At 39.2% G+C, this 1,055,172-nt stretch overlaps 4 protein-coding genes and 1 non-coding gene across 23 annotated transcripts; 3 read left to right on the top strand and 2 right to left on the bottom strand.

The window, feature by feature from the left end:
* Positions 1–19,593: 19,593 nt before the first annotated feature.
* LOC132401861 (HORMA domain-containing protein 1-like) lies at positions 19,594–64,190 on the bottom strand. Of its 5 annotated transcripts, none has more exons than XM_059984153.1 (15): positions 63,870–64,190; positions 48,117–48,261; positions 45,845–45,908; positions 45,100–45,136; positions 44,848–44,868; positions 40,602–40,628; positions 40,436–40,503; positions 36,469–36,620; positions 35,470–35,508; positions 35,279–35,385; positions 34,952–35,000; positions 34,071–34,132; positions 31,874–31,945; positions 31,112–31,228; positions 19,594–20,029 (listed from the first exon to the last, which is right to left on the bottom strand). In XM_059984153.1, the coding sequence occupies exons 1-15, from the start codon at positions 63,978–63,980 to the stop codon at positions 19,970–19,972; spliced, it is 1,131 nt and encodes a 376-aa protein (XP_059840136.1). In that variant the 5' UTR covers positions 63,981–64,190; the 3' UTR covers positions 19,594–19,969. The 5 variants fall into 5 exon arrangements, with proteins under 5 accessions (XP_059840136.1, XP_059840134.1, XP_059840133.1 ...); XM_059984151.1 differs by adding an exon at positions 54,474–54,564 and having other exon boundaries at positions 35,279–35,508; positions 63,870–63,975; XM_059984150.1 differs by lacking the exon at positions 63,870–64,190 and adding exons at positions 54,474–54,564; positions 63,134–63,265 and having other exon boundaries at positions 35,279–35,508.
* A 145-nt stretch (positions 64,191–64,335) lies between these two features.
* On the top strand, positions 64,336–165,923 carry dmap1 (DNA methyltransferase 1 associated protein 1). 3 transcript variants are annotated; one of them, XM_059984147.1, is made up of 12 exons: positions 64,336–64,435; positions 96,792–96,900; positions 100,952–101,043; positions 112,901–113,096; positions 113,472–113,630; positions 121,008–121,175; positions 126,251–126,436; positions 130,796–130,867; positions 143,059–143,131; positions 145,107–145,399; positions 153,564–153,603; positions 161,840–165,923. In XM_059984147.1, the coding sequence occupies exons 2-11, from the start codon at positions 96,802–96,804 to the stop codon at positions 153,600–153,602; spliced, it is 1,377 nt and encodes a 458-aa protein (XP_059840130.1). In that variant the 5' UTR covers positions 64,336–64,435; positions 96,792–96,801; the 3' UTR covers position 153,603; positions 161,840–165,923. The 3 variants fall into 3 exon arrangements, with proteins under 3 accessions (XP_059840130.1, XP_059840132.1, XP_059840129.1); XM_059984146.1 differs by lacking the exon at positions 153,564–153,603 and having other exon boundaries at positions 64,338–64,435; positions 161,840–165,345; XM_059984149.1 differs by lacking the exons at positions 113,472–113,630; positions 153,564–153,603 and having other exon boundaries at positions 64,337–64,435; positions 161,840–165,352.
* Positions 165,924–180,863: 14,940 nt separating this feature from the next.
* Positions 180,864–479,243, bottom strand: LOC132401858 (ERI1 exoribonuclease 3-like). Of its 5 annotated transcripts, none has more exons than XM_059984141.1 (8): positions 479,166–479,243; positions 448,145–448,424; positions 430,246–430,362; positions 419,803–419,862; positions 416,056–416,147; positions 380,516–380,588; positions 327,318–327,417; positions 180,864–182,046 (listed from the first exon to the last, which is right to left on the bottom strand). In XM_059984141.1, the coding sequence occupies exons 2-8, from the start codon at positions 448,415–448,417 to the stop codon at positions 181,964–181,966; spliced, it is 798 nt and encodes a 265-aa protein (XP_059840124.1). In that variant the 5' UTR covers positions 448,418–448,424; positions 479,166–479,243; the 3' UTR covers positions 180,864–181,963. The 5 variants fall into 5 exon arrangements, with proteins under 5 accessions (XP_059840124.1, XP_059840126.1, XP_059840128.1 ...); XM_059984143.1 differs by having other exon boundaries at positions 479,171–479,204; XM_059984145.1 differs by lacking the exon at positions 479,166–479,243 and adding an exon at positions 478,985–479,130.
* Positions 479,244–481,964: 2,721 nt separating this feature from the next.
* On the top strand, positions 481,965–949,347 carry rnf220a (ring finger protein 220a). 9 transcript variants are annotated; one of them, XM_059984132.1, is made up of 16 exons: positions 481,965–482,158; positions 483,216–483,955; positions 741,399–741,528; positions 776,723–776,768; positions 787,644–787,718; positions 799,414–799,509; positions 808,547–808,589; positions 844,528–844,652; positions 857,219–857,357; positions 870,388–870,484; positions 872,064–872,150; positions 873,547–873,602; positions 874,411–874,492; positions 896,435–896,543; positions 930,368–930,442; positions 931,551–932,467. In XM_059984132.1, the coding sequence occupies exons 2-16, from the start codon at positions 483,328–483,330 to the stop codon at positions 931,557–931,559; spliced, it is 1,797 nt and encodes a 598-aa protein (XP_059840115.1). In that variant the 5' UTR covers positions 481,965–482,158; positions 483,216–483,327; the 3' UTR covers positions 931,560–932,467. The 9 variants fall into 9 exon arrangements, with proteins under 9 accessions (XP_059840115.1, XP_059840118.1, XP_059840119.1 ...); XM_059984135.1 differs by lacking the exon at positions 931,551–932,467 and adding an exon at positions 944,153–949,347 and having other exon boundaries at positions 481,967–482,158; positions 844,528–844,574; XM_059984131.1 differs by lacking the exon at positions 931,551–932,467 and adding an exon at positions 944,153–949,347 and having other exon boundaries at positions 481,973–482,158.
* On the top strand, positions 662,911–663,072 carry LOC132402375 (U1 spliceosomal RNA). The gene has a single exon (XR_009514891.1). It is a non-coding gene; the product is annotated as a U1 spliceosomal RNA (small nuclear RNA).
* Positions 949,348–1,055,172: the final 105,825 nt, after the last annotated feature.

The following is a 1,055,172-nucleotide window of genomic DNA, read 5'->3' as shown; positions in this document are numbered from 1 at the left end:
CCAATTGAGGGCACAGGTATAAGGTGCTTGGTAGTAGGTACAGAGGAGATGTCTGGGATAAGTTTTTTACGCAGAGAGTGATGAGTGCATGGAATGGGCTTCCGGCAACTGTGGTGGAGGCAGATACTATAGGGTCTTTTAACAGACTTTTGGATAGGTACATGGAGCTTAAAAAAGAGGGCTATGGATAACCCTAGTAATTTCTAAGGTAGGGACATGTTCAGCACAACTTGGCAGCCAAAGGGCCTGTAATGTGCTGTAGGTTTTCTATGTTTCTAATATCAACCATGTTGACTGTAGTAGAAAGAGCAGTCATCTAATGAAGACTGACAACAAAGAAGTGAAAATCGTATCCATTTATCACCTGGAATGTACATCACCAGTAACTTGTTCTGGTCTAAACCTGTAAACCACAGCCAAGAAAGCTCACCAACACCTCTATTTCCTCAGGAGGCTGAGGAAATTTGGCCCTCATTGATCCTAACCAATTTTTATCAATGCACCACAGAAGATAGAAGACGTTCTGTTCAGATGCATAATGGCTTGGTATGGTAACTGACCCAAAACAGCATCAGCAGTCCATTTCCCTTGATGGGCACTGCCCGATCTACTGAGTTCCTCCAGCTTTTTGTGCCTTGCTCCAGATCTCTCAGCCTCTTGAGTCTGCTCTGTCATTCAATAACTTGATTGTTACTTCATTATGAATACTTATGGACTCACTATAAATCCCCTCCTTCTCCCTCCCCCCCCCCCCACCCCGCTTATCAAGAATTACCTCAAAGAAAGTTCTGCTGCCACCAGCCTTTGAAAATGAGAGTTTAAAAATGTTACAATCTGCTGAGGGTCACACTAAAACACTAAATCTCAATCTTAAGTGGATGAGCTCTTGTCTTAACTCCCTTATTATTATTATAACTTTATATAGCATCTTTCTTAAAGCACCTTGACACAGACTCAGTGTTTCACATAGATTGTAAAGGTAAATCAATATCATCATAAAAATGAGAAAAATTTAAAAATTGAAGACAAACATTATATAGTATAAAATGTAATCAAATATACCAAATTACAGTGCCTTGTAAAAGTACTCTACAGGGATTAAGTAGTCCTCTAAGGAAGCCAAATTTAAAAAAAAGGTTTTAGAAGTGTTTTGAAATATTCCACGGTACTAGCCTGGTATGTATTTGTGTCACATGGAGTTGCTTCACTTGTTGAGTGTTCTGCATTATACATAGACTAATTTTAGACTTGAGTGTTCAAAATATTATTTGTTACTTGTATTGACATATTTTCAAATATTTCAGTTCATTGATTGAGATTTACCCCTTACCAGAACATGCCAATCCTGAACTCCAACCAACTGGTCTTTAAACAACTCCAAAATGCCACATGTAGATTTGTCTGACATCAGCTGCTCCTAATCAATGCTCCTTAATTCCTGTCTTACCCTGTTGTAATTTGCTCTCCCTCAATTTAGTATTAGATCCAATTTTATCCTTAATCATAACTATCTTGAAAGGTAATGAGTTCTCAAAAAGACCACCCACTATCAGGATCTGTCACCTAGTCTGACTCATTTTCCAAAATTAATTCAAGTGCGTTTTCTCCTCTAGTGGACTCTCCACACACTGTTTCAAGATCCCCTCTTGGATGCACAGAATAAATCCTGCCCCATCTAAACCTCTTGTATTAAGGAAGTTAATACTGGCCAAATTAAAGTCTCACTAATATAGCTCTGTTGTTTTTGCACCTTTCCATATGTAGTCAGGTTATGTTCCTCCACCTCACAATAGCTCTCAGGAGACTTCCGTCAGTGTAATTGCATCTTTCTTATTTAGGAGTTCAGTCTGAATTGCTTCTGTAAATGAGCCCTCCAGTGTGCTTCCTTATCATTCTCCCCTATCAATAATGCAACCCTCCTCTATCACATTATCGTATAATATGGAGTCCATCCTTGATCCTATATTTGGACATCACTTGAGTTGTCATTGACTCACTACAGATATCAAGCTTTTTACATTCATTATTGCTCTATAGATAATTGAGCAGAAAATCAGGCTTGGTAGAAATGTAGATATCAGGCATCATTTGTGCAGACAAATAATGTTTCAGGTCATTTGCTTTGTATTGTATCTGATAAGAGTAATTGAAGGAGCAGGGGAAAGTGGGTACAATGATTAAGGATTGAAAGGGAGGATCGTTCCAGGCAAAATTGTGATAATTGGAAAAATTAAACAAAACATGGGTCTAGAGGAATAGTAAAATAGTTACTCATTGCTTGCCTTCTGTAACTAAATAATAGCAGTACTGATGACTTGAAATGATTCAACTTAGTTTTGAATCTACAAGACGGTAAAGTGCTCAAACTAAAGATGAGGCTTTGTTTCTTGATCTGAAATGGAACCTTTTAATTCGTATTATACCAAGTCATTTATCAAATGTACTTTAATTTGAGGAGTTTAATTTTAATGTGGCTATTCTCCACAATTTACACCAAAAAGGAAAAGATGGGGTATATTGTCATCAGCACTTTATATCTAAACTGCTGGGGTAAACATTTGCTCAGACCATGTACAAACAATAGCTTTTCTGCAATGTAATGAACAGCCCATTGCTAAAAGTTAACATATATGAACATTTCAAAACTTTCAAACCCTAACTTGTTTGCACTCTTGATTTTCAATAAAGTTTGATTTTACAAACATACATGGGAACAGAAAGAATTATAATTTTGCCAGAAGTGCTGGAGAAATAGTTAAGTGGTCCTTGCCCATGCAATCACTGTTAGAGTATCAGCCTGCTGTATCATAGCAGTAAATAGGCTATAGACAAGTGTCATTCAACTACTACTCACTCTTAAGGGCATTGTAAGTTTATCTTTTTTTCTCTCTCAAAAACTGAAAGATTCTGATGTGGCGACCCATTTCCTGGCACATCCGAACCGGCTCACAATTAGATAGCCTACGGGGGTTTGCGAGCACAGAGCTTTGGAGCCTCTGCGCCACGGGGGGCAGGTTGAGTGAGGCTGAGGATTTCGAATAAAGTTTTTTCTTTCGACTGCAGTTACCGACTCCGTGTCGTAATTTTAGCGCTGCATGTAGCACACCGCTACAATTGGTGACCCCGACGGTCCAAACGATTTTTGGACCAGAAATGACCGACACCGCCTCTGTTCATGCGGTTTCGTTGAAACTGCCGGGTTTCTGGACACAGCGACCGAACCTATGGTTCCAGCTAGCAGAAGCCCAATTCCACGTTCGCCAGATCACCTCAGAAGACACCCGCTACTACTACGTGGTGAGCTCCCTCGACCAGGACACAGCGGCCCAGGTTGCGGAGTTCGTACAGTCGCCCCCGGCAGACGGCAAGTACATGGAATTCAAAGCCCTGCTCCTCAGGACTTACGGACTCTCACGGCGCAAGCGGGCTGCCCGTTTACTGCACCTGGATGGCTTGGGCGACAGACCTCCTTCGGCTTTAATGAATGAGATGTTGTCTCTGGCCGACGGACACACACCCTGCCTCATGTTTGAGCAGGCATTCCTGGAGCAGCTGCCCGAGGACATACGCTTGCTGCTGTCCGACGCGGATTTCAGTGACCTCCGGGAGGTGGCAGCCCGGGCGGACTTGCTGTGGAACATCAAAAAGGTGAGCGGGGCGTCCATCGCACAGATCTCCCAGCAGCAAACCAGTCCAGCCCCGGCCGCAGAGCCCGCCAACCCCCGGCCCAATGAACACTGGTGCTTCTACCACCAGCGGTGGGGTGCAGAAGCCCGCCGTTGTCGCCCGCCCTGCAAGTTCCCGGGAAATGCCAGGGCCAGCCGCCGCTGATGGCTACGGCGGCTGGCCATCGGGATAGCCTCCTGTATGTGTGGGACAGGTCGGGACACCGGTTTTTGGTCGACACTGGTGCCGAGATCAGCGTTTTACCTCCGACGAGTTACGACACCCGCAGCAGGGCAACGGGGCCCCCCCTGAGGGCCGTGAACGGCAGCACAGTAAGGACCTATGGCACCCGTCAGGTGCAGCTACAGTTCGGCTCCAGCCAGTTCACGTGGGACTTTACACTGGCCGCCGTAGCCCAACCGCTTCTGGGTGCGGATTTTTTGTGGGCTCACAGCCTACTGGTCGACCTGTCCAGGAAGAGACTGGTACACGCCGAGACCTTTCAGACGTTCTCCCTGGGTGCAGCCCAGTTGCCAGCCCCTCACCTCGGCTCCATCACGCTGTCCGACAACGACTTCACCAGGGTCCTGGCAGATTTCCCATCGGTTCTGGCACCGCAGTTCACAGCGGCCATGCCCCGACACAGCGTACAGCACCACATCCCGACCCAGGGACCACCCCTCCACGCCCGCGCTCGGCGGCTTCCCCCGGACAAGCTCCGACTGGCGAAGGAGGAGTTCCAGAGGATGGAGGAATTGGGGATCATCCAGCGGTCCGACAGCCCATGGGCCTCCCCCCTGCACATGGTGCCCAAAGCGACGGGAGGCTGGAGACCGTGCGGCGACTACCGCAGGCTGAACGAGGCTACCACACCAGACCGCTACCCTGTGCCGCACATTCAGGACTTTGCAGCAAACCTGCATGGCACACGGATCTTCTCCAAGGTAGACCTCGTCCGAGGGTACCATCAAATCCCGATGCATCCTGACGATGTCCCCAAAACGGCTCTCATCACCCCGTTTGGCCTTTTTGAGTTCCTCCGCATGCCGTTCGGTCTGAAGAATGCCGCACAGACGTTCCAGCGGTTAATGGACGCGGTGGGACGGGACCTGGACTTCGCGTTCATCTATTTGGATGACATCCTCATAGCCAGCAGCAGTTGTCAGAAGCATCTGTCCCACCTCCGTCAACTCTGCGCCCGACTGAGTGAGTACGGTCTTACAATCAACCCCGCCAAATGCCAGTTCGGACTCGATACCATTGACTTCCTGGGCCACAGGATTACTAAAGACGGGGCAACCCCTCTGCCCGCTAAGGTAGATGCGGTCCGCCACTTCCCCCGACCCACCACGATCAAAGGCCTTCAGGAATTCGTAGGTATGGTCAATTTCTACCACCGCTTCCTCCCTTCAGCTGCCTGGATCATGCGCCCCCTGTTCGCCCTGATGTCGGGTCCGAGCAAGGACATTACCTGGGACGAGGAGTCTGCCACCGCTTTCGTTCAAACGAAGGAAGCTTTGGCGAACACCGCAATGCTAGTACATCCCAGAATAGACGCCCCTACCGCCCTCACAGTGGACACATCTAACACGGCAGTCGGTGGGGTGCTGGAGCAACTCATCGCAGGTCGCTGGTAACCCCTGGCGTTTTTCAGCAAACACCTGCGGCCACCCGAGCTCAAGTACCATGCTTTCGACCGGGAACTGTCGGCGCTCTACCTGGCAATCCGGCATTTCAGGTACTTCCTAGAAGGTCAGCCCTTCACCGCGTTCACAGACCACAAACCGCTTACCTTTGCGTTTACGAAAGCATCCGACCCCTGGTCGTCCCATCAGCAACGCCACCTGTCCTACATCTCTGGATGCACGACGGATGTCCGGCATGTCTCGGGTAAGGACAATGTCGTGGCGGATGCGCTCTCTCGCCCTACCGTTCATGCCCTTTCCCAAGGGGTAGACTTTGAGGCACTGGCAGAGGCACAGCAGGCAGATGAGGAGATACCGAGTTACAGAACCGCAGTCTTCGGTTTGCAGCTCCAGGACCTCCCCGTAGGCCCGGGTGAGAGGACCCTACTCTGCGACGTCGCCACCGGCCAGCCCCGTCCCGTCGTCCTGACAGCCTGGCGGCGCCGTGTTTTCGACTCCATTCATAACTTGGCGCATCCCTCCATCCGGACGACTGTCCGGATGGTTTCCAGCAGGTTCGTTTGGCACGGACTCCGCAAACAGGTCAGTGAATGGGCCAAAACGTGCATGCACTGCCAGACGGCCAAGGTGCAGCGGCACACCAAAGCCCCACCGCAGCAATTCCATCCCGCCCACCGGCGTTTCGACCACATTCATGTGGATATCGTGGGCCCCCTGCCAGTGTCGCGCAGAGCGCGGCACCTCCTGACTATTGTGGACAGGTTCACAAGATGGCCAGAGGCGGTCCCGCTCACCGACACCACCTCCGAATCTTGCGCCTGAGCCCTGATCACCACCTGGATATCTCGCTTTGGTGTACCGGTCCACATTACCTCCAACAGAGGCGCCCAGTTCACCTCCAGCCTGTGGTCAGCTATGACCAGCCTTTTGGGGACTCAGCTGCACCACACAACTGCCTACCACCCACAGTCGAACGGGCTAGTGGAGCGTTTCCACCGTCACCTGAAGTCGGCCCTCATGGCCCGCCTGCGAGGAGCCAACTGGGTGGACGAGCTTCCCTGGGTCCTACTCGGCATCCGCACAGCGCCCAAGGACGACCTGCACGCCTCGTCGGCCGAGTTGGTATACGGCGCGCCCCTGGTCGTCCCCGGGGAGTTCCTACCAGCCCCACGGGGGCAAGAGGAAGATCCAGCAGCAGTCCTGGGCAGACTACCCGAGAAGCTCGGTAACCTGGCCCCCATACCCACTTCACAGCACGGGCGGAACCCGACCTGCGTAACCAAAGTTTGTGTTTGTACGAAGGGGCAGGCATCGGTCACCGCTGCAGCGGCCATACGAGGGGCCGTTTATGGTGCTCCGGAACAACGGGTCCACGTTCGTGCTGGACGTTGGGGGGAAAGAGGAGGTTTTCACGGTGGACCGCCTCAAACCGGCACATGTGGACCTGGCGCAACCAGCCGAGTTTCCTGCACCTCGTCGCAGAGGCCGACCTCCCAAGCAGGTTCCGGCCCAGACTGTGGACATTGGGGGGTGTATCGCCGGTTCTTGGGGGGGGGGGGGGTTATGTGGCGACCCATTTCCTGGCACATCCGAACCGGCTCACAATTAGATAGCCTATGGGGGTTTGCGAGCACAGAGCTTTGGAGCCTCTGCGCCACGGGGGGCAGGTTGAGGGAGGCTTAAAACTGAGGCTTTCGAATAAAGTTTTTTCCTTCGACTGCAGTTACCGACTCCGTGTCGTAATTTTAGCGCTGCATGTAGCACACCGCTACACTGATGTCATTTCAGTTCTCCAAAAATAAAAGCACACAACAATGTTAGAATCTTAGTATTAGTTTGATGCTGCAACTTACAAATTTTATTACATTACTCTTCTAATTGAAATGTATGATAAGTACAACAGCAAAAGGGGTGCAGTTCAAAACCAAAGTGGGTTTTCATGGGGGGAGGGGTGAAACAATTTTTTTTGTATATTTGTATGTATATGTGTGTGTATGTGTGTTTATATTTATTTATTATTTACTACAATTGATTGTAGTTAAAAATACACCTGTGCCTGGAAGGTCCAACTGCTTGTGAATCAGTACCCTGGTAAAAACTACACAACGAAGACAAAAGAACACTCCAAGCAACTCTGAAAAGGTTATTGAAAGGCACAAGTTAGGATACAAGAAGATTTACCAGGTCAATGAATATCCCTTGGAGTACGGTTAAGTCAATCATCAAGAAATGGAAAGAATATGGCACATCTATAGAGCCGAGAGCAGGCGGTCTTCAGAAACTGAGTGACTGTGCATGAGGGGGACTAGTGAGAGAGGCCACCAATAGATTTATGACAATTCTGGAGGAGTTGCAAGCTTCAATGGCTGAGATGGGAGAGAGTGCACATCCAACTGTTGCTTGGGTGCTTCACCAGATGCCACTTTATGAGAGCGTGGCAAAGAGAAAGCCACTGTTCACGGGAGTGGTGGGGAACTTGCATGAAATTTCAGCTAGTGTTTGCCAGAGGGCATGTGAAAGACTCTGAAGTCAGCTGGAAGAAGGCTGTATCGTCTGATGAAACCAAAAATTGAGCTTTTTGGCCATAAGACTAAACGCTATGTTTGGCCAAACATCGCACATCATCGAAAACACACTGTCCCTACCATGAAGCAAGGTGGTGACTGCATCATACAATGGGGATGTTTTACTGCAGCAGGCCATGGAAGGTTTGTGAAGGTAGAGGGTAAAGTGAGAACTTGGGAGAATATTTGTTTCCCAGCAAGACAATGGCCCCAGCATTAAGCCAAAACTACACAGGAATGGCTTAAAAACAATAATGTTAATGTTCTGGAGTGGCCAACTCAATCCAATCGAGAATTTGTGGCTGGGCTAGAAAAGGGCTGTTCACTCACAATCCCCATGCAATCTGACAGAGCTTGAAGAGTTTTGTAAAGAAGCATGGGGAAAAATTGCAGTGTCTAGATGTGCAAAGCTGATAAGAGACCTATCCACAAAGACTCTAGGGTGTAATTGCTGCCAAAGTTGCATCTACTAAATACTGACCTAATGGGGGTCAGTCATTATGCTATAATTATTTTGTGTTTAATAAATGTAAATTTTGACCAATTCATAGAAATTTGTTTTCACTTTGACATGAGTGTTTACTGTTGATCATTATCAAAAATAGCCAATTTAAATCCACTATAATTAAATATTGTAAAACAGGAAAACTTCGGGGGGGGGGGGGTTATAATGTTAAATCAGGTTTATGGGTCCAGCGAGTAAGACAGGAAATGCACTGACTTTGTAAATAAATGATTACTATACCTATTCAAACAGTAAAAATTAGACAAAACATTGATATTTCCCAAGTTACAGACACTACAAAGCTGAATATTCTACAAACATATGTACAACGTACTTAGTTAAAAGTGCATGCAGCATGTACCTACCCAATTGTGACATGCATCCTTGCCTTAAACAAAGGAAGAGGAGATCAAGCCCCTTCCATATGCTATTTTATATACCCAGGATATTTGAAACTGGACTCCAGACAGCTATCCAATGGGAAAACCAGCTACAGTCTCTAAACTAACCAATCACAATGGAAGTGAATTTTGACAATCAGAATAAGGCATACCTCCAGAGGACAGGGGTGAATATATGTAATGTACACTCCTACACGCTTAAATCATATATATGCTAGATCAACAGACCCAAAATGCTTTGGAATTCAGTCCTAATGAAGGGTCTTGGCCTGAAATGTTGACTGTTCATTCCCTTCATGGATGTGCCAGAACTGCTGAGCTCTTCCAGAATTTTGTGCATGTTACGTTTGAGTACTTAGAAAAGTTTCTCACTCTGTGAAACTGTATGCCACAGCTTTCCTCCTCAGCCCATCGTTTAACACAAAAATGGAAAAGGCATGCAAATTTTAAATAAGTGTGTGCAATAAAAACATATTAGTCAAGGTGGGAGCAATGGCTACTCAACACATAAATATTAGACAGTTTCCATTGTTGACATTTATAGCCCCATCTATATTTTTGGTCAGACTAATTATATGCTACAGCAAAACTTTTCCAACATTTAGGTTACTATCCAGTTTTCATGTATATTAAGTATTAACATTGAATTTATGAAAGGAGTTGAACCAAAAATTGCAATGTGCTAGAGATTCACTTGTGAAACCAATCACAATTTCATTATTCTCAAATCCTTGTTCAAGTTAACATCAAGTAAAAAAGGAATTGAATGGTCAGTGATAGTAATAAATTAATAGAATAATGATTGTCATATCAGATATCTGTTCCAGTTAATTTCATTATATCTGTCAACCAACCATTTTCTTTGCAGGTATGCCTGTTAACCTTTGGCATTGTGCATATTTTCTTTTTCTAGGTTACTGTAGGAATTTGGATGGAATTCAATGCCAATAGCTGTCTTTTTTTAGAATTTTCAAGATGTTAGAGCAGTTCCATCAAACTGTTTCAATACGCTGCACATCTATTAAAGCCGAGTAACGAGTAAATGTGACATCATATGCAGGGATAAAATCTGAAACTGAACAAAAATAATGTCATTACAACCACATGCGTGGCCGAAAATTGGTCTCTATTAGCACAATTCGATTCTGTCTATTCTCATAGACTACATGTAATATTTGAAATAAATTTGATTTCAGGCTCTTCAATTTCATCCATTGCAATCTGTCATGATTGATCTGGAACAATTTAAATTGCAATAAGAAATGTAGGCTTGATAAAATGCCTTTTTATAGATTTTGCATTGCAAGAAGCTATACCCATTTTTTAAATCCTAACACATCTCATGTATCACAATAAAACACAGAAACTGTTGCTATAGTTCCTTTTTTTTTATTAACAACACAAGTAAATTTCCATGGTTTTATTCATGGCAACCTCAAGATTTTGCTCTTTCAGAGAGGCTGATAGAAACCAGGGTGGGATGGCACTGTCGCCTGAGCAGATTTGGACAGAGTGAGCAATATGCCAGCAAAGTAAATAATTTTAATGATTTCCTGGAAAATTAATGGTTCTTTTCCTTACACAGAGAGCAAAGTAAAGTGAGAAATTTACACACACCAATGTCAAATAAATTATAAATATATTTTGAAACATCCTGTTACAAAAACACAAATCAGATTTGAGTGGGACACTTTATGAAATATTTTATTATGAGAAGTATAGAATTTTTAAGTACTTTTATATAATCTTTTAAAAGATGGAGAGATGTGAAATAATGAGGATTTTATGATAATTCAGTTTAGTTTAAATACATCAATTTTTATATAGCCAAGAAGTTGCTCTGGATAAATTCCAAACCACCCATTTCAAATTTGGAAGACATCCATGGACTAAGACTTCACATGCATTTTAATCTAAATTTAGATTGAAATAAGAGTACACTGAACTATCTCGACTTTGAAATCAGAATTTATAGCTTTTAAAATGAAATAGGATTCTATAAGGAACTACTTCTGCACTTTCTTTCAGTCATAATTTTCTGTCACCTTACATGGAAATAAAGTTACCTCCTCCTTGTGTATGTCAGTCTTGGTTTTCTATAGAACGAGCACACAATGAGTTAGAACACCTTGTGAATAATTATAACCATATAACAATTACAGCACAGAAACAGGCCATCTCAGCCCTTCTAATCCGTGCCGAACGCTTACTCTCATCTAGTCCCACCAACCTGCACTCAGCCCATAACCCTCCATTCCTTTCCTGTCCATATACCTATCCAATTTTACTTTAAATGACAATACCGAACCTGCCTCTACCACTTCGACTAGAAGCTCATTCCTCACAGCTACCACTCTGAGTAAAAAAATTTCCCCTCAAGTTACCCTTAAACTTTTGCCCCCTAACTCTCAACTCATGTCCTCTTGTTTGAATCTCCCCTACTCTCAATGGAAAAAGCCTATCCATGTCAACTCTATCTATCCCCCTCATAATTCTAAATACCTCTATCAAGTTGTCTATGGTGACATACTTCTACATACCTCAACCTTCTACGCTCCAAAGAATAAAGACCTAACTTGTTCAGCCTTTCCCTGTAACTTAGGTGCTGAAACCCAGGTAACATTCTAGTAAATCTTCTCTGTACTATCTCTATTTTGTCGACATCCTTCCTATAATTCAGTGACCAGAGCTGTACACAATACTCCAAATTCGGCCTTACCAATGCCTTGTACAATTTTAACTTTACATCCCAACTCCTATACTCAATGCTCTGATTTATAAAGGCCAGCATACCAAAAGCTTTCTTCACCACCCTAGTCACATGAGATTCCACCTTCAGGGAACTATGCACCATTATTCCTAGATCACTCTGTTCTACTGCATTCTTCAATGCCCTACCATTTACCATGTATGTCCTATTTGGATTATTCCTACCAAAATGTAGCACCTCACACTTATCAGCATTAAACTCCATCTGCTATCACTCAGCCCAGTCTTCTAATTGGCCTAAATCTCTCTGCAAACTTTGAAAATCTACTTTATTATCCACAATGCCACCTACCTTAGTATCATCTGCATACTTACTAATCCAATTTACCACCCCATCATCCAGATCATTAATGTATATGACAAACAACATTGGACCCAGTACAGATCCCTGAGGCACACCACTAGTCACTGGTCTCCAACCTGACAAATAGTTATCCACCACTACTCTCTGGCATCTCCCATCTAGCCGCTGTTGAATCCATTTTACTACTTCAATATTAATACCTAACGATTGAACCTTCCTAACTAACCTTCTGTGCGGAACCCTGTCAAAGGCCTTACTGAAGTTCATACAGACATCCACTGCTTTATCCTTGTCAACTTTCTTCGTAACTTCTTCAAAAAATTCAATAAGGTTTGTCAAACATGACCTACCACTCACAAATCCATGTTGACTGTTCCTAATCAGACCCTGTCTATCCAGATAATTATGCATACCATCTCTAAGAATACTTTCCATTAATTTACCCACCACTGATGTCACCACTGATGCCTATAATTGCTTGGTTTACTCTTAGAACCCTTTTTAAACAATGGAACCACATAAGCAATATGCCAATCCTCCGGCACCATCCCTGTTTCTAATGACATTTGAAATATTTCTGTCAGAGCCCCTGACTAACCTAACCTCCCTCAAGGTCCTAGGGAATATCCTGTCAGGACCTGGAGATTTATCCACTTTTATATTCCTTAAAAGCGCCAGTACTTCCTCCTCTTTAATTGTCATAGTTTCCATAACTTCCCTACTTGTTTCCCTTACCTTACACAATTCAATATCCTTCTCATTAGCGAATACTGAAGAAAAGAAATTGTTCAAAATCTTCCCCATCTCTTTCGGCTCCACACATAGCTGCCCACTCTGATTCTCTAAGGGACCAATTTTATCCCCCACTATCCTTTTTCTGATAATATAACTGTAGAAACCCTTCGGATTTATTTTCACCTTACTTGCCAAAGCAACCTTGTATCTTCTTTTAGCTTTCCTAATTTCTTTCTTAAGATTCTTCTTACATTCTTTATATTCCTCGAGCCACCTCATTTACTCCATGCTGCCTATATTTATTGTAGATATCTCTCTTTTTCCTAACCAAGTTTCCAATATCCCTTGAAAACCATGGCTCTCTCAATCTTTTAACCTTTCCTTTCAACCTAACAGGAACGTAAAGATTCTGTACCCTCAAAATTTCACCTTTAAATGACTGCCATTTTTCTATTACATCCTTCCCATAAAACAAGTTGTCCCAATCCACTCCTTCTAAATCCTTTCTCATCTCCTCAAAGTTAGCCCTTCTCCAATCAAAAATTAAAACCCTGGGTCCAGACCTATCCTTCTCCATAATTATATTGAAACTAATGGCATTGTGATCACTGGACATGAAGTGTTCCCCAACACATACCCCCGTCACCTTACCTATTTCATTCCCTAACAGAAGATCCAACACTGCCCCTTCTCTAGTTGGTACCTCTATGTATTGCTGCAAATAACTATCCTGCACACATTTTACAAACTCTAAACCATCCACCCCTTTTACAGTATGGGCTTCCCAGTCTATGTGTGAAAAATTAAAATCTCCCACAATCACAACTCAGTGCTTACTACAAATATCTGCTATTTCCTTGCAAATTTGCTCCTCCAATTCTCACTCCCCATTAAGTGGTCTATAATACACCCCTATAAGTGTTACTACACCTTTCCCATTCCTCAATTCCACCCAAATAGTCTCCCTAGACAAGCCCTCTAATCTATCCTGCCAGAGCACCACTGTAATATTTTCTCTGACAAGCAACGCAACACCTCCCCCTCTTGTCCCTCCCGTTCTATCACACCTGAAGCAACAAAATCCAGGAATATTTAGTTGCCAATCACACCCCTCCTGCAACCATGTTTCACTAATAGCTACAACATCATATTTCCAGGTATCAATCCATGCTCTTAAGCTCATCCACCTTTCTTACAATGCTCCTAGCATTGAAATAAATGCACTTAATTGTGAGCTGTGTCTTAGGTTCGGGTGTGGGAGAAGGTACCAACTGGGTAAAACAAATGTACGTTTGTATTTTCATGTAAGAAGAGACAAAACAAATGAAGGAAGAGTTCAGCAGACAATATAACCAAAACGGTAAAATAATTTAATTGGATTCATGTGTAGTATTCTGGTGAAACATCAAATGTCTTTTGTGACTTATGAATGCTAATCAAATTCTATGATTCAATCCTGTTTGGCAGTACAGAAAGCAGTAACTATGGAGTGCAATGTCTCCAGTAACCTGATTCCATGTTGTTAAACAATGTTTATTGTTCGATGTTTAAGGTAAAAATGCAGGCTGTATCACAAGTTACATTACCATGGTCGCTAGCACATGGTACACCTCTTCCAATTGTACATTCTTCATGTGTATGCCTGAATTAATCAGTGTGTTTCAGCTATAAGGGCACTTATTCTTTAAAATGAGAGGTGTACTGTATTTTCTGTCAGGAAAAACCCAGAAGATACTTTTCTCCCTTAGCCTGCCTTTGCTGAGATCCATTAACTAGGGCAGATTAGTCATACCAGAAATAAATGCAAAGGTTTGATCTTTGTTGGGTAAACATCGTAGACTCCAAAGGCATGAGGGGCAATTGAATCTTTTGGTAGTGCACTGTTACATATTTGATGCCTTTAAAAACTGAAGTAGTCTGAGATATTTAAAATTGTTAAAGTTGTGGTAACTAAAATAAACAATCTTGTAGAGTCAGAGTCATACAGCATGGAGTCAGACTTGTCAGCCCAACTTGTCCATGGTAACCATGTTGCCCAGGGAACTAGTCCCATCAGCCTTTGTGTAGCCCATAGCCATCTAAACCTCTCCTATTCAATTTCAAATTAAGAAAAGCTCATACAATATAACTAAAAACTTTAAACAAGCCAAAATAGCTTGAAAAACTTAACATCCATCTTGCTGCCATTGGGCTTCTACCATAGAGAAATCACTGACTTTTTGTACAGCCAAGCAAATTGGTGAAAAAAAAACAGCTTCCATGACTTCCAAAAGAGATTAGGATCCAGGCAGTACATGAAGTAGGTGTTGCCAGTTTTGTACAATGGTCTACACCGGGGGTCGGCAACCCGCGGCTCTGGAGCCACATGTGGCTCTTTTACGTCTGTGCTGCGGCTCCCTGTTGCTTTGGGAAATAATTGGTTGTGGCGACCCTTTTCCTGGCACATCCGAACCGACTCACAATAAGATAGCCTACGGGGGTTTGCGAGCACAGAGCTTTGGAGCCTCTGCGCCATGGGGGGGGGGGGCAGGTTGAGGGAGGCTTAAAAGTGAGGCTGAAGATTTCGAATAAAGTTTTTTTCCTTCGACTGCAGTTACCGACTCCGTGTCGTAATTTTAGCGCTGCGTGTAGCACACCGCTACATGGTCAGTATTTAATTAATATGTATTTTATGTTAGTTTGTTAGTTTTTGAAATGTAAATCTAAATTTGAAGATTATGGTGATCTTGTACAATCTAAATAAGACGTTGTGGCGACCCATTTCCTGACACATCCGAACCGGCTCACAATTAGCCAGCGTTCAGGCTAAGGGAGATAGCCTACGGGGGTTTGTGAGTACGTGTCTTTTGCAGCATCCGCGCCCATGGGGGGCGGGTTGAGGGAGGCTTAAAAGCAAGGCTGTTTAGTTCGAATAAAGCTATCTTTGACTGCAGTTTACTGACTGCGTGTAGCAACCGCTACAACGTGTTTTTATCGCTGGCTGTCCAGAGGGGAGGTGCTGAAACGCTTTGTCGCGCGTCTGGAAGAAGTGAAAACTTTCCTGGGCAGCAAAGGGCTCAACTTTCCTGAACAGCCAGAGTGGCTGGAAAAGCTACACTTCATGGTAGACATGACAGCGCACCTGAACACGCTGAACACAGCTCTTCAACGGGGTAAGGACGTACAGCCCTGCACATGTTGGAGGATGTTTTGCATTCGAGCGCAAGTTGACATTGCTTGCCAGAGATTTACAGAAAGGCACATTGTCTCACTTCCCCAATTTGAGAGAGTTCAAACAATGTCACGACATGATAAATTCGGAGTATTTACATTCTGCAATCATCGCAATGCAAACATCGTTTGGGAAACGCTTCTGTGAGTTCAGAGAGGTAAAAAACACATTATCCTTCCCGGTCACTCCCCTAAGCATCGATCCATCCCTACTGAATACGACTGCATTGTCAGGTGTGAGTCAACCTGAAGAAGTATGATAAATATTTTAATTGCGATTATTTTACGTATATTCATATGTTTTCATTGTTCAGTGAAGTAGTCCTTTTATTTTTCAGGTTGACAGCTGGCTGACGTTATTTTTGGTTTGCTGCTGGTGGCAAATTTAAGTTTGGCGTTTTTCATAAATACAAGAAGGACTCAAATAGACGTTGAGTATTTTACTTAAAAGTAACCTTCAACCCAACGTCTTTTTTTCGGAGTTCAAAATGTTTTTGTTGCATGCAGAAATGTAATTTCGTTTTCTCTGCAGGAGTTCATCAATTTCATAAATGCAACACATTATAGTTTATTTATACATAGCATAAAGGCAAAACAAAACGTTGTATGCAGTGTTATTTCATTTTAAATGTCAAACGGGTTTTGCGGCTCCCAGTGTTTTCTTTTCTGTGGGAAACGGGTCCAAGTGGCTCTTTCAGTGGTAAAGGTTGCTGACCCCTGGTCTACACTTACCATATTGGCAAGCCTGCAGGCTACATCTATGGTTCATCAAGTATCAGACCTCAAAGGCAGCCTGCACTATGGGTGTGTTATATTGTTATTTCAACAGAGGGCAAGGATTCTGGCACCGAGGTTCCCAATGCAACAATCTTGTGAGTAATGCAGCAACAGGATATAATGATTTAGCAGTAACTCCATTTGTACTGTCCTTACTGGGAACATACTTAAAGCATTAAATGAAGTACCATTATGGATAAACGTTTACTGTTGATAAATTAGTAAGGAATATAAGACACAGCTGCCCTATTTGTTCTGAAGGTAGCATGTGGAAACTGCCCTATTTGTTCTGAAGGTAACATGCGGAAATATTTTCATAAATGTGATACATAAACAATGTGTCTCATATTTACTACTGTGTCATAAGTGGTACAAAGTGCTATCAGGCCCTTGCAAGGTTCATTTGACATTCACTTTTTGCATTTCTTTCTAACTTTGTTTTATTTTTCTGTTGTACTTCCCTGAATGAGTATTCATCAGTATTTTGTATCCTGTAATTTTATGTTGACCTCATCAACTGAAGGAGTTCAGACTTGAAATATGAATACTGTTTCTATTCCCACAGGTATTACCTGACCTGTATGCTTCCAGAATTTTCTACCTTTTAGTATTTTGAAGACATTTTGGCACTGTTTATAATTTTCACCAAGACCTTGGTTCCAATCTAGTCTGGGTGTAACTGTTCTGACTCTACTTGGCACATCCAGATCTCTGAATTGCTGATTTAACTTTTAAGCCTTCCAATAATTTCACACTATTTAAGTGCTCAGTTCATTGAAAGTGCCAGCACCCATAGAAGGGGTGATGAAAAAGGTATCTATCATGTTGGCCTTCATCAGTCAGGGCATCAAGTTTAGGACTAGGTACATTATGTTGCAGTTATACAAGTTGCTGGTGAGGCCACACATGGAGTATTGTGTGCAATTTTGGTCACCATATTATAGGAAGTATATTGACAAGCTAGAGTAGATACAGAAGAGATTTATAAGGATGCTATCTGGACTAGAAAGCTTGAGTTATAAGGAAAGATGGGCTACATTGAATCTTTATTTCTTGGAGTGTAGGAGAACAAGGGATAACCTCAAAGACACTTATAAATTCATGAGGGTTATGCGTAAGATGTACAGTCAGAATCTTTTTCCCAGGGTCGGAGTCCAAAACCAGAGGGCACAGATACTGGATAAAAGGGGAAAGTTTTAAGAGATCTGAAATGTAACTCTTCTTTACACAGAGGGTAGTGAGTACCTGCAATGAGCTGACAGAGGAAATAGTCGAGGCAGGTGCAATTACAGCATGTAAGAGCCACACATTTAGCTCCCTGATCAAATTAACCTTGAGCCAATTTGCACATGGCTCAGCTAACAGTCCAGAGATTAACTTTTATGTTCTGCATTTTAATTTAGTCCCTAGTTGTTCAAATTCCTTCAGCAGAGCCTTTTTCCTTGTTCTACTTATGTTACAGGACCCACATGGATCACAACAACTGGATCTTTTTCCTCCCCCTCCAAATTCCTCTGCAGGTTGGATTAGATTCCTGAACCTATGCATGTGACAAGCAACACAGCCTTCTGGACTCTCCATCCTTGCAACAGGCAATGTGTCTATTCCTCAGACTATACTGACCCCGATTACAACTACATTTTTCTCTTTTCTCTCTGGAATGGCTCCCTGAACAACATTGCCACGGTTAGGTTGGTCATCCTTCCTACAGCCACATAGGGAGCAAGAATCTTAAACCAGTTGGACTGAGCCTCACTCAGCAATACCTTTTAGATTCCCCAACCTGCTTCACTCTCAGTCACACCCTCGTCCCTGGCCTTAGAACAAATTTAAAGCAGTTAAACTATAATGGCTACATCTAGGTAACTCTACCTCTCCCTGATGTGTCACAGTGTCTGAAGCTCAGATTCCAGCTTAATCCTGAATTCCTTAAGCAACCAACACTTGCTGTAGATGTAGTCACTGGGAACCACAGTGGGATTTATCAACTTCCACATCATGCAGCCGCAGCACATCACCTGATCTGCATCTCTCCTTTATTTACTTAGCTGTATTGTACCTCACTAAGAGGACACAAAAATTTCTGCCAGGTGCCCCTGCAATTTCTTCCTTTGCTTCCCACAAATTCATTGGATACACTTAGGGATTTATCCACCTTTAATGCCTCAACACCACCAGCACCTCCACTTTCACTAGGTTGATGTGTTTCAGGACATCATTGAGCTCTTCCTTGAACTTTCTCCAATTCAATACCTTCTGGACAGTAAATACAGATGAGAAGTGTTAAATTAAGGCCTCAGCTATGTCCTGTGGCTCATAGATGACCATGCTGATTCTTAAGGGAATCTATTCTCTCTACTCTATTACTTATAATACAGAATCTCTTAAGATACTCTCTTACGTATCTGCCAAGGATCTCTCACATCACCCTTTTGCCCACCTGATTTCTTTGTCAGGTTTACTGCAACATCTCTTATACTACTCAAAGAATTTGCTTGATCGCAAAACGTATAACTCACAAGTCTCCTTTTTGCTGTCTATAACCTCAATATCTTCTTCAGCCGGGGTTCAAGGAACATTTATCATCAAAGTAGGTATACTATGTACTGCTTTGAAATTTGTCTTCTTACAAGCAGCCACTAAAACAAAGAAACCCAATAGAACCCATTAAAAGACTGTCAAGCACCTAATGTGCGAAAAAGGACAAATCATGCAAACCATAAAAAGCAAACAAACAACACTCAGAACTAAAGTTCATGGAAGTGAGTACACAACCACAAAGCCAATTCACTGCCTCAGCCAATCCAGAAGCTTGTTAATTGCAGGCCACAGCATCAGTTCAGTGCAGTCCCGCTTTTCTGATTCAAAACTTGGTGCAGCCATGTTAAAGGGTGTATGGTTTCATACCATATTAAGAAACTGCAGCCCATATTTTAAAAAAAAACCCTCAGAGTGTTTGCTTAAGAAACATATGCAAAAACAAATTGATGCAAATTTTATTTGCAAATTTATATATTTTTTAAAAAAACAAACCTTATACTTACACATCTTGCTGGACTGAAATAAGATGTGAAATAAAGTAGCCGACTGAGTCCATTTTGAAACCTTGCTTAAGCTAGATAAACTTTCATAAATGTGTTTATCACAGAGAAGAAAACTTCTTTAGAAAGCTGGTTTCATGTTATAAGGCACACATGACTAGGAAGTTCTATTTAACTGCAGGTACATCCAAGGTATGTATATTTTATACATTTTCAGACATATATTAATAATATTTACTCATATTGTTTTAAATAATGGTAATGTGTAATCAATTCAAAATACTAATTAAAAATTAATTAGCTTAATAGCCATAAGACTATTTATCAAATATTATCAAATTTATCCATTTCTCAATTTTTTCTCCTTCTCTTTGTATTCTTCTCTTGAAGCACTGCAGATTTATTTGCTTCCTGTTGAGAAACAGAGAGGAGTCAAAGAATCAATCGGCTCACAAATGAGCCCCCTGTCCCAAGTAGTCCACCAAAACAAGATGTACATCAAAGCCATCAAATTTGCTTGTTTTTGGCCCATGTTTCTAAATTTGTCCTACCCATGTACCCGTCCAACTGCCTTTCAAAAGTTATTATAACCATATAACAATTACAGCACAGAAACAGGCCATCTCGGCCCTTCCAGTCCGTGCCGAACGCTTACTCTCACCTAGTCCCACCGACCTGCACTCAGCCCATAACCCTTCATTCCTTTCCTGTCCATATACCTAACCAATTTTTTTTTAAATGACAATATCAAAACTGCCTCTACCACTTCTACTGGAAACTTGTTCCACAGCTACCACTCTCTGAGTAAAGAAGTTCCCCCTCGTGTTACCGCTAAACTTTTGCCCCTTATCTCTCATGTCCTCTTGTTTGAATCTCCCCTACTCACAATGGAAAAAGCCTATCCACGTCAACTGTATCTATCCCCCTCATAATTTTTTAAATACTTCTATCAAGTCCCCCCTCAACCTTCAACACTCTAAAGAATAAAGACCTAACTTGTTCAACCTTTCTCTGTAACTTGGGTGCTGAAACACAGGTAACATTCGAGTAAATCTTCTCTGTACTCTCCTTATTTTGTTGACATCTTTCCTATAATTCGGTGACCAGAACTGTATACAATAATCCAAATTTGGCCTCACCAATGCCTTGTACAATTTTAACATTACATCCCAACTCCTATACTCCTATACTCAACACTCTGATTTATAAAGGCCAGCATACTAAAAGCTTTCTTCACCACTCTATCCACATGAGATTCCACCTTCAGGGAATATGCACCATTGTTCCCAGATCACTCTGTTCTCCATTCCTCAATGCCTTACCATTTACCATGTTATAATACCTGTCTCAACCACTTCCTTGAGTAGATCACACTCTGTTTAAAAATAGCTGCCCCACAAGTTCCTATTAAGGTTTTCCCTTTTCATCTTAAACCCATGCCCACTCTAATTCTTGATTTCCAACCATGGGAAAATGACAGTTCATTGACCCTATGCTTTATGCCCCTTAGGCTTTTCTACACCTCTATAAGATTGCCTCCCAGTCTCCTACACTCAAAAGAAAAAAATCCTAGTCTGTTTAACCTCTCCCTATAACTCGGTCCTTCCAGTCATGGAAACATACTTGTAAATCTTTTCTACACTCATTTAATAATATATTTCCTAAAGCAGGGTGACCAAAAACTGAACACAAAACTTCAAATATTGGAGTATTAAGCTACCACCCCACCAGCATCTTGTATAACTGCACAACAGGCAGTGAAGAGCTCAAGGCCTGGTGCCAGGCAAAAAAAAGTCAACAAGATAAAGAAAATTGTTATCAACTACAGGAGAACTCTCACCGCTCATGCACCTCTTTTAATTGTGGAAACTGCGAATGGTTTCAAACTCCTGGCAGTGCACAAACAACCTCTAGTGGTTGCATAACACATTTTACATAAACAGAAAAGCTCACCAATGCCTGTACTTTTTGAAGAGGATGAAGGGAGCTAGACTATGCATATCTCTACTCATATCTTTCTACAGATGTGCAGCAGAGGACATCTCAACATGCTGCATCACTGTGTGTTACAGACACTGCACTGCAATGGACATGAAGGTTCTATGACAAGCAGCCAAAACTGCCAATGCATCACTGACACCAGCCTACCTGCTATAAAAGGCATCCATATAGTATATCAAGTCAAGTCACTTTTTATTGTCATTTTGACCATAACTGCTGGTACAGTACATAGTAAAAATGAGACAACATTTTTCAGGACCATGGTGTTACATGACACAGTACAAAAACTAGACTGAACTACATTAAAAAAAAACACAGAAAAAAACTACACTAGACTACAGACCTACCCAGGACTGCATAAAGTGCACAAAACAGTGCAGGTATTACAATAAATAATAAACAGTACAATAGGGCAGTAAGGTATCAATCCAGGCTCTGGGTATTGAGGAGTCTGATAGTTTGGGGAAAGAAACTTTTACATAGTCTGGTCATGAGAGCTCGAATGCTTCGGTGCCTTTTCCCAGACGGCAGGAGAGAAAAGAGTTTGTATGAGAGGTGCGTGGGGTCCTTCATAACACTATTTGCTTTGCGGATGCAGTATGTAGTGTAAATGTCTGTAATGGCGGGAAGAGAGACCCCGATGATCTTCTCAGCTAACCTCACTATCTGCTGTAGGGTCTTACAATCTGAGATGGTGCAATTTCTGAACCAGGCATTGATGCTCTCAATACAACCCCTGTAAAATGTGATGAGGATGGGGGGTGGGAGATGGACTTTCCTCAGCCTTCGCAGTAAGTAGAGACGCTGCTGGGCTTTCTTTGCTATGGAGATGGTGTTGAGGGACCAGGTGAGATTCTCTGCCAGGTGAACACCAAGAAATTTGGTGCTCTTAACGATCTCTACCGAGAAGCCATCGATGTTCAATGGGGAGTGGTCGCTCCATGCCCTCCTGAAGTCAACAACCATCTCTTTTGTTTTGTTCACATTCAGAGACAGGTTGTTGGCTCTGCACCAGTCCGTTAGTCGCTGCACCTCCTCTCTATAAGCTGACTCGTCGTTCTTGCTGATGAGTCCTACCATGATCCTGTCATCAGCGAACTTGATGGTGTGATTCGAGCTGTGTGTTGCAGCACAGTCATGGGTCAGCAGAGTGAACAACAGTGGACTGAGCACACAGCCCTGGGGGGCCCCCGTGCTCAGTGTGATGGTGTTGGAAATGCTGCCTCCGATCTGGACTGACTGAGGTCTCCCAGTCAGGAAGTCTAGTACCCAGCTGCAGAGGGAGGTGTTCAGGCCCAGTAGGCTCAGCTTTCCAATCAGTTTCTGAGGGATGATTGTGTTGAATCCTGAACTGAAGTCTATGAACAGCATTCAAATGTATGTGTCTTTTTTGTCCAGGTGGGTTAGGACCAGGTGGAGGGTGATGGCAATGGCATCATCTGTTGAGCGGTTGGGACGGTACACAAACTGCAGGGGGTCCAGTGAGGGGGGGCAGCAGGGTCTTGATGTGCCTCATGACAAACCTCTCAAAATACTTCATGATGATGGATGTAAGTGCGATGGGACAGTAGTCATTGGGGCAGGACACTGAAGACTTCTTTGGCACAGGGATGATGGTGGTGACCTTGAAGCACGTTGGAACGGTGGCGCTGCTCAGGGAGATGTTGAAGATGTCAGTGAGAACATCTGCTTGCTGGTCTGCACATCCTCTGAGCACTCTACCAGGAATGTTGTCTGGTCCAGCAGCCTTCCGTGGGTTAACCCTGCACAGCGTTCTTCTCACATCGGCCACGGTGAGACACAGCACCTAGTCATTTGTAGGAGGGGTGGACTTCCTCACCACCACGTCATTTTCCACCTCAAAATGAGTATAGAAGTTATTCAGCGCATCTGGAAGGGAAGCACCACCCGCACAATCAGGTGATGTTGTCCTGTAATTGGTGACGTCCTGGATGCCCTTCCACATGCACCGCATGTCACCACTGACCTGGAAGTGGCTGTGGATTCGCTGGGCATGTGCACGCTTTGCCTCTCTGATGGCCCGGGATAGTTTGGCCCTTGCTGTTGTTAGGGCTGCCTTGTCACCTGCTCTGAAGGCGGAGTCACGGGTCCTCAGCAGCGCACACACCTCCACGGTCATCCATGGCTTCTGGTTAGCGTGTGTAGTGATGGTCTTGGACAGAGTAACATCAGCAATGCACTTGCTGATGTAGCTAGTCACTGATGCTGTGTAAGTTGGTAGAGTCACCATCGGTTGCAGCCTCCCTGAACATGTGCCAGTCAGTGTGCTCAAAGCAGTCTTGAAGAGCAGAGATGGCTCCTGCTGGCCAGGTTTTCACCTGCTTCTGGACTGGTCTGGAGCGCCTGACGAGCAGTCTGTATGCTGGGAATAGCATAACAGAGTCTGAGTAACCGAGGTGGGGGTGGGGCTCCGCCCGGTACACATCGGGAGTGTTTGTGTAAACCAGGTCCAACACGTTCTCCCCCCTCGTTGAAAAGTCCACATACTGTTGGAATTTGGGGAGCACTGACTTAAGGTTCGCGTAGTTAAAATCTCCGGTGACAATAAACAGTCCATCAGAGTGAGCGTTCTGCAGTTCGCTAATAGCCCCATACAGTTCACAGAGTGCCTCTTTAGCATTAGCACTGTGTGGAATATAGACACCGATTATGAGGACAGTAGTGAATTCCCGTGGTAAATAAAATAGTCAGCATCTAACAGCCACAAACTCCACTAGCGATGAGCAGTGTCTGGAAACCAGCACAGAGTTCTTGCACCATTCCGTATTGATGTAAACACACAAGCCACTACCGCAAGTCTTACTGGAGAGAGCTCTGGAAAGAAAGGTGCAGAAAGATACAGAAAGATGCCAAAAAAATGGCCTGTAACACCATGAAGGATCCCACCCACCCTGCTCATGGACCTTTTGTCCCACTTCCATCAGGAAGAAGGATACGTAGCATCCTTACCAGGATCACTAGACTCAAAAACAGTTACTTTCCAAGCAGTATGGTTGATCAATACCTCCACCCACTAACTCACTTCTCCATACCTCACTGCTTTATCATTTCCTTTCAGATTCACCTTAAATGTTCCTGTGCCTCATGTCATTCTATAGATATACAATCAATCTTCGTATATAAACTATCATAAGTATTTATATTTATTAGGTTTTAAAAAAAAAATTGGTGTTGTAGCGCCTCATTTCCTAGCGTATCCGAACCGACTCACAATTAGATAGCCTACGGGGGTTTGCGAGCACAGAGCTTTGGAGCCTCTTCGCCATGGGGGGCCGGTTGACAGAGGCTTAAAAGTGAGGCTGAAGTTTTCGAATAAAGTTTTTCCTTCGACTGCAGTTACCGACTCCGTGTCGTAATTTTAGCGCTGCTTGTAGCACACCGCTACAATTGGTGACCCCGACGGTCCAAACGATTTTTGGACCAGAAATGACCGACGCCGCCTCTGTTCATGCGGTTTCGTTGAAACTGCCGGGTTTCTGGACACAGCGCCCGGACCTATGGTTCCAGCAAGCCGAAGCCCAATTCCACGTTCGCCGGATCACCTCAGAAGACACCCGCTACTACTACGTGGTGGGCTCCCTCGACCAGGACACAGCTGCCCAGGTCGCGGAGTTCGTACAGTCGCCCCCGGCAGACGGCAAGTACACGGAATTCAAAGCCCTACTCCTCAGGACTTTCGGACTCTCACGGCGCGAGCGGGCTGCCCGTTTACTGCACCTGGATGGCTTGGGCGACAGACCTCCATCGGCTTTAATGAATGAGATGTTGTCTCTGGCCGAGGGACACACAGGCCTCATGTTTGAGCAGGCATTCCTGGAGCAGCTGCCCGAGGACATACGCCTGCTGCTGTCCGACGCGGATTTCAGTGACCCCCGGAAGGTGGCAGCCCGGGCGGACTTGCTGTGGAACGCCAAAAAGGTGAGCGGGGCGTCCATCGCACAGATCTCCCAGCCACGCTCCCGGCAGCAAACCAGTCCAGGCCCGGCCGCAGAGCCCGCTAACCCCCGGCCCAATGACCACTGGTGCTTCTACCACCAGCGGTGGGGCGCAGAAGCCCGCCGTTGCCGCCCGCCCTGCAAGTTCCCGGGAAACGCCAGGGCCAGCCGCCGCTGATGGCTACGGCGGCTGGCCATCGGGATAGCCTCCTGTATGTGTGGGATAGCAGGTCGGGACGCCGGTTTTTGGTCGATACTGGGGCTGAGGTCAGCGTTTTACCTCCGACGAGTTACGACACCCGCAGCAGGGCACCGGGTCCCCCCCTGAGGGCCGTGAATGGCAGCACAGTAAGGACCTATGGCACCCGTCAGGTGCAGCTACAGTTCGGCCCCAGCCAGTTCACGTGGGACTTCACACTGGCCGCCGTAGCCCAACCGCTTCTGGGTGCGGATTTTTTGCGAGCTCACAGCCTGCTGGTTGACCTGCCCAGGAAGAGACTGGTACACGCCGAGACCTTTCAGACGTTCTCCCTGGGCGCGGCCCAGTTGCCAGCCCCTCACCTCGGCTCCATCACGCTGTCCGACAACGATTTCACCAGGGTCCTGGCGGAGTTCCCATCGGTTCTGGCACCGCAGTTCACAGCAGCCATGCCCAGGCACGGCGTACAGCACCACATCCCGACACAGGGACCACCCCTCCATGCCCGTGCTCGGCGGCTTCCCCCGGACAAGCTCCGACTGGCGAAGGAGGAGTTCCAGAGAATGGAGGAATTGGGGATCATCCGGCGGTCCGACAGCCCCCGGGCTTCCCCCCTGCACATGGTGCCCAAAGCGACGGGGGGCTGGAGACCGTGCGGCGACTACCGCAGGCTGAACGAGGCTACCACACCGGACCGCTACCCTGTGCCGCACATTCAGGACTTTGCGGCAAACCTGCACGGCGCCCGGATCTTCTCCAAGGTCGACCTTGTCCGAGGGTACCATCAAATCCCGATGCATCCTGACGACGTCCCCAAAACGGCTCTCATCACCCCATTTGGCCTCTTCGAGTTCCTCCGCATGCCGTTCGGCCTGAAGAATGCCGCACAGATGTTCCAGCGGTTAATGGACACGGTGGGACGGGACCTGGACTTCGCGTTCATCTATTTGGATGACATCCTCATAGCCAGCGGCAGTCGTCAGGAGCATCTGTCCCACCTCCGTCAACTCTGCGCCCGACTGAGTGAGTACGGTCTTACAATCAACCCTGCCAAATGCCAGTTCGGACTTGATACCATTGACTTCCTGGGCCACAGGATTACTAAAGACGGGGCAACCCCTCTGCCCGCTAAGGTAGATGCGGTCCGCCACTTCCCCCGACCCACCACGATCAAAGGCCTTCAGGAATTCGTAGGTATGGTCAATTTCTACCGCCGCTTCCTCCCTTCAGCTGCCCGGATCATGCGCCCCCTGTTCGCCCTGATGTCGGGTCCGAGCAAGAACATTACCTGGGACGAGGAGTCCGCCGCCGCTTTCGTTCAAACGAAGGAAGCTTTGGCTGACGCCGCAATGCTAGTACATCCCAGAATGGACACCCCTACCGCCCTCACAGTGGACGCATCAAACACGGCAGTCGTTGGGGTGCTGGAGCAGCTCATCGCAGGTCGCTGGCAACCCCTGGCGTTTTTCAGCAAACACCTGCGGCCACCCGAGCTCAAGTACAGTGCTTTTGACCGGGAACTGTTGGCGCTCTACCTGGCAATCCGGCATTTCAGGTACTTCCTAGAAGGCCGGCCCTTCACCGCGTTCACGGACCACAAACCGCTTACCTTTGCGTTTACGAAAGCATCCGACCCCTGGTCATCCCGCCAGCAACGCCACCTGTCCTACATCTCTGAATACACAACAGATGTCCGGCACGTCTCGGGTAAGGACAATGTCGTGGCGGATGCGCTCTCTCGCCCTACCGTTCATGCCCTTTCCCAAGGGGTAGACTTTGAGGCACTGGCAGAGGCACAGCAGGTAGATGAGGAGATTCCGAGTTACAGGACTGCAGTCTCTGGTTTGCAGCTCCAGGACTTCCCCGTGGGCCCAGGTGAGAGGACCCTACTCTGTGACGTCGCCACCGGCCGGCCCCGTCCGGTCGTCCCCGCAGCCTGGCGGCGACGTGTTTTCGACTCCATTCATAACTTGGCGCATCCCTCCATCCGGACAACTGTCCGGCTGGTTTCCAGCAGGTTCGTTTGGCACGGTCTCCGCAAACAGGTCAGTGAATGGGCCAGAACGTGCATGCACTGCCAGACGGCCAAGGTTCAGCGGCACACCAAAGCCCCACCGCAGCAGTTCCATCCCGCCCACCGGCGTTTCGACCACATTCATGTGGATATCGTGGGCCCCCTGCCAGTGTCGCGCGGAGCGCGTTACCTCCTGACTATCGTGGACCGGTTCACAAGATGGCCAGAGGCGGTCCCGCTCACCGACACCACCTCCGAATCTTGCGCCCGAGCCCTGCTCGCCACCTGGATATCCCGCTTTGGTGTACCAGCCCACATTACCTCCGACAGAGGCGCCCAGTTCACCTCCAGCCTGTGGTCAGCTATGGTCAGCCTTTTGGGGACTCAGCTGCACCACACCACTGCCTACCACCCACAGTCGAATGGGCTAGTGGAGCGTTTCCACCGTCACCTGAAGTCGGCCCTCATGGCCCGCCTGCGAGGAGCCAACTGGGCGGACGAGCTTCCCTGGGTCCTTCTCGGCATCCGCACAGCGCCCAAGGACGACCTGCACGCCTCGTCGGCCGAGTTGGTATACGGCGCGCCCCTGGCCGTCCCCGGGGAGTTCCTACCAGCCCCGAGGGGGCAAGAGGAAGAACCCGCTGCAGTCCTGGGCAGACTTCGCGAGAAGCTCGGTAACCTGGCCCCCATACCCACGTCACAGCATGGGCGGCACCCGACCTGCGTACCCAAAGACCTACGGAACTGTAAGTTTGTGTTTGTACGAAGGGGCGGGCATCGGCCGCCGCTGCAGCGGCCATACGAGGGGCCGTTTACGGTGCTCCGGAACAACGGGTCCACGTTCGTGCTGGACGTTGGGGGGAAGGAGGAGGTTTTCACGGTGGACCGCCTCAAGCCGGCCCATGTGGACCTGGCGCAACCGGCCGAGTTTCCGGCGCCTCGGCGCAGAGGCCGACCTCCCAAGCAGGTTCTGGCCCAGGCTGTGGACATTGGGGGGTGTATCGCCGGTTCTGGGGGGGGGTTATGTAGCGCCTCATTTCCTAGCGTATCCGAACCGACTCACAATTAGATAGCCTACGGGGGTTTGCGAGCACAGAGCTTTGGAGCCTCTTCGCCATGGGGGGCCGGTTGACAGAGGCTTAAAAGTGAGGCTGAAGTTTTCGAATAAAGTTTTTCCTTCGACTGCAGTTACCGACTCCGTGTCGTAATTTTAGCGCTGCTTGTAGCACACCGCTACAGTGTGTCCTTTATCTTATTGAATTTTTATTTGTGCTGCAACTGATCTGGAGTAACTATTGCATTCTCGTTCATATTTGTGTACTGAAAATGACATTAAATAATCTTGAATAACCACCCAACTTCTATACTCAGTAGGCCAGTGTGCAAGAACCATTCTTCATCACCAAGACCACCTGCGATTTCACATTCAGGACACCATGTACCTGATCTTCAAGATCCCCCTCTTCTACAACTCTCCCCCAGGCCCTACCATTTACTGTGAAATCTGACTTTGATATGACTTCCCTAAATCCAACACCACGCTTATTGGAATTAAACTCCATTTGGCATACCTTGGTTCACTAGCAAGATCCTCCTGTAGTTTTTGATAACTTTCACTGCCAGCGATACTGCCTACAGCATTTAGTGTCATCTACAAACTTACTTAACCATGCCTTGTTCATTTTCAAGTTTCTACCATCATTCTGTGCTTCTCATCATCAAACCAAGTGTGTATCTAATCAGGCAGCTCCTTCTGGATTCCATGCAATCTAACTTTACAAGGCAGAGCACAATACTGATTTTGTTACATAGAAATTTACAGTACATTAAAGACCCTTCGGCCCACCACTCTCTGCGTGGAAAAACTTACAATGGGTGATTGATGTTAATAACTCACCTGGGTGATTGATAAGTTCGTGGCCTAATGTAGAATGAGATGACTTATTAACTTCAAACTTTCTGCATAGCCACTCAAAGAGTTGACGTGTATGTGCATGTAACAAGAGCTGTATAACTCATTTCCTTCTATCTTAGGCCACAAACTTATCAATCACCCATCTGTGGACACTTTCTGGAGGTCCAAGATCCGTATGCTCCTCAGCCGCAGGACTAAGTGTGTAGATGTAGGAGGGGACTACGTTGAAAAATAAATGTGCCAGGTTTTCTAAAATTGACGCCTTCTACCTTAGGCCACAATCTTATCAATCACTCCTCGTACCTCTGACATCACCCTTCTACCTACTTCCAAGCATCTTAAAACTATGCCACCTCGTGTTAGCCATTTCAGCCCTGGGAAAAAGCCTCAGGCTATCCACACAATCATGCCTCTCATCATCTTAAACACCTCTGTCAGGTCACCTCTCATCCTCTGTCACTCCAAGGAGAAAAAGCTAAGTTCACTCAACCTATTCTCATAAGGCATGCTCTTCAATCCAGGCAACATCCTTGCAAATCTCCTCTTTCTATAATATCCATATCCTTCCTGTAATGAGGTGACCAGAACTGAACACAGTACTCCAAGTGGGATCTAACTAAGGTCTTATGTAGCTGTAACATTATCTTAGCGCTCTTGAACTCAATCCTACTGTTGATGAAGGCCAACATACCATACACCTTCTTAACAACACTGTCAACCTGCACAGCAGCTTTGAATGTCCTATGGACACAGACCCAAAGATCTCACTGATCCTCCACACTGCCAAGAGTCTTACCACTAATATTATATTCTGTCTTCAAATTTGACCTACTGAAGTGAACCACTTCACACTTGTGAAGTTTTAGATTTTCAGCAAAGTCTTCCCTCCCCTGCCAAATAAGTATAATTCACACTTTTTCTTGTTACAATACAAAAAAATAGCTGCATAAAAGATGGTGGTGGCAAATTTGGCTGCAGTATAACAAAGTAGGTTTGAAGTGATGGACAATTAATGTGTGCCCATTCAATGGAAAAACACAGCAAATCAAACTGGTGTTGCATTCAGTCATCACATTTTATTATGGTGATTGTGTGCCGTTATGTGGAATTGGCAAGAAACTGAATCTCATGCACAATTTCAGTCAGAATTTCCTCTGAACGTCATGTGAAAAGGCAATAAAACAATCGCTGCCTCTGAAATGGCAGAAAGAAAAGTTGACAGTTAATCTCACCAGGCCTCTTCAGAGTCAACTGGCCAAAGACCATGAAAATTTGTTATGCTCTTGATATTCAGAAGTATTCAAAAACGATCAAAATACATTTGAAAAATATTAACAATATTCTGACAGCTGAACTGAGGGTGTATATTCTGACCTATTTCATTCAATCAGAAAAATAATTCACTTACACGGTTAACTTCAGAGATAGTCTTTTTTGCTCGAACAGCTTTTATTGACTGTGTAGTACTCAACTTCTGTGGTTCCAGGTGCATTTCTCCATTTTGCCGTAAACCATTCCCTTGTACCTGATAGCAAATGCCAAATAATTTACACTGTAAATATTGCTATTATATACAGAAATTAAAATATTGTAGGGTTAAATTTTCTGAAGAATGTCCCCTTTCAAGTACAAGTTCAAGGAACCAGTTTAGACCAATGTTCTAAAAATAATCAGCAAGTTTTACTTCCAATTCTGGAAGTTAAAATTGGCCTTTATATCACCAAGATATATTTGAGATCAAGTATTTATTTCCCTGAATTTGAGTAACTTTCATTGCATTTCTCCAAGATAATATGAACAGATATAACTACTCTCAAAAAAAACTGTTAAAATGTAACAGATGTGAACATGATTTCACATCTTTATTGTGAAGGAGAAGCACTGTTAACTGTTAAAGTCCTGTCTTGTCAGGCATATAAATCCTCTCAATTTCTATTTGGAGAATAGAAGAGATGCCATCCAATGGATTCAAGTGTAAAAGACAAGACAAACATTGTGTAACAATAAAAGTTTTCCATTTGATGAACCAACAGAACATTTCCTTATGAATGAATTCATGATGCTATAATTTTAAGGCTTTAAACTGGACCACGATACCTAGAAGTAACATAAAACTTAAAATGGAAGAGGGGAAATAGATTAAAAAAAATTAAAAATATAACACACTGACCAGCTCTTTCCCAACTTTTGTCCTTTTGTCTGAAACATCCAGCTCTGCTGCCTTTGCTACCAACTGCTTTATCTAAAAGATAAAGAGATCTTTAAGGCAAATGCAAAATTGATATTATTGAATTGAATTGAATTAATTACTTACATTCTTCATATACATGAGCAGTAAAAATCTTTATGTTATGTCTCCATTTAAATGTGCAATTTATAGTAACTTATAATAAATATGTACAACGGGATAGTCAATATAACATAGAAATACAGTTGTGTCAGCATGAATTAAGCAGTTTGATGGCCTGGTGGAAGAAGCTGTCCCAGAGCCTGTTGGTCCTAGCTTTTACACTGTGGTACTGTTTCCCAGATGATAGCAGCTGGAACAGTTTCTGGCTGGGGTGACTCGCGTTCCCAATGATCCTTCGGGCCCTTTTTCCACACTGTCTTTGTAAGTGTCCTGAAGAGTGGGAAGTTCACATCTACAGATGCACTGGGTTGTCTGCACCACTCTCTGCAGAGTCCTGTGATTGAGCAAAGTACAGTTCCCATATCAGGCAGTGATGCAGCCAGTCAGGATGCTCTGAATAGTGCCCCTATTGAAAGTTCTTAGGATTTGGGGACCCATACCAAACTTCTTCAACCATCTGAGGTGAAAGAGGTACGTAATGGTCTGGTTTTGTTGTAAGCCATGAAGGAACGGATTTCACTGAACATTTAGAATTACCCTAACTTTTCAGGAGTGATCTGTAAGTAAAGACAACACTGTGGTTCTTCAGCCAATCAAACAAATATGGTGATAGGAACATAACTGATAAAACGGACTTTTAAAAAAAATAATATTAGACATATTTAAGCCATTCTATAGGAAACTGAATAAAGATCAGAATAAATATGGAAATAAAGAAGAGTTAAAGAACTAAGGACAGTATAGTAATGCAGCTGGCAGAGCTACTGTGGTGAACTACATATACCTGTCTGGACATGCCCCTCTGCTGACTGCTCCTGTGGCTCCTCCCACAGACCCCTGTATAAAGGCGGTTGGAGGCACTGCTCCTCCCTCAGTCTCCAGGATGTTGTGTGGTGGTCTCTTGCTACTAATTGTGGTCTCTTGTAGCTAATAAAAGCCTATCGTTTGCCTCCCATCTCCGAGATTTATTGAAGGTGCATCAGCTACTGCCTCCCTCACAGCTTCAGTGACCAAGGTTCAGTTCTGCTCTACTTGTGACTGCATAGTTTTCCCCTTAATGCTCCAGTTTCCTTCCACATTCCAGAAGAGCATGGCTTGATGAATTAACTGACCGTAGTTAATTGTTCCTAATGTGTAAATGAGTGGTAGAATCTATGATGTAGTTGATGGCAATGTAGGGTAATTAGTTTAAAAATGTGTCTTTGATTGAGCAGATTCATTGAGCTGAAGGGTCTGTTTCTGTGCAATTTTCTATGATTCTAGGATATTTTGACAATACACAGTATTGATTTTCTTCAGAGCAAATGTACAATTATATTTTCAGGACTAGTGAGGTTGTTCAGGGAATAATTATTTATTAATACTCATCTGCTTCGGAGTGAATTACCTTTGACTTTTTTCAGCTGGCTACTTGCGGAAGTACTGCACAAGTACTGCACGTTTGTGTTATTACAGTGATACCATTGCATAACATATTGCTTGTCATATTTACCCTACAATTATCACAGCAAAATCTGGAACACTAACAAAGACTTAACTATTTACTAATCAAATGAAATGTAACAATGTGACAAGAATGAAATTTCACTCCAAATAAAGTTACATTTTCAGTCCCATTACAAATTTGCAGTTTTTATTTTGGAGCACCACCAGGTCACAGATAATGACTGTAATACTGTAACTGCCAATTTAAGTTCAAAATTATTTAGAGGCTCTCAAAGCATACTCCAGTAAATTATATTAAAATGTGTTTGTTGTTTTTCAAATTAATACAGTAAGTTATCCTATGATTGTATTGCTTTACAAAGGAAGATTAACCATGAGCCTGAAATATCTCTTCCTTACGTTGGTGTAACTAATCCAGACCCAAGTGATAAAAGATTTGAAGGCATTCTGATACCTAGTACAGATACCCCTTTAATGGCCACAAAATGTGGTCACTGTGCACATTATATATTTTACAAATAAGCATAAATATGAAGCATTCTCTTTGTTGATTTGTCAAAAGAATTAATACCTCTTTCTCTGAAGCACCAAATGATTGCTCTCTAGGCATGTATTTCTGGAGTATCGGCTGAACTGTCAGTAATGAGAAACAGCAAACAGGTTGCTTATTTTCCAACTAAATATGTGTCAATATATAAATATTTCATGTAACCTTTTAATGTTTGTGACACTTAACTCAAAATTAGAAATGAAAGCTTTTTGATCCATATTCCAATTCCCAGTTTTATCACAAAATCTAGATTGTCCTTTTGCTCTGGCAAATTAAGCTTTATAATCTTTTTTTTTTGCTGACAAATAGATAAATCCACTAATTTGATTTTGCCATAAGTCCCTCCATATATCTGCAACATTTCAACATACAGAACACAAAAATCAAAATTTCTCTGTAGGTAAAATTAGAATTATTTTTTTAAAAGATACATTTCTTGCATAGGATGAATATTTTTAATAAAGATCCTGAAGTTCACCATTGATCAAAAAAATAAGTGGACCAGTCACATATATTAAGTCAAAGTCTGAGCATTCGCTGTGAAGTAATTTATCTCCCAATTCTGGAAAGTTTTTCAACCATCTGCAAAGCACAATAAAGATGGGAAAAGTCCATTTGCCTGCATGAATGAAGTTTCAAAATGTCCAATAACGGAAGCCCTATTGTGGACAAAGCAATAGGCTTAAACGGCATCCCATCAACCACCCAAAATAATTATTTACTTGCATGTGCGGCTATAGTGTACAATACATGCAATCAAATGCATTACAGGTATTTTGGATTATGGAAATTCACCCTTACGCAATTAAAAAAAAATCACTACAATAATCTAAGATATGGAATAAATATTCTTTCCTATAGACTTTATATGAAAATTTGAAACTTATCAGAAATGTTCATACCAGTAGTATTTTGGTGGTTTGGAATGCCAGCCATTACAGAGTTTCTGCCCTGTACCAAGTGAAATTACAGATGATTAACACACTAATTGCAAAAAGAAAATGACACCATGTACACATTATTGTGAAATCTTAAACATCATCCCTGTAAGCCACTAGAAAGTTGCTTCCAGTCGGTCATAAGTATTCTTAACCAGCTCAAAATCAACAGCATCTAATGACATTTCTATTCTCATTATATTTGTTTCTCATAGAGCTTCCTGTTTTACAGATATCAAACAATCCAAAATAAATTACAAGTAGTTAGTAAGCAAACAAACTTACACTTACCATGGATTTGACTTCTTCAAATTCCTGTTGTGAAGTTTCATTTTCCTCGTCTAGCACGTTCTCTTTCTTCAGCTGTTCCATTGTCTCTTTCTCTGTGGTGACCCGCACTTTCATCATATGGAATGGAGTGAGCACATCACCAACTTTAAAATGGACTGGGGTTCCCTCAAACCACAGAGCATCACACTCACCTTTTTTAAACCCCGGAGGCTGATAGTCAGGAGGAGTCACTGTTATTTAAAAATACATGAATCAGGAAAACTAATCTGAAATGAAATTTATTATTAAACTGCTTGGATGATATTTGGTGAGAATGTAAAGAGAATTAGGGTTAATGAGTAAGAATGAGGAAATCTGCAGATGCTGGAAATTCAAGCGACACACACAAAATGCTGGTGGAACACAGCAGGCCAGGCAGCATCGATAGGGAGAAGCACTGTCGAGGTTTCGGGCCGAGACCCTTCATCAGGACTAACCAACCTGATCTACCGGCTGGGTAGCCTCCAACCTGATGGCATGAACATTGACTTCTCTAACTTCAGTTAATGCCCCTCCTCCCCTTCTTACCTCATCCCTGATATATTTAGTTTTTTCCCCCTCCTTTTTTTCTCTCTTTCTGCCCATCACTGTCTGTTCTCCATCTCCCTCTGGTGCTACTCTCCCCCTTTCTTTCTCCCTAGGCCTCCCATCCCATGATCTTTTCCCTTCCCCAGCTCTGTATCCCTTTTGTCAATCATCTTTCTGGCTCTCATTCACCCCACCCCCCTCCGGTCTTCTCCTATCATTTTGCATTTTCCCCTCCCATTCCTACTTTCAAATCTCTTACTATCTTTCATTTCAGTTAGTCCTGACGAAGGGTTTCGACCCGAAACATCGACAGTGCTTCTTCCTATAGATGCTGCCTTGCCTGCTGTGTTCCACCAGCATTTTGTGCGTGTTGCTAGGGTTAACGTGTGTTCCCTGTTAATCTTTATAAACGAGCTGACAACTAGAGGAAAACAGGTATTATTAATAAAGAAATCTGACATAAAGTAAACTGCTGAAAATGCACAAGATAAACAATAAAAAGACACAAAATATTGTAAATCTCCTTACAGAAACTCAGTTACATACTGTATGAATATGAAGCTGTCAATATATAGGAAATAAATAGGAATAAAACAACTCTGAAACCAGTAAATTGAACTTACCTTCATCATAATAGAAGAGTTTCATTGTCAAAGACACATCATTAGGAAGAACCTCCAGGCTCTGCATCAAGACAAATAGCTTACGGATGAGCAGTATGGAGGCTTTCTTTGTATCTTGAAAGCTTACTTCAGTTCCAATATGTTTGTTTTTGCTGTACAAATTCAAGAAAATGTGAAGAATTTTCTTGCTACCTATTGCGTATTTCTTGTAATAATCCCAGCAATTAACATTTTGTGGCAGAAAAAAAACATTCAGAAACCATTACTTATTATTTCTTGCTATTAATGAAACTATTAAAGATCACTTACCAAAAAATTACATTACACTTTTGGACTTTAATGAAAAATCATGAATCACATCACTTAACCATACAGATCAAGAGTTTAGATCATATTTTTACATAAACACAGCAAGGTCAGACAACCTTGGATGTCAGAATCAGGTTTATTATCACCGGCATGTGATGTGAAATTTGTTAACTTAGCAGCAGCAGTTCAATGCAATACATAATCCAGCAGAGAGAGAAAAAAATAATAATAAATGAAAGAAAACATAATAAATAAACAAGTAAATCAATTACTTATATTGAATAAAAAAACATTTAAAAACAGAAATACTGTATATTCAAAAAAGTGAGGTGGTGTCCAAAGCTTCATTGTCCATTTAGAAATTGGATGGCAGAGGGGAAGAAGCTGTTCCTGAATCACTGAGTGTGTGCCTACCTGATGGTAACACTGAGAAAAGAGCATGCCCTGGGTGCTGAAAGTCCTTAATAATGGACACTGCCTTTCTGAGACACAGCTCCCTAAAGATGTCCTGGGTACTTTGTAGGCTAGTGCCCAAGATGGAGCTGACTAGATTTACAACCTTCTGTAACTTCTTTCGGTCCTTTGCTGTAGCCCCTCCATACCAGACAGTGACACAGCCTGTCCGAATGCTCTCCAAGGTACAACTATAGAAGTTTTTGAGTGTATTTGTTGACATGCCAAATCTTTTCATACTTCTAATAAAGTATAGCCACTGTCTTGCCTTCTTTATGACTACATCAATATGTTGGAACCAGGTTAGATCCTCAAAGATCTTGACACCCAGGAACTTGAAGCTGCTCACTCTCTCCACTTCTGATCTCTCTATGAGGATTGGTATGTGTTCCTTCATCTTACCCTTCCTGAAGTCAACAATCAGCTCTTTCATCTTACTGACGTTGAGTTCTAGGTTGTTGCTGTGGCCTCATTCCACAAGTTGGCATATCTCACTCCAGTACGCCCTCTCATCACCACCTGAGATTCTACCAACAATGGTTGTATCGTCAGCAAATTTATAAATGGTATTTGAGCTATGCCAAGCCACACAGTCATGTGTATACAGACAGTAGAGCAGTGGGCTAAGTACACACCCTTGAGAAGCGCTAGTGTTGATTGTCAGTGAGAAGGATATGTTATCACCAATCTGCACAGACTATGGTCTTCTGATTAGGAAGCTGAGGATCCAGTTGCAGAGGGAGGTTCAGAGGCCCAGGTTCTGCAACTTCTCAATTAGGATTGTAGGATTGATGTCAAAAGAGTTGGTGAATTTAGTCAAAAAGATAAAGGAAATGTATGTAAGATTTAGGAAGTTAAGATTAGAATTCTTGAGCATTATAAATAAGCCAGAAAAGAACTCATGAAGGGAATTAGGAAAGCTAGGGGGTGGGTGTGTGGCATTTAAAAGCCCTTAGCATGCAGGATTAAAGAGAACCCCAAAGCAATCTACATATATATCAACAACAAGAACTAGGGAAAAAGTAGGACCATTCAAGGATAAAAGGTAGGAATGTGTGCTTCAAGGTGGAGCATATGGTTGAGGTCTTGAATGAGTATTTTGTATTCGTATTTCCCATGGAAAAAGACATGGGAGGATAGGGAGATCAGTGTAGAGCATACTAATTTTCTTGAAAATTTTAAAATAAATGAAATAGTGTGAGGTATCCTAAAGAACAAGATCTGATGGAATATTTACCCCAGGTTATCAAGAGAGGCAAGAGATGAGATTGCTGGGGACTTGTCCTCTCTTCCCATAGGAGAGGTCCCGGAAGAATAGCAAGTAGATAATGTTGTTCCATTCTTCAAGAAGGGAAACAGGAATAGTCCTGGAAACTATAGACCAGTAAGTTTCACCTCAGTGGTAGGGTAGTTATAAGGGAGGATTCCTAGGAGTAGGGCATCAGAAATTGCAAAAAAAAGCCTAATTAGAGCCAGATAGCATTCTGCACAGAGCAAGCCATGTCTTACTAACTTGATTAAATTTTTTGAGGAGTTGACAGAAGTGGATGTTGTCTACATGAATTTTAGTAAGGCGTTTGATAAGATCCCTCATGGGAAGTTCAACAGAAGATTAAAATGCATGGGATACACAGTGAACTGGCCATTTCAATTTAGAATTGGTTTGCATGTAGAAGACAGACAATAGTGGTCAATGGGATTTATTCTGACAGTATGTTTGTAACTGGTGGTGTTCCACAGGAACTGTACTCAAAACTCTGCTGCTTTTGATATACTGTATATAAGTGACCTGGATGAAAATGTGGATGGATGTATGAGTAAGTTTGTAGATGAATGTTGGTGGAGTTGTAGATAGCATAGAAGACTAGCAAAGGATTAAGCAGGATAAAGATTAGTTGGAAATATAGGCAGTAAATTGGCAGATGAAGTTTAACCTCGCTAAATGTGAAAGGTTGCATCTTGGGAGGTCAAATGTAGAGACAGTACACTATAAGCAAGACCCTTAACAGAGTGATGAGCAGAGGGATATTGGGGTCCAAGTTCATAGCTTCCTGAAAGGGGCTACATGAGTTGATAAGGTGGTAAACAAGTCATACTACATGCATGCCTTTTTTAGCAGATGAAATGAGCTCAAGAGTCTGGAAATTGCACGTTTATGAAACTATAGGTAGACAGCGTCTGAAATATTTCATTCAGTTCTGGCAGCCTCATTATAGGAAAGATATCAAGGTTTTGGAAAGAGGGTAGAAGTAATTTACCTGCTTGCTATCTGGGTTAGAGAACATGTGCTATAAGGAGAGGTCGGACAAACTTGGGTTATTTTCTCTGGAGCAGTGGAGGATGAAAGGAGATCTGATGGAAGTTTATAAGATAGACAGCCAGGATTGAAATACCTATTCCAAGAGGACTTGCATTTAAGGTGGGGGGAGGGTTAAGTTCAAAAGGAGAAGTGTGGGTAGTTTTTTTTTAAACGTAGTTTTTTAAAAACGTGCTTGGAATGAACTGCCTTGAGAGGTGGTAAGGGCAAATACAATAGGGCTTTTAGATAGGTACACGAATGTACAGAGAATAAAAGGATATGGGCATTGTGCAGGCAAAAGGAATTAGTTTTGTTGGACCTGTGATTACTAATTTAATTAGTTTAGTATAGTATTGTGGCTGAAGAGCCTATTCCTATGTTGTACTATTCTTGCTCTTTATCAGAATCAGAATCAGACTTTAATTGCCAAGTACCTGTGCACATACAAGGAATTTAATTCCGGCAGATGTTGTCTCTCTGCTCATAAAAATAATAATGATAAATATAAATGAAAATATAGATTATACATACAGGTAGTGCAATCCAGTATTCTATATTTAAATCTATGCTACAAAATTGGCTCTATTTCAGATCCTCATATGTTAATGCTGAATTGGATGGTCGCAATTCTGGTGAGAGAAAAACAAAAGGTGTGATTGCCACTATTCAGTTGGGTAGAAAGTTGTGTTTACCTTGGGCAAAGCATTTTGAAGAATATATATTTGCTATGAAGTGGGTGTGGTGCATATTCGCCAGAATATCGGAGCTAAGATTGTAACTTACACAGAAGAGGCTCATGCTCCATCAAGTATTGATGAAGGATTGATCTCATAAAAAGATCATAACAATTAAACAATAAGCAGGTTACAGGTATACTATCTCCTCTGATAATGCACAGTTTATTACCTTAAAATATCCAGCTTTGGTCCATCTGCAGTGTACTTGATTTTAAACTGGTAAGACTCTATTATACTCTGTAAGTACAATATATGATTAAGTTGAGGTACAGGCAACTTTCATTCATTTTATAAAATGGTATTACATAAATATTTTACCAGGTATAAATCCTTACATTTGGATCCTCTGGATCTCTATGAACCTATAAAAATATCAAATTTGCAATATTTATAACATACTCATTTTCATTCCGTATGCAAGCATTTTTCCCTTCTGAACTAGCATAGACTCTCGGTTTTAAAATTCACCTCCCTCTCTCCAGAACATAGTGACATAAGCCAAGGTGTAAATCTTTTTATTCCTTATGCAAATGATTATTCTCCCTGAAAGAGCTCAAATGCTGGTCAAATATTATTGGTAACTCAGGATAATCGCACTTACCCACGTGAAAGCAAGCAAGGATGGAAGTTCTAAGTTTGTTGACTGATTCCAGTTACATTATTTCCAATGTTCATAGTTTTGTCTTTGCAATGATATTGATCAGCCAATCAATTGGGAAGACTATGGCAAATATAATTTGACTCCAATGAGAATGAAGTGATACATTTTGTGGAATCAAGTATGGTAGATTATATGCTATGAAACCATGATATGGCACCAGGATATACTTAGGAACAAAGCAACCTTGGTGTACAAGTCCAAAGGATTCTTGAAAGTGAAAGCAGAGCTAGATAGAATGATGGATAGGATACTTGCCTTCATTAGCTTGGGCTTAGAGAATAAAACAGGAATGTCTTGATACAACTTCACAACACAATGGTTAGGCCACAGGTGGAATATTGTGTGTAACTTAAGTTGCCGCACTACGTGATGCACTGGAGAGCATGCTGAAAAGATTTGCCAGGAAGTTGTTTGGGATGGTTCAGTTATAAAGAAAAAGTGGTTGGGTTTATTATCTTTGAAGCAAAGGCAGTTTGTGGAGAACCTGATAGAGATGTACAGAATTATGACAGGCATGGATCGGGTAGGTACTAAGAAACTTTTTTTTTCCCTTATTCCATAACACTTAAAAAAAACCCGAACGAGTATTTGAATTGTGAATGCATAGTACGATGTGGACCAAATACTGCCAAGTGAGAGTGCTATAAATTTGCACTAGATATTCAACATATGCATGAGCTACAGGACCTGTTTGTGTTCTGTATGATTCATAACTATTGGAAACTTAATGTGGTGAAATTTCTCATGCTATGGAATCTGCTCATAATTCTTGTGTGCAACTAAGACAAACATTATGTTGATCTTTATTGCAAGATGATTTGAGTACGGGGTAGAGACATCTCGCTCCTGAAATTCTGGTGAAATAGCAACAAGAATATTTTGTACAGGCCTAGTCCCCCTGTCCAAGGAAAAATATACTTGCAATAGAGAAAACACAAGGATTCACCAGATTGATTTCTGGGGAAGGGATATATCACACGAGGACAGGTTAGATGGACTGGGCCTGTACTGTATTGTCACAAATTAAGGAGAACATGCGATATTCTTGGAGAACCTGAAGTATGGCTACAAAATTGATATTGCATCAGGATGGAGTGTCAAGAGCCAGGAAGTAATGTTTCAAGACAGAGTTGAGTAGAAGTTTCTTTTCCTAGAGTGTAATGAACCTTTGGACATCACTGAGTATTTTCAGTACTGAAATTAATTCTAGATATAAAGGAATCAAGAGATATGGAGTTGGTGCAAGAAAGGGCATTGAAGTAAAAGTCACGATTTTATTGAATGGTGGAGCAAGGATGAGGGAATTAAATGTTTACTCCTGCTTCCATTTCTTCCATTCTTAAGGTTATATCTGGTGCATGATCAATGAGACCATTCACTTCATAGTATATTTTACAAATGTTTCTAGGAAATATTAAAAAGTCATCTGAGTTAAATTTAATATTTTTGTAATTTTATTTTAATTAAGTATTTTTTGGTATTTAATGTTTTCTTCTTTAAAGGAACTAACTATTTGATTTTGAAAAGTTTCTGGATGTCTCTGAAGTTCAGGGAAATACAGAAATATTTCATATTTATCACTTTTATAGATAACAAAGCTGGAAGCATGTTTGGTTTTTGCAAAAGGCTTTTTTCAGTGGATTCACATTAAAGCCTTTACTCAATTGCTCAAATGATTTAGTCATAATATCCGTGGTCCTGGTTCCATGCAGGATCTTGCCGATTTGGTCCAGAATATTCTCAACCAGCCAAGTCTGTTTTCTAGATCCATACTAGGTAGATTCCAAACTGTGGAGATTCTGAAAAGAATGTGGGTAATGGAGCCTACTCAATAAAACCAAATCTGCTAACTCTGACAATACACTCAAAAGAAAGGTGATTTTGGATTTTTCCTGTTGGTGATTTTAATATATTTTCTGCATACTTTTAGTTTTGCCCCACCTAGTACACAGGAGAAGATTTTGTAAAAGCATATACATGGTTGGGATGTGCATAGTGGGAACAGGATGCAACATGGATGGGAGCACAAGGTAATTGTTATGAGGTACTGTATGGGTTAGAATGTTCAAAAAGAGTGAGAATTTTGGTCAAGGTATGTGGGTGTTGGAAAAGTTTGGGAATAGGAGAGCAATTGGTGATGACAAGAGTTTGGAGGCAGCAAGATGAACTGAGGAGATTTACAGGATAGCTTGCTGGGCTGAAGAAACATATTTGTTTTTGTGGTCTATAAATAGTATAAGTTTTTGCTCAAAATGTCCAGAGAAGCCCAACTCTGCAGGTTAAGATTCAAGGAAAGCCTGTTTAAAGTGAGGCATGCAGCCACTTGACAAGTTTTCAATTATTATACTATCTCCTCACAACAAAATGAATGGTTGTGAATTTGAAGTATGTTAAGTTTAGTTTTGAAATGCTAACATCCCACATAACCGAAACCCTTTTTTTTCTCTGGTGGTGGTGGTGGGGTGGTAGTTGAATGAGGAGGTTAAAATTACACCCAGTACTTCATGGATAATCTCTAGACCAGCTTTGTTTTTGAACAAACAGCTTTCTTATGCAGACCACCATTGTCACAGCCCCATTTGGAAGTTAAAGATCTCATTTGGTGTGATGTATGATCTTTATGTTGTTCTTGTGTATGCTGCTTAAATGATGCTACATGCCCATGATGCTGCTGCAAGTAGGTTTTTCATTCCACCCATGTATACAAGAACTTGTACATATGACAATAAACTTGACTTTGAATTGGTACTGAGAAAGGCCTCGATGGTCTTCGTTTACATGGTGTGGGAGATAGGTGTGGTGGGATATTACCCATGGCTGCCAGTAGGGATTAGTCTCCACTAGAAGTGTTTTCAGTAGAAGTGAGAGCCTACTAGCATGCTTAATTTTGTTTCACACATTAAGAATGACTACTTGTAGATAACAAAACAAGAAATCAATATCTTCAAGGGGAGGGTGGATATAGAGGAAGTAAAAAAAGACTTTATACAAAACCTGGAAAACTTCTCTAAATTGCAATGGATCACCCTTTCTCAAAAGATGGGAATATGAATATGAAGTTATAATCAGATTGGCCTAATCATATTAAAAGGTTAAACGGGCCAAGTGGCCTACTCCTAATCCATGAATTAGTGCGTTTATGCAGTGGAGTTTTGAGAGGAAAACATTGGTCATATACAACGCCACAATGGAATAAATATTCTGAAACTGGACTATTTGTTCTTACAAATGGACTATTTGTCTGAGGCAAGCATTTTTTTTGTTTAAAAACCTTCACTCCATTTAAAATCTTGCACTATTGTGAGTGAAAACATAACATTTCTCGTTAAAAACTGATAGCTTATCACATTGATAAAATAAAAGCTTGCATGCATATAAACTTTCTCATTGGTCTCAAAGCACATGAGAGCTAATGTTTTATTTTTAATTAGCATATTTTTCTTTAGTAGGGAAATGAAGAGGCAAGTTTGAGCATGGGATGATCAGGAACAATCTTACATAAACATATGAGAGAACCAGAATATACTCAACACCCAATGATTTATCTAAGCAGTAGGTGTTGGCTAAAATAACAGAACTGCACTTTTGAAACAATATCATTGGAATTTTAAGTCCATTTGAGACGAGAGATGAGGGCTTTGGTCACCAACATGAAAGTTTAAGCTATCTTTAGTCTTTACAATAATTAGCAATCCTCCCATATATATCCAACCATTTCTATTCTTACTTCATTTACAAAATGTTCATTTTCATGTTTGCAATTATTTAGAAAAGCCTTTTGAAGAATTACAAGAGTATAATATCATTATTGTAAACTTAATATTATGTCATGAAATCACACATCTATGAAATCATAAACTCCTGGCTTCAAAAATCTTGCATCCAAAAATAAATATGTATATTTTTTAAAATGTACTTACTCCAAGAATAATTGTTCGTAGCTATTGATATAAAAAGGACACAGTTTATAAATAATACAAGACAGCATACTTATTGTGCAAGGAAAAATTATCTTTTACGATCTGGTGAAGTACATAAAAAATGTATATATATATATTTTTAAATCATAGCTTTATTCTCCAAAACCAAAATATTAATTGGAATACACAACCTTGTAAAGTATAATTAAGAACATTAGAAGATAATCTTTTATTTGACACAAATGGACTTACAAATTTTTTCTCCAAAGCATCAAAACAGCCCAGCATCCTGGAAAATAGAACATTTAAAGATCTGTATACAGCATAGTGGGTGAGGAAATTAATAAGATGTGAATATATCAGGTCAATGTTCCACAAATACAGAAAGTTTGCTTGCTCGTTATTTCAATAAATAGATTTAAATCTTTTTTTAATTAAGATTACTGGATCTGTTTATGTGTCCTAAAGTATTCAAAATTAATTAAAAACATAAAGTAAAATAATCAAACCACTTACTTGCAGTTAACTTTTCAATTGAAAGTTCACTGAACATCTAGCACAAAACAAATTGCTAAATCCAAAGCACATCCACACCTTCAGATCAGGATGTTTACGTTACACTCCTGAACAATGCTGAGACTAATAGTAAAATGGGAAGTTAGGTACTTCCCCTTATTAGGTAGGTAGGTACCCAGGCTTATTTCCAACTTCCATATTACAATATGCAGATATGAAAGTAAAAGATGAGCCAAACAACAAGGAGGATATCATCAGTGTAGCCACTTTGCACTTGAACCAACACAAAATAACTACATTTACACTCAGGAACATCATATTCATAAGATACTCCACTCAATGCATTTTCTGTAGATACTATGCTGGTTTAATTTGAAAAACTTACAGTGGAAGGTTCTGTACCCTTAACATTTTACAAAGACTTTGTTTTATGAACAACATCACTGTTTGTGGTACAATTGCAGAAAAAAGTCATACTTACCATTTTACTACTTTGCTTGCTCCAGGAAACTGACTGTCATCACGCAATATTTTTACACACATGCCTGGGAAATTATGGTTACATTTATCATAACTTTAAAATTTAAGAAAGTGCTAACAACATTATGAAACAGAAAAAGTATGACTATATTTTAACATGCTGGTATTGAAATAATTTCAGAAATAAATCTCTGTAATTCACATTCACAATAGCCAATTGTTCACAATGACAAAATAAATTATTTGCAAATCCTAGAAATGTTAAAGCTACTAATTCAAAGTATATTTATTATCAAAGGATGTATGAAGTATACAATCCTGAGACTAATCTTCCCCACCAACATTAAAACTGCATGCTGGTCACGTAAGGATCAAACACTTGAGCTGCGAGGTTCACAGAACAGCTTGTTAGTTTCAATAGTTTGGCTTTTGTTTCATGCTCTAAGTGACCCATGTTTAGCTCAGCAGCTATAATCCTAACTCGAAGGTTTTAAAAGGCACACAATGTAAGCAGACCTTTCCCAGTCCACAAATATTGCTACTTAGTGAATGGATATTACAATGAAGGGTGAAGAGGGAGGAAAGTGTTTGGTGGCCTGACGAAGGGTGTCGGCCCAAAAGGTTGACTGTTCGTTTCCACTGATGCTGCCCGACCTGCTAAGTTCCTCCAGCATGTTGTACATGTTGCTTTGACCCCAGCATCTGCAGTGTACTGAGTGTTTGGTGGACCTGGAGAAATTGGTGATCAACAGTCCCTGCAGAGGATTTGTCCTTGTGTACAGAAACCAAGGACTGCAATCCAATATTTTTGGAAAGAAGCTTGTAATGACAGCATCTGTGAAGAATAATACTGTATTTGTTCAGTCAATATCTGCCTGTATTTTGGGGTTTCAGCAATGTAGATGAATTCTGTGCCTGCTTTGGCTAGACTGGGAACTTGAGACTAGATGAAGTATCCTTTGTTGAGTATTAGTTTGAGTGATCTCTCAATGCATGAATGAGCAGAAGACTGAGAGATGTGATACAGGTCAGCTACAACATCCTGGAATTGAGAGTCACTCAAAGCCATTCAAGGTTGTATTTTCATTTAAGAAACTGGTAAAACAAAGTTGTTAAACAAATAAAACAAACTTTTTTTTAAAAAAAGTTATCTTTCACATGACTAATATGGAAAATCATGCCTGGACAAATTTTGAATATTGCAGGTGTATTGACAACATTTGGAGACTTAATCAGATACAAAAATGAAAGGGCCAACAAAAATATCTTCAGAAAGTTAGGGGAAATTTTCCCAATAGGTACTAACACATCCAGAAGTAGCTAGTGTATAGTTGTACTCTAGATTAAGCAGCTAATGAACATCATAGCATTGTTATTTTTTGAAGGAATTTTTAGGCTAGATGCTTACATACAAAAATAATTTGCATCTTCAAAATACTTTAGTTCTAATGGCCTTAAGGCATTTCAGATGCATAACATGGCAACAATGAATGCCAAGATAAAGAAGGAAGTTTGCCATTGTTTGGATCTATGAATTCAAACACAACCTAGAATGGCTTTACAACATTTTTACATGCAGACACAAGAAAAAAAGAGGCAGATCCTTTTCATTGAAAAAAAACAAATGGTTTTCATTGCAATGCACTTATCTAAATACCATATGGGAACAGGGTAGAGAAATATTGGCGGCAAATTTATTGAAATTGTCTATGGATAAGTATCATAAAACTGCTGCAAATAAAGCAGGATCCTCATCCAATAACAAACAAGAGAAAATCTGCAGATGCTGGAAATCTGAGCAACACACACAAATTGCGAGAGGAACTCAGCAGGCCAGGCAGCATCTATGGGAAAAAGTACAATCGACGATTAGGTCCGAAACACTGACTGTACTTTTTTCCCTCCATAAATGCTGCCTAGCCTGCTGAGTTCATCCAGCATTTTCTGGGTGTTGCTCCTTATCCACTAAGAAGAGAAGGGTCTATGGGCAATTTGTGGAATTTGAACAATAAACTTATTAAAAAAAAACAGCTGCTTTTAAGTTAAACTAATTTACAGTGCTATAGAATTGGTTAGAAAATAGACCTCTGGCTTGCCAGCAAGAAACTATCTAATTTCTTTTTAATGTATAGGTCAGCATGTTCAATATATGTAAATATACTGTAAATTTAGCTATTTAAAGTAAAATAAAGCAGTGACTGTATAATCATGTCTAGGTTTTGGTGTGACCTCTCCAAGAAAGCTGAGCTACATGTCAAAACAGATTGCTTTACCTTCCAAATATCGAGTTCTATAGGCATCTTCAGGAAATATCCCACGCAGATATGTGATACATGATACTCCCAAAGCCATCATTCTTTTTGTGAATACAAGGGATTGGTGTTCTGTTGCTACATCATTGGGAAATATTGCAGTCCACTAGCAGTGCAGGAAGGACATTGAGAAAGTAAAGTGAACATTTTAGAATCAAACATACAAGATCCTAAGGATGAGAAAGTCCTCATAAACATAAGCTCCACAAATGAAATAAATCAGGCATTATTTTCAGCTTTATTTTTATGGTAATCCAGAATACATTCTCCTCATGGATAAGAGAGTGGAACACTCCAAAATTAAAAGAAAACAGATTAATATAATTTTTGCTTCAAAGTAACACTTCTAAAATTCCAAAGGAATGGTTGGGGGAAATGGAATACTTCATAATTCCAGACTGTTTATCAATATTTTGAAGATTACCACAAAAATCCTACTAAGTACATTAGCGTAAGAGACTGTAACACTCTCCACTTGCAGAAAACAAGTGTTTATGCTTTACTGAGCTCAAACACGCTTGGTTGTCATTTGATATTGAATCAATTGTGAAATAATTTTAACAGACCAAAACATATTCTGCAGCTTTCCTAGCTTACCATTGGGGTGTTCCAACTATTGTTGTAGTAGACAATTATGTTAAGTTGTTAGTTGTAAGGAATTTGCACTTAACTACACAGGGTCATTCTAAAATATCTGCCAACACAAAAGCTATGCTCCTCTGCTGTTCACCTACATAATAACTATAAAAGGAAAATGAATGGCAGATCTGACTGAGTTGAGATATTCATTGAAAATTACTGAGCTTTTTTTTTGCTTTTACCTCCACTGTTGGTTCTGTGAGAATGTTACAGGAGAGAATCTGAGAACATGTGAGTAAACTCAAGTCACTATGTCTGTGCATGAAAAACTGAACAAGCTTTAAGCTGCAGTAACAGAAAAGATATTAGGAATATGGCATGAGTCTAATCTTAATAATGATTTACTGGTAAATGAACAGAGGGACAGCAGTAGACCATCAGCCTCTCAATTCCATTAATTCATTCAATGAGCTCCTTTCTTGGTTCCATATCTTTTCATTCTTTGCCTTGCCAAAATTTACTGTTCTCCTCTTTAAAATTATTCATCAGTATTCACTTTTTTTTTAGTACACCTTCCACATGTCTACTGTATTTTATATGAAGGTGTATTTCATAACTTGTCCAATGAAAGGCTATACAAGTAAGCTTGAGGTCTTCTTACAGCTAAAGCACTTACAAGGCATTGGCCAGAAAGTGCCTCATGTAGGTATATTCTGGAGGTTATTGCAATTTCTTTTCAATCGAATTGTGTATTTCCTCATCAAGAACACTATATAGTAACATACCCAATATCTTTGCAATAATGATCAAGAAAAAGGTAACCAAGTAGCAAGAATATACAAGTAATTACAAGTCAGAACAAAAACATAGTTTACACGTGACAAGGATAGCCAAATTGATAGGCAGTTGCTGTGAGTTTAATCATTTAGTGCATGTAAGTACCATCCAAATTAACTTTGTGTTGATATTTTAATCATAAGGATTTTTTTGCAGCACTATTTAAGTTTAGACGTCAAAATCAGTTGAATTTATTGTCATCAACACAAGCACAGATGCAATCAAAAATTTACACGCAGCAGCATCAACGGCACACATCCACACAAAAAAAAACACAAATTAAATATAAGGGTGGGTAGTTTGATCTTGAATCAGTGTGTTTCACTATTCACACTGGGTTTCTGTGCACTTCTGCTGCATGTAAATCAAGTTTTTAATATCACCCAAATGCTTCTCTATTTTGAGCAGTCATGGTTTAGGAATTTTTAGAATTATGGCAGTATGTTGCATTTTTGCAATGCTGATTTGACCATATCCTTGAATCATTTCCATGTTCCTTAGTATACCCTTCCTATGACAGTTGGGAAAATAGTGTCTGCTTCTGGAATCTAGTGTTGAGTATGCAACTAACAATGGAACAAATTAAATGTTGCTTTAATGCTGGAGATGAACCTTCTCTTGGCAGAGAACATTGACTGGCTTACACTGCCAGTGGTTTTATGGAGATGACAGTGGTGCTTTAAGGTGCTTGCTGTCATCAGATGTTAGAAGCACATTGGATGGCAGGGATTACTGCTACCTGTCATGGCATTCTTAAATGGGATAGGAGGCTTGAAGAGCCAAATGGTTAATTCCTGATCTTATTTCTTGTGTTCTTAGGTAATTCAGTCACAAAGGTAAAAATACATCATGGAAATTCTGGGCTGAGTTCTTCCAACATTTGAGCTTATGTGTGTGTAAACACTGGATTTACCATAAGAAACACAACACTTCTAGAAGGCGACTCTCTATCTTCTCCAAAGCAATCAAGTTGGGCATTATATGCAGGCCTAATCATCAATGTTTATATCTTGTAAATGAATAAAAGATTGACAGGGAAGTTGGAGAGGAGAACCAGGATGTGGCAGCAATACTTATAAGTTTGAACATGTATCACTGGAATCACAACAGATTTTGCAGGTACTGGACAAAATGCTGGATGACCTCAAGAAGACAGGCAGCACCTATTGAGGGAAATAAACAGTTGATGTTTTGGGCTGTGATTCTTCCACAAGACTGGAAAGGAGAGGAGCAGAAGCCAGAATGAGAAGGTGGGGGAGGAATACTAGTTGGCATGTGACAGAGAAAGTCCAGATGAGGGTGAAGATGGGTAGATAAGTGGGAGGATGAATAGGAATTATGCAAGAAGCTAGGAGGTGATAGATAGAAGAGGTAAAAGGATGAAGAAGGAATCTGATAGGAGAGGAATATGGAATAAAGGGAAGGAGCTGATGGGGAGGTCATGAGGGCAGGTGAAGAAGGGGTGAGAGGGCCACTAGAATGGGGAAAAAGGTAATGGTGGTGTGGGAAACAAAAGGGAGCTGTTACCAGAAATTAGAGAAATCAATATTCATGTGTGGGTTGGATGAGTGGCCAGAGCTAGAGTTGAGATTTGGAAAATCCCTTACAAGCTTATTTAAACATACAAGATCCTAAGGATACTTGATGCAGGTAGATGCTGAACTGTTTCCTGTAAGGGGGTGGGGGAGGAGTCACAGACAATGGGATATAGGGGCTAATTATTTAAATTGAGGTGCAAATTTTTATCTACTTCATTGACAATGGCATTGGTGCCGCTTCCTACTCCCATGTAGAGTTCATCAATGTCATCAACTTTGCCATCAGCTTCCACCCAATGCTTAAATTCACTTGGTTCATTACCAACACCTCACTCCCTTTTTTTCATCCCTTTGTCTCCATCTCTGGAATCAGATCATCTGTCGACAAACATTTTAGTTCCACTTCCAAATCCAACACTGTCTGTTCATGGCTTCCTCTACTGCCTCTACAGAGTGGAGGAACAATAACTCATATACTGCCTTAGTATCATCTGTTACAAACCCAATGACTCCCACAGTTAAATTGACCACACCCTTCCCACCCTGTTATTGTAAGGATATGCTAAACCCTATTCGCAGTTCTTCTGTCTCCACCACATCTGTTCTATTGTCCACATCTGCTCTACTGTCCTGTTTATTATTTATTGTAATGCCTGCAATGTTTTGTGCACTTTATGCAGCCCTGGGTAGGTCTGTAGTCTAATGTAGTTGTTTTTTTTCCTCTCTGTGTTGTTTTTTTACTTAGTTGAGTCTAGTTTTTGTATTGTGTCATGTAACACCATTGTCCTGAAAAACATTGTCTCACTTTTTACTATGTACTGTACATAGCAGTTATGGTCGAAATAACAATAAAAGTGACTTGAGTTCTCATGATGAAGCTTTCCAGATGTCCTCTTTTATTCAAAAAATGTATTTTCACCTCCATTGCTATCAATGCACCCCCACTAGCATGATTCCCCTCATACTATTCTCCCTCTGATACAAGGTTCTATTTGAATCCACCCCATGATCCATTGCAACCAATAAGATCTCCAATAGGATCAATAGAACCATTGCATCTCCAATAGGATCTCACCACTAGGCACATATTCCCCTTCCCTCTCTATCCACTTTCCAGGTATCACTTTCTCTATGATTCCTTTGTTTGATCATTCTCCCAACCAATACCCCTCAAGTCAGTTAATCATGCCAAGTGTTACACCTGCCCTACATCTCCTTCCTCACCACCATTCAAACCTAAATAGTCTTTCCAAATGAGATAACACTTTACTTGTGAATTCATTGGTGCCATTTATTGCTAACAGAGTGGCCTCCTCTACATTGGAGACACAACACAGATTGGAGGAATCACTTTGTCAAACGTGTTTGCTTTATGCACTGTAACAGCCAAGATATCTCATGGTCACCTATTTTAGTTCCACTTCCAAATCCAACACTGTCTGTTCATGGCTTCCTCTACTGCCTCTACAGAGTGGAAGAACAATAACTCATATACTGCCTTAGTATCAACATCTACATTATTTCTCTAACTTCCAGTAACCACTCCCATGTGTCTCATATCCCCCCCCCCTTTGTTCCTCTGGCCCCTTTACCTCTTCTCTTTACCCTCAGTCCCCCCCCATAACCTGTCTATCACTTACATTTTCCTCCCTTGTTCCCTGCTTCCTTTCCTTTATTCCATGAATAATATCCCCCCCCCTATCAGATTCCACCTTGTTCAACCCTTTGCCCCTTCCACTTATCAACTCCCAGCTTCTCATATAATTCTCCACCTATCTGTTCCCACCCCTCGCCTGGATTCACCCATCATACACTAGTTTGTGTTCTCCCACCACCGCCCCTTTATTCTGGCTTCTGACCTTTCTTTTTTCTAGCCCTCATGAAAGTTTTCAGCCCAAAATTTTGACTGTTCTTTTCCCTCCATAGATGCTGCCTGACCTGCTGAGTTCCACCAGCATTTTGAAAGTGTTGCTTCATATTTCCAGCATCTCATGAGTCTCTTATGTGCATTGAAATTTCTTTTCTCAGAGGGTAGTGAATCTCTGGAAGTCTTTAACCCTGCATGTAGTGAAAAATTGAGGAACTGAGAGTTATGGGGAACTGGAACAGAAGAGGGGCAAAGGCTATAGATTAGCCATAATCATACTGAATGGCAAGGTAGATTTGAGGGGACAAGTGGCCTACCTCCGCTCCTATTTTCTTGTGTTATTGAAACTCATTGGGTTTTGAATCCCACAATCCCTTTACATTCACTGCTACTTGGTTTCCTGTTTCCTTCAAACTTATTGGAAAAGTTATTGTAATACTACATAACATATAAAAGAAAGCAAAATAATTGCATGTTGGAGTAGTATTCATTACTCTGGAAAATCTGCTCATTCTCAATAGTAACTGTGTGCAGTTTCTTAGTTTTATAGGGAACATTACCTTTAATATTCACAGCTGTTTGGTAGCAATGTTAAATGAACTTGTATTGATATTTAAGAAATTATAGAAGTATTCAGGAAAAGATACCTTATTGGATTCAACTCAGGAAAAACACAAAAGAAAAATCAATTTCTTCCATATGGTCTGGGCTCCAAATGCATATGGATATAACTTCTTTACTATTTTAAGATAACCATATAATTATTATATTATCTTAAATATAACTATTTTATATATTATAGTGTAATATATACTGTATAAACCCAAATAAGATTCAATGTCTTCAGAATATACGACTGTTTTTCCCATGTGTAAAACATGAGGTCAAATAGGATCAGATAGTAATGGGGAGTCACATACCAGAGACAAACAAACAGTTACGCTTAACAGAGCTACCAAAAAAATGTACCACTAATCCTCAAAATAAAAACATGAAAGCTCATTGGCAGGCCCCAGAACAATCAAAATTATTTATGACTAGTTCTGAAGGACATTGTGACAAATCACAGATGGAATGGACAAGCGAACTTTTTTCCTTTTGTTTCTTTTTATTTTGTTTTTGTTTCGCCACCAATTTTAGAGGGTCATGATTACAAGTGAGTTATGTAATACAAGGTGTATATTTCTTTAAGAATTGTAGCTTATGACCGATTATTCTGTTTCTATTATATTCTCCATGCTTCTATAAAAGTTAGGATTAGCTAGAAAGTTTTGCATCCGCGAAACTAAAAAATGCTGCTTGTTTCTCTCAAGTTATTTTGTTTAATGAATTTACACTTCATTATCTTAAAAATATATGGAGACCAAAACAAAATGTCAACTACTGTAACAGCGTTAATACATACTCATGTGATTTACTTTCAATGTCTAATACCCTGCAATTGATGTAGAAAAACTTCATTGCAAAGTCTATTCATGCAGTGAAAGAAAATATTACCCCAGATATTTGTTTTTCAGACACTCGCATTTGTTGTGCTGTTGCCATGGAAATTGGACGGTTTTGATGGTGTTTCTAATGAATTGTAACCCTATAGCAGATAGATATACAAGATTCAAAGTCAGAATTCAAAATAAGCAAAATTTTCCTTATGGCTGAAAAGAAAACCTAGCATGAACAAATAAGTACAGTATGTCTGCATTAATTATGCTCTTATACTTGCATGTTTTATTAGCTGCATTCAAAAATGGCAAAAAATAAAATTACTACATAGAAATAAGGATCTGGGTGAATTAATGCTTATTGTTCAGATTAGTTGGCAACTGCTGAAGAAACCAAAAATGTTCTCCAATGCTTCATTCCACACATGGAGATGTTTAATTTCAGATCTGTTTCCACATGTGTAATATTTTTACATGCCTTTTTCATCATTTAATTTTTAAAAAATCATTCTTAAGTGCTGGTATAGTCTCTAATTCAGCAACTCACTAGGCAAATGCAAGGCACATCTTCATAACATTGTAATGAAAGATTTATTGCTATCTTAAATAATCTGAATTAAATTTTATCTAATATTTGTATGAAATATTGCTGACTTTCAAAATTCTATATTTGTACTCTGTATGCAGATATAAAATAGCTGAAATTAATGAGAAATGTTTGATAGTGCAATATTTTAAATTCTATAGGTTAACTTAATTGGTATTTCTTTCTTTTTACTTGCTGACCTTTTCCCTTCTTCTCATTTTCTTAAGCTATCCTATTTACATCTATTTTGGTATTGGTTTATTATTGATATATGTACCAAGATACAGTATAAAACATCTTGCATAATATTTATACAAATCAAATCATTACACTATGCATTGAATTAGGACAAGGTAAAATAATAACAATATAGAATAAAGTGTAAAAGCTTCCAAAAGGATGCAGTGCAAGTGAATGATAAAGTGCAAGATCATAACAAGGTAAATTGTGAGGCCAAGAGTCTATTTTATCATATGAGGTCCATTCAAGAATCTGAAAAAAAAGGGAGAGAGGCTTCCTTGAGCCTGATGGTACATGCTTTCATTTCTGCCTGATGTGAGAGGGGAGAACAAAGAATGTCTGGGGTAGGTGGGGACTTTGATTATGCTGGCTGCTTCACTGAGGAAGCGAGATGAATAGACAGAATTCACAGAAGGGAGACTGGTTACTGTGATGTATTGAGCTGTGTCCAGAACTCTGTAGTTTCTTGCGGTCACATGAAGAGCAATTTCAAGCCGAATGCATCCAGCCATGATACTTTATATGGTGCATCAATAAAATTTGTTAAGTCAACAAGAACATACTAAATTTCTTTAGCCTCGAAGATGTTAGGTTTTCCCCATCTATTGCAATGTTCCCACAGCCAATGATCTCACTTCATGGACTCTATCTCATGATCTCGTAATTTATTGCCATTTATTTATATTTGTATTTGCATAGATTGTTGTCTTCTGCGCTCTGGTTGATATTTTATTGATCCTGTTATAATTACTAGTCTATAGAATTGCTGAGTATGCCCACAGGAAAATGAATCTCAAGGTTAGAGTCATGGAAAGGTACAGCACAGAAACAGGCCCTTTGGCCCATCCAGTCTGTGCCAAGCCATTTAAACTACCTACACCATTGAATTGGTGGGCTATGGTGCTCCATATCCCTACCATCCTTGTACCTATCCATACTTCTCTTAAACGTTGAAATTGAGCTTGCATGCACGACTTACACTGGCAGCTCATTCCACACTCCCACGACCCTCTGAGTGAAGAAGTTTCCCTAATGTATATGGTGACATATATGTACTTGATAATAAATGTACTTTAAACTTAAAACTGAATAAGATTTCACACAGCTCACATACTCAATGAGAAGAAAAAATTGCCACAATCATAGTTTCAGCAAGAAATACCAAGTGGATGATACATGTTAGCCATCACAGAATTCAATCTTCAGTCAATTTGATTCATCTACTTAATGTGATGAATTGATGGAACACACTATACAGCAAAAGCTTAATTAATGGGCTTGAGTGCTCAAATGTACTCCAGCATGAATTGAAATAGCACCTACTAAGGAACTTACCTGTCAAATTCCAAAATTCACGGGAGATATTCAGTCCACAAGTGACAAATCCTATTTGACTAACTAGTGCAATCTTATTTATCAGCAAGGTGACGGAATTAATTAATTTTATTATATTTAGCAATCCTTCTGGTCCTTTGAGCCACGTCGCCCCAACAACCCTATAACCCCAGTTAACCCTAACCTAATCATGAGACAATTTACAATGACCAATTAACCTACTCAATATGATTTTGGACTGTGGGAGGAAATTGGAGCACTCAGGAGAACCTGTGCATTTCACAGGGACAAAATACACACCCCTTACAGACCAAAATGAGTTTTGTGTTTAATAACAAGTGGCAGCATTTGATACAGCATGGCATCAAAGAACTCTAGTAAAACTGACCAGTGCAGAAGTCTTTCCCAACTTCCATCAACATCAGTCATACATTGCAGAATTCCTCTTAACAGTGTCCTGTGTTGAATAATTTTCAACAACTTCACCAAAGGCAACCTTTCCATCATTGTTTTTCTTGCATGCATACTATTAACTCATTCACAGCAATATTATCTGGCTCTCACATTACATTAATTGTCCACTGACTCAAACGATTCTCATACAATGATACTCATATAAAGCCAGGTGTTTTGTTTTGAAGGAATGATGACAATACTATAAACATTCACCACATTACTCTGTAAAGGTAACAGCAATATTGGGTTTCAGCGTATCTACTTGTGAACATGAAAATGTTGATGTTGCTTTCATCAAATTGTGGTGCACTCCAATACTGGAGCTCATGGAGCTCAAAAGGGGATTGAAACTAGGGCTAAATACCTACCAATTACACTATGAATATATCAGATACACTGTAATCTACAGGTTGTGGAAGGATAATTGATGGAAGGACGTGGCTGTAAAAAGCTCATCTGTTTGTTAATTGTACAAACCCCATTTCCAGAAAAGTTAGGATATTTTCCAAAATGCAATAAAAACAAAAATCTGTGATATGTTAATTCACGTGAACCTTTATTTAACTGACAAAAGTACAAAGAAAAGATTTTCAATAGTTTTACTGACCAACTTAATTGTATTTTGTAAATATACACAAATTTAGAATTTGATGGCTACAACACACTCAACAAAAGTTGGGACAGAGGCATGTTTACCATTGTGTTACATCACCTTTCCTTTTAATAACACTTTTTAATTGTTTTGGAACTGAGGATACTAATTGTAGTAGATTTGCAATTGGAAATTTTGTCCATTCTTGCTTGATATAAGACTTCAGCTGCTCAACAGTCCGGGGTCTCTGTTGTCTGATTCTCCTCTTCATGATGCGCCATACATTTTCAATAGGAGATAGATCTGGACTGGCAGCAGGCCAGTCAAGCACACACACTCTATGTCTACAAAGCCACGCTGTTGTAGCCCGTGCAGAATGTGGTCTGGCATTGTCCTGCTGAAATAAACATGGACGTCCCGGGAAGAGATGTGGCCTTGATGGCAACATGTGTCTCTCTAAAATCCTAATATACACCTCAGAGTCAATAGTACCTTCACATACATGCAACTCACCCATGCCGTGGGCACTGATGCACCCCCATACCATCACAGATGCTGGCTTTTGCACCTTTTGCTGATAACAATCAGGATGGTCGTTTTCATCTTTGGCACAGAGAACTCGATGCCCGTTTTTTCCGAAAACTAGCTGAAATGTGGACTCATCTGACCACAGCACATGGTTCCACAGTCTTTCGGTCCATCTGAGATGAACTCGGGCCCAGAGAACTTGCCGGCGTTTCTGCATAGAGTTGATGTATGGCTTCCTCCTTGCGTAATACAGTTTCAAGTTACACTTCTGGATGCAGCAACGGACTGTGTTAAGTGACAATGGTTTTCTGAAGTACTCCTGAGCCCAGGTGGCTATAATTGTCACAGTAGCATGATGGTTTATTAGGCAGTTCCGCCTGAGGGCTCGAAGATCACGCACATTCAACAGTGGTTTCCTACCTTGCCCTTTACACACTGAGATGTCTCTGAATCTTTTCACAATATTATGTACTGTAGATGTTGAAAGACCTAAATTCTCTGCAATCTTGCATTGGGAAATGTTCCTTTTGAACTGACTAACAATTCTCTCACGAATTTTGGCAGAAAGGGGTGAGCCACGACCCATCCTTGCTTGCAAAGACTGAGCCTTTGATGGATGCTGCTTTTATACCCAGTCATGATACCTCAACCTGCTACCAATTAGCCTGCTTAATGTGGAGTCTTCCAAACCGGTGTTACTTGAATATTCTGTGCTCTTTTCACTCTTATTTTAACTGTGTCCCAACTTTTGTTGAGTGTGTTGCAGCCATCAAATTCTAAATTTGTGTATATTTACAAAATACAATTAAGTTGGTCCATAAAACTATTGAAAATCTTTTCTTGGTACTTTTGTCAGTTAAGTAAAAGTTCACGTGAATTAACATATCACAGATTTTTGTTCTTATTGCATTTTGGAAAATATCCCAACTTTTCTGGAAATGGGGTTTGTATAATATTTTAGGTATCTATTAAATTAAAATACTCTTACTCAATTGTATTTTCAATTTTCTAATGGCTTGTTAATTCAGATTTTTTTGAAGTTTTATGGATGTAAGAGAGTTTGAGGATTATTAAGTTTTAATTGTTTTATTTTTTCAAAGAAGTTTTTGAAACTTCTTAATGTCTTAAACAATCAGACAGTTTTAAAATATTGGTGCATTTGGGGATGTGAGTCAGGTGGAGCTGTATCTTTCTGTAGGATTTGTTTTGGCTGCCCGATCTGATGACCCTTTTATTGCCTTGGGTTCATGATCAGCAAGAGCTTGCCATAATGAATCCTTATAGCACTTTGTAAAAAATTGAATTGGGTGGATGATAATATATAATTTTGTTTTGAACCAAGCCACTATTTCAATATAGGTCACAGAAGTGAATGCTAGGTGCAGCTCTTGGTGTAGCTAGAAATAAAGTGCTACGCCAGTGAAGTGGCAACTGAAGAATATACTGTATGTTCAGATTCAGATGTGTTTAAAAGGCAAAAATATCATGCAAGAGACCAAACTAAACAATACCATAATCAACCGATCAGATTAGAGCTCTGCCATCCAGAGTGAAAAATTATGGTAAAGATTTCAATAGCTAAACAGATGATGAGACTCCAAGAACTCCTGAATTCTCGGGGATAGCATGTGAGTACTAAAGGAAAGTTTGACACATTCACAACCATGTTCAGCCAGAAGTGCAGAGTGGATTATTCTTCTGTGACTTCCTGAGATTCCCTTTACAAGAATATAAGAAATAGAAACAGGAGTAAACTGGAGTAAAGAGCCCCTCATGCCTACTCCACTCAATATGATCAACACTAATCTATTAATCTCTACCTGGCATCACAGCCACCTTGGGCAGAGAATTCCAAAGACAGACAAACCTCTAAGTAAAAAAAAAAAATTCTCATCTGTCCTGAACATCCTTTTCCTTGTTTAGAGACTATAATTACTAGTTCCAGATACCCCAGCTAAGATATACAATAACTTTGCAACTATCCTGTCAAGCCACATTAGGATCCTGTATGTTTCAATGACAGCAGAAACACAGATGACATGTGAAGATAACTTACTTCAACACTCATTTTGTTGGTTCTACAGTGTCCAAGAGGACCAAAATAGGTCCCCTTCCACTGATGTGATATGAGGCGCTTCGGTAATTTGTGAAGGTGTACTCCTCCTGAAGGATTAACACAGGATTTCAATATGTATTTGGTGCATGAATTTGAGGTCCTTAAAACCATCTTGAATTTTTATTTTCTACTGGGAGGCCAGCTCAGGGAATCTCAAATCACTGACAGTTTTCAATATTGATGTTTACTTTTGCTAAAAGATGGCCCTTAAGTAGTTCTCGTTTTCTGGAATCTTGCAGGGCCTTATTATCAGAGACTGGTGTAGAGGAACACAATGCTTGCACAGATGAGTGCAACTACAATAAGATTCACATCATCTAGGACAAAGCAACCCTCTTGATTAGCACCTCATCCACCATTTGCACTCAAAAGGTTTCCTTTGGAATTTTGGCATGTGGCCAACTTCTGTTTGGATTGCAATAAGGTTCCAAAGAGGAAATCAGTAAGATTACCTGAATATAGGATTAATTTGAGCTCTGTATGTTTCTCTTAGGTTTGTCTGCAGAATAAGCAAATGGACTTCATTGCAAGTTATGAATGTATCCTACAAAATCTGTAATAATTTTACAGAAGAATTGTGTATAGATTAACAAGATGAACAATTAGACTTGTAATGATTTAACAAAAATTTAAGTAAAAATTTGAAAATGCATACTTTATAGTAGCCCAGGAACACATTACGAAATTGAAGTCTTGGAGATAAATAGTAGGTGACAATTTCAGCAATAGACAAATTTAGAAGGGGCTAGAGACAAACAATATAACATAAATGGAAAAAAGACCGTTTTAGTGATGAGAATGAACTCAGGTGAAACTTCTGACAGCTTCAAACAGATGGTGATGAGGAGGCATATGGGGAAGGGGGGGGGTGAGGTTGATTGAGTGCTTGAGTGGTATCGCTCCAACAACCTCCACTCAACATAAGCAAGACCAAAGATTTGATTGTGGACTTCAGAAATGGGTGGTCAGGAGAACATGCAGCAGTCCTCATTGAGAGGTCAGTGGTTCCGAGATGCCAACATCTCCAAGGATATATCCTAAGCCTGAGACGTGGATGCAAACTTGAAGGGATGCCAGCACATTGTTAGAACTTACGCATTTATTAAGATATACTGTGGTGAGCATTCCGACTGGTTGCATCACAGCCTGGTATGGAGTCTCCAATATCCAGGATTGCAAGAGGTTGCAATCCTGTCAGCCCAAAAGTCTGTAGACTCAGGCAGCTCCTCACAAGCACAATCCTCCCTACCATCGAGGACATTTTCCAAAGGCAGTGCCTCGAGAAGGCAGCATCCATTATTAAAGTCCTTTACATCTGGGACATTCCTTGAAGGCGGAGGCATAGGAGCCTGAAGATCCACACTAAATGATTCAGAAACTGCTTCTTCTCTTCCACCATCAGATTTCTGAATGATACATGAATATTACCTTGTTATTTCCTTTTTGCACAATTTATTTCTATTGTAACTTATAGTAATTTTATGTCTTTGCACTGTACAGCTGCCACAAAATAAATTTCATATAGAACAGTGATAATAAACCTGATGCTGAAGTCCTTGATCGTGGTGGCAGATTCGCTATAGCTGTAAAATTTCTGCTTTAAAATGTTGGATTACCTATCACATATACAGAATTCTCACAGCACTGCTTTTTCTCTGAATGATTAGCTGCCTTATTTTATGTTTATTACTTTGTTTTAAATCACCTGTCTTGGGAACCTGGTCATCTAACCTCATTCCAACCCGTCTCATGGACCCAGTTACCTTTTTCCACATTACAACCCATTCCCCAATACTATTATTTCCTTCACACCGATCTGTTCACCGACACCATTGCTATTTCTTACATCACCAGCTCCCTTCAGTCCAACTACGGCACCCAGTCTGGTCGGTTCAGTCTGTCCTTTGCTTGTAAAACTGCTCACTCCTTGTGCATTAGCACTTATTCACTCATTTCACTAGACAACAAAGATTTTGCTTTCTGAATACTTCTGGGTGCATCTTATGGATTTTGGGTTGCTGCTGATGAAAATCACCATAAAATTTCCCTATTACACACCATTTTTTAAAAAAAATTACCTGTATTTGTTACTTCAATTCAAAATTCAAGTCAGAAAAACTGATGTGAAGATTAAGGAAGACATTTTTGTTAGTCCAGAGATTAAACAGGTCATCAATGACAGGCAATTCGAAGAACTTCTAGTGGAACTGGAAGAAATCCGATAGAAAGCGTTCAAGGATGTTGTTGAAAATTTTCTTGGTAACTACAGAGCGCCAAACTATGTGAAGCTGGTTGACAACTTGCTCCAAGCATACAAAATCATGAAGTGATTGAAGATTTATTTTCTGCTTTCCCAGTTAGATTTATTCCCTGCAAATATTAGTGATGTTAGTGACAAGCATGGTGAAATGTTTCACCAGGTCATTGCAGTCATGGAGAAACGGTATCAGGACAACTAGAATCCATTAACGCTGGTTGATATTGTCGGACGCTGAAGCGAAAAGCCTCATATAAGGAGTACAAATGAAAATCATTAACGAAACAATTTTAGTTTAGTTAAACTATTACAAAGTGTCAGCAATTTAACGCATTATCTTCAACAAAAAGTTCACTTCTCGTTTCTCCAAATTCTTACGTGATACAAGTAGCCTGAAATTATGTGTTCAGCTTCAAGCGGTCTGTTATAAACAAACAAACAAAAAATCTGAGGAAACAACGCTTTCTTAAAAAAAATTATCCTATATAATTTGCTCAGGGCTCTCTCGCATGATTGCCTTTATCGCCTACTCCGCGTTCTCTTCCATGGTAATTCCACAGGAGAGACTCCCTCTCACACGGTTTTCCCCATTACAAGTCCTCCGTTACCTGGGCTCTATTATTCATTCACTCCACGTTACAGACTTTTCCTCCCGATACCGGTCTTTCCCTCACGCCCTGACTTTCCCGCGCTCCGTCGCCAGCTCCTGCCTTCACCTGCCCGCGCGCCCTTTAAACGGACCATCCCTCTCGCGCACGTTCGTTCGCCGAGGCTCGCGCCCCTTCACGTCCTCGCTCAGAAGCCCGGCAGGTGCCGGAGTCTGGACCCTAAGGGCATTGCAGCGCAGAAACAGGCCTTTTGGCCCTTCTTGGCTCTGCCCTGCACCCGGCCCATATCCCTCCACACACCTCTCATCCATGCACCTGTCCAAGTTTTTCTTAAGTGATAAAAGTGAGCCCGCATTTACCACTTCACCTGGCAGCTAATTCCACACTCCCACCACTCTCTTCTGTGAAGAAGCCCCCCCCTCATGTTCCCTTTAAACTTTCCCCCCTTCACCCATGTCCTCTGTTTTTTTTAATCCTCTCGCCACAGTGGAAAGAGCCTGCTTGCATTCACTGTATCTATACCCATCATGATTTTATATACCTCTATCAAATCTCCCCACATTCTTCTACACTCCAGGGAACAAAGTCCTAACCTATTCAACCTTTCTTTGTAACTCAGTTTCTCAAGTCCCGTCAACATCCTTGTAAAGCTTCTCTGCACTCTTCCAACCTTATTAATATCCTTCCTGTAATTTGGTGACCAAAACCGCACACAATACTCCAAATTCGGCCTCACCAAATTCGACCAGATGGAGGGTCTCAAACCAAAACGTCGACTGTCCGTTTCCCTCCATAGATGTTGCCTGACCCGCTGAGTTCCTCCAGTGTTTGGTGTGATGCTGTTCATAGAAATGTCTCGGTCGCTGCTTTCAAAGGCAGTTTACACAGACACCATGTGGCATTTTCAGCATTTAATGACAAATAATCACTCTATTAGCACCTTCCTGCCTTAAAGCTGAAAATTAATCTTAAAAATATTGCAGATACTGGAAACTTGAAATAAAAACAAAACGCTGTAAACACACAAATGAACAGGCGGCATCCAGTGTAAAAGAAACAGAGTGAAAGGTTTTAGGATCATTTAAAATATTGACTCTTTTCTGTTTCCACTGACAGGGCCCGACCTGTTAGTTTCCGAGAAAAAGTAATTCACGCATTCAAACTACAAGTTCCGGAGGGCAGTGCAATTAGTACATGCGCAGAACGACCTGGATCTCCCACAATGCAGTTCGGCCGATTCCCGTGTTAATGCGGAAAGCGCTGACGGAAGATTAAAAGAGAAAAACTGAGCTAGTTTTGGGGGTGAGTAGTAGAATCGTGTGTTTTTGTACTTATAATCGGAGAGCATCGTCTTTGTAATTATGCATTGATCATGTTTATTACCATTGCAGATGTTAGAATGAAGTGATTGGGCCTAGGAGTGAAGCCTTGTGTAGTGACAGATTCGCGCTAGCTGCCCTGCCTCTGGTATTGATATGTCCAGCAGGTGGAACCAGATTTCAATTCCAAACTATTGACTTATGTTGAGAAATTTATCTTTTTTTCGTTGTAATAATTTTATGTGTGCGTAGTAAGAAAAACTGCCAATCAGTGAAAATGTATAGGCTGAAGTGCATGACATTTGGAAACACGTGTAATTGATAAATTATAGTTGCAAGTGGTTGCTGTTTTGACTCTATCGCTTTTTGAAACTTTCCCTTATTACAGCCGAATAATTAGAACGTGTGAGTTGGAAATGGGCCAACTACGTTCCTCACATCTTATTTCACCATTTAATACTGTATGTCGTACTTAATAGAATAAACAATAGATGTTCTTTATCCCCTGTGGAAAGATGGTTGCAAATATCTGTTTAATTCAAATTTTATTCCTAGCTTTCCAATACTGAATATTCAAACTCAATTTGTATAGCACTAACACTCCGTTAACTTTTTAAAGCATGTCTTGTAACTGTTTTGTGCCAAATCCCTATTTTAAAAAGCCAAAACTTGATAGTGAAGTACTAGCTAATGACAGCCTATATAAGCCTATATCAAATCTCTCCCTTCTTGGGCAAGATTCTTGAGAAAGTCATTTTCAACCAACTCAACTTTCTGAATGAAAACAAAATTCTAGAAAAGTTTCTGTCAGGTTTTAGAGTAAACTTCGGTATGGAGATGGTCCTTAACAAAATTGTCAGTGATTTTAGGCTTAGCACTGACGCCAACAGGGTCTCCGTTCTAATTTTCCTAGATCTAAGTGCTGCCTTTGACACAATTGACTACAACTGACTAGAACATTCTCTTTGATTGCCTTGAGAACTGGGTTGGCCTTTCTGTGGTTTCTGTGGTATGAGTTGGTTTCACTCATACCTCAGAGATAATTTTTGTCTGTTATGGAGACCATTTTTCTAAGAGATATAATGTTACTTTTGGTGTTGTTCAGGGAAGCTGCCTTGATTCCCTACACTTCATTTGGAGACATCATTAAAGAGCATAAACTTGATATCCACAGATATGTAGAGAGCACACAATTGAATATCTCAGCTGAGCCTGATGATGATAACACCCTATTTACTCTGACTTTTGATAGAGCTGTAAGAAACAATTAGGTGAGCAATAATTTCCTCAAACTAAATTAAGATGAAACTGAAATGCTTTAGTTTGGTCCCAAAGAGGAAAAAAAAGAGATAAGCTATTTGATAAACTTGGAAACGGCTTCCCTTGTAAAACCAGAAGTAACAAGCCTGGGTGTTATCCTTGATTCAGAAATGAGTTTTAAATACTACTTAAGGAAGATAACCAGAGAAGCATTTCTGCTTTTAAGAAATAATGCAAAAGTGTATCCTCCATTACTGTCACGTGAGATGCTGAAAAACTAATTCACGCCTTGAAGTCAGATAGACTAGATTATTGCAGTGCACTCTTTACTGTCCTTCCTAAGTAATCTATTCACAAATTTCAACTCAGTCAGATTGCCACTTTAAGCTTTTAACTAAAACCAAGGTGCTCTCAATGCTTAAAGCTCTCAGTGGTCTGGAACCGGACTACATCACAGAATCACTTTTGTTTTATAATCCTGCTCGAGCTCTCGGGTTTTCTTCTGCTTAAATTTCAGTTATCTCCCTCAATAGAAAATTGGCAGTTCAACTTTTTGGAAATGTGCTCCTAAACTGTGGAACTCAGTACCTAAAACTATAAGCGTGCAGAGTTAGTTGACAGGTTTAACTGCCCCCCTCAAAACCTATTTATTTAACCTTGCTAATATAATTTTGTCTTCTATTTTTTATATTTGTACTTTTGTACTTTATCCCATTATAAAGCAAATTGAACTATATCACTTGAATAAAAAGTGCTCTATAAATAACATTATTACTAGTATCCATTTTTGTTTGTTGGATCTCTCTATCTCTCTATCTCCCTGTCTCCATCTCTGGAGACAGACTGTCTGCTGATGGCTTTTATAAGCCTACTGACTTTTCACAGCTATCCTGACTCTACCTCTTCCCACCCTGTCACTTGTAAAAATATTATTCTCTTCTTTTGGTTCCTCCATTTCAAGTTCAAGATCATTGTATGTATATAGCCAAATGTGACTACGTTCCACCAGACCAAGGTGCACAACACAGTACATACAACTCACACACATAACAGAAAGTAATATTACCACAAATAAATTAAAACATAATGAGGTGCATATATGATATAAATTAAAACATGATTGTTATAATGTTACTGATGCTTCATACTGGGTGGTGACAGGGTGTTCAGTAATCTGAATCTGTCCACAACTTTTCTCAGGATGAGGCTTTCCATTCTAGAACAGCTGAGATGTCCTCCTTCCAAGAATGGGGTTTTCCTTCCTCTGCCATCCATGCTGCCCTCACTTGCGTCACTTCCATTTCCTTAACATCTTTCTTCATCCAATCACCCTGCTGCCATAACAGGATTAGAATTCCCCTTGTCCTTCCCACGTCCCTTCATATCTGGCATAACACTCTCTGTATCTTCCACCATCTTCAATGGGATCTTACCACTAAATGTATCTGTCCTTCCTTCTCCCACTCTGGTCTCTGCAGAGATCATGCTCGATACAACTCCCTTGTCCACTTATCCCCCTCCATTTATTACCCTCCTGGCATTTATCCTTTGCAAGTAGGACAACTGCTACACCTGTCTCTACTCCTTCTCCCTCACCACCACTCAGGGCTCCAAGCAGTCCTTCCAGCTGAAGCAACACTTCACCTACGAGTCTGTGAGGATCGTCTGCTGTATCCAGTGCTCCCAGTGTGGCCTCCATCTTTGAGACCTGATATTGATTAGGGGACTGCTTCATTGAACCCCTTTGCTCCACCTTCCACAAAAGGACTTGTCCAGTGGCTTACCTTTGTAATTTTACTTCACATTCTGACATGACAATCCATTGCCACCTCTCAAGTCAAGTCAAGTTCATTATTGTTTAACTATAAATATGTGTACCATCAAACGATATGTTCCTTTGGATCAGGATGTAACACCCAGTAGTACACAAAACACTTATAACACACAATAACTTAGGAAAGTAAGTATAAAATCTAGGCATAAAGAAAGTGCACAAGTTAAATATTGTAAGGTACAGAAGAGTTTACAATGCAATCTTTGAATGGAATCCAGCAATATGTTCAGAAGTCTAATAGCCTGAGGGAAGAAACTGTTTCCCATCCTGACCATTTGTGTTTTTATGCATTGGAATCTCTTGTCTGTTGGTAGAAAGTCAAAGAAGATGCTGGATGGATGGGTGGCATCCTTGATGATACTAAGGGTCCTGTGATAAATTTCGCTGAAAGATGGGAGAGAGACCCCTATGATCTTCTCAGCCAGTCTCATAGTCCTTTGTAGGGACTTCCAGTCTGATGCTTGGCTGCTCCCTAACCAGATGGAGATGCAGCTTGGCAGCTACTGAAGTGGTAAGGCCACTCTCAGGTTGGAGGAGCGATACCTCATATTCCATTTCCGGCAACACTTTTGGCAAGATGGCGGCTTTTATGGGGTCAACAAAAGGTGCTGCTGTTGTATCTTCTCAAGATCCTGCTATACATTAAGAACTTAAAGGTTGCTAGCTGGCTGAGATAATGAAGGAGCTGCACAATGTGTTGCTGCTTGAGTGGATGGAAACTTACAGTCAAATAGCAAGTGGCCATCATAATTGTTTTTCTTGCAATTGCAAGTCCTCTTTGGACATTGTTAATCTGGTGTGCTGCAAGTTCGATTTGCTTATTTATTGGATGAGAGTAGGAGGGGATGGAGGGGGAGCTCCTCAGTCATAGCAAGGACAAGGCCTGAAGCCTTGGTGCCAGCTGTTTGCAGCAGCCTGGAGTGAGGGGACAAAACCCTTGACACTTCACTGGGGGTGATGTTGTGTGGCATCGCTGCCCTTCCAAGATTTTGCTGGGCAGAAGACAAGCTCCGTTGTGGCCAACTGCAGATTTTTTTTATTTGGATGCACTCAATGAACTTGGGACCTCAAGCTGCGGAGGGCGGCATAGCACAGTTGTGGCAACTGAAGATTTCAAATGGACTAAGGAGTCTGTACTATTTACATATATATTTGTGTGGTTTCTCTTTTTGCTAATATTCTATTATAAGACCATAAGAGCAGAATTAGGCCATTTGGCCCATTGAGTCTGCTCTGCCATTTAATCATGGCTGATTTAATTATCCTTTTCTCGCCCTCCTCAGACCCACTCCCTAGCCTTCTCACTCTAACTTTTGATGCCGTGTCCAGTCAAGAACCTGTCAAGCTCTGCCTTAAATACCCTTGATGACCTGGTCTCCACAGCTGCTTGTGGTAATGAATTCCACAAATTCACCACTCTCTGGCTAAAGAAGTTTCTCCACATCTCTGCTTTAAATGTCGCCCCTCTATCCTGAAATTGTACCCTCTTGTCCTTGACTCCCCCACCATAGGAAACATTCCTTCCATATCTACTCTTCCTAGGCCTTTCAACATTGAGAAAGTTTCTGTGAGATGCCTCTTCATTCTTCTAAATTCCAGCAAGTACAGATCCAGAGCTATCAAATGCTCCCCGTATGATAGCCCTTTCATTCTTGAAATCATCCTTGTGAACATCCTCTTGACCCTCTCCAATGCTAGCACATCTTTTCTAAGATGAGGGGCCCAAAACTGTTCACAATACTAAAGGTGAAGCCTCCCTAGTACCTAGTACCTCAGCATCACCTCCTTGCTGGTATTCTAGACCTCTTGAAATGAATGCTAACATGGCATTTGCCTTCCTCACCATCTACTCAACCTGCAAGTTAACCTTCAGTGCAGACTGATGCATTTGGTTCATCTGCATCTTCTTGTCCCCTGTTATTATTTCTTCGACCTCATTTTCTAGTGGTCCTATATCCACTATAATCTCTTTTATTTTTTAAATACTTGAAAAAGCATTTACCATCCACTTTGATGTTGTTTGCTAGCTTGCTTTCATATTTCATCTTTTCCCTCCAATGATTTTTCTAGTTGCTCTATTGGGTTTTAAAAGCTTCCCAATCCTCTGCCTTCCCACTCATTTTTGCTTTGTTGTATGCCCTCCCTTTTGCTTTTACATTAGCTTTGACATCCCTTGTCAGTCATGGTTGAACTATTTTGCCATTTTAGGTATTCCTTTGTTTTTGAAATGCATCTTTCCTGTACCTTCTGCATTTTCCCCAGAATCTCATGCCTTTGCTGCTCTGCTGATATCCCTACCAGCATCTCCTTCCAATGTACTTTGGCCAACTCCTGTCTCATACCACTGTAATTTCTTTTACACCACTGAAATAATGCTACGTCAGACTTCCGCCCTATCAGATTTCAAGTTGAACTGAATCATATTGTGATCACTGCCTCCTAAGGGTTCTTTTACTTTCAGCTCCCTAATCACCTCTGGTTCGTTAAATAACACCCAATCCAGTATAGCTGATCCCCTAGTAGGCTCAATGACAAACTGCTCTAAAAAACCATCTCAGAGACATTCAGCAAACTCACTTGCTTGGGATCCATTTCCAACCTGATTTTGCCAATTGACCAGCATTTGAAGTCTCCCATGACTATCATAACATCGCCCTTTTAACATGTCTTTTCTATTTCCTGTTGCAAACAGTGGTCCACGTTCCAGCTACTGTTTGGAGGACTGTATATAACTGCCATCTGGATCCTTTTACCCTTGCAGTTTCTTAACTCAACCCACAATAATTCAACGCCTTCCAATCCTGTGTCACTTCTTTCTACTGATTTGATGCCATTCTTACAGCAGAAGCATGCTACTCCTTCTGCTGACCTTCTTAGCCTGTGGCACAACATGTAACCTTGGACATTCACCTCCCAACTACAACCATTCTTCAGCCATGTTTCAGTGATGGCCAATACATCATACCCGATAATCTGTAAAAGTGCAACAAGATCATCCACCTTATTTCTTGTACACCATGCATTGAGATATAACACTGTGGCATTTGCTACCTTGTTTTGATTCTGCATCCCTAATGCACTGATACTCACCCTGCTGGCTGCAAATATGTCCTATCATCTGACAGTCTGACTGCACGCTAGCTTTGCTTTTTTACCATGCAAATTATATCTGTATTCTTTCACTCTGGTTCTCACACCCCTGCCAAATTAACTTAAACCCTCCCCAACAGCTCTAACAAACCTGCCTGCGAGAATATTGGTTCCTCTCAGGTTCAGGTGCAACCTGTCACTTTTGAACAGGTCATACCTTCCCCCTGAAGAGATCCTGATGATCTAAGAGCCTGAAGACCTGCCCCCTACAGCAGCTTCTTGGCCATGCATTAGTTTGCCAAATCAACCTGTTGCTAACTTCACCAGCGCATGCCACAGGCAGCAATACAGAAATTACTACGTAGGAGGTCCTGCTTCTCAGCTTTATATCTAGCTCTCTAAATTCTCTTTTCAGGACCTCTTTGCTTTTCTTTCCTCTGTCATTCGTACCAATGTGTACCATGGCTGCTCTCCTTCCCTCTCCAAAATGTTGTACTGTAGATGCGATCTGAGGCATCCCTGACCCTGGCACCTGGGAGGTAACATGCCATCTGGGTGTCCAATTCACATCCACAGAATCTCCTGTCTGTTCTGACTATTTGAGTCCTCTAAAACTACAGCTCCCTTCTCCCTCTTTCCCTTCTGCACCACGGACCTATGCTCAGTGCCAGTAATCCAGTCTCCATGGAGTTCCCATCAAAGGTTATCCTCCACAACAGTATCCAAAGTGGTATACTTATTTTTGAGGGGAATGACCGAGGGGGTGCTCTGTGCTAACTGCCTGTTCACATTTTCATTTCTCCTGACAGTTACCTACCTGTTCGCCTCTTCCACCTTCACGGTGACTACTTCCCTGTAACTGATTGATTATCTCTTCACTCTCCTGTATAAGCTGAAGGTCATCCAGCTGCTGTTCCAGATCCCTAACACGATCTTCAAGGAGGTGCAGTGAGGTTTAGGTCTCAAAACCATGACACCTAGCAGGAGTCAAGTGTCAGGACAAGGACTGGGCCTCAGAGCCATGGTGTCACCTGGCGAGCATTGGGGCCAGTCAACAGATGATGTTGGTGGGCTGGGAAGTCTGAATTATATACATGCATATTGTGCATCATTGTATTTTACTGATATTCTACTCACAAACAAGATAAAATCTGTAGATGCTTGAAAGCCCATCAATGCACACAAAATGCTAGAGGAATCAGCAGGCCAGGTGGCAGCTATGGAAAAGAGTACAGTTGACATTTCAGGCCAAGGTGCTTCAGCAGACACTTCCTGAGTTCTTCCAGCATCTTGTAGGTGCACTGCTGGTATGACTTGTATGTGTGAGGACTGGGCATCAAGCCCCAGTGTCGCGGGAGCAGGGGAACTCTTATTATGTGATTGTAATACTCTCATTAGGTGATTCTCAATATAGCAATGGTTCAAGAGAGTAATGGTTGAGGGGTAATAACTGTTCTTGTGAGTTCAGAGGCTCCTATACCACCTTCCTGATGGCAGCAGCGAGAAGAGAGCATGAACTGGATGGCGGGGGTCGCTGGTGATGGATGCTGGTTTCCTGTGACAGAGCTTTGTGTAGATGTGCTTATGGTGGGGAGGGCTTTACCCATGATGGACCAGGTCATATCCACTACTTTTTGTAGGATTTTCCATTCAAGGGCATTGTTGTTTCCATACCAGGCAGTGATACAGTCAGTCAATTTATTGTCCACTACACATCTATGGAAGTTTGCCAAAGTTTTAGATGCATTGCCAAATCTTTGCAAACTCCTAAGGAAGTAGAGACACTGCCATGCTTTCTTAATCATTGCATTTGCATGCTGGACCCAGGACAGGTCCTCCAAATGATAAAAGTGAGGAATTTAAAGTTGTTCAGAACCTCCTCTGGACCATCTCTAATGCGAGTACATCTTTTAGATAAGGGGCTCAGTACCACTCACAATATTCCAAGTGTGGTCAAACCAATGTCTTATAAAGCCTTAGCATTACTTGTTTTATATTTATAGTCCTCTTGAAATAAATGCTAACATTGCACTTGCCTTTCTCACCACAACTCAACCTGAAAGTTAACTGTTAGGATATCCTGCACACCTCAGATTTTTGAATTTTCTCCCTATTTAGAAAATAATTCATGCCTTTATTCTTCCTACCGAAGTACAAGACCATGCACTTCCCTAAACTATATTCCATCTGCCACTTTACTCATTCTCCCAACCTACCCTTCTGCAGATCCCCTGCTTCTTCAACTCTACCTCCCCCTCCACCTGTCTTTGTATTGTCTGTAAACTTGACCACAAAGCCACAAATTCCTTTATCCAAATCATTGACATATAACATAAAAAGAAGCCGTTCCAACCAACAAAGGCTCCCTTCATTCCGATTCTTTGCTTTCTGCCAGTTAAATAATTTTCTACCCATGCTAGTATCTTTCCTGTAATACCATGGGCCCAGGTCCTTGCTGAGATGAGCATTAATTCTAGTCACAACCAATGTCTCAAAGCACTTCATCGCCATAGACATGAGTGCTACTGGACTGGTAGCAGTATCTTGGGCACTGGTATAACTGTTCTTCTGCCATTTCTTTGTCCCCCATTACTACTTCTCCAGTGTCATTTTCCAGTGGTCTGATATTCACTCATCTCTCTTTTATATATATAAAAAACTTAATATATATCCTCTTTTATATTCTTGGTTAACTTGCCTTCATGTTTCTTCTTTACTCTCTTTATGGGTTTTATAGTTACCTTCTGTTGGTTTTCAAAAGCTTCCCAATCCTCTACAGTACATTCCCACTAATTTTTGCTATATTATATGCTCTCCCTTTTCACCTGATTGCTGCTTTTGACTTCCCTTGTCAGCCTCAGTTGCTTCATCCTCCCTTTAGAATACTAACTTCATCTTTGGGATGTATCTTTCCTGCTTCTACCGAATTGCTCCCAGAAACTCCAGCCATTGCTGCTCTGCTCCATGCTGTTCTCCTCTTCTAATGAATCTTGGTCAGCTTCTCTTTCATACCTCTGTAATTCCTTTTACTCCATTGTAATACTGATACATTTGATTTCAGCTTTTCCTTCTCAAAATGCAGGGTGAATTTGATAATATTATGATCATTGTCTCTTAAGGGTACCTTTACGTTAAGCTTTCTAATCAATTCTGGGTCTTTACATAACATCTAAACCAGAATTGCTGGTTCTCATCTACAAGCTGCTATAAAAAGTAATTTCATATGCATTCTACAAATTTTCTCTCTTGGGATCCAGCACCAACCTGATTTTCCCAATCCATCTACATATTGAAATCCCCCATGATTATTGCAACATTGCCCTTTTTGACATGCCTTTTATATTTCCTATCATAATTTGTAGCCCACAACCTGGTTACTGTTCTGACGCCTGTATATAACTCCCTTCAGGGTCTTTTTACACTTGCATTTTCTTAACTCTATTGCAGGGATTTTACCTCTTATGACCCTATGTCATCTCTTTCTAAGGATTTGTTTTTTTACCAACAGAGCTATCCCATCCTCTCTGCCTACCTGTCTATCCTTTTAATACAATGTGTATTCTTGAATATTAATCGCCCAGCTATGATCTTCTTTCAGCCATGACATAGCGATGCCCACAACATCATACCTGCTAATCTTTAACTATGCTATAAGATAATTTACTTTATTCCGTATACTGTGTGCATTCAAATATAACACCTTCAGTCCTGTATTCAACACCCTTTTTGATTTTGGCCCCGTTATGCTTAACTTCTTCCACTGACAGCAATTTTGCCCTATCACCTGCCTGTCCTTCCTCATAATGTTACTACACAATGCATCTAGTTTTATACCAAATGGCCCATCCTCAGCTGTATCAGTCTTGTTCCCATCCCCCTGACAATTTAGTTTTAACCCTCCCTAACACCTCTAGCAAACCTACCAACATGGATCTTGGACCCTCTTGGGATCAGGTGTAATCTGTTGTTTTTGTACAGGGCATACCTTCCCCAGAAGAGATCCCAATCATGCAGAAATCTGAAATCTGCCCTCTGCACCAATTCTTCAGCCACAGATTCATCTGCCAAATACCAACTGATCTGGCCCGTGCTTGCAATTAATTTTTCCTTCAAGGCTGATGCTATTCATAAATTTATTTATCCAGCTAGTGGATTCTGTACTTGGAGTTTTTACTCTTGTTGGAATGTAGTTATTTTGTGTTTTTTGACATAAATGTTGATATATTGTTGTCATATTTACTGATGTACAGTGAAAAGTTTGTCTTGCATACTATTCAAAAAGAACAAATCATTACACAGTGCATTGAGGTAATACATGGTGAACAAAAATCACCAGATCATTGGGTATATTTACAGAAGCGGTTTATGTTCTTGATTAGTAAGGGTATCAAAAGTTATGGGGAGAAGACTGGGGTTGAGGGTGGTTACAAATCAGCCAGGTGGATTAGACTTGATGGGCTGAATCCCCTAATCCTGCTCCCATGTCTTATGCTCTAAAATGTTTGCCAATGTATCTTAATTGGCCAGTTCCTTAACCTAACTTGCCAGCTTACTTGGCTTTCAAGTCCTCAAAATTGTTATGATTGAAACTTAAAGACCTAGTTTTAAACCCATTCTTCTCTCCCTCAAACTTAATGCATCCTAAGGGTGTCTAGGAGTTTGTTAATCCAACTTTATTATATAATACCAGATGTAGTGTGGCATGCAGCCAGATTGGGTCCAGAATTTGTTAATCTAAGAAACTATCCTGAAAACGCTAGAAATCCTTGTATAGACTTAGAGTCATAGAGCACAGAAACAAATCCTTTGGTCCATCAAGTTTGTGCCAAACTGTTATTCTACCTAGTGCCAAAGACATGGAATTGGACAAAAGCTCTCTGTACCTCTCCCATCTATGTACTTATCCAAACTTCTCTTAAATGTTGAAATCGAGCTCGCATCCACTACTTCCTCTGGCAGCTCATTCTATACTTAAACCACCCTCTAAGTGAAGAAGTTCCACTTTAAGTTTTCCTTAAATGTTTCACCTTTCATCCTTAAGCTATGACTTCTAGTTCTCATCTCACCCAACCTCTGTGAAAAAAAACCTGCTTGCATTTATGCTATCTATACCCCTCATAATTGTGTATACCTCTATCAAAACTCCCCTTATATTTGTACACTTCGGGGAATAAAGCTCCAACCTATTCAACCTTTCTCTGTAACTCAGGTCCTCAAGTCCTGGCACCATCCCTGTAAATTTTCCTTCTAGTCTTTCAATCTTACTGGTCTTGCAGGTAGGTGACCAGAACTCAGATTCAGATTCAGTTTATTGTCATTTAGAAACCACAGATGCAATGTAGTTAAAAAATGAGACAACATTCCTCCAGAATGATATCACAAAAGCACATGACAAGACAGACTACACAAGAAAATCCACATAACACTTGGCAATCCCCAATCCAGAGTCCGGAGAGGCTGCTGCGTATTAATATTGTGCTACCATTTTAGCGTGTTCCCTGGAAAGGAGCTCCAATCCAACCAGACAAAACAAGACCAAAAACTAAAGCTACAAGACCTGCACAAAACCACACAGTTACAACAGTGCAGACAATAGCATAATTGATATAAAAAAAAGACCATGGCACAGTAAAAATTATTCAAAGATGTTAAAAGACCATAAGTTCAAAAGAAACCACCACACAGTTTCCACAAGTCCTCAGGGTCCCGATTGACTCGTCATCCCATGCCAGCAGCAGAAGGGAATACCCCCGCTGTGGACTTCCATGGTGCCGCCCGACTCAACCTCGCAGACGCAGCACACAATGAAAGCGACCTGACTGCAGCGGACTCCGAGTCCGTTGAACCTCCGAGCCTCTGACCATCTGCCCCGGCACAGCTTACCCGAGCACCATCCTCTGCCAAGCATATTAAGACACCCCCGCCAGCAGCCATTGGCAACGCGACCCCAAGGACTGGGGGCCTGTTCTTCCCAGCAGAGACCCTGACCTCACAGCAAGCAGCAGCAACGAAGAAGGCCTTCCTGGAGATTTCCAGATGTTCCTCCATGCTCCCAAGTCCGTATTTCATCCGATTATGATTGCGCACGGCACCCCGCTTCACAAGTAACAGATAATCAGCTCCGGAGTGGCCGCTGCAAGCTGCGTTGCGCCGCCATCTTGGAAAGTTTACACATTACTCCAAATTTGACATTACTTTTACTTTATAAAACTTCAACATAACATCCCAACTCTTGTATTCAATTATGAAGCTCTTTTTAATAACCTTGCCTCTCTGTTACACCACTTTCATGGGATTATGGATTTGTATCCCTAGATCCCTGTCCTACCACTCTCTATAGAACTGTCTATGCCTATGTGATTTTTCCAGTCTCTAAATAGATAAAATTGTCCATGATAATCACAGTGCTCTTTTAACAATCTTCAATTGTTTACTCTTTTATACTCTGTTCAAATGTATGGTCACAGATAAGAGGCCTGTATGCTGTTTCCACAAGTGACTTCTTACCTTTATTTTGTCTTATCTCCATCTGAATTGCTTCTGCATCCTAATTTCCAAACTTAGAACATCCCATGTTAGTTACCATTAACTATGATGCTTTCAGTAGCATTCAATATTTGGATTCCATTCTATGACATTTTGCAGCCATATTTTTATAATGATTTCAAGTCATAATTAGTTATTAAATCATACAAAGTTATTCACAATTAATCCACTTTATTTCAGATTCTATGTCCATTCATTTCAGTGCAGAGCTTTTAATCTTATTCTTTTTTTCTGTATCCTTTAGCCTTATCTTCTGCTGCGACATTAGATTTGTATTCCACAACCCTTTCACAGTCTGTCATTATCAAAACTTATCTCCATATCTTCCACTCATCTCTTTGACTTGGCCATTTCCTTCATCATCTTCCCATATACTTTAAATCATCTCTAGATTACTGATAATACCTAATACAATGTAAATGCTATGTAAATAGTTGTTAAACTGTATTGTTTAGGGAATAGTGACGAAGAAAAAAGTATGTACATAAGACGTGAGGCGAACAATGCTCAAACAACGAGTGCTGGAGAGAGAACTTCCAGATTTTCCCGATCTGTGGTTGGTTGAATCCGCACATGCGGAATCCGCGGATAAGGAAGCCCCACTGTATTAGTGATTTGAGGTCCAATTTACTATATTTATCAAATTTAGTTCCACTTGGAAAATGGGTACTCAACTTGTTTTTGGATATGTGAATGATTTATTGTATAACTTGAAACTATAAATTGAGGTACTTTAAAATGGGAAAATTATGTACCTTCCTAAGGCTTCATAAAAAGCAAAAATCGCATAGATCACTATATTCCAAGAGGACAATGTGTATAAGGGCACTTTATCTAAATGCCCGTAGTATTAGAAACAAGGTTAGTGAACTTGTGACACAGATCAGTACCAAGGCATATGATTTAGTGGCCATTACAGAAACCTGATTGCAAGGTGGAGATGACTGGGAATTAAGTATCCAAGGGTATCAGGTAATACGGAAAGGTAGGCAGGGAGGCAGAGGTGGTGGGGTGGCGCTTTTGATTAGGGATGAAATCGGGGCGATTGTGAGTGATAATATAAGATCTGTGGAGCAGGATGTTGAGAGCATCTGGATGGAGATTAAGAATAGTAAAGGGAAAAAAATCACTGGTGACTTGTCTACAGGCCACTTAATAAAAATATTGCAGTGGCAGAGGAGATTAACCAAGAAATAACTGAGGCTTGTAAGAACAGAACGAAAGTTGTCATGGGGGATTTTAACTTGCACATAGATTGAGTAAATCAGGTTGGTCAAAGAAGTCTTGAGGAGGACTTCATAGAATGCATCCGTGATGACTTTCTTGAGCAGCATGTTAGTGAACCTACAAGGGAAAATACTATCTTAGATCTAGTCCTGTACAATGAGACAGGTAAGATTAACGATCTTGTAGTTAAGGATCCTCTTGGAAAGTGTGATTGAATTTCGCATACAGATGGAGGATGAAATAGTTAGATATGAAACTAGTGTATTATGCTTGAAGAAGGGAGACTATAATGGGATGAGGGAGGAGTTGGCTAATGTGGATTGGGAGCACAGCCTATTTGGTAGGACAGTTGAGGAACAGTGGAATACTTTCAAAGAGATTTTTCACAGTGCTCAACAAAAGTATATTCCAGTCAAAAGTAAGGGCAGCCAGCTTTGGATAACTAGGGAAATAAAAGATAGTATCAAATTAAAAACTCGTGTACAAAGTTGCAAAGAGTAGTGGGAGACCGGAAGATTGGGAAAACCTTAAAAAGCAACAGAGAACAACTAAACAAGAAATAACGAACAGGAAGATAGAGTATGAAGGTAAATTAGCTCAAAATATAAAAACAGATAGCAAAAGTTTATATATATATAAAGCAGAAGAGGGTGGCTAAAGTCAATGTAGGTCCCTTGGAAGACGAGAAGGGGAAATTGATATTGGGTGATAAGGAAATGGCTGAGGCATTGAACGACTATTTTGTGTCGGTCTTCATGGTGGAGGACGTGTCTAATATACCAAAGAAGGATGTTATGGATGAAATGGGAGGTGAGGACCTCGATAAAATCACTGTCACTAAAGAGATAGTGATGAGCAAACTAGAGGGCCTGAAGGTAGATAAATCCCCTGGTCCTGATGGGATGCTTTGGTGGAGGTTATAGTAGACGCGTTGGTAATCATTTATCAAAACTCTCTAGACTCTGGGCAGGTCCCAGCAGATTGGAAGACAACAAATGTCACATCACTTTTTAAAAAAGGATGGAAGCTAAAGACGGGCAACTATAGGCCAGTTAGCTAAACATCTGTAGTTGGGAAAATGCTTGAAGCTGTCATTAAGAAAGTAGCGAAACATTTATAAAGGAGTGGTTCCATTAGACAGATGCATTATGGATTCAGAAAGGGGCAGGTACTGTTTGACAAACTCACTGGAGTTCTGTGAGGACATAATGAATGCAGTAGATAGAGGGGAACAGGTGGATGTCGTGTACTTGGATTTCCAGAAGGCGTTCAATAAGGTGCCGCACAAGAGACTTATAAATGAGATACAGATGCATGGAGTCGGAGGAAGTATATTGGCATGGATAGTGGATTGGTTAATCAATAGAAGGCAGAGAGTTGGTATAAATAGATACTTCTCCCATTTGCAGTCAGTGGTGAATGGGGTACCGCAGGGATCACTGCTGGGCCTGCAGCTGTTCACCATTTACATTGATGATTTGGAAGAGGGGACTGAATGTAGCATAGCAAAATTTGCTGATGACACTAAACTGAGTGGAAAAGCAAATTGTACAGAGGAGGTGGAGAGTCTTCAGAGGGATATAGATAGGTTAAGTGAGTGGGCCAAGGTCTGGCAGATGGAATACAAAGTTGGGAAATGCAAGATTATCCACTTTGGAAGGAATAATAGAAGAGCAGATTATTATTTAAATGTTGAAAGATTGCAGCATGCTGTTGTGCAGATGGACTTGGCAGTGTTTGTTCATGTATTGCAAAAAGTTGGCTTGCAGGTACAACAGGCTATTAAGAAGGCAAACGGGATGTTGGCCTTCATTGCGAAAGGGATTGAATTCAAGAGCAGGGAGATCATGCTGCAATTATACAGGGTACTGTTGAAGCTGCACCTGGAGTACTGTATGCAGTTCTGATCTCCATACTTGAGGAAGGATATACTGGCTTTGGAGGCAGTGCAGAGGAGGTTCACCAGGTTGATTCCAAGTATGAAGGGGTTAACCTTTGAGGAGAGATTGAGTTGCCTGGGACTATACTCTCTGGAGTTCAGAAGAATGAGAGAGGATCTTAAAGGAACATACAAAATTTTGAAAGGGATAGATAAGATAGAAGTAGGAAAGTTGTTTCCATTAGTAGGTGAGACTAGAACTAGGGGGTATTGCCTCAAGGTTCAGGGGAGTACATTTAGGACAGAGATGAGGAGAAACTGTTTTTCCCAGCGAGTGTTGAATCTGTGGAATTCTTTGCCCAGAGAAGCAGTTGAGGCCTCTTCACCAAATTTATTTAAGATACAGTTAGACAAGTTTTTACATAGTAGGGGAATTAAGGGTTATGGGGAAAAGGCAGGTAGATGGAGCTGAGTTTGCGGAGAGATCAGCCATGATCTTACTGAATGGTGGGACAGGCTTGATGGGCCAGATGGCTTACTCCTGCTCCTATTTCTTATGTTCTTATGTTCATAAGTAAAGTTTCATCAAATGGTGGTATGCACTTTCCAAAGTTTTGTATAATGTTCCACCAAAACTGAATTATTTCTGAACATCTATATAATATTAATAAGAACTGCACAATGCATTTGAAAGGGAGAGATCTTTTTTAACAATAAAAGCACCTTGACTTCTTTTAAAGACAATATAGATTAAAAACTAGCACTTGAAAGCTTAGTTCCACATGAAAGACTTCTAATTACACTAAGCTTTACACAAATCTGGTTTTGAAAAGAGGAAATGGAATACCTTTGTAGTTTACTAATAATAACCTCCTCTAATGGTTCTGCAATCCCAAAACCCACGAACTGTGAAAACTAAGTCCAAGTACTTAGAAACATGTCAATTCTTCAATATACTTTGTAAGCATGTCTCCTTAATCTCTTGGCTGTCCCAGCCTCTTATTACAAATGTATTTATAATATCTTGAATGTTTGTACCAAATAATATTGAAAGAAAATTAAATATCAGAAGGATTGCAACAGTTCAAGGAGATGGCCCAACACCATATCCTCAGGGAAAATGGGTCTTAAATAAAGAGATAAAACATACATTTAAGAATTTCCTCAGTTTTGCTAATTGTATCACATACTACTTAATATTTTAAATCTTTTTTTGAACCTTTTTTTAACCTAAAGTGATTATTTTTAATGGCAGAAGATTGCAGTAGGTTTGAAATAAGTAGTCACGAGGCAGAGAAAATATACTGCTTTGAAATGTGACATAAAGCGCATGGGAAAGTGAATGAGGAAAGACAAACTAAATAAAGAGGCAAAACAATAAAGGGGTGCAGGAACAAGATCCCCAAGCTGTTTGTACATAAGTGATTGAAAATGAGAGTTCAGTTGATAAAACTATTAAAAGATCAGACAAAATTATAAGCTTCATACATAAGGATAGATTATGAAAACAAGAAAATAATACAAAACCTTCATTTAACGAAAGTTGTTTGGATCTTAGTTAATGAACTGTCTTCATTTATGAGCAAGAGACTTTACTACTACTGAAAGCATCAAAAAGCTATTCTGGAATTAAGTCAGAGATCTATGACTTCAACTTGGAAGGAGATGGTTAGATGTGAGCCATATCCTCATTACATAAATCTACAGTGCCTGTAAAAAGTATTCACCTCAGCCCCCCCCCCTGAAGTTTTCATATTTTATTATTTTGCAACATTGAATCACAGTGTATTTAATTTGGCTTTTTTTAACACTGATCAGTAGAAAAAGACTCTTGTGTCAAACTGAAAACAGATCTCTATAAAGTGACCCAAATAATTACTAATATAAATCATGAAATAATTGATTGCATAAGGATTCATCTTTGTATTTGGAGTCTGACTCCTGATCTTTTTTTCTCCAGTCCTGCTGAAGGGACTCGGTCCAAAATGGCGACTGTACTCTTATCCATGGATGCTGCCTGGCCTACTGTGTTCCTCCAGCATTTTGTGTGTGTTGCTCTTCTCCCAAGTCGCAGTTATCTTGCAGACTGCATCAGGATTTCCCTGCATTTTGCTGCATTCATTTTACCCTCTATCTCAGCCTTTCTCAAACTTCGGGAACTCTTGAAATAATTTTCAGGTCTCAGGGAACCCCTGTGTAAAATTTATTATATTTACAGCTCACAGTACATTAGCATATCAGTAAGTTGTAGATATAATAATCCAAAAATAATTGTTGATGCTGTTTTGAGTAGAGAATAAATTTTTAGCCAACCTTTCTTGAAAGCTCATTAGGCAAATATAACAAATTTCTGTTAAATAACTGGCTTAAGCCAAAATGGGATTTAAGTTTTTAAAGGTAGGCTTGGTAGATTTAATTTGAATAAAGGTTGTTAATTGATTTTAATTAATACTATTTACAACATGAAAATTTATTAGCAATGTTGAATCAGTGTGTTGTGACTTCAGATTTTCTTTTTTTTTACAAGTGAAACGAAACCTCTCATGGAGCCAGTCATTGATGGCGCACCATCAGTACAGATGTCGAAACGGTTCCTCTAAGACAGACCTTTTGTTTCCAGATATGAAGTTCAAACATTAAAAATATCTTAGCCTTTGCTTGTTTTGGGCAGCTCTTTGCAACAGAAAACATTTTCTTGAATTTCACCATCATTTACAAATCGTGCAAGTGCTACAACATAACAACATTTTCTGGTGAAATCTGTTGACTCATCAACCTGGATAGAGAAGCTGTTGTTTTTCAGTTTATTACATAAAACCTCTTCAACATCATGTGACATGTCATTAATAATGTCAACTGATTGTACTGTTTGAGCGTGAAACGTTTTCAATTTCTCATACCACATCTCCATAAGACATGAGCAGAATTTAACCATTCAGCCTATCGAGTCTGCTCCACCATTCCATCATGATCCCAGATCCCACTCAACCCCATACACCTGCCTTCTCGCCATATCTTTTGATGTCTTGACTGATCAGGAAACTATCAACTTCCGTCTTAAATATCCACATGGACTTGCCCTCCTCCACATTCAGTGGCAGAGCATTCCGCAGATTCCCTACTCTCTGGCTAAAAAAAATAATTACTTCTTACCCTGACGAAGGGTCTCGGCCCGAAATGTCAACAGTGCTTCTCCCTATAGATGCTGCCTGGCCTGCTGTGTTCCACCAGCATTTTGTGTGTGTTGTTACTCCTTACCTCTATTCTGAAAGGTCGCCCCTCAAATTTGAGGCTGTGCTTGCTAGTTCTGGAAGTATCTTCTCCACATCCACCCTATCTGGGTAGATTTCAATGAGATCCCCATGCATTCTTCCAACAAATTATTGTCCTTCCCCAGAATTATCACAAAGGCAGGGTCCAAAAAGGTGTACTAGTTTGCAATAAGAACATTAGATTTGAGAAACTCCAGAGAACTAGAACTTGTGTTGTAGTGTAACTATTCAGGTGGAATCTGATTTGTCAGAGGTACCCCTGTGTTCCGCCGAGAGTTCAGAGCACAGGAATCCTCAGCGGGACCGACCAAGAACGGTGCTAGTCTTGAAGCAGCAAGTTCTTCCACAGATTTCATCAACGAGATTTACAGGAAGATGTTTCCTGCTTAGCATTGCTGCTTGCTGCACCTCCAACAATACCTTTGGGTCAGCTGCAGGGTATTCAGCCAGGGACCACAACTCATTGAAGCTCATCAAGCTCCCTTAGCCCTGGTACACCTCTAGGTGGCATGGCAGGGCTACTCCCTGCCACCCCCTGCAGCTTCCGTTGGGGTTAGTTGGTCCCCCAGTTTCTTCCTTAACCACAGCTATGAGAGCATAGAACATAAGAGCACAATTAGACCATTCAGCCCATCGTGTCTGCTCCACCATTCCATCATGACTGATCTCAGCTCCCACTCAAACCCATACACCTACCTTCTCACCATATCCTTTGATGTCCTGACTGATCAGGAAATGATCAACTTCCATCTCAAATATGCCCATGGATTTGGCCTCCACCGCAGTCTGTGGCAGAGCATTCCACAGATTCACTACTCTCTGGCTAAAAAAATTACTCCTTACCTCTGTTCTAAAGGGTCGCCTCTCAATTTTGAGGCTAGTTCTAGATACTCCCACCATAGGAAGCATCCTCTCCACATCTACCCTATTTAGTCCTTTCACCATTTGGTAGGTTTAAATGAGATCCCCTGCATTCTTCTAAATTCCAGTGAGTACAGGCCCAAAGCTGCCAAACACTGTTCATATGATAACCGCTTCATTCCGGGAATCTTACCCATGAACATCCTCTGGACTCTCTCCATTGACAACAGATCTTTTCTGAGATATGGGGCCCAAAAATCAGAATCAGATTTATTATCACCAGCATGTGTCGTGAAATCTGTTAACTTAGCAGCAGCAGTTGAATGCAATATATAATATAGAAGAAGAAGGAAAATAAAGTAAAATATAATAACAATAATAAGTAAATTATAGTATACATATATTGCATAGATTAAAAATTGTGCAAAAATATTAAAAAGTGAGCTAGTGTTCAGGGGTTCAGTGTCCATTTAGGAATCAGATGGCAGAGGGGAAGAAGCTGCTCTTGAATCGCTAAGTGTGTGCCTTCAGGCTTCTGTACCTCCTACCTAATGGTAATAGTGAGAAAAGGGCATGCCCTGGGTGTTGGAGGTCCCTAATAATGGACACTGCCTTTCTGAGACACTGCTCCTTGATGTCCTGGGTACTTTATAGGCGAGTACCCAAGATGGAGCCGACTAAATTTACAACCCTTTGCAGCAGTTTTCAGTCCTGTGCAGTAGTGCCCCCCACCCCCGCCATGCCAGACAGTGACACAGCCTGCCAGAATGCTCTCCACAGTACAGCTATAGAAGTTTTTGAGTGTATTTGTTGACATACCAAATCTCTTCAAACTCCTAATGAAGTATTGATATGTTGGGACCAGGTTAGGTCCTGTTGACAATACTCCAAGTGCTGCCTGACAAATGTCTTATAAAGGCTCCGCATTATCTTTTTGCTTTTGCATTCTATTCCCCTTGAAATAAATGCCAGCATTGCATTTTCCGCCTTTGCCACAGATTCAACCTATAAATTAACCTTTTGGGAGTGTTGCACAAGGACTCCTAAATCCCTCTGCCCCTCTGATGTTTGAACTGTTTGTCCATGTGGATAATAGTCCGCACTACTGTTCCTTTTACCAAAATACATTATTATACGTTTCCCAGCACTGCATTCCATCTGCCATTTTTTTGCCCATTCTTCCAATTTGTCTAAGGCCTGCTGCAATCACATTGCTTCCTCAGTACTACCTACCCTTCCACTTATCTTTGTAACATCTGCAAACTTTGCCACAAAGCCATCAATTCCATTATCTAAATCACTGACAAACAATGTGAAATAGTAGTTGTCCTAATACTGTCCCTTGAAGAACACCACTAGTCACCTGCAGTCAACTAGAAAAGGCCCCTTTTATTCTCACCCTTTGCCTCCTGCTTGTCAGCCTTTCCGCTATCCATGCCAGTATCTTTCCTGTAATGCCATATGATTTTATCTTGTTAAGCAGCCTCATGTGTGACACCGTATTAAACGCCTTCTGAAAATCCAAGTAAATGACATCCACTGTCTCTCATTTGTCCACCCTGCTTGTTACTTCCTCGAAGAACTGGAACAGATTTGTCAGGCAAGATTTCCCTTTAAGAAACTTCGCTGACATTGAGTTATTTTATCATCAGTCTCCAAGTACCTTGACACCTCATCCTTAATAATAGACTCCAATACTTTCCCAACCACTGAGATTAGGCTGACTGGCCTATAATTTCTTTTGCCTTCCTCCCTTCTCAAAGAGTGGAGTGACATTTGTAATCTTCCAGTCCTCCAGGACCATGCCAAAATCAAGTGATTATTGAAAAATCATGAGCAATTCATCTGTTGTCTCTTCAGCAACCTCTCCAGGACTCTGGGATGTAATCCATCTGGTCCAGGTGACTTATCCATTTTAATACCTTTGAGTTTGCATCAATCTTCATTGTGGAAGACCCTAGCAATGTGCCAGAGGTCCATGTCAGGGAACAGGAATGAGTGCCATTGTGATTCTGTAGGAAAAAGTGCTAGGAAAAAGTACCCATTAAGTTAATCTGCTATTTCTTTGTCCCTCATTACCACCACATCGGCATAATTTTCTAGTGTTCCAGTATAAACTATCACCTCCAGTTACTCTTTATATAACTGAAAAAACTTTTAGTATCCTGCTTTATATTATTAGCTACTCTGCCCTCACATTTCATCTTTGTAGTTTTTTTAGTTGCATTTTGTTGGATGTCAAAAGCTTCCCAATCATTCAAATTCCCACTCACTTCTGCTACCTTGTATGCCCTTCCCTTGGCTTTCATCCAGTCCTTAACTTCCTTTGTCGGCCACAGTTGCCTATCCCTGCCATTTGAGAACTTCTTCCTCTGTGGGACATATCTCTGCTGCACCATGTGAACTATTCCCAGAAACTTCAACCATCTCTGCTCTGTTGTCATCCCCGCTAGTATCGTCCTCTGATCCACCTGGGCAATCTCCTCTCTTGCGAATCTGTAATTCGCTTTATTCCATTGTGATAGAGATACATGTGAGTTATGCTTCTCCCTCAAATTGAGGTATGAACTCTATCATTTAATAATCACTCTCTCCTAAGAGTTCCTTTACTTTTAAGCTCTCTAATAAGATCTGGGTTGTTACACAACACCCAGTCTAAGATAGCCTTTCCCTAACTATGCTTAACACAAGCTGCTCTAAAAAGCCATCTCGTAGGCATTCAACCAGTTCTCTCTCGTGATCGGACACCAACCGGATGTGAGGTGTTTCTTCTTTATGTTACTGCGTATGTTAATCAAAATGGCTTCTTTGTTAAAAGTAAGAATGCTTCTTTGTTATGTTAACTGGTGAGAGAGTGCTTTCTCTCACAGCTTGTTTGGGTTATAATTACTGATAACGAGAACTGTATTCATTTGTTAACCAATTGGGATAGATGTTATTCTTTCTTGTGGGTCTGTAAGTTAGTGTTGTGCGGACTTTTGGGGAGTTGGAGGGGAGATCGCGAGGAAAGAGGACGTGCTGGATGCGCTGTGGTCGACTACCGAGGTTGGTCTCAGGTGGCGGTCGAGGAGGTCGGAGAAGATCGAATAGTGGACCAAAGACTTCGATAGTTGAGCTCCAACAGTTGTGCATGAATTGATTGAACTCTTGATAAGTTTTGGCACCTTTTCTTTCTTTACTTTCATATATATTGTATCACTATTAATTACCTAGTTCTAGTAAGATTTTCAAAGTGTAATTTGTAAAATGTACAAATTATTCGCGGGGTATTGGTTCCGAGACCCCCTGCGGATACCAAAAATCGCGTATGCTCAAGTCCTTTATTTACCTGAATCAGTGCGGTGGTCTTTAGGACCCGGTGTAGCTTTGAATCCACGGTGTTTCTGTTCACGAAAATAATCATGGTCGCGATTGAAAATAAGGTGGAAGTAATAAAGTGATTGGAAAGAGGTGAAACGCCATCAGTCATCGGAAAAGCATTAGGCTACAGTCAGTCAACGATCGGAACAATTTTAATGGAGCCTGCCCCGATGAAAGCTATGATTATTACTAAGCATTGCAGTGGTTTAATTATCAGGTTTTGGGTTTTTGATCCTCCACATCAACCCGGCACGGTGGAGAGCACACTCGATAGCAATCTGTCACTAGATCGAACTTGGGAACTTCCCAAACCCGACGCTGAAACATATGTTCTTAAGTGTTTTATCTGCATAGAAAGGTAAAATATATACTATATACAAGTGCAAATGTTTGACTGACTGACGCTAAATAATACCAGATGTACCTGTTCCGACTTACTTAGTAAGAGAACTTCAGATTTTTTTTGGATCCCGATCCATGATAACCCACGCACATCCTCCTGTATACTTTAAATCATCTCTAGATTACTTGCAATACCTAATACAATGTAAATGCTATGTAAAATGGTTGTTATACTGCATTGTTTAGGGAATAATGACAAGTAAAAAAAGTCTGTACATGCTCGGACAACAAGTGCTGAAAGTACACTTCTGGGTTTTCGCGATTCGCGGTTGGTTGAATTCGCAGATAAGGAGGGCCAACTGTACATTGTGTGCTGGCTGATGATTGATGTTTGAGGCCGTATCAGGTGGCATTGCACAGCAACTGATGCAACCATGAGACAAGGTTGGGTGGGGGATGGGGTCTCCCCGAAATGCATACAGGCCAATATAGCTGAGTGTTACACTGATTTTCCCAATCCTCTTGCATTTTGAAGTCCCCCATCACAATTATGTCATTACCCTTATTTCATGCCTTTTCAACTCCCTTTGCAATCTCAACTCTATATCTTGGCTACTATTTGGAGGCCTATATATGATTCCCGCAATGGCTTTTTTACCCTTGCAGTTTCTTAGCTCCACCCACAAAGATCAACATTCTCTGACCCTATGTCACCTCTTTCTAAAGGTGTAATTCCATCTGCTACCAATAGAGCCACACCACCGTCTATACCAGGGGTCGGCAGCCTTTACCACTGAAAGAGCCATTTGGACCCGTCTCCCACAGAAAAGAAAACACTGGGAACCACAAAACCCGTTTGACATTTAAAATGAAATAACACTGCAAACAACGTTTTTTTTCCCTTTATGCTATGTATAAACAAACTACAATGTGTTGCATTTATGAAATCGATGAACTCCTGCAGAGAAAACGAAATTACATTTCTGCATGCAACAAAAACATTTTGAACTCCGAAAAAAAAGACGTTGGGTTGAAGGTTACTTTTAAGTAAAATAATCAATGTCTATTTGAGTCCTTCTTGTATTTATGAAAAAAGCCGAACTTAAATTGTCCACCAGCAGCAAACCAAAAATAACATCAGCCAGCTGTCAACCTGAAAAATTAAAGGACTATTTCATTGAACGATGAAAAAATATGCATATACGTAAAATAATAGGCAATTAAAATATTTATCATACTTGGTTAATGGGATTTCTGCTCCTGGACCTCAGCGCACAGCGTCTGCACATCAGGGCTGTATGACGTCACCTTCATCTTTACACAGGATCGCAAACTGTCATCTGTGAGGCGTGCGCGATGTTTGTTTTTAATAAAGTTCATGTTGGAGAACACCTGCTCACATACATATGTGAATCCAAAGATCGACAGGACTCCAAGTGCATATTTTTTTAATGTTTATGTAAATGTCGGGGATAGCATTCCATGTTTCGAACACAAGTTTGTCTGGTTTGGGGAGGTTTTCAATATCACTCCATTTGTGATTCTGAGCAAGAACGGCCTTCTGACGGGCAACATCTTCAAGGTCTGCTGTCAAGCTTCTAAACTTGGACACCCATATGTTTTTGTCGGCTATGTCGGCCAGTTCCATCTCAAGATCAGGTTGACTCACACCTGCCAATGCAGTTGTATTCAGTAGGGATAGATCGATGCTTAGGGGATAATGTGTTTTTTACTTCTCTGAACTCACAGAAGCGTTTCCCAAACGATGTTTGCATTGCGATGATTGCAGAATGTAAATACTCCGAATTTATCATGTTGTGAGCTTGCGTGAGCTCTCTCAAACTGGGGAAGTGAGACAACGTGCCTTTTTGTAAATCTCTGGCAAGCACTGTCAACTTGCGCTCGAATGCCAAAACATCCTCCAACATGTGCAGAGCTGTGCGTCCTTTCCCCTGAAGAGCTGTGTTCAGTGTGTTCAGGTGCGCTGTCATGTCTACCATGAAGTGTAGCTTTTACAAGCATTCTGGCTGTTCTAGCTCAGGAAAGGTGAGACCTTTGCTCCCCAGGAAAGTTTTCACTTCTTCCAGACACGCGACAAAGCGTTTCAGCACCTCCCCTCTGGACAACCACCGAACTTTGTTGTGCAGCAGGAGATCAGAATATGCGCTTTCCAGCTCGTCCAGTAACAAACGGAATTGACGGTGATTTAAACTTTTTGCCATTATTTTATTGACAATCTGAATGACAACATCCATTACTTCTGTGCATTCCGGAGGAAATGTTTGAGCGCACAGTGCCTCTTGGTGCAAGATGCAGTGAAAAGTCAGCAGCCTTCAGTCCAGCGAGTTCTGCAGTAAAGCCACAAATCCCTTGTGCGCTCCTATCATACTTGGTGCCCCATCAGCAGCTACTGACACCAGCTGGTCTTTATTACTTTGGCTCATAAACAATTCAAGACAGCCTCACAGATGTCCTCCCCCCGTGTTTGTCCTTTTAGAGGTATCAACTCAATCATTTCTTCCTGTGGCCCGGCAGAGTTTACATATCGGCAGAACAGCGCTATTTGTTCAATATCACCTTTGTCTTTAGACTTGTTACAGGCAATCGAGTAGGCCACAGCTGAATTGATGTCTTTAATTTACGGTCTTCTGATGTCTTCTGCCATTTTTATGGTTCTGTCTTTGACATTCTTTGCAGAGAGGGGTATATCACTGATTTTCTGCTCAATTTCACTCTTGCTTTTAAAGTCCGTGAATAGATGTTCTGAAATCTTAATGAAAGATTCTTTTATATATTCACCATCTGTAAACTGCTTCCCGTGCCTGACTATTTCCTGAGCGGCAACAAAACTAGCATATGTCATTGATTTTCCAGTCATCATTCACTTTTTGAGATGATTTTTGCTCAGATCAACCTTCCGCATCAGTTCCGAAACGGCTTTTTTTTTTCTCTCATCTCCATCCGGATATTTTTGAGCAAAGGCTGCGTGTTTATTCTGGAAATGTCTTGCGACTTTTGACTTTTTGTTGTTTGCTAGTTTCTCATTGCATATTAAGCATACCGGTAAACCAGTCTCGTCAGCAGTGAAAGCAAATGAATCTGCCCACGTATCATTAAACGTTCTGTTTTCTTCAGTCACTTTTCTTTTTTTAGAATTCTCCATAGTTAGTCTACCTTGGATTGAAAAATTAAAGAAATCGCGCATTGGCGGGTGTCAGGCATTGGCCGTGGTGACGTATATTAATAGCGACAAAAAAACACGTTTAATTTAGATTGTACAAGATCACCATAATCTTCAAATTTAGAATTACATTTCAAAAACTAACAAACTAACATAAAATACATTTTAATTAAATACTCGTCATTTATTTTCCAAAGCCATAGGGAGCCGCAGTACAGAGATGAAAGAGCCGCATGTGGCTCCGGAGCCGCGGGTTGCCGACCCCGGTCTATACCTTCCTGCCTGTCCTTTGGATACAAAGTATATCCTTTGACTTTAAGCTCCCAGCTGTGGTATTCTTTCAGCCACAACTCAGTGATGCCCACAACATCATACCGACCAATATAATTGCACCACAAGCTCGTCCACCTTATACCAAGTGCTATGCACATTTAAATACATCACCTTCAGTCAGTCCTGCATTCTTTGCCCTTTCGAATTTTGCTTGTGTGGTACAATTTTAATTCTTTGGCCTGATTGCATTTGTACTCTATCCTTGTCCTTCCTTACATTCATGTTACTTGTAAACTTGCTGGTTCATCCTCAGCTCTATCATACTGTTTCCCATCCCCCTGCCATATTAGTTTAAGTACTTCCAACGGGTCTAGTAAATCTGTCCACAAGAATATTGGTCCCCTTCAGATTCAAGTACAACCCGTCCCTTTTGTACAGGTCCCATCTGCTCCAGAAAACGTCCCAATTATCCAGAAATCTGAATCCCTCCATCCGCTCCAATTCTTCAGCTACATGTTTATCTGGCACCTTATTCTATTCCTATCCTCACTGTCACATGGCACAGGCAACAATCCTGAGGTTACTACTCTTGAGGTCCTGCTTCTCAGCTTTCTTCCTAACTACTTGTATTCTTTTTTCAGAACCTCCTCCCTTTTTCTTCCTATGTCATTGGTACCAATATGTACCACGACTTCTGACTGCTCGCCATCCCTTTTCAGGATTTTGTGGTTGCCTGACACCTATGAGATAAACGTCTTGGACCCTGGCACCGAGGAGGTGAACTACCATCTGTGTTTCCTTTTCGTGTGCACAGACTCGCCTATCTGACCTCCTGATTATAGAGTCCCCTATTGCTGTTGCCATCCAGTTCAGTTCCTTCCCCTTCTGAGGGGCTAGAGGCACAGCCGCTGTTGCTTCCTCCAGGTAGGTTTCCACACCCCCCACCCTCCCCAAAAATGGAGTACTTATTGTTGAGGGGGATGGCCACAGAGGTGCTCTCCACTATCTGATGTTCTCCCTTGCCTTTTCTGTCCCTTGTAGCCTTGGGGTTACTGCCTCCCTTTAGCTCCTGGCTATCACTGCTTCACTTTCCCTAACAGGCCAAAAGTCATCAAACTTCAGCTCCCTGTATCTCAGTGCACCTGGTGCAGATGTGGCCATCGGGGTGACTGGGAGTCTCCTGGAAGTCCCAAATCTCACACAGACCAGAGTGAGACCATTCTCTCCAGAGCTGAACAAGAAATAAGGAATGAACTTGCCTACCCTCTGCCTATTCTCATTGAAGCCTTGTTGAGCCAAAGTCTTACTATTCTGAATCAAGACAGCTCTTTGTTGGACCTGTGTGGGAATGCTCCTGTTACGTCTGCACAGTACTTCAGTCAATGACTACCATTGAAATACTTGCTGCTAGCACTTTACCTGCTATAATTTTACATGTTGCCATTTTTAGGTTCTCACCAACTGTGTGACTTTTCCTTTTTTGGGTAATAAGTTCTACCAAATAACTTGCTTTCTTTTATCTTTTTACTGTCTTTATTAACAATAGCTTTACTCTGTTTTGAGATTCCAGTAGCTGTTTAAAATAATCATCACTTTTGCATGTCACATGGCTGTGATTTATAGTTAAGTGTCTTTTCAATTCTATAAGAGCCATTGCTGCATTTATAAGTTGTTTGCCACAGACTAGGCACAATGGAATAGGACAACTTGGATCACCAGTCCATGTAAGCTAAACGAGAAAACCACAAAAAACACGAAAACTTCACAATGCAATTCACTTCTAACCTACACAGTCTGCCTTTTGTTATACAACAACAGCAAAGTGGCAGGCCAGCAACTTACGTCACGGCGCATAAAAATTCCTTTAGAATGAAAATTTATGTCCAATTTTCTGCTACACCAGTAAAGTTTGTTTGCTCTTGTAAATCAGTCAGCGGTGCGTCAGGGGAAGTTTCGAAAGGTAATTCGGGAGGGAGAGGCTGACGTCACAGTTGGGCGAGTCCATTCAATGATCAGAAAATGTACCATGCTTGTCATAGCCTACCGTACTCCCCTCCATGCAATACAGCACTTCTCATCAGCCTACTGGCCTCCCCTCTGCAATCCAGTGCTCACCGATTATCAGCTGCCAGCCCTATCTCGCATCAAAAACTGAGAATGGACTCAAGCAAATAAACACTGTCCTAGTGAGAGGGACTAGTGAGAAAGGCCACCAAGAGGCTTGTGACAACTCTGGAGGAGTTGCAAACTTCGGTGACTGAGATGGGAGAGATTGCTCATATAGCATCTGTAGCCTGAGTGCTTCACTAGTGACTGCTTTATGGGAGAATGGCAAAGAGAAAGTCACTGTTTAAAAAAAATGAGTGAAATCTTGGCTAGAGGCATGTGGGAGACTGAAGTCAATTGGAAGAAGGTTCTATGTCTGATAAAACCAAAATTGAGCTTTTTGGCCAATGAACATTATGTTTGGTGTGAGCCAAGCAGTGCACGTCATCAACATTGATAGGATGCAAAACTGGGCTGAGAAGTGGCAGATGGAGTACAACCCAGGTAAGTGTTAAGTGGTTCAAATATGATGGCAGAATATAGTATTAATGGTAAGACTCTTGGCAGTGTGGAGGATCAGAGGGATCTTGGGGTCCAAGTCCATAGGATGCTCAAAGCAGCTGCGCAGGTTAACTCTGTGGTTAAGAAGGTGTATGTTGTATTGTCCTTCATCAATCATGGAATTGAATTTAGGAGCCGAGAGGTAATGTTGCAGCTATATAGGACCCTGTTCAGACCCCACTTGGAGTACTGTGCTCAGTTGTGGTCGCCTCACTACAGGAAGGGTGTGGAAGCCATAGAAAGGGTGCAGAGGAGATGTTGCATGGATTGGGGAGCATGCCTTATGAGAATTGGTTGAGTGAACTCGGCTTTTTCTCCTTGGAGTGACAGAAGATGAGAGGTGACCTGACAGAGGTGTATAAGATGATGAGAGGCATTGATCATGTGGGTAGTCAGAGGCTTTTTCCCAGGGCTGAAATGCTTGCCACAAGAGGACACGGATTTAAGGTGCTGGGGAGTAGACACAGAGGAGATGTCAGCGGTAAGTTTTTTACTCCGAGAGTGGTGAGTGCATGGAATGGGCTGCCGGCAACGGTGGTGGAGGCGGATAAGATAAGGTCTTTTAAGAGACTTTTGGATAGGTAGATGGAGCTTAGAAAAATAGAGGGCTATGGGTAAGCCTAGTAATTTCTAAGGTAGGGACATGTTTGGCACAACTTTGTGGGCCGAAGGGCCTGTATTGTGCTGTAGGTTTTCTGTGTTTCTATCTCTATGTTACTATGTTTCTATTTTAGATAAAAACCTAAGTTAATGATGGGAATGTTAGTTAGGATTCTCCCTAGTGCATCCCCAGATTTTAGTACAGACTATTTGAATATACTTGATTTTACATTCTATCTTAAAACTATTCCCCATTTTGAGTGTTTAGTGAACCTTGGACTAAAAGTGAGCTTTTAGGCTGGAGTGCAAACTTGGAAGGACATTATTTGATGGTTAGGAAGGGCATCAGAGAAGGTAGATTAATATTAACATGGGGTAACAATAATTCTGTTTCTGTTCCCATGGATGTGGCCTGATCAGCTGAGTATTTCCAGCATTTTCTGTTTTTAAATTACTTTGGCATTACTTAGGTGTTAGCGAGGTGCTAGAGCTAGGAACTTGGATGAGTAATTTAGTTACAGAAGAGTTCTCCTAAATTGAAGGTAATAAGACTACTTTATCCAAGAAATGCCCAAAAATTAGTATTCTGAGACCAGCAAGGTTGTATGAGGGATACGATCTCTCGTGTAGCTTTAACTTCCACTAAAATTGATCTGAAGTTGAAAGGAATAAATGCTGATAAATGAAGAAAGACAGGAGGTGTGGGTGGATCCTGTATTGATTGCAGGTGAAAAGGGTCTGGATTTGGAAAGGAAATTCCTGTAGCATTGAGTGGGTGATGCACAGACCAGAGTCATGGAACAAATAGTTGTGGGAAGATTTAGTTGAAAGAGATTATAATCAGATGGAGTGACAGCAGAAGGAATTCAAATATTAGAGTGAGAACTTTAAACTTGAGGCAATGGATGATTGGCTGTCAGTGTGGATGAGCAAAGAAAGATGTATTAAGTAATTAAACTAATTTTGTGCTCGGCTGTAGAACACTGAAATAGCTGATTATAAAATATGGAGCATGAGAGAGATTTGTGAGAATTAAATTTTCAGTGTAAATGGATTAACATTGAAGGAGGCAGAGATATTAGAAATGTCATCTGGATTTATTTTGAATGCTAAGACTATATCTTAGAACAGATAGTTCAACCTTGCAAAAGAATAAAATTTGTGACAAGTATATGCTCTCCCAGTGTCCATTGAAATAGGGTTAGGTTTAAAATAGTGAAATTCAAATATTTGTTAGTATTTGAATTTAGATCTAGTGTCCTGGTGACAAAATTGTAATTTTTAATGGTTGTTGATTAGTTTTTTTATTTTTCAAATGTAAGGGGGAAGTATACAGCTAATGCAGGACCTTTGACAGCTTTGCTATACAGAAAGACCTTGGAGTCTTAAGTCCCTAGCTCCTTGGAAGTGGCCACACAAGTAGATAGGATGGTAAACAAGGCATATGGCAGGCTTTCCTTCATTGGGTGGGGCACCAAGTATAAGAAGAAGGAAGTCATGGTTGCTTATTTATTGTTGAGATACAGCACAGAATGGGCTCTTCCAGCCCTTCGAGCTGTGTCACCCAGCAGGTCTCAATTTAACCCTAATTTAATCACTGAGCAGTTACAGCTACATAAAACTTTGTTTAGGCTGCACTTAGAGCAATGTGTGCAATTCTGCTTGCCCCATTACAGGGAGGATGTGGAAGATTTACCAGGATACTTCCTGGATTAGCTGGCACACAGTAACATTAATTACTCGAGGGCATGTATTTAAAGTGACATGAGGAAGGTTAAGAGAGATGCATAAGACAGGTTTTTATACTGAGAGTGGTGGGTGCTTGGAATGAGCTGCCAAGGGTAGTGACTATGCAGTGAATAGTGAATATGAATCATTTACAAGCAGAATAGATATGGTTTAAATTGACATCATGTTCAGTGCAGACATTGTGTTCTGAAAGGCCCGTTCCTGTTCTGTACTTTTTTTTGTTCTATGTTCTCAAATTTCTTCTCGCTCTTTCTACAGGTACACAAAAATGGCTACAGGAGCAGATGTTCGTGATATCCTGGAGCTGGGTGGCGGTGATTCTGAAAACACACCTATCAGTAAAAAAGATATTATCAACTCAGATAAGGTACAGCTGGCTTTGTTTAACATTTAATACTTGTGCTATTGCTGTTAATTATCTATGTTATCAATTGCTGATTGTCCAATGACAGACATTCATTTTGAATACATCTTCAAAAGTGTAGATAGCAAGGAGCCAAAATACAAAATGTAAAATTGAGAGGAAGCTGCCAAGAAAATTTGCACTTTCATCTCCTTTTTTCCCATCACCAATTGAAACAAGGTTCTGTAATGTAATCTCTGTAGATTAAAGAGTTTCTCAATATTTTTTGAGATCACTGCACTCCCAAGGGAAGCTTGTTGAAAGACAAAGGCACAATATTGCAGTGAGGAGCTTCAAGAAAAGTTGAGAGGCAAAGCTGCAGCATTATTGATACTGGTCTTTTCTGAGATTGGCTGTGTTGAAGATCCTTTGATTAGGATCATGGTATACGTTCCATTGAAATGCAAATATAAACTGTCACTTTGGAGGAGATTATATTACAGTCACGAGTAGATGGAGTCAAATGCTCCAAAGAAAAAGTGAACTGGCTGGTCCTGCTCTTTGAATCTTTATTTGGAATTATAGTGTTGAAGCTCATGTACACTATTTAAGAAGGATAGAATCCACTCTATCCTTCTCAACCACTGCAATGAGACAGCTGGGAGATAAAGATTTTCCATGTGTCAGAGAATTCTTTTGTTGCTACAGCTATCTTGCCTGCATTCTTGAGGTTGACTGCGATTATGCCGTTTTTCAGGTGTGCGTGATGAGACAGGATTTGTGACTGAAGTTCTTTGCCTTCAATCTTTAGAACTTTGTGATGTTACAGACTGCCTCATGGTCTTTGAGGAATCCTTGATTGTTTTTGAATCAGTAAATTTCATCACCACTATTTACTTTTGCCAAGACTCTTAAGATAGGGTTTGGGCAAACTTGAATTGTTGTGGAGGTTGAGGGAAGATCTGAGAGGTTTACAAGATTGAGAGGCGTAGATAGAATAGACAGCCAGAATCTTTTATTCCAAGTTTGAAATGTCAGATACCAGAGGGCATGCGTTTAAGGACACTGTATCGCAGACATGTCAAACAGCTTGAACAATTCCACAATCGCGCTCTGCGATCAATCGTGCAAATCCGCTGGTAAGACCATATCTCCAACCTGACAGTCCTGGACTGAGCCAATTCCACAAGCATTGAAGCCAAGGTTTTGAAGGCTCAGCTCCGATGGACTGGCCGTGTGATCCGCATGGATGAGTCCAGAATGCCGCGTCAGTTGTTCTATGGAGAACCGGAGCAGGGCAACTGTGTCCGAGGTCGCCTAAGGAAGAGGTACAAGGACAACCTCAAGACAAACCTTAAGTGGGCCAAACTCCAGCCCTGCGATCTCGAACACACTGCTGCTGATCGGTCCAAGTGGTGCAGTCTATGCTCCAAGGCAGCAAACAACTTCCAAGCCAATTGGCACATGCAGCGCCTCAAGGCGAGTCAAGAAAGGCACAGGAAGGTGTCTGCTCCTGCCCCAACAGCCGGTGCTCCTTGCCCCATCTGTGACCGTATCTGCACTTCGGACCTCAGCCTCAGAAGTCTTATGCGTGCCCACAGACGTTGACTGCGCAACACATTCGTCTTCCTCGGACTTCGAGAGACTACTACTGACTGTGCTTAAGATAAGAGATATGCGGAGCAAGTTTTTAATACAGAGTGGTGGGCTCCTGAAATGAGCTGCCTGAGGTGGTACATCAATATGGTGGTACATCAATATGTAGAAAATAGAAGGGTGTGGGCATTATGTGGCAGAAAGGATTAGTTGGACATTTTCTTAATTAAATTAGGTTTCTTTGAAGGACTTCTGTTCATATAGAACATAGAACAATTCTATCTGCCCATATAGAGCTGATCTGCATTCTTTATGAAAAATGGTCCTTGTTTTCCATGATCTTGCCTGTTTGGCCAGAGATGGTTTTGATAGCACGGAAGAACCAGTGCATGTCATGGCTGTCAGTGAGTCATTGAGCCTCCTGTGTTTTCTCCATCTATGTTAAGAATTTTAACTCCTGTGTTTTCAGCTGGACCTCTGCATTCAGGTGCTAAAGTTCTTTTATTTTCCCTTGAAGACAAGTGAAGCTTTCCTTATGTTTGTGGTTAATTAGCTCTTTGATTTATTATTTACTTCAAAGCTTAGTATGTTGACCAAGTATGTTGACTTCAAGGAAGCATATAATCAGTGGGCATTCTGGTGTCCGGGCTGGGGCTGAAAAACAATTACCATTGTAGTTTTTACAGCTTTGACATAGATCTTCTGGAATAATACTTGTAATTGAAGCTGCTATTTTGGGCCCTATTGATAGTTATAGTAGGGCAGATGAGACAACATTCAGTTCAGCAGTCATCAGTATTTGTTAAGACCAGGATAATGCAAATAGTTTTATGATCCTTCACTTGAACAATGACAAAGTTTAGCAGCTGCCAGTGCTTGAACTGGAGTTGTTAGCCTGAGGTCTTGTGCTGGCCCATTTGCTAAATCAGGGTCTGCCATGATTAATTTATCATAAGGATTCCACTGGAGAAAGCCTTCCCTATTTCTTTTTGCCAGAGGGTTGCCATTGAGGCATTACAGCCTCTCAGGAGGATCACTTTGTATGCCTTTAGGAGGAGGGTTTAGATTTTTTCCCCCCAAGTTCAAAGTCCTCTTTAGACTTATCCGAGCTTCCTGAATTGGCTCATATGAACTGGTCATTGGGAGGAGGGGTGGTCTTCTTCGCCACCACGTCATTTTCTGCCTCAAAACGAGTGTGGAAGTTGTTAGCGCATCTTGGAGGAAGGCATTACCAGCACAGGCAGGTGATGTTGTCCTGTAGTTGGTGATGTCCTGAATGCCCTTCCACATGTGCCGCTTGCCACCGCTGTCCTGGAAACAGCTGTGGATTTGCTGGGCGTCTGCACGCTTCGCCTCTCTGATGCATAGTAGCTGTCACTAGGACTTGATAGAGTCAAGATGTTGGTCCTGTGGCAAAGGAGACCAAGACAGTTACAGGTCAGACAGCGTTGCATGGGTATTGACACTTGGACATTGCATCTATTTGCTCAATAATGCAGGGCTTCCCAACCTTGGGTCCATGGTTCTGTTAGTTAATGGTTGGGGTCCATGGCATAAAAAAGGTTGGGAACCCCTGCTCTAATGGGATATCAAAGTCATGTAAAATCTTGTTTTTGTAAAACTCTTGTGCATGTTTGGGTAACATCACTGAATAATTATACACTCCCAGTTCTTAGATTATTAGTGCCATTTATCATTCTCTTATAATTAGTCTGACTTGGGTCAGTTCATTTGACATGGATTTACAATTAAAAGTATCTTGTAGCTAACCAATGTTAAATCCACAGAGCCATCAAAAAAGTAATGAAGTATTTCTTTAATTGAAACTAAGTAACTCTCGATGTAATTGGAAGAATATTTAAAAATATTTCAGGGTGAAAAAATAAAATCAAAAGTACCTTTTTTTTATTTGAGATGAAGAAGGAAGAGATAAGCCTTTCCATGCATAAATGTGTTCAAAATGAAAACCAACGAACTGCAGATGCTGGAACTGCAGAGACACAAGTGACTGCAAATGTTGGAAACTGGAATAAAAAAAAAGCAAAATGCTGCAGGAGATAAAACAACTTGTAGAAATGCAGATACTCAGCAGGTGAGGCAACATCTGTGGAATAGAAATAAGTGTTTGCATTTCAGGTGTTCCTGCTGAGTATTATCAGCATTTATTGTTTTTTTTGTGTTGAAAAGTCAGGAAAAGAGTAGGTTAGTAGAATGGATCTTTGCCTTTGCATAAAATTGTTGAAAATGATAATTTTAAAGTCCACTATAGATACTAACATACTGAATAAAATGGGCAGCTGGAACTTTACTCTGCTTGCACATGAGATAATGTGAATAATTGGTGGTTATAATTAATATTTATTTCCTACTTTGTGATTAACTTGTTTTCTGTACAGTTTTATTTCCTTTAGCAATCCCCCAGCTGTCACTGCATCCTGTAGTGCTGAAGGTAATTTAGAACAATTTTTTTTCTGTTTAGAAAAAGTCAAAGAAATCAACAGAAACGCTCACTTTCAAGAGACCGGAGGGAATGCACAGAGAAGTTTATGCTCTCCTATATTCTGACAAAAAGTAAGTAAAAGCAAATGATCTGTAATGGTTTTATCATTGCTCACTTTTTATAGTTAGTTAAAGAATGTTGAACTTTAGATTTACAGCAGCCTCCTGTGGCTGAAAAGCAATATTACAATGCAATCTTGTTCCACTGTGCTGAATTCTACTCACAGTTTACGGATCTTTTTGGTTTAGAATCAATCCTTGAAAATTTTTATCAACGCAAATTAGCAGATCATCATCTCATCTTAATGTAGTGGAGTAAATTTTAGATTAGAAATAATGCATAACTGCAATTTGACAGAGACAGAAAATGAAAGGTAAAAAATCCCAATTACAGGATTGTATATGTGTTGTAGACCCTTCTTAAGCATGCTTAAGAAGATCTATTTAATCAGTCCCATTTGCTTTCAACAAAGCTTTATATTTATTTTTTCAAAAATCCTGAAATTATTTGATCCTTTAAAAGCACCAATATGTTGCACCACAGCATGTATGTTTGGAGTCTGCTTTGGTGAGTAAGAGAGTTGATAATGCTTCAATTATTTATTCGTTTAATTTAGTTTTATATATAAATATTCTTAACCATGCAGTTTGCATTTGCAACTGTAAGTAAGTAATAAGAAGTGGTGTATATATATAGCCTGTTGGTTTTTAGGTGATTAAATAGTGGCAGCTGATTAACTGCAGTTATTGCGAGCTTACTTAGAACTTGGAACTGGATATACAAATTAATGGGCTTTGCTAAAACACAGAGGGCAATGTCTAAAGAGTGTGGACTTTGGTGAATAAAGGACTATAGTAAAGTAAGTGGCACAGCAATGTAGTAGGGTGGTGCAGTAGTGTAGTGGTTGGTTAGTGCATCACTTTACAGCACCAGTGATTACTTTATCGTTACCTTTAAAAGGTTTATACATTCTCCCTGAGATGCGTAGGTTTCCTCCAGGCGCTCTGATTTCCTCCCACATTCCAAAGATGTACTTGTAGAGTTAGTGAGTTGTTGGCATTCTGTGTTCGAGTCGAAAGTGTGCAACTCTTGCCTAGCACAATCTTTGCTGAGGTCAAATCAAATCGAATAAAATTTAATTATCTTTCAACCATATGTATAGCATACAGCTGAATGTAATAGCATTCCAAGATCCTGAGTGATTTGTCCCACAATTAATGGTACAGTCTCGCAACATTGTACAGACACATGCAGTCCAGCCTGTCATCCACCAATTGAACACAAAAGGGCAGCATCAACGGGAGAGATCAGCTCCAAGCCAAGTATGGCTGCCACACTGCACTGTCTCCAGCGTCTCCTCTCCTGGTAAGCAGCATGCAAGCTCACGACTTGAGGCCTTGTCCTCACTACATCCAGGCTGCATGGCTTCCATGTCATCAGTCACACCACCAGACAAGAGTAACAGACCTGTGGCAACTTATATTGTCATTGTCCAAAGAGTCTTGCAATTGCAAGTGAAGTGTCGGAGACAATCACCCACTGTTATACTGCATGCTGCTTTCGCAGACCAACTCTATTGCCTTCGAGTAGCAAGAAGCACCAGTGTCTGCAGCCAGGTCAACTCCTTCCTCGACATCCTGGTCAGCTCCTTCGACAACAGTGCAGCTACTCTGATCAATGAGCAGCTCACTAGTGGCGTAGCCCTGCATTACCCAAAGTTCTTGGAGTAGAATTGTCTTGTGATCATAAAAAAAAGCAGCTTTGGTTGGTCCCCAAGAGGCTGCTGCATGCAAGCGCCTCCATCTTAACAAAAAAGACCTGATTTGATTTGACACAAAACGATACACTGCATTAGATGTTGCAGTGTACATGTGACAAAGTTCATCTTTTTAAAAAAATCACTGCAGTTTTATAACTAAAAGATGAAATTAATTATTCTGAGTTCTGCTTAGCGAGCTACCTTAAACAGGAACAGAAATGGTTAGTTATCTCAGACTTGTAGAGTGCACAACCTGTGCAAGACAGAAACTCCAGGCAGTTTCCCATGTCTTAGATAATCTTATTTGCTGGGCATGTTGTCAATTGGAAAAGCTCAGGTATGGGTTTTGTTCTTTGAGGAAAAGATGGCCCATCCATGTGCTTTGTAAATAGCAAAATTCAAGAGGTGGGCACCTCACAGCTCAAGAACGTTGTTAAATGAGTGAATTACAGTCAGCCCTCCTTATCCGCGAGTTCCGCATGCGCGAATTCAACCAACCGCGAATTGAGAAAACACGGAAGTCATCCAGCTTTTTTGTACATCTTGATTTGACCACAGCATCTGCAGTGTTTACTCTTCCAGCACTTGTTGTTTGAGCATGTACAGACTTCTTGTCATTATTCCCTAAACAATGCAGTATAACAACTATTTTACATAGCATTTACATTGTATTAGGTACTATAAGTAATCTAGAGATCATTTAAAGTAGTGGTCGCCAACCTGTCGATTGAGATCGACTGGTCGATCTTTGAGACTTTCCAAGTAGATCCTGATAAAGAAGAAAAATAAATACACAAATACTGTCGAGAGATTGTTTCCGGGTTGCAGGGTTTTAGTTCCGTTCTTTCTGCCCAGTGTAGCTCCCTCGCACTGCACAGTGTAATTCAGTGGTCCCCAACTACTGGGCCGCGAGGAAACAATACGAGTCAGTTGCACCTTTCCTCATTCCCTGTCACATCCAATGTTGAACTTGAACCCACGCGAGGTCAGCATTCGCCGAAACGCCGTGATACCCTTGTGCCAGGGATCACTGGTTGGACTCACGCGGCAGGTGAGAAGCGCCGTTGCTTCTGGCCTAGAGCGCGGACAGTTGGGCGCCGCCTCTAAACCTGTTCACCACACCGAATGTTCATGGAGAACCCGGTGCTACAATATTCGCAGATGACCTAATTCGGGCTCAACGTTTCGAAAGTAGCGGATTGAACACAATCCACTGCGATCTACTGGAACAAACTTTTAGTAAACACAAAGTACACTGCAGATGCTGTGGTCAAATTAACACGTAGAAACAAGCTGGATGAACTCAGCAGCGGATTCAACAGATTTTATTCAATGGATGCTGCCTGACCGGCTGAAACAAACTTTTGTCAGCCGATAGATCCTACGGGGGGGGGGGGGGGGCAGGCATGCGCCCTGTCGCACTCCTCACTTTCTCGGTCTGTCGCTCTTTCTGGACTGCGATCGCTGCGGCCCCAGCACGGGGACCTCCGGCCCTGACCTTGTCCTCTCACCCCACCCACGACCAGCCGCACCTGGCCAAGGCATCTGGCGGCGGGCGGGCGGAGGCTGCAGTTCGGGTCGGGAGGCTGTCAAATGAGTCAATGAAGCCCTCAAAACTGCTTCGGCTCCCTGCATTTAAAGACAAACCCATTGAGTTTTGTGAGCAGAAAAAACGTGTAGCAAGCGGGACAGAAGCTAAGTGCCGAAGGCCACGAAAACTAAATTGCGGAATAGACTGGACGTAAGGAACCTGCTTCAAGTATCACTGTATTCCGGTTGTGATTAACACCGCCCCCCCCTACCCCCCGTCATCCGGTCCACAAGAATATTGTCAGTGTTAAACCGGTTCGCGGTGCAAAAAAGAGTGGGTACCCCTGGTGTTTATACACTATTTTTACTTCCGGTTTGTGGGATTTTACTTACGGTCTTTTCTGTCTCAGTGCACATGCGTGTAACTAATCGATCTGGGGTCAACCTCGCCTTTCATTAAGGCCGAGGTAGGGGATCTTGGGCTTAAAAAGGTTGGTGACCACTAATTTAAAGTATACGGGAGGATGTGCATAGGTTATTGTAGATTGGGTTCGAAAAAAATCGGTTCTCTTACTAAGTAAGTAGGAACAGGTACATCCGGTATTATTTAGCATCAGTTAGTCAAACGTTTGTCTAAATATATAGTATATATTTTACCTTTCTATACATATAAAACACTTAAGAACATATGTTTCAGCGCCAGGCTTGGGAAGGGAAGTTCCTGAGTTCGATCTAGTGACAGATCACCCCCGAGTGCACTCTCCATCCGTGTCTGGTTGATGTGGAGGATCAAAAACCCAAAATCCCAAAACCCAATAATTAAACCACTGCATTGCTTAGTAATAATTGTAGCTTTCATCGGGCCAGGGCCTTTCTCACTTTATCCTTTAAAATTGTTACGATCGTTGACCGACTGTAGCCTAACGCTTTTCCAATGACCAAAGGCATTTCACCTCTTTCTGATCGCTTTATTATTTCCACTTTATTTTCAATCGTGATCAGAAACACGGCGGATTCAGAGCTCCGCCGCTGGGTTCTAATGTCCACCGCACTGAGATAGGTTGAATAAGGGACTTGAGCATCCGCGTTTTTTGATATCTGCGAGAGGTCCCGGAACCAATCCCTCGCGGATAAGGAGGGCGGACTGTGTGTATGTGTATATATATATATATATATATATATATATATATATATATAAAATGTTTTCTCATTTATCTCCTAGTATCAGATAATAGATTGACATTGAAGAAGAGTTGTGGCAGGATGTACTACCATGCTATGCATTGGCAAGGGGCAATAAATATTCTGCCCTGAAGAAGGGTCTCGGCTCAAAACTTCGACTGTTTGTTCATTTTCATAGATGCTGTCTGGTCTGCTGAGTTCCTTCAGCATTTTGTGTGTGTTGCAATAAATATTTGCTCTTTAGTATCAGCTATCTGTGGAGGATTATACCATAGCTATTGTGTTCAGAAAAATAAGAAAAACAGATGAATCATCAATCAAGGCATTGAATTTGGAAATGGCAGAGTAATTTGTAGGCCAGATGACCTTGTGACGTTTATATCTCAACCATCTGGGGATTGGTATCTAAATTGGCAGAGCTGTCCCATAGATGAATTAAGCAAAAGCCTGTCATTGACTGTAAGGTACAATAATGCAATACAACTAGGTGTCAGACTCCTCCATTACAATCCCTCAAAACTGCATTACAGGACCACATTAAGAACACAACAAAGAGGAGGAGAAGTAGCCAATCAACTCTTTGTGCCTGCTCAGCCATTCAGGATTGTGGCTGAGGCAAACTGATCTCAATACCATTCTCTTTCCTCCTAACACTTGACTCCTTTATTGATCAAGTGTCTGCCACTCACAACCTTGAATGGAAAGTCAAAGTTTATTGCCAAATGCACAGGTATGGTGCAGTGAAAATCTTACTTGCAGCTTTCATCGACATATGCATCATCATACAGCCAGCATTCACAAGTAAAACATAAATTATACACATTTTTTACAAGATAGAACATAGAATAAAAAGAAGTCAACTTTAGTGCAAAGTAATCCAAGTAATTATAGTTTTGTTAAACTGTACTCATTAGATTTGTGCTGATTGCTTCAAGAACTGAACAGTTTAAGGATAGTAGCTGTTCTTGAACCAATCAGCACAAACCTGATCACTACAGTTTAACAACCAGTAGTGAGGGACTTCATGCTTCCTACTCAATGGTAGCTGTGAGAAGATAGCATGACTTGGATGATGGAGTTCTTTGAATGGTGCTTTCTTGAGTATGGTGATTGTACTAACATCCCTCTTTGGGGTAAGGAATTCAAGAAGAATCAAAAGCCTCTCAGAGAAGGAATTCTTCCATGTCTTGGGGCAACTTATGCCCGCCAGTACTACGTATCGCCAGAAGTAAAATATTCCAATGTGCCAATCTCCCCTCAGGATTATGTTTCCACAATTACCTGTCATTTTTCTAAACATGGCTCAACCTGCTGAATTTCTCTTGATACTATAACCATTTCATCCTAGAGATCCAGAGAAGCCCCCTCTGCACTTATACCAATAGAGTACTGTATTGTCCTGAAATTTGGAAACAAAACTGTAATCAGTACTCCAGGGCTTTCATTAGCTCCCTTTTTTAAAAAAAAAACCCTACTTTTTTATTCCATTATATTTGCAAAAAATAGGAAATATTTCTTTAGCTTTCTTGATTACTTGCTGTAGCTGTATGCTAGCACAATGCATTATGATCCCCTGATACCTTATACAGCAGGATTTTGTTATCTTACTTCACTTAAATGTTTTCTGTTCCTTCTAAAGTGGATCACCTCGTCCTTTCCCACATTATATTTTGCCTGTCAATCTTTTGTTACGCTATCTCTATAACTGTTGCAGCTCCTTGTTTTATCAACAATTTGGTAACTCATCTAATAGTGCAACTTCAGCAAATTTTGCTACAGTACACGTAGTTCCTTCATTCAAGTTAATAAGATGACAAATTGTTGAGATCTGGCACTGATACCTGCACCCTACTATTTATCTGAAAATTACCCATTCATCCTGACTTCCTTTTGCTGTTAGGCTTCTCCCCCTCTGACCTTGTGATTGAAACAATGTCATTATGATTCAGGGGTGCAAAGGGACTTGAGAACACTTGTTCAGGGTCCTAAAATTAAATGTGCAGTTTGAGTTGGTGGTAAAGAAGGCAAATTGAATGTTAACATTAATTTCAAGAGGACTAGAATTTGAAATCAACGATGTAATGCTGATGCTTTATAAGGCATTTTTCAGATCTCACTTGGAGTAGTTTTGGGTCCCTATCTGTGGGGGGAAAAATATATTGGCAATGGAGAAGGTCCAGAGGAGGTTCACAAGAATTATTCTGGAAATGGCAGAGTTAAGGTATGAGGAATATTTGATGGCTCTGGGCCTGTACTTGCTAGAGTTTAGTAGAATGGTGGGGGGGGGGGGCAGTGGAGGGGATCTCATAGAGTGGTTGTGGAGAGGATGTTTCCTATAGTTGGATTATCTAGGACCAGAGGGCACAGCCTCAGAATAAAGGGATGGCAGCTCACGTTTGTTAGCAAAGTGATGGAAGGTTCTGCTGCTAAGAGACCTGTGCTTCAGACTTCTTACCACCTTGCTCTGAACCTGGAACAAAAGAACTGAACTCTGGGGTGAATAAGAATAGCTACACTTGACATCAAGTTGGTAGTTAACTGATTGTGGGTAGCATTCAGGTTCACTTACTTATCACATGTACAGCAAACCATACAGTGAAATACGTAGTTTGTGTTAACAACCAACATATCTTAAAGGTTTTGCTGGGGGCAGCTTGCAAGTGTCACCACACATTCTGGCACCAACATAGCATGCCTATAATGTTCACACAACAACAGCAAGACAAGCCCCCTTTCTCCCTCCCACCCACTTGCCCATCCATTCACACACACAGACAGGTCTCCAACCCCAGGACAGGATGCCATTGGATCTCCAACCTCAAGTCCCTGGCCCAGGCTCTCAGACTCGCAGTCATTGGGCCTCTGACTTCCAAACCCACTGATGCAGGGGCTTTGACTATTGTGCCTCAACTTCTGGATTTGCTGAATTCGGTCTTCAACCTTCGGGTTTCAGCCTTCGATAATGATCCCAGGATTTGCAGACCACAGAATTTTTAACTCCTGGCCTTAAACTCTGGACTTCCACCAGCTTCTGACTTTGGAATTTGCTGATCTGGGGGTCATCCCTGGCTCAAACTCATAGACTTGCGGATATCAAGCCTGTAACTTCCGGACAAGCCAACATTGGGCCTCAACTTCTGTCCTTGACCTTCAGGCTTCAACCCTCTGTTAACTCCAGGACTTGATGATCACGGGACTCCAAACTCCGGACTCACGTAGACCTCCAACCCAGGAATGTGCCTACCAGGTGTGTGCCTCTAATGATTAGAATCACTCCACTTAGGTAGATGATTGTTGTTGCTAGACATCAATCGTCCTTGTCCCACGGCACTACTGCAGGAGTTCCTGAAGTCTTAAGACCTAACCTCCTCCCCCACCCCACCAGCTCATTTATCAATAACCGTTCTTCCATAAGTCCAGAAGTAAGGTTGCTTAGTTGGGAATGTTTACTGATATATGTACATTATTTATTTTCTTGCAGCACTTCAGCAAATGAACCAGTTCATTCCTGAATGCAGCAAGGCTTAGTCATCATATGGATATGGGCTGATAGGTGTTGTAACATTTGCACCATATTTGATATTATTATCATTGTGAAGCTCCCCCCCCCCCCACCCACCCACCATGATCACATCACAGGCAACTAGAAATTCAAATGGATCAACATCGTAAATATAAGAGAAAGTCAGAAGCCAGATAATTTTGCAGTGAGAGACTCTCAATGAAGCATTTCTGCTATCTTTAAGTCACAAATCAGAACAGAGATGACTCTTGCCTGGATGAATTAGATTTCAAGAAGTTTAACATCATTCAAGACAAGGTAATCTGGTGTCATTATCCTAAACATTTATTCCCTCAATCACTATCAGAAAATGTCTGCTGTATATCACCTACAAAATGTTACATGGCCTGACAATGCCATACAAACCTATGACCTCTACCAAGAAGGATCAGTGTGGAAGGTACAATATACAGGCTTCTTTCTAAGTTGAATGGTTTGGAAATGCATCTTAATTTCTTCATTATTACATTTTGAAACTCTCACCTTAGCAGTACCATAGCGATACTTTCACCAGAAAGACTGTAGCAGTTCAAGAAGGTGGCTCATGGACAGGTTGGCATGAGCATTAAATGCTAGCTTTGCTATTGATGTCTGGATTGTGAAAAATGAATGAAATAAAAATTAAGTTGCAAATGTAACTTGTATAGTGGCCACAAGATGGTGATACATATTCAGCTGTTCCCCTCATGAAGCATTTGAAAAAATTTCATCCACTTGGCTTGGTTTGTTGTGCGTTTATGGTTTTCAGTCTGGCAGTTTTTGTAATCATTTATTACATACTCTCTGTGGTGAGATTATGAGATGTTGGTTCAGAACTTGTGGCAAGTGGTAAATCATTTGTGCTCATTGCTGACCACCAGGCAGAATTAAAATTTGTTATATGTAATTTTTCCAGTAGAAATTTCAGTTTACAAATTCTTTAAATTTCCATTCTCTTGTGGAAATCAGTGATGCCACTTTTGAAAAAACAAATTACATGGCTGCAACAAAACCTGCCAAAGTTGAGGCTGGCAGCTTTAACCATTTAGTCAGGACTGTTGTCAGTCCTAGAATTTCATTCCTGAGTAGCAGTACTAGCATGGTATATTGTATCGGCGGCTCATTGCACCCCCATTGTTTTTCCAGAACTCCATTTCATTGATATCCATTCCTCTCTAAGGAGTATTCTCTATAGCAGGATGCTAGTGAAAATTCATGGAAATACAGAGTTAAAGCTTGGTTGGAAACATCAAATTACTTGCAGAAACTGCAAATATTTGGGTTCTTGTGGTAACCTCCATGTTACTCACAAGTTCCTACAAAATTTAGGACACTTTTTCAGATGCTCGTACTTTTTTTTGCACTTTACAATAAAACTATTAAATTGGTTAGACACAAGTTTAACTTAATAAATCTGTTTGTCTTAATCCAATTTCCTTCTGTTGACTGCTGCTGCTGTCACTCGCATATCAGTCTTTCTAAAGCTTCCATGCCACTGAGGTTAATCCAACTGACCTGTAGCAGCTAGGTTTATTCTTCCTTCCTTTTTGGAACAAGGGAATAATATTTACTACTTTCCAGTCCTTCAACACCTTGGTCACTATCCTTTGCATTCATAAAGCATTATGGTTTGTACCCCTGTAAATCCTACCATTCTTAGCTCAAAATCCTAGGATCTTACTTGAACTTCAACTTACTTTGCTAATACTTCCATGCTATAAATTTTATTGTATCCAATCTGTCAGTTATCACCTCCTTGGAAAGGTACCTATTCAGTACCTTAACAATAATTGCAGCAATAATCCCATTTTTTTCTTCTTAACCGGCATCACTCCTCCAAGTGCCATCATTTACTTTGTACATGCTAATTGAACACCACCTGATACCTAATCTCCTCTCATTCACTCTCTTTGTTTCCCTAATTTTAATTTTGTCTTCTTGTCATTTGTAATCAGCAAGTATTTACAACCCAGCATTTACCAGATGTGGCCTTTTGTTTTGCTTTACCATTCTCTATATCTTCAGTCATCCAGGGAGCTCTGGGTTTGTTTGTTCTCCACTTGCAAACAATGCTTTGATCTGTCTTTCTGTCTCTCTGTACCCCCTCCCCATATTGTAAAATTCTTTGAACAATGATTCTACTACCCCTTTATATATCTCTTTCAACACATTGGATCCATGCGTACTTTATAATCAGCCTTGTCCTATTTGAAACAAGTTTCAGTTATTGCAACTTTCTCTATATGGCTATCTGTTTGCAGAATTCATTAGTCTTATTCACTACACTGCTCACATTCACATACATGTAGAGTAAGAGTAGTTCAGGCTACGTCCACACTAGACCATATAATTTTGAAAACGTCGGTTTTGCGTAAGAATGATAGGCGTCCGCAGCAAGCGTTCTTGAAAGTACCTCCATCCACATTAAAACAGGTATTTGGGTGAATCTCCTCCTACTAGGCATGCGCAGGACACATCTACAGAAAACAAGCGACATGTTTGATGTTGAATCTCGCTGTGAAAGTGTGTGTTCGTGCAGTTACAGACTAGAAAAACTTAAAAGGAAATTGCCGAATGACGAACAGTTATTGGCTCTCGCACAGGAGGACTTAAAACTAAAAGAAAAACAAATACTGGAGCATATGGAGGCAACCGACAGGGAGTTCACGGACAGTATGACCCAGCTGATGATGAACATTGAAAAACTGACTAACTCTGTTGCATTAATAAAGCACCTTGTTAAACGTATAAAACATGTCTGCATCAGTGTTATTTTGTATTTCCATACAATGTTACATTAGGCTGTTACACATCTATTGTTAGAGAAGTACTTGCATAAATGAGTAAACTAGCTTCATACAAGCAAGGACAGAAAACAGCAAAGTGAATATACTTATTTATTCAGTAAGTTATGGGTCAAAGTATTCCATGAGTACATTTCTAACTCTTCTGGCTTCAGTCTCGTTGGCATCTGTTCTGAAATTGTTAGGTTGTGTGGGGGATTGCATTCAAGAAAACAATGAAATGCCAGGCTGCCGCCACCATCTGTTCCGGCACATCATGACAGCATTTTTAGAATCTCCGGTTACCCTGTCCACACTACTCTGCCCAATCGGTGTTTTCAAATTTACACACTCTGGAGGGCGTTTTAGAAAAGCTCAGTTTTTGGGGGAGGAAAATGCCATTTCAGTGTTGATGGAGGGTCAAAACGAAGAGAAAAAACTTTGGCTATGGATTTATCTGGTCTAGTGTGGACGTAGCCTCAGTTGTTACCTCATTTCTATTTTCACTGACCTTGGTAAGAATCCTTGGGTAGACCTAATGTAGTGTGAACTGTTTTCTGACCACCAGACAATCCGCAGGTTAATAAATAGTTGACCTTTCAGGCCAAGACCCTTTATCAGGATGAAATGTCTTGATCCAAAACATTGACTGCTTATATTCCATAGATACTGCATGACCTGCTGAGTTTCTCCAGCATTTTGTGTGCGTGAACTGTCTTCTGCTTTACTCTGACTTTACATGCCAGTGAACCAATGGCATGTATGTATTTCCCCTTACCAATGCATCCTAGTTATCATTACCTTTATTGATGTTTTATACGGTTGCTTGTTATTTTCCTTCTTTTTGTAAGTACTCCTCGTATAAACCCCTACATTCCATATATGTTGATGATGCTGTAGCCAGCCTTGACAGCTCAAAATTCTGTGTTATCATGTTTGATTAAGTTGGTTTGTTCATGAATAAACTGTTGATAAAAACAGATGTGTCAAAATTAAAATTAAAATTTTGATGTATTGTTTTGTAGTTGGAAAGTTGATACAAAGGCCTTATTTGTATTGCAAAAAGTAGAAATGATTTTTGTTAACAAGGTGTTGGCATCTTACATGTATCTTTCTGCATTTGTTGTGTACAGGGATGCCCCTCCATTGCTTCCGAGTGACACAACTCAAGGTTACAGAACCGTTAAAGCAAAGCTTGGCTGTAAGAAGGTACGACCATGGAAGTGGATGCCTTTTACCAACCCTGCCAGGAAAGATGGTGCAATATTTTATCATTGGAGACGCCTGGCAGATGAAGGCAAAGATTACCCTTTTGCTCGGTTTAATAAGGTAAAGTACAGTAATATCATTAAAAAGACCAAAAGAACTTGTTGGATTAACTATATTTGATGAATGTTAGGATTTTCTGCCTGTTGTGTTCTAGCTTTAGTGTGTGCTTGGTCAGATTGTAGTTTTAAACTAAGTGAAAATATTTACAAACTAATTCATGCAAGCACATTTTGTTGTCACATTTTTTTATATTTTCTTTGACTGTAAGTGATTACAGTGAAGATCCTCCAATGTTTTTGCTGACAATTGTAAGTGGCATGTAAATGAGGCTTCTTCTTATCACGCTATTGGAATGACAATTTAATATGAATTCTACCAATTTATGTCCATCTTTTGTTGAAGAAAGTTCAAAGTAAATTTCTTTGCAAACTATAGACTGTTCAGGTGCCTGTATACTCAGAGCAAGAGTATCAGATGTATCTACATGATGATGGATGGACAAAAGCAGAAACAGACCATCTATTTGACCTCTGCAAACGTTTTGATCTCCGTTTCATTGTCATCCACGACCGCTATGACCACCAGCAGTTCAGGGTGAGTAAAGCCAAAATGAATGGAAAGAACCAATGTGAACACTGGAAAATCTAAACAGCTCTGAGCAATGGAATACATAGATTTTTTTTGTGTGGAAGCATTGCTCTTATTTTACAGACCTTTTATGTTACCATATAATGTCCGAAGGTAAGTGGTGTCTATTGACCTAAACACGGTGGTGTGGTGGTTAATGCTTTACAGTGGTAGCTGTAAAATTGATTCTCACCTCTGTCTTTAAGGAGTTTGCACGTTCTTCCTGTGACTGCGTGGATTTTCTCCCAGTGTTGTAGTTTCTTCACACATTTCAAAAAGGTACAATTAGGTTTATCAGTTGTGGGTGTGCTACATGGTACCAGAGTGTAGATACACTTGTGGGCTGCCCAGTACAATCTTCGCTGATTCGATTTGATGCCAATGATGCATTTTACTGTGTTTTGATGTACATGTGACAAATACAGCTAATCTTTATAAAAATCCCATAAACTGACCAACGGTTACCTAGACAATAGTCATGGAATAAACATACTATTTCCACACAGACAGTACATGAGATCTAATTGAATCAGGGTCCCTGGAGCTGTGCTAACTGCTGCACTACCTTCACTTGACCACTTATCTCGTTGTGCACCAATTCCAACAATGGCAAAATACTTCTACATTTCCTTACATTACAACAGTTTTTAAAAAGTATTTTGTTGTTGGACATAACCAAAGTTCATGAAAGGCATTATAGAAATGTAAGTTCTCTCTCTATAACTTCAAGCACTTATTTTTAGATGATACTTCAAGTTGTGATTTACTGTGTTTACTATCCTGAATTGACGTTAGAGAAACCAGCAGAATATGCAAATTTTTAAAATCTAGCCACAACACTTTTTCTAAGCTACAAGTTCAATTCTTTTTTACAATTCTTCCAGTGAAACAAATGACAGGATAATATTCAAAGCCAACAGAGCATTTCCCCCAAAAACACATTGTTGTAGGTGGAGTAAACATACAAAATGCTTGAAGAATTCAGCAGGTCAGGCAGCAGCTATGAAAAGGAATAAACAGTTAACGTTTCAGGCCGAGACACTTCCAGGACCAGAAGGGAAGGGTGAGGAAGCCAAAGAAAGAAGGTGGGTGAGGGGAAGGGAAAGTGTTATGTGGAAAAGGTAGCTGATGAAGAAGGAATCAGATTCCAACATGTCCCTTGATGGCCTCCTCTACTGCCATGATGAGGCCATGATCAAGTTGGAGGAGCAACACCTGATATTCCGTCTGGGTAGCCTCCAAGCTGATGGCATGAACATCAATTTCTTGAATTTATGGTAATTTTCCCCCTCCCCCTTTTTTCATTCCTCACTTTGGTTACTTTCTTAACTCTTCTCTTCTGCTGGTTATCACCTCCTAATGCTGCCCCTCCTCCTCACACTTTTCCTATGGACCACTCTCCTCTCCTATCAGATTCCTTATTCTTTAGCTCTTTACCTTTTCCATTTATCATTTTCCCTTCCCTTTCCCTTCATTCCTTTCCGTAGATGCTGCCTAACTTTCAATGTTACTCTTGATTTCGGCATCTGCAGAATCTCTTCTGTTTGTTGTTGTAGGTGGACCTAGGAATGAACCTGTTTTATGAACTTACTTAGTGTTGTAAGCAATTTATATGGATTAAACTGTTCTGATTTCGAGTATAATGATTGGGGACTGCAGCATGGCAAAAGAATTTCATGCTGGATCACTTGAGTAGCAGGATTTATTGGAGAAGAAATTGCTTACATTTATCATAAATTTCATGTTGGTCCAGTTCGTTGGAGCTTGCTTGTAGTAAAGTGGAAACTTAAGATTGAATGCTTGATATATCTGAAGTATAATGTACCTACAACTGATAATGTGTGCCTTAAAATGCATCCTGGGCATCAACATTTAGTTTTTTTGACAATTAATGTTGGAAAAATAATATTAATGTACAAGACTATTGTCAAATTAAAGGAAGCTGCCATATTGGATATTCTTTTAACTTTGTTTTACTTAGTAGTTATTAGCTACACAGTATGACTCAATAACAGTCTTGTTTAGGATCTTTGCATAATATCAACCATAGTAAGGCAGATTGTTTGCTATATCTAGTAACGAGAGCAACTAAACAACATATATCAAATATCTACTTTGTTAACCTAGCAACCTAACATGCAGTGATCCAGGTTATTGACATAGAGATATGAGAAGCTTGCAAGAAAGCCCAATTTTTTTTCTTTTCTTCTTGCACAATAAGTGAAACTGTTATGCATTTCTTAGCAAAAGAGTCTCAAGTAATGGCAATATCAGGTCCTACATATTATTCCAATTGGCCTTTTTCAATACATCGTAAAGACTCTTTAACAAATTTCAGGTTAGTGATAAATATTCTGAATGAATAGGTCATCTCAACTGTCATCATCATTTGTCGAACAGCTTCCTGCAGACTTGTGTTTCTAATAATCAAATAACTCTCAATCAGTAGCTGAACATGTAGTAATCAGGAAACGAGCAGCTACAGTAATAAGACTGCACCGTCACTGGCCTCTGATGCACACCTTGTTATACAAAGTGTATGTTGTGATTTTTGTCCATTCCTCCACAAACACTACTTCATTGAATTGGTTAACACCAAAATGAACTGAGACTGTATATATTTATTAAGTGTTTATAGGATAAATGAACATATTTCAACTTAACATTGGTTTCAGTGCAAATATTATTTGCTTCAACTTAACATAATGTTCTCTTGAAAATGTAGAAAATAACACCATTGTTGTTGATTTAGCATGCTAAATATGCATATTCATTGGTCAAAGTATGAAATCAAAACATTATTTGAGGCATGTTTAGTTATTTTTTAAGAAAATCTGCTATTGCCTTACTTGTTTATTTCTTGAATGGACTTTGCTAACTGAATTTATATATAAGAGTCCAAACCTTGCTGGCAATGCAAACCACTGGCAATTACTCATTTAAGTGGAATTAAGGAAAAAGCATGGGAGACCCAAATTCAACTGAAAGATTTAGACGAGTGCCAACACATTCATTTATCCTCATTGTTAATCTTCCCTGGCATCCAGCTCCTTAAAAGCTCTCTCTTGCTGAGATTTCCACCCTTAATACTGCATCAGATTTGATACAAAATCCCACTTTGCATTGGTGATTGTCTGAATGTATATTATCTATTTCAGTCTAATGGTCTTAATTATTTTGTGACTTTTATAATTTTTTAGGTTAACTTTTATATTTTAACTATCACATTAAAAGCATTTAAGTCCTTCATAGCTTTAACTACTGTCTAAGTTGGGGATGGTGTTTTGCCATCTCTCAAAGCTTTTGTGGATATTTTTGTGGACAGTGTTTCCTGTGCTCCACTGCTTTTGGACTAAATGAATGCAGGGACATCAAGAATCTTCACTTCCCTGTACTTTGGGAGTTAGTACTAAGAAGATCTGAGCCTTTGCTTCCTGGTGGGTGAGAGGGGAGAATGAAGATTCCAATCTTCCCTGCCTTGGGGATTGAGAACTGTCAATCATGGTAGTTATCAGTCTCCAAGAATAAATTTTTCTGTTGATACAAATGAGTTAACATTCCATGATGGGTAATGTTATCAAAAATATTTCCCCTCCCCTCCCCAAGAAGGCCCTTTGAACCATGTGGCCCCAGCAACTCCCCAACAAACACAATTAACCCTAACCTAATCAAGGGTCAATTTGCAACGACCTGTTAACCTGCCCGGTACATCATTTGGACTATGGGAGGAAACCGGACAAAACGTATGCATACCACGGGAAGGACATATATAGACTCCTTACAGAATGGCACCAGAATTGAACTTTGAGTACCTTGAGATATTGCACTAACCACTACTCTACAGTTTCTCTTGTATTTCTAAGTAAATTATTATTCTTTACAAGTTAACTATGGTAACCTAATAATATTTTAAATTTTTTTACTCCTGTTTCGTAGCCACTGGATGATTCGTCATTAATCGTGCTTATAGTTTATTTATCCCAAAAAGGTGAACTCTTCCTCCTCTACCCTTCTTCGATCTCCACAAACGACTTCCTTTCCCACAACAGCTTGCCATTCAGCCATGGAGATGAAACGCATGCTTTTTTACCTTGTTCCTTTGATCCATAATTTTAAGTGGTTCCTTTTGATAAAGTAAAATTTGCTTGTGCTGCTTCCTGTCTAGTGCATTACATTTGGTTTTTACTATGTGTTCACTTTTACATGGAATAAATCAAATGCTAGTTAGGTGACCACTTTACAGAACACTTTTGATCTGTCTGTAAGCATGAACTTTAAGCTTCCCATCACATGCCAGTTTAACTGTCCATCAACTCTCACTGTGACCTCTCTATGTTTGGTTGCTTATACTGCTTGAGGAATTGCACTTTATCTTGCTTGTTGCAGCCCTTAGGACTTGCTGTTTAACTAAACTCTGAGAAAGCAGTTCTTTTTCTTCCTTTCCATACCACAGATGTAATTGTATATTATAGTTTCAATTTATTCCTTTAATTCTTTAATGTAAAGTCAGTCATAGAGCATTACAGCAGGGATACGGGCCCTTTGGCCGAACAAAGGGACTGCAAATACTTGTATATAAAGTAACAACTATCTTGATAACTTTGATCTGTACCTTTTCTCAAACATTCCTTGTACTTTGATATCAGTTTACCTTTCTGCAGCATAACTATCCTTGTTTTTTCACATTTCCAGTTCTGATACATGTTCTTTGATCTGAAATATTAACTTTATTTTTAAAGATAATAGCTGTTAAACTGTTGAGTACTTCTGGCTTTTTGTACTTTTGTTCGACTTATCTTACTGTCTCTCACCACAGCATTCAAAATATCTGATTCATGAGAAGGAAACCCATAGGAAATCTGCAAGTATATAATTCTTGCTTTTGCAATGTGAATATTTCCTGGGAAAGTTTCTCCTTCCTTAACTGGAAGTAAGAATGTTGCTACTTCAGAGAAGGACCTTCTCACTCTCAAAGCCCTCACTCTGTTAGCAAGAAGTCCTGAATAGAAGCTCCCTTTCCACATGCTTCCTGGTATGTTTTCTACCTAAAGTAGTGGCCACCAAACTCCAAATCTAACAGCTCCAGGTTTTGTCTAAAACTTAGCTTGTAATGTTACCATTGACATAACCGCAAATTCATATATTATCCTCACTCCATTCAGCAGCACATATGGTGTACCTAATTTTCCTTCTAGACCATCATTCAGTAATTGGTCTTCTCATTAAATTGTGTATTTCAGATGCCAGATAACCTCCCCTCATCCAGCCAATTTGGCAGCATTGGTTTCAAATGAATGTCACATGAATGCAATAATTTGAATGAAAAAGATTGCTGTAAGATCTTAGTAAGTCAAGAAGGCAAAGGTTGTAGGTCAGAGTTTCATAGCAAGACCTTGATTAGTCCTGAATCATCAACTTGCACCTTTTGCATCCATGCGTTTTGCTTGACCCACTGAGTTCTTCCTGCATTATTTCTGTTTTGTAGATTCCAGCATCTCCATCTCTTTTGGCTTCAACAAAACTTGGATGACTGTTCTGGAAGTGCATTGTATGGTCCTCTTTTTCTAAATACAGTGGATAACATGCCCAAATATATATATATATATATATATATATATATATAGTACATGAAACTCTCTAACAAATTGGCACCTTTAATACTCAACCAACAGTTACTGCACACACACAAAATGCTGATGGAACACAGCAGGCCAGGCAGCATCTATAAGGAGAAGCACTGTCGATGTTTCGGACTGAGACCCTTCGTGACCCTTCGAAGGGTCTCAGCCCAAAACATCGACAGTGCTTCTCCCTATAGATGCTGCCTGACCTGCTGCATTCCACCAGCATTTTGTGTGTGTTGTTTGAATTTCCAGCATCTGCAGATTTCCTCATGTCAACAGTTACTGCAATGTTTTTTTTTGGCCATTCAATCCTGTGGCATGGAAGGAGACTATTTGGCCCAGTGTTTCTGTGTCTAATTTTTGGAAATGTTATTCAATTTGTTCCACTCTCCAACTCTTTCCCCACAATCTTGCAAATTTATTGTTTTCAAGTAATTTTTTTTACTTTTTTTTTGGGAATTAAAAAAAAAATTCTGTTCATCCAAATTTTGGGCAACGTATACTGATGGGTTCTTTTGCAAATACTTATTTGTGTCCATTGGCTATTGATCCTACTTGTGGATACTTCCCCTGGAGGCATTCCATGATAACCATTCAGAAGTTTAGAACAACTCCACTAAATCTTTCCATAACTTTTGCTTTAATAGGACTAAAGCTAGCATTTTTTTTGACCATCAGCATTATTGATATTACTCACCCTGGTGTACTTCAGTAAATTTGATCTGCTTCATCATATCTTTGCTCCAATGTTGTGCCTGGTATTAGGTACAAGGTAGGGGCTTAACCAGTGACATAAAGATGTAGCTTAACTTATTTGCTTTTGCACTCATTGCTAAGATGAAATCAGAATCAGGTTAATATTGCTGGCATAAATTGTGAAATTTCTTGTTACGTGGCAGTAGTACATTGCAATGCATAAAAACTGTAAATTACAGTTATAGTGGAAAAACAGAATAAAATAATGAGGTAGTGTTCATGGGTTCAATGTCTGTTCAGAAATATGACTGCAGAAGGGTAGAAGCTATTCTTAAATCATTGAGTGTGTGCTTTCAGGCTCGTGTACCTTCTCCCTAATGGTAGCAATGAGAAAAGGGCATGTCCTGGATGCTGGGGATGCTTGTGCCCGTGATGGGGCTGACTGAATTCACAACTTTCTGTAGCCTTTTTTGATCCCATGCAGACATATTTCTTAGAGACCCTGTTATGATTATGTGGTTAATAAACATTAATAACTATTGGTTAGATGGACAGACAACAGATTAAATTTTAGAGCCACATTGTCCTCTACAGTACTTGATATAGAGCCAAACTTATGACCACTTTTAACTGTGTATTGTAGAAAATTATTTCACCTAGTGGGTCATATTGGCAATGGCTCAGATCCCTATTAATCTAGGGTGGAATCACCAGATCAGAAAACATGTTAAGATCACCGAGAATTGCCATTTATACTCTATAAAAACACCACACAGATCTGAGAGGTTATGTTTAAATATATATTCAATCCTAAAGAAAACAGTCAGTCCCATATTTTAATAGCCAGGGTTCCAGGTCCATGTATAATCCATGAAATAGATTCATCTTGTTTGCTGCTCTGTCAATTGCTGGTAACATTAATTCCTGGGCTACTGAGGCACAGCCTGTAAAAAGTATTTCATATATTTTGGCACACGCTTGATTGTCAGGTTATTTATTAAATCTCTAATCTCTTTTTTTACAGAAACGTTCAGTGGAAGATCTGAAAGAGCGATATTATAGCATTTGTGCAAAGTTAACAAAGATCCGAGCCCCACCTGGTTCTGATCCTAAGCTTTCTGTTTTTGATGCTGGACATGAGAGACGGAGAAAAGAGCAGCTCGAGAGATTGTACAACAGAACACCAGAGCAGGTAAAGGTTTCTGCTCTGTATATAGAATTAAAGGCGAAACTTTGTTTCGCAGTTGAGGTGAAAAAGAAATAAAATACTTAAAATGCGTGGAGAGACGAGAGACTGAAGATGTTGGACAAATAGACAGTGACATTTTGGGTCAAGATCTTTCATCTAAACTGTGAATCTGATTCCTACAGCAATTCTTTTTTTAACTTTAACTATGTATCGGGTCTCCTACCATGTGAAAGAAAAGATCAGTTGATTTTTCTGACATTGAATGTAAGGACAAAGAAAATTCTTTATTTCCTTTATGAGAATCAAATAAACCTGCTGTCATGTGTACTTAATGATTTCTATAAAAAGATCAGTGTCATACCAATGGTATGCTGTTTCTTATCGGAGTAACAATTGAGAGGTTACAGTGATTTTAGCATATTTCCTAGAACAAGGGATTGTGGATCCAACCAGGGAAATGCATATTTTAAATCTATGTGTGAGGATAAGGGATTAATTAGTAATCTCAAAGTTTAGGGTACTGCAGAAGAAAGAGATCATGGTGTAAGATTTTCACATTCAGTATGAAAAGGAGAAATTTGTGTCTGAAACTAGATTTAAAAGTCACTTATCTTGAAATAAGGTGTGAGTTGGCTAATATAGTTCAGGAAATTAGATTAAAAGGTTCTGTGGTAGAAAAGTGAGACATTTGCAAAATGTGATTTTCTTTTCAGATTCATGTATGTTCAATTCTGTTACTAATTTTTAAGTATTTTGTTACCACTTAATATTGGATTCAAATATTTTCTCTGCCTACTGCTTGAGAGGTCTTTGTTTTATTTTCTGCTTTCCTAAATAGTGGTGGAATTATATTTATGATCTTTATAAATTCCAAGTACTCTAGAATCTGGAATTCTGCAACATGACCCCCAGTTTATCCAATACCTGTATCCCCATCTCTTCAAAAACGTTGGGAATGCATGATTTATGAGTCCTATTAGTTTTTCCATTGTTTTATTTTCAGCAAATGTTTATTTCTTTAAGAACCATAGTTCTTTATTTTCCAGAGGTTTTCTGTCTTCTGTTAAACTGGCACAGTGTAGATGTAGATTAAAGTCCACCAGGATTTTTGTCATAGTCCTGTTACATACACTTGTATATTTTTTAAATTCACTCTTGGGACTTGCTTGAATTCAACTGCTGGATCAGAGGGTACCAAATATTTTCTGGCCCTTGTTGATTCAACTACTTGGTTTTCTGAGATAGGATTCTTCTCTGCTGCTTTTCATCCATCCTATAATATCAGAATAACCCTGCCTGCTTTTATTTCCATTTTGCTTATTTCTTGTAAAAGAGAAGTATCTTAGAATATTTAATTTACAGCTTTGGAGGTCACTTTTTAAGCAGGTGTGTCTATGTTTGCGGATAATAAAGAGATAGGTGAGAAAATAAAGTCAAACACAAAATGGGGTAGGTAGTTTAAGTGTGTGGACAAAAAGTTAATTGATGGAGTACAGAAAGGAAATTTAAAGTAATTCATTTTGAATTGGTTATAAACAAATATGGAGAAACAACCAAAATGCAGTGAAGGTTGGATCAGTTATATTATTGAATGATGTCAGTTGTTATTGCTGTAATTGCATGGGGCTTGCAGTTGAAGCATATGGAAGTCTTGCTATCGCTATTTCTTGCAAAACAGAAGTATCTTGAAAAAATTAATTTCCAGCTTTGGAGGCCTCTTTTTAAGCAAGTGTATCTTAAGTTTGCAGATAATAAAAAGATTGGTGAGAAAATAAAGTCTGCTTGCATGAACCACAGGAGGTGCATTCACCACACCAGTATTACCAAGGAAACATTGCCAGAGGCAAGGAAGAACAGCCAGCATCTTGGTTAGGTTAAATCGGCTGCCGCTCCCTCACATATTCCTGGCCAACGTACAGTCTCTGGACCACAAGCTGTGTGAGCTGAGAGCCAGAATCCCCTACCAATGGGAAACAGAGCACTGTAATATCTTGTGCTTTACCAAAACCTGGTTGTCAGAGGAGATACCAGACCAAGCCATCGAACCCATCAGGTTCTCTTTGTTCCGAACGGATAGGTCTAAAGACCTCTCTGGGAAAAGTAACAGTGGAGGAGTACGTTTCATGGCGAACAAAGGTTGGTGTGACCCAGGTAGTGTGCACACCCTCAAATCCTTTTGCTCCCCAGATCTGGAGTACCTTACGTTGATCTTTCTGGCTGCCGAGTGAATCCACGTCTGTTATTATTACAGCTGTGTACCTCCCACTACAGGCTGATATTAACCTGGCTGTCAAAGAACTATTCAAAACCATTAACATCCATGAAACCACACATCCAGAGGCTGCTTTCATCATCGCTGACTTTAACCTAGTGTCACTGGCCAGAGCTTACCAGAAGTTTTGCCAATACGTCAAAGTGAGCACATGGGGAGGAAGCAATGCTAGTCTTCCTTCCACGGTGCCTACAATGCACTTTTCCACTCTCCATTTGGAAATTCTGATCATTCCTTCATCTTGCTTCTGCCCGCCTACAGGCAGAAACTGAAACAGGAAGCGGCCATAGTGAAAACCATCCACTGCTAATCCAACCAATCAGGTCCAATGTTACAAGCCTTCTTTAAAAACGTCACCTGGGAGGTATTTCGAGCCGAGATCATCTCCGAATACATGGAGGTGGTCACAAGCTTCATTCAGAAGTGCATTGAAGACATTGTTCCCCAAAAATTGGTCCGGGTCTACCTAAACCAGATGATTTGGATAAATGTCCTGACGAAGGGTCTCGGCCCGAAACGTCGACAGTGCTTCTCCTTATAGATGCTGCCTGGCATGTTATGTTCCATCAGCATTTTGTGGGTGCCTTGGATAAATAGTTCAGTGTGTGTTTTGCCTCCGGAGATCCAACAGGAGCTCAAGAGATGCCACTATGATTTACATAGAGCCAACCTGATGGGGACAAAATCCTGTTACAACTTTACAACAATGACACACGCAGCATATGGCAAGGACTGCACACCGTCTTGGACTTCAAGAGGAACAACAGCACTACAACCAATATTGCCACCACGCTCCAGATGAGCCAACTTCTTTTATGCTCAATTTCAGGTTGATAAGACTGAACCCCTGAGGAGAGCCACTGACGAAACCTGCTCCTTCATCATCTTCAAGGCTGAGGTACATAGAACATTCCAACGTGTCAATAGCTGCAAGGCAGCGGGGCTGGATGGCACCTCAAAACAGGTCCTTAAGCTGTATGCGAAACAGCTGGCTGGTGTGCTTATCTCTCCCTTTCCAAGTGGGTAGTGCCCTCTTGTTTCAAATCGTCCATCATTGTCCCTGTACTTCAGGTAGTATGGCTGAATGATTAGCGCTCTGTTGAACTCACCTCAATATTGAGCAAACACAAGGAAATCTGCAGATGATGGAAATTCAAACAATGTGTTGTTTCAATATTAAGCAAATGTTTTGAGAGGCTGGTTAAAGTCTACATCTGCAGCATGCTACCTCCCATACTGGACCTCTACAATTTGACTACTGAAGGAGCTAGTCTACCAATGGCTGTAGCCACAGCACTACACACTGTTCTCACTCACCTGGAGAAAGGGGATGCATACATTGGAATGATGTTCCTGGACTGTAGTTCAGTATGAATACCATAATTCCCTCCAGACTTGACATTCATGTGCCTTATTTCTAGCAGTAACGAGACAGCCTACAGAGGAGATGTTAACACCCTCTCCCTCAAAGTCCAAAAAATAAAAGAGCTGATCATGGATTACAGAAGGAACAGAGACAGGCCTGTCTCAATCAACATCAATGGGACTGCAGTTGATGGTGAGTAGTTTCAAGTTCGTTGGTATACATATCCATATCACTGAAGATCTCACTTGGACTGCTGGACTGTACACACTGTGGCAAAAAAAGCACAACAGTGTCTCTTCCATCTCGGGCGACTGAAGAAATTCAGCATGAGCCCCCAGATCCTTAAGACCTTCTACAGGATCACCATTGAGAGCATTCTGACCAGCTGTATCACTTATTGGTACGGGAACTGCACCAACCTTGATCCTTGATCGCTGGACACTGCAGAGTGTGATATGGACAGCCCAGTGCATCTGTGGATGTGAACTTCCCTCCATTCAGGACACTTACAGCAACAGTGTAAAGAAGGCCTGGAAGATCATCAGGGATACCAGTCTTCCCAACCATAAAGTGCTTCAGCTGCTACCATCTGGCAAACGCTACCGTAGCATTAAAGCCAGGACCAACAGGCTACGGGACAGCTTCTTTCTGCAAGCCATTAGACTTGTAAATTCACAAGTCTGTACATTGCGATGGTGACATAACGCAAAGATTTTTACTCCGTCTCATTGTGGGACGGATGTAAAATTTAAATAAATTCAATTTCAATTCATTGCTAGGACCATTGGTGAGGTCATATTTGTAGTACTGCATACAATAGTAACCTCCTTATTTAAATAAGGATATACTTGTGTTAAATAGAGTGCAACAAAAGTTCATGTTGTTTAGTGGTCTGAAGTACAGTTAAAAGGTTATTAAGTTTATTCAAGGCTCAGATCATCTTTTGTACTACACAGGAATGAAAGGTTATGGGGATCAGGCAAGAATAAAACAGATTTAGGTAAAAGATGAGGTTAATAATGATGTTGAAAGGAGGGCTTGAGGAGCTAGATGGTCGACAATTTTTTTTTACATTTTATGTTATATGGAGACATAGTTAAAGGTGAACAAGGAAATTAAATTCATTTCATTAGATCAATCAGGAATAAAATCCTCATATCAATAATGGTGTTTGTAAAAATAGCAGATTGTTATTAAACGTGTGGTTCCTCAGTTTTTAGGGACAGAATTTGGGATTTTGTCTGAGCGTGACTCCTGATCCACAACAATGTAGTTATTCACATTTAAATGGGAAATTTGAAGAGAGACTCAAATTCCCTGTTTGTCCATCTCCAAAGACTCTGCATTAGCTAAGTAATTGACTTTAGTAAAATTGTTCATCTATTCCACTAGACGTCAGAAATATTTTTAATGATGTTTAATTATTTTCTTTAATTGTAGGTGGCTGAAGAAGAGTACTTAATACAGGAATTAAGGAAAATTGAAATGAGGAAAAAAGAACGAGAGAAGAAAACACAGGATTTGCAGAAACTCATCACAGCTGCAGACAATACCACAGAAATGCGCAGGGCAGAGCGAAAGGCAGCGAAAAAGAAACTTCCACAGAAAAAGGAAACAGAAAAACCGGTGAGAGTCCATAAATGCTCCATAAATTCTTTTTTTTTAAGAAAAAGAATAGAATTTTTAAGATAGCCATTATTTTTCTCCTTGTTACCCAAAACAGATGTTGAGCTATTTCTTTCCAGTATCTACCTCTCATAAAAGTATTCCACTGGCTTTGGTTATAGGTAATTTATTGAATGACTGGATGAAATAGATACACATGCATTTGAGGTTCATGGCTTTAAAATGACAGGTTAACTTTTGATATTATTATTTCATTTTGAAGCAACAGGTTACAAATCCACATCCTGGGATTTTAGGAATGAGAAACAGATTAGGCCCCTCAGCCGAGAGTTTTGCTGAATGACCATCCTAACAGGAACAGGCATAAACATTTAACCTCATGACTCTATCACAAATAAGATAAAATCTGCAAATGCTGGAAATCCAAGCAACACACATTAGATGCTGGAGGAACTCTATAGGCCAGGCAGCATCTATGGAAAAGAGTACAGTCGACATTTCGGGCAAAAATGTTGACTGTACTCCTTACCATAGATGCTGCCTGGTCTGCTGAATTCCTCCAGCATTTTGTGTGTTAACCTCTTGATTCTGCTTTGTCATTCAATAAAATCAAGCTGACCTACGAGAGCAGAAATGCCCCTTGTATTGAATTATATTTAAGTAAAATATGGTTTTACTCTGCTTTAAAGTTAACAATTTACTTAATTTCAATTGAAGTTTGCAGAAGAGTTCCAAGTTTTTACCATTCTTGAAGAGCAATATATTTTCTAAGTTTACTCTTGAAAGGGCTAGATCGCAGGTAAAAAACAGTAGTTGATTATCCTGGATAATAAAAAAATAATTTCTATCTGGAGTTTTGCTTCCCTTTACCTTGAAGTTGCATTGAAATTTCCTGCAATGTTCTTAATTCCAAGAATAAAAATCTTGCGTACATCAAGAGTCCAGATATCATTATAACTCTATGCCACATTTTTGTTTAATCCAGTGTAACCTTCTTAAGCAATGGTGCCCAGAACTGCTCAGATTATTTCAAACTGTGTACTGTAATAACATAATTTTAATTCTCTTGATAGACCATTATTATACTTTAAGCATGCATATGTGGCAAGTAAAGGCTGATTTATACTTGTGCGTCGCATCTATGCCGTAGGTGTCGAGTGCCCTGCACTGTACCCTATGCAGTAGGATGACGTGCACCTCTTCAGAAAAGTTACTCATGCATCATGGTGACGCAGCCAGAAACAACTGTGATTGGTCCGCTTGGTAGCATCGCATTTCCTCCTACGCGTTTCCAGTTGCTTCTTCTCCGCTATGTTTGTAGGCTGTGCATACACTGATGCGAAATAGATGAACCAAATTGTCAAGTCTACCTGCCGACAAGCGAAAATGTTTGAAATGCATTTCCTCGTCCATGTCTCTCAGAAAGAAACTCAACTCAGTGGCATAGAAGCCTCACTGCCAACTAGTGTTTTGGCGCACACCAACGCATGCTCGCTACAGTGTAGAGCAATGCAGAAGTGAAAATCAGGGCTATGGCATGGGCTGCAGTGTAGCCTGTATGCACAAGTATAAATCAGCCTTAACATTCACACCACAGAAGTGCTAGGCAATGAAATTTCTAGCAATACCATGTTTAACTGTCTGTCTTTGAATCCTAATGCTTTTGGCGTTGATACTACTCCCAGCATAAGTGTCCTGGCAATCACTATTGACCTGCCCCATAAATATTGTGACTGGAAGAGTGAATTAGAGGTTTGATTTCCTAACTAAGTGACTTGCCTCCTGACAAGGCACAAGTGATGGAACACACCTCACCAGCCTGAATAAGTGTGGATAAGAAGCTCAGCACCAGAACAAAACAGACTGCACTTGGAGTATTGTCAACAGTTTTATAACCATATAACAATTACAGCACGTTCTCGGCCCTTCTAGTCTGTGCCGAATGCTTACTCTCACCTAGTGTCACCTACCTGCACTCAGTACATAACCCTCCATTCCTTTCCTGTCCATATACCTATATAACCATATAACAATTACAGCACGGAAACAGGCCATCTCGGCCCTTCTAGTCTGTGCCGAACGCTTACTCTCACTTAATCCCACTGACCCGCACTCAGCCTATAACGCTTCATTCCTTTCCTGGCCATATAGCTATCCAATTTTGCTTTAAGTGACAATACCGAACCTGCCTCTACCACTTCTACTGGAAGCTCATTCCACACAGATACCACTCTCTGAGTAAAGAAATTCCCCCTCATGTTACCTTTAAACTTTTGCACCCTAAGTCTCAACTCATGTCCTCTTGTTTGACTCTCCCCTACTCTCAATGGAAAAGGCCTATCCACGTCAACTCTATCTACCCCCTCATAATTTTAAATACCTCTATCAAGTCCCCCCTCAACTTTCTACGCTGCAAAGAATAAAAACCTAACTTGTTCAATTTTTCCTTGTAACTTAGGTGCTGAAACCCAGGTAACGTTCTAGTAAATCTTCTCTGTACTCTCTCTATTTTGTTGACATCTTTGCTATAATTTGGTGACCAGAACTGTACACAATACTCCAAATTCATCCTTACCAATGCCTTGTACAATTTTAACATTACATCCCAACTCCTATACTCAATGCTCTGATTTATAAAGGCCAACATACCAAAAGCTTTCTTCACCACCCTATCCACATGAGGTTCCACCTTCAGGGAACTATGCACCATTATTCCTAAATCATTCTATTCTACTGCATTCTCCAATGCCCTACCATTTACCATGTATGTCCTATTTGGATTATTCCTACCAAACTGTAGCACCTCACACTTATCAGCATTAAACTCCATCTGCTATCACTCAGCCCAGTCTTCTAATTGGCCTAAATCTCTCTGCAAACTTTGAAAACCTACTTTATTATCCACAATGCCGCCTATCTTTGCAGCGTAGTATCATCTGCATACTTACTAATCCAATTTACCACCCCATCATCCAGATCATTAATGTATATGACAAACAACATTGGACCCAGTACAGATCCCTGAGGCACACCACTAGTCACTGGTCTCCAACCTGACAAATAGTTATCCACCACTACTCTCTGGCATCTCCCATCTAGCCGCTGTTGAATCCATTTTACTACTTCAATATTAATACCTAACAATTGAACCTTCCTAACTAACCTTCTGTGCGGAATCTTGTCAAAGGCCTTACTGAAGTCCATATAGACAACATCCACTGCTTTACCCTCGTCAATTTTCCTCGTAACCTCTTCAAAAAATTCAATAAGATTTGTCAAATATGACCTACCACTCACAAATCCATGTTGACTGTTCCTAATCAGACCCTGTCTATCCAGATAATTATGTATACCATCTCTAAGAATACTTTCCATTAATTTACCCACCACTGACGTCAAACTGATAGGCCTATAATTGCTTGGTTTACTCTTAGAACCCTTTTTAAACAATGGAACCACATAAGCAATATGCCAATCCTCCGGCACCATCCCTGTTTCTAATGACATTTGAAATATTTCTGTCAGAGCCTCTGCTATTTCTACACTAACCTCCCTCAAGGTCCTAGGGAATATCCTGTCAGGACCTGGAGATTTATCCACTTTTATATTCCTTAAAAGCGCCAGTACTTCCTCCTCTTTAACATTGGATAGCAAGAGAGGGAATTTGTTGAATGCTTAAAAGATGGCTTTTAGAGCAGCTTGTGCTTGAGCCTAATTAGGGAAAGGCTATCCTAGATTGGGTGTTGTGTAACAACACAGATCTCATTAAGGAGCTTAATGTAAAGAAACCTTCGGAAGCAGTGTTCATAATATGATTGAATTCATACTGCAATTCAAGGTGCAGGATAGATATGTCCCACAGAAGAAGTTGTTCTCAAATGGCAGGGTGAGGCAACCGTGGCTGACAAGTGAAGTTAAGAACTGCATAAAAGCCAAAAAAAGTGCATATAAGGTAGCAAAAGTGAGTGGGAAGTTGAATGATGGGAAACTTTTAAAATCCAACAAAAGCAACGGAAAAAAGCTATAAGAAGTGTAAAGATGAAATATGAGGTCATAGCCAATAACATAAAGTAGGATACTAAATGTTTTTTCAGTTTAAACAATTTTGAGTTGGTCTTAATCAAATGTCTGTTAGCATCATTTGCAATAAAAGTGCAACAAGTTACTTAAGATTGATTTGTGAACCTTTTAACATTGATTGGATTTTGGTTGTTCCTTTTTAAGTTCTTTTTCCCCGTGTAGAACTACTATGGAATTCCTCAGCCAAGATCATCAAAAATTACAAATGGTGTGGCATTCAGGTTTCCAAGAATGTTTGTAATTCTGTTCCAACATATTCTGTTTACTCTTGTTTTATAGACTGTACCAGAGACTGCTGGCATCAAATTTCCAGATTTCAAGTCTGCAGGAGTCACATTACGAAGTCAACGGGTAAGGATTTAAAAACTTTCAATAAGGTTTAAATTGGGCAGACATTGTATAAATGTGATATTAATGGAGTGTCGTTTATCAATTTTTATATGTGTCATTTGATTTGAATCGTAGTGCAAAAATTTCTTGTGAGAGGTTCAAATTCACAATCAGAAACTACCAAACATATAGAAACTGTACATTCTTGCTATAATCAGCTGGCCCTGTTCTGACATTGGCCTCTTGGAATCCATCAGCAGAGCACCAACCTCTTGTAGTTTTTCAGCAGTATGCTGGAAAATCTGTACACTGAAGAGATATTAGTATCACTGTTAGCTGTGAAGAGAGGCCAGTCAATCTAATGTTAGTGGTGTGAGGGGATTCTGAGAGACGGGATCTACCTGCATTTGGATAGGTAGGCATTGATTGGGGATAGTCAGCATGGTTTTGTGCAATGTAAGCTATGTCTCATTAATTTAAATTGAAAGTGTTTGCCAAGGGGCCATGGATGTTGACTGTGTGGATTTTAGCAAGGCCTTTGAGAAGTCCTTGCATAATAGGTTGGAACTGAAAGTTAGATCACATGTGATTGATGGTGGGTTAGCCAGTTGGATACAAAATTGGCATTGTGGTAAGAGTCAGAGGGTGCCATGGAAGATATTTTTGTTCAGGTTGGAGGCCTGTGGCCGGAGGTGTGCTGGGTCTGCTGGTGTTGGCCATCTATAATAACAACTTGAATGAGAACATAGGTTGCACGGTTCGCAAAATTGCAGATGGTGCAATTTTTGGTGGTATCATAAACAATAAAGAAGGTTACTTAAGATTACACAAGGATTTAGAGCAATTAGGAAAGTGAGTCAGGGAATGGCAGATGGAATTAAATTTGGGCAAGGGCATGATGTGGCATTTTGGAATTTTAAGCCATGACAGGTTTTAGACAGTTACAGCATGGCCCTGGAGAGTGCCATGAGTACCAATAGAGAGACCAATGAGTACAGAAACATAGTCCCCTGAAAATGGTGACACAGGTAGATGGGGTGGTGAAGAAGGTATTTGGGATGCTTGTCATCATCAGTTAGGGTATTGAGTATAAGAGTTGGGATGTCAATTTACAAATTAAACAGGACATTGTTGAAATCACACTTGGAATATTGTGTACAGTTCTAGTAATCTAGCTATGGGAAAGATGTCATTAAGCTGGAAGGTTGCAGAAGAGATTCACAAGGTTTCCTACTCCTGAAGACATCAATCAGCTCTTTGTCTTTGCTGACATTGAATGAGAGATTGTAGTTGTAGCACCATTCAGCCAATTTTTAACTCTCCCTCCTGTATGCTGATTCGTCATCACCTTTGATTCGGCCAACAACAGTGGTGTTGTCAGCACTCTTAGCCTCACAGTTATAAGTAGAAAGTGAGTCGAACAGGCGGCTAAACACACAGCCGTGTGTGATTCTAACTTAATAAAGATTTTGTATTCTGAGAAGATATTTGAAACTACAAGTTTGTTTAGGTCAATGGTTTCCAACCTTTTCTATGCCCCACACCCCTAGGAAATGTTTGATTAATGTTTGCACCCCCTACAAAAGTAGTGTCACATTTGAAGATCTAACTTTTGAACCACATACAATACTGCGGGTGAACAAACTGAACTTTAAAAAAATAAGCTCTTAACTCAGTGCATAAAATGCAAATATAAATTGAGCAATTAGATTCTAATTTATTCAGAAAAAATTGTAAACAGTAAAATCAATCCCAATTGTGAAGATAAAATTCAATGACTTCTTTGCTCCTGCTTCTCATTCATGATTTGGTCAAAACGGGGAGCTTTCTTGCTGACTGCGATCCGCAGGTCTGCCTGTGGATTCTGGCGATTCCTAGATTTTGTCTTGATTGACAAAAGAGAACTGAATCCAGATTCACACAAGTATGTTGTTGCAAATGGAATGAGGACACAGAGTGCTTTTCCACCAAGTCTTGGGAACATAGCCAGTGCTGCACACCAAAACTCCTCCAAAGTCTTCCTTTCAAATTGCATTTCAAGAGCTCAATTTGTCCGCAAATCAATAAGATCTTCCTTCAGCTCTTCATCATCTGACATTTTCTCAAAATTGTAGGAATATGGATTCATGATCCATTCTTCTGAAATCTTCAGGTCTCCAGCAGCAAAATATCCTTCAAACGATTCTGACAGCATTTCCAAATGAGCCAAAATTTCTTCACGCACAGTAAGAGTTATGGATCCAGCATCATTAACCATTTCTTATAGTGAAGGAAAATTTGAGAGACTGCCTCTTTCCATCCTTCAACGCCAAAGATGTAACTTTTCTTTGAAGGCATTCAACTTTTCACAAGCCTTCAATATGTTTATCCCTTTTCCTTGAAGAAGAACACTCAGGTCATTCATATGAGTGAAAATGTCAGCTAAGTAAGCCAGCATTTCGGCAAATTCCTGTGATTCCATTGCCCCAACCAGATAACATTCATGCTCCTCTAGAAAAACTTTGATTTCTTCCCGCAGTTCAAAGAAGCAGGTTAAAGCTTGTCCTCGTGACAACCAACGGACTTCTGTATGGAAAAGCAAAACTGAATGCTCACTTCCCAGATCCCCACAAAATGATTTGAAGATGCAATGGTTCAAAGCACGCCCCCTGATCCAGTTGATGATCTTCACACAAGTATCAAGGACTATCTTCAGATTTGGAGGCAATGTTTTTGATGGCAAAGCATGCCGATGAAGAAAACAATGGGTAACTTGCAAGTCTGGAATCTCCTTTTTCGTCAATGCAGAAAAGCCAGATTTATTTCCAAGCATTGCAGGTGCCCCATCAGTGTACACAGAACCAATGACTTTGATATCTAAATTATGTTTGGCAAATAAGTCTTTCACCAGCTGGATCACATCCTTTGCAGTTGTGTTTGTTTTCAGATCTTTACAAAACAGGAAATCTTCCTTCACAGCACCATCATTGACATACCTCTCTACTGTGATGAGTTGACTACAGTGGAGACATCAGTTGACTCATCCAACTGAATAGAGATTTTAAGAAGACTAGCTCTGACATCTGAGATGACTTGGTCCAAACTATCTTCACTGAAATCATTGATACGGTTGTGAATGGCATTATTTGATTGGGGCACCTGTTCAAATTTTTTTCTTGCTTCTTTGCCCAGGATAATTGTTGCCATTTCCAGTGCATATGGCTTGATGTGATCTTCCGCAATTTTATGAGACTTCTTGGATTTGGCCATTTTATATGCCACTTGGTATGAAGCAAGAAGTAGTGGTTTTTCAACAGAAATGAAACCTAATTTTGGAAGAGTTCCTTGTGAACTAAAATGAGCTCTTTTGATTTTCAATGACCCACCATCATGTCCTTCAACATCAGCTCCACCATGCTTGTTCTTGAAGTGCTCTTGAAGCATGGATGGCTTCAGATCTGAGTTGGAAAACACAACGCTACAAAGAATGCACTGGGTTTTTGCAAGCCATCATTTCCTGTTGTGCAAGTGAAACCAAAGCACACATTGTCATCATTCCATTTCCTTCTTTTTTGACATGATGAAGGGTTAAGGGTAAAGAGAAAAGTATGAGCTAGTATGAGAAAAACTATCTAAGTCTGGGATGACCGCTTCACTCAACCAGACATGCCTATAACAAAGTATCGCAAGAAATAAGTTTTCAAATATTATATTACGATATCTGTGGTTACACCAAGTTAAACCGTCAGGTGGAAATGCTACGGGGACGGGACACAACTTATTAGGCTACTCTTTACTGAATTTACACACCTATTTCCGATTATTACCAGAGATATGAATTCCCATCACATGATTCCAGGTCCTCGGTGCTAACCATGATACCTCCTCAACTAACACAATTCAAAATTATCAACGATTCAAGAAAAAAAAACCTTTTAACCTTCAAAATTCAAAAACTTCTTTAATGCATTGAGACAAATACAAATGAATGACTTCAGCTGCTTTTTATCAAAATGCGGCTTTTAAAAATTTTATAATTGAATAATTTGCCTACTGTCTGTTGGTTTGGTTTTAACGTGAAGTCGTTACTCAATGGTTGATTCAGGATGTACAAAGAGTTTGGCATTATGAGATGATTTTCAACTCTTAAGATGTAACCTTCTAGCTAACATTGATGAGACTCCTCAACTCTGAGGTGTAACTTCCCAGCTAACACTGATGAGAATCCTCAACGCTGACTCGGGCAGCGGGAGACTGGGGTGTGCTTGAGACAAACATTACTACCACTTCTCGAGGCACACTGGCAGCTGGCTGAGTGATGACTCGTGACTCAAGCCACTCTTTGTCGCACCCCCTGAAATTCCATTTCGCACCCCCTGGGGGTGCGGGAACCCTTTGTTTAGGTTATGACCTGAGCTGTTTGAGGGAGCTCACTGAGGACTAGGCTTAATTTTTATGAGTGACCAAAGAGCATACGATGACTGTCCTATTCTTCCCTTTCTCCTTAAAAGAAAATGTTAACATTAGCATCTTTAAAGTGCATTACCTAACTTGAAACATAATAGCAGGCTTTTGGCCCAAAATGTTGATTGTATTTTTTCCCATAGGTGCTGCTTGGCCTGCTGAGTTCCTCCTGTATTTTGTGTGTGTTGCTTTTGTTTGTAAGAGTTGGGTAGTTGTTAGCAAGATAAACTGGGATTATCAAAGGCTTAGCCTAGTAGTCAGCATTGGGAATCAGATCCAACCTTCTGGATCTGATTCAATCACTGTTGATATAATATGAAAAGGTAGAACTACAGATTATTCATGCAGGTAAAATTACTGAATTATTACTCCAGAAAGCGTGATGTTAGAATTTTTGTAGATTTCTACAGTGCAGAATGCATGAAAATTCACTGATTTTGAAAGATCGTCTTGATAATCCTATGAAAAAAAATCTTAAGCCGCATAAGATAAACTTGTTCCATGCTTCAGTAATATGGAGGGCTAATTTATTAAAAGGGTACACAGTGTCAACAGCTAAAGTGTATTTTAATTTACTATCATTACCAACATTTCATGATTTATATCACCAATGTAAAACTCATATCTGAAAACTTAACCATGTCAGTTTATTTGTCTTAAAGACTGATGAGTACAGACGAATCAGTATGCAAAATTTATTTAATCAAAGCAAGGAGTTTATTACCCAAATACATTTAATAATGCATTAGCTCCTGTGGATTAACATATTGCAATTTGTTTATTGGAATGACTGTAAAGAAGTGATCATCCAGTTCAAACATCAAATGTTCCTAGGGACCATTTTCAAAAAGTCTCATTTTTTTCCTGTAGTTTTCAAATTTCCCTACATTTCCATTAAATTTTTAATCTTTTCAGTTGTGACTTTTATTTTGAGTTTCTGAGCAATAACCTCATTTTTCTTGACTATCAATGATCAAGCCAGCTAATTGCAAGCAATGGAAATGTTGATTTACATGAGCCTCAAAGGTCAAGATTCGTTTGCTAATAAGTGGCACAACAAAATTACCTTTTGTTAATGACTAATGTGTAATTACATTCAAAGAATAACTGTAGATGAGTTTTATAATCTTGCCCCTGGTGCTCACATAATATTTACTGGTCTTGAATATGTTCTAACATCCAAAGGTGCTCAGAAATATTTGAAAATCACAGCCGTTCAATTTTAACTGTCGGGGTAATATCATGACACAATTGTTAACTTCTCCTGGTATTCCCTCCCCTCCCAGCCAGGATTACTAGCATCACTACACTTTCCACTAAACCTTAATTCAACAACTCTGAATGTAGTTGGAGAAATAAAGAATGATTATCCTAGGTAATATAGATGCCAGCTGTGGCATCTCAGTAAAAATGGAAAAATATCATAATTGTCCCATGTTGAATAATGCTCTGAATTAGCATTTCATTGTGAATAAAGGAAGATGAAAACTTTTTTCTTCAATGCAGAGATGCACAATCGTGCAGTTAGTGAAAGTCATAGTAATGCATTAGTAGAATTACTTCCTCACAGTTCCAACATTCTGGATTTAGTATGGGTAGAAGTTTGAGCACTTTTTTTCCCATGATTATGTTCGTTTCTTTGGGTGTTCTGATTTCTTACGACTTTTCAAATACATGTACTTTGGTAAGTTAATTGGTTAACCTACATTGCCCCCATTGACTAGGTAAATGGTAGAATCTGGGGAGCAATTGAGTGAAATCTAATGGAGAACAAATTGGGGGCATAGTTTTAAGGTGACAGGTATGAGCTTCAAAGGGGATTTGAGAGGTAATTTTTTTACTTGGAGAATAATATCTGGAACACACTGCCAGAGGTGGTGATGGAATTAGATATAATTACGATGTTTAAACAAAATTGGGATCAACACCTAAGTAGTAATAGAAATAGCATTGTGGGCATGCTATGTTGGCACTGGAATATACTCCTAATGTAGGTAAAGGCAGAAGGATTGTCATAAATTTTCTAGGTGACCTGTGCTGCACAACTCAGTGGTGTTAATGTAGAATTAGTGTTCATGTATGCTAAATGGTCAACATGGACTTGGTGGGCCAAAAGGTCTGGTTCTGTGCTGTATGTCTTTGTGACAAAATGAATCTGTAGTGAAATGCCACATAGTGTTGAAAATGAAATCAGGTCAAATGCAGTTTTACAAATCTTAGGCACATATGTCTTGGACTTTGGTTTACATTTTAAACTATATCTGATTTAGAAACATAGAAAACCTACAACACAATACAGGCCCTTCAGCCCACAAAGTTGTGCCAAACATGTCCTTACCTTAGAACTACCTAGGCTTACCCATTGCCCTCTATTTTTCTAAGCACCATGTACCTATCCAGGAGTCTCTTAAAAGACCCTATCATTTCCGTTGGCAGCCCATTCCACACACTGACCACCCTCTCTGCATAAAAAAAAACTTACCCCTGACATCTACTCTGTACCTACTGCCAAGTACCTTAAAACTATGCCCTCTTGTGCTAGCCATTTCAGCCCTGGAAAAAAGCCTTTCACTGTACACACGATCAATGCCTCTCATTATCTTGTATATTTCCATCAGGTCACCTCTCATCCTCCGTTGCTACAAGGAGAAAAGGCCAAGTTCATTAAACCTGTTCTCATAAGACATGCTCCCCAATCCAGACAACATCTTGTAAATCTCCTCTGCACCCTTTCTATGGTTTCTACGTCCTTCCTGTAACGAAGCGACCAGAAATGAGCATAGTACTCCCAAGTGAGGTCTGACCAGGGTCCTGTATAGCTGCAACATTACCTCTCGGCTCTTAAACTCAATCCCACGATTGATGAAGGCCAATACACCATAAGCCTTCTTAACTATAGAGTCAACCTGCGTAGCAGCTTTGAGTGTCCTATGGACTTGGACTCCAAGATCCCTCTGATCCTCCACACTGTCAAGAGTCTTGCCATTAATGCTATATTCTGCTGTCATATTTGACCTACCAAAATGAACCATCTCACACTTCACTGGGTTGAATTCCATCTGCCACTTCTCAGCCCAGTTTTGTATCCTATTACTGTCCCGCTGTAACCTTTGACAGCCCTCCACACTATCCACAACACCTCCAACCTTTGTGGCATCAGCAAATTTACTAACCCATCCCTCCACTTCCTCTTCCAGGTCATTTATAAAATGATTTGTGTTTCAAACCTACAATTTGGTACATTTCAAATCTGTAGTATGACAAATTTATTTTTTGTCTGCACAAATCAAATATTTATTTACATGAAGGAGGCAACATCAAAAATGAAGGTTATTTAAGTGCCTTGTCTTTGTGAAATTTAATGTACGTAAAATGAAATAAAGTTCACAGCACCTGCCTGTGATAATAAACCTGATTATGATTTTTTGTTCTTTGGTTGATTTCAGTTATATTTTTACTGCCACTTTTAAATGCCAAATTAAAAAGCAGGATTAATATTTCTGACCTATTATAGTGATGAAAGACGCTTCCCTTCATTGTATTTATTTATATAAAATATAGCCATGCATCAATTCATAGAACCTGCAATATTTTACATATTTTGTATACCTAACATTATAATGCATCTTTACTTCATGTTCCATTGACTGGTTGTGTAATATAATTCCAATTCTATAGATCCTAATGTGAATTTTAAAAGTCTGAAATGCCCTGGGCATTGAAATTATTGTTGTTGATAAATCAGGTTTAAATTAAAATAGGGAAAACATAAACACTACCATTTGCAAGAGTGTGTATATGTGTATATATTATTAATATATAAACAAAATTTTTTTTGTGTAGCATAAAGTAGCTTTGGGGGCTAATGGTGACGGATCATATTACCCTTTTGTTACTGGACTTGATAAAAATGATAATTGTCATCTACACCTGAAATTAATTGAAGAAAATGCAGGTCTTAGGAGGCACAGGCTGAAGTAAAGTAAAACTTTTCATGATCATTCATACATTTGCATTATTAATAATTTAGAGAAACCACAAAATAGTTGAATACACAAATATGTATTATACTGCTTGCCCAACCCTTTTTTTGAAGTCTGGGAATCCTGACACTTGGAATTCCAATTAAAAGGTTTCCTGCTTATTTTTGGGACCAAGAAGCCCAAGACAAGATGTCCAAAAGAAAGGTCTTGCATGCTCCTCTGGCCCTACTATTGCAAGACTGTAGAGGGCCTAACATCATACTTGGTTTAGTACCATTCCTGAAAGCACCCTAGAGCCCAGTATTGTGCTTGCTTGGCAACATGGTCTTAGACAGAGACCATGTCTCTGTGAGATTAGTGAGAAGGTCTTGCTCCTGAAGTGCCCTGATAAACTTTTCCAGCAGCAAAGCCAGGGTGGATCTTTGCTGGCAGAAACAGTTGCATTTGATTTTAATGGTTAATAAATGTGAGAAATTTTGAAATCTCTTATAAATAAAGTTCACAATTAAAACAGAACTAAAGTAAAATTATTAAAAACAAAAACTTAATTAAAGCAGAATGATTAAAAAAGACCATCATGTTTCACGTTTCTATGTGATAGCATAATGATACAACAATCAACTTGTATCAATAATATAAAAGTGAATCAGAAATCTTTGCATCCTGTTTGTCAGTTTAGATTATATTTTTGAAAAATACTGTACTCTTTTGAGTGGAAATTAGATAAATAAATATGCATTTACAAGAACACTGGGCCTTCCATGTTAGTCCGGATTAATGGGTATATGCAAAGCAGGATACCAAAAGAAATCACAAAGGGAGATTTTGACTTCAATTGCTGAAGTTTAGGATTTACTGCATATACAGTAGCATTCAGAACTGCTGGCAGTAGACAGCACAATATGGCCATCTTTGTTCCATCTTCCAACAGATTTTGTTCTATCTGTTCATGAAAAAGCACCTGTTTGCACGTTTTGTATTAACATTGTAAGTTTCACTTGATTTGAGAATGTGGTAGCCATTAGATTAGAAAAGGTACTATCACAGATTATTTCAGAAGATCAAACTGGTTTCATTAGGAATCGGTATTCCTTTTTTAATGTTAGAAAATTGATTAATATAATTTATACTTCACCACCCACAATCTCAGAATGTGTTATCTCATTAGATGCTGAAAAAGCTTTTGATAGAGTTGAATGGACATACTTATTTAATACATTGAGAAATTTTAATTTTAGTCCCAACTTCATATCATGGATTAAATTAATATATTATAAACCTGTTGCTTCTGTTCTTACAAATAATTATAGATCCTCTTTTTTTCAATTATCTCGTGATACGAGACAAGGCTGTCCCTTAAGTCCTTTATTATTTAATATCGCATTAGAACCTTTAGCCATTGCTATTCATGAATCTTCTAATATTTTTGGTATTACCCGTAATGAGAAGTTATACAAATTATCACTTTATGCTGATGACTTGCTGTTATATATTTCTGACCATGACAGGTCTATTCCCGCTATTTTATCCTTGTTGGCTCAATTTGGTAGCATTTCTGGTTATAAACTAAACTTGGATAAGAGTGAATTATTTCCCTTAAACGCACAAACTTTATTGAATGACAGGATACCATTTAAAGTTGTTACTGATAACTTTACCTATTTAGGTATAAAAATTACCAAGAAATATAAAGATTTATTTAGACTGAATTTTTTACCTATGCTTCATCAAATTCAACAACAAGATGGTCTCCCTTATTCTTATCATTAATTGGTCGGATTAATGCTATTAAAATGATGATTTTACCGAAATTTTTATACTTATTTCAAGCCTTACCAATTTTTATTCCTAAATCTTTTTTCGATAACATTGATTCAAAAATTTCCTCATTTGTGTGGCAAAATAAAAATCCCAGGTTAAGTAAAAAGCAATTACAAAAATCTAAAAAAGATGGTGGTTTAGCTTTACCTAACTTTAGATTTTATTATTGGGCAAATAATATTCGTAACTTAATGTATTGGAAATTAGATTTGGATTCACCACTGTGCCCACAGTGAGTAAATTTGGAATGTAATGAGGTAAAGGGATATTCTCTATTCTCTGTTCTTGGTTCTTTTCTTCCTGCTGATTTAGTTAAATTTAATAAACAGATATCTAATCCTGTTATCAAACATACATTACGAATTTGGTTTCAATTTCGTAAGTTTTTTACTCTGAAAAACTTTGTTCTTGATAGCCCTATCTTACTTAATTTTTTTTTCAAACCCTCCTGGACAGATCAAGCTTTTAACATATGGAAAAGGAAAGGTATAAAATGTTTTCGTGATCTTTTTTTTGAAGATACTTTGATGTCCTTTGACCAACTTTCCAACAAATTTAAATTACCTAAATCTAACTTTTTCAGATATCTACAAATCAGAAATTTTTTACATAAAGTTCTACCATCTTTTCCCAATTCAACTTCAGTGGATTTCTCAGATTTGATTTTTACCTTAAACCCTTGTCAGAAGGGATTAGTAGCTTTTATTTATAATATGATTATGAAGATACAACCAGAAATATCAGATAGAATTAAACAAGAATGGGAAAAAGAACTTCGATATAATATTTCAACAGATAAATGGGAAAAAATGTTACAAATGGTTAATTCCTCTTTTATATGTGCTAAACATGCTTTAATACAATTTAAAATTGTACATAGAGCTTATATGTCTAAAGATAAGCTTGCTCGATTTTACTCTTATATTAACCCTCAATGTGACAGGTGTCATCTAGAAGTGGCTTCATTGACCCACATGTTTTGGTCATGTCCCACTTTACATAACTATTGGAAGGACATATTTGTTACCATTTCTTCAATTTGGCATATCGATTTACAACCTCATTTTATTACTGCAATTTTTGGTTTACCAAATGAGGATGGTATTCAGTTTTCCCCTTCAATCAGACGAATGATTGCTTTTGTAACATTAATGGCCAGAAGGTCTATATTACAAAACTGGAAAGAAGTAAATCCTCCTACCACGTCTCAGTGGCTTTCTCAAACTATTTCATATCTAAGTTTGGAAAAAATTAGAAGCACTATTTTTGACTCATCAGTCAAATTTGAGGCATTTTCATATGAATTAATCTGACCTTTTCTAGACCTTCTTTCTGCTTATTCTTGTTCCCCCGGAGTTTTTTTCTGACACTATCACATACTTATAAACTGTTACTATTGCCCATGTTAGTTTAGTTTAGTGTTTTTTTTTTATCAACATACATTTTCTTTCACTTATTTTCAATTCTTTTTTCTTTTTTGACGATTATTTTTGTTTTCTTTTCATATATAGTTATATAGACTTGATTAATATACTTGTTTCTGTTGATGTTTTAATAGGATATTATTATTTTATTACCAATGTAATTTCAGGTATTCATAACCTATTCATTATTATGTTATGTTTTTTTTATATATATGAAACTTAATAAAAAGATTGAAAAAGAAAGAAAGAGAATGTGGTAAACAACAAAACAGTAATCCATATAGATAACAAATTTTTCACCAATCAGTAATTATTTGCATGTAATTTTGTTTGAGCTCTCTGGGATCTTTCTAAAACACATCCAATACATACAATATATTTCTTCCTTTGTATGCTGAATGTTGTGACTGAAAAAAATAATTTCAAAGGAACTGACAAATATTTGTTAATGAAATGCTAACTACTTTAGTTTCAATATTTTTGTAACAGTCATAATGAACTTGTCATCTGATTATTATTTTCTCCTGCTTTCTGGATTTAGATGAAACTGCCTAGCTCAGTTGGCCAGAAAAAAATCAAAGCCATTGAACAGATGCTGACAGAATTGGGAGTTGGTAAGCAAAGAATGGATATCCTGATTATGTTATTGATTACTGTATTAAAAATGTGTACATTGATTATGCTATTAATTTTGAAGAATATATTACCAGTGAAATTGCCAGACCAGTTAGTGTATGGAAAAAGGACAGTCTGAAACATATTAAAGTGCAATGTCATACTTTTAAAACTGTTGCAGCTTCAATCTATTTAACATCAAAAGATTGATTGAGTTAAAGTGATTAATATTTCCCTTTTGGTTCCGGAATCTGGATTAAAACCAATCCAAGTGGATGGACTGAAACTGCTGTTCCTTTTGTTCAATGTTTAACCATTTGCAGAACAGCATGTATTCAGTTTCTTACAACACAAATAAAGCAACAGCAAAATACTGTCCAGATGAATGGTTTAAATACCAACTCTCAACTGGCCATTTCCCTTCACAGTTTATGTCTGACCAGTTCCTTTAGCATCGTGTTTGTTCAGCGCAATACTGTCAGTGACTTTCCAGTAAATAATAAATGCAGGTAATTTAAAAAATTCTAATTGGTTAAAAAAAAATCTCAGTAGGATTAGGTCATGATGTTAGAGGACCAAAAAAAGGCAACCAGTATTTAATGCCATTTTTCACATTATCAGGACCTGGGCCAAATGTTACTTTTGAAGCTCAGATGTTCATATATTGGAAAATGCTGTTGTTGCTGCGCAAGTATTTATGCATAAAATCTCTCATCAGTGTTGCTGCTTGAAGAATGGAAAACGATTCATGTTCAGTTGTATAGAATAAAAAGATGTCTTAGTTCTATTCAACAATACAATCTTAATTCCAGTGCCTAATTCTCAGCACTATGCATTAGGTCATTCTGGATTATCTGATGTGAAGCTATTTGTCAATTATGCATTGTTTATTGCAGAATTACAGTGGACAACATCATGGCTGATATGTCTTTAAGATCAAATATTAGCCATATTTATTGTATCCATGATATATTCTACAGATAGATTTTCAATTCCTAGATAAGTTAAAAATGCAACACTATCTTGTAAAATCAAGAAAATCTTCACAAACAAATGTGTTGTATGCTTTAATTAAATTGCTTCAACCTATGACCTCACATTTATCAGCAAAGCAATACTGCTTTCTTCAAAGTCACATAATTGTTTATATTTTTAATTTTAGAAATTGACATGAGACAAATATATGATGGAGTTAAAATATCATTAAAAATAACTTTCTTTAAAAGTAAATTTACTGGCTATTCAAACACATTTTTATTAGTAAAGTTGTAGGAAATGCAGATATGCAAGCAATCCATACTCTAGATGTGCTCTGTCATCTTGAGTTGCTACTTCAGAATAATAGAAAGTTGCTAACAAGTCTTTTGAATAATCAATTGGATTGGACAAGTATTCCAGACATTTATTGTACTTGTCTAGTTGCACCTCCTTAGACTTTATTAATAACCAAAGGTATTTTGTGTAGTGCTTTTGCATAATGTGACCATTTCAGTCAGAGTAATGCCATACTTTCAGTGGAAGTTGTAATATGACTGTAAGTTTCTCCTCCCAAAACAAATCTGGCAAGACCAATAAATCACTTGGTATTATAAAAAGACCTATAATACTTCTCTTCAGGTCACTTTGGTGATGTGTCCAGGCTTTGCTTGGTGCCAGTAGTCCTAATGTCGCAGTGATTTAAAGGGATTCTCCAATGGTGATATTCATTTTGGAGGTAAACTGATGTATCAACTGCACACAATTGTAAGCAAAATAAGCCAACTTTGGAGGAATGGTTTATATGCTCCCATAGTGCTGAAGTTTGATTTTATCAAATTTTATCGACCCTGAAGTTATATTACATATTTGGACACATTTTGATTGTTCGATCAACCTTCCATTCTTTCTAATATTAGACAACTTGTATAGATTAGAAAGTTGTAGTTTACATATCCTAGAATTTAGGAATGTGTTTACTTTGATCTTGATTTGCAGATCTAAACCCAATGCCCACAGAAGAGATAGTGCACATGTTCAACGAACTTCGCAGCGATCTGGTGCTGTTGTATGAACTCAAGCAGGCATATGCCAATTGTGAATATGAGCTTCAGATGCTACGACATCGATATGAGGCCCTGGCAAAAACAGGGCCAACTAACCTGTCGTCAGAAGGTTTTGGCATAGATGGGCAGATAGGAACTGTGGGACCCAGTTCTGAAGAAATGAAAGGGGAGGGAAAAGATCAGTTCATTGATGTTGTTGGAGCTGCACCTCTTACACCGAACTCGGTAAGCATAAATAACGTGAAAAAATCCAACAACTTTGAACATTTTGCCTATATAATCAGCTAATTTGTAGTGGCTAATTAAATAATCAGCCTCCCAAGAAATTGAAAATTTTAATTCATGAATTATATCTTTTTGTACTGAATTATATAGTTTTTTATTCTTAAACACAAAAGATTCTACAAATGCTGGAAATCCAGTGTAACACACCCAGATTGCTGGAGGATAGTTATGTCCTCTGAAGTGTTAACATTCTGGACCAAGACTCTTCATCAGGTCCTGATGAAGGATCTCAACCCAAAATATTGACTGTTTATTCCTTTCCATAGATGATGCCTGACCTACCAAGTTCCTCCATCATTTTATGTGTGTTATCCTAGCTTTCTATTTTGTTAATTTATACATATATATTTAAATGTTGATGTCCATTCCATTTATATAATGACTTTTCTTAATATTATAAATATTTGTACAAACCTTTTAATATGTTAATAGATATGACTGGTGTGAATCTGCCTTTTTAGCCAAACTGGCATCTTTACATTGTAGTGTGTAAACATTTAGCAGTGTATTCAATTACCAGTGCCTGATCAGATTTGGGCAATTGATGGGTAATAAATGTCGACATTGCCAGTAACATCTTCATCTGTTATTCCTAAGTTTGTTAAGTGTATGTGTAAATATATTATTGACAAAATATCAGGGTATATGGAACAAAGAATGGCAAATGAAGCTCATTTTCTGTAGTCAAAAATGAGAGAAAATCTGCAGATGTTGGAAATGCATGCAACACACATAAAATGGAAAACAGTATAGTCTATGTTTCAGACCAAGATCCTTCAGCAGGACTGGAGAAAATAAGGTGAGTCTGATAGTCCTCTCCTATCAGATTTCCTCTTCTCTTGCCCAGTATCTCTTTCACCAATCAAGATCTCAGCTCTTTACTTCACCCCCTTTCTCCTCCCTCCTCACTTCCAGGTTTCACCTATCACTTTGTGTTTCTTACTCCCCTTCCCCCACCTTCTAACTCTGACTCCTCATCTTTTATTTTCCGCAGTCCTGCTGAAGGATCTTGGCCAAAACATCAACTATACTCTTTTCCATAGGTGCTGCCTGAGCTGCTGAGTTCCTCCAGCATTTTGTGTGTATTCCTCAGATATGTAGTAATGGTTATTGTATAGGGAACCTGGCTCTGCTCTGGATGTCCAACTCCATTTCTCATCTTTCTCTGCCATAAGAATAGATTTAAAAAGACAGTGTGGCAACCCACTTTCTGCACAGGTGAACCGGCTCACAAATAGCCAGCGCACGGGGGGAGACTTTGGTAATGCACCTCTGATGTCATTTCCGCCCAGAGAGGGCGGACGCTAGGGATTAAATGCTAGTGCCGCGAAGTTTGAATAAACTAGTCTCAAAACGACTTACCGACTGTGTGTCGTCTCTAGCTCTGTATGTAGTGCATCGCTACATTGGTGACCCCGACAGTCCAAACGGGATTTGGACCAAAGATGACCGACTCGTCATCTGTTCACGCAATTTTGCTAAAACTGCCGAATTTCTGGACGCTGCGACCAAACGTGTGGTTTAGCCAAGCAGAAGCCCAGTTCCAGATTCAGCAGATATCTTCTGATTCCACGCGTTACTACCACGTGGTGAGCGCCCTTGACCAGGAGACGGCCGCCCAGGTTGCGGATTTCATACAGTCGCCCCCGGAAGAAGGCAAATATGAAGCTCTCAAATCGCTGCTCATTGGGACCTTTGGCCTCTCACGGCATGAGCGGGGTGCCCGCCTGCTTCACCTGGACGGTTTGGGAGACAGACTGCCGTCAGCATTGATGAACGAGATGCTGGCCCTGGCTGATGGACACAAGCCCTGCTTCATGTTCGAGCAAGCGTTCCTAGAGCAACTGCCCGAGAACATACATCTGCTGCTGGCTGACGCAGATTTCAGCAACCCTCGGAAGGTGGCGGCCCGGGCAGACGTGCTGTGGAAAGTGAAGAGGGAGAGCGTGGCATACGTCGGACAGATTACCAGGCCACGTGCCCAACAGCAGACCAGACCAGGCCCGGCGGGGGGGCGCACACAGCACAGAGGCAGGAGTGAGGAGGCCAGTGAACAGTGGTGTTTCTACCACCAGTGGTGGGGCACAAAAGCCTGCCGTTGTCCCCCGCCATGCAAGGGCCAGGGCCAGCTGCCGCTAATGACAATGGCAGCTGGCCACCAGGACAGCCTCTTGTACGTCTGGGATAAACAGTCGGGACACCGCTTGTTGGTCGACACCGGTGCGGAAATCAGCGTTTTGCCCCCAACAGGGTACGATACCCGCAACAGGAAGCCAGGACCCACCCTGAGGGCCGCAAACAGCAGCACGATACGGACCTACAGCACCCGCACAGTGCAGCTGCATTTCGGCGCCAGCCAGTTCACGTGGGACTTCACACTGGCCGCCGTGGCTCAACCACTCCTGGGGGCAGACTTCTTGCGAGCTCACAGCCTGCTGGTCGACTTGCAAGGGAAAAGACTGGTACATGCCGAGATTTTCCAGACTTTTTCCCTGGGTGAAGCCAAGTTGCCGGCTCCACACCTGGACTCCATCACGCTGTCGGACAACAAATTCACCAGAATCCTGGCGGACTTTCCATCGATTCTGGCACTGAAGTTCACGGCAGCCATGCCCAGACACGGGGTTCAGCACCACATCCCGACCAAGGGACCACCCCTCCACACCTGTGCACGAAGGCTCCCCCCGGAAAAGCTCCGCCTGGTGAAGGAGGAGTTGAAGAGGATGGAGGAATTGGGGATTGTACAATTGGGGAATTGGAGGTCCGACAGCCCATGGGCCTCCCCCCTGCATATGGTGTCCAAAGCAGCCAGGGGTTGGAGACCATGCGGCAACTACCGCGGACTGAACGAGGCTACCATTCCAGACTGCTACCCCATGCCGTGCACATACAGGACTTTGCAGCAAACCTGCACGGGGCAAGAATATTTTCCAAAGTAGACCTCATCCGGGGCTACCATCAAATCCCGGTGCACCCTGAAGACATCCCCAAAACAGCACTCATCACCCCGTTCGGCCTGTTCGAGTTCCTCTGAATGCCGTTCAGCCTGAAGAATGCCGCACAGACGTTCCAGCGGCTAATGGATGCAGTGGGACGCGACCTAGACTTTGCGTTCATCTATTTGGACGACATCCTTATAGCCAGCAGTAGTCGCCAGGAGCATCTGTCCCACCTCCACCAGCTCTACTCCCGCCTGAGTGATTTCGACCTCACGATCAACCCGGCCAAATGCCAGTTCGGTCTCGATACCATCGACTTCCTGGGCCACAGGATTACCAAAGACGGGGCAATACCTCTGTCGGCCAAGGTAGACGCGATCCGCCACTTTGCCCAGCCCAACACGGTCAAAGGCCTACAAAAGTTCGTTAGTATGGTGAACTTCTACCACCGTTTCCTCCCCTCAGCAGCCCATATCATGCTCCCTTTGTACACCCTGCTGTCAGGTAAAGGCAAGGACATTACTTGGGACGAGGAGGCCGTGGCCACTTTTGTTAAAGCCAAGGAAGCCTTGGCAGATGCCGCGATGCTGGTGCACCCCAGAACGGACGTTCTGACCGCACTCACGGTGGACGCATCTGACACAGCAGTCGGTGGGGTGCTGGAGCAACTCATCGAGGGGCACTGGCAACCCCTGGCATTCTTCAGCAAGCACCTACGACCACCCGAACTCAAGTACAGTGCTTTCGACTGGGAGCTGTTGGCACTGTATCTAGCAATCCGGCATTTCAGGTACTTCTTAGAAGGCAGGTCGTTCACCGCGTTCACGGACCGCAAACCATTGACCTTCACGTTCACGAGGGTGTCCGATCTCTGGTCAGCTCGCCAGCAGCAACATCTGTCCTACATCTCCGAGTACACGATGGACATCCAGCATGTCTAGGGAAAGGACAACGTCATGGCGGACGCACTCTCCAGACCAGCTGTCCAGGCCCTGTCCCTGGGGGCGGACTATGCAGCACTGGCGGAGACGCAGCAGGCAGACGACAAGATGCCCAGCTACAGGACCGCAGTTTCGGGTTTGCAGCTGCAGGACTTTCTCGTAGGCCCAGGTGAGAGGACCCTCCTGTGCGACGTGGCTACCGGCCAACCTCGCCCCATCATCCTGGCAGCCTAGAGGTGGCGAGTTTTTGACTCCATACACAGTTTGGTGCACCCATCTATCAGGACAACTGTCCGGCTAGTCTCCAGCAAGTTCGTGTGGCACGGAGTTTGCAAGCAGGTCAGTGAATGGGCCAGAACGTGCACGCAGTGCCAAACAGCCAAGGTGCAGCAGCACACTAAAGCCCCGCCGCAGCAGTTCGAACCCACCCACCGGAGGTTCGACCACATTCATGTGGATATCATGGGCGCCCTACCACTGTCCCAAGGAGCACGGTACCTCCTAACTATGGTAGACCGGTTCACGAGGTGGCCAGAGGCAGTCCCGCTCACCAACAAATCTGCTGATTCCTGCGCCCGAGCACTGATTGCAACCTGGGTAGCACGTTTCGGGGTACCGCCCCACATTACCTCCGACAGAGGCGTCCAGTTCACCTCCAGCCTGTGGTCGGCTGTGGTCAGCCTGTTGGGAATGCAGCTATACCACACTACTGCCTACCACCCACAGTCGAACAGAACGCTTCCACCGTCACTTGAAGTCGGCTCTCATGGCCTGCCTGAGAGGACCTAACTGGGTGGACGAGCTTACCTGGGTCCTGCTTGGAATTCACACGGCGTCCAAAGAGGATCTGCACGCCTCGTCGGCTGAGTTGGTGTACGGCGCACCCCTGGCCGTCCCGGGAGAGTTCATACCAGCCCCAAGGGGGCAAGAGGAAGAACCCACAGCAGTCCTGGACAGACTATGTGAAAGGCTCGGCAACCTGACCCCCGTACCGATTTCACAACACAGATGGACCCCGACCCATGTACCCAAAGAGCTGCAGAACTGTAAGTTTGTGTTTGTACGAAGGGATGGACACTGGGCACCGCTACAGCGGCTGTACAAGGGGCCGTTCAAGGTGATCAACAACAACAGGTCCACGTACGTTCTGGACATTGGGAGGAAAGAAGAGGTTTTCACGGTGGACAGACTCAAACCAGCCCATGTGGACGGCACAGCCGGTCGAGGTTCAGGCACCACGGCGCAGAGGCAGACCTCCCAAACAGAGGCTGATCCAGACCGTGGTCATTGGGGAGTGTATCGCTGGTTCTCGGTGGGGGGGGGGGGGGGGGGGGTTAAGTGGCAACCCACTTTCTGTGCAGGCGAACCGGCTCACAAATAGCCAGCGCTTAGGGGGGAGACTTTGATAATGCACCTCTGACGTCATTTCCGCCGGGAGAGGACGGGCGCTAGGGATTAAATGCCAGCGCCACGCAGTTTGAAACGACTTACCGACTGCATGTCGTCTCTAGCTGTGTATGTAGTACATCGCAACAACAGTTTCTAAAGTCCAAATAACTTTTCTTTGTAAGATTCAATGATAGTTATTTAGTGCAGGAACAGAAGTTGAGAAGTAATTGCTGGCAATATTTAAAAAACATGTCTGTCGTATAATTCACACAAAATGCCGGTGGGACACAGCTGCCTGGTCTGCTGCATTCCACCAGCATTTTGTGTGTGTTCTTGAATTTCCAGCATCTGCAGATTTCCTCGTGTTTATTGTAATATAATTGTTATTTTTCCATGAGGAAATCCAAAATAATGATGATTTCAGAGAGAGTGTTGTATTTAGATAAATTTTAATATATTTATTTAAATACTGCTGAGATATAATAAATGGTTTATCCCTATAAAAATCTTAAAACTGTTTCTTAAGATCTGAATGGCTTAATGTGGTTATGACATGCTTGTAAGAGAACCAGAAATCAATTGTTAATTGCTAAGTAGTCACCACAGAGACTTTAGTGTAGAAATTTGATCTTGTTGCAGGTTTTTTAAGCAGTACAAGTCTGAAATGCTGCATAAATCAATTCCAAATTGCATTTGGTCGATTGCAGCAAGCCATGCGCATATTGAAAGATTCCATCAAGTTTTCTATACACGCGACCCATATCCACATGAAACCATGTTGAGTGACATCACTGTCCTGCAAAGCACATTCAGTGCCTGCCCCAAATGGTTTCTTTGGGAAGTTAGCTGGAGTAACATGGGATTAACTATTATTATAATGTGGAGCTACAATATTTCCAGAGGTATTCTCTCAATATTAAGGTGTATCCATTCTTCAAATTTTGTTGCTCCAGCATGAAGGTGAGCAGAACGTGATTAGCTGGAAATAAAAACTCTGGAGCTTCTATGTTTTCCTAAAAACAAATTCCATTCACCCTCCACTCACTTAAGGAACAGTATTTCCAAAAGCTAAAATTTTCTAAGGCAATTGTGACTGAGATCTTTCACAGTGATGTTGCAGCTGGGCCTATGTTCCTGTAGAAGTAAAGTTAAATGTTGTCCAGGACTAATTGGTTTTCAAATCATTCCACTCAATGGTGGCTGATGTCTGTTGTGCACATTGCTGTATTCAGTTATGGAGGTCTTAGAGTTAATTGTATCAGATGCAATAGGTACAGTGGTTGCATCTGAAGTTCAGAGGGAATAAAATTATGTGCACACATTATATTAAGGGCTATATATGGAAACAAAGGAAAAGCAATTAATCATGTAGGCATGTTTAAGATCACAACAATATTCACCCATGGTCAATGCTGTGCACCTGGGATTTTTGAATGCTTCTTCTGGCCAGAAGTTGCTTTTTCTGCAAGGCACATTTCTACCCTATGCTGGACATCTAGCTTTTGGAAAACTCAGATTTTCTCCATTCTTGAAACCTCACTCCAGTCTGGATTTCCTGCATGGAATGGCATAAAGCTAGTAGAGCTGCTGCTTCACGGCTTTGGTAACCTGCGTTTACTTCCACCACCAGATTTCCAATGCTCACATTTTCCATGTATTCCTGTGAGTTTCTTGTAGACAGTCAATGTATTCCACATTCCAAAGGTTAATTAGACCCCATAAATTGCCCCTAATGGGTGTATGAAGTGTAGAATTGGGAAAGGGAAGAAAATTGATAGGTATATGGGGAGCGTAAATGTGATTAGTGTAAATAGTTTCTTGGTGATCGCATTGGAGTCCAACATGTTTCTGTGCTGTAAGACTTTATGAGATCTATGGCATCTGTGAAAATTATATGTTAAAATATAATATATGCAGGCCCACAAATGCCTGTCTGCAGCATAAAGAAAAATTTGCATCAAAGGAACTGACCCGTAACATTCAATCATTTCTGTATCTCTAAGGAGATTCCACTACATGGATTTCTGCAATTTTAGAGCTTGTTTTATGTATTTCCAGTTTGCCTGAATGATCGAACTCAGCTGCACATTAGATAACAATGCACAGAATGTGACATGGTCACACAGGTCAACTCTGGTTGCCAAATGACAACTTTTCATTAGAAGGTGGCACAAAGGGAACTGAAGGCTAACAGTTTGTATTGAAGCATTACAGACTTTAAAAATTCAAAATGTTTACATTCACTGCAAATTAAATATATTACCTCATTTAATTTAACCCCAATCCATCCTTTTTTTAAAATTTCAAAGTAGATAAAAATTGTCTGTACTTTACCGATTACAACAAAAGAGATTGAATATAACTGCATATCTCTGAGTTTCATAGTTTAAATCTATCATTAAGGTTTGTTTATTTTGGAGTATTTGGGGGAAAAATGAAAGCATTTCCTTTTTTGTCCGTCAATTTTTAGGTTGACCATGTTGCTGTAGAAAAGGCTATATATTTATTAATTCATTAGCTAAAATTACCGACCAGCCAGTGACTTTTTGGAAACAGAAACAGTTAATGTTATAAGTTGATAATCTATCACCCGTACTGGGAAAAGTTATAAATGAATCAAATTTTGGGTTGCAATTGTGGTGTCTTCTGAAAGAGATTGGTAATATTTATTAGTTCTAGTTCCTCTGTTTGGAGGAGGTGAAACTGTGGAAGGAAATGAATGAAAATAGAGAAAAAAAGAGGATGAAAATGAACAATTCTGGATTGATGAGGTACAAAATATTGCAGGTGCTAGAAATCTGAATGCCGAAATCTATTGTCTTTCTCTTTCCATAGGTGCTGCGTGACCTGCAGACTGTTTCCGGCATGTTCTGATGTATGTGATGTTTCAGGTTGATATTCCTTCAGTACGAACCAGTTGTAACTCAAAGTAGAAAGGCTGGTTATCTAAATTGTTGAATTCAGTGTTGAGTCCTACGAGCTGTACCAAACCTTGTTGAAAGATGAGCTGTTACTTCTTGAGCTTCATTTGAATTTTGTTGAACAGTGTAAGAGTCCAGGGGAAGAATTCAGAATTGAAGTTACAGGCAGCTGGAAGCTAAGATTCACGCCTATGGACTGAACTAAGTTGTTCTGCAAAGTGTCATTGTGTCTGTTTGAATTCTCCTGTGTGGAGCATGCCATATGATGAGTATGAAATGCTGTGCTCTAACTTGGAAGAGTTTCTGCTTAATTAAGAGGTTAATTCAATATGATATTTATGTGAGAAGTTTGTTCTAACAGGTGTCTGATTTACATATTTGCATTCCTGATTTGTTTTGTAGTAAAGTTTATGATTTTGGGAAGGATCGTGAGTGAAAGCCAAAAGTGAGGTCTGGGTGGCACATTAACAATAGTGTATAGAGAGTATGCAGGAAGACTGACTGTACTTTGCACACAGGAATGGAAAATACAAGTTTCAAAATCTCAAGACTAGATTTTTCCAAATAGCTTAAGTGCGTGAAATCAACTGAAAGATCTCTGTCATTGCCAGATGTTTATTCATACAAAATTGGACTAGCCTCTATTTCACATGATTGTTTTGCAAGTTATCTTCAAAATGCTTGATTAACTTAATTCCATCTTTGCTCCTAATGTCCATCCAAGATTATTGGAATGTAGAGCGTATAGAGATGCTCAGTATTAGCAGTAAGTTTAATGGTTTATTTCTTGTTTGGCGGGCTTTGCCAAGTACACTAGATAACATTTCCATCAATTAGTTTGCAATCAGTGGAAATCCAACATTCATATCTTCTCAAAATTGTCTTTTTCCTTTAATGATTAGAACACATCTTCCTTCAGTAAGGCAATATCTATCATGAGAGCAAATAGAGAAATCTTGAATTTGAATCAGATACATAGTTGTGGCTTTGGTGTAGTTAATCAATATTAATGGATCCCTCTGATGTTCTTTATATAAATCAGTATAAAATTGAACAGAATGTCAGTTTTGAAAAGTTGGGAATGAAGATTTGCTGCAGGGCATTTTCAGTGGTGTACAAAATAGTTAAAATGTTAAATACAGCTTTGACCTTTACTGGCTGATTAAACAATGAAGATGGCATTAGATTAGAATAAGACTGAAGGTCAAACCAATTCACTGTACAACCATTTTAGAGTACTTCAGATATTGTTTTTACCTCCGACCTACCCCATGACACCTGTCTCCCCCCCTCCCCCACCAAAATTGCCTGTACTTGGAAAACATGAAAAAATAATCTGAGTTTGGTAATTTGGGATTCTTCAATTGTTTGAGAATTGAAAATGCTTTTGCAAATTTTTAAATGTTCTATGCAATTGTAATATTTCTTGATGTGACCCTCTGTTAAGTTTGGATAGTTCTTGGGTGACTGAATTGCAACCATCTGTCAGAGGAGCCTAGTTTGGATCAACGTCTTGATCACAGTTACACTACTTTGATGGAAGAGATAAAGGTGGTAGTAGCTGATACTAAGATACCTAATATGTTTTGAAGGTGCTGCTAGCAGGAATCAAGTTATTCAAACCTAACTGTAGTACTAAGATATTGAATACAGTTATAAATTTCTGCAAAGTTAAACTTGCTATTATCTCCTAGGGAATTAAAATTCTCCAGTATTAGAGGATATCTGTTAGGATAATTTGCAAGTTCCAGAAAGAACCATTTTTGTAAGCCTACAGAAAGTAGTGGATACACCCCAGTCCATGATGGTAAACAGGAGAGCTGTCACAGGAAAGAAACATCCATCATCAAGGACTCACACTATCCAGGCTGTGCTCTCTTCTCCCTGCTTTCATCAGACAGGAATCACAGGATCTTGAGTACCACACCACCAGATTCAGGAACGGTTACTTCCCATCAACAATCGGCTCTTGAACAAGAGGGGTTAACTTCACTCACCCCAAAACTGAATTAATTCTACAACCTATGGACTCACTTTCAAGGACTCTTAACACATGTTCTCAATACTTGATGCTTATTTATTATTATTTTCTTTTATTCTCTTTTGTATTTGCACTGTTATCTTTTGCACATTGGTTGTTTGTCCGTCTTCATTGTGCGTGGCTTTTCATGGATTCTAATGTACATCTTCATAACCACTATGAAGGTCTGCAAGAAAATGTGTCTCAGTGTAGTATATGATGACATATATGTACTTTGATAATAAATTTACTTAGAACTTTGCAAAGACAAAAGCATGGTTCATTCTTCCAATTTTTATTTCTCTTCCTAATAACTACCTTCAATTCATTTACATCTTTCCCCCAAATCAATGTCTCAGTTACTCGTCATTCGTGTTCCCTCCACAGCTCTGAACAACCTTTAACAAAGTCACACATCGTATCTTGCTTGACTGTGATCGTAGTTAACTGTCTCTCAACATTCTTCACAGTAGTCTGAAGAGAATTGCCTGCCATGTCTTTACTTCTCTTCCTTTGCTACAATCAATTTTTTTCAAACTCTAGCAGTATTATCTGAAAACATTCTGAGTATGAATATATATGCAGCTGGTATCCAATTGTCTTTTCACAATTGGTCCCTCTATTTCACATGAGTCACTATTTGATGGACACCTACTTCTTGATAAGCAGAAAACTCCTCCAATTAGGTATTGGGAAGAACATAACTATTATCTTCATTTCTGCTATATTTTCCATTTTCTAATCATTAATTCCTTTACTTTCTGGGTCCTTTCTGATACTGAACCATTTTGATTGTCACAACAATATCTCATTTAACCTGGGTGAGCTCTTGACATGTATCCTGCCCATTATTGATGCTCCATCTGTCATTGATAGTTTTCAAGGCTGTCCAGTCTAACCTTTCACAATCTGTAAACTTAAGCTCATCCATAACCCTGTTTAATATAAACTGCAGTGACACTGAAATTTCTAATTGGGCATGACAGAGGAAAGTGAACACAGATTTTGTTCGATATAGAGGGAAGTAATAAGGTGGGTTGGGGATATTTTCTATAGATATGCTTTTTAGGACTTCCCTTGCTCTCCTCACCAGTGACAATGTCTTTCCAGAAGTAACAAAGGAATAGGTAACCAAAATTAACATAATCAAAAATTTTAATGCTGAAAATCTTTTAAAGAGTTTGATTAAAATATACTTTGGAAATTCAATATGGTGACCTAAGGAACTAGTTAAGGAATATTTATAGCCTTACCATGACTACATGTAAGACAATGATTACATCTGTGCAATAGTTAGATTAAATTATTTTTTTCCTTTTTCCTAAAGCTTGGAAAACGGTTCCTGGCTGAAAAGTCCAAATTTTTTCCTTGGAATTAAACATTAATGAATTGTGCTAAACTCAGTCCTATTAACAGATTAGATAGTTTTTTGTAAGGTGTTGGAATCTGAATTAGTATGATAGAGGAATGAATGAAATTTGTATACTAATGTTTCCTAATCTTTCCTAAATGGTAGATTTATATAAGCTTTGCTGATTCACACTAGTTAAATGATCCCAGATTTGCAATTACAAAACACATTTATAATAGCAGCTATCTAGTAATTTCTGTTTATCAATTTTATTAAGCAAAATATTTCAGATTGGATAATTGCAAGGTATTGCATTTTGGGAAGGCAAATGAAGGTAGGACTTTTGCACTGATGGTAGAGCCTTTGTGAAAGTACAAATACATATTTCTATGAAAGTATTGTCACAGGTAGACAAGGTAGTTGAGAAGGGTTTTGGCATGCTGGCTTTATCAGTCAGAACATTAAGTATGAAAGTTAGGATGTTATGTTGCAATTCTACAAGATGTTGGTGAGGCCGCATTGAGTAAATTGGTTTAATATTGTCACATGTACTGAAGTACAGAGAAAAGCTTGTCTTGCATACCACCCATGCAGATCAATTTATTACAACAATGCATTGAGATAGTACAAGGAAAAACAATAGTAGTAGAAAGCAGAATAAAGTGTATAGTTCTGAGAAAATGGAGTGCAAGTATGTCCTAAGGTGTAAGATCACAACAAGGTAGAACTGGGAGGTCAAGAGTCCATCTTATCTGACTAGAATAACATTCAGTAGTGTTATAACAGCAGGGTAGAAGCTGTCCTTAAGCCTGCTTGCATTTTCAAGGTTTTGTATCCTCTGCCTGATGGGAGAACTGGATGGGAAGAAAATGCCCAGAGTGGGCAAGATCTTTGATTCTGCTGACTGCTTTACTGAGGCAATGAGAAGTGGAGATAAAGGCTAATGAGGGGAGGCTGGTTTCTGTGATGTGTTGAGCTGTGTCCATAACTGTAATTTTTGTGGTGTTGGGCAGAGGAGTTGCATTACTGAACTCTCCATGCTTTCTAGGGTGCATGGATAATAATTAGTAAGGATCAAAGGGAACTTGCCAACATTTTTTTGTAACTTCGTAAGGAAGTAGAAGTGTCAATGAGCTTTTTTGACAGTGATGTCAATGTGGCTGGATCAGGACAGCCTATTGGTGATGTTCAATCCTAGGAACTTGAAACTCTCTCAACACAGAAACTTAAAATTGGTCACTCTCCCACTTCTGATCCCTCTATGAGGATTGGTTTGTGTTCCCTTGTCTCACCCTTCCTGAAGTCCACAATCATCTTTTTCATCTTGCTGACGTTGAGTGTAAGGTTGTTCTGTGGCACCACACAACTGACTGGTATATCTTGCTCCTCTATGCCCCCTCATCTCCATCTGAGATTCTACCAACAATGATTGAGTCATCAGCGAATTTATAGATGGCATTTGAGCTATACCTAACCACACAGTCATTAGCATTGCAGGGAGTAGAGCAGTGGGCTGAGCACACACCCCTGAGGTGCTCCAGTGTTGATCGTCAATGAGGAGAAGGTAGAGTAGGAGGCTGAGGACACAGCCTTGTGGGACTCTAGTGTTGAGAATAATCGTAGTGGAGATGTTGCTGCCTGTCCTTGTGGTCTGTTGGTCAGGAAGTTAAGAATCCACTTGCAGAGAGAGTTTGTGAGTCCAATGTATAGCAGTTTGGAGATAAGTTTGTTTAGAATTATAGTATTGAAGGTGGAGTCTAAACAATATTCTAACAAAAGTATTTTTACTGTCTCCTGATTCTGCATTGTTGGAGTTCTGTTCTTTGGATTATCATTTTAATCAGGGTTGTAATCTGCCATTTCATTTGGATGCAGAAGATCCTATTTGACTATTTTGAAGAAGAATGTGTGAGTTGTGCCTGTTGTCTTGGCCAATATTTATCACTTAAGCAGCATTACTAATAAATAATATTTGATCATTACTATTGCTTTTATTGAGATCTTATGAATTTCACTGCTCCATTTCCTACATAACATGAGTACTTGCTCTTCAAAGGTACCTTGGTGGTTGTAAACATTTCTTGGGATGTTCTGGAAAGGATAGAAAATAGTTTTTTATCTCTCTGTTCCTTTTTTCTTATGTCCTTTATTAGTTCCATGACGTTGTTGTTGTGATGTTATTGCCATCACAGAGATTTGCTTGAGAGAGGGGATAGGAATGGGTGCTTAATGTCCAGGGTTTCAATGTTCTAGAAAAGATAGAAAGAGTGGTAAAAAGTGGTGGGAAGTGAGGTAATTACAATACTGATCAGCTAGAATCAAAAAGAGTTCTTGAGGATTATAAGGAAGCCAGAAAAGACTTCAAGAAGGGAATTAGGAAAACCAGGAGGGTCCAGGAAAATTCCTTGACAAGTAGGATTAAAGAGAATCCTAAGGCATTCTATACACACATTAAGAACAAGAGGATAGCCAGGAAGAAGGCAGGATAAAAGGGACAACATTTGCTTGGATGTAGAGGATATGGGTGAGCTCCTTAATGGGTATTGTGCATCACTATTTACCAAGGAGTAGGATGTAGAAGATAGAGAGATCAGTGCCGAGCATTTTAATATTCTAGGGCATTTTGAAGTAAAAGGAGGAGGATTTGATGGGTCTTTCAAAGAGTTTCAAGGTGGATGTCTGGAGTATTGCATACAGTTTTGGTCACCCCATTATGGGAAGGATGTTGAGGCATTGGGGGGTGGGTGGATGCTGAAGAGATTTTCTAGGATGGTGCTTGAATGAAATGGCATGTGCTATAATGAGAGGTTGGACAAACTTGGGTTGTTTTCTCTGGAGTGGCAGAGGCATAAATAGAGTAGACAGACAGTATCTTTTTCCCAGGATTGAAATATCTAATACCAAAGGGCATGCATCTAAGGTGAGAGGTAATTTCAAAGGAGATGTGATGGGGAAGTGCTGCCTGGGGTGGTGATAGAGGCAGACACATTAGGGATTTTTAAGAGGTGTGTGGATAGGCACAGGAATCTGAGGAAAATGGAAGGATATGGACATTGTGACGGCAGAGGTATTAGATTAGTTGTCAATTTGATTACTAATTTAATTGATTCAGCACAACATTGTAGGTAGGGCTTCTTTCTTTGTGATATGTTCATCTCCTCCTTCATTCCTTACATCCTTAAATTTTGTCAGCTTTGCTTCCCATTTGCCATTGTCATTTTACCCCCTCCACTTTCTTGATTTCTTTATCTCTGTTTCTGGTTGTGATCTTTCACTTAATATCCTCTGCAAGTGCACATTAGATATTAAATGCAGGTAACTCTGTACAGCACATAACACTACATCTCCCCTCTCCCACCTTCTGGCTTTTGGCCCCTTCCTTTCCAGTCCTGATGAAGGGACTCAGCCTGAGTCGTTGATTGTCCATTCTTCACCATAAATGTTGCTTGACTTGCTGAGTTTCTCCAATATTTCGTATATGTTACTTAGATTTCCAGCATCTACAGAATCTCGTGTTATAACTTTGTAAAACTTTTCGGTTCTGTCCACAGGCCTTACCCTGACATTCAATTTGCCTATTGCTTTAATTTTCAACCCATATCCCACTTTGATTTCTCTGCCCTTATCCTTCCTTTAAAAATGTTCCGTTGAATCTTGGTGTAAACTTGTGAACTGCATCTTTTAGTGATACAGATTTGACGTGGTGTCCGTTCAATACTTTCCGTCCACAGGCCATTTTTAGCTGCTTCTCTGTTCCTCCTTGCATTATTATCCTTTTCTCCATTGAATTTTCTGCAGTCTTACACCATCAGGAAGCTTTCTTTCTTTCTTTCGCACCCTCACTCTTCCTCTGCTTCATTTTGCTTGGATCTTGTAAGTTGAATCTCTTTATAGTCTGGTGGTAGGGTAGTGACTTGAAATCTTGATTCTGTTTTCCCTTCTCAAATGTTGCCTGACACACTAAGTATTTCCAGCATTTACTGATTTTATATATAGCTTATTGTTTATGTGAGACAGCACTATGGAAGATAATTTTGTTCTGGTAGCATTTGATTGTTATTGTTCATTGATTTTGCAGTTATGGGAACCATCTATATTTGAATGATGTTATTATTTTACAAGCTACATTTATCAATAGGGTCATCTATTCCCAACACATTTCTATCTCCCATTACATTTGTTTTCCTTTAAGTAGCACCCCATTGCTCCAGTTTGAATAGATTCTCTACCTCCTATCTTCACTGGGCACTTTGGCTAGTAGGGTTGTTAACACCTTAGGTTTGTATTAGTTTTGTTCCACTGTCTGTGAAAGTCACTTTGAAAGCCTCAGAGATGAGACGCTCTATTGGTACCCTGTCGCTTCCAAAATAATCATGCAGTATGTGCTCTAGTTAGTTACTGGTATTTCTGAGTAGGTAAAGGTCATGAAATCAAAACTTCCTAGAGAAAAAAATATTAATTGATACAGACTTCTGTGATCTTTGTGACTGTTTAAGGTGTCAGTGAATGTAATGCTTTAGATGAAACTCAAACAAGCTCATGTTAACTATCAGGCATCCCAGATGAATTGACAGGTGCATTGAGATTTCCTTCAATTATCAATTGAGACAAGTCATTTTTCACCTTTATTGTTTGATTCACACTGGCAATCCAGTTAGTGCATAATCTTTTTCAGCTTTGGAAGAAGACCTTTATATTTTTTGGGAATCATTAATTTAATTGTTATTTTACTCACTACTCAAGCTTTCAGTTATTTCATAATGTTGATATCCCTAATCATGCAAAAATGTTTCATGCATCCTCATTCTTGTTTTCACAGAGGAAGCGAAGAGAATCTGCTTCAAGCTGTTCTTCTGTAAAGAAATTGAAGAAGCCCTGAACTAATCTTATAGTCTAGAAAAAGGGTGAAATGTGGTTAAGTGAACCATTTACTGCATAACAGTTATGCAGAAAGGCCATCAAAACCCCAGGAAAATTGGGAGCTGTGAACTCCAGTGATAAAATTATCAAACAGTGTTGGAAACCAATGAATACTGAGATCACAACAACAGGAAAAATACCTTCCAACCTGTGTTTGGTAGAAGTTCCATCAAATACCCCAGCTGACCTAGAACTTAATTGACAGCACACTTTTATTTTTTCTCTGAACTGGATTGCGGTCCTTTGGATATTTATTATAAATGTTTCCTCTCTAGAAGGTTTTGTTCTTTTTGTATTGAGCAATGAAAATATCTTTGAGTGAAGAATACTCACATAACCAGAGCTTTGTTATGAATTATCCTCAAAGAAAGAAACTGCTACAAGTATATACAGAATCGAGTTCCTAGGAATTGTTCAAATTACTTTGTAAACAGCTGTTGTAGTGCAGAGATATCAATGTAGAATAAAGGATTTTTAAAAAATATATTTGTGGATCATATGATGATTTGAAGTTGGTGGTAGAAATTCCTGTCAGGCTTGTGAATAGGGATAATAACATTACAGATGAATGTACATCTTGTGCACCTAATTTGAAACTTCTGTGAAGATGAGAGACTTTGATCACAATACTGCAATGTCATTGTTTTTCTATTGATTTCATCTTTCAGTTTTGTTTTCAGACAGCAATGCAGTAACCTGTTTCAGAACTCTAAACCTATTTAAGTAAGTTAAAACATTTTTGTTTTTTCTCTATTAATGGGGCTTGTGAGTTATTCTATCACTTAGACTTTATCCCACACTTTTAGTGTCTGTAACAATAGCAGTCCCTTTATTTTCAGTTACATTGGTTTCTGGGTCTCTCTCTCAGGCCCTAGCCTGTTGTGCCTAGATTTTCTTTTCCCTTTGTCAAGTGCCTCCTCTACTGAATTCTTGGGAAATTAACACCATATAGCACTGTATATTTTTGCCTCTTTCAAGAAAAAGAATAGTGAGATTCAAAGTACATTTATTATCAAAGTATGTATGCACTATACACCTGGAGATTCATCTTCCTGCACACAGCCACGGAACAAAGAAACACCATGGAACCTGTATAAAGAAAACAGCAAACACCCAACACGTAAAAAAAGTCTCACAAATGGCAAAAAATGAGCAAGTAATACACAGAATACTAAACATCAAACTACAGAGTTCTTGAAACCATTTAGGAATGTTCAATTTAGTGCTGTGTTATTCGTTGACTGCAGGCTGCAGAGCTAGTCCACCCTGATCAAAATTGTGCAAAATAGCAATAAGGAAAAGAGCAACTAGAGACCAGAAACATATATAACATAGTCCTCTAAAAATGAGTCCAATCCATAAACTGCCGATCAAACCTGTCCACGACTCAAGACTCCAAAACCTTCCTCTGGCAGCAGTGAGGGAGAGGGAGACTAGTCAAATACAGGCAGACGACGCTGAACACGCTCGCCTTCCACTCTTCTCATTAATTTCAATCTTCTTCGATGCTTTAATCGGAGAGTTGGTTGAGAATTGGAGCCAATCATGGGTTCATGCTCCAACATTAGGCTGTGTGCTCCATTACCAACCTTAATCTCAACCATGCTGAATTCTCTTGGAGACTGCAAAAGTACCAGACCATTCAGTTGGCCCAGAAACACATTATCAAAATGTAAATTACAGCCTCCAATCACACACAGATTAGTAATAGAGATACATTTAAAAGAGGTAGTTTCAAGAACTGTCTGCAGGATGTCGCCGTTGGTTGTTGACACCATCTTACCGTATGGGTGAATATTCAAGATTCACGATTCAAAGTACATTTATTATCAGAGAATGTATAAATTATACAACATTGAGATTTGTTTGCTTACAGATAGCCACAAAGTGTAAAACCCAAAAGAACCCAATTAAATAAAATAAGAAATATAAATATGAAGCAGTTGTTGGGATGTAGAGGATATTTTTTTAAATGCATTGACAAATACAATGTAAATAGAATGAAGGAGATAAGGCATTAAGTGGAAACTGGATAGATATTTATTATTCTACTATAGTGTACTGTATCCCCACAGAGTACATGGAAATGTTCTGTTTTTCTCACTGTGTTTTGGTGTGCTGTACTCTTGGTCTGGCATCAAAGTCAGCCATAAAAGAGAGCTGGATATTCCCAAACTCTTTTGACCCATCCCATCCCATCTCCCATTGTGTATTGCTTATCATACCATGTAGAGGTTCATCCTAACCCCATCCACGTATATCCACATTTCACAATCGTTAAATGCAGATGACGGATCATTTCCTCTGTTTTACATCTCTCTCTTGACCAGTCTAAAACAGACCTCCAAAATAATATATTTTCTATTACACTATTTGTGGTCTTTGCTTTACCAAGTAATACATTCTATGTAATAGGAATACTATTGTGACATTGAGGTCTAAATATATTATTCCTATTCTTTAAAATAACAATGCCATTTCAAATGTTCAATCAAGATAAATTTGTAGACATTAATTTTTTGTATGTAATGTGAGATAAAACGGTGTCCTTTGTTTTAGTGGGAACAATCCTCAGGCAATTTGTTTTAAATAATAGCATAATTACAAACCATTGCATTAGGACTGTTCTTTAGAAGCTGACTGGGATAGTTCTGAGGAATATGAAAGAAATACTGTACTGAGTTATGACCCAAAATTCTAATTCAGCAAATATTGGTTAACTGTGTATTCTTTAAAATTCATATATATTGTGAAAATGGTTCCAGGCATAACAGCAGAGTCTGGGCAGGAGTTGCACAGGTAGAAAAAAATGTGTTAACCTTTGCTTCTGGCAATCTTTGTAAACAGTGTTAAGATCCAGATGCTGCAGCTGCTCACGTTCATGTGCAAAGCTGGAGGCCTTGATTAAAAGTTAGCAACTGTGGAGCTGCTTCAATCATTATCTGCGAATAGCATTTCTGTTTTTATGAAATTTGTATGTTGTTTTACTTGCCAATAATTGTTCTGTTATATTGCCTTGGAATCTAATTAGGAATTACGCACACTTTAAGTACATAACACAGAAGAAATTGAACTGTTAAATAATGGATCTGATGCAGCAAAGGGGCAGGAAAAGAAATAGTGAAGGTTTGATGATACGGGGACAACAACAGTTGTGTTAAAAGTGTGGTTTGCATCTTACTGATGATCTTATCTCTGTAACTAAAATACAATGCATGTTATTTTCGCCAAATAAATAAACCAGTAGTATTGAAGAAAATTTATCTACTTTATTTCTGTTTCTGCATCAATAATGTGTTTCTGCTCTTTTTTATTATTTTAATTTAAACCTATTTAGCTACTATCTGTGTTCAAACTTTTCTTGTGTCATCATCACATTAATGACAACCATCTTTGGCACTTCCATTTTTATCAAATTAGTTGGATCAAACCTTGGGGAACACTTGTGGAGGTTGGGAAGGTAGGGGTGAATTCATTGGTGCAGAGTGTCACTGGAACCATTGTTGGAATGACGCTGACACTGATTTCTATAAGCTGAGTAAACAGAATACTGTGCTGCTACTTGGAGTTTTTTAAAAGTGTATTGTAATGATTTGCTTGACAGATTTGTTTTTGCCTTTAAAAATAAATTGACATTTATTTTTCCTAATTTGTAACTACCTGGTGCAGAGGTTCCAATGCAGAAGATTGAAAAAACACCATCAGGGTTGTAGACTCGACCAGTATAAGCCTCTCCGCCATCAAGGACATCATCAAAAGGTGGTGCTTCAAGAAGGTGGCATCTATCATTCGTGACCCTCACCATTCAGGACTTGCCCTTTTCTTATTACCACTATCACTGAGGAGGTACAGGAGCATGAATAAGTACACTCAATGTTTTATGAACAGCTTCTTCCCCTCCATCATCAGATTCTGAAAGGCCTGTGAATCCATGAACCCTACCTGATTATTTTGCTCTCTTTTTTAATACATTTCCAATTATAACTTGTAGTTCTTTTGTCTTGTACTACTATACTACAGAAAAAAACAGGACATATGTCAGATAATAAAATTAATTCTGAGTACTTATGTTCAGAATTCCTTTATCTTAACAAATCATTTATGTGTTGACAGAAGAAACCTTCCAAGTCTTACCACTAGAAGGCATTATAGCACAAGGGTTTGGATTTTATAGTCAGATCTGCAATTGTGAACCAGTAGTTTGATTATAGTGTTTTAATTTTATAATGATGCCTAAAGTTTTTAAAGTCTTTTGATATGTTTAAAATGTTCTTGCTGAGAATATCTTCTTCTACAAGTGTCTATGAACTGATAGTTCTGTTGTATTTTCTTTATATTACAGTCCTAATTTCTGGTCAGTGCAAACAAAAGGAGGAGCAGCACTTGGGCTGAAAACCACTGGGAATTGATTTGCAGTATTGAAATGTATCAATAGTGGCTTGTAATAAAATGTGGATTAGATTTTAGCCATATGTTTTCTTGAGCAGAATATTGATTTGAATTACCCCAGTTATCAAAACAAGAACTTCTATACATGTATAGGCCTATATATGTGTGTATCTATAAGTTATGTTAAACTTTGAATACTTGCCAGGTTCTGATGAAAAGTCATCAAATTGAATCTCTAATGCTATTTCTTTCACCACTGATGCTCCTGACATGTTAAGAATTTCCAGCATTTTCTGCTTTCTGATTTCCAGCAACTGCATATTTCTTTGTATTTTTCAATTAGTTAGTTTCTGCTTTTAGAAAGGTGATCTTAAATATTTTATGATCTCAATCTTTTATGAAAAATCTTACATTTGCGTCATAATCCAGTTCATCCCACCTGGTGAGATCGAAAAGTACCTCGGGGCGAAGATCGATCCATGGTGCAGAGTCAGAGACGGTGGTTGGAAGGAAAAACTGGATTCGTGGTTCCAGGGGCTGAAAGCAGCAAAGCTAAAGCTGCTACAAAAGATGGAGCTCATGAGAACATTTATGATTCCAAGAATCTACTACCATCTGACCCTGAAAGGACCATCCCAGAACTCCCTGAGAGAGCTGGACCGGCTGATCCGGACAAGAGTGAAAGAGATACTCCATCTGCCGAACAACACAACTGACGGAATATGGAGGTTTGTGTCTACCAAAGTTGGAGGTCCAAATTCCGGTGGCCATGATATGGAAGAGGCTGGCACTGGAGCTCTCAGAGGACAGAGTAATTAAGGCATCCTTTAGTATGGTGGATGAGGACAACCAGACAGGCCTTTCTGTCATGGACTAGATTTTTAAATAGACGTGTAATGTTTCTCTTACAGTAGTATCTCAGGTGAAATCACTTACTTTTGTATGTTTTCTGTTGAGTAGCCTTTTCAGGATGAATTTGAATATTCCAACCAGACACAAGTCCTTCCTTTGCCATAATTATGGTTCTCTGTAGTGAATTACTTGTCATGTTCTCTCTGCAAGTCAGTTTGTTTCTAACTTCTGCTGATGCATTTGACTTCCTGTTCTGCCAATGGAATCAGCGACGGTCCTAAGCTGAGGTCCCAGGTGTGAAGTGCAAGTGAGGCTAAGGGATCAAATAGGGAAGGTTTTACGGGAGAAAATATTTGCAAATCTGATACAGGAAGTGGTACTTTTTGTGACAGCAAGCCACCCTACAGTAGGAGCGGAAGTGAAAACTCCATGAACAAAATTATAAAACTTGGATACTTCCAGCATTCTGGTAGATTGCAGCACATTCAGAGGTATTCCCATTCTTTAGAATATCAGTGATGCAAAACACAATTATATCAGACATATCTAAGAATTACTAAAACTAAAAAAAAAGTAGTAAAAATAGATTTGGGCAACACACTCAAAATGCTGTCTGGCCTGCTGAGTTCCTCCAGCATTTTGTGTGTTGCTTGGATTTCCAGCATTTGCAGATTTTCCCATTTTTAAAAATAGATTTGTCAATAGATTCCATTCAATTAACATGAATTGGCATTACATACAAGAGAAGACTCATCTGGGTGTTCTAGCAACTTCCACTACTGAATATCTTGAGTTCACTTCCGTGAACAGGATGCTCAGACCACTAGAAATGAATATACATACTTTGGTGGTGGGGGGGTGGGGGTCACAGCATTGAACTAACCAAATATTAGGAAATATCTATTGACTTAATTACATCTTTTGTCATTTGGACAAATTCAAGCATAATAGACTGATGTGGCTTAGAACTAGTTGATGGAAAATGCATAATAATAATTTAATATTGCACTTTTCTTGCTACAGTTAATTATTCAAAAACCAGAGTATTTTAAATCAGTGATCTGGACATGTCGTCAATGTGGGGCAATTGGATTTGGCAGCATGTGAGTCATTGCACGTGCATAGGCAAGAAATTCTGCATTAATGAACTTTCCTTTAGAAGGTCATACTCTGCAAAGCTGTGAACAAAGGTAAAGTGGACCTTTTACCTTTCCACAGTATACATTTTCACCACTGCTGAACACTATGAAATGCAGGGAACTAAAAGTAATTACCCATTTTCACGTATGTTATGACTGATTATCCTGAATCATTAGGTCCAATGTACAGAGACTTAACATGTGAGGAATTGGTCTCATAATTTTTTTTCACAGGAACCCCACTGTAGAGAAAAATAGTTTTATCCAGGAGTTAACTTCGTACATTCTATTACAGCTCAGGGCATTGGGAGTTTGGAGTTCAGTTCCAGTGTCTTCTGTAAGAAAATTTGTACACATCTCCCATAATCCAAAGACATACCACTTAGTAGGTTAATTGCCCTGTGATCAGGCTAGGTGTTAAATCGGTGGCTTGGTGGGCCAGAAGGTCCTGCTCCATGCTGTATCTCTAAATAATAAAATAAAAAATGTTATAAATATGCTACATTGGAACATGCAACAAACTAGGTTCATAGAAGTGTATTCCAAATAGTTTTGTATAGAAATTGCGCAACAACTTATCAATGTGTATGAATACTGTTGCCCCATATAGTGACTCATTTGTTTATTTTCACATACATTTTATGTATTTGAGCAATTTTTTGAGTGGCAACTATACTAGATTCTCAATATTTACTTAAAATCTCTTTGTTCCTTTGTAGAAGGTATTAGTTCCATATATGAAATCAGGTTTCCTGGAGCAATTCTGATCGTTAGTGAAACCAAGTACCTTACAAAAACGATGTGATGTAGACAAGTTAGAATTGCAGTTGCATACTTTTTTCAATTACAGGTAGTTGCAAGCTGTTACTCCATTACAATTAAGAAGTAGCTTAAATTAGTAAGCATGATAAAACAAATCACAATGCTATTTATTATAACATTTGATTAACATTAATTAAATTCTTACCTTAAATCTTATAGAACTTATTGGACATGGTAGAGATCATGAAATAAAACCAGTAGCTGAAATAATTATGCAATGAACTTAGCCTAGGAAATAGAGCAAGTGAAAATGATTCATCCATGAATTCAACTTGATTGAAGGGGGAATGATTAAGATAAATTAGTTTGTTTACTATTCTCACATATACCAAGGTGCAGTGTTTTGTACGACATCCATACAGATCATTTCATTAGAACAGTGCATTGAGATATTGAGGAATTGATAACAATGATAACAAGAGAAAATGATAACAATGCAGAATAAAATGTTATAGAACAAGTGCAGTGCTGGCAGATAATAAGGCATGTGTCCTGTGTTACATGCTTTCATGCTTTTGTATGTTCAACCTGATTGGAAAGAGGAGAAGAGAAGGTCCAGGGTGGGTGTAAGTAACATTTTAAAAAATGGTCACATGGTTGATGTTTTATTTCAAAGTAGTTGCCTGTGCAGGAAAATGTGTTCACAAGTGACAGTTACACAAGTGGCAAATGGAATTAAATCCAGGGTAATGTGATGCATTTAGGGAAGACAATCACATAAAACAAATGTATAATACATGGTAGGACAACTGAAAAATGCAATGGACAAGAGGAAACATGAAACATTTCTCATGAAGAAATTCAATTACGCCATTTATCCATGAGAAATACTTGGAAAGAGAGCTATGTGAAAATTGGGGAAGATATACACACACTTACCTGTTATCAGTTACAGAAATTACATCAGATTTTTAAAGGACTAAGTTGATCACATATTATTTCAACTTTGCCCAGTATGCTCTCTGCTAATTGGAAAAAGGCAACAGCAGATCAATGAATGGGCATTCATAGAAATATGTATACATATATACATTCCAAGAAAGCCCACCATGCAGCAAATTGCAAAGGTTACCTTCCATACTTATTTAATCTGAAGCTACTCCCCACTATTCATTCCTTTTATAAAGAATATATGATGTCTGTCCATTGGATGAGAATTACAACTGGCACAATTTACAGAATTGATCAAACAGACTGCACCAGTTTTCCAACTGGACTGTAAGTTAAGAACTTTTACATTTAGAATAATTGTTCTCTGGCATGGCTTTCAAAGATCCCAAATTCCATACAGAGTTATTTTTATTTTTGCAGAATTTGGCTATATCTATTACATTTATAGGGTTAAATTGTCAATGAATTCATTTGATTTATTTTTCATTTAACACTAGCATTTTATCAAATTTATCATTTTTATCAGAACATTGTAAAATGTTTTTATCACCTTACATTAGTTTTTAAATCTAGTTTAATATGATATTTTATGATGGAGGTAGTTTGAAAGGTGTGAAACTGGGGACATAAAAGGACATGACTATCAGGAGAACTCTTTCCCATTTGAGGAGCATTGCATTAACTTGTTGCTGAGCAGAGGTTTACCCCTGTACTTGCAGCAATTTGAAATGTAGGGAAAGCAGTGTCAGGTTGGCAGTTTCAACTGTCTTAGCAGCAGTAATGCCTGAGGTTCATTCCCTTGCTAGCATGGAAATACCAACAAATGTGCAGTATTCCCTGGCTATCAATCAACAGGGAAAGGATGCATCAATCAACATAGCCGTAAATGTAATGTTTTTGCCTGCTGAAAAGTGCTTTATTTGTTTATAAAGCAGGTTTGCATTATTACCCAGATACCAACATTCTAGGAATTACTATGACTCGTGTTCCTAACGGTGGCTGCAAAGGTAGATAGCTGGTGAAGGAGGCAAGTGGGATGCTGTTTGACGTAGCTTGGCCACAATATAAGAGTATAGAAGTCTAGGTACATTGAAATAAAACCTTGGTTAGGCCACAGTTGAAGTATTGTATACAATTCTGTTTCTCATCCTATGGAAAGAACGAGACTGCACTGAAGTGGGTGCAGAAGAGATTAACTAGGATATTTTCTTGGATGGAATATTTCAGTTCTGAGGAGGATCTGGGTTTTTTCCTTTGTGTGAGGGATACTGACAGGGTGGATAGTGACAATGGAAAATCTAAAACTAAAGGACATGGGTACAAGATGAGAAGTAAGACAATTAGAGGGGACGTGAGGGAATGTTTTCACTCATATTTTGGCTGGAATCCAGAATACATTGGCTAAGATAGAACATAGTGGAGGAACTTAGTTTAGCATTTAAAAGTATCTGGATTAACACTTGAATTACCAAGGAGTAGAAAGCTCTGGTGAATTCCTAATAACTGGGATTTTAAGGATGGATAATTGATGGTTGGCATATGTATACATGGTGGGCCAAAAAGCCTGTCTCTGTGCTGCTGGACTCTAAGACTCTACTTCCACTTTTGAAGTCATTGTTACACTCAGTGGGCTACATTAGGTAAGATCAAGCCATTCATGTGCTGCACATCAGCCTCCTAGAGCAGACACTGTATTCTAAATTCTATTGTGGTATGTGATTACCAGATCAACAGGAAATTTTCAAGGGTATATTCAAAGCTTCCTTGAAGAAATGGAACATCCCGACTTTTTCCTGGGAGTCTCTGGTCCATGATTGCTCAGAGTTGGAAAGGAGAACTTTGATGCTGTGAATTGAGAATATACAAAGGCACTGTGACACAAGGAGCAGGCTATTTCATAATCTTCCTATTTGCTTGCCTAGTAATTTCTACCAGAAGAGTGCTCTTCCTAGATTGGCCTCACCAGTCAACTCAGAATCCAGAAAGCTGGAGCGGAAGTAAGTCATTAATCCCCGAGGTATTCATGAGAAGGACAAGAACAGTACAAAAACTGATTTAGTCCACATACCCACAACTTTTGATCTCAGAGATGAAAGAGCGATTAGCTTTATTTATTGCATATGTATTGAAACATAGTGCGGCAGTCTGTAAGTCTTGCCACACTTCTGGCACCAACTCTAATGACACAATTCACTAACCCTAACTGGACATCTTTGGGATGTGAGAGTATATTGGAGCACCCAGTGGAAATCCACACGGCACAGGGAGAATGTACAAAATTCTTAAAGACAGCAGTGATCACTGGCCATGAAAAGTGTTGCGTTAATCGCCATGTTCCTGATCTGCCCTTACTGATTCAAGCACAACAGGGACACCGAATCATGGGAACACCGTCACCTTCATGTTCCTCTCAAATCTCAAGTCATTCACTGTCCTGACTGGGAACTATCTCAACTGCATTTTGTCATTGGGTCCAGATCTTGACAAATCCCACTCAATAGCTTTGGGGGCATTCCTTTACCAGAAAGAATGCAGTGGTTCAAGAAAGTGGCTCACCATCGATTCAAGGGTTCTAAACTATAGATTGGTACTAAATGCAGGCCTTGCTATAGTCATTTTTGTCATAAAAATAAATGAATAAAAATGCCTAGGTGCATTAATTGACCAGGTTTCTAATGCTAGATTAATACACATATTTCATAATGTCATCCAACCACAACTTGATATTAGTGTATGATAACATTGTGTGTTTTTTTTTAAAAGGGATAGTAATTGAGGCACCTAAGCTAATGATCTGGAAACATGAGTTTATATCCACCCAGATGGCTGCTGATTTTTAAACACGGATACTTCGGTATGTTCTATTTTGCTGCTTTCTGTGTTGTTCTGCTGAATATTATGGGCATGCTATTTTAGTGCCAGAATGTGTGACAATGCGAGCTGCCCTGGCACATTCTTGAGTGTGTTGGTTGTTGGCACAAACAACACATTTCACTGTGTGTTTCAATGTACACGTGAGAAATACATCTGCACCTGAAATCAGGAATACAGTATCAATATTGATATCTGGAAAGGAGTTGGGCTGCCATGAAAATTCATTAGGTTCACTATTGTTCTTGAGAGCACAAGAGACTGCAGATGCTGTAATTTGTTGCAATAAACAGTCAATTGGAGGGTCTCAGCAAGTCGAGCAGCACTTGGCAGTTGAATGGAACTGTCGAAGTTTCAAGTGGAAGCCCTGATGTAGGGTTTTAAGTTGTAACATTAACAGGTTTTTTTACCCCCTACAAGTGCTGCTTGATCCATTGAGTTTCTCCAGCAGACATATTGCTCATTAATGTTTTTAGCTGGTCTGGCCAATATTTGACTCCAAAATTCACAGCAGTGTGTTTGGTTTTTGATTGGTTTCGGGTAACTGGGGATGAATGATAAGAGCTAGTCTTGACTGCAAAGCTTAGACTTATGAAAGAATTGAAAAGGCATTACCTATTCAGTAAAATCAAACATGAAGAATAATATATTTTAACCAAAACCAAATTACTCTGGATTTAAGTCTTTCCCAAAATGTAATTTTTCTACATAATTAAGTTTAATATTATACAAATTCCTCAAATAGTTGATACCACCATTGCTGTCAACTCTCTGGAGTGCAATTGGTATTAGCCAAATTGGTAAAAGCTAACATTGGGTATTTCAATTAGTTTGCTATCAAAAAGCCCACTGGAGGAAGAAGAATAGTATATCACAATGATGTCCGCAAAGAACACATTTCTAACAGTGAAAGCTGACTTGGTGTTTCAACATTTCACTCTGAGGGTAATTTTAAGATGATCTTGAGAGATTAGCTTTAGTTATCGCATATATATCGAAACATAGTGCGAAATGTGTTGTCTGTGTTGATGACCAACACAATTCATGGACTGTGCTGGGTGTTGCCTTCAAGTCTCGCCACATTTCTGAAAATGGGAAAATAAGAAGTACAAGACTGGATTCTAGTGGACAACACAGTTGGTTCTACTGAAAAGGCCCAAGACCCAAGCTTTTCTTCAATGCTATTCTGTTAAGCCCCTAGAGGAGAAAATAACAGTATCTGAGCAGAGTAATTTGGACCAGTCAGCTACAAGTGAGCGGAGTGACAAACTGTCCTCTTAATATGCAAGTTGTGAAGATGCATTTCTGCTGGAGCTGTAAACTTAAATTCATGATAATGCAACTTTAAGAAGAAATGAATAAGGTTTTAACTAAAAAGCAATGATTACTAATTAACAACTGCTTCAGCAGGCTGAATATCAGAAAAGCTATATATTGTGCCTATTATCCCATGGGTATCCCTATTATTAACCATTACAGATGATGCAGTGCTATTTTTACACTGAAAAAATAATGTTCATGCATTTTATTACCATCCTACCTGTCATCTTACCTTACCCAAGTGTGTCATAAATGATACTAAGTAAACTTTGCAGTATATTCACAAAGCTCATTAGCTTCTTAATGTTTGTAAATTTGTTCAGAGTCGAACTTTCATGGAGTCAACATCTTGTATTTGAACAAAAACTGCTTTTGGCCAGGTCAGCAGTTACTACTGTGATTTTAAAAAAATGTTATTACCATCAGCTTTTAATTCAGTTAATCATCTGAACCACTTTAAATGATACAGTCTTGAACATGTAGATAGGATTGATGGCAATCAAATAATGTTGCAAATAATCATAAATAGTAAATCATAGTGAATAGCCAGAGACTCTTTCCTATGATGGAAATGGCTAATATGAGGGTAATTTTAAGGTGATTGGAGGAAAGTATAGGGGGGATGTTAGAGGTAAGTTTTTTTTTTACTCAGAGCATGGTGACTGCATGGTATGCCCTGCCATGGGTGATGGTAGAATCAGATACATTAGGGGCATTTAGGAAGCTCTTAGATATCTACACGGATGGTAGAGAAATGGAGGGCTATGTAGGAGGGAAGAGTTAGGTAGCTGGGCTGAAGGCTTGTACTGTCCTGTAATGTTCTATGTGTTATAAGCATTCTGCAATTTGCTTGCCAGTTCAATTTCTTTCAGTACTGGAAGTAGATTAGGAATACTGTTCCCCTTTTAACTCACTGGTGTTAAGATTTCCTTTCTATTTCAAGAAGCATTTCTAGTAATAAATATTTTCATGTGTCTAGTTTGCCCAAACACACCGAGAAAGTGTGGCTCTGAATAAACAATTTACAAGCAATTAGAAAGCTAATGAGCTTTGTGAATATACTGCAAAGTTTACTTAGTATCATTTATTGCACAGTGGGTAAGGTATGATTACAGTAATAAAACGCATAAACATTCTTGCCAATTAGGGATGAGCAATGATGGAAGCACAAAAACACTGATTGTATCCGACAACAGATAAGATAAAGTATATGCTGAATGGCATAATCAGTAGTTTTATGATTGTCACACACATAGCAGTAAATAAATTATTATCTGGTCACTTGCACCAGTAAGAAGGCAGCTGAATGAATACAAATATAGTATAATGGCCTTAATTGGAGTTTCACTATACACAAGTGGAAAGTTTTATGTTGCACCCCTGATTTCAGTTGATGGAAAAGCTGTGGTGTAACAGGAAGTGGGCAACTCTTTGTAGAAATAGTCAAATTCTAACCACTTTTATAAGCACAATATTAATGTAGCTGGTTGAGTTGAGTTTCTGATCAGTGACGGTAGACTTGATGATAGTATTGCCATGGAATGGCAAGGGTTGGTGGTTTGCTTCTCCCTTGTTGGACATGATCATTGTCTGGCACTTTTGTAATTTAATTTGTATATTGCCTCTTACTACCTCTTGTTAGTCAGTCTTCGTTTATGTACAGTTTTTTCATACATTCTATTATATTTCTTCATTTTCCTATAAATGCCTGCGTAGAAAATAAACCTCAAGATAATATATGGTGACATGTATGTACTTTGATAATAAATTTACTTTTGACTTTGATGTCTAATAAGAGCATTGAGCACAAGAGTCGGAACATCATGTTACAGCTGCACAAGATGTTGGTGAGACTGTACCTAGGATACTGTATGCAGTTCTGTTCATGATGTGTTTAAGCTAAAGAATGTCACTAAGACTGGAGGACTTGAGTTATAAGGAGAGTCTAGATAGGTTAGGGTTGGGACTGGAGCGAAGGAGGTGAGGGGTCATGAGAGGCTTGGATAAGATAGATTGTCATAGTCCTTTTTTTTGCTAGGGTAGGGTGGCCTAAAACTAGAGTGTGTAGTTTTAAGGTGGGATAGGAATTATTTAAAGGGGATCTGAGAGGCAAACATTACACACAGTTGTTTCCACAAGAGCTGCCAGAGAAAGTTATTGAGGCGGCTACAATTATGACATTTAAAAGGCATTTGGATAGGTACTTGGGTAGGAAAAGTCTGGAGGGACATAGGGCAAATTGAACCAGCTTTGGAAGTCAATTTTGTCAGATTGGACAGGTTGGTCCAAAGGGCCCGTTTCCAAAATGTAAAACACTACAACTCTAACTCCAGGACTAATAATGGTTATTTAGTTTGAAACAGCATTTATTTGAGGTTCTGAATTCTTTAATTTGTAGCAGTGTGGAGAGAACTCATGTTGTACAGATATTGTCTAGTCAGTCCCATTTTACACCTTTTGTCTTTCTCATATTTGTCATCCTTGCCTCTTGTTGCTGCCCTTGGATTATTTTTCCCCCAATTTATTACTACTTTCCTACTCTACTATACCTTACACCTTTGAATTCCTCTTGAGTAAGTCCAGTTGTTTGTGTCTCGCTTGATATTTATCAAAGATCCTAGTCAGGCACCTGTGTTCTTATTGCAACTATTCCAAGAACGACTTGAGCTCCCTGTTGCCTGCCACTTTAATTCTCTGTCTTATTCACATTTTGATGTTTTCATCTCACCCTATTAGAGAGATTCCATTTTCTCCATTTTAGTACTGAAAACTAACTTGTTTTCTTTGTTAGTCCTGATGAAGAGTCTCGGCCCAAAATGTCGACATTGCTTCTCCCTATAGATGCTGCCTGGCCTGCTGCGTTCCACCAGCATTTTGTGTGTGTTGCTTGTTTTCTTTGTTTCCTTGTTTTGAATAAGGTTCTCGGTCCTGTAACATGAACTGTTTTACTTTTGTGATGCTGCTTACGGTGAAAGAAATAAACAGGTGCTTCCAAGAGTCCAAATATAATTCTCTTTGAGTATTTTCTGTGGGTACTTACCTAAAAATGATATGCGCACTTTGAGTAGAAAAGTTACTCTTAAATGTTTTAGCAATTAAGTTTAGAAGCTTATGGAGTGATTCAACAGTGAGATTCAACTGTGAAGGGATACAAAATTCTAAATAATGACCACATAAAGCAAGAGACTTTTAACTGTTCTTTTTTGTGGAGTTGCTTGCATCTGGAATTGTGTCATTTTTTTTTAAAGTAAAATCTTTTTTCGAAAGAAAATGAAACAAAATACTGAATGTGTGAGATTGAAGATGCATGTGGTATTTGCTTTGGTTGGCTTGTGAGATTGCTGTCTGCCTTACTGAGTATTTAAAGTAACTTTGGTTTTTAATTGTGGTTTAACATTTGTAACAGATGTGATATCTCCAGATATTAACATTCATATAGAGAATGCAAGTACTGAGGAAGTTGAAGATCACTGAGTGACAGGTATGTTGTGCACAAAAATGTCCTCTGAGCTCTGGGCTTGAAGTTGAGTGGAAGTGGTGTGGGGAATATTGGGAAGTTCGGGCAAACATGTGGTTAGGTTCTGCCAAGGGAACCCTGACCTAAAATGTTAAAACTTTTTCTCTTTCCACAGATGCTACCAAGCCTGCTGTATGTTTCTAGTATGGTGCTTTTATTTCAGATTTTCAGCGTCTGCAGTGAAATCCCTTTTTACAGAGTGCCTCTGGAGATGCGGCTTGTTAGCCCCTCGCTAACAATCACTGGATTCAGCGGTGAGAAAACCACCTTTCTCAAACTCCATATATTTAAAGTCAGTATGACTTGTGTCCCAACAAAACTGGAAAGTTGCGGTGTCTCGACCACCTGAACGCCGATCTGTGAGAATACTGGGTAAATACTTTCCCCCTGTGATTAGCCATCAGTAAGAAATAACAGATTGTATACTGCATACAATTATAAAGAAAGTATATTTACAAATGTCAGCTTTATCAAACAGTTAGTAGGAAAAAGGAAAAAAAAATAAAAGGGCCCTTTATGGTTAACCCAGTCCAAAAGCACACACGATCTTCCGAATGTTATTCAAATCCACCTCGAGCAAACAGGCCTCCTCATAGGAATATTGGTTCTTCCACCTTGAAGCCATGCACCTTGTGCAACAGGTACAGCATCCACAGCCACCTTCCCTCTTGTGTTCTCCCAGCTCCGGTCAGTTTCCATCACAAAAACCTCTCCACCCAGCACAGAACCTACTCCCGCTTTCACCATACTGATTGGCTGACACATACCTGTTGAACAACAGAGCCCCTTATCTTTAGCTCAAACCCAGACATGCTAAAAGCAGAACAGACCGCTCTTACAGAACTGTTAAATGAAATACCTACAGCATAGCAGTAAAAATCTTAACCAGGGCGTTGCGGCAGTTTTTGTGATTTTTATATTGAGTGGTTTGGTCCTTCAGCTGAGAGGGGTTTATCCTGACCAGTTAATGGATTGGGGAGGTCATTTGTCATTACTAAGGTGGATGTGGGAGTGGCAATGGCAGTTATATTGGCTGCACTGGCATTAAGATGAGAAAGATCAAAGGCAAAGAGGTGGCGTAATAGTAGAATTGCATGGAGTACAGGGATGGTGGATGATGATTAGTTTCTGCGAGCAGAGCTATCTATATACTTTTGTCATTTTTTTGGTTTTCTTGAGTGTGATTTAAATGAAATCATCTCATGCTTGCTTTTTGTCATTTTGGGTAGGAAGAACAATTCACAACTAAAAGTGCTGATTCAATTTAGTGACTGATTTGATATGACTCCAGAATGAAAAGCAATTGAATCCAATTTGGCATAACTCAATTTTATATCAATTGATGGTCAGCATGGAGTCAGTAGGTTGGACTTGTTTCTGTACAGTATCCCTCTATGAGTTGAGGACTTTGCCACTGAAGGAAGTCATAGCATTGCATTCCAGAACTTTTGTTACACTGAAAATCACGTGGCTTTTCAAATTGATGAGTATTTTAATTTAAAATTGAGTAGCTGCTAATTTTCATCAACCTTTAGTAATGTAATGGATTTTAGGGTCTTGCAATATGTAAAACAGCAACCTCATTCTCTCTAGTAAGTCTTCTCTCTTTATTGTATGGCTGCGTTGCTATCCAAAGTTGATTGATGGCTGCATCAATATGCAGGAGGCCTCACCATAACTTTAAGCAGTTTATTTGTACCTCAGTATTTAATGCTATTTTGATAAATCACTGAAATGCTACATTTTAGACGATAGACTAGAAGATTTTTTATTCTAGACAAAATATTCTGTTTTTATAACCAAGTTGGGTAGAGATTTGGGATGAATGGCAACAGTGGTGATCTTCCAGCTTTAAATGAATCCATCATTTTAAAAGTGGCAGAAGCATTGACATCAATTGTGTAAATACATCAATGAAGTAATTCATAAGTTGATTAAAGGATGAAGTAAATGCAATTTTTAGTGAATTGGTTAAAATTTTTAACTTGACAAGGGATTATTAAATATTTTATGAAGTTCCCTTATGATCTATGAATGTTTTGGTTACTTGTTTTAGAAGGTCCAGAAAGACAGAAATGTTGAAAAGATTTGTTGAGTATCTGTATCTACTGTTTGTCGACTTCATTGCCTAAACTTAAACTTAATTTGTATATGTTACTTACTGAACTTTATAAAATCACGCATTTTCTCACTTGTATAAGAAGAGTGAGCAGCTATTTAAGAGCAGCCACTTGGGCAAATTCGTGGGCTAAATTATTGTGTCATACTACTAGGTAGGTTTGCAATCCAGCCATAAGATGTAACCAAAATACTCTAAACAAATTCCTTTTATGTGATATTTTCAGGGAAACACAGATTTTACAGTTGTTGTTTCACTAGGGTTAGTCTTATCCTTTGGGTGTCAGACTCTTACAAGGATCTTCACCAATCAAAATTCCTAACAATCTGGAAATAATAGTGTGGTCAGTAATTTCATTAGACCAAGGTTGCAACTGTGGACACTTTGTTGAGCACCTCTGCTCCAGTCACCAAAAGTGGAACTTCCTGGTAGCCAAATTCTAATTCCCATTCCCGTTCCAATGTTTAGGTCCATGCATTAGCATGTGCCACAATGAGGCAACCCTCAGGGTGGAGCAGCAACAACTTGTATTCTGTCTGGGTAGCTTCTAACCTAATGGCACAAATATTGATTTCTCCTTCCAGCTGGACAACAATCCCGCAATTACAGTTCCAGAGAAATGGTATTGGACCCTGATGTGTGGAAATGTTTAATTTTTTTTTCTGTGTTTGCAACCTGAGAAGTACAATCCGTTTTGCTTTACAGTCACATCTTAAAGTTTAATAATAGTTAAGGTTAATAATGTGTGAATATACTTGGAATGAGTGTTATATATTTTTTCTAGATTGCTGAATGTTCTCACACAGGAGATAATAAAATATATTATTCAGTTTGTTTGGCAGGTAAGAGTTCAATTTCTTTGATCAGATGTTGTACACATCTTGCCTATACTATAAATTTCATTGCTTCTGTTACAGAACAAACTTGATAGCAAATCATGAAAATAAGATAGTACCCTGACACACTATTAAACAACAGTATGTAAAGTATACTATGAAATAACTGTACTTAAGACCAGCTTTTATTACAAAAGAATTTTACATGATAAGATTTGGTCAACATGTAGTTTCATGATGCCTGTTGTAGCAAAGGAATAATTAAATGAGTTAATTAGATTCAGTAATTTGACTGAAGATTAAGTTTGAACTAAGAATGTTATTTCTTTATTGATAACCAACAATCAAGAGAGAGAAAAACATCAACTGTTCAAATGCTTCAACTGTTTGCTGACATGTTATTCGATCCTTTTCTTTGCCCCATAAATTCCAAAAAGTTCACTTGAAATGAATTTTCCTCATCAATTTTCAAACATTTCTGTTATTTTAATGTAATAAATGCACTGTCATTGCAAGTCTCTCAACTTTCACCTCCACAAAAGAATAAGAACTTCTATTTTCCCTCTCTTACTACTTAAAAACAATTTATGTAACAAAGCAAAATAGAAATTCTGAAAAAATATGAGCAATAAAAGGCATTTTGAAACATTTTACTTTAAAGTGAATTCCTCTTAGATTTCTTAGATGATATATAAAGAAAAATGCAAGTATATAATGGAGAATATGGAGAATTTTCCATTCGTATAGTGAACACAATTATGAATGTTGCCACAAAAGATAAAAGAAAGGGCAAAGCATCATTCTCTCTATAGGTGAGTTTCTAACAGGACTGCAGAGACAGGGGTCATCTGCCACTTCCAGGGTGGATCCAGGAAATCTGCAGAAGATGGGGTAAAACCCTTCAGAAGTTTATTGCCTGGACACCTGTAAACCACAATTCTAAAGAAAAACTGGTTGAGATGTGATTAAAACTAATAATTTTCCTTTTGATATTTTAGGGTTATTGACAATTTAGAAAAATAAGCTTGTTTGTTAGGTGAAGGATAAGACTAAGCTTTCAAATAAAAATGGTATGTAATGCTATTCAGTGGCACAGTTGTACGCTTTATGAGGCAATGAATATCTTAGTGTGATACTAATGTAATGGATCATTCCTGTATAATGAAACTAGTCCTTGCTTCTGACAACAGGTTACATGCTATATATGATTAAATAACTTTTCCCACTATCTTCATGAGATTTCCAAAGCAGCAAGCCAAGTTTTTTTTTAGAGGTTAGATCCGGTTTGCTTGAATGTGAACCCCCTTCGTGCTAGTTCCTTCATTATGTTGGCAATATTCTTGCAGTCATCTGTTTGAGGAATAAAAAGTATAGATAGTTTCAGTTTTTGCAGTGTAAAGATAAAACAAGCACAGACTAGAACATTACAGAACAAATGAACCATGAAATCCTGAGTGAATTATTTGATCAGAATTAATTACATAATTGCCAACACTGCCTCCAGCTTGCAAGATGGCAGCAGAGGCACTTGCTGCTTCCTGAGCCAGTAACCATCTGTTGAGTGACAAACGGCTTTGGGCCGTGGGAAGGAGCAGAGTCTCATTCAGAGCAGGACTGGTGAAGAGCCTTGGTCCAATATGTCAGTTGTTAATTCCCTTCCCTTCAGACTGCCCGACCTGCTGAGTTCCTCCAGCATTTTGTGTATTGCTCAAGATTTCCAGCAGCTGGAGAATCTCTTGTGTCCTTGATGCTAATGTTTTGGGATGACGGTGGAGGATGTGGTGGGAAGAGAATTTAGTTTAATTTCTTTAATTTTACCCAAAGAACTATGTGTCACCAGGGGTGGGAAAGAAGTAAGGAGTTTATATTGATCAATCAACACTCGGCAGGTAATAAAATGAACCGTGCCTTCCTCTACCCTTTAATTAGATTCTTCTACTTGGTTTATCTTGAGATGGACACTGCCCAAAGCCAGAATCACATTTGGAGGGGAAAGACTGAAATGTTAATAAAGATTATGTTACCTTTCTTTTCCAACTAGATCCTTCCTAATTCACAAGTGTTACTTTCTTGAATTATTGTTCAACAGACAGTTTACTCTTTGCCTCAAGCTCCCTGCCTGACAATAATTTCTGTTGTTTTGTATTGATCTCCTCTAAAGTCGTAAATCCATTCATGGGCTGGCACCTTTGATGTACTAACTGGTGACATTTACCTGTTTTCAGTCTGGAAAGCAGCCAGATGGGTGCAACTACTCATTCAGCTGGAGACCTTCATTATGCTATCTGCTGGTTCCACTTTCTGTCACGGACAGTGAGAAATTTTACTGCCTTGCATCAACAGGTGACCTCCAGTGCAGTGATCCAAGTAGTATAATGGGAGGCTTGCAGCTGAATAAACCCCAGGTAAGGAGTGGGGTCCTCAGTTCAGTGTAGGAAATGGAAGGGTGAGAGGAGAAGAGAATGCACTGAAAGAGCTGTAGCCTGTGAAACCTGTTATTGACAAGGTAGCAATGCATGCAGCAGTTTTTGTTTAAATCATGAAGTCTTCAAAAAAGAGGGCACTACACTTACAGATTGGGGATAGATTACTTGATCACCCAATGTCTCTGAATAAAGTGAGTACCAATATTCTACCTCCCATCCCTACAGTAATGTAATACACACACATGTAGTACATTAAGGTCCACTTCTGCCTAATTCTTACATTAAAGATATCAAATACTTTTATTGTTCTCTACCCTATGCCACCACCAAATTGACCTGCCTTTTGTTTGTGGGATTAATTGTTCAGTAATAGCTTTTCAGGACTTTGCCTTTAGATCTATAGATTTAACATGCATACAAATATATATTTTGCATGAGCTAGACAGAAAAAAAGAGCACTGTCAACTTCCATAAAAGGGTGGACAGATTAATGATATTAACAAAATAGGAGCTGCCATTGAAAATTTGCTTAAACAAAACTCTATTCAAACCTCATTAAAAAAGGATTTGATTACACAGAGCTTCAGGATACGATCAAAATAAGTTATTGGGTTTAATACTGTAGAATAGCATTACGTGTATTAAGATTCATAACACAGGTTATAAAACATTTTGCTGTGTTCATAAACTGTGCAATGCTAGAATGCAGTGAGGAAATTTTTATCGCTATGTTCCTTAACACTGAGGGAAATTCATGGGGACCGCTTTGTCCAACACCTTCTGCGTAAAAAGGTGGGATATCCTGGCAGCGACCCCTTTTCAATTCCACTTCCCAATTCCATTCCAACATGGTCTTCAGCTTCCCTACTTCCAAAATGAGGCCGCGCTCGGATTGGAGGAGCAACACCTCATATTTCATCTGGAACTCCAGTATTCTTCTCCCACCACCACCCCCTCCCTGCTTTCTATTCCTCATTCTGCTCCCCCCAGCCTTTCTCCTCTCCTGCATATCATCTTAATCCAGTGCCCCTCCTATCCTTTTGTCCAAGGTCCTCTCCTATCAGATACCATTGTCTTTAGCTTTTACACCTTCCACCTATCATCTCCTAACTTATTTCATTCCCTCCTGCACACATGTACCTTCCCCTTAACCTGATTTCACCTACCACCTGCCAGCTTGTATTCCTCCTCTACCCTCCACCACCTTATTTGGGTTTCTTCCATCTCTTTTCTAGTCCTGATGAAGGGTCTTGGCCCATTCTTCATAGATGATGCCTGACTTGGCAATGTTCCTCCAGCATTTTGTGTGTGTTGCCCAAGTATAGGTTGTTGCCTCTTAAGATGAAAAGCAAGTTTTGGGGTGCAGTGTCTTTAATGATGGCATCATCAGCAAATGTATGACTGGCTCAGTGGAGGAAGAGACTAAATCTCTATTAATTAATGAGACTTTGTCACTGCACATTTTGTGATCAGCCATTACTGCTTGGTGGGAAGCTTGCTAAACCTTTTTTCATATACGTTCAGTGGCTACTTTATTAGGTATGGGGAGTACCTAATAAAGTGGCCACTAAGTTGTATCTCTGTATGTTTGTGGTCTTCTGCTGCTGTACCGCATCCACTTCAAGGTTCAACTTGAGCATTCAGAGATGCTCTTCTGCACACCCTTGTTGTAACACGAGGTTATTTGAGTTACTGTCACCTTCCTGTTAGCTTGAACCAATCTGGCCATCCTCCTTTGACCTCTCTCTCATTAACAAGACATTTTTGCTCATAGAACTGCTGTTCACTGTATTTTTATTTGTTTTTCATGCCATTCTCTGTACGCTCTGGAGCCTATTGTGCATGAAAATCTCAGGAGATCAGCAGTTTCTGAGATACTTGAAGTACCCCGTCTGGCACCAACAATCATTCCGCAGTCAAAGCCACTTAGATCGCATTTCTTCCCCAGACTGATGTTTCATCTGGACAACAACTCAACCTCTTTTTTCATGTCTGCATGCTTGTGTGTATTGAAATACAGCCACATGATTAGCTGATTAGATACTTGCATTAACAAGCAGGTGTACCTAAATAAAGTGGCCTTTAAGTGTATATTTAAACATTTCAACTGATTTGTGCTAGAGTGTGGGGAAAGGCCAACTGAATTAAGATTAATTAGTACTTTGTTTTTTTAATTTTATGGTTAAATACATGGACGGCTGGAACACAATGTTTAGCAGGTATGGAGGACAAGTTAATTCACCTTTCAAATCTGAAATGAATCTGCTGCACAAATGTCCAATGAAAAGATTTCTATTAACTGATGTCCAAGGATGTTAGCTTACAGACTAATTTCAATGTTAATGAGGCATTTAAAAAAAGATGCTTCTGGTGATTTACAATTGCATCGAGCCCTATTTTCAGTGCAAAGCTTCATCCAGCAATTGAAAAATACATAACAAAGCCTGTCCTCATCAACTCTGGTGCAGCGGTTAACGTCCAGCCTCAAAGCTTCGATGACCTGATCTCAGATGCTGTCTGTGCAGCACTTGTAGTACTCTCTCTGTGATCACATTAATTACTCCCTGATGCTCCATGATTCAAAAATGTGTTGGTAGGTTACTTGGCTGCTGTAAATGGCACCCACCCACCCCCCCTTAGTACAGGTGAATGGCAAAAAAATCAAAATGAGTTGATGAGCATGTGAGAGAGAATGGAGATAAAAGAAAATAAGATTAATGGAATTGGACCCCTAGATCTGGCACAGACTTAATGGGCTGAATGGTCTCCTTTAGCATTGTCACAATCATACAGCAATGATAATTTCCAAAACACCTCTGAACATGATAATTGAAAAATCTCTCTACAACCAGAAGCTCCACTCATGAACCCTGATGTGTTCCCTCATTTAACCATGTCAAAATAACCTTTTCATAGACAATAGATGCAGGAGTAGGCCATTTGGCCCTTCGAGCCAGCACCGCCATTCAATGTGATCATGGCTGATCATCCACAATCAGAACCCCGTTCCTGCCTGCTCATGTCCCTTGACTCCGCTATCTTTCCCCCCCTTATTTGCTTACCTTACCTCTACTTTAAGATCACTGATACAAATTTCCTCAAGTATAGCACAGGAACTCAGCAGGTCAGGCAGCATCTATGAAAATGAATAAACTTTTGATGTTTTGGGTTGAGACCCTTCATCGGGACTGGAAAGGAAAGGTGAAGACACCAGAGTAAATGGGAGGAGGAGAAGGAGGACCACTAGAAGCGATAGGTGAAGCCAGGTGGATGGGAAAGGTAAAGGGCTGGAGAAAGGGAAGGAGAGGCACCAAGGAGAGGTAATAGGCTGGTGAGGAAAGGAGGTAAGAGGCCGGAGTTGGGAAAAGAAGAAGAGAGAAGGAGGAGGGGAAAAGAAGACTTAATTTACTAATCAATTATGTGGTACCTTCTGGTAATCTGGAAAAATTACATCTGCCAGAACATCTATTTTTTTTGTTACTGCTGCAAAAAAAAAAAATTGGTCAAGCAAGGCTTGCTTCTGAAATTTATGTGAACTAAATGCAAAAGTACTGAATGCATGGGATCAATGGTGAATTGGTTGTTTGGATTCAGAACTGGCTTGTCCATAAAAGTCAGAGGGTAGTGGTTGAAGGGACTTATTCTATCTGGAGGTCTGTCGTTAGTGTTGTTCTATAGGTATCTAGTTCCTCTGCTATTTGTGATGCACATACGTGATCTGGATGAAAACATAGATAGGTGGGTTAGTAAGTTTGCAACTGATATGAAGATTGGTGGTGTTGTAGAAGACTGGCAAAGAATAGAGCGGGGTATAGATCATTTGCAGATATGGGCAGAATAATTGCAGATGGAATTAACATGACCAAAAGTGAAGTGTTGCACCTTGGTTGGTCAAGTGTAAAGAGACAGTACATTGTTAATGGCAAGACTCTTAACAATGCTGAGGAGAAGAGAGATCTTGGGGTCCAAGTTCATAGCTCCCTGAAAGTGGTTACATAGGTTTATTGAAGCTGAAGAAGGCATATGACATTCTTGCCTTTATTTGTCGAGAGACTGTTCAAATGACAGGGCTGTATGAAACTCTGGTTAGGGCTCATTTGCAGTACTGCATGCAGTTCTGGTTGCCTCATTATAGGACGAACGTCAAGGCTTTGGAGAGCGTCCATAAGTGGATTACCAGGACACTTCCTGAATTAGAGGGCATTTGCTATAGTGAGAGGTTGGACAAACTTGGGTTGTTTTCTCTGGAGCAGCTGAGGGGAGATCTGATATAATATTAGGAAAGGTATAAATAGAGTACACAGACAGTATCTTTTACTCAGGGGTCAGATGTCTAAAACAAGAGGTCATGCATTTAAGGTGAGAGAGGGTAATTTCAAAGGAGGTGTGAGGGGCATGCACAGAGTGATAACTGGGTTGGTGGTATCGGTAGATAACAATGGAAACTTTTAAGAGTTGTTTGATAGGCATATGAATATGAGGCAAATGGAGGGATATGGACATTGTGTAGACATAAGGGATTAGTGTAGTTGGCAATTTCATTCCTAATTTATTTGTTTCGGCCCAACATTGTGAGCTGAGGGGCCTGTTCCTGCGCTGTATTGTTCTACATTCTATGTTCTAGTCATATGGTGCTGTGCTGAATTCTGTGCTGCATCTGAAATTTGAGATTGGAACTGAATGACTTACAGATGTATATAATATCTTGTGTTTCAAAACAGCAAAATATATACAAAGGGAACATTCCAGGTTTTCCATTTTCAAACTTCAGTGTTCAAAATTAGATACAGTAGCTAAGAAGAGGAAAATACCGCCATGTAGATTCCTCCATTAAATGGCAATGCATGGCTAAAAAATGTAAATAAACACTACTTGCCATTGAACTTCTAGCTTGTTAAGGCAGCTTTGGCAGAACTGAAGAAAAACATAGAAACATAGAAAATAGGTACAGGAGTAGGTCATTTGGCCCTTCGAGCCTGCCCCGCCATTCAGTATGATCATGGCTGATCATCCAACTCGGAACCCTGTACCTGCTTTCTCTCCATACCCCCTGATCCCTTTAGCCACAAGGGCCATATCTAACTTCCTCTTAAATATAGCCAATGAACCGCCTCAACTGTTTCCTTTGGCAGAGAATTCCACAGATTCACCACTCTCTGTGTGAAGCAGTTTTTCCTCATCTCGGTTCTAAAAGGCTTCCCCTTTTTCCTTAAACTGTGACCCCTAGTTCTGGACTTCCCCGCACACCTTACAAGCTTATATTTATTTTAATTTTACTGTGCTTACCCAGTCCATTATTGCCATTGCTTCATTTCATCTAATAAACTTTTGAATCAATGAATCTTTTAGGAGCTACCCTTCCTGACTGGTTCATTGCCTATACCAAATTTGTAATTTATTCCATTTTAAAGAATGGATTTCTTCTGGTGAAAGATAATACTTCGGAGAGAAATGGAAAGCTAACAGTGGACATCAAAAAATTGTCTTGTTCTCAACTCAGCAAGCATTACTATTTAAATGCTTTCTACATTACAGTGAGGCAAATCTTTACTTTCAGGATTGGGTTTAATATCACCAGTATATGCCATGAAATTTGTTAACAGCAGCAGCACTACAATGCAATAAATGATGATACAGAATAAAATAAATAAGTAAATCAATTACAGTAATTATATATGTATATTAAATAGTTAAATTAAAAATAGTGCAAAATAATAAACAAGTGCGGTAGTGTTCAAGAGCTCGATGTCCATTTAGGAATCGAATGGCAGATGGGAAGAAGCTGTTCCTGAATCATTGAGTATGTGCCTTCAGGCTTCTATACTTCATTCATGACAGTAACAATGCAAAGAGGACACATTTTGGGTGATTGCCAACTCAACTAACCCCTTTATGCCTACACAATGTCCATATTCCTCCATCTTACTCACATTCTCGTGCCTATCAAAACAACTCTTAAGTCTCTGAGGTACCATTCCTTAGAGATGACTTGGATACTTCAGAGGCTAGTACCCATGAAGAGCTGACTAATTTTACAACTTTCTATAGCTTCTTTTGATCCTGTGCAGTGCCCACCCCCCCATACCAGACAGTGATACAGCCTGTCAGAATCCTCCCCACGGTACGTCAGTAGAAGTTTGAGTGTTTCAGGTGACAAACCAAATCTGCTCAAACTCCTAATGAAATACAGTCGCTGTCTTACCGCCTTTAGTGTTCTATCGATATGTTGAATCCTCAGAGATCTTGACACCCAGGAACTTGGAATTACTCAGTCTGTCCACTTCTGATTCCTCGATGAGGATTTTTTAAATGTCTTAACATCTATGGAGATTTTCTGTCTCTACTTCTTTAAGCCTTCAAAATTTGCTTAATTCAGTGTTTTTTTTTAAACCTCTACCTCTAAGCATAAAACAAAATCACTTTTACAGAGTGGACTCCTTTTGCTGAAATGGGAATATAAGTGTTCCTTTATCTATAGATACATTTGTTACATTATGTTCAATAACCCTTCCTTTACACAGCTGAAGAAATGACAACTACTGAAATTCTACCCTCAAAATGTTTTTTTTTGCAATTGATATCTTCATGTAAACAAAGTACTGTACTTAATTTAAACATCTATTAATTCTCCCTTAGACTGTTAAGAACTTCTCTATCACCTCTTGATTCCCGGTTAATGTCATAAAATACAACTGAATAACTAATTTTGGAAAATGCTGAGCAACTCTGAGATGTTATTAAAATGGATACTTGTGTTTCAATAAAGACATGGAAAAAATTAGTTTCATTGTTTAAACTGTTCAGTGAGGTAATCAGCACTGGCATAAAGTTTGAAGGCCAATTCCAAGATTGGCTCGCAGAGTAGTTGGAAAAGAAATATATTTGCAGATTGCTTAACAATTACAGCTTTGAATGTCATCCTTGGATAACATTTGCTTCATGTTCCTTATGTGGCAAATTATTAGAAGCAGCTGAGGTATCCAGTGTAGTATCAAAGGAAAAGGCATGGGGCTAAAAATTACATGTAGTGCTGTTAATTCCAGGACCATGCAATTGCCAGCACAACTTACGATAACAACTATTTACTGGCTGTGTCATGTCATTCCAAAAATTCAATCAGGCACCTTTTGGTGTAAATCATGTGTGTCCATGCATAAATGTTGTCATTGCCCATTCAACTCTGCTTCTGGAATGATGCCAGGCAAATTAATCAATGTAACCATAATAATTTCACAACAAAGTGCCAAACTAAATCACTCATGGTACTTAATGATCTTCCAGCTCACCCATCTATCTCCCCCTTCAAACCCAGACACCCATCCAGGCAATAAAACTGCAAGGTCCCTGACAGAGTTTTAGCTCAGCCACAGTGACCATATCAGAACATCATCCCTCAATCCCAATCAGTTCTATAACCTCCACCTTCTCTCTCCTCATATGCCCTTTTTCCACGACTTGCTGAGCTGACCCACACACTTTGATTTGAGAAATTGTGCCATATCAGATTAATAGTAGCTGAGTCCTTGTGAGTTCTGGAAGGGGTGGGCTTGTGACTGAAATGGCTGTGTGAAAACTGCATATTGAAAATGCATCAATACTGAAGGACTATCATTTCTAGAAGATCAAGGGAAGAAGGGTTTCCATCTCTAGTTTTAGTCATGAACTACTGGTCAAATGTTTGATAGTTGACATGGATGTGGTGAGTTAAAGGGTCTATTTCTGTCCTGCATGACTGAAGGCGCAGCAGCAGATGTTAAATCATCCACTTGTGTGTTGAATAGATTTCAGGTAGTGCCATCTGAGAAAGCTACAAAATGTACATGATGATATATTTTGATGTTATTTTTTTAAATCTAGGAAAACAAATACAGCAAAAATACTCTTTACGACCTAATTCTGGGTGGCTGCTTTGTACCCATTTGGAATTGCATTTTAAGACACCCTTTTACTCAAAACTGTTTAAGTTAATTAATAAATACTCTAATAGATCAAAGGATGTCAAGTGCTAGGTTAAAGCAAAGTTGTCCAGTTTAGAAGGAAGGAAACAATATTTAAAAACACTTAGAGATGTTTTTAGCAAAGCAACGTGAATTGGGGAATGAAAATAACCTCCTTTACATGAAAAGCAATTTATAAAACTGTAAAATCCCTGAACAATCCAATTGGAGAAAACCACAGAAATGTAAAAGGTACAAAATGAACATCATATCCAGAGAAAGAATAGCTTGATTACTATTTTCATTGGTTTCAGTCATTTATAAGATAAACAACTCATCAGAGATTGAAATAAAGTTTGGGTATCAAAGAGAACTATGTCAATATTCAGGTTCAGATTTATTATCATCTGACTGTACATATGCAACCAAACAAAACAATGTTCTTCCAGATGACAGTACACACACAAAACACATAAATACAGCAGAAACCAAAATATTACCATAAATAAGTTAATAAAATATAATTCAAAATGTATGCAGCACAGTATGCAGTAAACAGCATGCTGACCTAATGACGAGACCTCAGTGCATGAGGGAAGAAGCTGTTCCACAGTCTGGCAGTCCTAGTCCTGCACCTCCTGCCTGATGTTAGTGGCTCAAAGAGATTGTGGTATGGGTGGTGGGGATCCTCAAAAATACTTTGGGCCCTTCGATGACAACACTCCTAGTAAATGTTACAAATAGGGGGAGGGTGAACCCGCTGACAGGACACTCTCAATAGTGTTCCTGTAGAGGGTTGTTAGAATGGGGATTGGGAGCTGTGGGTCCAGGTTAGATTGTCTATTATGTGCACACCAAAGAACTCAGTGCTCTTCACTCTCTCCACAGCAGAGCTATTGATGTACAACGGAGAGTGGTCAACCTTCACCTTCCTGAGGTCTACAGTGAATCTCTTTCCTCTTGTCCACATTGAGACACAGGTTGTTGTTCTTGTAACATTTGACAATCCTCTCAACCTCATCTCTGTATGCCGATTCATTATTTTGCTGATGTAGAAAATCAGTGTAGAAAACCACTGTAGAATCATCGGCAAATCTGATGATGCAATTTGAGCTGAACCTGGCAGTGCAGTCGTGATTCAGCAGCATGAACAGCAATGGGCTGAGTACACAACCCTTGTGGGGGGGGGAGGGCTCAGAGTGATGGAGCTTGAGACTTTGCTGCCAACTTGGACTTACTGGGGTCTTTCTGTTAAGAATTTCAAGATTAAGTTCCAGAGAGAGGTGTTGAGTCCCAATGAGGATAATTTAACCACCAGCCTCAGAGGGGTGATCCTGTTAATCACTGAGCTGAAGTCAACGAATGGCATCCTGGTGTAGAGGCATCATTTTCTAGTTGGGACTGAGGCTATGGCATCATCAGTGCACCTGTTTGAGTGGCAAACTAGAAGGCGTCTAATGGCATTTTATATGATCGTTGAAGTCAGTGCCACTGCATGGTTAATGTTTAAGCTAGTTAGTGTTGCTCTCTTGGGCACTGGAATGATGGTGGTGGCCTTGAAGCCTGCAGGTACAGTGGACTGTTTCAAAGAGATGTTAAAGATGTCTGTTAAGACCTCTGCAACTTACCTTAGGAAATATTTTGCGCAGTTAACTAAACTGTGAATTTATTTGTTTTACTTATTGGTAACTAGTGTTGATTTCTTTTGTTACCTCCCATATTCTGTGTTCAATAATACAAATGTATACTGGGAGATCATGACAAACTGCAATCTAACTGAAATATCTTCAAAAATCATTGAGAAGCATGTTTATAACTTGGTATTCATACACCATGTTAATATAAAATTGCTACATTGGATATGGTCTGAAACAAATTTTAGAAATTGATATGCAGGCAATTTAATATGAGAATGTTAGTTTTTACATTTCAACGAACAAAAAAAACCACAATAAGAAGATGAAGATCAAAGGAAAATTAAAACCTAACATCAAAATTGAGAAGCTTTGCATGCTCACTAAAAATACGATCTGTATTTATAAATGGAAGTAACTCGGCTAAATGCTAAAATCAATTCTAATAATTTTGAATTAGTAAGAAAACTCATGCTTTAAAAGGCATTTTAATGTCTGGTGTAACAATAATCAGAACGGTACAAAGCAGCTTTAAGGAGCTGCAAATGCAGTGTGTAATTCTTTTCTTGATGAAGCAGAAAGAGAAGTGATTCTTCTCTTCCATTCAGGACAGTACAATTTTGCTGGGTTATGTTTTAGCGTGGAGGCCTGATGTCTCCATTTCATTATGGTGCAGTAATTTATCATGCTGTTACTGTAAGGGTGACTTTGCCCAGCTGTGTGTGGCAGACTATAGCAGTGCCACGCTGAAAAAATCAAAATGAATGGTATGGGGGAAGAGCTTTGCATCACTACTGATCTGAAGATGATAAAGACGCCCCGACATCCATCTCTTCACTGTAAATTCAGAGAGTATTTTATAATCAAGCCCCGGCAATAATAATGTGAAATTAGGTCTCTCTATCAAAGGGGAGGCCTTTTAATCATAGCTTAAAGGGTGCTGCACTGTTTATCATAATTGAACTGTATCTGAGCTAATTGTAGCCATATTTCAATGTCCTGATGCACAAGTGATGCTGTATGTTAGGCTTGTGTTTGATTGAACCAAGCCAAAGTTGAGACAACGAATGCCTTAGGTATAAAGTGGAAGTAGACATGTACTAAGTGATATAGGGGCTTTCGATCTTTCCATTAGTGGCAAGGATTTCTTTCAGAATAATCTCGCTTCTTTTTAACCCTTGAGCAGAGAGTACTTTTCTTTAAATCTGTCTTACAGATAGCTCCCATTCAATGAGAAAGTTCTTGCAGCCAGTGCAGTTCAGGTGCATGGAACATATTACCATGATAGTGTTGAGTAATATTAATTCTTGAATTATGACATTTGGTACAGAAAGTGGATACAATTACTAGAAATTTTTCTATATGGAGCGTGAATTGTGAAAAAACAGATGTCAAACCCATCTGATTTTAAAGCTAAATTTTAACTCGAACCAAAAATCTCAGGAGGTGGTGCAGTGGAGCTCAGTGGCAGTTGGAGACTGTAATCATGTAAGAAAATGTAGAAGTAAAAAGGTAAACCAATAAACATTAACAATATGCCTCCAAATTGGTTCCTATGTGGAAATAGCTGGATGATAACAGTCAATTTTCAAGACTGGAAAATCTAAATGGGTGCTGTGGTCAGATTCAGACAGAAGCCCATGGACATAGTCCCTGGTAAGTTAACTATTCAATAGTGCAATAGTTAGTCATTCAGTATCTGATCCAGTTTCCTTCTACCCACCTTGACTCTATAATTTTAATACCCTTGGCAACTAAAAACTATTAATCAAAGTTTGAAATTTTCAATTCATTTTGGGATCTCATGGGACGATAATGTTTAAGGTATGGGATTAAGGATTAGATTAAAATTAATTGAGGTTGCTGGGACGATGTGGCTGGAAGGGCCTACTCAGCGCTGTATTGCTAAAAAAAATAAAAATAAATAAAATATATCCACACTGACTTGAATCAGTAACCCTCCTTAAAAGTTATAAAAAAAAATCTGACTTGACCTCTTGGACTTTGCTTTCAATGATATGTCAGAAACTATTCAGTAAGTGCACCTCAATGTTATTATCATGTACAGAAGAACTGATATTTCTGTATTTTAATTTTGAGCTTCATAGTATGCGTAATGCTCCTGTGCTATGGAAGGGGTTATATAATTATTATCTTGCGCTGTTGTGAGTTAAAATTCAACATAGTGCCATATCGCGTGAAACCAGTGCTGAAACTTGCCCATTTTTCGCTATCTATAACAAAAAAAGGACAATAAACACAATAACGTTGAACGTCTATAACGTGTTAAATGTGCCACATTAAATGGTGTTAACTACAATTTAAGCAACATATTGGAATTAAATTATCATACAGAATCATTAATGACAAAGTACTAGCAGCAATGCCAAATTTGGAAGGTGTACTAGCAAAATTGTAGGTGGTTTACATCATAAACAGGAACAACCATTACTGGCCTAAAAGAATCTCTGCAAAAAAGCTAGTAGGAAGTTTGGTTATCAAAATCTCAACTAAAGGATTGCATCAAGAAACATATAACATCTCCAAGGCTGGACAGAAGGAGCTGGGGAAAATTACAACACTCAATCTAGAAAGTGCCTCAAGGAATTCATTGTACCACAATGATCATCAGGAGATATGCAACTTAACTCAACATTTTTTCTGAACAGCACATGTGGAAAATTAGTTCCAGTATCAACAGTTGTCAGAATCAAATATAAGTTATAGACTTTAATTCATTTTGTGATCCATCTGAGCTAAGTGAACACATTGGAAGGGGTGAGGCCTATAAAAAGCAGCTAAGAAAAGGACTTGTACTCTTAAATGTGAAGGAAAACATTCTGCCATATGGAACAAGATGCAGTTGAAGGAGATTTACAGTCTAACAATTACAGAGAAACAATTGCCCTCTAGTTGATCTCAAAATCTATTAGCTCTTAATTCATCTAAGCATGTACCCATGTTCAACATTTAGACCTTGTGGTAGCCAATGATTCAATAAAGTTCATTGTTAACCAGGAAAGTACTGTCATTCCTATCCTAAATTAAGTGCAACTTGTAACCTTCCATGGCTGCAGCAGACTAATACTTATTAGATGGGATGGTAGAATATTTCTATTCTGAAATAACATCACATCCTTGACCAATGGCATGCAAAGTGAGTGAATGATGTTAAAAAATTTACATGTTCCACTTAAAAATAGTATTAGATTTTTATCCAATATCTAATGCCTGGTGAATGACAAGGAGTTAGATGAGGTTCACTCCAGCAGTTGCTAACCTGCTGAACCACAGTGGAATACGGAAACTTATTCCTAAAGAAAGATACAATTTTTCCTTTACCCATGTGCTTGTAAAAGTACCCATGTACTTTTAATTAGTAATGCACCTACGATAATTCCTACAGGTAAATTATTTACCAAAGCAATTTAAAATCAATCCTACATTAATCGTCACAGATTTTACAGAATGAAAAAAAAATTGTGTATTTGTAGAAGGTCTGGCAGTGACCATAAGTTTGTTGGCTAGAATCTGGTGCCTCAAAACATTGTTAAATGTAAAACCTGCAACAAACCAGATTCTACCAGTGTGTGAAATTGGCTGCATATGAGTATGCATGGGAGCAGTCCCAACTTACTGCAGCTGCAACCACTATACTGCCTAACAATCTGAGTTTGCCTTAAAGGCAGATTCCCCAAGACAGCTAGTTGGCAACACATATTTAGGCTACGTCCACACTAGAACAGATAATTTTGAAAACGCCGGTTTCGCGTAAAAACGATAGGCATCCACATTATGTGTTTTTAAAAATATCTCTGTCCACATTAAAACGGATATTTTGGTGAATCTCCTCCTACTGCACATGCGCAGGACACATCTACCGCAAACAAGCAACATGTTTGGTGTCGAATTTCGCCATGAAAGTGCATGTTTGTGCAGTTACAGACTAGAAAAACTTAAAAGACAGTCAACTGTTGGCTCTCATGCAGGAGGACTTAAAACTAAAATAAAATACTGGAGCAGATGGAGGCAACCGACAGGGAGTTCATGGACAGTATGACCCAGCTGACGACGAACATTGAAAAACTGACTAACTCTGTTGCATTAATAAAGCACTTTGTTAAATGTATAAAACATGTCTGCAAGCAGTATTATCTTGTATTTCCATACAATGTTACATTAGGCTGTTACATATCTATTGTCAGAGAAGTAATTGCATAAATAGGTAAACCACCTTCATACGAGCAAGGACAGAAAACCGGGCAAAGTGAATATACTTATTTATTCAGTAAGTTATGGGCCAAAGTATTTGTTGAGTACATTTCTAACTCTTCTGGCTTCAGTCTCGTTGCCATCTGTTCTGAAATTGTTAGGTTGCATTCAAGAAAACAATGAAATGGCGTGCTGCCATCACCATCTGTTCCAGCACGTCATGACAACGTTTTTAGATTTCTCCGGTTACCCCATCCACACTGCTCCAGCCAAGCAGCGTTTTCAAAATTACACACCCTGGAGAGCGTTTCTGAAAATCTCCGGTTTCGGTGGACGAAAACGCTGTTTTAGTGTGGACGAAGGGTAAAAATGAAGAGAAAAAGCTTTGGTTACGGATTTATCCGGTGTAGTGTGGACATGGCCTTAGACTTTCATGGAGGAAAGTGGAGACATGCAAATAGCATCAAGGATCTCAAAGCGAGACATTAATTAGATAGACCCTATCTACAGTAGAGAAGTGCCCGAAAAAAGTCATGCTAACACTGCTTACCATCAAGCTGACTTTCACAGTAGTATAGATACTACTTTTTGTAGTTCACATTCAGAGAGAGATATACGGTTTATGTACCTCCCATTCCCTGGCCCACTCCTTTCTCATGTATCACCTTACATATATACAGCTGTCAATCACAACTCTTTCTCCTCAATATCACACATAGATCAAACCATAATTGTCTAGTTCAGAAATCATATATTGAGGCAGAAACTGATGGGCATAGAAGGAAGGTTATCTGAACAGACGTGTGAATACCCAGCTACTGTGTCTCCGAAAGACAGTTCATAGCAGGTGTCTACCGGGATACCCATTAATGAGTTTCTCAATAGTTAATTTCTGCAAGAAACTTTCTTTGCCAATTTGAATGCAGTCTGAATACTTTAGGAGGCGTGTGAGCAGTCTCCAGTGTTGTTTTGGATTTTGACCTGCAGACTCAATTTACAATTCGTTCTCAGTATTATTTCTTTTACTTGCATAGTTTGTCTTCCTTTGCACATTGGTTGTTGTCAGTCTTTGTTTATGTATACTTTTTTTTCATAAATCCTATTGCATTCTTTATTTTCCTGTAAATGCCTGTAAGAAAATGTATCTCAAGGTAATATTATCATATACATTGATAATAAATTTACTTTGAACTTTGGATTGTTTGATGCCCTGCCAACCTATGCTGATTAATAGCATCTAAAGGTAGTATTGAATGGGCCACGTTCCTTGTTGTTCTGTGACAGCCAAACAACAATCACTATTTGGATTTGGGAGCTTCAATTCATGTACGAAGCCTTCAAACAAGTGTCAAATGATGACTTACATCATTAGGTGCACGTCTAGGAAAATATCATATTTGGTAGTGTGGATCTCAACCAGAAATGTCTGGTCCAATTGCATGATTGGCATATTCCACCCACAAATATTCAGTGATGTGACATACTCCAGGCTACAATGATTTTGGATCATGTAGCTCTGAAAAAGTCAGCACTATGCAATCTAATTTATATACAATAATCTGTCAATCTGTGAAACGTAACATATCTAAGAAGCTTATGTTTAAACCACTTGTCATCTGTGCAATTAGCAGAATAATGAACATGTGTTATTGCAAAAGCTGATACATGATCATTATGAATCATATTACTATGTCATGAGTTTTAAACTGTAAAACTTATAAACTAAAAATACATTTCAACAGTTAGCATTTCTATTCAGCTTCTTTGATGTAATTTTCTCCCAAACAGCAGAATTTGGACTAAAGAATGGCACATTTTAATAGAAATTATGTTCACCACCACCTGAACACTAGCTCACCAGAGATTGACCTTAGTCTAAAACTAGTTGAGTCCCCACAATGACTTCTTCACCTGTAAGAATTCCAGAGCTCAATTCTAGCTATTGTGGAGGCTCTGAAAAGTCTGATTCCTTTTGGATAAGTAAAATGCAAAAAAAAACTTTTGCATAATATGTCTTTTGATCCCTAATATAACTTTAAAATAGTTACATGCAGTTTTTCAGAATCTTAAAAATTATTATTCATCATGATTCAAGATTATTCAATGTCATTTCCAGTACACAAATGTAGAGAAAAATTAAATAATTGTTGCTTTGGATCTGATGCAGCACACAAAAGGTCACAATAAAGAATATAATAATAAAATAGAAACACAATAAATATAAACACATAAGACAGCATATATAAATAGATTAATTGTATTCCATAAAATGATGCTGGTCTGTATATAAGATGACTCTGACAGGGAATGATAAAGTAGTGGTGGTGGGATGGGCTAGTGGGTGGAGGTGTTGATCAGCCTTAGGGAAAGTAACTGTTTTTGAGTCTGCTTGTCCTAGCGAGGGTACTATGAGCAGGTTGGGGGTGGCCTTTTTCTGGCGCCTTTGCATATATATGTCCTTAATGGTGGGTGGGCTGGTGCTGATGACCACCTTTTGGAGATCCTTCTTGTTCGCATGCAGTGAAGCAGTATGTTAGGATACTCTCTACTGCACATCTGTAAAAGGTTTAGAGTACTGATATGTATACTGCAGCTCCCTTCAGCTTTCTCAAACAGTAGAGGCATTGGTGAGCTTTCCTGATTGGGTAGAACGTGTTCTGGGACCATGAGAGGTTGTGCAACATGTGTACTCCTAGGAGTCTGAAACCATTTCCACTACCATGTCGCCAATATAAAGAAGGGTGTGAGTGTGAGTGGGGTGGTGGATTAGCTTTGATTAAAAATGCTTTTTTAAGAACACAGAATACAACGGGGCAGTATAGGCCCTTCGGGCCATGATGTAATCTAGTCCCTCCTTTCTACATACCACTCCAGTTTTACATCATCGAACTTACAGTGCTCTGGGCGGATGCAGTAGAGGTCTACGAGCTCAAGAAGCTGAGGTATGCTGAGCTTGCAGCCGATGTGCAGCAACATGGCTGGAAAGCAAGGGTGCGACTGGTCGAAGCAGGCTGCAGAGGATTTGTAGCCACATCAACATTAAGGCTACTCTGGGAGTTGGGAGTGCGAGGGAAGACAGACCGACAAGCAATCAAAGACCTCTCCAGAGCTGCTGAAAAGGGTCGTCAGTGGCTCTGGATGAAGAGAAAGGATTCCATCGGACCCCCAACTGAGTGAATGGCATCTAGGGGGTGAGCCCGGGACGCTGGGATTCACTGCTGAACCCTCTGGAGGTGTCGTGGGCCTATCAGTGAAACACTGAAGAAGGAAGGCACCCACTTGATAACCCAGAAGATGCCACCACTCACTTGGCTACCCCGCAGAGTCTAGGCAGCATGTCTCAAAAGTGCAAATAAGGGTTATTAACATATAGTCCTACATAACATATCTCATCCATGTGCTTATTTAAGGATTTCTTAAATGTCCCTAGTGTAGCTCTCTTTATCACCACTCCTGGAAGAGAGTTCCACACACCCACCACTCTATGTTAAAAAAAACTTACTTCTGACATATATTTTCCCCCAATCATTTAAAAATTATGCCCCCTTGTATTAGCCATTTCCATCCTGTAAAAAAGTCTCTGGTTGTCCAGTTGAGCTATGTCTCCTGTTATCTTGTACATATCTATCTATTGGCAGATAGAGTTCAAGCCAGACAAGTGTGAGGTGGTACATTTTGGTAGGCAAATATGATGACAGAATATAGTAATAATAGTAAGACTCTTGGCAGTGTGGAGGATCAGAGAGATCTTGGGGTTTAGAACACTCAAAGCTGCTGTGCAGGTTAACTCTGTGGTTAAGAAGACTGACAGTGATTTGGTCTTCATCAACCATGGGATTGAGTTTAGGAGCCAAGAGGTAATGTTACAGCTCTATAGGACCCTGGTCAGACCCCACTTGGACTACTGTGCTCACTTCTGGTCAACCCACTACAGGAAGGATGAGGAAACTATAGAAAGGGTGCAGAGGAGATTTACAAGGATGTTGTCTGAACTGGGCAGCATGTCTTACATTGATCATGTGGAAGTCAGAGGCTTTTTCCCAGGGCTAAAATGGCTAACACGAGAGGGCATAGTTTAAGGTGCTTAGAAGTTAGATACAGAGGAGAGGTCAGGGGTAAGTTTTTTACGCAGAGAGTGGTGAGTGCGTGGAATGGGCTGCTGGTGATGGTTGTGGAGACAGATACGATAGGGTCTTTTAAAAGACTTCTTATGGGTACATGGAGCTTAGAAAAATAGAGGGCAATGGGTAACCCTAGGTAATTTATAAATTAAGTACATGTTTGGCACAGCGTTGTGGGCTGAAGGGCCTGTATTGTCCTGTAGATTTTCTATGTTTCTATGTTTGTATCAACTCACCTCTCATCCTCCTTCATTACAAAGTTACAAACCTTACTTCACTCAACCTCATGTCTCATTAGACAAGCTCTCTAATCCAGGCAGCAACCAGGTAAATCTTCTGCACCTTCTCTAAAGCTTCCATATCCTTCCTATAATAAGGCAATCAGAACAGGACACAGCATTTCAAGTGTGGTCTAAGTAGGGTGTCATAGGTTTGCAACATTACCTTGTGGCTCTTGAATTCAATCCCCCAACTAATCAAAACCAACTCATCATACACCACCTTAAAAACCCTGAGGAATCTATAGGCATGGACCCCAAGATCCCTTGAATCTTCCACTCTGCTAAGAATCCTGCTCTTAACCTTGTATTTTGCATTCAAATTGGACCTTCCAAAGTGAATTCTGGGTTGAACTCCATCTGCCACTTCTCAGCCCAGCTCTATATCCCATCACTGTCTCATTGAACCTACACTTCTACACTATCAACAATAACCACGAGCCATGATTCAAACCAAACTTTCTACTGTTCTTAATGTGTAAATTACTATCCCGAAATACAGAAATTCTTTACAAAAATGCTTGTTTCTAAAAAAAAAGTGGATCTTCAAGCACTATTTGAATGTCTTGATTCAAGAAAGATTTTGCATCCTGCTATAAGGCAACAAATTTAATGCAAATTCACTTTGCATTATTTAGGTGAAAGGGCAGTTAGTGTTGAGGAAGCAGGGAGTCTGCAGAAGGAGTTAGACAGATTATGAGAATGGGCAAAGAAGTGGCAATGGAATATAGTGTAAGGAAGTATGTGGACATGCACTTTGGTAGAAGAAATAAAGGCATAAACTATTTTCTAAACAGGGAGAAAATTCAGAAGCTAGAGGTGCAAAGGAGCTCAATTTTGCAGGGTTCCCTAGAGGTTAATTTACAGTCTGAGTCTGTGGTGAGGAAGGCAAATGCAACATTAACTTTCATTTCAAAAGGACTAGAATAAAAAAGCAAGGATGTAATGCTGACATTTTACAAGGCATTGGTCAAACTGCACTTATATTGTGAGCAGTTTTGTTTCCTTTATCTATGAAAAGAAGAGCTGGCATTGGAGAGAGGCCAGAGGAAGTCCACAAGAATGATTCTGGGAATGAAAGGGTTAACTTATGAAGAGCGTCTGGTGGCTCTGGGCCTATACATGTTGGAGTTTAGCAAAATGAGGGAAGATCTCATTGAAATCTATTGAATATTGAAAGGTGTAGATAGAGAGGATGTGGACAGGATGCTTCCTTGTGGGTGAGTCTAGGACCAGAGGGCACAGCCTCATAATTGAGGGCCGTCTGTTTAGAGTGGAGATGAGGAGTAATTTCTTCAGCCAGCAGGTGGTGAATCTGTGGAATTCATTGCTATAGATAGCTGTGAAGTCCAAATCATTGGGATATTGAAAGCAAAGGCTGATAGGTTCTTGAATAGTAAGGTTATGGTGAGAAGGTAGGAGAATGGGATTAAGAAGGATCTGATGGAATGGCAGAGGAGAGTTGATAGGCCAAATGGCTTAGTTTGGCTTCTATATCTTTTGGTCTCATACCCTCAAATCTAGGTAGCACCATGGTAAACCTCTTCCGCATTCTCTTCACATCCTTCCTAAAACAGGGTGACCAGAACTACATATAATACTTTAAGTCTGGTCAGATTTAAAGTTTTATATAGCTGAAATATGACTTCCTTTCTCTCAAACTCAATACTACTACCAATGATGGTAAGTCCCACCCCCCCACCAAGTGCAATACCTCACACTTGTCCAGATTAAACTTCACCTGCCACTTCTCTGTTCATATCTGCAAATGTTCTATCTGTCGCTGTATCACTTGATAGTCCTTTACACTGTCCAAACTTGGAATCATCTGCAAACTTGATCATTTTCATCTAAATAATTGATACACATCACAAGGCAACACTTGCGGAAGACTACTGGTCACGTACCTTCTGCCAGAATAACAGTCTTCTTTGTTTTAATAGGACAAGCTAGTCCAGAATTGATGGCTTTGTTGCAATAGAAACAGAACAAACTAAAGTACAGGAGAAACTTAACAACCCTTGTAGCATCTGATGGGAGATCTAATGGTTGACCTTTCATCAGAAGTGTAACAGAAACATGGTTGTTTGTGTGGGGTGCTCTTGGAGTAAACCTGCTCTGAGTTCTTGCCAGTGAAACACTGGAACTAGTCACAGGGATGCAATGTCACACCATACCCAAGTTGACTGCTTTTTGTAATTTCTCCTTTCAATGTCCCAGTAAAATCAACAACCAAGGCAGCTTTCAAGATAAATGCTGTGCCAGTAAAATTACAGAACAGTATTACCAAATAAATCGGTACATTGGTGCACTGTCTGTCCAAATGGTACCATCGTGAGAAGAAAAATATAAAGGACTACATCTCACATGGTTCCAGGTTGTTCTTAATTCAGCATTTGGTATAACATCTTGGAGAAAGATACAGCAACGTGAAGGTCAAATGATCTGAAAATGGGTGTGTGTGTGTGTGTGTCTGTGGGGGAACTGATGGGAAATGATGTGGCACCATGCCTTGGGAAGAAAAAGAATTTTCTCATGTCAGTCAGGTGTACAATTATTCACAGCTCCCTGTCAGTAATCAAAACCTCCATTAAACTGCAGCAGCAGTCATTGTTTAAAAAGAACTGATTTAATGACATTATTATAAAATGGATTGCTCTGAATGATTCTCTAATGGAAACACCATATCACATTGGAAGGAAAACCTGTTATTGTAACTTGCTGTTTATTATCACCTTGGGAAGTATCATCAAGAGTAAAGGAGTTCAATACTGCTGCGTTCTGTTGAAAAATTCCTTGAAGACTGCATGAGAAGTATTCTGTACTCATTATACTTGCACATTAAATCTGTATAAGCAACATTAATTTTTCAAAGACTGCTATTAGTGTAACTGAAGATATTTTATTATGAATTAACACATAGAAGCATCTCTTTATGACAGTTTTAGAGTCAGCGCTTCAAGTGTAAAAGTCTACTACAGCTCTCCATCAAAAGGTCAGTTTCCTAACCATATCAATGGGCTCTGTGCACTATGGGAAAATCTTGTTCTGGCTACTCAAAAGCTGCTCTTCACATTACACTAAAGAACGAGGGAGGGAATAGATTATCAGGCACTTATCAATTGAGTGTTTCTAGTGTCACTAAAGAAAAATGATCGTGCATTTCTATAGCACCTTTCTGAACCCTAAGATATGCCAAAGCTCTTAGAGTCAATGAAGTTTAATCACTGCTCTAATTCAGGAAATTTGACAGCCAATTAGTGCACAACAAGCACCTGGTAAGAGTAATGTGACTGTGTCCAGATAATCTGCTGATGCTGGTTGAAAGGTAAATGTTCACAAGGGCACAGGGAGAAACTTCCTAATCTTCTTCAAAATGGCTGTTTTAATTCATCTTTCAGCATATGAGCACTGTTGGCAAGGCCAGCATTTATTACCCTTGAGAAGAGGATGATCAGCTGCTTTCCAGACCTGCTATAGTCCTTCTGTGAAGGTGTAGTGCTGTTGGGTGGAGCTCCAGCAGTTAGATTCAATTACAATGAGGTGACATTAGATATATCACATTCCAGTAATTTTCAGTTTAATATATCATTGAAAAGCAATACCTCTGGAGAAAAAGAGGGGCTGCAAGAAATTAGCATTAATAAAAGAAAATGAATGGGATTGAAAGCCAATAAGTCTCCAGGACCTGAACATTTGTATCTGAAGACTTTGACAGCAGTGACAATGGGAAAGAGTGGGCACACTAGTTAAGATCTTACAAAATTCTGTAAGAACACAGAACAGAACAGCACCATGAACAGGCTCTCCAGCCCCCAGTGTTGTTCCAAAGTAATTATATCAGTAATCAAATGAAAATAAATAATGATAAATAATCTCTTCTGCCATTGCTGCATCTTTGAGAAGAGGATTATTGGCTGTCTTCCTGACATGCTGTATCCTTTTATGTAGGTACAGTGCTGCTGGATGAAGCTCGAGCATTTAGATTCAATAACAATGATGAGTCATCAGATAAATCACATTCCAGTAGGTTTCCTGCACATTCATGTGCCTACCTAACAGCCTCATGAGTGCTTCTGTCATACTTGCCTCCACCCCAGGCAGCATAGTCTAGGCATCCACCAGTCTCTGTGTAGAAATAAACTACATCTCTTTTGAATGTAAGGGGTTCTGGTTATGTTCCCTAACTATTCTCCCACTGAGAGATCAGTCAGTTGGCCAGACATCACCCAGCATCAGGTCTATTATGGCCCCTACACCCACACCACCAGGTTCAGAAACAGTTATTACCCCTCAACCATCAGGCTCTTGAACAAGTGGGGATAACTTCATGCAACTTCACTCTCCCCATCACTAAACTGTTCCCATAACCTATGGATTCACTTTCAAGCATTGTTCATTTCATGTTCTCAATATTTATTGTTTATTTATTTACTATTCTTTCTTTTGTATTTGCAATTTGTTGTCTTTTGATAGTCTGTCTTGTTGGGTGTAGTCTTTCATTGATTCTATTATGTTTCTTGGATTTCTGAGTATGTCTACAATAAAGTAAATCTCAGGGTTATATATGGTGTTGTCTGTACTTTGATAATAAATTTACTTTGAACTTTGAATGTATTGATTTAAGCCCCTCACTATCTGGGATATGTCCTCTTCTCATTACTACCATTGGGGAGGAGGTACAGGAGCTTGCACTCAAACAGCTTCTTCCCATTGCCATCAGATTTCTGAACTATTCTTCTTTTGCTTGATTTATTTTTTGTTATATCTTATAGTAATTTTTATGTTTTGTATTGTGTTGCTGCCAAAAAACAACAAATTTCATGATTTATGTATGTCAGCAATAATAACGTTGTTTTTGATTCTGATTCTGAAACCTTTCTGGATATATCTAACAAATGCTGACCTGAATAAACCTCTTGTACTAAGGAGATCCCACTCTATATTAGGGAAATTGAAGTTAACCACTACAATGACTGTTTGTTTACACACCTTCACTAATCTGCCTGTGTGTACATTCCTTAGTGGCTATTGGGGGAGTCTGTAGTATAATCCCATCAAACTGATTGCACTTTTCTTATGTTCTACCCATATAGGGTCAGTGGATGAATTCTCCATTATATTCCCTCTGAGTGCAGCTGTAATACCCAAACCCATGCCCCTTTTACCTCATTTTCTATCTTTTGAAGACCCTGGAACATTAAGCACGTATTCCTGTCCTGCTCAGCCAAGTTTCTCAATAACATTTACCTTTCTCTCAATTCCTACACTTTCCGAGTTGGTTCTCTAGTTCCAATTCCCCTTCCAAACTAGTTCCAGAAATTTTCCCACAAATTTAGAGGTAAGAAATATTATGCTAATATTTAAGAAAGGAGGGAGACAGAAAAGGCAAAAACTCCAGACTAGCTAGTTCACATCAGCAGCAGGGAAAATGTTTGAACCTATGAAGGAATTGGGTACAGCACATTTAGAAAGTAATAACTGCATTTTCTGTCCATTGAGAAAATAGTCAACACTTTCATTTTTTTCTACCAAAGCGCATGAGCATACACTTCCCAACACTGCACTCCATCTGCCATTTCTTTGCTCATTCTCCTAATCTGTATAAATCTTTCTGTAAACTTTCTACTTCCTCAAAACTACCTGTCCCTCCACCTATCTTCGTATTGTCTGCAAACTTTGTAACAAAGCCATCAATTCCGTTACCCAAAACATTGACCTATAACGTAAAAAGAATTGGTCCCAACACAGACCCCTGTAGAGCACCACTAGTCACCGGCAACCAGCCAGAAAAGGCTCCTTTTATTTCCACTCTTTGCCTCCTGCCAATCAGCCATTGTTTTATCCATACTAGAATCTTTCCTGTAATAGCATAGGCTTTTAGCCTGTTAAGCAGCCTCATGTGTGGCACCTTGTCAAAGGGCTTCTGAAAATCCAAATATGCAACATCAAGCCATTCTTCTTTGTCTATCCTGTTTGTTATTTCTTCAAAGAATTCCAACAAATTTGTCAGGCATTGTTTTTCCTTAAGGAAACCATGCTGACTATGGCCTATGTTATCATGTCCTCCAAGTACCTTGAGACCTCATTCTTAATAATTAACTCCAACACTTTCCTAATCACTGAAGTCAGATTAACTGGCCTATAGTTTCCTTTCTTCTGTCTCTCTCCCTTCTTGAAGAGTGAAGTGACATTTGCAATTTTCCAGTCTTCTGGAACCATTCCAGAATCAAGTGATTCTTGAAAGATCAATACTAATGTCTCTATAATCCCTTCAGCCACCTCTTTCAGAACTCTGGGGTGTACACCATCTGGTTCAGGTGACATATCTATCTTCAGACCTTTCATTTTCCAAGAAACATATTAGTTATGGTAATTTTACACACTTCATGCCCTGACACCTGGAACTTCCACCATATGGCTTGTGTCTTCCACGGTGAAGATTGATGCAAAATACATATTCAGTTCATCCAGCATTTCATTGTCCCCCATTACTACTTCTCCAACATCATTTTCCAGCAGTCTGATATCCACGCTTGCCTCTCTTTTACACTTTATGTATCTGAAGAAACTTTTGGTATCCTCTTGAATATTATTGGCTAGCTTACTTTTGTATTCCATCTTTACCTTCTTAAGGACTTTTTAAATTGTCTTCTGTTGGTTTTTAAAAGCTTCCCAATTCTCTAACTTCCCACTGATTTTGGCTCTATTATTTGCCCTCTCTTTGGCTTTTATGTTGACTTTGACTTCTCTTGTTAACCATAGTTGTGTCATCATTCCTTTAGAATACCTCTTCCTCTTTGGAATGCATCCTATCTTATGTCATATGTAATCTCTGGCTTGTGCTACGCGTCAGTGAGGGTAAAAATAGTGTGATTTGGCAGACCTGGCTGAGGAACTGGTGCAGAGGCCAGGGGTTCAGAATTCTGGTTCATTGGGATCTCACTGGGGAAGGTATGACCTGTACAAATGGGATGGATTACAGCTTTACCCAAGGAGGACCAATATTATGAGCAGGTTTGCTAGCAAAGTTATTTGGCAGGGGGATGGTAACTAGAGTGAGGTAACTGAGGATGGGGCAGTTACTATACAACTAGATGCAGTGTGCAGTGAAACTGTCAGGAAGGATAAGCAGATGAAAGCGAAAAATCATAGTCAGTGTAACATGGGGTAAAAGTAGAAAATGGTGACGATTACAGGCCTCGGGGTGTTATATTGATTATCTTGTAGTGCAGTTAGAGATTGCTGGGTGTGGCATTGTGGGCACCACTGAGTCATGGCTGGAAGATTAGTTTGGAGCTTAACATTCAAGGATACACACTACATCAAAAGGACAGGCAAGGTAGGCAGAGGGGGTGTCGGTAAAAAGTAGAATTCAAATCCTTAGAAAGAGGTGACACAGCAGTGAAAGATGCAGAAACCTTGGGAGTAGAATTAAGAAACTGCAAGGCTAAAAAGACCCTGATGGAAGTTAAATACAGACCTCCAAACAGTTACCAGGATGTGGGCTACAAATTACAATAAGAGATAGAATACACATGTCAAAAGGTCAAAGTTACGATAGTCATGGGGATTTCTAGAATGCCTAGGAGATGCTTTTTAGAACAGTTTATGGCTGAACCCACTAGGGGAACTGCTATTCTGGATTGGGTGTGAAATCACTGGGTGATTTGATTAGGGAGTTTAAGGTAAAGGAACCCTTAGGAGACACTGATCATAATATGAGAGAATTCATCCTGCAGTTTCAGAGGGATAAGATAATGTTAGATGTATCAGTATTACAATGGAGTAAAGGAGATTATAGAGGCACGAGAGAGGAGCTGGCTGAAGTTGTTTGAAAGGGGACACTAACAGAGATGACAGCAGAACAGCAAAGGCTGGGGTGTCTGGGACAAATTCAGAAGGTGCATGATAGATACATCCAAAGAATAAGTATTCTAAAGGCAGGATGACACAACTGTGGCTGACAAGGGAAGTCAAAGCCAGTATAAAAACAAAAGAGAAAGCATATAATTGAGCAAAAACTAGTGGCAAGTTAGAGGATTGGGAAGATTTTTAAAACCAACAGAAGATCTCAAAAGCCATGAGGAGGGTAAAGATGAAATATGAAGGTAAGCTAGCAAATTATATAGAGGAGCATACAAAAAGTTTTTTCAGATATATAAAGAATAAGAGAGGCAAGAGTAGATATTGGACACCTGGAAAATGACACTGGAGAGGTAGTAATGGGAGAACAAGAAAATGGCCAACTAACTAAATAAGCATTTTGCATCGGTCTTCACTGTGTAAGACACCAGCAGTATTTTGGAAGTTTGAGAGTATCTGGGAGAAGGTGCTTGGAAAGCTGAAAAGTCTGAAGGTAGGTAAGACACCTGGACCAGATGGTGCACACCCCAGGGTTCTGACAGAGGTGGCTGAAGAGATTATGGAGGCATTAGAAATGATCTTTCAAAAATCACTAGATTCTGGCATGGTTCTAGAGGACTGGAGAATTGTAAATGTCACTGCACCTTTAAGAAGGGAGGGAGGCAAAAGAAAAGAAATTATAGGCCAGTTAGGCCGACTTCAGTGGTTGGGAAGAAGTTGGAGTCGATTGTTAAGGATGAGGCCTCAGGGTACTTGGAGATGCATGATGAAATAAGCTAAAACCAGCATGATTCCCTTAAGGGGAAAATCTTGCCTAATCTGTTGGAATTCTTTGAGGAAATAACAAGCAGGATAGACAAAGGAGAATTAATGGATGCTGTGTACTTGGATTTTCAGAAGACATTTGACAAGGTGCCACACATGAGACTGCTTAACAAGATAAGAATCCATGATATTGCAGTAAAGATACGAGCATGGATAAGAGCATTGGCTGATTGGCTGGAGGCAAAAAGCAAGAATAAAAGTTTATTCTGGTTTGCTGCCAATGACTAATAATAGTCCATAGAGGTCAGTGTTGGGACTGTTTCTTTATACACATATGTCAATAATTTAGGTAACAGAATTGATGGGTTTGTGGCCAAGATAGCGTATGATACGAAGATAGGTGGAGGGTTAAGGTGTTGAGGAAGCAGGAAGGCTGCAGAAGGACTAAGGCAGATTCAAAGAATGGGTAAATAAGTGGCAGATAGGATACAATGTCGGGAAATGCATGGTCATGCACTTTGGTAGATTATTTTCTAAATGGGCAGAAAATTGAAAAATCCAAGGTGAAAAGGGGCTTGGGAATCCTCATGCAGAATTCCTTAAAGGTTAACTTACAGGTTAAGTCAGCAGTGAGGAAGGCAAATGCAATGTTAGAATTCACTTCATGAGGGTTACAATATGAAAGTAAAGATGTAATGATAAGGCACTGGTGAGGCCTCACTTGGAGTATAGTGAGCAGTTTGGGGCCTCTTATCCAAGAAAGGATATACTGACATTGGAGAGGGTTCAGAGGAGGTTCACAAGAATGATTCCGGGAATGATAGGATTTTCAAATGTGGAGCGTTTGATGGCTCCTGGCCTGTACTTGCTGGAATTTAGAAGAGATGAAGAGAAATTTCTTCAGCCAGAAGATGGTGAATCTGTGGAATTTGTTGCCACGGGTGGCAGTGGAGGCAGGTCATTGGGTGTATTTAAAGCGGAGGTTGATAAGTTCTTGATTAGTTGGGAAGTGAAAGGTTATGGCGAGAAGGCAGAATGGGGTTGAGAGGGAAAATGGATCAGCCATGATAGCCAAAATAGGTGGAGTTCCTATTTCTTATAGTCTTATAGTGTACATACTTCGATAATAAATTTGATCTTTGAACATCGAATGGTTTGGATGAGGAGACCAAGTGCAATATATTTAAGTTTGTTGATCATATTAAATTGGAGGCAATTTTGTGAGGAAGATGTGGGGAAGCTTCAAGGGGATGTGCTCAGGCTAACTCAAATGGACATGACAAAGTGGAATGTAATGCAACCAAATGTGAGATTACCCACTTTGGTAAGATAGATATCCAAAGGACAAAGTACTCCTAGAATAGCCATATGAAAAGTGTTGCTGTTTAGAGGGGTCTGGAAGTTAATATGCAAGTAAATTGAATAATTAGGAAAAAAAGGCAGTTGGCTTTTCATGCAGAAGAGAACAAGAGTGAACTGTTTATCACTCTGGAGGGACTGTACATGGAATATAATACATAGGTCTGGTCACTCTATGAAAGGAAGGATATACTTAAAATTGAGGAACTGTGACAAAGATTCATTAGGTTGATTCCTAGGATGGGGGCAGGGCTGTGGTTTGCCCTGTGAGCAGAGATTAAGCAGACTGGCCTGTATTCTCTCTAGAGTTGAGAAGATTGAGAGGAGATTTCATTGAAGCATACAAAATTCTTCACAGGGCCTGACAAGGTAGATGCAGGGGCAATATTTCCCCTGACTGATAGATTTTTCAATGCTAAGAGATATGGGATTGTGCAATGAAAGTGGGATTGAGGTAAAAGATTTCTGGCTTGACTGGATGGCAGAGCAAGTGTGAAGGATGAAATAACTTACTACTGCTTCCATTTCTACTGTTTTTATGTGATACTATTAAAATATCAGAAAGCCACTTGTGCTCAAATCTCTGGATGGAGAATGGAATCCAAAAAATCTGACTCCTAAATATGAATTTTAAAAAAACAAAAAAAAACCTTGAATTTACAACTTTTACAACTTCAGGATGTCCCAAAGAACCTTACAATCGATAAAATACATCTGACATATAGTAGTGTTAGAATGCACTGCTATTAACTAAGCCATGAATGACATTTGGGAGGGAGAAACAACTTCATTCATAACTTTGGAATCAAGAAGTCAAAAGAGTTCGTTTCGCCTATTCTGACTATGCAGTTCTATTTCTTCTACTGGAAAAATTTATTTGGGTACTTACCCTGTACTGCAGATGTAAATATGTATGGACATGGGCAGAACTAGTGGAGGACAGTCTTTAGTCTCTTCCAACACCTTTTCACAGATGAGGTGCACTGAAGAAAGATGATTGGCTGACTATTTGCAAAGGTTCCAACTGGCTAAAATGCTGTGGTTATGGTGACAACAGCAGCCTCACTAAAAAATTGTTTTTATGTATCTTCTATACAACGGTATTAGCTGCGTTTTGGGGATAGATAGCCGCTTTGCATTTTAAGCTGTAACAGTTCTATGTAGGGTGAATAACAGAGGGAGGGGGAAATATGCATTAAATTCTAATGTGATTTTAGATAATTGTAGACTAATTCTGCTGTTAAGCTCTCCAGTCATGCATACCTTTGCACTGTCACCTGTTTAGAATTATGATGTAATAAAACACGCCTTTGCAGCTCATCTTAAAACATATTAAACCCTGCGCAACAGTGACAGCTTAGTAATGATAATATTGTAAAGGTTTATCATAGGTACTATGTCTGGTACTAAGCATCACCGGCTCATGGATGGGTCTGGTTTAATGTAGTGTGTCACAAGGTGTCCTTCAAGTGCAGTCTAACTCATATCACCAAATGAGTGTCTCCTGTGGCACCAGGTGATAAAAAATTTCATTCTCACATGTTTAATTTGGGCTTCATGGGACTGCTATTACACTCAAATTACAGTTGCAAACTCATGTCAACAAATTAATTTCCCTTGTGACCATTAATAGTTTTTAATATGAGCTAACCTTTAAAAACTGTCTCTGGCTGGACACTAATAGTATATTTATATTGGATCAAGGAGTTTTATGCCTGTATGATTTTGAGGGTGTTGCAAGCTGGGAGCTCCAAGTTCTACTACGTCTATAAAGCTCTCAAAAGGAGATAAAACACAGGGCTGTAAATACCTTCCCAAATGTGTGCATATTGCTGTTCTTGCCATTGCTTGAATGTTAGAGTACATGTTTAATATTAGATAGATTAGTTGGTCATCCATAAGATATTTTTGAAAAACCTATTTTCACTAGGAGTATAAGGAAATCACAATTTCACATAGAAATTATCGAGGACCCTGGATGGTGAGGAGGGAGAAAGGGACTGTTGATCTCTGGATTGCCCTGGTTCACTCTTTCATTGCCACTCCTGTCCTTCCACCTCTTCCCTACCAGTCAACAAGAGAATCAAACATAAGTCTCCAAGTAAAGCAGGAATTCACATGTTCTTCTTTCAATGCAATAGGTTTGCCATTCATAATGTGGTCTTCTTAACATTGGGGAAATGAAAAAAATAATTACTACGATTCAGAATAAGTGTTCAATCCAAAAGCATGACTGTGAATTTAAGAGTAATCTGTTAGTTTAATTCTGCCTTTTAGTTTGGAATCTGCATAATGAGAAACAGTAGAGGGAAGGGAAAGCTCTGCTGTAAAGAATGTTGCAACAATCTATTTATTTATTTCAAGATCTAGCACGGAACAGGGTCTTTTGGCCCTTCAAATGGTGCTGCTCAGCAAATCACCAAGTTAACTCTAGCCTAATCATGGGCAATTTACAATGACCAGTTTACCTACTAACCAGCACCTGGAAAGGAATGTACAAGCTTGCTTATTGAACTCTGGACTCCAACGCCCTGAGCTGTAATAACATTGTGCTAACTGCTGTGCTACTGTGGCACCCCCTGTACCTTTAGAATAACACTGCTGTTGATCACTCAAGTCTTGCATATAGAAGCAACGACCACTGGAACATTTTGCCTTGCTGTAAAATGTACTCTGTAGGTTATCTTGAAACAGATTTACAACGTGTAATTTTGCAATTGTATCTTATACGGCATTCTTATGTTTCATGTGCCATCAAAATAACACTCTAAGTGATGAGGGAGATTGAAACATCGAGGTAAATGCAGAAAGTGAGTGCTGGGTGCATTTTGATCGTTCTGCTGTCAGAGAGGGGAGACTGCCTTTTGATCACTGGGGGATCACTGCTATCGGAAAGGACAGACAGTGTTTTGATTGCTGGTGGGATCACTCTGCTACAGAGACGGGAGACTGCCTTTAGATTGTTTTGATCACTGGGGGATCGGTCTGCTATCAGAGAGGGGAGAGGATGCCGCTGTGCCTGGAGAATGTCACCCAGGTTTACTGCGTTTTGGACTATCGACTTTCTTTTCAGTCTTACAGTTATTTTAGATTCTGGGTTTTTTTCACTCAATCTTTCTCCTATTTTGTGTGCGGGGGAGGGGGATTTGGGGATCAACAAGCCTGTTCAGTTTTTTTTGTATGGGGAGGAGGAATGTGCGGTTTTGATGGTCATGCTGCTTTTCTTTCTAGTTTTGTGGCTACCTGGAGAAAAAGAATTTCAGAGTTGTATACTTTGATAATAAATGAACCTTTGAACCTTTGAAAATAATACAATGGCAAATGTAACCTACATGTATTATTTCTGTACGCCAAATAGTGCATCCTTTCCCACGATCCCAGACCCAGACTCAATTTCATGTGATAGAAACGTATCATCACATCCTACAGCATGTCCTGTATGATGGCCTTAAGGGGAGATTTGGGTTAGTGGAGAAGAAAGGTCAACATGGTTGCACAGGATGAAGTATGAATAGAGGTTACTATACATGTATTCGTTTTAATTAAAAAAATCTTTCCCATGTGGGCTTTGGATGCATCTAACTTTATTTTTAAAAAGACAATTCCAAAGCTGGTACAGTCAGGAGACGGTACACCACCTCCAGCCTACTTGCCAAGTGGCTTTACTATGACTGAGAGGCAGAGGTCCATTCCATCTACACCCATGCCATTAGGAGTCTTATTAATTTAATTGTACACTTTAGAAATAATTGAAATATTGTGCGACCAGTTTTGAGACTAATAACATTTCAGGGTATCCAATGCAACAACTCATTAAAGTGTTCTAGCATTTAGTTGTTTCATTAGATCATAGACTAATCACATGTAAATTGAACTCAAAAATCTGATATGAACAAGCTATATGTATGGATGGAGTCTCTGCGGGTTAAACCATTCTGACTATTGCCCTCCGAAGGTACTTAAATACCCTAAAATTATGGAAAGAATTAACCTCCTTTTTTATCTTGGCAAAGTTTAAATGGTTAAATGATTGGAGCACAGACAGTAGGTTTAAAAGAAGTAAAACCATTCACCTAACTGTTGGATATGCACTGCAGTGATATGTCATTGGTATAACAGCTTAATGTTGAGCTTAACATATATTTCTGATCAAAGTTTACATTTCTGTTCTGACCAAAGTATTTCATCAAATTAGTTATCAATTGTTCCTTGGATCTCAGATAGGTTTTATTAATATACAATTTGTTATTTGTGAAATTATATATTTATTTATTCATTAACAACAGTAAATTTGTTTTGCGATGCCACAAATATTTACACCCACAAAATGCATTTTATTACTAAACGTCAAAACATCACTGGTTACTACAAATACTGAGAGTTTTAAAGTGCATTTTATAATCTTAAAGTTGCTTTGCAGCATGCAAATGTTGTAACTATCTGAATCTTCCTGGAAACTCAACAGAAAAGAATTGACTTGAAGCTTCTGAAATTTCTGCAATGTGCTCTGTTATTTACATTGCTGAATACAAATTATTAAATAATTTAACCTTCTAGTGCAAACACTGATATTGAAATATCAGGAGTCAGCTGTATTTCTGTAGATGCTTCAGATTCTATCATTAACACTCATTGTCATACAAAGTATACGTGAAACTGATTGGTTCATTTGAGATGCTACATTATGTACAACGTGCAAATTTCAGAATGAAAAACTGTTTACAAATGATGTTCAGCATTTGAAGGATCAACTGAAGAGTTAAGCAATAAGATGATACAAGGGAAGAAAGTGAGTAAAGCCTGTATTGCCTTTTCCATTGAGATTTGCAAAAAACAAATACAATTTCAGTTTGAATTATTGTTGCATATTGAAGACTAGTATGTCTACAATCACTACAAACATGTGGGTGCCATACAAACAAAATGGACAATTTTTGATAGCTATTGTAACCTGAAATAAATTAAAATTAAAATCCAAATAAAAAATGTAAAGGATTGAAATACCATTTACTACTACACCAAATGAACCCTCTGTGGTATTTGAATTATTACCTAGATAGCCTGAGAAATAAAAATACAATTTTGAGATTTTACTTCATTTAAAAACTGCATAAATTTCCGATAACTGTAAAAAAACTTTAAGAAAGGTGAAATGCCTTAAAAGCAGTCCCAAAGTGAAATGAAGTTAGTTAAATTTTGAATGTGATAGTATTATACTAGAGTGACTAAAGCCAACTGGGAGAATAAGTAATTTCAGTAAGTTATAGCTCCTGGACAAGGTGACGTCCTCAGCAGCTCAGCATGATTTTGAGCAGTCATCCCAAATGCTTGGTCCAGTCAAATGATGGGTTCATATCCACCATTACCTCCCAGAATACTCCATCAGCAGAATGCCCTGCAGCCGTCAGGGGTCAGGGGAGAGATCATCCGTTACTAAAACTGGCAAGTCCAATCCCCTAGACCCGACAGGACACACATCTACTGACAGAAGATTTGATTTGTATTACTTCATTCCTGTAACGTGCTTCTATCTTCATTCTAGCTAATTCTGTTATAGACTATATAGATAAATACAAGTCTATATAACAACGTCTAGATAAATTATTGGCAGTCAGGGGAGCCAGATAACAGGCTGTGTAACATAATGGAGCTAAGACTGCGTGATGGGCTAATAAATTCTGCTAAAGATTGGTCTACAATAGTAGTTTATCTAGCGCCACAGACAGGTTAACCCTCCGAGGCCTATTGAAGATACAACGCCCAATCAACATGCCAAAATTCTGCAATTAGAAGCAGCATTTCCTGTAACTATACACATAAGTAGGAGTTTTTCAGATTATTACATAAAAGAAGGCTGGATTTTGCAAGAATTATAACATCTAATAAGAATTTAATCATTGTATGTTTAGAGAAATAATGTTAGGTGCCTACATATTTCAACAACTAATTCAACCTATGAGAATATTAGTATGTGAATATTTAAGCAAATTACATGACACAAACTTAAAACTACTGGAATTTGAATTTCTTGTATAGTTTTGGCATAACTGTATCAATCATATTTCCTGCATCTAAGGTGTGTATGTAAAAGCTTGTACTTCCTATTTACATATTTTGCCTAATTGCAGTTGCTTACATTTGATATTCACTTCTCATTTTTAGGGTTATGCCTGCCAGGGAACTCTGCTATCAACCTTGCCAAAAATTACATGGGTAAAGAAGTTAGCTCCACACAAGCAAGCCATTTGCAGTAAGAGTACACTTGTAGCTATAAGCTTCACAATCTTCATCCTAACATCCCATGCAGTGAAGGCAATATGGCTTGCCTGGATAAGGAGACAGAGGACCTAGAGGTGTGCAACCTATTCATAGTTACAGAACCATATAACATGGAAACAGGCCATTCAGCCCATCATGTATACACCAACCATCATGTATCTATTTATGTAGATCCATTTTCCAGCACAACAGTGTCTTGTTGATTCAAGTACTCATCCAGATGATCTTAAAACGTTCCAATACTTAGCTGCCTCCAGCACCTTCTCAGACAAAATGTTCGAGATTGTAATCGCCACTCTGGGTGAAAGAAATTCTTCATCATGTTCTCCATGAACATGGGCCCTATGCCCTTGGCCACCTTTGCAATGGGGAGAAGTTTCTTACTATCTGCCTTTTCCAGTGCAGAGGAGATTCAAAGGTGCACGTTCTAGAATAATACAATACGGAAACAGACCCTTTGCCGCAATTCTTCCATGATGCCCATGTAGGCTTATTTTATTTAGCTGGCATGTCTAAAACAAAACTCTGCACTAGTATTCTGGTACCCAGGCAATGACCAAAATGGTGGTTAAGGGGCTGCCACGGGAACAGGAATTTTGAGAGGTTAAACAGGCTGCTGCTAGTGGAATGGGTTAAAAGTAATCATCAAGCAGAATCTGTCCAAAAATTAATAATAAATATTCTCCAGCTTGATTTTTTCCAAAATTGATTTCTCTTACTGTACAAATATACAACTTCGATTTTATTTAAACCATTCATAACATTTAGTTATAAATTCATAAATTACCATATTCACACCACATACTTTATAATGTTAAACAATCCAAAGTATATCTAATTATTCTAGTTATTTTATAAAATTCAAGTTAACACCAGCAGCTGGCTTTCCCTCTCCCCTTCAACACCATAGTCATTATACAACAATTTGGTTTGAGTCACATCAACTTCATGAGCCAGTGCTAAATAAAATTTTCCGATTAAAACATGCCCCTTGCCCTTCATTGTGCCAAAAATGGAAAGTGGTTTTTGTGCGGGGCAGGTGGGTTAGGAAGGTAAAAGGATGACATTTCAAAGTGCATCAATTGCTGGTAAAACCCCAACATAATATTTCATTGAAAATTCCAGTACAAGATTATTCCTGCTAATTACTTTGTTGAAAAAAATCTTTACAATTTCATTAGTATTTCCAGTCCTTAATGCGTACACATTTATTCCAATAAGAAACTAACTAAAAACTAGTTTAGTTGACTTCTTGATGTTGAAAATATTTCTTGTCTGTAACTAAATCACACTCGTGTGAAGCAGAGGCGCATTTTCAGTTAAATATATATGCAATGTTAGAGCTGTAAAACTGAACAAATTCCCTTTTTAGTCACCGACCATCATCATGAAACACACCCAGATTAGGTTTTCATGGCTAAATGTAGAATACAGATGCTGCTCTGCCCCACAGTGAGTTTAGCAGCAATCTCAAAAGAGCATTTCTACTGAAAAGCGACATTTTCCAGTACCAATCTATCTACATGATGGTTTCTGAGAGGAATTTTCAATTCAGTAACATTTAATATTAAATTGGGAGTAATCTTTGCTTTGCAACAACTGGTAAGATGCTATTTAATCATTACAAGGCTGGATTTTAACCAAAGGTAAAAAATCCTACCCTTTACCCACAGTATCACCCAAATCACTACTTAGAATGCCTGCAGACAGTAAGGCTATATTGCAAGACTCAAGAATACTTAGATGCTCTATTTCAATTCTAGCATTGACATTATTGGAAATAAAATATATAAGAAGGAGCAAAAATGCATGTTGAAGTTGTATGTTCAGGTTAGTTATCCAGACCAACCAAGTATATTGAATTGGCTGCCCGATGATATGCAAGAATTGGCAACACGGCTCAGGAACAGCATTTCCCACATACTCAGTTCAGCAAGTCCACAATGCTGCACATGTTCAATAAATTGCCATGTCTTAAATACCTTTTATGAATGTAGTTCAACATAGTTCATTGTTTGGTGGAATGAAAAAAGCTAATTTATTGACACGTGTCAAAGAACAAAGGACATCTCCTAGAAGTTACACAAAACACTGGTGCAGTTCTTGCACCACACTACAAAGACTGGAATAGGAGAGATAATCATGGGTATGTCAGATAACAAAGGATCATTAAGAAGCAGAATGGTTAATAAATGGAACTTTTTATAATGTAGGACTAAAGTTATGGGAAATAGTTATATTTGAAAAATTGCCAATTTGATGTAATTGCCAATTCTATCAAAATAACACCTATTGACATAAATATACAAAATACTGAACGTCTGAGTTCTTCACACAAGGGTGTCAAGTACCAGATAAAAACTCACCTTTGAAAGAAATGGGATATCTTTTGGCTGGCATGGTTAATGGTTTACATCAGAGATTAAAGGGTGTAGGTTAGTGAGTTTAAAGACTGGATCAATAAGGAGATAATCTTTTCTGGTCCTGTACAATCCTTTTTCTTTAAGGATATAAGAGGAAGTAGCCCAAGATGGGAGGGCATTAGAGTGGTACTTTAGGAAATAGCCTGTGGAGCAGAAAAAAGACCAATGATCTATAGTGAAAATTTAAAACAAAAACTGCCACTACTGGAAATCCAAAACAGAAACAGAAAATGGAAATAATAATGTGATCACCTATTTTTCATCAGTAGGAAGACAGAGTTGTCACTTCAGGCTGAAGACCGAAACGCCCAATGGTAATGAACTACGTCTTCCACCTGAAATGTTAATTATGTTTCTCTTACATTATGTTTAGGCTAACTCATTGGAAATTTCCAGTACTTTCTAGTTTTGTATTAGATTTTAAGTATTCAGCCAGCTTTTTGCTATTTGCAAAAATCTGCACAAAGTTTACAAATATTAGTCCATGTGAACTACATTCTCCCAATTTAGAGCGATTAGCCAGAGGAAACAAAATTCTGCAGATGTTTACACAAAATTCTATAGATGCTGAACATCTGAAACAAAACCAGAAAATGTAGGACTCAGTAGATAAGATAGGAATCTCTGGAAGCTCACTAACTTTTCATCCCTTGTTCTTGTCTTCCTGCCATTTTACAAACAGCAGCTGTCTCCTAACAAGGTAAATTATGGCCTTCAAGGCTCAATAATGAATGCAACATTATGAGGATATCCAGTTCCATAACCGTTTCTTCTGGTAATTCCAGGTAATTATTCTGTATTCACACTTCCTCTCAGCTTATACAGTGGACTAATACCATTTAGGTATTTCGTCCTGCTTATCCTTCAATCTAAGAAAAGTTACTTTTTCCACTCTACTCCCCCTTTTCTCTGGATGCCACAGCCAAGAATGCTCACCAGCACCTGAGCTTCCTCAGAAAGTTTGCACGTCCACTTCGGCCCTCACCAATTTTTATCCATGTCTCCCAGCTTAGTATAGCAGCTGCTCTGCATGTGACTGCAAGAAATTGCAGAGAAGAGGATGTAGCTCAGTACATCATAAAAACCAACCTCCCCTCCATGTCCACTTCTCGCTGCCTTGGTAAAGCAGCCAGCATAATCAGACCCCACTCATCCAAGATATTCTCTCTTCTCTCCTCTCCCATTCGGCTGAAGATGCAATTCAAAGCATGTTGCTCAAGGACAGCTTCCACCCTGCGTAAAGCTACTAGGTTTCCTAGTCTGATTAGATGGGCTCTTGATCTCACAATCTACCTCATTACAACCTTGCGCCTTACTGTTATCTGCACAGCACTTTATTATGCACGGTATTATTATTTTCACTAGTACTACTTCAATGCACCATTGTTATGAATTAATATGCAAGATTAGTTTACACTGTTCTTAAATGTTTACATGACAGCAGAGCTTTTCTAAATAAACAGTTTAACTTTACTTTAAATCCCATCTCCTTTTACGCAGTGCAACAGAGAGGAGAGCTTACTCAATTTTACAAGTCAGAAATTTCTAGACAGATTACCATTCACTAGCCCATACTGAGCAAGAGAATAGGTGAATGAAGCTGATTTCTGATTTTTCCCCCTTCTACTATGTCAAAGATTGGCTTGTGGGATAGTCAATTACACAGTTATCATTTTTAGGCTAACAATGAAATCCTAAAAATCATCCAAATGCTAAATACATCATATGACACAGATGAGCACATTTAAAGATGGTATGGATGCAATTGCTTGAGTGAAGCCCTCACTTTGCCTCTAGAAATGACCATGGATCTGTAAGAGATTTTTATCTTCAACATCCCCTTCTGGTAAAACAAAAATTTGCTCTTTCATTGAAATTTTGAACCTTTTAAAATGAATAGCTTCTCCAAACCTGCAAAGAATCCAAAAATATTCAATCTCAACACAAGTTAATGCATCGTATATTTGCCTCAGGTTATGATAAACTTCTTTTAGATTTAGAAGAACATTCGGTGGGCTATCAAATGATCCAAATGGCAATTATACCAGATTAAACTATTATTTAAGAATACAATCATCTTGAAAATGGAAAGTAGTTCATCCTCATTTAATCTTACAGTGCTTTTTCAAGATTACTGCAAGGTTAAGACAGGGTGCAAGGACCAGGAATATTCATTTTTGAACTGTCATGTGAAAATTCATAACTCCATTATAATATCCTGAATGCTATTTATGGAAACTGGGAATCACTGCAAGTTTTTTGCAGAAACTAATAATGCAGCATGATATTTTTATTGATGGGTACATAATTTTCCCGAAGTTTACAAGATCCTCTATAACTGCAGACTTTAATTTCTGCAGTTTATATGTATAACCATTCAGATTTACATTGAACTCAGTCAAAAGAATTCCAAAAATTAATTAACTGAAAACTAATTGCAGATTATGTGAATTAATAAAATTTGATGGGCAACAATTTGAATCATACAATTCCTCTATGATTATAATGTAACTGGTAGATAATTGCTGTACATCAGGTTTAGCAACAGAAAAACTCTAAAAATTCACAGCGGAAGACCACACTTAGCCCATTGGTGGTAACAAGTGCAAGTTTACATTGGATGAGGAAAATACTGGTGACTTTGATTCTATAGTTGTCCTCATTCGTGGTCTGCATCTTCTTTGAACCACTGCAATCCAAATGCTTCTCAGATGGTGTTGGGCAGGGAATCATTCGATGAAGAAGATGAAACAGAAATACATGCCCATGTTAGGATAATAAAGTATAGTTTTCCCATGATCTCATTGTTTCTACCCTTTCAGATGTTAAAGCTGTGGAGTTGAGAGATGCAATCAGACTAAGGTATTTGTTATGGAAAGTTGATTCAGAAGATAAAGATGCAAGGGATCTAGTGTGAGTTGCAAGTTTAGATTCGGAACTGGCCCATAGACGATAGAGAATTGAGGTGGAAGGCTGTTATTCTGGCTAGTTTTTGGCTTCAGAACCTCCTTATGCAACTGGATCCTTAAGTTCCTCACATTCAGACCCCAGTCAATTCAGATTAGCAACAACATAGAACTTAGAAATTTACAGCACATTACAGGCTCTTCAGTTCACAATGTTGTGCCGACCATGTAACCTACTCTAAAGACTGCCTAGGATTTCCCTAGCTCATAGACCTCTATCTTTTTAAGCTCCATGTACCTAAGAGGCTCTTAAAAGACCCTATCGTATCCACTCCTACCACCACCACCACTGGCAGTGCATTCCATGCACCCACCACTCTCTGTATCCCCTCGGTATCCATTTCAAGCACCTTATAACTATGCCCCCTCGTGTTAGCCACTTAAGCCCTGGGAAAAAGCCTTTGGCTATCCACATGATCAATGCCTCTCATCATCTTATACACCTCTATCATGTCACCTCTCATCCTCCATTGCTCCAAGGAGAAAAGGCCAAGTAAGCTCAACCTATTCTTATAAGGTACACCGCCCAATCTAGGCAACATCCTTGTAAATATCCTCCGCACACTCTATACAGTATCCACAAACATCTCCCAATCTCCATCAGCACAGGTGCACCACAAGGCTGTATGCTTAGCCGTCAACTCTACTCGATTTATTTATTTATTGAGATACAGCCTGGAGTAGGACCTTCTGGCCCTTTAAGCCGAGCTGTCCGATTTAATCCTAGCCTAACCATGCGGCAATGTACAATGACTAACTAACCTCCCAACCCATACACCTGTAGTCTGTGGGAGGAAACTGGAAGATCCAGAGGAAATCCATCTGGTCACCGGGAGAACATACAGACAGCGACGGGACTTTAGGTTAAGATAAAGACTTATACTTTCTACTTATATGACTGTGAGGCTAAGCACAACTTCAATTCCAAAATTAAATTTACTTATGACACCACTTTCTTTGGACAAATCAGCATATAGGAGGGAGAATGAAAATCTGGCTAAATGATGCCACAACACCAACCTCTCATTCAATGTCAGCAAGACCAAGGAGCTGATTATTGTCTTCGAAAGGAGGAAAGTGGTGGTCCATGGGTGAGTTCCCATCGGGTGATCAAAAGTAGAGAGGGTCAGCAACTTTAATTTTCTCAGTGTTATCATATCAGAGGATCTGTCCTTGATCTAGCACATGTGCCATTGCGAATAAATGATGGCAGTGCCTCTACTTTCTTAAAAGTTTGTGAAGATTCAGCATGTCATCTAAAACTTTGACAAATTTCTATAAACATGGTAGAGAATATATTGACTAGTTGCATCATGGCCTGGTATGGAAACACCAATGTCCTTGAATGGAAAAGCCTACACGTCTGCAAGTAGTAGATACAACCCAGTCTATCAGGAGTAAACCTCTCCCCATCATTGAGCACATCTACACAAAGCGCCTACACATTCAATCATCAGGGACCCCCACCAACCAGGACATACTCTCTTCTTGCTGTTGTTACCAGGAAGAAGGTATCAGAACCTCAGACTCAAACCACCAGGTTCAGGGACAGTTACCACCCCTCAACCATCAGATTCTTGAACCAAATAGGATAACTTCACTCAAACAACACACATAAAATGCTGTAGATTTCCTCGTGTTTGCTCTGTAACTTCACTCAACTTCACTTGCTCCATTATTGAAATATTCCCACAACTTTCAAACACTCTTCAAACACTTTCAAACACTCTTCATCCCATGCGTTCAATATTTATTGCTTATTTATTTATATTATTGTTTCTTCTTTTTGCATTTTCACAGTTTGTTGTCTTCTGCACTCTGGCTGAATAGCCTAGTTGGGCAGTCTTTCATTGATTCTAATAAGGTTATTATTCTACAGATTTGTTGAGTATGCCCATAAGAAAATGAATCTCAGTGTTGTATATAGTGACATATATGTAATTTGATAATAAATTTTACCTCTAATTTTGAACTTTGCTATCACTTACAGATATGGGCAGAGAAGTGGCAGATGAAGTTTAATTTGGGCACCTATGAGGTACTGCACTTTGGGCAGTCAAATGAAATGAGAGTTTATATAGTTAATGGTAACTCCTTACAGCATTAAGGTACAGAGGGAACTTGGGGTCCATGTCCATAGTTCACTGAATGTGGCTACACAAGTGTGTAGGGTGCTTAGGTGTATGGCATGGTTGGTAGCGTAATTATGTAAAGAAGTCATGCTGCAGTTATATCAAACTTGCGTCAAACTGTTCTTGCGTATTGTACACAGTTCTGGTTGCCCCATTATTGGAAGGATGTAGAGACTGTCAAGAGGAAGGAGAAGAGGTTCATGAGGACATTACCAAAATTATAATGTGTGAGCTATAAGAATTTGGATTGTTAAGCCTACATATTGAGCAGTGTTCCAAAGAAGGTGAGGAGATCTCACAGCGATTAAAAAATTCTAATAGGATGGGACAGACTAGATATTCCAGATGGCTGGAGAGCCCATAACCAGAGGTCACAGCTGGCCTTGTAATGGAGAAGTCATTATTGTTGCAGAAACTGCAGATGCTGTTTTGCAGACAATAATTATGGAAACTGAATTTGGGAGCTGTTGAGTAAAATTGTAATGAAATACTCCAATGATCAGTATATTGAAGCCTACCTAATTTAATGAAAGAAATACAAATTTGCAACTTATAATTACCCTTATGTAAAATAATATTAACAAGGGCACTGATAACCTTGCATTGATTTTTCAATGTAATCTGTTCTCATTGATCAGATGCTCCAATTGTAGCTGGCTGGCTATAGCCTGAGGATTTCTTAAAGTTATCATGAAAAGAAACCTCTAAATGTCCTCAGCAAAAAACTGAAGATTATTTTATATTTTTTCATCCATTTCGAACTATAAAATGTGTTTAATATGATGTGAAGGCAATGGCCTAGTTAGTACAAAGAAGATGAGAAATGCAACCTAAAGTAGGTAATTGCACTAACCCTCTAGGAATGACCTATGGAATTCTGTGTAATAGGCTGCCTGACAGGTGTCTTGCAGGCATATCCTAGAAAAACATGCTGAAAGGTTGCCAATGAACACTTAAGTGATAACCTGTGTTTGTCAGGAAAGTTCTGCAATAAAATGGGCTGATTAAATTGCAACATTGAGGAATTTAATCAAAAACTCAGGTGCTATTTACTGTCCTAGGTATTCCAGACAAATTGGAGGTCACAGCTATTTGAGAAATCAAGACTTAATTTTTATGATATTTAAAAGGATGCTTAAAAGTTGTCAATTATCAATGATAATAATTATTCTATCACTCATAATTTCACAATGATCAGGTAATGGTTAACTTATCATGAATTTAAAAGATAAATCACAGTTCTGTTCAAGGTAGGTATAATATTTCATGGTGCAGTACAGTGGAACTACAAATTCTTCTGCTTTGGAACATTAAGTTCGATCTATACTTTCTATTCAAAAGCAACCTTGCTTTTGTGGGAGATGCTTGTCAAAGTGGGAATATCCTCAAGCAAATGTGTACAAAAAAATCAAGGAATTGCCCAAAGTCTTTTTTCTGCTGACACACGGGTCATTGCAGTATGACACATACTTCTGAAATATATGCACTGGCACAGTGGTACTGCAACAGTTTTATTAATCCAGCAATCCAGTTCAATTCTGACTTCTGGTGCCAGTGTGTGTGAAGACTGCACATCCTCCCTGTGACCTTACGTGTTTCCCCCAGCTATTCTGATTTTGTCCCACAATGGGCTGATTGTTCATTTAATTGGCAAACATAAAACACCCTTTTCACACGCAGCTAGTGAGAAAATCAAGAGGTGTTCATAGGCACCTGGGAGAGAACAGGACAGGGAAGTAAGTGGGGAACTTGGATTGGTGGGATTGCTCTGACAACTAGCAAAAACTGGGTGGATGGGCTGACCTATCTTCCACGTCATATGAAAATACAAAAATGAAAAACAAAATCATTCTCTCAGTTTGGCAATCACTTTGGAAGTTTTAATGAGAAAAAGAGAAGGAAAAGGTTATAAGATAGATTACTATAAACAGAGACTTGCATAAAAATTTTAACTTGAAATGATCCCCCTTTTTCTTGCAGCATTATTTATAATTCCTGTAGGTAATCTCTGATACCTGTACATTCAAATGCAATGTGTTTATGCTTATCAGTTTTTTTAAACAATGAAATGGGATTTGGTTTTCTCCTTATATCAATAGCTGTACTCATCTGCTTGTTTAAACTGCTTGTTACACCAGTATCTTTTTCTAAGTCATCTATATTCCTTCATAATGCTGCCAGAAATTACTATAAATACTTTTACTGTAAAGTTTACTACACTATAAATACATCGAATGCTTGCAGTAGCAAATACAATTATTACTGAATCTTTGTTAGCAGGGAGATTGTTCTCCCCCCAATGGAATTATAACATTGGGTGCAAATTTACAGGAATACTGCATACTTTAATTGCAAACTGAGTAAATGATAAAGAAGGGAAACAAAGTCACACCAAAGAAACTGCAGATCATCACATATAGATGGTGTGATACGATTGGTTTAACAGTCAGTGACATCTTCTGGATTAGCAAACAGATTGTGAAAAGTTGCTCCGACTCATAACCTAATAAGTGAGGCATTTGTAACAGCAGAAAAAAATCTAGTTCTGGATTTCTTCTCAAACATGTAACACTTAATATATGGAAGCTAATGGATTTCCTTTAAGCGAATTACAAGGCGCTAATCTAATCATGTTTTAGATGACGTCATAAATCACAACTGCAAAACTCATGAGGTTTATGCATTTTTAAATAAATCCTGTGTTAGATTTCTCATACTTCCCTAAATTTCACTAATGTGTATTTTTCACTTAGAGAAATATGAGAGATTTCTCTTAACAAAAGATGAGGATAAATAGTTTGTGATCAGATTTGAATTCAACACACAATCAAGAGATATTCATCACTGCATCTAAGTTTTAAGAGTCCAAATCCTAAGAGTATTAACTTAGTTCTTGCACAAGAACAGTGGGACTCAAAAGTGAAGACCCAAGAAACTGCAGATGCTGTAATCTGAAGCAAAAAGCAAACTGCTGGAGGAGTTCAGTATGTCAAGCAGCATCTGTGGACGGAAAGGAATAGCAATGTTCAAGACCCTGTATCAGGACCTAAGACCAACAATTCCTTTCCCTTCACAGACACTACTGGACCTGCTGAGAACTTCCCGCAATTTGTTCAAAAGCAGTAATAACTGGTGCAGTATAAACTAGCAGCCATTTGATGTAAACACCACAACTGGTTAGGATGGCTATCATGCACTTTCAGTTTTCAAAGGACAGAATAACAGAAGTCAAAAAATAGTAAATCCTAATTGTAAAGATTTAAAATAAAAGCAAGAAGTCTGGAAAAACAGTACTCAGCAGATCAGGCAGTAACTATGGAAACAGAAATAGGGCTAATATTTTCAGGTCTGCTTGTGATGCTGAAACTGCTTTCATAAATGTAGATCTGAGTTCAATTCTCACTGCTGTCTGTAAGGAGTTTATACATTCTATTATAAAATCTATTATTTAGATGTAGTACTAAGACCAACTAGATGTAAATTTCTTCCTGGTTGCGAAATAATCATGAATGTATTTACAAAGAATAAAACTAGTTTAAAAAGATACCAATTGGAAAAGAATTGATAAAGAGAAGTAAGTGGCCAAATATGGAATACATCATCAGAGCAGAGAGGTTATAGGACTACAAAATAGAATAGTAAGACACAAAGAAGATGCATTTAGATATTTTCAATACATCCTGTTTAGAAGAGTCTTATGAGGTTTAAAAACTTAAGTTATAATGGAAAGACAGTTGGTGCTAAAAACAAGAAGAGATATTGTGTATTCAGTCAAGCATACATCTCAAGGAATTGCATGTTGTTGTAGTCTGCAGATCCACATTAATATTCAGCAAACAGTTCAAAGAGAGCTGTGTACTGCAAAGCTGAAAAGCATCCATCTTCTCTGCAGAGAAGTCTCCTCCAGACTGAGGAATCAAAGTAGTCAAGAAGGAGAAGTCATGGAAGAAGTTTAAATATGTACACATGTGGCCTCCACAGGGGACATTACCCTCTGATTTACCTTTGCAATCAATGCAGCCATAACCTGCTAAATCCACCACTGGACTGCAAAGTGGGTGATGCATGGAGGCTCACCAGTAAAATCTGGCCGTCATTCACTTCATTAACACAAAGATCAAGAATATAGTGGCAGTTCCTCTTCCAGTAGATGACAAACTATAGCACCTGCCTAAAATAACCTCCACAAGCGTTCTACTTCACTAAGTTGTGAAAACAGTCCTGCTGGGTTAAGTTGGCACTTATCTCTTCTGGTTATGTCAGTCCTTGGATCATCTATCAGAGAACTGCGTTCATGTTCCTGTTCAAACCAAAGATGACAACTATTATGTTATCTCCATCATTCAAGTTTGTCTTACCTCTCAACACTATAGGAGACAGCATTTCTAAATATATCATACTAAAAGATTCATGAAAAAAACAGTACAAGTTAAACTAGTAAGTTATTGGAGATACAAGAGAGATGCAGATAGTGACATCTAAAGCATATAACAAACTGCTGGAGGACTTCAATAGCAAACAAGAGAAGATCTGCAAATGCTGGAAATGCAAGCAACACAAACAGAACGGTTATTGCAACTCCATGCTCATTACCATAATATGGATACAAGGGTGTCCAGTTCAGATTTGTGCAGCCAGTATATGACTTAAAATTGGCACAAACCAGGAAACTGAAACAGATTGCTATGACTTTATTAATGCTACAGAAAGTTAGTTTCTGTTTAGTTGTCAGCCCCTACATCAGGTTGACTTCTTTTTAAAGCAAATACTGCAGAAAGATGGGCAACTATACTATGAGATTTAGAAATATAAAGTTATATTTTCCTGTTGGCTCTGCTTGTTACTGGTGTTCAAGGCAAGAAAGTTGGCCCTAATGCATGCTAAACTCTGAGGCAAGAATTAAACCTAGAGCACTCTATATAATTCTCAGCCAATTTTACTGAATTTGTAAAAATTAATCAAAATTATTGTGTCAATAATTTTAACAGTCTCTGAAAACACTTGCTTTAAGCATTCTTTGGTACATTTGTACACATTTTCAATAGAAATATAAAGCAGTTCATTGATAGTGGGATTCCCAGAATTTGTCACTAGAATAGTAATCAATCTCTTTTCCCAGATTCAATGCTGCAACTTACAAGACTGCATCGAAATATTAGACCAGAGTTAGAAATTTCAACATGTAGATGAAATTATTCCACACCTTAAACTAATAGCAGTCATTTTTGACTAAACAACATATTATATATGTAAACATAAACAAAAGAACTACTTAGTCCCTGTGTGGCATTATTGAATGAATTCTCCTGCATCCCGGTGAAATTACACGGCTAAAATACTTTCAGTAATCACTTTATTAGGTACATCTATACATCTGTTAGTTCATGCAATATCTAATCAGCCAATCATGTTCCAGCAACTCAGTACATAAAAGCATGCAGACATAGTCAGGAGGTTCAATTGTTGTTCAGACTAAACATTAGAATGGGGAGGAAATGTGATCTACATGAATCCGACTGTGGGATGAATGTTGGTGCCAGACAGGAGAGCTTGAGTACCTCAGAAACTGCCGATCTCCTGGGATTTTCACACACGACAGTTTCTAGAGTTGAAAGAGAAAGGTGCGAAAAACAACAAAAAAAAACAACCCAGTGAGTGGCCGTTATAAGGACAAAAATGCCTTGTTCATGAGCGAGGTCAGAGGAGAATGGCCAGACTGGTTCAAGCTGATAGGAAGGCTAGTGTAACTGAAGGGCAACAGTGGTGTGCAGAAGTGAATCTCTGAACATACAAAACGTTGAACCGTGAAGTGGATGGGATACAGCTGCAGAAGACCATGAACATACAGGAAATACCTAATAAAGTGGCCACTAGTGAAGCATCAGGGATGTTCTGAGGCCATGCTTTACCTTGGCACAACACCTATTCTAAAATATTCAGTATAATGAAATCACTGGCAGACTGTTCCAGATCTTTCAATGTATCATTTTCCAATCAACCATTATATATTTCACGCAAACTACTGACGTGAAATATCATTTTTCTACATCAATTTTCCTTTTATAACTATTAGCAGTCTATTATCCATTAAAACTTTTCAGCACATTTAGGCTATCAAACTACAGAGCTGTCTTTCCCAAGTGTGTTGCTTTACATTCAATACAACATAATGATTATAAACTGCCTTACTAAGGAATATAGATTTTTTTTAGAAAAGAATGCAGATGTCCCATTAAAATTTTGCTCGTACATTTTTGTCTGATCAATCTGTTGCTGAAATTGCAACAATAATATTGTAACATCAATTCTGAGGGCATTCAGGGGTCAGTTTGCAGGTTCATGTTATTTTAAACTTTTTGTGGTGGTTGATATTCACATTATGATACATAATTCCATATCAGTAAATACATATATGTTTAAGGGTGAACAAAGAAACCAGTATGTTAACAGTGTTTCAGGTCAATAAACTAATTAAGCATAATTACTGGCATAATGCAGGAAAACACAGGGATAAATATGACTGTACAACTGAGCAATTATTCCATGATAGATGGTGATCAGTAAATTAGATCTTCCTACGCTTTCTTTCCCTGAAACCTGCCTTGAAGTTCTGAATATACTTGAATTTATAAGCTTCTCCCTGGATTATGAAACTAGAATGTTTCAACCAATCATATTTCTTTGTTCCCCAAATGGTCCCCATTTTACTATTAAACCAGAAATAACAATCTAAATACAGTGGATTCTGGTTAATTGGGACACATTAGGACCAGTACATTTGGTCCCATTAAAAGGCAATTAGCCAAAATTTCAGGGAAATAGTTAGTATAAAAAGGCCAGATTACCATTTAACTGCACAACAAATTATGTATTTAAATGAAATATAGTGCAAATTAGAACACTACCAATACACCTACAATACTATGAACCTGCTTATTAGTTCCTAAAAATGGACTGACTTCATACAATGCTTTTGACAAATGCATCCTCCAAATCTTCATTTTCATTGAAGCATTGATTGATGATTGCCAATAGCTTCATATTCTTTAAAGGTCCTAACTTGTTGAAGTAGTGAAATCATTTCATTTTCACTCTTGGCAATTTCTGGCATCGCCAAGCCTGAATGTTTGAAGCTAGTGAGCAAAACAGTTCTAATTGTCTTACTGTTTATTTCTTGTCAACTAACGGTGACAAAATCACTGCTTTTTTAAACAAACACACACAACTGATGTTATTGGAAAAACTGTTTGGTCTAAGCACGGTTGGTGTCTAATGGCCAGACTACTGCACTCGATGACAATGTTATTTTAATTGAAAGGAAACTATATTTATCATGAAAATGGAACTAAGGAGAATCAGTATTTGGAATATCTGGTGTATTTGGAATGCCAATCAGCATCCAACAAGCTGCCATATAAAATGTTACTGCACAAGATGACGATTTATAGGTTAAGAATACCTTATTTTTTGTCTGTCTTATTGGTTTACTTAGTTTTTCATAAATTCTATTGCATTTCCTTTTTTTCCTGTTAATGCCTTCAAGAAAATGAATCTCAAGGTAGTATATAGTAACATATATGTACTTCGATAATAAAATTTACTTTGAACTTTGTTCTTTTGGACAATGGCTATAAGTTAGAAAAGATAGGTATAAACATATAATTTTCCAGTTGGCAAACTGTATTTAATGGGAAACCTTATTGAACAGTTCTGGTTTCTCAGTTAATTGCAATTTGTATTATAACTTAGATAATAGGAGAAATTAATGAATCTAAGTTTGCTGTCAGAACACAATGGAACGTAGAGAGGATAAGCAAGTTGCGAAAAGATGATAAGACACAGAGTATTGACAAAAATGTGCGGAGTGCAGCAATGGTTCACTATTGACTTCTGATAGGCAAGGATTGTTTTATAAAGAAAGAATAAGCAGCACATATCTATCTCATCTGGAGATTATAAGAATGAGAGGTGAACTCACTGAAGTATTTAAGATTCTTATGGAGATTGACAGGGTAATTGTGAGGGTATTTCCTATGTGGAATAGTTGAAAATTAGGGAGGGTGGTCACAGCATCAGGAGAGGGTCAACTATTGAAGATAAGGAAGAATTTTTTCTTTCAGATGATTGTGACTCTTTGGAATTTCCAACCCCAGATGCTGAGCCAATGTGTATTCAAGGTTGAGGTAGATTGCTGGACTACAGGGGATCAAGCAGAAAAATGTTCAGGTCAAAGATTAGACCAGCATCATCTAATTGAGTGGCTCAAGGGACTTCGTGGCCTTTTCTTGTTCATGTGTTCCCAATCATCAACTGAATTAACCATGCTACTGGATCAACAATTAATCAACATGGCGAGTTTCTAACATTTGTGCCCATTTACTAATCTTGAGCGCCCACACACCTAAAAATCAATTTTAGGTTTAAAAGTTCTAATAGGCACATTTTAAATGCTTTCAAATATTTTAATTTATTAAAAATCTAACAGTAATGTACCAAATAAGTGAGTTATTGGCTCTGCAGTTTAAAATAATTTTGAGATACATAAATTAGGCCATGTAAAGTCATACATTACAGAAACACGCCCTGCAGCTCAGCACATCCATGTCCACCATTTTGCCCATCTACACTAATTGAATTTGTCTGCATTAAGGCCACATTCTACTAAATGTCTATTTAAGTGTCTGCTTCCTAAACATAGTAAATATATCAGTGCCATCATATAGGTAATAGTCTTCATTTATTCCATATTAAAATTTCTTTTTGATAGAAACATCTTTGATTCCATGTACTAAGCATGCATATAGCACATTTTAAAATTTGCTTCAGCCAAAGCTAATTTTGGAAACAATATCATACAAAGCTGCTGTTATAAATGCATTCACCATTTAGATGGATTTCTACATCTAATTTTTGTGATATAACTATCTTCAGGCACGACAAGAATCACTCTGGAAGACAGTGCAATTGTGGCTGTAAGCAGAAACTTGACTGATAACTTCAGTTCAGCGGACTACCACATTTTTACTAACAGTTGCGTTGCTGACTGTGGCCATAACACAAACACTATCTGGTCCTTTATAAGCACCTCTTATTGTCACAGTTACTTTATGTCACTATTATTGTACCATTAACATTACACTAGGGGAACGCCTAGAAATAATTTTCAAAATAATTCATTTGGTTCTTTGCTGGTTTAACAGAAGTTCACTTTATAAATGTGTTTCCATAACACTGAAAGGCTACTGTCACAACAAATAGAAACCCGAAAGGAGGTGGTAAAAGTTGTTTTCATTCTAATTAATTTACTTGTGCTATTTGGTATTATTAAAGAAAATCCCAGTTTAATGAAAAATCCTCTCTATTTTTAATTAGTTTCTTGATATTGGTTGCATTGCCTAATACTTATTCAGTGCTACATTGTTTCCAAAAGGGAATACAGTGGATTGTGGTTAATTGGGACATATCGAGACAGTACATTTTGGCTCAATGAAGCAGTTGCCCCAATTAGCCCAAGTTTCAAGGAAATAGTTAAAAAGGTATAAAATAGGCAAACTACCATTTAACTGAGCAGCAAATTATGTAGTTAAATGAAATACAGAATAAATTAGAGTACTACCAAAACTTCTACAGTACTATAAAACTATATTAGTTCCTAATAGTTATCAATAGAGGAATTCATTCAGTGTACGCTGATGTGTTCTTTTGAGTGAATGGAAATGAACGAAATAAGCATAGACACCTAGTGCAGATTGTGGATAGCCTTCAAACTGCTTTCAATGACTGAATCCTCCACTTTAATTGTAACATTCAAGATGATCGTTGATAATTTCAAATTCTTGATAAATGCTAACTTGTTGAAGAAATGAAATCATTCATGACTGTTTCTGGCATCTCCAAGCCTGAATGTTTGAAACTGCAGTGAGCCAAACAGTTCTGAATTGTCTGACTGTTTATTACTCATCAACTATCAGTGACAAAATTCACTGCTTTTTTAATACAAACACAAAAGTAATGCTATTTAAAAACTGTTCGCTCTAAGCATAGTGTAGAATTTAACAGCCACATGATGCACACGTGGCTGATGCTAGTTAGAAAATGTTTGGTAGTAGTCTCCTGCTCCAATTAAGCAGTGTCCCAAAAAACCAAGGAAGTCCCATCTATTTTCTCTATTTTGTTTGTCCCAAATAAGTGAATGCTCCGATTAACCAATGGCCCAATTAACCAGAATCAACTGTGTATTATTTTCCATTTTGAACTGTAGTTGAAGTTATTATAATTGAATAATCATCAAAAAGTTCTACAGTTTAATTTGCTACTTAAAGCAAAATTAGTACGAGTTTTTATTTCACACTTAATTAATAGAAAAGATTGGATTTTAAATTTGGTAAGATAAGTTCAGAAGCTAAAGGACTTACTGAATGAGCAGCCTTTAATTGCTTTAATGTTTCTTTTACTAATGATGGAATGGGTAGGGAGAGAGTCAATAATTTGGAGGAATTAAGAGTCTATTATGTTGCAGAAATATAATGGACTAAGCCTGTAGAAATTTGAAATTATTTGAAACTCATTGCTTTGGAATATCAATGAATCAGTGCTAGTCAGCAAAGTCAGTGTGGTTGGGTACACAGGGTCAATGTAGGTTAAGTTGTTGCTGCTGAATTTTGAAGCTCTGGCCACAACTTTAGGAGGGCTAGGCCAACCTAGTGGAATGCAGGAGGTGAAGGGCAACTAAATTATTCTTTCCTGGTACAAATTTTTAATGTTAAATTGACCAAAAATCATTTTTATTATAATGATTTCAATAATGGGACAGTGCAGGGTCACAACAATGACTGTTGTTGCCTTAGAGTTCCAACAACGTCTGAACCTGACCTTGGTTCTGTCCATCTGGAGTTTGCATATTCACCCTTGAATTCTGGATTTCGCAAGGTGTCCTGGCTTTTTCCATCATCCCAAATGTGCAGGTTGCTAAGTTAATTAGTTCTTGCAAATTTTCCCTAGTATAAGTGGGTAGTAGGACAAACAGAGGTAATCCACCTGTGAGGGAGAAGTTGTTCCAGGGAGTGAGATTGCACTGGGATGCAACAAAGTGTCACATCTTTCTTTTTTCATAAGGAAATATCAGGCCTTCTCGTTATATTACCAGACTCTAGAACTCCTGTGATCATTGCTGCAAATCGATGTACTCTTGAACCAAGATGTTACAGGTGTCCTCATACACATTTTTTTGTAAGGTCTCAAAAATCTGATCATGGCATGTCCCTTAATCACTATTCAACAATATTCAGCAATCGAGTCCCTATACAACCCAAAGCAAGAATTCATCTTGCAGTTATTCAATATCCCATAGATATCATATGATATCTTTTCAATATTCAAATTTTAATGTCCGATATAATTATATTTGTTAACTACAATATCATACGTCAGGACTATTTGCAAGTTGGAAAACTGCAGATTCAGAGCAAGTCATTTTAAATCAGCTACTACAGCAATTACAAGCAGAACTTTATGCATTTCCTTCTCCAAAGCATAAGTCACAAAAATACTGCAGAGGAACTCTATATGAGCACTTTTTAATCAGTATTCACCAAGGAGAAGTACATGGAAGACAGTGAAATTAGTGTGGAACATGCCTATATGCTAGGGCAGAGGTTCCCAACCTGGAGTCCATGAAATCTTATCTAATGGTACTGGTCCATGGAATAAAAAACGTTGGGAACCTCCGTGCTAGGGTATTTTCAGATAAAGGAAGAGGTGGGGTTGGATCTCTTGAAGAACATGAAGGAGGATAGTTGATAAGATAAATTCCAGGTCATTGAGAGAGGCAAGAGATGAGATTGTTGGGGCCTTGATCAAGATCCTTGTGTTCTCTTCAGACACACACTGTTTAAGATCCGAGAGGACTGGCAAGTAGCTAACACTTTTCCTTTGTTCCAGTAGGAATAAACCTGGAAATTATAGACCAGTGAGTCTCACATCAGTGGTACAAAAGATACTGGAGAGGATTCTTAGGGACAGAATTGATGAGCATTTTGAAAAGCATTATCACATTAGGAACCGCCAGCATGAATTTATGCAGAAATTATGTCTTACTAATTTGATTGAGGCAGTTACATGGAAAAACACAGTGACACATCAGCTGCCTCACAATTCCAATTTGACCTTGAATGCTTTCTTGCAGTCTTTACATATTCTCCTGTGACTGTATACCTTTCCTCAGGTATTCTGATTTCCTCCGTTGTCCCAAGGGCATGAGGGTTGGTAAGTTTATAGGCCACTTAAAATGCCCCAAGTCCAGTTAGGTGATTGCAGTACTGGATGGGGGAAAGGAGCCATGCAAAAGGATTGGAGTAGATGGGGCCTTTATGGCTGGAGTAGATATGGTGGGCTGCAGGGTCTATTCCAAGCAGTGACCATTTCCCACCCCACTTCATTATATTCATTTCCAAACTTAGGTTACTATGCAGTAAGATTTGACGAGACGGAGCAGTTCTCTGGGTGATCTGGAGCACAATCCAATTCTGTGGATTGAAAAAAAATTCTCTGTGTGAGAGCTCTGCAGAAACTCCAATTCATTACACGGGGTAGATCTGCAGGGGAGACTATATTAGAAAGATGTATTTGATAAAGAGCTCCAGTGCACTCAGAAACATTTTAGCAATTCAGTACATAAGACAAACCTGATTGAACACCGTGGTGATGAAATATTGCTTAGGAACAGAAAATACATCAGATTCATTTGGTCTGACCTATGGTTTGCTGAGGGTAGGCAGCAAGCAAATATTTTTAGCCCTTAAAGTAACAAAGTGAAAGATTGATCCAACTCATATCAGACTGCCATGAAACACCACTAATACTGTAAATGTGTTCATTCTGAGAGAAATACACTGCCCCTGTGATGCACTGTTCAGAGGTTTGAGAAGACAGATTGCTCAAACTGCTGAGGAGAACAGGTATATATTTAAAATGTCCCTATGCTTTATGGCCTGCACATGAACCAGCATATGGCTGACTGGGGACTATATATCAGCATTAAAATGGCAGATTACTACTAATGAATAATATTTGGCTCCTGTTTCTTACAGTGTGCAATAACTCGAAAACCAATGCCAACAATAATACTACTGCTAGTAAGAATAATAGTGATATCGCTGCAGTCTTTTATTTCCTCACCCATCCTATGGCTTGGAACAATTTTTAAAACTTCTCATTGATTCAACTTTTCTGCATGTTCACTGAATTGTAGAAACTTAAGTCGTCCTGCAAGCCTTGGCTGTTAAGCACCTTATTTTTAAGTAATCACACAACTTCCTTGCAATCTGTGAAGAGAACGCAGTTGTATAGTTATGTTTCTAAAAATTCACAGATGCCAGCAACAATGTGTGGTGACAACTTGATGACGTAGCATATGTATATAGATCATTACTAAAATTAAGCTGTTCAAAAATACCAGTAAACTTTTTCATTAAAAATGTATGCCATCTATAGCAGACCTGAAGTTCAAATACAATCTGTCTACTGTAACTTACAGTCAGTAGCCACTTTATTAGGTACAACACCATATGACGCAGTGTGGTCATCTGGTGTTGTAGTCCATTCACTGCACGATTCGACGCGATGCTCTTCTGTACACCACTGTTGTAACATGTAGTTATTTGAGTTTCTGTCACCTTCAGATTTAAGTTTAATTGTCATTCAACCATACATGAATACCTATAAATACAGCCAAATGAAACAGTGATACTCAGGATCAGGTTTATTATCACCAGTATGTGTCATGAAATTTGTTAACTTAGCAGCAGCAGTTCAATGCAATACATAATATAGGAGGGAAAAAGGTCAAAATAAATAAATAAATAAATAAATCGGTTACAGTATATCTATATATAATAGATCAAAATATTGTAAAACCAGAAATAATATATATTAAACAAGTGAGGTAGTATTCATGGGTTCAATGTCCATTGAGGAATCAGATGGCAGAGGGGAAGAGTTGTTCCCCTGAATCACTGAGTGTGTGCTTTCAGGCTTCTGTACCACCTAACTGATGGTAACAATAAGAAAAGAGCATGCCCTGGGTGTTGAGGGTCCTTAATAATGGACGTTGCCTTTCTGAGACACTGCTCCTTGAAGATGTCCTGGGTACTTTGCAGGCTAGTACCAAAAAAACCTCTGCAGCTTCTTTCGGTCCTCTGTAGTAGGCCCCACCAGCCAGTAATGCAGCCTGACAGAACGCTCCCCACAGTATATCAATAGAAGCTTTTGAGTGTTTTTGTTGACATACTAAATCTCTTCCAGACTCCTAAAGAAGTACAGTTGCTTTCTTGCCTTCTTTATAACTGCAGAAAGTTTGAAGTCAGTAACACATCGCCTTCTACCTTATGCCATGAACTTATCAATCACTCCTATGAGTTATTAACTTCAAACTTTCTGTATAATCACTCGAAGAGTTGACCTTCATGTGCATGTAATGAGAGCTGTATAACTCATCTCCTTCTACCTTAGGCCGAACTTATCAATCACCCATCTGAGAACACTTCCTGGAGGTCCAAGATCCATATACTCCACGAACGCTGGACTAAGTGTGTAAATGTAGGAGGGGACTATGTTGAAAAATAAATGTGCTAAGTTTTCTAAAAATGACTCCTTCTACCTTAGGCCATGAACTTATCAATCACCCCTTGTATAAAGTGTAAAAAAGAGGCAAGGTAGGTATTGGACTGCTGGAAAATAACACTAGAGAGGTAGTAAAAGAACATAAGATATAAGAGCAGAAGTAGGCTATTCGGCCCATCGAGTCTGCTGCACCATTCGATCATGGGCTGATTCAATTTTCCCATCATCCCCACTCCCCTGCTTTTTCCCCATACCCTTTAATGTCCTGACTAATCAAGAACCTGTCTATCTTTGTCTTAAATGCCTTGACCTCCACAGCCATTCATGACAACAAATTCCACAGATTTACCACCCTCTGACTAAACTAATTTCTCTGCATCTCTGTTCTAAATGGACATCCTTCAATCCTGAAGTTGTGCCCTCTTGTCCTGGACTCCCCTACCCTGGGAAATAACTTTGCCTTATCTAATCTGTTCAGAGCTTTTAACATTTGGGGGACAAGGAAATGGTGGATGAATGGAATAAGTACTTTGCATCAGTGTGAAAAACACGAGTAGTAGTCTGATGTTTGAGAGCGTCGGGGGCAGAAGTAAATTTAGTTGCTATAACTAGGGAGATTGTGCTTGGGAAGCTGAAAGATCTGAAGGTAGGCAAGTCACCTGGACCAGATGGATTACACTCCAGGATTCTGAAAGATGTAGCTAAAGAGATTGTGGAGGCATTAGTAATGATCTTTCAAGAATCAATAGATTCTGGCATAGTTTCAGAGGACTGAAAAATTGCAAATGTCACTTCACTCTTCAAGGAGGGAGGGAGGCAGAAAAAAGGAAATTATAAGCCAGTTATCCCATGCTCTGTGATTGGGAAGATGCTGGAGTTGATTGTTAAAAATGAGGTTTCGGGGTACTTGGAGGCACTTGATAAAATAGGCCAAAATCAGCATGGTTCCTTAGGAGAAAATCTTGCCTGACAAATCCATTGGAATTCTTTGAGGAAATTACAAACAGGATAGAAAATTCTGACTGAAGGGTCTCAACCCAAAATATCGATTGTTTACTCTTTTCCACAGATGCTACCTGGCCTGCTGAGTTCCTCCAGCATTTTGTGTGTGTTGATGTAATACTGAGGCTTTATAAGGCACTGGTGAGGCCTCACTTATAGTATCGTGAGCAGTTTTGGACCCCTTATCTAAAAAAGGATGTGCTGACACTGGACAGTGTTCAAAGGAGATCCACTAAAATGATTCCAGGAATGAAAGTGTTACCAAATGAGCAGCATACAATGGCTTTAGGCTTATACTCACTAGAATTTAGTAGAATGAGGGGCTGCTTCTCTTTGAAATGTCGAATGTTGTTAAGGCATAGATAGAGTTGATGTAGAGAGGATATTTTCTATAGTAGGGGAGTCTAGGATCAGAGGGCACAACTTCAGAATGGAGAGACATCCATTTAAAACAGAGATGAGGAGGAAATTTTTTAGCCAGATGGTCATGAATCTGTGGAATTCATTGCCACAGGTGGCTGTAGAGGTCAAGTGACTGGGTGTATTTAAGGTGGAAGTTGATAGGTTCTTGATTGGTCAGGGCATGCAATGTAATGGGGAGAAGGTAGGAGAATAGGGTTGAGAGGGAACTGGATCAAACATGATGAAATGGTGAAGCATACCTGATGGGCTGAATGGCCTAATTCTACTCTTATGTCTTATGGTCTTAAATATAAATCAAATAAGTTGTAAATTGGGTGGCTATCCTATAGTCCATCTGGCAGGAAGATTTAAAACTGGCCTTCTTATTGGAAATGCAAAACACAAGACAAAATATGTTCTCTTTAGTCAACGACTATCCAACAAATTGTATTCATAACCACAGATTACCAAATATGCCATTTTTTAAATTCATGTTTAGTTTTCAGTTTTGCTTTTTTATTCAGTGTTCTTCCTCATGCAATAACCTGGAAATATGTTTTCATGTGCCAAACCTTCATGGCTTAAAGCCTTGCATTTTTTTCTGTTTTTAACTACATAAAATCATTCTTACTAAGCCATCTCAAGCAATATATTTTCATTATGTCATTATTCGATTTCTTATACAGATAAAGCAGGGGACATCTTGTTGGAACAACATTTACTGAATTGACAACAAAGGATCAGAATATTAAGAGTAAGTCATATCATTATCAGGAATTACATTAGCTGCTGCTAGCGTTAATTTCTTTGTGGAAAAGAAAATTGATTTGTATTGACCTCGACTTAGTGGCTTGCCCAACTTTAAAAAGAAATATCTCGTCAGTAAGCGTTGCTGATTGCCAGTGACTTTCTGTCCTCTGAATACAAAATATCTCTTGGTGGTAAAAAGCAGATTTTCTCTCATGTTCAAAACCTCTTGAAAACTGACCAATATCTGATCTTTTCAGAAATAAAATGCCTGAATTGCACCTTCTGAAAAGGCCTTTCACGCTGATAGAATCTGGGGACAGATTGTAATGCAGAACCTCACCATTTTATAAATCCTGAACTGAGCTACTAACCCAGTGACTAGCGCATTGTCTGGTTTTCCTTCTTCCACCTAGAATATTTCCTATTTTTAATCACCTCTGCTAAGGTGACTCAGGCATATAATTTCATTGGCTATTTACTCACCTTAGTTGACAGCCAAAGCCAATATTATTATGCTGGCAACACAATATTAGACTATTAAGTGGAAGTGGAGTCATTATCAAGAATTGCATTACAGAACTGGATAGCAGTATTCTGCTTATTGTAACTGTGTTGGCTTTTTGAAAGAGCTTTCTGATCAATCATATTCTCTTTAATAATCATATTTATGTTTTCCTTTTTTAAATTCGAGCTTAGGTTTTCTTTGAAAAGGCATGCATGAATCTGATTTCATTAACCATTCGAGTATTGTATGCTAGCACTAGGAAATTCACCAGCCCTCACTGAGGGGGTCAGCAATAGAAATGGGACTAGTTTCGAGTTCCTGGCTGTCAACACCTCACAGAATCTATCCTGGGCCCAATATGTTGATTGAATCACAATGAAGGCATGCCAATGACTATACTTCATTAAGAGATTCAGGAGATTTGGTGCAAAGACTCTAACATATTATTCCAGATGTACTGTGGGGAACAATCTGACTGTTTGCATCAGTGTCTAGTATGGAGGCACCAATGCACAGCAGCATAAGAGGCTTCAGAGGATTGTAGACTCAGCCAGCTCCATCACAAGCACAAGCCTCTGTATCACTGAAGACATCTTCAAAAGCTGGAGCCTCAAGAAGATGGTATCCATCATTAAGGTCATTCGCCATTTGGTCAGGCGCTCTTTTCATTACTACCATGAGGTACAGGAGCCTAAAGACCCACACTCAATATTTTAGGAGTAATTTCTTTCACTCTCCCATTAGATTTCTGAATAGTCCATCAACTCATGAACACTATCTCGATATTCCTCTTTTGCACAATGTACTTACTTTTTGTAATTTATATTAACTCATTCTACCTGCACTGTACTGCGGCCACAACAAGTTCACAACTTTTATCAGTGACAATAAACCTGATTTTGATTTAGACTAAGACTTCACTATTCTTTAAGTATTTCTGCTATACTCAAAAGCTGCATCAGGAAGGTGGTTATTGAAAGAACTGGCAATAGCAAACTATATTTTCTTCTAGATTCCTTTGGACTCAGTATTTCTAACAAATGAGGATGCACCAGTTTGAAGAGACTAGTTAACTGCTGACTGATATAATGTAGAAGTGTAACAATCCTGAAAAACATAAATCAAATGTTTTGTGATACATTGCTATTGATAGGCAATATTGTTCTGTTTAATTAAAGATAGAACTGAACTGCTAAGTGTGTATAAAGAGCATTATCAGCCTAATGCAACATATAGAGGACATTTAAGAGAGCACTAAACTCTTTACAACTATTGTGCCAAACGCAGTTTTCTAAAAGGCCTTAGTGTGTTGATAGACATTTTGAGGTCTTTGTGCTGCTCTGTACATTGGTATGGATGGAACCTAAAAATGCACCACAGTTAAAATACTAAAGCTTACACATCTGAATTGTTACTGGGAGACAGAAAACAAGATTACAGAATCTCGTTATCCTTCGTTCTCAACCTCCTAATTTGATGGCACAGAAAAAAATATGCCGACGTAAAAGAATTTTTACAATTAAAAATTTAATTGAAATTAAAAAAATCTAATTTGCTTTTGAATGAATACTGTGATATTACTTGAATATCCTGGAACCGGACATACAATTAGGATACAGTTGTTGTATGTTATGAAGCTATCCATACCCAAATCATATTACATTGGCTCCTTCTTCTTAAACAAAATGTATTGACACCACAATCACATTTTCTCATATGCATGTTGCATGATTTTTCATCCACAGATGGAAGAATGTTTTGTGGCATTCAAAGGACTGGATTTTATCCTATTGGGTGAAGAAATGTGGAAAAGGAATTTCACCAAAGTTACATCCCAGCAATGAAAACTTCAGTTTTTGTTAAGAATGGAAAATGATTAGGTTTGACTTGGAAAGTGGCATACTAAGAGTCCAGGGATGGTTACAAAATGTTCTCTTCCTGGTTATGTTTATAATTGAATACATGCACGTGTGATAGCAATTTGAAAATATCACCTTACAAAGAATATGTGAACTTTATTTTCAAATTGGTATAACAATAGGATATCCCAAAACCACACCGCATTCTTCACCACCATTCCATTTGTGTCCTAGCCACATGGACAAAAAGTCATCTCATTGACTTTAATTAAGGGGGAAGGTGAAAGAACCTGAGGTAGATCTAGAAAAAGAATGGAAGACAGTGGATGCACATTACTTGAAATGAGAAGGTTCACTGTTCATACCATTCCCATGTGGAATATCAGGTACAGTGCTGCTAGTTTGCATTTGGTCTGACCCAATCAGTGGAGAAGGCTGTGGATGGATGGATAGATTAGTGTGGAGTAGGAAAGGGATTTAAAATGGCATGCATCAGGGAGCTCAAGATGGCCATTCTTGATAGAAAATGTATTCAGCAAAACAACTGCCCAGTCTACACTTGGTCTCACTGATGTCGAGGCAGACACAGTGTCCATAACACCATAAGACTATGAGACAAAAAAAAAGAATTAAGCTATTCACTCCACTGAGTCTACATCATAGCTTAAAGTACATTAATTATCAAGGTATGTATACAGAGATTTGTCTCCTTACAGACAGCCACAAAAGGAACAAACCCAATAGAAGCCATTTAAAAAAGACCGTCAAACACCCAATGTCCAGAGTAGAAACAATCATGTAAGCAATAAATGTAAACAAATAACATTCAGAACTGAAGTTCAACAAAGTGAGTCCACAGCCATGAAGTCAATCATTCACTCTCAGATCCAGGCCCTGCCTCTTCAATACCCTCTTGGGTCCAGATTCCGCCACCTTGATTCAACCCATACCTGACCTTTCCAATCTGGCCCAGCATTTAAATTGTCTAAACAGCAGACCATTCCTCACCCTCAGGCCCAGACCCTGCAACTTCGATATACTCTTGGTCCTGGGCCCATACTTAAACTTTCTAATCTGGCTCAGCACTTAAATCTGCCAAACAATGGCTCATTCCCCATTCTCGGTCCCAGACCCCATTGCCTCAATTCATGCCACGCTGCAACAATCCTACATCTTGAAGACTTCAGTTCAGACCACAAAAATGCCAAGTCATACAGGCGATTCAAAAGCACCACTCTGAAAGGGGAGTTACAGGCCACCGATTACAGTAATTCCTTCCGAGAAAAAGCCTGATTAGTAGTTTATAGTTTTGTGTGCTGCCAGCAAGTCATCACTGCCATCTTAAACTGGAAGGTCTTAAATCTCTCACCCTATTCTCCTGCTTTCTCCCTCTAACCTTTGATACCCTTACTAATCAAGAACCTATCAACATCTGCTTTAAATAAATCCAATGACTTGTTCTCCACATTCATCTGTGACAATGAATTCCACAGATTCACTAACCTCTGGCTAAAGAAATTCCTCATCCCTATTCCAAAGGGATGTCTTCTATTCTGACACTTTGCCCTCTGTTGCAGGCCTAGAACCATCAAACATGACTCATATGTTAACCGTTTCATTCCCAGAATTCTCAAGAACCTCTTTTGGACCCTCTCCAATGCAGCACATCCTTTCTTCACTAAGGGGCCCAAGTGTGATCTGACCAATGTCTTACACAGCCTCAGCATTACACCTTTGTTTTTGTATTCCAGTCTGCTCAAAATTAATGCTAACATTGCATTTGCTTTCCCCACCATCAACTCATCCTGCAAGTTAACCTTTAGGGAATCCTGCACCAGGACTCCCAACTACCTCTGATTTCTGAATTTTCTCTTTGTTTAGAAAAACTTGACATGGAATGCCATGGACAAGGTTGGAGGAGGCGTCCATATATCTCTGAGTTAGTAATTTTTTGCAACCATATTCTTTAACAAAATATCTACTTGTTGAAGACTTAATTGATTACTTATATAATCAATATATATTCTAGTGTCACCTATTTAGTGGTATCGTTTATGTACTAAAATTATCTAGTAGGGGAACGGATAGATCCGTGATATTATGTGTAAGAGTGATGGGAGGTAGGTGTAGAAAAGTAGCCACAATTCTAGTTGCAAACATCCTTTTGGGGAGATTCTTAAGCATAATGTTAAAGGGATTTAAATAGTTCCAAAACAACAAATATGTATTGACTGAAAGAATTATAGCTCAAAACAAACCAGAGTTGGAGACAGATATGTAATGGATAAGTATGAAGTGGAAGAACAAATTCCTTCTGTTAGGATGGTGACAAGAGTCACACTCAATTTTAGAGATATGCTGTGTCAATCTGGCATGTAAGAACATAAGAGTTAATATGAACCTTTTGGTAGAGCAAATAATGTATCCCTTCACTTGCAAATGGAACAAATTTGATAAGGATCAAAAGATGATTTAAATCAGTTCAAACTATGTGTTGTATCAACAATGAAGCTAAATCCTTGATGACAGATAAAAAATAGGATTGAATCTACATCAATAGAATGGAAATGATCAAACTGAAGAATGGCCAGGGTGAACAGATTTCCTAAATTTCATTTTCAAAAGATACAAAATTCAAAATGCTAAATATTTTGAGGGTGTAGATATTTAACAACAGACATCTCTAAAGCTCAGGGAATACTTTTCAGTGTTTCAAGAATAATTTAATTTCTACTTTGAAGATTTTGATTTATAGAAAACATAGGAAAGCAAGTTTCACAGATATCCCGATTAAAGGGAAACATTGGTCATTTATTAGGCAAATAATTAGGTTCAGCATTTTTTATTCTGTCGCAGAAAATGGTATTTTGTACAGGATTAGTCATACACCGGAGAGTGCAAGTCTTAAGAATGTTTAAAAAAAGGATAATCAAACTATTGTTGATCTTGTTCTAAAGCATTTTGTATTATCATCTTAAGGAAAGTAAGGATGCTTTAAAAAAATAAATAATCCATTATAAAATGAACAGAGCCTTTATTAAGCAGTACTGAGAAGGGTAATGATGTGTTTGGAAATTAAAGTGATCAAACATTTAATGCAACTCACTCCTGTAGGCAAACAGCAATTTAAATGACTCAATTATGCATCCATTATCGCTCCCTATTAAACAAGTAGCTTTTCCTGTTCAATGCTTCTCCAAGTGTTCTTTAAAAAGAGAAAGAGAGCAAGCTAATAAACCACTAAACTAGTTAACTAAGACTACAAACGAGAGAGAGGAAAAAAAGATCCAGCAATATCTGCATATGCTTGATCCATAAATCACACTAATTAGTTTAACATGAAAATCAACTCTTCAATATTCTGTTAAATTATGCATTTACATATTAAAACTCAAATGAAGTAAAGATTGGTAGTCTGGGTCACTGCAGCAATAATGGCATGGACAAAAAAACTGATAAAACCATTTATTATGGTATGAATAACTAATTTCAAAATTTATGACATTGGATTTTAGTTCCTCTTGCCTTCATATATGCTAAGAAATTAGCACAGCCATAAATGGAAAGGAAATCAGTCTGTGTTATTTGCTGTCTGCCATTTGCAAATCATTATTAATTGCGCCACATCGCTCTTACATGGACAGTCTGCCTCAGCAGACAGGCATATCTCTTCATCAGGGCTGAGGCGTGAGCCCCGAAGAACCAATTACCCCTCTCTGGGCTGTATCAGATATGGAAGGAATTTTTACAAATTACAGAATAAATAGAATTTTCACACGTCGAATGGGAGAACCACAAACTCGTAATGAAAAACAATACATCACAATCAAGAGGACAATTCCATTCATAGACCAATAGATTATGCTTACTACTCATAATCCTGCACCAGGCAATGACAAAATATGTTTACCTTTCTGAAGTATACTTAACTACCATGTATTTTTCTCTAAATAAAAAAATTATAATATACTTTGCCAAGTAATATTTATTAATTTATTTTTCAATTTTGTCACACAATAGTACAGGATATTTTTTGTTACATCAGATGCATCTAATCAAACTTTGCTTGTAGAGCACTCTTCCTTTATAGACTAAACCAGTTTAACCCTTTAATATGTAAATGAAAATTACACAGACCTCAGAAAATAGCATTAAGTCTTGATGATATTTTGTTTCCAAACATTCTTGTTTTATGCTAATATTTAGTTAAATGTTCAGTAAATGTTGTGCAAGTAAAAAATGTTAGTTGATAAGGAAATTATAATCATTGTATGTGAAGTACATATTGAGACATTGCCTTAAATCCTTCAGTACCTAGTACAAATTTAAAATAGGACATGGACTAATTTACAAAAAAAAAGCAAGTAGTGTAAATCTAATACATGTGAATATAAGTGGAATTTAGATTGTGTTGAAATAAATAAAAATAATAATAAACCATAAACTAATTATTCTATTATCTGTAAAAATTACAGTCCTACAGTCCCTAAATAAAGGCTGCAGTTTTACTATTAAAATTGACAACTGATGATACTGTCACCAGTTCTTTCTTTGATTGCTTATTTTCCTTTGCTTTGTAACTTCTGAGCTATTTGATACTGTTGTAAGTTTAATATCTAGAAACTCATCACCTTTCCATACACGAACTTGGGCTTCAAGCAACTAATTTCACTTTGATAAAATATGTATTCCAAAATGGTTTGAGTAGCCAAGTCGAAAGGCAAATAATAAATTAGCTGGTAAATAACATTTGATCCATCAGGTCCTTTCTGAGCTCTTCAGTAGTTGTAGCTACAACATACTGAACAGAATGTTTTTAATAATCTAATGGCTAGTGACGATAAGGTATCAAATGTAAACCCATTAAAATTCATTTGCAGTTCGATTTAATTGGTCTTCTTTGAACTTTTACAGATGCAAGTAAACAAAGTCTGTAGGCAACGTACTAGGTTTTGATATCTGAAGTCTTGCTTCTGAGAACATGATTCCAGAGGTGAACAAAACAGTGATTTTTCAAAAACTAGATGCCTTTAGAGTGGTTGAAATGTATAAACTAGTAACCTGATCGGCAAATTAGAAGATACCAAATAAACAGTGAGAATATTATTCAATGCTACAAAGGTTTCTTTATGCTGCAGATGTATGATTCATTCATAAGAACAGTTGAGAAAGCAGTAAACAGTTCTTCATCCCCACAGAGAAATCAGAACTATTACTATTCGTTCCCTTGATGTTTAAAAAAAGTCAAGAGAGATGCCAAAGGGCTTTTTAAAAAAGAATCAATATGACTCCCAAACTGAATGTTTCAGCAACATAAGTATATAGAAATAATTCACACTGCTGTGCTTTTGGAAACAGGTCTAGAGTTTAATTGGCAATTTGAGCACCATTACTTTGAATCTAAAGCTTAGTTTCTATATACCAGTCTGGAGCTAAAATGTACTACTTTTGAGAGGAGGAAAATAAAACATCTAAAATCTTGATTTTAGAATTCTGGTATAAACATGACAAAATAAAACTTAGGTTGTTGCAAACTGCACCCATGTAACCTAGGCTTATCCTTGCAATTTTCTGTCAACACTCAAGGTTAATATAATTAAAAAATGGATCCCTATTGATATGTTTCCTAAACCTCTTGGAAATTACTTGCTTATGATTCCATATCATTCACTTTCCAGTTTATTTAAATTATAATCTCTAACTGGAATTTATTACATTGGGAATTTTTAAAAATTCTTTATTTCTTCATTAGGAATTCTTCATAAAATAGCAGGGGAAAGTAAGAAATAGGTATAAAGGGATCCCATGAAAATGGAGGTTACATCCTCGGTGTAAATGCAGATACCCCATGAGTTAAAATTAACGCACTTTAACCACCTGTGCTTTGGAAAGAGTTGATGTAATGCCATTTTAACACTGAATTACGACTATGTACTCATTCTTGGCATTTCAATAAAATGATTTCCACAGCACTGATGATCTCCAAAAAGGCAGCCCCAATGGTATTGCTTCATTTTGGGAATTTTGATTTTAAATTGTATTAAAAGTAGGTTTTGAAGTGGGTTTTGTTTAACTGTTGTACAAAATTTGCAGCATAAATACATGTCTTCTACAGAGAGTGTTTCCATTCACACAAACCCAGTGAGAGCGTCTGCTATGAATATAGAGCGCATAGTTGTTTTGGTTGACAGACCGACTGATGAATCCCCTTCAAAATATTTCACGCATGTAGCTATCCAAGTTATTCATCAGCAGAATGTCTTTTTGAGGCACAGAAAAATTGTACATCTCTGACAGCACTTAAAAGGCAGCCAGCAGCTCGTAGAGAAGACGCATTCTAGTGAGAGACAACAAGAGAACTTTTCAGATAGAAGAGGCCCCAAGATTTCTACTGCTGGTAGAGCAACGCCTTGATCCAAGTGGTGGACAAGTTGAGAAGGATGCCATTCTCCCAGTAGGCAAAACTCATGCAACACATGCTGTAAGTAGGAAGAGTAATGTATCAGATATAAAAAGTAGACCATTGTTGCTTGAGCCTGCTCCATCAATCCTAGCTGATCATTCACTTCAGTATCCAATTCTGCTTTCTTCCCATATCCATTGATCACTCTTGCATTAGAACACCTTTACCTTCTTTTTGAATGCATTTAATTAATTGATCACTGCCTTTTGTGCATGAGAATTCCATAGGTCCACAGTCATCTGGAGTACTATTTGACATCTTGGATTTGTGAACCATGGTTTCGGACTGCCTTGATGTTGGAAGCATCCTCCTGGTACTTAGTCTGTTAAAATTTTATTGGTTTCAATGAGATCGCTTCTCGTTTTTATTATACACAAGTGAATATACCCAATTTCTTCTCTTATCATAGTCCTGCCATCCATGATCAGAGCTGTAAACCTTTATTGCCATCCATCTACAGCAAGAATGCACTTTCTCAGAAAAGGAGACTAAAATTATAAAACTCCATATAAAATCCTTACAGAGTAGCAAGGCTAGTTCTTGTACTTGATTTCTCTTTCAAGGAAGCCCAAAATGCTGGAAGCATCCACTACAAAAAGGTTAGTTGGTCTTTAAACTTTTTCAACAACTGGTGAAAACAAATTGGATGTATGGGCAAAAGTATGGCAGCTGGAGTGTAACAGGAATAAATGTGAGGTTATCCATTTGTTTCTAAATACAGATTATCCGAAAGGTGACAAATTGGGAAATGGGAAGGTGCAACATAAAGTATTAGCACATGGTAGCATTGACTAAATAAGTCTCAACCATTTTTAATTCACTGCTGATTATCAAGATTTACAATGATCAGCAAATGCTATATTTTACATTATGGATCCATAGATCAAAAAAGTGGAATAGCGATATTGAGACAAAGCACAGCATTAAAACTACTATAATTGCAAGTGTATTTTAACACATTAACACACGTTAAAATTGTATTCTATAATTGGAAGACACCACAGCTTTAAAGTCTAATGCCTACAGTAGGATTTTATTTCACATCATTAAATATGTATATCCTATTACATGGCTTGTTAGATTATTGAACCCTATTGACTGAGGATAAATTTTCAGTGGTGCTGTATGCAATAAATTCATTCAAAGATAATAAGTCTCAATAATCAAGCCAGCCATGTAATACCATGATATTATAAGAAATAACTATTGGTATTTTATATATATTAAGCATTTGCACAATTCAATTTTGAAAACAATATACTTTTGCAAATAAAGTGTTCTGATTGTTTCTGTTTTTCATGCTTAACACTTTTCAGTTTTGTTTATAACCTACAGTGGATAGTGAGAACTTCTCAATTTCAAGCAGACATTTTATTTTGTGAAAATGGAAGTAAAAGGGCCAGGAGGAATATTATTTAATGTTATCACTCTAATATGTCACAAATAACTCATGAATCAGCTAACTGGTGTATACCTGTAAGCACTTCATAATTTAACTGTAAACTGCACAAATAGTATATTCAAAACATTGTCCTTTCAGCACCTCGTAACTTTTAATGAAAAATGATGCCCCAAAAGATCCTGTCTTTTCTCCTTACCATACCTGCAATGATTTGGAGAGATCTGAGTGAAAAGACACTCTGCAAATATTGTACTCAGCCAACCAGCATATAAGTGTAGACTGCTTTTTAATGGGAGCACCTGTAGCAACACATATGCCCATAGCATGAGAGTTGACAAGACATAAATGGAATAGGGATAAATGGAAATTATTACAGATAAAGATGCTTCTTGTCCTGAGGTGAACTGTACAGGTCCAAGAAAAACACTGTGGTGCAGACGGGGACCGTTGTGGTCACAGCTGACTCAATACAAATTTCACACCATCCTGGGCATTTTCTTCAATTGGACAGGCACTTCAGTCTTGTGCCTAGCCTCAGCCATTCATGCAGAGATGCTTATGATCAAGTTGTAATGAACATGTTGCTTGGAGCAGTACCTGCTGTGAATTGTGTTCAGTTCTCCTGCTATTATGAAGTAGGATATCTACCAAAGGCCATTATATACTTGCTGAGGGTTAGACAATTTTGCATTTTTATGAATCCTGTGGCTACACTTGGGAAATTTTAATCATCATTGGCAATTAGACCCAGTTCTGAAGTGGAACTAAACGGCCCAGCCAGAAGATACCAGAATTACATATTTGTGTTGAAATCTTAGTACTCACCGTCAATTAGTTCTAGAGTATTTTTCATCAGTCTTCAATGTGGAAGACACTAGCAGTATGCCAGAAGTTCAAGAGTGTCAGTGAGCAAAAGTGAGTGTAGTTGCTATTAAAAGGGAGAAGGTGCTTAGGAAGCTGAAAGATCTGAAGGTAGATAAATCACCTGGACCAGATGGTGTACACCCCAGGGTTTAGAAAGAGGTAACTTAAGAGATTGGGGAAGCATTAGTAATGATCTTTAAAGAATCACTAAATTCTAGCATGGTTCTTAAGAAAATTGTAAATGTCTCTCCACTCTTCAAGAAAGAAGGGAGGCAGGGAAAGGAAATTATAAGCCAGTTAGTCTGACCTCAGTGGGTGTGAAGAATGTTGGAGTCGATTGTTAAGGACGAAGTTTTGGGATACTTGGAGGCACATGATAAAATACGCAAAAGTCAGCATGGCTTCCTTAAGGAAAAATCTTGCCTGACAGATCTGTTGAAATTCTTTGAGGAACAGCAAACAGGATAGACAAAGAAGAATTGGTGGATGGTGTATAATTAGATTTTCAGAACGTTGCTTAGCAAGTTAAGAGCCCATGGTATTACAGGAGAAGATACTAGCATGAATAGAGCATTGGATGATTGGCAGGAGGCAATGAGTGTGTATAAAGGAAGCCTTTTCTGATAGGGTCCAGTGACTAGTGGTGTTCTGCAGGGGTCAGTTTTTATGCTTCTTTTTATGCTGTGTGTCAATAATATGGATGACAGAATTGATGGCTTCATGGCCAAGTTTGAAGATGATACAAAGATAGGTGAAAGGACAGACAGTGTTGAGGAAGCAGGGAAGTTACAGAAGGACTTAGACAGATTAGAAAAACAGGAAAGAAGTGGCAGATGGAATACAGTGTACGGTCATGTACTTTGGTAGAAAGAGTAACAGTGTAGACTATTTTCTAAATGGGCAAAAAATTCAAAAATGCTTGGTGCAAAGGGACTTAGGAGTCCTTGCGCAAGATTCCTTAAAGGTTAACTTGCAGATTGAGTCAGTGATGAGGAAGACATATTTCAAGAGGACTAAAATATAAAAGCAAGGATGTAATGCTGGGGATTTTTAAGGCATTAATGAGGTCTCATTTGGAATATTGCAGCCCCTTATCTAAGAAAGGATGTTCTGACATGGGAGATAGTTCAAAGGCTGTACACAAAAGTGATTCCTGGAATGAAAGGCTTATCTCATGAGGAGTGATAGGTCTTGGCCTGTACTTGCTGGAATTTATTAGAATGAGGGAGAATCTCATTGAATCCTTTTGAATGTTGAAAGGCCTAGATAGAGTGGATGTGGAGAGGAAGTTTCCAATAACGGGGGAGAGTAGAATCAGAGGACACAACCACAAAGTAGAGAGATATCCACTTAGAACAGAGATGAGGAGGAATTTCTTTCACCAAAGGATGGTGAATCTTGGAATTCATTGCCACAAGCAATGAGACCAGGTCATTGGGTGTATCTAAGGCGGAGGCTGAAATTTTTTTGATAAGTCAGGGCATGAAAGGTTATGGGGAAAGGCAGGAGAATGGGATTGAGAGGGAAAAGGATCAGCCATGATCAAATGGCAGAACAGACTCGATAGTCTGATATGACCCAAGAATTACACTGCATGTTTAAATTTGAATAATTTTGTGATTAGTTATCATAATATAGTCAATGATTCACCATGGAAGCATGTTGGGCTTGGCCATTGCTTGGAACATGTGTATTACAAATGTTACCTGCCATTTATCAGACCATGAACAATGTCAAGATCTGTTGCATGCTGGCATACACTTGGTGATGAACTGTGAATTAAACTGACCATCGTGCAGTCATTAGTAAACATCACCACTTCTGACTTTATGACAAAAGAAACATCATGATAAACCTACTAAAGAAGGTTCGGTCTAGAAAATGTCCTAAGATGATTATGCAAATATTGCAGCATTTCCCTTAAGTGTACAATCCTGCAGCTTTTTTTTTGTATCCAGTGTTCTCAGTCATTTCTTGATATTATGTGGAGTGTGCTAAATTGGCTGAAGACTGCCTTGTGTGGTGGTCAGGATCTCAAGAGAAGCTGAGGTGGGTATCCTTGACAATTTCATATTATTGCTTTGATCGGAATTATATAAAAAATATTTATAAGGATACATTGCAGAGGTCTGGCATTGTTTCCAATTAATTCAGAAGGTCAAAGAGTGACTCAATGAAAATCCACTTGAAGTGGGGAATTCCAGGCTAAAAGAAATCCTAAAATTTGAATAAACAATTTAAGTGCAAGATCATAAAGACTTCATGCAAAGATTAATTGATACTTAGATAGCTTTGCTCTAAAAACTATAGGTATTGGGCTGAGAAAATTTCAAACTCAACAGAGGAAAGTATACAGTAAATGACAGGAGCATTTAGATTACTGATGTACAGAAAGATTTTGGGCTGCAAGTCCATAGTTCCCTGACAGGGGCAATGCAAATTGATATAATGATAAAGAAGCCATAGAGCATGCTTGCTTTCATTGGAAGAACCACTGAGAAGAGACGTTTGGAAGTTATAATGCAGTTGTATAACACTTTAGTTCGGCAATATTTGGAGTGTTGTGTGTAGTTCTGATCACTGTACTATAGGATGTGGAGGCTTTGAGGAGGGTACAGAAGAGGTTCCTCATGATGTTGCTGAACTGGAGTGTATTAGTTATAAGGAGAGGTTTAACAAAGTTGGATTGTTTTCCCTAGAGCACTGGAGGGTGAGAGGTGGCCTGACAGAAGTATACAAAATCGTGAGAGGCAAAATAGAAGATAACCAGAATCTTGTTTCCATATTGGAAATACTCTATGGCATTGGTTTAAGCTGGGAGAGGTGGAACTTTGAGGGATATTTGTGTGGAAAATTTATTACACACAGAGTTCCTGGACTGCACTACAGGGAAGGTGGTAGAAGCAGAAAAAATAGAAATGTTTAAGAGGCATTTAGTCAATGATGTGAACAAGCAGGAGATGATAAAAGGACAGGCAGATTGGATTAGTATAACTTGGAGTAATGGTCACTATTTTGTCCAGCCGTAAGGTACTGAACCATTAAATTAGTAGGCTTGATAGGTTTTGCATGATGGTTCAATTAATATATATATTTTAGGTCATATCATGACAGGAAGCAGAGAATGAAAAGTTTTCACTGACCTAATGTTGAAATTAGATTAGTCCCTAACAGTGGGGCACTAGCACAGAATTCTCTATTCTTGTAACTACATATAACGGGGCTTCGTTCAAAATATTTTACACTTAGTCTTGTTTCTTTGTTTCCTTGTTCTTGATTCTTCATAATACAATATCATACTAGCTACATACCAAGGAGGAGAAATGGTTGGCTCTGCATTGCCAATAGAGCTTTTCACAGAAATACAGTGGATTAGTTGGGCGATCAGTTAATAGGAACAGCTGCTTATTTGTTTCAACATTTAAAGAACAAAAACTACTTGAGAAAATAGCCAGGATTCCCTTTGTTCATTTGGGACAATTCGCCATTTAATTGGAACAGGAGACTTGCTGAACAATTTCTAGCTAGCATCAGTCACATGCACTAGCATGGTCATTAGACTCTACACCATGCTTAGATCGAATGGTTTTTAAATAGAGTCAGTTGTGTGTGTTTGTGTTCAAAAAGTAGTGAATTTTGTCACTGATAGCTGATGAGAAATAAGCATTAAGACAAAGACAGTAAGTTTTGCTCACTGTGGTTTCAAGCATTCAGGCTCAGAGATGCCAGAAACAGCCGGGAGTGAACAGGAAATAATGTCACTACTTCAACAAGTTAGGAACTACAAAGAATTTGAAGGTGCCAACAATTATCTTGAACGTTATAATGAAAATTAAGATTTAGAAGATGCAATCATTGAAAGCTTTGTACAAAGGTGGTCCATTAATTGGCTGTGCTGATTTTGTTCATTTACAGGCAATCAAAAGAATCTGTCAGCGTTCACTGAATGAATTCCTTCATCGAGAACTATTAGGACCCAATGAAGAGTTTTATAGTACTGCAGTAGTATTGGTAGTGTTGAAATTTGTTCCATATTTCATTTAAATATATAAATTCTGTTGTCAGGACGAAGGGTCTCGGCCCGAAACGTTGACAGTGCTTCTCCCTATAGATGCTGCCTGGCCTGCTGTGTTCCACCAGCATTTTGTATGTGTTGTTTTAATATCCAATAGTCATTGCTCAACATACAGGCAGCAATCTATGTGTGGATTATCACTCAGCAACCCAGCTTTAAAAACAGTGACCAAGGAAATGAATCACTACACAAATTAAAATACTAAACAGATGAGCTACCTATTCTAGCTTGCATTGTTAAATGCTGATATTTATAAGTATTCTTTAACTTGCCTCTGGCTTCCTTAGACATGCACTATCATTGGAAAGCATCCAAAGATGAGGCTATAACATTGCTGATACTCACATTTATGATATAAATAACATTGCACAGACAGAATTATTCTAGGCATTAACTGTTGGGATGAATTAGGGTGAATTAGCATTTCATCCAACATTAATCCTGTAATAAGCACCAGATAGAGTAGTTTTTTTCCCCTCAGAAAAGCAATACAACATGATTTCAGTACACTTTCAAGCACCATAATATTTTACTATTCTCTAATTACATTTTAGCTATTATTGGCATCTAAAGAAATTTTTCCTGCATTATGGAGTCTTATACAGGGGATATTTTTTAAAGGTTGTGCATGATAAGTGGTTTCTCCTCACTTCTTCATAAATTAGATGCTTAATCCATGTAGTTCAGTAGGGCAGGAAGATCCAGCATCCAGACATTTCATGCTAACTCATTGACAGAACTAGCTAAGAAACCTGCTGAAGAAACTGGAAAGTAACATCCCAAAGAAAGGCAAGTTAAGACTGGAAAATTTCCCCTTAGGATAGTGAAGGGAGATTATGTTTTGAACCCTGGTCTCCAATTTAAGAGGATAATGTTTTCAATACTGTACCGGGCTGAGAAAAGTTCATTATCTCAATACTGAAAACATTTTAATTTGTAACACTTCACCTTCTGTAGATTTCATCATATCAAATGCCATCTGTGAACTCAACATGTGACTTGCTTCCAGGCCCTGATGTTGGTTCACAATAAGATACCAGGAGATAAGTGAAAGCGGCTAAAGATTTGCATTTCAAATCTCTCCAGCCTGTGGCAAGGTGTCTTGTCTGCTCACCGATTCTCCTGTGCAGCCGGACAGTTTTAGGGGTAGGTCTGGCTGTGAAGTACTAATTCTTATTTTAGGGTGCCATTAACCTGTGTACAGATGAACATATTTGGCTAGTTTGCATATGAAACCAGCTTTTCATTAAGAAACTTACTGAATCAGTGTAGCACAGCTTTTATCTCTCACCTTGACAAGTAAAATGATACTACTGCCTTGTGGTTCCCTGAATTCACAACTTGCCTTATCGTTACAGTTCAGCAACATATAAAAAACTTTTCAATTCATTTTCCTAGTTTCTGGTCAGTTTCCTGAATATCTAATTCCTTCTACAGGATAGTTTCTTCACTTCAAAATAGAACAAATACTTTGGTTTTGAGCAGACACGAGATCTTGATTATAAATCTACTTATGATAATATGGTCCTTGACTTAAATCCACGGTGAAAAACTAAAGTAATATTATTCCTTCTCATTAACCAAAACAGTAAAGTCAATTAAGGAAAAGGAAAACTATTCCAATAAAATATGGTTAATGCACAATTTGGGTATAAAACAATGACAATGATGAAAAATTCATCGTTGAATCTTGGGCTAAAATAGTTACATGAGGGACTGGCATAGTTTGACCAAGTGCTTTTAGAGAGTGGTTTCAAAAACCACAGTTCATGCAACTACTTCAATGCTTAAAATTGTAATCATTATGCTTTATTACCATGAATGCACATGAGTAATTCCAGTCCTATACACCATCTGAAACTAAGATCTCAAACTAATTCATACCCTGTTTGCACCTGCAGTTGATAACGGAATCCAACCTGGAAGTCATCATGGAACTTGGTGTAAATTAACAGCACTTGTGGCATGACATTAAATGGGGCCTTGCTTCGAATCTGTGGATCGCAAAATCCCTGGTCCTAATCCACTTCACCTGAAGCCTGGGGCCCATTCTCTGCAGAATAAAATAGGAACCTATACTAAAGAATGAGCAATCTTTAATTCATTCAGGGATCAACTTTATTTATCATATACATACGCTTACGTGTATTAGGAACATTAGCAGCCTGTGAAATTATCACATCAACCAGCCTGAACATTAATGCAATGCCTATTGTAATAACTAGATGGAAGTAATTCTGAAAATTTCTTCTTCATTAAAAGGCAAAAACTTCAAACAGCAAAAGGAAGAAAGTCAATGGTAGTGGTCATAGAGCTATTGAGCAATACAGCACGGATACACGACTTTTAACCCATCCAGTTCTTTCTGACCAAAGTGCCCACCCAGCTAGAACAAATTTGGACCATGTTCCACAAAGCCCCATCACTCCGTGCACCTGTCCAAATGCTTCTTAAATGATACTATTATACCTCCCCAACACTTCTTTTGGCAACTCGTTCCATCATCCTCTGGGCAAAAAAATAACAGCATGCCAGCAGTTTTTTTAATTCCTATCTAAATTTTATTCTATTTTATACTATATTAAATTAGTTAAAATTTGCCCTCTCGCACTTTATCCTCCAGAATCTGGAAAAGTCTGCCAGCTGGCTTTCAATCCTCTAAATCCTATCTGCTCTAGGGCTCTCCACTTCGAACAAACTTTCAATCATGTCACCAAATATTTTCAAAAGACTTCATGCAATGCAAGTTAATACAGTAAAACTTAGTTAACCTTCCAAGTTTGGGACTCTGGTGATGCCAGACTAGCAGATTTTATGATTACAGAATGTTATTAGAGGAGTGAGAAATATTTCAGTGAATCTTTTAGTTTAAATGGAGAATTGGAAACCAGTCCTGTTAAGTTTAAATGCTGAGTGACAAACAGAATTAGGTGAGTTTCAAGGGAGATTGTGAAACTGAAACTGGCATACTTCAAGGGAGTGCAGAAAACAGAACTGTTCAAGTTTCAAGGGAACACAGAAGCAGGATCCTGTGGAGGTTAAAACATGGAATTTGGACTCTGGTGGGTTTAAAGGGACTGTGGAAAGCAGGGTTTCCTGGGTTGAAAGGGAGCACATGAACTGGGACCCCAGCAGTTAGAATGGGAGCATGACAAACATTGCCTGGTGAACCAAATGCCAAACCATTCGTATTTTTGAATAGTCAGAAAATATTGCCAGAGTTGTACTGTTCTACTACATTTTATATCAGAATCTAAACCTGTATATCACAAACACGAGGAAATCTGCAGATGCTGGGAATTCAAGCAACATACACAAAATGCTGGTGGAACACAGCAGGCCAGGCAGCATCTATAGGGAGAAGGGCTGTCGACGTTTTGGGCCGAGACCCTCCATCAGGTCTAACTGAAAAGAAAGATAGTAAGAGTTTTGAAAGTAGGAAGGGCCCTCTTCCCACCTTTCCCTTATGGAAAAAACACGCGAAGTCTGGCTGGCAGGCTCGATTGCAGCTAAGAAGATTGTAGTCCAGCGTTGGAAACCTCCTCATGATATTTCAAGTACTCACTGGTTTCAGAGCCTTTTGGACATTTCTTACCTGGAATTATCATCAGCAAGAGTAAATGATGCACGACCAAACACAATCTTAATGTGAACAATTTTGATATATAACTTAAAAGACCTTCTTTTAAAATAGGAATGCTCTGTCTGTGTATGCACTACTATTCAGTTGATTGGTGGAGGGGAGAAGGTGGGTGGAGAGAGAGGGGGATGGGGATGAGGATTGGGGGAGTGGCTGGGTTAAACAGTCAAAATGTAATTGGCAACTGGTTGTATTGAATGTAATTTGTTGGTGTTACAATAAAAATTAGTGATAAAATAAAAAAATAAATTGTCTCAAAAAAATCAACTCTTGTCTTGGTTATATTAAATTTTCATTGAAATTCCATGACCTTATATGTTTGCAAAATAGGCTGTTCTTTGAATGAGAGAAGAGAAAGGTAACTTTTCTTTCAGACCTTTAACAATGTAAGTTACAAGCTGATCTGAAAATTCACAAGAACAGCTTGAGAAAATATGCCTTTTAGCTTTCCATTTGTCCTTGTGGAGAACTACATGGCCTCTGCTCCCTAACCAGCAAAAACAGCAAAGGATTTTTCTCATTAACAAAGCTGATAAAAGCATCGATTGCCAATGATAAAAGGGCACACAAGCATCAAAAACAAACATCAAGAAGATGGAAATTATTGCAAGTATGAGTGTCAAAAGATAATGAAATGTGTTTGCATCAAATTCCTATTTATTATTTTATTGGAGGCATTAACCCATTTAAAATAAACAGGCTAATGTCTCCATTAAACTAGAAGAGAGGAATTTGACATGAGTACATTAAGTATTTGCGCATCTGTATTTCCTAGCAAAATATATACCCTCACATTATTTTAACGGATTACTTTGTGAAAAGTGTTTTGACAAGATACTATTTGTTTGGAAATGAGGAAAAAAGTCTTAAGCAGTGGAAGCTGTTTCCAATGTAAAGATACAACAGGTAAACAAATAAATGATAGATCTTCTTAGAGTTAATAATACTGTTTGCATGTTTGAAAAGAAGAAATGCAAAAGGTTTTTCATGAATTATACACTTTAAGAGCAAAGATTATGGATGCCATTTAGGCAAAGAATTTTTTTGTTGAAGAAAAGTAGTTTTTGTTCTCTAAAAATTAAGTGTAAAACACAACTGAGCTTTATATTACGATTACTAAAAATAATGGAAACTCTTTTGATAATAACTGTAGTATTTTTTACAAGATTCCAGATAGATATCATGCAGCTTTAAGACGATGTGGATGAAGAAATATTTTAGGGTATATCTTCTTTTAAGCTAATCATGAATATTGAAATTTCTCTGGAAAATCTAGTTCTTCAAAAGTTATAAAACACAATTTATCAAATCTGAAAAGGATATGAAGTACTACACAATGGGTTAAACAATTTTTTGTGTCATCAAAAAAATCTACATGATACCATCTTTACTAAAAATAATTTTTTCTGAGCTTATTATGGTGTAATATCAAATAACAAAAAGGCATATTAGTACATGAGCACCATTAATACTGGGAGGAAAGAAGTGACATGTAGCTTATTTTATTGAAGAAAAAAAATCCCTGAAATTTACATATAGAGTATTCCATACTCATTACTTCTCAAAGAAAAAAATCTGTGGAAAATTAATTTTCACAGATTACTGCTGATGTTGCTGAAAATATTTCAATAATAAATTAACATATATTGGACAGTTTCTTCAATTAAATTCTTTATGTATGCAAACCTTGCTTCTGTCATTATAAATCATATATTTTTTGGCTATCTTGTGGTTCTTTGTTACATGCAATTCGAACTAAAAGCTGTATTCATTAGAAAGCTACAAAAGTTACTCTTATTACTGATATCTTTTGTTTTCAGTCAGATCAAATATTTTATAATATAGTTACACAGTAGGTGGTATTACTTAATACTGTAGTTTGTACAGGAATGTTAGAAAATGATACAGATTAAAACCTTTAGGGAAGTCTTTATGATGTGTTAAAAATTTTAGAAAGCAATACATAGACAATTCTAATGCAAAAGCTCAGATCACTTAAAATATTTTTGTTCTCAACTCCCTCCACTGTGAAACAAATGCATTTTAACAGATAATATATAAAATAATAAATTAGGAACATATACTAAATGTATTTCAAAATCACAAAAACACCTTAATGTAAATCGACCTCATGCAAAGAAACATGCAAAGTAAATAAAATCAAGATTTTTAACAGTGGAGAATGGATCAAAATTTGATTTCCTGTACACCATCCCCCACGCCTCAATGCCTTGTCTGTAATATGTCTATCTCTTTCTGTTTACACCAGAAGATCAATGCTATGTATCAAGTTTAAAGTAACTCCAAGGCTGAACACAACAAGGTGACAAACACTGAGGCCATGGATCAATACAGGAACAGAGATCACCTCCAGAAACCAATCGCCTATCAGATTGCAACTGACTGTTCCTCATTTTTCCCCTCCTCAAATCTAACAGCACTTGCCATAATAGGTCAGCCAAGAAATCCAACGGAAAGGGGATGCTGGTCGGGCTAATACTTTTACAGCAGCAGTTTAATCTGTGACAGCAGGAGGATTTGGAGAAGCCCATTAACGTGTTCTATCTGATAAGGTTATGTTTAATCTGTTTGCCTGAGGTATTGAACAAATGCATTAAGGATAGTTTATTCTTTCTTTTCTCCCTTAGGGGAGGAGAGGTACTGTACAGGGGTAAAAAAAACAGCAAAATATACATAATTGGCATCTGACTGCTGTAAAAGCCAGTTTATTGCATACCATTGCAATCACGTCATAAAACAGACTTCAAACTACATGTGGAATAGGATTATGAAAAGAAAGGAAATGGATCATATTTGAAATATATTTTGATGACATTGCAAATTAATTCAAACACCACGTAAATAATGATTTTACATCATAAGATACTATGGTAAATGGGGTAATCATTTTTTTTCTATTTCAAAACAGGGCCTTCTTGTTGTGTAGTTCTCTTCAGAGAAATTTCAAGATAGCAACCACCAATACAAATACAAAAACTAAGAATCTTAAAAGCAAGAGATCATTCATCCCTTAGATAAACTTTCAACAACATGTTTATGAATTTATATGGCACAATTAACAAGGCAAAGTATTACGGGGCGATTCCCGTTCCAAATGTTGGTCACGCAGGGAAAGATCTATGGTGACAGTAATACAGCATTTATTGTCGGAAAGAATTTAAATACTTAAAGTCTGAATAAGTTAGACGGTAAGTGGGACAGATGAGAGAATCAGTAATCAAATTTACCATTGAAAAATATGCAGGCCAAACTTTAGAAGTGATAAGAATGAGATGAGATGGATTGTTAGGATATTTTGAAGTGAAACAGAAATTTAGTGGACTAAACTTCAGATTTAACACTCAGCTCATCGAGCAGGAGAGTGGGATTATTTCTATTTATTATTATTATTATCTCAAATCTCTTACTATCTTTCCTTTCGGTTAGTTCTGACGAAGGGTCTCGGCCCGAAACATCGACAGTGCTTCTCCTATAGATGCTGCCTGGCCTGCTGTGTTCCACCAGCATTTTGTGTGTGTTGTTATTTGAATTTCCAGCATCCGTAGATTTCCTCATGAGTGGGATTATTTTACTGGTTGCCTGAAAGCATGGATTGAATCTTGGGTTTGGATATTTTGCTGGTTGCAGTAAAAGTTGATTTTTATCTTACTAGCATTTAAACATAGAACATAGAAAACCCACAGCACAATACAGGCCCTTCGGCCCACAAAGCTGTGCCGAACGTGTCCTAACCTTAGAAATTACCTAGGGTTACCCATGGCCCTCTATTTTCCTATTTTAACTGTTGCAAATCCAGCTCTTAGTGGAATTGATGTTTGTGCAGATCTATAAATAATATGTAAATCTGGGCATTTGAGGACAGTGACAATGAAGTAAAGCAGAACCCATGTTTACAAAAAAATGTAAGAAAATGTACAGAGCATGCTGGAAATATTCAGAACAAGCAAAATTTGTGAACAGAGAAAATTTTCAAGCTGACAACTTTTCCTCAGAACTCAGTTAGATATGCAATTTAAAGAAAATAGTGGTAGTGGTGGCTGAGACAGAATGCTGAAAATTTGTTAATCACAAATAACCTGTCTGAAGGATGTGTGAATAGAAGGAAATGAATGAAAATAGAGGAGGGAGAAAGAAAATAGTGCTGAAAGACACCACTACTTCTGGATATCTGAAATCAAAGAGAATGCTGTGAATATCCAACTGGCATCTGTTGACATAGAAAAACAGAGATACCACTACAGATTGGTGATCATTCATCAGAAATGACAAGTTAAGATACACATGGGAAAGGTTTGTTATCTGAAATTGTTAAATTCAATGTTGAGTCATAAGAATGTATAGTACTTCTTCAGCTGTCTGGCCATATTATCATGCTAAACAAGACTTCTTTAATTCTGCTCGATTCCTAGAAATCAAGGTATAGCCATGGAAATCCAAACAGGTCCAAGTTATACCTAACTCTGTTTTACACAGAACATTCCTTGTTTCAGTCCTATTCAGACACCCTATCTCACCTATTTTTCCCCAGTACTTGGATGATTCTATTGATATTAATTCTTGCAGGAAAACTTAAAACCATTAATGATTTTGCTGGCAATTTGCCTCTTACTCTCACTTTCAGATGGTCCATCTCCGACTCTTCCCTTTTCTTTCTTGACTTCTCTTCTACACTTCAGGGAATAGGTTAGCAACCAATAACCTACTGCCTGCAGGCTCACAGACTCTCACAGCTACCTCGACCACACTTCCTCCCACCTTGATAAGTACTCCAATCCATTCTTCCAGTTTATCCAGTCTATTGAGATACTTTTTATACCAGAGCTTCAGAGAGGATATTCAGTTTTCCTTAAATGTAGCTTATCCTCCCCCAAAGTCGACAAGATTGTCTCAAACTTCAAAGTAAATTTTTATCATAGTATATATCACTATATACTACCCTGAGATTCATTTTCTTGCAGGCATTCACAGTAGAACAAAGAAATATAATAGAATCAATGAAAAACTACACACAAACAAGGAATCTGTTGCATTTTCGGTATCACCAATTATATACTCACCAACACCAAGTCTCCACTTTCAATGAATCATCCCCTGTAATTTCTATCACATTCCCATTTTTTTCTAATATCATGAAGGGTCTTTTCCTTCCTCAGCTCTCTGGAACACTCTTCCGCCTTCACTAACACCCTCCTTGGTGATTGCAATAGCTTGTCTTCTTACCACTTCCTTTCCCACCAACCAGAAACCCAAAAGTCCTTCTCGGGGAACCATAAGACATAGGAGCAGAATTAGGCCGTTTGGTCCATCAAGCCTGCTCCCCCATTTCATCATGGCTGATCCAGTTTTCTCTCTGATCGAATAAGAACACAAGAACATAAGAAATAGGAGCAGGAGTAGGCCATCCGGCCCATTGAGCCTGCCCCACCATTCAATAAGATCATGACTGATCTGTCTGTAAACTCAGCTCCATCTACCTTCCTTTTCCCCATAACTATTAATTCCCTTACTATGTAAAAACTTACCTGTTTCTTAAATATATTTAGTGAGGATGCCTCAGCTGCTTCCCTGGGCAGAGAATTCCACAGATTCACCACTCTTTGGGAAAAACAGTTTCTCCTCATCTCTGTCATAAATCTTCTCCCCTGAATCTTCAGGCAATGCCCCTAGTTTTAGTCTCACCTACTAATGGAAACTTTCCTACTTCTATCTTATCTATCCCTTTCAAAATTTTGTATGTTTCTATAAGATCCCCTCTCGTTCTTCTGAAATCCAGAGAGTATAGTCCCAGGTGACTCAATCTCTCCTCATAGGTTAACCCCTTCATCCCTGGAATCAACCTGGTGAAACTCCTCTGCACTGCCTTCAATGCCAATATATCTTTCCTCAAGAACGGAGATCAAAACTGCACACAGTACTCCAGGTGCGGCCTCACCAGTACCCCGTATAGTTGCAGTGTGACCTCCCTGCTCTTAAATTCAATCCCTCTAGCAATGAAGGCCAACATTCCGTTTGCCTTCTTAATAACCGGTTGTACCTGCAAGCCAACTTTTTGCGATCTCCTGCCTTTTCCCCTTTACCTGTCATGCCTTGACCAATCAAGATTCTATCAACATCTGTCTTAAATATACATACAGTGTAGACTTGGCCTCCACAACTGACTCTGGCAAAGAATTCCACAGATACACCATTCTCTGGTGAAACAAATTCCTCCTCATCACCATTCTAAAAGGATGCCCCTTTATTCTGAGACTGTGTCCTCTGATCTTAGATTCTCCCACCACAGAAAACATCCTCTCCACATTCACTCTATCAAAGTCTTTAACCATTTGATAGGTTCCAATGAAGTCACCCCTCATTCTTCTGAATTCCAGTGAATACAAGCCCAGAGCCATCAAATGCTCTTCATAAGACAAGTCATTCAATTCTGGAATCATTTTTCTTAACCTCCTTTGAACCATCTCCAGTTTCAGCAAATCCGTCTGCAATTGAGCATAGACCAAATGAGTTAAATACTGCAGTTTGAATGCATCTCAACCAACGTGATATCATATCATCCTAACATATTTTCAACATTTCTGAAGATTCTTGTCTTTGTGTTGTTGAATAAATTCCTGGAAAATTATAAAGGTATATTCAAAGAATTGTTCATGGAAATTTAAGGGCATCAAACTAACATACATCTTTCTATTAAATGCCAAACATCCACCGTTAAAGTAACAAATACACTGAAATCTCAGAGAGAACAAAGAAAATGGATTGGGGATTGGGGAATACTAACACAAACCATTTGGGGCTGAAGTCTGTTATTCTCAATATTTTTATATATTTTCGTATTTTATTGAGATACAGTGCAGAACGGGCCTTTCTGGCTCTTCAAGATCTGCTGCTCAGCTATCCCCAATTTAATCCTAGCCTAATCAACGGACAATTTACAATGACCAACTAGCCTACCAACCAGTATGTCTTTGGACTGTGGGAGGAAACCAGAACATCCGGAGGAAACCCATGTGGTCATAGGGTGACTGCATGGGAGCATTAAGAATGAAGAGATGCACCATTCTCCTGTCTTGATGTAACATAGATTGGAGAATATGTGAAGAAAACAACAGAGAGAAAAACATATGAAAGAAACAAGTGCCGAGGCAAATGTTTGAACACATTTAATTGGATGGACAGATCTGAAGGAAGATATGAAACTATTTCATTGCAGATGCAATGAATTGTTTACCAATCAATGCTGTGTAAAATAAATATGGAAGAAATCACAGAGCAAGATTATGCAATACCTTTATGAAGAACAATGAGTTTAATGTGTAGAATAGGAGAACAGGCTTAATATTTGTCTACTGGTCAAACACCGACAGTTCAAAGTGCAAAGCATGTATACTTTATACAACCTTGAGATTCGTTTTCTTCCTGGCAGCCACAAAACAAAGAAACCCAATAGAACCCATTTTAAAAAAGACCGTCAAACACTGAATGAGCAGAAAAAATTTCAAAAAACCATGCAAACAATAAAAGTAAATAAATAGCATTCAGAACAGAAGTTCACAAAAGGGGTTCTGAAAACATATTTGTATGTCAGAATGCACAACACAGTCTCCTAAAGCATCATTCCAAGTAGCTAAATATAAAATGACACCATTCCATTGGATCCACAGAGAATTACAGAACCTGTATTGATTAGGAATTAATGGATGCACGGTACAGGAAATCTTCGGTCATCCAGAAAAAGTTATACTAAACAAAGGCCCAAAGTTTAGATTGTTTCAGTTTGACCAATTCATAAGAAGTGTTAGAATAAAGTAGAGGTTTACTTCTCCTCACAGACTTGCTTCAAACAGAGAAGGAGAAAAACTATCTCTTCATAGCAAAAGTGGCACTGAGTAAACAGTTCATGGAGGATCAATAGGACATTGCCAAGAAATAGTGACTTGCACCATTTCTTCAAAGGAATAATGCCAAATTTCTCAGCAGGATACACTCCTGTAAAAATACTGAGAAGATTCAGGACTGATAGAAGCTCATTCAGCCCGAGTAATAAAGAAAGGTGGAGGAAAGGCAGATGAAGATAATATTAGCCACAAGGGTGACAGAATTCCTGCGCTAAGGATATTAGGAGATCAGAGATGAAAAGATTAGGTGTTAGAAAATATTAAAGGTAAGGTGTATGACTCTTAAGAATAATCTAGCAAAGAATGGCAATAAATCCCATAATGTTCACTGTTTAATCCTAGTGTACAATACCCAGGAGAACAACAAAGAATATTATACCATTGAAGATGTTTCTGGAGTGCATCTCATAATTGTTCCAGAAGAAACAGTAAATAAAATTTTTAATGTGAGTTGAGGTGAAAAAAGATACATCTCATATTGACAGTACACCAACATTTGATGAATCCAAAAACTCAACATAATTATCATTAGCATCACTACAAAGATAACAGAATACAAAAATCTGTTACCTGTTTGAATATGCAAACTTCAAAATTATGTTCAATCAGTTTAATGGATGTGTAGCATATATATTACTTGCTTGTTATCTAATATGCCATGTGTATTACCTTGGATATGGGCAACCTGTGAAGAACTCTTTAACAAAAATACCACATCTATTTCCTCCACTCTAAGGAGGATCAATATGTACACATGGGAAATGGACTTCATTAAATGTTAAATTGCTGAGCTCATACACCCAGACAGAACTTGAAAGAGACAGTGGCTGTGGATGGATTGTGGTTAAGAAGAAGCCAAAGAGGACAATATTTAACCAAGATTAAACTCAGCATCTGCAGCTTTTGATTTACAGTGACATTAATGATGCCTTTAATGAGGAAAGTATTTTGTGTATACTTTAATTTTTCATCATATCACTTTGCACAATATTGGTCAGTAAGTCAAAAGAAAAACGTTATTTTTCATTGGACCATTCTATTTGTTGCACAATGAACCATTTCATATTTTACCATTAGGAGTTTCTTTCTCATAAGCACATTAGCTATCCAATAATTTGCATGTCATATAATTGGAGCAATCTATTCGATTAATATTGTTTGTTCATTCATTGAGATACAGCACAGAATAGTTTTTTGAGCTGCACTGTCCAGCAATCTCTAATTTAATCCTAGCCTAATCATGGGACAATTTACAATGACCAATTAACCTACCAACCAGTACATCTTTTGTCTGTGGATGGAAACTGGAGCAAAGGACAACCATGCAGTCACAGGGAGAACATACAAACTCCTTACAGAGAGCAGTAGGAAAGGAAGGCATGTGGAGAGTAAGCAACAATTTGAGTTGGTAACTGTTTATAATCCAAATTAGGTAAATCGAATAAGAAAAAATAACGGCAAGGGAAAATATTCCTCCTTACAAACTTTTTGATTATAAATTTGTACTTAGTTGTTAGTTTTGCTTCATGTAGAACAAAATAGGGCAAAACCCAACATTTATTATCTGTCTTTGTATTTTGCAATTTGAATAACAACCAACATAAGAATGTTAGAAAATTTCATTCATTAATTAGCTATCTTTGGCTGAACTTTGAGGTGAGTTGGTGAAAGCAGGAATATAACTGGCTAACATACAAAAACATCATACGCTTATCCATCCATCTGTGAATTTCCATGTTTTGTTTCTGCTTTTTGCAGTTAGAGATCCTATGTGACCTTTTGCAGCTGTTCCTCAGCTAAATTCATAATAAACTCATCATCACCAAAGGGGTATTTTACCTATTTTCAATCAAGTCTCCTCTTTTAAACTAAAGGGAACTGTCTTACACGTACACATTTCAAGTTGAGAATCCCATACAGTATTTACTGGAAGTGAATGTAGCAGGATGTATTAAACATTGGCAGTCAATCAATCCTATATTAAAACTTATTTAAAACGTCGGACTCCTAAATCCACGTACATTTCTAATCATATGACTAAAATTACATTGCCTGCGTAGTTCCAAATGAACAGTGCTTCTGGGTAATATCGTATGTTGAACAGACAATATGAGCAGCTTGACTGAGGTATGCTTGTGACCTCATCAGTGGAATAGCCCACTGAGACCAGGATGATCTAAAAATGTCTATGTTAAGGTTCTAAAGGTACATCAGTCTGCAGTAATAAAGATATAACACCATTAACTTAGTAAAGGAATAATTTATGGTCATTTTCACCATTTAGCAGAAGAAACATTTCAATGCTAGACTTTTAATTAACACTGCAAAACACTTCTCCATTCCTCTATGTCTGGAGTCTGAAACTTATTAATAGATGGCACACCATGTATGTCAGAGTTTAGTTTTAACAAAGTTATTACCAAAAGATTAATCTTGTACGATTAAGCATGCTGAGCCTTGCAAGTTTAAGAGAGGATGTTAGCTGGAGTGTGAACTCTAGAATGACAGCACTGGCTTTAAATCAGTATTACATGCTGAACAAAATCATGATCTATCTGCTCAGCATATTTCCAGTGGACATTTGCTGCACATCAGTGCCCTCAGTAGTATGGTAACTGGGATGATTTGCCCCACATATTTGCCACTAAGAGGATTTTGGATATCTGAGAGCTTTAGCAATGATTTTTTTAAAAATGGCACTAATTCCCATTTCTTGCTGGAGCAGCCTGATGGGTCTAAAATATTGTTTTTAAAATATGTGTATATGTTAAATTTGCAAGACTGCTTCCATTTAATCTTGTTTGGATGACATTCAATGAGAATGTACTCATTTACTCCAGATGTGAAATTGGTTATCCACTGCTTGCCACATAGATTATCAGTGATGTGAGCTTGCTGTCTGTGCTGGTCAGTAATAGCAATCAAATATAAGAGCAAGCACTTAATATTTGAATTAAGAAATATTCTGAATTTGCTTTTCTCACCCTGTTTAAGTAAAACTGTGGAAAACTGCAAATACTTGTGAAATACAGCATTGACATTAAAAGTAACAAAGAATGAAGATTTGCACTTCAGCATGTGTGAGAGAAAAAGAGAGAGGGAGCAGGTCTGGCAAATCTAAGGAACTGTAAAATCCCAACTTTATCCTGATGGAGAGAAAGATACATGAAATATAATGACTGACATGTATTTTAGATATGGATGGATGCAGTCATTGGTTCTGAGGCCTGAGCGGAAAACAGGGAACTAAAACCCATTTTGCAGCGAAGGAGGTGAAGCATGGGTTACAAACTGTAATAGGATGCAATAGATAGAATGATTACATTGGTACTATGATAGATTGTGAGGCAGTAAGATCTGTGATAGATTCAGATGTCTTCATTGTAATCAGAGGACTCCTGTTGCGATTTAGAGCTACAGATAACATTCAGGCCACCCAGAGTATAAGTTTGAATTACACTAAGTCAGAAACACATGGATGCATCATGGGGTAGTGGTAGGTAAAACTACTCACAAGTGATATTATTTTCATTTTTATGGGAAAAACAAGTCAAGTACCTAAGGTGGCTGATCTGTATTGTCATCCATCTGTTTGTGTGATAAACTCCGTTGGATCTGACTAATTCTCTGGCAAAATATATTTTTAATAAAGAAAATAAATCCTTTTGCTAGTGTATTTTTTTCTTATTGGCTTCCAATGAGCTTTTATTGTGGTAATCTGTTTACCTGTTTTTCTCGAATTACATTTATTTATAAGAGATTAACTGAAATGAATGAGCCAGTGGCTGCTGGTTTGGAAGGGAATCACCAACAGGAACAGTATCAGCAACAATACAGGTTAGTAACTCGAGGAATTACAGCAGATCCATCCAAGAGCTGGGTACATGTGGGGTAATGCCCCGTGAGATCCGATGCCAAAGCCTTGGCATCCAGGGGAATCCTACTCAATGACCCTACACTGGCCAGACCTGGCATCTGATCAGAATCACCATTCCAATGAATAAACCTTCCCGAACTGCAGATGAGGAGGAAGATGTCAACATTTTTAAAAGTTATTTTGTATTGATGTTCTTTAATGAATTCATAGTGTTCAATGTGTTATTTATTGCTTTTGTTTTAACTTTTTAATTAATCACAGCAATTTTAAATATTTTGCTTACTTCTGAATATCAGAAGTGTTTAAAACTGCTTTCAAAAATGACTCCCAACTTGAGCAGGATTTGGGGTTGGGGAAGGTGGAGATCCAGCGAATCTATCCCCGCTACCATCATTCCAGGACAAATCCATTCAATTTGGTAAGAACCTCTAAGTTTCTTCCAAAGAACCTACTATCTTCAATAATGTGCATAACCATGACTTCCTTACAGGCGTAACAAAGCACTGAAATGCTCTAGTGATCCAACATACAGTAAGTGAAGCTTCACCACAGTATGGTGAATCCTCCTTTGCTTTCTACCATTGTCCACCATTCTGCACATCTACACAAAGCGCTATCGCAGGAAAGCAGCATCCATCATCAAGGACCCTCACCATCCAGGCTATGCTCTCTTTTTGCTGCTGCCATCAGGAAGAATGTACAAGAACCTCAGGACCTACACTAACAGGTTCTGGAACAGTTATTACCCCACAACCATCAGGCTGTTGAAACAGAGGGGATAACTTCACTCAACTTCACTTAACCCGTCACTGAACTGTTTCCACGACCTATGGAATTGCTTCCAAGGACTCTTCATCTCATGTTGTTGATATTATTTGTCTATTTATTTATTTATTGTTAGTTTTCTTTTTCTTTTTGTGCTTTCACAGTTTGTTGTCTTTTGCACGTTGGATGGGACTGGTCATTCTTTGATTCTATTCTTTCCTGTATTTACTGTAAATGGCTGCTAGAAATTGAATCTCAGGGTTATATATGGTGACGTATATGTACTTCACAAATAAATTTACTTTGCAATTTGAACTATCTTTTCCTATCAGGTTCCTTCTTCTTCAGCCCTTTACCTTTTCCACCCACAATCTTCTAGCTTCTCAGACAGCTTCTCCACCCACAACCTTCCCCCTCACTGACTTCACCTATCACCTTTTAGCTTATACTTTTTCTCCTCCCCCACCTTCTTAATCTGGCTCCTTCCTCCTTCCTTTCCAGTCCCAATAAAGGTCTTGAACAGAAACATCATTCCTTCTCATAGATGCTCCCTGACCTACTGAGTTCCTCCTGCATTTTGTGTGCATTACTCTGGATTTCCAGCATCTGCAGAATCCCTTGTGTGTATCAAGAAAGTGATGCATCATGACATTTAGAGCAATCGGGGTTGAGTAATGAGTACTGGTTTACCCCGCACCACCCATATTCCATAATTGTTTTAAAAAATCTATTTTGATACTAGCCAGAGCTGAATGTCCTCAAGAATCTCAAATACATAATGGAATTTTTATTCATGACAAAATTCAGATTATTTGGAAATTTTCATTTCAGTATCTGAGATCTAAAGTATATTATGTGCCAACATTCTGTCAACAGATTCAAATATGAGATGTCCCCCTCATGTACTAGAATCAGAAAAGATCGAAGTTTGCATGGAATGTTAAAAGCAATCCAAATTTGCGTGAAGGGAATTATTTCCAACAAATACCAATGAAGGAAACATTAGAGGTGATGCTCCTGTGATCAAGCAAAATACCTGATAAGTAGTGCTGTCAGCTAATTGGAGTTTTGGAAGTGTTGATATATTTTTGGACAAATCAATCCATTGCTCTTTAATATCACAGGGTTACAAAACCAAATTATTATTCTTTATTCCTCACCCAGAGAATTGATTTCATTTACAAGTATAGTATTTTTCTCACTTCCAGATAGTTCATGGCTTTCATTATTTTAAAATGAATTAATATACTTACTGCAAAATAACCATTAAAGAAGTAAGTTTTGTAATATTTGAAAGAGTGCAAATAGTTTTAAATTTTATATGTTGCTTTTACCCTCCTTTAAATCTCTTTGTGATATGCAACACGCATTGCATTTCTTTTGCAACATGCAAAGGCATGGAAAGAAACAGATAAAATTGTGATGAATTCTGCTAAGATTCATCTAATTAAATGAAAATCATGACCTTCTTCCAAAGCAAATTAGATAAAATGAGATTTTTTCAGTTCAGTCAAGTCTATGCCTCTAATTGCAATAGGCAAAAAGAATAGTTCTCATTAATGATATACCACTGGACACAATATTTTTGAAAATAATTTGGACATTTTATATATTCTGTGCTAAAGGATTAATTGTAATCCAGAATACCCAGAATAAATCCTTTCTTTGCATTTAGAACCTCATTTTCTTTAACACCAACAAATTTTGGCATTCCTAAATCAGATCAAAGAATTGATTCGTGGCAAAATAATATATAAAACTATAATTTATTCACAAAAATAAGGAAAATAGTAGATAGTAATACAGAGAAAAAAGTGAGAAAGAACAAAAAATGTAAAAAACATGAGCAACATGAAATTATAGAGGTCACGATACACTGTCCTCTACACAGGACCATTTGAATTGAAAGATTTAAAATATTACAGTAAATTAGAAAATGTTTGATTTTGTTGTACAGGCATGAGATTAATTTCAAATCCTTGAAAGCACTGCTAGTTATATAAAATCTTTTTTCAGTTTAACCTCTTTTATATGTAATGATTTTTTGACATTATAGAATTTTACAATTCAGATTAGCTATGATTTGCAGGATCATCATCTAATATCCTGACAACGAAGTGAATCTCTTCACTTTGTACTCATTAGTATGATGACTATTATACTTAGAGTACACATAATCAACTTCTACAACTGACAACAGCACTTCCAAGGAGTTAAGACTGATCCAGAAAGAATTATTAAAATTTAAATTATGAGGACCAGGAAATTCTCTCAAGTAGTGCAGTTATATTATGGACTACATAAAGGAATTTAATCAAATTGTTTTCTGTGTGCATGTACTATATAAGTCACTAAAGTGGTATGGGGCCCTTCAATGTATGACTTGTTAATGCACCGATGTTTCTAGCGCAGCAACATCAAAAGGCTTTCAATGTATGTTTTGGAGTTTAACAACATGGGTAATACAGCAGCAAGCCTTCACAAATTAATTAAAGCCTACTTGAACACAAATTAAAAGGAACCAGCCGTATTGAGTCTGCCTCGTGGATTTTTCCACAGACTGGTCTACTTAAGACTTATACTTGCACCTGCACTAACTTTACATATTTCACACCCTTTCACTGGAAGATTGATTTACCATCGAATCATATGCTAATGATTCCATACACATGCTCACCAACAATGCTCCTGATCCAATCATATCCTTCACCCTCATAGAACACAGAACATAGAATACTACAGCACAGTACAGGCCCTTCGCCCCACAACGTTGTGCCCCCCCACCTTAAATTCCTCCATATACTTGTCAAGTAGTCTCTTAAATTTCTCTAGTGTATCTGCCTCCACCACAGACTCAGGCAGTGCATTCCACACACCAACCACTCTCTGAGTGAAAAACCTTTCTCTAATATCTCCCTTGAACTTCCCACCCCTTACCTTAAAGCCACATCCTCTTGTATTGAGCAGTGGCGCCCTGGCTGTCCATTCTATCTATGCCTCTTAATATTTTGTATACCTCTATCATGTCTCCTCTCATCCTCCTTCTCTCCATAGAGAAAAGCCCTAGCTCCCTTAATCTCTGATCATAATGCATACTCTCTAAACCAGGCAGCATCCTGGTAAATCTTCTCTGTACCCTTTCCAATGTTTCTCATGTTTCAACATAGTCCCAAAGTGATAAATGCAATGACAAAGCAAGGAGAAGATAGATCTTGGACCTCATCCACAATAATACTACAACAGCAAACCATGCAACACACATGTATGACCTATGTCATGCCTTGCATCTGAGCTCTGTAAGAAGTTATAGCCCAAATTGTTTAGCCGAAATTCACTTACTATTACACCTAATTATATTATAGCTTATTACTAATTATTATACTTAATTCAACTGCACAAACTATGTTCTTTTTAACATTACAAAACTATATTGGGATTTAAAAGTTTGGCTTGGATTTATAGTCAATGTCAAAACAAAAGGATTCCTTGTGACTTCAGATTTGCTCATAAAGATCTCTGTAATGTCAGACTCAAATGTGGGATTTCTGATGACAAAGATGTATTAATCATATCAGAGAAATTCTCAGATACCAAAAGTGGGGGAAAAAGTTAGCTGATACTTTAAACATTTTACAGAGCCGCAAACAAGATTGAAACACACACAAGGCAGAAGCTGTAATAGCATAACTTGGTTTTATTTTCAGCAATTTCACTGGCAAATTAGGGACTCTGGAGTCTAATAGTGGAGTAAGAGTCTTCTGGAGTACCACATTTACATTGCTTGAGAAAGATCTGCAAATCCATTTTTTTGGATGTAAGATTTTACCACTGTGAGCAAGAAAAGTAAGAACAAAAGGTCCTTTGCACTTTTACAAAATATTTACAGTATAATATTTATTAATTATTTAATGTGCTTTAAAAGCATTTGAGGAGATATAATTTTAATATATTTTCTTTTATTCTTAAACATATGTTTATTTCATTTATAATTTTTAAGTATTTTTGAATGATGGCATTGACAGGAGACAAAGCTCTGCCATCTATGTCTTCCTGATGACCTTCATGGATAAGAGTTATATCATTGCATCACACAAAGCCAACATACTTCGCAGTCTCATTGCTTTGCTCCAGGACAGCCTTGGCCAGTTCAGATACATTTGCTGATGGACCAAAGACACTGCAATACTACTTCCGCAAAGAATTTATGAAATGTGGTCCAGGATAGGACTATATAGTCGTCAAAGATCTCACCATTAAAGGAGTGGACGTCCTCATCAGATTCCAATGGACAACCGAAAAGACAGAGAGGAAATGTGGCCCACTCAGAATGAACTAGGCCTTGAAAACTTCCATGAGAATTTTGATCCTACTCACAAATGGGAATCTAACTACATTTCCACAAATGCATCAAAAATTTATTTATCAGCAGTGAGATATAACAAGCTTAATACGAGAAAGATTCCTTGAAACCCAAAGACAGTAATTGATATGGTAGCCATATTATCACATTGCAGTGAAAATGTTTTTCTTTAACATTAAATTCTTTATGTCTGAAAGGACATTGTACATTCCCCTGTGACTATGTGCGTTTCCTCCCACAGTCTAAAGATGGATGGGTTAAAGTTAGTAAGCTGTGGGCAGGCTATGTTGGCGCTGGAAATGTACCAACACTTGCGGACTGCCCCATCACAATCTTGACAATTTGATGAAAGCAATGTTTTTCACTGTATATTTCAAAGCACCTGTGCCAAATGAAGCTAATCTTTCTTTCCTTATCAGTCTTGCAAAAGAACGCAGCCATCTACAGTGAATTAGATCCTGTTTGTTGACAAGAGTGGAACTTAGGAACTTTTGTTGGTTAATCCAATTCAGGTCTTGGGTTGAGTTCAAAACAGATTGTGTTAAAAGAACATGTCAGTTACTGAAACCTGGAATTAGAGTATCCAAGATAGATCAATTTGCATTGGCACAAAAAGGTAAGAATTTCACACATCTAAAATGAAGGGGAAACAAAATATTCCAATGTGTCAAGCTATTATTCAAAGAGATCTTGAAGTAATGATGGAACCAAACTCATTTATAAAGGTTATAATAATCTTTCAAGCGTGGGAAACGGCATTTTCTTGAAATGAGAAGAACAAAATAACTAGAGTTATTGTGTGAAACCTATAATGGTTTGTATCTGACCAAGAGGATGTCTTGCATGATGCCAGTTGTTTTAGCCACAGTATTACAGGTATTGTAGGATAACACCAGTTGTCGGCTAATCTGTATACTGAATTTGAAGAACTCTGGAAAAATCTGGATTCTTGAGAATAAAAGCAATTACAATATCAGCTGGATTCTCTACAATGTAATTTCATCAAACTGCAGTTTGATTCACCAGGTGATGCAGAGCAACATAAGGACTCTGAATACTTTATTAATTTTATGAAGACTAATCTCTTGTTTTTTTGATTTAGGAAATAGCTGCCATGCAGCCATTTCATTTCAATATGCTTTCTCCTTACCTTCCATGAGGTTGTAATTGCTTCAGGGTACCAGTTAACCCATTTTGTAAGGTCCTGATGTGAAACGTTAAAAATGTAGCAGCAAATCACGCATCAGAAGGTCTGTGCTAGGCAGTATGTCAAACAGAAGGACATTTTCCTCTTCAGAACCCTTAGGGCATAATCCACCTATGTTCACTTTATATTTCACTACATATATTTCTGTTCAGGCTTGTATTTTTTATTGTCAAATTATGGGACTGATAACATGGAACTGATGTGATGGTAAACGGCGCCATAACCTCCAGGAAGCCTTCGTCTCCTTTCACACAAAACCTACAACATTTTACTCAAATGTCAACAGGGTGTATAGAAGGCCCTAGGTACAATATTCTGCACCCAAGATGTAATACTGAATGACAGCTAGGGTCAGGCAAAATCAGTGAAGTGGTCAGTCATGCTTTTTATTATAAATCTCCTGTTTTCACTGTGTGCACGTGATATATTATAATGACATGCACCAAACCAGAGTAACCCATCAGTATAGGGATCTAATTAAACACTCTTTCATAAAATTGCAAGAAGTGTAAGTATGAGGCAATGTAAAGTATGGCTTTACTACTCTATGTTAGACAACAGGGAGGAAAGATGGAATAATAATTGAAGGTAAAAAAATAAAGACCTGTATTTACATAGTGCCTTCTAAGGGCTCACAGCATTCCCAATGCACTTTGCAACCCATAAAACATTTTCTAGGCAGTCAGTGGAGTAGAAAATTTTAACACAGCAAGTTCCTGCAAGTCGTATAAGCAAATAATCACTTTAGCTTAAAGTGATGTTGATTGAGGGATAAAAATATTGGCAAGTCACCAGGGATAAATCTTCTTTGAAAACAGTGCTGTATAATCTTTCAAGTTAACTTGTGAGGCCAGCATTTAATATCAGGCTAGTCTTTTGAGATATCTTAAGCAGTGTCACTTCTTCAGGCTGTTGTGTAAACTGCAAACTTGTCCTCTAAAGGGCATATTGATTCAAGGTACAGGTAATGGTTTTGGTTTATCAAATGCTCACTGATCTTAACCGGTCTTTATCAATCTACCTGTTGCAAATGTATCTGCCCCTGAGAGAAGGAGTGACCATGAAAAAATCCTGTGGAAACAGAACCTCATCTTCACATCAACTACAATACTCAGTGTATTGTACAGCAAAAATAGGTTCAGATTTGATCTAGGGTCTAAAGGCAGCAAGGGTACCAATATACAGTACTGTTCAAAAGTCTTTGGCACATACATACCACTAGGGTGCCAACAATCTTTGCACAGTACTGTAGTAATTTTATGTATTGCACTGTACTGCTGCTGCTAAAAAAACAAATTTCATGACATACATAAGTGATGATAAACCTGATTCCGATATGGGTTCCTACTGCAGTGGGAAGGGGGCAGGGAGAGGGGAATCATGATTGGGAAAAGGGGAAGAATGAGGGGAAGGAACGGTAAGCACCAGAGAGACAATCTGTAATGATCAATAAACCAGTGTTTGGAATCAAAAGATCTTGTCTTGGCTCTCCTTCTCTGCCACTTGTCTCCCTCCCCTCCTGTAATTTCTCCTGTAATTTACATTTCCTTTTTTCAAGTTTTCAGTATCTACAGTTATTCCTTTGTATTTACACTTAGATTCAAAATGGGCATGTTTCACATGCTGTGAACCATCAGCACAGAAGAAATGCACACTTACACAATCTGACAATTACTAATCTCATGGCCTAGCATATTACTCACTTTACTGTTACAATCAAGAAATGGGGATCAACTCTGGCTCAATATACAGTGCAGAAAGGAATGCTGATTGTAGTACCAAGCTTACTTAAAATGAAAAGTCAGCCAAGTGAAGCTACAAAATATGTGTTCCAAATGCCCTTTACTAATCAAGAACCTATAAACCTGGCCTCCATAGCTGTCTGTGGTAATGAATTTCATAGATTTGCCACCCTCTAGCTGAAGAAATTCCTCCTAATCTCTGTTGTAAAGGGATGTCCTTCTATTCTGGGGCTGGGCCCTCTTGGTCCTAGATTTTCCCACTATAGGAAACATTCTCTCCACATGCACTGTATCTAGGCCTTTCAATATTCAGATCCCCTCCTCATTCTTCCAAATTCTTGTGAGTACAGGGCTAGAGCCATCAAATGCTCCTCATCCATTAATCCTTTCATTCCCAGGACAATTCTCGTAACCTTCCTCTGGACCCTCTCCAATGCCAATGTATCCTTTCTTGGATATGGGGCCTAAAATTGCTCACACTACTCCAAGTGACACCTTATAAAGTCTCAGCACTACATCCTTGCTTTTATATCCTAGTCCTCTCAAAATGATTGCTAATATTGCATTAATTTTCTTTTCTCTCCCTACTGCTTTTTAGTTGTCTTCTGTTGATTTTCAATTGTTTCAATTTATTAAGGATCAGATAACCTTTTATTTTAACACTAATACATCTCCTGAAGTGCCATCCCAGATTGTCTGGGATGCCATGAAAGCATATCTGAGGGGGCAAATAATCTCTTACACAGCAAATCTCAACAGAAGATCCCGTGCAGATCGATTAGACCTCATTAACCAGATTAAAGAATTGGATCAAATATATGCCCAAACTAAGAACCCTGAATTATACAAGAAGCGTGTTGAACTCCAAACTAAATTTAACCTTCTGTCCACTCAACCTATCGAACGCCAACTTCTCAAAAGCAAGAGTCGCTTTTACATTCATGGGGATAAGTCTGGTAAATTCCTAGCCAATCAGCTGAGGCGTTCCAAAGCCAAACAACATATTACAAAGATCCGGAAGGATTTTCAATTGTTTCCTAATCTGTTAGATTCCCACTAAATTTTAGAAGCTCCAACAATTCTCAATAAGGTCAATAATATCTAGTACAAAGCAGTGTGCTTGATTGACTCATATACTATCATCCTAAGCATCCATCTCCACCACTACTACTGCATCGTGCCTGTAGTATGTGCCGACTATAAACACTAAAGATGAATCTAAAATGTGATCTGCATGGGAAACATCTTACATTTATTCAATCTTCCCCATTTTTGCAGAATGTCCCCGGATGTAGAAGAAGTGGTAGATTTTTTTATGTGAATTCCTTTAACCACTTGGGTGGCTTTTGTATACCAGCCATTAAGTTTAAGCAGATTCATTGTCAAGGAGAATCCAAGACCAGCGTCAGCACAAACTTAGCACATGCACCTTGGTAGACAAACTATATTCCAATCACACACAAACATTCAGATAAAAGTTTCCTATTATTTACAAACTAAGGCCCTTCTTATTTTATATTGCTCTTCCAACATCCCACCCCACCCCCCACCCCACTGGCCACACCAAGAAAAACAAACACAGCTCTACTCATAACTGAAATGCTCCATCCTGGGAATTTTTTATGAATGCACATTGGGGAGACGAGATTCCACATAGTACACTGGTTATAAACAAACCAATAATTTTATATAATTGTATTATAACCACCCAGCTCTAATGTTTTATGCACTTGCTATTGAAGTGAAGTATCCAGTGTGCTTTCTTCCCTATCTTATCTATATCCCCTCTTTTACTGACATTTTGAATCTGCCTTGGAATTCTCCAGCAGTACAAGTAATGTTCTATCAATTATATGAAAATATTTCTGTAGCTAATGCTCACTTTAAAGCAAAAAAACTACTTACACTAAATTTTCCTAATAAAATATATGAATTTTCAGACTTGCAGAAAAATTACTTGTGTCCACAGGGCATGGATTGCCTACAATTAAAGTTCTCACTCACTCGTGGGAGAGTGTGAATTCACATAAGAGAACTATAGATGGCACATGCTGGGGGGCAAGACAAGCTACATAAAGGGTGCTGCAAATGGTGGATGAAACTCTTATGGTCCGGTATCCCTTATGATTTGCTGCAATTTCTTGAATTAGTTATAATATAGGTCTGTAAAAGATAGCAGGTACACATTAATGGAGAGAGTTTTTTAAAAAGTGGAAAAGGCAAATGTAAAAAGTTGGAAGATTTCAAACTAAAGTGGATTATGCTAAACTTTCAGCAATTTTCATCTCTGCAGGAAAAATAAAAGGTACACTAGATAAAAAGCAAAACTGCAAAAGATTTATCACATTAGGAGTGATAAATGACTACTTAATTTGCTTGCTTACAAATTTTCTGCAAATCATGAAACATAATTTTTTTCCCTGAACATAGGGATCTGTTCTCAGAATGTGTCATCACAATATACTTTTGCATTATCAGACTAATCACTATTAAATTAAGTAGTGCATAGGAGTGAGATCATGCCATTTATTATTTAATACAGTTCTTTATTCATAGCTTACAGGTAGTAAGCAGTATGCTTTCATTGCTAGGCCAGGGCTGTAAATCAAAGAGGCAGGGTTTATGGGATGTGTCAATTACTCTTCTTTGTTCAATTAGTAATGAGGCTTAATATCTGCTGCTCAGGCAGCTGGATGGAAGGAAAGCCCTTAGGTAAAATTAAAAGTACTAAAAGCTCCAGGGAAAGCCATACTTTAAGAGAATAAGAAGACAATCTCCATATTACATTGAGTTCTGTTTTTCATGAGGTATTGAGTGTCATGTAGCTTTATTTATAACTACAGATACTACGCTCCATGCACAATAGATCTATTCAAAGAACCACTGTTGAAAAGACAGAGAGATAACTATGTCTAACTGGCGTAAGAGAAAAGGCAGTTGTGATTCTCAGGGGATGAAATACATGTAAGAAAATATTCTAACAGTTATTTATGTAAATATTTTTTACTAATGTAAGTCTGCACACTAAATTAATGGGCGTGAGAAGACCAGCTAGCTCAAGAAATGTGGTTTCTCAACCATACCACGATGGTTAAATAATTCATCCCAGGATATCTGTTCATACCCACCCTTGCCGCCTTTCCACACAGAGCTGTCAGTAGTCATCAGTAGCATCACCAATGCCAGGACATTTTACCCCAATTCCACCAACATGTCACCATGGCAACTAGGGAACAAACCATGTTTATACAAACAGACATGGTACTTCCAAAGCCACACCAGGTCCTCAGCCTGGTCTCTCTGATGTTAATCCTAGCACACTGACCGCTGTAAAAAATGGAGATACAAGTCAAGGTGACCATCATTGCACAGACCAACAGGCAGACTTTCAAAAAGGCTGCCTCAAATGGGGGTAGACACAGATCTTGAGGAATATGCCTCATCTACTATTGACTATATCAGTAAGTGTGCAGACAATGTCGATACATCAAGAAAGGTCATCTTACGGCCCAACCAGAAGTGCTGGCTGTATGCTGAGTTGCACTCCCTACTAAAAGTCTGGGACGCTGTCTTCAAGTCTGGTGACAGAACAGCTCCCATAGCAACCAGGAGAAACCTCACCTTAGGCATCAGGAGGCCAAAGACCACCTACACACAATAAATTCAGGAACACCTAACAGATAAGGTTCTCTAGCATGTGTAGCTGGGCATCAAGGGTATACTGACAACACAAAAAAAAAACAACATCAACTGTACCAGTGAAGCCTCCCTCCATGACACTCTAAACAACTCTTACACATGCTTCAAGGCATGTGACCCAACAAACTACTCTCCTTCCAGGTGAGCAGCCACTGTCTGCATCGTGAGCAGCGCTCTGCAGAGTCAATCCTCATAAGGCGGCCGGGCCAGGCAACATTCCAGGCTGAGTACTTAGGGAGTGCACACACCAGCTCACTGATGGCTTCATGGGTTGTTCAACAATTCACTCATCCAGGCTGCTGTCCCCACACGCCTCAAATCAGCCACCACCATCCCTGTACCAAAGTACTCTGCACCATAATAAATAAAGCTCTACCGCCCAGTGGCATCGATGCCAATCATCATGAAGTGCTTTGAACGGCTGATATTGGCACACATCAGAAACTCCACTCCTGCCACGTTAAACACCAATATGCTTGTCGACAGAACCACTCTGCGACAAATGCGATAGCATCTGTCATACACCTGACCCTGACACAACAAGAAAACAAAGACACTTATGTCAGGATGCTGTTTCTGGATTTGAGTTTGGCATTCCCACAGCCCTTAGTGAACGAACTCATACTTCCTGGTCTAAATACACCTGAGTGCATTTAGGTGTTGGACTTCCTAATGAACAGACCTCAGACAGTCAGGATGCACAACTGCTCCTCCCTCCCCATCATCCTCAACACAAGTGCATTCCCCGCATGACTGTGTTCTGCGCCCACTGCTGATGGGTCTGCTCACACACGACTGCATGGTCAAACACCTGGGCAATCACATCGTCAAATGTGCCGACAACATGGCAGTGGTGGGGCTCATCAGCAACAATGATGAGATGCCCTACAGAAGCAGAAGAGCTTGAGGCCTGGTGCCTGGCTGGCAAATAACCTCCTCCTTAATGTCAACAAGACAAAGGAGATGCTTATTGACTTCAGGAGAACTCACACCCCACTTTACATGGGCGGCTCAGCAGTGGAAGCTGCAAGCAGTTTCAAACTCCTGGGACCTCTCATGGTCCCAGAACAAATCCTGCACAATCAGGAAAGCTCACCAACGCTGCTATTTTCTGAGGAGGCTCAAGACAGCTGGACTTTGCCCATCCATACCCACATCATTCTACGGATGTGCAGTAGACAGCATCCTAACAAGCTACATCACTGCAGCAGACAGGAAGGGTAGTCAAAACTTCACAGAGCATCATGGACACCAGCCTACCCGCCATCTTGGACATACAGAACTGTGTAAAAGTCTTAGGCACAAACATATAGCTATGGTACCTAAGACTTTTGCACAGCATTATAGTAAATTTACATATTGCAAAAAAACATGACATTTGCAAGTGATGATAAACTTGATTCTTATATTGGTCTATTGCAGAGTGGGAGTGGGAAGGGGGCAGAGAGAGAGGAATCATGGTTGGGAAAAGGGGAAGAGCAGGAAGCACCAGAGACAAATTCTGTATTTATTTTTATACATATTTATTGTATGCTTTTTAAATAATAATAATAATAATAATTATTATTATTATTATTATTAGGTTCGAACTTGTGAATTGCATCAGATCCGAAGAAAAACTTATTTTGTTTTCCTTACACTTTTCTTAGAAAACTTGTTATGATGTCTCAGCACAAAGTGTCAACTCTTTATTCCTTTCCATAGATGCTGCCTGACCTACTGAGTTCCTCTATCATTTTATGTGTTCCTCCGGATTTCCAGCATCTGCAGAATCTCTTGTGTTTATGATTTGGTGCAATGGGTTGTGCTTATGACCAATAGCTTTAATACTTTTAGAAGTAAATTGGATTTGTACCAGAGAAAAAATCTTGAGAGAAGACCTGTTGAGCTGAGGTGAGAAAGGTGCAATGACAGAAGTAATGCACACTGTATCTATACTGTATAGTCATCGACATCTTGAAAATGCCTATTTCAGATTTCAGGGTAGTTATCTGACAATCAGTGATATAAAGCAGTCCTTAGCCTGATTTGACACAGCAAAATGAAGATGGTTATGTAATAGAAGTCTCTGGAGCTTCCAAACAGAAAAACAAATCAGGCCTGAGAGAGCCTATTATAAAAGTATTATGACTGACAACAGCGCTGCTCCAAAGACCGCTATGAGGTCATTCTTACCCTATTCCATTAGGCCCTAAATTGAGTCAACCTGTAGTGGGGAAGTGATGACCCCCTTCTGTTAGAGTGTTTTAGGTAACTTGCTTTTTATTTATTTCTTACTTCTCTTCTAATATTTGTATACCTACGCACTTGTAATTTGACTGTGACATTGTAATTTCCTTTGGGACCAAAGAACTACCTATCTATCTAACCATTCAAATATGGCGATAAACCATTCGTTAGTTTCAGAAATGCAGAGCCCACAAGAATGGTGAAATCTCTAAGAATGCTTCCAATACTTTCCTGTTTGCAATTAGGGGTAAAGACCCTATCCAAAATTGGCTGGAACTGACTGCCTTACTGTTGGGTATACTCCAGAGTGATATTGCAGCAGGGTTGAACTGAGGTAGCGAATGTCTTTTGGATAAAACATTAAATAGAAGCTCCGCTAACAGTTGCTCCTGGTCATAATAGGAGTGTGGTGGTGTTACCCATTTTGCCCTGGCCAATATCGACTACTCTGTCAATGTCACCATGTAGTTATGATCATCTTGTTATTCTTGGGAAGTTGCTGATCTCAAGTTGGCTGATTTCCTATATTACAACAGTGACTACGCTTTGAAAGTATTCATTAGCTATAAATTGCTTTAGTATGCTCAAAGGTCATGAAAAGTGCAAGTGTTTGAGTATTCTTAAGCAATTAGCAGCTAAAGTAGTAATCCCTTTATTCTGCCTCTGGAACATTTTGCTTTAATTAGTTTACTTAACTTGGCGGAGCTGGGTGAAGAAGAGTTCTCTCATTGCATTCATGGAACACTGCCAAATGACCAGCTTCTTGGCCTTTATGAGCTTATTTGCAATTTTCCAGTCCTCCAGAACCATTCCATAATCTAGTGATTCTTGAAAGATCACTAATAATGCACCACTATCTCCTCAGCTCCCTCTTTCAGTACCCTGGGGGTGTAGTCCATCTGGTCCAGGTGTCTTGTCTACCTTCAGGCCTTTCAGCTTCCCAAGCACCTTCTGTTTTATAACAACAATACTTTCACTTCCTTCTGACTTTTGAATTGCTGGCATATTGCTGGTGTCTTCCACATTGAATACTAACGTAAAATACTTACTAAGTTTGTCCCCCATTGTTACTACTGTATCTCTTCAACATAATTTTTCAGCTGTTCAATATCCACTTTCGCTTCTCTTTTACTCTTTATTTACTCTTAGTGAATTTGTGAAATTTATTACCACAGGCAGTTGGGGAGACCAGGTCATTGGGAGTATTTAAGGCAGATCTTGATCAGCTCTTGACTGGACACAGCATCAAAGGTTACAGGGAGAAGGCTAGGGAGGGGGACTGAGAAGGAGAAAAAGGATCAGCCATGATTGAATGGTGGGGCATACTCAATGGGCCGAATGACCTAATTTCTGCACCTATGTCTTATGGTCTTTATGTATCTGAAAAAAATTTCTATCTTTTATATTATTGGCTAGCTTACCTTCTTATTTCAGCTTTACTCTCCTTATAACTTTTTTAGTTGTCTTCTGTTGGTTTTAAAAGCTTCCCAACCCTCTAACTTCCACTAATTTTTGCCCTCTCCTTTGCTTTTATGGTTTTTTTGACTTCCCTTGTCAAAAGGGATGCCTCATCCTCTCCTTGGAATACTGCTTCCTTTTTGGGATGTGTCTATCCTGCCCCATTTGAATTACTCACAGAAACTCCAGCAACTGCTGTTCTGCCATCATCCCCAATGGTGTTCCCTTCCATTCAAATTTCTCTTCTCTCACCGATTTGTAATTCCCTTTACTCCACGGTAATGCTGACATGTCTGACTTTAGTTTCTCCCTCTCAAACTGCAGAATGAACTCTGATCACATATAATGATCACTGCCCAAAGGGTTCCTTTAGTTTAAGCTCCCTAATCAAATCCAGTTCATTACACTACACCCAATCCAGAGTTACCTTTTCCCTAGTGGGCTCAACCACAAGCAGTTCTAAAAAGCCATCTCCTAGGCATTCTACAAATTCTCCCTCTTGGGAACCAGCACCAACCTAACTTTCCCAATCTCCCTGCATATTGAAATCTTCCCTGACTATTGTAACATTTCCCTTTTTACAATCCTTTTCTATCTCCCATTGTAATTTATACCCCACATCTTGGCTACTGTTCAGGGGCCTGTATATAAATCCAATTAAGGCCTTTTTACCCTTACAGTTTATTAACTCTGCCCACAAGTACTCTACATCTACCAATCCTGTGTCACCTCTTTCTAAGGATTTGAATTCTATTATTTTACCAACAGAGAAACTCAAAACCCTCTGCCTAACTGCCTGTCCTTTTAATACAATGTGTATCCTTGGATGTTAAGCTCCCAACTGAACTTCTTTCAGCCAAAGCATCATAGCTGCTAATTTCTAATCGCACTACAAGCTCATCTACCTTATTCCGTATACTGCGTGCATTCAAATATAACACCTTCAGTCCTGTTTTCATCACCCTTTTCAATCTTGCCCATGTTACACTTCAACTTATCCCACTGACAGCAATTCTGCCCTTTCATCTATCTGCCTGTCCTTCCTCACAGTCTCACTACACACTGCAGTTACATATATAGCAACTGCCCCATCACTGTGGTTCCCAGTCCCCTGCTAAATTAGTTTAAACCCTCCCCAAGAGCTTTAGCAAACCTGCCCACAAGGTTACTGGTGCCCCTTAAAAAGTAAAGAGAACAACAATACACTCAAATTAATACTGTTTTACTAGGTGAGTATGTATTGACTTATCTTAGCTCTTTAATTTTTCGTAATGTTGTACGGATTAGTTCAATCCTATTTCTAAGAAAATTCTAAACTTTTGGACTTCAGTTCCATTCTGGATTTAATTTCAAATGAATATAAAGTTACATGAACTCTTTAAGCAAATGTCATTCCTACTACCTCCAGGAAAACCATAACTAATTGACAAAGTGCACAGGTTGAAACGTCTTGATATTAGATTTTTCCAATTTAGTGACCTGGGACAACTCATATGGGAGAAAAGTAGTAAGAACTAAAAAATGAAATGATTTGAATAAGGTTCAAAATTATGATAAAAAAAAGTCACATAGGTGGTGTGGGAAATACCAGAGAGAGAGAGACAGCATGCACATGCATTCAAATGCAAGTTGGGATCTAAATTTGGAAATGAGGCACATTGTCAGGGAATAGTTTAAATAGCATCTGGCATTCTGTAGCCTCACTTGGAAACACAATTTAACTGGCATCTCAAAAGTAGAAAAAAAATCTTATATTAATGCCATTGATAGTTATTTTAAAAATTAATATGTCATTTGAAACAAAAAATGTAAGTTGTCCCTTGTGGACTCAAGATGTTTAATAATAGCTAGCCTTTCGAAACTGTATATGAAGTTAAGCTTGTAAATCTCTTTTGACCCAGCAGAAGGAAACTATAGATATTCCTCCTGGGTCACACCAATTCTCAAAGTTTACACATTGATACACAACTGGAATAAAATTCATTTGCAAATGATCTTAAGTTTCTTTGCTTTCATTAGGAAGTAGTTTTTTAAATGAATAAATTTTATATGATTCAGGCATGCAATCTCAGTTGGGTAATTTGGGGGAAAGCACTAGGTGAAAAACACTTCACCTCTGTTCAAATGGGAATAAATTGGAATGAGTTTCGTGATTTGTTCTTCTGTCATTTCCTGTGACTTCCTAATGAGTAGAAGGGGTGTGTGATAAAGTGGCACTTAAAATAGAATAAAAACTGAGTTCCTATGTGGCCAAAGAAAAATTAAAGTGTTCTAAATAAATATGACTCTTAATGTAACTTTCTCCTTTCAGTAAATCTAATGTAAATGCACCTCTTCAATAATCCTTAAGTGATGGACTCTTCCAATCAAACTTTTAGGGTTCAAACAGATAAGTATAGAAATATGATAATGAATAATGCTAGGAATACATTTTCAGGACATCATTCTTTGATACTATGAATACTTTAATGGAGGGCTTAATTCCTATATTACATAAAAGAACTCTAGCAAAAATTATGATCAATTCACAATAGTCTAGCCATTATAACTGCGAGAGATACTCATTCATTGTCAGACTATAGAGTGAACTTTCTCGATAGACTACAGTGGTCTTGTCTCACCATCCACAGAATCAAGATCTGTCATTACATCAGTTTTTTGCTTGTCAGGTGTGCTGAGATCAAATTAAACAATAAATTTGACTCTGGTGGTGCCTTACAATTATTTTTCTTCAAGTGTCAGTTTTGCAACCACATTCACCCCTGTAACCCAGAGATTTTTGATTTCTGGTAAAGGCCCTAAAAACCATGGGAATAATAATATCAGATCACCAGCCAAAATTATTTCTGATAGGAATCATGGCCACTCTTTACATATCACTCTAACAGGTTGTCTGTCCTTGTAAAGATCAAGTGAGTTGATAGAAGTAAGAGATTTGTAAATAATTCCTCAGAATATCAAATAAATCTGGTCAAACTAAAATTGATTTTAGTAGCACTGCCAATATGTATCATTCTTTAAAGTATTTGTAAAACTAGGGTTTGAACTGATATATATAGTTTATCAAATTCATGGAAATCTATTTTCAAAATCAATTGTTTACGGAGATTCCTTATGAATTATACTTTTCACTCAAGACATTCAACCTTAGATATTAAATAGTAGGTAACAGTATTATAAAAATTCAGTATGCAAAAGCATTTAAATAGTTCTTACCTACAGTACATTAATCTTGAAGTACTGTTTTAAGACTTATAATAACCAGGCAGGGAGATTTTAGACCAATAAAAGTGGCTGTCAAATGACCTTTTTTCTGCTCTGCAGACCATGGATGAATTGAATGCTTAAATAAATGAATGGACAGATTAAAAGACAAATGAATCAGCCGAGAAACAATAAAAAGGGTCCCTGGTATCTTTTAGACAACTAAAACTAACTGCTCTTTAAGAAAAGCACCATCTCATTGAGCTGGTCTAAGTAGGCTATATATCAACATCTACACAGTACCTCCCTTTAAAAAAGGGACATAACGGGCTTTCTTGTAGCATACATTTAAGCAACTATTGAAATAATTCATATCTATTAAAGCTCATTTTTAAATCAGAATCCAATTCTGGATAATTGCAACCTTGGTGATCATGTCCAGAAAATCATTTGCCATAGTTTCAACAACATTGACAGCCTTACAGATGCTGCCAATTGTATGAGCTCTAATGCCAGGATTCATTAATTTATAACACATATCTATACAAGTTTAATATTTTGTGTATTTATTTAACAACCATGAACTTGAACAGTCAGATTTCCACCAGCTTTCAGTGCCTCAGCATTTGTAAAACAAATTCACATCATTAGATTTAATTTTTATTGGTCTCAAATCCCTGCTTTATTATTATAAAAATCTTAAAAAGCACTTTAGTATTATTGTAGTATAGTTTAGGACCATGCAAAGGCTTTTGTATTTTAAAATATCTTTAAAATATTGTAACTACGATGCAATATCTATGGTTAAATGCTGTAAGTAAAAAGTAAAATAGAACTTTCTAAAGAATAATACCTATTCATTATGCTGATGCAATTGCTAAAGATCGCTTCAGTTTTACAGCATTCCTTAGAAATTTAATAAACATCTATACAAGAATGGAGAACATGTTGGAGAATTACAAAATATGATTATATTTCCAAACAAGAATAGCACTTATTAGTGATTTGATGGTACGAGTCTGTATTTCGCTAAGTACATTTTAGAAAACTGTCTGGTTTCTGTGGGATAGGATGGGGAGGACTGTGATGAGTGTGGATGCACAGCTGAAATTTAAATGGTATAATCCTTCAAATTAGCTATTGGATACACACATACAATCATTCTGTATGATTTCATGCAGGCCAATTTGAACTTAGGCATATGTGCATATACAATACCATGCAAAAGTCTTAGGAGCATATACTGTATATAGCAAGGGTGCCCAAGACAGTACTGTACAGGTATCCCGTGCTTTACGAAAGTTTGCTTTACGCCACTTCGCTTTTACGAAAGACCTACATTAGTACCTGTTTTCGCTAACCTAAAGAAATCTGAAGAGGATTTTCACTTTTATGAAAAAAGGCGAGAAGTGAAAATAGCATTCAGCGTTAGTTTTGCAGCGAGCCATTATAAAGGCAGCATGCACCCCGAGCAGCGCCGCCAATCACTGTGAAGTAAGGTCCAAGAATTGGCGGCAGGGCCCGCTTTAAACTTGTGTTTACCCCGAGAAAGACTACCACGACTGTGAAGTCTTGAGTGGGCAGGTGTGTGTGCATGCGTGTACGTACCGATTTTTTTCCTACAAATTGGTTTTTGGCTAAGTCTTCCCAATTCTGGTAAGTGAAACTACACTGTAATACATTATTTCTACTTTATATAGGCTGTGTATTTATCATATCATTCCTGCTTTTACTATATGTTGGTGTTATTTTAGGTTTTATATGCTATTGGTAGGCTCTTTGGTAGGGTCTGGGAACACTCAAAAAATTTTCCCATATAAATTAATGATAATTGTTTCTTCGCTTTATGCCATTTCGGCTTACGAAAGGTTTCATAGGAATGCTCTACTTTCGGATAGTGGGGGACACCTGTATTTGTCAACATCGAGCAGACATCGAGTTTGTAAATCCAGCGGGAACAAAGGATGTTGGAAATGGCAAGGCTGGAGCACCATGGGAGGGGTGTGAGACAAGTGGCAGAAAGGGCTGCTAAGGGCAGGGGGTGGCGCGGGTGCAGACACACCCAGCCCTGAGTGACCAGGCAAGGTCATTTGATTCGGAACAATTGCTTTATTAATCATTACAGAAGGTCTCCTTGGTGCTTTCCACTCTCACCCCTCTCCCTTCCCCTTTTTCCAACCATGATTCGCTTCTCCCTGTCCCCTTCCCATTCTCAGTCCACAATAGAGACCCATGTCAGAATCAGATTTAGCATCACTCACATATGTCAAGAAATTTGTTTCTTCTGTGACTGCAGTACAGTGCAATACATAAAATGACTACAGTTCTGTTGAAAAGTCTTAGGCAGCCAGTCCATATATACTGTATGTGCCTAAGACTTTTGCACAGTGTTTAAGCAATATTGCTTTCTTAAAATATTCATTTATTACTGCGATTTTGATTTCATAAGCAGGTGTGATTGACTCATTATATAAAAAAGAAACTACTAAAAAATTCTGCTAATAGAACGGAAAATAAGTTAAGTCTGTATCATTAAATTTAATCTGCCAAGTGATGTCTGCTAAAATTGAGATTCAAACCCTAATATCATTTTTTAAAACAAATATACTGTAAAAGAAACCAAATTTCTAAATCTAGACTCTTCAAGGTAAATATAAAAGTTGCCAGTAATGTTAAGACATAAAAATGGTGTACTATGCTTTCCATTTAAAATATTTGCAGCTTGCTGCATATATTATCAAAAAATAAACTGATTTTGTGGTTCCAGTTGTTTAATCAAATGTAGGTAGATCAATAACGACTGCTGAAATTCAGTTTGAAATGCACAGGCATGAATGCCTGCAAGATGACAAAGGAAATTTGCATTGGTTAGTTCCAGAAGACAGCAGATGGACAAATATGAAATAACAACTTTTGCCAATTGGAAGAAAGACAATCCTACTTCATAAAGCTGGAATCCTTTGAATCAAGTATATCACTTATTATAAAAGTTAATTAATTGTAAAACAATTTAACAGTGTGCACAGACATCAAACAAATTGAAGTGGTTCATGAAACTGAGGGCATTAGTTATTTAGATGAACACTGTTTTCAAAACTCAGAAATGACATGATTTAAATAGATCTGAAGTTTGTAACAGTATCAGTTCCATACTTTGAATTCAGCTACACAGAAGGTTCCCATCTATTCCACAACAATAATCCATCATAGGTTGATTACTCTTTAGAAATTCTTTTTAGCTAATTTTCTGGCACTGAGTCTAAATATGATGGTCTCTGGTAAGATATTGTTAAGCTAGGAGAATTCAGTTTTTTTTCCCCAAATGTAAAGATGTCATTAACAATTACAACTATCTAACTCTCACACAGTATGTAGAGAGAAAGTAAGTAAATAAATAAATAAATAGATTCATTCAAAATCATACCCATTTGTCCCTTGGTTTGGCAGAAAATGGTCAGAATGAGTACCTCTGTGGTCTGCATACTACCACCCTGTGTTAATTTTATACATATCCGGCTCCTTCAATAGCTATAATTTATTTATCTTTGGCAATAAAGCGAAGTAGGTCTTTCTCCAGTCTGGCATTATTTCCATGAGTTCTCTGAGTGACATGGTCTACCAGAATGATATTATTCTTAGTGAACCTCAACAGGTTATACATAGAGATATGCCTCCATTTGTAGTGTTCTCAAATTATTCTGCATAATCTTGAATATACTGGTTTACTTACTGGCACCAAGGAGAGGATGGTGCAGCATTTATTTCCTAGATGACCTATTTTCCTTGAAAGGAACATTTTCAATGCCTCCAATCCAGCATTAGTGACAATAGCTATATCTTCTTCTCACTCCTGGGACTCTCCTGAAATTGATAGTAATATTACTATGTTCTCCATAATGCACTGAGAGCATAAAATAATATGCTGAAAATAAAAAGCCAATGATATGCCACTGCACTGTCATCAGAAACTTTTATTTCATGTACAATGGGCTGAATGGTCTTCTGTATCATAAATTTTCCATAGACATTAAAATATTTTAGATATAATTTTTAGATTACACATCCAAAATTAGGCTATTATACATTTGGATTTTTAGTTAAGGACATTTTAATAAATATTTGCAATTTAGTAATTTTAACTAAAATTATTAAGTGGCAAAATGTGATACAATTGAAATCTAACTTACGTTTCTCTTGCATTTGTCACCCTCCTGTGGTAATTTCCTAACCAATTAAATTCTGAAAGGGTTAAAGGTTTTGTAAATCAATATGTCTGTTAAAGTGGGTTTATAGTTCTGTGGGAAATTTGTACATTTGTATTATATAGCCTAGCTTATAAAACATACCCTCCTTTTAGAGAAATCACAATTAATCTATCATAGGCTAGAAGGCTTGCTTCATTAGTCAGCGGAGATAAGAATCATCAGCTAGTCTGTATGATTTGTCTAATTAGCTGCAGTTCATTTGTCATTTTCATTTTCTTTGCGCAATGCATAGCTGAATAATCGTTGCCTTCATCAGTTGCTGAACAATGCGCTCCTTTCAAGCCATCACCATCAGTGTTGTCACTTTATCCATTATAAGATTTGGGTTTCATTTAACCAGTAATTAAACATTACAGCCTGCATACTATTACAACAGAGGATAAGGAAGTTACTAATTACATCAGAAATGAGCCAACATTTATCTCTATTTTTTTACATGATTTTTTCCTCCTCTGGTGTGCAAGCACATAGCTAATTTACCATTTTGAAGTAATGATGACTTTCCTCCCTTGCATCTAGTACCAGTCATTTAAAATGTTTTGCCACAAAGGCAATGCACCTGAGATGATTAGTTCACTTCACCTTGAGTGAAAGGTCAATTAATTAATTCATTAACAAATATAGCTATGTTAAAAAAGATTTGAGTAAACTACTCAAATACTACTACTTAATAAACTACTATTCATTTTTATATTAAAAATAGTACATTTTTAGGTTTCTCATCAAAAATAACAAGTCTCATAATATTTTCCAAATAAACATAAATTAATATAGGTATGTGAAAATATCTATTGCTGGATATTAGTGTCTTGAAGTCAGCTGCCACAAAAGACCAAGTTTATTCTTATTTTCCTCTGCTCCGGCTGCCATGAATGACTGATGGTCATGTGACAATGTGGGGCGGTATGCCCCAGTCAAACATTAGTTATCCATGGTTAATCTTCCTTGCCTACACAGCAAAATTTTGAAACTTTGCATAAAAAAGTACAAGTTAAAAAAAACTCAACAAAGTATTGTTTACTGAGATATTAAGGATCTGTATCTACCAAACTCTTTAACAAGTTTTAAAAATGTCCATACAGTGACTGACTTCAAAGTGTAAGGATTTTGCTTTTTGGCATGCAATCAGATTTTACAATAGTGATGAAAACATTCCAAGATTTTAAAAAATCTTTTACAGATTAATGTGTAGTTGCATATTCCAAGATAATCTGTGATAGATGAGGAAGACCTGTTGGGCATGGCACCAACAAAGCTTCTCAGTTTGAGCATTTTCTCTAACAAGCAGATGACAACTTAGTTTGACAATACATTGAAAGAACAGAAGTAGAATCAGAATCAGAACTCAGTCTCTTTCAATGCAGTAAGGAAGTGGCAAGCACAGGATGAATAGAAAATTAGTCAGCAGTATTAATAGAAAATGAGAAAAAAATCTTTGAAATTATTGCCAAAAAACTTGTATTCTGGCATGCAGTTAGCACCACATGCTAAAAGGTACAACAGACTTAACCCTCTTTTTATAGCCAAACTTTCCAATCTCCAACAACATAAGTAATTATTTCTAAAATGTACTGCTTAAATGGATGGTAGTAACAGATTGTGTATTAGCTTTCAAAAAATAATCAAATCTATCCTTGTAAAAATATTGTTTAGAGGTTAATGAGGAAGAGCAAGTGAGTTGGACCGACTGGATCGCTCTTTCTAAGTTCCAGTACAAGCATGATGAACTGAATGTTCTTCTGTCCTTTTCATGTGCAAAAGAAAGGAATAACAAGATAGTATCCATGGGTTCAAGGACCGCCCATAATCAAATTGTGTGTGGGGTGGGGGGGGGGGGGAAGAAACGGTTCCTAAATCACTGAATATAGGCTTTTAGGTTCCTATACCTCCTCCTTGATGGCAGTAATGAGAAGAGGGCACATCCTGTAGCATCCACAGTCTCGTGTGTCTTCTGATAATGGGTGGAAACAACGAAGGGCTACAGATTATGGAATTTGATAAGGAGAGGTCCTGAACCAGATAAGATTGGGATGAATTTGTATTTGTATTTGTATTTACCAACAAAGTATGAATGTTATTAATGTCTCCTGCCCAAGCACTGAATTAGATTGAGAGTGTTTTAGATAAGGCCAAGCCCCTCTATGTTCAGTGAAGGCAGCATGCTTCCTCACAGAGCCTTAATGGTGGTGGCATTGAACTTCAGTATGCCGCATCCAACTCTTCTGTGCCTTGGAAAGAGCTCCTTTGTGACATCTGGTTGTGAGCATCTCCTTGCACTGGTTGATAAGAGTTTATCTTTAAAGACTAATACCAAATATGATCATTTTAATTCAAATAATTACCAACTGTACTAACTAGTGGTCTGTAACTAAAGGGCCATGGAAGATCTGCTGTTCAGTGAATACAAAATAGAAACTGACAGAATTCGAGATATTAACTCAATCAAGTGATATAGGGACAGGGAAGAAAAAGACTGAGGTACAAGACCGGCATATGTTTTACAATGCCTCATGGACTACATCTGCTCCTAATGCTCATGCTCCTTGATTCTGCTCTAAATCCTAAAATAAAGTTCATGCAAGAAAAACAAAGCCACAAAACCATTCATCTTCAATCCACACTTCACTCTTACCACTATCCCAACCATCATCTGCCCCTACCCAATTCCCACCTGCTAAAATCAGGAGACAAGCAGCATACAAAATGAAAACTGTACACTTCACCAAGAGTTAGCAAAATGAAAACAAGTCTTATAAAGAACATGAAAGTATGTTCATTATAATAATCTAAAATATGAAGACACTGACATGGCTTCCATTTCGATTTGTATTTGTAAATATATTTCTGCTTGGTCCAATTTGTCTTGTACAGTTTTGATTTATAGTGCAGCAAAATAAAACACTTTACAAATATCCAGGCTTCCATTCAAGACAAAGAACAACAAACAAAGGCTGAAGGAGAATGGGAATTGTGATATACAAATAATCTGCATGTGCTGACAGCAAAGGAACCAGTGTCAACCTTGTGTGCTCATTATAATAATATCAGCGTTCAGCCAGCAGTAAATGCACTATTGGTCAGACTCACCAACAAGGGGCCAATGTCATGAGGGCAAGTGCACTTGTGAAGTTTATAGGCAGTGCAACTGACATCTTAGTGAAGGATTTACAAAACAAAATAGATCAATTGCAGTTTTACAGGCTGAGAAGCTCCAGTGAAATCTACTTCTGTTCTCCAACTACAGCAGCACCAGCAGAAACCTACTTTAACAGGATAGAAGGCTGAGTCAGCACTCTGCAGTATGTAAGAAATGCCAGAAACTAGCTGAAAATTTGTGTTTTTGCCTCCAATCACACTTGAAGGGATCGAAAAGATGCTGAATGCAAGCTGTGGACTATGAAAATCAGAACATTGTAGTTACAGTGGGTTTTGATTTGCAACTATGGCTATGTGGAATATTTCTACCTCGAAAGAGCTCATCTTCACATTGATTTTATAGAGGCTCACTGTGTCTGAACCTTGTCCTGAGAAGGTTGTATAAATACAGATCCGTAAGGATCAGAGGAGATTCTTCAGTTGTTATTTGTTGAAACAGTGAGTCACTGCCTCAGCCACAGAGTTACTATAGTCAGGAAAGGCTGCAGTTAAAAGAACCGGTTAGTCACTGGAAAATAGGCTGTAGTCAAGAAAAGGGACTAGCTTTTACTTCAGAACAGAGAAGACCACCTGGACAGAAGATAATAGAGGTGTAGTCAGGGAAGTGAAATGGTCATTCATGGAAAGTAATTTCACATGATCGACAGAAAGGTCTTGATTTTAGCTTACAGCAATCAATGTGAAGATGAGCTCTTTCGAGGTAGAGAGTCTGAAAGGAAATCCTGGTGTCAGCTGTTGCATTAAGATTGGTACAATTGCTCAACCTCAAATAAATGTATTTCTCTATAGAATAAAGAATTTTGGTTTGTTTTCATTTACTAAAAGATCCCAAGCTGGACCTCTTTTTAGCAGGTGTTAATTACCAACCTGTTGTAAATTTCATATAAATTATTTTAACTTAAAAATACAGCACAATAACTGGACCTTCCAGTCCAACAAGCCTCCGGAGCCCAACTACATCAATATGATCAATTAACCTACTAACACACATCTTTGGAATGTGGGAGGAAACTGGAACACATGGAGGAAACCACATGATCATGGGAAGAATGTACAAACTCCTTGCAGACAACGGTGGAATTGAACCCGGGTTGCAGATGCTGTAATAGTATTATGCTAACAGCTATGCTACCATACCGATACAGATCCCACACAACCTTCATATAACAAAATCCCATGCGCCATTTGCCTTCTTAAATTGCTTACTTCAACATCCTATATATACATTGTGTCTCAAGATGCTTTAGTAAACTAACGTTAGCTTGTTTCTCAATTATTTAAAATGTAAACACAGGAGAATCTGCAGATGCTGAAAATCTACAGCAACAAACACAAGACGCTGGAGGAATTCAGCAGGTAAGGCAGCATCCACGGAGAGGAATAAACAGTTGATTTGTTGGGCCAAGACGTTTCATCAGGATATTTAATGCATTTAAAATGAATTTGCCAACAAAAGATTTGACATCTCAAAGTGTGAAGGTTGGATGCTTTTGTAAACCAGAGTTGTTTGTTCAAGGTCTGCCACTGATGCCTGAGAAGACATGAACTTTTGAAAAGATGTTGCAAACGCAAAGTCTTTCCTTTGCAAGATCTTAAGTTGTTGAGGAGGTCAGAGCCAAGGTCAGCTCTGAGGAGAACTGTTGCAGGGAAAATGTAAGGAGAAATTCATGAACAAGAAAATGGTGCATATTCTAAGCAAGGATGACAAATGAGATTAGTCACACCAAAGGGGTCAGGATGGTCAGTTATTAGGGACTTGAGTTTTTGGTTGGGTGAGAGGGGTGGTATGATCTTGCACATTGGGTTAGGTGGGTAGGGGATGGTGGGAGCTAAGTAAAGGAGGCAAAGGAACATTTCTAATTTTAAAAGGGGACCTTGTTGGGTTTCCAGCATTATTAAGGGAACTGTGCAGCAACACTCCCTGTAAGCTATTTAGAAACATGATTCACAGGACTGTAGAAAACTACTGCTGCACAGAAACATGCAGGTTGACTGTGCAAGTGCCATTGTAGGTTTTGGACTTTTGTCCATCTCGGCATATGCTTCATTGCTTTTAAATACTATTGCATGTGTTTAAGAAATCTAGATAGTAATAGATAAAACTTGAACATTTATTGTTAAGGAATTTGTTTGTTCATTAAGTAAATAAAATGTAATGAGGACATGCAGAGTCTGAACAATAATACATTTTCCACTCTTTCCTTGATTTCAATGATACTGGCTGCACTCTTTATCACCATTATATCTTTTCTCACAATCTGCACAACATCTCATTTTCCTCTAAATCAAATACAATAAAGACCTTCACAGCAAATATGAATGAGTCCCTAATGTCTGCAGCAAAACAGATCTGAGAGCAGTAGCCAGCCATCTTTACCCGTGCAAAGTAAATTCACTATGTATGCAGTCCAAATGCAAAGTTATCTCCAAAAGGAATGCAACCTACAAAATTAAACCTCTGGCATTGAATGTGGTAGCAAGAAATTTATTCCGTTATTTAAATACCATCAATGTCTAAATCAATTTTAATTACAAAACAGTTTTTCATTTCTTAAATCATGCTGGCTTGCATCAACAACACTTGCATACATACATGTATAGTGTCTTTTGTATTGTAGTACATCCAGAGACAATTAAGATCTACTTAATTAGTTAGCATGTTGTATGAATGAGCAGAAAGGTCTTCTGAGCTTTTAAGCCACCTAATTGGGTGGTTAGAGGCACATTCACATTGCCAACAGCCTGTCATTAAGACTAATTTTTGTTTTCTCCTTTTCTAAGAAGGAATGATAAAATGCTATTCTACCATGTAGAAGCAAGTCACATCAAACAAAGCACAAACTCTTAAAACGATTGATTATTTACCAGATGCAGTCATTTTGGTTTGATACAACTTTGGAAGAAATGGAAAGTACTTGACTAAGGCAATAAGTCTATTTAATTAATGTAACTAGAAATTTAGTCATTATCCTCAGGTGAATTTACAGTTTTCGCTCTGTTGCATGCATATTTTATAGCTTCCCAACTTACTTCATTTGTCTAAACTTTCTTTTTTCCTCAAAACAATTCCCCGCACAATGCCACCAATATTTGTGACTTATACAATAATAATCACATATCAAGAATATAAATTGTAGTGTACAGGATACTGCTATACTATCATATTTTCAGAGTTTCTGTATTTTAAAAGGTGTCGGGAAACAGAATCCTCTTGTCTTTGGGCTGTGAATTTAAATCCAGTTTGTAATTATGTTATACATGCTGTTTATCATCTGTTGAAGGGTTTAATGAAATGCATTTGGGGAGTTTCTACTGGGTGCAGGTCAGCAGTGCAAACATTCCCATAATTCAAATCCAGCTAGGAAATTCATTGAGAGAGGACTTAAGAAAAATAGAAATTGGCAATAAATAAAATACCTAATACCTCAAAATACACAATAATATGAAGAAAAACAGACAGAGTTTTAGTGGACAAAATAATGAATTCTTCAAACAAAAACAGGTGGATGAGAAATTTACACCTACTTGCTTGGGTGTAAATTTTTTTTCCTTGCAAATTCCAATTTTGTCTTGCATTTTCTTGCAACTGATATTAGAAGCAGGCACCTTTTAGAAGTCAAGGATACCTCAAGGAGATATGCAAGATCCTTCTTCCTTATTTTCAATACAAAATCTGCATGACACAAGCACAACCTAATAAAAGCCAAGTGTCTTAACTACCCATACTTCAATTAGCTAGTCAAAGTTGCTCACTAAGTGAACACTAAGATTATTCATATTACATTTCTGTGAAGCAAGGTGGATTATGGATGCTTCTAGATTCTGAAAATATTGAGATATGTTACTGTCTTCACGCACACAATGGCACAGTAGTGTAGTGGTCAGCTTAATGCTTCACAACACCTGCTGTAAGATTAGGGTTCAATTCCTGCCACAGTCTGTAAGGAATTTTTACGTTCTCCTTGTGACTGCATGGATTTCCTCCTGGTTCTCTGGTTTCCTCACACTTTCCAAAAACATACTAATTTGTGTTAGTAAATTGTGGTCATGCTATATTGATGCTGGAACCATGGGGCGACACTGCAGTATGCCACAGCACATCTCGGACTGCATTGGTTGTTCACACAAATAGTGCATTTCACTCAATGTTGTGATGTACTAGTGACAAATAAGGCTAATCTATCTGCCTGCTCTGATCTCCAAGTCTTCCATTCCTTCTCCTCTTTCTACTCTCTGGTCCCTATACTCCCCCTATTACCTTAACTCTTGCTTCCTTTCCCAAACAGACCTACTCATTTGTTGCAACTCAATGGAGAAGCTGCATCAAAATGCCAGCTTCGAAACTACAGGTCACTTAAATGAGGCAAAAGCCTGTCAAGGTTCAGGCTCTTTGTTAGCACACAGACTCTTATTTCCATTTTGTACTCAGTGGCTAATACAGCTTGAATTTCTGACTTCTATATTCAATATTTTCAATATCTGACCAAATAACCATTGATAAATCCAGTTATAAGTTTTTTTAATCAACTCACTCAGTTTTCTCTCTGAATAAACCTAAAAATACATTCCAGAATTTAAATACTATTTAAATCTCACTTTAGTTATCATAATTTTTAATTGAAGAACAAGCACTGTGATCTGAAATAGCAGATCGAATTCTGAATTTATTCACAGTGCCTAATTGTACTAACCTCTCACCTTCACTTTGATTTAGCTCTAAACATGCATAATAACATTCTCCTTTAAAGGATGAAGACCTCCTTTCCACTAACTAGCAGCCATATTCTACTCATTAAAAACAATGCACTCTATTTTCAAACCCTTCATAAGGTGAGGAATCCAATTTGTACCCAGCATCGCTGCCTTATTATAGAAGCCCTTTTTTAAACCAATGACATTGCTGCTAACCTTGAACTAGAGTTTAGTGATGAGTTGAGAATATTGATAGTTAAGAACAAAAGGGAGAGTTAAATTTAAATGAATAAACCTAAATGAAGTTCAATTATCTCCCATCTCTGGTTTTGTTCATAATCCGTTGCTTGCCTACTCGCAGGCCACAAATGAATCCTACACATCACCTTATCTCTTCTGTCAATCAGGCCTTAGACCATTATGCCTCGAATCGCACCATCAGATGGAAGCAATTTGCATAATATTGCCTGTGAAGACAGAGGGATCAACAGGGGTCAGAGTCGAACATCACCAGTGCAGTCTATCTCCTCAGCTAATTTGGCCCTTACTGATCTCTCTCTGATTTTTTTTTTGTCATTATGTCTGTAATATGTAATGTCCAAAAAGGAGTGAGATTGCAGGGACCGATGTCTTTAACTAAAGACTAATCCAGGTACTCTGTTAAGGGTCCAAGAACCAAGACATCCTAATTATCTCTTTTTGATGAGCTAACAGTAGCAGTAACTTGTAAGAATTTAGTGATGAATAAAAAAAATAAAAAAGGACTTCTAAAGCACATCCTTCTGTTCCTTTTCCCCTTTCTGACATTGTGCCAATTGTTAATTAGACCTGTGACACTAACTAGATGTGGCCTGGCTGCTTTGTGACTAATATTGTCAGAAGTTTGCTCCCGAGCACCAAAGTGGAAGCTGAATCACATTAGATGACTGCAATGTCACTGATGACCCATGCAGATACAAGGTCTGTACAGGCTAAACTTTTTATTTTTAATCAGAGGTTTTGGATAGTGCATTTAAATCAATGTCCAAATATGCCCACTGACATACCTTGTGCTGTACTGTAAATAGCATCAAATGGAGGGAAACGCCACAAAGAACTGCCACAATTTAGAGTAAACTTCACTAGAAATAGGATCAGAAATGATAAGACACAGATTTAAAATAATTGGGTAAAGAAGTGGAAGCACTATAAGGAAAAAAAAATCTGTAGCAAGCTGTTATTATCAGGCATGCACTGCCTGAAACGACAGAAACAGATTCAATAGTGAGTGTTAAATGATAATTGAATTTATAGTTGAAGGGAAAACATTTCAGGAAAGTGGGACTAATTGGACAGCATGTTCAAAAAGATGGCACAGATACAATGTGGCTAAATAGCACCTTCTCCTATAGATAATTTAATGATTCCATTAATTTCCAATTCTGTACAAAAGAATTCATACATCCACATATTGTGGATGTAACATAAGATTACCTTCCAAAATTGGACAATTACTTAATCTTAATATTAAACCAGCATCCCTTTGTGGTTAGCATAACACTTTACAGCACCTGGGTTGATTGTAAATTCTTGGCCTGTACAAGCTAGGTATAGCATAATAATTCAGGTACACACTTCTCTTCAGAAACATTAACTAATCTGATCTCTCATACATGCTGATTGGTCTGCTTAAAAGATATATCAATTTTGTTTCTGCTTCAAATCTTTAGCACTTGCTATGTTTTACACTTTGCTTAATCAATTTAAACAGAATGTGGCCAGATATTTTTTTCTTGATGTAAACTAAAATAACACATGTTGGTAATGGGCCTCTACCAATAAAAGCCTGTTTGACATACAAGGCATCACAGAATTAGTCAGCCAGAATATGCTAGGAAATACCAACAAATATGCAAGTTCTAAACAGTGCCGCTCTTTTCTGGAGTTCTGTTATTGTCTCTACAAAGTTGAATTCCTTATGACAGCCATGACCTTATTGAATCATGGAGAAGACTTGGTCTTCTCCTGTGCCTTTTCCTTATGTTCTCAATCCTTCACTGTCCTACTCTGCTAGTATTCACATCTACTCTTCTCAGGGGCAAGTGGCAAAAGGCAGAGATCCTCATACCATCAATACTTGCTGTTAGATCCCACCAATTGATTTTGTATGCTTTTGAATTCAATTTATTTAAAACAAAGCTAAATTAAAATGAAGACAGAAACATCTTTAATACATTTATTTCCATTTTATAACACTAAATAGACTACAAAAACTATTCCATCAGTAGGGAAAAAATCTGGATGTCCTAAGGTAATGAAAGTCTTCCTTTCTCAATTCTCAGCATTCATTCTCAGTTTTCTCTCAGTGTTGAATTCTGAATCACATGTGTAAACCAGCTGTATTGGCAGGAAACCATGGATGAGAAATAAGATAGCATCAAAATTCAACTGGAGCTTTATTTGAAGCTGATTTAATATGAAAGAAGATATACAATCTCTTCCTTCATTTTCTTACTTTGTCCTTCCTGGTTCATAAGCAGCAACACCTCTGTCTTTCATGTTCTAAAGCTAATAATGACACACAAATAAAGGCACAGTGTAATAAGAAAATGGTCAACTGGTTAGAGGAGTAAAAAGGAGGAAGAAAATAACAGTGGAAAAAAATGCAGCATCTAGATTTGTAGCAATGAAACTTAATGAGATGGAATACTTGCAAAAGGATTAATGTTTGTGGCATAATCATTGTAAATTGATGAAGCAGTAGGTTGCATTCATTATGTAAATCTATAATCCATTGCTGCCAGTGTAGAGATTCCATACTGATATCTACCATAATTATACTGACATTGATCTAATATTTTCACACATCTCTAGTAACCACAATTTTGTTTCAAAAATAACTACACTGCTTCACACTTTCAATGTGGTAATGCAAGTCAAATTAAATTTTCATCTATGCAATACAGTAGGAAGCTAAATCAGAATGTACCCAACAATAGTTGACCATTATGTACAGGTCAGCGACCCATTATTTCACTTGCTGGTAGGAATTTAATTTGATGCCACCAGCTCTGCTTACATGGAAGTCTGAGCAGTCAGCAGTGACTACACTGCTCACTGCCCTATTACTCCAACGGAGAATCAACAATGCAACTGTTAACCAATCTTTAAAGTGAGCCTTTGCAATTTAATGACAACATATTTCTCTTAAAGTGAAGGTGTACTGGCTGTAAATAAAGCTGACCTTGCAGACCTTCAAGAATTATATAAATTGAGATAAAACAGCTCTATGATTTTCCACTACTAAACTAGACATCTTGAGGATGGAGTGTCTCAACTCCACATTCCTTATCTTGTGGTAACCTTTCATCCTTCTTATCATCGGGAATCTTAGAATCTGTATGGTGGAGATTCCAGAACTCAGTAATATAGAATGATCCAGTAAATGCTTTACAAAAGGATGGTGTACAGGTAATTAGGAAAGCTACCTTTGATTTTAAAATATTCAAAATCTCTACACTCTTACTACTATGAAAAAGTGGGTTCCAAGCACTCAGGACACTAAGAAGGGGGGGAAAAACCTATGTGTATCTTATTCTTGATCTTTAATTTGTGACTCCTACTCCAAAACTCCCTACAAAAGGAAGCATCCTCTTTACACTACATTACAATAAAGACCACCTCACGTTTCTAGTCTAGCCTATTCAACCTTTCCTCATAAAATAAGCTGACTATTCCAGGTATGAGAGTAGCAAACTTTCTCTGAACTGTTTCCTATGTATCAATATCCTTCCTTAAATAAGTAAGTCAGTAATGTACACTGTATGGTATGCCCTGGTGTATTTGCAGAACACCCCTGATTATCATGCAGCAGGGCACTCAGATTCTTCTGCATTTCTCACAACTTAGACTACATACACTTAATGGCCACTTTATTAGACACAACTGTACACCTGCTCATTAATGTTAATCAACCAATCATGAGGCAGACATGGACAAGAGGTTCAATTATTGTTCAGAATGTGGAAGAAATGTGATCTAAGTGATTTTGATTCTGGAATAATTGTTGATGCCAGACAGGGTGGTTAGAGTGTCTCAGAAACTTCTGATCTCCTGGGATTTTTACACATAACAGTCTAGTATTTACAGCGAATTCTGCAGGAAACAAAAAGACATCCAAAGAGCAGCAGTCATGTGGGCGAAAATGCTTTATTAATGAGAGGTCAGAGGAGAATGGCTAAACTGGTTCAAGCTTACAGGAAGGTGACCATAACTCAAATAATCACACATTACAACAGTGGTGTGCAGAAGAGCATCTCTGAATGCACAACACATTCAGCTACATGAGCTAAAGACCACAAGCATACTCTCAGTGGCCACTTCATTAGGTACAGGAGGTAGCCAATAAAATGACCACTGAGTGTATACACAGAACGCCCACACAAAATCAGGAATTATGAGAAATTAAAATAAAAGGTATTATATTTACAAGAGAAATCACTTTTTTTGTGTTTCAAATTATTTCATGGTAATTACTAAATTGCAGCTGTTTAGGAACAGCTTCTTCCCCTCCACCATCAGATTTCTAAACTAACAATGAACCCAGGGACACTATCTCACTAAGTTTGCTTTTTTTTGAATTACTTAATTATTTTATATATATACTTTTTATTGTAGTTCATAGTGATATTTTATGTACTGCACTGTACTGCTGTTGCAAAACAACAAATTTTATGACATATGCCAGTGATAATAAACCTTATTCTGATTCTATCAGTGCTCATAGGCATATCGTCCATTTATCTAACAGCAATATATAAAAGACTCCTCCCATATTGTGAATAGCTTGGTTTACTTACATGGCTAAAAAAGTTATTGCAGAAGTCAATGCAAATATATTCCGGTCTTGAAAAAATTTTATTAAACTGTGACCCAGGTCAATTCAACTACTGCAGGTAATCAGCTTATCTGATTTGCAAATATAGAGAACTTATCATGGAGGTCATCTTGAGCAATTGAGTAACAGACTGAAATGAACTGACTTTTTTATTAAGGCAGGATACTGTACATCTGGCATCAAGTCTGCAGAATGACAGAGACTAAAATGAAAGTCCATAAGAATGCTTAGATTTAAATATATGTGAAAGGGGTTTATAAGTTTAAAGGATAAGTTCTTCAGAGGAATAAACAGATACTAGGAAAAAAGACATTCCTTCATTCTTTGGGCGCACATCTATAAATAATATTGCCGGTAATATATGTTAACAAATTTCACGACACATGCCAGTGATAATAAACCTGATTCAGATTCTGATTCTGAATCAATTGCTTCACCTGCTTAACAGGGTACAAGATTTAAAGTGCAGACTGTCTAGTGCTGAATTTTCACTTATTTAAATTCAATATCATTAGGAAGTTGCACAATTCCTTCTGTTCTCACACTTAATTTCCAATAAGGCAATTTCAAAGTTGATGAAATTTAGAAAAATAAATGGAACTTGCTGAAGATCCAATGGATCGGTTCCAGGTGTTAATCTCCCACACAGATTTCTGCCATCTCTAAATTGGATTTGCACAAGCTGTGCAATATGTGAACAAATGAGGTATAAATATAAATGGAAAACATTTCCAATATATGACCATAAGAGATAGGAGCAGAATCAGACCATTCGCCCATTGAGTCTACTCCACCATTGCATCATGGCTGATTTATTTTTTCCCTCTCAACCCCATTCTCCTGCCTTCTCCCCATAACCTTCGACACACTGACCAATCAAGAACATATCAATCTCTGCTTTAAACATACCCAATAACTTTGCCACCACAACCGTCTGTGGCAAAGAATTTCACAGATCCACCAATCTCTGGTTAAAAGAAATTCTTCCTCATCTCTTGCTACAGGGACATCCTTCCATTCTATGGCTGTGCCCGCTAGTCCTAGATCTCCCCACTTCCAATCCAGTCTCCACATCTACCTTATCTAGGTCTCTCATTCTTCTAAACTACAGAGTACAAACCCAGAGCCATCAAACACTCCTCACATGTTAACCCTTTCATTTTGTGATGACCCTTTCATTTTGGAATCTCCAATGCCAAAACACCCTTTCTTAGATAAGAGCCCACAATACTCCAAGTGCAGTCTGACCAATGCCTTATAAAGCCTCAGCAGCACATCCTTGCTTTTATATTCCAGTCCTCTCAAAATGAATGTTAACATCTTATTTGCCTTCCTTACCATCGACTCAACCTGCATATTAATTTTTTGGGAATCCCGCACAAGGACTCCCAAGTCCCTTTGCACCTCTGAATACGACATTTTCTCCTTGTTTGGAAAATAGTCTATGTCTTTTTTCCTTTGACCAAAGTGCATGATCACACACTTCCCTGTGCTGTATTCCATCTGCCGCTTCTTTTGCTCATTCTCCTAATCCTTTTGTCCTTCTGCAGACGACCTGCTACCTCAACACCACCTGCCTCTCCACCTATCTTTATATTGTCTGCAAACTTGGCCACCAAACCATCAAAATTGCCATCAAAATCATTGATAGATAATGTGAAAAGAAGCGGTTCCAACACTGACCCTGCAGATCACCACTAATCACCAGTAGTCAACCAGAAAAAGCCTTCTTTGCCTCTTGTCAGTCAGCTAATCTTCTATTCATGCAAGCATCTTTCCTGTAATACCATGAATTCTCATCTTGTTAAGTAACCTCATGTATGGCACTTAGTCAAAGGCCGTCTTAAAATCCAAGTAAACAACATCCACAGTCTCTCCTTTGTTTTTCCTGCTTGTTATCCCTCAAAGAATTCCAAGAGATTTGCCAGGCAAGATTTCCCCCATGTATGGGAAACCATGCTGATTTTGGCCTATTTTATCATGTGCCAAGCACCCCAACATTTCATCCCAACCATTGAAGACAGGTTAACTGGCATAAAATTTCAAGTGGTTTGCCTCTCTCCCTTCTTAAAGACTGGAGTGACGTTTGCAAACATGCCCATGCAAGCAATGGCAAGCTATAGAAACAACAGCAACCCAACGTCCATTCCCCAAAACATGGAGCGAATATTTTGGCAATGCTTCTCCAGATTCAATTATCCACTTTATACATCTTGGTTACATCAGACAAATACAAAACCTGCATAAACAAATGCTGTGTTCTGAAGATTTCAAAAGAAAAAGGTAGGAAAAAATTAATTCCTTATCTGCATTTTATTATGTACAAATTGAGGGAAATTAAATAAGAAAGGTTTTGTTGATTGATAAAATTGGTATCAAGAAGGATCAGATTCAGTATGTTCATAATAGTAATTAATTTCATACAAAGTTTAAAAATTTTCACACAAATTTAACAGGCATGTTTTACCACAGTTGCTATACATTTAGAAAATATGCTTTAAAAAATTGAAAAGAGAAAATGCAAGTTAACAATACAAGATTAGAATAGACATTTCCAATTTGAATTCTACACTAGCATAGACAACATAGTTGGTGGCTTTCTTATCATTGCTGTCCTCTGTACCATGTTTATATTTTTGGCTTTCAGGTATAAAACAATCTATTTTGTGACAACAGAAATTTACAGAAAAAAAGCCAAAAGGATGAAATAATAATTTAGTACTATATAGCTAAAATTGTCAGTATTTATATGGATGAAAAATGAAAATTTTGAGAAAAGTTATCATTCTTAAACTTTTGTTTCTATCTCCACAGCATGACCTGTTGAATATCTCCAACATTTCTGTTTTTATGTCAGATTTACACTATCTGCAGTTTTTGATTTTAAAACCAGATAATTAGATAAAGGTTTTCAACCTATTAACGTTTCAAGTAAAAGCACATAAACAGCAGATACTGAATTTGTCTCTTGCTAAATTGAACATGATAAGCAGGAGCAAGTACTGACATCTCTTCAACAAAGTTTAATTCTGTAGTTTTAAGTTTGCCAGTTCCAATTGAGTAAACTAGCTTCCCTGTTCTCTTGTGAAATCTCCATTTTCTTCTTCCACTAAAGAAACAGGACTTTCTGATGATATGCTCAATGCAAAGCTAGCAATTTTACTTCAGCAAGCTCCTAAACTATGCAGGGACTGTCCTTGAGTAGACTAAGAAGCATATACGCGTCGCAGGTTCTGTAACTGAACCTCATTTCACAATGTCATTTCTCATCTGGCTGCTTTCCAAGTGCTCAATTTCTCCACTGCCTCTGCAGAAACTCACTCAATTTCCCTTGTGCCCATGCTGACTTCACTATCAACGTCACAAGCTGTGTGCCCATTACCCCTCAGAGGGAAAGCAATTTAGTCAATCATAGATGATAGTCTCTACATATTTTATCAAGGCTTGAAAGACTACGTTATGAAGAGAGGCTATGCAAATTTGGCTTTAAGTTTTCCTATGTTCAGAAATTTGAGTTGATCTAATTTAAGAGTGTAACATAGAAAGAAGTTTAGTAGGTACTGATAAAGCAAGGCCACAACCTTAAAATTAGACAGACCATCCAGGAATGAAAATATTCTCAAACGGTGATGGAAATGTAGAATTAATTCCCCGAGTAGATGTGTTTGCTGGATCATTTAAAGTTTTCATAGTTTCGATCAATAAATTTCTATTAGAGATGATATCAAGAGATATTGATCTGAGGCAGGTAAATGGAGTTACAGCTTGATAAGCTGGTAACTGAATGGTGGAATAGACTTGAGGAGTTGAATGGACTGTTCCAATTCCTAATTTCAGCACTATAACAGTTCAGCTTGCATCACTATTTCAGGTAGACCATTTCTATTTCTCCATTCCTACAATCATATCAGTTCAAATATTCTCTTGCTTCATTGTTCTGTGCTTTGACCAAGTTTTACAACCAATTGGAGTCACATAGTATTTTCAATATTAGAAAAACTGAAGCCACTTTGAAGTGGCAGAAAGAAAAAGAAATTGCCATAGACACAGAAAGATGCTTATTCAGAAGTAATAAAGTTTCAGGTCAAAGAGATGGATTATATGAAGAAACAGAAAGATGGTGTATAAGATGGAGAAGCAGCTGAGTGTGGCCTCCTGAAAATCCATATATCCAAAATACATTACTCCATCAATGAACTTCATTATTTCTTCAAAGAAATCTTGAGATTTAATGGATGCTAGCTTTTTCACAAATCCTCATTGTCTGCCCTTAATTAACTCATGCCTTCCTAAGTATATTTTAACGTTATTAAATATGATGCCCTCTACAGATGTACCAGCTCTGGATAGTAGGTGACTGGCCTATGGTTAGTTGATTTATCCCTATCTCCTTTTGTGAGATTGATTGGTTTACATTAGCAACCTTCTGGTCTTCTGGCAAAACTTGCTTATCATAAGATGTTTAAAATATTGTGGCCAGAGCTGCTCTCTAAATTCTTTCATCATTTCAGGAGACATGTCATCATGAAAGCTGCATTTTTCATTTTAAATTCTCCTAATATTTCAGGGCTTCTTTCTTCATTGTAAGCAATTTTGCCTTGTATAATTAATCTTTTTATGCTCTTCAGTCTCATTGCCATAATATTCTGTGAAAAATACTTATTTCCACTTTTCACTGCAATTTCATGTCATATGTTAGTGATGATAAACACCGATACCGATTCTGAATGAAGTGAATTTTTTTTTTACGCAACCTCTCTGTAAACATTTTACAATTTGTTTTAGTTTCTGATATGTCTGTTATTTTAAATCATATGAAATGGACATTTCTGGCAAGATTAGCATTTACTGTCCATCCTATTTGTGTTTTAGAATTTGGTGGTTAGCTGCTTTGTTGAACATCTGTAGTCTTTGGAGGTGGGATTCTCACAGTGCAAGTAGGCGATGAGTTCCAGGATTTGACCCTGTGGTGATGAAGAAATGGCAACATACACCCTTGCCCGGATATGGTCAAGTGGTGCAAATATTATTTGCCATTCATCGAACGAAACCTGAAAGTTTTCCATTTTACATATTCCGTATTAAAAACCTGGCAGTCTTTGCCCTCCTCACTTAATTTCTAAAATCATTTGTTTCATAATTAGATTAAATAGTAAACCAGAATAGAAAATAAATTACTCTTTTATTACCCAATTCTCATGGGATACCATGAAAAGCAAAGCTGTACAAATAACATGGGAGACTCATATGTTTGGCCAATATCATTACATACTTCAGAATTCCCCACATAATGGTCACATATCCACCCCTGCAAGGGCATTAATAAATTAGTTGTGTTACTAGCATAATCTAGTAGCCATTATGAACTTTTACTATATGCAACTTAGGAATTAGTAGCAGTATTGACTTCAGTATTCCAAAAAGTCATGCTGGGATATGAACTCTCAAGCTCTGGTTTATTGGGTTATCATACCTTCTAATAAATTGTTAGCTTAGATACATTTTTGGCTAGGTAAAACTACTCATCTACTCAAAGTATGTGATGATGAAAAACAAATCAAAACTAACAGGAGTTTATGCAGCTTCATCGGAATATTAAAAGTAATATGCAGAATGTGGATTTAACTTGAAAAAACGATTGAATCTCACTGTTATATATGCAGTGACAGATGTACGGTGGAGAATATCCTGACAGATTGCATCACGGCCTAGTATGGGAACACCAATGCCCCAGAACAGAAAAACCTGCAAAAAGTAGTGGGATAAAGCCTCCCTGTCACTAAGCACGTCTACAAAGGAGCATAGCCAGAAGCAAGAAGCATCTCTCATCAGGGTCCCTTACCATCAAGTCATGCTCTTTTCACGCTGATACCATCGGGCAAGAGGTACAGAAACCATAGGTCCTACAGCACCAGTTTCAGGAACAGTTATAACTATATCCATCCATTTATTTATTTTATGCATTTGAACAGTTTATCATCTTTTGCATATTGGTAGTTTGTCAGTCTGTGTGTAATCTTCAATGGATTCCTTCATATTTCTTTGAATCTCAGGGAAGTATATGGTGACATTTTGTGTATGTACACTGATAATAAATTTACTTTGAACTTTGTTCATATTAGGAATGTCTTCATAGACCAGCTAATATTTCAGAAACAGCTCTTCCAGGTAACACACCAAACTTTCATCCACTTCTGAACTGCTGGTTGTCTGAAAGCAACGAGAGGAATATCTGTCTATCTTTTTGATGGGAATGGTGTAGAGAAAACAGAGAAACTTCAATAGAGATTAAAATAACCTCATAAGTGAGCTTTTTTCCACTAGATCAGTGAACTCATAATTGAATAGTTCATATATAAACTAAGCAGAGTACTTTTCATTCACTTAACTCTCTATTCAGTGACTGAATTTCTGCATCAAATAGCCATCAAAATTGTTTTGATGAAGAAAAATGTGAGGATTAAGAGATAACTGTTTAATGTGACAGGATAATAGTTGGCTAAAGTGATGCAGGGAAATGTACAGTATTTAATAGATGTTAAGTACAATCATCCCAAAGAGAAAGATCAGTTTTAAGTAATCACTTCACAAATGCGTACAAGCAGAGTCATTCCACTTGACTTCATTTTGCTTCTCTTTAGCCTTCTTTCTTCAGAGTAATTTTATAGAAAGTCTGATTTGCAAGGGCTTCATATAATTTTTGCATCATCAATGGTAGGTCTTGAAAGAACTAATAAGTTTAATCCAATACAGTGTGAAAATTGATGTACTTCACTGTTGGGAGCTAACTGTATATGCTATGATTTATATTTGTTTTTGTCTGAAAACTAACCTCTTGAGAGGGAGATTTAAGCTGGAGAAGTAAGTTTTAGGACATATACTGAAGAAAATAATTAATTCAAAATGACTGAAATGATAACAGGGTATTAGAAAGTAAACATGATGTTTGAACAAAAGCCCATTGTTTTACTGTAAACAGTCTGATGGCTTACAAATTTTTCAAAATGTGACTGGTTCTGAAAGTGCATGTGCCATGTGGCTAAGATTGGCTGTTGTCAGTTAAAAATGATGCAGTAGGTTTCCCAGAAAATTGTGTTACCAAAAGGATAATTTGCAAAATATGTTTCCTGTGGCAAGGACTTGTCAGACTGTACATTCCTCTAAGCCAAGTTCCTTGCACGGTCATGACAGACAAGTGTTATTAATTTGGATAGGGAACTGAATTAACCCTTTCTATCTTAGGGGGCAGATTTTTGACACTGTACATAGAAACTGACAGCAAACAAATAAACCACCTTTAAATATGATTGTTGCTGTACTCTATCACAGTGCAAAATATGTACTGTGATCTACTTTATATATTTATAAAAGAATTACTAACTAACATTAAGCTAAAGAATTTCTTCTACGGGCTGGCTCAGCAATCTGAGCACAAATTATACTTTCAATTGTGCTGTAATTCCCACGTTTCTATCATAACTTATAGGCACATATGCATAATCTGAAATGTAAAATCATCCTCGAACCAGAATAGTCAAGCAGCAAAATGGAACAAAATTATTGTCGTTCCCCCTTCATGCATTAACAATCACTAACGATTTTATGTACATGACTGCAGTTTTATCAATATTGTTGAAAATTGGCTGATAACAAAAAGCAACCACTTATGTATCAACGCTTGTGAATAAAATGAGATTAGATCACTAAATATGATCATTTATTTAATAGAATCATGTTTATTATCATTTACGTATGCTGTGAAATTAGTTGTTTTGTGGTATCAGTTCAGTGCAAGACATAAAAATTATTATTATAGAAATACTAATAAAATAACAACAATAATAAATAAATTATATAAAATGAAATAAAATTAAAGTGAAAAATACTACTTTTATTAGGATATGTTGCACTAAAACAGGTTAAGTACCCCTTATCCGAAATTCCCTGAAATCTAATTTTTTTTAGCGCTGACTTAACGTCACAAATGGAAGATTCCACAAGGCATTGGGAAGGTTCCTATGCAATGTGTACGTCTGCACACCACAAACAGTTCTGAGAAGTGACCACACATATGTAATGAACAGAATCAAATGAAAATATAAAAACACTGCACAAAGTGAAAAATGAAGATCTTAAATCATGTATTGAAATACTGGATTCATCAGCATCAGAGTGAACATATGCTGCTTAACTGTATGCTGATCAGGAAACAAGTAAAGATCAATCATGACAAACTGAAAATTGAATAATTGTTTCATGCACAAAGTTATTAAAAATATTGTATAAATCTACCCTTCTCCTGTCATAGTTGCTGTGAAAATTGTGGCCGTTTAAAATTTATTGGGGATATGGAGCCAATAACAGCACTGGTCAGGACAGTCTTATAACTTTGACAGTCAGTGGAGGACCCAGCTCTATCACATCAACTGTGGACTACTCACTCTGTGAGATTCACACCAATTGTACATGAACTGTATATGTAAATGGATTTCATGTTTAGACTTGGGTCCCATCCCCATGGTATCTTATTATATAGATGTAAATATGCCAAAATCTGAAACACTTCTGGCCCCAAGCATTTTGGATAAGGGATGTTCAATCTGTACTAGTCAGTTTCTCAATAAGCCAAATGTAAACTTTAATATTTAATTACTGGTTAGCAATTATTGCTTAACATTTACTATTGTGCATTTACCTAAAAAGAAGAACATATAATTTTAAGTGAATTCTCAGATAGCAGTAAACAATTGCATTTGCCATATTTTATCATTTCAGTTTGGGGTATGTATTTTTTTTGATAGGGCAATCTGCTAATACAATGTATTTTAAAACTAGGATAAAAGGTACTGGATTGAGATCAAACATGCACCAAAAAATCTGCAGCCTTCAAACTTGTTTCGGTCAACTTCAGACATCAATGCAATCAGCAGAAACTACTTGATGCAGGTCAGATTTCAAGCAATGGATGGTATTGCAATGATGAATAATCTTTGTGTAATAAACATTATTCTGAAATGCTGAGGCAAGGTTCCACCTAAACTTTCACATTTACTGGTATATCAATCTTAAACTATTTACCATCTCTCTTAAATTTTGTTTTGTATAATGAACAGAGGAGCAAAAAGGTAAGAAACATATAAGACTGACTGCAAGAGGATAAACACTAGAGAGACTGGAGGTGATAACTAATAATTCGAGTTTACAGCACACCAGTCTACTTAGACTCTGCATTTAGATAATTAGCAACATGTGAGCCTAATAAAATCCTGGGTTTATCTATTCTGATTTTGATTGGAAAAGCAAATCAAGACAAGCAAGTACTAAATTTTTCAGTAGAGTACATCACAAATCAGAACATAAAGCTTAAACTAACTAAGCCATGCACAAAATCTTTCCATTATTTAGTATTAAATTGGCAATCTCACAGTGAGACGTCAGGTAGTATTCTACTCAGAACCAATCACTAATCTGTGCTCTTGGCAAACTATTAACCTGGAAGGACTATTTGGGACCCTGAATGGAGGTGAGGGAGGGGGTGTATGGACAGGTGTAGCATCTAGGCCACTTGCAGGGATGTGCCTGGAGGGAGATTTGGGGGGAGGGATGAATAATCAAGATGACTAAGTCCAGTGCAGAATGATCAGACTGTGTTTGCAGTATGTGCTGAGTTCATTAGTGTACACTCTCCTCACACATGACTGCAAGGCCAATTACCCAAGTAATCATATTGTTGAGTTAGCCAATGACACAACAGTGGTGGGGTTCATCACCAACAACAATGAGATGGCCTACTAAGAGGAGGTGGAAAAGGTCAAGGCCAGGTGCAAGGCAAATGACCTCTTCCTCAACAAGATAAACCCAATCGTTATTGACTTCAGAAGAATTTGCACCACTCACACCCCTCTTTACATCAGCGGCACAGCAATGGAAACTGTGAGTAGCTTCAATCTCCCAGGAGAGAACATCTCGCCCAACTTCTCATGGTCCCAGAACACATTCTACACAATCTGGAAAGCTCACCAATGCCTCTACTTTCTGAGGAGGCTTAAGAAATCTGGACTATGTGCCTCTAATTGCATGTCATTCTACAAATGTACAGTAGGGAGCACCCTAACAAGCTGCATCACTGTGTGGTATGGAATCTGCACTGCAGTGGACAGTTAAACTCTACAACTTTGGGTAGTCAAAACTGCCCAACAGATCATAAGCACCAGTGTAGCTGCCATCAAGGACATATATACAGAAAGGTGTCAGAAAAGGGCCAGTAACATCATTAACTATCCCACCCATCTCTGCTCACAGACTGTTTGTCCCCACTTCCATTCGGGAGGAGGCTAGGTAGCATCCATGACAGGACCACCAAAGTCAAAACAGTTACTTTCCCCAAGCAGGAAGGCTGATCAACACCTCCACCTACTAACCCACCCCTCCAGACCCCCAACCGCAACGACTTTATCATTTTTTGTCAGTCACCTTATGTACAGACACTTCTGTGCCTAGTGTCACTTTATACAAACTATATTACATACTTATATTACAAACAAGAGAAAATCTGCAGATGCTGGAAATCCGAGCAACACCACAAAATGCTGGAGGAACTCAGCAGGCCCGGCAGCATCCATGGAAAAAGTACAGTCGACATTTCGGGCCAGAACGTCGACTGTACTGTTTTCCATAGATGCTGCCTGGCCTGCTGAGTTCCTCCAGCATTCTGTGAGTGTTACATATTTATATTTATTGTGTTCTTTATCTTACTGCTTTTTTGTGCTGCATCTGATCAGATTAACAATTATTTTGTTCTCCTATACACTTGTACACTGGAAACGACATTAAACAATCTTGAATCTTGAATCAAGCAGCATTTACTAATAACTGCTCTCTGGTGCTCAGTTTGGGCTTCCCAAGGACCACTGAACTCCAGACTTTCTTTCACATGTTTCATTGAACAAATAGATGATGACTTGGGGTTTATTCTCTGAACAAGCACATATAGAAAGACATGTTGCTTGCATTCTGCAGCCCAATGATTAAATTTGGGATGACACTGGATCTGGAGTGAAAGTGATACAGATTGAACAGCTTCCGATCTGTTAAATAGAGTAGCTCCATCCCAGCAGGAAGCATGCCGGAGGCAAGGTGCAGTGAGAAAGATTGAGGAAAAACACTGAGGTAATGATGCAGCTTTACTTAACACTATTCTTCACTGAGACTGGGTCTGTTTTGGATCCATATCATTATAAAATAAATGTAAGATAAAAACTAATTTCTGCGGACTAACTCATCTCACAAGCCTTGAGACACCACAATCACGATCACCTTCAAGGAAAGAGACAAATGCAATGACAGTAATGGCACAGTGGTACTCTGCTATGTGCCACAAGGAAATTTGTCACATGGGGGCAGGGGGTCCCCTCAAATGGCTCTTCAGAGTGGAAGAAGCCATTTGTCAATGAAGGTGTGGACTCTGCCCACCTGGAGACACAATAGACATCGTCTTCACTATCTGTCCATGCCAAAATGAATGGTATGGAGCAATATTAACTATCAAACATGGCTGTTTTGCTTATCTACCTGTAAGGTGTAAAAATATACAACACACTTATTAAAGGGATGTAAAGAAATAAATTTTAAACCCAAGTTTTCTACTTCAATTCTTTCAAAGTTATAAATTAGCATAACAGAAGAAATCTGAAAGTCTCATCATTAAGAAACAATTGCATTTTCACAGTGATTTTGTCAGGTTAATACATTTACTGATCTATCCTTGTTACCTCTGGTTATTGGATACTAAAGTATTGAGACTTAATATTATTAACCAAGTAAAAGCAGCCCTTAATTTAAAAAAAGAACTGGCTTAATTGTCATGTATGTATGGATTTTTAAAGCAAAAACGCAGCAAATCCACGGGATTCCTAGAGGAATCAGCTAAGATAACTGGAAAATTTGTTGTTCCATTTCTTTACATTGTAAACATCTCAAAAAACAAAGCCATTTAAAGTCATCATCATAATGCAGAAATAAGAGTCTCAACCTTGATTCAGGTAAATCAAAATTTTAGTCCAATAAATTTTGTCAGTAACAAAATGATGACTAAATACACATACTATTTTGAAGTTTAAATTTGAAACCTGGTTCAAATTTGAAGTTTTACTTCATCATGTATTCATTAAAGAAATTCTGAACATTGGATATTTAGTCCATCCTTTTAGGAAGAAACTACATAAGATTTCTTCCATCTGCATAAAATATCCACAATGGAAATATTCTGTTAAAATATCACAACATAGAGAAAAACTTTGCAGAATAGGAGCTTAAACAATGAGGTAACTATATTGCTGCGCATCAATATTGTAACCAAATCTATTCTTCAGAAATAGCTAACTAATTAAAAGCTGGTGGGTTCTAAATAATTAATCTCCTTAACTTGTATTGATTTGACACTTTTGTGGTGGGGGATTACTGCTACTAAATTAAACAGTTTCCTATAGTCACTGTACTTGAGGCAAATCTGAGACGATTCAGTGAAACAAAATATACTTCAAAACTAAAAATATTGGCACTTTGAACATTTGATTAATTTTATAGTTTTGAAATTCAGAGCTTAAGGTGCCCTTGGAGAGAAGGAAAGGAAACAGCACAAGAGTAGCAATAAGTCTAGAAAAAAACATAGAATGAGTCATGGAAATTTGGACAAATGTATATTGGAGATTGAGATAGCTTTCTTAACAACATATTTATTCTGTTCAACATCCATCATCTTTTCCTATTCCTTTCAAACCCTTGTAAAAATGGATCCAATGTCTATATAGTATGTTCTCAAACAAGATAGCAGGATACAAGAAAGTGAACGAATTGTTTCTCTAGTACTTTAAGTGTGACAATAATCTGTCTTCATCAAACTGCAATATATTTTCTTTCTAAGTACTTTTTATCTGCAGTGTGGCATGGCAGGAATTTGGACGTTGGCTTAAATGGTTTGAAAATCATGGTTAGCGCATCTAAAATTAAGACATCCATATCACTTCTCCTGCTAAAGTAGACACACTTGAAATTTAATGATCTGAATTGTGTATTAGAAGCAATGAAAATCAAGAATTATCCAATGAATTATCCACCTTTAATATGCAATGAAGGACAGACATACATCTACATAAACAAAACTCAGATGAAGCTATAATTTCAAGAAGTGTAGTATTCAGGTGGATATCTGATATGATTTAATGAAACTTATAACTAAAATTAAATAGATATATTAAATTCAAGAACATCTTTATAAATATGCCTCCAAATTTGAAGGATCAATATATTTCTAAAGCCAACATACCTGAATGAAATAAATATGTCCAAGAAGTAAAAATTAAACAACTAAAGGTGGAATGAGCAGAAAAAAAAACAATATGCACAATTCCTGAAGAGGAAGAGCTTACTTAATGAACACAAAGCAATAACAAAAGAATACGAATATACAGCGTACACTGTAGTCCAGATATGGTCTCTCTTTTACGTTTGTATTTGAAGCAAAGCATCCACATTCTTATGCTCAAAACCTTGGAATTAAAACTATTAAATCATTTTCTGATTGTTTTTTCTTCCTTAATTTTAACGTTCCCTGAGTTGTGTAAAGACACAGAGATCTTCTTAATGCAAATGGTTATGGTTTTCAGAACTTTAAGAACATCCTTGCTTCTTCTTGGATTTTACTAAAGAGCATAATTTTATTAATTGCATATTGCATCTGCCACCTTCTGCCCCTATACAAAAGAACTACTGACATGCTAGATACAATGCAGAAAACAGCAATGAGGCTAATTTCAGGTGGCAGTTTGAGTGTTGAGAAAATCCAAGAAAAATGCAAAAAAAAAGAAATAGTTTTTAACATGGTCTTCTAAAGTCATAAAAGATCAGGAGCTATATCAATAATAATTTAAAATGTACGAGTATAACAACAAAAAGTAGGTTCAAATATTTGAAAAGCAATTTAAGGACTAATGCAGAGAAATTCTTCTTGATAAAACCTGTGAAGCAGGCTACAGAATAGAGCTATATGGTAATGTATATTATGTTACAGTAGTATAGATTATGTTATAAAACAAGTCATCCAGAATGATCAGGCAGCAATGCAAGCTTAAATTCCACTAGGGTTATTTGAACTATTTAAAAAAAAATTAATTAAAACTGTCACAGGTGATAACAAAGCTGTCATACTGTGATAAAAGAAATCAACTATTTATTAAGCTTCCTTACCAGAAAACGCTATTGTCCAATCATATATATATATTCCACTCTCATGCATCATCATAGCAGTTAACTCTTAACTGTCCATTAAAGAGCCTGACTAAGGAACCCAGATGGGCAGTATGGATAATAAACAATACTGCCCCCCTCCCCTGAGAATGAATGGAAGTTGTCAAACCATAAATAGTGAAATGGTTTGACAAAACAGCTGGATGCTACAATGGATTGTTTCCAATCATCACTCGGGAAAAGTGAATTGCAAACGAGCATTCCTTTTCATAATAAATTTATGATCTAATGCTGCTCATTAACTCTGAGTGAAAAAACACTGGTAATTTAAAAAGCAATGGTCATGTCAATCAATAGTTAAGCTCTCCCTTGTTGGACTTGGTCATTCAGTGGCACTTTTGTAAAGCTGATTTTACTTCCCACTTTATCAACACATACCTGACTGTTATCTTGTCTAACTGCACACCGAAATGGATTGCTTCATTGGTTGTTGAGTTAAAAAGGAATAGAACACTTTGCGATTACCTGCAAACATCCTTACTCCTTAACTTATGATGAAGCAGGTGAAAACAGGTGGTCCTGGGACACTGCCTTGAGGAACTCTTCCTAAATAATGGAGTTCTGACCAACAATAATCATCTTTCCTTGTGCAGCTATGACTCAAACCATTGGGATTTTTCCCCCTCAAAGATCATTGACGATTATGATCAGAGTTCTCTGATGCCATGCTCAGTTAACTATTGTCATGAGTCATTCTCATCTCATTTCTGGAATTCAGCACTTTGGTCAAGACTGTGACAAGGTCTGAAGAAGAGTGGTCTTTGCAAAAACACAAACTAAGTTGTTGGTGAGCAAGTGCCACTTGAGTGTGTCATTGATGACACCTCCCATCACCTCATTGATGACTGAAATTAGACTGATCAGGTAGTGATTTACTTCATCGAATTTGAAATGCTTTTTGAATGCAGGACGTATCTGGATTATTTCCACATTTGCCTGGTAGATACCAGGGATGTAATTGTACTGGAACAGCTTGACTACAGATGCAGCTGGTTTGGGAGCACAGATTTTCTATATTATAGTTAGTTAGTTCTATATTATAGATAGCTTCCAGTCTGAAACTTCATCTGTTGGCCATACTCGATGTTTATGAGATATTCGTATGGAATGGATCAAATTGACTGAGAATCTCAAAAGGAAGTTGAAGTGAATTATCAGGTCAGCACTTCAGGATGAATACTTCAGCTTTTTATGAAGTATTTCCCTGCTGAACCCTCTGATTTTTGTGGAATGGCCATTCATATAGATTAACAGCAAGAATAGACCCTTTGGTCCCTTGGGTCTGGTCCACAAATGAATAAGATTATGGTTAAAATAATTCAAGCCTCACTTTCTCTTTTCTCTATGGTAACATTTCACCTCCTTTAAAATATCTGTCTAACTGACTTAAAAATATTTCAATATTCTATTTTCAACATCATTCGGGAAAGAGAATTCCAAAGGTCCACGTTAATCCTATGCCATTATTTTTAAGCAATACCCATTTGTTCTAGATTTTCTCAAGAAAAAATTGTTTCGATATTCATTCTCTTAATATCCTAAAAAAATCTTATATGCTTCTTATGTGATCTAAATTGTTTCTCACTCTTTTAAAAAAATCTCCAATAGAAATGATGAGCCTTGTCTGTTCAACGTTTTTTCTCAAAAGGCAACCAGATATCAGACTAAAAAACCTCTAAATTGCTTCTATCATATTGACTTCCTAGCTAAAAAAAAATGAGATAATATTCCTGATGTGGTTCAATATCCCATAAAACTGAAGCCAAATATCTCTTTTTATGTACTTAGTTTCCCACCAATCCACCAATTAACTACATTAGTTTTCCCAAAAACTTGCTGTACCAGCATATTAGTCTTTAGTAAATCATCCACTAGGATGCACCGATAAGATCCCTATGCACCTCAGAGATCTGCAATTCCTTGTTTTTTTTAATAACATATTTTTGCTTGCATTTCTTTTTCGATTTTCCTTGCCAAAACAGACATTTTCCCATATTATATTCTATCTGCCTGACCTTTGCTCACTCATTGAATCCATCTGCATTCCCTTCTAGTCTCCTTATGCCTGATTCACACCTAACAATGTAAAACGATGCACTTCAACAGGAGATTCAAATGATGTATACTTGACATTCAATGACATTAATATTGCTTGGGTCCTGGCTGCTAGGTGTCACCACTGGTCAGAGGCTAAATTGGACCAGCCACATAAAATTGATGAGTTTGAGTAGTCAGAGGCTGATCATCCTGCATTAACTGACACACACTCAGATTTCCCAAAGCCTTTCTACCACCTGCCAGTTGCAAGTCAGGCATGTGTTGGAATATTTTCTGCTTTTCTAGGGGAGTACAATACTGACAATGCTTGAGATGTTCAAAACTCTTCAAGACAAAAGCACCTGCCATCACCCTAAAGGTTCATCCTCTTCACCACTCAAATGCAATGCTGCGATGCACATCACAGAATATACTGCAGAGGCTGAATTGTGGCACACCAGCCACAGTAGGTAATTGTATGAACTGAACTGGATTAAGTGCAAGAACATCAAGATGGTACCAGGACAGATCTAAATTACCTGAGCATAGAGTGAACAGCAGGGGAGCCAAAAACTGAGGTTGAAGTAACAAACCAGACACAAAAATAGAAGCAATATAATTTTGCAAGAATTGATGGGGTTCCCAACAGAGACAAATAGTCTTTTTTTTTGAAAGGAGCATTACTGTTCAACAAATATGAGCAGCAAATATTGTAAAAAGCTGAGAAAGTCATATTCCTAACTTTCAGTCTTAGAACAAGAAGATCGATGTGATAGGAACTCAATGGATTCAAAGCTTTGGAAAGATGTAAGAATTACAGGGATTAAAAAGGAGCAGATAATGATACAACTGTAATAATTTGATTTAATTATAAATTTCAGATCAATATTCCAATAATAAGGCTGCTTTAAGATGACTTCTTACTGGTTTCCACAATGACACATTTGGTTTCTTTTTGTTTAACATGGCAATTATGATTGATGGTGATCACTTTCTGCACAAATGAGTTCTTAATAGAAGTTTGTTTGTTCAAACTCTAATAAACCACCACAAATGCCTGTATATAATGGATGGATTTGAATTAGAAACTGCCAGAGGGTGCCAGGAATTAGCTCCTAATACTTGGTACTGAGTCATGTTTAGCCTGAGGTATGATGAAAAAAATCTTTTTCTCAATCATTGCGAAGACTTTTAAAGCCTTGGCAGTTAAAACCAGGCAAAGAGTTAAAGAAAGAGAAAATTAAACCCTTTCAGGACATATTACATGCTATGTTAACAAGAGTCATGGATATAACACAAACTGTAAATCTTTCTTGATCTTAAAAGTAAAACATCTGTACTTGTGAGCATTAGTGTATATTTTATAAACGCAGCAGAGAATGAACTACACTAATTTAAACTGAACTTCACCTCTAAAATCAATTAAATGAAAGTTGCAAGAATGTAGGAATTTTATTTGAGAACCTTTTAATTTGCACTAGATGTTGGTGATCTGCAATCACCTTGGGTCAGGCACACGTTCAATTACAATAATGAGCCCATAACGTAAGACATGGAATGTGCAGCATCAGTGAAAAATAATCAGACTGAATTTGCAAGAGGAACAGAAGATAGAATTCCGTATTTAATTGGAATTCCAAAATGAAACTGGCAAGAGGCAAAGACTGCATGTTTATTGCCATTTTGTGAAGGGGCAATTACATAAAGTTTGCTCATTCTTAAGAAATAATTTTACTAAAGAGATTGTTAGTTGCAAACCCAAATACTAAAAATGCTGCAGAGCAAGACTGTCAAAAAATAAGCCCTACAGAAACAATACCTCTAATTGATATGTACTCTCCTTAAATATGAATGTAACTCTCTAAGGAGCTGCACTAACAATCTAAGACAATCACACCTTTTAAATGTTGTGAAAGGAAAATTAGGCAAAGTAAGTATCAGGCAGCTGATTCGCTCCAATTGCATCCCTGGACTAGTTGAATTTTAACCCATTGTGTCTTACCAGAAAGCAGGAAAAGAGGAAAAACCAAGACCATGCAGAAGAAACTCCTTTGACTCTACAGTTCTCAAAGTATATTACTTTTTTCTCCACACTACTACAATGATCAATTTTGAATATTATTAATACTAATTTTTAGATCAAACCTTAATTTTGCTAAAGTATAGCAATATATGAACAAAAATAAATAGCTGAACTGTAATTTGTCAATTTGATTCAGACCAACTTCCTATATATCCAAGACTGTGTTTAAAGTACAAATAATATAGCATGCCCTCCACGACCCAGAGAGCTTATGTTGGCTGGAGTCAGGTCTTTATGCTTTGGCTCTTGGTAGGGTTACTCTTGCCAAACAGGTCAAAGGGTAGAGGCCAGACTAAGAGTGGTCCACCGGTGCTCCAGGTTCCAGGGTTCAGCTTAGGGTTAACAACCCCGACTGGTAAAACAAAGTTGTTACTGAAACAGCAATGAAGAATCCCTCATACATCTGAGTGTGATGGTATTCCTGAGTCCCTACCCAGGACATGAAAGATTGACAGTAGTGAAAATCGAGAGGAAACTACTGACATGAGAAGGCCGGGAACTGGGGTTATGAGAAAAAAGTGGATCAGCCATGATTGAATGGCAGAGCAAACTCGATGGGCCAGATGGCCTAATTCTGCTCCTGTGTCTTATGGTCTTTATGATGAAGGAAGCCCTGAACACCAGCAGAGATGGAGGATCTTCATTGCTGCCCTAAACGCCAGCAGCATAATGGGCAGTAACATACATATAGCATGCCCATATGGGGTTTCATCCACTTTATCCCACAATTATGCTGATGATTTTAGTTGAATAATAACACTAATTTACTCACCAATTCCACTATGTAGTTTTCCAATGTGTTGCAAATTCAACCCACTGATCATGAATGGCAGTCCATTCTTTGGATATTTTCCCATAGCAAAGCTATATGCCTATAAGGGACAAAAGAAATGTATAGAATTAAGGGAAAGTTAAAAAAACGCTATTAGTTCAGACATTATCAAGACAGAGAAATACCTATCAAACATCTCAAATCAATACCCTTCCAAGAATCAGGCTTTATCATCATTGTCGTGTAGGACATGAAATTTGAATTTTTTTGCAGCAGTACAGTGCAAAGACACAAAATTACTACAAATTACAAACTAAGTAAATAGTGGATAAAAATGGAATAATGAAGTAGTGCTTCTGGATTCATGGACTGTTTCAGAATCTGATGGCAGAGGGGAAGAAGCCTTTACTGAATCACTGAGTATGCGCCTTCAGGCTCCTGCACCTCCTCCTCGAAAGTTCAAACTAAATTTATTATCAAAATACATATATTTAACATATATCTCCTTGAGATGAATGATCTCGCAGGCATTTACAGGAAAAAAGAAATACAATAGAATTTTATGAAAAACTTTCATGAACAGATGAAGACTGAAAAATTACCAATATGCAATAGAAAGCAAACTGTGTAATAAAAATAATACAGAGATGAGTTAAAGAGGATCCTTGGAAGCGAGTCAGAAAATTGTAGAATCAGTTCAGACTAGTGGTAAATGAAGATATCCACACCAAATCAGGAGCCCAATGGTTGTAGGTAATACTGTTCCTGAACATGATGGTGGGCGACCTAACACTTCTGTGCCTCTTGCGTGATGGTAATAGTGAGAATAAGGCATGGCCTGGATGGTACAGGTCTTTGATGATGGATGCAGTTTTTTTGTGACAGCGCTCCATGTAATCTATCATTGGAAGGGCTCTGCTTGCTATGGACTGGGCCATCACTTTATGTAGCCTTTTCCACTCCTGAATAGACATCATCTGATGGATGTTGTTTTCTTGAGGCACTGCCTCTTGAAGACGTCCTTGACAGGCAATTAATAGATGAAACCAAAGGTTATAGTTCTGGTTATTCAACTTTTCTGGGAATGGGTGGAATGGGGAGAACAAAGATAGGATGTGGGTCCGAGTACAAGATTAATATATGATTAAAGCAATCTTAGATAAAATTTAATATACTTAAGAAAGTTAATATAGTATAAAGGTAATATAAAGTTAAAATTTAATATACTTAGGACTTGAGAAACTGAGTTACAGAGAAAGGTTGAATAGGTTAGGACTTTATTCCCTGGAGCGTAGAAGAATGAGGGGAAACTTGATAGAGGTATATAAAATATGATGGGTATAGATAGAGTGAATGCAAGCAGGCTTTTTCCACTGAGGCTAGGAGAGAAAAAAACCAGAGGACATGGGTTAAGGGTGAAGGGGGAAAAGTTTAAAGGGAACATTGGGGGGGGCTTCTTGACACAGAGAGTGGTGGGAGTGTGGAATGAGCTGCCAGATGAAGTTGTAAATGCGGACTCACTTTTAACATTTAAGAAAAACTTGGACAGGTACATGGATGAGATGTGTATGGAGGGATATGGGCCAGGTGCAGGTCAGTGGGACTCAGCAGAAAAATGGTTCGGCACAGGCAAGAAGGGCCAAAAGGCATGTTTCTGTGCTGTAATGTTCTATGGTTCTATATAACCAAGCAATATTATACAAAAGCTGTCCAAACCATATTTGATTTAAGTCATTTTAGGTGCAGCAATTTACTACAGGGATTAACATGTCATATTCACAACCGTGGGCAACACAAAGCTAGTTTTACAAGGTTCTCCACTGGGTAGTCATTTCTATCTTATTAGTCCTCTTTAGAAATATGGTTTAGCGTTTGCCAATGTAAAATCTTGCTTGGTTTCATTCCTAAAAGTTGTAGTTGTGATTACATTAAAAAAAAACAGGAGTTGGCCAGTCACCCCTTTGTGCCTGCTTCTAGCATAGCTGACTTTTTATCTCAAAATCTGTAACATCCTCATATCCATATATTATTATGTAGGCTTCAATGAGATCACCTTGCATTCCTCCAGAAGAGGAGATGTCCATCTAGTTAATCCCTTCTCAAAGAACAAATTCATTATCCCAGGACTGAATTTCCAATCAATCTTAACAGCACTTGTACCAACACAAGCACTCCAGCGGCTCAACATTTGTATGAATTTAAGGAGATTTGGTATGTCACCAAAGCCTTGCAAATTTCTATAAATGGATAGTAGAGAGCATTGGGACTGGTTGCATCACAGGTTCAAAGACCATAATAAATTTATTATCAAATTTCATACATATTACCATATACCACCTTGAGATTCATTTTCTTACAAGCATTTATAAGAAAAAAATAAATACAATAAAAATTACAAAAATTATACATTAACAAAGACTGACAAACAACCAATGTGCAAAAAAAGACAAACTGTAAAAAATACTGAAACCATGAGTTGTAGAGTCATTGAAAGTGTGTCTGTAGGTCATAGTATCACTTCAGAGTAGCGGTGATCGAAATTATCGATGCCAGTTCAGCAGCCAGATAACAGGTCCTGAAACTGGTGGTGAAGGACCTAAGGATCTGCACCTTCTGCCCAATTATAGTAGTGACAAGAGGGTATGGTCTAGATGGGGGCAAGTTTTGATGATGGATGCTGTTTTTTTAAATGGTGGGGATGCCTGTGATGGACTAGATTGGGTCCACCCTTTTCTTCTGTAGCCTTTTCTGTTCCTGAGCCTTGGTACGGAGCTTGGTATAGACTGGCTTCAATGTTTGGGAATACAAGAGCTATAGATTGTAAAATCTGGCAACTCCATCACAGGTACAATCCTCCCCACCATTGCAGTGCCTCAAGAAGGCAGCATCACATCACTAAGGACCCTCACATTCCAGGCCATGCCCTCTTCTCATTACTACCATCACGGGGGAAGTACAGGAGCTAGAAGACCCACACAAACAATGATTCAAAACCGGCTTCTTCCCCTTTCTGAATGGACAATTTATATGATTACATTGATGTGTTGGGTGCAGGATAGATCTTTTTGAGATGTTGACACCCAGGAACTTGCTGAAGCAGAAAGAATTTTTAAATGGTGACCTTAGCAGGTTATTTTTGTGTACTTGGCAGATTGCAGATATGTTAGTGTTAGAAGAGGTACATATTGAGACCTGTGACAGAAACACTAATCAAGTAAATTCCTTGGAATTCCATGCATTGTACTTAAGAATTAATTGGTCAAAAGAGCTAATTGGTGCCATTAATTATGGTGAGCATTCCTCTGTGGCTCATTCACAAGTAGTTGACACCTGGCTGGAGAAATACTCTGGAAATGGTAAAACTTGAATCCAGGTGTTTCTTGATATAATTTCTTTGTATATACCCTTTCCCATCTCCTTCCTCATTTAGCAGGACATGCTTATCAGAGGATAAAGCATATTATTCAGTAACGGGGGTAAAATAAATGGGATTGAAATGAACTGCAAAGTAATAACAGCAATAGCTCCAAATTATGTCATAACTCTCAGATTTACAAATATTTTCTGAACTTGAAAATATATCAGGCTGTGGTCAGAAAAGCCCACTTTGGAGCTCTTTTCTTACTGAAGGTGATTTTAATTTCATTTTCAGTGTAACGTTATTTATTATTTGTAGGCATAATGAACTGAAATCCTGTTTTAGTGCTTAATACAAATTGCAGTGACGTAAAGTTGTATTTCATTGAATGTTACAAAGGAATCAACTACCTTGCAAATAATATAAACCTTTAAACAGGCCAAATTTCATACGATTCTTCAATTTGATAAGGTTCAACTTTGACAGCAGTTGCACAGATACATCAAGGGTGTAATTTTCATGCTTTTAACTGAAATGAGTGCATTTAATTTTTTTAAGAGGCAAAACTGTTGCAGTCATCTGATCACTTCAGGGCTAAAGTTCTGGCAAAGAATCATGGTCATAAGCAGTCAGATATGCATCTTGTCATTTTGCTCAATGGTCAGAGAACATGTTAGCTCCAGGCAACTCTGAATATGACTACTAGTACTCCAGTATAAATGTCAGCAACATGTCCTACTGCATTCTGAGCAGCAGGTAGCCACAGGGTTTGAGAATATAAATCAAGACGGGTGGGGGGGAGGAGAGAGGTGTTGGAGGTGCATCAACATCTAGTTCTTTATTGTTATAGGATTCAGAGAAAATTATGATGATTTTTAAAACATTCTTAATACTATACCTCAGCTTTTGTTTGATCTTACAGTTGTAGCATTCAGTAATTGATGCCTGTTAATACAGAGGGGACTGTAACTGATGGAGATATTTCTTTATGGGAAAGATTTTCTTAGACACCAATTGATTCCTGAAGTATTTAAATCAGTGCAGATTAGCTTTGTTTAATGGAGATAGCCTGATAAATGAGATGATTCTGTTTCCACCAGTGTATTTTGATTAACCACCTTCAAATGAATCAATCACATCGTGGTCGTATAAAGCACATGTTTCAGAATTGCCATGCACACTTTATTGTGATGTGGGAAAGATAACCTTTGGAAACGTACAAAGAAAACCTGCATTGTTAGGAATTCTTTTCAGTTGCTGCTGCAACTAATGCACTACAGTAAGATAAATAGGCACTTTTGTTATTTACTTATACGTGTCATTAACCAAAATAATGGCTTGGATTTGGCAGCAGTAATGACAGCTGTCGTTACTTCAGGAAACCGCCTGCAACTTCAGAATCCCATGCATGCATTGCTTAACACACAAATCCTGAGGAAGCTGATTGTGATTCAATTCTTCTCCATAGACTAGGCATTTTCAGCTTTCTCGCAAGTAAATAAGTTGAAATAAATTTAAGCTAGTTAGGAACTAGATTTGCTGAAAAGGAACGTTAAATCTTGTGTTTTGATCCATGAAAAGCATTGTCAGGTGAACTAACAGGCTCTAACAGCCTCATCTTGTATACACATTCTAATACCCTCATACAAAAATTTTGTTTTCAAAAAACTCATTTTCTTATATTTTAATGATATTCCAACTCTGCAATCATATATATTTCTATTTTAGCATTCTGCAGAAAGTAAAAAGTTAACTAAAATAACTGAAAACAATAAAATGTTCCATTTGCTTTCTGGGTTGCTACTTATTCATGAATTTGATTATCTACTGAACCAACTCAAAGCCATCACTGCTGCTAGATGCTTTGGACCCTCCTAAATTGATACCTGATAGTAATAAGCATCAGAAAAGGATTGTTATTATCACAGCAATCATAATAAACACATGGATCAATTCCCACTTAAATGCAAATACTGTACAAAAATAGATATTTTTCAAATAAAAGCATCTTATGAGGAGCTCATTTCAGTTTTATTAATGTCCAATAATTGCTCTTCAGCTCTGATAAAAGAAGCCTCAAAGTGTAGTAAAGCAATAATGTAAGTGATTGATAGGGTTGGAATTTCTCAAGTTTACAAATTATGATCTAAAAATCACACCCAAAGACCTATTGGAGAATGTATTCCTTATTTATTTTTAAAATCAATAGAACTATATATTCACTACACACTTTGCCATATCAACAATGCATTTAGCTTTAAGAATTCAGATTTCAAGAGGCAGATATTGTGCATTGATTACAATGTAACCATAATTATTTGTTAATATATAATAGATATAATTGGAGTAATTTGGGTAAAAGAAAACACTATATTAAAAACACTGGTTGCAATAGATGACTTTAAATGTTCAGATATTACTCTCAGCACCAACTTATATGCAGGAAATGAAGACCAGTGTATTTGTTTAACTGAAAAAATACCTCTGAACTGAACAATTAGTTTTGTTTTCTTAAAAATTAATTTATTAATAAAGCCACACCAAAACACACCCGTCAAGCTCTAGTTAAAGGTTCTGTTAATCTCCTGCCAAAAATTTAATGAAATTAATGAAATGAAACAAGAAAAATTATCATGTATTCCATTAATGGACTGAGTAATAGGTATTGTGATTTTTTTTTTGATCCACTGCATAAAAAAAGCTTAAACAATAATCAGTGGCAGGGCTTCACTGCCAGCAAGACCAGAGCACAAAGTTACTAGTACAGAAAGGGCATTCCAAAATTCCGGCAGGAAGTCAGCCAGTCCTAACGGCAAACATTCTGATTCAGTGATTGAAGTAAATGATCCCATAATCTCTTTACAACTGAGTTGATGGAGGAGTAAGGTTGTGGGGTGGAGGGTTTCTGGTGGTCATTGAAAGGGTATGGTGGGGCAGATGACAAAATGGCAGGGCAGGATGAATGTGCTGCTCAATAACATGGAGCTTACTAATAATATATCCTGCATATTTGAAATGTATGCTGCACCAAGTATCAGTGCCTGAGACCTAAACAGCCGACACCCCTTATACTTGTTGCACAAACTGAAGTTATGAGAGCAATGCTGACCATCCACTCAGCTCCTCAGAAGTTGTGGTTTGATATCAAGTTATTAATGAGTAAGACGGTTTTGAAAGATAACTCAATTCTCCTATTGCTCTACTTTCCAGAATCAATGGAGCAGAAGCCATATTCATATTAGCCCACACAATCAATTGTCAAACACAGAACATTGTGCACAGTTATTGATGTTCTTTAATCTCAAACCAATAAAATCACCTGAAAAATCTGTTAAATAAAAAAATGACGTAAGTTCTATAAGGGCAAAAGTATCTATGCTGTGACCATTTATATTTACATGTGTTAATTAAATCCAATTAAAAATCATTAAACCTTCGCAATGTAACAATTAAACCCTTTATGGCTTCATAACGTTAAAGCCTACAGTTTATTGGGTAAAGTCTATTTTCAAATTAAAGTAATTTGCATGCAAATTAATTGCAATATGTTATTATCATGAGAAAACAGAATGCTTTGACTGACAAAGATACAAAACTGGTCTCAATAGTTATTAGCGGGGGGAGGCATATATATTTCTGAAAAGTTTTCTGAGATTACAATATCAAAATTTGAAACAGAATTCAAAGAAGATGCTGGGCAAAAGGATGTGTAGCTTGTGTAATGAAAGACAGACAACATCTTAATTAGGCAGGTGTATTAGCAAGAACACACCAAATCTCCTATGAATGAGATTTTTCATTATCCATCTACATAGTTTGAGAGTTGCACTAGCCATCACAATTCACAATCTGCTATTATGTAGTCAAAATAAATCAATATTTTTGTTTTAAGTTAACAGCTGAGTATAATTCCAACACTGATGCTCAGAGATTTTTCAGTCATCCCAACAACATCCACTTAAGACAAAAACTAAAAATATCCTGCAAATAATCTGTAATAATTCATTTGCTTTTTACAGAACAAAACCATCCGAATATATTGTTCATTTGAAAAGAAAATGCTTCCACAAGTCATAGAGCTAGTAATTATTTTTATCCATCTGGCTAAAGTCACAGAGAGCTGAACCATGTCAAAAGACAAATAGACATACTGTACATTACAAGACTACAGTACTCAAAATCTGTGGAGTAAATTAGACTACAAAAAATTACTTTTGATCAGCTATAATGTAATTTGCATATGCCATTAAGAGCCCAGCACTTTCAAAGTGCTTAACAATTTCTGATAATTCTTACATAATGACTACAATTAAAGTTGGAAAAGTCTCCCCATAAACACATCTACTCATGGTTTTTGATGTGCCTCAAGTGGTCAGAAGAGAACAACGTACAAGATTGTTCAAAACTTATTAAAAAGATCTGACAATAAATAGGTTGGACATGAAGGATAAACGACAGGGTTACAGTTTAATGAAAATAAACTGAGTGATGTCAGATGCTTAATAGGAAAAATGAGCTCTGCTGGAACTGTTTCACAAGCTGATTTTATTTCCAGTTATATTCTCCTTTGCCTCTTTTCACAATTTGTTTTGGTAGTGTTGGTTGGACCTATTCTTCAGAAGCTCAGGATGTGCAATGTGTTTTTACTGTAAAATTTGGTACTTCTATAAACCATTGTCCTCTATGTAGTATTGGAAGCACACAAGTGAATTTGTACACAGAGAGGTACTACAAACTGAACTCATAACGTATTCAATTAATATGTTTTGATGATGTTGGCTAGAACATTGGAAGAAGTTCTATGTGACTTCAGTGACTTCTTGAGGTGATTAAAAAGAAGCACCAGTTTTAAGTGCATCAGATTAAACTCAGGGGGTTTATTTCTGGGGATCAGCAATGACCCAATTGTTCAGTATCTACTGACTCAGATTACACCTGCTGTAGAGCCAGCCAGTGGTTGTGCAAAATTGTTCTGTTTATGTGCCGCCTGATCCAGATAGAGATCTGATCTTTTCATACAGAGCTGGAAGGAATAGCAATATGCCATAAGGGAGCATCATAATGTTCCCAACAAACAGGGGGATGCTGTTCATAAGCAGATAACTCTCCTTTAGAGTGAAGATTTGGTGTAAAAGAACTCACCCCTGTACTGCAGGCACTGTGATATACCAAACACTCCCTAACTACAAACTCATTCAATCTCTATTTAGTCTATCTTCTAAAAAGAATATTACTCAGATCACATAGAAAAATGACTCCAAGAACTCTGAAAACTGTAGTGAATAGATATCTTTAAATCAGAGTGAAAGCTGGCTCCATTCCAGGTCTGGAGGTTGAAATAATATGGCCAGTCTGGGTGCCAACACTGTTGCATTCCTATTCCCGAGATGTCGTCTGGTATGCAGCATCAGGAAACTGATGTCCTCCCTTATGAAGAAACCAAGCCATTTCTTACCATATTCCCTTTAGAGGTGACATGCCCATACATAACCCCCAGATACCCCTTCCAGGTAGCTCCTTTTGCAGACATGAAACTGGTACATGTAGGATGAGAACTTTTCCTAGGTCAAAGGCATAGGGTGCACCTTTCTAGATGCTACAAAAGGAGACACTGTGATAGAACAGGCAATGGAAACAGGCTCGATAAACTATTTAGAAAGGCTAGCTCTGTTATAGGAATTGAACTGAACAGGAGATAGTGAGAACAAAGGACCTTCTGGAAAATCCTGGCAATTCTGGACAATGTTTCTCACCCTCTGCATGCCACCTTGGCTGAACAGAGGAGCACTTCCAGTAAAAGACTAAGACAACTGTGCTGCTCCAAAGAGCACTACATGAGGTCATTCTTATCTTTGGCCATCAGGCTATATAATGAGTCCACCTATAGCCAGGGAAGTGATCTTGTAATCTTTGACTTGAAAATCTTGGCACATCTTATTTTTAAGGTAACTTAATTTTTTCTTACTTCTCTTCTAATATTTGTAAATCTGTGCGCTTGTAATGCTACTGTGACACTATAAGTTCCTCTGGGATCAATAAAGTCACTACCTATCTATAATGATAGGACTGCATGTTCCACCTACAAAGTAATGAAGTAGGAAAGGCTGTTAAATTTCAGACCCAAATGTAATGATTTTCAATTCTGTTATTATTTGATATTTTGTTGTTATAAAAAATCTGAGCACATCATTACTTATGAAATACATCCTCATTTAAGTCAAATCATATGCTTTAATGTGCTGAGGTAGGTGACACAGGTTTAGCTATTGTTTGCCACAAACCCATCCGTGGCTCACCTTGAAAGGTTGCTGAAAAAAGGATGATACTTGAGTATCCATTGAATGAGTCAGCATCAAAGTACTGGAGAAAGCATCTGCTGGTAGTTTTAGCACAAAAGCTGGTCTTGAAAGTTGACCAAGCAACTCAGCAAGTGTTTAAACTGCTTAGTTGTGTCTTCTGATGTCAACAGAGTCCATTAAATTATGATAAAGGCAAGAAAGTAGCATGATGCGCTCCTAAATGAGTTGAGAAAGCTTTAGGTTTAGACTCCAGTTTTCATTGATAAGGAAGAAAATGAACATGGAGTGAACAATGTCAATAAGCATGCAAATATGAATTTTACACACATGGAAGTGCTCTGTCCAATATTGTTATGAGTGCAATTTGATCAGGAAATGACTGCTACCATGATGCACTGGTTTAAACCAATTTTGCATGAAGTGAGCATAAACATGGGTGGCAATTGATCCAAATTTTAGGCAAATATTGCCCATCACAAAGTAGTCTTAAGATTAAGGGTGCAATTCTTGTTATGATTTCTTGGGTCAGAAACTGTTCACTAAAATCAACAGTCTCACAGAACATCTTCTTCAGGTCAATCAATCAACTTTCTCCTAACGTGTCCAGATCTGTTGTGTGGTTCACTTTAACATGCACAGCAAACTGTTACAAAAGCATCTAAGTTACACGTAAACCACAATTATGCAGGAAATATTTCAGGGGATCGTTGGCCTGTTGCAAAAGTCATGGTTTAAATGTTTGATTTTTAAGAATTCTCTGTGAAAATAATTCCAGCATTTGGGCACCAACTATGCATAAGACTGTGCACTTAGTGTTAAAGAATTTAAGCAGAATTTTTAAAGAGCATCCAGCAAAAAAAATCTCCCCCAAATCTCTGGCAATCCACAGTTAACCTCTTATTACTGTACTAACTAATCTTTAAACACTGGTGACCAATAATCACAATGCACTGTGATGAGAAGATAAAGAGAATTAGCTTATATTAAGTAATTCTACAATTATGTGGAAATAAGTATAACATAAGAGGAACAATTCATACTTTTATCCCATCTCAACAAATCATGTTGCTCTCCTATGAAGAGGTTGTCACTTTTTCTCTTTTACAGCAGTGGTTTATAAAGCTAATCTTCAAGGAGCAGAGTGCAAAGGAATTGGTGGTGCTAACAAAGCAGCCGATCAGCCTTGATAATGGTTTGTAATGATAAACTACACAGGTCTAATAATGGGGATTCAAAATGTAAACAGGCAGGGCTTATTCCACAACATATTTGGGAAATGATTTCTTGTTCTCTAAAAATCCATCTGGTGAATGGAAAAGTATGTAGCAAAGATTTACCTGGTCTCAGTTCAGAACTACTTCTGAACTGGCTGATTTCTAATACTGAAGTTAGGAAAAATTATCTAATAGAATAAATATGGGACATTGGTTCTGTTTAGTAGTTGAATATAGATTTAACTAAATAACAGATTGGATGTGCATTTACAAAACCATTACTGCAGGAATAGATGTGAAAATACTATTCCAATATTTAATTTAATACACAAATCAAACACTTTCTCATAATGAAGGATACTAGTTTATGTATAGTTGAGAATAGATCAATTTTGCAAATGTGAAAAATGTGAGAATAAACCCTGTTGAGCAGTAATTCAGAATGCATATTTTACACTCCACTTCCAATCCACATAAGGGAAGATACTTCTGTGAAAAGATATTTCACAGATTTCAGAAATAATAGGAAAACATTGGGAAAATTTGAACATAAGAAATTTATGAAAAATAAATACTGAATTTTAAGTTTCTAAAGTCCAAAGTAATTATTTATTATTCAAGTACATATATGTTTTCTTGTGGGCATACTCAATAAATCAATAGAATAATAACCAGAACAGAGTCAATGAAAAACCGCCCAACTAAGGTATTCAGCCAGAGTGCAGAAGACAACAAATTGTGCAAACACTAAAATGAGAAATAATTATAATAAATAAATAAGCAATAAATATTGAGAACATGAGGTGAAGAGTCCTTGTAAGTGAAACCATTGGCTGTGGGAACATTTCAATGATAGGCCAAGTGAAGTTAAGTGAAGTTATCCCATTTGGTTCAAGAGCCTAACTGCTCCTGAACCTGGTGGGGTGAGTCCTGAGGCTCCCGCACCTTCTTCCTTATGGAAACAACAAGAATGAAACATGGCTGGGTAGCAAAAGCCCCTGATAATAGATGCTGCTTTCCTTCAACAACGCTTCATATAGATGTGCTGTAAGGTTGGGAGGGCTTTACCCGTGATGGACTTGGCAGTATCTGCTACATTTTGTAAGATTTTCAATTCAAGGCCATTGGAGTTTCCATATCAGGCAGTGATGCAGCCAGTCAATATACTCTCCACTATAGAAATTTGTCAAAGTTTTAGATGTCATGCCAAATCTCCACAAATTCCTAAGAAAGTAGAAGTGCTGCCATGTTTTCTTCATAATTGCACTTACATGTCTCACCCAGGACAGGTCCTATAAAATAAAATAACAGCTAGGAATTTAATATTGATAACAATCTCTACCTTGGATCCTCCGATGAAGGCTGACTCATGTACCTCTGGTTTTCCTCCCTGAACTACAATCAGTTCCTTGGTCTTGCTGATATTGAGAAAGGTGTTGTTATTATGACACCATTCAGCCAGGTTTTCAATGTCCCCCCATATGCTGATTCTTCACCACCTTTGATTCGGCCTACGATAGTGGTATCATCTGCAAACTTGAATATGGCATTGGAGCTATGCTTAGCCACGCAGTCATAAATGTAAAGCGAGTAGAGCAGGAGACTAACCACACAGCCCTGTGGTGCACCTGTGCTGATGGAGTTCGGAGATGTTGTTGCCAATTCAAACTGACTGGAGTCTGCAAGTGAGGAAATCCAGGATCCAATTGCGCAAGGAGATATTGAGGTCAAGATCTTGGAGCTTATTGATTAGTTTTGAGGCGACAATGGCATTAAGTGCTATAGTCAATAAAGAGAATCCTGATGTATGCACCTTTGCTGTTCAGATGTTCCAAGGTTGAGTGAGGAGCCAATGAGACGGCATCTGCTGTGGACCTGTTGTTTTGGTTGTTCTGCCTGTGCAGTGGGCAGCAAACTGGAACAGATCTAAGTTGCTTCTCAGGCAGGAGTTGATATGTTTCATCACTAACCTCTCAAAACACTTTATCACTGTGCAAGTATGTGCTACTGGGCAATAGTCATTGAGACAAGTCACCACGGTCTTCTGGGGTACTGGTATAATTGACGCCTGCATGAAGCTGGTGGTTACCTCAGACTGTTGAAGTGAGAGATTAAAGATCTCACTGAATACACCAGTCAGTTGATCAGCACAGGTCTTTAGTACTAGGCCAGGTACCCCATCTGGGCCGGATGCTTTTCATGGATTTACCCTCCTGAAGGCTGTTCGCACATCAGCTTCAGAGACTGAAATCATTGGGAGATGTGGGAGCTTGTGATGGTTCCTCCATGTATTGATGGTCAAGGCCAGCAGAGAAGGCATTTAGCAATTAATTGCAATGGATGAACAGTCATATATATGTCACAAATGTTAACTTAATACATAGATCTGTAGCACGTGGCCAAGTACAGAGACCCACATCCTCTGACCCATGCAAGAAGCTTGAATTCACATGCTGTGCATTGACTGCTTATTCAGCATTTGTACCCACATTGAAATAAAATACAGTATTACTAATGGCACTGAAAAACAAAACAATATTTCACTGAAAATTTTGATGCATGTCAGTTCTGGCATGGAGACAGATGAACAAGAATTGAAAATCACAGCTTAATCTGGCTTTGTATTTACAAAAGCAGTCTTAAAGTTAAAAAGAGGCTGAAACATATTTTAAACATGTGCTAACCACATGGTGACCTGTTCTAAAGCAGAACTAATTTATATTGGATATCTCTAGCATTTTTTTATCAATACTATGAATACAAAATGAAAAAAGTCATACGCAATTGGCCTACAGGGATGCTTCAATCCTTCCTTTTCGCTAAGCAAAGGGAGAACCCTCCCCCATGCACACATGAATAGAGCAACCGTGCCTAGGAAATGTATGAAAATAAGATAAATGGCATCACATTCTTCACCTCGCACAATATACAGCTGTACCGTGTCAAATATGCACTGTCACCCACCATGACATAAAGGCTGTCAGCTTGGCTTAAACACCTAAATTACTGCCTCTTGACTGCAGCTGGCTCTGTCTGTGCAGTGGGCAGTAAGTGGTGGCAAGCAAAGCTGATGAAAAGTCACAGACTGAGATTGACACCGACATTCTATGATCGTTAGCAACCAACATTCAACTGTAGGATATGATAATAAAATCAGAATTGATTCAGGGTTCTCATATGCAAAGTTACCTTGAATGGGAGATATATTTTAGTTGCTTGAGTAGACGTAATCTTTTTTGAATATTACTGAACTGTCGTCAGCAAGAGAGGTAAATGCAGCATAAATACAAGTTAAATCAATAATTGATGATTTAGTACCAGTTATGATTTACTCAAATAGATGTATGCTTATAAAAACAGAACACCAAAGAAAATTAAACTGAGTCTAAAAATGTTAATGCCTGATATAGTCATATATAGAATACATGGAGAGAACCGTCAAGTTATAGCTTACAGATAAGAGCTCACCTGCCGTCAGTGGTGAAGTCACAAACCAGTTAAGATCATGCACCACAAAAAGGAGGGAATGAAAATAAATTGAAATGAGATGCAACATTTTAAACAGGAACTAAACAAAGATATGAATGGAATAAGGATTTCAATTATGTCACAGTAAAATGTTTAGTTCCTTTCAATTCTCCTTAGTGAAAAAAAATTATGACTGAATGGGTATTATATTATCACTTAAGTTATTCAGATATTACAATGGATCACTAGTGTGCATGTATGTATTATTAAACAAATTAGCAATCTTAAAGTAACCACTATGATTTTTGACATTTTTAATATTGATTACTTGGTTGCAGTAAAAATCAAGAGACCGAGGAGGAAAAAGATCAGCTGGTTGGCAAGGACATGCAGGACAAAATGAGGAATAAGATAGCATTCAAATGAAGAATGCATAGAGAGCAAGATTGCTGAACGTAATTAGATATCTTTTTCCTGATAGATCAATAGATTATCTTACATTGATGTATAGTACTGTGACTCTCAATACTGCACCCTCCACATACCCCACTAAACCCCGAGGAGGAGGGGTTAACTTGCATGTAAAATTCTCATTATGCAATGTATATGAAAGCTAACAGTGCCATTAAAGATTAGATTATTGCCTGGCACAAGGGCACATAAATACAAGTAGGACACCACAGCAGGGCGCAGATCAATAGAGGGGTATAATGGGTGGGAAGTGATAAATAGAAACAAATCAGCAGTTGAGGGTGAAGAATAAGCAGCCACTGAGCAAAATTAAAGCTGAAATATTTAAAACATAAGGCAGAATAAAGTTCGCACAGAGCTCTAAGGCAATGCAATTCACAAACAGGATTAAAATTATAGACTTAAGTTTTATTTTCACAGACACTGGGAACAAGGGCTCAGGGGATCCAAAAGCATGCAAGGAAATCAGTGTGCCATAGATGATCTTTTTTTAGTTAGTCACTGCAAAATTAAATGATTTCTTGATTCCTTCTCTCTCCTACATGTAGGAAAACGGGAAGAACCAGAAGGAAGAGGTAAAAGACTGAAGGTAACTCTCCATCTTCTAACAGTTGCAGAGGAGAAGTTGCCGATAGTGTAGTCTTAGTAGCGAGAAAGCCTACTTCTCTGACTTTTGATGAATTTAAGATTTTTTTTTTCATTTTTGCAGAATATGGACGTTGCTTGCAGGGCACTTTTGAGCTGTTCATCCCTTAATGCCTTTGAGAAGGCAGTGATGAAACAACTTTTTGAACCTGCTAAATTTCTGATACAACAAAATTGCTGAGGAAGGATTTACAGGGTTCAACTACAATGATATTTATGATGATATTTTTTCGTGTTAGGGTAATGCTTAATTTGAAATGCAACCTGAATGTGATGGTAATGTAATGCCATTGAATGTCTAGGAATAGGGACAGGATCCCCTCTTGGTAGAGTTGGTCATTATTCAGAACTAGTATTCTCCAGAAGTTACTTGATAATTATTAGCCTGGACCTGAATGTTGTCAGGCTTCAAGCTTGCAGGGAAGGGCTATTTCATTTTCTGAAGCGTTGCAAACAGAATTGGCTTACTAGTAGAATATGATTCTCCTACTAAATTGCATGCAATTGGAACCTGTGATTTCCATTTTGATTATGAGTTTTGGGGTCAGCTGAGCAATCTGATGCTTTGCTGTCTCTGAGGGAGTTTGGTGAGGTTTGGCATGGAGTATATGGCCTCAAGCCTGGAAGCCTGGAGCTAGGAGCGAGCCCATGATGGAATCCATTGATTTTCTCCGATTGGAGCGTCGAGCAAGGTTGAAGATAATAAATATGACAGTGGTGATCGGCACTGTCTGTGTTTAACCATTCTTTTCTTTCCTTCTCACTGGTTGCTATCAGAGGAAAGTACAGGACCTTGGGATCCGTGGTGTCAGGATTGGTTGGCAAGGCTGTGGACTAATTTTGGGGATTTTGAAGTTCATGTTGAACTTGTTCCTGGATTCTGGTTACTATTCGTTTTTGCTGTAATTGAGCAGTTTGATTGAGACCATTGATGTAGACTGGGGCGCTTCAGCAAAGAATGGCCTTACAGCCTGCACTACCTAGCGTAGCAGCACTTAACTAAACTGAATACTACAGGACTCCTAGTTAAATGTTCGATATTCTACATGTTGTTCACTTGCTTTTTGTCATTTGCGCAATTTGTTCCTTTTTATGTGCATTAGGTGTTTGATGTCTTCTTGAATGGGTTCAATGGCATTTCTTTGTTCTGTGGCTGGCTGCAGGAGGACGAATCTCAGAGTTATATTCTGTATTCATACTTTGATAATAAATGGACTTTGATTTGATTTGACTGAAGGAAGTTCACTGAGGAAGCTGCAGAATACATTACTTGGGATTTAAGAATGTGATACAAGGAACGCTTGCTGTCTCAGGATATAAATGATTGCTCTTCAACCATAAGACCATAAGTTATAGAAACAGAATTATGCCATTTGGCCCATTGAGTATTCTCCGCCATTTCATCATGGCTGATCCAATTTTCCTCTCAGCCCCAATCTCCTGCCTTCTCCCTGTATCCCTTCAAGCTCTGACCAATCAAGAATCTATCAACTTCTGCCTTAAATATACTTACAGGCTGGGTCTCCACAGTTACCTGTGGCAATGGATTCCACAGATTCACCACTCTGCTTTAATTTTACTGTCAAAGTTGATCAAAAAATGCTCTGAATTAAAGTGCAATCATTTCACCTTGCCTCCAAAGTTCAGCTGTTATGGTCATTCAGTGGTACAACTTGAAGAGCCTTTGCCACACAGCCCCAGAGACCTGGTTCAATCCTGACTATTCTATTTGTGACCTCTTGGTGCTCCAGATGCCTCCTGTATCTCAAAGACATACAGGTTAGTAAGTTAATTGTTCACTGTAAATTGCTCCTGGTTTATAGGTGAATGATGGAATCAGTGGAGAGATGATGAAAATATCGGGAGAAACAAAAAATAAAACCAATTAACACAGAATTAATGTAAAGTGGGTGGTTAAATTAATGGCATATATCTGTTGGGCCAAAGGAACTGTTGTTCTGCTGTATCTCGTTATGACTACTGAATATATTTGGACTAGCATGAATTGAGGTGTGGAAAAAGTGGCCACAGCAAAATACAAAGTCAGCATCGATGAATAATTGTTAAGTAAGTGTTACTTGACATTGTTGATAATACGATTTTGGTGTCAGTATGTGTGGGCATATTTTTCAGTCTTTTCAAGTTTCCTGACTGCATTGCTTTCCCTGGTTAATTCCAGGAAATTTCAAAAATGCATGGACCATAATTAATTTTAAAAAGCCATATTAATATGCTCAATTAATAAATCCAAATGGACCAAATTAGTATGCAAATGGATTTGCACTTATACTGTTTAATATGCTGGAGTTAACTGTGGAAGTCATCTTCCCCAATTTAAACCCCAACCTGCTTTGAAAAAACTGTAGTCTTCTACATCCAAAACTACCCAATTCAAATAAAAGTTTGCATGAGTAAAACAGTGGAAAAATTAATGTGAGAAATAGATGCAATTGTACACAGTTTGTGTCAACTATCTTATTGAGCATTGAATTAACTTTGTACTTTGCAAATAGTTAATGAAAATGTTTCATCAGACTTCGTATGACATTTTGCTATTAACGTGCATTGGACCTGATCCACACATTGCACCCTAAGTAACATTAAGGTAGATTTATCCACAAAACAAATTGCATTTGTCTGTCTTCATGGAATTGATCAAAACAAACTAAATCGTAAAGCATGTGTGGTCAGAATTGGTTAACTATCAGACATCAATATTATAGAGTTGTTGAATTTAACTCTTGACTTCTCAAAGCTGAGAAGAGACTGACAAATCTAAATAGAATTTTAACTGGCAGTGAGCTTTGGATGTTAGGATGCCTGTCCTCCATCATCAATTCAAACCATCTCGACTAGAATCTAATTGAACACTTAAGGCATGAGAAGCCATTGAAGGATCTTGATTTGACTTTAGATAATGAATACAACAAGATGGAATACAAACTCTCTATCCAATCCTTTACTTATGCAGCCTGAGGAGAAAAAAAACTACGGAAGAAGTCACTGATTTGCATCAAAATACCAGATATATAATCAAACGTAGAGAGCAAGATGACTGAATTCTTCATTTACACAACAGCAATAAAGCTGTATTTTAATGAAATAAAAATACTAAAATTTTTACTATTTTTATCTATCAGAGTAATCAATGTGGCTGCTGACATGCAACTTCCAAGAATTATTATAAAAATAGTCCATAACTTGTATTTTGATAGGGTTTTTAATCTGCAGAGACTGCTTATTCATTCTTCAAAGCTCTTAACAAAAATCACTCAATTCTCAAGGTCAAATACATACTCATGCATATTCAAACATTTTAAGGAATTGATTTTTAAAATAAAATATTTCCCTTAGTTTTGGAGGAAGTGCCAGGAATATTGATCTGTTTGAGGTGAGGCCACTTATATTTAACTGAGAAACTGTGGTGCACTAACGTTGAAGGTTTGCAAATGAATGTGGACATATTGCAGACACACACAAATGCGTTTGACAATCAAATACCTTCAGCACAATTGTCTGGACCCATTAAAAAAGCCATGCAATCACAAAGCTTGAAAGAGACTGGGTGCATTTAATATAGTGTTAACCCTTTCCCACTTCCACTCCAAATGGCTCAAAGCAGTAATCACAAATCTCCACAAGATAATGGCATGTATTTTATAGGAGCCATATAGTTTCAACGTCATTATATTGCTTTCTCTGGCTACTCTGTCTAGAATTATCCAAGAGAGCTCAATTTATTATAATTGCCATTAAATCTTAAGAAAGGGGTTTCATCAAATTTTAAACAAGGGTTAATAATGTAAAATGCTGTGGATACTGGAAACTCAAACATGACAAAAATGATGGACTTAGCAGTTCAATCAAAATCTGTGAGAGGAAACGAGAGTTACATTACTAGGGGATTTTACTATATTTTTACAAAAATCTCAAGTAACCTGTTTGAGATATTTGGTGAAAGCTTACTTAAGTGAGAAATGTATGTCACAGTATTAGGCAACTGATCAACATCGATGCACTAGAAAGTAATGGATGTATATTTAGTGCTCATGCATTTAAACTTTTCATCTTTCCTATTAGGCTTGTATGTCCTTGTAAAATATGGCTTCACAACAAAATAATAAAGGGCCAAATGTCTCTTCTTAGAGAAAAGTGGCTCTGCATCCAGTGCTGCTGGAATGGCAACTCATCAAACTAATGAAGATTACTTAATTTGGTGGGCAGGGAATAAAACATTTTAACTCCATTTCAAGGGCTATTGTACTTGGGAGGGAAGCATCAATTTCTCGAAAACAAGACTGATCTGCAGAAAAAAACTGATCTTTTTGGAAGGCAGCAAAATGATGCAACAGCATAAGAATGAAACATTTAGAAAATAGAAGATTCAAAAGATGGGGCAAGGTAGAAAAAGATGTCTGCAGGAGCAGCAAGATCCTTTTAGCCTACAGAAGAAAGCTTGGTAGTGGTGTTCGAGATGGTGGAGCAAATATTTTTGGCACTGAGTGGCACTCTTACAATAAAGCTAATAACAAAGCATGGTAGCAAAGATCAAAAGCCACTGGAGTTTGCCATGTCCATTGTCTATTGGAGCAAATAAGAGCATTATCTGGACTGAGGAACAGTGTCAGGATAGGTTGAACATTCGAAATATAGTTTTTCTGTGGTGGCATCAGGCTCTAAGTTTATATTATGGTGCATCATCAGCGGTACCAATCATAAATCCCCGACTTATGATTGCATTCCAAACTGCCATGTTTGTAAAACTGCAAATTCAAACTTTGTTTTGGTGCAGCAGTCATATAGCTCCAACACAAAGTGACTAAAAGTCAAATGAAAATTAGCTGTATCAACTTAATCACTTCTGAAATACAGGGTAAAGTCCAAAGTAGTGTAAGTATGCAAATATTGACCAAAAAGGGTTAGGACTGTTATGGTGAAAGTGTGTGGGAAGTATACTATTTATACCAGATTTATAGCTGACCTAAGGGTCCCTCCCATCAGTTTCTCAATCTCTTTGACCCCCTACCATCAGATAGGAGACACCATAGCATTAGGACATAAACTGTTAGGACAGAAAACATCTTTGTCCCCCAGGCTGTGAGACTACTTAACTTCCTGCCAACACCCAGGTCTCATTACTTATGAAGCGTTATACTGTTTATTTTTTAACGTGTTGGAAATGTGCCTTATGCTAAATGTCAATCTTCTGGAATATATTGATAACTTGTTAATCTATCTGTGGTAATATTGCTTTATGTGTTGTGTATGAGATATATGTACTGTATTGTGCACCTTGGTCCAAAGGAATGTTGTTTCATTTGGTGGTATACATGTAAAGGGTTGAATGACAATGAACTTGAACTTAATCTTGTGGAAAATAAGGTTGAGCCACTTACATAAATTGTCAGACTAGGAAAGTTATCCATAAACTTTGTCTGAAACAAAATGAAATAAAATACCATGATAAGAATGAATTCTCCAAGCAAATTTCCTGCAGGTTAAGACATTTTGCTTCCCAGGTTTCTTATATGGGTTGCAGGGAGCATTCCTATCTATGTCCTATATTAATGAAGAGGAGAGCAAAGCTGCGTCAAAAATAAACACACTACTAATGTTCAGAACCTTTCACCAATCTATAAAGAAGGCCACACCAAAAAGGCCTCTTCTTGGGCAGGCCCTTGGAATTGAAGAAGACTTTGCTGCAACTTTGTTTTTATGGGTTCTTAAGTTATTCATGGGACCATTATGGGAAACACAGATTGTATCACAGCATTGGTGGAGATCCAGATTATGTCCCAGCTCTTTTTTATTACTTGGTATAGTGAATAAACAAGAAATTGATAGATATAATAAATCCTCTATCCAAAACGTTATCAGCTCCTGGGTTCCTTGACTCAAGAATGTACTTACTTAACTACGTATGATGCAAATATTCTATTTAAAAATAAAACTTTGAGTGCATAAGCAATCCAAGGTTGCATTTCTATTTGCTTATGTTCCATGTTACCAGATACTATGATTAATAGAGAAATGTGCAAATATGGGTGCTAAAACAAAACTAATTTTCTCTCACTTAATATGCAATTGCTGGAGTTAATATGAAGGATTTCTTTTTATATTAATATATCTATTTAAGTGTGTTTAATTAAATCTCCTTTGAAGCCAGATGTTTAACTAATCTGGAAATTAGATAGGATTAAAAAAAAAGTCTTACCTTATACCAACTGATGTATTAGTTACCTGACGCCTCAAAACATCTTAGCACCTCCTTACCTGCATTAACTGTAATAATTAATTAACTGCATTTGCTGTAATAATTTTTTACCACTGTTTTCAGTCATGGGTGTTCTAAAGTTTCATGTTCAGATTGCTTTAAATTGGATGTATACTAGGACATTCTCCCAGATTTTGATTGAGCAGGGAATTTTCACATTTGCTGCTGATGTTATTAGTTATGAAAGTTGTACCAAGAATCATACTTGATTGTTTAAATCATGAGTGTGATTACTTATCAACCTGCCTGTTGTAGGTGAAAGTATAGTAACTAGTAAATGGGGTCATGGATTGTGTTAATGTGGTAACAGGGAACCACAGACAAAGCCTAAAAGTGGAGACACGGAACAGAACAAGATGATGATGATGATGACGTCCACTTAGGCCAAAGAGGCCAGCGTCGGGCATTTTCATGCCTTACAAGGTGCGGAACGAAAGACTGTGTGGTGTGCCACTCCTCACACCGACATTTCGCAGTATTTTTCTTTTTTATTTTACAAGGTCAAGTTGCGAGCTCAGCACTCAACCTGGCATGAATGGAAAGCGTATTCAGGAATGGTACAAGGATACCAGGAATAAGGGTACAAGGAATAGAATAAGGATGATGTCCAAAGTTCAGGATATAGTGTGCACCCATTGTTGTAATAGAAAGTCACATTTACTCTTAGACCTACGGACACACACATTTGGTGGGACCAGAGATTGTCTTCCCTAGACTTACGCAGCCGAGGAAACCAGAGTGTTTCACTGGTAATCTCAACAACTGAGAATGTAAATGCTCTACCAAATTCATGATCAGGTAAATCAGCTTTGGTGGTCTCTTAGTCACACCAATTTTTAATAAATTGCCTGTTAATTCAAACACCAACTCCATGTGATCTTTCAGTTTGCTCCTGCACTGCCCATGCTTGCTACTGATATCTGGCCAGCATTTTCATGTTTCACAATCTGAACAGCACTTTCATTTTTCACATCCCTGGTGAAAAATTCTGAGATACAACAGCCTCCAACACCAGTGGCAAGGTCTTCTGCACAAATATAAACATGAGGGTCTCGGAACAATACCTATGCACATAATTGCTGGCAAAGACTTCAACAGCTAGCCAAGCTTCATCTTCTATGTTTTTACATATAACAAGTGGTTTTGATCATTGTCCTGCTCCTTGGTGAATGGTTTTGACTATTTAAAAAAAATCTAACAACGATGTGAAAAAATATAATTAAAGCAATTAGGATTATTCAATAGACAGTGTTAAAATATCCAAAACATTTAAATCAATTCTGTGCAGATTTCCTCCAGCATTCAAATCATTGAAGGGTTCCTGATGCAGACACAGGTTCTAAATTTGCCAGAGCTGCTAGACTAAAGATACCAAAATCTAGACTGTCACATTCAGCATTTCATCCAAATCATTGTTGGTCTGTAGCCCTTGCTACATCCAGGGTTCTCAGGATTTTTTTTCATCCTATATGAAGGAACTGAATTTCTCTTCTGCCATCGGGCAGAAGATATAAAAGCCTGAGAACATTTACCAGGCTCAATGACAGCTTGCATCCCGCTGTTACCAGGCTCTCAAGTGAACCTTTTGTAAGATAAGATAGACTCTTGGCCTCACAATCTACCTCATTATTATCCTGCACTTTGATTGCCTGCACTGCACTTACTCTGTACCTTTTACACAAGATTCTGCATCGTTATTGCTTCGCCTTGTTCTGCCTCAAGGCACTGTGTAATGAATTGATCTGTATGAACAGTACGCAAGACAAACTTTTCACCGTATCTTGGCATATGTGACACTAACATACCAATACCAATAATGGTGGAGAACTCATGAGGAAGGGGAGATTCATAATCTGCACAATACTTTTGGCTGAATGTGGTTACTAATGCTAGATTGTTGCCTTTGACACTTCTGATGAAAGCTCCTGGAACCTGTCTCTTTCACCATTCACAGCAGGATGTAAACTGAACTACAGGTAGCTTCACTTAGCTCTTCCCATTGTGTACTGTTTCCACTGCTTAGAATGGATAGAGGCCCACACTGCAAGTTCAGCACAGTTTTAGAAACCCTGCTTGTGCTCACAGCATGCCTTACTACACTTTTTATTGAACCAGGATTAGTTCCAGAACTTGAGTGATGGTAGACTATCAAAGTTCAAAGTAAATTTATTATCAAAATACATATACATCACCATATACTACTCAGAGACTCACAGATTCATTTTCTTGCAGACACTCACAGTAGATACAAAGGAACATAACAGAATCAATGAAGAACTGTGCACAAGAGAGACAATAGACAATAGGTGCAGAAGTAGACCATTCGGCCCCTCGAGTCTGCACCGCCATTCTGAGATCATGGCTGATCATTCTCTATCAATACCCAGTCCCTGCCTTGTCCCCATATCCCTTGATTCCCCTATCCATCAGATATCTATCTAGCTCCTTCTTGAAAGCATCCAGAGAATTGGCCAGACACACACACACACACACACACACACACACACACACACACACACACACACACACACACACACACATACACACACACACACACACACACACACAGTTGTAAACCAACTTGGTACATGCAAGCCCTGAAGTTACAAACCGTGAAGAACCCAATTCTGCTGCTGCTGATAGCCAACACTGCCCAGAAGAACCTAATTTGAACAGCCAGTTCTGCCCAGGTCTACCCCCTTTAGCATGGCAGCAGTCCTGAACAATACTGAAGGAGATCCTCAGTGTGAAATTCAAACTTCTCTGGACAGCACCAAGTGTGATCGTTACCACTACTAATATTGTTATGAGTAGGTATATCAAGAATGGGGAGATTGCCCCATCATCAAATGTTACTAATCAACACTGGCAGTTACATCCTTAAGGATTTACCAATTTAGGCAAAGCTGCCAAGCCACTGATGGAGCAATGAAATCCTTCAGGTAGCGTACGTTGTGCTCTCGCTCATGTCAGTGATCATACAAGATTTGTTCAATACGGAGGTATGCTAAATTACTACTAAAAGGTAGGTGATAACAAGCACAAGGCTTCCTTCACACAACAGATTCTGCAGCTTCTGGAAATTCACAGTAACCAAACAAAATGTTGCAGGAACTTAGCAGGTCAGGAAGAAGCCTTCTTCCCCCTTCCTTTTCAGTCCTGATGAGGAGTCTCAGCCTGAAACATTGGCTGTTTATTCCTTCCCAGTAATGCTGCCTGACCTAATGAGCTCCACCAGTATTGTGTATGTGCCACAAGGTTTCCTTGCCGACATCTGCCCTGATAGCCCTGAGACTTCATGGGGTATGAGGTTAATATTAAGACCTTCAAAATCTACTTCTTCCTGCTTGCTTACCACTCTACTGCTTCCTCTTAAGCATGTGTTCCCCTGACAGGAAAGAACATAGCTAGGGATTGTGATGGAGGAGGCTTGGATGGTGGTTATAAGATGTGCAAGTATGACAATGTCAGGCTGGTGCCTGGTAAATCTGGATGACAAGAATCTGAATTTTGACACTAATCTCCATATGCACATGATAGGGACTTTGCAAGGATTTCCAGTACTTTTTCTGTATCTGTATGTTGTGGTTGATGTCAAATAGTTCACCCAGTTTAATCCTCATTGCACTTAGACAAAGAATTGTTTTAAATATAAATACTTGGCTATTTTAAAGGAAAGTGAAGAGTCAGTCACACTGTTTTGTTCCTGGATTTATGAAAAAGACTAAACTGGGACAGAAAACTGTTATCAACACCTTTGAAGACGAGAGCTCCAAAGACTTACAACATTCTAAGCAAAGAAAAACACCTCAACTTCGTTGTAAATGGATAAGCCTTTGGTTTTAAAAATATAACCTCTACCTTAAGATTCCTTCATAATTTCTACATTGGCTTTGGAAGACCCCTCAAGATATGTTTTTGAATCAGGTCATCATTGACTTTTCTAAACTCCAGCAAATGCAAGGCTAACCTGTCTACCCTATCCTCACAAGGCAACCAATTCATCCCAGTTATCAGTCTGGTACCCTTCTCTGAACTGCTTGCAAAGCATTCACATCCTTCCTTAAATATGAAATCCAATACTATACACAGTATTCCAGATGCTAGATATAACTAAAGCAGAATCTCCACTGTAACAAAGACAGAAAATGCTGCAAATACTCATCTGGTTAAAAGACATCTCCAAAAAGAGAACAGGAGTTAACATTTCTAGTTGAAATTCCAGCACTTCCTTTTTTTTGTTTTGATTTCCAGCATCTGCAATTTTTCTCATTGTTACATAACCTCAGTACTTTTAATTCACTTTGCAACAGACAATATTAGTAACTTTTCCAATTGCTTGTTGTACATGCTTCCAAATCATTTACTAGCACATCCAAATTTCTCTGCATCTTGGACTTCTGCAGTCGTTTCGATAAAATAATTTTTCTCTCCTGCCAAATTTAAAAAATTTTCCCACATTATTCCTAAGGACACACCCTACATTATATAAAAGAACATACTTCCTTATGTCTTCTTCAAGTCAACTCAAGTGAAGTTTATTGTCATTTAACTACATACATGTATGTAATGTATATAGAAATGAGACGTTTGTTTTAACCAGGCTGTAAAGCATGTAACACACATAACACATGATAACTTATGAAGGTAAGAATAAAATCTGCAGATGAATCACACATAAATAACAAACTAAAGTGCATTAATTAACTGCACACTGATGATGGCCTCTCGATTGGAGCCAGAACGTCTGCAAACAGTTTGCCAAACTTGGCAATTAACCGAAGTTCCAAATAGCCAACCTGAGCTACCAATATTCTGTAATATTTCAAACATTAGTTGAAGAAACAGGCTAGCATCATTGTTCCAGGCCAAACAAATGCTGAAAATGTTCACTTACTGCCCATATCCCAAGAATAAGAATTTTTTGGAATTCATTAAGTAGCAAAAACAATTATCTCCAAACAGGAACAAAAGAAAAGGATGGAAAGTTGGTCTGCCTGACTGCAATTTCTTAAAGGTTGTCATTAACAAGACTCCATGATTGTATTGCTATAATGCCATAAAGGATAGGAAATACAAGCAACACACACAAAACGCTGGTGGAATGCATCTGGCCAGGCAGCATCTATAGGAAGACGTAGAGTCGACATTTCGGGTCAAGACCCTTTGTCAGGACTAACAGAAAAAAGAGATAGTAAGAGATTTGAAAGGGGGAGGGGGAGGGGGAGACCCAAAATGATAGGAGAAGACTGGAGAGGGAGGGATGAAACTAAGAGCTGGGAAGTTAATTGGCAAAAGGAATACAAGGCTGGAGGAGGGGGAGTATCATAGGACGGAAGGCCTTGGAAGAAAGAAAGGGGGAGGGGAGCACCCGAGGAAGATGGAGAACAGGCAAGGAGTTATTGTGAGAGGGAAAGAGAGAGAAAAAAATTAGTGATGGGGTAAGAAGTGGAGGAGAAGTTAGAGAAATCAATGTTCATGTCATCAGGTTAGAGGAATTAGCACAGTTTTTGGTAAAATAGGGCATACTCAAAGTCAATCCTCAAAGCCATTATAAAAAAATGCTAAAAGTGGTCATGTTCCATGATTGTACTCTTTCATTCACTCGTCAATTCAGAATAACATGCCAAGAGGGGTCAGCACAGCAGCATAGCGGTTAGCGTAACACTATTATAGCACCAATGACCTGGGTTCAATTCCTACTGCTCTCTGTAAGGAGCTGTAGGTACATTCTCCCCATGACTGTGTGGGCTTCCTCTGGGTGTTCCAGTTTCCTTCCACATTCCAAAGACTTGTGGGTCAGTAGATTAATTGGTCACGTGAGTGAAAATGACGCAGGTTCATTGGGCTGGAAGGTGACCATACCGTATCTCAAAAAAAACTATTGTTTAAAATAATACAATTCATCCACAATAGTAACAGTCTTAACAGTTCAATTGTTTAAAAAAAAAATCCAGAAAATTACTTTCATTTATTTTAGGAGAAACAATGCAAGTAAAATGATTACTGGGCAACTCTCTGAATTTCAACCTTTGCTGTAGCAGACAGTCTTCAATACAGCAGTGGATAAGCTGTGTTTACTCAAGCACAGAAAAAAATATCTAACTCAACTGAAAGCCGATTGCAGTAACTAGTCAAGAATAACATCGCCCACTTTGCTGTCAAATCACAGAATTCATCCTGTAATAGATTCTTACTTAGGAACTCAATTTGATTCAAAAGAGATCCTATTTATCCCAATACATCAAATATTAAACACTTGTATTAGGGAGAATGTCATCAGGGTTCGAAGCTTATATCTCATACAGGCTTCCACCAACAATAACCATCTTAATGTTATCTAAACAAGCCTCATATACCTTTTCCTCTTATCATTTAAAAAAAAATTTGAACTGGTATTACTTTTATTCGAGGTCTTTTTCAATTTTATAAGAAAGGCTTAGTAAAGAAAACGGGAGAAAGGAAATACGCAAGGAAGCTCACATTTACCAATGCCATTCAACAAGAGCAGCCTAGCTTGTCAAAGCAGGCGTTCAAAATGAATAGGCATATCTATCCAGCTCCTGTTGGATTTCATGTGATACAGTTTCATATTCTGAGATAAAGCCTGATAAGCAATTGCTATCCTGACACAAATGGATTGTACTATTGTTCATATTCCACATCTGCAGAAAGATCCCAATAAAAGTATTTAATTTTAAATGCGACTTCCAATGGGTACTGTTCATCTCCCTTTTCATTTTCACCCAGCCTCTTTCGCCATGGTTTTGGATTCTGCTCCATTAGTTTAGTGACTAGCCATCTGAAACATCTTGTGAACCTGGGAGCTTTTCCATTAGTGCCTTTAATATTCTGACACATAACATCATGCGAGTCAGCTACTATTACATTCATACACTGAGCACATTCTGAAATTACACTGCAGCGTGTAAGATGGAAACATATAATCAGCTATCTCCATGCACTGTGAGCTCAATCAAGAGCACAAGTAAAATGGTCTTATGGATCAGGTTTTCTTTAAACTTAAAAAAACCTGTTTTTTTTTTGCATCAGAGCAAATTCTGTGTTAAGTATCAACCGATTTGCAGATTCCTGTGGTATTCATTTTTTCCTCTACATTTATATTTGTCTTGCAATTTTGAACATATCCATCTGAAGAGATAAAGCCATTCATAGGTGCCAATTAAATGCCATTTTTATAAAGTTGCCAGTACGTTAAAAAAATCAACTAGTATTCTATGCTGCTGGTGGCAGTAGGATCAGTGTCATTGATATAGCTTTGCTGTTCAAGGGGACAAAACAGTACAGCTCCAAAGTCAGAAATTCATGAAGAGTACCAAGTCAAACTGAATAGTGTCGTAGCACCAAGCAGTACACATGAAATAGGTTGGTTGTAAAATTTAGGCTGTCCTCTTATAGGCCTCACTTTGTCCAGCACTCTCCTCCAGTACAATCTAACTTCTCAAGTGCAGAGTTGCTAAATTTACCCGATACCGATTACTAAGTTTCCCCATGAAGTACGTCACTTAAGTAATTGCAGTGGGTACAGAAGGGAGAAAAGGATGTCGATTTTAAGCAAGACAGAGAAGGATTTGGTGCAGAAGAGCTCACAGTTTTGGGTCTAACACATAGATTGAGAGTAGTTTGCATTCAGTTCTAGCCGCCACACTACAGGAAAGATGTAAAGTCTATGCAAGTTTTTAGTGAGCTGCCTGGCAGGAGAAGCACTGCAGAATGTTTTAAGATTACTACAAGTGATTCCCTTGGCTGAGCAACTGCAGCAAGGGGAGAAAGATGATTCAGAAATGATGGATGAACTGCTAATAAATAAAATTAAGGTATCAATTGATGTATCCCTACTCAACAGCAGGGCTTGCACATGGAAATCCTATCATGTTGTCAGAGTGTTTGGTGGGTGGTGGGAGTCAACTCAGAAGTGCAATGCTTGCTCACATATCAAAAATGAAAATAGTGGTTAAATTTTGCTCCTAACTTAGTTGGTCTGACAAACTAGCCAACAACTTGGAATGACATTCAGAAATTTTCAACTAACATGAATCAAAGCTTAAAATTAAAAAGGATAAAAACACATCCTTGAAAGCTTAGATTATGTAAATTCCCCCAAAACTTAGCTTTTTTCCTCTCTATTCAAACATAAGCAGGCATTTTGCTTCAACTATGCCTAACCTTTCTCAAGTATGATGAAGGATCTCAGACCTGAACCAAACTGTTAGCTGGTTCCTTTTCCACTGACCCACTGAGCGTTTTCAGCATTTTCTGTTTTTATTTCAGATTTCTAGTGCCTCATTTCAATGGTAAACTGAATTTCATTTACTGATAGATTCAGTGCCACAATTCTTTCAGGAACTTTCGAAGAAGAGGTGCTCCTCTGCTCTCAAGCAGGATCTGTCCCTTTTGCCCTGTTCACTTTTAAGTGTTTCTCTTTCCCTTACTTTTTCCAGTTTCGATGAAGGTTCCCAGAGCTAAATCAGGAAATCCTGTGAACGTTCTCAGCCCAAAATGTCAACTGTATGTTTCTCTCCATAGATGCCGCCTGGCCTGTTGAGTTTCTCCACCATTTTGTGTGTGTGTGCACTGGATTTCCAGCATATGCAGAATCTCTTGTGTGTCTGCATGTTTGTAACTACTATGCTCAATTACGTATTTGCAGGAATAATAAAATAATGTTAAGACATATGAGCAAGATCAAGCTTAGGCCCACCCACATCTACATCTCCATTCAATGGGATCATAACAGATCAGATCTTTGGCTTCAAATCCATTTTCTTTCTCTAACTTGATGACAATTAAATTGGGAATATAAGTAGTCGTACATAGATCTGCCAACATTATGCACAAAATCTGAGCAAGTTGCTTGGAAGGAGAATTCAAAATGCAGTCAAAGTCAACTACCTGTAAAGATTGGAGCTTGGTAGCAAATTCCTCCAAACAACACAATGTCCATATTTTAATAGTTCATATTTTTCAGTAATTCATGAACTCAAATACTTCAAGAACAACATATTCAAGTACAGGTGTCCCCCGCTTTATGAATACTCGCTTTATGCCACTTTGCTTTTACAAAAGACCTACATTAGTAACTCGTTTTCACATTACAAAGAGGATTTTCGTTTTTACGAACATTTTTCCGATACAAATTAATGGTTCTTCGCTTTATGCCATTTCGGCTTAAGAAAGGTTTCATAGGAACGCTCTACCTTTGTAAAGTGGGGGACACCCGTACTAGTTAAAATAGAAGAGAGGAAAGGCTAGTAAATATGCTACCAAACTCGTTAAAACTGAGGTTCTGAACTAATAATTCAGAAATGTGAACTTAAATCCATGTATGACAGACATCAAATGTAAAATGATAGCATCAGTACAAAGTGATCATGAATAACTAGATTGTTACAAAAATCCACCTGCTTTGCTAATAACCTTTAAAGATGAAAATTGAGTGTTATGCCACTGGACTCAGTGCCCCGAAGTCTGAACTTCAAGAAGTCTTGGACTACTGCACTTGACTGCGTATGCACAGTAGTCCAACAATTCCTGAGGTGCATATGCTGGACAATGACCGATTCCTCTGGAATCGGAATCTACCAGCCAGCATGTTTAGGCCCATGACATCAGTAACCACATTGCTAGAAACAGCGATTAGAACAAGGGGATTTGTTTCTATATTTGCTACAGACATATTTGTTCTTACTTACATTTATTTCTTTAAGTAACAAAAGACTTATTCATCCAGGCCTGGAGTTGTTCAGTTAATGGTGGTTCCTAAAATTAGATTTTTTGATAAGATGTACAACTGAAGTGCCACCTTTATGTCTATAAAGTGTAAACTGCTTTTATGCACGTGACAGCGATGGCTGCACTTCACAAAAAAATTACTTGTTGTTGTGCATTAGGATGACCTAAGAACAAAGTAGTAATTACTTCTTTTGATCTAACTAAATATGGTGGTCATTGCAACAGAGCAGGAGTGGCTGAAGTTTCTGGAAATAGTTCACAAGGTGCAGGTTAGATATGATCCAGAGAAGAAGTTGTTTTCAAATGGCATGGTTAGGCAACCGTGATTGACAATGGAAGTTAAGGACTGCATAAAAGCCAAGGAAAGGGCATATAAGATAGCAAAAGTGAGTGGAATGATCAGGAAGCATTTAAAATCCAACAAAAGGCAATTAAAAAAGCTACAAGAAGGGAACAGGTAAAATATGATCGTTGATGGTTTCCTGATTGGTCAGGGCATCAAAGGATATGGTGAGAAGGCGGATGTATGGGGTTGAGTGGGATCCAGAATCAACCATGATGGAACAGCAGTGCAGATTCAATCAGCTGAATTGCCTAATTCTGCTCCTATGTCTTATGGTCTTATGTGTAGTTCTTCCAGAAATAAAATATTTTGAAGGGAGAAACCTTCTACAGCAAGGTAAATGCTGCTGTGGATGTTCCTGCAGCAAACACAATTTCAACATATTCCTTTAACACATCAGTACCAGCACATTTTGACCCAATTAACTGCTTGTCCAAATTAGCCTAAGTTTCATGGGAACAGATAAAAAGATGTAGGAAAGGCAAACTATTGTATAATTGAGTAACGAATTTTGTATTTAAATGAAATACAGAACAAATTAGAACTCTATCAATACTACTAAAGTACTATAATACTGTGCATCAGCTCCTAATAGTTATCAACAGAGGAATTAATCTAGTGTACACCACCATATTCTTTTGATTGACTGTAAATAAACAAAATCAGTGCAGACGCCTAGTGCCTTCGCACAATGCTTTTGATGATTGCATCTTTCAAATCTTTATTTTCATTATAACATTCAAAATGATTGTCGATACCTTCAAATTCTGCAGATTCTACTTGTTGAAATAGAGAAATCTGGCATCTCCAAGCTTAAATGCTTGAAACCACAGTGAGCAAAACACCTCTGAATTATCTTACTGCTTACTTCTCAACAACTACCTGTGACAAAAATCACCGCTATTTGAACACATACACATGCACCTGATGTTATTTTAAAACTGTTCACTTTAGGCATGGTGCAGTGACTAACAGCCATCAAAGTGCACATGACTGATGCTATTTAGAAACTGTTCAGCAACAGTCTTCTGTCCCAGTTAGGTGGCATAGTGTCCCAAATAAACGAGGAAATCCCAGCTATTTTCTCTTGATTAGCTTCTGTTCTTTAAAAGTTGTCTGAAATAATCGGCTGTCCTGATTAACTAATGGCCCAATTAACTAGATTCCACATATCCTTATGATAATCACTTGATTCTTTTTTGGCAATTGGAAATAATTGCTGTGAAGATGGTTCTAATTGATAAATCCAGCTTGTTTGATTTTACGCGTATTACTGGGTTCCAAGATGGAAGTTCAATTTTTTGATGCTACAGCTATACCACCTGGGACTGACATTGTCACATTAACAGATACACCCTAAGTAGTGGTACCAGAATTGTGAGAAAATATAGCAGTATCAGTGGAAAGTAATTTAAATCTTCTCCCTCAAGTAACATTTACACTTGAAAAATCCATGATCAGCTCAATGGAACTAACCTCATAATCCTGTTCTCATTGGAGCTTTTTTCAAACTTTTACCCCAATGATGATTAATAAAGTAAGCTCTGCTAGCAAATAAGAACAACAAATTAAATGCATTTTGCTTCTCTAACAGCAGCTGCTAATGACAGAACACTAGATTACAACAAATGCATTAATATCAAATTTTGAATTCTTTTTGCATTGTCTTAAGACGAAGGAATAAAAAGCAAACCAGATTTAATACTGACAGTTCAATATCATTCACAACCACAGCTCAACATTGCTGCCAGAGTAGAGTTATTTTAACCAGATATACTGTAAAACTCATGTAAATCTGATCTTGAGCAATAAAGCAAAAAAAATCACCAACCCAAATTATATTGATTCTTTATCATTCATTTTACACAGTCACGAAGTTCAAAGCAACCCCATTCTAGTTTAGAGAGAAAAGGAAAAGAGGAAGAGCTCAAAATATGGTCCCATAAAATAATTAAAATCATTAGCTACCCCAGAGAAAAAATAAATAAATCTATTCAACATCACTATTTTTCAGCTTTGCCAGAAATAATGAGGTGGGAGGATGTGCTACAGGCCAGACAGAAATGCTGATGAAACACTGGTGACTCTACAGAACAGATTCCAAAACTGCACAATGTATTCTAATTGGGCACTTCATCTATTTTTCTGTAAAACGATAGGATTACTTCCCTTGATCTAGTCTTCATTCCTCTTCATTAAACTTCACAAATTCTTTTTTGAATAGCTGCCAGATGCAGGATGATGTTGTGCAGGATCTATTCACCCTGACCCTAAGATCCTTGGTCAATACTTTTCTATTAATTTTGTAATCCTCTGTCCATTTCCTATCCCTCAATACGTTACTTTGCATTTATTTACATTATACTATAAGTCATTGGCAGCCATGGCTCAAGTACTAAGCTTCTAATTTTGCTCCCTGAAATATGTTTTTTCACTCTTCTTCTTGCTCCTTCATATTCTATCATTCCCCAATATCTTTTTTTAATAAAATAAATTTCTCATTGGTGTTATCTTTATAAAAGTTACTACATTAAATTTGATCCGAGGATGCTCCTGTAAAGCAATGTGTACTGATTTACCACATTAGAAACGTTATATAAATATAAATACAAATTGATGATCTTGGTGCTAACTATCTAGCCCTACCTGCACAAAAATAGTCTTTCTCTATTCCTCACCATGATAACTGCATCTTCCTATACTACACAATTTTTATTATATTGTCACATGTACTAAGATACAGTGAAAACGTTACCTTGCATACTGTCTATACAGATAAAATCATTACACAGCTGGAGTAAGGAAAAACAATAACAATGCAGAATAAATATAAAAGCTATCAAAAAAGTGCCGTGCAGATACAGTAAATGATGAAGTGCAGTATCATAATGAGGTAGATTGCAAGGCCTAAAGTCAATCATATCATACAAAAGGTCCATACAAGAGTCTGATAACAGTGGGACAGAAGCTCTCCATGAGCTTGTCATACATGTTTTCAGGTTTTTCTGTCTTCGGCCTGATAGGAAAAGGGAGAAGAGAGAATTTTTGGGGTGGGTGGGATCTTTGTTTATGCTGCTTTACTGAGGCAGCAAGATAGTCCTTAGAGGGGAGGCTAGTTCCTGTGATGGCTTGAGCTCTGTCCACAACTTGCAGTCACATGCAAGGTAGTTGCCGTACTAAGACACCAAATCCAGACAGAACATTTCTCATCGTGCATCAATAAAAATTGGTGGAAATCGATGGACACATGCTGAATTTCTTTAGCCTCTTGAGGAAGTAGAGGTATTGGTGAGTTTTCTTAGCTATGACATCAGTGATTAGACAGGACAAGCTATTGTTTGTATTCACAGACCTGTTACTCTTTTCTCACATGAAAATGAAACTAAATAATTACACAAAAAGAAAAATGGTCAGACACGGAACTCAGCCCAGCAATACACTAAAGAACAAATTTCTGCATTGAGAGTACTTTCCATTCATATTCTTCACCCCAACTATCTATTTCATTCTCAGTGTATCTTTGAAGTAGATCATTGTTGTTGGATGCACTTTAAATTGAAAATAATTGGGCAGTCTACTTCTGATCCAAGGAATAGTGAGATAGAAGTTTATGGCTATAATTCTACGCTCACTGATCATTGTGCAGAGGAGACACAATGGTACAATGTCACTTTCCCACAAGGAGAAAGAGAAAATCATGAAAATTATTTCTAATCTGATCTCATGAATTTTCCTGCATGTGATCTGTTATGTCGCTGACCTTAAAACAAGGCAGTTGCCTGCGCTATGATCATAAAGCATTACAGGGAATGAACAGATTACAAAAATTTTAAAAGTTCAAAAGTAAATTTATTATCAAAGTATGTATATGTCACCATATACTACCTGAGATTCAGTTTTTTCAGACATTCGCAATAGATACAGAGAAACACAATACAATCAATGAAAAACTACACACAAGGACAAACAACAAATGTGAATAAGACAAATTGTGCAATTACAAAATGTACAAATAATAATAAACAAGAAATAAATAATCTTGAGAACATGAGTTGTCGAGTCCTTGAAAGTGAGTCCATAGACAGGATGAATGGTGCTAAGGAATTAGCAACTGTTTTACATCACTCTGCTATTGTTATTTTACAGAACTAATCTGATGTAAACCAGCTCAGTTGTCTTTAAGAAATTTTAGGACATAAATTTTAAATGAATAAAATACTTTTTAAAAATCAGTTGGTAAGGAGCTTTTTCAAATAATAAAATGGTACCTTTTAAGCAAATATCAGAGTGCTGTGTGAAACAGAAGAGGTTTTATTTTCCTTGAAATTTCTTTTAAAGATGCTGCTTTTTAGTTAGCTACACTCCCTGGAGGTACTTTCGTTTGAATGAAATCTGGCCTCAGGCTACAATAAGTGTTTTTCAATTAGGACTGTCAAAATATAATGATATGATGATATATCATACAATATTAAGCCTATGATAATCATATCACTCACTTTTTCCATATTGCAGTAATCATGCAATAGTATTATCATAATAGATAAACACGGGGTTTAGAATGCTAAGATTTTTTTCTCCAATAAGCCAAGTTACAATCATATTCCATCTTTTCAATATTAAAGAATAATTGCATGATTATTGAATGGCATATATTTCAACTGATACAAATACATAACTGAAAAAAGGACAAAGGGCTTTCTTCATGAACACAATAGAAGTACAAGTTGGCTTATACTAAACTTCACACAGTCTTTATTACAATAATGTCAAAGTCAAAGTGGCAGATAGATGTCTATGCCACTATAAATAATGAATACATTTTAAAAATTGAAATCAATATTCCTCATTCTATCCTGCATGAACTTGAGATCAGCCAAAACTCTAGCGCATATGCCCCTCACTAATCTCCTCCAGCTTTACAACATTGCCTTACTTGAATCTTACTTCCTTGCTTGCTTACAAATTTAACTGCTTTGCAGCTGGCCAGCATGGCTTGACCTGTCAAGACCTCAAGCTCTGAAATTCCATCCCTTAAACTTCTCCACTTCATTCTTCCATTGATACCAACCATCGACCAAGCATCTGAATATTTGCACTAACATGTTTCTAAGTGTCATTTTTTTATATATTGTTGTTATGAAGTACCTTGAGAACTTAAAACATGAACATTTATAGTTTAACCTTCCTAAATGAAAAACTCCCTCTGAAACTTAATCCAAACGGTTTGTAAATTTCTGCTCATATCGTCAAATGATCAAATGTTGAAATGTAAAATGTCCAACCAGGTACTTCAAAATTTGAAGATTTAGCAAACTGTTGTGCCTGTTAATTTTTCTCAGAAAATCTAATTAATCTGAATTGCAGTCCATTGGACATAGGGCTTTATGAGAATAGACAATAGACAGTAGGTGCAGGAGTAGTTCATTCGGCCCTTCTAGCCAGCACCGCCATTCACTGTGATCATGGCTGATCATACACAATCAGTACCCTGTTCCTGCCCTCTCCCCATATCCCTTGACCCCGCTAACTATAAGAGCTCTATCTAACTCTCTCTTGAATGCATCCAGAGACTTGGCCTCCACTGCCTTCTGGGGCAGAGCATTCCACATATCCACCAATCTCTGGATAAAAAAGTTTTTCCGCATCTCTGTTCTAAATGGCCTACCCCTTATTCTTAAACTGTGGCCTCTAGTTCTGGCCTCACCCATCACAAGTTGGAGTTTTTCATGTGATTCCTATATTAAAAAAATCCTTAGGCAAGGAATCACATAAATTGCTAATGTTATGAAAAATATTTACTGTATCCACTGTGACCTCAGGTTCTATGGTAATTATTGAAAAATATTTTCATTCCTACAAGCTCATTCATTTAATGTCCTCTGTAGGTGTAATCCAAAAATCAAACTTGAAAATATATCCAGTGTTTCACCCAATTTGAAGATGTCAAATTGTGCTCAATTATCTCTAACAGATCAGGGAAAAATACATTTAAAAAAGCCTAAATGAGCATAAATCATCATAATCCTTTGGGGTCCCTGGAAACATCAAAGTCACACTAGTCCATTTCTTCTATCAATCCAGGAATTTAGATTTCAGCTCATTCAATGATCATTTTTGTACTGTAGGCAGTTTATGTTTAAGCATCTGCAATTGGGCAAATTCCTCATTTTGTGATTTAACAAACCTTAGCAATTAAAAGGCAGTGAAGCTACAAAGTAGAATTCATGGGGGTATTTTTGTAAATCAACAAAAAATACAGCTAAAATGGTCAGAAAAACAACCTTGCTGCATTTAATACTGTATTCTTGGTGCATAGAGTGTCAGATTCATTGAATGAAGGGCAACTGGAGGTCTGGCTGAAGTGTTCACCAATATCTTTAACCTCTTGCATTGGTAGTCTTAGGGTACTCATCTCCTTCAAGCATGCTTCATTTATACCAGTGCTTAAGAAGGACGTGGAAACCTACTTCAGTTCAGTTTATTGTCATTTAGAAACCACAAATGCAATGCAGTTAAAAAATAGGACAACGTTCTCCAGAATGATATCACAAAAGCACATGACAAAACAGACACCAGAAAATCCACATAACATTTGGTAATCCCCAAATCCAGAGTTCAGAGAGGCTGCTGCATATTAAAATCACACTACCATCTTAGCGTGTTCCCAGAAAGGAGCTCCAAACCCACCAGACAAAACAAGACTACCCAGACACACCAAATCAGGAGACCAAGTCAGCGACTATCATCCAATAATACTTACATCCACAGTGGCGAAGTGCTTTAAAAGACTGGTGATTAAACACATTAACTCCTGCCTGAGAAGCAACTTGGATTGGTTTCAATTTGCCTACTGGCACAACAGGTCAACAGCAGGTGCCATTTCATTGGCTCTTCAGTCAACCCAGGAACAGTTACACAGCAAAGATGCATACATCATGATGCTCTTCATTGACTTTAGCTTGGCATTCCATACTATCATACACTCAGAACTCAACAATAAGCTTCAACACCTGGGCCTTAATATCTCCTTGTCCAAATGGACCCTCAATTTCCTCATCTGCAGACCCCTGTCAGTTCAGGTTGGCAACAATATCTCCTCCACAATCTCCATCAGCACAGGTGCACAAGACTGTGTGTTTAGCCCCCTGCTCTACTCACTTTATACTTATGACCATGAGGTTAAACACAGCTCCAATGCCATATTTAAGTGTGCTGACAACACCACTCATTTCCTAAATCCAAAGGTGGTGATGAATTAGCATATAGGAGGGAGATTGAAAATCTGCCTGGGTGATTGCACAACAACAACCTCTCAATCAATATCAGCAAGACCAAGGAGCTGATTATTAACTTCAGGATAAAGAAACCGGACGAAAGGTGGAGAGGGTCAGTAACTTTAAATTCCTCAGTGTTATCATTTCCAAGGATCTGTCCTGGTGTCAGCATGTAAGGGCCATTATGAAGAAAGCATGTTAGCACATCTACTTTCTTATAAATTTGCCAAGATTCGGCATGTGATCTAAAACTCTGATAAACTTCTATAGATGTGTGGTGGAGAACATATTGACTGAATGCATCACAGCCTGGTTTGGGAACACCAATGTCGTTGAATGGAAAAACCTATAAAAAAGTAGTAGATATGGCCCAAACCCCAGCACTGAGCATACCTACACAGTGAGCTGTCGCAGGAAAGCAGCATCCATCAAAAAGGACTCACACCATCCAGGCCATGTTCTCTTCTCACTTCTGCCATTGGGAAGAAGCCACCTCAGGACCTGCACCACCAGGTTCAGAAGCAGTTATTACCTCTCATCCATCAGGCTCCTGAACCAGTGGGGATAACTTCAGTTAACTTCACTCGCCCCATCACTGAACTGTTTCCATAACCTATAGATTCACTTTCAAGGACTCTTCATCTCATGTTCTTGGTATTTATTGCTTTTTTTCTTTCTTTTTGCCTTTGCACAATTTGTTGTCTTTTGCACAGTGGTGCTTTGTCTGGTCTTTTGGGTGTGGTCTATTATTGATTCTATTTTGTTTCTTGTATTTACTGTGAATGCTAGCAAGAGTACGAATCTCAAGGTTGTATATGGTGGCATACATGTACTTTTATAATAAATTTACTTTGAAATTTGAATTCATATTTGAGGTTCTATAAAACTACAACCATTTTCATATAAAGAAAATTGTTAGCAATTATAGGTATAGCATGCATACCTTGTTCCCTTCTATAGAAATTAGAAAATTTAAAACAGTTTCAATTATGTCATAAAACGTCTTGTTCAGGTTAAAAACTGCATACTTGCGTTGTTTTACTATAGATTCTGCTTTCCTGTGAGGCATTCAAAAAAGAAAAGGCAAACCAGGAAATTTATTTGAAAATAATTTTTGAAATGTTTCCTCAATTTCACCTTAGGGATGTTTAAAATCACAGTTAAGCACTGAATCTCTAATAAGAAATTGACAAGCCTAATCAATCAATCAAGAATAATGCTATGTTGACCCACAGCCAATCAGACTGATGAGATACAAAATTTATCAGGTGTTTTCCAGATGGCCTCTGCGATTAAAAAGTTAATGCACACTCATGACACATACAGAAACATTTCTAATGCAATTTTCTTTTCCTTTTCACTTCTATAGAGTTACAAGAGCTTGCTTGTTCCACAATATTTCAAATTTAGTTTATACAAAGGTTTTGTTTTAAAAAGTTGAAAGGAGACTGTGCATTAAACGAAACAGGGCAAATTTGTCCCTTATTTACCCTTGACTTCTGCTCTTGTTCAGGGAAGAATGGCGCTGGTCTCCTGTAAGATCTGAAAGCACCATGCCCCAGCAATCAAAGCACAGCTTTCAGGAGAATATGAGAGTCAGTACCGAACGCTACACATTTATCAAACCCACGAACCTTACTGACGGAGCGAATCCTTCCATCATTACAGCCTTTCAGTATAGGATACATATGACTAAGCCAGCCTTCATTTTTACAGATTAATATTCTCTCTTTCAACCTTCACACTGTGATAAATAGGTAAAAGAGACAAAAGAAGAAAACGAAGTGAAAGAAAGAGCAAAGGAATGAAACACAATTCATAATAATTTAAATAAGGAAGAATTAAATTGAATAATTTAAGACTAAAGTAGGAATAAGTTAACATTTGGATGCTTTAAGGTGAAATTATTCTGGGCTTTTTTCGTGTTTGTTTATGTCCTTGACTAAAGTTGTTTAAGTCCTTGAATAAAGCATGAAAGAGATTGGCTTTTTGTAGATTTCAACTTGATATATCTGGTTAAATCAATAAAGAAAATTACAACAAATCATTGTAACATTTGTCTAACATGTCATTATAATTACCTATTAGTAAAATAGTATAAAGCATTATTTGTTTCAAAAATATCCAGAGTTTGTCCAGTAAATCAATGTGTTAGTGGATGATAATCCAAACAGATAACTTGAAACATGGTATAAAAATATTTCGTGTACCACTGATGTCAGAAGCTTTGATGTGATTAGAAACCAATCATTTGCACTACTTTATCCCCAACTGAATTCCCTGGTCATTATAGGTAAAATCTTATCAAGACATGAGTAAGAGCAATAAGGTCCTGTAGGAAGAGCTTAGGATGCTAGAACAGGGCCTCAAAAAAGTAGAAATTTCTGGATTCTTACTAGTACCAACGTGCTACCAGTACAGAATTTTTCTGTGCTATTGAGGAGATTTTAAGATAGTTTGGCACAGGGTGGAAACCCAAGAGGAAAGAAAAGTTAAGCTGAAAATAGTGCAAAGCATTTGATAACCAGAGCAGAACCATAGAACATTACAGCATAGAAACAGGCCTTTTGGCCCTTCTTGGCTGTGTCGAACCATTTTTCTGCCGAGTCCCACTGACCTGCACCCGGGCCATATCCCTCCACACACCTCTCATCCATATACCAAGTTTACCTTAAATGTCAAAAGTGAGCCCGCATTTACCACTTCATCTGGCAGCTCATTCCACTCTCCCACCACTCTCTGTGTGAAGAAGCCCCCCCCCACATGTTCCCTTTAAACTTTTCCCCCTTCACCCCTAACCCATGACCTCTGTTTTTTTCTCCCTTGGCCTCAGTGGAAAAAGCCTGTTTGCATTCACTCTATCTGTACCCATCATAATTTTATATACTTCTATCAAATCACCCCTCATTCTCCTACACTCCAGGGAATAAAGTCCTAACCTATTCAACCATTCTCAAGTTTCTCAAGTCCTGGCAACATCCTTGTAAACCTTCTCTGCACTCTTTTAACTTTATTAATATCCTTCCTGTAATTAGGTGACCAAAACTGCACACAATACTCCAAATTCGGTGTCACCAATGTCTTATACAACCTCGCCATTACATTCCAACTCTTATACTCTGTACTTTGATTTATAAAGGTCAATGTACCAAAAGCTTTCTTTACAACCCGATCTACTTGTGAAGCCACTTTTAGGGAATTATGTATCTGTACTCCCAGATCCCTCTGTTCTACTGCACTCCTCAGTGTCCTACCATTTACCTTGTATGTTTTACCTTGACTTGACCTTCTGAAGTGCAATACCTCACACTTGACCGCATTAAACTCCATTTGCCATTTTTCAGCCCATTGCTCCAACTGGTCCAAATCCCTCTGCAAGCTTTGAAAACCTTCCTCACTGTCCACTACACCTCCAGTCTTTGTATCATCAGCAAATTTGCTGATCCAATTTGCCACATTATCATCCAAATCATTAATATAGATGACAAATAACAATGGACCCAGCACTGATCGCTGTGGCACACCACTAGTCACAGGCCTCCACTCAGAGTAGCAATCCCCCACTACCACTCTCTGGCTTCTTCCATTGAGCCAATGTCTAATCCAATTTACTACCTCTCCATGTATACCTAGCAACTGAATCTTCCCAACTAAACTCCCATGCGGGACCTTGTCAAAGGCCTTACTGAAGTCCATGTATACAACATCCACTGCCTTCCTTCCATCCACTTTCCCGGTAACTTGCTCAAAAAACTCTAATAGTTTGGTTAAACATGACCTACCACGCACAAAGCCATGCTGACTTTTTCTAATAAGTCCCTGTCTATCCAAATACTTGTAGGTCCTATCTCTTAGTATTCCTTCCAATAATTTACCTACTACCAATGTCAAATTTACCAGCCTATAATTTCCCAGCTCACTTTTTGAGCCTTTTTTAAACAACATAACTACATGAGCTATCCTCCAATCCTTCGGCACCTGACCCATGGATATCGACATTTTAAGTATTTCTGCCAGGGCCCCTGCAATTTCAACATTAGTCTCTTTCAAGATCTGAGGGAATACCCTGTCAGGTCCTGGGGATTTATCTACTCTGATTTGCCTCAAGACATCAAGCATCTCCTCCTCTTTAATCTGTATAAGTTCCATGACCTCCCTACTTGTTTGCCTTGTTTCCATAGACTCCATTCCAGTTTCCTTAGTAAATACAGATGCAAAATACCCACTTAATATCTCTCCCGTTTTTGGTTCCATACATAGCCAACCACTCTTATCTTCAAGAGGACCAATTTTATCCCTTACAATCCTTTTGCTCTTAACATACCTGTAGAAGCTCTCAGGATTATCCTTCACCCTGACTGCCAAGGCACCCTCATGTCTTCTTTTAGCCCTCCTGATTTATTTCTTAAGTATTTTCTTACTCTTTTTATACTCCTCAAGCATCTTATTTCCTCCCTGTTCCCTATACATGTTATAGACCTCTATCTTATTCTTTATCAGAGTTCCAATATCCCTCGAGAACCAAGGTTCTTTATTCTTATTCATTTTGCCTTTAACCCTGACTGGAACATACAAACTCTGCACTCTCAAAATTTCTCCTTTGAAGGCCTCCCACTTACCAATCACATCCTCGCCAGAGAACAACCTGTCCCAATCTACGCTTTTTAGATCCTTTCTCAAATTTGGCCTTTTTCCAGTCTAGAACTTCAACCCGAGGACCAGATCTATCTGTATCCATGATCAAGTTGAAACTAATGACATTATGATCACTGGAACCACAGTGTTCCCCTACACACACTTCCGTCACCTGCCCTAACTCATTTACTAATAGGAGATCTAATATTTCATCCTCCCTAGTTGGTACATCTATATATTGATTTAGAAAACTTTCCTGAACACATTTCACAAACTCTAACCCATCTAGACCTTTAACAGTATGGGAGTCCCAATCAATGTATGGAAAATTAAAATCCCCTAAAATCACAACTTTCTGTTTCCTGCAGTTGTCTGTTATCCCTCTGTAGATTTGCTCCTCCAAATCTCACTGACTATTGGGTGGTCTATAATAGAACCCTACTGATGTGGTCATACCTTTCCTGTTTCTCAGCTCCACCCATATGGCCTCAGTAGACAAGCCCTCTAATCTGTCCTGCCGAAGCACTGCTGTAATATTTTCCCTGACTAGCAAAGCCACCCCCCACCCTTCATCCCTCTGCCTCTATCACGTCTGAAACATTGGAACCCTGGAACATTGAGCTGCCAATCTTGCCCCTCCTGTAGCCAAGTTTCAGTAATGGCTATGATGTCATAATTCCACGTGTCAATCCAGGCCCTCAGCTCATCCGCCTTTCCCACAATACTCCTTGCATTGAAATATACACACCTTAGAAGATTATTACCACCACACACAACCTTACTATTTGTGACTTTGCATAAACTACTAACATCATTTACTTTTACCCCGTTCCACTATCTACTCTAGCACTCTGGTTCCCACCCCCTTGCAAATCTAGTTTACACCCTCCCCAATGTACAAAGAAGGGGCAGGAAATGAGAAGTGGCAGAAATATACAGTGAGGAGGAAATATGTAAAGAAATTACTGAGAGGTGGAAACAGTACAAAGTAGTTCTGATGAAAAACTCAGTTATCCCAATGTAATAATGATAGGAGGAAACATTTCTAAATTGTGTCCAGGATAATTATCTGAACAGTATTCAAGGAGGAGGCATTGCTGGCTCTGATTGTGGTCAATGACTTGGGTCAAGTGCACCAAGTTTCAGCACAGCAACATTTTGGAGATGATGATCATCATGAAATTTAGGTTAACTCTAGGAATGAGGGAGGAGGAATCTAACCTAAAATTAATTGCAAAATGCAAACCTGCAGGTGGACGTCCATGCCATTCCTCAAGTACTAAATTAATATTTTGAATCTATTTTCACCAGGCAAAATGATGTTTCCAAAGTAACAGTGTAGGACAGGATAGCTGGAATACGTTAAATTTTGGATAGCACAGACCTATCAGAAAAACTTGGCAAAATATAAATCAGGATGTCACCAGGACAGGATAAAGTTCTGAGGGAATCACAAAAGGAAACTGCAAGACATTTGATGATAATCTTTCAATGATCATTGGACAGGGGTAGAGGGGTGGATGGTGCCAGAGGACTAAAGAATATTGGCTGTTACTCAAAAAAGGGAGTACGGGCAAGTTCAGCAATTGCAGCTGACAGCAACTCCTAAGAAGCTCCGGATCTGACAAAAACCATTTGTCATATTTTGCTAGTCGAAAAATGAACCTTTCTTCATTCTTCTGGTTCCGACCTCACAACCGATTATCAACTTAAAGGATACGGCTATCACCAAAGCACTTATTTTGCTAAATATGTGTGCATGAAAATTCAGCAATTACTTCCTTTAAATTCCTACACCCTGTTACTCTGCGCAACTAACCGCCCAAAATATCAGCTAGATAAATCAAATATGATATAGGCATCAGATATCCATGCTAACTTTCTTTGGTCAAAGTACTGAAGTTATTCTATCCCTAATGATAGATCACGGTGATTTCCAATACAGCTGGCAGGCATAATTGGAGTTTCTTCATTTCGACCGCCTTCATCTCCTCTGTTGAAGAAACATTTGCAATGTACTATTCATTATTTTTGAGGATCTGGATGCTGCTGCATTTCTAGCTCGTAATTTTCCTTGAACAAAGTGGTTTGCTAGGCTATTTCATTCAGGATCATTGGTGGATCTGAAGTAACATACTGGCCAAACCTAACTTTTCCTCCTGCAGGAAACTAATGAGCCAAAAAGACTTTCACCCACAATCTAGTAGTCTTGAGGTAATCATTACTAATGTTAACTTTAACTTTTAACTTTAGAAACTGAATTTGAGAATCTGTAGCTAGGGAAGTTAGGATCAGAATGAAGCAATTTATACATCTATTATCTTCATACTTCCAAGTTACATCAGTTGCACATGATATCCCACTTACCAGAAAACTTCCCGAGCTCACAGCTTACCTATTTTTGTGGTATATTCCTCCTTGTGTGGTCCTTTGAAGAGAAACCAACTCAAATTTAATTGGAAAGGCCATGGTGCAAGCAGGCTCTGGGCAAAAAGTCCAGATCATACAGATTTCACCCAGGTGGGTAAAAATCAGCATATCTGAGCAGGTTGTTAGCTTTTGAATAGTGCCATACAGTCATAGGCCCTTCAGCCCAACTCATCCATGCAGACTAAGATGTTGATCAAAGGTAACCCCATTTGCCTGTGTTTGGCTCATATCCCTCTAAAGCTTTCCAATCCATGTACCAGTTGAAATGTCTTTAAGCATAGTTATTGTACCTGCCTGAACTTATTTCATGTACCTATCACTCTGGCTAAAGAAGATGACCCTTAGGTCCTTTTCAAATCTTTCCCCTCTCATCTTACGCCTATCCATTCATGACTTTATACACCTCGTTAAGATCCTCCTTACATTATAAGATGTTACTGGGACTTGAAGACCTGAGTTGTAGGGAAAGGTTGAATAGGTTATTCCCTGGAGCATTGGGAAATGAAGGAACTAGAAATCATGGGTCAAGGATCAAAGATGAAATGTTTAAGGGGAACATCTTCACTCAGAAGTTGGTGAGAGTGTGGAATGAGCAGCCAGTGGAGCGGTGGCTGTGGTCTGATTTCAAAATTTAACAGAAGTTTCGGTAACCTGGATGGAAGGAGTGTGGAAAGTCTATTCCTGCAGGTCAACGGGACTAGGTAGAATAATAGTTTGGCATATACTAGATAGGCCGAATGGCCTGTTTCTGGGCCGTGGTGCTCTCTGACTCTATGGCTTTAAAACAATAAAACAGATTTACTTTCAAGTATTTACATTTTTTCAAACTATATCTCATTACTATTGCAGTAATTCCACTAACTGCCATAGGTAGACAAGATAGCAAAAAGCCACATTTAAGACAAAAGCAATTGTTTACATTCAGCACAGCGAAGAGCCGTGTGATTTCTACTGATGTCCTGGCAAACCACGAAAGATTCAATAGCTTCCAAAATACAGAATGATCTTTATAATTTGAACAGGTCTTCAAAGCTCTTCATTTAAGAGCTTCAGTTGTAAAATTGTGTACCTTTTATTTTGACTCACCACTTACCCCTGTTATGAACTGTTTAATAACCTTTTATAAAATAAATCTGTTACGGCTATAGGACAAAAAACTAAAGCAGCAGATAATTGTAGAGTCCTTTAAATCAACTTGAAGTCAACCTACTCCAGCATGTCACCTTGTGCATCTTTGCAACAGCTATTTATAGAGAATAGTTTTTAAAATAGCTCAGACTTCAATTATTAGATTATAGAATTTTATCATGGGTACATCCATTTGACTCTTTAGATATCTGGTTGTTATACTCTTTATGTTGTTTACATACTACTATCATATGCAGCACTTTTTGATATATTAGCTATGATATAAAAGTGTTCTAAATCTTAACAATTCCTATCAATCACACTATTAGTGAAGAAGATAAGTAGATTATTTTGACATCAAACCATTAATTTTAATACAAAAAATTAGAAAACTAAGGTTATCCACTGGAATTATAAAGTATGAAATCATAACTCAGCTTCAGATTGCACACCTTTCAATTCTTATACATCATTAAAAAGATGTCATTCAAGTTCAAATTCAAGCTAGTGGTCAGAAGCAAAAACACTCGATTACTGGTGATAACACAGTGTTGGGAAAATCTGATCAACGACATTGTTACATTCAATTACTAAGGGTGATGAGAGAATATCCCCAAAATGATCCTCATTATTCTGAAGGGGTTTAAAAATACGGTATCCAGCCACTTTTAACGACACATATTGAAATACTGGTAATTAAATTAAAATTAAAAGATGCAGGCTACAACATTGTATCATGGGATAGTTATGAAAAATTGTTCTCAGAATATGTATGGTGAAACAACGAATGTCAAATGATCTTTTCATCACTGGTGGGAAAAATGCAACCTCTGTTTGTCTGTGTCTTTGATTGAAATTGGCTTGCACTCTCAGGAGTCAATAACAAGCAACGATAACTTCCAGAAAAAGGAAGACTAAATGATGTGGGAAATACAAATGATATAATGGTGCTTTGACAGTGATTTATTTTAAGATTGGAATTAACACAATTGCAACAATTTACCATCAATGCTACAACCTCCAATCGTCCTGATTCATTTTCCTGATATATCTTCCCTATCTCCCTCCGGTATGATCTTCTTTAAAATCTCCAGAAATACACTTTTTTTCCTCTGTGGTAGTTAATACTTCTCAAAAACAACTTCTCTTCAGTGAATGTTCCATGATGTGTTATAATGCCAAAAATAGTGCATAAAATATAAGGTGCTGCTATCCCATGATGGGAAGATACTCGCTGTCAGTGCTGAATGCTAAATGTGAAAAATATTTTCCCCCATGCTGTGAGTTAGCATAGAACAAAACTCTAGATAATAATTATATTCAAATGGTTAAAAATCTTTGCATTGAGTGAAATAATTAATAATGTAATTTGGGCAAATTTTAGATTTTACATGAAAATGTCCTTTAACACCTGCTGAAAAGGGCATTTAAAGTCAATCAGGACAAGTCAATCCTACAATCTTGTAGGAAGGCCACTAACAAACTGTTCAGTACTTTAACACACTCCACTGAGCATAGGACAAGAACAAATGTCCAAGTTGTTTTTGCACATGTATACTTTCAAACGAGAATAGGATGAGAAGTTGTGTAACAATTCTGGGTAAAAACTCCAGAGTTCAGGTCCACATTTTCATCAGAGGTATAAGATACCAACTCCCTTCTTACTCCTTTTCTTTTATTCATTTAACCAGAGTAACAAACAAATGTATTTTCTTTTCCTTAAAAAAATACATTCTTTGTACTAGTCATATATTTTTATTTAAGTGATTGCATTAATGTACAATAAACCTTGTATTCTAAAACAAATACTGAAGAAAATTCTACTCAGTTCAGTGAATAGGACAAAAGCAGTTTTCAGCCAGTAGTCAGAATATAAGAACACATACAATCATCTCTGATCTACTAAACTCAGTCCAATATTCAGTCTAACAAAAGCAATGACAATGATGATAAGAGACAAACATTTAGTAGATTTGTCATATAATCTCTAATTTGTTACTTGAAAATGACACTATTGTAGCCTACACAGTCACCAATAATATTATGTAAAGATACTGGGTTCACATAACGGCATCTTGTTAGATTTCCAATCTTCTATTATCCTTAAAATTTTATAGTATTTAATATATTACTGATATCTCCATCAGGTACCACTATTCTGTCTCTCCTACCCTTGCCATTTTCAAAATGCCAGGGTTCATTTTTAAAATGCTGGAGGAACTCCGCAGGTCAGGAAGCATCATTGAAAATGAATGGTCAACATTTCAGGCCGGGTTCTGAAGAAGGGTCTTGGGCCGAAATGTTGACTGTTGATTCACTTCTATAGATGCTGCCTGACCTTCTGAGTTCCTCCGGCATTTTGTGTGTGTTGCTCTGGATTTCCAACATCTGCAGAATCTCTTGTGTTTCAAATTTTCGATGTTACAAAATGAAAAACTCTCATTATTCTCCAAACTGGCGGTGTCCTCTGGACCTATGACACCATCCATATCCCCACTTACACAATTCACAAACTTTTCAGCCTTTATTCCTGCCTTATTTATGTTTGGGCTCTGTTGATCCACCATTGTCAATCAAATTCATCTTCAATAATAATCCTTCTCAAGAAAACATTATTGAGTGAGTATTAATGATTTCATCATGTTGGATTAAATCCACATTGACTAGTAGGTAGACGGAGAGGGAGAGCCAGAACGACAAAAGGAAAGCAAGAACAAGTGAGAAAATGAGAGCGGGAGTGTGAGGATAAGATCTCTATATCTGATGTGCTTAGATAATTATATTTATTCACATTGCACGAATAAAAATGCAGTTCTACATGATTGCCATGTAATTTTTAATGTGAAGTCATTTTAAAAATAAACATGAACTACAACACTTTGATCACCATTATACAAGAAAACAAGTTGTAAGTGATTAACTTGGGATTTATATTGTGTTCTAGCTGTGTATGCAAGGAACATCAGGCTATTGACAAATCCTAGCCCTTGCCTAAGCAATTCCTGGATCTCGCTGTTAAAAACGTGTAGTCAAAACAGATGCTTGCCATCTGCAAAGTGACACATAAGCTCTTCCCTCTTATCTCCCTTGGCTGTATGTTAATCAGGACTCTGCTCCGTGGCTTCCTCATCTCAACGTTATTATGCAGCAGCTGACCCTTTCCAACAAAGTCAACCTCCAGTCAATATTCAGGAAAGGTTGATGAGAAAGGACGAACATTGACGGGTTAAGGAGAGGGCACTTACTAATACAAAACACAGACACTTAGTAACAAGATGTATTAAATACAACTAAATACATAACAATATTTTTGTTTAGAAGTACAAGATGGGAGTTATTCTTTACTAATTGTTAAGCATTCCAGTCTATGAAACCTTCAGCACAGAGACAGATGGAGATATTAAAGTGAACAAAAATATCTCTTCCATGATACAATAAGAACTAACCTAGTTAATTTCAATTGCAGTACCAAAGACATGAAATACTAGGTTTAGCAAAGCTGAAATTCACTCTAAATTTGCACCAGGTTACGAACTATTTTCTGCTCAAGGAAAGGCTAAAAGCACTTTTTCTCTCCTTCATGAAACCTAGACTGCCACCTGGAATTTCAGATCAGAAAATATTACTTCTCAATAAGCTTCTGAGTTGCAAACAAATATCTCACAGCATTTTATCAATTTCTTTAGTGCCATTAGTTCTACTACCCTGCCGGTCAATTCCCTTGACCAGATATTTTACAGTGATAGTACCAGGGAAGAAAGAAGTACCAATATTTCTGATTATCTCTCAAAATGACAAACATCTAGATCATCTTGTCAAGTTTCTTCCTAGTTCTGTACATGAATTAAAAGGATACTGGGTCAGTGAGTCTGTGCATAAAAACTAGAGTTTATAGCTGCAATTATCTTATACCTTAAAGGATTTTGCATTAGTTTTAATTTGTTTAAACATTTTAAATAACTTCATTTTTGTGCAAACATTTCAGAAGTAGAACAAATGAATAAAAGAATCAACGAATCATTTTTGAATTAGATTATATTCTTGAGTCAGATGTAGGAACAGAATGAAGCCTTTCAGTCCATTGAGTCCCTCTCAACCCCATTCTTCTGCCTTCTACCCCTAACCTTTGATGCTTTTACTGGTCAAGAACCTGTCAATGTCACTTTAAGTATATCCAATGACTTAGCCCCCAGAGCCATCTGTAGCAATGAGCTCCACAGATTCACCCTCTTGCTGAAGAAATTCCTCCTCATCTCTGTACTAACAAAACACCCTCCTAGTCTGAGACTGTGCCCATGGCTCTTAGACTCCCCGACTATAGGAAACATCTAGGTCTTTCAACATTTACTTATTTGTTTGTTTGTTTGTACTCAGTACCTCTTTGGACAGTGGGAGGAAACCAGAGCATCTGGGAAACACCCTTGCATTCTATGGGGAAGCCATATAGAGGCTCCTTACAGAATGATACTAGAAAATTGAACCCCAAGCTCTGGAACAGCCCAAGCTCTAATAATGTCATGCTAACCACTATGCTACCAAGGTGCCCATTCAGCAAGTCTCAATGAGATCCTCCTTCATTATTCTAAAGTCCAGCAAGTACAGGGCTAGAGCCACCAAATTCCTCTTTTGTGTTAACCCTTTCATTCTTGGGTTCATTCTTGTAAACCTCTTCTGGACTCTCTCCAATGCCAGTACATCCTTTCTTAAATATAGGGCCTAAAACTGTTCATAATATTGCAAATGTGATCTGAGCAATGCCTTTTGTTTTGAAATCTAGTTATGTGATCATCACAATGCTACTGCATGCATCATGGGGCATATGTCTAAAAGACTACTTGTACTACCGAATGAAGTAAAAATAATTAGTTTCTTCAATTGAATACAGGTGATTTGTTTCCTAGGCTCAGCTGTATTTATACAATTCTGAACTGAACCAAAGTAAGTCTATACATCGATAATAACTTAATAAACCTTTATAATGAAGTCTGAAGGAATTACTTAAAAAAGCAAATAACTCATATCAGATTATAATATTGATCATTGTATGTAAGAACTACTAATTTATTATTTTGATAAGACCCCACTGCTTCCCTTTTTAAATATGTAAAATGAAAATGTTGTACATTATAAGCAAAAGCAGCACAGTCAAGTAAAAGGTCAAATGGTTGCAGTCTTTTCATGTCCTTAGAAACAAAACCAAAAATTGGGGATAAAATGATAGATGGAGAAAAAGAAAGTATTCAAGTTCTGGAGGAAAACTTACCAAAATAAAGTGGAAAAGTAGATAACTTAAGGGTTAATGAAAGACCCATGCCTTTGTCCTCTTACTTTCAAGATTTTTTTTATATTCCTCCCTGATTTAAGAGTTCTCCTTTCTACACTGACAGTAAGGTATTTCTCGCCAGCAGATTATAAGTCACTCTGGGCTATTATTCAAGTACAAAGTCCTGGCCTCTCTGCATTTAGACCAAATATAATATCCTTCATGCATACATTATCTGTCTTCCTATTATCTGGTATGATTTCTGAATTAAATTTCAGCGATGTAATATTGGCTTGAAGAGAGAATTTCTTTATAGGCTAGTCAAAGGTTAAAATACCAATCAAAATAACACTGCATATGCACCAAGACATTTTAATATTCCTAAACCCTGTGATTGTAAGGACATAATATTTTTTCCTGATTACCCCAAAGGCAACACATGCTTACAAGACAGCTATGAGAGAAACTTCGGAGTTCAGATTGTACATAATATCCTATTTAGCTGTGACACAAAAAGAAGATCCCAATATCAGAATAAAGCCGGGCTTAGAGCCATCAGCTCCTCATTTCAATGTAAATAGGATTGGCTATTAAGCATCTCTAAAACCTCATCCTTGAAAACGATGTCTGCTACTCAAAGTACCTTTTTGAGATTAATCCACTTCTTGAAGTAATCAGGGACTGGCAGACCCAAGTACTGGCATTGTCCTGGCAGCCTAAGAGAAAAAAGGAAAGAGTTTGATTCTATTACAGTACAGGCCTTTTTATTAAGCTCTTATGACAGTGGTTAGATTATGGAGATAAGTTTAAACCAAGCCACTATCCAAACAGCTAAAGATCCACTGAATGGGAAATTGGTAATACTGCTTCTTGATTTATAATCTTAACAGAAATAAACCTCACACTTCTCTGCAATAAACTATGTTGAGGACTTAAACACCAAGTCCTTCAACAACATTGAATGTTTATGTTATCATATATCTTCACAGGCAGACCTCCTCAAAAATTCCTATGTACTGTAACTATTTTTACAACAATTTAGACCTAGTTATGGGACTCTTACACAATGAGTAAAACGAACCTTAAAATTTAGCATTTCGTAAAGTTTTGTTGCCATCAGCTCAACAATGACTTATTAAAAATCATTAAAACATAGAACAATGGAAGTAATTTTTAGAACTTTAAATATAACATGTTTAAAACAGAGATGCAAGAAAGATTGCAGTTGTTGGAAATCTGGAGCAACCAAAACATGTTGATATAAATTTAAAATAGATATATATATAATATTTTATTTGTTACGGGGTTTTATAAAATGTGCAATAAATATAATTTTACTATGAAACTCAACAAATCTGAATTTCATTCTGTTTGGTAAAAGTTGAAGTAAATTTAGATTATAAACTTGCTGCTGTTGTTAGACAGTATACCAGCAATTGAATTCTGAATCAGTAATATCCGTGTATTCAGCAATTGAACTTTCCCTGTACTACATCAAGGAAATCAATATTTCTTAGAGAAGTTCAAGGCAGTCATCAAATAAGGAGTTCAAATGTTCTAAAATGCAGAACCAACTCATATTCACTGCGTAAACCCAGATATCAAATAACCATCTTAAATACTGTTTTGCTATGATAAATATATGATAGCAAATGAATTTTTGAGTTGTTTTTCTAACTGCATCAGTGCAGTATTTATGTTACCAAGTGATGTAGAACCAAAGGTATTTTAAACACATGGCATGTCTAGATTATTTGGTTTGAAAGACAAGATTGTCGAAACACACAAGCAGCCAACATATATATATATATGGAACAAATTCCCCCATTGTTAAAGTTCTTAGAGAACATTAAAATGAAACAATTTCTTCTACAATGAAAGCTATTAGCTCGTTGTCTCCTTACTTTTAAGATTTGCCAATAAAAATATATTTAGATCCAGATTTCTACAGACCATTTATTAAATGTGATCAATCTGTAATACTTGTAGTACCTCACCTCATTTGGTTATTCATGCTGCAACTGAATCTAAATTAAAACACTTCATTATATGAAATACGATGTTTTACAAGAAGCTGAAACTGAACCAAAGATGACGGACAAAATTCAGTGTGCTGAGAAATGAAAAACATGAATAATTGGCTAGTATTTTATGCTTGGACATCCAAATATTGTCAAGATAATGTGCTGAATGGGAAGTGATCTGGCCCATTTCAATTCTATGCTTGGATTAGGTATGGATTTATCTTGAGAGTGAGCTATGAATAGCGAATTCATTTAGAGGAAAAGATATTTTTTCCCCAGTCTCTATGTTCTATGTTCTATCTTGGTTACATGCACAAAATTGCTCTGTGCAAAGCAACTGATGACATCCAAAGCTGTAAAGAAGACTGCTTACTAATTGCTGATCAAATAAACTAGTACATTTTTTTAAAAAACATAAATTTCTATCAGCAATGCTGCATTTTTTAAAAAAACAGACTAGAGGCAAGAGTTAACCAATCATAAAATGGATGAATTATAAAGTTGATTTAAATTTAGCAAACAAAGATGACTAACCACTTTATACATTTTTTTGTATTGAAAACGATTGGTATTTCTCACTGTGTTATCCTATGCTAATGCTGCAGATGGACACCATGCATGTAAATATGCAAAGTGTAATACACTGTGTTTCCCTCCAAAAAAAAAATATGGACTGAAACTTGCACAGTTAATTAGATGGTTGCACAGTGGCGTCATGGTCAGCATGAAGCTTTACAGTAAGATCAGGGTTCAGTTCCTGCCATTGTCTGTAGGAGTATGTACATTCTCCCCACGACTGTGTGTGTTTCCTCCAGGTGCACCAGTTATCTCCCACATTCCAAAGATGCACAGTTGTAGGCATGCTATGTTCGCACTGAAAGCATGGCATGCTTGTGGACTGCTCCCAGCACATCATCAACACAAAAGACACATTTCATTCTTTCAATGCACATGACAAATAAAGCTAAACTAATCTAATTTGTTTGGAATAGTACAATTTTTGCAAAGTTTGAAGATGAGTATCACCTCCAAAACTACAAACAAAATGAACCAATGAAAGCATGATGGGACAGAGTCAATGTGGCTTTCTTTCCTGAAGTGTTTACATAGGATACTGTACTCAAGGGACGGCATATCAGAGAAAATGATACACGGACTCATTAGCAGCCCTTGAGGTGTTGATCATGAAGTTTCCCACAGGTAAAGAACTGCATTATGTACTTCTTGCAAACTGACGATAACGATGGCATCTGGCTGTCTTGAAGGACAATGGATAGTGGTGCTGGAGTGAACTCTCCAGGGCAGAAGCCTGGGCGGAAGATAGAGATATCCCAGGATGCCTAGTCATCAAGATCCACCTCCCGGTCTCACCAGTGTAGTTCAAAGAAAAGCGAAGCTATACATTTGATACCAGCTTGGTTGCAGGCGTTGTCAGAATGATGTCAATGACATCCAGCCACCTTAGGGGCTCCACTCCAGATTCTCTGTCTGGGTTTACTCCCATAGCCTTTGTCTCCCCCGAGGCAGTGGGGCTATTTACCCATCATCCCACTGCTTCATGAGCACCATACTGACTGAGGTCATAGAAAACCCATGTAAAGTACAAGCAAAGTTGCTGTGGTGCAAAAAGTCCTATAGCATGTAATTTTACTAATACAAAATACTGAGAGTAAATATCAAAGAATCAGATGTTCAAAATAAAGCTTCAGCATAATGTCACAATGATTCCTACTGTGCCATAAAAATCAATTTCAGGGCTTCTTAAATGCCATTTAATTTGATTGTAGTGTAGAGTGACAAGACCGCAAAAAAAACGGCCGCTTTCTGTGTGCTACCTTACCATGTCCTTTGAACACCTTACCTTTTGGTTTGCCTTGCTCTACTCATGTTGCTTTGATAGCCTGGGTTAACTTAGAGGCAAAGGGACAAAAGATACCTCCCCTCCAACGACAAACAATTTGTCACATTACATCATTTCTGTAAGTTGCTTTCCTATAATCGAAGGGGCAAGAAGAATTCCAGGGATGATGATGAGGGGAAAGAGGAGGATAGTGGAAAGGAATTGTAGGAGCAAGGAACAAGGGACAGGACAGAGATAAAGGAAAGAGATAAAGGAAAGAGAGGGAGCTAAGGGATGATAAGGGAAGAAATTCAATGTAAGTGTGAAAGCCACCCACCTGCTCTGAAAGTAGCAAAAACTCATGGGAGATAAGAGAGAGATGGAAAGACACAGAGAAATGGTACACTGCGCTTTCTCTACCTTAAGCCTATTGACTGGGAGCCCAGCGCCATTTTTAACAACCAAGTGAAGAAGAGGAGCACTCATGGCAATCTCAGGAGTTGACTGAAACTCCTGGATAGCAGAGGGAGTTCGGCACTGTCAAAATTGTCACCCAAATAGGGATCTTTCATGCTGATAGTAAAGGTTCTAAGGCACCATTTGAAAAGTAACTCGGAGTTCTTCCTTGGCATCCTGGCTAATATTTATCCAGCAAACAACAACATAATGGTGAATGATCTACTTACTGTGGCATTGCTCCACAACAGTAATACTGCTCCATCACTATCCTCTTTTGAATACCTTTTGGGATTCTGTCACATTTCAAGTTTACTTAAAATTTCCAGTGTCTGGAGTTTTTTATTTTACACCCATTAAGGTTATTCAGTTATTAATTCATTTCTTTTTGTGAGATTTGTTGTTAGAAAAAAAAGCAGGCTCATTTGTTATATCACATATGTAACAAAACAAATACTTGGAGTATGTTGATGCCTTGAAAGGCATTATATTAATTCAATTTTAACTGGGAAAATTCAAGTACCACTGTCACTTCAACTTGCCCCCCCCCCCACTATCCCACCCACCTTCCCTAGCTCCAAGAATGAAATGCAATTTATCCAAAAACCCAACATTCAGATATTACAATACTGAGACAAGATTATTCTGTGATTAATATTCACCAGGGATGCAAATAGTAGCCATAATCCCATGTGCTCTACTTTATCCTATTTTATATTAACCACATATGTAACCTACCACAGAAATCATCTCCAGTTCACTGACCGACTACTGTAGTAGATTCCATTGCCTCATAACCCCCTTGAGTAAAAGATTTCTCATGTTCTTTGTTCCTGATCATTTATTCTCCAACATATCTCCTCCATCTCTCCTCCAACAATATATGCCATCCATTTTAATAAGCACAACATTAATACATATATTTCCAAGTGCTAATTAATAAATAAAACCCTGTACCCTGCTAAAAGTAAATGAAAGACAGTTTGCGAAAGGAAAGAGGTTGATGGTGTGTACCTGTATATTCAAAAAGTGCTTGACAAAGTAAGACCCTAGTGAGGTCTGTTAACATAATCTAAATGCCCAGAATTAAAATAAAAGTAATTATGGTTACATCAATTGCGACAGAACAAAAAGTGGCAAGGATGAGCTATCTACTAAACAGAAGAGGCTTACTTTAGTGCCCCTCACTGGATGACCTAAGCTACACTACTATATATACCACAAAGTGTGGTATTAAACTCAGAAAGATTATTACTTCTGAAGAGAGGCAGATATCAAGAAAAGATGAATAAAAGGACAAAGCAAACTGATAACTGGCAGAGGAAATTGGTGAAATTATTTGATCTAACGTGAATCTTTGAAGTTGCAGGATATTTATACAGTCCATTTTACTCCAGAATATCCCAAAGAATGTAACAATGCATGCATTGAATTACAGCAATTAGTCTGATACAGAAAATCTAGTTATCTATTTTTAAAGTAAGATTCCACAAACAGCAAAGCAATAGTGATCAGATCACTGATTTCAGTCAAAGTAGCTGAGAGATTAAGTTAAACAGAACAGTGCTCTTCTCTAAATTGACCAATGGGATTTTGTTTTGTATCTACCAAAAGAACAGATGGGCCTTGACACAGTATTTAATCTAGAATATTATGACAAAGCCAGAATACCATGGTCAGTTCTAGGCAGGTCACATTTATAAGAATGTCAAAGCCAAGGAGAGACTGTTGATGGGATTTATTACAATATCACAAGGAATGAAAGAACTCAGTTACTTACACAGACAAAAGAAGACAGAGGTGACGTTACTAGGGTTGTTTTTTTGGGTTTGAGATAGAAATGATGGAAGGCAGATTTTATAGTGGTGCTTAAAATCATGCAGACATTTGACAGAATAAAAAAGGACAAAATTGGTCACTACTGATTAAAGTTAATTAACACAACAGCCAACAGTTATGAAGAAAGAAATATGAAGGAATTTTAACAGGGAGTGCACTACCTAAAAATGAAACTGACATTGAATACAATAAAAGGAAATATATACATAGCAACTGGACAAGGTAAAAGATAATTAATTCTTTCACTGGCACAAGAACAATGGGCCGATTGGTCTCTTTCAGTGCTGCGCAGTGCTGTCAAAACACTCTGTAATTTCCTCTGCTCATCACTGTATGTTAATGTAATTCCTCAGACATTAACAGGCAATTATGACAGAATAAGCTTACAACAATTATTTCAACATTGTTAATTGTCCAGTATAATCACAATACATGAATCACAAGAGCATCCTTCCAGTACCATCCAACTACCCCAGAATTACATACTGTACAGCACATTGTAAAAAGTAACCTGAATTTGTATGTTGAAAAAAATTGCTTGGACACAATCTGGTAATTATTCTGAATTATTCTTTATCTGATACAAACATCTGTTAGCCTTCTGTCTTTATTAAAACTCTAGTGATCTTTTGTTATAGTACCAAACATACAGTATATTCTAATATAAATTTACTTTGTATACAGTAATTAATACTCATTATAACTCCTTGACCCATTCATTGCTGAAAATGCATTAGTATCTCCAGCATGTTCCTAAATTTTAGAGATACACTCACTTCCTTCTGGTAAGTACAATCTTTTAAATTCATTGTCTTTAACATCACATAACATGGCCAATATATCCTTTGATTTTGCAAAAGTGTTTTTGTCCTCAGCTATATCTAATCTTCTGTTCAATCCATATACAGTGCTCTTCAAAGTTCCTCTTCATTGTCATGTATCTGGATATGTAACCAAATACTATATATTCCATGATTTTAAAAATTAAAATTGTCCGTTCAAATAATTTGCATTTCTAACTCCTTTAAGAAAGAATTCCTGAATCACCCATATTCAATTTTCTGTTGTTGTGTCGCAGTAACTTTACAAGATAAGCAGCAGAAACATCACTTATGATTACTGCAAAATGTCCAATGGACCTCCAGTGCAAACTCTGAAGTTACATTGAACATAAAATTTAAATTACATGTTGTCTTAAACATAATATTTATTGGTTCACTGACAAGCTAGATGATTGCATTTACAATTTTTAGTTCAGTTAATGAGAAGAGATGTTTGTTTTCCCTCATGGTGGAGGAACAATGTTAACAAATGTTTCAAAGTTTTAAAGTCAACGAAAAAGTAGTGAGAAGGTGAATGAAGTTACCCACGCCGGTTCAGGAACCTGTTGGTTGCAGGGCAACAGCTGTTCCTGGATCTGGTGGTGCACGACCTGAGGCCTCCTGATCAACGGTAATAACAAGAAGAGAGTAGATCCTATCTGGGGACATTTCATGATAGATGCTGCTTTCTTGTGGCAGCATCCATACAAATGTATTCAATAGTGGGGAAGGCTTTGTCTGTAATGGATTAGGCTGTATCTTCTAATTTCTGTAGTCCTTTCCATTTCTGGGCTTTGGTGTTTTCATTCCAGGCTGTGATGCAGCCAGATACGATACTCTCCACTGTGCAGCATAGAAGGCTGTCAAAGTCTTTTTGTGACATCCTGAATTTATGCAAACTTCTAAGAAAGTAGAGGCACTGCCGTGCTTTCTTTGTGATGACACTTATGCAACGGTCCCAGGACAGATTCTCTGATAAAGGGTCTCGGGCTGAAATGTCGACTGTTTATACCCATCCTCAGATGCTGCCTGACTTTGTTGAGCTCCTCCACCACATTGTGTGTACTCCTCTGACATAAAGCTACTGATTCCTCTGGTCCCCTAAGGAGGACTGGCTCACGTACCTCTGCCTTCTTCCTTCTGTAGTTGATAATCAGCTCTTTCATTTAGCTGGCATTGAGTGAAGATGCTGTGGGACGCAACCAGATTTTCAATCTCCTTCCAATACGCTAATTCACTACCTTTGATATGGCCAACAGTGATGTTGTCAGCTAACTTAAATATGGCATTGGATCTGCATTAAACAATGTGATATTTAATTTATGCACTTTACTTTATGTGTAATTAATTTGTAGATTTTATTTTTACTTTCTTAAGTTATTTTGTGTTAACTGTGTATTACTGTGCTTTACATCCTGGTCCAGAGAAACATTGTCTTGTTTGACGGGATACATGTATATAGTTATATGACAACAAACTTAACTTGACTTGACAAACATAGGTATAAAGTGAGTGAAGCAGGAGGCTAAGCACACACCTTTGTGATGCACCTGTACTGACAGTGAGTGTGAAGGAGATATTGTTGCCAATAAACACTAACTGGGATCTGCCAGAGGAAATTGAGGATCCAGTTGCACAGGAGGTATCGAGGCCCAGGTCCTGAAGCTGATTAATGAGTTTTCAGGGGATGGAAGTGTTGGATGCTGATCTGTAGTCAATGAAAAGCATCCTGACGTATGCATCTTCATTGCCCAGCTGTTCCAGAACAGAGTGAAGAGCCAATGAAATAGCAGCAGCTGTTGACCTGTTATGATGGTAAGCAGACTGGAATGGATGCAGGTCACTCCACAGACAGGAGTTGATATGCTTCATGACCAACCTCTTGAAGCATTTAATCATAGTGGATATAAGTGCTATTGGATGATAATCATTGATGCAGGTTACCATGTTCTTCTTGGACATCAGTATGACTGAAGCCTGCTTGAAGTAGGTAGGTACCTTAGATTTCCAAAGCGAGAGATTGAAGATGTCTGTAAACACTTAGCCAATTGATTAGCGCAGGTCTTCATTCCCGGTACGCCATTGTGGATATAACTCAGAACGTCACAGAAAGCCTGCTTTCCACAAATCCTGTCATTACTTCTTGATGCCTCAGTAAAGTAGCTAGCATAATCAAAGGCCCCACCCACCCCGAACATTCTCCCCCTCCTCTCTCCCTTCAAGCAGAAGATACAAAAGCCTAAAAGCACATACCACCAAGCTCATGGACAGTTTTCACTCCATTGTTATAAGAGTATTGAATGGTTCCCTAGTACAATAAGATGGACTCTTGACCTCACAATCTATTGCATTATGATCTTTCACCTTACGATCTACCTGCACTGCAGTTTCTCTGTAACTACTGCACTTTATTTTGCATTCTGTTAATTTTTTACCTTGTATACCTCAATGCACTGTGCAATGAATTGATCTGTATATAGAAATAGTGCAATTACTCAAGTCAAGTGTGATGTTCTCCTAAGAGGTTGACTACTAGTGGATCCTCAGGGTGCTGTAGAGGCCAATTTGGGATCCACATATTTGGTCGCAGTAAGTGTTGGCTGTGGTCAGTGGTTGGGTCGTTTGGTTGCTCATTCTCTCCTTTTGCAGCTGCTGCTTATTCTCTACGGCACAAGGGAGATTGCTCTCATATAGCGCAACTTGCTCTTGGACAAATTTCCAACCCATTTGGTGCAAATGGTTTAGTATGCCCATTTTCAAGGTCGATATCATCAACTTTTATGAAGGGCTGAATAAATGGATGGTTGGGTGGTGGCTGATATATTCAGTAAAATGTTTTCTCAGTTCTTAAATGTAGTGTTGAATTTCTTCAGGCTGATTTGGATGTTATCTTTGAAACATTTCCTTTGCCCACCAGGAGCTCACTGACCTTCCTTCAACTGGGAGTAAAGGATTTGTTGTGCAGACATAAGTTAAGCATCCTGATGACATGACCTATCCATTAGAGTTGGTGTTGCTTTATCATGGTGAAAATACTGTTCATGTTGAACAGTATGCTGTATGCTGATGTTAGTGTGTCTGTCCTTCCAGCTGATCCTCAAAATCTTTCATACAGACCTTTAGCGGTATTGTTCCAGGGCTTTCTGCTGCCTACCATAGGTGGTCCATGATTCAGCTCTTTGGAGTAATAATAGGAAGGACAACTGTTCTATAGACTAAAAGTTTTGTTTACACCTGAAGGTCACAGTCTTCAAAGACTCTTTTCCTTAATCTTGCATAGACTCCACTAACACTATTCAGGCAGTGGCTGATCTCTAAGTTGATGTTGGCTTTTTAGGAGAGAATTCTGCCAAGGTAGGGAAAGTGGTCTACATTTTCAAGGGCAATATTGTCAATTTTTACGGAAGGCTGAATAAGTGGCTGGTTGGGCAGTGGCTGATATAAGACATGTATCTTTTTTTTTATATTCAGAACAAGACCCAGGGCTCTATATGCCTTGACAAAGGCTTTCAGAATACATTGGATGTCTTCTCCTGAGTGTGCTGCAATGGCATTGTCATCTGCATACTGAAGCTCTATGATAGTGGTGCTTCTTGGCCTTGAAACAGTTGGGGTTGAAAGGCCTGCTGTCCATTCCATACATGCTGGGATTCCCTGTATGCAGGTCTTGGCCAATGGGGTGAAGGATGACAGCAATAAAGATGGAAAATAGGTGAGTGCAATGATGCAACTCTTTGTGACTCCTGTCTTCACAGAGAAGCATTCCGATTCTGCGCCACTATTGCTGAATACTGTGGCTGACATGCCATCATGCAGTAGTCTCAGTATCCATACATGCTTGTCAGGATATTCATGCCTTGACCAGAGAGCTGGGTTGTCTACTGTATCAAATCCTTTTGTCAAATTTATGAAAGCCGAGTACAAGGGTTGCTTTCGTTCCTGACAGTTTTTCCTGAAATTGGTGTGCAAGACAACCTTTCCACTATAAGTTGGTGCATGTGACAATAATAAACCAATTGCAGTCCTAATCACCTCCCTCTCTTAGTTGCCTCTCCACTTACATTTCCCCTCAATCACTCACTGTCTCAGCTTGCAATCAGCACCGCTGTTCTTATCTCCTTCAACTTCATTCAGCACTCCCTACTCACCTCCCCTTCAGCCCACAAGATTAGGCAGACCAGAAAAGTGATTGACTGCAATTGTGGCTACAAGAGAGCAGGACATGGATGTCACCTCATATAGCCACTTGCTCACCGAGTTGCCTTTAACCAGGAGGCTATCTACTAAACTATTCCACGAGGTTGCAAAAAATCTCAAACAGTCTAGTTTATTGGTGCAAATTAGTTAGCCAAAGAATAGTTCAATATAATTACTGAGCACATTCAAATCACCAGATAAGATGAGGAGAAAGGGTGAGAAGTGGAGTTCGGACAGATGCTTCTAAAAGTGGGCAAGTTATTGATTTGGCAGCTGGCCAACTAGTCAGAGCATCAACGTGAAACAGATATACAGCTTCCTAACTGCAGATGCTGGAACTCTAAAACAAAAGCAGAAAATGCTAGGCAAATTGATCTGCTAAGAACTTCAACCATTTTAAATTTATGTTCAGCTCCTGAATAGCCTGGGTCTTTATTGCTTATTGTCATACAGTGCAGTGTAGGCCCTTCCAGCCCTTCACACCACGCTGCCCAGCATTCCCCCAATTTAATCCTATTCTAATCACTGGACAACTTAAAATGACCAATTAACCTACTAACCAGTAAGTTGTTGGGCTGTGGGAGGACCCAGAGCATTCAGAGGAAACCCACACAGTTATGGGGAGAACCTACAAACTCCTTACAGGCAGCAGCGGGAATTGAACCTGGGTCACCCGTACTGTAGATGGCTGTGCTAACCACTACGCTACTGTTTTACAGCCTTGGGTTGAATTGGATAAATGGATTTGAGCTTTTGCCACTTAACTCACTATGAACAAAAGAAGCTTCAAAAATACAGTACACGTGAAACGTCAACATGAAGTCAGAAAAGGAATGGCCCATATTTAAACCTAGCAAATCGCTATTGACTCAGGCTCCACCAATTGCAATTAGGGACAGGTCCCTTAGCTAACAAGTTGCATGAAGCAGTCATAATGACCAGCTTTCCAAGTCAATAAAGATTAGATCTAATTGTCAGTGAATGTCAGTCACAAACCCACTTTGTATTGCATTCTGCCGCTGCATCAACATTTAATTCCACAACACAAAAATCAGGCCAATGTCTGTGCCAACTTTTTTGCCCACATACACTAATCTCACTTGTCCACAAGTCAATATCTATCTGAGCATTGCCTATTCAAGTGCCTGTTGAAATACTTGTTAAACCTACTGGTTTGGATAAAATTCCATCATCTCCTCTGGCAGTGAAATCCAGAGAACAACTATTCTTTGTACAAAAAAAAACTATCCCCTCAAATCTCTTTTAAAAATCTCCTTCTTAGTCCTCTTGTTTTAGATATGCTACAATGGGGAAAAATTCAGACTATCTAATCAGACCGTTTTTTTTGTAATGTTATATAGCTCTATCACGTCACCTCACAAAATCGGAATCAGCATATGTCATGAAATTGGTAGTCTTAGTGGCAGCAGTACAATGAAATACATAGTAATAGAGAAAAAAAACATGAATTACCGTAAGTATATATATTAAACAATTAAATTAAATAACTAATGAAAAAATTTAAAAAATTAAAAAGCAGTGAGGCAGTGTTCAGGGGTTCAATGTCCATTCAAAACTCAGATGGCAGATGAGAAGAAGCTGTCCCTGAATCGTTGAGTGTGTGCCTTCAGCCTCCTGTACCTTCTCGCTGATAGTAGAACTGAAAGCAGAATATGTCCTGGGTGATAGGAATCCTTAACGATAGATGCTTCCCTTTTGAGGAATCACTCCTTGAAGATGTTCTAGACTCTAGGGAGGCTAGTGCCTATGATGAAGTGAAGTTTACAACTCTGTCATTTATTTTGATCCTCAGAGATACTGACACCCAGGAACTTGGAATTGCTCACTCTTTCAAATTCTGATCCCTGTGTTAGGACTGGTGTGAGTTCCCTCATCTTATCCTTTTTGAAGTTCATCATCAGTTCTTTGGTCTTACTGACGTTGAGTGCAAGGATGTTGCTGCAGCACCACTCAACTAGCTGATATGTCTCACTCCGGTATGCCCTCTCATCACCATCTGAAATTCTGCCAACAATAATTGTGTTGTCAGCAAATTTATAAATGGCATTTGAGCTGTGCTTAGCCATACAGTCATGGGTATAGGAAGAGTAGAGCAATGGGCTAAGGTCACATCCCTGAGGTGCACCAATGTTGATTGTCGGTGAGGTTGAGATGTTATTTCCGATCCGCGTAGACTGTGGTCTTCTGGTGAGGAAGCCAAGCCTCCATTGCCTCCAATTCCCCAGGCAAAACAAGACCAACCTATCCAATTTTTCCCCATAAATGAAGTCCTGCAATTCTCACAACATCCTGATCCTCTGATTTTTTACAACACAATCACATCCTTCCTATAGTGTAGCGACCAAAAATTCACACGATACTCCAAGTGTGGTCTAATCTGTGTTTTGTTAATTTACGACATAACATTCCAACTTTTATACTCTATTCACCAACCTACCTACCCTTCCAAGGAAATATGAAACACAAAGTCTCCCCGTTCATCACCATTCTCCACCATTTACTGTCTAAACTCTACCCATCTAACTTCCCAAAATGTATTACCTTACATTTGTAAGAAGTAAATTCCATTGCCAATGCTCTACTCCACTCTTCTATATTCCTGCTCTAGTTTTAGATAATCTTCCATGCTGTACACAATGTCCCCAATTTCTGTATCTTCTGCAAACTTACTAACCACACATCCTATATTCATGCCCATGTTGTTAACACACATCATGAACAACAAGGGCCCTAGCGCCAATATCTGCAGTACACTAATAGTCACAGACTTCCAGTAAGGAAAACACCCTTATTTTGTTGGAGGAGGTAGAGATCTAATGATCTAATCAACCATCTCACCTTCCATCCTTCTGGATGAGTTCACAATACATGGACCTTGTCAAATCCTCACTAAACTCCACTTAAGCATTCACTGCCCTACCTTCATCAATCTCCTCAAAACAAAACTTCACCAATTTAGTGAGGTGGGATTTCCCCTACATTGAGCCATGATTATCTCTAATTAGCCTCTGCCTTTCCAAATATACACAAATCCTAACCACCAGAATTTTCTCCACTGAGAGGAGACTCACCAATTTCTTGCTACATTGCTTATTACTTCTACCCTTCCTAAATACAGGAACAACTTTAGTTATCCTCCAGTCTTCTGTGACTAATGAAAATGCAAAAACCCCTATCAAGGCCACAGTTATTGCTTCCCTACATATGTAATTTAATGTCAAAGAATAATGTTTATATCAAATTGCTAATTGTGTGTGTATAAAAGCATATAAAATACAGTGTATTCCAGTTAACTGGGACACATCAGGATCAGTACATTTTGGCCCAGTTAACTACAGTTTAACTGAGTAACAAGTTACGTATTTAAATGAAATACAGACAAAGTAGAACACTACCAAAATTACTACAATACTATACAATTGTATATTGGCTCCTAATAGTAATGGACGGAGGAATTAATTCAATGTACACGGCCGTGTTCTTTTGAATGAGTCTCCTGTTCTAATTAAACAGCATAATGTCCCAAATAAATGAAGGGTATCCTTGCTATTTTCTCAATTTGTTTTTAAGAGTTGTTCCAAATAAGTGGCTGTCCTAATTAACCAAAGGCCCAATAAACCAGAATCCACTGTACAATACATGTGAATAAATAGTTCTGTTTTCATGCTTGATAATTTACTAGGCTTTGAGCTTCTAAAGCTTTGCCTTGACAGAACACACGCACGCAAGGTGTTTCTCTAAAATTACAGTCATAAACCACTGACGTAACTACTTTATAACTGAAACTTAATCATAATGATAGGACAACACGACAATGCTGCAGATTTAAGTAAAATGTTTGATTTATTAAACTGAGTTTTATAACTTCTGGACCATTTCTCCGAGAAGGAACCTTCAAGTAATGCTGTCTTTTTACCAGTAAGGAAAGATCATCTAATTTTCAATCAAAATCTGTTTCATGATCATCCAGCAAAAGCTGTAAACGTGACATCTGAACTAGGACTCAACCAGTAATCCAGATGAAAACATGAAAACTGTTCCTTTGTTGGCAAAATTATTCCAGTCACAGTTTGTCAATGAACTGAAACTTTGTGCTTCTGACCATTTGCTTACCCTAATCCTATATGTCACATCCATTAAGACCCTTTAATTTATTAGAATGTGGCATGCAAAAATAGCCCAAATTAATTTCCATAATCCCTTATAATGGGATAAAATAACTGAGATTCCAGTTGTTGTTGCTTTCATTTTTCCATTCTATCTCTTCTAACTTTTGTCTTTGACCTTGCACAGTTCCAGCTAATCTTAACACATATGCAAGGCACAGCACATCATCTTCCAAGCCAACATATTTCAAGATGAGCAGTATATTCTACAGATAATCAGTCATTTCAGCAGCTAATCAGTATTGCACAATTCTAGCATTCACTGTTCCTCTCACCCCTAACTCCTCTCTCTCTCTTCTGCAGCCATTTTCACGTTATACTTCCAGAAGACACAACTTTTGTTCTTCAATAGCCTTTCCCAATTCCTTTCAATAGAACGTACCATCACATCATCTCCTCCCTCACCACCATTCAGGGCCCCAACCATCCTTAAAGCTGAGGCAAAACTTCACTATGAGTCTATTGGAGTTACCTATTGTATCTGATGCTTCCGGTGCAGCCTCCTCTACATCAGTAAGACCTGATATTATATATATACACACACACACACACACACACAAAGGGTCTCGGCCAAAACGTCGACAGTGCTTCATCCTATAGACGCTGCCTGGCCTGCTGTGTCCACCAGCATTTTGTGTGTGTTGTTGTTTGAATTTCCAGCATCTGCAGATTTCCTCGTGTTTGCTCTTTAAATTCACTACTGCGAAGCCTCTGCCAGTGATGCCTACACTGAAGAAGTGTAAATCTTCTCTTAGATTGGAGGTCAATGAAACCCTCTCTGGATGCTCCCCATTTATAATTCCTTTGGTGGAAGGGTCTCGGCCTGAAATGTCGACAGTGCTTCTTCCTATAGATGCTGCCTGGCCTGCTGTGTTCCACCAGCAATTTGTATGTGTCGTTTGAATATTGTGATCAGTTTTTGAGCTCCTCATCTCAAAAAAGATGTGCTGGCATTGGAGAAGGTCCAGAGGCAGTCACAAGGATAATTCCAGGAATTAAAGGGTTATCATACGAGGAACATTTGATGGCTCTGGGTTTGTACTCACTGGAATTTAGAAGGATGAGGGGGGATCTCATTGAAACCTTTTAAATGTTGAAAGGCCTAGACAGAGTAAATGTAGAAATAATCTTTCCCAAGGTGGAAGCATCTAGGACAAGAGGGCACAGCCTCAGGACAGAGGGGCATACATTTAAAACAGAAATGTGGAGAAATTTCTTTAGCCAGAGGGTGATGAATTTCTGGAATTTGTTACCACAGGCAGCTGTGTAGGCCAGGTTGTTCAGTGTATTTAAGACAGAGGTTGATAGGTTCTTGATTGAACAAGCATCAAAGGTTACAGGGAGAAGGCCGAGGAATGAAGTTGAGGAGGGGGATAAAATGATCAGCCATGAATGGTGGAGCAGATGCTATGTCTTCTGCTCCTATGTCTTATGGTCTCAATTTACCTATCACCACAATAGGTCTACAGTGGACACAATCTCATTAGCTCTTCACGCAGCCTTGGATCACCTGGACAATAGAAATACCTATGTCAGGATGCTGTTTATTGACTATAACTCAGCATTTAACACATTTATTCCTCTAGTTCTGATCAAAAAGCTCCAGACCCTAGGCCTCTGTACCTCCATCTGCAACTGGATCCTTGACTTCCTAACCGGTAGACCAGAATCTGCGAGGATCATAAACAACATCTCCACCTTGTTGACAAACAACTCTGGTACACCTCAGGGATGTGTGCTTAGCCCACTACTCTACTCATTCTACACCCATGACTGTGTGGCGAGGCATAGCTCAAATGCCATCTATAAATTTGCTGACGATGCAACCACTTTTGGCAGAATTCCAGACAGTGACAAGTACAGTAGTGAAATACGCCAGCTAATTGAGTGGTGTCATAGCAACAGCCTTGCATTCAATGTCAGCAAGACCAAAGAACTGATTGTATACTTCAGAAAGGATCAGCTGAGAGAACACATACCAGTCCGCATAAAGGGATCAGAAGTGGAAAGAGTGATTTATTTCAAATCCTCGGTGTCAATATCTCTGACGATCTAACCTGGACCCAATATATTAAGGCAGTTACAAAAAAGACACAACAGCAGCTACATTCCATTAGGAGTTTGAGAAGTATTGGTATGCCTCCAAACACACTCGAAAATTTCTCCAGATGTACTGTGGACATCTGTACTGGCTGTATCACTGTCTGGTATGGGGTTGGGAGAGAGCTACTGCACAGGATTGAAGTACGCTGCAGCAAGTTGTAAATTTAGTCAGCTCCATCTTTGATGGCACTGGCCTCTGTGATATCCAGGACATTTTCAAGAAGTGATGCCTCAGAAAGGCAGTGTCCATCATTAAAGATCCCCCATCACCCAGGTCATACCTTGTTCTCATTGCTACCATCAGAAAGGAAGCATGAAGGCACCCACTCAACGATTCAGGAACAGTTTCTTCCCCTCTGCCATCCAATTTCTGAATGGACATTGAACCCATCAACACTACCTCACTATTGTTTTTATATTTTTATTTTTCCATTACTTATTTAATTCAACTTACTTAAAACGTATATATACTTAATGTAATTCACAGGTTTTTCTCTATTATCAATTGCATTGTGCTGCTGCTGCAAAGTCAACAAATTTCACAACATACTAGTGATATTAAGCTCAATTCTGATTCTGTCCTCTGCTGTTAGTTTTTTTCTACTTTTACTTTTCAGTCCTTTACCTCTCACATCTATTCCCTCTGAGCTTCTTATTTCATTCCCCCTCCCACACCCACCTTCCCGCTCACCTCATCTCACCTAACACCTGCCAGCTTGAACCCCTTCTCTGCCTCCCTCATTATTTTACTGGCTTCTGCCCCTTTGCTTTCCAGTGCTGATGAAGGGTTTTCAGCCCAAGATGTTTAGTGTTTATTCTCCTGCATAGATGCTGCCTGACCTGCTAAGTCCTTCCAGCATTTTGTATGCTTTACTTAAGATTTCCAGCATCTACATAATCTCTTGCATTTAGTATTTGTCATTTGGTCTTGCTGCTCCCCAATCCGTCATAACCCTTCACCTTCATTCTCTCCATTCCTCCCCAGCACATCTTTCATCGTACCTTGTACTTTCCAGGTTTGATCAAGAATCACCGATCTAAAATGTTAAATTGGTTTACCTCCAGGGATACCACCTGATTCACTGAGTATTTACAACATGTTATGAAGAAAAGTATAGCCATGTTACCATTACGGCTTGTTTTGTTGTTTGGCAAATTGCTTCAGAATTCAGCACATTTCAAGTTTGCCATATTCTAAATAGGAGCACCAATGTATAAACTAAGATCTCAAATACATTAAAAAAGATTCCATTTCTTCTCTAGCTACTTTAAACTCACCTAAGTTTCAAAGCAACATTAAATACTTTGAGTTACAGAAAATCACAACTTACAAGGGAAACTATTCCAATAAAAATGCCAACATGATCAATAACGAAAGTAAAAGTGAAATAATCCAAAAATGCAAATATCTCTTGATGATAACTTTGAGGATAAAAAGGAGCAATTAATATCTACAGATGGGTACTGTCTTTTTATGTTGCAGTGTGCTTGTCTGCACAGCACTACTTCACAGTGTAGCCCCTAAAGCTCTTCATTTAATGCTATTCAGATATTGCAATTTTGGTAATTTTTGAAGACATTTAATGTGCCATCCATTGGCAATAATGAGGGTGATTTTCTGCTATTTTGTCATTGCTCATGGAAACTGGACAGAAGCTGCCAAATATATTTTCATTAGAGCTATCAAGCCAAGAGTAAGGGTGAAGGGGGTGTGGGGGTAGGATTTTGTCTGAGACTGCATTATTACATGACTTTTGAGTCTTACTGATCTGAAATTAAAGTTTTAACACTCCTTGTTTTATCTGCATTATTTAAATAAGCAGATTATTGCTGACCTCTTTTAATGCTACAGCACCGATTTTCTCCATTTGTATTTATTAATATATGATTGATATTCAGTTGATAAAATATTTGTTACCCCTTTGCTCTTGTCTGAATTTCTACCATTATTTTCATACATTCCAAAGCCAGCCTACTTTCTGTGGAGATGACAATGAAAAAAACAAAGATTTCAAATTTACATATTCTCACTTCTTTACTTTTTTGGTTTACTTAATGATTGGAAAGAGGAAATTTATCAATTTTCTTCTGAAAGTTTTTCATATACAATTAGCAAATACTCACATTTTGTAAAATATTTTTAGTTATCCATTTAACTGTAGGAATATCACAACCATATTTGATCTGACTCATTTAATCTAGAGATATTCCATCTACAAAATAATTTATAAGCTGTTATTTGTTTATAAGACACATTTGATGGTTTCTAATTATCCCAACATGTAAATTTACAATGCTGCAAAACTAAAATGCTGTATTTGCTGTATATCTATAATATCCAGCTGAGAAGTGGCAGGTGGAGTTCAATCCAGAGAGTGGGAGGTGCTTCATTTTGGTAGGTCAAAATGATGGCAGAATTAAGTATTAATGCTAAGACTCTTGGCCATGTTGAAGATCAGTGGGATCTTGGGGTCTGAGTCCATAGGATACTCAAAACTGCTGCGCAGGTTGACTCTGTGGCTAAGAAGGCATATGGTGCACTGGCCTGCAGGGATGACTTACAGCGGATTGAAAAGCTTGAGTTAGACATTAAGAGTGAGGATGTGCTGGAGCTTTTGGAAAGCAACAAGTTGGATAAGTCTCTGGGACCGGATGAGATGTTCCCTAGGCTACTGTGGCAGGCGAGGGAGGAGACTGCTGAGCCTCCGGCAATGACTTTTGCATCACAATTGTGACGGGAGAGGTTCCAGAGGATTGGAGAGTTGCAGATGTTGTATCCTTATCCAAGAAAGGGAGTACAGATAGCCCAGAAAATTATAGACCAGTGAGTGTTACTTCAGTGGTTGGTAAATTGATGGAGAAGATCCTGAGAGGCAGGATTTATGAACATTGGGAGAGGCATAATATGATTAGGAATAGTCAGAATGGCTTTATCAAAGGCAGTTCGTGCCTTATGAACCTGACTGAATTTTTTGAGGATGTGACTAAACCCGTTGATGAAGATAGAGCAGTAGATGTAGTGTATATGGATTTCAGGCAAGGCATTTGATAAGGTACCCCATGCAAGACTTATTGAGAAAGTAAGGAGGCATGGGATCCAAGGGGTCCTTGCTTTGTGGATCCAGAATTGGCTTGCTCACAGAAGGCAAAGAGTGGTTGTAGACAGGTCATATTCTGCATGGAGGTTAGTAACCAGTGGTGTGCCTCAGGGATCTGTTCTGGGACCCCCTTCTGTTTGTGACTTTAATAAATGACCTGGATAAGAAAATGGAGGGATGGTTTAGTAAATCTGCTGATGATATAAAGGTTGGAAGTGTTGTGGATAGTGTGGAGGGCTGTCAGAGGTTACAGCGGGACACCAATAGGAAGCAAAACTGGGCTGAGCACTGGCAGATGGAGTACAATGCAGGTAAGTATGATGTGGTTCATTTTGGTAGGTCAAATGGTAAGACTCTTGGCACTGTGGAGGATCAGAGGGGATCTTGGGGTCCAAGTAAAAGAGAGGGCTATAGATAACCCTAGGTAATTTCTAAAGTAAGTACACGTTCAGCACAGCATTGTGGGCTAAAGGGCCTGTATTGTGCCGTAGGTTTTCTATGTTTCTATGTTTCTATCTGAAACATAACAGAAAATGTTAGAAATGCTCATGAAATCTAACAATATCTTCAAGGAAAGAAATATTTCAGATTAATGACATTTCACCTAAAACATTAACATTATGTGGATCTCGGAAAGAACGGTCAGTTTCCAAAGAGTTTCACCCAAGTCATGCTTCAAATATCTGAATGGCTATTGTACAAAATTTAATCCTAATCCCACAATGAAGTATTACTTGGGTTACTGACACAGGTCGATCTTCAAAGTAAGTTAAAAATTTCAATCACTGAGTTCAGAAGGTGGTAAACAGAGAAGTAGTTTATCAAGGAGAAGCTAATCCATATCTGTGGATAATATTGCAGAATGACAACATGTTGACAATGAGAAAAAATAATCTTGCTGCTTGTCAAAAGCTACAAGATTTGATGCTTTGGTATACACCAAGCCAATTTATCTTAGCAAATGGCATTTAGCATACTACAATTGATCTCTGTGCCTCAGACAGAGAAAAGCCACGCAGGTTTCCCAAAATAAATTATAAATCAATTCTATTTACCTTATCAAAGGAACAACACTCAATGTGAGAACTGAAACACATGTATCTAATTGACTGGAAGAGCAGGCTCAAGGGGCTAAATGAGCAACTCCTGTTCCTTTGATGTATTGTGGTGTGCACACTTCCTTTTCTCCCCAATCACATTACACATATGCTGAAACTCAGGCTGGTTTGAAATGCAACTTCCCAAAATTTGACCTTACAGCAAGTTAGGTCTCCAAGACAGTTCAAATTCACATCAAATACCAACAATGTACTCAGGGTGATTGTACAGATGTCTAATGTGAAGCTAGTTTTACCTCAAGAAGGTAAAAGCCTTCTTTTGGCCTGTCAAATTTTAGGAAGTTTTAATCAGTCCATATTGATCCAAACGAGCCTTTGGCTGAAAGTATACCAGTTGTTACCACAGAGGTCAATAGTGAGCCTTCAAACAAGGTTAACGTCCATACAACTTGTCACCTTGTGCCATTCTGGTTCATACTGATGTCTGAAACAAAAGATATGACCCTCTTTTTCAATCTTACATGGAAGAATAATAGGAATATAGCAGCTAGATATTGCCAGCACATTCAAATAACCATTATTTTACAAAATGCATAAATTATGGCCCAAATAACATTCCAGTGGAATGTTTGCTATCACCTGAAGAAAGATTATATATAGTAAGGCCAGGATGGTGAAACTGTGTTTATTTTTCTGTTCAACCATTAGGTTTGCAGTAGATTTCCTGGCTACTAGGAGGGAAAAGGCATTATTCATTTTGATTGGAACAAGCAGACTATCAAAAAAACCTGAAGCAGAAAAAAATATCTAGAATAAATCAACAAAATGTAACATATCCAACCGCACTCCTCTACACTGTAAACATTTCCAATTCATCTGTCTGTCACTTGCATCTAATGTTTGTGTATGCAATTGTTCCTTAAGGTCATTCTCTGTGTGATGACTGAGTGCAGATTTTGTTGTGAAGCACTTATACATTTCTAAACAGTGGAGCATTTTTTTTTTGCCATTTCATCTGCAGTGTAACAAGTGTGTGAGCAGCACATCATTGCTAAATGTCAGTGCCCATGAAATGGAATTTTGGCATTAAGGACTCTGAAAATAGAAAATTTGACTCCATGGCAGCTGTCATCATGTGCTAATGAAATCTGGCATCAGGCTCTTTATTTTGAAAGGAGACATTGGTTTGAGCATTTAATGTCGTTTCTAAAGGCACTCTCTCAAAAGCATGTTACTCTGGTTACTAAAGGTGAAAACTGGTTGGACTCCAGTGGTTATAAAGTTGAAATCTCCAGCACACTGGACAAGTGATTCCATTAAAATCCAAGTGTGTGACAGTTAACCAAATGACCCAGGGGTCACATAGACAACTTCCAGGCCTCAATAAATATTGTATGAGGCTGTCAACGGTACAGTCACCTCAGAGCTTCTGGGCACAGTTAGCTGTTACATGTGGTAACTTTTATTTACAGAACTGAAATATAGGAAATTAAGTTTGTGCAATGTAAAGAATGAAATCTCACATTTACTCTCAGAAATATTACTGTTTGACTGAAATGGTTATTAAGATCTAAACATTAACAGAAGCAAACATAATTTGCTTTTTTTTCACTCAGTTTGCTGTAAGAATGCAAGAAAGATATGTTTAACTACAGCAAAACGAAGTGCCACTACCAATAATGTTGGGTCAAAGACGGAGTTGGCACAGAGGAAAATAAGTTTTAATGCTAAATAGAACACAGAAGTCTTCAAAACATACTTGAAAGATTCCCTGCCAACAACAGTATTTATCCCATCTGTGTCTGTGAGTGAAACACAAACCTAATTACATTTTTGCCTTAGAGGGTTTCAGCCCAATCCACTCATAACAGAAGACCTGATACAGCCCAGGGGAATATTAGGAGGGTATTAAGTTAGAAATGATTGTCAGTAGACTGATAGTCAAAGTTTTTTTCAGAAAAGTAACCGAAGAAAGTGAATTACTAGTTTTAGTTGAAGTTTAATCCGTGACAGAAAATCATTGATCCTCATATATTCATCCTCACATGCTTGACCTCCCTATTGGTTTGAATCTGTCACATGTTGACAGTTTAGTCACCTTCTTCTGACTGAAGACAAATGTTCCATCATCATTTCTCTATTCCCCGCTCTCCATTACATAAGTAGTGTCAATTTTGTTTTGGTCATAATTAAGTCTTGAATTAAATGGTTATTCTGTCCCATTTCAGTTTCCTATCAATATAAATATCGCATCATAGTTGAATATATCACATTATTCTTGAATTTTTTGTTTTAGAAGATATTATTTCATAAGACCTATTTTCCTAAGCTTCATTAAACAAATTCAATTTACAGTGTCAATGTTTACCAGGTTGTTAATTGAGTACAATAACACTAAAGTTAGTAAGCCTATTTGGACTTGTTAGACTTTGGGTCTGAAGTGACACACCTGTCAAGTCAAGTGAAGTGAAGTCAAGTCAAGTCACATTTATTGTCATTTCGACCATAACTGCTGGCACAGTACATAGTAAAAATGAGACAATGTTTTTCAGGACCATGGTGTTACATGACACAGTACAAAAACTAGACTGACCTACGTAAAAAAAAAACAACAGAGAAAGCTACACTAGACTACAGATCTACCCAGGACTGCATAAAGTGCACAAAAAACAGTGCAGGCATTACAATAAATAATAAACAGGACAATAGGGCAAGGTATCAGTCTAAGCTTTGGGTATTGAGGAGTCTGATAGCTTGGGGGAAGAAATTGTTACATAGTCTGGTTGTGAGAGCCCGAATGCTTCAGAGCCTTTTCCCAGACGGCAGGAGGGAGAAGAGATTGTATGGGGGTGTACGGGATCCTTCATAATGCTGTTTCCTTTGCAGATGCAGTGTGTAGTGTAAATGACCATGATGGTGGGAAGAAAGACCATGATGATCTTCTCAGCTGACCTCACTATCTGCTGCAGGGTCTTGCAATCCGTGATGGTGCAATTTCCGAACTAGGCAGTGATGCAGCTGCTCAGGATGCTCTCAATACAACCCCTGTAGAACGTGATGAGGATGGGGGGGATGGTGGGAGATGGACTTTCCTCAGCCTTCGCAGAAAGTAGAGATGCTGCTGGGCTTTCTTTGCTATAGAGCTGGTGTTGAGGGATCAGGTGAGATTCTCCGTCAGGTGAACACCAAGGAATTTGGTGCTCTTTACGATCTCTACCGAGGAGCCGTCGATGTTCAGCAGGGAGTGGTCGCTCTGTGCCCTCCTGAAATCAACAACCATCTCTTTTGTTTTGTTCAAATTAAGAGACAGGTTGTTGGCTCTGCACCAGTCCGTTAGCCGCTGCACCTCCTCTCTGTAAGCTGACTCGTCGTTCTTGCCGACGAGACCCACCACGGTCGTGTCATCGGCGAACTTGATGATATGGTTCAAGCTGTGTGTTGCAGCACAGTAATGGGTCTGCAGAGTGAACAACAGTGGACTGAGTACACAGACCTGGGGAGCCCCCGTGCTCAATGTCAATGTACCAATGAACATGACAATAAAAGCAGAACAGATCTCATGTAATCTGTGTGATTAACTCATCTCTTGATCAGTCAAAGCTATTACACAATTTGCAATGTCCAAGTTAGAGGTATCATAAAATTCTAGTTAAAATACCCTGAAGCTCAACATAATAAAGGGCCAAGCAGTTAACAATGTCATTCTTGGACTTGAACTAAACAGTGGTCCTCACAGTGATTACTTTATGTACCACCGATCATGTAAAATTCATAATAGCAATTCACAAAATCTTCTACAATAATGTATCACAGCCCTGTATCCAATATCACCAAGAAGAACAAGAGCAAAATGTCAATTCCAATATCACATTATTTTTACCATGTTCTTCTCTCCTCCAAATTTTGAGAATTAACTTTTTGGAATACTATTACAATTACTATAGTTGTTTCTGAATAAGGTCAATTAACAACTTGTAATGTTGAGAGCATTGTTTAGAGATTTTAAGCCCAACACAACTCCCTAAATGTTACCAGAGTAAAAGCTCAAACACCAGCACATTAAAAGGAGATGAAAACGGAAAATTGTTTTTCAAGCATTCACTAAAATTATGGTGTTTCTTTTCATTCAATGTGAAGGCATGATCAAGCTTAGTCAGAGATTTAAAAAAGTCATTTCATCTAGCTATGACACTTCCCTATATGATGAAATTGGAGACTAACCAACCCATACTATTGTGTACCGTTTCATACTTCAAGCAGCTGAAAGATTAATCTTTAGAGCCAGTTTGCAATTAGATGTCAACACACAGAAAATGCTGGTGGAACAGTGCTTCTCCTTCTAGATGCTGCCTAGCCTGCTGTGTTCCACCAGCATTTTGTGTGTGCTGTTGTTTGAATTTCCAGCATCTGCAGATTTCCTCGTGTTTACTCTTGCAATTAGATGTTCTTGATTTCAGTACGATTCATATAGGTACCAGATAATACATAGGTACTTAAAAATAATAAAACAAAAAGAGAAAAGTGCAAAATGGATATTAAAACATGGTGCTATAGAAAACACATCACTTGATGTGGCACCTTGCAGCATAAATCAGGATTGAGATTTATCTTAATCTTCACTGAAATGACTGATCTGGTTTCTATGGCAGAATATTGCAAATGTCCTGAATATCCACAACACACGCCCATGTGTGCACTTTGGTAGGGGTATGGAGGAGAATAATCATCTGAGGCACTGTTTCCATATGCAGATCTTTTTTTGGGAAATTGTGGCTATTGCCCTTGGGAGTGTTGTCAATGTCTTCAAGAGGATGCAGATGGGAAAGAGAATGATGACTGGAAGATTATACTAAAAGAAAGTAAAACTTTTTTTAAAAAGAAGCAAAAGAACAAAATAAAATTCTAAATTCAACTCTTGAAATAGCTCTCTAATATTTCACCCCTAAATTAATGAATCCTCTGGGTTAGTAATTGATTGACATTTATTAACAATTAGCACATGGTTAAGAAGGTACAATAGTCATAAGCATCATTTACAATAGACAACCAAATAAAGAGTAGTTATGCTGTTAATTTAACTAGTCTGTTTATTGAGCAATTATTCTATCAGTATTGTAAAACAATAAAAATTACAGGGAGGTTAAGAATGAGATCCTCTTTTTATGAAGTTAACAATGGACTGGTGAAAAGTAGACAGCCATCTAGGTACAAGACGTACTGCAGATGTTGGAAACCTAGAGCAGTGGCTGGGGACCACTGATCTAAAGCAATACACACAATGTGCTCAGCAGGTCAGGCAGCATCTGTGGGTGCGAATAAACAGTCGACGATTGGGCCCAAGAGCCTTCATCGTGCCATCTAAGGTGACTTGTAATTCATCCTGCACTTACCTTTCCCCAAAGTTGTTGGCCTACTTGAACATTAATAATAACATATGCAATTCATAACCCTGTTACTTTTTCAGTATAATTTGGACTATACTGTTATTCTTGGCTATTTATGTCAGTCAAGTCTCTGACAATAACAGGCTTTATTAGAAAGCCAGCATGTGATCCCAAATTTATAACATTAACACATGCAATCATCCTATTTATTAGTAATAGATTGTGAAGCTCTGGGTGAGATGAAATCTTTAGCCTAAAGTAATGAAACAGTAACAAAATTAAGATTTGCATTATTAGCAGTCTAACAGTGTCATATCACCACCAAATATTTCACCTCAGAAATCTCTTTAAGTAAATTTGTTGTCTTTCAACAATTGCAGTATGGAAAATATATGGACAGCAGTAATTCAAAAGGCCATATAAGGATGGATAATTATTGCTGGTCTTTCCATCCCTTATATATTAATTAAAAAACATTTCTTATGTTAAGTCTTAACTCCATCTCAAAAGTGAAACTTCATAGTTATCAAGTGACAATAATTTGTTTCTAGGAATTAACTACTTTCAGTTCATATTTATTTCATAAATTTTCCAGCACAAATGAGTGGTATAGCAGTTAGTGCAATGCGATTACAGCTTGGGATGTTCTGGAGTTTGGAGTTAATTCTGTCACTGTTTTGTAAGGAGTCTCTGTACGTCCTCCTGTGAAATGAGTAGGTTTTCCCTGGGTGCTCTGGTTTCCTCCCACAGTCCAAAATCATACCAGGAAGGTTAATTGGTCAATGTAGATTAATTGTCCCATGATTAGGTTAGGGTTATTCGAGTTTGTGGGGTTGCTGCGGCAGTGTGGCTCGAAGGACCTATTCCACACTGTAGCTGTATCCCTAAATAAATTAACAAACAAATAAATGAAATAGCAAATTTGTGCCAGAAAAGACAATCTTGTGAACCTTCATGTTATGATTGGATATCCACAAACCGATGTTACATGTGCAAGAAAAATAAAAGCTTTCTTAAAGGCTATAGATTCACCTACTTCTTGGGTTACTCCTAGAGCCACGTTAAGCTCTGGATTCACTTAAATGTTCTATTTATTGGGAAAGAAAATTGATCCAAGGGTAAAAAGTCTGTTGATCACTTGTAGTCCATTGCTTCTAACTTATAGGGAAAGCTCAGTTCTGACCCTGGGTACAATATGGGAAAATCAAATGTGCTACATTGCAAAATTGATACAATTAACCTCAACAAACATAGCTTTTAATATTTTTATAAATGTGTAAATATTTCTGATACTAAAATAGATGCAGCACACAGCCTCATGTCTCACACGTTTTAATACAGTAGAAGCTGCATAGTAGCTATTTTTACTACAAAATAGGTAAAAGGTTTCAAGATAAGGTTAAGAATTTACCAAGGGTAGAAGATTCACCACGGCTCAATTAGAGCCAATTATTATTCTAACTACATGTCTGTTTTGTTTCTGAAGGGGAACTAAAAATTAATTACACCACCAACAGAATAGCTTGACGATGCAGAATTATTAGTCTTTAATATGTCTATATTATATAATTAGTCAAATCTATGTTAATTTCCCAGTTGAATTATCATAATTTAATTTTTGGTAATTTTTCTTCAGGAATTTATTTATATTGCATTGCAGTAATTTATTTACTAACATCTTAACTTCTAAATAAGAGAAGCTGTACATGTTCTGTTTTATATTTTACAGGGTAATTCAGTTTTCTCCCCCTTGCTGCATACAGCTGTTTGCTTTCTAATCTTGTGCCAGCCCACCTGATCCACCTCCACATTAGCTGCAACATTTAACAGGTTTCTCTCCTTCAAATGTGTCGTTATTAATATTCTGCAAAAAAAGTGAAAATCATTGCAAAGTACTCTCCAACCTCCATTGCAATGGCTTCAAATTTGTTGCAGCCCCTCCAAAGTCATGAACAGTTTTCCTCAAACAGCTGATGACCTTTCCTGCAATCAAGACTCCACCTTGCTTCAGTACACAAATGTTCTGGTACAGATTACTACTGTTATCCCATGTGATTGTGACAGAAGTCGTCTACTGCTTCTCATTTTCTTGCCCGGCAGGCTTTGGCAAGAGTGAACATCTTCCAAAGCCTTCCCACCATCACCCACTCTACAGGACGAACTGGCTGAGTTCTATTCTTAATTCTCTTTACATTCCTATATGATCACCAGAAATGAATTATCTTCCTGTGCCATTATTGCTGGTGTCCTAGTATGTATCCTTATATTTTCACTTGTCCTTTCATTTCTGCCCTTTCCATCATCTGCAGCCAAAACAGATGAAGCAACAATTAATTCACTGGCACTTCTTCCTAACTATCAGAATCAGATTCAGGCATCACCGCCATTTGCCATGACAATTTGTTGTTCTGTGGCAGCAGTACATTGCAATACATAATAATTATTTAAAACTATAAATATCGAAGAAAATTAAATTCAGTAGTGCAAAAAGAGAACAAAAAATGAGGTAGTGCTCATCGGTTCATTGTCCGTTCAGAAATTTGATGGCAGAGGGGAAGAAGCTGTCCCTGAAACACTGAGTGTGTGTTTTCTCCTCTTTGCTGGTAGCAGTAGGAAGAGAGAATGTCCTGGGTGATGGGCATCCTTAGTGATTGACGCCACCTTCCTGAGGCATCACCTTTTGAAGATGTTTTTGATGCTACTAGCCATGACGAAGCTGACTGCAGTTTCTTCCAATCCTGTGCAGTGGCCCCTCCACGGTATACTTGTAGAAACTTATGAGTATCTTTGGTAACATACCAAGGCTCCTCAAACTCCAAATGAAATATAGCCATTGTTATGCCTTCTTTATAATTGCACCAATATTTTGGACCCAGAAGAGCTTCAGTGATGTTGACACCCACAAACTTGAAACTGCTCACCCTATCCATAAGCTGATCCCATGATGAGGACTGGAGTGTGTTCCCTCAATCTCCCCTTCCTGAAGTCCACCATCAATGTCTTAGAGGCATTGTGTGCAAGATTGTTATTGTGACACCACTCAACCGGCTGATCTATCTCATTCCTGTACGCCTCCTTGTCATCATTTAAAATTCAGCCGACAATAATTGTGTCATCAGCAAATTTATAGATGGCATTTGAGCTGTGCCTAGCCAAGCAGTCATGGGTGTTGCTGGAGCAGAGCTGTGGGCTAAGCACACATCCTTGAGGTGTTGATTGTCAGCAAGGGGGAGATGTTATTTCCAATCTGCAGTGACTATGGCCTTCTGATGAGGAAGTCAAAGATCTAGATGCAGAGGAAAGAACAGAGGCCCAGGTTTTGGAGCTTGTTGATTAAAACTGAGGGTCTGATTGTGTTGATTGCTGAGCTGTCATCGATAAACAGCAGCTTGACACAGGTATTGCTATTGTCCAGATAATAAAAGGCCAAGTAGACAGCCAGTGAGATTGCATCTGCTACAGACCTATTGTGGCGATAGGCAGATGGCAGTGCATCCAGATACTAAACTTGCTTAGGCAGGAGTTGATTCTGGCCATGACCAAGCTCTCAAATCACTTAGCACAGTAGATGACAATGCAACTGGGTGACAGTCATTGAGGCAACTCACTCTGCTCTTCTTAGGCACTGGTGTGATTATCATTCCTTTTGAAGTAGGTGGGACCCTCTGACTGGAACAGTGAGAGACTGAAGATGTCCTTGAACACTCTTGCCAGTTGATTGGCACAGATTTTCAATGCACTACCAGGTACACCATCAGGGTCTGACACCTTGTTGTTGGCCCCTGAGACAGAGATCACAAGGTCAACAGATGCTGCAAGGATTTGCCTAGGTCTAGTTTTATTCTCCCTTTCAATGCATGCATAAAAGGCATTGAACTCATCTTGGAGTGAAGCATCACAGCCACTGATGATGGTCAGTTTCGCTTGCAAAGTGATGGTCTACAAACCTTGCCAGAACTGACTCCCCTTACTGCATTTGGTGCTCATGATGTGATCGCTACCAGTACAATCTGTCCCACTGATCCTTAGCTGGGCTAGCAAAAGTTTTAGCAGTTTGTAGGAAAATCCCTATTCCCTCTCTGTTGCCCATCCATGAAAAATAATACATAAGAATTCCTAATGAAGGGTCTCAAACCAAAACCTCAACTGTTTATTCATTTCAAGAGATGCCGCCTGACCTCTGAGTTCCTCTGGCATTTTGTGTCTGTTGCTTAGAATTTCCAGCATCTGCAGAGTCTCTTGTGTGCACAAGAAATTATTTTGTTTTAAATGTACAAAAAGAGAAATGTTTAAATTATGCTTTTTTTCTCTAGTCAAGTTTGGTATCAATAGAAAAATGCAAAAAGATATGACACAAAATTGCACAGTTCCTTCCTTCATCACTAAATTCTTTCAGAATATCCTGCCACCCTTTCTCCCTTATGTCCTTAACAAGTCAAGTGCCATTTACTTCATTTCCTCCAAGTGGAAGTAAATTCCCCTTCACTGCCATTTTCAGAAAGGTAGTTTCTCATGAATTTCATATCAATTTGGAAATGACATCAGTTATGGTTCTTGTTCATAACTCAGGCAAAATTGGAAGATTTTCTCTAGATCAGGGGTTCGCAACTTGGGGTCCACAGACTCCGAGGGATCCATGGTATAAAAAGGTTGAAAGCACCTGCTCTAAATCTACTCAATCAAGTCACTTCATAATTTTAAATACTAAGAAAGCATATGGTTTTAACTGTGAAATGCCAGTTAAAGAGGAGTATTAATAGATACCGTAATCTACCTTAAAATTCATAGTGATTTTCTTCCAATGGAATTCATTTCCAGAAAAATGAAACTGAGTTGAACTTTTAAGCAATAGAACATAATTAAGAGACTCAGGTTTCAATTCTGTACTGTTAGTAGGTTGTATACTTTGTATGGCATCCTATTTAGCTTGTCTGTATTGGATAGTAAGCAACTCTGAATCCACCCCAACCGGTGGGTAGATCCTGGTATGAAGGCTGGGTTAAAAGGAGTGGGAATCTAGATTAAGATAGGCATCAATACTTGTGTGGATTCCAGATGAGCCTTTTGGCATAATAGAAATATAACCAAAAACACTCTTAAGTGGCTTTCCTTTAAGTATGCTGGATTGATTACTTAATGCCAAGAAAAACAAGTATAGATCAACCAGTGTCCCCGAAAATTGTGAAGTTCGAAGTAAATTATATTATCAAAGTACATATATGTTACCAGATTCAATCCTAAGAATCAATTTCCTGTGGGCATACTCAGCAAATCTATGTAGTAGCTGTAGCAAGATCAATGAAAGATCAACTAAAGTGCATAACACAAATTTTGCAAATAGCAATGTAAATAAATATCAATAAATCATGAGAACATGAGATGGCAAAATAAAGAGTCCTTAAAGTGAGATCGTTGTTTGTGGAACATCTCAATGGAGGGGTGAGTGAGTGTAGTTATCCACTTTGTTCAGAACCTGATGGTTTTGGGATACTAAATGTTCTTGAATCTGGTGGTGTAAGTCCAGAGCCTCTTGTACCTTCTACCTGATGGCAGCAGCGAGAAAAGAGCATTGTCTAGTGGTGGTGATCTCTGATGATGGATGCTGCTTTCCATGTAAATGCATGTAGATGTAGATGTGCTCAATGGTTTGGAGGGCTAACTGGGATGTACTGGGCCAAATCCACTACCATCTGTAGGATTTTCCATTCAAAGGCATTGGTGTTTTCATACCAGGCCATGATGCAGCCAGTCAATACACTCTCTGCTACACATCTATAGAAGTTCTGCAAGGTTTTAGATATCATGCTGAATCTGCATAGACTTCTAATGAAGCACAGGTGCTGCCGTGCTTTCTTCACAATTGCACTTTGAATTCCTCAGACAGGTCCTCAGAAACTGTAACACCCAAGAATTTAAAGTTGCTAACCCTCTCCCCCTCTGATCCTCCAATGAGGACTGGTTCATGAACCTCCAGTTTCCCTTTCTTGAAGTCTACAATCAGTTCCTTGGTCTTGCTGACATTGAGTAAAAGTTTGTTGTTATGACACCACTCCGCCAATTTTTCACTCTCCCTCTGTATGCTGATTCATCACCACCTTTGATTCGACCCACAACCATGGTGTTATCCGCAAACTTGAATATGGTATTGGAGCTGTGTTTAGCCACACAGTCATAGGAGTAAAGTGAGTGAAGCAGGGGGCTAAGCACAAACCCTGTAGTACAACTGTGCTGATGGAGATCTGACTTGGGTCTGCATGTGAGGAAATCTAGAATCCAGTTGCACAAGGAGGAATTGAGGCCAAGGTCTTGGAGCTTATTGATTAGTTTTAAGGGGAAATAGCTGTCATCAATAAAGAGCATCCTGATTTATGTATCTTTGCTATCCAGATGTTGCAGGATGCAGTGAAGAGCCAGTGAAGTGGCATCTGTTGTAGACCAGTTGCCCCGGAAGGCAAATTGGAGCAGATCCTACATACAATGGAGCAATTAGGTCCTACACACATTTAGACTCAATAATTTGCTCTATCATTAATCAACTACCTAAAATAAAATCATCAGAGTGTGATGCAAGTGGTGCAGCACAGTAGAGTCGTACCTAGCACAATCCTGCTTCCTATTGGATGGCCCTTTAAAAATTACAGCAGCTAAAACGTCACCATGATTATGCCAATAGGTGTACCAACTGTTGAAGCAATTATCAATGATTAACATCAATATAGTCAAGTTAAATATGGCTTTATTGCTATTTATCCTCTAAAGTATAGGTGACCTGGGTTCAATTCCCACCGCTGCCTGTAAAGAGTCTGTACGATTTCCCCATAACCACCTGGGTTTCCTCTGGGTGCTCCGGTTTCCACGCACAGTCCAATGATGTACTGGTTGGTAAGTTAATTGGTAATTTTAAATAGTCCCATGATTAGGCTCAGATTATATCACAGGGGATTGCCAGGTGGCAGAGCTCAAAAGGCCAGAAAGGCTTATTCCACAGTGTCCATGAGGTTTGAAGGGATATGACCCAGATGCAGATAGAGGGAACTAGGCAGAAGATCAGGCTGGCATGGACTCGATTACCATTTATCTTCTAAACTTTCACACTAAATTTTGCATCTGCGTTTGGTAGGATATTTTAGATAAACTATTGCAGAACTATTTTATAATCCCATATAATGAGCATTTCTTTAAATTTTGCAGTAACTACTTAGAGTTTTTCTATATTTATGTATCTTTAACATATCAAGTTACTTTAATGAAGCGTTATCGAACAAAATGTTGTATCAAACTGCAAAACAAAAGTATTCAGGCATTAAAAGCTGGGAATACTCACTAGGTCAAGCAATATCCATAGAAAGAGAAATGGCTTCAACAGAAAATGTGTAAAAAAAACATCAACACAGAGCATAATAATTGACAGCTCCTGGAATCTGGTTTATAAATTGTATTAAATAATCTTTAGTAAGTGTATCCAGAGTTACCGGCCACGTGACAGATGCACTGCCACCTGGCTGGTCGGAGGACACACCACATGCCAATCAACATTTGGTCCTTCCCAACTAATCAATGCACACCTAAATTATTGGTCACCTTAATTGGATTATCTTGCCCAGTCCCATGCTATAAAAGGTGAGACATGTGCCTCGGTCTCTCTTACAGACCACCTCATTGAAGGTGAGTGCATTGATTTATGTTTGGGAAGGTCTATAGTTTGTCCTGGTAAGGGAGCCGCAGCTATCCAAGGTCAAGGGGGATAGCTGTCGTAGTGCTTTTCCCTTGTTCTTTGTGTAACTGTACCCTGTCCCAACACCGCTTTCTGTGTATTGTAGTTGCTTGTGTTGACCCGACTTCCCCTTGTAAATAAATTCCTTATTATTAAAACTGTGTGTGTCCAGGCCTCTACTGATGAAACTCAAAGAACCAGTTATTTTCCATCACAACAGTAATTAACAGCAAAAAAAAATCAGATTTCAATGTGCGTGGTGATATATAGACACACCAGCTGGCATCATAGCAGTGAGAACTACTCAGTGAAACTTAGGGTCTATAGACTCATGGATGCAATTTACAACACACCAGTACAAATGTAATGTTAATGATTTGCTTGCTGATCTGCAACCAGTACAACCCAGTTCCTGTAATCTAAAATTGGAACTACATTATAGCATCCTTTCTGGTTTCAATTAGGTCAAATACATGTTAAGAAAAGAACACTTCAATTTGGAGTCCAGTTTTATTCTAATGCTCTCTGTACCAGCTTCCCTACCTGAACTTAACAAACAAGCAAACATGAAGAGAACTTGTTTGTAAACCATCCACCACTTTTATCATCCATAACTTCTATAAGATTCTTGTACAGAATTTCAAAATTCCTATCCAGTTTTAAATTACTCCAAAGCTTTATCACTCTATTTCAGCAAGCTCCAGTTCAGTACTCACACAAATTCTTAAGTTTTTGCTCCTTACTCCTCCCATTCAACACTGCCTTAAGAAACCTCTACTTTAATAACCAGACACTTCTTCTGCTTTTCATTTAATGCTGTTCCACCTTGTAATGTGCTTAGCAAAAGCATTACGAAAATAACAGTTGTATCTGTCAAAATTACAATGTCAAACAGATGGGTAGAATGTAGTGCAGATAGTCATCAAGGCTAGCTTTGTAGAATTTCCTAAACCCACATGGCCAGCCACCAAGGACAAGTAAAGACCTTGACAGCACCATCACCTATAGAGCTCTTCCAAGTTACACACTATCCTAACTTTGATACGTATGACTATTCCTTAATTAACAAAGGGTCTAAATCCTGGAACTCCCTACCTAGCACTTTTGGAGTCACTTCATCAGAAATATTAAAATGACTCTTGAGTGCATTTAGGGATGGGCAGTAAATGCCGACCTTCCTGGTGAAACTATGACCCACAAATCAATAAAGAAAAAGTAAATTCAATTCAGACAAGATGACCTATTCTTTGCTATTACAATAACAAAGTTTGAAAGACATTTTAACCAGGCAGGGAATGGACGATTATTTTCCACATGAGGACAGATATGCAGTACGATTTTGCATTATAGGTGGCCAAATAGCCTGTTCCAGTGCTCTAATGTTCCATGCTCTATATAAGGAGGAAATATATCAAAGATTCCCTTAACAACTCAGTATCATATGTAAATTTCAATTCCTTACATTGTTTTTAAATCCCAATCTCCACACGTTACAAAAATGGAATTAATTTTGGGATCCAGCAATCCATTATCCCTCATCCAGTCATCAACCATCTGTTAAATACACAGAAGACAAAAAAAATTAATAAAGAAGACAAAAACAAGTTCTAGGACATAAAAACAATTAAATTATAAACACTACTTTCTGCCAACCACTTACCAATAATTCTGTCAAAAACTCATTTTTATCACAAATTGTCTAAAGAATAAAAATAGGCCATTAGGCTCAACAGGACTCTGTCAGTATTACATTCCACACTACTTCTTACTCTGCACTCATTTCTTCTTAAGTGTGTCAATCATATTGGTTTCATACACTCCATGCCCTTTTCATATAAAGAAATGTATCCCAAGTACTTTCCATTTTACATATATTTATTTGGCATTTTAAACATTACTATTCTTACAACAAAAGCACAAGGACAAAGACGGGGTAAATAGATTATTATATTATGAGTAACATCTTCAAGAAAAGAGAGGAAAGCACAGATACGAAGCAGAAATATTTAAACTGGGAATATCAATAAAAGACGTTTGTATGGCTGAAGGCAAAAGTAAGACAGCAAGGGATTAACATATGGAGAAAGACAAAATTTTGAATTTTCATCTGCAAAGAAAATATGTAGAACTTCAACAAATATACAAACATTGTTGGACTAGAAATCAGTGTGTTAGCTAGTACAAGAGTGGCTTGATGGTGTAGATCTCAAACATTAGCTTCAAAGAAAACCTTTACTCTCATTTCCCCACACATTTTCTTGTAACCCATTTTCTTCAACATGTTCCCAAACTTCCCTCTGATTCTCCAGTCTCCCATCAATACTATTTTTCCAGAAACCAATTCCCAGCACATCTTCAGGGTTTGTGAGGAAACTAGGATTTCTGAGGGGTATCTGACCACAAGCTGATGTGCAGTTCAAATCTGCATCATGGTGGAACAGACATCATGTGGATACAGAGGGAACATGCAAACTCCATACAGACAGTGCTCAAGGTCAGAACTGAATCCATGTCTGAAGAGGCAGACTGGCATTACTGGAGCTGTGAGAACCTTATTTTTTTAAGTAGGCGCTGGGGAAGGAGGGAGGGCAGCATGAAGTTCAGGAAAGGAAAAGAATAAACAAAAGATGCCTGATGCCTGGGCAGATGTAATGATGCAGAAAGCAAAACAAGATCCTATCACCTGGGAGGCTTAACTACAAAAGGACAGATAAAAATGAACAAAAAGGCAACTGGAGAGCAGATTCGAGAATAAACAAAAATGACAAAGGATAATGTGACCAATCTTATCAAAGGTTACATTGAGGCCAAAGAGGTCAGAAAGAACAAGGTGGAAATCTGCCACAGTCATAGTCAAAGTCATAATATTCTGTCATCAAACTTTGATACAAAGCATGATTGCAGAGATTCAACAATGTATTCAAGGGGTCTTTAGAAGTAAACGAGACCCCTTGATTTTTCAGCTCACAACAGCAGAGAAGTTAGGTTGTTTTAGGGGTGTGATAATATTTTTTAAAGTAAGTGGGAGGGTAACACAGAAGGAAGAATCAGCTTAGAGGTTCAGATAAAATGGCTAGAATTTGGATGGTCATCACTTTGTCAATATAATAATAAAGTTCATGAATTTTTTACTACTATTAAAGGGAAAGAGTATAATGGAGAAACAATTAAGGAAAAGAAGTACAAATTTTATTTCATTCACATCATAGCTAAAACAATAGAAAAGTCATGGGGAAAATCCCAATTTAGGACAAGGTGGTTGTTGGGCAATAAGGAGAAAGTGGCAGCTGAACAGATAGTGTCAATCTTAGTGACAATAAAGTCCATGAAATCTTTATTATTATTAAAGGAAAAGAATACAATGGAGAAAAGATTAACGAAATGATTGGCAATGAAAAAAGAGCCAACAAATGCTGTCACTTTCTGGAATATTCATGATGTTGTACTTTTTTTCCTCTTTTATGGAACAGAAAGAAATGGTAGTGCTAGATTTGATCAGACCATTAGTGGTGATGGATGACTATTGCACTTGTATTATAGCTTGGATTGAGGATACAAGAACTGCTACTTAAGAAAAGCCCTATCTATCATGAAAGAGAGTCTAAAATTCCTCTCTTGATAGATAATGGTTGGCAATGTTAAAAATTTGTACAAAATTATCACATTGATTTTTGCTTAATCTTGTGGCATCATTCAGCACACTGCCTATACAGTAACATGAGAAGTGTCAGTTACATTACATACATAAAGTCTGAGAAAAGCTAAAATAACCTGTTCTGATAACGAAATAGTGGATCCCACAAAGGGTTTGCAATACATGTTGTACTACACCACATTGCCTTAGATAAATTCACATACACGTTGGATTAGATAAGCTTACAATGTGCCTTTTCATTAATTTTATTTATGTATATTACAGTTTATAAAGAAATGATCGAATATTAACAAATGAAACTATGGTCCAGATTTTTAATGACTGTGAAACCATCAGCATTAGCCAATATTACACCCTGAAACTAACACTGACTTCCAGAGCACACATCTATGATCAGGCACAACTTCTTGACAGGTGCAGAATCAGACTTACAATCAGGTTTATTATCATTGCCTTAAATGATGAAAAATTCTTTTGGTTTGCAGCAGCAACACGGTGCAAAGACACAAGATTATTATAAATTACAAAATATATAAATCTGGCCAGAAAAGGATTAATAAGGTAGTGTTCATAGACCATTCAGAAATCTGATGATGGAGGGGAAAAAGCTGTTTCTGAATCAGTGAGTGTGGGCGGTCTCACTCCTGGGCTTCTTCCCTGATGGTAGTAATGAGAAGAGACCATATCCAGATGGTGAGGGTCCTTAGTGATGGATGCTGCCTTTTTGAGACACTGCCTAGCTTAATCTTTAGAAATTACTAAACTGACAAAAGAAAATACCTTTACAGTGGGTGATATTTACAAACTAGCCCCAACGGAAAAAAAAAAGCTTTTAAAATTGTATGCTTTGTTCCAAAAATCCGTAATTATCAGGAAACAATGGACCTGCAGATTTCAAGAAAGTAACTATACTTGTGCAGATTGTTTTTCTCTCAAGTATTTAAAATAAAAATAATTATTTTCATCTTTATAATGTTTGAGTTTCTACCTTTATTTTAAATAATCATTCAAGCCTATAAAATGCTGATTTAAAAAAAAAATTCCTTTTTACTTCCTGATTTGGTACATTTAAAAATTCTTCACTGTGACTGGCTCAGGTTATTGACATCATTATTGTTGGATACCATTGATCTTCTGGAACTGGCGTTGACAGCAATTGACTTTAAGAAAGGGGAACTTATGCCAGAGATCAGCAGATCTTTACAGGCAGATTTTTTTGAGGTCAGTAGCAAATGCTGCTACTTGGACACTGAATGCAAAATTCAGGCCAAAAGAATCAATATTTAATATGATTTACAATCTTATCAAGACACAATGGTTAGTCTGCATATTCTAATCTACATTAATATCAGTGAATTACTGAACCTTGTCTTTTCTAATGAGGTTTCCAAATCAATTGGTAACCATATTGAAATGAACGGGGTCTCGTGAAAAAGCAAACGGTTCAATAGTGCCCAACACATTAATTTTGTTAAGAAACTTGCTCTAATAAGCTAATATTACAGTCAAAATTTCATTCCAAAACAACATCTGGCACCACGTCATCTTATTCACCTTAAGGACTTCTGGCAATGTTGGTTTCCCATCTACCATGGACTGCTCAATGCCTGTGAGCTGTTGATGAAAAATAAGGAACCCAGTTACAAACAGGTAAACTTACAATTGTATAACATTATATAATCATTACTATTATTATTACAGAATAAAATACAAAACTTTGAGTAAGAAATCACTTTTCTGAAATAAAAAAGGATATATTAATGAAAACTTGTGTTCTTTGTAGGAAGCCCTTCATAACCCAAGATCATTTGTTTCAACTCAGTTCTCTAATTTCAGAGATGACAGATTATACCAATGTATAACCCACAGATTTTTCCAGACACAACACAGTAAAACCTTGGCCAGACACACAATTAGGGAGATGCTCTTTCAACCATGTACATTTAGTTTCTATGTGCACCTGACATAGACTGGATAGTGACAGTATCAATCCAAATGTTACTTCCACAGCCATGAATTCCCAGGAGTCAATGGGAATATTTCAAGGATGTTTTGAGTCCAGGACTTTCTTCCTGTTGTTCCAAGTTCTTCTTGAACTACAGTGAGATATTCTTTATCTGAGTACCAGATAAGTAATAAACTTTACAAGGTTCTCATTTTTGACAATAGAGGATGCTATTTATCATCCAATAATAACATCCTCAATTACCTTTAAATTTCCATTCTGCTCTATACTTCTCACATGACCCACAATACTTTGTTCTGAATTACAGCTGTCCACTTACAGTTTTTTCCTGTCAACAAAGGTAGCTCCTTCCCAGCTTCCAAAAAATCTGCATGACCTGCCTAGCAGTTGCACTCTCTCATTCTGGACCTTGTGATTTCCTATATTAGAGGTAAAACTGCTCCCACCCTCAGTGTTAAAGCTCCAACTCATTCTGCCTCTCAGCTATTCTGAAACAGAAGCATTCACGCTCAAGTTTAATTATCTTTCAACCATACACAAATAGCGCCAAACAAAACAGCATTTCCCTGGGGCCAAGGTGCAAAACATTTTACCAAGAGCACATAGCACAAATAGCACATGGTTAAAGTTTCAGAACAACATAGAGCCAAAAAGAAAAAAATTAGCTCAAGTCCCTGAGTGCCAAGATGGTAGAATTGATGGCAAGTTGACCGGGTCCACCAACTGAACACCAGAACCCAGTACTGAAAGATCTGCTCCAGATGTGTTTGGAACAGAAATAAAGTCTACTAATTTCTACATAATGCACCCCATACTCGCAACTTGCTTTATATATTTTAGATCTTATTCAGATCCAGATATATTAATTACATGTACATTGAAACATACAGAGAAATGCATCATTATGTTAACAATCAACACACCCAAGGATGTGCTTGGGCAACCCACGTGTCGCTACATATCCTGGTGCCATGCTTGGCAGAACAACACAGAAAATAACAAAACAGAACCTACCAAGTGGCAAAGCAACAACAGCAGTTCAAGGCCTGTTCCACCTTCCTTCTTCGTTGTCCATCAGAATCCGATGATGACGCCCACCCCTTTAACAGTTAAATCTTTGATGACTATACAGTCCTATCCTGGACCCACAAGTTCTATTGCAGGTGTGACATGTATATGTGGTAGTGGTGGTGGTAGTGATGGCAACCATGGCTGCATTTCTCCTGGCTCTCTTCTGTCTTCTGGTTGTTCATTCCATCTCCAGAATACAAAACACATCTCTACACAGCTGTCGCCAAGTGTTACGGTCAGCAACAACATCTTGCAGGTCCTCGGGTCTGATCTTGCACTTCCTTAAAGCATTCTTCATCTGATCCTTATAGCGCTTCTTCGGCATGGGGGCATCCTTATCACATGCCCCAGCCACTGCAACTGATGCTGGGTGGTCATGGCCTCGATGCTTCTGCAGCTGGTCTTTACAAATATTTCAGTGTGAGGCACCCACTCACGCCAAGTAATTCCCAGGATGTGCTGAAGGCAGCTTATGCAGAAGTGCTCCAAGGACTTGATGTGATGGCTGTAGGTTACTCAAGCTTCATAGCTATAAAGGAGGGTGGTGACACAGACCGCTTAGTATACAGTGACCTTTGTGGAGGGACGAAGGCTCCTGTTCTGAAAGACTCTATGCCGAAGTCTCACAAAGGCAGCTGATGCCTCCCTCCTACCTATCCACACACATACACAGTCATCTAACTCCAGGGCGGGCTGTCTTTGCCCTCCAGCTTCCAGCAGACTTGCGGATTTGCAGACATTGAGCCTTTGGTTCCCCCAGTGGACACACAGGGATTCACAGATCCAGGCATCCTGTCATTTGGCCTTGACTTCTAGACTTCTGATCCACCTTTGGACTTCAATCTGGCCTTCCAATCGACCTTCAGACTTTGATCCTCAGTATCGATCCAGGACTCGACAACAATGACAAATGAGGAATAAGGTACTCGCCCCATTAGTTATGCCTTTATTTAATAGGAAAAATGAATTCTAAAATATGGCAAAGCCAGTTGTGCCTAATATCTGCACTAACACAAAATAACATGAAAATGGTCATTATCACATTTTCAGTTGCATAGCACTGAAATAAACAGAGCTATGAGGTTGAATTTCCAGGCAATTAGAAATAATGTTAACTGAAACCCATTGGCTGGAAGATAGACATATTCTATATATTTAATTCTTATTAGTACTTCTGAATTATCTTGTGAAATCCATGACTCTGAATAGAATCTTTCCAACATTTGGCTGCTAGAGTGACTCCAGGCAAAGTATATAGGATCCCAATTTCTTTTCTCTAACATAAAGTAAATCTAACACTGTGTCGGTGAGTCAAATTGTTGTATTTGAAATTTTAATTGGTAAAATCACCTAACCACTCACAATTATAAATCTCCATTCAAATGGAAGTTTGCTGTAAAAAGAATGCTTTTGATTTTAAGATAAGAATTCCTTTCTCAAAGGTGAACAGGTTAGTTACCATGCTGCACGTAATTAGTTGCCACATTGCCAAAGTCTTCAAAATTAATCATTTGAAAAATTTTTTGAGCCTTCACTGGGATATTAATTCAAGTGTTTTGTTTCTTGATTGATAGAATTAAACTCAAGAGAAAAATGTAAATCTTTTTTCATCAACCCCACTTACAACAGGGTTCCATTCCTGTGGATTACTCATTATGTGAACGGTTCACATCAGAAATCTGGCTGCAAACTGGATTCTGTTTATTTCAGTGCTCAGCAATTGAAAATGCACTTTTTCCAGAGTGAAATGAGATAACGACCACGTTATTTTGTGTTAATGCAGACATGTGACACAACTTGCTCTGCCATACTTTAGATCGCAATTTTCCCACTGAATAAAGACTTAATTAAGGGGTGGAATTCATTCTTCATTCATCGTCATCAGCAAGCCCTGGGTTGATACTGAGGATCGAAGCCCGAAGGTCAATCAGAAGATACCTGCACTCCCTCAGCAGCTACAAATCCTACCTGCCAGTTCCACATACACACAAACATGCTCATATTTGTGTATGGGCATTCATTAACAACAAAGCACTTGTAAATGTGCTAATCATAAAAAAAACTATAAACTTGCCTAGAATGATTAATGGTACTGAAGTTTGCCCATTTACAATCTTCGTTCATTTAATACCCAGCCAATTCGCAAGTAATCGGTCTGCAAGATGCCTACATGCTAGCAACTCACTATTTTTCAGTGCCTGCTCAAATATGAATTGTTTCATAGCATTACATGGCAGGAGAAATAATAGATATTCTGTGTTTATGATATAAGGATTGAAAGACTACTCCAGTTAAAATGGCATTACAATTGTTTTTAGTGAAGTTATAAAATTAGCTTGCTCAGAAACAGGTATGTTCTATGTTGAATACAACTGTATATGATTTTTATTTGCCCAGAAATATTCTTACACTGGCCTTAATTTGTTAGAAAATCATAAATTTTCCTTCTGGAAATAAAAAACATTGCCGAAATAACAGAAATGCTTAATTTCAGAATGACATATCTGCTCATGTTCTGGGTAGATCTTTTTTTTTAAATTATTAAACAAGAGATGTAACATATTTAAAGAATTAGACAAGACAGCATAATTGAAAAGAAGAATAGAACTAGAAAAACGAGACTCTGAGACTACCTTGTCTCAATCTATGAACCTAACAATGATATTGTGATTTGATTGATGGGTGCTGAGATACAGTCACTGTTGTGAACGATCAGAATGGGGTGGAAGGTCAGTCAGGCAGTAAAGTGGACTTCTATCAAAGCGTGGAGGTTCCTCAATGTGAAGTGTAAATGCTGTTAAATTCTGCCAGATTTTCCTCCCCCAAGAACAGAGCAGAAATTCATCACTTTGAAGCCAATTAGAAATGTCATGACAGGATTTTGCGATGGTCTTAAATAAAAAAAAACAGCAATAGCATTTAGTATGAATTATAATTTAGCAAAATGCAATTAAGTCTACCTGTTTTATAGAAATATATCTTTCCTAATAAAGATTTAGCCTCAGTATTTTTAGCATACCAAGCATTCAAGATTATCAAAATAGAAAAAAAGTATGTTTATATATCAGAACTGATTACTGCATCATTTGTTGAGATATTTTGTATTAAGTAACTTATCCACAAAACTACTATTTAGTCGTCAATCTTAAAAATATCATTTTCAGATTCCTAACACTACAGTCCTTGCCACAAACAGGCAAGCTTAGCAGCTGGACCTAGGAGACTCATGTAGGGCTGCTCACCACTGGACTCACAAACTCCATTCTTATGTGAACCTAATCTTATCTTTTATAGCAAATTTAGTGCTGAAAAATCATCTCATGGAATTTTACAGAAATGCAGATGAACAAAAAGGACATTAAACCAACAATATATAAAATTAGTGAATAATAGCTTGGGCAAACAGATGGTAAGTAGAGAGGTTGTAAAAGGAAAGAGGCTAAAACTGGAGAGTTTCAAGATGGAAATCTGAAGCACACAGCATGAATGGATTATGGCTGGGACAATGTGGGAAACAATGAGGGATACAAAAGGATGAACAAGAAAACAAATATTTAGAATACACACAAGATTGCAGATGCTGGAATCTGGACCGAAAAGCAAACTACTGGAAGAACTCGGGGTTGAGCAACGCTCTTGAAGGCAAAGAGATGGTTGGCAATTTTTAGGGATTTAGACAGTTGGGGAGATTACAGAGCACAGGTATGGCACAGCCACAAAAGGGATTAAAACACGAGGATGAAATGTTCTGAGAGTTAATATTAGTCACCATGGATAAAAAGGAATGGGCAAGAAGGGTATCCAGCCTGAAACAGACAGCCAGCCTAAATTAAGGGTCACAGTCTGAAAAGTCAACTGTCCAATTCCCTCCATAGATGCTGCCTGACCTGCTGACTTCCTCCAGCTTTTTGTACATTGATCCAGATTCCATCATCTGCAATCACGTATTTCCAACTAGTCTGAAGTTAAAAGGTACATGGGAATCAGTACTGCAAGAACGTCTGTTCCATTTCCTGCACAATTAAAGATGCCATTAAAGTATGTTAACACAGGCACAGAAGTTGCACATCAGATGGAGAATACTCCAACTTTTGCTCCTCTCCTAGATTCTAAATACTAAGCTTGTCTATTTGTAGCAAGGATTGTTTTGATGGGAATTGGAAAAATAATTCTGTATTTTGAGACGACCACTCTGAATTTAAAAGTGAGATTGGCAACTAAACATACTGTCTAAGGGGCCACATGAATCAGTGCTAGGGTGTTAACTTACAATTTAGATAAATGACTTGAATGAAGGCATTGACGCCATGGTTGCTAAATTTGCTGAAGATGCAAAAAAGGAAGAAAATTAAGTTCTTAAGAGCTACTGAAAGGTTAGTAGAGTGGACTAAGATTTGGCAAGTGGAATATAATGTGGGAAAATGTGAAATTATTGATTTTCACAAGAAAACATGGAAAATGGATAATGGAAGGAAGCTGATGCATTCAACTGGAAATATATGGTTTTATCTGCTGCAGTTTATAAGAAAGAGAGCGGACATGATTGAAACATACAAGGCCCTGAGGGGTTTTAACAAAGTGGATATAGAAAAGACTATCACTTTTGGGAGAATATAAAACTAGAGGTAAAAAATAAGTCCTTAAAGATAGATATGAAGCAAAATACTTTTTCAGAAGGTTGTGTGTCTTTGAATATTTTTAAGATAGAGATACTTAATATGGAAAAGGAAAGGGGGTAAATGGGAATGCAGGCTTAAGGCGACAATCAGATCAGCCATGATCTTATTAAAATGTATTCTTCTGAGGGCCTAATAGCCTACTTCTGCTGCTAACTCATAACTATATTTACACTTTAATATGACAAAACATTGTTAGCCTTACCACTATTTCTGTAGCAGAATGCACCCCATTGCAAAAGAGAAAGTCAGCAGAATAGAAGCTTACAAGATGGATGAAAGGTAATGAAAGACAAATTCCATTTCTATTATCACATAGAAATGAAAGGTATACCTGCTGCTTGTAATGTGCCTCACATCAATAAGTTTCCCACTGGAGTGAAGCTAATCTGCAGGACAAATGAGAAACTATTCAACCTGTGTCACCTCTACTCCAGAAGCAAGGACAACCCAACTTCAGACATCAAGCTGCAGAATGCAGATGACACATGGATACACACAGACTCAGAGGCAGTGCTCCAAGTTATCACTGATTTGTTCACTGAAGCAGATGAGAGAATGAGCCTTAGATTTTACAACATGTGATGCTTTCCCAACCCACCCCCTCTGTCCGATAAAGGCTCACAAAGAACCTCTGGGGAAAAATAGTGTCTGCTTCTTGTATCTCAGGACCACTTCTCAATGAATACAGACACATAATAAAATTCATCATTGCTCTCTGTGCACGAGCACAGTCTATGGTAATCTGAGGGAAAAAAGTGTTTCAAGATCAATCCCACAAAACTAGCACCAAACTGTGTGCTTCTGAAATGTTGTCTGCCTGAAACTACACCAGAGAGGTGGCACTAATATGGTCCCTGCAAAACCCTTCAAGTCCACAGGCAGGATGAGGAATCTTCTCTCAGGTCAACATCCAGATGCTGATCACATTCTGTCACTTGCAGCCCCAACACCAGACTTTCTACACAGATATCTTCCATCATACAGAGATTCAGAAACAACTCAAGGATGTCTTCAAAGCTTTCATGAAAAAGAATGTCTTCACAGACTTGTAGAAATTGTTGGTCCAGGATTGCTCAAATGGAGAAGAAGCCTTCCAGCATAAATGGTACTAGGGGTACACCACCAATCATACTACCCATCTGTTCACCTATGGTGAAGTCTGTGGATGCAATACTGGCCATTTCAACCACTCAGAACTCACACAATTCAAGAAGAAGAAAATCATCTTCAATCTGAAGGGGCTGCTTCAGAAGATATCAGAATATCAAGAGAAAAATTAAATTGACTTTATTACTTACATCCTTCATATATATGAGGGGTAAAAATCTTTACATTACATCTCTGGCTAAGTGTATGATGTACAACAGGACAGTCAATATAACATAGAAATACAGTTGTGTCAGCATGAATTAAGCAGTCTGATAGCCTGCTGGAAGAAGCTGTCCTGGAACCTTTTGGTCCTGGCTTTTATGCTGCAGTTCTGTTTCCCGGATGGTTGCAGCTGAACAGTTTGTGGTTGGGGTGATTCAGGTCCCCAGTGATCCATCTTTTAACACACCTTGCAAAAATATTGCAAAAAAAATAGTCTGCATAACTTTATTAAACCTTAACTGGAATTAAAATATCATTATAGAATATTGTTCTGAAGTGTAAAATAATAGTAAGTTCCATCTTAAAATGACAATTCTATAACCTTACAATTACTCGAGAACATTTAATGGATGTTTCGTGATGCTAGTTTTTCACCTTCGCATTTCAGCCCAATGTCTAAACTAGTGAAACAAACATCATTTAAAACATGAGGATTTACCCAAATCCCACTTGTGCTTTATGTTTAGCAATTTTTAATACTGCTCTAAGGTTTAATTCTTTCAAATGGAATAGCATCCACAAGCCATTTTCATTACCTGAAACTGAAAGATTGCACTAATTACTTTGGTAATAGTAAAATAAGTTCATAATTACCTTCATATCCAAAAATACGTAAATGATAAAAACTACACTAAACATCACAAAATAATTTTCAGCTATTTTAAGTCAGGTTAATTAATAGTACAGGAATTACTAAAAACACTTATTGTCAGTGCTACTTTACTTTCATCTGTACTAATAAAATTATACCATATCACCATTCTTATATACAAAAGTAATAAAGATACATTCTGTTACACTGCCAAATCACCTTGGTTTAAATATGTTAAGGTTGCTATTACATATTTGGTCAGAAATGAACTGAAACCTAACTGAGATAATTTCAAGTATTAGCTGAATGCGGAAGGGGTCAGCGATTGCTCCCAGCAGAGCCCGGAGGGTTACTGATTGCTCCCAACAGAGGCCACCATCCAGACCAGGTGGGGTTCTGAGTCACGGAAGGACTGTTCGATGTTCTGAGATTTATGTGACTGTAATGTACTTCATATTGGTCTCCTTCATTTTTTCAGCGTTTACTTTCTTTTGGTCAATTGGTGGATGGGTAATCTGTTAGTTCTTTGCATGTGAATGGGGGAATCTGGGGTTTTGATATTAAGGCCACTGGTTTTTTGCAAGTGAGGGGGTCGGGGATTGTTAATGTAGCTGTTTTTTTCTGCGGGGGAAGGATTTGGGGACCTTGTTATTATCGATGTTTTTTTGGCAAGTGAGGGGTCAGTGATTGTTATTGTTAATGTTTTTTTCCTGTAGGGGGAAGGGGTGAAAATTTGTTGCTATTGTCACTTTTTTTCCTGCTGGAGAGAGGGGTGGGATTTGATGTTAGTGTCATTGTTTTTATCTGTGGGGGAGGGGTGGGGGTTTTTGGGGTTTGTGAGTTTTATTTCCTTTTCATTGTCACAAGGGGTGTGTTTGATGCATGGTCTTTCTATATTTCATGGCTATCTGGAGAAGACATATATCAGAGTTGTATTGTACATGCATACTTTGACAATAAAATGAACTTTTGAACAGATTTTCCCAGAATAAAATTCAAACTCGTTTGTCATGTTGTTTAGGATTTAATTACTAATGGTGCATAGTTCCCTGAAGGTGGAATCTCATGTGACTAGGGTGGTGAAGAAAGCTTTTGGTATGTTGGCCTTTATAAATCAGAGGATTGAATATAGGAGTTCGGATGTAATGTTAAAATTGTACAAGGCAATGGTAAGGCCCAATTTGGAGTATTGTGTACAGTTCTGGTCACTGAATTATAGGAAAGATATCAACATAATAGAGAGAGTACAGAGAAGATTTACTAGAATGTTACCTGGGTTTCAGCACCTAAGTTACAGGGAAAGATTGAACAAGTTAGGTCTTTATTCTTTGGAGCATAGAAGGTTGAGGGGGGACTTGATAGATGTATTTAAAATTATGAGGGGGATAGATAGAGTTGACGTGGACAGGCTTTTTCCATTGAGAGTAGGAGAGATTCAAACAAGAGGACATGAGTTGAGAGTTAGGGGGCAAAAGTTTAAGGGTAACACGAGGGGAATTTCTTTACTCAGAGTGGTAGTTGTGTGGAATGAGCTTCCAGTAGAAGTGGTAGAGGCAAGTTCGGTATTGTCATTTAAAGTAAAATTGGATAGGTATATGGACAGGAAAGAAATGCATGGGTATGGGCTGAGTGCAGGTCAGTGGGACTAGGTGAGAGTAAGCGTTCGACACGGACTAGAAGGGCCGAGATGGCTGTTTCCGTGCTGTAATTGTTATATAGTTATGTGGTTACTAGAACGATTTTTGGTAAGGAATGACCTGCATTTTGGTTCACCGTATCTCTAGTAAACTCCCTAGAGGATAGTTCATCAATTTTCAGGCTAACCTTACTAATTATTTATCAACTTAACAACAGTCTCTAGAGGAGCAAAGTTCCATTGATTTATACATATCAACTGATCAAACAGCCAAACTAAAAGTCCAGCAAGATGAATCAAATATTTTATTCTAAAGGGTTATTACAGCAATTAACGCATTGCAACCAGAGATCTCTAAACCATCATTTAAGATCATTTGGATTATCTCGGCCAACAACCTAACATATGTCGTAGTTACTGGCAGTTTCTCACCATTCAACTTCCATTTGCAATATTTCACTTAAATGTGAAATATGGTTGACCTCCTCAACCCCACATTAAAATTAGAGAAAGTAAACATCGATAAATCAACTGAATGTAGTCGCCAAATGCAATATTTGACAAGTACTAAGCTAAATTAAAAATAAAGCAGTTTTTAAAATATATTTTAATATATGTTTTACATTAATCTGGATAAAATGCATGCAAGGTTGATAAAAACACCTGGTTATTTTCTCCATACCTCCGTACAAAAAGATGTCAGTTTTGGATGGACAATTGGTTGAACATACGTATGAAAGGTAGATTCAATTTCCAGTGTCCTGCCATGTAACTTGAGGATTGGGAATTCAATAATTTCCTGGAGTGGAGAAGGAAAGAAGTGATATGTAAATAGATGATTTTCTTCTCTCACAATTGTACAAAAAATAACATTTTTATTAGTGTTATGTACATAGGTCCTATTACCATGATAATTATGATTATTCTACAAAGAAGAAATCTTAATTTTTTTACATTCTTTAGAAAATTGCAAAGCATTTGGTTAAGATGTGAGAGGCTCTGATAAAGCTGCAATACTGCTGGTAATCCTCCAGTTCATAATGTTCCAGCAATGCACAGAAAACTAAAAATGTCCAAGAGCAGGAACTTAATGATTAAAGATTTAAAATGTGTATTATTTGACATATGTACATTGAAAGACAGTGAAATGCATCATTTGCATCAACGGGCAAACTAGACTGAGGATGTGCTGGGGTAAGCCCAAGGTGCCGGCATGTTTCCAGTGCCAACATAGCATGTCCACAACTTGTACTAAGCTATATGTTTTTGGAATGTGAGCGGGCAACCCAGAGGAAACCCTGTCGCAGGGAGAATATGCAAACTCCTTCCAGACAGCAATGGAAATTGATTCCTACACTACCATGTCATTATTAACTTTATTAATGGACTAAAAGATTTAAAAAAGGAAACAGCAATAATGAGGTAAATCTCACAAATACAATAGTTTATACCCTACAATACCAGATGGCTGAGGAAAGGGTAACAATCATGATTTCTAATATCACTTAATACCATTATCCCCTGAAAACTAATCGGTAAACTCCAAGACCTGGGCTTCAATACCCCCTTGTACAATTGGATCCCAGATTTCCTCACTTGCAGACCCCAGTCCATTTGGACTGGCAAAAACATTTCCTTCACAATCTCCATCAGCACAAGTGCACCATAAGGCTGTGTACTTAGCCCCCTGCACTTCTCACTTTACACCTATGACTGTGTGGCGAAGTACACCCCCAACACCATATTTAAGTTTGCCAATAATACCACCGTTGTGAGCTGTATCAAAAATGATGATAAATCACTGTTCGGGAGTGAGATTGAACATTTGGCTGAGTGGTGTCATAAGAAAAATCTCTAATTCAATGTCAGCAAGGCCAAAGAAAAAATTGTAGACTTCAGGAAAGGAAAGCCAGAGATCCATGAGCCAGTCCTCATCAGAGGTGCAGAGGGTCAGTAACTTTAAATCTCTGGGTGTCTCTCTCTGAGGACTTGTCATGGACCCATCATACAAATGTAATTGCAAAGAAAGCACAACAGCACCTCTACTTCCTTAGACATCAAAAACTTTGACAAACTTCTCTAAATGTGTAGTGGGAAGTGTATTGACTGGCTACATAACTGCCTGGTATGAGAACACCAATGCCTTTGAATAAAAATCTTATTAAAGGTAATGGATTCAGCCCAGAACATTACAGGTAAAGCCCTCCCAACCATTGAGCACATCCACATGAAACACTGTTGTAAGAAAGTAACATCCATCATCAGTGTCTCCTACTACCAAGGACATGCTCTCTTCTCACTGCTACCATCAGGAAGAAGGTACAAGAGCCTCAGGACTCACACTATCAGGTTCAGGAACAGTTACTACCCCTCAATCATCAAGCTGTTGAACAAAGAGGATAACTACACTCATCTACTGAGATGTTCCCATAACCAATGATCTCACTATAAGGACTCCTTATCTTGTTATTTGATGCTCTCGTTATTTAATGCTATTTATTGATATTTGCATCTTCACAATTCGCTGTCTTCTACCTGATCTTTCATTGATCCTGTTTATAGTTAATATTCTATAGATTTGCTGAGTATGCCCACAAGGAAAAGAATCTCGGAGGGACGTATAGAGGCCCAGGTTCTGCAATATCTCAATCAGGATTGTGGGAATGATGGTATAAAATGCTGAGCTATAGTTGATGAACAGCATCCTGATGTCGGTGTTTGTGTTGTCCAGGTGGTCTAAAGTCGTGTGAAGAGCCATTGAGATTGCGTCTGCCGTTGACCTATTGTGATGATAGCCAAATTGCAATGGGTCCAGGTCCTTGCTGCGGCAGAAGTGCAGTCTAGTCATGACCAACCTTTCAAAGCATTTCATCACCAGGCTACTGGGCAATAGGCATTAAGGCACCTCACATTGAGAGGTTGAAAATGTCCTTGAATATTCCCACTAGTTGTTTGGCAAAGGTTTTCAGAGCCTTACCAGGTACTCCATCTGAACCTTCCACCTTGCGAGAGTTCACTCTATTTAAAGACAGCTTAACAGTGAGATAGAGGTCACAGGGTCATCAGGGATCTTCACAGCTGTAGTTGTATTCTCTCTTTCAAAGTGGGCATAGAAGGTGTTGAGTTCAGCTGGTAGTGAAGCATAGCTGCCATTCATGCTATTAGGTTTCGCTTTGCAGGAAGCAATGCCTTGCAGACCCTGCCAGAGTTGTCGTGCAACCGATCTTGCCTCCAACCTCATTCGAAAATTGTCTCTTTGTCCTTGAAATAGCCCTCTGCAAATCATACCTGGTTTTCTGGTACAGGCCTAGATCGCCAGACTTGAATGTCACAAATCTAGCCTTCAGCAGATCACATACCTCCTGGTTCATCCATGACTTTTGCTTTGGGAATGTACAGTAAGCCCTTGTGGGCACACACCCATCTACACAGGTTTTAATGAAGTTGGTAACAACTGCAGCATACTCATCCAGGTTTGAAGATGAACCCCTGAGTACAGTCCAGTCCACCGATTCAAAGCAGTCCTGTAGGCACTCCTGTGCTTCCCTTGTTCATACCTTCTTGGTCCTCACTGCTGGTGCGGCAGTCTTCAGTCTCTGCCTATACTCAGGGAGTAGAAGTACAGCCAGGTGATCAGACTTCCCGAACTGAGGACGTGGAATAGCATGGTAGGCATTTTTGATGGCGGTGGAGCAGTAGTCCAGTGTGTTGTTTCCTCTGGTATTACACGTGATCTGTTGATGGTAATTGCTTAGCAATTTTTCAAACTGGCCTAGTTAAAATCTTCCAAAACAATGGTGAAGGCGTTAGGATGCGCTGTTTCGTGTGTGTTGATCCCATTGCTCAGATCATCTAAAGCCTGACTGACATTGGCCTGAGGTGAAATGTACACTGCTACCAAAATGACCCCAGAGAACTCCTGAGGCAGGTAAAAAGGACGTCACTTTACTGCTAGATATTCCAGGTCTGGTGAGCAGAATTGGGACAGCACTGATATTTTGTGCATCAAGAAGGGTTGATCATGAGGCATACTCCTCCACCTCTGCTTTTGACTCTATAGATCTATCTGGACAGTGTGTAGTAAACCCCTCAATCTGAATCACTGCATCCGGTACGGAAGGGGTTAACCAGGACTCCATGAAATAAAGGACACACGCGGTCCTAATGTCCCTCTGATTCAGCACCCTGGCTCTGAGATCATCGATTTTATTCACCAGAGACTGCACATTTGCCAGCAAGATAGTCAGTATAAGGAGTTTAAAACCCCGCTTCCTTAAACGCACTTGTAACCCTGTTCTGCATTCACGCTTAATCCGTGGTGTCCTATTTGGATACCATGGAAGAAGCGTGGAATTGACTTTATTACTTACATCCTTCATGTACATGAGGAGTAAAAATCTTTACATCTCCGTTTAAGTGTGCAATATGCAATTTATGGTCATTTATAATAAATAGTCAGTCAATATAACATAGAAATACAGTTGTGTCAGCACGAATTAAGCAGTCTGAAGCCATGGTGGAAGAAGCCGTCCCGGAATCTGTTGGTCCTGGCTTTTATGCTGCGGTTCTGTTTCCCGGATGGCAGCAGCTGGAACAGTTTGTGTTTGGGGTGACTTGGGTCCCCAATGATCCTTCAAGGCCTTTTTTTACATACCTGTCTTTGTAGATGTCCTGAATATTGGGAAGTTCACATCTACAGATGCACTGGGCTGTCCACACCACCCTGCAGAGTCCTGCGACTGAGGGAAGTACAGGCAGTGATGCAGCCAGTCAGGACACTCTCAATTGTGCCCCTATTGAAAGTTCTTAGGATTTGAGGGCCCATACCAAAGTTACTCAACTATCTGAGGAAAAGAAGCACTGTTGTGCCTTTTTCACCACACAGCCAGTATGTACCGACCATGTGAGATCCTCGGTGATGTTTATGCCAAGGAACTTAAAGCTGTTCACCCTCTCAACCCCAAATCCATTGATGTCAATAGGGGCTAGTCTCTCTCCATTCCTCCTGTAATCCACAACCAGCTTCTTTGTTTTTGCGACATTGAGGGAGAGATTGTTTTCTTGACACCACTGTGTCGGGGTAATGACTTCTTCGCTGTAGGCTGCCTCGTATTTGGGAGGTTGGCTAACGACAGACTGGAGACAGAAATAACCAAATTAATCAGACAAAATTGGTGATCTAATTGTCCCCTTGTGTGGGCTCAACAAGTAAGAAGAGAGAAGAAAATGGCGATAAGGAAAGGTCAGGATGTAGAAAGAGAGTGTGTAGTAGCAATTGAGATTAGAGAAGGGTAAAAACCTAACAGAAGAGCTAGCAGAAATGAAGTAGGAAATGACTGGCATTATCCCATCATGTCATCAAATTATTTTTCTCTGTCTTTTCATTCATGGGAGGTAGTTTTTTTATTCGTGGAAACATACAGGGTAGCAGATGTGCTTTAAAGGCCAAACTTCTAGTGGTAGATTGTGGAATCTGATTGCCCCCATAGTCTGATGCACCTCTTCCCAGATCTTGTTTCCTTCAACTTCTCACTCCTGTGGTGTATCCATTCACTTTCCTTTACCTTTTTTTGTTTTCTTTACGTGGCAAAGGGTAAGTGCACGAAATGCACTACCTGGGGTGGTGATAGAGGTAGATACTTCAGGGACATTTAAGAGACATGGATGAAAAAAAGACTGGAGTGAAGTGTTGGAGTTGTTTAAAGGTCAGCACAACATCATTGGCAGAAGAGCCTGTACTGTTCTATGTTCATCACGCTCTCATTCTCTATAATGATGATACTTCAGCAGTTTTCCCCATTTGCCTTAAAATTAATCCATTATGTAGATTAATTTTGTTACACATGTAATTGTACAAGTAACATTTTTTTCAGTTGTAAAGAGGGAATAAGACAATAAGACATAGCAGCAGATTTAGGCCAGTTGGCCCATTGAGTCTGTTCTGCCATTCAATCATAGCTGAATTATTTTCCCTCTCAACCCCAGTTCCCTGCCGTCTTCCCGTAACCTTTATTAACCAAGAACCTGCCAACCCCCATCAAGCCTCAAATACGAGGGGTGATTGATAAGTTCGTGGCCTAAGGTAGAAAGAATCAATTTTAGAAAACCTAGCACATTTCTTTTTCAACATAGTCCCCTGCTACATTTATACACTTAGTCCAGCGGTCGTGGAGCATATAGATCTTGGACCTCCAGGAAGTGTCCACAGCAGGGGTGGATTGGTAAGTTCGTGGCCTAAGGTAGAAGGAGATGAGTTATACAGCTTTTGTTACCTGTACATACATGCAGTTCAACTCTGAGTGATTATGCAGAAAGTTTGAAGTTAATAACTCATCTCCTTCTACCTTAGGCCACGAACTTCCCAATCACCCCGATTGTCAATCACCCCTCGTATGTCCAACAATTTGCTCTCCAGTCATCTGTGGCGATAAATTTCACAGATTCACCACCCTCTGGCTGAAGAAACTCCTCCTCATCTCTGTTCTAAAGGGACGTCCTTCTATTCTGAGGCTGTGTCCTTGGTCCTGGACTCATGCCCCTATTGGAAATATCCTCTCTATGTCCACTCTATCGCGGCCTTTCAATATTTGGTAGGTATTAATGAGATCTCCACTTATTCTTCTAACTCCAGTGAGTATAGGCCCAGAGCTATCAAATGCTTCTTGCACATTAACTCTTTCATTCCCAGGATGATTCTTGTAAACGTCCTCTGTACCGTCTCCAATGCTAACATGCGCTCTCTTAGATATGAGGCCTAAAACTGCTCACAATATAGTCTGACCAATGCTTATAAAGCCTCAGCATTACATCCTTCCTTTAATATTATAGTCCCCCTAAGTTAATCTTTAGGAAATTCTGCACGAGGACTGCCAAGTCCTCTAGAACCTTCGATTTTTGAATTTGTTCCCATTTAGAAATAGGCTATGTTTTTATTTCTTTGACCAAAGTGCATGACCACGCACTTCTCTGCACTGTATTCCATCTGCCACTTCTTTGCTCATTCTCCTAACCTGTCCAAGTCCTTCTGTGGGCTCTCTGCTTCCACAACCCCATCTGCCCCCTACCTAACTTTGCTGACTTTGGCCTATTTTACTGTGTGCCCCCATGTACTTGAAACCCTATCTTTAATAATGAACTCCAACATCTTGCCAATCACTGAAGTCAGATTAATTGTCCTATAATTTCCTGTCCTTTGTGTCTATCTCTTCTTGAAAGTATAGAGAGATATTTTGGAATTTTCCAGTCCTCTGGAACCATTCCAGAATCTAGTGATTCTTGATGGATCATTAATTATGGCTCCACAATATATTCACCTTCTTCTTTCAGATCCCTGAGTCCAGGGACTTACCTACCTTCAAATTTGCAACTTACTCAGCACCTTCTCATTAGTAATAGCAACTACACTCACTTCTGCCAACATTCTCAAAATTTCTGGCATATTGCTGGTGTCTTCCACAGTGAAGACTGATGCAAAACACTTAGTCAGTTCATCTGCCATTTCTTTTTTTTCCATTACTACCACTCCAGCATCATGTTCCAGCAAGCCTATGTCCACTCTTACCTCTGTTTTACTCTACAGACCTGAAAAAACTTTTGGTATCCTCTTTTATATTAATAACTAGCTTACCTTCATATGTAGTCTTTTCTCTCCTTATTGCTATTTTTGTTGCTTTCTGCTGGCTTTCAAAAGCTTCCCAATCCTCTAGTTTGCCATATTGCATGCCCTCTTTTTTGCTTTTATGCTGTCTTTGACTTCCCCTGTCACCCATGGTTGCCTCATCCTTCCTTTAGAATGCTGCTTCTTCTTTGGGATGAACTGATCCTGCATCTTCTGAATTACTTCCAGAAACTCCAACCAGTGCTATCCTACTGTCATCTCTGTTAGTGTCGCCTCCCAATCAACTGTGGCCAACTCCTCTCTCATGCTTTTGCAGACGTAATAGTGATATATCTGATTTTAGCTTCTCCATCTCAAACTGCAGGGTGAATTCTAACATATTAGATGGCGATGCCACTCAGCTTGCATTGGCCACTCCGGAGCTGATTATCTGTTATTTGTGAAGTGGGGTGCCATGATTAATCGGTTGAAAACGGATGTGGGAGCACGGAGGAACATCGGGAAATCGCCAGGAAGACCTTCTTCGTTGCTGTTGCTGCTGTGAGATCTGGGTCTCTGCTGGGAAAAACAGGCCCCCAGTCCTCGGGGTCACATTGCCGATGGCCGTTGATGGGGGCATCTTAATATGCTTGGCAGAGGATGGTGCTTGGAGAAGCTGTGCCGGGGGGGATGGTTGGAGGTTCGACGGACTCGGAATCCACTGCGGTCAGGTTGCTTTCACTGTGCACTGCGTCTGCGAGGCTGGGTTCGACGGAGCTTTCCTTGTGTGCTGCATCTGTGAGGTTGAGTCGGGCGGCGCCATGGAAATCCATAGCGGGGGTATTCCCTTCTGCCGCCGGCGTGGGATATCAAGTCAATCGGGACCCTGAGGACTTGTGAAAACTGTGTGATGGTTTCTTTCGAACTTATAGTCTTTTAACATCTTTGGACTATTTTTACTGTGCCTATGGTCTGTTTTTTTTTTATCAATTTTGCTATTGTTTGCACTGTTGTAACTATATGTTGTAACTATGTGGTTTTGTGCAGGTCTTGTAGCTTTAGTTTTTGGTCTTGTTTTGTCTAGTAGATTTAGAGCTCCTTTCCAGGGAATGCGCTAAGATGGTAGCGTGATATTAATACGCAGCAGCCTCTCTGGACTCTGGATTGGGGATTGCCAAACATTATGTGGATTTTCTGGTGTATTCTGTTTTGTCATATGCTTTTGTGATATCATTCTGGAGGAACGTTGTCTCATTTTTTAACTGCATTGCATTTGGGGTTTCTAAATGACAATAAACTGAATCTGAATATTATGATTACTGCCTTCCTTTACCTTAAGTTCCCTAATCAAATCTGGTCCATTACTTAACACCCAATCCAGAATTGCCTTATCCCTAGTAGGGTCAACCACAAGCTGCTCTAAGAAAGTATCTTGTAGGAATTCTACAAGTTCCATTCCTTGGGATCCAGCACCAACCAGATTTTCCTAATCTATCCCCACATTGAAATCCCCCATGACCATTGTAACATTGCCCTTTTGATCTGTCTTTTCTATCTCCTATTGTAATTTGTACTCCACATCCTGCTCGGAGGACTGGAAATATAACTCCTATTAGGGTCTTTTTACTCTTGCAGTTTCTTAACACTACCCATAAGTATTTCTTCCAATCCTGTGTTACTTCTTTCTAAGGATTTGATTTCATTTTTTTAAATCAACACATTCACCCCAAGAACTCTGTCTGTCCTTTCAATACAATGTGTATCCTTGGATGTTAAACTCCCAGCTGTGATCTTCTTTCCACCGCAACTCAGCAACGCCCACAACATCAAACCTGCCAATTTCTAACTGTGCTACAAGATCTACTTATTTTGTATACTGTATGTATTCAAATGTAACATCTTCAGTCCTGTATTCACTAACCTTCCTGTCAATTTTGTCTCCTTGTCGCCTGAAGTTAACTTCTTATCCGTTTCTAAACTTGTCTTATTCTTTATTCTGGAGACTTCAATAACTTCTCTTGTGCTCCTTCCCTTTTACTATATCAATACATTTCCAAGCTGCTGAATCCACCACTCTACCCCCCACCCCCACCTCTTTTAGCTTAAAGTCTATTCACATTCCTCGTTGTTGCAATTGGTATAATAGAATGGGAAATGTGAGGGATTTACAGTTTAACTGGTTATTAACTTATTTTAGTTTTGCCCATCCCTATATATTGTTCTGTCATCTGCTACATACGTAAGATATGGAACCTACAACATAGGAAGAGATTACACGGCCCAATAGTTTACACTGACGTTTATGCTCCTAAAAGGCCCCATGTTCCCCCTAACAACTACCCATATAAAATCTTCCTTAATGTTGACCTGGTCTCTGCTACATTCATTCATTACACAGTCCATTTCTTAGCACTGTGGATTCAAAAGACCCTTACATTTGCCTAGAATTGTACATAATAGTTCCTTAGTAGATTATAAAGAATCTTAGAATTGTTTTATAGTATTTATGCCACTTTGCTGTGAAGTCCTACCTGTCTGGAATTGGACAGAGCACTTCCTACTGCAATTCAACCACAGTGCAGACTTCAGTTCCACATCATATTTCCTCAGGCAATGACATCGTCAATCTATGCCACTCTTGTTATTTGATAAAAAATGAATTCAATGGTGCAATTTATGATTTTTTCAAATAATGATTATTAAAACCAAGCATGTTTTTTTGCTGCAAGTAGTGAAATGTGCGCGACTAAGAGGCTCCCCCACAATCCCTGTCACTGCTTTTATATGTAAAAACAGTGACCATGTAAGTTTTATATTAAAAATTTAGTAATGGCAAGCCTCTGTAAAGATCAAGGTATCTGTGAACTGCTAACTGCAGCTCATAGACCCCTCAACCTGAGCTGCTGGCTGTCACTAATCACAATCAGCTGAGTCCTTCTGTCAAGGAGAAGGTGGCCTCCCCTGGGATACCCTTGTTGTCATGGAGAGATCTCTTTAAAAGCAATGACCCACTTCCCCATGGGTCAGCTTGCAAAAGATGTGTCTTGGTATCACAGCTGAAACTAAGGTTTTTTAAAAAATATTCATTTTGAATAAAAATTGTATAGCATCAGCAAAGCACAATTTATGTAAGAGATACTGAGGTCAATTGCCGTGGACTGAAAAACAGAAATTGAACTTGGAACCTTTGTGGTCTCTCTGGCATACACAAAAAACGCAACTAGTCTGACCTTCATGTTTGAAGAGTACACAGAAAAATACTGTATATTCTAGCCAAGGAGCAAATAACTGCCGATAAGTTAATGCTTAACAGCCCAATTAACAATGTTTGGTCATGAAAAAATTGTTATTTACAAGGATCTACACAAAAGAAGAAAAGGAACATGGGAGGTCTAGGCAAATTAAAATGAAATTAATTTTATATAAATTAATATGATTCATGAAATGCTACATTTTCCCTAAAGACGGTCACCACTTTGTGCCTTTCATACCAGTTCATTCCCAAGGCACAAAGGCACTGATCAAATCCATATCAGTTCAATGCCTTAGAGAGGAATGGTTAGGAACACACTATCAATAAATAAGTTGTATCCAAGCTAAGGAACCTCAGTAACAATTGAAATAAAATGGATTAATTAAGAGATTGTAATCAAATCGAATTACAAAGACCTGAAATATATTTTAAAAATCACAAAGCTGTAAATAAGATTGGGAACAACTATTATTAAAAAATGAAATTTTCAGAACTACTATACTGGAGTGCTGCCATTTCAAAAATATAAAACTGCCATCTACTTGCACTGCAGATCTTTTTAAGACAATATCTCAATGAACATTTAAAATGCTAAGGCACAGAAGGCTGTAGCCCAAGTACCAATAAATGGGATTGACATAGGTGTGTACTTAATGGTTGACACAGACATAATTTGCTATAGAAGTCAATGATCTGGTAAAAACAATATTGGAGGAGAGAAAAGAAGAGAAATAATATACTTTCAAATCTCTATTTGGGTCCAAATGCATGTAAATCTGAAGAAACAAAATTTATTTATAAAATTAAGAGCAATATATAATAACTAGTTCACATTGTAAATCTACCCACAACAGTGATGGCCACTCATATCAAAGGGGTATCTTATAAGCGACCTTCTCTTAATGAGTTATGACATTACGCAGAGTCATCATTTGTATCTAACAGTACTTTTGTATACAGTATACAGGATCAGATCCATAGTCTACCTCAATACCTGCCCACCCAAACTTCTACAGCATGGAGATATCCAGCTCTAATCCAACATCTGACAGGTGGAGAGTGGCAGAAATTCTACACTTGCCCATTCACCTCGCCCACTCCTCCATTCAGGGCTCCAAACAGTCCTTCCAGGTGAAGCAACACTTCATTTACAAAAGGAAAGGTTTCCCAATGGTCACTCATTTTAATTCCTACTCCCATTTCCATTTCGGTAAGTCAGTTCATGGCCTCCCACAATGAGGCCACTCTCAGGCTGGAGGAACACCATCTCATACTCTGTCTAGGCAGCCCACAACCCATTGGCATGAACATCAATGTCTCTAACTTCCAGTAAATTTTTTCCTCCTTGCATTACCCTCTTTTTCAATTGCTCACCTGCCTGTCCCCTCCCTTGGTTGCCCTTCCTTCCCTTTCTCCCATGGTCCACTCTCCTCTCCTATCAGATTCTTTCTTCTCCAGTCTTTTCCAGCTATCACCTCCCCCTCCCCACCCACCTGGCTTCACTTTCAAGCTTCTCCTCCTCCTCCCCCATCCCCACCTTCTTATCCTGGCATCTTCCCCTTCCTTTCCAGTCACGATGAAGGGTCGTGACCCAAAACATCGACTGTTTATTCAATTCCATTGATGCTGCTGCCTGACCTGCTGAATTCCTCAGCACTTTCTATGTTGCTCTGGATTTCCAGCATCTGCAGAATCTCTTGTGGCTTTGTATCTGACAGATATTCTGCAAGTATCAGGCTTTAATCAGTGAGCAGATCTCAGGTCGTATATCTCTGAATCACAGAATGGCTACATACAGGAAGTAACTCGTCATGTCCACACCAGCAGAAATGCCTCGGAAATCTCTGAGGCAGCTGAAGGCCTTTCCAAGAACTTTGAAATTACTCACGCAGATAATGTTAAATTTAAATAAATAAAATGAATTATGATAAATTGTTGAGAGTATGCATTTTAGTAATCTCTTTACATTAGAAACACAAGTTAAGAAAGTTTTGATTTTGAATGACACGTTATATTAATTCTGATCAAAATGTGTTTTACCAACAAAGAGATGGGCAACAGATGTACTGAAGTGATGACAACATCTCAAAAAGTAAATAAATTTTAAAAATTGTAAACCATATTTACAAAACACATATCAGTTGATTAATATGTTTCAATGAGAAATGTTATCTCCATGAAACTCATATTAATTACTTGATGTAACATGCAGAAATGTCTGATGAAGTTTCTAATTTTTGTGAATTCGTTGTATACATTTTTGTCTTCCATTTATACATCATTTACAATACCTGGATTAATCATCCCGGCACATAATATTGATACAAGCCTGATGACCCTACACTCAAACTTAGGGACAAATAAAAAAGCACCTTGAAAGATTTTCAAACATGATCTGGCAGAGATTTCAAACATAACGGTTATTAACATCTAAACTTAAAAGTAAAATCAACTTTAGGAAATGGTACTAGATACATTTCAAAATCTTCTGGATAACAAATTACAAGACAAGCAAAATGGGTGTACAGGAACTTGTCTTTAAATAATACACTTCTGTTTTTGATTTACATTATAACCTTCTCTAAATAATTTATGGCATGATAAATTTATTGCACAGTGGAAGCTAACTGCAAATAAGAATTGCCAAATAATTAGATTTTAGTGCAATGCTTATAAATTATCCACTGATTTGTCCAGACTTGTTTGTCAGCTCTGTTGTGCTTTAGGTCATCTTTGACATTTTGGTGTTTGTGTTTTAATTGCTGATTTACACTTTGACAGACGAATCTTGATGCCTGGTGTCCAGGCAGTGATGTCTAAAGGGATTCAAGGCAATTAGAAGTGAAATGCTGAACTTAGAAATAATGTTTATTCAGGTTTTTTTAAGATTTCAGTGTAGAGAACAGCAATATGGACAGCAATTTCCACAATTTCAAAACCGATACAGAATTAAAATTACAGGAATTTCATGAAATATATTTTGAGAATAACACACTGGGGAGAAACAAATGTATGTTACTTATCATTTTAATTTTATTCAGAGAAATATCAGAGGATCATTGAAATTTGGGTCAACAAAGTGTATATTCAGTCAATATACATGCAGACAAAAAAAAGAAACAGCTAAATGCTGAATTCAACATCACCCTTTTGCTTTGAAGACAATTTTGCATCTACAACCAATAAACAATAGATATTATTAGAAATTATTTTAATGATATTCTACTTATCAGCTTTATTCCCAATCCTTTAATATAAGAATGTTAGGCAGCTTTTGCTTGTCGTCATGTCTCATTTTTGAACAAGCACTGCAGAAACATTGAAAAAGGAGGAACGGAATATTTTCATTCCTTATACAGTAAAATCTTAAACAATTCTGGAGTCAAAAAAACTTGGAAGCAGTGTCATTTTTAAACTACTATTAGCTCTATTTATTTGTGCACCAATATTAAAGTATAATTGTACAATAAACCATTAAAAAACAAATCAACAATTTTTTAAAAAGAAAATAATGAATTAAAAAAACTCAGGAAAGACAGAGGGAATTGAGAGTAAATTTCATATCAAAAGGAAAAATCTGGCTAATATCATCGAATAGTATGACAGCATTCCATATAAAAGCACGTTGCTGCAAAATGCTGGGATCCAGGTTTAATCCCATGCTGCCCTATTCCATGAAATTTGTAATATTAAATGCACTTCAGTGACAATACTCTAGGATAAAGTTAAAAGCAGTGCTATCTTCTGATTATTTTTCTATAATTCATTTTAACCCCTCATTGGCCTGTCTACTAAATCAGCTTGTAAGTAATTGTGCACTTACATTGGCAATTGAATTCCAAATAATGCCTCAGCAATGATAAAGTCTATGAAGTTCAAACTGCTACCATGCTAGTTGAGTGTCATTCAGGTGAAAATAAAAATATTTGTACCAGTTGAGCATCCCTTATCCAAAATGCTTGGGGCTGGAAGTGTTTTGGATTTGTTCGGGAGTTGGAATATTTTCATGTATATGAAATACCTTGGGGATGGGACCTAAGCCTAAACACAAATCCATTTACATTACATGTACAGCTTATGTATAGCTGGCGTGAAGGTAGCAGAGTGAACAGTACGCAGTCAGAGCACAGTCTGACATGATGGAGCCAGTTCCTCCATAGACTGTCAGGGGTTGAATGACTCTGTGATTGGCCTTATATCCGCCAGCAACTTCGAACATCTGCCCATGGGGGGGGGGGGGGGGGGGAGTGGGTATAGTTTTATATAATATTTTTAATAATTTTGTGCATGAAACAACTACTTTCAATTTTCAGTTATCATGATAGATCTTTGCTTGTTTCATGAACACACCGTTAAGCAGTACATGTTCACTCCGACACTGATGAATCCACTCTTTCAACACACAATCGAGATCTTCATTTTTCACCTTATGCATTGCTTTTCTATTTTTCATTAATTTCTGTTCATTACATATGTGAGGTCACGTCTCAGAACTGTCTATGGTGTGCAGAGACCTGAGCAGCACCTGGGAACTTCCCCAGCACCTTGTGAAATTTTTCATTTTTATCATGTCAACAATCAAAAAAATTTTGGATTTTGGAATTTGGAATTTCAGATAAGGGTACTCAATCTGCACGTGGAATAGTCACACTATAGGCCATTCGCTTATGCTTTTATATAAAAAAGGGAAAGTGAACACAGAAATTAAAATAGGTTAATTAGTAATACTTGCAAACTTGCCTTTTTAATTTTCTGCGATCCCTGATGCACAATCATTTAAGGCATCAAATAACTCTTCTCGAGCTTCCTGCCAGGTATAGGTATCAATTTTAACTGATGTTTTGATTACAAACTTTGCCATATTCATCAGGGATGATGACTACGCATGTCTGGTTCAGTAGCATATAAACTCCCGCTGTCCATCCCTCTTGATTGGTTAGTCCTCACTCAATCAAGTTTCTGCTGTCCCCACCTCATTTATAATTGAATTCCAGTTCTTACTTAGAGTGAGACCTTCATCTTTGTTAAAATTCTTTTTCTCTAGCTTATTTCAATGGCTTCCTTCCCCAGGTGGTCCCAAAAGCCATTGGTGTGGCACACACAAAATGCTGGTGGAAACAAAGCAGGCCAGGCAGCATCTATAGGTAGAAGCGCTGTCAATGTTTCGGGCCGAGACCCTTCGTCAGGACATAGTGGTGTGGCACAGTAGTTTTATGGCATCAAAGTCAATTCTATGGCCATCGCAAATGCAATGTTCTGCTACTGCCAATTTCTCCAGGAAACCCAAACGGATAAATGTCCAGTGTTTGTCATATACAACGGGAAAGCACTAGATCCTTTTTCATAAGGGTTTCACTTCCCAATCTGTGTTGTGCTACTTGATCTCAGTCAGGGCCCTAATAACTTAAACACCCAGAGACTAAGAATATTGATTAGGTAAATTTGCAATGAGAAATTGAACAGTGAAAAGACTGCCATTTTAGGGATTGTAGAGAAACTAGGTAGCATGGACCATGAACACATTACTATGACTGGTCAACAATGCTATTTTAATTATACCCTGTAACTCACAAGATGTAGAAATCAAACTAGGAGGTTTAGTCATTTTTTATTATTTCATTTTAATGCAGGTGAAAAATCAGTGAATTTCTCACTCATTAACCAAGTAAGACCACTGTAATGTAGACATTAGAGACACAAATCAGGTAGCAGGTGGATCAAGCTTATCGATGATGAATTCCAAAGCTGAAGAGCCTTGTAAGGTTCACTTTCTAGACTCACACAAGTTGAAATATTTCTTTGACAAAATACAATCTGAGGAATTTTGCCCCAGCAACAGACATTGCCTTTAGAGTATAAAATCTTCTGATGTGCAATGAGATATTAATCTGATGAGCTAGGATAAATGTCATGTCTACTGCATGATTGGTTGAGATGTAGCTTACATTAATTGACAAGATAGATTTGGTATTTCAATGGGCCTAAATGCTTTCTAGACACTGAGAAATAAGGTAAGTATCAGAGATGCAAATAAAAAATGAAGATACTGGAAGTTTTAAATCAAACAGAAAATGATAGAAATGTTCAGCAGGTCAAGCTACATTTCTGGGAAGAGAAACTAAGTCACCCATATTTCTGATTCATCATAATTATCCAACTGACAATCAAGTGTCACCAGAGAAATGTCAGCAACCACCTTATGGCACACCTGTCTGGAATGAAAGAACATTTCATCTGCACTATTAGGGTCAATCTTAGTAAATTCTATTCTTGCTTGTTATCTGATGCTATCCTTTTGCTAAAACTCTCAACCAAATCATATTTTGTTTATCATAATTATTTAAATTAGAAGACGTCCTTTCTTTGTCATTATTATATCAAACTCTATTTTCACTTCTCCAGTGGTTAAGAAATATTCCAATTACCATTACAGAAATAATCCAACTTGGAAAAGCTCCTGAAACTGATGCAGTGCTGATTATTTGCCACTAGATGTCACTATTGAAATCAGCACATATTAAAATAATCTATTTACAAAGCAAGCTAAGGCCATCTAGAAGCAGAACATGACAGCATCAAAGATTCCTAATCTCACAGAACACAATGTTGTGCTCCTGCAACATGAATGTGGAAACCTTAACGAAGATCTGACATCCTGAACTTAAGACAAAAGCACATTGTTCTAGATTATTATATAGCTTACACAAACTCCATTGTAAATACTCATTCTTCAACATTGTCACATACCGTGCCTTGTAAAACTATTCACCCCCTACTCTTTGTTCAAATAAAGGAGTATTACAACCAGGGATTTTGACCAATCTAACTCAGAATTTTAATTTATGAATCACATGCTCCTTTATTTGCAGTAGAACCCAAAAAACAGGGAAAATTGTAAAGCATCAAAAACTGACAATTTAAAAACTGAAATGTCAGCAGTTCAAAAGTAGCGTAGTTTTAGTTTTATGCCACAAGTGTTGCTTAAAAAAAAGCATATTTTTGCCCATAAAGACTTTGCAACATGTCACTTAGGAGATACTATAAAAGGTGTGGAAGAAGGTCTTGTGGTCAAGTGGAATTTTTTGACCTCAACACTCAAGTGGTAGATGTGGCATAAATCTAATATTGCACATCCAACCAGTTAACACCACTTCTACCATAACATATGGTGGAGGTAGCATCATGCCATGGGAATGCTTTTCAGCAGCATGGACTGGAAACCTGAGTCCTGATGAAGGGTCTCAGCCCAAGGCGTCAACTGTTTATTCCCATCCTTAGATGCTGCCTGACCTGCTGAGCTTCTCCAGCACAATTGCTCTAGATTTCCAGCATCTGCAGTACCTCTTGTGATTGCAAATCTGGTTAGGATTGATGGGAATATGAATGCTGCTAAATCCAGAGAGATCCTAGATAAAATCCTGCTAGTCCCTGCCAGAAAGCTTACACTGGGAAGGAAGTTCATCTTTCAGCAGAACAGCAACCCAAAGCGACCATGGAATGGTTTCAGTTGAAGAAAACTGATTTTTCCGGGTTCTGGGATTCTGGGTTACTGGGTTCTATTGGGGAAAAAAGGACAGTGTAATTCACAAATAAAAACTCTCAGTTAAATTGATCAAAATCCTTGGTTATAATACTCATTTATGTGAACAAAAAGCTAGGGGCTGAATACTCTTACAAGGTACTGTAAATCCACAGAAAGGAGAAGCATAAAATTTATTCAACAGAAAGTACCTGTGGGTTTATGAGTTGTTCGTCACATGTTGCTTCAAAGTCCAAAACCAGAAAGTTGTGGTAAGTTTGAGGATGGAATGAAAATTTGGATGATGGCTGCTGCTGTTCTGAAGCCATGTTGTTTGCAATCAGCAGAGACTGTGATGGAATATTTGAGAATCGCCGATTTGCAACCAGTTCTGCACTTCTCTTAGAAGATGTTCGCAATCCAGAACCTCTATATAAAATGAGAAAAAACTGGCCACTTCTGTTCCAAGAGACAAACTGCACCATTGAGTTCCTGTAATAAAATCAGAGATAGAAATTCAAAATATGAAGAAAACATAAAATGGCAAAAGATGTGTGACTGACAGTGAGCTGTACTCCAAACAAAACTTTGTCATATTAGAATTAAATCCAAATTACCATGTACTGCAGTTTCACCTGAATTTGAATACTTAACCAATTTTCCCCTCCCAAAACTCAAAATAAACTTATTATCCAAGTACCAACACCACCCCAAACCATGCATCCATTCCATGCTAAATGAATAAAAATAACACTAAAAACATGTAAATGTGTGACTATTTTATTTAGTACCAGTTTTATTTATTTTGATGAGTAAAACTAGCAACATTTCTCTTCAACTGTATTAGCAGTAATTCATGGTGCAAAATACAAATCCCATTATATTTTGATTGCAACAATAGAAGCCTAGAGCAGGTTCTGAATTTAACATATAAACTACTTGATCATGCTTGGCAATCACACGCAAAACAAAAATATGGGAGAAGAAAATGGTGCTTTCACTTCAGAAATTTTACTTTGCATAAACTTAGCGATAAGCTAACTTCCACAAATAATGATACCAGGAACAGAAAGCATTTTTATTTTCAAAATAAATTAGACCATGAAAGTCCAGATGTAACTATTATACAGCTTACGTTTTGTTTCAAATCAGTGACTTCCTGTTGCTGATTAAAGATTTCTCCTATGAAAATACAAGCATAAATGCACAAAACCAATATGCTGAACAATCTTATGCTTTCTTGAAATTTCTTTTGCTCTGAAGTTGTAGATCCATCCATGCTGTAGTATGAATAAGAGTATAATCCAACATGAAAGTTGCATTTAACAAGAGATAGAAGTCCAATCAATGTCTTATATGCACAGTAATTTTAAGCACACAAGATACTCTGGATATACAGAGAATTCCAGTTAATTGGAACGCATCGGGACCAGCCGAAGTTTCATCAATATACAGGCAGTCCCCAGGTTACAAATGAGATCCATTCCTAAGTCTATCTTTAAGTCGAATTTGTAGGTAAGTTGGAACAGGTACATACGGTTCTTATTTAGTGTCAGTTAGTCAAATATTTGTTTTAGTATATAGTATATATTTTACCTTTCGATGCAGAGCTTTTCTTTTTCTCATCATAAATGGCCTTGTAGCAACTGAGGCCTTCAGAAACTGTATCGTAAACTTTGGTGAACCTCTCTGTATTAGGATCTTGCTCCTCTAACTTTGCCATCCCTGCTTCAATGAGACGAAAGGCTTCAGCTAACTCCTTTGTCAAAAACTTTTTCGGTTCTAGAGATTTTAGGTCCCAGTCCTCTTCCTCAAATGCTATCATCACTTAATCCTTTAAAATTGTTCCGATCGTTGACCGACTATAGCCTAACGCTTTTCCAATGACCGATGGCATTTCACCTCTTTCCAATCACTTTATTATTTCCACTTTATTTTCAATCGTGATCGTTTTCCTTCTCTTTGATGCATCACTGGCACTTGCATCCGATTTACGCTTTGGAGGCATGGTTACAAGGGTAAATAAGGGTAAAAATTTAAGCCAAATACAAAGTTACACACTCAACACAGTGTTAACGGAAACATGATCCGACTTAAAATGGCGGATGGCATTCTCCTTCCTTGAGCCGACTAACCACTGAAGCCACACAATGTTTTCATGAGTGTCACAAAGTAGTGCGTGCGTTCGTTATTACGAACCATTGTATTTAACTTAAATTTTTAATATAATAGGCATTATGGCAGTCCGCTCATAAGTACGAGTTGTCCATAAGTAGGACGTTCGTAACCCGGGGGGGGCTGCCTGTAGTTAAAAAGTTATTATTCCATTTAACTCAGTAACAAATTATGTATTTAAATAATACACAGAACAGATTAAAAACACTACCAATACTACAACAATACTATAAAACTATACATTAGTTCCTAATAGTTATCGATGGAGGAATTCATCCAGTGTACGCTGCTGTGTTCTTTTGATTGACTGTAAATTAGCAAAATCAGCGCAAACACCTAGTATGTTGCTTTTGATGACTGCATCCTTCAAATTGCCATCTTCATTGTAACATTCAAGATGATTGTCAATACCTACAGGTTCTTTGTGGTTCCTAAATTGTTGAAGTAGTGAAATTGTTTCATTTTCACTCTTGGCCATTTCAGGTATGTCCAAGCCTGAATGCTTGAAACCACAATGAATAAAACAGTTCTAAAATGTCTTATCGCTAATTTCCCACCAACTATCAGAGACAAGAATCAGTGCTTTTTGAACACAAACACCATTATTTTTAAATTGTTTACTCTTAATGCAGTATAGTGATCAACGTGCAAGCAACTGTCACTAGTCAGAAACTGTTCGGCAACAGAACCAATTAAGCAGCATAGTGTCCCAAATAAACAAAGGGAATCCCAGCTATTTGCTCAGTTAGTTTTTGTTCTTTAAGAGTTGTCCCACATAAGTGGCTGTCCCAGTAAATAAGAATCCACTGTAGAACTATGCTAAAGACAATACCAATCCATGTTGTTGTTATTGTTGCTGTGACTAGATATTGAATGTTCAGAAAGGTACATACAAACCTTTATGAGTAGACAGTAGCAATACTGATGGTAAAGTCTGAATGACAGGAAGAGGGGGAGAAAAGGAAGAGAATCAAATAACAAGAGGTAACTGCTTCACCCAAAGGGTAGTGCAAGTGTGGAATGAGATGTCAGTGGAAATGGTAGATACACGTTCAGTTGTAACACTTAAGGGAAATTTGGATAGGTATATGGATGGGAAGGGTTTGGAGGGATATGGTCCGAGTGCAGGTCAATGGGACTATATATAATTGGACAGCAAGGCCTGCTTCTGTGCTGTTAGTACTCCATAACAAGGAGCATCCCCCAGGGATAAGTCTAATGGCTCAAAATGGAAAAGCTGGTTGTGGATCAGAGGGAGCAGAGAATAAGAAAAAAATACATAAAAGGAAAAGTATGGAGAGATTTGAAGGCAAGGCTGAGAACCTTGAATTCAATTAAATGAAGAATAAGGTGTCAATGAAGTTAGACAAAAATGAGATAGCAGTGATGAAAACTTTCTCTCAATTGATACAATAGCCTACATCTATTTTCACTATAAGGTGTAAGGTTTGGGGGGGGGGGGGTCATTGGTGATGTGTAAGTATCAGGTTAACAATTCTATAATAAATACCGGAAGAAAAGGGAAATATATATATACTGGGAGATATAAACAATTTTAGATTAGATACAAGATAGAAAAATTAATCCAGATTGAAACTGCAATCCACCTCTAGGCTTAATATGAGGTGGTTGTTAAGTTTACTGGAAATACACCAAGACATTTAGGTGCCTACAACTTTACCTGCATTTAACCTGGAGAAAGGATTGGTTTGTTCGTCTTAATATCAATTAGGCAGCTGGGCAGAAAAGAATATTAATAGTTCTGGTATTGCCGAATGGTAGAGAAATTGAGCTATCTGTTGTCACTGGTTAGGTGAAAATTGATCCTTCTTTCATATTTTGCTAATATCTAAAAGTGAATGAAACAGGCTCTCTTCCAGAAAAATCTACTGCCTGTGAAGTGATTAGGTAGACACAAGGGGGAAAAAACATTGATATCTAATTCTGTGCCATGTAGCAAGAAGGCAGGACGCCATGAGAAAACAAGAGTTTGGTCTGATAATGCAACAAAATGAAAATTAGAACAAGTAAGCATTTAAGCTTAATATTGCTAAATAGCTGGTCTATCTGCAAAAAGTCAATGCTATATAGCGAATTTGTAGCAGCAAATATGAAGCAAGTTATATTTTGAATTGTATGTCATGTATGCACAATGAGTGACAAAAATTAAAATTACTTATTTTCTTTTTTGCTAACCTGTGCATTGTAGATTTAAATCTACCAAAATTTAAATCCATAGAGAATCTCTCACAAAGCTTAGTAAATTCATTAAGTGGTACATACATTAGCACTTACACTTACATTTTTTAATCTTTTATTTCACTCCAAAAATATACTGTTTTATTCAGCATCTGAATGCCAAAAGAAAATCTAGGATTTGAAAAGCTGAATCTGAAAACTATTCAGTTGATTACAAAGCTATCTACATTCGAGTGCTGATAGTGAAATCACTAAAAGAAATGGATAGACTGTGTGACACACATTAGTTTTAATATTTATTTAATGCAAAAGGCAAAAATTGATATATTTTGGAAATTATTTATTGATTACTAAGCACAAAATGTCACATAAATGTGAATGTGCTACAATAAACTATTTATTATATTTGCTGACAAAATTCAAATTAGTAGAAAAAATCATTATTGACAGAAAATAATAGAACTAATACACTCTTGTGCTAAATGCTTTCTCTCTCAAGCAGAGATTTTAAAGGAATTATTGTCTTTAACCTTAATATTCTCAATCATCGATGTAATACCTTAATGTAAAATATGGTCAAATGAATGGGCAAAGATAGAATCAAGGAAGAAAAATGTGAGGTCATCCATTGTTGTAGAGCAAGGAAAAATGCAAAATATTTTAAGACCATTCAAGTTTGAGGGTTGTTAGAGTCCAAGGAGATCTGGTGTCCTTGTGCAGAGTTTACATAGAGGTACAACAAGCAAATTGTAAGGCAAGCAATATATTGTCCATTCTAGTAGGGGGTGTCTTACTATAATTCTGTCAAGCCTCTGTATCTTAATATTGTATAGAGATTTGATCTACCTTTAGAAGGATATACTTGTGAATATTCACCAGGTTGATTCCTCAGATCGAGACTAACTGTATGGTGAGAGATCAGTAGAATGGCATATTTCTCATGTGCTTGGAAGCAAAAGAGGTTTGACATATACAATGTGCTTTAGAAACTTCAGATCAGATGTAGGGATCATAGTTCCTCCAGCTGAGATGTTCACAAAAAGGGGGTCAATGATATCAAAATATAAAATCAGCAATTCTGAATTGATACAAGAACCAATTTCTGCTTCCAGAGAAGAGTGAATTTGTGGAATTCCTTACCATCATTGGCAGTGAATGTAAACTTGCTGCATACATTCAATAAAGAGATCAAGGGATATAGAGTTAACAGAATGAAGTACTACTGAGGCAGAAGATCAGTCATGATCTTATATTCTTCCATTTACATTGCTGTTTATAGTTCAAAGGTGAAATTGTGGGATAAAGCTGTGGAAATGTTAGAAAAAATGTAATACTCAATACACATTCAAGTGAAGACTTGAGGTAGTACATTAACAATATGCAAAGGAAATGGAGGAGACAATGGGAAAATACAAATAAAGGACCTTTATCATCTAAGTTATTTTTGTTATACCAATAATTGCAAGATGACAGAATACAATACAATTGTAAAGGAGAAACAGTCATTCAGCTTCTGGCCTAATAAAAGTTATGCAAAATATGTTCATAAACTGTCAATGCAATTAATGGATTTTGATAAAGTCACCAAATTTTCATCAGAATCTTTCATATCCTGCACCTCAAAATGAATGCCAAAAAAAATGTCTGGTGATAAAGAAATTACGCACCCAGTTTTCTATAGAGAACCATCACACTAACATACTTTTCCCCCCACAGGGATTCCACATGATAATCCCACTGAACTCCAATAAAAGGAATGGGTTTCAGTTTTGTATAACTATTCTAATGAAGATAGAACTAAAAGAACAGGAACTAGAACAAAGGCCAAGCAAACACTTGAAGGAAAACCATCAGAACGAGTTGAAGAAATGTTTTGGATAAAGTCACATCACCTTGAAATGGGTTGCAGACATGAAAAAAAGTGAAAAGTGCAAGAGGACTGAGAGTTTCAAGTTCCTAGGAGTGACCATCGCCAACAGCCTCTCTTGGGCAAACCACATAGACTACATGGCCAAGAAAGCACACTAGCCAAGAGGCTAAAGAAATTTGGCAGAGCCCTTTCAGACCTCAACAATTTTTATACGTACACCAGAGAAAGCATCCTACCTTGGGTATCACAAGTTATGGCTATTACTCTGCCCAGAACTATGAGAATCAGCAAAGTTGTGGACACTGCTCAGCAATCACAAAATCAGTCTTCCCTTCATGGACTCTGACTGTGCTTCTCACTGCCGAAGTAAAGCAGCCAGCATAATCAAAGACCCCACCCACCCCAGACACTCTCTCTTCTCCCCTCTTTAATCAAGCACTGAACTTTTTCCTCTAACTATAAAACTTTATACTGTATTCTATTATTTGGTCATTTGCACAAACTCAATTCACTGATGTATGAATTGTCATTCAAAACAAAGATGTTGACTATCCTTCAGTACATGTGAAAATAATAAACCTATTTAGCAATCTACACATGAGACTGCAGATTTTAGATCTGCAGTAAAAGCAAAGTACTGGAGGAACTCAGTAGGTCAGGCAACTTCTGTGAAGGAAAACAGATAGTTAATGATTTGGGTCAAGACCATTCATCCGAACTGAGAGAGTAGAGGGGAGATAGCCAGAATAGAAGAGGGGTAGGGGTAGAACAAGAGCTGGCAAGTGACAAGTGGATCCAGGTGAGAAGGCGAGACAGAAGGCGAAGAGGGGAAATGGAAATAGGAGGAGGCTGGGAGGTGATAGCTAGAACCACAAAGAGCTACAGATGATGGAATATGGCAGTAAGTTGGAACATGAAACCAAATAAGGGTTGTGGAGTGGGTAGATGGAAACAATGTGGTAAGACGACCCAGTAGGAGTGCATAGGAGACAGGCAGATGGAGAGGTGAAGGAGGGGATGAAACATTGTGATTGGGGGCTATTGGTGTGGGATGCCAAGAAGAAGAGGAAAATATACAGTAAATGGCAGTACCCTTACAGGGATCTTGGTGTTCAAGTCCACAGCTCTCTAAAGATTTGATTAGGCCACATTTCGAGTATTGTGTACAGTTCTAGTTGCTACATCACAGGAAATATATGGGGGCTTTGACAGGGTGCAGAAGAGACTCAATAGGACGTCATCTGGATTAGAGGATATTAACTATAAATGGAGGGGGGTGAAGAAATTTGGATTATTTTCTCTGGAGCACCAGTGACTGAGAGATGACCTGATAAGAGGTATATAAAATCATTAGTGCCATATAGAATAGTAAGTCTTTTTCCCATGGTGGAAATGTCAAATACTAATGGGTAAAACTTTAAGGTGAGAGGAAGAAAGTTTAAGATAAATTAACAGGCAAGTTTTTTTTCTAAATACACAGAGAGAGTCAGATGCCTGAAACACACTGCCTAGGCCAGATAGTAATGTTTAAGAGGTATTTTGTCAGGCACATGAACAGGCAGTGAATGGAGGGTTATCGATCAAATTCAGGCAAGTTGGATTAATCTGAACTGGCATCATGGTTGGCACAGATATCAAGGGCTGAAGGGTCTGTTACTGTGCTGTACTGTTCTATGTTTTATGTTCAATGGTTCTGTGTAAATGAAGTCCAAATTTGAAATGGCTCTAAGCAGTGCCCAGTGCCAATAGTGCAAGATATGAAATTGTTTTGCTCACCTTCAACCTTCTGCAAAGATATATCTGAGAAAGATCAAAGAGCTGAATATTCTGATGTGGATACAAGCAAAGGTTCGGCTGGAAAATGAAATCGGGAAATAGAGGAAGAAAATGCTTCAAAGGCAGGCCAAACAAAGGTAGAAAAATTGGATCAAAAAGAAAATCACTTGTTCTTAATGTACTACACTGCGTACAACAAATGAAGAAATGGATAAGTACAAAATGATACAATATTTTAGCTATTACAGTAGCTTTTAGAGGAATAGAATTGGAAACAATGTTCCTGGGTACTGGGTTTTTCAATAAGATAAGAGAACAAAGGAGCAAGCAGCAATATTGGTTCAAGAAACAATGGCACCGACGAGAAGAAATCAGCTCCAACCTGAAACATCAACACTGTTTATCTTCCCACAGCAGAAGTCTGTTCTGCTGAGTAAATCCAACATTATTGTGTTTTTTGAGAAAGAATAACATGATGGAATGATCATCAAATGGGACCACATGGGTTAAACTAAATAAAAAGGAAAAATTGCACTGTTGGAAGTGTAAATTGGATTATCAAACCATTGGGTTAGCACTTTGGTTCGGCTAGTCGAGCTGCTGCCATGTCACTAACGACCTGAGTTCAGACCTGATCTCTGGTGATGTCTGCATAGAGTTTGCATGTTCCCTCTGTGTGTGCATGGGTTTCAACTGAATGTTCTGGTTTTCTCCCTTCTCCCAAGAAATGTGCAGATTGGTAGGTGAATTGGCCACTAGTGTGTAGATGAACAGTAGTTAAGAACATGGGAATATGGGAGATTAAAATGAGCTGGTAGGGTTTGTGTGAAAATAGTTATGTTGTAGCGATGTGCTACACACAGCGCTGAAATAACGACACACAGTCGGTAAGTCATTTAGAGACTAGTTTATACAAATTTCGCAGCACTGGCATTTAATCCCTAGCGCCCGCCCCCTTCGGGTGGAAATGACGTCAGAGGTGCATTACCAAAGTCTCTCCCCGCGCGCTGGCTATTTGTGAGCCGGATCACCTGGGCAGAAAGTGGGTTGCTACATAACCCCCCCCCCCCACCCCCAGAACCGGCGATACACCCCCCAATGTCCACAGTCTGGATCAGCCTCTGTTTGGGAGGTCTACCTCTGCGCCGCGGTGCCTGATCCTCAACCGGCTGCGCCAAGTTCACATGGGCTGGTTTGAGCCGGTCCACCGTGAAAACCTCCTCTCTCCCCCCAATGTCCAGAACGTACATGGACCTGTTGTTGTTGATCACCTTGAATGGCCCCTCGTACGGCTGCTGTAGCAGTGCCCGGCGTTCGCCCCTTCGTACAAACACAAACTTGCAGTTCTGCAGGTCTTTGAGTACATGGGTCGCGGTCCGTCTGTGCTGTGAAGTCGGTATGAAGGCCAGGTTGCCGAGTCTTTCACGTAGCCTGTCCAGGACTGCTGTGGTTCTTCCTCTTGCCCCCTTGGGGCTGGTATGAACTCTCCTGGGATGGCCAGGGGCACGCCGTACACCAACTCGGCCGACGAGGCGTGCAGATCCTCTTTGGGCGCTGTACGAATTCAAAGCAAGACCCAGGGAAGCTCGTCCACCCAGTTAGGTCCTCCCAGGCAGGCCATGAGAGCCGACTTCAAGTGACGGTGGAAGCGTTCCACCAGTCCATTCGACTGTGGGTGGTAGGCAGTAGTGTGGTGTAGCTGCGTTCCCAACAGGCTGGCCACAGCCGACCACAGGCTGGAGGTAAACTGGGCGCCTCTGTCGGAGGTAATGTGGGCCGGTACCCCGAAGCGTGCTACCCAGGTTGTGATCAGTGCTCGGGCGCAGGAATCAGCAGATGTGTCGGTGAGCGGGACTGCCTCTGGCCACCTCGTGAACTGGTCTACCATAGCTAAGAGGTACCGCGCTCTTCGGGACACTGGTAGGGGGCCCATGATATCCACATGAATGTGGTCAAACCTCCGGTGGGTGGGTTTGAACTGCTGCGGCGGGGCTTTAGTGTGCCACTGCACCTTGGCTGTTTGGCACTGCGCGCACGGTCTGGCCCATTCACTGACCTGCTTGCGAAGTCCGTGCCACGTGAACTTGCTGGAGACCAGCCGGACGGTCGTCCTGATAGATGGGTGTGCCAAACTGTGTAAGGAGTCGAAAACCCGCCGCCTCCAGGCTGCCGGGACGATGGGGCAAGGTAGCCACGTCACACAGGAGGGTCCTATCACCTGGGCCTACGAGCAAGTCCTGCAGCTGCAGACCCGAGACTACGGTTCTGTAGCTGGGCATCTCGTCGTCAGCCTGCTGCACCTCCACCAGTGCTGCATAGCCCACCCCCAGGGACAGGGCCTGGACAGCTGGTCTGGAGAGTGCGTCTGCCACGATGTTGTCCTTTCCCGAGACATGCTGGATGTCCATCGTGTACTCGGAGATGTAGGACAGATGTCGCTGCTGGCGAGCCGACCAGGGATTGGACACCTTTGTGAATGTGAAGGTCAACGGTTTGTGGTCCGTGAACATGGTGAACGGCCTGCCTTCTAAGAAGTACCTGAAATGCTGGATTACCAGATACAGTGCCAACAGCTCCCGGTCGAAAGCACTGTACTTGAGTTTGGGTGGTCGTAGGTGCTTGCTGAAGAACGCCAGGGGTTGCCAGCGCCCCTCGATGAGCTTCTCCAGCACCCCACTGACTGCTGTGTCGGATGCGTCCACCGTGAGGGCGGTCGGAACGTCCGTTCTGGGGTGCACCAGCATCGCGGCATCTGGCAAGGCTTCCTGGCTTTAACAAAAGCGGCCGTGGCCTCCTCGTCCCACGTAATGTCCTTGCCTTTACCTGACATCAGGGTGTACAAAGGGTGCATGATACAGGCTGCTGAGGGGAGGAAATGGTGGTAGAAGTTCACCATACCAACGAACTCCTGCAGCCTTTGACCATGTTGGGCCGGGCAAAGTGGCGGATTGCGTCTACCTTGGTGGGCAGAGATGTTGCCCCGTCTTTGGTAATCCTGTGGCCCAGGAAGTCGATGGTATCGACACCGAACTGGTATTTGGCCGGGTTGATCGTGAGGCCGAAATCACTCAGGTGGGAGTAGAGCTGGCGGAGGTGGGACAGATGCTCCTGACGACAACTGCTGGCTATAAGGATGTCAGCCAAATAGATGAACGCAAAGTCCAGGTCGCGGCCCACCACATCCATTAGCCGTTGGAACATCTGTGCATCATTCTTCAGGCCGAACGGCATTCAGAGGAACTCAAACAGGCCGAACGGGGTGATGAGTGCTGTTTTGGGGATGTCTTCAGGGTGCACCGGGATTTGATGGTATCCCCGGACGAGGTCTACTTTGTAAAAGATTCTTGCCCCATGCAGGTTTGCTGCAAAGTCCTGTATGTGTGGCACAGGGTAGCAGTCTGGAGTGGTAGCCTCGCTCAGTCTGCGGTAGTTGCTGAATGGTCTCCAACCCCTGGCTGCTTTGGGCACCATGTGCAGGGGGGAGGCCCATGGACTGTCGGACCTCCATACGATCCCCAATTCCTCCATCCTCTTCAACTCCTCCTTTGCCAGGCGGAGCTTTTCCGGGGGGAGCCTTCGTGCACAGGCGTGGAGGGATGGTCCCTGGGTCGGAATGTGGTGCTGTACCCCGTGTCTGGGCATGGCTGCTGTGAACTGCGGTGCCAGAATCGATGGAAAGTCCATCAGGATTCTGGTGAATTCATTGTCCGATGGAGTCCGGGTGTGGGACCAGCAACTTGGCTTCACCCAGGGAGAACGTCTGGAAAGTCTCGGCATGTACCAGTTTTTTCCCTTGCAAGTCGACCAGCAGGCTGAGAGCTCACAAGAAGTCCGCCCCCAGGAGTGGTTGGGCCACCGCGGCCAGTGTGAAGTCCCACATGAACCGGCTGGCGCCAAACTGCAGCTGCACTGTGTGGGTGCCGTAGGTCCGTATCGTGCTGCCGTTTGTGGCCTGCAGGGTGGGTCCTGGCTTCCTGTTGCGGGTGTCATACCCCATCGGGGGCAAGAGGCTGATCTCCGCTCCGGTGTCGACCAAGAAGCGGCGTCCCAACTGTTTGTCCCAGATGTACAAGAGGCTGTCCTGGTGGCCAGCTGCCATAGTCATTAGCGGCAGCTGGCCCCGGCCCTTGCAGGGCGGGAGACAATGGCGGGCTTTTGTGCCCCACCGCTGGTGATAGAAACACCACTGTTCACTGGCCTCCTCACTCCTGCCTCTGTGTTGTGTGCGCCCCCCTGCCAGGCCTGGTCTGGTCTGCTGTTGGGCGCGTGGCCTGGTAATCCCACCAACGGACGCCACGTTCTCCCTCTTGGCTTTCCACAGCATATCTGCCCAGACCGCCACCTTCTGGGGGTCGCTGAAATCTGCGTCAGCCAGCAGCAGATGTATGTCCTCGGACAGTCGCTCTAGGAACGCTTGCTCGAACATGAGGCAGGGCTTGTGTCCATCAGCCAGGGCCAGCATCTCGTTCATCAATGCTGACGGCAGTCTGCCACCCAAACCGTCCAGGTGAAGCAGGCAGGCACCCCGTTCACGCCGTGAGAGGCCAAAGTTCCCAATGAGCAGCGCTTTGAATGCTTCATATTTGCCTTCTTCCGGGGGCGACTGTATGAAATCCGCAACCTGGGCAGCTGTCTCCTGGTCAAGGGCGCTCACCACGTGGTAGTAACGCGTGGAATCAGAGGATATCTGCCGAATCTGGAACTGGGCTTCTGCTTGGCTAAACCACACGCATGGTCGCAGCGTTCAGAAAGTCGGCAGTTTTAGCGAAACTGCGTGAACAGATGAAGAGTCATCTTTGGTCCAAATCCCGTTTGGACCGTCGGGGTCACCAATGTAGCGATGTGCTACACACAGCACTGAAATAACGACACGCAGTTGGTAAGTCGTTTGGAGACTAGTTTATTCAAACTTCACAGTGCTGACATTTAATCCCTAGCGCCCACCCTCTCTGGGCGGAAAAGACGTCAGAGGTGCATTACCAAAGTCTCCCCCCGCGCGCTGGCTATTTGTGAGCCGGTTCGCCTGTGCAGAAAGTGGGTTGCCACAATGTGATGGTTGACATGGACGATAAATCAAAGGGGCTGTTTCTGTGCCTTTTCTCTCTATGGCTCTACCTAAAGGAAACTGGAAGAACAGAAATTTCCAAGCCAAGAAATATCAAGGTGGTAACAGAAGGAAATTTTATTGACTTAAATATTAACAGATTTACAGTCAGCATAAAGAGTTAAAAGGTAGAGAATTCCTAAATTGCATTTCAAGAACTTTTTGTTTAAGCCAGCAGCCTAGGGAGAGAGCAAATTCTGAACTTAGGTTCAGGGAATAAAGAAAAAAAAAGTTAGGTAGATCAGAGAGAACACTGATTGTAAGGTTATTCAGTCAAATTTGGCATAGTTATGGATAAATATATGACCAGACTATTGTGTGTATTTTAATAGTGGGTGCATTACGGTTAAAGGTACTGAATTTAGAGCATGGATCAGTACATGGAACTATGATGCTGTGGCCCATTACAGATACTTGGTTGAAAGAGGGACAGGAGTAAGTGCTTAATATCCCACAATTTCTATGTTTTAGTAAAGATACAGAGGGAGGTAAAAATGGTAGGGAGTTGAGAGAGAAATTGCACAGGCGCACTCTCATGGCTGCACTCAGTTAGGACATAATGGAGGATCCATCCACTGAGTTTATATGGTTAGAACTCAAAAATAGTAAAGGTGCTATCACACTGAACCCCCAATAGCCACCAGGACATTGAGGAACAGATAGGCAGGGAGATTAAAGAAGGGTGTTAAAACGATAGGATTGTTGTCATGGGAGACTTCAACTTCCCTAATATAAACTGGGATCTTCTTAATACAAGAGGTTTCAATAGTGCAAAAATTGTTAGATGCGTCCAAGAGGGTTTATTTAATGAATATGTACATGGTCCAACAAGAAGGGCTGTTCTGAATCTGGTGTTAGGTAATGAGCCTGGCCAAGTGACCAACCTTTCAATAGGTAGGTAGAGAACAATGGACCACAGCTCCTCACATTTTCAGATAGCTACAGATAACTATAAACCTTGCAGAACAGTATTAATACTGAAGCAGGGCAATTTACAAGAGCATTAGGCAGGAACTAGGGAGAGTTAATTGGGAACAGCTGTTTTTCAGCAGGTCCATAACTGATATGTGGAGGATGCTTAAAGACAACTGCAAGGAGAAAAGGACAGGTATGCTCCAGTCAGAGGAAGGACAAGGGTAGCAAGATAAAAGAACTTTGGATGTCAAGGGAGGAGATGAATTTAGTCAAGAAGAGAAAGTATGTAAAACTTAGGAAGCTAGAATCCAACAGAGACCTTGAGGATTGTAAAGAAGCCAAAAAAAGACTCAAGAAGGGAATTAGGAAAGCCAAGAGGGGCTATGAAAAGTGCTTGGAAAGTAAGATTAAAAAGAATCCCAAGGCATTCTATACATACATCAAGATAAAAAGAATAACTACAGAGAGGGTTGGACCACTCAAGGATATAGGAGGAACATTCGCTTGGAGGTGAAGGATGTGGGTGAGGTCTTTAATGAAGATTGACCATAAAAGACAGAAGGTAGTGGTTGAAGGGACTTATTCTAGCTGGAGGTTTGTGATTAGTGGTGTTCCACAGGGATTTTACTGGGACCTCTGCTGCTTGTGATGTACAGAAATGACCTGGATGAAAATGTATACGGTTGGGTTAGTAAGTTTGCAGATGATATGAAGATTAGTGGTGTTGTGGATGGAGTAGATGATTGGCAAACAAGATAGTTGGACAGAGATCAGTTGCAGTTATGGGCGGAAAATTGGCAGATGGAGTTTAACCTAGCCAAATGTGAACTGTTGCACCTTGGTAGGTAAAACATAAAGACCCTTAACAATGTTGATAAGTGCAGGGATCTTGGGATCCAAGTTCATAGCTCCCTGCAAGTGGCCACATAGATTGATAGGGAGGTTAAGATGGCATGCAGCATGCTTCCCTTTATTAGACGAGGAAACGAATTCAAAAGTCAGGAAGTTATGTTGCAGCTTTATAAGACTCTAGTTAGGCAGCTTCTAGAGAATTCTATATAGATGCAAGGGGCCAAGATTTCTTTTCCATTGAGGTGATGGGTGGCTGGAATGTGCTGCTTGGGGTGGTGGTAGAGGCAGAAACTTTACAGATTTAACAGATTTAGACAGGCACATGAATGGGAGGAAATGGAATGATATGGCCATTGTGCTGTCGTAAGGGATTAATTTAGTAATCAAACGACCAAACAATTTATGTGGTCTGGCACAACATTGTGGGCCAAATGGCCTGTTCCTGTGCTGTACTGTTCTGTGTTCTATAAAGTCATTCTCTCTTCTCTCCCCTTCAACTGAGCAGAAGATACTCAAGCTTGAAAAACACATACTACCAGGCTCAAGGGTAGCTCTACTTTTCTCTGCTACAAGACTCTTAAATGTACCTCTTATACAATGAACTCTTGATCTCTCAATCTACTTTATCATGGACCTTGCACCTTATTATCTATCTGCCTTGCACTTTCTCTGCAACTATTAAGATTCAAAGACTCAAAGTATATTTATAACAATATCCTCCAGCTTTTTATTTTTGCCTTTCCCTGGTACTGCCTTAATATACTTAGGTTTTGGAATGATCTGTATGGGTGGGACGCAAGATGAAGTTTTTAAATGGCACTCAGCATATGTGATAATAATAAATGAATTACTTGGCTCATTGAGAACATCTTCTGTGGTCAAGTTTCAATAGTTGAATCTTTCTCCTCAAAATTTATTCTGAATGTTTTAAACTGTTATAAAAGGAATTATTCTGAGTCCCACCTCCAGAAACTAGTTCTATCATAACTTTCACAAGTGTGAAATAACTCATAAGGGGAAACATGAATAAAATATACCCAAATTTCTTCCACCTGGCAATGAAGTTAGAAAGAGGCATTTCAGGTGAAAGTACTATAAACAGGCTGTCAATTAATAAACTTACACTTAAAAGCAAACTTTTGAAAATCTATTTAAATTTTCAAAAAAATTATAAAAGAAATAAAAGCTGATAAATCTTCTACTGACTGGAAATTTTCCTGCTAGATTTCTGCGTTCTTGTAGGTGATACATTTGACTTGAATAAAATGATAGATTTTTGTGGCTTTATCTGCTTTTGAAATAAATAGACCTTAGATTGCCTGCTTCATAAAACTTGAATGATGAAAAACAACAAAAAATGTAACTTATTGTTTCTAAAATACAGCCTAAGCATCGAGTATATTGTCTTTGTGTACTGTTTATAAATAAATCCTAAGTAAGTACTTTCCTAACAAAAACATTCACTGAATCATAACTTTCCCACACTTCCAAGACAATCAAAGTTTCTTGAACATTTTCAATAGTACTTTTTGTAACCTATTCCAGAATCAGTATTACACGGACAGGAGAAAACCTGCAGATGCTGGAATCTAAGCAACAGACACAAAATGCTGGAGGAACTCAGCAGGCCAGGCAGCTTCTATGGAAAAGAGTAAACAGTCAATGCTTCGGGCAGAGACCCTACATCACCTGTCCTGATGAAGGGTCTTGTCCCGAAACATCCTGCCAGCTGAGTTCCTCCAGCATTTTGTGTGTGTTGCTCATTATTACACAGGATGTTATTCTGCCAATCAAATCCATGCTGCCATGTTATACAACAATCCAGTCAGCTTCATTTTCACTCTCTTTCATTGTAGCTCTGCAAATTACTTTCCCTCGTGCCTGCCAAACTCCATTTCAAAAGCCTGCTTCCACCACAATGTGGCAGATCAAATATTTCTGCAAGTTTTTCCCCTCACATTTGACGTCTTTTATGCCCAGTTTTTTTTTAAATCAGAGTACCCCAAATTTTCTGCTCATGTGAATAGTTTTTCCATTATTTACTCCAATTAATACACCCTCATCATCCAGTCCATGCTCTCTTTGCTACTACCATCAGGAAAATTACAGAAGTCTTAAGTCCCACACCACGTGGATCAGGAACAGTTATTAGACTACAATCAGGCTCCTTAATCAGTGCAGATAAACTCACTCATGTCATCACTGAGCTGACTCTACAACTTATCAATTAACCTTCAAAGGCTCAGCAGCTCATAATTTCAGTTTTATTTATTTACTTTTTTATTATTTGTAAGATTTTTCTTCTTTTGCAGATTAGCTGTCAGTCTTTATAGTTTTTTTCATAAATTCTACTGCAATTCTTTATTTTCCTGTAAATACCTGCAGGAAAATTAATCTCAGGGTAGATTATGGTGATGTATAGAGTACATACTTTGATATTAAATAAATTGACTTTGCTTTACTTTGACTTATCCTTTATGATGCTCACTATCCTTTCTACAATCTTTCTGGGAATTTCAAGTACTTTTTAAAAGTTGTGATCAAAATTAAACACTGTATTTTTTCTCTAATCTTTATTTTTTCCTTCACACAATTTTTTTTGTAATTTATTTTTTTATTGAAGTTCATCAAATATTTCCATAAGATGTATTTCAGACATTGTACATATATATAATCACATATATCACAAATCTCCACAAAGTATTTATCTGAGGTATACACTTATAGAAGAGTGGAAAGAAAAACAAGCAAAAGGAAAAGACCATGTACAAGTAGGGAGTGATCTTTTTTTTTAACAACAGATTCATTGATTTGCGAGAATAAAATCTTTTTTAACGTGCATTAATAATTCATTAGTTTTGCATGGTGGGAAACATACCAATAACCAACATACCAATTAAACAAAATTTCCATTCCATTAGATAAGGTGTATGATAATAATCTTTTCTTTTTTCAGGTTAGGGGAGTTCAAAACTAGAAGGCATAGATTTAGGATGAAAGGGAAAGATTTAAAAGGGACCTGTGGACATTTTCTGCACGGGGGGGGGGGGGTGAGTACATGGAAAGAGCTGCCTAAAGAAGTGGCTGAGGCAAGTAAAATATTATCATCCAAGAAGCACTTGGATGGGTAGAAATATACACAATTGGGTGGGCACCTGGATGGACCAAAGGGCCTGTATCAATCCACCCACCTAGCTTCACCTTTCCCTCCCCCAACTTCTTATTCTAGCTTCTGTCCCCTTCCTTTCCAGTCTTGGCCTGAAATGCTGACTGCTTATTCCTTTCAATAGATGCTGCCTAACCTGCTGAGTTCCTCCAGCATTTTGTGAGAGTCACTCTGGATTTCCAGCATCTGCGGAATCTCTCGTATTTGGGCCTGTATCCATGTTGTGTTGCTCTATGATTCCGATAGTGTTTACAAAACTGCAGGCTCTAAATTCAAAAAGACTGATCCTGGGCTTAATATACACATAAATATTCTCTTAAAGTAGGATTGAGATATGCATAGACTCTGCCAGAGTTAACTTTTATAGTGTCATCAAATTTTCTAAAATTACAGCTAACCTGACATACTGGGATTGCTAGTCATAAAAATATACTTGTGTGTATTTCAGTTCAATGACATTTGGCTGAAGTTTGTTGGTTACCCTTTTAAAAGTTTTTCAGTTTAAAAGTGCTTTCCTTTAATCTTTGCGATGGTAAGTGAAACCAGTACAGTTTCAACTAACGTGGGTCAAGAGTTGTTTCCTCATTCTAAAATTTTATTCTGAAGTTTCTCATGTATTTGTATACCTATCGTACAAGCACATTGGATGGCTGAATTGGGAAATGAAAATGTCACATTGATGCAATTAAGCATCGAAGAGCCAAGTTTCAGCAATGCAGGCAGAGCTATTCCAGTATTTAACATTGCTTAACATGAGAATGGTTAATGCTAACATAAGTAATTTATTTCCAATAGAGATAGTTCTCCCTGTGATGAGCATAAGTGGGAAGACATCAGATATTCTTTAATAGTGAATGCAAGTTAATGAAGTCCATGTTACAGTCCTCAGGTAACTTGAGGTTACAGAGACCTGCACTTCCAAACCAAACACAAACAAAATTGGCAAATTAAAATGTGGAACTAAATTTCAGTCCAGATTAAATATAAATGAACTTTTCTATGCTATCTACTTTTTTTATTTCATTAAAGCAACTTATCTTAGGCAACACATACAAACTGCTTGAGGAACGCAGCAAGTCAGACAGCATCTGTACAAAGGAGTTAACAGTTGATGTTTTAGGGCAAACCCCTTCATCAGGAGTGGAAAGAAAGGGGTCAGAAGCCAGTATAAGAAGATGATGGGAGGGATAGGAGTACAAGCTGGCAGGTGATAGGTGAGACCAGGTAAAGGTGGGTAAATGGGGGAGGGGGAATGAGGTAAGAAGCTGGAAGGTAGTGTTAAGGGAAAGGGCTTGTCAGATTGGGCCCTACTTCATTGAAAACCTTTGCTCTGTCCATAGCAAAATAAATTTATCTCCCAGTGGCCACCCAGTTCAATTTTACTTTCTATTCCAGGGATTCCCAACCAACCTTTTTATGCCATGGAGCCTTACCATTAACTGGGGCTTCTGTGGACCCCAGGTTGGAAACCCCTGTTTATTCCCATTCGTCATGTCCATCGAAGGCCTGTTCTGTTACCACAATGAGGCCAGGCTCAGGTCGGAGGAACAATACCTTATATTCAATCTGAGAACTTGATGACATGAACAGTAATTTCTCCAATTACTGATAATTACTCTCCCCTTCTCTCTTTTCTTTTCCAATCCTCATTAAGGCTACCTGCTCACTCCTTCCCTTCTCCTCACCTGCCCATCATCTCCCTGTACTTCACGTCCTCCTTCCCTTTTCTCCCATGGTCCACTGGGCTCCCCAATTAGAATCTTTCTTCTTCAGCCCTTTACCTGTTCTACTATCACCTCCAAGCTTCTTTCTTCATTTCCCCTTCCCCTCCCCAACCTCTCACCAGATCTCATCTATTACATGCCACATTGTACTTCATACCCTCCACCCACCTTCTTATACTAGCTTCTCCCACCCCACTTCCTTTTCAATCCCGGTGAAGGGTCTCAGACTGAAACATCAACTGTTTATTCCCCTCCATAGATGCTGCCTGACCTACTGAGTTCCTGCAGGATTTTCCATTGCTTATGGTTGAATGTATCTGCAGAACTTCTTGTGCTTTTCTCATGCAAGAAATACTAAGGCACAAAATGTTTAGAAAGGAATAAAGTGAATAATTTATCAAATAAGCTCTTATCGGTCTTCAGCCAGGTACAGGTATCAATTATAACCAATGTTTCCATGACAACCCTGCCATCTTCATCAGAGATTAAGCCTGGGCATGTCTAGTCTGGTGGTATTTATACCCCTATAGTCCATCCCTCCTGATTGGTTAGTCTTCATCCAATCAGGTTTCCACTCTCCCACCTTGTTTACAAATTTCAATTCTTACTTAGAACAAGACCTTTATCTTTGTTAAAATCCTTTTCCTCTAGTTTTATTTCAATGGTTTCCTTTAATAGGTGGTCCAAAAACCCATTGGCAGAGCACAGTAGTTTTGTGCCATCAAAATCAATCCTATGGCCATTGTGAATACGGTGTTCTACTACCTGCGATTTCTCTGAATAACCCAAATGGATACACCTCCTGTGATCCTTAATGCAGGTTTCCACCGTGCATCCTGTCTGGTTGATATACAGTACACTGCTCCACATTCACAGGGAATCCTGTAAACACCAGACGACCTGAGTCCCAGGTCATCTTTGACTCGCATAAGCTGTGATTTGAGCTTCCTTACGGGTTTGTGAACAGTATTAATTCAGTATTTCTTTAGCATCCTGGCAAATCTTGCAGAAACCGTAGAAATACAAGGAAGACAGGCAGTAGTGACAGGTTCCTCCTCATTGTTAGGTTTCCCGGTTCTTCCATCAGCCCTCTTAAGGGCCTGATTGATTTCCTTCAACTTGTAGTTATTCTGTAGGAACATCTGAAATAGTTCTCGCATGGTTAATCAAAATAGAAAGAACTGCTCTACAGAGGCATGATGGTGGCTGTTATTGTTGATGTACACGTCTGTGTGAGTAGGTTTCTGACAGACACCACGTCCGAGGCTACTGTCCCGTTTCTATCATATCAGAATGTCTAGGAACAGGAGGCAAACATTGTTCTCCATCTCCATCATAAACTGAATGTCCAGATGTGTACTGTTCAGATGGTCATGAAAATGCTGGAGCACCCGGAGTTCATGAGGCCACACTATGAAGGTGTCATCGATATATCTGAAGAAGCATTTGGGGCATAAGGGAGATGAACTCAAGGCCCTCTCCTCAAAGTCCTCCATATAGAAATTAGCAATAGCCAGCAAAAAGGGCGATCCTATGGTCACTCTGTCTGTTTAGTCATAGGAAGTACATCAATGTCAGGGTGTGTTCTAAAAGGTCAATGATACCCTTATCAAACCTTGATCACAAGAGGACTAAGCTGTCCTTAATGGGAATTCTTGTGAACAGGGACACCACGTTGAAAATGACCATTATGTCCTCAACTGGCTGTTGGGTACTGTTTTAACGAAGTCGGTCAAATTCGTGATGAGATGCTCACAGCCCCCAACAAAGGGAGATAACATGGTCCATTAAATGCTTAGCAAGGTAGTAAGCCAGAGAATCTATCCTGCTGACGATAGACCTCAATGGTAACCCTCCTTGTGTATCTCAGGGAGCCCCTAAAGTCTTGGTGGTACCAATGCCTGAGGCAGAATTGCTACATCTGCAGTGGCCATAGGATTGACATCGGTGGCACAAAACTACTGTACTGCTCCAATGGCTTTTAGGACTGCCTGGTGAAGGAAATCATTGAAAAAAAAACTAGATGAAAAGAATCTTAACAAAGACAAAGGCCTCACTCTAAGTAAGGATTGGAATTTGATTGTCAACAAGGTGGGAGAGCGGAAACTTGATTGGATGTGGACTACAGGGCGGGGGGGTTATAAATACCACCCAACTAGACATACCCTGGTATCATTGAAATGTCGATTATAATCGATACCTGCATCCGGCTGGAAGCCCAAGAAGTGGTTATTCATCATATATGCCAGGAAAGCATTAGATTGTTTTTTTTTAAATCATTTAAGTCTGACGAAAGATATCAAAAAACAGTTTCAATCAAAGGAAGATAATACATTGGCCAGAAAAAGTAGTAGGTCTTAAGATTGGCAGCATATAGAACTGAAAGGGCCAAGAAATAGACAAAACAATAAAAAGCAAGATAGAAAATGAGAGTAGATGGCAAGAAACAAAAACACATCGCCAAAGCTTTTATGGTGTGTAACAAGGAAAAGATTAGCAAAGGCTCTTCACAGAAAAAGACAAGAAAATATATGACTAGAAAAGATTGGGACTGGAAGAAAACCAACAATTAGTCAAAACACACTACTGGAGAAATTGAGCTTGAAAGCTCATAGATTCCATGAATCTGATCATCTCCATCACTGATATTTGGGGAGAAGATTATAGAGATGGTTAATGCTCTGCTCCTCAACTTCCAGACTTCCTTTGATTCTGGACTTGTTCCGGTAAATTAAAGGGTAGTAAATGAGACCCCATTACTGTATTTAGAGTGGAAGGAAACGGAGTAACTGATCTGCTAGCTGAAAAACAGTAACAGGTAAAAGAGCTGGAATTTACAATGAAAAGTGTAATTACAGAATATCTTGATAATGAAATTAAGATTGGGCCAAGTTGACACTGATTTATGAAAAGTAAATTGTGTTTGACTAATCACAGGAGTTCTTGGAGGATGCAACTCATAAAATAAATAATGGAGAACCAGTGGATGCAGTATATTTGGATTTTCAGAAGGCTTTCAATAAAATTCCACACAGAAGATAAGTCAACAATGTTGGAGTACATGAAATCAAAGGGCAGCATGCTGTAAAGTTTAGAAAGGAGAGAAATAAACTACCGCTTCTCAAATCCAGCAGGTTGTAACTCAGGGGGCACTGCAGGTGCTTGGGCCCAAATTGTTCACAATCCAAATCAGCAATTTGCCAGAGGAGAGCAAAAGTCACAAATTCAATAATGAACCAGGTGAGTGGGTTTGGGGATGCAAAGATATCTCAAAGAGAAACGGACAAACTTACTAAGTGAGCGAGAATATGACAGAAAAATATAATTTCAAAGTATGCAATGTAAACCATCTTGCAGAGTGTTTGTCAAGCAATTGACAATGTTGACGTTCAAATGGTGTGTTTATATAGAAGTGCAGTTGGCAAATGATATGTTGGTCATCATGAGAGTTTTCAATTACAAGAATTAGGAAGTCTTATTGGAATTATATAGGGTCTTTAAAAGATCACCCCTAGATTATTGTACACAATTTCAGTCTTCTTACTTCAGAATGGGTATACCTGCCATAAAGGGATGCCAGTGAAGATTCAATAGAATGATTTATGGCAAATCTGCTAAATCATAAAAGAGGAGATTGAGTAGACTGGACTGATAATCTCCAGAGTTTAAAAGAATGTCAGAAAATTGTTAAAGAGCTTAACAGACTGAATACAGGGAGGATGCTTATCCTGACTGAAAGTCTCGAACTAGGGGGCACATCTGAGAATGAAGGGTAGCATAGCTAGTTAGGAGTGAGACCATGGAAAATTTCTTCACTCAGGGTGGGGAGGAGAGAGGGTTAGGATGGGATGGCTGAACTTATGGAATTCTGAAGGACAATGGAGGTTCAGTCACTATTTTCATTTAAAACAGACATCAATATATTTCTAGACACTCAAAGAATCAAGTGCAGAAAAATTGCACTGAGACAGAAAACAGCAAAGACGATGAAGGGCCTGATGGAATATGCCTGCTCTGTATTATTACATTTTCATTTCCTTAATTTATCCTCAGAAATCTATCACATTCAACTTTATTTACAAATTTTTTCAATGTATATGTTTTCCCTTAAAGCATAATACAAACCAAAACTAAGCAGATTCAAAGAAAAATTTGAAGTTTTTTGTCCATTACTTGGATACTTAAACCATTGAGTAAATTAGGGTAGTATCATGCAGCTGTAACTGAGTCTTCCCTTTAATATGTGTGAAAGACAATACCCGCACTTTTCTCAATGAGAATGGCAAAATAAGGAAATCGAAAGGCATTAGATTAGGTCCTGTTGTCCTCTCTACAACAGAACTTCAAACTGAAACACTAATTCTGTTTCTCTTTCCACATGTCCAGGCTGATCTGCTGAGTGCTTCCATCATTTTGCATTTTTATTTCAGCCTTCTAATATCTACAATTTCCTTTTTGCTTTTCATTCACAGGCACAAACCCAATTTACAATTCCTTTCTTTGCCAATATTAGCTGGATTATTTGCAAAATATATTGGCGTACTTCTACAAATCCAAAGCAGCTAAATTCATCAACTTTATGTTAGTTATGCAATATAACTGCAAGAGCCACCCAAATGACAAAAAGGACTAAATAAAAGATGAAAGTAACAAATATTAGAGACGTGCATCATGTCAACTACCAATTGAAAGGGCAAATTAACATTTCAAGTATAAAGACCTCTTTAGAGATACTTAAAGTGTAAAGAGAGGCGAGAGTGGATATTGGACTGCTGAAAAATTATGTTGGAGAGGTATTAATGGGGGACAGCGAAATATGCAGATGAACCGAGTATGTATTTTGCACCAGTCTTCATTGTGGAAGACACTAGCGGTATGGTGGAAGTTCCAATGTCGGGGGACTTGAACTGTGTGAAGTTACCATAACTAGAAAGAGGTTCTTGGTAAAATGAAAGGTTTGAAGATAGATGAGTTACCTGGACCAGATGGTGTACAGCCCAGGATTCTTAAAGAGATGGTGGAAGAATTGGCAGAGGCACTAGTAATGATCTTCCAAGAATCACTAGATTCTGGAATGGTTCCAGAAGAAAGGAAACTATAGGCCAGTTACTCTAACCTCTGTGGTTGGAAAGATGTTGGAGTTGATTATTAAGGATGAGGCACATGACAAAATAGGCCATAGTCAGCATGGTTTCCTCAAGGGAAAATTTTGCCTGACAAATCTGTTGGAATTCTTTGAAGTAACAAACAAGATAGACAAAGGTAAATCACCTGATGCTGTGTACTTGGATTTTCAGAAGGCCTTCAAAAACGTGCCACACAAGGCTGCTTAACAAGCTACGAGCCCATTGTATTACAGGAAAGATTTCAGCATTGATAAAGCAGTGGCTGATTGGCAGGGTGCAAAGAGGAGGGAATAAAGGCAGTCTTTCCTGACTGGCTGCCGCTGACTAGTGGTGTTCCAGAGGCATCTGTGTTGGAGCCAATTCTTTTTACATTATATGTCAATGACTTGGATGGTGGAAATTATGGCTTTGTTCCAAAGTTTACAGACAATATGAAGATAGGTGAAGAGGCAGATAGTTTTGAGGAAGTGAGGAGGCTAGAGAAGGACTGAGATAGATTAGGAAAATGGGCAAAGAAATGGCAAATGGAATACACTGCTGGGAAGTGTATGGTCATGCACTTAGGTAGAAGAAATGAAAGGGTTGACTATTTTCTATATGGAGAGAAAATACAAAAAAACTGAGGTGCAAAGGGATTTGGGAGTCCTTGTGCAGGTTTCCCTGAAGGTTAATTTGCAGTTTGAGTCTGTGGTAAAGAAGACAAATGCAATGTTAGCATTCATTTCAAGAGGACTAGAATATAAAAGTAAGGATGCAATGTTAAGCACTGGTGATACTTGGAGTATTGTGAGCAGGTTTGGGGCCCTTACTTTTGAAAGGATATGCTGAAACTGTTGAGGGTTCAAAGAGGGTTCACGAAAATAATTCCAGCACTAAATGGTTTGTCACATGCAGCTTGTTTGATGGCTATGGCCCTGTATTCACTAGAATTCAGAAGAATGAGGGATAACCTCATTGAAACCTATCAAATGGTGATTGGCCTTGATAGAGTGCATATGGATAGGATGTTTCCTATGGCGGAAGAGTCTAAGACCAGAAGACACAGTTTCAGAATAGAGGGATGTCCTTTTAGAACAAACATGAGGAGGAATTTCTTTTGCCAGAGAGTGGTGAATCTGTGGAATACTTTGCCACAGGCAGCTGCGGAGGCCAAGTCTTTATGTACATTTAAGGCAGAGGTTGATAGATTCTTGACCGGTTGGAGCATGAAAGGATACAGGGAGAAGGCAAGATATTGGGGCTGAGGGAAAATTTGGATCAGCCATGATGAAATGGCAGAGAAGACTCGATGGGCCAAATGGCATAATTCTGCTTCTATATATTATGGTCTTAAAAATAAACCTTATTGAATGGTCTGTGTTCAAAATGTTAATAGACTTTTTTCTCTGTGCTGATGTACATCCAGGGCTGTTATTTCAATCCTGAAAGAAAGCAAAAGTGCAGCAAAAACTTCCAGCCATCAAAAGGCCGAGACTAAAACAGTCAACTTTCCATGCTCCTCCTGCTCTCTCATCCCACTATCACCATTAATGAAATTAAAAGCTAAAATCAAATGGATTGACCCCCAGCACTCATTGCACAATCTCAGTTTATCTCAGGGTGACCTTAGACCAAACATTCTCATACAAGAATCACATTAACAAGATGGAAAATAAGGTCAGTTTGGAGAAGCTTGCAGATTTGGAAGGTCGGGGAGGGATGGAGGGGTGGGGAAGATATTCATCCACAATTGCAACTTCTCTGTTCACCTACATTATCCGTATCCTAAGTCTGTTGGCCTAGTCTAGGCCCACCATGTTAAATGACAATTGGAGAATCATCACTGGCTACCAATAAGCCAATAAACATCAATAACTTGTACATCCTCAACAGAATACCAGTGTTAAACAACCAAAGAGCTATACTCAGCCAAGAGAACAGAAGTCTCAAGCAGGATTACAGATACAATCTACAACATTTCAATGCTGCAGAAAATACCACAGATGACCTCAGAACAACATAGGTAGCCATCAATACTGGTACAACCATCACCAGTGCGTTACAGCTGATGCAACTTGCAAAACACATGAGGTAAGCATGGGCATTTTAGCAACTGGACCGCCTTCTATGGGCAAAGGATTTCCAACTGTGACAGAAGAAATCTGTGCATCCTATTTATTGTTTGAAGTTAACTTATGTTATCTACAACTTATGGACTCATTTTCAAGGACTCTACAACTCATGTTCTCAATATTATTTATTTACTTATTTTGACTATTTTGTTTTTATTTTTGTATTTGCACAGTTTATTATATTTTACCCATCGGTTGTTTGTCCATCTTTGTGTGTAGATTTTCATTGATTCTATTGTGTTTCTTTGTATTTATTGTGAATGCCCACAATAAAGTGAATCTCAGGGTAGCAGATGGTTGGCATACATGTACTTTGATAACAAACTTACTATTGTCAAATTTCAGCTAGCTCAGAACCCCTTCATGGCCTACTCATGAGTTTTGCATTAGGACTTGACACAAGAAAAGAAATAAAGAAGTTAGTTAAGCAACACAAATTGCTGGACAACTCAGCAGCCAGGCAGTGTCAATGGAAAAGAGTAAACTGTCAACATTTCAGTTCAAGACCCTTCATCAGGACTCGTTTGTTCATGTGGTTAAGGCTACTTGAATTTTGGCATCAAATTATTGCACAACATTTTTCTATAATACCTTCAATAGTGCTTTTCTATCACTTGCATCAGCAAAATTATGACCAACATTTTAAATTATGGTGTTTCTCCAGTGCAAGAATACAACATACATTATTAAAATTTTATAACCTTTTCATGTACTTTATGTGGGTTCCAACAGTAATTTACAACACATAAGATGGTGGGTCAGATAAATATGTTGAACTGTAAGGTTTTCTGAAACTCATTGACAGAAAATGAGTAGTCAAGTACCTGAAATAATCATTGCTGGGTTCACTCTTAATCTATGCATTCCAAATTGATATACCATAAGACCATTAGAAAGAGCAGTAGGTCTAACTAGCCTGATCTTGTGGCTGATCAAATTGACTTTGAGACTTTGAGCAGCCCAGAACATTCACAACTATTGTGCATCCTTAACAACTCTTTGCATTTACCCCATTAACCTTGTGTATCAATGAGACAGAGAGCAAAGCGTTAATATCAAAGTTTCTCATTTTGCAATGTGAACTAACAACTATTGCAAAGTTAGAAGAAGGCACGATAGGCTGAACAAAAATTGAACATAACAGTGGAGAACAAGCCCTTAAGACAAAGGAGCAGAATTACGCCATTCAGCCCATTAAGTCTGCTCTGTCATTCTATCATGGCTGATCCTGGATCCCATTCAACCCCCATACAACTGCCTTCTCGCCATATCCTTTGATACCCAGACCGATTAGGAAACGATCAACTTCAACTTCTGCCCACAGACTTGAGCTTCATAGGATTTGGTGCTGGTCATCTCAGGGATGAATACGCAAGTTAAACAGTTAATTTGTAAGGGGAAACAAAGAGAAATGGAGCTGCTTTACATCTAAATGCAGCTGCATTAGATCAACTTATAGGAAAATGACAGTACAGGTATTTACAATAAAGAGTATAAATTATCAGGGACTGAATACAAGAGTAAAATGGTCACCATAGCTATTCACAAAACTGTATTGAGGTTATATTTGTTACATCTGAATATACTAAAATGGAGAATGAGCAATGCAAAATAACAGTCACATGGCACTGCTGAGCTGACAATTCGATAGGTTATAAAGAAATCCGGAGCTTTGATTAAAGAATTCAAATAAAGGAATTGACAAGATTGATAGAGAATTTCCAGTAGCAGGTAAATCAAAGGTAAGAGGTTATTATAAAGATTGATAAGAACAGATTCAAACAACTTTTTTCTTGCAGAATTGTTAAAATGTAAATGCTTTATCGGAGGGGTGATTACTAACAAGTCAATTACAACATTCAAAATGACACTACATAATTGCTCAAACACATAAAAAATATGCAAATAACCTGAAGGGAACCTCACAAAGGTGGTTTAATTTCTGTGCAAGCCCTTTCTCTTACAATTATTCTGTAAATATATCGGCAAATTTCCACATACCATGCTCAAAGGGGATGTTGTGTTGTAACATATACTACAATGAAAGCTCTGGAATGAAGTATTTAAAAGACGCATGTGTGATTTTTAAAATCATCATCAGATCAGAATGGATTGGACCTCTGAAAGAGCATAGAGTAAACTAGAATGATTAGTCCCAGGAATTCAAACATCAATAGTTAATGCTAATATTGTCAATGTACTAGAGAGAGAAAAAAAAATCAAGTGTTTTATGGCAATTCAGTTGGATTCAAATATCTAGGAACTTGAGTAATGATGGTGAGGTTGTTTAAGAACAAGGTGTTGAGTTTCCAGAGTACATAGATAAAAGAAGAAACTGCACCTTAGAATTAGAAAACAGTATATGTCTACAGAGTGATCGACAAAGGAGATTGAGACATGGCTGCTTTCAACATAACAAAAATAGGGAAGGTGTGTTACACCTCTTGAAGCTGAAGGTTTTGGGGATTGGTAGAGAAGAATTATTTACCCTTGTGAAGACATTAATTTGCTGTGACATGTTTCCAAAGGCAAATTAGAAAACACAAGAAGCTCTACACACTCATACCAGATGACTAGAATTATGAGCTTTGCCCAATTTATTACAATTTTTTTAAAAGCCTGTAAGAGTCCAAATTTTGAAACAAATTACAACTTTCAACTAAAAGTATTCTAGGCAGTTTCTAGAGTAGGTTGCATGGTCGGCACAACGTTGTGGCAAAGGGCCTGTAACGTGCTGTAGATTTCTATGTTCTATGTTAAAGGCACTGACAGCAACTAAAGACAATTCTCAATTGTGTTTCATACAGATTATGCAAATACTGAAAATCCAAAGTAACACACACACACAGTAGTGGAGGAACTCAACAGGTCAGCCGTATCTATGGAGAGAAATAAAATCACCACTTTAGACTGAAACCTTTCATCAGCCTGAGGTGTTGACTATTCCTCTCCGTAGATGCTGCCTGACCTACTGAGTTCCTCCAGCATTTTGTGTGTGTTACTCTCAATTGTGTTCAACTCCTTACTCAAAAAAAAATGCAATTATTGAAGAAAGTATAAGATTTGGTTTTCCAAATGAGTTTACTAACCATAGCAGTAAAGCATTAATTTGCAGAAAGGGAGTTCCCCTGCAGTTGGTTGTTAGAATGAGGCAGTAGGACTAACTGCTGCACCACAATGCCACTACAAAATGCATGACATTTTCAACACTTAAATTATTTTTGTACTAAAGATCCAAGTAAAAAGAAATCACAGGAATGGAATTACCCGTATCATTAATCACAAATGTTAATTCCATGGGCAGATACTTTGAATGTGCATTGCTAAATCATTTACCAGTATTAATTTACTATTTAATCTGGTTTTGACAGGGGAAGGAAATAGAAATCTGAAAACAGAAAATGCTGTAAAAATGCAAGTCACGCAAACTCCTGAAGAGAGACTATACACGTGTTTCGTGTTAATTCTATCAATCCTCTTTTCACTATCAAAGTATATTGAAACAAAGCTTAGTTTAACCTAGCAGTAAGGCTCAGATCATATTTAGCGACATGTTAATTAAAAACTTCAACAGAATAATTTTTAAGAATAAAATTCAGAATGCGTTCAATAAAACACATTATTTACATTGACATACTTGATCACGGTAAAGCCTGGTATTAAACTTTTGCGTCAAAAGTAAATTTAACACCGCAATTAGACATATACATTTCACAAATACAAAGAACACATACTGTAAAACACAAATTAGATCATGCTTGCCACACCGCCACTTCACCTTCCAAAAAAATGACGCATTTCTTGTTTAAGCGTTGATTTATTAACTTTCGCTTTAAGTTATGCTCGTTTTACAGGTAGTGAGACGTCAGAGGGCAGAACCGAAATTTCGCAAATACACATTTTGCCTTCCCAGGAATATTTTGTATTGAATCAAAGCAAGGCAGAGCTTCAAAGAATGAAGCTTCAACGATAAACAGAACAAAACCATTTATGAGAAAGGCCACTGCCTAACGGCCTCACACCCGCTCACTTACAAAGTGCAGCTTTCAAGCACTTCTAACCGAAAGTTTATTTTTGTTGTCAGAATTTGCACTCTGTTGAAAGATGCAAAGCCCCCCTGTTTATCCCTTTGCCTGCCGATGCAGAAACACCACAAGTTTTCCGACAATAAACCCAAACCAGCCACTTTCAATCATCGGCTTTGGCCTTACTCACCCTACCTATCCTGCTTGGTGAACCTTTCGTTTGACACGAATTTTTATTGACACCACTACTGGCCAGTCAGAACCCAAGATTTCTGCGGAAGGCCGGAATGAAAGCCAATAGCCTCGGAAGAAAGGCGGGTCAACTGCTCGGGAAACTGTCGTCATCAGGTTTGGTTGAGAAAACAACACAGCGGCGCTTCTCCCCGGAACATGGTGGGATTCTGGGAGTTGTAGTTTACCATTGCAGGGCGCTCCAACTCCCGAGGTCAGAACCGCACACTTCCAATCACCCTTTCTTTCATCAAAAGTTATTGGCTGGGCCAAGGCGCACTGTGCAGTGCCAGATAGTTTTATTGAACCAGTCCGTTAGATCATTTTTATTATTTTTAACCTGTTATCAACTTTTGTTTTACAAATGTCACGACAAACCTCAATGACTGAGCGAGGCGTTCTGCGGTCAGTATAAATATTGCCACGAAAATAGTTGGTGGTCTGCTAACAAACTCATCATAAAACACACTAGTATGCAATAATAAATGGTAACATGCTATTTCACGTCTTTCATTTGTGAGCGTGTGATGAAGGCATCAGCTTCCCACCGCTGCGACGGACTTCAGATGCCTTGCATACTGAAGACTTCAGTGTCTTTAGTTTCTTGAGTTAAGGACGCTGGGAATTGTAGTTTGATATCATTCCATTCAACAGGCTTGCGAACGCAGTGAATTGCAACGTAACGCATTTTAGATTTGCTAAGTGCCGCGAATTTTCAATTAATTTTAATCTCATCGCCATTTTACAATTCAGAATTAAGTTCTATCTATGATTAAGTGAAAATGTAGATCACGTTTCATCCCTCCAACAGTAACATTAGATAAAAGATGTGAAATGATATCGCAATATGAAATATTTATGCAGTTATTTATGCTGTTGTAGTTCGAACTAATCCTGCCACATTATTGGCATTATCTTGTTTGGTTTAGATTGAATCCTTTGTAGTGTCCATATTAGATGGTAACAGTATACAATATATACAGTGATGAGGTGTAAAATAATCTGGAAAAAAAACTATATAATAGAAAATATTCCATTGCTGGTTGTTATAGCGCTGATGATAGAATACCGCTTCACCGATATTAACACGGATTATTTTAAGTTTTCGGGCAATTGCGAGTTTGTGCGTCGACCTTTTAATTTGTTAGGGTAAATCTTTGTATTTTGTTGTAGATTGCAATACATTTGTAATGTTAACAAGTTCTTTATCTGAGCTCTTTTGTCCGTTAAACTTTACGTTCAATGGGAAAAAGGAGATAATTATTAATGGTAGGTATTGATTGGGGGGGGGGGGGCGTTCGTTGAAATGCGGGCTTATGGAGGCCGTTCAAATGGGTTGGTGTGGTAATAGGTACCACAACGACTCAAGTTTATCAGTCTCGGCTTGACGATAGTTTACCTATGTTTTGTACTTAATTGGCTCGGGAAATCATGTTTCTCATTGTGTTTTAGGCCCAAGAATCTAGTCGGTAGTTAGAGGAATAACTTCGATCGCGAAACTTTAGAAATATGTAACTGCTTTCTTGACGAATGATTTCTCCCCATCCTTTCCCAATCGACGTTATTAATTTGGACCTGTTATCGTACCGTGAAGAAGCAATCCGAGTTTGACATGGGAATGCTACGTTCTCGAAAGACGATGGCAAGAGTTTGAAACGGAAATTTGTTAAATGATAAAAGAAACGAAACAGTAAGCAGACCTAAAGGAGTGCACGAAGGCATTCGAAAAAGGCAAATCGTCAAGAGAGTGCCCAGCAAGAAAACCGAGTGCGCTCAAAGTATTCCGAGTAAGTGCTCTAAGTATAGCTATGCGAAGAGATTTGGCGGATCCGGGGAAGTTGAAGAGACGAGGAAAATAAATACAGTACTGCGGCAGATGATGCCGAAACTACCGCGCCCGCGGTAAAGGAACCAGAGCGGTTCTATGTAGGGGACGCGGGGTGTGGTGTGGGTGGGGGTGGAGGAACGTAGTGGGGGGCGGTAGGGAGGGAGGTGGATTCATGAAGCAGAAAGAGATCAAGTGGAGAATCAAGAAGGCAAAAGGTCAACAGTTTCATGTAAAAAGCGGAGATACTTAAGGAAAGCAAGCAAATGATCCTAATTATAACGCAGAAAAAGGATGTAGATGAAGAGAACGCGAAAAAAACGTTTAAGAGCGCAAATAAAAACTGTGGGAAGATAAAATAATGAAAAGACATTCCAAAAGAAGTTTCTATTATAAAGGGCAATTGCAAATTAAGAATTGAAAGAAACACACACGGCGCGATGCTTCAGAGGATCTATGCACTTTTGTACGTAAAAACACATTTTAGGAGTTATATATTTTCACACACGCGAACAAAAGGAAGGAATAAACAAGAATTAAGCGAGTATAAAGACGAATAGTACTACGAATACGAAATACGAATAGTATTTCAAATGAAAAAGATTGAATAGATAAAGCAGAAACATGAAAAGGGAGGAAACATAAATTACAAGCAGCTAAATAATTAAGATAAGCAAAAAGAGAGACAAGGAAAAAGTCGTAAGAGAGGCAAAAGGAAGAGCGGGAGATGAAACGATGAGTGTCCGGACTACAATTCCCAGATGCCAGTGTTTAGCTAATGCGGTTGCGCAGTAGGCTGTTGGGGACTGCGTTGGAATATTGCTGTCCCGGTGAGTGAGTTCTGAAATTGACGCACATACACACACACACACTGACTGAGCCAAGCAGCAGCAGCGGAGCAGCAGCACAACATTCCTTCTCTGATCGGACTCGGGATAGGGATCCCTCTGTGCATGTAATCAACACCCTTCTACAACAGCAGACTTCATTCACACACACCCGGTATTCCAGACTTCCACTCCACAGTCCATATATACTGAAGGAGAGTTTTGCCAAAAGAAATAAACCTTTTATTTTCGCGTATATATGTTCTATTATAATAAGTGAAAACATCCCTGGGAATTAAAGTAAGTACAGTAATAAGAATGTATCTGTGATGTGTTGTCTCCAACTTTGTCCGGAAGTCATTGTTTACATACTTCACGGTCTGTGTGTACCGGTGCGTGCACCTTGCAATTAAAAATACTGTAGTGGTTTGCCCAGACAAGCCGTGTTCATTGCTTATCGCCTGAACTATTTAAACCCTTATTTAGAATAAATTGTACTGTGATTATTAGATGTGAGAATTGTATTCATAGTGACTTACAACGTGTTTCTACATAGTTCTTGTTAATTCTTTACGGCACAATCGCTTTACTTTTCGTCCTATTCGCTGTTTTATTCCTTGATAATCGCTACTAAGCATCATTAAATTAGCTGTTTAATTGACCTCAGTTTCAAAGTTGCACTGAATTATAGGGCACTGGATCTTATTAATCTTGATAGTTGTAACAAAAGTAACAACTGGGTTTTTTTGGTGTCTTGATGTCTGACTGGAAAAGTATGAGATGATTTAGTGCTGGTACGTTTCGATTTTTGGCTGGAGTCCTGCTTTCTCTCCTTTTTACCAGCCCTGTCATTCGTTATTAGTTACTATTGATCGCTTCGCAAAGTGATAACTGAACTAAAATTAATGTCAATTCTACCGCGTAAATCAATACCGTTAAGTTATTTTAATCTTTATTTTTAACCATGTGCCAAATTAAAAATCGGAAAAGTAAACATATTGGTATGAAAAACAGTGAAATGTTACCTTTATTTCTTCGGTGAGCGGGATTTTAAGGGGAAAGAATGCTTAATCAGTAACCACCTCCTGTGATTTCGGAGCAATAAATGCATTTTTGATCACAGGGCTTCAGAGGCTCTGTTATTTGGGGTCAGTCTTTAAGCCCGTGACTTTTTGACATCAGAGTGTATTAAGTATAGATTTTCATAATTACTGTGGTCAAATAGAACCTAATCTATACAAACGTCAGAATCCCTGTAATAGGATGCAATATATATGGGTGTGGATTTTATATATATAAGCAAAAGGAGATGAGATTGTGTGTGCGAATATTTATTTTGTTCTCTTTATTAATATAGGGTCTATCAAGCTGTGGTGTTAATGATGTCACACTGCTCTTTATAAAGCCAGCCTTGCCTGCATTTGAGAAGGTCACATATAAGTCTGGTATCAGCGAGCAAAGAGTTTCCAATGGACTTGCATAGAACAGCTTTCAAGATGGAGAATTCTTCCTACCTCCCTAACCCCCTTGCATCTCCAGCTTTGATGGTCCTTGCCTCCACAGCAGAGGCTAGCCGAGATGCCTCTATCTCTTGCCAGCAGCCTAGACCTTTTGGAGTACCCGTCTCAGTGGACAAAGACGTCCACATCCCCTTCACCAATGGTTCGTACACCTTTGCTTCAATGTACCATCGTCAGGGTGGGGTGCCAGGGGCCTTCCCGAACCGAGATTTCCCCCCTCAGCTGTTGCATCTGCATCCTCAATTTGCACCTCCAAACCTGGACTGTACCCCCATCAGCATGTTGAACCATAGTGGTGTTGGGGCATTCCGGCCTTTTGCCTCCGCTGAAGATAGAGACAGTTATCAATCTGCCTTTACGCCTGCCAAAAGACTAAAGAACTGCCATGAAACCGAATCCCCCCATCTGAGGTTTTCAGACTCTGAGGGCAAGGAATATGAGTTCACAGCCCAGCTCCCATCCAGTTCCCCCAGCTCTCTAAAGCTAGATGACTCTGGAAAAAAGGTCTTTGCTGTATCAGGTCTCATCTCTGACCGAGAAAATTCTGCAAGCCCTGAAGAAAGTCGAAACGAAAGATGTAAGTGTTCTTTACTTATTTTAACTTATTTTTAAATGTTTATTTCAAAATTCAAATGTTTCAGTTAAAGTATCACAAGCTTTTTGATAACCGCATTTGACATAAACTGTGCTTGACATGAAATAAGATATCTTACTGAAGTTGCTACTTTAAAATTCAAGCTATTTTGAACTCAGAATTATTCCATTTTTCAAATAAAAACTCAAATATATGTAGACATCCAGAGTAAATATTCTTGTCAGTATATCACTTTTCAACATCTGTATTTTAATTTCAATTCTGGGAGTTTGTTTGCTTGAGAGCAAGGTTTTTAATGGTCTGCTTTTAAAACAAAGCCAAGTAAAGCAAGTAGAACTGTATCTTCTAATGATTAAAATTCTTTAAGGAATTTAGTGAAAATCAGGTTCAGTGGAAAGCTAATGATATTAATATTCTTATAAAGAAAGGCTTACCACTTGCATTGCTCAACAGCAGCCTACTTCCATCACCATCCCCACCCCCAACACTAGCACAATCAACCAAGTAACTTCTGGGAAAAAAGAGAGAAAAGGACCTATAACAGGGAGGAAGCCAATTCCCGCATCGGTATTGTGATGTTTGTTGAGTGAAATTGCAATTCCAGAAGTTTGTGGGGCCCGCCAGTGTTTTGAGAAGAAAGGTGGGACTTAGAAGATGAGGTGATAATGGGTGATAAACTAACAATCCTCAACTGTGGGAAGCTACTGACTTCTGTTGCTGTTTGTTTTGGTTGAAGAAAAGAAGTAAGAGGCGGCAGGAGGGGAAAAGTGAGAAGGATAACGGAGCTGGAAGAGTGAGGGAGAAAGTGAAAGCAAAGGGAGGTAAAACCAAGTGGGTGATAAAAAGTAGCATTAAAAAAAATTGGCGGCGAGGTAGAAAGACGTGAAAAATATAGAGGACAAGTGAAGATTTTTTCCCCAAAAGTTTGATTGCGGTAGGGAACACAGATGGGCTATATTATGTTAAGAATGAGTAATTAATCAGCAATTGTTGAGTCAGAATCCAGGCCCCTATCTTCCTTCCTGTGCCGTTAACAAAAAAAATTAAAACAACAAAACGTGGATGTCTTTGCTTCCTTCCTGACAAGACCAACCTGGTTGCTTTTCTCCTTCATAAATGTCTTCTGATTTATTAAGCAAACAATTTGGAGCAGTGTTGGTAGAATGGTAACGATAGGGGATGTAGCACAAATTGAAACCTACATTAATACTTTATTCCTTTCCCTACAAGTAAACTTTGCATGGGTGTTCTTACCGCTGTGTTTTGTAGTACTTAACCAGATGTGAAAAACACTGATCTTTTCAGTTCTTCCTATTGGATTTCAACTGGCATCCTTTTCACATTTCTTTTAGTGCTCCCCTCCCCTCTTTTCCTCTGCCCTCTTCTTATGGTAATGATAGGCACTAATATGGAAAAATCGAGAGGAAGGCGGCAGTGGATCGGCGTTGAGCACTTGCTGAGAGCTGGTATTATGCAGCCTCAGTCTTTAAGCCTGCGGTGTAGCAAAAAGGATTTGAGAGTTGTAGGAATGAATATTGAGGTGCGAAGGCGACAAGACAAAGGACAATTGGTCTTTAACACAATGCCATTTGTTATAAGGCTGAGGTGTGAGTTGCCGCAGTTTAAAAATACCTTGCCTTATATTCGTATTAGTCACAGAGCTGGGGACTAAATTTCTTTAGCTGATAAATATGCAATGGCAGCTTTTTAGAACTGGAAGTGCAAATGCTAAGGAAAAGCTGGCGGGATGGAAAACCATTGAAATAGTCTGCAGTTAGTTTACTTTCGTCAAAATATGTTTTAAGCTCTTTTATGAATAACGATTTGTTAAACATTAACATTTCATTTTAATAAAGCTACGTTAAAAGCCTTTTCTTCAATATCCCAGGCCATCTGTTTATATTTTAGGAATTCTTCATACCTCTGGTTAACCATCTCCATTTTTTGAATGATGACAAAATCAAACACATTCAAATATGAATTTGATTTGTTATAAGTAACTTTGCACTTAATTTTGAGCATCACTTGAAATTACAAATTAAATTTCACTAGACATTCCTCTACTGAATATCTGATTTTTATCTAGCAATGGATAATAAAGTATTCAGTTTTTAAGACTGACAGTGTGGTACATTGAGTGCCTAATGTGGATCATTTATAGATGCTCTTTTGAAAATGGTACTTGATATTTAAAAATTGATAGTAATGTGCTATTTCTTCAGATATATTTATTAGCAAAATTGTTATGATGTCAGTTAAACAATCTATACATTTATGGCTTTATCTATTGGTCTGTCTACATCTTACTATTTATTGCTTTAGCTACTTTTAGTTAACACTGATTGCATTGCACTAACATGTAGGATAAATGGTTGATTTACAAAGTGGAGTTTCATTACAAAGGCTGTAGCTTGAAATATTGCAGCTAATGGTAATATGTATGGAATTTTTGGGGCTGCCAGAGGCTTAGTACACAGATCTGTCACTTTCCCTGAGCAACAACCCTGACGACCTCTATTCAAAGTGCCATCGATTTCCTTTCTCTATTTCTTCCCAAAAAATCTGTTACAAGACTTCTGCCAAGGGAGTACCTGCTCAATTGCGGCATAGCAGTTCTTTGCTTTTAAACACTGTCTCTTAGAAATAAAAATGAACCTACATATTAAAACTACAAAAATTTTCCTTCAAAATGAAAAACCAAAATATATGATGCTGTGGTACAGATATTCTAGACCCTATTATTTTAAATAATTTGGATATTGAACATCTAAAAAACAGAAGTCTGAGTTATTAACGTGAGCACTGTACTTCGCGGTTGGCAAAATGTAGCAAGGCAAATATTCAGAGTTGTTTCACTGTTAGAATTTCCATTTGTTAAAAATGTGTTGTGTGTGATTCGGGTCTTGAGTAAGTGATTCAGAAAGAGGCTTGAGACTACCAGCGTACTGCTAATTTCCTGCTTGATTTAAATATTTTATTTTGAATTAAAAGAGTTTAGCAAAATACTTGCCTTTACTGTTCAAGTACAACTTTTGAAGTACAAAGGGATGAATAAAGTAGTTACAAGTTGCTAGTAAGAGAAATAATACTTAAGATAGGTTTTAAAAATGATCGTTTCAAGGGAGAGGGTCATTATGATCTAATTAGAAAAATCTGAATATCTTTTGTCTTGGTGGCTCAGCATAAGATTATTCTTATCTTCCATGCAATCATTTTACATGCAACTTGCACTTTCTCTGAAACATAGAAAAGAAACTTTGTGTACTCTTGCATCTAATTAATGGTTCTTGAACACAGACTCAGCAGCATTTGGACACATCCAACAGTTGTTTAACTAAAAGTTGGGGTGCAAGGATTTCAGGGATCGTAGCATTTCAGAATAATCACCAGTTGCTGTTGGAAAACGTAGTATGGAGTGAGTTGGGGGGGGGCGCAGTGCTTGACAGATAGCTTCTCAAACCCATAATCTGTGTAAGGCTTTTCATATAAAGTCTTGGCTTTGGGTTAAAACAAACAGTTCCTCAGATGCTAACAATCAATGGCAATGCTGCTTGTACTACATTTTGCTAGTCCCTGTGCAATGTTTTTTTTCATGTTAGACCTTCTTTATTTTTCATTTCAAAGTCTTCTGTTCACAGTTAGTGGCCCAATTTAAATTTTTGTCATAGAATCCATAGCAAAGTGAGGCGTCTGTCTTGTCTATCCTTGTTTTATTTGTAAATGCCTCATTTCTCTGTAGGGGTACTATCTCTGTCTGGCAAAACATCTTTATTCTCATCAATTACTGCTCATTTGCCCTCTGTCTGCATTTGTGCAATGTGTCTGGTCTACAGAGGCTGAAGGGGAGCTTGATGTTCAGTCAGTAAACCCACCAGGGAGACTCGGTCAGTATCCTCAGCTCTCTCCGACAGCATGATAGCACATACAACAAAGCAGACTACTGTCAGAAAGCAAGCTAGCATTATACCGCATGTCTATAACCAATTTTTACTTTTAAATATAAAGAATATTAATTGTCATAAATTGTTGCATTCACAATTACATGTTGATACTTAATCATTGTTAGAAACTCTTTACTTATTACAGCACACATTTTGCATTTTTGAAATAACAGCCAGGATTATTATTAGTCAACAGTTTTTAATAGCAGTATGATCATTTTTAATGGTTTTCAAAATAAAAATAAATGAATGAAGTAAATTTGCACCAAATAATGGATAACCCTGTTTTACCATTTTTATTTTGTGAATTCTCAGTAGCATGATCTATCTTTATACCAAGTAGGAGAAAGAATATGATGGTTAAGAATGCAAGCTGAAAATCTTTTCTCTCTCAGTATGATTTTCTACTGTTGTTCAATAAATTGGTAACATATAAATACACTTAAAAACATATATTGTTGTATTTTTTCCATTTTGGAAATTATTCATTTTTTGTAGCCATTATAGATTTTCACACGAATGTTCAGCCACTGCAATATTAATACAAGTTTTCATACCTTTCCAGAAAGAACATGTAATGGCAGCATTTCTAAACTAATAACCGATAATACTTTTAAGTGTTTTGAATCATTTCCTTACAGAAAGTATGAGTTGTTGTAGAACAAATATTACACAGGTAAAGAGAAACATGCCAATTCGGACCAGTAACTGGCGAGATGGAAGAAAGTAGTAGGGAGGGTCATCAATGAACAGAAAATATAATTATCTTAGCCTTTAAAGAGGAACAAAATAAGGAAGGAGAAATGTGATCTTTTAAGGGTTAATAAATGTAGCACTAAAAGAGCCACAGATCCTTGCAACAGGTTTGCCCGTTGCTTACCAGCTACTTCTCTTTATTCAGCAAGTATCTTGTCCTTTTTTTTGTGAAAAATGGGTAGCAGCTGCTCTGGTGGGCTGTGTACCGTAAGTATAATTCAGTGTCTCAATTGTGTCTTCCTGCTTGTGTGCGAGAGGGAGAGAAAGAACCATCCCTTTGTTTCCTTTGTGAGAGCCAGGTGACAGAGCCAGTGTTGAGAGGGCAGAAAAATAGCAACCGGCAGTTCTCTGGCAGCCGAGATCAAAGAAGAAGGCAGGAGGTCTTTTCAAATTGGGGGCCCTGGTGTTGAAGCTGTAATCACAGCTTACAGCCAACCAGTTTCTGAAAGATACTAGCCTGGAAAAGGGGGGGGGGGGGAACTTTCCAGGAGTTAAGATAGTTAATTAAAACCAGCAAACAGGTGCCCTAACAGCAGCAGTGAATCAAATCATAAAGTTTTACAATGGAACGGTTTCTTTAAAGGCATAGGCAGGGGAAAAAAGAGCAAAAGAATTGGCTTCACCTAGCATGTGGCACATGCCATTTACAAGCTTAGAAGCTTTTGGGAAGAATATAAACACTTACAGTTTGTTCACAGAGTCTTGCAGATTTAATATATTAAAATGTCCCTTTCGCTTCTGGTGCAAGTCAAGCAGCTGTTTTAGTTTATTCAAAAAAAAAGGCTGTGGTTAATGCAAAATCAGCAGTGGCACAGGGCTTATAAGAAAAAGATCAATCATGGAGTGGGGTGATAAATTAGACACATCAGCGAAAGAGAACACCTTAAATCGAGCTGGCTTGGTGACGGGGGAATGTGTGTTGAAGGATGGTGCTGCTTGTGTTTTTCAATAAGTAGAAACATCACAATGAATGGAGCAAAGCGGACATTTGAGTTCAGAATGTGGTAAATCTCTTCAAACCCATGTTTTAATGTTATTTTGTATAACTTTATATCACTGTGAATTAATAACAGAAAGTGCCACATCATTCCTTTTTTTTTAGCTTGACAATAGTAAAGTCCTGCAATTGAATGAAAAATATAAATATTTTGACCTAGATCATTATTTTTAAGATTTTTGAAATAAGTCAGGGAATTTTATATTGGGTTTTATCACATCATATTTATATTTTGTGCAGAGCTTCTGATTTAAGGAGTTAGTTTTTAAAATTCTTGTTGATGATAGTTATGTAAAGTGCAAATTTAAAAGTAATTAGACCAAGGACAACAGGTCGTCACCGAGTTGTTAATCACACAAGAAACCCAGTGAATTCACCCCAGCTAAAATGCACTCATCCATTTCCCTCAGGAAGACAGCTCATCATTTACATTTCTGATAGACAAGATTTTCCATCCTCTTCAGCCCAACTGTGGAACAAGCATAAGAAAAGTTGGCATCCATATTAACCAGGCTGTCTGTTCACCCCCGAACAGATTGCCATTTGGAATATTGATTGAGAAAGTGAGAGAACATCAGGTTTTAAACGGAAAAGGGAGATCTGTGGTCGGGGCCTGACGTTGGGGTGGGGGTTCTGGTGGTGCAGGACTGAAGAAATAAAACTGAAACAATTTTGCAAAAACACTTCTTTTTTACTTCTCAGTGCAATCAATAAAAGAAAATAATAGGTCAATCTATTGTAGCATAGGCTGAATACTTAACATTTTTCCTAGAAATTAAGAAAATTATTTATTAATGACTTTTTATGCTCAAATAGCTAAACAAATCATTCCCCAGTTTTTTTTCCTACAGCCTTTATAGTTCTAATTATTGAACTGTCCTTATGACCAGGAATTAATTTTTGTGTGGCCTAAAGTATTCTTTAAATTTATTTCCATAGCAATTTAAAATAGGAAATAAATCTGTAAGGAGAAGGTGATAAGGGATTACCAGTCTCAGATATCAGAGTATTAATCCCAATAGTTGTGCTCTTGTCAAATTAATGGATTACATTTTCTCCCTGTGACAAATTAATTTTAATGATGACTAGTTTTATTATAAGGTCCGTGTTATTGCTTGTAATCTGTGCAACAGTTTTAGGTGTTTTTTTTCTATTTCGTTGTCTTTGTTTAATTTAAAGTGTCCTGTAATTACAGGGGTGTTAGCATATGTGGAGAAGATGATATGATTTATCCTGCACAAACAGCCATGACACAGCTGTTTGGAAGATAAAATAGTACAACTGTGTAGCTACAAAATGCTCTCCTTATTATACCTCATTAAAAGCAGGCTGTGATAAGTCAGCCAGGCAATGAATAAAATCTATTGCCTGTGTGGAAAATAGATATATAAGTACCTTCAGTTGTGGGGGGGAGGGATTAAGTGAAGGTGGGGACAGGCTGGTGTGTGTGTGTGTGTGTGTGTGTGTGTGTGTGTGTGTGTGTGTGTGTGTGTGTTTGTGTGTGTGTGTGTGTGTGTGTGTGTGTGTGTGTGTGTGTGTGTGTGTGTGTGTGTGTGTGTGTTTATGACAAAGCTGGGAAGAGAAATAATACCTTCTTCTTCTCTTTTCAGTCTGCCTGTCAGTAGAAGCAAAGAGACTATAATGTTTCGAAGTAATTAGTAAACCTTCCAGGTGCAACCGAAAGAAACAAATATTTGATTTCAAATATTTTGTTCTTGGTCTTATCGTGTGTTAATTTGACCTTTAGTTATCTGACTACCTAAAATCATAGCGTCTTTGATCACATCTTTCCATTATCATCAATTGATTGCAGTGAAATCTGGAACAGAGGAAAAGTTATTTTTCATTGATTGGATCTCGTGTCATCGTTTTACCATTATAATTATTATTATTCTTCCTGCCTGAAAATTAGAATATTCAAGCCTATGGGACAGCCTACTCAGCTCGGTTTGAAAATTGGGAAACTTGTCTGAATTTCTCATATAGAATCACAGGGATGTTAAGAATTTGAAAAATCTTGCATCTTTTCTTTCACCATTTTATGTGGTATCTTATGAATTTCCAGTTCTGCGTTGTTTGAATAAAAATGTAAATAATGTCTCTGGAATTATTATCCAAGTAGCTTGCTGTGATATTGTGAAATCTGCTACATGTGAGAATGCACCTTTTGGATACTGTTATTTTGCTAAAGTGTAGGGCCTTTGAAAATCTTACATCAATTTACTACAAGGAAAGAACGATCTTTTCCTGCTACATTTTATGATTTTTTTTCTTTAAAATGATTATCAATGAACAGGGACTTTAAATGAAAATCAGAAATAAAAAGAGCATCAAAAGGAATGTATAAAATATTGTTAAAATTGCATAGAACAATAATCAGAATGAATAAGGATGCAAAAAGGGTGTGAGAAGATTTTCTGTGAATAAGAATGGGAAAGGAGCCTGCGCTCAGTAGATGCTGGGAATGGTAAAATAGAGAGTATGGTAATATAAATTAGAGAATACGGAATAAAGTTACATAAAGTAAGTGTGCATATACTGAAATACAAGGTATGATTTCATACAGTAAGAAAAATGCACTCAGTGTTGTAGTGTAGATAAGATTATAAGTGTGAAGTAGGCACAAGTATATAAGTGCATAAAAGTTGAAACAAGAAACGGGCCATTCAGCCCAGTTAGTCGGTGTCATGATTAACACACCTGGAAGCAAATATTTCTAATAATATTTACCCACCCTGTTCCATTATCCCTTTATCCTCTTTTTGTTCATCTATCTATCTAACTCAGCCTCAAATGTTGACATAGTTTCTGTCTTAACCACTAACCCTGAAAGTGAATTCCACAGCCTTACAACTCTCTGTGTAAAGAAGTTTCTACTGGTCTTTGTTCTTAATCTTGTATCAATGGTCCTTCACGGTTGACCCCTCAACTGTTGGAAGCAGTGTATTCTGTCTGTCCTTAAAGATATTTTTATAATTTTAGGCAGCATCATCCTATATATGTGCAATTTGTATTCCAGTCAAATTGATATTTTTAAAATCTTTCTTCACGTCATAATTTTTCTTATCAGATCCCATCTGATTCTGTATTTTAGCTAACGATGAAAGCTTTAATATCCTGCTTATAGTTGCAGCCCAGTACTTTACACAGTCATCTAATTTAGATCTTATTAAGTTTTTAAATAGGTTATCATTATCTCTTGCCTTTTATATTCCATACCTCTTGTGATAAAATCTAAAATTGCATTAGCATTTTTTTTACAGCCTCATCAACCTGAGATACTGCCTATTTCATCTTGTGAACCTGTTTTCCACCCCCACTCCAACTCCACTAAATGTCTCTGCTGTTCCACGGTTCTGAACCTACTTCCATTCAGATTATAATTGCTGGTGTTACTCACTTTTTTCCACATTGCATTTCCTCACACTTTGCGACATTGAATTCCACCTCCTACACCTTAGTTATTATTTTATTTTATCATAATTCTTTAGAGTTTCACTTGTCTTCTTTTGAATTAACAATGTCCTCTTTTGATACTCTCCGCAAGTGTTAATGTCTTATTGAGCTCTATGTTAAATAAATAATGTAAATAATGAACAAGTATGGCCCAAGAACTAAAGCCTGCAAAATAATCGTGATAATTTATACCTATTCTGAAGAACTGTGGCTGAGTAAATATGAAAAACCATGAAAAATAATTAAAAAAAGAATTGTCATAGGCTTTATGGAGTATATAACTATGAGGACATTATTTACAGATCAATGCAATAAGTACAATTAGGAAATCATGTTTGGCATGTATAATGAATATTTGAATAGAAGTATGAATAGAGTATATGTGAATGGAATATAGGTATTCAAAGAGTATTTTCTCTTATTATAAAACCACTTCATGAAAAATATGATCAATCAGTGTTTCACTATTTCATTGTCCTGGATTATCCAATATTTTTAGGATAGTGTGGAAGACCTTCTTAAAGATGTTGGTGAATGTCAAAACACAGGAGTTATTGATGTTTCACACCAAATCTCTTCAGGAGATAATATCTAAGGCTGATGGCCAGGACTGTTACCTACAAACCAATCAGTCACTGTATGAAGAAAATGGAAAATTCAAAACCTTGACTCCATCAAGTTACTAGGTCTGCTTTGACTAAAAACTTGTAGGGTAAAAGTAGACATGGTTGACTCTTAGACTTTGCATTATAAATCGGTTTGCTTTGTCTCCACAATTTCATTGACCAATTTGTTGGTTTTAGCTCTCCTTTAGGATGAATTCAAAATACTATTTGTTGTGGACTTTTTTCTTGCCACAAATTCCATACGTGCTTTTTCTAACTCTTTCTCAACACACCCAAAATAAGGTAGCAAAAGAAAAGAGTAAATGGGTCCATAGGCTTTATAAATAAAGTCATGGAATACAAAAACAAGGAAGTCATAATGAATCTTTTTGAAACACTGGTTCAAACAACAGATCTGGGCCATATATTTGTGAAAGGATGTGAAAGACTCTGAGAAATTGTAGATCAATTTGCAAGAATTATTTCAGGATTGAATGATTGTAGAGTTACATTCATAAACTGGAGGAGCTGGGATTGTTCTCCTTGGTACAGAGTAAATCAAGGGGGAGATCTTACCAATGTATTTAAAATCATGAAGAATCTAGACAGAGAAGGGTGAGAGAAATTTTTCCTATTGACAAGAAATATCAACAACCAGGGTCTGTAGGATGAAGGTGAACGGCAAAAGAATTAAAAATGAGATGAGAAAAGAAATCCTTTGCGCAGCTAGTGGTTAGAATCTGGAATATACTGCCTGAGGTAATAGTGGAAACACACTCATCAAAGAAGTAAATTGTAAGGAATGTAAATACAGTGCCATTTGAGGAGGGCAAATGAATGGGCGACTGGCTGGAATACTCTTGCACAGAGCCAATACAGACTCAATAGCTTGAGTGGTGTCCTTCTATACATCCTTGTAGACATCCTGTGTTCTCTGATTAAATTACTCTCTTTCATCACTGATAGCCTCACTAACCTTCACTGGCTGTTTGCCTTCACCTAGAATCCAGAACCACTTTTACCTACAAATCACTCGTAGAGGGTTACCTTCAGCACACCACTGGATTTTTCAAGTGCATTATGATTCAATTCTTCAAAGTTCAAAGTAAGTTTATTATTGGTACATGTATGTCACCATTTACAACCCTGAGATGCATTTTCTCGTGGGCATATGCAATAAATCAAGAGAATAATAACCATAACAGAATCAACGAAAGACCACACCAACTTGTGTGTTCAACCAGTGAGCAAATAACAACAAACTGTGCAAATACAAAAAGAAAGAAATAAGAATAAATATCTAGAACATGAGATGAAGGGTCCTTGAAAGTGAGTCGATTGGTTGTGGGAGCACTTGTTGGGGCAAGTGAAGTTGAGTGAAGTTATCCCCTTTGGTTCAAGAGCCTGAGGGGTAATACCTGTTGGTGTGAGCCCTTCAATACTGTGCTTCCATTTTTGGTGTTTAGTATGTGCCCTTCCCTCCTTATGAACAGTCAAATGGTGTTATTCTAAATGTAATACTATGCTTCCCCAATGTTAAGATTTGACATTCTGTATTTTCACTCTGTTGTCTAGTTCATGCCCTCCTCTCTTTATTTTCTTCAGTCTCCAGCACTTAGACCTATTCCCTGGAAATTCATTGCTTCACCTTCGTTAAAAATCTCATTCATACCTGAGTAATTCCATTGTGTATCTACAGCCATTCTCTAACCTTAGACCAGCATTAAAAATTTTTGCTGTGTTTTCTACAAAACTGCTACATAGATGTGTGAAGACATTCCTGAGTAATGGTATGAACTCTAACAATTTGTAATGGAATCATATATAAGACATTATAATATTTGTATTCAATTTGTTGTGACAATTTGCAATTTGCTTCTGAGGGAAAAGCAACTCAAAGTGCATTAAGCCTTTTTTTTAATGGGTTAAACACTTTTTACAAGTTGCATGTTGTGGCTTTCATTGATGTCCAAATGATGTTCTTCCTCAGCTGTCAGTATTATTTTTCAGTAAGTGTCAGTGTAGAAGTGGGGGTGACGTATGGCGCTAATAGCCCAGAGGTTGTGATTGGAAAGGGTTGTCAGTTTTCTTGCTCACAGATCTGGACGGTACAAAGCATGGCACAAACATTCAGCCCATGAAACCAGTCCAACCTGGCCTGTCAATTGTCCCTGAGAGGCAGAATTAAATTACTTCCTGAAATGAAAATGAAAAGGCTGCAGATGGTAGAAATCTGAAATAAAAAACAAAAAATGCTTGAAACATTCAGCAGGTTAGGCAGCACCTATGGAAAGAGAAACTTAGTAAGTGTTTCAGATCCAGGACTTGTCGTACGAATACTCTGCTAAGTGTGAATTTCAGGAACATTTATAAGGAGCCCATCATTTTGCTTCCTCTGTGTCAGTCACAGACCAAAGTCTTTTTTTCACTGATCACTCTATTTGCTTTTCCTTTACTCCACTGCCACTGTCTGTTTATTTTCTCTCTCCTTCCTTTCCAAACCAAACAATCATAATCAGTTAGGGCCGTGAGAGAATCACTGTGTGAGAGAGGAAGGTTCAGTGTATGAGGGAGAGAGTGGCCAGAGCAGAACTCTGTGATATTGCAGAATTTACTTTCTGCCAAATCAGAGTTTAGGTGTGGCATCGACTATATGTCGACCAAGCCGTGCACAATGAATGCAAGTTATGGCTCGACAAAAACAATTATGGAGGATCATTAGGTCAAAGGAAGCTGTAGAAAATGGATATGTTTAATTGTGGGGATTTTAAATCAATGCTGCATAGCACTGTTTATGTATTTATTTAGAAATACAGTGGGTAAAAGCTCGTTCCGGCCAATCAGCCACATTGCCCAGCCTGTTTAACCCTAACCTAGTCACGGGACAATTTACAATGATCAATTAACCTGCTACCCAGCTACCGAGTATACCTTTGGACTGCTGGAGGCAACCTGAGCATCCGAAGGAAACCCGCATGCTCATGGGAAGGTCAGACACATTTCTTACAGTTAGTGTGGAAATTGAACTCCGAACTCTGATACCCAGAGCTGTAATAGCATCACACTAACCACTACGATGCCGTGATGCCTTTTTAGCACCTTCAGTGTACATATATTACATTGTTATAATCAAGCAGCTCACCTCTTTCATTCAAAGTTGATCAGTTCCATCAAAGAAAGTGAATCCATCGCATGCAGTAGATTGTAAAATATCTCGGATCTATTAAACTTCATTTTTGTACTTTTCAAACTTGTTTTCCTTTAATAGGTGCTTAGATAGTTGCTTTATGTTTTGTTGGTTATTTATTCAATCTCACAATTTGACTTCTTTTTAAATTATAAAATGACCTTGTTATTCAACATTACCGTGGAGGAAGAAATGAAATCTGTAAAACTAAATGACCTAAGCAGTGATAAAGGGCCTTGCAGGGTTAAACTGATCATATTTGTGTTTGGTGATTCATAGGAGTAATAAAACAAATCATATGTTGACTGAAAATTCACCTTTGCTCAGTAGATTAGTGCACGGGAAACCAATAAGAAATGAATGGGTCCGGTTCCAAATAAATGCAACTTTGTTAGTAGATGGTTAGCTGTGTACATTCTCTGAGATTGACAATTTGCCGAAATTAAAACTTAACCAAGCATGGTTGTGTTCTGTCTTTGAATAATTTAAAAGTCAATTGTTTTCTTAAAAATGTAGACTTGCAATGTTGATGTTGATTCAGCCAATCATTTTAAATCTTTACTCCATCCGGTACAACTGTTTAAATTTATAATATATTAAGAACGATTTTAAGATGTTTGGTCCAAGGTTTGTCATTCAGAAAAGCATTTTGGAATGAGATTTAAATAGACAAAACGCAGCTTTTTCAAGGAGCTGCATCAAGTTACTTTGAATACACCCTCTGTAGCTAGAATTAATCTGCAGTGGCGTTCAAACCTTTGTCCCTAGCTGTAAGTCTGTGGTTTTATTAACTCTGTTTGGAGAGTGTCAAAAGAGTTTTAAAGACATTCCACTGAATTTAAATTAGCTTTAACACCACAAGTCATACAGTAGCAACATTACAATGTGCTGTCAGTATAATATAGTAGATTGAGTTAACAACTTTAAATTTGAAGAAAACTTTCAACAAAGAAAGAAACTTGAAGGTAAAGTTTAAAATTTGTCCATAGTTTCCTCTTTGAATTGTTAATAGTAAATATGCTTAGTGTCCTAATTAATATGCTGAGCATTCAGTGCTGCTAGTATGTCGAATAGAAGAAACCCCAAAAGTTTAGTACTTGAATGCTAAGTACTGCATTTTCACAGGCAGTTACATTTGCATTGCATTCAATACAATTAATTAATACTTTTACATCTACAGGTATGGTTTTAAAATGCTGCAGTTACATTAGGACATAGCTTCGAAATAAGTTATTTACATCTAGTTTTTAATGAAATCATTTTCAAATTGTTTTTAGTCCTTACATGCCACAAGGGGTTGTATGACCTCTTCCTTCGGTATTTTAAACATGTATAATTCTATGCATTTTAATGAAGGTATGCATTAAATACCATGCTTTCTAATCCCCTGGCCCTTAGGTAATTAGTTTTCTTTAAGTATGCTCCAAAATTTAGTTATTAAATACTCACAAGTATTAAATTCATTTTGTTTCCTAATTACTTCCTTTTTTCCTAAATGCATTGAAGTTGGGGCAAAGAAATTATGTGAATTGTTTTAGGAATGCTTTGTTTATTTTTGCATAACTTAGTGTGTGACTTCACTTGGCCACTAATGATAATATTTAAGAGTGCATTATCTAAAAAGATTACTAATAAAGATACTTTTGTGAAGTTGTCCAACATACCAAAATATTGAGCTTATATTTTAATTAACAGATCATCAGATTAAATGTAAGATGAATGTATTTCATGATCGTTATCAGTTCTGCCTTCTCCACATATAACCTCAGTTTCCAATAATACCTGTTTGAGAGAAATTATATATACCGAGGTGATTACAATTTTTCATCCAAAAATTGAGCAGTACCTCCTTTCACACAAAATTCAGCACCATGCAATTGAAAATGTAGTTATGTTAGAGCAAAACACCATAACAATCATTTCCAGGTTATTTTGCATTACTCTGGATAGTTAGTTGATTTGGTCTTCCTGACGTGTGTCATGCTTGCTCACCCGATGGGATTTTGCATCAGGTGTTCATCATGGTCATATGATTCACCACACACTACTCCTGCTCCTGGTTGAGCATTGGAGGCTAAATTAAACCAAGATATCCTGCAGGTGACCAACCCTTCACAGTACCACTCTCAACCCACACTAATCAATCTCTCCAATTCCTGATCAACAACAGGACCATTAAACAATTCCGTATCTCCAAACTTTCAATTTTCCCTAACGCATCTCTCAATCGTGGCTGCTTATGGCCATTTATCTGACAATTGTTCTTAAAGCACCCACCAATCTCCTCTTTCCTGCCTCCAAGTCACAGGCCCAAACTCCGATCTGCCTACAGGTGTTGTCACCTTTTCCTGGCGTTAGTCCAAGGTGGCAGTAAGTTCCAAAAAAAAGATCACTAGATAGCAAATTGAGGTGTTGGTGCTTCACTGTTAGACCATCTACTACAATCACTATGATATATTGATGTTTCTAGGGCATCTGTGCTCTCTAGGAGAAGTGACCAAACCAAATATAAATTGTTATTTGAAAACTTGGAGTAATTGTAAAAAAAATTCTCATGTGTAAAATTTAACTAAAAACTTAAAGTACGTTATTTGATGAACTTCTGGTGTTACAGCTCAACCTTCCTTTCAAGTCCACCATCTTTGGCATGCCTCTAAAAGAGGCATCGAATGTTGAAGTGCCTTCCGTTGGCTTTGGGCTCGCAACTTTTTCTACTGTTTATTGTAAGTGTGGATACGTGTGGATACGATTAAGGAGGTTGATGCTACCTGAAGCAAGACAAGATGAAATACAATCCAAGATCTACAGTAAATTCAAATTCCAGTGAGATTTGTTGACATTTGGATAAATTATAATTTTTGTCAAGTAGAACATTTAGGAGAGCCATTTCAGTAGAAAAAGAAATTGAATAATAAGTATACTTCGTATAAAATTAATTAATGTTCATTTTTCCTTGTTAGTCATGGAAAGTTTTAGCTGGTTAATCTAAGGCGTAACAACAGTTCTAGAGGGGATATAAATAAGATACATGATTGGCCTGGAAGAATTGTGAGAATAATGAATTAGGAGTTGTTCTTGAATTTGAGACACAGTTGTATGTTAAAAATCACAAGCCTTTTGATAGTTGATATTTGGCATGTAAATTGCAGAAGGATTCAAAAGTTAAAAGTGACATGTTGATCTGTGCTGTGAATCTGAGATGTTGGTTTATGAAGCCCAGCTCTCATCTCTTTGAAGACAGAGAGAAATCCTGAAGTTCTACTAATTTCTTGCTCATTTGACAGATTGCAGAGCAGTGAAATGCTGGGATGGACTCCCACCGAGACAACACAGCTATAACCAGGGGATAGTTTGTGTAGCAATTGTTTGAGCTGACCCTCAAAAGCTCCTGATCTGTAACCGTGAAATCTCTAATCTCATGGTGGCAGGAGGGAGGAGTAGAATTCATACATGCCCCCGACTAAAAAAAATTATTAGAATCATGGCTTATCTTGTCTAATCATATGCCTTCATCTGGAACAGATATTTAGAGTATCATGGATTTATTCTTTGTTTAATTTTAGGCTATTCTGTGAACAGACTCAAAAATTCAATACGTTAAGTAGATTAGAGTTTACTAAAAGCTTATGTTTATCTTTAAAGAAAAGTTTCAGATGAGAACATTGCCATTCAAAATATGTTCAATGTGCAAACATGGAACAGAAATTTTAAATGATCAGGTTCAAGTCATTTAGAAACAAAATAATAAGTAATTTATTTACATTTCTTTATGTTTGAATGCATTTTGATCATACACAAAGTAACAAGTACTTCATAATTAGTTTAGTAATGAATCATTTGTTAAAGTAACTTTATAAGGTTGAAAAAATTATCCAGGATTAATATCTTCATCCTAGAAACCTTGCAAATTCTGGTCATTTTATCTTTCACGGTCATCAGCTGTTTGCATTGTATCTAAATATTAAAATCTTGCTGTCTATATATTTTTTTCTGTTGAACCATTTTACATAAAAGATCTCCCTCCTCTGTTGTGTGAACAACTGTTTGAATTGTTGGATATAAAAAGGAAAAGAAGAAAATAAAGCTGACTGCAGATGGTGTGCTGTATTTGATGGCCTTCATGCAATAAGGGGTGTTTTCCCTTCCCTTCCTCTATTATGCCGAAGTTTCTTGAGTGGGTGTGAACGTTCTCCCCTCTGTCTCACTTTGTCTTTTTCTCCTCAATGCACACTTTCAAGCCTTTCCCCTTGTTAAATCCAGTGTGCAGTGCCGTGAATTAAAAATGAGTAGGGAGAGACGCTATAAAATAAACTCCCTGGAATTGTGGGTGGCCATCAATAACTGAGACAAAGCTAAACCTGAAAAAGCAAGATGCGGGGGGGGGGGGGGGACACAATTTTTAAGAAGGAAAAGGATATGCCTGAAATGCATTTTGTTATATGCCTGAAATGCATTTTGTTTTTTAACTGGAATTTTCTTTCGAGGATGTTTCAATCTTGGCCAGGCATTAACATGCAATATGCCGTGGACTGAGCATCAAAAGGTTTTTAAGCACAGAACTTCAGTGGGTGTTTTGTGTGTGTCTGCAGCATAAATAATGGTAACTTTATGGTTATTAGGTGCAAGTGAAGACACAGTGGCATACAAGCGAAGAACACCAGCTCGCCTTCAAAAGAAACAGCCTGGCATAAAATGTTCTGATAATTGCATTACTGTGGGGTTTAGTCTTTTTTTTGTGTCTGATTTGTCCCTTAAGCCAGCGTAACGCTTCTGCTGCTGAAGGAGAATGTGAACTGCAAATCGTAGGCAGAGCGTGAATGACACTACATGGTACACTGCTGCTTTCTTTTTTAAAAAATCTTTCTCTCCGATTCCTCAGCCACCGCCACTCAGCTTCAACTGTTTCCCCTTTTACTTCCCAATTCTTCCTTGCATGCAAGTGTACACAAGCATTAAATGTAAGAAGCTTTACAAACTAGGTGTGTGTGATTCAGTGTCAAGTTGAACTTGTGTATTACAGTTGGCAGCTATCTCAGCCTCATAACAAGGAGTGATTGCATCTCTCATGTGAAGAGGTTCCTTGCATGTGAAGTGTTGGTTTTGGGTCAGGTTAAGAGGGGCCACAACAACATGAGGATTTCAAGCCACACAGCCATCTATAATGTGACAAGTTGTTGCTTTTTATTCAATAAGACTTCTCCCAAATCTTTTCCATCCAGAAAACAATTAAATTTTTGTTAAGTTTGTAATGTGGCAAATTATATATCAGAAGGTTGCTATTCGTAATAATTGAGAGACTGTTAGTATGGAAATTTTTGTCTGCTAATAGGGCAGTGAAATTGATACTTCTGTCTAAGTATTGCTATTAATTTTAATTAGTTGGCTTCATGCTTCCCAAAATGAGGAAAGGAAAAATAAAAGATGATGAATATTAAATATTAATTATTTTACTTAAGAAAAAATGTAAGAAATGCTGTACATTATTACGTAACAATTTGATTATTAAACTTTATTCCCTTGTTTTTCTTTTTCCCCACAATTATTACTGCAGCTTTCAGAAAGGTTCCAATCAATGCAGAATAGTGAAGATCCAAAATGAATCCAGAAAGGACGAAACTATCTGATTTCAATATGGATCATTAAGAGGGTGATTTGAGTTTGATGGTCATATTTGGTTAGCTTGGCACCTTCACCATTAGGTATCACAGATAGTGAATCGCCATTCTGTATGGTACCAGAATTCATCCAAGGAGACACAGCACAATATGAGTAGATGTTTTTAGACCAGAAGGGAAGAACAGATGAAAACGCTGCATATGTCAATATGAACATTTTTGCTGTCAGTAAATCATGCCATGGTTTAACGTGCAATACTTTCTGAACATATATTTCACATTTCCTGTAACTAATTCAGATGTGTACTTTTTAACTCACGTACAGGGCGTATCACCACCAGCAGGGCTCCCAGTTATTGCCCATCCTTAATCATCTTTGAGGAGATTCTGCTGAACTATCTTCTTGAATTATTCCATTTCTTATACTGAAGGAACTCCCACACTCTCAATGGGTGAATTGTTGGTTTGAAAAGCAAAGGACACTATAATATTCTCAGTTGTTTGGAGCTTCAAAATTGGAAGGGCATTTTTGCATTTCATGAGACTGATTAAAACTCCTCAAGCATTTAGACACATTTTCCTTTTGCACTTCTTGTGACTCCTTGCTGGTACTTAACATCTACATCAAATTTGCTTTATCTTCAGCCACTGATTTCTGCAGGTTAACATGCTGACGTAAACTGTTACACAGACATTGCCCGCCACTCAACCAGCACCACCACAGAGATGCACGAGTAGTAATGTTTCATTCATTCCATTTAAATGTATTTCACGCCTCTATGATTTGCAAAATGTGGCGGATTACTTCCAGATGCTAGCCAGAATTTGAGAGTACTGTTAATATTTTTACTGATTTATAAAAAAACTGAATAACCACAAACCATACTGATGCCACTAATGATAAAATATAAATCCTTAAAAATTGCCCTTTCTTTATTTAAAATTTTATTCTTTATCAATTGGCCAGGCAGCATATCTCACTCTATTCCTAACCCACTGATGTTATGCCCACTAAAATAACTTAGCAGTGAGAATAATAAATAATAAACACAAAGAAGATGTGGAATATTTGTGAGTGTGTTGGCTACGCTTTTCTGTTGTAATTAGTCTAGTTCATGAAGCAGGCCATCATTTTATTTTTTATTAAAATAGTTTTGGAAAAATAATAGGGCAAGGTATCACATTTATGTGTTAGAGGTCTATAATCAGAGTGGATTTAAGCTTATCAAGGCCGAAAGTGCTGAAATGCCACCAAAGTTTTCTGCCAAAGTGGCCATCACGCCTTGACAGTCATAATGTGGCCTGTCTTCTGACCCTTAAATGCACTCAAAAGGATCAGGTTTTCTGTATTATCCAAGAGCTTGAAAAGGACCAAGTAAAATGGGGCTTTTGTTAATTCTCTCGCTTTCTCTCTTTTTTATAAAACATCTAGTGATGACTGCTGTTTTTTATTGGTACGGAGACAGTAGTGACTGACTGTTAGCAAGCCATCTGTGCCAGCATTTAGGTCAGTGCATGTAAAAACTACAGTGCTTGGAAAAGAAATCTTTTTAACCACCAAAATTCACTGCATTAACTCTTTTGTTAACTCACTGCATTTTGTGGGCAAAGTACTAAATCTGAGCTTGTCAAAAGATGCTTTTAATTAATTTGCATTTGCTTATACTTTCAGTTTTGTTAATTGTTTCATTTCCTTGCCCTCTTATCTATTTTAATCGATCTTGCAGACAGTTCACTACAACATATGCTCTTCCAACAGGCAGTGCTGGATGATTTGGAAATGTTAAGTAACAATACTCGCCTTCATTGATTAGCTTAAGAGATGGATTTAGAATCTTACTTTCTGGTTTTTCTTTTGCTAAAACTGAATGTCTTGGCCTAGAAATTCCAGTGTACCTTAAAAGGTACACCATATCATTATAGCAGCATCTCACCAATGTACTTTTCCGTCTTGAGTCCACAAGAACTGATTTCAACCTCAGATGACCTGAATGGGCATTACATTTTCTCACATTCAAAAATATATTGCCTTGGGAATGGGAATTATATGCTGAGGATCAAAGCCTTTTATTCTAGGAATCATTTTGTAAAAAAAAAAGCACAGTAGCCTTTCAGGCAAAATTATATCCTTCCGTTAGGATAGAGATCAAAACTGGATGTGGTGCCATAAATGTGATCACCCTAAAGTCCAATAATATTGCAACAAGATTACTATATTCTAGCATTTCAACTCCCTCAGGTCTAAAGATCAATATTTAACTTGTCTTCCTAGTTTCTTGATGTACCTGTACACATTCTGTGTTTCCTGGGGCTCGGCACCCAAATTGAATCTGAGCACTGACATTTAAAGTTCCTGACCATTTAATAGAAATATAGTAAGCCTACAGCGCAATACAGGCCCTTCAGCCCACAAAGTTTTGCTGAACATGTCCCTACCTTAGAAATTACTAGACTTCCCCGTAGCCCTCTATTTTTCTAAGCTCCATATACCTATCCAGGAGTCTCTTAAAAAACACTATTGTATCCGCCTCCACCACCATTGCTGGCAGCCCATTCCACGCACTCACCATTCTCCGAGTAAAAACACTTAACCCTGACATCTCCTCTGTACCTACTCCCCAGCACCTTAAACCTATGTCCTCTTGTGGCAACCATTTCAGCCCTGGGAAAAAGCCTCACGATCACTGATCATGATCCACATGATCACTGCCTCTCATCATCTCATACACCTTTATCAGGTCACCTCTCATCCTCCGTCGCTCCAAGGAGAAAAGGACGAGTTACTCAACCTGTTTTTATAAGGCATGCTCTGTTTCATAAAGTGTTCTGTTTCTACAGTTCTTAACGAACAAAATGACTAACCACATTGTGTATCTTCAAACTTGAATGCACATTAACGATTTACAAGAAAAAGTGACATGCAATAAAGTTTGTGAATAGCCACTACCAGCATTGATCCATCTGGCATCCTGCTCATGACAATCTGGCAAACTGAGAAAGACCACATTTCTCCCTTCTGTTTTCTGTCCCTTAAACAAACTCCTACCAACACTAATGCATATCTTCTTAGTCCTGCAACTTCATAAATTGCATAAATAGCCTTGCATGTGGCACTTTATTAAATGTCTTCCGTGAATCTTAATTTACTAGATTCATGTTGTGACCTCCTCGGAAAACATTACTTTGTCAAACGGAGTTATCTCTTCAGAGAACCATGTTGACTCTGTCTAATCAAATTATGATTTGCTAAGTGTGCTGATTCACTTCTTTAACAATGGTTAACTGATTCCCTATTTTCTTTTCCTCTCTTTTATGGATTAGCAGTGCTGCGTTTATTACCTTTAAATACGCAGAGACCGGTTCGGAATCTGATGAATTCTGGAAGATTAGTAATAATATGTCCATTCTCTCTGCAACCACCTCTTTTAAAATCCTAGGGTGTGGACCACAAGGTCCAATGGAATTGCTGACTTCTCTACAACTTTTTGACTAATATTTGTTGCCTTAATTGCCTGATTCTTGGCTTACTGGCTCCTCAATATTACTGTAATGTTACTTGTCTTTGTGAAAATATGCAAATATTTATTTAAGATCTTAGTCACTTACTTATTTCCCTTTAACATTTCTCCTCTCCAAAGTACCATGTTTGTTCTGTTTTCATTATCTTAAAACTTGTTTTCTTTTGGAAGTTTACTTTCATATTTCCTTATAAAAGAACCACAATGGTCCTTACTGTGATGATACCTCAACAGAGGGAGTTCCAGGATTTAGGCCCAAGCATAATGATGTAATGACATTATGCGTCTAATCTGGGGTGATTTGGGACTAGGGGTGTGGAACCTATAGGTGTTGGTATTCACATGCACCTGGTCTCTTTGATTCTAGAAGTTATTGTTCTGGAAGGTGATGTGTGGTAAACCAAGTCAAATAGTTACAGTGTATTTTGTATATGTAAGTACTGACACTATCAGCACACCATCTACCACTGTATCACTTTCTCCATTTCTGGACATCAGAAGTGGAGAAAGTGACATGGTGGTAGATGGTGTGCTGATCAAATGGACTGCTTTGTCCTGGATGGTGTTGACTTTCTTGAGTATTGTTAAAACTTCATGAATTGGGCTGTTGTTTTCTGCCTTTTGGAAGGTGGAAAAGCTTTGGGAAATAAGGAGATGCAGCAATACCAGCCTCTCACCTGCCGTTGCAGACACATTTGAAGTTCTGGGCAAAGATCAATACACTGGATATTCATGGTCGTGCCATTAAATATCACAACTAGGTGATTAAAGATGGTCATTACTTGACAGTTTATTGGCACAAATACTATTTACACTTGTCTGTCCTTGTCTAAATGTTGTCTAGGTCTTTCAGCAAATCTGATTGGACTGCTTAATTTGCTGTAAAACTGTGAGTGGAATTTAACATTTTGCAAATATCAGGAAAACATCCCTGTTTCTTGTGATAAGGAGGTCACTGATGAAGCAGCTGAGATGGTTGGGCTCAGAAGGCTGTCCTGACAAACATTTGCAGTGATGTTCTGGAACTTGGATGATTGAACTTCAAAATCCCCAACTAGTCAACTTGGTGCAGGGCATGACTCTGAACATCGGAGTCTTTCCTACTTCATGTCCATCGACATCCATTTTACTTGGGTTCCTCGATGCCACATTCAGTCTAATGTTCTCTTGATATCAAGGGCAGTTACTCTCACCTCTCGTTCTAAGACTTTATTGATTATTATTGATGTGAAATTGCTTCTTGACCACCATTTACTCCAACATTACCATCAACAACAAAGAAAAAGCTTAACACCATCCAGGACAAAGGAGTCTTATTGATTGGTATCCCCATCTGCTCTCCTTAATATTCATTCCCTCCCCCACTGGCTCATTGCAGTTGCAGAATGTGTATCTCCCAAATGCACTTTGCTATTTATTTCAAAGCCTAAAATGAGGACTTCAGGCACGTGGGACCACCATCACCTGCATATCCCCTCTAAGTCACACACCATCCTGACTGAGAAATATATTGGTGCTGTATTATTATTACTGGATCTAAATCCTGCAACCTAATATCCAACACAATTGAAAGTGTACTGCAGCGCTTCAGAAAGCTGGCCAGGCACCACCGTCTCAGTGATATTTATGGATGGGCAATAAATGCAATGCTTTGGTCCCAATGAATGAAAACAGATTAATTAGAAAATGTGTAGTCAGTTTGAAGTTCTTATTGTGGACACAATATTTCTGGTAATTATCCACACTCTAGGCTAGTTGCCATTGCTGTATCTCTGTTGGAATAGTTTGGCTGGAGGCATGAATAGTTTTCAAATTTAAGTCTTCGTTGCTAAAACCTGGATATCGCTTGGTGCTGTTCTTATGTTCAACCACCTCTTTGGTTTGCATAGAGTGAATACTAATCTCTTTGGTGGTGGGAATCCAAGATAAACAATTCGTCTGATATATCTGGCTGAATGTGTCATGATTGCTTCAGTGTTGCCTTTGGGCCTCACATGCTGGGCCCCGCCATTATTGAGGACAGAGGTGCTCTTGGCAAGCCCTGTTCCCATTAGCTGCTTAATTGTTCGTCATCATTTATGACTGGGGCTGCTGCGATTTGATCTGATTGGTTGTTGAAGGATTGCCGAGCTCAACATATTGTGCGCTGTTTTGTTGTTTAGCACACCAGTGGCCTTCTTTTGCAGCATTGACAAGTTGAATCCTTGTTAAGTATCCCTGCTGCTGCTCCCAGCATGTCTTTCTGCACTCTCGTTGAATCTCAGCAGAGTGAGGGATGTGCTGGGCCATGAGGAAACGGATTATGGTGATACATGTTTCTGCTGTGGTGGCTGATGATCTTAGCACTTGACAGTTGCCAGGATTTGAGCTCCCAGATCATCTCTGGGTCTCTCCCACTTGGCACAAGATAAAGCCACACAACAAGATGCCAAGTGTCCTTGAAGTGAAGAAGTGACTTTATCTCAGGAACAACTATGTAGTGACCTCCCCTGCCAATGCTGTCATTGACAGGTGCACCTGCAACAGGTGCAATGGTGAGGACAAGGTCAACGTCGGTAGTGTAGTGGTTGGTGAAACGCCTTATTGCACCAGTTGTAAAGTCTGGTTTCAATTCCTGCCGCTGTCTGTAAGAAATGAGTCCGTTCTTCCCGTGACCATGTGGGTTTCCTCTGGGTGGTCCGGTTTTCTCCCACAGTCCAAAGTGGTACAGTTAGTTTTAGTGAGTTGTGGGCGGTGCCGGAAGCACGGGGACACTTCCAGGCTGCTGAGCGCAATCCTCATTGACTGGATTTGATGCAAATGACCATTTCACTCTATGTTTCACATATTTTGTAGATATTACAAATAGAGCGGATCTTTAAAGATTATTCTATGTATGATGAGATTATTTACTTTTCACTTCTTTCTTGAGGTGGTGTCTAATTTGTGAACATTGTGTCACAGTTGATTATCAGTTTCTTGCCCAAATTGCCATTTTTCGTGTCCAGGCTATTCAACCATATGATGTGTTACAGCTGATTCTCATTCTCAGTCAGGAACCACTTCCCAGCTGTAATGGAATACACCAGCCTAGATTACTAACTCCTTTTCATGAAACCCCATGCTCTTCTCAAGTACAAATTAGTTAACTTACCTTTGATCAATAATCAAAACTGAAACATTCTGTTTAGTATTGTACTGGATCATGCCATTAACCCTTAGGCCACTGGAGGAGAATCTTATAAAAATTTCCAAGGATTATTTGTCCATGCTTGAAGCAAATTCTGAGAAGATTCCTTGTTTGACTGTGAGTCAGCACAAGGTGCTAACATATGACATAGTAGACTGCAAATATGGATAGTTTTAATCTGCATCCTACGTCTTGTTTCTAGACGACAATATTATAGTGATTGAAACCTTAGTCATTCAGTTAAGTGGTTCATACATAAAGCAAAGTTGGCTCAGTTTATGAACATAAATCAAACTATTGAAATTGAATTACTGACTCCTTATATTCACTTATTGTGACATATAACATTAAATGCATATGGTATATGTTTAAGAGTGACTAACCTACCAAAGAAAACTGAGGGACTGCTGTGTGCAGTGTCAGAGTGAATTTTGGCTTACATCTGCTCCACCTGGCAATGCTCTACTACCTGGGGGCTTCTCAATTCATTGGATTGACTGCATGACATCCTTGGGCAAAGTTAGAGATGACTGGGGTCTGTTTCCTAAATAACACCTCATAGTTCCTGATGTGATGATCCTGGCGAGATCCTGCTAACCAGACCTGGAATACCTAATGGTGAAGTGTCTTCTATACTACCTGCCACGGGAGTTCCCTTCAGCTTTCCTGAGGGCAGTTTCCATCTAACCCCAGGCAGACAGGAAGCTAGCTCTCAATGATCTATGCTCCTCGAAACCGGTCAGCCTGAATCAGCCTGGTCAACCTCATCATTGCCATTGACTTCAACCTGGGCAGTTCCCAAAACACTACCAGCTCAACATATTGTGCGCTGTTTTGTTGTTTAGCACACCAGTGGCCTTCTTTTGCAGCATTGACAAGTTGAATCCTTGTTAAGTATCCCTGCTGCGGCTCCCAGCATGTCTTTCTGCACTCTCGTTGAATCTCAGCAGAGTGAGGGATGTGCTGGGCCATGAGGAAACGGATTATGGTGATACATGTTTCTGCTGTGGTGGCTGATGATCTTAGCACTTGACAGTTGCCAGGATTTGAGCTTCCAGATCATCTCTGGGTCTCTCCCACTTGGCACAAGATAAAGCCACACAACAAGATGCCAAGTGTCCTTGAAGTGAAGAAGTGACTTTATCTCAGGAACAACTATGTAGTGACCTCCCCTGCCAATGCTGTCATTGACAGGTGCACCTGCAACAGGTGCAATGGTGAGGACAAGGTCAAAGTCAGTAGCGTAGTGGTTGGTGAAACGCCTTATTGCACCAGTTGTAAAGTCTGGTTTCAATTCCTGCCGCTGTCTGTAAGAAATGAGTCCGTTCTTCCCGTGACAATGTGGGTTTCCTCTGGGTGGTCCGGTTTTCTCCCACAGTCCAAAGTGGTACAGTTAGGTTTAGTGAGTTGTGGGTGGTGCCGGAAGCACAGGGACACTTCCAGGCTGCTAAGCGCAATCCTCATTGACTGGATTTGATGCAAATGACCATTTCACTCTGTGTTTCACATATTTTGTAGATATTACAAATAGAGCGGATCTTTAAAGATGACCAAAACACTACCAGCACGTCTCCTGTCCCAGGAGCTCAAACAAGGTCAAGTTTAACTTCAGTTTATTGTCCGTCAACTGTATACGTGTATACCACCAAACAAAACAACATTCCTCTGGACCAAGGTGTACAATCCAGTACATATAACTCATACATATAACACCTCAGGTAATATTACATCAAATAAATTAACAAGTAATAAGATGCATATATGACACAAGTTAAAAAGTAGACTGTATAACACTCCTGATGCTCCATACATGATGAGACCTGAGTCTCATGAAGCATGTATGAAACACCCTTCACCATTACTATACAGCTATCAAAGATGACCTGCGAGGCAGTCCTGGTCTACACTGTGGTAAATCAGACCACCAGGCTGTGCTCCTTCTCCCTACAAACAGAAGCTGCAACAGGAGCATCCAGCACAGAAAGCTGGTGTGAGGAAACAGATAAGCTAATACGTGACTGCTTTGATTCGGTCGACTGGTCCACGTTCAAAGACTCAGCAGTCAGCCTAGTGATTATGTCACCACTATCATGGACTTTATTAGCAGGTATATTGGGAACTGTCTACCAAGAGGACAATCCAGGTGTTACCAAACTAGAAATCATTGATGATCTGTGAGATCCACTCATCTTCCAAAATGTGGGGCAGCAGCATTAAATTCAGATGATGCTGACCTTACAGATACAACCTCCATAAAGGATCAGGAATTCCAAGGGACAATACCAGTGCACGACACAGTACCAGACCAGTAGTCACTTATGGCAGGGTTTACATGACAAAGTCAGGTAGCATCAGTGATACAGCACATCCCTTCACAATGAGCTTAATGCATTCTATGCTTATCTTGAACAAAAGAGGACTAGAATATCACCACCCACTCCGACAGACTCCAATGAACCCACAGTCACTGCTGCTGATGTAAAGTCAGTCTTCTTTAGAGTGAACCCAAGGAAAGCAAACTGGCCCAGATGTTGTCCATCGCCTCATCTTTAGATTCTGTGTAAACCAGATGATGGGGAGTTATTGCAGATATTTTTAACCTATCCCTGCTTCCATCTGAATCCCTGTGTTGAGAAGACCACTATCATCCTGGTATCTCAGAAAACAGGATCATGTGCCTTAACGTCAATTGGCTGGTGGCTCCAACATCCACAATCATGAAGTGCTTCGAAAGTTGATCCTTAGCTCCAGCGTCCCAGATAACCTTGACCCAGTGCAATTCATCCACAGCCAGAAGAGACACTTCCTCCCTGGCCCTATGCTCATATCTAGAGTATTGGGATGGTAAAGGCACCTACGTTAGAATATTTTTATTGGCTACAGCTATCCCTTCTATAGTATAGTTCCAAGCAAACTAATTTCCAAACCCAACACCTGCCTTTGCAACTGGATCCTTTGACTTCCTGGCCAATAGACTACAATCAGTAAGGATAGGCAGCAACACTTCCCCATGATTAATCTCAACACTGGTACTCCACAAGACTATGTCCTCTGACCCCTATTCTACTCCCTATGCATTCAAAACTGCACGGCTAGATATTGTTCTAAATCTATCGGCAAGTTTGCAGATGACACCTGTGTAGTGGGCCATATCTCAAATAACAATGAATCGGGGAACAGGAAGGAGATGGAGCGCTATATGGCAACAACCTCAGTATCATCAAAACAAAAGAGCTGGTCAGTTACTTCAGGAAGTGGCGTGGTGCACAAGCTCTGTTCACATCAACAGAACTGAGGTGGAGAGGGTTAAGAGTTTCAGGTTACTGGGAGTGAACGACACTAGGAGCCTGTTGTGGCCCAATCACACTAACACCATGGCTAATGAAGCTCATCAGCACCTCTACTTCCTCAGGGGTCTCACCAATTTTATTCAATGCACCATAGAAAACAACCTATCTGGATTCATCAGGGCTTGGTATGGGTGCTGTTCTGCCTGAGACTCTTAAGAAACTGCAGAGAGTTGTGGACACAGCTTATCAGAATCAGGTTTATTATCACCGGCATGTGACGTGAAATTTGTTAACTTAGCAGCAGCAGTTCAATGTAATACATAATCTAGCAGAGAAAATAAAACTAATTAAAATAAATATAATAATATTAAATAAACAAGTAAATCGATTGCATATATTGAATAGATTAAAAAATGTGCAAAGAAAGAAATACTGTATATTAAAAAATAAAGTGAGGTAGTGTCTATCTGACAGTGGTGTCTGAAAAGAGGATGCTGTCCAAGTTGCATGCCATCTTGGACAATGACTCCCATCCACTCCATAATGTACTGGTTAGGCACAGGAGTACATTCAGCCAGAGACTCATTCCACTGAGATGTAACACTGAGCGTCATAGGAAGTCATTCCTGCCTGTGGCCATCAAACTTTACAACTCCTCCCCTGGAGTGTCAGACACCCTGAGCCAATAGGCTGGTCCGGGACTTATTTCCACTTGGAATAATTTACTTATTATTATTTAATTATTTATGGTTTTATATTGCTATATTTCTACACTATTCTTAGTTGGTGCGACTGTAACAAACCCCAATTTCCCTTGGGGTCAATAAAGTATGTCTGTCTGTCTATCCAAAGCTTCAATGCCCATTTAGGAATCGGATGGCAGAGGAGAAGAAGCTGTTCCTGAATCGCTGAGTGAGCGCCTTCAGGCTTCTGTACCTCCTACCCGATGGTAACAGTGAGAAAAGGGCATGCCCTAGGTGCTGGAGGTCCTTAATAATGGACTCTGCCTTTCTGAGACACCGCTCCCTGAAGATGACCTGGGTACTTTGTAGGCTAGTACCCAAGATGGGGCTGACTAGATTTACAACCTTCTGCAGCTTCTTTTGGTCACATAACATCAGATAAGCCAGTCTTCTCCCTCCATGGATTTGGTCTACACTTCTCACTGCCTTCTTAAAGCAGCCAGCATAATCAAAGATCCCGGACACTGTGAATATTCGCTCTTCTTCCCCTCAGCCCCCAGTCACTCTGCCCATACAAAAGCCTGAAAACACATACCACCAGGCTCAAGCACAGCTTCTACCTCACTGTTATAAGACTTAGTACATTAAGATGAACTCTTGACCTCACTATTCATGGTGACCTTGTGCCTTACTGTCTCTGTACTGTAACACTTCATTCTGCATTCTGTTATTGTCTTATTCTGCCTTAATCCACTGTTGTAATGAACTTCTGATTTGTATGGTCAGTATGCAAGTAAAAATTTTCACTGTACCTTGGCACATGTGATAACAATAAACAAATTTACCAATTTTAGGATTTCTGTTTCTTCAAAAGCACCATGTGTGACTGATTCACAAGACACTTGAATTTTTGATGGATAATTAAAATAATCTGAAAGCTGTTTTATTAATAGTGCACTGTTAAATCTCACAATTTCAGTAAAGCTGTGACTAAATTATTACACAAGCCAATTTCATTGCAATTTAGTTTTCTATTGAGGTTAATTCAAAAGAAAATTCCATGAAGTGTAAATTAAAATAACAATGTACTGGCATTTTATTTTGTGTTCCTGGTGAAGATAATTTTTAATTGCCTTTTGACCTACTGACCCAGATACACAACTCTATGGAGAAAAACAATTCAATTTTTGCATATAAAATATTGCATCATAAAGTATGTAATGTATACATTATGAATTATAAGTGTATAAAGTACTGAATTATTCAAATAAGTGATATTTTTCATTTAAATGTGTCATATATAGTGGACATCAGTTAACTAAAATTTTATATACAGTATATGCAGTGATGTCAAAATTAAATTCACAAAATATCTAAGTTATTTTGGGGTAAAATATGCTGCACAAGATACTTTTAGTATAGTTTATGAAACACTTTTCAAGCATGGTTTCCTAATCATAGATGATTCAGAGTTAGTAACTATTATTTTTCTCTAATTCAGAACTGGTTAAACCAGCAAATTAAATTCACATTTTAAGCCAAAACCTAAAATCTTTAACATTTTAATATGCTTACATAATTTATATAATTTTAATCACTAAATAATGACAGATTGCATTTACTAAATCCCAAAATTGTAAATAATCTGTATTGAACATTGAGTCATGTAATTCGATTTCACTGAAGGACTAGAGTGATTTGACCTAAGCTCAGGAATGTTGAATTACTACGAACTGTCTTCAGGGTTCCTTCATTTCTTCTTTTGTTTGTTCCCCAAGCCTTGGTAAGAAGAGAGACTAGTGAGCTATGTTATGAACCAGCATGGAAACAAATGAGTTTGAAGTACAATATTCAGACAACATTAAAATATGGATTGATAGTTTCTTTTCAAGTAACACCCTGATGAGTAGCCCAGCTCCTTCAATATTTATTTTCTGCCTGGCATCAAGATGAAAGTAGCCCCTTTTCTGAAAATGTTCTGTCAGATTCTCAAATCAAAAGCTGAATTTTATGGAAGTAATTGGGAATGTTCGAGAAGTTGTTATGAGGAATTTTGAAATAAAATTGTCGAGCTTCACTAACCTATTTCTGGAATAATGATAAATGCTGTAAGCAAGCTTTGTATAAAAGCAAGACTGAATGTGAAATGACACATTGTGACTTAGTAATTGGTTTTCAGTTTTGATTTCAGCATTTTATGAATAGTAGGACAATGTTGTATTGTCAAATAATAATGCATTTACTGTGATTGTGTAGCATTGAATTTTTTTCTTGTTGTTAAGAAAAACATCTTTTATACGCACTTGATTAAAGACAAAAATAATTACAGAAGTTTCTTATCTGCATGCTGATTTTATTAAATGTCTTTGAAAAACAAACAAAAGCATCTTAATGACATTCATTTTTTTGCAAAGAAAAACACATGCCATGAATAAGTCAGCAATAATATGTTTTTGAGTTCTTATGGCCTTTCAGAAAGTTTCTTTAAAAATAAATTAAGGGATTGCATCCTGCTGATCCAAAGAGAATGCCAGCATATAGAGGGTTAATTCTTTGCTAAAAAATGATTTCTTCCTTTTAGTATTCTGAGTCATTCGTTTGCATTTGATGGCACCAGCCTTAAGTTTTACAATTCAGCTGTTTTTTAACATGATGGACTGAAAGTGGGTGTAGATTATAGCTCTCTCACTTCTGCTGGCTATCAGGCAGTCAGTAATGAAAGCCTAGCCACTGGCATGATGTGAAGCTAATGGTCATAATTGCCCTCAGTGTTTGACAGGGCCGCTATCACCGCTCTTGAAAACTCTGTGTTTAAAGTAAAATTTACAGTAAATTACACCATAATGGCGCAAGGAGCAGTGAATCCACACACATATACAAACAGTATTCCTGCTTCACTCTAATCGTATCTATCTACTGCAGATTTTGGCTATATATCTCACTGATATGTGGGTATAATGTTTGACAGTTATTAGATTGTTAAATCCTGGAGTGCATTTACACTTCTTGTAGTGCAGAAAGGTAGATGATCAGGCAATTGGATTGGTCTCCTGAAGTTAAGAAAGTAAAATCATACCACCAGCTTAATATAACCTTATTTGAAAACCACCCAGAGAAAAGTCCCAAGTGCCTGGAAAATGATTGACAATAAATAAACTTGTAAAACAAAGAGTCGACTATGGACCCATTAGTCTTGCTTCCACTCTATGTAAAATACTGGAGTCAATTATCAGGAGTAAACTTAAGTACTGTCCGTACAGCCATAATATAGTTAACAGCAGTCAACATGGATCCAGATGGGGATGATTCTGGCTAACCATCCTTCCTAAGGAATTAACAAATGAGTGATTTGTTGTAAGTATTTGAACATGTTTCACAATAACTTGCAAAATGTTTTGATAAAGTTCCACAGGACTAGCTTTTATTTGAACTCAATACTGTGAAAATTTAAGGTCATTTTAGGGAATAAATTAGAAACTTGCTGCTGCAGAAGAAACAAACTTTTTAATGAGTTCAATCGAAGTCTGGACAAATATCAAATGATCTAGCCCAGCAATGGGACCACTGGTTATTTCCAACTTACAGAGTGTGGCATGAATTCAGAAACTCATTTCCCAGTTGTTACAGTCATGAATCATGATCACCTTGGAAAGGTATTAGAATCATTTCAAGAATCACTTGAACTGGACAGTGCATGTAACTGAGCAGAACAATGACAGAGTAAATTTATTACAGAAACGAGTCAGGCCCTGCAGATAGGAAGAAGAAATACAGAAGATATTCACCCCCCCCCCCTTTTTGGTTCTAAAAGAGCTAAGGATGGCATAGACCAAATTAAGACTGAAGACTAGTAATTAACAAAGATAATAATGTGTATAACTATCTCAAAACAGTAAAAGAATCTGCTCTTATTATCCATCTGTTCTGATCACAAAAAACAAGTAAAGCATTCAAGCTCTGGATGAAATGCAGGGAAACATCATGAGTGATCACAAGGGTAGAGCGCCCAACTGTTGAAGAGAGACAGAAGAACTATGTTGTTTTAGATTAGAAAGGTGTTGTAGAGGCCACCTTGTGAAGAGTACAAAACTGCTAATAACATAATTTTTTAAAATATGTTTATTATTTTGACTATGTTGACCCAACATAGTCAGAAATCCCTCCCAACCTGATCATTCTGTCTTTTCTTCACCCCACGCCTGCCCCCAGATTCTGTTGAGGGAAGATACAAAGTATCGAAAACATACGTCACCGCGCTCAAGGTCACAGTCTATCCTGATGATATCTCTTATGAGCTTGAACAGACCTTTTGTACAATAAAGCTAAACTCTGGATCACTCAATCTACATCGTTACGACTTTTGCATCTTTTTTGCCTGCCTGCACTGTACTTCCTCTACAACTGTAACCCTGTCTTCAGCTTTCTAATATTTCATTCCATTTGATGTTCTCATGTTTGCAAATGATTGATCTGAATGGCATGCAAAACCAAAGGGTAAAAGAGAGTTGAGGGTAGATATAGGACCAATACAAAATGAGGCTGGAGATACTGTAATGAGAGACACAGAGACGGCAGATGAACTGAATGTGTATTTTACATCAGTCTTCACAGTGGAAGACGTCTGCAGTATAACGGACATTCAAAAGTGTCAGGGAAGTGAAGTTTGTGCAGTGAAAATTATGACTGAGAAGGTGCTCAGGAAGCTTAATGGTCTGAGGGTGGATAAATCTCCTGGACCTGATGGAATGCACCCTTGGGTTCTGGAGGAAGTTGCTGGAGAGATTGCGAAGGCAGTAACAATGATCATTCAAGAATCAATAGATTCTGGCATTGTACCGGATGACTGGAAAATTGCAAATGTTACTCCACTATTTAAAAAGGGTGGGAGGTAGCAGAAAAGAAACTATAGACCTGTTAGCCTGATATCTGTGGTTGGGAAGTTGTTGGAATCAATTGTTAGGGATGAGATTACAGAGTACCTGGAGGCATGTGACAAGATAGGCCAAAGCCATCATGGTTTCCTGAAAGGAAAATCCTGCCATACAAATCTACTGCAATTCTTTGAGGAAATTACAAGCAGGGTAGAAAAAGGAGATGCAGTAGATCTGGTATACTTGGATTTTCAGAAGGCCTTTGACGAGGTGCCACACATGAGGCTGCTTAGCAAGAAAAGAGCCCATGGAATTACAGGGAAGTTACTAGCATGGGTGGAGCATTGGCTGGTCATCAGAAAACAGAGAGTGGGAATAAAGGGATCCTATTCTGGCTGTCTGTCGGTTACCAGTGGTTCCAAAGGGGTCAGTGTTGGGACTGCTGCTTTTTACAATGTATGCCAATGATTTGGACGATGGTATTAATGGATTTGTGGCTAAATTTTCAGATGATATAAAGAGAGGTGGAGGAGTGGGTCGTATTGAGGAAACAGAGAGCCTGCAGAGAGACTAAGATAGTTTAGGGGAATGAGCAAAGAAGTGGCAAATGAAATACAATGTTGGAAAGTGTATGGTCATGCACTTTGGTGGAGGAAGTTAACAGGCAGACTATTATTTAGATGGGGAGAGAATTCAAAATGCAGAGATGCAAAAAGACTTGAGTGTCCTTGTGCAGGATACCCTAAAGGTTAACCTCCAGGTTGAGTCGGTTGTGAAGAAGGCAAATGCAATGTTGGCATTCATTTCTAGAGGTATAGAAAATAAGAGCAGGGATGTGATGTTGAGGCTCGATAAGGCACTTGTTAGACTGCACTTGGAGTATTGTGTGCAGTTTTGGGCTCCTTATTTTAGAAAGGATATAGTGACATTGGAGAGGGTTCAGAGAAGGTTCACAAGAATGATTCCAGGAATGAAAGGATTACTGTAAGAGGAACGTCTGGCAGCTCTTGGGCTGTATTCCCTGGAGTTCAGGAGAATGAAGGGGGATCTCATAGAAACATTCCAAATGTTAAAAAGCCTGAACAGATTAGATATGGCAAAGTTATGTCTCATGGTAGGGGATTCTAGGACAAGAGGGCATGACTTCAGGATTGAAAGACGACCTTTTAGAACTGAGATGCGGAAAAATTACTTTAGTCAGAGGGTGGTAAATCTGTGGAATTTGTTGCCATGAGTGGCTGTGGAGGCCAAGTCATTGAGTGTATTAAGGCAGAGATAGATAGGTCCTTGATTAGCCAGGGCATCGAGGGGTGGGGTGAAAGCAGGGGAGTGTGGATGACTTGAAGAATTGGATCAGCCCATGATTGAATGGCGGAGCAGACTCGATGGGCCGAATGGTAAAAACCTTCCCTGATATCTTGGGATTTGATTTGCATTCCATTCAGCCCGGTCATTCCAATTGTCAATTACCAATTAATTTAAGGTCTGATTTTAGGAATTATTCTGTACCCAACTTGTGATCAAGCTGTTCTTCTTGTGACTTGTGACTTCTTGATATAGAAACAAATACTTAGATTTATTTGACACTGTAAACGCAAAATATTTGGCTTTCTGGGTGAATGAGTTATGTCGGGTCAAATGGCCTTAAGATCTTTATTTATTTTGTACTATTATGGCAAAAAACCCAAGAAAAATATAAAAACTCGATAAAAAGGAAATTCCTTCCTATTTCTTTTCACTTTATCTTTTAATTACTTAAAATTCTTAACCCAAACTCTATAGTAAAACCTAAAGTTGAATGTTATGGCAATAGATCATGCATTAGAGTAAGTTTGTTGTACTCCTGAAAACAATTCAGAGTTTGGCCCTCTACAGCAGTGAAACTCCCAGTTGGAGACAGTCTTGAAAATGTACAGTATCAAAGCCTAGCTTGCTCGGGCATCAGGTTCACACAGATAAGACGCAGAGAGTGGTTGCTTTGCCTGCTTTGTGCAGGTTTCAAGTATATATTGCTTCTGCTGCAGTGATTCCATTTAAGGGGTACATCTATTTGGTCACTAAGGGTAAGAAGACATGTGGAGAGATGGCAGCTTCAAAATATGAACATATTGCCTCCCTAAATTTGCAATTCACAACAGAAAAATAGTCAGTATTGTCTGGCCTAGCATTAAGCTGAACAGAAAACAAATATAATTTAAATCACAGAACTGTGTGCCTATGGACATTGCGTCAAACTAATGCCATTTCAGTAAGCTGGCAAATACACTGTGTTTCTATGTAACCAGTCTCATATGTTCAGGACCACTTGATACAATATAGGTCATGAGAGGATCTAAATTCTTGAACTTTCAAGGATATCGGACCAAAAATAGCACACCCTGTCTGGGCAGAGTGTGGCCAGTTGGTCATCATTTCTAGCAGCAGACCGGCAGCTTTGTTTGGCTAATGCAGGTCTCTGGCCCATGAGAATGTTTAGTCTGGATGGCTTCAATGACTCTGACATCCTGTGCATCATGAACATCTGCAAAACTCATTTCTTCTTTCAAAGGCCCAGAATTCTTGTAACCAAAAGAAAGTCTTGGCACAACATAGAGTATGGCTTGGTAACGTCCGTAAATCGTTATGACAAAGAATGTTAAGTGAGTTAAGAGTCAGAGATGCAGAGCAAAATTTACTTAATGTATTTATGACAGGTAAATTTCATGTTTTTTTTCAATCTTTCTGTTTGTTATATTAAAAGTAGCCTGTTTCTGAAGACTAAGTATAACTAGTTTCTTTTTTACGAAAAGAAAGATTGCTTTGAAATACCACTCAGAATTTAAAGTTTTTGATGTTTTTGTGTACTTTGGGCAGCAAAAAACTTTTTTCACATCTTTCTCCTGCCCTTTCTTCTGCCCCAGACCACAAACATGCAGTGAATTTTATCCTCTACCCAAGAATGCATGTTGACTTTAAAAATACAGTAATCATTAAAATATGCAGGATCGAAGAAGATCCTTTCAGCCATTTTGCTGAGCCAAACTCTCTGCAAGACCAACCCAAAGTTACTCCCATTGCCCTCGCCTTTACTCCTAGCCTTGCAGAAACACTTAAATCTGCCATGACATGTATGTTTGGAATATTTTGAATCTTATCCCTTCTGTGCCTCAGCAGTGAAGTTCAAATGAAGTGACTTTCAATGTTGACTGACTTGATGCAGAATTTTGAGTTAAAATTGCAAAGACTTTACTCCTATCCCTTCTTAAAGTTGGAGCTGCTTTAAAGAAATTTCCTCAAGTGTGTAACATAATTTCAAATCTGGCTACAAATGTCCTTGCAGTCACTAGGACACCTTTCCTTCCTGCAATTGAACAGTTTTTAGAGTTAATTTGTAAGTTTTCCTTGCACTCCTTGTTATTTTATTTTTCTAATTAGTTTGCCATGTGGAACTTTGTCAAAAGCCTGGGAGAGGGATAAAAGCTGCTAGGTGATTGGTAGAAGTAGGTGGGGAGGAGTTGAGGGGCAATTGGGACCAGGTGGGGGAGGGGTTGGAGAGATGAATAAAGGGAGAAGAAAGCTAGGTGTGTAGGTGAGCGGGTGTGGGAGGAGAACAAATAACCACTTCTTTTCCCAAAGACACTCACTCAACCAATTTTCTTCACTCTTTGTTCACCTCTCCCATCCTCCCCTTCCCCCACCTGCCAATCATCCCCTCCCCCACCCACTTACAGCTCTGTCCCACTTTTTTCACTATACTGTGATATACTAACAACCTTTTGCCTTACAGTCCTAATGCAGTGTCTCAACCTGACACCTCAACTTGAAACACATTTTGCCTCCTCAGATGCTGCATGACCTTTTTATCTTTTATACATTTTTAGATCTTCCTTTTTCTTAGATACCAATATTTCTTTATGCACTCTCTTTGCCTTTCTAATTACATCCATTGCACTTTCTATAATCATTTGTCTTTTTATTACACCAAATTCCAGTTTAAAATGCGAAGCAGAAGGAAATATTGGACGAACCAGGCAGAGATATATAACAAAGGTCCAAATATTAGTAATGATGAAAGGAGAAAGAGAGGACATATTAAGGGATGGTTATCTTTATAGCTAAATGAATAGCCCAATCTGTTAAAAAGATATTTTTAAACCAAGAATGTGAAGAAACTCAACATTTAAGAAACTCTTAGAGAGGCACATGGGTGAGAGAAAAAGAGAGGGAAGGATTAGATTGATGTTAGAGTAGGTTAAATGGTTGGCACAACATCGTAGGTTGAAGGGCCTGTACTATTCTGCAATATTCTATCTTCTAACAAATAGCAGATGATTTTCTATTTTGTCCACAGCATCAGTACAGAGTAGAAAAAACCCTAAAGGAAAGAATATGTTTTTGTAAGAGACTGTGCACCATGTAGTTTTACAGTGACATCAAGACCTTTATCCTATTTGTAAACTTTTGGTTTGTGTAATGATCTTGCTATTCCCTGCTGCTAAAGAGCAGCTTCCCAAAGAGTTTTCAATATAGTTAGGCCTCTAGCTATTTGATGGCAACACCGTGGGACAGTACCCTTGGTAAGGACAGGGCAGCCTAGTCAACATTGACCAATGTTCAAGCAGGGAAGCAAGGCAAAGAGAAAAGATTACCATGAAGATATTCACAGAATGGAAGCATTTTAAAAGCCCTGTCAGCTTTCTAAAGTGGTATTGGATCAAGTAGTGTCTCACTGAATTGAGAACCCTAAGTCTGGGTTATGATGTGCAGTTCCTTAAATATCAAATACCTCTTGAATCTTATCAATGTATTTTTAGAAAGAGAATGTCATGCCCAGTTATCTAAGTTCAGAATGCTCATCAATTATTTTCATTCATTTTAAGGATGTGTTCTTCATGAAGAGTGTAGTGATTGATGTGAGTTGTCATGATGTGAGTTGTAGGTGCTGAATAGATAGTTACACTACCTGCACACCAGATGGTGCCATTTTGGGAATGTTACTTTCATTTTTAAATTAAAAGTCAACAGTTTTAGGAGAGTAACTCACTTTTCTGCAGGTATCACTTCTATCCTGTGTTTGAATGTTCTGTTTTTACTTCACAGCACAATCCACAGGTACTATCAACCTATTTCTTTCTTATGCTAAAGTTCTAAAATTCAATTGGTATCCTTATTTTTCTTCTGTGAATGACCCACCCAAATTTTCTATTTGTAATTTCATATTTTTGAAGACTTTCCATCTGAGACTCTTTCACTCAGATAACTGACAGTGCCCTGCAAGACTAATAACTTGCTGTTGTTGATACTGCTATCCGATTTAATTGTTTCCACTTTGTGGCTGTTATTAACCTATCTTATGCAAATATTAGACCATGCCCAAATTTCTTTCAGCTTAATATAGGAAACACCTTTCTAATTTCTGCTAAATGCCAAGGAAATGCTCTTATGCATTTACTTAACTTTCATTAACTTCCTCAAATTGCTTGGGTGATCCTTGTTTTTACATACCTTCCCTGTGAAATTCTTTTCCAAATCAATTGTTTACACAACTTTCTTTTCGTGCCTTAATGACAATTTGGTATCTCCATAATTTCTGTTTCTGTTGTCCTCCTTACCATTTAAAGAGAGCAGAGTCATTCCATTGTTGGTTATGGTGTGCAAGTTTGTGGTAAGCAAATTTGCTTGAATTGATTGCACACAAAATGAATCATTTTACTTCTTCCTGCTTGCTTGAGCTGCATTGTTCAGATTCAGATTCAGTTTATTGTCATTTAGAAATCACAAATGCAATGCAGTTAAAAAATGAGACAACGTTCCTCCAGAATAATATCACAAAAGCATATGACAAAACAGACTACACCAGAAAATCCACATAATGTTTGGCAACCCCCAATCCAGAGTCCAGAGAGGCTGCCGCGTATTAATCTTGCACTACCATCTTAGCGCGTTTTCCGGAAAGGAGCTCCAAATCCACCAGACAAAACAAGACCAAAAACTAAAGCTACAAGACCTGCACAAAACCACATAGTTACAACATATAGTTACAACAGTGCAAATAATAGCATAACTGATAAAAAACAGACCATGGGCACAGTAAAAATAGTCCAAAAATGTTAAAAGACTGTAAGTTCGAAAGAAACCACCACACAGTTTTCACAAGTCCTCAGGGTCCCGATTGACTCGTCATCCCACACCGGCGGCAGAAGGGAATACCCCCGCTATGGACTTCCACGGCGCCGCCCGACTCAGCCTCGCAGATGCAGCGCACAGTGAAAGCGACCTGACCATAGCGGACTCCGAGTCCGTCGAACCTCCAACCGTCCCCTCCAGCACAGCTTCTCCGAGCACCATCTTCTGTCGAGCGTATTAAGACGCCGCCGCCAACGGCCATCAGCAATGTGAACCCGAGGACTGGGGGCCTGTTCTTCCCAGCAGAGACCCGGACCTCACAGCAGCAGCAGCAACATAGAAGGTCTTCCTGGAGATTTTCAGATGTTCCTCCGTGTTCCCACGTCAATTTTCAACCGATTATGATTGCGCACGGCACCCTGCTGCACAAATAACAGATAATCAGCTCTGGAGTGGCTGCTGCAAGCTGCATTGCGCCGCCAGCTTGGATTTTTTTAAAGTGGACATTCCCCTCTTTTTGGACAAGTGGCCAAAACAGCCTCTGCTGTCACTTCATTCCACTTAGCGAAGTTCTAATTGCCTTCCTCATTTGTTCCACTTTTCATTTACCAGTATATACCCACCCACCAAAGTATTGCTGTACATTCCAAATCTTTCCTGTTCCCTCTCAATCCTGATGCACAGTCTTGATCCAAAATAGCTTCTTACACATTTTGGCTCCACAGATGCTGCTTGACCTGCTGAGATTTTCCAGGGTTCCTTTTTCTCCCCCACAAAGATTGATAAGGGTCATTGCCAAACCAAACTCAACAACACTGTAAATACATCACTTGGCTCACGCCACCCCCTCCCAAGGTGCAAACATACACTTTGTTGGTAAGTAGATTGGGTAAGTGGTGTATTTACATCGTTGGTGAGGCTGTTCCATATTATATTAATCTTAAGTGACAAGCAACAGTGGGAATGTTTGACATGCTCTGACCGGTTGCGTGGTCTTGAAATGAGTCAAGCCAGTCTGTGGCTGTCTCAAGCAGCTAATCAGCATGCTTCATTAATTGGCCACTTTAGCTTATACTCTTGACAAAATGTTCTCACTTAATTGGACCCTCTATGCCATTTTCAACTCGTGCCTTTGTGTAGTCTTGAGAGCATCATACATTACATGTTCTTAGGCTGAGAAATTAAACCCAAGGTCTTGTCTGCTAATTTCTGTGCTTTAGGTGTTATTGCATAATTACAAAAGCAATAATAATCACTCCCAGTGACCTAACTGACACTGCTCCCCCAAACAACCCCCACCCCCACCTCCCTACCCCTTGATCAACATCTCCACAATCAGATTAACTGGTCATTCAACTCATTACTCCTTATGTAATCATTATTGTGACCTCCTTTTCCTATAACAAAGGTACCTATGACAACTGTAACTGCAATCAACCCTGTTAATCTCATACGCCATTTGACCTATTGATTATTTCCAGCGTTTCTTGCTTTTATTTCAGATTTTCAGCATCCCCGGAGAATTACTTAGCAACTGCATTCAAAGTCATTAATTCTTTGTTAAGCACTTTGAGACAATTAAGAGGGACACGATTAACAAAAAAATCATACCTTTCTGTTATATGAATGCCTGTTCTGATGTTTGATCCTTAGCAAGTACTACATTAATTGATCTTGCCTAAGTGAGAGAGGCATTTACACTCTTCATCAACAGTTCCTGCTGGAGTGGGAGGGAGCATAAAATGGCATCTTGTTTCCATGTCCCACTGTAAAACAGTAACTTCTGGTGGGAAGGTGCTAGGGGAAAGAAGGGATTAGACTCAATTTCCATTAGCTCCATGGGTGAATAGCTTCCTAACATTCAGGATTTGATTTTCCAATTGCTGATCTTTACTGATACAACACTTTATTCAATATCAAGTACCAAATGACTGTATTTTCTGTCTCTGGTAAATGTAGCAGTGGTGAGATGCTACATTGGAAGAAAAATATGGAAAGAAAGAAGTAACTTCTTAGAGAAACTAGTCCCTGACCTTAAAAATTTTGTCCAGAAAATGTTCAGTGAACTGCACATTGTTAATAAACTTATTTACTGCGACTTTGAATTTGGTTTCGTCTATATCCGATCCTTCATGCCTTACAACATTGGAGCCTTCAAGTGACTGATCAGCCAACCACATTAAAATATTTTTCTCGGTGGAAAACTTGTAAACTAAAAGATAATATAGACTAGTACAACTTGGGATCAGGCTCTCCAGTCCACAACGTCTGCATCGAACATGAGGCCAAATTAAACAAAAATTTCTTCTATCTGTACCTTGCTCGCTGAATATTCATGTGTCTATTATACACTGCTTTTGTAAGTGCTTCCATCATCACCCCCGGTAGACAGTTCCAGGGCCTTTCCATTCTCAGTCTGACAAAACCTGCCCTGCGTATCTCCTTTCAACTTTTCTCCTCTCATTGTAAATGCGTGTCCTGTCGTATTTGACATTTGTATCCTAGGGTAAAGATTTTGACCGTCTGCCCTATCTATGCCTCTCTTAATTTTATAAACTTCCCTCAGGTTTCCCTTCAGCCACTGATGCTCATGAAAAATCATCCAAGGTTTGTCCATCATCTTCTTATAGCTCAGACTTTCTAATCCCTTCTGCACTCTTCCTAAAGCCTACACATTCTTGCTGCCTGTGATAGGGTGATCAGAACTGCACACCATACTCCAAGTGCAGACTAACCCAGTATTTTTTTAGCTGCAACTTGACTTCTATTATACCTAATGCCCCAGCCAATGATGCCAATCACATCATATGCCTTCTTTACCACCCTATCTGCTTGTGTGGCACTGCGGACACACCACTTGTCATGGGTTTCCAGGCAGAATAACACTGTAAAAAGATCTAGCACTTTCCTGGTGTATATGACATATAAACTTATCTCAGGCTTCCAGCCAGGTAGAGGTACAGATTATAACTGGCCTTTCAATGACAAGCTCTGCCATCTTCTGAAGATGGCAGAGATGGTCAACAAAATGTTGGTTATAATCGATATCTGTACCTGGCTGGAAGCCTGAGAAGAGTTTATTCATTAGAATAACATCCTTCTATCACAATGCTCCGTCTTTTATGGGTGAACCAATTCTGAATCTAAACCACCAAGTCATCTTGAATCCCATGCAGATTAATCTCTGGATCAGCCTACCATGGGGGATTTGCTTTTAGTGATTTTACATAAGGCAAGAAAAGTTCTGACATACCGAAATGATTAAAGTAAAAGTTGAATATCACAGGAAAGCCATAAAATTGTGGAATCATTACAGCACAGATGGAACTAATCAAATAATTGCTGTGTCTTCATAGAGCAATCCAGTCATCCTTTCTCTTGTTACTTCTCTACAACTCTCTATCTTCTTTACTTTCTAATATTTCTCCAGTTCGATTATAAAAGCTGCAATTGATTTGAATGCACCACACTTTCAGATGGAACATCTCACATGATAACTACTTTTCCTCAAGTTCATTCATTATTTACTTACCTGTTATGAGTAGTCATCCTGGAATCCTTTCTTTATTAGTCTTTGTTCCATCCATTATCACCATTACCTATTCTTTTGCTGAGACTTGGAAGTATACTCTTAAAAGCACAGAATTTTTAAAACTGTGATGCTGAGGAATTGATATTCTATTGTTCTAAAGTTAGTTAATCTGAATCAGAGAAGTTGGTCCATAATAATTAGACCATTACCATAAGACCATAAGACATAGGAGCAGCCGCAGACCATCCGTCCGTCAAGTCTGCTGTGAAATTCAACCACGAGTGATTTATTTTCCCTCTCAACCCCATTCTCCTGCCTTCTCCCTATAACATTTGACACCCTTACTAATCAAGAACCTATCAACCTCCTCTTTAAGTATACCCAATGATTTGGCCTCCACAGCCATCTGTGAGAATTGAATTCCCTAGATTCACCACCCTCTGGCTAAAGAAATTCTTCCTCATCTCTGTTCTAAATATCTGTCTTTCTATTCTGAGGCAGTGCCCTCTGGCCCTAGATTCCTCCACTATAGAAAACATCCTCTCCACGTCCATTCTATCTAGACCTTTCTGTATTTGATAGGTTTCTATGAGATCACCCTTTATTTTTTTAAACTCCAGTGACTACAGGCCAGAGCCATCAAATGCCCCTCATACATTAACCAGGAATTGAATGGACCATTACGATCTCAGTTACACCTCATTCAAAAACGCTTAATTTCTTCAATCGATTCTGCAATACGAATAGTGCTAAAAAAGTGAAAATTTGCCTTAAGTTATTAATTCTCTGTTTGTTGGACTTGTACAGACTGGAGTATTGCACCCAATGGAGGAGCAAGGCATCACTAATAGTAGATTTGGATTTCTGTGTTTAACTGTGATGTGTGGGGGCTGGATCTGCTGTCAAATTTGCACAGTAAGTACTGACAGTTTTGCTGTCATTGTGACTGCAAATTCCAGCTTCTCTGTTTATATTTTGGTCAGATTTGGTTTCAGTTGTGTTTGGCAAATTAATCCTTAAGCTGCCTTGTTATACAAACCCTAACTCTCTTCTCCACCTGTGCTTAGCCTAGCGATGGCATATTAATTACATTTGTAAAATTCCCAAGAATGTGCTCTAAAAATATATCTTCCCTAAGTAGGGGCTGCTTGAATTTAGGGCACAGTTTTAAGCTTGTGGCCTAATTTTATATGCACATGATGCCTGAATGCACATCCATACAATTTACAGAAAAGCAAAGATTTATTAACAATTTTGTTCTGTGTGAACCCAAAAGCATTTTTTTTACAAATTGTGTAGGCAAAGGATTTTGAGCAGTTTAACCTGCTCTTCCTTTTCCTGCAGACCAAAGCATTTGGGCTCGAGGGCCATCTGTTTTATATCTGTGGTGAAGACAGTCAGCCTTTCAAAACAGTGAATGTTGGAGTTACTCTCGTTACTCTGGAATGGGAAATGAAATACTGCAGATGCTGGAACCCTGAAATAAAAGCAGGAGTGTTGGAAATGCTGAGCACATCAAGCAGCATCAGTGGAAATGGAACAGTTAATGTTTTAGCGCAACGACCCTTCATCAAAGCTGAAAAATTAACTCTGTTTCTTCTTCCATGAATGTGTTCTGATGAATGCTTCCAACAGTTTCTGCCGTTTTATGAAGTGTGTTTACTTAAGACCTCCATGAATGGCAAATCACTCAACTGTTTTAATAATAAAAATATTCAATGTATACCATTACAAATCTTCCTGATTTTGTAACAAAATAAGAAAAAAATGAACATAGGGTTATCTTCTTGTGTCTAGATGTATATGCTTGAAAATAGACCTAGCCAGCCGATGGTGCAGTGGCACCTGCACCAGACTTTGAGGTGAGTGGTCCTGGGTCTGAATCCAGCTGGCTCCTTGTAGGGTTGGGTGCTGGGTTGAGCATCGAGCTAGCAACTTGGCATCATAAAAAGCAGACAAAAATCTAAAGAAGTGGCAAGGTTGCTACCCATTGTGCCACATCGGAAGGAACAACAACAGGATTTACTAAGTTTCACTCAGGTATTATAGTTTATGAATAACTCTCACTAAACCTTTCCTTGTTTGGAAATACAGTAAAATATGAAAGTATAATAGTTCATGACCATATAAAAATAAAAAGCCTGTGTAAGCAAATATGTCAATCATGTTTTCAGATTGCATTACAACTGATGCACAGAAGTCTTTTGAATAAGAGTACTTATTCTTCTCTTGTCTTTGAGTGAATCTGGGCCCAAATGATATTCACTCTTTTTTGAAGTTTTCAAACAATTAGTCTACAGCATCAATTTCTCAAAGCAGTAATATCAAAAGCAACAACACCCAGTTTCTATGGATAAGTAAGAAAGAAAGGCTGTGATGCCACTTCTGAGAAGTACCTTTTTTTTGATCACCTACCATCAAAATTCATGCTTTTGTTTGAGGTGTGTTTGTAGCTGAACTATTTTCTGGGAATTTCTGCGCAGCTTTTCCAGTTCCATTACCTTCGCTTTGGTGAGAGCTTAGTACGTGCTTTCAAGCTTTTGTATCTTCAGCCCGTCAGGAAAGGGGAGAAAAGTGGATGACCGGGGAAGAGTTAAAAGCTTTGAAACATTTTTCATTAGAACAAAAGTAATCATTGGATGATTTGTGAGAGTTGCATTATTAAGGCAATGAAACGGACCAGATAAAAGCAGACTGTTTTCAGTGGTTGAGGTGTATAGAAGAGGGAGATATAGATGTAACACAGAGGATAGAACTTTGTTCCACAAGAGATTTTGGAGCTTTACATTTCAGTGCTAACGTTGGAAGCAGAGACCATGTTGTTTTTAAGAGTAAGTTATACAGGTATTAAAGTAAAGTGTGGGTAGCTGCTACGAATGTGGACAATAAGTAACAACATGACTGGTTGACCTGAAAGAACTATTTCAAGTTTATAATGTCACTCTAATTTATTACATGAAAATGGTTTAAGCACGTCTATTTTTATCAACTACATCACCCTAGTCAGCAAGTTATTTGTCTTCATTGACTTCATGGACCGAATCAAGTGTGAAGTTACTTGTTGCAGTGCAGACTTTCCCAAACAGCAGCGTTTAAACTGATTTTACTTTTACAGCTGGATATTCCAGGGACCACGTCAGTAACTTTGTGGCAATGACCCTGGAAAAGTCTAAACATCTTGAGCGTGTCGCCGGCAATACTTTCCTGAAACGGGGCAGGAAGCAAGTATGTTCTAAAAAATGCAGAACAACTTTCTTATCTGATTTGAAGTTTCTCTTTTCTAGCCACTGCTTAGCTAAAATTGGTAAGATTTTACCTACTCCCAACTTTTGTAGGATAGCAGTATGGTTAGTCAGTGGGAGAATGCAGAGGCAGAGTGCCTGGTGATGACCTTTATTGACCTCCCGCATCGATAATGCCTAGTCCCTACTTGTTCCATACAAAGCCAAAGTGGAGAGACGGTACTCACAGATTAAAGGATTGTGGGGTGAACACCCATCCCGCAACCTATGATGCAGTTGAGCATTCATTTGATTTAGTACAGCTGCATTAGCATAATTGGCGCCACAGTAGCGTAGCGGTTAGCGCGACACTATTACAGCTCAGGGCATTCTGGAGTGTGGAGTTCAATTCCAATGCCATCTGAAAGGAGTCTGTACATCCTCCCTGTGGAATGCGAGGGTTTTCCCTGGGGCTCTAGTTTCCTCCCACCGTCCAAAGATGTACCGGTAAATTAATAGGTCATTGCAAATTGACTGTGATTAGGTAAGGGTTAATTGGGTTTGTCAGGGGTAGCCGTGGCTCGAAGGGCCAGAAAGGCCTATCCCAGACTGTATCTCTAAATAAATAAATAACTTGCTGATCGGTGCAATCTTTGTTCAACGATGATATAATCTTTTAAAGAATAACTACTTTCCAAAAGATGATGTGGCATTTTCAACACCAATAACTCCTGTTGACTCCATTCAACTTTGTGCCCAGTGACAGCTGGCTAAAACATATGATGTAATACCGAAAAATTTGCAGGAAAATTTAAAGAGGTGAAACTACAAATGAGCTTGAAGAGGGGAACAAATGAAGATTCTTAACAGTTGTGACAAACTGCCTTAACATAAAAGGTAAAAGGGTGGTGCAGCTTTAAAAGATCACCCAGACAGTTGGTTGAAAGGTAACTATGTGTTAAAGGGAGGTGGAGGGAGAGAAGGAGGCGGCATTGTGCTATGAAGAAAAGTGGGTGCTGAAGTGTTAAGCCTCAGATGCTTGCTGAGTGTTGACATTTATGAACAGCAAGAGGGCTGTCCTGTGGCGCTTTTGGCTTTCTGTCTGATTTTTAAGACCAGGGTGGATGCTTTCACAGAGACATAATTGGATTTGTCTGTTTCTATCAGCTTCTTAGATCAAGTGATGGTAAATTGAAAGTCCTTCAGCAAATTACACCACCTTAAATACACTGAAAACATTTTGCATAGGTAAACAATACACCTTTTCAAAAAGTAGTAATGATATTTTGTTTATACTTACTTTAAAGCAACAAGTATTTTCCCCTTTGAACATCTTGTATTAATAGATGATTCTAATTTTTTATATGGGCTAATTATTTACATTGTTTCAAACTTTGTAGGCCATCATTTATTTACTTCAGCCTCATTCAAGTCAGATATACTGACCTCATCAGATATTGGAGCATTTAATGTCATCAGTGCTGATTCATGTTATTGCACCAATGAAATGTTTTAATGTTAATAGGTAACAAGTTGAACACCAGCATGTAGCAGAGGATCATGTTACATAAGAATATATCACAGGATTGGGTTATTGAATGCTTTGATAGTTTTCCAGCTCTCTCCAGATCATGGCAGGTCTTTGACCTGAATTCTCTTGCCTATCTTGAACGTCTATCTTCAGTGTACTCAACCACAGGCCTCTGGAGCAGGCCATTCTGAAGATTGACAACCTTGTACCTGGACAAATTGCTCTTCATGCTAATCCTAATTTCGGGACCAGAACTTCAGGTATGAGGCTTCTGTGCAACCTCACTATCTGACAAGCTGACATTTGTGCCATCCATTCACTCTTCCCAACCTCAGGCCCTACTTGTGCTAATCGACTGTTGGATGGGGCGGCGTAGTGGTTAGCACAGTGCTTTACAGATCCAATGACCCGGGTTCAATTCCCGCCGCGTTTGTAAGGAGTTTGAACATTCTCCCTGTGTTTCCTACCACAGTCCAAAGATGTATCAGTTTGTAGGTTAATTGGTCAATGTAAATCATCCTGTGATTAGGCTAGGATTAAATCGAGGGTTGCTGGCCGGCATGACTCGAAGGGCTAGAAGGGCCTGTTCCGTGTTGTATCCCAATAAATAAACAAACAAACAATCTATTGAATGTGGTAGAACTTGACTTCTAAACTTAGTTGGAAAAATAATTCGATAGTGGTTATTTTTGCATTACGGTGAGCTGTACCTGCGGTAATCAGTGACAGAAGGTGAAGCAAAGGATTGAAAGGGGAGTTGGGGCAGTATTTACTTGTGTTGCACAATCAGGCAGAAAGGAGCTATTCACGTGGCTTCCTACTTCCTCTCTTCATTTTTTGCCTTTTTCCCTTCTGCAGCTCATCAAATTGCTGGGATGGTGAGGTTCTGTGGTGCTCAGGAGGCTCCCACAAATTGTGACTTCTGCTATGTCACATCGAAAGAGGCTTCAGCCTGATCCAGAAAGTGCAAGCATCGTTTGAACATGTTAATGCCCTGCTCTGCACCATGACTTTTATTATATATATGCCACTGTCTGAATTTTCTACACCAGTGTTGTCAATGGACAGCATGTGCAGTTTTGCTATGGTGGATCAAATTAGCTGGTAGTGGACATACAGGCAGAGATCCTGACAAAAACAGCATTGACCTGTACAATTCACTTCCCATGTCAACTAGGCTTTGAGGGAGCAGCATCCCTCTCAGCATTGTTTAAGGCAGAATCGTCATGTGCTGACTAAAAAACTCCACCCTGCACGAGGAGGAACCCTGCAAACTTGGTGAAGCCACGTGTTCTCCTTCCTTCTGGCACGAGAGAAGAAAGTGCTGCCTTTCAATGCCCTGTCAATGGTCTCCTTTACACAATGGGGGAAGCTGAACTGTGCAGTGGTGCAGATATCTCCAGCTCCAGCTTGGGAAGAGGCAAGTCCATAGAAGTTAATTGCTCTGTCATGTTGACGGCCACTGACGATGCTGTCTGAGGTGGTCGAGTTGGAGTTATAGCTGCAGGCATGAGGAAATCTGTACTGAAACACAAATGGTTCCCGTGCAGTTTCTGGACAAGGTTAAGGTTGGGAAGTCACTGCCTGGACATTGTAGGCGTATTTGGTCTTTTGCTGGAAGCTTTCTGTCCGTTATCCTTTTGTTCTGCTGTCTGAACCCTTTGCTCATTCTCCCAGTCACCCTGGTTTCCAAAGGACCACCCATTTGTGCACCCACAGCCTGGAATAATTAGCTTGAGCACAAGGCCTGAAAACACCTTTCCAAACCTGCTACTAGATTTCTTATAAATCTAGAAAGCACTGAACATGCGACCTGTGGAGTTCCTCCAGCATTTTCTGTTTCCCTGTGTTGACCGGCAACTGACCTGCAACTGATAAGCGAGGGGTGGGGGGGGGGGAGTTGGTGTGTTCTTCATTATTTATGAACTTAAGAGAGGGCAGTCACTGAAACACTAACCTCCAAAATGACACCGCTGACATTGCATTGTGTTTTGTGTGGCATGCATTAACAGTGAGCCCTTTGGATCTTTTACTTGTGGTTTTCCAAGAATATCATGGGATATATACAGTGAGAGGGACCATTTTGGAACCAAAATGGCATCCTTAGCAAACAAGCAACCTGTACCAATTGCTGAATTTCTGAAGATGACGTAATGAATAAGCAATAATTATCACAGAAAGTAGTAGTCTAAGAGTTCATACAGAACTTATATGGTTGATTACCACACCTGGACCTAAATTACAAAATTCCCAGGCTACTCCTTCTACCTATTGATTATCACTTCACTTATGGTCAATAAGATGTGATTTTAATTTTAAAGATGCTCTTGAAATTATTGGCATATACCAAAAGAAAAGGAAATATTCTGATTTTAGGTTTTGTTTTTAACTCTTCAGTATGTTCTGTTTGAACATCACCCATGCAAAAGCATGTTCGCACACAGTAAGTTGCAGATTTTAGCCAGTATAGTTAGGTGCATCCTTGTAGGAAGATGATAATTTTGTCACGATACCCCCTTCTCATTTCTGTTCTCCACAAATTAGGAGATTAATGATAACTGTAATTAAGTAGGGGCGTTACTACTTGCTATTTCTGACTGCTTACAACGATACAGAAGTACAACACTTCAACACTGTCTTTCATAACTGGTTCTAACTGGATCTCTTCTTAACAAAACACGCAGCTGACCTCTTTAGCAGCTGGACAGAATATAACAATCCTGGTACATAATGATCTCTGTTCTTTGCTTTACACAAATATTGTTACAGTTACAGAGATCTCTGAAATGGATGCCACACTGATTCTTTCCCTTGACTGGGAAATGGTGCATGGCACAGGAGAGCCAAATGGAGGCACTAAACAGGGGAAGAGGGAGAAGCCACAAATTAAATTAGGGAGCACAAGAAAGAAGGAAAAAAGTTGAGAAGCAAGTGTGAGCGGAAAAGAAGTCTAAATTACAACACAATACACTTGACCAAATTAACTTCTGCATGTTTTAAAATATTACTGTGAATTACCTATTTTAAAATTTTACCTTATCACCTAAACTTTAATTATATTTAAAAGACATACATGTGAACAGAAGGACTGTGGCAGCCGGGTAAGAGTTATTAACATTTAGCTTGCAGAGTGCTATTTGCAGTTTTATTTACAAAACAAAAGCATTTAAAGTAAGTGTCAAGAACAGGATTCTTTTTTCACTGAGGCCCACCATGAGTCCAGAGGTTTGTATTTGACTTCCTGCAAATTGTGAGCTTAAGGGGAGTGGAAGTCCATCCCACTGTCTCCTTAGTTACCAACAGCTATTTTGCTGTGTTATTCTAGTCATTTGTAGAGTGAGAATCTATTCACCTCACAAATGTGGGAAATAAAAACAGGCCCAAGTTTTATTGTGAGTTTATGACCATCCCGGCTGCTTTCAACATTGATTTCCTTTGACAGAAACCTCTGTATCCTCATTCAACCAAAGCTGCAGTGTTCAATATTTCATTTGAGGGTGTTAATCACATTACTATCATTGACATTTTGCTGATATTATATTATAGGCTCAAATTTGGCAAATTATTGCTGGCATAATATATAGCTTGTCATCAACATTTACAATTCAGGAATTACTGGCTTATCAGGGAAAGCAGTGACTGGATTGCCTTTCAGATGTGTGGAGGGTTGTAAAGACGCCTGTGACTGGCTTTCTATCAAGATGTTGTTTTATCTATCAGCAAAGTGCAGCACTGATAAAAAGTTATAATATCCTGATTTGCCTTTTGTCTGAGCAAGAGGTCAGGAAACAGGCAAACTGTCTTTCAGATTAAAATTAAAGATGGGATTTAAATTAGGCCTATTTTTGTAAGAGCAAACAAAAGTGATTCCGTTTTATTCAAACTACAAAACATGAAATGTAAGAACCTTGAAAAGCTACATCTTAAAATATAAAGTGCAGAGTTTTGTTTAAGAATGTAATTTGTAGTTCTGATTCTAAAATAATTCACTTAAATGAAATTGTGTCATTGTATTTATAGTGTTTACATTTCACTGTATTTCTAGAGCATGTGCTCAAATGAATCCCGTCTTCAATACATTTAGTTTGTAAGAACACTTATGATCTGTTTGCCTAACAATGTTATGTTTCACACAATATTCATATCGTGCTCATTTTGTACTTCCATTTGGCAATGGTGATTGTATGATGCAACTGTTAAGTGTGGTGACTTCTCAGTTCCATAGGAGCCAGGTTCAATCCTGACCTTGACTACAGTCTGTATGGAGTTTCCATGTACACCTGAACTAGGCTGGGTTCCTCTCTGTGCTCGAGTTTCCTTCCACATCCCAAACACAACTTCTTATAAGTTGTCCTTATGCCAGCTGGTGGTGTAGTGGCATCCGCACTGGACTTCGAGGTGAGTGGCCCCGGGTTCGAATCCCGCTGGCTGCTTGCACGTTTTCCATTCGTGCTGGGTTGAATGTTGAGCTAGCAACTCGGCCCCGTAAAAAACAGGAAAAAATATTAAGGATATTCCAATGCTCTGCAAGGCGGGGAGAGGAATACCATCAAGTTGTCCTTTACTGTAATTAAGTTCTAAAAGAAGGTAGAATGTGTGTGTGTGTGTGTGTGAGAGAGAGATAGAGAGAGAGAGAGAGGGAGAGAGAGAGAGAGAGAGAGAGAGAGAGAGAGAGAGAGAGGGAGGGAGAGAGAGAGAGAGAGAGAGAGAGAGAGAGAGAGAGTAAGTGGTACAGTTTCAGGAAAATGAGTGGAGAATGCATGGAACAGATGTGATTACTCTGCTGGGAGTTGGAACGGTTCTGATGAGCTGAATTGCCTGCTGCGTAGTGAAAGATAATTGATAGTATGTTGAGAATGCTAAGAGAATAGTACATTGAAAATGGTAAGAGATTAGTAACACAGAATGCTCACACTCCTACTTTGTAAAGTTATTAAAAATTCATATACCCATTGTTTTCATGCATTCTTATATTCGGAACTTCTCATCTCCATTTGGGAAGGAGGTGAAGGAGTGTGGAAGTAGAAAAAGTAAAAAAAAACAATGTACTGGCATTATCTTTATCCAATTACTGTCAGGCAATTTTTATGCATTACTGAATTGGGTAGATCCTACCTGTGCACTACAACTCAGCAAGGGTATTTGGAGTTAGGGCGACATTCAATGATGGTATTGACCAGAGGATCAGGCTCGAGTGGCCAGATTGTCTACTTGTTTTCGTAAGATAATATGGCATTGGGGAGAGAAAAGCAGAGATTGATATTAAGACCTAAGAGGCGACAGATAGATAAATCTAGTTTAAGTGAATTTAAGTTCACTGAAGAACTCTAGTTGGTTGGTGGTTGAAGAGTGAAATATTTGAAGTGGTAGAGGGATCTGATAAGTAAACAATTTCCTCTGGTGGTAGTATTCTTGCACAGAGATAGAATCTGTAAACTTGAATGCAATCAAGAAACACAGTTTTACACAGTAGAAATGTTGAACTTTTTTTCTTCACAAGACTGCAAATTGATGGAATTTTGCTATGTGAAGGATATGGATCAGAGGAATATTGAGTTGTTACGCACAATAGTCATGATTGAACAAGTGACAGAACAAGCTCAAAGGGTTGAATGGCTTAGTCATGTTCACTGTAGTTAGGACATGGAGCTATAAGCTGAGGAAGAGGAATAACTTAAAGAACATGTATTACGTGAAGGAGGACTAACAAAAAATGGCTTACCGTTTCCTAATACTTACAGTAGACATGTTGCAGTGACTTGACACAGCTGTTGCATGAGGAAGTTCTGGCAGGAATGTGACCCTGAAAAGTGATCAAAGTTTAGTGACGAACAGGTTATTCTCCCAGCAGGAAATGATTGAGGATGTTTTTGGTCAGGAAACATCTGACTTAAGAGACACTATCTTCATTCTGATTTCTTTCTAATTTAACAGGCTGTTGTTGACCCAGTTTGGAAAAAGGAAGAGCTGCCCTAATTACTGACAATAACAGCTGCAATTAACATGCTGCTGGACTGCAAGCACTTTACTATCTTTTAAGTGATTCTGTTTTAAGGGAATTTGAACAATCTGATCCTTATTCAATAGGACACACTACTTGAACATGTCAGAAGCACTGTAACTGTGAAAGCAATTTAACTACTTTAATTCGCTTCCACCAGACTGTTCACTGGCACAGCTTCCATTTTGTCAGTATTGTGAGCATTTTGTTTTACATTATGGATGCACATGTAAAAGTGAAAAACATTTAATTACTAAAGTAATAAGTAATAGGACCCCGATTGAAATTAAATTATCCTATGTCTGCACTTACAAGGTTAGAGTAGCTGAATCAGCATTCAGAAAGGTGTACTGTAGATCATTAAAGGACTCCAAATGTGCCCCTTGTTTAGAATCAGAATCCTGTTGAAAATATCACTGAGATGTTTAGCAGTGGCATTACAGTGCAATACATAAAAATACTATAAATTACTATAAGGCACTGTGTGTATGTATATATATATATATATATATATATATATATAATTAAAATTAAATAAGTAATGCAAAAAATGCAAAAAGTAATGCAGAACCAAAAGTATATTCATTCTTAACATAATTAGCATAATTTTATAACTTTGGAGATTGTGCAGATACTGGTATTGTTGATGACTGTTCACTTCCTTTTATTCACTGTGAGATAGAACACTAATGATATAAAACGATGGGTCAGGGAGCGAGTCCATCAGAGGTGTTAGGAGCGTAATTCTGGTGCATCTCCTGTTTGCAAATTAGAGAGTGGTAATACCAGTGTCATGGGAGCAGGATGCATCACTGTTCTCTCACCTAAGGAGCAGCATGTAACACTTGGGATATGAATACGAAGAAAGGGGGGGGAAGAGTAATGTATGATTAGCAATTTTTAAAAATGCCAAGTGATTTTGAATATACTTAAGGATAAGTAAATCATTTTGATACAACATTGAGTTGAGACTTAGAAATCCCACTATTGTCTTTTTTAATTGGTTACAAAAGATCTAATATTGTTCCACACCCAAGTAGGAGACTGCATATGCCCTCTGATCCATTTTAATCCCTCTGTTTGAAAGCTGTATATTAGAATGGTTTTAAGATCAATTGAACCCACAAGGATTTAAAATCTTTTCTCTAAGTAGTTGGCAAAGTAGTGTTTGCTTCTTTTCATTTTCATGAAAATGTGCCTGCAGTTTGTAAACGATGAACTATTCAGTGAGTGAGTGAGCGAGAGAGAGGATTGTGTAAGTTGAATTCACTCCCTGCTGATCGGAGAATTGATATCATACCTTTCATTATATTGTTAGGCAGAGGAGTGCTCCCGCTGTGCATCGTCAATTGCGACAGCTGAGATCAGTGGAATCCATAAAATCTGACTCCAAATTTTCCTTTTGACGAGTTCTACTTGACAGGCTAGAAGCTGCAAGTCTTTTCCCCTTTCCTACACCACTCCCCCCCTCTCCTCCCTATAACCCCAAAGCAACACAGGGGGGCATGTAGTCACTTCAGTAATAAATATGCCTTGAGATAATTGGTATGAAAACAACACTTGTGCAGTATATAACGTTTTATGGCTGTTTCATGTACTTTATTATAATACTAATGAGAGGTTGTATATCAAAGTTAACTACATGCAAGATTAGCTTGTTAGAGGGATCAAGCTCTGTATGTCGATAGACAGCTTTCCCTTCATTTGCACTTGGTAATTAGTATGCAAATTACACAGAAGACCACACAAGTTCTAGTATATTACAACAGCTTTATTATGCTTCTGTGACGAGGAGACACAAACAAGCTATGACAGCATTTAAGTGCACACTCTTCCCACAGTAAATGCTAGTATGTTGGAGGTGTGCTGAGCAGAAGCTTTTCTTTGAGAAGGCTCTTGAAATACTTTAATAAAAACATGATCCAACTAGGCACCAGAATTCATTCTATAGGCTCTAATAGATACATTTTTACATTCTTCCTTCTCCTCGATCGCTCTACTCCCATTAGTAAAATAGATGGGAAGTGCACCCATTTGTAAAGTAAATATGAAAAAAATCCTTTAGTTCTCAGTGTGACAATTTGAAATCATTATTAACTAAATACTTATGTTTTGTTAAGAAACATAATATTTTGCAACTACAAGTTTTCCCATTTGTAAAAAATATAAATAATTTTAAAGGAAATTATCATTTGAATTTGATTATGTTCCAAGTATGTAACTTTGACCCCCATGAATAGATTATCTTTTGTTCATCTTTTATTTCTTCTTACTCATGTATTGATTTTAATTTTTGTGCAACTTCATAATAGCAAAAACAAGGGACAATTAATAATTGATCTGACAAAACTGGAATAAACTGCATTAAAAATAACGGAGTGCTAGGCAGTTTTAGTAAAGTGTTTCCCACTGCTACAGATCACTGCATCACAAGCCCGATGTCAGCTCCAAAATGCACCTCAGGAGACTCATTATGAAAACCAAATATTATTTCACAGAGAAATGATTTATTGTAAAGAATTTTCTTCTGCTTTTTGTATGAGCGTTATTTACCGTCTGGGCTTTCAGCAAGTTGCGCAGTGAAGTATAGCTACAAGGCTCTTGATCTCGTCCCTGTATTTCTCCGCCTTTTTCGTGTCAGAAGCAGGAATACAGTAAGGCTGGGTCCTTGTATGTAATGGAAAACTATAGGAGAAAACCAGTTAAAGTGAACAATCATCCGGGACATGCACTCTTCTCATTACTACCATCAGGGAAGAGGTACAGGAGCCAGAGGATGGCACACTCAGCAACTCAGGAAGAGCTTCTACCCTTCTGCCATCAGATTTCTGAGCTGTCCATCAATCATAAGCACTACCTCACTATTTTGCACTGTTTCTTTACCATATAAATACTTCTCATTGTAGCATAGTATTTTTTTTACGCATCGTAATCTGCTGCTGCCTGAAAACAACAAGTTTGACGACGTGTCAGTGACAATAAACTTGAACTGATTCTGATTTATTTTGTGCCTGCATCACTATGTGTTAGAATCCTGTAAGACACACTTAGCTATCACTACATCTCACTGTCCTATCACAACTTTCCATGCCAGTGCATTGAATTCAGACACTTTGTATTGGTTGCTAAATTTCTCCATCATTTTTTTAACCGGTCTCCTCCTCAGCAATCTCCTTCAGCCTGTATATTAGCATCATGACCCCTCAATATTTTTAGATCTACCGACAATGGCAGAGTAGTTAGACATCTGAATTCTAACTCTCTGATTTTCCTTCCCTCGACCTTACTGGAAAAGTCCTCAACAATCTTTATGTATCGAAAAGTGCATTAAACCACCCGTTGGCTGAGTGTCAGGGAGGTAGATTGGTCATTGGGTCAGCGCATTTTTTCCACGGGTACTCTTTTTGCAATGTTTTTAGTCATGCACAATGGAATAAGCTTTGCACAATTGAACACACATGAATACAATTTGTGCATTGTGGGGGTGAGTTGGGGGCATGGTTGCAGTGACAGAGGCCCTGGCTGGAGAAGGAGGGTCAAAGTTCCTTTCAGGAATTGAACCAGGCATAAGAATTGGGAGGGAATGTAATTAGTGATTGGATTGTGTTGAGGTTTGCTGAGTGTTGTATGGGGAAGGAATTGGGTTGATTATAGTAAAATTCTCTGGTGGGGCATTGCAGAAAGTTTGGCCATGGGTTAAATGTGGGAGCATAACTTATGATCATAAAATAACTTACAAAAGAGTCCAAATATTGAACTCTATGGTGGCATGAGAAGGGAGCCAGTCAAATATCTGTATTCATGGTGCAACACAGAAAATGCGGGAGGAATTCAATGTGTCTGGCAGCAACTTGGGAGGGATCGATTAGCTTCATTTGAAGAGTCTCGACCCAAAACATTCACTGTCCACGAAGGCTGCCTGACCTGCTGAGTTCCTCCTGCTCGTTGTAAGTTACCACAGATTCGAACATCTGCAGTTTCTCCTTTGTATTGAAGGGGCTGGTCTTTGAAGAAGGCTGGAGAGGCCAGTGGGGGTTTCTGCTTGGACTGGTAGATCAGCGGGTTAAGGCATCTCAGACAAAGGCAAGTACCTTGTGGAGAGAGGGTGGTGGGGTGTAGCCTCTCAATGAGGATCAGGCTGGAGGGAAGTGGGGTAGTTGCAAATGAGAGCTAAGCGTGGACCTCAAAAGGGAATCCGCCAAAATCAAATACCCAGTCACCAGCCCATTGAAGTCATGTGAATACAAGCCTCATAAGTGCTATGAAAGCCAGTACCTACACGTGTCCATGGATTTTTCAAAGTTCAAGGTTCAAAAGTTCAACAGTAGATTGATTATCAAAGTAAAGAGCATTGGTGTTTCCGTACGAGGGCCATGTTGCAACCAGTCAGTATAACACTCCATCTACAGAAGTCTGTCAAAGCTTTAGATACATACCGTATCTTCACAAGCTTCTGAGGAAGGAGAGGATGCCTTGCCTCCTTTGTGATGGCACTTGCGTACTGGCCCAGGACAGGTCCTCTGAAATGATAACACCGAGGATTTTAAAGTTGCTGACCCTCTCCACCTCCGATCCCCTGAGGAAGACTGGCTCATGGACCTCTGGTTTCCTTCACTTGTAGTCAATAAACTCTTCAGTTTTTCTGACATTAAGTGAGAGGTACATCGCCACCTTCGATTTGTGGTGTTGTCAGCAAACTTAAACCTATGAGGTATCCTGATGCAGCTGACGGTTTGAAAGGGCGTCACATGGCATCTGATACCATTGCACACACTTATCAACCCCCCCCCCCCCCACTATTGTGTCTGTGTTTGTGTGTGAAAACCTGGCTTGAAAATCACACACTTTGTGTAATTTTCAAATGCTGTTCATTTTTCATGGAAGCTGGATCATGTAGCACTCAATTCACTTCCACAATCATACAAAGTACAATGAAATTAGATTTAACATGCCCATAAATCAAGCACATATAGCAATGTATTCCTGCTTCTTCACACTGCCAAAGTTATCTTCTCCCCATGCCTGCCAACACTCTGCTCCCCACCATCCTATAATAAGGGCCTTCTGAATGCCAAGGATGGAAAATGGCCATTAAAGATTGAGGGAGAAAAAAGATTCCGCTTGAATTATTTTTATATTGCTTGCTTTAGCTAAAACGGTTTGGGAGATTTGATGAGATGGCACGTCTGACCACCCGGGTCTTCGTTCCTTTCCAAAGGTTAGGGGCTGCTCACATTGCAGTCCTGCCCAAGTTTCTATGGAGCTCGTAGTTAAGCATGGGTTAATGTCCTGTGACACCTGCAGTGAGGATTGTTGCTGGTGCTATTGTCAGCTTTCTGCGGGACTGGTATGCTCTTTGTGCAGCTAGCAAATAAATGAAGAAGGGAAAGTGGTTCTTCCCCATCAGTTACAGCAGGAGGGTTTGCATCTGTACATGACATGACAAATTGGGTCTCTTTGGAAATAATGGTGTAGGAGAACGCTGAGGGGATGGGGGAGTGGTGGGGGAAGGTGCTGGAAAGGAAATTGGGGTGTGGGAAGGTGAACGGAACAGAGAGGAGGGAGAAAACAGAAACACTGATGCATTATTTGCACTGTACAATTGACTAGAAAGAACATAACCAGGATAGTTTCTGCCCAGTTTCTAAGCGGACGATGAAACTTAATGCTTTTACTTGTTGGTGTGTGTGTGGGGGGGGGGGGTGAGAGTGAGAGAGAGAGAGAGAGAGAGAGAGAGAGAGAGAGAGAGAGAGAGAGAGAGGAGCCTAAAGCGTCTTCTCTGTGTCCCTGAAAGCATGCTTGCTGCAGCTCTCTAATTTTGGCCATTATTTACCCAGAAATAATTGGTGATCTAGTGCTTTTTACCCCATTGGCCTGTCAAAACAAAGATTTTATGCACTTCTCATCCCATGAAAAATTGGTGGAGACATATTGATTTTTGTCAGCCCACCTCTGGAATCCAAGCTGATGACCTGACAGCTGACTTAATGCTTAAACAGACTACCTCAGGAGTCGCAGTCGCTGACTGGCAGAGCATGACGCCTTGCTGAGAGGCAGATTCTGGCTCCTTACGCACTGCCATCACTGAAGTGCAGTTTACAGCTACTTTCTGACACTGTAAATTAGCTGCGAGTTCCAATTTGCAGTCTGATCTATAACGTGCTGTCGAGAAAAATCCAAAAGGCAGCTACTCAGGCTTTGGGTTTTTTTTATTGCCTGAGTTTTTTTTCTTGCTTCTGCTACTGGAAAGGACTAAAGATTCTTCGCCTGCCTCATTCAGTTATCTATTTACTCAGCTTGAGCAGCCTGCATATTGTCATTTTTGTATCACTCAGGGAGCTATAAACTTAGCTGAGAATATTTTCTTCATGCTGAAACCTTTCATCTGTCTGTCCTTGCTTAACTTGCCAACCATAAGCAAAGAGAACACAAAGATGAAAAGGAAAGTTTATTTGCAAATTGGTAATTTTTAAAATAATATTTTTACCTTTTTCCTTCCCAAACTTTTGATTCTTAAAAACTAAGTTACTTCCTGTGACTGGAAATTTAAATGAACAATCTATAGGCATTCCAGAAATTCTGAAAGTGTTTCTGCTCTCTGTAAAAAAATGAAATGTTTATTTTTCTAAGGAAGAATGATCCCAACCCTGTACTGCTGTTTTATTTTTGCAGTTTTCTGAGCCTAACCACCAAATGTTTTGATGCTGGCTGGACTATACTTCTTGTAGCAGGCAACTAACTGGCCATTTTCACAAATGAATTCAGCCAGTGAATGTTGAAAGAACTTTCCACTGTATGGGACATCACAAACATCACAGACTAGTCTGATCAGTCAGTCAGAAGGACATGTGAGTTGAGAGGTGCTGGAACAATATTGTAATTGGCACTTTGTTACTTAGGGAAGGAAGGTGGCTGAAGATATACTGGGATTCAGTTGGACGTGCTTGCACAAGTCTGATTTGAATTGATTTGCTGTGGAGACAGTTTTAAATCAACTTCACATTTTCGCATTTTAAATTCAGGCAAAATAAAAATGCATTGGATCTTTTGATGGCTCAGCTGCCAAAGGCAATCAGAAGTGCAGTTGTATACAGTGGGAAAGACCTTGGTTCAATCCACAGTCTATGTATTAGATCTGAGAAGCACCACCCATTGACTGTCCCTGAAAGTGCGCTGGCTGGCGGGTGTTGTTCGAATCCAATGGAACCTCAGGACTGAGTATCCTGATAATATACTGTATATTGTCCAAGTTCAAATATAGAAAATAGTCCATTATGTCCATTATGTGAGGTTCCCTGCTGTCTGCTTTGACACTCCTTTTGAAAGAAGGAAACATTAGTTGTGAGTGAAATGTCATTACTTTATGGTATATTAAAAGCAGACATTATTTGATGCTGACTTTTCATGTCATACTTACAGCATTGATAACTGGTGATATCACCCTTTCTTATTGTGATACAAGAAAACCTGATTTGCAGTACCCTCCACATACATCTTATCCCCAACCACTATCCCTGAGACAGAGGGGCACTGTTAAAGGATGAATATGGTGGGACCTGCATTTTTATTTCCAGCATGATCATCTGGTTTCATCAGGGTGGTCTCAGAGTTCATTCTGTGGTTATAGCCATCAACCAAGGAAAGGAAAACGATAATGCAGCTATAATCTAGTCATTTTTCTCCCCAACTGGCATTATTGTAAAACAAAGTATCAATTGACTGATGTGATGCAAGTGGTGCACACTGGTTACAGGGTATCCAGTAAAGCACTCTCCCATCTGTTTTCCCCCTTGGAACTTTGTTTTCTCTTTAAAGGAAAATCTTTTGAACATTTTTTTTGCATATGGGGGAACTATGAGTAAATAAATTCAAGAAGGAAAAATAAACACTCCAACGCAGCTTGATGTAGGAAATGTTTTTAAATGGAGCAAGGGTATAGATGGTGTTTTGGCAGGTTCGCCTGTTTTTGCGATGAGCATTATCACCTATTTTGGGACCGTGTTTTTCTAACCTGGTGAGCACATGGGACTTGGGCAGTACTGTTTGGTTTATATTGGAACCTTGCTGGATATCCTTTTCAATGTCTCGTTGTTGGTCTTCAAGCCTTCAGGTTCTTCATCATCTACTCCGTTTCACGTTAGTTCTTTTTATAACTTTTTCACCATCACAACATGAACCTTATCTGGTGGCTACATCAGTAAAAGAGGGTGAGAATTTAGTTCAGGGCGCTAATTTTTTACTTGAATTTTGAATGGTGAAGGAGCTTTCTGTTCTGCACAGTTCTGGTTTACTATTCTGGCACCATGGATTAATTTGGATGAAAATGCAGAAGGAACCTGATATTTCTTGTTATTTTGCTGATAGATGTTCACGGGGAAGAAATAATCTAACAAAATCAATCAGTGGTGTGCCTCAGGGATCTGTTCTGGGACCCTTACTCTTCATGATTTTTATAAATGACCTGAATGAGGAGGTGGAGGGATGGGTTAGTAAGTTTGCTGATGATGCAAAGGTTGGAGGTGTTGTGGACAGTGAGGAGGGCTGTCAGAAGTTACAGCGGGACATTGATAGGATGCAAAACTGGGCTGAGAAGTGGCAGATGGAGTTTAACCCAGATAAGTGTGAAGTGATTCATTTTGGTAGGTCACATATGATGGCTGAATATAGTATTAATGGTAAGACTCTTGACAGTATGGATCAGAGGGATCTTGGGGTCCGAGTCCATAGGACACTCAAAGCAGCTGTGCAAGTTGACTCTATGGTTAAGAAGGCATACAGTGTATTGGCCTTCATCAATCATAGGATTGAATTTAGGAACCGAGAGGTAATGTTGCAGCTATATAGGACCCTAGCCAGGCCCCACTTGGAGTACTGTGCTCAGTTCTGGTCGCCTCACTACAGGAAGGATGTGGAAACCATAGAAAGGGTGCAGAGGAGATTTACAAGGATGTTGCCTGGATTGGGGAGCATGCCTTATGAAAACAAGTTAAGTGAACTCGGCCTTTTCTCCTTGAAGCGATGGAGGATGAGAGGTGACCTGATAGGGGTATATAAGATGATGAGAGGCATTGATCATGTGGATAGTCAGAGGTTTTTTCCCAGGGCTGAAATGGCTGCCACAAGAGGGCACAGGTTTAAGGTGCTGGGGAGTAGGTACAGTGGAGATGTCAGGGATAAGTGTTTTTTTTACGCAGAGAGTGGTGAGTGCGTGGAATGGGCTGCCGGCAAGTGTAGTGGAGGCGGATATGATAGAGTCTTTTAAGAGACTCCTGGATGGATACATGGAGCTTAGAAAAATAGAGGACTATGGGTAACCCTAGTAATTTCTAAGGTAGGGACATGTTTGGCACAATTTTGTGGCTGAAGGGCCTGTATTGTGCTGTAGGTTTTCTATGTTTCTATGAAACAAAAAAAAAACAGAGAATGACATGGAGAAACATCAACGAAGAAGTCACTTCCTGTCTTTAACGTGCACTTTCTACATCTCGGAAACTGAATGCTCCATACCTGCCTATTGGACTGAATAACTGAGGCGTAGCATGGGGAGAGGTAATGATCAAAGTTAAAACAGCAGTACATAAATTCCATCTGTGGTTCATTATAAGTGGAAGTATGTCAGCACTAAATTGTGTTTCCACAGGCAATACACCTTCAGAATTTTGTGGTGGCACACTATATGGAAGAGTAGCAGCTGGATATGGGAAAAGGGGAATGTGAACCTAAAACATGAAGAGTTTTGAAAGACTTTTGCTCAGAAAACTGTTGGTAAATGGAAATTGGTGAATGTGGGTGTAATAGGAGGTTTGGAGACCAGAGTAACCGAGATCAATTTTTCTTGCACTGTGGCAATGTTAATCAATAGCATAATTCTAACAGTTAACATCCTCTTTTTTGCTATTTACCAATCAAGTTAAATGGCCAAACTATATTGCACAATCTCATTAATGGGATTTAAGTTTCCCATTTCAGTGTATTCTTGATTCATTTAATTTCTGAACTTAACAATAGAATACAAACATACATATACAAAGCATTTTTATAGTATATATTTTAAAATTACTGTCTTGAAAATGTACGATATAATCATGACACAAATAAAGTCCTTTCTGAAAGTGAAGAACTGATCAATTCAGCGATTGAGTCTTGACAGATAAAAGTCGTATCTGAATCTGTTTTGGATTGGAGAGGAGGCTACAACATCAAGACATTAATTCAGTGAGCTGTATTGTCTTAGAGCACATCTCCTATCAGAAATGCACTTTCTTTACAAAGGCAAAGGTACTGTAATTGTACTGTGAAATAGTACCATATATACACTCACAGCATTTTCTTTTGAATTTACTTTCTGCTGTTTTGCATTGGTGTAAAGCTATCTGCAATGGTTAGTGAGTCAACTGAAATAGCTGGGCAATTATTTTGAACAAATGAATTGCATACTGTATATTTGCACGTAAACACAAGAGATGCTGGAAATCCTGATGAGGGGTCTCAGCTGGAAATATTGACTGTTTAGTCCCCTCTATAGATATTGTCTGACCTGCTGAGTTTCTCCAGCAATTTGTATGTGTTACATACATTTATATCTCTTTAGGTGCCATATCATAGTAAACTGTTATTCTAGAAACTCTTATTTTACAAAAACACATATTTTACTAGGTTCTTAAGTTTTGTATCATTAATTGTTTGTATAAACTTGTTAAATGTAAAGTACCATCATTACAATACATTGCTTTGCAACAAGCAATTTCATAGCATTTTTTTTTGTTTTTGTTATAGTGTCTGCTCTTACACACCTTGTGAAACAATGAGTGAGAGGGAGGAAAAATAAATCATTTTAATAAAACTGAGACTTTAAATTTGTTGTTGCCACTTTTGTTTATAGGAGACGCCTGTGGATAAGTCTGCAGAGGACAGCACGTGCATTGAAAAAGTTTAGTTAAAATGCAAAATTCTTATGTTGCCCAGTGAACCTGTTCACAGTGGTGGATGGTAAATTTAATTTCAAATTATTCTGTGAAACAGACACTTTAGTAAGAGTTTGATGCGCTGCACAGTAAGTTTTCCACAGAATTATTACCAATTTTATTTAAATTTAGTCAAGTTTATTGTCAAATGCACCAGTGAGGGACGGTCACAAAGAAAAACTTGCTTGCTGCAGCACTGCGGGCACAAAGGTACAGATAACAGAGAATATAAATTATCTGTGTCATTTAATTAGAATGGCACAATTACTTCGGTCCCAGGAAGGAGATGGGTAAGAGTGAGGTTATAGAATGCATTAGTAATCAAAGATCAAGGAATGTTAAAGCAAAAAGTTACTAGTTTGGTGGACAATTAAAACCACAAGTAAGTGCAATGTAGCAGGGGTACAAGAAATGTAACATGAAGTATCTTCATGTTTTGAGGGGGTACATAGTGCAAATGTTTCTGCAGTAGGAGAAATCTTTGGATAAGTCTAATATAAACAGAAATGAATGTCTGAAATATTTCCAAACCCCTTTGATTTTTTTTTGCTTTTCCAAAGTTATGTCTGAAATAAAGGAAACAGGCTAGTCAGGATTAGTTGTCTGTTTTGTAGAGGAGATTTCAAAATAAGAGCTTTTATTGTAGTTATAACAGCGGTTATAAGACATAAAACAATGCAGCAGAAATGGGCCATTCAATTCATCGAGTGTCTCTGCTATTCCATCTCAATCCCATTCTCCTGCCCTCTCCCCATAACCTTTAATGCCAAGACTAATCAAGAATCTATCAACCTCCATCTTCAATATACTTAATGATTTGGCCTCCACAGCTGTCTGTGGCGATGAATTTTATAGATTCACTACCCCCCAGCAAAAGAAATTCTTTCTCATCTCTTTTCTGAATGGATGTCCCTCTATTCTGAGTCTGTGCCCTCTGGTCCTAGACTTACCCACTAAAGGAAACATCCTTTCCACATCCGCTTTATCTAAGCTTTTTATTATTCAATATGTTTCAGTGAGATTCCCCTTCATTCTACAAAACTCCAGCAAGTACAGGTCCAGAGTCATCAAATCCTCCTCATATGTTAACCTTTTCAGTCCTGGAATCATTCTCGTGAACTTCCTCTGGACCATCTTCAATGCCAGCGCAACTTTTCTTCGATATGGAGCCCAAAACTGCTCACAATACTCCAAGTGTGGTCTGACCTCAGTATGACATTCTCGCTCTTATATTCTAGTCCTCTTGAAATGAACACTAACATTGCATTTGCCTTCCTTATCATCGACTCAATCCGAAAGTTAACCTTTATTGAATCTTGCACAAGGCTCCCAAGCCCCTTTGCCTCTATGATTTTTGAATTTTCTCCCTGTTTAGAAAATATTATACACCTTTATTCCTTCTGCCAAAGTGCATGACCATACATGTCCCTACACTATATTAAGCCTGTCACTTCTTTGCCCATTCTCCTAATCTGTCTGAGCACTTCTGCAGACTCCCTGCCTTCTCCACTTATCTTTGTGTCATCCACAAACTTGGCCACAAAGCCATCAATTCCATCATCCAAATCATTGACCTATAATGTGAAAAGAAGCAGTCCGAACAGCAACCCCTGTGGGTCACCACTAATCACCAGCAGCCAACCAGAAAAGGCCCCCTTTGTAATCACTCTTTGCCTTCTATCAGAGAGCCAATCCATTCTCGTATCTTTTCTGTAATACATAGAAAACATAGAAAACTTACAGCACAACACAGGCCCTTCGCCCACAAAGTTGTGCTGAACATGTCCCTACCACAGAAATTACTAGGCTTACCCATAGCCCTCTATTTTTCTAAGCTCCATGTACCTATCCAAAAGTCTCTTAAAAGACCCTATCATATCCGTCTCCACCACTGTTGCTGGCAGCCCATTCTACGTACTCACCACTCTCTGAATAAAAAACTTACCCCTGACATCTCATCTGTACCTACCCCTGACATCTCCTCAGCACCTTAAACCTGTGCCCTCTTGTGGCAACCATTTCAACTCTGGGAAAAAGCATCTGATCCACACGATCAATGCCTCTCATTATCTTGTACACCTCTATCAGGTCACCTCTCATACTCCGTCACTTCAAGGAGAAAAGGCCGAGTTCACTCCACCTATTTTCATAAGGCATGCTCCCCAATCCAGGCAACATCCTTGTAAATCTCCTCTGCACCTTTTCTATGGCTTCCACATCCTTCCTGTAGTGAGGCGACCAGAACTGAACATGGTACTCCCAAGTGGGTCTGACCAGGGTCCTATATACCAGGGTCCAACATTACCTCTCGGCTCCTAAATTCACTTCCATGATTGATTAAGGCCAATACACAATACACCTTCTTAACCACAGAGTCAACCTGCGCAGCTGCTTTGAGTGTCCTATGGACTCGAACCCAAAGATCCCTCTGATCCTCCACACTGCCAAGAGTCTTACCATTAGTACTATATTCTGCCATCATATGTGACCTACCAAAATGAACCACTTCACACTTATCTGGGTTGAACTCCATCTGCCTCTTCTCAGCCCAGTTTTACATCCTATCAATGTCCCACTGTAACTTCTGACAGCCCTCCACACTATCCACAACACCCCCAACCTTTGTGTCATCAGCAAACTTACTAACCCATCCCTCCACTTCCTCATCTAGGTCATTTATAAAAATCAATATAAATACCTTGGGCTCTTATCTTGTTAAGCAGGCTCATGTGTACAACCTTGTCAAAGGCCTTCTGAAAATCCAACTATACATCCTTTGTCTAGCCTGCTTGTTATTTCTTCAAAGAATTCCAACATACAGTGCCTATAAAAAGTATTCATCCTCCCTTGGAAGTACTCATATTTTATTGTTTTACAACATTGAATCACAGTGGATTTAATTTGGCTTTTTTGACACTGATCAACAGAAAAAGACTCTTTTGTGTCAAAGTGAAGACAGATCTCTACAAAGTTATCTAAATTAATTACAAATATAAAACATTAAATAATTGATTGCCTGAGCATTCACTCCTTAATATCACACACCAAATTATCACTAGTGCAGCTATTTGATTTTAGAAGTCACATAATTAGTTAAATGGAGATCTGTTTTTGGAAACCTGTGTGCAATCGAGGTGTTTCAATTGATTGTAGTAAAAATACACCTGTATCTGGAAGGTCCAGCTGCTGGTGAGTCAGTATCCTGGCAAAAACTACACCATGAAGACAAAAGAACATGAAGCAACTCCACAGAAAGATTATTGAAGAGCCCAAGTCAGGAGGTGGTACAAGAAAATTCCCAAGTCACTGAATATCCCTTACAGTACAGTTAAGTCACTCATCAAGCAATGGCAAGAATATGGCACAGCTGTAAATCTGCCCAGAGCAGGCTGTCCTCAAAAACTGAGTGACTGTGCAAGAAGGGGATAGTGAGGGAGGCCACCAAGAGACTTTTGACAACTCTGGAAGAGTTATAAGCTTCAGTGGCTGAGATGGGAGAGACTGCACATACAACAACTGTTGCCCGGGTGCTTCACCAGTGCAGCTTGAGAGTGGCAAAGTGGAAGCCACTGTTGAAAAAACTCACATGAAATCTCAGCTAGAGTTTGCCAGAAGGCATCTGGGAGACTCTGAACTCAGATGGAAGAAGGTACTATGGTCTAATGAAACCAAAACTGAGCTGAATGCTGTGTTTGGCGCAAACCAAACTCTGTGCGTACTCTAAAACATGTCATCCCTACCGTGAAGCATGGTTGTGGCTGTATCATGCTGTGGGGCTACTTCACTGCAACAGGCCCTGGAAAGCTTGTGAAGATGAGGGTGAAATGAATGCAGCATAATACAGGGAAATCCTGAGAGGAGAAAAACCTGATGCAGTTTGCAAGAGAACTGCACCTTTGGAGAAGATTTGTTTTCCAGCAAGATAGTGACCCCAAGCATAAAGCCAAATCTACACAGGAATGGCTTAAAAACAACAAAGTTAATATTCTGGAGTGGTCAGGTCAGTCCAATCCTGAATCTAACTGAGAACTTGTGCCTAGACTTGAAAAGGGCTTGAACAGTTTTGTAAAGAAGAATGGGGGGAAATTGTAGTGTCCAGATGTGCAAAGCTGGTAGAGACCTAGTCACATAGTATCTAGGTTATAATTGCTGCCAAGGGTGCATCTACTAAATACTGACTTGAAGGGGGTGAATACTTATGCAATCAGTTATTTTGTGTTTTATATTTGTAATTAATTTAGATCACTTTATAGAGATCTGTTTTCACTTTGACACAAAAGAGTCTTTCTCTGTTGATCAATGTCAAAAAACACAAATTAATTCCACTACGATTCAATGTTGTAAAATAATAAAACATTAAAACTTCTGGGGGGTGAATTTTTTTATAGACACTGTATACATTAGTTAAGATTTTTCCCTGAGTAAACAATGCTGACTATGGCCTATTTTATTATGTGCCTCCAAGTACCTCAAAACCACATCCTTAACAATTGACTCCAACATTTTCCCAACCACTGAAGTTCGACTCACTGGCGTATAATTTTCTTTCATCTGCCTCCTTCCCTTCTTGAAGAGTGGAGTGCCATTTGCAATTTTCCAGTCTTCTGGAACCATTCCAGAATCTAGTGATTCTTGAAGGATTATTACCAATGCCTCCAAAATCTCTTCAGGAACCTCCTTCAGAACCCTGGAGTGTGGTCTATCTGGTCCATGTGAACTACAGCATCTACCATCAGACCTTTCAGCTCCCAAGCATTTCTCCTTAGTAATAGAAACTACACCCACTTTTGTTATCCTCTTTAATTTTATTGGCTAGCTTTCCTTCATATTTCATCTTTTATCTCCTTTTGGCATTTTGGTTGCCTTCTGTTGGTTTTTAAAAGCTTCCCAATCCCTAACTTCCCACTAATCTTTGCTATGTTGTATGCCCACTCTTTTCTTTTTATGCTGTCTTTTTGACTTCCCTTGACAGCTACCATTGTGTCATCCTCCCTTTAGAATACTTCTTCTTTGGGATGTATCTATCCTGCATCTTCCAATTTCATCCCTGAAACACTAGCCATTGCTGTTCTGCCATCATCACTGCTAGTATCCCTTAACAATCAACTTTGGCCTGCTTTTCTCTTATGCCTCTGTAATTCCCTTTACTCCACTGTAACATTGACACATCTGACTTTATCTTCTCTCTCTCAAACTCAGGGTAATTTCTTTCATATTATGATCATTGCTTCCTAAGTGTTCCTTTACCTTAAGCTCCCTTATGAAATCTAGTTCATAACACAGCACCCAATCCAGAATTGCCTTTCCCCTCCTGGACTCAACTACAAGCTGCTCCAAAAAGCCATCTTGTAGGTATTCTACCAATTCACTTTTTTGAATTCAGCACCAACCTGATTTGCCCAATATATCTGCTTATTGAAATCCCCCATGACTATTGTAACTTTGCCTTTTCTATCTCCCATTGTGTATCCCACATTCTAGCTACTGTTCAGAAGCCTGTATAATACTCCCACCAGGGTTTTTTATCTTGCAGTTTCTTAACTCTACCCACAAGGTTTCTACATCTTCTGATCCTATGCCACCTCCTTCTAAGGGTTTGATTTCATTTTTCACTAACAGAGTCATCCCACCCCCTCTGCTTATCTGCCAGCTATTTTGAGCAAAACAATGTATCATTGGATGTTAAGCTCACCAGTTTGATCTTCTTTCAGCCACGACTCAGTGATGACCGCAATGTTGTACCTGCCAATCTCTAACAGTGCTACAAGACCATCTACTTTATACTGTATACTGTGTGCATTCAAATAGAATGTCTTCAGTCCTGTATTCATCACTCTTTTTGATTTTGTCACCGTGTTGCACTCCCACTGAATGCAATTTTGCTCTGTCATCTGTCTGTCCTTCCTCTCAGTTTCACTACACTCTGGATCTACTTGTACTGTATATCAGCTGCTGAAACCTCAGCCTTATAACTCCAGTTCCCATTCCCCTGCCAAATCAGTTCAAACCCTCTCCAACAACCCTAGCAAACCTGCCCACAAGGATCTTGGTCACCCTCATGTTCAGGTGTAACCTATCCTTTTGCATACCATCCCCAGAAGACATCCCAGTGATCCAGAAATCTGAAACCCTCTAACAATTCTTCAATTTTCAGCCATTCATTCATTTTATCCTCATTGGGGCAGGCAGCAATCCAGAGTTTACCACCCTGGTGGTTCAGCTTCCCAGCTTTCTACCTAACTCCCTATTTTTTTTCAGGGGCTGGGCTAATTAGGAAAGACTTGAGGATTGTTGAGGAATGATAGGAATATGGGTGGCTAGCCTTTTAAATCACCCGTGTCTGCTATGTTCCTGAAATAACTCAAGTCCTTGACGATAACAGTAGGAATAATAAAACTTGGATGGTAGAAACCAGGCTCAATATTGGATTTGTCAATGACCAAACCACAAGTCACTCAGTTTATTAAGAAACATTCTCCTCACTCATACCTGGTGTGCACAAAGTTGGGAGAGCTGTTCTACAAGTTACATCTTCAGCCAATTCCCTGGACTTCACTAATGAGATCCCAGGGTAAGATGTGTCCCACCAGAAGAACACATGAAACAATTGTGGTAGCATAGTGGAATACAATCAGCAAGAATGCAAATTAAGTATGAAACTTTAACAATTAGAGATTTTTGGGGTTTTTTTTGTTATTGTATCAAAATCCTGTAACTGCTTATGTACTTCCATCAGACCACCACCTTCTCCACAGTAATAACCAGTGAGTTATAAATACAGGTCCAGCTAATTATACCCAAAATTCATTGAAAATCTTATAAGTAATTACAGTTCTACAGCCAAACCTTTGCTGCCAGCAGCATCCATGAAAGGTGGAAATAATATTTTTGAAAGGAACAGTTGAAAGGAACAGAGGATTCTTAATATGAGTAGGTTTGAGGAATCCTTCATGAACCAAAATGAATTTATAGCATTTAATATGTGTCTGCAACGTGTGTTGTTCAATTTGATATCAATTTATAAAGTCCAGGTATATAATCATCTATAAGGTTGTGAAATGTCTTGGCTCTATTATCACGTTTTATTAGAGTGCATGTAATAAACGCAACTTGCAACTTGTGTTGAGCTTTATACATTAAAATGCCAAGGAACCCCCAGACTCTTAAAGCTTCCTGGACTATACCTCTTCTCACCCTGTTACTCGTAAAAACACCATCTGCTTCTCTCAATTCCTCTGTCTCTACTGCTTCTGCTTTCAGGATGAGGCTTTTCATTCCAGAATGAAGTAGATGTCATCCTTTTCAAAGAAACAGGTTTCCCTTCCTCCACCATCAATGCTGCCCACAACTTCATCTCTTCCATTATGTGCACATCTGCCTTCACCCTATCTTCTCGCCACCTGACCAGTGACCTCACCTACCACCCCACCAGCCTCCGCATCCAGCACATAATTCTTCGTAACTTCCGTCATCTCCAGTGGGATCCCACCACCAAGCACATCTTTCCCTCCCCCCTACTGTCTGCTTTCCGCAGGGAGTGCTGCCTATATGACTCCCTTGTCCATTCATCCCTCCCCACTGATCTCCCTCCTAGCACTTATCCTTGCAAGCGGAACAAGTTCTACACCTGTTCCTACACCTCCTTCCTCACTACCATTCAGGGCCACAAACAGTCATTCCAGGTGAGGTGACACTTCACCTGTGAGTCTGTTGGGGTCATATACTGTGTTTGGTGCTCCTGGTGTGGCCTCCGGTATACTGGTGAGACCCAACGTAGATTGGGAGATTGCTTCCTCGAGCACCTGTGTTCTGTCCACCAGAAAAAGCAGGATCTCCCAGTGGCCACACATTTTAGTTCCATTTCCCATTCCCTTTCCAACATGTCAGTCCATGGCCTCCTTGACTGTCACAATGAGGCCACACTCAGGTTGGAGGAGCAACACTTTATTTCCTGTCTGGGTAGCCTCCCACCTGATGGCATGAACATCGGTTTCTTCAGCATATGGTAATGCCTCACTCTCTTGCCATTCCCCATCTACATCTCCCTCTCTCACCTTATCTCCTTGCCTGCCCATCACCACCCTCTGATTTTCCTCCCCCTTCCCTTTTTCCCATGGCCTTCTGTCCTCCCCTATTGGATTTCCCCTCATCCAGCCCTTTAACTCCTTCACCAATCGAGTTCCCAGCCCTTTACTTCACCCCTCCCCTCTCCCCTTTCACCTATCACCTTTCACCTTGTATTTCTTCTTCCTCCACTCCCCCCACCTTCTTACTCTGACTTCTCATCCTTTTTCTCCTGTTCTGATGAACGGACTCAGCCCTTACTCTTTTCCATAGAAACTGCCGGGCCTGCTGAGTTCCTCCAGCATTTAGTGTGTGTTGAAAGTGAAAGGTAATCATGATTCCTCAGTGGAACATCAGCTCTGAATGACTTTGACGCATTTTTACTCATGGAAAGATTTAAATATCAAAGGAACGGAGATAATCTGAGGTATCTGCAATTGAGGGGCAACCACTATAGAATGTTAAAATACTTCCTCCAATAATAAATACACTGTTTAATAACCCCACCTACCTCCACTCCCCCAACTGACTTCCTTAGCCAATAATACCACCTGAACCAAAAAAAATGCCTTATACTGCCCATATACGGTGTATCAACTGCCCTTCATTGTCATACCATACACTTTATAGAAGCACTACTGTCAAAACAGATTTGTGTGTGTATGTTCATTTTAACGATGTCTGCTTTCTTTCGAAACCAAAATGTTATTTTCCAATCAACTATTTCTCAGAGTAATAAAACATAATTCCTTGGTAACTACAAATTGAATGTTCTCAATTTACTTAATTCTCTTTAGAATTAATTATTGGGTGCTGACTACCTTTAATTTTGTAAAACGTTTATATTTGGCATTGTATATGACCAGTGCATTTACTGTGTTACTTCTATTAGGTTCTGCGGTGGGCCTTTGGTATCATTGGAAATATACAGGCCTGTTTGAAATAATTTATTTTTACTTGAAGTCTTTCCTTGTTGGGGTCAACAGGGAGGCTGTGTTTTGATTACAGGTCCTATCAGTAGTGTTAGGCTTATCCAGCTGACTGCTCTCGCAGCATCATGTGGCAGGCTCCCACATCTGCTGTTCAATGATACAGATATTGTTTTTCTCTCCATGGTGGTTACTCTTGAGATAATGACTATTGACCCTTGACCTCTCAAGTCGAGCTCTAATCTTGTTGTGACTATGTAGCAGGTGCCTAAAGGGAAGGTTGGGAGGGAAGGGGGGGTGGTAGGAAGTGCATGTTAGGGATTAGTGGAACGAGGTTTTTGGCATGGTGGAGACATGTGTGCACATGTTTACATATATATGCGGGGGGAGTACAGGAGGTTGGGATGCTCATCCTGCAAGAACAATGGTTGCTACTTTTCTGAAGCTGTCATTTCATGAAGGATTTTCCCAGTCAGGCAGAAAGAAGCTTAGTAACATCAAGGCTTGGTATGTCAAATAATCAAAAAAAACCATTTCTTTTTTTTTCTGCACTAAAAACAAGCTGTGTTCAGTCAGCAGTAAGGAAAGAGGTTTTCATTTAAGCCAGTGACACGGAATAATAAATAATTTGAATAGCTCTCTGCTTCTGTTCTTTCTTTTAGCTCCCACCACAGTTTCCAAGTTCAGTATATTGCAAATAACCCTGCTAGCATTAGTCTGCTGTTAAGGAGGCTGCGGTCTGAGGTTTTATTCTCGTCCAGTAAGACTGGAATTCTATCATTGCAAATCAATGGGCAATGAAGAGAGGCTAAAAGTGCTCAATCTGTTTTCATTGTGCTAAATGTTGGTGGTTGAGAGTTAAAGGGCGGGGTTTTGGTGGTTGGTCTTTGGACTGATTTCTCATTCCTCCTTTGCCTCATCTCCGGTGATAAGAGCCTCAACATTTTAGGCTAGCTTTCCAAAGGATGCTGCTTGCTTGCTAACAACATACCATTTTATTCACAAGCTATCTAACAATGTAGGCACCTGTGAAACTAACTCACCAATAGATCCTTAACATATCCTATTTTCATTAAATCCCCAGATAGTGGATAATCATCAGGGAGGGGAAGTTTTGACTTCAGATGTATTAAATTCAATTACAATGACTTTACAGCTGGCATTGCTGAGGTTAGCATGCTTAGAATTCCAGTTCATGATGGCAAACTATAACCTGAAACAGTAACAGGAGAAAATCTGCAGATGCTGGAAATCCAAAGCAATACACACAAAGTGCTGGAGGAATTCAGCAGGCCAGGCAGCATCTATGGAAGTGAATAGATGGTTGACATTTCTGGCTGAGACCCTTCTTCAGGACTGGGGGCCTGAAACATTAACTCTGTTTCTCTCCCTCTAAAGACAGCATACATTTTCTGTTTTTATTCTGGGATCTTCCTGGCTCACGTGGGTAAGTCCCATTCTTTACACCATGTTTTCCATTTCAGCTTTTACAATAGGAACTAGTTACATTGTGTGTTCAGGTGCCTCCATTTACACAGTTTGCTGTTTATTGATCCTGTTTACAGTTACTGTTCTATAGATTTGCTAAGTATGCCCACAGGAAAAAGAATCTCAGTGTTGTATGTGGCGACATGTACTCATATTATAAACTTTACTTTGAACTTAGAACTTTAATGTTTTGCTTGTAAGTTAGTTATCACTTAATGTAAATTTATAAAATGTATATCACTAAAGGAGTTAATTTGCTCATGTTGCCATTATTGGTTTTACCTCATCAAATCATATCCTTTCATGTATTTTCTATTCAGTTATTTATCTAATTTCCTTTAAAATGCGGTAATGACTACTTATGAACCTTTTACGGTTCAACAATCCTCGATAAGAATAATAAGCTTTTATAGGAAACAAATGCAGATCACTTGAAGGGAATGTAACAGGAGATTCTGAGCCACCGTGAAATACTGGAATATCAATTTGGTGCCAGGATGGATAGTGGATATAATGTAAGTTCTTCACAAGAGTTAGACAGAAACTTGAGCTAGTTTGGGCAAAGGTCCTTTTCTAAGTTCTGTTTTAATATTGTACAAATGTCATAAAGTTTAAAAAAAAACTGTTTTCATTTAATATCAACAACATTTTTGCTGTCCATAAGGTTTCAAATTTATTTTTCTATCACAACTGAAATTCTGCCAGATTCAATAAAGAAATACAAAGATAACAAAACTGCTGATAAAAAACATGTCATGCATTTTAGCTCTTCCTAACAACCAAACCTTAGGCTAACAATTCTCTAAGTTCTTAAGTATGTGACGTTCTCCACATTACCACAATGATTACACCTTAAAATAGTTCATCTGTTTGGGACGTTCTGAGGTCACGAGGGCCGTGATATAAGTGCAGACTAATTAAAAATGGTACACGTGTAATGAAAATGGATGCCTGTTCTGAAGAATTCTGATAAAGCATGCACAGTGTTAGTATTATTGTCTTGCTGGTTAGTGATGTTTTTACAGCTCTTTTTCTTCCCATGTTGCAGGTGTATCAGTTGCATTTTTATATAATAAATAATTCTGCAAAGCAAATACAACATTAATGTGAGAGAATTTTGTGATAGTAATGCCAAAGAAATTGATAGTGAATTAATCTTGTGCTTTATATTACACTCAATATGTTTTTCCCAAGTGCAAGGCAATTGAAAAAATGGTTTGCCAATTCATTTCATTTCTTTATGTACTGCCATTAGCTTTTCTCACCACAATGTTTTCCTCCAATTCAGTTATGACTGTGTTCTTAAAGTAACTGGCAAGAAATAATGCTGAAAGAAGTTTATTAAAGGTTTCTTCTGTTGGATTCCTAATCAAATGCACTTTCAGGGCATCCAGAGCACATCAGCCTTTTTTCAATTATTACTCTCCGTTTTGTGCTTTTATTTCCTGGTCTAGCAAGAACAGTGAGTGCTTGGCCTTTGAGTGAGAAAGTTGTGGATTCAGACCCCTTTCTAGGGAGGTAGATTGCTTAGTCCAGGATGATGTTTCAGTGTTCTTTTCTTGGAGTTACTGTGCTCATTGACTGCAAACTGCTTTGGAGTGCTCTTTGGTTGCATATCGCATGAAACAACTCCAAGCCTTTTTACTTGGCTGTGCATTGTTATCCCAGTGCTGTGATACCAATATTAATCCCTTAACACTATGAAAAGGAATGAACTGGCTAACAGGTTTATGTCATTCATGCTTTAAAAAAAAGTTGCAGTGTTCAAATTGGCTCTCAGATAGGTCAACAAAACAGCATCCAAATTGGCTGTTGCTCATGTTTACAAAGCAGCATTGATTTCACCAAAAAAACAAATCATAAACACCACAAATTCTGCAGATGCTGGAAATCCAAAGCAACACACACAAAATGCCAAAGGAATTCAGCAGGTAAGACAGCATCCATGGAGATGAATAAACAGTCAACATTTTGGGCCAAGACCCTTCTTCAGGTATATCCAAAGTGTTGTTTGCATTTATTTGCCCATCACGTAGACTGTTTATTCATTTCCATAGGTTTCCCCTGACCTGCTGAGTTCCTCCAGAATTTTGTGTGTGTTGTTTCAAGTCATCGAATCATTCTGAGGTGCATGAAAGTTGCCATGAAAATGAAAAATGCTTTCCTTATTTCATTCTCTCTTTAAATAATTTTATTGCTCTCTTGAGGAGCTTCACTGTACATTTCCATAAGCAACTACTGCCCACCTAAAGAATTAGTGAGTTAGTGACCTGATCCACGTCCGACTGTATAGACAGTCATTCGATGATATGGATATGATACAATGATAATCTTTATTTCCTTCATGTGGAAAGTGTGCATCAATTTGTCACTGATCCAACTGAAACTGGACATTTACAGTGTGGAAATTCTGCAAATAAGCCAGTGTCACCATCATGCAGCCCTTTAAATAGATAATAGATTGAAAAAAGAAGGCTGGTATAATGCTTGAAATGGTTTGCTTTTACAGTAATTGCATGAAAACTAATGAGTGATAATGACCAGGGATATGAATTAACAACCAACAGTTTATGCATATTGACAAAGGTTGTATTGCATACTGTTGAATGAGTTTTGGGTATTTTGCTTTTTAGGAATTTTAAGTTTTGGGAAGCTTTTTCTCAGACGTAACTCAAAGTACCCACATTAAGCTACCAGGTAACTGAAAAAAATACAAAATATTCTTCATGCTGATCTTTCTTTATATACATATCAGCCTTTTTACCTGCCTACCTAATGATTCAGCACCCACATGGAAATATCTTAGAAGTGTTTCATCTCTTGTTAAGTCTATACCTGTATATTTTTGTGTGAATCCTTGCTGGCTCTTTGGCATTTTGTTCACATCGAGATGTCAAGATTACTTTACCAGGTTTATTAGGTGTCTGCTGTCACACCATTTGCTTTCCACTTCATTAAACCTGTAGCAGAGCCTGATAAAGTTGTTGCAGGTGGGATAGGGAGCTGTGCACTCTGCAGGATATCAGCTCAACAGTTGAACACATTGTATGTGTCCCACTTTCAAGTCAGTGTTCGTGTTATCTAAAGGGTTTAACTCTTCAGTGGGCCATGTCAGTGGCAGCCATTTTGTCTATTCCGAAGTATCTTATACCATGTATTTGTCAGATAAGTGTTCTAAACCTACTTAATAGCTGTGCACATGGCATGCTTAGATTTTAGTATTTACTTGTTAATGTCATTTTAAAAAGAATTCATCTGCAAGGGAATTGGAGGTGTTTGAGAAAATCTTAATGGCCATTTGGAAGGAATATTCAGTTTATGTGATTACTGTGGGCCCTTACTTAAGATCAACCCTTGCATAGGCTTTACATTCATTGACACTGCTTTGAGCCAGTCATTCAGACAACATATTAGAGGAAGTAGGTACAATTTGGTTTTTCCTCCTCTTATCTGCCCTGGTGTCAGGGTATACTTGAAAGATTCAGATTTCATTTTAAACCACAGAACGAAAACTTGAGCAGTTTTCACTTGTGTTCTAGACCACTATCTTACCTACAGCTCTTTCTGTCTATTAAAAATACAAATAGGTTGTTTCTTTTTGTTTGAGGTGGTTGGGGTGCCATGGACAAGCATGTGTTGGCTTAATTGTTTTTTTTTTGCATGTACTAATCATGATATTAAATGCATATCATATGAACAGAAGATATCAATGAGAATTATTGTGCAGTTGTCTACCTGTATTTAGCCTACTTGGTGTATCATAGAATGGAAAAACAAGAATTGTTTAGTCTTGAGGTTACAGCTTTAAAGTCTCAATACTTGGTTCATGCTGCAAAGATCTGTAATGGAATAAGCCGATGTAAGTGCTTTAAAAAACACAGTAGATAATTTGCAAGTAGTTATCCAATCCCGTGAACCCCTGAGATGGAGGCTGGTTAGAATTTCTGGAAACAAATGAAGTGTAACCAGTAAAAACATAATTGTTTTGTATAGTAGCTCAGCTATTGATAGTTGATTTAGCTGGAAGGATTTATTAAGTCGGTTTTCTGACTTCCTAAAGTAGATTGTGGTTGAAACTTGGTTTCTGAATTTAGTTTTCAAGGTATGCTAAACTAATTGAAGGGAACTGTTGCCTTGACAACAACAGCTGATTAAAAAATAATGTTATCAAAATCCTCCATTCTAAAATTGCATGGAACCACAGAATATTTTCATTGAGTACTTTTTTTTCATTTGATTCTGTGTTTTATATAAATAATGATGGTGGATGCATAAATCAGCTGAGAGTAGGATTAGCAGATAGCAAAATCCATGAACTATTATTGGTTATCAAACACACCAGCACTTTTTCATTCCTGGTGGGTTGATAAGTATTTCAAAGTCAAAATTGAGCTCATTGTCAAGTGGACCAGTACTTGCAGTAGCATCACAGGGCAGAGCTTTATATAAAAAAAAGCGTTCTCAAGAGAAATGTAAATATGCATACATTGTACATATGCAACAAACCTAAGGGCTGATGTAACTCAAACAGTAAATACACCACCATCTTCTCAAGATAACGAAGGACCTTTAGCAGTGCCAATCACATCCCAGGTAAATTGAAACTTAAAGGTAGCCCTTTCTAAAGGATGCTTGAGAACACTGAACTGCTCTCTCTGGGGAAACCTGCCTACACCTCCTGTATTAAACCTTCATGAGTGACAATGTGGGTTTCTTTTTGGTATTCTGGTTACCCCACCCTTGTCCCAAAGATGCAGTATGTAGGTCTGTAGGGTTAATTGGCCTCAGTAAATACAGTATGTAGCTGAATGGTAGAATATGGACTTGAGGAGAATAAAATGGAATTGACTGAGGATTATTGTTAATAGATGCTTATTAGTTGGCACAGACTCAGTGAGACAACAAAGGGCCTGTGATGATTTTCATTTTCATCATAAGCTCAGAAGTCTTCACCTGGACTTTCTGCCTGTTTTGGTGTGTAAATGTTCTAAATACATCCAGTATATCAGCATGGACACATTGCACTTGAACCCAAATAATGACAACTTCCTTTTGACCCAAGAAGGATAATTGGAATCAGAATAAAATGTTTCTGCACAGGTACTTTTGTACTCAATTTAGATGAGTCCCTTTTAAACATTTGGGTCTGACTTTGATCCGTGGTTTTGAAGAATAAAATTATGCTTAACTGGAGTACCCTTAATTACAAAATATGTTCTTTACATACATCATGAAAGATTTTATATATATAAGGTTATATATTTCTTTTCTGAACTTCATTTTGAGCTTAGGATTTTAAAAGAAATTCTTACCTGGTTTGAATGCCCACTTTTTTTTAAAGGAAATATCCTGTCTCCCTTTCACAAAGTCCCACAGCTCCTCCCCTCCATGCTCCTTCTTGCCTCCAAAACATTTAGGATGCTCATCCAAGAGAGTCCTCCGAGTTATTTATCTTTATTTGTGAAGCTAAGTCATTTACCTTGATCAAAATTACAGACAGGTAAGTCCTCAGCACTAAGCTCTCCCAGATGCCTACCGCATCCTAAAAGTGAAGCTGAAAAGCTGTTAATATGTGCAAACAAATATTTTTACCAAAGCAATGCTCTGGAGTCACTCCTCCTCTGAGGAATGTTTTGTTTTATACATTAATATTTTGAAATATAATAAGAAAGTTTAAAATATATGTAATGCAGAAGGGCTATTAAAAGCGGTACTGATATAATGCCAGGTTAATTACATTGTCTGCATGCTTCTTACCAATTTGATGTTATTTATATAGTGTCTTATGGGCAATATATGGACTGTTAATTACATGCATTGATTTTGTCATCTTTCAATTTAAAAGTTTTGCTGTTCTGCAGTTCTTATTCTATATTGCAGTGGTATTTTGATATCTTGATAAATGAGTAAATTATATATGAAAAATCCCTGATAATTCTAGGGCATTCTTCATTGTATTCATTTTAAATCTTGACGCCTAGTGATAGTCATAGTACAGCAGATCAGGCTTGAAATTAACACTAATCTCCTTGACTGAGACCAGCATGTTTATCATTGGACCACTGCAACTGTCCTGCTGGATCAGTGATTCCATTCCAACAGTAACAGAAGTAGAGAAAGCACTTTATACTTGTATTTTACATATCACTTTCAGCAGATCTTTGTGTTACAGTCAGTGCCTTTCTTGTTTTCACTATGTTGGCGGGCCATATTTTTTTATTTGCTAATCCTGATATCTACTGGTTCTGCAATCTGAATTTTCAAGAGTACAAGACCAAAATTAGTTTGGAAATTAGGTGTTAATACATCTTCATCTACATTCCTAAACAATTGCTGGATTTTTTTTTTGCATTTTATCTTGTTTCAATGATGTATCTTCGAAGAGTTAATCTGAGAAAAAATTCTTGGAAAGGGCTGTCAGCATAGTCATTCAGAATAAAATTACTAAACCACTTTTAGCAAGCTATTTGTAATGTTAAGCTCAGCAATTCTTCCCACCATTGATACGATTGATGAGGCTAAGCCTACTGGTTGAAACGTTCCTGTAACCAACAGTGTAGGTATTCAAGAAAAAAATGTATGTTAAAACTGAATACTATTTATTGTAGCTATTTGATTTTCTTAAATAGCTGCTGAGCAATACTAACTTCTCTTGTTTTGAGCTTTTTCCTTGTTTGTTTCAGATCATAATAGTGCTATAACAGTTCTTATGTGATTATTCCTTGCACATGAATTAGACAGTAAAATCTAGTTTCCTCTTCTATCTGGGGTAACACACCGAAGTTCAATCAATTACCAACTAATGTTCTAAATATATTTTTAAAAATCCATTAGCAGGAACTGCATCATTATTGGCAATGGAATCTTTGGATATTCTTTCAGATTTCAAGCTTGAATGCTATTCTATTTCACGAACACCATCATAGCGAACTCAATGCAAACTAAAGACTGAATGTGAGGAGTTTAGGATTTGTTTCTCTGGTAATTTCACTGAAATTGCTTGGTTTCTCATGGGAACCTTGCAGAAATAACTTGAAACCTGGGAACCTCACCACCCAGACCATGTTCTTTTTCTGCTGCTGCCATCAGGTAGAAGGTACAGGACTTGCACCACCAGGTTCAAGAACAGTTACTACCCCTCAACCATCAGGCTCTTGAACAAAAAAGGATAACTCTACTCATCTATTGAGATGTTCCCACAACAAATGATTTCTCTTTAAGAACTCTTTATCTTGTTATTTCATGCTCTTGTTACTTATTCCTATATATTTATATTTGCATCAGCACAGTTTGTTGTTTTCTATGTTCTACTATCTTTCATTGATCCTGTTTATAGTTATGATTCTATAAATTTGCTAAGTATGCCAGCAGATAAAAGAATCTCAGGGTTGTAGGTACTGATGTATATGTACTCTGGTAATAAATTTTACTTTGAACTTTGAAGTTTGAAAGCCTTCTTATGTTTGACCTTCCAAAATGCATTACCTTACACTTGCTTGAATTAAAATTCATCAGCTATTTCTTCACCTGTATTTGCAAATGATGAAAGGATACAGTAAATGGCGAAATCCTTAGGAGCATTAATTTAGAGAGGGATCTTGGAATGCAAGAGCATTGTTTCTTGAAAGCAGCAACCCAAGTAGATAGGACAGTAAAGAAAGTGTGGTCTTCATTGGTTGAGGCATCGAATATAACGTTTGGAAAGTCTTGTTACTGCTGCATAATGCTTTAATAGGACCATATTTGGAGATTTGTGTGCAGTTTTGATTGCCGCTGTATAAGGTGGATGTGGAGTCTTTGCAGAGAGACTTTCACCAGGATGTTGCCTGGCCTGGAGTGAATAAATTATCAGGAAAGGCTGGACAAACTTGGATGATTCTCTCTGGAGCATCAGAAGCTGAATGGCAACCTATAGAAGAATAAAAAATTGTGCAATGCATAGATATGGTAGATAGTCTTTTTCTCAAGACTTCATGGTGGAAATATGTTTAAGATGAGAAGAACAAAGTTAGAGGAGATGTGTGAAGCAAGACTTTTACACAGAGGGTTGCTGATGCCTGCAAAACGTTGTCAGGAGAAGTGGCAGAAGTAGGTACATTAGCATCATTTAAGAGGCTTTCGAATAGATACATGAACAGACAGGAGAAAAGAAGGATTTAGACAATGAGACTGGTGAGATAAGTCGAGATCAGCATTGATAGGCTAAAGAGCCTGTTAGTGTAGTCTATGTTCTCCTTTGATTGCCCTTAGTATTGTGATCATATAGTTATCAGAGGGTTCTAAAGGTCGTAAATTTAAGGTGAAGAACTCTTTCTTTCCATAATAAATATATGTTCAGCAATGTTATTAACCATGTTTTGTGTGTAGATTTGCCTTAGTCTAGTACAAGAATATTTTAGGAAGTATTTTTGCTGCTGTCAATTTTCTATAGCTGTTCCAATGTATTTCTATTTAATTTTAATCTATGGATGCAGCTCGGTAACAGGCCCTTCCAGCCCAACGAGCCCACGCTGCTCAATTGTACCCATGTGACCAATTAGCCCACAAACCGATACATCTTTGAATGTGGGAGGGAAGTGGAGCACCCAGAAGAAACTCATATGGTCACAGGGAGAACGTACTGTACAAACTTCTTATGGAAGACGGCAGCTTTGTTTGGATCCCTAACAGTCTACTTTTAATAAAGTGAAATCCCTTAGGTCAATAAAATAACTTATTAAATGTATATTTTAATTCCTCTGCATCAGCCATTTACTTATCTAAGTTTGTTGGCATTCAGTGAAAGGCATTGGAAGACATGTTGTGACTCATGACAATTCTTCCAATTTGCTCCATTTGTTGAGAAGCTGAGAAGCATTGATATTTCTTCCTTTAAATTATTGAACCCACTATCTTCTCTTACTCTCTCAGAGGGCCGCCTCTGATGCTGAGTGTAACAGTCATTGACTGCTGATGCTAAAAATGTGAAGTGGTAATTGATCAACCTTCTCATATTTAACATGGTTACTGAATAATATTTTTACATCGGTTTCTCACAATTTTTTTTAATCCAAGCTCAGATCATTGATTTGCTTACTGAAAATGGAGGAAGCAGTAACATGTTACTCTCTCTCTGGATCAGATACATTCCATTAAATTGATCAATACACAAAACGCGAAACCCTGAGTGTTGACAAAACTAAATAAATATAGATGAGCGACAGAAAGGAAATTAGATTTATGTCAAAGAATCCTGGCAAAATACATTTAACCCTTTCACCTCCATAAAACATAACGGTGTTTATGTAGTATGTGGGAAGAGGTGAAGGTTGGGTTGGAGGTAAGAGAGGTATCGACATGGAGAAATTGTTATAACTTTTTATACCCACAAGCAGTTATTTGAGTAAACCACAGAATACATTTCACTGGATGTATGGTATTTGACTTTAAACAAATATCAGTGTGGAATCTAAAGCGGTCAGATAACAGCAGTAAAAATGTGAAATGCTACAGATGCTGGAAATCTGAATTAAAACAGAATTGCTCAGCAAGTCAGGTAGCATCTGTATTATTACGTGTGGACACACTGAAGAACTTTAGTTCCCAGTGGGCAGTTCATCTGGAACCAGAAGAGCTGTTGGTGAGCTGATTGCTCGTGCTCAAGTTGAGCCGAAATCATGACTCGAGTGTCCTGTAAATAAATATGTTTTAGTTTTTACCCATGCTGTTAGTCTTTATTAAGAACAAATACAGCAGCATCTATGTATAGACAAACTGTTTTTATTCAACAGTAATATTGGACTTTCAGTCTCCAAACTGCCTTTAGCCTTTCTTGCTGCTTGACCCAGCAGCCGTCAATCTGTTTAACCACGACCTCAACTGCACCTTGAACTGAGTTCTGAGTTTTTTCTTGTGATCAGTGACAGCTTGTCCAAAGGGGCCAGATTGAAGGTATCTTGTTTATAATCTCTGCATACTATGAGGGTCTGATGGATGGTAGCATTCCTAAGGCAACCATTGAACTGTGTCTAAAATCCACAACCACATTCCACACAGCTCCATGATTTAGCTTCCACATTTAAATTACTACCCCACCACAGAGTACACCTCTTTAACTGTGATCTCCTATTCTATTTTAATCCAAAATTTAATATATTTGACCACAGTATCTTCACCTAGCAGCTTGGCTCTGTTCATGAGTGGGCTGGCATCATTGCTGAGTTCCATTTTTGTTTACCCCTTTATAGCACAAGCAGTCCCTGTGGACATTTTTCTTTGCATCCTGCAGAGTTATCTCTAGGTTCCATCTTCATCTACACTTATTTTATCCTTAAAATAGGAGACCAGCTTCCTTCAATAAGCCATCATCTTTTTCCGTAGTTCCATTGTCTCCCAGCCAAAAAGCTGTTTTAGTCATAGGATATCTGTTATTTACCATAGTTAATTTCAGGATTATTGATGCTACCAGCCTTGACTCACTCTGCAAATTCTTTGATCGTGCAAATTATTCCATTCCTCTCCTCCGCCATTGTTCCAGATTTAACAAGTGCGTACAGCTCATATCCTTTTCCACGTCATTAAATGAATCAGCGCTGTGGCTTGCACCACTCCTTTCCCCACCTCAGCCCATCTGCTGCTCAATTTCTATCGGTCTTTGAGCCCCTTATATTCAACTACTTTAATTCTCTCCTGTCCAGCTTCTGATCTTCAACTACTCATCTCTTCAGCTTATCCAAAACTCAAGAGCCCCAAACTTATTCTGTGCCAAGTCCTGCTGGAGCTCAATGTTCTTGAGAAAATAAGCTGTGCATTGAGCTCATCTCCACACATAGATTTGCTTTGGCCCATAGATCAAAATGTGAGGATGTGAGGACAACCAGCAGCTATTATGCTTGCATCCATTATGTGTTAGGGGCCAAATATAGATTATCATCTTGCCTCGCACCTCCATATCTCCACAGAACCTGTCTGCTTAAATCCTCACAATTTTTTCCCACTAACCAGGTGGTGTATCAAAAACATCAGGTTACAGGTATAATGTGAGAGATAGGAGGCTTAGCTGGGATGTGATAATGAATATTTTCATACTGGTTGGAATCTGGAATGTGCTGCTTGGTGGTGGAGGTTGACCGTTGCACAACTCCTAGGAAGCACCTGGACAAGCAGTTGAATAACAAGACCAGATCTGCTTATGTGATCTGCCAATGCCAGAGGATTTCCTTTTAAGGTGAGTGGAGGAAATGTTTAAGGGTGATATCAGAGGTAGGTTTTTAACAAAGAGAGGGTTAATTGCCTGGATATTGGTACAGTAGAGGTGATAAATTAGGAATATTTTAGAGATTCTTAGATAGGCACATGGATGGAAGAAAAATTAAGGGTTAGGGCTATGTAAGAGGGAGGGATCTAATCATCATGGACGGAGGGGCCTGTTCTGTGCTTACTGTTCTATGTCCTATGTTTGGGCCCTTTATCCAAGAAAGGATATGCTGCCATTGGAGAGGATCCAGAGGAAGTTCATGGGAATGATTCCAGGAACAAATGGGGTTAACGGATGAGGAGCATTTAATAGCCCTGGGCCTGTACTTGCTGAAGTTTAGAAGAATGAGGGGGAGAGCTCATTGAAACGTATCAAATATTGAAAAGCCTAGATAGGGTGGATGTGGAGAGGATGTTTCCTATCGTGGGGGAGTCTAGGACCAGAGGACACAGATAGGGTGGATGTGGAGAGGATGTTTCCTGTAGTGGGGGAGTCTAGGGCCTGGGCACAGATAGAGTGGATGTGGAGAGGATGTTTCCTATCGTGGGGGAGTCTAGGACCAGAGGACACAGATGGAGTGGATGTGGAGAGGATGTTTCCTATCGTGGGGGAGTCTAGGACCAGAGGGCACAGATAGGGTGGATGTGGAGAGGATGTTTCCTATCGTGGGGGAGTCTAGGGCCAGAGGACACAGATAGAGTGGATGTGGAGAGGATGTTTCCTATCGTGGTGGAGTCTAGGGCCAGAGGACACAGATAGGGTGGATGTGGAGAGGATGTTTCCTATCGTGGGGGAGTCTAGGACCAGAGGACACAGATGGAGTGGGTGTGGAGAGGATGTTTCCTATCGTGGGGGAGTCTCGGGCCAGAGGACACAGATAGGGTGGATGTGGAGAGGATGTTTCCTATCGTGGTGGAGTCTAGGGCCAGAGGACACAGATAGGGTGGATGTGGAGAGGATGCTTCCTATCGTGGGGGAGTCTAGGACCAGAGGACACAGATGGAGTGGGTGTGGAGAGGATGTTTCCTATCGTGGGGGAGTCTAGGACCAGAGGACACAGATGGAGTGGATGTGGAGAGGATGTTTCCTATCGTGGGGGAGTCTAGGACCAGAGGACACAGATGGAGTGGATGTGGAGAGGATGTTTCCTATCGTGGGGGAGTCTAGGACCAGAGGGCACAGATGGAGTGGATGTGGAGAGGATGTTTCCTATCGTGGGGGAGTCTCGGGCCAGAGGACACAGATAGGGTGGATGTGGAGAGGATGTTTCCTATCGTGGGGGAGTCTAGGACCAGAGGACACAGATGGAGTGGATGTGGAGAGGATGCTTCCTATCGTGGGGGAGTCTAGGACCAGAGGACACAGATGGAGTGGATGTGGAGAGGATGTTTCTTATCATGGGGGAGTCTAGGACCAGAGGACACAGATGGAGTGGATGTGGAGAGGATGTTTCCTATCGTGGGGGAGTCTAGGGCCAGAGGACACAGATGGAGTGGATGTGGAGAGGATGTTTCCTATCGTGGGGGAGTCTAGGACCAGAGGGCACAGCCTTAAAATAGAGGGTTATCCATTTAGAACAGAGATGAAGAAATTTTTCTTTAGCCAGAGGGTGGGGTATCCGTGGAATTCATTGCCACAGATGGTGTGGAGGTCAAGTCATTGAGCATATTTAAAGTGGTTGTTTTTAAATGTTCTTGATTAGTAAGGCCATCAAAGGTTATGGGGAGAGGACAGGAGAATGAGATGATTAATAAATTAGCCATAATGAAATGCCAGAGTAGACTCAATGGGCCAAATGGCCTAATTCTGCTCCTATGTCTTATGATTTTATGGTTCTAACCTGAATACTGCCTTCCTGCAAAACTCTTGAATTTGATACTTTTTTTAAAATTTTTCCCTCATCTCCTGTCCCTACTTTCTTCAATCTATCATTGTTAATGGTTCCTTCAGCTTTCTGGTAAATATTTCTTCATCTATTTGCACTTTAAATTTGTCTATAAACGCTATCCCCCTGGCCACTTATTATTTCCATATTTAGTATAACACCCATTTTCGGTCTGACCAGGTGTCTGTGACATCATTATTAAAGGAACCATATAAATGCAAGTTGTTGTATTTGACTTGATTTGGTCCAGTTTCTTTGGGAGTGTTTACATTTACTTTATCATGCAGGTTCATCTCACCTGTTTCAGTTTTCATTATAATTCAAAATGTTGCTGTCCCATTAGCATTTATGAACTCCAAAGGGTAATTACTCTAAGTTGTCCTGGAAAAGTAGTAGACACTCTTGTTGATGGCTCTCATATTATGGATATACTTATAATTTCTTATACAGTACTATACATTTTTATGATACTTTTTCCATTTTGGACTAGCTTTGAAATGAATATGTTATGCAGAGTGGTATATTTTAAAGAACAAATTTAAATACTTCTTTTCTAAGTGTCACTGTATATATTGACATGAAACAAATCTATATTGTATTTTTGTTATGAGCTTAATGGCTCTGTTTGCTTTAACATTATTTCTTCACTATAATTTGAAAAGTATATGGGCATTTATCCAGGTGCCGTGCCTGGAAGTAAAAATTCCCAGTATCATTCTGTCCCTTTTGGTTGGCTAATTGGGTTAAGCTGTAAATTTATCTTGGAGTAATGTATATATGCTAATAGATGGCTGGCATTAAGTTGCAAATTATTTATTCAAATCAATGGGTTTGACAACTTCAAAAAGCATTTGAGCTTGCCTTTTGTGGTTTACAGATGACAACAAAACCAGGACATTGAATCAATATGTTGAACGCAATGTGCTTAGGATATTTCTTATTATTTGCATTTTGTTGTCTGAAGTTCAAGCTGATAGAGCAATGTAATTTTTTTAGTTCTCGTTTGGAATCATGTGAACAAAGAAATGACTGTGAGATGATAAAAGCACGAAAAGGACAAGTAGTAAGAGGTATAAAAGAAAAATGCTTTAAAAGGTATACCAAATCTAAAAACAAGAGTCTCTTTTTTCGAGAGAGGGAGAATTTAGACCATTATAGACAGATAGTAGTGAATGTATAATGTATAATAAGGACCTGGAAGAAATGTTGAAGCTGCATACAATGTCTACTTTGGATGAAAATAAAACTGCAACTCAAAAGGAAATAGGAGAAAAGCAAAACATCAGTACATTTAAAAGGAAAAATTGTAGAGCATAAGATATTTAGACTGAAAATAGCAGCATCCCATGGATATGGTTTCTACTAAAAGAATAACACTAAGAGAAATCATGAGGAAATTGCAGAAATGCTAGAAATGATTTTCCAAAATATTTTAGATTCAGTAATATGCTTTATGCATTAAAAACATTTTTTACAAGATGAAAATTGAAACCTCATCATTAAAGCCATTCACATAGGGAAGGAATGAGGGGCAGTCAATGGACAGCAAGGTCTTGTTCACCCTTTAGCCCCATAAATGTTTAAAGAATATCTCTGTGTTGATAGTTGTTTGTTAGGCTGCTTTTACGCCATGATAGCCTGAGGAGAACAGATCTGAAATCAGTCCAGCATCCTTACAGAATCCTGAACAAGCGTTGGGCTTCACATTTCAAAAGATCCATGTGCCTATTTAGGGTGGGTGTTAGTGATACTTTAAAAATCCTTCAACTCAGTACATACTTGAAGAGAAATTGGTATTTTTGCACCTGATAAAAGACAAGAACAAGATTTAATTTTCATGCAAGTGTGATCCAAAAAATTCTAGCACGAAACACCCTTCACAGAAAAGTAAAAAAGGACTCAAATGCTACACTAAATGTAGAGAATCGTGATGGTATGACAAAGAACCACAAAGGAGTGGGAAAGGAGTTTTAGACTGGTCAGGAAAAGATCCAAGAGCCAGAGACTGTTAAAGGAGAAAGACTGGAATTGGAGAGCTGGAGAGTGATAATGGATGGATGAGGCAGAGATACGTTGTGGCCTCAGCATCACAGGGTCAGTAGGATCAAGGCAGACTGATATTGGTTGAAAAGAGATCAGGAGATGGTCTGGGGTAAGTAATACAATGTAAGCAATTTGTTTACATATCAGATATCCAAACCAGGTGCTGTGCTGGGAATCCATATCATCTTGTAGTCCAAATTCCCCTGAATCATCCAGTGCATGAGGGACATGGAAATGATTCATCAAATTTCTAGAGTGACACAAAAATTTACTTACAAATGGCTGTTGTAGCCTTTCATTCCAGGATAAGAATTGATTTTTATTTGTGTAATTCTGAAAACCCCACTTTAGATGATTACGTTCCCAGACAGTATTATTTTGCTTGGTCTTACTGGGAATTCAGATTCTGGTGTATTGACAAACAGAAGAATCACACTTTCTTTCCATTTCAAAAGGACCATTATACCTTGTACCTTTCTGGCTTCATCCTGCATTATTAAAACTTCACATTAACCAGCTCTTTTAGTTTTTAAATATTTTCCTTGCTATTAGAAAAGAAACCCTTAGAATTTGCTATCAAACACATATGTCAATCCCTCTGAAGTATATGTTCTTCATAATTAGATACAGTTTTGTGGTAAACAGCCTATTTAATTAGAAAGAATCAATGCTACCTTCCCTTTTAAAAGCCTATAAAAATCTTGGCCAGCCATTGCAATTTTTATTATTATTATGTGGAGACTGATATTAAGGACCTTATCAATATGCCCAAGTTCTGACTAGAACTGAGCATCATTTGGATTGGCTGAGAAAATGAACACTCTTTTTGGCTTTTGTAAAGTCTTTTCCCATATTTCTTGTTTAAGGACATAGAAGTTAGCTTGAAGTTGATGAAACAGAGACTGGAATGTTGATGTTTTTGAGTAGAACTTGGCTGCAGACTCCAACGTCTGTTGCACACATGGCTGTCTCAACGCGGCAGGTGGCTCAGTACAAATGCTTCATAGACTGGGTACTACTAACTTGGCTTCTGTCTCCAAGGATCTGAAGAAGATTAACCCTTTCATATCCTCTTGTTCTGTTATTGAGTAAAATATTAACATTGAACAATATATCGACACATCATCAGTCTGCCCACTAGTACCTAAGGCTAAGACAGAATTAAAGATCACAAAAGATTCTGCGGTTACTGGAAATTTTGAGCAACACACACAAAATGCTGGAGAAACTTAGCAAGTCAGGCATCATCTATGGAGGGGAATAAACAGTCGACATTTCAAGCCAAGAGCCTTCATCAGGACTGAAATGAAGCCAAGAAAAGAAGTTGGGGGAGGGAGTGGAAGGAGCACACACTGGCATATGATAGGTGTGACCAGGTGAAGGGCAAGGTGGGTAGGTGGGAAAGGGGGGAATGAAATAAGAGTTGGGAGGTGACTGGTGGAAATGGTAAAATGCTGAAGAAGTAATCTAATAAGAAAAGACAGTGGACCATAGAAGAAAGGAAAGGAGGGGGGGGGGGAACCAGAGGAAGGCTGTTTGAAGTAACAAGTGAGAGACTGACGTCTTGCAGGGCAGGATCCGTTTGAAATCTGCAAGTCTCATTGGAAGTGAGTCTTACTTGAGCCAATAAAAAGAAAGGAGGTGTAAATGGAGTAGCCATTGTTGGAGTGGGGCAGTGTAAGAGTGGCCCATCTTTGGCTCAACAAGTTTGGGCAAACACAAGTGGAGCTTCCAAGTAAGTTTCTAGTAAGCTTTATTTTTTGTTAGTACATAGATAGTGCACTGAGAATGTGTTCAGAGTTAGTGGTACGTTCCTTGTGTGAGATATTGGAACTTTGGGAGACCTCTGGTCTCCCTGATAATTACATCTGCATGAAGTGCATCGAACAGCAGTTCCTTTGAAACCATGTTAAGGAACTACAGCTGTAGATCAATGACCATTGGCTTAAATGGGAGAATGGCGGGGTGACGCATAGGAGCTACAGGGAGGTAGTCAGCCGTAAGTTGCAGGAGGCAGGTGTCAGGGTGAGTGTCAGGACAGGAAAAGGAAATAGACAGCTAGTGCAGAGTACCCCTCAGCCATTCCTCTCAATAATATGTTTAGGATACCGTTGGGGGCTGACCTATCAGGGAGTCACTGCAACATACAGCTCCCTGGCACTGAGCCTGGCTTGATGGCTCAGAAGGGAAGGGGGGAGAAGTGATTCCATAATTAGAGGAGCAGACAGGAGATTCCATGGATCTGATAAAGACACTGGGAAGGTAATTTGCTCCTCAGGTGGCAGGATCAAGGATATCTTGGATCAGGTCCAAGGCATTCAAATGGGGGGGATAAACAGCTGGATGTCATGGTACATATTGGTACCAATGACATAGGCAGGAAAAGCGAGGAGGTCCTGAAGAGAGAATATAGGAAAACAGGTAGAAAGTTAAAAAGCAGGACCTCCAGGGTAGCGATCTCTGGATTGCTGCCTGTGCTACGCACTAGTTATAGTAAGAACAGGATGATCTGACAGATGAATGCATGGCTGAGGAATTGGTGCAGGGGCAGGGTTTTGGATTTCTGGATCATTAGGATCTCTTCTGGAGAAGGAATGACTTGCAGAAAAGGGACGGGTTATAGCTGAACCTGAGAGGGACCAATATCCTTGCAAGCAGGTTTACTAGAGCTGTTGGTGGGGTTTAAGCTAACTTGGCAGGGAGGTGCGAAGCATAAAGATAGGGTTGAGGATGGGGCAGTTGGTATTTCAGTAGATTCAGTGTTCAGTGAACTGTGAAAAAAGATAGGCAATTGATAGGGCAAAATTGCAGTCAGTGGGATGAGTTGAAGTGTAACATGGGGGCGAAAGAAAAAGAGTGATGAATACAGGACTGAAGGTGGTATATTGTAATACACGCAGTATATAGAATAAGGTAGATGATCTTATAACTCAGAAAGAGATTGGCAGGTACAACATATTGTATTGAAAGGACAGGCAGATAGGCAGAAGGGGTGGGGTGGCTCTGTAGGAAAAAAATAAATTAAAGCCTTAGAAAGAGGTGACATAGGATCAGAAGTTGTAGAATCTGCAGGTAGAATTTAGAAACTGCAAGATAAAAAGCCCCTGGTGGGAGTTATATACAAGCCTCCAAATAGTAGCCAGGATGTGGGATACAAATTACAATGGGAGATAGCAAAGGCAGTAAAAATGACATTATTACAATAGTCATGGAGGATTTCAATATGAAGTTAGATTGAGAAAATCAGGTTGGTGCTGGATCCCAGGAGGGAGAATTTGTAGAATGCCTGTGAGATGGCTTTTAAGAGCAGCTTATGGTTGAGCCCACTAGAGGAAAGGCAATTCTGGGTTCGGAGTTGTGTAATGAACCAAATTTGATTGAGGGAATTTAAGGTAAAGGAACCCTGAGGAAGCAGTGATCATAGTGTGGCAGAATTCACCCTACAGTTTGAGAGGGAGAAGATAAAGTCAGATGTATCAGTATTACAGTGGAGTAAAGGGAATTACTGAGGTATGAGAGAGGAACTGGCCAAAGTTGTTTGGAAAGGGACATTAGCAGGAATGATGGGAGAAGAACAATGGCTGTAGTTTCTGGGGATAATTTGGAAAGCACAGGATTGGTGCATGCCAAAGATGATGAAGTATTTTAAAGGGAGGTTGAGGCAACCGTGGCTAACAAGGGAAGTCAAAAACAGCATAAAAGCAAAGGAGAGGGCATACTGTATAGCAAAAATTAGTGGGAAGTTAAAGGATTGGGAAATTTTTAAAAACAAAAGAAGGCAAATTAAAAAGCCATACGGAGAAAAATTATGAAATATGAAGGGAAGCAAAGCTTAAAGACAACTGTGAATAATATTTATCAAAATATATTTTTTAAGTTTAGTTTTGGCTGCATTTTAATTTGCCCTGATATAAAATCATCTTAATATAATTCTGTCTTTCTCTCTGCTGTTCTGAGGAATAGTCATCAGCATGAAATATCATAACATCTTCCATCCATATATTCCCTGCATTTTCTATTCTTGTTTTTCTTGTATCTTCCTTTGTTTTGGAACTTTTTATCACAATTGGAGATGAACATTTGCTGTTTGATGTATCACATAAATCATTTTCCTCATCTTACTTGGCTAACAATCACACACAACTTTTCACAGAGGTCAGTTGAGCTCCACTTAAGTAGTTTATGACTGGACTGAAATAAGGCAAAAGATTTTGCTGATGTGTCATTAAGTTTGGACTTCACTTCAGTTCATGGTTGCTGCAAGTCCTCAGTCTGGAATTTCCTTTAATTTGGCACATTTAGGTATGAGTGTTAGAGAGTCATAATGTATATCTTTGAAACAGGCCCTTTTCCTCACTGATCCCACACTGAATGCCAACCACCCACTTACACTAACCCTTCAGAAATCCCCTTTTAATTCTGTCATATTGCCTTCAATTCTCGCTAAATTCTACTGTTTGCCTACACACTCATGACAAGTTACAGCAGCCATTTAATCTACCAACCTGCATATATTTGGGATGTATGAAGGAAAATGGCACAGTCTTACAAAGAACATGCAAGCTCCACATAGACAGTACCAGTACCTGCACAAGCTGCTCCATCGTACCTCCCAAACATGAAGTTGCCATCCAGAAAATGGGTACAAGAGATAGAAGTGACATCTGGTGCAGAAGAGAACACTGTTAGGAGGTTAAAGAGTCCCAGGGTACCGGGAAAAGTAATTACGTTATACATTAGTGATAAATTATGTAAAAATGATTTAAAGTCACATAATTGAAAGCTATTGGTCATTAAAAGTTGAAGTGTTCCATTCACTAGTAATGAAATCTCTTAGTTTGATGAGCAAAGAATTTTAAAAATAGATTTCTACTACAGCGGTAATGAAGGGTGATGGGAAGATCACCATTGGGGGTGGGGTTCTACGGTATTGTAGCAGTTAGCGCTATGTTATTACAGCTCAGGGCATTGGAGTTCAGAGTTCAATTCTGGCATCCCTTGCAAGATGTTTTGTACATTCTTCTCATGAGCACACGGGTTTCCTCTGGGTGCTCCTGTTTCCTTTCCTAATCTAAAGATGTACCGGTTCATAGGTTAATTGGTCATTGCAAACTGTTCTGTGGTTAGGCTGCGGTTAAATAGGTGGGTTGCTAGGCAGTGCTGCTCATTGTGCCAGAAAGGTGTGTTCCGTGCTGTATCTCCAAATAAATAAAATAAACGAAGGTGATGAAGAAAAATGCATTTCTTGTATTTTTCTAGTCAGTCAGTATTTCATTGGCAAGAATGAGGAATGACTTTGCAGCGATTTCAAAGTTATTTGGTATTGTCATGTTAAATGAGATGAAATGTTGGTGAAAAAGATCATTTCATATTTGAAGGAAATGGCAGGAAGGAAATGAGGGCGAGTGGAATTAATTGGAACTGCTACTGAAAGAGTCTAATGATAGAAGAAGGGCCAAGTGGCCCCCATTTGTGCCGTAACTTTCAGTGGCTGGAGAGCTGCTTATATAAAGTTCAAAATAGAGAGAGAAGGCATGATGAAAGATGAACTGTGCATTCATCCCTGCAGCAGTATTAGGAAGATGTGAAGAAGAATGACCTTTGCTAGTTTCTTTACTCCAATGCCCAACAGCTAAACTAATGGCTTTACACTCCTTAGAGGAACCCAACAAATTGAATTATTTTATAAGAGAAATATTTTCCCCATGATTTATTTTTTAATCTGAACTCATGATGGAAGAATACATTCCATGTACTGTGAAAGGGTACTTTACAATTCATGTACGCAACCTTGCTAGATCTCAGGAACCTACCATTTATTGCATTTACATACCAATTAACGGGGTGACTTTCATCCCAGAGTGATATCCAAGAGGGGAAGTTGCCCAGCCAGCAGTCCCACTGGGTAGCCTCTTTCATTTTGAGAATGAAGTGTCATTTGCAGGAATCTATCAGGATGCAGTAGAAAGCAAGGAGTACAACACATTGCTCCAGCTCCAGGCCACGACAATAGTTGTCACTCTGGATGACCTTCAGTCTGGAAAGTGGTACAGATAAGTGAATACCCAATAGAGTGGATCTTGACTTTGTGTGTTAGTGTAACACGGGCAATAGTGAGTTGACAGCCCGTTTTACATCTCCCCAAGCAACTGGAAGTCCATCAAATTGCAGATGGCATTTTCTGTGAGTGAAGTGAGAATTAACTCTTTCTGCACTGTAGAAAAATAAAAGAAGCTGTGCTGATAAAATGTAAGTTTTTTCACTTACAATTTCCTGAAATAGGAATATGTTCTTTGGTATCATTCATAGAACAAACAATATTCCTCAGAAATAAGTGGGGTGCATATTTCCAAGCTTTATTTTAGAAAGGAAATTGTGAAGGTCAATGGGCAATACAGTGCAACATCAATCAGGGCTGCTGTCTCACAGCTCTTAGGACCGGATACAATCCCAACCATTAGGTGCATTCAGTGTGGAATTTGCATTTTTCCTATGATCACATGGATTTTTGCTTTCCTCTTACATCCCATGACATGCATTGGCTGCTGTAAATTACCCCCTTAGTTTCAGCAAGTGGCAAAAAGAATTAAAGCAGAGTTGATCAGCATGTGAGGGATATAGGCAAATAAGGGAAATAGAAAGCGACTGATGGACTTGCTGTGCTTGGAGCTGGCAGCGACCCAATGGGTTGAATGGCCTCTTTCTGTATTGTCACTGTAGGGTTTTTCACGTATTGCTTGATTTCTTTCAAAATCAATAAAAAAACATTGTAGCATTTTTGTAAAAAATACAGTATATAGAACCTTCCAACGTAAAGCAGGGAAAATAGACGACTTGCACAGGGGTATGATAAATGCACATGATTTAATAGGGAATTTGTCCTGTTTTCAATCGCTTTGATCAATATATCTTTATATTTGTCACATCCTGCGAATAAATTGCCCATTCAAATGCAATTCAATAAAATGGTTATCATTGTACCAAATATGCAGTCTGAACTATGAATTCCAGTTTCAGCTCGGGGGAAGCCGGGATGCTCCTATTGAAATATCTACCCATTGCTTATCATTACTGGATTGCTCCGGTATTGTTGTACAGTTTGCGAGCAAGTGTTTTTTGATAGCCAACATCTTTTCCTTTCAAAAGTTGTGGACTGCAAAAGATAGAAATTGGAAACAAAAACAATGCTGGATCTATTCAACAGAATGAGTAGCATCTGTGGGGTGAGTAAGAAGCAGAGACAGAATCAGCTTTATTATTACTGACATTTGTAATGAAATTTGTTCTATTATTGCAGCAGTACAGTGCAATACATGAAATATATTATAAATTACAATAAGAAATGTATATGTTTTATATATATGTATAAAAAGAGAGCAAAAATAGTGTTGTAGTGTTCTTGACTTCATTTTCCAATCGGAATTTTGATGGTGGAGAGGAAGAAGTTATTCATAAAGCATAGAGTGTGTGTTTTCAGACTCCTGTACTTCCTTTCTGATGAGAAGTAGCCATGTCCTGGGTGTTGGGATGCCTTAATGATGAATGCTGCCTTTTTGAGGAATCATCTTTTGAAGATGTTCTTGATGATGGTGAGGCCAATGCCCATGGTGGAGCTGGCTGAGTTTACAACCCTCTGCAGTTTTTTCCAATCCTGTGCAGTGGCCCCTCTGTATCAGACGGTGATGCAACCAGTTAGAATGCTTTCCATGGTACATCTGTAGAAATTTGCTAGAGTCTTTGGTGATCTCTTCGATAATTTCTTCCCATTTCAACAGCTGACCCTTATTTTGATCCCTGATTGTACAGGGATACATTATCTCTATATCTACCCAGTCAACCCCCACTGAGTATTGTAGTGCAATCGCCTTTCATTCCTCTAAACTACTGGGAGGATATGCACAGTCCACTTAATGTCTTCAGGCAGGAGAAATCCAAACCCCACCCCCCCCCCATTCTCCACACCTCACCTCACTATTCGAGGAATCAGCCTGGTGAACATTTATTTCATTCTATCTACTGCAAGGAAGGGAAACCGCACCCGTACAAAATATTCCATTTATAGCTGTGTTGCTGCAGTTATGCAGCTATCAAACCTCTTTGCTCTTGCGCTCGGATTTTCTTACAATAAAGACTAACATTTGTTTGCCTTCCTATTGCTTGCTGTACTTACAAGTTAATTTTTGGTGATTCATAGGCAAGGTCTCCCAGATCCCTCTAAACACTAATGCCCTTTGTCTCTGTCTATTTAAAACAGACATTTTTCTAACATTCTCTGCCATTTGCAATGTCCTCAATTATTTACTTAACCTGCCCTTATCCCTTCAAAGTCTACCTGCATCCTCTTCACATCGACTGCTGACATTCAGCTTTATCTCATTTGCTTACTGGCATTGCATTTGTCCCATCACCCAAATCATTTCCCCTGACAGTGAACAGCTTCAGCTCCAGCAGTGATCCCTGCAGCAACTCACTAGTCCCAACCTCCCAACCCAAAAATTGTTCATTTATTCTGATTCTTTGTTTTTAGCCCACTAACCATATTTAAATATATGCCAAAATAGTACATGATCTCCAATGCCATACACTCTAATCTTCTTTAATTATCTCTTGTATGTCACTCTATCAAAGACTTTCTGAAAGATTCCAAATGCACCACTTTGTCCTTATCTATTCCTCTAATGTTATCCTCAAGTATTCTAACAAACTTATCGAATGTGATTTCGCTTTAGAAATACATTTGATTCTGCTCAATCCTTTTATTATTTTCTGAGTGCCCTGTTCGGTAATAGATTCTAACATTTTCCCAGCTCCTGATTATAAACTATAAGACCATACGACATAGGAGCAGAATTATGTAATTTGGCCCATCAAGTCTGCTCCATTTTTCAATCATGGCTGATCCTTTTGCCCCTCCTCAGCCCCACTCCCTGTAACCTTTGATGCTGTGTTTAATCTCTGCCTTAAATACACCCAATGTCCTGGCCTCCACAGCTGCCTGTGGTAACAAATTCAACAAATTCACCACCATCTGGCTAAAGAAATTACTCTGTACCTCTGTCTTAAATGGGTGTCCATCTATCCCGAGGCTGTGCCCTCTTGTCCTAGACTCCACCCCCATGGGAAACATCCTTTCCACATCTACTCTGTCCAGGCCTTTCAACATTTGAAAGGTTTCATTGAGATCCCCCCTCATCCTTATAAATTCCAGCAAGTACAAACCCAGAGCCATCAAATGTTCCTCGCATGATAACCCTTTAATTCCTGGAATTATCCTTGTGAACATCCTCTGAACCCTTTCCAATGCCAGCACATGTTTTCTGAGATGGGAAGCCCAAAACTGATCACAATACTCAAGGTGAGGCCTCACCAGTACCTTATAAAGCCTCACCAGTACCTTACAACATCACAACCCTGCTCTTGTATTCTAGACCTTTTGAAATGAATGCTAACATTACATTTGTCTTCCTCACCACTGACATAACCTGCAAGTTAACCTTTAGGTTTTCTGCACAAAGATTCCGAAGTCCCTTTACATCTCAGATTTTTGGATTTTCTCTCTAGAAAATAGTCAGCACATTTATTTTTACTACCAAAGTGCACAACCATGCATTTTCCAACATTGTATTTCATTTGCCACTTTCTCACCCATTCGCCTAATCTGTCTGAGTCCTTCTGCATCCTACCTGTTTCCTCAACACTACCTGCCCCCCCCCCCACCAATCTTCATATCATCTTCAAACTTGGCAACAAAGCCATCATCTAAATCATTGAGAAACAGTAAAATAAGAAGCAGTTCCAACACCAACCCGTGCACTGGCCTCCAACCAGAAAAGGATCCTTTTATTCCCACTCACTGCCTTCTACCAATCAGCCAATGCTCTAACCATACCAGTAACTTTCCTGTAGTACCATGGGCTCTTAACTTGGTAAGCAACCTTATGTGTGGCACCTTGTCAAAGGCCTTCTGAAAGTCCAGATATACAACATCGGCTGCACCCCTTTTACCTATCCTACTTGTAATCTCCTCAAAGATTTCCAACAGGTTCGTCGGGCAGGATTTTCCCTTAAGGAAACAATACTAACTTTGTCCTATCTTGTCCTGTGTCACCAGGTACTCCATCACCTCATCCTTAACAATTGACTCTAACATCTTCTCAACCACTGAGGTCAGGCTAACCGGTCTATAATTTCCTTTCTGCTGCCTTCCTCCTTTCTTAAAGACTGGAGTGACATTTGCAATTTTCCAGTCCTCTGGCACCATGCCAGAGTTCAATGATTATTGAAAGATCCTTTCTAATGCCACCCACAGTCTCTAACACTAACTCTTACAGAACCCTAGGGTGCAGCTTATCTGTTCTGGGTGACTTATGTACCCTTAGGATTTTCAGCATTTTGAGTACCTTCTCCCTTACAATAATAACTGCACCCACTTCTCTTCCCTTACACCCTTCAACATCTGGTGCACTGCTACTGTCTTCCACAGTGAAAACTGATGCAAAATACTCATTTAGTTCATCTGCCATTTCCTTGTCCCTTGTAATTATTTCTCTGCCCTCATTTTCTAGCAGTCAGATATCCACTCTCAACTCATCAGGCAGGAATTTTTTACATACTTGAAGAAGCTTTTACTATCCACTTTGATATTGTTTGCTAGCTTGCTTTCATATTTCATCTTATCCTTCCTAATAACTGTTTTAGTTTATCTCTGTAGGTTTTTAAAAACTTCCTAATCCTCTATCTTCCCACTAATTTTTGCTTTGTTGTATGCCCTCTCTTTTGCTTTTACATTAGCTTTGACCTCCCTTGCCAGCCACAGTTGTACCATTTTGCCATTTGAGTGTTTCTTCATTATCACAATACATCTACCCTGCACCTTCCTCATTTTTCCCAGAAACTCACACCATTGCTGCTCTGCTGTCATCCCTGCCAGCATCTCCTTCCAATTTACTTTGACCAACTTCTGTCTCATACCACTGTAATTTCCTTTATTCCACTGAAATACTGATATGTCAGACTTTACTTTCTCCCTATCAAATTTCCAGTTGATCTCAATCATATTGTGATCACTGCCTCCTCAGTGTTCTTTTATCTTAAGCTCCCTAATCACCTCCAGCTCATTACATAACACCCAGTGTAGCTAATCCCCTAGTGGGCTCAATGACAAACTGCTCCAAAAAGCCATCTCTTATGCATTCTACTCTCGGGATCCATTACCAATCTGATTTTCCCAATCGACCTGCATGAAATCTCCCATGACTGTTATAACATCGCTACCCTTTTTGATTCTGCACTGCTAATGTACTGATACTCACTCTGCTGGCTGCAATTTTGTCCTATTATCTGCCTGCCCTTCCTAACAGTCTGACTGCACGCTGCCTTTGCTTTTTTACCATCCGTCCTATCCTGAGTCCCTTCACTTCGGTCCCCACCCCTTGCTAAATTAGTTTAAACCCTCCCCAACAGCTCTAACAAACCTGCCCGAGAGAATATCAGTCCCCCTCAGGTCCAGATGCAACGAATCCCTTTTGTACAGGTCATGCCTCTGCCAGCAGAGATCACAATGATCCAAGAACCTGAAGCCCTGCCCTGACACCAGCTTCTCAAACCACTTATCAAGCCATTGTTTTTTCTCTCCGGCCTTTCCGAAAATAGTGGGTTACATTTGTTACGTTCTATCTTAGTGGAACTGTATTAGAATCTGCAGAACTTTGGAAAGCAAACATGGTCCCATAGCTACTCATTCAAATCTATGGATTGGAGATCATCAGGTTCAGGGCCCTTCGTTCCTCCACTTTTTTTTTTACTAATACTAACTTCTTTCAATTTCTTTTTTTTTTGCTGTTCTCCACTATTTCCAAAGGGATTGTCTTCTCCCATGAATATTTGTTTATGAGATTTGCAAGGCAATTTTTTTTTAACACAGAGAGCAGTGGGTGCCTAGAACACATTGTTTGGGGAGGTGGTGGAAGTAGATGTGATTACAATGTTTAAGAAGCATTTATCACGTGAGCAGGTGGGGAATGGATGGGATTAGTTTGCTTTGACATCATTCTTGGTACAAACATGGCACGCTAAGGGGCCTGTTCCTGTGCTGTATTTCTCTGTGTTCAATGTCCCACATCACTTTAATTCATGTATTAAACTTAACACGTTCAACCTTGATATAAAATTCTGAAAAGTTATGATTATGCTTCCCTAAAGGCTCTTTAATTACCAGATTCTTATTTAATTATTTCTCATTGCACAATACAAGATCCAAGTTTCTCTCTTCTCTCAATGGTTTCTTTGTATAAATGGTGTAAACTATCTTTATACAGGCCATGAATATATCTTCTGTCTTATTACTGCTAATTTGCTTTACCCAGTCCATACACATATAAAACTGCCTGTGATTATTGTATCACCCTCGTTACATGTGCCTTTGATTTCCTGATTTCTATCTTACCCAATATTGCTTTAGGGTCTACAGGCAGTTCCCTCAAATACTTTCCCTACCTTGATATAATTTAGCTGTATCAAAACTCAATCCATTTCTTGCTTTTCTGAGCTAATATCTGTTATTTCCACTGTCCTTATTTTCTTAGTGTTATGGTCAAATGAAAATTTTTAAAAATAGAATATAGAAGAGGAATGAATGAGGATAGCAAAATCATTACCAATGGTTGCTGTCTAAAAGAAGAGCAGTGTTTAGAATCTTAAACTCCTGAACTTAGTGTTGAGTCCTGAAGGCTGTGCTGTGGTTTTAACAAAAGATGAAGCACTGTTCTTCAAAAATATGATGTGCTTCATGGGAACAATGTAGGCGGGAGCGCCAAGGGTTCAGAGTGAGAATCTGCAAGAGAGTTAATATAAGGTACTAAAAGTTTAAATTTTACAGTGTGATGCCCAATTTGTATTTGTCCTGGAAAGAATATTTTGGGGGGCCTGGACGTTGGGGAGGTGGTAGAAAAGTGATCTGTGTCATAGAGGGAACAGTCACATTGAACTGTTGAAAGGAGGAAAAGAGAAAGTGTGTTAGATAGTGAATCCTCACTGAATGTGATAGAAATAGCAAAGGATGATCCATTGATGTGTAGGTTGTTGGTTGTAAGACAAGGGTTCTGGGAGGCAATGTACAGTAGTGTGGGAAGAGACTGAGATACTTCTGAAGGACTTGGCAAGGACAGTGACATTTCAGAAGAGGAAAGTCATATTGAAAGCACTGGTATGGAAGGAGGCATTATCAGAATATAAAGGAGATAGATGAACTGAAAAAAAAGCATTCTGGCAAGAGTGGAATGTAACCTTATCAGAGTGTCAGTGGAATCCCAGATTTGAGTAGATATTGATCAATTGGCTTCTGCTAGAAACAGATATAGAAAAGTCACGAAAGGGATGGGTGAGTTTATTGCTGGATCTGATGGAGGTAAGGGAAAAGTAAAAAAATTGAAAACAAATTATCTCGTTGAAAGTAAGAGCAGGATATAGCTATATATTTCATGGAAAACAGTGATGGGACCTGAGGAGAATTTTCCAAGGTAAGTCAGACATGTCCAGGACTCAGAAAGACTCATTTCCCATAGCAACACTTTTTATTTGGAAGAAGTGATTAGAGTAGTGGAAAGATGGACTGAGCATGCTTTAAGAGAAAAAGGGAGGGCCTTTATATTTTCCTGGTAGGTGGAGGGGTTGTAGAGGATTGGCTGCTCAATGACATATTTTCAGTCTGTTACTTCAATATTTAACAGCATGATTGTCCATTGTCTTGTAGGAGCCATTTAGCATGGACTCATACTGCTTCCTTTCTCCAGTTTAATGATCATCAGCTTTGAGTTAAGCTAATGAGAGTTTTCTGGAACCTGGAAAATGCAGAGTAAGTTTTTTTAAGGGAAAAATGAAAGCATTCCTTTGCTTTTCACTTAATCTGAGCCCTTGTAAATTGGTGGGTTTGAAAGGATATAAAATGCACAGTTGAGTGCTTTTTGGAAATATTTTACAACAGAGAATAAGATACACTATGTTACAGATGTTATGGGCTACTGGAGGAGTAAGTTTAACAGTGCATCTGAGGGTCTTAACAATTTTACAGAGTCCTTTTTACCTACTAAGTATAACACGCCTTTGTAAATTTTCTTATGTATTTGTATAGGTCCATGTAATTGTTATATCCATTGTTTTTAATCCTCTTTTAAAGGATTTCTAGGTAGTGAGCACTACATTGGGTCACTCTCCACTTTGCAGACTCTTTTATCTGAAAAGGGATTCTTTCTGACTGCCACTTGATTGATTAAAATAAACACCACTTACTGTGATGAAGCTGAGTGTGTCAGTTTTTCTGCTCATACCACTCTGAGATCACCAACTAGAGAAAGTCGCCAGTGCTCCTGTACTTGCTGATAAAACTTACTCTCAGAATCTAACATGCAACCTTGAATATCAGGAAATAGTGGACTCAAGGTCACATCCGATTGTTGAAAATTTAAATAATCTATTTTCTGGCAAACTTAGGTTTTTTGCTGATTTCTCAGGATTCAGCGGCTGGGAGAATCTTGAGAATGTAAGACCATTCCAACATTCCAAGTCTAGCAAATGTGTGCTTAACTTCATAATGAATCATTAAGTTATGGCACTGGTAGTCTGTCTACTGTCAGTTGCACTGGAAGTTAATCCTTTGTAATCTTCCATATAGCTTTTGAAAGGAAACTAATTATTTTGTTAATGTTTTAGGACGATGTTGCGCTCAATTGCCAAATCCAGGTTTATTGCCTCAAGATTTATTTCCCGTTATTCATATGAGAGTGACAATTATTAAGATTCTGTGTCATGTTTTAATAGAGAAATACTTACATGTTTTTCCTTTAAAGTCAGGTATGGGAGGGGGGTTGTTTCAAATCACAGGAGAACAGTGTTTTATTGACATATTAAAAATTCTGTCTTATCCTCTTAACATTGTCTATCTGTCACTTGTACTTCCTTCTGTTATAGAAATTATTTTCAGAGAGAACCCCTGATTAATAATCGGTAAGGTCCAAGACTTTGGCCTCAATGCCTCCTCATGCAATTGGATCCTTGTTTTTCTCACTTGTAGATCCCAGTCAGTTCGGATTGGCAACAGCACCTCCTTCAAAATCTCCATCGACACAGGTGCACCACAAGGCCATGTCTTTAGCCCCCTGCACTACTCGCACTACACTTACAACTGTGTAGCTAAGAGCAGCTCCAATGCCATATTTAAGTTTGCCGACAATACCACTGTCCTTAGCCATATCAAGTATTTAGGAGGGAGATTAAAAATCTGGCTGAGTGGTGCCATAACAACAACCCTTACTCAACGTCAGCAAGGCAAAGGAGCTCATTATTGACTTCAGAAGGAAACCAGAGGTCCATGAGCCAGCCCTCACTGGAGGATCAGGGGTAGAGGGATCAGCAACTTTAAATTCCTTGGGGTTATTACTTTGGAGGACCTGTCCTGGGCCTGACATGGTAAGTGCAGTGATGAAGAAAGCAAGACAGTGCCTCTACTTCCTTAAGGGTTTGCAAATAATTGGCATGACATCTAAAATTTCTATAAATGTGTGGTGGAGAGTATATTGACTGGCTGCATCACAGTCCGGTATGGAAACATCAAATGACTTTGAATGGAAAATCCTAAAAAAAGTAGTGAATACAGCCCAGCCCTCCACAGGTAAAGCCCTTCCCACCATTGTGCACACCAACATGAAATGCTGTCACAGGAAAGCAGCATCCATCATCCAGGACATGACCCCCGCCACTTAGGACATGTTCTCTTCTCACTGCTGCCGCCAGGAAGAAGGTATAAAAACATCAGGAGTCACTCTACCAGGTTCATGAATAGTTACTATCTCTTAACCATCAGGATCTTGAGCCAAAGGGGATAACTTCACTCAACTTCACAAGCCCTATCATTGAAATGTTCCCACAACCAATGGACTCACTTTCAAGGATTCTTCATCTCATGTTCTCAATACTTACTGCTTATTATTATTTATTATTATTATTATTATTATTATTTCTTTCTTTCTTTCTTTTTGTATTTGCACAATTTGTTGTCTTTTGCACACAGGTTGAACACCCAAGTTGGTGTGGTCTTTAATTGATACTATTATTTCAGCATGTGAGGTCCCTCAACCTATCAGGTTTACCCTAGAGCACCCAAATATGGGCATTGCTATGTATGTCAGTAGCTTTAATCATGCTAGTTCAAGTGGATGTGTTATCTTATATTCCTTAATTGAATTGATCCACAGTTTGGTTCTGAATGAATAAGAAATGCAGCAAAATATAAGATTTATACATAAGGCTGATATTTATGTAAATACTTTACTGTTCTAATAAATGACATTAACTCTCAGGAGTTCATTGTGAAACTGGTGCTTGTTTGGTTCAGATTCAAGAATATTGGCTGTTTATTTGCTGAAATGGCTTCTCACTTCCGTATCTCCAAAAGCACAAGAATTCTGGGTGAATATTAATGTGGTTTAACATGAGATGCCAAATTGAGCTGGATTTAGCTAGCTACTTTGACTTGGAACCCATCACCCCTGTTCATCCCCAGGAACAGGAGGAGGACGCAGAGGGCTGATCAAGCTGACTGTCCACAAGCCGAAAGAATCTGATGAAGGGTTTTGAATGGCTCAGCAAGCATACTGCTGAGACCCTTCAAGAGGAAGCCAAGCTAGAGAGGAGCTATTGGGAGCAATTAATAATACCGAAACAATCAGAAAAGGATAAAACATGGAATAATTTTGGGAATCCCTATTCAAAGATTGGGCAGTTGACCATATTGCAGGTCATGCCTGTTTTGGATCAGTAAGGCAAAGTCACCAGCATAATGCTGGGAAGTCCTAGCAGAACAAAGCTTTGCACTGGACTCCACATGGCAGCCATAGTGGAGACTGGCATCTGCCTCTCAGCACATTCAGCAAACAGTAGGGTCTGAACAGACCCAAGATGGTCTGAAGTCTTCCTGGTTCCTTTCTAAACCGTGGGCCACAGCTAGCTTGATTAAGCCCAATGGTTTGGGTAAAGATGGGGTACAAAGAACAGGAATGGTTGTACCAGTGACAGTATCATATTAACAAACATGCAGCTACTCTGGACAAAGAAAGTGGAGTCCAGAGTTAGCTACAGTGTCAACAGCAGAGGATTGGTTCCTTTGCCATGGATAAACAGTATTAGTATTCTTAGTGTGATCAGTCTCAAGAACATAGAACAGTACAGGCCCTTCAACCCATCATGTTGTGCTGACCTGTATAATCCTACTCCATGATCGATCTAACCCTTCCCTCCTGTACAATCCATAATCCTCCATTTTTTTACATCTACTCTAAGAGATGGTGACGTGCTTTGCTATTGGCTGTCAAAGCCACCATTGCTCTCAACTTTTTACTTCGGGGTCTTTCCATTAATTACTAGGCAACATTGGTAGGATCTCTTAGCTGGTATCACATAAATATATAAATTAGTTGAATGATTCCTAATTTCATAGGCACGATGGCAACATAGTGGTTAGCATGGGGCATCAGAGTTCAAAGTTCAATCCCAGGATCCTCTGTATGGAGTTTGTATGTCCTTCCCGTAAAATGTATGGGTTTCCTCTGGGTGCTCCAAATTCCTTCCACAGTCCAAAGTCAGGCCAATTAGTTGGTTAATTGGTCATTGTAAATTGTCCCATGATTAGGCTAAGATTCAATTGGTGGGTTGCAGGCAGCCCTGCTCGAAGGGCCAGAAGGGCCTGTTCCGCACTGTATCTCTAAATTAATAAAATAAGATCATTTTGCAATGGTCGGTAATGATACTAGTTTCATTTGTGAAGATGTCATTAAGAAAGAGCAGCCAGACATGTCTATTACTCTGACAGGCTTGCCACACATACAGAACATTACTGTCTGGAATAATTTGACAATTAATCCACCTTTTGGTCACTTAAAAGTGTTTGACAACAGCAAAGTCTTTCACTGCATCAATGTGATATCACTCACCTGCTGTTCACCTTCTGCACTGCCTCCAAACACATTTACTTGGTATCCTCAGTTGACTTCTTTCCCCTAGCACTTCTTAGCTCCAACAGCACATTCAGTGATGCATTAGTGAACCAAGGAACAGCCTTGGATGGGCTTGATTCCATTTCATTCCTGCTTCCCATATTAAGCTTGTTTACTTTGTTTCTTTCTTCAGAAAATTTCAGATTGACGTTCTACACCATTTTCTGTTCAGGGCTTCTAGCTAATCACCCCAGAATCAAGCTTTTCTCATTATATTTGTTTTGTCGCAATCTGGAAACCTTTAGATGATATTATTGAATATCTCTTTTTCTGTGCAAACAACTAGATGTGAGTTCGAACTTGAGGAGTCAGTACTTCCAACAAATAGATTTCAATACTGTTAAAGGCTGAGTTTGGAAAGTCAGTCCAGTGCAGGACTTATCCCATGAATGGCAGGGCACTGGGGAATGTAATGGATCAGAAGGACGAATGCATATTCCATTGAAAGCATCTTCACAGGTAGATGGGGTGGTGAAAAAGGCATTTAGCAAACTGGCCATCTTCAGTCAGGGCACTGAGTATGGAGGCTGTGACATTATGTTGCACTTGTGTACCCTGTTGGTGATGCCACACTTGCAGTACTTGCCAATGATAGGTTTAGGTCACCTGTTATAGGAACAACGTGGTTAAACTGGACCAACCCTCTAGAAAAGTTGAAAATCATAAGAGGCACAGATCAGGTGGGTGGTAGCAGTCAACTCCTGAGACTAAAGGAGTCCAAGTTAAGGGGGACAGATTGAGGGTGGGAGGGGAATGATTTAAAAGGGGGCAACTTTTCCACACGTGGTGCGTTTATGGAATGAGCTGCTAGAGGCAGGTTGTGGCGGGTACAATAGTATCATTTCAGAAGCACTTAGATGGGTACATGAATCAGAATTGGAATCAAGATTATTATTATCGGCACGTGACGTGAGATTTGTTAACTTAGCAGCAGCAGTTCAATGCAATACATAATCTAGCAGACAAAAAATAATAATAAATAAAATTTTAGAAGTTGTAACGTTCTCCTTCGCGTGTAACGAACGCCGAATTTAACGTCGAGATAAACCACAGCCAATGAAAACCAGATCGCAGTAAGATTAACCATATACTGTTCACTCTTCACATTAACATATGGTGAAAACTGTTGATAAAACAATACAAGATTGATACAGTATTTGTTCCTTCCTTAATATCACATTTCAAGTGTAAATACTTGCAAAGGTGGCTATAACTACATTACACTAAGGTGCAGTATACAGGGAGAGTTTACCTGCTCCATTGACTACTTTAAATACACTTCCATGCAAACTATCCGCGACTCTTTAACTAACGAAAGCATAAACATTATCTACCGTCGTTACTTCTAACAGGATCGGCATTAACATCTTAGTTCAACATATCGATTATCTATTAACTTACAGCGTTGCTCTCACTGTGATTTCTCATGCCTGCAAACTACTTCTGCTCAGGTGAGCCTCGTGGAGAGCCCCCACCCTCGCGCTAATTTCAAACCGGTATTTTCCCACAAGACGCGGCGAAACCGGATGTGACGTCATCACATGCCGATATATTTTACATGCAATGAATATACTTTAAACACTTCTAATTCTAACTAGAAAATACTATTGAATGAATTACTAAGCGAAAATATTATAAACTAAATAACTGTCGTAAAGACAGCACACTCCCCGCTTGACCTTCGTAAGGTCACAATGAGCAGAGTACAAACTTAGTCTCTTAATCAGTCATTGGGTAGAAGTAGAATAACTTCTGTAACTGGCCTTTGGTAAATTTTCACATCGCCTTGGTCGGTAGTCTTCCTGACATGTCCATCCCCGCTAGGGAATGTAGCAGTGATTCTGGCCGTTGGCCAGATTCCTGGGGTTCTGTCCACTTTTGTCTCTGTTGCAACAAAGGTAGATATTTTTGTCTCCAGCGAGGCCAGAACTGATTTGCCAGAGCCTGGACTTGTCTCCATTGCTTTGTGTACAAATCCTTGTCTGAGAAGTCTCCTGGTGGAGGAGGTGCTCCTGCCTTCTGCGTAAGGAGCGTTGATGGCGAAAGTATAAAGGGGTTTTCTGGGTCAGAAGACACAGGTAGGAATGATTGTGCGTTTATAATGGCTGTGACCTCTGCCATTAGGGTGCACAGTACCTCGTGGGCCAATCGGGTGCGTTGCTGCATCTCAGGTTTCCTTTTCTGGGTTTTCCGTAAGGACGTGAACCGTTTGACTGCCTGCTCTTTGTTATCTGGTGAGCGCTGGCGTGGTTCTCTGATAGGCAATGGGGCAACCCCATTATTTGCTTCATCTCTGAAGACCTTGGTGTCTTTGGGTTTTAAAGAAATGGTATCTTGAGCTGATTGTGCGAGTTTGTTTCCGTGCTCGGTTTGAACGAAAACTGACTGACCTAGCGTCTCGTCGGCTACTTTACGCTTGGTAATGTCTTGTTGTGCTTCTTCAGGGTACACCTCAGTGAGGCAGATCTTGGAACAAGAACGGCTTGACTGAGTTTGACTGCAAACTTCTGTACAGTTCGGGCTGACAATTGTTGTCCTGGAGTGAACCTCTCCCTCCCCGCCGTCCTGTTGTGGGGGTGAAGGAGCGTTGTCGGTTCTTTCATTCTTGACTTCATCACGGAGCCGTGAGGGTAAATTTCCTTCCTCGTATGGATGTGATGCAATCGTGACTCTCTGAGGTTCCTCGTAGCTGGGGAAGTTATCGAATACGTATGGAGAGGGGAGACAAGCCTGCCTGTCTATTTGAGATTGTACATAGTCGCTTGTGCGTTCCAGTCTGGTCCTTTCTAAAGTAGATCTTGCTTCGGTCAGATCACGCGACCCTTCAGCTTCTTCTATGTACTCTGCTTCCGCCATGGCAGCTTCTCCTTCTCTTTCTAGCTGCAGCACTTGCAACTCTGTCGATATTTTTGCCATTTCCAACTGGGTTTCGGCTTCTCTGGCGGCCTCTTCTCTTTGTCTGGCAGCCTCTTCGGCTTCTCTGGCGGCCCTTTCTTTCTGGATTACGGCTTCTCTGGCAGCCTCTTCTCTGTCTGGCGGCCCTTTCGGCTTCTCTGGCGGCCCTTTCTTTCTCAAAACTGCTTCTTGTCTGGCGTAATGCAGTCGCACCTCGGCGGCTTCTGCCTTTGCTCTTGCCTGGGTGGACTTACTTGATGTCGGTTTACTGCCCTTGTCGCTGGGCGCCATCGACTTGATCCCGGATCGAGCTGACATTGCAGCACTTGGAACACCTGATAACGCCCGGGTGGGCTTACTTGATGTCGGTTTACTGCCCCTGTCGCTGGGCGGCGTCGACTTGATGCTGGATTGAGCTGACATTGCAGCACTTGAAACACCTGTTAATGCCGCTTTTTCACTGTAACGTTCTCCTTCGCGTGTAACGAACGCCGAATTTAACGTCGAGATAAACCACAGCCAATGAAAACCAGATCGCAGTAAGATTAACCATTTACTGTTCACTCTTCACATTAACATATGGTGAAAACTGTTGATAAAACAATATAAGATTGATACAGTATTTGTTCCTTCCTTAATATCACATTTCAAGTGTAAATACTTGCAAAGGTGGCTATAACTACATTACACTAAGGTGCAGTATACAGGGAGAGTTTACCTGCTCCATTGACTACTTTAAATACACTTCCATGCAAACTATCCGCGACTCTTTAACTAACGAAAGCATAAACATTATCTACCGTTGTTACTTCTAACAGGATCGGCATTAACATCTTAGTTCAACATATCGATTATCTATTAACTTACAGCGTTGCTCTCACTGTGATTTCTCATGCCTGCAAACTACTTCTGCTCAGGTGTGCCTCGTGGAGAGCCCCCACCCTCGCGCTAATTTCAAACCGGTATTTTCCCACAAGACGCGGCGAAACCGGATGTGACGTCATCACATGCCGATATATTTTACATGCAATGAATATACTTTAAACACTTCTAATTCTAACTAGAAAATACTATTGAATGAATTACTAAGCGAAAATATTATAAACTAAATAACTGTCGTAAAGACAGCACAGAAGTAATAAATAAACAAGTAAATCAATTACATATATTGAATAGATTTTTAAAAATATGCAAAAACAGAAATACTGTATATTAAAAAAAGGTGAGGTGTCCAAAGTTTCAATGTCCATTTAGGTATCGGATGGTAGAGGGGAAGAATGTGTTCCTGAATCGCTGAGTGTGTGCCTTCAGGCTTCTGTACCTCCTCCCTGATGGCAACAGTGAGAAAAGGGCATGTCCCGGGTCCTTACTCAGATGGATATTGGCTGAATGCAGGAAATTGCGGCTAACTGGATTGGCACTTGATCATCATTGAGATCATTGAGAGCTGAAAAGCCTCACTGTATTGCTCTGTAACTCTTACAACTGTATATTGTATCCAGGTACAATGAGAAGTTTTATCTTACATACTGGTATATTGTATCTTTCCCAGTGAAGTTCTGAGCCGTTGGGTCTTGTCAAAACCAGAGATGGAGGATATTAAGGATATGGCCCAGATTCCCCAGTACTTGATATTCGTGTTGAGAAATAGACCCTGTTGGCTTTGCTAGAATTCAGTATATAAGGAGTAATTCCACAATGGGTGATGCACCATCAATAACTCACTCTGAGACGAAAGGCGAGATATCGGCTTTTACTGACTGGAAGAAGGAACAAGCAGTGAGTGACCACCATACTACATCCTGGAGACTGAGAGGCCGGGCTCAGGCCTCGTTCACCTTTATACAGGGGTCTGTGGGAGGAGCCACAGGAGCAGTCAGCAGGGGGCGTGTCCAGACAGGTATATGTAGTTCACCACAATGGGAGAGTACTATATGAACAGGTTGCAGGTTATTTTGCAGGAGGTAGAGCCAGGAGAAGCAGGAATGCAAGTGTAAATTGTGGCAAACCCCTCTTGTATTTCTGATAATGCCCATCCCATTCCACCTCCTAACTCTATCTCCCGCACATCTGGGTGTTTCTAATGCATTTTCCTCTATTTTATGATGGTGCCATCCATCATTCAATTCACATCTGTATGACTGAACAGGATTATTTTGTATGGAGTTGTCGTGTATGATGAGGCATGATGACATTGCTCTTGCCAAATTTGTTCCTGAAATTTCTTGCCTGTAGTAGCTGGGTTTTTTGGGAATGTACCGTTTCTGATTGTGCAAACGCCCTTCTTGTGTGTTTGAGAACTTTTGGCTGTAAAGTAATTCCAATCCAAATACAATTCATGTGGTTGTGGGTGCGTATTAGAGACAGATGGTTGTGCACAGATTGTGAAACAGGAGGGTCTAAAATGTACAACCATATAGCTTTTGAACCTGAAATGTTTACTTTAGAACCACGCATATTCAGGCTTGGGGGAAGGCAAAATGAAAATAATTCCTTCACTCTGCATTAAAATAATACAGGGTTTTATTATCATCTGAGGGCCTTCATGTTGTATTAATGTACATCAGCAGTAAGACCTTGTTAGCAAGCCAAGAATTCCTGACAACACAGAAGCTTTAAATGGGTACTCATGTTGCTGCATGGTGTAATCCAAATGAATTTTACACTGTCAATAGTCTGGAGGTTAACTTCCAGAAACCCTGACATCTAATCCTGCAAAGTGGCTGACACCAAGGAAATTCTGAAACAAGCACAATTTGCTGTAGGGGAAATATTTGAATTTCAAGCAGTGTGCAATCAGGTTCCAACTTTCTCACTGACCAGAATGCTTAAGAAGGTACACTCTTGCAAGCTTTTCCCTTTGGCAAGAGGAATCGTGACAGCTGAAATACTGAAGGAATAAAGTTTAATGTTGTGTGGAAGGGGTTTTCTTTGGCGGTAATACACAAAAGGTAATTGAGAGCGGCTATTCTGGTGTAATGTACAGCTCGGGGCTGCAGAGGTTGTGTCTCCACAAAGGGTCTCCATTGTACTCCGTCTGCAGTTGCTCAGGTTACTGGCTGTATTGTTCCTGCAATTTGTTCAAACAGTGTCTTAAAGGAATCTGATAGACCGAGTCATGACACCACACTTAGGAAAGCTGTCAGCTGCCAGAAAGGAGTGATGATTTACTGGCTGTGAGGAGGACCATTCATAGTACTGACTCACACTGATTGCACATTGTGACTGGGAAACAAAACCGGGAGAAAGAGAGTTTTAGAAAGGGGGAGAGAGAGAGAGAGGGAGGGAGAGAGAATGAATGACTGTGAATGACAGGCAGAGCCAGAGAAATGCAAAAAGGTGAGAGTATTAGGATAATATTCTATGCAACAGGAAAATGTGATGATCAATGGAGAAATGGAAATCTGTGCAGTGCCTCAGAGTTTTTGGGAAAGCACTGTGGGTTCCTTCAAGCAGCTGGATGGACCAGAATATAGAGAAATAAAACATGTAACATTTAATCTAAAACATATGAGAAGATAAAATGAAAATGATTAAGATAAATAAAGCAGAAGTTATCTATGAATTTTACCCATCCGATGTGTGCTTATGTATTCATTGGAGCTCAACACAGTCCAACACATAATCTGCTTGTAGCAAATATTTCAACGATCAAGATAGAATGCAGTTATGTATTTGTGACATCACTAGTGTATAGGTATGAAAAATATCCCTTTAGGTCACAGATTAAGCATCTGTTAAATAGACTGTCTAACAATAATGGCAAGAGGCTGTTATGTGAGTGCTTCTGCGTGATGCACGTGAGATATGATGTGTAGTTGTTTGTTATCCCATGGTTTCCACTTACTCAAGAGGAGGAATCATTCTCTTCCCACTAAGTCATGTAACTTTGTTAAATTCAGAGTGTCATGACATAGGCTGAGAAACAGATTAGTGTTCTGTGAGGGGGGAAAAAAACCCAGTAGTTTAAAATATGTTAATTATCATATGTTTCAGGTTGCTGCTGAGTAAGTATCAAATGCAATCCAACATAGTAAAACTGGAATGGTTCATGGGCTTCTGTATGTTATAATTTTTATCTCCACAGTGAAGTGGTCATATAACTAACGAGGGAACAGGTTGAGAGTGAGTTATGGTCAGCCTCAAGAGTGGAAATAAAAAATAAGATATCAAGTAGTCGGCTTCATGAAGTATTCTATGCATAACACTGATGCTATGCGTTTCACTAAAAATGAAAAATTGTTTTAATGCTTTTTTACGTTATTTTAATCTAGGAAATAGGGAGTAAACTGCAACTTTATAATATCATTGGGGATGATTTCCTCTCTGTGCTGTGTTTATGAAATCATTAATGTGTTTATAAAGCACAGGTTAATAATTTAGCTACACATAGCTCACAGAGGGAATCAGCCCACCACAAGTAGTGGAATATGATTTTTGTTTTTACAGTTTCAGAGCTGCAGACATGTTGTAAATAAATGAAATATAACAGCCAGCAGTATGATAAATCGCCACAAATAAGGTGACCAAATAATTCGGGAGCAACAATGTGACAAGTGGATTACAGTTAGTCTCACAAGTGAGGTTATTTGTCATATGACACTGACACATTCTATTTATAACACTTTCTGCGCACTTTCAGATGGAAAATAGAAATTCATTTTAATGAGTGTTTGCCCATGTTGATTAAGCTAAGAAAATTGCCTGTTGATATTATTTTGCCAGTGAAATCCAAGTTCTGTGGATTGATGGAGCCTGCAAGTCCCATTATAGGTGAAAAGATAAATAGAGAGGAACTGGAAAAGACGTAACAAATGGCACAAAGTCTTAAGGAAAAGTAATCTGAGAAGAGGGCAAAGGAAAACAATTCAAGAAGAAAGACTTTGATATATGACATTCTGCAAAAGCTAGGATCTTTTGAAGGGCAAAAAAAAGGCAAGGAAAAGCACCAGTGTGGTCCTATATACAAATCAATTGAAAGTACCTAGGTTAGGATGAAACTTGACCTCAATTTCATTAATATGCACTCAGTAAGTTTCTGGTCACTTACTCCAGATAGCTTATTTAACCAAATTAATACTCCCAGTGGTTCTGCTGGGAACAGATTGCAGATATGTTATTGGTCCGAAGTGGTTGGAGTAACATTTGGGCTCGAAGAGGCCATTTGAACATTGTGCAGATCGGAGGAACCATTTTGGTTTTTAACTAGCTTTTTGGCAATATTTGATATTTAAATTAAAATGTATCTATTGGTAACAGTCGTCTCCCAAAGAGACAGAATAGGGCAGATCCAGCTTCCGTTCCTCCCTGTAATAGTAGATGCATCCAAGATGGTGTCAAATTGGCGTTTGGCTCTGCATTTGGTTGTATAATTTGTTCTACTCTCTGCCATTTGGACAACTGGCAGTGACTTCTGTAAGATTTCATGAACCAAATCTGGGACATATTCCGCATATCCTTTGGAAATAGGGCATTAATCCATGCAATTTGTTTACATTGCATTTTTTACCTGTGGAATTGAGGCAATTATGTCCATTTTCTAATTTGTGCCATTATATTTCCACCTGTGTGAAAAAGAAACACCTAAAAGAACTCTAAGGAAAGCTGTTTATTTTAAAAAGCCCTAAACATTAAATGGATGATTAGTTTTTTAAGTAAAGACAGAATACAATGAGTCTTATGTAGCCAGTGATTTTACTGTTAATTGGTAGCAAAGCAGCTGAGAAAAATGCTATTAATGTTCAGTAATCACTGGGCCAAGTAATAGTAATCACTGTTCGGGGCAATCTTATTACTATGTAACTGAGGGCCTGATTACTCTATTAGCCTCTTCTACCCATTCTCCTAAAGCTTGCACAAAAATCAAATTATGACATGAATGACAATGTAAATCATTCGCCTCTACCATAATGGACATAAAAAATTTGCCAAAGGGTCATGCAAAGTTCACACCAGTTAATGAAAGTGGCACTGAGGTAATAGCTTCAACAGGGGGGTGCGACTGGAGCCCAGTGTCTCAGCATCTGTGCTTGTTAAGGCCTCAGCTGTCTAGTCAGTTGATTGACTGCATATTCAATATCTACTCATCTTTATGTGTCATACTGCAGATTCACCAAATAATGTATCTCATAAAAGAAGGTGAATGCTTCCCCAAACCTACGGAAGAGACAGGGGAAAGATTTTAATCAGTGTCACTTCTTTGATGACAGTATCTCTCAGTTGGCTCTTGCAAGGCCGTCGTGCATAGTGTATTAAGTAGCAAGGAAAAGGGCATTTCTTTTTTACTTTTTTTTATTTTTCCAATTCAGAATTTCATTTATTTAGTTCCCTTTGCATTTTCTTCTTTTGGCTCAGACGAAGGAAGACCTGCTCAAAGATGTAGATGGCTCTAGGCAGCTCACTCTGTCCTGTTTTTAGCATGACAAATTACCTCAGGAGAAAATTCAACAAGCTTTATTCCTTGCTCTCTACCATCACCATCAACACCCCCACCCCCAACACCTCCATTCCTTCCATAAATTTGATTTTTGATTTGTTTTCTCTCCTCTTTTGTCGATGCAAATTTCCATTACTGTTTCTTATGCTGCGCCAGAACTGAATTCCCAAGCAGGGTAAGGTTTACATATTATATGTAACGGGGTGAAATATCAATAAAGAGGTTGTTTAAACAAATGTCAACTGCATGTAAACACAATTTCATCATAGCTCAATTAATATTCCACAGTCTGCAATGGACTTCAAGCCCTTTTGTAATGCTAAGGAGAGAAGATGCACTTTGTTCATGCATGAAAAAGGATCAGGCTTCCTGTCTCAGATATCCACAGTTGGTCACCTTTTACGGAGTCTGAAGATTGTTTTGTACTCATTAAAAGCAAGACAGAACTGATTACGAAGGGATTACTCAGTACCAGCCTGCTTGACACTGGCGCTGGTGGTCACCAAGTTCTTTATTTAGAATTGTTAATTTCTGATGGATCGCTATTGCACATAGACAGGGAATCCACAGCCTAGAATATTAAAAATTCTGAACTAACTTAATATGATTTATAAAAATCCAATTTAAATAAAATGCCACTGATAATGCCTGATGTTTTTCAAAATGAAACCTTGAGGTTGCTAATTCATGCATGTGGAAAATTTCATGAATGAATCAAATCTCATTTGTTAATTTATAAACATTAAGTGTGCTATGTGTCTCAGAACAGTTGAGCTCAATTTTGGGTAAATCCCATAACATCAGTGCAATATTCTAAATACTGAGTCAAAGAGTGCTACTACTAAATAAAGCACAATAACTTACTGAATCTGCTCTGGAAAACAAGGTATGAAAGGAGATTGAGGGACAATGTTAATCTGACCATCTACTGAAATGCTTTTGTGATTGGGCACAGCACGAACTTTGAATCCATCTGATTTCGCTTTCCAATAAAACCACTGGAAACTATAATTCCATCAAATGAAAACTTGCATTTTCTAAATGTAGCTTTCCTGGGTCGTATGATTTGATATTGTGTAAAGTTTTCTTACTTTGCATTTAGAATAAACACAGAAAGCCAAACACAAAATGCTGGTGGAACGTGGCAGGCAAGGCAGCATCTATAGGAAGATGCATCCTGACGAAGGGCCTCGGCCCAAAATGTCGACAGCGCTTCACCCTATAGATGCTGCCTGGCCTGCTGAGTTCCACCAGCATCTTGTGTGTGTTGCTTGAATTTCCAGCATCTGCAGATTTCCTCATATTTGCCACAGAAAACCAAAGCTGTTTTAAATAGCATGGCATTGTGTAACTTGTAAGTCGTCACACTGGCTGAATTCTTTCATCAGAAAGTCACGCATTCAAGGTCCATCCAAGAACAGAGCATATACTCTTGGTTGTACTTTAATTCAATCTACAAATTTGGATTACAATGTTTAAATTGCTGTTCTGCTTGCCTGGTCAGATATATAGAATAGATAAGTTTTTAATATTTCAAGATTGGTGGGGAAGCATCTTACTATTCTACCTATGATTCTTCTCTCATCATTGTGATCAAAGTAGATTAAGTTGTAGCGGTGTGCTACACGCAGCGCTAAAATTACGACACGGAGTCGGTAACTGCAGTCGAAGGAAAAAACTTTATTCGAAAACTTCAGCCTCACTTTTAAGCCTCTGTCAACCGGCCCCCCGTGGCGCAGAGGCTCCAAAGCTCTGTGCTCGCAAACCCCCGTAGGCTATCTAATTGTGAGTCGGTTCGGATACGCTAGGAAATGGGTCGCCACATAGTAATCATTTACTGCATGTTATTTGCATCTTAGTAAACCATGCATTGTAAAGGACCTAATTTCATTATTAGCAATACACAAAATGCCAGAAGAATTCAGCAGGTCAGACAGCATCTATGGAGGGGGAAAAATCAGTTAATATTTCTGTCTGAGACCCTTCATCAGACCAGTCCTGACTGTTTATTCCTCTCCAAAGATGCTGCCTGGCCTGTCCAGTTCCTCCAGCATTTTCAAAAACAAGATCCAAGATTGTTTAATGTCATTTCCAATACGCATGTGTAAAGGAGATCCAGATACTCCAGATCTGATGAAGCCCAAAATACCCCCACAATTTTGGGGTGCTGCTCTGGATTTCCAACATCTGCAGAATCTCTTGTGTTGATAATTTCATCATTAACTGCGTATGAGTGCATTACAATGCAAGTTACTATATGAAAAAGTATAATGTATGCACACTTAAGTAATGTGAGTTTTAAAGCAGATTCTAATAAAATACACATTATTAAAAATTTACAGCTTCCATATATTGAATGCATTAAAGACATTGCTGAAAATATATGCTTTATAATAAGGTAAGTAAAACTCTGTTTGAGAATTTAGACAGACACATGAATAGGCAGGGAATAGCGAGATATAGACCATGTACAGGCAGGTGACATCAGTTACACAGGCATCAGGATTGGCGTAGGCTGCTGGGCTAAAGAGACTGTTCCTGTTTTGGCGTTATTTCTCTCAGTAAAAGTCAAAGTAATTGCAACAGATGATCAGCAATAGGCTTACAATCCTCACAAGGCATGGCATGCCTTCCAATAAATTGTTATTTTGCATTGACAACTCATTATTGAGCTCTGTAGGGAGCTTTCACTTTTTGTGTACAGTTAGGAGGCTAGCTTGTGACCCCCCCCCCCCCCCCCCACACACCTCTGCTCAAGGCTGCTGGACCCCTTTCAGGAGGTCTGCTGGTTTTCTGCTTGGGTGCAGTGTGATATGAATGTTTTTGGCTCTTTGACCCTATTGAGCTTCACTTCAGCATTTCAGAGATGATGGAAGTTACCAGCTGGGCCAAACTCTTGATAGCTGGCCACCAGGAAGTGGCAGTTTCATTCAAATCAACTTTTACAAGGGAAAAGACAGGTTCTTTTTTTTGAAGGAGAACCCCACAGAAGCTGATCAGGTGATTAGCAATAAAAAATTTAACAGGGATTCGTATGTGCATATTTCTGTCATATTTATGAGGTCATTTACTCAAGTAGACACTGAAAGCCTCAGTAAATCCTCTGGGGCATGCAGTCATTTTTTTTTGCACCCAATCTTCTAGAGGTTTGATGATAAGCTATATTTTAGCCTTAGTATAGTAAAAGCCTACCCCTTATTGTTCGATAGTAATGAAAAGTGCACCGATGATGAATTTTGAAATTGCTAGATTCCGAGTCATTTAAACTCCCGGTAATAATTTGTAGTAGCCACATTTGGGCATAGGAATTTATCTTTGCTGGTGTTTTAGTCTTTATCAGGTACCCACTTCATGCTTTCTTATGTTGTTTTAGATGTCAGTACAATGTTGGGAAATACCTTATGCGATATATACACACTGCAAAATTCATAACAAGCAAGTCATTAGTTCATTGTCTCATATTCCTCGTGCGATATTGTAACAAATTAAATTGCTGGAAAGGGGTTTTAACCTACTCATTCATTCAGGACAAGAGTTCAAGTTCTCATTCTGAGCAAAATCTGAAACTTTATCCTGCAATATAAAAATAGTAGTGAAGGTGGAGCATAATATCAAGCAGAACTGAACAAAAGAATGGATTTGTTTGTAATAATGAAATTTCACAATACTTTAAAAAGCTACAAAGCATCTAATCTGTTCTTCCAATACTTTTAAGACTGAAGCACTGATGAACTTAGAGAAGATGCTCACTCCGTCAGAATTTCAGCTTCTTCAGTTATCTTACCTGTGACCAGGAGTCCTGTGGTTTTTCAACCATCTGTTGCTCTTTAAAATCCTTCCTCAGCAGCATCCAAAACCACAGCACCAGTTAACACACATGGACTGATGACACCCAATTCTACCTTACCACCACCTCGTTCAACCCCAATACTTTCTCTAATTTGTCACAATACCTATTTGCCATCCAGTAATGAATAAGCAGAGTTTTCCTTTGGCAGAAAATTGGGAAGATCGTTGTCTTCAGCTCCTGCCAGAAATTCCATTTCCAGGCCATTGACACCCTTCCAGTCATTGACTATTACGGGACCGTTTGCAGTCATGGTACCCTATTTGAAATGAGTGAAGTGGTTTACACTTACTGTCAAAATGGTTGCTCACCTCTACTTTCACAACAGCACGTGACTCCAGCTGACCTGCTAAAACCTCATCCATCTCTTCTTTCTTTCAGGACTTTACTTTTCAAATGTACCCTCGAAGCACGTTCTCAAAACTCCTTGGCTATGTCCTAACTTGCACCAAATCCTGCCCACGCTGCTCCACGGTGCTCATGAACCAGCACTGTTTCCTGGTGATGCATTGCAGGGTTAAGAATTTAAAGTTCTTGTCCATATTTCCGCCTTGCCTCCATGACCACACCCATCCCTATTCCATAATATTTCACAGTTCTAAGAGTTGGCATAGCAATGACCTGTAACTGTAATTTAGTTGTATTTATTTAGAGGTACAATATGGATTAGGCTTTTCTAGCTCTTCGAGCCTAGTACCGGCTACCCATTGATTCAACCCTAGCCTAATCACGGGACAATTTACAATGACCAATTATCCTACTAACTGGTAGGTCTTTGGACTGTGGGAAGAAACTGGGGCGCCCAAGGAATCCATGTATTCCATGGGGAGAACGTACAAATTCCTTACTGAGGATGCTGGGATTGAACTCTGAACTCCTCCGCCCCGAGCTTCACGTGTTATTGGAGGAGTTTGTTTGTGCAGTGCCGAGCTTTGTTTCTTTTAGTTTTCATTTTCATCCCAAATGAAATTTTATCAGCAAAGCAGACCGAGCAAAACACTTAAGTACAAGTTAAGCTTCCTAATCTGCAATTTTAAAATATGATCCTTTAAATTTATATGAAAGAGGGATAGATGACGTATGAACTGCAGTACAAATGTCATTTTGACATACATATATTTTTTAAAAATACACCCATTTGTGAATATTCTAATTAAAGCCAGAGAAAGATTCTTTAAAGCACAGCATGAAATTTGCTATGATGGAATCCATTGTTTGAGTGTCAAAATGATACCTGCATGTGGTATAAGTTGCTTTGAATACCCCATCTGAGAACGAGTTAGCCCAGAGCCGTAAGAGTGTTGTACAAACTGCTATGCGACCAGGGCACCTTCATAACCTTTGCATTTCATTCCATGAACCAACTACTTCCTTATTTCCTTCATTTCGAGCCATCTACCCTACACTTTGACATAGTCACCACCAACTGCTTCTTGTTTGGCTCTGCGTCAGATTTGATTCAAGATTGTTTAATGCCATTTCCTATACACAAGTGTAATGGAGAACAAAATAATTGTTACTCTGGCTTCGATGAAGAACATAAACAAAAGATAAAGAGCGCAATAATAATAAAATGCACAATAAATATAAGTACATAAGAAAGCTTCTAGATGTGGATTGATTGTATGTCCATAAAGTGACACGAGGCACAAGAGTATCTGTATGTAAGGTGACTCCGACAGGAATTGATAAAGTAGTGGTGGTTGGGGTGGGTTAGTAGATGGAGGTGTTGATCAGCCTTACAGCTCAGGGTAAGGAACTGCTCTTGAGTCTGGTGATTCTGGTCTGGATGCTGTGTATCCTCCTCCCTGATGGGATTGGGACCATGACCAGGATTGGTGGGATCCTCCATGATTTTCTGGTATCTTTCTGTATGTATGTCTTTGATGGTGGGTAGGCTGGTGCCAGTGATGCATTGAGCAGTTTCAGCTACCTGTTATACAGCCTTCCTGGTTTCATACCATGCAGTGATGCAGTTTGTTAGGATGCTCTCTACTGCAAATCTGTAGAATGACATGAGTATAGACGTGCACAGTCCAGCTTTCTTTTGCCTCCTAAGAAAGGAGAGGTGTTGCTGTGCTTTCCTGATGGTGTAGAATGTGTTTTGGGACCATGACACATTGTGTGAGATATGCATCCTCAGGACTTTGAACCTACTTACAGTCTCCACTGCTGTGCTGCTATTGTAAGGAGGGGTATGAGCAGTGCACGTTCTCCTGTAGCCAATAACCATCTCCTTTGTCTGGTTGACATTGAGGAAGAGGCTATTTGCCTGGCACCAGGCCTCGAGTTCTTCCAGCTCCTCTCTGTAGGCTGTCTCATCTTTATTGGTGATGAGCCAACACACTGTTGTATCATTGGCAAACTTGACATTGTAAAGTTTCTTATTTCATCACATTAATGTGCAGTCACGTGAGAGGGGGGGCACTGATGTTGACGACGATGGGGTGGAAGGAGTGGTTGTGCATCCTGACTACCTGAGGTGAGTTGTTTAGGAAGGCCAACACCCAGTTGCCCAGTGGTGTGAATAGACCGAGGAGTGGGAGTTTGTTCACCAGGGGCTGTGGGACAGTAACGTTCAATGCCAAACTGAAATCCAGAGACATCTGACATAAATGTCATTGCTTTCTAGGTGTGTCAGGGCAGATGCATGACAGATGCTCTGGCATCTGTCGTAGAGCTGTTGTGTCGGTAAGCATACTAGTGATAATGCTTCTATGCAACACACAAACTGCTGGAGTAATTCAAAGGCCAGGCAGCATCTATGGAAAAGAACAAACAGTTGACATTTTGGGCCGGGACCCTTCATCGGGACTCACAGTCCTGATGAAGGGTTGTGGACCGAAATGTCGACTCTACTCTTTTCCATAGATACTGCCTGGCCTGCTGAGTTCCTCCAGCAGTTTGTGCGAGTTGCTTGGATTTCCATCATCTGCAGATTTTCTCTTGTTTGTGCTAATGCTCCTATGAAGTGCTTTAAGATGTTAGTTTATTTTATTTTCACTTTACTTTTAAAATATCTTTCATAAATGTATCGCATGTATTCACAAGTGGTTTCTCCAAATTCCAGTGGTTAATGAGAACCAAAACCTCTCTTCCAAATACAATTTACTCGAAGAATTTACATGGCATTCAAGATGACATGCATAAGTGACAAGCTATACTTTTTGTACGTTTTTTCAAACCTGATTCTGATGCATCACATTAGTGTGACTTCTTCCAACAGATAGTTCTGTGATTAGCTTCAGATTCAGTTTTATTTATCACATGTACATGTCAACATAAAGTGAAATGCTTTGCTAGCGTTAACAACCAACACACTTAGAGATGTGCTGTGGGTAGCCCACGTTCTGCCATCAACATTACAAACCCACAATGCTCGGTGGAACAACACAGAACACAAGAAGCAACAAAAGAGCAACAGCAAGCCACTTCTCCCTCCCATCCAGCACACACACAAGGACAGTCATCCATCCCTAGGACAGGCCCATGGGCTTTGGCCATCGGGTTTTACCTTCAACTTTCAGGCTTCAATCCTTGGTATTGACCCCCAAAAAAGAGGATGATGGGACTCTAAACTCCAGGTTCGGACTTGGATGAGTTGTCTGATCATGATCCCCCCACCACCTCCCCCACCCAAGACGCCTTGTGCCTCCTGCTCGCATAGACATCCAATCCTGGGGCCTACCGACTTGGGACAGCCTTACATCTATGGACGTCCACTGTCATCTATCCACATCGCTGGCCTTCGAGCATGGAGTTGAGGCCTAAACTCTGGATGACCTCCATCCCGTTTGTAAATTGTTGGACGTTGAGTGTGGCAAGAAGCAGCAATACCCATGTCACTGGCCTTCTAGTGCAGATCAGAGCGCTAGACTGTGGGTGTTCTTCTTCACCCATCTGCATGGGTGGACTTCAACCCCGGAGTGGAGATCTGATTACTAACTCCCTGAAGGCACTAGCCCTAAACTCTAACCAACCCCCAACTCCCCTCTCGATCCCCAGACCATCCCGATGAACTATTAGCTGTTATCATTATTCATTGTGTGGTCTTAGTTATCAAGCATGTGATATTATACATTACTACTCCCTGTAGTGCTTCATGATAATACTTCCATGTGAGGATACATTACTGCATTTAAGAAACTCTTAGATCGGCACATGGATGACAGAAAAATGGAGGGCTATATGGGAAGGGTTAGATTAATCTTAGAGCAGGTTAATAGGTCGGCACAACATTGTGTACCGAAGGGTCTCTACTGTATTCTATGTTCTCTTCTACATTAATCTTCAGATTTAAATTCAGTCAAAAAATATAGTCGAAATTTTCAGGGATTAAGTGCTTGAGTAGATAACTTTATTCCATTTATACATCTGTAAAATAGTTGCTGATCAGTTATTAAAAAATGACTACTGAGTCCCATTTTCAATCATAAAGCAACTTTCCACTTGTTTACTTTCAAGCTTCTTCCCCAGAGTTCATCAAGCAAACTACAGAAATTCCTCCCTCACTCGCTCATCTTCCCCTTCTTCTGGCTTCGCCTATCACCTACCAGCTTGTACTCCTTCCCCCCCCCCCCGACCTTCTTATTCTGGATTCATACCCCTTTCTTTCCAGTCCTGATGAAGAGTCTTGGCCCACAGCATTGACTGTTTTTACCCCTCCATAGATGCCGCCTGACCTGCTGAGTTCCTCCAGCATTTTGTGTGTACGTTGCTCTGGATTTCCAGCATCTGCAGAAATTTTGTTTTGCAGAAATTCCTTCTGTCTTGGTGGCCTTATTATTCAGTACCTTCTCTAAAAATAGAATGAACATCTGTGAAGTCATCAGCTTCCCAGCAGAACTTCAACAATTTAAAACATGTATTAGAAGCCTTCCAATTAGCACCCACACATCAACTTTAGGAAAATTCCATTTAGTGTGGTTACTAATATAGTCCAAGTGAAAAAGTAGGGACTTAATTCTTAGTCCAGTTTAAGTTTCTGAAATCAGTTGACATGAAGAATATCTTGTTTTGCTAGCATTTGTGGTGATATCTCATTAATAATATAAAGAAAGATGAAATGTGAAGAAACACTCTATGGACAAACATGAGGAAAACTGCAGATGCTGGAAATTCAAACAAACACGCACAAAATGTTGGTGGAACACAGCAGGTCAGGCAGCATCTATAGGAAGAAGCACTGTCGACGTTTCGTCCTGACGAAGGGTCTTGGCCCGAAACGTCGACAGTGCTTCTCCTTATGGATGCTGCCTGGCCTGCTGTGTTCCACCAGCATTTTGTGTGTTTGTTTGACTATATGGACAAAGTTGTTAATTTCCTATCGCTATCTCATACTCGGCAGCAAAAATAATTTACCACTCATTTCTCTAGAACTTCTGGAATTTTTTTTTTGCTTCCATTGTTTCATTCCGCAATAATTTCATCAGTAATAATCATTGGCTGTTTAGCTGCTGTGATCCTTATCAGGTAATTTTTTCAACATTTTCTATTGGATAAACTGCAAAGATAAACTCATCATTATGGTGGATGGCTGCCTGTGTTAGAGTTTATCTGCTGTTGTGATTGTGCTTACAGCTTTGGGGCAGGTTTTTCTTAAAAACCTTTTCTGTCACCATTGTGCAAGTTATTCTCTAATGAATCCCAGATTCCTTCAGTTCACCGGATCTGCATGTGTCTACAAGGTTCTTGACATATTATTTCTTGAGCAGATACCAGCTTAGCCACTGTATCACTCAAACATCTCTGTAGCCGTCTATACTTTCTTGACGTGACTTACATATAAGTGTATTTTCCTACCAAGCTTCGTTAGGGTTCAGGATCAGAAGCACTGCACTCCTTAAGTGTCCTTCCTTTCTAACTTCTATATCTATCTCCTAATTCGTTTAACTTTCCTTGGTCATTCCCACTTAGCAGCTGCTGTTATTCAGGCAGAGATAATCCTCTCATAGCCACCTTGACATACTTGTATCTTATAAGAAGCTTTAGTCAGCAGGACATATAAGCATTTCTGGCAGCACGCAATGATGCATGCACATCATTCTCAGTTCACTTTTTATATTTGTTTTTGGAGAAAAACAATAATCTCAGTTTCATGTTCTGATATCTGGTTTAATTCAACTGTATATATAATTATAATTGGCGGTCTCCTTGAGTTTTAATAAGTTGAAGGAATATAATGTTAACAGCTGTCAGCCTACTGTAGTTTTTACATTATGCAAACATGATTACATTTGCTCACAATGTTACTAAACTATTAGAAGTGCTAAGATTATATATTATATTGTTATCATTATTGTACATTTTATATAAATACAATACTGAAACGATCTCCACAGCATTGAGGACACCTTCAAAAGGTGATGCCTCAAACAGGTGCCCTGTTCTCATTGCTACCATCAGGGAGGAGGTACAGGGGCCTGAAGACACATACCCAACATTTTAGGAACACCTTCTTCCCCTGTACTATTAGATTTCTGAATGGACATTGGGCCAACCCATGAACACAAACTCACTATTTTTGCTGTTCTTTTACACTAACTTAATTATTTTTAAAACTATATTTCTATTGTAATTTATAGTTTTTTTAATGTATTGCACTACACTGCTGTTGCAAAACAGCAAATTCCATGACATATATCTGTGATAATAAACCTGATGCTTATTCAGATCTCTTGGCGGTTGGCACCAGTAATAGAATTTGTACCACGTCTCATAGCAGATCATGAATAACACTCTAAAATTAAACATTGCCAGAAAACTCAGATATTTTGATTAAGTAATCCATCTATGGTGCATGAAATGTGGAAGTGTAATGCTCTGTGGCGGTTTCAGGTGTACTGGAAGAAAGTGCACCGTAAGTAAAATACTGAAATCTGATTTCTCCCTCAGAAGATAGTCATGAATTATTACAAATTACATGTCTGACCTTTATTTTATTAACAAATGTGTCTCAAGCTTAGTATTATGTATAAAGTTCAATATCTGTTGCCAAGTTTAATGACATCTGTTTTATTATACAGTAACTTTGCTAATAATTATCGTAAGTATGTGAAATCAATGGTAAGCCTTAAAGGATTATAACGTTGAACTGCGGAAATCTGATAGTGATGATTCAGAAAATGACTTGAGGATTACATCGTATATAAAAAATGCTACTATTAAATTGGCCACAACTGATGTATTTAGTAATTTAATACCACTTATTTTCCTGTTTATTGCTAAATATTTGAACAAGTTACAGAAGCATCATGAAACACACTATTTGCTTATATTTTGGAAATGCTATATATTTTTCTTCCAGTGCACTGTGCGGTATATGTTATAGAGGTCAAAAAGGCAAAGTTTCACCAAAGGGTGAATTAGCGCTGGGACCAATATCTTAGGGTCAAACCTCTAACAACTAAAGTAACAGAGTTAGTGTCTTGCTCAGAGGTCTGTGCAAACAGTGCTAACTAAACCAATTAATGCCACCTAATCATCTCTGATAGACGGTGGCAAGTCCTTAATATTTTGTCAGGCCATGTGGCCTTGCCAGTAGGTTATTCTTCAAATGGCTAATGCTATAGCCCTAACTAAATTAACCTCTGCTTGAATGGGGTGAAAGGGAGGTTGTTTGCTGGGTGACTGCACCTTAGGCCGAAGAAGAGAAAATAACATTGGGCTCAAATTTGATCAGGGACCATTGTGTGTACATGCGCAGTCATATTTACACCAAATATTGTCAATCACTTCAGTACAAGTTGGTACATTGGCTCTTTAGAAAAAAATAAGCCTATGCTATCTTGCTTCATAACCTATATAGAAAAATGAATTATTAGCAATTCTTTGATGAAGAGGAAAATTATTTTGGTACATTGTGGGAATTAAGCCAATGGACACATCTGACAGAGCATTAGTCTGTTTGGATTTCCAGGGAGAAGCCTTGCAGAATGTAGTGATGGGATCCCATTTCACTGGTGATAAAGCCAGACTCTTTGAGAAGCCGTGCTCAGTTAATTTGACAGGCAAACTGCAGGGCACTAAATAGTTATCCCAATATGGCTTTCTGGACAGAAATGTAAAGATCAGGGTGACATTGCCTGTAAGTTGAAGATAAGGATGATGAAGTTCTCAAAATGCAACAGCCTAGATTATTTTTGTGGATTCTAGTGGTATTGTTTTGAGGAATTCAAATATAATTCAAGTCTTCCCGCTCACCTCACCTGTGGAACGTGTTGGAACCTGGCATTTCCAACACGAATTGCCCTTCCTCGACACCTACCTTTCTGATATCCGTGTTTAAACCACTTCTGCTGATGAGTTTATCCATTGCTTTCTGCATCAATACTAAAGAGACTTGAGACACAACATTATGTGTGCCTTGGCAACCATTCATGAGCATAGCAGACTACTCCTTTTAAAACAGCTTGCCAATATTTAGGCAGGCTTGAATTTCTAGACCAGTCATTGTTCAAAGTTAAGACTTTTTGTATGCAATTTTTCTGTATAGTGTTAAAGTATGCTCTCACCTTTTTCACTCCTGGCAATTTAACAATTTGTAGAATTGATAGTTTTGAGGAGAACCATTCTTCAGTACAAGAAAGATAATATACAGTATCTATGCATAAGGTTAACTTATTGGACTGAAGAAGCAAACATTATAATAATTGAGCATGTGGACAATATTAATAGATGTTCCTCAATTGTTGGTCTCTGAGAATCATATAATCTTAAGAAAATTTTGCGTTTGAAGGCCACATCCATCAAATGAATTTACTTTGCTTTTAATTCACCCCCTCCCTGCCCTTTCCAAATCAGAATGATTCACATGATTGCACTTGTGCCTTAATTTAATTTTGATTTTTTTTTGTTTCTGAGGCCCATAGGGAGGTCAAGTTATCACATATCAGTTTGAAATTAAGCAGTTTTCAATAGAAAATGGGGACTAAATGGGAAGAAGCAATTCAACAGAACAATTCAAATTGATTCAAGATGAAAGATCACAACAGACCATATGTTTTATGTTTGTTTTGTCAGGGACTAAGGAGCATTACTCTCGATGCTGTAATTAAGTGAACATCAAACGTGTATTTTGGTTGTGTTACTCTGGATTTCCAGCATCCGCAGAAAATCTTGTGTTTAAGATTGAGATCTAATATGTCTGATTGTGTGTGAAGACCAAACAATTTTTAATTTGATGAGAAGATGCTTATAATTGCCTCAAGGTGTTACTCTTGTTATAAGTATGTAATAAAGGAAATAGTAACTTTTTCTCGAAGTGACCAGAGGAACTGCTGAGAACAACCAGACCTTAAATAACCCAAACAAGTCAAAGTTATTTCAGCTAATCTGTATTGATATATTTCGTGAGTTCCACGTTTACTGTTCTCACCTTAACAACTCCTCATACCTGCCATCGGATATCTGTGTAATTATATGATATTAAGTTTTACCAGAATATCCAATAGTTTTGATGTATGACATTGTTCATTTTTGTAAAAATTATGTATAATTGATGTTTAATTCATGTTGTTCTTGCGAATGCTACGTGCCTGTGATGCTGCTGCAAATACATGTTCTGTTACACCTGTCACACATATACTTGAGAATATTACAATAAACTTGGATTCTTTAGAGTAAAGAACCTTGTCTCTAATTTTTAAGGATCTCTACATGCCATTGAACGTCACATCCGATAGACGTTGATTGATCCTGAGTATCTGTGCAAAATTGTGGAAAGTAATAGGTGATTCATTTACTGAACAATATAATTATTGTTGGTCATGAAACTTCTGTTATTACAAAGGGCACAGGTCATATACAGGGCTGCCAGAACGTAGTGTTATGTTGAGCCCAACACTGCGTAAGCTATTCACATCGATAGCAAAATGCAAGTGGCGGTTCTTCGTCTCTAACGGAATATATTTGAAAACAGAATGTATTTCAAAATATTCACTGATCTCACTTCCAGCACATTATTTACATGAGAACTGTATACCTTGTTTAATTTGGAGATACAAAATACAACTTCTGCTATTAGTGAATCTAAACAGCTGGAACTAATCATCCTATCAATATTTTTCTTACATTGATTACCCTAGTTGTCCTAGCTGGATTCGTCTATTGTGTCCGGTGCTCCCGATGTGGCCCACTCTACGTTGGTGAGACCCTTTGTAAATTGGGGAAACGCTTTGTCGAGCATCTCCACTCCATCCGCCAAAAGCGAAGCTTCCCAGTGGCCAAATGTTTTAATCCTGATTCTCATTCCCATTCCGACATGATGGCCCATGCCTCCTCTTGAGGCCACCAGGATGAAGGAGCAACACCTTATATTCCATCTGGGTAGTCTCCAACCCGATGGCATGAACATCAATTTCTCCTTTTGGGTAAAAAAAATTCCCACCCCATCTCCTGTTCTTCTACTCTCCACTCTGGCTATCACCTCCTTCTCTTTCCACTCTCCTCTCCAATCAGATTCTTTCTTCTCCAGCCCTTTGTCTTTCCAAACCACCTGGCTTCATTTATCACCTTCTAGCTGCCCTCCTTCCCTTTCAGCCACTTTTATATTCTGGCATCTTCCCCTTCTTTTTCAGTTCTGCGGAAGAGTCTTGGCCCAAAACGTTGACTGTTTACTCTTTTCCATAGATGCTGCCTGACCTGCTGAGTTCCTCCAGCATTTTGTGTGTGTTGCTTTGAATTTCCAGCATCTGCAGACTTTCTCGTGTTATTTGTGTTTTAAAAATGGTTTCCTTTGTAGCATCAATAAAGGCTGATTCTGTTTTATTAAAAATGTGCAAACTTTACAGATAATCATGTGTCATGGTGTTGTGAGCTACATTTGACCTGAATTCATAACTGAATAATGTAATACAGTATAAGAAACTTTGGATGGAAAGAAAAATCTGTTTTGCTTATAGATCACTTATAAATGTCTTACTGTCCTGTTCACCTTCTGTGGTTTCTGTTGCCTTCTTGTATTTTTGATTTCTGGCAGTTGCAATTTAATATTTTTTTGTGGACTAATGCGGCTGTAGAGGATGGAATAAGCATTGGACTGTTAGATTTTACTTGCTACTATTTTGCTGCTACATGTGAAATCAAGGGAAGTTGTCTTCACAGCACCCCGCTGCACTGAAAATGAACAGTTGCCTTCTTACTCTCCAGGGTAAATGTACCCTGAGGAGAAGCAGGTTGAGTGTCCTAAATAAATTTTGGGGAGTTAATCATCTGCATGCTTCGCAGAACAGAGCTACATTGTCAGAGTTGACAGTGATACGTTTAACTAATTTGTCATCAGTGTCCTCACCTTAAGACTTCTATCTATGCTGTTCAACACAATTTCTTAATATCAGCCTCAAAAGAGATGTATTGACATGGCCTAACACCCTGTAACATGATAAAGCAGTTCTGGGTGTGCTCCATGGCATGTACTGTTGGCTTCAAATAGTTACTTCATTTACCTAATGTCAAGCTATGTGTGGAACAAACCCTTACTTGGTAAACAAATTTTGTGCTGGCAGAACTAAGCGTTGTATTATGAAATGTTCTGATAGCAGAACTGAAGTACATTATGAACTTACTATCAGACTTAAAGTAATTTTATAGTAATTGATCAAAAGTACAATGAAATCACATAATATATCAGAACCGTTCCAACATGGACCTTTCTCTGACTGACTTCAAAACAGAATTGTTTAAGTGTAAACTCTGATTAGGGACCCACATTGTGGTTATGGTCCTAATGGAGTCATATAGTCATAGAGCAGTATAGCACAGAAACAGGCTCTTTGGCCCTGAAATCTGTACCAAACTGTTTTTCTGCCCAGACCCACCTGGATCATAGCTCTTCCATCCATATATATTTATCTAAGCAACACACACAAAATGCTGGAGGAGTTCAGAGGGCCAGGCAGCATCTATGAAAGAAAGAGTAAACTGTTAGCATTTTGGGCCAAGACCCTTCATCAAGACTGGCTTCTCTTAAGTGTTACAGTTGAACCTGCATCCACCACTTCTGCTGCCAGCTTGTTTCACACTCACACCACTGTCCAATCAAGGGAATTAGCTCTATCTATTATGTGCAAGTAGACCTATATAATACTCCTGAATAAATTACGCTTACTGGACAATAACCACTAGTGTAATCTTGAATGGTAAACAGCAGCAACAATATAAGCAGCTTTAATATAGAAAAATGTCCCAAGTAATTATCAAAGTTGGACAATGAACATTAGAAAAGGTGATTAAAAACCTATTTGAAGAATTAGCTTAAAAGAGGAAGTTATGTTTGCTTTACTTCCAATAACATTTGTTCTCTCTTGCCCTTCAGTTCGTCACCTCAGGTGGCAGGTAGTGTACAAATTGATTAAAACACAGAAGGAGGCCTTTCATTCTGGCTGGTCCATGCCAGTACCCTGCAAAGCTAACACGATCAGGCATATTTCCACTCCTTATTTTTCTTTCTAACCTGTAATGTATTCTCTCTGAAATTACATCCCATTTGATTTTTTTTCCCCCATTTACTTACATGAAGGTATAATTTACACTAAGTTATCAGCACATCTTTAAAAGATGGGGTGGGGAGAGGACCAGAGCAACCAAGTGAAATGGATGCTGGCAATGTGAGAGCACACAAATTCCACATAGCATGCGAGATAAGCACTAAGCTTAGATCCCTGAGACTGTGGGTGAGCAATGTTTACATCGCTCCAGCTTGCCAACCCTATCCTGAATCTGCAAAACTTGCTAATAATCATGAAGTTTCTTTGGAGGTTCAAGGACAGAATGCATCACATTTTCCGGAGTCGAGGTTTTGATAATAAAATCTGAAATGATTATTTGTTTCCACCCCGCTTTCCAAAACTCAAGTCTTTACTCCTAAATTGGTAGTTTTCCATAAAATGCACCTACCTCAAATTTCCCAGAGTATTTCTGAATCTGTGCCTGTAATGTGAAGATGTAGCACGCTGGTGACAGCTGCTATGAAATATATTGGCTGAAAAAAATGAGCAAAAACAGAATAAATGGTCACCATAATAATAAATTAGTGAACAATTCAACTTCCATTGTCAGCATCTAATATTCAATTTTATGTGACAAATAGAGATACATGCCTTGGATTATTACATACCATCCGAACATCAATCTCCTCTTTTCTGGAATAAATCATTCTCAGTTAAATAGAGATAAAATTTGGTTAATGTCATTTGTATTGTACTTGCCTCGGTTCCATTCCCAAGAAAATGCCATAGTATCCTTTGTGATACCAAAATTTGGGGCACTTGCGATTATTTGCCAATTTCCATTATCCGCCAGGGGGCCTCTTCCATTATGGTGGATAATGGAGGTTCCAGGGTTATAAATAATAACAAATACCAAGGGAGCAGTTTAAAGCCAGTAATCTAATCCCGGATATTTGGATAACAGTTAGAAACCTCTTGAGCTTCACTCACATAGCTGATGACATCATCCAAACCTAGCGATTAGATTACTGCCTTTTATAATCACTCCTAGTTACCCATTATTCTCTGTATATTGTGATAATTTTAAAATGATAATGGCATCAGAAAACATGCATTGCGTAACCTCCTGCAGATTAATGCAGCCAGCAGATATTAGTTGTGAGTCTTCTCATGATATGACTGTACTCTCTGGTTACACTTGCCAGTTTGTTTTCCCTGGCAGCCACAACTTAAGTGAAAAAAAAACAAAGTTGTTATTTGTGCTCTTAGCTTGATTCAATTATGGCAAATATTTATATGGTCAGGTTACTACACCACACTGCCATTATAACAGGACAAGGTAAAAATTATGAAGAAAAATGTGAATGTTGGCTCCAGTCGGGTGCTGATAACAATCACTGATGCGGGGATAAATTGTTTCTGAGGTATTTGATTACAAAATGATGCACCCATTTACTTATCTCTTCATCTCTGGTCAACCACATTACACATCACGGGCAGGAAGACAGATGCATTCTTCAGGGTCTATGCTTATTTCATATCGTTTCCCAGGAATTTTATTTCTTGGCTACTCAATTCTTCTTAGATTCTTAAATGTTTTCAAACAAGATCAGATACTATTGGAAATGTTCACATTAAGGGGTCAAAGTTCTTTGTTGTGTTATATTTGAAGTTAAATCAAGGAGACTGAAGTCTGTGCAACACCAGGAAAATTATTTTTTAAAGACTTTTTGTTTTTATAAGACAGAAGGGACAGAAGGCGCTGAAATCCAAAAAAACTCAAAGGGTCAAGCAGCATCTGTGGTGGCAAAAGGTGTAAGTCGATGTTTTGGGAAGTATGGAAAATTTACAGCACAGAAGGAGGTCACTTGCCCCATTGTGCCTGTGGTACAGGTTGAACTCCTAACATCCTCTAATCAGACTTGCATAATCTTACTCTTCAAAATTGTATCCATTTTTCTTTTATGCATTCCCAATCCCGACCACTGGCCATGAAATAAAGGTTTCTCTTCATTCCAGCCTTAAGTCTCTTTTCCTTTTATTTTATACCTGAGGTTCTTTCTGGTGCTAGACCTCTGCGCCATTTGGAACAGATCCTCCCTATCCATTCCACCCAGATCCCTTCTTCTGGGCCTTCTTCAAAGCCTTAACCTGCTTCTTGCAATGAGGCAAACAGAATTGAGCACAGTGTTCCGACTGAGGCTTAAACAAGTTCTTTTTTAAAGGTTCAGCATAATTTAACCTTCTTTTATACTCAGAGGATGGGTAAGGGTGGAAGTGCAGTCGTGCATGGGCCTTCCTAGGAAAGATTAAAAGATTTATGGAGAACTGCTGTTTATTGGTATGGTAATCCTGTTAATCCACTGGAGGAAATATTGCCGGACTGCTGTGAGACCGTGCAAGCCTCTTGGCACACAGTAATTTACAACCATGATCACAATATCCAGAACTTACATGGCAGTAAGCAGAGCTTAAGTGACAGAGGTTGAGTTTTTACTGTGGTACCCAGATGTTTGGTCTGCACTGAGAGATGTGATATGCATCATTGTGGTTGGGTTCTCAAGCATGCAAATGTCGTTGGCTGCAACTTCCATCCTGAAAAGGAAATGCTCTAAGCTTTATGCAAAACCTTGTTCTAAGTTGGATCAGATTTCTCCATTTCCTTTGATAACAGATAACTAGTTTTCTGGCAGATCTCCCAATGCACTAGGCAACTCAAAGTCCTGGAGGTGTGGGATGGTTGCGGCATAGCGGATACAGGCTGAGTTGAGATGGCAGGACCCAAGCCTGAGATTGAGGAACAGCCCACTGTTTCACTGATTTAAGCACCAGGCCAGATTGAAAAGGTCAGATACGAGCCAAATTGAAGTGGTGGGGCCCAGGCCTGAAAGTGTATTGAAGCAGCAGAGCCCGGGTCTGAGAGCAAGGAATGGGCTGAAGTTTGGCCAATTTAAGTGTCAGGCTAAATTGGCAGAGAAGGACAGGCTGATGGTCAGCTCCTGCTCTGTGAGGTTTACTCATTTCTGAGACTGTGGCCTGCAATTAATGTGTTCCTGGATCGGCTCGGGCTTTGTAGCTGTGGACTCACTCTTGTGAATTTCAATTCGGAATGTTCTTTGCATACTTATATTGTTTGCACGATTTGCTTTTTTTAAAATCTACATATCATGGGCTTGACAGTCTTTTTAATAGGTTTTATTGGGTTTATTTATTTATTATTCTCTCTTCCTCCCTCTTTTTTTCTCTCTCTCTCTGCCCTCACTATCACTCCTTGCCTGTTCTCCATCTCCCTCTGGTGCTCCCCTCCTCCTTTCTTTCTCCCTAGGCCTCCCATCCCATGATTCTTTCCCTTCTCCAGCTCTGTATCCCTTTTGTCATTCAACTTTCCAGCTCTTGGCTTCACCCCACCGTCTCCTGTCTTCTCCTATCATTTTAGATCTTCCCTCCCCCTCCCACTTTCAAATCTCTCACTATCTTTTCTTTCAGTTAGTCCTGATGAAGGGTCTCGGCCCGAAACGTCGACAGTGCTTCTGCCTATAGATGCTGCCTGGCCTGCTGCATTCCACCAGCATTTTGTGTGTGTTGCTCCTATAGGGTTTCTTTATTTTGTGGCTACCTGTAAGGAGACAAATCTCAAGGTTGTATACAGTTTATAGACTTTGATAATACATGTGCTTTGAACTTTGATTTCAGTGTGCACAGTCTCCAGCTTCATCTGTGGTCTTTCCCATTGAAGTCTGAGTCTTTTGCTGCAGAACCTGGCAGCACTGCAGTCTTTCTGAGGCTGCAGATTACAGGCACTGACTGCAAAAGCAAAATCAGATGATGGCATGGTGTAGTCATTACTGTTCTTCCAGGATGCAGCTTGTGAGTATCTAAATCGGTAAAATTTCCAAAGTTATGTTGTGTTTCGGGGTGTGGGAGATGTACACTTTCGCCGTTTGCAACTTGTTGCTCAGCCAGCATTGTGGTATGAAGCGGAAGATGGAATAGGAGAATTAGATATGGGAAGACCATAATCTTCAGTGAATGCAGTCCAAACAGCTGGCTGTACTAAAGACAGCTCCACTCATGCTCTGCACTTCTGTTAGATCAGTTAAGCATGTACCTGTATATTCTTTCCAGTTATGTGCTGTTGCATTAGTTGTGCAGCATCCCACCCTTCAAACAGGGGAAGTGATTCACCAGTTTCCTGCAACGTGTTTGGGCAAAATAGCTGCTCTGAGATGTGGGTGCAAAGCTTATGCACTGATAATTGAATGAATGAATGAATTGCCTGAGGATAAAGTAAAATATCCTCTGATATGAGTCCTGAACCAGACTGTTGGTAGGTGTTTTGTGGATAAGCAATGTCTGCAGTTAGTGTGATGGTACTATTTGAAAATGCATTCACTGACCCTGTGCTCTGTGATCATTGAACTTCATGCAACAAGGCATTGGCATTCTGCTATCCATTCCCAGAGATATCTGGTCCTGGTACCTTCTGTGCATGCATCTAATGGCCCCCTGGTCCTGTCACGATGTAGGACATGTATTCTGCTCAATAGCTCTAATGCTAGCATACCCCCTGTTCTTCAGGAGGTGTACGTCTGCTTGATTCATTTTCATTGGAGCTGGCCATACCCCAGTATTAGTCCTCTGTACTGATACGTCCATCCAACAAACAGTATATTTAGCAGAGGCCGAATGCTGAAATGATTTAAACATACATACTGCAGCAATTTGGTTTGCACCTTGCATTGCATTCAATGCACATAGGTTATTCGTTGATCACAATCCCTGTGCTTAATGTGGGAGCAATCAAATTTAGCCATCTGATTAGCTCTGCTCTCTGGTCATAGATGTGGAGAGCTATTTAATTAAAATGAAGATCATTTGATTATGGAGACTGTAAATAATTTTTCTTCCAGGTGCTATCATTTCAAGACTTGATACTTGGTCCACTCCAGAGCATTAATACATTATCGAAAATTAAACTTGCAAAGGGAGTACAGTGAGAATGCAAATTAGGGCACAGCAAAAGAGAGGGAATATGGAGGATTGTTAAGTATCAAACTGGAACAAAGAGTATATTGTGTAATAACAGAAAGCTAATTGGGCCTTGAGATAAATATGGTTATAAGGGAAGTGTACCAAAGCAGCAAGAGATAATGAAACTGTACATATTTTTTCCAGCCCTGATGAAGGGTCTCGGCCCGAAATGTTGACTGTCTCCTCTTTTCCATAGTTGCTGCCTGGCATGCTGTGTTCCTCCAGCAGTTTGTGTGTGTTGCTTGGATTTCCAGCATCTGCAGATTTTCTTGACATTGTGAGGTGTCAGGTTTATCTCAGTGGTCATCTACATCTTTTCAAAGTTCATGTCCTCGTTCAGAAAGTTTTGAGCGCATAATCTAGACTGACTTCTGTGTAGTTATCCAATACACTATTTAATCCGTAGTCAGCAGCATTAAATTAAATACACTTGGTGACTCCTAGTTATATGCTTGTTAGCTGTCATTACAAACTTAATTGAATTTTATGATTGTAAATAACTTTTGGCTGTCTCAAGGTTGTAAAGCCTCGAGTACAAGAGCAGGGATGTGATGTTGAGGTTTCATAAAGCACTGCTGAGGCCTCACTTTGAATATTATGAACAGTTTTCGTCTCCTCATCTAAGAAAAGATGTGCCGGCAATTGAGAGGGTTCAGAGGAGGTTCACAAGAATAATTCCAGGAATGAAAGGGTTATCACACGAGGAACATTTGATGGTTCTGGGTCCGTGCTCACTGGAATTCAGAAGGGGGAGATCTCATTGAAACCTATCGAAAGTTGAAAGGCCTAGACAGAATAGATAAGGAAAGGATGTTCTCCTTGGTGGGGGAGTCCAGGACAAGAGAGCATAGCCTCAGGACAGAGAGGTGTCCATTTAAAACAGAGATGCACGGAAATTTCTGTATAAAATTATAGATCTTCTGGCAGCGGAGGAATCATGGGAATGAGAAATCAAGGCCTTAGAGCTATGAGAGGATAAGAAAAACTTGTGCCTATTTTTCTTTGGATGAAGGGTTGACTCAGAGGAGGGCAAAGATGAAATACTTACTGCTTCTCAGAGCATGGGTGAATTGAATGCAGATAATACATTTATGATTACCAAAGCTATAGAACCAGGAAAGCAAGCTCAGTTTAGAAGAAGAAGCTCACACCATCAATTTACATGAAGTTACTTCGTGCAGAAATAGGGTCAATAATATAGAAATGAAAAACAAATCTGAAATAAATATGAAGAAAATGGGGAAACACTCAGCGGGTCAGGAAGCATCTAATGGAAAGAGAATTAGGCAATTTTTCAGGTTGAAGATCTTTCATTAGAGTATAGAATCTTCAGGCATGAAAGGATTTGAATGATGAGGTGGCATTGGAATATTAATTAAGAAGTTCATTACTCCAATAAGAAGTAAAGATAGCTCAGGATGTTTCAAGTGAGGCCATATTGGTAGAGCTAAGGGGAGTGAATTAAAGGCCATCAATGGGTGATAGAAAAGCAGATCGGGCCCCAGTGCCATATTTGGACTGAACTGGTTAGAAGCTGCATCATATACACAGCAGAGAGTTAATAAGTATGCTGCACTCTGGAAAAGTCAGGGGATATATCAGCCTTAATTGAAACTCCATTTATCTTCTACTCATATTCATGCGCAAGCTGGCTACTCTTATTCCCACCTGCGTAGTGATCTGCAATAGTTTGCGAAGCAGAGTAGCAGGCAGAAGAGATAAATGACTCAAAATGAATGTAGGAAAATCAAGGATGATCTATGTCCGAATGGTTATGCTGCCTCTTAGCAAGTGAACTTGGCGCAGTGGAGATGGTGTCCACGGTAGTGGGTCTGGTAACCTTGGAAGACCATCTGAATGCTGAAGGAACATCTGGGTGTAGAAAAGTGAATGAGAAAAAATTAGCTGTGAAAATATGTGAGCATTAAGAGGGAAGGAACCATTTTGTGACAATATGACATATTTTTTTCCAACAGGAGCTATTCTTATAACCTCATCAGATACTTATCAACTGTCTGAATTTATTTATTGCAGTGTCACATCCTGCAACTACAAAAATTAACGACTTATCCCAGTGGCTGATGTAACAGTCTTCAGGTGCAATTCAGAATCTCAGATTGAATCTGCTACAAAGCAATAAGAACTCTATAAGTAAAACAAACAAAAAAATTTATAGAATGTTGATGGTTATACAGAAATATTACTGAATCCACTGTTGACATCTACAATGAGAGAATCCTTGCCTTTAATGGGACCTATGAGATAAAAGGAATATATTTCCTACTGTGGACTTGCTCCCATTAGAAACTATCTTCTGTGTTTGTTCAATAAATGGAGGCACTTTGAGACATTACATTAAAACAATAAATGACTAAAAGGAAGTACTATTGACAAACAATGCATTTCAGAATTTAATTAGAGCCAACCATTTTCCCCAAACTGTTATCTTGTTGTTTTCCAGATTAAGGCAGAAAAAGTAAGCATTGATAGAATGTTATTTTTTTTGTCGGTCTCATTTTCAAGCAAGCTGCTATTATTATTAATGCAGATTAATAAAAAAATACACTTTAATTGACTTAAATAAAGAGCAGGACCCCAACCTCAACACCCTCCTCCCCCCACACCTTAGTTACTGGGTATTGCACTTTGTGTCCCAGTCAGTTCAATCCATTACCAAATTACTCTCCAATTATTCTGATAAAAGATAAATCACAACATGGGCTTTTTTTTTTATAAGCACTCTAAAGAAATTGGCTTCTTCTTCAGGACCTGTTTTCAGATGGTTATAGAGAATCATGATTAATGCTGAGATATTTTTCTGTATTGTTGTTTAAATGGTGAATGGAACTGTTTTGAAGAAAGCCACTAAACCCACAAATGAAAGGAAGTTGAATTGCAGTCCACCATGTGTATGTTCATTATTTTTACCTTCCACTTTCAAGCACAGTATCATCTTCCATTCCAGCCTTCCAGCATTAGCCCTGTCTTTAACGTGCTTTTAATTTTGCCACGACAAGGTGTATAAAAGCTATATGTGTGTATAAATAGGTGTATATTTATATAGGTGTGTAAAAGCTATATTCAGACTGGCGTGCTGAATTTTTCTGTCTAGCTCTGTTGCAGAAACTCATCACTTCACTACATGGCAAATCACCCACTGGGAGGAAGGCCAAGGGAGTTTCTGCTTGTGACTACTCTTAGCATGGTGTATTTATGATTCAGCACAGGATATGGTGAATGATGTGTCATTAGATTGTCTTGGTTCATCAAATGCAACATGAATATTTGTAGGTCGACTGCTACTTGGAGAAAGGATGGACCAAACAGCTTCAGGCACTTTTTATTTCAAGAGCAAGGACAGTCCCTCAGTACTCTGCTCCCACGTCAGGAGGATATTTTCAATACAGTATCTTTATAATGTAATCTATTGCATGCTTCTGCCTCTACCATTTTAGATGCAAGCCTTCAAATGAATGAACATGAATGTAAATTTTAACTTATTGCAGTCTTCTTCGTGCAATCTTTCTCACTGATAAAACATAATAATACAGATTATGCTGCCTTGATATGTGATTTTCCATCCACAAAGAATATAATTGGCATATTGTGTATGAGACGCCGGGCTATCTGAAGGATAAATTGCTTTATTGAATATTTGAGAGATAAGATTTCATATCGAAAATAGCAGACAGATAAGCACTTTAAGCCAAGACTAATTAAAGCAAATTACTGATGGGGGGGCAATGGGGGTGGGATGGTGGCGCAGTGATGTAGTGTTTGGCAGTGGAAGGCCACTGGTGGTATATCGAACTGATAAATATGGCTGCTCTCAATGGTGGCTAAATGAGTGTTTCTGCTTACTTGGAGCAGTAAGGATCATTAAAGTTTAGAATGTGATAAGGCACAGTTCCGAGGTCAGAATTGCTTGATGTAAAACGCTATAACAGTAAGTTGGAATGATCTCTGGTGATTAAAAAACATTGCAACGTTTCAGTTGCCACATGCAGCGCTAGGTGTATCATTTGACATTATCACCAAATGGATCCCATTCCTACCTTCCACCCTCAGAGCCTTGTATGTTGCGAGTATTCCATTGAAAAGAAAGTGAACAAGCTCAGCCAGTTACTGGTATGGGTTGTATAATTTTATTAATAAAAAAAAAACAATGATTAGTGAAAAGGTGCCCGGTAAAAGCCACAGACTTTCAAATCTGGCTGGCCTCTAAATGAAAGCAGCTGGATTCAGCAGGGAGCTGTCTCTCACATGCAGTGGAGCAAAAGGATAAAACGTACGGCTGTTAAAAATAACACGCTAATGATTAAAAAATTTTTCCTTGCTGAGGAAAAAATTATTAGAAAGAATTATTACCATCAAGGATACTTTTCCAATAAAAAGAAGAAAACCATTCATTCATAATTTATATCCTCAATTACTATTAATAAAAAAAATTCAATGGGGTATCATCTGGAATTACATATAACATTGCATTAACTTTTGGTTTAACATTTTCTTCCCACATTATAAAATTAATAGAGATATGTTGTAGTGACTTTTTCGTGACAATATGATATGAATATAATATTCTACTTGTGCATTCTGCATATTATCATATGCAAGTCAGGATGTCGATATAATAAGATTAGAATTTATTTGAGAGAATAATACTGAATAAGAAATATGTTCTAGTATTCCTGCTTCTATAGTTCCTGGGCACTCAGTTCTGCAATCTGCAAAGTAACATAGAATGGGCTGGGTGGGAGGAGAACATAGAGACTGGCTTCACTGCTGACCCATAGGTCAGGCAATAGGAGTCGGGGTTTCATTCAACAGCAAATGAAAATGTTACATGGCTTTGGAGAATCATAGCTTTGTGATGCTTTTAGTGGAGAAGCAAATTACATGCTACCCTACATTTAAAGGAACCACCTGCACTTGTGCGCAGCTGGCATCTGCATGGAGCCCAGTGGGTCTGTAGTGATATAGTCACATGGTAACACACCTGTATGCCCAATGTCACAGTCTCTTTGACAATATTTATAGATGCTCCTCCTTTTCTTACCTAATGTTTTATGCACCTATTTTGTCCCAATTCTATCTCTGATGGGGAAAAATATCCTCCAATTTAAAACGGCCCTCTAATATTCATTCATTACTGACAAATAATGTGAAGGACACTTCACATGATGTGCCTGATCTGATTTAAACGTCTATGGCAAAATCCATGTTCTCCACAAGGCTCCTGCCATTCCAATGTACCCAACCTATTTTAAACAATAATAATCATACTGAAGAAGGAAACACATCATATTTATTTCCAAAAACTAACACAAAATAAAATTCAAACACGAGGAAATCTTCAGATGCTGGAAATTCAAACAACAACACACACAAAATGCTGGTGGAGCACAGCAGGCCAGGCAGCATCTGTAGGAAGAAGCACTGTCAGCGTTTCAGGCTGAGACCCTCAAGCTGGGACATACACACTCAGTGGCTACTTTATTAGGTACCTCCTGTATCTAATAAAATGACCCACTGAGTGGTTGTTGGTGATCTTCTGCTGCTGTAAGCCATCCACTTTAACGTTTGATGCACTGTGTGTTCAGAGATGCACTTCTGCACACCACTGTTGTAATGTATGGTGATTTGAGTTACTGTCACTTTCCTATCAGCTTGAACTAGTCTGGCCATTCTCCTCTGAGCTCTCTCATTAACAAGGCATTTTCACGCACAGAACTGCCAGTCCCTGGATGTCTTTGTTTTTGTTTCTTGCACCATTCTCTGTAAACTCCAGAGAATGCTGTGTATGAAAATCCCAGGAGATCAGCATTTTCTAAGATACTCAAACCATCCCGTCTGGCACCAACAATCACGGCCAAAGTCACTTGGGTGAATATTTCTTCCCCATTCTGATGGTAGATCTGAACAGCCATTGAATCTCTCAACTATGTCTGTGTCCTTTTATGCTTTGAGTTGCTACCTTATACTGTACTGAGTGCATGTTAAGCAGAACATTTCATTGGTAGCAATATATCCCTGGCAAGAGCTATGCTATGAAAAAGACAATATTTGTTTCTGTAAAAATCTGAGAGCAAAGCTCTAGGGAACAAGCATTAACTAGCCAGGATGAAATTGGATGCAGTTAAAGAATGAGATGGAACTTGAAGCTAATAGACTGTATGGTCAACTGAGTCAACCCCAAACAACGCTGGTCAGTCTGCAGAAACATGGGTTGGTTGCAAGATCTCAAAATCACTCTGGTTTTAGATTTAGACAACATCTCATTTGTTGTATTTTCAATTATTGAGAGGGTTCACTGAATGCATACAAGTCACCAAGATACAATGTCATTATATCAGGTTGAATGTTTTTACAGGGTGACCAGACCTACAGCAATTTTTATCCAAGAAAAGTGATGATAAGTGGCAGGATTTTCATTGTGTATTATCAATTTCTGTTGCATCCTTAATACAACTGCTTTCACGTGCTGAAGCTTATTGATGAATGACAACTTAGTAATACAATTTTGAGCATGCATAATTGAATCAAAATTGTAATATATTAAGCCAAACTGCTTTAACTGAAGGCTGTCCTGACATTTCATGTTAAAACTGTCTTTGATGGCACATATGGAAACACAAGAGATTCTGCAGTTGCTGGAAATCTTGAGCAACTCACACAAAATGCTGAAGGACTTTGAACGTTCTCCCTAGGACCACGAGTGTTTCCTACCGCAGTTCGAAGATGTATCAGTTTGTAGATTAATTGGTCAATGTAAATCGTCCTGTGAGTAGGCTAGGATTAAATCAGGGTTGCTGGCTAGCATCACTCAAAGGGCCAGAAGGGCCTGTTCCGTGTTGTATCCCAATAGATAAATAAATGAACTCAGCTGCTCAGGCAGCATCTATGGAGGGAAATAATCAGTCGGTGTGTTTCAGGCCTGAAGGGTCTTTGCTTGAAACATGCCCCTCCATAGATGCTGCCTGATCTGCTGATTTCTTCCGGCATTTTGCTTCTGTTGTTGTTCCATGGTAGTTTTAATGTTTCATGCCAAGACCTTTCAGAGATAAAAATTTATGTTCCTCTGTTTGGAATGATCAAACTGTTTAGTGGGACAGACCAGCAGTGACATTCAGAACCTAAAACGGGGTTCATACTGCCACAATCCCTAATGCCCTTGCACTTCCTGCTTCTGCCAAGCTGGAAATCTAATCAGGGTTTCATGCAAAAAAAGCAAGAGAGCGGTGAGGTTATTTCACAAGGATAGCTATATCTTAAATACCTATACAACACCAGGTATCTTGTATTTGTATGACTGCATAGCATGACAATTCTTCACAGAAATGCAATCACGCAATAACAGTGGCTTCTAGTAACAAATACTGTCCAGAGTTACTGTTCTTTCTCAGCTCTAGTAAGCCGTACACTTTGTCAGTCACTCAGCATTCTGATAATTCCCCCATCCATTTCTCAGTACTCAGTATGGCCATAAAGATACAAGTCATCCTCAGCATTATTCTTGAAACAACAGTTCACTGTCTGCTAAGGAAACTTCCCCAGACTTGCAAATGGTAAACACGAGAAAGGCTGCAAATGCTGGAAATCCAAAGCAACTCGCACAAAATGCTGGAGGAACTCGGAAGATCAGGCAGCATCCATGGAAGTGAATTGATAGTTGATGTCTCGGCCTGAAATGGCGACCATCTATTCATTTCCATAGATGCCACCTGACCTACTGAATTCCTCCAGCATTTTGTATGTGTTGCCAGCCTTGCAAACCAGCTTCCTTTATGCCTTGTAAGAAGTTCTCCCATAATATCTATTTTTGTTGAGATGTTCATTTATGACTTTAGTTACCAGCCTTTAGATGAGCTTCCACTGAACCTTTGTCTGTGAAGAGTAACCATTTCAGGTTGTATACTGTATACATTCTCTGATATTAAATTGAACCATTTGAACCGCTTTAACAAAATTATCCAATTTGCATTGGTTTTAAATTTTGAGAAAATCCTAAATGTCTGAGCAGTTCTCTCTATTTGCACTGCTTATTTATTTTTTATATTTCTTATTGTAACTTATGTTCATTTTTTATACGAACTGCAGTTACTGTTGTGGCAAAACAGTAAATTTCATGATGCATGTCAGTGATAATAAACCTGATTTCAGTTATGATTCTGATTCAGTTCATGGGATTTTACATGTTTTAATTTGTCATGTGATTGACGTATGTATAAATTTATGTAGCACTCAAGATGCATTTTGGATTGGAAATAGAAGTAACTAAGATTCTGCTGCGTGTTTCTGTAAACTGGAAAAGAAATTAAACATTTGGATAGCAAAGCCAAATTAAATCATACCTTTGAAAAGACTATCTGTTACTTCTGGAGTTGAAACCATTCAACATGTCAAGCTAATACAGTATATCATCAAATCAATATTGACAATACATTTCACATTTTCTGTTTCATTGGTTCCTACATATAACTCAGCATGTGATTATACCAGCACCATACTCAGTAATGACTAAAGAAGTAAGCAAGGCAAGCTAACCAAAGTATCTTAAAAGGCTTAAAGGTCAGTGATAACCTTACTCAGCATGGCATTAATTAGTTAAGAAATTAAATATATTTTGAAGGAAAATTAAGTAACCACATCAAACAGGACAGAGGTAAATCAGGATAAATGTTTTTCATGGATTCTGTTGTTTTTCTTTATTTCTTTGGGGGTGCTGACAAGAAAATGAATCTCAAGGTTGTTTAAGTGTACATACTTTGATAATAAATTTTCTTTGAACTTTTTGAACTTTGAAGTCAATTTAATAGATTTCGTTTTGCTATTCTAAATAATTTCTTGCCATAGTATTGCTGTGTCACTTTTTATTGCTGAAGTATTTTGTAATTTTTTTAATTTTTCTGAGTTAACTACCACAGTTTTAATTATTTTTATTAGTTTCAGAAGGGCAGTTCATCAGAGGGACAGTTTTATCATCTCTCTGTTTTGGCCTCAAGATTGTGGAAGGCAGGAACCGCAGCCATGAGCCTGACCAGCAAACATTTCGATTTGCCCCATTTGTTATGTATCCAGAATTTTAAAGATTCTGATCTTCAGAAATGATGGTGGTGTTACAATTTATTAACTAGCAAGCAACATCCATAAATACTCAGAACTCAGGTTTCGGTTTTATGTTTGGAGGCAACACTTACTCACTTACTGCCTATTATGCCACTGACGTTTAGGGCAGCAACGAGGGTCCCCCATCTCCAGCGGGGTTCGGGGCTTCCATCATCATGTCAGTAGTTTCCTCTTGTTTTACACTATTGTAAGTCATGCAAGTCCCGGGTGGAGACTCAGGAATATCATCGCACTCAGATACAGAAGGATTCTTCATTGCTGTTTCCAGAACAATTTTGTTTTATCAGTCAGGGTCATTAGTCCCGAACCTGGAGGACCAGGTAGAGTCTGGCCTCTACCTTTAACCTGTTTGGCATGGGTGACCCTACCAAGTTCCAAAGCAGAAAGCCCTGACTCCTGCCAACATAGCTCTCCGGGTTATTGAGGCATGCAAGCCTCCAACCGCAAGAAGGTTGTGGTCCTCTTGGAGGGGGGTAACATATGAAACTATATAATTGACAGCAATGAGACTTTTATCAATTTCTATAATGTATCCATCTCCATTAAAACCATCAGTTTATGATTTCCCAGTGTTACAGCAGATACAGTATATGATCAAATTGCCCCTAAGTGGTATCATGAGTGATTGATGCCATGCACCCTAGCTGCTTAGAGGATTGCAAAGGAGTGAAACATCATGGGATGCTTTCTTGGGAATTTTGGTCATCATAATTTCTTTTTCTACTTGGTTACTGCTTGATATTTAAACACATTACTTACCAAAGTCCCTGTTGAAACTACCCAATTATTTCCCTCCATGTTTAATGTAACATGATTCTAAAGCAAGTAAAATACGCTTTTATTTGTTTTCATATTTTTGTTATTGGAGTTTGAAGGAAATGATTTGGCAGAGAATTTCCTCTTGGCTTCACCCACTCATCTGTTTTAACTTTGTAAGATGTTTGGCACAAATCTGATTAGATTTTAGATTTGGATATCTAGTTCTTACTGTGGCAGTATGTAATGATTTGAATTGCTAACTCACTATCAAGAAAAGCATATTCACTAAAGAGAATAGTAGAATGATACTGCTCTGTAGGATCTCATTTGGTCTATTGTGCCAGTAGTGGGCTTCTCCTGTTGGTCTCATTTCCTTGCCCTTTATCCATAGGGCTTTCTCTATAAACCTCTCTGAAAATCTCCACAAAGAAAAAAGAAGGACTATATCAAATTGAATGGGAATAGTGGAAGAGGTCTGTGGAGAATAACGTCAGTTACTCTGCTATACGGTTTCCCCTCTAGTCAAAGTGGTTGCAATGACTAAAATAGAGAGGAGTCTGCCTTTCACACAAATTAATGGGGCACAACGCTTTACAGTACCAGCAACACGGGTTCAATTCCTGCCACTGCCTGTAAGAAATTTGTGTGTTCTCCCCGTGAGTGTGTGAGTTTCCTCTGGGTGCTCCTGTTTCTTCCTGCAGTCCAAAGACATACCGGTTGGTAGGTTATTTGGTCATTGTAAATTGTTAGGGTTAACTTGGTAGATTGTTGGGTGGCATGGCTCGAAGGGTTGGTAGGGCCTACTGTGGGGTGTATCTCAATTTTAAAAAATATCAAATTTACCTGAGTTCAATAAAATCTTAAATGTGCATAACTGTTAGCATCATTGACAGTTAGACAGAAGTCTAATCTTTCCAACTCTGATCTGCTTGTGTGTTTCTTTGTGTATTCTTGTACCATCTCAAGCAACTTCTTTACCGATACAGATTAATGCCTGTTATTCACTCTGGTGTTTAGGACATGTTTAGAAGACTAATTTTAATAGAAAATACCTCTGAATATATTCTCAGCCACCTGTGTTACTTATCTTGGGTCAAATACGCAACCACAACAATGATTATTATCTGGGTGAATATTTTCTTTGTAAGTTTTACATTAGCTTGAGCATTCAACATTTGCTAGTAGTTGCAAAATCCATAAAGGAGTGTTTAGTAGTGCAAAATTCTCGTGGGAATGTATTTAAATCTCTAATTATACTGGCTTTTTTAGTGAGCACAACTATGAGCATAGTCAGTCATCCAAGGATGAGGTCTGTGGTTAGAATAATATTTTCAACCACAGATTAAAAAAAGGAGAAAGAGTCATGTTTGTTTATTCAGCTTTGGCTGAATTTTCTGTCCTGGAACCCCACAGAGCCTTGGTTCTAAATTTATTCCATGTGTGACATGTTTACAAGTCGTATCCTGTTGACACTAGCAGTCTACACTTGAACATCCGGGCACTACCTCTCACCCTAACTTATCTCAGATGCACTTGACATTAAACGGAAATTCTGGCATTCATGGGATTTCTGAACCGTGCTCTGAATTCTTTGATTTCAAGAACCAATTAGGTAGATGTCTAAAGCCACCTTTATCACTAGCCTACAGGAGAAAATATGAGTGAGGCAACTGTGTTTGTGGAACTCGACATAAGTTAGGAAAAAAGCAAAGAATCTCTAATAACTTTAAAATGGGTTTGTTAACCTTTCTGAGCTCGAATGCAGAATAGTTATTTATTTCAACACACTTCCATCCAGACTTCATCCGTGTTTTCAAAAATATGGGCACAACTAGAAGCTTAATATTTGTACCATTCCTGAACAAAGAAGGGCTGTGCTTTCATTTAATGTGACAGGCCAAGTAAAATCCAGTACCATCTTAGAAGCTGAAACATCACAAATACAGTCCAGAATCAAATTACAGATGAGCAGTTAATAGGAAGGAAAGTATAATCTTCATACAGGAGATACCTGTTTCTTTGCTTCAAGTATGAGTATGCATGTCAAACAGAACTAAGCTTGTGTCTGAAAGTACATGATCCCTCAGTATCCATGCTGCCACACACTTCAGGGGATAAATGCTGATCATGGTTAATTGCATTTTTTGAATCAAGTTCATAAAGTTCAAAGTAAATTTATTATCAAAGTACATAAAGGTCACCAGAGACTACCCTGAGATTCATTTTCTTGTGTGCATACACAGTAAATCCAAGAAACATAATAGAATCAATGAAAGACCGCACCAACTTGGGTATTCAACCAGTGCAAAAGACAACTGAGCAAATACAAAATGAAAGAAAGAATAATAATAAGTAAGCAATAAATATCAAGAACATTAAATGAAGAGTCCCTGAAGGGAGTCCCTAGGTGTGGGAACAGTTCAGTGATGTTGAGTGAAGTGATCCCCACTGGTTCAAGAGCTTGATGGCTCGGGGGCAGTACTGTTCCTCAACTTGGCAAGTGTGGGCTCCTGTACCTTCTTCCTGATGGCTGCAGTGAGACGAGAGCATGGACTGAGTGGCGGTAATCTTTGATGATGTATGCAGCTTTGCTCTATGCGACAGTGCTCCATGTAGATGTGCTCATTGGTGGTGGTGGGGGGGGGGGCGTTTACCATGGTGCACTAGAAATAGATTACTTTGCAAATGTAAAACAGGCACCCGAGGTCTGAAGATGCCTACATGCTCATCACATGCCTGTATGCAATCATCGGCTCAAATCTGTAAATGCCTATTCAAGGCACCCATGCCATATTGGAGCTCCGGTTAGTTTCTTTCAGATGTTCAACAACCAATCCATTAGATCTTTAAGAAATCTACTGGATGGGAGACAGGAAGAGTGCACTGTTGTTAGGAAATACTTGCACTCTGGACCCTTCTGAGAATCTGTAAATTGACTGCCTCAGTGACCTGCACCTTGCCACTGGGAATCCAATGACATCTGGTGAGAAGCAGCTGACTAATTTGCCTAGCTGTGTACTGCAGAATACCCAGCCTCTGACATCACTTTCTTTTAGTCGTGGCATTTATGTGGCAGCCCCAGTTAAGTTAAGGCCAATGATAACCGCTATCTTCCCATCCCAATTTCCTGCTATTGACTATCAAGCCAATGTGTTTAGACTCTCTCTTGTCGAAGCCGGTTGTTGTCTGATGCTAATGTGCCCTGAATGCCACTTGTTATTTATCAGTTTAATCCTGGCCGTTGCCCAGATCTCGTTATTTATAGGCACAGCTTTCCTCATTACCAAAGGATTCGCAGATAGGTCTGAATACTGCAGTCACTAAATATTTTTATTTGCTTTCTTATGACAGAAGGGTGGTCATTGGTAAGGCTGATGAAGATGGTAGGGCCTAGGACATTCCAGCCATCACCTCCTCCCTAGAGTGTTTTATGCAGAATTTTCGCAGGTTAATATCCTAGCATCATCTGAGTGGGAGTCACAGAGAAAACTGTCCATTAAGGAGAGTTATACCTCGCCTGAACTAAATTATTTGTGATTGTTTCTAATTCCATTTAAGTGGTGCCTCGATATGAATAGTATTCACTTTCACCTCATCTCTGGATTCACTCTTTACAAACTGAAGCTGTAAGTTTGGGGATCTCATAAAGTTGAGATGGTTTACTTATTCACCACTTCTGCTTCAGATCAGTTATAACGTTTTGGCTGGGTTTTGTTTGCTTATATGCTGAGCTTGATATTCTTGAAGGCTTCTCCTACCAGTTCTTGTTTGGTTGTCCACAGCATTTACGTTGTATGTGACATGACTGTCGTCCTGTGATCCAGTCAATTCATCAAGGGGGTTAAGTGACTCTGTGTAAAACAAGTTGCTGCAGCTTGTGCTGTGTTTTAACTGAAAACTTTTGCAGTGAAAATTTGAAAAATGAGATACGGGAGTTTCCTATTAAAATGATCAATTTTACCACCATTACCCCTTTCTGAAATGTGACATGATAATTTGCATGCTTTGACTCTAATCTTTTGTACTGTAGATTGTAACCTTAAATAACATATATAATTTCTTCTGTGTGTTAGGAGGAATAGTTGCAGAGAAAATTACGTTAAGCTGCTCTCCTGTTTTTTTTATTATTGAGAGCATTCATAAACCGCTGGATCAAAAATCTTAATTCCTTAACAAAGGACAATAGAGTGGGTAACATAAACAAGATAAAAATGTTAATAGTTTGCATATGTATTATGGCAGCCTTCTGAAAAGGAGATTCCCCAAGATGTGATGCAATTTTTTTTGTGATATGCTTTAAGTTATTAAAAAAAACAAATGAAAACGTACCATTGATGGTTACAGCTGCTGTGAAAGGATACATAATATTCTGTGTCAGTATGTGGGAAATTTTGATTTACAGCAGACATAACTAACAGGGGACAATGGTTTCCGAGGCTTTAACGGCTGAAGTTCAGAGGAAGTAGTGGCATGCTTTTGAAGTATTTGGAAGATATGTTGCATAACCAACTTCCATTTTAGTGTTTGCATTTGAACTGTAAAACTAAACTTTGGCTGGGGATACAAACGCTCAACATGTCTAATGAATGGAGTCACAATACCATAGTAGCTTCCATAAAGTTTTTGTTAGCCCTTGGTTTGACTGATGCTCAACTTGTTCAAAAGACTGTTCAAAGGTGCTACCCATATTGTTTTTGCTGTGCACTGGTTTATCACATAACTACAATAATATGGGAGAGTGAATAGGTACACACCAATTTACTATTGAATCCAGTGCATATCTGTGCCATACACTAGCCTGGATTGGCTACTTATTTATGCTGTCTCAAACACTTCCCTGGAACATGACTTAATCATATTCAAACACCTCATTCTTTATTCATACATAGATTGTGTTATCAACTTACCCCAAGAGTTTCATGTACCATATTTTGTTTTCTTTTTCTAAATCTTCAAGTCTTTTGCCCCATTCTCCAGTTTTATAATAACCGTACAATGTGTTTATTTAGAATGTTGTCTTTTTTTAGGCGTAAAGGTGATAAAGGTGGCCAGTGCATTTTTAAACGTTGCAAACAGATTAACTTTAGAAGTAACAAGACTACATATTTGTAAAATTGCAAACAAAGCCAGAATGGTTGTTTGGCAATAATTATTAGTTCACATTTTGCAGTAAATTCCTGTTCTCCTGAGTGTACTAGACAAAACATTTTCAAGCATCTTCTGTGTAAGTCTTGTGGGTCAAAATTCAACCCAAATTTCACACCATTGCTCTGGGGCCAGTGTTGAACAGATTTCTGAAGAATATCCAAAAGGGCATTCCTAATAAATCTATGCTTTTCCAAAGGCAAGTAGATCCTATCCCTAAAATACTTCTCAATCAGCTTCCCTAAAACTCACTGGATTATAATTTCTTAATTTCTATCTATAAAATAGATAAAATAGACAAACAACATTGGCTATTTTCCAATCCTCTCTGGGACGACTTTGCCTATGATTGAAAGAGGATAACACAATGGTGTTTGTCAAAACCCAGCAATCTCCACTCCTGCCGAAGGGTCTCGGCCCAAAATGTCGACTGTACTATTTTCCATCGATGCTGCCTGGCCTGCTGAGTTCCTCCAGCATTTTGTGTGTGTTACTTTGGATTTCTAGCATTTGCAGATTTTCTCTTGTTTGTGATTTGAATCTCCACTTCTGGTTTTCTCAATAATATGAGATTGATCTCATCAGGCCTGGAGACTTCACCACTTTAATGTTCCTCAGGAGCCCCAACACCTTCTTCTTCTTGATGTCAACATACCCTAGAATAATCTTCCTGATCTTCATGTCCTTTTTCTTAGTAAATTTCAAAGCAGGTAATACCTTGCCTCCTTCCTCTGGCTCTAGGCATGAATACTCTTTGAATGGTCAAACCCTTTTGTTTTTAATGTATGTGAACTCCATGAATATTCATATGAAATCCAGGCCATTATTTCATAACAAACTTGACATAGGCCACAAAGAGTTTGGGTCATAAAATGATGGTAATGCCAAAGGAGGCCATTTAACCCATGAGAAGCCATGCCAGATCTCTAAAGAGCACCCCGATATGTCGCTTCACCCTTCTCTACCTCCATGGCCTAGATCAGGGGTTCCAAATCAGGGGTTTAAAATGTCACGGACCAATGCCATTAAGCAAGAAGTCTGCAGACTCTCAGTTGGGAACCATTGGCTGAGAAGATTTATTTTTCTCAATTTCCTCCCAAAATCATTGATTGTTTCAGTTTCCATCATATTTCTGGCAGCAAGTTCCAGGTCATTACCAGTCACTGTGTAAAGAAGTCCTTTCTCAGACACTCACGATATTTCTACTTTGTTTGCTGAACCAATTCAAGACAAGCTGAAATCTACAAAATATCATTGTTCAACTGGCTGCCTTGCCATATCAACAGAATGTCAATATTGGTCAGTTCCAATTAAAACACAATGTTGTTTCCATTGGACTTGCTGATTTGTGCACTGTGCTTCATTTGCATTGCAAACTAAAGGCCATCAAACAACAGTGCATTATAAATTACAGCACCTAGCTATGTGCTAAAAGGGAGCTGTTATGATTTCAATAAGTACCTCTGTCCTTCTCTTGGTCTGTTGAGTGGTACAAGATTTTCTGCTGTTTGCACAAAATGATTCATTGACCCATGATTTTAAATGCTAAATTGTAGTGAATCTACACATCGCTGGAAGCTGCTGACTGAAATGGTTAACCTCTCCTGCCATTAGGGAGCTGTCAGTGTTAACAACCCTTCTTTTCAAGATGAGCTGTGTTATGCTTATTTCATGATAAGAAACCAATGTGCATTGCAAAGCTGGGAGCACTTGATACAACAACTGATAACCGCCACAGCCCATTGTAGTGCCTGAGAACTGTTATCATATACCTCTTGATTCCTGTTTTCATCCACAGTTTGGGAATTAGTAAACCACTCAAATACATTTCATGTCAAAGTCATTTTTATCAGGAAATTGTGGCTAGGCTAACCTCACACAGTATTTCATGAGAGTACTACTTTGCGTGAGTGAACACATGTGCAGGGATAAACAGAAGTTAGTTTTTGACATGTTGTAGATTCTTAGCTTTAAGTGCAGGAATAGGTAAAGCGGTAATTAAAATATTTAAAAATTTCATCCACTTTTTTAGGTTATTTCCTCATTGTATTTATATTATACTTCCTTTGAGACATAACATGAATCTTTGCTCAGAGGAGATAAGTAACAGCTTACTCATAGACCATAATACCATAGGACATAGGAGCAGAATTAGGCCACTCGGCCCATCGAGTCTGCTTCGCCATTCCATCATGGGTGATTTGTTTTCTCTCTCAACCCCATTCTCCTGCTTTCTCCCTGTAACCTTCAAGGCCCTGACTAATCAAGAACCTATCAAACTCCGCTTTACATATATTCAATGACTTGGCCTTCACAGCCATCTGTGGTATTGTATTCCACAGATTCACCAACCTCTGGCTAAAGAAATTCCTCCTCATCTAAATGGACATCCCTCTATTCTGAGGCTGTGCCTTCTGGTCCCACACTCACCCAGTACAGAAAACATCATATCTACATCCACTCTATCCAGGCCTTTCAATATTCAGTAGGTTTCAATGAGATCCCGCCTTTATTTTTCTAAACTCCAGCGAATACACACCCAGAGTCATCAAATGCTCCTCGTATGTTAACCCCTTCATTTCTGGGATTAGTCACGTGAACCTCCTCTGGACTCTCTCCAATGCCAGCACATCTTCTCTTGGATATGGGGCACAAAACTGTTCTCAATACCAAGTGCAGTTTGACCAACGCCTAATAAAGCCTCAGCATCACATCCTTGCTCTTATGTTCTCATTCTCTTGAATTGAATGATAATGTTAGATTTGGCTTCCTTACCACCGACTCAACCAGCAAGTTAATCTTTAGTGAATCCTGCACAAGGACGCCCAAGTCCCTTTGAACATCTGATTTTTAATTTTCTCCCCCTTCAGGAAATAGTCCATGCCTTTATTGCTTCTACCAAAGTGCGTGACCATACAATTCCCCACAAAGCCATCATTCCATCATTCAAATCATTGACACATTAAGTGTATAGAAGCAGTCTCAATACCAACCCCTGCAGAACACCGTGAGTCACTGGCAACCAACCAGAATAAGCCCACTTTATTCCCACTCTTTACCTCCTGCCAGTCAGCCTTCTAAAAATCAAAGTAAACAACGTCCACTAACTCTCCTTTTTCTATCCTGTCTGTTACTTCCTCAAAGAGTTCCAACAGATTTGTCAGGCAAGATTCCTCCTTTAGGAAACCTTGCTGGCTTTGGCCTACCTTATCATGCACCTTCAAGTATCCTGAAACCTCATCCTTAGTAATGGACTCCAAATTCTTCCCAACCACTGAAGTCATACTTTCTTTTGCTTCCCTCCATTCTTAAAAAGTGGAGTGATATTTGCAATTTTTCTGTCCTTGAATCTACTGATTCTTGAATGATCATTACTAATGCTTCCACAATCTCTTCAGCTGCTTCTTTCAGAACCCTGGGGTGTAGCTCATCTGGTCCCGGTGACTTATCCACCCTCAGACCTTTCAGCTTCCCAAGGATCTTCTCCTTAGTAATAGCAATAACTCTCACTTCTGCCCCCAGACACTCTCAAATTTCTGGCATACTGCTAGTGTCTTCCATAGTGAAGATATACATAAAGTACTGATTAAGTTTGCCTGTATTTCTTTATCTCACATTACTAGCTCTCCAGTGTCATTTTACAGCAGTACAATATCCATTCTCACCTCTCTTTTACTCTTCATAAGTCCAAAAATACTCTTGGTATCCCCTTTTATATTATTGGCTAGCTTCATTTTCCATATTTTCTCTCCTTCTGTTTTTTTTTAGTTACCTTTCTACGGTTTTTAAAAGCTTTCCCATCTAATTTCCCACCAATATTTGCAATATTATATGCCTTTTCTTTTGCTTTTTTCTATCTTTGACTTCTTTGTCAAGCACAGTTGTGTCATCCTTCCTTTAGAATACTTTGTCATTTTTGGGATGTATCTATCCTGCTCCCTCCAAGTTGCCCTAGAAACTCCAGCCACTGCTGTTCTGCCATCATCTTTGATAGCATCCCCTTGCAATAGGCTTATGTTATTACTAAAAAATACCCAACCAATATAAAATGGAGAAGGATTTCTGCTTCCCACAACCATCTCAGTCCTTTTCCAACTTCCTCCCTGCCACTTCACCTGCGTTTGACACTCACTCAGCAAATTCCTAACACATCGATTGGGATATTAGCACTCATTACATGGAAACATAACTTAGCATCTTTTGGCTTGAATTTCGTTTTTGTATTTTGTTCATGCTTATGATTATTGTAGAAGGTTTTGAGTCATGCTGGCAGAATAAGAGCTGACAAGAGAAATCTCAGTCTTCTCCAAGAAGGTGGGAGCATACACAATTGTGTCAACCCCTAAAATCTCAATTGCATAGAATCACATCGTAGATATTTATAGCACAGAAAGAGGACACATGTTGATGGCCTCCTCAAAACACTCACAGCACAAGTTAGATTTCAGGTTCGGATTAATCGGAATCTGAATGGCCTGCCCAAAACATGCAGCAGAGGTCTGGGTGCATGTTGCTTTATACTTTCTTGCAGAGAGAGCGGGTCATAGAAAGGAAAAGAAAATAGTTGGAGGAATGGTACTCTTTAATGAAAAATTAAATTTCAGTGATTCTGGCTGCAACATTTTCCAACCAGAACCAAATGGATACTGGTGCATAAGTGTGACTAGAATGGTAGGCTAAATTACTTTCAGCACCAAATTACCAGGCAGATATGTATTTTCAGAGATATCCTTGTTTTATTGTGATCCAGAAAAAGACGACAGCAATTACAAAGAATCAACAAATGCTTATTGCTTTGTCAACCTAGATCAGCCTGATATCCTGTTAGTACTTTGTTGTCCTACATGAAAGCAGCCTAAGTACTTGTTGAGTGCCAATAACGAATTCTGCAAACATGAAAGGAAAGGAACCATACCAGAGTTTAAGAAAATGCTGTGCAAGATAAAACCACAGTAGCTGTCATTTATTTAAGACCTTGTTTTGTCGCTGGGTGCTATTTTTTATTTGAGTTGCTATAAGTATTTTTGAGAACTCTCCCAGCACTTTGAGGGTTAATCATAAACAGTTCACTGAGTGAACTGGGGTGACAGGACAGTGGGTGACTCTTACCAGTTAATAACATTATGGTTTAAAAGCAAGACATTCATCATTATGAAGTTTGTTTATCCAGTAGTAATGTTGGATAGTACCAGGCATAAGTTAATTTGATGAATTGTAGTTGTCAAGGTAGGCTGGTAGAGCAACTATCTGAGCCTAAAAGTAGCTTTCCTCAATCCAGGCGATGTAAGTCATGGCTATTTTTTCAAGAGCTGTGACAGGAAAGGTATTAAAACTGTAGGTTTTACCGTTGGCTTTCTCCACCCGAGCGCTTTATGTGACAAGGGTAACTTTTTATCTTATAGGAAATTATTAACCTTCTGAATCTAAATGCTGTCTCAACATTCAGTTCCTGAAGAGGATGCAATTAAAGATACGAGACTGGGAATTCCTGTTCACACTCAAATCAGGAGCAAACGTTGCGATACGAGCTTTTCCATTCACTGCACTCCCTTAGTCGTTCGCCCTCCAATGTTTAGAATTAGCATATTTTATCTATTCATTGTGAATTCTTGATCATCTAACGAACTGCGTAATTGAGTGCTTACATGTGGGTAATAGCTGAAACTCATTTAAAGGGCTTCACCAGCCACTTAAACAGCCGCAAAATCACCTGGAACACAAGGGAAGCTTTTGGAGCTGCAGAATGTTTGGGCAGCAGAGGCTTCTGCACACAGTTAACGGATGCTGAGGTAAAACATGCAGCAGGAAATGAGAGAAGGGGGAACTGGGGTGGGGGGGATCTATGTTCTTTGTCCTTCAAGGGGTGTCTCCACAGAAATAATTGGTTGAACAATCTTGGCAGTAAATTCACGGATAAAATAAACAGTACTTCAAACATTTGAAGGAACTGCCTCAAAAGGAGATGGTAACCTGCAAGGTACAATAAGGTGGAGGGCGGTTAATGGAGGCTGCCAGGACAAGCCAGAGAATTACAGGCTGGTGAGACTGACATCAGTGGTGGGAGAAGTTGCTGAAAATTACTGGAGGAGATTCTGAGGGACAGGATCTACCTTCATTTGGAAGGGCAGGGACTGATTAGGGATAGTCAATATAACTTTGCGCATTGAAAATCGTGTCTCTTGGAATTTAACTTTTTGAAGAGTAGACCAAGAGGATTGATGAGGGCAAGACAATAGAAGTTGTCTACATGGACTTCATCAAGGCCTTTGAGAAGATCAGTCATGGCCCAGAAGGTGAGATCACATGGGATCCACAGTGAGTTAGCTAATAGGATTGGTTGAAGGAATCAGAGGGTGGTAGTAGAGGGCTACCAGAGAGGAATCCTGTCAGCAGTGTTTTGGTGCTGGGACCCCTGTTTGTCGTATACATTAATGATTTGGATGAAACTGTAGGTGGCATGATTAATAATTTTGTGGATGTCTCTAAAATTGGTGGTACACTGGACAGTGAAGAAGCTGTCTCAGGTTATAACAGGATCTAGATCAAGGGTTCCCAACTTGTTTTATGCATGGACCAAAGGGTCTATGGACCCCAGGTTGGGAACCCCTGTTCTAGATCAACAGGCTAGAGCTGGAGACATCCGCAACATCCACCAACTTGCCATCTCTGCTGCACAAGACAACTCACAGGCTCTAATCTAAAAGAGTAGAAACAACGAAGAAAGCAAAAGGCAGAGCCAGCTCATGGCTTTTCTTGGCTTGTGGATTTCCTCCGAGTGTTATGTGTCATTGCTGTGAAGGTGCTGCATATTATTTTGGATCCAAATGATGGTTACTGTTTGACAAATACCTTCTAATTGTTGGGCTACCTCCTTGCAGTCAAGATCATGCTGTCACTCAGAATGCCACAGAAGAAACTGATGACTTTTCCAATGAAAATTCTGCTTGGGTTGCTCTATAAAACGATTGTACTATGCTCCAGAGCAACTCTTGAGCCATAATACACCTCCTCCTCAGGCTTTAAGCATTTCAAGCTATCAACTTATGTAGACAGTCCCAAGATTGGGCCTCCCTGTTGAGGTACTATTTAACGTAACTATATGGTGAATGGTGACTGGATGCTGTAATCAAGTTACAGAGCAGAGTTTGCCTGTTTCTTGTCCTGGGTAAAACAGGTGCTAATTAATCATAACAGATCTTGCCAGTTTACCAATGCTACTGAGCTCATAGCCAAATCTCTGGTGGTACATGGAATCTGTCTCTGTACTTTCTCTAATTTACTCTCCAAGATGGTAGAGGAGAGCTTATAGTTTAAACTAACAAGGCACCTCATTCATATTAGAACTTACGTTGTGCAAGGTAACATTTCTTATCTAAGTTTTTTTCTCTACAGCCAGTGCAATGAAGTATGCAGCAGTTCACAACACTGTAGGGCATGTGGCGCGCGCACGCGCACGCACACACACACACACACACACACACACACACACACACACACACACACACACACACACACACACACACACACACACACACACACACACACACACACACACACACACACACACACACACACACACACACACAAATGCTGGAGGAACTCAGCAGGCCAGGCAGCATCTATGAATAAGAGAAGTCGATGTTTCGGGCTGAAAACCTTCGGCAGGACTGGAGAGAAAAGCTGAGGAGTAAATTTAAAGTTGGGGGGAGGGGAGAGAGAAACGCCAGGCGATAAGTGAAACTTGGAGGGGGTGGGATGAAGCAAAGAGTAGGAAGTTGATTAGTGGAAGAGACAGAAGGCCATGGAAGAAAGAAGAAAGGTGGGGGTGGGAGGAGCACCAGAGGGAGGCTGATGAGCAGACAAGGAGATAGGCGAAAGAAGAAAAAGTGGATGGGACATGGTGAAGGAGAGGTATAAACATGGTATAAAAATCAATACATGTTCCTCCTTTAAAAAGAAAAAAAGAAAAAAAAAATCACATGCCAAGTTCCTGTCCAGTCTTGGTGCCCTCAACTTTAGCAAACAGTCTTCCAATTTCCAGATGTGGTGTAACATGATTTCCTTCAAAATCAAACATTGTTCACTATTTCATCTTTAAGTGATCTAAGATGTGTTGGGTTACCATCACCTTCTTCCACACCTGACGCCAGTCTAATATGACCTAGTAGCAGCAGCACTTGCCAAGGTATGCCTTTCTTCTTCAGGAAATGATTATTTGTCAGCCCATGCTTCATCTTCTTCCACCTTCCCCACTCTGTGCAAAGCAATTTGTAGTCATGCAGCTGAAGTAATTTCTTGCACAGAGTGGGAAGTGGGGAACTGATAACTGCCTTATCAGTTCAATCTGCTGGACTGTATAGTTAAAACAACTTTCTGGTGCACTGTATCATAGCTTTCTTAATTACTTCAGAAAATATCTGCCAGCAAGATTCAATGCTGCCTTCTTACTCATCAGCAACACCTGGCATTAATGTTGGTGGCTTCCTTCATATTATACTTTGCGCCAGAAACATTTGAAATGTTATTGGTTTCCATTGCATCTACATCTCAGTAGTGATACATCTATTGACTTTGCTTGGTAGTGACAGTTGGAGCTCTGAATCTGACACAGCTTCTATCCATGCATGGTTCATTATGTCCATTCTATGACTTACGATGTCCTTTTCAATGTGCAGAGTGCAGAGGTGATTTTGCAGGCCACATTTGTCCTGTCACAGGCACACAGGTTGCTGCCCTCCTCACATGTAACACCCTGGTCACTCTGACTGTAACTTCCTTGCTTTGTCTTTTGTCTCTTGTTTCAACACTTGAATATCCTCCAGTTTACTCTAACCGTTCCAGGCAGGCTTGAAATAGATCTTTAACTTTGGACGTCTGTGTGGACTTTTCCAGAGTCAAGACTGTTACACACTGCTGCTATTCCCTCAGGTGAAACTCCAGTATTTCAGGTGTAGGTCAATTTTTGATAAGCCAGTTCTTCAAAAGTGCAGTTATCTGCCAACAATCTTAACTCTGTAAAGGAACTATCTAAGGATTCTCTAAGCTCTTGATTGTGTACAAAGAATCAGAGATGCTCAAATGTTTCATTTCTAAATTCTTGTAATATATCTCATGCATTCTCCAGGGTCTCATATGAGAGTTTTATGGAATAGTACAAGATTCTCCCCTTGTGACCAATAAGATACAATAATGTCTTTACTTTTGTCAGGTCTGGTTTATCCACCATTGTCGGCTCAATACTGCCTGTAACTGTTTCTTGCATTGTCTTCATACTTTAAACAGGTTACTTGCCTGGAAATTGAGAGGTTCCTCAACTGTAGATAAAATATAGAATACTACAGCACAATACCAACCATTCAGCCCATGATGCGCAGAACTTTAAACCTACTCCATGATCAATCTAACCCTTTCCTTCCACATCTCTGTGTTTCTGTAGTATCTCAGTTTAGTCACACAGCTTTCTGATTTCAGGCACATATTTATGCATAATCTGAGGTGGGAGGCATCACACCTACAATTCAGTCATTAAAGTTCAAGCACAGAATGTTAAACATTTTAGTTTCTTCAGCAAGGACTTCTGACACCATGTCCTTGGTATCTTCTTTCATTCATTCTTATCAGGCACTGGGGCATAGCCAGTGATTTAAACCAATGAGCAAGGATCCTTATTTATAAAATAATTCACATTATGCAAACCAGTATTTCTTACAACAGGTTTTACAGAGGAGAACAACCTTTGGTCTCTTTTACACTGACTCAACACTGGAGAGCAGTTAGTCACATGCCAAAATTCTTATAGTGGTACCAACCAAAATTATATATATTTCAGAACATAATTATTTTACCAGGCTATTGCATTGTACTATATGTAATTGTGCTTCTGTTTCATGTGAAAATTGAGTATAATTTATGTGTTTTTCTTGTGAATGCTGCTTATATGATGCTATGTGCCTATGATGTTGCTGCAAAATGTTTTTCACTCCACCTGTGCAAGCGTGGACTTGCACATATGACAATAAACTCGACTTCGACTAAGTGCAATTAGTGCTTAGTGGGAAGGGAACTTAATATGTTGATGCGACTAAACAAGGAATCATAGAATTGAAGTTGCACAGGTGGAGGACATTGGCCAAACAAGCCACATTAGATGTCTATCAGGCAATGCAGGTATTTCCATTCCCATACATTTTCCTTGAAGCCCTGCAAATTATTCTTCAAGTGTCTGCTTTCAAATGGCTAAATGGCTACACCGCTGATGTCCATTCTGCTACTCTGGAAGGGGTAAGGGCCTGAAATTTGTGGTCACGATGACTTTGAGAGGAAGACAGATCTTTTGGAAGTGGGGTCCTCTTTCAGGGTCATGTTAAACTTAGTCAGCCATGTCAAACTGTCCACTTTTCCAGTATGCCCAGCACCAGACTCCCAAAATAGACACTTGAGTTCATTCACTGGGAGTCCACTTCCACTTATTTGCCCTATCAAGCACTTTTTTGCTTCACTTGCGGGTCATGGGCCACAGTAGCCTCCTCAGAACCCACTGACCTGGGATGTAAATAAGTAGTCACTGGTTCTGAGGGACTGCCTGAGAAGAAGTAGAGGAAGCTATAACCCTCAAGCTGACTTCCTGCTAAACCTATAAGGGAGGACTACTCATATAGTACTGCACTGTATCTGGGGCTAGAGATACAGGGAGTGCCATATCAGGACATGTGAGGGCACTAGTACTGTATAAAACTTTAGGAATCCCTTATCACTTTCTCATTTGTTTGCTTCCATGAGCTTAAGCAAAAGGCTGCATTGAAATTGATCTCCATAGTTTATCATTTCAGCACCAAAAAGTGAATGAATGGAGTTGGAATTAATGTTTCAATTCCTGACGTGTAAACTTGGGTCCTTATCTCTCAATCGAGCATTTGCCATTGATGACACCCGTCTCCATCTTCTAAAGTCATTGGAATTCATCAAATTTTCTGTATCCATTACATCTGCTATGCAAGGAACTGGCCAATACAGCTTCACCAGAGCCCTGTTGGTCGGTTACCCATTTCCACCTCTCACGACTGGGACGTAGGTTGGACTTTAAGAGGCACGTGTAAACTTAGTTGGTGTTTAAAGCCCAACATTTGTATTGCTTGCATTCAATATGAAAACAGGAAAATCATGGGCTTTCCCTTAATAAATATTCTGCAACTGATTTGCATTTCTGATGAGAGTGTAACACATTCGCATGAGAGTGTATATACTTGCTGGAGAAGCAAAAAAAATTCAAGAAAAGAGTTCAGTGGGTGGGTAGGAAGGCATCAAATTGAAAAGCATTCTGACACTTGCACCATGCTATCAACAGGAATTCCAGAGAGTAGTTACAGCCTTCACTGTAATACATGAGGCATTCAGCAATAGCATTGATATAGACTGACCCTTTGTTTTTGGATATTGTTTAATAATATGGTTCCCAGGAAGATGATAAGAATACCAAATTAAAAATCATAATCTATTCTTACATAGGATAATTTCCCCCTCAAATTGCAGGGTGAAAACTATATTCCCCAAAATGGAAGCAAAATATTGTTGGAAAAGAGTAGAGTCAAATTTTCGGGCAGTGTCTTGGCTGAATTGTCAGCTGTACTCTTCTCCATAGACGCTGCCTGACCTGCTGAGTTCCTCCAGCATTTTGTGTGTGTTGCTTGGATTTAGAGCATCTGCAGATCTTCTCTTGTTTGCAAAATATCGTTGTCAGATTGCAAGAAGCCATTAAATAAGGTGTGATGGTAGCATTTCTTTTGTGTCATTTTCCCACAGCAATCTGATTAAACTTTGGAATTTACCACAGGGAAATTACTGAATGGCACTTGGGGAGGAAGATGTGAGTAAGTAAAAGGACAGAATGTAAAGAATGCCACAGTTGCTCAAATAATCCAGATAGATCACCTATGACTTTAGTGGGCTACCTAAATAAATATCTTTTACTGAAATTGCAGCTTTCATACTATCTGTTCTAGGAATAGCACCCAGCCAAAAACTCGGTAGTGTTTGATAATGATGCTATAGACAAAATCTGAGGTGTTTTCACTATTGTTCCTTACTGCTGACTGCTACTGAAATGCTTACTCCCTTGGCCCACTGTTGAACCTGGTTAAGGGGTAGACTCACCAGATAAAAAAACTAGATTGTTGAGTTTCGTTTGGTTCATAATGAAGCAATGAAAAATATGTTTTACCCAGGTATCCACTCCAGACATTAAATTGGCATTCCCAGCATATGTTACCCTTATACGTCTGACAAGACTAACACAGCAAAATGTCTCATTCTGTATTAGACTTTGGGACATATGGGTAAAATTAGACCAAGTCAATCCAAGTTAACTACTGTTGAGTATTTGCAGGAAACTAGGCCTTGTAGTTCTTCGTGGTGAAGACCAGATTGGAACCCGGTATCTGTAAGTCCCATGATATATTTCAATCTTTACAGCCCATTGTTACCCAATTATACAGACTCATCATATTCTTATCTCCATCCCTGACCCTTCAACTCCTCAATGATCCACTAAACTCCCATTCCCAGTTACTGATGGACCCAACCCCAATGCTCTTGTCCTGCCCAATTGTTTTCCCAGGGCTTCCAGTGGAGGCCCCAGTCTCACCCATACTCCTCTTTAACTCCATCAAGTTACTTCAGGCAGGCCTCCTATACCAGCTTCTCTCATCCCACCCTCAGCCTCAGGGACTCTATTTTTATCCAATGCCCATTCATTTGTTGGTGTTATTTGGCAGGAATAACAGAAAATATCTTTGGCAACCATTCCTGTGGGTCAGATGAATTTTAGGGAACGGCCATCTCCAAAACACATCAGTTAACGTGATAGCTCACAGATTTAAGTGCAGATCGCTCTGCCTCGGCCTGTTGTGAGGCAAAGACTCTTGTAGATTTGAATTAATATGTATATATAAGGTTTTCCAAATAAGTAGTTGTGCATTGCATTAACAAAAAAAAAATTGGTATTAGTGTTGCTTCCAGACCAAATGACTTGGGCAAGTAATTTGATGAATGTTGCTGATCGTTACAGGATACCTGTGAGCTATATTTCTTTATAAGTTCCAATTACTTTCCACTTCATTGAAGAATTTATTTTTATTAATTAGATAGATGTAATAGTAATGCGCTGTTTCAGCCCACCTGATAATGAAGAGATTTTCCACTGCTTCCGACACCAGCTGGCTATTAAGTTGACAAGTCCTCAGCTTCTCAGCGTCGTTTAAAATTGGAATTTGTATTGGCATCTCAGAAAACAGAGAACAGCTGACTCTAGGAACAGCTATTACATTAGTTTGGGTTTTCTAAGCTGGGCAATCCAGCATTTTAAGATCTGTAATACTGATTAAAACTGAAGTACTAGGGAAACTGATTGTGAAGGTTGTGTTGTTCGATGGAAATTGCATGATTTGTCATAAATGGAGTCTGATGTATAAAGAAATACGAGGGCCTGAAAACGATATGGTCTTTAGAAATGAAAGGATGCTTATTGAGTAACTTGCATTATAATGATTCCTTTTTAAAAAAATGAAACAGACACAAAGGAACGCCATTAACTTTCATTCTGGTGTCTTTCATGCTGTTTACAAAATTGATTAGGCAATGAGTGCTGACAGCATCATAGAGTTCTGAAACTGGATGTGTGACAGAGTTAAACTAACATGTACAATTGAAATTGAAGCCGTTCCAATTTGTTTTCCTAGCAATTCTCTCCCCAGTCATACCATCCATACACAATACTCAGTGTAAATGCAAGCAATGATATAAAATAGCAGTCATTAATGGTAATTTTTCAGAACCAGATTTTTCAAAGGGTGTCTCTAGTGTTAAAGCTGGACTAGAGTATCCAGTATTGAATGCAGTGACAATTGCTGCTAATTCAATTAAAGGAGCCTGTATGAAACAGTGGCTGGGACCTGGCTGGTGGGAGAACGCCTTTCTTAAATGACATGCAGTTGTACAGCTAATCCTCTCTCTAATAGATGGAGCAGGGAATTGCTATGCTCTGTAATTGTTGAACGGTATCGGAAAAATAAAACTGTAAACTCAGTCAGGAGTCAGAGGTTTGAAAAGTTTATTGCTCAAGGTCACCTCCATAAATCATGATTAGGAGGCAGGCATTCCCTTTTGCCCAGGCTCTCAACGCATTCAGGTGTGGCTCCGCAAGGCAGCTTGTGATTAAGGTGAGCAGCTAAAGGAGGTTAACCCTCAGAGGCCTGAAGCAGCATTTTCACAGGTTTTTAAATTCCTGCCTTCCAAAGGGAGTGAGGTTCCTCCCTACAGATTTATTGTTTCCTAATGCAGTTTGAAAATAGCCTAATGCAGGTCTCTGAGCTGCAAGGCAAGTGTGGGAGGGTTGGTTTTGCACATCTTTAAGCATTCTCCAAAGGGTGTAAGTATTACATCAACATTAGGGGAAGATGGATGAAAGAGTGAACTAAATATGTTTTTTTAAAAACTCCTGTGATTGGGTGAGAATGGGGAAGTGGGCTCGGGAGAAGGGGTGGGGTTGGGAGTGGGAGATAAGAAAAAATACCGTTGAGATGCTTTTACAAAAGGTTAGAAGTAGTAAATGAGCTATTCAGTTTACAGCTGGAAAACTGTACTTCCTAGTTAGCACCCAGTTCAATTTGCTAAGCTGGCCTCTTAGTACTGGGTGAGGAGAGAAAGCATTTACAGTTCTCTGCAGTCAAAATATGTTGATAACTATTTTAAAATTTACATTTCTTGAATTTGCTGCATACTTTTTCTCTTTCAACATTTTGTACTTTCTCATATCTTTCTGACAGCTTCAGATAGAATTTCCAGTTGTCAAATTTTGACTATTTGCAAAGTTTCAAATGATTGATTGTTCCACAGGTCAAAGTCCTTTTTAAGATAGGTCGTTTTACCAAAACTTTGTCAGTGGGAAGTTCGAGCTTTACATATAGTAATCCAGATAACACATTTCTACCTTTCCTTCAAGACAACAAGAGATTCTCAGATGCTGGAAATCTAGAGCAACACACACAAAGTGCTGGAGGAACTCAGCAGGTCAGGCAGCATCTTTGGAAATGTACAAATAGTTGATATTTTGGGCCAAGACCTTTTATCGGGATTGGAAAAGAAGGGGAAAGATACTAGAATAAGAAGGTGGGGGAGGAGAAGGAGGACAAGCTGGAAAATGATAGCTGAAGCCAAGTGGATGGTGGGGGGGGAGGAAGATGAAGTATGAAGCTGGGAGGTGATTGGTGGAAAATGCAAAAAGCTGGAGAAGAAGGAATCTGATAAGAGAGGAGAGTGGACCATGGAAGAAAGGGGAGGAGGAGGGGCATCTGGAGGAGGTGATAGGCACATGAGGAGAAGAGGCAGGAGGCCAGAGTGGAGAACAGAAAATTAGGAGTTAGAGAAATCGATGTTCTTGCCATCCGGTTGGAGTCCACCTAGACGCAATATGTGGTGTTGTCCCTCCAACCTGAGAGTGGCCTCATCCACGAAGAGGAGGCCATTTATGGACATGTCAGGAATGGGGACTGGGTTTAAAATGATCGGCCACTGACAAATTCAGCTTTTTACAGATGATAAATTACCTGGACAAAGGCACCTTAAATGTAGTTTAAATCCATACTCCTCACTCCTTATCTTCTGATCACATCTGGGAGATTGCAAATGAATGTAAACACTTCAGCTGTTTAAAGTGTGATGGAGGAATAATAGTGTACACGCTTCCATTAGGAGTCATTTGATAAGGACTGGTAGTTAGAGCCTTAGTTACTTTCTGGATATGCCCAGGTTCAGAGAATTTGAAGGATGATTTATTCAGTGTGGTCAGTGTTTACTTAAGGTAAGTTATATCTGTTTTCTCTTGCTTGATATCAAGGGCCCAAATTTTAGAAGGAGTGAAGCTTACTCAGTGAACCATTTGCCTTACTCTAAACTAATCTTGTAACTTCAACAAGATTTTTAAAAATTTTGGCTGAATGGTAAAGGGAAAGTGAGCCTTGAATCAAGCTCAAAGACCTTCACTAACTCATTCAGTATGAGGAAAATGCAACAGGCGACTTACTGCCAAGGATCTGAGAAACCACTCAAACCATGAAAGGGGTAGACAGAGTTTGTAGGAAATCCACTTAGACTGGGAACTTGCTGAGATCCAGTTCCATGTTAAATTCCAAATTCTGCCTGAATCCAATCCCTCACTTAAGTAGATTCAAGTTGGTTCAAAAGGGGAAAAACATCTGAAAGATGGCCAAGCGGAAATGAAACAAATTCTTGGCCTAGCATAGCCTATATTTGGTATACATTGGGGTATAACATGATGAAAACAATGTAGAAACGTTTTAACTGGCACTGAAATTCTCATTTTTGAATGGACTTTGATTAAAGCTGCAAACATAGCAATTTTAACACAATCTTTAATGTGTTGAATTAGGTTCATCTAACTATGTTCATGTTATTCCACCTTACCACCACTGAATACTCTGTCTACCTTCAAACTATGGCTTGTTCAGGTCAGGAGTCAACCATTTACAATGTAGTTTAAGGGGAATGCTTAGCAGCAGTCAGAGAAAGCTGGAAGCAGGTATGGCGCTCACATTTCCATCATTCCTTTGGGAGCTTTGAGCTTTAAATGCTTCCTTAACTCTAACTCCTTGCTGCAGGGCATGCTCGTTAAATTTCCCTGATGCTGAAATCTGCTGCTGAATTTAACTCCCAATGTTTCCAGCCTTTCCCTTTAAGTGGTTGTTACAGGGCCACTATGAGCAGATGTTTGGCCATTTTTCCTGCTGCCCAAATACTGAGCTTTCCTGTGATGGTGGAATTAGTGCTAGCAGTTTATGGCAAGGCCATTGTGTGGAGGGAGTGGTCACCTCACACATCCAGTGTGAAACTCAATCAAAATAGATTCCTATAGTTCTTTGGGAATTTCAATTACAGTTAATTCTAATGAAAGGTCATGTGCTGTTTCTTTCCCAACTGATAGCGTTTGCCAACTTGGCATGTCCAACATATTCTATTTTTACTTTGGATTTTCAGTATCTGCACTTTTTTGGCTTTTTATTTAAACTTCTTGTCTTGTTTCTGCCCTGAATGTCCATTTGGTTTCTCTAAAGAGAAATGTTTCTTAAAATCTACTTACATAAAGATGCTACTTCAAGTAGATTTCTCATTTATTATGAAAATCACTGGGGGTTCTCAGTTTCCAGAGTGAGATTACCATTCATAGAAGACCTGGCAGAGAGAAAATTGTATTATAGAATGCATATGGAGAGTTGTGTCAGCTGCAAAGGAAAGACAGTGCCAGGACCACTGCTTTTTTATATAGATACAAGAGACCGCAGATACTAGAATCTGGAACAATAAACAATCAGCTGGATTAACTCGTCAGGTCAAGCAGCATCTGACGGGGGAAAAGAATTGTAAATCTTCAGGATGAAACCCTGCATCAAGTCTATTGTAGGATTGTTTGTTGCCCGCTGCCTTTTTTTGAGGCGTATTAATGACTTGGATATGTTTGGGCAGGATAAAATTTCAAGCCATATTTTTGATCCAGCGAAAATTGTACCAGGGGTAATAAATTATAAGAGGTCTTGGGCAAACCGAAAGAGCAGACAAGAGGCAGATGAAATTAAATGCAGAGAAGTGTGGTAAAAAACATTCCATATAGCATAAATAATTCATTACTGAAGGAGGTATAAAGAACCTGTGATAGTGTCCATAAATCTTTGAAAATGCCAAGACATGTTGAGAGAGCAGTTGGTAAATCAAATGGGATCTTGGCTTCATAAATAGGGGTAAAATTAAAGAACTTATGTTGAACATCTATAAAACATTGGTTAGCCACACTTGGAGTATTGAGACCAACTCACTTTATGTAAGATGTGAAAATCTTAAACAGGGTGCAGAAAAGATTAATTGCAATGATTGCAAAAGTAAAGGGTTTCAGCTCTCACGTTAGACTGGAGATGGTGGATGCATTTCTAAAATAAAGAAGGTCGAGGGAAGGTTTAATAGAAGTGTACAACGCCATGATTGATCTGAATATGTCACACATAGAGAGATTATTCACTTTAGCAGAAGACTAGCGGAATCATACACAAAAGTGTTGGGTAGACGATGGAAAGGGAAAGTGAGGTAAAATACATCTATACAAAGGGTGGTTCTGATCTGGAGCTCCCTGCTTGTAATGGTGCTGCAGTGTCAATCAAAGCCATCAGAAGGGAATTTATAATGTACTTGAGGCAAAGTAAATTAAAATGGCAGAGATTCAATGGGCCAGATGCCCTCTTCTGTGATTCCGTGGTTTTAGGAATCTATTCAGATGTAACACTTGTACTGGGAATATAACTAAATATATGGACTGCTTGGAGTCAATCTCAGAAGTAATTGTAATAAATGGTTTTTATTACTGTCCTGATTATTGCAAATATTTGGCAGCAAGCAATTAACTTTAAATGTTTTGCATTTAGTCATACAGTGTATTGCTTTGCTGCTTACTTTTTTGTGATTCCGAATTTCGAGGCAAAGTTCCTCAATCACCTCTCTAATAGGATAATAGGATAAGGATAGGAAACTAAAGTTTCAAAATGGATTCATCAGATTCCTGTTTGGAGTCTGGTCTTTCCCACTAAGTTACACTTACAGAATTTCTTTTACAATGCTCTGTAAATGAAGGATTCTCCTTATTTCACCTCCCCCCCCCCCCCCCACTCCAGTTCATACAAGTCATGAGTACAGCTGGTAATTTGCATTCTTTAGCCACATACCTCACACATCACTGGTATTATTTATTTTGTCTTGTTTAGATGCAAGACTAAATACATGTCAGTAGAAAGAGAATAAGCAAACCTTATTGAATATATTCCTTATAAGCTGATATTGCATTCCTTATCTAGGTTATGAATCCTTAATGGATTTGAAGGTTTCAAACAGTTCTAACAGTACGCTGTTAAACTGTACAAAGAACTTAGGAATTTTTTTTATTAAACAAAATATATTTTATTCAAAAATAAAATTATATACAATGACCATTCAAAGACTTTCAATTCTTTACAGTTGGTACCATTACTGTCTTTACATTTTCAAAGTTCAAAAGTTTTGCCACCCACATGGCACTTTGTTCTTTCATATTTACATTCAGGGGGTATACCCGCAACCCCCTACCCCCTCAACTCCCACAGGAGAAGAACCCTGGACTGTGGTCCTTCCCCACCGGGCCCTTGCGGTGCAGTTTGAGTGCATCCCTCAGCACGTACTCCTGCAGCCGAGAATGTGCCAGTTGGCAGCAATTCCCCCACATGGACATCTTCGTGTGCTGGTAGACCATCAAGTTTCGGGCCGACCAGAGAGCGTCTTTGACCGAGTTGATGATCTGCCAGCAGCACCGGATGTCGGTCTTGGTGTGCGTCCCCGGGAACAGTCCGTAGATCAGAGAGTCCTCTGTTACGCAGCTGCTGGGGATGAACCCCGACACTGCCCCCTCCACACCTTCTTCGCAAACCCGCAGTGTGCAAAGAGCCCAGACTCCTCCTCACTGCAGTCGTACCACACGTGGGCAGAGGTGTGTGGGGACGACGACCCGGGCGTACAGGAGGGATCGGACTGGGAGGGCCCCTCTCACCGCCAGCCAGGCGAGGTCTGGCGTTGAGGCATTCTGCCAGATGAACTGGACAGTCTGCTCAGGGAGCCACCCCACTATGTCCATCACATCCTTCTCCTGCAGGACGTTACGTGCTGACCACTGCCTGATGGCCCTGTGGTCAAAGGCGTTGACCTGAAAGAACTTCTCTACGAAGGACAGGTATGGCGGCAATGACCAGCTGACGGGGTGTTGCGCGGGAAAGGGGTCAGACCCATCCTTCGTAGCCAGGGCAACAGGTAGAACCTGGGCACGTAGTGGTACTTGCTGCCCACATACCTGGGATCCACACACGAAGCTGGCCATCAGGGTGAGGGCGACATTGGGAACGTTTTTGCCCCTGCTGTCCAGGGACTTGTGCATGGTGGTCCGTCTGACCCGCTCCATCTTGGATCCCCAGACGAATCTGAAGACGGCTCGGGTAATTTCCGAGCTGAAGGAGCGGGGGACTGCCCACACCTGCGCCAAGTACAGCAGCCCTGAGAGCACCTCACACCTGATGACCAGGTTCTTGCCCGCTATCGATAGGGAGCGCCCTCCCCTCAGCCCCAGTTTCTGTTTCACCTTGGCAGCCCGCTTCCGTTGCACGCCTCGGCCCCTTCAAACCAGATCCCCAACACCTCCAGGTGATCGGCCCTGATGGTGAAGGGGACGCTGGATAGGTCGGGCCAGTTGCCAAAGAGCATAGCTTCGCTCTTCGTGCGGTTGACCCTGGCCCCCGACGCCTGCTCGAACTGTTCGCAGATGCCGATCAGCCTGCGAACTGACCTCGGATCAGAGCAAAAGACAGTGACGTCGTCCATGTACAGGGAGGTTTTGACTTGGGTCCCTCCACTGCCTGGCACCCTCTTATGCCCTCATCCCTCCTGATGGCTTTGGCAAAGGGTTCTGTGCAGCACACGAACAAGACAGGGGAGAGAGGGCAGCCCTGTCTGACTCCGGAATCATTCCAGAATGGTTGAGTCTGACAGTGTGGGCGTGCTACCTTGGTGCTGGATGTGTGGTGACACTTAGAGACTGCCCCAGCACTTCTTAGGTTGTGTTGGTTTTTGATGCAAATGACGTATTTCACTGTATGTTTCGACGTACTGTACACGTGTTAAATAAACCAGTATCTGAATCTGAAACCAGTTACAGATAGGCATTCTGTGTTAGATTTAAGTACATATATGTATCTGTATGTGAGCAAGTCATAGTTACTTCTGAATGAAAGTGTGTGGCAGTGTATGTAAAGTGGTGTGCTTAGATATGTGTATATGTATGTATATATGTGTGTGTATGTATGAGTTCTATACATAGGTGTGGTATGTATTCATGTGAGATGTGTATTATGAATATATACATCTATGTACCTATGCAATGTGCATGTTTGATTATCAATACTAAGGGGTTAAACATTGAGAAGAAAATCTCTTCAATAAAAGGCAATACTCTATTTAAAGAGTTTAGTTTTATTCTGTTTTCAAAAGTGAGAACTATTTGAAGGCAACCAAGACTATTTATTACTCCCCAGGGAATCAATTTGAGGAAGAAAGCTGATTCTTTGCAAAATGAAGCACAAAAAATTCTTTAATAAAGGGAAAAAAAAGATTTTAAAAAAAGATACTATTGCAAGGCACTGAATATTTAACGAGCGAAGCACTTACAGCGTTCTCCAGTGGTGTATAAATGCCTGACTGTTTTTTGTTTAGGCAACAGTCATTGTAATTGGAAGCCTGAGCTTTGTGCTTTGTACTGTGTTACATTCTCTAATAGAGTGAAAAGAACACAACTGCAAGCATCTGCTGAATGAAACAGTATCCAGCATGTCTCACAGCATGCAAGCAGAGAAATAACAAATAATATAAGTGCTACCACTTTGTGCCAAGACCTGGGTACAATAAGAACTGGGCTTCTGTTTCACTTTACAGTGTTTACTGATTCAGCTTGGGTCTCAGTCTTTCTTCTTCACACTCTCTTTCTTATCAATCAATAAAGATCAGCTGGACGACATTCCGTACCAGTAAAAATAAGCCACTTAGTAAAAGGACTAATACAATCCTCATGTTATCACCATAGCTAGATTAATAGTGTTGCCATTATTTGCTTCAATAACTTATCACTACAGCAGGCTGTAAAACAGTATTTAACACTTTGATACAAAGACTCATCCTGGGTTTCATTTTGCATCGTACCAAGTTACCTTAGGGTAACTTTTTATTTTAGTACTGCAAGAACAATTAAAGGAGTATTATAACCTTTTATTCAGATGAAGGGGCTATTCCATAATTGACATTTTTAATTAAAAAAAATTATACTTGAATGACATGCTTCAAATTAGGAAATCCCTTCATGGATAGATAATGTAACTCTTCCATTCGTTTTTATATTTAATGGTCAGGGGAAAAAAAAAAGAGAGGTTCGTAGTGTATCACAAAAACACAACACCTTAGAAGTAGTTCTCACATCTCCAGTTCCTAGTTCCTGAGATCTTTTCCTCCATGATATTCTGCACTATTTAACTGAGTGCTCCAAGGTTGTGACTCAAAATAAATTTTTATTACTTTCCCATTGGAGGCATTGAGTGTTAGCCTGTGCATTCTGCCAGCCATTTAATAGTTAAACTTATCTGCAAGGTTTTATATAACAGTTGCTTTATTCTGTAGTTCTCTTGTAAGTTTTGAGTGGAATTATTATTTATATATTCTCTCCTGCTTGCATTAGTACTTTGAGCCCCTTACCAAGCGATACTAGTAAAATTTTAGTCATTTTGAATGTGGGTGATGGAAATCTTAGGGCAACAATATAATAATATTGATTTTTTTTATTGACTTTGTATACAGTCTTCCAATAGAAGTGAAAGTAAAGCAGTATTTTAGAGTTACTGCTTTTCTGAATATTTCAGCAAATATATAAATGTTACAGACCATCACATGTAGTTTGCAAAGGGCACGACCTACAAACTCCTGCAGGCCTCAAAAGGTGTGGCTTTCTGCACAGTTCCTCGTGGCTGGAGTATTCTATCTCACTCAAAGCCCAGGTTTTGTGATAATAAGCAGGATTTAGAGAAGTTTTCCTCTGCCCACTTACTATTGTAATGGTAATACAAGAAATCAGGTAGGTTGCAGGAGATGGAGTCAGGGATGGTGTTGAGGTTACTGAGTGTTTTGTCAGAACAAGTGCAGAAAAAGTGGGATGTCAGTATTTAGGGGTCAAGCTGAGACAGTGAGCTCCAAGGAAGGATTGTGGAAAGAATGTAGTTGGGAAGACAATCAGGGCTGGTTGAGAATCTGGTAGTCAGGGGCATGATCCAATGGTGGAAGAGGTGATAGATACTACTTGGTACATGGACTTGAGGCTGAGCGGGGTGGCTGGTGTTAAGGTTGACTGTCTTAGAAAGACAAAAGCCAGGGTCAAGTGTTGGGCGTTGAGTTCTTGAAGAAGTGGAAAGTTCTAGCATCTGGTAATGGTTGAGTAAGTGATTTAGGGAAACTTATACAATGCAGTGAACAGTATGAAACAGTTTTAAAACAGGACCTAACTGAAAGAGGATTAATCCCTCAGATTCAATGGCCAGGATCCAGGTAAAGCTGGAACCTCTTTATTAATGAAGAAGTGGGTTGTAGTCACGACCAGCTTACTGTATGAGTAAGTGGTACCACACTTCACAACCTTGGCTGCACAGATTAATTTGGAGCAAGTGACGTCAAAATATGCTTTGCTTGCCACTGTGCATGCTATAGACATGCCTGGAACACATTTAGTAAACTTTGCAACCCAGCTGCAAAGATTAAATACATTTACATTGTGTGTAAAAGCAGGGAAAGTGCCTGGAAACAGAGCCCCGGTGACAGAAAAGAGTACAGGATAAAGGCTCCCAGTGACTATAAAATTAATGTGGGAAACAGGCCCTGAAAGCTTAAAGCAGCAGTTTAAACAAAGAGCAGAGAAATAAAAGCTCCTTCAGGTTAGGTAAAGCTGTATGTAATCTAATAGTAATAATACTTAAAATATATTTTCTGTTAAATAGTGGTTTGCACTGCTCTTGTGGCAGCTCTGGGATGGTCCTCTGATTTGGATACCCACAGATTCAGGGATCCTTGACTGGTGGAGGAGCTCAGGCTCTGGGTTTTGGAAGCTGAGTAAAAACTGACATGACCATAGTCCATTGTGTGACTTTATGATTCGTGGATGTTACATTTCAGCAGGTAATCACATCAAAGCTCGAGAGAGTGCAGGCTGAGGGGAGCTAGATGATAGACAATGAGACAGAAAAGAAAGTGGGCAGGTGGTTCAGCATACCCCAGAGAGCATCTTGTTCTTTAACCAGTTCTGAGCACTGATTGGGGAGAGGTTTCCTTTGAGGGGGCAGACAGATCCACAGCCAAAACCAAGTCTAGCTCTCCTGCCTTCTTCATTGCACCAGCAAAGTATGAACCTAGGAAATGATAAGTAGCTGGGCTCTTCAGGGAAGGAGTAGAAAGTAATAGCATACTTACCTGGCAGGGGAGAAACCATGATCGTGAAGGCGGTTCTCCCAGGACGAGGCTATCCCATTGCACTTCGGGTGTGCTGACGCCTGAGATGCCCCCAAATGCGGGATACTCGACTGCAAAATTTGTGGTAGTGGGGGACTGCGTTCGCACTCTTTAAAAAAAAAAGTAATAGCTAGAGGGAATTCTGCAGTTAGAGAAGCAAACATGCATTTTTGTGAATTTATAGGATGGTAGGTGGCATCCTTTTTCCTTGTGCTGAATATATCATTGTGAAGCTTCAGGAAATCCTTACTGAGGACTATGAACAGCACAACTCATAATCCATATCTGCAACACTCACTTGAGCTTTGACTTGACTGCAACAGATTTTAGTGAGTTAAGATGTAGATTAGAAGACAAAATCTCAAAGGTGGTAATCTCTGAATCAGTCATCAGTTATGCACCAGTGAGGATAGAATAGGAGGATGCAAGACAGAGGACTTTGGATTCCTAGGGGGATTGGCACCAGTTCTGGGAGAGATAGGACCTCTATAATACTGGATGAACTGCACCGTAACAGAGCTGGGTCCAGAGCTAGCCAGTGTCCTCTTGAGAAGGTTCTCTTGTCCCTTGGAGGGATCTGACAGGAACGAAAGCAAAGGATGGATAGCACTGAGCAGAAGTGCAAAAGGAATTACACGGGAACAAGAAGTAGAAAGTTTTAGACAAAACTAGGCTAAGAGATTACAAATTTTCTAGAATAGGTTCACTGTGCATATATTTAAAGGTAAGATACCACAACACAAATACAACAAAACTCACAGAATTACGATGTCAGTACAGTAACAAAGATATAGCTAAAAATGACAGGAACAGCCATTAAATTCCCATATACAAGGTTTTCCAAAAAGAGCAAGAATAAAAAGGAAGGAGTTGCAGTACCAGTATTGATTAAGAAGAACATGATGTGCTGGAGGGAGATTGTCCTGGAATTTATCTGTTTTGACCTTAAGAAATATCAGAAGTGTGATACACTGCCTGGATTATTTTATTAGCCACCAAAGATAATGAACTAATTTGTGGAGAAATTACAGAGATGTGCAAAAGCCATAGAATAGTGATAAAGGAGGCTTTCATTATACAAGTATAGACTGGGGTAGAAACAACATAAGGTCTAAAAAGTATGATAAGTTTCTGTATTTAGCAGAACTTTCTTGATTAATATGTTTCAAGTGCAACAAAAAAAGTGCATTATCTGACTTACTTCTGGGAAATAAGATGACTCAAATAAGGAAGGTAGCAATGGGGAGCATCTAGGAAGCAGTAGCCATAATAACACAAAGTTAAAGAAAAACCACAAAGTAAAAATATCCATTTACCAGTCTCAATGAGGTAAGAGCAGATTTAATTCAGATGAAAATCCAAGTTTGGCAGGCAAATGTTATTTATACAATCAGAAGCTTTTTAGGTGGCGATATAGTATGCCAACCCCAGTTTAGGATTATTCCCATGAGGGAAAAAGAGTTGGGAAATGAAAGGCAGAGCTTTGTGGATGATCAAAAATATAGAGTGAAATGGATTTAAAGAAAGAGTTTAGCAATAAGAACAAAGCTGATTATCAAAAGTTCAGGGAAGAAATCACGAAGTAAGTCAACAGCATGAGCAAGGACCGGCAGCCAATGAAAATGGGAAGGCAAGAAATAATTCGACAGACATGCGAACAAGAGAAGGATCTAGAAGAAGAGAAATCGGTCAATCAGAGATCTAAGAAAATTTGCTGAGATCTAAACCTTTGACAAACTTCTATAGATATGTAGTGAAGAGAATATTGACTGCAAACAAGAGAAAATCCGCATTTTTTCATCTTTTTTCCAGTACTGATGAAGGGTCTCAGCCCAAAATGTCAACTGTACTCTTTTCCATAGATGCTGCCTGGCCTGCTGAGATCCTCCAGCATTTTGAGTGTATTGACTGGTTGCCTCATGGCCTTGCGTGGAAACACCAATGCCCCTGTATGGAAAAGCCTAAAGTCGTGGATGTGGCCCAATCCATCATGGATAAAGCCCTCCTTACCATTGAGCACATCTACACAGAGCGATATCACAGGAAAGCAGCATCCATCTCAAGGAACACCCCCTTCCATCCAGGCCATGTTTTCTTCTTGCTGCTGTCATCAGGCAGGACATACAGGGGCCTCAGGACCCACACCACTAGGTTCAAGAACATTTATTACCCCTCAACCATCAGGCTCTTGAATCAGAAGAAATAACTTCACTCACTGAACTGTACCCATAATCGATGAACTCACTTTCAAGGACCCTTCATTTCATGTCCTTGATATGTCCTGCTTATTTATTTCTTATTATTTTTTTTGTCTGTTTGATTTTGTATTTGCACAGTTTGTTGTGTTTTTGGGCATTGGTTCTTTGTCCTTCCTTTCTGATGGGTGCGGTCTTTCATTGATTCTATTGTGTTTCTTGAATTTACTGGGAATGCCTGCAAGAAAATGGTTCTCAGGGGCGTATATGGTGACGCATGTGTACTTTGATAATAAATTACTTTTGAAATTTGAACTTTTCTGCCTAAAGTAACTTGGACTTGACAGTGCAGGGCATAATTTGAAAATTCACTAAACTTGGTGATATAGAGAATTGTGAAGAGGATGCTGATAGACTTCAAGCAGATATATAGACAGGCTGGTAGAAAAGGCAAGATGACTGGCCTGATGAAATCTAAAGCTGATACAAATGTATGGTTCATTAAAAGTGGCAGGCCAGGTTGAGAAATTGGTTAAAAAAAGATGAAGGAATTCTCAGTTTTGTAAACAGAGGTTCAGAGTATAAGAGCAGTAAGTCATGATGAATCCTTATTTAGCCACAGCCGCAGTTTTATGTCTAATTCTGGTCATCACACTTCATAAAAATGACCAAAATTAGACAGAACTCTAATTATGTTTAATTCTGGAAAGGCTTATCATGGTGATTCTGAGGGTGAGTAATAGTCTTATGCGGATAGGTTGGTGAAGCTAAACTATTCCCTTAGAAGTAGAGAAGGTTGAGAGACAGTGTGAACAGAGTAGCTAGAGCAAAAATATACAGTCTGGGGAAAGGGTCAGGAGCTGAGGTAAAACAACAAAAAGGGGCATGAGGAAAAATAATGTCTTGAGTAGTTATCACCAGTCAAGTGTAGACAAGGAAGCAGAATCTGAGTACGTAGGGTGGACTGTGGAACTAGCTGGTGCAGATTAAATAGACAACAGCGATGTAACCATTCCGTGATTGTGTGACCAGCAAGGCAAGGGAAAAGAGTTTTTACAGAGTTCAAAGTAAATTTCAATGTCAATGTCACCATATACAACCCTAAGATTCACTTTCTTGTGAATAGAATAATAACCATAATAGAATCAATGAAAGACTGCCCAACTAGGGTGTCCAACCAGGGTGCAGAAGGCAGCAATCTGTGCAAGTACAAAAAGGAGAAACAATAATAATAAATAAGCAACAATATCAAGAACATGAGGTGAAGAGTCCTTAAAAGTGAGTCCATTGGTTGTGAGAACATTTCAATGATGGGGCAAGTTATCCCCCTTTGGTTGAAGAGCCTAATGATTGAGAGGTAGTAATTGTTCCTGGACCTGGTGGTGTGTGTCCTGAGGCTCCTGATGGCAGTGTTGGGAAAGTGCATGTCCTGCATGGGGAGTGTCCTTGATGATAGATGCTGCTTTCCTGTGACAGTGTTTCATGTAGATGTGCTCAGTGGTTGTGAGGGCTATTTGATGGACTGAACCGTCTCCATTACCTTTGGTAGGATTTTCCTTTCAAAGGTATTGTGCTTCCATACCAGGCTGTGATGCAGCCAGTCAGTATGCTCTCCACCACACACTATAGAAATTTGTGAAAGTTTTACAAACCATCATGGCTGATCCCTGATCCCACTCAACCCCATACACCTGCCTCTTCACCAAAACCTTTGATGCTCTCACCAATCAGGAAACTATCAATTTTCACTTTAAATATACACATGGACTTGGCCACAGTTGTCTGTGGCAGAGCATTCCACAGATTCGCTATTCTCTGGCTAAAATAATTCCTCCTTACCTCTGTTCTAAAGGGTCACCCCTCAGTTTCTTCTCTGGGTCATATCTATTCTGTGTCTTGTGAACTACTTCTAGAAAGTTCGGTCATCTCTGCTCTGCCATCATCCCCACCAGTATCCCCCTCCACCTGGGCAAGCTCCTCTCTCATGCCTCTGAATTCTCTTTATACCATTGTGATAGTGATACATCTGCCTTGTGTTTCTCTCTCTCAAATTACAGTATGCATTCAATCATATTATGATCACCATGTTCTAAGGGTTCCCTTACCTTAAGCTCCCCAGTAAAATCCAGATTATTACACAATACCCAATCTAAGAATGCCTTTCCTTAGCTGCTTTAAAAAGCCATCTTGTAGGCATTCAACAAATTCCCTCTCTTGCGATCTGGCACCAACCTGATTTGCCCCATCTCCTTGCGTATTGAAGTCCCCCATTACACTTGTTACATTACCCTTATTACATGCCCTTTCCAGCTCCCTTTGCAATCTCAAACATACATCTTGGTTACTATTTGGAGGCCTATATATGATTTCCATAGTGGCTTTTATTACCCTTGCAGTTTCTATGCTCACCCACAAAGATTTGACATTCTTTGACCCTATGTCACCTCTTTCTAAAGATGTAACTCCATCTCTTATCAACAGACCCACACCACCACCTATGTCTTCCTGCCTGTCCCTTTGATACAAAGTATATCCTTGATATTAAGCTCCCAGCTATGACCTTCTTTCAGCCATGACAAGATGCCCACAATGTCATACCAACCAATATCTAATTGCACCTCGAGTTCATCTAGCTTATTCCAAATACTATGTGCATTTAAATACAGCACCTTCAATCCTGCAATCTTTGCCCTTTTGAATTTTTTGCAATTTAATTCTTTGCCCTGAGTGTATTTGTTCCCAGTCATTGATTTGCCCTTCCTTACATTCATGTTACATCCATCATCTACTTGTAAACCTGCTGGCTCATCCTCAGCTGTATCATACTGGTTCCCATCCCCCTGCCATATTAGTTTAAATCACTTCCAACAGCTCTAGCAAACCAGCCTGCAAGGATATTGGTCCCCCTCAGATTCAAGGACAACCCATCTCTTTTGTACAGGTCCCATCTGCCCCAGAAGAGCTCCAATGATCCAGAAATCCAAATCCCTGCCCCCTGCTCCAATTCTCCAACCACACATTTATCTATTACTTCATCCTATTCCTATCCTCACTGTTGCATAGCACAGGCAGCAATCCCGAGATTACTACCTTTGAGGCCTGCTTTTCAACTTCCTTCCTAACTCCCTGTATCCTGTTTTCAGGACCTCTCCCTTTTTTAGCTAAGTCGTTGGTGCCAATATGAACCACGACTTCTGGCTGCTTATCCTCGCTTTTCAGGATTTTGTGGACGCGTTCAGAAACATCGTGGACCCTGTCACCTGGGAGGCAAACTACCATCCGTGTTTCATTTTCATGTCCAAAGAGTCACCTATATGTCCACCTAATTATAGTGTCTCCTATTCCTGCTGCCATCCTCTTCAGTTCCCTTATCTTCTGAGCCACAGAGCCAGACTCAGTGCCAGAAGCATGGCTGCTGTTGCTTCCTCCAGGTAAGTCCCCGCCCCAACAGTACTCAAAATGGAGTACTTACTGTTTTGGGGATAGCTATGGGGGTACTCTCCATTATCTGGTGTTTTCTCTTCCTCCCTGGACAGTCACCCATTTATCTGTCTCCTGTAGCCTTGTGGTGACTACCTCCCTGTAGCTTCTGTTTATCACCCCCTCACTTTCCCTAACAAGCAGAAGGTCAACGAGCTGCAGCTCCAGTTCTCTAAAATGGACTCTGACGAGCTGCACCTCGATCCACCTGGTGCAGATGTGGCCATCGGGGCGGCTGGAAGTCTTCTGGAAATCCCACATCTGACACCCAGAAGAGAAAACTGGATTTGCAGACATATCCCTATTCTTTGAAGATTTAAGTAAGAAAAATAAATAAGTAATCAACTTACCTACTTACCTCACCTCCACCTATGGAGCCAAAGCCTTACCACTCTGACTCAGACCACTTCCACTAGACAGTACCTTTCTTTTATGGAGACTGGGTTTTTCAAGCTCTGCTCTGGACCTGTGCAGGAACATTTCTACTGCCTCTGTGCTGCTGTCCAATCAATGACTCCCTCTGAAAACTGGCTGCTTTTTCAAGCTCCGAATCTTCACAATGTCCTAAGGAAATAGAGGTGCTGCTGTGCTTCCTTTGTAATTGCACTTGCGCGCTGGGCGCAGGTCAGCTCTTATGAAATAATAACACCTAGGAATTTAAAGTTGCTAGCCCTCTTCACATCTCTGATGAGGACTGGCTCATGGATCTCAGTTTTCCTTCTCTTAAAGTCTCTCATCAGTTCCTTGGTCCTGCTGAGATTGAGTAAGATAATGTTATGACACCACTCAGCAGTGTCAACAGACAACTAGAACATGGTATTGGGGCTATGCTTAGCCTCACAGTCATAATCGTAAAGCATGAGACTAACCACACAGCCTTGTGGTGCAGCTTTGCTGATGGAGATCATGGAGAAGATATTGTTGACAATCCAAACTGACTGGGTCTGCGAATGAGGAAATCCAGGATCCAATTGCACAAGGAGGTATTAAGGCTAAGGACTTGGAGCTTATTGATTAGTTTTGAGTGAATGATGGTATTGAATGCTGAGCTGTAGTTGATAATGAGCATCCTGATGTTTGCATCTTTGCTGTCTGGATGTTTCCAGGTTGAGTGAAGAGTCAATGAGATGGCATCAGCTATGGACCTGTTCTCTGCTAGGCAAATTGGAGTTGATCTAAGTCGCCTCTCAAGCAGGAGTTGACATGTTTCATCATCAGTCTCTTAATCACTGTGGATATAAGTGCTGCTGAGTGACGGCCACCGAGGCAGGTCACCACGCTCTTCTTGGGCACTGGTGTAATTGAAGCCTGCTTGAAGCAAGTGGGTACCAAACACTGCCAAAGCGAGAGGTTAAAGATTATTGATAACTCTTAATTGTTGATAACTAGCTTGGCTGAATCATCTCGAGTGCCTGTCATCAATCAAAACATATTGTTATTGTTTCTAGCAGTAATGTGTTGACAAAAAGAAAGAAAGGTGTACGTTTATTTTTATGTTAAGTAGCAGTGAGACTTTAGATCATTGAGTAGTGGGTGGGTTGAATTTAAATATGTTTGAATTCATTTTACTTCTGTACTTTTTAAAACTGCTTTGACTTCAAATGACATGCAGGGACTCAATCGGATGAGTCCAGCTACAGATAATGTTCAGCACAGCTGCTGCAGTTTTCTCCAACTCAAGACATAAGCTGTTTAAAATGAGACAGATTCTTAGTTACTTGGTCACAGGTGACCTTAAATCTAGGTGTTCACTGCAAAATATTATCAACAAAAGAGTGGCAATGTTGGGTGCATTTATATATATGGTAGATATGGTATACTCAGGAATGAATCAGTGGAATTAACAATTGATTTTGCTACTTAAAGTTGAGATACAGATTTGTAGGCTGACAACACAATTTTAATGTTTACCGGGAACTGTAAATAAAGTGTGTCACTACGGAGTGAACTGAACTCCAATATGGCGTACTACACCCCATCAAGCAACTTCAATCATTCTCACATATTGATAGCCCACCTCCAGTGAACTCTTATGGAATGACAGGAAGATCTCAGCACAGGGATCTGCTCAGTCTATCATATCCCCACTAGCTTTCTTGTTCTGTTGTCTTGCAAATTTTCTTCACCATTTATCCTGCCCTACTTTGAAGGTCACAATGGAACCAACACAGCTGCAGGTAGTCAGGCTCCAGGCTGCATGAAAAAAGCAGCCTTGTCAGTCTTAATTCTCTTCCTTTTTGAAAAAATATCTGTGACCTCTATCCTTGATCCCTCCACCAATAAAAGCAGCCTCCCACTAACCACTCCATTCAGAGCCTCATCATTTTATATCAGATCTGCCTTCAGCATTCTTTTCTCTAAAGAAAATAAGCCCAGCCTTTCTATTCTGTCCAAATAGTTGTAGTCTGTCATCCCAGGAACCATATTTGTTCATCCTTTGTGGTCCAATCCCAAGGCTTCTGATCAGAATTGAACATAATGTGGGCAGAGGCATTGAAGGGGAAATCATGAAATACTTTGGAGCATCTTTGGGTTGTAAAAACCTCTCGATATGTAGAATGTATTTTTCCTTGTATTCTCGAAAAGCAGGAGAATCGGTGCAAGTAGAAGCGGAAGGGATCTGGAGTGGGAGGCACCTCTGATCTCTCTGCCATTGTTTATTTCCAAAACAGGGAATGGGAAGTGAAAACTGCTTTGTAAATGGGAATGCTATTCTCTCAGATGAATCAAAGGTACTTTTCACATTGTAGAATGAATGACATGTTTACTTATTTATTAATCAATAGAAAGTCCTTTGTTTTTGATTTTTTTTCAATGGAAAAGTCACCATTTCGTGCATTATATCATCAAGATACCCTGGTGCATTACAGGACCTGAGTGACTCCATCAGGTATTAATTATTATTTAGGAGGGTGAAGTAAAACTTAAACATGTGAAACAAGCAAATCTCAAAAAACTGTTAAATGTTCCAAGTGCATCAGGAAAATCACCATGGTCAAAAAAGTGTGGAAAAAGAATAGTCAAACTACAGATAGTGAATACAGTGATAAAGTATGATCTGTAACAAAGCTCTGTGGCATGGCTCTTTGGCTAATCTATTTTATATTAATAAGTTTAACATAACTCCAGAATGTGAGGTACTGATAATTTTGTTACTTTTGGGTAATGCAATTTCCAATTAACTGCCCTTCAACTGGCTAATTTGGTGGGCATTTTAAAGTCGATACAAGTGGGTCTTGATTCAGATATTGGTCACACTGGCTATGGACAGTAGTAATCTTTCCAAAATGGACATTAGTGAATTAGATGGAGTTTTACAATATCATTTCATGTTCAGCATTTTGAGTATTAGATTTTAATTCCAGATATATTTACTTCGATTTGAATTCCTCAGCTGTTGTGGGGTGATTCCAACACACATCTCTACATCAATATTGTAAGGCACTAATTCAATACTTCCATTGGTATATAGACATTTATATCAATTTGTGCTTTAACCCTGAACAGTGCATGTTTATTCTTCTGAGCTGTTATACTAAAAAAATAGGTTCTTGATTACAAAACTTCATTCTAGTTCTACTGACGCCTAACCAAAAATTAGTCAATATACAATAATAATTACAAGTTGTTGAAAACTAAGTGTTGGCATTCACCTAATAAACTTGTATTTAACATCCAAAGTTATATTATTAATTTTGTATTGATTTGATTCAAGTACTTTAGCTCTATCTGTCCACGATGGGGAACAAAAGAAAGACAGTGATTCTTCAGTTTCACTGCTATCAACACATGATAAGACTGAGCTTTGATGGTTGAATATCCTGCTTACTGTTACTATCAAGGCTCAAAACAGTGGCCACATGGGCTAGACTCCAGGGGCAAGCCAAAGGCTGTGCTGACATACATCTTGGAAACATCAACACTTAAGACAGGAAGGAAAAAAAATCAATTAGGAAATAAAAATTCAACCTGCTCTCGTATCGGTTAAACAGGTTTCATATTAGTTCTAAGTATCTCAAAGCGGTGTTTTTCCTCTAGCTTTATTAGCCCTCTTGTAGTTTATGAAGACACAGAAAAAATAAAGACATAAGAGCGCCGGGAGTTATAAGTTAATAAAACAGTCCCTATATTCAGATGACATAAACCATATTTGATTCACATTCTTTGTTCAAATGTCATCAAACCCCTGAAACTGTTGCTGCACCTTTAATTATGCCCGAGCCTGTTAGTGTTTTAATACTGAATGTAAAGAACTGATTTTGAATTAAAAAAGATCCACTGAAGTTTCAGTAACTCAGTCAAATTTTTTGCCCTTTTTTAACATCAGTCTGATTATATGTACTTACAAGTAAGTAACTACCTCAGCAATTGTACAATTTGACAAATATATATTGAGTTGGTAGTATTTTCTCAGAGAAATACTCAAATGCTCAGGCGTTTATATTAAAACAAATGTCATGGTATTTCTTTCTAACAAGAGAAAAACCTAATCTCTATTGGATATCTATTTCTCTGCTCTCTTTTTTTGCAGTGGAAAAACATCTACCACATGTTTTATGATCAAAGAGAGGGAAAAAAAATCTGAAAACACCATCACTTTCCCTGACCCTTGTCCTCTATCCCATAAGCCCACACAGTTGAGCGCCAAGTCTTTTAATCAATCTCAGCCGAGAATGATAAGTGTCTCTTATCTCCATTGTCATTGTAATAGCTTCCAACATTTTAAGATTGAAATACGAAGCCAGGCAAACCTCAGTTATCAGCAGATGGGACTACAGCACATCAAACGGCACTGGCAATAAAGTCAAGTATAAATTGCTCTGAGACTTGTGTCTCTAGTTGCACAGGCAGCCTGAAAATCCTATCTCTTTCTTGCTTCTGATTTTCTCCACTGCTCACTCTCCGCTGCTGACCTGGGTCTCAGGGCTTCTGTAACTGCCCCTAATAACTTTGCTGTTCATGTATTCTGGTTGTATTTACAAACCTGAGGACGTCTTGTATACTGCCTGAGGGATATATATATATCCTTTCAGCATCTCTGCAAAGAGACACCCTCGCTGAAATCTGTCATCGGATGGTTTTATTAATTTTTATTTCCTTCTGACTTTGACAGCTGCTCTGTTAATACCCTGGCAAGTGTGAATTGTGTCGCTGCAGCAGAGAGCTTAGGTTTTAAATGGTAAGAGCAGGGAAGGTGACAACACTGTCAACAGTGAGAGCCCTAAAGCAGCTGAAAAGCAAACAAGACTTGGGGTTGGGTGGAAGAAAGAAATTTTATTTATAATAAGTATGCAGACCAGGAGAACTGATCTCACAAGATGTATAAGATTCATTTTTATTCAATTAAATAAATGTATGTAAGTACAAGTTGATATCATTATACTCTCAGAAAGAGTGCAGAAATACAGTGGCTCTAACATTTTGCAGGGTATGAAGGGTTGAGTACATTATGTATAATTCTTCATTTTGAGCCAAACTGGTGACAGATATCAACGTTATTCTTGATTTTTTTTTGATAATTGGTTCATACATCTGGCAGATTGTACTTTGCTCACATTTTTACTTATTTTGTATGTCTTTTTTAATTAATATATCTGTAAAAGAAAAACATGGAGACAAATCGCACATTGATTAGTCAGTATTTCTGTAGAACTGCATGGTATTTGGAAATAATTTGGCAGAGTCCCGGAGTTTAGTTTTGGTTAGAGGCATTGAACATCTTAGATAGGGGCAGAGGCTTTAAACACTGTGTTGAGCAATAGGAAGAAGTTTTGGACTGTAGTTTCCCCTTTCTTAGGGGTGGTTTTGTGTCTGTGTAGGTAGACTTTGGATTTTATGGACTTCAAGGAATGGGTTCTAGAGATACTGACTTTTCTTGATCTGCAGGACGAGTCCATATGTTATCCTCTCTAACAAGCATATGTCCCACACATGCATCATTCACACGTTCCTCTGCAGTGTGAGTATGAATCACTCTGTAGCTAGCAGTGACAGTTGTGTTAGATGGACGTTTTAAATTGCCACCAATCGCTAAACAAGACGATGCTAGAAAATTGCATTAATTTCTATAAGAAGTAATTAAAGCACTGAATAGAAAACATTTGAAGGGATATTGAATAGACTTTTGAAAAAAGAGACAAGATAATGGGAAGAGTGCAAGAATAAGCAATAAGTTTTGGACTGCTCTAAAATCAACGAACTCTGGGTATGCTTGGCTGATTGTTTCCTTATATGCAGCAAATTTATCTATTTTTTTTCCTCTCATATGATAGATATTCTCTTTGAGTTCAGGCTGAGCAGAATTTTGTTCCATTGTATGAATTGTGCATGAAACTCAGAAACTATACAGACTGTGAGAGACTTAATCATTGTTATTTTATTTCACCAAAGTGGAAGTGTCTGTCCTGTTCCATATTGCTTCATTCCACTTTCATTATTCTGTTTAACATTCTTTAAATGTTTTCTGCTCTTTGCTTTTGACACTGATAATAACAATATATACATGACCTCAAAACAACTATAAAGAAGGACTCGATGTAATAAAGAGTTTACTTTTGTTTAAATCCCTCATTCTTGATTTCCAGTAATTGGAAGTTTTTTTAATTTGCTCTGTTTTGCCCCTTTGTTATTTTAAACTCTTGCATGAAATCATCCTTTAATTTCCTCTTTGAATGAAAACAATGTGACTTTCAATTCTTTTACTGTATTTTTTGGGCTTGAATTTGTGCTCTGTCCTTTATATTACCTCAAGAATCTTGCTGTAGAGTTGACCATGAAACTACAGGCAGGGGTTAGCTAAGGCTTAATATAATTTCACTGTTATATTTTGCCTTTTATGTTTTATACTGTTTGCTATAAAATTCAGTATTCTATTAGCTTTCTTATCCACCTGAATTACCACATTTAATGTATTGTAGATCTCAACCCTACACTGTATGTTCATCTACATCATGAAGATTACATTTTTTGATGAAACAATGAAACGTGCCATCTCACACTTGTTGGCATTGTATTCCATCGACCACTTTGTTGCTCATTCCACTATTTTGCTACGAACTTCTTGCAGCTGGATTATTTATTTCCATTCTAATGCTGATTCCAAATTTGCTAGGTCTCCCCCTCACCCTGTATCCTAAATATTGATGTATGGAATGAACACAAAGCAGTCTGACAGACACGTGAAGATTTTGAAAGATGAAATATTTATTGCCATGAAGGAACACAAGTAAATGCATTGACGTGAATAAGACATGTTCAGAAATTGATGAACAAGATATCTACATCGCACATTATTACAGATGTCATATTATCTGTCATTCCTATCAGCTAGCTGCTAGTTTGAAATCACAGGCCCGCCCCATACATTTACCTAACACTAATGAGACTTATTGATTGGAAGTATGGGATTTGTAAAGGTTACAGGGTTAAAGTATATAAAACTGCTGTTTCTGTCACAGCAGATTTTTTGCAATATTGGGTTAGATTGGTCAGTAGGGAGATATTAATAGTTCCAAGCATGAAGACATAGGCAAAGCACAGTATGATTTCAACAGTTAATAGTTTGCCTACCCTATAGGAACACAGTTTCCTTGGTATACAAGGTTTTTACTACAGGGTGACATACAATTAAATACTATTTTGCTAACACAAGAAAACCTGCACGTGCTGGAAGTGCAAAGCAAAACACATGAAGTGCTGGAAGATCTCAGCAGGCCAAGCAGCATCTATGGAAAAGAGTAAATGGTCGATGTTTCAAGCTGAGACGTCTTGGCCTGAAACGTTGACTGTTTACTATTTTGCTAATGCAGAGAAACACATAGCAGAATGGGATGTGAATGGTACATTAGATTTTAAATGACTTATTTAGATTTTCTTAGTATTTTCATGTGTGTGGGCATAGACTGACAGAAAGAATACACTCTACAGTTGAATAGCCACTGACATTTGCTCTCTCTGATGATTCCAAACTAATAATCAGTTGAGCAAGATCATGGCAAGGATCCAGTTGTTTACACTTTACTTCTGAAAGCCAGAAATTTCAAGCACCAAAAAAAGTGTGAAAAACAGTCAATCATGTTTTCCTAACAGATGGTTATGTTTATCCTGAATATTGATGAATCACAGAAACTACTCACTGTCAAAACTATTTTTTGATTGTAGAGTCAGTAACACTGAGATGTTAAACATTTTTACATATCAACAATTCCATAGCTCCAAAATGTTCTAAAGACTAAAGAGTTTAGAACTAATCATTCTGGTTAGGTTTTTCCACTGTCTTCTCACAGATAGGAAAGTGATGCAAAAAAAGAACTTATTTTATTTTTCATCATTGTTTTTCCTTTTTTTCCATTTTTACTTGAGTTACATTAATGCTGACAAGGATTGACTGTTCTTCTTCAACTCACTAAATTTACAATGATGAAATCAAGACTCATTCCACAGTCTGTTCCTTAATTTTTTTTTGTATTGAAAATGAGAGAACTGCTTACTTCCCCAGACCTCTAATCATATCCATCTTCTCAAATTCTGACCATGGCATTACCTAAATTATCCTTTTGATTTTCCCCCTTCTCTTTTTCACATGTTATTCTTCATTTTTAAATTAAAACAAATGCATTCCAAAGCCCAAGGTGAAATCTATAGTAGGCAAAGCCTTGAAGTATGAGGAGGGGAGTCACCTTCCACAGGATATCGTGCCTCTGACCGGCTCTTATAGCTGCAATATGTATGTGGCTGGTCCAGGTGAGTTTATAAACATTGATATTGGGAAAGCTATGTCGTTGAGTGTCAGATGAAAGTGAGTTGATTCTTTCTTGTTGGAGATGGCCTGGCAGTTTCATGGCATGAATGTTACTTGGAAAATATCAATCCAGACCTGAGGAACTCCTAGAATGATGTCCTGCCTCTGAGACCAACCACAGCCATCTTGCTCTCACTCCAACTTGGAGTGCTTTCCAGCTCAAGCCTGTTGATTTCAATTTTGCCAGGGCAACTTGCTGCCACACTTCAACGACAAGGGCAGTAGCTCTCACTTAACCACAAGGCCTGTGTTTGGTGAGTAAGGGTCAGTGGTGGCTTCCAGCTTTTTGTTGATGATTGAGCTTCAACTGATTGGACAGTAATTAGCCAAATTGGATTTTTTTCTGCTTTTTTTAAATTAACAGATCATACTCTCAGTGGCCCTTTAATAGTTACCTGCTGTACTAATAAAGTAGCCACAGAGTGTATGTTTGTGTTCTTCTGCTGCTGTAGTCCATCCACTTCAAGGTTCAACATGTTGTGCATTTAGACAACTCTTCTGCACAGCACTGTTGTAACAGCTGGTTACTTGAGTTATTGTCATTTTCCTGTCAGAACTGTCACTCACTGGATTTTTTTTTGTTTTTTTTGCACCATTCTCTGTAAACTCTGGAGACTGTTGTGCATGAAAATCCCAGGAGATCTGCAGTTTCTGAGATACTCCAACCACTCCTTCTAATGCCAACAGTCATTCCACGGTTAAAGTCAGTTAGATCACATTTCTTCCCCATTCTGATGTTGGTGTGAACAACAAATTGAACCTGTTGACCACAGTTTTATGCATTGAGTTGCTGCCACATGATTGGCTGATTAAATGTTTGCATTTATGAGCAGGTGTATGGCTGTACCTAATGAAGTGGCCACTGAGTATTTCTATGCAATTATTCACACTGTTAGGGTGATGCCAATATTATAATTACACTAGAACAGCTTGACTGGAGGCACACTTAGTTCTGAATTGCTGATCCTTAGCACTATTGCTGTGATGTTGTCTGGTTCTGTAACATTTGATGTGGGATCAGATATCATTGGCCTGGGTTGTATTGTGATTAAATGCTCCCTTACCAAACAATGTATTGTCATGGTCTATTCTCCACAACAGATATGTTCATAAGTTTAGCTGATTATCACAACCACCTCATAGTCTTTGATGCAACAAACGATAATTCAAAGATAAGATTTCATTCGGCTCTTTGCTTCATCCTAGAAAAACAATTAATCAATTTGTTGTTTTTCTACTCTTTTCCAGCTGACTTGCTGTCAGAATTCATGTAATGTTGATGGTGGTGCTATTGTGAGATATCTCAATGGAGTTTTGCATTTTTACTTCACTTTGCATGTACTATCAGCAGAGCTGCTACTTTTGCATGTTGACCAATGACTTGCTGTAATAATCCCCATATGATGAAAATTGATGAGGACTGACATTGATTATCGTGAACTAATTAATGGGCTGAACTTTATCCTGGCTGCTTTACATCAGAGCTACACTTTATATTTGCATTGCACCTTTAATGTAATAAAATGCCTCAGGACACTTTACTACAGCATCATCAAATTAAATTTGACACCAGGCCTCAGATTGCAAGCCTAAAGGGGATTTCTGCAAAGAGAGGGAAGGGTGAAGCCATGGAAAGATTTGAAAATATGGACGAGAATTTAAAATCGAGGCATTTAGTTAAATTTTAATATGAACAAAAATCAACAGATTGTGGTGCATGGAATCATAAAAACTGGAAGTACAGGTCAGACTGCATCAGTGCAGAAAACAAGACCATTTAACTTCTGCTTTGTGATCTATTAATTTGTCTGTTAATCCTCCAGTTAATATGTGATCTACTACAAGTTTCACTGAAGTTACCACTGTGGGCAAATTGAGTGGAAACATTTGTGAGTGTACAGATTCAAACAATATTCAGTCCCCTTATATGCCTTGTAAAGTTTAGAAATTACAATTATTTGTGCATTTTACCTTGATTTGCTTCATGCTATTACCTTTTTAATAATTTCTTTTGAATCTTTTCCATTCTGTTCATGCTTCTTCTACAATGGTGATTGTTCCCCAAGTTGTGCTTAAGCTTTCAGCATCTGGCCAGGCTTCTCGCAAGACACCTTGTAAGCTAATTGGTGTTCCTGGTCAAAAACAAATAAAGCTGAGTGTTCTGGAATCTGGAACAAATAGAGAAATGTTGCCGGTATTCAGCCAGTCAAGCAGCATCCATGGCAAAAGAAACCAGTCAATGTTTTGTGTCAGTACCCTTCCCTGGAATCCTGCTAAACTAAAAGTTGGCTGATTTCATTTTGCACTGGCACAGCTAGAGTTCTTCAAGCCCTTTATAGTCATTGAAAGGAAAGGTTCTGCCAACCTCCATGGCATTGTGATTAATCTGAGTTTGCTTTCAGGGAGATTCATGCAATGTTCCACCTGTTATCGAGCACTAATGTTAATTTGGTGCCACCAGATTAAGCGATAACTTTTGTTTAATTTCCTGTTTTAATGAACTCCATATTCAGAACTCTCAGTCCTCTTCAACTCTGAAATGCTGGTGCACAAACAAAAACCAGTGGAGTTCTTATAACTTCTCTTCCACCGCGGTTGTGGTGCACATAGGGGGATGAAGAAGTGGAGAAAAAAAAGTTGTTTTTAAGCAAAAAACTTAGCAAAGTAGAATATGTTTCACTACTTATTTCTTCCACAAGTGATCAGTGTGTCTATTCAATCATGAAAAGCTTGAAGTATCAGAGCTGTAATGCAGGGTGAGCAGTATGCAGTGCGTTTGACAGTGTGTTACAGGAGTAAGCCCTCAGTACTTCACAACATATCCAATAATCAAAGGGTGAGGATTAGGCTGATACCAGCATGAGCTTCCCAATGCTTGGCAGACGTTAGTGAGAAACCTGTCAATTAGGACCTGTTCTACTTTAAGGGGCTGAAAGGATTCTATAGGTAGCCTCAATCATTTAAAAAGATCTAAACATGCTGTGCTTTTACAATCTTTTACTTTTTTCTTCTTTAAAATCATTGCGATTAAAATAAAAAACACTTTTATAATATTCTTTGGAATTTGTAGAGGTATCCAATAATGCAAATTTTTAAAAAGTCTAGTTTCCATAGGCTTTGCTTTATATTATATCAAAGTATACTTTCAATTGACTAAATTCATTCTTCTAGTACTTCTAATGTTATTTTACATGATTTATCTCAAGTGTAAAAACAGTCTGTTAGGATTTTAGCAATTAGATAAATTGCATCAGTAATTCCTACTGCTGTTCGTGTGCTTTCTTCGTGCTGTGTTTACCACAATGCTGTGAAACAGAACCAACCTGCCAGAAACTTATAAAATATTTTAATTGAGTGGTAATGATATCATCACATCATCAACATTTGACACAGCAAGTACTCAGCTGAGATAAAATGAAGAGGAAATGCAGCTGCCGTAGTGCCACTGTTAGTGTAAGCAGAATAGGCTAATTATTGATGCTCTTATGATCCAAAGTGAATCTATTAGCTGATTTCAGTCACGTATATTTGTTTCATTGTTTTCTTGGGTGAATACATATGGAGGGAGAATTTCAAAGGCTTTAAAAGCATATGCATATCCACATAACGTATGCAGACATCCATTACATGCTCAATGATTATAATTTATGCCTCTGCTGTCCCTCATTGCTCTGTCCTCTGTATTTTTCCCAATAACTCTGCAATCAATTGCACTTTCTGGCATTATGTATTTTCTTGATTGCCATTTCCCTCAATTTATTTCACTTCTGCGTATCCAGTCTTTGTCAGAACATCTCCTGTAATGTCCTCTCTTCCCATCACTATGATATTACTTCTGAAGGCTCCTCCCCCTCTATCAAACTCCACAAACATTTCAACTTCCTGCATGTCAACCACTGAGTACATCTACATCCATCACCAGGGACCCCCACTACCGAGGTCATGCTTTTTTCTCAATGGTGCCATCAGGAAGAAGGTAGAAGAGCCACAGGACTCTCGCCACCAGGTTCAGGAACAGTTATAATCCCTCAACTATCAGGCTGTTGAACCAAGAGGGTAACCTTACTCGACTTCACTTGCCCCAACATTGAAATTATTCCCACAAATAATGGACTCACTTTCAAGGACTCTTCATCTCGTGTTCTCAATATTTATTACTTATTTTATTATTATTATTATTATTATTTCTTTATTTTTGAATTTGCACAGTTGTCTTTTCAAGTATCAGGGTCTGTTTTACCCTTTACTTTACCAACAAGAATCCGACATCTTCCAATCCTGTGACACCTTTTTCTAAGGATTTGATTTCATTTTTTACCAACAGTGCCACCCCAACCCCTCTGCCTACCTGCCTGTTCTCTCAATATAATGTGTATCCTTGGATATAAAGCTCCTGTCTATGATCTTCTTTCAGATATTATTCAGTGATGTCTACAACATCATACCTGCCAATCTGTAACAGTGTTATACAATTATCTACCTTATTCCCTATACTTTGTGCATTTAAATGTAACACCTTCAATCCTGTATTCATCATCCTTTTGGTTGTTGCTACTGACAGCAACAACTTGTATACCAATTGCCCTTTTCTCAGCCTTATCGTTCCACTTCCCATCCCCCTACCAAATTAATTTAAACCTTGCCCAACAGCTCGAGCAAATCTGTCCCTTTTGTACAGGTCATACCTTCCCCAGAAGAGATTCCAATGATACAGAAATCTGAAACCCTGCCCCCAGCACCACACCCTCAGCTACTCATTCATCTGTACTCTCATCCTATTCCTGCCTCGACTAGCATATGGCACTGGTAGCAGTCTAGGGGATATATAGTAGATCACAGAGATATACCTATGGAAATAAATAAATGCACCAATTTTCAAAATTCTCTTCATATTGAGACCAATATTGGAAAATTCCTTTAGCATCTATGGAGGTAGCTACTGACCTCTTTTACATCTCTGTGAGTGTTAATTAAGCACAACTGCATCTATTGTTCTATTTAATCTCAATTAATCTCATCAATAATAGCTATTCTAACTCAGTATTAAAATGACTGAAAGATAATTATAATAGATTAGAGTTTAAGTTGTTATTTTTCTCGTAGTTTAACTTCCTTTAAACTTGTATGTTCTTATAATCAAATGCATGCATTTGTTAACCGGATTTTCAGTAGTTGCAGTATGGCATATTCTGTACTTTTCCAGTAGTTTCTATATAGCCTGTGTCACACCATTGTATCTGGCTACATCATAGGTTGCTCCTTATCATTGGAATGTCTCTCAGCTGTCTAGCTTGCTGAGGGCAATCACCACTTCTGTCTTTTTGTGTTTTCATGCTTTCTCATTCTTTCTTTGTTCTCTCACTTCACTCGCTCCCTACAGTGAATCGGTTATTGTTATTTCCTTGTTATGCACACCTAATAAAACAGCAGTTAGCACAAGTTCTATGCCTCATTCTTGACTTCTGCAGAACCTTATGTATCAACGAAAGTACAAAAAGTTTCTCATTCAATTTCTTATAATTTTAATCGAAATTCCTACTGATCTGTTCAACCATTACCTCAGCCTTTGAAATAAATTCTCACTACCATCTTCTACAATCTATATCTTGATCCTGTAAACGAGCTTGAATAGATATGATGGATAAGTGGTCTTCATTCATTTCGAGAACTGGTTGGACAAGAAAAAAGGTTATTGAAGCAAACTTTTCCTCCAGCTAATGATTGGGAAATCTGGTGCCATTTTCTTCAGGCTTTCTTCACAAGTTTCATTCCATAACCACTAATTCAATCCCTTTCCCTGGCAACCCGCTGATGCTGTGTAGGGGGCAGCCAATCCGTCAGAGGCACCGTCCTTTGGAACAAAATGGTGAAGTATGTCCTTGTCCAGTTTCTCACATGGAAAGAAAGTATTTCAGAGAAGTGTATGTGGATCTTTCCCTTGTGTCTTGTGAAATATTTGTCTGTCAATCATCATCAATACAATAGAGAGATAGATACTTTATTCAACCCAAAGGAAACTACAGTGTCACAGTGGCATTACAAGTGCACAGATATACAAATATTGGAAGAGAAGTAAGAAAGAGTAAAAAATAACTTACCTCAACCAGTCTAATAGGAGGGGGTCATCACTTCCCTGCCTATAGATTGACTCATTATACAGCCTAATGGCCAAGGGTTAGAATCACCTCATAGTGTTCTTTGGAACTGTGCATTTGTCTTAGTCTTTTACTGGAAGTGCCCCTCTGTTCAGCCAAGGTGGCATGCAGAGGGTGAGAAACATTGTCCCGAATTGCCAGGATATTCCATAAGGTCCTTTGTTCTACCACAGCCTCCAGTGTGTCCAGTTTGATTCCTATAACAGCCATCCTTCCTAATCAGTTATTGAACCTGTTGGCATCGCCTGTGTTGATGCCATTGCCCCAGCACATCAGCACATAGAAAATGTTATTGGTGACAACCAACTGCTAGAATATGTGAAGGAGAGGCCTGCATACTCCAAAGGACCTGTTCAGTATTGCCGACTCCAATGTGCTGCTGGTGGGCAAACTGCAGGGGATCGAGGGCTGATCTGACCAGGGGTCAGATGTGAATCAGGACCAGCCTGTCTAGGGTCTTCATGATGTGTGAGGTCAGGGTCACTGGACGGTAGTCATCCAAGACTTTAAGTTGGCCCTTTTTGGGTACTGTAACCACACATGATGTTTTCTACACAGTCGGGACCCTTTCCAGGCTGAGACTCAGATTGAAAATGTGCTGGAGAACTCCACACAGCTGCTCAGCACACTCCTTCAGGACCTTGGGGTTCAGACAATCCTGTCCCAATGCTTTGCCGTGTTTGAGTTTCTCCAAAGCCCTTCTCACCTGCCCAGTAGTGAAGGTGAGTCCATGATGACTAGGGAGTTGTTGGAAGGTGGGGGCTGGGGGAGGTGAAGGTCGGTACGATAGCAGTTAGTGTGTGAAAGTGTGGAAGGTAGGCACAGGGCAAGGAAGGGATGTAGACGGTGGTAGCCCGTGTTGCTCATCCACATGCTGAACTGGAGGAGGGAGGAGGGGAGGCATTGGGTGCCTCAGCACCTGGACTGGTGTGAGGGGGCTGTGAACAGAAGGGCAGTTGTCAAACCCATTGAAGAATTGGTTTAACTCAATAGCCCATTCACGGCTGCACTCTACAGCTAAGCTGATTGAAGCCAGTGATGTTCTTCATGCCTCTCTACACCTCCTATGTGCTGCTCTGCTCAAGCATGTACTCCAGCTATCTCCTTTATTCCTGCTTAGCCTCCTTGATCTTCTGCTTTAGCTCCCTCTGCACATCTTTCAATTCTTCCATCTCCTGATCTAAAGGCTCTCTTTGTGTGGTTGGGAAGAGCCTTTAAATCACTGGTGACCCATGGTTTGTTGTTGGGGAAGCAGCAAGCAGTCCTTGATGGTATTACAGTGTCCACACAGAAGTTGATATAGCCAGTGATGTAATCAGTAAGTCCGTTAATGTCCTCCCCATGTGGTTTACAAAGCACATTCCGGTCAGTAACCTCAAAACAGCCCTTCAAGGCCTTGATGGCCTCTGGAGACCATTTCCTTACAGTCTTGGTGGTAGTTAGCTGTTGCTATGCTTCGCTAGACAAGGGTACAAGGTGAACCAGGTTGCGATCTGATCTTCCACGATGGGGGTGGGGGGGTGGGGAGAGCTGTGGAACTGTATGCTTTAACATTTGCATACAAAAGATCCAAAGTTTTATTTTATCTTGCGTGACAATTGACAAACTGATCAAAGGTGTGTAGGGTTGTCAAGAGAGAAACATGGTTGAAGTCTTCTGATACTGCAATGAACGCATTGGTGTGCTGAGTCTGGAGTCCCGCGATGGTAGTGTGTATTATCAGGCCATTATTACATTTGTGCCTCCAGGAGCTTGCTGTGCACGGTTTAGTTACTGTTTTCCACATCACAGCAGTGTCTATGCCTAAAAAATTACTTGTTCGCCTGTAAGGTGCTTTTATTGTAAAGAGCAATATAAGTGCAACTATTTTGCCATATAGGTATCGCCTGTATTTCTTGGTTTAACGCAGGGCACAGCTACCACTATTATCACTTTCTAATGATCCATTAAAAAAACATTCGGCTGAGGACTACGCACTGAAACCTACTGGTAAACTCCCACTGAACTTAATGAGGTTGTTGTAGGAATGAAATTAACAAGATTAGGCACTGTTGCCTGCATTTAGAGGTCATTAGTTAAAACATTGCAGTATAAACATCACATTGACCCTGGTAATTAATCTTACCACGCAAGCATGAGAGAGAATAAAAGGCAAAAATGGCTTCTCTTTTAAAAAAAACTCAGCCTTCCCTCATGTTGCACTCTTATTGATTCCTTCCTTGCTTGTCGTTTTTAAAAGACAATACAACTGTTTATACAATGTTTAAAGAAAACCTTTTGAACTATGAATTAGTTATTTTAATGAATCAAAACCTGCTGATAGTGCGGTGATACTGCAGGTACACGTGCAGCAATGTGTGCAAGCTGTGCACGTATGTCTGAGTTACGTGCTTGTGTCATCTACCATGCTTTCAGCAGATAACTTGCATGAGTTTGCCGGGGCAGCTCAGGTGCCATGTGAGCTGGAAAGTCACTGCGACTGCTTTCAGGATATAAGGCATGCCTAGGGCAACCAGCATATTTCTTTTATTATTAAAGGCAAATCATGTTTAACTTATTTGATGAAGTTTTTTTGATAAGATAACTGCAAGGGTCAATGAGGGACATTTGGTTGATGTGCTGTATATGGATTTTCAGACGACTTGTGGTGAAGTGCTACTTTGTAGCCTCTGATCTGAATGAGCATCAATTTCTCTAAGTTGCATTAATTTCTCCCTCTCCCCCTTCTCTCTTTTTCCATTCCCCATTCTAGTTCCTTTTAACCCTTCTCTTCTTCTTACCTGCTCTCTGGTGCCTGTCATCTTTCCCTTTCTCCCATGGTCCACTTACCACTTCCTCCTATCTCCTTGCAGTTTCTCGTGTCATCCACCTCCTTCACCCACCTACATTCCCCCCCTCACCTTGTTTCACCTATCACTTGCCAGTTTGTACCCATTGCCCTCTCCCAGGATTTTTATTCTGGTTTCTTCCCACTTCCTTTCCAGTCTTGATGAAAAGTCTCAGCCCAAAACATTGATTGTTTATTCCTCTCCATAGATGCTGACTGACCTGCTGAGTTCCCCTAGTATTTTGAGTGTGGTGCTATATTGTAGACTTCTTATCAAGACTGAAGCTAATAGAATTAAAAAAAAAGACATTAGCAGAATGAAGAGAAAATAAGCTAAGTGATAGGAATCAGGAGAATAGAAGTGAAGAGTGGTTTTCAGACTGAAGATGGTGCACAGTGATGATAGGCAGGGTCAGTTCTTGGTGTAACACTTAACTGACAGGCTGGTATATGTCCAGGGGAAAAGGAGATCCAGCCACTCACCAACTCCACCTCCCGTACACGCAGGTGCTGTGAGAATCAAGTTTATGCAGCGCGTACACACACAATATCAAACACACCAAATACCATTATGGAATACACTTTAAAGATTAACATACATTTTGATTAACATACACAGTACATTGTAGATTGGTTCGCTGCTTTTCTTAATGTATATATTAATGACATGGATTTCTCTGTAAAGGACACAATTTCCAAATATGCGGATAACGTAGCAGATGATTAGCAGAACCATAGCGAGTTGTGAGAAGGTAGTAATTTACTTCAAGGGGACATAGTCAGTCTGATCACACCACAAATTAAATGTAATGCAGAGAAATGCAGTTGTTATATTTTGGTAGGAAAAACTGAGGAGAGGCAAAATGCTTTCTAGAATATTCTAAGGATATAGATATATAAGCGATGAACACTTCTATATCAATTCTTTAGACACATCCAGAGTCTTGTGTCCAGTTCTCGGCACTACACTTTAGGAATGATACGAAGGGCTAGAGAGATGATGGGACTGAGGAAAATGTTTCCAGGGATCAGAGACTCGTGTGAACGGAGTGGAGAAACCACAGTTGTTCTTGTTGGAAAAGAGGAAGTTGTGAAATGGAATCTGATTATAGTATTTAAAATCATAAGGATTGGATAGAGAGTACCTCTTCCCATTGGGGTAGGTTCACAAAAGAATCAAAAGCTCTGTGGCTTTCTGATGCAATGAATAGTTAGCATTTTGGAATGCATTGCATGAAGAGTAGTGTGGGCAGATTTGATTGTAGTATTCAAAGAGATATTGGATGTGTTAGAAAAGACAGTAACTAAGGATATCAGGAAGGTGGGGTAACTGGAGCTAGCACAAACTGATGGGCTGAATAGCTTCTACTTATGCTATTACCTTTCAGTGATTTTGTTAAAGGATAGCAAAAATATGGAAATCTCTTCCTGCGATCGTCAACTGAACAATTTAAAGGCAAGGAAATAAACCCAAAACAGGTAAGTGGAGCTGGAATATAGACTAGGTATTATCTAATTAACTGGCACAAAATGCTTGAGAGGCCCAAATGGTCTACTGCTATTGTCATGATCCTCCCCATGGAGAGAACAAGTAACTTACTGAATGAAAGAGCCCTCACTCTAGAAACGGTTCTCTGTTCATAGAGTAGTACAGGCCCTTTGGCCCACAGTTTTGTGGCAACCTTTTGACCTACTAAAGATCATCTAAACCTTCCCTCCTGCATGGCTTACCATGAGCCATTTTCCTTGCAAAGATGAACCAAATCTGTTTGTACATTAGTATTTTATTTTTGTATCGCATTTCTATAATCTGCAATAGTTCAAAGAAAATTTATCATCAAAGTACATATATACCAGCTGGAGATTAATTTTTTGTGGACATTCACAGTTAGTAGTAAGAAACACAATGGAATCATTGAAAACTGCATGCTAAGACAGACTAACAACATGTTACTTATAATTCTTACAAAAACCTTATGAAGAATAATTTAAATGCCTTTAGCTTAAGCAGCATTTCATAGTAGCTCATCATGAGAGGTGAAAAAATAAGGATATGATATTCTGTTATGCATCCTTTTAAAGAAGTCCCACTTCAACTATAATCATGGAGCTTGTTGTCTGTGTAAATGCCCACCTGTTACATCTGGTGCTGAACCTATTAAAATCTGTGAGTTCAGGGAAAAGCCACCTATTTAAATATGCTGAGTGCTTGGCCAGTCCATTTTTCTGGAATCTCCATGTCCATTTGTTCGAGGAATGAGCAAAATTGCGCCATGCATCCAGCTGCCTTTCTGATCTTGCCTCCAGATGGTTCAAATATCTGCATTTCAACATCACTTAGACATTCCCTATTGTATGACATACCAGTCCATCAAAGTGAGGCCATGGGATCATTTCGCCCAAGAGCTTCAACCCTGGGTGGGCCTCTGACATTACTGTGTTTACTATTGGAGAAGAATGGGTTAGATTAGCTTTTATTTGTCACATATTCATCAAAACATACAATGAAATGCATCATTTGTGCCAAAGACCAACACAGTCCAAGGATTTGCTGGTGGCAGCCTGCAAGTGTTGCCATGCTTCTAGTGTCAACATAGCACGTTCACAACATCAGCATAAATTGGCAATGGGTATATACAAGTCTGAACTTTTTGGATCCTATAGATCCTTAAACCCTAGATAGGCACTAAACCTTCAGCCAGTTGCAAGGCTAGGAAGAAAGCTCTTTCCTTCACTAAGCTGGCTGTAATTATGGACACGTGCGAAGCTCTTTGCTTTAGCCAGCCTACTCATTATCCTTTTATTCTCAAGTTCTGTGGACTTCTATGAGTTAGTCTGTAGGGGTTCAGAAATCACCAAGATAATAACTGTAAATTATATTGGTATATTCATATTCAATATTTGTTTAAATATAATTTTGTGGCACCACAGGTAGCAAGTTATTATGAAGCATATTAAGTTGCCTAGGACATAAAGGTAAAGGACTTAGTAAATATTGAAAAATCATTATGTTAATTGCAATTCTCAATTTTTAAACATACATTCCTGATAATAAAAGTGCTATGATATAATAACAGTATAAGTTTATCAGCCAGTCTTTGGATAACTCTTGTTGCTGTTAATATCACTTAAGTAATTATTATTTTAACTATATCCATCTAAAATATGTGCGCATTATGGTCATACATCCAAAGGAAATAAACACAGCTCTTGTGATTCACTTTTAACTTCATTTTTATTAGCTCAGTAAAATCATTTCTATTTTGTAAGTGCATTTGAGTTAAAATTCCAGGCTATGAGTGAATTACAAGCATTTCTATGTTGTCCGCAGGCACTAAATTGTACGGTAAAGGGAGAATTCAGTTCTATATTTTAAAGCCATGTTTAGACCCTGTAAGGATGTAAGAATGAAATAAGAACTTCTGCACTGCGTTGGATTTGGAGGGGATTTGAAGTCTGTGCCTGTACGCATTACTTAAAAATCTTAAAAATGAGCAGAGTTTTATTCCTTTGAGTGTGGCTGGTTTTTGCCTCATAAAATGGTGCTTTTGGCAAGTGTCTGACCTTGGCCAATGCAGGCCTCTACAAAAGAATGGATAAAGTTTTAGCACTGTACAGATGTAAATCTTTCAAAGTATTATCAGGGCACATGCTGTTCAAGTAAAATATTTTGGCTGCATTCAGCTAGTCTGTTCTTTGCACAAACCTGAGTCATATCAGCATCTCAAGACACTGGGGTTTAACTAAAGAGGATAATGGGACAAAAGTTATTTGGAGAACGTAACACAATGTTGAATGTGTATTGATAGTGAAACTGTAATATAATTTAGAAATCAGTAATACAATTTTCCCTTTTGGGATGTTTTAAAACTATAATAGTTTCTATCTTTAGAAGAAGCAGTTAGGTTTATCCTCTGCTTGTTTTCCTGTCCTGACCATCTGAAAACATCATACTAATCATGAACTATAATTAGTTGTCAATAGTGATATTTGAACAATGAGGTGCCATAATCCTCACACACTGCTACCTCAAAGTTGAATATTGCAGCCAGACCTATTAAACAACGTTGATGAAATATTCATTGAGTGATGTGGCATTAGTGATTTGCATGTTGGTGTCAAACTTCAATTTCTTTAGCTTCTTTTGTGAACATAGAACATAGAAAACCTACAGCACAATACAGGCCCCCTGACCCACAAAGCTGTGCCGAACATGTCCTTACCTTAGAACTACCTAGGCTTACCCATAGTACTCTATTTTTCTAAGCTCCACGTACCTATCCAGGAGTCTCTTAAAAGACCCTATCATTTCTGCCTCCATCACCACCGCCGGCAGCCCATTCCATACATTCACCACTCTCTGCGTAAAAAAAAAAAATCTTTACCTCTGACATCTCCTCTGTACCTACTTACAAGCACCTAAAAACTATGCTCTCTCATGCTAGCCATTTCAGCCCTGGGAGAAAAAGCCTCTGACTATCCACACGATCAATGCCTTTCATTATCTTGTACACCTCTGTCAGGTCACCTCTCATCCTCCATCACTCCAAGGAGAAAAGGCCAAGTTCACTCAACCTATTCTCATAAGGCATGCTCCCCAATCCAGGCAACATCTTTGTAAATCTCCTCTGCACCCTTTCCATGGAGATTTGTGCTTCTGGATGACATCGGGATAAGGTTTATCATGTGAGATGTCAGTCCATATTATCCTCACACTAAGTAGAATCATGTTGAACAATTAAGAAATGGTGTTTGGTTATGAGTATAATTTGCAATACATAGTTAACTTACTAGCAAGCACATCTTTGGGATATACTAGACCATCCAGATTCCGTACAAGAGTTTCAAAGAGGACGTGCACGCTCCACACAAACATCACTTGAAGTCAGGATTGAAGCTGGGACACTGGAGTTGTGTGATAGCAGTGCTTACAGCAGAACCACTGTGCCACCATTTCATAACTTTTCAAAGTTGAAAAGAAAGTATCCAGGATTATAGCACAGAAAAAAGCTCTGCCTTTATGTCAGATATCAGAAAAGAAAGTATTTGACAACATATGGCTGGGGAGACATGGCAGAGGATTGTACTTCTAAATGAACTTCTGATACTTAGCACTCTTTTGAAGTAACACAGAAGAAGTCCCCTCTAAGGATTGCCTTGTTAATTTTCTGTTATCTGTCAGTATAAGGTAAGGACAAAATCCTCTTTTGTTACCAAGTCTGCTCAAGAGGAGCTTTGGCAGTGGCTTTGTAGCTAAATATCTGCCTGCTGGAAAACGTAAAACTAATAGTATAAATATTCCTTCAAATATAACATCTAAAAATCTTTAATTAAAGTATTTATTGAAGTGCATCTATTTCAGTAGCAGAGTGTGACACAGTTACTACTATTGATTTCAACTCAAGGATAAAGATAGTAGCATGCATAAACATCACACCTAAATACAGTGTGTAGATAATTCAATCTTCATAGCCGGTGAAAATTAATATATCTTTCTGTAGTACAGTATTTGATTTGAAGATCCGTGTAACAAAACCACATGGTTTTCAAAGTTTCAATAGACCTGGACTATGTTGCTTCAGCCCTGTCTTCAGAGTCGGAAGATTTCTGAAGTGCTGAGCATTTCTAAAGTGCAGTTTGTTCCAGGACTATTCTCTGTTCTTACCACTTTTCATCTTGACTGATTCTGAAAGATATTATTTTTAAACTTCATCCAAGCTGCACAATATCATTGCAGGTCCCTTGTGTCTGAAATAAAACACCAGATGTATCTCTCATTAAAAGAAAAACAATGACTTCACTGTTTGTAGGCTGTTACTACCAACTGACCTCTTATTTCTTAAACACCATATAGTATATAAATATAGGGTTTTGAGAAAAATAAATGACAGTATTTTATCAATTTCTGTTTTATGTTCCATTGCTCCAAATTTTGCATAATTTGAAGCCTAATGTTAAAATTCTTACTTCTAATTGCCTTTTAAATATATAATCTAATGTTCTGGAATTTCAGTAAGTGATCACTGTTATTGCAAAAAGAGTTTCATAGAACTTTGTCTAAAAGAAATGTTAATATAAGAAATCTATTTCCCAAACCATAATCTCAACTTAGGTCCCCACTCAGTCATCATTGACGAAATAATGCAATGAATTTGGGCAGTTAGACTGTTAGATATTTATAATGATCTATGAGCATTTTAAAAATAATATAAGTAGAACATGAAACATAGAACAGTCCTGCACAGTAACTTTTATACTCAATGTCTTAACAGATGATAACATTAGTGAGGGAACTGTCATGGACTGATAAATATCCAACTGAAAGAGTGAACTAATAAAAAAAGATCCAGTGCTTTCCTGTCATATATGACAAATAAACTCTTCTCAGGCTTCCAGATGGATACAATTATCAATTTTAACCGGCATTTCGATGACAAGCTCTGCCATCTTCATCAGGGATGATGCTTGGGCATGTTTCATCTGGTGGGATTTATACCCTGGTCATCCATCCCTTTTGATTGGTTAGTCCTCATCCAGTCAGGTTTCTGCTGTCCAACCTTGTTTACAATTGAATTCCAGTTTTTACTTAGAGTGAGACTTTTGCCTTTGTTAAAATTCTTTTCCTCTAGATTTATTTCAATGGCTTCCTTCACCTGGTGATCCCAAAAGCCATTGGTGTGGCACAGTATTTATGTGCTCTCACAGTCAATAGCGAATCCAATGTTTTGCTATCGCCAGTTTCTCTGGGTAACACAAATGGATACACTTCCTGTGCTCTTTGATGCATGTTTCCACTATACATCCCATCTTGCCTTTCTACTTAGATTAACCAGTCGAAAGATATTTTGGACCCAGAGAGTCCCTACAAGGAAATAAGACAATTATGCACAACATTCCTACAGAATGGCTACAAGGTGAAGGAAATCAATTGGGCCCTTAAAAGGGCCAAAGGAAAAACTAGGAAGGCTAACAATGAGGAGGAACCCATATCCACCACCGGTCTTCCTTATATTTCCATGATTTCTGGAAGGATTGCTAGGATCCTGAATTACTACCATCCACAAACCTGTAAGGAAGCTCAAATCACAGCTTATGTGGGTCAAAGGTGACCTGGGACTCAGGTCGTCTGGTGTTCTCTGTGAATTCAGGATTCTCTGTGAATGCAGAGCAGCGTATATTGGCCAGATGGGATGCACGGCGGAAACCTGCATTAAGGAGCACAGGAGATATATCTATTTGGGTTACCCGGAGAGACTGGCGGAAGCAGAATTTTGTATTTCCAATGGCCATAGCATTGACTTTGATGGCACAAAACTACTGTGCTGTGCCAATGGCTTTTGGGACTGTCTGGTGAAGGAAGCCATTGAAATAAAGCCAGAGGAAAAGAATTTTAACAAAGACAGAGGTCTTGCTCTAAGTAAGAACTGGAATTTGATTGTAAACGAGGTAGGACAGCTGAAACCTGATTGGACGAGGACTAACAAATCAGGAGGTTCAGATGACCGAGGTATAAATACCACTGGACTAGACATCCCCAGGCATCATCCCTGATGGAGATGACAGAGTTTGTCATCGAAACTTCGGTTAAAATCGATACTTGTTCCTGGCTGGAAGCCAGAGAAGAGTTTATTAGTAAATTAATCAGTTTAAAACTAATAAACAAAATTGACAGAGTTACTAAAGGAGTGATGCAGTAATGAACGTGTAATTTCATCCATGAAAGTTTATTAGCACGAGTGACAAGTGCAAATTGTAAAGCAACCAGCTTGCAAAGGGCCAGCTCAATTGTCCTCAGTGTCAAAGCATTTGTTGGTAGGAAGTTATATTCTGTTGATTGCATTGAATGAATGTTAACATATAGAACATGTAGTGTATTCCCTAATTAATCATCTGACAATATATTTCAGGAGGGATAATAGATACCTTAGGTGTCAACAAAAGCCTGAATCTCTACTTGCTGATGTTCAGGAGGAAATTACTTGTTGGTGAAAGCCACATTATGTAATGCTGTTTCATTTTCACTATTTATAACTAATCCAAGAAGATAAGCCATATAACTTCATTGAAATATATCCATTTGTCTCAGGACAGAACTCAATTTACATACTGAGTGAGAGTAAATGAAATATGAAGAAAATCATCAATGGATTAAATAATTCCTTTCAATTGTCCTTTGGTTACTCTTCAGTTAATCCAGCTTCAATTGATTCTGTGATGTTAACAAATAAAATGTGTTTTCAAACTCAGTCTTGAAATGGTTGCAGCAGTTTTCAAACTCAGCCACTTGTTAGACTATATAACCACAAAATTAATTAATAAGGCATGAAGCTCCTTAGAGTGTTTCAATATGATACTACCACCATGTAAATACAAGTAGTATCATGCCATTTGATAAACTGAGCTTGTTTTTCTCTTTTCATAAGAACATAATCAGAAATAGGCCATTAGACCCCTCATAGCTGCACCACTATTCTTTAAGATCACAACTGGACTTTTACCTCAGCTTGGCCTTCCATCACCAACCTCACTAACCCTATACCCCTTGATTTTCTTATCTAAAATTACTTATTATATTAACTACATTGGAGATAATGAACAGAATTTTACTAATGATTTCTTAATATTTTATTTTTCTGGTTATTGTCTATTGAGAGAATTGTGCGAAAAGAACAAAGAACATGTTGAAGTGCTTTCTTGGATTGCAGATTCTTTGCTCATATATCTGATAAGCAAACTGAAAAAAATATGCAGTAGTTTGACACCTTTCTGATACTTGAAATTTCAAACTTTAATGACAGCAGAGGCACCATTCCCACAGGCCAACCTGTTTTCACCAAATGCACTGATTTAATTCACAATGCCTGGTGGGATTTTTGCAGTTTGCTTTCCAACATCAGATTTTCATGCTTTTACATCGTATGCAAACTCTCCATGCTGGCGCAGTTTGTTGCGTAACCGTGGGTTACCAAGCATGGCACAACTTAGAGCTAAGAGATATTCTTCAGTTCCAACCTCCTAACAATGGAAAAGCACAAGGGCAATCTATGCATGAAAATACACAACGTAGCACCACAAAACCTGATACAATATTTTGTACATGTTACCACACACCCCAGAGTGCATGGCAGTAATTGAATTCTGCTCTATTCTACTGTCCTGCGGTGAGTGACTGAAGGGTTCACAGTGACATGTATCTACAGTCTGACTATATGGTTTTCCTAGTAACATCAAGTACAGAGTGTAAGTATACTTGGCTCCTGGCCAGATTTGTCACAGTATTTGACCCAAAGAAGGAACACTTATGGATTTGGGTAGGATTTCCATTGTGATTGTGATGTTTCCCCAAGTTTATTCATTTTTTTTCCAATTTAAAGAGAATAAAAGGTACATTGAAGGAATCGGTGGCCACTAAATCATGCCTGCTTCTACATTTGGTGTCACTTGTATACTTAGGTACAGGGTGAAACCCATCCATTGCTCCACTAGAGGAGAGTCGGGGAGCAACCAGAACCCCAGTCATCTTGTGCTGCCTGCTGATTAGTACAATAGTTGATTCTAAGATGATATTGGCAGGAGCTTGGGACCACAGTGTACTGCTGGCCATCTGGCCAGAAATGGTGCAATTGGGCCAGAGAGACCTAAGGAGAGGAAACAGAAAAAGCATATCACAAAGCATGGTAAAATTCTTCAACAGAGATAAGAACAGCCATTGTCTTGCTTTTTTTAAAATAGAGACAGCATCAGAATCTTATAAATGATCTGGCATGTTGTCAGCATCCCAAAACAGGCTCTAATTAAGGCTGCTTTATCTCTTTAGAAGGGGGTGGTGGTGGTGGGGGGATGAGGATGTGGTGACTTAATTCTCTTCCCCGCAGCTACTGGTTAAGGTGAATATGTGAATAGCTAACCCAGCTAGGCACCTTCATTTTGTGGGTCACTGCTTGGGTAATGCTCTATTAATTTGCTGTATTTTCCCATGTGAGACAAACTCAATTTCTTGGGTGGATTGTGAGCTAACTGTTGACACTGTGATTGATTGGTTGAACAGATGTTGCAGCCCACCTCCCCCCACCCACCTTGAAAAAGAAACTTACAGGCAGTATTTACTACATGCTATAGTAAATGCCTCTCGCGTCATGAAAAATGACAAAAATATTGAACAATAAATAGGGTTTACAAACCCAATTTAAAATTATTACGGTAGGCTGTCTTACAGATGGGGCTGCTTGATATTCATCTCAAACAAAATAGAATTTCCTTATCACTATTATTTTAAATCGCTATCAAATGAGGAAATACAATGATAAATTCAGTTTTTACTGATGGATTCTGCTGTTTGCAGTTGAATGTGACATGACAGTGTAATAATTTCCTACACTTGGGCGCAGAATCCGATCTGAATTTGTCAAGGGCAAATGATGTCACTGTGTTAAAGTCTGGTGGTGTATCTGCACACAAACATGAAACTTTTCCTTTTAATTTATTCTCATCATTTTTCCATCCTTTGAATTTTCAGAAGTTTGTTTCAGATTCCTTTGCCTTTTTAGTGAAGAAACTTGCTCCCAAACCTCTTCAGATATTCTACTGGTTTCGGTAACATCACACAAGTGAACGGCCTTTAATTTTCTAGCTGCAAGAGTAGATAACAGGGCCCAGAGAAAAAGGCAGAAAGTGGAAATATGTGAGTGATTATGTGTTTGGAAATATTTTACACTCCTGATAACAATTTCTCACTTTCTTTCAAAAATTCTCTGAAGTTTAAAGACCACAGTTATTGGGAGCAGTAGCAGATAATGTAACTTAACCCAGATTTCTTATTCTTGTGCTAATCCTTTATAATGATCACCTCCAAGAATGAAACTCAAAAGGTGGAAAAAATAGTCAGGTTGTACATATTTATTATTCAGATGTATTCAGGAATTCCATAATGCCATCTAGTCAAGGTAACAGCATAAGATTTTTATAAGATAACGGTAGGTAAATATTTCATAAACAAGTGGATGAAAACTTATTGTGGTTAGACTAGAATAAGGAGTTACAATCAGATCATCACTGATCTTTTTAAATGTTGGAATAGGTTTGAGTGGCCAAATGGTCTACACCTTATAATTCATGATCTTGTCCACTAAGGATGTGGCAGCCAGTTAGTACACAGTAAAGTTGAGAAAGTCCGTTGAAATAATCACCAGTTTCCTGTTTCAGAGAAGCTAATTGAGAGATAAATGGTGGCTAGGGTGAGGGAGAGAACACTCTTGATCCTGGTTCTGCTCATGTCATGTCACGGGAACTCTTACGTCCACCTGAAAGGATATTCAGGGTTTCAATTTTAAATCTTATCTTAAATGTGTGAGATGGTCAAAAACCTCTTCACACAGGGAGTGATGAATCCTTGGAATTGTTTACCCAGAGACTTGAGGCTTAGTAATTGAGTCCTTTCAAAACCGAGATCGATAGATTTCTGATAACAAGGATATCAGCGGATATGTGGATAATGCAGGAATGTGGCTCTGAGGAAAAGATCAGTCATGATTTTGATGAGTGGTGGAGCAGGCTTAGAGGGCCAAATGGCCAATTCTGCACCTACTCCAATCTTATCTGACACCACACCCTCTGGATTATCTGCTCAGGCTCTGGAATGAGTCTCAAATCCACAAGGTTTTTGACTCAAAGTCAAGAATGCTGCTGCTGAGCCAAGACTGACAATAATAAAACTCAGTTAATCAGTGTGAACTCCTCTTTGTTATTTACCAAGATATTTAAAAAAAGAAAGTCGGTAAACCCAACAATTTTTTGTGAGTTATAGTTAAAGAAAACTTTTAGCTATATGAGGGACCTGGGCCTCTTATAATTGTTATTTTAGCAGTCTAGGTGAGGCTCCTCTCGAGATATACCAGGCTACATCATGTTATCATATTGCTCATTCCCAGTTAACTCAATCAAGCAGTGGCCAAAAGCTTTGCACCCAAGCAGACAGCATTAGAATATGTCACTTTACATGTGTCAGTTTAAGGATGTTTTGTCGACACATAATCAAGTACAAAGTCGAGTCAGGGGGCTGGAGACAGAGACAGGAGTGCCTAGATAATCTCATTTTGACATGGTTTTTAAGTTATTTTTAAAAGACAATGTCCAAATCTCTCTGCTGAGGAGAAGTTTAAGGGCTCCCATTAATTCAAAATGAAAATGACAAATTCATCTTCTGATGACAATTAAATGAAGTATATTGTAATTGATACTAATAGAGCCACTGAGAGCTATTTCTTACATTGCAGCCTGCACTAAAAACTGCCAACACAGCATATTTTTTTGACGTTTTTTGGTCAGCAGTGAGATTTGTTCAGTCAAGCAGCTAAAGGTTTATGGGACACAGCAGTTCTTAAAAAAATGCGACACGTGTATGATTAGTTAAAAATTTATATCAATGCCAGTCCCCGACATTGAGCTTGCCTGCTGAGTTTTTCTGATCTCTACGGGTACTTGTTTCCACATCAAAAAGGGACCCCCCCCCCTTTAAATCAGCTCTTTTATAAAATTCATTTGGAATACAGGTAACTGACAATTTACATTTGTAACCAAAAATTTACTGCCTTCATCTGGTTACATTTTTCTCCACATATTTTCCAGTCAGACATCAACCACTTGGTGCTAAAATACAGCCATTTCTCTAACTATGACAATGTTAGCACATTTAGTTGACTTAAGAAGTCTTTTTCCCTAATGAGCTGCTTTGTTCTTATGCCATGCTTTGTTATTTGAAGGGCAGACCTGCACAGTATACTGCTCAATAATAAAGCTAATGGCATCAGACATTTGTGCCACTTTGGGGAAGAATAAAAGAAGCAGGCATTAATTTTCTTAAAAATCGTTTGAAATGCTGAAGTTATTTTGATTCACTTTGGCCTGTCTCCAATTACTTCTATCAGCTAGGCTGTTCTGTTATGGCAAGGAAGGTGTCTGGTGTTGGGGAATGAAGTGGATATTTTTTATATATATACACACACACTGTTTCCAGTAGAGTAAATGGCAATTTTTGGAAAAAAAAGAGGCGTGAAAATGTTGCTGTATTAATTCATTAGTATGGATTGGTATAAGGCATGTTAACAAGGTTATTTCAACATTTTGATTTCTCATAAAGATGAAACATCTGTGAAAAATTGATTTTAACTGCTCTTTGTTTTTCTTTGAAACTATAAATATTGGTTGCTAGCTACAGCAGAGAGAGACCAGTTTTGAAAAATTATTGAGCCAGTGTTAATGTAAATTAACATGACTGAAAAGTTGTGAATATAAACTGTGAACTACATCATATCTGTACATTATTAATGCCGAAGGCTCATTAATGGGTACATTTATCTATCTATCTATCAGAATAAGCCCCTCTGTTCCTTCGAGCTGCACCACTCAGCAGCCCCCGATCTAACCCTACCTTATTCACAGGACAATTTACAGTGACCAATTATCCTACCAACCCATACGATTTTGGAAAGTGGGTGGAAACACACATGATCACAGGGAGAACGTACAAAGTCCTTCCAGACAGCATCAGGAATTGAACCCGTGTCGCTGGTTCCATAAAGCGCCGTGCTAAACACTAGGCTACGGTGCCGCCTGTCAGCTCCTTGTAGGAGGAAACTTTCTATTTCTGTGGGTGCCATTCAATAATTGTGACATCTTTCAGATTTAAACATGCAGCCAAAGGAACAACATCAGGATTGCAGTGACGTTTCCTCTCTGATTTTAAGTCCCCTGTACTTCCCACGCATTAGCCAGGGGCCACACAAGGTACAGGTTTGCAGCTTCTCAATGTGTTATGAGACAACATAGGCTTGTGACTTCATTACAAGTTATTGGCAGCACCCTTGTTGCTCTCAAAAAAAAATTTTCTCCTCGATAGCTGGGATTGACAATGCAGCATCAACTTCTTCTGTCCAAAGCATCTTCCTCCCAGGTGTTGACATTCATGTCAGTGTTCTTCATATGGCGCTTGAGCACATCTTTGTAGCACAGCTTCTGACCACCGTGCTTCCTCTTTCCTTCATGTAGCTCGCCAAAGAAAACAGCTTTGAGTAAACGATCATCGCTCACTCTTGTGACATGACCAGTTGAACGCAGCTGAGAAGCTGTGATGAGCGATTCTGCACTGACTGTCCCAACACATTTGAGCACCTCCACATCTGGTACCCTCTCTTGCCACTTGTGTAATATTTGGCATGAATGTCTTGAGTCGTGTCTTGGTCAATTTCTTGATGTGCTTCCGATACAATGTCATTGTTCCAGTTGAATAAAGCAGAGATGGTAAAACAGCTGTGTTATACACTTTGACCTTGGTTGCCATTTTAATGTCGTGGTGAGACCAAAGTCGCTTCTGCAAAGCACCAAAGACTTTTGTAGCTGATTGAATTCTCCTCTCAACTTCCAGATCTGATGAGTTGGTGTGGTCACAGCGCTTCCTAAGTACGTGAAAGAGTCAGAACATTTCAGCGCTACCCCATTGACCGATATGACTGGTGCTTGGGTCTCACTGGGACTACACAGAGGAGGAGGCTGGTTCAGAAGTTTGGTTTTGGAGATATTGATTCTTAGGCCAAAAAGAGAGGCAGCAAACAAGAAGCGATCTACAATTTCTTGAATCACATTAACATCAGAAGCAAGCAGGGCTGAATTGTCTGCTTACAGAAGCTCTCTGACATATATCTGTCTTGATTTGGTTGAGGCTTTGAGTCTTGACAGGTTGAATAATTTTCCATCTGAGCAAGTCCTGATGTATACACCTTTGTCCAAATAGAACGATCCTGGTGAAAGGGAATGTATGTATCTACTGCACAAGGAAAATCATTAAGTAGAGGCACAGTTTGCATAAACTTTACTTTCTGCCTATGCTATACATCTCATTTCCCCCCAAAAAAGGGGATCTCATTTAGTAGACAATGAAAGTGCAGAGACACTTGAAGAATCGGCTAGTTTGCACATGCTTTGGAAGGAGACAAATAGATGATTCGCCTAGTCAGAGTGTACTTAATTTCAGTACTGGCTTCCCATGAGACCAAATCAGCAAATGTTATGTAAAATCTCCTCAAAATCAGGTTTATTATCATTGACATATATCATGCAATTTGCAAAATAGCAGCCATCCTTTCTTCACACATCATGCCTACTTCTTTCACATCGATGATGAGTGTCTCTGACTCTGTATTCTTCCGTATAAGTTGTTCTAACTATCTGATCTGTTCACATCTTCATGTAAGTGGGTGATAGCATGCAATATTTAAACAATGCTGTTAGCAGATCTACAGGAACATTATTTGGCATATTCAGACAGATGCTGGAAACAGACAAAATGCTGGAGGAACTCTATGGAGGGAAATAGGCAGTTGGTGTTTTGGATGGAGACCCTTGATCAAGACTGGAAGGAAAGAAGGCAGATAGCCAATACAAGAATGAATCTCATTTGCCAAATCAAAGGATCTGAAAAAAAAAGAATGAATTGCATTTATTCAGTATCACTGATGTCCCTATCAGGACATTCCACTGTGTCTTACAACCTAAGGCATGCTCTTGAACTTCAGTCACTGTTGAAATGCAGCAATGCAGCAGTCAGATCGTGCAGAGCAAGTTGGCACAACTGATAAAGTATTTTTAGTCGAATCTAAAGGATTATGAAATTAAGACTAAATCCTTCCCTCTTCTTAGTAGAGGCACCTTTGTCATTTTTGCCTTCATTTGAAAGGGTAGATAAGGCCTTGGTCAACATTTCATCTTCAAGTTACCCTCTCTGACAGTGCAGAACAACATTAGTGTCACCATATTGTCATTGGAGTGTCCAGCCTATATTGCAGTCTTAGGGCTATAGAGCATTAACATCGAAATACAGCCTTATGAGCAAGAGGCATGAGTTTAACCAAATGAATCACAGCTGGCATAACTTATAAAAGTAACATGGGTAAACTGTGATAAATTAAGGAGGAAATTAGTCACCATTTCATTTAAGAGAAACATGTTTTGTTCTTGTATTTAATTTTGAGAAATCTTTGAATATTTGAAGTGACTCATGATTCAGAACCTAAGACCCAAATTGTCCTGAGTGTGGCCTGCCTGCAGCACTCACCACGCATGTCACCTATGGGTCTGAATTTGCCTCTTTTAGATCTGAGATCAACATTACACATGAGCAGTAAGGCACTGTGCAACAGCTAAGGTTGCAACAATATAATCAGGTGACATGGGCAGGTCAGATCAAATTTGTTCTGGAAGCCTTTATAGTGAAGGCAAGGCTCTGACCTCAGCTTTGCCATCTTTTAAAATGGTCATGGATAATCAATGTTCCTGAAAGTCCCTCCCCTTAAGATGATGAGGCATAGGAGCAGAATTAGGCTATTTGGTCCATTAAGTCTGCTCCACCATTCTATCAAGGCTGATTTCTACTTCCTCTCATCCCCATTCTCCTGCCTTCTCCCTATAATCTTTGACATCCTTACTAATCAAGAACTTAAGATACGTTAAAAAAATCTATCAGGAATGAAATAAAAAAAGTGATTTTTCATAAGTCATTCCTTTAAATATGTTAACTAAAACACTTTTAAGGGTTAAAAAGATTAAAGCAAACGTAAACAAAAAAAATATAAGTTAGCTTATATCTCACTTTTCCTCCTTGTAACCTTACAATTGAAATGATTAGGCTTGAGGATCCAAGCACAAATTCAGCAGCATGAACTGTGAGTGATGTCAGCTTGCTCCTGAATTCAGCACAGAGCCCAGTGGCAGAGAGCAGCTGGGAAATCTCCAGCCAACACAGCCAGCAGGGTCAAGATTTCTACATTTATGTGTAAGTCATGACATTATGGGCACATATATGGTTAAATGCCAGCAGTGTGGAACTGTCTGACAAAAGCTGAGCGGTATACTTTTCAAAAATGAATATTTTATTTAAAATAAATGCATAAGAATGTGATGTGACGGTGGCAGGGGAAATTTGCCCCCCCCCCCAAAAAAAAGTTTAGCTAGATTACATGATATTCCTTTAAAGTGATTAGGGTGAGACTGAATACAGCCAAGTTCAGTTTTGATTTGAGGATTTGAGATCAACAAAAGCATCAGCGATGATCCCTAGTTTTCCTTGGGTAAAATGAGTATATAGCCACACATGAAGTCAATATTTATACAGTGTTTAAAATTCATTGGAGCACCTGTGCTGCAGATCCAATAAGTACTTCCATCTGGGTCTGTGTGTGTAGTTAGAACCTTATCAACTCTTTATCCTGACAAATCATGACGCACAGATATGTAGTAAAACTAATTTATCATATGCGAACATTGCACTATGGAACCATAACAGAAGAACTAGACTTTAGCAAGTGTATTACACGGATAATGTATTTGACATTAATAAACTGGTGTATAGCTCAATATCACAGATGTGGGATGCCGATAAAGTGTGACAGATTGCTTATTGATGAAATACATATGTTTGGAGTCATCAGCATAGGTTTCCCTTACAGAATAAGGTAGATCGTTACATAGTTTAGTGTAGTGGGACTAAAATCTTTTGCATGCTGTGATGAAAGAAACAGCCTGTGTTCTGAGGTATAAAGTAGTGGAAACTCAAAAGGAACAAAAGGACTTCAAGATGTTAATGGGTGAAGATTCTGTTCACAGTGAACCAGTCAGGTTAACAGCTTGATCATGGTGCAGCTGGTAATATGGGGAAGGCGTTATGTCAAAGTCATGTCTACTGCAATTAATTTTTATGTTGTATATTTCAATAAAATGCAGCCATTTTAAAGAAAAAGGCAGTACAATTTCTCATACTGTGAAAAATCAAGCTGACATAGTAACTGCAGCAAACTGTTCTGAATCTGTTTGTTACTGATGTGACACTGTTTTAGTATGGCAGAGGAATACAAGAACATTGATTAGCTTCAGTTATTTTGGATCAACTCCAAGTGAGACTCCACCTTCTTGTGATCTATAAGTCAATGGAGTTGGATTCTTCCATTAAAAACTTTTTGGATAAATATTTTTAAACTCAAAGAATTATTTTGTAAATGAGATTTTTGACTGGCTGTAGATTGCTCATCTTTATGTATTTGCTAAAGGAGCTTTCTGTTCAAGTTAACAAGTTTTACAGTTAGAAGTACTCATTGCAAAGAATTCTACATGAATTGAGTATTTTGTTTGTTTGCTTTTTGGTTGCTTATGTTCAATATTTCTTGAACTATTTAGACCTCAGTAATTATAAATTTCAATAGAGTTCAGTAACATTCAATTGAAAATCAATGAATTCTGTAATAATAAATGGGGAATTAAATTTATTCTTCACACATGTCACTTGGAAAAAATCTTTAGTGTCAAATGTTCCAGTGATTCTTGGGCTTCTTTTTAATAATACATGGAAGCCAAGGGTGACCCATTATTTGGTTCTCCTTTTCCATTATAAATGGCACTGATTATCCCAATCCTATTGTTGATAATTCTATTAGATTTGTGAACATTTGATGTGCCTGTTAACAACACCAGCTGCATTCTCATCCTCTTCCTTGTCTGTGAAGCTGTTGGCTTGACTATGACTTGATAAAAATATCTAAGTACATGCCCTGTCCATCAGTCCTGGCTTCAAACTTCTCTTTCCTGTTTCTGAAAGCAATGGTGATGCCCAAAATCAAGTCAAAGGAGTCCAGATAACACCAATATTGCATATTTACATGACATCTGCAAACAGAGACAATGAAGATTGTTTTGACTGGTGAAGTTTGACAATGATTCTTATCAGCTTCTTGTCTTCTGGGTAAATAATTACTCAGTATGTACTTACCTGAGCCATCCACTGTTCATTATATCCCTCAAGAATTTATTTTATTTTGGTATGAGGAACATTTTTGCAAACAATGGTAGAGGAGGGAACTCAGGTGACTTCCATTTTAATTTGTCATAGTCTATGGTCACATTTGGAATTCTTTGTTAAACACTGAAGGAAAATAGTATCAAGAACAGTTAGTATGCTATGACTGCACCCTTAGACAATAGACAGTAGGTGCAGGAGTGGGCCCTTTGGCCCTTCTAGCCAGCACCGCCATTCACTGTGATCATGGCTGATCATACATAATCAGTACCCCGTTCCTGCCCTCTCCCCATGTCCCTTGACCCCGCTATCTATAAGAGCTCTATCTAACTCTCTCTTGAATGTATCCAGAGACTTGGCCTCCACTGCCTTCTGGGCCAGAGCATTCCACATATCCACCACTCTCTGGGTGAAAAAGCTTTTCTGCATCTCTGTTCTAAATGGCCTACCCCTTATTCTTAAACTGTGGCCTCTAGTTCTGGACTCACCCATCAGTGGGAACATGCTTCCTGCCTCCAATGTGTCCAATCCCTTAATAATCTTATATGTTTCAGTCAGATCCCCTCTCATCCTTCTAAATTCCAGTGTATACAAGCCCAGTCACTCCAATCTTTCAACATATGACAGCCCCACCATTGCAGGAATTAACCTTGTGAACCTATGCTGCACTCCCTCAATAGCAAGAATGTCCTTCCTCAAATTTGGAGACCAAAACTGCACACAGTACTCCAGGTGGGGTCTCACCAGGGCCCAGTACAGCTGCAGAAGGACCTCTTTGCTCCTATACTCAATTCCTCTTGTTATAAAAGCCAGCATGCCATTAGCTTTCTTCACTGCCTGCTGTACCTGCATGCTTGCTTTCATTGACTGATGTACAAGAACACCTAGATCTCGTTGTACTTCCCCTTTTCCTAACTTGACTCCATTTAGATAGTAATCTGCCTTCCTGTTCTTGCCACCAAAGTGGATAGCTTCACATTTATCCACATTAAACTGCATCTGCCATACAGTTGCCCACTCACCCAACCTGTCCAAGTCACCCTGCATTCTCATAACATCCTCCTGACATTTCACACTGCCACCCAGCTTTGTGTCATCAGCAAATTTGCTAATGTTACTTTTAATCCCTTCATCCCTTCATAGCTTATGCCCAATCCTCTCGACTGCAGGTCACAATCCTTTGAAATTCCCCAAAACCTAATTACTCAACAGAACGCTGAGAAGTTTCCCCCCAGCAGAGGACTCTCAGGAACTGCCTGGAATTTACTTACAAGTAGGTAATGATTAAAGGGAACACAAAGTACACTGCAGATGCTGTGGTCAAAGCAACAGGTACAACATGCTGGAAGAATTCAGCAGGTTGGGCAGCATCTGTGGAAATGAGCAGTCAAGGTTTTGGGCCGAGTCAGGGCTGAAGAGGGAGGGGGCAGGGGCCCTATAAAGAAGATGGGGGGAGGGGGGGGAAGGAGAAGGCCAGTAGGTGCCAGGTGAAAAACCAATAAGAGGAAAGATCAAGGGGTAGGGGAGGGGAAGCAGAGAGGGGGTAGGCAGGAAAGGTGAAGAAGGAATGTAAGGGGAAAGCACCATGTGTAGTAGAAGAAGGCAGAATCATGAGAGAGAATCATGAAACTGGGATGGGGGAAGGGAGAGGGAGGGAATTACCAGAAGTTGAAGAATTCAATGTTCATGCCAAGGGGCTGGAGACTACCCAGACGGTATATGAGGTGTTGCTCCTCCAACCTGAGTTTGGCCTCATCATGGCAGTAGAGGAGGCCATGTATGGACATATACGAATGGGAATGTGAAGCAGAGTTGAAGTGGGTGGCAACCAGGAGATCAATGATTAAAGGGAGATTTTAGGATTGTGTCATGTTTTAGAAAATGTTTTATTTTGAAAAGACGTTAGCATTTTCATTTTGTTTATGAGTCACATCTGGTTTAAGGACTACAGTGCTTTACTAACAAATTCAAAGACTTCATGAATGAATTTTATATATAAATTCACAACATATTTAGATGTTCTGGCTAGCAGCAAAAAGATCAGTTTTCAATGCACGATTTTTGCCTCCATCTTTTATGTACTTGGTGCCTCTGTATATCAGGCTGTTAAGTTATCGGAAGTTATATCAGAAGTTAAATTTTAAGAAATGTTGATAGAATCATATGATTATGAAGTATAGGAACAGGTCTGTTTGGTACACCACCTCATGCCAACCTATGCAAATCCCATGTATCCACATTAGAGTTGTGTCCCTCTACTTTCTTGTCCAAGTATCTAAAGAACAATGTTTATGCTATTTTTATGATAATTCATTATGATTAACACCAGTGATTAGGATGCAATATTGTGTGGGAAAGTGGGAGGAAAATGTAGAGGGTTGGAAGTACTTCAGCCATCTAGATAGTTTTGGTAACTTTTTGCTGGCTTGGACTCAATGGGCTGAAGGGCCTGTTCGAATGCTGCATTGCTCTATGAAAATGGTTTAGATGTGGGGAGGAACATATATGGCCTTCTCACAGAACTTTGTGAAAATAATTCTAAATATTATACCTTTTAATCAAATTGTTCACATGAAATTGATCTGTAATTACTCCCCCCACCCTCCACAAGTGTCTCATTTCATTTGCTAGAAATCCATGTCCATCAGGCTAACAGTTTGCATACATGCCATCTATTGTATTTGTAGTTATTACTGTTATTGGGGCAGCATTGCTGGAAACTCAATCGCCACATTGATCAGGTGTTGTGTCTATTAAGCAAAGCCCTCCACCACTGACACCAATCCTGACAATCAATTGGTGCCTGAAAAAACGGAGGAAGGCCTCAATTAACTGGCATTGATGATATTTTGAGCGCGCAGGTTTCCAGTGCAGGACTGTGAGACTATTACAGTCTTGATCGAAAGCAGCTTCCCGCCAGGGGTATACGCCCAGCTTTATGGCTGTTTACCCGGCTTCTAACTTGCACCAAGCTGCAATATGATAATTAGCTTTTACAATTAAAATTTCCTCGGGGTCTCATACTGAGCTGCAGGAACCGTTGGATATCCACCGCCTCAGTCAGCGTGTTGTGAATTTTGGAAGCAGATCCACAACTTTTACACTATCAGCACTTTGTTCCCGGAATTGCCATTGCAGTTTGCTGTATCCAGTCTATTCCCTCTCCCTGTAGCAAAAAAAAAGTTGCCGAGTAAAATGTCCACCCTCTTAGACTCAACTGAAACATTGTTCTTTTCCCATGAAAATCAATTTTGACTTGGAGCTGTCAATTCAATCTATTAGTGAGTCATTTGCTAACTCACAACAGTGCAACTACACCTGATAGGTATAAGTATGTATACACGTTTTATGTATGAAAGAGAAGCTTGTCGGGTTTCAGGTGTCAGGCATAGCCAGCGATCTATAAGGGTTCATATAGCTTGCACTCTTGTTTGGGCTGATCTGAGCTGCCTCTCTCCTCCAGGGGAAACTCATGTCACTTTATGTTAGCCCATACAGCTGCTGGCTGTTAACTCAAACTGCACTTAGCAGAAACAGACTGAGAAATTGAAACACGGAGCGTTCCTAAGTGCGCTGCCCAAGAGATGGAGGCAGAGAAGGGGGCGAGCATTTTTGGCAGCGTGTGTTCAAATGAGCAGAAATTACTGAAATGATAATAAATGTAGATGGTCTGGACAAAATGAAATGATCCATCTCGGTGCATAAGCAGCACTTGAGCCGCATTCAATCAGCCTGTCAAACTTATTGCCTGGCATTTTTGTGAAGAATCTGTCCACTAAAATTTTTTGTCATTCCTATTTCCTTGTTATCAGTCCGCTCCTCAATGGCGACCAGAGATTAACAACAATTCATAGAGCACATCCATTCCTGATAAACCTTATCCATTACTTCACGATCCGCGGGTCCATCCCATTTCACCTCAACCATTTATCATCTTTAACGCTGACAGCTAAACAGAGTGCTTTAAAATTTATCTCGGTGTGTCGACAGGGCGGATCTATTCGTCAACCTGTAGAGGTGCAGCTTAGCCTCTTCCTCTTCTTATCAGGATTCCACAGTAAAAGATTTGGCAGAGATGCCCGATTAATCATTGGCCGCATCAATTTGCTTGATTTACTCTCTTGTGGGAAAAGGGTGTAAACACAGCGTACTGAGGCAGCGCGAGACATAATGTGTCTGTCTATAGGAAAAACATTAGCAGATCATCCTGTCTTGTGATTGATGGAGAAGTGAAAGGCACAACTCTGGCGGGTTTGAATCTTACAAAGGACGATAAAAAGGTGAAGCTGTTTCTTTAAAAAAGATAATCAGAAGACCAATTTAAGACATAACATCTCAACAAGAAGTTTGATGTCTTAATTTATGTGTGCAAATATAAAATCGGTTATAGTGAAGGGGGAAATCGTCCAAGTGGAAAAACAAGGATATATTAATGATCATTACATTTAACAGTAAGATATTTGTTGTTAATTATTTCTCTTGGCATCTTCATGCAAAAACTCTCCAAGTTTTTGTAATGTCCAGCAACACTAGGGTTAAGCGGAAAATAACATATACAGTTTCAGCAATGGGTCAATACTGCCTTGAACAAAGGTTTCATCAAGATTTAATTCTTTTCTCTTTTGCTTTCGCAGTGTGTCTTTGGGTGTCTCTCTCACTCTGTCTCTCCCCCGCACTCAATGTCCTCTTAACTGAAGTTTTTCCAGCAAAAACTAAAATGTAAAAAAAGGAAATGTATTCCAGTATAAATCTATCATCTATCAAGGCAGTGACAGATGGCTTGCTGGATTGTGTTTCATTATAAAACATTGCAGGAGTCACTCAGATTCATACTGACACACTCTGAAAAATTCTGCAAGAATTGGCAGCCAACCTGTTAGGGAGGAGACCAGATTAGAAATTACAGTCGGACATGCATAGCTTTTTAATGCTTGAATAATGCCATTCATAATCAACTATTTGTACATAATGGGATTACCTTCTTATCGAGAGCTGGTTTGCTTTTCTTTCCTATCAATCTACCTGACGATTCTGATTTCACATGCTAACATATTATTATCTATGCTTCAGCTTAGCACTTGCTATTGTGCAATTATGATGTTAATTATTGATACTATTTGTAAAACATTGATATTTTTGTTTTAGTTTGATCCATTGCCAGGAGTCAGCTGGGTTATTTCCTGAAGAATTGTTCTCTTCATCTTCATAGAATGATGCTGCACTAGGTTTTAGGAAGACATTGAGACAGAAAGGACTCTCGCTGCAGCCAGTTCAAGCAACCTGAATGAGTTGAGGGTGAAGGAATGATGAATGTTGTGGTGTCTGCCCTCAGATCCCAATTAAAATGGAATTACATCAATGCACCAAGGCTGCTTTGATAGTGTTGCTACTTGTTGCTAGTGAAAGGGAAGTTCGTTAAAGGATGTGCTAATTGCAACATTAGTAATCCAGGATCAACACTGTAGAATCTTTAATGAATACCTGCTTTCGCTGCTATGTCACAGAGCTGACCAATTTTCCAGTGGATTGTAGGAGTGGATACAAATAGCCTTGGAAAACCAATGAGCAGCCAGGGGCCTCAAATATCTAGTCAGCTGCCTCCTTTGCATGTGCAAATATTTATTGCTTGTTTCTGCATGAGCACTTATGCTAATATTTTGGCCTTTCCCTATGTAGCTGCAGGCACATATTAGGCTAGCTATGAGTATGCTCTTCATTATCACTATAGGAGATTTAAGAGATCAAAAAAAGGTGATGACCTGCCAAATTTCTAGGATAGTTAATTCTAACAAGCCACTCACCTGAGAGGGGAAAGTCATGAACTCTCCTATATTTTGTTGCACAGATTCCTGTGGTCCTAAAGGGATGTTGATAGCATTTGTGTTTCATTAATGCTGTCAATACCAGATAAAACTCTTTGCAAATCTTCGAAGGACCTTACCAATACTGGTATGAAGATAAAGATGAATTTCCCTGAAGCTGCTACTGCCGATGCTTTCAAAGTAGTTCATAAAAATTATTCTGTAAGACTGAACATCAGAGAGAAGTAGGAGAGGATCCCTTGGGAATATTGACTTTGTATCACAGCTGTTATGGTTTGGACTTCCATCGAGTGCACCAAAAGAATGTATAACTCGCCTAAAGTCTAGCAAAATGATAACATTTCAAGTATAAATTATTTCTATTAGATTTTCATTTAATTTAGAAAGCATTGCACATATCATTTTGCAACCACAAAATAGCAAACCCTCAGATTGAATTTTTTTTTTTGGAGAGCTAATGAGACCAGCATTTATTCTCCACCTTAAAATGAGTCAAACAGATTGGTTTCGGAAGCTATCCTTACCGTGATCTGGAATTGCACATGGGCCAGACTAGGTAAGTATATGCGATTTCTTCTTCCAAAGGACCATGGTAAAATGGGTTTTTAGAATAATCCAGTTGTTTTATGATTATCATGACTGAGATTTTATTTCAATTCCAGAACTTAAAATCTACAACTACCATGATGAGATTTGAATTTAGGTTTTTGGATTGTTGGTCAGACCCGAGTTAGTTACTCAGTAATTTATCTACTGTGCCATCATACTCAATCGTTACAATCACTTTTGCTTGTGTATGCTAATTGTATTAGTTTGTATGCCTTGTGCATGGCTCATAAATTAAGGTGATCATTTTGGGTGCACAGTTACCAATAAAAAAAAATGGAAGGCTGCATTTATTTATATGACCTCTTTTGTAAGTCTACCGTGCATTCTGCACAAAATCTTGTAGTTATTGAGTATTTCTGAAAAGTAGGCACTAATGTACTGTAGGAAATGGAAATCCAATTTTCAAAAGTTTACAAAGCTATTGAACACACTGATTAGTGTTTATCAGTGCGATTTTATGCTCATATATTTAAAATTTTATTATTGATAGTAAGTTGAACTCATTAAAAATGTTCCTCTTCTGAAATAAAATTCACCTGGTTGTCATGTTAATTAAACTGCATCTTGTTAGTTCTCAAGTTTTCAAGATTTTTTTCAGCAAAGATTTGTTACTCCGTTTAAAATTCTAAAATTCTTGTCAATTATCTTGGTTCATGGCAGATTTTAATTAGTTGTTTTGTAAATAGATTGCAATAAAAATTGGCAAAGAAAATATACAATGTTGATGCAATTTGTGCCCACATCACAGATAGTGCCCAATAAATTTGATCCCTCTATATTGTCTAAAAGAGAAGCTGCAATGGTATCCATGAACAAAGCTAATTTTTCTTCTTTATTTAAATGGTGAAATCCTTCTGAAAATTCATTAAAATGTATAGTTGTCTGACCGTTTCTCATTGTGAAGGCATACAGTTTATAAAACTGTGGAGTTTTGGAGTAACAGATCTTTGGTATTGATACCACTATAATTCCTCAATTAAGGAAGAGAAATATCAGTAGTGTAGAAATCATATTGCACTTAAAAACATGAGATAATGTGTTCTGCTAATTGTTTTTCATATACATAAAGTAACATGAATAGTGCAGTTATTCATAATAAATATGCATACTATTAGGAGTTTTCTGTAAAGTGTGAAGCATGCTAGTTAGGTTAGGAATGAACTTTGTGGAGTATGCTAGTAGTCCAAAGAAAGATCTTAATTGACTTAAATTCTGTGGTGATGTAGCCTCCACAATTGTCTTCACCTTTGATGCCTTGTGAAGCACTGAGTTGTCAATCACGTGGCCAAAATATTCAACTGAAAGTCGAAAGAGCTCACACTTGTCCTTCCGGACACTTAGCCCATATTCCTTGAGTCTTTGTAGTGTACCATCCAAGTTCTGTAGGTGTTCCTGCTCATTTTTCCCAGTAATGAGTAAGTCACCAAAGCAGCATTGCACCTCTGTCAACCCATTGAGAATCTGGTTCATTACTGACTGAGAAAATGCAGGTTGCTGAGGCGATGCCACACAGAATCCCTCAGTACCTGAACATTCTTTTGTAAGTCACTATGGTCAACAGTTCCGATGACTCTGGCTCCACATGTACGCATGTAAGTACGCTTGACAGGAGCCAGTTTTGCTAAATGTATGTCCTCCGGCCAATCCTGCAAAAAGGTCATCAGTGAGGGGAAGAGGATATTGTTCAGCTGTAAGAACTGGGTTAATGATTATCTTGAAGACTTTAAAAAGCCTAAAATACCCATCCTTTTTTAGGACAGGAACCACGGGGTTTCATATTTACTTACACACACTGGTTCCAACACCTTACTCAGGACCAGTCTTTCCAATTCGGCCTCTACCTTTGGTTTAAGGGCATATGGTCTTGGGTGATATGTTAGGTTTAACAGTCATTCGCTTCCTACTGTCCAGTTCTCTGTTGATTACTTCTGCTTCTCTCTTCAATATCTCTTGTAGATCAGGATTTCCACCAATCAAGTGCATTTGGTTTGAGCTCGTCTAACCACAAGCACCCCAGAAGCGCTTGATCACTACCTTTAACAATGTACAGTGGAGGTTTCTTTCTTTGTTCATTAATCTTCACTGTAACTTGTCCTATTCCCCCTCACTGGAACAACCTCACTGGGAGTGAGATGCCATAATTCCTCCCTGTAACCTGCCCCTGACGTCAGTGATACTGCAGCACCTGTGTCCACCTGCATCCTCACTGAGGTCCCATCCAACCATGCAGTCATTCAATAGCTGTCTTTGTGTCCTGAAACATGCAGCGCTTTTTCAACCACAGAGCAAAAGTCACTCCTTTCATCCCCAGTATGCTCCATATTGTTCATGTATTTTTATTTTTCCAAAAGTCATTTTTCTTTATTACAGTGTTGTTGGTTGACAAATTGTTTATACTTTTACAGGCATATTCAGTATATCCCTTTTTGCTACTGCTTCAGAAATTTAAATCCTTTTACCAGCTTTCCTCTGCTAAATGCCCAGTTTTGCCACAATGGTAACATTGACTGCAAATAAGTATCTTATTCTTAAAGTCCGCAGAAACTTTATGAACTTAGGAAGATGCACTTAATAGCTGTGTTTCTTTAGCTGTCATCTCCATAGGTATACTAATCTCAATTGCCTTCTGTAATGTCAGTCCATCTTCTGTAAGCAAACGTTTCTGAATTGCCTCATTATGCGGTCCATTCATTTCTAGAGGTATAGAATATTAGAGCAGGGATGTGATGTTGAGGCTCTATAAGGCACTTGTGAGACCACACTTGGAGTATTGTGTGCAGTTTTGGATTCCTTATTTTAGAAAGGATACACTGGCATTAGACAGGTTTCAGAGAAGATTCACAAGAATGATTCCAGGAATGAAAGGGTTACCATATGAGGAACATCTGGCATCTCTTGGCTTATATTCCCTGGAGTTCAGGCAAATGAGGGGGGGATCTCATGGAAACATTCCAAATATTAAAAGGCATGAACAGATTAGATATGGGAAAGTTATTTCCCATGGTAGGGGAGTCTAGGACAAGAGGGCATGACTTCAGGATTGAAGCATGTCCATTTAGAACACAGATGTGGAGAAATTACTTTAGTCAGAGGGTGGTAAATCTGTGGAATCTGTTGCCATGAGTGGCTGTGGAGGCCAAGTCATTGGGTGTATTTAAGGCAGAGATAGATAGGTTCTTGATTAGCCAGGGCATCAAAGGGTATGGGGAGAAGGCAGGGGAGTGGGGATGACTGGAAGAATTGGATCAGCCATGATTGAATGGTGGAGCAGAATCAATGGGTCAAATGGCCTACTTCTGCTCCTATTTCTCATGGTCTTATCCGTTTCCCTTTCTCTCTCTTATTTGTTTCACTTAACTATCCCATTCTCAGATCCTTCATTCACCACACTTCCTGCGACTATTTTCTCAAGGCACGCTTATCTTCTTTTTGCTCACCCACATTACACAGCGGTACACAGCCCGCAATGCTCACGGACCTTTCCTGCTGAAGGGAACAAAACAATAAATATCACGTGAGGACTTATCACCTGGTCACCAATTGTTACGTTTGTGGCATTGGGAAGTCAGGTGGCTGTAAAGAACACGCACGAGAGACGGAGAGATGAGTAACAAATGTGCTGCTCTTTATTTTGCTTGCAAGCCATCTACCCAGAATGCCCTCTCACACTATGTTCAGTACGTAACCCATTGGGAAGCTTGACAGCAACCAATAAGGGTCAAAATATACCTGAATACATAACGTGCATGTCACCTTGCTTTGGCTGGAGGTCTTGAAGAGATGATTCTTCAAAGAGTCACAGGCAGCACTTGGCTGAAACAGTAAAAGTGACGGGAAGAATGTAGGTATGTCACTTGTTTACACATTTTGATGTGGGGAGATGGAGATGAAGCAAGGATCATTGCTGTCTCAATGTTCTACACCAAGGAAAGTAAAACAGAAGCGATCAAATCTGTTTGGGCACCAAAGAAGTATATATCGTTACATTCTGTGGTATATTCAATGATACTTCACATAGAGAAGAGGGTGTTCCAGCAGATCTCCTTCCCTATAATAGGGCTTCCTTTCCTGATTGAGGTTATGCTGTTTCTTCATTACACATCCATGGTCGAGTGTTGCAACAAGGATGTCAACCATGCAATGCATAATAATTGAGATCACTGCTGCATGCTTGCCAGTTGTCATGCTTAGGTGCACCATGTACAAAAAGTACTTTATACTTATTGCTGTTATGGGCTATGCATGTTAGGAAGAGTTGATAGCATTCAATCAGAAACCACATAAAAACATGTTCCACACAATTTAATTTCTGGACCCATGAGTTTAAAAATGTGTATTTCATATTGTAATATTAATGTAAATTACTGGTAGATTTCATACCACGTTATACCTAAAAGTAACATTCACATTTCATGGATTATTCAAAAGGTACTAAAGTAATCCTTCAGGCATATTTTTCAAAACTGGAACAGTCTCTAGTTTTCTCAGTAGGAGTGTAGCATCAATTGGGAAGTTTGATAGCCTGAATCCACGCCTGTAAGTATTATTACAGAAATGAAGGTGTTCATGGAAGCTTTATTCAGTACACTGTTAACTCTAATAGTGAAAGAAACAGCTTTTATCAAGATGGACTTTGGGGATGTACATGGAGATAGCAAAATGGGATGCATTTTGGCTGTTGCTTCGGATAGCAAAAATGCATTATTTGCTATAAACTAAGGAACAAACAAAGGCATGACTGATATTCAGTTCATGTTATCATTCATAGAAAAATCCAAAATGGAGTCCAGAATAACATGTTAAAAAAACAAAAATTTAGTTTATTAAGTTGGCCCTATTGATTATAAGTTCATCTATCAGATTTGTTATTTTGGAACTGTTATTCTCAGACTGGGATCTTAAATTAATAATAAAGCACTTCATGTCGTCTTCTGTATTTCCATCTCCTCTCCCTTTATAACATTCTGCATTGTAATTTAATCTAAAACCAATTATGACAGTGTCTGTGTACATGGATGTGTTAGAAAATGACTTCAGTCATATTGAATTGATTACTGCATAATTTACCTGATTCAGGTGATTAATTTGCAGATACTGTTTATGATGGTGCCAAGAATGGTGGAATTATTCGTAAGTTATCTGGCAAAGGTGATAAATTATGGAACATTGTTCAACCTTAGGCGATTTCATCTCAAATTAATTAAGTAAAAAATTAGACCTTCTCCCACAAAAAATTGTAAAGGAGTGTACACACTATGGGGTGACGGGGCTCATTTGAGCCATTTTCAACTGCAATAATAGGCATGATGTGGGATTTTTAATACTATTCCATTTATCAACTGAACATTATTTTATGTAAACAATTGAGACAATTATGGGAAATTTTGACAGGGAAAATTTTTCATCAATAAAGGTTGGGCCATTAAAAGGAAGGAATTGTGTCCTGACATTACGTCACCAATTGTGTTGGCTATTACTAATCTTTTGATTACAATTAAAAAAAAATCAAGATTTAAAAGAAACACCAAAATAATCCTCGCACTACAAGTGTGGCTTTTCGGGAACGTTCAGGAAGAGGCAAGTTAAAAGGGTTTCGACTGTGGCAATGTCAGTAATATCATGTAGGGTATAGCTACGGTAAATGCAAGCAGGCGTTTTCCACTGAGGTTGGGTGGAACTACAACCACAGGTCATGTGCTAAGGGTTAAAAATGGAAAGCTTAAGGGGAACATGAGGGGAAACCTCTTCACTCAGAGGGTGGTGAGAGTGAGGAACGGGCTGCCAGCACAAGTGGTGCACGCAAGCTCGGTTTCAACGTTTAAGCGAAGTTTGGATAGGTATGTGGATGGTAGGGGCATGGAGGGCAATGGCCCAGGCGTAGGTCGATGGGAGTAGACAGTTTAAATTGACTAGATGGGACGAAGGGCTGTTTCTATGCTGTATTTATCTATGACTACATCACTATTAATATTAAATTAATAATATATATAAATTAAGCAAATTAGTAATATTATGTCATAATAGCAATACTATTAATAATAATTTATTAAGGGAAATCCCTTAATAGATTATTTCTTGAGATGGTGAAATAATGTTGGTAACTTTTGACGCATTTATTACTGGAATGTTTCCCCAAGGAAATGATGGGTTGCGAAGGTTAAAGAACAGTTGTGTAACAGATTGCCGCTACAGCTTTCATGAACATAAAGCAGTGTTTGTTTGTTTAGAACTTCCAGCAGCCTGTACACCTGTAAGAGGCTCTGTCATTTACATTTTGCTTTGGATCATGTTCAAATTAGACCAGATTTTTCCATTTACATCAGATTTTCTATATTTGAAAGTGGATTTGGAGAAGCATATTCTCAGAGGGGAAATGGTGAAACTGAATCACCAAATTGTACATACAAATTGGGACAGCTGTCTTAAAGGGACAAGCCATTGTTTTTGGCTAGTGGAAATCACTTCAAGTTTAAAACTATTTCCAGATCTTGTTCCTACATGATATAAAGTCGTGTTATACTCATCACAGAAGCAAACTAAACCCTAATTTGTAATTGTTCCACAGCAAAAATTGTTCCATGTTTCTCATGTGACCTTTGGAACAGTCAGACTGGAAGATTTCATGCAGGGTGTGAGGATGAGAGTCTGACGACAGACCTCTATGCAAGGAGTTCGTACTTATCTCATTATATGTCTCTTAAAATGGCAAGATAAATGTAACAATAAAAAATAACATTAATATAAGGAGTGAATTGAAATAAAACACTGTTCATTCAGGGTTTAAGATGGACGAAATTGAAAACTGCAAATTAAAAATCAAAATTCTAATTAATTGGAATGGAAACTGGTGTGTGTGTGTGTGTGTGTGTGTGTGTGTGTGTGTGTGTGTGATTAAACTCTCGACTGAGCCCCTTCATTGCCTTGCAATTTTACCACAAATTTTCAACAGAAGGGATAATCTTAGAGTGCTATATACATTGTTCATTTCAAAGTTAAAGCCCTTGTTGAAAAATTTAAAAAGATAGAAATTTGCCAGGAATTTATTCCCCATTTAAAAATAATTCCCTTTTTAAATTAAACTTTGCATGGATGTTCAGATATTCTCAAGGGGAGGGATAGAGCAAATCACATTAAAATAAAACAGCAATGCATTAATTCTGTTTAATTTCAGCACGAGTTTCAGAATTTCCTTATTGTCTCATATTCTGAGGACCTGAGGGGAAGGTCACATGTCACCAAGGTACTCCTGAGCAACCTCAAGGTTGTGGTTTTCGAAGGTGTTGTTAAAAACCTTTATCAACAGTGCCTCAAGTGGAATCATCTGGGCCCTGCCTATTCATTAGTGGTCACAGCTGTGCAGCCGTTCAATTACTTGAAAATAATAAGTACATTTAGTAGTGAATTAAATATTAATTAGTCTTCAGCGAGTTCTTTTTTAGCATTGGGAGTCAGAAATGGGATGTCTGGAGCATGGGTTCCTGGTGCCAGAATGAGGAGAGACAGAGAAGTGTGCAAATATCTTTATTTGTTCTCACTCTTTTCCTGCTTCTCTTTTTATATTCTATCTCTCACACTCATCCCAAGGTGAAATGAAGGCAGGCTCAAGAAGAGAGGACTAGCATGATCTTGTGATTAAACAAAAGGATTCAGCCAACATGTGTAAAATTAAGTGATCAAGAGTTGATTACAGAGTATATTGATTGTGTACTGATGGATTAAATAGAGTCGTGATCTGGGTGAGATTCGAGCAAGGGAGAATTTACTAGTTAGCAAGGAGCTGCCGGCTCAGCCGCAGCTCTTCATACATTTTTGGAATAAATCTGTGGAGAATGCACAGAATTATAATCGATTATACATTTCTCAAAGTCACTTAAGGGGCCAGAGCAACGAGCTAAGTGCGTGGGGCGACAATTCCTAGTCCATATGCATCGTCATGTGTGTGTGCTGGAGGGGTGGAAACAGCACTGACCCTGCGTGCTGCAAGCTGATGAATCCATTTTCTTGTAGGAAATAGTTTTGACAATCCAATATCTGTGTTTCGATATGTGCCCTCCAGGGAAAAGACACTGCCCCAGTCGCCCTTTCAAATTATAGGCATATCAGTATATCACTATCCTAACAGGCTGCCCTCCAAGTCAAGGACATAGGCGCTTAACAGTGGTGTGAATAATTTTTTTTTATTATTTTTTTAAAGAGATTTTCTCTTAGCAAAACATCTCACAAGATTTTGAAATTGCCCTACGGGATCAAATTAGATCTTGTAAGACATTGCAGGAAAACTGCTGCAAGATTTATAGTTTGCCTTATGGAACCCAACAGGATTTATCCTGCAGAATGAGAGTTTTGTACAGGATTTTGAATTGTGTTCAGTATTGCATTATTTGTATGTGTTATCTGTTTTCCCAACATATCTTCATGATTTAAATAGGGCAAATTGTCATTTGAAATTTCAAGCTTTCATGCAGTAGTTTCTGTTAGAAAGATACTGAATTTTTTTCAAGAGCATGTCAGGTATTTCTGAAATAATATTTTATTTTGTAACGGTGACAGTTTTCATTGCTTGGATGTAGAATTCGAGCAGCCCTTTCCTTCCGCTGGCCTTGGGTGAGCGGGTGCATTTTAATGATACTCTAGGTTATGAACTGTTTGGAATGCAGGCTACCTTTGTGATCTTCCCCAACTCAATGCCTGTTTAATTTAACTGTTATTTGTACCTGGCCTCAGCTGCTGTGACTTGTGAGGAAACCTCTTTCCCCAGAGAATGGAAAGAAGTCTGGTGTTACTAGTAGCTGCCCTTGCTGACATTCTTAAGGTAGACTGAGTACAGCTATGGCAGATGCTTTAGAGGAAGCTTCTGCTCTGGTATAAAACTAAAACCTGATTTAACCCTGGTTGAACCCAACTCAAGTATAAGAATTTGCAATATTTTTGATGTCACAATTGGAATCTAACACACATTAATGTGATCCTGTCAGAACTGAGTCAATACAATATGAACAGTGAAACCATACATTGAGAGATAGAGACCTCTTACCATGCTACCGGCAGTTCCTAAGCTCTTTGTGGGTAGTCAGCCCTATTACGTCCCACAGTACTGAGCCTTACCTTTTACTTATGAGGAGCTGTGCGGACCAGTTCAACTTGAACCCTATTGTTTTGGTACTTCACCCAGCATGAAGCTGACACAGACACTCAATGTGTACACCTTGTTAATACAAATATCTAATCAGGCAACCATGCAGCAGCAACTCGATGCTTAAAAGCATATAGACATGGTCAAGACTTTCAGTTGTTGTTCAGACCAAATTTCAGAATGAGGAAGAAATGTGATCTAAGTGACTTTGATTGTGGAATGGGGAGGTTGAGTATCTCAGAAACGGCTGATCCCCTGGGATTTTCACTCACAGCAGTCTCTAGAGTTTACGGAGAATGGTATGAAAAACAAAAACATCCATTGAGCAGCAGTTCTGTGGGCAAAAACACCTTGTTAATAAAAGCAGTCAGAGGAGAATGGTCAGACTGGTTCAAACTGACAGGAAGGCGACAATAACTCAAATAACCATGCATTGCCACAGTGGTGTGCAGAAGAGCATTTCTGAAAGCACAACACATCAAACCTTGAAGTGAATGGGCTATGGCAGCAGAAACCCATGAAGATACACTCAGTGGCCAGTTTATTGGGTACAGGACGTACCCAATAAAGTGGCCACTGAGTGTATATTCAGGTGCAACCAGGTCCCACTTCAGATTTCCATCCTCTTGGATAACATTGTTTAGCCTGGGTGGATAAAGCATTTAATAGAGTGAAAAATTAGTTTCTAAATCATTTGGAATCACTTGAAAATAACTATAAAGCAAATGGCTTATTTAATCATACAATGATAATAATACCATGGTGCGGCTCACCTGTAGGGTGGAAAATGGGGACTTAGGATACCCCTGACATTGACAGCATCTCTTAGAAGTAAGGTAATGGTCCAATATGTAAAAGGAACCAAAGGACATAATTTAGTTATGAGTTCATCGGTAAGTATTACGAAGCTTTATTATAAAAAATTAGAATGAGTGGAGAAATAGTATTTCCATTGAAAGAAATCCCTGGGATGAATCAGACAATGGCTAATATTTTGAGACTTGGACACTCTTAATGTGGAATGTGTGCTGTACAGAAGAGTTTTAACTATATATAGATAACGTTTACCTTTGACATTATGCAGTATCAAAATCACAAGTAATGAAATCAAATTATTGCTTTAGGACATCAAGACTATTATTATCTACTTATCTGAACAGTCACTGGATACGTTCACAGGAAAGGAAGGTGGGGTATTCTATGATGAAAGTACACTTAATCATAGGATCCTGAGTCAGGAAGGGAAGATTTTAAAGGGATAAAATGAATTGTAAAACAATGAGAAATTTCCTTTCAAAGAAGTATAGATTCACACTGATTATTACAACTTTGCATTATTATGTCATTCCACTGATCTTCATTTTAGTTGACTATTTAAAAGAAAAATCATCATTATTAATTATTTTTTCTCTTTTGTTGTTGGTCTACATTTATTTTTCTTCTGCAAAAATACAATCTCCCATTAACTGTAAAGTTTGTGCTGTTCATCCAGACAGAGGCCAATACAGCTTTTGTCTAATGCCTTTGCTTTATAACTTAAGTTAAACTGGGATCCCAAAGTCATAGCAAACATTAACCATATTTCCAGTTTAATTTTATTTGGCAAGTTCAGATACATGTGTTCATTGAAGATGTACACATTTGAAGGCAGAGAGGTGAACAAGAGAGAAGTCAGAATTGCGGTAACACTACATATTTCTAATCGAGAGCCAAAGTTTCTGTGTATGAAAGATTCATGTCAGTGTCAGACTTTAGCCAGATGCACATGCGATTCCGCGTTTCCCTTCATAAATTATAGTGCTGCCATTCTATACTTCAGTAAAGACAAAAAATTGCACTCCATCACCGTCTTGCCTGGCTTTTAGCGGTATTGATCACGCTGGTACCTAGTTTACTGAGGCAGTTAAGTGTGGCATCTTATTTTGCGCTGGGATAAATGAAAAGAATATTAGTACGCTGACTTTTCATCCAGTTTTATTGAATCTTTTGAGCAGCTGCCCTTTCGTGTAATGACATCGCTGACAGGGTCCTCATTAAGGCCCAGACAGTAATTGTGATGCATCTACTGTCCGACATTTTCATTGAGTTTTAGATCTATGGAGCGGTAGGATGTATGGATTCGCTCAGTTTCTCAAATTAATACACAACTCGATCCATCAGAGCCCCTTCCATGCTCTTTCATCTTCCCTGTCCCCAGAGGTCCATACGCGGTAATGTGGAGCATCATTCTCCCAGACAACTACACAATGTCTCTTTTCTCCTGCTCCTTATTTATTCAATGTTTCTGAGCAAACACGCCAGATAAAGTTGTCAGGCTTTATTAAAGAGGCCCCTGATGAAGTATTTATGAAAATCTTAATCAGCTAGCGCCAGTCCAAGGGGAAAAAAGGCAATGGGAGTGAGCTTTGAAAAAAGGAACTAAAAGGCAACATAACATTAATATACGATTGCATTGATTTCTAAGATTAAAAAAAAATCTGTTCATCTGCTGGTTAGAATTTCAGTGCTTTAACAAAAGCATTCAACTTGTTTTTTCCCTGTAATGTGAACCTGCACCTGGGTTAACATGTTCAAATTTTAATATCTAAAACTACAAAAAATCTTACGAATTATAAGGATTTTAATACTTTTAAATTAATTAATTGTAAATCATTAAATCAAAAGCTTCGTTTTTGTCAGTGAAGATCCTAGACAATGATTTCTGTCCACACTAATCTTTAAAGATGAAATTTAACTATCAAAGTGGCTATGCTAAATCTAATATGTAATAATCATTATTGGTAACATAATTCTGCTTTTAACAGTTGTTTTACTTCGAATAATAGAATATTTATAATTTAATTGATAACAGCAATATTGACAAGATCAAAGGTATTGTTTGGAAGGAGTTACTTAGCTTGACATTAGTGTGGATAAAAAGTGAACAAGCATATGCACCACTGACACGAAATTGCTCCTGGCTTTATGGCCACCTCTTCTGAGGTAAATTCAGCTACTTTATCTCAAAGTGACCACTAACTCTTGTAAGAGAATTTCATCATGTAACGCCTTGACGTAACAGTTCCACTCATGGGTGATCTTTGTGTGTATGGTACTCTGGAAAAAATAGGCTGGTCAAGGTTTTTGCAAATATGCTTATGCATGGCGGCCACCAGTGAAAATTCGATGATTCCTTTAGTTACAAGGATATAAATTAAATCTTGCATTGTCTCTAGGATCTCTGTGGATTTTTTGGTATCAATGGGATAAATATAAGTTTTTTCCAAAAACAGGGCGAATACCTTGACTTTGTTGCAGACGTTTTTGGGGTCAGAAGGATCAAATACACTTGTTCTATAATCCGGAGTCAGTGTCCTCACTTCTCCACCTCCAGTCTCATCTCCCGGCAGTTAAAATTAACTGTTCAGCTGCCAGCTCAGTATAGTGAGAGGTTTATTAGGTTCTTTAGAACCATAAATCAGCAAGTTGTCTGCAGTCACAAAACAAATTTAGTTGTGACCTAACTTTGAAAATAGTTCAAGCCTGTCGCTGGTGTCTTTAGGTAGGTCATGTAATCATACAACTCACTATACACCTAATGAAATAGAAAATACTCAGATAACAGTCTGGTTATGTTTAATAATCAACAGCATCATGATGTGTTCTTGATAAGGATGATGATGCTTTCTGCAGAACACTATTGTAGAAAGGTTAGAGACAACATTAACCTATTAATTTCAAAAAAGAGAAAGGAATTTCTGACAAGCGCATTAAATGTGTGAATGTCACTACATTCTAAAACAATTTCAAAATGCATGTCCTTTTAAGTATATTTTGAAATGGTTCCAGCTCTTATATCTTTCTGCTTTAATAAAATGCTAAGAGCTAAAAGTGAAAGTCTGTTGGACACTTTATCAAGAGATTTTACAGGCTTTAATTTAAAGGATTATAGAGATCCTAGTGACAAAGCCGAAACTTGGAGGATCCAAAAGGATAGTTGTCCTGATTTAAAGGACAGCCCTCTCAAGTATGATTACTTTTTTGTAATTTAACATGAGTCTATATTTATTAAACTAATATTGAACTTTAAAATATGATTCATATAAAATTGCTACCATTTTCAGCTCATGTTGATGTGGTTTGATTCAGTGCTATATGTATGTACACAGAGAAGTGTAGAGTGTGTATAGACGGTTCAAAAGTGCATGCACACCCACACATCATGTAGGTTTCTATAGTTATACTATATACATATATCTGCACATATATAATTACTGATACAATTACACAAATACAGTCAATGCTGTTATTCAATCTCATGCACATACATAGGAATATTTCCAAGCATACAAGTAAGATTATAATGTTACAAGCATTTTAAAACAGCTGAATCCACAACGTTCATAATCGTTACAAGTCTTGATACCTCTTTCACTATTTGCTCCTGATGATTCACTGACCAGACCACATTTAAGGCTATCATGTGACTAAAGACTTAACCAGCAAAGAAGAAAGGATGAAAATAACAATGTTATTGATACAAAATGTAAAGGGAGATAAGCAATGAAGAAAAGTTAGAGGATTTAATCTCTGCTGACAAGGAAAAAGATTGTTGAGGAAATTACCTCACTAAAATATATATCATAAGTAAAATGCTTTTGAATTATTACCTCACATTATAGCTCATAAAATAACGTGTGAAAGAATACAGTTAAAACACACCAGAATAAATTTGTTACACAAATAATTTGTGAAGAAGCTAAATCTGAATTCTGGAATATATCAAAATACATTGTTTTTGTTTTGGATGCCTTGAGGGACGATTTTAGAGCCCAAATATTCTTTTTATGATGCATACCTTCCTTGCATTTAGGGATATATTTTTGACTTTTCTTCTATCATATATTTGTTTTATCTCCAATATTCAAGGTTCAATTTCGACAAAGTGTCATCAATTTGAAATAATTTATCAGAACTGAAAGTTTCTCTCTCCATGGATGCTACATGAGTATTCAAATTTTTTTTGGTTGGTTTTAAATTTCCACCATATGCAATTTATTTTGAATTTTAATTGTTTTATTGCTCAATCTTGTTGAAACAGGGATCAGACAACAGAGTACTTCAAACCAAAACTTAAAATGCTGGATATTCAACGTAAAATAAGTAGGCAGTAGTTAGCCTATGTATGGAAAAGGATGAGTGAATGTATGGGGCAGAGGATTGCTTTGGAACTACGAAGCAAAAGCTAAAGAAGCAAATTAATTGAACTGTAATTCTGAAAGAGAGCAACAGTAATCTCAGTGTAAAAGAGAAAACACCCAAAAATGCTTAGTTGCATCATGCAATAAAGCTGTAAGACAAATCTGCCCAAAACCCATGCTTATGCCTTAGCTCACCACCGTTTAAGCATGATTCCTGAGATCCAACACTGGCAAGGATGTAAAGTGGTAGTTGTTACTTCTAACCTGTTGCCTCTGCATTGCTCCAGTCGTCTCCTCATAGAGTCTATTATTAGAAGAGCTAACTTCCACTCATAGCTCTTCAGATCTAAGGTGTATTGTTTGACTTCTGAGCATGCCCAGGTTAAACCCAGTAGAAGAAAAAGACAATCATCCATTTAAATGTGAGAGAGGATTTTGCTGCCAGGTGAAAAGTAAAGAGAGATTTTGTTTGATTTAATTAAGTTTGAGTGTTTTTTACTTGATTTCCAATGTATATGTGCTTTTATCTATTTGAGTATATAAAAGAAAGAAAATAGTTTTTAATTTTGTAACATTGTTCTGCTCAGGTGATTTTAAATGTTCGTCATTGGCCAAAGGCATTCACAAAGGCTCCATGGCTCTCACAAAATGAGGGCTGGTGAGCAACAGGTGAGGCATTGCCAGTTGCCAAAGCCTTTCTGTAGGTTCAGACAGGCAATTTTGAAGGGAAGACCCATGCTGCACTACGCCACACTGATGTGCCAGTCCCACTGAAAGTGAGTGCAGAATAAGTTTATAAGAAATTAATTTGAGTGGTTGTGGGCTTCGGCAACTTGTAATAGATAATGCAGTTCACCATAGAGATAAAGAGAAAAGTTTAGAAAAATGCTAACAAGAGGTCAGCACTGGTGAAACTTGGGAGGAAATTAGATTCAGAGTGAATAAAGTTCCGAGTGAGAGCAGAAAGCAGAGCCGATCTAATTCTCAGCATAGCGGAAGAATATGTTATAAAAGATCAAGTATACAAGATTGTAATATGTTGAATACTTATGTAATATTTGAGTAATATTTTAAATATATTGTCCGATTAAGCATTCTTTGTTTATTTAGTTCATTATGGGTCAAATGTAAGAAGTACATGAGTAGCATATGTCATTACGCCACCACATCATATATGATGCCTTGTTAAAATGAAATTCAGTACACAATTATCCCCAGCTCCTTTGTTTTTCTTTCGATTAGTTTCAGGAGTTACAAAACATAACAGTTAGTGATGAGGAAGTTTTAAAACAAACTTGGGATGACTACCTACAGTACCTAGTGAAGTGCAGCGAGCGGAATGAGTTTATAAAGAAGTGCAACATGTCTTCCTTCAGAAGGGGGAAAGAGAGACATTTGAATCAAAAAAAAGAGTGCAGCTTGTGCTTCTCTGGTGGTGGAGAGACAGCTGAGTTTAAAAAGAGGCAGTAAACAGACAAAATTAACAAGCAACAAGAATGACCAAAGGTTCATAAACAATAAGTACTGGGTGATAGTAATAATAAGTTTAAAGAAGCAGAAATGGCTGGCTACATCTGAAAGACAGATATGTTCAATTGCACAATAGATAACTGGATTATGTATACTGAATGAATTGAACAGTTTTTTAAAACAAATGAAATAGGCAATGTAAAGCGAGTGCCAATGTTACTGAGTGCAATTGGCAAAGAAGCATACAGTTTACTTGGATGTTTAATTGCTCCAACCAAACCAGCCGAAATGAGTTTTGCTGATATCATGACTGTAATGCGGGAATATTTAGAACTGAAACCATTGTTAATTGCAGAGGCTTTGGGTTTCATAAGTGGGTTCAAAAGGAAGGGGAGTCCATTTCAGCTTACCTGGCTGAATTGAATAAATTGTCTGAGCATTGTCAGTTTAGTGGTGGGCTTCATGATGCACTGAGAGATCATTTAGTTTGCAAAATCTTACAAGAAAGCATTCAAAAATGGCACCTAACAGAAGTACAATTCACGTTTAAAAGAGCAGTTGAAATAATTGGAAACAATGTCCAGCGATACAATGGAGTTACAGTTTGGAATGAAAGTGAGCGTGAACAAAATTGTAACATTTTTCACCAGAAGAAGCAGGATCTCCCAGTTGCCAACCATTTAAATTCCATTTCCCTTTCTCATTCTGATACTTCTATCCATGGCCTCCTCTACTGTCATGATGAAGCCACGCTCAGGTTGGAGGAACAACACCTTATATTCTGTCTGGGTGGCATCCAGCCTGATAGCATAAACATTGATTTTTCAAGCTTCTGATATTGCCCCACCCTTTCACCATTCCCCATCCCCTTTTTCCTCTGTCAGCTTATCTCTTTGCCTGCTTCCTTCTGGAGCTTCTCCCCCTTTACCTTTCTGTCCTCTCGGATTATTTTCCCCCTTCTCCAGCCCCGTATCTCTTTCACCAATCAACCTTCCAGCTCTTTACTTCACCCCTCTCCCTCCCGGTTTCACCTATTGCCCTGTGTTTATCCCTTCCCTCCATCCACCTTTTAAATCTACTTCCTCATATTCTTCCTCCTACCCTGCTGCGGGGGTTGAATCCGAAACAGCGATTGTACTCTTTTCCATAGATGCTGCCTGGCCTGCAGAGGTCCTCCAGCATTTTGTGTGCGTTACATCTAAACAAAAACCTGCCTGGACAGACAGCTTGTGTTACTGTTGCGGTCGGGACTCACAAACAGCAGACCAAATCATGTTTAAAGGTGAATCGCAGAAAATGCAACAAACAGGATACATACAAAGAGCATGTCGGTGAGGCAAAAATAAATGGACTGCACACGGAAGAGAAAAAAGAAAAAATATCAAGTTGCAGTTTCAAAAGTAGCACTAATCTGCATGCTGTTGATGAAAAATCTGATAATGATGAGAGAGAGACACAGGACTGTGTAGCCTTGCGATTTATATTGTGAAAACTAACAAGAGACAAACAATATGGCTTATACCAGAAGTGGACGGCAAATTAATTAAAAGGAAATTGTGCACTTGCTTGACTGTTTCAGTCATTCCACAAAATGAGTTTTGAGAGCATTTCAAAGATACTGAACGGAAGCCTGCAGGTATCTAACTAAGAACATAAATAGGAGAAAAGTTAACTCCTGTGGGAATGACACTCATAACAGTGAAATCCAACAAACAACAAGCCACATTAGGTTTGTATGTGGTAAAAACAGGAGTGTCAGCATTGTGGGGCTGCGATCGGCTGAGACACTACTTGATTGGAGATCCATCCACCAATTATATGCCACATTTACTGTAGTAGGGTCAACTGAAAATGAATTCTGAAAGGTACTAGGTGATGCCACAGCTGTGTTCAAGGATGGCATTGCAAAACTCAAAAAACATAACAAGAGTAAAATAGTGTTAAATGAAAATGCCACAAAGCCCATCTGTTTCCTTATACCATCTGTGATAAAGTAGTCAGTGAGCTAGATCGCATGGAGGCTGAAGGAATTCTTACTAAGGCCAAAGGATGTGTTACAATTGCAGTCCTTTTTAGGATTTGTCAATTACCATAACAGGTTCTTGCCAAACCTATCTACTGTGCTCCACTCCATGAACTCATTACTACAGATCGGGAAGAAATGCCAATAGACAAAGCAGTGTGAAGTAGTTTTTCAAAAGGTAACGTCAGACACTGTACTCACACATTATGATCCATATAGTCCAGTGAAGCTTGCCTGTGACACCTCGCCTATGGTATTGGTGTAGTCATGTCACATGGTATGAGTGATTGAAATGAACACCCTTTGCATCACATTCCCTTACTGCCGCAGAGGAAAATTATGCTCCGATTGCTAGAGAGACCTTGAGTCTGGTTTGAGGTGTCATCCAGTACTTGTATGGGAGAGTGCTTACCCTCTTTACTGATCATCAACCATGAGTGTCCATTTTCAATCCACAGAAGGGTGTTCTACTAACAGCAGCAGCACAAATGCAGAGATGGGCTCTGTTCCTTGGAGGATGCAATTACAAGTTTGATTTCAAGAGGACAACTAATTACGGAAGTGCTGATGGATTGTCTCCATTTACACTCAGCAAAGGAAATACCTGAAAAATGTACAAAAGAGAACACTTCTCGATGTATTCTCCCTAATGCAAATAGAAAATCTCCCCTTTACAGCAGAGACTATCTAAAGGGAAACTAGAAAAGACCCCACACTTTCTCAAGTCTAGATGGCAACCCAAAATGGCTGGAATGTACCCCAGAATTTCCACTTCCCCATTTTTACCAGTGCTGGGATGAACTTACCCTTGACTTATGTGAAAATTGAGAGTTGTTGTACCAGTTAAGTTGAGAGCTAAATTGTTGGTGGAGTTACATGCCAGTTATCTAGGCGTGGTCACAATGAATACTTTCTCTGGTGGCTAGGATAGCTCAGCAGATTGAGCAGCTTGTCATGCACCATTCAGAATGCCAATGTCCAGAACAAAGGCATCCAAAGCTGCCAGAACTACTTCATGCAGTCCCAGAGTCAACTTCTACAACCACCACAGAGGAGCCCCCAGAACCTGAGACTGTTTCACATCCACAAGTCTCCCCTGCCAAGCAGAGTAATGTTATCCCACAAGAATATGAAATCCTTCACAGCAATTAAATCTTCAGGCCTGAATGGGACAATTTAAAATTTACTATGCTGTGGATGTCTATATAGTGGTTATATTACATAGTATACTGTGTGTGTATATATACTGTATTTATACATATATATGACTAGAGAGGCAATACATTACATATTAGAGTTAAGATGCCTTCTATATTGAGGGAGTTTATTGCTTACATAGAGGAGTAAGCATTCTTTGTTTACACAATTCGTTATGGGTTATATGTAAGAAGTATGAGATTGTTAAATGCCATTACGCCAACACATCATATGTGAGTGCCTCCCTAAAAGAAAATTTCGCATAAACGTATCCCCAGCTCCTGTGTTATTCTCTCGATTACTTTCTGGTGACACAATGCATAACAAAGATGAGAGCAAGTTAAGACAGAGAGAGGGTCAGAATCAGAATCAGGTTTATTATCACTGACAGATGTCATGAAATTTGTTGTCTTGTGACAGCATTACAGTGTAATACAAAATAGGTTAATAAAAAATAAATAAAAGGAATAACAATATAGTATTTATGGATCAATCAGGAATGGGATGGTGGAGAGGAAGGAGAAGATGATGAAGCTGATTGCTTGAGCCATGGAATGGAGGAGCAGACTCAATGGGCTGAGCAGGCTGATTCTGTTTCTATGTCTTATGGTCATTTTGGAAGCCTCCATTGTCATAGGACTGAGGTGTGGACTGGGTCTCTTTCTCCATGGCTGAAAGAATGTGTTTTGGGGGAATTCGTTGAAGATGCCGAAGTGGCTATGAATATCAGATATGTGTTCAGAGAACTGCAAAATAAAAGAAAAAGAAAAAGAAGTGAAAAGTGAGCCAGTGGACAGGAAAGAAATCATTATAATAAAGGTTTCTGAGTTATACATCAGTGAGGTACTGATATAACCCACATGTCAATAACATCACTCAACTCACCTTAGTTTTAAAGCAAGTTTCTTTTAATTTATTTTTGATTCATGGATCAATCTTTCTACATTTTCTGTGCTACTATATCAAATTTATATTTGTATAATGCATTGCAATGTCTCCCCATAGTTTATTCTTCTGTGAAAATGATATTTGTAGATTCAACACCATGGAATCATCCCAGATAATGTTATTCTCAGAGCAGAAATTGCCCGTTTTAGCCCATTGTACTAATGTTGGCAACTCAATGATCAAATGCTGAATAATCTGTTTCGGATTTTACTCAGGATGCATTAAAGAATTGGAAACAATCTATGCCTGAACTTTGCGATTTGCTGTTGAATTTTAAAGAAACTTGATTTAAATCATTACCTTGAAGTGCCAGCTTGTCTTCTCCTTTATCCATCTGACTTGCTCAGGAGCAATTGCATTGACCATTTCCATTAAGCAGACCTGTGCAATTCATTGTAATGTGCTGTCCTCAATACCCTCGAACAATTCCAAAGCACCAGTATAGGGAAAGGAAGGGGAAGGAGAGAAAATGTAAGAGAATGGTTAAATATACTGTTGACAACTGAGGAAATTATTTTTTTCAGATTAACTAAGGATTGATCATCAATCATTTGAGTGAGAATTTTCCAGGATTTAAAACATGGAATAAAACTTTGGAACAAAATATTGCCTTTTCAGTTTCATGAAAAAAAAGATACAAGTGTTTGTGCTGGGAATGGGCATTAAGGATTAAATAGTTTTTGTGCAGGGATATTTGCATGTTTGATTAAATGTCCAGAAATAGACTTAACCCTTTTTCACCGAGTACAGTAAGAATGAATGAAAATAACGCCTCCATGGTGATGCCTGCAGAGTCTCCTCTCCTCCATTCAAGCTGATTTCCTAGTGATTGCAGACAAAAGAGAATATGATTTTCTGAATTTTGGTTTATTCACATCACAAGCTTGGCAGAGATCATGGTAGACTAATCAATGATTATTTATCATAGCAGACTTGATTGATTTGTGGTTATCCATACAAAAATGTGAATTATAAATTCAGCTGCCATGTGTGAACATAAAAAAACATGGTCTTCCTCTTTCAAAATCATTCAGACAAAAAGGCAATGTAAGGTCTCTGAAGTAATGCATCAACTTGCCAGTTATGGAAAACTGACAGTAAGCAAGAATATTAGGAGAATACCACAGTTCTCTTGATAGACATTTCCCAATTTACAGAGAGGACTTGACATTTTCAAATATTTTGAGACATATAATTTAAAGGGAAACTGAGGGGGAACCTCTTCACTGAGAGGATGGTGAGTGTGGAACAAGCTGCCTGTGTGAGTGGTGGATGCAGGTTCGATTTCAGCACTTAAGATAGATTTGGATACGTACATGGATGTGGGGGGTATGAGAGACTGTATTCCAGGTTCATGTGACTAGGCAGAATAAATGTTCAGTATGGACTTGATGGGCTGAAGGACCTGTTTTTGTACTGTAGTCTCTATGACTCTACAATACACATAGCTGCCAATGTCCCCCCTTTTGTCTCTGCTCTTCCCTTAGACACTGAGCTCTGGTTCTAAGGGCTTTGTCGTCCTATAGTTTTGTAGCTTATGTTACAGGTGAGTGATTTTAATTTGCCGTATCAAATATCAGTAGATCCATGTAGAAGCCCAAACTTCTGTTCTAAAGAACAGAATCCTTTCCTATCCTCACGAAAGGATAGTATCCCGATTCCAGCACACCTGATGGCAGTATGGACGAGTAATTAATTGAGAATATGCCAAGTACAAAACCTAAGGTTTTATGTCCCTTTATTATTCATGGTTGATGGGCAATGCAGCAGTTATCTCACCATCAAACCCCTCCTCCACCTCCTCAATTAACCCAGTGCAGTTTCTTCCGCATAGGATTCTTTGTAAGGATAATTGCAGCCTCTAAATCACATTGAGCTTACTACAGTTATCTCCCTCTGCAGTCAATAAAGTGGCACCTGGTATTTGATAAATGAGCTACATTTCCACCCAGAAGATAAGTAAATAACAAACATATCTATCTGAATAATGATTCACTCATTCTTGATGACCCATTCTACATTCAGGCCAGCTGATAAAACTGGAAACCTGAATTAGAAATGATAGGTTATGGCAGATATCTTATATAGACTGTGGTGGTGATGGGGGGGGGTGAAGGCTAAAGAGTTGAAGGGAATCCTTTAAGGATTTCTTGGAATGAAATGAGACCTTTTTAACTTCTGGGACTCAGTTCTGCATTCAAATCAAAACTGGTGGAAGTAAAAATGCCGGGGATTGGCTATGTCAGTGGAAAGGGTTTGAGTAGGTCTGAGTTTCACAAAGTCGGTTGCTTGGCATGATAAATCAATCAGGAGTTTGTAGAAGGAAGAAAGTGTGGACAGTGAACATTCAGGATAAATGCTTTGGCCCCGCTAGCTCCAAAGTTTCCCTGTTGAGCCAGGGACGGTGTTGTTGCTCCTGCCAAAGATAAATATTTCAAAAATTTATTAAGTAAAATTAAGTTAAAAATTTTCAAACAATAAAAAACCAGCAGATGTTGGAAATCAAAGTAGCACACAAAATGCTGAAAGAACTCAGCAGGCCAGGCAGCATCCATAGAAAACAGTATACAGTCACCATTAACAGCCCAAGACCCTTTGTCATTTCTGGAAAGAAAGAGATGAGAAGTCAGAGTAAGGAGGTGGGGGGAGGGGAGGAAGAAATACAAGATAGTAGGTGATAGGTGAAACTGGGAGGGGGAGGGGTGAAGTAAAAAGCTCAGAAGTTGATTGGTGAATGATATAACTGGCAAGAGAAAGGGGAATCTGATAGGAGAGGATATAAAGCCTTGGAAGAAAGGGAAGGGGGAAGAGCACCAGAGAGAGGTAGTGAATAAGTAAGGAGATAAGGTGAGAGGGGGAAATAGAAATGGGGAATGGTGGTGGGGTGGTGGTGGCAATTACCTGAAGTTAGAGAAATCGATGATCATGCCATCAGATTGAAGGCTACCCAGACGGAATCTAAGGTGTTCCTCCTCCATCCCGAGTGTGGCCTCATCGTGGCAATACTGAGGCTATGGACTGCCATGTCAGAAAAGGAATGGGAAGGAGATTCCACCAGGAGGTCCCACTTTTATTGGTGGATGGAGCGTATGTGCTCAGCGAAGCAGTCTCCCAATCTATGTTATGTCTCACCGAAGTCTACTGCCCCAAACGTGAAGCATCAAGCAGACAGTAAAGGCTGCCTCAGACTGAAGGGAATCGATTGATTTCCTTCTCTTTTGAGTAGAGTGTTTGAAGAGATATTACATATTTTATCTTTCAAAAGAAGATTTGTAAACTTTAATTTTGTTGAGGGTTTATCCCATTGGTTTTATCAGTGGTAATTGCTATAATCCAATGCTGGAACGGTGAAGGTTATCTTCCAGTTTATGAAATGTATAATTCAAATTAATAAGACCATAGGATACAGAACCAGAATTAGGGCATTCAGCCCATTGAGTCTGCTCTGCCATTCCATCATGGCTGATTTATTCTCCTTCAAACTCTCCTGCCTTTTCCCCATAACTTTTGATGCCCCTACTAATCAAGAACTGTTCAACCTTTGCTTTAAGTATATCCAGTTTACGTAGCCTCCACAGCCCCTGTGGAACTCCACTCTTCCAATATCTGAAAAAAATTGTAATGAAATCTAATAAAGCATTTTTAGCCTGAATTAGTTGAATTGGATACTGAATCAGGGGTTTAAATTAAATCAAACATTTGTCTAAGTTACCAAAAAGTAATTGTTGAATTTTATGCCTGTTGTTAGGAATTTTATTTAAGACATTTGATTTTTCCCCTCGCCATCACACCTCCCCATACCACAGAATATTCTATTGGCTAAAGTGGCAGTCAACCACTTCTCAGAGCTGACGTTGCTATTCTTGGCACAAGGCTTATGTTGACTCACTTTCTGATTTTCCCTCCTTCCCACTTATGGGAAGCATCTGGCTTCTGCTCAGTGCCTTTACTTGGATGCAATGGCCAGGCTCAGGAACTTGCCATGTGGAAAATCTCAGAAATGAATCTGTATCCCTGTTTATCATATTGAACAGTTCTCCAGCTGCTCTCCTCTCATATATTTCTGATCATGTTCCTATTAATCACTGAACTGGCCTAAATTGTGGTTCGGAACAATTCGAAAGCAACGCTAAACCAAAGCCTGTCTCTGGAAGGACAAAGATTTTTATTTAATTTTATTTGCGTATGTGGTGATTAGGAGAAATCTTTTGTCAATAAACGCCAGTGTTCAGCCAAACTGCAGTGAACATAAGTGCTTGCCATGTGTTCAGTAGGTGTCAGGATGCTTAGCTTGTTAATTGCTGACCTATTAATAAATGAGTCTTTAATACAGTACAGCTAGAGGCAGGGGATGAGGCCAAGGGTGGAGGCAGCTGTTTACATGACATCTGTTTGTGCCGGTGCATGGCTGTAACAGGATTTCCCTGCTGGAAGCAAGTGTGCTTTTTTTGGGAGACAGTCACAGCAATTTGCATTGTTTGTGCAAGGTCTGGGGACAAAAATAGAACCCAAAGTAATTTCTGGCTGAGATCTGTTTTCATTTCCCTCTAATCTTTTCTTTAAAGATTAGAGGAAATGGTTTTTGACTGTAAATATTGTCAGTTATTTTTATCACAGCAAACTTATCATTATTGTCTGCAAATTCGTTGGTAGTGTCTTATGTTTTCAATGGGTGAAAAAGAGATAGAATCGTGATCAGGCTATATTTTCCTTCCCCTCTCCTTTTAAATAAAATTCGAAAGAACCGTATTCTCCAACATTCCTACTCAACTAATCCCAATTTTACTGATTGTGTCAGTAAAAGAGAAAACATGCAACCATTGATAATTGGTGATTTGTTAGATAAAGAAAGTTAGATTTCAAAATTTGGGAACTATTAGAATAAACTTCTGAAAGCTCATTGGCTAAACATCATAGAATAGATTTATTACAATGTGACAGTCAACTTAGATGCAGATCTTTGTTGTTTGGCACTTTATTTCTTCTGTTGTGATGTTAGCTCATCTATTAGGCATCCTCCTTCAGCTGGTTCGACACATAAAAGAAGCTTTTAGATTCCTTTATGTCATGCAATCCTGTGTGTGCTGGGAGGAAACTTGCCTCTTGAAATTGATGCCATTCTTTTTTCTGACTTTGACTTCCTTTGCTTCCTGCACAACCTAACAGAAGTCTGTCAGATCTATGTGCCTTTCTCAGTCAGAAGAATAGGATAACCAGGATTGCAACACAGAGATTCTAGTTAAAATCAGCAAACATAATTCAATCAGTTGTACTGCTGAGCTGAGGTAAATTGCTTTGAAATGGTGTCATTTGGAATTAGGAACAGGGCATTGGAACATGATCTTGCAGCTGCAGCAAAAGGCAGTTTGAGAATTTGTTTTGCAAATTGATAAGACCTTCCCTCATTCCAAATGCTACATGACTTTATGAGTTTCTGATATATCTGGCAATTGCAGTAACTAATCATTTTGATGACCCTGATCAGCTTTGTACTTTTGAGATTCCACTCATAGGATGTAGAGGCAAAATTGAGCTCCATAACGTCTTTGCTTTGGGCGCCACATGTGACGAATATATTCTATTTGGGAGAGTGATGCGTGTAAGCATATTTATGATGTTTGTCACACCAGCTGTTGTGTTGGTAATGACTTAACGTGTGCATGGATAACACCAGCTGAAAGTGCTCAAAGTAAGTAGATCATGATGTCAATTAGCATGCAATGTTGATTTGATGTCAGTGCTGCCAAATTGAAGCTAAACGTTCCAGCTTATGCGCTTTTTTAACTCGGCACAGCTGCAAATATATTCAGGTTGAGGAAGAAAGCCCCAAATGTACGGTTTAAAGGGATCATAAACAGATTGATTTCAACTGGGTGTTCCCATAATTCTATAATTGATAGCTCCTTCTACATGTTATTGAACTCACTAATGTCTATGGGGAATGATATTCCAGATACAGGGGTATTTAACTTTGACTCTAAGGCTCCAGAACAAACCAATTGTTTCCAAAGATGGGTTCCTTGTTCCTGGTGTACGGTATGACTGCATGATCGAACTGTGGACACACAGACCAGAACATGCTGCTAGAAGAGGAAGAAACAGAAGGGAAAGAAGGGGGTCTCAGAGGAAGCCATTTCTGTTACTCTATTCAGGCATGAGGCATTCTGACAGAGTCTCAGTGTGTAGCAGAGCACAAGGCAATCAATCTTTAGTGAGATCATTCTCAGTGAGCTATGTCAATAGATCCAGACACATCGCAAGTTCAGACATTGAACGCAGAACATAGAACAATGCAGCACTATGGCTACACCATGATCAATCTAACTAGCCCTTCCTTCCTACATAGACCATAACCTTCCATTTTCTTATATCCACCTACATAACTGAGTCCTTTCAAAGTCTTCATTGTATCGGCTTCTACCCTCGCCACAGGCAGTATGTTTCAGGCTTCCAACACTCTGCATAAAAAAACCCTGCCTCTGACATCTCCTCTGTGAGGAAACTGCGTTGCCATTGGCTATTGAGGCCTCTGGCCAAGGCCTAAATTTTATGTGTATGAGCTGGATTTGCAGATTTCTGCAATACCCATTGTTTCCCAGCAATGCCTCACAATTTCCCATCCACTGGTACATAAGGGAGGACAATAATAGCTCTTCTGACTGCCTGCCAATGCACCTATTCATTAATTCTGCATCCCAAAATCCCAGAACAGAGAGATGTCTAATATACATCTTACAATATCCTTAATCAAGATGTTTCTGGAGATTCACCACGGGACGGTCCCACCTTTTGGCAAAGCTCTAAATGATTCTGCATTGTATCTGAGTTTGATCTGGGCGTGTTAAATCAAAAGAGCATGAGAGCATCATTATCATACTTTTCTTGATCTTCTACTTACCTGATCAAATTGCGGGTCATAATTATTAGACAGGAGAAAGCAGCACGTAAAGAGTGTGTTGAGGTTAGTTGAAAGTACAAAGTGCATCTGCATCTTGTAAATCAGAATATATTGTTGGATGAAGAGAAGTGGAATGTGAGTTAATAGAGATTATCAGAAAGTAGTAAGGATGCAGTGAGTAGTATCTAAAATGACTGAGAAGTTTAGCGGTGGTATTGTGGTTAGCACAATGCTTTACAGTACCGGTGACCCAGGTTCAATTCACACTGCTGCCTGTAAGGGGCTTGTATGTTCTCCCTGTGACTGTGTGGGTTTCCTCTCACAGTCCAAAGATGTACTGGTTGGTAGATTAATTGATCATTGTAAATTGACCCCATGGTTAGGCTAGGATTAAATCTGGGGGTTGCTGAGCAGTTGCTGAGAAGGGATGGAAAGGCCTATTTTGCACTGCATCTCAATAAATAAATCAATAAATAAATTTGCCAGCTGGCAGTTGTTTCCAGGAGCTTGATTTGTGTCTTTGACTGCCTTAGCTATCTTCTCAAACAGATTTTGTGATGTGTCTCTGTGGTAAACTATGTGTATACCTGTTTGGACACGCCCCTCTGCTGACTGCTCCTGTAGCTCCTCCCACAGACCCCCGTATAAAGGCGATTGGAGGCACTGCTCCTCCCTCAGTCTCCAAGATGTTGTGGTCACTTTTGCTGCTAATAAAAGCCTATCGTTCGCCTCCCATCTCCAAGAGTTATTGATGGTGCATCAGTCTCTCAAAATCTTCCAGGTTTCTGAGGAGCCAAACACTTGCTACTGCTTTGCATTTTCTCCATGAGATTTCATTAGTAGCCCAAAGTTGTCGATTTTCCTCACTTCCTTCCACTCTGGCAGATACAAATTTGATTTGTCAAATTTTTCTTCATAAGACAGTTCTCTCCTTCTGGGATAAATCAAGTGAATTTTTACTAAACTGCCTCCATTGCCTTTACATCCTTCACAAAATAAGTAGACCAATGTTTGACATAATAATACAGATGTGGTTTTATTAATGTCCTGCACCAATAAAGAGTATCCTCCCTATATTTGTATTCATTCCCCGATAAGTAACAATAACATTCTGTTAATTTTCCTCATAGTTGTACCTGATTCCTGAACTTTATTGAAGCACACTCCTGGACACCCAGATCCCTCAATACCTCAGCGCCCTGCACTCTCTCTCATCGTTTAGATAATACATTACTTTTTTCAATGTTTTTGCCAAAATGGACAATTTCAGATCTTCTGACCCTTGGCTGATTTTTTTCTACTGTCTATTTTCTTTGTAGCCTCCTTTTCTTCTCTTCACAATTTACTTCCTCCCGTCTTTGCATCATCAGCATATCTAGCAAATATACCTTTGGTGTTTTTATCCAAGTTATTAGCGTTATTTATTTTTAAAAAAAAGTTATAGCCCAAAGGCACTGACCCCCCCCTTGCAACACCACTCATTACATCTTGTTGACAAGAAAAGGAAATATTTATCCCTACTCTCTGTTGCAGCCAGCCTTCTGTCCATGTTACCTTATTTCATTTTATGTAGCACCAAATCAAATGGTACCAAAATGAAATTTAGTTAATTACTGCGGATCTGTGCCTTTTTCAATAGATAAATCTGAAAAGGTACACTGAAAGTTCATGTGTAATTGCCATCAGTGCTGTTTTGTCACACTTTGTCGCTGGACACTTTTGTCTGAATCTGCTGATTGCAGAGTATATTTTCTGTGGAATGTTATTGAGAAGCTAGTGCCAGTTATAATTTATCATCTCTACTCATGATCTTTCTGCAAAATCTCTTGTTGCCTCATCATGGGAAGTTAAAAACATAGACCTGGGCTCTGGTCTTTCCACAAGAGTTATGCCAACCAGTTGGTAGTTGCCTTTGAACTAGAGGCCATGTGTTTAAGTCTGGATTGACCAGCACTTCAGTGCAAAATTAAAGGAGTGCTGAGCCGTTCTAGATGCAATCCCTTGATTGAAATTTTATGCTTTGTGGTCTTCTTTGTCAAGTGAGTGCAATATGTTGTGATACTACTTTAAAGAAGAGCGATGAAGCTATCCCCACTATCCTGATCAACTCTCCCAACAACACATCAGATTACCTAAATTAACTTTTTGCAATTACATAATGAACAAGTGCACTTCATTGGTAGCAATGTACTTTGATACTTATTGGTGGCAAATTGTGCCATTTAAGTGGAAGCATTTTTATTTAGTCCCTCAATCTCACAGAATCCTCTCAGAGGCCATTTTGCAAGGAGAGCAGGTTTCTTGTTGGTGAGTGGGAACTTAGTGCTATACCTCAAGTCACAAAATTGTTGCAACTTGGCCAGAAAAAAATGGGAAAAGAATAAAAGATCAATAGCAGCCCCAGATATTTAACATCTTTTGTTTTGGTTAGGAAGGGAGATTTTTGTCAGGCACAAGTGATTTGAGGTGCAGGCATTGCTGTGCCAGAGACTTTGCCATCATACCAGGATGGCTTATGCCTACTTCGTGACGGTAGCCTGCTTGATGCCTTGACATTCATAGATTTGGGATAATGAAGAAAATCTAAACCAAGATATTCATTACAGATGGTTATATTAATTTACAGATTAAAAACTAACTAGGAACAATAGAAAGATACTGATCCATGTACAGATGCTATTCTTTATAAAAAGTTAGAATAATGGACTGTTTATATAATGATAGCTTATGTGCGATAATACGCTCAGCAAGTAAACTGGTCTGGCAATTATTTTCTCAAGGACGACAAACTGAGAAACACTTAATTTTTCAATGAAGGATTATTAATATAGTACTTTTATAATAATTCTTACGTTTTTCTTTAAATCAGGCAAGAAGAAGGCAACTCTGTACGATACTCAAGCTCCAATATGCCCCATCTGTCAGGTACTGCTCCGTCCAAGTGAACTACAGGACCATATGGAACAAGAGCTGGAAAAGCTCACTCAAAGCAACTTATGGTATGGTACCCTCACTTTTTAAAAATTATTCTTATCAGGGTCACAGCACTGAAGAATTTACAGGGGTACATTGACACACTTGTAGACAAGGTGTGTGTGTGTGTGTGTGTGTGTGTTATAGTGAACTATCATAGAAGTAGGCAAGCTGATAAGATTTACACACAGATTATCGGTGTTGTGGCTGCTAACGGAGTGCACGTGCACCGAGTCACTCACGCTGGTTTGGGATTGGAATGAACATCTATTACAGATGAGTTAAAGGCTCTGCTGTACTGTGTCCCTTGTAGTGTTGCATTTTTTTTAAAAAAAACTTGGTTCACTTGTTTTGTTTTGTATTTTCTTGCTAATTTGTTTGGGTTAAATGAAATTAATAATCGGAGAATTCCTTATCTTCTATTTTGCAGGAGACAGGAATGTTATACTGTATCAAACACTAACCAGTAATTTGTGTGAAATGACTGGTGTGAAGTTTGCTAATGGATAGTTCTGGTGTTTAAACTCATCGATTGTTGTAGAGAGCAGAATGACACTAAGTGATATATTTGCCATTTAGCTCAAGAATTGGCTGCTGTTTCTGAATATGAGCCAATAACATAATTGTTCAGATTTGTTTCAAAGGATACTTGTGTTTACATTGAGGTTTGACAGTTTGAGAATATAGTCTTTAAATTGATCAACAAATTCTGTCTACTAGAGACATAAATTGTTAAAATCTGGACATCCAATGGGCTACCTTAAATCCACGTATGCAATGAAACTGTCCAACCAAACATGTCTCTATTGCCTGGGCAATCTGGTGCAAGGTATAAATTTTATTTATTATGTACCTATTAAAAAACAGCTGCACTGAATCAGAACAGCCCAATATCTTTTATTGCATTATGTAAGAACTAATGCTGCATTTTACTCACAGCTAACTATCTCAAACTAGTAATGGTTCAATGCAGTCTAACCTATACATTGTTTGGTCAAAACTCCTGTTTCAATGTCCTGAAGAGAGATTTATGCTCAGGTGCCAAGTTACATGCATGGTATCCATCACCCAGCAGTTAAAACATGTATGTTTGGAAAACATGTCTTGATTAACCAAGCATTTAAATTAATGTCAAGTAGGTTTACAGAATGTTCAATGGATCCAAGGGACCTCTATCAGGCATTTTAAAACCTAATTTGACATCTTGGTGGATCAGATTCCCCTTGGTAATCAAACTAAATCCATGTGCGATTATCTCCTGCTGAAGGTCTCACCAGACTTCTTCCAGGCCCAGACCCCAGATCTACGCTGGATGTTTAGTGTTGCTTCAAAGTTGCAAGGTTTTTATTATTCTATCAATAATGCAAATATATATATATATAAAAAAGAAAGGTGAAGCAATTTTTATAACAGGTTAATACAGTGTCATGCAATTTTAGAAATCATGCCTGTCAGAAAATATCTATTTAATTAAAGCATATGAACATAAGAAACAGGACTAGTAGACCATTTGTCTTATTGAGCCTGCTCCACCATTCAATAAGATCATGGCTGATCTGGCCATGGACTCAGTTCTGCCTATGTCCCTTTTCCAAATAACCCTTAATTCCATTGCTATGCAATAATCTATCTAACTGTGGATTAACTATATTTAATGAGGTAACTATTGTTTCCTGAGAATTCCACAGATTTACTACTCCCTTGGGAAAGCAGTTTCTTCTCATTATCTGTCCTTAATCTATTACCCTGAATTTGAGGCTGAGTCCCTTAGTTCCACTTCCCAGTGGAAACAACTTCCTGCCTCTACCTTATTGCTCTTTCACAATTTTATATGATTCTGTAAAGTAGTCCCTCTCATTCTTCTGAATTCCAGCAAGTATAGTCCCGGGCGACTCAATCTCTCCTCATGGGCAAACACCCTCACCTCCAGAATCAACTCAGTGAACCTTCTCTGCACCACCTCCAAAACTAGTATATCTTTCCTCAATTGAGGAGACCAGAACTGCATGTCTCACCAGTACCCTGTGCAGTACCACCCGCTCTCAAATGCAAACCCTCCAGTAATGAAAGCCAATATTCCATTTGCCTTCTTGATAACCTGAGATTACGATTAAGATTAACATTATTTTAAAAAGATAATTTGTTTAAATGCATTAATAGAAAGTCTGTCAATAACATAGGATACTGTAAGGGCTTTCTTGGGGGTGTATAATTTCTAATTAACCCTTGATTATTTCAGCTCTCCCATCTTTGATCTATTTCTCAAGTTCCACACACAAGATGTTATTAATGTAGCACACTTGACATTCTTTGGCCATCCTAAATCCCCTCATAGGCAATGAATTTTGACCAGAAGCCACTTTAACAACATAAGCAACTGCGGCAGCCAGCAAATGCCCATCGTCTCTCATCACCCTCATCTACATTCTTTGTAAAAATTGCAAAGAACAATGGTCCTGACACATCACATCACTCCTCTGTTATTCTGTTTGCATACCCATTATCGTAGATAATAACCCTCTGCCTATGAGAAGACAATCAATTCTTTATATTAATGCTACTCCCACTGGACTCGGTCTTATTATGTATTGTGTAGCATTTTATAGAAATCAGCCCATTCCAGTCATGTGGCCATAATAAAGTTCAGAGAAATTTATCATTTCCAGGATGTAAAGACCCACAGACGTGGAACTAATTCAGCAAAGTTGGTATAGTGTAACCTTATTTTAGAAACCAAATTGAGTGTCTTTAAGAACCCATGCATGCAGAATATCTTCTGCTTGTCACCACTCTCAAAATAAATAATTTCCTGATTCTGCCTGGATATTAGCAACACATGGGCCTCTTGTTGTCTATGGGAAGAACTCCAAGAACTTGTTAAATAGATGAGATTATAGTGATAATTAATCAGTAGCTTTCTATATTTTGAGATCATTTATTATATCCATTATTATTTTGCATCCATTGGAGTCAACTGTACATAGATTATTGAGAACTGATCATTATTTTTTGGAGTGGAGGCAAAATAGCTTTCAGAAACCACTGCCATATTGTACACTTTCCAGAATCAGCTCGGAAGAATCATTTAGCATTCCTCTGACACTGAACAGTCAAATGTTTTGAGATGCTGTATCCAACCCACATTACTGGGTTGAAAGCCTTCTTTCCTTGCCAGCTGTAAGTGAAAAGGGGTTGGCAAGTCTTAACCTGCAGCACGAAATGGTTTATAACTCAACACTAATTTGCACTTAATCATCATTTTCACTCAGAGAGGCCATGAGGATGGCATCTTAGGGAAGCAGAAATATTCGCACAGGTGCAATGGTCAAAGTGATGAGAGAGATACGATTGCAGTGGAATAGGAGGAACTTTATTCTACATCTAACCTGACATCAATGTATTTGAAACTGATTGATATTACAATTTCACAGTACATTAGGTTACATTACATTACAGAACATGTACATTACATTATATTTCGGCATGTGCATAGTACATTATGCTACAGAACATGTTCATTACTTTTTATTACTGTACTTATCAAATATGTAATTCGGCGTTATACAATGAAGTGAAAAGCTTCATGAATATAATGGTTCCAAATGTATGTAACTGTACTGACAGACATTGTGGTATGAGTTTTGTAGAATTATGACGCGAAGGCTGCAAACTGTAACTGCCAAGACTGTAGCCCAGTGGAGTTCTTAGGCCTATGATTATAACTGGAGTCAATCAAATTTCAGTTGGGTACCAGATTACTGATATTGTATTCCCTTTTTCAACACGTGGAAATAAATCTTGTCGTATAGACATGGAAATTACAGAATAGAAATTCTTTCCGTTCATCATGCTCCTGCTAATGCTACTTTCACTGTTCACTCCCCCTATCCCACCACCACAACAAGCACACGTACACGCATAGTTATGTGTTTCAGTGTATAGATATAAAGAAGAGGATATGATTCTAATCCACAATATGGCATGGTAGCGTAACAGTTAGTGCAATGCTTTACAGTGCTAGCTGTACATTTGCACTGCTGTCTGCAAGGAGGTTGTGCTTTCTCCCGGTGACCGGATGGGTTTCCTTCAGCTTCTCAGGTTTCCTGTCACATTCCAAAGACTCATTGTTAAGGTTAGTGAGTAGTGGACATGCTACGTTGATGCTGGAAGCATGATGACACTTACAGGCTGACCAGCACCATCTTGGCTGATTTCATTTGATGCAAATGATGCATTGTAATAGACGTTTAGATGTATATGTGTCAAATAAAGCTAATCTTTACCTTTAAACACTTTACTAACTCTAGATGCTGAAGAGAATCCTGTTCTCTTTTTGACTCTTTTTGCTTCGTTATATCTCCTTGGAAGCACCAATCATAGTGAAGGTGATTCAGAGTTATAAATAATCTATCTGGCATACCATTTGTAAGTGAGAGGGGTGTCCATTCCTGAGGAAAGACTGACAAAGCTGTATGTTTTCTTTCAAGGGTGACTGGGAGAAATGTTACTCATGTGTATAAGTTATAAACGGCCTAGCAGGGTGAATCAAAAAGACCTGTTTCCCTTGGCTCTTGGATCATTTTGAAGTTTCCGTACCCAGTATTGCAATTCCAAGCAAAACAACAGCATGTGGTCCTCTGGTAAATTCATCAGAATTTTTTTTTTTCCCAAGCAACATTTGCATGTGTGGTCAATTGTGGCTTAATTCACTGATGGCAGTAAGGCCCATCATCTTAGCCCCAGTGCTTTGCTGCAGGAGATCATCGGGTCATTGTCCGAGAACCAGCCATCTTCAGCTGCTCCATCAATCAGCAGGAGCCTGAGGGAATTCTGTCCACTTTTCTAAAGGAGTGCACTCTCTACATTACTTATGAAGCTCAATACCATTCAGAAGAAAGCAATCCATTTGAGTGGTACCTTATATCTTTATTTCACCTACTATGGCCATTACTTGACCAGTATCTACTGAGTCTGTGATCTCCACCATCAAGAAGGACAAGGGCAATATGTATAAAGGAACACCACTACCCGTAGGTTTTCCTCCAAGGCACACAATGTCCCGACTTGAAAATCCTGGACTCTAAATCCTTCCAGTAGTTCAAAAAGCTGACTTGCCAATGCCTTCTCCATGGCAATGAATAGTGGGCAATAAATGTTAGCTTTGCCTGTAATTCATTTATCTCAAATAAATGAATTACAAAACACGATCAGCTAAAAAGGTATTTTCCCCCAGTTTCATGTAGTGATCAACTGCTTTCTTCATGTGCTGGTCAAAGTGAGGCACAATCAATAAACTCCAACCAGTTGCACTCATAGTTCACTGTGCACATTTTATTTTGCTTTGCTTTTCAGTTTACTAAAATGTAAATGAATTACAAATGCAATCACCTTATTCTATCCATTCATGATATTCCGTACACTGTGGGTATTATTGATTTACATTGGTTCCTTGGCCATATACACTTACTAATCCCTCTAATGATCTTATCTCCTTCACATCTTCCAACCCTCCAAACCAACATGGCCCCTCTACTCTTCCAACTCATGTTGACTTTTCAACCTCCTAAATCAGTTAATAGTCTGGGTTTGCAGCAACAGACAGACAAGAGAATGTTTAGGAAGTGAATGCCTTGACTTCAACCCTCATTTCTTGGGGATCATTTGAGGAACTATGGGAGCTTCCGATGCACCTGCAGTTCTGCCAAGGATACCCAGGAAATAACTAGATGTTACAGAAAGACTGCATGATGAAGTGGGCTACAAAATAACATAAGAGAAAGGAGCAGTTGTAGATCATTTTGTCTCTTGTGCCTGCTCTTCCATTTAATCAGATAATGGCTTGTATTCCTTTTTACATCAGCTTCCTATTCCTACACTAACTCAATTCCCTTAATATCTGAAAAATTCATGGAGTCATATAGCACAAAAGTAGGCCCTTCAGCCCATCACTTGTATGCCAGCCACCAGGTATCCAAGTATATACTAATCCCATTTACCTGCACTTCATCCATAACCTCTGTGTCTTGGTGATTCATTTTTAAATTCATCTGGATACTCCCTGGGGTGGCACAGTAGTATGGTGGTTAGCATAGCACTATTGCATCATAGCGACCCAGTTTCAATTCCCACTACTGTCTGCAAGGTGTTTGTATGTTCTGCAAATTACCACATGCATTTCCTCTCTGTGCTCTGGTCTCTTCCCACATTCCAAAGACATACGGGTTATTAGTACATGGATGTAATTGGGTGACATGGGTTCATTGGGCTGGAGGACCCTGTTACTATGCTGTGTATCAAAGTTCAAAGTAAATTTATTATCAAAGTACATATATGTCATCATACACAACCCTGAGATTCATTTTCTTGTGGCCATACTCAGTAAACCCTTGATAGAATAATAACCATAACAGAATCAATGAAAGACTGCACCAACTTGGGCATTCAACCAGTGTGCAAAAGACAGCAAACTGTGTAAATACAAAAATAAAGAAATCACATTAATAAATAAGTATGAAATACTGAAAACATGAGATGAAGATTTCTTGAAAGTGAGTCAGTCCATAGGTTGTGGGAACATTTCAGTGCTGGGTTAAGTGAAGTTGAGTATCCCCATTTGGTTCAAGAGTCTGATGGCTGAGGGGTAATAACTGTTCCTGAACAGTTTTGTGCTATGAGTCCCGAGGCTCCTGTGCCACCTTCTGATGGCAGCAGCGAGAAGAGAGCATATTCTGGGTGGTGGAGGTCCCTGATGATGGATGCTGTTTTTTGTGATAACACTCCATGTAGATGTGCTCAGTGGTGGTGGGGAGGGCTTTACCTATGACGGGCTGAGCCATATCAACGACTTCTTATAGGATTTTCCATTCAAGGGCATTGGTGTTTCCATACCAGGCTGTGATGCAGCCAGTCAATATACTCTCCACCACATATCTATAGAAGTTAGTCGAAGTTTTAGATGTCATGCCAAATCTTCACAAAACTTCTAAAAAAGAAAAGCTGCTGCTGTACTTTCTTTGTAATTGCACTTGTTTGCTGGGGCCAGGACAGGTCCTCTGAAATGATAACGCTGAGGAATTTAAATCCCTAAATACATAAAATAAATAAATGTAATGAGAATCTCTGCCCTCACTACCTCCTCTGTCTTGAATATACCCAGTGGCTGCATCTCCAAAGCTATCCTGGGTGGAAATTTACAAAGATCTATGACTCACTGAGTGGAATATTTTCCTCTTGTTGTTGTCCTGAATGCCCATTACTTATTTGGACCCTATGACACTTGGTACTAGAAACCTGCCAGGAGAAACCGAGACTTTGATTTTACACTCTCTATCATCCATTATATAACTAGATTTGCTGACACTGCAGCAGTGGGCAGAAAAGTTAGCTGTGAGGAGGGCGGACGAAGTCTGCAAAGGTATGTAGACAGGTTCAACAAGATTTGCCAGTTGGAGTACAACGTGAGGTTACTTGCTTGTTAGAAAGAATAGGAAAGCAGAACATTCTTAGGACAAAGAAGAGTCATTAAATGAAAGATTTGCTTTATTTGTCACATGTACATCGAAACACACTGTGATTTGTGTCACTTGTACCAAATCAAATTAGCAAGGATTATGGGGGCACCCTGCAAGTGTCATCACATTTCCTGTGTCAACGTAGCATTCCCAAAACTTACTAACCCTAAATGTACATCATTGGACTGTGGGAGGAAGCTGGAGCACCTGGAGGAAACCCATGCAGTCATGGGGAGAATATACAAACTCCTTACAGAGGGCGGCAGGAATTGAACCCCTTTCAGAGATCACTGGTGCTCTAAAGCAATTGTGTTGACCACTATGTCACCATCCTCCCTAATGCTGTGGCCCAGAGGGATCTGGGTGTCTCACACATGAAAGATGTGAAGTTAAAAAGCAGACGCAACAAATAATTAGGAAGGCAACTGAAGTATTGGGCCTTTATTCCAAAAGGGATTAAGTACACATGAGGTAGATGTTGCCTCACTGTTCAGAGCATCAATGAGGCCATTTCTGGAACACTGAGTACAGTTTTGTATACTTTACTGAAGGAGAGATGTTGTACTGGAGCAGTAAGAGCAGACTTTTGAAGATTATTCCTGGGATAAAAGAGTTGATTTATAGGAAACTTTGAGGAGAGTGGGCCTATCTACATAAACACTCTGAAGAATAAGAACTGATCATACTGAAACATATGATTCAGAAGGGAGCTTCTCAGGGTAGACGTCAAGTGAATATTTCCTCTTATGTGGCAGTCTAGAGCTGGGACATAGCTTCAGAATAAGGAGTTGCCTAATTATGACAGTGATGGAGAGGAATTTCTTCCTTCTGAGGGAAGTGAATTTCTGGATTCCCCAAAGAGCTATGGAGGTTAAATAACTGAATATATTCAGAGGTGAGTTAAATAGAATTTTGTGCTGCAAGGGAGTCAAGGGTTGGAGGGAACAGACAGAAAAATATTAAATCAACCATGATCTTATTGAATGTCAGGTCAGCTGGAGGAGCTACATAATCTGCCCTTGCTCCTTGTTCTTAGGTGCTTTGAGATCCAGCCGCCCAAGTTCAGGTGGAAATCCTGACTTACATATAAAACTAAGGATGTAAAGCAGTAAGTATTTATGCTACCACAAGCTTAAGTTTATGGATCTAAAGGCTAATTCTCAATCCTGTGCTTCCACAGGCTGGGGAGATGATTGCGATGCTGAGATGAAATTAACTTACAACGAGAACATACAATAGCTAATAACAATTTGCAATTGTATTTTAGCCCCTTCATCTCCCTGCTCACTGGCAATACACAATGGGTTACTAAGTAATAGGTTAAATAATAGCTTTCAAACACCATCAATATTTGTATAATATGGATTAGGTCAATAGAAATCTAGAAGCTCTTTTAATCTACTGAACCATTTGCACCATTTACATCATATGTCTTTTAAAAAAAAGTTTAGAAAGTTCAGTTCAATAGATAAGTGTGCATTAAAACAAATCAATTGGCAGTATCTTAATCAATGTATGGATTTGAAATTACAAGAATTAAGAAGTGTTAGGGAGAGAAGGGAACAGAGATCATGTTCAGGGAGCCATTGAGCTAAAGGTTAGGCAGTATTACCTAAATAACTGGATGGATTGAATGCTATCCATCACGACACAAAGAGCACCATTATTTAATAATTAATACTGTGGCCTTATTGTTCTGTTACTTGCGTAAGGATGAGTGTATTAGCAGATGAGACTTGTCTTTTATTCGATAGTAACTATTATTTAGGCAAAAGCATCATTCCTTTTCATTTGTCACAAGTAGATAACACTGTCAGAAGAGTTTATGATATAGCTTTTTCCTCCAGATGATCAGTGTAGCTTTAACTCCTTGCAGCCCGTGGCTCTACGTGTGCTCTGAATGACGAAAAGGAAAGAGGGGGAATATTAATTCTTCACACAGGGAACGAGATTAGTGAATAGCAAATGACATTCCCAATGGTCTTACCCTCCCAAACACTCTCCCTGCTCCCCTGTCTGTGTGGTTGAATCTGGCTTCCATTTGTTTCCCTGATGACCTGACTGAGATTGGAAAAGTCACAGTACAGAGAAAAGCAGAGAAAATGAGAGAAAAACAACAAATGAAAAATGTAAAATGACATTAGCTATTTTTTTCCCATACACTGCATGTTCCATGTTAAAATCCTCCTATGCTTACAAAGCCGTATGTCCTCTAGTCCACCATCTCAAGGGAGGCGCAGTGCTGTCACAAAAAAGCACTGAATGATTTGGACCCTTATGGCTACAGATGTAATAAAAGCTAAGGTGGTGGGCTGGGCTGAGCTGAGCTTGGCTGAGCTGTCTACAGTGTGCTATGCTGGATGCATGCATGAGAAGTTTTTTTTTGAGAGTAATGAGATAGGGTTTGAATTGCTTTACAATGTTTTATTCTACACAGTAGTATCACGTGGTCAGTTGCCAGCAAAATAAAATATTTAACTAAGAAATTATATACTGTTTTACTACCACATTACTATACAAGGAGAAGTGATGCATCAAATGATGTTACATTTCATGGGTTTGTGCCATTTACCTGATCCTCTTCCTGGAATGCTACAGAATGATGGTTTTTAAAATAATACGTGCTATGAAACTCATGAAGGTCTTTTGTTCCATCCTGTTTGCTGATGGCAGAGTTCTCAGTAGCTGCTGTATAGCTGCCCATGGACGATAGAATTTATATGAAGATAAATGAACGTGATCATCGCTGGACAATTATCGTGACAGTGAAAATCAAACCTTGATTATTGGAAAACAAATCAGGAAATTATTGTATATAACAAGTTAATACATTTAGGAATGCTTCAGAACTCCAACTAAGCTTTACTGAACGAGTGTGGATGAGAATTCTACCGTTCAACGACGTGAAATTTCAATACATTGAAATCAAACACAGTAACTCTTGCTGTGATGATAATTTAGCAAATTGACTCCACAATGAATTAAAACTTAAATGCAAATCAATCATGGAATAGACCACTGCACCAGCGAAGATGTGTGGCTGACTTTATTTTCACTCAGTAGAAACAGCTACATAACTTATTGCCAACTTAAGGAACTAGTAGTCATTGACCAACCAAACTTACAGCAGAGAAACTGGAACCGTCTTCTACCATTGCTCTGGACTGTGCCCTTTTCAAAATATTGTTAAATAGGAATGTAGATGACCCATTTCAACAATCCATCCTTAATCTTCCCTGCATCTAGGAGAGGTGTCCACAGCAAAAGATATAAAACAAGAGAGCTCTGCTATTAAAGAAAACAAAAGTCATTCAGAAATATTGCTATGAAGTGTTTATTTCTGAGCACAAGAGATTCTGCAGATGCTGGAAATCCAGAGCAACACACACAGAATGCTGGAGCAACTATGGAGAGGAATGAACAGTCAAGATTTAGGGCTGAGACCCTTCATCAGGATGAAGATTCTCAGCCTAAATGTCGATTGTTTATTTCTCTCCATAGATGTGCCTGACATGCTGAGCTCCTCCAGCATTTTGTGAGTGATTATTTCTGTTGTTTTGTTAGCTTTGTTTTGAAAAACAATTTTGGTGCTTAAATATTTATGAGATAATCAGGAGATCTATCTTTGAGCAACTAGCAGATCTGATGCTGTGGCAGAGCTGAAGTAACCCAACAGGGAAGATTAAATACACTGTATAATTTTATTTCTTTCTACCAGCTAAAATAACTTGTGACAATATGTCATACTAAATTTTGGAAGAGCTCAGAATTTGATTTATTATTTTGTGCTCATCCCAACTAAAAATATCAAAGGGAGGGATTTTCTACCCCACAATTTTAACAAGAGCTGCTTAATGTCAGTTTTTCTTATTTCGTAGCTTCTTAACACCAAGATAAAGATCTGGGTTCAGAATACTCTTAAGGACATGAATATGTTATCTGGGCAGATATAGCAGTACAGTAGTCAAGGAGCACTTAACTGTTAGATTTACAATTTGCTGAACTAATTTGGATGTCAATAATAGTAATTTCAATCAACATCACCTCGCCAGGCTTGGCCCCTCTTGGTCTGCTATCTGACACCAGTAAATGAGTCGATCTTCTTGTGTTGGGCTGTCATCAACAATATTGATGTCCTCGGCTGGATGGGTGGACAACTTTCATGAGAGTCAAAAGCTGCCAACACATGGGGAGGCAATTGATGCCACCTGCTCACTCTGTCCAAACTATCACCTCTGATGCAAGTTAATCAACTTGTTGCTCAGCTCAACTCAAGTTACCATACTGTGACAATTGCAGAATCTCAGTACTTCTTTGTCTAAATATAAATGGAACATCTAACAAAATGATTTAAAAAGTAAGGTGTACTCAACTAATATTAACAAGGAATGATTAACCAGTCATGTACTTTTTTGTTGTTCATGGGATTTTGAGGTGGCATTGATTTGCTCTCCAGTTATGGATGGCTGCTGACTCCCTGGAAGCTCATCCATTCTCCTCACTTAAAGCTGGCCCAGTTGAAGACAACAGTTTTGCTGACATCACAGTGCAACAAAATGCACGTGTTTACATGCAGCTACAATCACTTATTTTTACAGTGGTCCACAATATAGAAACTGATATAGTTTTGTGAAGGAGTAACATGAATGAAAATCTTTCTGGCCATAACTATACCATATGACTTGCTGCAGTTCATAGTGTTAAATTAACCCCAGTCCCAGAATGTAAACCTTGACTGCTACTGCACCGTGAGTAGATTTACAGACTGATGTTGAAAGGCTGGCCCATACGGAAACTGATATATAAAGAGACCAGCAATATCATGAAGAGTCCCACCCACTTTGCTTATGGACTTTTAGTCCCACTATGCAGCATCCATGCTGGACTCAAAAACATTTACTTCCCACAATCTGTCAAGATGATCAACATGTCCACCCATTAAACCAGCATACCACCCCCAGCACCACTACGTACACGTCATCTAGTGTCACTTCATGTACGTATAATCAGTCTATGTACAAAACAGTTACTAATACGATGTGTTTTACAGGATTGCATTTATATTTTTGTTATTTTATTGTGCTCTTTATGCTTATTGTGTACTTTTTTTTTAATGCTGCATCAGATCTGAAGTAACAATTATTTTGTCGTCCTTTACACTTGTGGCCTGAAGAATGACAATAAACAATGTTTAATCTTGAGTCTTGAATCATTTCCTTTTAAGTGAAATGAATAATTAACTTTCTAGCACCAGGGCAGCAGGTTAAAAATCACCCAATAAATGACCATTGCTGTATTATGAAATGACTCCTCTTGGTGGCTCCAGTTCTATATTTGCATGATTAAAGCCCCTCTTGGTTTTGGTAATGTGAAGCCAGTGGCGGACAAGCAAAATACATTTTTTTAAAATGAGGCATTGGCTGAAGTAAATAATGAACCTCAAGTTGTAACGTAATAAGGCATCAGATATTTACATAGCAAAAGAGCTAATAGTTCTTAAATACATGGTATTCATTCAGCGTTGTTATTTGTGCAATTAGTCAAATGAGATGTGTTTCCGATATGCTGGTAATATCAGAGAAAGATTATTTAGTATAATTCCTGGTCTTGTACTTAGCAAGTAAGTTTGACAAACCTGAGAAGTGTCCAGGGGTTGCCAGAGTAAAGAACAGTGAAGAAGTACATGAAATTATTTCTTGTGAGTGCCAATACTAATTTTAAGAGTTCGGACAAAATTGAAATTGTAATAGTGGCGAGGAGTGTCCTGGTATTGTTGCCTTGAAAAACAATTGATAGAAATTAAGGCTAATAAACGGAAGGAGAAGATGGTACTTTCTAATTGAATGAGCAACTGTCTTGTATCAGATACTGAACTAATTCCCTAAAAAAGACAAGTTCTGTGTAACCAGTCTGATGTTTTGTTCAGATTTTGTTTTTTTTTGTTCTGATTTAGGATGCTGGATAGAAGTAGGATTGAGGCCAGTCCTCCAATGTTTTACCATTGTTTTAATGGTGTCTTCCTTTGCATTCTATATTTTAATCACTTGAAGCTTGCCAGATATTCCTTCATCTAGAATTTCTGGCCTCACTCTCTTCACTAGTCTGCATTTCTTTCACATTCTTCTCCTTAATTCCTACCTAATTGATCAGGCATTTGGTCATCTGTTGAAAAAGCTTCTTGTATGTCTCAATATCAATTTTTTTTAGTAATATTTCTATGAAATGCTTCATTACTTGCCATGTTGAGTGTGCTATTTAAGTATGTTTAGTTGTTGTTACTGCTGATAAGACTCATGTTTCTATTAAATAAGGCAGATTGCAAGAGATGGAAAAGTTAACAGGATCTATTGCAGGTGATTGTTAGTAACAGCCAGTTTACAACCTGCTGAAAATTTTTGGTGAGGACCTCTAGTCAAATTGCTCACACTTGGAGCCATTTTCACATCTCCTGATTAATCCTTTAACTGAAAGAATGGATTGCTCTTACATTATAGAATTTACTAGTTCAGGCAAAGGTTCTATAACTAATACCTAAACTGGTGGAATAACTAGAAGGAAATTTCATTCAAAGAGTCTTGGATGTCTGGTGTTCACAGACTAAAAGGATGTTAAAGGCAGAGACGACAAACATGGCATTTATTAATGATTGCAATTAGCATTCGAAATACCAGAAAACCACCTGGCTGCAAACTGATAGCTGAGGTGAAAGAATACCTCAAATATTCCCAATTAACCTGGCATGTATGCTGTTCCAAATGTTCATCTCCTCCACTGTAAGATTCAAAGATCGCTCCTTCCCTTCCAACCAGTAATGGTGAAGATCACCTCTGCTTCAAACCCTGCACCCAAATCGTTTTACGCAGTTTGGATTCAGACCTGACCCTAATGTGAATTTGAGAACATGTTTGTTCAGATTTACGATATACACAAAGAATGCTGCATTCTAGCTGCTCAATTTATTGTTAATGTGCTGCTGAGTAGAGGAAGAGGCTATTGAGTGCTGTGAGCTGGTTCCAAAAGGTGACTGCACTTTTCCTCCGCTGATGCAATATTTGTAAATTTTACAACATTAGAATCCTTGGCAGTCTCAGTGAGGCAGAGAAGAGAGGGAGGACAAGCCACCAATCTCTTTATTTATTTGAATTTCAAATTTTAAGGAAACAGATTCTGGCACTTGTAAGGTCAGATTCTCATCGCACACCCCGAGTTATACATTAAGCACATTCTTCAATGTGGTACTCATATGATACACATTCATAAATCATTCTTTGTAATTCCATATAAAGTCGGTCCAGCAGCATGCAGTGCATGTAAATTTTTAAAGAGTTTCATTGAAGATGACATTTTAAATTTCACCAATTTCTATAAAATCTTGACTTAATGATAATGTGTCATTTTGGCAAAATAAGAGCTGAGTGAATGTGAAATAGGGAAAAAATTGAAGCAGTCTGTTTGAAACGAAACATTGGGCTTCATTTCCTTTGTGATAAAGTTTAATGAAAAAGTACATGTGAATAAGGAGGTGAGCAAGACTAGCAATGCAGTTTAATTTCTAATATCCCCACTAAGGTTCTGTCAATGTTAAACCGAGTTTCTGTGAAGTAGTCTATGAAAATACAGATTTCTTATTAAGGAATTCTTTGTTGCAAGGCAATCTTAAACAATTTTGCTGTGAGTGAGCTAAATACATAGATTGGTTAGATTCATTACTCACAGTTATGCATGTTTTGTTAATGCATGGGAATTTAGAAGTTCACCACAGGAAGAGCAGATGTGATTAATGCACGCTTTCTACGTTTCCATATTGAGTATGATCGTTGTCCGTTCAGCAAAAAGGTTCCAGGAGGGAATTTCAAGAAAAGCAGAGGGAAATTGGAATTCACTAACTCCTGATTTTGGGGAACTGTACATTATGTTGTTCACAGCGTGCAGCACACCTTTGAGGATATTATGTTGGATGAGGTACTGTTGAAGGCTTAAATCCATGTGTCACATCTCCCACAATTTTGCTAGGTAGATACTCTGATCTGATTTTATCAATGTCACTGTGAGCTCAACACGTCAGCCATTACCTTAACCTTCTTTAGTGATTGGTAGCAGGGACATCTGTCACCAGTGCAATTTAGAGGGATCATCTATTGCTTGCTGTTTTGTTGCTGATTGATTACTTCTGGTTATGGTTTCAGTCCATGATAAAACAGGCATGGTAGGACTTTAACCTCCTGTACAAATCAGCAGCTGCTAGACACAAGTGAGTATCAGGCATTGCTGATGTTGTATTCAATGGAAGAATGAATCCAAGTCAAGTTGGATAAGAAGAAGAGTGTGAAGTTGGTGTTCAAAAAGTAATTCTTCTACCTAAATCTGACATCTCTAAATCCAATAGGATGGACCCTTATCAATCCCACAATTGGAGGCGAGATCACAGCACTGCAGTGACACAATGCAAGCTGCTTTTCATGCTGGAACTCACAGCTATGATGGCAGGAATCTATACCTATGTGGCAGTAAGGTGACTGTGCTTGAGCTTTTCCTGTAGTGCTCAGACATCAGGTGCCTGTTGCTTTTTGGCATCATCTCCAAAGTATGCAAATAGAATTGGCCTTCTCTTCCATGTTAGCAAAGATAGGCTTCAAGCCTTGCACAAAGTCATGTACCAAGTCTCTGCCATACAACTCCATCATAACACTTGACAATACTGCCAATTTTCTGTCAGACTCTCTAATGGATTGTCTATTTCATTGTATGTACCTCTGAACCACTTCTGTAGACTGCCCCTTCAGAGAACTTATTTGAGTCCAATTTCATCATTCAGGGAGCTGGCATCAATGCTACATATGTCCTGTCCGAGCTGCTGACCCCTCAACCCTGGCGTCCTACCACATATCAATCTCAGCTCAGTACTATCTTCCAAATCACGCGCAACTTCAATATTTCCCATGGTAGCTGCAAACCTGCAATCGGTTGACAATATGATACGTTGATCATCAGAGCTACTTATTGTCCACTCATGTTTGGCCATGTCCCATTTGTTGGGTATCTGAAAGCAGAAAGGCACTTAGTGCAATAAGATGTGTGAGAAAGTTTTGCTTGTTTATATTATCTTCTGGTATTAAGTTGGAAAGGATTGTGAGAAGATGAGAGAATTGAAATGTAGCTTGCTAACCTGTTTTTGAAAAAGCAGGAATCAATTATATTTGATATTGGAATATTGAGCAGAGACAACATGGATATATGGAAGGAAAATCATGTTTAGTTGCCACAGTAGTTAGCACAATAATATCACAGCTTGCGCGTCAGAGTTTGGAGTTCAATCCCAGTGTCCTCCAAGACCAAAGTACAGATATGTTACCATATACAACCCTGAGATTCATTTTCTTGTGGGCATACTCAATAAATCCATAATAGAGTACTAATGATAATAGGATCAAGGAAAGACCACACCCACTGGACATTCAACCTGTGTGCAAAAGACAACAAACTATACAAATACAAAGGAAATAAATGATAATAAATAAATAAACAATAAATATCAAGAACATGTGATGAAGATTGCTTCAAAGTGTCTTGAGTCCTTAAATTGAGGAGTTTGTACATCTTCCCCATGGAATGTGGGCGTTTTCTCCCGGTGCTCCGGTTTCCTCAAAGGAGTCCAAAGAACTACTGGTACATATGGGTATGTAGAAGTTTTTCAATAAAGACCCAAGCAGGAGGTTGGAACTGGAAGTAATACATGTGCATGCATTGAGAGTTGCTTAATCCATAGACGACAGAGAGCCAAGGTAAATGGATCCCCTCCTCAGATTTCCAGGCTGTGACTAGGGAACTACAGCAGGGATTGGTGCTTGGCTTTCAACTTATGATAACCTTCATTGATGATTAAGCTAAGCAGGCCAAGTGTAATATTTTTAAGTTCATTGTTTGCAGGAATATGAGAGCTGAGGAGAATCCAAACGAATATAGACAAACTGAATGCATGGATAACAACATGACAGATGGAGAAAAGTCTGGAAAATTGACTGATCATTCACTTTGGTAGCAAAAATGCAAACACACTGAGTATATTTTAAATGGTGAATGATTTGGTAAGGTTGATGTTAATCGCTGTTTGGACTTAAGGTTCTGAAGGCTAACATGCAGGTAGAGCAGGCAATTAGAAAGACAAATGGTGTACATGTGCAGTTTTGATCTACTTACTTAATAAATGAGGTATTAGCTGTTGGAAGAGAGCAACAAAAGTTTACCAGACTGCTTCTTAAAATGGTTGGTTTGCCATATGAGAAGAGATTAAGTAGACTAGCCTGTATTCTCTACAGAGAAGAATGAGGGGTGACATTGAGACATACAAAATACTTAAAAGGATACATGAAGAGAAGATCTGACGAAGGAATCTAAACCTGGATGGGTTGTTTATGATTTAATGAGGAGAAGTTTCTTCACTCAGAGGGTGATTGATCGATGGAAATTGCTCCCAAGAGGACTGTAGAAGCTTAGCAATTGAAACAGATTTCAATAGATTTCAAGATATTAAAGGAAACAAGGGAAGTTGAGATAGGACAGGAAATGGTGCTCGGGTAGAAGATTAGTGATGATTTTGTTGAATAGCAGAGAAAGCTTGAGGGGTTGATGGCTTATTTCTGCTCTTATTTCTCAACTTCTTACTGTATGTTAAAGAAGATTAGATATGAGAATTCCACTATTTTAAATGGTCTCATCCCTGCTGCTTCTGTGAAAAAAAAGAGCTTAAGGTAATATTAGTCTAGTTAGAAGATTGGCTGTCTAACAGGAAATTGACGATAGGCATAGATTGATCTTCTTATGGTTATCAAGATCTATGATGCGGAAGGTCTCAAGTTTTTAACAATGCATCAAAATGATTTGGAAGAAGACACCAAAGCTATAGATGCTAAGTATTTTGATGTCACATAGATAGGTAGGAAAAAACATAGTGTCTCAAAGTTCTAAGTTAATTTATTATCGAAGTATGTATATTGTATACATCATTGAGATTTGTCTTCTTGCAGCCACAAAACAAAGAAATGCAATAGAAACCATTAAAAATTCCCACACAACAAAGACTGTTAAACACACAATGTAAGGTAAAAAGAACAAATCGGGCAAGTAACAAAAATGAAAACATTTAACACACACAAAGAACGTTAACCGCGGAGTGAGTTCACAGCTATGGAGCACGTTTAATTTATGTTGCATCTAAATGGTAAGAGATGGCAGAGCTCTGAAATAAGAAGGAATTGAGTATCAAAGTGCATAATCAGCAAAAGTTGTCCTGCAAGTAGTGTGAGTATGTAGAAATGATAATGGAATGATGGCCTTTTTCAAAGGTCTTGAAGTATAGAACCAGGGAAGTTTTGATGCAACTTTACAAGATACTGGTGAGAACGAACATAGTTTACTCTGTAGATTGTTTAAGGAAATGTCTATAATCAAATCAGCCTTGATATATAAAAACTGCAGAGATAGCTTATTTCTGCTCCAATCCTTCTTGCGTAATAGGATATGCACCTATTCTCTATCAGCTAGCTTCTCTGGTTAGGTGCCACTTTGCTATTTGGGGGGGATTTCTCAGTGAATATTTAAGATGTTCATGGATGATATGACTGCCATGGTTGAACGGTTGGAAATATATGCAGGCTTTCAATCGTGGGAGTGAGGTTTGCAGCAACACAGCTGCCACCCTCTAATAATTGTGCGATAATAATATGTGGTAGGTGGGATATTGCTAAGCATTTATTTAACATTATTTGAAAAAATAAAGGATGTACAGTGCTCCATAATAAGTGACACAGATAGCATGTCTTTAATTAACACAATAAGATGAGCCTAGTTTATTCTTTCCTTTCCACTGAACATCGGGGAAAAATGGGAGCTTTGCAAACAAGTTCAGCTTCATGTAGATGGCCTTGTTATATCATTTCATTAGTGACACGTCCCTCAGTCTTTCATTTAATATTTATGTGGGTAAGTGATTAAGAATATATATATATATAGTGCTGAATAGTTTCTAACTAGCATCAGGCACATGCACTTGTTTGGGGGTTCAACACTACACCATTCTTAGAGCAAACGGCTTGTAAATAGCATCGGTAACATGCGCTTGTGTTCAAAAAGCAGTGGCAGGAAATAAGCAGCAAAACAACTCATAAGTGTTTTACTCACCATGGTTTCAGTCATTGAGGCCTGGAGATGCCAGGAACAGCTGAGAGTGAAAATGAAATGATTTCACTACTTCAACAAGTCAGGAACTATGACCAAAGTTACCTTTGGTCCCCACTGGACACTCAACTCCCACCTGTAGTTCCAAGCAGCTGTTTGCATGTGGACAGCGGCAGGTCTACCCCAGTGAGATACGGACATGCCTGTGCTAGCCTGCGAAGCCAGCTGTGGTAGACTGGGTGGATGAGATCTACAGTGAGATCCGACAGCCAGGAAGGAGGTTCTGCAACACTCTGGAGAGCAAAGGACATGACAAGGCTCAGAAGAAGCTACGGTCATCCCTGCAACCAGGAAGGCCCCATTTGTCACGTCTACTTATACCAGTGAACCCAGACTTTCAAGGTCGAGAGAGTGGAACTGCCCCAATGCAACAGCTTTTCCACTTTCAAAAACTCTCCTGCACAGGTTTCTTGTCATTGTTGGATACAACGGACAACCAGTTGTATTGGTGGTGTTCTAATTTGTTCTGTATTTCATTTTAATGCATAATTTGTTACTCAGTTAAATGCTAGTTTGTCTTTTTTTATACATTTTTAATAATTTTCATGAAACCTTGGCTAATTAGTGCAGCCGCATGATTTGGTCCAAAATGTACTGGTCCCAATGTGTCCCAGTTAACCAGAATCCACTGTATTTTGGAGACTGCATTGTGCAGTAGTGAAAATGTTAACATTCAACAATTGTGAAGCATAATAAATTATACTTCCTTGCAAACATGTTATTAGATACGTCACGTGGGCATGGATACGTCAGAACTTCCAGTCAACCAGAAAGAGGCCTTGAAATCTCCATTTGTAACAAAACCACTCCGTTACCATCATGGGTCATCTTTTGTTACACAGAGGTGCGAACAGTATGGATTCGCAAGTGAATTCGGTGTGAATGGCTGCAGCCAGACAAGGACAGATTGTCCAGTTTGTTGTATTTCTGCTCCTGTGCTTTTTGCTTGTCATCTTGGCAGCCAGCTCATTTCAATTTGCCCCATGGCCTTGCTGACTCTGTGTGTATGCACAGAAAGTTAAATTCTCCTCTGATCAATAAAGAAGAAGTGTTCCTCCTGCCCAGTCGATATTTTTTTTATCTGTCTTCAACCCCGTTCTGCTGATGGCAGCTTTTGTGAGGAAAGTCAGTCAAGGGCACCAGGCAAGGCTCAGCTACTTTTTTTTTCCCTGCTAAAAGTTAACAGATTTGGCCTTTTGCTAATAACAGCTTTATGATTTATCTCTATTTTAATTGGAAAATTTGTGAATTAATTGATTTTTCTTACTTTCCAATTAACATTGTAATTGGCTGTGTAATAAATTCTTCGGCACCCTACAAATGAGGGTTGACATGAAGATTGAGGGGGACATTGGAAGGCTGCATGGCACACCCTGTGATCTAAAAACACTAATAAACTATGTTATTTTAGCATATCCCTGGGTGAGCTTTCAGGCATAAATTTACAGCTGTGAGGTTCCAGGAACTGACACTATTAAGCGCTTTGACAGAAACTTCTGACAAACCTCCTCATGGGCTGACCTGATTGATCTATAGCTCTGTCCACTGACAGCCTCAGGAAAGCCAAGCCATGAGGGAGAAGAGATCAGCTTCCTGGTGCAGGAACTGAAGCTGCAAGGACTTGGGCACTGTAAACAAGTGGCAGGGCAGAACAGGGGTACACTGTGTGGATGATATTAGTGTCTATGCATGTCCTTAACTATCACATTATAATTATTTATTCTGAAATTGTCAGAGCTCAGGTTAAGTGACTCGCTTTCCGGTGATTTAAAATGAGCACATCCTCTATGCCTAGTTTTATTTTTAATATTTATTTTTTTAAATCTAGTCTTATCATTTAACCAAATCAGAATAGAATCAAAATTCTCAAAAAGGCCAATTTCTTTAAATTAAATAAAAGTGAAATATGTATGAAATATTAAATCATCCAATACATTGAGCACACCAAGTATTATGCAGTATATGCTGGTTGTGTTTTATTCAGGTTCATTTTAAAAGTCATAATGCTTCTGAGAATCATTTTATTTTTTCAGAAGATATTCTTCGCTTTTGCACAATGCTGATAAAGAATATTTCTAGTTCTGCTTGCACAGAGTTAATAAAAACATATCTGAGGCATGAAGGTGTATTTTGTGCTAAGCATTTTAAGTGTGGGGATTATGAAAACTATTTTTTTCATGCGATATTTTGAAGGTTGTAGAAATTTTCAAATGACGTTAGTGAGAAGTATTTCTGGCATTTCTATTATGGTGGGCTGCACAAAAAAATCTTAAATCAGGCATTTGGATGAGTATTAATTATAAACTGAAAAAAATGTTCCTCATATCTGAATTTGCTTTTGCGGGCAAGAATTTACATAATTTCTTATTTTAGTACGTTATGATGTTTTAACAAATTATCATTTTCTAATTGAAATATTATAAGCAAACAAAATTGAGACATTAATTATATTAACAGCTACTTTTTTTTGAGTTTGATACTGTATATTTTAATGGCTTTATGTTCTAAGACGTATCTCAGGATAAACATAAGCTATTTTTACTTTGACCATAGTGCAGTACATAGTGAGTTATGTTTTGGCATTTATGAGAGAACCAAGCAAACTATGAAAACCTAATTGCAATTTGACACCATTAGCTTTTTTAAAAAATGGTCTCAACTGCAATTATCTTCCAATGTGAAATGTAGTGCCCCCTGATGCATGTGTCAGTGAGAAAGGTTAGAGTTTCTAACACATTCTTCTCTCTTCACAGTATTCCATTGGCCAACAAGTAGTGACAGAAAATACAACTATGCAGCTGGATGATTTTTTCCCACCATGTTTCAAATGATCTATAGTTTTTTTTTCCAAAAAAAAAAATCTCTTGGTGTTCAAAAAGAAGTATGATACCAGTGTCTGATAATTAATTCAGTTTGATTAGCACTGTATAATAGAACCTGTCCTGACAAGGATCAGCCACCATGTTTCAGTTTTAATTGAAATAACCTAAATAAAAAATGATCAGTAAAATAATAAGTGATTATTGACTAGGATGAAATATTGAATTTAAGGCCAGATGCAGACTTCCAGTAGGTCCACTTCTGTCTTCCTAAGCTTCTGGCAATTGTACCTTGGTTAACACAATATATACAGTTCCGCTTGCTCCTCGTTATTAAGATTAGGAAGAATTATTTGCATTGGTTAGGATTTTGACTATGTGGACAGAATTCCATATCGTTTAGTACATGGAATTTGAGTGGAAGTTGGAATATCCACCAAGGCTTTTTTTCCCTATACTCCTTCTATATTTTAATTAACGGCAGCAAAGGTTGCTTATTCTGTTGTAGAAATGTCAAGTATCAAAACTGAAAGTCAGTTATTCAGTAGACAAATTGGTATCTCTAAAGCCAACTCTTCACTGATGAAGAAAGTCTGATCACCAACACAGTTCGCTTTATATCAATGACCCATTCCCTGCTGCATCTGTTGGCCATGTCATTCAGGGATGGCGAGTGTATGAAATCAGAGAGTGAGTAAACACATTTAAAACTTCATTGAATTAGCTTGTAGTAGTGGCAGGTAGAGCTAACATGTTAACCCACTTATCTTAAAAGTGATCAAGCTAAAATCAATCCAAAAAATTCAAAAAGCCTCCGTGTAATCATAATGGTAGTCAGGCATGTCCCCATGAACTTGGGTCAAGCATCCAAGGGAATGGACAGAAAGCAAGGAATTAATATTTTGTGGCAGAATCACTGAGAGTTATCCGAGCCACTTCTGCCCCCTAAAACAAGAATTATGGATTAACTTAAATGACTTTACTCATTTATTTCTGTCTGTTAAGGATTAACCAATCTAATATAAAAACTATGTCAAAACATGACTCAGTTGTGGGACGTTACAGTTGAGTTTGTGGGACACTATAGTAATATAATGGTTAGCACAATGTAATTACAATTCAGGGCATTGGAGATCAGAGTTAATTTCCAGTGGCATCTGTAAAGATTTTGTACATCCTCCTCCTAACCATATGGGTTTCCTCCGGGTGCTCTGGTTTCTCCTCACAGCAATTTTTACATGATTCTGTTATTTTGAGGAGAAAACAAAATGTGCAAAGTCAATGCCACTCATGCCTGTGTTTGTGTGTGTGAATGAGAGAAAATGTATTGTTGCAGTTAACTGGTAAGTTAAGTCTATAAGTCTGTTAGACTTTGGTTTAAGTGATTCATTACTGAACATTCAGTTTTGAGCATCCCCTTCTCTGTAGCACTCTTAACACTTTTAGATCTATCATGACCTCTGTTATAACACACATTGATTTGATGAAACCTTTACTATAAAGGAAAAGCATTATATTTGTTAATAATAAAATTAAATATGGAGGAGTATCAATAGACAAGTGAATATGAAAGGTTCCTTTTGCCCCTTCTATGTTTTAAATAGGTTCATGCCATTGCTTAAGTAGTGGAAAATGCATCTAATCATTTATAGTTGTATTTTGAGAACGTTATTTCTTGTTCTTAACATGCTCCTATAAAAGTAACTCTGATTTAATGTAGCACTTCTGAACATTTATATATGTTACCAAATTGCCTTTTCTTTAACATATAGGCGACTGTAACTTAAAATCCCAAATGACATTTCAAGCTTAAATTACTGAAACATGAAAAAGAGGCCTTTCTGCTTTCAGGTATATGCTGGCAGTTTGTGAGCGTATTCCAGATAGCTCTAAACCTTGCGTTTTCCTCTTAGCTCTGCATTTTCTTCTCCTTCAAATATCCAACTAACTTGTTTTTGGAAGCCTCTGTTGTGTATGCTTCCACCAGCATTTCAAGCAGTCAATTTTAAACTATGCATTAAAGAAGTTTTCTCTTCTGTCACTTGAGGTGTTTTTTGTTTGGTCATCAAAAATCTGTGACCAATATGATACCTAGCACTTTTGGCAATGAAAGCAATTTCCTCTCATTCACTTTAAGACACTGCATGATTTGAATACTTGGATCAAATCACGTCAGAAACTTTTCTGCATAAATTCCAGTTATTCTGGTCCACCTACTGTATTTAAATAAACTCCTATGTCCCTGGAACAACCTAGGCAGTCCTTTTATCTAAAACCTTCACAGGTGTTAAAGTGTAACACTACTGTCAAACCAGCATTTAAAGTGGCACTCCTATGCCACAAAAGCATAAATTTCCTTTGCCTTTTTGACTTTTCAACTACTTTCTAACCTTTCTTGGCATTTTCAAAAATATATTGTATATACAGGCCTTATTGTTCCTGGATTCGTTTAGCATTATACATTTTAGATTATATTGCCTCTCGCTATTCTTACTAATGAACTGTGAACAGTTTTCCACAATAATAAACACAAGATATTCTACAGATGCTTAAACTCCAGAGCAACATACACACAAAATGTTGGAGAAGCTCAGCAGGTCACACAACATCAATGGAGAGGAATAAACAATCGACATTTCAGAACAAGGCCCTTTATAAGGACTGGAAATCTTCTGCTTGTCAGTTAATTCTTTGAGCATATCTTGGCCCACATAAAGTTTATCATTTTTCTCCCTTGCCGTCAGCTGTAATTTCCATTTTTTAAAGTTATCTATATGTTTTGGAAAGTTGCCCCACATGTTTAAGCACACACCAAATTACATCAAGAGAAGCAGAGGATTTTTTTTAACCAATTACGGAAGAATGCCATTGTATATGGTCCTGTAAAAAAGGATAATAAGAATGAATGATAAAAGATTTGGATGACTTTGTTAAATGTTTTAAAATTGTATTATTATAAGAACAAGTTTGATCGAGGGTCACAAATGATTGCCATCTTCTTTGTGCCATTGAAAGATGGAGAGAGCAGCCAACTCTTGTATTTGAGACACGACAAACTTTGGGACAATTGTAGAAGACAAAAATTACCGGTGTTATGGTTAAGGGGCTATCCAGCTTGCTTTTCATGCCATATGTTGGATGGCTAAAGAGCGAAAAATTAGGAAGGCCAATATGTTGTTCCAGATAGAAAGATTGCTACGACATTAGAGAGAGCTTTGGAACATATGAAGTTTATAGTGAAGGGGATATAATCAAAATATTACCTGTATTTTTGCAGTTATAATACAGGAGGCCCAGGTTCAATTCCCGCTGCTGTCTGTAAGGAGTTTGTACGTTCTACCTGTGATTACATGGGTTTCCTCTGAGTGTTCCGGTTTCCTCCCATTCTCCAAAGACGCATTGGTTGGTAGGTTAATTGGTCACTGTAAATTGTCCTGTGATTAGGCTATGATTAATTTGGGATTGCTAGGTGGCATGTCTCAAAGAGCTGACATGTCTACTCTGTGCTGTATCTCAATAAATTCAAACCATGGGCAGAGGATTTAAGCTTTTTCTCCAGAAAAGTGGAGGAAGTGCGAGAGTAGAAAGGAACGCCAAGATTATTAAAACTTCTGGAGTAAGGGCAAAATTGAAATAAGTCATGAGAAAATCACTTGAAATGCATGGTTAATTGGTAAATACAGTTCAAAATTGGCCTAGGGTAGTGGTTGAGTGGTGTTTCCTTTTGATTGGAGGTCTTTGACCTGTGGTATTTCAGAAGGACTGGTGCTGGGAGCTCTGCTGCTAGCAATACATATTTATGATCTGAATGAAAATACAGGAGGTGCAATTAATTCATTTGCAGATGAGACAAAAATGGGTGGAGTTTGAATGGAGTAAAGATTGTCAGAGCATAGATCAGCATTTAGGTCATTTGGAAATTTGGACAGAGAAATGGCTGAGGAAATTTTATATGGTCATGTATGAATTTGTTAACTTCCTGGAGGTCAATTGTAAGAGGAATGTCTACAGCAAATGGCAGGATCTTTGGGAGCATTGATATACAGAGGAATGTTGATGTGCATGTCCACAACTTCCTGAAAGTGGAATGCATATAGATAGGGTGATAAAGAAAGCATAGAGCATGTTTACCTTTATCTGTCAAGGCACTGAGTAAAAAAGTCAATTAGTCATGTTGCAGCTATATAAAACATTACTTAGGCTCTATTTGCAGTGTGGAATTGCAGTTAGCAAATTACAGGAAGAATGTGAGTTTAGGAGAGGTGCAGAAGAGGTTTACCATTATGTTTCCTGGACTGGAGTGTATTTAGCTACATGGTGAGATTTGACTAACTTGAATTGTTTTCTGTGGAGTGCCCGTGGCTGAACAATGACCTAAAATTGTGAGAGGCTATCTATAGATTAGTCAGAGTCTTTTTCCAGGGATGGTAATGTCTAATACTAGATGGCATTAGTTAAAGGGGGAAGTTTAAAGGAGATGTGTAAAGGAGAAGGGCAACAGGTAGCGTAGCTGTTAGCTTGATGCTATTACAGCACCAGCATTCAGTGATTGGGGTTCAATCCCCACCACCATCTGTAAGGAGTTTGTACGTTCTCCCTGTGGCTTCAAGGGTTTTCACTGGGTGCTCCAGTTTCCGCACACATTTCAAGGCTGTGTGGGTTAGGGTTATTAAGTGGTAGGCATGCTAAGCTAGTGCCGGAAGCATGGCAGCATTTGTGGGCTGCTCCCAGCATATATTCGGATTGTGTTGGTCATTGACGTAAATGACACATTTCACTGCATATTTTCATGTGGACCAAGTGCAGATGGATAAGATTAGTTTAATTTGGCATCGTGGTTGGTGCAAACATGGTGCACTGTACTTTTCCATGTTTCTATATAACTGCAATATTTGAGGGAGGATAAGACTGCAGGGTTTTAAGCTGTGTTGTAGAATGAGCAAGAGAGATGAAATGGGGCAAAAAGCTAAGATAATGTTCCACAACCTTGTGTGGTAGGGTTGCCAAAATAATTTTTAACAATTGGGGTTTGAACCAGTAATAATGACAACGAGTTTTGTATTGTAGCCATAACAAAGGCAAAATGGAAATTTTATTTTGGTTGCATACATGACTACTCTCTAGATCATGATAATTTTGTCCAGCAAAAAAGTGGGGTAAATAATTGATGTGACTATTGAAAAATGACTGCTAAGCAAAGACTGTAACATATTCATAACTGGTTGCTATTAAAACAGAAGAAAATAATCAATTTTGAAGGTATTAGCATGAATCAAGATAATAAAGTCACTTGGCCCTAACTCCATGTTATCATGAGAAAAGTAAGAAATTGATCAGGGGATCTAACCACATATTTTCAGTCTTTTTTAAAAAAAAATATAAAAATGGTGTTTTGACATGGAAAGTTACTGATATAGTGTCTTTATGGGTGGGAAAAAAAACCTGCATGAATCAGTTAGTCTAATATTAGTTCACAGTCCATTCTTTCAGATCAAAGTTAGTAAGAAATACCAGATTTAATCTAAGATAACCAACAAAAATCTGTCAACTCCAAGTGATTTCACAAATTTGATAAAGGTGACAGAAAACTGTTATTGATTGAATAGTTAAAGAGACTACAGCAAATGTAAACATAATAATTTTCAGGAGGTATTGCTAATGTAACTCAAAAGAGTCTTATTGGAAAAACTTGAGAAGCAGAAGAAGATAAAATACAGCAATCTGAAAGCTTGTTGTTCAATAGACTGGAAACAAAGTTTGGGTGTTGCAGGAGACTGATGAAAGCCATATTCCTCTTCGGCAGTCCTTTGGGATTGAGAATGACTTGCCTCCACTGAGATGTTTGATGAGGCCAATGAGTGATCCAAACTCTTCAGCAGAAGGAGTAGGAGGTGCCTGACAAGGGTGAGTGAATGAGTAGTTTATGCCCTGTTTCTGGATGCACCTGATGCATAGACCTTTTGTTTCCCATATTTTTCTGAATGCCCCTTCTCGCCTTTGAGCACTCGGAGGCCAGGGATTCCAAGAGTCAATGGAGTTATTGGACTTTTTCAAGGAGGCTCTGAGAGCGTTCTTCAAAATTTTGCTCTGTTTGCCTGCCAGTCTTTTCCGGTGACAGAGTTTGAAACTCATTGTCTGTTTTCAGGAGGCAGGTAGGTGGGCATATGATTGATGTAGCCTGTTTGATGGAGCTGACTGAGTGCAATTCGGACCACAAAACTAGGAGAAAGCGTTGGTGTAAGTTTGCTGTCCATCCAATGAAGTTGAAAGATTTGAAGGGAGACCACTGGGTAGTTTATTTCATGAGCATGCTGTAGGTGGTCCAAATCATGGAAGCACATAGGAAGTTTGGGAGCCTTGTAAACCATAACCAGATTTGAGACTGCGATCGTCAGAAACACAATTCCTCAATAGGTCGAAGATTGTGCTTGCCATGAATATTTATATTATTGGAGGGCAGTTTTGTGCAGCGGGAGCCAGTTGGTAAATTACTTTCGCCTTGTGAATGTTGAGAATATAATGTGTCCTTTCATATGCTTTATTGAAGAAATCAATAATGACTGGGAACTTAGCCTCTGGGCATACACAAACATAAGCATCATCTGAAAATTCTATCATGGTTGTTTAGTTTGGGGAGATCTTGTTTCTAGATTAGAGTTGTCATTGGTTGAATAATTTCCCATTCGTTCTAAAAATTATCTTACTCTTGTAGTAATTCCATAGAAGATGTGGTGCAGTATTGTGACATGAAAGATTGAAATATTCAGGTGATTGCATAGCCTTGATTGGCAAGAGTCTTCACCAAGTTTGTCTGTGTTGTAATAAGAAGGTATAAGAAGTTATGATCTTGATATTTACTGATGACAATCCAGCAGGGTATTTGTGTACTTGAACAAAAACTTCAGGAAGACACAATTTGGTGGATTAGACAGACAAATAGAGAGAGGGAGCAGCAGCAGTGGAATTGATTTTGAATTACTTTTGCTAAGTGTCAGCCCTGAACCAGAGGGTGAACTTGAATGCTTCCACAGAGAAGTGCAGCATAGAAACTGTGAAGGTATTTAGTTCTGTGTCTTGGGAGGTAGGTGCAATAACAGGCTGCACTATTGTCATTCTGTTAATATTGGGTCAACATGGTAGCGTAGTGGTTAGCACAACACTTTACAGCACAGGCGACCTGGGTTCAATTCTCACCACTGCCTTTAAGGCATTTGTACATTCTTCCCATGACCGGGTATTCCTCCCACAGTCCTAAGATATACTAGCGGGTAGGTTAAATGGTCATTGTAAGTTGTCCCGTGATTCGGCTAGGATTAAATCCGGAGATTGCTGGGTGGTGTGGCTCAAAGGGCCAGGAAGGCCTATTGCCCACTGTATCTCAATAAAAAGAAATGATGGCATGTGCATACATTCTAGACCTACAGGATCTCTTAGCTACAGATATCCCAGGGTGGCTTACTCTGAATGCATAAAATTGACTAGAAAGTTAATTATATTGATCATCAGAAATGGGACACTGCAGTATTGTTATACAACAAAAGTGGACCTGAAGCTTGTTGAATACAACAGGGACTTAAACACTTGAAATTGAGCTATGTTTCTGGGGCTGTGGCCTCACTTCACCCTAAGAGAAAAGAACAACAATACAGAAAATAATTTAAGGAACGTGGCTGAAAGTGGTTCTGTTCATTTCTGTTATAAGTAGGTGAATTGCTGAATATGAAACTTTCAGTTGAAAATCCAATTATTCAATTGGTTACGCATTGAACATTTGTGGTTTTCAATTAATCATTTCTTCTTCACTCAGCAGTGCTTAATGTAAGTCAATAATTTCCCTGATAAAATAGAAACAGAAAACAAGTACAGGATTTTTCTCATTTTCCTAAAATTCATCGACTTTGGTCAATGTGAATTTGTGAAGGCTGATCAGCACCCAAAATGTTGAAGAAGCCAATTATCATTTTTAATTGGGTTACCTCTTGTACACAGAGCATTATTGACATTATTAGACAAAACCCATAAAAGGCTTTTACAGACATTTGCAAAAAGCTGAATTCTAACTATTAGTACAATCTGTCCCTCTGTTTCCAACAGATTAATTATCAGACGAGTTGACATCACCTCCCATATAGTGTAGAGTGCTCTTTTTATTTTGCTATTCAACTGCACAGTTTTCGGGATTCACAACAACACCATAGAAAAAAAAGATATTCTGCACTTTCTGTTTTCTCTGCTCGTTAACTTTTTCTTTTTTTTCTCAAACTGTTACTCTCTTTTTGACTTTTAATTGTTACTGGGAGGTCATAGACCCTCCACTTCTTTAGAGGTAGCGGATTGGGGATTTTATTTTCTTAAATCCAGCAAACTGGATTAAAAGAAAGACAGAAAAGAACCGCATGGGCTGCATCATATATTGTATATGGGTTTAAAAAAAAACAAGAAGCATTAATGTGGAGTTGGGATAAAGGAATTCCAAGTGCATTTTATATCAGGGAACACTCTTCTTTCCCTCTTTCTTTCTTCCTCCAACTCAATTACACGTTCCACTTCCATAATCCATTTATTATATTAGGCTAGCTTTATATTAGCAACTTCTTTCTGTCCCTTTGGTTTGAATGCTGCTTTAAAGCATAATGTCCTAGAGGAGCTTAGCACTGCATGTCTTCAAGAAACACCTTCAGTGCTCATTTCAAGGCATCCGGCCATCTGCCAATGAAGGTGGATTTAATCTTGTAAAATTAAATTTTGCTCCGCTGACATACTCTTAGGCGTCTGCGGCTGAGCGCTGTGGACAAACTGAACATGACAGGAGCATTGTTTTTTGTCACATCTACTGTGTTGATCTTTTCAAAGTCTCATAAAAATTTATTGATGTCCCTGTTTGCAGCCTAGGATATTAGTGTCTGCAGCACAGATATGATTTGATCTGTCTTCCCTTATTGGCGACCAGCGCTTAGCAATGCTTTTTAATACTTGCTGTCTTATAATCAGTCATCCCCAAACTTGCAAGGCGGATGCAGTTAAGATCTGGCCTTTATAGTAAGCTGCGTTGCCCCTGAGGCTGATGGCTTTGGCACTATAAGTATGTAATTTTTGTATAATATATTCACAAGTTGATAGATGTACATACCAGCATCTACATCTTTGAACAGTTAAGTGCTATAATGAGAAAAGAAAAACAGTTACAAATTTGATGTGACAAAAAAATCATTACTTCTCATTGGTCTGTTTTCATTTGTTAAAAAATGATCTACATCTGCCATTGTGTAATTACTTTAATAAAAAATTTATTTTTAACTCATTTTCTAAAGCTGTATAATTGTTTCAAATTGAACTTGTCTAAAAGGAGAAATTTCATAAGAGATTAGATTGAAACTTCAATAATTTAGATGTATAATTGAAGAGTTTTACTCAGGGTAATTAATAAGAAATTCTTCATAGCTACAATGTAGATGAATACAGCCTATCTGTTTTATAGAAAACTAATAAAAACGCACTGAACACTTTCCAAATAGGCAATGCCACAATCTATCATAAATTCTGTCTTTTTGTCATTATTATTGCTTTTTGTATATAAGTCTAAGGAGTTTGTTGATTGCACGGTACTTTGCTGTCAGTAAAATCTTAAGCTGTGTGCATTCATGAAATTCAGCCAATGTTAGTGAGAAGGATGGTAATCTTATTGGGAATGGCATTTTTGGGAGAGAGTGAATACTATTGTCCTGATAATACCCCCACCCTCAAAAATTTGCCGATAATTTCTCCAGAGAAGTGAAGTAATTCTTGTGGAATATTTGTGAAGTCATTGCATTAATACTGAGGACACATGTGCTTGCCTAGCTGTTCATCTTCTGTGAGCGGCAGTGATGGAGTATTTCAGTGAACGTGCAAGTAGTAAGCCATAAGGTTAGTGCCTGTGGATTCCTAATCCCAGTTATTTTTATGCAAGGAAGGACTACAAAGTCCAGTTAGAGCTTAAAATAATATTAGGCATTTCTCTTGCAAATTTGATGGTAATCTCTTACAGAAGATGATTGGCAAATGTCTCCTGCATAGTTATTTAGAGTTACATTTACTGAATGGAGATATTTGGAGATGAATACGGTTTAAATTTTCTACAAGGAAATGCAGTCCCATGTCCACATGCATCTTGTGCCAGCATGACCAGGCTTCACATATCCTTCCCATCATGGCATTCCCCTACTGTATATTTAGCCTCGCTGCATCATAGAGAAGCTAAAATTAAAGTAAACGCTGTTCCCACGTGGAAAAGCCGAAGTCACATTCATTGGGGAGCTTGGAAGCAAATAGCATAAGTTTCCTTTTAACAATATTGATTTACGGAATGTTGAGAAGAAAATAATCCCCTTTAAAAGTCGTGTCTTGATATTTATGAGAATTGAATTTTGAAAATGTTGGAATTGAGAGGAAGTATTATTTTTGGAGATGGTACTACATAATGAAGTATAATCATAAAAAATAGGTAGTAATTGACTATAGTATATTCTGTAATTATTATTGCTGCAATGATATATACGAACACTTGATATATATGAGCACTTGATAAACTAATACTGCTTTTGTCCTTTATGAAAAAAATTTAATATCTCTTTACATCCTGTCCGATGAATTACTTCACCTGTTTATTACTATTAATTGAATGTTTTGACAAATTATATGTCTTAACTGGCCAAATTACAGTACAATAGTTAAAAATATCATCACTTCTATTGTTTGTATAATCCCCCTAGCAGCTGTAAATTATCTGTGATAATTGAGTATGGTGTGTTTGTAGAGCCTGACTATGCTCTGTCATAGTGCTGTATCATGGAATGATAAGAAAAGGTTTTACACTATTAATTCCTGAAAGGATTACATTCCTGTCTTTGGCCTGTCATCAGGTGCCCAACAGAGTGAAGGAAGGAAATTCAGTTAATCTTGGGATCTCGCAGCAGCTGTTTTAAAGACAAAGCCTGAGGAGTGATGCTTATGGATACCAGATCAAAGCTCAGAAAGTTCAAACTTCAAAATAAATTTGTTATCGAATTACATATATGTCACCATATACAACATCCAGCAGGTTGGACAAACAATCAATTTGTAAAAGATAACAAAATATGCAAAAAAAACAAAAGAAAAAACTAATAATAATAAATACATAGATGGATAGATAAGCAATAAATATCGTGAACATGAGATGAAGAGTCCTTGAAAGTGAGTCCATAACTAGTGGGAATAGATCAGTGATGAGGCGAGATCTGCTCCAGTTACAGCCTTGGGATCGAAAAGACAGTGTGAGCATAGATGAAATCACAGATATATCTTGAAAAAATGGAAATATATAATATTCAAAAATGTTTAGTATGTAAATCTCACATAGTGAGTGTATTTGAGAAACATTTTGGAAAAGAACCACATGCTTATTAATATCCTCCAGATGAGGCGAAATAATTTTTAACATATAGTTGCCTTTAACTCCATGATCTTTCCGGAGGTGATCCTATTCCCCCTTGCCAGTATTCTTTCTACTGCTGCACTGCATGCTCCCCAGGAAAATGGGGATTAAACTACAAATAAATAAAAGTAACCAGTTGCCATTTGCATAACCAGTCAATAGAAGGGACCTTGTAGTAGACTTTTTGAGGTGGTGGGAGGTAGGGCTCAAGTAGAGATGGCAGCAACTAGAGATTGAGGTGGGAATGGTGACTTGAATAATCACAATTTTTGTTTGACATATAAATCTTCATTTAACTTTGTTTTATTTTCATTTGACTATTCTAGCAATTTTCAAAGGCCACCGAAATCCTTATTAATGATTACAAGGATAAATTAAGGGCATAATGAGCAGACAGTCACATCGGATTGAAGAGGGGCAGAATGAATGTTCTGCTGCCCCATTAGTGGAAAAAGTTACATTCTGTTACTGAGCAGTATGAGCCTGTTGGGAGGTGTCAAAGCAAGTGTCCTTTTCTTGTGAAAAGACTTCTGACGCTTCCATGCATCTCTGGCAGCTCAGTAATTCTTTTTGTGGAGAATCATAGGCCCAAACCATTTATGTTAAGCAGATTATATACTTTCTCTTGAATTGCTTTTAGTTAGATCCCAGAGGTGGTAATAGAAAGGATGCTATCTCTTTTAATGTGCTATCAAATGACTCAAAGTAATATTGCACAGACCTCTAAATCAATGTGATAACTGACCTTTATAATGCAATTCTTAACTTTGTCTGCTAAATCTATTTTAAATACCCTGGAATTTTGATATTTTGTAAAAATGTTGCACAGCTCTCGATGCCAATAATCTTGAGTTCCAATTTTGTGCTTTCCTTCTGCTAAACAGAAGTAATATCAGTTTGACAAGAATGCTATTGGACAGCTGATGTGCTTTCAGATGAGATGCAATTTATTGTGTGATGTGTTATACAGAATCTGCCAAAACACATATTTGATTATTTTGCACAACATGCAAATAATTACAGTGTACTTTGCAACAGTTTGCACCTAAGGGAGGTTTAAAAATGATAATGCCAGGTAATGTAATGAATAACAAAATCTGTTAGCATGTTGTAATATTACTCATGCAGAAAATTAACTGGAACTATGTGCAAGACATGGACTGCAATAAAGTGAAATAATTATTTCCTGTTTCTTCGACAGTAAGCACTCCATGTTGAAGGACAGCACACTCCAAGGGACTGTGAAGGTAAGTGAGCCTAAGCAGATGTTAAAATGGAAGTCATAGAAAAAAATAGATGTAATGAATGAAATAACAGAAAGGAGAACAGAATGAAGAATATAGAGAACACAAATTGAAGAAAGGAATGCAAAAAATGAGCAAAGTGCAAACGTAAAAGGCAGCTGGAAAACTAAGAATTACATAATATTTCAAGAGAGGAGATGAAAGAATTAAGTCATGGAATATATAAATAGCAATAGCTCAAGGAAAGCGAGAAGACAAGAAAAAAAAATTGAGGAAAAGAGCCTTTTAACTGACATGAGAACAGTCCGGTCCCTGAAGTGCTTCATTTCCAGTTAAGTTAGAATTAATTCCTTGTTAAACAAGCACTCTTAAAGGACTTTCAGCTGCCTCAGAGTGGGATTAAGGATCAGAAAATAATCGCAGACCATCATCAATCCCGTATAAGAACGGAGTGTTAAAATGCAGCACCATGAGACAGCTAACTTTTGGCAGCTACTGTAACCTTTATTGCAGAAATCTTTTCTTGAATTTGGTGCTGCTTTGAGAATATTCACGTCAAGGGCCTTTAAATGGAGACTTAAAAGCACTTACTATACTTACAAAAATAGCCTTCTATTCTCTGGAGCTGAGGCTTTTCCTTGCTTGTAACACATGGACTAATTTAAGCTTAACTAAGTGAAATTACATGTAAAACAATTAAAATGTCAATTCTTTTTTTTTCCAAAAAAAGTGATGTATCAAATGTATCCGTTTGTAACTAACCAATTGCTTTATAAGGAAGAATTAATAGCATAGAGATTATTTAACACGATTTTGTTACATGGCACCAAAACTTTATCAAAGTATGCCTTGATGGTAAGCGCTGCTTAAAGTTTATTATGGTAATATATTTTAATTTTCCGTTTTCCTCAAAAGAAAATACTTTGCCTGTTTCTTTTTCCTCTTACTCCTCTATGAATCCTATTTCCTTAGAAGGTAGCATTCCTCAGGCAGTAAACTGGACACACAATGCATTTGTCCATAGTGTTCACAAAAGCTTTGATGCTGAGCATCTGAAGGTAGGTTAACAGCAGGGCACATCACCTGGCTTCTTTAAGAACATGCTTCCAGTTTTGGTAGCTGGAAAGTTTACATGAACAGGAAATCTGACCATTAATGCAGGTATGCTCAGTATCAGTTGCAAGACTTCAGCTGCATCCCCTATAGGACCAGCCAACCAGTCAACTTCCATAACTGTAGCCCACTGCTGGACCCTGGGCAGTTCTTCAAAGGGTATTCTTTCTCCACAGATAAAACTCAGCAAGATAAAATAATGTTGAACAGAATCAAAATACGGTTTTCAAATGTAGCACAACTGAATCTGGCTCACCAGTCCACGTGAACTTCATGGTCTGCCCTCAGTCCCAAAATCACTTGCTTTAATAAATTGCTGTTTTAACACCATGTATTCCTATTTGGCCACCCTTGCTGAGCATAGTTCACATTTATGTAGAGTTATAGCATGCAAGTATTCTTAAAGAACATTTTTATTTTGCACATCTGCCTCGGATTTTTCAAGTTCCAGAGATGAAAATGTGATGTTAACAGGTTCACTGCTCTACAGTGAGCTGTGGAATCTAAGAGCAAGTTGACTAAGAAATGTTAACACTTCAATACAGATTTCTACAAATTATGAATGAAAGGTAGTGATGGGCAGCTTTTAATTATTCAGCCACAGAGCTCTACTAAATATAAGAATGAGGAGATTTTTTCCCCCTGTTTCTTTTTATCCTTAAAAACATTAGGAATCAACCATTGGCAGGTTGTCAACCTCAAGCCAATGATTTGCTACCACAAATTTTAATAGTTAAACGTTCTGGGAAGTTTCCAATCATGAGTTCCCAATGAGTGCAAGGAAATTTCCTTACGTTTTATTTGAGAAAGGGCAGAGAGTTGTTTTGTTACCCAATCAAGAAAGCCTGGGGTTCCCACGGAATTTGGGCTTGTCACCATATATTACATATCAAGAGAAAAAGACCAGAAAGCTATGTTATGATGATGCTCTGTTTTAAAGCTTATACATGGCATAAGACTAGCACAATAAATGGCTTAAGAATATATTTTCTAGCAGATAGAGGAAGTATATTGGATAAGTATTTGAAAATACAGTACTGTATAAGCAAACAGGCAGATTGCAAACTGTAAACAACAAGGAAGTCTTGCTGCAATAATAAAAGGCCCTGGTGGGTCTGCATTTGGAACATTATGTACAGTTCTCTAAGGAAGGATACATTAGCAATAGAAGGAGTGCAATGAAGGTTCACCAGACTGATTTCTGCAAATGGGAAATGACCTGTAAGGATAAACTAGCCAGGCTGGGCTTTTATTTTCTAGAGCTTAGAAGAGGGAGATATAATTTAACTGAAGCATACAAAGTTCTTACAGTTCCAATAAAAGGATGATGTTTCCCTTGAATAGAGTGTCTCAGAAAAGAGATTACAGATTCAGAGTAAGGAGCTGGCTGTTCAGAATGGAGAAGAGATGACATTTCTAGTTTAGTGAATCCTGAATTTTTCAATCCAATTGTGCTATTGATGTTCATCCACTGAGTACGTTCGAGAAAGAATGACACATTTTTGGATGTTAAAAGAATCAAAGAGTACGGGCTCAGTACAGGAAAGCAGCAGTGAGGTAAAAAAAATATCATTTCTGATCCGATTGACTGGTCGAGCAGGTGCAAGGGGCCAAATAGGCTACTCCTGCCTCTTGTTTCTTAAATTTTTATATAATTGGCAGTATTTTTAAAAAGCTGGTACATGCACGATGGGTTGAATGCCAGCTTTCTGTGCTGTATTATTGTATGATTCCAAAAGGAGAGAAACAGAAATTAATGCAAAATCTTAAATCGTCTACCGCTTTGTCCCTATTCTTTTATAGGCTTTGAATAATTTGTTGAGCTTCATCTCATAGGAGATATGGTTCAACTTGGAAGATTTCAGAATGTTATAATGTGATGTTTTGTGTAACGAAATTTCATTTGTCAAGTTGAGATGAGCAATATCCAAATTGTAGCATGCAGTCCATAGATTATGTCTATATTATATTTAGTTACATGCAATTAAACAAATATTATTGAAAATATTCAGGCAGAGAAGTAAGCCGTTAATATATCAGTATCGGGCCTGGGATAAATTTCTCTTTCCACAGCTGTCTAATCGCGGAATACTTTCAGCATTTTCTGTTTTATTTCAGATTTCCAGCATTGTAGTATTTTGCTTTAGATTAACTACATGTAATTACAAATTAGGACCTGTTTGCAGATAAGAGACTTTAATGTTTGCATAGCAGAAGGACAATTTAGTTTGAAGAGATTTGGAATTCCTTTCAGTGAACTGAAAGGAATGTGTTTTTACATATCAAAATGCTACATTTGAGTCAAATATTATTTAACTTGAATTTTTTGTACTCAAGTAGTTGCAGTTTTGCAGTTTATGTTTAAAATAGACAGCAGACATCCACTATGTTCTGAATTTATGTCTGCCATAGATAAATTGTTTTAATGACTTAATCGATCTACATCAACAGTCATCACCCATCTAGTCCCATACAAGCTTATGTGGCCTCTGGCTTTCTGCAGCGCTACTCCTAAATGATCAGTGCTGTTTGATTTGTGACTTACCTCACTGCATTTAAAACATCTGAATTAATTTCTTGGATCTCTGAGGTCTGCTTGGTTAACCTCTGCTCCAGTCCTGGGAGAGCTAAATAGTTGAGTTACTGAGTGGCTGGTCCGCAGGGCAGCGTTAGGCCTCCCACCAGAGCTTGCAGTTTTACAGCTTCCTTGCTAGTGTACTTGCCACTTTTCACAGTGGTCAAGAAATTCCTATTCTTGAATCACAAGCAGGAGAAAATCTGCCGATGCTGGAAATCCAAGCAACACACACTAAGTGCTGGAGTAACTCAGCAAGCCAGGCTACATCTATGGAAAAGAGTAAACCGTCAATGTTTTGGGCCAAGACCTTTCACCAAGACTGGAAAAAAAGATGAGAAGTCAGAGTAGGAAGGTGGGAGGAGGGGTGGAAGAAATACAAGGTCCCCCCACCTTCTTACTCTGTCTTCTCATCTTTTTTTTCTCCAGTCCCGATAAAGGGTCTTGACTGAAATCATTGACTGTTTACTCTTCTCTATAATGCTGCCTGGCCTGCTGAGTTCCTCCAGCATTTTGTGTGTGCTGCTAAGACTCCTGTAAGCCTTTGTTTTCCAGTCTGCAATGCCTTGTATCTTCAGTTTGGATAACCATCACCTCATACTTGATAATCATATCTTATTAAAATTTTGCCTCCATTTTGACTTACTTCATCATTGGGGAACATAATAGCAGCAACCCTAAATTGGATTGAGGTTTGTATAGGACTTTTCATAGAATCTAAAGTACTATGGCACGGGAAAAGGCCCCTCAACCCTTGACGTTGTGTTGAACTAATGAAGCTAGTCATGTCTAATTAGTCATCTTCCTTCTGGTCACACATGGTCCATGTCCCTGTACTCTCTGCATTTTCATATGTCTACCTAAGAACCTCTTGAATGCCTCTATTATATCTACCTCCACCATTGCCTCTGGCAGCAGATTCCAGGCATTTCTTCCCCCTTCCCCCCCCCCCCCCCCAGCAATCGGGTAGATGATGCAAAAACCTAAGAACATGTACCACTAGGCTCAAAGACAGCTTCTACTCTGCTATTATAAGCCTCTCGGACAGACCCCTTATACACTAAGGTCCTTAATCTACTTCGTCATGGACTGTGAACTTTATTTGTTTACCTGCACTGCATTTTCTCTGTAGCTGTAACATTATATTCTGCATCCCTTTTTACCCCCTTTTGTATGATCTCGTGGCACTTATATATGGAATGATCCACCTGGATGGCTTGCAAACAAAAGTTCTTCACTGTGGGTGTGACAATTAAAAAAACACAAATAAAGTGTGATGAATGTGTGATTCAAATCTGCTAATCTTCATTCTGCCAAGAAACAATAAGAAATTATATTGTTAGAAAGTCAGTATCTGGGTAATTCTGTCTCTGAATAGCCACAATACCATCTTTTGTCTCTTTGGTCACGTTTATGTGCCAAGTAAGAGGCTGTCCTTGGGTGTTAAACAGGTTCCAGAGATCCAGAAGTCAACTTTGTCCATAAATTGGAAAATGTACTTGTATCCCTCGATATTGTTTCCATACCTCCACAGTGTTAAGTCGTAAATGCACAAGACTGAAAAGAAAAAAAAACAATTTCTAAAAGTAGAGTGAGATAGGAAAACAGCTCTGCCATTTTTAGGAATGAATGTGAACATAAACAGTAGACGTTTGAATTTCATATTATTATGGGTGCTTGATCATATGTAGGGAGCATCCATAATTCAGGCATTTGTAATGCAAGGATGGCCTGGAAACTATAAACTCTTCCTACCACTTTCTCCATACATTACTTATTTGGAATTCGAGATGCTCAGCAGCTTTAATTTTTTTCACTCATGAGCCTCTTGGTACATGTCCAGTGTTATTTCAATTGAGAAGCATCTTGGCCCCCTGTTTAGTCAGAATGTTTAAATTCATCAACCAGGACTTAGCATCTCATTTACACATTCTGTAAGGTAATGGAAATAGTAATTTAAGTGATCAACAATTCTTTAACAACATACCTTAATTCCCAGTTTCTAAGGAGCACAAAAACAGAAATCTTCATTGATGAGTTCATTACTACACTCATTGCTCTTTATGGCTTTGTTGTTGAATTACTGACAAGGACAGGTGTGAGGGCACAGCAAATGCAATCACTCCTGTACAGTTACAAAAAATGATATTGGCCAACTGAACTCATTGTAGTCTGCTTTGGCTGTTGTATCTCCTGTGTCCTACCTTCAAATTCTCTCGGTCTAGCTCTGTCTGTATGCCCGCCAATCTCTCATCTACTGCAAACCTACTCCAACTTATCCATAAAAGTAAAATAATGTTAATGCTGGCAATTTGAAATAAAACCGGAAGATGCTAGGAGCTGTTGAAATCAGTTTGATCAGGACTTCTAAAAGGTAATTTTGTAAAAAGTTTAGTGTATTTCTCTCTGTACAGATTTAGCCTCATCTGCTAACTTTTTCCAGCGTTTTCTGTTTATATTTCAATCCACACTGTTAGAAATCTTACATTGATGTGGTACAATGGATATACAAAGCTAATTGTACAGACCCTGTGTACCCAATAAAAATCCTGAACCACCTTTGCCTCTTGCTAATTTACTCTACTTCATTTTAACCAAATTTTCCTTCATAGGCTTTTGTTTATTTATGTTTAAAATCCTGATTCAGGCTTAAGTTTCTCACTTGCAAACTGAATGATGTGAAATTCCACGTGCCTTTAACATTCTTCCCCAGAGAGACCATTGTTATTAATTATCCTGTCTCATTTACATATGATTCAAGCAGCTTGCCCCCTTATTGGTTCCATAAAGTATTGCTGCTTTATAAAAATCAAGTTAGGCCGTATATGGAGTATTGCATTCAATCCTGGGTCCCCATTATAGGAAGGATGCTGAGGCTTTAGACAGGGTGCAGAAGATGTTTGCCAGGATGCTGAGTGGTTTAGAGGGCATGTGATATGAGGGGAGATCTGTTAGTTTTATAAGATTATGAGGGGCATGGACAGCCAGCATCTTTTCTCAAGGTTGCAATGTCTAATACTAGAGGGCATGAATTTAAGATGACAAAGGGCAGGTTTAAATGAGGTGTGCAGGGTAAGTTCTTTTGCATAAAGAGTGGTAGGTGACTGGAATGAGCTGCCTATTGTGGTTGTGGATTCAGATACTATGGGGAAATTTAAGAGACACTTAAGATAGGCACATGAATGTGCTGGAAATGGAAGGATATGGACATGGTGTAGGGAGAAGGGATTAGTTTAGTTGGATATTTGATTACTAATTTAATTAGTTCAGCCTAACACCATTATGATTATAATGCCATTAGTTTCAAGGTAAATATGGAAAAGGTGGGTTTGGGCCTCGGGTTGAGATTCTAAATTGGGGTAAGGCCAATTTTGATGGTATCAGGAAAGAACTGGCAAGTATGAATATTTATTTATTTATTGGGATACAGTGCAGAATAGGTCAGTCCAGCCCTTCAAGCCACGCTGGCCAGCAATACCCTGATTTAATCCTAGCCAAATCGTGTGACAATTTACAATGACCAATTAACCTTTGGAGCACCCGGAGGAAATCCATGTGGTCACGGGGACAACGTGCGAAGTTCATATAGGCAAAGCGGGAATTGTACCCCTGCCACCTGTACTTTAAAGTGGTGTGCTACCCGGTATGCTCCCATGATTGGAATAGGTTGTTTACTGGCAATGGTGTACTTGGTAAGTGGGAGGCCTTCAAAGGTGAGATTTTGAGAGTTAGTTGTATGTTCCTGTTAGAAGAAAGGCGAGGATAGCAGGTTTAGGGAACCTTAACTTTCGAGAGATAGTGAGGCCCTGGTTTTGAAGAAGAATGAGATGCATTGCAGATATAGACAGGAAGAAACAAATGCCCTTATTTCCTCAGAGTATAAAAATGCAAGAGAACACTTAAGTAGGGAATCAGGAGGGATAAAAGAAGACATGAGGTTTCTCCAGCAGACAAGGTGAAGGAGAATCCTAAGGACTTCTCTACATATATTAAGAGCAAAAGGATAGCAAGAGACAAAATTGGTTATCTTGAATATCAGAGTAGTTACCTATGTGCGGAGCTGAAAGAGATGGGGGAGGTCTTAAATTGATTGTTTTTGTATCTGTATTTACCTGGGAGATGAACACAGAGTCTGTACGTGCAAGGAAATGCGGCAGTGATGTCATGGACACTGTACAAATTACAGTGGAGGAAGAGGTGTTTGCTGTCTTGAGGCAAACTAGGGTGGATAGATCCCCAAGGTCTGACAAGGTGTTTCCTTTTACCCTTTGGGAGGCTAGTGCAGACATTGCAAGAGCCCTATCAGAGATATTTAAAACATCTTTAGCCAAGAGTTAGATGCTGGACAATTAGAGGATAGCTAATGTTGTTCAGTTATTTGAGAAAGACTGTAAGAACAAGCCAAGAAATTATAAGCCAGTGAACCTGACATCAGTAATGGAAAAGTTATTGGAAGGTACTCTTAAGAGACTAGATACATAAGTATTTGATAAGTCAGAGACTGGTCAACAAGGCTTTGTGTGTGGTAAGTCATGTCTAACCAATCTTGTAGAGTTTTGGGAGGAAATTACCAGGTAAGCTGATGAAAGTAAAGCAGTGGATGTTGTCAACATTGAGTTTAACAAGGCCTTTCACAAGGTCCCATAGGGGAGGTTGGCCAAGAAGTTTCAGTGGCCTGGCATTCAAGATGAGGTAGTAAATTGGATTAGACATTGGCTTTGCAGAGGAAGACAGAGAAGTATTGTAGATGATTGCCTCTCTGACTGAAGGCCTGTGACTAGTGGAGTGTCGCAGGGATTGGTAAACAGGATCAGCAAATTTGCAATGACGCCAAGATTGAGGTGCAGTGAACAGCAAGGAAGACTTTAAGAACTCGTAGCAGGATCTGGACCAGTCGGTAAAATGGGCTGAAAAATGGCAAATGGAATTTAATGTAGACAAGTGTGAAGTGTTGCACTTTGGGAGGGCTAACTCGGGTAGGTCTTGAATGGTGAGAGGTAGGGCATTGAGGATCTGGGAACACCGATCCATTATTCCTTGAAAGTGGCATCACAGGTAGATAGTTCTGTAAGGAAAGCTTTACATTGGCCTTCATACAGCAGTGGGATGTTATCTTGAAATTGGTGAGGCCTGCTTTGGAGTATTTTATGCAGCTTTGGTCACCCACCTAAAAGAAAGACGTAAATAGATCGAAGGAGTGCAGAGAAAATTTCCAAAGGTCTTGCTGGGACTTGTGGTCCCGAGTTACAGGGAAAGGTTGAATATGTTAAGACTTTATTCCGAAGAATGTAGAAGATTGAGGGGAGATTTGATAGAGGTGTACAAAATTACAAGGGGTATAGATAGGGAAAATGCAAGCAGGCTTTTTCCACTGATGTTGGGTGGGAGGTGAAATGTTTAAGGGGAACATGAGGGGGATCTTCTTCACTCGGATGGTGAGAGTGTGGAATGAGCTGCCAGTGCAGGTGGTGGATGTGGGTCAATTTCAACATTTAAGGGTAATTAGGGTAGGTAGATGGATGAGAGAGGTATGGAAGGTTTCGGTCTGAGTGTAGGTCGATAGGACTGAGCAGATTAATGAGCTGGCTCAGAATAGATGGGCTGAAGGGTTAGCTTCTGTGCTGTAGTGTGCTATGACTCTGATTCTTTAATACTGTGGCCTGAAGGGTCTGGTCTTGTGCTATACTTTTCTTTGTTCTATTGTTTTATGTAACTGCTTCAACTGCATGCAATAAACTCTTCCTCAGTGCTAAGTGTGGTGATTTGATTTGCCCTATCCATATGAAGATTTAATTTGCCTTTGATTACAGTGCCTGTTGCAAGCCCCCATTATTTCTTTATTTGCACTCTGCTTTAGAATATAACTACAGTTGGGGAGTGTCCTGTAGATCATGTTCTTTCAGTGACTTCTTCCCTTTTCTACTTAATATCTCCACCAAACTAATTTTACATCTTCAATTTCTGACTTAAAACTGTTTCTCAGTACCACATTGATCTCACTTTCATAAACCAAACCACTAAACTTTTTTTCCCTTGCTCGCTATCCTAAAATTGAAGAACCTTAGAACGTTTAGTTTCAACATTGTAACCTTATTGCTACATCTCCATGGTGGCTATAAGATAATATAATTTACTTCTATTTGTGCTACGGATTTGGACAAGGCCAACAGGCACATGAAAATGATGAAAATTAAATATATATTGCAGACTCTTAATTGTTGCTGGGCGTTATCTTGGTGTTTCTACCTAATAATACTCTGGAAGTCCCTTCTTAGCAAGAAGTTCATTGAGGTAGTTTACCACTACCATTTTGAATACATTATAGACCCTGCCAGCAATATTCATATCCTGTAAATGAATTAATATTTTTCTTAAATCAGTGTGCAGTACATTGTTATGAGGATTTAGTGGGATCCTTAACTGTACAGCCATTCAATACTAGAAAGGACCGATGGCACACTTAATACACATTTTATAAGACCAGAGATTTTGTCCATTGAATAATGACCACTTTAAGGGAAAAGTACCGAAGTATTTGTCTAGGCAATGATAGAAGAAATAGAAATGGAGGATAAGTTTTTATTGGAGCTGAGCTTTTCTTTCATTTAATATACTGACAACCTGGTAGACACAGAAAAAAAGATAGGGAGAGAGAAAGACTTCTTTCAGCCGTCCATAAATGAGGGGATAGCATTTAATAGTCTCAAATGGCTGCCTTAAAGGGAATTCAGTTAACAAAATGTCAGAGGGAAATGCACTTCCATTCACTTTATGACATATGATCCTGCACACGAAGGGAAACAATATTTACAATATGCTACCAATTTCAATTCATTTTAGAGATGTACGACAAAGATTAATTTGTAGGACAGAAAATGGCAAGGGAAAGATGTCTAATGCTTCTCTTTAAAAAGAAGCTGTCTTGAAGTCAGAGGTGTTGCAGCCAACAGGCTTGCAAAGATTAATTGCCTCTCTGCCATTAAACCTAAAATTAGCTGGTGGGGAACATCATGCAAAAGGTTGAAAAGCCATGAATTATTATTTTTAAGCTCCTACCTTTAGAAGATACTTTTCCCTCTTGCAAATGTCACTTGTGCTGAGCTAGCTGGTTGTGTAAAAGTTATGTTTTTTAATCATGCTGCGCAAATTATTTTTTTGATTAATTTTTCCTCGCTTTTATCGTTTCTCAGCCTCTTAGCACAACTGCTGACCTGCACAACACCCTTTCTTCAAGTACAGAAAGAAGAAAAGGAGGGAGAGAACAGGTGATGACTCAATGAGGGTCCCTGATTTTCCACTTCTATAGATCCCAGTGTGGCAGAAACATGTCAAAGATATTGAGTGTTCTGGTGATACTGCAAAAGACTTTGTCCTTCACTGTCTTCTGGTGCTGTATCATTATTAAGTATCTTCCATCAAAATGCTTTTAACATCTGCTTTCCCTTCAAACAGTGTGAGCACCATAACTGAGATTTTTTTTCTCTGCTGATTTTTACAGGGAGAAATTGAGCTTTGAAGTGTCTGTTTTTGAGGTGATCCTGCCATCCCTAAAATGCCCTAAAATGACATATGTGGTGCCTCAGTATATTTATGGGGTAACTGACATCAGAGGGTACCCACATGCATGCAATGAATGTCCATTGCAAATATACATGACACTAATGCTCCTATCTTGGAACACCATGCTCTAGTTCATGACCTTTTAGTATCTGATGGCTGGGCCTGTGTTCCATAGCAAGTCTGAACCCCCCTCACTTGAGATCTTGTTCTGTTTTACTTTCTGGCTGCTGCTATGATCTTCAAGTGTTTTGTGACCTTAGAAAGTTTTTCAGGTTTCTGTAGGCGGTGGTGTGGCTTGTACCAAAGAACTTTTCACCAAAATGCTTCGTTGGAACTTGCCACCCGGCATAGTCACAAATAGAGCAGGTCTTTATTACCAAATGCCATGAAAGTGCTGTGAGAATGCGTCTAGCTCCTTCTTGGTTGAAATATTTGTGACATCTTACTTTGCAATCTGCTGTTTACATAAATATGATTATTTAAAGAAAACTAGTCATATCTTATTCCCTTGGGTGGGGAAAGCATCAGATCAGACAGTATAAAGCTTCCCCAGAGATATTTATTGCATGCCCATAACTTTCAGGGTGTACACCCTACGAGGGGTGATTGATAAGTTTGTGGCCTAAGGTAGGCAGAGATGAGTTATACAGCTCTCGTTATATGCACATGCAGTTTAACTCTTTGAGTGATTATGCAGAAAGTTTGAAGTTAATAACTCAACAGGGGTGATTGATAAGTTTGTGGCCTAAGGCAGAAGGAGATGAGTTATTATCTTCAAACTTTCTGCATAATCACTCAAAGAGTTGACCTGCATCTGCATGTAATGAGAGCTGTATAACTCATCTCCTTATACCTTAGGCCACAAACTTATCAATCACCCCTGCTGTGGACGTACTCTGGAGGTCCAAGATCCGTATGCTCCACGACTGCTGGACTACGTGTGTAAATGTAGGAGGGGACTATGTTGAAAAATAAATGTGTTAGGTTTTCTAAAATTGACTTCGCCTTCCTTAGGCTACAAACTTATCAATCACCCCTTGGATACAAAAACTAAAGAGGATTCCATTCCTTCAGCATCCTTGTGGTATGTCAACATAGTGATCAATGTCTGGCAGCTATGAAGATGCTTCATTCTGTAGCAGTCTATTGCAATGTGCTTTAGCAAGCACAATGTACCAAAACATGATGGCTATTGCGTAACAAGGGCTTTCTACTGACGATATGTCTGATAATTCTGATACTTACCCCACATTAGCAGTCTTATACTTGGTGTTGTGAAGGCCATCAGGTTACATTTATGCCTTACAAAAGAACACTGGCAGGCTGAAATAGCACTTCCAGCTTGGATCATTTTGGAGCAGCTCTGCAGTTCTCAGCAGGGTAGATGTTAAGATTCATGACCAAACAACAGTAAACCAAGGTTCAGTAGCTTTGTAGAGGATGGAGAAAGAGGGAAAGAATCAATCCAGTTAACCTCCTTCTGCCTGTGCAATTTGTGAAGAACTTATTTGAGATCTCTGTTGCTAATTGTGACTCCAGCACCCAAAGCACTATTGGCTTCCCAATGTGTTCCTTCTATTGCTGAACAACATAGCTTCCATTTGGCCACAATTCTAAATATAAGCTACTAGAAATTCAACAAACAGAATTGTGGCATGTTGCATAGCGAAATGAACAAGTCATTTGTGCTGTCCCTTTGGTGCCAGTCCTTTCTTGTTCCAGTTCTGCTTTGCAAAGCTCCCTCAGTGGGCTGCTGGGATGTGGGGGAGGGGTGGCAGATATCCTACAGGAAGCTCATAGACAAGTGTGGGGTCCTGACGATTATGGTTTGGCACTGTCAACCTGCGAGAGAAAGGGAAGCATGAGTGAGTGATGGATTTGAGTAACGTGGCTATCATGGTGATAAAAGCTGCATATAAGTCTTAGCAGTGGTAACTAAGCATTGGAACATATGAACTTAAGTACAGGTCTTGACTGACAGTGGTAGGTGAGTGATGGGGCTATTTTCTGAGTCCAGTAGCAAAAGCAAAGTAGATAGGAAATGACACATTAGAAAATGCATTCATTGACCTCTACTGCTCATATGAGGTCACTGAACTTCTTTCAGCACTGCACACAGGGACTCAGTGCATGACTCTTGTTATTAATCAAGACGGCTTTCTGCTCCTACTGTTAATGCATTGTTTTTTACGGGCCACCTACATATTCTACCCTGTGTTCACTTCTCTGCCCTCAGCAATTTCATATTTCCTCCTCCAAGGCCTTCAGTAGATCATCCGTAAAGCTCGGAGGCTGCTCTCTCCTATATTGTTTCATTTATTACAATTTCTCGGGTCAAAGTCTGTTGTAGAATGACTTTCAGTACCTGCTACACCCAAGGCACTCCTTCCCTTTAAGAGCCAGAGGCTAGCTTAAAGCAATGCAAAAGAGCTTTAAATGGGCAGTTGTGAAACCTACTGTGTAGCTATTACAGGCTGGATTCTGAAATCATTGCTGTCAGTGGTCGTGAGTGAAATGCATTTCAGGATTCTGATTAATAGTCATGGACCTGTATGTTGACTCTCCCTCTTCCCACAAAGGAGTCCTGACCTGCTGAGTATTTCCGCATTTTCTGTTTTTGTTTTAAATTCCAGCATCTATAGATTTTTTTGATTATGTTCAACAGGACCCACACATTTTCAGTCATTACCCCATTTATTTTGAAATATATTTTTCAAAAGATCTTTCCTTAGCCCTTTTTCAAACTTATGATTGGTATTGGGTCCTCTTAACCTCTCCAATGCAGAGTAACAGTTACATTTTGGAAAGTTATAAACTTAGTGGCCACTTTTTAGTTACAGGAATGGAACCCAGTGTGGTCTTCTGCTGCTGTAGCCCAGCCACTTCAAAGTTTAGCGTGTCGTGCATTCAAAGGTGCACTTCTGCACACCACTGTTGTAATGCATGGTTATTTCAGTTGCTGTCACCCTCCTGGCATCTTAAACAAGTGTGACCATTCTCACTCTGACCTCTCTCATTAACAAGGTGTTTATGCCCACAGAACTACTGCTTACTGGTTTTTTTTTGTTTATCGCACTATTCTCCGTAAACTCCAGAGACTGGTGTGTGTGAAAATCTCGGGAGATTCGCAGTTTCCGAGATGCTCAAACCACCCTGTCTGGCGCCCACAATTGTTCCACGGTTAAAGTCACTTAGATCATATTTATTCCCCATTCTGATCTTTGGCCTAAATAACAACTGAACCTCTTGACCATGTCTGCATGTTTTTATGTATTGAGCTTGATGGCTGACTGGATATTTGTATTAACAAGCAGGTGTACGTGTCTACCTAATAAAGTCTAAAGTGAGTGTATTTCTTTGCTTTCCTCCAGGAATACTGAAAATGTGAATGTAATCCCAATCATGTTATTCAATTTTGATCCTTAATCTTCACTGCTAGTTTCTTAAAATAAAATAGAACCTTGATGATTCAGATCACTGTAAAGGGGAAAGCAAGGAGCTGGACCCACTGCAGTTTCCTAGTGTCACAATAGGTCTACAGCAGAGGTAATCTCACTAGCTGTCCACTCGCCTTTGTACCATGTGGACAATAAAAAATACCTACAGATATACATACCTGGTCATACCTACATCGAGCCGCTGTTTATTGATTACAGCTCAGCGTTTAACACCATCAATAACCTAATCAATAAGCTCCATTCCTGGGCTTCTGTACTTCTTTCTACAGCAGGGTCCTTGACTTCCTCATCAGGAGACCACAGTCTGTGTGGATCAGAAGTGACATCTGCTCCTCGTGGACAGTCAACACTGGTGCAGCTCAATGACGCATGCTTAGCCCACTGCTCTTCTCTCCCTACACCCCTGACTGTGAGGCTGGGCACAGCTCACACCTCATCTAAAAAAATTTGCCGATGATGCCACTTCTGTTGGCAGAATTTTAGATGGTGTTGCGGAGTGGAACAGGAGTGAGATAGATCAACTGGTTGAGTGGTATCGCAATAGCAACCTTGGACTCAACATCAATAAGACTGAGGAATTGAATGTGGACTTCAGGAAAGGGAAGTTGAAGGAACGCATATGGGCCCTCATTGAGTGATCAGCAGTGGAATGGGTAAGTATTTTCAAGTTGCAGGTTGTCAAAATCTTTGAAGATCTATCCTGGGCCCAGCATATTGATGTAATTACAAAGAAGGCATGACAGTGACTATATTTCATTAGGAGTTTGAGGAGATTTGGCATATCACCAAAGACTATAGCGAATTTCTACAGATGTACCGTGGAGAGCATTCTAACCAGTTGCATCGTTGTCTGGTATGAAGGGGCAAATGCACGGATTGGAAAGATCTGTAGAAAGTTGAAAATTCAGTCAGCTCCATCATGGGCACTAGCCTCCCCTGTATTGAAGACATTTTCAAAAGGCAATCCCTCAGAAAGGCAGCATCCATCACTAAGGACCCCCATCACTAAGGACATGCCTTCTTCTCATTGCTACCGTCAAGGAGGTGGTTCAGGGGCCTGAAGCCACACATTCAAATTTTTTGGAACTATTTCTTCCCTCCACTTTCAAATTTCTGAATAGACAATGTTACTCTCGTTTTGTGTACTTACTTAATTTATTTTTTTTATCCACAGTGGATTTCAGTTAACTGGGCTATTGGTTAATCGAGGCAGCTGCTTACTTGGGGCAACTCTTAAATAACATAAGCTAATCGAGAAAATGGCCAGAATTGGCTTTGTTTAGTTTGGACACTGTGCCACTTAATTGTGGAGGAGTCTGTTGCCAAACAGTTGCTAACAAGTGTTAGATGCAGGACTTGTGTGGCCTTAGGCACTTCTCTGCACTTAGAGCAAACAGTTTTTAAATAGCGTTATATGCTTATGTTCAAAAAGCAGTGATTTTTGTCACTGATAGTTTACAAGAAATAAGCAGTAAGACAATTCAGAACTGTTTTGTTCACTGCAGTTTCAAGCATTCAGGCTTGAAGATGCCGGAAACAGCTGGGAGTGAAAGTGATACAATTACATTACTTGAACAAGTTAAGAACTATGAAGAATTTGACAATCACCTTGAATGTTAAACTGAAAATGAAGATTTAGAGGATGCAGCCATCAATAGCACATTGTGTGAAGGCAGTTCATTATCGACACTTGGTGTCTGCACTGATTTTATTCATTTACAGTCAATCAAAAGAATGTGGCAACATCCAGGTACACTGGATGAATTCCTCCATTGATAACAATTAGGAACTAATACACAGTTTAATAGTAATGTAGTTGTCTTGATAGTGTTTTAATGTGTTCTGTATTTCATTTAAATACATAATTTGTTACTCAATTAAACTATAGTTTGTTTTTTATAGTATTTTTAGCTGTTTCCATGAAACTTCAGTTAATTGGAGCAGCCACCTAATTGGGCCAAAATGTATTGGTCCCAATGTGTCCCAATTAACTGGAATCCACTCCATATATTTCTTACTGTAATTTATATAGCTTTTAACATTACATTTTGCGCTGTACTGCTGCAACAAACTTCATGACACATACCAGTGATATTAGTCCCGATTCTGATTCTGAGTGTCATGTTGATTAGTCTTTGGAAATCTATGGTGACAGTTTGTAGAACTCTTGGATTCATGAATTTTCAGCAGTTCAGAGTAGTGTTTCTGCATCTATGTGAATTTCGACGTTGTTCAGCTTGGATTCCCATTCTGTGGTTTGCAGCAACATAGCAATCATGACCACACTTTATAACAGCTTAACTAACAATCATTACTATAAAGCCAAATAAAAAGTCTCTTAGAAACCACAGCTCCAAACCATGGGATTGAAGAACATAAACAAATGTCATAATGTTGTTCTTCACAAGTACTTTAATCAGCTTAAATGAAGCTTAAGCAAAGGCTTGCAAAAATATTCTAACAAAAAGGTTGGTAATAATATATTGGCAACACATCCCTGGAATTGAAAGTATTCCAGCATCAACTGAGCTTCCTTTTAAATGTAACTTCCATCTTCTTCATTTGTTGGCAATTCAATTATGGCTGTTTTTCTTCAGTTGGGTGTTATTACTTCTAATGCTACCAATACACTTTGTATCATCAATGAGATTGTAATTAAATAGGAAAATTGTCAGAGCTTGCCAGGTGAAAACCTTTGGTCTTCCTGCATGCTCTGCATGGCTGAGCAACGAAGGGGCAAGTGACAGGGCCAACACCTGGGACTTAACGTATTGGGATCTACAGCACCAAATATCTATTTATGTGGACCAATTATGATTAAACAAAGCAGCCTGTGCCATCATTAAAATAGCTGCTTCTGCAGAGTTGAATTTGAGTAGATGTATCCAATGAACAGCCAATATGGGATGTGATAGAAAGGGCCAAACTAGTTTCCAATGATTTTAATAATATTTTGCATGTCTCTGTAAACTAAGAAATCTTTAAAATCAATGCAGTATTAATCTCTTTCCACTAGATGCCCCCATCAGTAAATGCCTCTGCAAAAGATATCAGTGACAGTGGTTAAAATCATGTTGACCTTTCCTTCTGTCCGGCTTTGGCCTTCTGAATATTTTACACTCCGGTCTGAGTGAATGCTGTTAATTCCAGCAATACTCTGATGCTACATCATCTAACTGCCACATACTTACTGAGTCGAGTGCCACAATGGGCAACTGCAACCATTGGTCCTCATGAAAAATGGAATATGCTTTATGGCATTGGATGATTGATAGTGCTCCATTTCTGCACTGCAGTTCAAAATAACAATATTTATTGTTAAAAAAATAAAATGCTAAAATTGTAACAACTGCCCTATGTCCCTTTTTGTCATCACAGAATAATCGATTATTCACCCAGACAACCTGCAACTGTTTGGCATTAAAAGATCTATTATTTGTGACACTCATATAATGCACACAGCCACAGAAGAACAGTATTATTTGGTATCAGTGGCTCTTGCACTTCCACTTCGCATGCAAGGGAGGTGTTTGGAAGCGAGCAGCTCCACAGTATTTAAGAATAGTTTATTAAGCCGAGCTGTAGCCGTATGTAGAAGAGGGCTTGAGATTGACATGTTTGGGATTAGTTCGGCCCTACATTTTTCAGAGGTCGTCTCCATGGATCTCGGAGGCTGTGAAATAAATGGGCCTTGCTTTAGCAGCTGGCCAAAAGTATGAAACCAATACATAACATTTAATTCCACTGTCTGCATAGGGAGAATACCGATTATTCAGTTATTTGATTAATACAGGAATGAGCTTCTACTTGACTAAAACTATTGTGGACTATTAATCATTTGACCTCTATTTTAAATAAAAAGGCTTTGGAAAAGAAAGAAAGTAATTTATATTGCTAAAATACTACTATGGCACATCCTGGACATCACTTCAGTCCCATGACTAAAGAAGAGGGATTCTATATCAGTGGTTAAAGTCAAAGTCTTACCATCAAGTCTTCTTTTTACCAGTTATAAGTACTTTCACTTCATTTTGTTTCTGCTGATTAAAAAATATCTGATATTCTACTAAATAAGCTGCTGATCTCTCTGGGAGAGAGGGATCCACAAAGAACAGCTGTTTGGCTGTGACCTCTCAGGAAATTACTTAATACTCGTTGTGAGTTGATATAGTTCACAAAACAGCCGAGGCTACTAACTTCACTAATTCAACTCTCATATCTTGTACCCTCTCTGCTTGTTTCCCTTATGATATCATTAACATTTATTATTTAAAACTGAAGTTGATTAATAGGCAGCTAAGATAAAAAAGTAAACTATTTCCTATTCTTATTATTGATTTTTTAAAACAGATTGTAACTATAAACTTTTTAATTACTGTAGTATAGCGCAATTCTTGTTTCCCATGTGTAATGACAATGTATTTAGTTAGAACATTAATAATAAAAGTAATGATTTATTAAAATGTTGGGAAATATACAACTGTGTGCCCAGAGGACACGTATAAGTTACAGGCTGTCTGACATCAGAATGATTTTATTTGAATGATTGGGAGCAGAGTGACAAGGATGCTTCTAACACTTACTGCAATGTTATGAAGATAGGCTGACAGAATTTGACGTTCTCATTGAATAAAAAAAAGATATGGCGTGAATCAGGTCTTTAAAATGCCGTGAGGCAGGGATAACGTGGATATAAGCAGGTTATTTAACTTAAAATTTGATTGTACGTCTAGAGCACACAAGTACAAAATTGACACGCCTCAAGCAAGACTAGAGATTAGAAGAAATTGTTTTTCCCTTCCACACAATTGTAGATATGTAGAACAGATTCCTATCAAAAACAGTTAATGTTACATTGATTAAATCCTTGAAAAATACCAGGATGATATATCTGACTGTGAAAGGGATTGAAGATTATAGGAATAAGATGTGGCTTAGATAATAATTCTAAGAAGTCAAATAGGACGTGTCTTCTTGAAACCAATAGAACTGGTCTGGCTATAAGATATTTTAGATGGATATCCGGTATTTTTAGGCAAACAGTCTTTGGCCTCAGGAAAAGATTATACAATAAGTTTTCTTTTCATGGAAATAATTATTTACCTCTCTCAGCACCTAGAAAAGCTCAAAAGAAAGGAATTTGATTTTTCATTGTTTTGGGCCCTTCAGAAAGGATAGACTTAATCGAGTATGTTGGCTTTCCTTGTTTCATTTTGACTCTACATGTTATGACTATCATAATACATTATTGATGTACAATAGATTAAAAAATTATCACTTTGTATATATTAATATATTTTGCACACAGTTAACTGGGAACTCCAAGTAAATGTGTATTTGTTTCTGATTTAATTTTGGTTGAGGTTTTCAATGTTATCACTTTATTGCCCAGAACACACATTTAGAACTGTTAGCTAAAGCTCATGTATCTGAAGACAAATCAAAAGCTGCGAAACTGGCTGAGCAGCAGAAAGCAGAGGGATAAGTGAAGGTACTCAAATGGGTATCTGACTAATGGGGTCCAGTGAGGATATGCATTAGGGCAAAAACTATTTATGGTATTTATAAATAACTAGGTTATTGAAATAGAAAGCTGATGACATAAAGATAAGGAGCACTGTAAGTGCTGTGGATGGAAGTATAAAATGATATGAAGAGATGGAATAGATTCAGTAAATAAGCTAATTAGTAGTTATATGGATATCATCATAAGGCAAGTTTGAGCTCATCCAGTTTAGACCTAAAAAAGCTGGAATACAACACTGGCTAAATGGTGAAAAACTAAAAGCTGTGAAGGTCCAAAAATCCATAATGTCAGGTACAGGAAATAATGGGGGAAAAAAAAACTAATGGCTTACTGACCTTTAGATATAGTGGAACGGAACACAAGAAGGTTTTGTCAGTTATGAAAAAGAAACACACCTTAAATATTGTGAACTATTTTGGTCACCACACTTTAGGAATGATGTATTAGCCTGATAAGAAGCGCTGAATAAACTTAGTGATGATATTGTTGTTGCGTGAATGAAGTCACCAGAGAGAAGATATGAAGCAGCTTCTTTATTCGACAAAACAAGGTACAGCAGGCATCAGATTGAGACCCTGTTGATGGAAAGGTCTGCTCGGCCCAGCCCAACACGACATTTTATGTGCTAAAGATCAAAGATAAATTCAGGACAATTCAAATAAATCCAAATTAACAATGGCTTTTTTGAACCTCCCTTCTTCGCACCCATATTACAGACACCAAATACACAGAAATAAATCAGCATTGTCTACTCATTTTCTGAGAGTTGCATTTTAGATTTAATCTTCAGTGCATATTCAGATCTGAAGGTTGTTTGCTGAAGTCAATATTCGCTTTATGTCCTAACCTCAAAAAGACCCTATCAATGCCTTGACACAGGGTTAAAATATAAGGGAAATTACACAAGTTAAAGTTGTATTCTCTGAAATGTAAAAGCTAAAATAGGAGCAAGTGAATGTTTTCAAGGTATTGAGGGATAAAGAGAGATAAATAATGTCTGTTGGCTGAGGAATTGAGGACTTGGGGCCACAATCTAAAAACTGGGAGAGATATTCCAGGATGAAGTTAAGAAACATTTATGCAAAATATGGTCTGATACTGGTCGCAATTCATACCCAGTTATATTTTAAATTTTAAATCTAAGATTGGTTAACAAAAATCCAGAGAAGATAGCAAATGTTATAGGGCAAAGGTTGTTGCATAAGGTTTGATCACAAATCAATATTGTTAGCTGTATTTTCTAGCTCTTCAGCTGTAGCTCTCCATTTTCACCTGAATTAATAGATGTATGTGGTGCTCTTGTTCCAGAAAAAATTTAGAAAACACAGAAAGCAAATGTCCCTGCTTTAAAAACTCTCAAGTTAACTCTAGAGAGATTTAAATTGTATCCTATCTGTTCAATCAACCTTTTTGAACCACTTTAATACCAGCCTAAAGTTATGCTTTAATTTTGGCTGCTTTGTGAATCCCTGCTTTTAATTAGCACTAGAACCTTTTTCCAGATTTTAGTTGTTCAACCAGTTGTGCATGTTCCAGTTACATAGGTTCTGATCTCTGGAGTTCTATCTCTCTTTCCCACCTCCAAAATCACAACAAAGCTTTCAGTCATCTTTTCTACCCACTCCAAATGAAACTTGGTATCTAATTCTATTTTATAACGCTCCTAAAAAGTGCCTCACAATGTTATGTAAATAGAAAATTGCTCTATAAATGACAGTTGTTCCTAAACTTCAGGTAGTGTTGAGCGAAAGAAATCTTTGTGAAGCCATCTTTGTAAAACTTCACATTGGCTTTCATGGGATTAACATCATCTTCTGATTCTCAAGCTGTGATGCACAATTTTATCCACTGCAAGCAGAAACTGAGCTATAGCAGATTCCAGGCTTGCTGCATAAATTCACATAAACAAGCTTTTTTTTAATACGTTCAAAGCCTTAGAAATACTTTTACAGCCTGTTATCTGCCTTTGTCTCAGTATAAAGGTGGTCTTTGTAAGTGTTTAATCTTGCTGGCACATTGGTAAGAGTACGTGGGTAAACAGGAAGGAAAATCAGTAGAGGACGCCAGAAAATGCATATATCGTAAGCGATAATTTGAACATATAAATTGGTATCTATCTTTTTCATTAAGAAATTATGAAATTTTATAATATAACAAGAGTAAGAACACAAAACTCTGGATATTTCCTTCTGAGGAAGTAAGTGTTAGTAAGACATGGTGAGTGATGAGAAGAGCCTGCCCTGAGACAGCGCCAGAATCATTTGTACACTGGTGCTGTGCATTCTTATCAACTTTCTTTTTATAATATTAAGCCTTTCTAAAATCTGCATGTTTTGGTTTTCATTTGCAGGGAAGACACAAGTGTTGCATTGGAAGTGTTGTGTTTTTAACAGATATCCTTTCCTTTTTCTACAGTCAGTTTTGCTATCAGCACCAATTAAAAGGGAAGGGGAGTCACCTACAGCGTCACCTCTCTCTGCAGACGACACTCATCACTCCGACAGATACCAGGTGGGAAAAGGCAAAGAATGGCATCCATTGATGGCTGTAAGGACCCAGGTGCAAAGTGACTCTTATGCATATCTGGACAAAGATCCAACTATTTGATTTCTTTTAAAGAGAAGAGATATAAGAATCAGGAAGCCCTTTTCAAAAAAGATCTCATCCATTTGCTTTATATAAAGAATATTATATATAATATAGAGAATGTTACATGTTAATAGGACTTACTTTTCAATCAGGACATCATTTACATGGGAAATTTCATCAGCAGGGGTCATTTTAAATAGGAATTCTCAGCAGAATTCATTAATAAAAAATCAAAATCTTACAAGGAGTAAATGACAAAAGGGGAAAGTGAATCTGAGGTCAGTTCTATGAGTTTTAGGCAAAATTTCAAGTAATCAGCAATTATGATTATCCTCAAAATAATAAAAAAAATCAATATAATGCTAACTCATCCTGAAAAGTTGCATAACCTTGATCACGTTAGTCAAACAGCATCATTGAAGCAAGTTGATTCCATCATTTGCAATGAATAATTCTTCTTTTATTAGCCATATTAAAGATTTTGATATCCAGCTGTCTTCTAGTAGCCACTGAAAAATACCATTTCAGTAGTAGGAATAAATAAATATACCCCAGCAAAAGCGGTTTGTAACACTGTTCATTATGTCAACTGGAAAACTAAAAAGCAATTTTCATGGCATGTGAGTTTCAGGTAAAGGACGTTGGCCTAGCAATTCAATCACATAGTGCTTGCTTTTTTTTGTATTGAAATGTGATGCAAAATTGTGATAGCATGCATAATGCAATATATCATCACTTTCAATCGTAAGGTTACGTGCATGTGGTAGGCACATGCACAAAATACATGGAAGATGCAGGGGTGATGTCAGGAGTTGTGCAATGCATCATTGAAACCTCCTATTCCTTATTGATTTATGCACATCCAATTAACAAGCAGCTTAGCCACACAGAAGAAATTAGGCCTAAACAATGGCCAACACAAATTTATTCTGTTTAAAGGGATTTCCAGTTATTTGCTACTCTTCTGAGCAGTCAGTCAAAGCAGAGCTTATTGAAATCTCAAGATTCCATGTCTCTAGCGAATTGGAGGCGACACCGCATTCTCTCCAGTGTGAAAGTACAGGTAATATGTTTGAGGCCCTGCTGAGCCTCCATTGTGACCAGGAGCAAGATGAGAGAAGAACCTCTTGTTCTATTTTGTTTCCAGAAGCCAGGTTTGAACTTCAATCTGTCCAAACTGCAAAGCACATGGAAGCTGAGAGAAGTGACAGAGATCTGTTACCTGCTCCAGGCAAAACCTCAGTCATACACACGAGTGGATTGCTCTACTTACAGATACAAATAATACTAATGCCCTGTTTTTACAGCCCCTAAATCTTTCTATTCACAGTTTACTTCTCTTCTGCTCCTTCTGAATAATGCTTCAGCAATGGAAGCATATGCAACTGATATTACTAGGGCATCTGAAAAGAGACAGGTGCAAGAATGTGGTCATGGTTAGAGAAGGGGGACATATAATAAGACATCTGTTTGAACCACTTGATTCTTAAGAGTATGGGGGGGAGAGTAGGAAATGTGATGTGAGAAGCAGGAATGGAAATAAATTCACCATCATCCTGTGTGAAATGTATTCCTTCATCGGACACTGTCTTAAGTACTGGTAGCACCCATTCTTCCAAATGGCTCAGGCCGTGAGCTTAGGTTTGCTGACAGAGTCTGTGATTGTTACCCCATTCTGCATGAGAGATCTACATAGTGTTAATGAGGGTGTCATCAAGTCATAGAGAGAGGCAGTATGGAATGGGCCTTTTGCCCTCTCCCTCATGTTCATGCTGACTATCAAACACTCAATCCAAACCCACCCATTTTATTCTTGCTGAGTTCCTATTAATTCTTTCCCCTACACTCCCCCCACCACCAGATTTACCGCCCATCTACTCACTATGGCAATGTGTGGTGGCAAAGTAACCTACCAACCCACACACGTTTGGAATATGCGTGAGGAAACCAGAGCGTAGGGAGGAAGTCCGTGCAATAACTGGGGAAAGAAAGCGTGTAAACTGCCGACAGACAGTGTACGAGGTCAGGATTGAACCTGCAGTGCAGAAACTGAAAGACCGCAGCTGTATTGGCCGAACCAAGTGTGCTGCCTTGCATGCACTATTGTACGCCATCACTGAATCGTGTGTCAAACGAAGGAAGTGTGGAGCAGTGAGTGCATTGGATGTTGGGAGATGGGATTTGTTGTACTTTGCACTTGAGACTGCTAGTCTTTCTTCTGGCACCTGCTCCTCTGGACATGACATGCAGTAATCTCACATTGCACCTCCTGTTGCTTTCTTACCTTCATTGGTATTTGTTGGGGACCGAACATGGAAGCCCACTCTGCAGGTGAAGAAGGTCCCTGTGTTGCCTTTCCTGTTTGTAGTCCCCTTGACCTACAAATCTCAGCAGTGGTTCAATTCGGTACTCGAGGTGCCAGGCATTGTGTAAGGTATTGCAAAGTGGATTTAGTGCAGGATAACTTCAGCTGGTGCACAGGACACCCAAAATTGTTCACCAGTAATGTACACCAATGTGCAAAACCTTGCAATTGGTGCCTCCTCAAACAAATTGTTGTGTTGAGTGCACACTTGAAAATTATGCACTAATTGAATAAGCCCTGATTCCCCCATAGAGCAGTCTTCCGCTGCATACTATAACGAATTTCTAGGCTGCCATGTTACTAGCTTTATTTTTGGAAGAATTAGAGAATGTACTCAAATCAGAGAAGTATCTGCAAGAGCAAAGGTGCCAGGGATCTTAAAATGCTGAATTCTTGAGAGAAAATTAGCTGAATATAAATCACATAACTCCAAGGCAGCCTCAACAAGAATTGTAATGGTATGGTGGATCTGATTCCACTTGCTGTGTGATTATCAGTGAGCCCATGCCTATTATTCAGTCTGTTCCATTAATCATTCTGCGGTGGCTCGATGTGTTTTCTAAGAATCAACTTGACTGCAACATTGAGAACTTGGGAATGGGTTTCCTGGCTGTATCCAAGGTAAGCAGGAAAACAGAGAAAGTTTCACCGAATAATGAAAATCCTTTATAATTAAAGGGATTGCTGAAATACAGGCAACGTCTTTCCTATATTTGTTGCAAACTTATTTATTTACATGATGAGATAAAAGTTTAAAAGGTAAGAAAAGAAGGTCATTAAGGAGGTGACTTATAATTAGAACAAACTATTTTAATTTTTACATGTTCTGGGCAAAATCAAAGTTTTTATGATTTGAAATATGGAAATTAGCTGGCTTAAGAACAAATAAAAACAATGCATGAACATTTTTTTAAAAATAGCTTGCTTAGAAACAAACAAAAATAAATATTTAAGCTTGATCCTTTGAATCAAAGTTTTGAGCTGTAGGAATTGTTGCTCAAGCATCAGAGCTCTCCACCTACCCCGCACAGCCAACCGACCATTTTGTATCTTGGATGGTGAGTTTTAGCAAAGCTATTCCATCTCAGACATTGTGATGGTCAAAGCTGATATGTTCTCAGCTGGAGTTTACACTCTCACTTTCAAGACACTGGATAATGATCAAGATTGGAAACCCGAGTTGATTTACCTTTCCATAGCTCAAGAGTTCCGAGACCAATTACAGTGCACCTACTGTTGCTGTGGCTCATGTCAGTTAACTCAGTTCAAACCATGTTCTGTATGGCCAGCTACCATTCCCAATGGTGCTTTTGTCAGGTCAGTCATCAGGGGAACAGCAGAGCTGCAAAATCAAGTTTAAAAAATCAGCACAAATAGTGACTATATGGTGTACTTTCTTGGTGAGAGTTCAAGCTGTTCTGCTTGTACAACGTTAACATTTTCATGGAATGTGTAAACCTCATCACATTTTTATCTTAAGTTTTTAGCTGTCAAATTAACGTGAAAATAAAACACCTTCCAATGCTAATTTATTTGTTTGATTGAAAAAATGTAGTCTTTTAATGAGTCTGGCATATTTTGCCCTTCTTTGCAATTAAGGCTTTGTGTCAATATTTTGTATTAAATACAAATATAGTCTTCCCCATTAAATATAAATATTTTAAAAAGGAGCTGATTTTTCCTAAGCAGTATTCTCCCATATTGTAATGTAAATATTTGCCCCCATTTTTAAAAGTCTCCCAACACATAGTACTAGGAAATGCACACAGATATGGATTTTGTTTTCCATGAGCAGGGTGCACAAACCAGATTTAATTAAACTCAAGTGTTTTAGGCAAATTCGGAAACTGAGCCATCTGTATGTGTGAACGGGTGACTTGCTAAGGCTTATCCAATGAGATCTCCAGCACCAGACGCATGTTGGAAAGCAGCAACAGAGAGCTTCCTGCTACATCACCATTCGGTATTACCTTGAAAAGTTTACCTGTAAAGATCTGAATGAGAAGAATGCCAAGCCCAGTAACAGATCTACCCTCCAAGATGAACTAATGAGCTGGACTGGCTGGTCAATTATCAGCTGCCCAATGCTAGTCTGCCTGACCTACTGTTGAGTTTCTGATGTACTCCTGTGGTTTAATTTGGTTCCAAATTTCTGTTGCTGTGCATGTCATCTGGGTTGCATCTCAAAACCTGAGGGATCCTATTGTGCAGCCACCTTGACTCCAAGGTAACCCTGCCTGGTGACATCAACCCTATTTTGACCCAAAATGAGAATCATTTGACCAAGGAGTTGTGTGATTTTGCAAAAATGTGTTTTGTTTATTTATGTGTTACTGAATTTTGATTCTTTTATGTTTCTAATTCTGTAAAGTGACGACCCCTTAATGTGGAATTCCGTGCTCTGTTTTTATTGATGAAAGTGATATTATGTATAGCAGGAAACGTGTTTTGGAATGTTATGTAAATGTACAACAGAGGATTCAGTTAATTACTATCAACCCTATAATTCATTCATGAAAGCACACCTTTAAGGAGAAATTACCTCTGTCAATGTTCTTCATGTTGTGTCACAAAGAAGACAAAATGAGAACTTGATGTTCTTCTTGACTTGCTTAATTTACAGTAAGTTCAGAGTCACTAGGAAGGATCTGGGGAGGACACCAAGGATCATACATGGCTGTATTTTAAAACATTGTGTCAGGTCAAGGACATAAAGTATAGTGGATTCTGGTTAATCGGGGCAGCAACTTATTTGGGATAACAAAAGCTATTCGAGAAAATAGCTGGGATTCCCTTCATTTATTTGGGATACCAAGCCGCTTAACTGGGGAGACTATTGCCAAACAGTTTCTGGCTAGCGTGCACTTGCATGGCCATTAGACGCTACGCTGTGCTTAGAGCGAACGGTTATAAATAACATCAGTTGCATGTGCTTGTGTTCATAAAACAGTAATTCTTGTCACTGAAGGTTGTCGAGAAATAAGCAGCAAGACAATTCGGAACTCTTTTGCTCACTGTGGTTTCAAACATTAAGGCCTGGATATTCCAGAAATGGCTAGTAATGAAAACAAAGCGATTTCTCTACTTCAATAAAATAGGATCTACGAAGAATTTGACAGTATCAACAATCATCGTAAATGTTACAATGAGAATGAAATCTGGAGGATGCAATCATTGATAGCCTTGCAGAAAGGCAATCCATTCTCTGTACCAGATAGCTGCACTGACTTTGTTCATTTACAGTCAATCAAAAGAGCAATTAGAAACTAATTCACAGTTTTATACTGTAGTAGTATTATTGATTGTGTTCTCATTTGTTCTGTATTTTATTTAAGTACATAATTTATCACTCAGTTAAACAATAGTTTGACTTTTTCATAGCTTTCTAACTATTTCCATGAAACTTTGGGTTATTAGGCAAAATGTTCTGGTGTTGATGTGTCCCAATTAACCAGAATCCACTGTATATTATTGGGTAAATATGAAGAAGGTGAAAGGAAGAGGCCATTCCCAACACATTAAATCTGTGAAGGGAACAAAGGGGTTAACTTTGAGAAGCAATTTTTATTGAATCAGAATTGAAGCACAAGATTGAATGCAAGCAAATGTAGCTGAAATCTGCATGTAAATTAAGCAATAGCCAATTTATTAACAAATGCAACTCTATGATTGAAACAAATGGAAAGTTTATTATGGTGAAATATCTTTAAAAAATGACCCACTCTATTAATCCAAAGATATAAGAAAAGTTACTGAGATGCTAAATTAAATAGTAAACTAGATGGGCCTTTTCCTACCTTCCTTTGTATTGTTCACATCACAAAATCAGAACTTTGAACAGCTGTTTTATTTAGTAAAATACAGCTTACTTTCAATACATCTATAAATGGGAAACTTCCCACTCCATTACATTTGAGGTTGCTATCGCCTCTCCAACAATACTGTTAATGTTGTACTTTTGTCAACTAAATGGAAATTTATCAAAATTTCTAATTCAATGGCACTGCGAAGCAGCAATCTTACTCCAAAACAATCAAGTGTACAGAGAAGAATACCACTGTCTTCAGCTCATATAATTTTGAATCATTTATGTCAATAGACAGAGATATGATTGCTCATGAATTTGAGTTCAAGAAAAGGTACTCGAGGGTTATCGTTCAGAATTTTCTAGGACATAGACTGCAAAGATCTTTGATAAAAGTAATTGTTAAATTACAGTAAAATGTACATTAGAAAGGGTGCAGAACAGAACAATATCTGAAATGAGGGATTTTGAATTTATATAGAGTCAAGGAAATCCATGGAAAATCTATGATTGTTGAGAAGATTAACAGGGGATCAAACAATCAAAGTTATGAGTGCTTCACTAAACTAAATACAAGTGTCTTTCAGGAACCTCAAAAAAGTAGAGGGCTCAGATTTGAGAACGAGAATTAGAATCAAGTTTAATATCTCCAGCGTATGTCATGAAATTTGTTGTCTTTTGTGGCAGCAGTACAATGCAATACATAAGGATAGAGGAAAAACTATGAACTATGGTAAGTATATATATCAAATAGTTAAATAAGTAGGGCAAAAATAAAAATAAAAAATGTAGTGAGGTGCTGTCCATGGGTTCAATGTGCATTCAGAAATTGGATGGCAGAGGGGTCTGGACATTAGGCAAAAGAAACAGGAGTTCAATTTTTAGTGTAATATGATATGCATGGAGTGGTAGTAAGAAAATCAAATAATAAATCTCAAAAGGGAATTGGATATATATAAATAAATATAAAATAACATACACGTCCAATTCCATATATATATGTGAATAAACAATGATGTAGGGCCATTGGAAAAGAGCAGGACAAATCGGAGAATGCTTCGATATTGCTGATGTAAATGTGATAGCCTAATGGTCTGCTGTTTTTTTATGATTCCATAATACTAACATGGTGAGTGAATGAGAAAACTTTGTGTATGTGGCCTAATTAGTATTTGAGTATCTCAGTAAGTGAATTATTAGATGCTCACCACTTCTAATTATAAATAGTTTGGATAATTGATGCTCTCTTGTTGTTGATGAAAATGTGTGTTTTACTGTGTTGTGCTATCATTAATCTCTCACATGTGGAAGGAATACAGTGCCTGAGAATCTTCTTTCTGTGAGGAACATTTATCTCCGTAACAACCTCATCAGTTGTCTGTAATCTTATGTTTGCATATTTTCCTTTTAACCCTTTCTTTCAGGCTGTAATCCATGGGTATACTTAATAGAGTTATGATCTGAAAATAATAACTCATTCTTTTTACTTTCTTTCATATTTTACTTCAGGGCCCTGTATGTTGAAATGCCACCTAGTTGTTCACCATCAGGGAAAGTAATAACAGTGCATTTAGGAGACCCTTTTCAATGGGTGGTTTGCAAACTGAAGAAGAAATCAAAAGACATTGACATTTTGAGCCTATCACATTGGGAACATTCTGCTAAATTTGTGATTATATGGATATGCTTGCAAAACAATTGGAACAATATTTGCAATTTAAAAGTGGTTCAGAGTCAAAACAAGTATGAGTTTCGTTGATGGACGAGAATGAAGAAGAGGATACTAGACATATTAAACTAAATGGCATTCACTCTCTTGGAGTACCATTCTTGTCATTGATGATAAATGACTGGTATTCTTCAGATCATACTAAATAGTTGCTCAACATCATGCTGAAGATGTCTCACCACAAAATGTCTCAAAGTAATATATGCTAGTTTATTAGTGGATTAATGTTTTGCAGTGCAAATTAAATACACTTTACCAACTGAATCTTGTAATTTACTTGGTATAAATATTAGTCTGGATGTAAAAGACAGAAAAACAGTTGTCTCTTTCTTCTATTTAAAACTACTGGCATGTTATTTGTAGAGTTACTTGTCATTTAACGAAAAAATGTAGCTGTTCTTCCGCAATTTTAACAAGTATTATCAATTCAAAGTGGATCTTTCTGTTCATGACATTTGCTTAAAAAGTTGAGGCAATTTTTCCTATTGTTTCCAATGTTGATAATAACAAGTTTATTTTCTTATCGAAATGCATAAAATTACTTTAATACGTAATTTCCAAATGCAGCGAGCGGCACGGGAAGCCCCGCTGTAGGATGCTGGTTTGCTGCCACCTATCGACCGGTCGCCGCCCGTGCGCTTCGTGCTTTGCACTTTCACCTTTCGCTGGCGGTCACGTGACCCGGCGTTCTCCGAGGCCTGGTGTACGCTGTGCAAGATGTAGCCTCTTGGTTTGAATCTAATGACATCCTCTCTGTTTCTGTGAACTGCACGGAAAGGATTATAACGGTGTACAGCGTCCAGGTGCTACATTCATGCCAAGTAATATTGACAGGTTATCCCATTTCAATCCTGCCATGGACCCAGCAGGAGTGGAGGATCCAGAACACACCAATGGCAAGGAGGAAGTAGGTTTTGTTTACATCCTGTGTAGTTGAGCAATGAGAGAATCCACTGCAATCCATCTGATTCAGGCATATATTTCACTTATATTCAGATAGCATCTTACAGTTGAAGTGCTTCCTGTTTATTTTTAACCTTTCTTTTCTGTTTTTCTTTAGACATTTTTGCGAGTAAGGTCCAACAGGCAAGCAAGGCTGAATGGTAAGGTTATGTTGTAATGCAACTTTTTAAATACTGATCTGGGGGAAATTTTCTTTTTTGGAAGGTGGAGGGAGGTATTTTAATTAAAGCAACATTCTTTGATTAAAAAACTCACTGTCATCAAGCTGTAAGTTTTCGCTATTTGCTATGATCTTGAATATTCAATTTGACGTTGTAGTAAGCATACTTTATATTGAGTAACTTTTTTACCTTTTATTTTGAATGCGAGGAATTAATGCACGAGGATTTCGACAGTGTTTATTTTCAACATCAACCCTTTTTGGGGTGAATTCATCCTTAGTTATAAGTGATTTCACATTTGATCCCCATGGCATTCTGTTGAGTTTGTCTTTCTCTGACATCTGCTTGAAACAGAAATAAAACTGATGACAGCATTAATGTGTCACGTGAGAACATTGTTTAAAAATAAAATTAAATTCGACCTGGCTTGACACAACTCTTGACCAAGTATCTAGGATTCCTTTCATGGCTGAGCTAATCCAACACCACTAACTATATGAATCTTAATGAAGCATTTGAACATCAAGTACAGAAAAGATACACCTGAAAATCTCAACTTTTAAAAAGTTGATTTGTCATTAAGCTAATCAACCTGGTGTAGGTAATGTATTGAGTTAGGCTGTTATGGCATATTTTTGATCAAACCTCTATCTTAGTATCCTAACGAATTTCTTGTAACTGATCCACCTCAAATCAAACTTGACATATACAACGTTGAATCCTTGGGGTTTGGGTTAACTAGCTATATTTAAATCAGAACACCAGAAATTCTGCAGATGCTGGAAATTCAAAGCAGCACACACAAAAATGCTGGAGGAACTCAGCAGGTCAGGTAGCATCTATGAAATGAATAAACAGTCAACATTTTGGGCTGAGACCCTTTTTTATGGCCTGAACTTGTGCGTGTTACTTTAGATTGAATCTGTACGATTGCCAACACTACCAATTTCTACCCTTACGACACACAAGGTTCTTACTGCACCTGCTTCAGCTCATCTGTTCATGAAACTCTTATCAATACTTCTGATACTTTGGGGTGACTAACTTTTTTTGTGACATGGAAAACGGTCTTGTATAGTGTGGTTAGGGTCTGCACAAAACTATCTTGCGCAGCGCATGGATAAGGTCTGGAGTGACTGCTAGGCCTAATTGTTGAAGTAGATTCCTTTTTAGCACTTGGAGGGAATTTTGGTAAGGGTATGAAACAAAAGGATGTGAGAGCTATAGAAGGTAGAAAAAGATGGTTTAGAATGGATATGGACATAATTGGCTGAATGACAGTTTTCTGTGCTGTAAGCATTATGTGATCTAGTGGATTACCTCATCATAACCTTAAAGGGCTGTGACCTAGAGATGCTCTCCAGAAGCTTGAACATAAAAAGTCTTATTTGACAGTCCAGTGGATTTCTACCCAACTACTGTGATCTGTGTTGTAACACTTTTAATACAAAGTTTTAAGACGAAACCTTGGCTGCCTTCTTGGGTGAAATATTATCCCTTCCATCTAGGCAAATGTTTATCCCCTCAATCTTGATAACTAAAGCTGACTTAGTGGTCATCTTCTCAGTGCATTTTCTAAAAAATTACATGCCTATATCACCTGTGTTGACCACCATCATTCTGTCTTCTATAATTGTGAGGTCATTCAAAATCCTGCTGCTAATGTTCTAGATCGTACTGAATTCTATGAAAGAAAATGGACAGTCAATGTTTCAGATCGAGACCCTTGGTCCTGGCCTGAAGCTAATGGCCTATTTCCCTCCATTGAATCTTCCTGACCCTCAGGGTTTTTCCAGCGCCTTTTGAGTTGCTACATTTTCTAGCATCTTCATACCAAATATTTTTAAGTGGTATGATCCAATGAGATGCCTCGGAACAACTTGGTGGGTGTGTGTATGTGTGTGTTCAGATGACATATATAAGCCAGCAGGGCTGTGCTGTTCCAGAACATAACATCATATGATCTGTTAATTAGATCATTAGTGTTTATGCAGTTACATGGAGTCTTTTTGTTGTAAATATTTGCATTGGGCCCTTAGACTGTGAGTTAACTGTAGTTATCTTCTACCATTAATGGGCAGTTTTTTGTTACGGTTGTCCATGCTTCAGTGAGGCAAAATCACTGCACTCATTACTTCACCAAAATGATCATCGCTGAGAAATGAAAACCTGAGCCTGTGTCCCCAACACAACAAATCTGGGCCCCCTTCATATTCTCTGCATGTAGAATGGCTTGATTTAAAAAAATAGTTTAACCTATCTTCTGGAAGTAGAAAAATACTGAAAAATATTGAATATTCCAGATCATTTCTCAGATGATAGCATTAGTAATAAAACAAACTTGAACATGCTAGATGCTGTAATTGCCTTTAATTGGCTATCTAATTGATACAAGATAAACTAATTAAAATTTTAATCATGGGATTAATTGCAGTTTTTTTGAAACAGGCTAGCAGGTGCATTTCTGGATGTGTAGACATATGGTGAAATATTTGAAATTCTGCTTTATTTCTTTAATTATTATAGTTCTTCACTTTGAAATTCTTTATCTTCATTATTATGAAGCGTTGTGACAAAAATAGCCTGCCTGAGAAATTATTAGTAGGCAGAATTTCATTGAAAAGTGTAAGCTGCTTTATTGGAATCCCATATTCACTTGGCATTAATAATTGTCAAAAGTAGCTGCAATTTATTGTCAATGTTTAACTGTTGAAGTGGAATGGGTCTCAGTAGTGCTGCTCACTGGACTTTTCATTTGTTATTGAGAAATGGAGGTGATGAGCCACATGGAGTGATAGGGCAATATATAATCATCCTGCCAGCTGGAATAACATCAGTGCTTCCACCAGCACAAGTGGTAGCAAAAGGGTAAAATAAGCAGCTGAATGGATGGAATTATCCCAGTGGCTGACTTTTGTTAGTTGTAAACAATATGGTCTGAATTGTACAGAACAGTGTTGTACTGAGTTTTAGTATGTTTTTGAGTGTTCTTTTGTTCCTGCCCATATTAAAGAATTATATACAATTATTTGCATGGCCATTTTGGTAATAGCCTGGGGTTGGCTTTTTGGGAATTCTTGCTGTTCGTCTCTCGTATTTTAATTGACACTTATTTCCATTGTTAACTTATATTCTCCCCAGTCAGCGTTATAAAGTAGTCATGATTTGAATCCTGCAGAATGAATAGAAAAGAAAGTTGAACTCTATATCTAAAGTAATTGCAAAGGTATTCCATATTTTTATTGGTCCTGCCGAAGGGTTTTGGCCCAAAATGTCAACTGCACTTTTTTCCATAGATGCTGCCTGGCCTGCTGAGTTCCTCCAGCATTTTGTGTGTTGCTCAGATTTCCAACATCTGCAGATTTCCCCTTGTTTGCATATTTTTAATTGTCATTTTATCTGTATGTTTCAATAGTTCCACAAATCCCTTTTTGGGCAGCTACTTCATTAAGATCAGGATAACTTTCATTGTTTCATTACTACAGTATGATAGGAACATTCTGTGCTGAATAGACACTACTGAGATCTTAAAAGGAGAGTAGGAAATTAGCAAAGACTTCTGTAGGGTACATTTGGCTTGTTGATGCAGAGAATCAGTATATATTTGTCAGGTCATTTGCATGTTCTTCAGACCATTCAGAGTTTCTAATGCACCCATGTTCCTTCATTACCAAATGCCTGCTAATAAATGGAGGAATATTGTGAAATAGAGATGTTCTTTTCTCTATATGAGAAAGGGGTTGATTATATAAGGAAGGGTTAGATTGATCTTAGAGTAGGTTAAAAGTACAGCACTATATTGTGAGCTGAAGGGTCTGTACTGTCTGTTATGTTCTAACAATAATATCTGAATTATACTTCTAATGGCTTTTCACAGTGCATTTCTACTTGCATGTTGAAATTAAAATTTCACTTGAGTATGGAACTTGAGCTCAGATCTATTTTGATATTATATTTCCTAGGTACTAATTTTGACTTTCATTTCCAACTTGTAGTTTGAAAAATGGTACATATTCTGGATTACATCTATGATAAAGTTGGCTAAGAGTATTATAATCAAGTGCATAAATAAGTTCAAGAAAATAATGCCTGTATGGTTGGTTATTGTTATTTTTTAATAAAACATCAGAATAATTGTACATGCTGTGAATTTAGATTAAAGGAACAACAGATGCTATAGATGAGGTAACACCTGTGGTGAAAAGAATATAATTAATGCAGAAAGTTCAATGAATAATATGTTAACCGTGTCATCCTCCCTTCACTGGTGCCATTTAATTTTGATAGCACTTTTTGTGTTATATTCTCTGTAGGAACAATTGCAGTTTAAAGAAGGGCTGATGAGTTAGAAGTATTATCAATTATAAACTGAAGACATAATTCTAAAGATGTACAAGGACAGGAATCTGAGGATATATGAGCATAGGTTGTTGGAGATAGCAGGGCAGCTTGAGAAAATAGTTAAACAGGCCTAACATCCAGGGTTTTATAAATGGTAATGAATAAAAGAGCAATGAGGTCTTGATGAGCCTTCATAAAATGAGAACTGAGCCAATGGCCTCCTTCTTTGCTGCAAGTATTTCTGTGAAATGAGACCATGGAAGTTGAATTAAAGAATAAAAATGGGATAGAAACACTTAGGAATGTAATTGAAGATGGGTGATAGAGGAAGTGTGAGTGAAGTGCTGGTTATGATGGGTATTTTAGTTCTGCAGTTTTTAATTTTTATTAACTATGAGAGAGTCAGTATAAATGTGATAGAAGGCATAGCCTTCCTAAATTGTACTCAACAGAAGTTCAAAGTAAATTTATTATCAAAGTACATATATGTCATCATATACAATCCTGAGATTCATTTTACTTGTGGGCATGCTCAATAAATCCAATAACCATAATAGAATCAATGGAAAACCACACCAACAGGGCAGACAACCATTGTGCAAAAGACAGCAAACTGTACAAATACAAAAAGAAAGAAAAATAACAATCAACCAAACAAATAATAGTCCTTGAAAGTGAATTCATAGGTTGTGGGAACAATTTAACGATGTTATGTGATGTTATCCCTTCTGGTTCAGTAGCCTGATGGTTGAGGGGCAGTAACTGTTCCTGTACCTGGTGGTGAGAAAGGCTTTACCCATGATGGACTGGGCTGTATCCACTACTTTTTGGAGCATTTTCTGTTCAAAGGCATTGATGTTTCCTTACCAAGCAGAGATGCAGCTAGTCAATATACTCTCCACCACACATCTGTGGAAGTTAATCATAGATATCATTCTGAATCTTTGCAAACTGTTAAAGAAGTCAAGGCGTTGTCATGCTTTCTTCGTAACTGCTCTTGTTTGCTGGGCCCAGGACAGGCCTTCTGAAGTGATGACACAGGAATTTCTGAACCCCTCTACTTCTGATCTCCCAATGAGGACTGGGCTCATGGACCTCTGGTTTCCTCCTCCTGAAGTCAGTAATAAGCTCCTTGGTCTTGCTGACTTTGAATAAGAAGTTGTGGAACCTCAAATTTTCAATCTCTCTCGTACATGCTGATTGCTCACTACTTTTGATTTGACCTATAACAGTTGTGTCATTAGCAAACTTAAATATGCCATTGGAGCTGTGCTTGGCCTCACTGTGATGTGTAAAAGTGAGTATAGCGGGGGCTAAGCACACAGCCTTGTGCTACACCTGTGCTGATGGCGATTGTGGAGATGTTGCCAATCCAAATTGTCTGGGGTCTGCAAGCAAGAAAATCAGGATCCGATTGAACAAGGAGGTATTGAGGCCAAGGTCTTGAAGTTTATTGATTAGTTTTGAGGGAGTGATGGGATTGAGTGCCAAGCTGTAGTCAATAAAGAGCATCCTGATGAATGCATCTTTGCTGTCCAGATCTTCCAAGGTTGAGTGAAGAGCCAATGAGATGGCATCTGCTCTGGATCTGTTGTACTGGTAGGCAAACCGGAGCAGATCCAAATTGATTCTCAGGCAGAAATTGATATGTTTCATCGCCAACCTTTCAATTCATTTCATCACTGTGGATGTAAGTGGTATTGGATGATAGCCATTGAGACAAATTACCACGTGGTTTGGCACTGGTATAATTGAAGCTTGCTTTAAGCAGTTGGGTACCTCAGAATACTGAAGTGAGAGGTTAAAGATCTCAGTGAACACTCTAGCCAGGTAATCATCATAGGTCTTTAGTACTTGGTCAGGTACCCTACCTGGGCTGGATGCTTTCCATAGGTTCACCCTCCTGAAGGATGCTCTCACACTGGCCTTAGAGACTGAAATCACAGGATTATTGGAGGCTGTGGGAGTTGTTGATGATTTTTCCATGTCTTGACAGTCGAAGAGAGCATAGAAGGCATTGAGCTCATCTGGAAGTGAAGCCCTTTTGTCATCCATGTCACTTGATTTCAATTTGTCAGAGATAATAGCATTCAACCTTGCCACACCTGTCAACTATCCTTTATTGATTCAAATTTAGTCCAGAATTGCAACTTTGCCCATGAAATGGCTTTCCAGAGATTGTGCCTGCGTGGATGAGTCCCTGCACACGGTCTAGTCCACCGACTCGAAACAATCCCATAGCCACTTCTCTACCTCCTGCAACTACCTCTTTGTTGTCCTAATATCTGGAGCCTTGATCTTTAGCCTCTGCCTGTATGCAAGACAGCCAAATGACCCAATTTCCCAAAGTGTGGTCTGGGCATGGAATGGTAGGCATTCCTTATGTTAGTATAGCAGTGGTCTAGTGTGTTGGGACCTTTGGTTATATGCTGATTTCTTCTAAGAAGCATGATTGAAATCCCTTACTATGATTTGAAATAAGTCAGGGTGGACTGTTTCTTGTTTGGTGATGGCATCATGTGAATAAGTGTGACGTTATCCACTTTGGGAGTAAGAACAGGAAGGTAGATTAATATCTGAACGGTGTAGAGTCAGGTAAGGGAGAAATACAAAGAGATCTAGGAGTCCTTGTTCATCAGTCACTGAAGGGGAATGAGCAAGTGCAGCAGGCAGTGAAGAAGGCAAATGGAATGTTGGCCTTTATTACAAAGGGAATTGAGTACAAGAGCAAGGAAATCCTTTTGCAGGACCCTGGTGAGACCACACCTGGAGTATTGTGTACAGTTTTGGTCTCCAGGGTTAAGGAAGGACATCCTGGCTATAGAGGAAGTGCAGTGTAGATTCACAAGGTTAATTCCTGGGATGTCCGGACTGTCTTACACAGAGAGGTTAGAGAGACTGGGCTTGTACACGCTGGAATTAAGGAGATTGAGAGGGGATCTGATTGCAACACATAAGATTATTAAGGGATTGGACAAGCTAGAGGCAGGAAATATGTTCCAGATACTGGGAGAGTCCAGTACCAGAGGGCATGGTTTGAGAATAAGGGGTAGGTCATTTAGGACAGAGTTAAGGAAAAACTTCTTCTCCCAGAGAGTTGTGGGGGTCTGGAATGCACTGCCTCGGAAGGCAGTGGAGGCCAATTCTCTGGATGCTTTCAAGAAGGTGCTAGATAGGTATCTTATGGATAGGGGAATCAAGGGATATGGGGACAAGGCAGGAACCGGGTTTTGATAGTAGATGATCAGCCATGATCTCAGAATGGCGGTGCAGGCTCGAAGGGCCGAATGGTCTACTTCTGCACCTATTGTCTATTGTCTATCATCTGGCGCAGTATTTCAAGTGCCTGATTACAGTCAGCTGTTTCTGGTGTGTAAACTGTGGTCAGGATCACAGAGGAGACATACCTTGATAAATGGAATAGTCAGCATTTGATAATTAGGTGTTCAAGGTTGGGGGGGGGGGGGTGAAACAAGTGTATGAGAAAATTGCTACATTGGAGCACCACAGAGTTTATCATGAAACACACACCTCCACCTTTTGTCTTTTCTGAATCAGCAGTTCGGTCTGTCCTCTGTATAGAGAGCTTCGGGTATGATCGCCGTATCTGGCATACTGTGAATAAGCCTGGTAAACTTGGTAAAACACAGAACTCAGTAATTTGCCATTTCCCCTTAATACAGCAATTTTGCCCTCAGGTCTTCAATTTTGTTCTCTAGTGACTGCACATTTGCTAACAAGATGCTGGGTAGAGGGGGCCTCATTCCTCTGCTTTTCAACCTGGCTTAGAGTCCCTCCCCACCTACCCCACTCCCTCCACCTCACTTCTGGCTATGGCGATGCACCTTTGTTAAGTCTGCTGAGTCCTTTACAAGATCATGAAATCTGTAGTTCATAGGGTCGATTTAAAAGTATGTTGCTTAAAGGGTAATTACATGCTGCAGATTGCAGTGAGAGTAATTCAAAAGAGGTATATTTAGAAGTATTGTATGTAGCCTGAAGAAGTCACAGTGTTCACCGACACCATACTTGGTTTGTAGTTAAACCAACAATTGGGTTGGGTTATTGGGAATTGATTTGGTTTTATCAAATATAAAATGGCAGAACTACTTGACAGGTCAAACAACATCTTGTAGAGAGAATAGAGTTAGTGTAATCAACCTGAAACACTGACTTTTTTTTCCCCTTTCTACACATGTTGTGTGACCCACCATTTATTCCAGCATTTCCTGTTTCCAGAATGTGTCGATTTTATTTTTCTTTAGGGAATGAAACTGAGCAGTTGAAAGAAGCATCAGTGGAAGATTGTTTTTATTGTTGTGATCATAATTCAGTTAGGTTTAACATAGTTATAGAAAAGGAGGAAGGTAAAATAGGGTTAAAGGTTCAATATTGGGATAAGGTCAACTTAATTGGGCTGAGAAATGATTTACTAAAAGCACACCAGAAATAGCTACTTGAAGCTAAATCAGTCTAGGAGCTATCACAGGCATTTTAGAAGGATATTTTAGGGCTCCAAGTAAATGTATTCCTGCACAGAAGTGCATGTGATGCCAAACCTGGAGTCCCTGGATGACCAGGTGAATAGAGGATAAGGTCAGGCAAGAAAGGGATGTTTATATGAGACACTAAGAAATGAATACCACAGAAAACCTGGAAGCATATAGAGAGTTTTGAAGTGAAATTTGAACCGAAAATTAAGAAAGCAGAGGCCATATAATAGCAACACACAGGATTTATTATAAATCAGGAAATTTATGGTATATGTTAAAAAGGTTATATAATAATTATGAAAGACACATAGACTGGACCAACCAAATATGTAATAATAGCTCAGAAGACAAATTCATAGACTATATGCCTTTCTTAATTAGCATTTTGAGGAACATACATTTTACTGTAGATAAAGTATTTTGCATTAAGATGGATTAAAATATTCCAATAAAAGGGCTTTTAGAGAAAAATATTAAACTTGAGTTTGTCACATGTATAAGATAATTATATATGTGCATAGGTACAATGATAAACTTACTTGCAACAGCATTACAGGCATACAGCATCATATAAGCAGTAATCACATGAAAAACATAAAACATTTTTAACAGGAAAGAACACAATTAGAACTAAAACAAGTAAAAAAAGTAGTTCCCCCTCGTACTTTCAAATCTCTTACTATCTTTCCTTTCAGTTAGTCCTGACGAAGGGTCTCGGCCCGAAATGTCAACAGTGCTTCTCTTTATAGATGCTGCCTGGCCTGCTGTGTTCCACCAGCATTTTGTGTGTGTTGCAAAAAGTAGGTCAAGTGATCATAAACTGTAGTGATTAGGGTTGTGGCAGTTAGTTCATGAATCATATGATTGAAGGGAAGCAGCTGTTCCTGATGAACCTGTTGGTGTGAAACTTTGGTATCTTCTGCCCGACGGTAGCTGTGAGAAGATGGCATGACCCAGATGGTGGGATCTCATAAAAGCAGCCAATGGTGGGAAGCAATGTGCTCATGTATTGGGCAGAGTCCTCTACTCGATACAATTTTTTATGTTCTTGCACTTTTGAATTGCTGAACCCAGGACCTGATTTACTGTATTGCAAGTTTTGAACAAGCTGACTGTGGAGATGATGGATGTACTAATTGTTATCTTTAACATTCCATAGATTTTAGAATATAACAAATTGGAAGGGAATAAATGTGTAACCCCATTTTAAAAAAAAGGTTGAAGAGAGAAAATGATGAACTATAGACTGGTAAGCAGGTGATGGGAGTAAAAAACAAATGCTAGAATCTATTAATAAGAAAGTTTACACCACACTTGGGGAGGAGGGAGTGGGAGGAGCAGTGAATGGATTGTGTGGGTTAGCCTTGGATCAGAATCAGAAGCAAGCTTAATGTCACCAGTATTTGTCGTTAAATGTATTAACTTAGTGGCAGCAGTACAACACATAAGAATAAAAAAAATAAGTAAATCAATTACTTTATGTGTGTGTATATATGTTAAAATAGTTAAATTAAATACAGTGCAAAAGTGAGGTAGTATTCTTGGGTTCAAAGCCCATTTAGGAATTGGATAGCAGAGGGGAAGAAGCTATTCCTGAATCGCTGAGTGGGGTGGGGGTTGTGTGGTGAAGTCCTTAATAATGGACGCCGCCTTTCTGAGGCACCACTCCTTGAAGGTGTCTTGGATACTACGGAGGCTAGTACCCAAGATGGAGCTGACTAATTTTACAACTTTTTTTTATGAAAGAGAAATTAAGTCTGCCATATTTGTTAAGATATAACATACTGCTACACGCAAAGGGCTAGTTAACAGGCAGAGAATAAGAATAAATAGATGGCTTTCAAGTTGGCAGGTTGTAACTAGTGGGAAACTGCAGTGATCAGTGCCTGAGCACTAGTTATTCACAATTTATATCAATGATTTGGATTAGGAGACTATATGTAATCTAGGTTTGCTGATGATTTTATGCTGGGAGGTATTGTTGTTTATGCTTTGGATTTAGCAAGAGATTAAGGGATATGGATAGACTATAACTTACAAAAATGCAGGAACCCATTAGCCCAATTTCCTTATTTCCCTGCATCTCTCAGTCCTCGTATAGGAGCAGCCAGGGGCTCTCATCTGTTAAATGGAGAGAATATGCTTACTTTACTCAGACAGCAATCTGGATTGAGCCTGGTTTCCTAAAACTTTGAGGCTTAGAAATTGAGTCTTAGAACGTAAGATTGGGAGGTTTTCCTAGAACTGCTTATAATGCTAATTAGGCCATGGCTGAGTCAATCCAGCACATTGTAGGAGAGATGAGATGGCACTTAAGAGGATATAGAGAAGATTTATGAGAATGTTGTCATGACTGAAAATTGTAACTATGAGGAAAGGATGGGTAAAATTGAGCTATTTTCCATGGAACACACAAATGGCCTTCTGTATCATCAATTCTCAATGGTTCTTTCTATGATTCCAGTTTGTTTACCTGCAATCATTTGAGTATTCTGCCAGGAAGTTGGGGATTTTTGATATTATTTGACATTATCTAGTATAAATTGAGATGGATTTACAGCAAATTCATTTGATTAACTCTTGAAGTGAAATTAGAGTGCCTTTGCACCACTTTATTTTTTATAGTGTAATCAGTGTTTGTAGTGTGTGAGAGAGAGAGATTGAGACTCTCCTTCTACAGGTGCTGACTGACATGTATTTAAATTTCCCCTGAATTCAAGTTAAGTTTCATTTTAAAATTATCCTATAAAATTCTGGGGCTGTTAATGTGAAGTGCATTTTCTTTTTATTTTTTCACCCTACTTGCTGTGATCCCTTAAAGTTTATGCCAAATGGAAAGCCACTTGGAGGTGGTCAGCAAGGGGTGTGATATATGTTGTACAAATAGTAGTTTGATGTTGGTGTTTTGATGATTTCCATTCAATACATAAAATTTCTTGCTTCATTATTATGTTTAAGTATAGGACATGATTTCTTAGGTCTTCACTACAGCTAGATTTTCTTCCCTTCTATTGTGAGAAGTAGTTACAGAATAGGATAACTGCAGCATTCCACTTGAATCTCTGCAGAGTATGGAGCAGCTTTTGCCTGCCTTCAGTAAGGAATGAACTGTATTTAAATACTGGCAGATAAGTGCAAGTTACAGTTGCATTTAAGAAGTGTTAGGGAATTAGTATCTCCCTTTAGTACCTGCCAACATTTAACAGGATTTCCATTCTAACATTCTTCAAGTCACCATCGACCAAAAACAGTCATAGAGAGATAAGTGTGGAAACAGGCTCTTATTTCTGTTATATTGTCCACTGAGTTTACATTAATCTTACAATAATTTGATTTTTTATTCTCTCTGCATTCTCAGTAACTCGGTCCAGATTTAACCATTCACCAAGGCACAAGAGCAATTTACACAGGCCAATTAACCTACCAAACCTCACCTCTTTAACATGTGGGAGGAAGCCATAGCCCTAGAAGATACCTACTTGGTTACAGACAGTATCCAAACACTATACATATAACTTTTGAGTTTAGGATTGAACACAGCTCTCCGGAACTATGAAACATCGGCTCTACTAGCTGCACCAACAGGACGTGTCAGCTAAATGCCAAGTCTGCAGTAGACATTCATAGGAATTCTGGCAACTGATTCATCTCTCGGCTCTCCAAAGTCTTTCCACAGTCTACAAGGCACAAGTCAACTCAATGATAGAATGTCCTCCATGTGCTTACTGTGTGTAGCTTCAGTTGCTTCCAGGCCTAGGGCTTTGCAGAATATCTGTTCAGTCTGTGTTCATCCCACTTTCATTCTGTCATTACTCCAACAATGCCTAATGCATACAGCACATCATTTTCTAATGGGCACGTTATAGTTCTCAGGACTCGCTGTTGTATTTCACAAAATCACCCTTTTATGTTTCTGTTTCTAACCATTTTTAAAGTAATTGTTACTTTTAACAATTTTGTTTTGCAGCATATAACAAACGTTCTCTCTATTCCTTGCATTTTAAAATGCTTGATTTTTCAGCTTTCTAGTTCTGATGAAGAGGTCTCCCCGTGGAATCAGCTGTACCTGCTGAGAGCCTCCAGCTTTTTCAATTTTGGCTTGGGTTCCCAACATCTGCTTTGGTGAAGATGATTGCAGGTTTGCCGTTTTTGCTGCAATTATCTTGGCCAAAGCGGTCTGCTTGATTGGCATTCAATCACATTCCAAGCATTCCCACTATCTACTAAATACAATGCACACAACTCAGATCAGGACAGTAGGCACAAAGGAGTGTCATCACCAGCAATCTTCTTCCCAAGTGTTGAATTAAATATATAATACAATCCCTTCCTCATTATGGGATCAAAATCCTGGAGTTCCCGAATTGGAAACATGACTGCAGTTAGAAATTGGCATTAAATATTGGCATTGCCACTAATACATATTTCCATGCATGAATTAAAGCATTGCTGGTACCATAAATTAATGGTAATTGTAGCTGATTGATCATTCTGATGTTAATGCACTGTTAGCAGTTTTTGAATTTTAAATCTCACACACACATACACAAATACACAAAAAGTGATATTAGTAAGTTATTCTATTAGCTTACATGTTTACAATGTACAAAAATTATATATTTTTTGTAAATTTGGCTGGCTATATAAATTCATCACCATCTTCTGTTTGTTTCTTGATGGGATGCAAAATATGATCTTAACCTCAGCTTCCTGTGTTGTGGAATTAATCCACAGGGCAAATGGGAAATTGTTCAAGCCATGTTGCCTCCATTCCAGTACAAAGGTCACCCCCAATTTCACGAGGTGCACTACATGGATGCTGTTTTCTATTCATACATCCAAAAGGTACTTTAGAAGTATAGAAGATAATGGCTCTTACTCTTAACATCTGCAAATCAAAACAAAAGTACGCCACTCAGAATATGGCCCTACTAAATATGGCAGCCTCCTTTATCAAGAAGCCATGTCTCAATGAAAGCCTTTATGGAAGATAAGGCTGTCAGCATTTTAATGTAAAAGCATGGCTTTGGCCCTGAAGAAAAACCTCTTTGAAGATTACTTCAGAGGGACCTTCTGAGACATGAGCTGCCTACAGAAGGCTACGCAAAGCATCGGGAGAAATAGCACCAATGCTGTCCATGATGAATCCTCCAAATCCAATGGCAGAATGACCAAATAATGGCATGAATCTCTGCCAGCCTTCTCAGCACTGTCTAATGAAACATGGTTGGCCTCAATGGTCTGTATCCATTGTTTGCATATCTGATCTCAGATTATAGAAATACTCTAAGCACTTGCATGTAATGAAATTAAGTATCATGAACAGAGGAAAGGATTTGTGTACTTTTCCAAAGCCTGCCTGTAAAAGCGGTATCCGCAATGACAGGTGGGAATTCTAAGCCTATGACTACACAAAATGGCATAGGAAAATTTGGAATGGCATTGAAAATCTTGAATCCATGTCTTGGAGTATACTGAAAGCCATAATAAGCTGTGGAAAGAACGCACCATCTTGATAGTGAGAGATTTTCATCATACTGAAATCTATCCGGTTGTGTCAGTATTCTGATTCCAAACTGGTCTCTTCAGCCTGGAAGCTCAGCAGGTTGAGTGGTAGCAAGTCATCTTCGATCCCAAGAGGAAGAAGACAAAAATGGAAGCCACAGTGTCAGCTATCGTAATTTGTCTTTCGAGACTGAAGTTTAGACATCCAATTTTTGAAGATTCCTTGTGGAACACAGCAGGCCAGGCAGCATCTATAGGGCCTTTTTTTGGGCCGAAACCTTCGTCAGTGTGTGTTTGAATTTCCAGCATCTGCAGATTTCCTCGTGTTTGCTCTTTGAAGATTCCTTTTCTTCATAGCAATTATTGTTTCTTGAACTTTATATACTAACATCAGTTCAATTTTGTAAATTCAAAGCTGTACAATTGTTGTTACTGAATTGTGAGCAATATGGACTATTTTGAGGTCTTTTGTCTGGCAGTTATAGGAGTAGTGTTGGCAAACTTGGAGAGGGTTTTAACACTCTATTGCTGCTGACATTTGGCATTTTTTGTGAAATAGCAAATTTACACACTTATAGTCATTAAGTTTTGAGAGTCTTACGGACAAAAACCTGCAGACGTCTTTCCTTTTTCTATTTTTGTCCCTTCAGAGTTGGGTTGAAAAGACGGAAGGCCTATTGAATCTTTTCCTACATCCTGTAACTGAAGAAGTACTTTTGAAGTGTTTTCAGTGTTGTACTGTAGTACAGTAAAAATAGATTGTTTTAAAGCACAAATGTAAAGATACAGAGCAAATTGATATCATGGTGATTGCAATTGATGTAATGCTTGGATGTGAGAATCCTAATACAGAACCATAGATGACTTTGACTTTTTTTTTCCATGGTGTTAAGACAGAGTGCATTACCAATTTGGTTTGATTCTTTGGTTTGTTTGTGCCCTCCATTATATTGTAGTGGAAATGTCCTTGGCCCAAGCCTAGTGGTTCTTCAGAGGAGAAAATGACTTTTTGTTAGTTCATGCCATAGAATTTTTGTAACTGATCTACATTGTGAAGATGGAATTCAGACATCTGAGTATCTAGTCACTATCTTGACTGTGTACAATGTGTGAATGATAAATCTTCAGTGCCTTTCAGCATTTTATAGCCACTTTTCCTAATTTGACTCACCCCAATTACATCTTGTGACTCAAGGGCTACAAGGTTGATGAGGGCAATCTTCTTACCATCTACAATATGTCAATTGACAAGCTTCTGTCTGCATCTTGTCATTCCTTTGGGTTCACATCAATAACAGATTTCCTAATTAACCACAAAGGGTACGTCAGTTTGCTTGTCTAGATATCCCTTGGGATCAGTGGATACTCTAAATGTTTAGCAAACATAAAACTGTGTTGTTGTTTCTCTAGATAACACTGGGGAGGGTCAGTGGGGTAGTAAGGTTGTTGGCAGGTGGGGAATGACATGGAACTGGTGGGGCTGGCATAGAGCTGAGAGTAAAGCAATCTGAACTCTCAGTTGTATTGTAGACTATTTGAAAGAACTAATGTGCAGCAGGTACTTGCCATTTTGTCAGTACATTTATAACTTGTTGCTTTCTATACTTGTATTAGCATAAGCAATGCAGAGATGTTGGTTATATTAAATAGCAGTATCCCTAAGCATGGTACTTCCTTGGTCTATGAAATAGTAGCTCTTCAATGGGTACTCTTGCTGTATTGGAGATTGAGTTATAGTTTCACTTGGAATTGATCTGTTTCAGTGTGGGAGTGAGAATTTAGATTTCTTTTCAGATATTAAAAAAGAATCCTGTTTGTTAGTGTACCTTTGTGTTTACTTCTGCCTATTGGTTTTTGTTTAAAGTTCTTTGTTCTAGGAGTGATCACTGATGAAAATATAAGTGAATTGTTTTTGAAGAGTTTGTAAGACAAACACAGCCACTAGAAAATGACAAAAACAATGTGTTTCAGCTCTATATGTTAGTCATAGTGTAAGCTCAAATTCTGATCAGTAGTATGGTTGATGATATCTGTATAATTTATAACAAGCTCTTGGTTTGTTTGTTCTTATAGTTAGTGAACATGTCCCTATTTTGAATTACCCCCATTTCCCTTCTTGGGGATGCTGGGAACTGTTAGCCTATTATTTTAGGACCCCTCCCTTTCCCAAGAACAAATTTAACAATATCCTTTTGGTGCTCTCAGTGGCAAAATAATACCCATCTGAAGGGTTTGTAGTTTTTTGTTCAAACTGAAAATAAAGCACACAGTATTGATATAAGAGCAAAAACTAAGAAATGTAGGGATGTAATTGGCAGAATAGGTTTTTGATATGAACATTTCAGAGTTGAATCTCTTTACAACAGTCCCACCTTTCCACATTACCAGAGAGCAATATATGGAGGGTCTTTGATTAGGCAGTTTATTTGAGAGATAAATAAACTCTCAAATAAATGAACTCTCACAAAGATGTTGCCATTGATCATGCATATATCCATAAACCCATAAGCTTCAGACTGCAGGGAAGAGATGTGATTACCCAGCCATATACACAAGTTTTTGGATAGTTTTCTTTGTTTTAGTTAATATTTATCTGCAAACCAACATTCCTTTAAAAAACTATCGAATTATGTATTTCATTACATTTGGTTGGACCACAGGGTTGTGAAAATAAATCACCACATCTTCCAACATCATGACAATGACAGCACTGTAGAAGCACAAGAGACAAAAACTACCAATGGTGTTTATGCAAAATTTTCTATATCCATCACTAGGAAAAACAATTGGATGTCAATGTTCTCACCGAGGCTCCACTTCACTGGAGAGTGTTGGGAATCGGGTGCAGCATTGCAGTAAAAAAATGGCTGAGAAGAGTGTTGGAATAATGATACAACAGTATACACTGAGACTGGGCCCTTTGTGTATCCACTGGTTGAGATTACATTTTTCATGCTTCCAGGTAGCCACATGCCCAAAATGTTACTTTTCCACTGTACATGAGATGATCCTCATTTACTAATGGCACTGGAGAAAGCCAAACATCCCACTGGTTTGTAATGCTTGAAGATGAGCTCCAGACATCATAGGACCTACCAACCCCCCCTTTTGTTTTAAAGACTATGGATAGATCCTTGTACAATATAGCACCTTAAATGTAAATCTAAGTATATTTTAAATGTGGTAAGTGTTTATGTTGGAGTTTTTTTTTAATTCCTGAATCTGAAGTGTATATAATATATCTAAAGTAGGCAGGACTGTAAGTATGCTGCAGTCTGAGAGTTGATGTGATGCTTATGAGATGATCTTCCCTCTCTGTAGTCCATGTGTTACACGTGTCCCCGGAACTGAAATTTCTTTTTATGTTTTTATAACTAAACACACTAAGTAGTTGAGCTTATTAAAACTTCTTTTTTCTTTGAATGCTCAGTAGCTAATTGCATCCATGGAGAGCTGCTTGCAAATAAATCTCTGACAAATGTGGCCACCTGCCTGGATGACTCCTCTGCACCCTACTAACAGTAGTTGTTTCTCCAAACATGTGGTGTTAACTTCACTCAGTTGTTCCAAGGAGATCAACAGATGAGATTTCTTATCCTCCATCTGAAGGCAAAGTGACTTTGTCATTCTGTATATTTTGCATATTAAAAGGCTATTTTCTGTGTTCAGTCAGGTGTGTCAATATGGAATCTCTGTTGTGGCTATTAACTTGACCCTAATCAGAATTTATCCAATTAAATGCAACAGTATCTTTCACATGGGATTGCTGAGCATTGTCTCAAAAGCTTGAAGTGCTTACATACATGTTGTTTAAAAATTGATGAGCTGCTTCATTTTGGTGGTATATATTAGTTTTTATCCTCTTGAAATCACTTTGAACATGCATTGTTCCTAGAGCAGATACTGACCTTTTGGTTTAAGATGATGAAACCCCAGAATAAATATATTACCATTTCAGTTTAATTTTGATGTTTTAAAATTCATTTATCATTTAGAAAAAGTAAAGTTCATTCCATGTGATTTTTTTCTAGTAAAACTTAATATGCTTTGTAATGTGTTTAGCTGAAAGCCCAATGCCCATGTAGTGCAAACTTTTTCAGTAAGGCCTACATGGTTTCTTGAATGGAATAAAGTTAACTATGACAGTCCCATAATAAAAATATAAACGTGGCATAACTGGACTTGACTCTGATCTCTGTCCATTTGGGTAAGCAAGGCTGACTCGAGATGACTACACATTGTGAACAATATTTAAATAATGATCTTAATTTAATAACATTTCACCAACATCTTTAAAGCCCAATATCATTGTGAAATTCATCCACCCACCATCAAGTTTGCATTTTACAGGGTTGATGTTCACAACACCCTTCTTTATTTGAAGCTGTGAAGTCTTATATTCAGGTCATAAAATCCTGGATGAGTTTGAAAATATCTTTTATATTATCTCTCTGTACATCTTAGACATAACAGACTGCAGAAGATATTGGAAAAACTACAGGGAATATATCCAATTATATTTATTGTTCTTCCTCTTCATACCATAAATTCATTAGTTGCAATTTACACCCTGATGTCAATTTTTAACTTTCTTGACTTGGGCTGAAGTTTTGCTGAAGAATTCTTCCCTCCAAAATAGCCCCATATTTGTGAAATTTTAGTGAACAAGTAAGAAAGGAGTGTCTGCAGATCACCAATTCCAATCAACAAGAATATGATTACTGTCTGCTGACAGTGTCGACTCCTGAAATATTCCATTTGACTCCTGGATGTCTGAGAGTATAGGTCAAGATTTTATTTTTGCAGAATTAGTAGTTACCAGAGTGAAGTTAAATCATAATTGTCTTTTTAGTTTGAGCCATGCTGCCCAGCAATGCCCTGATTTAATCTGAGCCTAACTATGGGAGAACTTACAATGTGTAGCGGTGTGCTACACGCAGCGCTAAAATTACGACACGGAGTCGGTAACTGCAGTCGAAGGAAAAAACTTTATTCCAAAACTTCAGCCTCACTTTTAAGCCTCTGTCAACCGGCCCCCCATGGCGCAGAGGCTCCAAAGCTCTGTGCTTGCAAAACCCCGTAGGCTATCTCATTGTGAGTCGGTTCGGATACGCCAGGAAAAGGGTCGCCACATAACCCCCCCCCCCAGAACCGGTGATACACCCCCCAATGTCCAAAGTCAGGGCCAGAACCTGCTTGGGAGGTCGGCCTCTGCGCCGAGGCGCCGGAAACTCGGCCGGTTGTGCCAGGTCCACATGGGCCGGTTTGAGGCGGTCCACCGTGAAAACCTCCTCTTTCCCCCCAACGTCCAGCACGAACGTGGACCCGTTGTTCCGGAGCACCATAAACGGCCCCTCGTATGGCCGCTGCAGCGGCGGCCGATGCCCGCCCCTTCGTACAAACACAAACTTACAGTTCTGTAGGTCTTTGGGTACGCAGGTCGGGTGCCGCCCGTGCTGTGAAGTGGGTATGGGGGCCAGGTTACCGAGCTTCTCGCGTAGTCTGCCCAGGACTGCTGCGGGTTCTTCCTCGTGCCCCCTTGGGGCTGGTAGGAACTCCCCGGGGACGACCAGGGGTGCGCCGTATACCAACTCGGCCGACGAGGCGTGCAGGTCGTCCTTGGGCGCTGTGCGAATGCCGAGTAGGACCCAGGGAAGCTCGTCCGCCCAGTTGGCTCCTCGCAGGCGGGCCATGAGGGCCGACTTCAGGTGACGGTGGAAACGCTCCACTAGCCCGTTCGACTGTGGGTGGTAGGCAGTTGTGTGGTGCAGCTGAGTCCCCAAAAGGCTGGCCATAGCTGACCACAGGCTGGAGGTGAACTGGGCGCCTCTGTCGGAGGTAATGTGGGCTGGTACACCAAAGCGAGATATCCAGGTGGCGATCAGGGCTCGGGCGCAAGATTCGGAGGTGGTGTCGGTGAGCGGGACAGCCTCTGGCCATCTTGTGAACCGGTCCACGATAGTCAGGAGGTGCTGCGCTCTGCGCGACACTGGCAGGGGGCCCACGATATCCACATGAATGTGGTCGAAACGCCGGTGGGCGGGATGGAACTGCTGCGGTGGGGCTTTGGTGTGCCGCTGCACCTTGGCCGTCTGGCAGTGCATGCACGTTTTGGCCCATTCACTGACCTGTTTGCGGAGTCCGTGCCAAACGAACCTGCTGGAAACCATCCGGACAGTTGTCCGGATGGAGGGATGCGCCAAGTTATGAATGGAGTCGAAAACGTGGCGCCGCCATGCTGTCGGGACGACTGGACGGGGCTGGCCGGTGGCGACGTCACAGAGTAGGGTCCTCTCACCTGGGCGCACGGGGAGGTCTTGGAGCTGCAAACCGGAGACTGCGGTTCTGTAACTCGGAATCTCCTCATCCGCCTGCTGCGCCTCTGCCAGCGCCTCGAAGTCTACCCCTTGGGAAAGGGCATGAACGGTAGGGCGAGAGAGCGCATCCGCCACGACATTGTCCTTACCCGAGACGTGCCGGACATCCATTGTGTATTCAGAGATGTAGGACAGCTGGCGTTGCTGGCGGGACGACCAGGGGTCGGACGCTTTCGTAAACGCAAAGGTAAGCGGTTTGTGGTCCGTGAACATGGTGAAGGGCCGACCTTCTAGGAAGTACCTGAAATGCCGGATTGCCAGGTAGAGCGCCAACAGTTCCTGGTCGAAAGCACTGTACTTAAGCTCGGGTGGCCGCAGGTGTTTGCTGAAAAACGCCAGGGGTTGCCAGCGACCTGCGATGAGCTGCTCCAGCACCCCACCGACTGCCGTGTTTGATGCGTCCACTGTGAGGGCGGTAGGGGTGTCCATTCTGGGATGTACTAGCATTGCGGCGTCCGCCAAAGCTTCCTTCGTTTGAACGAAAGCGGCGGCGGACTCCTCGTCCCAGGTAATGTCCTTGCTCGGACCCGACATCAGGGCGAACAGGGGGCGCATGATCTGGGCAGCTGAAGGGAGGAAGCGGCGGTAGAAATTGACCATACCTACGAATTCCTGAAGGCCTTTGATCGTGGTGGGTCGGGGGAAGTGGCGGACCGCATCTACCTTAGCGGGCAGAGGGGTTGCCCCGTCTTTACTAATCCTGTGGCCCAGGAAGTCAATGGTATCGAGTCCGAACTGGCATTTGGCGGGGTTGATTGTAAGACCGTACTCACTCAGTCGGGCGCAGAGTTGACGGAGGTGGGACAGATGCTCCTGACGACTGCCTCTGGCTATGAGGATGTCATCCAAATAGATGAACGCGAAGTCCAGGTCCCGTCCCACCGCATCCATTAACCGCTGGAACGTCTGTGCGGCATTCTTCAGACCGAACGGCATGTGGAGGAACTCGAAAAGGCCGAAAGGGGTGATGAGAGCCGTTTTGGGGACGTCGTCAGGATGCATCGGGATTTGATGGTATCCCCGGACGAGATCTACCTTGGAGAAGATCCGTGCGCCGTGCAGGTTTGCTGCAAAGTCCTGAATGTGCGGCACAGGGTAGCGGTCTGGTGTGGTAGCCTCGTTCAGCCTGCGGTAGTCGCCGCACGGTCTCCAGCCCCCCGTCGCTTTGGGCACCATGTGCAGGGGGGAGGCCCATGGGCTGTCGGACCGCCGGATGATCCCCAATTCCTCCATCCTCTGGAACTCCTCCTTCGCCAGTCGGAGCTTGTCCGGGGGAAGCCGCCGAGCGCGGGCGTGGAGGGGTGGTCCCTGGGTCGGGATGTGGTGCTGTACGCCGTGCCTGGGCATGGCCGCTGTGAACTGCGGTGCCAGAACTGATGGGAACTCTGCCAGGACCCTGGTGAAGTCGTTGTCGGACAGCGTGATGGAGCCGAGGTGAGGGGCTGGCAACTGGGCTGCACCCAGGGAGAACGTCTGAAAGGTCTCGGCGTGTACCAGTCTCTTCCTGGGCAGGTCGACCAGTAGGCTGTGAGCCCGCAAAAAATCCACACCCAGAAGCGGTTGGGCTACGGCGGCCAGTGTAAAGTCCCACGTGAACTGGCTGGAGCCGAACTGTAGCTGCACCTGACGGGTGCCATAGGTCCTTACGGTGCTGCCGTTCACGGCCCTCAGGGGGGGACCCGGTGCCCTGCTGCGGGTGTCGTAACTCGTCGGAGGTAAAACGCTGATCTCAGCCCCAGTATCGACCAAAAACCGGCGTCCCGACCTTCTATCCCACACATACAGGAGGCTATCCCGATGGCCAGCCGCCGTAGTCATCAGCGGCGGCCAGCCCTGGCGTTTCCCGGGAACTTGCAGGGCGGGCGACAACGGCGGGCTTCTGCGCCCCACCGCTGGTGGTAGAAGCACCAGTGTTCATTGGGCTGGGGGTTGGCGGGCTCTGCGGCCGGGCCTGGACTGGTTTGCTGCTGGGAGCGTGGCTGGGAGATCTGTGCGTTGGACACCCCGCTCACCTTTTTGGCGTTCCACAGCAAGTCCGCCCGGGCTGCCACCTTCCGGGGGTCACTGAAATCCGCGTCGGACAGCAGCAGGCGTATGTCCTCGGGCAGCTGCTCCAGGAATGCCTGCTCAAACATGAGGCATGTGTGTCCGTCGGCCAGAGACAACATCTCATTCATTAAAGCCGATGGAGGTCTGTCGCCCAATCCGTTCAGGTGCAGTAAACGGGCAGCCCGCTCACGCCGTGAGAGTCCGAAAGTCCTGAGGAGCAGAGCTTTGAACTCCGTGTACTTGCCGTCTGCCGGTGGCGACTATACGAACTCCGCGACCTGGGCCGCTGTGTCCTGGTCGAGGGAGCTCACCACGTAGTAGTAGCGGGTGTCTTCTGAGGTGATCTGGCGAAGGTGGAATTGGGCTTCGGCTTGCTGGAACCAGAGGTCCGGGCGCTGTGTCCAGAAACCCGGCAGTTTCAACGAAACCGCATGAACAGAGGCGGCGTCGGTCATTTCTGGTCCAAAAATCGTTTGGACCTTCGGGGTCACCAATTGAGGCGGTGTGCTACACGCAGCGCTAAAATTACGACACGGAGTCGGTAACTGCAGTCGAAGGAAAAAACTTTATTCCAAAACTTCAGCCTCACTTTTAAGCCTCTGTCAACCGGCCCCCCATGGCACAGAGGCTCCAAAGCTCTGTGCTTGCAAACCCCCGTAGGCTATCTCATTGTGAGTCGGTTCGGATACGCCAAGAAAAGGGTCCCCACAAATTTACAATGACCAATTAACCCATCAACCAGTACATGTTTGGACCCAGAAGAAACCCATGTTTTAAAGTGAGCACTGGAACATCCTGTAAAGCCTATGGCCCATCTGTTTTGTAGTGAGTGGTTAAGTAACATGCTTTATTCTGTTAGGCTGAAATATCAGCTATTATGGAAAGTCTCTAAACTGTACTGTGGAAGGTTTCAGCCTATTTTCTGGCACTTCGGTGATTTGCAATAGTGCTTCTTTTCTAGCTTCCTTTGTACTTTGTAGTACAATATATTTGAAGAATCATAAAAGCAGAATCATCCAGTCCATCACAGCTGTCTCAGTCTTTGTAGAAAAATCCAAAACATTTCTATTCTCTCACTTTTTTTTCTGTAGTCCATCTTGTTTTCCTCAAGTACTAACCAGGTCCCTTACAAAACTCCTGATTTTGACTTTTGTTTCCACCACCTAGACACACATTGAATTGCAAATCATAACTTTGAAGTTACTTTAGTCAGAGGGTGGTAAATCTGTGGAATTTGTTGCCACGAGCAACTGTGGAGGCCAAGTCATTGGGTGTATTTAAGGCAGAGATTTGATAGGTTTTTGATTAGTCAGAGCATCAAAAGGTATGGGGAGAAGGCAGGGGAGTGGGGAGGACTGGAAGAATTGGATCAGCCCATGATTGAATGGCAAAGCAGACTCGATGGGCCAAATGACCTACTTCTGCTCCTATATCTTATGGTCTTATAATTACCCTGTTCATGAAAACAATCACTTGAATTCCAAACCCTTCCCCGTGTCTTTATCTATAGGCCATCCCCAGGTTACAAACACCCAACTTCTAGGTACCCGTACATACAAATGAGCTGTTGTGATAGTAATAAATTCAGAACTCCCATGTGGGTACATACATATGGTCATTCCTATGATTGGCAGAATTAATTTCCTCCCTCTTTTCATTTTTTGTTATTGTTCTTATGTGTTTTTGATGCTACTCATTACACTACTTTGGAGGAATGGTATGGAGGAATGTATATGTATTTTCTGATTAATGGAAAAAATTTAAGTAAAGGATGCCTATAAAATGGAACCCATTGCCTGGATTAATTTAAATATGTGTCCCTTAAACATTGAATTATCCATAATTGGAACAGCATTTTTCTCTTTGCCCCTATTGCAGTTTTGTATATCTGTTACATCTCCTTTTGACACATTGGTTTGTGGACTCCAGGAAGACAGCTTCTCCATTCTAATCTTAAAGTTGAAATTCCACATCTCTGAAAACTTTCTAAGCTGTCTTTTCAGCATCAACATTATGTTCATCTTTTGCTAACCATTGTTATGTACTTTTTAAAAATTGCTTTGTTTTTGCCGTTTTCCATTCATTTAACCATGGCCCAATTTAGATACGATTGGAAGAAAGAGACAAGCATCTTTTTTGCATCTTCACTTCCTGATGGGAAAGCTACGGAACCTGGGCCTCTGTACCTCCCTCTGTAGCTGGATTCTCGACTTCCTAACCAGAAGACCATAATCTGTGCAGATTAGAAAAAATATCTCCACCTCATTGACAATTAGTACTGTTGCTTTACAGAAATGTGTGCTTAGCCCACTGCTCTGTTCTCTCTATGCCTATGACTATGCAGCTAGCCATAGTTCAACTAGCATCAATAAGTTTACTGAAGATACAACCATTGTTGACAGTATTTGAGATGGTGACGAAAGGGTGTATAAAAGCGAGATATACCAGTTAGTTGAGCAGTGTTGCGGCAACAACCTTGGATTCAACGTCAGCAGGACCAAAGAGCTGACAGTGGACTTCAGAAAGGGTAGGACAGAGGAACACAAGCTAATCTTCATAGAGGGATCAGAAGTGGAGAGAGTGAGCAATTTCAGGTCCCTGGGTGTCAGTATCTCTGAGGACCTAACCTTGTCACAACATATTGATGCACCTATACTTCATTAGGAGTTTGAGCTATACTTCATTAGGAGTTTGAGGAGATTTGGTTTGTCAATTAAAACAACCTAAAACTTCTACAAATGTACTGTGGAGAGTATTCTGACTAGCTGCTTTACCTTCTGGTATGGGTGTGGGCTGCTACTGTACAAGATCAAAGTAAGTTGCAGAAACTTGTAAAATTAGTCAACTCTATCATGGGTACCAGCCTCAGTAGTATCCAAGGCATCTTCAAGGAGCAGTACCTGGGAAAGCAGCATCCATCATTAAGGATCCTCACCACGTAGGACATGCCCTCTTCACATTGTTACCATCGGGAAATAGATACAGGAGCCTAAAGGCACACACTCAGCGATTCAGGAGCAACTTCTTCCCCTCTGCCATCTGATTTATAAATGGACATTGAACCCATGAGCACTAACTTATTACTTTTTTAATTTGTTATTTCGCAGTACTTATCTTAATCTTGCTATTTTTATTGTGTATATACACTTAATGTAGCTTAGTTTTTTCCTTTATATTTATCATGCACTGTTGCCGTGAAGTTAATGAATTTCATGACATGCCGGTGATATTTAATCTGATTCTGTTTCTGACTTGCCTTATCAAGCTGCTATGCTTCCCACCTTGACCAGGTGACTTGTTTGCTTTAAGCATGTCATCCTGTCTAATTTCTGGATAATTTTCATCCTATTCATTATGCCTGCTGGCCTCCTATCAAATTTGTTTTTTTTTGCAGTTTTGTGTTTGAAAACTTTCTGAGTTCCCTCTCTCCCCTTGACATTGTGGCGGTATAAAATTGTTCTTCCTCTGTGCTTATTTTGTTTATGTGTTCTTGGCGTCGTGAAGGAGCTGAGGCTTGTATTCTTTGGGGTCAAGGAATTCTTGCTTCTACCCATGTAGGTCCAAAGGCTGCTTGGGATCTTGTGTGTTCCTCCTGCTATTTTTCTTGGATTGTTGTAGACCTGAAGTGCACCAGTAGTTTCTCAAATGCAATTTCTCCACTTTGAGTGGTCAAAAGCTAGGAATTCCCATGGATGTTACATTTTTTTTAAAGGAGTCCTTGATTTTTTTTCTCTCTTGGAGATCTCTTGCTGTTTGGAGCTTAGGGTAGAGTGTATTGTTTTGGGAATCTGCTGTCAAGCATATGGTCAATGTAGAAAGCCATCAGAACTGGCTGAGGATGATCCGAATCCCTCTGCTGGTCTGTGTGATGCTGCTGACATAGGTTTCCCCTATCTTCCCAATGAATTTCGAAGTACTTTTTGAGGCTGTGTTATGTAAATAATATTCATTGCTTCACAGCAGAACTAAATTAAAGTTTCTATGGGAGTATGAGGACATGATTGTTGTTAACATCCCCCATTGTCTGAATTCTGTTTGTGAGCCAAATGGTGGTTCCGTAATTGACCTGATGGACAGTAATGTGAGAGCCTTTTTCAGAATTATAATTTACTTCCAGGAATTTCTTTTAATTAAAAATCTTGGTCTTTAGATAGCCAAATGTAGTTTGAATAATGTGGTTAATTTGGTATCAAATTGTTACTTCAGTTGTAATTAATGCGCTAACCAATCTTGGCTCCTTTCCGAAATTATCATCATAAAGCTGACATTAAATGTTAACTTTATAAGTGCAATGGAGCCTACCTGATTTATTATTGCCATACCCTATTGCAGGATCTAGAAGGATAATTCATCAGATTTATTAGTAAACTATATTGGTTCTGAAGGAAGATAACAGTCATAAAATATAATCTGAAAGAAGAAGTCTGTCTGGCACTGCCTCTTGTTTTTAAAAGAAGTCTTTAAGAAGAATTATGATTAAGTTTGGGATAGCATGGGTATTTTACTGCAGTAGCATTTTGTCCTTTATATTGGCAGGTACCATGCTGAAAATCGTGGCTCTTTTCTTGGAGTTAGTTTTTATGTTGGTTATTTATATTTATATAGATTCTAAATATTTTAGTAAAACAGGTTAATTTAAAAATTGAAGACTTGCTACAGAATGGTTCTTAAATTATCCATGTGATGATTCGGCATGATGCTCTTCGTTGAGGAAGTAATCAGGCCGTGACAATCAGAATTTAAATTTTCTGCTCTTCTGAATATATTAAAACTAGAATGTGAATTGGTTGACATTTGACATGCTGCTTTGGTTCCCTAAAAATCACGCTGTTGCCCTTTTACTATTAATTTGTATCAGTTTGCTGCCACTTCTGGAAGACCTGGATTTTGAAAATTTTAAATTAAAGGGATGCTGTGATACTCACCATTATTAAGGCTAAATTAATAGATTCTGGCAACTGCATTTGAGCAATTAAATACTGAAATTAGGAATTTGTCCTACTCCAGCAGAGATAGTGCCATAAGCCAAGCTAAAAGTCACTGTCAAACTACATGAAATAATGTGAATTTGCTGTGATGGTCTTCATTGGAAAAAATAGAGCTTATTGATTAGGATTAGCATGAGAGGTTTTGAGATGCACCTGACACCACAGGTTTTGCTGGCACTAAATAACTTTGCAGCTTTTTATTTAGCTCTGTTAAATTTTAGATATTTCTCTTCTGCATTTTAACTTGTCCTCAGTGAGGAAGGATAACCAGATTCATATAAAAGGTTTAGAATATTGATTTAAGTATGAAAGATGAGAAACTACAGATTAGATGCAAAACAAAACTGTGCTTTTGAAATAGTGGAAACTATGAGAAAGTTTAATTTATATGAAATGTATGGTAGAGGAATAATCAGTATTCAGGATTTTCCCTATTTGTGTGATAGTGAGGTTTGCTACAGAGAATAATATAGGGAAATTTGGAAAGATAATCTCTATCAATAACATGCAATGAGGTCACTGTTTGAAGTAAAAATGGTGTTTGTTCAGACCACATACTGCAGGGAAAATGAAACTGTCCTTTTCTTTTGTTATGTTTGGCAGTGTTGGTCATGTGCCTCCATAGACTTCTGGAGGGGTTAATATTGTGGTATTTTAATATAGTTTAGATCCAGGCTGTAGTTTACGATATTATGTGAACCAGAAACATCATGATGAATCAGTTTGAATGAATAGCCTACCTCACCGACAGGCACTGATTGGGGCTAGGTTCTGTCAGTGCTACCGAGATCTTAAAGTACACAGGAGTGTGATTACCAGATAATTAATTAATGATGATAGTGTAATCACTTCTAATTAATTCAGTCTTAACTGTTTTGGACACAGCATTCCTGGAAATACTATACACTAAGGGTGTCAGATAAGTAAAGTTTAACCTGCTTTTATTAGTTCCCTGTTGGCTTAATCATGGGGCTGGCAATTTCATTCTTATTGCCATTGGGATGAAGGTAATCTTACAAATAGCTATTTGGCTATGGTAAAAGCATTTTACTTGTAATGAAAGTATATCTGACTCAATGAGTTGGTAAATAATGATTCCAATAATATTGAAAATTTAAGAGAGCTGAATGTTTGGTAGTGTTGCCTGAAACTTAATTCAGATTTGGCACCTTATTGTTAGAATTATGTTTGGATAATTAAATATTGTTATTAATCAGCATCATTAGATTTATGGTATATGATTCATTTATTTGTTCAAATAAAATGAGTTGAAAGATGTATCTGTAGAATAGCTTTCTAATTTTCATTCTGGTGGAGAGGGTGGGATAACAAGAGACTCTGGTCTGCAAGATTCTCTCTCACTGAGTACCAAAGAGGTAGTTGAAATGTCAGGCAGGAGCTTAGCTGTCATTAGGATCCATGTCTGGTAGCACTCTTCAAGTACAAAACAGTTTTACTATTATTGACTACTGAGATTCTATTCATAGATCTTAAAAAGAATAAAATCAAGAATTGAACACTTCCCCTTAATGCAGACTCAATATGGCAATGAAATCTGTCTCAACAATATTTGGGTTGTTTTGCTGTCTATCACATGTCAGTGTCTCCTTACACTGCTCTGGGAAATTGTAAGTTTAATGAGTAAATCAGTCCCCTTCCACAGTCAAGCTTCATTCAACTTGCAATCTGTGATCATCAGTTTTCTTTAAATGCCTTTTTTTCCCTTTTAATTGTTCCATTTAAATCAGAAGAGTTGGGCGAGACCAAAATATATCCTGAGTGCTGTTATTGATGAGGCCTTCCTTCTGGTGTTAGACTAAACAAGAATCTTCAGGGAGATCATATTAGGGGAATTTTCAATATTTAAGTGAATTTTCAGATTTCATGGCATGATAGTTATGGGCACAGTAGAAATGGGTGGCACTGGAGTATAGCAAATTGTGTAATGGTTTATAGGGCCAGTGATTGGGGTCCAATTCCCGCTATTGTCTGTAAGGAGTTTTGTATATTCTCTCCATGACCACATGGTTCTCTGGTTTCCTCCCACACTCCAATGACATATGAATTAGTAAGGGTTAGTAAGTATGGACATTCTGTGTTGGTGCTGGAAGTATGGTGCAACTGTAGGCTTTCTTCGGCATACCATCAGTCTGTGTTGTTCATTGCTGCAAATGATACATTTCACTGTATGTTTTGATGTACATATGACAAATAAAGCTATACTTTGTCTTTGAATTAGAATCAGAATTGGGCTTATTACCTCTAACATATGCTTTGAAATCTGTTGCGCTATGGCAGAAGTATAGTCCAAGACATAAAAATCATACTAGGATGCAGACTATAAATAATAGCACGTAAGAGGAATAGTGAGTGAGGTAGTGTTCATGGGTTAATAGACATTTCAAAAATCTGTTGGTAGAGAGGAAGAAAAATGATGAGTGTGGGTCTTCAGACTCCTCTACTTCCTCCCCAATAGTAGTAATGAGAAGATGCCATATCCGGATGGCAAGAATACTTCATGATGGATGCTGCCTTTCTTAGGCTCTGCCTTTTGGAAATGTGCATGATGGGGGGTTGACTTGTGCCCTCGATGGTGCTTGCTGATTCTACAATCCTCTCTAGCCTCTTTTGTTCATTGGAGCTTCTTTGGAGCCTTCATACCAGGCAGTGATGCAACGAGTTAGAATGCTCTGCATAGTACATCTGAAGAAATTTGCTAGAGTCTTTGGACATATACCAAATCTCTTCTAACTCCTAATGAATTGCTGTTGCTAACATGCTTTCTTCATGATTGCATCAGTGTTTTGGGCCTGGCTTTGATCTTCTGAGATGTTGACATACAGGAACTTGAAGCTGCTCACTCTTTCCACTGCTGATTCCTCAATGAAGACTTGCCCCTCAACTTCCACTAATTTCTCTTTGTTTAAAAAAATATACTTTAAAAGGATTCAAAAAGTTTTGTTTTTAGTTTGTTCTTCTCAATAATTCTGTCATCAATTCAAAGCTGATCCAAGATCATAGTAACTTTTTGTTTTGGAAATGTGATTTCAGGTTTTCACTCCATAGAATACAGTGTAAGAATTGTATTTCTCTAGAGCCTGGAGTACTATGAATTCAGTGGAGTTAAAACAGTAGGTCTTGTGAGATTGAGGCTGGGTTTTTCTATTCAGCAGAGCCTTTCAAGAGGACATTATCAATTAGACCAGAGATCTTCCATTCAGTATTTAGTCAGAGACAGCTGAATAATCTGCATTTAGCCATAGATGGCTTTCTCACTTCCTCCACCCCCCTTTTACTCTTGATATCACTTGTACCTAAAAGTTAATGTAGCATCACTCAATTTGCAGTTAAGGAGAACAAAAAATTACAGTAAAATAGGCAGTGTTCTGCGGTGTTAAATTTCTAATTATGTGCAGGACAGTTTTTAAAGAAAAGAGTAAGGGAAGATAAAATTTATAAATTTGTACAATGGGCACTGGGGATTGAAAGGATAATTTTGGAATGAAACTGTCAAGTGAAACCGTTTCAAGAAATAATCTGGTTTTCTTACTGTGACACATTTAATCTGCTCTCTGATTACTATTTAAATTAAGACCCTAATTGCCATGATAGATTATTTCCTTCATAAATTGAAAGGAAAATTTCAGACAGGCAAGAGCAGACACATTGAGATTTTAAAAAAATGACACAGCACTTTTGTTTTAATGATCCTTTTGTCAAACCTTCAACTAAAGAAGGTTTATGAATTTTACGAGGAATGAGCAATATATATATTCTGGTAGAAGGCTTCCATCAAAGGCGGTCAAAATATAAGTATTACTTCATTTGTGAAAGGTTACATTTGTACAAAATGTTTTGTTGAGTCAAAAAAAAAATTGAAACAATTCAGTACAGTGCATTGATAAGGGAAGGTAAGTGATTCATTGTTAGAACAAAAAATTAGATCTTTAAATCAAAGACTCATGTACCTACCAAAGAATCAGTTGCATTATAGTGTCAATTTGTAAATAAAATGTTCTGAAATCAAGGATGAGTGTTTATCTGGAGTCAGGCCTCTATTATTCATAAAACCTGTGTAGTTCACAACAGATCCCTTATACACATTTTTAATCCTTATTTTTAAAACATTTTGAATGTAAGTATTTCAATGGGCAGTTTTTTTTAAATTTATGTGCTCATTAACTACAGAAATTTCAAACAGTTGGAAAAAGGTTTCTGTCATACAGATACTCCCAGTGAAATTAAAGTTCAAAGCTGGTGTAAGCAATGAATGCAGTGTCAACTAGGTTCTTCCATCTGGAGTCTGAACTACACTTTTTTCCTAACAAAACTGATGTGTTATGTCAAGGAAAGCTCAATCATTTGAAGCAACCAGAATTACCCAAAGCTTCAGCTTTTCTATAGCTTTCCTATTAATGCATGTGAGCTTTCTCTTTGACTTATAGTTTTGAAGTAAAGGATCAGATGCCACAACTTAACTATCCCTGGACAACCAATCCTTTATAAAGTTTATAATTTTGTATTACCCAGATGATAAAACTATTTTGTATTTGCTTCAAGTTTTTTTAACTGGATTTTTAAAATGAAAGTGTTGCCTTTGTTTTCTTGCTGAGAGTTAACACATGCACCACAAAGTGGTATACATCAGTAAAGTAATTATTCTAATACAGTAGAGTATGATAAATGGAAATATATTCATCAAATAATTGGTTCAGTGACATTCGGTGATTAACAATCTGATCATCCCAAAATAATAGTAGTATAAGAAGTTTGCATCTGCAAACGTACATCAGAAAGGAGGTGAAGTCTTGATTTTAAAGCTTAACTGAAATATGGTAACTCTGAAACTGCACTGCTCAGTAACTAAACATTTGCAGGAGAACATGAATCCAAAACTTTGACTTCTAGATGGGGATGCAGCTATTGAGCTTTGATTATATTTGAATTTATAAGCTACAACCTCTTGCTACCTGAGTAAAACCAGTTCAATAATCCTTTAAATAAAAACTAGCTTTTCAGTTTTCCCCAGAGGGAAACACCAGGAAACCCAAACCTATTAATTATTTTCCAAACTAATTAGTTTTATGTCCATATCATGTGACCACTGTTTCATCTTGTAGAATATATCGAAGATTTATTTGAAGAATGGTGACATCGAGTGTCCTTTGACAGAATGATTAGCCTTTTAAGAAATGTAAAGCTTTGTGAAGGTCTTTGTAAGATTGATCTTTGCGAGAACATGACTATTTTGTGATTGTACTTCAATCATTTCATGTATTTTTCAGATTGTGCATTGTTTAAGTTCCTCCATTCCTTTATCACTTTGTCCAATATGAACTTGGGTCATGAAAACATCAGCTAATTTAGAGTCTTTGTTGGGCTTAATTGCTAGGCATAGCCTTGTGAAACTATTATTTGAAGACTCAGAGATGTTCCATGTATTGCTGGAACGGCATGGGAGTAGGACTTTGGGAGAAAGTTTCTCTTTAAACAATCTGTGAAGTTTCTGTAATATATAAGGGTTCAGTAAAATAATTTTGATAAATGAATGAGATAATATGTATTATACAGCTGTGAAACTGTAATCTAAATTAATTAAATTTTATGTAATTGTGATCAATATTTCATGTTAGTTTTTTTCTGCACTATTTATTTTGAACCATTATTTACCTGCAAATGATGAGAGGAAAGGGAAATTCTACATAAAATGAACCTTACTGATGTGTATACACACTATTAAAAAAAATATTTTGGTGTCTAGACACAAGAGTCTAATGCCATATTGTCCCCACAGTTTGTTAGGCCAGGCAGCAATATATTACTAACTACAATGTAATTTTGTTTCTCTGTTCAACTGCTTTTGGTCCCTTGATTTAGAAGACAGGAGATTATGCTGTTACGGGGATGCTGACAATTTGATGCCATTAAAATTTTGTTCTAGTATGTTTCTTTTTATCTTTTTGTTAAATACTGTACTAATAAAAGTCAAATTTCCTTTTTTTAATCTTTGCTGAACTGTTGATTGGATTGATTTGGCTCAGAATATTTGACATTTTCAAATCTCCTTGAATCCATGATGTATAAAATCCTAAAAAAAAGTTAATTACAAAATAATTGGTGTTGTTTTATAAAGAATTGTTTTCCAGAAATCTGAATTATCTGTGTTCTGGTTTTTTTTTTGAACCACCTCTTGGAATCTTGCATCTAAGTCAATTGTTAAATCTCTCATCCAAAGGCTAGCACCCTAAAGGTTCATACTTGGAACCAAAGTGTGTATAATGACTTCAGTAGCCTTTAGCCTAGTAGTGACTAAAGAAGTCTGTATTTTTGGTGAGGAAAGGCAGTAGAGCTGGCTTTAATGTCTGTAACTTCTCAGCAGGCATTGAGCTAGGCTTTTATATTTTATTCACCATTTCCATGAGCAATATGAAATGAAAATCTTCTGGGGAAAAATTCACTTGAGCAAAACATGGAACCTGAATAAAACATTGTATTGTTACGAAATCCTGTAACTAGATCACTTAACAGCAAAGATAGAGAGGTCCATTGAAGTCTGATGGTACTATTTTTAAAAGTCTTTATTTATGAAGGGGCACAAAAATAAGATTAATACAAACATTCAGATAATATACGTCGTCACTATTTGATCTAAAAGCACGGGTCTAATAATAACCATGAATAAGAAACAGCTCGATCGTTTGTCTAGGGGATAATATATTGTCCGATGGAAATATAAAAGTCACTCAGTTCCTGCAGGCTTCAGCCTTTTGGGGGACCGCTGGGTTTTCACTTGTTGGAGAGAGAGAGAGAGAGAGAGAGAGAGAGAGAGAGAGAGAGAGAGAGAGAGAGAGAGATTGGTGAGAAAAGAAACTTGCCCGGGTCTTTTATGAAGCAAATCCATTGAATCAGGGGAGCGGGCTTCCCCGTTGTTAGCTAAAAGCTGGTTTCTGTGGTTCCAGCCACCGATTCCAGCAGCGGAATCGAACGCACGTGGCTACCTTCAAGTGGCTTCCTGCTACTACGGGATCGTTAGCGTTTCTTCTGGTGCATCTGAAGGGGTTGTTCCCCCAGACCCTCTTTTATACTTCCTCACGGGGTCTCAGATGTCAATCAGGTTGGGATGATGCAATCTCTCTCTCAACCAGCCCACTTTGCCCGAGGGCTTGCACATGGCATAGTCCACCATCCACAAACGTGGTCTCCAGGAGACAATGGTCAATGTCGCATTATTTTGCATCGCGGTGGAACGAGGTATTCGGCACGTCTCTCTCTCCCATTTCCTGGGTCTACTGACCCCCCCCTCAACTAGTGCTCTTGCGATTCTCACAAAGGAGGGGCTGCGGACATAACAGTATATGTTAGCTAAAGTTCAGTTGCCACATTAGGAGCCTTGCTGCTGTGTAGAGGATCACACAGTATATTTGTCCTTGGAACCAACATTATCGTTGCTGAAACATTACCCTCAACAGTAACGTTACCCTCAGATAGCAGATCTGTGCATGGTACATTGTTGGAGATTTATTAGAAACATTTGGTACATGGGTGGTACAGTTCACTGTGAGGATGTACTGTACTGAAGATTTTTGGTGGGTTACACATTAACTACTTCCTTAAGTACTGGTCAACCAACAGATTACAGGCTGTGCCATATTAGAACCACTGACATAGTGCAACATGTGAACCCATTTCTGTAATGTTAAATTCCAAAGTCCCATGTACCTTCATGCATTTGTTTCAATAAAGAGCAGAACTAGTTTCCTCACTTTTTTCCATTTCTGGTAATTGTTCCTTATTATTCTTTTGTACTTTTGATGCTGTTTATTATATTACTGTGGAAGTTTGGTTACCATATTGAGAGTTTTTGTGTATTTTCTGATTTATGGACAAAATTGACTTATGGACATTTGTAAATAGAGAACATGAGCATTACCCAGGGATAGTTTGTAGTTGGATTTGCTGAAGTTTATTTGTCCTCTTTCAAAGATAATTCTAACCTAATGAAGCAGAGCTAATATCAAAGCCTAACAGACACGTTTTGTAAGTGTGTTGCTTACAAATCAGCCCCTGTAAAGTTCTGTGCATATTTGAATTACAATTGGGTTTTGAAAATATATTTCCTGAAACAACATTGATAGTAAACCCTTGTTTGTTTCTTGTCTTTTAGCACGGATAGGGAAAAACAAGAGGAAGAAGGCCTCAGAGGATGGCCAGGTATGTCCACTATGCAATGAGACGCTTTCTGGATCTATGGAGGAGATGAGTAGACATGTGGAAGCCTGCCTGGACAAGGTAGTTGATGGGCATGTTGAAACATCAACAAGTCTTTTTTTTCTTTGAATCATATCAGAAGGCTAGTTTATAACATTTGTAGATGTTTATTAGGCTATGAATGTATTTCTATTCTTGTAGTTCCTTCACAGTGCTCCCAGTATCACCCCTCTTCCCAGTAGTAATATCCCCAGTAAATGGCACCGAATCCCTTTGCTCTTTTGGAACCCAAGACCATACTTGCACCTAGTCTTTCCAGCTAACATCTTGACTCCTTCAAATTCAGCATGCCTATTCCACATCCTTCCATCTCTATTTGTTACTTAAACTCCTGCTGCCATCACAGAAGTTCTTTGCTTCCTTCCTTCATCATGTGTCACCAAGTAATGAAAACATGTCCTATGGTTAAATTCTAACTCTTACCTTCCTCTCAAAAATTGCTATCTAGTTCATTTTCCAAGTATCCATCCTCTAAGGTTTCGAATCTCCCGAGTGCTTGTGAGCCATTTGTAAACCAGAGCCCTCTGCTTTACTGACCTTGAATAATGCATTGTTTAAATGACCCCAGATCTTCCTATTATCATCTTCTATGCCCTCAAAGGATAATATTGCATTTTCAGTTAGCACTGTTGTTTTCACATACATATTTTTCTGCTTGTAAGTTCTGGAGCAGTTCTCATCTCCCCAGACTCTTTGCATGACCTCACTTTTTTTTACTTCATTCCCAATTCAATATTAGAACAAAGCATTGGCTGTTTGATGCCACCCAACTCCTTGATTTCATCTCACCTTCCACCTATTCCCCTTTTGTGCTGCTACCTACCTGCTATAACACAATCAACACACACAAAATGCTGGAGAAACATTGATGCTGCCTGGCCTACTGGGTTCCTCCAGCACTTTGTGTGTATTGCTTGGATATCCAGCATCTGCAGATTTTTTGTTGTTTGCTGCAACACTTTTTTCTAATTTCTTCACCTATATCCTGGGCTTCAAAATAACGTAAGAATTGAAACTTAACACAAGCTAGAAGGATATAATAATCAACTTTGTTATTGCAGTTTCTAAAAAAAATGCATATAAATTGAAGAAGACCACTTATATTTTCATTATATTATGTAATACCAATGATTTAATTCATCTGATAACTAGAAAAAAAAGTGACCTGATAAGCTAGAGTATATCTTAGTAGTTGTTGTGAACTAATGTTATCAACTGGTAGTATAAATTATTTCAAGATTTAAGTATTCATCACCCTATAAAGTACTGGATCGTGTCTAATGTTAATTTCTGTTTGGTGGTTCAAATATCTGCAAATAAGTAATATTGTGTGTCAACATATTACAAAATCTTAACTGGTACTCCTATCAAGACAGAGTTGTCTTTAATATGAGTAGCCATTAACTTTTATTTGAACTTGCTCATTACTTAATTGACTTTAATTTGACTTAAAAAAACAAACGTGCATTTCATCTGATAAATACTATATTGTTTTTACGTGCCATAGTATTCCATTATATAAGAACAACATTTGATTTGGTTTTAACGCCATGCCTGATATCTACAGTGCAGTGGAGGGCCGAAGATGGAACAGTTAGAAAGGAGGATATGTGACTTTTACAACTTCTGTTAATGGGAATTCTCCTTCTTACCAATTAATCTATGGCCGGACAAGTATCATGGTGCTGACTTAAAGTGGGGTCAGAGCAGAGCATATGAATCTTGGGTAGTAGACTGGTAATCCAAGGATGTGGAGGTTTATCTTAATGCTGAACTCTCTCCTGGAGTCTGGGTTGGATTCACTGAATTGTGCATTGCATTGAGAGTCCCTTGACAGCAGATGTAGTCTGTTCATTAAGACGTAGTTCTGCTTGTGGTTATTCTGATTGCAGTCAGGAGCAGGGATGGGAATATCAAAGGATAACATAAGAAAAGATAAAAGAGTAGGGGCTTTTATGGCTCCTCTACTGTATTACTGTGTTAAGGAACTGGAGTTGAAGCTAGATGATCTATGGATCATTAAGGAAGCTGAGGAGATAATAAACAGGAGCTAAAGGGAGGCAGTTACACTGAACTGTCAGGGAACTGGGTGACTGTCAGGGGAGGGAAAGAGGCAGGAAAGGTATTGTGGCCATTCTCCTCAATAACAAGCATACCTCTTTGGAATCTGTTGTTGGGAAGACCTATCTGGAGAAAGCCGCAGCGACTAGGTCTCTAGTACTGAATTTGGCTCTGTGGCTCAGCAGGGAAGGGTGAAAAAGAGGAGAGCAGGTGTGATAGAGAATTCGAAGAGATAAGAGGAACTGGAGGTTCTGTGGACATGAAAGACTCTGGGATGGAATATTGTTTTCCAGGTGTCAGAATCAGAGACAGCTCAGGCTTCTTAAGGGAGTGGGGGCAGTGGACGGTGAGCATCCAGAAGTCATGATATGTATTGGTATCGATGGCAAAAGGATGTAGAAAGCTGAAAAACAGGACCTCAAGGGTAGTGATCTCTGGATTACTATCAGTGTGCTAAGAATAGAATAATATGACAAATGAGTGTGTGGCTGAAGAATTGGTGCAGGGCCAGAGTTTCAGGTTTATGGATCATTAGGATCTCTTCTGGCAAAGGTATAACCTGTACGAAAGGAACATGTTACATTTGAATTCAAGAGGAACCAATATCCTTGTGGGCAGGGTTACTAGAGCTGTTAGGGTACATTTAAACTAGTTCAGCGGGTGGATGGGAATCAGAGTGATAGATGATGGAGCAGTTGGTTAAAGGTAGAGACCGTGAGGAAGGATAGGCAGTGGATAGGGTACAATTAGTTGAATGGTTTTAAATGTGCTTAATGCACAAAATGTCAAAAACAAGGGTGATTGACATAGTGCGTGGATCAGTATGTGGACTGTTACATACCCCGTGACCGGGTTACCAAACCAGCAGAAATGGAACGATACGTTGGAGTCTGGTGGTACTGTAACTAAAGGTGTTTATTAGTAAACTAAGTAATACAGTATCAAAAATGCAAATGTACATATAAAACAGGTTAGCAATGATAAATACAGAAGTGTAGGAATAAGAATCAAAACCAAGCTCTATCGTGGTCTGGGGTAGATGAATAGTCTTAAGGTAATGCAGAGTTTAGTTCAGTTCAGTTTCGGTTGAGGCAGTTGCTGTTGTGACATTGGAGAGAGAGAGAGAGAGAGAGCGAGAGATGAGCAGCTGCAGCAGGCAAACCTTCCGTTGTCTTCTTGTTCCGTTGTACTGTTGTGGTCATCGATTATGACCCTTCTGTTCCCGACTAGACTGTTCTTCAGTGGTGGACTCGTCACCCAGGTGAGGATGGACACACACACAAGCCCACATTGGCCTGCCTTCACACACTGTGAGCCTCTGACCGATTCTCCCCAAATCGATCCTCCAAGCCCCCACCTTCCTGTGGGTACACAATACTCGTTCAGTGTCCTGTAGCGTGTCTGCCTGTGTCTCAGCAGATTCGTCTTTTATCTCCCCTGCCGGGGTACCAGCCATCCATCAACTGATCATGTCCATCAAACTGGCCACGCCCTCCTGTCTCAGCAGGCACCTGGCACCCCACTATGCTGTGTCAGCAGGGATTCACACAAGCTGGCAAAGTTCTTGGAAGTGAAGTCAACAATCAGTGAAGAAGCCATAATTTTAAATCCTTGTGTGTCTCTCTCATTATCAGCATGTGCAGCATGGCGCCTCTCCCCCTTTTTACCTCTCTCGTTAGCAGCATAGTTCACGGGGGGGGGGGGTCAATTCTGGACACCATCTCCCCATGGTTTTCTCATTACACGTAACAGGACATTACAGAGACTTGGTTGACGGAAGGGCAGGAATGGTTGCTGGTTGTTCTGGGGTGTAGATGTTTCAAAGAGGATAGGGAGTGAAGTAAAAGAAGTGGGGAAGTGGCATTGCTATCAGACATAGTGTCACAGCTGTAGAAAGGGAAGACATTGTGGAGAGATTGTTTACTGAGTCATCGTGAGTGGCAGTCAGAAACAGCAAGGGAGCAATCATACTACTTGGAGCATTTTATTAAAATCGTTAGCTTTATTTGTCACATGAACATTGAAACATCGAAAAATACTCTGAAGTTTGTAATTTTGCATGAACAACCAACACAATATGAGGATTGTGCTGGGGGAAGCCCGCAAGTGACGCAGACTTCTGCCTGCAACATAGTATGCAACAACTCACTAACCATGCGTCTTTTTGGAATATGGGAAAATACCCGTGTACCTGGAGGAAGCCCACACAGTCACAGGGAGAACGTACAAACTCTTACAGACAGTGGTGGGAATTGAACCCTGATTGATGATTGCCTGTTGAGCAGAGAACTGAGGAGCAGGTAGGTAGACAGAGTTTGGAAATGTGAAAAAAATAATGGGGATATTGTCATGGGTGACTTCAACTTACTTAATATTGATTGTCACCTCCATAGTGCCAGAGGCATCAGTAGGACATGTTTAGGAAGTAAAGATTAGACAGGGATCTTGAGATTTATAAATTGCCTGGAAGGAACTTAAAAAATGGAGTTAGGAGAACTAGAAGAGGGCATGAGGAGGTCTTAGCAATTAGGATTAGGAAAAACTCCAAAGCATTCTATATGCACTTGAGGAACAGGAGGATGACCAGAGTGATGGTAGGACTGATCAGGAATAAAAGAGAAACATGCTTGGAGTCAGAAGAAGTAGGGAGATCCTCAATAAATACTTGGCTTCAGTATTCACGGGACAGGGTTACTTTGACAAATGTGAGGCCACTGTAGAATAGGCTAATATGCTAGAGCAGGCATGGGCAAACTACGGCCCGCGGGCCATATGCGGCCCATTAAGCTTTTTAATCCGGCCCGCAGAACTTGATGAAATTATATTAATAAACCTTTTTAACGTTTTTTTCCCCGCAATTCTGGCGTTTTCCCAATAGATGACGCACTCTATATACATTGACCTTTGTTGAGGTGCAGCGTATTACTCCACATTTGCGCTTTACTCTTTGTTCGGCTCGACCTATTTGTGTGAACAGTCGTTCAGCGTCATGAACATCAACAAAGCCAGCCACAGATCCAAGTTAACTGACCAACACTTCAGATCCATCCTGAGAATCGCCACAACAAAACTAAATCCAGACTTTGATGCGCTGGCTAAAAAGGGAGACCAACAACACTGTTCCCACTGAAATTAAAAATAAGTTTCTTCATTGTGTTATGTAAAAAATGCATTTGAAAATATTTTTTTCAATAAGCCTTACATGTTACATGTCATTTCTGTTAAGTGATGGACATGAGTAATGCGCAGGAGCACGTACGTTCTCAAAATAAAAAATGCGCTCCAGATCAAATAACGCGCTCCGCATACTGGCGCGCTGTCACTGTTCTGTCTTTGTGCTGGTCGTTGTTGAGTTTTGGCACAGGGGACAATTGAATAAGAAGGAGCAGGACAAGTAGACCTGCATCTCCTACCGTTTTTGAAATAAAGACAGTCAGGAGGAGAGTGATGATGATAATATCTTGAAGGATAACAGAATTTTCAGTGCTTTAAAATAATACCTGTTACTATTAAAAAAAGCTGTATTTTATTCATTTAATTTTCAGTGTTTTAAAAGTTATTTCAATAAATAGCTAAATACCATGGGACTTCAAAGCCAGATAATTTGTTGTAATGCATTTGTTCATTTTCAATTGAAATTAAAGCACATGTTTTCTACATATCCCATGATATTTTATTTTCTCTTATGAGGTGTATTACCAAAACACTCCGTCCATCTGCTCCTGGTCCGGCCCCCCTGTCAAATTTTAGAACCCTTTGTGGCCCACAAGTCAAAAAGTTTGCCCACCCCTGTGCTAGAGCATGTTGAAGTTAAGCAAGAAGATAGAGCTATTGAAAAACATTAGGGCTGAGCAGAATATATACACAAGAGATTATGCAGGTGCTGGAAAGCTACAAATGCTGGAGGAATTCAACCGGTCAAGCAGCGTCTATGGGAAGCAATAAAGAGTCGATGTTTCAGGCCGAGACCCTTCATCAGGACTGGAAAGTGAGGGCTCAGAAGCCAGAATTAGAAGGTGGGGGAGGGGAAGCTAGAAGGTGAAAGGTGAAGTCAGGTGGGAAGAGAGGGGGGAGCAGTGGAGTGAGATTCTGGGAGGTGAAGGGTTGAAGAAGAAAAAATCTTCACATCTGGCAGGCAATCTACTGGAGAGGGTTCTTAGTGACAGAATTTATAAGCATTTGGAGAAGCATATTAGGGATTAGGGAGAGTCAATATGATGTTGTGAGAGGTAGGTCATACACCATGAGCCAGATTGACTTTTTGAGGGGGTTACAAAGCAAGTTGATGAAGGTGGATATGGTGTGTATGTGGATTTTAGTAAGGCATTCAACAAGGTTCCCCATGGTAGGTTCATTCAGAAAGTGAGGAGATGTGGGATTCAGAGAACCTTAACTGCATGAATTCAGAATTGGTTTATCTACCGAAGACAGAGGTGGTAATAGATGGAGTGCATTTTTCCTGGAAGTCAGTGACCAGTGATGTTCTACAGGACTCTGTTTTAGGACCCCTGTTCTTTATGGTTTTTATAATAACTTGAATGAGGAAGTGGAAGGGTAGGTTACTATGATTGCAGTTGATAAGAGGGTTGGTTGCAGATGATGTGGAATGTTGTCATAGGTTATAACAGGACATTGAAGGGATGCAGAGTTCAAGTTCAAGTTTATTATCATTCAACCTTGCATTAATATAGCCAAACGAAACAGCATTCCTCCAGGACTGATGTGAAAAACACAGCACACTGCACAAAGCACCAGCACAAATAGCACATATAGTTATGTTTTCAGTAAAACATACAGTCATAAAGAACAAAGAAAATAATATAGCGCAAGAAATTCAGCAGATGCCAGAAATCCAAAGCGTTACACACAAAGGCTGGAGGGGATGAGAAGAAACTCAGCAGGCCAAGCAGCATCTATGGAAAAGAGTAAACAGTTGACTTTTCGGGCCAAGACCCTTCATCAGGACTGGAAAAAAAGATGAGAAGTTAGATCAAGAAGGTGGGTGGGGAGGAGGAAGAAGTACAAGGGAAGTAGGTGATGGGTGATAGTGGGAGAAAGAGAGGGGTGAAGTAAAGGGCTGGGAAACTGATATGTGAAAGAAATAAAGGGCTGGAGAAGGGGCAGTCTGATAGAAGAGGGTAGAAGACCATGGAAGAAAGGGAAGGGAGAGGAGCACCAGAGGAGGGTGATGGGCAGGTAAAGAGATAAGATGAGAGAGGCATATAGGAATGGTGAAGGTGGGGATGGGAAGCTACCAGAAATTTGAGAAATTGATGTTCATGCCATTACGTTAGAGGCTACCCAGATGAAATATAAGGTGTTCCTCCAACCTGAGTGTGGCCTCATCGTGGCAGTAGAGGAGGCAATGGACTGACATGTCGAAATAGGAAATAGAGTTGAAGAGGGTGGCCACCAAGAGATCCAGCTTTTTCTGGTGGACGGAGCGTAGGTGCTCAGCGAAACGGTCTCCCAATCTACGTCAGGCCACACTGGAGGCCACATTGGGTTCACCGGATACAGTAGGTGACCCCAGCAGACTCACAGGTGAAGTGTCGTCTCACCTGGAATGACTGTTTGGGGTCCTGAATGGTAGTGAGGGAGGAGGTGTTGGGACAGGTATGGCACTTGTTCAGCTTGCAAGGATAAGTACTGGGAGGAGACTGCTGGTGAGGCACCAGCAAAAAATATTCTTCCACCTAGTGAACACTGGATGGTCCAGTCCACAGGGTCCTCCCACATGACCTTGGTATCTCCAACTCCTGGTCGGCTGCACAGGTAACCCCGCAGCATTGATCTAGATCTCGCCACAACTGAGGCAGTGCCGCTCCCCCAGCAATGAACCAGTGAACTGGATCTGAAGTATTCAACATTACCAATGGCCAACAGAGTTTTGTGATCACAATAAAAACGGTCGAGACAATCATTCACACTACGCACCATGTAACAATGTAACTACGTAACAAGTCCAGGAGACAACACAACAACAGTACACAATGTCCAATTCCATCACTATTGAGCAACTCATTGATGGGATAGTCCTTGAACAGTGGATGTTCATAGTCTCTAGCAGTGACTTGTGATCATACAAGATGAACAAGTATACGTTTGATTGGATCTGGAGTGCCCACTGCGTCTGAGTGAACTGCTGATTTCCCAACTTCTTCCTTCCTGGAGCTGGATTGATGGAGATGGAGATAGATGGAGTTCAGTCCAGAAAAGTATGAAGTGATCCACTTTGGAATTTCGAACTTGACAGCACAGTACAAAGTTAATGGCAGGAATCTTAGCAGTCTGGAAGAACTGAGGGATCTTGAGATCCACATCCAGAGATCACTCAAAGTTATTACACAGGTTGATGGGGTTGCTAACAACTTATATGGTATTCTGACCTTCTTGCAGAGGAATCTGAATGGTTGAGTTAAATACCCTGATTCAACTACATATTGCCCTATATCTCCCTGTATGTTTATTTAAATATATTGCTGGACAGACACATTACAAACTGATCAGGTTACAAACAGTTCTCTGGAAAGGAACCCTGTCATTAACATGGGGACGATTTATTTACTATTTGGCCTTATCCTATTTGACTGAAGGTTGTGGGATGGGTGAATAGGCTGGATGAATAACTGCAGTGAAATTTTCAGATATTACACTCTGAAGATACTGCATTGTGGTCAATATTTAGGATGCTGCATGGGTTACTAGTCAAACTGGCTACATTGTCCTAGGTAGTGTTTAGTTTTATGGTCTGGAGTATAGTTATTACCTGTGAGGATTCACTAGTAACTTCAGTAGTGTTGCTGAATCAGATAAATGTCCCATCAGATTTCTGACTTGTGCCCGGTAAATAGTGAAAATGCTATTGACTGTCATGCTGTGAGTTACTCACTATAGAATACCCAGTCTCTGAGCTGATCTTTCAGTCTGTTTTCCTATGGCTTGTTCATTTTCTTGTCAGTCTGTGGGAGCTTAGTAATGATAATGCCATTAAATGCCAGGCTCTATTGGTTAGACTCTCTTGTTGGAAGTGATCATTGCATGGCATTTATGTGCATTACTATTACTGACTATAACTTGCCACTTATTAGCCCATGTCGGAATGTTAGGCTGACCTTGATTTGTGCAAGCTTGGACTACTTCATTTTCTGAGGAGCTGAATGTCATGCAATCATCAGCAAACATTTCTTCCTCTGACCTTATGATAGAGTAAGAATCATTGATGAAGGCTCTTACAAACTTTTTAATACCTGGGCAAAGGACATGCATTCAGTGTTGGTTTAAGGACTCTAATGAATAGCAGCTGAGCTGATATTTTCCTTATTTCTATTTCCTGCGGTTAACTTACTGCAGACTTCACCTTTATCTCCCAGAATAAAATCTGCTGTAAAGTAATCATTTACTATTACTGCCACTCATTGAGAGTTCCTTCTAATCTGTCCTGTAAATCATTTGCTAGGACCTCTAGTTTCTATAGAATAAGAGGTTGTACTGCTGGACTTGTCATAGTAAGTAAAAACAGAGATTTTAAATTCTGCTGCAAATTATCACACAAGTAGTATGTTAAGTGGGATTTTGTTAGAAGCAGTAAGTTGTTATCTGGACGAGGATTCAGGAGTGATTTTTAAAAGTTACATGGATAAATACTTCAACTCCAGTTTTAAGGGAAAAATTTATCAGAAGTGGACTTAATAGTGAAACAGCTATTTCAAAGAGCCAAACTGGCCTCATGGACCAGGTGACTTCTTCCAAAGCTGTACTTGTCTTTGGTCTTACTTCTAGGTCTAAAATTATTATACTTTTTGAAATTAATGCTCTCATACATAATTTTATTTACTAAAGGTTGTTTTGAAAATTGCCTGAATTTTCCCTTCGTGATTAGTAATTACAGATGTTCATTTCTTACCACATTACCTGTTTGGATAAATTTTGTTCCACTGTATCATAGTTATCAAATGAAACTTACATGCTAAATATTTGAAAACTATTAAAATTTAAGTAAAATAATTATGGAGATGGCAAATAGATAATTGGATGCTTGTTTTTTTTGAATATACAAAGTTCTTTGCTTCTCTTCTGCACAACTTAGGCTAGGCATACCTTGGGTTGCTGTGTTCCTTTTGATTTCTCCTAATAATTTGCATTGATAAATTTAGAAGCTGCTATATAGACCCTATTATATTCTTGCATAAGGCATCAGCATATTGAAAGGTGTACTCAGAAAGCCAATACATTGATAAGAAAAAGATAACTTCGACAAATCATCTTGATAACTTTTGTACAATATGATCTATAATTTGAATTCGATAAGAGTTTTTTGAAGAGGTGATAAATAGAATTGATGAGGACAGGATGGTAGATGTGGTTCATGTGGAATTTAGCAAGGCTTTTGAATTAGTCCACATGGTAGGCTAGTCTGGAAAGTGGGATCCAGAGTGAACTAGCCAATTGGATACAAAATTGCCTCAGTGGATGGAGTCAGAGGGTGATAGTGGAGAGTTATTGAAAATAAAGGTGTGTGACCAATGCTGGGTGGTGTAATGGACAGGGAAGAAGGTTATCTAAAACTACAACCTGAATTAAATGTACTGGGAAAGTGGAACAAGGAATTTCAGATGAAATTCAACATGGACAAGTGCAATATATTGCATTTTGGCCATTTAAATCGGGGCAGGAGTTGAGAGGGCCCTGGACAATGTTGTAAAATAGAAAGACGTAGGGGTAAAGACCTGGTAACGCCCATAGATGGGGTGCTAAAGAAAGTGTTTGGTATGCTTTCCTTAAGTTTTATTATCACTGACATATTGTATGTCATGAACTTTATTGTTTTGTGTATTGTGTACAGGAGTTAGGACATCATATTACACTTAAACAAGTCATTGGTGAGATCACGTTGGGAGCATTGTGCACAGTTCTGGTCACCCATCCAGGAAGGATGTCATTTAGCTGGAAAAGGTACAGAAGAGGTTCACAAGGATGGCATTGGTACTAGAGTGCTTGAGTTACAACTGGAACCTCAATAGTCTGAAACACTTATCCTGGAGTGCTGAGGGAGGGTGACCAAATAAATTACAATGTTTCAGAGATAGTTGATCAGGTCCATGTATAGAAAAAGTCTTGAGGGATCTGGGGCAACTGCAGGCAAATGGGTCTGGCTTAGAAAGACATTATGGTTGCCATTGACAAGTTGGGGCAAAAGGCCTGTTTTTGTACTCACCATGACTCTCTTTATCGCAGTATAATAACTTTTCCCAATTGCAGACTAGTTAAATCAATCTACTTAAGTCTGATACATTCTTTGGATAAACTTACAATTAAAGATGTTTCGTAAGCTTTAATTTCATTCTTGTTTTAGGAGATATCTCGATATTCCCAATGTATGCAGTCCTACATTAACGTTTTCTCTATTTTTCTAATGAACCACAAAGAAACAGGACAATGCAGCTAGTCCATACAATTACCTTCCAAGAAATGCAGATTCCTATGTAAATTATTACTGCCAAGAGCGTAGCTTTTTGATTAAACTTCGATTGGGAAGGAAACCACAGAAAAAGGAGTGAAAATAAGAGTAGAAGATTTTTATTTGGTGTGGGGGCAGGAACATTAAAAAAAATTAGTTGTATTTCATATGAAAGCAGAACAAGCTGCTTTATTAGAAAGGAGATATTATGTATTGTGTAGTAAATGTAAGAAGTGACAAACTGGAATTTTCATTTGGGAAACCCTGTTTGAGGAAATTATAGTCTTGCACAAGTGGATAAATTACATATTGAACTGAGTCCAGTTGTTTCTGTAAAGAGCAGAAAGTAAGTAAATTGAATTCAACTCAATGTACTGAACTCTGATCGTAGTTTAAGCGTACGGCCCTATTCTCATTAGCCCTGCAGCCAAACAAATTTTCGTGGCAGCATGGCCCTAGCTTACTGCCATTGTCACTTCTGCAGCCCTTCCATAAAATGCAGCAGACTACAAGCATTCCTTGATCTGCAGGCAGTGGGAACAAAAGCCTTGCCTACAGTCAGCTCACAGATGGATTCAGTGGCCTTCTGACAACCTATGCTATTAAGGAAGCCTTTTCACTGATTATCAAATTCATCAGAAAACAAAGTTTAAAAAAAGTAAATTAATCTATTTTACAATATTAATAAATGTATTTAAAGCACATTAAATGCCAATTAATTAAAACATAAATATAAATTGAAGTAAATCCATCTTGAATGAAGTAACAGTAAATGTATCTACTCTATGGCTGTAGTAGAGCTGAAGGATCAGATATGAAGCGTATTGAATTTCTAATTCCAACAACTAGTGAGTCCACGGACACAGTGAGGGTCTGGTGAGGATGCATCTGATGTCCAGCACGTTCCCAGTTCCATGCTCTAATGTTCAGACATGAAAATCCTGAATGCATTGCCACACACATTGTAGTTAGCCATTGTGGACCTGCCAAGTAGTAACAGCAGAATTTCAGCCCAGTTAAACTAGCTAAAGCATGAATTATTAAAATGGTTTATTTTATTTTACAGAGAGATGGTTCTTACACAAATGATGATGAATCTGTGGACATAGAAAATGAGAGTGCAAGTGGGAACAGATTTGAAGAATATGAATGGTGTGGGCAGAAGAGAATACGCGCTACAACCTTATTAGAAGGTGGTTTTCGAGGTATGCAAAATTTTCAAGGTTTTATTCTGCGACTGTTAGCTAATCAAACTTTTATAATTATTAACTAAAATGTTGGTCAACAATGGTGATGGTCTAGTTAGCTCTAGTGGGAAGTAAAAATAAAGTTAAAGCAAGTTATTGTTTTTATTGATCATCTTCCCAGAACATCTTTGGGAGGTGGGTTGCTGTTTACAGACGTGACATTGCTTTTGAGCTATAATAACCTATAATCTAGTTTATTGATATTGTTGGTTCAGAGATTGTTGTTTCCACACAGTAGAAGTCTCTGCTTTGTTATGTTTATGTTTTTAAATTTTTAAAAATTATTTCTTAAAACCCTTACTCCTAATTTTGGTACCTGAACATTTATTTTTATCTTAAGTATGTTTAAGGCAATATTTAATCCTCTGGCTTGATCTACTGACTTCACTTGTAAGGTTTTTTTTGTAATAACTTAGCTCAATTCTATTGACAACTCCTCAACAAATGAATCAGTTCATGCCTAAATGGAGCAAGAACTATACAAAAGTAGCATCATTAAATTGCCAGACAAGGATTGTCTCTAACCATTAGGAGTCTTTACAACTTGCCCTTGATATTCAGTAGCCTAACCAATAAGCAAGCCCCTTTCATCAATATTTGGTATTACTATTGGTTTATTACTGTCACATGTACTAAGAAACAGTGAAAAACTTGTCATGCAGATCAGATCATTACACAGTGCATTGAACAATGTAAAACAATAGCAATGCACAATAAAGCGTAACAGCAATGAGAGTGCAGTGTGTGCGTGTGTGTGTATACGTACACAGTGGACAAAGCAGCTGACAATTGGCATCTTGTCCAACATCCTATATATTCCTTCCCTTTGCTGGCACATAGTGGCAACTTTGTCTACTTCTACAGAATGCCTAGGTTATTCTGAGCATTCTGTAGCATTTCCTATACTGCCAGCTCTTGCACCAAAAAGAACAAGACTTGAAGAAAACGGGAACACCAAATATTCTTTTTTAAGTCAAAACTTTTAAAGTATATCAATGTAATTTCATCATTACTCGGTTCCAGGTCCTGACATCTACGCCACATTGTAGTAGCATCTTCAGCAGAAGGACTGTAATATTTCAAGATGTGTAGCTCATTTACTTGGTGTTAGGCGATAAATGCTGTCGTCCCTACATTGCTACGTTTTAGCAAAATTAATATATAATGAAAAATTGGCTTATCTTTTAGGCATGTGTGTTAGGATTTGAGTACATCTTAACTTCTTTGAGCTGAAACAAGCCTTTCCTAGGAAGGGTGACATGGTGATAGTGCATTTAAAGCACCTTAAATGTCAGGTTCACAGCTCCAGAAAACTGCAATTGATTCAGATTCTCTGGTGCTGTCTGTGAAGTTTGCATGTTCTCCTGTAACTGCATATAGTTCCCTCCTGTTAGTCTGATTTTCTCCTTCAGGCATATTAGTGTAGTACCAGAGGCTGATGGAAGAATTGAGGTGTCTGTGGGCATGTGAGAGAGAATGGTTTGCAGCAAAATAATCAGGGCAATGGAATTGAGGAAATTCTCTTGAGGCATCGGCTCTGTGGGTTGAAAGGAAGCATGTAAATTTACTTTGAGAGAGCTAACAAGATGCCAATCAGGGCAGCTGCTTGGCATGCAAAACTTCATTAATAGAATAGTTCATAGAATAATTCTTGACAGTGTTTGACAGTGTTACCTGTTACGGAATTTGTTTGGAAACTTGAAGTGCAATTTCAAAGCTTGTTGTCATAATTTGTAACATTAAAGAGATGTATTATGGGTCAGAAGCTCAGAATTCTTCTGACTTTACTAAGTATTTCCATTGTCAAAGGGACACAAAGATAGAATGCTTTCCACATGCTTTGTCTTTTGAATTAGGATAAAACAGCCTATTTTATCGGCACCCATTTTGAGCATCCACTTCTTCATCAGTGAAGTACTATTATTCCAAGTTCGATTATCTCTTGGATGTTCAGTTGCAACTAAGCTTCATGAACAACACCACTCAGCACTGACAAAGCTTCATTAACAGCATCTCCCAGTACAGTCCTCTGACTAGAAAAACCAGAGTAACAGGCATTTGGGTTGTTATTGAATGTTCCTTTTCAAGTCATATACTATCATGAGTTGGAACAATTTTGCCACTTGATCGATATTACTGGGTAAAAATCTTAGAACGTGATCCCCTTATCTAAGTAGTAGTGTCGATGTACTACACCGCTAGTCTGAGAAGATACTATCTTTCAAGAGGAAATTAAAATCAGAAGCCTGCAAATGCTGGAAATCTGCAATGACAACTGGAGGCCCTCAACAGACCCTCATTTTTGGATAGAGAAGCAGTTAAGGTTTCATACCTATAATAGATATTGTCATCCCTCTTTATGCCAACCTCCACCTTCTTTGGAACTTGAAGCTGACTTGTTTTCTCTCTTTCCAAATTCTGTAAAGGGTTTTTATACTGAAACATTGATCTGCTGAATGTAATCTTTTAATTACATAGCATCTCTTCAAGGGCAGTATGAAGGGTTATTGTTACTAGAACAGACATTCTGTTTTGGAATTTAAAAACAAATTCTTACTTACGTATTTATTTCTTATCAGAAGTTAATATAGATTTTGTTAAAACATTAATGAATATCTTCTGTAGTTGCTGAGGATCGGCAAAGTCTTGTTCTGCAGAAAACTCTTAAGAAAGACCAAAATTCTGCCGGTAAATTTCCTTTAAAGAAATCTCTCAAATCAAGCCATTTGCTCATTCCTAATATTTGACCTTAACTTGACCAGTCCTGGGAATGTAATTTTAGTGAGGCTCTGCTTTTGGATCACTGAGGGCAGAATAGCTGAGAAATGAGAGCTTGTCAAACAAAATTCCCTGTTATCTCCCTTGTTTTACCTAAATGAGCTAGGGCAAGGAGCACAGTGTCTCATTTCAAAAGTTATAAAATATTAAAAAAGCTGTGTCTAGTGGGAGCTGCCAGGGGGATTGCAGGTACAAGGTCTGCGATCAATTTGTACCGTTTTTCTAATGAAAGCTACAGAGTTTGTGTCAGATGCGCTTCACGGCTGGGCCTGTCATGTCGGCCAGAGAACAAGTCTGTATTCTCAACTAGCCTGAAAGGAGAGGAGTATATACTTAGCAACATTTTCAAGAAACCACATCATGGTCTTCCTATTGGACCTTATTGTGTTGTTTCAAAATGTAGAAATTAATGTGGGAGCAGGAAAATTTGAACTCCTCAAATTTGAAGTATGAGCAGTTCTGGACAAGTAAAAAAAAACTTAAGCATATTTTTCAAAGAAAGTAATATACAGCCTCTTAGGGTGGAGTAATTGATTGGTGCCCCTGATTTCTGTGTTTGAAATGTTCTCAGAAGTTTTCCGTTTTGAGGGCTTTTTGTAGAGAGTGTTCATAAGGATTTTTGATTGCTTCATTTTTGTCATCTGCTATATAGCATCAGTGCCCAAGTTCCAAAATAGACCTGTGTAGCTATCCCAAGTTCTTACTGATGTGGAGTAGTAATTATGACTTTTATTCCCTCTCCTCAGCTCTTTGAATTGGTTTCACACACATTAGTAGCTATTAAGTAGCTATTTTCATGTGAGGATGGATAGGTTATGCCACAAAAGAAGTACTAAAATGGTGTGCAGAGGGAATGCTGTGTATTTATTCACTTAGGAATTGGCTAGATGGGCTGTCGTGATGTTTCTTGTTGATACACCAAGATGATAAACATGGCAGACAAACAACAGCTTAAATAGAAGAAGTCATAATATTTAAAGTTTTATTTGCATTTATGTCATGTTAATTTTTTTATTCAATGTATCATGTAATAATAAACCCATTTACCCCAAAATTGAATTTATACAGCTTAAACTAGGCTATCATCTTTAAATGATTCACTGCAGTTTAAAGAAAGTGACTGAACTGTAACTAACTGAGGCTATTTACAGATAGCAAACTATTGACACACTGTGGATGAAACTATAGTAACTGTGGAATGAACAAGGTGATAAGAAAGTAATGATGGCATCAGAAAATGTTTGACGCTCTGCTTTCATACCTGCTTTGTAATGTGACTTCAAAGCTGAGGGGGGGGGGGGGGGTTGTTCTGCCTGAGCAAGTCCCCACTCACTGCAAACCACTGACTGAGGAAATCTTTGGTTGTTATTTCGGCCTGAGCAGATGGGACTAAGTAGATTAGGTAGCGATAGGTCAGAGGCGGCCAGTTGTTCCCTTCTGTTCAGTTCCATTTAGGGATTTCGGGTCGATTGGCATCATGTGTCATTCCTCTAGTGATATCGCTCAGGTATTGATCCAGTCTAGACAAGAGCTGGAGGCATCGCAGAGAACGTGTGCTGCACCATGCATAATGTGATTGAAAGGCAGTTAAAATGGCACTGACCTTTTCAGGGAGGATTAGATTGCCTGCCAAGTCTGTTTAAAGCAAGTGATAACGCGTGGTAAGGAAAACTGTCCGGACAACTTCAGAGAGAGAGAGGGAGGCTGAGCAAAAATGTTTTACAGACCTCTGCTGGGCTTTTTGAAATAGCACTATATTTTCTATTGTAGAGATTTAAAGAGGATTGAAATTTACAGAAGTATTTACTTCAGGTTTTGGTCTCAGAAAAATGGGAGAACTTGCTGAAATCGTATAAAATACAACAGTGATGTAGTGCTTATAGTGTTTATTTCTAAATGTAGGGTATTAGCTATTTTAATAGTTAATGTTTGAGAAAACCTGTGCTTTTATTAATACTAGCTCTAAAACTGAGGATAGTTTCGGTTCTGCTTAGTTTTCTTCCCTCAGACTGGTGTGTAGCAGTGTAAAATACAGATTATTATGATGTGCTGTAGCTGATTTGCTAAAATCCTTTGTGAAATTCTGAGTTAAGGTTTCCCAAATTTGAAATTTATTGAACTTTGGGTTTTAAATTAGTTTATGTGTGAAGGAGTGGTTAAGATATTGAGCTAAAATCCCATTTTTGCTGTTTCTGTTGAGACTATGTTTCCTATCCAGGAATAGCAAATGGGGGAGACCTTGTGATATGTTTTTGATACTAACAAACAGTGATCAGATTAAATTTTCCTTAGTGAGGTGGATCGATTCTTGTGTGTCTTACCAGGTGAGATGACCTAATGTAGATTTATTTAGTAGAGGAGAAATCTGACACATTGTATATCAGTATATAGCTATGACAGAGGTCATAGTCAGCACGTTATATGGATAACCAATATTGAAATCTTAACAAGAGCTGCATTAGTTTTTGTTGCTGTGCATACAGTTGTTGGATTTGAAGTGTGCATCTCAGTATGGACTAATACAGGATCAGTACTGAATTGTTGAGTGATGCATGCACAGAGGGAAATAAACACGAATTTTCAGAAAATCATTGAAATTTCCAGCTATCTGGAAAGGGATTTCACAGATCCCTAAAAGGTGCATTTTGTACGATTGTCAAAGTTTTCCTCAATGACAAAACCCAAAAATACGCTAAAAGTTTCCATCTCCTACCCCCAACTTTTGTAGTTGCTTCCTTTTCGTTCAGTTGCGCTTTGTGTAAAATAGCTGCTTCATTTCATTTATTTGTTCATTTAACAATCATTGTATTTTGGGGTAATTTCACTTGACATGAGGTGCTTTGTCAGGAAAAAATGAAAAGATGTCCTTGACTTGCAGGTCTGATAATTATATGGTAGCAGGACATTGGATATTAGCTTTTCTAATTTAGGACTAAATTCAGACACAGCACAAAGGAATAATGTCATCATACTAACCATGCTTTGAGTGTGTTCCACATTCATTTGAGCATTGTTGATATATGTCTACCCACTTTGATTCTGTAATAGATACAGTACTTTGCAAAAGTCTCAGGCACACACACACACACACACACATATATATATATATATATATATATAGAGAGAGAGAGAGAGAGAGAGAGAGAGAGAGAGCTAGGGTGCCTAAGACTTTTGCACAGTACTATAGTAATTTTATGTATTGCTTTGTATTGCTGCCCCCAAAAAAACTAATTTCATGAGGTGTGATTGATGATAAACCTGATTCTGATATGGGTCTCTATTGTGGACTGAGAGTGGAAAGGACACAGGGAGAGGGGAATAGTGATTGGAAAGTGGGGTATGGAGGAGGGAGGGAGCGGGAAGCAGCAGAGAGACATGCTGTAATGATCAGTAAACCAATTGTTTGGCATCAAATGACCTTTCCTGGTGTCTCAGATTTGGGTGTGTCTGCAACTGTATTATCCTCCGCCCGTGGCACTCCTTCTTTGACGTCCTTCCGTGATGTTTCTCCCTAGCAATTCCCATCCTTTGTTCATGCCAAACTTACAAACTCTCTCTCTCCTCCTCATTGACGAGTACAGAACTTTCTAAAAGTCTTATGTACCCTAATATTTTTGCACAGTGCTCTATGTGGATGTTTGACAAATAATTTTCTTTCCATGAATGATGCTCCCAAAGAGGGCCTTGCAAAGATATTTAATTTGGGAGTTGGTTGGGGTGTGTGGTTTTGATCAGCAGTTGATAGGACAGGTGGATAGGTTAGCAGGAGTATTGTGTGGAAGAATGTACCCATCTGCACTGAGAAGGGCTCCTCAAAATCTTCAATAGGGATCCAGATAGGATGATGACTTGGATGATTACCTAGCTGAGGGCTGTTTTTTTAATCATTGCTTTAAATCTTTATTTTCCAAAATTACTTGGTGAAAACAGATGATTTTGTAATGTAATGAAATACTGGTGACTGGTATAGATTTTAACTGAGGCTGATAGCCATTTTTAAAAGTCAGTTTGCTTTCATTATGGCTAAATAAAAATAATGTAGCTCTATGTTTGTTTTTAAAAGTAATCTCAATTGAAGGGGGTCATTTGATATGTACATTTATAACTGTTTTCTTAAATGCCTTGACAACTAAACAGTTTACCAGTCCTCTTTGAAAGACATATAGGGAGAATGATCTAGTGTGGGACTAAATCACAAATAAGAGAGGCAAATTCCTTTCAAGAAGTGCATTAAGTAAATGAGTTGAGTTTCTGAGTTAAAAACAGCTTTCACTTTCTGCTTTTCCTTCATGAATTAAACAGCTTTTAAAATTTAGTTTTACACAATGCCATGACAATGTTTAGGTTTCACAATCCAATAATTTAAAGAAATATGTCCTGGTATACTCTTGCAAACCTGCTCTTCAAGAAACAGTAATTCAACCAAAATGCATAATGAATACTTGGGAGTCTATTGCCATAATATTAATAAATGTTGAAATTTCTTCTTTACACATGCAATATGTGATTGACAATGATTTGATGCCATCTTATTTTGATTTTATTTATTTATATATATACACACATAAATCTCCTCAGCAAACCTGACCAAACAAATCTTCTGAAATTGTCTCTTTCACGCATCTCTCTCTATACAAGTTTGAAAGTAATTGGCATGTTGTACGTCTTGCTAAACACACAGCTTGTGTGCATATAAGAACACACACAGTTAGTAGGCCTTTTGAGCAGCTTCTGATGGGGGCTAACTATATTTGACACACGGCAACTTCTTACCTCCACACCAGATAATTGCATTGTCAACTATTCAGCAAAGTGGCAGGTGACATCTGAGGCGATTGACTAGCAGAGTTGTTCTGTGTAGGACTGTCAGCTGTTCAATCAATAGAGTTTACAGAAGACACCCTGATTGCATCTGTAACTAATTTAACTTTGAAACCCCTAGCTCCCCTTTGCACAAAGTTGCAATTCTATTCAGGATGTGCACTGAATGGCAGGTGAAAAAAATCAATGACAGCTTTCTGCGGTCGTGCAGTCGTGGGTTTTTGCTCTGCATGGTTAACAAGCAGTCATGACTTCAAATCAATGAACTGATCAATTGATTAAATTAACAGTGATTTTCTTTTGGGTTAGCAGCCAGGGTCCTTGGATTATTAGTTGTGTTGTCTTTTGAGGTAACTTGCACTTATAAAATTTAAGGCTTATTAACAACTCAGCACTTGGAAATTCCACTTTCTCCTCTCTTTCAACATGTAATGTTAATTAGTTGGGCAGAAGCCTTGGCCTATTGGGATTTGGGATGTATTTGACAGGATTGGATTGGGTTACTGCAGCACAAGCCCTTTGCTTCCTCTCTCAGCAGTTCAGAAGCTAGTTAAGTAGTTCTGATAGGTAGAGGGTGATTGATGGGGAAGTTTGTCTCCGGTAGTGTCAGGGACTTATAGAGGTGTCATTCAAGATTGGCGCCTGAATTACTTGTCACATTCTGTGAAAGAATGTCGAAGAAACAAGGAACTGCTGCATTACTTTGTTTTTCTCTGTTAAATGACCCATGTCTTATCTGCTTGCTATTTGTATTGGTTGAAGGTTAAAAAGACAGCTTTAAGTAGGCAGCATTTTAAAAAGTCAGAAATTAAAGCTCAAAGAATTTCATTCCAGTTGAACATCTGAACAATATATTATAAAAATTGTATTCAACAGAGTTTGGTAAGATTCTCCTGTCTAGTGAAGTAGGTCGTCTGTTCATCCACCTCATAGCAAGAACTAAACCTACCCTGGAATGGTACATACCCTGGAATATTGCAAAAAATGTCCAAAGCAAATTAAAATTAAAATTTAGACTTCTGATAACTTCAGTGAGAATAATGCAGAATTTTGAGGATTGGCTGTACATTGGTGAAAAACGTGAAATCCAGATCAGTTGTGAGTGAAGTATAACTTGCCTGCCCAATAAAAGCAAGCTAACAAGCTCCACAGCAGAATTCCTGTATTGCAGTAACATGACTAGTTTCTGCAGTCCTTTTCTGATCATTTTGCTGTACCTCATAGCACTTCTTTATTCATCACATTTCCTGCTGCTCAGTTCCTGGTAATCTGCTTTAACAAGTAAGCAGCAGAAAAATATAATTGTTCTTGATTTCCCTTCATTTTAAACATTGAATAAAAATGGGCTAAGTTGAGAAGGGTGAAATTTGTAATGTTTTAATTCACCATTTCCTCAGTTCTCTCCTTTTTTGTCACCAACTTATAAAATTGTTCCAAGTGAATGACCAGTGATTGAAGATCAGTGGGATTCTTGCCCCTTCACCACATACGACTGCTCATTCCTGATGTACAATAAACCTTTCTCATATTCTACAAATGTAGATATTCGGTATTTCTTGACCCAAATGACAGTTACAACTGCAGATGGATTTCTGTTTCCTTATTTACTCCACAGAATGGTGGCATTGCTGCATGGCTGCTTTTGTTGTCTCGCCCTAATTTCATTGAGGTAATGAGGTTGTATGGCTGAACTAACCAGCTGGAATAAAACACTACTCATAGGTGAGGTGTGGGCCTTGATTAAGAAAATTTCTTTATCCAGCAGAAATTAGCTCCCCTAAATTCTAGAGCATATTCAGTGGCAAGAATGAGCATTGCAGAACGCACACCCTGATGGACTGTTTATTGTTGCTGGAGATTTTAACCACGTGAACCTTACTTCAATGCTCCCCAAATTCCATCAGTATGTGGACTTTGCAATGGCGGGGGGTGGGGGGGGGGGGGAAGAACACATCGGACCTGGTTTACACAAGCATCCCCAACGAGTACCGGGCAGAGCCCCGTCCCCACCTCGGTTACTCAGACCACATCTCTGTTATGCTAATCCCAGCATACAGACCGCTCATCAGGCGCTCCAGATCAGTCCAGAAGCAGGTGAAAACCTGGCCAGCAGGAGCCATCTCTGCTCTTCAAGACTGCTTTGAGCACACTGACTGGCACATGTTCAGGGAGGCTGCAACCGATGGTGACTCTACCAACTTAGAGGAGTACACAGCATCAGTGACCAGCTACATCAGCAAGTGCATTGATGATGTTACTCTGTCCAAGGTCATCACTGTACGCGCTAACCAGAAGCCATGGATGACCGTGGAGATGCGTGCGCTGCTGAGGACCCGTGACTCCGCCTTCAGAGCAGGTGACAAGGCAGCCCTAACAACAGCAAGGGCCAAACTGTCCCGGGCCATCAGAGGGGCAAAGCGTGCACATGCCCAGCTAATCCACAGCCACTTCTAGAACAGCGGCGACATGTGGCGCATGTGGAAGGGCAACCAGGACATCACCAATTACAGGACAACATCACCTGACTGTGCAGGTGATGCGTCCCTCCCAGATGTGCTGAATAACTTCTACGCCCATTTTGAGGTGGAAAATGACGTGGCGGTGAGGAAGTCCACCCCTCCTACAAATGACCAGGTGCTGTGTCTCACCGTGGCTGATGTGAGAAGAACCTTGTGCAGGGGCAACCTAAGGAGGGCTGCTGGACCAGACAACGTCCTTGGTAGAATGGTCAGAGGATGTGCAGACCAGCTAGCAGATGTTCTCACTGACATCTTCAACACCACCCTGAGCAGCGCCACCATTCCAACATGCTTCAAGGCCGCCACCATCATCCCTGTGCTGAGGAAGTCTTCAGTGTCCTGCCTAAATGACTGCCATCCTGTTGCACTCACATCCATCATCATGAAATGTTTCGAGAGGCTCGTTATGAGGCATATCAAGACCCTGCTGTCCCCCTCACTGGACCCCCTGCAGTTTGTGTACTGCTCAACAGACAGCGCCATTAACATCACCCTCCACCTGGCCCTAACCCACCTGAACAAAAAAGACACGTATGTTCGAATGCTGTTCATAGACTTCAGTTCAGCATTCAACACAATCATTCCTCAGAAACTGACTGGGAAGCTGAGCCTACTGGGCCTGAACACCTCCCTCTGCAACTGGATCCTAGACTTCCTGACTGGGAGACCTCATGTCAGTCTGGATCAGGAGCAGCATCTCCAATACCATCACACTGAGCACGGGGTCCCCCAGGGCTGTGTGCTCAGTCCACTGCTGTTCACTCTGCTGACCCATGACTGTGCTGCAACACACAACTCGAACCATATCATCAAGTTCGCTGATGACAGGACCGTTGTGGGTCTCATCAGTAAGAACGACGAGTCAGCTTACAGAGAGGAAGTGCAGCGGCTGACAGACTGGTGCAGAGCCAACAACCTGTCTCTGAATGTGAACAAAACAAAAGAGATGGTTGTTGTCTTCAGGAGGGCATGGAGCGACCACTCCCTGCTGAATATCGATGGCTCCTCGGTAGAGATCGGTAACAGCACTAAATTTCTTGGTGTTCACCTGGCGGAGAATCTCATCTGGTCCCTCAACACCAGCTCCATAGCAAAGAAAGCCCAGCAGTGTCTCTACTTTCTCCGAAGGCTGAGGAAAGTCCATCTCTGACCCCCATCTTCATCACATTCTACAGGGGTTGTATTGGGAGTATCCTGAACAGCTGCATCACTGCCTGGTTCGGAAATTGCACCATCTCAGATCTCAAGACCCTGCAGCGGATAGTGAGGTCAGCTGAGAAGATCATCGGGGTCTCTGTTCCGGCCATTACGGACGTTTACACTACACGCTGCATCCGCAAAGTAAACTGCATTATGAAGGACCCCACGCAACCCTCATACATACTCTTCTCCCTCCTGCCATCTGGGAAAAGGCACCGAAGCATGTGGGCTCTCATGACCAGACTATATAACAGTTTCTTCCCTCAAGCTATCAGACTCCTCAATACCCAGAGTCCAGACTGACACCAACTTACTGCCCTCTACTGTGCCTGTTGTCTTGTTTATTATTTATTGTAACACCTGCACTGTTTTGTGCATTTTATGCAGTCCTGGGTAGGTCTGTAGTCTAGTGTAGTTTTTTCCTGTGTTTTTTAAGTAGTTCAGTCTAGTTTTTGGACTATGTCATGTAACACCATGGTCCTGAAAAAATGTTGTCTCATTTTTACTAGCAGTTACGGTCGAAAAGACAATAAAAGTGACTTGACTTGACATTGTATGAAAGCTGCTGTGGAAGTGGACCTCAAAAATTTTAACATTTTTGTTGCCAGTGTTTGACTGGTCCCTGAGGCATTACCAAGTCCTAAGGTGCACACTTGATTCCTGACAAGGAATAACGTTGGCTGCCGGGACCAGTTATGAAGCTCATGTTACGATGGTGAATGGAGGTTCTGGAAGGTCCATTATTTTTTGATTCCACATTCAGTTAAGTAACATGTTACCTATTTAGTAGCAACCCCTTTATGAACAACAAACAATCTCTTAGAGCAATTCAGCGGGTCAAGCAGTATCTGTGGCAGGAAAAGAATTATCAATGTTTTGTGTTGAAACCCTGCATCTGCTTTTTTTAAATTTGTGTATCATATGTACCTTGCCATCATTCCAGGCAGGTGCCAGAGACTGTTAAGTGTTGTCCTGAATGACTTTGTGACTGATGCACACCTTGTTTGCTGTGATCCTTTGCGAATGACAAGAAGAATTGATTTTTGTGGTTTCTGCTTTGTGTCTAAGTGATATGCAAAGTATTACTCAGTTTTGTTCCATACCTGTTTTAAGATTTGTATAAAGTAGTTTTATTCTCCTTGTCCTTCCTCTGTTTCCAGCACAGCCAGACAATGGAAGGAACTTAATGTTTTTGTATTTGTTTATGACTCTGTGTCAGACCATTAGCTGTATTGTCCAAATGTGTGTATTGCCACTTGCCTTATATCAAAAATGATGTAAAGTGCACCATTCCCCAATGTGTAGATTGGCTTTCAGAAAGTAATTATTTGGTGTCTTTGTTTGGTTTGAAGTTGGCATTGAAAATTCAGAGGCGTACATAGAAACCAAGGAGATAATAAACATGACTTTATGTATAAAATGAATGGTTTCTGCTTGGTGAAGCAGGTAGCATTGAGCACATAATGGAACAATAAAAGTATGTTTTATGTTACAGTGCAGATCTGCCAAAATATGTAAATTGGTATGTTCTCCAAAATATGTAAAGTGTTATTTTGCCAATTATATAGAGAGAATTTTCTATTCTGATTTTAAACCATTGTTATATGTACTGTGTAGAAGCAGTCTTGTTTTCACCTTATTTTCCATCTTTGTTTTTGTTTTCAACATAGGATCTGGGTTTGTCACCTGCAGCAGTAAAGAAAATCATGACAGTGATGCAGATCTTGATGTGGATGGAGACGACACCTTGGAGTATGGGAAACCACAGCATCCCTTTTGTCAATAAATGCAGAGCTATTAAACTATGCCGGATAATTGATTGTTGCAGAACTGGCTTGTATTGATTTAAAATGTTCCTCTTTGAGGAGCCTTCTATCTTTTTTTAATATAAATAATTGTATTCACATTTCCCCTGCAGTGGCTTAATAGATTAAAGAAAAATAAGGAATAATAGGACACATCTTCACTGGATGCCAAGACTGGTGGTTTTCTGCTCAGACCACGGTGTTTCATCCATTGTCTCCCAGGTGCAACCTTTCATTGGTTAGTTGGTTATTGGCTGCTCAGGAAGTCAGTGCAGTTTAATACAATGCAAGAGCTTTCTGTTGACTCCCAGAATAGCTATGACTGTCACACTGAAGTTTGGTTGTCATAGCTGTTACTGTCATTGAAAGCCTATGGGGCTCTTAAAAAATTAATACTGTCTTCTAAGTGAGTGGATGTTTTATAATTTCAATACAGGTAAGTATTTTGAAACTTTATGGCTAAAAGAAAATAAGAATTCTACTCCCCTTTATACTCACAGTCAATTGATTCTAGGAATAAAAAATAGATTTACAGTTACAAAGCCTCAGAACTGGAAAACCTGTGGATGTTAGTCCCACCCAGAAGGATTCTAACGAGAGTCCATCGGTGCAGTGCAGGTGACCTGGGACCAGCGCTGTGAATTGGTTGCTCCACTTCAGCAATGTAGCTGGGAGTACAACTTTACACTCACAGGGCCAGTCCCTGGGTATCTGTATCAATAGACTTCCATGATGATCCAGAGAGGCACTATTAACATCCAGATTTTCCACTCAAATTAACTGTCTGCTAATTCTTAAGATGGAGATCATTACCATTTGTTTAATTGTGTGCTGAACCTACATGTTACACAATAGATAATATTAAAATTAAAGAAGATGACAGTTCAACCAACCTTTTTCTTTGTTTATTTACTGACCAAATAACTATTATGTCCTGCACTAATACCAAAGAAGAAGAATTTTTAAACTTACAATTCCTTTGTGCTGTGACGGAAAGAGACTGAACGATTTGAATAAGAAAGATATAAATCTCCTATTTGAAAATATTCAATTTTTTTTGTCACTCCCAGAAATTAACCACTCGAGTGCCCTTTATAGTACCAGATGAAAAATGAATATTGGCGCCGGGGGATGTAAATAGCGATGGAACTGTAGTTGCTATGGTGGATAATATAGTGATATAGAAAGATCTGCTTGAAGGCTGAAACTCCAAATGTTGATGGGTGATATGAATGCCAACACAATCTAATAAACTATCTGTTGTAGCTGGCATTGTAAAGATGGATCTAAAGATTATTTCATGGTCAACTGAAATGTTGCTTGTCCACGTTACCATCAATCTTACCTTTGCTGCTGTAGCTGTTTGTACTATGATCATAACTCAAACAGCATTGACACAAAATATATTTCTCACGAATAGAACCAAATATAAACCTGTTTATATAAGGGTGGTTTTTGAGGTTAGTAGGAAAGTTTCACAGTATAAAGATGAAGTCTCTGAAATTCTTTTGTAGTGGGCCATTTCTTTAACTACTAAACAGATACACAGAAGCAGATATTATACCATGCACTGGAGAAGAACCAGGGGAGGCCAAAGAGAGGGAGGCACTACGTGGAGCTGTGCTAAAGTAAGTAGAAACACCAGTACTATTTTGTTCCAGTTGAAATATGGTCATGGCGTATTATTGGGGGCTTTTTAGTTGTTTTCTTTAGGTATATTTGTCTTTTTTCTAATTTCCAAATTGTATCATGTGACTCATGAAATGAACAATTAAGTAAGACCATAGACCATAAGACAAAGGAGCAGAAGTCGGCCTTTCAGCCCATCGAGTCTGCTCCGCCATTTCATCGAGCTGATTCAATCTCCCCTTCAGTCCCATTCCCCCACCTTCTCACCATAACCTTTGATGCCCTGACTACTCAGCTACCTATCAATCTCTGCCTTAAATACACCCAATGACTTGGCCTCCACTGCCGCCCGTGGCAACAAATTCCACAGATTCACCACCCTCTGGCTAAAAATTTTTTTTTGCATTTCTGTTCTGAATGGGCACCCTGCAATCCTCAAGTCATGTCCTCTTGTACTAGGTTTCCTCCACTATGGGAAACAACTTTGCCACATCCACTCTGTCCATGCCTTTCAACATTCGAAATGTTTCTATGAGGTCCCCCCTCATTCGTCTAAACTCCAAGGAGTACAGTCCAAGAGCGGTCAAACGTTCCTCATATGTTAACCCTTTCATTCGTGGAATCATTCTAGTGAATCTTCTCTGAACCCTCTCCAAAGTTGCAAGGTAGTTGCAAAGTTGTTCACACAGCGAGTTAGTATGTGAAATTAAAACATCACATTGCCTAATATATTTGTTGAGATTCAAATTCATAAAAAGCATGTTATTTATAAAATGTCATAAGAGGATAGGAACACTTCCATGCAAGTCAAGCAACATCTGTGGAAGGGAATAGACAGTGGATGCTACAGGCCTTGGCCTTTCATCAGAACCGGGAAGGGGCCAGAATCTAGAAAAAGAATGTGGGGTGAATGGAAGGAGTACAAGTTGGCAGATGATAGGTGAGACCAAGTGATGAGGAAGCTGGGTGGATGGGTCACCCGCCAACTTGATTTCCTTACCCTCCCCCCACCATCTCATTCTATAATTTCTTCCCTTCCCTTCAAGTCCTGATGTTGACTGTGTCTGATTTGCTGACTTCCTCCTCCAGCATATGTGTGTTGCATTACTCTATTTTGAGTACAGAAATTGAAGCATGTCTGCTAAGTCACCATTTGTTTCAAATTAATTTATGCCTTACTGATTTTTTTTAGCGAATTAAAATATTTATTACAGGGATAGAGATTGTTTATATTCAGTGATACATCCTTCTTTTGTTATATTGCTCCAAAAAACCTGTAACCCTCCAGCAAACACTCATAGCAAAAAAAAGCATTAGCTTACATTGCTGTTTCTGTCAATTATTTCATTTGTATTTAATAAGTATGATATTAATCATTGTATATTCTTATTGCAGTGGTGGAACTCCAAGCAATAGAATAACACCGGAATTTTCCAAATGGGCCAGTGATGGTAGGATGAAGCTTTGACTTTAATAGGATTTGATTTTAATACTTCCTCTGTTAGCTGTGCTTATAATGATCCACTAAATTGCTTTGAACTTTTATAGCATCCTGAGTTTTAAAATCAGTCTAGAAATTGACTGAGTTTAAATGATAGCCCATGAGAAATTGCTCTGTTTGTGGTGAATAAGGGTTGAGAGAAAGGAAAATGCTCAGCATGTCAGGCAACATACATGGAAAAAGAAAGAGTGAACACTTCAGGTCAAAGGCTCCATAAAGCAGGAGAGTGGGATCTGGAAAGAGTATGGGAAACAGAGAAGAGCTGGGCACTTTCTAATGAGATCCAGTAGAGATTGAGAGAGATGAGATTGAGTAGGATAGATAGAGAGAGAGGGTCTAGTGAGAGCTGGTGCTGAGAGGAAGAATGGGGTCCAGCTAGTGGCAGAGGGGATAGGGAGATTCATCAAGGACATTGTGGAGGAGATTTTGATGAAGAGAGGGAAGCATCTTTTATGTTTGATGAATGTTGTTAAGAGTACAATATTTTAAGCTTCAATTTCTAATAAAATATTTCAGGTTAATGAGTAACAAATTTTTATGTGTTTAACCAATTAATTCTTGAGCACTGCAATGCAATCAGCATTTAACAGTAAAATTAATGGCAAAACTTTTTGATTTCTGAGTTTTCACTTACTCAATGTGTATTCCAGTGCACTAAACCTTGATCACATTGAACACCACATCTCTGGTGTACGAATTTGTATTTTTGAGAAATAGTGATATAGTTCTTGGACTTTTTACTTATGATTTCTTTACAGAAATGCCCTCAACAAGTAATGGAGAGAGTGGAAAACTAGAAATGCAGACACAGAAGACATGTAAAAACAGCGAGATTGAAAAGTAAGTGCTTAATGTATTAACTGAGTGGATCAAGATAGTTTCTGTACTTATTGACTCAAAACAGAAAGATTGCATTTCTGTTACCTGCAGAAACAGCTTTTAAATTGGTTAGTATCAGTGCATTTTGAGGGGTGAGTGGATAAATTGCATAGGAATTTCCATTAATCTATTGTATACTTCTCCTACCCTAGATTCCTGTTTTATAGGAGAGCACTTTATTTACCTGGAAGCTATTTTTCCAGCCCTAAATTTCTGCTTTGCAGAAAAGCAATTTATTTACCTGGAAATTCATGGATACTGCTTTTCTTTCAGCTAATGGCATGAAGCAGTTATTCCTGTGTCATTTCAGATGGAAATTTGAAGAGTCACCTTCAGACATGAATCACGTTGGGGTTCCCAATACAATTTCTGAAATTCCCCCAGAATACTTTGGGCCTCCTAGTGCCATGTGCCAGGTTGAATTGGGGTAGCTATCATTTATATCACTTTCTTCCCTTTAATCCCAAGAAATTCTTCCCTCCTTGATCCCCTGCAATACACTGACCATCAGATCTACCAGAGTACTGCAACTAACTGATCTGTTGGTACAACACACACGTTTCTGCAGACTTCTAAGTGCTTTCTGCCTCCAAGTTACCCCAATTGTTTATCACTAATGTGATCTGATTTCATCTCCCATTTTTTTTTGGCCTCTCCCCAGTACCAGAATATTCTTGGCTCCTTCTCTTGGGTATGGAGGGTCAGTCAGATTTCTAGATTTTAGAATTTGAGATACAGCCAAATGAGCCCATGCTGCTCAATTACACCCATGTGACCATTTAACCTACTAACCCATACATCTTTGGAATATGGGAGGAAACTGGAGCACCTGGCGGAAGCCCACATAATCACAGGGAGAACTAACAAACTCCTTACAAACTGCGGCAGGAATTAAATCTGGGTTGCTGGCACTGTTATAGTATTATGCTACTGTGCCACTCCAGATGTACGGAGATGATGGGCTATTTACAACATAACCCGATGTACTGTTTGGGGAGGGGAGACCTGTACAGGCCAAGTGATAGTACAGAAGAACAGGGTGCAGTGTCTTTTAGGAAGTTTCTGTGCGGTGGTGGGAGAAACTTAGCATAGGCTTGTATATAGTCCATAAGGTATTCCCATGATATATAGGATAGTACCCAAGATGGTATGTGTGAGGAAGAAGTTGCAGAAATAAGTAGCATCACAGCAGACATTTTTAGAGAGGACCACACACTTTTATGATGCATGTTTGTAAATCCAAGAAGCACATGAAACAAAAATGGTAGGCTGCAGGTGAGATTAGCCAAGTACGTTTGCGATGTTGTGGCAATAGCAGACGTGGTGAGAAATAATGTAGGAACAGGAAAGATATAAAAGGAAGAAAAGGGGTGAAGTAGCAGTATTGATAGAGGGGAATATTGACATTGTTGAAGAGGATATCATGTAGTCATCAAACACAAAATCAGTCTAGAATTCAGGGAAAATGGAACTGTGATTATACTATTGAAATTTTCATATTAGATATTAGGCAGCAAATTTACGGGTAAATTGAAGAGACGTGCAGAAGACTAATAGTAATGGTAATCAGGGAACTCAAGTGTTTTAGTTTAGATTGAGATAACAATAGCAAAAGAGTCAAAGGGGAAAAGGGTTTCTGAACATTTTGATTGATCCTTTTATAGACTCCAGTCATGGCTGTCTGTGAGATAGGGCCTTAATGGTTAGGCTTCTGATTTTTCTGATGAATATATGAGTGTCTTGGCTGTGAGTGAGTTGATGGGTCTCTTGCAAGGCTTCCCTTCATTTAGATCATGGGTTTTCTATTTGTCTTTATTCTTCAGTTGGTCCTTCTGTTGCTTATAGTGTATTTTCTATCATGGAATCTCCTCATCAGGAATCTTTAGCTTTTATAATTAGCTACAATGTAAATAAAAGTGATTTAACAATGTCTACAAAAGTTTTGGAAAGTTTTGCGTAACAAAGTTTTGAAGCAGTCTTTTACCTATCATACATCAACCAACTCGTGTTTGGTCACGAATGGTGTTGCACAGCATGTGAGAAGCTGAGCTAAATGGAATTAGCATTATTTAGGTCTGAAAGTCCAGTAAGTCTTGCCAACTGAGAGAAAGATGTAAAATTAAATTAAATTACTGTAATTTATTTCTTTTTAATTTATCAAAGATGATTGTAATAATTAGAAGCATTGTACACAAGGAAAAGTTTCTTGCTAAAAACATCAGTTTAAGAGTATAGAGAAAATTTACAAGGATGTTGCCGGGACTGAGGACCCGAGTTGTAAGGAAAGATTGAATAGGTAAGGACTTTATTCCTTGGTCTGTGGAGGATTGAGGGGAGATTTGATAGAAGTATGAAAAATTATATATAGGGTAAATGCAAGCAGGCTTTTTCCATTGAGGTTGGGTTGGACTACAACCAGAGGTCATGGGTTATGGGTGAAAGGTGAAAGGTTGAAGGGGAACATGAGGGGAAAATTCTTCACTCGGAGGGTCATGACTATGTGGAATGAGCTGCCAGTGCGTGGTGTATACGAACTTGATTTCAATGTTTAGGAGGTTTGGCTAGGTATGGAGGTCTATGGTCTGTGTGCTGGTCAGTGGGTCTAGAGACCATTTAAATGACTAGCTGGGCCAATGGTCTTGGTTCTGTACTATACTTTTCTCTTACCCTGACTCTGTTCTGATTGGCAGCATTTACTAATGCACTTCCAGTACTGAGCTTGCAAGTTCCTGAAAGCAGTGACTGTTGCTAAATGGTGGCAGTCAATAGATCAATTATCAGGGTATGAAGTGTAAATTAGGCATTTTTATTTCAATCAGTCATTTCTAAATAGATTTTGTTTTTGTCTTTGAAAGTGCCTGGTTATTATCTTATGCAAGTATTACTGAATGAAATAATAATTGTCATGCAGTTTTAAAGGTTCTCAAAAATATTCCATCACTTGAATGTGCTTTTAATGCAAATATTTAAATGTTTAATTTTGCTTTGTTGGTTTTATTAGCATTAGAATTGATATTTTGATGTAGTACCATATTGATATTGTTTGTTGTAACTGGAGTATTTATTGAGCAACTTTGACAAAATTTAATCGAAGTTTGATTTTCTAGTTTAGTGGTGGGGAGAGAGCACATTATTTTATTCAGCCGCCTGGTGAATTAGTGCATCTGCATTAAATTTAATAGCTAAAAGTGTTGTGTAATGACAACTGTATGTGGGAAATGGTTGGTGGAGTAGGGAGTAAAAATGAGGCTGTAGTCAAGTGACCATAAGGACAGTGAGTAGAAACAGACAGGTGTCTGATGAAGGATACAGGGGTACTTGCACCCAAAAGATCAACAACAGATATTTAGCTTACATCTGGACATTAGAGATGGGCAGAATTTTTTTTGGGGTTGTGCTACATCCAGAATGTTCATAGCTATTATTTCATGGTAATTTGAAAGACTTGATTTTGTCTTGTAATAGAATGCTACTTACTGATGACTTTGCTTTTTTTTCTTGTGCTTTCCATCAATATTTTCACCTTCATCTTATTTTTCTAGAGAAAATTAGCTTTTAAATTTATTTTAAGTTAATGAAATCAAGTTTTATATTATAAGACTAATTGGGAAAATTCTATTGAAGCATTGTAGATCGAACATTTTATCTAACTGGTTTCATATATTTTCACGATGATGTTAGACATTATTGACTTAATCGATAGCTACTTGAGGCTAATTCAGGAACTTAGTGCCCTATTTAGTATGCAGTGGATTCTGGTTAATTGGGACATATTGGAATCTGTACATTTTGGCCCAGTTAACTGAAGTTTCATGGAAATAGTTAAAAAGGTATTTTAAAAAAAGACAAACTACCATTTAACTGAGTAATAAGTTATATACTTAAATGAAATACCAAATAAATTAGAACACTACCAATACTACTCAATGCTATAAAATTGTGTATTAGTATGTAATAGTTATCAACAGAGGAATTCATTCAGTGCACACTGCCATGTTCTTTTAATTGATCGTAAGTTAACAAAATCAGCACAGATACTTAGGGTAATTTTTTCGGCTAATGCAAATTTTTTCGTAGCATCTTGACAAGCGCCTGAAAATTTTTTGGAGTCAAAATAAAACGCAAAATTCATCAAAAATCACTGCTTTTGGAATTGATGACTGTCGGCCTAATGGATAACATAATACAAGTACACGTAACGTAACACTGTCTAAAAACTGTTTGCTCTAAGCACGGCATAGTGTCCAAGGGCCACACAATTGCACATGACTGATGCTAATTGGAATCTGTTGGGCATCAATCTCCTGTCCCAATGAATGGCTGAAGGGAATCCTGGCTGTTTTCTCGATTAGTTTTTGTTCTTTAAGTGTTGTCCTAACAAGCGGCTGCCCTGATTAACCGACGGCCCAATTAATAGAATCCACTGTATATGGTTTTCCATTTACTGAGATGCATAGTTTTGTTTCCTATTAAAGTGAAAAGGTGTTTGTAAACATACTAAATAGCTAAGATTGATTATTTAGTTTATTTTCAAACTGGCTTCAAGGTGGAAGTACCTCTGTCTTCTATCACTTTCCAATTGAAATTGAGTTTGCTGTTTAGGTAAATTACAGGTATAGCTCATTCACTCACATTCTATAGGTTCTGTATCTGTAGTCAGTCCATTCTCATTCCAATACATTCACTTCTTTGCTATACCCACCTGCCCCTCCTCTTTGTATTCCCTCCACAATCCATCCATAAATCATTTGTCTGGATAATTATATTCACTTAACAGTAATTTGTACAAAAGGGAAATTGCATTGTGAGTTTCATAATGTATGAATGGCCTGTGGCGCATTATGCTGGTGAAATTTTATTTGTGTTCAAGAAAACATATAAATTAAATACAGAATGTTTTCAGCTTTTGACTTGCTGTATTTAAAGTCAAATGTTAATGGATGAATCAGTTCAATCTGTACTGATTCATAAAGTGCAATCTATGAAATACATCACTTGTAATAGGAATTTACAGCTGTAAATTTTTTGAAGTTAACCTGAGTAAACACAATGATTTTTTTGCCATTTCTGTTCAGAGAACAGAAGCATTAATCAGTAAACTCAAGTGGAATCAACTGTATAATTAATATGAACACCAATCTGTCAGGGTTTGATACAAGTCACCTAAAACAAGAGTATTTTCCACTTCTGAGTAGTACTACCAAGGGAACTTTAAAAAATACGTAGTAGTGGATTCTGGTTAATTGGGCCATCGGTTAGTTGGGCAGCTGATTATTTGGGACAACTCTTAAAGAACAGAATTAATCAAGAAAATTCCTGGGATTCCCTGTGGGCAGGAGATTGTTGCTGAACAGGTTCCAACTAATGCCAGTTGCTTGCCCTTGTGTGGCCATTAGATGCTGTACTTTGCTTAGGCCAAGTAGTTTTAAATAGCATCAGTTGCGTATGTTTGTATTCAAAAATCGGTGGTTGTTCTCACTGATAATTGATGAGAAATAAGCAGTATATCAATTCCAAACTGCTTTGCTCACTGCAGTTTCAAGCATTCAGGCTTGGAGATGCCACAAATGTCTGGAAGTGAAAACGAAACTTTTACTACTATGAAGATTTGGAGGATGCAGTTGTGAATAGCATTCTGTGAAGGCAGTTCATTATTTGCACTAGGTGCTTGCACTGATTTTGTACTTTGGATTAATTTGTCCATCAATAGCTACGGTATTAGGAACCAATGGAACTGTAGTACTATTGGTAGTATACTAATTTGTTCTGTATTTCATTTAAATGCATAATTTGTTACTCAGTTTCTCATATCTTTTGATGATCTCCATGGAACTTCAGCTAATTGGGGTAGCTGCCTATTTGGGCCAAAAAGGTTCTGATTCCTGATGTGTCCCAAATTAACCGGAATCCACTGTTAGGATTTTATCTGCAGTGACAGTTTTTTCTCTGTACTTTTTCATCTCTCCTTTCCCTCAAACATGCATGCAGGTGCACACACAGATGAGTGGGTCTGTTAGTCTGTCAAAGCCTACAAAAGTTTGGACTGACTGTTGACTTGGGACTGGTTTGAACTGCCTAAATTAATATTGGGGTCATACTTTAAAGGCCATGGCTCTGGGACCAATGGCACCTAACCTGGGGGAGAAAAAGTGGGTGATGATGTATGCCTAATGTGGCAGCAAGAGACCTTCAGTCAAGATTGATTCATCCTGGGCCAATATAGACACTCTGCAAACTGGGAGACTACTGCTGGCATGATGTATGATACTAAGTGTTTTAGCAAGTCAAGGCATGAATCATTCAAGATGCTGTGTGTCAGAGTTAAAGCAAACAGTTCCTGGCGCTTGAATTCCTGTTGGAGTCAGTTGCATTATGAGGAGTGTATGAAACAGACATGACGTATGAATGTTTATTTAATAATTCTCTAATATTTCCAGTGTGGCTAAGGCTTGTCCAGCGGGGAGTTATAAATCAGGAATAGGAGGCCATTAATCAGGGGGAATAAAATGGAGCGACACGCTTGCAGCTGCTACGAATGCAGGGGTTTTAATATTCATCTCCCAGCCCTCAGTGAGGCTGGCTTATGTACCCCTGGCAAGATAAATGGGACCTACAAGGCCGCCAATCTGATTGTTGCCAAATTTCATGCTTGCTTGAAACAACAGAAGAAATTTCAGTGTAGTTCTGGTAATTGAATCTGTCTCCCAATATATACATATTGATGCATAGTCTCTGTAATTTGAAGCATGCCTTTTTTAATATGCTCTTCTTACTAAATTTAAGACAAGGGATGATATCTTTTTTATTTTACTTATGTTTTCATATATCATTTGTAAGTTATAAACAGCAAAAACTCAAGGCTACAAAGTATCAGTTGATCGCTGTAGCAAATTTTAAATCTCATGTATTTCTAAAACGTTGGCTGCAATACTTGCTTGCTTTCAGGATTATTGAAAGTCCACTGAATATTTATCTCACTTGAAATGTATCTGGAATTGACTACTTAACATTTAGTTTTATTCTCTGAAATTTGTAATTAATTTCATTTTGTACTACTGTAGTTGTTGATGAAACCTAGCAATATTCCAAATATTTTGTGTGGGATTTGTAGAGCTACATTTCTAAAGCAAACTAATAATTTCATTTGTCACAAGTGGTACTGCACATGCTGGAAATCTAGAGCAATACACACAATGTACTGGAGGAGCTCAGCAGGTCAGGCAGCATCTATGGATGGGGATAAGCATTCAACATTTCATTCCTGGTGAATGATCTCGGCCCAAAACGTTGACTGTTTATTCCTATCCATAGATGTTGCCTGACCTGCTGAGCTCCTCCAACATATGTTGTGTATCACTAATAATTTCAGCTAACTTTATACCGAGTTAACTTTATATTTTCAAAACCCAGCATTCATGGTGGCATCTTCTACTTTTCTAAGATTAATTCCATTGAGGCATCAGCCACAGGAGATTTCAGGATCAAAATCAGCTTTATTATCACTGACACATTAGGAAATTTGTTGTTTGGAAGCTACAGTACAGTACAAGACATAAAATGATTATAAGTTACAAAATAAATAATAGTGCAAAAGAACAATAATGAGGTACTGTCATGGGTTTGTGGACCATTCATGAATGTGATGGCAGAGGGAACCCAAAGGTAACAACACGAAGGGGGCATGTCCCAGTTGGTGAGGGTCTTTAATGATGAGTCCCACCTTCTTGGGGTATTGCCTCTTGAAGATGTCCTTGATGATGGGGAAGGTTGTGCTGTTTATGGTATTAGCTAAGTCTAAAACTCTGTTTGGCTCCTTGCAATCCTTAGCATTGAAAGGCTCCATACCAGTCAGAATGCTCTTCACAGTACTCTTTTGGTGACATATCAAGCCTCATCAAACTCCCAATGAAGTATGGCCAGTGGTATTCCTTCTTCGTGATTGCATCAATATGCTAGGCCCAGGAGAGATCCTGTGATATGTTGATTTACCAGGAGACCATTAACCTGCTCACCATATCCATTCCTGGCCACTCTGTGAGGACTGGTATATGTTCTGAGAACTTCCTTTTCCTGAAGTCTACAATCAATCCCTTGGTTTTATTGACATTGCGTGCGAGATTGTGCTGTAACACGACTCAACCGTCAGATTCTGTCAAAGGCAGTGGTGTTATTGGCAAATATATAGATGCCGTTTGAGCTGCGCCTATCCTCACAATCATGAATGTGGAGAGAGTAGAGTAGTGGGCTAACTGTGCACAGTTGAGACACGCTTTTCTGATTATCATTGAGGAGATGTTATTACTGATCGACATTGACTGCGGCTTCCTGATGAGGAAGTCGAAGATCCATTTGCAGGGGGAGGTACAGAGTCTCAGGTTTTGAAACTTGTTATTAAAGATTAAAGACTGGGTTTAATTATCACATGTACTGATTGCACCAGGATTGGGGCTTAATGGACAGCGGCGAAAGGTATCAAAGCTTGCAGCAAAATCTGGATCAGCTGGAAAGATGGGCTGAAAAGTTCCAGATGGAATTTAATGCAGACAAGTGTGAAGTGTTGCATTTTGTGAGGAAAACCAGGATAGAACTTGTATGCTGAACAATGGGGTGCTGAGGGGTGTAGTAGAACAAAGGGATCTGGGAATACAGATCCATAATTCCTTGAAAATGACGTTACAGGTAGATAGGGTCATAAAGAGAGATTTTGACACCTTTATAGATCAAAATATTGAGTACAGGATTTGGGATGGTATGTTGAAATTGTGTAAGATGTTGGGAGGCCTAATTTGGAGTATTGTTTGCAGTTCTGGTCACCTACCTACAGGAAAGATGTAAATAAGGTTGAAAGAGTGTAGAGAAAATTTACAAGGATTTTTCCGGGACTTGGATGACCTTAGTTATAGTGAAAGGTTGAAAAGATTAGGGCTTTATTCCCTAGAGCAAAGGAGAGTAATTTGATAGAGATTTACAAAATTTTGAGGAGCATCGATAGGGTAAATAGGTGTGTCGCATCTGGAATTATTTTCAGGTAGCGGACGATTTCCTTCCACGCTGCTCTGATGTATTGGGAAATCGTGTACTAGGCAAGTTACAGCAGTGGTTTGCAATTGGCTGCTGCCAGGTGAGTTTTTTTTTAAAGAGATCACCAGCTCTTAATGGGAGCCAGCTGAATTCGAACTTGGGATGATGCCACTACGCCACCAGCCGCCTAGATAGGGTAAATGCAAGCAGGGTTTTTCCACTGAGGTTGGGTGAGACTAGAACTAGAGGTCATGGGTTAAGGGTGGAAGGTATTTAATGTTTAAGGGCAACCTGAGGGGGAACCTCTTTACTTTGAGAGTAGTGAGATATGGACCAAGCTTCCAGCGGAAGTGGTGAATGCATGTTTGATTTTAACATTTAAGAGAATTTTGGATAAGTGTGTGAATGGGAGGGGTATGGAGGACTGGTCCAGGTGCAGGTCAGTGGGACTAGGAAGAGTAATAATTTAACATGGACTAGATGGGCCAAAGGACCTCTTTCTGTGCTGTAGTACTTAAGATTATGTACATCAAAACATATACAGTAACTTCTGGTTAATTGGGCCATCAGTTAATTAGGGCAGTTGCTTCAATAGGGCAAGAGACTGTTGCTGAACAGTTTCTGACTAGCATCAGATGTATGCACTTGTGTGATCATTGGACAGTACAGAGTAATTAGAGTGAACAGTTTTTAAATAGTGTCAGTTGTATGCACGTATTTTAAAAAGTGATTTTTGTCATTGATAGTTGATGAGAAATAAGCAGTAAGATAATTCAAAACTGTGCTCACTATGAAGAATTTGAAGTTACTGACAATTATCTTGAATGTTACAGTGGAAATGAAGGTTTGGAGGATGCAGTTATTGATGCATTGTATGAAGGCAGTACATTATCTGCCCTAGGTGTCTGCCCTGATTTTGTTCATTTACAGTCAAGCAAAACAAAGAAGGTACCAGGATACAGTTACACTGGATGAATTCCTCCATTGATAACAATTAGGAACTAATACAGAGTTTTATAGTAATGTAGTAGTTTTGATAGTGATCTAATATGTTCTGTAATTCATTTAAATACATAATTTGTTATTCAGTTATATAATAGTTTGTCTTTTTTTTAATATACCTTTTTAAAGATTTCTATGACATTTTGGCTAATTGGGACAGTCACTTAGTTGTGCCAATACGGTCTGGTCCTGATGTGTTTCAATTAACTGGACTCCACTGTAGTGAAATGCACCATTTGTGTTAACAATCAGCATAGTCCAAAGATGTTCTGAGGGTGGCCTGCAAATGTTGCTGTGCTTCTGGTGCCAACATGACATGCCCATGAGTTACTAACCTTTATGTCTTTACAATGTGCAAAGAAACTGGAGCACCCAGCTGAAGCCCATGTGGTCATAGGAGTATATCCAAACACCTTACCCAGTTGCTGGTGCTGTAAAGCGTTAGACTGCCGCATCACCTGTGAGAAGATATCTTTGACATCCATCAATTGGATTTTTGACATACCCTCCAATGGGTTAAATTATGTAACAGTAAATTATGTTGATGAGATCACGTTGTCAGTCATCTGAGAAGGAAAAAGTTTTCAATTTTTAACTAGCTCTTCTTTAAAATTTTACAAGTAGTAATATAAACCTTTAGACGTGTACACTATTGCAAGTTGTGAGGTGTTAGAACATGGGAGAAGATCTGATAGGTTTATCAGATTATGAGAGGTATGGACAGGATAGACAGTATCTTTTTCCCAGGTTTGAAATGTCTAATACCAGAGGGCATTCATATAAGGTGAGAGGTGGTAATCTCAAAGGAGATGTGAGGGGCAATTATGTTTACATAGAGGGTGATAGGGCTTGGAATATGCTGCCTGGGTTGATGGTAGAGGCAGATACATTAAGAGGCTTTTCAGAGATAGTCACGTGAATGTGAGGAAAATGGAAGGATATGGACATTGTGTTGGCAGAAGGGATTAGATTAGTTGGCCATTTGCTGATTTATTTGGTTCGTCACACTTTGTGAGTTGAAGGGCTTGGTCTTGTGCTGAACTGTTCTTTGTTCTATGTTTAAAATTGGAAGTAACTATTGTGAGAGAATAGATAAGGCACAGTTAATTTTGTAAGTGTGCTTTTCAGCAAACATTGTGACTTAGTATGCCATTATGAAGTCAGTTGTTCAATATCTTGACTATTTTCAAGGCTTTGTTGTCACAAATATTTATAAAAAGTTGAAGTTCTTGTCAGATTAGCCATTTTAAAGGACTTCCTTGTTTTTGGACTTCTTCCACAAAATGTGATGCTGAAGTATGTTATCACCAGCAGTGAGTTATGGATTTTCACATCTAAATACACATCTAACTTTTCCACCACTGGTCATTGTGTTTTATGCTGGTACTTATACTTGGTGCTTGTTCCTTTTCTCCTTTTGTACTTTGAAGGCATGATAGGTTTTGAAAGGAAGCAGTCACAATGGTTCAGATATGAGTCATGGTAAATGAGATAACTACTTGCTTACTAATTTTGGGGAGAATATTTCAATCATTTTAGAACAATAATACGGGTTTTCCTGAGCGCTCAGCTGTACAAACCCAGAAAAGGGAGCCCATGTCCAAAACGTATTGTAAAATATACAGTATTCAGTACAGGCAGTCCCTGGGTTACGTACGAGTTCCGTTCCTGAGTCTGTCTTTAAGTCAGATTTATACGTAAGTCGGAACAAGTACATCCGGTATTATTTAGCGTCAGTTCGTCAAACGTTTGTCTTAGTATATAGTATATTCTTTTTACCTTTCTATGTATATAAAACACTTAAGAAATGTATGTATTCCAATTATTAAGCCACTGCGTTGCTTAGTAATAATTCTAGCTTTCATTGGGGCAGGGCCTTTCACATGCTCCATTATTCTCACTTTATCCGTTATCCTTCAAAATTATTCCGATCATTGACCGACTGTAGCCTAATGCTTTTCTAATGACCGATGTCGTTTCACTTCTTTCCAAACGCTGTATTATTTCCACTTTATTTTTAATCGCGATCGCTTCCCGTCAATAGAACAGAAACACTGTGGGCGGTGGGTCCCGAGGTCCGCTGGGTCCTAAGGACCACCGCACTGAGACAGGCTAAATGGGACAAGTGGGGACTGTGCTGGGTTTGGGTATTTGATCCTCCACAATATTACGCGTGGGAATTTAAACTGGAGGTGGCAGTGTTTTTTTTACAAGGTTGCGTTTCGAGCTCGACATCAGCTTGGCATGGGAGTGGTTTGTCATTGGATCGAACTCAAGCCCGGCGCTGATCTCACTGTGCCACCAGCCACCGGGAGGGGGCGGCGGTGTCAGGGTGAATCTTACTAAGAAAAATTTAAGCCAAATACAAAGTTAAATACTCAACACAGTGTCAACGGCAACGACTTAAAATGGCGGACGGCATCGCGTTCTGACTTAAAATGGCAGATGGCGTTCTCCTTCCTCAGTTTGTAAGTACGAGTTGTCCGTAAGTCGAATGTTCGTAACTCGGGGACTAACTGTAATACAGTTTAGGATGTCTTAATGTGTCAAAAGCACAGCATTAATGAAAATTGTTTTTGAGCACATATATCATGTGCCTTTGAAGTGATATTTTTTAAGAGTTGTATGAAGTTTTATCTTGTACCATTGAATCAAGGAACGATTGTAGCAAGATAATGGACAACTGTTGAAAGGTTTTGAAGGTTATAACTGTAGGCATCTCATGGGGCAGTTAGGGGGGAGGGGTTAAGGGGAGGGGGTATGGGTTATATACATTGTTTTTTCATACTTTGTAATCATTTAAAAATGCAATAAAAAATTATTAAAAAAAAATAATAAAAAAAAAACATTATGTATGACTGTTTGCCAAAGTATGAAGTATGAATGGAACTAAAGTCAATTAACTGAGGTGAATAAGTATTCAAACATAGAAGCATAGAAAACCTACAACATAATACAGGCCCTTCAGACAACAATGCCATGCCAAACCTGTATTTATTTTAGAAATTACCTAGGGCTACCCATAGCCCTCTACTTTTCTAAGCTCCATTCACCACCTAAATTAGATTTATAAATATGAATCTTGACTATTTTATAGCTATTGGACTGGTATGGTGTATTTTATTTCAGTTATTGATTGAAATATAGCATAGACAATTAGAAAAATGTTCTGATTTGTATTTCAGTGTATTTATGTTTTAATTGCTTAAGCTATAAGCTACATCAAGGATTTAAAGGGGGGGGGGGTGAGAAAACTGCAGTGACAGCTCATGATGAATGAATGCTCTGGAAATGCAGGATTCAACTAATTTCAATTTATTCAGTGGATTCTTGTTAAGAAAATTGGCTAATCCCTATAATTGATATGGCCTCCCAGGTGGAATATGTCGTTTCAGTTAATTTCCTAAGCTGTAGTTCAATGGGAAGAAATCACCAGTTTGTGGTACTAACCTGGCTGAGATCTGAGGTAGAGAGACAGAAGAACCCAGCAGACTTGCATTGTTGACCTGTGACTACCACTGAAAATATTTGTAAATGTTTGCTTCTGTTCAACTAGAGTTAGAAATGGAAAAAAATGTATATATGGGTCAGACTCTTATTACCAAAGCAACAATATACCAACTTGAGTTTTCACTCTTGAAAGGAAGAGAAGAAAAAAAGTGAGTGCTGGAACTTGATGTCTAATCTCAATGTTATTTTAATACATTATTTTAATTTGTTACATCCTCTATCCTGTTAGATCACATGTATTTTTTATATTTTGGGTAGAAATTTGTCCTGTGAAATTTGGCCCTGGCATTATGAAATGCTTTCAACATATTTCTCTGATCCAAAGTAGGCCCAAAGATGAAACATGAGTTCTATTGATTTCTTGTGTAGAACAGTTTTCTTATACCCTCATTGTCCCTGCCATACTAATGTTTGTTTTAACGGGAAGTAAATTTAGTAATTCTGACCAATGTACATCCTTTACCCGTGATTATGACCTTTACTATAGAACTACATTTCAAGATTTAACACAATAGAAGCAGCCATTCAAATATTTCAGGTTTCTGAGGGTGTGTAAACTAATATGATTTAATTAATGGATTGCATAGTGAAGCCATCTGAGATGTTAATTTGGGAATTCCACTGTTTAATTTGAGGAGCAAAGAGCACACGTGTGCACTAATGTTTGACAAATGACCTGTTCTATCTGATAGACCCAGTTGGGTCCATTGAGACTTTCCATCGTGATCATTATTTGCTAATGAAGTTAATGGATTCTGTTAGAGGCTGTATTGTTGCCCAGGCAGACACGATATAAGATAATTAATTCAGCATGAGTTACTAGCGCTAGTGGGAGAATACACCACTGAGCAGGTTTAATTCAGATTTTTTTTTAAGTATAAGCATAATGACTAATAGTTATACTGGCTTAGGTTACACTGGCCAACTATTTCAGAAGTTGCATGTACAAACAATCTACTGGAAAGATTTGATGCAAAGTTATTTAAAATCATAGTTTATGGGTTACCTTTTAAAATTTAGGAATTAAAAGTTTTGACCATCTAAAAGATCAAGGGTTCCTCCAGAAAACGAATACAAAAACACTTCTTAAAAGCTTACTGTTGTTTGGATCATTCATTTAAATAATATTCCTCCTGTTTCTCCCATTTTCTTTATTGAATAGTGACCAATTTGAAGGAGGGGAAAAATTGGTCATTGTAAATTGGCCCATGACTAGGCTATGATTAAATTGGGAGTTGCTGGGCAGCAAGACTCAAAGGGGCAGAAGGACCTATTCTGTGCTGTATCTCTAAATAAAATAAATAAAGTGCACTTAGACCCTGCTTAACATTGACGATATGTTCCTCAGAGGTGGAGCGCTATGTGAGTCAGTGAAAGCTATGTGAGGTCATTGTAACATTACATAAATGGATGTGTAGTTTATGTATATATACAGTAATTCATGGAGAAACAAACACACAAATAGGCCTAACCTGTCTATCAGTGGAGCAGCAATGCAAAGAAGTGGGTATTGGTTACATCTTGTGGTGGGGGGGCAGGCTGTGGGTTCTCCTCTAACTTTGGCTTCTCAAGTAGGCATTGGGATTTGACTGCCTTTTAAGTTTTCTCTCATGAAGCAGTTCTTGGCAGCAGGAAATCATATCGAGAGCATCTCTCTTTGCCTTACAGCTTTACTCCCAGGCAGGGTCATTATCGATAAACATGGCAAATTTCAAAGAGATGCCAACATCAACCTGATGCTCACCAGCTTCCAAATGCTGTATCACTTGCAGCTTCACATCCATGCTAATGCTTTTCCTAGACATCCTAGATGTACTGCCCTCACTGGAAGTTGTAGGCTGTTTTCTAGACATTATTGGAGGAAAAAAAAGGAATAAGTTGGCGAGGGAGCAAGAACATTTACACGTGGGGGAGGCATAGCATGAACTAATACGTGATTGGCTGAAAGTGGCTCAGAGTGTATGTAAAGCACTCTCTTTGGCTGATTGAATGTTTACTGTAATGGTGGCCACTCGAGAAGTTTTAAGTGTTGTTTAGAATGAATTTTTGTCATTAAAAAAAATTTCAATGAAGAATTGAATAGCCATGTTGTAACAAATCAGCACTATGTGGGGTCTGACTGTACATTGTTATTTAACACCTTTCATAGCTCCTTTGCAGCTACTGAAATATTTTCTGAGGTAAAGCCAGTCATGTAATATAAGCAATTTGCCCATGACAGACTTTCACAAGTTTGATAATAACCAGATAATCTCAAAACACTGACGGGGATCAGATCTTGCCCAGTACACAAGAAAGAACTTACATACTCTTTAAAAATCGTGCCATGGGATAGTATGTATCTAAGTGATAGTGCATATTAAACTGACTTTTGTTTAATGTCCCTTCTGAAAGATGACACCTTCAGCAGTACAGCAGTCCCTTGATAGTGAACTGTAGTGTCAACGTACATTTTGTGCTCAGGTCTGTGGAGTACTAATTGAATCCACATTCTTGTGACTCAGGCAACTTAGCACACAAGCTGTAGCTGATACTATGCAGGGATATTTTCACAAAATAAATAAAATTGCCATTTGTCCAGCAATTTAAGATTAAAGCTAGTTTTCCTGTGAATATGGTGACTACTTGACTGGTCTTTTGGATCCTTAGGGCTCATTAGCAAGTCTAATTCTCTTTATTCAAATTCTAAAAGTGCACAAGTTCCACCAGCAGCAAATACACAGATATGGAGGCATACTCATCTTCTCTGTGCATCTTAGCCAATGTAGTCAAATGTATATATCCTTTTGTTAATCACTTTGTGAGGAGTTTTAAAGTGTTCGATTTACTGTCAGTAGGATTGGATTCATTTAGTACTTTTGTTCTATTCCCCCACAATTGAACGTAATATTTCCAGTCAAAATGAATCACTTGCATATTTAAAGTAACTGGCCCTCATAAACTCAAATGAAACCAAAATTAAATGGTTAATGAGCAGAGTCCAGTTAATAAATGTGATTTTAACAAGGTCTGGACCATATGAACCTACAATAACTAAATCAATATTCTCTCTATTGATTGTGCAGTATTCACATATTGCACTGATCTTTGGATAGTGCAGCAATTTTTTACAACTAAATCAGGACTTGATGTGGCCTACTCATTGATTACGGGCTGCACCATACCTGCTATTTGGCTTCTTCTTGACTCAGTTCAAAGAACTGCTCCTTCTAACCATTTGTTACCTCAATCAAACACTCTGAGTTCTTTGACTGGGAAGGTGATCTTGTAAGCATTCTTTTGGCCTGTGATATTGCTGCTGTAATCAGCTATGAAAGAGAGCTCCAAATTAATGAAGATTGTGCATTTTCAAAAATGTGCCTTCAAAATAAATTGATGATAAAAATACTAGTATTCTTTCTGTACAATCCAAGATAAAGATACTCTTTTTACATTATACAATGGATGTACAACTTTATTTGTGCACTCTAAACTAAAGAAGGACCTTCAAAAAGATGAATTAATTGGACACTTGTCCAATTAATACAAGGTGATCAGTTAATATGCAACTTGGGACAATGGGAGGAAACTGGAGCACCTGTGAAAAAATCCTTGTGGTCACAAGGGAGAGCAGGGATGAACCCTATCAAAAGCTTTTACCTGCTGTGCTTTTGTGCTGTCCAGTTGCTGCTAGCTGAGTGAACTCCAACATACCAATTCATGCAATTTCCCAACAGTTATGTTTTTAGTAACCTTTTAAACTGTTTTTAAGTATATTTATGTTTATATAGGTTTTGAATATCCCTGAATATTTGAGAATATCTAAGATAGTCCAACTATTTGACAACTTGGGGCATAGCTTAGCTTTCTAAAGGAAGCACTGATCAGAGTGACCTGCCTGCCAGGATGTTTTCGGGAGTTCTTGCCTGGGGATCCCTTCAAGGTGAATGTTTGAAAGTAACGCATGCAAAATACTGGAGGAACTCAGCAGGCCAGACAGCAGCAATGGAAACAGTTGAAGCTTGGAGCCAAGACCCTTCATCCAATCCTGATGAAAGGTCTTGGCCCGAAGTACTGACTGTTTACTCTTTTCCATAGATGCTACCTGGCCTGCTGAGTTCATCCAACATTTTCTGTGTGTTGCTTGGTTTTCCAGTATCTGCCTATTTTTTCAAAAAATTTTAAGCAAGTAGGTGAGTTGGAACTGGCTTAGCACTCCCAAGATATTCAGACTACCTCTAGACCATTCTTTTCCAGTGTAACTTACAGCATTTCTATAATTAGTAAATGGCTCTTAAAGTGTTTTATAATACATACTTTGTATTCGGCCTCATCCACAACTGTGTTAATTTTATTTTTAATGCATATATATTTTAGATAAAAATGCAACTATCCTTCAAAGATTTGAGTTTCTATCTCAAGCTTTTTAAATTGCAAAATCAATTTGTGCCTGCCAGTGTGCAAGATTGGCCCAGACCTCTGAGTGCAGTGAATAAATCTACCCAGGCTAATTTGTACAGCACTAAATTTTCAGGAACTTAATGCCTTTTCAATGCTTGACACTAAGACTTGCTTACTTGCACGATGGATGTGGTTTATAGGGCCCTTGTGCAAGTGATAAATGGCTGTTGGTTACACTGTTGCATAAAGTGCTCATTTTGGTCCTTTGAAGGTTCATGTTGTGATTTGAGGATGTTTATCAAATGTGAAGTATTTCTTGGATGTTTTCGAACCATGAATTAGTTAGTAAGTATGCTGAAAGAAGATTTGCGTCATGCACCGCTGTTTATTGTTAAAAAGCTGTCGACGGTTTGATTCAAAGCTTTAGCTTTTAGCCTCTCCCTTTATCTCCCCATTCCCTCTACTGTATAATTTTATTGCCTCTTATGAATCTCTTCTGGTTTTAGAAAGTGGGGAGGGAATATGGTGAAGTGGGTGAGATGGTGGCAGAGGAAAGAAAAGACCATCTGCTATGTAGTTATGTGTTCATGATTGGTCTGTTGGGAGTGCAACTTATCTATGGATGCCAGAATTTCACCTTTATCATCCACTGCACATTATCTGCCAGTGGGGCTAGTAGAATACCACCATAGCATTCTCTTTTTCTTCGTTTGCACAACAGATTGATGGAATGCATTATTGTATGTGTTTTTAGAGATTTTGTTGATGTGTGAAATGCTGGAACTGGGATCCAAAGTAATTTAGCCTGTAAAGCAAAGGTTGATGTTCTGGTGCTGTCTGCCGTAGTGCAGTAAATCAGACCTTCCTACAATTACCATCACCTGCCTGTGGCTACCATTGGCTTCACTGCCAAGTCCCTTTGACTGTTTGTAAGCAAGCTGCCAGTAGATATCACATCAATCAAATTGTTTAAGCATTGATTCCTGTCTGGAATATCATGAATCTGTTAAGAAAATTTCTACACTATTCTTTAATTCAAATTAAACTGTTTTTTCATGACATTACTTGACACCATTGACAAATCATAAATTGTATCAATAGCCTGATAAATTGATGCTTTGTCCACTTCAGAGTACACCAATGTACTGCCTGTTTGGTAGCTCCTCTTCTGTGAGGACTGCCTTCTTTGCATGTCAATGAAGTTACTTAGGAACACAAAGGAAAGACAATATTTTGTTGACATTTACTTTTTATGAGAATAGGATTAGGTCATTCAGTCCTTCAAGCATGTTCTGCCTTTTCTTCCTGTACCTTGCTTAAAAAAACAAACTTTCAATTAAGTTGGGGTCAAAATCTTCTGGTAGAAAGAGTTACAGATTTTCACAATCCTTTCCATGTGAAAGCTGCTGGTTGGTTTTAGCTGTTTTTAAGATTGTGCCACTTTGTTCTTGATTCGCCATTTTGAGGATAATGTTTTCCTTCATGGAACCCAGCGTATTGATAAAAACACCTTTATTGATTTAGATGGCATCCTTCTAAACATGAAGCTTAGAAGCCATGTACATGCAATCAGTTTATATGTTTGAGATGTAAGCAGTGCTAACAATCAGATACATCTGTATTGTTCCCTTGTATTGCTTTTACATTTCATCATCCAAACCTAAATGCAGCCCTTTAGAAGGGATTGATAAATACTCCATTGAGTTGAATCACCAGTCCTTATTTTCATAAATGCAGACTCAATGCAGTAACCATCAAGATTTTATTGGCTTCATTGATTACATTTTATTTGTTTCAAGATTTTTGTTCTTGAATCCTGGCTGGATGACCTCAATTCCCCATTTCAAGTGTATGCTAATGATTTGACTATTCAGTCTTTGTTCCTTTGCTTACTCCTAGCTATTTAGTCATGTGCCATTTTGGATGTATGATTCTCTATTCCTCCTTTCAAGTTGTTTGGTTAAAACTTGTTGACCATTGACCACTGTCATAAGTGTCTGCTTTTGTAGATCAACAATCATGTTGGCTCGCTAGGAAATTTTGCCTTGATCTTAATTGGTAAGATACAGTGCCATGCTAAGGCATCTTGTAGTGGGGTTGAGTGGTCTTGTACTACTCGGAATAACCCTTGAAACAACAAAAAAAAGTAAAATTTTTTGACAGCTGACTAAGCCGTACCATCTGCCATGACAAGCTGATGAAAAATTTTTAAACAATTATGAATATTTCTGCCATTTGGTAACATTCAAAGTTATTAAACAAAAGAAATAAAAGACATTTGAAAGCATTATAAAACTATTCATTATAAAACTTGATATATGCTGTGCACTCTGAGCACGTAGCTGCAGTGCCTCTTAACATTCAGTACATGCCTGGCTGTGTTATCATCACTGAATAATAAGCAGGAATACATAGCTAGTTTTGATGTATTTAAACAGTCTTTGGGGTTAAAAGTGAGCCTCTTTGCTGGAAGCTGAAATCCGAAGTAGATCTTCTGCATTGTTCAAGTTTATTGTCTCAGTCTACACAGGGTAAAAATGCCATGGAAATTAGCTTTTTGCCACAGAAGCACAAATTGTTACAGGATGAAGATAAATATTAGAGATTGAGAATTTTTCAGAGAATGTATTTTGAACTTCAGAGGTAGCAACTTTTGATTTAAGCTGTTAGCCTGCCATTGAATCCTAATTCTGGCTGCTGTTTGGAACTTGCTCAGGGTCTGCATGTATGCTTCCTAAAGCTTCTCACTTTGATCAGTCTATTGCCTACAGAAATCCATGCACCCATTTTCCCAATGTGTTTCATGAACAAAATTTAAAAGCATAACAGAAATGTACTAAGTGCTTAGTTTGCAAGGTGGGTGCATTTTTATTTGTACAGAAGAGATAACCAGTCATATATTACTACTTTATACCATGGTAATCTTACAGAAATCTATAAATTACTCAGAGAGATGGCTCTGCGCTCTATGCATTTTAGTATCTAAACTTTTAATGATGATTTTTGAAGTGTGTAATGTGTGGATAAGTGTATTGTCTCACGAATGGATGTCTGAATGAAAAAATGTTATTGCATGTTAATTGGATGTGTGTTAAAAACTTATTATTGTGTACAAAATTGTTTATGGTTTATAGGCAAGACCTAGTATATTGTTACCATAGACCAACTGACCAGTGTTTCTTCTGCACTTCTGCACAAGAGAAGGTATTAAAATGAAAAATGTTTGGGCTTTTTCCCCAGGTGTGATTGTAACTTCTTTCTGTCTATATGAATTGAGACATATTCCATTCAGGTGTTGGAGTTAAATGGCTTACTCCATACCTGTGGAAGCCTCTATTAATCATCACGTATTAGGAAACCATAATAGTATTCTTCCCAGAGAAGCATTATCTTCTTATGTGTCCATATAATTACCTGTCATTTTATATTAGCACCATTACAATTAACAGTAACTCCCTTGCATCTCCTAGTTAAATGTATTTCTGTGTCATGCCATTTTGTGGTTTGTTTGGCAGAAAATGAAGTAGATTTGGTTGAATGCATACAGGCTCTTAAGTGCTTTCTTTGATTCCTCTGATGCATACATGTTTCTGGCTAGCACAACAACCTAATTATTCTTAATTTGATTCTCTGTTTGACATTTTCTCATTGGTATATTGCTATTTATTGACTTGATAAGTGGCAGTCTTAACGATGTGGCTGTCATTTGGCAGAGTATCATTGAAACTTGGGTGCTTTCCAGAGGTACTTTAAAACTGCAGTCTACTTTTTCAGATATGCACATGATAATCATAGATCATTTTATGAAAGGAAAGTCCTGCTGTGTTAAATCTTTCAATTTTTAATCTCCTTCAGAAATCTTTGTATAACTATTTGTCTTTCTTTTTTAAATCAAATTTGAATTATTTCTTATTTTATTTAATCGTGTCAAATGTATTGAAATTGTTCTGTTTATATCAAACCAGTGATTTGGTTTTTTTGTAATTACAGGATATCGGAAGATGCAACTGTAACGACAATTGAAGCACTGAAAGCCCGCATCCGTGAATTAGAACGACAGCTGTCCCGTGGGGATAGATATAAATGTCTTATTTGTATGGTAGGCAATATTTATTTTATGACTTTCTTGCAAAACCCTTATCTTCCATGTACAAACCAGAGGTTCTGATTTTTTTGATAGAAGATTTTGTAAGTAACATTTTAAATTGAAGTCAGTGGCATTGAACATTCTACTGCCCCTGTAGTTTGGTGAGTTATTTTAACAATCCGGTCTTTAATTACTGCAAAAATGCTTTACACTTATGCCTGTGAGCCTAAGCACAGCTCCAATGCCATGTTTTTGGTTGCTGATGATATTGGCAGAATCAAAAGTGGTGACTCCAAAACATAAAACTAATTGAAAGGAAAAATGGGGGCCTGGGAGAACATTCATATTTTGTTTTTACTTTTACCAAGTCTTGCATATATGACATAGTGGCGTAATGACATATGCCGTTCACATACTTTTACATATACCTGTAATGAAGTGTGTAATAATAGTCCGTGAGCCAGTAGGGTTGGTCAGTACCATCTGAGGGGAATAATGCTCATAGTGATTTTTGGCAAGGTATACATCTCTAGAGTTAGAAAATATGTGATAGCATTGCATCAGGAGTAGCCTTATTACTTCAAATAAGTAATCACTTTTTGTATAGATTCCATATTAACATCAGTACAGCAGAAAATGTTACTCCACCCTCCAAAAGGTAAAAAACCTCATTTGGAGAGATTTCTAGAGTTTTATCAATGTCGTGATATTTTCCATATTGTTGTATCAAATCAAAACAATCTTAAACTTTTGTCATAGCATATAGAATTACAGTACAATAATTCAAATGTGGGGTTCCACACGGCCATAACCTAGGCCCCATTTGGTTAAACCAAAGACTGCTTTCCATACTTTGTTTTCCATACTTCCATAACCTATTAATAATCATAATAATTTTCCAAGTCTTCCACATCTTCAACTGAATTTTCCACACTCTGAGATGGATGTCTGGTTCTCACAGTTTGCCAGTCTACAGATGTCTGTACACCTGAGGCCATTTGTAACACATATACATCTTGGGAGTGAACATTTTTTTGGACAGTTACAGGCCTGTAGATCCAGGATGACATCAGATGCTGGCTTGCCTTCCATCCAGTGCACCACCAACTGTTCCGCTTCCTCTTCTCTCTCCATCTTCCGTCCTCTGCCAGCAGGGCTTGGCACTTACGGTTCCTTCTCCAAACATCTTTTCCATATACCAGCCTGGTAGTTGGCTCGCTGTGCATGTTTTGTTAAGCAGACCTTGCATGGTGGGAGTTGATGACTTTCGATTTCACCTTTTTTGGCACAGAAAAGGTGATACCTGAGCTCATTGACCTTGGTGGTCGATGCTTTTGGGGCATACAGGAGACATGTAAATGTCACCAGTTTGTCTATCGGTTCTGGGGAGAAGTCCCATTCCTGACCCAACTCTGAGAATGTGTCCTGAGTTTCCCTGTTGCTGGTCAGAAGTTTTGAGGCACTTGTCTTCCCTTTACCTGCAAAAGCATTCCAGAATTAATAAAGTTTATCTTCAAAAATCTAAAAAAGAGTGTGGCATGGCCTTAGCTAATTTTTGTTTATACTACTGGGCAGCTAACGTTCGTTGCCCTATCTTCTGGTCTTTTTTGCATAGCCCATCTGATTGCCCTAATTGGGTAGCAATGGAGTTGAATTCCACTAAAGATCTACCTATTTCTGCACTTCTTGGTTCTGCACTCCCTAGTAGTTTGTCTAGACTAATTGTTAATCCTCTTGTTAGACATACTTTGTGAATATGGGCCCAGTTTAGGAAATTTTATGGTTTTTCCCTTTCTAGTCCTATCTTACATAATCATCTTTTTCTACCTACTATGTATGATTCAACATTCTGTGATTGGTATAGAAAGGGCATTAGGCATTTTGAAGATCTTTTTATCGATAATCGCTTCGCATCCTTTCAACAGCTCTCTGCTAAGTTCAATCTGCCTAATGCCCATTTCTTTAGATATCTCCAAATCAGACACTTTATCAATCCTTTAATTCCCAACTTCCCTGAAATGCCCGAGAAAAATGCTATGGATTTATTTATTTCTATTAATCCACTGGGTAAAGGCTTAATGTCCTTTATCCGTGATAAATTAGTATCCTTACGGCGTGCCCCTGTGGATAAAATCAGAATGGCTTGGGAGCATGATTTAAATATCCCTTTACCTGATGAGGTTTGGGACTCGATTCTCAAATCAGTTAATTCAACTTCTCTCTGTGCTCGCCACTGTCTTTTACAGTTTAAGATTGTTCATAGGGCCCATATGTCCAAATCTAAATTATTTCGATTTTACTCTAATATTAGTCCACTTTGTGATAAATGCAAAAGTGGCGAGGCCTCTCTTATTCATATGTATTGGACCTGTCCTAGCTTAGAGAAATTTTGGAAAGATGTTTTTATAGCCTTATCGTGTATTCTGAATCGCCATCTAGAACCTAACCCTTTAATTGCTCTGTTTGGTTTCTTGGGTGAGACAGATATATGCTTGAGTTCGACTAAATATTGAATATTATCTTTTGCTTCTCTCCTGGCTAGACGTTTAATCCTCCTTAGATGGAGATGTTGCCCCACCCACGCATGCTCAATGGCTTAACGATATCATGTCCTGTTTAGACTGTTATGAACCCCGTAACTGGGTGACTTACCAGCAAAGATAGAGACGTCCGTTGAAGTCTGATGATACTATTTTTAACAGTATTTATTAGTAAAAATACACAAAAATAATATCAATGCAAATATACAGATAATATACGTCGTCAATACTAAACCTAAAAGTGCGGGTATAATAATAATCAATAAGAAATAAGCTCTATCTTTGTCTAGGGGATAATGAACTGTCCGATGGAAATATAAAGTTCACTGCAGTTCCACAAGCTGCCGTCTTTTGGTTGTCACTGTGTTGCAATTGTTGGAGAGAGAGAAAGAGAAAACTTGCCAGCTTTCCTTTATAATTTTGATCCATCAGGTGTCTCATTGTCGTGGCAGTTCAAGTGTGACCTCTCCTTTAGCTAAACCGTTCTTCCGTGGTGAGCTCGCCACCCAGGCAAGGGAGGACGCACACGAGCCTCCACCGGCTTTCGCTATAAAACGCTGTCACGGGATTTCTAGCGTTTCTCCTGGTGTGTCTCAAGGGGTGTTCCCCAGACCCTTCTTTTATCCTTATTCATGGGGTCTCAGATGTCAATCAGGTTGGGATGATGCAATCCCTCAACCAGACCACTCTGGTTGTCCCCTGAGGGGTTTCAATGAATAGTACAGTACTCAATACACAATTCCTTCTCCAAGAGACAATGGCAATAATCAGTGGTTCTGTTCCGCTGATGTCAGGACACATTCCACCTGGTTGTGTATTCCGTGTGTGTGTCTCTCTCTCTCTCTCATTTCCTAGGTCTCAGACCCGAACTAATAGCGATCTTGTGATTCTCAAAAAGCAGGGGGCGACTTTGTACCCAGAGTTGCTTCACCTTCGTAACAAGACCTTGAAAAAATTCATTATTCAATTCTTAATTTGGATATCAAGTTTCATAAGGTCTGGGGACCCTTTATTGAGTATTTTCATAATTTTTCTCTTATTTAAGTTTTTTTTCAGTCCCTTGCTTTCAGCTCTTTTTTTTTGGTAGTAGGCATTATTATCTTCTGTTTTCAAGTGTATTTACAGTTTTGGGGGTTTGAATGTTCTGATTTATATTTTCTACATTTTATTTTGGTTGGTCTGGAGTTTTTTTTGTTGTGGGGCTTGGGGTGGACTAACTTTACATGACTTCAACTTGGGTGCTTTCTCAATGATCTTATTTTGTATTACTATTGTATGTTTATCTTGCACTGTACTAATTTCCTACTTTGTTTTTGGTTTTTTTTGTTTGTAGTGTTGTAGAAAATGCATTAAAAAATCAATTTTTTAAAAAAAGCACTTACAGTGGACTATGAAGCTAATGAGACTATTTTTATTATTGACTTTGGTCAGGAAGCTCCTTCACTGCCTCACCATCTGTGTGCCTGTGATACCTTGCAACTCATGACCAGTCTCTTCACCCCGTCGAGATCTTTCACTATTCTTGATAGAGTTCCTGTATGTGTCAAACACAACATCCATTCTGCTACTCTGACTGCCTTCCCTCAGAGCCACACCCAGAACTGTTGTGCAACATCTCTGAAACTAACTTGATCCCCTTTCACTCTTTGGACCAAGTTCATGCCATCAGCCACTGTTGCAGAGTTTCCTGGGAGTTGCTCTTCTACTGCTACATTTTTCTGCAAGGTTGTGGCTAAAGTAGCTTTATTTGTCTTTCGGACAGAAAGCTACCACCGCTGCAATGTTTTCTAGCACTAGGCATCATTATATTATATAGGCATCAGTTAGTATCGTGAGACCATGGATTTGTGCCTTGGAAGTTTCCAGGGCACAGGCCTGGTCAGGGTTGTATGGGAGACTGGCAGTTGCCCAAGCTGCAAGCCTTCCTCTCTCCACGCCACCAATGTTGTCCAAGGAAAGGGCACTAGGCCCCAAGCAGCTTGGCACCGGTGTCATCGCAGAGCAATGTGTTGTTAAGTGCCCTGCTCAAGGACACAACACACTGCCTCAGCTGAGGTTCGAACCAGTTACCTTCAGATCACTAGACCGATGCCATATCCACTAGGCCACGCGCCAACACCTTGTATACCTTGCCAAAAATCACTAAAAGAATTATTCCCCCCAGATGGTACCAGTGGCCCAAATTTGGGGTCCCGGCTCACAGACTATAACAAAGAATGTTTAACCAAACAATATATTTACAATATTACTCAAATATTACTGAAATATTAAATACACAATGTTCCTCCCTGCTGACTATAAACTCCAACTCAATGTAGAATACATCTCAACTTAGATACATACCTATAAACAGCCACACACACTTGCTGTGTTGGGATTATGTCTTTCCTGACGGGTGGGTGAATCACTGTTTGGCAGGTGAGACTTGTGGCTGTGAAACAATCTCAGGATCTGAGGCCTCCTTGGTGGTTGTAGGAATTGACTATATGACTGCAGAAGTGGCTTTGACAGCTCTGGACACCTTTCTTCTTCTCTAGGAATTGATTCTGTTCTTATCAACTGCTGGATGTGTTGTCTCCAGATGACAATCAACACAATCTCCACTGTGTAGGAAAGTGGTCCAGTTCTGTCTTAAATCTTGCCAAATGTCCTCTTTTGATCAACTCTGTAGTCCCTTGCCAGGACTGCTTGTTTAGGTTTGAAATTTCAAACCTCCTTGTTTTGAGGAGCCCACAATTTGTCTCAGCTGTTTATCCTGCATACTCCTTCTGAGATTGGGTTTGAGGAGATCCCACCATAAATGCAAAGGATAATCCTTGGTAAGTTGTTGGTTGTGGAGCATGTTGCATTAAGATTTGCAAGGAGGAAATTGGTGAGCTTCTGATTCGATGTTAGTGTAGTGTGTTCTACTGACATGGCTTGCACTGTTTTTTAGACTCTGAACAAACCTTCCCACTATGCTAATTGTAGCTGGGTGATACGATGCAGATGTGTTATTTTTCCAGTAGAACATGACTTATTCCATTCATTTCAGGAGTGACTGATAATGTTCTGCAACAAATTGTGGTCCATTGTCACTGACTATGTGTCCTGGAACATTAGTCCTTGAAAAAAGGCTTCTCAACTCATCAATACTGTGTGAGGCAGTAGTGGAAGCTATAGGGAACATTTCTGGCCATTTTGTAGCTGCATCCACTGCAATCATGAAATTTGTGCCCGTGAGTGGTCCGGCAGGGGAATACTGGTCATTCCCAGAGACGTACAGGTGCTGCTTTTTGATATCTTCAGGGAAAGCTGCTCAATCTGCTGATCTTTCCCAGGCCACCAGACAAGACAATTTAACCACACCTAGAGGACTAGCATGTAGCTACTCTAATACTACAACTCTCAGTCCCTTTGTAAGGTAACCCCCGTCAAGGGCAAGTTCATCCTGGCACTGGAACTGGTAAAATTGGGGAACTGGAGTTTCAGCCATTTTGGGTGGATATGTAGACCGACAGTGTGGGGTCTTTTCTGGTTTCCCTTTGGATCATCTCTGCTGTAATAGGGAGACTTTTGATTCTTAGATTTATAAATTTTTCAGATACAGTGGCATGCAAAAGTTTGGGCACCCCGGACAAAATTTCTTTAACCGTGAATAGCTAAGCGAGTAAAAGATTACCTTATTTCCAAAAGGGCATAAAGTTAAAGATGGCACTGTGGCGACCCATTTCCTGGCACATCCGAACCGACTCACAATTAGATAGCCTACGGGGGTTTGCGAGCACAGAGCTTTGGAGCCTCTGCGCCAGGGGGGCAGGTTGAGGGAGGCATAAAAGTGAGGCTGAAGATTTCGAATAAAGTTTTTTCCTTCGACTGCAGTTACCGACTCCGTGTCGTAATTTTAGCGCTGCATGTATCACACCGCTACAATTGGTGACCCCGACAGTCCAAACGATTTTTGGACCAGAAATGACCGACGCCGCCTCTGTTCATGCGGTTTCGTTGAAACTGCCGGGTTTCTGGACACAGCGCCCGAACCTATGGTTCCAGCAAGCCGAAGCCCAATTCCACGTTCGCCAGATCACCTCAGAAGACACCCGCTACTACTACGTGGTGAGCTCCCTCGACCAGGACACAGCGGCCCAGGTCGCGGAGTTCGTACAGTCACCCCCGGCAGACGGCAAGTACACGGAATTCAAAGCCCTGCTCCTCAGGACTTTCGGACTCTCACGGCGCGAGCGGGCTGCCCATTTACTGCACCTGGATGGCTTGGGAGACAGACCTCCATCGGCTTTAATGAATGAGATGTTGTCTCTGGCCGGAGGACACAAGCCCTCCCTCATGTTTGAGCAGGCATTCCTGGAGCAGCTGCCCGAGGACATACGCCTGCTGCTGTCCGACGCGGATTTCAGTGACCCCCGGAAGGTGGCAGCCCGGGCGGACTTACTGTGGAATGCCAAAAAGGTGAGCGGGGCGTCCATCGCACAGATCTCCCAGCCACGCTCCCGGCAGCAAACCAGTCCAGGCCCGGCCGCAGAGCCCGCCAACCCCCGGCCCAATGAACACTGGTGCTTCTACCACCAGTGGTGGGGCGCAGAAGCCCGCCGTTGTCGCCCGCCCTGCAAGTTCCCGGGAAACGCCAGGGCTGGCCGCCGCTGATGGCTACGGCGGCTGGCCATCGGGATAGCCTCCTGTATGTGTGGGATAGAAGGTCGGGACGCTGGTTTTTGGTCGATACTGGGGCTGAGTTCAGCGTTTTACCTCCGACGAGTTACGACACCCGCAGCAGGGCACCGGGTCCCCCCCTGAGGGCTGTGAGCGGCAGCACCGTAAGGACCTATGGCACCCGTCAGGTGCAGCTACAGTTCGGCTCCAGCCAGTTCACGTGGGACTTCACACTGGCCGCCGTAGCCCAACCGCTTCTGGGTGCGGATCTTTTGCGGGCTCACAGCCTACTGGTCAACCTGCCCAGGAAGAGACTGGTACACGCCGAGACCTTTCAGACGTTCTCCCTGGGTGCAGCCCAGTTGCCAGCCCCTCACCTCGGCTCCATCACGCTGTCCGACAATGACTTCACCAGGGTCCTGGCGGATTTCCCATCGGTTCTGGCACCGCAGTTCACAGCGGCCATGCCCAGGCACGGCATACAGCACCACATCCCGACCCAGGGACCACCCCTCCACGCCCGCGCTCGGCGGTTTCCCCCGGACAAGCTCCGACTGGCGAAGGAGGAGTTCCAGAGGATGGAGGAATTGGGGATCATCCGGCGGTCCGACAGCCCATGGGCCTCCCCCCTGCACATGGTGCCCAAAGCGACGGGGGGCTGGAGACCGTGCGGCGACTACCGCAGGCTGAACGAGGCTACCACACCGGACCGCTACCCTGTGCCGCACATTCAGGACTTTGCAGCAAACCTGCACGGCGCATGGATCTTCTCCAAGGTAGACCTCGTCCGAGGGTACCATCAAATCCCGATGCATCCTGACGACGTCCCCAAAACGGCTCTCATCACCCCGTTTGGCCTTTTCGAGTTCCTCCGCATGCCGTTCGGCCTGAAGAATGCCGCACAGACGTTCCAGCGGTTAATGGACGCGGTGGGACAGGACCTGGACTTCGCGTTCATCTATTTGGATGACATAGCCAGCAGCAGTCATCAGGAGCATCTGTCCCACCTCCGTCAACTCTGCGCCCGACTGAGTGAGTACGGTCTTACAATCAACCCCGCCAAATGCCAGTTCGGACTCGATACCATTGACTTCCTGGGCCACAGGATTACTAAAGACGGGGCAACCCCTCTGCCCGCTAAGGTAGATGCGGTCCGCCTCTTTCCCCGACCCACCACCATCAAAGGCCTTCAGGAATTCGTAGGTATGGTCAATTTCTACCGCCGCTTCCTCCCTTCAGCTGCCCGGATCATGTTCGCCCTGATGTCGGGTCCGAGCAAGGACATTACCTGGGACGAGGAGTCCGCCGCCGCTTTCGTTCAAACGAAGGAAGCTTTGGCGAACGCCGCAATGCTAGTACATCCCAGAATGGACGCCTCTACCGCCCTCACAGTGGACGCATCAAACATGGCAGTCGGTGGGGTGCTGGAGCAACTCATCGCAGGTCGCTGGCAACCCCTGGCGTTTTTCAGCAAACACCTGCGACCACCCGAGCTCAAATACAGTGCTTTCGACCGGGAACTGTTGGCGCTCTACCTGGCAATCCGGCATTTCAGGTACTTCCTAGAAGGTCGGCCCTTCACCGCGTTCACGGACCACAAACCGCTTACCTTTGCGTTTACGAAAGCGTCCGACCCCTGGTCGTCCCGCCAGCAACGCCACCTGTCCTACATCTCTGAATACACGACGGATGTCCAGCACGTCTCGGGTAAGGACAATGTTGTGGTGGATGCGCTCTCTCGCCCTACCGTTCATGCCCTTTCCCAAGGGGTAGACTTTGAGGCACTGGCAGAGGCGCAGCAGGCGGGTGAGGAGATTCCGAGTTACAGAACCGCAGTCTCCGGTTTGCAGCTCCAGGACCTCCCCGTGGGCCCGGGTGAGAGGACCCTACTCTGTGACGTCGCCACCGGCCAGCCCCGTCCCGTCGTCCCAACAGCCTGGCGGTGCCGCGTTTTTGACTCCATTCATAACTTGGCGCATCCCTCCATCCGGACAACTGTCCGGATGGTTTCCAGCAGGTTCATTTGGCACGGACTCCGCAAACAGGTCAGTGAATGGGCCAAAACGTGCATGCACTGCCAGACGGCCAAGGTGCAGCGGCACACCAAAGCCCCACCGCAGCAGTTCCATCCCGCCCACCAGCATTTCGACCACATTCATGTGGATATCGTGGGCCCCCTGCCAGTGTCGCGTGGAGCGCGGCACCTCCTGACTATTGTGGACCGGTTCATAAGATGGCCAGAGGCGGTCCCGCTCACCGACACCACCTCCGAATCTTGCGCCCGAGCCCTGATCGCCACCTGGATAACTCGCTTTGGTGTACCAGCCCACATTACCTCCGACAGAGGCGCCCAGTTCACCTCCAGCCTGTGGTCAGCTATGGCCAGCCTTTTGGGGACTCAGCTGCACCACACCACTGCCTACCACCCACAGTCGAACGGGCTAGTGGAGCGTTTCCACCGTCACCTGAAGTCGGCCCTCATGGCCCGTCTGCGAGGAGCCAATTGGGCGGACGAGCTTCCCTGGGTCCTACTCGGCATCCGCACAGCGCCCAAGGACGACCTGCCTGCCTCGTCGGCCGAGTTGGTATACGGCGCGCCTCTGGTCGTCCCCGGGGAGTTCCTACCAGCCCCAAGGGGGCAAGAGGAAGATCCCGCAGCAGTCCTGGGCAGACTACGCGAGAAGCTCGGTAACCTGGCCCCCATACCCACTTCACAGCACGGGCGGCACCCGACCTGCGTACCCAAAGACCTACAGAACTGTGTGTTTGTACGAAGGGGCGGGCATCGGCCACCGCTGCAGCGGCCATACGAGGGGCCGTTTATGGTGCTCCGGAACAACGGGTCCACGTTCGTGCTGGACGTTGGGGGGAAAGAGGAGGTTTTCACGGTGGACCGCCTCAAACCGGCCCATGTGGACCTGGCGCAACTGGCCGAGTTTCCGGCACCTCGGCGCAGAGGCCGACCTCCCAAGCAGGTTCTGGCCCAGACTGTGGACATTGGGGGGTGTATCGCCGGTTCTGGGGGGGGGGGTTATGTGGCGACCCTTTTCCTGGCACATCCTAACCGACTCACAATTAGATAGCCTACGGTGGTTTGTGAGCACAGAGCTTTGGAGCCTCTGCACCATGGGGGGGGGCAGGTTGAGGGAGGCTTAAAAGTGAGGCTGAAGATTTCGAATAAAATTTTTTCCTTCGACTGCAGTTACCGACTCCGTGTCGTAATTTTAGCGCTGCGTGTAGCATACCGCTACAGCACATTTCTTTAATATTTTAAGCAAGATTACTTTTTTATTTCCATCTTTTACAGTTTCAAGATAACTAAAAAGGAAAAGGGCCTGCAGCAAAAGTTTGGGCACCCTGCATGGTCAGTACTTAGTAACACCCCCTTTGGCAAGTATCACAGCTTGTAAACGCTTTCTGTAGCCAGCTAAGAGTCTTTCAATTCTTGTTTGGGAGATTTTCGCCCATTCTTCCTTGCAAAAGTCTTCCAGTTCTGTGAGATTCTTGGGCTGTCATGCATTCACTGCTCTTTTAAGGTCTATTTCCTAGCACACTCGAACCGGCTCACAATTAGCCAGTGTGCGGGCTCAAAGGCCAAATCCGCAACAAAGGATGAAAAGCCTGGGGGGGGTTGTGAGTACGTGTCTCTTGGAGCGTCCGCGCCCGGGGAGGGCGGGATGAGGGAGACTTTAAAGCAAGGCTGTGAAGTTCGAATAAAATTATTCTTTGACTGCAGTTTACCGACTCCGTGTCATTATTTTAGCGTTGCATGTAGCACACCGCTACAATTGGTGACCCCGACGGTCCAAACGATTTTTGGATCGGAGATGACCGGCGCCGCATTTGTTCATGCGGTTTCGTTGAAACTGCCAAGCTTCTGGGCGCTCCAACCTCACCTATGGTTCCAGCAAGCAGAAGCCCAATTCCACATTCAGCAGATAACCTCAGAGGACACCCGTTATTACTACGTGGTGAGCTCCCTCGACCAGGACACAGCAGCCCAGATTGCGGAGTTCGTACAGTCTCCTCCAGCGGATGGCAAGTACACGGAATTCAAAGCCCTGCTCCTAAGGACTTTCGGACTCTCACGGCGCGAGCGAGCTGCCCATTTATTGCACCTGGATGGCTTGGGAGACAGACTGCCATCGGCTTTAATGAATGAGATGTTGTCTCTGGCCGACGGACACACACCCTGCCTCATGTTTGAGCAGGCATTCCTAGAGCAGCTGCCCGAGGACATACGCCTGCTGCTGTCCGACGTGGATTTCAGCGACCCCCGGAAGGTGGCAGCCTGGGCGGACTTGCTGTGGAACGCCAAGAAGGTGAGTGGGGTGTCCATCACACAGATCAACAGGCCTCGCTCCCAGCAGCAAACCAGTCCAGGCCCGGCTGCAGAGCCCGCTAATCCCAGAGGCAGGGGTGAGGAGCCCAACAAACAATGGTGTTTCTACCACCAGCGGTGGGGCGCAGAAGCCCGCCGTTGTCACCCGCCCTGCCAGTTCCCTGGAAACTCCAGGGCCAGCCACCACTGATGGCTACGGCGGCTGGCCTTCGGGATAGCCTCCTGTATGTGTGGGACCAGCGGTCGGGATGCTGTTTTTTGGTCGACACCGGTGCCGAGATCAGCGTCGTACCTCCGACGAGTTACGACACCCGCAACAGGGCACCGGGTCCCCCCCTGAGGGCCGTGAACGGCAGCACAGTAAGGACCTATGGCACCCGTCAGGTGCAGCTACAGTTCAGCTCCAGCCAGTTCACGTGGGACTTCATACTGGCCGCCGTAGCCCAACCGCTTCTGGGTGCGGATTTTTTGCGGTCTCACAGCCTACTGGTCGACCTGCCCAGGAAGAGACTGGTCCACGCCGAGACCTTTCAGACGTTCTCCCTGGGTGCAGCCCAGTTGCCAGCTCCTCACCTTGACTCCATCACGCTGTCCGACAACGACTTCACCAGGGTCCTGGCGGATTTCCCGTCGGTTCTGGCACCGCAGTTCACAGCAGCTATGCTCCGACACGGCGTACAGCACCACATCCCAACCCAGGGACCACCCCTCCACGCCCATGCTCGAAGGCTTCCCCTGGACAAGCTCCGACTGGCGAAGGAGGAGTTCAAGAGAATGGAGGAATTGGGGATCATCCGGCGGACCGACAGCCCATGGGCCTCCCCCGTGCACATGGTGCCCAAAGCAACAGGGGGCTGGAAACCGTGCGGCGACTACCGCAGGCTGAATGAGGCTACCACACCGGACCGCTACCCTGTGCCACACATTCAGGACTTTGCAACAAACCTGCACGGCGCACAGATCTTCTCCAAGGTAGATCTCGTCTGAGGGTACCATCAAATCCCGATGCACCCGGACGACGTCCCCAAAACGGCTCTCATCACCCCGTTCGGCCTTTTCGAGTTCCTCCGCATGCCGTTCGGCCTGAAGAATGCAGCACAGACGCTCCAGCAGTTAATGGACGCGGTGGGACATGACCTGGACTTCGCTTTCATCTACTTGGACGACATCTTCATAGCCAGCAGCAGTCGTCAGGAGCATCTGTCCCACCTCCGTCAACTCTACGCCGGACTGAGTGAATACGGTCTAACAATCAACCCAGCCAAATGCCAGTTCGGGCTCGACACCATTGACTTCCTGGGCCACAGGATTATTAAAGACGGGGCAACCTCTCTGCCCGCTAAGGTAGATGCAGTCCGCCATTTCCCCCGACCCACCACGATCAAAGGCCTTCAGGAATTCATAGGTATGGTCAATTTCTACCGCCACTTCCACCCTTCAGCTGCCCGGATCATGCGCCCCCTGTTCGCCCTGATGTCGGGTCCGGGCAAGGACATTACCTGGGACTCCGCCTCCGCTTTCATTCAAATGAAGGAAGCCTTGGCGAACGCCGCGATGCACCCCAGGATGGACGTCCCTACCGCCCTCACAGTGGACGCATCTAACACGGCAGTCGGTGGGGTACTGGAGCAGCTCATCACGGGCTGCTGGCAACCCCTGGCGTTTTTCAGCAAACTCCTGCGGCCACCCGAGCTCAAATACATTGCTTTCCACTGGGAACTGTTGGCGCGATACCTGGCAATCCGGCATTTCAGGTACTTCTTAGAAGGTAGGCCCTTCACCACGTTCACGGACCACAAACCGCTTACCTTTATGCTCACGAAGGTGTCCGATCCCTGGTCGTCCCGCCAGCAGCGCCATCTGTCCTACATCTCTGAATACACGACGGATGTCCGGCACATCTCGGGTAAGGACAATGTCGTGGCAGATGCGCTCTCTCGCCCTAACATTCATGCCCTTTCCCAAGGGGTAGACTTTGAGGCGCTGGCAGAGGTACAGCAGGCAGATGACGAGATCCTGAGTTACAGAACCGCAGTCTCCGGTTTGCAGCTCCAGGACCTCCCCGTAGGCCCAGGTGAGAGGACTCTACTCTGTGACGTCACCACCGGCCAGCCCTGTCCCGTCATTCCGGCACCTTGGCGGCGATGTGTTTTCGACTCCATTCATAACTTGACGCACCCCTCCATCTGGACAACCATCCGGATGGTCTCCAGCAGGTTTGTTTGGCACGGACTCCGCATGCAGGTCAGTGAATGGGCCAGAACGTGCATGCACTGCCAGACATCCAAGGTGCAGCGGCCCAGCAAAGCTCTGCCGCAGCAGTTCCACCCCAGCCACCGGCATTTTGACCACATTCATGTGGATATCGTGGGCCCCCTGCCAGTGTCCCGCGGAGCGTGGCACCTCCTGACTATCGTGGACCGGTTCACAAGATGGTCAGAGGCAATCCCGCTCACCGACACCACCTCCGAATCTTGCGCCCGGGCACTGATCGTCACCTGGATGTCCCGCTTTGGTGTACCGGACTACATTACCTCCGACAGAGGCGCCCAATTCACCTCCAGTCTGTGGTCAGCAATGGCCAGCCTTTTGGGGACTCAGCTGTACCACACCACTGCCTACCACCCACAGTCGAACGGGCTAGTGGAGCGTTTCCACCGTCACCCAAAGTCGGCTCTCATGGCCAGCCTGCGAGGAGCTAACTGGGTGGACGAGCTTCCCTGGGTCCTACTCGGCATCCGCACGGCGCCCAAGACAATCTGCACGCCTCGTCGGCTGAGTTGGTGTACGGCGCACCCCTGGTCGTCCCCGGGGAGTTCAAGGGGGCAAGGGGGCAAGAGGAAGAACCCGCAGCAGTCCTGGGCAGACTACGCGAGCGGCTCGGTGACCTGGCCCCCATACCCACTTCGCAGCATGGGCGGCACCCGACCTGCAGAACTGTGTTTGTACGACGGGGCGGGCATCGGCCACCGCTGCAACGGCCCTACGAGGGGCTGTTTACGGTGCTCCAGAACAACGGGTCCACATTCGTGCTGGGTGTTGGGGGGAGAGAGGAGGTTTTCACGGTGGACCAACTCAAACCGGTCGAGTTTCTGGCACGGCGGCGCAGAGGCCGACCTCCCAAACAGGGTCCGGCCCACACTGTGGTCATTGGGGGGTGTATCGCTGGTTCTGGGGTGGGGGGTGGGGTTATGTGGCAACCCACTTCCTAGCACACTCGAACCGGCTCACAATTAGCCAGCGTGTGAGCACAAAGGCCAGGTCCGCAACAAAGGGTGAAAAGCCTGGGGGGGGGGGGGTGTGGTTGTGAGTACGTGTCTCTTGGGGCATCCGCGCCCGGGAAGGGCGGGATGAGGGAGGCTTTAAAACAAGGCTGTGAAGTTCAAATAAAATTATTCTTTGACTGCAGTTTACCAACTCCGTGTCGTTATTTTAGAGCTGCGTGTAGCATACCGCGACATATTTTCAGATTTTCGATGATGTTTAGGTCAGGGGACTGTGAGGGCCATGGCAAAACCTTCAGCTTGACGTAGTCCATTGTGGACTTTGAGGTGTGTTTAGGATCATTTTCCTGTTGTAGAAGCCATCCCCTTTCCATCTTCAGCTTTTTTACAGATTTATGCTTCCAGAATTTGCTGGTATTTAATTGAATTCATTCTTCCCTCTTCCAGTGAAATGTTTCCCATGCCACTGGCTGCAACACAATCCCAAGGCATGATTGATCCACCCCCGTACTTAACAGTTGGAGGAGTGTTCTTTTCATGAAATTCTGCACCCTTTTTTCTCCAAACATACCTTTGCTCATTGCAGCCAAATGGTTCTATATTAACTTCATCAGTCCACAGGACTTGTTTCCAAAATGTATCAGGCTTGTTTAGGTGTTCCTTTGCAAACTTCTGATGCTGAATTTTGTGGTGAGGATGCAGGAAAGGTTTTCTTTTGATGACCCTTCCATGAAGGTCATATTTGTGCAGGTGTCGCTGCACAGTAGAATAGTGTATCACCACTCCAGAGACCTTCTTCCTGAAGGTCTTTTGTAGTCAAACAGAGGTTTTGATTTGCCTTTCTAGCAATCCTACGAGCAGTTCTCTCGGAAAGTTTTCTTGGTCTTCCAGACCTCAACTTGACCTCCATCGTTCCTGTTAATTGCCATTTCCTAATTACGAACTGAGGAAACGGCTACCTGAAAACAGTTTGCTATCTTCTTATAGCCTTCTCCTGCTTTGTGAGCATCATTTATTTTAATTTTCAGAGTGCTAGGCAGCTGCTTAGAGGAGTCCATGGCTGCTGATTGTTGGGACAGGGTTTGAGGAGTCGGTATTTATAAAGCTTTGAAATTTGCATCAGCTGGCCTTTCCTAACGATGACTGTGAACAAGCCATAGCCCTAACAAGCTTATTAAGGTCTGAGACCTTGGTAAAAGTTATCTGAGAGCTCAAATCTCTTGGGGTGCCCAAACCTTTGTATGGTGCTCCTTTCCTTTTTTTCACTCTAAAATTGTATAAAACAAAAATAATACCCTAATCTTGTTTAAAATGTTGAAAAGAATGTTTCATCTTTTAACTTCATGACTTTTGGAGATCAATTCATCTTCTTCTCACTTAACTATTCACAGTAACAGAAATTTTGACTGGGGTGCCCAAACTTTTGCATACCACTGTATTTCTTTATCCAAGGGTAAATGGTTCAATTCATCAGCAATTCCATGATTAGTCATCCCCTTGAATTTGGTCTTATAATTGTGTCCTCCAAGAAATAGAGCCCCTCTCTTCATTGGTACTGTTGCTGTTAGTGGAACATCCTCCTGTGGATTGAAAATGGACACTAGAGGTTGATGAGCTGTAGCAGAGGTAAACTCTCTCCCATACAAGTACTGGTTGAAACATTTTACATTCCAAGCCAGACTGAAGACCCCTCTGTCAACTTGCGAGTATCTTTTCTCTGTAGCAGTAAGGGAACATGATGCAAAGGCTCTGGATGTTCATTTCCATCACTGGTAACATGTGACATGACTGCACCTGTACCATTAGGCGAGGCATTACAGGCAACTTCACTGAACGATGTGGATCACAGTGTCTGAGTATAGTGTCTGCCATCGCAATTCCTTCTGACTTGGAAAGCAACCTTGCATTGCTTTGTCCATTGCCATTTCTTCCTAATCTGTAGTAATGGGTTCAAGGAATGGAGCACAGTAACCAGGTTTGGCAGGAACCTGTTATAGTATTTGACAGATATTAAAAAGGACTACAACTGAGACTCGTCCTTTAGCCATGGGGCATCCACCACTGCTTCAATTTTCTCAGCACACTTATGTATTTCTTGTGTGTCAATGATGTGAGTACAGTAAGTGATGCTTAGTTTAAAGAATTCAAACTTGTTGCATCATGCTGTGAGTCTATTACCCTTTAATCTTTTTAACACTTGTGAAATTTTGAAGGTGTTTCTCATCCTTACCAGTAACAATGATGTTATCCAGGTAACACTGAGTGTGTGGGCAGCCTTACAGCATCTCGTCCATAGGTTTCTGCCAGAGTGCAGATGCAGATGCTACTCCAGAAATAAGCCCTTTGTATGTTTGTATAGTGGGAAACATTTTGAACTCTTCTTCCATCTCCATTTGTAAGTAGGCCTCAACTATGTAATCTTTGCTGAAATATTTCCCTCCAGAAAGGTTTGCAAAGATATCCCTATCTGGGCAGAAGATATTAACTTCCTGTACTGTGTTGATGGTGACTTTAAAAATCACCACAGATCCTGACGGACGCATTCTCTTGGCTCTGTGACCACCGGTGTTGACCGTGGGCACCACTCAACCGAGGAAAGAATTCCTTCAACCTTCCTACGATCTAGTACCCTGGCTACTTTATCACAAAGGTATAAGGAACCGGACAGCCTTTGTAAAACTTGGGTGTGCCATTTTTGTTTAATATTATCTTACCCTTGATATATTTGAGTTTTCTAATGCTATCCTTGAATACTGCTGTGGCATCATTTAGTGCCTTTCTTAATTCGTTTTCAGCTGACTCTTGCAGGAGATGTGAAATGAAATTGGTGGATGGATCTCCACTTAGAAATTGTAGTTGTTTCAGGCACCCACATCCCCATAATGCTGGCCCTCCTGTTTTTATTACATACAAGCTAAAGTGGCTTATTGGATATTATTTCACTGTTATGAATATCTTTCCCACAGGAGTTATCTTTTCTCCAGTAAAAGTTCTTACTTAGATATCTGCAGGCTTCAGTTCAATGTCTTTGAAATACAACTCAAACTTGTTTTGTGGAATGACTGAATCAGCTGAGCCAGTGCCCAATTCCATTTTAATTAATTTGCTGTTCACTGCACATGTAAGCCGTATTGCTTGTCTCTCATTAGTGTTCACATTGTAAATCTTAAGGCTGTTGTAGTCCTGTGTCATTCTCATTATTATCAATTTTTTTGTCAGTAGCTTGCAGATTAGTGCTCTTTCTAAAACTGCAATTTGACTTTTAAAATCTTTTTTCTCTTCCCTGTGCAGCCATCTATTTTTGTCTGCCCAACATGCTCTTTGTATTTGTCCTCCTTTGTTGCAATTTCTGCAAGTTTCACCTTTAAACCTGCATTGGTCTTTTGTATGTGAGACCCTAACACAATGATAACACAATTTGTTCAGCCAGGCCTGACATATACAATTTTGTTCACGCTCACTTTTCTTCCTGAGTGCAACTCAATTGCATTTCTGTCTGTTGTTTTCATTGATACAGCGATTTCAACTGCTCTTTTAACTATGAGTTGTGCTTCAGTTAGGAGCAATTTTGAATGCTTTTTTGTAAGATTCCACAGACTAAACAATCTTCCAGTGCATCATTAAGCTCATCACTGAACTGACAATGCTCAGACAACTCTTCAATTCAGCCACATGTGCTGAAATGGACTCCCCTTCCTTTTGATTCCTCCTATGAAACCTAAAGCATTCTGCAAACAGCAGTGATTTTGGTTCTAAATGTTTCTGAATTAATTTTGTGATATCAGCAAAGCTCATTTCAGCTGGTTTGGTTGGGGTAGTTAAACTTCTAAGCAAGGTGGTGTGCTTTTCCACCTATTACACTCAGCAGAACTGGCACTTGCTTTGCATTGGCTATTTCATTTGCTTCAAAATATTGCTCAGTTCGTTCACTGTAGATATTCTAGTCATTTTTTGTGCAACCAAATGCACTTATCTTTGCAATATAGCCAGCCATTTCTGCTCTTTTTAAAAAAATTATGATTATTATCACCCAGTACTCACTTTATGAACCTGCAAATTCACCCATTTTCTGCTTTTTAAAAAAATTTCAATGTCTTTCTCCTCGTGAAGAAAAAAATGAGCCTCAATTTTTTTTAACTTGAATGTCTGACTACACTTTTTTAAAAACTGTAAAGTGTCGCTGCACTTCAACAGGTAGGTTCATCTCAGTTTCATTTAAAATTTCCTTATCGTGTCTGTTATGTTTTGTAACACCAAAAGATACAATTAATTGAAAGAAAAAGACAGGAACCGAGGAGAATGTGTATATTACATTTTTAATTTTAGTGAGGCATGCACATGTGACAGACATAGTGGCTTAATGAAGTATGTAAACAACAAAGAATACTTAACTGAACAAGGTATTTACAATATTACTCAAGTATTACTGAAATACTAAATACACACAGCGATTAATCAGCATATAGGAGGGAGATTGAAAATCTGGCTTAGTGGTGCCACAACAACAACCTCTCACTCAGTGTCAGCAAGACCAAGGAGCAGACTGTTGACTTCAGGAAGAGGAAACTGGAGGTCCATAAGCCAGGCCTCACCATGGGATCAGAGGTGGAGGGTCAACAAATTTAAATTCCTCGGTGTTATCATTTCAGAGGATCTGTCCTGGGCCTAGCACGACAGACGAAGAAAAGAAAGCACGGCAGCACCTCTACTTCCTTAAAAGTTTGCCAAAACTCAGCAAGATATCTAAGACCTTAACTACTGGATAGTATATTGACTAGTTGCATCGTGGCCTGTCTTTCGTGGGTAAAACCCTCCCCACCATTGAGCATATCTACATGGGGCAAAGTTGTAAGAAAGCAGCATACATCATCAACGACCCCCACCACCCAGGCATGCTCTCTTTTTGTTACTGACATCAGCAAGAAGACACTGGAGCCTCATGACCCCACCATCAGTTTTAGGAACAGTTATTACCCCTCAACCATCAAGTTCCTCAATCAGTAGGGATAACTTCACTTGCACCATCACTGAACTGTTTCCACAACCTATGGACTAATTTTCAATGGCTCTTCATCTCACGTTCTTGATAGTTATTGCTTATTTATTATTTATTTTTCTCTTTTGTATTTGCATAGTTTGTTGTATTTTGCAGATTGGTCATTTGTCCGTCCTGTTAAGGTGGTCTTTCATTGATTCTATTGTGTTTCTTCGGTTTACTGTGTATGCCTGCAACAAAGCGATCAAAGGGTTGTATATGGTGAACTATATGTATTTAGATAATAAATTTATTTAGTTTGTTGAGAGCTGTAAAAATTCAGGAAGTACAAAGATAAGAAATGGAGCTTACAATAACTGAACTATTGAATGAAAGAACTCTTAATACTTTGAAACTTGGTCCTGATTGATATCCTTAATCTTCTGCTGATTTTAATTACATTGCAATTAACCCTTTTCTCTCATTATTTAATTGACTGACTTTTAAGTATGGTGTCTTCCTTCTGGTTATAGATTACATCTGGATTTCTGAAGAAATGCATTTAGATTTATTTCTGTTTTGATGCTCAACTGCCAGTGCTCATGTGGATGAAAAAAGAACATGGAGGGTTATGTGGAAGGGAAGGGTTAGATTGATCTTGGAGTAGGCTGAAAGGTCAGCAGAACATCATGAACCAAAGGGCCTGGACTGTTCCTATGCTCTATGCATGAGTGAGGCTGGTAATTTGCTTACAGGACTTCACTGAAATTTAGAAGCCTAGCAAAATGTGAGTTGTATTTTCAATTTTGTGGGTAAGCTTTAGTAATTTCTAGTTCAAAAAAAATAAATTGCATGTGAGCTGTGATACTTGCTGCCATGGCACCAGTAATCCATTTCTGCATCTCAGTGATTTTATCACTTGACACCTGCTGTTTCTGTAGGTGAATGTGGGAAATGCTGTATAAGTTGATTTGGTGTGATTTGATTTTTCCGCAAATATGTAACTTCTCATAGTTTCAAGTATTTCTGTTTTCTGTCTCTGTCCCAATGCTAATTATTTTCTACTATTCTCTGCAGCTTGTCTTACTCAGTTCCATAATACCAAATTGAGTGCAGCATTCCATTTTCAACTTGACATGTGTATTGAACTGGATCACCAACAAATGAGCAGTACTTCCATTACATTGAACTTAGACTTCCCTGAAGACTTTATGTGGCTTGATTGTCTGATTGAATGTTTGCCCATGACTTGCCTTCAGTTCGATGGGTTGAGCCAAGGACAAATTCTCCACCATCTGTCCATCATTGCACAGAAGGAGGCTACGTGACTAAACCTTACTTGTTTTGATAATATGCAATACCTGACCCTTCCAGGTGATTGCTGGGCACAACTTTGGAGATATTTCTCGGTTGTTTCCTGTTTTGGTGACGCAGGGAGTGGCTTTGTAACCAACCCAAGTCCAAATAAGGACATAGCTGAACAACATTACTAGGAGTTTCATATCAGTCACTTGAGAGGAAATATATATTAATTAACTTCTATTATCTACTTTACTGTTTACTAGTCTAAAAAATATAATGGCATTCAATATTCCTCACCGTGAAACAATATGCTACATTCCTTCCCAAGTATCTGCTATATTGTCTCCTGTTATTGCCATATTGTTCCTCAAATATCCACATTATCCTGCCTCCACAAAGTTCTTTGAGTGCCGTATCCTCCCAGAACCATCTGGTCACAGACCCCCCCTTCCCCCACACTTCCTCCAATGTGGAAAGTAAACCATTGATTAGTTTTCATTGCATTTTAGTGATCTAGCTAACTTCTACTGGTGTGAAGAAAGTGTAACATCAGCAGTTTGCATTTCTGCAGCTTAAAAATATCCAGGAATCAGAGTGCTTCACATTCTCATATGCAGTAATTAAGGTTCAAGCCATCTGGTACACTTTAATGTGGGTGTGGATTTGTGGGAACACAAAAACCACGGCAGTTCTCTATAATCTGTCATATAGTTTAACCAATCAAGCCTCAAAGATTCTCTACCAAGAAGTTTAACTCAATCTAAAGCGATATACAAAATGTTGTGAAAAATTGATTTAAGATGGTATGATATAGAATTTTAAAAATTATCATCTTCAGTGTTAAAGTTTGAAGGAATAACACTTGCAAAACTAAATTTTCAATAATAGAATAGCCATTTGGCAGCAGTTATGACCTATTATACCATTGAACTCTGGAAATAATAAACCCTATTTTTTTCCTATTATATATGTTGCATGAGTAAGTGCCACAACTTCACAAAGTTATGTGACTATCAAGTCTGCCTATGATCTTTCAGTATACTGGTGCTTGTGGAGGAGGTGGAGAATTTGTACAGCATCTTCCTGGTTTTCTTGTTAATCTGAGTTGTTGTTAGGTTGCAAAATGCAGACCTTTGCAAACTACATTGACTTGGCACTGACATTATTGGTGTCCATATGAAAGTTTGTTGCAGGTAATCTCTAGGTAACGAGTGAGTTCTGTTAACCATACTTCCACTAAATTGAATTGAATGGCAGCTAAAGCATATAAGACAGAAAAGACCAAATAATAAATACAAGAGATTCTGCAGATGTTGGAAATCCAGAGTAAATCACAAAATCCTGGAGCAACTCAGCTGGCCAAGCAGCATCTATGGAGAGGAATAAACAGTTGATGTTTCAGGCTGAGCCTCTTCATCAGAAAGAACAATTACTAAACTTGGAGAGACAGAGGAAGCTACTTCTGGAATTTGTAGGAATGATCGTATGTACTTAATCAGACTTTTGAATTTAATAATATGGGAGTTTGTATTCTTTATGCATTGTTCATAAATCAGGCTTTCTTCACTCAGGAGCAGTTGCTTAAGAAAATTATACGGTAACGTTGTGGAAGGTGATCAACTCCCAGTTTGACACCAATAGTTTGTTGGGCTAGAAATAGCTTTTCACTGTATAGTTCATCAGAGCAGTACCTTATTTGGGACACTGCTTCTTAACAGGGGCAGGAGACTGGTGCTAAACATTTTATAAATAGCGTCATTTGTGTCTTTGTTTTAAAAAAAACAGTGATTTTTATCACATAACTGGTGAGTGCTAAGCAGTAAGACCGTTCAGAACTTTTTTTTCTCTGCGGTTTCAAGCTTCGAGCTTGGTGATGTCAGAAATAGCTAGGAGTGAAAATGTAACAATTTCATTACTTCAACAAGTTAGGAACTACAAAGTATTTAAAGGTATCGGCAATCATCCTGAATATTACAAATAAAAATGAAGATTTGAATGACGCAGTCATGGAGCACATTGTATGAAAGCAGTTCATTATCTGTACTAGGTGTCTGTGCTGATTTTGTTCATTTACAGTCAATCAAAAGAACATGGCAGTGTACACTGGATTAATTCCTCCGTTGATAATTATTTGGAACTAGTACACAGTACTAGTAGGAGTTTTGGTAGTGTTCTAATTTGTTCTGTATTTCATTCAAATACACAATTTGTTACACAGTTAAGCTGTAGTTCGTCTTTTTTAAAATATATTTAAACTTTTTCCATGAAACCAGCTAATTGTGGCAGCCACTTAATTGGGCCAAAATGTACTGGACCTGATGTGTTTTAATTAATCAGAATCCGCTGTATTTTGTTTGCAGCTATGAGTCTCAGTTCAATAACTACGATTTATTCTCAACAATCTATCTTGCCTGGAAGTGGATTTTAACACCTATTTTATTCCATTTACAAAATGAGCTGCTTTAAAAAAAAATTAAATGCATCTGCTAGTCGTGAACATTTAAATTATTTGCAGGAAAGTTAAATGGCTAGAAGGTCCAGAAAAATGCCTCTCAATCATTTTTTGACACAACATTAAAATTTCATTTGAGATGAGAGGTGTGATAATACTCTGTCTTCTCTTCAGTGCTAGGATGAGACTTGGCAATGGACTTGCATGATTATTTACTGGAGCATACATCATTCTGCCTTGCATCATTACTACAAATGTATCTCTGTGTCATATCCTTAATTTGTTTCTTATGTTATCAATAGATAATCATCGTTAGTAGTGCAATAAAGACTCTAAAGAATATTCTGCAGAAAGAAATAGTAAATAATTCAAGTTTTTTGGTATATTTTTGTGTACCAGAAGACATAATCATTTTGTGGTCATCCTAGTACTTGGATTATTAAGTAGTAAAGCATCAAGTAATTGCACTACTTTTGAGAAGTTGGGGCAGTGCAAGAGCTTAGGCTTGGATAAATCCGTAGTTCTTGAAGGAAAGCCAAGGAATGGTGAAGCCCAAGAAGGAAATTTGCGATTGAGAAAACTTTAAGAATAAAGCTAAGAATTTTTAAAACAGTCAGCAAGTCAATGTAAGTGATGGATACAGTGATTGTATATGTATGTGATTATATAAGTGATTGTTTATGTGATTGTTTGGCTGTAGTTGAACGAAGTTATGATTCCAATTAGTTGTCTAATGCAAATCCATCTGAATGTTACTTCTGAATGGTATAACCTTCATTTGCACAAATTATGTCTTAAGCTTGCTCTGATTACTATAGTCTTTATACCATGACTCTACTGACCTTTAGGGTAAGATTTTAAAAAGCACTTTATAAATTCAGTACCCTCCTTTATTCTCACTTTAAACATTTAACACCTTGGTTGCGTCATGAAATGGTGCTTGTGAGATTCAAAAGACTTGGAGAACACATTGAATCTATTTTGATATGGCAGTGAATTTGTGTTTCTTGACAAATTGAAACAGGATGTGAAACAGGATGGCAAAGTGTTGGAATTAGTCGAAAGAAGAAGGGCAATGCAGAAAGGCTGATGAAGTTCTCTTTGCTGTTATCTGCGATTATGAGATAGACTCGCAATTATCTTGTGTTATATTTGTTGTAAAGTGAAATTGAGTGATATTGATGTAAAAGAAATGGGAATAGAATCAGGGAGCTATTATAAACTGGGCTTTTTAGTCTGGAAAAGAGACTAGGACTTTATAAGATTATTTAACAGAATGAAAATAGAATAACAGCTGAGAAAATGTTTTCAACTAGTCATTGATAACTTAATGGGAAGTTCCAAAGAAAGTTCTTTACTCAAAGATGTGGAACTCAATTCCTCCCAGCTTGGGTAGAATAGATATATTTAACTGTAATTCATATTTATAATTTAACTGTACATTAGCAAAATTCTGAAGGGAAAACAGAATGGAAAGAAGTAAATTTGTTAAGTGAAACCAACCTAACCACTTGTTAGTTAAGACTATAAGTGGCTCTAAAATGTGGTAATTTTTTAGAGCTCAAGAGGATGTGGTAGAGTTATTTAAAACCATGAATGATAGATATGGAAATAGTTATTATTGGTGGAGGGATCAAGAATTGAGTCATGGAGGGTGGTTGTGGAGGTGACACTGCGTGAAACTGATTGGCAAAGTGATCTGAGGGAGATCTTGTTTTTATGTAGTAAGTGGTTCAGATCTGGAATGCACTGTCAAAGAACTAGTGGGGACTGATGCAATTGCAAATAAAAGGTGTTGCATAAACAGCTGGGTGGGGGGGGGATCTTTCAGGACTGTGGCTAGAGGGATTGAATTAAAAGTATGGCTAGTTGGGTTGCCCTTATATAGAGTTAGTTGGCAAATACCACACTAAGGACTTTGAATATTGTGGTTTCTTTGAATTACCAAAATGCAAAGTATGAAGTGTAAGGAAAGATTTCAAATTTTGATTCTACGTTCTTGAATGGAAGTAAATGGAAGGAGCCCATATACAAGTATACAAATGACAATGAGAAACAGGAAAGTAAAATCTCATTTCGAATTAAATCTCAATTACTGGACTGGGCGACATCCATAAACTGGTAATAGGAAAACTCAAGACTGATGTCCGGACATTAGGAGTAGTATAAGTAACGGGAATAGGCTTCTACACAGGATAATGGAGGGAAAATCTTGTTATCCGGAAGATTGATACTGTAATGAAAGAGACCATGTATTTCTAAGACTGAAAGTCTACCTATCACTATATAACTTAGTGATCTTTGATTAGAGATATAGTTTTTTTAATATTATTTGGTACAATTAATTGACTATTACTGTACTTCTGAATGCTCAAATGTAGGTGACGTATGTAGAATCACAAATTTGGCATAATCATGAAGTACAGAATATTAGTGAATACTTCTCAAAATGTCATGAAACCCACTAGGATCAATTGGCATCAGGGTCAAGTTTACAGATATCAAAACACATGCACGTTATTGTAACAGTGAAGCCTTTGGGAACTAGTAATCACAATATGATTAGGTTTTGGTTTATTTGACAGCAGGGCAAGGAAACTTCAGCTATTTCTAAATGTATTTCAGAGGAACAAAAAAATGTGAAGAGAAGCTAAACTGGGTTATTTTGTCAAAATTATAGTTAGAAGCAGCAGTTTTAAATCGATAATGTTTGACCCTAAAAGATAAAAGTAAATAAAAGCAAACTAAATAGATAGACAGCAAATTAATGAGTCAGTCAAAAAATGGGAATAAACAAAAACATCCCACAGTAATTTACAGAAATGAAATGAAGAATAGGAAAAGAATGACCCTAATCAAAGGCAACTGACAGTCACCAAGATTTGTTATCCTTTCTTGTCCTTTCCAGTTTTGTTGCTGTATTTAATATGAAATGATCACATCATCCTCTTCTAACAGCTCTTCTCTGTTGTCTATTTGAAGATGAATGCCTCGCTTGATTCCACTTATGTCTAAGTGATTGCATTTCTTCCTACTCCTACAGTGTTCTCTGTGGGATATCCATTGAGCATCTTGGCAAAATTATTTAACAATATGGCCTCTTAAAATCAAAGACAATGTGGGATTTCATTTGAATTTACTTGTTAATAAAGACCATGCAATCCTTGTGAGAGGAATTTTGGGTTAGTGGGGCATGATGTCCCTTGGATCATTGCAAACATATTGATCAGAAATTTATAGTGTATATTAATGTTCAAAATTAAATATGAGTTTCTTCATTACACCAAAAAAAAATTGGAATATAGGAACAGGAGCCCTTCATTTCTGCCCTGGAGCCTCTTCTGATGTTCAGTGCGAGAATGCTGACAAGTGCCTAACTCCACATGCTCAATTGCCCCAGTCACCTTAATGCCTTTGGGTAATGAAGGTCAGCCAGTCTCTGCTTTAATATTAATAGTTGACCTATTTTAATTTTCCAGTTGACAAATAAGAGATTCATCTTGTTGCCACTCTTTTCCTTTAGAAGTATTTTAATGAAGCGCTTGGCTTCAAGTTTTAGACCATCATACTTAATCATCAGTTCTCTCAGTCAGTCAGTGTAAGTAGTTTTTCTAAATATTTTGAAAACAGTCAATTTGCCCCTTAGTTTCTAAACTTCAGCAATGCAGCCCTGATTAGACAAATTTGGGGTCATGTTATTATTCTGGTTAATCTGAGCAGCACTCCCTTCCTAATTACACATCCACCTAAGATGTCAAGAAATCTCACTCATCCAGGTGTGTCTAAACAGGAGTTTAAATAACCCACGAAAGACTGATATCATTTTTTTCTCCTGTGATTTAAATACTCTGCAATTGTGAGAAAGGTATGAAAGGAAGTCTAGTTTGTGTTGATTCTGGGAATAAACATAATTAGTTTATGATGAATAGACAGAGGAATAATTAATGAGATCTGCTTTAATGTTACATTGGTGAATCAGAGAACAGTACTACAGTGCAAAGCCCAGGGAACTTTGGTAAATGATTAACACACTATTGGTTAGCCATAATTTGGAGTATTATATTCAGTTCTGCTTGCCACAATGCATATACATACAACAATGTGCAAACATCTAAGACACACATATATAGCTAGGGTGTCTAAGATTTTTGCATAGTACTGTAGTAATTCTATGTATTGTATTGCTGCTGCAAAAAAAACTAACTTATTGACATATGTGAGTGATGATAAACCTGATTTTGATATGGGACTCTATTGTGAACTGAAAGTGGAAGGGGGCAAGGAGAGAGGATCATGGTTGGGAAAAGGGGAAGGGAGAGGGGAGGGTATGGGTTGCTCCAAAGAGGCATTCTGTAATAATCAATAAGCCAATTGTTTGGAATCAAGTAACCTTTTCTGGTGTCTCAGGGCTGGATGTGACTGCACCTGAGCAACCCCACACCCTGGCAGTACACCCTCACCATTCCCAACATCCTTTGCTTCTGCCAGATTTACAACCTTGCTGTCCACTCCACGTTGACAAATATAGTACTGTGCAAAAATCTTAGGCACCCTAGCTATATATATATCAAGTATTTGAAGAGAGATCAAAAGCCACAAAATGTTGGAGCTGCACGGTAGAATAGAGAATAGTGATTAGCGTAATGCTGTTACACCACCAGTAACCCGGCTTCAATTCTGCTGTTGTCCATAGGAGTTTGTGTGTTCACACTGTGACCGTCTGGGTTTCCTCCCAGGTTACAAAGATGTAGAAGTTAGTAGGCTAATTGGTCACATGGGTGAAGTTGGGCTGCGTGGGCTTGTTGGGCCAGTAGGGTGCTGCATCTCTAAATACATTAAATAAAAATAAAGAAGCTTCAGCTTCCTGGCCTAGATGAAATGAGGTGGAGAGAAAGCATGAATATTGTTTTAAACAGGTCTCCAAGTGAGCATCAAAAGACATACAAGCTTGGTGCAATTATTGTAAAGAAATTTTGCAGAAAAATAGCAGGTATTTTGACAATGTAACAGTCAGTGTACTCTGGGCAGACACAGGAAGTTCAAAAGGAGGCTGTACCCAAACTGGAGATCAGTCAGTGAAACCATAATCAATTATTCTTTTATTTTAAACCTAACAATGAAAATAAATGAACCTTTGAACCTTTAACATCAAATAAAAGATGAAATTTCCCAGAATGCAGTCGTAAATAGTAGGCACAATATTATGATACGCAACCAGCAACCATTTTATCTGACTGGGTTCCAATGTTGTATTTTTATATCTAGCAGGTGGTTGGTCATTTCCGTTTATTCCATGGAATAAAAGAAGAGTTAAATACTGATTACAGCATCAAATTATAGAAAAACAACATTGTTCAAGTTGTGACCTATTGATTAAATTTTATTTTCCACTGTTGTAATGAAAATGGGGAATGGGAAGCAGCAGTTATTTTTTAAACATACATCCCAATGTTTTAATCCATTATGAATGACATTTTTTTAACCAAACGTGCACACAGGTTTGACTTCTTATTAATGAGAGCACAGATTCTATTTCTCATCTAAATTCACCAAAGGTTTTAGGAATGTTGTCATTTACTGCCGACTCAATTAAACCAATGTACTGCAGCATGACATAATGTTACTTTAAGAAACTTTAGTTCACAATTGTTCAATTTATTAAGTTATTGGACTGATAGAACCATTTCCTTCTGATACCAAATGCCTTTGGATGTATGTATAAATATAGATTGCAGTTAGAAAAGATGAACTTTTAAAAAAAAGTTTATGTAGCAAGATCAGCAGTACTTGGGTGGGGTAAAGAGATCCCTTAACGTTGTTTCTGAAGTTAATTTGTTCAGCAAACTAAAGTTTAATAAAGAATAGTCATCACATATCTTCCATTAAGAGGCATTTTTCATTTTGATTTTAGGAAAGAATTTCATAGTTTAAAATCTGATTGAAATTCAGTATGTTCATTTAGAGGGGCATTAGGGCCACTTTGAGTTTCATAGGGACACCGATTTGTATAGCATAGAAACAAGCCCTTCGACCAGCCACATCTATATTGACCATCGTGCCTGTCCATGCCTGCATTAATTCCATGTTTTTCTGTGCCTTGCTCATTCAAGAATCTGTCCAGATGCCTCATAAATGTTATTAGTTTTCCAACTTATACCATCTATTCTGGTAGTTCATTCCAGTTACCACTACTCTGTGAAAACTGTAGCCCTTGAATCCTCTATAAACCTCCTGCCTTGCACCTTAAACAGTCTAGTTCTAGATACTTTAGCATATGAAAATAAAAAAGTTATCTATGATGAAAACGTTTGTTTAATCAGTCTTAGTATAACTATATAGATAAAATAATGTCTCTTCCATGTCTATCTGGATATCGTTTAGAAAGTCAGCTTGTAGAAAACTTAACTTTAGCTCCACCTTGTGGTAAAGAATTAATGTGTATTGTGATTATTGAAGAAAAATTACACTCGGATCTAAGACTTTAGCCTTTATTTTCAATTTTAATGGGGAATGAATCTTCAGTGTCATTTTGCTGTTCTTGCATATTTGTGGCAAAGACATTGAAACTGAAGCTACAATTCCCTTTTAAAATGGCTTGATATTTGTGCACATTTCAAATTGTGGATAATGTGCCAAAGTGATACTGGTTGTAGCAGTTGTAGAGAAAGCTACATAGAGCTTTTTTTAAAAAAAAAATATTCTCGGTGTTTTCCTTCTCTTGGTTTCCTCTTAAAGATGTTGTATTGTTGCTGCAGTGGTTATATTTCAAAGGCATCCAAACATGCCATTCATATTTGATTATAGGCCCATGAATGTCAGTTTGATTTTGCTGAGTTTTGCATGGAACTGCTGGCATTTCTCAACAGAAGTGCCAGTATGTTTCCAATTTCTTATAGGAATTCTGAACTCAGTTGTAAAGTGCACCTGAGTATTTTCCAAACATGGAGCAGTAGCTTGCTGAGATGCTGAGGAATCTGCTATTGAGTCTGGCACAGCATTGGACCTTGCACAGGATCTGATAGGCCATTCGTTTAAATGCAGATTGCAATAAAGATAAAGGAAGGTTATATTAGAATTCTTTGTATTGTACTTAAACATTTTAATTATTTTAAATACATAATTGTTTAATAACTATGTATTTTTAACAATTTTTCTGAAAATCAGAGGTTTTCAGCCAGTAAAGGTAGGTCTTATGGGGAGTTTGTTCTGGCCTACTTGTCCTTACTGTGTTGTTCAGGTCCTGCCATTGCTTGCCCCTAGTACGGTTGGCCCTCCTTATCTGTGGGGGACTGGTTCCGGGACCCCCCGCAGATACCAAAAAATGTGGATTCTCAAGTCCCTTATTTTGCCTGACCAGTGCGGTGGTTTTTAGGACCCAGTGGAACCTTGGACCTTATTTAACCTGTCTCAGTGCAGTGGACTTTAGGAGCAGGTGCAGTTCTGAATCCACAGCGTTTCTGTTCACGAAAATAATCACGATCACGATTGAAAATAAAGTGGAAGTAATAAAGCAATCGGAAAGAGGTGAAACGCCATTGTCGTTGGAAAAGCGTTAGGCTACAATCGGTCAACGATCGGAATAATTTTAATGGAGCATGTGAAAGGCCCTGTCCCGATGAAAGCTACAATTATTGCTAAGCAATGCAGTGATTCAATTATTGAAATACATATGTTTCTTAAGTGTTTTATATGCATAGAAAGGTAAAATATGTACTATATACTAAGACAAATGTTTGACTAACTGACACTAAATAATAATGGATGTACCTGTTCCAACTTCAAATCCGACTTAAAGACAGACTCAGGAACGGAACTTGTTAATAACCTGGGGACTGCCTGTACTCTTAAATAATCTCTAGATTACTTATAGTACCTAATACAATGTAAATGCTATGTAAATAGTTGTTATACTGTATTGTTTAGGGAATAATGACAAGAAAAAAAGTCTGTACATGCTCAAAGAATGAGTGCTGGAAGAGCACTTCCAGGTTTTCCCGATCCGTGGTTGGTTGAATCCGCGCATACGGAACCTGCAGATAAGGAGGGCTGACTGTACTATACATAGCAGTGAGGTCACCTTCCAGATCAGCTGAAGGGCAATTTAAGGAAAAGTGGAAGGCAGGAGCACAAGCACTAAGGGATTTGGGGATGGTGTTAGAAAATGTTGCTGAGGGAGAAGATTTGCTGTGATCTTGATGAATGGTGGGGCAAACTTGAAAGGACAAATGGCCTGCCCCTGCTTCTGTTTCTTAAGTTCCTAAGACCCACTTGGGAAAATCTGTATCTCAACAAATTCTATGATTGAAATACTCAGTGCTTCTTGTAAAGTAGATGATTAGGCTTTTTAAACCTCTGGGATTCATAGTTTATGTATTGTGCCACATGCTTCTGTAGTAACTTATAAATCAGACCTTGGGAAATCTCCAAATGATTTCCTTTGCCTAGTATTCTTAAAATCATCAATGCTGTGTAAATACTTAGCTACTCAGGCAGAAAGTCGAACTTAACTTTTCAAGTCAATCTGAAATGTTAACTCTTGTTTTATTTTCCATGTGTGCTGTCTGACCTGCTGCATGTTTCCAGCAAGCTTTTTAAATATTTTTGACTTCTAGCATCTGTAGTTTTTGAATTTTATTTACTGCAGAATGTTAATATGGTAACATGCACAGATATACAATATTACATATAATACAATGGGATAGATAGGGTTTCACTTCCATATAAAATATATTTCCAGCTGGGGGCATATTGCATAGATATTTCTTTCTTCAGGACTAATAACTTACCCCTTGATGAGAAAAGCACACATGACATTACTAAAATCATATTTTGTATTTTTAACAATAATTTCTTAGACATTTTTCTTCAAAGTTTCTGTTTAATCACTTGTTTTGAGAGTGATGATATGGTACTGATTAGATGCTATATCACCTTTGATTGCAAATGTATGGCAATAAAACTAAGTAGATGAATATGATTATATGTGCATGTTCATTTTGGTACTGAAAGATGAGTGATTTTACTAAAATAATTATTTCTTTTTTAAATGTTTCTGAAATGAGGGAAACATGCCAGAATTCCATATACTTAATTGACAAGAAAGATATTGATTACCCTTAAAAATGCTAGCAATGAAGAGGGTATGTGAACCAACGTCAGCATTCCCTCCGCTGCCCATTTCTCAAGTATTGCGGTCCTAAATGTACTCAGTTATCTCCAGTAGGTAGGCTATGTCATTTACATGCCTGACACCAGATTAGCAGGCACTATATTTTCATTCAGCATATCAAGAGACTGCCAGGTAAACTGAGGAAATAATTAAATGATATTCTCAAAGCCTCCTGGAAGATGCTAACATTCTCATTGATTCCTGGGAATCGCAAGCCAATGACTTCTCAAAATAAAGATGGGACATTTTCCGTGCCATTGACAAATCCTTTCATTAGGAACAGAGAGATACTCATAATAAATGGCAGAGGAAGAGCAACAGCTCCCAAATTACCCCCAGATCATTGCCTTCCCACCTATAGTATTGAAGTGAAAGCAAATCATCTTCAAGAGAAACACAAGGAACTGCAGGTTGTAGAATTAGAAGCAACAAAGAAACTGCTTGAGCAATTTGGTGGGTTGAACAGTCTGATTTAGGGTATCAATCCAAAATATCAGCAGTTCTTCCCCTTCCCCCCGATGCTACTCAGCATCTACTGGCAAGTTTTTGCTCAAATCATCGTCTATTCTGAGGGCTACCTAAGAGGAATAGAAAAGTAGGCAAAGCAAGTTGCAGTCAATGCAGAAAAGCTCCTCCCACCAAATCATTTAATATTGCTTTATTGTGAACAAGGTTTGGCTGTACACAAAAAATTGTTGAAGATTCAGAGGCAATTGATAGGTCAGAGACCATTGCCACTTTTGAAGATAACTAATTGAAGCAGAGAACAATGCTAGGGAATGGAGTGAGAGCAAGTCATTGGGATTCAAGATGGATTGCTCTAGTAAGCAGACAGACAGAAAAAGCAGTGAGCCAAAAGATGCTCTCCTATTTTGTAAGGTATTATTTCTATATTTCTCAGCGGAATCGGCAGTAAGGATGGAAATGAAAGTTTATGGATGACAACTAATATAGCACTTAATGAAAGACTATTGTTTCACGTGCTTTTCTTATTCTTTCTTTGCATAATTATTTATTACAGTAAAATTTTTGGTGAGCTTGTTTGATCATAGAATGGAACAGCATCCCAAATTCATATACAGTTTGTAACTTCACTAAAATGAGATATGAGCTGTATATAGTTTCACTTATTTTTTTCATACAGCACTCTTCAAATTAGTAAGTTTATCTTTTTATTTTGTTCAGGATTCCTACTCGATGCCCCTTACATCAATCCAGTGCTGGCACGTTCATTGTGAGGAATGCTGGCTCAGAACATTGGTAAGAAGCTCCTTTCATTTTCCCAAGCTTTTCCTTCCCTTTCTGTCATTCTGCCCTTGTGCCTTCAGGGAAGAGTGTTATAATCTGTTCAAACATTGGACTACAGAAGGAAGCAATTAATAAGAAAATGCTCATCTGTTTCGCAGCCAACATTTTCCAATACACAATTTATTATATAAACACTTTCACGACGTCCTTTAAAATTTGCTTGCTGTGGCGGCTTGTTACTAATGTTACCATTAAACCATACCCTGAAGACAGCAATAAAGTTGGAATGCTGGGCCCTTGCATCTTTAATCAAAGTGAATGCATGTAATCTTGTTACTGCTGTCTTTTTTTTTATGAAACTGGGCAGTGCATGGCAACTATGTATGTATGTATGTGACTTTGTAATACTCATTGATTATTCTCATTAACCTGGTTCTATTTAAACTAAATCTTCTTTATAATAAGGAAAAGAAAGAAGAATTTTAATGATTGTGCTGCATAGATCATATATAAAACAAATGAAAGCAACCAGTACCACAGCTAATGCTGTAAAAATTTAGAAGAAAGGGGTCTTTTCACACAGTTTTAAAGAGTGTTTGAAGTATAAAAAGAACTAATGAACTAAAAGGCATACATTTATTGCTGAGCTTAACACACTAGGGTTGAAGTTCATTATAACAATTAAGATACTGCTTTAGACTTTGATTAAATGTTCCTTAACATATATAATCATTTTTGAAAGCCTGGTTTTTCTTTATTCATCCTATTCCTACAATATCAGAGACATGGGGTAGGGTGAAGTAGCTAGGCAGTGAGTGATGTTCTTATATTAAATTGCCCCAATCCAATATGCTAGATTTGATTAATGTTACATTGATCAATTTTCATATCTGTTATATGCCTTCACTTTTCACCATTAGCTAAGAAGCTAGAAGGTTTAGTTTACACTCTGCTTTGTGATTAGTGGTTAACACCTCACTTTAATCTTCTGGTCATTGGGAAATATTGATTGTCGGTATAAGAGTACAATGAATTGATTACTGGGTTTCATGCTAACGTAACGTATGTTCAGTATCAGGTATTGTTCACATTAATTCCAACAATTTTGTCTCCATTGCAGATTGCTTAGTAGCAGAGATACCAATGGTGGAACTGTAGACAGGGGCAATGTGACACTACAACTATTTCGTATAGGGCAATGGTATAGAAGCAGATTGATTTGGTATTGTGTACATATGACAAAAATGAAATATTAATTTCCACTGTTATCTTGGGGAATTTAAATTAGTCTAATCACACCTCAGAGTGAAATGGCAACGGATTTCCACATATAGATTATTGTGCATGGGTGTAATTGTTTTTATTGTATGTTTGTCTTTGTTTTTAAAGAATAATGCTGGATCAAAAACATTTGTACAGCAGTTTTTAGAAAAAATATCCCAACACATTACACAAAGGTGTAATCATTCAGAAATGGACTTTGAACCAAGAAAAAATTGAGATATCAGAAAAGATGTCCAAACGCGTGGTCAGATTAGGGGGGTTTTAACCAGTTGCATAGATAGGTGAAGACTTGCCCACCAATGGTGAGATGAAGAGAGAGAATTTAAGTGGAAGTGCTAAAAGAATAGAGGGTTACATAGGTTTTGGATTAGAATTAAGCAAATGTGAGTGATAAACCTTGAAGGAATTAAAAATCAGGCTGAGGTATAGATTGCAAGCCAGTGGGCAGACAGATACGATGGATGAGTAGACTGGTATGGTGGCTGCTGAGATATGGCACCAGAATATTGAATGAGCAAGAGGCAGAATGATTTGGAAGGACAAAGTAGCTGAACCTGCCTTGAAAGGTTGAAGTTTAGCAAGTAGAGAACCTGACTCTTACAGGAAACCCTCATCACATAAATAGCAAATTCTCATTTTCAAGATTTAATGTATGTTGATTGCTTAAGGGGAACCTCTTTATTATTCTGATATATTGTGGAAAGTAATAATGTCTGTAAATTATGATAAATTTACTCTTTTGTAGTGAATGCAGCATTCATTTATCTGGTCATGTTAAATAAAACATCAGTTGGTTTATAGCCTCAATCTCGGCCTAGCTGACTAAAAGTTCAATCTTTTTCTGTCCTTTTTTGAGTGTTTATAATCAATCTAACATAGACAAAGGGAATCACATCGTGACATTTGAGACAAGCTAGTTCACAGTGGCAGTACTCTTTATTCAACTTTTAAATCTTGCAAACAATTACTGAGGCATTGAAAACTTTTGTTCTTCCAGGTGTCATGAAGTAGCCAGTTGTTTGGTGTCTCAGTGGTCTTCGTTGTTATGGTGTAATCTTAGGCCCTTTTAAAGCAACCATCATAATAGAGCGTTTAAATAGTGTTTGAGTTGTGTGTGAGATGGAGGATAGCAGGATATACTTAAAAACTGAAAGAATTAGCCCCAGAATGTGTAACCAAATTAATAATGTGTATTTACATAGTAAATCTGTCAAAATTTAATCCATTTTGAAATCTGACCATAATCTGCGATTTCACCACAAACATCAACCATATTTTCATTGTGGATAATTACTTTGAAGCTATTTTGGATAGTGATCCTCCTAAACAATTTTAAATTACACTCCTGGAGAGATTGATGGAGAAGGCATCACAAAAAATTCTTATTTTCAGTTTCCTTATAAAATGAAGTAATTGAAGTAACTTGAAGTATGCATTGTAGAATTAAAGCTTTGAACAATATACAAATGCACACAAGGAGCACTTACAAAAAGATCAAGAAACAAGCCAATTCCTCTCAGCATTTTCAGGTTGTTGGTCCTTTGTGACCTCCTCATTGAAAAGCCATGTGTAACATTCGTATTGACTTTTATTCAATATCTTAACGCATGACTAAAAACTGAACAACAAACAGTGTCCACCTCATGATGCCATAAGAGCAAATGTTAATTTAAGACAATCAAATTCCAATAATTCTAACTGGTTTTCAATTTAAAACAGAATCTACTAGCAGGTCATTTAGCATCTGTAGAAAGAGGCACAGTTTAAAATTACAAGCCCTAGACTCTGTCAGACTTCAGCATTTTCAATTTACCCTGAGGCCACAACATAGAACAGCACTGGAACAGGCCTTTCGGCCCATGATGTCTCAGCCAACTAGGATGTCAGTTTAAAGTGGACAAACCTGGGTAACTTAACAAAAAGATTGATGTGTGAGATGGCTAATAAATGTATTGAGCTAACTTATGCTGGTATTCCATGGATCACCAGGAGCAGGGAAAATCTGTTAATTTAAGGGATGGGCAGATCCATTGAAGCAATGAAATCTCTGAGGAATTCAGCTGATCAGCAGAGGCTGGTACCTCTGTTGAACTTCTAACCTTTTGGCATAAAGCACAGTTAAGTCCCACAGCAAGCTGGATGATGTATTAGAAGTAGGCCTTGCCACTTTATCCCTGATGAATTAAGCATCATTTGGTGTTTAAAAGTTCAAAGTAAATTTATTATCAAAATACATATGTGTCACCATATACAAACCTGAGATTCATTTTCTTCATTTTCTTTTGGGTATTGTTGATATTGTTGTTTTCTACACAATAGAATCAATAAAAAACTGCGCACAACAAAGACAAACAACTAATGTGCAAAAGACAACAAACTGTGCAAATACAAATAAAGGAATAAATAAATAGATAAGCAGTAAATATTGAGAACGTGAATTGTAGGGAGCTTAAGAGTGAGTCCATAGATTGTGCGGTGAGTGAAGTTATTCCCTCTGGTTGAAGAGCCAGATTCTGCTCGGTCTGACTTCTGCTAATTTTTTCGCTTTCAGACCCTGGAGGATCTGGAAGTTAAACAGAAACTTTTTTTTTCAAGCACTTTTAAATATGGCTTGAAAGCTCCTCAGGGATGTAGTTTAATTTGCTAAGGAATTGACTAACCTGCTAACTAGAAAATTGCTGAGGATATTTAATTTTCAGTATTTTGAATTCTGATTACTAGCTGATACTTTGACAAAATAATTAAAACATGTATTTTGGTGGATGGAACCGTTTTTAGTTCTGTTATTAACAGCATATCAGACCATAACAACTGTGCATTTTCAGCATCCTGTCAATAAGTTATTCTTAGATTGTGGATAATATATATAAATATATATCCATCTCTCTCTCTCTCTCTCTCTCTCTCTCTCTCTCTGTGAAATTAGTTATTAATTATTAGTTATACTATTGATGGGTATAGCCAAATGAAACTGTTCCTCCAGGGCCAAAACATAGTACCAACAGCACACCGCATATAGCACCTGTAGTTATGTTCAGAAAAATGTAGTCACAAGAAAAATTACAGCCTAACTCCCTGGGTGTTTTGGCTTGTATATTAATGGTGCATGGGATGGTGTCCTAGTCCAGCTTGTTTTCCACTGAACTAATCCTCAACCCAGTACAGATTCCAGCGTGTCCACTGAGGTCTCTGCTTCCTCCCACACTGCCTCCGGTGTCTCTTCTCCTGTGACTGCAACAGGCAACACCACCACTTGAGGCCCTGGTCTGCTCAACAAACAAAGCAACGCAGCTCCCGCACTGTCCGTCTTTCCAATGAATGAGTGAACCTTACTTGCAGTATTCTAAATTGAAATGAATTGACTTTATTTCTTACATCCTTCATATACGTGAGGAGTAAAAATCTTTACGTTACGTCTCTGCCTAAATGTGCAATTATAGTAATTTATAATAAATGGTATGTATAACAGGACGGTCAGTATAACATAGAAATACAATTGTATCAGCTTGAATTCATCAGTCTGATGGCCTGGTGGAAGCAGCCTGTTGGTCCTGGCTTTAATGCTGCAGTACCATTTCCCGGATGGTAGCAGCTGGAACAGTTTGTGGTTGGGGTGACTCGGGTCTCTAATGATTCTTTGGGCCCTTTTAACACACTTGTCTTTGGAAATGTCTTGAATAGTGGAAAGTTCACACCTACAGATACGCTGGGCTGTCTGGACCACTCTGTCAAATCCTGCAATTGAGGGAAGTAAGTTTCACATACCAGACAGTTAATGAAGTCCCACCTAACCTCAGTGAAAAAGGCTTGCTTACATTTACCCTATCTGTACCCCTCATAATTTTGGATACCTCTATCAAATCTCCTCTCAATCTTTTACATTCTATGAAATTAAGTCCAAACCTACTCAATCTTTCCTTATAACTCAGGTTCTCCAGACCCGGCAACATCCTTGTAAATTTTCTCTGTACTCTTTAAATCTTTTTTACATCTTTACTGCAGGTAGGTGACCAGAACTGTACATAATACTCTAAATTAGGCCTTGTAACATCTTATACAACTTTAACATAACATTCTATCTCCTGATACATTGATCTATGAAGGTCAATGTGCCAAAAGCTTTCTTTACAACTCTATCTGCGTATGGCACCACTTGCAATGAATTATGGACCTATATTACCAGATCTCTTTGTTCTACTACACTCCTTATTACCCTGCTGTTCATTGTGCAAGACCTACCCTTGTTGGTCGTACTGAAGTGCAACACCTCGCACTTGACTGCATTAAATTCTTCCTGCCATCTTTCAGCCAATTTTCCAACTAGTCTTGATTCCACTGCAAACTCTGATAAGCTCTGTTCACTACACCCCCAATCCTGGGGTCATCCACACATTTGCTGATTCAGTTAACTACATTATCATCCAGTTTGTTAATATAGGTGACAAACAACACCAACCCTGCAGCACACCACTAGTCACAGGCCTCCAGTCAGAGAGGCAACCATCTACTACAATCCTCTGGCTTCTCCCACAAAGCCAATGTCTAATCCAATTTACAACCTCATCTTGAATCCCGAGCAACTGAACTTTCTTGACCAACCTCCCATGCGGAACCTTGTCAAATGCCTTGCTAAAGTCCATGTAGACAACATTAACTGCCCTTCATTCACTTTCCTGATAACTTCCTTGAAAAACTCTGTAAGATTAGTTAGATATGACCTGCCATGCTGACTATCCTTAATCAGTCCATGTCTATCCAACTATTTATATATCTAATCCCTTTAAAATAACATCCGATAACTTTTCCACAATCGATTTCAGCCTCACTGGCCTATAATTTTCTGATTTATGTTTAGAGCTTTTCTTAAATAGCAGAACAACACTGGCTATCGTCCAATCCTCTGGTACCTCTGCTTAATTTATTTCAGCCATCTTTGGTAGCCAAGATGCCAAGCACTGGATTTCCCTCCCTAAACTTCTTCAGCTCTTCACATATCTTACTAATTTTATGGTACTTCTTAAATTTTGATTCTTTGATCAACTTTCCGCCATCTGCCTTGAAACATTGCAGTGCAGGTACACGCCCCTTCACTTGTGGTGTCTATGTCGAACATGATGCTAAATTAAACTAATCTCTTCTGCTTGCACACAATCTATATCCCACAATTTCCTGCATTTTTATGAGATCTGAAAGGTTCTTAAACACGACTATCATACTTGCATATCACCAATTCCCCTGGGAGCACAGTCCAAGCACCTACCTTCCTTTGTGTTAAGAAAATAAAATAAAAAAAAACTTGCCCTTGATATCTTCTGTAAACTTTCCCCCTCTCACCTTAAAGATAAGCACTCTATTTGACATTTCTAACCTGGGAAAATGACTTTTGACTATCCTAATTATTTATACCTCTCATAAATTTATAAACTTCTGTCAGATGTCCCCTCAGTTTTCAGACTCCAGAGAAAACAATCCAAGTTTGTCCAATCACTGCTTATAACTAAAACCAGCTAGTCCAGGCAGCATCCTGATAAACCTCTTCTGCACCCTCTTTACACTTCACATCCTTCCTGTAATGGGGTGACCAGACCTAATGACTCCTTATTTGGATAATTTCAGTTTTTGCTAGCAGGAACTTCTTGGAGCTTTATATGATGTTAAAGGTGCTAGAGAAGCTATTAATATTGTAGCACTATTCTCTCTAGAAATTAAGAACACTAAGCCATATTGAGGATTTATCCAGAGTGGGATTTTATTTTGAAAATTGACATGTATTTCTTAAATTCGGTATTTGGTATTTTAAGAAACAGTTTATTTCTGCACCTGGTATGGTACCGAACTTGTATCTATTAAATAAATGAACCACACTGGTATATAACAGGTAAATGGCAAATTTGACTTGTTTTTGTATACTGTTAGTTATACAATAGTTATAGTTATACTGCAGAGTCAATGTAATTAAATAGAGACAGTGAAAAGCTTATTTAAGTGAAGTTAGATCAGCTGTTTATTGTTTATTGCCGTACTGTTACTTCTTTCTATTTATTACATGTTTATTTTGCATACAAATTTTTACAGTCTGTGCAATTGTTCCTTTGACATTTCAGCAGGGCACTCTTTTTAAAAAAACTGCTTGCTCCAAGTCCAAAATCAGAATGCTATAGCATAATAATCATAATCATCTTTGATGATGGTTGCTGTCTAATCAGGAATTTACAGTTGACAGTGATCTAGACAGTTTCTCAGCTGGACTAGGTGCAGATGCTGATGTTGGATTTTTATATCAGAAGGCATTCCATTATTCAGTTTACCTGCTGTGATTTGCAAGTGGCATTCTTTCCTGTAATTCAAAATGTTAAAGGAAAACTGTCAGTTTCAAATATATTCCATTACTGACCTTTTGATAAAATACTTATGACTAAATAAATTCAGACTATAAATCTATCTAGCCTGTTAGTAAAACTTGATTCATGTCTTGTAGAAAGTATATCCAAAAAGAAAGCATGTTTGCTTTACAGAAGTTGTATTTTGTGAACTTGTGATTTATTGGAAAATGAATAGCCATGTTTTCCCCAGTGAGCCCTTCTGTACTGCTTATAGGAAGTCCAGTGAGTGGCAAATCTGCTTCCCTGCAATAACTCGTTTAACATTGCTGTGTACAGAGTAACACGACAGTAATAGTTTAAATTACAGATGGCAGAATTGAAGCCACACAGCTTGAAGCTATAGTCTTCTGGCTCTACTCTTTCTCTTTACTCTGAAGTAGACACCTAGAGTTTCATAGCATTTGAAATGAATTGGTATATTTATCTCTTCAAAATATTTTTGAAGATGCGTAGACATTTTTCTCAGGATACTTTGACCAACAGTATATTTTTCTCCTTGATTTATCTCGTCGTACCATGCTTTGGGGATTTCTAGGTCTCTATTTATAGGCTCTTATAAATACAAATCTTAATCTAAGTGTTCTGAGATATGCAACAGAACACTTGTGCTTTTCGGGGAAAGTGGGTTAACTCACTACACAAGCACACAAGGATTTAAAGCTATCTTACTTATTCCCAATCTCTGTTTCTTTGCCTGCTACATGTGTAGCTGATGTCTGACTAAAAGGTACCACTGCCCTCCTGCAAGATGATATTGGAGGCCTGTCACTTCAGATGTTCAATTGAAGAGAATAGTTTAGGAAGTCTGCGCAGGAGATGCCAGGAAGCTATGCTTCATTGGCCTTGTGGTTTTAATGTCAAACTTCCGTGGCAAATGTTTGCACAGTTCATAAAAATTTATATTGACACACAAAGAAAACTACCCATCTGTTAATCAGAACAGTATAACCAACACTGCTCTTACTATCAAGGCTGTTGAGAGCAAACGGGACTAACAAGCTCGGTTGTCAAGTGAACTCAACCCTTTTAGGTTATTTTACTGATTACTCTGTTAATATTGAGCTTTGGCATTGCAGTTAGTGGCTATTGTTCTTGCATTATCTCCTTCTGGCACTTTAGCTTCTGATAGTAGTTAGAGGTAACCACTCATTCTAATGTCTGTTCACACCTTTTTGCTGTCACTTTCTTTGATAGATGAGCTAAAGGTAGTAGATCATTTACTTGCTTTCTCAGACTCACTTGTCATTGTTATGAGAAGGAGCAAGGGCTGTGTGGGTCATTGAATTCCTCTTGACTACAATAATTAACTTGGTGTAGAATATTTTTGAGCTCTGTATATTAACCCATAGGAATCTGTCAGAGGACTGTATGAGTTTGCACAAAAGCTGCAAATGATGGCTTCTTCCCAGTTTGCATTTGCTTTTGAAGATGCACTATAAGCCTTCCCTGGCTCTGAATTGCAGGGGTAAGCTCTAACACAGATAAGATGGACTCAAGACATAGGAAGTGGTAAGGAAAAGAAGAGAGTAGAACACAAACCAGCAAATCAAGCCTTGAAAACATGTAACTTGCTTAATCATTTGCATTAATCATCTTAATCATTTGAAGTAAGATCTCAAATTTTACATTTAGATTTTTAAAACAAAACTCAAAAATCAAAACAAGGTGAGAAATCCCTGCAGTTCTAGTGATGTGATCCTGACCTAAGGGAAGACGACCCAGAATTTTGCAGTTACTCTGTTGAGTGGTACAAGAGGCTGGGGGTGGGGGTGGGGATAGAGGAAAATCTTGAAAGGGTAATGGAATGGGCAGATATAAGCCAAATCCAGTTATATATAGATAAAATGAAGAAAAAACATTTGGCATAGGAAGTGGCAAAAGAAATTGTAAAGGAGTGGATTCCGGTATTTAAAGATGATTCAGAAACACCGAGGAAATAGAAGCTGGATTCTATTCATATGATTCCTCAAATCTATCCCACCATTCAATAAGGTAATGTCCATTTTCTTGCCTAATCCACATATCTACTGAACTTCCGGGGGGGTGTTCAAATATCTTTTATCAATCTCAGCTTTCAGTATACTCAATTATTAATCTCTTAAGATGAGACAACAGCTTTTCACCAACCATTTTACCAATCCCTGTCATCTGTGCTTCTGTGAGATTATCAATCATTCATTTAAACTCCAATGCAAATGAGCCTGTCTTTAATCATTAAACAACACTTTCATCATAGGAATGAAATTAACATTTATATAATTTCTTAGATAAAAAGAAATGCACTATTTTTACTAAAACTCAAAAACTTGAAGTTTAATCTTAAATGTGGCCTTAAGTATATAAAGGCCAAGCATTCAAAGGGCACACCCCAGTTAACAGCACACTGATGACGACTCCTTGCACGGTGATGAAATGTTTGTAAGTAAATTGCCAAGATCGGAGAACCATTCAATCCAACCAGTTGTATATCTCTTTTTGCATCTTCTGTAGGTGATTTTCCAACCTGATTTTATACGAAGGGTGATTGATAAGTTTGTGGCCTAAGGTAGAAGGTGTCAATTTTAGAAAACCTAGCAGATTTATTTTTCAGCATAGTCCCATCCTACATTTCACACTTAGTCCAGCAGTCATGGAGCATATGGATCTTGGACCTCCAGAAAGTGTCCACAGCAGGGGTGATTGATAAGTTCGTGGCCTAAGGTAGAAGGAGATGTTATTAACTTCAAACTTTCTGCATAATTACTCAAAGACTTGACCTACATGTGCATGTAACGAGAGCTGTAAAACTCATCTCCTTCTACCTTAGGTCACAAACTTATCTATCACCCATCTGTGGACACTTTCTGGAAGTCCAAGATCCGTATGCTCCACGACCGCTGGACTAAGTGTGTAACTATAGTTGGGGACTATGTTGAAAAATAAATGTGCTAGGTTTTCTAAAATTGACGCCTTCTACCTTAGGCCACAAACTTATCAATCACCCCTCGTAAGATCAATGCACATAAGTCACAATTTCCCATGTTACCTATCATGAATAGAAGTTCTAAATAACAAATATCCTTGAAATAATACTTGTAGCCATCTTTGAGTAGCAGTCATCCTGCCTAAAATGATGCATTTATTCTATCCTTTCAGGTAGTCTTTCATGCTGGTTAATGTCTAAACTCTATACCTTCCCAACCATGTAAACTCATTTAGTATATATAAAGCACTTGTTTGGCACTCTGCTCAGATTCATTTTGATGTACTAAACAGTGCCTTGAAGAAGTATTTAGCTCCCACAACCATATTCACATTTTACTGTCCCATTTTCTAATTTTAAAATATATTAAAGTGTGATTATTTTGAGCTAATCTACAAAACATTGTGCATCATACCAAATCAAAAGGAAGATTCCTAAGCTTGTCAACAATTTTCTAAGAAATTAAAGCCAAAATTTTAAGGCTGAAGAAGTATTAATTCACTTTGTAGTTACTACACTGATTTTTCTCAGGTACAATATTGTATATTACCTTACCAACTCAACCAATTTGTTGAATTAGAAAATAGGAGGATCACCTGAATAAATACCCCCTCTCTCTCCAATAGTATGGTAGATTTTGAACAGATCGAACCAAAATGAAGACAAAAGAACATTCAAGGCAAGTCAGGGAAATGGTAATAGAAAAGGACAATTCTGGAGAAGTGTACAAGACTATCTCAAAGGCACTGAGCGTTACTTGGAGCTCAGTGCAGTCCATCATGAAAAAGTGGAAAAAATATGAAACCACAGCCACTCTAACCCATGCTGTGTTAAGCCTCGAGCTAGCAACTTGGTTTCGTAAAACACGCAAATGCTAAAGAAGCAGGAAGGTTGCGACTACAAACATAGCCACGCTGCCTAGGTCAGGCCACCCCTCTGAACTTAGTTGCTGGAGAAGAGTGGCATTTGTAAGGGAGGCTACTGTGACAGCAACAGTCACTCTGAGTGAGCAGCAGATGTCAATGGCTGCAACTGGAGATGAAATTCAAGACTTCAGAATCTCTTAAGGCCTTGCACAAATAGGGTATTTATGAAAGAATGGCAAGGAACAAGACCTGGCTAAAAGAAAAAAGCACATCCTTGCCTGTGAAGACTTTGCCAAGTTTCTCTTAGAAGAGATTGTAAAGATGTGGAAGAAGGTCTTGTGGTTGGATTAGACTTTTTAGCCTCAACACCACATGGTACATGTGACATAAATCTAAGACTGCGCAACCACCAGGTAACACCATCCCTATGGTGGAGGTAGCATCATGCTATAGGGAGGATTTTCAGTATCAGGGACTGGAAATCTGGTTGATTCCCATCGTCAGATGAATGCTGCTAAATAGAGAGAGATCCTGGTTAAAAAACCTGCTAGCCTCTGTCAGTAAGTTTAAACTGAGGAGGAAGTTCATTTTTCAGCAGGACAATGACTCAAAGTATACTGCCAGAGCAACCATGGAGTGGCTTCAAATGAAGAAAACTGATGTCGTTGAATGGCCCAGTGGGAGTCCTGACTTTAACCTGATCGAACATCTCTGGCAAGACCTCAGAATTGCTGTCCACTGTCACTGCCCAACTAACCTGGCACAGCTTGAGCAGTTTTGCAAAGAGGAATGGGGAAATCTTGCTCCATCACATTGTGCAAAGCTAATAGATACATCCAAAAAGACTACAATAGTAGCTGCAAGAGGTTGTTCAACTAATTACCGAGCAGAGGGTATGAATAGTTTTGAACTGCTGACAATTCAGTTTTTGAATTTTTAGTTTTTTTGCTTTACAATTTTCAGGGTTTTTTTTGCCTCTACTGTGTGTGTGTGGAGGGAGAGGAGCATGTAATTCACAAATAAAAGTTTTCAGTGAAATGAATCAAAATCCCTGGTTGTAATACTCATTTATGTGAACCAAAAGTCGGAGGCTGAATACTTATACAAGGCACTGTATGCTCAAGTTCTCTCTTGTCTGCCCCATAATTAGATCCTTACTGCAGAGAGAAAAAAAATCACAGTTATGTTTCTGGGATGGAAGCCTAAATTATATGAATAGACTGGATAGGCTAGAGTTTTTCCCCCTTGAAGCATAAGAGGTTGATGGGTGATTTTTTAAAGACCTTATAAAATCATGAGGGGTGTAGATAAAGTGAAGGGTCACAGTCCTTTTCCCAGGGTAGGGGATTCTAAAACCAGATGGCATAGATTTTAGTCTGAGAGAGGAAAGATTTAAAGGAGGTATGAGGTGCATCTTTTTCACACAGAGGGTTGTGGGTATATGAAATGACGTACCAGAGGAAATAGTGACGGGTGCAGTTAGCACATTTAAAAAAAACATTTGGACTGGTACATGGATAGGAAACACCTTCTGATGGTGTTAATGGTCAAACTATTTGTAGAAATTATTTGTATAGATTTTCTTGGAATATGAAAGATCATATAGCTTTGCCTTAAATCCAGTAGTCTCTAAGAAAACAATTCTAATGAAAAGTACTATACAGCTCCCCCCCCCCCCCCCCACTTTGTGTATTTAATGTGGTTTGGTAGCAAGGTTTATCGTAATAGATCTCTTTTTGTTCTGTCAACTCCAGTGATAGCAATGGCTGGGAGGGAACATATGTACTTTGAACTAATTTAATTGAAAGCAGTGAAGGATGACAGTTTAGGCTGTGAACCGGCATGTAAACCAAAGCATATCCTGAAATAATTTGTTTCTTTTTCAAATTATTATGATATGAAAATGTATTCTGACAATTATTTGCAGAAAATAACTAAAAATGCCTCTTGCTTGAAGAAGTGATAATGTGCAGAAGAATGATTGGAAGGAGAAATGAAAACATCCAGTTTTGTTCTTTCCTAATATGACAATTTGAAATTATGACATTTTTCAACATTCTAGGAATTAAAATATACAAATAATAAAACAAATGTAAAAACTCAGTGGTGATGTCTAAGGATTAAATAGCCAATAACCATATTCCAAATCAATGTCAAAGGAGGAGAAATAAGAAATTATTAATAGTTGATATTCAATATTTAATTCTAAATACTTCTTTTATTGCAGGGTGCCAAAAAGCTGTGTCCACAGTGCAACACAATCACATCCCCTGGAGATCTCAGGCGCGTGTATTTGTGAAGAAGTAGGATATGGAAGAGAGGCCACAGTTATCCTGAGGTCTAGTTAGACACAATGCCTCGCAGCAGGAAGAGGACCATGGACATTTGTGGGGTAGCACCAAAAAAAGTGTACAAATATTCCATTTTTGTTTTTCTCTTAAATGTTTGGAAGAAGAGAGGCAACCCATCCAGGTGGAAAACTTGGTAATCCTGTTAGTTGTACCTTTAAAAAAAAAGGATCCCCAATACCCATCCGAGTTTTATCAGATGATTGATGCTCTGAACTTATACACAAGCTCCTCCCTAATTCTGGTTCTGGAAGCTACGTCTGCTAGAAGACATTCTGGGCTGTACATTGTGAATGGACCTGTACTGTGTTCTATTGTGGTGTTATAGTGACAAAAAAAAGATGAAGCACATGTAATATAAATTATGTATGTTTACACCATTGATTGTGTATAAATGGAATAGACTTATGAACAGTGCATACTAATAAGTCCTTAATCATTTTGAGAGAAAAAAAGAGAAGCGATACGCATTAAACCTTCAGTAATTTTTACCCGACTGCCTAAGATTGAAGTATCTGGAGCTGTTGGTTAAAAATGAATCTGGTATAATGAATAATTTGTGGTGTATATTTCTCATTCAGAGTAAAGGAACAGCTTTGGTAATGGCTGTAATAATACCCATAACTTAAATGCTAAATGATGTAGACAAGTTGGCTTGTCTTAGTTGTAACAAATGGGCTGCTTGTACTAGAAGCCTGACCCATTTTAAATATCAGGCAGCCGCAGCAGCAGTCCACTGAGGGAAAAATAGGCTGAGCCCAATGTAGAGGCCACGGTCCACTCCCTGAACTGTAAGCTGTGTTTGTTCTTGTGGACCAGCGTTGTGCTGTGTGTCTCAGTTGTACCAGAATATGTAACCAGTTATAATGTTTGTTCTTCATGTGAAAATTCCTGGAATATACTCAAGGATTTGAAGGTAGATTTTGAAAGGGATGCAGAGCTCTCGTGATACATAGTTGCCTGCAACAATTTGGCATCACTGCCCCTCTCAAACATGGTAACTGAATTGGCTTCATCCACTGTTTCTGAACATCTTTCCAGTGTTACCAGTTGTTAAAGTTTGTACAGCCCATCATTATACGTCTCCCAGTTTTAGTGTTGTGTCTTGTTAATAAGGTGGTTAGACTTTGGTTCCTGATTCTCTTCTGTATCACATTTATGCTACATTCTGGGACGATCACAAAGACGTGCAGCTTGTAATTTCATATAAAATGCTTGGCTCCCAAGGAACCAATCATAAAACAAGTGGAGCCATTAAAATCCACTCAATTCTTTACAAAAACACTTGTGGGCTATGACAACCCACAGGTCTAAAAAGAAACAAAAATATTACTGATTTATTGTAGAAACTGACCTTTGGTGTAAAAGGAATCTCCTGGCCAGAGGGCTATATGATACAATTTAAATGTAACAACTGTTTTGACGTTGGTTGGACATAGTTGCAATTCCTTACAATTTTAGTTCCTTTTTTTTCTCTTTAATGACCAGTTGCTGTTTTGATGTTTCCAGACATCCCATAAACGCTGGACTTTTTTTAAAAACAACGATTGCCACAGTTCATGTAATATGGCTTTAATGAACAAAGCTTGAAATATCCATTAACACACTGGCATTTGCTAATAAAATATTCAGAGTCCTTGCAAAATAAATTGTGGTTGTCTGTGCCAGTACAGAAGCAAATTATTTAATTATAAGGTATTTTCTGGTTTGCACTCTATGTGTTGTTTATTCTGAGGAATTAAAAATCATGGGGTCTATTTTAAGCAATTACATGCAAGCAGGTATTAGACTATTGTTTGCTTAAAAATACTAACAAGTGTCAAATCTGGACATTCCATGGCACATAATTGTAAATAACCATTTAAATTTGGGTGATATTTTGATCAATCAGACAGGATAAAATTTTCTTTAATTGTTAAATGCTGAGAGTATGAAGTTAAATAACAGCAGTAGTGTTGAGCTAGAAACTCCATATGAAACTGTTGTTAAAACTGATAGCAATGTGCAACCTACCAGACAACCGACCTGATCTTCATTGATGGCGTTATCAAGGTTTGTGATGCAAATACTGAAGAAGAAAGAAGTGCAATCTTCGCAATGGGTTTGTGATGCCATTTATTTTGTGAAACACATAGATTATGCTTAGTTTTATTCATTGTCATTGTTTCTCCGTACTATAGCCCAAAGTAGTGAGCTTTATTGGGGGGAAACAGCAAATGGGTTATTCATGTAGTTTAAAAATAATAGAAGTAGCATTCTGGGAATGGCAGTGATGACTTGGAAAGTAGAACAATTCATAACTACCCATGAATGAGCTAAATTAACTACAATAAATTGGCAGTATCGTCAAGTAATTTTCATTTAGGTTTGTTGACAAGTGTTTGGGCCTCTAGGCTCATTACATTTGCTGTTTGTTTTTGCTAAGTGGAAATGCTGCCTCATAAGTTTCTTTCATTCCATTTCATAAGGTACTACAAATGAAGATATTCAAGAGGCAAAATAATTAACAATAAGAATTGCTGCTTTTCATGTTCTCCATTGAGTTCCTTTCATGCAAAACCTTGTCCTCTTATTATTTCCATAATCTGTAATGCACAGATTTATGTGAATGATTCACTAATGAGAATTATGGCCAGATGTTTGAATACTCTTTCCAGTGATACTTGAGGATTGGGAGTCTGCCCACAGATTTTTATTTTCTTTTACCTTTCTGCACTGCACTATTCCTTTGAAACTATTGATCGGGAGCTATGTGAAAGTAACATTGCAACTAGTCCTGAGATTTTTTCCTCCACCCCTGCAGTGAAGAAACTTGCACTATTTTTCAGACCCTGTTCTAGCCAGAGCCAGTGTGAAAGCAAGAACTTAGCAAGTAAATAAAGTCATCCTTATCATCCAGTTTTCTTTTAATCCCTGTTTTAGACAAATAAAGCAGAAGTCTTGCTTTGCTGTTTTTTCAAATTTGTTGAGGATGGAATACAAGTTGACAGGATGAAAATGGTTATATAATTTTCTGTACGTAACTTTCTGGTTTCAAAATACGTGTTGTGAACATCCACAAGTTAATTTAATCATCTGATGTTTGTTGCATATAAGTTGGTTATTGTACTCAATTCTTACAGACTATGCTTATTTTGTTTACCACCTTGATAGAACTTCTCAGTGTTAGTAAGGGGCTGAAAGTTGGATAAAGTTGAAAGGAGCTGACATACTAAGAAAAGATATATTAGTTGGAGTTTTTCTTCCTTGTTTGGTTTTCTTTATTGAAACTCTTCTCTGCAAGTGTTTCTTTCCACCTTTTATGATGGTGCATCTGTTTATGGTGTCACTGCTAACAAAATCGCACTAAGCCTTATGCTATTTAAGGTAGAATTGTCTTTTACAATTTATGACTTATGTATAACATCCAATTCAGGCTGCAGATCTAATGGCACTGTTGAATTCCATTGTGTTTCAAAAATCTTTTCCAGCCAGGTGTGTTACGATGCTTGTCGAATCTGTCAAAATGCTTCCCTGCAATCAGCATTCAGAAGACTTGTTTCAAATGATCATGAAGAAGGATTTAACTGTATTAATTCCACATTAACACCATATTTCTGAAGAACTACATAACTTCCCAATCCATTCAGTACCAGACCTGTAAACAATCAGGTAAAGTGAGTGATTTTAAGAGGCAAACGTCCCTTGGAGATGCAGTGGCAAACCTGATATGGAGTTACTTGTCAAGATACTGATTAAGTTAATCAGCACTTGCAGCTATTTCCTCCCTTCTCTTTAACAACCCCCATCCCAAAAAAAGTGGGCACATTGAAATAAATTCAATCCACTTTTGTGTCAATTGCTCAATAGCATAACTGAATCAAAATGCCAGGTTATACAGATGCCGAATAAAACAGTTCCCACACTACCTCTCATAGTTTTCTATCTTCTGGATGTACATGACATTTAATAAAGGTACATTCATGTGGGGCTATATTTCATAACAAACATCTTTTGCAGTTCTTCTTACAGTGAAATGAACTGGTGACGTTGGTGTGTGAAGACAATAATTATTTTCCTTAAAGTTAATTTGATAATTATGTCCAGAGTAATGGCAAAAGAACTTTAATCAGAATATGGCATGGTATGTTGAGTTTAGATTGAGATGAGATGGTTCTACCACAAGAGTAATATTCTCCACCAAGATGTAATCTCTACTCCTCTGTCCCATTTTGCTTTGGATCCACAGGCAACATCCCATGACAGAAGTCAAGTATCCATTAACTATAATTTGGTTTGCTAACACAATTGTTCCTCCATTTGGAAGATATGTATTTTTTTCCTATCTTTTCGCATCGCCCTGAAGCAAATGAATCATGGGGTGGGAATTTGGTTACTATGGGGAGGTTTAGGGTGGAAGCTGGGATTGCTGAACTAATTATGTGCTCAGGTTGGGGTTTCATACATTTTCCTAATGACATACAAGGTCATTCAATCCTTTGGATCTATGCCAGCTTTTGGAGCAATTCCATCACTCCCACTCCCCTACTTTCCTGCAGCCCAGATAGCCTCTCCATATTAATGCATTGATTTTCCAGTGCACCAACAATAATATCTTTACTTTGATTCCTGTTTAACGTTGAAATTCTGCTTGAGCCCTAATTAAGTGCTGGAACCTTAGTGAGAAGTGACTTCATGAAGCTCAGGATATAACAGCACGTACGAGGATTCTGAAGATCTAACAATAGAAGTGAACTGTGGAATGAGCAAAATAAGGCCAAAGATGTAACAAGTTAGAACTGCATTTTTATGAGTGCTTCCTTCCTTCCCGCCTCCCCTACTGAACATTTAAACAGCAGGACTGCATTGTGGGTAGAAAAGGATACTGTAAGGTTGAGTGATTTAACCACCTTCTGTCTGGTTTGCAAATGTAAAATTGATGCATTCTGTGCTTGACATTGGCATAGACCAAAAGCCTTTTATTGTAGAATTTGCGCTTTGTGTCTCCGTGTGAAGCCTGTACCTTAAAAGTATTGGATTTCTGAGTCTTGCTGTTGAAATACTTGTAAAGAAAATAATAAATTTTTTGTAACTCACCATATATAAAGGAGTAATGAGAAATTCTTTGTATGGTTGAAGACCCAGTGCAAAACGTTTTTGTTTACTGTCAGCAGAAACAAGTAAATTTGGAGTTACTTCTCATTTATAGGTAATGTACACTTCTGTTTATGTGTCATAGCGAAATGTCAGTGCACTTCACGATGGTATATAGACAAAATCGACACTGAATTAGAAACAGTCATTGCAAGGAAGGCAACCAATAGTGTAGTTGTAAAAACAAGTTTCAAAAAGTACTTTAATGCTGGATAGGAGCACGCGAAAGGGTTTAGGGAGGAATCTCCACAGCATAGTCCTTTATACATTGTAGAGGAAAGCAGGGTATGAAATGGCAAAATTTGAAATCAGAAATGAGTATTTTAACATTTGTGGGTTTGCATTAAGGAGAAAATGAAATTTGTCCTTTTAGAAGCTATAACTGAAATACGTAAATGCAACAAACCAATCGTTATGAAATTGCTCTGAAATGATCCACAACCTGTGTATTGGATGGTGCTGTCAGCTGCTAATTCACTGGTGATGTGAGCTTCTGTATTCAGCTCTTAACAGGCCACCTGTTTACTGAATGAATAGGCTTGGCCAACTGCCCATTTAATTCTGTAAAAAAAAATGGTAATCAGCCCAAACACAAATGCAGCTCTGGTACAGAATTTAGGGAGAAAACAATACACTAGTTTCACTTCACTCTTCCAGACTGCTGTTATAAAATAGAGCTGGATATTCAATGGAAAAAATGCATAATTATTATTCAATCTGCTAAGAGAGTTCAAAATAGAACTCCTGTATCATATGTGATTTGAAGATTATGCTGTTAAATAGTGAGCACCTCTGATTAACAATGGATTTCAAGTAATGGCCCCTTTGTCATTCTACAATATTCTTTTCCATGTATGATGGCTCAGTTTTCTTCTGATCTTGGATATCAATCCTGTGATGTTTTTGTTGGTGCTGATGTTTTGGGTACAAATTGATGAAAATAACAGTGAATTAGGTGGAGAGCAGTCCAGTAGTTGTAAATACTCATCAGAGTCATTAGTGATGTAGTCCTTTGTTCAGACAATGACATATTTCAATAAACCCCAATGCTCGGACACGGAATTCTGTGTGTCTCTGAGGCAACAGGAGGTTCTAGTGAGACAGTGCCTCAAGCGTTTTTGTTAAAAATAAGGTTTGTGTGACCCTATCAGGGATAAGATTCCTCTTGTCCTCACCTACCACCCTACCACCCTACCAGCCTCCGTGTCCAGCACTTAATTCTCTGCAGCTTCCGCCATCTCAAACGGGATCCCACCACCAAGCACATCTTTCCCTCCCCCACTTTCTGTTCCCTAAGCAACTTTTTCCTTTCATCCCCTGCCACTGATCTCCCGCCTGGCATTTATCCTTCCAAGAGGAACAAGTGCTACACCTGTCCCTACACTTCATCCCTCACAACCATTCAGGACCCCCAAACAGTCCTTCCAGGTGAGGTGACACCTGGAAGGACTGTAAGCAATGTTGGACCCCATATCAAAGAAAGGATGTGCTGGCACTAGAGAAGAAGTTCATGAGAATGATTCGGGGAATGAAAGGGTTAAAGTATATGGAGCAATATGTACTAACTGCTGGAGTAGACCAGGGAGCATCTATGGAAAGGAGTAAACAGTTGACATTTTGGGTTGAGACCCTTCACAAGTCCTGATGAAGGGTCTAAGCCTGAAACGTTGACTGTTTACTCTTTCACGCAGAGTTTTCAGCATTTTGTGTGTATTGCTTTAATTGCCAGCATCTGCAGATGTTCTTTTGTTTGTAAGTATGAAGAGCGCTTGATGGCTCTGAGACTGTACTTTCAAGAGTTGACTGAGAAGGAATCTCATAAAAACCTACTAAATATTGATAGGCCTAGATAGAGTGGATGTGAAGAGATGCTTCCTGTGGTGAGGATATCTAGAACCAGATGCACGGACTCAGAGTACAAAGGCTTCCCTTTAGAACAGAGATGAAGAGGAATTTCTTTAGCCAAAGAATGGTGAATCTATTGAATTCATTGCCACAGATGGCTGTGAAGGCAGAGTCATTGGATATATTTAAAACAGTTGATAGCTCTTGTATAGTAAGGTCATCAAAAGTTACAAGGAAAAGGCAGGAGGATGTTTTTGAGAGGGATAATAAATCAGCCATGGTGAATAAAATTCAACGAGCCAAATTGCCTAATTCTGTTCCAGTATCTTATGGTCTTATGTTACGGTGAACTGAAGGTTCATAAGGCATCCACTAATTCCACAGCAGATGGCAGACCAGCTAACTCTCAGTGGTGACATTCACTCCATGAAGGCGGCATTCCTCGTGTATTGCACCTCCAGAGGAGTTCACAACTACATTCTTGTTCTTTAAACTGAAGTGTCTCACTCTGTGCAGCAATATTGATGTCTGGGTTCCTAAGTAGTAAATACAGAGCAGCATACCAGTCTGTTGGTATTGTCCATGGGAGCCCTCACATTCTAGGTCTCAAATTTCATAATGTGGAGAGGAAGTTGCCCATGCATGGTTACTTTATATGTGGGGTAAACATTGCACAGGAGCTAACACGTGGTATTCACAGATCAAGGTCTTGACCCAATATTAAGGAGTCCCATGATGGCAGGAGACCAGGCATGGTTATTATCACTCATAAATAAAGGTGGGCTCACATCCCAGGCACTCACTTCTTCATATTTGGCTTCAGGTACAGGAACCTCTTGCCTCCATTCCTGTTTCTCGTCTGGTCACCAATTCCAAACCCCAGAACTTACCAGGTCCCCATACTAGTCTTTATGTACAGCTGCACACTTGGTTATTGTTCCCCATCTCTGGTACTAGCTACATCTAAAACTTATGGTATTCTGGACACCAATAATGTCTTCTATGTTTCTGAGACATGGACTACTTACAGAAGTACCTCAATGCATTGGTGGTGGTGGGGTGGGGGGGGGGGGAGAGACATAAATTCTGTCTCCACAAATGCTCCAAGGAGGGATAAGCAAAACCATTCTTGATCCCCTCCCAGATCAACATCCACTGAATTGAGGCCCTAAGCACTCTCTGTCAGCTATGTTGGGCAGGTCACATTATTTGAATGCCTAACATCAACCTCCCAAAACAGACACTCCTTTAAAAGGTGAGATTGCTAAGTGGATCGATAAAAAGCTTCAAGAATGTGTTAAATCTTACTTGAAAATGTGCAACATTTCCAATATCTCCAAAGGACCACTGGCCTATGTTCACTGAAGTGGAGAAGGGACAATCAGGGCATTGAGAAAGATTATTGAGGACTTCAAAGTCATGTTTTGGGAACAAACTTATGCTTTGCATTAGTGGCAGAAAGAATAAACAAATTGTCCACTGTCTTGTCCCAGTAGCTTCATCTGTGGAAAATAAGACCATAAGATACCGAAGTAGAATTAAGCCCTTTGGCCCATTGAGTCTGCTCTGCCGTTTCATCCAATCTTCCTCTGCCCCAATTTCACTCCTTCTCACTGTATCCCTTCATGCCCTAACCAATCAAGAAGCTATCAACCTCTGCCTAAAATATACATAAAGACTTGGCTTCCACAGTTGCCTGTAGCAAAGAATTCCACAGATTCACTACTGTCTGGCTAAAGAAATTCCTTCTCATCTTAATTCTAAATAGATGCCCCTCTATTCTGAGGTTGCGTCCTCTGGTATTAAACTCTCCCACCTCTTCACTTCTACTCTAATGAGGCCTTTCACCATTTGATAGGTTTCAATGAAGTTACCCCTCATTCTTCTGAATTCCAGTGAATACAGGCCTAGAGCCATCAAACATTCTTCATATGACAAGCTATTCAATTCTGGAATCTTTTCTGTGAACCTCTTTTGAACCCTCTCCAGTTTCAGCACATTCTTTCAAAGATAAGAGGCCAAAATCTGCTCCAAATACTTCAATTGAGGCCTCAGCAGCGCTTTGTAAAGTCTCAACATTACATCCTTGTTTTTATATTCCAGCTCTATTGAAATGAATGCTAACATTGCATTTGCCTTCTTCACCATAGACCCAGCCTGCAAATTAACCTTTAGGGTATCCTGCCACAAGCACTCCCAAGTCCCTTTGCACCTTTGTTTTTTTTTTGCATTTTCACTCCATTTGGAAAATAGTCATCCCTTTCTTTTACCAAAGAACATGACCATACACTTCCCAACACTGTATTCCATTTGCTGTTTCTTTGCCCATTCTCCTAATCTAAGTTCTTCTGTAGCCTCTCCACTTTCTCAGAAGTACCTGCCCATCCACCTATCTTTATATCTTCTGCAAACTTTTCAACAAAGCCATCAATTCCATCATCAAAATCATTGACATATAACGTAAAATGAATCAGTCCCAACACAGACCCCTGTAGAACAGCACTAGTCATCAGCAGCCAACCAGAAAAGGCTCCCTTTTTTCCTATTTTTTGCCTCCTGCCAATCAACTATGTAAGTCCTGATGAAGGGTCTGAACCCGAAATGTTGACTGCGGTCTTTTCCATAGATGCTGCCTGGCCTGATGAGTTCCTCCAGCATTTTGTGTGTGTGGTGCTTGGCCAATAGTTTCCTTTCTTCTGCCTTTCTCCCTTCTTGAAGAGTGGAGTGACATTTGCAATTTTCCAGTCTTCCAGAACCATTCCTGAATAGTGATTCATGAAAGATCATTACTAATGCCTCCACAATCTCTTCAGTCACCCTGCTTCAGAACTCTGGGGTGTACACACTGTCGAACCACTGGAGAGGTAGTAATATGCAACAATGAAATGTGCTAACTTTGTTCGTGGGTGGCCAGGATAAGCCTACTACAGTTAAGACCCGCAGGGGATCATGTCACATAAGGGCTGCTGAGTCTAACATGAAAGGCAGGAAAGATATTGGGAAAAATTTTGAAAGACGGATATTTAATTTGCCTTTGTTAGAAAAAGTGTCCAAAAGGCAGTACTTACATGGATTTGAATAAGGCATTTGAAGAAGTCCCACAGAGGAGACTGGTCAAAGAAGTTAAAGCTGATAGCATCCAAAAATGGCAAATTAGTTCTAAGATTGGCTTAGTTAGGAGGCACAGGTACATCACTCCCCACTGAGAAGAACATCTCCAAGAAGCAGTGCCTCAAGAAGAAGGTATTTTTTATTGAAGACCATCACCATCTGGGACATGGCCTCTTCTTGTTACCACTATCACCTGAAGGTCCACACTGAATAATTTAGGAATAGCGTCTTCCCCTCTGCCATCAGATTTCTAAATGGTCTATGAATGCATGAACACTACCTCACTATTCCTCTTTTACACTATTTATTTTTGTAACTTAGGGTTAATGTCTCACACTACTGTTGCTGCAAAAAAACACATTTCATACTATACATCAGTGTAAATAAAACTGATTGAGATTCTGTTCTAATTTAGTGATTGAAAGTGGTGAAAGATACTTACCAATTATATACATACATCAAAGATATGGAAGTGAATGTGGGAGTATAATTAGTAACTTTAGAGGTGGCACAAAAATTCATGGTATGATTATCAACAGGGTAGACTTAGGCCAACTTATCTACAGGAAGGAGATGGAGAGCTTATAAACATGGTGTCAATTTCAACAAAACACAGGAACTCGTCATCGGCTTCAGAGAGTGGAGCAATGTCTACGTCAACAATGCTGAGGTTGGGAGGGTTGCGAGCTTTAGGTTCATAGGTGTGAACATCATCATTCCTGATCCAACACTTTGATGTCAAAAAATCTCATCATTGCCTCCACTTCCTCAAAAGGCTTAAGAAATTCTGTATATCCTCCTTGTCTCTTAGCAATTGTTATTGATGTACCACAAAAAAAAATCCCGTTTGGATGCTTAATTGCTTGACATAGCAACTACTCTGCATGTGACCACAAGAAACTGCAGAGAGCTGTGGACACAGCGCAGCACACCACAAGAATCAGCATCTCCTTTATGGACTCTGCCTATACTTTCACTGCCTCAGTAAAGAAGCCAGCATAATCAAAGATCCCACTCACCCTGATATCCTTTCTTCTCCGCTCTCCCACAGGGCAGAAGATACAAGCACGTACCACTAGGCTCAAGGACAGATACAATCCTATGTTATCAGACTCTTCTCCAGACCACATGGATGACAAGATGGATTCTTAGCCTCACAATTTATCTCATTATAATCTTGCACTTTGTCATTTCCCTGCGCTGCACTCTTTCAGTAACTTTTATACTTCAATATGCATTGTAATTGTTTTACACTTTTCTAACTCAGTGCACTGTGTAATGATTTGATCTGTAGAAACAGTATGCAACACAAGCTTCTCGCTGTATCTTGACACACCATGACAATAATAAACCAATACCAATACATAGGTAAGTTGGTAAAATGGGTAGTGCACTTGCTGGTGGAATTTAATCCAGATAAGTTTTTGGATCGTGCATGTTGGAAGGGCTAATAAACTTGGATTGAAATGATGGGGTAATAGGAATATTGAAGAACAAAAGGTCATTGTTTAACAAGTCCTAGGATTCATAAAAATAGCAAAGTAGATAAATAGGAGATAGAGAAGGAGAAAAACAGGATACTTCCCTTCATTAGATAGGGCATAGAATAGTACTTCATAAAACATTATTCAGGCCACAGCTGGAGAAATTCTGTCAGCACATCTAAAGAAAGGATGTGACTTCTCCAGAGGGGGAGCTGAGAAAATAAACCAGGAACAATGTGATTAAACTGAAAAGAGTGAAAAGCAGATTTACAAGCAACACACACAAAATGCTGGTGGAACGCAGCAGGCCAGGCTGCATCTATAGGAAGAGCACAGTCGACATTTCGGGCCAAGACCCTTCGTCAGGACTTACTGAAAGAAGAGATAGGAAGAGATTTGAAAGTGGGAGAGGAAGGCGGAGATCTGAAATGATAGGAGAAGACAGGAGGGGAAGTTGATTGGCAAAAGGGATACAAGGCTAGAGAAGGGAGAGGATCATGGGACGGGAGGCCTAGGGAGAAAGAAAGTGGGAGGGTAGCACCAGAGGGAGATGGAGAGCAGGCAAGGAGTGATTGTGAGAGGGACAGAAAGAGACAATAAATGGAAAATAAATAAATAAATAAATAACTCGATACATGGGAGATGGAGTAAGAAGGGGAGGAGGGGCATTAATAGAAATTAGAGAAATCAATGTTTATGCCATCAGGTTGGAGGCTACCCAGACAGAATATAAGATGTTGTTCCTCCAATCTGAGTGTGGTTTCATCTTGACAGCAGAGGAGGCCATGGATAGACATATCAGAAATGGAATGGGATGTGGAATTAAAATATGTGGCCACTAGGAGTTCTTACTTTCTCTGGAAGACAGAGCGTAGGTGTTCAGCAATGTTGCCAGGACTCCAGGGATTGAGTTATGAGGAGACGTTGGATAGACTGGGCTTTTACTCCATGAAATGTAGAAGACTGATGAGGGATCTTATCAAAGAATATAAAATGATGCGGGGCATAGATAGGGCAAGCAATGTTTTTTTCCCCAGAGGATATAGATTTAAGGTTAGAGGTGAAAGGGTTTAATAAAGAGCCTGGGGAGTAGGTAGCAGTTATATGGAATTAACTTCTACAGGAAGTGCTTGAGGCAGGTGCACTTGATACATTAAGGTATGTGGACAGGCATGGATTACAAGAGTTTTCAGCAGTGATTCTCACTGCGCGGTCCATGTCCTAAAGAGGCGTTAGGGGAAACAGAAGTCATTGGGAGGCATTCAAGGTTCTTGGGGGACGGTAAGCAGCAGACTAACTTGAAGCATGAGACCTGACCGACCGTTACTACAGCAGGTACTTCCAACAAAAAGGATGAGGCTCTGGAACACAGGAAGAACCACAGCTCTACAGGCAGTGAGCACTCATTGTCATACTGTATCTGAAACTCGGCAATCTCATCCAAAACTTATCAACCAACCAGACATTATTGAGATGCATAGATTGGCAGCCTTGACTTATGGCACAGAACAAGTTCATGCAACTTAACAAATGGTAAGTCAAGTATACCCTCTCAACTTTCTCTACAGGTCTATCAAAAACAGGTTACAGAACGATACAATGCTGGCTGGAACCAAATGGTGAAATAGAGCCAATCAGTGAAACTGCTGACCGCAAGGATTCCTCTTGAGGAGTTCAAAGTGACCTCGGCTTCATATGTACGGTTAAGAATCATCTTTGGAGATTATGAGACCTACGTGAGTGGTCAATTGCACTATCTGGAATAGTGTAAAGATAGCTTGCTGAACACCAACTCTATCCCGACTAACATTCAGGTTTCAATCTGAATCCTTGTCAACATAATTTTCACAGTTGTGATCATCTTTATTTTTGCCTCGCTGTTCCTTTGCGTGCCGCTACTATTGTTCCATCTGTGTCGACACGCTGCCATCGTCAACATCTGATAGGCATTCCCAGTTTGTGTTAATTTTTTATTTTTAATTTAGCCCTTTAATGATGGATAAATATGTCGGGTGTGATCTCTATGAGTCTGAAGGTGGTGAAACCTTGAATTCTAATCCTGCTAAGAAACAAAAACTACAGAAAGTGCGTCAGTACAATGTTACATACCTGGAGTATGGTTGTATTGTATTTAATTATTTATGGTTTTTTATATTGCTATATTTCTTCACTATTCTTGGTTGGTGCGGTTGTAACGAAACCCAATTTCCCTCAGGATCAATAAAGTATGTCTGTCTGTCTGTATTCCGTTCCCATCAGATCAGCGATGCCTCATGTTTCTTATTAGTATTATTGTACCGTCTAACAAAGCCATGAAACCATCAAGATTGCAGGAACACTTACGCAAAAGATTCCCTGAATAGGCTACTTATGGTATTGCTCAGTTCCAAAAGATGAAAGAAGCATTTGATAACCGTTGCACACTCGTCATTTGCCAAGAAAGCTAAAAATTACCTTGATAGTGGTCCCATTGCTTCTTATAGCATTTCCAAAATGATAACAAAGTGTGGAAGATCTCATACAACAGGTGAAAGATTAATAATGCCTGTTGTATCAAAAGAGCTCACCACTCTTCTCAAAATGGATACTGCTGTGTACGTACCTCTACTGATGCCTCTGGACACATCTTCAGTGATGTTCCTGGAATCATCGGGTGTTTCGGGTCTTTCAACATCATACACCCTTCTCCAGGGCCACTCTGCCACATCGGTGGTACTGCGGATGGCTCTCCTCTTCCTCTCTCCCTTGATGCCCAAATTGCTGAAGGCTTTGTCTAAGGAACGGGCTGTGAATCCCTTACATCCAACCTCCACTGGGAGACATCTCGCTCTCCATCCAGCCTGCTGGCAGTCGCTGATCAGTCCTGTGTACTTGGAGAGCTTCCTTTCAAAGGCCTCTTCCAAGCGATCTTCCCATGGGACTGTCAGCTCCAGCATCACCGCCTGCTTGGTAGACTCAGACACAAGGACAATGTCTGGTCGCAGGGTGGTGGCTGCGATATGGTTGGGGAACTTCAGCTGTCTTTTGAGGTCCACCAACAGCTGCCAGTCCCTTGCAGAGGTCAGGATGCCTGCAGATGTTCCTTTGGCAGGTATTGGCTGCTCCTCAGCTCTGCCAAAGGCAATGGCCTGCTTAAAGGGTCGGGACCATATTTTATAATCAAATTTATAATTTTGACAGTATTTTATAATATTTTATAGTATTTTATAATCAATTCCTCTGAGTAATAAGTCTGTAGCTCATCATATTGACGAAATGAGTGAAGGCATTAAGTATCCTCTATTCGCAGAACTACAAAAAACAGCATTTGGGATACAGATGGATGAGTCAACTGTGCAAGACTACAAGGCATTGCTAATAGCATATGTACAGTTTATCAAAAATGGAAAAGTTTATGAAGAGATTCACATTTGTAAAAAGTTAAAAACAAATATCAATGGAGAATCAATTGATGAACTCAAAATGTATATTGAGGATAAAATTATTCCAATTAGGAACATGATTGCTTCTGCAACAGATGGAACATCAAGGTTACCATGCTGGTTTAGTTGCATTTATGAAAAAAGAAATTCCAAGTCTATCTGCAATCCATTGTGTAATTTATTGTCAACATCTGCAGTCACAAACCTTCGTCAGTGACTTTTTTCAAATGTGACTCTTGTAATATCTGTTATCAATAAAATTAAAGCTCATCCATTAAAGAGCAGAATATTTTGCCAGTTATGCCCACATAATGATGAAGAATTTAAACACTTGCTTCTTCACACTGAAGTGTTGGCTGTCAAAAGGCTGCTGCTTAAAACATTTCTTCAATCTTTCTGGCACTGTGGTTGAATTTTTACTCAAAGTCCACAAGAGTTTGGGGAACATGATTGAATTTCTATATGGAGATGTAGCATACCTAGCCAATCTGTATGGAAAAAAAGAATATTCTTGATGTGAAACTATAGGGTGAGAATTTCAATTTAGTCCAGGCAAAAAGTGTAGGTCCACTTTTATTGAAAGATTGGAAATATATAAGTAAAACATTTGGAGAAGAATGTTCTCACAGTTTCCCTGCATGTAAAGTATGGCACTCTCTTTCACAGATGGTGATTTGCAAGAGTACTGCTTACACCTACAGTCACTGAAGAAGGATTTTCACAATCGATTAAGGAATTGAATGATCTAGAAATTCCACACTTCTTTGCAAGGTGGAAGAACAGGAAGAGAGCTTGCAAGGAGAAATGATCAAAATACAGAATAATGAAGAAGCAAAAATGTTTTTCAAGACTGTTGGCTTTTGTGATATGTGGCTGCACTGCCATATGAAGTTTTCTGGTCTTTGGAGAAGAGCCAAACTGCTCTTCATTGCATTTCCATCCTCCTACCTTATTGAAAGAGGCTTTAGTGCAGTAAACCATATACTCACAAAAAATAAAAACCGCTTGGGCTTAAGTCTTTTGCTGTCACAACTTGAACTTGAGCTAAAAGCCATCAAGCTCAAGGATCACATTGATATCAAATCTGCTGTACAGCGCACAGGTATGGTTTTTATCTATGTTTAAAGACAAATCAGAATTTAAAGCAGAATTAGTTTTCTTATGTTAGCATATGGAAGATATACTTTTACAGAAAGTATATTGTGCCTAACAGGGGTGTTGGCAAATGTAAAGGTGCTTTAGAGGGGCATTGGCAAATATGGAAGTGCTTTATGGGGGTGTTGGGCTAAAAAGGGGTTGGGAAACACTGAGTCCTGGGAATTAGGATTAAGTTAAATATACATCTGGGTTGACATGGACTATAATGGGTCAAAGGGTCCATGTTCTACAATTCTTTGATTCTTTGTGGCCTGGGATGGTGCTTTTCAATTCTCAGGATAGACTGAATAGGCTGCTTTCCTTTTCTTGCAGCTGTGTGGGGATTGGAATGACATATATAATCTTATGAGGGAAACATAAAGGAGATATTTTGAAACTTGTGTCCAAAGCAGACGTAGCTCAAATCATTAGGCATAGGTTTAAGGTGAAGAGTGACAAGTCTGGGGAAAGGAAAGGGAAGGAAATCTGAGGAAGTCCCCTGCCCCTCCCCCCCCCCCCACCCCCACCACTATACCAGACAGTGATGCATTCAGTTAGAATTCTCTCCACAAAACACCCGTTTTGAGTGGATAGAATTTATAGAATTTGGACACCCTGTTTAAAGGGCTGGTTGAGACAACATTTAAGAAGTATCTGAACAAGCACTTGAATTGCCAAGGCATACAGTATAAAAGCTATGGGGCCACAGCTGCTACATGGGAATGTCATAATTGTGTACTTGATGATCAAGAGCCTGTTTCCCTAAGACGCTGTGACTCTGTGGTTCCCACCATGGCTGCATTAGCCACACATCCTGAGTCATTCTAGATATCAAGAGACTTCGTAAGACCATCCTTCTATCCTTCTTTCTGTGTTATACCAATATAGGAAAGGTTGCCATTTTAATTCTTGATCAATATGAAAACTGGTGATCTTTATTATCCATTGTGCACTGCTTATCTGAAATTCCAAAATCTGAAAATCTCCGATATCTGGAACTATTTTTTGAGCATTGACATAATGTCATAAATGGAAAATTGCTCAGGATACTGGGAAGGTTCCCAGGTGTTGTGCTGGTCTCTGCACACCATAGACAAAACAACAGAACAGAAGATGATGAAAGTAGAGAAACATTGCATACAGTGAAAATTGAAGATCTCCATTCTGTATTGAGAGCCACTTAATAGTATGCTGATCATAAAACAAGTTAAGGTCTATCCTGATGAACGAAAAATCAAAGGTAATTGTGATAATTCAGCAGAAATTCAAGAAAAGGCATGGCATTAACTTTTTAAAGATTTGTGGTGGTAACATGTCTGGGGTTTGCGAAGCACAACAGAAATGCATTGATGAATAGGCCAAGATCGTCACCGAAGAAAATCAAACATGCTGAATGGCTGCATCAGTACATACGTGTGATGAACAAGTGTAAGACAAAGACTGCTTGCTGGTAGCACATAAATTCAGAGTCAGGAATGACGGCAATACCTAACAGCCACTGATTGTCCACCTCGGCGGATGAGGTAGAGATGGCGATTAAAAATATTTATAAAACTACTCTCAGGTTCTATGTATAAGCCACATATATATAATGTAAATGGCTTTCATGTTTAGTCTTGTGTCCCGCCCTCATTATCTCATTATATAGATGCAAGTATTCCAAAATCTTAAAAAATCCAAAATGCAGAACACTTCCAGCCCCAAGCATTTCAGACAATGGATGCTCAGCCTATATTTGCATGCAGCTAGTTTTACTCTGATCACTGGAAACTGATATTTTCTGTTGTGACATTCATTGCAGGAAATAAAGCAAGACCTTCAAGTCTAGAATAAAGATGGAGAAAGTTGCTCCTTTTCTGTAGGAATGGGAAAAAAAAGTCTATTTGTATACTTTGACACAAAATGAAAGAAAGACAACCCTTTCTTGCCACCTGTTGGCAGTAGAAGACATAACAAACACATTGCACCAGTACTGAAATACTTGCTCTCAGAATTAAAAAGATAATATTGGAAAATAGAATTTTACAAGAGGAATGCTTTGGATAAAATGTATTATTATTGTGGCGCATATTGGAAATGAAAGTTTCCAAGTATACCACTTGTGAATGCAGTCTAAGAGGAGTATGTTTTCAGTATGATAATATGCTAACATTATGGGTACTTGTTTCAATGATTTGGGGTGTTTCTTAAATAGTTGCATACAGCACTAAAGTAGACAGTTTAGTCTATTGTGATTATGTCAGCCAAAGTGGAGTTATTGAAACTAGCTCTCAACAGATATACCCTCTGGGTTTTCAGGTTCTCCTCGCCTTTCGGGCAGTAATTTCCAAATCCCCAGCAGGGACTAAGAAAAATAAGCCTCATCTCCTCCTCTGTAAATCTAAAATCAATTATCCTTGTTATTAGACTTTTTGCTAAGGAAACAAAGTTCTGCTATTGTTATTATCTGGAGCTCAGACTTTTATACAGAAATCATTGATAGTGTTGCTGTGCTGACCTTGTTTTAAAACCCCTCGAGGTCTGTCAACAACTTCCATTTTCAATACAGACTACAAGGCCATTTATTTTCCCAGCGGTGTGTCATTTAGTATTTTCAGTACAACAAAGATCATACACTTGAATTTGTGCTTCTACTTCAACATTGTAAACTACTGTTACTTTCTCTTCAGGCATTGTGGTCCATTGAAAGTAACTAAGTTAAACAGCGTGACAACAGGCTAGATGTGTTGAATGCCAGTAATTTCCTTACACTTGCTATGCTACTTCAGGTGATGAACAAGTTGTGTGGTTTACCCCAGTGGTTGCCACCCTCTTTTAAGAACCATCACATGGAAACTGTTCAATGAATATTAAAAGCAAGAGTCCTATGTCAGTAATATGCAGCAATGGGAACCTCTTCATTGAAACATTATTTCTTCAGCAGATTTCCCCTCTTTCTCCCTTTATTATTCTCTCCTCACTAAAACATAGGAAGCTGAGTAGTGAGCCTATAGAAAATAATAATGACGTGTGAGACAGTCAGGACAGATTGTCAGAGTCTTTACCCCACTCTAGGGGAGTCTAGATCTCTAGGGAACAGTTTTAAGGTGAGAGGAGAGAAATTTAAAGAAGATTTGAGGAAGAAGTTTTTCCACACAGTAGATGTGAATGCAATTACAATATTTAAAAACATTTAACCAAAAACGGTATAAAGGGAAATGAACATAATGCTGGAACATAGATGTGTAGATAGGCACCATGGATGAGGTGCGATGAAAGGACCTGTTTTTGTGCTTTATAATTCCATGAAAATCACTCTCAGATCACCGCTGTGAATACAACTTCCACATTCATAGCTCTTTAAATACAAAATAAGCACCAAAATACTTTGCTAACCTAAGAAAGAATATGGTAATAGTACTGAGACTTGATAGGATCTACCATGCTTGTACAGATTTTCCATTAATGACTAAATCAGCTGCAGCCAAGACTGAAAGTTTTGAATGAAATCGTTTTGGGAACTTGACCAGAGAAATACCAAAAAGTAAACATTGGCAAGGGATGTTCTAGAAACAAGTTCAGATAGCAATCAAACAGGCTAACTGTGGAGTTAGTAGGATTAATAATAGTTAAAAAGGTTACTAGCAATGGGATGCAGAGCTGGAGAATATACAATGTGTAACTGAATTTTTTTAGGAAGGATAGATGGGAGTTTCTGTAAGTGGTAATCAAGGCAGAAGGATTCAGTGAACTAAGATTAATAAAGCCATAGACTTATGAAGGAGATCATGCTAGAAATAACTTTTTGATAAGGTCTTGCTAGTGGGGTATTATTGGGAGATGTTAACTGAAGGTAGATTGATTAAGAAAAATCAATTAGTCAATACATCATCTATATGTGCTAAACATTCATTAATACAGTTTAAGGTTGTGCATAGGGTTCATAAGTCCAAGGATAAATTGGCTCATTTTTATTCCTATATAAATCCTATTTGTGACAGATGTCATTCTGAGGTAGCATCTTTAACTCATACGTTCTGGTCATGTCCGCTTTTGAAAAAAATATTAGAAAGACATTTTTGATATTATTTCTACGGTATTGAACATTGATTTACAACCTCATCCTATTACTGCAATTTTTGGTTTACCAATGATGGACTCACTCCATTTATCCTCTTCTGCTTGTCGAATGATTGCATTTCTTACATTAATAGCTAGAAGATCTATTTTGTTGAATTGGAAAGAAATTAATCCTCCTACCATATTTCATTGGTTTTCTCAAACTATGTTATGTTTAAATTTAGAGAAAAATCAAGTTCATCACATGATAATAAATTCAACTTTGACTTTTGACTTTGATATAGAAGTGTTGGTTAGGTCCTAAATTAGCAATTGCTTACCTCAGTACTTCATCTTAATTTATAATTCTACTGCTATAAACATAGGGCAAAATCAAATATAAAGAATTGTCTTCTTACTTTTTGTGTGTGTATCCACATTAAATCGGGACCATAACAATCAAGAAGTGTTTACCTATTTCCCGGGTAAGTACTTGCATAGATGTCTGCATTTTGCGGTTGTTGAGCATGAAAAAGGCAGAACTACTAATTCTTGAAGTAAATGATAAAAATAAATTGTAAGGATGATAATCACTGTTTTATAGAACAAGAAGTGGCTTGTGAATATACTTATGGAAGAATTTCAGCAGAGGTTGTGATCATTGAACAAACTTTGTATTTACTTTCCAAGCGCAAAAGGGAGGAATTTACTTACTCAATATGTAACTAAGTGGAATTGATTGCACAGTTATGCAGTTAATAAACTGAAGTATTTGATTGAAAGTACAAATGAATACTTGGATAACATTGCCTTCTTTATAGTTGTACGCTGGAGAAGCATACTGACTTGTTATTGTTCACTAGTAGTAGTTGTTCAAGCAGTAGTTAAAGGGCTGAGGGACAAATGAAGGGTAATATGACTGTTGGCAATACATGGGGAGTTGGGATTAGGGAACAGGCTGAGGAGAACAAAATAATGCAAGCTGCGGTATATAATTGGAGCTCCCAGAAAGAACGTGAAGACGATTATATAGGTGTTTGAACAGAGAACAATTATTCTGTGAATGACCTGTTAGAATAAAAGTGTTTGGCAAAAATGGGTGTTATGAAGCAGTGGGATTTTATTCTGGAAAGGACATGGAATATGATCTCCTAGCTAAAGTCATCATTTTCAGAGAATGGAGAAAAGTTTTGTTATGATTAAGTAATGGATTTTTCTTGTGGAAGTGACAGGAAATATTTTTGAGGAAAATAACGGTCTTGGTTTCTGCTATTGATGTATATGAATGTAATTAAACAGTGCTGAAAGTATTGACTAGGAATGCAAAGAATGAAAAGGCATTGCACTGTTTATTCTTATAAGTATTTTAATTATGAGTAAAGTTTATTTGGATTAAAAAACAATATTGCTTACAAAAACAACAGTGAGAGGGGAGTTTCAACTCTGTGAAAGGAGGATGCTGAATGTTCTAACTGAGTCCATTTTGATTTATGCCATTTGAGCCTGCTACAACAATATAGGTTTTGCCTAAGTTATTCAACTTGCTATGTATGAGTGAGGCTTGTTATTTTAACATATTTAATGGGTTATGAAATTGACAAAAATAATTAGTTTTGTAACCTATTTGCTTTTATCTTCCTTTAAAATCATTGATAACTTACATTGGACAAATATAGAACTAGTTTTTCACCTGAAGCCTGTCCTGATGGGTTAGGTTAGCATTGTTTCATTCTACTTTAAAGCCTTGTACAAGGTATAGCTTTGACTAGTTGAACAATACTGTATACTGTGCCAAAAGCTTTTCTCCATCCATGCCATTTTATTGAGGTGCCAAACGTCCGGCTGAGTAAATGCAGGATTTCTTGTTTTTAGTTCAGATTTACAGCATCTGCAGTATTTTGCTTTTAGGAAAAGATTTGGACTTCACCGCAATGGTCAATAGTTTATTTCTGCAAAAACATTAATAGGTCATTGTTAACCAAATGCATAACAGCATATGGGCCAAAGGCAGAAATACAGGCCTAGATCAGTTAAATCTGTGAATGATCGACCAATTTTGAACAGTCACTTTTGATTCCTATATTTCTATGTTCCTCTATGGTTCATTTTGAGACCAATTTAATGAAACCTATTGAGAAATGTATCCATATCTTTGCGTTATTTTGGAGGAAACAGTTTTATATTATTCTCTGATAATAGTCCTCTGGACGAGGTCCCAATAGACTTGAACCTCTTCCAGAGATCTATTGTCAATGTAATAATGCAAAGCTTTGACGAAGTCTCCATTCTGAATGTTTATGGCATTGATTATAAACACAGATAGATTGAATTTATTAAAAATTATGTTCTCTTGTTCCTTTTTTATTACAAATTTCCATCTGTCATTTTTTTCATTCCAATCTTGCTTCTGCCAGAAAAATGCAGCTTGTTATTAATTCACTAAAATCCTTAATTTCATTTTAGTGCAGACCCAGCCTGTCAGTCTCAGTCTGCTAAAAGCATTCATGCTGGGGAACGTCTGTGTGGTAGCTCTAAATCATGGATAAATGCTGTCTGAATAGAATATTTCCCTTACACTCTGAAATACATTATATATCAGGGCTCTGTATTTATGATATGAGCTAAGTTACTCCTGTCACTGGGGAGGGGTTAGTCGGTAGAGTACAAGGCAGGAGATTTTTAAGATATTTTTACCAGTGGGAGAGTCAGGAGATGGATAGAAAATAAGGGACCCACCATTTGAAGTTTGGGTGTATAGAAATTTCTTCTCTCAGCAGTAAGTGAATCGCTGGAATTCTCTGTCCCTGAGGGTGGTGATGACCAGATTATTAGATATATTTAGGGTGGAGGGGGATGAATATTTGAGATTTCATGAATTGGGGGTTATGGGGAACTAGCAGCGATGAAGAATTGAAACTTCATTGAAGGTCAGGATCATACTATTCCTGCTCCTATTATCTTGCGTTTCATTGGAATTTTACAAAGGAATAACATCAAATCTGATCAGTGTATCATTACCCTTGGTATCTTTACAGTGGAGGGTGTTACTTTACAATTGGTTATTATGCTATCACATATGCAAGGTGATAAATTTATCTGTAATTCACAGTACAAAAATAATCTCTTGGTACCAAGAGTCATACATTACCAATTCATTATGCCTTTCCAAGTCCCACTTCAGAGATTTAAATTTCCTTCAGGTCTTACTTCACAGATTCAATATGCTTAAAGGTTCCATGTCACAAAACCTTCAAAGCCTGCATCATAAAATCAATAGACTTCCAAGTATTTTGCCAAAGGGAACATTTATTACAAAGAAAATGAATTGAAAAGAAAATACACTGCAATGAGCGCAGACACAAGATTAGATACCTTCCTGGAAGTTAAAGCAATAAGCTATTACTTTGTTCTGACATTTGATTACTGTTTTGTAACTCATCAAATGACATTTTCTTCCACCAAAGGGTCTTAGATTTCCAGCTATCAACCTTTCTTTATGAATTTGCTGACTACATATTTGTTTATTCTTTTCTTTCGCTACGTATTCGAAGGAATTCTTTCAATGCCATTGATCTCCCAGTAACCCTCATCAGATATTGATCTGGTTCCTTTTTAAAAGTGACAAATGTCTGAGAATCAGAGATCTTCCCTGTGAGTTTCTTTCAGAGGTTTAGTCACCCCATTTCAGATTCCTGAATTCTGCCCTCTCTATATATTTACAAATGACCCGATTTTATTATGCGTCTGAGCCCAGGGCATCTCTTCTGATACCTGTACTGTTATGGTAGGTTAATTACTACCAGCCCAGAATGTGCACTTTTGCCCCTTCTGGCAGAATGGTTACTTTGGCACCATATAGACTTTGTTAAATTCCCTGGCCAATTTTTTTGAGCCAAACTGCATGAAAAAAAAGTCATTCAAGTTATGAGCAAACACCTCCCAGTGACAGCTGTTCTGTGATATTTGCCAAAGCCTAGCGACAGAGCTCCAATCTCTTATTGGCTAAGGATTATCTGCTGCACAGGGATAACAAGGGGAAGGAGAGAAGATAAAGATATCCTGCTTGAGCATCTCCCTCTCCTCCATTCTCATCTCCCCACTTCCCTCATTCCCTTCCCAACCAAGGATGATAACACTTAGGTTTGAATCATGTAACATAACTTTGTTTCTTAGTTTTTGTGAGCCATTTTGTGGGTGGGGCTGCTGCCTCACGGTTCCAGCAGTTTTTGCTTTGTCCTGACCTTTGGTTCTGTATGTGTGGAGTATGCACTTCTCCCTTTGACTGTATGGGTTCCTTCATGTACTCCTATTTCCTCTCACATCTCAAAAACATGCAGTTTGGTAGGTTAATTGTCTGCTATAAATCTCTTGAAGAGCTGGTTGGTGGGTGACTGAGTGGATTTGAATACCATGCATGAGAGGAGAGGCTGTTGAGAAGATAAGTGACAGTTTAGGGTTGAGACAAATCTGGGAGCTACCATGGATTCAGTGAGTCAAATGCCCGCTTTCTCTGCCATAAGGAAATTTTAAACTGTTAATCATTAGAATATATGAACATAGGAGCAGGAGCAAGCCTGTTGGCCCTTCAAGTCTGCTCCACCAATCAGGGCTGATCTGACATTCTCTTCTGGACCATTCCCCATACCTTCAATTCTCTGATCTTTCAAACATTTATCTATATCCTCTTTAAAAGCCCCCAATGATCTAGCCACCACAGTATCCAAAATGAATATATACTCTTGTATTTAATAAGGTCCATCTCAATGAAACATCTCCTCCTCTAATCACTGCCCCATGATTTGAAACCCATCTCTCCCACACTATTCTCTCTGAATTTATTGACTCTATGGCAATTGCCATGTAGTTCAGGAAATATACCAGAATCTTTGCACTGCTATTTAACTTGGACTCTGGCTGCAGATGATCTTCAGCAGAATTATCTTCTTTGTCCTGTCTTGATACTGGTCCCCTCATACTCCAAGTTCCTCTCCAGCTCCGGAGAGATGTCCTTAACTCTGGAGGCAGACAGATTACATATATGTTATAGATATCTGTTACCTTTTTACAGAGAGAACGCTAACCCCGTACCTCCACAAATACACTGCCTCCTCACTCTCCAACCATGACTGGCCCATGAGTGGTACCATACTACTGTAGATAGTTTGCCTGTTCTCCCTGCAGTTTCTACTTTTGTCCATGTAGACTATAAAATCTCTGCATTTGTTGAACAAGAGCAGGGGCTGAGGCTATTCCAGCGCTGTCTTCCAGATAGCTGGCTGGTACGTGGTCATATGTTCCCATCCTTCTCGAATGACCAGTTCTGGTCGAATGAATGTGGTTCCTATTCTAAGAGGAATGAGATGCCAGGTAACTTTAAAACTCTAGCTCATCAGCTCTGAGTGGGAGGTTCCTCAGATTCAGCCTCATGTTGGAGATGTGGTTGTCATGGATTTCAATGCTCTCTATCAACCACCAGTTAATACTATTAACCCTGTCTCAATCAAATTCTATCTATCTATCTATCCATCTATTTATTTATTTATTTATTTATCTATCTATCTATCTATCTATCTATCTATCTATCTATCTATCTATCTATCTATCTATCTATCTATCTATCTATCTATCTATCTATCTATCCATTTATTTATTTATCCATTTATTTATTTATTTATTTATTTATTTATTTATCTATTTATTTATTTATTTATTTATCTATCTATCTATCTATTTATTTATTTATTTATTTATTTATTTGACTTATTTAATAATACAGCCGCACAAGATCAATATTCGGATTTTATATCATATGTACACTTATCTGTAACTGCAAAAGCATTTATTAGTATTAGTGGCTGATAGAGCGATATTGTAGGCAATCATTTATTTAGCTATTACAAGAATAATTGATCTGAAACAAAATTAAACATTAGCAGAATCTCTGTAGCATAACATCTATTAGAAAATACATTTCTTGGTCTACAAGCATGGTTAAAATAGAGTGAAGTTCTCATTGCTTTAATGAGATTCCACTCATGTGCATATTATGGGGTGCTTGCACTTTGACACCACTCATTAAGATGTGAAAACCACTCTAACCAGCTTCCATCCAACGTGGTCAAAGTATAAGAGGTATGTGTAAATGTTTTACAGCTTTGGAGATCTTGCAGAATCCCAAGTGTGATATGAAAAACCCATTTAAAATTGACTGGTGTGTGATTTCCACATCTGTATGCCCTTTATTTAGTCTCTGTGGCTTTGAACAGGTCAAAGGGTTAAAGTCACATGAAAAGTGAGGGTGGTGTCTGCTTTGTAAATCAAACACTAATGAAGTAGAAGCTACATTATTCTGCAATCATCTCTGATTTTTTTTGTGTGTGTGGAGCCAAACTGGATCTATAAATTGCACATTAATGGGACATGTTTTAGTTCATTATCAGTGTCAAGTTACACCTAAATCAAGGCTTTGAGTATTTTTGCACCTGAGATAGTGTTAGAAGCAGGTGCAGATCCATACAAATTGCCTTTAGAGGTCAGTGGCATTACTGAGAGGGAAGTGGAGAGTGCCGGCGCCATTATTGCCAGTTTACAAACATTTGTAGACCAATCAATAAGAGAGCCTTTCTGCTTTGTGTGGTCTAATTCCCCCATTACATTTTCTGTCTGTTAGTATGGTAATTCACACCTAGTGTGGGAATTTCTGTTTTGTTTTTAAAGAGCATGTCTGACTGCACTCCAACCTCCATAGTCTGGACCCTCCATTTGCAAGATGCAGCATTCGGATTCTTTCCTCATGCTGTAACTGTAGTCAGATTGCAGGCACATGAAAGCTTTGGTAACCTATCCATGTCACTTACTTTGAAAGGTGGAGTAAAATTACTTAATCATTAATAAAATACATATTGTTAGTAGATTTTTGGAAGTTATTAGAGCTAAGGAATGCTTTGCAAGAATGTTTGGTAATCTTATGTAACTTTTTCATTGTATATGTCTGTAATGGTTATTTCTTCAAGTATTTGTATTCTTCTATTACAATATATAAACAACTTGCCCACAGTATATAAAGGTAAATATGTCCCAGTGGCAGAATATTCACTGACATAATAGACTGCCATACTTTTTACATCTGGGGCCTTTGTTAAATCCCAGCTCAACCTGATTTCTTAGCCTAATATTGGGCTAGTTACTGGATTGAGTGTTATTCAGTTCACAATGAAAATCATAGGAAAAATATATAGGAACTATAGCATAATATGTACAATATATATTGTGAAGAGAATATTGTGTATGGAATAACAGAAGCAGAAAATTCCAGAGGGAACTGTGGTGCATTAAAAATACAACAAGTGGCCTTGGTTACTGTGTGTTTCTTCCACTCATGCCTAGTACAAACTTAGAAGTCAATAAGTAATCCTGTGTATAAACTTTGAGAAGAACATTATATTCATATGCTATCAAATAAATGTACTCCATCTCATTCTTCAACATTGCAGCAATATTCATTGTTTAAGATCCAATTTGATGAGAGTGAACATCTTTAGAATTCTCAAATCGTACAGGGATTCACAAACTCATAAAACTTTTAGAGTAGGAGGAAGCCCATTCTATCTGCAGTGAGATAATCAGTTGTTCCATGAGTGGGCTTCAAAGCACAGAGCTAAATCCAAAATATTAGGTAAAATGTCACCTACTTTTGGCAAAGTTGCCCCAGGTTGTTAATCTGTACTTTTATTTTCCTTTCAATCCTTGTTAGTTTGTCTTTAAGCAGCTGCCGTTAGTGGTTGACGGTAGTCAGTCTCTGTACATTAAAGAGTTAAGGAACATAAAATAAATGGAACCACATTCAATTTTATATGAGGAAATATGTTTTGCAATTTTTTTTGAAGTGCTGGTTTATAATTCTGTGGAAATTAATGTTCTTTGTGCCCTTAATTTGTATTAACTCTTCTTTATATGAATAGATAGTTTAGTAAAAATATTACATGGTGGTAGCCTTCTCAGGCATATCTATACCTAAAATTCAAGTACATGTAGTTTAAATATTCAAGTTTTGTTCTTTGAAAATCCTCTTTAAAGGTACGAGCAATTATGGCAGACCAGGTTGTGATAACTTATTCTCCACAGGTTATCATCAAACCAATTGGTATAGCTGATGGATAAAAAACATTCAAACACTCTTATCATCATGGAACTTAAGGAGACCATAAAACCATAAGATATAGGAGCAGAATTAGGCCATTTGGCCCATTGAGTCTGCTCCGCCATTTCATCATGGCTGGGACATCACAGGCAACAGCACACCCGAAGTGCAATGGGATAGCCTCGTCCTTGGATAACTGCCTCAATGTCTCTCCTGCCAGGGCAGAATTTTTAAATCAAGCAAATTTTTAGAAGTAAAAAGTTTGCTTAATTTATCTCAACAAAACTCATGAGCACATTAACATTCATTGGATGCTCCATTCAACTTCAACATTTTTGTGTATTCTTTGGTAAAGAGAGACCTATCAATTTTATTTACCATCTGCCATTCTGGATATCACAGTTGCATCCTAATGAACAGTTAACTAGTTTGCCAAGGAATGACGTGTTTCAGTCTAGATTAAATTTGGATTTTATCTGTGAATAAAATAGTTTATTAGAAACCTCTTTCATCATGGTCTATGTAATAATTAGTAAACAATTCTTTAGAAAAAAAATACAGAAAGAGCTCATCAAAACTCTGCAAAATTATTGATCAGAGATCCATGATTTTGAAGATAGAGCATGGTTCCATGCACAGTTTGGACCAGAGGATAGAAAACCCATAAAAAATGTCAAAAATTACAATATGCAATGCCATATAATTTCTCAGTTAGTAAGGGACATATCAATGCATGAGGAAGAAAGCCCATAAATGGTCTCAAGTGTGCATCCAGCTAGAGGAGGAGATGGCACAGTGCAAGCAGTGCTCAGCTGTGCATGAGATCTGGCAAAAATTTACTAGAACATTTCCCAATTGAAAGGCAATATCCCATCGCCCATTTCCAGGCTACAATGTTAGTAGATTGAAATAAATCAAATCTGTTATACAATCCCATTCTTTCAGCAAAAGGAGACATATAAACCTTTGTCAACAAATTGTTAAAGCATAGGTAATAACAAAACTCTTAACAAATCAATTGCCAAATATCTCCATGTTTACTTATAGTTTCTTTATTTGTTTATTACCATTCTTATTCTTGTGCTAGAACTTTTCATTGAATGTAGATATATTTTCTAATTTGTAAATCTGTGCCCCAAAATGGCTGCAAAGTTGAGATAATACATCCAGGAGCAGTGACTGTGTGAGGTGGGACTTGCCTCATCAATGCTCAGTTTGGGTCCTGCTCCCAGTTTTCATCTCCCTTGAGCAGTATGACTAAACCTAGGCGAGGCAAAAAGGTCCCCTCTTGTACTGAAACAAGGAGCTTGGAATGAAACAAACACTGTCAGTAGAAATGGCTGTGTTTGCCCTTCTTTCGCAGTTGAAATCCAGTTGTGCTAATGATCTCCTTCAGCAATGGAAATCCTGAACTTGAGGGATTTGAGTGAATCTAAAAATAAAGTTATGACTCCTAACTCCTCACTGTGCAAAAATCTGTAGCATCATGCTTAGTAGTTCATCCTGAATACCTTCTTGTGCCATTTATTGATTGTATATCATTGAATTTCCTTTCACTACTGAGGCTGATGATGACTTTGGCACTCACTGCCCGTCTCATTCGTTTTGTTCGACTTGCAGAAATGTAGCATTAAAGTGAGTTATACTTTCAGTTTTTGAAAATGGGTCTTGGATCCGAAGTGTCTATTTCTCTTTCCATTCACTGCATCTAAATCTGCTAAGATTTTTCGATGTTTTCTGTTTTTATTTATGCTTTAGTATTTGTCCTGTAAAGTCATTAATTATTTCCTGGCTATTCACTGATCATGTGTTAATAAGCCACCCCAACTATCAGCACAACCTCCCTTTGTTTATCTGTAATGCCTTTCACAGTATTTTCATTTCAATTGATTGCTCTTTTCAACCTTGCCTCTGCCAACACCTCCTCCTAAGCGTTACAGAATCCTTGGACATTGGTTTCAGTGGATGCACTTACTTTCACCTTCTCTTCTCATTGTCTTTTTCCTTTGTCACTTTGTCACACTGGGATTATTTGTGAACATCCAAGATCCATTAGTTTTTGATTTAGGTAGCAAAGGCAGACTTCCCTCTCTCCCAGCAGAAGGGAACTGTTCAACGTTCAAAGTAATGTATATGTCACTATATACAACCCTGAGATTCATTTTCTTGTAGGCTTGAAGAGTAGAGAGATTCCCCAATATACATGCTAAATTAAGAGTTTACCTTGAAAAGACATATGGATGTTGGCAGAAATATCTAAGCAGGTAACATCCTACTTTATCTTAAATGCTATTTTGATATAAAATAGAAAATATTTTATATCTAAAATGTCAAGAAAAATCCTCAACAATTTTTGAATGTAGAACTGATAAAATAGAAGAGCATATTGTACAACAGCCTCCCAGTACCTCCCATATCAGATAGTGATGCAGTCAGTCAGACTGCTCTCCATGGTACACCTGTAAAAATTTTCAAGTGTTTTAGGTGATATAACAAATCTCCTCAAACTCATGATGAAATATAGCTGCTGTTTTGCCTTCTTTATAGCTGCATCTGCTATAAAATCTCTGGGGTCCAGGTTAGGTCCCCAGAGATATTAACACTCAGGAACTCAAAGTTGCTCACTCTCTCCATTTCTTATTCCTGTATGAGGATTGGTTTGTGTTCTTTCATCATACCCTTTCTGAAGTCCACAATCAGCTCTTTGGTCTTACTGACATCGAGTGCAAGGCTGTTGCTGCGACACCATTCAACTAGCTGGTAATTTTGCTCCAGTACCCTCTCCCATCACCGTCTGAGGTTCTGCCATCAACGTCCGAACTATTTAGTCTCTTCTATTCTGTCCAATCCTAACACACAATTACTTAATTTATCCACCTTCTGGTACTGAAATATTACATGGGTCTTGAGCACAGTGTGCTAATAGGCTTAGAACAAAGTCAATGTCACTGCAGTAGAGTTGTCACCTCATAGTTCCGGTGACCTGTATTCAGTCCTGGCCTATGGTGCTGATTTTATATATTCCCCCTGTGACTGAGTGGGTTTAACTCCAGAGGTTCTGGCTTCCTCCCACCTCCAAAAATGTGCAGGTAGCAAAGTTAGTTGGCCACTGTAAGTTGCTTTTAGTGTTTATGTGAGTGGCAGAATCTGAGGAGTTGATGAAATTTTGGGAGAATGAATTAGGATTAGAGTAAATGGGTGTTTGGTGATTGGAGTGGTCTTGGCAGCTCAAGATCCTGATTCCATGCTGAATGGTTCTTTGGCTCATTATTAGTACAGAAATACAGAAGTTTTCTGTCACATCCATTTTGCGCTTGATTCAGTGTGCCTGCTTGAAAGAAAGTTCACAGTCATTGACCATTATGGATAAATCAACACAGTCACTTTGCAAAATAAATGTAATAGTTTTCAATATTGTAATCAATATTAAATATTCCAATGTGATAAAAAAAATCTTGAAATTTTGCTGGGAAAAAGAGAAGAAAATTAACTATTGAATGTATTGAAAAAATGCTAATGTGTAATTGTTAGCCTTATGGGGCTCATTTGTCAAAGCAAATGTAGTTGTTTAGTAATCCATATCCAATTAAGCAATAATGTACGAGTCGGTGTACATTAGGTCAGAGTGGGTCTTAGTTATTGAAATGAGTATGAGCCACCAGGCAGACACTTAATTAAAAGGAACTTTACTGAAAAAAAAACGAGTAATGAAAAGTGTTTTAAGAGTTGTGTCACTGACCTCAGTGTATGGAAACACAGAATTATGGGAATCCAACCATGTTTGCCACCTCCTGCATTACTTCAATCATTAAAGGATCTTTACTATTTTCTCACAAATTTTACCTAAGTTCCCCTTGTCCTTATTTCTTTTTTGTTTTATATTGACTTTTCATCTTCATAAATGAGTCTCAAGTCTCATGCAAAAGCCATAAGGCTGGCTTAAAGGTGAGGGATATTGAAATGATCATTCTCCATCTGACAGCTTTCATAAGATGGTTTTCTTTCTAGATCTCTGGTTGCAGGCTTTTGCATCAGCAGTGCTGCTGGAGGCAATGCTAGACAGTCCTGATCATCAGCTCATCAAGGAGAGAATTGCAGATCAGGAATGGCATGCTGAAAACCATCACCAGACCACTTCTCACACTGTCACTGATCCTGTGCTGTCTCTTGCCTGTCACATCTGTTTCTTTCCTTGCTTTCCTGTCAATTTTATATCTCATTCCATGTTACCGGTTGCTTCTTTCAGACGGGGCTCGAATTTCCTTTCTGTGACAGTGAAATTTCCTTGCTAATGGTGTTACTTTAAAAGCCAAGTCAATCTCAAAATACAAGCGGGAATTAGATAAATGCTTTAAAAAGAAGAATATTGAGAAGCGCAGGGAAATGGCAAGTGCCCAGGATTAGTGTGAGTAGTCCTGATCTGGAGATAGTGCTGGCACAGGTATAATTAGCTTTCTTCTGCTTTGAAATTTCAAAATAGGTCTATCTTCATTTACTGAAAGCAGTTCTTGGCAAACCTTCCTGGCTGCCAGCTGCCTGGAAATCTGCACTGTCTGCATAATCATACAAACTTCAGATAAATGATTGAAACCCTTTTGCCTGAGAGCAAGCAGATCCACTCATCTGCCATCTTCACGCAGGCCCAACTGTTGCTCCTCCTGGCGAAACCGTTGCCACTGGTGTTATCTCGGTTGCTCCGCTTTCTCTCTCTCTTGTCATACCCAGGGCAACTCCGAAAGAGTGATTGCTATCATGTGCTTTCATACTAAGACTGAATAAATGAAAGAAGGTACAAAATGGCATTGTTCAATGTGCCAAATGTTCAAAGACAAACATTAGGAGCAGGGGTGAGCCACACAGTCCATCTGCTACGCTGCCATGTCAGAAGATCTGGCTGTAACCTCATTTACATTCCTATCTACCTGAAACTCCCTTGTTTATCAACTGCCTATTTCTTCCACCTATGAACTTTGGGGAAAAAGGAGAATTCCAAAGACTCAGAGCCCACCGAGGAAAAGGAAATCATTCCCCTTCTCTGTTATAAATCAGTGATCCATTATCTCTCTATATCACCTGTTTGAACTGTGAACCCTATTTTTCAATCCTTCCACAAGGGAAAAATATCCCCTCCACATCCATCCTTCAGGACCTTATTGTTCCTCTCAAGTACCATCTCCTTTCTCCAAGCTCCAGAAGATGCAAGCCTAGTTTGTCCAACTTCATCTAAGACAATCTGCCCATTCTAGGAATTAGTCTTATTAAGCAATTCTAAACCACGATCAATGCATTTACATATGGAGACCAATACAGGACTCCACACTCCATATATGGTCTCAACAATGCCATAGGTAACTGAAGTACAACATGTCTACTTTGACAGTCAATTTCCCTTGCAATAAACAATATTCTGTTAGTTTTCCTAATTACTACAAATACCTGCATGTTAGCCTTTTACAATTCATGCACCCAGATTTCTCTGCGTCCCAGGGGTTTGCACTTTCTGGGTAATATAAGTTACCATTTTTTTCTGTCAAATTGGACACTCTCATTTTTCCATATCATATTTTATTTGTCAGACTTTTGCCTGCTGGTTTAACCCATCTGTACCCCTTTATAGCCTCCTTATGTCCTCTTCACAACTTATAAATTCCTCCTCACATTTGCATTATCAGTACATTTAACAAGTATATTTTTACTCTCACCCAAGTCACTTGCAGAATACAAATGGTATAAATTTCAGGCTCCTGTACCAATCCCTGTGTCATAGTGCTTAATACATATTACCAACCAATAAAAAACCCATTTATGTCTACTTGCTGATAGCCAATCCGCTGTTTAGATCTTTCTTGCAATGTGGAGGGGGAGGACTTTGTATTAAATATTGAGGGTAATCATATCAATCCAAGAGCAAAAAAAACTATCCTAGGGCTATGTGATATCAGGAGGAGAGGAGGACATAGCCCTGTTTGCGAAGAGTAACAGAACACAATAACACAAGTAACTTCCTTCAGGCACTGGACTCATACATAATAGGTTCTGGAAGAAGAATTTATGAAAACAAACATTAAAAATAGTAACAGCCCCACCTACTGTGATCTTGGGAAACAAATCATTTATAAATGTGTAAATATCCTTATAAATTGTTACATAATCCTACATGCAAGACCAAAACTCTAGATATTCTTTTGTAAGCAGGATTGGGCTGGAGAAATTACAAAGTGTGTGAAATGAACATAACCAGCTCTCTGGTGAGTGGGAAATTATGTGAGCTTTGAGGCTCCAAATATCTTGACGATTCAAAGCTATTGGGTTTTGTTCTTCTTCCTCTTGCCATAAATCAGCTTGTCTTGCTCTTGGGCATTTGATACTGTGTATTTCCTTTAATTTACAACACTCAGAATCTATTGACAATGAATCTATATGGGTCAGAGGTTAATTTCTTATCAATATGGCATCAGCAAGCCATTAGTCATAGAGCAAAGGCAGTGAGAACAGAAACCCAAGAATATTCTCCTTCCTACAGACACTGTGGGGATTCAGAGCTCATTTTATTAGACTATCGCAGCTCTAAAGTAGATTTCACCTAAGTGTGTTCATACCAGATAAGGGCATAATTTGGTTAAGTGGATAAAATTTTCAGAGAGCTCATTTCCCGTCTAAATTAATTAAATTCCTACTGTGTGATACATTTTGCCTGTAGTATATATGCACTTCAATAAACCTTTGCTCTTTTTATTGCCTTAAAAATGTAGCGTCTTCTTTCGCAGCATTGTCAAATGCAAAGCAGCACCAGAGCTAAGGAAATGACCACTGTAGTTAAGCTTTTATTGCTGGAGTTATGTCGACATTTGTTGAACCCTGGTAACAAAGTGAAGGAAGACATTGAGTGCAAGTGACAAAGAAGAGATCACACCTAAGTGTTGACTCGATCAGTCTTCTGCAGTACAACAATTTGAAAACACATTTTATAAAACAAATTCAAATGGATATCCGGAGACCTTTTTCCCAAGGTGGAAGTGGCTAATATCAGGGGGCATAACATTAAGGTTATTAGAGGAAAGGATAGAGAGGGATGTCAGAGGTAAATGCTTTATACACTTTACATCATGCCAGGCACTGTTATAGAGGCAGATACATCAGAGGCATTTAAAAAACTCTTTGATAGGCACATGTATAAAAGAAAAATGGAGGGTAATGTAGGAGGGAAGGATTAGATTGACGTTAGAGCAGCTTAAAAGGAAAACACAATATTGTGGGCCAAAGGACATATGATGTGCTGTAGTATTCTATGTAAAATTAACCAGTAAGAAAGGAGGAGGGAGTTTTTTAAATTGCACATATTCTGATAGAGCGCAAGCAAAATAATTGCCCAGTGAGCGTTGTTCCCGCTGGGAAACAGGAAAATGTTGGTTTGGAGTCAGAGTGCAACTGGCCTTTTGTTCCAGACCAGTGGTTACTTTACAGTACGGGTTTGAAAGACCTAAAATTTATGCTGTCGATTCAAAATACACTGAGATGTCCCACTGGCCTGGAAATCCTACGAACCACATTTGTGTTGCTGAGAGATGAGCTAGACATGCTGTGGCCTCCAGGCAAGTGACTCACTAGATGTCATTGGTCAGTTCAGTTCAAAATCCATTGCAGATAACATTAGTAATAAAAGTATTCATGAAACAGGAGCTTGGTTGAAAGAGTGAGGTGGCAGAAATAGGTTTCAATTCAGGCTACGGCATCAGTGGATGACGGAGCTGTTTTGCTGGGTTGGCTTTGCCAGAGTTATTCTGAGACCAGAGCCCTGGTGAATTGATTAGATCTGGCTGCAAGTTAAAGCTTTAAACTGAGTACTTGACAGGGCTGGAGTGATGGACGAAATGATTTTACTTGAGGATAAGAGTGTACAACAACTAACATCCCTGGGAATTTGTATTGATGATGAATCATGATATCCTTTAGAATACAATATTTATTTGGCACCAGTGTTGCCTTCTTAACAGTCCAGCTTTGTATAGCTGAATGTAGCCGGTGGGAAATTTCACCAGCATTAATCAAATTGTTCATCGACTACTTAAAAATAGTGGGCAAATATTTCTTTTACATTGTTGCAAATTTATAAATAACTGATATTTTCTATGATCATTTAGAATAGTTTGTAGTGAACAATAGGATAGTAGCATGTTACAGGTCCTCGAGCTACCTGGGCTTCCAATGTTGAATATACAGTCAGAAATGCCTTCTTGACAGCTGGGGAGTTCAAATTCTGTTAATTAAATAATCTGGAATTATTCAGGCTTGTTTCAATAATGGTGACCATCAAATTATCAAACTCTCATAAAAATACATCTGTTTCACTAATGTTCTTCAGGAAAGGAAACATATCATCCTTATGGAGTCTGGCATATGTGGACTCCTAATCCAAGGCAATATGATCAATTGTTATCTATTCTCTTAAATGGCTTCTTTGGAATATAATAAAGAAAATAAGGGCCAGGCCAACCTTCGCTGTATGATGTACTGGACTCCAATATAGCAAAGGCTTATCCAGGCCAGACAACCCTTTCAAGTCCTCCTCAGAAGCATTTGGGAAGCTTGCCTAAAATGGAAAGGTGGTCCAACATATTTGTCAAACAAAGTCCTGCAGTGGTCATGTTAAAAAAAACAACATGCCTTCTAGCCAACATCTTGGGCATCATCATCTTCCCTGCATATGTTCAGAGCAAACATTAAGTCTGACGAAACAAAGGTGGTAACATACTGACATATTCTAGGAGGTCCGTGCACACCGGACTCCTCAAAATTGACTTCAGACTCCATGGGGTAGGACTTTGGAAATCATCACTTCTTGCTGATTATCACCAGTAATGTCAGATACTTGCCAGGCAGTGAGAACTTCCAGTGAGATTCTGACCTGAACGTTCAGTGGTATTGCCATCAATAAAACTTAGAGAACATTTCAGTTAAGTCACCAGACAAACAGGTTCAATCAGTCACATGTGTACCACAGCAAGTTGGAGACAATGTACAATGACATTAATCAGAGTTTAATTGTTTGTCTTACATGTGTCATACAGGGTGGGGTCAATCAAAATTCTATTGTTTGGCCTAAGGGCCTTATAGAGGGGAGTTACTTAGAGTTTAATTTCTATCCGGACTCAAATTGGTATTAAAACACCTGCTTTCCCAATCTCTTTATGCATGAATAATTATATTCAGTGCAGCTCCTGAGTCCATTTCATTTGGCAATGGGTGGTCCATTTTTAATGAAAGACTTTCTTTCCCATTTTAATTATTCCTGAGACAATTGTCTGCCAGATATTCCCTTGTAATAAATGTACCTGTGTGGTGAACTACATATACCTGTCTGGACACGCCCCCCCCTGCTGACTGCTTCTGTGGCTCCTCCCACAGACCATGGCTCCTCCCAAGGACCCTGGTATAAAGGTGATTGGGGACACAGCCCCGGCCTCAGTCTCCAGGATGTAGTGTGGTGGTCACTTGCTGCTTGTTCTTTCTTCCAGCCAATAAAAGCCTATATGTCGCCTCACGTCTCCGAGAGTTATTGATGGTGCATCAACCTGGAATTAAATATAGCAGCAAAATTTGAAATAAAATGTACAGTAAGATGTCCTGAAACTTTAAATGCCTTTAGTGTTTACGCTATCAATGAGTCCTTGTCTAGTGAGTCCTTCTCAATCATGTGAAATGTCATTTTGTGAAGCTGAATTCATTTGATTTTTGAGCAAGGCCTTTGACAAAGTCCCACGTGGGAGGCTGACACAGACAGTTCAGTCATTTGACATTCAGATTGAGATAATAAATTGGATTCAACATTGGCTCAGAGGGAGAATCCAGAGAGTGCTGGTAGGTGGTTGTCTCTCTGACTGAAGGCCTGTATCTAATGGTGTGCCACAGGGATTGGTGCTGAGTCCATTGTTGTTTGTCTACTAATGATTTGGATGATAATTTGGGGATGACACCAAGATTCAGGGCTTAGTGGACCACAAGGAAGATCAACGATACTGCAGCAGGATCTGGATCAGCTGGAAAAATGTGCTGAAAATGGCAGATGGAATTTAATGCAGACAATTGTGAAGTGCTGCACTTTGGGAGGACAAACCAGGGGAGGATTTACACAGTGAATGGTGGGGCATGGATCATGGATTACAGGTCCATAATTGCTTTAAAAGTGGCTTCACAGTTTGATAGGGCTATAAAGGGAGATTTTGGCATATTGACTGTTATATTTTGTAACTCCATAACTTTAAATTAATTGCAAAGATAACAACAGAGCTAGGAATGTGATTCTAACTTTGTTTTTCACTTTAAGCGCATATCACGTGATGGAGTGATGACATATGGCATTTTTGTACTTTTACAGATAACCTACAATGCATTATGCAAACAACAAAGAATACTAACTCAAACAATATATGTACAATATTACTCAAGTATTACAGAAATATTAAATATACTACATTGATCTTTACAATAATGTAATATATACATTATGGTGGAGGAACTCAGCAGGCCAGGAAGCATCTATGGGAAAGAGTGAAAAGTCGACGTTTCAGACCGAGACCCTCCATCAGGACTGGAACAAAGGAGATGAGGTCAGATAAGAAGGTGGAGAAAGGGGAGGAAGAAGTACAAGGTAGTAGGTGATAGGTGATAAGGAGAGGGTAAGGGTGAAGTACAGAGCTGAGAAGTCAATTGGTGAAAGAGGTACAAGGCTGGAGAAGAGGGAATCTGATGGGAGAGGACAGAAGGCCAAGGAAGAAAGGGAAGGGGGAGGAGCTCCAGAGGGAGGTGATGGTCAGGTAAGGATATAAGGTGAGAGAGGGAAATGGGAACGGGGAATGGTGAAGGCGAGGGGGGAGGGGTGCAATTACAGGAAGTTCAAGAAATCGATGTTAATGCTATCAGGTGGGAAGCTACCCAGACGGAATATAAGGTGTTGCACCTCCAACCTGAGTGTGGCCTCATTGCGGCAGTAGAGGAGGCCATGGACTGACATGTTGGATGGGAGTGGGAAGTAGAAATGAAGTGGGTGGTCAGTGGGAGATCCGGCTTTTTCTGGTGAACGAAATGTAATGTAAGTCCTCATCAAAGCAGTCTGCCAATTTGCTTTGGGTCTCACCAATATACAGGAGGCCACACCAGGAGCACCAGATACAGTAAATGACCCCAACAGATTCACAGGTGAAGTGTTGCCTCACATGGACAGACTGTTTGGGGCCCTGAAACGTAGTGAGGGAGGAGGTGTAGGGGCAGGTGTGCCATTTGTTCTGCTTGCAAGGATAAGTGCCAAAATCTTAGGCACATATACAGCAATAGCTAGGCCCCGTAAGACTTTTGCACAGTACTGCTTTTGTCAATGTGGAGCAGAGAGCGAGTTTGTAGATCTAGTAGGAGCAAAAGATGTTGGGAATGGCGAGGTTGGAGCACCATGGGAGGGGTGAACTGGTGCAATACATAAAATCACTACAGTAGTGTCTTAGGAACCCTAGCTATATATATGCTCCTAAGACTTTTGCACAGTATTGTATGTGGGTTCAATTGCAACATTTAAGAGAAGTTTGGATAAGTACATGGATGGGAGGGGTATGGAGGGATATGTCCATGTGCACATTGATAGGAACCAGTCAGAATAATAGTTATGCCAAAGGGCATAAAAGGAAATGTCAATTAAAAACTGTTAATGCGATTTATGAAAAGGATGGCCTGCGTGAAATCCTTTTAATTGCATACTTCTGCTAAAATTGTACAGGGAATCGGCCATTTGGTGAGGGGATTTAAACTCATATATTAGGTAAGAAATTCATTTCCACTTCTAATTGCCCAAGAGAAATGAAACTTCATGGTATCATCAGTTGGTAAAATACAGGATTTTCACCAATGGGCCAAAGCAGGAATTGATTATATTTTCAAACGTTCCGTTGGGGTTTGCAGGTAATGGTGCTCCTTTAAGTTATTGCCAGGTCCTTCCCAATGGTGGAAGGTGTAGGCTTAGGTGGCACTGTTGAAGAAGGCTTGGCATGGAAATTGAGAATCATAGAACACTACAGCACAGAAGCAGGCCATTCAGCCCATCGACTCTATGTTGAACTATTATTCTGCCTAGTCCTATGGACCTGCAACTGGACCATACCCTCCCTATCTATGTACTTATTCAAACTTATATTAAACGTTGCGTAGCTCTTTGGGTCATTAAGGTAGGCAGATCTCCAAACCATGATGAGGTTGTGGTCCACTTGGAGGTTCCCTAAAACATATTTTAGCATAAAGTAGCATATTTCATAAATAATCCACAGTGTGGCCAGGATGCACTGGTGATGAAGCAATTGGATGTTTAGCTTGTGGTGCAAAAACATTCTGGAGGATAATTTCCTCCTGGATACATTTCAAACTTCAATGTTTCTGGAACTGTAGTTAGGAAAGTATAGAATATTCTTAGAAACATAGAAACCTACAGCACAATACAGCCTCTTCAGCCCACAAAGCTGTGCAAAACATGTCCTTACCTTAGAACTACCTAGGCTCTATTTTTCTAAGCTCCATGTATCCACCCAGGAGTCTCTTAAAAGACCTTATCGTTTCCACCTCCACTGCCGCCGCTGGCAGCCCATTCCATGCACTCACCACTCTCTGTGTAAAAAACTTACCCCTGACGTCTCCTCTGTACCTACTTCCAAGCACCTTAAAAATATGCCCTCTCGTGCTAGCCATTTCAGCCCTGGGAAAAAGCCTCTGAATATTCACACAATCAATGCCTCTCATTATCTCATACACCTCTGTCAGGTCACCTCTCATCCTCCGTCACTCCAAGGAGAAAAGGCCGAGTTCACTCAACCTATTCTCATAAGTCATGCTCCCCAATCCTGGCAACATCCATGCAAATCTCTTCTGCACCCTTTCTATGGTTTCCACGTCCTTCCTGCAGTGAGGTGACCAGAAATGAGCACAGTACTCCAAGTGGGGTCTGACCAGGGTCCTATATAGCTGCAACATTACCTCTCGGCTCCTGAATTCAATTCCACGATTGATGAAGACCAGTGCACCATATGCCTCCTTAACCACAGATTCAACCTGAGCAGCTGCTTTGAACATCCTATGGACTCGGACCCCAAGATCCCTCTGATCCTCCACACTGCCAAGAGTCTTACCATTAATACTATATTCTGCCATCATATTTGACCTAACAAAGTGAACCACCTCACACTTATCTGGGTTGAACTCCATCTGCCACTTCTCAGCCCAGTTTTGCAACCTACCAATGTCCCACTGTAAATTCTGACAGCCCTCCACACTCTCCACAACACCCCCAACCTTTGTGTCATCAGCAAATTTACTAACTTATCCTTCCTCTTCCTCATCCAAGTCATTTATAAAAATCACAAAGAGTAGGGGTCCCAGAACAGATCTCTGAGGCACACCACTGGTCACCGGCCTCCATTCAGAATATGACCCACCTACAACCACTCTTTGCCTTCTGTGGACAAGCCAGTTCTGCATCCACAAAGCAATGTCCCTTTGGATCCCACGCCTCCTTATTTTCTCAATAAGCCTTGCATGGGGTACTTTATCAAATGCCTTGCTAAAATCCATATACATTACATCTACAGCTCCACCTTCATCAATGTGTTTAGTCACATCCTCAAAAAATTCAATCAGGCTCATAAGGCACGAACTGCCTTTGACAAAGCCATGTTGACTATTCCTAATTATATTATGCCGATCCAAATATTCCAAATATCCTGCCTCTCAGGATCTTCTCCATCAACTTACCAACCACTGAAGTAAGAATCACTGGTCTATAATTTCCTGGGCTATCCCTACTCCCTTTCTTGAATAAGGGAACAACATCGGCAACCCTCAATCCTCTGGAACCTCTCCCGTCCTCATTGGTGATGCAAAGATCATTGCCAGAGGCTCAGCAATCTCCTCCCTCGCTTCCCACAGTAGCTTGGGGTACATCATGTCCGGTCCTGGTGACTTATCCAACTTGATACTTTCCAAAAGCTCCAGCACATCCTCTTTCTTAATATCTACATACTCAAGCTTTTTAGTCTGCTGCAAGTCATCCCTACAATCGCTAAGATCCTTTTCCGTAGTGAATACTGAAGCAAAGTATTCATTAAGTACCTCTGCAATCTCCTCTGGTTCCATACACACTTCTCCACTGTCACACTTGATTGGTCCTATTCTCTCACGTCTTATCCTCTTGCTCTTCACATACTTGTAGAATGTCTTGGAGTTTTCCTTAATCCTCTCCACCAAGCCCTTCTCATGGCCCCTTCTGGCTCTCCTAATTTCATTATTATGCTCCTTCCTGTTCATCTTATAAACTTCTAGATCTCTATCATTGCCTAGTTTTTTTTTAACCTTTCGGAAGCTCTTCTTTTCTTCTTGACTAGATTTACAACAGCATTTGTACACCATGGTTCCTGTACCCAAACATCCTTTCCCTGTCTCATTGGAAAGTACCTACTCAGAACCCCACGCAAATATCCCCTGAACATTTGCCACATTTCTTCTGTACGTTTCCCTGAGAACATCTGTTTCCAGTTTATGCTTCCAAGTTCCTGCCTGATACCCTCATATTTCCCCTTATTCCAATTAAATGGTTCCCTAACTTGTCTGTTCCTATCCCTCTCCAAAGTTATGGTAAAGGAGATAGAATTGTGATCACTATCTCCAAAATGCTCTACCACTGAGAGACCTGACACCTGACCAGGTTTACTTTCCAATACCAGATCAAGTACAGCCTCTCCTAGGCTTATCTACATATTGTGTCAAGAAACCTTCCTGAACACACCTAACAAACTCTACCCCTTCTAAACCCCTCACTCTAGGGAAATGCCAAACTGTATTTGGGAAATTAAAATCTCCCACCACAAAAACCCTGTTATTATTACACTTTTGCAGAATCTGTCTCCCTATCTGCTCCTCAATCTCCCTGTTACTATTGGGTGGTCTATAAAAAATACACCCAGTAGAGTTATTGACCCCTTCCTATTCCTAACTTCCACCCACAGAGACTCCGTAGACAACCCCTCCATGACTTCCTCCTTTTATGCAGCCCTGACACTATCTCTGATCAATAGTGCCACACCCCCACCTCTTTTGCCTCCTTCACTGTCCTTTCTGAAACATCTAAAGCCTGGCACTTGAAGTACCATTCCTGCCCCTGCACCATCCAAATCTCTATAATGGTCTCAATATCATAGCTCCAAGTGCTGATCCACGCTCTAAGCTCATCTGCTTGTGACACTTTGTAGATCATGATGAACTTAGGTACTTCAGGGAAGTGTCACAATAAGGAAGAGGATGAAATTAACCAAATCAGTCAAGTAGAGAAAAATTTATGGATGATATTAATCATAATATTCTTCATCTGAATGGATATGAAATGCTCTGTTATATGTTGAGATTTCTTTGTAAAAGGTCAAAGCATGTAAAATTAAGTTTTCTGTAAAGTTTACATTAACCAAACGATTAACGTGTTTTTGGGAGCAAGTTTATGAAGGCACCCTGTCGACATTAATGATTCTGGAAGTAAACTCCAAGTATTCATTAATGATTTCCAGGGTTTAGGCTTAAACAAGCTTCTGAGTTCTGAACTGTTGGATTGTCCAACTTGTAATGATGTTTTTAAAGATACTGCTCCTTCCAGTTCCTGCTGCCATTGTATTTTGACTAATATTTCACAATGTGATTAAAGGCTAGGATTTAGTACTCCCAGTGCAGAGCCTCATGTGTTGGAAATTTGAGGACAGAGGTAATGTGCACGATTCACCATCTGCAGAATTTTAAATCCACTTAGATTAATGTCTGAATTCTAAACATGCCAACCTTGACATGAAGCTTCTTGCCAGCGGTACTAAACTGTAAAAGAGATGATAAAAGGGTAAATTCTTAGAAGCTCTGCACATTGCATTTTGCCTAGTTGGCAATGGCCCTAAAACAAGAAATTTCACTTCATATCTCACCTCAGGCACTTATCTTAGCTTCTACAGGCCATTTAGGTCTCTGATATTAGGTACAACAAACACGAGAACATTTCTAGATGCTGGAAATCCAAAGCAACACACACAAAATGTTGGAGGAACTCAGCAGGCCATCTACTGCAGGCTATGCAGCATCTACTGTACAGCATAATTAGTCAGTGTTTTGGGTCGAGACCCTTCATCAGGACTGGTGAAGTCCTGATTCCAGTCCTGATGAAGGATCTCGGCCCAAAATGTTGACTGTTCACTCTTGTCCATAGATGCAATCTGGCCTGCTGAGTTCTTCCCAGCATTTTGTGTGTGTTGTGCTGATATTAGGTGCACTGCAGAATTATGAAACTTTATGTAGCTACAATATTCTCACAACTACTTCACTGAGACCAGGTAAAGCTTGGATTAAATCATTTTGATTGCTAAAATAACACCAGTGTTTTACTGAGAAGTTTGAAGTTTGAAATTTAACTTCAAGCTTGTTGAATTGAAAACTAGTTTCAAAGCTTTTTGAATGTTCCAAGCTTCCTTCCTGCAGTCAACTTAAAAAGGATTTCTAATTTCTAATCCTAGGATGTCTAGGATTGATGCCTAACATTTGTGTATTTCTAAACTGTACTTCTCAGGTCACTTGACTTCAATTCATACTTCCATTGCAAAATCAGTTTGTAGGCAGCATTGACTTGTAGCTATTGGACAACCTTACCACAACCCCGTATGTTGTGGGAAAGGGAATCCCACAAATTACCCACGCTGTGTTACATAACATGAAGAAATAAAAGCAATTCACAAGTCTGCCCTATTGTTGAATGCAAATACATTTTTTGGATACATCTGCTCTTGAGAAATACCATTGAAACTGAATACATAGATCATATTAATCCTTCTGTGTCCTTCTGGCAGATACTTCTGATTCTATCAGCTTTTGGAGATCCCTATGGAAGATACTCCCAAATTAATTGAAGTGGGCCAAGGTGTGGACATCTTCAGGGTGTGCAGTCTTGGATTACGATTACCATGCAAATTTCACTCAAGTTTTTTTCTGCTTGCTTTAAGTTGAAGACACACAAGATATACCAAAGTAATACTCCCAGTGTAATGTCCTCTATTCCTCATGACTGGAAAACTATCTTGTCATATGAAGGCCCAAAGTCTTAGCAGCAGTAAATAGGAAGCGACAGAATAGTTGGCTATTAGAGACATGGACAAATGGGTCCAGGGCATCTCCAACTGCACTCTGATGCTCAGTAGGTCATAGGAGTTGGCTTACTGTTGCAGCAGTAAATAAGGAATTCAGATTAATACCAACCAGAAATACATTAGAGATGAGCCTTGGCCGTAAGACACTCACGATGGATTGGCAATGACTATCTGGTGAGTGAAGAAGTGACCATCACAGGTTCTGCTGGATCAGGGTTGGTTGTAGATAATAAATAAAATATTGCACTTTGGTGACCTTGAGCTTCTTCTCACAGGAATACATAAAAAAGGATATTATGTGTACTACTGTTCAGATAAGGCATCATGTGCACAGTGGGGGATGGTTGAAGGAATAATCTGCTGTATGTATGAGAAATATTTAAAACTTTTGTTTAGAGATAGTGCATAGTAACAGGTCCTTCCCGTCCAATAAGCCTGCACTACTCAGTGACACCCACATGGCCAATTAACCTACTAACTTGTCCATCTTAGGAATGTGGGAGGAAACCCATGTGTTCAAGGGGAGAATATACAGACTCCTTCAGACAGCAGCAGATTGAACCCAGGTCACTGCCACTGTATTGGCATTGCACTATGGCTACAAAATAACTTCTTTGTTCATAGCATATCAGACTGTGTTCAGATTAATCTCTAAAACCTGCCGTAACATGTTCCTTGTCCTGCTGTGGCCATGTTCCTGGCATTTTCATTTGGATGCTTTCTGATTTGTGTTAGAGTAATCCGCAGAATTTGGCTGGTTTGGTTTAAGCCAATTGTTTCCAAATTAATTTTAAATCATTAACGCCAGGAATTCTGCAGATGCTGGAGATACAAAACAACATGTACAAATTGCTGGAGGAACTCAACAGGTCAGAAATGAAGAAACAGTTGACAGGAGAGGCCGGAATAAAAAGGTGAGGAACGAGGACAAGCTAGAAGGTGATAGGTGAAGCCAGGTGGATAGGAAAGGTGAAGCGTTGGAGAAGAGGGAATCTGACAGGAGAGGAGAGTGGACCATAGGAGAAGGGAAGGAGGAGGGGACTCAATGGGTAAGCAATAGGCAGGTGAGAAGAGGTAAAAGGTCAGGCTGGGGAATAGAGGAAGGGGGAATATTTTTCACAGGAGGGAGATATCAATATTCATACCATCAGGCTGGAGGCTACCTGGGCAGTTGATCCTCTAACTCATTGTGGCACAGAAAGAGCCCATGAACTGACATGTCAGAATGGGAATTGGAGTAGAAATTAAAATGTTTGGAACTGGGAAGTTCCACTTTATGTGGATGGAATGGGAGTGCTCAAAGAAGCAGCTCCCCCAATTTATGATGGGTTTCACCAGTGTAGAGGAGGCTGCATTGGGAGCACTAGATGCAATAGATGACCCCAGTAGATAGCAGATAAAGTGTTGCTTCACCTGGAAGGACTGTTTGTGGTCCCAGATACAGGTGAGGGAGGAGATGAATGGCCAGGTGAAGCTCTTTGGCTGCTTGTAGGGATAAGTGTCAGGAGGGAGACTAGTGGGGAGGGATGAATGACATTTTAAGTCAATCAGTTTAAACAGAGCACAAGGGACATTTATGAACTTGATGTGAATTCTGTCACACTGCTTCTGATAGAATCCTGTTTTGTGATTGGTCTTTTGATTGAAACTTCCACTGAAAAGGAGTGTGAAAACATCACCCACTTCCATTTTGAGTGGGTATGAGAAACATTGATATTTGAAAGGGATAGATAAGATAGAAGTAGGAAAGTTGTTTACATTGGTAGGTGAGACTAGAACAAGAGGACATTGCTGCAAGGTTCAGGGGAGAAGCTTTAGGATGGAGATGAGAAGAAACAGTTTTTCCCAGAGAGTGGTGAATCTGCGGAATTCTCTGCCCAGGGAAGCAGTTGAAGCTTCTTCACTAAATATATTTAAGAAACATTTAGATAGGTTTTTACATTGTAGGGGAATTAAAGCTTATGGGAAAAGGCAGGTAGATGGAGCTGAGTTTACGGACAGATCAGCCATGATCTTATTGAATGGCGGGGCAGGCTCGAAGGGCTGGTTGGCCTACTCCTTCTCCTATTTCTTATGTTCTTATTGATGTGTGTTGTTCAAGGTAATACATTTGATATGCCTACAAACCTTTAGCAGGCTCAGTATGTCCACACACTTGTTAAAAAGTATGTATGAAGTCACTATAGAGTCTGACAAAGTAACTACTTCTGAGCCCCTTTTCTTGGCAAGAAGAGAGATTCTGAGACTGACTCAGGAATCATCCAGGAATTACTTCCAAAACAGGTGAACTTTCTACATTAAACTAATAGGCTCTGTGAAAATAGCAGGACTGCTGTGAGGACTTAATCAGGGATCGATATTGTGAATAGCTATTGACAACCAGACCTTACTCTGTTGTGCAGTGGTCACAAAAGTCAGACATCGCTATTTTTGGGTTCTTGTACAAGTGGTGATAACTCACTTTTATAAACCGATATCTTTCTATTAACCATGGACAACAACAGTCTGGAATGAGAGAACTGTTCTCAAAATCCAGTAAGTGGTCATTTCAGGTCACATTCCAACCTTTCACCGACAATTTCCATTAGGTCACATAGTACCTTTTTTTGCTGTAGATTTTTCTTTTTGTGGAGGACTCTTTGCAAACTACTGGAACTGCATGTATAAGACTATAAGAGGCATAAACTGGAAAGTCAGCTCTTTTTTCCCAGGGCAGTGATGGCTGCTTGCAGAAGAACTCTGTTTAAGGTGACTGGGGGAAAGATTAAGGGAGATATCCAATATAGTTATTTTACATAGGGTAGTAGGTGCCCGAAACAGACTGCCAGGAGTAGTGGTAGAGACTGATATAATAAGGATATTTGATAGACTCTGAGGCAGGTTGATGGATGTATGGTGGGTTATGCGCTGTGTAGGAGGGAAGGGTTAGATTCATTGTGGAGTAGGGTTATGTAGCTCGGTACAGCATTGTGGGTCAAAGGGCCTGTGCTGTTTTATATTATATACTGAAACTATACAGAAAATTATTATGCCATTTCTAGCTGGCTAGTTGGTTATACTCTTGCCTCTGGGATTGTAGGCTCAATAAATGCTTCAAAGACTTGATAGCAAAATCTTCAGGATAGTACTGAAGAAGAACACTATTGGAAGTGTTGTTTATGGGTGAGGTAGTAAAGGGAAGAACTCTTTCCCCATGTATAGCAAGTTAGAGATTGCAAATGAGAATACCTCAATATTAACAGAAAAAGATATGTCATACCTTTAGAATTGCTCAATAAGCTAGCAACAGACTAACCCGTCCATACTGCGATTACAATCTGTTTGTTTCATTTAAAATGTTTACGATAGGATGGGGAATTAAACTGGCTTCATAAAACATTTTATTCCACTTCTTTTGCAGTTAGAAACAAAGAAAAACACAATGAATTAGACTGTTGTAATTGCTCTGGGCCTCTGCTATTAGCAACTTCTACTATCATCATTTAAAATTAACACTGAAGGATTTTAACAGCAATAAAGCATTTGTTCAATAGCAGTTAATTATTCATTTTTTAATAAAGGAAGACAATAATTTATTGGTTTACATTGTTGGAACCTAACACTGAGAATTTAAGACTAGTTTGAAGCAAATTTAGAGCCAACTACAGTACTTGTGATTAAACTTCTTGCAGTTATTTATTTAAATGTTTTCTTCGAGCATGGGAAGGAAGTATCACCACCATTTAATGTCAATCCCTAAGTAACATTGAGAAGTTGTTTACAATCAATCTTCTGGAAGCACCCACTCCTTGAAATTCTTGTACTCTCACAATGCATCTTAGTAAGGAGTTCCAGGATTTAATCCATTGAAATGAAAGAAAGGTGACATGTTTCCAATTGTGATTGCACATTATGGTGGATTTCCATTCAAGTACTTTCTCCTTGAACGTATTGAACTATTTCAGGTCTATCAGAACTATACTGATCCAGGCAGACAGAGATTGTTTCTGATTCATGTGTTGTAGATCGTCTTGTTGAGTTAGCAGGGGAGTTGCTTGCCACCAAGAAGTCAATTTCTAACCTGTTCTTGGAGCCACCATGTACATATTGGAGTTCCTATAGCATTTTCAGTTAATGATCAATCAAAGACATTGGTCAGATGAGTTGGAGGCAGAATTTGGTAATGATCATGTTTTTGAACTTGTTCATAACGGTCATTCCATTGTGTTGACTTGGCTGAATTTATCTGTCACTTAATGCTCTCATGTTATTCAAGTCTTGCTGTGTACAACTGTGGCTGAAGAGTCACCAATCAATGGTGAATACCTAAAATATGAAGAGTTAACTTACTTTCCGGTCAAAGGTTATTTCTGCTGGGCTGGTCGCTGGTTGTCCTGTTCAAAAGATGTGGCAGCTCTCTCCCCTTGGCTGGCTTTCATGCCATGGCACTGACTCTAGTTTCAGGCACTCGAAGGGTGTATGAATAGTGTGTTCTGTCTCTTTTCGCTAAGGGCTCTCTTCAGTCTGGGTCATGACCAGGGCTGAAGAAGCACTGGGGAAGTGTGCTGCAGATAGGAGGGCCTGTGTGTACATGTAGATAGATGCCTGAGTTGTTGGATATTTAATGTTATAGTAATGTAACTTGGGGAGACTTAACAAAGTATCTGTTTGAGTTAGAGGTGTTACTGAACATTTAATGTCATAGTTTTGTGATTTGGGCTTAGATAAGTACTTGTTTGACTTAAATGTTTTGTAAATAAATTTTATACTCAACCAAGCATTTAAGGTGGTTGGTTATGTGACACTGGTCTGAAGAAGAGCTGCACTGATGTCTTGGTCCTACAATAAATGTGAATAAATTGAGAACTTAACGCTACCTTTTTATGTGAAGCACGTGTACTTGAAATCTCCTGTCGTTATGGACTAGCAGAAGCCCTAACTTTGAATATATACTGTGAACAAAGATGTGGCAGAGGGAGTGTGCGAATCTGCTGAGAGTGGTGGGCAAGGGGAAAGAACTGTTGACATGACTTATTGAGAGGAAGGGAGAAATGAGGAATGGAATTCACCCTTGCTGCTCTTGAGAAGTCATTGCCACTCTTCCTCTGATGGATCCTGGTCCTGACAATCTCCACCATTCCCCTCCAGTCCTAGGTGATGTGGTGCTTCAGCATCCTTGCTGATACTAATCACAAGGACGGTTTCCATCCATGTCCTGGCCAGAAGCTCCTGTGAGGTTATTGGGACTTGTTTCCCCAAAGCCCCAGTGTTACTTTTCTCATGCGTATTACAGAGGATTCTGGTTAACTGGGATACATCAGGACCAGTACATTTGGGCCTAATTAGCTGAAGTTTCATGGAAATAGTTAAAAAGGTATTAAAAAGACAAAGTGCCATTTAATTGAGTAGAAAATTATGTATTTAAATGAAATACAAAATAAATTAGAACACTATCAATATTACTACAATACTGTGTATCACTTACTAATAGTTATCAATGGAGAAATTCATCCAGTTGTACAGTGACATGTTCTTTTGATTGATTGTAAATGAACGAAATCAGCACTGACATCTAGTGTAGATAATGGACTGCCTTCAAACAATGCCAGTGATGATTGCATCCTCCGAATCTTCGCACTCCCTGTAACATTCAAGATGATTGCTGATGCCTTCAAATACTTAGTAGTTCTTAACTTGTTGAAGTAGTGAAATTATTTCATTTTCACTCTTGGCCATTTTTGGCACCTCCATGACTGCATGCTTGAAACTTCAGTGAGCAAAACAGTTCTGAATTGTCTTACTGCTTATTTCTTGCCAGCTATCCTGGACAAAAAATACAGATTTTGGAACTCAGGTCCATACAGCTAATGCTATTTGCTCTCAGTATAGTGTAGTGTCTAACATCCACACAGTGCGTGTGTCTGACACTAGTTAGAAACTGTTCGGAAACAGTCTGCTGCCTCAATTAAGTGGCATAATGTCATAAATAAATGGGAATCCAGCTATTTTTACTATTAGTTTCTGTTCCTTAAGAGTTGCCCCAAATAAGCGGCTCCCCCACTTAACCCATGGCCAAATAAGACCATAAGAAAATATAGCAGAATTAGGCCATTTGGCCCATCGAGTCTGCTCCACCATTCATCATGATCCAGTTCTCCTCTCAATCTCTTGCCTTCTCCTCGTATCTCTTCATGAATCAAGAATCAGTCAATACCACTCAAGAATCTATCAATCTCTGCCTTAAATATACAGAACGACTTGGCCTCACAGCTGCCTGTGGGAGAGAATTCCACAGATTCAACACCTCTGGCTAAAGAAATTCCTCCTCACCTCCATTCCAAAAGGATATTGTGAGGCTGTAAAGTCTGGTCTTACACACTCCCACCATAGGAAACATCCTCCTCACATCCACTCTATCAAAGCCTTTCATCATTCAATAGGTTTCAATGAGGTCACCCCTCATTCTTCTGAATTCTGGTGAATAAATGCCCAGAGCCATCAAATGCTCTTCATGTGACAAGCCATTTAATCCTGGTATCTTTTTCATGAACCCTTTCTAAGATAAAGGATTAAAATCTGCTCCAATTGAGGCCTCACAGGTGCTTTATAAAGTTTCAACATTACTTCCTTGTTTTTATATTCTAGTTCTCTTGAAATAAATGCTAACATTGCAATTGCCTTCCTTTCCACAGTCTCAATCTGCCAATTAACCTTTATGGAATCCTGCACCAGGACACACAAGTCTCTTTGTACTTCAGGTTTTTGTATTTTCTATTTAGAAAACAATCAATCCTTTCATTTCCTCTACTAAAGTGCATGACCATACACTTCTCAACAGTGTATTCCATCTGCCATTTCTTTGCCCATTCCCCTAATCTGTCTAAGTCCTTTTGTAGCCTCTCTACTTCCTCAAAATTAAATGGAATTCACTGTATTTCTCATGGAGCCAGAAGAATTTGATTTAAATGATGTAGTGTGTCATTAAGTTGTTTCCTGCATGGGCCCTGGATATTTTACTCTGAAAGAGCAGCCTTCTTTTTGAGTAAGACAATAAAGTGGAATCTACTGATGAATTTCAGTCTAACCCCATGGCTCATCCACCTACAGTCCCAGTGATCAGAGTTTAACCTTGACCTCCAGTGCTGGGCAGATTGCAGTTTTCCTCGAGGTGCTCCAAAGATGTGAGGGTTAGTAGCTTAATTACCCACCATAATTAGTCTTCAGGTGGGGGCTAAAATCTGGGAGAGGTATTGTTGGGAATGCGGGTAGAATAAAATAGGATTAGTGTAAATGGGTGTTTGACGTGTCTGTGGGAAAAAAGCCTGATTCCATGCTCTATGATGCCATAACACGGGGAAGACCAAGTATCTGCATAGTACCAAAGTACTGTTTTTTATTTAAATGTTTAACATTGCAATATATTTACACTAACTCTCTCTAGTACAGTGGTTCCCAGAGGGCAATATTGTTCCTCTCCCCACCTCCCACGGTGGTGGGAGTTTCTAAGGGGACAATAAAGATAAGGAGGGGGCGGGGGGGCACTTGGTAGCAAGGAGGGAAGCTGAGGGATTACAAGCTCAATTTCAGAAATTAATTATTTACTATAATCCACTGATCCTCAGTGCCTCATAATTGATTATGACGACCACACAATCTCCTCATCTCTTGCTAACCCATCATTCCCTTAGACCTTGTTTGAAATGGGTTATTAATGTGAAAAAGTGGTATGACACTTCTGTGTTTGGCATCTCATGAGAAAGCTGGACTGAAGGAATTGTGTTATTTCTGGACCTGCCCTCTGCATGATTGCTGTTCATTACTATAATACAATGGTAACTACTACAATTCCAATACTCTAATCATGCAGTGATGCAATTCCTGCGAACGGGATAAAGATCAGAAACTGGTCTTAACTGCATTTCTCTAGCCCATGGCCCAACTGAGATATCACTGCCTGACTTTATGCACCAGACTGTCAGGTTTTGCCTAAGCTATAATAACATCATAACTTTCCCTTTTATTGATCGCAGTGCTTGAGTTTGGACTTAAACAATAAGCGATTGACCATGGTCACTAATCCATCACAAGAGGAAGCAGACCAAATGAAAAGGAAGTGTAGACAGTGTGGAATATCCGAAATATGGATTTATATCAGCACCAAACAACCAGCAGCAACCAGTGTGTCTGTTGTGTGAAAAAGTTTTCTTTTCACACGAGACAATGAAACTGTCCAGGCTCCTTAAACATTTGAAGGGAATACACTCTGATAAAGCAAAAAAAAACTTGGCTTATTTCCATCAGTCACTTTGTTAAAACTTTCAGAAATGAAACGGTTCAAGACATGTTTGCCAGCATTTCACAGCAAAACAGTAATGCTTTGCATGCTTCGTACAACATTTCATGGCTCATTGCTAAACCTGGAAAACTCTATAAGACTGTTTCTGCCAGCAGTAAGGAAGGTTCTGGGTACAGTTTTGCATAAGTTGCCAGTCCGAGTATTTTAAGCAATTTCACTCAGTGACAGCTCTTTTCAAAGATGAATAGATGAAATGCCAGAGAATGTGGAAGACACATTCTGCGACATACTTAGGGTAACAGAACTTACTCTGCAGTTGAATAGGTCAACTTTGCTTAGCAATGAAACTTTGCTTCTTGGTTATGTTTGCTTCAAGAAAGATGAAAGCATGGTTCAAGGGTTGTTACTTGCAAGGGGACTAGAAAGAGATAAGCAGAGAGAGTCAACATTTTGGTTGTTGAACATTTTTTCAAAGAGAAGGATATTCTGCTCACCACATTCTTGCATGTGCAACAGATAGGGCACCGTCAACACCAGGATGCTATTGTGGGGTTGTTATTTTCTTGAAAAAAGCTGCACTTAACTTATTTACCATTCACTATAATTCACCGTGTCACAAAAAACTTAAGTGATCAACTGATTAAATCATTAAATATTGTTATCACAGCAGTAAATGAAATCAAGCCCCATGCTCTCAATTCTCAATTGTTTTGAGAGCTTTGTATTGAAAATGGTGAACAGTTTGAATGCTTGCTATTGCACACAAAAGTCTCCAAAGTAAGTTGTCTGAGATGCTTTTATATACTCTCTGAAATGAAGAAAATCCTTTGATTTCTTGAATGCTTTATTCAGTAATCAACTCAAGAACATTAGTCATGACCTTGCTTGTTCGTCAGAATTATTTGCAAAGTTTAATTAAATTAATCTTCAATTGCAAGGAAATGATGTGAATTTTATCAAAGTCAAATCAGTCGTCTCCATATTGTCCAAGTTAACCTTTTCAAGTGCACCATTGGTCGTTACGACCTTTTCTAATTCTGAGCCTCTCAGACTTAGAAGAGAAAAAAAGAATACCAGATAATGATCTTCAAATGCACTGTGAATTCAGCCTAAATACACCACTGTTCAACAGGGTGCTAAACTTCCTACTCAGCAGATCTCAGATAGTCAGGATGCACGACCACTTCCCTCCCCACCATCCACAACATGGCTGTGTGCTGAGCCCATTGCTGTATACTCTGCTCACACATGACTGCATGGCCAAGAACCCAAGAAATCACATTGTCAATTTTGCCGATGTCTCAACACTGGTGGGGCTCATCTCCAACAAAAATAAGAGAACCTACAGAGAGAAGGTGGAAGAACTTGAGGCCTGGTAGCCCTCTTCCTCAATGTCAATGAGACAAAGGAGATGGTTATTGATTTCAGGAGAACTTGTACCACTCACACCCCGCTTTACATTGGCAGTACAGAAGTGGAAACAGCGAGCAGTTTCAAACTCCTGGGGGTGTACATCTCAAAAACCTCTCATGTCCCAGAACACCTTCTACGCAATCAGGAAAGCTCACCAAACCTCAACTTTCTGAGGAGGCTGAAGAGAGCTGGACTATACTCATATCATTCTACAGATGTGCAGTAGAGAGCATCCTAACAAGCTGCACCACTGCATGGTATGGAAACTGCACTGTGGCGGATGGAAAGACCATACAACAGGTATTTGAAACTGCTCAATACATCACCGGCACAGGGCTACACACCATCATGGACATATATACAAAAAGATGCCAGAAAAGGGACAGTAGCATCATGAAGGATCCTTTCCAGCCTTCTTCTGATCTATTTGTCTCTCTCTTATCAGGGACCGAGGCTACATAGCATCCATGCCAGCACCACCAGACTCAAAAACAGTTACTTTCCCCAAGCAGTAAGGCTGATCAATACCTCCACCTACTAACCCACCCGTCCACATCCCCTACCACTACTACTTTATCATTTCCTGTTATTCACATTCAATCTATGTATATATGCTACCTTATATATTTATATTTATTGCATTTTATTATTATTATTACTATTGTGCTCTTTATCATATTGAGTCTTTTTCAGTGCTATATCAGAACAAGTAGTTAATTCTCCTTTATATTTGTGTACTGGAAGTAATATTAAACAATCTTGAATCTTGAATAATTTTTGCAAGTATTTGTTAGTGCTTTGAATTTGCCGTTCCTATTTTCCTTCACTGTGTATTGTAGATCACAGTTATTAATAATTTTTATGTAATGGCCAGAAAAGGAGAAAGGGACCACTGGGGATGTGATCTTGGAGCCAAGCAGACCATAACCTAAAAATGTTTGGGAACCACTACTCTAGTGTATTCTATTTTGTACTCCTCTCGCTTCCTTGCAATAGTTACACAGCCTAGAAACTGGACTATGCATCCGTGAAGATTTCAGTAACACATCTACACCCTGTGCCTGTGTGTCTGTACATTGCGTTGACCTGACATACTATATATGATGCCACACTGTGATGTAGACATGATGGAGACATTAATAACAGGGTTGTGGCTGGTCAAGAGAGGACAGATAGTACTACGAAGATTAATAGCCAACGTATGCACTAGCTGCAGAGCTTTGCGGGTCAGAGCCTTAGAGTGAAAGTCATCAATGACAAAATCTGCACAGGCCAGAAGGCCAGATTCAAGATTCATTAGTCCTTACTGGCTGGACAGTCATCATGTGCCACCAACAGTCTCACCAACATTTATCAATTGAATTGAAAGCACCTATTGACAGTGATGTGCATGAACCCACAGCAGAAGAACCTTGGACATGATCAAAGGCTATGTTCAACCTGTCACCCAGAAACAGTGGCAGTCTCATTGCAGATGGCAATGTTAACTCTTTCTCCGATTGTGATCTCTTATTTTGATTCCCTGTTTCCATGGACATTCAATGTGGCAGAAGTCTTAAAATAAATCAAAGAAAGGACTTTTTATATCATGCATAATCACATAGAGATGCATAACTTTTGAATTTCAGAATCATAGTCTGGTTTAACATCACTGGCATATGCCATGAAATTTGTTGTTATGTGACAGCAGTGCATTGCAAATACCTAATTCAAAAAACTATAAATTACAAAAATAAGCATATCTATAATTAAATAAGTCTTCAGGCTTCTGACCTCCTTCTGGATGGTAGCAATGAGAAGAGGACATGTGCTGGGTAACAGGTGTCCCTAATGATAGATGTTGCCTTTTTGAGATATTACCTCTTGAAGAGGTCCTCAGTGCTGGGGAAGTCAGTGCCCAGGATGGAACTGGCGGAGTTTACAACTTTCTGCAGCTTTTTCTGATCCTGTGTAATGAACCCTTCATATTAGATAGTGATACAACCAGTTAAAATGCTCTCCATGGTACATCTGTAGAAATCTCCGAGAATCTTTGGGGACATATCGAATCTCTTGAAACTCCTAACAAAATGTAGCTACTGCCATATTTTCTTTGTAATTGCATCAAAGTGTTGTGTGCAAGATAGATCTTCAGAGATGTTACCACCAGGATGCTCATCATTTTCACTGCTGATCTCTCAATGAGGACTGGCGTGTGTTCCCTTGACTTCCCCTTCCTGAAGTCCACAGTCAATTCTTTAGCCTTACTGATGTTGAGTGCAAGGCTGTTCTTGCAACACCACTCAACTGGCAGATCTATCTTGCTCCTGTATGCCTCCTCATCACCATTGTAAATTCTGCCAACAATTGTTCTGGTACCAGCAAATTTATAGATGGTGTTGGCACTGTAGCTAGTCACACAGTCAGGGGTGTAGAGAGTGTAGAGCTAAGGGCTAAGCATGGCCACTAAGATGTGTCAGTATTGATTGGCAGTAAGGAGGAGATGTTATTTCAGATCTGCACAGACAGTACTCTTCTGATCCAGTTGCAGAGGAAGGTACAGAGGCTGAGGTTTTGGAGCTTGTTGATTAGATCTGAGGGTGTGATTATAATTAACTAACAGCAACCTGATGCAAACTGACACAGGATTTAATTGAAATGAGCATGAATGTGAAAGTGCTAAACAAGACCTGGAAATTATTTGGTACCTGGGTATGACTTCAGCTGCTTAGATGCTGATAGAATATTAAATGATAATTTCAATATTTCAATGAGGTTCATATGACTAGTTGTCATGTTGTTTTGTACAATTTGCTATTTCAGCATTTGATTCAAAGTGTTATTTAAAAAGCTTAATTACTGGTTTGTCCAGTCAAGTTGTGAAGTTAACTTATAGAAGTACATGCACAATTAATTTGTATGTCCAGATAGATTCCAACCTGAAGGCATGAACATTGATTTTTCCTTCTGGTAATTTTCCCCCTCCCCCTTCCTTCTTCTTCTATTCCCCAGCCTGGCCGCTTACCTCTTTTCCTCACCTGCCTGGTCCCACCTTCTTTTTCTCTTTATCCTATGGTCTACTCTCCTCTCCTACCAGATTCCTTCTTCTCTAGGCCTGTACCTTTCCCACCCACCTGTCTTCATCTATCACCTTCTAGCTATCCTCTTCCTGCCCCCCCCCCCATAACTTTTTATTCTGGTGTCTCCCCCTTCCTTCCAGGGTCCTGGAGAGGGGTCTCAATCTGAAATGTTGACTGTTTATTCATTTCCACAGATGCTTCCTGACTTGCTGTGTTCATCCAGTATTTTACGTGTGTTGCTCTGGTTTTCCAGCAACTCCAGAATCTCTTGTGTTTATAAATTATGTTTATCTCTATATTCTCACCTTTTTTTCTGACTACTGTAGAGCTGATCCTGCTCCTGGTGAGCTACTTTTGGCTTTCTTCAAAATAATTTTGCTGCGGTTTAAAATAATTTAGTGGAGCAGTCAGGCATTAACAGGAGTTGTATAAAAGGAGGGCTTTGTGCAGGACCCCATAATCACAGCTAATGAAATGAAAACACTGCTGTCCTCTGTTATCTGCTAGTAGTGTATTGGTATCTGCAGCTGTGCAAAGGAGAGAACTTGGGTTATCCAAAAACTGAGCAAGTCTAGTGTTAGTACAGTGTGGGGAAAGAGAGAGGGAGAGGTGTGTTTGACCACTGGTTTTTGATTGTCTATGGAGTTGTAGTATTTACAACATTGTCATAAAATAGAACCACAATGTCTGCATTTGATCCTTCAAAGCTTTTAGAAATACTGATGTTTACATGTTTAGCAGATTTTATTTCTCTGCTAAAATAGATTGAGAATGTGTAATTTTTCTTGAATTGGAAACACTGATCACTGCAATGCAATTCAAGTAATGACCTCATGACATAAATTTATACCAAGCAGCTGCCGCAAATATCAGACAAGAGAGGGGAAGAAAACTGAAGAACTGTTTGCTCAGGTCTGGGAGGAATGTGGGGGAATGGTAGAGACTGCAAAGCTTTGTGTTATATTTATACAGAATCGGGAATTTCTATTGTATGCAGCAGTTTAGTTTACCTTGAATATAAGATCTCTCAGTCGCACTGGTACTGCATTCATGGAAAGTTGTTTGGTCAGTTATTGGAATTCATGCCTCATCAGAGTTTTGCTGGATTGTCTTCCAAGCTGGTTAAGAGTAGATGTATGTAGCATTCACCTTAGAAGGAGGTAAAGAGAAAGGGAAGAGTATTCCATTGTCAAGTTTAGCTGAGAAAATAAGATTTTTTTTCATTATTTACTGCTAGTCTCTCATCAGCACTTCTGCACAGCGGGTGATAATTCAGTTGTAGACATGAATAGACAAGAGGAGACACAGGTCCTCTCATAGCCTGATCAATGTCTGATGAAAAAATATATATTGATAATTTACTGGTGTATCCTGGTTTGCTACTTAGTAAATTGTATGTTTTACAGTGTTATAAGACTTCTGAAATATGTTTGATTGTGTCTGTGTGTTTAAGAAAATGAATAATTTGAAGAAACTTTCATATTCAGCATAATTGTTAAAATCTTTCATTTCTGATCTAGTCTGAGTTTAATTGAGGCCACAGTTAATGCAGTAAATCAATGTTTGGGGTTTAATGTGACTCTTTAACATAGTTCTCTAATCTCCAAGTGGTTCACCCATTATCTTTATATGATCTATTTTAATGAACAGAATCATAAATAGATTGCTATGTTGCTGCTCCACTTTAGTGATAAACCACAAATTGTTAATTCTTCATTACCTTTTCAATTGTGCAGCCTGTAGCTAAGTCTTTTCCATATCCAATTCAGAACAGGATATACAAATGGAAATTCTGAACACAATCAGAATCGTTTATTATCACTCATATACATTGTGAAATTTGTTGTTTTGAGGCAGAAGTACAGTGCAATACATAAAAATCACTAATTTGCAATAAATAAGCAGTGCAAAAGATTAATAATGAAGTAGTGTTCACAGTTTCATGAACGGTTCAGAGATCTGATGTCAGAGAGGAAGAAGCTGTTCATTAAAGAAGCTGAGTGTGGGTCTTCAGACACCTGCCGCCCCATACTATTGTAACATTATGTTTTGGATATGAGTAGTCAGAGTAGTTCTGATCATGGTACAAAGTAACTTAGAGTTCAAAATAAGTTTTATTATCAAAGTACATATATGTCAGCATATACAACCCTGAGATTCATTTTCCTGCGAGTATCCTCAGCAAACTTATAGAATCGTAACTTTAACAGGGACAATGAAAGATCAACTAGAGTGGAGAAGACAAAGAACTGTGCAAATACAAATATAAATAAATAGTAATAAATAATGATAACATGAGATAAAAGACAGAGAGCCCTTAAAGTGAGACCGTTAGTTGAGGGAACATCTCAATGGATGGGCAAGTGAGTGTAGTTATCCCCTTTGTTCAAGAGCCTGATGGTTGAGGGGCAGTAACTGTTCTTGAACCTGTTGGTATGAGTGCTGAGGCTCTTGTACCTGCTGCCTGATGGCAGCAGTGAGAAAAGAACATGACCTGGTTGGTGGGGATCTCTGTTGCTGGAAGCTGTTTTCCTACGACAGCATTTGTGATGAAATCCCTCATGATTCAAGACTTCAGAACAGATAGAAGAAGAAGCCAAAGGAATAATGTACACTCGATGAAGTATTTTGGCCCAAAAGGTCGACTTTTTATCTCTTTCCAGCGATGCTGCCTGACCTGCTGAGCTCCACCAGCATGTTGTGTGTGTTACGACAGATTTTCAGAAACTCTTGTGTTCACAAAGATCTGGAAGTTCTTTCAATGTAGCTGCATCTCATTTAACTGGAAGTGGTCAACTGCCACGATCTCGTGAGCAGAATGAAATAATTTTCCAGAATGTTTCACTTACAATTTACAATCATCTCCTTTTTACATTTTAAGTTCTTGTCTGATGACTTTGTAATTGGTAATAGAAAAGTAAGCTCTGTCTAATGAACAAAACCTCTTACTCCCTAAAATCCACAAGCATAATCTAGGGTCTGAAATAATATTAAGGATAGTATCCTGTCAGGAAGAATAATAAACCCACTTTTGTCTTAGAATTTTTAATGAATGAATCTGCATCACTTTTGGGGATGATTAATATTACGGAGCGTCTCATACTATTGCAGAGTTATAGAGATGTAGAGCATAGAAACGGCCACTTTGGCTCACCTCATCCATACTAACCATGATCACTATTAATGCTAATTTCATTTGCCCACATTAGGCTCATATCTCTCTTCTCTTTTCCTGTCCAAGTACCTGTCAAAATGCTTTTTAAATGCTGTAATTGCATATGTCTCTACCGCTTCCTCAGGCAGCTCATTCCATACACCACTAGATGTTGTGTGAAAAACTTGCCCTTCAGATTTCCTTCAAATTTTCACTTCTCATTTGCAACTAATGCCCTCTAGACATACGCTCAGTGGCCACTTTATTAGGTACACCTGTACATCTGCTTGTTAATGCAAATATCTAATCAGCCAAACATGTGGCAGCAACTCAATGCATAAAAGCATGCAGACGTGGTCAAGAGGTTCAGTTGTTGTTTGGACCAAACATCAGAATGGAGAAGTAATATGATCTAAGTGACTTTGACTTTGATCATGGAATTATAGTTGGCACCAGATGGGGTGATTTGAGTATCTCAGAAACTGCTGATCTCCTAAGATTTTTGCGCACAAGACTGTAAGGTTGACAAAGAATGCTGCAGAAAACAAACAAAACAAAAAAAAAATCCAGTGAACGGCAGTTCTGTGGGCAAAATCGCCTTGTTAATGAAAGAGGTCAGATGAGATTGGCCAGACTAATTCAAGCTGACGGGAAGGTGAGAGCAACTTAACCACGCATTACAACAGTGGTGTGCAGAAGAGCATCTCTAAACCCATAACACATCAAACCTTGAAGTGGATGGGCTCTAACAGCAGAAGACCACAAACACAGAAATGCACTCAGTAGCCATAAACTCTTTGTTCTTCTGCCATCAGGTAAACGTTACAGGAGCATCAAAACTAAAACCACAAGGCTACTAAACAGCTTCCTCCCACAGGCAGTCAGACTGCTAAATAGCTGCTCTACCTGACTCTGCTTTGGACACTTTTAACTTGCACTGGACATCTATAACTTGTTTTTAACTGACATGTGGCTGTTGTGTTTTACTATTTATTGTTATGTTTATTATTTAGTGTTGCGTTTGTTATGTTATGATTGCACTGCTCCTGGGAAACGTTGTCTCATTCTGCCCTGCAGAGCTGATGTATGGTTGGAATGACAATAAAGTGTTTGAATCTTGAATCTTGAATCTAGCCACTTCATTAGGTATGTCCCGTGCCTAATAAAGTGGTCACTGAATATAGAATCCCCTACCCTGGGAAAAAGGCTGTAACCATCTGCTATATCTATGACCGTCATGATTCTACTAATGTCTATAGGTCACCCTTCAGCCTCCTATGTTCCAGTGAGAATATACCCAGTGTATTTGTATCACACAACATTGCTGTATATATTGTATAACTTATTTATAATTAGCATGTACACTGTGAGCTTCATGTCCACAAGGAATTTCATTGCACACTGATACATGGCAATAAACTGATCTGAATCCAAATGGGGTAAATATTCTGCTCCCTAAGAAGTGCTGGAAGTGTAGGAACTATGTTGCTTGTGTGGGAGATGCTAGGAGAATAGGAAAAGCAATTGCTGGTGAATGAGGTGTTTAAGAAGCCAGTGCTTCCTTGAAATTGTGAAAGTGGAGGGAAGGGTGTATTTGGCAGCAGGATTATTCTGGAGGAAGTGGAGAGGTGATCTATTGAATGCAGACGTGGGGAGGGTGGAAGAGATTATCACAACAGGTGCTATTGTAGGTCTGACTGGGAGCAGAATGATGAAAGTAGAAGTTGTCTTGATCGAGACATCAAGGTGACAAGGAGAACTCTAGCTTTTTATTGCATGTCCTCTTCTGGATTTACCTGACGGGACAGACAGATCTCGGCTTTAATCTCATTGATGGCAACATCTTTAACAATGCTTATAGTATCTTAGAATCATAAAACAGGGAATCATACATTTGGCCCAACTCATTCACTGCAACTAGTGGGCACCCTTCCCCTATTAATCCCAGCACCCAGCTCTCTATGCTCAAGCAATCCAATAGCTGATATAGAAATTTCCCAACTGCTGTTGGTTACTCTGCTTTAACCACTCTTTCAGGCAGTTTATTCCAGGTACTGAACTCTCTCTGGGTGAAAAGGGTCTCTGTCATATTTCTCATAGTTTTATTTATCTTAATCATGCACATTCTTCACCTCCTCTCCTCCACGGGGAATAAACCTAACTTCTTCAGTCTCGCCACATATGCCATTTCAGGCAACATTTTGTTGAATCTCCTATGCACCTTCTCTTATGCTGTCACTTTCTCCCTCTACCTAGGAGACCAGAACTGCATGCCGTTGTCTGACCATGGATCTGAAATGTTTGAACAAAATGTCTGTACTACAATAGCCCTGCCCTGACTAATCCCATATGCTACTGTTCCTTATACTATCCTAAACACAAAATCAACCTGTATTGCTGCCTTCAAAAATCTATGGATTATAGCAAGCTGAAACTACAGGAACTTGCTTTTATTGAATAAAACTTAATGCTTTCATTTGAATAGAACTTTTTCCATGTGGGTATTTAAACATCATCTAAAAGTCAGCACTTTCGACAGATCTGCTGTCTTTCAGTATGATCCTGAAATATCAGCTAAGATTTTAGAATAAAACATAAAATAGAATCGGGTTTGTTTTCACTTGATATAGGTCTTGAAATCTGTTGTTTTGCAGCAACAAATATATGCTTCCTTCTCAAAGGAGATAAAAATACAGTATTTAAATTTCCTCTGGTTTTGTAACTCTTTTGAGGTTGGCATGCCAGATTTGAATTAAGCTTCAGTGAGCTGGTATCAAGCAGGACCAGAGAGGATGGGTATAAGACAGGAACTGGATTTCAGTTTCATGATGATAAAGCAGACTGCTAGACAGAATGTACTACTTCCCACCAGGAGAGAAATAATATTTACCCGGGATGGAAATGTGTGCACCTATGCCACACAAGGTGTCTTATTTTAGATCACTTTGTAAAAACCTGGCTCATTTTCAATCTGGGTGCTGACAGCTGGATGATTGATCTGTGGAGTGTGCTGGCTGGCCCACCACTCTGATGGTGAAGAATTCGTGCAATTTATTAGACAGAATTTTGCACATTGTGCATGCTACAATCAAAATGCAAACCTCTGCTACGACGAGTTTGTCTGCTCTCATCTCTGGCTCAGAGCTGACATATCTGATAAGGGTATTGCAAACAATCTCGATGAGTACAAAAAAGCCTTGTTACCATTGTAGGAAGAAGAATTGAAAACATTTGCATCTATATAGTTTTGCATAATGTTCTCATGACATCTTAAAGTGCTTTACTGTCAGCGACGTTCTTTTGAGAGAAATGTAACTGTCACAAGCATAATGCAAAATTCTACAGAAAGCCGATGAGATGAAAGGCCAATTTTTTTGTATATAGTCAATAGAGGAAGGAATATTTGATAAAATTGCTTGAAATTACAGCTCAGAAACAGGACATTCAGCCCAACCAGGCCATGAAATCATTATGCACTATACCTTTCTTTATCTAAGCCTACTAGCCTTCCCCTCTTTTCCTTGCTCTATCACCTAATTCTTCTCCTGATTCACTGCACCATTCCCTGTTGTAGTAAGTTACACATCCTCTTTTCATTCTGGCTGAGTAAGTTTCTCCTAAATTATCTTTGCAAATTCTTTGTAACTCTCTTATATTACCAGTCTCTAACTTTGTTCTTCCCTACAAGTGGAAAACTCTCTCTATGTCAACTCTTTCAAACCCTATCCTAATTTTAACAAATTCTTAAGTTATTTCTCAGATTTGTCTTTTCAGGCTTGAACACCTTCTTCTGACATCCTTGTATTGCAGATTTCATCATTTTGTCAACACTTCAGCCTCTCAAATGCCTCAATATCTTTAATGCAAAACATTGCCAGAAGTGAGCATAACACTGAAAATATGGTCTAATTTCCCTACTTCTCATTTATATACCCTGAGAAATACCCCCCGAGCATTTCGTTAGCTGTCTATGGCCTTTTAACTTGATATGCCACATTGAGTCATTTGTGTACTCTAATTTCCAGATCCTTTTGCTCCTCGACTGCAATTAGATTTTTATTTTCCGGATGGATTCCTAGATAGACAATAAATGAAATGAGGTTTCATTGATTGGACATGTAAACTAGAGTTTAGAAGAGAATCTCATAGAAATTTATAAAATTCTAGCAGGAAGGATAATCCTACCTTGTAGGGAGTCTATTACCAGAGGACACACTTTAAGAATAAGGGTGAACCATTCAGGACAGAGATGAGAAGCAATATCTTCACCTAGAGAGTGGTGAGCCTACAGAATTCTCTTCATAGGGAGCAGTTGAAATCAATCATTAAACATATTTAAGAAATAATTTTTAAAGCTGAAGTGATCAAAGAATAAGTGGAGAAATCTAGTACGGGATGCCAAATATCATATTTTTAATGTATGGATCTATTTCTTTTAGTGTAATGACTCCGTTGAACACTAATTATTGACTGATAACTTAATGCATGTGCATTGATTTGTTGCTCTCTGCAAAGTGAATATACGCATTAACTTCTCCAAATGCCTGCCTTTAGTTGACATGTAGTTGTACAGACACAACAAATTGGCGATGAGTACAGACCTAAATGTCAGCGAGTATCACCCAACTGCACTGACAGTTGCAAGACGATAGAATTCGGAGGAAGGGAGAGGGCCAGTGAGAGGAAAGCGTGAACTGGTATAGAGGAGGCAGTCATGGATGCTAGAAAAGGACGTATGAGTAACAGTGCACAGTACACTCTAAGAACTGTACAACTAGCAAAGTTAAAGTAAAAATAATGTGATGATGGCCTTAGTCGGGAAAGTTGACTAATTTGATAGTGCTAATGAGGACTGGAAATCGTATATTGAGAAGTGTATTGCAATGCTAACTATGTGGATTAGGTAAAGAAAGTCTTCACACTTCTCAGCGTAATGGGTGCTAGAACGTACAGTTTCTTACACAATTTAGTAACTCCTGAAGAGCCAGCAGGCAAGATGTTTGACGAAATTGTTGCAATTTTGCAAAATCACTTGCGCCCTAAACTGCTAGTAATAGCCAAGAGATTATATCTCACAAAAGGATAAAACCATTTCTGAATCCGTTTGAAGAACTGCGCAAACTTTTTTGATACTGTGACTTTAGATACGGACTTTCTGATACATTAAGGGACAGGCTTGCATGTAGCATGCATATTTATTGCACTCAAAAGAGGCTACTGTCAGAAAGAAACCTAACCTTAGATGGGCATTGACCATTGCAATATTGTTAGATATTGCAGCAAAGGATGCAGCAGAACCACAGAAAAAGCGGTTAGAATGTGAAATGCACAAAATGTCCCTGAATGATGCAAAAAGCCAAAGATGTTATCAATGTGGCAAATCCTCCCATGATGCAAATGACTGTTGGCTCAAAGAAAATGTTTGCAGAAAGTGTCACAGACAAGGTCACCTAGAGAGAGTGTGCAAGTCAGCTAAAAAGCACAACCAGAGAAAAAAAACAGAGTTAAGATTGTCAAAGACAAAATTAAACAAATGCATAAAGTGACTGAATGTGAAACTGAATCAGACAACACAGTCTGACAAGGGTGAGCTGTCATGCTTAGAGCTGTATAGCATTTCTGAACCAGATTGCAAAATTATATGGATCTGCTGTAAAACTGCAAATGGAGCTGGATACAGGATCAGTTTTGTCTGTAATTTCAGAGGCTGGCTGCAATAGGCTATTTTCTAAACTATCATTAGAAAAGACTTTGGTGATGCTAACAACCTATACAGGCAAAAAAGTGTCTCCTAAAGGCAAACTGAAAGAAAATGTGATGTATGGAGGCAACACAGCAGTTAGAACTTCATGTGTTGAAAAGTGGAAGGCCAGCACTTTTCAAACACAAATGGTTGAGAAAAATCCAACTAGACTGGCACACCATCAAAACTCTCAATGTGTCATCAACAGGCAACGGCAGCCTAAATGGTAGCACTAACCAGAGACTGGCAAAGCTACTTATTGCTATTGAGAAGATGTTTGAGAAGGATATTGGTAAACTCAAAGAATGAAGGCCAGAATTGAACTGGGTGAAGCAGCAACAGCAAGATCCATAAATCGCACCCTGTGCCTTATGCATTACGTACTAAAGTAGATGTAAAACTTCAGAGCTTGAAGCTTACAATCCGATTGTGCAACAAAATCAATCAATGGATAGCCATTTTCCAGGACCCAGCTCTCTTCTTCATCCCCCCAAAATGAACTCTTCCACTAAGCCAGCCAGAGCAGGTGTCACCACAAACTGGCACCATTTTAAGATAGTCCACCCATCAATTGGATCCCCTAATGCTTCAGTTTTGTAAGAAGGTCAGGAAGCAAGTAATGCTCGTAGGAGTCTGGAAAAGGACAGTGGCATTGCCGATTGTTGGGAAGGATCAGATGTTGCCAAGTAGCTACAGGCCTATTGCCCTCACCTCTTCACTATGTAAAATAATGGAGGAAATGTTAGGAAAAAGCCCTGATTTTTGTTTTGCAGAAGAGAGAGAGTTGCTTAGCCACTACCAATGTGGGTCTTGTAAAGGGAGATCTACATATGACGCCCCTGTGCTGGGAAATGATATTCAGAAAGCTTTTGCAGCAAAAGGATCAGTAGTTGCAGTGTGTCTGGACATTGCAAAAGCTTATGAGATGTTATGGATGAAGGGGCTTTTGATTAAACTAAGTAAGGTTGGTATTGGTGGTGGGCTTTACAACTGGCTGTTGGATATTTTGTTTGGCCAGTCATTTAGAGGGAGGGTGGTTGAAGAAGTGTGATCAGAATTTTCGGTGGATCATGGAACACCCCCAGGGAGGTGTTATTAATCTAATATTGTTTAATCTGATAATTATTGATATTTTTAATGACGTTGGGTTTGGGTTTGGTTTGGCTTTATATGCTGATGATGGGACTCTGTGGAAAAGGGGTCGCAATACTGCCTATGTGGTAAGGTCTATGCAAACAGTGTTATCAGCAATGGAAGAGTAGTCTTTGGACTGTGGCTTTAGATTTTCTGTTTCTAAGTCAAAATATTCGGTCGTATTCAGAAACATAGGTTGGATAATATTCACCTTACTCTGTCTGGGTGTTTGCTATCTAGGATTCCCATGTTTAAATATTTGGGGTTATGGCTGGAAGTGAGACTGACTTGGAGAACACATATAAAGTTTTTGGAGGATAAATTCAAGCAGTTCATTAACTTTATGCACTGCATGGCTGGATATGACAGGGGAGCTTCTAGATGTGTGCTGATAACAATTTATCCTGCTTTGTCTGGATTGTTGGGAACATACTAGCAGAGTCCGTAAATGTTTTGGGTGGATAATTAGAGAATATGCATGCGAGAATGGTCCTGGGGACTTGCAGATTAGCCCAACTGTGGCTTGGCCAGGAGATAAACTTTAGAAATTTCTAGATGTGGAATTTGTTATTACTGGGGGATAGACAGGGTCTTGTGGGTGGTGAGAGGGTCTCTACAGCAGCAGTACCGGGGTGATTAATAAGTTCATGGCCTAAGGTAGAAGGAGTCAATTTTAGAAAACATGGCACATTTATTTTTCCTACATTTACATACTTAGTCCAGTGGTCATGGAGCATACAGATCCCTTCTTTGTAGAAGTCGGCGTCTTGGACGTCCAGAAAGTGTCCACAGCAGGGGTGATTGATAAGTTCATGGCCTAAGGTAGAAGGAGTTGAAGAGAAGCTTCAAACTTTCTGCATTTTGACTCAGAGAGTTGAACTGCACGTGCATGTAACAAGAGCTATATAACTCATCTCCTTCTACCTTAGGCCACAAACTTATCAATCACCCCTGCTGTGGACCACCTGGAGGTTCAAGACACTCTCGTTACATGCACATGCAGTTCAGCTCTTTGAGTGATAATGCAAAAAGTTTGAAGTTAATAAACTCATCTCCTTCTATTTTTGGCCACAAACTTATCAATCACTCCTGCTGCGGACCACTTCTACAAAGAAGGGATCCGTATGCTCTACAACCACTGGACTAAGTGTGTACATGTAGGAGGGGATTATGTTGAAAAATAAATGTGCTAGGTTTTCTAAAATTGACTCCTTCTACCTTATGCACAAACTTATCAATCACCCCTCTTATTTTTCCTCTTTGCCTATCTTTACAGATGGTTCTAAAGACCCAGTTACTAATTGGGTGGGCTCTGGGATATAGGTTCCTTGGTTTAATGTTTGGGTGGGGAAAAGGCTGGCAAGTGGGTTGTCTATACAGCAGAACTTATGGCCATTAGTTTGCAATGCGTTGAATAAGTTAAGTCAAATAGAGCCGTTATCTGCTCAGTTTCTGGTTTGGTACTGCAGAGATTGGAATCAAACCATTCAAGATCTGATCAGTTGATGGGAGTGTATTACAATTTATATGTTCTGGAGAGTGTGGGAATAGTTGTACAGTTTTGTTGTTTACCTGCACATGTAGGTGTGTTGGGTTATGAAAGGGCAGATGTTATCGCAAAACAGACACTTACTAAGTTAGAGGTAGATATTATAGTCAATATAGGAAGGTATGAAGCCAAATCTTGTAAAAGGTTGGCTGGGGATACAAAATGGCAGAATGTATGGGATAGGAGTGGGGCAGGGAGGTGGTATTACAACTTGGTTCCATCAGTTCAGGGCAGCTGCCTTTTGGGAAAGAATAGGAGGGAAGATGTTTGGTTGGCGAAATCAAGTTTTGGACATCAATTTTTTTTTGATGTTTTGAGGTTTGGCCTACCTGGGGGAAGCAACAGTGGCCACGCCACTGGAACAAAGTTTGGCCCTGTGACTCAGAAGGTAGAGAAAGGAAGAAGGCAGTAGTAATAGGGGACTCTATAGTTAGGGGGTCAGACAAGCGATTCTGTGGATGCAGTAAAGAAACACAGATGGTAGTGTGCCTCCCAGGTGCTGGGGTCTGGAATGTTTCTGATCATGTCCACGATATTATGAAGTGGGAAGGTGAACAGCCAGAGATCGTGGTACATATTGGTGCCAACGACATGGGTAGGAAAAGGGAGGAAGTCCTGAAAACAGACTACAGGGAGTTAGGAAGGAAGTTGAGAAGCAGGACCTCGAAGGTAGTAATCTTGGAATTAATGTCTGTGTCACGTGGCAGTGAGTATAGGAATAGAGGGAGGTGGAGGATAAATGCGTGGCTGAGGGATTGGAGCAGGGGGCAGGGATTCAGATTTCTGGATCATTAGGACCTCTTTTGGGCAGGCGTGACCTGTACAAAAGGACAGGTTGCACTTGAATCTGAGGGGACCAATATCCTGGCAGGGAGGTTTGCAAAGGCTATTGGGGACAGTTAAAACTAGAATTGCTGGGGGGTGGGAACTGATCTGAAGAGACTAAGGAAGGGGTAGTTAGCTCATGTATAGAGAACACTTGGAACCAGCACAAGAGGGAGGATAGGCAGGTGATAGAGAAGGGATGTGCTCAGACCAATGGGTTGGGATGTGTCTATGTTAATGCAAGAAGCATCATGAACAAAGCAGATGAGCTGAGAGTGTGGATCAGGAGTTGGAACTATGATGTTGTGGCCATTACAGAGACTTGGATGGCTCAAGGGCAGGAATGGTTACTTAGAATGCCAGGCTTTAGAAGTTTCACAAAGGACAGAGAGGGAGGCAAAAGAGGTGGGGGCGTGGCACTGCTGATCTGAGATAGTGTCACGGCTGCAGAAAAGGAGGAAGTCATGGAGGGAGTCTACGGAGTCTCCATGGGTGGAAGTTAGAAACAGGAAAGGGCCAATAATTCTACTGGGTGTTTTTTAAAGACCACCCAATAGTAACAGGAATATTGAGGAGCAGATAGGGAGACAGATTCTGGAAAGTTGTAATTAATAACAGGGTTGTTGTGCTGGGAGAATTTCCCAAACATTGACTGGCATCTCCCTAGAGTAAGGGGTTTAGATGGGGTGGAGTTTGTTAGATGTGTTCAGGAAGATTTCCTGACACAATATGTAGATAAGCCTAAAAGAGGAGAGGCTGTACTTGATCTGGTATCGGGAAATGAACCTGGTCAGGTGTCAGGTCTCTCAGTGGGAGAGCATTTTGGAGATAGTGATCAGAATTCTAACTCCTTTAGCATAGAATTGGAGGGAGATAGGAACAGAAAAGTTAGGAAAGCGTTTAATTTGAGTAAGGGGAATTATGAAGCTATCAGGCAGAAACTTGGAAGCATAAATTAGGAATAGATATACTCAGGGAAATGTACGGCAGAAATGTGGCAAATGTTGAGGGGATATTTGTGTGACGTTCTGCATAGGTATGTTCCAATGAGACAGGGAAAGGATGGTAGGGTACAGGAACCATGGTGTACAAAGGTTGTTGAAAATCTAGACAAGAAGAAAAGAAAAGCTTATGAAAGGTTCAAAAAACTAGTTATTGATAGAGATCTAGAAGATTATAAGGCTAGCAGGAAGGAGCTTAAGAAAAAAATTAGGAGAGCCAGAAGGGGCCATGAGAAGGCCTTGGCGGACAGGATTAAAGAAAACCCCAAGGCATTCTACCAGTATGTGAAGGGCAAGAGAATAAGACATGAGAGAATAGGACCAATCAATTGTGACAGTGGAGAAGTGTGTATGGAACTGGAGAAGAAAGCTGAGGAAATTAATAAATACTTTGCTTCAGTATTCACTATGGAAAAGGACCTTGGGGATTGTAGGGATGACTTACAGTGGATTGAAAAGCTTGGGCATATAGACATTTAAAAAAAGGATGTGCTGGAGCTTTTGGAAAGCATCAAGCTGGATAAGTCACCAGGACCGGACATGGTTTACCCCAGGCTACTGTGGGAGGCGAGGGAGGAGATTGCTGAGCCTCTGGCAATGATCTTTGCATCATCAATGAGGATAGGAGAGGTTCTGGAGGATTGGAGGGTTACAGACGTTGTTCCCTTATTCAAGAAAGGGGGTAGAGATAGCCCAGCAAATTATAGACCAGTCAGTCTTACTTCAGTGGTTGGTAAGTTGATGGAAAAGATCCTGAGAGGCAGGATTTATGAACTTTCGGAGAGGCATAATTTGATTAGGAATAGTCAAATTGGCTTTTTCAAAGGCAGGTTGTGCCTCATGAGACTGGTTGAATTTTTTGAGGATGTGATTAAACACGTTGCAGAAGGTAGAGTTGTAGATGTCGTGCATATGGATTTTAGCAAGGCATTTGTTAAGGTATCCCATGCAAGGCTTATTGAGGAAGTAAGGAGGCATGGGATTCAAGGGGACCTTGCTTTGTGGATCCAGAATTGGCTTGCCCACGGAAGGCAAAGAGTGGTTGTAGATGGGTGACCCAGTAGTGTGCCTCAGGGATCTGTTCTGGGACCCCTTCTCTTCATGATTTTTATAAATGACCTGGATGAGGAAATGGAGGGATGGGTTAGTAAATTTGCTGATGACACAAAGGTTGGGGGTGTTGTGGATATTCTGGAGGGTTGTCTATGCTGTGAATTGTGTGCACCCGATAAACATAATGCCAGCACTGCCAGACAGGGATAATGAGAATTACTTGGCTACTGGGGGGAGGAGGAAGGGAATGAAGAAATGACTTGTGGCAGACCTACTCTGTCACACATTCTGTTCAGTTTTAAAATTAATGTTATCATAATGCATACAATATTATTGTCACTAATACCCTGATCTTTCATTGCCTTTATTTTAATGCACACTTTTTCATTCAACAGCCTTAACAGCAAATTCTGTTGCATACATGGATAGAAAAATCCTTCCTATTGATTAATTTCATCCTAGTTGAAGTCTTAAGTGCAATTCCTTAATTTATTTAAATTCTTCTCTTTCTCTCTGACAATGTGGTCTGGTGATTATACTTATTGGTGTAATTGATGCTTGATCATCACAGTCCACGAGTTTTCTTTCTGTTCCAATATTGATTATTTCACCGTTTCTTTAGAATTAACTTATTGCTAATTAGCAAAGTTAATCTAATCTATATTAATCTGTATGTCTGAAAGGCTTGTCATATAAGAAGTGTTTAATGGCTCTGGGCCTCTACTCACTGGAATTCAGAAGAATGAGGGGTGACCTCTTTGAAACCTATCGAATATTGAAATACAGAGTGGATGTGAAGCCTCAGAATAGACGGACGTCCATTTAGAATGGAGATGAGGAGGAGTTTCTTTAATCAGAAAGTGGTGAATCTGTGAAATTCATTGTCACAGGCAACTGTGGAAGCCATGTCATTGGGTATGCTTAAGGCAAAGTTTGATTGGGGCTGACAAGGAAAATGGATCAGCCATGATGAAATGGTAGAACAGACTCAAAGGGCCAAATGGCTTAATTCTGCTTCTGTATCTTATGGTATGTCAATCGATTTGTCCATCCATCCATCCACTTATTACAGAGAGGGTGCCTTTACCAATGTAAAGCATGTTGTATTAAGATGCCGGGATTTGGCTGAAATAGAGACCCTGGGAACATAGTATAATATAGTTACACAAGTTACTGGTTCTCATGTACTTCCAAAACTATTCTAATTGAAGAAATCTCTGGCTTTTTGGTACAGTTGATAAAGGATTGAAAGAGATTCTTTGGAAGCTGGTAGGATAAGGGAAGGGAGATTGGGTTAGCAAGAAGGGGTTGGTGTGTGGCAGGTCAAAGAAACAGCTGAATCATTGAAGTCACCTTGGAATTAGAGTTCACACCTGCTTCTTCCGACCTTACAGCTTTGAGTTAAATATCAACATCTTGTAAAGCAGGCTTGCCTCCTGTTCTTGCATGATTGAATTTAGCAGAGGCAAATAAACCAGGATTAGGGCCACCATTTACATATTTTGCAAACCTAATTTAGGAAACTACCAAGGATACATAAAATGTTATCCACACCAGAATCAGACTGCATGGCCTGAGGATGTTGGTCCTTGGAATATTTTGTTTATTTCTCACCTATTAAAGTAAGCAAAAGTTCAATTTCTAATCCTGAGTCACTTTGAGTTGATTAAGGTCGCTAGACAACTATATCATCAACAAGCTGATGAGAAGTAAGTGATGAAAACCAGTTGCTCACATTAAATTCCACTCATCTCTCTGGTAACCTAATAACATTGATATACGCAAGTACATTAGGAACCAGAGTAATGTGAAATGGGAGGTTTTAAAAATCTTTGAAGAGAGAGAGAGAGAGAGAGAGAGTGTGTGTGTGTGTGTGTGTGTGTGTGTGTGTGTGTGTGTGTGTGTGTGTTCGCGCACGTGCACAGAGGCGCTGGGGGTTGTGGGGTTGGGTGGTGGAATCCAACATTACAAGGATGCAATGTTGAGGTTTTTAAAGGCACTGGTGAGGCCTAACTTGGAGTAGTGTGAGCAGATTTGGGCCCCTAATCTGGACACTGGAGTGAGTTTAAAGGAGGCTTAAAGGGATTGAAAGACTTATCATATGAAGAGCGTTTGATGGCTCTGGGCCTCTGCTCCCTAGAACTCAGAAGAATGAGGAAAAGCCTTGATAAAGTGGTTGTGGAGAGGATGGGGGAAGTTGAAGATCAGAGGACACAGCCCAAGAGTAGAGGGACATCTATTTAGAATGGGAAATAAGAAGAAATTTATTATCCAGAGTGGTGAATCTGTGGAATTCATTACCACAGGCAGCTATGGAGGCCAACTCATTAGGTGTACTAATGACTTAATACTAAATCATTAGGTACAGTAATGGCAGAGGTTGATAGATACTTGATTAATCAGGGTGTGAATGGGTAAGGAGAGAAGGCAGGAGACTGGGGTTGAGAGGGTAAAGGATCAGCCATGATGAAATGGCCTAATTCTGCTCCTATGTCTTATGGTCTTAAAATAATTGAATTGAATTTACTTTTTTACTTACATCCTTCATATATATGAGGAATAAAAATCTTTATGTTACGTCTCTTTCTAAATGTGTAATGTACAATCACAGTAATTTATAATAATTTAAAATAAATAGAACAGTGTAATATAGAGTACACTCAAATCGGCATGAATTCATCAGTCTATATTAAATAGTATGTACGACAAGACAGTCAATATAACATAGAAGTACAATTGTATCAGCATGAATTAATCAGTCTGATGGCCTGGTGGAAGAAGCTGTCCTGAAGCTTGTTGGTCCTGGCTTTAATGCTGTGGTACAGTTTCCCGGATGGCAGCAGCTGGAACAGTTTGTGGTTGGGGGTGACTTGGGTCCCCAATGATCCTTCAGGCCCTTTTTACACACCTGTCTTTGTAAATGTTCTGAATATTGGGAAATCACATCTACTGATGTGATGGCTGTCTGCACTACTCTCTGCAGAGTCCTGTGAATAAGGGAAGTACAGTTCCAATACCAGGCAGTGATGTAGCCAGACAGGATGCTCTCAATTGTGCCCCTGTAGAAAGTTCTTAGGATTCTGGGGTCCATACCAAACTTCTTCAATCATTTGAGGTGAAAAAGGTGCTGTTGTGCTTTTTTCAGGACATACAGTATCCGGTATGTACAGACGACGTGAGATTCTCGGTGATGCTTATTCCGAGGAACTTGAAGCTGTTTACCCTCTCAACCCCGGATCCATTGATGTCAATAGGGGTTAGCCTGTCTCCATTATCTCCTGTAATCCACAGCCATCTCCTTTGTTTATGCAACATTGATGGAGAGGGTGTTTCATGTTGCTCAATATCTTTAACACACTTTCAGGCTGTCTTAACATAGTGAAATGTCATGACTGTAATCAATGTCACCGGAGAGACACTGAAGCTGGTGATATAGAAGTTTTTGCTCATCACAACTAGCAGGCATTCTTCTGAAGACACTTGTGGTGGGGTCTCACAAACTCTAAAAGTACATCACAATTTTTCTACTCGTAAGACTAAAGGTAACAGTAGGTGATACAATACTATTTCAATAGTTATAATGAGATCATTTACTTCAATATTTTGGTTGACAAAGCTTTCTTTGAATTCCATTTCTACAGTAGAAGCCAGCTCCAGGTGTTCAAATACCCCTGCTGGGACAAGCTAATTGACACAGATATTATAAAAAAAAGCTTCTGAAGACAGAAATCCAGATGCCCAAGGTTAGTGTCTGTGTGAGCTGAGTACACAGTAGATCAGCTGTTGATTGCAACTATATGTGTGACCACGTTAGACATGCTAAATCACTGATGCACCATCAATAACTCTCAGAGATGGGAGGTGAACAATAGGCTTTTATTAGCAGCAAAAGGGACCATGACATCTTGGAGAATGAGGGAGGAGCAATGCCTCCAATCGCCTTTATACAGGGGTCTGTGGGAGGAGCCACAGGAGCAGTCAGCAGAGGGGCGTGTCCAGACAGGTATACATAGTTTACCACAGTCACAACATCCGTCTGGTCTGCCAGCCTGAGCTCAAGTCACAATGGTGCAAATAACTTAGCCTTGTCACCTTCTTTAATGCTGGTAACCCCATTGTTCGTGTGGTGAACTACAAATACCTGTCTGGACACGCCCCCTGTTGACTGCTCCTGTGGCTCCTCCCACAGACCCCGGCATAAAGACAATTGAGGCCTGAGCCCGGCCCTCTGTCTCCAGGATGTAGTATGGTGGTCAACTACTGCTTGTTCTTTCTTCCAGTCAATAAAAGCCGATATCTCGCGTTCTCGTCTCAGAGAGAGTTATTGATAGTGCATCAATTTTATTGACTGGAAGTTTTAAAACATAGAAAGTGTTTTACATCCGGAAAGATTGGATTTGGACTCCCAAGCCCCTGAAGCAGCGCTTGCCTTTGAACTCTGGCTTGCATGCTTCCAATCATACTTGGAGGAGGTTAGTGCAACTGAACCCGCTGTTATGCACCGAATTCACCTCTCGAGGATCACCCCGAAAGTTTACTCACTTATCAGAGGCCTGCCGACCTACGAAGGGGCACTGGATGCCCTCAAAAGACAGTACCTGCAGCCAGTGAACACTGTCTACACAAGACATCGCTTAGCTACGCGACGACAGCGGCCTGCAGAATCGAGCAGCCGAGTTTCTCCGAGCCCTACAGACACTCATGCGGACTTGCGACTGCAAAACTCTCACAGCGGAATAGCATGTGGAGCTGCTAGTACAAGACGCTTTTGTTACAAGAATCAGGTCAGTGTACGTACGCCAGCAGCTGTTGGAAAATGCCGATCTTACCTTACGCTCGGCGATCGAGATGGCCGACATGCTGGAGGCTGTTCTGCACAACGCTGACGCTGTCCAGCCGCGCGATCCCCCACCGGTTTCGTGGACACCTCAGACCCCGCCGCCGCCGGTTCCTGCGAGCGAATTTGCCAACACAACTGCCAGTTGCGATTCCACGAACTCCCCGAACCCGACCACAGCTGCTGCCAGTCACAAGCCAGCGAAGTGTTACTTCTGTGGACTCGGAAAGCGCCCCCGAGAAAGCTGCCCGGCCTGAGAAGCAACCTGCTCCAGCTGTGGGAAGAAGGGCCATTTCGCCAAGGTCTGTAAGTCTAAACAACGAGCGGGGTCGGGCAGCCCTGCGTGTGAGGCATGGGGGCCGCCATCTTGCCTGCCCGCCTCGTGCGAGGGATGGGGGCTGCCATCCTGCATGCACGGATGGGGGCGGCCATCTTTGTCGGTGCCAACATGCCCCGCCCCCTACCCACCAGTGCTTACTGGGCACCAAGACGGCAGTTCAACTCTGGCCACCGTAACCCTCGACCAAAGCGTCCCACACCAGATTGCAAGGTCAATGATGGACATCCTGGTGGAGGGGCACAGGACTAGCTGCCTGTTTGACATGGGCAGCACTGAGAGTTTTATTGACCAAGACACGGTGCAATGCTGCGGACTCATGACACAGCCGGTAAGCCAGAGGGTCACCTTGGCTTCTGGGTCGTATTCCACAGACATCCGGGTGGGTTGTGTAGCAACTTTGGTGGTGCAGAGCACAGAATATCGGAACTTTGCGCTACTGGTCATGCCTCAACTGTGTGCCCCTGTGCTACTGGGGCTCAACTTCCAGAGCCACCTTGAAAGTGTGACTATGGCATATGGCAGGCCCCTCCCACCACTCACTGTCAGGAATCCTCAGTTTTGTGGGACTTCGCCATATACCCCACTACTGACCACACACACACACACTGACCCACACATCCCACCCAGCACCATGCCGACAGCTGCGCTACTGACACCACTTGCAGCCTCTCCACCCTCAAGATCCCTCCCCCACCGCTGTTCGCCAACCTGACCCCCGACTGTAAACTTGTGGCAACTAAAAGCAGGAGGTACAGCGCGAGGGACAGGGCCTTCATTCAGTCAGAGGTGCAGCGGCTGCTCAGGGAGGGGATCATTGAGCCAAGCACAAGCCCTTGGAGGGCCCAGGTGGTTGTTGTTCGGACTGGGCAGAAAAATAGGATGGTCGTGGACTATAGTCAAACCATCAATAGGTTCACGCAGCTTGACGCGTACCCCCTACCCCGCATCGTGGATATGGTCAACCAGATAGCTCAGTACAAGGTGTACTCGACAATAGACCTGAAATCTGCTTACCCTCAGCTCCCCATTCGCCCAGAGGACTGCCCCTACACCGCCTTCGAGGCGGGCGGCAGGCTCTATCACTTTCTGCGCGTCCCCTTCGGTGTCACAAATGGTGTCTCTGTCTTCCAGAAGGAAATGGACCGGATGTTGGACCAGTGCCAACTGAAGGCCACATTTCCCTATCTGGATAATATCACCATCTGTGGTCACGACTGGGCGGATCACAACGCCAACCTCCAACGATTTTTCCAAGTGGCCAAAGCCCTGAACCTTACTTATAATAGGGACAAGTGTGTGTTTGGAACCACCCGACTCGCTATCCTTGGGTATGTCGTGAAAAACGGGGTCATTGGCCCTGATCCTGACCGTATGCGCCCCCTGTTAGAACTCCCTCTTCCCACCACCCTCAAAGCCCTCAGACGGTGCCTGGGCTTCTTTTCCTATTACGCCCAATGGGTCCCCCATTACGCAGACAAGGCCCGCCCCCTGGTCAAGTCTACCACTTTTCCCCTCTCTGCCGAGGCCCGCGCGGCCTTCAGCTGCATTAAAGGGGACATTGCCAAAGCAGCAATGCATGCAGTGGACGAGAACATTCCCTTCCAAGTAGGGAGTGACGCCTCCGACTTCGCGCTGGCTGCTACCCTCAACCAGGCAGGCAGGCCAGTAGCATTCTTTTCTCGTACCCTTCAAGGCTCTGAAATTCGGCACTCCGCGGTGGAGAAAGAAGTCCAGGCCATAGTGGAAGCTATTAGGCACTGGAGGCACTATCTTGCCAGCAAAAGGTTCACCTTGCTGACCGACCGCCTGGAAGGCCCCCCTGATGCCCTATCCTGGGGAGCGTGTGCCAGCGCACAGCTCGAGCAGCTATATGCCCTCCATGCACATCTTTGCCACCCGGGGCATTGCTACTAGTCGGACCACGAGTTATAATCCCCAGGGAAATGGACAGGTGGAGAGGGAGAATGCCACAGTGTGGAAGGCCACACTTTTAGCCCTTAAGTCAAAAGGGTTGCCGGTCTCTCGATGGCAGGAGGTCCTCCCCGAGGCACTCCACTCTATCCGCTCCCTGTTATGCATGTCCACCAATGCCACCCCTCACGAGCGCCTATTCTCTTTTCCCAGGAAGTCTGCCGCTGGGACCACCCTACCGGCTTGGCTGACGTCCCCAGGGCCAGTGCTGCTACGGAAACATGTGAGGAGCAATAAATACTCCCCGCTGGTCGAGAGGGTTCACCTTCTACATGCGAACCCCCAGTATGCCTACGTGGTCTTACCTGATGGGCGGGAGGACACGGTCTCCGTCCGCGACCTGGCGCCCGCAGGAGCAGCAGACCACTACCCCGAACACGCCACAGTAACTATGAACCCTGTACCTGAGGTGACACCGCGCACACTGAGCCCTACACAGACTCCTCACGACACTCCTATACCAGGCGTCTCGTATGCGCATATACCAGGTGCCTCGCATATGCATGAGGGATCACTGACGCCTGTGGGCTGACACCTCCAGTTAGGCTGGAACCAGCACAACCACCGTCTCCGGTGCAATCACAGCCGGTGCTACGTAGATCACAGCGACAGCCTCGACCACCTGATAGACTTAACCTGTAAATATACTTGTAAGAAACTTCGCCCCATGGGGACTCTTTTTTAAAACGGGGGGGGGGGGTGGTGAATGTGGTGAACTACATATACCTGTCTGGACACGCCCCCCTGCTGACTGCTCCTGTGGCTCCTCCCACGGACCCCGGTATAAAGGTGATTGAGACCTGAGCCCGGCCCTCTGTCTCCAGGATGTAGTATGGTGGTCAACTACAGCTTGTTCTTTCTTCCAGTCAATAAAAACCGATATCTCGCCTTCTCGTCTCAGAGAGGGTTATTGATGGGGCATCAGTCCAAACATTTGAGTGTTGCATATGCAAGCTTCTCATGGTCACCACTTTGCAAACCATATCTCTTAGTCTATGGGGCAGCCTGTGCTTTTAACTTCAATTTGCTGCTTGCAATTTACAATAAGAACTGAAAATTGGTTCCTGTTTGAATTAATAGCTGCTATATTCACATGACTCCTGATTACTCCCTAACAGCTCAGAAAAGATGACGATGTTTCATAATGGCTTGATTTGAATGACAGTTAGGAAGTGATTCACAGAAGTCAAACTATCCTGATAGAGTTGGACTTTGAATGCCCTGCCACATGAAAACTCACTAAAACTCCTATTCAAATGACCTAATCCTGCTCCTATATCTTATGGCTGTATCAGCTAAAACTCCCTTTGACACATGAGCAATTTCACGAGACACTAAAATGTCTGCAGAGTCCTGTGGCCGGGTTGAGTGCTTTCTCAGTTTAAGTGATGTAGTGGTGCAGGACTGCATCCACCAAGTGTGTATTCACCACTGCGGAGAATGCAGTGAGAGGCTAACAATGAAATGTTGCCCCAGATTTTGAAGTGTTGATCTGTCACCTAGTCTGTAGCATGCTCCAGCTTGGAGATGCTTAGAGGGGTGTGCTAGGTTTCAAGATTTCATTTACCTACAAGAATCTGTTCTGGTCAATGTGAGTGACAGGTGAATGACACATGCTACCCTTTGCAAAACATTGGGCACCTCTACCCCACATCACCCCCTCAACAATACCTGTCATGGTTCATGAATAAGAACATAACAAAAACAGGACTAGACCACTTGGCCTCTCGAGCCTGCTTGACCATTCAATGTGATCATAACAAGTCAGCTCTAGGCCTTATCTCCCTCTTCAATTCTGGTCCCCTACAAATACTCAATTTCCTGACCTTTCAGAAAAAATATCATTTTTTTTCTTCTTTTAATAGCCCCAATGATATATTATTTCTCACCAACCTCAGTCTTAAATGATGCCATGCTCCTCCAATCTTGTATACACATCTGCTCACCGAAGATTCTCCCACTAATGGAAGTATCTTGACATCTTTCTAGGAGCCTCTCTCCCCACCCATCTAGCTTCCCTCTCACCTGGCTTCACTTATCACTTTTCAGCTTGTACTCTTTCCACTCTCCCTGTCACAGGGAGAGCACTTGGTGAGTTTTAAACCAATGACTGTACCAATGAATATGAAAAAGGCCAAAGCCATAGAACAGCAAATCCACCATAAAAACAGAGAGAAAAAATTGGAGATACTCAGCAGGTCAGATTGTGTCTGTGGGAAGGAGACAGAGATGATGTTTCAACAGGTGATGTTGAAATCCCTTTGTCAGATCGAGGAAGGAGAGAAAAGAAGCTTGTTAAGGCGATGGGGAGGGTATCTCTGGGTAAAACCAAGGTGACCATGGAGAGAAGTGAATGGGAGCAATTAGAGGATGAGAACTTAAAACAAAACAAACAAATGCAGGAGATGTGAATAGCGGACTGGGCACGCCTGGGCAAATCTTCCACTCCTAAAGGATATAAAGTAAAGGAAAAAGCAATAAACATGAGAATCTCTTCTCCCTTTCCAATCCTGTTGAAGGGTCTCGGCCCGAAACGTCGACTGTTTACTCTTTTCCATAGGTGCTGCCTGGCCTGATTAATTCCTTCAGCATTTTGCGGGTGTTACTCTGGATCTCCAGCACCTGCAGATTTTCTTGTGTTTGAAATTCTGCAGATGCTGGAAACACAAGGTAACACACACCAGACACTGGAGGAACTCAGCAGGCCAGGCTGCATCCATGGAAATGAATAAACTGTCAACGTTTCAAACCAAGACGCTTCTTCAGGATTCAAGAAATAAACAAGCTGAGTCAATATCACAGATGCAAAACTGACACAGACGATTCATGAAGTTCGGAAGGCTGTAATATGCCCAGGTGTAAGATGAGGTACCAGTCCTCAAGCTTGAGTTGGGCTGATTGTAACATTGCAGTAGACGACAGAGAGGAGTGGTGGGCTAGATCACTCAGGGTTGTACCTGTGGATTGAATGTAGGTGTCCTGCAAAGTATTCACCCAATTTGTTTCATCGCTCAAGTGTAGAGGAAGCCATATTATGCACGAGAAAAACTTAGAAACCTGAAGTGCAACTTCCTCTGCCAGACACCAGTGTATGCAAATTCCTGTTGGAGTTGTTGCTCTGAATTTGAACTTTATGTAGATTTCGATTTTGGCCACTAGATGGAACTGTTGGTTTAGGAGTGAAATAAAACGTGCTGGAGCTGCCCAGCAGTTCAGACAGCACGGATGACGGGAGAAATAGAGTTAATGCTTCAGGTTGATTACCATGCACATTTCTTGTTCCCACACAATTGCTCTTAGTTTTACTGGAAATAACACATTACAGCTATACTCCATTTTCTGTCAATAAGGCAGAGGTGAGGTTGATGTGTCAGACGGGCACTGGACAAACATACCCAAGAACTGCCTGATCCAGCTGCCCAGTAAGTGGGGACGTCACCCAGACTACTGTAATGCCCCGGTTCACATCTTTACTGTTATGCTGTGGCATTTCATTCAGCAGGTCTGTAAGAGCAGTCTGTTCTGCTTTCAGCCTGCCTGAGTTATTGTTGAAGATAAGAATGATGTGGGATGTGTGCCCTCCAATTAGCGGGAGGTTTTCTTGGTGAGGGACAATAAGGTTGGTCTTGGGCTTGTGTTCAGCAGGAGATGGAGAGAGGAGACACTGGGGAGAACCAGTCATAGCATACGATCAGGTGGGAGATGGATTGTGAGTGACGTTCGGAGGTGGTGTGTGCTTTCACGTTGACCCAGCGTGTGAGTGACAGAGAAGTTCCAGATGAGCTCCAGCTTGTGCACATTTGACTGTTTAATTAGAATGGGCCCTTTTCTTTTTGTTATTCTTTACTAACCCTTCAGTTAAGATTCATAAATATAATTCCTTTAATCATATGCAGTGTACTGTCTGTTATTTCGTGGCACTAATTTGTAACAGGATAGCAAATGACAGCATCAACACAAACCGGGGTTTGGATGGGGTGATCTGTCTGTCTCCCAGGTCTGGCGGGACTTGAGAGAATCTTCCCTAGACTTACACAGCCAAGGAAACCAGAGCGTTTCATTTCCATTGAAATAGTTACAGCATCTGTTAACCATAAGCTGGAACAATTTGATTCATACTGCGAAAAATGCTTTAACTACATAATGCCTCATAGGCCTGCTTTTATTCTCACAAATCAATGAATCTGTTGTAAAAAAAAGATCACTCCCTACTTGTACATAGTTCTTTCCTTTTGCTTGTTTATTTCTTTCCACTCTTTTCTATAAGTGTATACCTCAGATAAATACTTCGTGGAAATTTGTGATATATATGATTATATGATATATATGTACAATGTCTGAAATACATCTTATGGAAATGTTTGTTTGATGATGAACTTCAATAAAAAAATAAATTACAAAAAAAAATAGTTTCTTTCACATTAAGTGCAATTTGCACACAAATAGAGGCACTAAGCTATGAGATGTATTCCATCTGTATTACCAGAGGTGGAAAATATTATCTCAGGAAGGGATAATACATTGAATAATAAATAAGGTAATAAGTAAGACTGAAATACAGGAGACTGTTCCTCAGCCTTTCATATCCTTTGTGTTTGTTTGATCCTCAGACTAACTCAAGTCTATTTACCCCGGTACTACATACTGTTCCCAGAACCCCCCACCCCCACCCGCTTTAGCTGTGAACTGCCAGCATCCTACTCCCAGAGCAAGTCAAAGGGGGTAAAATAAGGCAAGATTGTTACCACCAAGCCAGTTTCTTCTGCAGCATTAGCAACCACAGTTACTCAATCAGTTCAGTAACTCCTAGAGTTTAGCAATATCTGCTCATTAATTTTGCAAAAGTATTTGGCAATAACATGGGCAGTTTATATTAAAATTATTTTATTTGAACACTACACTGCCAGGGCAAACCAGAGCTGACTGCTGAGGTACATTGCTCAGTGTCATATTTTGTAACTCCAAGACATAAAAACTAATTGAAAGGAAAACACGGAGCTGGAAATAGCTCATTTACATTTTTAGTTTAAATTTTAGTGAGATGCACATGTATGATCTGGTGGCGTGTTGACATATGCCAATCACACACATTTACATATAACCCATAATGAATAATTAAAATGAACAAGAATGCTTAATCAAGGAGTATATTTACAATATTACTCAAATACTTGTGAAATATTAAACATACAGCACTTAGGGACTGGGACACTGTCTTCAGATTGGGAGTCAGGCAGCATGAGCCATGCTCTGCTGTGTCACCGGGAAGGCAAAGTGTGAGTACACACAGAAAAAGCACAGACATCATTGTGACATCAGGGACACGCGGGACACGTGTTGCAAGTGGCAAGGTACACAAACCATAACCGATTTTAAGTGCCCAGCGCATCGATGGCAGCGAAATCTCCCTTCCTGAGAGACTGAATGCTTTCCGTGCACGATTTGACCAATTGAATGATGGGACACCGAGGAAACACCCTCTCTTCCTGAGAAACAGGCACCCTGTTTGGCCGCAGCTGAGGTGAGGTGGACCCTAGCCAAAGAAAACCCACGCAAAGCTGCAGGGCTGGACAACATACCTGATCAGGTGCTGAGGGACTGTGTGGCTCAGCTAATAGACTTAATGGACATCTTCACTATCTCTCTGAAACAGTCCACTGTCTCTGAAGGTTTCAAGGCAGCCACCATCATTCCAGTGCCAAAGAGAGCAATGATAACTGGCCTCAATGATTACTGCCCAGTGGCATTGACTTCAACAGTCATGAAGGGCTTGGAGCAGCTGGTAATGGATCATTTCAAAATCCCACTTTCCCACTTTCCGTTTCACCTACTGCTCAAACTGATCCACTGATGTTGCAATAGCCTCGGCCCTCCACTTCATCCTCTCCCACCTAGAAAATGCCAGGATGTTGCTCATCAACTTCAGCTTGGCGTTGAACGCAATCATCCCTCAGAGGCTGTGGGTAAACTCTCCTCATTGGGACTCAACACCCCTCTCTGTAACTGGATATTGGACTTCCAAACAGAATGACTCCAATCAGTCTGAGTTGGCAGTAACATCTCAAGCTCCATCACACTGAGCACTGGTGACCCCCAGGGTTGTGTGCTCAGTCCGCTGGTGTTCACACTGCTGATTCATACTGCACTGTCAGACTCAGCTCAAACCTGGTGTGCGCATAAAGGACCATCTAACCTGGGCCAACAACACCTCACTAGTCAAGAAGGCACAGCAGCATCTACACTTTCTGAGGAGACTGAGGTGTGTAAGGCTCCTTGCCTCTGCTCTAACAACTTCCTACAGGAGCAGCATCAAGTCTGGCTGCATCACTGTGTGGTGTGGCAGCTGCAGGACCCTATAGAGTAGAGTAAAAACCACCTAGAAGTTCACTGGGGTCTCCTCCCCAGTATTTGTGACATGTACCGGGAGTGTTGCAGATGAAGGAATCAAAGCATTGATAGAGGATCCCAACCACCCACTCCATAATCTCTTTGACCCAATGCTCTCAGGAAGGAGGTACAGAAGCATCAGAACTAGGACTCGCAGACTGGGTAACAGCTTCTTCCCCCCCCAGGCGGTGAGACTAATGGATACCCTGCCACCATTGAGTCCTTGTCATGAGACAGCAAGCTGTTTACTGTACTGTCTACTGTTTACCTGTGTTGCACTTTACTACACGTAGTTTGAATGATATGTTATTAACTTGCTTATAGCATAATATTTTGGTTTATGTGCTGTGTGATATATGTTGAGTGGGTGGACTGAGGTCTGGAGGAAAGTTGTTTTATTTGTTTAAATATATGTGCAGTTGGGTGACAATAAATTTGAACTTGATGTATTTCATTTACTCTTTTTAAACAGAATAGTTGATGGTTGAAAGTAAGAGAATGAAAGTGAATATTGATTAAGCTAAGATGAAAGAGAAATAAGTGAAATTGTGGGTAGGATGATTCCTGTTGGATGAATATTTTGGCATGCAGAGAGAGAATACAGCCCAGGGGGATGGCTTATTGGAATATGATTGACTCTTAACTGTCTTTGTTCAGAGACAATTCTGAATAGACAATATTCACAAGCCGCACTAAGATGAAAGAAAAATAAGTGAAATTGTGGGTAGGATGATTCTTGGTGGATGAATATTTTCACATACAGAGAGAGAATACAGCCCAGGGGGATGGCTTATTGGAATACAATTGACTCTTAATTGCCTTTGATCAGTGACAATTATTATAGACAATATGGTCCAACATTTCACTATGTCCTAGCTCAATACAAATAAACATATAATAAGTATCAGAAAAGGAGAACGTCTATGATCATGGGGGAAGGGGGAAAGTTTGTAAGTGATCTACCATTTACACTTGGAGTTATTTATTGTAACCAACCAGTATTTCGTCAGGATGTGGGAGAAACCTGGAGCACTGTTCAAATTCCATTCAGATTGAGCCCAGTTTGCTCGAGCTGTGAGACAGAAGTACTCTGCTGTATCACATTTTTGTATTTTACCAGTGCTCCCTCTGCCCCGAGTCCCCCCCTGCCTGTGGTGCGGATTGGGCCTTGGAGTGTAAGATTAGTGTGGTGTTGCTCAGTCTAAAGAAGCAGGTCACTTACAAAAGCAGATCATATCTTTGAATGTTTATGAAGCAGATGAAGATAGATTCTTGTTGGGCAGGAGATATGAAAGATTACTGGGGTCAACAGGAGAGTATCAACTATGATTGAGGTTACCATCAGATCAGACATCATTTTATAAATGACCGAATGGCTCACTACTACTCTCAGTTGTGATTTCATACAAACATTGATGGAGGAAATGAAAAGGAATTAGAAGGGTTAAATGGGTGAGAAGTTGCAAGTCCTCACCAAACCTCCATCCCTGTTCATTTCCTTTTCCACCTAATTTTCCATAAGGAATTGGATAAATACTTGAACAGGAAAACTTTTCGAGGGTATGGTGCACAAGTGGAGAATGGGGCTATTTTTTCTTCCAATCTGCTGCAATGAGATGATGTTCTACAACATTCTGTGGTCCTGTAGTCTCATGAAACTTCCTTGACCTTCTCTAACTTGGTGTCACTTTTTGCCATGCTATGATCTTACAAAGTGCCTTGGGAAATTTTATTACATTAAAGGTGCTGTATCAATTCATACTGCTGTTGATTAAGGAGATACTTGCAATAAGGTGGAGGTTTAAAGGGGAATGATAGCTGACCAGTGGTGTAGTGGCATCTGCACTGGACTTTGAGGTGAACGGTCTATTTATTTATTTGTTTGTTTGTTTGTTTGTTTATTTATTGGGATACAACACGGAACAGGTTCTTCTGGCCCTTCGAGCCATGCCGGCCAGCAACCCTCGATTTAATCCGAGCCTAATCACAGGATGATTTACATTGACCAATTAACCTACAAACTGATACATCTTTGGACTGTGGTAGGAAACACACTTGGTCACAGGGAGAATGTTTAAACTCCTTATGGACACGGCGGGAATTGAACCCAGGTCATTGGATCTGTAAAGCGCTGTGCTAACCGTTACGTTACTGTGCCACCCCATCCAACAGTCGATTAGCACAAGTAGGGCGTGAGGTTGGGAAGAGTGAATGGATGGCACAAATGTCAGCTTGTCAGATAGTGAGGTTGCACAGAAGCCTCATACCTGAAGTTCCGGTCCCGAAATTAGGATTAGCATGAGAAGCAATTTGCCCAGGTACAAGGTTGTCAATCTTCAGAATGGCCTGCTCCAGAGGCCTGTGGTTGAGTACACTGAAGATAGACGTTCAAGATAGGCAAGAGAATTCAGGTCAAAGACCTGCCATAATATGGAGAGAGCTGGAAAACTATCAAAGCATTCAATAACCCAATCCTGTGATATATTCTTATGTAATATGATTCTCTGCTGCATGCTGGTGTTCAACTTGTTACCTATTAACATTAAAACATTTCATTGGTGCAATAACATGAATCAGCACTGATGACATTAAATGCTCCAATGTCTGATGAGGTCAGTATATCTGACTTGAATGAGGCTGAAGTAAATAAATGATGGCCTACAAAGTTTGAAATAATGTAAATAATTAGCCCATATAACAGATTAGAATCACTTATTAATACAAGATGTTCAAAGGGGAAAATATTTGTTGCTTTAAAGTAAGTATTTTAGGTTTGAATCTGGCAGGCTTCTTACATGCTTTCCATCAATGCTGGGTTAAGCATCATGCCAACAACTCAGCCTTGTGAAAAAACCAGAGAAGTGGTAAAGAATTGGTTGCCGCCCCATGCACCACGAGGCGCAGAGAGGAACAACAGCAATAAAGGGAATGAGAGCAAGTATAAGAGCAAGGGGAAGAGTGGCCACCATAACTGATAGGCAATGCCCCACCAGAATTGACCTACAGCAGTTGCTGGCAGCTTTATCCTTTAGTCTTGAAGTGAAGACAAAAGCAGATCCAAAAGTAAAACAGGCTATTCCACAGAGAGGAGCAGGGGAAGATGCAAGCAGAAAAATGCAACCCAATGATATCAGCAATGTGTAAAAATATTACTGCAAGCAGTAATGCCGAAGAGGGATTTATCATGGATGGAGTTACTAAGCAATATCGAACAAAATGTACTGAATTTGGAAGGTGGGCATTGTGCAACGTATTGTGTGACTGTTGTATATATTTTTCATAAATTGGCTTCCTTTAGTATAAACAGAGTCAGTCAGGAATGAATCTTAATGGTTTATGCAACCTCAGGCAAACTTCACTTTCCAGTAAATTGCATTATTGGATCAATGTGACTCAAACTGCTATCATTTGTTGGTGGTATAACAAGAGACCAGAGACTTCAAACAATGGATCATATTTAAAATCATTCATTATAAATAGTTTTCCATTATTTTCTTGAAACACATTTACTTTCTCTTCTGAGTCGGGAAATAAATGTAATGCCAATTTCTCAACTGGTCACAGATTTTACTGGAGTATCATGAACTATTTTGGTCTCCTTATTTAGAAACAATATACTGGCATTACCAAGAGTCCAAAAGAGATAATTGGGCCAAGTCTGGGGTGAGAGTGTTGTCCTATCATGAGCAGCTAAAGTAATTAGATCTATATAACGTTTTTGAGTGGTGATCTTATGGAAGCATGTAAAACCATAAGACATAGGAGCAGAATCAGGCCTTTTTTTTGGCAATTATGTCCATCATGGCTGATTTATTATACTTCTCAACCCAATCCTCCTGCCTCTTCCCTGTAACCTTTAACACTCTTACTGATCAAGAACCTATCAACTTACACTTTAGATAAACTGTACTCAGTAATTCAGCCTCCACAATGAATTCCACAGATTCACTGCCCTCTGGTTAAAGAAATTCCTTCTCATCTCTATTCTAAATGGATGTCCCTCTATTCTGAGGCTATGTCCTATGGTTCTAGACTTACCCACATCCTCTCTGCCTCCACTCTATCTAGGCCTCTGAATATTCAATAGATTTCAATTAGATTCACCCTCATTCTTCTAAACTCCAGTGAGTACAGGCCCAGAGCCATCAAATGCTCCCCATAATTTAACCCTTTCATTCTCAGAATTATTTTTGTGAACCTCCTCTGGACTGTCTCCAAAGGCAGTATACCTTTTCTTAGATAACAGGCCCAAAACTGCTCACAATACTCCAAGTGTGTTCTGACCTATACCTTATAAAGCCTCAGCATCACATCCTTGCTTTTATATTCTGGTCCTTTCAAAACGAAAGCTAACATTGTATTTGCCTTCTTTACCACTGACTCAGCCTGCAAGTTAACCTTTACGGAATCCTGCACAAAGGACTCCCAAGCCCTTTTGCAGCTCTTATTTTTGTATTTTTTCAGGAAATCAGACTTGAAAGCAGCATACAAGGGGTCGGTCTTTGGCCCAAGTTGTAAAGTTGCTACACAAGTTGATAGAGTGGTTAACAGAGTGAGTTAATAGAGTGGTTAATAAAGTGAGAAACATTGAACCATGCAGAAGCTGCCACTAGGAAATATTTTATTCACACAGAAAAGTGTCAGGAGAGAAAGAGACCAAGAGTACCCAGGAGAATCTCACTCTCTTGACACAATGTTATAGACTTCTTCAACACAAAGATAACAATAAACAATTAACTACATTTTAATTGCTCTAAGTACCTACCTAACTAACTAACATTTTGAGTATAGTTAGGTAAATTTACAGAATTACATATCTACAATGGCAGAACATCCCAACTAGCAGAACCTCTTTGAATATTCAATACTGGTGTCTGTTCCAAAAGCTTCTTGAGTATAAAACTCCAGACATTTAAAGTATGCTCCCTTTGTTACAGCATTGAGGGATGGCATCATGAATATACAACTAGTCAGAAGATTGTGACAAAATAAATCTTACCTGGACTGTTGCCTTAATAGTTAGGGATTCACCTTTAACAATGTGCTAATAGCAGGAAAAATATCTATTGTCTTTCCTTATGTAGTTCTAATGGGAAAGAATCTCAACAACTCTGAAAAAACATTTTGCACATTCTTATAGTCTCCATTAGCGCATAGATGAAGCCTGGGCAAGATGGAGGTCATTCTTTTCTTGTTGCTTGGTCCACTGGAGATCCTATCATAAAACTTCATATTGCCTGTCTTTTCTTATCAGCAGCCCTTTTGTTTTTTGATTAACTTTCCACTGTTGTCTCCTCAGTCCCTGTTTGCGCGTTGGTAATTGTGAGATGATCTTAAATTTGCTTGTTTCCCTTCTTTTTTTGTATCTCTCTTTTCCTTTTTCAAGGTAATGCTGATATTTCACTGGGTGTACTTTAATTGTATCTGTTTTTTTTGATCGGTCTATTGATAATTATGGGGTAAACTTGACAACTTCACTGCCATCTGAGTGATGGTAATGATATTTCTCACTTTTTGAAGAAAAAGTTGGCATAAGTCTTGCACTTGCTGTCTTGACTATACAGCTAGCTTGTAGATGTAATTTAAATATACAGAAATAAAGTCAGTTAAAAGTCAGTTAAAGCACTGAAATAGTAACTCGTTTGGTAATGACATGGGATGAACATACTCTCAGTTCAGGAAGTATAAATCTTTAAATTACTCACATTAAATCTTTAAATTACTCAAAATGTCAGTCTTCTGCCATGACAGCCAGATGCTCCCCAGTCAATTCTCAATTCCACAGCAAACACATAAGCAGTTGTTTGAATAACCTTGATTGGTCTCTAAAATACGTTGCGTGATGGTAATGGCGGAAGTGTTGGGGACAGCTATTCTTTGTCATAAAAAATGTACAAATTGTATAAAAAAAACCCCACATAATTTGACATTTGTTTTTAAAGTTTTTGTGAGAAAATACAAACCAAAAGTTTCATGAATTTAATACTTATTATTACTTTATTTTGAAGATAAAGTTACAGAGTCTGGGTTGGGGACAAACCCAAAATAGTGAAATTCTGACACATTCAAGTTTTTAACTCACTTAAAACTTAAGAATATATTATTTATGAAGCATACTGAAAAAAAAGTTTAGAGTCACTATTATCTAACTTTTAAAGCTACAGTCCCTGCTTTGGTAAAAACAATTTTTTTCTCTTGAAAATCTACCCCAGAAAAGTTACCCTAATTGAAGAATCAATCTGTCACTGCCTGCTACAGGAAGGCATTGGAGTTGGTGCGGGAAGGTGGTGTGCTGTCTAACTCAGAGTGATTGTCTTGGACATTTCTCTTGCAATTGCAAGAACCTGTTAGATATTGGTAATATAAAACGCTGTAAATCCATTTCCCTTATTCATCAGTGAGTCAGATGGTGGGGGAGCTGTGTGACCTTGGACTGTGGCAAGGACTAGGCCTCGGCCTTGGGCTTGCCTTTTGCAGACAGAGGTGATGTAGCGCAGGGTCCATGCTGGATTGGAGGCTGGCCCCGCCTGTCAGTGCTGCCATCCAGTGTTCAATTGGTGGAATGATAAACTGGGTTATGTTATATATATTTTGTGTGACTCTGTTTACTAGCTATCCTAAATGTGCTATATATGCCTTGTGCTGTGTGTGACTGTTGGTAGAGTGTTTTTCACCTTGACCCCAGAGCAATGCTGTTTCATTTGGCTGCATACATAGATATTTATGTATGACTGAATGATAATTAAACTTGAACTTGACTTTTCTCTTTGGTTTGACAAAGGTAAGTGATAACTTGGCGGAGGTGCATAAGATTTTGAGAGGTAAAGACAGAGTGGACAGCCAGCACCTTTTTCCTCACAATGGCAATGTCACTATCAGAGGACATCTGTTTAAAGTGAGTGAAGGAAAGTTCAGGAGGAATGTCAGAGGTAGGTTTGTATACTAAAGAGTGGTGGGTGCCTGAGATGGTGGTAGAGGCTGATACAATAGGGACACTTAAAAGACTTTTAGACAGGCACATAGGTGAAACAGAAATAGTGGATGGTGGCTTATGCAGCAGGGAAGAGATTGATTGTAGAGTAGATTTACGTAGGGCCCAAGGGCCTGTGGTGTGCTGTACTGTCCTATGTCTTTTAACAATTTCCATTCCCCTTTCAAATTAAAACAATGTTCTCTGGTATCTGGCATTTCCACCCTGTTTGAGAGAGCTTGATATGTCAAAAAGTTTCCACTAATAGGAGAATCTCGAATGAGGGGACATGGTTACAAGATTGGAGGAAGTCATTTAAAACTGAAGTGTGCGGGAAATTCCTCTTGCAGAGAACGTAGAACGTAGAGCAGTACAGACAGGAACACTTGCTTTGCTTCACGACGTCAGAGCTGACCATGATGCCTGATTAAACTCAATCTATTTGCCTTCATATAATCAATAACTCTGCATTCCCTGTAGGCTCATATCCCCATCGAAGTACTTCCTAGATGCTGCCATGGTGTCTACTTCCACTACTATTCCTGTCAACACATTCCAGCTACCTGCCATGCTCTGTGCGGAAAAAGTACGTCATAAATTTCTTTTAAACTCTCCATGTCCAGCTCTAAGCTATGTTTTCTTTTATTTGACTTTTCTACCCTGGGGGAAAATCTCCAACCACCTAGCCTATATATGTCTCTTATCTTTTTATAAACCAAGGCTTACATTAAGAGTTAATACATAGTTACCAATATATATCTCTCTGAGGCATAAAACCTGTTCGGTAAAAGTGCTCCAGCAGCACCCAACAGAGGAAGATAAAGCTAAGTGTTGCTCAGGGTTTCCAGCATCTGCAGACAGTGTTGGACCAATGAGAACACATTGTTACCAAAGAGGGTGGCCAGCCAGAATATCTCACAACTCACTAAAAGTGAGTCGTGGCATTGAAGAGACAGCTGAATGCAGAATATAAGAGGAATCTGTCAAAGAAACATTAACATAGAAAGCAAAATAGTGAAAATGAAAAGATTAGCAAAAATTAATGAAGGTCCCTTACATGCTGATACAAGGAAAATTATATTCAAAATAAAGAAAAGGCAGAGAATGGCAATAAATACTTAGTGTCTTTAGGAAAGAAGGCATAGCAAAACTGGGTGAATCAGGAGCTGAAAGAAATTAGCATGAGAAAAAATATTACGCAAATCAGTGTGATTGAAAGCCAATAAATCTCCAGGATCTGATGAGCTGCATTCCAATGTCTGAAAAGTGATGATGGTAGGGTGGAAATGGATGCTCTTTATTGATTCCAGAATGATCTGTACCGACTGAAGGAAGTAAATATAACAGGGAACCAGTGGTAAGTTTGGACTGTCAGAGGACATTACTAAGTTGCAACACAATAAGTAATCAAACACATTTATATTAGACAGACTTGGGAAGTTACAGACTCTTGTAAATTGAGGATTGATTAATGGATTATTGGTTAATCCAATTGATTATTGGTTAATGGATGGAAATAGGAATAAACAGAGTAGAAATAGAGGGGTTAATGTTGGGTTGTGAAGATATAATGAGTGGGGTGCAGAAGGGATTGGTGCAAGGGCCGGTTGTTCATAATCTTTGTTAATGATTTATATAAGAGGTCCAAGTATCACAACTGATAAAAATATTGGTGCAATGCAGTTGTGAAGGTGAATTTTAAGAAGCATCTAGACAAATATTTGAATTGCCAAGGCATAAAAAGCTAATGACAAATAGGATTAAATGTAGAGAGTTACACCAGGTGGTATTGACACGATGAGTTGAATAGCCTGTTTCTGTTACACCATGACTCCATAGTGATGCTAGGAGTCTTCAGAGATACATAGGCATCTCTTCTCAGCGGCGGAACCTTCAGGCAGAGATCAATAATTATTTGGATATTGAAGAAATCAATACAGGAACGTAGCACTAGGTAAAAGATACTATGTTTGAGGAATTGAGTGGGCCATCTCGCTCATAATTCACAAGCTCTTAGAAGCATAATATTTCTGTTTTGCTTTCACAATCTTGTTGCTATTTATAATATTATTATTTTTGAAGACTTGTATTCAAAAGTATATTATCTGTGATTCTTATATTTGACAACTAGCTTCAGTAAATATCTAGCCATTTCATTAAGAAAAAATGATGCTTGAAGCTTTTGTCAGATGAGTCTGTGGTGACCAAACGCAAATCTAATAGAGGAGCCAAGAGGGTTCAACTGTGACTCCAAAATTAAATGTTCAGGCTCTTTTGAAATTTACTATTTTTGGCCGTTATGATATTTTTCGCAATGAGGTCGTCTTGCTTGCCCTATCGCTGCAGGGATCAGTGCATGTTGGATTGATGTTTCAGAGCCTGTACACAACTGGCTATTTCAATCTGCAATCACAATTCAGCATTTCTGCTTCTTGGGCTCTTGGGGAAGTGAAGAGAGTTCAGAGAGACTGGAATGACTTCAATCCCAAATTAAAGGGAAGGCTTGGCTCCAGGCTTAGTATATTTAATTGACTTGGGGCAAGACAGTAATCATGTAATTTGGTTTTGCAACAGGGTGCCAGCAAAAATTTCACATGGAGCCAAAATCAGTTTCATGTCTCCACTCTGCTCTCACCTGTGTTTTTAGATTATGTCCTCAATGAATGTGTGTGTGTTTTTTTTTAATGAATTTTAAATTTTGGCAATGGGAATGGGGAAAAACATTTACAAAACAACAGTTACAAAACAGATTATATTCTGTAATGAAATGGAAACAAAATGCACAGAGTTTGGTTTTGATCAATCAGAATGAGAAACAGGCTTACTACCATCTACGTGTGTCATGAAATTTGTTGTTTTGTGGCAGCAATACAGTGTAAGACACAAAAATTACAAATGACAATTTATAAAAATATACACTCAGAGGCCAGGTTATTAGGTATCTCCTGAACCCAATAAAGTGACCATTAAGTGTATGTTTGTGGTCTTCTGTTGCTGTAGCCCATCTGCTTCAAATTTCAACATGTTGTGCATTGAGAGATGCTCTTCTGCACACTACTGTTGTAAAGCATGGTTATTTGAGTTACTGCCAGTTTCCTGTCAGTTTGAACCATTCTCCTCTGACCTCTTTTATTAACAAGGTGTTTTGCCCACAGAACTGCTGCTCAGCAAATGCTTCTTGTTTTTGCACCATTCCTTGTAATCTCTAAAGTCTGTTGTGCATGAAAATCCCAGGAGATCAGCAGTTTCTAAGGTACTCAATGCACCCCAAATGACACCAGCAATCATTCTATGGTTAAAGTCACTTAGAACACATTTTTCCCCCATTCTGATGTTTGGTCTCAACAACAACTGAACCTCTTGACCTCTCTGCATGCTGTTATGCCTTGTTCTGCTGCTGTATGATTGGCTGGTTAGATATTTGCATTAATAACAGCTGTACCTAATCAAATGTTCACTGAGTGTATAGATTATGCCAAAGATGAACAACGTGGTAGTGATGATGGGTTCAAAGAGTGTTCAGAAATCAGATGGCAGAGAAGAAGAAGCTGTTCTTGATGGCAAGGAGGGTTGTGTCCTCGATGGAACTTGCTGACCCTACAACTCTCTACAGCCTCTTGCGATCGTGTGCGTTGGAAGCTCGAACCCAGTTGGTGATGCAACCTCTCAGAATGCTCTCTGCTGTCTGTATATCTGTGGTATTTTGTCAGAGTCTTTGGTGACATATCAAATCTCAGATTTCTAATGAAGTATAGCCACTGGCGTGCCTTTTCTTGTGATTGTGTTATTGTGTTGCGCCCAAGATAGCTCCTCTGAGATGTTGACAGGCAAGAACTTCAGGTTGCTCATCCTTTCCACTGCTGACTGCTCAATGAGCAATTGTGTGTGTTCTCATGATTTCCATTTCCTGAAGCGCACAACTAATTCCTTGGTAATCCATGCACGGAGCCATTAGAGATGGGGGAGATACTAAATGTTTTTTTTGTATCTGTATTTATTCAGGACACAGAGTCTATAGGCATGAGGCAAAATAGCATCAACTTCATGGACCCTGTACAGATTACAGAGGAGGAGATGCTTGCTGTCTTGAGGCAAATTAGGTTCCCTCGGACCCTATGGGAGGCAAGTGCAGAACTTGCTAGAGCCCTAGCAGAGATATTTAAATCATCCTTAGTGACAGGTAAGGTACTAGAGGATTGGAGGATAGCCAAAGGTATTCCGCTGTTTAAGAAAGGCTTTAAAAATAAACCAGGAAATTATAGGCCGGTGAGCTTGACATCAGTAGTCGGAAAGTTATTCGAAAGTATTCTAAGGGACGGGATATATAAGTATTTGGATAGGCATGACAGATTAAGGACAGTCGGCATGGCTTTGTGCATGTTAGGTCATGTCTAATTAATCTTATATAATTTTTCAAGGAAGTTACCAGGAAAGTTGATGAAAGCAAGTAAGTGGATGTTGTCTACATGGACCTTAGCAAGACTTTTGACAAGATCACGCATGCGAGGTTGGTCAAGAGGGTTCAGTCGCTCAGCTTTTGAGATGAGGTAATATATATTGGGTAAGACATTAGCTTTGTGGGAGAAGCCAGACAGATGGTTGCTTCTCTGATTGGAGGCCTGTGACTACTGGAATGCTGCAGGGATTGGTACTGTTTCTGTTGTTGTTTGTCAATGATCTGGCTGATAATATCGATAACTGGATCAACAAATTTGCAGATGACAACAAGATTGGGGGGGTGTAGTGGACAGTGAGGAAGACTATCATGGCTTTCAGCAGGATCTGGGCCAGATGGAAAAATAGGTTGAAAAATAGCAGATGGAATTTAATCGAGACAAGTGCAAGGTCTTACAGTTTGGTAGACCACCCAGGGTAAGTCTTACACAGTGAATGGTTGACAAGTGTGATAGAACAAAGGGATCAGAGAATACAGGTCCATAACTCGTTGAAAGTGGCATCACAGGAAGATAGGGTATTAAAGAAAGCTTTTGGCACATTGGCTTTCATGAATCAAAGTATTGAGTACAGGAGATAGGATGTTATGTTGAAGTTGTATAAGACATTGGGAGGCCTAATTTGGAGTATTGTGTAGCACACACAAAATGCTGGAGGAACTCAGTAGGCCGGGCAGCGTCTATGGAAATGAGTAAATGGCTGATGTTTCGGGCTGTGACCCTTTATTGAAATCACATTCAGTGCGTTCCATACTCGCACGACCCTCTGAGCGAAGTTTCCCCTTGTGTTCCCGTTAAACTTTACTCCTTTTGCCTCTTAACCCATGATCTTTGGTTGTAGTCCCACCCAAACTCAGTGGAAAATACCTGATTGTATTTACCCTATCTATATATTCATAGTTTTGTGTACCTCTATTAAATCAGCTCTCAATCTTGCTCTCAGTGTTTTATGTTCTAAAGAATGAAGTCCTAACCTATTCAAAATTTTCATATAACTCAGGTCATCCAGACCCAGTATCATTCTGTAATGTTTCTCTGTGCCCGTTCAAACTTATTTACACCATTCCTGTTGGTAGGTGACCAAAACTGTACACAATACAACCAACACACCCTATCGACAGACGACGCAATAGCTGCTGCTCCACATACCATCCTTACACATCTGGAGAAGAAGGATGCTTATGTGAGAATGCTGTTCTTGGACAGCATTCAACAGTATTGAACAGTATTGAACAGTATTGTTCAGTATTCAACATCATAGTTCCATCCAGGCTCAACCGGAAGCTCAGAGACCTCGGCCTCGACGCTGCCTTGTGCAGCTAGATCCTGGACTTTCTGTCAGATCACTAGCAGGTTGTAGGGGTGGGCTCCCTCACCTCCAGCCCTCTGACTCTCAATTCAGGAGCCCCTCAGGGCTGCATACTGAGTCCCCTCCTTTACTCCCTGTATACCCATGATTGTGTCACCACCCACAGCTCCAATCTGCTAATTAAATTTGCCGACAACACTACATTGATTTGCCTTATCTCAAACAATAACAAGGTGGCCTACAAGGCAGAAGTCATCTCTCTGACACAGTGGTGTCAAGAAAACAACCTCAATGTTGCAAAAACAGAGGAGCTGGTTGTTGATTACAGGAGGAATGGAGATGAGCTAACCCCTGTTGACATCAGTGGATCTGGGATTGAGAGGGTAAACAGCTTCAAGTTCCTTGGCATCTACATCACCGAGAACCTCATGTGGTCCGTACACACCAGCAGTGTGGTGAACAAGACACAACAGCTCTTCTTTCACCTCAGACGGTTGAAGTTTGGTATGGGCCCCCAAATCCTAAGAACCTTCTATAGGGGTACAGTGAGAGCATCCTGACTGGCTGCATCACTGCCTGGTATGGGAACTGTACCTCCCTTAGGCTACGTCCACATTACACCGGATAAATCCGTAACTGAAGCTTTTTCTCTTCATTTTTACCCTCCGTCCACACTAAGACGGAATTTTCATCCCCCGAAAATGGAGATTTTCAGAAACACTCTCCAGAGTGTGTAATTTTGAAAACACCGCTTGGGCAGAGCAGTGTGGACAGGGTAACTGGAGAAATCTAAAAACGCTGTCATGACGTGCCAGAACTGATGGTGGCAGCAGCGTGCAATGTAATTGTTTTCATGAACGCAATAGAACAACGCCGCAGCAGAAATGGAAATAGTAAACCACTTCCTCTTTGGTTGTTTTCTGTAGATGTCTCCCGCGCATGCCCAGGAGGAGGAGATTCGCAAAAATATCTATTTTAATGTGGACAGAGATATTTTTTAAAACGCCTATAATTTTTATGCAAAACCGGTGTTTTCAAAATTATCCGGTCTAGTATGGACGCAGCCTTAATCACAGGACTCTGCAGAGAGTGGTGCGGACAGCCCAGTACATCTGTAGTTTTGAACTTCCCATGATTCAGGACATTTACAAGGACAGGTGTGTTGAAAGGGTCCATAGTATCATTGGAGACCCTAACCATTCCAGCCACAATCTATTCCAGCTGCTACCATCCAGGAAGTGACAACACAGCATAAAAGCCAGGACCAACAGGCTCTGGGACAGTTTCTTCCACCAGGCCATTAGACTGATGAACTCATGCTGATTTGAGTGTACTTTATATTACATTGACTGTTCTATCTATTTTAAATTATTATAAATTACTGTGATTGCACATTGCACATTTAGATGGAGATGTGACGTACAGATTTTTACTCCTCATGTATGTGAAGGATGTAAGAAATAAAGTCAATTCAATACTCCAAGATGTGAAAATCTGCAGATGCTGGAAATCCAAGCAACACACACAAAATGCTGGAGGAACTCAGCAGGCCAGGCAACATCTATGGAAAAGAGTACAGTCGACATTTCAGGCCAAACCCCTTAATCAGGACTGGAAGAAAAGGTGAGAGGTCAGAGTAAGAATGTGGGAGCAGGGGAGGAGGAAGTACAAAGTGGTAGGTGACAGGTGAAACCAGGAGAAGGAAAGGGGTGAAGTAAAGAGCTGGGAAGCTGATAGGTGACAGAGATAAACGGCTAGAGAAGGGAGAGGGTAGAAGACCATGGAAGATAGGGAAGGGGGAGGAGCACAAGAAGGTGGTGTTGGGCAGGCAAGGCAATGAGGTGAATGAGAGAAATGGGAATGGGGGAATGGTGAAGGGGGGGCAATTACCAGAAGTTAGAGAAATTGATGCTCATGCCATCAGATTGGAGGCAACCCTGACGGAATATAAGGTGTTTCTCCTCCAGCTTGAGTGTGGTCTTCACGGCGGTAGAGGAGGCCATGGACTGACAGTGTTGCTAGAATTGAAGTGGGTGGTCACCGGGAGATCCCGCTTTTACTGGTACATGGAGCATAGGTGCTTGGCGAAGCGGTCTTCCAATTTATGTTGGGTCCCACCGATACACAGGAGGTTGCACAAGGATCACTCGAACACAGTAGATGACCCCAACAGTCTCACAGGTGGAGTGTCGCCTCACCTGGAAGGTCTGTTTTTGGAGTCCTGAATGGTAGCTAGGGAGTAAGTGTAGGGTATGGTACTTGTTCATGTGCAAGGATAAGTACCAGGAGGGAGATCAGTGGGGAGAAATGAATGGACAAGGGAGTCGTGTCAGGAGTGATCCCTGAGGAAAGCAGGAAGTGGAGAGAGGGAAAGCTGTGCTTGGTGGTGGGCTCCCGTTTTGAGATGGTGGAAGTTACAAAGAATTATGTGCTGGACACCTTCTTACTCTGACTTCCCATCTTTTTTTCCAGTCCTGATGAAGGGTCTCACACTGAAATGTCGACTGAGTTTGTTAGGGGTGTTCAGGAAGGCTTCCTAATGTAATATGTAGATAAACCAACTAGAGGAGAGGCTGTACTTGATCTGGTGTTGGAAAGGGACCTCTGATCTCTCAGTGGGAGAGCGTTTTGGAGGTAGTGATCACAATTCTATCTCCTTCACTATAGCGCTGGAGAGGGATAGGTGTAGACAATTTGGTAAAATGTTTAATTGGGGCAGGGGGAAATAAGATGCTATTAGGCCGGAACTTGGGAACATAAATTGGGAGCAGATGTTCTCTGGGAAATGCACGACAGAGATGTTCAGGGAACATTTGCATGGCGTTCTGCACAGGTATGTTCCATTGAGGGAGGGAAAGGATGGTAGGGTAAGAGAAGCATGGTGTAAAAATGATGTAAAACATTTAGTTAAGAAGAAAAGAAAAGCTTACAAAAGGTTCAGGAAATTAGGTACTGTTAGATTTCAAGAAAATTACAAGGGTTCCAGAGAGGAGCTCAAGAATGAAATTAGGAGAGTTAGAAGAGGCCATGAGAAGGCCTTGGTGAGCAGAATTAAGGAAAACCCCAAGCCATTCTACAAGTATGTGAAGAGCAAGAGGATGAGCCAAGTGAGAATAGAACCAATCAGGTGCAATAATGGAAACGTGTGCATGGAGTCAGAGGAGGTAGTAGAGGTACTTAATGAAATCTTTATTCCAGTATTCACCAGGGAAAAGGACTTTGGCAATTGTGGGGATGACTTACAGCAGACTGAAACACTTGAGCATATAGACATTGAGAAAGAGGATGTGCTAGAACTTTCGAAAGTCATTAAGTCTGATAAGTTGCTGGGTCTGGACACGATATGCCCCAGGCTACTGTGGGAAGCGAGGGAGAAGATTGCTGAGCCTCTGGCAATGATCTTTGTATCATCAATAGGGACAGGAGAAGTACCAGAAGATTGGAAGATTGCAAATGTTGATCCTTTGTTCAAGAAAGAGAGTAGAGATAACCCAGGAAATTATAGACCAGTGAGTTACTTCAGTAGTGGGCAGGTTGTTGGAGAAGATCCTGAGAGGCAGAATTTATGAGCATTTGGAGAGACCTAATCTGATCAGAGATTGTCAGCATGGCTTTGTCAAAGGCAGGTTGTGCCTTGCAAGCACGATTGAATTCTTTGAGAATGTAACAAAACACATTAATGAAGGTAGAGCAGTAGATGTAGTGTACATGGATTTCAGTAAGGCATTTGATAAGGTTCCACATGCAAGGCTCATTCAGAAAGTAATGAGGCATGGGATCCAAGGAGGCTTTTCTTTGTGTACTATGCTGTGTTCTGTTCTGGATCCAGAATTGGCTTGCCCATTGAAGGCAAAGAGTTTCTGTAGATAGTTTGTATTCTGAATGGAGGTTGGTGACCAGTGGTGTTCCACAGGTATCTGTTCTTGGAACCCTTCCCTTTGTGATTTTTTTAAATGACCTGGATAAGGAAGTAGAAGGGTGGGTTAGTAAGTTTGCTGATGACACAAAGGTTGGGGGTGTTGTGGATAGTCTGGAGGGTTGTCAGAGGTTACAGCGGGACATTGATAGAATGCAGAACTGGGCTGAGAAGTGGCAGATGGAGTTCAACCCAGATAAGTATGTACTGGTTCATTTCGGTACGTTAAATTTGAAGACAGAATATAATATTAATGATAAGATTCTTGGGAGTGTGGAGGATCAGAGAGATCTTGCGGTTCTGTCCATGGGACACTCAAAGCTGCTGCGCAGGTTGACAGTGTTGTTAAGAAGGTGTATGGTGAGTTGGCCTTCATCAACCATGGGATTGATTTTAAGAGCCGTGATGTAATGTTACAACTATATAAGACCTTGAGTTTGACCCCACTTGGAGTACTGTGTTCAGTTCTTGTCTCCTCACTACAGGAAGGATGTGGATATAATAGAGAGAGTGCAGAGGAGATTTACAAGAATTTTGCCTGGATTGGAGAGAGTGCATTATGAGAATAGGTTGGGTGAACTTGGTCTTTTCTCCTTGGAGCGACAGAGGATGAGAGGTGACCTAACAGTGGTGTATAAAATGATGAAATCATGTGGATAGCCAGATGCTTTTTCCCAGGGCTGAAATGGCAAATATGAGGGGGCATAGTTTTAAGGTGCTCAGAAGTAGGTACAGAGGTACATTTTCACACAGAGTGGTGGGTGCATGGAATGCACTGCCGGCAGTGCTGGTGGAAGTGGACACAATAGGGTCTTTTAACAGACTCTTAGATAGGTACACGGAGCTTAGCAAAATAGAGGGCTATGCGATAGGGAAATTGCAGACAGTTTCTAGAGTAGGTTACATGATCGGCACAACATTGTGGGCTGAAGGGTCTGTATTGTGCTGTAATTTTTATGTTCTATGTTCTAAAATAGAAGAATGGCAAATGAACAGCAGAAAAATGTGAGATCCGCAAAGCTCCCTCTCCCCTTCCTCCACGCAAGCAGCAGCAAGCATCAACACATCAACCCCCCCCACCCGTTTCAGAAAAAAGCGTCAGCACCACCACCCATCGAACAACAGCAAAGCACCCAAAGAGAGACCACGATCTGCAGTCAACACAATCTACTGTTTACCCGCCAGTTCGCCATGCCACAGGTTCTCTCCCTCCCTAACAAGGGTCAGAGAGGTATCACCCATTTTCACAGCGAAAGGGGGAGACTGACAGTTGCTGTTACAGTCTGCCATGTTGCTTTTTATTCCGAGAATCGGTAGCAAGCTCTCCCCACCGTTGAGAGAAAGAGGGACAGAGTGCAACCTCCATCCATATGTGTGCCGCAGTGAAATCCTGATGTTCCATCTCCCACAGTGCCTCAGTTGGCAACGCTTTCCTGGAGTCAGCCGTCCACAGGGCCACACCCTGGAGGAACCATCTTACAAACTGTGCCTGGAGAATGTTGGAAAATGGTCAGCCGGTGAGCTCCATGAACAAGAACTCACCCGTCGCAAAAAAAAATGCAGTTTGAGTGCCTCTTGCAGATCAGGAGGAAAGAGACATTAAAGAGAAGAATTTAAGCTGTTTCCGCAGATGAGCTCAAAGAGGCAGTGTCATCTTAACTCCACCCATCGTAATTCCACATGCTGGTCCATGCCCTAAGCTCATCCACCTTTCCTACAATGCTCATTGCATTGAAATATGTGCAGCTCAGAACATTAGTCACAGCATGCTCAACCTTTAGATTCCTGACCTTGTACATAGACTTAAAAACATCTTACTCCACAATCACTCCACTATCTGTTCTGGCTCTCTCGTTCCCACCCTCCTGCAATTCTAGCTTAAGCTCCCCCGTGCAGCACTAGCAAACCTTCCCATTAGGATATTAGTCCCCTCCAGTTCAGCTGCAAACTGTCCCTTTTCTTCAGGTGCCCCCTTCCCTGATCCAAAATTCTCCCTCCTGCACCAACTCATTAGCCATCTGTTAAACAGTACGATCTTCCTATTTCTGCCTTCATTAGCAAATGATACATATAGCAATCCTGAGATCATAACCTTGGGGATCTTTTCGTTTAATTTAGCACCTAGCTCCCTTTGCAGGACCTCATCACCCATCCGATCCATGCCATTGGTACCGAAGTAGACAACAACTGCTGGCTATTTACCCTTCCACCAGAACGCATCCTGGAACTTCATTCTCTTCCACAGAACCTCCTTTCTGTTCCCCTAACCAACAAATCCCCTAACACTACAGCTTGCCTCCTCCCTTCCCTTATGAGCCACAAAGCCAGACTCTGTGTCAGAAACCTAACCACTTTGCCTTTCCTCTGCTAGGTCACCCACCCCCCCTAATAGTATCCAGAGTGGTATACTTGTTGTTGAGGGGTTGGCCTTGGTGATACACTGCACTGGCTACCTATCCCCATTCCCCCTCCTGACTGACCTGTGTCCTATACCTTGAGTATAACACCTCCATGTATGTCTTGTCTATCAACCCCTCTGACTCCAGAATGATCTGGAGTCCATTCAGTTCCAGCTTCAGCTCCTTCACACAGTCTGTTAGAAGCTGCAGCTGGATGCATTTCTTGCAGATGTGTCCCTGCCTTCCCACAAGAGGACCATTCAACTATCCAGATGTGCAATAAGATATAAGAAATAAAGAAGTTAACAAAAAAAGAAGTTACCTGCAGCCTACACCTCTCCTCACTGAAGCCTCGATGAGCCAGAGCCTCAACTCTCCACTCTACCACTTGCCTACTCACAATGCCACTCTGCTTAAGGCTAACTTCTTCTTCAAGCACCTAATTATGCACAATTTTATGACTCCTTGTGACTGTGTCACGCAAAAGCGTGCCAATTGCCCCGGTCACTTCTTTTAAACGCTCTCTCCCTCTATGTAATCCAATGATCCTCTGGGATTATGGTGTGCAAAACAGAGGCTGAAACATTCGAGACTCTTAAGAGGCATTTAAGCAGACACATAAGTGTGAGGTGTATGGAAGCCACTTGATTAATAATTTAATTGGTTTGGCACAGTTTTGTGGGCCAAAGGGCCTGTGCTGTACTGCTCTGCGTTCTATGTTGTATCAATGTGAATTTCCTTTTATGGAATTATTTCTATCTGATTTAGGCTCCTACTGCATTAATACCTATGTCTGTGTAGAAGGTGACATAGCAAAATGCCTTACACTGAGCAAAGTTCAAATTGCCACCTGATTCAAAGATTATGATGCATAAGCATTGTGTGCATTTTGAAGGTAATTCATGCCCAGTAATAAGTGAACACCTTCAGCAAAATAGAAGGAGAGTAGGATGAAATGTGATAAGCAGCAAACGACGACATGAAATAGATAAGAGACGCAGAGGTATTGGATCCCAGCCACCAGGTTCAGGAACAGTTGTTGCCCTACAACCATCGGGCTCCTGGGCTGACGTGGGTGGCTTCACTCATCTCAGCACTGAACTGACTGCACAGGCTGTCGACTCACTTGCAGAGACTCTGCCTTTGTTATTTCTGGTTTTTCATGGATTCTATTGCTTTTATCATTTTCCAATGGATGACTGCAAGAAAATGAATCTCCAGGTTGTATATAGTATTTAAACTTTGATAATAAATTTACTTGGAACTTCAACATTCTTGATCAATCTGCAAGAGTCTTTCTTGAATTCACTGAGGAGATGCAGGTATTGCAAACTGCCAATGTGTCAGAGAGCAGATATTGAGTAACAACAAAAGACAGCCTGGATACAAGTTGTCCATTTTGCCTAGAGGTATCATTTTGGGAAGCATGTTTGCCTTACTGTGTTTCCTTACACAATGATGCAGGTAATCCCCCACTGGCCTATTGTCACAACCACATGGTGGCAGTGTAATACAGTGTATGTGCTACTTGGCTGTTATAAATAAGAGCAGGAAAAAGTTGCTAGTGAAGATTATAGAGTTATTGAAAATAAAACAATTGGGACAAATGTTGTAGGTAGATGAAGTTAAAAGAATTGACCTTTGCAATAGAGTGATGGAACTGAAATTATTATAATTGCACTTCAGTTGACATTTGGGGCATTCATTAGGAATTGATATAGATCAGTGCTCAAACATTTGAACCCTATTCAAAATGGAGCAGGAGAGTATGGACAAGATGGTTGACAGCAGGTCCATGCATGTGATGTATTGGTATAAAAAGACCAATGGGCATGTGTGATGCACTATGCTGGTTTGGTGTCACTGGCATAAATTGTACCACATTTAAGGCCTGCAATAACACTTAAAAAATCAGAACTGGAGGGCTGAGATATGTTTCTTCACTGATTTAAGGTGGCTACCCCTCCAGGGCTACTGTTGGAAGGTTGACAATAGCTCAGATAAGCGTCTTCTTTAACCTTCTGATTTTGGTTACTCCCACCATCTATACCGCAGCAGCCCATTGACATCTGCGTGTACCTTACTCATATCAAAATAAACAAGAAGTATAAAATACTTATTTTCTATTTGATCAATTCTGTTTCAATGTAGCCTTGCTTTGTTGGAGTTGTTCTATCAAAGACGATCAGACTGATGATTTAAGTTTGCATTGTGCTTTAGGCATCAATGAAGTTTTTCTTATTGTTTGCAGTTGGAACCCAGATGCAAAACTCTAGGTTATTTTGCAAGATGAAGCACACTCTGGGGAATAAAATTTTCAAAATAATGGGGAACCTTTACAATTTTCCAAATAGGTAATACAACTGGGGCTAAATTAACTGGAACCTGAAAGTGGGCAAAGGGTGTTTATTAAAGACAGAGGAAAGAATAGCTTTATTTGTCACATGTCCATCAAAACACTGAAACATATAGTGAAATTTGCTGTTTATATCAATGACCAACACAGTCCAAGGATGTGCTGTGAATAGCCTGCAAGTGTTGCCATGCTTTCGGCACCAACGTTGTACACCCAGAACTCACTAACCCTTAGTGAGTTAGTAACTAGGCCTAGACAGAGTAGATGTTTCCCATGCAGGGAGAGTCTAGGACAAGGGGGCACATCTTTAGGATAAAGGGGCATCCATTTAAAACAGATACAGAGACATTTCTTTTGCCAAAGGTGGTGAATTTATGGAATTCCTTACCATAGGCAGCTGTGGAGGCCAAGTCATTGGGTGTATTTAAGGCAGAGCTTGATAGGTTCTTGATTGGACATGACATCAAAGGTTACGGGGAGAAGTTAGTAACTAACTTAGTAACTAAGTTACTAAGTAACCCTTAGTAAACCTTAAACCCATGTCTTTGGAATGTGGGAGGAAATCGGAGCACTCGGGGTCACGAGGAGATCATTAGCTGCTGTGCTAATGTTAACAATTTACAATGCCAGCTGCCCCTTTATTGAATTAATTGGATTAACCCCTTGCCTACTGTTTCATTTTCAGAAAGTGCACCTTTTTTTTAGCAGCTATTGAATTTAAAACTGGTTCGCATTGCCTAAAGACAGCCTGCACGAGAGAAGCCATATTTCAGGCTGCAACAAGTATTGGCAGGCTTCCTGAAAATCAGTCTGACTCACTCTGACTGGGAAACATTGAAGAATGGAAAAATAGAGTCTGTGATTTACATACTGCTCCGGAGGTATTGATGAAGGAGATGCAGAGATGTCATATTTCTGCACTGATTCAGACAGCCTTCCCACTGACACTCAGAGACGGAAGGAAGAGACTGATGTGCAGATCAGTGCAAGAGTCAAGTCTCTAGGTACTGGATGCCTTACTGTAAAACGTTCAAAGCTCTTATGTATATGGGTCTAAATGTCCAGCGGTAAAGCAGTAACCTCAAGCATCTCTCAGTCTTTCCACATCCCCTTCACCCACCAAACAGCAATCCGTACTGCATAATCAGGGGTGAAAATAACTTTTTACCAGCTATTGGGTCCAGCAGTCAATATGGGCAAACATACACTGTCAGCAGGCCTGAGTCCATATCCATTGGAGACCAGAGATGGGGGCCTGTTCTGGGATTAAGTGGACTGTGTATTTGCATGGATGGGAGGGAGGAAAGGACTCTTTTTGCTGTTGTTTGCTGCTTCTTGTGTTCCATGTTCTTCAAACAATGTAGGCATGCAATGTAGGTACCAGAATGATTGTTGACACTTATACTCTGCTCCTTGCACAACTCCAGCTATATTGGCTGTTAATACAAACAGCAAATTTCACTGTGGTTCGATGTGCATGTGAAAAAATAAGCTTGAATTTTGAAATGGCGGAATAACAGAATTCACTTGGACACTCACAGCCATCAGCTCCAGGAATAGCCTAATATAGAAGATAGCTTAGAGGCCAGGCAGCACGTGTTGCGAGAATGTGCACAAAGTTTCTCACAGTGGATGAAGGAAGTGCATCTGCCAACACACTAGCAGGCAGGATCACACCAGGAAGCTGAGATGAAGATTCGGAAGGAGCACGGCACAGAAGAAGGCCGGTGTGTTTACACAATCGAAAGCTCCGTGTCATTGCCAGGACTGCCAGCACTGGTCAATGTCTCAGTTTCCATTGCAACACAAGCAGATATTCAAAATGACTTTCAAAACACCTCTGCAATCCTCTGACCTGCTTGTAATGGATTAAACAAGCTCTGCTCCATGAGAGAGGTGGTGATGTAGATCACAAAAACACATGTATAACCCTAGGATTATGACATTTGGATTTTCATCATCACCACTGCTGTAGTGCCTTTACTGTGACCTATCAGCATTCTGGGCCTTGGCTGCTCAAAGTCAGCTTCCAAAACCTTTTGCAGTCTTTGGCACTGAAAATTGGCATCTTCCTAATGGCCGTGCTTAAGCCACTGGTAGTACAGATCAGCAAGAGTAGAGGGAAAGCCACATAGAAAACAGGGAGGTGGAGGAAGCACTAAGCTGACTAACTGACATTTCCATGAAAAATGGCGTGCTTTGATTTATAATATTGCTTGGAGAGTTCACTTTGTATTGGAATGTCTTCTTCCAATGTGGCCAAGTGAAGGCTGAAATGTAGAATGAGAGATTGAAAAGAGGTTACGGACATTTGATGAATGTGAAATTGTGGTTAAAGTTTGGAACAGCCTAACCAGAAAAGTCCTACTTCATTTTCCTCTTCCAGGCCCTCATGAGCCAGCACCTGTGAAGCCAAGACCTTGATGTCCGCGGTGCCCAGTGTTCTGGGATTCCTTTAGAGCAGTCCATGCAATCAAAACAAGCCTCTATGGCAAATCATAAGCAGAAGAATATTCTGAGGTGTTGGAAATCCAGAGCAATGAACTTCTGAAGGAACTCAGAGAGTTGGGCAGCATCCATGGAGAGGAATAAGCAGTTGACACTTCAAGTCCTAATGAAGGTTCTCTGTCTGAAATGTTGACAGTTTATTCCTTTCCATAGATGCCGTCTGACCTGCTGAGTTCCTCCAGCATTTTGTGTGTGTCTCTGTAGTAGATAGTGTGACATGCGTTTGCACTTTGTCCGTCGTGCATGGGTTTCAAATAGAGACGCTCATGATTATGTTTGTAAACAGCATTTGTTGCACTCTTTGTTGCTTCAGATACGTATGGCACATCAAAATGATGCACAGTGAAAGCACTATGTCAGTGGCTAAAATATTGTGCATGGATTTGCATGATTTTCTCCCACTGTTCAGACACAGAGTGGACACTGAAGGAGTGGAAATGTTTTTTTCTTGTTATAATATATCTCAGAATTGGTAAGTTGCAGCTGCAAACAGTAATGCATGTGGTCAGCGGCATCCTGCACCATCCTTGTGAAGTGGTAGGCTTGGCTCATTTTCTTCTTTCTAAGAAAAGAGAACAAAGGTTTCTGTCAGTAGCAACCCCTAGTGTCTTCCCTTACTCAATATGATGTAAGGAGATAAGAACATAAGAAGCAGGAACAGGAGTAGGCCATCTGGCCTGTCAACCCTGCTCCGTCATTCAATAAGATCATGGCTGATCTGGCCATGGACTCATCTCCACC

The sequence above is a fragment of the Hypanus sabinus genome, chromosome 11 (genome assembly GCF_030144855.1).
Source record: "Hypanus sabinus isolate sHypSab1 chromosome 11, sHypSab1.hap1, whole genome shotgun sequence".
In the NCBI taxonomy this organism is placed as follows: domain Eukaryota; kingdom Metazoa; phylum Chordata; class Chondrichthyes; order Myliobatiformes; family Dasyatidae; genus Hypanus; species Hypanus sabinus.
The sequence above is the reverse complement of the archived record's forward strand: the minus strand, read 5'-3'. Positions and strand labels throughout refer to the sequence as shown.

Bases quoted from the DNA above. Each gene is read 5' to 3' on its own strand.
- rnf220a (XM_059984131.1), top strand. From the start codon at position 483,328: ATGGACTTGCATAGAACAGCTTTCAAGATGGAGAATTCTTCCTACCTC. The intron at 787,719-799,413 runs GTGATGACTCAA...CTTTTTCTACAG, and splicing joins GAAAAGGAGGGAGAGAACAG to TCAGTTTTGCTATCAGCACC. The intron at 874,493-896,434 runs GTAAGTGCTTAA...TTGTAATTACAG, and splicing joins AAAAACAGCGAGATTGAAAA to GATATCGGAAGATGCAACTG.
- dmap1 (XM_059984146.1), top strand. From the start codon at position 96,802: ATGGCTACAGGAGCAGATGTTCGTGATATCCTGGAGCTGGGTGGCGGT. The intron at 121,176-126,250 runs GTAAAGGTTTCT...CTTTAATTGTAG, and splicing joins ACAACAGAACACCAGAGCAG to GTGGCTGAAGAAGAGTACTT. The intron at 126,437-130,795 runs GTGAGAGTCCAT...CTTGTTTTATAG, and splicing joins AAAAGGAAACAGAAAAACCG to ACTGTACCAGAGACTGCTGG.
- LOC132401861 (XM_059984151.1), bottom strand. From the start codon at position 54,521: ATGGCAACAGCACAACAAATGCGAGTGTCTGAAAAACAAATATCTGGG. The intron at 31,229-31,873 runs GTCAGTGTGTTA...ATTTGCTATCAG, and splicing joins CAAAAGTTGGGAAAGAGCTG to GTACAAGGGAATGGTTTACG. The intron at 20,030-31,111 runs GTAAGTGAATTA...GTTTCTCAACAG, and splicing joins CTATCTCTGAAGTTAACCGT to GAAGCAAATAAATCTGCAGT.
- LOC132401858 (XM_059984141.1), bottom strand. From the start codon at position 448,417: ATGGTGCAGTTTGTCTCTTGGAACAGAAGTGGCCAGTTTTTTCTCATT. The intron at 430,363-448,144 runs GTACTTTCTGTT...TCTCCACTCCAG, and splicing joins AACAACTCATAAACCCACAG to GAAATTATTGAATTCCCAAT. The intron at 380,589-416,055 runs GTAAGGAATTGA...TTTTTCTCTTAG, and splicing joins GATTGGGATTTAAAAACAAT to GCTGCCAGGACAATGCCAGT.